This window comes from Dipodomys spectabilis, unplaced genomic scaffold (genome assembly GCF_019054845.1).
Source record: "Dipodomys spectabilis isolate Male_0828 unplaced genomic scaffold, ASM1905484v1 ptg000227l, whole genome shotgun sequence".
NCBI classification, from domain to species: domain Eukaryota; kingdom Metazoa; phylum Chordata; class Mammalia; order Rodentia; family Heteromyidae; genus Dipodomys; species Dipodomys spectabilis.
The window spans coordinates 4,842,089-5,965,803 of NW_024870904.1; the positions used below are offsets into that span (position 1 = coordinate 4,842,089).

Below are 1,123,715 nucleotides of genomic sequence, written 5' to 3' on the forward strand. Positions count from 1 at the left end.
TTGAACTCAAGATCTGGAAAATGACCATGAAATTATTTGGTTCAATGATAATGTTGTACCTCGTAAGCCACATCTCAACATCCAGCTACTTTGGGTACTTTATTGGAGATAAGTGTCTCAGACATTCTTTTACCCATGGATTTATTTTGTGATCCTTGTAGGTATCCTTCATGTGTATCCCAGGGGACCACAAGCAGGCACAGGAGAAAGATTATTATAAAGTTTACTAGAAGGACTATATTTCCCAGGAGACAGAGCACATGCATCTGTCTTTCTTCAGGTAGCCAGAGGAGCTGGGGAGCATGAAGTTAGGTAGGTGCATGCTCAGGTAGGTGTGGGTAGAGAGAGGGGTGGTCAGCAGTATGGAGGAAAAATCTAGGTCTGGGAGGAGCTCATGTCTGGGTGGAGCTGAGGAGCAAAAGTGGGGATAATACTAACTTTCCTCAGATCTCAGCCTTCTAAGTAGCTAAGATTACAGCCATTAGACATGAGAGCCCAGCTACAATGTCCTCTTTGAAATTCAGATTATATCCTAAAAAATAATATGAAATAGGAAACTTGAAAATTTTAAGGCAAGATATTCAGTCACTAATGTGGATATGGACAGTCCAAATCCCAGAACAAACAGAAAATACCCAACCTTAAAAGTTGTAACACTCCTCATGTTAAATATTGTGAATGTGAACACTTAGCCTATAATAAATTCTCTTTAAGTTCCTCAAAGTAAGAAAACATTCTTGTGAATTAGAAAAACCCAGTACTAATGTGCAAACACTGCTTTTAAAGGATTCATATCGTCTTTCCTGTCAAAAACACCTTACTGAAGTAAAAAGAATTGATTTTCTCTTTTTGTGAATGTCACTGCAAAGTTCATGCATTTTATATTAACAATTACCATTGTGGGTAAGTGTAAGAAAAACCAGAATGCTGGATCAAAGAATTTCCTGTGTAATCAACCAACAAGTATAAGCAAAAGCACATACCTATATAAGTTGTTTCTTTTACATTTATGGATCTACATTATGGAGTGTATTTTCTGTTAATATTGTTTAGTAATACATAAGACTTCACTCTTCTGTGGATTTGTCTTTAGTGGAGACTTTAATGCTATACATGATTCAGGAATGTTTCTTCTCCCATATGAAGGCTTTATTCTTTACCAGTCCAAGTATCATGTTCTGACCAGAAATTTCGAGGGTAAAATCACACAGGTTCTTTTCTGACTCTCTCACTTGGCTTCTCTCCAAGCCATGATTCCAGAATCTTTACTCATTGTCAAAAGCAAGAAAGAATGAAAGGATCTCTGATGAGATTCTTTTATTTCTCACTCTGTTTGCCATTCCATGTTATGAACCTAATTGTGTCCAAGATTGAAAAACAGAAAAAAAAAAAAAGATTCAGCTTTAGGAACATGTTTCTAAAAAAGCTAAAGATGGCTTGTAGATTTAGCAGATGATCAAATCTTGCCTTCTAAGTTAAGTGCAGATTTGCTTTAGTTTGCTTCTCATTTTTTAATTTGACCACAATGTTGCCTCACTTTTTTGGGATTCAATGACACCTAGGAGGTAAGTTCTCATGGATGGCAAAGGTTGCCTAGAATCTTGTCAGACATCACATCCACATAAATAACATTAGACTATCCTAATGAAGTTTTAATGGATTTGCTGAAAAAGTGTGGTCAAACATAATTTTGACTGCTGTACAGGACTGAGTGTGTTATAAGTAGTTCAATTAATCTCTGTAAATACTCTTGGACTTCTTTGTGGTATTTGTCTTTCTTGAAACTTAGTCCGTATTTGATGGTATTTATAGAAATCTTTGTTTTTCCCTATGTTATGTACAAGTGTAGAAGTACTGGACAATATTTCTATGTAATTCTATATTCAGTTCTTTTTAGGACTTTTTGTCCCATCTTTGATAGTTTTACATACCGGAGAGAAATGCACCAAGTTCACATTGCTGTCACATCTTTCCTAGATTTTGTTAGACTTTGGAAGGATTTTTGTTGTTTTGTTTAAAACTATGGCCACACTAACATGTATAAAATGGTTATTTTATTGTATTTTGATTGGAATTTTCTCATGACTATTGATACTACTTTTATATTTTAATCTTCACAATAAATTTTTTTAAGAATGCAAAAACAAGAGAAACACAGAGTAAGTTCTCCAGTGGATGTAGGTAGCAGTTGCTGCAGGGACGGAGAGCAGACATGGTAAAGGAGAGGAATATGGTTTGATAAGTCCATTTGTGTATGTGTGTCTATGTGTGTGTTTGTGTGTTGTGTTTATCAATGAAACTTGCTGACTTTTTTTTTGTTTTATTTTCATTTGATCATTTCATCTTGTTTTTATTGTTCTTGTTTGACATTCCTGGGGCTAGAACTCAGGGCTTGAAAACTGTTTGAAATTCATTGAAATTCATTATGATGAAGGCTACCACTCTACCATTTCAGCTACAACACCAGTGCTTCTAGGGGTATTTGGGTGCTGTTGTTGTTTATTAGGTACTGAGATATCAAGCTTAGTGCTCCATGCATGCTAGGTAAGCACTTTATCACCAACCCACATTGCCAGCCCCATCCACACTGTTTTAAGAAAGGAGACAGGGCTGCGAGTGTGGCTCAATGGTAGAGGGCTTGCCTTGCATACATGAGGCACTGGGTTCAATTCCTCAGCACCACTTCAGCAGAAAATTCATTGTGACTTATCACCAATGAAATGCCAGAAAATTAGAAGTGACATTCTGGCTGGAAGTGGTAGCATGCCAGCCTTCAGTGAAAAGCATAGAGAATATACCAGGCCCTCCCTGAGTTTAAACCCCACAGCTAACAATTGAAAGAAAAAAGAAACAATCCCAAACAAAAACCTAATTACTGGCTCATTGCCTTTGTTCTTCTACTTTTCTTTGTAGTTGTAACTGTATACTTCCTGTCATTCCATTTTCTACTTTCTTCCTTTCACTTGAGGGGTTGAACCTTCAGACTTGCACATGGAAAGTGGATACTACATACCAACCTATTCTTTCTTCTTTTAACATAAAAAGTCTGTTATTAGGACAGGGAAGGTAGCTAAGTGGTACAGTGCTTGTATCGCAGGAATGGTGCTGTGGCTCAAGTGGTAGAGTTCTACCCTTGAGCAAATGCAGCTCAGGGACAGCACCTGACCCCTGGTTTCAAGCCTAAAGACCAGCAAAAAAAAAGTCTGCTCATTTAAATTAATCAATGCTTCCTCTGGAATTTAAAAGACAAACTTACAAGTGACATAAGTTCACTTTCAATAGTATTGCCTTCCTTTCCAGAGAGTTCAGGGACCGCACACAGAACTCTGTCATTTATAAACTAGCTGTTGTACAACATTAAGCATCAACACATACATTTCTGTTATTATTTTGAACACAATGGGATTTGTAAGGGTTGGTAAAAATAAGTGAAGGAAACCCTTCCTTTTCACCTATTTGTTGTGATAGTAAAGGATCTATTTTGTTGTGCACTCAAGTCCCACACTTGTCATTGAAGTTCTCTCTGAACTACTTTTCAATTTCTTTTCTTCTTAGGGCACACACATTCACACACACCCTGAAGAATTTTTACTAGTTCAAATAACAATGTTTTACTACCAATTCTCCTAGTCCACAAGTAATTGTATCATCTACATAGGACAAGACTATTACATTAGGCCACTGACTTCTCTGACAGGTCCCTGTGTCAACAGTCAGCCCTACAGGAAACACGTGTGCACCTTGGCCCATGCTGCAGGTGCCATGCTGTGCTGGTGGTGGACTGATGGGTAGCACATACCCTGCTCTGGGCTTCTCACTCCTGTCCCAAGGCGCTTGCCAGGTTTGCCTATTGCATGAAGACATTGGCACTGCCCTCCTCTCCTCAGCTGGCTCCTTACCAAAATTTTCTTTCCTGTACCTTCCATTTTGAGTTCTGGCATAGACCATGAGCCCAACCAACTTGCACCACATCAGATGAAGTCTCCACATCAAACTTTTGGTAAAAAAACATTTAAGTTAGAATGCACATATAAAGTTTTGGCTGGGTTTTGCTCAGATCCCATATACAAGTGAGGCAAAGATGGTTGGCTGTGGATGCTCCAGGTAGTCATCTACTCAAAGTACTGAGACCTCTATAACAGGGACTTCATACAAGGGTGTAAGTGATCCAGAAAAATAAAATTTTAAAAGAAGTTCTCAATTCATTTAGCAAACAAAAAAATGTACACTTAATGTTAAGCTAATTATGGGAGGAAAAATGACCTAGAGCTGGACAAACATAAAGATATAAGTGCTCAAGGTAATGCAAGAGGGCCTTGGGTGGTCCCTGAGGGTCTAGTAAAAATCCTATGATAGCCTTGTTCAGTACCCAGTGTGTTCTGTATCCCAGCTTCTGTCCCTTCCAGTCACTCTGAGGTGCATCATTCCAGGTTAACCTGAGGAAGAAACAAGGGCTCTCCTAACATCTTGTTCTCTCATTGGGATCAAGATTGATTGGGAATTGGAAGTACTTGGTTAAATACTGAGATCTCTGGAGAGCAAACTCTTCAGGGTCCTGACTTTGAGTCATATTACCTGCCCCTGCTGATGATATCAGAATTTTCTCTAAAATAAATATGACTTCATTTGTATACTTTATCCAATAACATTCACTGAATGCCTATTGAAAATAATCTAATTTAGAGCTGAAATCTTCATACAAAGGCAGAACTCTTCTAAAGCCTAATTTTGAAAAGGGCTACAGGATGAACCATGTGGTAGGACCCTTGACATTCTGAAAACTTATGTAACTTAACCCACGCTTTGTGATTGTGTCAAGGGTGAATATGTACCTAAGTCATGGTTCACCACTTCTCTTCTGAGGACATAGCTTTTAGAATGAGCTGAAACTAAATATCCTGTCATTCACTGCTGGGAGTGGCCTTGAAATAAAGTGCAATCAGAAAGGGAAAACAACAAAAATGCTTAAACACATCTGAACAGATCAGACTGAAAAGAGTATTTCTCCTATATCTATATGCACACATCACAAGACCACAGTCTTATCATTCAAATATATTGGTATTCTGGAACCCTAAATCATCACTACTTGATTCCTTCTTTTCTTATGATACTGTTTCAAGGATACTGAAATATGTGGCCATATTTTATATGTTGAGATCTCTCTTTGAAGGTCTCATTCTGCACTTTACACACGTGGACCACATTGTCCTACATAGTAACTTGAACCTCTGCAAGGACCTATGAACTAGTCAGAAACATAAAGGTATGTGCATGTGGGTTCACATGAAAAAAGATACCAAACTGTTCGTGACAATCTATCAGACATTTCAATATCAACTTCAATTGAGGTCAATGACTATACAATATGGAGGACTTTAGGCTTTCTCAGGAATGTTAACTATTCTGCATGAGGGCCAAAGAACCCATTTTACAAAATATCTTCCCTGGCCTTGGAGTGCTTTCTACTCAGGGCCTGGGTACTGTCCTTGAGCTTTGGTAAAAAATGAACAAAAGTGTTGACAATCTATCGATTTTATTCACAGCAGTACTTGTGGGAAATTTGGTGATAACTGGCGATAACACTCTCACAGCAATTCCTACCTAGTTTGCCTTTCAATTGTGATCTTTAAACCTCATACTCTTGAGCAACTAAGAATTCACATGTGAAGCATCAGTGCCCTGTTAGATCAGGAGATCTTAATTTCTTGATCCAAGCAGGACTCATGGTGTCCACATAACAGGATATAAAATTCATAACATCATATAGACATATGCAACGTTCCTTTTGCAATAACTTGGTAAAGGACTGTTTACCTATCATTCTGTAAATTACATTCAAATGCTTCCACTAAATATTTGGAAGAATGTATTGTTTGCACAGATACTATTATTGGTCCTCAGGTTGAATTCAGGGGCCAAAATTTGTGAGGCTTCCTTTACCTTCTATACCAGATGCCCTTTTGTATCACTGATTTTTCACCTTAGGGTCTTGCTTCACTGCCTTGGCCATTCGACACACTAATTTTATAATTACATATCACAAGTAGCAAACAAGATAGGCACATATAACCAGAGCCACACTTTTATTGGCTAAGATACCATTTTCATGAAGCTTTTGCATGGGATACCCTAATACTATCTAATGTCGGCTTCCTGAGTTGCTAAGATTCCACACATGATGGAGTGTATTTGCTCATTTTTAATTGCTGGTCTTAAATTAAAAAAAAGGGTACGTTACCAATTCAATGAGCATTAATTCCCTTAAATTGTGAGTTCAAGCAAAGTGTTGGCCACATGATAATAACAAAATAATAGAAAACATTAATAAAATGTTATCATCAGGCATACTTTGAATGAATGTGGTAGGTTGGTTCATAAATTGAGCTATATAACAGGCCAAGGTAGGACTCCAGTCTGTGAACCATACCTTCTCAGAAAGCATCCAGTTTGTAAACATGGGAGAATGAGCTATTTCCAAATGGATGGTGTGGGGGGGGGGGCGGGGGATACAAGTAGGAAGGCCAAGGGCACAGGTGCCTCCCAATCCTCCAATTTTTTTGACTAGTCCTCTGTAGATAAGCAGAAATGTTGGGGCTGGGAAGGTGGCTCAGTGGTACAGTGCTTGCCTTGCATGCATGAGGCCCTGTCGAATCCCCAGCACCACATAAGCAAAAAGAAAAAAAAAAGCTGGAAGAGGTGCTGTGGCTCAAATGGTAGAGTGCTAACATTGAGCTGAAGAGCTGAGGGACAGCACCCAGGCCCAGAGTTCAGGCCCACACGACCGTATCACCACCCCCCCCAAAAAAAGCAGAAGGGTGAACAGTGTGAGGGAAGGGGTTAAGCTAGCAACTAGCTAAATCTTGCAATGTGAAGTCCACTGTCCTTTTCTTGTACATGGAATCATAGGCAGTATTTAAGGATTGTCTTTGAACAATTAAAATAAACACTGAAATTGTTGAAGGCACAGGAAGCATGAAGTAAAGCACTAAAGGAAACCTCCTGTTACCAGAGAGAGATTGCTTCAGAACAGCCCACAGAGCTCATGCTTTGATTCCTAGCTTTTATGGAGTCCAAGATGAGAGAATCTCCTTTGAAGTCAGCTCTGGTTGGCTTCAACTCAGTTCCTGAGTTCAACACCTAATATTGGCACAAAAACATTCCTTCATGAAAGTGTGAAAGTAAATATGGATACAGGTGGACCCATTGCAACAATGAGATGTACAAGTCGTTATGTCAAAAAATGAAATTTACAACTTTGGTGGGGGGGATGGGGGGGTAAGCAGGGATGAGTGGGTGGGGGGGTGGGGGGGACGAAGGGAAGGGATGGGAAGGGGAAACAAAGGAAGAGGCTACAATGCTTGATAAGAAATGTACTCATTATATCGCCCATGTAATTGTAACTCCTCTGTAGAGTATTTTCACAATATAAAATTATAAATTAAAATTTAAAAAAAGAAAGTGTGAAAGTAGAGCTCTTCATGTAACCAAACAGCTCTGGACATATCTAGAATGACTGGCTTATATAGGATCTGCAGTCTTGGTCTTGGTTTACTAATTAAGCACTTTCTGATGTATCAGACATATTTTCTAAATGCCTCCAGGATATTTTTTTTTTGGTCCGGTCTTGGGACCTGAACCCTGGGCCTGGGCGCTGTCCCTCAGCTCTTCAGCTCAAGGCTAGTGCTCTACCACTTGAGCCACAGCGCCACTTCTGGCTTTTTTCTTATGCGGTGCTGAGGAATCGAACCCAGGGCCTCAGGCATGCAAGGCAAACGCTCTACCACTGAGCCACCTTCCCAGCCCCCCCTCCAGGATATCTTTAATTACATAACTATACTGTGGCATCTATCTTGGCTCTAGAAATTCTAATGTTAGGTCAACCTTTGTGTTTCTGTAAAAGAAGACAGTATATTTGTTGGAAGCCACATTTTGGAAAATGGAATACTGCAGTGTTTATTACACAGCTAGCAGTCTGCAAGCAGCCTGTAGTAACAAAGACTTGCAGTCCACAAATACACTTAGACAGCTTGGAAACAGGACAGAAAGGGAAAAAAAGAATAAAAACAACACCAAGAAACCAATCAGCACCAAGAGAGTATTGAATTGGGACACTAGGATGACCAGAGACAAGCCAGGGGAAAGGACACAGGACATGATCACAGAGACATGTGGCATTGTATCTGGTGCCACTGCTGGTCAAGCCCAAATAGGACCTAAGCAGGAGGCAGGTGTACAGGAAACTCCAGTCCCAGGCACTAGACTAACAGCTTGAGTAACATATCAGCCAAATGCTCACCCCTGCTTCCAGGAAACCAGACACAACCATCTGTTGGGTGGCAAGTGATGTATGTTGTCATTTCCTTCCCCGAGCATAAATACCAGACGGCAGACCGCACCAACCACCCTGTGGCCAATAGCGCACCAGTCACACCTGACCTCCTTACTTAATATTGCTGAATTATTAAATTAATTTACAAAATGTTACATCCTCTTTATCGTTTTGTAAACAGTTAAAGAATTTGCTTTTTGTAAAAGCCATTTTTCTTGAGCCCCACCTCTGGAAGAATAATTCTCACATTCACCAAAAATTAAACATTCTTCTTTTGAATAGTTTATTTCTTCCTTCTTCCTCATTCCTTCCCTTCCTCTTTCCCTCTCTCACTTCCCTCCTTCCTTCTCTTGTTTCAGGGACTAGAAGTGAGGCTGTAGCTCAGTGGCATATGATTTTATTTTTTTGTTAACGTCAATTTTTGTGAGATTCATCAATATCTTTTTGTGCCTGATCATTTTCCCTAATGTCATATCTACATTGGCCCTCTATGAGATAACACAGGCATGACACATCGTCCACACTGGTGTTTCATTATAGCTTACTCAGCAGAACAACTTAATGGGCTAAGAGTGAATCAATCACAAGTTGCTCATCACCAGTGATTAAATAAAGAAAAGATCAAGCACTGAAGACAGTTTGCGGTTCTGCCCCAAGGCAAAATGCAGAGACACTTGTCTTTATTTATCAACCATATTTTTTCATTTGTTCTTTTTTTTTTTTTTCGTCCAGTCCTGGGGCCTAAACTCTGGGCCTGTGCACTCTCCCTCAGCTCTTCAGCTCAAGCCTAGTGCTCTACCGCTTGAGCCACAGCACCACTTCCAGCTTTTTTCTTTTGGCTTATGTGGTGCTGAGGAATTGAACCCAGGGCCTCATGCATGCAAGGCAAGCACTCTACCACTAAGCCACCTTCCAAGCCCTCCACCATATTTTTTTAAAATACATATTGTAGATATACTATATAGATTCGTTATATCATTATAAGAGTTAGGTCATGAATACATTTCCTATTGAGCATTGTTACCCCTCCGAGAAAGACTTTACTACTATGTATGTACTGCAATAAGGACTAATATCTTCCATTAGATCTTCCATGCAGAAACTGAACTGGAGTAAGTTAGGCCTTTGTACTATAAGGCATGGAGCACACATACGGAGGGAGACTTAAGGGAGCAGTAGAAAAATGGTTGTTCTCATGTTCTTGCCTCCAATCATCACATTCTTTACCTATCTATTGTTCCCCTAACCATTTTGGAGATGACCTGAATCCAGTCCCAAAGGGCCAGAGCTCATGTTTCTAAGAAGAGTTTATCAAATTACCCTGACACACCATTCCTTAGTATAAAAGACACAAGTTAATAACTTGAATCTCTGAATTACTTGTTGTGATTGGTTGTTTCCACATGCTTTGGATAATATTGAAGGACACCATATCCACTCAACACGATGAGAGGATGAGAAATGTTGGCTCAAATAAAGCTGAAGAGTGAAGAATGGTTTCCCATCATACCTAGCTTACCTCTGCCAGGAAGCATTTCTCTATATAATTTATAGAGGTTTTCTGACAAATGTTTTCCTACATTGGGCTATTTTCCTGGGTGAATGTTTTACTAATTGCTAAAGGACGGCTTCTGGTTGAAACACTTCCTCTCATGTTTATATTTACAGAAATTCTGCCATGTGTCCCGGTCTCTGGAACCTGTACAGATGTGGCTTCTGGCAAAATGTTTTCTGTACTCATAATTTCTTTCCTGTCTATGCTCTCACATATGCTCAGGATTCAATTCTGATTGAAAGTCATTTCACATAGGTTCTATGCACTACTTTCTTTTCTCCTATGTGAGTCAGTTCTCTGATGAACATGAGGTATTCCTTTCTGATCAAAGGATTTCCACATTTGTAATATTTGTAAGATTTCTTCAGTGTGTGTGTTCTATGAACTTGGATCCATGAACACTTGGTAAAAGACTTTCCACATTTGTTACATTTGTATTTCCTCATCTGTGTTTGTTCTCTGATGCAAACTGAGTTAGGACTTTTTCTTGAAAACCTTTCCATTTACTTTTCCTATGTAGGATTTCTCTCCTCTTTGTGTGAGAGTGTGTGTCTCTGTCTGTGTGTTTTGTGTGTTCTGTGATGAACCCTGAGCTGTGTTTTCTAGTTGGAGGACTCCAAGTCGGCTATATTATAAGGTCTCTATCCTGTATTATTTCTGTATTGGAATTTCAATTTTCTTACAGATCGAAAACTTTGCCCATTTGGTACAATCCTAAGTTATTTCATTTGTGTGAATCAACTTATGTGTGTTAAGCTGTGACCTCCAGGTCTTTCCACACTGGTTGCATTCATAAGGTTTCTCTCCTTGTGTTCTGTGATGGATGTTAAGGTGTGCTTTACAGGTGAAAGAATTTCCATGCCTGCTACATACATAACATTTCTCTCTGGTTGGTTTTTTTCTGATGGACAGAAAGTTGTATGTTCTGGGTGAAAGATTTTCCATATAGCTTACATTCATAAAATTTCTCTCCTGTGTGTGCTCTCTGGTGGACAGTAAGGTGTAGCTTCTGGCTAAGACTTTCCACACATATGACATTCATAAGGTTTCTTTCCTATGTGTCTTTTCTGACGGACAGTGAGGTTTGACTTCCAGGTGATAGACAACACACATGTTACATTCATAAGGTTTCTCTCTTGTGTGTGTGGTCTTGTGGCCAGTAATTTATGACTTCTTGGTGAAAGACTTTCCACACCTGTTACATTCGTGAGGTTTCTCTCCAGTGTGTTCTCTGATGTCTAGTAAGGCTTGATTTCTGGGTGAAAGACTTACCACACACATTACATTCATGAGGTTTCTCTCCTGTGTGTGTTCTCTGGTGGCTAGTAAGATATGCCTTGCTGGTGAAAGACTTTCCACAAATGTTACATTCAAAAGGTTTCTCTCCTGTGTGTGTTCTCTGGTGGACAGTGAGGTTTGACTTCCGGATGAATGCCTTTCCACACAAGTTACATTGAAAAGGTTTCTTTCCTGTATGTGTTATCTGATGGGCAGTGAGATTTGACTTCCAGATGAAGGACATTCCACACAAGTTACATTCATAAATTTTCTCTCTTGTGTGTGTTCTCTGGTGGCTAGTAAGGTAGTCCTTGCAAGTGAAAGACTTTCTGCAAATGTTACATTCAAAAGGTTTCTCTTTTGTGTGTATCCTCTGGTGGCGAGTAAGCTTTGATTTCTGGGTGAAACACTTTCCACACATGTTACATTCATAATGTTTCTCTCTAGTATGTGTTCTCTGGTGGACAGTAAGGCATGCCTCCTTGACAAAAGACTTTCCACACACGTTGCATTCATAAGGTTTCTCTCCTGTGTGTGTTCTCTGGTGGACAGTGAGGTGTGACTTCTGGGTGAAAGACTTTCCACAAATGTTACATTCATAAGGTTTCTTTCTTGTGTGTGTTCTCTGGTGGACAGTGAGCTCTGACTTCCAGTTGAAAGACTTTCCACAAATGTTACATTCATAAGGTTTCTTTCCTGTGTGTGTTCTCTGGTGGACAGTGAATTTTGACTTCCAGATGAAAGACTTTCCACAAATGTTACATTCATAAGGTTTCTTTCCTGTGTGTGTTCTCTGGTGGGTAGTAAGGTTTGACTTCCAGGTGAAAGACATTTCACACATGTTACATTGAAAAGGTTTCTCACCTGTGTGTCTTTTCTGGTGGACAGTAAGGTGTGACTTCTGGGTGAAAGACTTTCCACACACATTACATTCATATGGTTTGTTTCCTGTGTGAATTCTCAGGTGCACAGTAAGGTATGCCTTACAGGTGAAAATCTTTCCACACATGTTACATTCATAAGGTTTCTCTCCTGTCTGTTTTCTCTGAGGGATGATAGGGTGTGTCTTCTCAGTGAAAGACCTTTCACATTGTTTATATTCTTCAACTACAGAAGGCACATGAGGACTATATGCAGCACACATCTTACCAGGTTCACTGAAAACACCCATGTTCTGACACCCAGTGACCTTTTCTGTCCTCATGCCTAAGGAGTTCCCATTATTCTTAATCAGTTCTGACTTCTGTATGGAGCTCAAATGAAAACTTTTTATAAGTCTCACATTTTCCTCCCCTGGGTTACAATTCATGACTGCTACTTCAGAGAGATATTTATTGTGACTTTCCTGACAGGGGCTAATTTCATCCTCCTTTTCTGGGACATCTAAAATGAATAACAGGAAAATAGACAAAAACATAAATGAGATCCATAAATTCCTTAATGTAAAGGTATTTTCTCACACTCTGTTACAAGATTTTCAAATATCAAAGCATTCCTTTATGCAGAATATATATTTTCTATGCAATGTAGTAATTAAGAAAGTAGTACTGACATTTTACAATGGAAAATAATGTTTTTCTGTATTTAAGATTTTTCTTTTTTTCTCAAGGAAATATTTACTCAAATTATTCATCTATGTACTTTTAATGCTTCCATTCTGAATCTCACTCTATGCACAGCATAACTGATGAGAAATTGTCACATCAGAGGATAGCAGCCCTAGCATACTCCTATTTTCCTCCTAACTTCATAATACTAGTTTAAAAGAAAATGAGATCTCCTTTCTACATTTTTTATTGTCTTTTTCTCATTATGAATGACTTCTCTACAGAAAAAGAGAATTGCTAACATTAACTACACTGGCACACCAAATTCAGTTTGTCTCCACGTGAATTCTGGATTTACAATTCCTTGAGACAAAACATCACCTACTTTTCTGCTACACATGACTCAGGTGTACAAGGCAGATTTCCCTCTAAACAGCTCAAGATAAACAGACCAATAGGCTCTGGACCAATCATCACCTTCAAGATGCTTTAACTCACCTGTGAAATTCTCTTCTGAGTCTTCTCTTATCCATGGATCTGTACCTTGCTCCAGCTTGACAATCAATTTAGGTTTAGGAACACAGAGGCCTGTGATTAAGAAAAAGTGGAGAACTATTGTTCTTGCTGGGTCATCATTAATATAAGGTTGCAGATATCCTGCTCACAAGGTTGCTCCTAAATCTGCTTTCTCAATTGTTTTATTTTTTGGTGGGTGGGTTCTGTTGTGGGGCCTGAACTCTGGACCTGGGAGCTGTCTCTCAGCTCTTAAGCGCAAGGCTAGCACTCTATCACTTGAGCCACAATGCCAATTCCAGATTTTTTTATGCTGATGTGGTGCTGAGCAATCGAACACAGTGCCTCAAGCATGCAAGACAAGCGCTCTACCACTGAGCCACCTTCCCAGCCCATGGTTTCTCAATTCTTCACAGCTCCATGGTGGAGTAGCATCCAGCTTTGGGTTTATTTTGCTAAATGTGTGGCTTGAACTCAGCTCTTTTGCTAAAAGCTAGCATTCTACTAGTTTGAGTCTTGGCTACATTTCTAGTTTTGAATGGTTAATTGGAGATAAGAGTCTCATGGTCATTTTTCTACAGCTGCTGGTTTCAAACTGAAACCTTCAGATGTCAGCCTCCAGAGTATCTGGGATTGGTAGCTTGAAGCACTAAACCCTGTAGCAGGTTGAGCTTACAAATACACAGTTTTACTAATTGATTTCCAGAGCATACTGTCAGTAGTAATGTATGTTCTATTCTAGACTGTAGATCCACCTATAATAATTACCCAAGTCTGGGAAGTCAGTCTGCTATTAGTGGATCATAGTTTAGAACTTTTGTCCAACTATTGATTTGCCTTCTTAAAGAATGAGAATAAAATTAGCTCTTGTGTTACATATAATGAAGTTGAAGTTTCTCTTAGAAAAAAATAACACTTCCCATGGCCTGGAATCTTTTTTTTTTTTTTTTTTTTTAGAAATTGTAATGGTCCAAATGCTTACACCTGTAATCCTACACTTCGGAGGTGAGATCAGAAGAGGCAGGCTTGAAACCAACCTGGGCACAGAAACTCAGAATATACCCCAAAACAAAAGTGAAAATAGAATGGTGGCTCAAGCACTAGTGTGAAAGACAAACAACACCAAGCTCTCAGACCCAAATTTGACTGGCTTATATACTAGCAGTTTTTTACCTAGGAATGGACTGGAATCTTCTCCCTGAATAACACAAATAGTCTAATGTCTACTAAAATAAAAGCACTTGATCTTCCAAGTAAAAATAACCTTTGCTCACCCAAGGACATGAGGTTGCTATAAGTCTCCAGCATTACATCTCTATGAAGGGTCCTCTGACCAGGATCCAGATCCTGCCACTCCTTCCAGGTGAAGTTCACAGCCACATCATCAAATGACATCAGCTTCTGTAATGGCACATTTCCATCAAGAAATTAGACCTGGGTTATGAGAATTCCAACCTGGAATTTCATTATGCTCCAGGTATGCTTTTGTCTTACATAAAATGTTTGCAGCTAGCTTTGTTATCTATTCACTGGGAGAATTAAATACCAAACTAGAAATATTTGACAATACATAAACCGGGTCATGAAAATACACAGATTTGCAGGACGCTGGTGGCTTATGCCTGTAATCCTAGGTATTCAGGAGGCTGAGGTCTGAGGATCAAGGTTCAAGGCCAGCCCAGGCAGGAAAGTCCTTGAGACACTTATCTCCAATAAACCACCAGAAAATGAAAGTAGCACTGTCACTCAAGTGGTAGCACTCACCTTAACCTGAAGAGCTGAGGGAAAACAACCAGACCCAGAATTCAAGCCCCAAGACCAATAAAAAATTACAGTTTCAATAATGCACGCAAACATATTTCTGCTGCTAGCAATAGAGACAAGATAAAAACTCTAAGGAGACAATAATCTGGCATGATAACATTAAGTCTAAGGAGGTGTCTGAAAAATAATATTATCATTTTTGATAAAATTTCAGTACATACCAGGGTAAAAATGAATTAAACCAATATTTTTCCTGTTTGGCACATACTGCTTCACCATAATTCCTATTTAGACCTTCTCTCAAAAGCAAGCAGCACACATTCAGGATATCACATGGAATACAGAACATAGAACATTGCTAGATCTATGAAAAGCAGTGTCCACATGAATATTAAAGAAAAAACAACAACACAGTAATAGTACTCCAGAAAGTAACTAATACTTGATTAGGCCCTTATAAAATTTAATTGAGTTCCCACATAAAAATATCCGTGGTTTACCATGTTTGGTTTAAATGCTAAATATTGAAATATGGTCATAGATACCCTGATATTTCCTTCCCATGTAAAAAAGAACTGCTACCATGAAATTTTGTAAACTTTGCCTACATTCTACAATACAAAATAAAGGTGGAGGGAAAAAAATGTTCCTTACAAGGTTTTCATTTTAATAGCCCTTCATGGAAGGTGAAGGCAAATATAGAGAGGCTCAAGGAACACTGAAGATGACAAAAATGATAAATATGACCAAATGCTCAAATGCGTTACATATTCCTGAGTCCTTTCTCCAGTAGATCTCTAAGCTTATATTTTCACTTGTGTTAGTTAATAGTGAAATACCTCAGAGATCAACATCAATTAGTGAGCAAACATCTGTGAGATGTTGTGACAAGTGATATTTCTAATAGAGAACATCTCGTCAATGTAGTATTTTTTTTCAACATTAGTTCCAATCTTATACTGGCAGTGAATTAAAATATTCAAAAGTAGTGCGAAGGAAAAACAAAACTGAATACCACATCAAATGAAGTTAGACCAACACAAAATCAGGAGAAAACAGATTTTCTTGTAGTGTATCAATTGGTAGAAGGAAGGACTTTTCTGTAGGGAACTCTGAAGTTGAGCAGAAGGGGAAAAGGTTTGAGAGGTTGGAATTCCAGCCTGACAGCATTGAGAGAACTAAGAGCTGGCTGCAGATGGCTTAAAGAGAATTCTGGAGAGGGTTAAGAGACTGGAGTACAGGCCTTTTCCTTACTGTTGGAAAGACAGTATCTGAAACTGAGGTGCTATTGACCTTGAAGGCTAGGTAAGGTGAACCCCATGTCTGCATTTTCTCTGGGCAAGAGTCTTCTGTCTCAGGAGAATAAGGAAACATGTGTTCCTCACAACCTGTTGTGGCTCTGACTGTACTATTAATATAGATACTTCATTTTTGCATGTTATTAATGGTAATCTTCCCTGTGTGCACTCAAGGAACTATGCTTGCTTGCTGTTGCCCAGGGACAAAGTGCCAGAGAGCATTCAGAACCCTGGTTTCCTCTAAGTCTATCTGTTTATGTTTTTGTGTTTCTCTAATTTTTGTTTGTGGAATCCTGTAGAACTCTCTAGGCAACAATTTTCCTATACTATGGGTAAGAAAAATGTCAATCCTAAGAGCCATATCAGCAATGTAAAAATGATCACGAAGAAAACCTTGTTCCAGATAGATCATTTGAAGAAAAGAAACAACTGAGACACATATGGAGGAAAGAGGGAATGAAAAGAGAAAAAAATGATAGAAAGATAGATACAAAGAGAGAGAAAGAGAAAAATAACCAACACTAGCGGGTAGAAAATCAAAAATAGAGAGAGAAAATAGAGGAAAGAAATCTTGTGAGAATACTTTAGAGAACAAACAGGAATTTGTAGAAAGACCATAAAGCTTAGCAACAAATACAGGCAAAGTTTCAAGTAAGACCAAGACCATGAAGCAGTCCAAGAACTATATATGGAGAGTAATTTAAGTACATATATGTTAATTATTCCTTAAGAACATACGAAGGTGTGTATGACCACACTATTTCAGCAATTCCAGGAAAATTTCATTGAGATAGTTTAATGTTACTCATGAGGATGTGATCTCGTGGTAATCTATCCTTCATCTTCCCTGAGAAGTAACCTGCTTGGTGTCATTACATCACATAACAGGTGTGACTACATTTTATGACAAGATGAAACCTAGACATTCTGAAGCTAATCTGAATTCAACTTAGAAAGAATATAACCATTTAATCTGCTAAACCTATAAGCAATCCTTACCTGCTAATTTACAAGCCATCTTTACCTGATTTATTAATATGTTCCTTAGGCTGAATCTTTGTGGTTGGTATTGTTTTTAATTCTTGGACACCTTTAGGTTCATATAATGGAATGGAAAACAAATGAAAAATAAAAAAAACAACTCACCAGAGATCCATTCATTCTGTCTTCCTGCTGACAATGAGCAGAAGATTCTGGAAGCATGGCTGGGATATAAGGTAAATGACCCATTCAGTAATGAATTTGTGAGATTTGGGGCCCAGAATTTCCTCTTGCAAACATGATACCTGGGCTGGAAAACCATAAAGCCTTCTTTTTTTAAATGTTTATTTATTTTTTATTGTGAAATCGTAAAGCCTTCCTATAAGAGAAGAATCTTTAATGTCTCAAGCAGAGCATGAAAGTGTCCAATAAACACAAATCCAGCCCATTTCATGATAGATATTATTAAACCAACTAATTTCTATGTTTATGTACACACTAAGTTGAAAAAAATTAATGTTCCCACTGAAATTATTGAATAATTGAAAGCAAAAACATATCATATTTCCACTAAAAGTAGTTATTACTGAATATACTTCGGGATGTATGAACTGCTTTTTTAATGCAAAAGTATCCTAGGAATCCATTCGATTTTGAGTTCTACCTCATTCATTTACATATTGAAATACCATGGAAAACATGTATGATGTAACTCAGTAGTTTTCACCCAAAATTAGAGAGAAAAATGTATTCAGAATATATTTCTTATGTTATACTATTTCAATAATGGGTGTCAAATGGCACATTTCACTCTAACCATTGCACACATATGCAATGATTAACAATTTGCCATTTAACATGCTTTGGTCAAAGGGACATGAGTAAAGATGAGGTAAACTCAGGTTTGAAAAGTCCCTAAAGTTCATTTCCCTAAACAGTCATGCGAAGAACCTTGGCCATCCAGAAGATATAACATAAAATAATCGATATAGACGTGACACAACTGAAGATAAGTAACACCTACAAAGCATACAACCTTGAGTAAGACATATTACCTCAAGTTTTCTTCTGTGATTTTTCTTTTTAGGACACATGTCCCAGACCAACACTTTCTGTACTACCAGGCAAAACCAAGCGTTTAGAGCTAGCATTAGCAAATCCATAGATGGCACATTTAATGTAAGTTTGCATGATTACATACTAAAAATAAGTGTTAACAGGCTGAATAAATTAGCAAGAAGAGGATTAGGGATTACTACATGAATAGATACTTTCAGTCATAACAATTACCCCACCATCCCAAACCACAGCTTCAGGTACCCTCTCATAACTATGTTCTGGCTTATTCCTCAATCCAGCTCATCACGACTCCTAGAAATTGGTTTAAATCTTGCAACAACACAAAGTGATTGAGAGTGGTGTAGGAAAGAGTATCACCTGAATCTGGTGCTCAGGGAAGTAGCAACAATTTTTGCATAAGGCAAAGGAAGCTAGGAACATCTTCCCCTTCCTGTGCTTTACCGCTTCTTCCAATTAGGGCTTCTCAGAATTGACAAGGTCTGTCCATTTAGGATGGAGATTCCTATTCATAGGGTGCTCTGCTTCAAACATTGCTAGGCTTCATTCCTAAAAATACAGGACCAGCCACTCACTACTCCAATATCCCATGTACAACTGTCTCTAGATACAGGGTCGAATACAAACACGTGTGAACTCAAGCCAGGAGATTAAAACCTCAAGCCAAACAGATTAAAATATCTCTATTAGAAAAAACACCGGAGACCCAAATACAACTTCAATGTAAGAGTTGAGGCACACACGTCACAATTTCACTAGAATTCTCCCTGTACTCCTCTTACACCTGGGCAAAGTAAATAAAGTCACATGTGTTAATAGAAGAATCCCTAGGTCTTGGAGGACAAATGCACAGCTCTTGGGCTCTCCTCATCTGCAGAATCACCCAGCTTGCTCTCAGATATTTGGGAACCAGGTTCTTCCACCTCAGGGCCTAGAGCCTAATGACAGCACAAACTCCTGAACCTCAAGCAAATTATCAACTCCAGACTGGAGAAAAGTGTGGAAGGGGCAGTAGGAACTTTAACTGAAGTGTAATGCTCTCCCTTTGAGCTGAGGAGCTCAGGAATGGTGCTTGCAGGCCCAGAGTTTAAGCCCCACCAACGACCAAACAGAACCAGAAAAAGGAAAAGGAATACGTGGAGGGGAGACTCCCGCAGCAATCGCACAGTTCCTACCTGACATCAGTTCCAAAGTCTGAGATTCCTTCAAGTTACAGCTCCCAAGCTCCACTGCACAGAGCTGGGCGCTGGCCTTGTGGCTGCCACCTAAAGTCTAAACTTTACTTCAGGGCACTTCCAGCAGCAAGGCAAAGGGAAAGAACCCAGAAGAAGCCTACTTAAAATGCCTATGGTGGGCGGGGAGACGCATGCGCAAAAGGATCTTCTGCCCCACCTCCATCCTCCAAAACAACAAAAACAACCCAGGACTTTCAAAGAAAATGTCCTTCTTGAAGACTACAATTCCCACAATGCTCGGCACCATCCTGGTCACAAGAGGGCATGGATGTATTGGGACTTTTCTCTCCCTGCTGTAGGAGCTAAGTTGAATTTTACTTGAAAAACAATATTTCCTTCCTGAAACCAGCCACAAAATGTAAATATATGGGGACAAGTGCATGCATGACTCTTTGGTTCTTTGTTCTAATAATGAAATTGAGTTTATGTGACTGTTGCTCATACATTCCTTTTTGTTCGATTTCTGTGTTCTGCTGAATGTAAATTATATCTCTGTTTTGTCTTAAATTGTTTAATACCTCTCCTCTCATCTTACAAAGGTACTGACAGACACTCAACTTATACCGGGTCAATTCCCGTTGCTGTAACCTACACAAAGGCTTAGAATAGGAAGATTGTTAGTGGATATGCAGTATAATCCTTGTGTTGTTTTGCCTTTCGAAAGAATCTATCAATTAATTTTCCAGAAAATCCCCAATTCTATCTATTAAATCAAAAGGACTTTTAGATTGTTTCTGAAGTTTGCTTTTCATCTAAGGGTGTTATGATTATTGTTTTTGCTGTTGGTCCTGTGGCTTGAACTCAAAGCTTGTGCACTATCTGTGAGCATTTGCTGTGCTCTATTTGCGTGTCTTTAATAATTTCTTCAGGTAAATAGTGAAAAGATTCCTCACAGGGATTCTTAATTACATGGCACTTTACCCTGATTTTCCTACAAAGAGAGTGATTTGGGGTCAGAATGAATGCAGGTGTGTAGAAGAGTGAAGTTTAGGGTAGGTCTATGTTGATGTGAAGCTTAATCACTTGCAAACCAGTCTGATTTTGTCTTCTCATTTTTGCATGTGAAAATCTCTTTAATATTCTTACCTCCTCTCTGAAACTTAAAGTTCCTCTCAGTAGCTTTAGGCTACATATCTAGGGGACCTCAGACTTGTCTTCTCAGACCTTATCCATTAAGCTGTGGAATAAATATTTTGTCTCCTGCCGCAGTCTCATCAGAGCACAAGCAAGACTTCTGTGGGCCAATGGGATGATAATTAAGGAGACAGAGAGAGGGATGATGGCACAATTCTGCTGTGTCTCTCAAATGCTTGTGTAATATTGGTCTAAGCCCACTCTGCCATAAAGTGCAAACAGCACACTTCTTTCCTCATTCTATTTCAATCTAGCTTTTCCACCAAAGCCTCCCTTCACTTAAAGCCCCAGGCGAATCAGCTAGAACACACACTTCCTCAAACCATAAAGGGCAAGGACTTGCAGTCCTGAGGGTGGGAGTCATTGGCCCTGAAGCCTTTGCTCACATTTTGCCTGCTCCTGCAGGCACCCCAGGATCTGCAAGTCTCTCTCTCTCTCATAATCAGAGATCCTATACTTGTCTCCAAAACTTATTGTGATTTTCGGGTGATCCTTTACACACAACATAATTGGGATGGATTGGATTGGAAACTTTCTTACCTGATTTTATTTCTCCAGGGTATGGGTTTTGCATGTCCGTTTTGTGGAGCTGAACTATTCCTCATGAAAAATGGGAATCAAAGGGCATATTTGGATTATAGACTTCAACTGAAAAGCACCTCTGATAATATAAAGAAAACCTAATTTCATTCTGTAAAAGTAAATTCCTAAGAGGCAAAGAGAAAAGGATCAGGAAAAAGTGGAGTGCTTCGAACACTACCTGTGAAGTGTAGTTTTCATTTTTCAAGTCTATATTTCTGATGCATTTATTTATACTTTTATCCTTTTTTTGTTTGTTGTTCGGTCATGGCACTTGTACTCTGAGCCTGGGAACCATCACTGAGCTCAAGTGCTCTACCATGTGAGCCACAACACACTTCTGGATTTTTAGTGGTCACTGGAGATAAGTGTCTCACACATGTTGCTGGCCTGACTGACGTTGAACGGGGATCCACAGTTTCAGCCTATTGAAAAGTGAAGATTACAGACATGAGGGACTAGTACCCAGCTTACATTTCTTGTGTGTTTTGTCCCAACCCTGGGGCTTGAACTCAGTGCATGGACACTGTCACTGAACTTCTTTTGCTCAAGAATAGCACCCTACTACATGAGCCACATTTCCACATTTAGCTTTTTCTCAGTATGTGGTACTGAGGACTTGAACTCAGGGCTTCATGTGTGCTAGGTAAGCATACTACCACTGCTGGGGCCAGCCACAACTCCAGCAGTGCTCCAGAAGAACAAGGGGATGATAATGATAGAGACAGAGACAAGACCAATGATGAATTTCTCTTTATTCCAGCAATGACCTTAGCTATAGACATTTTCTCTATGTGCACAATGCTTGCATCACATTTTTCTAGGACCCAATGTGCCAGCAAGTGCAGATCATATGCATCCTTCCTCATTCTAGTTCAACCTTTGTCCACCAAATTTCTACAGGTAAGCCCGCAGGGCCAGAAGTAATAGGAAAACTCCCTCATATGAATAGGGCAGTAGTTGTGGAGATTTTGCTCACACCTTGCCAGCTCCTGGCAATTCTGGGTCTCCAACGTCTCTCCTTTATCATTTTGTATATTGAGCAAGTGTCTAATAGCCTGAACCTAGAAAAAGCAGCAGATCATATATCTCAGGAAGAATCGAAGAAAAAGGCTTATGAAAAGAAGGAAGAGCAAAAGGCGTAAGAAATAGCAAAATGTGTGTTTTTATCCAGGTTGAATCCCTGCAGGTAATGGAGAAGTGATGCAGCTAATTCTGGGGGTGTGCTACCTATAGGGTGGAGTGACCAATATCAGATATCTGACCCTGAAGCTGCATAATGTCTAAGCTTAAATTATCAAAGGACCAGATTCCTCAAATATGTCACTGGATAGTGGTCCAAGTCATATTTCCATCATATTTAAGAAAGATAACACAGATGTACTGGCCATTAGCATGACACATCATTTTTAACCACATCGTTAGCAGGTCCACCTGATTATCAACATACATCACTGCTGTTTCCAAATCATAAAACTTATCACAATCTTTTTATCTACTCCCACCTGCATCCCAGGGCACCAGAAGTTTATCATGTTGTGCTGTATATTTTGTTTGCATAAGGTTCACAGCAGAAGCAGTAGCACTAGCAAGAAGAGTTGTGGTACAATAAGGTTGGCAACCAATATTCCCAAAAATTGGCAGCAATGGCTAAGAGCCCTCTAAAGCTCAATAGCAAACAGAGACCCAAACTTAATCTACCATCATTTTTCTATCAACTAAACAGGCAACATAAGTTAAGGTAATAGAATAGTAATCCCAGAGGATTTATAAGGTTAGTGAAAATACAATTGTTCCTGCAAGAGGCATGAAACACCACTCCACCCTTGAAAACAATACGCAGCTCAACTACCAGCCTGTACAGATACATAACACAAGCTTGCACTGTAAGTGATCAAAGAATCATGAAACAAAACAGGTCTCTGAAGCAGAGGTATGGAATCAAGACAGGCATTCATGCAAATAGGCCTCAAGGCAGCATCCAGTCTACAGGGTGAGCTTGTCCACACATGCTGACAAACATGAGGTCCAGTAAGTTACCACTGATCATATCACTCCTCTGAGACCAGTCCTGCGGTGAATATTGGGAGGATCCTAACACCAGAACAGCAGACAAGAAGTGAAGTCCACAGGCCCTCCATGGTGGTGGATCATTACCAACAAAGGAATCTCTAGGAATACTGGAACCCAAGTGGGGTGCACCACATCTCCTGCCAAAGGAATTCTACAAGTGCTATGCATAAGCTCCATATATTTTCCATTCATTCACCTTTTCTTCCAGAGGAAGTCAGAGCCATAATCTATCCCTGAATACCTTACCATACTTGTACCTTCTACCTCAGGATCTACAACACTCAATAATTGAGATCAATGCAATAAGAGGATATAATATTTGTATAAGAAATAGTCAGACATGTCTGTGAGCAATGAACAATTCAAAAATGATGTAGGAAGTAAATTCTATTTATACTAGGACAATAAACATAATACTTAGAAATGAATGTTTGAAAAATGTAACCTTGAACAATGAAAACTATGGGACACAGCTAATCTAGGAAGCAGCAAATTTTACCTGATCCTTATGTCCTTGCCTCTCAGGAACTTACTTTTAACTTTTACAGAAAGAAAGAATTCTTTTTGCGTCATATTTTATAGGTGCTCCAATGTTGCCATCTATACATCCAAATGTGCCTCATGATCTGCATTTTTATGAGGAACAGCTCAGGTCCACTAAAAGAGGCATGGAGAACCTATGCACTGGAGGACTGAATATCAGGCATGAATATTTCCTACACAAGCCTTCCCAGTTATGATGTGGGGAAAGGATCATTAATAAAAACAATAAATCCTTAAGAGACAGCTTAGGATGTTTGATATGAGGGAGAAAGGCAAAAGGTTTATTCCACAGTGTAATGCATACAGTCTGGGAAGACAAGTCTGAGGACCCCTAGATATGTAGCCTACAGTTGCTGCGAGAAACTTCTAAGATCAGAGAAGAGGTAGAAAATCAAAACAAAACAGGATATCTAAAACAGAAAAGCAAAAACAGACTGGTTTGGAGCAAGTAATCAAGCTTCACATGAACATAGACCTATCCTAAACTCTACCTCCACCCACATTCAACCTAATCTTCCTAGACAACCATTTTTTTGAAGTCTTGGGAAGGAGTACCATTTTCTAAGAAACCCTGGGAGGAAACTTTTCACTAGTTCCCTGAAACAATTAATAAAAGAAAGGCAAGTAGAGCACAGCAAATGTTCACAGACAGTGCCCATGCTCTGAGTTCAAGCCACAGGACCAACAACAAAACCAGGGGAAAAAAATTTTTAAGGAAAGGCAAACTTCAGACACAAATAACCAAAAACTCCTTGAAATTTCATAGATTGAATTTGGGATTTTCTGGGAAAGTAATGAGGAGAGTTTGACAAATCAATTTAATTCAAAGATTATAAAGTATGTCTACCTTAAAATCCTGCTATCTTATTTCAGTATATATATATTATATATATATATATATTAGAGCAGGCGGAAATGATCTCAGAATCAATTGGTTAAATGTCTGTAAATACCTGATTGTGTGACTTGAACTCTGGGCCTGAGCACTATCCCTGATCCCTTCAGATCAAGGTGAGCTCTACACCAATTGAGCAACAAGGCCACTTCCATTTTTCTGGTGGTTTAATGGAGAGAAAGCTCATGAACTTTCCTGCTCAAGTTGGCTTTGGACCAGCATCCTCAGATCTCAGCCTCTTGAGTCCCTAGGATTACAGGCATGAGCCACTGGCACACAGCTACAAATACGTTTTTAATGTGAGAGGGGAGATATTCAAAATTTTAAGGCAAAAGGAACATAATTTAAATGGACCAGAACACACATTTTTAACAATAATAACAACAAAACCATGGAGTCTCATAACCTCAATTACATTAATAGAACTAAGAATTAAAAGGCCAAATTATCTAAAGCTCCTAATACATTTCTTTGTTTTGGTTGATCTCACAAAGTTTCAGGAGGTAAACTGATTTTTGAAGGAGAAACTCACCTTCGTTCCTGTAGATGGGAGAGAGAGTTCCTCATGCATCCATGCACACTTAGGACCAAGTGTCTGGCACCAGTGAAAACCCTGTACCAGGCCCACTTCCTCTAGGTAATGCATTGCATTATGGGAATTGTAGTTTCTATCAGGACACAGATCATTTGAAATTGTGTTTGAGGGAAAGGGGAGAAAAGAGGCCAATGCCTCCTTGCTCACTGTTGGTGTTTTCAGTTTGCAAATTCGGGTTTCTTTCCTTTTGTCTTGCTGCTGGAAGTGCTCTTAAGTACAGCTTTGCACTCCATAGGCAGAGCCAAGAGGTAGAAGTCCAGCTTGTCTTCTTGGGAGGTATAACTTGAAGGCATCTGAGGATCCTAGGGAGAGTCCTTCCCCGGTCTGGGTTTGATGATACTTTATGGGCTCATAGGTTTGTGTTGCCATTAGCATTTGTTCCTCTGGGTACCAGAAACTGGCTCACAAACCTCTGGTCCTCTAGACAAGGAGAGTCAGGAGTTGTGCGCTTATACTCCTGAACCTAGAGATTATGGTACTCACCCATGTCACTTTATAAACTTGCTTTTTGTGAATTGAAGCCAATGAATCTTAAACATTCCTTGAAAATGTCTTATATAAACATATTCATCCCCTTTTGACCCTCTGCACTTCCTATGGCTTTTGAAACTTTCAAAATGTTGCTGGCACAGATATACTCCACTTTATGTGTCTGTTCTGACACACTACAATTTCTCTACTGATATAATTAGCCTATTCTCCATCGCTAAAATAAGAGAGAGTGTCGGGTCAAGTGATACAGTGGTAGAGTGCTTGCCTGCATGAATAAGTCCCAGGTTTGATTCCTCAGAACCACATAAGTAGAAAAAGCTTGCAGTGCACTGTGGCTCAAGTGGTAGAGTGCTAGCTTCGAGTTTAGGAGCTGAGGAACAGTTCCCCAGGCTCAGAGTTCAGGCCCCATGTCCGACCAAAAAAAAAAAAAAATTGAGAGACTTCCTGATTATGTGTTCCTAATCAATTGATCAAATAGAATTTGAATAAAATACAATGCCCTAGATATGTGTGTGCTTGTCCTGATTCTTGAACTCAAGGTCTGGAAAATGATCATGAAATTATTTGGTTCAATGATGATGTTGTACCACATAAGCCACATCTCAACATCTACCTACTTTGGCTACTTTATTGGAGATAAGTGTCTCAGACATTCTTTTACCCATGGATTTATTTTGTGATCCTTGTAGGGATCCTTCATGTGTATCCCAGGGGACCACAAGCAGGCACAGGAGAAAGATTATTATAAAGTTTACTAGAAGGACCATATTTCCCAGGAGACAGAGCACATGCATCTGTCTTTCTTCAGGTAGCCACAGGAGCTGGGGAGCAGGAAGTTAGGTAGGTGCATGCTCAGGTAGGTGTGGGTAGAGAGAGGGAGTGGTCAGCAGTATGGAGGGAACTCTAAGGTCTGGGAGGAGCTCAGGTCTGGGTGGAGCTGAGGAGCAAAAGTGGGGATAATACTAACTTTCCTCAGATCTCAGCCTTCTAAGTAGCAAAGATTACAGCCATTAGACATGAGAGCCCAGTTACAATGTCCTCTTTGAAATTCAGATTATATCCTAAAAAAATAATATGAAATAGAAAACTTGAAAATTTTTAAGGCAAGATATTCAGTCGCTAATGTGGATGAGGACAGTCCAAATCCCAAAACAAACAGAAAATGCGCCACCTTGAAATTTGTAACACTCCTCATCTTAAGTATTGTGAATGTGAACACTAAGCCCATAATAAATTCTCTTTAAGTTTTTCAAAGTAAGAAAACATACTTGTGAATTAGAAAAACCCAGTACTAATGTGCAAACACTGCTTTTAAAGGACTCATATTGTCTTTCCTATCAAAAACACCTTACCGAAGTAAACAGAATTGATTTTCTTTTTTGTGAATGTCACTGCAAAGTTCATGCATTTTATATTAACAGTTACCATTGTGGGTAAATATAAGAAAAACCAGAATGCTGGATAAAAGAATTTCCTGTGTAATCAACCAACAAGTATAAGCAAAAGCACATACCTATATAAGTTGTTTCTTTTTAATTTTATGGATCTACATTTGTAGTGTATTTTCTGTTAATATTGTTTAGTAACACATAAGACTTCACTCTTCTGTGGATTTGTCTTTAGTGGAGACTTTAATGCTCTACATGATTCAGGAATGTTTCTTCTCCCATAAGAAGGCTTTATGCTTTACCAGTCCAAGTATCATGTTCTGACCAGAAACTTTGAGGGTAAAATCACACAGGTTCTTTTCTGACTCTCTCATTTGGCTTCTCTCCAAGCCATGGTTCCAGAATCTTTACTCACTGTCAACAGCCAGAAAGAATGAAAGGATCTCTGATGAGATTCTTTTATTTCTCACTCTGTTTGACATTCCATGTTATGAACCTAACTGTGTCCAAGATTGAAAAACAGAAAAAAACAGATTCAGCTTTAGGAACATGTTTCTAAAACAGCTAAAGATGGCTTGTAGATTTAGCAGATGATCAAATCTTGGCTTCTAAGTTAAGTGCAGATTTGCTTTAGTTTGCTTCTCATTTTTTACTTTAAGCACAATGTTGCCTCACTTTTTTGTGATTCAGTGACACCTAGAAGGTAAATTCTCATTGAAGGTAAAGGTTGCCTAGAATCTTGTCAGACATCACATCCACAAAAATAACATTAGACTATCCTAATGAAGTTTTAATGGATTTGCTGAAAAAGTGTGGTCAAACATAATTTTGACTGCTGTACAGGACTGAGTGTGTTATAAGTAGTTCAATTAATCTCTGTAAATACTCTTGGACTTCTTTGTGGTATTTGTCTTTCTTGAAACTTAGTCTGTATTTGATGGTATTTATAGAAATCTTTGTTTTTCTCTAAGTTATGTACAAGTGTAGAAGTGCTGGACCATATTTCTATGTAATTCTAAATTCAGTTCTTTTTAGGACTTTTTGTCCCATCTTTGATAGTTTTACATACCTGAGAGAAATGCACCAAGTTCACATTATTGTCACATCTTTCCTAGCTTTTGTTAGACTTTGGAAGGATTTTTGTTGTTTTGTTAAAAACTACGGCCACACTAACATGTATGAAATTGTTATTTTATTGTACTTTTGATTGGAATTTTTTCATGACTATTGATACTACTTTTATATTTTAATCTTCACAATAAATTTTTTTTTAAGAATGCAAAACCAAGAGCAACACAGAGTAAGTTCTCCAGTGGATGTAGGTAGCAGTTGCTGCAGGGAGGGTGAGCAGACATGGTAAAGGAGAGGAATATGGTTTGATAAAAGTGTATTTGTGTATGTGTGTCTATGTGTGTGTTTGCGTGTTGTGTTTATCAATGAAACTTGCTGACATTGTGTTTTTTGTTTTCATTTGCTCATTTCATCTTGTTTTTGTTGTTCTTGTTTGACATTCCTGGGGCTAGAACTCAGGGCTTGAAAAGCGTTCCTGAATTTCATTATGCTGAGGGCTACCACTCTACCATTTGAGCTACAGCACCAGTGCTTCTAGGGGTATTTGGGGGCTGTTGTTGTTTATTAGGTACTGAAATATCAAACATAGTGTTCCATGCCTGCTAGGCAAGTACTTTATCACTAATACACATTGCCAGCCCCAACCACACTGTTTTAAGAAAGGAGGCAGGCTGGGAGTGTGGCTCAGTGGTAGAGTGCTTGCCTTGCATACATGAAGCACTGGGTTCCATTCCTCAGCACCACATCAGCAGAAAATTCATTGTCACTTTTCACCAATTAAATGCCAGAAAACTAGAAGTGACATTCTGGCTGGAAGTCGTAGCATGCCAGCCTTTAGTAAAAAGCATAGGGAATATGCCAGGCCCTCCCTGAGTTCAAACCCCACAGCTAACAATTGAAAGAAAAAAGAAACAATCCCAGACAAAAACCTAATTACTTGCTCATTGCCTTTGTTCTAATTTTCTTTGTAGTTGTAACTGAATACTTCCTGTCATTCCATTTTCTACTTTCTTCCTTTCACTTTGAGGGGTTGAACCTTCAGACTTGCACATGGAAAGTGGATCCTACATAGCAACCTATTCTTTCTTCTTTTAACATAAAAAGTCTGCTTATAGGACAGGGAAGGTAGCTAAGTGGTAGAGTGTTTGCATCGCATGAATGAGGAGATAGGTTCTATTCCTCAGATTCTCATACACAGTTAAAGCCAGAAGTGGTGCTGTGGCTCAAGCAAAAGCAGCTCAAGGACAGCACCTGTCCCCTGAGTTCAAGTCTAAAGACCGCCAAACAAAAAGTCTGCTCATTTAAATTAGTCAATATTCCTCTGGAATTTAAACGACAAACATAAAATTGACATAAGTTCACTTTCAATAGTATTGTCCTCCTTTCCAGAGAGTTCAGGGACAGCACACAGAAGAGACCCTAGGCCTCTGCTGTCATTTATAAACTAGCTGTTGTACAACATTAAGCATCAACACATACATTTCTATTCTTATTATTTTGAACACAATGGGATTTGTAAGTGTTGGTAAAAATAAGTGAAGGAAACCCTTCCTTTTCACCTATTTGTTGTGATAGTAATGGATCTATTTTGCTGTGCACTCAAGTCCCACATTTGTCATTGAAGTTCTCTCTGAACTACTTTTCAATTTCTTTTCTTCTTAGGGCACACACATTCACACACATCCTGAAGAATTTTTACTAGTTCATCTAACAATGTTTTACTACTAATTTTTCTAGTCCACAAGTAATTGTATCATCTACATAGGACAAGACTATTACATTAGGCCACTGACTTCTCTGACAGGTCCCTATGTCAACAGTCAGCATTGCAGGAAACACGTGTGCACCTTGGCCCATGCTGCAGGTGCCATGCTGTGCTGGTGGTGGACTGATGGGTAGCACATACCCTGTTCTGGGCTTCTCACTCCTGTCCCAAGGGGCTTGCCAGGTTTGCCTATTGCATGAAGACTTTGCACTGCCCTCCTCTCCTCAGCTGGCTCCTTACCAAACTTTTCTTCCTGTACCTTCCATTTTGAGTTCTGGCATAGACCGTGAGCCCAACCAACTTCCACCACATCAGATGAAGTCCCCACATCAAACTTTTGGTAACAAACATTTAAGTTAAAATGCACATATAAAGTTTTGGCTGGGTTTTGCTCAGATCCATATACAACTGAGGCAAAGATGGTTGGCTGTGGATGCTCCAGGTAGTCATCTACTCAAAGTATTGAGACCTGTATCACAGGGACTTCATACAAGGGTATAAGTGATCCAAAAAAATGAAAGAGAATTTTAAAAGAACTCAATTCATTGAGGGAACAGAAAAAAATGTACACTTAATGTTAAGCTAATTATGGGAAGAAAAATGACCTAGAGTTGGATAAACATAAAGGTATAAGTGCTCAAGGTAATGAAAGGTGTCTTTGGGTGGTCCCTGAGGGTCTAGTGAAAATCCTATGATAGCCTTGTTCAGTACCCTGTGTGTTCGGTTTCCCAGCTTCTTTCCCCTTCCAGTCACTCTGAGGTGCATCATTCCAGGTTACCCTGAGGAAGAAACAAGGGTTCATCCAACATCTTGTTCTCTCATTGGGATCAAGATTGATTGGGAATTGGAGGTTCTTGGGTAAATACTTAGATCTCTCCAGAGCAGACTCTTCAGGGTCCTGACTTTGAATCATATTACCTGCCCCTGCTGATGATATAGAATTTTCTCTAAAACAAATATGACTTTATTTGTATATTTTATCCAGTAACATTCACTGAAAGGCTATTGAAAATAATCTAATTTAGAGCTGAAATCTTCATACAAAGGCAGAACTCTTCTAAAGCCTAATTTTGAAAAGGGCCACAGGATGAACCATGTGGTTAGGAACCTTAACATTCTGAAAACTTATGTAACTTAACCCACTCTTAGTGATTGTGTCTAGGGTGAATGTGTACCTAAGTCATGGTTCACCACTTCTCTTCTGAGGACATAGCTTTTAGAATGAGCTGAAACTAAATATCCTGTCATTCACTGCTGGGAGTGGCCTTGAAATAAAGTGCAATCAGAAAGGGAAAAACAACAAAAATGCTTAAACACATCTGAAGAGCTCAGATTGAAAAGAGGTTTTCTCCTACATCTATGTGCACACATCACAAGATCACAGTCTTCTCGTTCAAATATATTGGTATTCTGGGACCTTAACTCATCACTACTTGATACTTCTTTTCTTATGATGCTCTTTCAAGTATACTGAAATACTTGGCCACATTTTATATGTTGAGATCTCTCTTTGAAAGTCTCATTCCGCACTTTACAGACATGGACCACATTGTCCTGCATAGTATCTTAAACCTCTACAAGGACTTATGGACTAGTCAGAAACATAAATATATGTGCATGTGGATTCACTTGACAAAAGAAACCAAAATATTCGTACAATCTATCATTACCCTGGCTTATAAGAAATTTCAATATCAACTTCAATTGAGGACAATGACTATACCCTATGGAGGACTTTAGGCTTAAACAAGAATGGTAACTTTTATGCAGGAGGGCCAAAAACCCATTTACAAAATATCCTCCCTGGCCCTGGAGTTCTTTCTACTCAGGGCCTGGGTACTGTCCCTGAGCTTTGGTAATAAAGGAACAAAAGTGTTGACAATCTATCAATTTTATTCACAGCAGTACTTGTGGGAAATTTGGTGATAACTGGCGATAACACTCTCACAGCAATTCCTACCTAGTTTGACTTTCAATTGTGATCTTTAAACCTCATACTCTTGAGCAACTAAGAATTCACATGTGAAACATCAGTGCCCTGTTAGATTAGGAGATCTTAATTTCTTGATCCAAGCAGGACTCATGGTGTCCACATAACAGGATATAAAATTCATAACATCATATAGACATATGCAACGTTCCTTTTGCAATAACTTGGTAAAGGACTGTTTACCTATCATTCTGTAAACTACATTCAAATGCTTCCACTAAATATTGGGAAGAATGTATTGTTTGCACAGATACTATTATTGGTCCTCAGGTTGAATTCAGGGGCCAAAATTTGTGAGGCTTCCTTTACCTTCTATACCAGATGCCCTTTTATATCACTGATTTTTCACCTTAGGGTCTTGCTTATCTGCCTTGGCCTTTCGACACACTAATTTTATAATTACATATCACAAATAGCAAACAAGATAGGCACATATAACCAGAGCCACACTTTTATTGGCTAAGATACCATTTTCATGAAGCTTTTGCATGGGATACCCTACTAATACTATCTAATGTCGGCTTCCTGAGTTGCTAAGATTCCACACATGAGGGAGTGTAATTGCTCATTTTTAATTGCTGGTCTTAAATTAAAAGAAGGAAAGGGTACATTACCAATTCAATGAGCATTAAGTCCCTTAAATTGTGAGTTCAAGCAAAGTGTTGGCCACATGATAATAACAAAATAATAGAAAACATTAATAAAATGTTATCATCAGGCATACTTTGAATGAATGTGGTAGGTTGGTTCATAAATTGAGCTATATAACAGGCCAAGGTAGGACTCCAGTCTGTGAACCATACCTTCTCAGAAAGCATCCAGTTTGTAAACATGGGAGAATGAGCTATTTCCAAATGGATGGTGGGGGGGTGCGGGGGTACAAGTAGGAAGGCCAAGGGCACAGGTGACTCCCAATCCCCCAATTTTTTTTGACTAGTCCTCTGTAGATAAGCAGAAATGTTGGGGCTGGGAAGGTGGCTCAGTGGTACAGTGCCTGCCTTGCATGCATGAGGCCCTGTCGAATCCCCAGCACCACATAAGCAAAAAGAAAAAAAAAAGCCGGAAGGGGTGCTGTGGCTCAAATGGTAGAGTGCTAACATTGAGCTGAAGAGCTGAGGGACAGCACCCAGGCCCAGAGTTCAGGCCCACAGGACCGTATCACCCCCCCCCCCTAAAAAAAGCAGAAGGGTGAACAGTGTGAGGGAAGGGGTTAAGCTAGCAACTAGCTAAATCTTGCAATGTGAAGTCCACTGTCCTTTTCTTGTACATGGAATCATAGGCAGTATTTAAGGATTGTCTTTGAACAATTAAATACTGAAATTGTTGAAGGCACAGGAAGCATGAGGTAAAGCACTGAAGGAAACCTCCTGTTACCAGAGAGAGATTTCTTCAGGACAGCCCACAGAGCTCATGCTTTGATTCCTAGCTTTTATGGAGTCAAGATGCGAGAATCTCCTCTGAAGTCAGCTCTGGTTGGCTTCAACTCAGTTCCTGAGTTCAACACCTAATATTGGCACAAAAACATTCCTTCATGAAAGTGTGAAAGTAAATAGGGATACAGGTGGAACCATTGCAACAATGAGATGTACAAGTCGTTATGTCAAAAAATGAAATTTACAACTTTGGTGGGGGGGATGGGGGAGTAAGCAGGGATGATTGAGTGGGGGGATGGGGGGGATGAAGGGAAGGGATGGGAAGGGGAAACAAAGGAAGAGGCTACAATGCTTGATACGAAATGTACTCATTATATCACCCATGTAATTGTAACTCCTCTGTAGAGTATTTTCACAATATAAAATTATAAATTAAAATTAAAAAAAAGAAAGTGTGAAAGTAGAGCTCTTCATGTAACCAAACAGCTCTGGACATACCTAGAATGACTGGCTTATATAGGATCTGCAGTCTTGGTCTTGGTTTACTAATTAAGCACTTTCTGATGTAACAGACATATTTTCTAAATGCCTCCAGGATATCTTTAATTACATAACTATACTGTGGCATCTATCTTGGCTCTAGAAATTCTAATGTTAGGTCAACCTTTGTGTTTCTGTAAAAGAAGACAGTATATTTGTTGGAAGCCACCTTTTGGAAAATGGAATACTGCAGTGTTTATTACACAGCTAGCAGTGTGCAAGCAGCCTGTAGTAACAAAGACTTGCAGTCCACAAATACACTTAGACAGCTTGGAAACAGGACAGAAAGGGAAAAAAAAGAATAAAAACAACACCAAGAAACCAATCAGCACCAAGACAGTATTGAATTGGGACACTAGGATGACCAGAGACAAGCCAGGGGAAAGGACACAGGACATGATCACAGAGACATGTGGCATTGTATCTGGTGCCACTGCTGGTCAAGCCTAAATAGGACCTAAGCAGGAGGCAGGTCTACAGGAAACTCCAGTCCCAGGCATTAGACTAACAGCTTGAGTAACATATCAGCCAAATGCTCACCCCTGCTTCCAGGAAACCAGACACAACCATCTGTTGGGTGGCAAGTGATGTATGTTGTCATTTCCTTCCCCGAGCATAAATACCAGACGGCAGACCGCACCAACCACCCTGTGGCCAATAGCGCACCAGCCACACCTGACCTCCTTACTTAATATTTCTGTATTAAATTAATTTACAAAATGTTACATCCTCTTTATCGTTTTGTAAACAGTTAAAGAATTTGCTTTTTGTAAAAGCCATTTTTCTTGAGGCCCACCTCTGGAAGAATAATTCTCACATTCACCAAAAATTAAACATTCTTCTTTTGAATAGTTTATTTCTTCCTTCTTCCTCACTCCTTCCTTTCCTCTTTCCCTCTCTCACTTCCCTCCTTCCTTCTCTTGTTTCAGGGTCTAGAAGTGAGGCTGTAGCTCAGTGGCATATGGTTTTATTTTTTTGTTAACGTCGATTTTTGTGAGATTCATCAATATCTTTTTGTGCCTGATTATTTTCCCTAATGTCATATCTACATTGGCCCTCTATGAGATAACACAGGCATGACACATCGTCCACACTGGTGTTTCATTATAGCTTACTCAGCAGAACAACTTAATGGGCTAAGAGTGAATCAATCACAAGTTGCTCATCACCAGTGATTAAATAAAGAAAAGATCAAGCACTGAAGACAGTTTGCGGTTCTGCCCCAAGGCAAAATGCAGAGACACTTGTCTTTATTTATCAACCATATTTTTTCATTTGTTCTTTTTTTTTTTTTTCGTCCAGTCCTGGGGCCTAAACTCTGGGCCTGTGCACTCTCCCTCAGCTCTTCAGCTCAAGCCTAGTGCTCTACCGCTTGAGCCACAGCACCACTTCCAGCTTTTTTCTTTTTGCTTATGTGGTGCTGAGGAATTGAACCCAGGGCCTCATGCATGCAAGGCAAGCACTCTACCACTAAGCCACCTTCCAAGCCCTCCACCATATTTTTTAAAATATATATTGTAGATATACTATATAGATTCGTTATACCATTATATGAGTTAGGTCATGAATACATTTCCTATTGAGCATTGTTACCCCTCCGAGAAAGACTTTACTACTATGTATGTACTGCAATAAGGACTAATATCTTCCATTAGATCTTCCATTCAGAAACTGAACTGGAATAAGTTAGGCCTTTGTACTATAAGGCATGGAGCACACATACGGAGGGAGACTTAAGGGAGCAGTAGAAAAATGGTTGTTCTCATGTTCTTGCCTCCAATCATCACATTCTTTACCTATCTATTGTTCCCCTAACCATTTTGGAGGTGACCTGAATCCAGTCCCAAAGGGCCAGAGCTCATGTTTCTAAGAAGAGTTTATCAAATTACCCTGACACACCATTCCTTAGTATAAAAGACACAAGTTAATAACTTGAATCTCTGAATTACTTGTTGTGATTGGTTGTTTCCACATGCTTTGGATAATATTGAAGGACACCATATCCACTCAACACGATGAGAGGATGAGAAATGTTGGCTCAAATAAAGCTGAAGAGTGAAGAATGGTTTCCCATCATACCTAGCTTACCTCTGCCAGGAAGCATTTCTCTATATAATTTATAGAGGTTTTCTGACAAATGTTTTCCTACATTGGGCTATTTTCCTGGGTGAATGTTTTACTAATTGCTAAAGGACGGCTTCTGGTTGAAACACTTCCTCTCATGTTTATATTTACAGAAATTCTGCCATGTGTCCCGGTCTCTGGAACCTGTACAGATGTGGCTTCTGGCAAAATGTTTTCTATACTCATAATTTCTTTCCTGTCTATGCTCTCACATATGCTCAGGATTCAATTCTGATTGAAAGTCATTTCACATAGGTTCTATGCACTACTTTCTTTTCTCCTATGTGAGTCAGTTCTCTGATGAACATGAGGTATTCCTTTCTGATCAAAGGATTTCCACATTTGTAATATTTGTAAGATTTCTTCAGTGTGTGTGTTCTATGATCTTGGATCCATGAACACTTGGTAAAAGACTCCACATTTGTTACATTTGTATTTTCTCATCTGTGTTTGTTCTCTGATGCAAACTGAGTTAGGACTTTTTCTTGAAAACCTTTCCATTTACTTTTCCTATGTAGGATTTCTCTCCTCTTTGTGTGAGAGTGTGTGTCTCTGTCTGTGTGTTTTGTGTGTTCTGTGATGAACCCTGAGCTGTGTTTTCTAGTTGGAGGACTCCAAGTCGGCTATATCATAAGGTCTCTATCCTGTATTATTTCTGTATTGCAATTTCAATTTTCTTACAGATCGAAAACTTTGCCCATTTGGTACAATCCTAAGTTATTTCATTTGTGTGAATCAACTTATGTGTGTTAAGCTGTGACCTCCAGGTCTTTCCACACTGGTTGCATTCATAAGGTTTCTCTCCTTGTGTTCTGTGATGGATGTTAAGGTGTGCTTTACAGGTGAAAGAATTTCCATGCCTGCTACATACATAACATTTCTCTCTGGTGGGTTTTTTTCTGATGGACAGAAAGTTGTATGTTCTGGGTGAAAGATTTTCCATATAGCTTACATTCATAAAATTTCTCTCCTGTGTGTGCTCTCTGGTGGACAGTAAGGTGTAGCTTCTGGCTAAGACTTTCCACACATATGACATTCATAAGGTTTCTTTCCTATGTGTCTTTTCTGACGGACAGTGAGGTTTGACTTCCAGGTGATAGACAACACACATGTTACATTCATAAGGTTTCTCTCTTGTGTGTGTGGTCTTGTGGCCAGTAATTTATGACTTCTTGGTGAAAGACTTTCCACACCTGTTACATTCGTGAGGTTTCTCTCCAGTGTGTTCTCTGATGTCTAGTAAGGCTTGATTTCTGGGTGAAAGACTTACCACACACATTACATTCATGAGGTTTCTCTCCTGTGTGTGTTCTCTGGTGGCTAGTAAGATATGCCTTGCTGGTGAAAGACTTTCCACAAATGTTACATTCAAAAGGTTTCTCTCCTGTGTGTGTTCTCTGGTGGACAGTGAGGTTTGACTTCCGGATGAATGCCTTTCCACACAAGTTACATTGAAAAGGTTTCTTTCCTGTATGTGTTATCTGATGGGCAGTGAGATTTGACTTCCAGATGAAGGACATTCCACACAAGTTACATTCATAAATTTTCTCTCTTGTGTGTGTTCTCTGGTGGCTAGTAAGGTAGTCCTTGCAAGTGAAAGACTTTCTGCAAATGTTACATTCAAAAGGTTTCTCTTTTGTGTGTATCCTCTGGTGGCGAGTAAGCTTTGATTTCTGGGTGAAACACTTTCCACACATGTTACATTCATAATGTTTCTCTCTAGTATGTGTTCTCTGGTGGACAGTAAGGCATGCCTCCTTGACAAAAGACTTTCCACACACGTTGCATTCATAAGGTTTCTCTCCTGTGTGTGTTCTCTGGTGGACAGTGAGGTGTGACTTCTGGGTGAAAGACTTTCCACAAATGTTACATTCATAAGGTTTCTTTCTTGTGTGTGTTCTCTGGTGGACAGTGAGCTCTGACTTCCAGTTGAAAGACTTTCCACAAATGTTACATTCATAAGGTTTCTTTCCTGTGTGTGTTCTCTGGTGGACAGTGAATTTTGACTTCCAGATGAAAGACTTTCCACAAATGTTACATTCATAAGGTTTCTTTCCTGTGTGTGTTCTCTGGTGGGTAGTAAGGTTTGACTTCCAGGTGAAAGACATTTCACACATGTTACATTGAAAAGGTTTCTCACCTGTGTGTCTTTTCTGGTGGACAGTAAGGTGTGACTTCTGGGTGAAAGACTTTCCACACACATTACATTCATATGGTTTGTTTCCTGTGTGAATTCTCAGGTGCACAGTAAGGTATGCCTTACAGGTGAAAATCTTTCCACACATGTTACATTCATAAGGTTTCTCTCCTGTCTGTTTTCTCTGAGGGATGATAGGGTGTGTCTTCTCAGTGAAAGACCTTTCACATTGTTTATATTCTTCAACTACAGAAGGCACATGAGGACTATATGCAGCACACATCTTACCAGGTTCACTGAAAACACCCATGTTCTGACACCCAGTGACCTTTTCTGTCCTCATGCCTAAGGAGTTCCCATTATTCTTAATCAGTTCTGACTTCTGTATGGAGCTCAAATGAAAACTTTTTATAAGTCTCACATTTTCCTCCCCTGGGTTACAATTCATGACTGCTACTTCAGAGAGATATTTATTGTGACTTTCCTGACAGGGGCTAATTTCATCCTCCTTTTCTGGGACATCTAAAATGAATAACAGGAAAATAGACAAAAACATAAATGAGATCCATAAATTCCTTAATGTAAAGGTATTTTCTCACACTCTGTTACAAGATTTTCAAATATCAAAGCATTCCTTTATGCAGAATATATATTTTCTATGCAATGTAGTAATTAAGAAAGTAGTACTGACATTTTACAATGGAAAATAATGTTTTTCTGTATTTAAGATTTTTCTTTTTTTCTCAAGGAAATATTTACTCAAATTATTCATCTATGTACTTTTAATGCTTCCATTCTGAATCTCACTCTATGCACAGCATAACTGATGAGAAATTGTCACATCAGAGGATAGCAGCCCTAGCATACTCCTATTTTCCTCCTAACTTCATAATACTAGTTTAAAAGAAAATGAGATCTCCTTTCTACATTTTTTATTGTCTTTTTCTCATTATGAATGACTTCTCTACAGAAAAAGAGAATTGCTAACATTAACTACACTGGCACACCAAATTCAGTTTGTCTCCACGTGAATTCTGGATTTACAATTCCTTGAGACAAAACATCACCTACTTTTCTGCTACACATGACTCAGGTGTACAAGGCAGATTTCCCTCTAAACAGCTCAAGATAAACAGACCAATAGGCTCTGGACCAATCATCACCTTCAAGATGCTTTAACTCACCTGTGAAATTCTCTTCTGAGTCTTCTCTTATCCATGGATCTGTACCTTGCTCCAGCTTGACAATCAATTTAGGTTTAGGAACACAGAGGCCTGTGATTAAGAAAAAGTGGAGAACTATTGTTCTTGCTGGGTCATCATTAATATAAGGTTGCAGATATCCTGCTCACAAGGTTGCTCCTAAATCTGCTTTCTCAATTGTTTTATTTTTTGGTGGGTGGGTTCTGTTGTGGGGCCTGAACTCTGGACCTGGGAGCTGTCTCTCAGCTCTTAAGCGCAAGGCTAGCACTCTATCACTTGAGCCACAATGCCAATTCCAGATTTTTTTATGCTGATGTGGTGCTGAGCAATCGAACACAGTGCCTCAAGCATGCAAGACAAGCGCTCTACCACTGAGCCACCTTCCCAGCCCATGGTTTCTCAATTCTTCACAGCTCCATGGTGGAGTAGCATCCAGCTTTGGGTTTATTTTGCTAAATGTGTGGCTTGAACTCAGCTCTTTTGCTAAAAGCTAGCATTCTACTAGTTTGAGTCTTGGCTACATTTCTAGTTTTGAATGGTTAATTGGAGATAAGAGTCTCATGGTCATTTTTCTACAGCTGCTGGTTTCAAACTGAAACCTTCAGATGTCAGCCTCCAGAGTATCTGGGATTGGTAGCTTGAAGCACTAAACCCTGTAGCAGGTTGAGCTTACAAATACACAGTTTTACTAATTGATTTCCAGAGCATACTGTCAGTAGTAATGTATGTTCTATTCTAGACTGTAGATCCACCTATAATAATTACCCAAGTCTGGGAAGTCAGTCTGCTATTAGTGGATCATAGTTTAGAACTTTTGTCCAACTATTGATTTGCCTTCTTAAAGAATGAGAATAAAATTAGCTCTTGTGTTACATATAATGAAGTTGAAGTTTCTCTTAGAAAAAAATAACACTTCCCATGGCCTGGAATCTTTTTTTTTTTTTTTTTTTTTTAGAAATTGTAATGGTCCAAATGCTTACACCTGTAATCCTACACTTCGGAGGTGAGATCAGAAGAGGCAGGCTTGAAACCAACCTGGGCACAGAAACTCAGAATGTACCCCAAAACAAAAGTGAAAATAGAATGGTGGCTCAAGCACTAGTGTGAAAGACAAACAACACCAAGCTCTCAGACCCAAATTTGACTGGCTTATATACTAGCAGTTTTTTACCTAGGAATGGACTGGAATCTTCTCCCTGAATAACACAAATAGTCTAATGTCTACTAAAATAAAAGCACTTGATCTTCCAAGTAAAAATAACCTTTGCTCACCCAAGGACATGAGGTTGCTATAAGTCTCCAGCATTACATCTCTATGAAGGGTCCTCTGACCAGGATCCAGATCCTGCCACTCCTTCCAGGTGAAGTTCACAGCCACATCATCAAATGACATCAGCTTCTGTAATGGCACATTTCCATCAAGAAATTAGACCTGGGTTATGAGAATTCCAACCTGGAATTTCATTATGCTCCAGGTATGCTTTTGTCTTACATAAAATGTTTGCAGCTAGCTTTGTTATCTATTCACTGGGAGAATTAAATACCAAACTAGAAATATTTGACAATACATAAACCGGGTCATGAAAATACACAGATTTGCAGGACGCTGGTGGCTTATGCCTGTAATCCTAGGTATTCAGGAGGCTGAGGTCTGAGGATCAAGGTTCAAGGCCAGCCCAGGCAGGAAAGTCCTTGAGACACTTATCTCCAATAAACCACCAGAAAATGAAAGTAGCACTGTCACTCAAGTGGTAGCACTCACCTTAACCTGAAGAGCTGAGGGAAAACAACCAGACCCAGAATTCAAGCCCCAAGACCAATAAAAAATTACAGTTTCAATAATGCACGCAAACATATTTCTGCTGCTAGCAATAGAGACAAGATAAAAACTCTAAGGAGACAATAATCTGGCATGATAACATTAAGTCTAAGGAGGTGTCTGAAAAATAATATTATCATTTTTGATAAAATTTCAGTACATACCAGGGTAAAAATGAATTAAACCAATATTTTTCCTGTTTGGCACATACTGCTTCACCATAATTCCTATTTAGACCTTCTCTCAAAAGCAAGCAGCACACATTCAGGATATCACATGGAATACAGAACATAGAACATTGCTAGATCTATGAAAAGCAGTGTCCACATGAATATTAAAGAAAAAACAACAACACAGTAATAGTACTCCAGAAAGTAACTAATACTTGATTAGGCCCTTATAAAATTTAATTGAGTTCCCACATAAAAATATCCGTGGTTTACCATGTTTGGTTTAAATGCTAAATATTGAAATATGGTCATAGATACCCTGATATTTCCTTCCCATGTAAAAAAGAACTGCTACCATGAAATTTTGTAAACTTTGCCTACATTCTACAATACAAAATAAAGGTGGAGGGAAAAAAATGTTCCTTACAAGGTTTTCATTTTAATAGCCCTTCATGGAAGGTGAAGGCAAATATAGAGAGGCTCAAGGAACACTGAAGATGACAAAAATGATAAATATGACCAAATGCTCAAATGCGTTACATATTCCTGAGTCCTTTCTCCAGTAGATCTCTAAGCTTATATTTTCACTTGTGTTAGTTAATAGTGAAATACCTCAGAGATCAACATCAATTAGTGAGCAAACATCTGTGAGATGTTGTGACAAGTGATATTTCTAATAGAGAACATCTCGTCAATGTATTATTTTTTTTCAACATTAGTTCCAATCTTATACTGGCAGTGAATTAAAATATTCAAAAGTAGTGGGAAGGAAAAACAAAACTGAATACCACATCAAATGAAGTTAGACCAACACAAAATCAGGAGAAAACAGATTTTCTTGTAGTGTATCAATTGGTAGAAGGAAGGACTTTTCTGTAGGGAACTCTGAAGTTGAGCAGAAGGGGAAAAGGTTTGAGAGGTTGGAATTCCAGCCTGACAGCATTGAGAGAACTAAGAGCTGGCTGCAGATGGCTTAAAGAGAATTCTGGAGAGGGTTAAGAGACTGGAGTACAGGCCTTTTCCTTACTGTTGGAAAGATAGCATCTGAAACTGAGGTGCTGTTGACCTTGAAGGCTAGGTAAGGTGAACTCCATGTCTGGATTTTCTCTGGGCAAGAGTCTTCTGTCTCAGGAGAATAAGGAAACATGTGTTCCTCACAACCTGTTGTGGCTCTGACTGTACTATTAATATAGATACTTCATTTTTGCATGTTATTAATGGTAATCTTCCCTGTGTGCACTCAAGGAACTATGCTTGCTTGCTGTTGCCCAGGGACAAAGTGCCAGAGAGCATTCAGAACCCTGGTTTCCTCTAAGTCTATCTGTTTATGTTTTTTTGTTTCTCTAATTTTTGTTTGTGGAATCCTGTAGAACTCTCTAGGCAACAATTTTCCTATACTACCGGTAAGAAAAATGTCGATCCTAAGAGCCATATCAGCAACGTAAAACTGATCACTAAGAAAACCTTGTTCCAGATAGATCATTTGAAGAAAAGAAACAACTGAGACACATATGGAGGAAAGAGGGAATGAAAAGAGAAAAAAAATGATAGAAAGATAGATACAAAGAGAGAGAAAGAAAAATAACCAACACTAGCGGGTAGAAAATCAAAAATAGAGAGAGAAAATAGAGGAAAGAAATCTTGTGAGAATACTTTAGAGAACAAACAGGAATTTGTAGAAAGACCATAAAGCTTAGCAACAAATACAGGCAAAGTTTCAAGTAAGACCAAGACCATGAAGCAGTCCAAGAAGTATATATGGAGAGTAATTTAAGTACATATAGGTTAATTATTCCTTAAGAACATACGAAGGTGTGTATGACCACACTATTTCAGCAATTCCAGGAAAATTTCATTGAGATAGTTTAATGTTACTCATGAGGATGTGATCTGGTGGCAATCTATCCTTCACCTTCCCTGAGGAGTAACCTGCTTGGTGTCATTACATCACATAACAGGTGTGACTACATTTTATGACAAGATGAAACCTAGACATTCTGAAGCCAATCTGAATTCAACTTAGAAAAAATATAACCATTTAATCTGCTAAACCTATAAGCAATCTTTACCTGCTAATTTACAAGCCATCTTTACCTGATTTATTAATATATTCCTTAGGCTGAATCCTTGTGGTTGGTATTGTTTTTAATTCTTGGACACCTTTAGGTTCATATAATGGAATGGAAAACAAATGAAAAATAAAAAAATCAACTCACCCGAGATCCATTCATTCTGTCTTCCTGCTGACAATGAGCAGAAGATTCTGGAAGCATGGCTGCGATATAAGGTAAATGACCCATTCAGTAATGAATTTGTGAGATTTGGGGCCCAGAATTTCCTCTTGCAAACATGATACCTGGGCTGGAAAACCATAAAGCCTTCTTTTTTTAAATGTTTATTTATTTTTTATTGTGAAATCGTAAAGCCTTCTTATAAGAGAAGAATCTTTAATGTCTCAAGCAGAGCATGAAAGTGTCCAATAAACACAAATCCAGCCCATTTCATGATAGATAGATATTATTAAACCAACTAATTTCTATGTTTATGTACACACTAAATTGAAAAAAATTAATGTTCCAACTGAAATTATTGAATAATTGAAAGCAAAAACATATCATATTTCCACTAAAAGTAGTTTATTACTGAATATACTTCGGGATGTATGAACTGCTTTTTTATTTTATTTTATTTTATTTATTTATTTTTTTTTTTTTTTGGGTCCGGTCCTGGGGCCTGAACTCTGGACCTGGGCGCTGTCCCTCAGCTCTTCAGCTCAAGGCTAGCGCTCTACCACTTGAGCCACAGCGCCACTTCTGGCTTTTATTCTTTTTGCTTATGTGGTGCTGTGGAATCGATCCCAGGGCCTTAGGCATGCAAGGCAAGCACTCTACCACTGAGCCAACTTCCCAGCCCCTGAACTGCTTTTTTAATGCAAAGGTATCCTAGGAATCCATTCGATTTTGAGTTCTACCTCATTCATTTACATATTGAAACACCATGGAAAACATGTATGATGTAACTCAGTAGTTTTCACCCAAAATTAGAGAGAAAAATGTATTGAGAATATATTTCTTATGTTATACTATTTCAATAATGGGTGTCAAATGGCACATTTCACTCTAACCATTGCACACATATGCAGTGATTAGCAATTTGCCATTTAACATGCTTTGGTCAAAGGGACATGAGTAAAGATGAGGTAAACCCAGGTTTGAGAAGTCCCTAACGTTCATTTCCCTAAACAGTCATGCGAAGAACCTTGGCCATCCAGAAGATATAACATAAAATAATCGATATAGACGTGACACAACTGAAGATAAGTAACACCTACAAAGCATACAACCTTGAGTAAGACATATTACCTCAAGTTTTCTTCTGTGATTTTTCTTTTTAGGACACATGTCCCAGACCAACACTTTCTGTACTACCAGGCAAAACCAAGCGATTAGAGCTAGCATTAGCAAATCCATAGATGGCACATTTAATGTAAGTTTGCATGATTACATACTAAAAATAAGTGTTAACAGGCTGAATAAATTAGCAAGAAGAGGATTAGGGATTACTACATGAATAGATACTTTCAGTCATAACAATTACCCCACCATCCCAAACCACAGCTTCAGGTACCCTCTCATAACTATGCTCTGGCTTATTTATCAATCCAGCTCATCATGACTCCTAGAAATTGGTTTAAATCTTGCAACAACACAAAGTGATTGAGAGTGGTGTAGGAAAGAGTATCACCTGAATCTGGTGCTCAGGGAAGTAGCAACAATTTTTGCATAAGGCAAAGGAAGCTAGGAACATCTTCCCCTTCCTGTGCTTTACTGCTTCTTCCAATTAGGGCTTCTCAGAATTGACAAGGTCTGTCCATTTAGGATGGAGATTCCTATTCATAGGGTGCTCTGCTTCAAACATTGCTAGGCTTCATTCCTAAAAATACAGGACCAGCCACTCACTACTCCAATATCCCATGTACAACTGTCTCTAGATACAGGGTCGAATACAAACACGTGTGAACTCAAGCCAGGAGATTAAAACCTCAAGCCAAACAGATTAAAATATCTCTATTAGAAAAATCACCAGAGACCCAAATACAACTTCAATGTAAGAGTTGAGGCACACATGTCACAATTACACTAGAATTCTCCCTGTACTCCTCTTACACCTGGGCAAAGCAAATAAAGTCACATGTGTTAATAGAAGAATCCCTTGGTCTTGGAGGACAAATGCACAGCTCTTGGGCTCTCCTCATCTGCAGAATCACCCAGCTTGCTCTCAGATATTTGGGAACCAGGTTCTTCCACCTCAGGGCCTAGAGCCTAATGACAGCACAAACTCCTGAACCTCAAGCAAATTATCAAATCCAGACTGGAGAAAAGTGTGGAAGGGGCAGTAGGAACTTTAACTGAAGTGTAATGCTCTCCCTTTGAGCTGAGGAGCTCAGGAATGGTGCTTGCAGGCCCAGAGTTTAAGCCCCACCAACGACCAAACAGAACCAGAAAAAGGAAAAGGAATACGTGGAGGGGAGACTCCCGCAGCAATCGCACAGTTCCTACCTGACATCAGTTCCAAAGTCTGAGATTCCTTCAAGTTACAGCTCCCAAGCTCCACTGCACAGAGCTGGGCGCTGGCCTTGTGGCTGCCACCTAAAGTCTAAACTTTACTTCAGGGCACTTCCAGCAGCAAGGCAAAGGGAAAGAACCCAGAAGAAGCCTACTTAAAATGCCCATGGTGGGCAGGGAGACGCATGCGCAAAAGGATCTTCTGCCCCACCTCCACCCTCCAAAATAACAAAAACAACCCAGGACTTTAAAAGAAAATGTCCTTCTTGAAGAACTACAATTCCCACAATGCTCGGCACCATCCTGGTCACAAGAGGGCATGGATGTATTGGGACTTTCTCTCCCTGCTGTAGGAGCTAAGTTGAATTTTACTTGAAAAACAGTATTTCCTTCCTGAAACCAGCCACAAAATGTAAATATATGGGGACAAGTGCATGCATTGACTGTTTGGTTCTTTGTTCTAATAATGAAATTGAGTTTATGTGACTGTGTTGCTCATACATTCCTTTTTGTTCCATTCCTGTGTTCTGCTGAATGTAAATTATATCTCTGTTTTGTCTTAAATTGTTTAATACCTCTCCTCTCATCTTACAAAGGTACTCACAGACACTGAACTTATACCGGGTCAATTCCCATTGCTGTAACGTACACAAAGGCTTAGAATAGGAAGATTGATAGTGGATATGCAGTATAATCCTTGTGTTGATTTGCCTTTCGAAAAAATCTATCAATTAATTCTCCAGAAAATTCCCAATTCTATCTATTAAATCAAAAGGACTTTTAGATTGTTTCTGAAGTTTGCTTTTCATCTAAGGGTGTTATGATTGTTGTTTTTGCTGTTGGTCCTGTAGCTAGAACACAGAGCTTGTGCACTATCTGTGAGCATTGGCTGTGCTCTATTTGCGTATCTTTAATAATTTCTTCAGGTAAATAGTGAAAAGTTTCCTCACAGGGATTCTTAATTACATGGCACATTACACTGATTTTCCTACAAAGAGAGTGATTTGGGGTCAGAATGAATGCAGGTGTGTAGAAGAGTGAAGTTTAGGGTAGGTCTATGTTGATGTGAAGCTTAATCACTTGCAAACCAGTCTGATTTTGTCTTCTCATTTTTGCATGTGAAAATCTCTTTAATATTCTTACCTCCTCTCTGAAACTAAAAGTTCCTCTCAGTAGCTTTAGGCTACATATCTAGGGGACCTCAGACTTGTCTTCTCAGACCTTATTCATTAAGCTGTGGAATAAATCTTTTGTCTCCTGCGGCAGTCTCATCAGAACACAAGCAAGACTTCTGTGGGCCAATGGGATGATAATTAAGGAGACAGAGAGAGGGATGATGGCACAATTCTGCTGTGTCTCTCAAATACTTGTGTAATATTGGTCTAAGCCCACTCTGCCAAAAAGGGCAAACAGCACACTTCTTTCCTCATTCTATTTCAATCTAGCTTTTCCACCAAAGCCTCCCTTCACTTAAAGTCCAGGCGAATCAGCTAGAACACACACTTCCTCAAACCATAAAGGGCAAGGACTTGCAGTCCTGAGGGTGGGAGTCATTGGCCCTGAAGCCTTTGCTCACATTTTGCCTGCTCCTGCAGGCACCCCAGGATCTGCAAGTCTCTCTCTCTCTCATAATCAGAGATCCTATACTTGTCTCCTAAAACTTATTGTGATTTTCGGGTGATCCTTTACATACAACATAATTGGGATGGATTGGATTGGAAACTTTCTTACCTGATTTTATTTCTCCAGTGTATGGGTTTTGCATGTCCGTTTGTGGAGCTGAACTATTCCTCATGAAAAATGGGAATCAAAGGGCATATTTGGATTATAGACTTCAACTGAAAAGCACCTCTGATAATATAAAGAAAACCTAATTTCATTCTGTAAAAGTAAATTCCTAAGAGGCAAAGAGAAAAGGATCAGGAAAAAGTGGAGTGCTTCGAACACTACCTGTGAAGTGTAGTTTTCATTTTTCAAGTCTATATTTCTGATGCATTTATTTATACTTTTATCCTTTTTTTGTTTGTTGTTCGGTCATGGCACTTGTACTCTGAGCCTGGGAACCATCACTGAGCTCAAGTGCTCTACCATGTGAGCCACAACACACTTCTGGATTTTTAGTTGTCTCTGGAGATAAGTGTCTCACACATGTTGCTGGCCTGTCTGACGTTGAACCGGGATCCACAGTTACAGCCTATTGAAAAGTGAAGATTACAGACATGAGGGACTAGTACCCAGCTTACATTTCTTGTGTGTTTTGTCCCAACCCTGGGGCTTGAACTCAGTGCATGGACACTGTCACTGAACTTCTTTTGCTCAAGAATAGCACCCTACTACATGAGCCACATTTCCACATTAAGCTTTTTCTCAGTATGTGGTACTGAGGACTTGAACCCAGGGCTTCATGCGTGCTAGGTAAGCATACTACCACTGCTGGGGCCAGCCACAACTCCAGCAGTGCTCCAGAAGAACAAGGGGATGATAATGGAAGAGACAGAGACAAGACCAATGATGAATTTCCCTTTATTCCAGCAATGACCTTAGCTATAGACATTTTCTCTATGTGCACAATGCTTGCATCACATTTTTCTAGGACCCAATGTGCCAGCAAGTGCAGATCATATGCATCCTTCCTCATTCTAGTTCAACCTTTGTCCACCAAATTTCTACAGGTAAGCCCGCAGGGCCAGAAGTAATAGGAAAACTCCCTCATATGAATAGGGCAGTAGTTGTGGAGATTTTGCTCACACCTTGCCAGCTCCTGGCACCTCTGGGTCTCCAACGTCTCTCCTTTATCATTTTGTAAATTGAGCAAGTGTCTAATAGCCTGAACCTAGAAAAAGCAGCAGATCATATATCTCAGGAAGAATCGAAGAAAAAGGCTTACGAAAAGAAGGAAGAGCAAAAGGCGTAAGAAATAGCAAAAGGTGTGTTATTATCCAGGTTGAATCCCTGCAAGTAATGGAGAAGTGATGCAGCTAATTCTGGGGGTGTGCTACCTATAGGGTGCAGTGACCAATATCATATATCTGACCCTGAAGCTGCATAATTTCTAAGCTTTAAATTATCAAAGGACCAGATTCCTCAAATATGTCACTGGATAGTGGTCCAAGTCATATTTCCATCATATTTAAGAAAGATAACACAGATGTACTGGCCATTAGCATGACACATCATTTTTAGCCACATTGTTAGCAGGTCCACCTGATTATCAACATACATCATTGCTGTTTCCAAATCATAAAACTTATCACAATCTTTTTATCTACTCCCACCTGCATCCCAGGGCACCAGAAATTTATCAAGCTAAAGAATTAACATGTTGTGCTGTATATATGGTTTGCATAAGGTTCACAGCAGAAGTAGTAGCACTAGCAAGAAGAGTTGGGGTACAATAAGGATGGCAACCAATATTCCCCAAAATTGGCAGCAATGGCTAAGAGCCCTCTAAAGCTCAATAGCAAACAGAGACCCAAACTTAATCTACCATCATTGTTCTATGAACTATACAGGCAACATAAGTTAAAGTAATTGAATAGTAATCGCAGAGGATTTATAAGGTTAGTGAAAATACAATTGTTCCTGCAAGAGGCATGAAACACCACTCCACCCTTGAAAACAATACGCAGCTCAACTACCAGCCTGTACAGATACATAACACAAGCTTGCACTGTAAGTGATCAAAGAATCATGAAACAAAACAGGTCTCTAAAGCAGAGGTATGGAATCGAGACAGGCATTCATGCAAATAGGCCTCAAGGCAGCATCCAGTCTACAATGTCAGGGTGAGCTTGTCCACACAGGATGACAAACATGAGGTCCAGTAAGTTACCACTGATCACGTCACTCCTCTGAGACCAGTCCTGCGGTGAATATTGGGAGGATCCTAACACCAGAACAGCGGAAAAGAAGTGAAGTCCACAGGCCCTCCATGGTGGGGGATCATTACCAACAAAGGAATCTCTAAGAATAGTGGAACCCAAGTGGGGTGTAACACATCTCCTGCCAAAGGAATTCTACAAGTGCTATGCATAAGCTCCATATATTTTCCATTCATTCACCTTTTCTTCCAGAGGAAGTCAGAGCCATAATCTATCCCTGAGTACCTTACCATAATTGTACCTTCTACCTCAGCATCTACAGCACTCAATAATTGAGATCAATGCAATAAGAGGATATAATATTTGTATAAGAAATAGTCAGACATGTCTGTGAGCAATGAACAATTCAAAAATAATGTAGGAAGTCAATTCTATTTATACTAGGACAATAAACATAATACGTAGAAATGAATGTTTGAAAAATGTAACCTTCAACAATGAAAACTATGCGACACAGCTAATCTAAGAAGTAGCCAATTTTACCTGATCCTTATCTCCTTGCCTCTCAGGAACTTACTTTTAACTTTTACAGAAAGAAAGAATTATTTTTGCTTCATATTTTATAGCTGCTCCAATGTTTCCATCTATACATCCAAATGTGACTCATGATCTGCATTTTTATGAGGAATACCTCCATTCCACTAAAAGAGGCATAGAGAACCTATGCACTGGAGGACTGAATATCAGGCATGAATATTTCCTACACAATCATTCCCAGTCATGATGTGGGGAAAGGATCATCAACAATCACAACAAATCATTCAGAGACAGCTTAGGATGTCTGATATGAGGGAGAGAGGCAAAAGGTTTATTCCACAGTGTAATGCATACAGTCTGGGAAGATAAGTCTGAGGACCCATAGATATGTAGCCTACAGTTGCTTCCAGAAACTTCTAGGATCAGAGAAGAGGTAGAAAATCAAAACAAAACAGGGTATGCAAAACAGAAAAGTAAAAACAGACTGGTTTGGAGCAAGTGATCAAGCTTCACATGAACATAGACCTACCCTAAACTCTACCTCCACCCATATTCAACCTAATCTCCCTAGACAAGCATTTTTTGAAGTCTTGGGAAGGAGTACCATTTTCTAAGAAACCCTGGGAAGAAACTTTTCACTAGTTCCCTGAAACAATTAATAAAAGAAAGGCAAGTAGAGCACAGCAAATGCTCACAGACAGTGCCCGTGCTCTGAGTTCAAGCCACAGGACCAACAACAAAACCAGGGAAAAAAACTTTTTAAGGAAAGGCAAACTTCAGACACAAATAACGAAAAACTCCTTGAAATTTCATAGATGGAATTTGGGAGTTTCTGGGAAAGTAATGAGGAGAGTTTGACAAATCAATTTAATTCAAAGATTATAAAGTATGTCTACCTTAAAATCCTGCTATCTTTTTTCAGTATATATACATATATATATATATATTAGAGCAGGGGAAAATGATCCCAGAATCAATCGGTTAAATGTCTGTAAATACCTGACTGTGTGACTTGAACTCTGGGCCTGAGCACTATCCTTGATCCCTTCAGATCAAGGTGAGCTCTACACCAATTGAGCAACAAGGCCACTTCCATTTTTCTGGTGGTTTAATGGAGAGAAAGCTCATGAACTTTCCTGCTCGAGCTGGCTTTGGACCAGCATCCTTAGATCTCACCCTCCGGAGTCCCTAGGTTTACAGGCATGAGCCACTGGCACACAGCTACAAATACGTTTTTAATGTGAGAGGGGAGATATTCAAAATTTTAAGGCAAAAGAGACATAATTTATATGGACCAGATCACACATTTTTAACAATAATAAAAACAAAACCATGGGGTCTCATAACTTCAATTACATTAATAGAACTAAGAATTAAAAGTCCAAAATATCTAATATTCCTAATACATTTCTTTCTTTTGGTTGAGCTCACAAAGTTTCAGGAGGTAAACTGAGTTTTCAAGGAGAAACTCACCTTAGTTCCTGTAGATGGGAGAGAGAGTTCCCCATGCATCCATGCACACTTAGGACCAAGTGTCTGGCGCCAGTGAAAACCCTGTAGCAGGCCCACTTCCTCTAGGTGAATGCATCGCATTATGGGAATTGTAGTTTCTATCAGGACACAGATCATTTGAAAGTGTGTTTGAGGGAAAGGGGAGAAAAGAGGCCAATGCCTCCTTGCTCACTGTTGGTGTTTTCAGTTTGCAAATTCGGGTTTCTTTCCTTTTGCCTTGCTGCTGGACTTGCTCTTAAGTACAGTTTTGCACTCCATAGTCAGAGCCAAGAGGTAGAAGTCCAGCTTGTCTTCTTGGGAGGTGTAACTTGAAGCCATCTGAGGATCCTAGGAAGAGTCTTTCCCCAGTCTGGGTTTGATGATATTTTATGGGCTCATAGGTTTGTGCTGCCATTAGCATTTGTTCCTCTGGGTACCAGAAACTGGCTCACAAACCTCTGGTCCTCTAGACAAGGAGAGTCAGGAGTTGTGCGCTTATACTCCTGAACCTAGAGATTCTGATACTAACCCATGTGACTTTATAAACTTGCTTTTTGTGAATTGAAGCCAATGAATCATAAACATTCCTTGAAAATGTCTTGTATAAACATATTCATCCTCTTTTGACCCTCTGCACTTCCTATGGCTTTTGAAACTTTCAAAATGTTGCTGGCACAGATATACTCAACTTTATGTGTCTGTTCTGACACACTACAATTTCTCCACTGATATAATTAGCCTATTCTCCATCGCTTAAAATAAGAGAGACTGTCGGGTCAAGTGATACAGTGGTAGAGTGCTTGCCTGCGTGAATAAGTCCCAGGTTTGATTCCTCAGAACCACATAAGTAGAAAAAGCTTGCAGTGCACTGTGGCTCAAGTGGTAGAGTGCTAGCTTTGAGTTTAGGAGCTGAGGAACAGTCCTCCAGGCTCAGAGTTCAGGCCCCATGTCCAACCAAAAAAAAAAAAATGACAGACTTCCTGATTATGTGTTCCTAATCAATTGATAAAATAGAATTTGAATAAAATACAATGCCCTAGATATGTGTGTGCTTGTCCTGATTCTTGAACTCAAGGTCTGGAAAATGATCATGAAATTATTTGGTTCAATGATAATGTTGTACCACATAAGCCACATCTCAACATCTACCTACTTTGGCTACTTTATTGGAGATAAGTGTCTCAGACATTCTTTTACCCATGGATTTATTTTGTGATCCTTGTAGGGATCCTTCATGTGTATCCCATGGGACCACAAGCAGGCACAGGAGAAAGATTATTATAAAGTTTACTAGAAGGACCATATTTCCCAGGAGACAGAGCACATGCATCTGTCTTTCTTCAGGTAGCCACAGGAGCTGGGGAGCAGGAAGTTAGGTAGGTCCATGCTCAGGTAGGTGTGGGTAGAGAGAGGGAGTGGTCAGCAGTATGGAGAGAACTCTAGGTCTGGAAGGAGCTCAGGTCTGGGTGGAGCTGAGGAGCAAAAGTGGGGATAATACTAACTTTCCTCAGCTCACAGCCTTCTAAGTAGCAAAGATTACAGCCATTAGACATGAGAGCCCAGTTACAATGTCCTCTTTTAAATTCAGATTATATCCTAAAAAAATAATATGAAATAGAAAACTTGAAAATTTTTAAGGCAAGATATTCAGTCGCTAATGTGGATGAGGACAGTCCAAATCCCAAAACAAACAGAAAATACGCCACCTTGAAATTTGTAACACTCCTCATCTTAAGTATTGTGAATGTGAACACTAAGCCTATAATAAATTCTCTTTAAGTTTTTCAAAGTAAGAAAACATTCTTGTGAATTAGAAAAACCCAGTACTAATGTGCAAACACTGCTTTTAAAGGATTCATATTGTCTTTCCTATCAAAAACACCTTACCGAAGTAAACAGAATTGATTTTGTTTTTTGTGAATGTCACTGCAAAGTTCATGCATTTTATATTAACAATTACCATTGTGGGTAAGTAGAAGAAAAACCAGAATGCTGGATAAAAGAATTTCCTGTGTAATCAACCAACAAGTATAAGCAAAAGCACATACCTATATAAGTTGTTTCTTTTTAATTTTATGGATCTACATTTGTAGTGTATTTTCTGTTAATATTGTTTAGTAACACATAAGACTTCACTCTTCTGTGGATTTGTCTTTAGTGGAGACTTTAATGCTCTACATGATTCAGGAATGTTTCTTCTCCCATAAGAAGGCTTTATGCTTTAAGAGTCCAAGTATCATGTTCTGACCAGAAACTTTGAGGGTAAAATCACACAGGTTCTTTTCTGACTCTCTCATTTGGCTTCTCTCCAAGCCATGGTTCCAGAATCTTTACTCACTGTCAACAGCCAGAAAGAATGAAAGGATCTCTGATGAGATTCTTTTATTTCTCACTCTGTTTGACATTCCATGTTATGAACCTAACTGTGTCCAAGATTGAAAAACAGAAAAAAACAGATTCAGCTTTAGGAACATGTTTCTAAAACAGCTAAAGATGGCTTGTAGATTTAGCAGATGATCAAATCTTGGCTTCTAAGTTAAGTGCAGATTTGCTTTAGTTTGCTTCTCATTTTTTACTTTAAGCACAATGTTGCCTCACTTTTTTGTGATTCAGTGACACCTAGAAGGTAAATTCTCATTGAAGGTAAAGGTTGCCTAGAATCTTGTCAGACATCACATCCACAAAAATAACATTAGACTATCCTAATGAAGTTTTAATGGATTTGCTGAAAAAGTGTGGTCAAACATAATTTTGACTGCTGTACAGGACTGAGTGTGTTATAAGTAGTTCAATTAATCTCTGTAAATACTCTTGGACTTCTTTGTGGTATTTGTCTTTCTTGAAACTTAGTCTGTATTTGATGGTATTTATAGAAATCTTTGTTTTTCTCTAAGTTATGTACAAGTGTAGAAGTGCTGGACCATATTTCTATGTAATTCTAAATTCAGTTCTTTTTAGGACTTTTTGTCCCATCTTTGATAGTTTTACATACCTGAGAGAAATGCACCAAGTTCACATTATTGTCACATCTTTCCTAGCTTTTGTTAGACTTTGGAAGGATTTTTGTTGTTTTGTTAAAAACTACGGCCACACTAACATGTATGAAATTGTTATTTTATTGTACTTTTGATTGGAATTTTTTCATGACTATTGATACTACTTTTATATTTTAATCTTCACAATAAATTTTTTTTTAAGAATGCAAAACCAAGAGCAACACAGAGTAAGTTCTCCAGTGGATGTAGGTAGCAGTTGCTGCAGGGAGGGTGAGCAGACATGGTAAAGGAGAGGAATATGGTTTGATAAAAGTGTATTTGTGTATGTGTGTCTATGTGTGTGTTTGCGTGTTGTGTTTATCAATGAAACTTGCTGACATTGTGTTTTTTGTTTTCATTTGCTCATTTCATCTTGTTTTTGTTGTTCTTGTTTGACATTCCTGGGGCTAGAACTCAGGGCTTGAAAAGCGTTCCTGAATTTCATTATGCTGAGGGCTACCACTCTACCATTTGAGCTACAGCACCAGTGCTTCTAGGGGTATTTGGGGGCTGTTGTTGTTTATTAGGTACTGAAATATCAAACATAGTGTTCCATGCCTGCTAGGCAAGTACTTTATCACTAATACACATTGCCAGCCCCAACCACACTGTTTTAAGAAAGGAGGCAGGCTGGGAGTGTGGCTCAGTGGTAGAGTGCTTGCCTTGCATACATGAAGCACTGGGTTCCATTCCTCAGCACCACATCAGCAGAAAATTCATTGTCACTTTTCACCAATTAAATGCCAGAAAACTAGAAGTGACATTCTGGCTGGAAGTCGTAGCATGCCAGCCTTTAGTAAAAAGCATAGGGAATATGCCAGGCCCTCCCTGAGTTCAAACCCCACAGCTAACAATTGAAAGAAAAAAGAAACAATCCCAGACAAAAACCTAATTACTTGCTCATTGCCTTTGTTCTAATTTTCTTTGTAGTTGTAACTGAATACTTCCTGTCATTCCATTTTCTACTTTCTTCCTTTCACTTTGAGGGGTTGAACCTTCAGACTTGCACATGGAAAGTGGATCCTACATAGCAACCTATTCTTTCTTCTTTTAACATAAAAAGTCTGCTTATAGGACAGGGAAGGTAGCTAAGTGGTAGAGTGTTTGCATCGCATGAATGAGGAGATAGGTTCTATTCCTCAGATTCTCATACACAGTTAAAGCCAGAAGTGGTGCTGTGGCTCAAGCAAAAGCAGCTCAAGGACAGCACCTGTCCCCTGAGTTCAAGTCTAAAGACCGCCAAACAAAAAGTCTGCTCATTTAAATTAGTCAATATTCCTCTGGAATTTAAACGACAAACATAAAATTGACATAAGTTCACTTTCAATAGTATTGTCCTCCTTTCCAGAGAGTTCAGGGACAGCACACAGAAGAGACCCTAGGCCTCTGCTGTCATTTATAAACTAGCTGTTGTACAACATTAAGCATCAACACATACATTTCTATTCTTATTATTTTGAACACAATGGGATTTGTAAGTGTTGGTAAAAATAAGTGAAGGAAACCCTTCCTTTTCACCTATTTGTTGTGATAGTAATGGATCTATTTTGCTGTGCACTCAAGTCCCACATTTGTCATTGAAGTTCTCTCTGAACTACTTTTCAATTTCTTTTCTTCTTAGGGCACACACATTCACACACATCCTGAAGAATTTTTACTAGTTCATCTAACAATGTTTTACTACTAATTTTTCTAGTCCACAAGTAATTGTATCATCTACATAGGACAAGACTATTACATTAGGCCACTGACTTCTCTGACAGGTCCCTATGTCAACAGTCAGCATTGCAGGAAACACGTGTGCACCTTGGCCCATGCTGCAGGTGCCATGCTGTGCTGGTGGTGGACTGATGGGTAGCACATACCCTGTTCTGGGCTTCTCACTCCTGTCCCAAGGGGCTTGCCAGGTTTGCCTATTGCATGAAGACTTTGCACTGCCCTCCTCTCCTCAGCTGGCTCCTTACCAAACTTTTCTTCCTGTACCTTCCATTTTGAGTTCTGGCATAGACCGTGAGCCCAACCAACTTCCACCACATCAGATGAAGTCCCCACATCAAACTTTTGGTAACAAACATTTAAGTTAAAATGCACATATAAAGTTTTGGCTGGGTTTTGCTCAGATCCATATACAACTGAGGCAAAGATGGTTGGCTGTGGATGCTCCAGGTAGTCATCTACTCAAAGTATTGAGACCTGTATCACAGGGACTTCATACAAGGGTATAAGTGATCCAAAAAAATGAAAGAGAATTTTAAAAGAACTCAATTCATTGAGGGAACAGAAAAAAATGTACACTTAATGTTAAGCTAATTATGGGAAGAAAAATGACCTAGAGTTGGATAAACATAAAGGTATAAGTGCTCAAGGTAATGAAAGGTGTCTTTGGGTGGTCCCTGAGGGTCTAGTGAAAATCCTATGATAGCCTTGTTCAGTACCCTGTGTGTTCGGTTTCCCAGCTTCTTTCCCCTTCCAGTCACTCTGAGGTGCATCATTCCAGGTTACCCTGAGGAAGAAACAAGGGTTCATCCAACATCTTGTTCTCTCATTGGGATCAAGATTGATTGGGAATTGGAGGTTCTTGGGTAAATACTTAGATCTCTCCAGAGCAGACTCTTCAGTGTCCTGACTTTGAATCATATTACCTGCCCCTGCTGATGATATAGAAATTTCTCTAAAACAAATATGACTTTATTTGTATATTTTATCCAGTAACATTCACTGAAAGGCTATTGAAAATAATCTAATTTAGAGCTGAAATCTTCATACAAAGGCAGAACTCTTCTAAAGCCTAATTTTGAAAAGGGCCACAGGATGAACCATGTGGTTAGGAACCTTAACATTCTGAAAACTTATGTAACTTAACCCACTCTTAGTGATTGTGTCTAGGGTGAATGTGTACCTAAGTCATGGTTCACCACTTCTCTTCTGAGGACATAGCTTTTAGAATGAGCTGAAACTAAATATCCTGTCATTCACTGCTGGGAGTGGCCTTGAAATAAAGTGCAATCAGAAAGGGAAAAACAACAAAAATGCTTAAACACATCTGAAGAGCTCAGATTGAAAAGAGGTTTTCTCCTACATCTATGTGCACACATCACAAGATCACAGTCTTCTCGTTCAAATATATTGGTATTCTGGGACCTTAACTCATCACTACTTGATACTTCTTTTCTTATGATGCTCTTTCAAGTATACTGAAATATTTGGCCACATTTTATATGTTGAGATCTCTCTTTGAAAGTCTCATTCCGCACTTTACAGACATGGACCACATTGTCCTGCATAGTATCTTAAACCTCTACAAGGACTTATGGACTAGTCAGAAACATAAATATATGTGCATGTGGATTCACTTGACAAAAGAAACCAAAATATTCGTACAATCTATCATTACCCTGGCTTATAAGAAATTTCAATATCAACTTCAATTGAGGACAATGACTATACCCTATGGAGGACTTTAGGCTTAAACAAGAATGGTAACTTTTATGCAGGAGGGCCAAAAACCCATTTACAAAATATCCTCCCTGGCCCTGGAGTTCTTTCTACTCAGGGCCTGGGAACTGTCCCTGAGCTTTGGTAATAAAGGAACAAAAGTGTTGACAATCTATCAATTTTATTCACAGCAGTACTTGTGGGAAATTTGGTGATAACTGGCGATAACACTCTCACAGCAATTCCTACCTAGTTTGACTTTCAATTGTGATCTTTAAACCTCATACTCTTGAGCAACTAAGAATTCACATGTGAAACATCAGTGCCCTGTTAGATTAGGAGATCTTAATTTCTTGATCCAAGCAGGACTCATGGTGTCCACATAACAGGATATAAAATTCATAACATCATATAGACATATGCAACGTTCCTTTTGCAATAACTTGGTAAAGGACTGTTTACCTATCATTCTGTAAACTACATTCAAATGCTTCCACTAAATATTGGGAAGAATGTATTGTTTGCACAGATACTATTATTGGTCCTCAGGTTGAATTCAGGGGCCAAAATTTGTGAGGCTTCCTTTACCTTCTATACCAGATGCCCTTTTATATCACTGATTTTTCACCTTAGGGTCTTGCTTATCTGCCTTGGCCTTTCGACACACTAATTTTATAATTACATATCACAAATAGCAAACAAGATAGGCACATATAACCAGAGCCACACTTTTATTGGCTAAGATACCATTTTCATGAAGCTTTTGCATGGGATACCCTACTAATACTATCTAATGTCGGCTTCCTGAGTTGCTAAGATTCCACACATGAGGGAGTGTAATTGCTCATTTTTAATTGCTGGTCTTAAATTAAAAGAAGGAAAGGGTACATTACCAATTCAATGAGCATTAAGTCCCTTAAATTGTGAGTTCAAGCAAAGTGTTGGCCACATGATAATAACAAAATAATAGAAAACATTAATAAAATGTTATCATCAGGCATACTTTGAATGAATGTGGTAGGTTGGTTCATAAATTGAGCTATATAACAGGCCAAGGTAGGACTCCAGTCTGTGAACCATACCTTCTCAGAAAGCATCCAGTTTGTAAACATGGGAGAATGAGCTATTTCCAAATGGATGGTGGGGGGGTGCGGGGGTACAAGTAGGAAGGCCAAGGGCACAGGTGACTCCCAATCCCCCAATTTTTTTTGACTAGTCCTCTGTAGATAAGCAGAAATGTTGGGGCTGGGAAGGTGGCTCAGTGGTACAGTGCCTGCCTTGCATGCATGAGGCCCTGTCGAATCCCCAGCACCACATAAGCAAAAAGAAAAAAAAAAGCCGGAAGGGGTGCTGTGGCTCAAATGGTAGAGTGCTAACATTGAGCTGAAGAGCTGAGGGACAGCACCCAGGCCCAGAGTTCAGGCCCACAGGACCGTATCACCCCCCCCCCCCCTAAAAAAAGCAGAAGGGTGAACAGTGTGAGGGAAGGGGTTAAGCTAGCAACTAGCTAAATCTTGCAATGTGAAGTCCACTGTCCTTTTCTTGTACATGGAATCATAGGCAGTATTTAAGGATTGTCTTTGAACAATTAAATACTGAAATTGTTGAAGGCACAGGAAGCATGAGGTAAAGCACTGAAGGAAACCTCCTGTTACCAGAGAGAGATTTCTTCAGGACAGCCCACAGAGCTCATGCTTTGATTCCTAGCTTTTATGGAGTCAAGATGCGAGAATCTCCTCTGAAGTCAGCTCTGGTTGGCTTCAACTCAGTTCCTGAGTTCAACACCTAATATTGGCACAAAAACATTCCTTCATGAAAGTGTGAAAGTAAATAGGGATACAGGTGGAACCATTGCAACAATGAGATGTACAAGTCGTTATGTCAAAAAATGAAATTTACAACTTTGGTGGGGGGGATGGGGGAGTAAGCAGGGATGATTGAGTGGGGGGATGGGGGGGATGAAGGGAAGGGATGGGAAGGGGAAACAAAGGAAGAGGCTACAATGCTTGATACGAAATGTACTCATTATATCACCCATGTAATTGTAACTCCTCTGTAGAGTATTTTCACAATATAAAATTATAAATTAAAATTAAAAAAAAGAAAGTGTGAAAGTAGAGCTCTTCATGTAACCAAACAGCTCTGGACATACCTAGAATGACTGGCTTATATAGGATCTGCAGTCTTGGTCTTGGTTTACTAATTAAGCACTTTCTGATGTAACAGACATATTTTCTAAATGCCTCCAGGATATCTTTAATTACATAACTATACTGTGGCATCTATCTTGGCTCTAGAAATTCTAATGTTAGGTCAACCTTTGTGTTTCTGTAAAAGAAGACAGTATATTTGTTGGAAGCCACCTTTTGGAAAATGGAATACTGCAGTGTTTATTACACAGCTAGCAGTGTGCAAGCAGCCTGTAGTAACAAAGACTTGCAGTCCACAAATACACTTAGACAGCTTGGAAACAGGACAGAAAGGGAAAAAAAAGAATAAAAACAACACCAAGAAACCAATCAGCACCAAGACAGTATTGAATTGGGACACTAGGATGACCAGAGACAAGCCAGGGGAAAGGACACAGGACATGATCACAGAGACATGTGGCATTGTATCTGGTGCCACTGCTGGTCAAGCCTAAATAGGACCTAAGCAGGAGGCAGGTCTACAGGAAACTCCAGTCCCAGGCATTAGACTAACAGCTTGAGTAACATATCAGCCAAATGCTCACCCCTGCTTCCAGGAAACCAGACACAACCATCTGTTGGGTGGCAAGTGATGTATGTTGTCATTTCCTTCCCCGAGCATAAATACCAGACGGCAGACCGCACCAACCATCCTGTGGCCAATAGCGCACCAGCCACACCTGACCTCCTTACTTAATATTTCTGTATTAAATTAATTTACAAAATGTTACATCCTCTTTATCGTTTTGTAAACAGTTAAAGAATTTGCTTTTTGTAAAAGCCATTTTTCTTGAGGCCCACCTCTGGAAGAATAATTCTCACATTCACCAAAAATTAAACATTCTTCTTTTGAATAGTTTATTTCTTCCTTCTTCCTCACTCCTTCCCTTCCTCTTTCCCTCTCTCACTTCCCTCCTTCCTTCTCTTGTTTCAGGGTCTAGAAGTGAGGCTGTAGCTCAGTGGCATATGGTTTTATTTTTTTGTTAACGTCGATTTTTGTGAGATTCATCAATATCTTTTTGTGCCTGATTATTTTCCCTAATGTCATATCTACATTGGCCCTCTATGAGATAACACAGGCATGACACATCGTCCACACTGGTGTTTCATTATAGCTTACTCAGCAGAACAACTTAATGGGCTAAGAGTGAATCAATCACAAGTTGCTCATCACCAGTGATTAAATAAAGAAAAGATCAAGCACTGAAGACAGTTTGCGGTTCTGCCCCAAGGCAAAATGCAGAGACACTTGTCTTTATTTATCAACCATATTTTTTCATTTGTTCTTTTTTTTTTTTTTCGTCCAGTCCTGGGGCCTAAACTCTGGGCCTGTGCACTCTCCCTCAGCTCTTCAGCTCAAGCCTAGTGCTCTACCGCTTGAGCCACAGCACCACTTCCAGCTTTTTTCTTTTTGCTTATGTGGTGCTGAGGAATTGAACCCAGGGCCTCATGCATGCAAGGCAAGCACTCTACCACTAAGCCACCTTCCAAGCCCTCCACCATATTTTTTAAAATATATATTGTAGATATACTATATAGATTCGTTATACCATTATATGAGTTAGGTCATGAATACATTTCCTATTGAGCATTGTTACCCCTCCGAGAAAGACTTTACTACTATGTATGTACTGCAATAAGGACTAATATCTTCCATTAGATCTTCCATTCAGAAACTGAACTGGAATAAGTTAGGCCTTTGTACTATAAGGCATGGAGCACACATACGGAGGGAGACTTAAGGGAGCAGTAGAAAAATGGTTGTTCTCATGTTCTTGCCTCCAATCATCACATTCTTTACCTATCTATTGTTCCCCTAACCATTTTGGAGGTGACCTGAATCCAGTCCCAAAGGGCCAGAGCTCATGTTTCTAAGAAGAGTTTATCAAATTACCCTGACACACCATTCCTTAGTATAAAAGACACAAGTTAATAACTTGAATCTCTGAATTACTTGTTGTGATTGGTTGTTTCCACATGCTTTGGATAATATTGAAGGACACCATATCCACTCAACACGATGAGAGGATGAGAAATGTTGGCTCAAATAAAGCTGAAGAGTGAAGAATGGTTTCCCATCATACCTAGCTTACCTCTGCCAGGAAGCATTTCTCTATATAATTTATAGAGGTTTTCTGACAAATGTTTTCCTACATTGGGCTATTTTCCTGGGTGAATGTTTTACTAATTGCTAAAGGACGGCTTCTGGTTGAAACACTTCCTCTCATGTTTATATTTACAGAAATTCTGCCATGTGTCCCGGTCTCTGGAACCTGTACAGATGTGGCTTCTGGCAAAATGTTTTCTATACTCATAATTTCTTTCCTGTCTATGCTCTCACATATGCTCAGGATTCAATTCTGATTGAAAGTCATTTCACATAGGTTCTATGCACTACTTTCTTTTCTCCTATGTGAGTCAGTTCTCTGATGAACATGAGGTATTCCTTTCTGATCAAAGGATTTCCACATTTGTAATATTTGTAAGATTTCTTCAGTGTGTGTGTTCTATGATCTTGGATCCATGAACACTTGGTAAAAGACTCCACATTTGTTACATTTGTATTTTCTCATCTGTGTTTGTTCTCTGATGCAAACTGAGTTAGGACTTTTTCTTGAAAACCTTTCCATTTACTTTTCCTATGTAGGATTTCTCTCCTCTTTGTGTGAGAGTGTGTGTCTCTGTCTGTGTGTTTTGTGTGTTCTGTGATGAACCCTGAGCTGTGTTTTCTAGTTGGAGGACTCCAAGTCGGCTATATCATAAGGTCTCTATCCTGTATTATTTCTGTATTGCAATTTCAATTTTCTTACAGATCGAAAACTTTGCCCATTTGGTACAATCCTAAGTTATTTCATTTGTGTGAATCAACTTATGTGTGTTAAGCTGTGACCTCCAGGTCTTTCCACACTGGTTGCATTCATAAGGTTTCTCTCCTTGTGTTCTGTGATGGATGTTAAGGTGTGCTTTACAGGTGAAAGAATTTCCATGCCTGCTACATACATAACATTTCTCTCTGGTGGGTTTTTTTCTGATGGACAGAAAGTTGTATGTTCTGGGTGAAAGATTTTCCATATAGCTTACATTCATAAAATTTCTCTCCTGTGTGTGCTCTCTGGTGGACAGTAAGGTGTAGCTTCTGGCTAAGACTTTCCACACATATGACATTCATAAGGTTTCTTTCCTATGTGTCTTTTCTGACGGACAGTGAGGTTTGACTTCCAGGTGATAGACAACACACATGTTACATTCATAAGGTTTCTCTCTTGTGTGTGTGGTCTTGTGGCCAGTAATTTATGACTTCTTGGTGAAAGACTTTCCACACCTGTTACATTCGTGAGGTTTCTCTCCAGTGTGTTCTCTGATGTCTAGTAAGGCTTGATTTCTGGGTGAAAGACTTACCACACACATTACATTCATGAGGTTTCTCTCCTGTGTGTGTTCTCTGGTGGCTAGTAAGATATGCCTTGCTGGTGAAAGACTTTCCACAAATGTTACATTCAAAAGGTTTCTCTCCTGTGTGTGTTCTCTGGTGGACAGTGAGGTTTGACTTCCGGATGAATGCCTTTCCACACAAGTTACATTGAAAAGGTTTCTTTCCTGTATGTGTTATCTGATGGGCAGTGAGATTTGACTTCCAGATGAAGGACATTCCACACAAGTTACATTCATAAATTTTCTCTCTTGTGTGTGTTCTCTGGTGGCTAGTAAGGTAGTCCTTGCAAGTGAAAGACTTTCTGCAAATGTTACATTCAAAAGGTTTCTCTTTTGTGTGTATCCTCTGGTGGCGAGTAAGCTTTGATTTCTGGGTGAAACACTTTCCACACATGTTACATTCATAATGTTTCTCTCTAGTATGTGTTCTCTGGTGGACAGTAAGGCATGCCTCCTTGACAAAAGACTTTCCACACACGTTGCATTCATAAGGTTTCTCTCCTGTGTGTGTTCTCTGGTGGACAGTGAGGTGTGACTTCTGGGTGAAAGACTTTCCACAAATGTTACATTCATAAGGTTTCTTTCTTGTGTGTGTTCTCTGGTGGACAGTGAGCTCTGACTTCCAGTTGAAAGACTTTCCACAAATGTTACATTCATAAGGTTTCTTTCCTGTGTGTGTTCTCTGGTGGACAGTGAATTTTGACTTCCAGATGAAAGACTTTCCACAAATGTTACATTCATAAGGTTTCTTTCCTGTGAGTGTTCTCTGGTGGGTAGTAAGGTTTGACTTCCAGGTGAAAGACATTTCACACATGTTACATTGAAAAGGTTTCTCACCTGTGTGTCTTTTCTGGTGGACAGTAAGGTGTGACTTCTGGGTGAAAGACTTTCCACACACATTACATTCATATGGTTTGTTTCCTGTGTGAATTCTCAGGTGCACAGTAAGGTATGCCTTACAGGTGAAAATCTTTCCACACATGTTACATTCATAAGGTTTCTCTCCTGTCTGTTTTCTCTGAGGGATGATAGGGTGTGTCTTCTCAGTGAAAGACCTTTCACATTGTTTATATTCTTCAACTACAGAAGGCACATGAGGACTATATGCAGCACACATCTTACCAGGTTCACTGAAAACACCCATGTTCTGACACCCAGTGACCTTTTCTGTCCTCATGCCTAAGGAGTTCCCATTATTCTTAATCAGTTCTGACTTCTGTATGGAGCTCAAATGAAAACTTTTTATAAGTCTCACATTTTCCTCCCCTGGGTTACAATTCATGACTGCTACTTCAGAGAGATATTTATTGTGACTTTCCTGACAGGGGCTAATTTCATCCTCCTTTTCTGGGACATCTAAAATGAATAACAGGAAAATAGACAAAAACATAAATGAGATCCATAAATTCCTTAATGTAAAGGTATTTTCTCACACTCTGTTACAAGATTTTCAAATATCAAAGCATTCCTTTATGCAGAATATATATTTTCTATGCAATGTAGTAATTAAGAAAGTAGTACTGACATTTTACAATGGAAAATAATGTTTTTCTGTATTTAAGATTTTTCTTTTTTTCTCAAGGAAATATTTACTCAAATTATTCATCTATGTACTTTTAATGCTTCCATTCTGAATCTCACTCTATGCACAGCATAACTGATGAGAAATTGTCACATCAGAGGATAGCAGCCCTAGCATACTCCTATTTTCCTCCTAACTTCATAATACTAGTTTAAAAGAAAATGAGATCTCCTTTCTACATTTTTTATTGTCTTTTTCTCATTATGAATGACTTCTCTACAGAAAAAGAGAATTGCTAACATTAACTACACTGGCACACCAAATTCAGTTTGTCTCCACGTGAATTCTGGATTTACAATTCCTTGAGACAAAACATCACCTACTTTTCTGCTACACATGACTCAGGTGTACAAGGCAGATTTCCCTCTAAACAGCTCAAGATAAACAGACCAATAGGCTCTGGACCAATCATCACCTTCAAGATGCTTTAACTCACCTGTGAAATTCTCTTCTGAGTCTTCTCTTATCCATGGATCTGTACCTTGCTCCAGCTTGACAATCAATTTAGGTTTAGGAACACAGAGGCCTGTGATTAAGAAAAAGTGGAGAACTATTGTTCTTGCTGGGTCATCATTAATATAAGGTTGCAGATATCCTGCTCACAAGGTTGCTCCTAAATCTGCTTTCTCAATTGTTTTATTTTTTGGTGGGTGGGTTCTGTTGTGGGGCCTGAACTCTGGACCTGGGAGCTGTCTCTCAGCTCTTAAGCGCAAGGCTAGCACTCTATCACTTGAGCCACAATGCCAATTCCAGATTTTTTTATGCTGATGTGGTGCTGAGCAATCGAACACAGTGCCTCAAGCATGCAAGACAAGCGCTCTACCACTGAGCCACCTTCCCAGCCCATGGTTTCTCAATTCTTCACAGCTCCATGGTGGAGTAGCATCCAGCTTTGGGTTTATTTTGCTAAATGTGTGGCTTGAACTCAGCTCTTTTGCTAAAAGCTAGCATTCTACTAGTTTGAGTCTTGGCTACATTTCTAGTTTTGAATGGTTAATTGGAGATAAGAGTCTCATGGTCATTTTTCTACAGCTGCTGGTTTCAAACTGAAACCTTCAGATGTCAGCCTCCAGAGTATCTGGGATTGGTAGCTTGAAGCACTAAACCCTGTAGCAGGTTGAGCTTACAAATACACAGTTTTACTAATTGATTTCCAGAGCATACTGTCAGTAGTAATGTATGTTCTATTCTAGACTGTAGATCCACCTATAATAATTACCCAAGTCTGGGAAGTCAGTCTGCTATTAGTGGATCATAGTTTAGAACTTTTGTCCAACTATTGATTTGCCTTCTTAAAGAATGAGAATAAAATTAGCTCTTGTGTTACATATAATGAAGTTGAAGTTTCTCTTAGAAAAAAATAACACTTCCCATGGCCTGGAATCTTTTTTTTTTTTTTTTTTTTTTAGAAATTGTAATGGTCCAAATGCTTACACCTGTAATCCTACACTTCGGAGGTGAGATCAGAAGAGGCAGGCTTGAAACCAACCTGGGCACAGAAACTCAGAATATACCCCAAAACAAAAGTGAAAATAGAATGGTGGCTCAAGCACTAGTGTGAAAGACAAACAACACCAAGCTCTCAGACCCAAATTTGACTGGCTTATATACTAGCAGTTTTTTACCTAGGAATGGACTGGAATCTTCTCCCTGAATAACACAAATAGTCTAATGTCTACTAAAATAAAAGCACTTGATCTTCCAAGTAAAAATAACCTTTGCTCACCCAAGGACATGAGGTTGCTATAAGTCTCCAGCATTACATCTCTATGAAGGGTCCTCTGACCAGGATCCAGATCCTGCCACTCCTTCCAGGTGAAGTTCACAGCCACATCATCAAATGACATCAGCTTCTGTAATGGCACATTTCCATCAAGAAATTAGACCTGGGTTATGAGAATTCCAACCTGGAATTTCATTATGCTCCAGGTATGCTTTTGTCTTACATAAAATGTTTGCAGCTAGCTTTGTTATCTATTCACTGGGAGAATTAAATACCAAACTAGAAATATTTGACAATACATAAACCGGGTCATGAAAATACACAGATTTGCAGGACGCTGGTGGCTTATGCCTGTAATCCTAGGTATTCAGGAGGCTGAGGTCTGAGGATCAAGGTTCAAGGCCAGCCCAGGCAGGAAAGTCCTTGAGACACTTATCTCCAATAAACCACCAGAAAATGAAAGTAGCACTGTCACTCAAGTGGTAGCACTCACCTTAACCTGAAGAGCTGAGGGAAAACAACCAGACCCAGAATTCAAGCCCCAAGACCAATAAAAAATTACAGTTTCAATAATGCACGCAAACATATTTCTGCTGCTAGCAATAGAGACAAGATAAAAACTCTAAGGAGACAATAATCTGGCATGATAACATTAAGTCTAAGGAGGTGTCTGAAAAATAATATTATCATTTTTGATAAAATTTCAGTACATACCAGGGTAAAAATGAATTAAACCAATATTTTTCCTGTTTGGCACATACTGCTTCACCATAATTCCTATTTAGACCTTCTCTCAAAAGCAAGCAGCACACATTCAGGATATCACATGGAATACAGAACATAGAACATTGCTAGATCTATGAAAAGCAGTGTCCACATGAATATTAAAGAAAAAACAACAACACAGTAATAGTACTCCAGAAAGTAACTAATACTTGATTAGGCCCTTATAAAATTTAATTGAGTTCCCACATAAAAATATCCGTGGTTTACCATGTTTGGTTTAAATGCTAAATATTGAAATATGGTCATAGATACCCTGATATTTCCTTCCCATGTAAAAAAGAACTGCTACCATGAAATTTTGTAAACTTTGCCTACATTCTACAATACAAAATAAAGGTGGAGGGAAAAAAATGTTCCTTACAAGGTTTTCATTTTAATAGCCCTTCATGGAAGGTGAAGGCAAATATAGAGAGGCTCAAGGAACACTGAAGATGACAAAAATGATAAATATGACCAAATGCTCAAATGCGTTACATATTCCTGAGTCCTTTCTCCAGTAGATCTCTAAGCTTATATTTTCACTTGTGTTAGTTAATAGTGAAATACCTCAGAGATCAACATCAATTAGTGAGCAAACATCTGTGAGATGTTGTGACAAGTGATATTTCTAATAGAGAACATCTCGTCAATGTATTATTTTTTTTCAACATTAGTTCCAATCTTATACTGGCAGTGAATTAAAATATTCAAAAGTAGTGGGAAGGAAAAACAAAACTGAATACCACATCAAATGAAGTTAGACCAACACAAAATCAGGAGAAAACAGATTTTCTTGTAGTGTATCAATTGGTAGAAGGAAGGACTTTTCTGTAGGGAACTCTGAAGTTGAGCAGAAGGGGAAAAGGTTTGAGAGGTTGGAATTCCAGCCTGACAGCATTGAGAGAACTAAGAGCTGGCTGCAGATGGCTTAAAGAGAATTCTGGAGAGGGTTAAGAGACTGGAGTACAGGCCTTTTCCTTACTGTTGGAAAGATAGCATCTGAAACTGAGGTGCTGTTGACCTTGAAGGCTAGGTAAGGTGAACTCCATGTCTGGATTTTCTCTGGGCAAGAGTCTTCTGTCTCAGGAGAATAAGGAAACATGTGTTCCTCACAACCTGTTGTGGCTCTGACTGTACTATTAATATAGATACTTCATTTTTGCATGTTATTAATGGTAATCTTCCCTGTGTGCACTCAAGGAACTATGCTTGCTTGCTGTTGCCCAGGGACAAAGTGCCAGAGAGCATTCAGAACCCTGGTTTCCTCTAAGTCTATCTGTTTATGTTTTTTTGTTTCTCTAATTTTTGTTTGTGGAATCCTGTAGAACTCTCTAGGCAACAATTTTCCTATACTACCGGTAAGAAAAATGTCGATCCTAAGAGCCATATCAGCAACGTAAAACTGATCACTAAGAAAACCTTGTTCCAGATAGATCATTTGAAGAAAAGAAACAACTGAGACACATATGGAGGAAAGAGGTAATGAAAAGAGAAAAAAAATGATAGAAAGATAGATACAAAGAGAGAGAAAGAAAAATAACCAACACTAGCGGGTAGAAAATCAAAAATAGAGAGAGAAAATAGAGGAAAGAAATCTTGTGAGAATACTTTAGAGAACAAACAGGAATTTGTAGAAAGACCATAAAGCTTAGCAACAAATACAGGCAAAGTTTCAAGTAAGACCAAGACCATGAAGCAGTCCAAGAAGTATATATGGAGAGTAATTTAAGTACATATAGGTTAATTATTCCTTAAGAACATACGAAGGTGTGTATGACCACACTATTTCAGCAATTCCAGGAAAATTTCATTGAGATAGTTTAATGTTACTCATGAGGATGTGATCTGGTGGCAATCTATCCTTCACCTTCCCTGAGGAGTAACCTGCTTGGTGTCATTACATCACATAACAGGTGTGACTACATTTTATGACAAGATGAAACCTAGACATTCTGAAGCCAATCTGAATTCAACTTAGAAAAAATATAACCATTTAATCTGCTAAACCTATAAGCAATCTTTACCTGCTAATTTACAAGCCATCTTTACCTGATTTATTAATATATTCCTTAGGCTGAATCCTTGTGGTTGGTATTGTTTTTAATTCTTGGACACCTTTAGGTTCATATAATGGAATGGAAAACAAATGAAAAATAAAAAAATCAACTCACCCGAGATCCATTCATTCTGTCTTCCTGCTGACAATGAGCAGAAGATTCTGGAAGCATGGCTGCGATATAAGGTAAATGACCCATTCAGTAATGAATTTGTGAGATTTGGGGCCCAGAATTTCCTCTTGCAAACATGATACCTGGGCTGGAAAACCATAAAGCCTTCTTTTTTTAAATGTTTATTTATTTTTTATTGTGAAATCGTAAAGCCTTCTTATAAGAGAAGAATCTTTAATGTCTCAAGCAGAGCATGAAAGAGTCCAATAAACACAAATCCAGCCCATTTCATGATAGATAGATATTATTAAACCAACTAATTTCTATGTTTATGTACACACTAAATTGAAAAAAATTAATGTTCCAACTGAAATTATTGAATAATTGAAAGCAAAAACATATCATATTTCCACTAAAAGTAGTTTATTACTGAATATACTTCGGGATGTATGAACTGCTTTTTTATTTTATTTTATTTTATTTATTTATTTTTTTTTTTTTTTGGGTCCGGTCCTGGGGCCTGAACTCTGGACCTGGGCGCTGTCCCTCAGCTCTTCAGCTCAAGGCTAGCGCTCTACCACTTGAGCCACAGCGCCACTTCTGGCTTTTATTCTTTTTGCTTATGTGGTGCTGTGGAATCGATCCCAGGGCCTTAGGCATGCAAGGCAAGCACTCTACCACTGAGCCAACTTCCCAGCCCCTGAACTGCTTTTTTAATGCAAAGGTATCCTAGGAATCCATTCGATTTTGAGTTCTACCTCATTCATTTACATATTGAAACACCATGGAAAACATGTATGATGTAACTCAGTAGTTTTCACCCAAAATTAGAGAGAAAAATGTATTGAGAATATATTTCTTATGTTATACTATTTCAATAATGGGTGTCAAATGGCACATTTCACTCTAACCATTGCACACATATGCAGTGATTAGCAATTTGCCATTTAACATGCTTTGGTCAAAGGGACATGAGTAAAGATGAGGTAAACCCAGGTTTGAGAAGTCCCTAACGTTCATTTCCCTAAACAGTCATGCGAAGAACCTTGGCCATCCAGAAGATATAACATAAAATAATCGATATAGACGTGACACAACTGAAGATAAGTAACACCTACAAAGCATACAACCTTGAGTAAGACATATTACCTCAAGTTTTCTTCTGTGATTTTTCTTTTTAGGACACATGTCCCAGACCAACACTTTCTGTACTACCAGGCAAAACCAAGCGATTAGAGCTAGCATTAGCAAATCCATAGATGGCACATTTAATGTAAGTTTGCATGATTACATACTAAAAATAAGTGTTAACAGGCTGAATAAATTAGCAAGAAGAGGATTAGGGATTACTACATGAATAGATACTTTCAGTCATAACAATTACCCCACCATCCCAAACCACAGCTTCAGGTACCCTCTCATAACTATGCTCTGGCTTATTCCTCAATCCAGCTCATCATGACTCCTAGAAATTGGTTTAAATCTTGCAACAACACAAAGTGATTGAGAGTGGTGTAGGAAAGAGTATCACCTGAATCTGGTGCTCAGGGAAGTAGCAACAATTTTTGCATAAGGCAAAGGAAGCTAGGAACATCTTCCCCTTCCTGTGCTTTACTGCTTCTTCCAATTAGGGCTTCTCAGAATTGACAAGGTCTGTCCATTTAGGATGGAGATTCCTATTCATAGGGTGCTCTGCTTCAAACATTGCTAGGCTTCATTCCTAAAAATACAGGACCAGCCACTCACTACTCCAATATCCCATGTACAACTGTCTCTAGATACAGGGTCGAATACAAACACGTGTGAACTCAAGCCAGGAGATTAAAACCTCAAGCCAAACAGATTAAAATATCTCTATTAGAAAAATCACCAGAGACCCAAATACAACTTCAATGTAAGAGTTGAGGCACACATGTCACAATTACACTAGAATTCTCCCTGTACTCCTCTTACACCTGGGCAAAGCAAATAAAGTCACATGTGTTAATAGAAGAATCCCTTGGTCTTGGAGGACAAATGCACAGCTCTTGGGCTCTCCTCATCTGCAGAATCACCCAGCTTGCTCTCAGATATTTGGGAACCAGGTTCTTCCACCTCAGGGCCTAGAGCCTAATGACAGCACAAACTCCTGAACCTCAAGCAAATTATCAAATCCAGACTGGAGAAAAGTGTGGAAGGGGCAGTAGGAACTTTAACTGAAGTGTAATGCTCTCCCTTTGAGCTGAGGAGCTCAGGAATGGTGCTTGCAGGCCCAGAGTTTAAGCCCCACCAACGACCAAACAGAACCAGAAAAAGGAAAAGGAATACGTGGAGGGGAGACTCCCGCAGCAATCGCACAGTTCCTACCTGACATCAGTTCCAAAGTCTGAGATTCCTTCAAGTTACAGCTCCCAAGCTCCACTGCACAGAGCTGGGCGCTGGCCTTGTGGCTGCCACCTAAAGTCTAAACTTTACTTCAGGGCACTTCCAGCAGCAAGGCAAAGGGAAAGAACCCAGAAGAAGCCTACTTAAAATGCCCATGGTGGGCAGGGAGACGCATGCGCAAAAGGATCTTCTGCCCCACCTCCACCCTCCAAAATAACAAAAACAACCCAGGACTTTAAAAGAAAATGTCCTTCTTGAAGAACTACAATTCCCACAATGCTCGGCACCATCCTGGTCACAAGAGGGCATGGATGTATTGGGACTTTCTCTCCCTGCTGTAGGAGCTAAGTTGAATTTTACTTGAAAAACAATATTTCCTTCCTGAAACCAGCCACAAAATGTAAATATATGGGGACAAGTGCATGCATTGACTGTTTGGTTCTTTGTTCTAATAATGAAATTGAGTTTATGTGACTGTGTTGCTCATACATTCCTTTTTGTTCCATTCCTGTGTTCTGCTGAATGTAAATTATATCTCTGTTTTGTCTTAAATTGTTTAATACCTCTCCTCTCATCTTACAAAGGTACTCACAGACACTGAACTTATACCGGGTCAATTCCCATTGCTGTAACGTACACAAAGGCTTAGAATAGGAAGATTGATAGTGGATATGCAGTATAATCCTTGTGTTGATTTGCCTTTCGAAAAAATCTATCAATTAATTCTCCAGAAAATTCCCAATTCTATCTATTAAATCAAAAGGACTTTTAGATTGTTTCTGAAGTTTGCTTTTCATCTAAGGGTGTTATGATTGTTGTTTTTGCTGTTGGTCCTGTAGCTAGAACACAGAGCTTGTGCACTATCTGTGAGCATTGGCTGTGCTCTATTTGCGTATCTTTAATAATTTCTTCAGGTAAATAGTGAAAAGTTTCCTCACAGGGATTCTTAATTACATGGCACATTACACTGATTTTCCTACAAAGAGAGTGATTTGGGGTCAGAATGAATGCAGGTGTGTAGAAGAGTGAAGTTTAGGGTAGGTCTATGTTGATGTGAAGCTTAATCACTTGCAAACCAGTCTGATTTTGTCTTCTCATTTTTGCATGTGAAAATCTCTTTAATATTCTTACCTCCTCTCTGAAACTAAAAGTTCCTCTCAGTAGCTTTAGGCTACATATCTAGGGGACCTCAGACTTGTCTTCTCAGACCTTATTCATTAAGCTGTGGAATAAATCTTTTGTCTCCTGCGGCAGTCTCATCAGAACACAAGCAAGACTTCTGTGGGCCAATGGGATGATAATTAAGGAGACAGAGAGAGGGATGATGGCACAATTCTGCTGTGTCTCTCAAATACTTGTGTAATATTGGTCTAAGCCCACTCTGCCAAAAAGGGCAAACAGCACACTTCTTTCCTCATTCTATTTCAATCTAGCTTTTCCACCAAAGCCTCCCTTCACTTAAAGTCCAGGCGAATCAGCTAGAACACACACTTCCTCAAACCATAAAGGGCAAGGACTTGCAGTCCTGAGGGTGGGAGTCATTGGCCCTGAAGCCTTTGCTCACATTTTGCCTGCTCCTGCAGGCACCCCAGGATCTGCAAGTCTCTCTCTCTCTCATAATCAGAGATCCTATACTTGTCTCCTAAAACTTATTGTGATTTTCGGGTGATCCTTTACATACAACATAATTGGGATGGATTGGATTGGAAACTTTCTTACCTGATTTTATTTCTCCAGTGTATGGGTTTTGCATGTCCGTTTGTGGAGCTGAACTATTCCTCATGAAAAATGGGAATCAAAGGGCATATTTGGATTATAGACTTCAACTGAAAAGCACCTCTGATAATATAAAGAAAACCTAATTTCATTCTGTAAAAGTAAATTCCTAAGAGGCAAAGAGAAAAGGATCAGGAAAAAGTGGAGTGCTTCGAACACTACCTGTGAAGTGTAGTTTTCATTTTTCAAGTCTATATTTCTGATGCATTTATTTATACTTTTATCCTTTTTTTGTTTGTTGTTCGGTCATGGCACTTGTACTCTGAGCCTGGGAACCATCACTGAGCTCAAGTGCTCTACCATGTGAGCCACAACACACTTCTGGATTTTTAGTTGTCTCTGGAGATAAGTGTCTCACACATGTTGCTGGCCTGTCTGACGTTGAACCGGGATCCACAGTTACAGCCTATTGAAAAGTGAAGATTACAGACATGAGGGACTAGTACCCAGCTTACATTTCTTGTGTGTTTTGTCCCAACCCTGGGGCTTGAACTCAGTGCATGGACACTGTCACTGAACTTCTTTTGCTCAAGAATAGCACCCTACTACATGAGCCACATTTCCACATTAAGCTTTTTCTCAGTATGTGGTACTGAGGACTTGAACCCAGGGCTTCATGCGTGCTAGGTAAGCATACTACCACTGCTGGGGCCAGCCACAACTCCAGCAGTGCTCCAGAAGAACAAGGGGATGATAATGGAAGAGACAGAGACAAGACCAATGATGAATTTCCCTTTATTCCAGCAATGACCTTAGCTATAGACATTTTCTCTATGTGCACAATGCTTGCATCACATTTTTCTAGGACCCAATGTGCCAGCAAGTGCAGATCATATGCATCCTTCCTCATTCTAGTTCAACCTTTGTCCACCAAATTTCTACAGGTAAGCCCGCAGGGCCAGAAGTAATAGGAAAACTCCCTCATATGAATAGGGCAGTAGTTGTGGAGATTTTGCTCACACCTTGCCAGCTCCTGGCACCTCTGGGTCTCCAATGTCTCTCCTTTATCATTTTGTAAATTGAGCAAGTGTCTAATAGCCTGAACCTAGAAAAAGCAGCAGATCATATATCTCAGGAAGAATCGAAGAAAAAGGCTTACGAAAAGAAGGAAGAGCAAAAGGCGTAAGAAATAGCAAAAGGTGTGTTATTATCCAGGTTGAATCCCTGCAAGTAATGGAGAAGTGATGCAGCTAATTCTGGGGGTGTGCTACCTATAGGGTGCAGTGACCAATATCATATATCTGACCCTGAAGCTGCATAATGTCTAAGCTTTAAATTATCAAAGGACCAGATTCCTCAAATATGTCACTGGGTAGTGGTCCAAGTCATATTTCCATCATATTTAAGAAAGATAACACAGATGTACTGGCCATTAGCATGACACATCATTTTTAACCACATCGTTAGCAGGTCCACCTGATTATCAACATACATCACTGCTGTTTCCAAATCATAAAACTTATCACAATCTTTTTATCTACTCCCACCTGCATCCCAGGGCACCAGAAATTTATCAAGCTAAAGAATTAACATGTTGTGCTGTATATATGGTTTGCATAAGGTTCACAGCAGAAGTAGTAGCACTAGCAAGAAGAGTTGGGGTACAATAAGGATGGCAACCAATATTCCCCAAAATTGGCAGCAATGGCTAAGAGCCCTCTAAAGCTCAATAGCAAACAGAGACCCAAACTTAATCTACCATCATTGTTCTATGAACTATACAGGCAACATAAGTTAAAGTAATTGAATAGTAATCGCAGAGGATTTATAAGGTTAGTGAAAATACAATTGTTCCTGCAAGAGGCATGAAACACCACTCCACCCTTGAAAACAATACGCAGCTCAACTACCAGCCTGTACAGATACATAACACAAGCTTGCACTGTAAGTGATCAAAGAATCATGAAACAAAACAGGTCTCTAAAGCAGAGGTATGGAATCGAGACAGGCATTCATGCAAATAGGCCTCAAGGCAGCATCCAGTCTACAATGTCAGGGTGAGCTTGTCCACACAGGATGACAAACATGAGGTCCAGTAAGTTACCACTGATCACGTCACTCCTCTGAGACCAGTCCTGCGGTGAATATTGGGAGGATCCTAACACCAGAACAGCGGAAAAGAAGTGAAGTCCACAGGCCCTCCATGGTGGGGGATCATTACCAACAAAGGAATCTCTAAGAATAGTGGAACCCAAGTGGGGTGTAACACATCTCCTGCCAAAGGAATTCTACAAGTGCTATGCATAAGCTCCATATATTTTCCATTCATTCACCTTTTCTTCCAGAGGAAGTCAGAGCCATAATCTATCCCTGAGTACCTTACCATAATTGTACCTTCTACCTCAGCATCTACAGCACTCAATAATTGAGATCAATGCAATAAGAGGATATAATATTTGTATAAGAAATAGTCAGATATGTCTGTGAGCAATGAACAATTCAAAAATAATGTAGGAAGTCAATTCTATTTATACTAGGACAATAAACATAATACGTAGAAATGAATGTTTGAAAAATGTAACCTTCAACAATGAAAACTATGCGACACAGCTAATCTAAGAAGTAGCCAATTTTACCTGATCCTTATCTCCTTGCCTCTCAGGAACTTACTTTTAACTTTTACAGAAAGAAAGAATTATTTTTGCTTCATATTTTATAGCTGCTCCAATGTTTCCATCTATACATCCAAATGTGACTCATGATCTGCATTTTTATGAGGAATACCTCCATTCCACTAAAAGAGGCATAGAGAACCTATGCACTGGAGGACTGAATATCAGGCATGAATATTTCCTACACAATCATTCCCAGTCATGATGTGGGGAAAGGATCATCAACAATCACAACAAATCATTCAGAGACAGCTTAGGATGTCTGATATGAGGGAGAGAGGCAAAAGGTTTATTCCACAGTGTAATGCATACAGTCTGGGAAGATAAGTCTGAGGACCCATAGATATGTAGCCTACAGTTGCTTCCAGAAACTTCTAGGATCAGAGAAGAGGTAGAAAATCAAAACAAAACAGGGTATGCAAAACAGAAAAGTAAAAACAGACTGGTTTGGAGCAAGTGATCAAGCTTCACATGAACATAGACCTACCCTAAACTTTACCTCCACCCATATTCAACCTAATCTCCCTAGACAAGCATTTTTTGAAGTCTTGGGAAGGAGTACCATTTTCTAAGAAACCCTGGGAGGAAACTTTTCACTAGTTCCCTGAAACAATTAATAAAAGAAAGACAAGTAGAGCACAGCAAATGCTCACAGACAGTGCCCGTGCTCTGAGTTCAAGCCACAGGACCAACAACAAAACCAGGGAAAAAAACTTTTTAAGGAAAGGCAAACTTCAGACACAAATAACGAAAAACTCCTTGAAATTTCATAGATGGAATTTGGGAGTTTCTGGGAAAGTAATGAGGAGAGTTTGACAAATCAATTTAATTCAAAGATTATAAAGTATGTCTACCTTAAAATCCTGCTATCTTTTTTCAGTATATATATATATATATATATATATTAGAGCAGGGGAAAATGATCCCAGAATCAATCGGTTAAATGTCTGTAAATACCTGACTGTGTGACTTGAACTCTGGGCCTGAGCACTATCCTTGATCCCTTCAGATCAAGGTGAGCTCTACACCAATTGAGCAACAAGGCCACTTTCATTTTTCTGGTGGTTTAATGGAGAGAAAGCTCATGAACTTTCCTGCTCGAGCTGGCTTTGGACCAGCATCCTTAGATCTCACCCTCCGGAGTCCCTAGGTTTACAGGCATGAGCCACTGGCACACAGCTACAAATACGTTTTTAATGTGAGAGGGGAGATATTCAAAATTTTAAGGCAAAAGAGACATAATTTATATGGACCAGATCACACATTTTTAACAATAATAAAAACAAAACCATGGGGTCTCATAACTTCAATTACATTAATAGAACTAAGAATTAAAAGTCCAAAATATCTAATATTCCTAATACATTTCTTTCTTTTGGTTGAGCTCACAAAGTTTCAGGAGGTAAACTGAGTTTTCAAGGAGAAACTCACCTTAGTTCCTGTAGATGGGAGAGAGAGTTCCCCATGCATCCATGCACACTTAGGACCAAGTGTCTGGCGCCAGTGAAAACCCTGTAGCAGGCCCACTTCCTCTAGGTGAATGCATCGCATTATGGGAATTGTAGTTTCTATCAGGACACAGATCATTTGAAAGTGTGTTTGAGGGAAAGGGGAGAAAAGAGGCCAATGCCTCCTTGCTCACTGTTGGTGTTTTCAGTTTGCAAATTCGGGTTTCTTTCCTTTTGCCTTGCTCCTGGACTTGCTCTTAAGTACAGTTTTGCACTCCATAGTCAGAGCCAAGAGGTAGAAGTCCAGCTTGTCTTCTTGGGAGGTGTAACTTGAAGCCATCTGAGGATCCTAGGAAGAGTCTTTCCCCAGTCTGGGTTTGATGATATTTTATGGGCTCATAGGTTTGTGCTGCCATTAGCATTTGTTCCTCTGGGTACCAGAAACTGGCTCACAAACCTCTGGTCCTCTAGACAAGGAGAGTCAGGAGTTGTGCGCTTATACTCCTGAACCTAGAGATTCTGATACTAACCCATGTGACTTTATAAACTTGCTTTTTGTGAATTGAAGCCAATGAATCATAAACATTCCTTGAAAATGTCTTGTATAAACATATTCATCCTCTTTTGACCCTCTGCACTTCCTATGGCTTTTGAAACTTTCAAAATGTTGCTGGCACAGATATACTCAACTTTATGTGTCTGTTCTGACACACTACAATTTCTCCACTGATATAATTAGCCTATTCTCCATCGCTTAAAATAAGAGAGACTGTCGGGTCAAGTGATACAGTGGTAGAGTGCTTGCCTGCGTGAATAAGTCCCAGGTTTGATTCCTCAGAACCACATAAGTAGAAAAAGCTTGCAGTGCACTGTGGCTCAAGTGGTAGAGTGCTAGCTTTGAGTTTAGGAGCTGAGGAACAGTCCTCCAGGCTCAGAGTTCAGGCCCCATGTCCAACCAAAAAAAAAAAAATGACAGACTTCCTGATTATGTGTTCCTAATCAATTGATAAAATAGAATTTGAATAAAATACAATGCCCTAGATATGTGTGTGCTTGTCCTGATTCTTGAACTCAAGGTCTGGAAAATGATCATGAAATTATTTGGTTCAATGATAATGTTGTACCACATAAGCCACATCTCAACATCTACCTACTTTGGCTACTTTATTGGAGATAAGTGTCTCAGACATTCTTTTACCCATGGATTTATTTTGTGATCCTTGTAGGGATCCTTCATGTGTATCCCATGGGACCACAAGCAGGCACAGGAGAAAGATTATTATAAAGTTTACTAGAAGGACCATATTTCCCAGGAGACAGAGCACATGCATCTGTCTTTCTTCAGGTAGCCACAGGAGCTGGGGAGCAGGAAGTTAGGTAGGTCCATGCTCAGGTAGGTGTGGGTAGAGAGAGGGAGTGGTCAGCAGTATGGAGAGAACTCTAGGTCTGGAAGGAGCTCAGGTCTGGGTGGAGCTGAGGAGCAAAAGTGGGGATAATACTAACTTTCCTCAGCTCACAGCCTTCTAAGTAGCAAAGATTACAGCCATTAGACATGAGAGCCCAGTTACAATGTCCTCTTTTAAATTCAGATTATATCCTAAAAAAATAATATGAAATAGAAAACTTGAAAATTTTTAAGGCAAGATATTCAGTCGCTAATGTGGATGAGGACAGTCCAAATCCCAAAACAAACAGAAAATACGCCACCTTGAAATTTGTAACACTCCTCATCTTAAGTATTGTGAATGTGAACACTAAGCCTATAATAAATTCTCTTTAAGTTTTTCAAAGTAAGAAAACATTCTTGTGAATTAGAAAAACCCAGTACTAATGTGCAAACACTGCTTTTAAAGGATTCATATTGTCTTTCCTATCAAAAACACCTTACCGAAGTAAGCAGAATTGATTTTGTTTTTTGTGAATGTCACTGCAAAGTTCATGCATTTTATATTAACAATTACCATTGTGGGTAAGTAGAAGAAAAACCAGAATGCTGGATAAAAGAATTTCCTGTGTAATCAACCAACAAGTATTAGCAAAAGCACATACCTATATAAGTTGTTTCTTTTTAATTTTATGGATCTACATTTGTAGTGTATTTTCTGTTAATATTGTTTAGTAACACATAAGACTTCACTCTTCTGTGGATTTGTCTTTAGTGGAGACTTTAATGCTCTACATGAGTCAGGAATGTTTTTTCTCCCATACGAAGGCTTTATGCTTTACCAGTCCAAGTATCATATTCTGACCAGAAACTTCGAGGGTAAAATCACACAGGTTCTTTTCTGACTCTCTCATTTGGCTTCTTTCCAAGCCATAGTTCTAGAATCTTTACTCACTGTCAACAGCAAGAAAGAATGAAAGGATCTCTGATGAGATTCTTTTATTTCTCACTCTGTTTGACATTCCATGTTATGAACCTAACTGTGTCCAAGATTGAAAAACAGAAAAAAACAGATTCAGCTTTAGGAACATGTTTCTAAAAAAGCTAAATATGGCTTGTAGATTTAGCAGATGATCAAATCTTGGCTTCTAAGTTAAGTGTAGATTTGCATTAGTTTGCTTCTCATTTTTTACTTTAAGCACAATGTTGCCTCACTTTTTTGTGATTCAGTGACACCTAGAAGGTAACTTCTCATGGAAGGTAAAGGTTGCCTAGAATCTTGTCAGACATCACATCCACAAAAATAACATTAGACTATCCTAATGACGTTTTAATGGATTTGCTGAAAAAGTGTGGTCAAACATAATTTTGACTGTTGTACAGGACTGAGTGTGTTATAAGTAGCTCAATTAATCTCTGTAAATAATCTTGGACTTCTTTGTGGTATTTGTCTTTCTTGAAACTTAGTCCGTATTTGATGGTATTTATAGAAATCTTTGTTTTTCTCTAAGTTATTGTACAAGTGTAGAAGTGCTGGACCATATTTCTATGTAATTCTATATTCAGTTCTTTTTAGGACTTTTTGTCCCATCTTTGATAGTTTTACATACCTGAGAGAAATGCACCAAGTTCACATTATTGTCACACCTTTCCTAGCTTTTGTTAGACTTTGGAAGGATTTTTGTTGTTTTGTTTAAAACTATGGCCACACTAACATGTATGAAATGGTTATTTCATTGTACTTTTGATTGGAATTTTTTCATGACTATTGATACTACTTTTATATTTTAATCTTCACAATAAATTTTTTTTTAAGAATGCAACCAAGAGAAACACAGAGTAATTTCTCCAGTGGATGTAGGTAGCAGTTGCTGCAGGGAGGGTGAGCAGACATGGTAAAGGAGAGGAATATGGCTTGATAAAAGTGTAATTGTGTATGTGTGTCTATGTGTGTGTTTGTGTGTTCTGTTCATCAATGAAACTTGCTGGCATTGTGTTTTTTGTTTTCATTTGCTCATTTCATCTTGTTTTTGTTGTTCTTGTTTGACATTCCTGGGGCTAGAACTCAGGGCTTGAAAACTGTTCCTGAATTTCATTATGATGAAGGCTACCACTCTACCATTTGAGCTACAGCACTAGTGCTTCTAGGGGTATTTGGGGGCTGTTGTTGTTTATTAAGTACTGAAATATCAAACATAGTGTTCCATGCCTGCTAGGCAAGTACTTTATCACTAACACAAATTGCCAGCCCCAACCACACTGTTTTAAGAAAGGAGGCAGGTTGGGAGTGTGGCTCAGTGGTAGAGTGCTTGCCTTGCATACATGAAGCACTGGGTTCCATTCCTCAGCACCACATCTGCAGAAAATTCATTGTGACTTATCACCAATGAAATGCCAGAAAACTAGAAGTGACATTCTGGCTGGAAGTGGTAGCATGCCAGCTTTTAGTAAAAAGCCTAGGGAATATGCCAGGCCCTCCCTGAGTTCAAACCCCACAGCTAACAATTGAAAGAATAAAGAAACAATCCCAAACAAAAACCTAATTACTTGCTCATTGCCTTTCCTCTAATTTTCTTTGTAGTTGTACCTGAATACTTCCTGTCATTCCATTTTCTACTTTCTTACTTTCAATTTGAGAGGTTGAACCTTCAGACTTGCACATGGAAAGTGGATCCTACATAGCAACCTATTCTTTCTTCTTTTAACATAAAAAGTGTGCTTATAGGACAGGGAAGGCAGCTAAGTGGTAGAGTGTTTGCATCGCATGAATGAGGAGATAGGTTCTATTCCTCAGATTCTCATACACAGATAAAGCCAGAAGTGGTACTGTGGCTCAAGTGGTAGAGTGCTACCCTTGAGCAAAAGCAGCTCAAGGACAGCACCTGTCCACTGAATTCAAGCCTAAAGACCGCAAAACAAAAAGTCTGCTCATTTAAATTAGTCAATATTCCTCTGGAATTTAAACGACAAATTTAAAAGTGACATAAGTTCACGTTCAATAGTATTGTCCTCCTTCCCAGAGAGTTCAGGGACAGCACACAGAAGAGACCCTAGGCCTCTGCTGTCATTGATAAACTAGCTGTTGTACAACATTAAGCATCAACACATACATTTCTATTCTTATTATTTTGAACACAATGGGATTTGTAAGGGTTGGTAAAAATAAGTGAAGGAAACCCTTCCTTTTCACCTATTTGTTGTGATAGTAATGGATCTATTTTGCTGTGCACTCAAGTCCCACACTTGTCATTGAAGTTCTCTCTGAACTACTTTTCAATTTCTTTTCTTCTTAGGGCACACACATTCACACACATCCTGAAGAATTTTTACTAGTTCATCTAGCAATGTTTTACTACCAATTCTCTAGTCCACAAGTAATTATATCATCTACATAGGACAAGACTATTACATTAGGCCACTGACTTCTCTGACAGGTCCCTATGTCAACAGTCAGCATTGCAGGAAACACGTGTGCACCTTGGCCCATGCTGCAGGTGCCATGCTGTGCTGGTGGTGGACTGATGGGTAGCACATACCCTGTTCTGGGCTTCTCACTCCTGTCCCAAGGGGCTTGCCAGGTTTGCCTATTGCATGAAGACTTTGCACTGCCCTCCTCTCCTCAGCTGGCTCCTTACCAAACTTTTCTTCCTGTACCTTCCATTTTGAGTTCTGGCATAGACCGTGAGCCCAACCAATTTCCACCACATCTGATGAAGTCTCCACATCAAACTTTTGGTAACAAACATTTAAGTTAAAATGCACATATAAAGTTTTGGCTGGGTTTTGCTCAGATCCATATACAACTGAGGCAAAGATGGTTGGCTGTGGATGCTCCAGGTAGTCATCTACTCAAAGTATTGAGACCTGTATCACAGGGACTTCATACAAGGGTATAAGTGATCCAAAAAAATGAAAGAGAATTTTAAAAGAACTCAATTCATTGAGGGAACAGAAAAAAATGTACACTTAATGTTAAGCTAATTATGGGAAGAAAAATGACCTAGAGTTGGATAAACATAAAGGTATAAGTGCTCAAGGTAATGAAAGGTGTCCTTGGGTGGTCCCTGAGGGTCTAGTGAAAATCCTATGATAGCCTTGTTCCTTACCCACTGTGCTCAGTATCCCAGCTTCTTTCCCTTCCAGTCACTCTGAGGTGCATCATTCCAGGTTACCCTGAGGAAGAAACAAGGGTTCATCCAACATCTTGTTTCTCTCATTGGGATCAAGATTGATTGGGAATTGGAGGTTCTTGGGTAAATACTTAGATCTCTGGAGAGCAGACTCTTCAGGGTCCTGACTTTGAAGCATATTACCTGCCCCTGCTGATGATATCAGAATTTTCTCTAAAACAAATATGACTTTCTTTGTATATTTTATCCAGTAACATTCACTGAAAGGCTATTGAAAATAATCTAATTTAGAGCTGAAATCTTCATACAAAGGCAGAACTCTTCTAAAGCCTAATTTTGAAAAGGGCCACAGGATGAACCATGTGGTTAGGAACCTTAACATTCTGAAAACTTATGTAACTTAACCCACTCTTAGTGATTGTGTCTAGGGTGAATGTGTACCTAAGTCATGGTTCACCACTTCTCTTCTAAGGACATAGCTTTTAGAATGAGCTGAAACTAAATATCCTGTCATTCACTGCTGGGAGTGGCCTTGAAATAAAGTGCAATCAGAAAGGGAAAAACAACAAAAATGCTTAAACACATCTGAAGAGCTCAGATTGAAAAGAGGTTTTCTCCTACATCTATGTGCACACATCACAAGATCACAGTCTTCTCGTTCAAATATGTTGGTATTCTGGGACCTTAAATCATCACTACTTGATACTTCTTTTCTTATGATGCTCTTTCAAGTATACTGAAATATTTGGCCACATTTTATATGTTGAGATCTCTCTTTGAAAGTCTCATTCCGCACTTTACAGACATGGACCACATTGTCCTGCATAGTATCTTAAACCTCTACAAGGACTTATGGGCTAGTCAGAAACATAAATATATGTGCATGTGGATTCACTTGACAAAAGAAACCAAAATATTCGTACAATCTATCATTACCCTGGCTTATAAGAAATTTCAATATCAACTTCAATTGAGGACAATGACTATACCCTATGGAGGACTTTAGGCTTAAACAAGGATGGTAACTTTTATGCAGGAGGGCCAAAAACCCATTTACAAAATATCCTCCCTGGCCCTGGAGTTCTTTCTACTCAGGGCCTGGGTACTGTCCCTGAGCTTTGGTAATAAAGGAACAAAAGTGTTGACAGTCTATCAACTTCATTCACAGCACTAGTTGTGGGAAATTTGGTGATAATTGGCCCTAACACTTTTACTGCAATTCCTACCTAGTTTGCCTTTCAATTGTGATCTTTAAACCTCATGCTCTTGAGCAAGTAAGAATCCCGATGTGAAGCACCAGTGCCCTGTTAGATCAGGAGATCTTAATTACTTGATCCAAACAGGACTCCTGGTGTCCACATAACAGGATATAAAATTCATAACATCATATAGCCATATGCAAAGGTCCTTTTGCAATCTCTTGGTAAAGGACTGTTTATCTATCATTGGCTAAACAACACCCAAATTCTTCTACTAAATATTTGGAAGAATGTATTGGTTACACGTATCTTATTATTGGTCCTCAGGTTGAATTCAGGGGCAAAAATCTGTGTGGCTTCCTTTATCTTCTATACCAGATGCCCTTTTGTATCACTGATTTTTCACCTTAGGGTCTTGCATCTCTGCCTAGGCCTTTCAACGCACTAATTTTATAATTACATATCACAAGTAGCAAAAAAGATAGGCACATATAACCAGAGCCATGCTTTTATTGGCTAAGATACCATTTTCATGGAGCTTTTGCAAGGGATGGCCTACAAAGCTATCTAATTTCAGCTTCCTGAGTAGTTAGGATTCCACACATGAGGGAATGTAATAGCTCATTTTTAATTGCTGGTCTGAAATTAAAAGAGGAAAGGGTACTTTACCAAGTCAGTGAACATTAAGTCCCGTTAATTCTGAATTCAAGCAAAGTGTTGGCCAAATGATAATAACAAAAATAATTCAAAACATTAATAAAATATGTTATCATCAGGCATACTTTTAATGAATGTGGAATGTTGGTTCATAATTTGAGGTATATAACAGGCCTAGGTAGGACTCCAGTCTGTGAACCATCCCTTCTCAGAAAGCATACAGTTTGTAAACATGGAGAATGAGCGATTTCCAAATGGATAGTATGTGTGTGTGTGTGTGTGTGTGTGTGTGTGTGTGTGTGTGTGTGTGTGTGTGTGTGTGTGTGTGGTACAAATATGAAGGCCAAGGGCACAGGTGCCTTCCAATGCCATTTTTTTTACTAGGCCTCTGTAGATAAGCAGAAGGGTTGGGCTTGGAAGGTCGCTCAGTGTTAGGGCACTTGCCATGCATGCATGAGGTCCTGGGTTCAATTCCCCCGCACCACATAAGCAGAAAGAAATAAAAGCTGGAAGTGGCACTGTGGCTCAAGTGGTAGAGTGCAAGCCTTGAGCTGAAGAGCTGAGGGACAGCACCCAGGCCCAGAGTTCAGGCCACAGACCAGACCTCCCACCCCAAAAAGAAGAATGTTGAACAGTGTGATGGAAGGGGTTAAGGGAGCAACTAGCTAAATCTTGCAATGTGAAGTCCACTGTCCTTATCTTTTAAATGGAATCATAGGCAGGATTTAAGGATTCCTTTTCTTATTGTGAAAATACTGTAAAGAAGAGTTATTATTGAAATAAATACTGAAATTGTTGAAGCCACAGGAAGCCTGAGCTGAAGCACTGAACAAACCTCCTGTTCACAGGGAGAGCTTTCATCAGAACAGCCCACAGGGCTCATGCTTTGATTCCTAGCTTTTATGGAGGCCAAGATGAGAGAATCTCCTTTGAAGCCAGCTCTGGCTGGCTTCAACTCAGTTCCTGAGTTCAAAACCTCATATTGGCACAAAAACATTCCTTCATGAATGTGTGAAATTAGTGCTCTTCATGTAACCAAACAGCTCTGGACATATCTAGAATGACTGGCGTATATAGGATCAGGAGCCTTGGTCTTGGTTTATTAATTAAGCACTTTCTGATGTAACAGAAATTTCTTCTAAATTCCTCTAGGATATCTTTAATTACATAAATATACAGTGGCATCTATCTTGGCTCTAGAAATTCTAATGTTAGGTCAACCTTTATGTTTCTGTAAAAGAAGACAGCATATTTGTTGGAAGCCACATTATGGTAGATGGAATATTGGAGTCTATTACACAGCTAGCAGTCTGCAAGCAGCCTGTTCTAACAAAGAGTTGCAGTCCAAAAATACACTTAGAAAGCTTGGAAATAGGACAGAAGGGGGAGGAAGGAGAATAAAACCAGCAATGAGAAACCAATCAGCACCAAGAGAGTGCTGAATTGGGACACTAGGATGACCAGAGACAAGCCAGGAGACAGCACACAGGACATGATTACAGAGATATGTGGCATGGCATCTGATGCCACTGCTGGGCCAGCCTAAGTAGGGCCTAAGCAGGAGGCAGGTCTACAGGAAATTCCCAGTACCAGGCACTGGACTATCAGTTTGAGTAATATATCAGTCAAATGCCCATGCCTGCTTACAGGGATCCAGCCACACCTATCAGTTGGGTGGTAAGTGATGGATGGGGCATTTCCTTCCCCCTGCATGAAAACAAGATGCCAGACCCCACCATCCACCATGTGGCTAATAGGGCACCAGCCACACTTGACCTCCTTACTTAATATTACTGTATTATTGAATCAATTTATAAAATGTTACATCCTCTTTATCGTTTTGTAAACATTCAAAAATTTGCTTTTTTAAAAGCCATTTTTCTTGAGGCCCACCTCTGAAAGAATAATTCTCACATTCACCAAAAATTAAACATTCTTCTTTTGAATAGTTTATTTCTTCCTTCTTCCTCACTCCTTCCCTTCCTCTTTCCCTCTCTCACTTCCCTCCTTCCTTCCTTCCTTCCTTCCTCTCAGGGCCTAGAAGTGATGCTGTAGCTCAAATGGCAGATGGTTTTATTTTTTTGTTAACTTCAATTTTTGTGAGAGATTGATCAATATCTTTGTGTGCTTGATTATTTCCCCTAATATTATATCTACTTTGGCCTTCTATGAGATAACACAGATGTGACACATCGTCCACACTGGTGTTTTATTATAGCTCACTCAGCAGAACTACTAAATGGGCTAAGAGTGAATCAATCACAAGTTGTTCATCAACAGTAATTAATTAAAGAAAAGTGCAAGCACTGAAGACACTTTGGGGTTCTCCCCTAAGACAAAATGCATAGATTCTAGTCTTTATTAATCCATCATATTTTTTAAATATATATTTTATTGTAAAGATACTGTATCGACTGGTTATAGCATTATATGAGTTAGGTCATTAATACATTTTCTATCGAGCATTGCTACTCCTCCAAGAAAGACGTTACTATTGTTACTTTTTCAAGAAAACTTTTCCATTTTTTCTACATATGATTTTTCTCCTCTTTGTGTGTGTGTGTGTGTGTGTGTGTTTGTGTGTGTATTGTGTGTTCTGTGATGAACCCTGAGCTGTGTCTTGTAGTTGGAGGACTCCACATCTGCTATATCATAAGGTCTCTATCCTGTATTGTTTCTGTATTGCAATTTCAATTTTCTTACAGATCAAAGACTTTCCCATTTGGTACAATCCTAAGTTATTTCATTTGTGTGAAACAACTTACGTGTGTTAAGCTGTGACCTCCAGGTCTTTCCACATTGGTCGCATTCATAAGGTTTCTCTCCTTGTGTTCTGTGATGGATGTTAAGTTGTGCCTTCCAGGTGAAATAATTTCCATGCCTGCTACATATATAACATTTCTCTCTGGTGGGTTTTTTTCTGATGGACAGAAAGGTGTATGTTCTGGATGAAAGACTTTCCACATAGGTTACATTCATAAAATTTCTCTCCTGTGTGTGCTCTCTGGTGGATAGTAAGTTGGAGCTTCTGGCTGAAAATCTTTCTGCAAAAACGACATTTGTAAGGTTTCTTTCCTTTGTGTTTTCTGATGGACAGTGAGGTTTGACTTCCAGGTGAAAGTCATTCCACACATATTACATTCATAAGGTTTCTTTCCTGTGTGTATTATCTGATGGACATTGAAGCTTGACTTCCAAGACAAGGACTTTCCACACATGTTACATTCATAAGGTCTCTCTAATGTGTGTGTTTTCTGGTGCACAGTAAGGTTTCTTTTTTGGGTGAAAGACTTTCAACACAAGTTACATTCATAAGGTTTTTCTCTAGTATGTGTTCTCTGGTGGCGAGTAAGCATTGATTTCTGGGTGAAAGACTTTCCACACTTGTTACATTCATATGGTTTCTCTCCTGTGTGTGTTCTCTGGTGCAGAGTAAGATATTCCTTGCAGGAGAAAGACTTTCCACAAATATTACATTCAAAAGGTTTCTCTTTTGTGTGTGTTCTCTGGTGGCGAGTAAGCTTTGATTTCTCAGTGAAAGACTTTTGACAAATGTTACATTCATAAGGTTTCTCTCTTGTGTGTGTTCTCTGGTGGCGAGTAAGCTTTGATTTCTGGGTGAAAGACTTTCCACACTTGTTACATTCATAAGGTTTCTCTCCTGTGTGTGTGCTCTGGTGGAGAGTAAGATATGCCTTCCAGGAGAAAGACTTTCCACAAATGTTGCATTCAAAAATTTTCTCTTTTGTGTGTATTCTCTGGTGGACAGTAAGGTGTGTCTTCCAGGTGAAAGACTTTCCACACATGTTACATTCATAAGGTTTCTATCCTGTGTGTGTTCTCTGGTGTCTAGTAAGATATGCATTGCATATGAAAGATTTTCCACAAATGTTACATTCAAAAGGTTTCTCTTTTGTGTGTGTTCTCTGGTGGACAGTAAGCTTTGATTTCTGGGTGAAAGACTTTTGACACATGTTACATTTATAAGGTTTCTCTCCTGTGTGTGTTCTCTGAGGGACAACAGGGTATTTCTTCTCAGTGAAAGACTTTTCACACTGTTTACGTTCGTCAACTACAGAAGACACATGAGGACTATATGCTGCACACATCTTACCAGGTTCAATGAAAATACCCATGCTCTGACAGCCAGTGACCTTTTCTATCCTCATCCCTAAGGAGTTCCCATTATTCTTAATCAGTTCTGACTTCTGTATGGAGCTCAAATGAAAACTTCTTATAAGTCTCACTTTTTCCTCCCCTGGGTTACTATTCATGATTGCTACTTCAGAGAGATATTTATTGTGACTTTCCTGGCAGGTGCTAATCACATCCTCCATTTCTAAAATAAATAATAGAAATATAGACAAAAACATAAATGACATCCATAAATACCTTAATATAAAGATATTTCCTCACATTCTGTAACAATATTTTCAAATATGAAAGCATTGCTTTATGCAGAATAAATATATATTTCTCTGCAATTTAGTAATTAAGAAAGTAGTACTGACATTTTACAATGGAAAATAATGTTTTTCTGTATTTCAGATTTTTATATTTTTCTCAAGGAAATATTTACTCAAATTATTCATCTCCGTACTCTTAATGCTTCCATTCTGAATCTCATTCTATGCTCAGCACCACAGATAAGAAATTGTCCTGATCCTATTTTCCTCCTACCTGCAAAATACTAGTTTAAAATAAAATGAGATCTCCTTACTATATTTCTTATTGTCTTTTTCTCTCTATGAATGACTTCTCTACAGACAAAGAGAAGTGCTAACATTAACTACACTGGAACATCAAATTCAGTTTGTCTCCACGAGAATTCTGGATTGACAATTCCTTGAGACAAAGGATCACCTAGTTCTCTGCCATACATGACTCAGGGGCACTAGGGATACTATTGCTCTTTACAGCTCAAGATAAACAGACCCACTGTGCTCTGGACCCAACATCACTATTCAAGATGCTTTAACTCACCTGTGAAATTATCTTCTGAGCCTTCTCTCATCCATGGTTCTGCACCTTCCTCCAGCTTCACAATCAATATAGGTTTAGGAACACAGTGGCCTGTGAATAAGAAATAGTGGAGAACTATTGCTCTTGCTGGGTCATCATTAATGTAATGTTGCAGACATCCTGTTCACTGGGTTGCTCCTAAATCTGGTATCTCAATTGTTTCATTTTTGGGGGGGTGGGTTCTGTTGTGGGGCCTGAACTCTGAGCCTGGGAGCTGTATCACAGCTCCTAAGCTCAAGGCTAGCACTCTACCACTTGAGCCACAACGCCAATTCTGGCTTTTTTTTCTGCTTTTTTCATGCTGAGGAATCGAACACAGGGCCACAAGCATGCAAGGCAAGGGCTCTACCACTGAGCCACCTTCCCAGCCCATGGTGTCTCAATTCTTAACATCTCCATGGTGTACTTTCCCGCAGCTTTGGGTTCATTTTGCCAATGTGTGGCTTGAACTCAGCACTTTTGCTCAAATCTAGCATTCTACTAGTTTGTGTCTTGGATACATTTCTAGTTTTTGAATGGTTAATTGGAGATAAGAGTCTCGTGTTCATTTTTCTACAGTTGCTTGCTTCAAACCAAAATTTTCAGATTTCAGCCTACAGAGTATCTAGGATTCCAAGCCTGAAGCAATGCAACCTATGTCAGGTTTGGCTTACAAATACACACTTTCACACTTTCAACTACTGATTTTCAGATCATACTGACAGTAGTAATGTATATTCTATCTAGACTGTAGATCCACCTATAATAATCACCCCCAAGTCTGGGAAGTCAGTTTCCTGTTAGTGGATCATAGTTTAGAACTATGGTCCTACTACTAATTTGCCTTCTTAATGAATGACAATAAAATTAGCTCTTGATTTACATATAATGAAGTTGAAGTTTCCCTTACAAAGAAATGACACTTCCTATGGACTGGAATCTTTTTTTAAACAAAATGTAATGGTCCAAAAGCTTACACTTGTAACCCTACATTTAGGAGGTAAGATCAGAAGAGGCAGGCTTGAAACCAACCTGGGCACAGAAACACAGAATATACCCCAAAACAAAATCCAAAATGGAGTTGTGGCTCAAGCAATAGTGTGAAAGGCAAACAACATCAAGCTCCCAGACCTGAATTTGCCTGGATTTTATACTAGCAGTTCTTTACCTTGGAATGGACTGGAATCTTATACCTAAATATCATAGTCAAATGTCTACTAAAATAAAAGCACTTGACCTTCCAAATAAAAGTGACCTTTGCTCACCCAAGGACATTAGGTTGTTATAAGTTTCCAGCATTACTTCTCTATGAAGGGTCCTCTGACCAGGATCCAGATCCTGCCACTCCTTCCAGGTGAAGTCCACAGCCGCATCATCAAATGATATCAGCTTCTGTAATGGCACATTTCCATCAAGAAATTAGACCTGGGTCATGAGAATTCCAATCTGGAATTTCATTATGCTGCAGGTATGCTTTTGTCTTACATAAAATGTTTGCAGCTGGCTGTTATTTTTTCACAGGGAAAATTAAATAGCAAATTAGAAATATTTGACAAACAATAAACCTAGTCATTAAAATACACAGATTTGCAGGGCACTGGTAGCTTATGCCTGTAATCCTAGCTATTCATGAGGCTGAGGTCTGAGGATCAAGGTTCAAGGCCAGCCCAGGCAGGAAAGTCCATGAGACAGATATCTCCAGTAAACCACCAGAAAACTGAAAGTAGCACTGTGACTCAAGTGGTAGTAGAGCACTCACCTTGACCTGAAGAGCCGAGGGACAATAACCAGGCCCCGAATTCAAGCCCCAAGACCAATAAAAAGTTACAGATTCCCTAATGAATGCAAACACATTTCTGCTGCTAGCAATGGAGGCAAGATTAAAATTCTAAGGAGATAATAATGTGGCACGATGACATTAAGTCTAAGGTGGTGTCTAAAAATTATATTATTATTTTTTATAAAATTTTAGTACATATAAGGGTAACAATGAATTAAACAAATATTTTCTCTGCGTTTACATTTACTGCTTCACCATAAATTCTATTTAGACCTTCTATTAACAAGTACTCTCATAAGCAAGCAGAACACATTCAGGATATCACATGGTATTCAGAACATAGAACATTAATAGATCAAAGAAAAGCAGTGTCCACATGAATGCTCAAAAAACAGTAACAGTACTCCAGAAATTAGCTAATGATTTATTGGGCCCTTATAAGATTTGATTTAGTTCCCACATAAAAATATCCTAGGTTAACCATGTTTGGTTTAAATACTAAATATTGAAATGTGGTCATAGACACCCTGATATTTCCTTCCTATATAAATAAGAACTGCTACCATGAAGTTTTGTAAACTTTCTCTACATTCTACAATACAAAATATAGGTGGGAGGGGAATAAAATGTTCCTTGAGAAGATTTTCATTTTAATAGGCCTTCATGGAAGGTGGAGGCAAATTGATAGAGACTCAAGGAACACTCATGATGACAAAAATGATAAATATGACCAAATGCTCAAATGTGTTAAATATTCCTGAGTCATTTCTCCAGTAGATCCCCAAAGATATATTTCCACTTTTATTAGTTACTAGTGAAATTCCTCAGAGATCAAAATCAATTCCTGAGCAAACTTCTGTGAGATTTTGCAACAAATGTTATTTTTAATAGAGAAATCCTCATCACTGTATTAATTTTTTTTATCAAAACTACCTATCTTATACTGGCAGTGAATGAAAATATTTAAAAGTAGTGGTATGGAAAAACAAAACTGAGTACCATGACAAATGAAGTTAGACCAAAGATAACAGAATCAGGTGAAATCAATTTTCTTGTAGTTTACACTTGGAGGATGCACATCCTTTTTTGTAAGGAACTCTGAAGTTGAGCTGAAGGGGGAAAAAGGTTTGAGAGGTTGGAATTCCAGCCTGACAGCATTGAGAGCACTGAGAGCTGGCTGCAGAAGGGTTAAAAGAGAATTCTGGGCATGGTTAAGAGACTGGAGTGCAGGCCTTTACCTTACTGTTGGAAAGATAGCATCTGAAACTGAGCTGCTGTTCACCTTGAAGGCTAGGTAAGGTGAACTTCATGTCTGCATTTTCTCTGGGCACCACTCTTCTGTCTCAGGAGAATAAGGAAACATGTTTGCCTCACAACCTGTTGTGGCTCAGATTGTAATATTAATATAGATACTTCAATTTTGCATGTTATCAATGGTAATCTTCCCTGTGTGAACTCAAGGAACTATGCTTGCTTGCTGGCAACCAGAGACCAAGTGCCAGAGAGCATTCAGAACCCTGGTTTCCCCTGTCTATCTGTTTATGTTTTTGTGTTTCTCTAATTTTCTTTGTTTCTGGAATCCTGTAGAACTCTCTAGGCAACAATTTTCCTATACAGTGGGTAAGAAAAATGTCAATCCTAAGAGCCATGTCAGCAAACTAAAACTAATCAGTAAGAAAAACTTGTTCCCAGATAGATCATGGAAGAAAAGAAAAAACTGAGAGACATATGGAGGAAAGACAGAAGGAGAAAAGTAAGAAAAAATGATTCAAAGATACATACAAAGAGACAGAAACAGAAAAATAACCAACACAAGTGAGTAGAAAACCAAAAGTAGAGAGAGATTATAGAGGAAAGGAATCTTGTGAGGATACATTAGAAAACAAACAAGATTTTGTAAAAAGACCATAAAGTTTAGCAACAAATCTAGCCTCAGCTTCAAGTAAGACCAAGACCATGAAGTCGTCCAAGAAGTATATATGGAGAGTAGTTATAGATATAGGTTAATCATTCCTTAAGAACACACGAAGGTGCGCAAGACCACACTATTTCAGCAATTCCAGCAAAATTTCATTGAGATAGTTTAATGTTACTCATGAGGATGAGATCTGGTTGCAATCTACCCTTCACCTTAAATGAGATGTAATCTGCTCGGTGTCACTACATCATATAATAGGTATGACTACATGTTATGACAAGATGAAACCTAGACATTCTGAAGCCAATCTGAATTCAACTTAGGAACAATATAACCATTTAATCTGCTAAACCTACAAGCAATCTTTATCTCCTAATCTACAAGCCGTCTTTATCTGATTTATGAATATGTTCTTGAGTCTAAATCTGTGTGGTTTGTAGTATTTTTAATTCTTGCACATCTTTAGGTTCATATAATGGAATGGAAAACAAATGAGAAATAAAAAAAAAAAAACTCACCAGAGATCCATTCATTCTGTCTTGCTGCTGACAATGAACAGAAGACTCTGGAAGCACGGCTGGGATATAAGGCAAATGACGTATTCAGAAATGAATCTGTGAGATTTTGGGTCCAGAATTTTCTCTTGCAAACATAATACATGGGCTGCAAAACCATAAAGCTGTCTTAAATGAATCTTTAATATCTCAAACAAAGGATAAAAGTCTACAAGAAACAAAAATCCAGTCCATTTCCTGGTAGATAGATATTATTAAACCAACTAATTTCTATGTTTATCTACATATTAAATTCAAAAAAATGAATGTTCCCACAAATATTGTTGAATACTTTAAAGCAAAAACATCACATTTCCACGAAAAGTATTTATTACTGAATATACTTCGGGATGTAGGAACTGCTTTATTTTAATGCAAAGGTATCCTAGGAATCCATTGGAATTTGTGTTCTACATCAATCATTTACATATTGAAACACCAGGGAAAGCATGTATGATGTAACTCAGTAGTTTTCACCCAAAGTTAGAGAAAAAATGTCTACAGAATATATTTCTTGTATTATAATATTTCAACAACGGTTGTCAAATGGCACTTTCACTGTACCCATTGCACACCTATGCAATGACTTGCAATATCCATTTAACATGCTTTGGCCAAAGGGACATGAGTAAAGATGAGGTAAACCCAGGTTTGTACTACCAGGCACAACCAACCGATAAGAGCTAGCATTAGCAAATCCTTAGATGGGACATTTAACATGAGTTTGCATGATGACATACTAAAAATCATAGTGGTAACAGGCTGAATAAACTATCAGGAAGAGGATTAGGGATTACTACATGAATAGATACTTTCAGTCATAACAATTACCCCACCATCCCAAACCACAGCCTCAGGTGCCCTCTGATAACTATGCACTGGCTTATTCCTCAATCCAGCGCATCACAATTCCTGGAAATTAGTTTAAATCTTGCAACAACACAAAGTGATTGAGAGTGGTGTAGGAAAGAGTATCACCTGAATCTGGTGCTCAGGGAAGTAGCAACAATTTTTGCATAAGGCAATGGAAGCTAGCAATATCTTCCTCTTCCTGTGCTTTTCTGCTTCTTCCCTTTAGGGCTTCTCAGAATTGACAAGGTCTGTCCATTTAGGATGGAGATTCCTATTCATAGGGTGCTCTGCTTCAAACATTGCTAGGCTTCATTCCTAAAAATACAGGACCAGCACTCACTACTCCAATATCCCATGTACAACTGTCTCTAGAAACAGGGTCGTGTACAAATGCTCGTGAACTCAAGCCAAGAGATTAAAAACTCAAGCCAAACAGATTAACTTATCCCTAGGAGAAACAACTCAGAAGCCCCAAATACAAGTGCAATGTAAGAGGACTCAAGGCACGCATATTTGTCACAATTTCAATAGAATTCTTCCTGTACTCCTCTTACACCTAGCCAAAGCAAATAAAGTCACATGGGTTAATAGAAGAATCCCTTGGTCTTGGAGTACAAATGCACGGCTCTTGGGCTCTCCTGGTCTGGACAATCACCCAGCTTGCACTCAGACATTTGGGAACCAGGTTCTTGCATCTGAAGGCCCAGAGGCTAATGACAGCACAAACTCCTGAACCTCAAGCAAATTATCAAACCCCAGACTGGAGTAAAGTGTGGAGAGGGAAGTAGCAAGGAGTGTCACCGTAGCAATAATGAGGGCAACCAATATTCCCCAAAATCTGCAGCAATGGCTAAGAGTCCTCTGAACCTTAACAGCAAACAGAGACCCAAACTTATTATACCATGGTTCTATCAACTGAACATGCAATGTAAGTTATGGGGATTGCATAGTAAGCTAGGATTACTCATGTAGTTAGTGAGAACACAATTGCTCCTGCAAGAGGCAGGAAACACCACCCCACCCTTGAAAACCATACACAGCCCAACTACTAGCATGTATGGATACATAACACAAGCTTGCACAGTAAATGAAACCAAACCATGTAACAGGACAGGTCTCTGAAACAGAGGTATGGGATGATGAGAGGCATTAGTTCAAATAAGCCTCATGGCAGCAGCCAGGCTCAAGATGTCAGGGTGAGCTTGTCCACACAAACTGACAAACATGGGAGCCAGCAAGCCACCACTGATCACATCACTCCTCTGAGACCATTCCTGCCTTACATACTGGGAGACTCCTACCACCAGAATTGTGGATAAGGTGTGAAATACACAGGCCATCCAGGGCTATGGATTATCACAACCATGGGAATCACTGGGCATAGTGGAACCCAAGAGGGATGCACCATATCTCCTGCCTAAGGAATCCTACAAGTGTTATGCATAAGCTCCATCTATTTCCATTGGTTCACCTTTTCCTCCAGAGGAAGTCAGAACCATAATCTATCCCTGAATACCTTACCACACTTGTACCTCCTACCCCAGGATCTGCAATAGTCAATAACTGTGATCAATGAAGTAAGAGGATATAATATTTGTATAATAAAGAGACTTACATCTGTGAGAAATGAACAGTTCAAAAATAATGTACGAAGTAAATTCTATTTAAACTAGTATAATAAACATAATACTTAGAAATAAATGTTTGAAAAATGTAACCAAGAACAATGACAACTATGGGACACAGCTCGTCCAGGAAGCACCAATTTTTACCTGATCCTTATGTCTTGCTTCTCAGTAACTTACTTTTAACTTTTACAGAAATAAAGAATTATTTTTCCTTCATATTTTATAGGTGCTCCAATGTTGCCGTCTATACATCCAAAAGTGCCTCACAATCTCCATTTTCATAAGGAAAAGCTCAGGTCCACTAAAAGAGGGATGGAAAACCCTTACACTGGAGGAATGACTATCAAGCATGAAAATTTCCTACACAATCCTTCCAAATCATGATGTGGGGAAAGGATCATCAACAATCACAACAAACCCTTAAGAGACAAGCTTAGAATGTCTGATATGAGGAAGGGAGGCAAAAGATTTATTCCATAGTGTAATGGATACAGTCTGGGAAGATAAGTCTGAAGACCCCTACATATGTGGCCTAGAGTTGCTGACAGGAGCTTCTAGGTTTCGAGAAGAGGTAGAAAATCAAAACAAAATAGGATATGCAAAACAGAAAAGAAAAAACAGACTGGTTTGGAGCAAGTAATCAAACTTCACATGAACATGGACCTGCCCTGAACTCTACCTCCCCCCACATTCATCCTGATCTATCTAGACAACCATTTTTTTGAAGAGTCTTGGAGGAGGAGTACCATTTTCTAAGAAAGCCTTGGGAGGAAAGTTTTCACTAGTCCCCTGAATCAATTAATAAAAGAAAGGCAAGTACAGCACAGCAAATGCTCACAGACAGTGCCCAAGCTCTGAGTTCAAGCCACAGGACCAACAAAACGGGGGAAAAACTTTATAAGGAAAGACAAATTTCAGACCCAAATAACCAAAAACTCCTTAAAATTTCATAGACGGAATTTGGGAGTTTCTGGGAAAGTAATGAGTAGAATTTGACAAATCAATTTAATTCAAAGATTATAAAGTATATCTGTCTTTAAATTCTGTTATTTTATTCCAGTATATATATTAGAGCAGGGGAAGATGGTGCCAGAATCAATCAGTTTACTGTCTGCAAGTACCTTATTTTTTTTTTTTTTTTGGTCCATCTTCTGGCTTGAACCCAGCCTGAGCGCTGTCCCTGAATTTTTAGCTCAAAGTGAGCTCTCTACCACTTGAGCCACAAGGCCACTTCCATTTTTTTTTTTTTTGGTAGTTAGTTGGAGATAGGGCTTATGAACTTTCCAGGCTGGCTTTGAACTGGGATCCTCATATCTCAGGTTCCTGAGACCTAAAATTACAGGCATGAGCCATTGGCACCCAGCTGCAAATACCTTTGTAAAATAAGAGGGGAGATATTCAAAACTTTAAGGAAAAACAGAGACATAATTTACATTCAGCAGAACGTACTTTTTGAACAAAAACAAAAATAAAAACTACGTAGTTTCATAACTTCAATTATATTAAAAGAACTAAGAATTACAAAGCCAAATTATGCAGTGCTCCTTATACATTTGTGTTTTTAATTGGTCTAACAATATTTATGTTGGTAAATTGAATTTTCAAGAAGAAACTCACCTAAGATTCCACAGCTGGGAGAGAAAGGTCCCCATGCATCCTTGCACACTTAGGACCAAGTGCCTTGTGCCAATCAAAACCCTGTAACAAGCCCACTTCCTCTAGGTGAATTGTGCATGCATTCTGGGAATTGTAGTTTCTATGGGGGTATAGATCCTTTGAAAGTGTGTGTGGGGGGAGGTTGGGGAGGGGAAAATCAGGGAGGCAGGGGTGGGGGGGGAAGAGGCACCAGTCCCTCCTTGCCCACTGTTGGTGTTTTTAGTTTGCAAATTCGGGTTACTTTGCTTTTCCCTTGCTGCAGGAAGTGCTCTGAAGTAGAGCTTTGCACTCCATAGTCAGAGCCAAGAGGTAGAAGCCCACCTTCTCTTTTTCAGGGGATCATGGGAGCTGTAACATGAAGTGATCTGAGGCTCCTAGCCAGAGTCTGCCCTTCACATTTTTCTCCAGTCTGGGGTGTATGATATTTTATGAGCTCATAGGTTTGTGCTGCCATTAGCACTAGTTCCTCCAGGTGCCAGAAAGTGGCTCACAAACCTCTGATTTTCGAGACAAGGAGAGTCAGGAGTTGTGCGTTTATACTCCTGAACCTAGAGATTCTGGTACGCACACATGTGACTTTATGAACTTGCTTTTTTGAATTGAAGCCAATGAATGGTAAACATTCCTTGAAAATGTCTTATATAAACATATTGATCCTCTTTTCATCCTATGCACTTTCTAGGGCTTTTGAAACTTTCAAAATGCTGCTGGCACCAATATACTCCAATTGATGTGTCTGTTCTTGACAAATTACAATTTCTCCACTAATTTAATTAGCCTATATTACATCACTTAAAATGAGAGAGACTGGCTGGGCAGGTGGTTCAGTGGTAGAGTGCTTGCCTTGCATGAATGAAGTCCTGGGTTTGATTCCTCAGAACCACATAAGCAGAAAAAGCCAGCAGTGTACTGTGGCTCAAGTAGTAGAGTGCTAGCTTTGAGCTGAAGGTCAGAGAGACAGTGCCCAGGCTCAGAGTTCAGACCCTATACCGACAAAAAAAAAATAAGAGATTTCCTATACATGTACACCAAAAACAATTGTTAAAACATAATTTGAATACAATACAATGCCCTTGATATGTGTGTGCCTGTCCTGATTCTTGAACTCAGGGTCTGAAAATGACCTTGAAATTATTTGGTTCCATGATAATGTTCTACCACTTAAGCCACATTTGCACTTCCCACTACTTTGGTAGTTTATTGGAGATAAGTCTCTCAGACTTTCATATCCCCCTGGCTTCAATCTGTGATCCTTGTAGGGTTCCTTCATGTCCATCCCAGGGAACCACAAGCAGGCACAGGAGAAAAATTATTATAAGGTTTATTAGAAGGACCATATTTCCCAGGACAGGGAGCACAAGCATTTGTCCCTCTTCTGGTTGCAACAGGATCTGGGGGGCAGGAAGTGAGTTAAGTACATGCTCAGCTGAGTCTGAGATGAGAGAGGGAGTGACCAGCTGTGTGGAGGGAACTCTAGGTCTGGGAGGAGCTCAGGTCTTGGTGGACCTTAGGACTAAAGGTAAGGAAAATACTAACTTTCCTCAGATCTCAGCCTTCTGAATAATTAAGATTACAGCTATTAGACATGATAGCCCAGTTACAATGCTCTTTTTTAAATTCAGATTATATTCCAATGAAATAATATGAAATAGAAAACTTCACATTTTCAAGGCAGGATGATCAGTCACTAAGGTGTATGACGACAGTCCAAATCCCAAAACACACAGAAAATGCCCCCACCTTGAAATCTGTAACACTCCTGATCTTAAGAATTGTGAATGTGAACACTTAGTCTATAATAAATTCTTTTAAGTCTTTCACAGTTAGAAAACATTCTTGTGACAGAAAAACCCAGTAGTAATGTGCAAATATTGCTTTTAAAGGATTCATTGTGTCTTTCTGAGCAAAAACAACCTCAATGATGTATACAGAATAGATTTTCACTTTTTGTATATGTCACTGTAAAGGTCATGTATTTTATATTAACAATTACCATTCTACATAATTGTAGAAACTACATCACTACTCGATAACAGAATATCCTGTGTAATCAACCAATAAGTACAAGCAAAAGCACATTGTGATATAATTTGTTAGTTTTAATTTTGATGGATGTACATTTTTGGGTGTATTTTCTGTTAAGATTGTTTAGTAACACATAAGACTTCAATCTACTGGTGCCTTGGCTGGGGATGGTTGACTGGGATTTTATCACTCCTCTGACCAGCATTTTATCTTGCATCTTTATTAGGCCCTGTATCTCCAGCAGAATGGTCATGGATCTTAATATGACTACTTAGGAAAGTGAGGTACTTCTCAATCTGTGTTTATATCATCATTACTGATGTACCTTTGGCCAAAGCAAGTTCAAACTCAAATTGCAAGTCATTGTACCAAGGTATGCTAATTATTTGCATAAAGGGTAATGTGCCATATGACAACCATTACTGAAATATTATAAAACAAAAATATGTGTTGTATACATTTTATCTCTATAACTTTGTGTGAAAATACTGTTCATAACATACATGTGTTTGAAGATGTAAATAAATGAGGTAGAGTACAAATAATCAATGGAGTCCTAAGATATCTTCACATTAATAGAAAAATAGTTTATATATCCCTAGGTGTATTTCAGTGATAATTACTTTTAGTGAACAAGTGACATGTTTTCCTTTTTTGGGTTCAATTTTTCAACAATCTTTTGTAGGAGCTTTAGTTTTTTTTTTTCTGTTCTTTTTTTGGGGGAGGGTCTGGTCTTGGGGCCTGAACTCTGGGCCTGGGCCCTATACCTTAGCTCCTCAGCTCAAGGCTAGCGCTCTACTACTTGAGCCACAGCGCCACTTGCAGCTTTTTTCTTTTTTCTTATGTGGTGCTGAGGAATCGAACCCAGGGCCTCAGGCATGCAAGGCAAGTGCTCTACCACTGAGCCACCTTCCCAGCCCCCATGCATATGTCTTCAGTGGACACTTTAATGCTCTTCTTAAGACAGGAATGATTCTTCTCCCATAGGAAGGCTCTTCTAGCCCACATATCATGTTTTGAACAGGAGCATCTAGGGGAAAATCACACAGGTTCTTTTCTGACTCCCTTATTTGCCTTCGCTCCAAGCCTTGGTTCCAGAATCTTTATGTATTGTCAACAGCAAGGAAGCATGAAAGGAACTATAGTGAGATTCTTTTATTTTTCACTTTGTTTGACATTCCATTATGAACCTAAGGGTGTCCAAGATGGATGAAGAGAAAAAAAAAAAAAGATTCAGCTTCAGGAACATGTTTCTAAAAATGCTAAAGATGTAGCCAGGCGCGGGTGGCTCACACCTGTAATCCAAGCTACTCAGAAGGTGAGAGCTGAGGATCAGTGTTCAGAACCAGCCCAAGCAGGAAAGTCTGTGAGACTCTTTTATCCAATAAACCAATAGAAAAAGGGAAGTGGCGCTGTGGCTCAAGCTGTAGAGCGCTCACCTTGAGCTGAAGAGCACAGGGACAGCACCCAAGCCCAGATTACAAGCCCCACGACGGACAAAAAAAAAAACAAAAAACTAAAGATGGCTTGGAGATTTAGCAGATTATAAAATCTGACATTCCAAGTTAAGTGCAGATATGCTTGTTTGTTTCTACATTTTCTAGTGTGAGAGAAAGTTGTCCCACTAGTTATGTGATTCAGTGACACCCAGGAGATGACTTCTCATAGAAGGTGAAGGATGGCTAGCAACTGCTCAGACATCACATCCTCATATGGAATAGTAAACTATCCTAATGAAATTTTACTGGATTTGCTGAAATAGTGTGGTCAAACATAACTTCAAATATTCTACAGGACTGAGTGAGCTTTAAGTACTTCAATTAATCTCTGTAAATACTCTTGGACTGTTTTGTGGTCTTTGTTTTACTTGAAACTTAGGCTGAGTTTGATGGTATTCATAGAAATCTCTGTTTTTCTCTATGGTGCTCTCATAGGAGTTCTCTTACCTATTTTCCCAATTCATTCTATTTTTCATGTTTATTAGCTTTCTTTCTTTTGCATTACATTAATTTATTGTGAAAATACCATACAGAGAGGTTACAATTACATGGTCAAGATAGTGAGTACATTTCTTATCACACATTGTTGCCTCCTCCTTTGTTTCCCTTTAGCATCCCTTCTTTTTTTTTTTTTTTTTTTCAGTCATAGTTCTGGAACTCTGGGCCTAGGCGCTATACTTAAACTCTGCAGCTCAAGGCTAGTACTCTACCACTGGTGCCACATCACCACTTCCAATTTTCTAGTGGTTAATTGGAGATAAGAGTCTCACAGATGGTCCTTTCTGGGCTGGCTTTGAACCTCTATGCTCAGATCTCAGCCTCCTGACTAGCTAGGATTGTAGGCATGAGCCACCACCATGTAGCTTCACTAGTTTTATTTCTCTCTTTCTTCTCTCATTGTCTATTTCTCTCTCCGTCTCTTTTTCTCTTTCATTCTCTCTGCTCTCTTTCCTCCATTTTTCTCTTAATTTTACTTTTCTTCAAATGGTTTATCTGGGAAGTAGATTTTCTTGCTGATCAGTTTTCTTTTGGTGACATGGCTCTTAAAATTGACATTTTGCTCACTCATTTTAAAGGAAAATTGTTGCTAAACATAAAATAATTTGAGTTTCCCAGATTCTATTATCTTTCTCTGGTTTAACCTCATTTGATGTGGTTCCTGCAGTTTTCCTTTTTCTTGTTGTTCTGCTTGCATATTTGTATTCACTGACATTATAAGATAGAAGCTGGTTGTGAAAATACACATACAGTGACTATGGTTTTTGTTTTGGAAATATCACTAATGGAAAATTCTGACATACATATGCTAAGTAGTAACCTTTAATCTCAGGAACTTCAATACTAAATAGCATGTGTGGCAATGTATCCTTGGGACTCTAGTGGAAGAAATGGTTCAGGAATATGTGACACATTTGAGCAATAGTCAGTGAAATCATCTGCAAAACCTACACAGATTATAATAATTTGTATTTTTGTCCATGTGTGTTTGTTATTAGTGCTATTTGTAGTGTGTATTTCCAACTAAACACTGTTTGAGCATGTGTTCAAACACTTTCAGTTTGTTTGTTATTTTAGTAGGTAAAATAGATATGTGTGTCACCCATATGTCTTCACAGAATCCAAAATTTGATTTTTCCATGTTTCTTTGGATGATAGGTCTTGCTATGTAGTCCAGCAAGCTCTTATTTGTTAAATAAGTTTATTTATTGTGAAAATACCATACAGAGGGGTTACACTTACATGAGCAAGATAATGAGTACATTTCTTATTAAGCATTGTTGCCTTCTCCTTTGTTTTTCCCCTACCATCCCGGCCCTCCCATCTCCTCCACTACACTCCCCCACCCACCTCCAAGCAAGCTCTTCATCTTTTTATGTAGCCTAGGGTGGCAAATAATCTGTCTTGAGTTTCCCAAGTCCAGGTAGAATAGTTGTGTTTCAGACTGTGTGTGGCTACATTAGCCATTCTTATGTGTAGAGTTCATTGATAAAACACTGGGCCACACTGTTGTGAAGCCATTCCATCCATCCATCTACAACACTTTTCATCTTCCATCTGTGAAGCTGTTTGATCATTGAATAGGCAGCTCCTGTTCCTCTCTATCCCAGTCTCTGGAATCATCCTACATTTGGGCTCCACAAGTTTGTTGATCCTTGGAAGCTCAGTAAGGGAAATTATACCATGGCTTTTCCTTTATGATTGGTGTGTTTTATTTAGCTTATTTTACTTAAAGTTCATCCCTGCCATAAAATGTAGTAAAGTTTTCTCCTTTGAACACATTTATTGTTTTACATGCTTCAATGTTTTGCTTATTGTGAGTAGAGTTTGAGAAGTGATTCTCCAAGCATGTGTTGTACTCCCTGCTTTATCTGCTGTTGCACACAAGCATAGAAATGCTGGACCATATTCCTATATAATTCTATGTTTAGCTCTTTTTAGGACTCTTCGTACGATCTTTGATAGATTATTTGTTTGTTTGTTTGTTAGATCGATCAAGGGGCTTGAACTCCGGGCCTGAGCCATACTCCCTCAGCTCTTTAGCTCAAGGCTAGCGCTCTACCACTGGAGCCACAGCACCACTTCTGGTTTTCTGGTGATTTTATTGGATATAAGAGTTTGACGGATATTCCTGCCCATGCTGGCTTTGAACCGTGATCCTCAAATCTCAGCCTTCTGAGTAGATATGATTAGAGGTGTGAACCACGGGTACCTGGCTTCATCTTTGATATTTTTATATACATGACCTAAATGCACCAAGGTTCACATCCTTTTCACATCTTTCCTAGCTTTTTTGAGACTTTGGGAGTATTTTTGTTGTTTTTATTTAAAACTATGTCCATACTAGCATGTATCAAATGTTATTTTATTGGAATTTTCATTTGAATTTTTCTCATGACTACTGATATTAAACTACTTTTATATTTTAATGTACTACATGTGTATGTCATTTTTAGAAAAATCTCTTCAATCTTTTTGCAACTTTAAAATTAGATTTTGTTGTCTGGGTTACTTGAAGGATTTTCTTTATATTTTCTAATTCATATTGGTTAGCAATCCATTTAGAGATATATGCAAATATTTCTCACATACATGCTTTTTTTCCTTTATTGGTAGTGCTTTTCAATATACAAGGTTTTCATTTGTATTTATTTATTAGTTATTTATTTATATATTGTAGGTCCTGGGGTTTGAACTCTGGGCCTGAACACTGTCCCTCAGCTCTTAAATTCAAGACTAACACTCTACCACTTTGACCACAGCACCACTTCTTGTTTTCTGGTGATTTACTGGAAGTAAGAGTTTCACAGCTATACCTGCCCAGGCTGACTTTGAGACCCGATCTTCAGATCTCACCCTCTTGAGTACCTAATATTACAGGTGCGATCCACCAGAGACTCACATTGTTTGTTTTTTTGTTTGTTTTTTCCAAGAGGTAGTTTTGGAGTTTTATTTATGGGGTTACTGCCAAATCTTGCTTTATTTTTTTTTTTCTTTTCTTTTCTTTTTTCTCAGCAGTGAGTCTTGAACTGTAGGTCTGGATGCTGTCACTCAGTTCTTCAGCTCAAGGTGAGTACATTACAGATTGAACCAAAGGAACACTTCCAACATTTTGTTTATGTGGTGCTGAGGAATTAAACCCAGGGCCTTATGCATGATAAGCAAGCACTCTACCACTGAGCAATCTTCCCAGACCACTTACTGTCAAATCTGATGCCATGAAACTTTCCTCCCCATCTCTCTTCTCTTCTTTTCCGTTTTCCTCTTTTCCCCTCCACTCCACTACTCTCTTGTCCTCTCTTCTTCCTTCTTTTTCCTGACCTTTTGCTTCCCTTCTCGCCCTCCTCCACTCATCTTTTTTTCCCTTTATATCTGAGATGAAGACTTTCTAACTTAGAAACACAGTAATAAACATACCTCATGGTTTTCTTGAGCTACTATTGGAGCTTGAACTGCAGGTCTCACAGTCAGTCAACTTCCTCACTCACTGTTGGCACTATCACTTGAGCCATACCTCTAACCTGTTCATTAGCTGCTTAGTTTGAGTTGTCTATCCAGGCTGGCTTGCAGACCTCAGTTTCCTCCTTAGTAGCTAGGCTAAAATGACAGTCTGAGCAAGAAGTACTTGCCTTGATTTTTCTTACTTCAACATTTAACATTAATACTTAATTGGATACTACAATGAAATAGTTTATTGTTTCTGGTTTATGTAGAGTTATTTTGCAACCTAAACTGAAATAGTTTATCTTTCAAATTAAGTGTTGTATTGTTTTTCTAACAACTGGACCTGTTCTACCTGTGGTAGATTTTCTTCACTAAGCAGATCGTTTATGCTGGAGGTATTGTTTTATAATTAATGTAATTTAATCTTATTATGGAGGTGATGTATAGAGAGATATGTCATGAGTGAGGTAAAAAATAACCTTCCTTTCATACAGTGTCTTCCATGCCTTCATTCTCTCCCAATCTCTCCCTCTTATCTCTACTCTTGAGTTGTATATTTTATTTTCATCACCCTATTTCCCTAACATTCTATGACTCTGCCACACACACCAGAAGATATACATGTGAATACACCATACATAATTGAAAGCAATTGTTTTTATTTCACAAATGAAGTAAGAAAGTAGCTCTCTTTAATAAATCACAATGATAGCATACATATATTTTTACATATTCATTCTGGTTTCCTTCTGTTTATTTTACTGTTAGATTATTAGAAACATATTGTAGGATTTTTTTGTATTCTTTTCATAGATTTATTTGTCATACTGATTTCTAGACAATTTGTCTTCAGATCTATTGTCAGTGTGTCTGTCCTGGTAAATATAACTGCATAGTGCTTTATAAACAGCATTTAGTAAAGATAATGCTATCCCTGTGTGTGTTTCTACTGACCATTTGTCTAGTTATACAGTCATTAAGAGGAATATTACTTCTCCAATCATAATGATAGATTAAAGAAATTATCATTCTTTGGCCTTTTAATCATGTCTTTGTAGATTTTACTTTTCAGAATAGAACTTTTGTTATACAGATTTATAATTTGCTTGTTATTATCAATGCTCCGTATCTGTGGTAACACAATTTGTGCTGAGGTTCCTTTCATTTCATATTATGACTACTTGTATTTTTCAATAATGATTGTTGCATATGGTATGTTTATATTGATTTAATTTTATTTCTTGATAATTAATGTATGTCTGTTTGGCTTATTGAGTTTGTTGAGTATGTTTTCTTCTGTTCAAATCAGACAGTACCTGATATATTTACTATTTTTATATTACAATATTAACATGGTTTCATTTTAGTGATTACTTTGCTATTTATTATGTTTGTCTCATCTGACATGTATTTCTTAGTTTGCTTTCATGTAACCTGCACACATCGTTCTATACCATGCAAATCACCTCTAATATAATCTACAGAGAATCTTCTATACACTGTAAATCACCTCTGATACCTATTACAACTTAAATCCTACTAAATAGTTGTTACAATGCATTGTTCATAGGATAATGCCAGTTTTTTCAAAGATTGCATGTTTACTATAGGTGCCCTACTTTGGCAAGTCTTTGGGTTCTATGGTTTGTTGAATCTGTGCAACAAACAAATATGTAAGGCCTAATATATTCCTTTGAATATGCTACTGTAGGGGCTGGAAAGGTGGCTCAGTGCAGAGGGCTTGCCTTGCATGCATGAGGCCCTGGGTTGGTTGCTCAGCACCACATAAACAGAAGAATCTGAAAGTGGTGCTGTGGGTTCAGTAGTAGAGCATTAGCCTTGAGCTGAAGAGCTGAGGGACAGAGCCCAGGCCCAGAGATCAAGCTGCATGAATAATGAAAAGAAAAAACATACCACAAATAACATAGTGCATATAATAATATTTAAAGGTGCTGGACACAAGTGTCTCATGGTAGTAAACCTGAGACCTGAGGATTGAGATTTCATCCAGCCCTTTCAGAAAAGTCAATGAAACTCTTATCTACAATTAATCACCTAAAAATCCAGGGGTAGAAATTGATAGATGGCTCCAGTGATAGATCCTTAAGATAAAATGGTCAGGGACAGTACCCAGACAATAAGATCAATACCTAATATTGGTATATTATACTGGGTTATATGGAAATAAATGCTACTTTTCAAAAGTGGTTGGAATTGTGCAAAAATGCATATTGTTCAATAAGTAATGAAATCAGTGAAATCAATCGAGTAATCAATCAAGTAATGAATTCAATACCTGGCTTATGTAACTTTGACATACATATATACATCTATGTGTATATATATATATATATACATATGTATATTTACATAGATGTATATATACATAGATATATATACACACATATGTATATATACATATGTATATGTACATATATGTATGTATAGACATACATATGTATGTATGTACAGATGTATATGTGTATATATCACCTTTGCAATAATTTTTTTTGGGGGGGCGCTGGTCGTAGGGCTTGAACTCTGGGCCTGGGCGCTGTCCTTCAGGTCTTAAGATCAAGGCTAGCATTCTACCACTTGAGCCACAGCGCCATTTCCCTCTTTTTATTTTCTTTTTGCTTATGTGGTACAGAGGAATCGAACCCAGGGCCTTAGGCATGCAAGGCAAGCGCTCTACCACTGAGCCACCTTCCCAGCCCCCACAATAATTTTTTTACGAATGCAAAAACAACAGAAACATAGAATAATTTCTCCTATGAATGTAGGTAGCATTTGGAGCCCGGTGGGTGAGCACACACAGTAAAGGAGGTGAATATGTTTAAAAAAATGTGTGTGTGTGTGTGTGTGTGTGTGTGTGTGTGTGTGTGTGTGTGTGTGGTGTTTATCAATGAAACTTCCTGACAATGGGTTTTTTGTTTTCATTTGCTCATTTGTTCTTGTTGTTGTTTGATATTCCTGGGGCTTGAACTCATGGTGTGGGGACTGTTCCTGAATTTCATTATGCTGAAGCCTACCACTCTACCACTTGAGCTACAGCACCAGTGCTTCTAGGGCGTTTGGCAGTTTTTGTTGTTTGTTAGGTAATGAGATATCAAGCTTAGTGCTCCATGCATGGTAGGCAAGCACTTTATCACTAAGCCACATTGCCAGCCCCATCCACACTATTTTAAGAATGGAGGCAGGACTGGGAGTGTGGCTCAATGATAGTGTGCTTGCCTTGCATACATGAGGCACTGGGTTCCACTCCTCAGCACCACATCAGCAGAAAATTCATTTTGACTTATCACCAATTAAATGCCAGATAACTAGAAGTGACATTCTGGCTGGAAGTGGTAGCATGCCAGCCTTTAGTGAAAAGTTTAGGGAATATGGCAGGCCCTCCCTGAGTTTAAACCACACAGCTAACAATTAAAAGAAAAAAGAAACAATTATGAACAAACAAAATCCTAAATACTTGCTCATTGCCTTTGTTCTTCTATTTTTCTTTGTTCTTGTATCTGTATACTTCATATCATTCCATTTTCTACTTTCTTCCTTTCACTTTGGGGGATTGAACCTTAGGACTTGCACATGGAAGGTGGATACTCCATACCAACCTATTCTTTCTTCTTTTTAACCTAAAAAGTCGGCTTATAGGACAGGCAAGGTAGCAAAACGGTACAGTGCTTGCACTGCAGGAATGAGGAGCTGGGTTCTATTCCTCAGTTCCACATGCACAGAAAAACCTGGAAGTGGTGTTGTGGCTCAAGTGGTAGAATGCTACCCTTTAGCAAAAGCAGCTCAGGGACAGCACCTGGCCTCTGAGGTCAAGCCTAAGGACCAGCAAAACAAAACGTCTGCTCATTTAGTCAATGCTTCCTCTGCAATTTGAAAGACAAACTTACAAGTAACTTTCGTTCCCTTTCAATACTACTGTCCTCCTTTCCAGTGAGTGCAGGGGCCGCACACAGAAGAGACTCTATGCCTCTGCTGTCCCTTTTAAATTACTCTTGTACAACAGTAAGCATCAACACATACATTTCTGTTCTAATTATTTTGAACACAATGGGCTTTGTCAAGGTAGGTAAAAATAAGTGAAGGAAACCTTTCCTTTTCATTTATTGGTTGTGATTGTAATGGATCTATCTTGGTGAGGACTTAAGTCTGACACTCCTGTCATTTTAGTTCTCTCTGAACTACTTTTCAATTTGTTTTCTTCTTAGGACACACACACAGACACACACACACACACACACACACACACACACACACACACACAAATATCCTGAAGAATTTTAACTAGTTCATCAGACAATAGATTTACTACCAATTCTTCTTGTCCACAGCAATTGTGTCATCTACATAAGACAAGACAATTACATTAGGCCACTGGCTTAACTTGACTAACAGGTCCCTGTGTCAACAGTCAGCCCTCCTGAAACCTGGGCACACCATGTCCCATGCTAGATTTGCCATGTGGTGCTGGTGGTGTACTGATGGGTAGCACAGGCCCTGATCTGGGCTCCTTACTCCTGTCCCAAGGGGCTTGCCAGGTTTGCATATTGCATGAAGACTTTGGCACTGTGCTCCTCTCCTCGGCTGGCTCCTCACCAATCTTTTCTTTCCTGTACCTTCCATTTTGAGTTCTGGCTTAGACTATGAGCCCAACCAATTTCCAACACACCTGATGAAGTCTCCACATCAAACTTTTGGTAACAAACATTTAAGTTAGAATGCACATATAAAGATTTGGCTTGGTTTTGCTCAGACCCCATTGACAAGTGAAAAAAAGATGGTTAGCTGTTAGTACTTCTCAAAGTACTGACAACTCTATAACAGGGACTTCATACAAGGATGTTTCTGATCAAGAAACCTGAACAAAAATATATTTAAAAGATCTTCACAATTTATTTAGGAAACAGAAAAGAGAGGTTAGGGTAAGATATTTCTCAAAGGAGCAAGAAAAATGTACACCTAATACTATGCTAATTATGGGAGGAAAAATGGCCTAGAGGTGGACAACAATAAAGATATAAGTGCTCAAGGTAATGGAAGGAGGCCTTGGGTGGTCCCTGAGGTTCTAATGAAAATCCTATGATAGCCTTGTTCAGTACCCACTGTGTTCAGTATCCCAGCTTCTGTCCTTTCCAGTCATTCTGAAGTGCATCATTCCAGGTTAACCTCAAGAAGAAACAAGGATTCACCTAACATCCTGCTCTCTCATTGGGGTCATGATTGCTTGGGAACTGGAGGGTTTTGGTTAAATACTTAGATCTCTGGAGAGCAGACTCTTCAGGGTCATGACTTTGGCTCGTATGAACTGCCCCTGCTGATGATATCACAATGTTCTGTAACATAGATGTGACTATGTTTGTATACTTTATCCAGTAACATTCAATGAATGGCTATTGAAAATAATCTAATTAGAGTTGAAATCTTTGAACAAAGGCAGAATTTTCTAAAGCCTAACTTTGGATATTGCTACAGGATGAACCTTGTGGTAGGACCGTTGACATTCTGAAAAATTATATAACTTAACCCACTCTTAGTGATTAGGTCTAAGGTGGATATGTAGCCAAGTCATGGTTCACCACTTCTCTTCTCAGGACATAGGAGCTTTTAGAATGAGCTGAAACTAAATATCCTGTCATTCACTCCTGGGAGTGGCCTTGAAATAAATTGCAGTCCATAAGGGAAGAACAGCAAAAGTGCTTCTGCACATCTGGACAGAACAGACTGAAAAGAGTATTTCTCTTACATTTGTGTGCACACAGTAGAACACCATTGTCTTCTCATTCAAATATATTGGTATTCTGGGATCTTATATGATCACTACTTGACCCCTTTTCTTATGATCCTGTTTCAAGTATACTGAAATATTTGGCCACAGTTTAGATGTTGAGATCTCTCTTAGAATGTCTAATTCCACACCTTACAGATGTGGACCACATTGTCCTACATAGTAACTTGAACCTCTGCAAGGAACTATGAACTAGTCAGAAACATAAAGGTATGTGCATGTGCATTCACATGACAAAAGGTATCAAATTATTTGTGACAATTTATCATTACCCACGCTTATAAGACATTTCAATATCAACTTCAATTGAGGGACAATGACTATATCCTATGGAGTATTTTAGTTTTCTATAGGATTGGAAACTTTCCTGCATGAAGGCCAAAGAACCCATTTTTACAAAATATCTTCCCTGGCCTTGGAGTTCTTTCTACTCAGGGTCTGGGTACTGTCCCTCAGATTTTGTAATAAAGGAACAAATGTGATGACAACCTATCAGCATGATTCACAGCACTAATTGTGGGAAATTTCATGATAATTGGCAATAACAGTCTCACAGCCTTTACTACCTAGTTGGCCTTTCAATTGTGATTTTAAACCTCATATTCTTGAGCAACTAAGAATTCTGATGTGAAGCACCAATGCCCCGTTAGATCAGGAGATCTTAACTACTTGATCCAAGCAGGACTCATGGTTTCCACAGAATAGGATATAAAATTCATAACATCATATAGACATATGCAAAGGTCCTTTTGCAATCTCAGTAAAGGACTGTTTACCTATCATTCTGTAAACCACATCCAAATTCTTCCACTAAATATTTGGAAGAATGCATTGTTTTCACAGATCATATTAGTGGTCCTCAGGTTGAATTCAGAGGCAAAAATTTGTGAGGCTTCCTTTACCTTCTATACCAGATGCCCTTTTGTATCACTCATTTTGCACCTTAGGGCCTTGTTTCTTTGTCTAGGCCTTTCAACACACTAATTGTAATAATTACATATCACAAGTAGCAAACAAGATAGGCAGATATGACCAGATCCATCCTTTTCTTGGCTAAGATACCATTTTCATGAAGCTTTTGCATGGGATGGCCTACAAATACTACCTTTGTACTTTCAGCTTCCTGAGTAGCTAAGATTCCACATGAGGGACTGTAATTGCTCATTTTTAATTGCTGATTTTAAACTAAAAGAAGGAAAAGGTATTTTACCAATTCAGTGAGCAGCAAGTTCCTTAAATTTTGAGCTCAAGCAAAACTATTAGCCAAATGATAATAACAAAAGTGATAAAATCAAAAATAAAATGTTATCATCAGGGCTACTTTGAATGTGGTATGTTGGTTCATGAGTTTTAATGACAGCTATATGACAGGCCTAGGTAGAAGGGACTCTGGTCCATGAACCATCCTTTATCGGAAAGCATCCAGTTTGTAAAAATGGGACAATGAACTATATCCAAATAGCTGGTGTTTGTGTATGTGTGTGTGTATGGTACAAGTAGAAAGGCCAAGGGCCTCCTAATCCCCCTATTTTTCCTTCTTTACTAGGCCTCAGTAGATAAGCAGATGGGTGAACAGTGTGAGGGGAGGGGATAAGCTAGCAACCTAGCTAAATCTGGCAATGTGAAGTCCACCGTCCTTATCTTGTAAATGGAATCCTGGCCAGGATTTAAGGATTCTCTTTGAACAATTAAAATTGTTGAAGGCACAGGAAGCCTGAGGTGAAGCACTAAATGAAACCTCTTATTCGCAGAGAGAGATTTCTTCAGAACAGCCCACAGGGCTCATGCTTTGATTCCTAGCTTTTTAGATTCCTAGGAGCTCTCGTTGGCTTCAACTCAGTCCCTGAGTTGAAGACCTCATATTGGCACAAAAACATTTCTTCATGAAAGTGTGAAAATAGAGCCCTTCATGTAACAAAACAGCTGTGGACATATGTAGAATGACTGGCTTCTATAGGATATGGAGTCTTGGTCTTGGTTTACTAATTAAGCACTTTCTGATGTAACAGACATTTTTTCTGAATGCCTCCTGGATATCTTTAATTACATAACTATACAGTGGCATCTATCTTGGCTCTAGAAATTCTAAATTTAGGTCAACCTTTGTTTTTCTGTAAAAGAAGACAGTACATTTGTTGGAAGCCACATTATGGAAGATGGAATACTGCAGTGTTTATTACACAGCTAGCAGTCTGCAAGCAGCCTGTTGTAACAAGGACTTGCAGTCCACAAACAGACAGCTTGCTAACAGGACAGAAACGAAAAAAAAAAAGAATTAAAACAACACCAAGAAACCAATCAGCAGGAAAAGAGTGCTGAATTGGCACACTATGATGACCAGAGACAAGCCAGGAGACAGGACACAGGACATGATCACAGAGACATGTACCATAGCATCTAGTGCCACTGCTGGTCCAGCCTAAATAGGGCCTAAGCAGGAGGGAGGTCTACAGGAAATTCCAGTCCCAGTCACTGGACTAAGAGATTGAGTAACATATCAACCAAATTCTCACCCCTGCTTTCAGGGAACCAGCCACACCTATCAGTTGGGTGGCAAGTGATGAAGGGGGTATTCCTTGCCCCTGCATGAAGACAAGATGCCAGACCCCACCATCCACCATGTGCCCAATAGGGCACCAGCCACGCCTGACCTTCTTACTTAATATTCTTGAAATATTAAGTCAATTTATAAAATGTTACAGCCTCCTTATAATTTTGTAAACAGTTCAAGAATTAACTTTTGTAAAAGCCATTTTTTGTGAGCCCCACCTCTGAAACAATAATTCTCACATTCACCAAAAATTAAACATTCTTCTTTTGAATAGTTTATTTCTTCCTTCTTCCTCATTCCTTCCCTTCCTCTTTCCCTCTCTCACATCACTCCTTCCTGCCTTCCTTCCTTCCTTCTTTCTTTCCTTCTTCCTATCCTTCCTTCTTTCCTTCCTTCCTCTCAGGGCCTAGAAGTGATGCTGTAACTCAAGTGGCAGATAGTTTTATTTTTTTGTTAACTTCAATTTTTGTGAGAGGTTGATCAATATCTTTGTGTGCTCAATTATTTCCCCTATTATCCTATCCACTTTGGCCCTCTATGAGATAACACAGGTGCGACACATCATCCACACTGGTGTTTTGTAATAGCTTGCTCAGCAGAACAACTAAATAGGCTAAGAGTGAATCAATCACAAGTTGCTCATCACCAATGATTAATTAAAGAAAAGAGCAAGCACTGAAGACACTTTGGGGTTCTCCCCCAAGGCACAATGCAGATTCTAGTCTTTATTAATCTATCATATTTTTAAATATATATTTTATTGTAAACATACTGTACAGATTGGTTATACCATTATGAGTTAGGTCATGAATACATTTCCTTTTGAGCATTGTTACCCCTATGAGAAAAACTTTACTACTATGTATGTACTGCAATAAGGACTAATATCTTCCTTTAGATCTTCCATTCAAAAACTGAACTGGAATAAGTAAGTCATTTGTACTATAACGCATGGATCACACATACAGAGGGAGACTTAAGGGAGCAGTAGAAATATGGTTGTTCTCATGTTCTTGCCTCCAATCATAACAGTATTTACTCATCTATTGTTCCCATAAGCATGTTGGAGATGATCTGAATCCAGGCCCAAAGGGCTAGAACTCATATTTCTAAGAGGAGTTTACAAATTACCTTGACACACCATTCCTTAGTATAAAAGACACAAGTGAATTATTTCAATTTCTTAATGATTTGTCGAGACTGGTTGTTTCTACATGCTTTGGATAATATTGAAGGACACCATCCACACTCAACATAATGACAAATGTTGGCTCAAAGAGAGCTGAAGAGTGAAGAATGGTTTCCCATCACCCCTAACTTACCTCTGCCATGAAGAATTTCTCTGTATAATTTACAGAGGTTTTCTGACAAAGATTTTCCTACATTGGGTTTCTTTCCTGGGTGAATATTTTAATAATTGCTGAAGGTTGGCTTCTGGTTGAAAGACTTCCTCTCATGTTTATATTTACAGAAATTCTGTCATGTGTCCAGGTCTTTGATACCTGTACAGATAAGACTTCTGGCAAAATGTTTTCTATACTCATAATTTCTCTCCTGTGTATGATCTCACATATGATGAGGACTCAGTTCTGATTGAAAGTCATTTCACATATGTTGTATTCACTACTTTCTTTTCTCCTATGTGAGTCAGTTCTCTCATAAACACTGAGATATTCCTTTCAGGTCAAAGACCTTCCACATTTGTAATATTTTTGAGATTTCTCTGCTGTGTGTTATATGAACTTGGATCTATGAATACTTAGTAAAGGACTATCCACATTTGATATATTTGTATTTTCTCATCTGTGTCTGTTCTCTGATGGAAACTGAGTTAGAACTTTTTCTTGAAAACCTTTCCATATTTTCCTACATATGATTTCTCTCCTCTTTGTGTGTGAGAGTATGTGTCTGTGTTTCTGTGTGTTTTGGGTGTTCTGTGATATACTCTGAGCTGTGTCTTGTAGTTGGAGGACTCCACATCAGCTATATCATAAGGTCTCTATGTTGTATTGGTTCTGTATTGCAATTTCAATTTTCTTACAGATCAAAGACTTTCCCCATTTGGTACAATCCTAAGTTATTTCATTTGTGTGAATCAACTTATGTGTGTTAAGCTGTGAACTCCAGGTCTTTCTACACTGGTTGCATTCATAAGGTTTCTCTCCTTGTGTTCTGTGATGGATGTTAAGGTTTGCCTTCCAGATGAAAGAATTTCCATGCCGACTACATACATAACATTTCTCTCTGGTGGGATTTTTTCTGATGGACAGAAAGGTGTATGTTCTGGGTGAAAGAATTTCCACATAGGTTACATTCATAAAATTTCTCTCCTGTGTGTGCTCTCTGGTGGAAAGTAAGGTGTAGCTTCTAGCTGAAAATCTTTCCACACATATGACATTCATAAGGTTTCTTTCATGTGTGTTTTCTGATGGACAGTGAAGTTTTACTTCCAGGTGAAAGCCTTTCCACAAATGTTACATTAATAAGGTTTCTCTCTTGTGTGTGTTGTCTGGTGGCAAGTAAGGTATGACTTCTTGGTGAAAGACTTTCCATACGTGTTACATTCATAAGGTTTCTCTCCTGTGTGTGTGTTCTCTGGTGGCGAGTAAGCTTTGATTTCTGGATGAAACACTTTCCACACAGGTTACATTCATAAGGTCTCTCTCCTGTGTGTGTTCTGTGGTGGGCAGTAAGGTTACCCTTTTGCATGAAAGATTTTCCACACACATTACATTCATGAAGTTTCTCTCCTGTGTGTATTCTCTGGTGGCTAGTAAGATATGCCTTGCAGGTGAAAGACTTTCCACAAATGTTACATTCAAAAGGATACTTTTTTGTGTGTGTTCTCTGGTGAACAGTAAGCTTTGATTTCTTGGTGAAAGACTTTCCACACACATTACATTCATAAGGTTTCTTTCCCATGTGTGTTATCTGATGGACAGTGAGGGTTGACTTCCAGGTAAAGGACTTTCCACACAAGTTACATTCATAAATTTTCTCTCCTGTGTGTGTTCTCTGGTGGGTAGAAAGATATTCCTTGAGGGTGAAAAACTTTCCACAAATCTTACATTCAAAAGGTTTCTCTTTTGTGTGTGTTCTCTGGTGGACAGTAAGCTTTGATTTCTGGGTGAAACACTTTCCACACAGGTTACATTCATAAGGTCTCTCTCCTGTGTGTGTTCTGTGGTGGACAGTAAGCTTTGATTTCTTGGTAAAAGACTTTCCACACATGTTACATTCATAAGGTTTCTCTCTAGTATGTGTTCTCTGGTGGACAGTAAGGTATGCCATCCTGGCGAAAGAATTTCCACACATGTTACATTCATAAGGTTTCTCTCCTTTGTGTGTTCTCTGGTGGCTAGTAAGATATGCCTTGCAGGTGAAAGATTTTCCACAAATGTTGCATTGAAAAGGTTTTTCTTTTGTGTGTGTTCTCTGGTGGACAATAAGCTTTGATTTCTTGGTGAAAGACGTTCCACACACATTACATTCATAAGGTTTCTTTCCCATGTGTGTTATCTGATGGACAGTGAGGGTTGACTTCCTGGTAAAGGACTTTCCACACAAATTACATTCATAAAATTTCTCTCCTGTGTGTGTTCTCTGGTGGGTAGAAAGATATTCCTTGTGGGTGAAAAACTTTCCGCAAATCTTACATTCAAAAGGTTTCTCTTTTGTGTGTGTTCTCCGGTGAACAGTAAGATTTGATTTCTGGGTGAAACACTTTCCACACAGGTTACATTCATAAGGTCTCTCTCCTGTGTGTGTTCTGTGGTGGACAGTAAGCTTTGATTTTTTGGTAAAAGACTTTCCACACATGTTACATTCATAAGGTTTCTCTCCTTTGTGTGTTCTCTGGTGGCTAGTAAGATATGCCTTGCAGGAGAAAGGCATTCCACAAATGTTACATTCAAAAGGTTTCTCTTTTGTGTGTGTTCTCAGGTGAACAGTAAGCTTTGATTTCTGGATGAAATACTTTCCACACACGTTACATTCAAAAGGTTTCTTTCCTGTGTGTGTTATCTGATGGACAGTGAGAGTTGACTTCCAGGAGAAAGACTTTCCACCTAAGTTACATTCATAAATTTTCTTTCCAGTGTGTGTTCTCTGGTGTCTAGTAAGATATGCCTTGCAGGTGAAAGATTTTTCACAAATGTTGCATTGAAAATGTTTCTCTTTTGTGTGTGTTCTCTGGTGGACAGTAAGCTTTGATTTCTTGGTGAAAGACTTTCGACACACGTTACATTCATGAGGTTTCTCTCTTGTGTGTGTTCTCTGAGGGACAACAGTGTGTGACTTTTCACATTGTTTATATTCTTCAACTACAGAAGACACATGAGGACTATAGGCAGCACACATCTTACCAGGTTCACTGAAAACACCCATTTTCTGACACCCAGTGACCTTTTCTATCCTCATCCCTAAGGAGTTCCCATTATTCTTAATCAATTCTGACTTCTGTATGGAGCTCAAATGAAAACTTTTTATAAGTCTCATTTTTTCCTTCCCTGGGTTACTATTCATGACTGCTACTTCAGAGAGATATTTATTGTGACTTTCCTGACAGGTGCTAATCACATCCTCCATTTCTGGGACATCTAAAATGAATAATAGAAAAATAGACAAAAACATAAATGAGACCCACAAATTCCTTACGATAACGATATTTCCTCACATTTTCTTACTAGATTTTCAAATATCAAAACATTGCTTTATGCAGAACATATACATTTCTCTGCAATGTAGTAATTAAGAAAGTAGTACTGACATTTTACAGTGCAAAATAATGTTTTTCTGTATTTTAGATTATTATATGTTTTCCCAGGAAATATTTCCTGAAATTATTCATCTCCATACTCTTAATGCTTCCATTCTGAATCACCCTCTATGCCCAGCACCACTGATAAGAAATTGTCCCCATCAGAGGATAGCAGCCCTAGCATACTCCTATTTTCCTCCTACCTGCATAATACTAGTTTAAAAGAAAATGAGATCTCCTTTCTACATTTCTTATTCTCTTTTTCTCTTTATGAATGACTTCTCTACAGAAAAAGGGAATTGCTAACACTGCCTACACTGGCACACCAAATTCAGTGTGTCTCCATGTGAATTCTGGATTGACAATTCCTTGAGACAAAGGATCACCTAGTTCTCTGCCACACATGACTCAGAGGCACTAGGAATACTATTGCTCCATACCACTCAATATAAACAGACCCACTGGGTTCTGGATCCATCATCACCATTCAAGATGCTTTAACCAACCTGTAAAATTCTTGTCTGAGGTTTCTCTTATCCATGGTTCTGCACCTTCCTCCAGCTTCACAATCAATTCAGGTTTAGGAACACAGTGCCCTGTGAATAAGAAATAGTGGAGAACAATTGCTCTTGCTGGGTCATCATTAATGTAAGGTCGCAGACATCCTGTTCACAAGGTTGCTCCTAAATCTGGTTTCTCAATTGTTTTTGTGGGGGGCCATCGAGTTGTGGGGCGTGAACTCTGGGCCTGGGAGCTGTCTCTCTGCTCTTAAGCACAAGTCTAGCACTCTATCACTTGAGCCACAACACCAATTCTAGCTTTATTTCCCTGCTTATGTGGTGCTGAGATATCGAACACAGGGCCTCAAGTATGCAAGGGAATTTGTCTATCCCTGAGCCATCTTCCCAGCCCATGGTTTCTCTATTCTTAATAACTCCATGGTGGAGTTGCCCCCAGCTTTGAGTTTATTGTGGCATTGTGTGGCTTGAACTCAGCTCTTTTGCTCAAAGCTAGCATTCTACTAGTTTGAGTCTTGCCTATGATTCTAGTTTTTGAATGGTTAATTGGAGATAAGAGTTTCATGGTCACTTTTCCACAGTTCCTGGCTTCAAACCAAAATCTTCAGATTTCAGCCTCCAGAGTATCTAGAATTCCAATCTTGATGCACTAAACTCTGTGTCAAGTTTGGCTTACAAATACACACTTTCACCTACTGATTTCCAGATCATACTGTCAGTAGTAATGTATATTTTATCTAGACTGTAGATCCACCTATAATAATTACCCCAAGTCTGGGAAGTCAGTCTCCTATTATTGGATCATAGTTTAGAACTTTTGTCCAAAATTGATTAGAAATCTTAAAGACTGAAAATAAAATTAGCTCTTGAGTTACATATAATGAAGTTGAAGTTTCCCTTACAAAGAAATGACACTTCCCATGGACTGGAATCTTTTTTAGTGTTTTTTTTGTTTGTTTGTTTGTTTTTAGAAAATGTTATGGTTCAAAGGCTTACAACTTTAATCCTTCATTGACGAGATGAGATCTGAAGTGGCAGGCTTGAAACCAACCTGGGTAAGGAAACCCAGAATATACCCCAAAACAAAAGCCAAAATGGAGTTGTGGTTCATGCAGTAGTGCAAAGGCAAACAACACCAAGCTCCCAGACCTCAATTTGGCTGGCTTTTATACTAGCAGTTTTTAGCTGGGAATGGACTGGAATCTTATACCTAGATAACATAAACAGTCAAATGTCTACTAAAATAAAAGCACTTGATCTTCCAAGAAAAAGTGACCTTTGCTCACCCAAGGACATTAGGTTGCTATAGGTCTCCAGCATTACATCTCTGTGAAGGGTCCGCTGACCAAGATCCAGATCCTGCCACTCCTTCCATGTGAAGTACACAGCCACATCATCAAATGACATCAGCTTCTGTAATGGCACATTTCCATCAAGAAATTAGACCTAGGTCATGAGAATTCCAATCAGGAATTTCATTAGGCTGCAGGTATGCTTTTGTCTTACATTAAATGTTTGCAGCTTGCTGTGTTATCTATTCACTGGGAAAATTAAATAGCAAATTAGAAATATTCGACAATATATAAACCTGGTCATTAAAACACACAGATTGGCAGGGCACTGGTGGCTTATTCTCCTAGCTATTGAGGAGGCTGAGGTCTGAGGATCTAGGTTCAAGGCCAGCCCAGGCAGGAAAGTCCATGAGACACTTATCTCCAATAAACCACCAGAAAACTGAAAGTAGCACTGTCACTCAAGTGGTAGAGCACTCACTTTGACCTGAAGAGCTGAGGGACAAGAACCAGGCCCAGAATTCAAGCCCCAAGACCAATAAAAAATTACAGTTTCCCTATTGCATGCAAACACATTTCTGCTGCTAGCAATAGAGACAAGATAAAAACTCTAAGGAGACAATAATCTGGCATGACAACAATAAGTATAAGGAGGTGTCTGAATAATTATATTATCATTTTTTGATAAAATTTTAGTACATATAAGGGTAACAATGAATTAAACAAATATTTTTACTGCATTTACATATACTGCTTCACCCTAAATCCTATTTTGACTTTCTATTAACAGGTACTCTCATAAGCAAGCAGAACACATTCAGGATATGACATGAAATACAGAACATAGAATATTACTAGACCTATGAGAAGCAGTGTCCACATGAATATTCAAAAATACTAACAGTACTCCAGAAAGTAGCTAATGATTTATTTTGCCCATATATGATTTAATTGAGTTCACACATAAAAATACCCTAGGTTAACCATGTTTGGTTTAAATACTAAATATTGAAAAGTGGTCACAGATACCCTGATATTTCCATCCTATGTAAAAAAGAACTGCTACCATGAAGTTTTGTAAACTTTGCCTACATTCTACAATACAAAATATATGTGGAAGGGGAATACAATATTCTTTACAATATTTTCATTTTAATAGACTTCATGGAAGGTGGAGGAAAATATATAGAAGCTCAAGGAATACTAAATATGACAAAAATGATGAATATGAACAAATGCTCCAATGTGTCACATATTTCTGAGTCATTTCTCCAGTAGATCCCTAAGGATATATTTCCACTTGTGTTAGTTAATCGCAAAATTTCTCAGAGATCCAAATCAATTCCTGAGAAATCATCCGTGAGATTTTGCAACAAGTGATATTTCTAATAAAGAACACCTTGTCACTGTATTTTTTTTTTTTATCAAAACCAGTTCCTATCATATACTGGCAGTGAATTAAAATATTCTAAAGTAGTGGGAAGGAAAGACAAAACAAATACCACATCAAATGAAGTTAGACCAAAGATAACCGAATCAGGAGAAAACTGATTTTCTTGTAGTGTATAAATTGGGCGAAGGAAATACTTTTCTGTGGGGAACTCTGAAGTTGAGCTGAAGGGGGAAAAGGTTTGAGAGGTTGGAATTCCAGCCTGACCGCAATGAGAACATTGAGAGCTGGCCACAGAAGGGTTAAAAGAGAATTCTGGAGAGGGTTAAGAGACTGGAGGGCAGGCCTTTTCCTTACTGTTGGAAAGATAGAAAGATAGCATCTGAAACTGAGCTGCTGTTCACCTTCAAGGCTAGGTAAGGTGAACTTCATGTAGGCATTTTATCTGGGAGCCAGTCTTCTGTCTCAGGAGATTAGGAAACATGTTTTCCTCACAACCTGTTGTGGCTCTGATTGTACTACTAATATAGATACTTCATTTTTGCATGTTATCAATGGTAATCTTCCCTGTGTGCACTCAAGGAACTATGCTTGCTTGCTGGCACCAAGGGACCAAGTGCCAGAGAGCCTTCCGAACCCTGGTTTACCCTAAGTCTATCTGTTTATGTTTTTGTGATTTTCTAATTTTGTTTCTGGAATCCTGTAGAACTCTCTAGGGAACAATTTTCCTATACAATGGGTAAGAAAAATGTCAAACCTAAGAGCCATGTCAGCAAAGTAAAACTGATCACTAAGAAAAAATAGTTCCCAGATAGATCATTTGATGAAAAGAAACAACTGAGACACATATGGAGGAAAGAGGGAATGAGAAAAGTAAGAAAAAATTGATAGAAAGATAGATACAAAGAGAGAGAAAGAGAAAAATAACCAACACTAGTGAGTAGAAAATCAAAAATAGAGAGAGAAAATAAAGAAATTTTGTGAGGATACTTTAGAAAACAAACAGGAATTTGTAGAAAGACCATAAAGTTTAGCAACAAATACATCCTAAGTTTCAAGTAAGACGAAGACCATGAAGTCGACCAAGTACTATATATGGAGAGTAATTTAAGTACATATAGGCTAATCACTCCATAACAACACATGAATGTGTGTCTGTCCATAACACTATTTCAGCAATTCCAAGAAAATTTCATTGAAATAGTTTAACATTGCTCATGAGGATGTGATCTGTTTGCAAGCTATCCACCTTCCATGAGAAGAAACCTGCTCAGTGTCATTACATCAAATAACAGATTTGATTACATTTTATGAGAAGATGAAACCTAGACATTCTGAAGCCAATCTGCATTCAACTTAGAAAGAATATAACCATTTAATCTGCTAAACCTACAAGCAATCTTAATCTGATAATCTATAAGCCATATGAATATGTTCCTGAGGCTGAATCTGTGTGGTTGGAATTGTTTTAAATTCTTGAACATCTTTAGGTTCATATAATGGAATAAAACAAAATGAGAAATAAAAAAAACAACTCACCAGAGATCCATTCATTTTGTCTTGCTGCTGACAATGAGCAGAAGATTCTGGAAGCATGGCTGGGATACAAGACAAATGACGAATTCAGAAATGAATCTGTGAGACTTTCGGCCCAGAATTTCCTCTTGCAACATAATACATGGGCTGGAAAACGGCAAAGACTTCTTATAAGAGAAGAATCTTTAATGTCTCAGGCAGAGGATTAAAGTCTACAATAAATACAAATCCAGTCCATTTCCTGGTAGATAGATATTATTAAACCAACTAATTTCTGTTTATGTACATACTACATTTATAAAACTGAATGTTCCTACAAAAAATATTGAATAACTGAAAGCAAAAACATATCACATTTCCACTGAAACTATTTTTACTGAATATACTTCGGGATGTAGGAACTGCTTTTTTTAATGCAAAGGTATCCTAGGAATCCATTGGAATTTGTTTTCTACCTCATTCATTTACATATTTAAACATCATGGAAAGCATATATGATGTAACTCAGTAGTTTTCACCCAAAGTTACAGAGGAAACTATGTACAGAATATATTTCTTGTGTTATACTATTTCAATAATGGTTGTCCAATGGTACATTTCACTGTATCCATTGCAAACATATGCAATGATTTGCAATTTGCCATTTAACATGCTTTGGCCAAAGGAACATGAGTAAAGATGAGGTAAACCCAGGTTTGAGAAGTCTCTAATGTTCATTTTCCTAAACAGTCATGGGAAGATCCTTGGCCATCCTAAAGATACAACATAAAATACTCCATATAGGAGTGACACACCTGAAGATAATCATCACCTACAAAGCATACAACCTTGAGTAAAACATGTTACCTCAAGTTTTCTTCTGTGATTTTTCATTTAAGGCCAAATGTCCCCGACCAACACTTTCTGAACTACGAGGAAGATAAGTTTCAATGAGTACATAGTAAAAATGATAGTGGTAACCCAGGCTGAATAAATTAGCAAGAAGAGGATTAGGCATTAGTACATGAATAGATATTTCAGTCATAACAATTACCCCACCTTCCCAAACCACAGCCTCAGGTACCCTCTGATAACTAGCCTCTGGGTTATTGCTCAAGCCAGCTCATCACGACTCCTAGAAATTAGCTCAAATCTTGTAACAACACAAAGTGAGAGTGGTGTAGGAAAGAGTACCACGTGAATCTGGTGCTTAGGGAAGTAGCAACAATTTTTGCATAAGGCAAGGGAAGCTAGCAGCATCTTCCCCTTCCTGTGCTTTTCTGCTTCTTCCCTTTTGGGCTTCTCAGAATTGAAAAGGTCTGTCTATTTAGGATGGAGATTCTTATTCATAGGGTGCTCTGCTTCAAACATTGCTAGGCTTCATTCCTAAAAATACAGGACCAGCACTCACTACTCCAATATCCCATGTACAACTGTCTCTCGAAACAGGATGGTGAACAAACATCTGTCAACTCAAGCCAGGAGATTAAAACCTCAAGCCAAAAGATTAAAATATCTCTAGGAGAAACAACACAGAAGCCCTAAATACAACTTCCATGTAAGAGGACTCAAGGCAGGCACACACCTCACAATTTTACTAGAATTCTTCCACCTAGGCAAAGCAAATAAAGTCACATGCATTAATAGAAGAATCCCTTGGTCTTGGAGTACAAATGCATAGCTCTTGGGCTCTCCTTATCTGCAGAATCACCCAGCTTGCTCTCAGACATTTGGGAACCAGGTTCTTGCAGCTCAGGGCCCAGAAGCTAGTGGCAGCACAAACTCCTGAACATCAAGCAAATTATCAATCCCAGACTGGAGAAAAGCGTGGAGGGGAAAACGGGTGCTTTGGCTCAAGTATAAAGCTCGCCTCTTGAGCTGACGAGCTCAGGAACATTGCTTGCAGGCCCAGAGTTCAAGCCCCACCAATGACCAAAAAAAAAAAGAACCAGAAAAAGAAACCCGTGGAGGATAGACTCCAGCAGCAATCCCACAGTTCCTACCTAACATCAGTTCCAAAGCTTGAGATTCCTTCAAGTTACAGCTCCCAAGCTCCACTGCGCAGAGCTGGGAGCCTGCCTCCTGGCTCCCACCTATGGAAGGCAAACTTTACTTCAGGGCACTTCCAGCAGCAAGCAAAGGGAAAGAATCCAGAAGGGGCCTACTTAATACGCCCAAGGGGGGTGGGGAGACGCATGCCCAAAAAGATCTCTGAGTCACTTCTGCCCTCCAAAAACAAAAACAAGTCAGGACTTTCAAACCAAAAGCCCTCCAAGGAGACTACAATTCCCATAATGCTCGGCGCCACCTTGCTTCACCTCTGGTCAGAAGAGTGCTTGGATGCATTGGGACTTTTCTCTCCCTGCTGTGGGAGCTAAGGTGAGTTTCTTCTTCAAAACCACTTCTTCCTTTGTAAAATATTGTAAGACCAACCAGAAAATGGATATATATGGGGAGAATTGGATGCCTTGACTTTTTGGTACTTAGTTCTAATAATGAAATTGAGGTTATGAGACTGTTTCTCATACCTTTCTTTTTGTTCTATGCCTGTGTTCTGCTGAGTGTAAATTATATATCTGTTTTGCTTTACATTGTTTAATACCTCCCCTCTCATCTTACAAACGTACTCATAGACACTGAACTTATCACGGGTCATTTTCCATTGGTGTAATTTTACACACAGGCATAGAATAAGAAGATGGTTATGTGGATATGCATCATAATCCTTGTGTTGATTTAAATTTTGCAAAATCAAACAATTAATTTTTCCAGACAATCCCCAATCTATCTATTAAATGAAAATGAGTTTTTGGCTGTTTCTGAATTTTGCTTTTCATTTAAGGGTTTTATGTTTTTTCCTTTTCTGTTCATCCTGAGGCTTCAACTCAGAGCTTGGTCACTGTCTGTGAGCATTTGCTGTGCTCTACTTGGATTTCCTTTAATAATTTCTTCAGGTAACTAGTGAAAAGTTTCCTCACAGGGATTTTTAAGAGCATGGCACATTTCCCTGATTTTCCTACAAAGAGAGTGGTTTGGGGGTCAGAATGAATGCAGGTGAGTAGAAGAGTGAAGTTTAGGCTAGGCTATGTTGATGTGAATCTTAATCATTTACAAACCAGTCTGCTTTTGTCTTCTCATTTTGCATGTGAAAATCTCTTTAGAATTCTTACCTCTTCTCTGATCCTAAAACTTCCTCTCAGTAGCTTTAGGCTACATATCTAGGGGACCTCTGACTTGTCTTCTCAGACCTTATCCATTAAGCTGTGGAATAAATCTTTGCCTTTTGCCACAGTCGTACAGAGCACAAGTAAGACTTCTGTGGGCCAACGGGATAATAATTAAGGAGACAGAGAGATGGCTGATGGCACAATTCTGCTATATTTCTCAAATGCTTGTGTAATATTGGTCTACGCCCACTGTGCCAAAAAGTGCAAACAGCACACACCTTTCCTCATTCTACTTCAATCTATCTTTTCCACCAAAGCCTCCCTTCACTTAAAGCCCCAGGCCAAACAGCTAGAACACACACTTCCTCAAACCAAGAAAGGGCAAGGACTTGCAACCCTGAGGGTGGGAGTCAATGGCCCTGAAGCCTTTGTTCACAGTTTGCCTGCTCCTGGCAGGCACCCCAGGGTCTGCAACAGTCTCCCTCTCTCATATTCAGAGATCCTATACTTGTCTCTTAAATATTTATTGTGATTTTTGGTGATCCTTTACATACAATATAATTGAGATGGTTTGGATTGGAAAGTTTCATGACTGGTTTTAGGTCTCCAGTGTATAGGTTTTCTATATCTCCTTTTTGGACCTGAATTATTCCTCATGAAAATGGAAATCAAAGGGCATATTTGGATTTATAGACTTCAACTTAAAAGCACCTCTAATAATATAAAGAAAAATTAATTTCATTCAAAAAAAGTAAATTCCTGAGAGGCAAGGAGAAAAGGATCAGAAAGAATTGGTGTACTTCCAAGACTACATGTGAAGTGTAGTTTTCATTGTTCAAGCCTGTATTTCTGATGCATTTACTTATATTTTTATACTTTTTTTTTTGGTCGTTCATGGCACTTGTACTCTGAACCTGGGAACCATCTCTGAGCTCAAGTACTCTACCATGTGAGCCACAACACACTTCTGGATTTCTAGTGGTCACTGGAGATAAGTGTCTCACACATGTTGGTGGCCAGGCGGACTTTGAACTGGGATCCTCAGGTTTCAGCCTATTGAACAGCAAGGATTACAGACATGAGGAACCAGCACCCAACTTGCATTTCTTGTGTTTTATGTCCCAACTCTGGGGCTTGAACTCAGTGCATGGACACTGTCACTGAACTTCTTTTGCTCAAGACTAGCATCCTACTACTTGAGCCACAATTCCACATTTTGCGTTCCTGTGTATGAGGTAGTGAGGACTTGAACCAGGGCTTCATGCATGCTAGGTAAGCATACTACCACTGCTTGGGCCAGCCACAACACCAGCAGTGCTCCAGAAGAACAAGGGGATGATAATGGAAGAGACAGAGACCAGGCCAATGATGAATCTCTCTTTATTTCTGCAATATCCTTAGCTATAGACACTTTCTATATCTGTCCAGTTCTTGCATCACATTGTTCTAGGACTCAATGTGGCAACAACTGCAGATCATATGCATCCTTCCTCATTCTAGTTCAACCTTTATCCACCAAGCTCCTACAGGTAAGGCCCCAGGCCCAGAAGCTAAAAGGAACACTCCCTCCTATGAAAATGGCAAGTACTTACAGCCCTGAAGTTTGCAGTCCATGGTTGTGGAGCTTTTGCTCACACCTTGACAGTCCTTGCACCTCTGAGTCTGCACAAGTCCTCCTTTTTATTTTGTAAATTGAGCAAGTGTCTATCAGCTTGAGCCTAGAAAATGCAGCAGATCATACATCTCAATAAGAATGGAAGAAAAAGGAATACGAAAACAAGAAACAGGAAAATGCCTAAGAAATGGAAAAAGGAGTGCTATTTCCCAGGTTGAATCCCAGCAGATAATGGAGAACTGATGCAGCTAAGTCTGCAGGGTGTGCTACCTATAGGGTGGAGTGACCAATATCAGATTTCTGACCCTGTAGCTGCCTAATGTCTAACCTTAATTTATCAAAGGAGGGCTGGGAAGGTGGCTCAGTGTGGCTCAGTGGTAGAACCCTTGCCTTGCATGCATGAGGTCCTGAGTTCGATTCCTCAGCACCACATAAGCAAAAAGAAAAAAGCAAGAATGGCACTGTCGCTCAAGTGGTAGCCCGCTAGCCTTGCAGCACCCAGGCCCAGAGTTCAGACCCTATGACCAGATCCTCCCCCCCAAAAAATTATCAAAGGTCCAGATTCCTCAAATATGTCACTGGATATTGGCCCATATCATATTGAGGGATAACACAGGCGTACTAACCATTAGCATGTCACATCATTTTTAACCGGGTCTTTAGCACATCTACTTGATTATCAATATACATCATTGTTGTTTCCAAATCATAAAACATATCACAATCTTATCCAAGCCCACCTGCATCCCAGGGCACCAGAAACATATCAAGCCAAACTATGAACATATTGTGCTGTATATATGGTTTGGATAAGGTTCACAGCAGAAGCAGTAGCACTAGCAAGAACATTTAGGGTTGCAAAAATGCTGGCAACCAATATTCCAAAAAATCTGCAGCAATGGCTAAGCGCCTGTAAACCTCAACAGTAAACAGAGACCCAAACTTATTATACCATAATGTTTATATCAACTGAACAAGCAACATAAGTTAAGGTGATTGCATAGTAATCTCAGAGTATTTATGCAGTTAGTGAGAACACAATTGTTCCTGCTAGAGGCATCAAAAACTACCCCACCCTTGAAAACCATACCTAGCTCTACTAACAGCATGTATGGATACATAACACAACCTTGCACAGTAAATGATACAAAACCATGAAACAGGACACGTCTCTGATACAGAGGTATGGGATGGAGAGAGATATTAGTCCAAAGGCCTCAGCAGCAGCCAGTTGCAGATGTTAGGGTGAGCTTTACGAAACAGGCTGACAAACATGGGGGCCAACAAGGTACCACTGATCACATCACTCCTTGAGCCCAGTTATGGAGTGCATACTGGGAGACTTCTACCAGTACAAAAGTAGACAAGATGTGAAATCCACAGGCTCTCCATAATCCACATGCCCTCCATGGTGGTGCATCATTGCAACCACAGGAATCTCCGGGCATAGTGGAACCCATGAGGGGTGCACCACATCTCCTGCCAAAGGAATTCTAGAAGTGTTATGCATGAGCTCCATGTTTTCCATTCGTTCACCTTTTCCTCCAGAGGACGTCAGAACCATAATCTATCCCTGAATACCAAACTATACTTGTACCGTCTACCTCAGCATCTGGAACAGTCAATCATTGAGATGAATGAAGGAAGAGGATATAATATTTGTATAACAAATAATGAGACTTACTCTGTGAACATTGAACAATTCAAAAATAATGTACGAAGTAAATTCTATTTCTACTAGTACAATGAACATAATACTTAGAAATGAATGTTTGAAAAATGTACCATTGAACAATGAAAACTATGTAACACAGCTAGTCTAGGAAGCACCCATTTATACCTGATCTTTATCTCCTTGCCTCTCAGAAACTTACTTTTAACTTTTACAGAAAGAAAGTATTACTTTTCCTTCATATTTTATAGTTGCTCCAAAGTTGATGTCTATATAGCCAAATGTGCCTCAGGATCACCATTTTCATGAGGAATAGCTCAGATCCACTAAAAGAGGTATGGAGAACCCATGCACAGGAGGACTGAATATCAGGCATGAATATTTCCTACACAATCCTTCCCAATCATGATGTGGGGAAAGGATCATCAACAATCACAACAAATACTTAAGAGAAAATCTTAGGATGTCTGATATGAGGGAGGGACGCAAAAGGTTTATTTCACAGTGTAATGGATACAGTTGGGAAAACAAGTCTGAGGACCCCTAGCTGGCAGAAACTTGTAGGGTCAGAGAACAGTTAGAAAATCAAAACAACAGGATATGCAAAACAGAAAAGTAAAAACAGACTGGTTTGGATCAAGTTATCAAGCTTCACATGAACATAGACCTACCCTGAACTCTATCTCCACCCACGTACACCCTGATCACCCTAGACAACCATTTTTGGAAGAGTCTTGGAGGAGGAGTACCATTTTCTAAGAAACCCCTGGAAGGAAATTTTTCACTAGTTTCCTGAAGCAATTAATAAAAGAAAGGCAAGCACAGCACAGCAAATGCTCACAGACAGTGCCCATGCTCTGAGTTCAAGCCACAGGACCAACAACAAAAGGAGGGGAAAGAACTTTTAAAGGAAAGGCAAATTTCATATGCAAACAACCAAAAACTCCTTAAAATTGCATAGAGGGAATTTGGGAGTTTCTGGAAAAATAATTGGTAGAGTTTGACCAATCTATTTAATTCTAAGATTATAAAGTATGTCTACCTTAAAATTCTGCTATTTTATTCATATATATATACATATATATATATACATATATATATATACATACGTATATATGTATTAGAGAAGGGGGAAATCATCCCAGAATCAATCAGCTAAGTGTATGTAAATACCTGATCTTGTGGCTTGAACTCTGGGCCTGAGCAGTATCCGTGAGCTCTTCTGCTGAAGGTGAGCTCTACACCACCTGAACCACAAGGCCACTTCCGTATTTTTGGTGGTTAATTGGAGAGAAAGCTCATGAATGTTCTTGCCTGAGTTGGCTTTGGACCAGCATCCTCAGATCTCAGCATCCTTAGTACATAGGATTACAGGCATGAGCTACTGGCACTCATGTGCAAATACCTTTTTATTGTGAGAGGGGAGATATTCAAATTTTTAAGGCAAAACAGTGACCTAATTTATATTCAGAGGAACATACTTTTGAACAAAAACAAAATCAATAACCATGGAGTCTCATAACCTCAATTACATTAATAAAACTAAGAATTAAAAAGCCAAATTATCTAAGGATCCTAATACATTTCTTTGTTTTGGTTGATCTCACAATGATTCAGGGGGTAAACTAATTTTTCAAGAAGAAACTCACCTTAGTTCCCACAGTTGGGAGAGAAAGGTCCCCATGCATCCATGCACACTTAGGACAAAGTGTCTGGTGCCAGTCCAAACCCTGTAACAAGCCTACTTCCTCTAATTGAATGCATCATGTTATGGGAATTGTAGTTTCTATTGAGGTACAGATCCTTTGAAAGAGTGGAGGGGGGCCGGGGTAAGGCGCTTGAACCTACTTGGCCACTGTTGGTGTTTTTAGTTTGTAAATTCAAGTTTCTTTCCTTTTGCCTTGCTGCTGGAAGTGCTCTGAAGTACAGCTTTGCATTCCATAGTCAGAGCCAAAAGGAAGAAGCCCAGTGTCTCTTCTTCAGAGGAACTTGGGAGCTGTAACTTGAAGCAATCTGAGTCGCCAGCCAAAGTCTGCCCTTCCCATCTTTCCCCAGTCTGAGGTTGATGATATTTTATGGCCTAATGGAATTGTGCTGCCATTAGCACTTGTTCCTGCAGGTGCAAGAAACTGGCTGAGAATCCTCTGGCTCTCTAGACAAGGAGAGTCTACAGACTGAACCTAGAGATTCTGGTACTCACCCATGTGGCTTTATAAACTTGGTTTTTGTGATTTGAAGCCAATGAATGGTAAACATTCCTTGAATATGTCTTATATAAACATAGTGATCTTCTTTTCACCCTCTGCACTTCCTATGGTGTTTGAAACTTTCAAAATGCACCTGGCACAGATATACTCCAATTATTGTGTCTGTTCTTGACAAATTACAATTTCTCCATTAATATAATTAGTCTATTTTACATCACTGAAAATGAGAGAGACTGGCTGGGCAGGTGGTTCAGTGGTAGAGTGCTTGCTTTGCATGAATGAGACCCTGAGTTTGATTCCTCAGAACCACATAAGCAGGAACAGCTGGCAGTGCACTGTGGTTCAAGTAGTAGAGTGCTAGCTTTGAGTTTAGGAGCTGAGGAACAGTTCCCAGGCTCAGAGTTCAGGCCCCACAACCAACAAAAAAGGAGAGAGAGAGAGACTTCCTATCTATGTATTCCAATTTAATTGTTAAAATATAATTTGAATACAATACAATGACCTTGATATGTGTGCGCTTGTCCTGATACTTGAACTCAAGGTCTGGAAAATGACCATGAAATTATTTGGTTCAATGATAATATTGTACCACTTAAGCCACACCTCCCCTTCCAGCTACTTTGGCTATTTTATTGGAGATTAGTCTCTCAGACATTGTTTTACCAATGGCTTCATTTTGTGATCCATGTAGAGATCCATCATGTGCATCCCAGGGTACTACAAGCAGGCACAGGAGAAAGATTATTATAAGGTTTAGTAGAAGGACCATATTTCTTAGGAGAGGGAGCACATGCATGTGTCTGTCTTCAGGTAGCAACAGGAGCTGGGGGCAAGAAGTTAGGCAGGTACATGCTCAGGTAGGTGTGGGTAGAAGGAGGGAGTGGTCAGCAGTATGGAGGGAACTCTAGGTCTGGGAAGAGCTCAAGTCTTGGTGGAGCTGAAGAGCAAAGGTGGGGATAATATTAACTTTCCTCAGATCTCAGCCTTCTGAGAAGCTAAGATTACAGCCATTAGACATGAGAGCCTAGTTACAATGTCCTCTTTTAAATTCAGATTATATTCTATAATATAAGATGAAATAGAAATAAGATGAAATAGAAAACTTGACAATTTTAAGGCAGATTGTTCAGTCACTAATGTGGATGAGGACAGTCCAAATCCCAAAACACACAAAAATATCCCACTTTGAAATTTGTAACACTCCTCATCTTAAGTATTGTGAATACAAACACTTAGGCTATAATAAATTCACTTTACATTTTTCTCTTCTTTTTTGGGGTCTAGTCGTGGGGCCTGAACTCTGGGCCTGGGTGCTGTCCCTCAGTTCTTCAGCTCAAGGCTAGCCCTCTACTACTTGAGACACAGTACCACTTCCGGCTTTTTCTTTTTGCTTATGTGGTGCTGAGGTATCCAACCCAGGGCCTCAGGCATGCAAGAGTAGCGCTTTACAACTGAGCCACCTTCCCAGCTCCACTTTAATTTTTCAAAGACAGAAAATATTCTTATGATGTAGAAAAACCCAGTACTAATGTGCAAACACTGCTTTTAAAAAATTCATATTGTGTTTCCTATCAAAAACAACCTCACTGAAGTAAACAGAATAAATTCGCTTTTTGTAAATGTCACTGCAAAGTTCATGCATTTTATATTAACAATTACTATTCTGGGTAAATGGGAAAAATAAACTGAACGCTGGATAGTAGAATTTCCTGTGTCATCAACCAACAAGTATAAGCAAAAGCACATACCTAAATAAGTTGTGTTTTTTTTTGCATTTTATGGATCTACATTTTGGGGTGTATTTTCTGTTAATAGTGTTTAGTAACACATAAGGCTTTAGTCTTCTGTGGATTTGTCATTACTGGATACTTTAATATTCTACTTGATTCAGGAATGTTTCTTCTCCCAAAAGAAGGCTTTATGCTTTTCCAACCCACCTATCATGGTCTGACCAGGAACTTCTAGTGTAAAATCACACAGGTTCTTTTCTGACGCTCTCATTTGTCTTCTCTCCTAGCCATGGTTCCAGAATCTTTATTCATTGTCAACAGCAAGAAAGAATGGAAGGATCTCTGATGAGATTCTTTTATTTCTCAGTGTTTGACATTCCATTTTATGAACCTAAGCGTGTCCAAGATTGAAGAACAGAAAAAAAAGATTCAGCTTCAGAAACATGTTTCTAAAAAAGCTAAAGATGGCTTGGAGATTTAGCAGATTATCAAAACTTGCCTTCTAAGTTAAGTGCAGGTTTGCTTTAGTTTGTTTCTCATTTTTGAATGTCAGGACAAAGTCGTTCCACTTGTTATGTGATTCAATGACACCTAGGAGGTAACTTCTCATGGAAGTAAAGGTTGGCTAGAAACTGGTCAGACATCACATCCTCATACACAACATTAGACTATCCTAATGAAGTTTTACTGGATTTGCTGAAATAGTGTGTTCAAACATAACTTTGATTGCTGTACAGGCCTGAGTGTGTTATAAGTACTTCAATTGTCTCTGTAAATACTCTTGGACTGCCTTGTGGTATTTGTCTTTCTTGAAACTTAGGCTGTATTTTTGATGGTATTTATAGAAATCTCTGTTTTTCTCTAAGGTACGTACAAGTGTAGAAGTGCTGGACCATATTTCTATGTAATTGTATATTTAGTTCTTTTTAGGACTCTTTGTGCCATCTTTGATACTTTTACATACCTGAGAGAAATGCATCAAGGTTCACATTGTTGTCACAACTTTCCTAGCTTTTGTTGGAGTTTGGAAGGATTTTTGATGTTTGGTTTAAAACTACGGCCATACTAACATGTGTAAAATAGTTATTTTATTGTAATTTTGATTTGGATTATTCTCATGACCATTGATACTACTTTTATATTTTAATCAGCTATTTGTGTATGTCCATTTTAGAAACGTCTCTTCAATCTTTTTTCTATTTTAAAATTAGATTTTGTTGTGTGGGGTTACTTGTAGGATTTTCTTTATATTTTATAATTCAGATTTGTTAGAAATCTATTTAAAGACATATGCAAATATTTTCTCCTACCATGCTTTTGCTTCTTGGTTGATAGTTCTTTTCATTATACAAGATTTTGATTATGTGCACTTAATCTTGTTTGTTTGTTTTTTGGTTTTGTCTTTATGTTTTAATTTTTACTTATGATTTATTTTCTTGGCAATGTTTTTTTTTTTTTTTTTTTTTGGTCAATTCTGGGGCCTGAACTCTGGGCCTGGGTGCTATCCCTCAGCTATTCAGCTCAAGGCTAGCACTCTATCACTTAAGCCACAGCACCCACTTCCGACTTTTTCTACTTATGTGGTGCTGAGTAATGGAACCCAGGGCCACCATCCCAACCCTTATTCATTAATTTATTTATTGTCAGTCATGGGGCTTGAAATCTTGGTCTGAACTTGTGCCTCAGCCCATCAGTTCAAGCCTAGCACTCTACCACATGGGCCACTGCACCACTTCTGGCTTTCTGGTGTTTCATTGGAGATAAGATTTCACAGGTTTTCCTGCCCAGGCTGGCTTTGAACCATGATCCTCAGATCTGGTTCTCCTGAGTAGTTAGGATTCTAGGTGTGAGCCACCAGAGCCTGGCATTTGTTTGTCTCTTTGTTGCATGAGTCACTTTTGGTGTCTTATTTAAGATTTACTGTCAAATCTAATGCCATAAGGCTTTCTTCCTCTCCTGTCTTCTCCTCCTCCTTTCCCTTTCCCTCTTTTTCCTTTCTCTCCACTACTCTCTTGTCTCCTCTTCTTCCATCTTTTTCCTGACCTTTGGCTTCCCTTCTCTCCCTCCTCCACTCATTTTCTTTTCTCTTTATGTCTGAGATGAAGACTTGCCAGTTTTCACAACAATTAGGTTTCTAATTTAGAAACACATGTAATACACATACCTCAGACTCCACCATAGCTTTCTAGAGCTACTATTGGAGCTTGAACTGCAGGTCTCACAGACAGCTTCCTCACTCACTGTTGGCACTATCACTTGAGCCTTACCTCTAACCTGTTCATTAGCTTCTTCATTTGAGTTGTCTATCTAGGCTGACTTCCGGACCTCAGTTTCCTCCTTAATAGTTAGGGTAAAATGACAGTCTTGAGCCAGAAGTGCTTGTCTTGGTTTTTTTTATTACCTCAGCATTTAACATTAACACTTAATTGAATACTACAATGAAAGGATTATTGTTACTGGTTTATGTAGAGTTAATATTCAACCTAAACTGAAATAGTTTATCTTGCAAATTGAGTGCTGTATTAGATTTCTAAAAATTGTAACTGTTCTTCTAACTGTAGTAGATTTTCATCACCAAGCAAATCGTTTATGCTGGAGGTATTTTTTTATTATTAATGTAATTTAATATTATTATGGAGGTGATACATAGAGATTAATAAATTCTTTTCATACAGTATCTTCCATTCCTTCACTCTCTCAATCCCTCCCTCCTGTCTCTACTCCTGAGTTGTATACTATCACCCTATTTCCCTCAAATTCTATGGCTCTACCACACCCTCCAGAAGATATTCAAGTGAATACACCATACATAATTCAAAGCACTTTTTATGATTTTACAACTGACCTACCACAGTTGTTCCCTTTAATATTCTATACATTATAGTAATAGCATACATTTGATACAGATCTATTCTAGTTTCCACCTGTTTTACTGCTAGGTTATGAGAAATATATTATTGAATTTTATTGTGTTTATAACAGATTCCTTTCTCATACTGATTTCTCGACAATTTGTCTTCAGATCTATTCTCAGTGTGTCTGTCTTGGTAAATATAACACCATTGTGCTTTATAAAGAGCATTTAGGTAAAGATAATGCCTCCCACATCTTGTCTGTTTGTTTAGTCATTAAGAGGAGTATTAGAGGCCGGGCACCAATGGCTACCACCTGTAATCCTAGCTACTCAGGAGGCTGAGATATGAGGATCACACTTCAAAGCCAGCGTGGGCAGGAAGTCCATGAGACACTTGTTTCCAATAAAGCACTAGAAAACCGGAGGTGTCGCTGTGTCTTAGGGGGTAGATCACTCGCCTTGATCTCAAGAGCTGAGGGATAGTACCCAAGCCCCAAGTTCAAGCCCCACGGCCGACAAAATAAAAGTGGAGTAACAGTTCTCCAATCATAACGACAGATTAAAGATATCATCATTCTTTGGCCTTTTAACCATGTCTTTGTAGACTTTACTTTTCAGCATAAAATTTTTATTATACAGATTTATGATATACCTGTTATTACCAATGCTCTGTATCTGTGGTAACACAATTTGTGCTGATGTTTATTTCCTCTCATATTATCAGTATTTGTATTTTTCATTATTGATTTTTGCTTAGGGTATCCTTATCTTGATTCATTTTGATTTCTTGATAATTAATGTATATCTCTTGAATAGCTTATTGAGATTTATGAGTGTATTTTCTTCTGTTCAAATCAGACAGAACCTGATATATTTACTATTTTTACATTACAATATAAACATGGTTTCATTTTAGTAATTACTTTGCTATTTTTTTGTTTGTCTCATCTGATACTTCTTTCTCAGTTTGCTTTCATGTAACCTGCACACAGCCTACGATACAGTGCAAATCACCTGTTATATAATCTCTAGGCAGTCTTCTATACACTGAAAATCACTTCTGAGACCTACTACAATTTACATCCTACTGAATAGTTGTTATACTGCATTGTTATTAGGATAATGCCAGTTTTTTCAAAGACTGCATGTTTACTATAGGTGGCATATTTTTCAAGTATTTTGGTTCTATGGTTTGTTGAATCTATGAAACAAACAAATAGGTAAGGCCTAATAAACTCCTATGAAAATGCTAGTACAGGGGCTGCAAGGTGTCTCAGTGGTAGAGTGCTTGCCTTGCATACATGAGGCACTGAGTTCCATTCCTCAGCAACACTTCAGCAGAAAATGAATTGTGACTTATCACCAATTAAATGGCAGAAAACTAGAAGTGACATTCTGGCTGGAAGTAGTAGCATGCTAGCCTTTAGTGAAAAGCTTAGGGAATATGCCAGGCCCTCCCTGAGTTCAAACACCACAGCCAACAATTAAAAGGTAAAAGAAACAGTCCCAAACAAATAAAAACCTCATTACTTACTCATGGCCTTTGTTCCTCTTTCTTTCTATTTGTAACTGAATACATCATGTCATTCCATTTTCAACTTTCTTTCACATTGGGGGTTGAACCTTGGGACTTGCACATGGAAGGTGGATGCTACATACCAACCTATTGTTTCTTCTTTTAACATAAAAACAGTCTGCTTATAGGACAGGGAAGTTGGTAAGTGGTACGGTGCTTGCATCCCATGAATGAGGACCTGGGTTCCATTCCTTAGGTCCACATACACAGAAAAAGGTAGAAGTAGTGCTGTGGCTCAAGTAGTAGAGTGCTACCCTTAAGCAAAAGTAACTCAGGGACAGCACCTGAGCCCTGAGATCAAGCCCAAAGACCTGCAAAACAAAAAGTCTGCACATATAAATTAGTCAATGCTTCCTTTGCAATCTAAAAGATATTATTTCCAATCACTTTAGATCACTTTCAACAGTATTGTCTTCCTTTCCAGTGAGTGCAGGGGCCACACACAGAACAGACCTTATGCCTCTGCTGTCACTTATAAACTAGCTGTTGTACAACAGTAAGAATCAAAAGATACATTTCTGCCCTTATTATTTTGAACATAATGGGATTTGTAAGGTTAGGTAAAAATTAGTGAAGGAAACCCTTCCTTTTCACTTATTTTTTGTGATTCTCATGGATATATCTTGTTGTACACTCAAGTCCCACACTTGTCATTTGAGTTCTCTCTGAACTACTTTTCAATTTGTTTTCTTCTTAGGACATACACATACACACACATGCTCAAGAATTTTTACTAGGTCATCTAACAATTGTTTTATTACCAATTCTTCTTATCCACAAGCAATTGTATCATCTACCTAGGACAAGACTATTACATTAGGCCACTGACTTCTCTTACAGGTCTCTGTGTCAACAGTCACCCTGCAGGAAACACCTGCACACCTTGGCCCATGGTGCAGGTGCCATGCTGTGTTGGTGGTGGACTGATGGGGAGCACATACCCTGCTCTGGGCTGCTCACTCCTGTCCCATGGGGCTTGCATGGTTTGCTGTTGCATAAAGATTTTGGCACTGCCCTCCTCTCCTCAGCTGGCTTCTTACCAAACTTTTCTATTGTGTACCTTCCATTTTGAGTTCTGGCATAGACCATGAGCCCAACCAACTTTCACTACACCAGATGAAGTCTCCACATCAAACTTTTGGTAACAAATATTTAAGTTAAAATATACATACAAAGTTTTGGCTGGTTTTGTTCAGACTCCATATACAAGTAAGGCAAAAGATGGTTGGCTGTGGATGCTCCAGGTAGTCATCTACTCAAAGTACTGAGACCTCTACAACAGGGACTTCATACAAGGGTTTAAGTGATCCAGAAAAATGAAATACAATTTTCAAAGAACTTCTCAATTCATTGAGGGAACAGAAAAAATGTACACTTAATGTTAAGCTAATTATGGGAGGAAAAATGACCTAGAGCTGGAAAAACATATAGATATAAGTCCTCAACTTAATGCGAGGGGGCCTTGGGTGGTCCCTGAGGGTCTAGTGAAAATCCTATGATAGCTTTGTTCAGTTCCCACTGTGCTCATTATCCCAGCTTCTTTCCCTTCCAGTCACTCTATGGTGTATCATTCCAAGTTAACCTGAGGAAGAAACAAGGTTTCACCTAACATCTTGTTCTCTAATTGGGATCAAGATTGATTGGGAATTGGAGGTTCTTGGTTAAATACTTAGAACTCTGGAGAGCAGACTCTTCAGGGTCCTGACTTTGAATCATATTAACTGTCCCTGCTGATGATATCAGAATTTTCTGTAAAATAAATATGACTTTATTTGTATATTTTATTCAGTAACATTCACTGAATGGCTATTGAAAATAATCTAATTTAGAGCTGAAATCTTCATACAAAAGCAGAACTCTTCTAAAGCCTAATTTTGAAAAGGGCTACAGGATGAACCATGTGGTAGGAACCTTGACATTCTGAAAACTTATGTAACTTAACCCACTCTTCATGATTGTGTCTAGGGTGAATATGTACCTAAGTCATGGTTCACCACTTCTCTTCTGAAGACATAGCTTTTAGAATGAGCTGAAATTAGATATCCTGTCATTCACCCCTGGGAGTGGCCTTGAAATAAAGTGCAATCAGAAAGGGAAAAACAACAAAAATGCTTAAACACATCTGAACAGCTCAGATTGAAAAGAGGTTTTCTCCTACATCTATGTCCACACAGCACAAGATCACAGTCTTCTTGTTCAAATATATTGGTATTCTGGGACCTTAAATCATCACTACTTGATACTTCTTTTCTTATGATGCTGTTTCAAGTATACTGAAATATTTGGCCACATTTTATATGTTGAGATCTCTCTTTGAAGGTCTCATTCCGCACTTTACAGACGTGGACCACATTGTCCTGCATAGTATCTTGAACCTCTACAAGGACTTATGAACTAGTCAGAAACATAAAGGTCTGTGTATGTGGATTCACTTGACAAAAGAAACCAAAATATTCATACAATATATCATTCCCCTGGCTTATAAGACATTTCAATATCATCCTCAATTGAGGATAAAGACTATACTCTATGGATGACTTTAGGCTTAAATAAGAATGGTAACTTTTCTGCATGAGGGCCTAAAACCTATTTTACAAAATATCTTCCCTGGCCTTGGAGTTCTTTCTACTCAGGGCCTGGGTACTGTCCCTGAGCTTTGGTAATAAAGGAACAAAAGTGTTGACAGTCTATCAACTTGATTCACAGCACTACTTGTGGGAAATTTGGTGATAATTGGCCATAACACTTTTACAGCAATTCCTACCTAGTTTGCCTTTCAATTGTGATCTTTAAACCTCATACTCTTGAGCAAGTAAGAATCCCGATGTGAAGCACCAGTGCCCTGTTAGATCAGGAGATCTTAATTACTTGATCCAAACAGGACTCCTGGTGTCCACATAACAGGATATAAAATTCATAACATCATATATATAGCCATATGCAAAGGTCCTTTTGAAATCACTTGGTAAAGGACTGTTTACCTATCATTGGGTAAACCACACCCAAATTCATCCACTAAATTTTTGGAAGAATGTATTGGTTACACGTATCTTATTATTGGTCCTCAGGTTGAATTTAGGGGCAAAAATTTGTGAGGCCTCCTTTACCTTCTATGCCAGGTGCCCTTTTGTATCACTGATTTTTCACATTAGGGTCTTGCATCTCTGCCTGGCCCTTTCAACACACTAATTTTATAATTACATATCACAAGTAGCAAAAAAGATAGGCACATATACCCAGAGCCATGCTTTTATTGGCTAAGATACCATTTTCATGGAGCTTTTGCATGGGATGGCCTACAAAACTAATTTCAGCTTCCAGAATAGTTAGGATTCCACACATGAGGGAGTGTAATTGCTCATTTTTAATTGCTGGTCTGAAATTAAAAGAGGAAAGGGTACTTTACCAATTCAGTGAGCATTAAGTCCCTTTAATTGTGAATTCAAGCAAAGTGTTGGCCAAATGATAATAACAAAAATAATACAAAACATTAATAAAATATGTTATTATCAGGCATACTTTTAATGAATGTGGCATGTTGGTTCATAATTTGAGGTATATAACAGGTCTAGGTAGGACTCCAGTCTGTGAACCATCCCTTCTCAGAAAGCATACAGTTTGTAAACATGGGAGAATGAGCGATTTCCAAATGGATAGAGTGTGTGTGTGTGTGTGTGTGTGTGTGGTACAAATAAGAAGGCCAAGAGCACAGGTGCCTCCCAATCTCATTTTTTTTACTAGGCCTCTGTAAATAAGCAGAAGGGTATGCCTGGGAAGGTGGCTCTGTGTTAGAGCACTTGCCATGCATGCATGAGGTCCTGGGTTCAATTCCCCAGCACCACATAAGCAAAAAGAAAAAGCTTTTATAAAGGAGGCCAAGATGAGAGAATCTCCTTTGAACCCAGCTCTGGATGGCTTCAACTCAGTTCCTGAATTCAACACCTCATATTGACACAATAACATTCCTTCATGAAAGTGTGAAAGTAGAGCTCTTCATGTAACCAAACAGCTCTGGACATATCTAGAATGATTGGCTTATATAGGATCTGGAGTCTTGGACTTGGTTTATTAATTGAGCACTTTCTGATGTAACAAACATTTTTTTCTAACTGTTTCCAGGATATCTTTAATTACATAACTATACAGTGGCATCTATCTTGGCTCTAGAAATTCTAATGTTAGATCAAACTTTGTGTTTCTGTAAAAGAAAACAGTATATTTGTTGGAAGCCACATTATTTTAGATGGAATACTGGAGTCTATTACACAGCAAGCAGTCTGCAAGCAGCCTGTTGTAACAAAGACATGCAGTCCACAAATACACTTAGACAGCTTGGAAACAGGACAGAAAGGGGGGGGGGGAATAAAAACAACACCAAGAAACTAATCAGCACCAAGAGAGTGCTGAATTGGGACACTAAGATGACCAGAGAAAAGCCAGGAGACGGCACACAGGACATGATTAAAGAGACATGTGGCATGGCATCTGGTGCCACTGCTGGGCCAGCCTAAATAGGGCCTAAGCAGTAGGCAGGTCTACAGGAAATTCCCAGTCCCAGGCACTAGACTATCAGTTTGAGTAACGTATCAGCCAAATGCCCATGCCTGCTTGCAGGGATCCAGCCACACCCATCAGTTGGGAGGCAAGTGATGGATGGGTCATTTCCTTCCCCTGCATGAAAACAAGATGCCAGACCCCACCATCTACCATGTGGCCAATAGTGCACCAGCCACACCTGACCTCCTTACTTAATACTACTGAATTAGTAAATCAATTTATAAAATGTTACATCCTCTTTATCATTTTGTAAACATTCAAAAATTTTCTTTTTGTATAAGCTATATTTCTTGAGCTCCACCTCTGAAACAATAATTCTCACATTCACCAATAATTAAACATTCTTCTTTTGAATAGTTTATTTCTTCCTTCTTCCTCATTCCTTCCCTTCCTCTTTCCTTCTCTCACTTCCCTACTCCTTCCTTCCTTCCTCTCAGGGTCTAGAAGAGATGCTGTAGCTCAAGTGGCAGATGGTTTTATTTCTTTGTTAATTTCAATTTTTGTGAGAGATTGATCAATATCTTTGTGTGCTTGATTATTTCCCCTAATGTCATATCTACTTTGGCCCTCTATGAGATAACATGGGTGTTTTATTATAGATAACTGGTGTTTTATTATAGCTCACTCAGCAGAACAACTAAATGTGCTAAGAGTGAATCAATCACAAGTTTTTCATCACCAGTGATTAATTAAAGAAAAGTGCAAGCACTGAAGACACTTTGGGGTTCTCCCCCAAGACAAAATGCAGAGATTCTAGTCTTTATTAATCCATCATATTTTTTAAATATATATTTTATTGTAAAGATACAGTATAGATTGGTTATACCATTATATGAGTTAGGTCATGAATACATTTTCTATTGAGCATTGTTACCCCTCCAAGAAAGACTTTACTACTGTTATGACTTTTTCTAGAAAACCTTTCCATTTTTTCTACATACGATTTTTCTCCTCTTTGTGTGTGAGGGTGTGTGTGTGTCTGTGTGTTTTATGTGTTCTATGATGAACCCTGAGCTGTGTCTTGTAGTTCGAGGAATCCACATCTGCTATATCATAAGGTCTCTATCCTGTATTGGTTCTGTATTGCAATTTCAATTTTCTTACAGATCAAAGACTTTCCCCATTTGGTACAATCCTAAGTTATTTCATTTATGTGAAGCAACTTATGTCTGTTAAGCTGTGACCTCCAGGTCTTTCCACACTGGTTGCATTCATAAGGTTTCTCTCCGTGTGTTCTTTGATGGATGTTAAGGTGTGCCTTCCAGGTGAAAGAATTTCCATGCCTGATACATACATAACATTTCTCTCAGGTGGGTTTTTTTTCTGATGGACAGAAAGGTGTATGTTCTGGATGAAAGACTTTCCACATAGGTTACAATCATAAAATTTCTCTCCTGTGTGTGCTCTCTGGTGGATAGAAAGTTGTAGCTTCTGGCTGAAAATCTTTCCCAAAGATGACATTCATAAGGTTTCTTTCCTGTGTGTATTATCTGATGGACATTGACGCTTGACTTCCAAGAGAAGGAATTTCCACACATGTTATATTCGTAAGGTCTCTCTAATGTGTGTGTTTTCTGGTTCACAGTAAGGTTTCTTTTATGGGTGAAAGACTTTCTACACAAGTTACATTCATAAGGTTTCTCTCTAGTGTGTGTTCTCTGGTGGACATTAAGATTTGATTTCTTGATGAAAGAATTTCCACACATCTTACATTCATAAGGTTTCTCTCCTGTGTGTGTTCTCTGGTGGCTAGTAAGATATGCCTTGCAGGAGAAAGACTTTTCACAAATGTTACATTCAAAAGGTTTCTCTTTTGTGTGTCTCCTCTGGTGGCAAGTAAGCTTTGATTTCTCGGTGAAAGACTTTCAACACACGTTACATTCATAAGATGTCTCTCTAGTATGTGTTCTCTGGTGGCGAGTAAGGTTTGATTTCTTGGTGAAAGACTTTCCACAGTTGTTACATTCATAAGGTTTCTCTCCTGTGTGTGTTCTCTGGTGGAGAGTAAGATATGCCGTCCAGGAGAAAGACTTTCCACATATGTTACATTCAAAAGGTTTTTCTTTTGTGTGTGTTCTCTGGTGGCGAGTAAGGTGTGTCTTCCAGGGGAAAGACTTTCCACAGTTGTTACATTCATAAGGTTTCTCTCCTGTGTGTGTTCTCTGGTGTCTAGTAACATATGCCTTCCAGGAGAAAGATTTTCCACAAATGTTACATTCAAAAGGTTTCTCTTTTGTGTGTGTTCTCTGGTGAACAGTAAGCTTTGATTTATGGATGAAAGACTTTCCACAAAGGTTACATTCATAAGATTTCTCTCTAGTATGTGTTCTCTGATGGAGAGTAAGCTTTGAATTATGGGTGAAAGACTTTTGACACATGTTACATTCATAAAGTTTCTCTCCTGTGTGTGTTCTCTGAGGGACAACAGGGTGTTTCTTCTCAGTGAAAGACTTTTCACACTGTTTCCATTTGTCAACTACAGAAGACACATGAGTACTATATGCAGCACACATCTTACCGGGTTCACTGAAAATACCCATGCTCTGACAGCCAGTGACCTTTTCTATCCTCATCCCTAAGGAGTTCACATTATTCTTAATCAGTTCTGACTTCTGTATGGAGCTCAAATGAAAACTTCTTATAAGTCTCACTTTTTCCTCCCCTTGGTTACTATTCAGGATTGCTACTTCAGAGAGATACTTCTTGTGACTTTCCTGGCAGGTGCTAATCACATCCTCCATTTCTGGGGCATCTAAAATGAATAATAGAAAAAAAGACAAAAACATAAATAAGACCCACAAATTCCTTACTATAATGATATTTTCTCAAATTCTGTTACTAGATTTTCAAATATCAAAGCATTGCTTTATACAGAATATATACTTTTCTCTGCAATGTAGTAATTAAGAAAGTAGTACTGACATTTTACAATGGAAAATAATGTTTTTCTGTATTTCAGATTTTTATATTTTTCTCAAGGAAATATGTACTCAAATTATTCATCTCCATACTCTTAATGCTTCCATTCTGAATCTCCTTCTATGACAGCACCACTGATAAGAAATTGTCCTGATCCTATTTTCCTCCTACCTGCAAAATACTAGTTTAAAATAAAATGAGATCTCCTTACTACATTTCTTATTGTCTTCTTCACTTTATGAATAACTTCTCTACAGATAAAGAGAATTGCTAACATTAACTACGTGGAACATCAAATTCAGTTTCTCTCCACGAGAATTCTGGATTGTCAATTCCTTGAGACAAAGGATCACCTATTTCTTTTCCATACATGACTCAGGGCACTAGGAATACTATTGCTCTGTACAGCTCAAATAAACAGACCCACTGGGCTCTGGACCCAACATCACTATTCAAGATGCTTTAACTCACCTGTGAAATTCTCTTCTGAGCCTTCTCTTGTCCATGGTTCTGCACCTTGCTCCAGCTTCACAATCAATATAGGTTTAGGAACACAGTGCCTGTGAATAAGAAATAGTGGAGAACTATTGCTCTTGCTGGGTCATCATTAATGTAATGTTGCTGACATCCTGTTCACTGGGTTGCTCCTAAATCTGGTTTCTCAATTGTTTCATTTTTGGGGGGTGTGATCAGTTGTGGGGCCTGAATTCTGAGCCTGGGAGCTGTATCACACCTCCTAAGCTCAAGGCTAGCACTCTACCACTTGAGCCACAACGCCAAATTCTGTCTTTTTTTCTGCTTTTTTGGTGCTGAGGAATCGAACACAGGGCCACAAGCATGCAAGGCACGGGCTCTACCACTGAGCCACCTTCCCAGCCCATGGTTTCTCAATTCTTAACAGCTCCATGGTGTACTTTCCCACAGCTTTGGGTTTATTTTGCCCATGTGTGGCTTGAACTCAGCACTTTTGCTCAAATCTAGCATTCTACTAGTTTGTGTCTTGGCTACATTTCTAGTTTTTGAATGGTTAATTGGAGATAAGAGTCTCATGTTCACTTTTCTACAGTTGCTGGCTTCAAACCAAAATCTTCAGATTTCAGCCTATAGAGTATCTAGGATTCCAAGCTTGAAGCAATGAAACCTATGTCAGGTTTGGCTTACAAATACACACTTTCACACTTTCAACTACTGACTTCCAGATAATACTGACAGTAGTAATGTATATTCTATCTAGTCTGTAGATCCAAATATAATAATCACCCCAAGTCTGGGAAGTCAGTTTCCTGTTAGTGGATCATAGTTTAGAACTTTTGTCCAACTACTAATTTGCCTTCTTAACGAATGAGAATAAAATTAGCTCTTGAGTTACATATAATGAAGTTGTTTCCCTTAGAAAGAAATGACACTTCTCATGCACTGGAATCTTTTTTTTTTAACAAAATGTAATGGTCCAAAGGCTTACACTTGTAACCCTACATTTAGGAGGTAAGATTAGAAGAGGCAGGCTTGAAACCATCCTGGGCATGGAAATTAAGAATATATCCCAAAACAAAATTCAAAATGGAGTTGTGTCTCAAGCAGTAGTGTGAAAGGCAAACAACATCAAGCTCCCCAACCTGAATTTGGCTGGCTTTTATACTAGCAGTTTTTCACCTGGGAATGGACTGGAATCTTATACCTAAATACCATAGTCAAATGTCTATTAAAATAAAAACACTTGATCTTACAAATAAAAGTGACCTTTGCTCACCCAAGGACATGAGGTTGCTATAAGTCTCCAGCATCACTTCTCTATGAAGGGCCCTTTGACCAGGATCGAGATCCTGCCACTCCTTCCAGGTGAAGTCCACAGCCACATCATCAAATGACATCAGCTTCTGTAATGGCACATTTCCATCAAGAAATTAGATCTGGGTCATGAGAATTCCAACCTGGAATTTCATTATGCTGCAGGTATGCTTTTGTCTTACATTAAATGTTTGCAGCTGGCTATGTTATCTTTTCACTGGGAAAATTAAATAGCAAATTAGAAATATTTGACAATACATAAACCTGGCCATTAAAATACACAGATTTGCAGGGCATTGGTGGCTTATGCCTGTAATCCTAGCTATTGAGGAGGCTGAGGTCTGAGGATCAAGTTTCATGGCCAGCCCAGGCAGGAAAGTCCATGAGACACTTATCTCCAGTAAACCACCAGAAAACTGAAAGTAGCACTGTGACTCAAGTGGTAGAGCACTCACCTTGACCTGAAGAGCTGAGGGACAATAACCAGGCCGAGAATTCAAGCCCCAAGACCAATAAAAACTACAGATTCCCTAATGTATGCAAACACATTTCTGCTTCTAGCAATAGAGACAAGATAAAAATTCTAAGGAGACAATAATCTGGCATGATGACATTAAGTCTAAGGTGGTATCTAAAAAATTATATTATTATTTTTTATAAAATTTTAGTACATATAAGCGTAACAATGAATTAAACAAATATTTTCTCTTCATTTACATTTACTGCTTCACTGTAAACCCTATTTAGACCTTCTATTAACAAGTACTCTCATAAGCAAGCAGAACACATTCAGGATATCACATGGTATACAGAACATAGAACATTACTAGATCAAAGAAAAGCAGTGTCCACATGAATATTATAAAACAGTAACAGTACTCCAGAAAGTAGCTAATGATTTATTGGGCCCTTATAAGATTTGATTTAGTTCCCACATAAAAATATCCTAGGTTATCCATGTTTGGTTTAAATACTAAATATTGAAATGTGGTCTTAGATACCCTGATATTTCCTTCCTATGTAAAAAAGAACTGCTACCATGAAGTTTTGTAAACTTTCTCTACATTCTACAATACAAAATATAGGTGGGAGGGGAATAAAATGTTCCTTGAGAAGATTTTCATTTTAATAGGACTTCATGGAAGGTGAAGGCAAATTGATAGAGACTAAAGGAACACTCAAGATGACAAAAATGATAAATATGACCAAATGGTCAAATGTGTTAAATATTCCTGAGTTATTTCTCCAGTAGATCCCTAAAGATATATTTCCACTTTTGTTAGTTAATAGTGAAATTCCTCAGAGATCAAAATCAATTCCTGAGCAAACATCTGTGAGATTTTGCAACAAATGATATTTCTAATAGAGAAAATCTCATCACTGTATTATTTTTTTTTTATCAAAACTACCTATCTTATACTGGCAGTGAATGAAAATATTTAAAAGTAGTGGTATGGAAAAAGAAAACTGAGTACCACGACAAATGAAGTTAGAGCAAAGATAACAGAATCAGGTGAAATCAAATTTTCTTGTAGTTTATCAATTGGAGGAAGGACGTCCTTTTCTGTATGGAACTCTGAAGTTGAGCTGAAGGGGGAAAAGGTTTGAAAGGTTGGAATTCCAGCCTGACAGCATTGAGAGCACTGAGAGCTGGCTGCAGAAGGCGTAAAAGAGAATTCTGGAGATGGTTAAGAGACTGGAGGGCAGGCCTTTTCCTTACTGTTGGAAAGATAGCATCTGAAACTGAGCTGCTGTTCACCTTGAAGGCTAGGTAAGGTGAACTTCATGTCTGCATTTTCTCTGGGCACCAGTCTTCTGTCTCAGGAGAATAAGGAAACATGTTTTTCTCACAACCTGTTGTGGCTCAGATTGTAATATTAATATAGATACTTCAATTTTGCATGTTATCAATGGTAATCTTCCCTGTGTGAACTCAAGGAACTATGCTTGCTTGCTGGCAACCAGAGACCAAGTGCCAGAGAGCCTTTAGAACCCTGATTTCCCCTAAGTCTATCTGTTTATATTTTTGTGTTTCTCTAATTTTCTTTGTTTCTGGAATCCTGTAGAACTCTCTAGGCAACAATTTTCCTATACAGTGGGTAAGAAAAATGTCAGTCTTAAGAGCAATGTCAGCAACATAAAGCTGATCACTAAGAAAAACTAGTTCCCAGATAGATCATTGAAGAAAAAAAAAACTGAGAGACATATGGAGGAAAGAGAGAATGAGAAAAGTAAGAAAAAATGATTCAAAGATAGATACAAAGAGAGAGAAAGAGAAAAATAACCAACACAAGTGAGTAGAAAACCAAAAGTAGAGAGAGATTATAGAGGAAAGAAATCTTGTGAGGATACTTTAGAAAACAAACAAGATTTTGAAAAAAGACCATAAAGTTTAGCAACACATATAGCCTCAGCTTCAAGTAAGATCAAGACCATGAAGTAGTCCAAGAAGTATATATGGAGAGTAATTTAAGCACATATAGGTTAATCATTCCTTAAGAACACACGAAGGTGCGTATGACCACACTATTTCAGCAATTCCAGGAAAATTTCATTGAGATAGTTTAATGTTACTCATGAGAATGAGATCTGGTTGCAATCTACCCTTCACCTTCCACGAGATGTAACCTGATCCGGGGCACTACATCACGTAACAGGTATGACTACATGTTATGACAAGATGAAACCTAGACATTCTGAAGCCAATCTGAATTCAATTTAGAAAGAATATAACCATTTAATCTGCTAAACCTACAAGTAATCTTTATCTCCTAATCTACAAGCCATCTTTTTCTGATTTATGAATACATTCCTGAGGCTGAATCTGTGTCGTTGGCATTGTTTGTAATTCTTGGAAATCTTTAGGTTCATATAATGGAATGGAAAAAAAATGAGAAATAAAAAAAAAACTCACCAGAGATCCATTCATTCTGTCTTGCTGCTGACAATGAACAGAAGACTCTAGAAGCACGGCTGGGATATAAGGCAAATGACATATTCAGAAATGAATCTGTGAGATTTGGGGTCCAGAATTTTCTCTTGCAAACATGATACATGGGCTTCAAAACCACAAAGCTGTCTTAGAAGAATCTTTAATGTCTCAGGCTGAGCATTAAAGTTTCCAAGAAACACAAATGCAGTCCATTTCCTGACAGATAGATATTATTAAACAAACTAATTTCTACGTTTATGTACACATTAAGTTCGATAAAATGAATGTTCCCACAAATATTATTGAATACTTGAAAGCAAAAACATATCACATTTCCACTAAAAGTATTTATTACTGAATGTACTTCGGTATGTAGGAAATGCTTTTTTTTAATACAACGGTATCCTAGGAATCCATTGGAATTTGTGTTCTACCTCATTCATTTACATATTTTAACACCAGGGAAAGCATGTATGATGTAGTTTTCACACAATATAGAGAAAAAAATGTCTACAGAAGATATTTCTTGTGTTATAATTTTTCAACAATGGTTGTCAAATGGCACATTTCACTGTACCCATTGCACACCTATGCAATGACTTGCAATTTCCGTTTAACATGCTTTGGCCAAAGGGACATGAGTAAAGATGAGGTAAACCCAGGTTTGAGAAGTCCCTAATGTTCATTTCCCTAAACAGTCTTGGAAAGAACCTTGACCATCCTAAAGATACAACATAAAATACTCCATATAGGAGTGACACACCTGAAGATAAGCAACACCTACAAAGCATACAACCTTGAGTAAGACATATTACCTCAAGTTTTCTTCTGTGATTTTTCTTTTAAGGCCAAATTTCACTGACCAATACTTTCTGTACTACCAGGCAAAACCAACCAATAAGAGCAAGCATTAGCAAATCTTTAGATGGGACATTTAACATAAGTTTGCATGATTACATACTAAAAATCATAGTGGTAACAGGCTGAATAAATTAGCAAGAAGAGGATTAGGGATTACTACATTAATAGATACTTTGTTATAACAATTACCCCACCATCCCAAACCACAGCCTCAGGTACCCTCTCATAACTTGGCTCTGGCTTATTCCTCAGTCCAGCGCATCACAATTCCTGGAAATTAGTTTAAATCTTGCAACAACACAAAGTGATTGACAGTGGTATAGGAAAGAGTATCACGTGAATCTGGTGCTAAGGGAAGTAGCAACAATTTTTGTAATAGGCAAGGGAAGCTAGCAACATCTTCCCCTTGCTGTGCTTTTCTGCTTCTTCCCTTTAGGGCCTCTCAGAATTGACAAGGTCTGTCCATTTAGGATGGAGATTCCTATTCATAGGGTGCTCTGCTTCAAACATTGCTAGGCTTCATTCATAAAAATATAGGACAAGCACTCACTACTCCAATATCCCATGTACAACTGTCTCTAGAAACAGGGTCATGTACAAATACTTGTGAGCTCCACCCAGGAGATTAAAAACTCAAGCCAAACAGATTAAATTATCTCTAGGAGAAACAACACAGAAGCCCCAAATACAACTGCAATGTAAGAGGACTCAAGGCAGGCATACATCTCACAATTTCACTAGAATACTTCCTGTACTCCTCTTACACCTGGGCAAAGCAAATAAAGTCACATGGATTAATAGAAGAATCCCTTGGTCTTGAAGTACAAATGCACAGCTCTTGTGCTCTCCTCATCTGGACAATCACCCAGCTTGCTCTCAGACATTTGGAAGCCAGGTTCTTGCATCTGAAGGCCCAGAGGCTACTGGCAGCACAAACTCCTGAACCTCAAGCAAATTATCAACCCCAGACTGGAGAAAATCGTGGAGAGGGAAGTAGGCGTTTTGGCTCAAGTATAAAGCTCTCCCTCTGAGCTGAGGAGCTCAGGAATGCTGCTTGCAGGCCCAAAGTTCACGCCCCACCAAAGAAACAGAAACAGAAAAACAAACAGAAACCAGTGGAGGGGAGACTCCCGCGGCAATCACACAGTTCCTACCTGACATCAGTTCCAAAGCCTGGGATTCCTTCAAGTCACAGCTCCCAAGCTCCACTGCACAGAGCTGGGCACCAGACTCCTGGCTCCCACCTGTGGAAGGCCAAACTGTACTTCAGGGCACTTCCAGCAGCCAGGCAAAGGAAAGAATCCAGAAGAGGCAGACTTAAAATGCCCGTGGTGGGCGGGGAGACACATGCGCAAGAGCATCTTCTGCCCCACCTCCACCCTCCAAAAAACAAAAACAACCCAGGACTTTCAAAGAAAATATCCTCCATGGAGACTACAATTCCCACAATGCTCGGTGCCACCCTGCTGCAAACCTGGGAACAAATGTGCTCTTGTGCATTGGGACTTTTCTCTGCCTGCTGTGGGAGTTAAGCTCAGTTTCTTCTTGAAAACCACTGTTTCCTCTTGAAATACATAAGACCAACCAGAAAATGGATATATATGGGGAGAATTGGATACATTGGCTTTTTGATTCTTAGTTCTAATAATGAAATTGAGGTTATGAGACTGCGTTGCTTATTCCTTTCTGTTTATTCAATGCCTGTGTTCTGGTGAATGTAAATTATCTCCGTTTTGTCTTAATTTTTTTTAATATATCCCCTCCTACTCTACAAAGATATTGCCGGGCGCCGGTGGCTCAAGCCTGTAATCCTAGCTACTCAGGAGGCTGAGTTCTGAGGATCGCGGTTCAAAGCAAGCCCACACAGGAGAGACCATGAGACTCCTATCTCCAATAAAGCACCAGAAAACCGGAAGTGGTGCTGTAACTACAGTGATAGAGCGCAGGCCTTGAACTGAAGAGCTGAGGGACTAGCGCCCAGGCCCAGACTTCAAGCCCCACAAGCGCCAAAAAAAAAAAAAAAAAAAAAAGATATTCACAACCATAAACTTATACCTGTGTCATTTCCCATTGCTGTAATGAAAACACTGGCATACAATAGTGAGATTGTTAGGTAAGTATGCAGCATAATACTTCTGGTGATTTGGATTTCACAAAATCTAACAATTAATTTTCCAGAAACTCCCCAATTCTATCTATTAAATCAAATGAATTTTTGTTTTTTTCTGAATTTTGCATTTCTTTTAAGGATTTTATGTTTTGTTTTGTTGTTGGTCCTATGGCTTGAACTCAGAGCTTGGGCACTGTCTGTGAGCATTTGCTGTGCTCTATTTGCATTCCCTTTAATAATTTCTTCAGGTATCTAGTGAAAAGTTTCCTCACAGGGATTCTTATGAACATGGCATATCACCTCCATTTCCCTTCAAAGAGATAGTGGTTTGGGGGGTCAGGGATGAATGCAGGAGGGATAGAAGAGTGAAGTTTAGGCTAGGCTATGTTGATGTGAAGCTTAATCACTTGCAAAACAGTCTGCTTTTGTCTTTGCCTTTTGCATGTGAAAATCTCTTTAGACTTCTTACCTGTTCTCTGATCCTAACAGTTCCTTTCAGTAGCTTTAGGCTACATATCAAAGGGACCTCGGACTTGTCTTCTCAGACCTTTACCATTAAAATGTGCAATAAATCTTTTGTCTCATGCCGCAATCCCATCAGAGCACAAGCAAGGCTCTGAGAGCCAATGGGATGATAATTAAGGAGACAGAGAGATGGCTGATGACACAGTTCAGCTATATTTCTCAAATGCTTGAGTAATATTGGTCTAGACCCACTGTGCCCAAAAGTGCGAACAGCACACATCTTTCCTCATTCTATTTCAATACATCTTTTCCACCCAAGCCTCCAGACAGTTAAAGCCCCAGGCCAAAAAGCTAGAACACACACTTCCTCAAACCAATAAAGGGCAAGGACTTGCAGTGCTGAGGGTGGGAGTCAATTGTCCTGAAGCCTTTGCTCACATTTTGTCTGCTCCTGGCAGGCACCCCAGGGTCTACAACAGTCTCCCTCTCTCTTATCAAAGAACCTACCCTTCTCTCTTACATGTTTATTGGGATTTTTTGTAATCCCTTCCATAAAAAATAATTGGGAAAGATTGGATTGGTAACTTTCACTTTTGATTTTAGTTCTCCAGTGTATGGGTTCAACATGTCTCTATTGTGGACCAGAACTATTCCTCATGAAAACGGGAATCAAAGAGCATATTTGAATGTATAGACTTCAACTTAAAAGCACCTCTAACAATATAAAGAAAAAATAATTTCATTCTTTAAAACTAAATTCCTGGGAAGTGGCACTGTGGCTCAAGATGTCGAGCGCTCGCCTTGAGCTGAAGAGCTGAGGGATAAGTGCTCAGGCCCAGAGTTCAAGCCCCACAACCAAAAAAAAAAGTCCTCCCTAAAACTAAATTCCTGAGAGACAAAGAGATAAAACTGGGGGGCTTCCAACAGTACCTGTGAAATGTAGTTTTCTTTTCTTTTCTTTTCTTTTTGTTGGTCATGGGGCCTGAACTCTGGGCCTAGGTACTGTTCCTCGGCTCTTCAGCTCAAGGCTAGTTCTCCACCACTTAAGCCACAGTGCCACTTCTGGCTTATTCTGCTTATGTGGTGCTGAAGAATCGAACCCAGGGCCTCATGCATGCAAGGCAAGCACTCTACCACTGAACCATCTTCCCATCCCTGAAATATAGTTTTCATGGTTCAAGCCTACATTTGTGATGGATTTCTTTATTCCTTTATCCTTTTGTTTTGTTTGGTTTGGTTTTTGGTTATGCTACTTGAACTGTGAGCCTAGGAACCATCCCTTAGCCCTTCAGCTCAAGCCAAGTGCTCTACATTGTGAGCTAAAGCACCAATTCTGGTTTTCTAGTTTTTATTGGAGATAAGTGTCTCACAGACATTGCTGCCCAGGCTGACTTTGGACTGCAATCCTCAGGTTTCAGCCTTTTGAATAGCTAGGATTAAAGACATGAGGTACCAGCACCCAGCTTGCATTTCTTTTCTTTTATGTCCCAGCCTTGGGGCTTGAACTCAGTGCGTGGACACTGTCCCTAAATTTTTGCTCCAAACTAGCACCCTAGTACTGGAGCCACAATTCCACATTCGGCTTTTTCTATGTATGTGGTACTGAGGACTTGAACCAGAGCTTCATACATGTTAGGTAAGTACTCTACCACTGATGCGGGACAGCCACAACACCAACAGTGTTTTGGAAGGGAAATGGGATGATAATGGAACAGACTGAGAGAAGGCCAATGATGAATCTCTCTTTATTCCAGCAATAACCTTAGCTATAGACACTTTCCAGATCGGTCGAGTGCTTGCATCACATTGTTCTAGTACTCACTGAGTCAACAAGTGCAGACCATATGCATCTTTCCTCATTCTAGTTCAACCTTTGTCCAACAAACACCTAGAGGTAAGCCCCTAGGCCCAGAAGCTAAAAGGAACACTCCCTCCTACAAAAAGGGCAAGTACTTATAGCCCTGAAGGTTGGAGTCTGTGGTTGGGGAGCTTTTGCTCACACCTTGCCAGCTCCTGGCACCTCAGGGTCTGCACCACTTCTCCCTTTTTCATTTTGTAAATTGAGCAAGTGTCTATCAGCCTGAACCTGGAAAATCAGCAGATCATACATCTCAGGAAGAATGGAAGAAAAAAGAAATACCAAAACAATAAACAGGAAAATGCCTAAGAAATAACAAGAAGAGTGCTATTTCCCCAGGTGAATCCCTTCAGGTAATGGAGAACTGATACAACTAAGCCTGCGTGGTAGAGTGACCAATACCAGATATCTGACCCTGAAGATGCATAATATCTAAGCTTATATTATCAGAGGGCAAGATTCTTCAAATATGTCACTGGATATGGGTCCAAATCATATTTCCATCATATTCAAGAGGGATAACACAGATGTACTGACAATTAGCATGACACATTATTTTTAACTGTGTCTTTAGCAGGTCTATGTGATTATCAACATACATTATTGCTGTTTCCAAATCATAAAACATATCACAATCATTTTATCTACAACCACCTGCATATCAAGGGTACCAGAAACATTTCAAACTAAAGTATTAACATGTTGTTCTGTATATATGGTTTCTACAATGATCACAGGAGAAACAGGAGCCCTAGCAAAAGAGTCAGGATAGCAATAATGATGGCAACCAATATTCCCCAAAATCTGCACCAATGGCTAAGAGTCCTCTGAACCTCAATAGCAAACCGAGACCCAAACTTATTATACCATGGTTCTATCAACTGAACATGCAATGTAAGTTAAGGGGATTGCATAGTAAGCTAGGATTACTCATGCAGTTAGTGAGAACACAATTGTTCCTGCAAGAGTCATGAAACACCACCCCACCCTTGAAAACCATACCCAGCCCAACTACTAGCATATATGGATACATAACACAAGCTTGCACAGTAAATGATACACAACAGTGAAACAGGACAGGTCTCTGAAACAGAGGTATGGGATGGTGAGAGGCATTAGTTCAAATAGGCCTCATGGCAGCAGCCAGGCTCAAGATGTCAGGGTGAGCTTGTCCACACAAACTGACAAACATGGGAGCAAGCAAGGTACCATTGATCACATCACTCCTCTGAGACCAGTCCTGCCTTACATACTGGGAGACTCCTACCACCAGAACTGTGGACAAGGTGTGAAATCCAGAGGCCCTCAGGGCGATGGATCATCACAACCATGGGAATCGCTGGGCATAGGGGAAGCCAAGAGGGATGCACCACATCTCCTGCTAAAGGAATTCTACAGGTGTTAGGCTTAAGCTCCATCTTTTTCCATTGGTTCACCTTTTCCTCCAGAGGAAGTCAGAACCATGATCTATCCCTGAATACCTTACCATACTTGTACCTTCTACCTCAGGATCTGCAATAGTCAATAACTGTGAACAATGAAGTAAGAGGATATAAGTAAGAGGATATTTGTATAATAATGAGACTTACATCTGTGAGCAATGAACAATTCAAACATAATGTAGTAAGTAAATTCTATTTTACAAGTATGTAACCAAGAACAATGACAACTATGGGACACAGCTAGTCTAGGAAGCACCCATTTTTACCTGATCCTTATGTCCTTGCCTCTCAGGAACTTACTTTTAACTTTTACAGAAAGGAAGAATTAGTTTTCCTTCATATTTTATAGGTGCTCCCATGTTGCCGTCTATCCATCCAAATGTGCCTCAGGATCTCCATTTTCATGAGGAATAGCTAAAGTCCACTAAAAGAGGGATGGAAAAACCTTACATTGGAGGACTGAGTATCAGGCATGAAAATTTCCTACACAATCCTTCCCAATCATGATGTGGGGAAAGGATCATCAACAATCACAACAAACCCTTAAGAGACAAGCTTAGAATGTCTTATATGAGGTAGGGAGGCAAAAGATTTATTGCACAGTGTAATGGATACAGTCTGGGAAGACAAGTCTTAGGTCCCCTAGATATGTGACCTAGACTTGCTGACAGGAACTTCTAGGGTCAGAGAAGAGGTAGAAAATCAAAACAAAATAGGATATGCAAAACAGAAAAGTAAAAACAGACTGGTTTGGAGCAAGTAATCAAGCTTCACATGAACATAAACCTGCGCTGAACTCTACCTCCTCCCACATTCATACTGATCTACCTAGACAACCATTTTTTTTTTGAAAAGTCTTGGAGGAGGAGGACCATTTTCTAAGAAACTCCTGGGAGGAAACTTTTCACTAGTCTCCTGAAGCAATTAGTAAAAGAATGGCAAGTACAGCACAGCAAATGCTCACAGACAGTGCCCAAGCTCTGAGTTCAAGCCAACAACAAAATGAGGGAAAAACTTTATAAGGAAAGGTAAATTTCAGACACAAATAACCAAAAACTTCTTACAATTTCGTACATGAAATTTGGGAGTTTCTGGGAAAGTAATGAGTAAAATTTGACAAATCAATTTAATTCATAGATTATAAAGTATATCTGTCTTTAAATTCTGTTATTTTATTGCAGTATATATATTAGAGCAGGGGAAGACGATGCCAGAATCAATCAGTTTACTGTCTGCAAGTACTTTTTTTTTAATGTACTCAAAGTGAGTACATTAAAAATTGAACCAAAGGAATACTTCCAACATTTTTGCTTATGTGGTGCTGAGGATTCAAACACAGGGCCTCATGCATGCTAAGCAAGCACTCTACCACTGAGCAATCTTCCCAGACCAGTTACTGTCAAATCTGATGCCACGAAGTATTCCTCCCCTTCTCTCTTCTCTTCTTTTCCCTTTCCCTCTGTTCCCCTCCTCTCCACCACTCTCTTCTTCCTTCTTTTCCCTAAGCTTTTGCTTCCCTTCCCCACCTTCTCCACTCATCTTCTTTTCCCTTTATATCTGAGATGAAGATATGCTAGTATCACTACAGTTAGGTTTCTAACTTAGAAACACATGTAATACACATACTTCATGGGTTTCTTGAGCTACAATTGGAGCTTGAACTGCAGGTCTCACAGTCAGTCAACTTCCTCACTCACTGTTGATACTATCACTTGAGCCATACCTCTAACCTGTTCATTAGCTGCTTAGTTTGAGTTGTCTATCCAGGCTGGCTTCCAGACTTCAGTTTCCTCCTTAGTAGCTAGGCTAAAATGACAGTCTTGAGCAAGAAGTACTTGTCTTGATTTTTCTTACCTCAACATTTAACATTAACACTTAATTGGATACTACAATGAAACACTTTATTGTCACTGGTTTATGTAGAATTAATATTCAACATAAACTGAAATAGTTTATCTTTCAAATTAAGTGTTGTAATGTGTTTCTAACAATTGTAACTGTTCTAACTGCAGTATATTTCTTCACTAAGCAAATCATTTATGCTGGAGGCATTGTTTTATAATTAATGTAATTTAATGTTATTGTGAAGGTGATGTATAGAGAGATATAATGACATGAGTGAGGTAAAAAATACCCTTCCTTTCATACAGTGTCTTCCATGCCTTCATTCTCTACCAATCTCTCCCTCCTATCTCTACTCTTGAGTTGTATATTTCACTTTCATCACCCTATTTCCCTCACATTCTATGGCTCTGCCGTACACACCAGAAGATATACACGTGAAAACACCATACATAATTGAAAACAATTGTTTTTATTTCACAAGTGAAATAAGAAAGTAGCTCCCTTTAATATTGAATAAATCACAATGAGAGCATACATATATTTTTACATATTCATTCTAGTTTCCTTCTGTTTGTTTTACTGTTAGATTATTAGCAACATATTGTTGGATTTCTTTGTACTTATATCATAGATTTATTTGTCATACTGATTTCAAGACAATTTGTCTTCAGATCTATTCTCAGTGTGTCTGTCTTGGTAAATATAACTGCATAGTGCTTTATAAACAGCATTTTGTAAAGATAATGCCATCCATGTGTATATTTCTATTGACCGTTTGTCTAGTTATTCAGTCATTAAGAGGAGTATTAGTTCTCCAATTATAATGATAGATTAAAGAAATTAACATTCTTTGTCCTTTTAATCATGTCTTTGTAGACATTACTTTTCAGAATAGAACTTTTGTTATACACATTTATAATTTGCCTGTTATTATCAATGCTCTGTATCTGTGGTAACACAATTTGTGCTGAGGTTCTTTTCCTTTCCTATTATGACTACTTATATTTTTCAGTATTGATTGTTGCTTATGGTATGTTTATAATGATTTACTTTTATTTCTCAATAATTAATGTATGCCTCTTTGGCTTATTGAGTTTTTTGAGTATGTTTTCTTCTGTTCAAATCAGACAGTACCTGATATATTTACTATTTTTATCTTACAATATTAACATGGTTTCATGTTAGTGATTACTTTGCTATTTATTATGTTTGTCTCATCTGATGTGTATTTCTTAGTTTGCTTTCATGTAACCTGCACACATTGTTCTACACAGTGCAAATCACCTCTAGTATAATTTCTAGGGAATATATTATATACACTGTAAATCACCTCTGATACCTATTACAATTTAAATTCTACTAAATAGTTGTTACAATGCATTGTTCATCGGATAATGACAGTTTTTTCAAAGGCTGGACGTTTACTATAGGTACCATACTTTGTCAATTCTTTGGGTTCTATGGTTTGTTGAATCTGTGCAACAAACAAATATGTAAGGCCTAATATATTCCTTTGAAAATGCTACTGTAGGGGCTGGAAAGGTGGCTCAGTGGAAAGTGCTTACCTTGCATGCATGAGGCCTTCGGTTAGGTTGCTCAGCACCACATAAACAGAAGAATCTGAAAGTGGTGCTGTGGGTCCAGTAGTAGAGCATGAGCCTTGAGCTGAAGAGCTGAGGGACAGAGCCCAGGCCCAGAGATCAAACCTCGTGAATGATGAAAAGAAAAAACATACCACAAATAACATAGTGTATATAATAATATTTAAAGGTGCTGGACACAAGTGTCTCATGGTAGCAAACCTGAGACCCAAGGATTGAGATTTCATCCAGCCCTTTCAGAAAAGTCAATGAAACTCTTATCTACAATTAATCACCTAAAAATCCAGGGGTAGAAATTGATAGATCGCTCCAGTGATAGATCCTTAAGATAAAATGTTGAGGGACAGCACCCAGACAATGAGATCAATACCTAATATTGGTATATTTTACTGTGTTATATGGAAATAAATGCTACTTTTCAAAAGTGGTTGGAATTGTGCAAAAATGCATATTGTTCAATAAGTAATGAAATCAATGAAATCAATCGAGTAATCAATCAAGTAATGAATTCAATACATGGTTTATGGAACTTTGACATACATATATACCTCTATGTATATATATATATATATATATATATATATATATACACACACACACACACCTATGTATATATACTTAGGTGTATATATGTATATATACATAGCGGTATATATGTATACACACATATGTATATATACATAGATGTAAATATGTATGATATACATACATATGTATATGTATGTACATACATATGTATATGTACATATATATGTATATATAGACATACAGATATATGTATGTACAGATGTATATGTATATATATATATCACCTTTACAATATTTTTTTTTGGGGGGTCTGGTCGTGGGGCTTGAACTCGGGTCCTGGAACATGTCCCTCAGGTCTTCAGCTCAAGGCTAGCACTCTACCACTTGAGCCACAGCGCCATTTTCAGCTTTTTATTTTCTTTTTGCTTATGTGGTACTGAGGAATTGAACCCAGGGCCTCAGGCATTCAAGGCAAGCACTCTACCACTGAGCCACCTTCCCAGCCCCCACAATAATTTTTATAAGAATGCAAAAACAACAGAAACATACAATAAGTTCTCCTATGGATGTAGGTAGCATTTGGAGCCCGGATGGTGAGCACACACAGTAAAGGAGGTGAATATGGTTTAAAAAAAAAAGTGTGTGTGTGTGTGTGTGTGTGTGTGTGTCTGTGTGTGGTGTTTATCAATGAAACTTGCTGACACTGGGTTTTTTGTTTTCATTTGCCCATTTGTTGCTGTTGTTTGACATTCCTGGGGCTTGAACTCAAGGTGTGGGAACTGTTCCTGAATTTCATTATTCTGAAGGCTACCACTCTCCCACTTGAGCTACAACACCAGTGCTTCTAGGGGTGTTTGGTAGCTTTTGTTGCTTGTTAGGTATTGAGATATCAAACTTAGTGCTCCATGCATGGTAGGCAAGCATTTTATCACTAAGCCACATTGCCAGCCCCAACCACACTATTTTCAGAAAGGATGCAGGGCTGGGAGTGTGGCTCAGTGGTAGAGTGCTTGCCTTGCATACATGAGGCACTGGGTTCCACTCCTCAGCACCCCATCAGCAGAAAATTCATTGTGACTTATCATCAATTAAATGCCAGAAAACTAGAAGTGACATTCTGGCTGGAAGTGGTAGCATGCCAGCCTTTAGTGAAAAGCCTAGCGAATATGCCAGGCCCTCCCTGAGTTTTAACCCCACAGCCAACAATTAAAAGAAAAAAGAAACAATTATGAACAAACAAAACCCTAAAAGCTTGCTCATTGCCTTTGTTCTTCTATTTTTCTTTGTTCTTGTATCTGTATACTTCATATCATTCCATTTTCTACTTTCTTCCTTTCACTTTGGGGGATTGAACCTTGGGACTTGCACATGGAAGGTGGATACTCCATACCAACCTATTCTTTCTTCTTTTAACATAAAAAGTCTACTTATAGTACAAACAAGGTAGCAAAGTGGTATAGTGCTTGCATCGCATGAATGAGGAGCTGGGTTCTATTCCTCAAGTCCACATGCACAGAAAAACCTGGAAGTGGTGCTGTGGCTCAAGTGGTAGAATGCTACCCTTTAGCAAAAGCAGCTCAGGGACAGCACCTGGCCTCTGAGGTCAAGCCTAAGGACCAGCAAAACAAAAAGTCTGCTCATTTAAATTAGTCAATGCTTCCCTGCAATTTAAAAGACAAACTTACAAGTGACTTTATTTCACTTTCAATACTACTGTCCTCCTTTCCAGTGAGTGCAGGGGCCGCACACAGAAGAGACTCTATGCCTCTGCTGTCATTTGTAAACTAGCTATTGTACAACAGTAAGCATCAACACATACATTTCTGTTCTTATTATCTTGAACACAATGGTCTTTGTGAAGGTAGGTAAAAATAAGTGAAGGAAACCTTTCCTTTTCACTTATTGGTTGTGATTGTAAAGGATCCATCTTGCTGAGGAATTAAGTCTGACACTCTTGTCATTTGAGTTCTCTCTGAACTACTTTTCAATTTCTTTTAGGACACACACACACACACACACGCACGCACACACACACACAAATATCCTGAAGAATTTTAACTAGCTCATCAGACAACAGTTTTACTACCAATTCTTCTTGTCCACAGCAATTGTATCATCTACATAAGACAAGACAATTACATTAGGCCACTGGCTTAACTTGACTAACAGGTCCCTGTGTCAACAGTCAGCCCTCCTGAAACCTGGGCACACCATGTCCCATGCTGGAGGTGCCATGTGGTGCTGGTTGTGTACTGATGGGTAGCACAGGCCCTCTTCTGGGCTCCTCACTCCTGTCCCAAGGGGCTTGCCAGGCTTGCATATTGCATGAAGACTTTGGCACTGTGCTCCTTTCCTTGGCTGTCTCCTCACCAATTTTTCTTTCCTGTACCTTGCATTATGAGCCCAAACAACTTCCAACACACCTGATGAAGTCTCTACATCAAACTTTTGGTAACAAACATTTAAGTTAGAATGCACATATACAGATTTGGCTTGGTTTTGCTCAGACCCCATGGACAAGTGAAGAAAAGATGGTTAGCTGTGGATGCTCCAAGTAGTGATTTTCTCAAAGTACTGACAACTTTATAACAGGGACTTCATACAAGGATGTTTCTGATCAAGAAACATGAACAAAAAAAAATTTAAAAGAACCTCAGAATTCATTGAGGAAACAGAAAAGAGAGGTTAGGGTAAGATGTTTCTCAAAGGAGCAGGAAAAATGTACACTTAATACTCTGCTAATTATGGGAGGAAAAATGACCTAGAGGTGGACAACAATAAAGATATAAGTGCTCAAGGTAATGGAAGGAGGCCTTGGGTGGGACCTGAGGTTCTAGTGAAAATTCTATGAGAGCCTTGTTCAGTACCCACTGTGCTCAGTATCCCAGGTTCTGTCCCTTCCAGTCACGGTGAGATGCATCATTCCAGGTTAACCTCAGGAAGAAACAAGGATTCACCTAAAATCCTGCTCTATCATTGGGATCAAGATTGCTTGGGAACTGGAGGTTTTGGGTTAAATACTTAGATCTCTGGAGAGCAGACTCTTCAGGGTCATGACTTTGGGTCATATGAACTTCCCCTGCTGATGATATCACAACGTTCTGTAACATAGATGTGACTATGTTTGTATACTTTATCCAGTAACATTCAATGAATGGCTATTGAAAATAATCTAATTTAGAGTTGAAATCTTTGAACAAAGGCAGACCTCTTCTAAAGCCTAACTTTGGATATTGCTACAGGATGAACCTTGTGGTAGGACCATTGACATTCTGAAAAATTACATAACTTAACCCACTCTTAGTGGTTAGGTCTAGGGTGGATATGTACCCAAATCATGGTTCACCACTTTTCTTCTCAGGACATAGGAGTTTTTAGAATGAGCTGAAACTAAACATCCTGTCATTCACCCCTGGGAGTGGCCGTGAAATAAAGTGCAATCCATAAGGGAAGAACAACAAAATTGCTTCTACACATCTGGACAGAATAGACTGAAAAGATTCTTTCTCCTACATCTGTGTGCACACATTAGAAGACCATTGTTTTCTCATTCAAGTATATTGGTATTCTGGGATCTTAAATGATCACTATTGACTCCTTCTTTTCTTATGATACTGTTTCAAGTATATTGAAATATTTGGCCACATTTTATATGTTGAGATCTCTCTTGGAATGTCTAATTCCTACAGATGTGGACCACATTATCCTACATAATAACTTGAACCTCTGGAAGGACGTATGAACTAGTCAGAAATATAAAGGTATAGGCATGTCTATTCACATGACAAAAGATACCAAACTATGTGTGACAATTTATCATTACCCAGGCTTTAAGACATTTCAATATCAACTTCAATTGACGGACAATGACTATACCCTATGGAGTATTTCAGATTCCTATAGGAGTGGAAACTTTCCTGCATGAAAGCCAAAGAACCCATTTTAAAAAATATCTTCCCCGGCCTTGAAGTTCTTTCTACTCAGGGCCTGGGTACTGTCCCTGAGATTTTGTAATAAAGGAACAAAAGTGATGACAGTCTATCAACATGATTCACAGCATTACTTGTGGGAAATTAGGTGATAACAGTTTCAGAGCATTTCCTACCTTTCAATTGTGATTTTAAAACTCATACTCTTGAGCAATTAAGAATTCCAATGTGAACCACCAGTGCCCTGTTAGTTCAGGAGATCTTAACTACTTGATCCAAGCAGGACTCATGGTTTCCACAGAATAGGATAAAAAATTCATATAGACATATGCAAAGGTCCTTTTGCAATCTCAGTAAAGGTCTGTTTACCTATCATTCTGTAAACCACATCCAAATTCTTCCACTAAATAATTGGAAGAATGCATTGTTTGCACAGATCATATTAGCGGTCCTCAGGTTGAATTCAGGGACAAAATTTGTGAGGCTTCCTTCACCTTCTATACCAGGTGCCTTTTTGTATCACTGATTTTTCACCTTAGAGTCTTGCTTCTTTGTCTGGGCCTTTCAACACACTAATTTTATACTTACATATCACAAGTAGCAAACAAGATAGGCACATATGACCAGATCCATCCTTTTATTGGCTAAGAAACCATATTCATGAAGCTTTTGCATTGGATGGCCTACAAATACTACCTTTCTAATTTCAGCCTCCTGAGTAGCTAAGATTCCACACATGAGGGGATGTCATTGCTCATTTTAATTGCAGGTTTTAAATTAAAAGAAAGAAAGGGTTCTTTACCAACTCAGTGAGCAGTAAGTCCCTTAAATTTTGAGCTCAAGCAAAAGTATTTGCCAAATGATAATATTGAATGACACCATCCCCACTCAACAGGATGAGAGGATGAGAAATGTTGGCTCAAAGAAAGCTGAAGAGTGAAGAATGGTTTCCCTTCACACCTAGCTTACCTCTGCCATGAAGGATTTCTCTGTATAATTTACAGAGGTTTTCTGACAAAGATTTTCCTACATTGGGCTTCTTTCCTGGGTGAATGTTCTAATACTTGCTGAAGGTTGGCTTCTGGTTGAAAGACTTCCTCTCATGTTTATATTTACAGAGATTCTGTCATGTGTCCAGGTCTCTGATACCTGTACAGATGGGACTTCGGGCAAAATGTTTTCTATACTCATAATTTCTTTCCTGTCTCTGCTCTCACATATGCTGAATACTCAGTTCTGATTGAAAGTCATTTCACATATGTTCTATGCACTACTTTCTTTTCTCCTATGTGAGTCAGTTCTCTGATAAACATGAGGTATTTCTTTCTGATCAAAGGATTTCCACATTTGTGATATTTTTCATTTTATTTTATTTTTTTGTGAACATACTTACAGAGGGGTTACAATTACATGGGCAAGATAATGAGTACATTTCTTATCAAGCATTGCAGCCTCCTCCTTTGTTTACCCTTCACATCCCTTCCCAGCCTCCCCCTGCCCGACCACCCTATTCTCCCCCCCCCCCCACCAAAGTTGTAAAGTTCATGTTCGACATGACAACTTGTACTTCTCATTGTTGCAACAGGTCCACCTGTATGCTTAAATGACTTGTTTTTCCCCTTCTCCTCCAGAAATTATACTGACATCAAATATAGTGAAAGCAGGGATTATACTGTGGGGGAGGGACATACAAAGCAACAAAGAAATAATCTTATAAATGCATTAGAAAGAAATGCATGAAAGAAAAAAACAACATTTAAATACATAGCTAAGGGTTCATTTTCCTAACACCACATTATCTGACCTTTTCTGCTTGACTCATACATATACTTGATATTGCAAAAAATAGGTCCCATGGTTTCCCTTATTCACATTTGTCATATTTTTAAGATTACTCCGCTGTGTGTGTCCTATGAACTTGGATCCATGAATACTTGGTAAAGGACTTTCCACAATTGTTACATTTTTATTTTCTCGCCTGTGTCTGTTCTCTGATGCAAACTGAGTTAGGACTTTTTCTTGAAAACCTTTCCATTTATTTTTCCTACATAGGATTTATCTCCTCTTTGTGTGTGAGGGTGTGTGTGTGTCTGTGTGTCTCTGTGTTTTGTGTGTTTTATGATGAACCCTGAGCTGTGTCTTACAAGTCAAAGACTTTCCCATTTGGTACAATCCTAAGTTATTTCATTTGTGTGAATCAACTTATGTGTGTTAAGCTGTGATCTCCAGGTCTTTCCACACTGGTTGCATTCATAAGGTTTCTCTCCTTGTGTTCTGTGATGGATGTTAAGTTGTGCCTTCCAGGTGAAAGAATTTCCGTGCCTGCTACATACATAACATTTCTCTCTGGTGGGTTTTTTTCTGATGGAGAGAAAGGTGTATGTTCTGGGTGAAAGCCTTTCCACATAGCTTACATTCATAAAATTTCTCTCCTGTGTGTGCTCTCTGGTTGACAGTAACATATATATCTTGGCTGATAAACTTTCAACACATATGACATTCATAAGGTTTCTTTCCTGTGTGTTTTCTGATGGGCAGTAAGGTATGACTTCTTGGTGAAAGACTTTCCACACACGTTACATTCATAAGGTTTCTCTCCTGTGTGTGTTCTCTCGTGGACAGTAAAGTGTATCTTCTGGGTGAAAGACTTTCCACACACGTTACATTCATAAGGTTTCTTTCCTGTGTGTGTTCCCTGGTGGACAGTAAAGTGTAGCTTCTGGGTGAAAGACTTTCCACACATGTTGCATTCATAAGGTTTATCTCCTGTGTGTGTTCCCTGGTGGACAGTAAAGTGCAGCTTCTGGGTGAAAGACTTTTCACATACATTACATTCATAAGATTTGTTTCCTATGTGTTTTCTCTGGTGAACATTAAGGGGTGACTTACGTGTGAAAGACTTTCCACACATATTACATTCATAAGGTTTCTCTCCTGTGTGTGTTCTCTGGTGGTCAGTAAGGTTTGACTTCTTGGTGAAAGACTTTTCACACATGTTACATTCATAAGGTTTCTCGCCTGTGTGTCTTCTCTGGTGGACAGTGAGAGTTGTCTTCTGGGTGAAAGACTTTCCACACACATTACATTCATAAGGTTTCTTTCCTATGTGTATTCTCTGGTGGACAGTGAGGTGTGACTTCTGGGTAAAAGACTTTCCACACATGTTACATTCATAAGGTTTCTTTCCTGTGTGTATTCTCTGATGGACAGTGAGAGGTGACTTCTTGGTGAAAGACTTCCCACACATATTACATTCATAAGGTTTCTCTCCTGTGTGTGTTCTCTGGTGTACAGTAAGGTTTGACTTCTTGGTGAAAGACTTTCCACACATGTTACATTCATAAGGTTTCTCTCCTGTGTATGTTCTCTGGTGGTCAGTAAGATATGTCTTGCAGGTGAAAGACTTTCCACAAATGTTACATTCAAAAGGTTTCTCTTCTGTGTGTGTTCTCTGGTGGACAGTTAGGTATGCCTTACTGGTGAAAATCTTTCCACACATTTTACTTTCATATGGTTTCTCTCCTGTATGTGTTCTCTGAGGGACAATAGGGTGTGTCTTCTCAGTGAAAGACCTTTTACATTGTTTATATTCTTCAACTACAGAAGACACCTGGGGACTATGTACAGCACACATCTTACCAGGTTCACTGAAAACATCCATGTTCTGACACCCAGTGACCTTTTCTGTCCTCATCCCTAAGGAGTTCCCATTATTCTTAATCAGGTCTGACTTCTGTTTTGAGCTCAAATTAAAACTTCTTATAAGTCTCACTTTTTCCTCTTCTGGGTTATTATTCCTGACTGCTACTTCAGAGAGATACTTATTGTGACTTTCCTGACAGGTGCTAATCACATCCTCCATTTGTGGGACATCTAAAATGCATAACAGAAAAATAGGCAAAAACATAAATGAGATCCACACATTCCTTACTGTAAAGGTATTTTCTCACATTTTAACTGTGACAAGATTTTCAAATATCAAAGCATTGTTTTATGCAGAATATAAACTTTTCTCTGCAACGTACTAACTATGAATGTAGTACTGACATTTTAAAATGGAAAATAATGTTTTTCTGTATTTCAGATTTTTCTATTTTTTTTCTAGGAAATATTTACTGAAATTATTCATCAACATACTCTTAATGCTTCCATTCTGAATGTCACTCTATGCCCAGCACAACTCATAAGCTATTGTCCTGATCAGAGAATAGCAGCACTACCATTCTCCTATTTTCCTCCTACCTGCATAATACTAGTTTAAAAGAAAATGGGACCTCCTTTTGTACATTTCTTATTGTGTTTTTCTCTTAAAGAATGACTTCTGCCGGGTGCTGGTGGCTCACGCCTGTAATCCAACTGCTCAGGAGGCTGAGTTCTGAGGATCGCGGTTCAAAGCCAGCCCGGGTAGGAGAGACCGTGAGACTCCTATCTCCAATAAACCACCAGAAAACTGGAAGTGGCGCTGTAGCTCAAGTGGTAGAGCGCTTGCCTTGAGCTGAAGAGCTGAGGGACAGCACCCAGGCCCAGAGTTCAAGTCCCACGACCAACAAAAAAAAAAAAAAAAAGAATGACTTCTCTACAGACAAAGAAATCCTAACATTAAATACACTGGCACACCAAATTCAGCTTGCCTCCATGTGAATTCTGGATTGACAATTCCTTGAGACAAAGGATCACCTAGTTCTCTGCCACACATGACTCAGGGGCACTAGGAATACTATTGCTCTGTACAGCTCAAGGTAAACAGACCAACTGGGCTCTGGACCCATCATCACCATTCAAGATGCTTTAACTGACCTGTGAAATTCTTGTCTGAGGCTTCTCTTATCCATGGATCTGCACCTTGTTCCAGCATCACAATCAATTTAGGTTTAGGAATACCGTGTCCTATGATTAAGAAATAGTGGAGAATTATTGCTCTTGCTAGGTCATCAATAACAAAAGGTCGCAGACATCCTGTTCACAAGGTTGCTCCTAATTCTGATTCCTCAATTGTTTTTTGGGGGTTGGGGGTAGAGTTCTGGGGCCTAAACTCTGGTTCTGGGCACTGTCTGGCAGATCTTCAGCTCAAGGCTAGCACTGTATCACATGAGCCACATAGTCAAATCTGGCTTTTTTTTTTTTCTGCTTATGTGGTGCTGGGGAATCCAACACAGGGCCTCATGTATGGAAGGCAATTCCTCTGCCACTGAGCCACCTTCCCAGCCCATGGTTTCTCAATTCTTTTTTTTTTTGGTCCAGTCGTGGGGCCTGAACTCTGGGCCTGGGCGCTTGCTGTCCCTCAGCTCTTCAGTTCAAGGCTAGAGCTCTACCACTCGAGCCACAGCGCCACTTCTGGCTTTTTTCTTTTTGCTTATGTGGTGCTGAGGAATCGATCCCAGGGCCTTGAGCATGCAAGGCAAGCACTCTACCACTGAGCCACGTTCCCAGCCCAGTTTCTCAATTCTTAACAGCTCCATTGTGGAATAGCATACAGCTTTGGATTTATTTTGCCAACTGTGTGGCCTGAACTCAGCTCTTTTCTAAAAGATAGCATTCTACTAGTTTGAGTCTTCTCTACATTTCTAGTTTTTGAATGGTTAATTGGAGGTAAGAGTCATGGTCATTTTTCTACACTGCTGGTGTCAAACTGAAATCTTCAGATGTTAGCCTCCAGAGTATCTAGGATTTGTAGCTTGAAGCACTAAACCCTGTAGCAGGTTTGGCTTACAAATACACACTTTTACTTATTGATTTCCAGAGCATACTGTCAGTAGTAATGTATGTTCTATTCTAGACCGTAGATCCACCTATAATAATTACCCAACTCTGGGAAGTAAGTCTCCTATTAGTGGATCATAGCTTAGAACTTTTGTCCAACTATTGATTTGCCTTCCTAAATAACGAGAATAAAATTAACTCTTGTGTTACATATAATGAAGTTGAAGTTTCCCTTAGAAAAAAATAACAATTCCCATGGCCTGGAATCTTTTTTTTTTAGAAATTGTAATGGTCCAAATGCTTACACCTGTAATCCTACAGTTAGGAGGTGAGATCAGAAGAGAGAGGCTTGAAACCAACCTGGGCATGGAAACTCAGAATATACCCCAAAACAAAAGTGAAAATAGAATTGTGGCTCAAGCACTAGTGTGAAAGACAAACAACACCAAGCTCTCAGACTCAAATTTGACTGGCTTATATACTAGCAGTTTTTTACCTGGGAATGGACTGGAATCATCTCCCGAAATAACATAGTCTAATGTCTACTAAAATAAAAGCACTTGATCTTCCAAGTAAAAATAACCTTTGCTCACCCAAGGACATGAGGTTGCTATAAGTCTCCAGCATTACATCTCTATGAAGGGTCCTCTGACCAGGATCCAGATCCTGCCACTCCTTCCAGGTGAAGTCCACAGCCACATCATCAAATGATATCAGCTTCTGTAATGGCACATTTCCATCAAGAAATTAAACTGGGTTTTGAGAATTCCAACCTGGAATTTCATTATGATGCAGGTATGCTTTTGTTTTACATAAAATGTTTCCAGCTAGCTTTGTTAACTATTCACTGGGAAAATTAAATAGCAATTTACAAACATTTGACAATACATAAACCTGGCCATTAAAATACACAGATTTGCAGGGCACTGGTGGCTTATGCCTGTAATCCTAGCTATTCAGGAGGCTGAGGTCTGAGGATCAAGGTTCAAGGCCAGCCCAGGCAGGAAAGTCCATGAGACACTTATCTCCAATAAACTACCAGAAAATGAAAGTAGCACTGTCACTCAAGTGGTAGCACTCACCTTAACCTGAAGAGCTGAGGGAAAACAACCAGACCCAGAATTCAAGCCCCAAGACCAATAAAAAATTACAGTTTCCATAATGCACACAAACATATTTCTGCTGCTAGCAGTAGAGAGAAGATAAAAACTCTAAGGAGACAATAATCTGGCATGATAACATTAAGTCTAAGGAGGTGTCTGAAAAATTATATTATCATTTTTGATAAAATTTCAGTACACACCAGGGTAAAAATGAATTAAATCAATATTTTTCCTGTTTGACACATACTGCTTCACCAGAAATTCTATTTAGACCTTCTCTCAAAAGCAAGCAGCACACATTCAGGATATCACATGGAATACAGAACATAGAGCATTGCTAGATCTATGAAAAGCAGTGTCCACATGAATATAAAAACAAAAACAAAAAACAGTAACTGTACTCCAGAAAGTAACGAATACTTGATTAGGCCCTTATAAGATTTAATTGAGTTCCCACATAAAAATATCCGTGGTTTATCATGTTTGGTTTAAATGCTAAATATTGAAATATGGTCATAGATACCCTGATATTTCCTTCCCATGTAAAAAAGAACTGCTACCATGAAATTTTGTAAACTTTGCCTACATTTTACAATACAAAATAAAGGTGGAGGGAAAAAATGTTCCTTACAAGGTTTTCATTTTAATAGCCCTTCATGGAAGGTGAAGGCAAATATAGAGAGGCTCAAGGAACACTGAAGATGACAAAAATGATAAATATGACCAAATGCTCAAATGCGTTACATATTCCTGAGTCCTTTCTCCAGTAGATCTCTAAGCTTATATTTTCACTTGTGTTAGTTAATAGTGAAATACCACAGAGATCAAAAACAATTAGTGAGCAAACATCTGTGAGATGTTGTGACAGTGATATTTCTAATAGAGAACATCTCATCACTGTATTTTTTTTTTTCAACACTAGTTCCAATCTTATACTGGCAGTGAATTAAAATATTCAAAAGTAGTGGGAAGGAAAAACAAAACTGAATAGCACATCAAATGAAGTTAGACCAACACAAAATCAGGAGAAAACAGATTTTCTTCTAGTGTATCAATTGGTAGAAGGAAGTACTTTTCTGTAGGGAACTCTGAAGTTGAGCTGAAGGGGAAAAGGTTTGAGAGGTTGGAATTCCAGCCTGACAGCACAGAGAGAACTGATAGGTGCCCGCAAAAGGCTTAAAAGAGAATTCTGGAGAGTGTTAAGAGACTGGAGTACAGGCCTTTTCCATACTGTTGGAAAGATAGCATCTGAAACTGAGGTGCTGTTGACCTTGAAGGCTAGGTAAAGTGAACTCCATGTCTGCATTTTCTCTGGGCGACAGTCTTCTGTCTCAGGAGAATAAGGACATATGCTTTCCTCACAACCTGTTTTGGCTCTGATTGTGCTATTACTATAGATACTTCATTTTTGCATATAATCAATGGTAATCTTCCCTGTGTGAACTCAAGGAACTATGCTAGCTTGCTGGCACCCAGGGACAAAGTGCCAGAGAGCCTTCGGAACCCTGGTTTCCCCTAAGTCTATCTGTTTATGTTTTTGTGTTTCTCTAATTTTCTTTGTTTCTGGAATCCTTTAGAACTCTCTAGGCAACAATGTTCCTATATTATGGGTAAGAAAAATGTCAATCCTAAGAGCCATGTCAGCAACATAAAGCTGATCACTAAGAAAATCTTGTTCCAGATAGATCATTTGAAGAAAAGAAACAACTGAGACACATATGGAGGAAAGAGGGATTGAAAAAAGAAAAACATGATAAAAGATAGATACAAAGAGAGAGTAAGAAAAATAACCAACACTAGTGAGTAGAAAATCAAAAATGGAGAGAGAAAATAGAGGAAAGAAATCTTGTGAGAATACTTTAGAAAACAAACAAGAATGTGTAGAAAGACCATAAAGCTTAGCAACAAATACAGGCTAAGTTTCAAGTAAGACCAAGACCATGAAGCAATGCAAGAACTATATATGGAGAGTAATTTAAGTACATATAGGTTAATCAAGCCTTAAGAACACATGAAGGTGTGCATGACCATACTATTTCAGTAATTCCAGGAAAATTTCATTGAGATAGTTGAATGTTACTCATGAGGAAGTGATCTGGTGGCAATCTATCCTTCACCTTCCATGAGAAGTAACCTGCTTGGTGTCATTACATCACATAACAGGTATGACTACATTTTATGACAAGATGAAACCTAGACATTCTGAAGCCAATCTGAATTCAACTTAGAATATAACCATTCAATCTGCTAAACCTACAAGCAATCTTTATCTGCTAATTTACAAGCCTTCTTTATCTGATTTATGAATATATTCCTGAGGCTGAATCTGTGTGGTTGGTATTGTTTTTAATTCTTGGACATCTTTAGGTTGATACAGTGGAATGGAAAACAAATGAAAAATTAAAAAAATCAACTCACCAGACATCCATTCATTCTGTCTTGCTGCTGACAATGAGCAGAAGATTCTGGAAGCATGGCTGGGATTTAAGGGAAATGATGCATTCAGAAATGAATCTGTGAGATTTTGGGCCCAGAATTTCCTCTTGCAAACATGATACATGGACTGGAAAACTGTAACGCCTTCTTTTTTTAATTTTTATTTATTTTTTATTGTGAAAACGTAAAGCCTTCCTGTAAGTGAAGAATTTTTAATGTCTTAGGCAGAGCATTAAAGTGTCCAATAAACACAAATCCAGCCCATTTCCTGATAGATAGATATTATTAAACCTACTAATTTATATATTTATGTACACACTAAATGGGAAAAAATGAATGTTCCCACTGAAATTATTGAATAATTGAAAGCAAAAACATATATTTCCACTAAAAGTCATTCGTTATTACTGAATATACTTCAGGATGTATGACCTGCTTTTTTTTCCTTTTTTTTTTTTTGCCAGTCCTGGTGCCTGAACTCTGGGCCTGGGTGCTGTCCCTCAGCTCTTCAGCTCAAGGCTAGAGCTCTACCACTTGAGCCACAGCACCACTTCCAGCCTTTTCTGCTTATGTGGTGCTGAGGAATCGAGCCCAGGCCCTCATGCATGCAAGGCAAGCACTCTACCACTGAGCCACCTTTCCAGCCCATTAACTGCTTTTTTAATGCAAAAGCATCCTAGGAATCCATTGGATTTTGTGTTCTACCTCATTCATTTACATATTTAAACACCATGGAAAGCATGTATGATGTAGCTCACTAATTTTCACCCAAAGTTACATAAAAAATGTATATAGAATATATTTCTTATGTTATACTATTTCAATAGTGGGTGTCAAATGGCACATTTCACTCTAACCATTGCACACATATGCAATGATTAGCAATTTGCCATTTAAAATGCTTTGGCCAAAGGGACATGAGTAAAGATGAGGTAAACCCAGGTTTGAGAAGTCCCTAACGTTCATTTCCCGACACAGTCATGGGAAGATCCTTGGCCATCCTAAAGATACAACATAAAATAATCGATATAGGCATGACACACCTGAAGATAAGTGGCACCTACAAAGCATACAATCTTAAGTAAGACATATTACCTCAAGTTTTCTTCTGTGAATTTTCTTTTTAGGCCACATGTCCCAGACCAACACTTTCCATACTACCAGGCACAACCAAATGATTAGAGCTAGCATTAGCAAATCCATAGATTGCACACTTAATGTAAGTTTGCATGATGACATACTAAAAATAATTGTTAACAGGCTGAATAAATTAGCAAGAAGAGGGTTAGGGATTACTACATGAATAGATACTTTCAGTCATAACAATTATTCCAACATCCCAAACCACAGCCTCAGATATCCTTTGATAATTATGCTCTGGCTTATTCCTCAATCCAGCTCATCATGACCCTCGAAATTAGTTTAAATCTTGCAAAAACACAAAGTGATTGAGAGTGGTGTAGGAAAGAGTACCACGTGAATCTGGTGCTCAGGGAAGTAGCAACAATTTTGGCATAAAGCAAAGGAAGCTAGCAACATCTTCCCCTTCCTTGCTTTTCTGTTTTTCTATTTAGGGCTTCTCAGAATTGACAGGGTCTGTCCATTTATGATGGAGATTCCTATTCATAGGGTGCTCTGCTTCAAACATTGCTAGGCTTCATTCCTAAAAATACAGGACCAATATCCAATATCCCATGTACAACTGTCTCTAGAAACAGAGTCAAATACAAACAGGTGTGAAATCAAGCCAGGAGATTAAAAACTCAAGCCAAACACACTAAAATATCTCTAGGAGAAACAACACAAAAGCAATAAATTCAACTTCAATGTAAGAAGACTCAAGGCAGTCACACACCTCACAATTTCACTAGAATTCTCCCTGTACTCCTCTTACACCTAGGCAAAGCAAATAAAGTCATATGGGTTAATAGAAGAATCCCTTGGTCTTGGAGGACAAATGCACAACTCTTGGGCTCTCCTCATCTGCAGAATCACCCAGCTTGCTCTCAGATATTTGGGAACCAGGTTCTTGCACCTCAGGGCCCAGAGCCTAATGACAGCACAAACTCCTGAACCTCAAGCAAATTACCAACTCCACACTGGAGAAAAGTGTGGAGGGGGCAGTAGGAGCTTTAACTGAAGCATAATGCTCTCGCTTTGAGCTGACGAGCTCAGGAATGGTGCTTGCAGGCCCAGAGTTTCAGCCACACCAACCACCAAACAGAAACAGAAAAAGAAAAAGATATCTGTGGAGGGGAGACTCCCGCAGCAATCGCACAGTACCTACCTGACATCAGTTCCAAAGCCTGAGATTCCTTCAAGTTAAAGCTCCCAAGCTACACTGCCCATAGCTGATTGCCGGCCTCGTGGCTGCTACCTATGGAAGTCCAAACTTTACTTCAGGGCACTTCCAGCAGCAAGGCAAAGGGAAAGAACCCAGAAGAAGCCGACTTAAAATGCCCGTGGTGGGCGGGGAGACGCGTGAGCGGGGAGACGCATGCGCAAAACGATCTTCTGCCCCACCTCTGCCCTCCAAAACAACCAAAACAACCCAGGACTTTCAAAGAAAATGTCCTTCTTGGAGACTACAATTCCCACAATGCCCGGCACCACCCTGGTCACAAGAGTGCTTGAATGCAATGGCACTTTTCTCTCCCTGCTGTAGGAGCTAAGCTGAATTTTACTTGAAAAACACTATTTCCTTCCTGAAACCCTCCACAAAATATAAATACATGGGGAAAAGTGCATGCATTGACTGTTTGGTTCTTAGTTCTAATAATGAAATTGAGTTTATGTGACTGTGTTGCTCACACATTTCTTCTTGTTCCATTCCTGTGTTCTGCTGAATGTAAATTATATCTCTGTTTTGCCTTAACTTGTTTAATACCTCCCCTCTCATCTTACAAAGGTACTCACAGACACTGAACTTATACCAGGTCAATTCCCATTGCTGTACTGTACACAAGGGCTTAGAATAGGAAGATGGTTAAGTGGATATGCAGCATAATCCTTCTGTTGATTTGGATTTCGTAAAAATCTAACAATTAATATTCCAGAAAATCCCCAATTCTATCTATTAAATCAAAAGGACTTTTAGATTGTTTCTGAAGTTTGCTTTCCATCTAAGGGTGTTATGATTGTTTTTGCTATTGGTCCTGTGGCTTGAACTCAGAGCTTGTGCACTACCTGTGAGCATTTGCTGTGCTCTATTTGCATGTCCTTTAATAATTTCTTCAGGTAAGTAGTGAAAAGTTTCCTCACAGGGATTCTTAAGCACATGGCACATTACCCTGATTTTCCTACAAAGAGAGTGATTTGGGGGTCAGAATGAATGCAGGTGTGTAGAAGAGTGAAGTTTAGGGTAGGTCTATGTTGATGTAAAGCTTAATCACTTGCAAACCACTCTGATTTTGTCTTTTCATATTTGCATGTGAAAATCTCTTTAATATTCTTACCTCCTCTCTGAAACTAAAAGTTCCTCTCAGTAGCTTTAGGCTACATATCTAGGGGACCTCAGACTTGTCTTCTCAAATCTTATCCATTAAGCTGTGGAATAAATATTTTGTCTCCTGCGGCAGTCTCATCAGAGCACAAGCAAGACTTCTGTGGGCCAATAGGATGATAATTAAGGAGACAGAGAGTGGGCTGATGGCACAATTCTGCTATGTCTCTCAAATGCTTGTGTAATATTGGTCTAAGCCCACTCTGTCAATAAGGGCAAACAGCACACTTCTTTCCTCATTCTATTTCAATCTATGTTTTCAACCAAAGCTTCCCTTCACTTAAAGCCCCAGGCCAATCAGCTAGAACACACACTTCCTCAAACCATAAAGGGCAAGGACTTGCAGTCCTGAAGGTGGGAGTCAATGGCCCTGAAGCTTTTGCTCACATTTTGCCTGCTCCTGCAGGCACCCCAGGGTCTGGAAGTCTCTCTCTCTCTCTCTCTCTCTCTCTCTCTCTCTCTCTCTTCTCTCATAATCTGAGATCTTATACCTGTCTCCTAAAGTTTATTGTGATTTTTGGTGATCCTTTACAAACAACATAATTGGGATGGATTGGATTGGAAACTTTCTTACCTGATTTTATTTCTCCAGTGTATGGGTTTTGCATGTCCATTTTGTGGAGCTGAACTATTCCTCATGAAAAATGGGAATCAAAGGCCATATTTGGATTATAGACTTCAACTTAAAAGAACCTCTAATAATATAAAGAAAACCTAATTTCATTCTGTAAAAGTTAATTCCTAAGAGGCAAGGAGAAAAGGATCAGAAAACACTGGAGTGCTTCCAAGACTATCTGTGAAGTGTAGTTTTCACTTTTCAAGCCTATATTTCTGATGCATTTATTTATACTTTTATCCTTTTTTTGTTTGTTGTTTGGTCATGGCACTTGTACTCTGAGCCTGGGAACCATCACTGAGCTCAAGTGCTCTACCATGTGAGCCACAACACACTTCCGGATTTTTAGTGGTCACTGGAGATAAGTGTCTCACACATGTTGCTGGCCAGTCTGACTTTGAACTGGGATCCTCAGTTTCAGCCTATTGAAAAGTGAGGATTACAGACATGAGGCTCCAGCACCCAGCACACACATTTCTTGGGTTTTATGTCCCAACCCTGGGCTTGAACTCAGTGCATGGACACTGTCACTGAACTTCTTTTGCTCAAGACTAGCACACTACTACTGAGCCACATTTTCACATTCTGCTTTTTCTCTGTATGTGGTACTGAGGACTTGAACCCAGGGCTTCATGCATGCTAGGTAAGCATACTACCACTGCTGGGGCCAGCCACAACTCCAGCAGTGCTCCAGAAGAACAAGGGGATGATAATGGAAGAGACAGAGACAAGACCAATGAAGAATTTCTCTTTATTCAAGCAATGACCTTAGCTATAGACATTTTCTCTATGTGCACAATGCTTGCATCACATTTTTCTAGGACCCAATGTGCCAGCAAGTGCAGATCATATGCATCCTTCCTCATTCTAGTTCAACCTTTGTCCACCAAATTTCTACAGGTAAGCCTGCAAGGCCAGAAGTAATAGGGAAACTTCCTCCTATGAATAGGGCAGTGGTTGTGGAGATTTTGCTCACACCTTGCCAGCTCCTGGCACCTCTGGGTCTCCAATGTCTCTCTTTATCATTTTGTAAATTGAGCAAGTGTCTATCAGCCTGAACCTTGAAAAAGCAGCAGATCATATATCTCAGGAAGAATGGAAGAAAAAGGCATACGAAAAGAAGAAAGAGCAAAATACCTAAGATATAGCAAAAGGTGTGTTATTATCCAGGTTGAATCCCTGCAGGAAATGGAGAAGTGATGCAGCTAATTCTGGGGGTGTGCTACCTATAGCGTGGAGTGACCAATATCAGATATCTGACCCTGAAGCTGCATAATGTCTAAGCTTAAATTATCAAAGGACCAGATTCCTCAAATATGTCAATGGATAGTGGTCCAAGTCATATTTCCATCATATTTAAGAAGAACAACACAGATGTACTGACCATTAGCCTGACACATCATTTTTAACCACATCGTTAGCAGGTCCACCTGATTATCAACATATATCATTGCTGTTTCCAAATCATAAAACATATCACAATCTTTTTATCTACTCCACCTGCATCCCAGGGCACCAGAAATTTATCAAGCTAAAGAATTAACATGTTGTGCTGTATATATGGTTTGCATAAGGTTCACAGCAGAAGTAGTAGCACTAGCAAGAAGAGTTGGGGTACAATAAGGTTGGCAACCAATATTCCCAAAAATTGGCAGCAATGGCTAAGAGGCCTCTAAAGCTCAATAGCAAACAGAGACCCAAACTTAATCTACCATCATTGTTCTATCAACTAAACAGGCAACATAAGTTAAGGTAATTGAATAGTAATCTCAGAGGATTTATAAGGTTAGTGAAACTACAATTGTTCCTTCAAGAGGCATGAAACAACAGCCCATCTTGAAAATAATACGCAGCTCAACTACCAGCGTGTACAGATACATAACACAAGCTTGCACTGTAAGTGATCAAGGAATCATGAAACAAAACAGGTCTCTGAAGCAGAGGTATGGAATCAAGACAGGTATTCATGCAAATAGGCCTCAAGGCAGCATCCAGTCTACAATGTCAGGGTGAGCTTGTCCACACAGGCTGACAAACATGAGGTCCAGTAAGTTACCACTGATCACGTCACTCCTCTGAAAGCAGTCCTGCAGTGAATATTGGGATGCTCCTAACACCAGAACAGTGGACAAGAAGTGAAATCCACAGGCCCTCCATGGGGGTGGATCATTACCAACAAAGGAATCTCTAGGAATACTGGAACCCAAGTGGGAAGCACCACATCTCCTGACAAATGAATTCTACAAGTGCTATGCATAAGCTCACATATTTCCATTCATTCACCTTTTCTTCCAGAGGAAGACAGAGCCATAATCTATCCCTGAATACCTTTCCATACTGGTACCTTCTACCTCAGGATCTACAACACTCAATAATTGAGATCAATGCAAGAAGAGGACATAATATTTGTATAACAAATAGTGAGACAAGTCTTTGAGCAATGAACAATTCAAAAATAATATAGGAAGTAAATTCTATTTATACTAGTACAATAAACATAATACTTAGAAATGAGTGTTTGAAAAATGTAACCTTGAACAATGAAAACTATGTGACACAGTTAGTTTAGGAAGCAGCCATTTTTACCTGATCCTTATCTCCTTGCCTCTCAGGAACTTACTTTTAACTTTTACAGAAAGAAAGAATTCTTTTTGCTTCATATTTTATAGGTGCTCCAATGTTGCCGTCTATACATCCAAATGTGCCTCATTATCTCCATTTTCATGAGGAATAACTCAGGTCCACTAAAAGAGGCATGGAGAACCTATGCACTGGAGGACTGAATATCAGGCATGAATATTTCCTACACAATCATTCCCAGTCATGATGTGGGGAAAGGATCATCAACAATCACAACAAATCATTCAGAGACAGCTTAGGATGTCTGATATGAGGGAGAGAGGCAAAAGGTTTATTCCACAGTGTAATGGACATAGTCTGGGAAGACAAGTCTGAGGACCCCTAGATATGTAGCCTACAGTTGCTTCCAGAAACTTCTAGGATCAGAGAAGAGGTAGAAAATCAAAACAAAATGGGGTATGCAAAACAGAAAAGTAAAAACAGACTGGTTTGGAGCAAGTGATCAAGCTTCACATGAATATAGACCTACCCTAAACTATACCTCCACCCATATTCAACCTAATCTTCCTAGACAACCATTTTTTGAAGTCTTGGGAAGGAGTACCATTTTCTAAGAAACCCTGGGAGGAAACTTTTCACTAGTTCACTGAAGCAATTGATAAAAAGTAGAGCATAGCAAATGCTCACAGACAGTGCCCATGCTCTGAGTTCAAGCCACAGGACCAACAACAAAACCAGGGAAAAATACTTTTTAAGGAAAGGAAAACTTCAGACACAAATAACCAAAAACTCCTTGAAATTTCATAGATGGAATTTGGGAGTTTCTGGGAAAGTAATGAGGAGAGTTTGACAAATCAATTTAATTCAAAGATTATAAAGTATGTCTACTTTAAAATCCTGCTATCTTATTTCAGTATATATATATATATATATATATATATATATATATTAGAGCAGGGGGAAATGATCCCAGAATCAATCGGTTAAATGGCTGTAAATATCTGATTGTGTGACTTGAACCCTTGGCCTGAACACTAACCCTGATCCCTTCAGATCAAGGTGAGCTCTACACCAATTGAGCAACAAGGCCACTTCCATTTTTCTGGTGGTTTAATGGAGAGAAAGCTCATGAACTTTCCTGCTCGAGCTGGCTTTGGACCAGCATCCTTAGATCTCAACCTCCTGAGTCCCTAGGATTACAGGCATGAGCCACTGGCACATAGGTACAAATATGCTTTTAATGTGAGAAGGGAGATATTCAAAATTTTAAGGCAAAAGGGACGTAATTTATATGTACCAGATCACACATTTTTAACAATAATAAAAACAAAACCATGGGGTCTCATAACTTCAATTACATTAATAGAACTAAGAATTAAAAGTCCAAAATATCTAATGCTCCTAATACATTTCTTTCTTTTGGTTGATCTTACAAAGTTTCAGGAGGTAAACTGATTTTTCAAGGAGAAACTCACCTTAGTTCCCGTAGATGGGAGAGAGAGTTCCCCATGCATCCATGCACATTTAGGACCAAGTGTCTGGAGCCAGTGAAAACCCTGTAGCAGGCCCACTTCCTCTAGGTGAATGCATCCCATTATGGGAATTGTAGTTTCTATCAGGACACAGATCATTTGAAAGTGTGTTTGCAGGAAAGGGAAGAAAAGAGGCCAATGCCTCCTTGCTCACTGTTGGTGTTTTTAGTTTGCAAATTCGGGTTTCTTTCCTTTTGCCTTGCTGCTGGACTTGCTCTTAAGTACAGTTTTGCATTCCATGGTCAGAGCCAAGAGGTAGAAGCCCAGCTTGTCTTCTTGGGAGGTGTAACTTGAAGCCATCTGAGGATCCTAGGGAGAGTCTTTCCCCAGTCTGGGTTTGATGATATCTTATGGGCTCATAGGTTTGTGCTGCCATTAGCACTTGTTCCTCCAGGAACCAGAAACTGGCTGACAAAACTCTGGTCCTCTAGACAAGGAGAGTCAGGAGTTGTGCGCTTATACTCCTGAACCTAGAGATTCTGGTACATACCCATGTGACTTTATAAACTTGCTTTTTGAGAATTGGAGCCAATGAATCTTAAACATTCCTTGAAAATGTCTTATATAAACATATTCATCCTCTTTTAACCCTCTGCACTTCCTATGGCTTTTGAAACTTTCAAAATGTTGCTCCTACAGATATACTTTACATGTCTGTTCTGACACATTACAATTTTTCCACTGATATAATTAGCCTATTCTCCATCGCTTAAAATAAGTGAGACTGTCGGGGCAAGTGATTCAGTAGTAGAGTGCTTGCCTGCATGAATAAGTCCCAGGTTTGATTCCTCAGAACCACATAAGTAAAAAAAAGCTTGCAGTGCACTGTGGCTCAACTTGTAGAGTGCTAGCTCTGAGTTTAGGAGCTGAAGAACAGTTCCCAGACTCAGAGTTCAGGCCCCATGTCCGACCAAAAAAAAAAAAGAGAGACTTCCTGTGTATGTGTTCCTAATCAATTGATAAAATAGAATTTGAATACAATACAATGCCCTAGATATGTGTGTGCTTGTCCTGATTCTTGAACTCAAGGTCTGGAAAATGACCATGAAATTATTTGGTTCAATGATAATGTTGTACACGTAAGCCACATCTCGACATCCAGCTACTTTGGGTACTTTATTGGAGATAAGTGTCTCAGACATCCGTTTACCCATGGATTTATTTTGTGATCCTTGTAGGGATCCTTCATGTGTATCCCAGGGACCACAAGCAGGCACAGGACAAAGATTATTATAGAGTTTACTAGAAGGACTATATTTCCTAGGAGACAGAGCACATGCATCTGTCTTTCTTCAGGTAGCCAGAGGAGCTGGGGAGCAGGAAGTTAGGTAGGTGCATGCTCAGGTAGGTGTGGGTAGAGAGAGGGGTGGTCAGCAGTATGGAGGAAAAATCTAGGTCTGGGAGGAGCTCAGGTCTGGGTGGACCTGAGGAGCAAAAGAGGGGATAATACTAACTTTCTTCAGATCTCAGCCTACTAAGTAGCTAAGATTACAGCCATTAGACATGAGAGCCCAGTTACAATGTCCTCTTTGAAATTCAGATTATATCCTAAAAAATAATATGAAATAGAAAACTTGAAAATTTTAAGGCAAGATATTCAGTCGCTAATATGGATATGGACAGTTCAAATCCCAGAATAAACAGAAAATACCCAACCTTGAAAGTTGTAACACTCCTCATCTTAAATATTGTGAATGTGAACACTTAGCCTATAATAAATTCTCTTTAAGTTTCTCAAAGTAAGAAAACATTCTTGTGAATTAGAAAAACCCAGTACTAATGTGCAAACACTGCTTTTAAAGGATTCATATCGTCGTTCCTATCAAAAACACCTTACTGAAGTAAACAGAATTGATTTTCTCTTTTTGTGAATGTCACTGCAAAGTTCATGCATTTTATATTAACAATTACCATTGTGGGTAAGTGTAAGAAAAACCAGAATCCTGGATCAAAGAATTTCCTGTGTAATCAACCAACAAGTATAAGCAAAAGCACATACCTATATAAGTTCTTTTACATTTTATGGATCTACATTTTGGAGTGTATTTTCTGTTAATATTGTTTAGTAATACATAAGACTTCACTCTTCTGTGGATTTGTCTTTAGTGGAGACTTTAATGCTCTACTTGATTCAGGAATGTTTCTTCTCCCATAAGAAGGCTTTATGCTTTTCCAGCCCACCTATCATGTTCTGACCAGAAACTTCTAGGGTAAAATCACACAGATTCTTTTCTGACTCTCTCATCTGGCTTCTCTCCAAGCCATGGTTCCAGAATCTTTACTTGTTGTCTAAAGCAAGAAAGAATGAAAGGATCTCTGATGAGATTCTTTTATTTCTCACTCTGTTTGACATTCCATGTTATGAACCTAATTGTGTCCAAGACTGAAAAACAGAAAAAAAAAAAGATTCATCTTTAGGAACATGTTTCTAAAAAAGCTAAAGATGGCTTGTAGATTTAGCAGATGATCAAATCTTGCCTTCTAAGTTAAGTGCAGAATTGCTTTAGTTTGCTTCTCATTTTTTAATTTGACCACAATGTTGCCTCACTTTTTTGGGATTCAATGACACCTAGGAGGTAAGTTCTCATGGATGGTAAAGGTTGCCTAGAATCTTGTCAGACATCACATCCACAAAAATAACATTAGACTATCCTAATGAAGTTTTAATGGATTTGCTGAAAAAGTGTGGTCAAACATAATTTTGACTGCTGTACAGGACTGAGTGTGTTATAAGTAGTTCAATTAATCTCTGTTAATACTCTTGGACTTCTTTGTGGTATTTGTCTTTCTTGAAACTTAGTCCATATTTGATGGTATTTATAGAAATCTTTGTTTTTCCCTAAGTTATGTACAAGTGTAGAAGTACTGGACAATATTTCTGTGTAATTCTATATTCAGTTCTTTTTAGGACTTTTTGTCCCATCTTTGATAGTTTTACATACCGGAGAGAAATGCACCAAGTTCACATTGTTGTCACATCTTTCCTAGATTTTGTTAGACTTTGGAAGGATTTTTGTTGTTTTGTTTAAAACTATGGCCACACTAACATGTATAAAATGGTTATTTTATTGTACTTTTGATTGGAACTTTTCTCATGACTATTGATACTACTTTTATATTTTAATCTTCACAATAAATTTTTTTAAGAATGCAAAAACAAGAGAAACACAGAGTAAGTTCTCCAGTGGATGTAGGTAGCAGTTAGTGCAGGGAGGGTGAGCAGACATGGTAAAGGAGAGGAATATGGTTTGATAAAAGTCTATTTGTGTATGTGTGTCTATGTGTGTGGTTGTGTGTTGTGTTTATCAATGAAACTTGCTGACTTTGGGTTTTTTTTGTTTTCATTTGCTCATTTCATCTTGTTTTTGTTGCTCTTGTTTGACATTCCTAGGGCTAGAATTCAGGGCTTGAAAACTGTTTCTGAAATTCATTATGCTGAAGGCTACCACTCTACCATTTCAGCTACAGCACCAGTGCTTCTAGAGGTATTTGGGTGCTGTTGTTGTTTATTAGGTACTGAGATATCAAACTTAGTGCTCCATGCATGCTACGCAAGCACTTTATCACTAATCCACATTGCCAGCCCCAACCACACTGTTTTAAGGAGACACGGCTGCGAGTGTGGCTCAATGGTAGAGTGCTTGCCTTGCATACATGAGGCACTGGGTTCCATTCCTCAGCACCACATCAGCAGAAAATTCATTGTGACTTATCACCAATGAAATGCCAGAAAACTAGAAGTGACATTCTGGCTGGAAGTGGTAGCATGCCAGCCTTCAGTGAAAAGCATAGGGAATATACCAGGCCCTCCCTGAGTTTAAACCCCACAGCTAACAATTGAAAGAAAAAAGAAACAATCCCAAACAAAAACCTAATTACTGTCTCATTGCTTTTGTTCTTCTACTTTTCTTTGTAGTTGTAACTGTATACTTCCTGTCATTCCATTTTCTACTGTCTTCCTTTCACTTGAGGGGTTGAACCTTCAGACTTGCACATGGAAAGTGGATACTACATACCAACCTATTCTTTCTTCTTTTAACATAAAAAGTCTGTTTATAGGACAGGGAAGTTAGCTAAGTGGTACAGTGCTTGTATCGCAGGAAAGAGGAGCTGGGTTCTATTCCTCAGGTTCTCATACACAGAAAAAGCCAGAAGTGGTGCTGTGGCTCAAGTGGTAGAGTTCTACCCTTGAGCAAATGCAGGTCAGGGACAGCACCTGACCCCTGGGTTCAAGCTTAAAGACCAGCAAAACAAAAAGTCTGCTCATTTAAATTAATCAATGCTTCCTCTGGAATTTAAAAGACAAACTTACAAGTGACATAAGTTCACTTTGAATAGTATTGTCCTCCTTTCCAGAGAGTTCATGGACCGCACACAGAACTCTGCTGTCATTTATAAACTAGCTGTTGTACAACATTAAGCATCAACACATACATTTCTGTTATTATTTTGAACACAATGGGATTTGTAAGGGTTGGTAAAAATAAGTGAAGAAAACCCTTCTTTTTTACCTATTTGTTGTGATAGTAATGGATCTATTTTCCTGTACACTCAAGTCCCACACTTGTCATTGAAGTTCTCTCTGAACTATTTTCAATTTCTTTTCTTCTTAGGGCACATACATTCATACACATCCTGAAGAATTTTTACTAGTTCATCTAACAATGTTTTACTACCAATTCTCCTAGTCCACAAGTAATTGTATCATCTACATAGGACAAGACTATTACATTAGGCCACTGACTTCTCTGATAGGTCCGTGTGTCAACAGTCAGCACTACAGGAAACACGTGTGCACCTTGGCCCACGCTGCAGGTGCCATACTGTGCTGGTGGTGGACTGATGGGTAGCACATACCCTGCTCTGGGCTTCTCACTCCTGTCCCAAGGGGCTTGCCAGGTTTGCCTATTGCATGAAGATTTTGGCACTGCCCTCCTCTCCTCAGCTGGCTCCTTACCAAACTTTTCTTTCCTGTGCCTTCCATTTTGAGTTCTGGCCTAGACCATGAGCCTAACCAACTTCCACCGCATCAGATGAAGTCTGCACATCAAACTTTTGGTAACAAACATTTAAGTTAGAATGCACATATAAAGTTTTGGCTGGGTTTTGCTCAGACTTCATAATCAAGTGAGACAAAAGATGGTTGGCTTTGGATGCTCCAGGTAGTCATCTACTCAAAGTACTGAGACCTCTATAACAGGGACTTCATACAAGGGTGTAAGTGATCCAGAAAAATGAAAGAGAATTTTAAAAGAACTTCTCAATTCATTGAGCAAACAGAAAAATATGTACACTTAATGTTAAGCTAATTATTGGAGGAATAATGACCTAGAGCTGGACAAACATGAAGATATAAGTGCTCAAGGTAAAGCAAGGGGGCCTTGGGTGGTGCCTGAGGATCTAGTGAAAATCCTATGATAGCCTTGTTCAGTACCCACTATGCTCAGTATCCCTGCTTCTTTCCCTTGCAGTCACTCTGAGGTGCATCATTCCAGGTTAACCTGAGGAAGAAACAAGGGTTCGCCTAACAACTTGTTCTCTCATTAGCATGGAGATTGCTTGGGAATTGGAGGTTCTTGGTTAACTATTTAGATCTCTGGAGAACAGACTCTTCTGGGTCCTGACTTTGAGTCATATTAACTGCCCCTGCTGATGATATCAGAATTTTCTCTAAAATAAATATGACTTTATTTGTATACTTTATCCAGCAACATTCACTGAATGGCTATTGAAAATAATCTAATTTAGAGCTGAAATCTTCATACAAAGGCAGAACTCTTAAAAAGCCTAATTTTGAAAAGGGCTACAGGATGAACTGTGTGGTAGGACTCTTGACATTCTGAAAACTTGTGTAAATTAACCCACTCTTATTGATTATGTCTAGGGTGAATATGTACCCATCATGGCTGACCACTTCTCTTCTGAGGACATAGCTTTTAGAATGAGCTGAAACTGAATAACCTGTCATTCACCCCTGTGAGTGGCCTTGAAATAAAGTGCAATCAGAAAGGGTAAAACAACAAAAATGCTTAAACACATCTGAACAGCTCAGACTGAAAAGAGTTTTTCTCCTACATCTATGTACACACAGCACGAGACCACAGTCTTCTCGTTCAAATATAATGATATTCTGGGACCTTAAATCACCACTACTTGATTCCTTCTTTTCATATGATACTGTTTCAAGTATACGGAAATATTTGACCACATTTTATATGTTGAGTTCTTTCTTTGAAGGTCTCATTCCGCACTATACAGACGTAGACCACATTTCCTGCATAGTAACTTGAACCTCTGCAAGGACCTATGAACTAGTCAGAAACATAAAGGTAAGTGTATGTGAATTCACATGACAAAAGATACAAAACTATTCCTGACATTCTATCATTACCCTGGCTTATAAGACATTTGAAAATCAACTTCAATTGAGCACAATGACTATACCCTATGGAGGACTTTAGGCTTATACAAGAATGGTAACTTTTCTGCACGAGGGCCAAAAATCCATTTTACAAAATATCTTCCCTGGCCTTGGAGTGCTTTCTACTCAGGGCCTGGGTACTGTCCCTGGTCTTCGGTAATAAAGGGACAAAATTGTTGACAGTCTATCAACTTGATTCACGGCACTACTTGTAAGAAATTTGATGATAATGGGCCATAACACTCTCACAGCAAATCCTACCTCGTTTGTCTTTCAATTGTGATCTTTAAACTTCATACTCTTTAGCAAGTAAGAATTCTGATGTGAAGCACCAGTGCCCTGTTAGATCAGGAGATCTTAATTACTTGATCCAAGCAGGACTCATGGTGTCCACACTACAGGATGCAGGTCCTTTTGCAATCACTTGGTAAAGAATTGTTTACTTATCATTCTGTAAACCATATCCAAATTCTTCCACTAAATATTTGGAAGAATGTATTGTTTACACAGATCATATTATTGGTCCTCAGGTTGAATTCAGGGGCCAAAATTTGTGAGGCTTCCTTTACCTTCTATACCAGATGCCCTTTTGTATCACTGATTTTTCACCTTAGGGTCTTGCTTCTCTGCCTGGTCCTTTCCACACACTAATTTTATAATTACCTTTCATAGGTAGTAAAAAAAAGATAGGCACATATGACCAGAGCCATGCTTTTATTGGCTAACATACCATTTTCATGAAGATTTTGCATGGGATAGCCTACTAATACTATTAATTTCAGCTTCCTGAGTAGCTAGGATTCCACACATGAGGGAGTTTAATTGCTCATTTTTAATTACTGGTCTTAAATTAAAAGAAGGAAAGAGTATTTTACCCATTCAGTGAGTATTAAGTCCCTTAAATTCTGAGTTCAAACAAAGTGTTGGCCAAATGATAATAACAAAAATAATACAAAACATTAATATTATCATCAGGCATACTTTAAATGAATGTGGTATGTTGGTTCATAATTTGAGCTATATAACAGGCCTAGGTAGGACTCCAGTCTGTGAACCATCCCTTCTCAGAAAGCATAGTTTGTAAACATGAGAGAATGAGCGATTTCCAAATTGATGGTGTGTGTGTGTGTGTGTGTGTGTGTGTGTGTGTGTGTGTGTGTGTGTGTGTGTGTGTGGTACAAGTAGGAAGGCCAAAGGCACACACAGGTGCCTCCCAATCCCCCTATTTATTTTTACTAGGCCTCTGTAGATAAGTAGAAGTGTTGGGCTGGGAAGTTGGTTCAATGTTAGAGCACTTGCCTTTCATGCATGAGGTCCAGGGATCAATTCGCCAGCACCACAAAAACAAAAAGAAAAAGAAAGCTGGAAGTGGCCCTGTGGCTCAAGTGGTAGAGTGCTAGCCTTGAGCTGAAGAGCTGATGGACAGCACCCTTGCCCAGAGTTCAGGCCACAAGACTGGACCTCCCCACCGCACCCCCTCAAAAAAAAAAAGCAGAAGGGTAAATAGTGTGAGGGAAGAGGTTAAGGGAGCAACTAGCTAAATCTTACAATGTGAAGTCCACTGTCCTTATCTTGTAAATGGAATCATAGGCAAGATTTAAGGATTCTTTTTTTATTGTGAAAATACTGTAAAGAGGAGTTTTATTTTTGAACAATTGAAATACTGAAATTGTTGAAGCCACAAGCCTCCTGTTCCCAGAGGGAGATTTCTTCAGGACAGCCCACAGGGCTCATGCTTTGATTCCTAGCTTTTATGGAGGCCAAGATGAGAGAATCTCCATTGAAGCCAGCTCCCGCTGGCTTCAACTCAGTTCCTGAGTTCAACACCTGATATTGGAACAAAAAAAATTCCTTCATGAAAGTGTGAAAGTAGAGCTCTTCATGTAACCAAACAGCTCTGGACATATGTAGAATGATTGGCTTATATAGGATCTGGAGTCTTGGTCTTGGTTTACTAATTAAGCACTTTCTGATGTAACAGACATTTTTTCTAAATGCTTCCAAGATATCTTTAATTGCATAACTATACAATGGCATCTATCTTGGCTCCAGAAATTCTAATGTTAGGTCAACTTTTGTGTTTCTGTAAAAGAAGACAGTATATTTGTTGGAAGCCACATTATGGAAGATGGAATACTGGAGTCTATTACACAGCTAACAGTCTGCAAGCAGCCTGTTGTAACAAAGACTTGCAGTCCACAAATACACTTAGACAGCTTGGAAACAGAACAGAAAGGAAAAAAAAGAATAATAACTACACCAAGAAACCAATCAGCACCAAGAGAGTGATGAATTGGGACACTAGGATGACCAGAGACAAGCCAGGAGACAGGACACAGGACATGATCACAGAGACATGTGGCATGGCATCTAGTGTCACTGCTGCTCCAGCCTAAATAGGGCCTAAGCAGGAGGCAGGGCTACAGGAAATTCCCAGTTCCACAAACTGAACTAACAGATTGAGTAACATATCAGACAAATGTCCATGCCTGCTTCCAGGGATCCAGCCACACCCATCATTTGGGAGGCAAGTGATGGATGGGGCATTTCCTTCCCCCTGCATGAAGACAAGATGCCACACCTCACTGTCCACCATGTGGCCAATAAGGCACCAGCCACACCTGACCTCCTTACTTAATATTACTGAATATTAAATCAATTTATAAAATGATACATCCTCTTTATCGTTTTGTAAACAATTCAAGAATTTGCTTTTTGTAAAAGCCATTTTTCTTGAGCCACACCTCTGAAAGAATAATTCTCCCATTCACCAAAAATTAAACATTCTTCTTTTGAATAGTTTATTTCTTACTTCTTCCTCATTCTTTCCCTTCCTCTTTCCCTTTCTCACTTCCCTCCTTCCTTCTTTTTTTCCTCTAAGGCCTAGAAGTGATGCTGTAGCTCAAGTGGCAGATAGTATTTATTTCAATTTTTGTGAGATTAATATCTTTGTGTGCTTGATTATTTCCACTAATGTCATATCTTACATTGGCCATCTATGAGATAACACAGTTGCGACACACCATTCACACTGGTGTTTTATTATAGCTCACTCAGCAGAACAACTAAATGGGCTAAGAGTGAATCAATCACCAGTGATTGTTCATCACCAGTGATTAATTAAATAAAACAGCAAGCACTGAAGATATTTTGAAGTTTTCCCCCAAGTCAAAATGCTGAGACTCTTGTCTTTATAAATCCACCATATTTTTATAATATATATTTTATTGTAAAGATACTGTACAAATTGGTTATACAATTATATGAATTAGGTCATGAATACATTTCCTATCGAGCATTGTTACCCCTCCGAGAAAAAATTTACTACTATGTATGTACTGCAATAAGGACTAATATCTTCCAGTAGATCTTCCATTCAATAACTGAATGTTAGTCATTTGTACAGTAATGCTGGATCACACAAATAGAGGAGGACTTAAGGGAGCAATAGAAAAAAAGTTGCTCTCATGTTCTTGCCTCCAATCATAACAGTCTTCACTCAACTATTGTTCCCCTAACCATGTTGGAGATGATCTGAATCCAGTCCCAAAGGGAAAGACCTCATATTTCTTAGAAGAGATTATCAAATTACCCTAATATACCATTCCTTATTATAAAAGATGCAAGTTAATAACTTCAATCTCTGAATTACTTGTTATAACTGGTCATTTCCACATGTTTGGATAATATTGAATGACACCATCCCCACTCAACACGATGAAAATGTGAGAAATGTTGGCTCAAAAAGAGTTGAAGAGTGAAGAATGGTTTTCCATCACACCTAGCTTATCTCTGCGATGAAGGATTTCTCTGTATAATTTACACAGGTTTTCTGACAAAGATTTTCCTACAATGGGTTTCTTTCCTGGGTGAATGTTCTAATACTTGCTGAGGGTTGTCTTCTGGTTGAAAGACTTCCTCTCATGTTTATATTTACAGAGATTCTGTCATGTGTCCAGGTCTCTAATACCTGTTCAGATTTGACTCCTGGCAAAATGTTTTCTATACTCATAATTTCTTACCTGTCTATGCTCTCACCTATGCTGAGGACTCAGTTCTGATTGAAAGTCATTTCACGTATGATCTATGCACTACTTTCTTTTCTCCTATGTGAGTCAGTTCTCTGATGAACATGAGGTATTCCTTTCTGATCAAAGGATTTCCACATTTGTAATATTTTTAAGATTACTCTGCTGTGTGTCCTATGAACTTGGATCCATGAATACTTGGTAAAGGACTTTCCACAATTGTTACATTTGTATTTTCTCACCTGTGTCTGTTCTCTGATGCAAACTGAGTTAGGACTGTTTCTTGAAAACCTTTCCATTAATTTTTGCTACATAGGATTTCTCTCCTCTTTGAGTGTGAGGTTGTGTGTTTGTGTGTGTGTGTGTGTCTGTGTGTTTTGTGTGTTCTATGATGAACCCTGAGTTGTATCTTGTAGTTAGAGGACTCCACATGTGCTATATCATAAGGTCTCTATCCTGTATAGGTTCTGTATTGCAATTTTAATTTTCTTACAGATCAAAGACTTTCCCATTTGGTACAATCCTAAGTTATTTCATTTGTGTGAATCAACTTATGTGTGTTAAGCTATGACCTCCAGGTCTTTCCACACTGGTTGCATTCATAAGGTTTCTCTCCTTGTGTTCTGTGATGGATGTTATGGTGTGCCTTCCAGGTGAAAGAATTTCCATGCCTGCTATATACATAACATTTCTCTCTGGTGGGGTTTTTTCTGATGGACAGAAAGGTGTATGTTTTGGGTGAAAGACTTTCCACATAGCTTACATTCATAAAATTTCTCTCTTGTGTGTGCTCCCTGATGGACAGTAACTTGGAGCTCTTGGCTGAAATATTTTCCACACATATGACATTCATAAGGTTTCGTTCCTGTGTTTGTTTTCTGATGGACAGTAAGGTTTGATTTCTTGGTGAAAGACTTTCCACACATGTTACATTCATAAGGTTTCTCTCGTGTGTGTTCTCTGGTGGACAGTAAAGTGTAGCTTCTGGGTGAAAGACTTTCCACACACGTTATATTCATAAGGTTTCTTTCCTGTGTGTGTTCTCTGGTGGACAGTAAGGTTTGACTTCCAGGTAAAAGACCTTTCACACATGTTACATTCATAAGGTTTCTTTCCTGTGTGTGTTCTCTGGTGTACAGTAAGGTGTGCCTTCTGGGTGAAAGACTTTCCACACACGTTACATTCATAAGGTTTCTTTCCAGTGTGTGTTCTCTGGTGGACAGTAAGGTGTGCCTTCTGGGTGAAAGACTTTCCACACACGTTACATTCATAAGGTTTCTTTCCTGTGTGTGTTCTCTGGTGGACAGTAAGGTTTGACTTCTTGGTGAAAGAATTTCCACACACGTTACATTCATAAGGTTTCTTTCCAGTGTGTGTTCTCTGGTGGACAGTAAGGTGTGCCTTCTGGGTGAAAGACTTTCCACACACGTTACATTCATAAGGTTTCTTTCCTGTGTGTGTTCTCTGGTGGACAGTAAGGTTTGGCTTCTTGGTGAAAGAATTTCCACACATGTTACATTCATAAGGTTTCTTTCCTGTGTGTGTTCTCTGGTGGACAGTAAGGCTTGATTTCCAGGCAAAAGACATTTTACACATGTTACATTCAAAAGGTTTCTCGCCTGTGTGTCTTTTCTGGTGGACAGTAAGCTCTGACTTCTGGATGAAAGACTTTCCACACATGTTACATTCATAAGGTTTCTTTCCAGTGTGTGTTCTCTGGTGGACAGTAAGGTGTGCCTTCTGGGTGAAAGACTTTCCACACACGTTACATTCATAAGGTTTCTTTCCAGTGTGTGTTCTCTGGTGGACAGTAAGGTGTGCCTTCTGGGTGAAAGACTTTCCACACACGTTACATTCATAAGGTTTCTTTCCTGTGTGTGTTCTCTGGTGGACAGTAAGGTTTGACTTCTTGGTGAAAGAATTTCCACACACGTTACATTCATAAGGTTTCTTTCCAGTGTGTGTTCTCTGGTGGACAGTAAGGTGTGCCTTCTGGGTGAAAGACTTTCCACACACGTTACATTCATAAGGTTTCTTTCCTGTGTGTGTTCTCTGGTGGACAGTAAGGTTTGGCTTCTTGGTGAAAGAATTTCCACACATGTTACATTCATAAGGTTTCTTTCCTGTGTGTGTTCTCTGGTGGACAGTAAGGCTTGATTTCCAGGCAAAAGACATTTTACACATGTTACATTCAAAAGGTTTCTCGCCTGTGTGTCTTTTCTGGTGGACAGTAAGCTCTGACTTCTGGATGAAAGACTTTCCACACATGTTACATTCATAAGGTTTCTTTCCTGTGTGTATTCTCTGATGGACAGTGAGAGTTGACTTCTGGGTGAAAGACTTAACACACATGTTACATTCAAAAGGTTTTTCTTTTGTGTGTGTTCTCTGGTGGACAGTAAGCTTTGATTTCTGGGTGAAAGACTTACCACAGATGTTACATTCAAAACGTTTCTCTCTAGTATGTGTTCTCTGGTGGATAGTAAGGCATGCCTTTTTGGCGAAAGACTTTCCACACATGTTACATTCATAAGTTTTCTCTTCTGTGTGTGTTCTCTCATGGATAGTGAGGTTTGACTTCCAGGTGAAAGACTTTCCACAAATGTTACATTCATAAGGATTCTTTCTTGTGTGCGTTCTCTGGTGGAGAGTTAGGTTTGACTTCAAGGTAAAAGACATTTCACACATGTTACATTCAAAAACATTCTCATTTTGGTGTCTTCTCTCATGGACAGTAAGATATGCCTTACTGGTGAAAATCTTTCCACACATTTTACTTTCATATGGTTTCTTTCCTGTGTATGTTCTCTGAGGGACAATAGGGTGTGTCTTCTCGGTGAAAGACCTTTTATATTGTTTATATTCTTCAACTATAGAAGACAAATGAGGACTATATACAGCACACATCTTACCAGGTTCACTGAAAACACTCATGTTCTGATTCCCAGTGACCTTTTCTGTCCTCATTCCTAAGGAGTTCACATTATTCTTAATCAGTTCTGACTTCTGTTTTGAGCTCAAATTAAAACTTTTTATAAGTCTCACTTTTTCCTCCCCTGGGTTACTATTCATGACTGCTACTTCAGAGAGATATTTATTGTGACTTTCCTGACAGGTGCTAATCACATCCTCCATTTGTGGGACATCTAAAATGCATAACAGAAAAATAGACAAAAACATAAATGAAGTCCATAAATTCCTTACTGTAAAGGTATTTTCTCACATTTTAAGTGTTACAAGATTTTCAAATATCAAAGCATTGTTTTCTGCAGAATATAAACTTTTCTCTGCAACATACTAACTATGAATGTAGTACTGACATTTTACAATGGAAAATAATGTTTTTCTGTATTTCAGATTTTTCTATTTTTTTCTAGGAAATATTTACTCAAATTGTTCATCTACATACTCTTAATGCTTCCATTCTGAATGTCACTCTATGCCCAGCACAACTCATAAGCTATTGTCCTGATGAGAGAATAGCAGCACTACCATTCTCCTATTTTCCTCCTACCTGCATAATACTAGTTTAAAAGAAAATGAGATCTCCTTTTGTACATGTCCTATTGTCTTTTTCTCTTAAACAATGACTTCTCTACAGACAAGGAGAGTTGCTAATATTAACTACAATGGCACACCAAATTCAGTTTGTCCCCAGTGAATTCTGGATTGACAAGAATACTATTGCTCTGTACGGCTCAAGATAAACAGATCAACTGGGCTCTGGACCCATCATTAGCATTGTAGATGCTTTAACTCACCTGTGAAATTCTTGTCTGAGGCTTCTCTTATCCATGGTTCTGAACCTTGCTCCAGCCTCACAATCAATTCTGGTTTAGGTACACAGAGCCCTATGAATAAGAAACAGTGGAGAACAATTTGTCGTGCTGGGTCATCATTAACATAAGGTCGCAGACATCCTGTTCACAAGGTTGCTCCTAAATGTGGTTCCTCAATTGTTGTTGTGGGGGCAGTCTTGTTGTGGGACCTGAACTCTGGTCCTGGGCACTGTCCGGCAGATCTTCAGCTCAAGACTAACACTGTATCACATGAGCCATAATGCCAATTCCGGCTTTTATTTTCTGCTTATGTGCTGCTGAAGAATTGAACACAGGGACTCATGCATGGAAGGCAATTCCTCTACCACTGAGCCAACTTCCAAACCCATGGTTTCTCAATTCTTAACTGCTCCATTGTGGAGTAGAATCCACCTTTGGGTTTATTTTGCCAACTGCATGGCTTGAACTCAGCTCTTTTGCTAAAAGCTAGCATTCTACTAGTTTGAGTCTTCACTACGTTTCTAGTTTTTGAATGGTTAATTGGAGATAGTCTCATGGTCAATTTTTTACAGCTGCTGGTTTCAAACTGAAACCTTCAGATGTCAGCCTCCGGAGTATCTAGGATTTGTAGCTTGAACCACTAAACCCTGTATCAGGTTTGGTTTACAAATACATACTTTCACCTACTGATTTCCAGAGCATACTGTCAGTAGTAATGTATGTTCTATTCTAGAATCTAGATCCACCTATAATAATTACCCAAGTCTAGGAAGTCAGTCTCCTATTAGTAGATCATAGCTTAGAACTATTGTTCAAATACTGATTTGCCTTCTTAAAAAACGAGAATAAAATTAGCTCTTGTGTTACATATAATGAAGTTGAAGTTTCCCTTAGAAAAAAATGACACTTCCCATGGCCTGCAATCTTCTTTTTGAAAATGTAATGGTCCAAAGGCTTACACCTGTAATCCTATATTTAGGAGGTGAGATCAGAAGAGGCAGGTTTGAAACCAACCTGGGCACGGAAACACAGAATATACCCCAAAACAAAAGTGAAAATAGAATTGTGGCTCAAGCACTAGTGTGAAAGACAAACAACACCAAGCTCTCAGACTCAAATTTGACTGGCTTTTATACCAGCAGTTTTTTACCTGGGAATGGACTGGAATCTTCTCCCTAAATAACATAGTCTAATGTCTACTAAAATAAAAGCACTCGGGGCTGGGAAGGTGGCTCAGTGGTAGAGCGCTTGCCTTGCATGCATGAGGCCCTGGGTTCGATTCCTCAGCACCACATAAGCAAAAAGAAAAAATCCGGAAGTGGCACTGTGGCTCAAGTGGTAAAGCGCTAGCCTTGAGCTGAAGAGCTGAGGGACAGTGCCCAGGCCCAGAGTTCAGGCCCCACGACCGGACCCAAAAAATAAAAAATAAAAATAAATAAAATAAAAGCACTTGATCTTCCAAGTAAAAATAACCTTTGCTCACCCAAGAACATGAGGTTGCTATAGGTCTCCAGCATTACATCTCTATGAAGGGTCCTCTGACCAGGATCCAGATCCTGCCACTCCTTCCAGGTGAAGTCCACAGCCACATCATCAAATGACACCAGCTTCTGTAATGGCACATTTCCATCAAGAAATTAGACCTGGGTTATGAGAATTCCAACCTGGAATTTCATTATGCTGCATGTATACTTTTGTCTTACATAAAATGTTTGCAGCTACCTTTGTTATCTATTCATTGGGAGAATTAAATACCAAACTAGAAATATTTGACAATACATAAACCTGGTCATTAAAATACTCAGATTTGTGGGGCGCTGGTGGCTTATACCTGCAATCCTAGCTATTCAGGAGGCTGAGGTCTGAGGATCAAGGTTCAAGGCCAGCCCAGGCAGGAAAGTCCATGAGACACTTATCTCCAATAAACCACCAGAAAATGAAAGTAGCACTGTCACTCAAGTGGTAGCACTCACCTTGACTTGAAGAGCTGAGGGAAAACAACCAGACCCAGAATTCAAGCCCAAGGCCAATCAAAAATTAGTTTCCATAATGCATGCAATCACATTTCTGCTGCTAGCAGTAGAGACAAGATAAAAACTCTAAGGAGACAATAATCTGGCATGATAACATTAAGTCTAAGGAGGTGTCTGAAAAATTATATTATCATTTTTGATAAAATTTCAGTACATACCAGGGTAAAAATGAATTAAACCAATATTTTTCCTGCATTTACACATACTGCTTCACCATAAATCCTATTTAGACCTTCTATTAACAAGTACTCTCAAAAGCAAGCAGCACACATTCAGAATATCACATGGAATACAGAACATAGAGCATTGCTAGATCTATGAAAAGCAGTGTCCACATGAATGTTCAAAAAACAGTAACAGTACTCCAGAAAGTAACCAATGATTGATTAGGCCCTTATAAGATTTAATTGAGTTCCCACATAAAAATATCCGTGGTTTACCATGTTTCGTTTAAATGCTAAATATTGAAATGTGGTCATAGATACCCTGATATTTCCTTCTTATGTAGAAAAGAACTGCTACCATGAAATTTTGTGAACTTTGCCTACATTCTACAATACAAAATATAGGTGGGAGGGAAAAAAATGTTCCTTGACAAGGTTTTCATTTTAATAGGCCTTCATGGAAGGTGAAGGCAAATATAGAGAGGCTCAAGGGACACTCAAGATGACAAAAATGATAAATATGACCAAATGCTCAAACTCATCACATATTCTTGAATCCTTTCTCCAGAGTATCTCTAAGGATATATTTTCACTTGTGTTAGTTAATAGTGAAATACCTCAGAGATCAAAATCAATTAGTGAGCAAACATCTGTGAGATTTTGCGGCAAGTGCTATTTCTAATTGAGAACATCTTGTCACTGTATTATTTTTTTTTTCAACACTAGTTCCAATCTTATACTGGCAGTGAATTAAAATATTCAACAGTAGTGGGATGGAAAAACAAAATTAAATACCACATCAAATGAAGTTAGACCAACACAAAATCAGGAGAAAACAGATTTTCTTGTAGTGTATCAATTGGTAGAAGGAAGTACTTTTCTGTAGGGAACACTGAAGTTGGCTGAAGGGAAAAAGGTTTGAGAAGTTGGAATTCCAGCCTGACAGCACTGAGAGAAGTGAGAGCTGGCTGCAGAAGGCTTAAAAGAGAATTCTGGAGAGGGTTAAGAGACTGGAGTGCAGGCCTTTTCCTTACTGTTGGAAAGATAGCATCTGAAACTGAGGTGCTGTTGACCTTGAAGGCTAGGTAAGGTGACCTCCATGTCTGCATTTTCTCTGGGCGACAGTCTTCTGTCTCAGGAGAATAAGGAAACATGTTTTCCTCACAACCTGTTATGGCTCTGATTGTACTATTAATATAGATACTTCTTTTTTTTTTTTTTTTGTCGGCCGTGGGGCTTGAACTCTGGGCCTGGGCGCTGTCCCTTAGCTCTTCAAGGCGAGTGCTCTACCACTTGAGCCACAGCGCCACTTCCAGTTTTCTGGTGGTTATTTGGAGATAGGAGTCTCACAGTCTCTCCTGCCCGGGCTGGCTTTGAACCGCGATTCTCAGATCTCAGCCTCCTGAGTAGCTAGGATTACAGGCGTGAGCCACCAACACCTGGCAGATACTTCATTTTTGCATGTTATCAAAGGTAATCTTCCCAGTGTGCACTCAAGGAACTATAGGAGCTTTCTGGCGCCCAGGGACAAAGTGCCAGAGAGCCTTTGGAACCCTGGTTTCCCGTACGTCTATCTGTTTGTGTTTTTGTGTGTCTCTACTTTTCTTTGTTTCTGGAATCCTGTAGAACTCTCTAGGCAATAATTTTCCTATACTACTGGTAAGAAAAATGTCAATCCTAAGAGGCATGTCAGCAACTTAAAGCTGATCACTACGAAAATCTTGTTCCAGATAGATCATTTGAAGAAAAGAAACAACTGAGACACATATGGAGGAAAGAGGGAACGAAAAAAGAAAAAAAATGATAGAAAGCTAGATACAAAGAGAGAGAAAGAGAAAAATAACCAACACTAGCGAGTAGAAAATCAAAAATAGAGTTCTGAGGATCGCGGTTCAAAGCCAGCCCGGGCAGGAGAGACCGTGAGACTCCTATCTCCAATAAACCACCAGAAAACCAGAAGTTGCACTGTAGCTCAAGTGGTAGAGCGCTCGCCTTGAGCTGAAGAGCTGAGGGACAGCACCCAGGCCCAGAGTTCAAGCCCCACGACCGACAAAAAAATCAACAAAAAAAAGAAAATAAAAAATAGAGAGAGAAAATAGAGGAAAGAAATCTTTTCAGAATACTTTAGAAAACAAACAGGAATTTGTAGAAAGACCATAAAGCTTAGCAACAAATACAGGCGAAGTTTCAAGTAAGACCAAGACCATGAAGCAGTCCAAGAACTATATATGCAGAGTAATGTAAGTACATTTAGGTTAATCATTCCTTAAGAACACATGAAGGTATGTATGACCACACTATTTCAGCAATTCCAAGAAAATTTCATTGAGATAGTTTAATGTTACTCATGAGGAAGTGATCTGGTGGCAATCTATCCTTCACTTTCCATGAGAAGTAACCTGCTTGGTGTCATTACATCACATAACAGGTAGGACTACATTTTATGACAAGATGAAACCTAGACATTCTGAAGCTAATCTGAATTCAACTTAGAATATAACCCTTTGATCTGCTAAACCTACAAGCAATCCTTATCTGCTAATTTACAAGCCTTCTTTATCTGATTTATGAAAATGGTACTGAGGCTGAATCTGTGTGGTTGTTATTGTTTTTAATTCTTGGACATCTTTAGGTTCATATAATGGAATGGAAAACAAATGAAAAATAATAAAACTACTTACCAGAGATCCATTCATTCTGTCTTGCTGCTGACAACGAGCAGAAGATTCTGGAAACATGGCTGGGATATAAGGGAAATGATGCATTCAGAAATGAATCTGTGAGATTTTGGGCCCAGAATTTCCTCTTGCAAACATGATACATGGGATGCAAAACCGTAAACTTTTTTTAAAATTTTTATTTACTTTTACCTGAAAAAGTAAAGCCTTCTTATAAGCAAAGAATCTTTAATGTCTCAGGCAGAGCATTAAAGTGTCCAATAAACAAATCCAGTCAATTTCCTGTTAGATAGATATTATTAAAGCAACTAATTTCTATGTTTATGTACACACTAAATTCAAAGAAATGAATGGCCCCACTGGAATTATTGAATAATTGAAAGCAAAAACACATATTTCCACTAAAAGTTATTATTACTGAATATACTTAGGGATGTATGAAGTACTTTATTTTCCTTTTTTTTTTTTTTTTGCCATTCAAGGTGCCTCAACTCTGGGCCTGGGCTCTGTCCCTCAGCTCTTTACCTCAAGGCTAGTGCTCTACCACTTGAGCCACAGCACCACTTCCAGCGGTTTCTGCTTATGTGGTGCTGAGGAATCGAACCCAGGACCTCATACATGCAAGGCAAGCACTCTACCACTGAGCCACTTTTCAAGCCCATGAACTGCTTTTTTAATACAAAAGTATCATAGGAATCTATTGTAATTTGTGTTCTACCTCATTCATTTACATATTTAAACACCGTGGATAACATGTATGATGTAACTCAGTAATTTCCCCCCAAAGTTAGAGAGAAAAATGTATATAGAATATATTTCTTATGTTATACTACTTCAATAATGGATGTCAAATGGCACATTTCACTCTACCCATTGCACACATATGCAATGATTAGCAATTTGCCATTTAAAATGCTTTGTCCAAAGGGACATGAGTAAAGATGAGGTAAACCCAGGTTTGAAAAGTCCCTAACGTTCATTTCCCTAAACAGTCATGCGAAGAACCTTGGCCATCCTAAAGATACAACATAAAATAATCGATATAGGCGTGACACACCTGAAGATAAGTAACACCTACAGAGCATACAAACTTGCATAAGACATATTACCTCAAGTTTTCTTCTGTGAATTTTCTTTTTAGGCCACATGTCCCAGACCAACACTTTCTGTACAACCAAGCACAACCAACCAATTAGAGCTAGCATTAGCAAATCCATAGATGGCACATTTAATGTAAGTTTGCATGATTACATACTAAAAATCACAGTGTTAACAGGCTGAATAAATTAGCAAAAACAGGGTTAGGGATTACTACATGAATAGATACTTTCAGTCATAACAATTACCCCACCATCCCAAAGCACAGCCTCAGGTACCCTCTCATAACTATGCTCTGGCTTATTCCTCAATCCAGCTCATCACGCCTCCTAGAAATTAGTTTAATCTTGCAACAACACAAAGTGATTGAGAGTGGTGTAGGAAAGAGTTCCACGTGAATCTGGTGCTCAGGGAAGTAGCAACTATTTTTGCATAAGGCAAAGGAAGCTAGCAACATCTTCCCCTTCCTTGCTTTTCTGCTTCTTCCCTTTAGGGCTTCTCAGAATTGACAAGGTCTGTTCATTTAGGATAGAGATTCCTATTCATAGGGTGCTCTGCTTCAAACATTGCTAGGCTTCATTCCTAAAAATACAGGACCAGCACTCAATACTCCAATATCCAGTGTACAACTGTCTCTAGAAACAGTGTTGAATACAAACACTTGTGAACTCAAGCCAGGAGATTAAAAACTCAAGCCAAATAGATTAAAATATCTCTAGGAGAAAAATCACAGAAGCCCCAAATACAACTTCAATGTAAGAGAACTCAAGGCAGGCACACACCTCACAATTTCACTAGAATTCTTCCTGTACTCCTCTTACACCTAGGCAAAGCAAATAAAGTCATATGGGTTAATAGAAGAATCCCTTGGTCTTGGAGTACAAATGCACAATTCTTGGGCTCTCCTGGTCTGGACAATCACCCAGCTTGCTCTCATACATTTGAACCTCAAGCAAATTATCAACTCCATACTGGAGAAAAGCATGGAGAGGGAAGTAGGCGCTTTGGTTCAAGTATCAAGCTCTCCCTCTGAGCTGAGGAGCTCAGGAATGCTGCTTGCAGGCCCAGAGTTCACCCCCCACCAAACAAACAGAAACAGAAAAACAAACAGAAACCTGTGGAGGGGAGACTCCCGCAGCAATCACACAATTCCTACCTGACATCATTTCCAAAGCCTGAGATTCCTTCAAGTTACAGCTCCCAAGCTCCACTGCACAGAGCTGGGCGCCAGCCTCCTGGCTCCCACCTGTGGAAGGCCAAACTGTATTTCTGCGCACTTCCAGCAGCCAGGCAAAGGAAAAGAATCCGGAAGACGCAGACTAAAACGCAGGTGGTGGGCGGGGAGACGCATGCGCAAAAGCATCTTCTGCCCCACCTCCACCCTCCAAAAAACAAAAACAACCCAGGACTTTCAAAGAAAATAGCCTCCGGGAGACTACAATTCCCACAATGCTCGGTGCCACCCTCCTACATACCTGGGAACAAGTGTGCTTGTGTGCATTAGGACTTTTCTCTCCCTGATGTGGAAGTTAAGCTCAGTTTCTTGAAAACCACTGTTTCCTCTTGAAATACATAAGATCAACCAGAAAATGGATATATATGGGGAGAATTGGCTACATTGGCTTTTCGATTCTTAATTCTAATAATGAAATTAAGGTTATGAGACGGCGTTGCTTATACCTTTCTGTTTATTCAATGCCTGCCTTCTACTGAATGTAAATTATATCTCTGTTTTGTCTTAAATTTTTTTAATACATCTCCTCTTACTTTACAAAGGTATTCACAACCACTAAACTTATACCTGGGTCATTTGCCATTGCTGTAATATATACAGTGGCATAAAATAGTGAGATTGTTATGTAAATATGCAGCATAATACTTCTGGTGATTTGGATTTCACAAAATCTAACAATTAATTTTCCAGAAACTCCCCAATTCTATCTATTAAATCAAATGAGTTTTTGTTTTTTTTTTTATAATTTTGCATTTCATTTAAGGATTTTATGTTTTGTTTTGTTGTTGGTCCTATGACTTGAACTCAGAGCTTGGGCACTGTCTGTGAGCATTTGTTATGCTCTATTTGCATTTCCTTTAAGAATTTCTTCAGGTTACTAGTGAAAATTTCCCAAACAGGGATTCTTATGAACAAGGCACATCACCTCCATTTCCCTTCAAAGAGATAGTGGTTAGGGGGGTCAGGATGAATGCAGGAGAGATAGAAGAGTGAAGTTTATGCTAGGCTATGTTGATGTGAAGCTTAATCATTTGCAAACCAGTATGCTTTTGTCTTTCCATTTTGCATGTGAAAATCTCTTTAGAATTCTTACCTCTTCTCTGATCCTAACAGTTCCTCTCAGTAGCTTTAGGCTACATATCTAGGGGACCTCAGACTTGTCTTCTCAGACCTTAACCATTAAAGTATGCAGTAAATCTTTGTCTCCTGCCACAATCCCATCAGAGCACAAGCAAGGCTCTGAGAGCCAGTTGGATGATAATTAAGGAGACAGAGAGATGGCTGATGGCACAATTCTGCTATAAGTCTCAAATGCTTGTGTAATATTGGCCTAGACCCACTGTGCCCAAAAATGCAAACAGCACACATCTTTCCTCATTCTATTTCAATACATCTTTTCCACCCAAGCCTCCTGTCAGTTAAAGCCCCAGGCCAAAAAACTAGAACACACACATCCTCAAACCAAGAAAGGGCAAGGACTTGCAGTCCTGAGGGTGGGAGACAATGGCCCTGAAGCCTTTGCTCACATTTTGTCTACTCCTGGCAGGCACCCCAGGGTCTGCAACAGTCTCCCTCTCTCTTATTAGAGAACCTACCCTTGTCTCTTACATGTTTATTGTGATTTTTTTGTAATCCCTTCCATAAAAAATAATTGGGAAAGACTGGATTGGAAACTTTCACATATGAATTTTAGTTCTCCAATGTATGGGTTCTCCATGTCTCTATTGTGGACCAGAAATATTCCTCATGAAAATGAGAATCAAAGAGCATATTTGAATGTATAGACTTCAACTTAAAAGCACCTCTAACAATATAAAGAAAAAATAATTTCACTCTTTAAAACTAAATTCCTGGGAAGTGGCACTGTGGCTCAAGTAGTAGATCGCTCTCCTTGAGCTGAAGAGCTGACAGACAAGTGCTCAGGCCCAGAGTTCAAGCCCCACGACCAAAAAAAAAAAAAAATCCTCCCTAAAACTAAATTCCTGAGACACAAAGAGATAAGGATCAGGAAAAAACTGGGGCACTCCCTAGAATACCTGTGAAATGCAGTTTTCTTTTCTTTTTCTTTTTTTTGGGGTGCGGGGGTCCAGTCATGGGGCCTGAACTCTGGACCTGGGTGCTGTGCCTCAGCTCTTCAGCTCAAGGCTGGCGCTCCACCACTTGAGCCACAGCGCCACTTCCGGCTTTTTTTTTATCATCTGGTGCTGAGGAATCAAAACCAGGGCCTCATGCATGCAAGGCAAGCACTCAACCACTGAACCACCATCCCATCCCTGAAATATAGTTTTCATTGTTCAAGCCTACATTTGTGATGAATTTCTTTATTCCTTTATCCTTTTGTTTTGTTTGGTTTGGTTTTTGGTCATGCCACTTGAACTGTGAGCCTAGGAACCATCTCTCAGCCCTTCATCTCAAGTCAAGTGCTCTACATTTAGAGCTAAAGCACCAATTCTGGTTTTCTGGTTTTTATTGGAGATAAGTGTCTCACAGACAATGCTGGCCAGGCTGACTTTGGACTGCAATCCTCAAGTTTCAGCCTTTGGAATCGCTAGGATTAAAGACATGAGGTACCAGCACCCAGCTTGCATTTCTTCTCTTTTATGTCCCAGCCTTGGGGCTTGAACTCAGTGCATGGACACTGTCCCTAAATTTTTGCTCCACATTAGCACCCTAGTACTGGAGCAACAATTCCACATTCAGCTTTTTCTATGTATGTGGTACTGAGGACTTGAACCAGGGCTTCATGCATGTTAGGTAAGCACTCTACCACTGTTGCGGGACAGCCACTACACAAACAGTGCTCTGGAAGGGCAATGGGATGATAATGGAACAGACTGAGAGAAGGCCAATGATGAATCTCTCTTTATTCCAGCAATAACCTTAGCTATAGACACTTTCTAGATCTGTCCAGTGCTTGCATCACATTGTTCTAGGACTCACTGAGTCAACAAGTGCATACCATATGCATCTTTCCTCATTCTAGTTCAACCTTTGTCCACCAAACTCCTAGAGGTAAGCCCCCAGGCCCAGACAAAAAGTGAAGAACATATAGCACTGAAGGTTGGAGTCCGTGGTTGTGGATCTTTTGCTCACCCCTTGCCAACTCCTGGCACCTCAGGGTCTGCACCATTTCCCCCTTTTTCATTTTGTAAATTGAGCAAGTGTCTATCAGCCTGAACCTGGAAAAAGCACCACAATGGAAGAAAAAAGATATACCAAAACAAGAAACAGGAAAATGCCTAAGAAATAGCAAACCCTCCCCCACAGTGTAACCCCCGCTTTCACTATATTTGATGTCAGTATAACATGTGGAGGAGATGGGGACAAACAAGTCGTTTAAGGATTCAGGTGGACCTGATGCAACAATGAGAAGTACAAAATGTCATGTCAAAACCAGCTTTACAATGTCGGTGTGGGGAGGGTGAGGGGGGGTATGATTGGGTGGGGGGAGGGGGGAGGCTGGGAAGGGAGGTGAAGGGTAAACAAAGGAGGAGGCTGCAATGCTTGGTAAGAAATGTATGCATTATCCTGCCCATATAATTGTAACCCCTCTGTACAGTATGTTCTCAAATAAAATATAATAAAATTAAAAAAAAAAAAGAAATAGCAAAAAGAGTGCTATTTCCCAAGGTGAATCCCTGCAGGTAATGGAGAAGTGATACAGCTAAGCCTGCGTGGTGGAGTGACCAATACCAGATATCTGACCCTGAAGCTGCGTAATGTCTAAGTTCAAATTATCAGAGGGCCAGATTCCTCAAATATGTCACTGGATATTGGTCCAAATCATATTTCCATCATATTCAAGAGGGATAACACAGATGTACTGACAATTAGCATGACACATCATTTTAACTGGGTCTTTAGCAGGTCTATGTGATTATCAACATACATCATTGCTGTTTCTAAATCATAAAACATATCACAATCATTTTATCCATTCCTATATGCATCCCAAGGTACCAGAAATGTTTCAAACTAAAGTATTAACATGTTGTGCTGTATATATTGTTTCTGCAAGGATGATAGGAGAAGCAGGAGCACTAGCAAGAAGAGTCAGGGTAGCAATAATGAGGGCAACCAATATTCCCCAAAATCTGCAGCAATGGCTAAGAGTCCTCTAAACCTCAATAGCAAACAGAGACCCAAACTTATTATAGCATGGTTCTATCAACTGAACATGCAATGTAAGTTAAGGGGATTGCACAGTAAGCTAGGATTACTCATGCAGTTAGTGAGAACATAATTTTTCCTGCAAAAGGCATTAAACACCACCCCACCCTTGAAAACCATACCCAGCCCAACTACTAGCATGTATGGATACATAACACAAGCTTGCACAGTAAATGATACAAAACCATGAAACAGGACAGGTCTCTGAAACAGAGGTATGGGATGGTCAGAGGCATTAGTTCAAATAGGCCTCATGGCAGCAGTCAGGCTCAAGTTGTCAGGGTGAGCTTGTCCACACAAACTGACAAACATGGGAGCCAGCAAGGTACCACTGATCATGTCACTCCTCTGAGACCAGTCCTACCTTACATACTGGGAGACTCCTACCACCAGACCAGTGGACAAGATGTGAAATCCACAGGCCCTCCAGGACGATGGATCATCACAACCATGGGAATCGCTGGGCATAGTGGAACCCAAGAGGGATGCACCACATCTCCTGCCAAAGAATTTTTGCAAGTGTTATGCTTAAGCTCCATCTTTTTCCATTGTTTCACCTTTTCTTTCAAAGGAAGTCAGACCCATAATCTATCCCTGAATACCTTACATATTTTTACCTTCTACCTCAGGATCTGCAATAGTCAATAACTGTGATCAATGAAGTAAGAGGATATAATATTTGTATAATAATGAGACACGTCTGTGAGCAATGAACAATTCAAACGTAATGTAGTAAGTAAATTCTATTTATATTAGTACAATAAACATGATACATAGAAATGAATGTTTGAAAAATGTAACCAAGAACAATGACAACTATGGGACACAGCTAGTCTAGGAAGCACCCATTTTTACCTGATCCTTATGTCCTTGCCTCTCAGGAACTTACTTTTAACTTTTACAGAAAGAAAGAATTCTACCTTTGAAAAGAGAACTGCACTTTGGACCCACCTCAATAGCTTTTGCTGCCTGCTCCTTTGTTTCAAACTCCACAAACGCAAATCCTTTTGGATCTCCAGTAGACTTATAATGTGGTATACTTATGTAAACAACGTTGCCACATTTCCCAAATACTCTTTCAATCCAGCTGTGATTAACATTTTTGGGAAGTAATTCCTGTAACAAATATTAATAAATTCAAAACATTTTGTCTTTAACAATGAATAAAGGCTTGTCTCTTAAAACTTTCCATTAAATGTACTTGCCACATAAAAAAAAAGAAAGAATTCTTTTTCCTTCATATTTTATAGGTGCTCCAATGTTGCCATCTATACATCCAAATGTGCCTCAGGATCTCCATTTTCATGAGGAATAGCTAAGGTCCACTAAAAGAGGGATGGAAAACCCTTACACTGGAGGACTGAATATCAGGCATGAAAATTTCCTACACAATCCTTCCTGTCATGATGTGGGGAAAGGATCATCAACAATCACAACAAACCCTTAGGAGACAAGCTTAGGATGTCTGATATGAGGGAGGGAGGCAAAAGATTTATTCCACAGTGTAATGGATACAGTCTGGGAAGACAAGTCTGAGGACCCCTAGATATGTGGCCTAGACTTGCTGACAGGAACTTCTAGGGTCAGAGAAGAGGTAGAAAATCAAAACAAAATAGGATATGCAAAACAGAAAAGTAAAAACAGACTGGATTGGAGCAAGTAATGAAACTTCACATGAACCTGGACCTGCCCTGAACTCTACCTCCTCCCACATTCATCCTGATCTTCCCAGACAACCATTTTTTTTTTAACAGTCTTGGAGGAGGAGTACCATTTTCTAAGAAACCCCTGAGAGGAAATTTTTCACTACTTCCCTGAAGCAATTAATAAAAGAAAGACAAGTACATTACAGCAAATGCTCACAGACAGTGCCCAAGTTCTGAGTTCAAGCCACAGGACCAACAACAAAATGAGAGATTTTCTTTATAAGGAAAGGCAAATTTCAGACACAAATAACCAAACACTCCTTAAAATTTCATAGATAGAATTTGGGAGTTTCTGGGAAAGTAATGAGTAGAATTTGACAAATCAATTTAATTCAAAGATTATAAAGTATATCTGTTTTTAAATTCTGTTATTTCATTCCAGAATATATATTAGAACAGGGGAAGATGATGCCAGAATCATTCTTTTTACTCTCTGCACGAACTTTTTTTTTTTGGTCGATCTTGTGGCTTGAAACCAGCCTGAGCACTGTCCCTGCGTTTTTCAGTTCAAGTGAGCTCTCTACCACTTGAGCCACAAGCCACTTCCAATTTTTTGGTGGTTAGTTGGAGATAAGGCTTATGAAATTTCCTGCTCAGGCTGGCTTTGAACAGGGATCCTCATATCTCAGCTTCCTGAGTACCTAGCATTACAGGCATGAGCCATTGGCACCCAGCTGCAAATACCTTTGTAAAGTGAGAGGGGAGATATTCAAAACTTTAAGAAGAAACAGAGACATAATTTACATTCAGCAGAACGTTCTTTTTGAACAAAAACAAAAATAAAATCTATGTAGATTCATAACCTCAATTATATTAAAAGAACTAAGAATTAAAAAGCCAAATTATACAATGCTTCTAATATATTTGTGTTTTTAATTGGTCTCACAATATTTATGTTGGTAAACTGAATTTTCAAGAAGAAACTCACCTAAGTTCCTTCAGCTGGGAGAGAAAGGTTCCCATGCATCCTTGCACACTTAGGACCAAGTGTCTTGTGCAAGTCAAAACCCTGTAACAAGCCCACTTCCTCTAGGTGAATTGTGCATTGCATTCTGGGAATTGTAGTTTCTATCGGGGCATAGATCCTTTGAAAGTGTGTGGGGGGAAGGGGGATGGGGGGGCAGATGTGCCAATGCCTCCTTGTCCACTGTTTGTGTTTTTAGTTTACAAATTCGGGTTACTTTGCTTTTGTCTTGCTGCTGGAGGTGCTCTGAAGTACAGCTTTGCACACCATAGTCAGAGCCAAGAGGTAGAAGCCCAGATTCTCTTTTTCAGGGGAACTTGAGAGCTGAAACATGAAGGGATCTGAGGCTCCTAGCAAGAGTCTGCCCTTATCATTTTTCCCCAGGCTGGAGTGGATGATATTTTAGGGCTCATAGGTTTGTGCTGCCATTAGCACTTGTTCCTCCAGGTGCCAGAAATTGGCTCACAAACCTCTGATTTTCAGACAAGGAGAGTCAGGAGTTGTGCGTTTATATTCCTGAACCTAGAGATTCTGGTACTCACCCAGGTGACTTTATTAACTTGCTTTTTGTGAATTGAAGCCAATGAATGGTAAACATTCCTTGAAAATGTCTTATATAAAAATACTGATCCTCTTTTCATCATCTGAATTTCCTATGGCTTTTGAAACTTTCAAAATGCTGCTGGCACACATATACTCCAATTGATGTGTCTGTTCTGACAAATTACAATTTCTCTACTAATTTAATTAGCCTATTTTACATCACTTAAAATGAGAGAGACTGGCTGGGCAGGTGGTTCAGTGGTAGAGTGCTTGCCTTGCGTGAATGAAGCCCTGGTTTGATTCCTCAGAACCAAATAAGCAGAAAAAGCCAGCAGTGTACTGTGGCTCAAGTAGCAGAGTGCTAGCTTTGAGCTGAAGGTCAGAGGGACAGTGCCCAGGCTCAGAGTTCAGGCCCCACACCGACAAAAAAAAATGAGAGAGATTTCCTATACATGTATACCAAAAACAATTGTTAAAATATAATTTGAATACAATAAAATGCCCTTGATATGTGTCTGCCTGTCCTGATTCTTGAACTCAAGGTCTGGAAACTGACCTTGAAATTATTCCGTTCAATGATAATGTTCTACCACTTAAGCCACATTTGCACTTCCCACTACTTTGGTAGTTTATTGGAGATAAGTCTCTCAGACTTCCATATCCCTCTGGCTTCAATCTGTGATCCTTGTAGGGTTCCTTCATGTCCTTCCCAGGGGACCACAAGCAGGCACAGGAGAAAGATTAGTATAAGGTTTATTAGAAGGACCATATTTCCCAGGAGAGGGAGCACAAGCATTTGTCCCTCTTCAGGTTGCAACAGGATCTGGGGGCAGGAAGTGAGTTAAGTACATGCTCAGGTGAGTCTGAGATGAGAGAGGGAGTGGCCAGCTGTGTGGAAGGAACTCTAGGTCTGGGAGGTGCTCAGGTCTGGGTGGAGCTGAGGACTAAAGGTGAGGCTAATACTAACTTTCCTCAGATCTCAGCCTTGTGAATACCTAAGATTACAGCTCTTAAACATGATAGCCCACTTACAATGCTCTTTTTAAAATTCACATTATATTCTAATGCAATAATATGAAATAGAAAACTTGAAATTTTCAAGGCAGGATGTTCAGTTACTAAGGTGTATGAGGACAGTCCAAATCCCAAAACACACAGAAAATGTCCCCACCTTGAAATCTGTAACACTCCTGATCTTAAGTATTGTGAAAGTGAACACTTAGTCTATAATAAATTCTTTTAAGTTTTTCAAAGTAAGAAAACATTCTTGTGACAATAAAATGCAGTAGTAATGTGCAAGTATTGCTTTTAAAGGATTCATAGTGTCTTTCTGAGCAAAAACAACCTCAATGATGTATACAGAATAGATTTTCACTTTTTGTATATGTCACTGTAAAGGTCATGTATTTTATATTAACAATTACCTTTCTAAATAATTGTAAAAAGTACATCACTACTCGATAACAGAATATCCTGTGTAATCAACCAATAAGTACAAGCAAACGCACATAGGGATATAATTTGTTGGTTTTAATTTTGATGGATCTCCATTTTGGGGTGTTTTTTCTTTTAATATTGTGTAGTAACACATAAGACTTCAATCTACTGGTGCCTTGGCTGGGGATGGTTGACTGGGATTTTGTCACTCCTCTGACCAGCATTTTATCTTGCATCTTTATTAGGCCCTGTATCTCCAGCAGAATGGACATGATGCTTAATATGACTACTTAGGAAAGTGAGGGACTTCTCAATCTGTGTTTATGTCATTATTACAGATGTACCTTTGGCCAAAGCAGGTTCAAACTCAAATTGCAAGTCATTGTACAAGGTATGGTAATTATTTGCATAAAGGGAAATGTGCCATATGACAACCACTACTGAAACATTATAAAACAAAAATATGTGTTGTATATATTTTATCTCTGTAACTTTGTGTGAAAATAATGTTCATAACATACATGTGTTTGAATATGTAAATAAATGAGGTAGAGTACAAATAATCAATGGATTCCTATGATATCTTTACATTAATAGAAAAATAGTTTATATATCCCTAGGTGTATTTCAGTGATAATTACTTTTAGTGAACAAGTGACATGTTTTCCCTTTTTGGGTTCAATTTTTCAACAATCTTTTTAGGAGCTTTAGGTTTTTTTTCTGTTCTTTTTTTGAGGGAGGGTCTGGTCTTGGGGCCTGAACTCTGGGCCTGGGCCCTGTACCTTAGCTCTTCAGCTCAAGGCTAGCGCTCTACTACTTGAGCCACAGCGCCACTTGCAGCTTTTTTCTTTTTTCTTATGTGGTGCTGAGGAATCGAACCCAGGGCCTCAGGCATGCAAGGCAAGTGCTCTACCACTGAGCCACCTTCCGAGCCCCTGTGCATATGTCTTTAGTGGACACTTTAATGCTCTTCTTAAGACAGGAATGATTCTTCTCCCATAGCAAGGCTCTTCCAGCCCACATATCATGTTTTGTACAGGAACATCTAGGATAAAATCACCCAGGTTCTTTTCTGACTCCCTTATTTGCCTTCGCTCCAAGCCATGGTTCCAGCATCTTTATTCATTGTCAACAGCAAGAAAGCATGAAAGGATCTCTAGTGAGCTTCTTTTATTTTTCACTTTGTTTGACATTCCATTATGAACCTAAGGGTGTCCAAGATAGATGAAGAGAAAAAAAAAAGATTCAGCTTCAGGAACATGTTTCTAAAAATGCTAAAGATGTAGCCAGGTGCGGGTGCCTCACACCTGTAATCCAAGCTATTCAGGAGGTGAGAGCTGAGGATCAGGGTTCAGAGCCAGCCCGAGCAGGAAAATCTGAGATTCTTTTATCCTATAAACTACTAGAAAAAGGGAAGTGGCGCTGTGGCTCAAGCTGTAGAGCGCTCACCTTGAACTGAAGAGCACAGGGACAGCACCCAAGCCCAGAGTTCAAGCCCCACAATGGACAAAAAAATAAACAACTAAAGATGGCTTGGAGATTTAGCAGATTATAAAATCTGACATTCCAAATTAAGTGCAGATATGCTTGTTTGTTTCTACATTTTCTAGTGTGAGAGAAAGTTGTCCCACTAGTTATGTGATTCAGTGACACCTAGGAGATGACTTCTCATAGAAGGTGAAGGATGGCTAGCAACTGCTCAGACATCACATCCTCATATGGAATAGTAAACTATCCTAATGAAATTTTACTGGATTTGCTGAAATAGTGTGGTCAAACATAACTTCAAGTATTCTACAGGACTGAGTGAGCTTTAAGTACTTCAATTAATCTCTGTAAATACTCTTGGACTGCTTTGTGGTCTTTGTTTTACTTGAAACTTAGGCTGAGTTTGATGGTATTTATAGAAATCTCTGTTTTTCTCTACGGTGCTCTCATAGGAGTTCTCTTACCTATTTTCCCAATTCATTCTATTTTTCATGTTTATTAGCTTTCTTTCTTTTGCATTACATTTATTTATTGTGAAAATACCATACAGAGAGGTTACAATTACATGGTCAAGATAGTGAGTACATTTCTTATCACACATTGTTGCCTCCTTTGTTTCCCTTTACCATCCCTTCTTTCTTTTTTTTTTTTTTCAGTCATAGTTCTGGAACTCTGGGCCCTAGGCGCTATACTTAAACTCTGCAGCTCAAGGCTAGTACTCTACCACTGGTGCCACATCACCACTTCCAATGTTCTAATGGTTAATTGGCGATAAGAGTCTCACAGATGGTCCTGCCTGGGCTGGCTTTGAACTTCTATGCTCAGATCTCAGCCTCCTGACTAGGTAGGATTGTAGGCATGAGCCACCACCATGTGGCTTCCTTAGTTTTATTTCTCTCTTTCTTCTCTCATTGTCTATTTCTCTCTCTGTCTCTTTTTCTCTTTCATTCTCTCTGCTTCTCTTTCCTCCATTTTTCTCTTAATTTTACTTTTCTTCAAATGGTTTATCTGGGAAGTAGATTTTCTTACTGATCAGTTTTCATTTGGTGACATGGCTCTTAAAATTGACATTTTTCTAACTCCTTTTAAAGGCAAATTGTTGCTAAACATAAAATAATTTGAGTTTCCCAGATTCTATTATCTTTCTCTGGTTTAACCTCATTTGATATGGTTCCTGCAGTTTTCCTTTTTCTTCTTGTTCTGCTTGCATATTTGTATTCACTGACATTATAAGATAGAAGCTGGTTGTGAAAATAAACAATAGTGACTATGGTTTTCATATTTGAAATATCACTAATGGCAAATTCTGACATACATTTGCTATGTAGTAAACTTTAATCTCAGGAACTTCAATACTAAATAGCATGTCTGGCGATGTATCCTTTGGAATCTAGTGGAAGAAATGGTTCAGGAATATGTGACACATTTGAGCAATAGTCAGTGAAATCATCTGCAAAACCTACACAGATTATAATAATTTGTACTTTTTGTCCATGTGTGTTTGTTATTTATGCTATTTGCAGTGTGTATTTCCAACTAAACACTGTTTTAGCATGTGCTCAAACACTTTCAGTTTGTTTGTTATTTTAGTAGGTAAAATAGATATGTTTGTCACCCATGAATCCAAAATTTGATTTTTGCATGTTCCTTTTGATGACAGGTCTTGCTATGTAGTGCAGCAAGCTCTTATTTGTTAAATAAGTTTATTTATTGTGAAAATACCATACAGAGGGGTTACACTTACATGAGCAAGGTAATGAGTACATTTCGTATTAAGCATTGTTGCCTCCACCTCTTTGTTTTTCCCCTACCATCCCAGCCCCCCCATCTCCTCGACTATGCTCCCCCACCCACCTCCAGCAAGCTCTTCATCTTCTTATGTAGCCTAGGCTGGCAACTAATCTTTCTTGTGTTTCCCACGTCCAGGGAGAATACTTGTGTTTCAGACTGTGTGTGGCTACATTAGCCATTCTTATGTGTACAGTTCATTGATAAAACACTGGGCCACACTGTTGTGAGGCCATTCCATCCATCCATCTACAACACTTTTCATCTTCCATCTGTGAAGCTATTTGATCATTTAATAGGCAGCTCCTGTTCCTCTCTATCCCAGTCTCTGGAATCATCCTATATTTGGGCTCCACAAGTTTGTTGATCCTTGGAAGCTCAGTAAGGGAAATTATACCATGGCTGTTCCTTTATGACTGGTGTCTTTTATTTAGCTTATTTTACTTAAAGTCCATCCCTGCCATAAAATGTAGTAAAGTTTTCTCCTTTGAACACATTTATTGTTTTACATGCTTCGATGTTTTGCTTATTGCGAGTAGAGTTTGAGAAGTGATTCTCCAAGCATGTGTTGTACTCCCTGCTTTATCTGCTGTTGCACACAAGCATAGAAATGCTGGACCATATTCCTATATCATTCTATGTTTAGTTCTTTTTAGGACTCTTCCTACCATCTTTGATAGTTTGTTTGTTTGTTCGATCAAGGTGCTTGAACTCCGGGCCTGAGCGCACTCCCTCAGCTCTTTAGCTCAAGGCTAGCGCTCTACCACTGGAGCTACCTGGTTTTCTGGTGGTTTTATTGGAGATAAAAAAAAATTAGGAGCTGGGCGCTGGTGGCTCATGCCTGTAATCCTTGCTACTCAGGAGGCTGAGATCTGAGGATCGAGGTTCAAAGCCAGCCCGGGTAAGAGAGACCGTGAGACTCCTATCTCAAAAAAACCATCAGAAAACTGGAAGTGGTGTTGTAGCTCAAGTGGGAGAGCGCTCGCATTGAGCTGAAGAGCTGAGGGACAGCGCCCAGGCCCAGAGTTCAAGCCCCACGACCGACCAAAAAAAAAAAAAAAGTATTTCACGGATTTTCCTGCCAATAAAGGCTTTGAACCGTGATCCTCAAATCTCAGCTAGCTGAGTAGCTATGATTACAGGTGTGAGCCACGGGCGACTGGCTTCATCTTTAATAGTTTTATGTACCCAAGAAAAATGCACCAAGGTTCACATTCTTTTCACATCTTTCCTAGCTTTTTTTAGACTTTGAGAGTATTTTTGTTGTTTTTATTTAAAACTATATCCATACTAGCATGTATAAAATAGTTATTTTATCAGAATTTTGATTTGAATTTTTCTCATGACTACTGACATTAAACTACTTTTATATTTTAATGTACTACATGTGTATGTCATTTTTAGAAAAGTCTCTTCAATCTTTTTCCCATTTTAAAATTAGATTTTTTTGTGTAGGTGTTTCTAGAATGATTATCCTTATATTTTCTAATTCATATGGGTTAAAAATCCATTTAGAGATATATGCAAATACTTCTCTCATACCATGCTTTTTTTCCTTTATTGGTAGTGTTTTTCAACATACAAGGTTTTCGTTTGTATTTATTATTCATTTATTTATTTATTTATTTACTTACTTACTTATTTACTTATTTATCTATTGTAGGACATGGGGCTTGAACTCTGGGCTTGAATGCTGTCCCTCAGCTCTTAGGTTCAAGACTAGCACTCTACCACTTTGGCCACAGCACTACTTCCAGTTTTCTGGTGATTTACTGCAAGTAAGAGTTTCACAGCTATACCTGCCCAGGCTGACTCTGAGACCCGATCTTCAGATCTCACCTTTTCAATACCTAAGATTACAGGTGTGATCCACCAGAGACTCACATTGTTTGTTTGTTTCTTTGTTTTTTCCATGATGTACTTTTGGAGTTCTATTTATGGGGTTACTGTCAAATCTTGCTTTCTTATTTGTTTTTCCTCAGTCGTAGGTCCTGAACTGTGGGCCAGGGTGCTTTCACTCAACTCTTCAGCTCAAGGAGAGTACATTTCAAACTGAAGCAAAAGAACACTTCCAACATTTTGCTTATGTGGTGCTGAGGATTCAAACACAGGGCCTCATGCATGCTAAGCAAGCACTCTACCACTGAGCAATCTTCCCAGACCAGTTACTGTCAAATCTGATGCTATGAAGTATTCTTCCCCTTCTCTCTTCTTCTCTTCTTTTCCCTTTCCCTCTGTTCCCCTCCTCTCCACTACTGTCTTGTTCTCTCTTCTTCCTTCTTTTCCCTAACCTTTTGCTTCCCTTCCCCACCTTCTCCACTCATCTTCTTTTCCCTTTATATCTGAGACGAAGACTTGCTAGTATCACTACAATTAGGTTTCTAACTTAGAAACACATGTAAACACATACTTCATGGGTTTCTTGAGCTACTATTGGAGCTTGAACTGCAGGTCTCACAGACAGTCAACTTCCTCACTCACTGTTGGCACTATCACTTGAGCCATACCTCTAACCTGTTCATTAGCTGCTTAGTTTGAGTTGTCTATCCAGGCTGGCTTCCAGACCTCAGTTTCCTCCTTACTAGCTCGGCTAAAATGACAGTCTTGAGCCAGAAGTACTTGCCTTGATTTTTCTTACCTCAACATTTAACATTAACACTTAATTGGATACTACAATGAAACAGTTTATTGTTACTGGTTTATGTAGAATTAATATGCAACCTAAACTGAAATAGTTTATCTTTCAAATTAAGTGTTGTAATGTGTTTTTAACAATTGTAACTGTTCTAACTGTGGTAGATTTTCTTCACTAAGCAAATCGCTTATGCTGAAGGTATTGTTTTATAATTAATGCAATTTAATGTTATTGTGGAGGTGATGTATAGAGAGATATAATGATATGAGTGAGGTAAAAATACCCTTCTTTTCATACAGTGTCTTCCATGCCTTCATTCTCTCCCAAATTCTCCCTCCTATCTCTACTCTTGAGTTGTATATTTTACTTTCATCACCCTATTTCCCTCACATTCTATGGCTCTGCCACACCCACCAGAAGATATACATGTGAATACACCATACAAAATTGAAACCAATTTGTTTTTATTTCCCAAGTGAAGAAAATGGCTCCCTTTAATATTGAATAAATCCCAATGATAGCAGACATATTTTTTTTACATATCCATTCTAGTTTCCTTCTGTTTGTTTTACTGTTAGATTATTAGAAACATATTGTTGGATTTTATCCTGTATTTATGTCATATTTGTCATACTGATTTCTAGACAATTTCTCTTCAGATCTATTCTCAGTGTGTCTGTCTTGGTAAACAAAACAGCTTAGTTCTTTATAAGCAGCATTTAGTAAAGATAATGCCATCCATGTGTGTGTTTCTAGTGACCGTTTGTCTAGTTAGGCAGTCATTAAAATGAATATTACTTCTCCAATCATAATGATAGATTAAAGAAATTATCATTCTTTGGCCTTTTAATCATGTCTTTGTAGACTTTGGTTTTCAGCATAGAACTTTTCAGCATACAGATTTATAATTTGCCTGTTATTATCAATGCTCTGTATCTGTGGAAACACAATTTGTGCTGAGGTCCTTTTCCTTTCCTATCATGACTACTTGTATTTTTTATTATTGATTATTGCTTATGGTATGTTTATATTGATTTACTCTTATTTCTTCATAATTAATGTATGTCCCTTTGGCTTATTGAGTTTTTTGAGTATGTTTTCTTCTGTTCAAATCAGACATTACCTGATATATTTACTATTTTTATATTACAATATTAACATGGCTTCATTTTAGTGATTACTTTGCTATTTATTATATATGTCTCATCTGATATGTATTTCTTAGTTTGCTTTCATGTAACCTGCACACATCCTTCTATACAGTGCAAATCACCTCTAATATAATCTCCAGGGAATCTTTTATACACTGTAAATCACCTCTGATACCTATTACAATTTAAATCTTATTAAATAGTTGTTACAATGCATTGTTCATTGGATAATGCCAGTTTTTTAAAAGGCTGCATGTTTACTATAGGTGCCATACTTTTTCAAGTATTTTGGTTCTATGGTTTGTTGAATCTGTGCAACAAACAAATATGTAAGACCTAATATATTCCTTTGAAAATTCTACTGTAGGTGCTAGAAAGGTGGCTCAGTGGAGAGTGCTTGCCTTGCATGCATGAGGCCCTGGGTTAGGTTGCTCAGGATCACATAACAGAAGGATCTGGAAGTGGTGCTGTGGGTCCAGTAGTAGAGCATGAGCCTTGAGCTGAAGAGCTGAGGGACAGAGCCCAGGCCCAGAGATCAAGCCACGTGAATGTGAAAAGAAAAAAACATACCACAAATAACATAGTGCATATAATAATATTTAAAGGTGCCGGACACAAGTGTCTCATGGTGGTAAACCTGAGACCTGAGGATTTAGATTTCATCTAGCCCTTTCAGAAAGGTCAATGAAACTCTTATCTACAATTAATCGCCTGAAAATCCAGAAGTAGAAATTGATAGATGGCTCAAGTGATAAATCCTTAAGATAAAATGTTCAGGGACAGCACTCAGACAATGAGATCAATACCAAATATTAGTATGTTTTACTGTGATACATGGAAATAAATGCTACTTTTAAAAAGTGGGTGGAATTGTGCAAAAATGCATATTGTTCAATAAGTAATGAAATCAACCGAGTAATCAATCAAGTAATGAAATGAATACCTGGCTTATGGAACTTTGACATACATATATATGTATAAATACCCATATGTATATATGTACGCATACACATGTGTATGTATACATATATGAGTATATGTGTATATATACATATATAAACTCACATGTGTATATATAGACATATGTATGTATGTATCTATACATACATAGGTATATGTATCACCTTCACAATAATTTTTGAAGAATGCAAAAGCAACAGAAACATAGAATAAATTCTTCTATGGATATAGGTAGCATTTGGAGCAGGGAGGGTAAGCAGACATGGTATTGGAGGTGAATATGGTTTTAAAAAGTGTGTGTGTGTGTGTGTTTGTGTGTGTGTGTGTGGTGTGTTTATCAATGAAACTTGCTGACATTGGGTTTTTTGTTTTCATTTGCTCATTTGTTGTTGTTGTTGTTTGACATTCCTGGGGCTTGAACTTAAGTTGTGAGAACAGTTCCTGAATTTCATTATGCTGAAGGCTACCACTCTACCCCTTGAGCTACAACACCAGGGCATCTAGGGGTGTTTGGTAGTTGTTGTTTATTCGGTACTGAGAAATCAAAACCTTGCCTCCATGCATGCTAGGCAAGCACTTTATCACTAAGCCACATTGCCAGCCCCAACCACACAGTTTTAAGAAAGGAGGCAGGGCTGGGAGTGTGGCTCAGTGATAGAGTGCTTGCCTTGCTACATGAGGCACTGGGTTCCATTTCTCAGCACCACATCAGCAGAAAATTCATTGTGACTTATCACCAATTAAATGCCAGAAAACTAGAAGTGACATTCTGGCTGGAAGTGGTAGCATGGTAGCCTTTAGTGAAAAGCCTAGGGAATATGCCAGGCCCTCCTGAGTTTAAACCCCACCACCAACAATTAAAAGAAAAAAGAAACAATCATGAACAAACAAAAACCTAATACTTGCTCATTGCCTTTGTTCTTCTATTTTCTTTGTTCTTGTAACTGTATACGTCATATCATTCCATTTTCTACTTTCTTCCTTTCACTTTGGGGGATTGAACCTTGGTACTTGCACATGGAAGGTGGATACTACATACCAGCCTATTCTTTCTTCTTTTAACATAAAAAGTCTGCTTATAGGACAAGCAAGGTAGTGAAGTGGTACAGGGCTTGCATTGCCTGACTGAGGAGCTGGGTTTTATTCCTCAGGTCCACATGCACAGACAAACCTGGAAGTGGTGCTGTGGCTCAAGTGGTAGAATGCTACCCTTTAGCAAAAGCAGCTCAGGGACAGCACCTGGCCTCTGAGGTCAAGTCTAAGGACCAGCAAAACAAAACATCTGCTCATTTAGTCAATGCTTCCCCTGCAATTTAAAAGACAAACTTACAAGTGACTTTAGTTCACTTTCAATACTACTGTCCTCCTTTCCAGTGAGTGCAGGGGCCGCACACAGAAGAGACTCTATGCCTCTGCTGTCACTTGTAAACTAGCTGTTGTACAGCAGTAAGCATCAACACATACATTTCTGTTATTATTTTGAACACAATGGGCTTTATCAAGGTAGGTCAAAATAAGTGAAGGACACCTTTCCTTTTCACTTATTGGTTGTGATTGTAATGGATCTATCTTGCTGAGGACTTAAGTCCGACACCCTTATCATTTGAGTTCTCTCTGAACTACTTTTCAATTTGTTATCTTCTTAGGACACACACACAAACACACACACACAAATATCCTGAAGAATTTTAACTAGTTCATCAGACAATAGTTTTACTACCAATTCTTCTTGTCCACAGCAATTGTATCATCTACATAAGAAAGGCAATTACATTAGGCCACTGGCTTAACTTGACTAACAGGACCGTGTGTCAACAGTCAGACTTCCTGAAACCTGGCACACCATGTCCCATGCTAGAGGTGCCATGTGCTGCTGATAGAGTACTGATGGATAGCACAGGCCCTGTTCTGGGCTCCTCACTCTTATCCCAAGGGGCTTGCCAGGCTTGCATATTGCATGAAGACTTTGGCACTGCGCTCCTCTCCTCGGCTGGCTCCTCACCAATCTTTTCTTTCCTGTATCTTCCATTTTGCGTTCTGGCCTAGACTATGAGCCCAGCCAACTTCCAACACACCTGATGAAGTCTCCACATCAAACTTTTGGTAACAAACATTTAAATTAGAATGCACATATAAAGATTTGGTTTGGTTTTGCTAAGACCCTTGGACATGTGAAGTAAAGAGGGTTAGCTGTGGATGCCCCAGGTAGTGATCTTCTCAAAGTACTGACAACTCTATAACAGGGACTTCATACAAGGATGTTCGTGATCCAGAAACCTGAACAAAAAAAAATTTAAAAGAACTTCACAATTTATTGAGGAAACAGAAAAGAGAGGTTAGGGTAAGATGTTTTTCAAAGGAGCAGGAAGAATGTACACCTAACAATATGTTAATTATGGGAGGAAAAATGACCTAGAGGTGGACAACAATAAAGATATAAGTGTTCAAGGTAATGGAAGGAGGCCTTGGGTGGTCCCTGAGGTTCTAGTGAAAATCCTATGATAGCCTTGTTCAGTACCCACTGTGCTCAGTATCCCAGCTTCTGTCCCTTCCAGTCACTCTGAGATGCCTCATTCCAGGTTAACCTCAGTAAGAAACAAGGATTCACCTAACATCCTGCTCTTTCATTGGGGTCACGATTGCTTAGGAACTGGAGAGTTTTGGTTAAATACTTAGATCTCTGGAGAGCAGACTCTTCAGGGTCATGACTTTTGAGTCATATGAACTGCCACTGCTGATGATATCACAATGTTCTGTAACATAGATGTGACTATGTTTGTATACTTTATCCAGTAACATCCAATGAACGGCTATTGAAAATAATCTAATTTAGAGTTGAAATCTTTGAACAAAGGTACAACTCTTCTAAAGCCTAATTTTGGATATTGCTACAGGATGAACCTTGTGGTAGGACCGTTGACATTCTGAAAAATTATATAACTTAACCCACTCTTAGTGGTTAGGTTTAGGGTGGATATGTACCCAAGTCATGGTTCACTACTTCTCTTCTCAGGACATAGGAGCTTTTAGAATGAGCTGAAACTAAATATCCTGTCATTCACCCCTGGGAGTGGCCTTGAAATAAAGTGCAATCCATAAGGGAAGAACAACAAAAGTGCTTCTGCACATCTGGACAGAACAGACTGAAAAGAGTATTTCTCCTACATTTGTGTGCACACAGTAGAAGACCATTGTCTTCTCGTTCAAATATATTGGTATTCTGGGATCTTAAATGATCACTACTTGACTCCTTATGATACTGTTTCAAGTATACTGAAATATTTGGCCACATTTTATATGTTGAGATCTCTCTTGGAATGTCTAATTCCACACCTTACAGATGTGGACCACATTGTCCTACATAGTAACTTGAACCTCTGCAAGGACCTATGAACTAGTCAGAAACATAAAGGTATATTCATGTGCATTCACATGACAAAAGATACCAAACTATTTCTGACAATTGTCATTACCCAGGCTTATAAGACATTTCAATATGAACTTCAATTGAGGGACAATGACTATATCCTATGGCGTATTTTAGGTTTCTACAGGAATGGAAAATTTTCTGCACGAAGGCCAAAGAACCCATTTTTACAAAATATCTTCCTTGACCTTGTAGTTCTTTCTACTCAGGGCCTGTGTACTGTCCCTGAGATTTTGTAATAAAGGAACAAATGTGATGACAGTCTATCAACATGATTCACAGACGTACTTGTGGGAAATTTCGTGATAATTGGCGATAACAGTCTCACAGCATTTACTACCTAGTTGGCCTTTCAATTGTGATTTTAAACCTCATACTCTTGAGCAACTAAGAATTCTGATGTGAAGCACCAGTACCCTGTTAGATCAGGAGATCTTAACTACTTGATCCAAGCAGGACTCATGGTTTCCACAGAAGAGGAAATTCATAACATCATATAGACATATGCAAAAGTCCTTTTGTAATCTCAGTAAAGGACTATTTACCGATCATTCTGTAAACCACATCCAAATTCTTCCACTAAATATTTGGAAGAATGCATTCTTTGCACAGATCATATTATTGGTCCTCAGGTTGAATTCAGGGGCAAAAATTCGTGAGGCTTCCTTTACTTTCTATACCAAATGACCTTTTGTGTCACTGATTTTTCACCTTAGAGTCTTGCTTCTTTGTCTGGGTCTTTCAACACACTAATTTTATAATTACATATCACAAATAGCAAACAAGATACACACATATGACCAGATCCATGCTTTTATTGGCTAAGATACCATTTTCATGAAGCTTTTGCATGGGATGGCCTACAAATACTACCTTTCTAATTTCAGCTTCCTGAGTAGCTAAGATTCCACACATGAGAGAGTGTAATTGCTCATTTTTAATTGCTGGTTAAATTAAAAGAAGGAAAGGGTACTTTACCAATTCAGTGAGCATTAGTCCCTTAACTTTTGAGGTCAAGCAAATGTGTTGGCCAAATGATAATAACAAAAATAATAAAATCAAAAACAAAATGTTATCATCAGGGCTACTTTGAATGAATGTGGTATGTTGGTCCATGCCTTTTAATTTCAGCTATACAACAGGCCTAGGTAGAAGGGACTCCAGTCCATGAACCATCCTTTATCAGAAAGCATCCAGTTTGTAAAAATGGGAGAATGAGCTATATCCAAATGGCCAGTGTGTGTGCAGGGTGGTGGGGGGACAAGTAGGAACGCCAAGGGTCTCCTAATCCCCCTATTTTTTTCTTTACTAGGTCTCAGTAGATAAACAGAAGGGCGAACAGTGCGAGGGAAGGGGTTAAGCTAGGAACCTAGCTATATCTGGCAATGTGAAGCCCACTGTTCTTATCTTGTAGATGGAATCCTGGCCAGGATTTAAGGATTCTCTTTGAACAATGAAAATAAATACTGAAATTGTTGAAGGCACAGGAAGCCTGAAGTGAAGCACTGAATGAAACCTCTTATTCACAGAGAGAGATTTCTTCAGAACAGCCCACAGGGCTCATGCTTTGATTCCTAGCTTTTATGGAGGCCAAGATGAGAGAATCTACTTTGAATCTCTTCATGTAACCAAGCAGCTCTGGACATATCTAGAATGACTGGCTTATATAGCATCTGGAGTCTTGGTCTTGGTTTACTAATTAAGCACTTTCTGATGTAAAAGACATTTTTTCTAAATGCCTCCAGGATGTCTTTAATTACAAAACTATACAGTGGCATCTATCTTGGCTCTAGAAATTCTAAATTTAGGTCAACCTTTGTGTTTCTGTAAAAGAAGACACTATATTTGTTGGAAGCCACATTATGGAAGATGGAATACTGCAGTGTTTATTGCACAGCTAGCAGCCTGCAAGCAGCCTGTTGTAACAAAGACTTGCAGTCCACAAATACACTTAGACAGCTTGGAAACAGGACAGAAAGAAAAAAAAGAATAAATACAACACCAAGAAACCAATCAGCACAAAGAGAGTGCTGAATTGGCGCACTATGACGACCAGAGACAAGCCAGGAGACAGGACACAGGACATGATCACAGAGACATGTACCATGGCATCTAGTGCCACTGCTGGTCCAGCCTAAATTGGGCCTAAGCAGGAGGCAGGTCTACAGGAAATTCCAGTCCCAGGCACTGGACTAACAGATTGAGTAACATATCAGCCAAATGCTTACCTTCCAGGGAACCAGCCATACCCATCAGTTGGGTGGCAAGTGATGGATGGGGGCATTTCCTTCCCCATGCATGAAAAAAAGATACCAGACCCCACCATCCACCATGTGGCCAATAGGGAACCAGCCACACCTGACCTCCTTACTTAATATTACTGAATTATTAAATCAATTTATAACATGTTACAGCCTCTTTATCATTTTGTAAACAGTTCAAGAATTTGCTTTATGTTTTTGTTTTTTTTTTCCAAGTAAGGGGTAGGTTTATTCAGTAGACCTGCTGGGACCAGGCAAGGTTGGCACTCCACATGGCTGGGAAAGGCCTGGGAAAGAGAGAGAGCTGGGAAATAGAGAGGAAAGAGAGAGAAAAGAGCTAGAAAAGAGCAGAGAGTGCATCTGGGCCCGGGCTAGGCCTTATCTAGGGTATGGGTGGAGAAAGGTATGGCCACATCAAATTCAGATGTGACCTCAGCGGATGCAGATGTGCCCTCTTCCAGGTGTCCCAGTTGCATAGGTAAGGCAGGTACTGGGTGGAGACTTCGCTGGGGGAGAGTGGAGTCTGCTAGCCATCCAGGAGCAGACCTTATATTCCAGCCTTTTCATAATCCTGAAATAGGGCGGGGATTCTCTCTGGCTACTTCCTGCTGACAAGGGGCATGGACCATAGAGGTAAAAGGCTGGAATTTGGTCTCCTGCCAGAGAAGGCAGTGAGCAGCAGCTGTCCCTTGGTGGTGTGAGTCCTTAGATAAAGTCTGGAGAAGTCTCATGAGCATTGAGGGGCCAGAAAATAAATTCTAGAGAGCAAATAAATGGCAAGAGGAAGGACTTGGGGCTGAAAATATTGGTAGAAATGTCCCTAGCTACTTCTGACATCTGGCGACTAGGTAGAGAAGTCAGGTGACAAAGGCAAGAATATAAATTCCTGTTCCGTTAATAGGTAGACAGGTATAGACATTGGATGGGCAGGCTTCTTACTTCCACTGACCTCCCGGCTCTGGTTAATTTTGAAAGCGCAGGCAAAGTGGCTGATGTGACATCATCTCCTCTTACTCCTCTTCATGTTCCCTTGTTCCCCAGACTGGCTGAGTCTAGGTGCTTATTGCTGGAATGGCTTGTCCCAGTTGGTATTCAAGGAGGTTTCAACTCAAGGCCTGGGCACTGTCCCTGAGTACTTCTGCTCAAGGCTAGCACTGAACCACTTTGAGATATAGTACCACTTGCAGAGTTTGGCTGGTAGAGATAAAGAGTTTTGAGCCATGCTTCCAGTCTGGCTCTTTGTAGGTTAGCTAGGAGATGGAGTCTTAGGGATTTTTCAGCCCGGGTTGGCTTTGAACCGAAATCTTTGCCACAAAAGCCCTTTATTATTTCCAATTAAAGCAACAAGGAGATCAAGTAGAATAAGTATAGCTTACCTGGTTCTTATCAAGAATTGACCGACAAATATTCTGGAATGACAAAACTTCTTAGATGTGAGAATCTTAGCACAGATATGCCCAATATTTTAGAGTCATGTAGTCAGTACCAGAATACACAACACAAAACAAAAAAAGCAAAACTCAAAACCTAAAATTTCAACAACGTTTAGACATCTTTGCTAACAAAGCACTTCAGATGGTTGGGCCTCAGTTACCAAGGCCTGTGAAAAGAGCAACTTGTTAGCAAGGCACCTTAGAATAGATGGAGTAGTAAGCTTGGTGGAAGGTTAAGGGTCAGATGGGGCCAAACCTTTAACCCACCATGTGACCAAGATGGTGAACTCAAGATGGCGAATTTCTGAAAAAAATGCAAAGAAACCCTGAACAAATAGATGAAGCCTACATTGGCTAGCCTTTGAGAGGGAACCTAGAGGGGGGTCCCCGGGACCCAGTCTTCAGGGCACAAGGCAAAATGTAGAAAAGAGAAAGGGTGAGATAGGGAAAGTTGAACATGAATGGTAGAGAGAGAGCAAAGAGAGCCTGAAAGTAAACAGACTTCTGACCATTTACAATTGCAGTGGCAAAAACTGTCTACATCAGAGAATGGCATAAAAATGAGGCACTCTGGCTTTCCAGGGAGTGCAGGAGGCATTTCAAAGGGGTTTCACGGCTCAGGCATGATTCGCAGCACCCCATTAAATGAGTAGGAGAGTTAGTCTGGTGAGTGAAGGAGAGATGACCAGGCAGAAGTGGCGTCCCGACTTCCCCCAGAGCCCTCTAGAGAGAAATGGCCAAGCCCCCAAAACCAAGTGCCCTTGACTTCACAGGTGACTGGCCTTTCAGCTAAAGGCCATATTAGCTCTCTCTGGCATGGCGCCACATCTGGACAGAGACTGAGCAACAGAGAGTAGAGAGTAGAGAGTAGTTTCACTCACCAGAGTAGAGAAGTGGTGTGGACGTGGATGTGAAGGCCAGCAATGGTATCGATGCGCTGTGTCTGTAGCAGACTGATGGGTTCACAAAAGGCCATCAGAACTGTGGGTCTTCCTCAGAAGAAAAAGGGAAAAACAAACAGAAAAAGAAAAACGAGGGAAAAAAAAGAGAGAGGCATCCCAGCTATCCTGACTTTAAGCCCTTTATCCAAGTTATGGCACCATTTATGTTAGGTTTTTAAAAAGAGGTAGCTGAGTAAGAGCTTCACACACATGGTACCCAGGTAAGGGGTAGGTTTATTCAGTAGACCTGCTGGCACCAGGCAAGGGTGGCACTACACATAGTGGGAAAGTCCTGGGAAAGAGAGAAAGCTGGGAAAGAGAGAGGAAAGAGAGAGAAAAGAGCTAGAAAAGAGCTAGAAAAGAGCAGAGAGCAAGAAATTGCTTTTTGTAACAGCCATTTTTCTTGAGCCCAACCTCTGAAAGAATAATTCTCACATTCACCAAAAATTAAACATTCTTCTTTTGAATAGTTCATTTCTTCCTTCTTCCTCATTCTTTCCCTTCCTCTTTCCCACTCTCACTTCCCTCCTTCCTTCCTTCCTTCCTTCCTCTCAGGTCCTAGAAGTGATGCTGTAGCTCAAGTGGCAGATGGTTTTATTTTTTTGTTAACTTCAATTTTTGTAAGAGATTGATTAATATTTTTGTGTGCTTGATTATTTCCGCTAATGTCATATCCACTTTGGCCCTCTATGAGATAACACAGGTGTGACACATCATCCACACTTGTGTTTTGTAATAGCTCACACAGCAGAACAACTAAATGGGCTAAGAGTGAATCAATCATAAGTTGCTCATCACCAGTGATTAATTAAAGAGCAAGCACTGAAGACACTTTGGGGTTCTCCCCCAAGGCAAAATGCAGAAATTCTAGTCTTTATTATCCATCATTTTTTTTAAATATATATTTTATTGTAAAGATACTGTAAAGATTGGTTATACCATTATATGAGTTAGCTAATGAATACATTTCCTATTGAGCATTGTTACCCCTCCGATAAAGACTTTATTGCTATGTATGGACTGCAATAAGGACTAATATCTTCCATTAAATCTTCCATTCAAAAACTGAACTGGAATAAGTAGGTCATTTGTACTATAAGGCATGGATCACACATACAGAGGGAGACTTAAGGGAGCAGTAGAAAAACGGTTGTTCTCATGTTCTTGCTTTCTATCATAACAGTCTTTACTCATCTATTGTTCCCATAACCATGTTGGAGATGATCTGAATCCAGTCCCAAAGGCCCAGAACTCATATTTCTAAGAAGAGTTTATCAAATTACCCTGAAACACCATTCCTTAGTATAAAAGACACAAGTTAATAACTTCAATCTCTGAATTACTTGTCGTGACTGGTTATTTCTACATGCTTTGGATAATATTGAACGACACCACCCCGACTCAACACTATGAGAGGATGAGAAATGTTGGCTCAAAGACAGCTGAAGAGTGAAGAATGGTTTCCAATCACACCTAACTTACCCATGCCATGAAGAATTTCTGTGTATAATTTACAGAGGTTTTCTGACAAAGATTTTCCTACATTGGGTTTCTTTCCTGGGTGATTTTTTTTTGAGGGGGTGGTAAGGTCGTGGGGCATGAACTCTGGGCCTTGGCACTGTCCTTCAGCTCTTCAGTTCAAGGCTAGTGCTCTACCACTGGAGCCACAGTGCCACTTCCGGCTTCTTTCTTTTTGCTTATGTGGTGCTGAGGAATCCAACCCAGGGCTTTAAGCATGCAAGGCAAGCACTATAACACTGAGCCACCTTCCCAGCACCTTCTGGGTGAATATTTTAATAATTGCTGAAGATTGCCTTATGGTTGAAAGACTTCCTCTCATGTTTATATTTACAGAGATTCTGTCATGTGTCCAGGTCTCTGATACCTGTACAGATGTGACTTCTGACAAAATGTTTTCTATACTCATAATTCCTCTCCTGTGTATGATCTCACATATGCTGACGACTCATTTCTGATTGAAAGTCGTTTCAAATATGTTCTATTCACTACTTTATTTCTCCTATGTGAGTCAGTTCTCTGATGAACACTGAGGTATTCCTTTCAGATCAAAGGCTTTCCACATTTGTAATATTTTTAAGATTTCTCCGCTGTGTGTTCTATGAACTTGGATCCATGAATACTTGGTAAAGGACTTTCCACATTTGAGATATTTGTATTTTCTCGTCTGTGTCTGTTCTCTGATGCAAACTGAGTTATGACTTTTCTAGAAAACCTTTCCATTTTTCCTACATATGATTTCTCTTCTTTGTGTGTGAGAGTGTGTTTCTGTTTCTGTGTGTCTGTGTGTTTTGGGTGTTCTGTGATGAACCCTGAGCTGTGTCTTCTAGTTGCAGCACTCCACATCTGCTATATCATAAGGTCTCTATCCTGTATTGGTTCTGTATTGCAATTTCAATTTTCTTACAGATCAAAGACTTTCCCATTTGGTACAATCCTAAGTTATTTCATTTGTGTGAATCAACTTATGTGTGTTAAGCTGTGACCTCCAGGTCTTTCCACACTGGTTGCATTCATAAGGTTTCTCTCCTTGTGTTCTGTGATGGATGTTAAGCTGTGCCTTCCAGGTGAAAGAATTTCCATGCCTGCTACATACATAACATTTCTCTCTGGTGGGTTTTTTTCTGATGGACAGAAAGTTGTATGTTCTGGGTGAAAGATTTTCCACATAGGTTACATTCATAAAATTTCTCTCCTGTGTGTGCTCCCTTGTGGACAGTAAGTTGTAGCTTCTGGCTGAAAATTATTTCCACACATATGATATTCATAAGATTTCTTCCCTGTGTGTTTTCTGATGGACAGTGAGGCATGACTTCCAGGTGAAAGACTTTCCACACATGTTACATTCATGAGGTTTCTCTCCTGTGTGCATTTTCTGGTGGCTAGTAAGCTTTGATTTCTGGGTGAAACATTTTCCACATGTGTTACATTCATAAGGTTTCTCTCTTGTGTGTGTTCTCTGGTGGCCAGTAAGGCATGACTTCCAGGTGAAAGACTTTCCACACACGTTACATTCATGAGGTTTCTCTCCTGTGTGCGTTCTCTGGTGGCCAGTAAGCTTTGATTTCTGGGTGAAACATTTTCCACACATGTTACATTCATAAGGTTTCTCTCCAGTATGTGTTCTCTGGTGGGCAGTAAGGTTTGTCTTTTTGGCGAAAGACTTTTCACACATGTTACATTCATGAGGTTTCTCTCCTGTGTGTGTTCTCTGGTGTCTAGTAACATATGCTTTGCAGATGAAAGATTTTCCACAAATGTTACATTCAAAAGGTTTCTCTTTTGTGTGTGTTCTCTGGTGGACAGTTAGCATTGATTTCTGGGTGAAAGACTTTTGACACATGTTACATTCATAAGGTTTCTCTCCTGTGTGTGTTCTCTGAGGGACAACAGGGTGTGTCTTCTCAGTGAAAGACTTTTCACATTGTTTATATTCTTCAACTACAGAAGACAGATGAGGACTATATACAGCACACATCTTACCAGGTTCACTGAAAACACCCATGTTCTGACACCCAGTAACCTTTTCTATCCTAATCCCTAAGGAGTTCCTATTATTCTTAATCAGTTCTGACTTCTGTACGGAGCTCATATGAAAACTTCTTATAAGTCTCACTTTTTCCTCCCCTTGGTTATTATTCATGACTGCTACTTCAGAGAGATATTTATTGTGACTTTCCTGACAGGTGCTAATCACATCCTCCAATTCTGGGACATCTAAAATGGAAAACATAAATGAGATCCATAAATTCCTTACTGTAACGATATTTCCTCACATTCTGTTACTAGATTTTCAAATATCAAAGCATTGCTTTATGCAGCAATGTAGTAATTAAGAAAGTAGTACTGACATTTTACAATGGAAAATAATGTTTTTCTGTATTTCTGATTTAGTATTTTTCTACAGGAAATATTTACTCAAATTATTCATCTACATACTCTTAATGCTTCCATTCTGAATTGCCCTCTTTGCCGAGCACCACTGATAAGAAATTGTCCCGATTAGAGGATAGCAGCACTAGCATACTCCTATTTTCCTCCTACCTGCGTAATATTAGTTTAAAAGAAAATGAGATCTCCTCTTCCACATTTCTTATTGTCTTTTTCTCTTTAAGAATGACTTCTCTACAGACAAAGAGAATTGTTAACATTAACTGCACTGGCGCACCAAATTCAGTTTTTTTCCACGGGAGTTCTGGATTGACAATTCCTTGAGACTAAGGATAACCTAGTTCTCTGCCACACATGACTCAGGGGCACTAGGAATACTATCGCTCTGTACAGCTCAAGATAAACAGACCAACTGGGCTCTGGACCCACTATGACCAGTGTAGATGCTTTAACTCACCTGTGAAATTCTTGTCTGAGGCTTCTCTTATCCATGGTTCTGCACCTTGCTCCAGCTTCACAATCAATTCAGGTTTAGGACCACAGTGCCCTGTGAATAAGAAAGAGTGGAGAACAGTTGCTCTTGCTGGGTCATCATTAACGTAAGGTCGCAGACATCCTGTTCACAAGGTTGTTCCTTTTTTGGGGGGAGGGGGTCCGGTCCTGAGGCCTGGACGCTGTCCCTCAGCTCTTCAGCTCAAGGCTAGCGCTGTACCACTTGAGCCACAGCGCCACTTCCGGCTTTTTAATTTTTGCTTACGTGGTGCTGAGGAATCGAACCCAGGGCCTCAGGCATGCAAGGCAAGCACTCTACCACTGAGCCACCTTCCCAGCCCCAGGTCTCTCAATTCTTAATAGCTAAATGGTGGAGTTTCCCCCAGCATTGAGTTTATTGTGCCAGTTGTGTGGCTTGAACTCAGCTCTTTTGCTCAAAGCTAGCATTCTACTAGTTTGAGTCCTGGCTACATTTCTAGTTTTTGAATGGTTAATTAGAGATAAGAGCCTCATGGTCATTTTTCTACAGTTTCTGGCTTCAAGCCAAAATCTTCAGATTTCTGCCTCCAGAGATTCTAGGATTCAAAGCTTGAAGCACTAAACCCTGTCAAGTTTGGCTTACAAATACACACTTTTAACTACTGATTTCCAGATCATACTGTCAGTAGTAATGTATATGCTATCTAGACTGTAGATCTACCTATAATAATCACCCCAAGGTTGGGAAGTCAGTCTCCTATTAGTGGATCATAGTTTAGAACTTTTATCCAACTACTGATTAGGCTTCTTAAAGAATAAGAACACAATTAGCTCTTGAGTTACATATAATAAATGTGAAGTTTCCCTTATAAAAAAATGACACTTCCCTAGTACTAGAATCTTTTTTTTTTAAAGAAAATGTAATGGTCCAAAGGCTTACACCTGTAACCCTTCATTGAGGAGATGAGATCAGAAGAGGCAGGCTTGAAACCAACCTGGGCACTGAAACCCAGAATATACCCCAGAACAAAAGCCAAAATGGAGTTGTGGCTCATGCAGTAGTGTGAAAGGCAAAGAACACCAAGCTCCCAGACCTGAATTTGGCTGGCTTTTATACTAGCAGTTTTTTTTTACCTGGGAATGGACTGGAATCTTGTACCTAAATAACATAAACAGTCAAATGTTTACTAAAATAAAAGGACTTGACCTTCCATGTAAAAGTGATCTTTGCTCACCAAAGGACATGAGGTTGCTATAGGTCTCCAGCATTACATCTCTGTGAAGGGTCCTCTGACCAGGATCCAGATCCTGCCACTCCTTCCAGGTGAAGTACACAGCCACATCATCAAATGACATCAGCTTCTGCAATGGCACATTTCCATCAAGAAATCAGACGTGGGTCATGAGAATTCCAATCTGGAATTTCATTATACTGCAGGTATGCTTTTATCTTACATAAAATGTTTGCAGCTTGCTGTGTTATCTATTCACTAGAAGAATTAAATAGCAAATTAAAAATATTTGACAATATATAAACCTGGTCATTAAAATACACAGATTGGCAGGGCACTGGTGGCTTATGCCTGTAATCCTAGCTATTCAGGAGGCTGAGGTCTGAGGATCAAGGTTCAAGACCAGCCCAGGTAGAAAAGTCCATGAGACACTTATCTCCAATAAACCACCAGAAAACTGAAAGTAGCACTGAGACTCAAGTGGTAGAGCACTCACCTTGACCTGAATTGCTGAGGGACAACAACCAGGACCAGAATTCAAGCCCCAAGACCATAAAAAGAAATTACAGTTTCCCCAATGCATGCAAACACATTTCTGCTGCTAGCAATAGAGACAATATTAAAAACTCTAAGGAGACAATAATCTGGCATGATAACAATAAGTCTAAGGAGGTGTCTGATAAATTATATTATCATTTTTGATAAAATTTTAGTACATATCAGGGTAACAATGAATTAAACAAATATTTTTTCTGCATTTACATATACTGCTTCACCCTAAATCCTATTTAGACTTTCTATTAACACGTATTCTCATAAGCAAGCAGAACACATTCAGGATATCACACGGAATACAGAACATAGAACATTACTAGATCTATGAGAAGCAGTGTCCATATGAATGTTAAAAAAGATTAACACTACTCCAGAAAGTAGCTAATGATTTATTTGGCCCATATAAGATTTGATTTAGTTCCCATATAAAAATATCCTAGGTTAACCATGTTTGGTTTAAATACTAAATATTGAAATGTGGTCATAGATACCCTAATATTTCCATCCTATGCAAAAATGAACTGTTACCACGAAGTTTTGTAAACTTTGCCTACATTCTACCATACAAAATACAGGTGGGAGGGGAATAAAATATTACTTTACAAGATTTTCATTTTAATAGGCTTCATGGAAGGTGGAGAAAATGTATAGAAGCTCAAAGAAAACTCAATATGAAAAAAATTATAAATATGACCAAATTCTCAAATGTGTCACATATTACTGAGTTATTAGTCCAGTACACTGCTAAGGATATATTTCCACTTGGGTTAGTTAATAGCGAAAATCCTCAGAGATCAAAATCAATTCCTGACCAAACATCTGTGAGATTTTGCAACAAGTGATATTTCTAATAGAGAACACCTTGTCACTCTATTTTTTTTAAATCAAAACCAGTTCTTATCATGTAGTGGCAGTGAATTAAAATATTCAAAAGTAGTGAGAAGGAAAAACAAAACAGAATACCACATCAAATGAAGTTAGACCAAAGATAACATAACAGGAGAAAAGTGATTTTCTTGTAGTGTATTGATTGGGGGAAGGAAGTACGTTTCTGTAGGGAAGTCTGAAGTTGAGCTGAAGGGGGAAAACGTTTGAGAGGCTGGAATTCCAGCCTGACCACAATGAGAGCACTGAGAGCTGGCCCCAGAAGGCTTAAAAGAGAATTCTGGACAGGGTTAAGAGACTGGAGTGCAGGCCTTTTCCTTATTGTTGGAAAGATAGAAAGACAGCATCTGAACCTTAGCTGCTGTTGACCTTGAAGGCTAGGTAAGGTGAACTCCATGTCTGGATTTCTCTGGGAGCCAGTCTTCTGTCTCAGGAGAATAAGGAAACATGCATCCCTCACAAACTGTTGTGGCTCTGATTGTAATATTAATATAGATATTTCAATTTTGCATGTTATCAATGGTAATCTTCCCTGTGTGCACTCAAGGAGCTATGCTTGCTTGCTGGCACCCAGGAACCAAGTGCCAGAGAGCCTTTGGATCCCTGGTTTTCCCTAAGTCTATCTGTTTATGTTTTTGTGTTTCTCTAATTTTCTTTGTTTCTGGAATCCTGCAGAACTCTCTAGGCAACAATTTTCCTATACAATGGGTAGGAAGAATTTCAATCCTAAGAGCCATGTCAGCAAAGTAAAACTGATCACTAAGAAAAAGTGGTTCCCAGATAGATCATTTGAAGAAAAGAAACTACTGAGACACATATGGAGGAAAGAGGGAATGAGAAAAGTAAGAAAAAATGCTAGAAAGATAGATAGAAAGAGAGAAAAATAGAAAACTAACCTACACTAGCGAGTAGAAAATCAAAAAATAGAGAGAGAAAATAGAGGAAAGAAATCTTGTGAGGATACTTTAGAAAACAAACAGGAGGGCTGGGAAGGTGGCTCTTGCCTTGCATGCATGAGGACCTGGGTTCAATTCCTCAGTACCACATAAGCAGAAAAAAAAAAAAAAAACCAGAAGTGGTGTTGCGGCTCAAGTGGTAGACCGCAAGCCTTGAGCTGAAGATCTGAGGGACAGCGTCCAGGCCCAGAGTTCAGGCCTCATGACTGGACCAAAAAAAGAAAAGAAAAGCAAAGAAAACAAACAGGAATTTGTAGAAAGACCATAAAGTTTAGCAACAAATACAGCCTAAGTTTCAAGTAAGACCAAGACCATGAAGTAGTCCAAGAAGTATATTTGGAGAGTAATTTAAGTACACATAGGTTAATCATTCCTTAAGAACACACAAATGTGTGTGTCCACAACACTATTTCAGCAATTCCAGGAAAATTTCATTGAGATAGTTTAATGTTACTCATGAGGATGTGATCTGGTGGCAATCTATCCTTCACCTTCCATGAGAAGTAACCTGCTCAGTGTCATTACATCATATAACAGATTTGATTACATTTTATGACAAGACAAAACCTAGACATTCTGAAGCCAATCTGCATTCAACTTAGAAAGAATATAATCATTTAATCTGGTAAACCTACAAGCAATCTTTATCTGCTAATCTATAAGCCAACTTTATCTGATTTATGAATATGTTCCTGAGGCTAAATCTGTGTGGTTGGTATTGTTTGTAATTCTTGGACATTTTTAGGTTCATAAAATGGAATGGAAAACAAATGAGAAATAAAAAAACAACTCACCAGAGATCCATTCATTCTGTCTTGCTGCTGACAATGAGCAGAGGATTCTGGAAGCATGGCTGGGATATAAGGGAAATGACGGATTCAGAAATGAATCTGTGAGATTTTGGGCCCGGAATTTCCTCTTGAAAACATAATACATAGGCTGGAAAACGGTAAAGCCATCTTAGAAGAATCGTTAATGTCTCAGGCAAAGCATTAAAGTCTCCAATAAACACAAATCCAGTCCATTTCCTGGTAGATAGGTATTATTAAACCAACTAATTTCTATGTTTATGTACATGTGACATTTGTAAAACTGAATGTTCCTACAAAAAATATTGAATAACTGAAAGCAAAAACATATCATATTTCCACAAAACGTAGTTATTACTGAATATACTTCATGATGTATGAACTGCTTTTTTTAATGTGAAGGTATACTAGGAATTCATTGGATTTGTGTTCTAACATCATTTACATATTTAAACACCATGGAAATCATGTATGATGTAACTCAGTAGTTTTCACCCAACGGTATAGAGGAAAATATATACAGAATATATTTCTTGTGTTATAATATTAAAATAATGGTGTCAAATGGCACATTTCATTGTACCCATTGCACACCTGTGCAATGACTTGCAATTTGCCATTTAACATGCTTTGGCCAAAGGGACATGAGTAAAGATGAGGTAAACCCAGATTTGAGAAGTCCCGAATGTTCATTTCCCTTAACAGTCAAGGGAAGATCTTTGGCCATCCTAAAAATACAACATAAAATACTCCATATAGGAGTGACACACCTGAAGATAAGCAACACCTACAAAGCATACAACCTTGAGTAAGACATATTACCTCAACTTTTCTTCTGTGAATTTTCTTTGAAGGCCATATGTCCCCGAACAACACTTTCTGCACTACCAGGCACAACCAATCGATTAGAGCTAGCATTAGCAAATCCATAGATGGCTCATTTAAGATAAGTTTCACTGATTTCATACTAAAATTCCTAGTGGTAATCCAGGCTGAATAAATTAGCAGGAAGAGCATTAGGGATTAGTACATGAATTGATTCTTTCAGTCATAACAATTACCCCACCATCCCAAACCACAGCCTCAGGTACCCTCTGATAACTATGCTCTGGCTTATTCCTCAAGCCAGCTCATCAAGACTCCTATAAATTAGTTTAAATCTTACAACAACACAAAATGATTGAGAGTGGTGTAGGAAAGAGTACCACGTGAATCTGGTGCTCAGGGAAGTAGCAATTTTTGCATAAGGCAAGGGAAGCTAGCAACATCTTCCCCTTCCTGTGCTTTTCTGCTTCTTTCCTTTAGGGCTTCTCAGAATTGACAAGGTGTGTCCATTTAGGATGGAGATTCCTATTCATAGGGTGCTCTGCTTCAAACATTGCTAGACTTCATTCCTAAAAATACAGGACTAGCACTCACTACTCCAATATCCCGTGTACAACTGTCTCTAAAAACAGGGTCGTGAACAAAGATCTGTGAACTCAAGACAGGAGATTAAAACCTCAAGCCAAAAAGATTAAAATATCTCTAGAAGAAACAACACAGAAGCCCCAAATACAACTTCAATGTAAGAGGACTCAAGGCAGGCACACACCTCACAATTTCACTAGAAGTCTTCCTGTACTCCTCTTACACCTGGGCAAAGCAAATAAAGTCACATATGTTAATAGAAGAATCCCTTGGTCTTGGGGTACAAATTCACAACTCTTGGCCTCTCCTTGTCTGCAGAATCACCAAGCTTGCTCTCAGACATTTGGGAACCAGGTTCTTGCAGCTCAGGGCCCAGAAGCTAATGGCAGCACAAACTCCTGAGCCTCAAGCAAATTATCAACCCCAGACTGGAGAAAAGCGTGGAGGGGAAAGCGGGTGCTTTGGCTCAAGTGTAAAGCTCTCCTTATGAGCTGACGAGCCCAGGAACGGTGCTTGCAGACCCAGAGTTCAAGACCCACCAACGACCAAAAAAACGGAACCAGAAAAAGAAACCCGCGGAGGATAGACTCCAGCAGCAATCCCACAGTTCCTACCTGACATCAGTTCCAAAGCCTGAGATTCCTTCAAGTTACAGCTCCCAAGCTCCACTGCACAGAGCTGGGCGCTTGCCTCCTGGCTCACACCTATGGATGGCGAAACTGTACTTCAGGGCACTTCCAGCAGCAAGGCAAAGGGAAAGAATCCAGTAGGGGCCAAATTAAAACGCCCGTGGTGGGCGGGGAGACGCATGCGCAAAAGGATCTCTGCTCCACTTCCGCCCTCCAAAAAACAAAAACAACTCAGGATTTTCAAAGCAAAAGCCCTCCAAGGAGACTACAATTCCCACAATGCTTGGCACCACCTTGCTTCACCTCTGGTCACAAGAGTGCTTGGATGCATTGGGACTTTTCTCTCCCTGTTGTGGGAGCTAAGGTGAGTTTCTTCTTCAAAACCACAGTTTCCTTCGTGAAATATTGTAAGATCATCCAGAAAATGGATATATATGAAGAGAATTGGATGCATTGATTTTTTGGTACTTAGTTCTAATAATGAAATTGAGGTTATGAGACTGTGTTTCTCAAACCTTTCTTTTTGTTCTATGCCTGTGCTCTGCTGAGTGTAAATTACATCTCTGTTTTGCCTTACATTGTTTAATACCTCCCCTCTCATCTTACAAATGTACTCATAGACACTAAACTTATACCAGGTCATTTTCCATTAGTGTAATGTACACACTGGCATAGAATAAGAAGATGGCTATGTGGATATGCACCATAATCCTTGTGTTAATTTGGATTTAGCAAAATCAAACAATTAATTTTCCAGGAAATCCCCAATTCTATCTATTAAATGAAAATGAGTTTTTGTCTGTTTCTGAATTTTGCTTTTCATTTAAGGGTTTTATGTTTTTTTGTCTTTTTGCTGTTAGTCCTGAGGCTTCAACTCAGAGCTTGGGCACTGTCTGTGAGCATTTGCTGTGCTCTACTTGGATTTCCTTTAATAATTTCTTCAGGTAACTAGTGAAAAGTTTCCTCACAGCGATTCTTAAGTACATGGCACATTACCCTGATTTTCCTACAAAGAGAGTGGTTTGGGGGTCAGAATGAATGCAGGTGATTAGAAGAGTGAAGTTTAGTGAAGGTCTATATTGATGTGAATCTTAATCATTTACAAACCAGTCTGCTTTTGTCTTTTCATTTTGCATGTGAAAATCTCTTTAGAATTCTTACCTCTTCTCTGATCCTAACAGTTCCTCTCAGTAGCTGTAGGCTACATACCTAGAGGACCTCAGGCTTGTCGTCTCAGACCTTACCCATTAAGCTGTGGAATAAATCTTTGTCTTATAGCCCTGAAAGTTGCAGTCTGTGGTTGTGGAACTTTTGCTCACACCTTGCCAGCTCTTGGCACCTCTGAGTCTGCAACAAGTCCTCCTTTTTATTTTGTAAATTGAGCAAGTGTCTATCAGCCTGAATCTGGAAAAAGCAGCACATCTTATATCTCAGGAAAAATGGAAGAAAAAGAATACCAAAACAAGAAACAGGAAAATGCTTAGAAATGGTAAAAGGATTGCTATTTCCCAGGTTGAATCCCTGCAGGTAGTGCAGAACTGATGCAGCTAAGTCTGCAGGGTGTGCTACCTGTAGGGTGGAGTGACCAATATCAGATTTCTGACCCTGAAGCTGCATAATGTCTAAGCTTAATTTATGAAAGGAGGAGTGGAAAGGCGGCTCAATGGTAGAGTGCTTGCCTTGCATGCATGAGGTCCTGAATTTGATTCCTCAGCACCACATAAGCAAAAAAAAAAAAAAAAAAAAAAATGGAAGTGGCACTGTGGCTGAAGTGGTAGCCTGCTAGCCTTGAGGTGAAGAGCTGAAGGACTGCACCCAGGCCCAGAGTTCAGGCCTCATTACCAGACTCCCCCCAAAAAAATTATCAAAGGACTAGATTGCTCAAATATGTCACTGGATATTGGCCCAAATCATATTTCCATCCTATTTAAGAGGGATAACACAGATGTACTAACCATTAGCATGACACATCATTTTTAACCGGGTCTTTAGCATGTCAACCTGATTATCAACATACATCATTGCTGTTTCCAAATCATAAAACATATCACAATCTTTTTATCTAAGCCCACCTGCATGCCAGGGCACCAGAAACATATCAAGCCAAAGTTTTAACATGTTGTGTTGTATATATGGTGTGGATAAGTTTCACAGCAGAAGCAGTAGCACTAGCAAGAACATTTAGGGTAGCAAAAATGCTGGCAACCAATATTCCCAAAAATCTGCAGCAATGGCTAAGAGCCCTCTAAACCTCAATAGCAAACAGACCCAAACTTATTATACCATAATAGTTCTATCAACTGAACATGCAATGTAAGTTATGAGGATTGCATAGTAAGCTAGGATTACTCATGCAGTTAGTGAGAACACAATTGTTCCTGCTAGAGGCATCAAAAACCACCCCACCCTTGAAAACCATACCTAGCTCAACTACCAGCATGTATGGATACATAACACAAACTTGCACAGTAAATGATACAAAACCATGAAACAGGACATGTCTGTGATACAGAGGTATGGGATGAAGAGAGGCATTATTCCAAAAGGCCTCAGCAACAGCCAGTTACAGATGTCAGGGTGAGCTTGTCCCAACAGGCTGACAAACATGGGGGCCAGCAAGGTACCACTGATCACGTCACTCCTCTGAGCCCAGTCGTGCAGTGCATATTGGCAGACTTCCACCAGCACAACAGTAGACAAGATGTGAAATCCACAAGCCCTCCATAATCCACATGCCCTCCATGGTGGTGGATCATCGCAACTACAGGATTCTCCGGGCATAGTGGAACCCAAGAGGGGTGCACCACATCTCTTGCCAAAGGAATTCTAGAAGTGTTATGCATAAGCTCCAAGTTTTCCATTCATTCATCTTTTCCTCCAGAGGAAGTCAGAGCCATATTCTATCCCTGAATACCTGAACATACCATACTTGTACCTGCTACCTCAGGATCTACAACAGTCAATCATTGAGATGAATGAAGGAAGAGGATATAATATTTGTATAACAAATAATGAGACTTATTCTGTGAGCAACGAACAATTCAAAAACAATGTAGGAAGTAAATTCTATTTATACTACCACAATGAACATAATACTTAGAAAGTAATGTTTGAAAAATGTACCCTTGAACAATAAAAACTATATAACACAGTAGTCAAGGAAGCACTCATTTATACCTGATCCTTATCTCCTTGCTTCTCAGAAATTTATTTTACTTTTACAGAAAGAAAGTATTTTTGCATCATATTTTATAGGTGCTCCAAAGTTGACATCTATATAGCCAAATGTGCCTCATGATCTCCATTTTCATGAGGAATAGCTGAGGTCCACTAAAAGAGGCATGGAGAACCCATGCACGGGAGGACTGAATATCAGGCATGAATGTTTCCAACACAGTCCTTCCCAATCATGATGTGGGGAAAGGATCATCAACAATCTCAACAAATCCTTAAGAGACAAGCTTAGGATGTCTGATATGAGCGAGGGAGGCAAAAGGTTCATTCCACAGTGTAATGGATACAGTTGGGAAGACAAGTCTGAGGACCACTAGCTTGCAGAAACTTCTAGGATCAGAGAACAAGTAGAAAATAAAAACAAAACAGGATATGCAAAACAGAAAAATAAAAACACACTGGTGATCAAGCTTCACATGAACATAGACCTACCCTGTACTCTATATCCACCTACATTCACCATGATCACCCTAGACAACCATTTTTGGAAGAGTCTTGGAGGAGGAGTACTATGTTCTAAGAAACACCTGGGAGGAAACTTTTCACTAGTTTCCTGAAGCAATTAATAAAAGAAAGGCAAGTAGAGCACTGCAAATGCTCACAGACAGTGCCCATGTTCTGAGTTCAAGCCACAGGACCAACAACAAAATGAGGGGAAAAAACTTTTAAAGGAAAGGAAAATTTCAGACACAAATAACCAAAAACTCCTTAAAATTTCAAAGATGGAATTTGGGAGTTTCTGGAAAAGTAAGGTGTAGAAGTTGACCAATCTATTTAATTCTAAGATTATAAAGTATGTATACCTTAAAATTCTGCTATTTTATTCATATATATATATATATATATATATGAATAAAATAGCAGAATTTTAAGGGAAAAATGATCCCAGAATCAAACAGTTAACTGTATGTAAATACTTGATCTTGTGGCTTGAGCTCTGGGCCTGAGCACTATCCCTGAGCTGTTCAACTCAAGGTGAGCTCTACACCACCTGAGCCACAAAGACACTTCCATTATTTCTGGTGGTTATTTGGAGAGAAAGCTCATGAACTTTCCTGCCCAAGCTGGCTTTGGACCAGCATCCTCAGATCTCAGCCTCCTGAGTACGTAGGATTACAGGCATGAGCTACTGGCACCCAGCTGCAAATACCTTTTTAATGTGAGAGGGGAGATATTCAAATTTTTAAGGCAAAACAGTGACATAATTTATATTCAGAGGAACATACTTTTTGAACAAAAACAAAATCAATAACCATGGAGTCTCATAACCTCAATTACATTAATAAAACTAAGAATTAAAAAACCAGATTATCTAATGCTCCTAATACAGTTCTTTGTTTTGGTTGATCTCACATGTTTCAGGAGGTAAACTGATTTTTCAAGAAGAAATTCACCTTAGTTTCCCCCAGCTGGGAGAGAAAGGTCCCCATGCATACATGCACACTTAGTACCAAGTGGCTGGTGCCAGTCCAAACCCTGTAATAAGCCCACTTCCTCTAGTTGAATCCATCGTGTTATGGGAATTGTACTTTCTATTGGAGCACAGATCCTTTGAAAGACTGGAGGGGGGCTGACGTAAGGTGCTTGAGCCTCCTTGGCTGCCACTGTTGGTGTTTTTAGTTTGCAAATTTGGGTTTCTTTCCTTTTGCCTTGCTGCTGGAAGTGCTCTGAAGTACAGCTTTGCACTCCATAGTCAGAACCAAAAGGGAGAAGCCCAGGGACTCTTCTTCAGAGGAAATTGGGAGCTGTAACTTGAAGCGATCTCAGTCGCCAGCCAGTCTGCCCTTAGCATCTTTCCCCAGTCTGAGGTTGATGATATTTTATGGTCTAATGGATTTGTGCTGCCATTAGCACTTGTTCCTCCAGGTGCCAGATACTGGCTGACAAACCTCTGGCTCTCTAGACAAGGAGAGTCTACAGACTGAATCTAGAGATTCTGGTACTCACTCATGTTGCTTTAAAAACTGACTTTTTTTTTGGTGAATTGAAGCCAATGAATGGTAAACATTCCTTGAAAATGTCTTATAAGAACATATTGATCTTCTTTTCACCCTCTGTACTTCGTATGGCTTTTGAAACTTTCAAAATGCTGCTGGCATGGATATATTCCAATTAATGTGTCTGTTCTTGACAGAACAATTTCTCCACTAGTATAATTAGTATATTTTACATCACTTAAAATGAGAGAGACTAACTGGGCAGGTGGTTCAGTGGTAGAGTGCTTGCTTTGCATGAATGATGTCCTGGGTTTGATTCCTCAGAACCCCATAAGTGGAAAAAGCTGGCAGTGCACTGTGGCTCAAGTGGTAGAGTGCTAGCTTTTAGTTTAGGAGCTGAGGAACAGATCCCAGGCTCAGAGCTCAGGCCCCACAACAGACAAAAGAGAGAGAGAGAGAGAGAGAGAGAGAGAGAGAGAGAGAGAGAGAGAGAGATCTCCTATATATGTATTCCAATTCAATTGTTAAAATATAATTTGAATACAGTACAATGACCTTGATATGTGTGTGCTTGTCCTGATTCTTGAATTCAAGGTCTGGAAACAGACCATGAAATCATTTGGTTCAATGATAATGTTGAACCAATTAAGCCACACCTCCATTTCCAGCTTCTTTGGCTATTTTATTGGAGATAAGTCTCTCAGACATTCTTTGTTAAATGGCTTCATTTTGTGATCCTTGTAGGGATCCTGCATGTACATCCCAGGGGACCACAAGCAGGCATAGGAGAAATTATAAGGTTTACTAGAAGGACCATATTTCCCAAGAGAGGGAGCACATGCATTTTTCTCTCTTCCTGTAGCAACAGGAGCTGGGGAGCAGGAAGTTAGGTAGGTACATGCTCAGGTAGGTGTGGGTAGAGAGAGGGAGTGGTCAGCAGTATGGAGGGAACTCTAGGTCTGGGAAGAGCTCAGGTCTGGGTGGAGCTGAGGAGCAAAGGTGGGCATAATACTAACTTTCTTCAGATCTCAGCCTTCTGAGTAGCTAAGATTACAGCCATTAGACATGAAAGCCCAGTTACAATGTCCTCTTTAAAATTCAGACTATATTCTAAAAAAATAATATGAAATAGAAAACTTGACAATTTTAAGGCAGGATGTTCAGTTACTAATGTGGATGAGGACAGTGCAAATCCCAAAACAAACAGAAAATATCCCACTTTGAAATTTGTAACACTCCTCATCTTAAGTATTGTGAATATGAACACTTAGCTTATAATAAATTTGCTTAAATTTTTCTCTTTTATGGGGGGTCTAGTAGTGGGGCCTGAATTCTGGGCCTGGGTGCTGTCCCTCAGCTCTTCAGCTCAAGGCTAGCCCTCTATCAATTGAGCCACAGTGCCACTTCTGGGTTTTTCTTTTTGCTTATGTGGTGCTGAAGAATCCAACCCAAGGCCTCAGTTATGCAAGACAAGTGCTCTACCACTGAGCCACCTTCCCAGCCCCACTTTAATTTTTCAAAGAAAGAAAACATCCTTATGATGTACAAAAACCCAGTACTTATGTGCAAACACTGCTTTTAAAAGATTCATATTGTGTTTCCTATCAAAACCAACCTCACTGAATTAAACAGAATAGATTTTCTGTCACTGCAAAGTTCATGTATGTCATATTAAGAATTACCATTGTGAGTAAATGGGAAAAAAAACAAAAAACCAGAACGCTGGATGAAAGAATTTCCTGTGTCATCAACCAACAATTATAAGCAAAATCACATCCCTATATAAGGTGTTTCTTTTACATTTTATGGATCTACATTTTGGGGTGTATTTTCTGTTAATAGTGTTTAGTAACACAAGATTTTACTCTTCTGTGGATTTGTCATTACTGGATACTTTAATGCTCTACTTGACTCAGGAATGTTTCTTCTCCCATAAGAAGGCTTTATGCTTTTCCAGCCCACCTATCATGTTCTGACCAGGAACTTCTAGGGTAAAATCACACAGGTTCTTTTCTGACTCTCTCATTTGGCTTCTCTCCAAGCCATGGTTCCAGAATCTTTATTCATTGTCAACAGCAAGAATTAATGAAAGGATCTCTGATGAGATTCTTTTATTTCTCACTCTGTTTGACATTCCATTTTATGAACAGATGTCGAAGATTGAAAAACAGAAAAAAAAGATTCAGCTTTAGGAACATGTTTCTAAAAAAGCTAAAGATGGCTTGGAGATTTAGCAGATGATCAAATCTTGCCTTCTAAGTTAAGTGCAGATTTGCTTTAGTTTGTTTCTCATTTTTTAATGTGAGGACAAAGTTGTCTCCCTTGTTATGTGATTCAATGACACATAGGAGGTAACTTCTCATGGAAGGCAAGGCTGGCTAGAAACTGGTCAGATATCACATCCTCATACTCACATTAGACTATCCTAATGAAGTTTTGCTGGATTTGCTGAAATAGTGTTGTCAAACATAACTTTGATTGTTGTACAGGACTGAGTGTGTTTTAAGTACTTCAATTAGTCTCTGTATATACTCTTGCACTGCTTTGTGATATTTGTCTTTCTTGGAAATTAGGGTGTGTTTTTGATGGTATTTATAGAAATCTCTGTTTTTCTCTAAGGTAAGTACAAGTGTAGAAGTGCTGCACCATATTTCTATGTAATTCTATATTAATTTCTTTTTAGGACTCTGTCCCATCTTTAATACTTTTACATACCTGAGAGAAATGAAGCAAGGTTCACACTATTGTCACATCTCTCCTAGCTTTTGTTGAAATTTGGAAGGATTTTTGTTGTTCTGTTTAAAACTATGGGCATACTAACATGTGTAAAATAGTTATTTTATTGTACTTTTGATTTGAATTTTACTCATGACTATTGATACTACTTTTATATTTTAATCAGCTATTTGTGTATGTCCTTTTTAGAAAAGTCTCTTGAATCTTTTTCTTATTTTAAAATTAGATTCTGTTGTATGGGGGTTACTTGTAGGATTTTCTTTATATTTTCTAATTCAGATTTGTTAGGAATCTATTTAAAGACATATGCAAATATTTTCTCCTACCATGCTTTTGCTTCTTCGCTGATAGTGCTTTTCATTATACAAGGTTTGGATTATGTGCACTTAATCTTGTTTGGCTTTGTATTTATTTTTTAATTTTTACTTATTATTTATTTTCTTGGTTTTGTTTTGTTTTGTTTTTGTGGTCTGTTGTAGGGCGTGATCACTGTGCCTGGGCACTATCCCTCAGCTATTCAGCTCAAGGCTCGCATCCTACCACTTAAGCCACAGCACCCACTTCTGACTTTTCCTGCTTATGTGGTGCTGAGTAATGGAACCTAGGGCCTCATGTATGCAAGTCGAGTACTCTACCACTCATCCACCTTGCCAGCCCTTATTCACTAATTTATTTATTGTGGGTCATGGGGCTTGAAGTCTGGATCTGAGCTTGTGCCTCAGCCCATCAGTTCAAGCTTAGCAATCTACCACTTGGGCCACTGCACCACTTTTGGTTTTCTGATGCTTCATTGGAGATAAGAGTTTCACAGGTTTTCTTGCTCAGGCTGGCTTTGAACCATGATCCTCAGATCTGACTCTCCTGAGTAGTTAGGTTTAGTGGTGTGATCCACCAGAGCCTGGCTTTTGTTTGTTTGTTTGTTTGTTTTTTGCATGAGTCACTTTTGGTGTCCGATTTAAGGATTTACTGTCAAATCTAATGCCATAAGGCTTTCTTCCTTTCCTGTCTTCTTCTCCTCCTTTCCCTCTTTTCCCCTTCTCTCCACTACTCTGTTGTCTCCTCTTCTTCCTTCTTTTCCCTGACCTTTGGAGTCCCTTCTCTCCCTCCTCCATATATTTTCTTTTCTCTTTATGTCTGACATGAAGACTTGCTAGTATCACTACAATTATGTTTCTAAATTAGAAACACATGTAATACACATACCTCAGACTCCACCATGGCTTTTTTTAGCTACTATTGGAGCTTGAACTCCAGGACTCACAGACAGTCAGCTTCCTCACTCACTGTTGGCACTATCACTTGAACCTTTCCTCTAACCTGTTCATTAGCTGCTTAAATTGAGTTGTCTATCTAGGCTGGCTTCCAGACCTCAGTTTCCTCCTTAGTAGCTAGGCTAAAATGACAGTCTTGAGCCAGAAGAGCTTGTCTTATTTTTCCTTAACTAAACATGTAATATCAACACTTAATTGGATACTAAAATGAAAGGATTATTGTTACTGGTTTATGTAGAATTAATATTCAACCTAAACTGAAATAGTTTATCTTTCAAATTAAGTGTGGTATTATATTTCTAATAATTGTAACTGTTCTTCTAACTGTGGTAGATTTTCCTCACCAAGCAAATCGTTTATGCTAGAAGTATTGTTTTATTATTAATGTAATTTAATGTTATTATGGAGATGATGCATACAGAGATTAATACTTTTCTTTCCTTACAGTGTCTTCCATTCCTTCACTCACTCCCAATCCCTCCCTCCTGTCTCTACTCTTGAGTTGTATACTATATTCTCATCACCCTATTTCCCGCAAAATCTATGGCTCTGTGACATCCTCCAGAAGATATTCATGTGAATACACCATACAGAATTGAAAGCACTTGTTATTATTTCACAACCTAAGTAAGACAGAACCTCCCTTTAATATTCTATACATCATAGTAATAGCATACATTTGATACAGATCCACTCTAGTTTCCATCTGTTTTACTGATAGGTTATTAGCTACATATTATAGAATTATATTGTGTTGATAATATAGATTTATTTCTCATGCTGATTTCTAGACAATTTTTCTTCAGGTCTATTCTCAGTGTGTCTGTCTTGGTAAATATAACAGCATAGTGCTTTATGAACAGCATTTAGGTAAAGATAATGACTTCCAGATATGTGTTTCTGGTGACTGTTTGTCTGGCTGTTTAGTCATTAAGAGGAATGTTAGATGCTGGGAGCCAGAGGCTCACGCCTGTAATCCTCACTACTCAGGAGACTGAGATATGAGGATCATAGTTCAAAGCCAGCATAAGTAAGAAAGTTCATGAGACTCTTATCTCCAATAAAACACTAGAAAACTGGAAGTGGTGCTGTGGCTCGAGTGGTAGAGCACTCGCCTTGAGATCAAGAGCTGAGGGATAGAAACCAAGCCCTGAGTTCAAGCCACACACAAAAAAGTAGAGTACTAGTTCTCCAATTGTAATGATAGATTAAAGAAATTATCATTCTTTGGCCTTTTAACCATGTCTTTGTAGACTTACATTATACAGATTTATGATATAGTGGCTATTTTCAATGCTCTGTATCTGTGGTAACACAATTTGTGCTGACGTTTATTTCCTCTCATATTATGAGTATTTGTATTCTTCATTATTGATTTTTGCTTAGGGTATCCTTGTATTGATTTATTTTGATTTCTTTCTTTCTTTTTTTTTTTTTTTTTTGTGTTCAGTCGTAGGGCCTGAACTCTGGGCCTGGGTGCTGTCCCTCAGCTCTTCAGCTCAAGGCTAGTGCTCTACCACTTGAGCCACAGTGCCACTGCTGGCTTTTTTCTTTTTGCTTATGTGGTGCTGAGGAATCGAACCCAGGGCCTCAGGCATGCAAGGCAAGTGCTCTACCATTGAGCCACCTTCCCAGCCCCTTATTTTGATTTCTTGATAATTAATGTATATCTCTTTGGATGACTTATTGAGTTTTTTGAGTATATTTTCTTTACTTTGAATCAGACAGTACCTGATATATTTACTAATTTTATATTACAATATAAATATGGTTTCATTGTAGTATTTGCTTTGTTATGTATTATGTTTGTCTCAGCTGATACTTCTTTCTTAGTTTGCTTTCATGTAACCTGTACACAGCCTTCTATACAGTGCATATCACCTGTTATACAATCTCCAGGCAATCTTCTATACACTGTAAATCACCTCTGATGCCTATTACAATTTAAATCCTACTAACTAGTTGCTATACTGCACTGTCATTAGGATAATGCCAGTTTTTGAAATATTGCATGTTTTCTATAGAAGCACTTTGTTTCTATGGTTTGATGAAACTGTGAAACAAACAAATATGTAAGGCCTAATATACTCCTATGAAAATGCTAGTAGAGGGGCTGGGAATGTGGCTCAGGGGTACAGTGCTTGCCTTTCATGCATGAGAACCTGGGTTAGGTTCCTCAGCACCACATAAACAGAACAAGCTGGAAGTGTTGCTGTGGCTCAAGTGGTAGAGCACTAGCCTTGAGCTGAAGAACCTAGGGACAGAGCCCAGCCCGTGACCAAGCCCCATGACTGATAAAATGAAAAAAAAAAAAAACGATGTTATGCAGTAGCTGTAACCTAATCTGGTAGTTTGAATGTTTCTTTAATAAAGAAGTAAACACAAATTTTATGTACAGAATAAAGACCACCCTTAGGCTGAAGCAGAGAACTTCAAAAGATGTAAAACATTTACCATAATAGTTGCTATACTATAGAACTGCAAGAAAGTATATTTCCCAAACAGTCTGATTTTTCTTATGGCAGACATAGGAAGTTAAGTTGCTGGAGGTACTCCATTGTATTATTACTAGGTACTCTAAGAGTTTACAATATTCTCACAATACTAGCCTATGACATCCTATAATATAGTTGTTTTTGAGTGGAATAATTCAATTGAAAATCTGAATCAAGGGGCTGGGAAGGTGGCTCAGTGGTAGAGTGCTTGCCTTTCATGCCTGAGGCCCTGGGTTCGATTCCTCAGCACCACATAAGCAAAAAGAAAAAGCCAGAAGTGGCACTGTGGCTCAAGTGGTAGAGCGCTAGTCTTGAGCTGAAGAGCTGAGGGACAGTGCCCAGACCCAGAGTTCAGGCCCCACGACCGGACCCCCCCCCCAAAAAAAAAGAAAATCTTAATCAATTACACTTTTTAATTTTTTGGTGGTATTCTTTGAACACAGGTCCTCATATTTGTCAGGCAAGTACAGCACTAATTGATCCATATTACTAATCCTTATACTTTGGTTTGATTACAGGTATGTATTTATATATTGAATCTTCATGCTTTAAGAATCATGAATATGGTCTTATAAGTTTTCCCTTCACAAATAATTTTAGACAGATTAGAAAAATATATGTTCTATACATTCCTTTGTACTTACATACACATTTACAATTTTTATGTGTAGTTTCATGTTGACATCCTTCTTATTGTCTCGAAGCAGGATAATTTCTTGTAACACTCTGCAGATGGAGATGTTTTATTAATTAATTACCTTTCCTGAAAATACCCATAATCTGCATTTTTAGAAGAGTGAATAGACTAAATTCTACCTTGAATATAAAAGGAAGTAAAAACTTAAACAGAAAAATATTATTTTCCATTGTAAAATATGAGTATTACTTTCATAATACCTTACAGGGAAAGGCATATAGTTCTCATAAATCAATTCCTACTTTGATAATTTAAAATCTCTAACATTACATTGGGAGATAATGTCTTACCTTTACATTATAGAATCATTGGATATCAATTATGTTTTTGTATTTTTTCTATGACTCATTTTAGAGGTCCAAAACTATAGATGCTGTGATTAAGTCTTGCCAGGATGAATCTCTGTGTGAAGTAGCAGTCAGAAATTCTGATACAGTGGAAGAAAGAATGTGACTAGGAACAAATTTAATTTTGAGCTCAAAAAATAAGCCAGAACTATATAGGACTAATGGAAATCCTGATGGATGAGGACTGAGGATTTCAGTGAACCTGATGAGATGAATGCCCAGGGTGTCTGCTGTAGTTGAAGAACCCCACAGATATTCTGAGAATTTCATTAAAAAATTATGAGAGTCCAAATGAGCTGCAGCATTTGAATATGGTAGAGAAGGGAAGGTAGTACCATCAGAGACCATATTCTTTAGACAGTGTTGGAGGACACTCCAGTAACCATAATGAATATAGAGAAGAGTATAATAATTCTGCTGTCCTTGCCCAAGAAATATTTCAGGGAGGGAGGAAACCACCTGAATGTACTATATGTGCAAAATTATTCCACTTAAGGCCTACAGTCAGTTCACATAAAAAATGTACACAGGAGAGAATTCTTGAACTTGTACTGGATGTACAAAAGGAAATACACCTAACAGAACCTCAGAGCAAGGATCCACAGGAGAAGCTTGATGAGCATAGTGTCCACAATCTATGTCTGAGAAAACAGAAGTGACTTTCCCACCACAAGCACCCACAGTAGAGAAACCCTATAAATATGAGGAATGTAGGAAAATTTCCATGTAGAAGTCAGTTCTTAGCAGGCATCAGAGAATTCACACAGAAGAGAAGCCTTATGAATTCAAGAAATGTAGAAGGTTTTTCAGACAGAAGTCACACTTCACTTTGCATCATAGAGCACACAGGAGAGAAATTTTATGAATGTAACAAGTATGGAAAGTCTTTAAACCATTAAGTCCAACCTTCATGTTCATCAGAGAACATACATAGGACTATCAGGAATGTAAAAAGGCTTTTAACTGGAATGCACAACTTCCTTTTCTTTAGAGAACACATAGAGGAGAGAAACCTTATGAAAGCCACAAACATGTAAAATCCTTCAAGCAGAGGTCACAGGTTTGCAGCCATAATAGAATTCACACAGGTGAGTAACCTTAGGAATGTAACAAATTTTGAAATTCCTTCTTCTGGAATTCAGATTTCAACAGACATAAGAGAGTTCACACAGGAGAGAAACCTTATGAATTTTACAAATATAGAAGCCACTTTAGACTGAAATGAGAGCTTACTTTGCATCAGAGAACAAACACAGTTGAGAAACCTTATGAATGTAAGAAATGGATAAGTCCTTCACCCTGAATTAACACCTCCACTCACCGATGAGGATTCACACACCTGAGAAACCTTAGGAATGTAACAAATGTGGGAAGTCTCACCTGGAAGATAACTCATTTTGCATCAGACAAACCAAACAGCATAGAAGCCTTATGAATAGAGCAAATGTCAAGTCTTTCACCCAGGAGGCACAGCTCAAGGTTCTTCAATGAACATCCACAAGAGAGACATCTTCTCAATGAAACAAATGTGGAAAAATTTCAAGAAGTCATACTTCAGATTGCATCAGAAAACACACAGAGGAGAGAAAACTTCTTTCACCAAGAAGGCATGGCTCAGAGTTCATAGAAAACACACAGAAGATAAACCTTGCAAAGATTACAAATGTAGAAAGTCTTTCTCCTGGAAGTTGTACCTCAGTGTTCAAAGAACCGACTCAGAAAGGAAAAACAGAAACTAAAGTATATAACAAATGTGCAACGATTTTTGTTTCTTTGGCTGAACTCAGAGCCTAGTTACTGTCCCTGAGCTCTTTCCTCAAGTTTACTGCTCTACCATTTTAAGTCATAGCGCCACTTCTGGCTTTCACTGTTCATTTCATTCTGAGGAATCAAACCCAGGGCTTCATTCATGGTAGGCAAGCACTCTACCACTAGTCCTAATTCCTATCCCTGCAATGACTTTTAAACCGGAGTCAGTCCTCAATGTATCTGAGAACATAAACAGGAGAGAATTTCTGAGTATAATAAATGTAGACAAGGGCTGGGAAGGTGGCTCAGGGGTGGAGCACTTGCCTTACATGCATGAGGCCCTGGGTTCGAATCCTCAGCACCACATAAGCAAAAAGAAAAAAGCCAGAAGTGGCGCTGTGGCTCAAGTGGTAGAGTGCTAGCCTTGAGCTGAAGAGCTGAGAGACAGTGCCCAGGCCCAGAGTTCAGGCCCCAGGACTGGACCCAAAAAAACAAACAAACAAAAATAAAATAAATGTAGACAAATGTTTAACCAGAAGTCACACATTAAGATGTTAGAGACAGAAGACATGGCAGAATCTCTATAATTGTAAGCCATAGAGGAAGCCCTTCAACCAGAAGTCAAACATCAACAAGCATTTGAGCACTCCCATGGGAAAGAAACCCAATGCAGGAAAGCTTTCATCAAAAATATTCGTACATTAGGCTGGGCTCAGGGTACAGTGCTTGCCTTGCATGCATGAGGCCCTGGGTTTGATTCCTCAGCACCACATAAACAGAACAAGCTGGAAGTGGTACTGTAGCTCAAGTGGTAGAGCACTATCCTTGAGCTGAAGGGCACAGGGACAGGGCCCAGGCCCAGAATTCAAGCCCCATGACCAAAAATAAATCTATACATTATACAGAGAAACCCTTCATGGCAGAAGAAAGGAGGTGTAATGGAAAGTATTGTTTACTCTTGGTCACTCACTGAGCCAATATTTTGCATGGTCTCACATTGTTGATTAGTGATGATATAACTGATTACTATCCAAAGTATTTAGAAATAAGTGAGGGGCATAACATCCTGGCTTCACAAGTAAAAAAGAGAATGAAGTTGTTGACTAGTGTCTTTGATAGTAAGAAATGGTTTGTCAATGAAAATTTATAAATTCCTCTCAGTTCTAAGTACTCCTGGCCTTTTGGAGTGGACTCAGATCATCTGTAAGGTGGTTTAAGGAGAGATATGTGGGAAAGACTGTCTAGATTTGAGACAAGGATATGAGAACATCAATTTTTCTACTGTTCTAGAGACTCCCATCTTATGTGTGGTTCATTCATTATGAAGTGACTATTTCCAGTTCGGGTTTTGACTGGAAGATCTGATGGAAGAAACCACTCTTTCATTATTATAAAATGTGCACAGTAATAAAAACTGTCTCATCACCTTTTGTCCCCAAGTTAGTTCATGAAACAGTCAGAGAACATGGAAGGACACATTTGCTGATACATTTTCTTTGCGTGTGCATACAACAAGTCTTACAGCTTGAACTCAGAGACTAGGCACTTTCCTTTTTTTTAATCAGGCTTGGGGCTTGAACTCTGGGCCTAGGCACTGTCCATGAGCTCTTCAGCTTAAGACTAGTGCTCAACCACTTGAGCCACCTCACCTCTTCTGGTTTTCTGAGTGGTTTATTGGAGATAAGAGTCTCACAAACTTCCTGCCTAGGCTGGCTTTGAACCGTGATCCTCATATCTCGGCCTGCTGAGCAGCTAGGATTACAGGCCTGACACACCAGCCCCAAGCAACACTTTCCTTAATCATTTTTTCTCAAGGCTAATAATACTCTACCACTTGAGCCACAGCTGCACTTCCACTTTCTTTGGTGATAAAGACAAGAGTCATAAGCATTTGGTTTTGGAATAGTAACCCCTAAAGGACTTCAGTGCTTACTTTATATTTAATTAATCACTAGCAATGAGCCACTTGTGATTGATTTACTCTTAGCCCATTTTGTTGTTCTGCTGAGTGAGTTATAATGAAACACCAGTGTCCTGGATGTGTTTTCTCACTTTTCTAGAGGCTGAAACTTAGTTCTCAGGAGGATGAACATCTCTCTACCACCACTACTATTCCTTTCTCCAGCTCCCTTTTGATCATTGTACCACAACACAATTTAGACATGGTAGCAGCATAAAAATGTAATGTAAACCATTAGAAATATGTTAGAAATAAAGTGCACAAGCTAGCTAGAAGATGGTTATAGAAATCCATGGAATGGGAGACACAAACAGAAGTATGATTGTGCCTAGATATTCGATAGGTAAAATACAGGTAAAAAGTGATCCTCATCATTTTGTATTCCATAGATAGGGAAGTACATTATTTTCTAGTACAACCAAATGCTGATGGATCACCCCTGTAATCCTAGCTACTCTTGAGGCTGAGATTTAAGGATCACAGTTCAAAGTTAGCTTGGGCAGGGAAATCTGTGAGACTCATATGTCAATCACCAGACAAACTGAAGTGGTGCTGTGGCTCAAGTGGTGGAGTGCTCACCTTGATCTGAGCGGCTCTGGAACAGCTTAGGACCTTTAGTTCAAGCCTAGGACCAGCATAAAAACAAACAAAAATCCATTACTAAATACCACAAATAAAATAGTGAATGTAATAATATTTAAAGGTGCTGGCCACAAGTGTCTCATGGTGGTAAACCTGAGATCTAAGAATTGAGCTTTCATCCAGCGATTTCAGAATTGTCAATGAAACTCTTATCTATAATTAATCACCTAAAAATCCAGAAGTAGAAATAGTGATAGAGGCTTAAGATAAAATGGTCAGGGATAGCACTCAGACATTGAGATCAGTACTAATATTGGTACATTTTAATGTGATATATGGAAATAAATGCCAGTTTTAACAAGTGGGTGGAATTTTGCAAAAATGCACACATGCTTATGTACTATCACCCATATATATGTATATATGTATATATAAAATCTTCACAAAATTTTTTTAAGATTGCAAAAAGAGGGAAGGGGAAAAATAAATCGTTTAAATAGGGATACAGTGGACCCATTGCAACAATGAGATGTACAAGTCGTTATGTCGAAAATGAACTTTACAGCTTTGGTGTAGTTGGTGGGGAGTGGTGGTGGGGAGGATTGGGTGGTGGGCCAGGTGGAGGATGGGAAGGGATCGGAAAGGGAAATGAAGGAGGAGGCTACAATGCTTGATAAGGAATGTACTCATTATCTTGCCCATGTAATTATAAGCCCTCTGTACAGTATTTTCATAATAAAAAAAATGCAAAAACAACAGAAACATAGAATAAGTTCTCCAGTGGATGTAGGGAGTGTGAACAGACAGGGTAAAGGACGTGAATATGGTTTAATAAAAGTGTGTGTGTGTGTGTGTGTGTGTGTGTGTGTGTGTGTGTGTGCTGTGTTTGTCAATGAATCTTGCTGACATTGTTTTTTTTGTTTTCATTTGCACATTTGTTGTTGCTGTTGCTCTTGCTCTTGTTTGACATTCCTGGGGCTAGAACTCAGGGCTTGAGAACTGTTCCTGAATTTCATTATGCTGAAGGCTACCACTCTACTACTTGAGCTACAACACCAGTGCTTCTAGGGGTGTTTGGAGGTTTTTGTTGTTTATTAGGTACTGAGATATCAAACCCAGTGCTCCATGCATGCTAGGCAAGCAGTTTATCACTAAGCCACATTGCCAGCCCCAACCACATGTTTTAAGAAAGGGGGGAAGTGCTGGGAGCGTGGCTCAGTGATAGAGTGCTTGCCTTGCATACCTGAGGCCCTGGGTTCAATTCCTCCATGCCACATCAGCAAAAATTCCATATAACCAATTAAATGGCAGAAAACTAGAAGGGACATTGTGGCTGAATGTGGTAGCATGCTAGCCTTTAGTGAAAAGCTGAGGGAATATGCCAGGCCCTCCTGAGTTTAAACCCCACAGCCAACAATCAAAAGGAAAGAGAAACAATCCCAAACAAACTAAAACCTAGTTACTTACTCATTGCCTTTGTTCCTCTCTTTTTCTTTCTATTTGTAATTGAATACTTCCTGTCATTCAATTTTCTACTCTCTTCCTTTTACTTTGGGGGATTGAACCTTGGGACTTGCACATGGAAGGTAGATACTACATACCAACCTATTCTTTCCTTATTTAACATAAAAAGTCTGCTTATAGGACAGGGACAGTGGCTAAGTGGTACAGTGCTTGCATCACATGAATAAGGAGCTGGGTTCTATTCCTCAGGTCAACATACACAGAAAAAGCCATAAGTGGTGCTGTGGCTCAAGTGGTACAGTGCTACCCTTGAGCAAAAGCAGCACAGGAACAGCACCTGACCCCTGAGTTCAAGCATGAGGACCAGCAAAACAAAAAGTCTGCTCAATTAAATTAGTCAATGCTTCCCCTGCAATTTGAAAGACAAACTTACAAGTGACATAAGTTCACTTTCAATAGTATTGTCCTCCTTTCCAGAGAGTTCAGGGGCCGCATACAGAAGAGACCCTATGCTTCTGCTGTCACTTATAAACTAGCTGTTGTACAACAGTAAACATCAACAGAAACATTTCTACCCTTATTATTTTGAACACAATGGGATTTGTAAGGGTAGGTAAAAATAAGTGAAGGAAACCCTTCCTTTTCACCTATTTGTTGTGATAGTAATGGATCTATTTTGCTGTGCACTCAAGTCCCACACTTGTCATTTGGGATCTCTCTGAACTACTTTTCAATTTCTTTTTTTCTTAGGACACACACATTCACACACATCCTGAAGAATTTTTACTAGTTCATCTAACAATGTTTACCTACCAATTCTTCTTGTCCATAAGCAATTGTATCATCTACATAGGACAAGACTATTACATTAGGCCACTGACTTCCCTGACAGGTCCCTGTGTCAACAGTCAGCCCTGCAGGAAACAGGTGTGCACCTTGGCCCATGCTGCCGGTGCCATGCTGTGCTTGTGTCAGACTGATGGGTAGCACATATCTTGCTCTGGGTTTCTCACCTGTCCAAATGGGCTTGCCAGGCTTGCCTGTTGCATGAAGACTTTGCACTGCCCTCCTCTCCTCAGCTGGCTCCTTACCAAACTTTTCTTTCCTGTACCTTCCATTTTGAGTTCTGGCATAGACCATGAGCCCAACCAACTTCCATCACATCAGATGAAGTCTCCACATCAAACATTTGGTAACAAACATTTAAGTTAGAATGCACATATAACGTTTTGGCTGGGTCTTGCTCAGATCCCATATACAAGTGAGGCAAAGATGGTTGGCTGTGGATGCTCCAGGCAGTCATCTACTCAAAGTACTGAGACCTCTATAACAGGGACTTCATACAAGGGTGTAAATGATCCAGAAAAATGAAAGAGAATTTTAAAAGAACTTCTCAATTCATTGAGTGATCAGAAAAAAATGTACACTTAATGTTAATGTACACTTAATGTTCAGTACCCTCTGTGCTCAGTATCCCAGCTTCTTTCCCTTCCAGTCACTCTGAAGTGCATCTTTCCAGGTTAACCTGAGGAAGAAACAAGGGTTCACCTAACATCTTGCTCTCTCATTGGGGTCCAGATTGCTTGGGAATTGGAGTTTCTTGGTTGAATGCTTAGATCTCTGGAGAGCAGACTCTTCATGGTCATGACTTTGAGTCATATTAAGTGCTACTGCTGATGATATCAGAATTTTCTCTAACATAAATATGACTATATTTATATACTTATCCAGTAACATTCACTGAATGGCTATTGAAAATAATCTAATTTAGAGCTGAAATATTCATACAAAGGCAGAACTCTTCTAAAGCCTAACTTTGAAAAGTGTTACAGGATGAACCTTGTGGTAGGACCCTTGCATTCTGAAAACTTATGTAACTTAACCCACTCTTAGTGATTGGGTCTAGGGTGAATATGTACCTAAGTCATGGTTCAGCACTTCGTTCTCAGGACATAGGAGGTATTAGAATGAGCTGAAATTAAATATCTTGTCATTCACCCCTGGGAGAGCCCTTGAAATAGAGTGCAATCAGAAAGGGAAAAACAACAAAAATGCTTAAAAACATCTGAACAGATCAGACTGAAGAGTATTTCTCCTACATCTATGTGCACACAGTCAAGACCACAGTCTTGTGCAAATATATTGGTATTCTGGGACCTTAAATCATCAGTATTTGACTCCTTTTTTTCTTATGATACTGTTTCAAGTATACTGGAATATTTGGACACATTTTATATGTTGAGATCTCTCTTTGAAGGTCTCATTCCCCACTTTACAGGCATGGACCACATTGTCCTGCATAGTAACTTGAACCTCTGCAAGGACCTATGAACTAGTCAGAAACATAAAGGTATGTGCATGTGAATTCACATGACAAAAGATACGAAACTATTCCTGACAATCTATCATTACCCTGGCTTATAAGACATTTCAATATCAACTTCAATGGAGGACAATGACTATACCCTATGGAGGACTTTAGGCTTAGACAGGAATGGTAACTTTTCTGCACAAGGGCCAAAGAACCCATTTTACAAAATATCTTCCCTGGCCTTGGAGTGCTTTCTACTCAGGGCCTGGATATTGTCCTTGAGCTTTGGTAATAAACATACAGAAATGTTGACAGTCTATCAACTTGATTCACAGCACTACTTGTGAGAAATTTGGTGATAATTGGCCATAAGACTCTCACAGCAATTCCTACCTAGTTTGCCTTTCAATAGTGCTCTTTAAACCTCATACACTTGAGCAACTAAGAATTCTAATGTGAAGCACCAGTGCCCTGTTAGATCAGGAAATCTTAATTACTTGACCCAAGCAGGACTCATGGTGTCCACATAACAGGATATAAAATTCATAACATCATATAGACATATGCAAAGGTCCTTTTGCAATCATTTGGTAAAGGACTGTTTACCTATCATTCTGTAAACCACATCCAAATTCTTCCACTAAATATTTGGAAGAATGTATTTTTTGCACAGATCATATTATTGGTCCTCAGGTTGAATTCAGGGGCAAAAATTTGTGAGGCTTCCTTTACCTTCTATACAGATACCCTTTCGTATCACTGATTTTTCACTTTAGGGTCTTGCTTCTCTGCCTGGGCCATTCGACACACTAATTTTATAATTACATATCACAAGTAGCAAACAAGATAGGCACATATGACCGGATCCATCCTTTTATTGGCTAAGATACCATTTTCATGAAGCTTTTGCATGGGATTGCCTACTAATACTATCTAATTTCAGCTTCCTGAGTGGTTAAGATTCCACACATGAGCGAGTGTAATTGCTCATTCTTAATTGCTGGTCTTAAATTAAAAGAAGGAAAGGGTACTTTACCAATTCAGTGAGTAGTAAGTCCCTTAAGTTAGTAGTTCAAGCAAAGTGTTGGCAAAATGCTAATAACAAAAATAATCAAAGCATTAATAAAATATGTTATCATCAGTCCTACTTTAAATGAATGTAGTATGTTGGTTCATAATATGAGCTATATGACAGGCCTAGGTAGGACTCCAGTCTGTAAACCATTCCTTCTCAGAAAGCATCCAGTTTGTAAACATGGGAGAGTGAGCTATTTCCAAATGGATGGTGTGTGTGTGTGTGTGTGTGTGTGTGTGTGTGTGTGTGTGTGTGTGTGTGTGTGTGTGTGTGGTACAAGTAGGAAGGCCAAGGGCACAGGTGCCTCCCAATCCCTCTATTTTTTACTAGGCCTCTGTAGATAAGCATAAGGCTGAACAGTGTTAGGGAAGGGGTTAATGGAGCAACTAGCTAAATCTTGCAATGTGAAGTCCACTGTCCTTATATTGTAAATAGAATCATAGGCAGGATTTAAGGATTCTTTTTTTATTGTGAAAATACCGTAAAGAGGAGGGTTTTTTTTTGTTTCTATTTTTGTTTTGTTTTGTTTTTATGGTCCGGTGTGGGTACTGTCCCTCAGCTCTTCAGCTCAAGGTTAGTGCTCTATTACTTGAGCCACAGTGCCATTTCTGGCTTTTTTCTTTTTGCTTATGTGGTGCTGAGGAATCAAACTCAGGGCCTCAGGCATGCAAGGCAAGCACTCTACCACTGAGCCAACTTCCCAGCCCCAGGTCTTATTTTTTTTGAACAATTGAAATAAATACCGAAATTGTTGCAGCCACAGAAAGCCTGAGCTGAAGCACTGAAGGAAACCTCCTGTTCCCAGAGAGATATTTCTTCAGAAAAGCCCACAAGGCTCATGCTTTGATTCCTAGCTTTTATGGTGGCCTATTTGAGAGAATCTCCTTTGAAGCCAGCTCTGGATGGCTACAACTCAGTTCCTGAATTCAACACCTCATATTGGCACAAAAACATTCCTTATGAAAGTGTGAAAGTAGAGCTCTTCAGGTAACCAAACTGCTCTGGACATATCTAGAATGATTGGCTTATATAGGATCTGGGGTCTTGGTCTTGGTTTATTAATTAAGCACTTTCTGATGTAACAAACATTTTTTTCTAAATGCCTCCAGGATATCTTTAATTACATAACTATACAGTGGCATCTATCTTGGCTCTAGAAACTCTAAACTTAGGTCAATCTTTCTGTTTCTGTAAAAGAAGACAGTATATTTGTTGGAAGCCACATTTTGGAAGATGGAATACTGGAGTCTTTATTACACAGCTAGAAGTCTGCAAGCAGCCTGTTGTAACAAAGACTTGCAGTCCACAAATACACTTAGACAGCTTGGAAACAGGACAGAAAGGAAAAAAAGAATAAAAACAACACCAAGAAACCAATCAGCACCAAGAGAGTGCTGAATTGGGACACTATAATGACCAGACAAGCCAGGAGACAGGACACAGGACATGATCACAGAGACATGTGGCATGGTATCTGGTGCCACTGCTGGTGCAGCCTAAATAGGGCCTAAGCAGGAGGCAGGTCTACAGGAAATTCGTACTCCCAGGCACTGGACTAACAGATTAAATAACATATCAGCCAAATGTCCATGTCTGCTTCCAGGGATCCAGCCACACACATCAGTTGGGAGGCAAGTGATGGATGGGGGCATTTCCTTCCACCTGCATGAAGAAAAGTTGCCAGACCCCACCATCCACCATGTGGCCAAAAGGGCACCAGCCACACCTGACCTCCTTACTTTATATTACTGAATTAATAAATCAATTTATATAATGTTACAGCCTCTTTATCATTTTGTAAACAGTTCAAGAATTTGCTTTTTTAAAAGCCATTTTTCTTGAGCTCAAAGAATAATTCTCACACTCACCAAAAATTAAACATTCTTCTTTTGAATAGTTTATTACTTCCTTCTTCATAATTCCTTCCCCTCCTCTTTCCCTCTCTCACTTCCCTCCTTCTTTCCTTCCTCTCATGGCCTAAAAATGATGCTGTAGCTCAAGTGGCAGATATTAGTACTTTTTTCTTAACTTCAATTTTTGTGAGAGATTGATCAATATCTTTGTGTGTTTGGTTATTTCCCCTAATGTCATATCTACATTGGCCCTCTATAGATAACACAGGCGCGACACATCATCCACACTGGTGTTTTATTATAGCTCACTCAGCAGAGCAACTACATGGCTAAGAGTGAATCAATCACAAGTTGCTCATCACTAGTGATTAATTAAAGAAAAGAGCAAGCACTGAAGACACTTTGGGATTCTCCCCCAAGGCAAAATCCAGAGACTCTTGTCTTTATTTATCCACCATATTTTTTAAAATATATTTTTTATTGTAAAGATACTGTACAGATTGGTTATAACATTATATGAGTCAGGTCATGAATACATTTCCTATCGAGCATTGTTACCCCTCTGAGAAAGACTTTACTACTGTGTATGTAATGCAATAAGGACTAATATCTTCCATTAGATCTTCCATTCAAAAACTGAACTGGAATAAGTAGGTCATTTGTACTATAAGGCATGGATCACACATACAGAGGGAGCTTAAGGGAGCAGTAGAAAAATGGTTCTTCTCATGTTCTTGCATCCAATCATCACATTCTTTACCTATCTATTGTTCCCCTAACCATTTTGGAGATGACCTGAATCCAGTCCCAAAGGGCCAGAGCTCATGTTTCTAAGAAGAGTTTATCAAATTACCCTGACATACCATTCCTTAGTATAAAAGACACAAGTTAATGACTTCAATCTCTGAATTACTTGTTGTGATTGGTTGTTCCGACACGCTTTGGATAATATTGAAGGACACCATATCCACTCAACACGATGAGAGGATGAGAAATGTTGGCTCAAAGAGAGCTAAAGAGTGAAGAATGGTTTCCCATCACCTTAGCTTGCCTCTGCCATGAAGGATTTCTCTGTATAATTTACAGTGGTTTTCTGACAAAGATTTTCCTACATTGGGCTTCTTTCCTGGGTGGATGTTTTACTAATTGCTGAAGGTTGGCTTCTGGTTGAAATTCTTCCTCATATGTTTATATTTACAGAGATTCTGTCATGTGTCCAGGTCTCTGATACCTGTAGAGATGTGACTTCTGGCAAAATGTTTTCTATACTCATAATTCCTCTCCTGTGTATGATCTCACATATGCTGAGGACTCACTTCTGATTGAAAGTCATTTCAAATATGATCTATTCACTATTTTTTTCTCCTATGTGAATCAGTTCTCTGATGAACATGAGGTATTCCTTTCTGATCAAAGGATTTCCACATTTGTAATATTTGTAAGATTTCTTCAGTGTGTGTGTTCTACAAACTTGGATCCATGAACACTTGGTAAAGGACTTTCTTTTTTTTTTTTTGTCGGTCGTGGGTCTTGAACTCTGGGCTTGGGCGCTGTCCCTCAGCTCTTCAGCTCAAGGCGAGCACTCTACCGCTTGAGCTACAGTGCCACTCCAGTTTTCTGGTGGTTTATTGGAGATAGGAGTCTCACGGTCTCTCCTGCCTGGGGTGGCTTTGAACCGCGATCCTCAGATCTCAGCCTCCTGAGTAGCTAGGATTACAGGCGTGAGTCACCAGCACCCGGCTCTGGTAAAGGACTTTCTACATTTGTTACATTTGTATTTTCTCGCCTGTGTCTGTTCTCTGATGTAAACTGAGTTAGGACTTTTTCTTGAAAACCTTTCCATTTATTTTTCCTACATAGGATTTCTCTCCTCTTTGTGTGTAATGGTGTGTGTGTCTGTGTGTCTGTGTGTTTTGTGTGTTCTGTGATGAACCCTGAGTTGGAGGACTCCACATTTCCTATATCATAATATCTCTATCCTGTGTTGATTCTGTATTGCAATTTTAATTTTCTTACAGATCAAGGACTTTCCCCATTTGGTACAATCCTAAGTTATTTCATTTGTGTGAATCAACTTATGTGTTTTAAGCTGTGACCTCCAGGTCTTTCCACACTGGTTGCATTCATAAGGTTTCCCTTCTTGTGTTCTGTGATGGATGTTAAAGTGTGCCTACCAGGTGAAAGAATTTCCATGCCTGCTACATACCTAACATTTCTCTCTGGTGGGTTTTTTTCTGATGGACAGAAAGTTGTATGTTCTGGGTGAAAGACTTTCCACACACGTTACATTCATAAGGTTTCTTTCCTGTGTGTGTTCTCTGATGGACAGTGAGATTTGACTTCTGGGTGAAAGACTTTCCACACAAGTTACATTCATAAATTTTCTCTCCTGTGTGTGTTCTCTGGTGGACAGTAAGATGTGCCTTGCGGGTGAAAGACTTTCCACAAATGTTACATTCAAAAGGTTTCCATTTTGTATGTGTTCTCCGGTGGACAGTAAGCATTGATTTCTGGGTGAAAGACTTTCCACACATGTTACATTCATAAGGTTTCTCTCTAGTATGTGTTCTCTGGTGGACAGTAAGGTATGCCTTCTTGACAAAAGACTTTCCACACACGTTGCATTCATAAGGTTTCTCTCCTGTGTGTGTTCTCTGGTGGACAGTGAGGTCTGACTTCCAGTTGAAAGACTTTCCACAAATGTTGCATTCATAAGGTTTCTTTCCTGTGTGTGTTCTCTGGTGGGTAGTAAGGTTTGACTTCCAGGTGAAACATTTCACACATGTTACATTGAAAAGGTTTCTCACCTGTGTGTCTTTTCTGGTGGACAGTAAGGTGTGACTTCTGGGTGAAAGACTTTCCACACACATTACATTCATATGGTTTGTTTCCTGTGTGAATTCTCAGGTGCACAGTAAGGTATGCCTTACAGGTGAAAATCTTTCCACACATGTTACATTCATAAGGTTTCTCTCCTGTCTGTTTTCTCTGAGGGATGATAGGGTATGTCTTCTCAGGGAAAGACCTTTCACATTGTTTATATTCTTCAACTACAGAAGACTCAATAGGACTATTTACAGCACACATTTTACCAGGTTCACTGAAAAGACCCATGTTCTGAATCCCAGTGACTTTTTCTGTCCTCATCCCTAAGGAGTTCCCATTATTCTTAATCAGTTCTGACTTCTGTTTTGAGCTCAAATGAAAACTTCTTATAAGTCTCACTTTTTCCTCCCCTGGGTTACTAGTCATGCCTGTTACTTCAGAGAGATATTTATTGTGACTTTCCTGACAGGTGCTAATCACATCCTCCATTTCATGGACATCTAAAATGAATTATAGGAAAATAGACAAAAACATAAATGAGATCCATAAATTCCTTACTGTAAAGGTATCTTCTCATATTCTAACTGTTACAATATTTTCAAATATCAAAGCATTGTTTTATGCAGAATATATACTTTTCTCTGCAATGCAGTAATTAAGAAAGTAGTACTGACATTTTCCAATGGAAAATAATGTTTTTCTGTATTTCAGATTTTTCTATTTTTCTCAAGGAAGTATTTACTCAAATTATTCATCTATGTACTCTTAATGCTACCATTCCAAATTGCCCTCTTTGCCCAGCACCACTGATAATAAATTGTTCCTATCAGAGGATAGCAGCCCTAGCATACTCCTATTTTCCTCCTGCCTGCATAATACTAGTTGAAAAGAAAATGAGATCTCCTTTTGTACCTTTCTTATTTTCTTTTTCTCTTAAAGAATGACTTCTCTACCGACAAAGAGATTTGCCAATATTAACTACACTGGCACACCAAATTCAGTTTGTCTCCACGTGAATTCTGGATTGACAATTCCTTGAGACAAAGGACCACCTAGTTCTCTGCCATCCATGACTCAGGGGCACTAGAAATACTACCGCTCTGTACAGCTCAAGATAAACAGACCAACTGGGCTCAGGATCCTTCATCATCATTCAAGGCTTCTACTCACCTGTGAAATTCTTGTCTGAGGCTTCTCTTATCCATGGTTCTGCACCTTGCTCCAGCTTCACAATCAATTTAGGTTTAGGAACACAGTGCCCTGTGATTAAGAAATAGTAGAGAACTATAGCTCTTGCTGGGTCATCATTAATGTAAGATCACAGACACCCTCTTCACAAGGTTGATCCTAAATCTGGTTTCTCATTTGTTTTTTTAGGGGTGGGGGGTCTGGTTGTGGGGCCTGAACGATGGCCCTGGGAGCAATCCCTCAGCTCTTAAGCTCGAGGCTAGCACTCTATCACTTGAGCCACAATGCCAATTCCAGCTTTTTTCCCCTACTTATGTGGTGCTGAGAAATTGAACACAGGGCCTCAAGCATGCAAGGCAATTGCTCTACCACTGAGCCACCTTCCCAGCCCATGGTTTCTCAATTCTTAACAACTCCATGGTGGAGTTTCCCCCAGCTTTGGGTTTATTCTGCAAATTGTGTTGCTTGAAATCAGTTCTTTTGCTCAAAGCTAGCATTCTGCTAGTTTGACTCTTGGCCACATTTCCAGTTTTTGAATGGTTTATTGGAGATAAGAGTCTCATGGTCATTTTTCTACAGTTGCTGGCTTCAAAACAAAATCTTCAGGTTTCAGCCTCCAGAGAATCTAGGATTCAAAGCTTGATGTACTAAACTCTGTGTCAAGTTTGGCTTACAAATACACACTTTCAACTAATGATTTCCAGATCATAATGCCAGTAGTAATATATATTCTATCTAGACTATAGATCCACCTATAATAATCACCTCAAGTCTGAGAAGTCAGTCTCCTATTAGTGGATCATAGTTTAGGACTTTTTCCAACTACTGATTTGCCTTCATATAGAACGAGAATAAAAGTAGCTCTTGAGTTACATACAATGAAGTTGAAGTTTCCCTTAGAAAGAAATGGTACTTCCCATGGAGTGGTCTTTCTTTCTGTTCTTTTTTTTTAAGAAAATGTAATGATCCAAAGGCTTACACCTGTAACCCTACAATTAGGAGGTGAGATCAGAAGAGGCAGGCTTGAAACCAACCTGGGAACACAAACCCAGAATGTACCCCAAAACAAAAGCCAAAATGGAATTGTGGCTCAAGCAATAGTGCTAAAGGCAAACAACACCAAGCTCCCAGACCTGAATTTGGCTGGCTTTTATACTACCAGTTTTTTACCTGGGAATGAATTGGTATATTAAACCTAAATAACATAAACATTCAAATATCTACTAAAATAAAAACACTTGATCTTCCAAGTAAAAATAACCTTTGCTCACCCAAGGATATTAGGTTGTTATAGGTCTCCAGCATTACATCTCTATGAAGGGTCCTCTGACCAGGATCCAGATCCTGCCACTCCTTCCAGGTGAAGTCCACAGCCACATCATCAAATGATATCAGCTTCTGTAATGGCACATTTCCATCAAGAAATTAGACCTGGGTCATGAGAATTCCAATCTGGAATTTCTTTATATTGCAGGTCTGCTTTTGCCTTACATAAAATGTTTGCAGCTAGCTTTGTTATCTATTCACTGGGAAAATTAAATAGCAAATTAGAAATATTTCAAAATATATAAACCTGGTCATTAAAATACACAGATTTGCAAGGCGCTGGTGGCTTATACCTGTAATCCTAGCTATTCAGGAGGCTGAGGTCTGAGGATCAAGTCTCATGGCCAGCCCAGGCAGGAAAGTCCATGAGACTCTTTTCTCCAATAAACAACCAGAAAAACTGAAAGTAGCACTGTGACTCAAGTGGTAGAGCACTCACCTTAACCTGAAGAGCTGAGGGAAAACAACCAGACCCAGAATTCAAGCCCCAAGACCAATAAAAAGTTACAGTTTCACTCATGCATGCAAACACATTTCTGCTGCTAGCAATAGAGACAAGATAAAAACTCTAAGGAAACAATAATCTGGTATGACAACATTAAGTCTAAGAAGGTATCTGAAAAATTATATTATCAGTATTTGATGAAATTTCAGTACATATCAGGGTAAAAATGGATTAAACAAATATTTTTCCTGTATTTACATATACTGCTTCACAATAAATCCTATTTAGACCTTCTATTAACAAGTACTCTCATAAGCAAGCAGAACATATTCAGGATATCACATGGAATACAGAACATAGAACATTACTAGATCTAGAAGCAGTGTCCACATGAATGTTAAAAAACAGTAACAGTACTCCAGAAAGTAGCTAATGATTAATTTCACCCTTATAAGATTTGATTGAGTTCCCACATAAAAATATCCATGGTTTACCATGTTTGGTTTAAATACTAAATATTGAAATGTGGTCATAGATACTCTGATATTTTCTTCCTACGTAAAAAAGAACTGCTACCATGTAGTTTTGTAAACTTCGCATACATTCCACAATACAAAATATAGGTGGGCGGGGAATACAAAGTTCCTTGACAAGATTTTCATTTTAATAAGCCTTCATGAAAGGTGGGGGAAAATGTATAGAGGCTCAAGAAACACTCAAGATGACAAAAATGATAAAGATGACTAAAGAATCAAACGTGTTACATATTCCTCAGTCATTTCTCCAGTAGATTCCTACGGATATATTTCCACTTGTGTTAGTTAATAGAGAAATTCCTCAGAGATCAAAATCAATTCCTGAGCAAACATATGTGAGATTTTGCAACAAGTGATATTTCTAATAGAGTACACCTCATCACTGTATTATTTTTTTTTTTATCAACACTAGTTCCAATCTTGTACTGGCAGTGAAGTAAAATATTCAAAAGTAGTGGAAGGAAAAACAGTGGGAAGGAAAAACACATCAAATGAAGTTAGACCTAAGATAACAGAATCAGGAGAAATTAGATTTTTTTGTAGTATATCAATTGGAAGAAGGAAGTACTTTTCTGTAGGGAAGTTGAGCTGAAGGGGGGAAAGGTTTGAGAGGTTGGAATTCCAGCCTGATAGCACTGAGAGCACTAAGAGCTGGCCACAGAAGGGTTAAAAGAGAATTCTGGAGAGGATTAAGAGACTGGAATGCAGGCTTTTTCCTTACTGTTGGCAAGATAGCATCTGAACCTGAGCTGCTATTGACCTTGAAGGCTAGGTAAGGTGAACTTCACATCTGCATTTCTCTGGGTGGCAGTATTCTTTCTAAGGAGAATAAGGAAACATGCACCCCTCACAAACTGTTGTGGCTCTGATTGTAATACTAATATAGATACTTCATTTTGGCATGTTATCAATGGTAATCTTCCCTGTGTGCACTCAAGGAACTATGCTTGCTTGCTGGCACCCAGAGACCAAGTGCCAGAGAGCCTTAGGAACCCTGGTTTCCCTAAGTCTATCTGTTTATGTTTTTGTGTTTCTCAAAATTTCTTTGTTTCTGGAATCCTGTAGAGCTCTCTAGGCCACAATTTTCCTATACTATGGGTAAGAAAAATGTCAATCCTAAGAACCATGTCAGCAAAGTAAAACTGATCACTAAGAAAAAGTAGTTCCCAGATAGATCATTTGAAGAAAAGAAACAACTGAGACACATATGGAGGAGAGAGGGAATAAAAAAGTAAGAAAAGAAGTGGCACTGTAGCTCAAGTGGTAGAGTGCTTGCCTTGAGCTGAAGATCTGAAGGACAGTGCCCAGAGTTCAAGCACCACAACCAACAAAAAAAAGTAAGAAAAAAATGATAGAAATAGATACAAAGAGAGAGAAAGAGAAAACTAATCAACACTAATGAGTAGAAAATCAAAAATAGAAGAGAGAAAATAGAGGAAAGAAATCTTGTGAGGATACTTTAGAAAACAAACAGATATTTGTAGAAAGACCATAAAGCTTAGCAACAAATATAGGCTAAGTTTCAAGTAAGACCAAGACCATGAAGCAGTCCAAGAACTATATATGGAGAGTAATTTAAGTACATATAGGTTAATCATTCCTTAAGAACATACGAACACGTGTATGACCACACTATTTCAGCAATTCCAGGAAAATATCACTGAGATAGTTTAATGTTACTCATGAGGATGTATGTGATTCCAATCTATCCTTCACCTTCCATGAGAAGTAACCTGCTTGGTGTCATTACATCACATAACAGGTGTGACTACATTTTATGACAAGACGAAACCTAGACATTCTGAAGCCAATCTGCAATCATCTTAGTTTATAATATAACCATTTAATCTGCTAAACCTACAAGCAATCTTTATCTGCTAAGCTACAAGAAATCTTTTTCTGATCTATGAATATGTTCCTGAGGCTGAATCTGTGTGGTTAGTATTGTTCTAAATTCTTGGAAATCTTTAGGTTAATATAATGGAATAAAAAACAAATGAGAAAAAAAAGAAAAAACCACTCACCAGAGATCCATTCATTCTGTCTTGCTGCTGACAATGAGCAGAAGATTCTGGAAGCATGGCTGGGATATAAGAGAAATGATGCATTCAGAAATGAATCTGTGAGATTTTGGCCCCAGAATTTTCTCTTGCAAACATGATACATGTGATGGAAAACCATAAAGCCTTCTTATAACAGAAGAATCTTCAATGTCTCAGGCAGAACATTGAAGTCTCCAATAAACACAAATCCAGTCCATTTCCTGGTAGATAGATATTATTAAACCAACTAATTTTATGTTTATATACACACTAAATTCAAACAAATGAATGCTCCTAATGAAATTATTGAATAATTGAAAGCAAAAACATACCATATTTCCACTAAAAGTAGTTATTACTGAATATACTTCAGGATGTATGAACTGCTTTTTTTAATGTAAAAGTATCCTAGGAATCCATTGGAATTTGTGTTGTACCTCATTCATTTACATATTTAAACACCAGGGAAAGCATGTATGATGTAACTCAGTAGTTTTCACCCAAAGATAGAGCGAAAAATGTATACAGAATATATTTCTTGTGTTATAATATTTCAATCATGGTTGTCAAATTGCACATTTCATTGTACCCATTGCACACCCATGCAATGATTTGCAATTTGCCATTTCACATGCTTTGGCCAAAGGGACATGAGTAAAGATGAGGTAAACCCAGGTTTGAGAAGTCCCTAATGTTCATTTCTCTAAACAGTCATGGGAAGAACCTTGGCCATCCTAAAGATACAACATAAAATACTCCATATAGGTGTGACAAACCTGAAGACAAGCAACACCTACAAAGCATACAACCTTGAGTAAGACATATTGCCTCAGGTTTTCTTATGTGAATTTTCTTTGAAGGCCAAATGTCCCTGACCAACACTTTTGCCACTACCAGGCACAATCAACCGATGAGAACTAGCATTAGCAAACCCATACATGGGACATTTAAGATAAGAATGCATGATTACATACTAAAAATCATAGTGGTAAAAGTCTGAATAAATTAGCAAGAAGAGGATTAGGGTCTAGTACATGAATAGCTACTTTCACTCATAACAATTACCCCACCATAGCAAACCACAGCCTCAGGTACACTCTGAAATCTAGGCTCTGGCTTATTCCCCAAGCCAGCTCATCACAACTCCTATAAATTAGTTACAATCTTGCAACAACACAAAGTGATTGAGAGTGGTGTAGGAAAGAGTACCACGTGAATCTGGTGCTCAGGGAAGTAGCAACAATTTTTGCATAAGGCAAGGGAAGCTAGCAACATCTTCCCATTGCTGTGATTTTCTGCTTCTTCCAATTAGGGCTTCTCAGAATTGACAAGGTCTGTCCATTTAGGATAGAGATTCCTATTCATAGGGTGCTCTGCTTCAAACATTGCTAGGTTTCATTCCTAAAAACACAGGACCAGCACTCACTACTCCAATATCCCATATACAACTGTCGCTAGAGACAGGGTCCTGTACAAACATGTGTGAACTCAAGCCAGGAGATTAAAAACCCACGCCAAACAGATTAAAATATCTTTAGGAGAAACAACACAGAAGCCCCAAATACAACTGCAATGTAAGAGGACTCAAGGCAGGCATACACCTCACAATTTCACTAGAATTCTTCCTGTACTCCTCTTACAACTAGGCAAAGCAAATAAAGTCATATGGATTAATAGAAGAATCCCTTGATCTTGGAATTCAAATGCACAGCTCTTGGGCTCTCCTCATCTGCAGAATCACACAGCTTGCTCTTAGACATTTGGGAACCAGGTTCTTGCAGCTCAGGGCCCAGAAGCTAATGGCAGCACAAACTACTGAACCTCAAGCAAATTATCAACCCTAGACTGGAGAAAAGCATGGAGGGGGAAGTAGGCGCTTTGGCTCAAGTATAAAGCTCTCCTTTTGAGCTCCAGCTCAGGAATGCTGCTTGCAGGCTCAGAGTTTAAGCCCCACCAACGACTAAAATAACAGAAAAAGAAAATGAAACCCGTGGAGGGTAGACTCCTGCAGCAATCGCACAGTTCCTACCTGACATCAGTTCCAAAGCCTGAGATTCCTTCAAGTAATGGCTCCAAATCTCCACTGCACAGAGCTGAGCGCTGGCCTCCCGGCTTCCACCTATAGAAGGCCAAACTGTACTTCAGGGCACTTCCAGCAGCAAGTCAAAGGGAAATAATCCGGAATATGCAGACTTAAAATGCTGTGGTGGACGGGGAGATGCATGGGCAAAATGACCTTCGGCCCCACCTCTGCCCTCCAAAAAACAAAAACAACCCAGGACTTTCAAGAAAATGTCCGACCGACTTTCAAGAAAATGTCCGACGTGGAGACTACAATTCCCACAATGCTCGGCACCACCCTGGTCACAAGAATGCTTGTATGCATTGGGACTTTTCTCTCCCTGCTGTGGGAGCTAAGATGAGTTTTACTTGAAAAGCACAGTTGCCTTCCTGAAATATTGTAAGATCAGCCACAAAATGTAAATAAATGGGGATAATTGGATACATTGACTGTTTGATTCTTAGTTCCAATAATGAAATTGAGTTTATGTGACTGTAATGCTTCTACCTCCCTTTTTGTTCAATTCCTGCGTTCTGCTGAATGTAAATCACATCTCTGTTTTGCCTTAAATTGTTTAATACCTCCCCTCCCATCTTGCAAAGGTACTCACAGACACTGAACTTATACCAGGTCATTTCCCATTGCTATAATGTACACACGGGTATAGAATAGGAAGATTGTTTCATGGATATGCAGCATAATCCTTGTGCTGATTTGGATTTTGCAAAAATCTAACAATTAATTTTCCAGACAATCCTCATTTCTATCTATTAAATCAAAACGAGGTTTTGGTTGTTTCTGAAGTTTGCTTTTCATTTAAGAGTGTTATATTTTTTTCTTTTTGCTATTGGTCTTGAGGCTTGCACTCAGAGCTTGCACACTATCTGTGAGCATTTGCTGTGCTCTATTTGCATTTCCTTTAATAATTTCTTCAGGTAACTAGTGAAAAGTTTCCTCACAGGATTCTTAAGAACAGGGCACATTACCCTCATTTTCCTACAAAGAGAGTGTTTTGGGGGGGGGGGGGGGGGTCAGAAGGAATGCAGGTGGGTAGAAGAGTGAAGTTTAGGGTAGGTCTATGTTGATGTGAAGCTTAATCACTTGCAAACCAGTCTGATTTTGAATTTTCATTTTGCATGTGAAAATCTCTTTGGAATTCTTACCTCCTCTGATCCTAATAGTTCTTCTCAGTAGCTTTAGGCTACATATCTAGGGGACCTCAGACTTGTCTTCTCAGACCTTATCCATTAAGCTGTGGAATAAATCTTTTGTCTCCTGCCACAGTCCCATAAGAGCACAAGCAAGACTTTTGTGGGCCAATGGGATGATGATTAAAGAGACAGATATGGCACAATTCTGCTATAATTCTCAAATGCTTGTGTAATATTGGTCTAGGCACACTGCCTAAACGTGTAAACAGCACACATCTTTCCTCATTCTATTTCAATCTATCTTTTCCACCAAAGACTCCCTTCACTTAAAGCCCCACCCCAAACAGCTAGAATACAGACTTCCTCAAACCAAGAAAGAGCAAGGACTTGCAGTCCTGAAGGTGGGAGTCAATGGCCCTGAAGCCTTTGCTCACAGTTTGCCTGTTCCTGGCAGGCACCCCAGGGTCTGCAACATTCTCTCTCTCTCATAGTCAGAGATCCTATACTTGACTCCTAAAGGTTTCTTGTGATTTTGGGTGATCCTTTACATACAACATAATTGGGATGGATTGGATTGGAAACTTTCATGCCAGATTTTAGTTCTTCAGTGTATGGGTTTTGCATGTCCGTTTTGTGGAGCTGACCTATTCCTCATGAAAATGGGAATCAAAGGACATATTTGGATGTATAGACTTCAACTTAAAAGCACTTCTAATACTACAAAGAAAACCTAATCTCATTCTGTAAAATAAATTCCTGAGAGGCAAGGAGAAATGAATCAGGAAAAAATGGAGTGCTTCCAAGACTACCTGTGTAGTGTAGTTTTCATTGTTCAAGCCTCTATTTCTGATGCATTTATTTACTCTTGTATTCCCTTTTTTTTTGTTCAGTCATGGCACTTGTCCTCTGAGCCTGGGAAACATCTCTGAGCTCAAGTGCTCTACCATGTGAGCCACAACACACTTCCGGATTTCTAGTGTTCACTGGAGATAAGTGTCTCACACATGTTTCTGACCACGCTGATTTTGAACCTAGATCCTCAGTTTCAGCTTTTTGAACAGCAAGGATTACAGATATGAGGCACCAGCACCCAGCTTGCATTTGTTGTGTTTTATGTCCCAACCCTGGGGCTTGAGCTCAGTGCATGGACACTGTCACTGAACTTCTTTTGCCCAAGACTAGCACCCTACTACGTGAGCCACAATTCCACATTCTGCTTTTTCTGTGCATGTGGTAGCGAGGACTTGAACCCAGGGCTTCATGCATGCTAGGTAAGCATACTACCACTGCTGGGGGCCAGCCACAACACCATCAGTGGTATGCAAGAACAAGGGGATGATAATGGAAGAGACAGAGACAAAGCCAATGATGAATCTCTCTTTATTTCAGCAACAACCTTAGTCTGTCCAGTGCTTGCATCACTTTGTTCTAGGACTCAATGTGGCAATAACTGCAGATCATATGCATCGTTCCTCATTCTACTTCAACCTTTGTCCACCAAACTCCTACAGGTAAGGCCCCAGGCCCAGAAGCTGAAAGGAACACTCCCTCCTATGAAAAGGGCAAGTACTCATAGCCCTGAAGGTTGCAGTCCGTGCTTGTGGAGCTTTTGCTCACACCTTGCCAGCTCCTGGCACCTCCGGGTCTGCAACATGTCCTTCTTTTTATTTTGTAAATTGAGCAAGTGTCTATCAGCCTGAACCTGGAAAAAGCAGCAGATCATACATATCAGGAAGAATGGAACAAAAAGGAATACCAAAACAAGAAACAGAAAAATGCCTAAGAAATGGTAAAAGGAGTGCTATTTCCCAGGTTGAATCCCTGTAGATAATGGTGAACTGATGCAGCTAAGTCTGCAGGGTGTGCTACCTATAGGGTGGAGTGACCAATATCAGATTTCTGACCCTGAAGCTGCATAATGTCTAAGCTTTAATTATCAAAGGACCAGATTCCTCCAATATGTCACTGGCTATTGGTCCAGTCATATTTCCATCTTATTTAAGAGGGATAACACAGATGTACTAACCAGTAGCATGACACATCATTTTTAACTGGGTCTTTAGCAGGTCTACCTGATTATCAACATACATCATTGCTGTTTCCTAATCATGAAACTTATCACAATCTTTTTATCTACAACCACCTTCATCCACGGGCACCAGAAACAAATCAAGCTAAAGTATTAACATGTTGTGCTGTATATATGGTTTGGATAAGTTCCACAGCAGAAGCAGTAGCACTAGCAAGAAGAGTTAGGGTAGCAACGAAGATTCCCCAAAATCTGCAGCAATGGCTAACAACCCCCTACAACTCAATAGCAAACAGAGACCCAAACTTATTATAGCATCATGGTACTATCAACTGAACAGGCATCACAAGTTAAGCAATCTCAGAGAACTTATGCAGTTAATGAGAACACAATTAAGAGGCATGATAAACCACCCCACTCTTGAAAACCATACCCAGCCCAACTACCAGCCTGTATGGATACATAACACAAGCCCGCACAATAAATCATACAAAACCATGAAACAGGACAGGTCTCTGAAACAGAGGTATGGGATGAAGAGAGGCATTAGTCGAAATAGGCCTCAGCAGCAGCCAGTTGCAGATGTCAGGGTGAGCTTGTCCAAACAGGCTGACAAACATGGGGGCCAACAAGGTCCCACTAATCACATCATTCCTCTGAGCCCAGTCCCACAGTGCATATTGGGAGACTTCCACCACCAGAACAGTGGACAAGATGTGAAATTCACAGGTTCTCAATAATCCACAGGCCCTCTATGGTGGTGGATCAGAGCAACCACTGGAATCACTGGGCATAGTGGAACCCAAATGGGGTGCACCACATTCCCTGCCAAAGGAATTCTAGAAGTGTTATGCATAAGCTCCCTATATTTTCCATTCATTCACCATTTCCTCCAGAGGAAGTCAGAGCCATAATTTATCCCTGAATACCTTGCCATATTTGTACCTTCTACCTCAGCATCTGCAATAGTCAATCATTGAGATGAATGAAGGAGGAGGATATAATATTTGTGTAACAAATAATGAGACTTACGTCTGTGAGGAATGAACAATTCAAAAATAATGTAGGAAAGTAAACCAGGCCCAAAGAAACATAGGTCCCATGGTTTCCCTTAATTGCAATATCTAGTATATGTCTGAGTAAAGCAGAAAGGTCAGATAAGGTGATGTTAGAGAAATGAACCCTAAGATATGTATTCAAATGTTTTTTTTTTCTTTCTTGCGATTGTTTCTAACACATTTATAAGATTATTTCTTTGTTGCTTTGTATGTCCTTCCCCCACAGTATAACCCCTGCTTTCACTGTATTTAATGTTGGTATAATTTGTGGAGGGGAAGAGGAAAAACAAATTGTTTAAATAGGAATACAGGTAGACCCATTGCAACAATGAGATGTACAAGGGGTTACATTAAAAACAACATTTACAAATTTGGTGGGGGGAAAGGGGGGGAGCAGGGAGGATGGGTGGAGGGTTGTGGGGGAGGATGGGAAGGGATGGGAAGGGGGAAAAAGGAGGAGGCTACAATGCTTCACAAGAAATGTACTCATGGGGCTGGGAAGGTGGCTCAGTGGCAGAGCGCTTGCCTTGCATGCATGAGGCCCTGGGTTCAATTCCTCAGCACCACATAAGCAAAAAGCCGGAAGTGGCGCTTTGGCTCAAAGTGGTAGAGTGCTAGCCTTGAGCTGAAGAGCTGAAGGACAGCGCCCAGGACCAGAGTTCAGGCCCCACGACAGGACCCCCCCCCCAAAAAAAAAGAAATGTACTCATTATCTTGACCACGTAATTGTAAACCCTCTGTGCAGTATTTTCACAATAAAAAAAAAAATACTGTAGGAAGTAAATTCTATTTATACTAGTACAATAAAGTTAATACTTAGAAATGAATGTTTGAAAAATCTACCCTTGAACAATGGAAACTATGTGACACAGCTAGTCTAGGAAGAACCCATTTTAACCTTATCCTTATCTCCTTGCCTCACAGGAACTTACTTTTAACTTTTACAGAAAGAAAGAATTATTTTTCCTTCATATTTTGTAGGTGCTCCAATGTTGCCATCTATATAGCCATATGTGCCTCACAATCTCCATATTCATGAGGAATAGTTCACATCCACTAAAAGAGCCATGGAGAACCCATGCAACAGAGGACTGAATATTAGGCATGAATATTTCCTACACAATCCTTCCCCAGTCATGATGTGGGGGAAGGATCATCAACAATCACACCAAATCCTTAAGAGACAAGCTTAGGATGTCTGATATTAGGGAGGGAGGCAAATGGCTTATTCCACAGTGTAATGGATACAGTCTGGGAAGACAAGTCTGAGGACCCCTGGATAGGTAGCCTAGAGTTGCTGCCAGAAACTTCTAGGATCAGAGAAGAGGTAGAAATCAAAACAAAACAGGATATGCAAAACAGAAAAGTAAAAGCAGACTGGTTTGGAGCTACTGATCAAGCTTCACATGAACATAGACCTACCCTAAACTCTACCTCCACCCACATGCACCCTGATCAACCTAGACAACCATTTTTTTTGAAGAGTCTTGGAGGAGGAGTATGATTTTCTAAGAAACCACTGGGAGGAAACTTTTCACTAGTTTCCTGAAGCAATTAATGAAAGAAAGGCAAGTAGAGCAGAGCAAATGCTCACAGACAGTGCCCATGCTCTGACTTCAAACCACAGGACCAACAACAAAATGAGGGAAAAAAGACGTTTAAAGGAAAGGCAAATTTCGGACACAAATAACCAAAAACTCCTTAAAATTTCATAGATGGAATTTGGGAGTTTCTGGGAAAATAATGAGGAGAGTTTGACAAATCAATTTAATTCAAAAATTATAAAGTAATGTCTACCTTAAAATTCTGCTATTTTATTCCAGTATATATATATATATATATATTATATATATATAATATATATATAATATATATATATTATATATATATATATAATATATATATATAATAAAATTAGAGAATTAGAATTAGAGAAGGGGAAATGATCCCAGAATCAATCAGTTAGGTGTCTGTAAATAGCTGATCTGTGGTTTGAACTCTGGGCCTGAGCACTCTCCCTGAGCTCTTCCCCTCAACGTGAGCTCTCCACAACTTGAGCCACAAGGTCACTTCCATTTTTCTGGTGGTTAATTGGAGATAAAGCTCATGCATTTTCCTGCCAATGCTGGCTTTGGACCAGCATCCTCAGATCTCAGCCTCCTGAGTACCTAGGATTACAGGCATGAGCCACTGGCACCCAGTTGCAAATACCTTTTGAAAGTGAGAGGGGAGATATTCAAATTTTTAAGGCAAAACAGAGACATAATTTATATTCAGAGGTGCGATGGAACAGCTGGGCCGGAGCACTGGGACCTATGGGAAAGGGTTCTTGGGATAGGTGGGCAAGGAGTCGGCGAAGTGACAGACAGACACAGACTCAAATGAGTTTCATCTGAGTGTATCTTTATTGAGGAGAATTAACATTTTTATACGGCGTGTGTTTGTGACATAGATTCTTTGTTTATTTAAGCAGGTACTCAATTTTTAAGAAAAGCAAACCATTGATGGATTACGTCTATCCCACAGACTGTTTAAGCTAAGTGGTGTGGAACAAGTCTAGCATATAGTTGAACGCATCATCTATTCAGCCTTTTTTATGTTTAATAATTAACAAACCTAAGATAGGGCTGTACTTATATTGTACTCTTTTTATTTTTTTCATATATTTTCAAGTCCCTTTGAAACCATCCTAAAAACCTCTTCCAGGTTGATTCAGAGATTCTCTGTTTTCTATCATTTTAATCCCAATATTTGTTCACATAAATTTCTAATTGTTATTTTAAACTATATTATTGTTGTTTTGATAATAAACACAATAATTGTCTAGATCTACCTAATCTTTGCATAAAATCTAATGAGTTCCAAAATACCCTTTTTCCTTTTACATGAATCCATCTATTTTCATCTTTATAAGCTCCTGTATAAGGCAATGGTTCATCAGTTGGTTCAGGAAATGTGATGTCACTAAGTTTATATTTTGTGGGAATCCACCATCTATTCCCTATAATGTAAGCTGGACTAAACTTAATCATAACTGTTGGGGGAATATTTCTTTTCCTTTTATTATCAGGGGTCCCTTTTTCTAGAACTCTCTGAGCTTCTAGGATAACTCTTTCTAGGTTAGTTTAATTCATTAATTCTGCCTGTTGTAACATATCTGGAAATTTTGTTTCTGTACTTACTGTGTGGGAGCCACAAAACTGCTTGTGAAGTTGTAGGAGTTTCTGGAGGCAGTGTCACATCAGATGATAGATTGAATGTGGCATTGCCCACATTTAATCTTTGGTGCTAGTCTGTATTATTCAGAGAAGCCATCTCTATTGGACTGGAAAGAAACAACATGCCCTGTTCGAGGATCAATAGAAAAATAGCCAAAACCAGAATAAAGGCAATGAATGTACATCCAGAAGAATATAATAAGGATAAAGGTAGAGTCAGTAAAGGTTCAGCCAAGTGTGTAGGAAGCCTTGAACCAACATCCCCTTCCTGCAGGCATGCTTCTTGAAGCTTATGCTTTGCCTGGAGCATTTATACTGCATTTATACTCCTGAACCTAGAGATTCTGGTACTCACCCATGTGACTTTATAAACTTGCTTTTTACGAATTGAAGCTAATGAATGGTAAACATTCTTTGAAAATATCTTATATAAACATATTGATCCTCTTTTCATCCTCTGCACTTCCTATGGCTTTTGAAACTTTCAAAATGTTGCTGGCACAGATATACTCCAATTAATGTGTCTGTTCTGACAAATTACAATTTCTCCACTAATATAATTAGCCTATTTTACATCACTTAAAATGACAGAGACTGGCTGGGCAGGTGGTTCAGTGGTAGAATGCTTGCCTTGCATGAATAAGTACCTGGGTTTGATTCCTCGGAACTACATAAGTAGAAAAAGCTGGCAGTGCACTGTGGCTCAAGTGGTAGAGTGCTAGCTTTGAGTTTAGGAACTGAGGAACAATTCCCAGGCTCAGAGTTCAGGCCCCACGACAGACAAAAGAGAGAGAGAGAGAGAGAGAGAGAGAGAGAGAGAGAGAGAGAGAGAGAGAGACTTCCTATATATGCATTCCAAATCAATTCTTAAAATAGTTGAATACAATACAATGACCTTGCTATGTGTGTGCTTGTCCTGACTCTTGAACTCAAGGTCTTGAAAATAACCATGAAATTATTTGGTTCAATGATAATGTTGTACCACTTAAGCCACATCTCCACTTCCAGCTACTTTGGCTATTTTATTGGAGATAAGTCTCTCAGACATCCTTGTAGCCATGACTTCAATTTGTGATCCTTTTGGGTTCCTTTATGTCAATCCCAGGGGACCACAAGCAGGCACAAGAGAAAGATTCTTATAAGGTTTACTAGAAGGACCATATTTCCCAGGAGAGGAAGACATGCACTTGTCTCTCTTCAGGTAGCAACAGGAGTGGGTGGGAGAGGGTGGGTGGGGTTGGGGGGGAGAGACAAGAAGTTAGGTAGGTACATGCTCAGGTAGGTGTGGGTAGAGAGAGGGAGTGGTCAGTAGTATGAGGGAACTCTAGATCTAGGACCAGCTCAGGCTTGGGTAGAGTTGAGGAGCAAGGGTGGGGATAATACTAACTTTCCTCAGATTTCAGCCTTCTAAGTAGCTAAGATTATACATATTTTCATGAGAGGCCAGTTACAATGTCCTCTTTTAAATTCAGATTATATTCTAATAAAATAATATGAAATAGAAAATTTGAAAATTTTAAGGCTGGATGTTCAGTCACTAATGTGGATGAGGACAGTCCAAATCCCAAAACAAACAGAAAATACCACACTTTGAAATTTGTAACACACCTCATCTTAAGTATTGTGAATGTGAACACTTAGCCTATAATAAATTCACTTTAAGTTTTTCAAAGTAAGAAAATATTCTTGTGATGTAGAAAAACCGAGGACTAATGTGCAAACACTGCTTTTAAAGGATTCATATTGTGTTTCCTATAAAAAAAACAACCTCACTGAAGTAAACATAATAGATTTTTCCCTTTTTGTAAATGTCACTGCAAAGTTCATGTATTTTATATTAACAATTATCATTGTGGGTAAGTGGAGAAAAAAACCAGAACGCTAGATAATAGAATTTCCTCTGTCATCAACCAACAAGTATAAGCAAAAGTACATACCTAAATAAGTTGTTTCTTTTACATTTTATGGATCTACATTTCTGAGTGTATTTTCTGTTAATGTTGTTTAGCAACACATAAGACCTCACTCTTCTGTGGATTTGTCTTTAGTGGAGACTTTAATGCTCTACTTGATTCAGGAATGTTTCTTCTCCCATAAGAAGGCTTTATGCTTTTCCAGCCCACCTATCATGTTCTGAGCAGGAACTTCTAGGGTAAAATCAAGGAGGAGGTTGCAATGCTTGGTAAGAAATGTATGCATTATCCTGCCCATGTAATTGTAACCCCTCTGTACAGTATGTTCTCAAATAAAATAAAATTTAAAAATAAATAAATAAATATGAGAGATGATTGACAGCTAAAAAACAAAACAAAAAAAGATCACGCAGGTTCTTTTCTGACTCTCTCATTTGGCTTCTCTCCAAGCCATGGTTCCAGAATTTTTATTCATTGTCAACAGCAAGAAAGAATGAAAGGATCTCTGATGAGATTCTTTCATTTCTCACTCTTTTTGGCATTCCATTTTATGAACCTAATTGTGTCCCAGTTTGAAGAACAGGAAAAAAAAACATTCAGCTTCAGGAACATGTTTCTAAAAAAGCTAAAGATGGCTTGGATTTAGCCGATTATCAAATCTTGCCTTCTAAGTTAAGTGCAGATTTGCTTTAGTTTGTTTTCTCTTTTTTTGTGTGGGGGGTGGTCCTGTCGTGGGTCCTGTACTATGGGCCTGGGCGCTGTCCCTCAGCTCAAGGCTAGCACTCTACCACTTGAGCCACAGCGCCACTTCCGGCTTTTTTCTTTTTGCTTATGTGGTGCTGAGGAATCGAACCCAGGGCCTCATGCATGCAAGGCAAGCGCTCTAACACTGAGCCACCTTCCCAGCTACTGTTTCTCATTTTTTAATATCGGGACAAAGTTGTCCCACTTGTTATGTGATTCAATGACACCTAGGAGGTAACTTCTCATGGAAGGTAAAGGTTGGCTAGAAACTGGTCAGACATCACATTCTCATACATAACATTAGACTATCCTAATGATGTTTTACTGGAGTTGGTGACATAGTGTGGTCAAACATAACTTTGACTATTGTACAGGACTGAGTGTGATATAAGTACTTCAATTACTCTCTGTAAATACTCTTGGACTGCTTTGTGGTATTTGTCTTTCTTGAAACTTAGGCTGTACTTGATGGTATTTATAGAAATCTGTTTTTCTCTAAGGTACATACAAGTGTAGAAGTGCTGGACCATATTTCTATGTAATTCTAAATTCAGTTCTTTTTAGGACTCTTTGTCCCATCTTTGATAGTTTTACATACCAGAGAGAAATGCACCAAGATTCACATTGTTGGCACATCTTTCCTACCTTTTGTTAGACTTTGGAAGGATTTTTGTTGTTTTGTTTAAAACTATGGCCATACTAATATGTGTAAAATAGTTATTTTATAGTAATTTTGATTTGAATTTTTCTCATGACTATTGATACTTTTATATTTTAATCAGCTCTTTTTGTATGTCCTTTTTAGAAAATTCTCTTCAATCTTTTTTCCCATTTTAAAATTAGATTTTTTTGTGTGGGTTTCTTATAGGATTTTCTTTATATTTTCTAATTCAGATTTGTTAGGAAGTTATATAAAGACATATGCAAATATTCTCTCCTACCATTCGTTTGCTTCTTTCTTGATAGTACTTTTCAGTAGACAAGGTTTTCATTGTATGCACTTAATCTTGTTTAGTTTTGGATTTATTTTTTAATTTTTATTCATTCATTTATTTTAGGGTTTTTTGGTTTTTTGTTTTTGTTTTTTTTTTTGGTCAGTTGTGAGGCCTGAACTCTGGGCCTGGGCGATATCCCTCAGCTCTTCCATTCAAGGCTAGCACTCTACCATTTAAACCACAGCACCCACTTCTAACTTTTTCTGCTTATGTGGTGCTGAATCATGGAACCCAGGGCCTCATGCATGCAAGACGAGCACTCTACCACTGGACCACCTTCCCAGCCCTGATTCATTTATTTATTTATTGTCAGTCATGGGGTTTAAACTCTGGGTCTGAGCTTGTCCCTCAGCCCATCAGTTCAAGGCCAGCACTCTACCACTTGGGACACTGCTCCACTTCTGATTTTTTGGTGCTTCATTGGAGATAAGATTTCACAAGTTTTCCTTACCAGGCTGGCTTTGAACCATGATCCTCAGATCTCACCTACCTGAGTAGTTAGGCTTACAGGTGTAAACCACCAGAGCCTGGCATTTGTTTGTTTCTTTGTTGCATGAGTCACTTTTGGTGTCCTATTTAAGGATTTACTGTCAAATCTAATGCCATAAGGCTTTCTTCCTCTCCTGTATTCTCCTCCTCCTTTCCCTTTCCCTCTTTTTCCCTTCTCTCCATTACTCTCTTCTCTCCTCTTCTTCCATCTTTTCCCTGACCTTTGGCTTCCCTTCTCTCGCTCCTCCACTCATATTCTTTTCTCTTTTTGTCTGAGATGTAGACTTTCGAGAATTCACAACAATTAGGTTTCTAACTTAGAAACACATATAATACACATACCTCAGACTCCACCATGGTTTTCTTGAGCTACTATTGGAGCTTGAACTCCGGGTCTCACAGACAGTCAGCTTCCTCACTCACTGTACAAATAGGAATGCCAAGGGCACAGGTGCCTCCCAATCCCATTTCTTTACTAGGCCTCTGTAGATAAGCAGAAGGGTTGGGCTGGGAAGGTGGCTCAGTGTTAGAGTGCTTGTCATGCATGCATGAGGCCCTGGGTTCGATTCCCCAGCACCACGTAAGCAAAAAGAAAAAAAAAAGCTGGAAGTAGTGCTGTGGCTCAAGTGAAGAGTGCAAGCCTTGAGCTAAAGAGCTGAGGGACAGCACCCAGGCCCAGAGTTCAGACCACAAGCCTACTCCCTCCTCCCCCCAAAAAGCACAAGGGTGAACAGTGTGATGGAAGGGGTTAAGTGAGCAACTAGCTAAATCTTGCAATGTGAAGTCCACTGTCCTTATCTTGTAAATGGAATCATAGGAAGGATTTAAAGATTCTTTTTTTCTATTGTGAAAATACTGTAAAGAGGAGTTTTTATTTTTAACAATTGTAATAAATACTGAAATAGTTGAAGCCACAGGAAGCCTGAGGTGAAGCACTGTTCTCAGAGAGAGATTTCTTCAGATACCTGTACAGATGGGACTTCAGGCAAAATGTTTTCTATACTCATAATTTCTTTCCTGTCTCTGTTCTCACATATGCTGAGGACTCAGTTCTGATTGAAAGACATTTCACGTATATTCTATGCACTACTTTCTTTTCTCCTATGTGAGTCAGTTCTCTGATGAACATGAGGTATTCCTTTCTGATCAAAGGATTTCCACATTTGAAATATTTTTAAGATTAATCCACTGTGTGTGTCCTATGAACTTGGATTCATGAACAATTGGTAAAGGACTTTCCACAATTGTTACATTTGTATTTTCTCACTTGTGTCTGTTCTCTTATTCAAACTGTTAGGTCTTTTCCTTGAAAACCTTTCCATTTATTTTTCCGACATAGGATTTCTCTCCTCTTTGTGTGTGAGGGTGTGTTTGTGTGTGTGTGTGTCTGTGTCTCTGTGTTTTGTGTGTTCTGTGACGAACCCTGAGCTGTGTCTTGTAGTTGGAGGACTCCACATCTGCTATATCATAAGGTCCCTATCCTGTATTGGTTCTGTATTGCAATTTCAATTTTCTTACAGATCAAAGAATTTCCCATTTGGCTCAATCCTAAGTTATTTCATTTGTGTGAATCAACTTATGTGTGTTAAGCTGTGACCTCCAGGTCCTTCTACACTGGTTGCATTCATAAGGTTTCTCTCCTGTGTGTGTGCTCCAGTGGACAGTAAAGTGTATATTCTGGGTGAAAGACTTTCCACACACATTACATTCATAAGGTTTCTTTCCTGTGTGCTTTCTCTGGTGGACAGTAAGGTTTGAATTCTGGGTGAAAGACTTTCCACACACGTTATATTCATAAGGTTTCTTTCCTGTGTGTATACTCTGATGGACAGTGAGAGTTGACTTCTGGGTGAAAGACTTTCAACACAAGCTACATTCATAAGGTTTCTTTCCTGTGTGTGTTCTCGGGTGGACAGTGAGGTTTGACTTCTTGGTGAAAGACTTTCCACACATGTTACATTCATAAGGTTTCTCTCCAATGTGTGTTCTCTGGGGGACAGTTAAGTGTAGCTTCTGGGTGAAAGACTTTCCACACACATTACATTCATAAGGTTTCTCGCCTGTGTGTCTTCTCTGGTGGACAGTAAGTGGTGACTTCTGGGTGAAAGACTTTCCACATGTTACATTCATAAGGTTTCTTTCCTGTGTGTCTTCTCTGATGGACAGTGAGTGTTGACTTCTGGGTGAAAGACTTTCCACACATGTTACATTCATAAGGTTTCTTTCCTGTGTGTGTTCTCCGGTGGATAGTAAGGTGAGAATCTGGGTGAAAGACTTTCCACACATATTACATTCATAAGGTTTCTCTCCTGTGTGTGTTCTGTGGTGGTCAGTAAGATATGACTTGCAGGTGAAAGATTTTCTACAAATGTTACATTCATAAGGTTTCTCTCTAATACGTGTTCTCTCATGGATAGTAAGGCATGCCTTCTTGGCAAAAGACTTTCCACACACGTTACATTCATAAAGATTCTTTGCTGTGTGTGTTCTCTGGTGGATAGTGAGGTTTGATTTCCAGGTGAAAGACTGTCCACACAGGTTACATTCATAAGGTTTCTTTCCTGTGTGTGTTCTTTGGTGGAGAGTAAGGTTTGACTTCGAGGTAAAAGACATTTCACACGTGTTACATTCAAAAGGTTTCTCATCTGTGTGTCTTCTCTGGTGGACAGTAAGGTATGCCTTACTGGTGAAAATCTTTCCACACATTTTACTTTCATATGCTTTCTCTCCTGTGTGTGTTCTCTGAGGGACAATAGGGTATGTCTTCTCAGTGAAAATCCTTTTACATTGTTCATATTCTTCAACTACAGAAGACACAGGAGGACTATATACAGCACACATCTTACCAGGCTCACTGAAAACACTCATGTTCTGACACCCAGTGACCTTTTCTGTCCTCATCCCTAAGGAGTTCCCATTATTCTTAATCAGTTCTGACTTCTGTTTTGAGCTCAAATTAAAACTTCTTATAAGTCTCACTTTTTCCTCCCCTGGGTTGCTATTCATGACTGCTACTTCAGAGAGATATTTATTGTGACTTTTCTGACAGGTGCTAATCACATCCTCCATTTCTTGGACATCTAAAATGCATAACAGAAAAATAGACAAAAACATAAATGAGATCCATAAATTCCTTACTGTAAAGGTATTTTCTCACATTTTAACTGTTACAAGTTTTTCAAATAACAAAGCATTGTTTTATGCAGAATATAAACTTTTCTCTGCAAGGTACTAACTATGAATGTAATACTTACATTTTACAATGGAAAACAATGTTTTTCTGTATTTCAGATTTTTCTATTTTTTTCTAGGAAATATTTACTGAAATTATTCATCCACATACTCTTAATGCTTCCATTCTGAATCTCACTCTATGCCCAGCACAACTCATAAGCTATTGTCCTGATCAGAAAATAGCAGCACTACCATTCTCCTATTTTCCTCCTATCTGCATAATACTAGTTTAAAAGAAAATGGGATCTCCTTTTGTACATTTCTTATTGTCTTTTTCTCTTAAAGAATGACTTCTCCACAGACAAAGAGAATTGCTAACATTAACTACACTGGCACACCAAATTCTGTTTGTCTCCACTTGAATTCTGGATTGACAATTCCTTGATACAAAGGATCACCTAGTTCTCTCCCACACATGACTCAATGGCACTAGAAATACTATCGCTCTGTACAGCTCAAGATAAACAGACCAACTGGGCTCTGAACCTATCATCACCGTTCAAGATGCTTTAACTCGCCTGTAAAATTCTTGTCTGAGGCTTCTCTTATCCGTGCATCTGCACCTTGCTCCAGCATTACAATCAATTTAGGTTTAGGAACATAGAGCCCTGTGATTAAGAAATAGTGGAGAATTATTGATCTTGCTGGGTCATCATTAACGTAAGGTCGCAGACATCCTGTTCACAAGGTTGCTCCTAAATCTGGTTTCTCAATTGTTTTGGAGGCGGGGGTTGATGGGTCCGGTTGTGGGCCTGAACTCTGGGCCTGGGCGCTGTCCAGCTGATCTTCAGCTCAAGACTAGCACTGTGTCACATGAGCCATAACGCCAATTGCGGCTTTTTTTATTTTCTGATTATGTGGTGCTGAGGAATCAAACACAGGGCTTCATGCATGGAAGGCAATTCCTCTACCACTGAGCCACCTTCCAAGCCCATGGTTTCTCAATTCTTAACAGCTCCATGTTGGAGTAGCATCCAGCTTTGGGATTATTTTGCCAACTGTGTGGCTTGAACTCAGCAGTTTTGCTAAAAGCTAGCACTCTACTAGTTTGTGTCTTGGCTACATTTCTAGTTTTTGAATGGTTAATTGGAGATAAGAGTTTCATGGTCATTTTTCTACAGTTGCTGGTTTCAAACTGAAACCTTCAGATGTCAGCCTCCGGAGTATCTAGGATTTGTAGCTTGAAGCACTAAACCCTGTATCAGGTTGGGCTTACAAATACACACTTTCCAGAGCATACTGTCATTAGTAATGTATGTTCTATTCTGGACTGTAGATCCACCTATAATAATTACCCAAGTCTGGGAAGTCAGTCTCCTATTAGTGGATTATAGCTTAGAACTTTTGTCCAACTACTGATTTGCCTTCTTAAAGAAGGAGAATAAAATTAGCTCTTGAGTTACATATAATGAAGTTGAAGTTTCCCTTAGAAAAAACTGACACTTCCCATGGCCTGGAATCCTTTTTTTTTCTTCAGAAAATGTAATGGTCCAAAGGCTTACACCTACATTTAGGAGGTGAGATCAGAAGAGGCAGGCTTGAAACCAACCTGGGCACAGAAAAACAGAATATACCCCAAAACAAAAGTGAAAATAGAATTGTAGCTCAAGCACTAGTGTGAAAGACAAACAACAACAAGCTCTCAGACTCAAATTTGACTGGCTTTTATACTAGCAGTATTTTACCTGGGAATGGACTGGAATCTTCTCCCTAAATAGCATAAATAGTCTAATGTCTACTAAAATAAAAGCACTTGATCTTCCAAGTAAAAATAACCTTTGCTCACCCAAGGACAGGAGATTGCTATAGGTCTCCAGCATTACATCTCTATGAAGGGTCCTCTGACCAGGATCCAGATCCTGCCACTCCTTCCAGGTGAAGTACACAGCCACATCATCAAATGACATCAGCTTCTGTAATGGCACATTTCCATCAAGAAATTAGACCTGGGTTATGAGAATTCCAACCTGGAATTTTATTATGCTGCAGGTATGCTTTTGACTTACATAAAATGTTTGCAGCTAGCTTTGTTATTTATTCACTGGGAGAATTAAATACCAAACTAGAAATATTTGACAATACATAAACCGGGTCATTAAAATACACAGATTTGCAGGGCGCTGGTGGCTTATGCCTGTAATCCTAGCTATTCAGGAGGCTGAGGTCTGAGGATCAAGTTTCATGGCCAGCATAGGCAGGAAAGTCCATGAGACACTTATCTCCAATAAACCACCAGAAAATGAAAGTAGCACTATTACTCAAGTGGTAGCATTCACCTTGACCTGAATAGCTGCGGGAAAACAAAACAAACAGACCCAGAATTCAAGCCCCAAGACCAATCAAAAATTACAGTTTCTATAATGTATGCAAACACATTTCTGCTGCTAGCAGTAGAGACAAGATAAAAACTCTAAGGAGACAATAATCTGGCATGATAACATTAAGTCTAATGAGGTGTCTGAAAAATTATATTATCATTTTTGATAAAATTTCAGTACATACCAGGGTAAAAATGAATTAAAAAAATATTTTTCCTGCATTTACACATACTGCTTCACCATAAATCCTATTTAGACCTTCTATTAACAAGTACTCTCAAAAGCAAGCAGCACCCATTCAGGATATCACATGGAATACAGAACATAGAACATTGCTAGATATGAAAAGCAATGTCCACATGAATATTAAAAAAAAACAGTAACAGTACCCCAGAAAGTAACTAATGATGGATTAGGCCCTTATAAGATTTAATTGAGTTCCCACATAAAAATATCCGTGGTTTACCATGTTTGGTTTAAATACTAAATATTGAAATGTGGTCATAAATACCCTGATATTTCCTTCCTATATAAAAAAGAACTGCTACCATGAAATTTTGTAAACTTTGCCTACATTCTATAATACAAAATATAGGTGCATGGAAAAAAATGTTCCTTGAGAAGGTTTTCATTTTAATAGGCCTTCATGGAAGGTGAAGGCAAATATAGAGAGGGTCAAGGAACATTCAAGATGACAAAAATGATAAATATGACCAAATGTTCAAATGTATTACATATTCCTGAGTTGTTTCTCCAGTAGATCTCTAAGGATATATTTTCACTTCTGTTAGTTAATAGTGAAATTCCTCAGAGATCAAAATCAATTAGTGAGCAAACATCTGTGAGATTTTGGGACAAGTGATATTTCTAATAGAGAACATCTCAACACTGTATTATTTTTTTTCAACACTAGTTCCAATCTTATACTGGCAGTGAATTAAAATATTCAAAAGTAGTGGGAAGGAAAAACAAAACTGAATACCACATCAAATGAAGTTAGACCAACACAAAATCAGGAGAAAACAGATTTTCTTGTAGTGTACCAATTGATAGAAGGAAGTACTTTTCTGTAGGGAACTCTGAAGTTGAGCTGAAGGGGGAAAGGTTTGAGAAGTTGGAATTCCAGCCTGACAGCATTGAGAGAACTAAGAGCTGGCTGGAGATGGCTTAAAGAGAATTCTGGAGAGGGTTAAGAGACTGGAGTACAGGTCTTTTCCTTACTGTTGGAAAGATAGCATCTGAAACTGAGGTGCTATTGACCTTGAAGGCTAGGTAAGGTGAACTCCATGTCTGGATTTTCTCTGGGCAAGAGTCTTCTGTCTCAGGAGAATAAGGAAACATGTTTTCCTCACAACCTGTTGTGGCTCTGATTGTACTATTAACATAGATACTTCATTTTTGCATGCTATTAATGGTAATCTTCCCTGTGTGCACTCAAGGAACTATGCTTGCTTGCTGTTGCCCAGGGACAAAGTGCCAGAGAGCATTCAGAACCCTGGTTGCCTCTAAGACTATCTGTTTATGTTTTTGTGTTTCTCTAATTTTTGTTTGTGGAATCCTGTAGAACTCTCTAGGCAACAATTTTCCTATACTACGGGTAAGAAAAATGTCAATCCTAAGAGCCATATCAGCAATGTAATACTGATCACTAAGAAAATATTGTTCCAGATAGATCATTTGAAGAAAAGAAACAACTGAGACACATATGGAGGAAAGAGGGAATGAAAAGAGAAAAAAAAATGATAGAAAGATAGATACGAAGAGAGAGAAAGAGAAAAATAACCAACACTAGCGGGTAGAAAATCAAAAATAGAGAGAGAAAATAGAGGAAAGAAATCTTGTGAGAATACTTTAGAGAACAAACAGGAATTTGTAGAAAGACCATAAAGCTTAGCAACAAATACAGGCAAAGTTTCAAGTAAGACCAAGACCATGAAGCAGTCCAAGAAGTATATATGGAGAGTAATTTAAGTACATATAGGTTAATCATTCCTTAAGAACATACAAACGTGTGTATGACCACACTATTTCAGCAATTCCAGGAAAATTTCATTGAGATAGTTTAATGTTACTCATGAGGATGTGATCTCGTGGCAATCTATCCTTCACCTTCCCTGAGAAGTAACCTGCTTGGTGTCATTACATCACATAACAGATGTGACTACATTTTATGACAAGATGAAACCTAGACATTCTGAAGCCAATCTGAATTCAACTTAGAAAAAATATAACTATTTAATCTGCTAAACCTACAAGCAATCTTTACCTACTAATTTACAAGCCATCTTTACCTGATTTATTAATATGTTCCTGAGGCTGAATCTGTGTGGTTGGTATTGTTTTTAATTCTTGGACACCTTTAGGTTCATATAATGGAATGGAAAACAAATGAAAAATAAAAAAATCATCTCACCAGAGATCCATTAATTCTGTCTTGCTGCTGACAATGTGCAGAAAATTCTGGAAGCATGGCTGGGATATAAGGCAAATGACCCATTCAGTAATGAATTTGTGAGATTTGGGGCCCAGGATTTCCTCTTGCAAACATGATACCTGGGCTGGAAAACCATAAAGCCTTTTTTTTTTTAAATGTTTATTTATTTTTTATTGTGAAATCGTAAAGCCTTCTTATAAGAGAAGAATCTTTAATGTCTCAAGCAGAGCATGAAAGTGTCCAATAAACACAAATCCAGCCCATTTCATGATAGATAGATATTATTAAACCAACTAATTTCTATGTTTATGTACACACTAAGTTGAAAAAATTAATGTTCCCACTGAAATTATTGAATAATTGAAAGCAAAAACATATCATATTTCCACTAAAAGTAGTTATTACTGAATATACTTCAGGATGTATGAACTGCTTTTTTAATGCAAAAGTATCCTAGGAATCCATTCGATTTTGAGTTCTACCTCATTCATTTACATATTGAAACACCATGGAAAACATGTATGATGTAACTCAGTAGTTTTCACCCAAAATTAGAGAGAAAAATGTACTCAAAATATATTTCTTATGTTATACTATTTCAATAATGGGTGTCAAATGGCACATTTCACTCTAACCATTGCACACATATGCAATGATTAGCAATTTGCCATTTAACATGCTTTGGTCAAAGGGACATGAGTAAAGATGAGGTAAACCCAGGTTTGAAAAGTCCCTAACGTTCATGTCCCTAAACAGTCATGCGAAGAACCTTGGCCATCCAAAAGATAAAGATACAACATAAAATAATCGATATAGACGTGACACAACTGAAGATAAGTAACACCTACAAAGCATACAACCTTGAGTAAGACATATTACCTCAAGTTTTCTTCTGTGATTTTTCTTTTTAGGACAAATGTCCCAGACCAACACTTTCTGTACTACCAGGCAAAACCAAGCCTTTAGGGCTAGCATTAGCAAATCCATAGATGGCACATTTAATGTAAGTTTGCATGATTACATACTAAAAATAAGTGTTAACAGTCTGAATAAATTAGCAAGAAGAGGATTAGGGATTACTACATGAATAGATACTTTTAGTCATAACAATTACCCCACCATCCCAAACCACAGCTTCAGGTACCCTCTCATAACTATGCTCTGGCTTATTCCTCAATCCAGCTCATCATGACTCCTAGAAATTGGTTTAAATCTTGCAACAACACAAAGTGATTGAGAGTGGTGTAGGAAAGAGTATCACCTGAATCTGGTGCTCAGGGAAGTAGCAACAATTTTTGCATAAGGCAAAGGAAGCTAGGAACATCTTCCCCTTCCTGTGCTTTACTGCTTCTTCCAATTAGGGCTTCTCAGAATTGACAAGGTCTGTCCATTTAGGATGGAGATTCCTATTCATAGGGTGCTCTGCTTCAAACATTGCTAGGCTTCATTCCTAAAAATACAGGACCAGCCACTCACTACTCCAATATCCCATGTACAACTGTCTCTAGATACAGGGTCGAATACAAACACGTGTGAACTCAAGCCAGGAGATTAAAACCTCAAGCCAAACAGATTAAAATATCTCTATTAGAAAAAACACCAGAGACCCAAATACAACTTCAATGTAAGAGTTGAGGCACACATGTCACAATTACACTAGAATTCTCCCTGTACTCCTCTTATACCTGGGCAAAGCAAATAAAGTCACATGTGTTAATAGAAGAATCCCTTGGTCTTGGAGGACAAATGCACAGCTCTTGGGCTCTCCTCATCTGCAGAATCACCCAGCTTGCTCTCAGATATTTGGGAACCAGGTTCTTCCACCTCAGGGCCTAGAGCCTAATGACAGCACAAACTCCTGAACCTCAAGCAAATTATCAACTCCAGACTGGAGAAAAGTGTGGAAGGGGCAGTAGGAACTTTAACTGAAGTGTAATGCTCTCCCTTTGAGCTGAGGAGCTCAGGAATGGTGCTTGCAGGCCCAGAGTTTAAGCCCCACCAACGACCAAACAGAACCAGAAAAAGGAAAAGGAATACGTGGAGGGGAGACTCCCGCAGCAATCGCACAGTTCCTACCTGACATCAGTTCCAAAGTCTGAGATTCCTTCAAGTTACAGCTCCCAAGCTCCACTGCACAGAGCTGGGCGCTGGCCTTGTGGCTGCCACCTAAAGTCTAAACTTTACTTCAGGGCACTTCCAGCAGCAAGGCAAAGGGAAAGAACCCAGAAGAAGCCTACTTAAAATGCCCATGGTGGGCAGGGAGACGCATGCGCAAAAGGATCTTCTGCCCCACCTCCACCCTCCAAAATAACAAAAACAACCCAGGACTTTCAAAGAAAATGTCCTTCTTGAAGAACTACAATTCCCACAATGCTCGGCACCATCCTGGTCACAAGAGGGCATGGATGTATTGGGACTTTCTCTCCCTGCTGTAGGAGCTAAGTTGAATTTTACTTGAAAAACAGTATTTCCTTCCTGAAACCAGCCACAAAATGTAAATATATGGGGACAAGTGCATGCAGTGACTGTTTGGTTCTTTGTTCTAATAATGAAATTGAGTTTATGTGACTGTGTTGCTCATACATTCCTTTTTGTTCCATTCCTGTGTTCTGCTGAATGTAAATTATATCTCTGTTTTGTCTTAAATTGTTTAATACCTCTCCTCTCATCTTACAAAGGTACTCACAGACACTGAACTTATACCGGGTCAATTCCCATTGCTGTAACGTACACAAAGGCTTAGAATAGGAAGATTGATAGTGGATATGCAGTATAATCCTTGTGTTGATTTGCCTTTCGAAAAAATCTATCAATTAATTCTCCAGAAAATTCCCAATTCTATCTATTAAATCAAAAGGACTTTTAGATTGTTTCTGAAGTTTGCTTTTCATCTAAGGGTGTTATGATTGTTGTTTTTGCTGTTGGTCCTGTGGCTAGAACACAGAGCTTGTGCACTATCTGTGAGCATTGGCTGTGCTCTATTTGCGTATCTTTAATAATTTCTTCAGGTAAATAGTGAAAAGTTTCCTCACAGGGATTCTTAATTACATGGCACATTACACTGATTTTCCTACAAAGAGAGTGATTTGGGGTCAGAATGAATGCAGGTGTGTAGAAGAGTGAAGTTTAGGGTAGGTCTATGTTGATGTGAAGCTTAATCACTTGCAAACCAGTCTGATTTTGTCTTCTCATTTTTGCATGTGAAAATCTCTTTAATATTCTTACCTCCTCTCTGAAACTAAAAGTTCCTCTCAGTAGCTTTAGACTACATATCTAGGGGACCTCAGACTTGTCTTCTCAGACCTTATTCATTAAGCTGTGGAATAAATCTTTTGTCTCCTGCGGCAGTCTCATCAGAGCACAAGCAAGACTTCTGTGGGCCAATGGGATGATAATTAAGGAGACAGAGAGAGGGATGATGGCACAATTCTGCTGTGTCTCTCAAATACTTGTGTAATATTGGTCTAAGCCCACTCTGCCAAAAAGGGCAAACAGCACACTTCTTTCCTCATTCTATTTCAATCTAGCTTTTCCACCAAAGCCTCCCTTCACTTAAAGTCCAGGCGAATCAGCTAGAACACAGACTTCCTCAAACCATAAAGGGCAAGGACTTGCAGTCCTGAGGGTGGGAGTCATTGGCCCTGAAGCCTTTGCTCACATTTTGCCTGCTCCTGCAGGCACCCCAGGATCTGCAAGTCTCTCTCTCTCTCATAATCAGAGATCCTATACTTGTCTCCTAAAACTTATTGTGATTTTCGGGTGATCCTTTACATACAACATAATTGGGATGGATTGGATTGGAAACTTTCTTACCTGATTTTATTTCTCCAGTGTATGGGTTTTGCATGTCTGTTTTGTGGAGCTGAACTATTCCTCATGAAAAATGGGAATCAAAGGGCATATTTGGATTATAGACTTCAACTGAAAAGCACCTCTGATAATATAAAGAAAACCTAATTTCATTCTGTAAAAGTAAATTCCTAAGAGGCAAAGAGAAAAGGATCAGGAAAAAGTGGAGTGCTTCGAACACTACCTGTGAAGTGTAGTTTTCATTTTTCAAGTCTATATTTCTGATGCATTTATTTATACTTTTATCCTTTTTTTGTTTGTTGTTCAGTCATGGCACTTGTACTCTGAGCCTGGGAACCATCACTGAGCTCAAGTGCTCTACCATGTGAGCCACAACACACTTCTGGATTTTTAGTTGTCTCTGGAGATAAGTGTCTCACACATGTTGCTGGCCTGTCTGACGTTGAACCGGGATCCACAGTTACAGCCTATTGAAAAGTGAAGATTACAGACATGAGGGACTAGTACCCAGCTTACATTTCTTGAGTGTTTTGTCCCAACCCTGGGGCTTGAACTCAGTGCATGGACACTGTCACTGAACTTCTTTTGCTCAAGAATAGCACCCTACTACATGAGCCACATTTCCACATTAAGCTTTTTCTCAGTATGTGGTACTGAGGACTTGAACCCAGGGCTTCATGCGTGCTAGGTAAGCATACTACCACTGCTGGGGCCAGCCACAACTCCAGCAGTGCTCCAGAAGAACAAGGGGATGATAATGGAAGAGACAGAGACAAGACCAATGATGAATTTCCCTTTATTCCAGCAATGACCTTAGCTATAGACATTTTCTCTATGTGCACAATGCTTGCATCACATTTTTCTAGGACCCAATGTGCCAGCAAGTGCAGATCATATGCATCCTTCCTCATTCTAGTTCAACCTTTGTCCACCAAATTTCTACAGGTAAGCCCGCAGGGCCAGAAGTAATAGGAAAACTCCCTCATATGAATAGGGCAGTAGTTGTGGAGATTTTGCTCACACCTTGCCAGCTCCTGGCACCTCTGGGTCTCCAACGTCTCTCCTTTATCATTTTGTAAATTGAGCAAGTGTCTAATAGCCTGAACCTAGAAAAAGCAGCAGATCATATATCTCAGGAAGAATCAAAGAAAAAGGCTTACGAAAAGAAGGAAGAGCAAAAGGCATAAGAAATAGCAAAAGGTGTGTTATTATCCAGGTTGAATCCCTGCAAGTAATGGAGAAGTGATGCAGCTAATTCTGGGGGTGTGCTACCTATAGGGTGCAGGGACCAATATCATATATCTGACCCTGAAGCTGCATAATGTCTAAGCTTTAAATTATCAAAGGACCAGATTCCTCAAATATGTCACTGGATAGTGGTCCAAGTCATATTTCCATCATATTTAAGAAAGATAACACAGATGTACTGGCCATTAGCATGACACATCATTTTTAACCACATCGTTAGCAGGTCCACCTGATTATCAACATACATCACTGCTGTTTCCAAATCATAAAACTTATCACAATCTTTTTATCTACTCCCACCTGCATCCCAGGGCACCAGAAATTTATCAAGCTAAAGAATTAACATGTTGTGCTGTATATATGGTTTGCATAAGGTTCACAGCAGAAGTAGTAGCACTAGCAAGAAGAGTTGGGGTACAATAAGGATGGCAACCAATATTCCCAAAAATTGGCAGCAATGGCTAAGAGCCCCTCTAAAGCTCAATAGCAAACAGAGACCCAAACTTAATCTACCATCATTGTTCTATGAACTATACAGGCAACATAAGTTAAAGTAATTGAATAGTAATCGCAGAGGATTTATAAGGTTAGTGAAAATACAATTGTTCCTGCAAGAGGCATGAAACACCACTCCACCCTTGAAAACAATACGCAGCTCAACTACCAGCCTGTACAGATACATAACACAAGCTTGCACTGTAAGTGATCAAAGAATCATGAAACAAAACAGGTCTCTGAAGCAGAGGTATGGAATCGAGACAGGCATTCATGCAAATAGGCCTCAAGGCAGCATCCAGTCTACAATGTCAGGGTGAGCTTGTCCACACAGGATGACAAACATGAGGTCCAGTAAGTTATCACTGATCACGTCACTCCTCTGAGACCAGTCCTGCGGTGAATATTGGGAGGATCCTAACACCAGAACAGCGGAAAAGAAGTGAAGTCCACAGGCCCTCCATGGTGGGGGATCATTACCAACAAAGGAATCTCTAAGAATAGTGGAACCCAAGTAGGGTGTAGCACATCTCCTGCCAAAGGAATTCTACAAGTGCTATGCATAAGCTCCATATATTTTCCATTCATTCACCTTTTCTTCCAGAGGAAGTCAGAGCCATAATCTATCCCTGAGTACCTTACCATAATTGTACCTTCTACCTCAGCATCTACAGCACTCAATAATTGAGATCAATGCAATAAGAGGATATAATATTTGTATAAGAAATAGTCAGACATGTCTGTGAGCAATGAACAATTCAAAAATAATGTAGGAAGTCAATTCTATTTATACTAGGACAATAAACATAATACGTAGAAATGAATGTTTGAAAAATGTAACCTTCAACAATGAAAACTATGCGACACAGCTAATCTAAGAAGTAGCCAATTTTACCTGATCCTTATCTCCTTGCCTCTCAGGAACTTACTTTTAACTTTTACAGAAAGAAAGAATTATTTTTGCTTCATATTTTATAGCTGCTCCAATGTTTCCATCTATACATCCAAATGTGACTCATGATCTGCATTTTTATGAGGAATACCTCCATTCCACTAAAAGAGGCATAGAGAACCTATGCACTGGAGGACTGAATATCAGGCATGAATATTTCCTACACAATCATTCCCAGTCATGATGTGGGAAAAGGATCATCAACAATCACAACAAATCATTCAGAGACAGCTTAGGATGTCTGATATGAGGGAGAGAGGCAAAAGGTTTATTCCACAGTGTAATGCATACAGTCTGGGAAGATAAGTCTGAGGACCCATAGATATGTAGCCTACAGTTGCTTCCAGAAACTTCTAGGATCAGAGAAGTGGTAGAAAATCAAAACAAAACAGGGTATGCAAAACAGAAAAGTAAAAACAGACTGGTTTGGAGCAAGTGATCAAGCTTCACATGAACATAGACCTACCCTAAACTTTACCTCCACCCATATTCAACCTAATCTCCCTAGACAAGCATTTTTTGAAGTCTTGGGAAGGAGTACCATTTTCTAAGAAACCCTGGGAGGAAACTTTTCACTAGTTCCCTGAAGCAATTAATAAAAGAAAGGCAAGTAGAGCACAGCAAATGCTCACAGACAGTGCCCGTGCTCTGAGTTCAAGCCACAGGACCAACAACAAAACCAGGGAAAAAAACTTTTTAAGGAAAGGCAAACTTCAGACACAAATAACGAAAAACTCCTTGAAATTTCATAGATGGAATTTGGGAGTTTCAGGGAAAGTAATGAGGAGAGTTTGACAAATCAATTTAATTCAAAGATTATAAAGTATGTCTACCTTAAAATCCTGCTATCTTATTTCAGTATATATATATATATTAGAGCAGGGGAAAATGATCCCAGAATCAATCGGTTAAATGTCTGTAAATACCTGACTGTGTGACTTGAACTCTGGGCCTGAGCACTATCCTTGATCCCTTCAGATCAAGGTGAGCTCTACACCAATTGAGCAACAAGGCCACTTCCATTTTTCTGGTGGTTTAATGGAGAGAAAGCTCATGAACTTTCCTGCTCGAGCTGGCTTTGGACCAGCATCCTTAGATCTCACCCTCCGGAGTCCCTAGGTTTACAGGCATGAGCCAGTGGCACACAGCTACAAATACGTTTTTAATGTGAGAGGGGAGATATTCAAAATTTTAAGGCAAAAGAGACATAATTTATATGGACCAGATCACACATTTTTAACAATAATAAAAACAAAACCATGGGGTCTCATAACTTCAATTACATCAATAGAACTAAGAATTAAAAGTCCAAAATATCTAATATTCCTAATACATTTCTTTCTTTTGGTTGAGCTCACAAAGTTTCAGGAGGTAAACTGAGTTTTCAAGGAGAAACTCACCTTAGTTCCTGTAGATGGGAGAGAGAGTTCCCCATGCATCCATGCACACTTAGGACCAAGTGTCTGGCGCCAGTGAAAACCCTGTAGCAGGCCCACTTCCTCTAGGTGAATGCATCGCATTATGGGAATTGTAGTTTCTATCAGGACACAGATCATTTGAAAGTGTGTTTGAGGGAAAGGGGAGAAAAGAGGCCAATGCCTCCTTGCTCACTGTTGGTGTTTTCAGTTTGCAAATTCGGGTTTCTTTCCTTTTGCCTTGCTGCTGGACTTGCTCTTAAGTACAGTTTTGCACTCCATAGTCAGAGCCAAGAGGTAGAAGTCCAGCTTGTCTTCTTGGGAGGTGTAACTTGAAGCCATCTGAGGATCCTAGGAAGAGTCTTTCCCCAGTCTGGGTTTGATGATATTTTATGGGCTCATAGGTTTGTGCTGCCATTAGCATTTGTTCCTCTGGGTACCAGAAACTGGCTCACAAACCTCTGGTCCTCTAGACAAGGAGAGTCAGGAGTTGTGCGCTTATACTCCTGAACCTAGAGATTCTGGTACTAACCCATGTGACTTTATAAACTTGCTTTTTGTGAATTGAAGCCAATGAATCATAAACATTCCTTGAAAATGTCTTATATAAACATATTCATCCTCTTTTGACCCTCTGCACTTCCTATGGCTTTTGAAACTTTCAAAATGTTGCTGGCACAGATATACTCAACTTTATGTGTCTGTTCTGACACACTACAATTTCTCCACTGATATAATTAGCCTATTCTCCATCGCTTAAAATAAGAGAGACTGTCGGATCAAGTGATACAGTGGTAGAGTGCTTGCCTGCGTGAATAAGTCCCAGGTTTGATTCCTCAGAACCACATAAGTAGAAAAAGCTTGCAGTGCACTGTGGCTCAAGTGGTAGAGTGCTAGCTTTGAGTTTAGGAGCTGAGGAACAGTTCTCCAGGCTCAGAGTTCAGGCCCCATGTCCAACCAAAAAAAAAAAAATGACAGACTTCCTGATTATGTGTTCCTAATCAATTGATAAAATAGAATTTGAATACAATACAATGCCCTAGATATGTGTGTGCTTGTCCTGATTCTTGAACTCAAGGTCTGGAAAATGATCATGAAATTATTTGGTTCAATGATAATGTTGTACCACATAAGCCACATCTCAACATCTACCTACTTTGGCTACTTTATTGGAGATAAGTGTCTCAGACATTCTTTTACCCATGGATTTATTTTGTGATCCTTGTAGGGATCCTTCATGTGTATCCCATGGGACCACAAGCAGGCACAGGAGAAAGATTATTATAAAGTTTACTAGAAGGACCATATTTCCCAGGAGACAGAGCACATGCATCTGTCTTTCTTCAGGTAGCCACAGGAGCTGGGGAGCAGGAAGTTAGGTAGGTCCATGCTCAGGTAGGTGTGGGTAGAGAGAGGGAGTGGTCAGCAGTATGGAGAGAACTCTAGGTCTGGAAGGAGCTCAGGTCTGGGTGGAGCTGAGGAGCAAAAGTGGGGATAATACTAACTTTCCTCAGCTCACAGCCTTCTAAGTAGCAAAGATTACAGCCATTAAACATGAGAGCCCAGTTACAATGTCCTCTTTTAAATTCAGATTATATCCTAAAAAAATAATATGAAATAGAAAACTTGAAAATTTTTAAGGCAAGATATTCAGTCGCTAATGTGGATGAGGACAGTCCAAATCCCAAAACAAACAGAAAATACGCCACCTTGAAATTTGTAACACTCCTCATCTTAAGTATTGTGAATGTGAACACTAAGCCTATAATAAATTCTCTTTCAGTTTTTCAAAGTAAGAAAACATTCTTGTGAATTAGAAAAACCCAGTACTAATGTGCAAACACTGCTTTTAAAGGATTCATATTGTCTTTCCTATCAAAAACACCTTACCGAAGTAAACAGAATTGATTTTGTTTTTTGTGAATGTCACTGCAAAGTTCATGCATTTTATATTAACAATTACCATTGTGGGTAAGTAGAAGAAAAACCAGAATGCTGGATAAAAGAATTTCCTGTGTAATCAACCAACAAGTATTAGCAAAAGCACATACCTATATAAGTTGTTTCTTTTTAATTTTATGGATCTACATTTGTAGTGTATTTTCTGTTAATATTGTTTAGTAACACATAAGACTTCACTCTTCTGTGGATTTGTCTTTAGTGGAGACTTTAATGCTCTACATGAGTCAGGAATGTTTCTTCTCCCATACGAAGGCTTTATGCTTTACCAGTCCAAGTATCATATTCTGACCAGAAACTTCGAGGGTAAAATCACACAGGTTCTTTTCTGACTCTCTCATTTGGCTTCTTTCCAAGCCATAGTTCTAGAATCTTTACTCACTGTCAACAGCAAGAAAGAATGAAAGGATCTCTGATGAGATTCTTTTATTTCTCACTCTGTTTGACATTCCATGTTATGAACCTAACTGTGTCCAAGATTGAAAAACAGAAAAAAACAGATTCAGCTTTAGGAACATGTTTCTAAAAAAGCTAAATATGGCTTGTAGATTTAGCAGATGATCAAATCTTGGCTTCTAAGTTAAGTGTAGATTTGCATTAGTTTGCTTCTCATTTTTTACTTTAAGCACAATGTTGCCTCACTTTTTTGTGATTCAGTGACACCTAGAAGGTAACTTCTCATGGAAGGTAAAGGTTGCCTAGAATCTTGTCAGACATCACATCCACAAAAATAACATTAGACTATCCTAATGAAGTTTTAATGGATTTGCTGAAAAAGTGTGGTCAAACATAATTTTGACTGTTGTACAGGACTGAGTGTGTTATAAGTAGCTCAATTAATCTCTGTAAATAATCTTGGACTTCTTTGTGGTATTTGTCTTTCTTGAAACTTAGTCCGTATTTGATGGTATTTATAGAAATCTTTGTTTTTCTCTAAGTTATTGTACAAGTGTAGAAGTGCTGGACCATATTTCTATGTAATTCTATATTCAGTTCTTTTTAGGACTTTTTGTCCCATCTTTGATAGTTTTACATACCTGAGAGAAATGCACCAAGTTCACATTATTGTCACACCTTTCCTAACTTTTGTTAGACTTTGGAAGGATTTTTGTTGTTTTGTTTAAAACTATGGCCACACTAACATGTATGAAATGGTTATTTCATTGTACTTTTGATTGGAATTTTTTCATGACTATTGATACTACTTTTATATTTTAATCTTCACAATAAAATTTTTTTTAAGAATGCAACCAAGAGAAACACAGAGTAAGTTCTCCAGTGGATGTAGGTAGCAGTTGCTGCAGGGAGGTTGAGCAGACATGGTAAAGGAGAGGAATATGGCTTGATAAAAGTGTAATTGTGTATGTGTGTCTATGTGTGTGTTTGTGTGTTCTGTTTATCAATGAAACTTGCTGGCATTGTGTTTTTTGTTTTCATTTGCTCATTTCATCTTGTTTTTGTTGTTCTTGTTTGACATTCCTGGGGCTAGAACTCAGGGCTTGAAAACTGTTCCTGAATTTCATTATGCTGAAGGCTACCACTCTACCATTTGAGCTACAGCACTAGTGCTTCTAGGGGTATTTGGGGGCTGTTGTTGTTTATTAAGTACTGAAATATCAAACATAGTGTTCCATGCCTGCTAGGCAAGTACTTTATCACTAACACACATTGCCAGCCCCAACCACACTGTTTTAAGAAAGGAGGCAGGTTGGGAGTGTGGCTCAGTGGTAGAGTGCTTGCCTTGCATACATGAAGCACTGGGTTCCATTCCTCAGCACCACATCTGCAGAAAATTCATTGTGACTTATCACCAATGAAATGCCAGAAAACTAGAAGTGACATTCTGGCTGGAAGTGGTAGCATGCCAGCTTTTAGTAAAAAGCCTAGGGAATATGCCAGGCCCTCCCTGAGTTCAAACCCCACAGCTAACAATTGAAAGAATAAAGAAACAATCCCAAACAAAAACCTAATTACTTGCTCATTGCCTTTCCTCTAATTTTCTTTGTAGTTGTACCTGAATACTTCCTGTCATTCCATTTTCTACTTTCTTACTTTCAATTTGAGAGGTTGAACCTTCAGACTTGCACATGGAAAGTGGATCCTACATAGCAACCTATTCTTTCTTCTTTTAACATAAAAAGTGTGCTTATAGGACAGGGAAGGCAGCTAAGTGGTAGAGTGTTTGCATCGCATGAATGAGGAGATAGGTTCTATTCCTCAGATTCTCATACACAGATAAAGCCAGAAGTGGTGCTGTGGCTCAAGTGGTAGAGTGCTACCCTTGAGCAAAAGCAGCTCAAGGACAGCACCTGTCCCCTGAGTTCAAGCCTAAAGACCGCAAAACAAAAAGTCTGCTCATTTAAATTAGTCAATATTCCTCTGGAATTTAAACGACAAACTTAAAAGTGACATAAGTTCACGTTCAATAGTATTGTCCTCCTTCCCAGAGAGTTCAGGGACAGCACACAGAAGAGACCCTAGGCCTCTGCTGTCATTGATAAACTAGCTGTTGTACAACATTAAGCATCAACACATACATTTCTATTCTTATTATTTTGAACACAATGGGATTTGTAAGGGTTGGTAAAAATAAGTGAAGGAAACCCTTCCTTTTCACCTATTTGTTGTGATAGTAATGGATCTATTTTGCTGTGCACTCAAGTCCCACACTTGTCATTGAAGTTCTCTCTGAACTACTTTTCAATTTCTTTTCTTCTTAGGGCACACACATTCACACACATCCTGAAGAATTTTTACTAGTTCATCTAGCAATGTTTTACTACCAATTCTCTAGTCCACAAGTAATTATATCATCTACATAGGACAAGACTATTACATTAGGCCACTGACTTCTCTGACAGGTCCCTATGTCAACAGTCAGCATTGCAGGAAACACGTGTGCACCTTGGCCCATGCTGCAGGTTCCAAGCTGTGCTGGTGGTTGACTGATGGGTAGCACATACCCTGTTCTGGGCTTCTCACTCCTGTCCCAAGGGGCTTGCCAGGTTTGCCTATTGCATGAAGACTTTGCACTGCCCTCCTCTCCTCAGCTGGCTCCTTACCAAACTTTTCTTCCTGTACCTTCCATTTTGAGTTCTGGCATAGACCATGAGCCCAACCAACTTCCACCACATCTGATGAAGTCTCCACATCAAACTTTTGGTAACAAACATTTAAGTTAGAATGCACATATAAAGTTTTGGCTGGGTTTTGCTCAGATCCATATACAAGTGAGGCAAAGATGGTTGGCTGTGGATGCTCCAGGTAGTCATCTACTCAAAGTATTGAGACCTGTATCACAGGGACTTCATACAAGGGTATAAGTGATCCAAAAAAATGAAAGAGAATTTTAAAAGAACTCAATTCATTGAGGGAACAGAAAAAAATGTACACTTAATGTTAAGCTAATTATGGGAAGAAAAATGACCTAGAGTTGGATAAACATAAAGGTATAAGTGCTCAAGGTAATGAAAGGTGTCCTTGGGTGGTCCCTGAGGGTCTGGTAAAAATCCTATGATAGCCTTGTTCCTTACCCACTGTGCTCAGTATCCCAGCTTCTTTCCCTTCCAGTCACTCTGAGGTGCATCATTCCAGGTTACCCTGAGGAAGAAACAAGGGTTCATCCAACATCTTGTTTCTCTCATTGGGATCAAGATTGATTGGGAATTGGAGGTTCTTGGGTAAATACTTAGATCTCTGGAGAGCAGACTCTTCAGGGTCCTGACTTTGAATCATATTACCTGCCCCTGCTGATGATATCAGAATTTTCTCTAAAACAAATATGACTTTCTTTGTATATTTTATCCAGTAACATTCACTGAAAGGCTATTGAAAATAATCTAATTTAGAGCTGAAATCTTCATACAAAGGCAGAACTCTTCTAAAGCCTAATTTTGAAAAGGGCCACAGGATGAACCATGTGGTTAGGAACCTTAACATTCTGAAAACTTATGTAACTTAACCCACTCTTAGTGATTGTGTCTAGGGTGAATGTGTACCTAAGTCATGGTTCACCACTTCTCTTCTGAGGACATAGCTTTTAGAATGAGCTGAAACTAAATATCCTGTCATTCACTGCTGGGAGTGGCCTTGAAATAAAGTGCAATCAGAAAGGGAAAAACAACAAAAATGCTTAAACACATCTGAAGAGCTCAGATTGAAAAGAGGTTTTCTCCTACATCTATGTGCACACATCACAAGATCACAGTCTTCTCGTTCAAATATGTTGGTATTCTGGGACCTTAAATCATCACTACTTGATACTTCTTTTCTTATGATGCTCTTTCAAGTATACTGAAATATTTGGCCACATTTTATATGTTGAGATCTCTCTTTGAAAGTCTCATTCCGCACTTTACAGACATGGACCACATTGTCCTGCATAGTATCTTAAACCTCTACAAGGACTTATGGACTAGTCAGAAACATAAATATATGTGCATGTGGATTCACTTGACAAAAGAAACCAAAATATTCGTACAATCTATCATTACCCTGGCTTATAAGAAATTTCAATATCAACTTCAATTGAGGACAATGACTATACCCTATGGAGGACTTTAGGCTTAAACAAGGATGGTAACTTTTATGCAGGAGGGCCAAAAACCCATTTACAAAATATCCTCCCTGGCCCTGGAGTTCTTTCTACTCAGGGCCTGGGTACTGTCCCTGAGCTTTGGTAATAAAGGAACAAAAGTGTTGACAGTCTATCAACTTCATTCACAGCACTAGTTGTGGGAAATTTGGTGATAATTGGCCCTAACACTTTTACAGCAATTCCTACCTAGTTTGCCTTTCAATTGTGATCTTTAAACCTCATGCTCTTGAGCAAGTAAGAATCCCGATGTGAAGCACCAGTGCCCTGTTAGATCAGGAGATCTTAATTACTTGATCCAAACAGGACTCCTGGTGTCCACATAACAGGATATAAAATTCATAACATCATATAGCCATATGCAAAGGTCCTTTTGCAATCTCTTGGTAAAGGACTGTTTATCTATCATTGGCTAAACAACACCCAAATTCTTCTACTAAATATTTGGAAGAATGTATTGGTTACACGTATCTTATTATTGGTCCTCAGGTTGAATTCAGGGGCAAAAATCTGTGTGGCTTCCTTTATCTTCTATACCAGATGCCCTTTTGTATCACTGATTTTTCACCTTAGGGTCTTGCATCTCTGCCTAGGCCTTTCAACGCACTAATTTTATAATTACATATCACAAGTAGCAAAAAAGATAGGCACATATAACCAGAGCCATGCTTTTATTGGCTAAGATACCATTTTCATGGAGCTTTTGCAAGGGATGGCCTACAAAGCTATCTAATTTCAGCTTCCTGAGTAGTTAGGATTCCACACATGAGGGAATGTAATAGCTCATTTTTAATTGCTGGTCTGAAATTAAAAGAGGAAAGGGTACTTTACCAAGTCAGTGAACATTAAGTCCCGTTAATTCTGAATTCAAGCAAAGTGTTGGCCAAATGATAATAACAAAAATAATTCAAAACATTAATAAAATATGTTATCATCAGGCATACTTTTAATGAATGTGGTATGTTGGTTCATAATTTGAGGTATATAACAGGCCTAGGTAGGACTCCAGTCTGTGAACCATCCCTTCTCAGAAAGCATACAGTTTGTAAACATGGAGAATGAGCGATTTCCAAATGGATAGTATGTGTGTGTGTGTGTGTGTGTGTGTGTGTGTGTGTGTGTGTGTGGTACAAATATGAAGGCCAAGGGCACAGGTACCTTCCAATGCCATTTTTTTTACTAGGCCTCTGTAGATAAGCAGAAGGGTTGGGCTTGGAAGGTCGCTCAGTGTTAGGGCACTTGCCATGCATGCATGAGGTCCTGGGTTCGATTCCCCCGCACCACATAAGCAGAAAGAAATAAAAGCTGGAAGTGGCACTGTGGCTCAAGTGGTAGAGTGCAAGCCTTGAGCTGAAGAGCTGAGGGACAGCACCCAGGCCCAGAGTTCAGGCCACAGACCAGACCTCCCACCCCAAAAAGAAGAATGTTGAACAGTGTGATGGAAGGGGTTAAGGGAGCAACTAGCTAAATCTTGCAATGTGAAGTCCACTGTCCTTATCTTTTAAATGGAATCATAGGCAGGATTTAAGGATTCCTTTTCTTATTGTGAAAATACTGTAAAGAAGAGTTATTATTGAAATAAATACTGAAATGGTTGAAGCCACAGGAAGCCTGAGCTGAAGCACTGAACAAACCTCCTGTTCACAGGGAGAGCTTTCATCAGAACAGCCCACAGGGCTCATGCTTTGATTCCTAGCTTTTATGGAGGCCAAGATGAGAGAATCTCCTTTGAAGCCAGCTCTGGCTGGCTTCAACTCAGTTCCTGAGTTCAAAACCTCATATTGGCACAAAAACATTCCTTCATGAATGTGTGAAATTAGTGCTCTTCATGTAACCAAACAGCTCTGGACATATCTAGAATGACTGGCTTATATAGGATCAGGAGCCTTGGTCTTGGTTTATTAATTAAGCACTTTCTGATGTAACAGAAATTTCTTCTAAATTCCTCTAGGATATCTTTAATTACATAAATATACAGTGGCATCTATCTTGGCTCTAGAAATTCTAATGTTAGGTCAACCTTTATGTTTCTGTAAAAGAAGACAGCATATTTGTTGGAAGCCACATTATGGTAGATGGAATATTGGAGTCTATTACACAGCTAGCAGTCTGCAAGCAGCCTGTTCTAACAAAGAGTTGCAGTCCAAAAATACACTTAGAAAGCTTGGAAATAGGACAGAAGGGGGAGGAAGGAGAATAAAACCAGCAATGAGAAACCAATCAGCACCAAGAGAGTGCTGAATTGGGACACTAGGATGACCAGAGACAAGCCAGGAGACAGCACACAGGACATGATTACAGAGATATGTGGCATGGCATCTGATGCCACTGCTGGGCCAGCCTAAGTAGGGCCTAAGCAGGAGGCAGGTCTACAGGAAATTCCCAGTACCAGGCACTGGACTATCAGTTTGAGTAATATATCAGTCAAATGCCCATGCCTGCTTACAGGGATCCAGCCACACCTATCAGTTGGGTGGTAAGTGATGGATGGGGCATTTCCTTCCCCCTGCATGAAAACAAGATGCCAGACCCCACCATCCACCATGTGGCCAATAGGGCACCAGCCACACTTGACCTCCTTACTTAATATTACTGTATTATTGAATCAATTTATAAAATGTTACATCCTCTTTATCGTTTTGTAAACATTCAAAAATTTGCTTTTTTAAAAGCCATTTTTCTTGAGGCCCTCCTCTGAAAGAATAATTCTCACATTCACCAAAAATTAAACATTCTTCTTTTGAATAGTTTATTTCTTCCTTCTTCCTCACTCCTTCCCTTCCTCTTTCCCTCTCTCACTTCCCTCCTTCCTTCCTTCCTTCCTTCCTCTCAGGGCCTAGAAGTGATGCTGTAGCTCAAATGGCAGATGGTTTTATTTTTTTGTTAACTTCAATTTTTGTGAGAGATTGATCAATATCTTTGTGTGCTTGATTATTTCCCCTAATATTATATCTACTTTGGCCTTCTATGAGATAACACAGATGTGACACATCGTCCACACTGGTGTTTTATTATAGCTCACTCAGCAGAACTACTAAATGGGCTAAGAGTGAATCAATCACAAGTTGTTCATCAACAGTAATTAATTAAAGAAAAGTGCAAGCACTGAAGACACTTTGGGGTTCTCCCCTAAGACAAAATGCATAGATTCTAGTCTTTATTAATCCATCATATTTTTTAAATATATATTTTATTGTAAAGATACTGTATCGACTGGTTATAGCATTATATGAGTTAGGTCATTAATACATTTTCTATCGAGCATTGCTACTCCTCCAAGAAAGACGTTACTATTGTTACTTTTTCAAGAAAACTTTTCCATTTTTTCTACATATGATTTTTCTCCTCTTTGTGTGTGTGTGTGTGTGTGTGTGTTTGTGTGTGTATTGTGTGTTCTGTGATGAACCCTGAGCTGTGTCTTGTAGTTGGAGGACTCCACATCTGCTATATCATAAGGTCTCTATCCTGTATTGTTTCTGTATTGCAATTTCAATTTTCTTACAGATCAAAGACTTTCCCATTTGGTACAATCCTAAGTTATTTCATTTGTGTGAAACAACTTACGTGTGTTAAGCTGTGACCTCCAGGTCTTTCCACATTGGTCGCATTCATAAGGTTTCTCTTCTTGTGTTCTGTGATGGATGTTAAGTTGTGCCTTCCAGGTGAAAGAATTTCCATGCCTGCTACATATATAACATTTCTCTCTGGTGGGTTTTTTTCTGATGGACAGAAAGGTGTATGTTCTGGATGAAAGACTTTCCACATAGGTTACATTCATAAAATTTCTCTCCTGTGTGTGCTCTCTGGTGGATAGTAAGTTGTAGCTTCTGGCTGAAAATCTTTCTGCAAAAACGACATTTGTAAGGTTTCTTTCCTTTGTGTTTTCTGATGGACAGTGAGGTTTGACTTCCAGGTGAAAGTCATTCCACACATATTACATTCATAAGGTTTCTTTCCTGTGTGTATTATCTGATGGACATTGAAGCTTGACTTCCAAGACAAGGACTTTCCACACATGTTACATTCATAAGGTCTCTCTAATGTGTGTGTTTTCTGGTGCACAGTAAGGTTTCTTTTTTGGGTGAAAGACTTTCAACACAAGTTACATTCATAAGGTTTTTCTCTAGTATGTGTTCTCTGGTGGCGAGTAAGCATTGATTTCTGGGTGAAAGACTTTCCACACTTGTTACATTCATATGGTTTCTCTCCTGTGTGTGTTCTCTGGTGCAGAGTAAGATATTCCTTGCAGGAGACTTTCCACAAATATTACATTCAAAAGGTTTCTCTTTTGTGTGTGTTCTCTGGTGGCGAGTAAGCTTTGATTTCTCAGTGAAAGACTTTTGACAAATGTTACATTCATAAGGTTTCTCTCTTGTGTGTGTTCTCTGGTGGCGAGTATGCTTTGATTTCTGGGTGAAAGACATTCCACACTTGTTACATTTATAAGGTTTCTCTCCTGTGTGTGTGCTCTGGTGGAGAGTAAGATATGCCTTCCAGGAGAAAGACTTTCCACAAATGTTGCATTCAAAAATTTTCTCTTTTGTGTGTGTTCTCTGGTGTCTAGTAAGATATGCATTGCATATGAAAGATTTTCCACAAATGTTACATTCAAAAGGTTTCTCTTTTGTGTGTGTTCTCTGGTGGACAGTAAGCTTTGATTTCTGGGTGAAAGACTTTTGACACATGTTACATTTATAAGGTTTCTCTCCTGTGTGTGTTCTCTGAGGGACAACAGGGTATTTCTTCTCAGTGAAAGACTTTTCACACTGTTTACGTTCGTCAACTACAGAAGACACATGAGGACTATATGCTGCACACATCTTACCAGGTTCAATGAAAATACCCATGCTCTGACAGCCAGTGACCTTTTCTATCCTCATCCCTAAGGAGTTCCCATTATTCTTAATCAGTTCTGACTTCTGTATGGAGCTCAAATGAAAACTTCTTATAAGTCTCACTTTTTCCTCCCCTGGGTTACTATTCATGATTGCTACTTCAGAGAGATATTTATTGTGACTTTCCTGGCAGGTGCTAATCACATCCTCCATTTCTAAAATAAATAATAGAAATATAGACAAAAACATAAATGACATCCATAAATACCTTAATATAAAGATATTTCCTCACATTCTGTAACAATATTTTCAAATATGAAAGCATTGCTTTATGCAGAATAAATATATATTTCTCTGCAATTTAGTAATTAAGAAAGTAGTACTGACATTTTACAATGGAAAATAATGTTTTTCTGTATTTCAGATTTTTATATTTTTCTCAAGGAAATATTTACTCAAATTATTCATCTCCGTACTCTTAATGCTTCCATTCTGAATCTCATTCTATGCTCAGCACCACAGATAAGAAATTGTCCTGATCCTATTTTCCTCCTACCTGCAAAATACTAGTTTAAAATAAAATGAGATCTCCTTACTATATTTCTTATTGTCTTTTTCTCTCTATGAATGACTTCTCTACAGACAAAGAGAAGTGCTAACATTAACTACACTGGAACATCAAATTCAGTTTGTCTCCACGAGAATTCTGGATTGACAATTCCTTGAGACAAAGGATCACCTAGTTCTCTGCCATACATGACTCAGGGGCACTAGGGATACTATTGCTCTTTACAGCTCAAGATAAACAGACCCACTGGGCTCTGGACCCAACATCACTATTCAAGATGCTTTAACTCACCTGTGAAATTCTCTTCTGAGCCTTCTCTCATCCATGGTTCTGCACCTTCCTCCAGCTTCACAATCAATATAGGTTTAGGAACACAGTGCCCTGTGAATAAGAAATAGTGGAGAACTATTGCTCTTGTTGGGTCATCATTAATGTAATGTTGCAGACATCCTGTTCACTGGGTTGCTCCTAAATCTGGTATCTCAATTGTTTCATTTTTGGGGGGGTGGGTTCTGTTGTGGGGCCTGAACTCTGAGCCTGGGAGCTGTATCACAGCTCCTAAGCTCAAGGCTAGCACTCTACCACTTGAGCCACAACGCCAATTCTGGCTTTTTTTTCTGCTTTTTTCATGCTGAGGAATCGAACACAGGGCCACAAGCATGCAAGGCAAGGGCTCTACCACTGAGCCACCTTCCCAGCCCATGGTGTCTCAATTCTTAACATCTCCATGGTGTACTTTCCCGCAGCTTTGGGTTCATTTTGCCAATGTGTGGCTTGAACTCAGCACTTTTGCTCAAATCTAGCATTCTACTAGTTTGTGTCTTGGCTACATTTCTAGTTTTTGAATGGTTAATTGGAGATAAGAGTCTCGTGTTCATTTTTCTACAGTTGCTTGCTTCAAACCAAAATTTTCAGATTTCAGCCTACAGAGTATCTAGGATTCCAAGCCTGAAGCAATGCAACCTATGTCAGGTTTGGCTTACAAATACACACTTTCACACTTTCAACTACTGATTTTCAGATCATACTGACAGTAGTAATGTATATTCTATCTAGACTGTAGATCCACCTATAATAATCACCCCCAAGTCTGGGAAGTCAGTTTCCTGTTAGTGGATCATAGTTTAGAACTATGGTCCTACTACTAATTTGCCTTCTTAATGAATGACAATAAAATTAGCTCTTGAGTTACATATAATGAAGTTGAAGTTTCCCTTACAAAGAAATGACACTTCCTATGGACTGGAATCTTTTTTTTAACAAAATGTAATGGTCCAAAAGCTTACACTTGTAACCCTACATTTAGGAGGTAAGATCAGAAGAGGCAGGCTTGAAACCAACCTGGGCACAGAAACACAGAATATACCCCAAAACAAAATCCAAAATGGAGTTGTGGCTCAAGCAATAGTGTGAAAGGCAAACAACATCAAGCTCCCAGACCTGAATTTGCCTGGATTTTATACTAGCAGTTCTTTACCTTGGCATGGACTGGAATCTTATACCTAAATATCATAGTCAAATGTCTACTAAAATAAAAGCACTTGACCTTCCAAATAAAAGTGACCTTTGCTCACCCAAGGACATTAGGTTGTTATAAGTTTCCAGCATTACTTCTCTATGAAGGGTCCTCTGACCAGGATCCAGATCCTGCCACTCCTTCCAGGTGAAGTCCACAGCCGCATCATCAAATGATATCAGCTTCTGTAATGGCACATTTCCATCAAGAAATTAGACCTGGGTCATGAGAATTCCAATCTGAAATTTCATTATGCTGCAGGTATGCTTTTGTCTTACATAAAATGTTTGCAGCTGGCTGTTATTTTTTCACAGGGAAAATTAAATAGCAAATTAGAAATATTTGACAAACAATAAACCTAGTCATTAAAATACACAGATTTGCAGGGCACTGGTAGCTTATGCCTGTAATCCTAGCTATTCATGAGGCTGAGGTCTGAGGATCAAGGTTCAAGGCCAGCCCAGGCAGGAAAGTCCATGAGACAGATATCTCCAGTAAACCACCAGAAAACTGAAAGTAGCACTGTGACTCAAGTGGTAGTAGAGCACTCACCTTGACCTGAAGAGCCGAGGGACAATAACCAGGCCCCGAATTCAAGCCCCAAGACCAATAAAAAGTTACAGATTCCCTAATGAATGCAAACACATTTCTGCTGCTAGCAATGGAGGCAAGATTAAAATTCTAAGGAGATAATAATGTGGCACGATGACATTAAGTCTAAGGTGGTGTCTAAAAATTATATTATTATTTTTTATAAAATTTTAGTACATATAAGGGTAACAATGAATTAAACAAATATTTTCTCTGCATTTACATTTACTGCTTCACCATAAATTCTATTTAGACCTTCTATTAACAAGTACTCTCATAAGCAAGCAGAACACATTCAGGATATCACATGGTATTCAGAACATAGAACATTACTAGATCAAAGAAAAGCAGTGTCCACATGAATGCTCAAAAAACAGTAACAGTACTCCAGAAAGTAGCTAATGATTTATTGGGCCCTTATAAGATTTGATTTAGTTCCCACATAAAAATATCCTAGGTTAACCATGTTTGGTTTAAATACTAAATATTGAAATGTGGTCATAGACACCCTGATATTTCCTTCCTATATAAATAAGAACTGCTACCATGAAGTTTTGTAAACTTTCTCTACATTCTACAATAGAAAATATAGGTGGGAGGGGAATAAAATGTTCCTTGAGAAGATTTTCATTTTAATAGGCCTTCATGGAAGGTGGAGGCAAATTGATAGAGACTCAAGGAACACTCATGATGACAAAAATGATAAATATGACCAAATGCTCAAATGTGTTAAATATTCCTGAGTCATTTCTCCAGTAGATCCCTAAAGATATATTTCCACTTTTATTAGTTAATAGTGAAATTCCTCAGAGATCAAAATCAATTCCTGAGCAAACTTCTGTGAGATTTTGCAACAAATGTTATTTTTAATAGAGAAATCCTCATCACTGTATTAATTTTTTTTATCAAAACTACCTATCTTATACTGGCAGTGAATGAAAATATTTAAAAGTAGTGGTATGGAAAAACAAAACTGAGTACCATGACAAATGAAGTTAGACCAAAGATAACAGAATCAGGTGAAATCAATTTTCTTGTAGTTTACACTTGGAGGAAGCACATCCTTTTTTGTAAGGAACTCTGAAGTTGAGCTGAAGGGGGAAAAAGGTTTGAGAGGTTGGAATTCCAGCCTGACGGCATTGAGAGCACTGAGAGCTGGCTGCAGAAGGGTTAAAAGAGAATTCTGGGGATGGTTAAGAGACTGGAGTGCAGGCCTTTACCTTACTGTTGGAAAGATAGCATCTGAAACTGAGCTGCTGTTCACCTTGAAGGCTAGGTAAGGTGAACTTCATGTCTGCATTTTCTCTGGGCACCACTCTTCTGTCTCAGGAGAATAAGGAAACATGTTTGCCTCACAACCTGTTGTGGCTCAGATTGTAATATTAATATAGATACTTCAATTTTGCATGTTATCAATGGTAATCTTCCCTGTGTGAACTCAAGGAACTATGCTTGCTTGCTGGCAACCAGAGACCAAGTGCCAGAGAGCATTCAGAACCCTGGTTTCCCCTGTCTATCTGTTTATGTTTTTGTGTTTCTCTAATTTTCTTTGTTTCTGGAATCCTGTAGAACTCTCTAGGCAACAATTTTCCTATACAGTGGGTAAGAAAAATGTCAATCCTAAGAGCCATGTCAGCAAACTAAAACTAATCACTAAGAAAAACTTGTTCCCAGATAGATCGTGGAAGAAAAGAAAAAACTGAGAGACATATGGAGGAAAGACAGAAGGAGAAAAGTAAGAAAAAATGATTCAAAGATACATACAAAGAGACAGAAACAGAAAAATAACCAACACAAGTGAGTAGAAAACCAAAAGTAGAGAGAGATTATAGAGGAAAGGAATCTTGTGAGGATACATTAGAAAACAAACAAGATTTTGTAAAAAGACCATAAAGTTTAGCAACAAATCTAGCCTCAGCTTCAAGTAAGACCAAGACCATGAAGTCGTCCAAGAAGTATATATGGAGAGTAGTTTAAGTAGATATAGGTTAATCATTCCTTAAGAACACACGAAGGTGCGCAAGACCACACTATTTCAGCAATTCCAGCAAAATTTCATTGAGATAGTTTAATGTTACTCATGAGGATGAGATCTGGTTGCAATCTACCCTTCACCTTAAATGAGATGTAATCTGCTCGGTGTCACTACATCATATAATAGGTATGACTACATGTTATGACAAGATGAAACCTAGACATTCTGAAGCCAATCTGAATTCAACTTAGAAAAAATATAACCATTTAATCTGCTAAACCTACAAGCAATCTTTATCTCCTAATCTACAAGCCGTCTTTATCTGATTTATGAATATGTTCTTGAGTCTAAATCTGTGTGGTTTGTAGTATTTTTAATTCTTGCACATCTTTAGGTTCATATAATGGAATGGAAAACAAATGAGAAATAAAAAAAAAAAAAAAAACTCACCAGAGATCCATTCATTCTGTCTTGCTGCTGACAATGAACAGAAGACTCTGGAAGCACGGCTGGGATATAAGGCAAATGACGTATTCAGAAATGAATCTGTGAGATTTTGGGTCCAGAATTTTCTCTTGCAAACATAATACATGGGCTGCAAAACCATAAAGCTGTCTTAAATGAATCTTTAATATCTCAAACAAAGGATAAAAGTCTACAAGAAACAAAAATCCAGTCCATTTCCTGGTAGATAGATATTATTAAACCAACTAATTTCTATGTTTATCTACATATTAAATTCAAAAAAATGAATGTTCCCACAAATATTGTTGAATACTTTAAAGCAAAAACATCACATTTCCACGAAAAGTATTTATTACTGAATATACTTCGGGATGTAGGAACTGCTTTATTTTAATGCAAAGATATCCTAGGAATCCATTGGAATTTGTGTTCTACATCAATCATTTACATATTGAAACACCAGGGAAAGCATGTATGATGTAACTCAGTAGTTTTCACCCAAAGTTAGAGAAAAAATGTATACAGAATATATTTCTTGTGTTATAATATTTCAACAACGGTTGTCAAATGGCACTTTCACTGTACCCATTGCACACCTATGCAATGACTTGCAATATCCATTTAACATGCTTTGGCCAAAGGGACATGAGTAAAGATGAGGTAAACCCAGGTTTGAAGAGTCCCTAATGTTCATTTCCCTAAACAGTCTTGGGAAGAACCTAGACCATCCTAAAGATACAACATAATATACTGCATATAGGAGTGACACACCTGAAGATAAGCATCAACTACAAAGCATACAACCTTGAGTAAGACATATTACCTCAAGTTTTCTTCTGTGATTTTTCTTTTAAGGCCAAATGTCCCTGACCAATACTTTCTGTACTACCAGGCACAACCAACCGATAAGAGCTAGCATTAGCAAATCCTTAGATGGGACATTTAACATGAGTTTGCATGATGACATACTAAAAATCATAGTGGTAACAGGCTGAATAAACTATCAGGAAGAGGATTAGGGATTACTACATGAATAGATACTTTCAGTCATAACAATTACCCCACCATCCCAAACCACAGCCTCAGGTGCCCTGTGATAACTATGCACTGGCTTATTCCTCAATCCAGCGCATCACAATTCCTGGAAATTAGTTTAAATCTTGCAACAACACAAAGTGATTGAGAGTGGTGTAGGAAAGAGTATCACCTGAATCTGGTGCTCAGGGAAGTAGCAACAATTTTTGCATAAGGCAATGGAAGCTAGCAATATCTTCCTCTTCCTGTGCTTTTCTGCTTCTTCCCTTTAGGGCTTCTCAGAATTGACAAGGTCTGTCCATTTAGGATGGAGATTCCTATTCATAGGGTGCTCTGCTTCAAACATTGCTAGGCTTCATTCCTAAAAATACAGGACCAGCACTCACTACTCCAATATCCCATGTACAACTGTCTCTAGAAACAGGGTCGTGTACAAATGCTCGTGAACTCAAGCCAAGAGATTAAAAACTCAAGCCAAACAGATTAACTTATCCCTAGGAGAAACAACTCAGAAGCCCCAAATACAAGTGCAATGTAAGAGGACTCAAGGCACGCATATTTGTCACAATTTCAATAGAATTCTTCCTGTACTCCTCTTACACCTAGGCAAAGCAAATAAAGTCACATGGGTTAATAGAAGAATCCCTTGGTCTTGGAGTACAAATGCACGGCTCTTGGGCTCTCCTGGTCTGGACAATCACCCAGCTTGCACTCAGACATTTGGGAACCAGGTTCTTGCATCTGAAGGCCCAGAGGCTAATGACAGCACAAACTCCTGAACCTCAAGCAAATTATCAAACCCCAGACTGGAGTAAAGTGTGGAGAGGGAAGTAGCAAGGAGTGTCACCGTAGCAATAATGAGGGCAACCAATATTCCCCAAAATCTGCAGCAATGGCTAAGAGTCCTCTGAACCTTAACAGCAAACAGAGACCCAAACTTATTATACCATGGTTCTATCAACTGAACATGCAATGTAAGTTATGGGGATTGCATAGTAAGCTAGGATTACTCATGTAGTTAGTGAGAACACAATTGCTCCTGCAAGAGGCAGGAAACACCACCCGACCCTTGAAAACCATACACAGCCCAACTACTAGCATGTATGGATACATAACACAAGCTTGCACAGTAAATGAAACCAAACCATGTAACAGGACAGGTCTCTGAAACAGAGGTATGGGATGATGAGAGGCATTAGTTCAAATAAGCCTCATGGCAGCAGCCAGGCTCAAGATGTCAGGGTGAGCTTGTCCACACAAACTGACAAACATGGGAGCCAGCAAGCTACCACTGATCACATCACTCCTCTGAGACCATTCCTGCCTTACATACTGGGAGACTCCTACCACCAGAATTGTGGATAAGGTGTGAAATACACAGGCCATCCAGGGCTATGGATTATCACAACCATGGGAATCACTGGGCATAGTGGAACCCAAGAGGGATGCACCATATCTCCTGCCTAAGGAATCCTACAAGTGTTATGCATAAGCTCCATCTATTTCCATTGGTTCACCTTTTCCTCCAGAGGAAGTCAGAACCATAATCTATACCTGAATACCTTACCACACTTGTACCTCCTACCTCAGGATCTGCAATAGTCAATAACTGTAATCAATGAAGTAAGAGGATATAATATTTGTATAATAAAGAGACTTACATCTGTGAGAAATGAACAGTTCAAAAATAATGTACGAAGTAAATTCTATTTAAACTAGTATAATAAACATAATACTTAGAAATAAATGTTTGAAAAATGTAACCAAGAACAATGACAACTATGGGACACAGCTCGTCCAGGAAGCACCAATTTTTACCTGATCCTTATGTCTTGCTTCTCAGTAACTTACTTTTAACTTTTACAGAAATAAAGAATTATTTTTCCTTCATATTTTATAGGTGCTCCAATGTTGCCGTCTATACATCCAAAAGTGCCTCACAATCTCCATTTTCATAAGGAAAAGCTCAGGTCCACTAAAAGAGGGATGGAAAACCCTTACACTGGAGGAATGACTATCAAGCATGAAAATTTCCTACACAATCCTTCCAAATCATGATGTGGGGAAAGGATCATCAACAATCACAACAAACCCTTAAGAGACAAGCTTAGAATGTCTGATATGAGGAAGGGAGGCAAAAGATTTATTCCATAGTGTAATGGATACAGTCTGGGAAGATAAGTCTGAAGACCCCTACATATGTGGCCTAGAGTTGCTGACAGGAGCTTCTAGGTTTCGAGAAGAGGTAGAAAATCAAAACAAAATAGGATATGCAAAACAGAAAAGAAAAAACAGACTGGTTTGGAGCAAGTAATCAAACTTCACATGAACATGGACCTGCCCTGAACTCTACCTCCCCCCACATTCATCCTGATCTATCTAGACAACCATTTTTTTGAAGGGTCTTGGAGGAGGAGTACCATTTTCTAAGAAAGCATTGGGAGGAAAGTTTTCACTAGTCCCCTGAAGCAATTAATAAAAGAAAGGCAAGTACAGCACAGCAAATGCTCACAGACAGTGCCCAAGCTCTGAGTTCAAGCCACAGGACCAACAAAACGGGGGAAAAACTTTATAAGGAAAGACAAATTTCAGACCCAAATAACCAAAAACTCCTTAAAATTTCATAGACGGAATTTGGGAGTTTCTGGGAAAGTAATGAGTAGAATTTGACAAATCAATTTAATTCAAAGATTATAAAGTATATCTGTCTTTAAATTCTGTTATTTTATTCCAGTATATATATTAGAGCAGGGGAAGATGGTGCCAGAATCAATCAGTTTACTGTCTGCAAGTACCTTTTTTTTTTTTTTTTTTGGTCCATCTTCTGGCTTGAACCCAGCCTGAGCGCTGTCCCTGAATTTTTAGCTCAAAGTGAGCTCTCTACCACTTCAGCCACAAGGCCACTTCCATTTTTTTTTTTTTTTGGTAGTTAGTTGGAGATAGGGCTTATGAACTTTCCAGGCTGGCTTTGAACTGGGATCCTCATATCTCAGGTTCCTGAGACCTAAAATTACAGGCATGAGCCATTGGCACCCAGCTGCAAATACCTTTGTAAAATAAGAGGGGAGATATTCAAAACTTTAAGGAAAAACAGAGACATAATTTACATTCAGCAGAACGTACTTTTTGAACAAAAACAAAAATAAAAACTACGTAGTTTCATAACTTCAATTATATTAAAAGAACTAAGAATTACAAAGCCAAATTATGCAGTGCTCCTTATACATTTGTGTTTTTAATTGGTCTAACAATATTTATGTTGGTAAATTGAATTTTCAAGAAGAAACTCACCTAAGATTCCACAGCTGGGAGAGAAAGGTCCCCATGCATCCTTGCACACTTAGGACCAAGTGCCTTGTGCCAATCAAAACCCTGTAACAAGCCCACTTCCTCTAGGTGAATTGTGCATGCATTCTGGGAATTGTAGTTTCTATGGGGGTATAGATCCTTTGAAAGTGTGTGGGGGGGGAGGTTGGGGAGGGGAAAATCAGGGAGGCAGGGGTGGGGGGGGAAGAGGCACCAGTCCCTCCTTGCCCACTGTTGGTATTTTTAGTTTGCAAATTCGGGTTACTTTGCTTTTCCCTTGCTGCAGGAAGTGCTCTGAAGTAGAGCTTTGCACTCCATAGTCAGAGCCAAGAGGTAGAAGCCCACCTTCTCTTTTTCAGGGGATCATGGGAGCTGTAACATGAAGTGATCTGAGGCTCCTAGCCAGAGTCTGCCCTTCACATTTTTCTCCAGTCTGGGGTGTATGATATTTTATGAGCTCATAGGTTTGTGCTGCCATTAGCACTAGTTCCTCCAGGTGCCAGAAAGTGGCTCACAAACCTCTGATTTTCGAGACAAGGAGAGTCAGGGGTTGTGCGTTTATACTCCTGAACCTAGAGATTCTGGTACGCACCCATGTGACTTTATGAACTTGCTTTTTTGAATTGAAGCCAATGAATGGTAAACATTCCTTGAAAATGTCTTATATAAACATATTGATCCTCTTTTCATCCTATGCACTTTCTAGGGCTTTTGAAACTTTCAAAATGCTGCTGGCACCAATATACTCCAATTGATGTGTCTGTTCTTGACAAATTACAATTTCTCCACTAATTTAATTAGCCTATATTACATCACTTAAAATGAGAGAGACTGGCTGGGCAGGTGGTTCAGTGGTAGAGTGCTTGCCTTGCATGAATGAAGTCCTGGGTTTGATTCCTCAGAACCACATAAGCAGAAAAAGCCAGCAGTGTACTGTGGCTCAAGTAGTAGAGTGCTAGCTTTGAGCTGAAGGTCAGAGGGACAGTGCCCAGGCTCAGAGTTCAGACCCTATACCGACAAAAAAAAAATAAGAGAGATTTCCTATACATGTACACCAAAAACAATTGTTAAAACATAATTTGAATACAATACAATGCCCTTGATATGTGTGTGCCTGTCCTGATTCTTGAACTCAGGGTCTGAAAATGACCTTGAAATTATTTGGTTCCATGATAATGTTCTACCACTTAAGCCACATTTGCACTTCCCACTACTTTGGTAGTTTATTGGAGATAAGTCTCTCAGACTTTCATATCCCCCTGGCTTCAATCTGTGATCCTTGTAGGGTTCCTTCATGTCCATCCCAGGGAACCACAAGCAGGCACAGGAGAAAAATTATTATAAGGTTTATTAGAAGGACCATATTTCCCAGGACAGGGAGCACAAGCATTTGTCCCTCTTCTGGTTGCAACAGGATCTGGGGGGCAGGAAGTGAGTTAAGTACATGCTCAGCTGAGTCTGAGATGAGAGAGGGAGTGACCAGCTGTGTGGAGGGAACTCTAGGTCTGGGAGGAGCTCAGGTCTTGGTGGACCTTAGGACTAAAGGTAAGGAAAATACTAACTTTCCTCAGATCTCAGCCTTCTGAATAATTAAGATTACAGCTATTAGACATGATAGCCCAGTTACAATGCTCTTTTTTAAATTCAGATTATATTCTAATGAAATAATATGAAATAGAAAACTTGACATTTTCAAGGCAGGATGATCAGTCACTAAGGTGTATGATGACAGTCCAAATCCCAAAACACACAGAAAATGCCCCCACCTTACAATATGTAACACTCCTGATCTTAAGAATTGTGAATGTGAACACTTAGTCTATAATAAATTCTTTTAAGCCTTTCACAGTTAGAAAACATTCTTGTGACAGAAAAACCCAGTAGTAATGTGCAAATATTGCTTTTAAAGGATTCATAGTGTCTTTCTGAGCAAAAACAACCTCAATGATGTATACAGAATAGATTTTCACTTTTTGTATATGTCACTGTAAAGGTCATGTATTTTATATTAACAATTACCATTCTACATAATTGTAGAAACTACATCACTACTCGATAACAGAATATCCTGTGTAATCAACCAATAAGTACAAGCAAAAGCACATTGTGATATAATTTGTTAGTTTTAATTTTGATGGATGTACATTTTTGGGTGTATTTTCTGTTAAGATTGTTTAGTAACACATAAGACTTCAATCTACTGGTGCCTTGGCTGGGGATGGTTGACTGGGATTTTATCACTCCTCTGACCAGCATTTTATCTTGCATCTTTATTAGGCCCTGTATCTCCAGCAGAATGGTCATGGATCTTAATATGACTACTTAGGAAAGTGAGGTACTTCTCAATCTGTGTTTATATCATCATTACTGATGTACCTTTGGCCAAAGCAGGTTCAAACTCAAATTGCAAGTCATTGTACCAAGGTATGCTAATTATTTGCATAAAGGGTAATGTGCCATATGACAACCATTACTGAAATATTATAAAACAAAAATATGTGTTGTATACATTTTATCTCTATAACTTTGTGTGAAAATACTGTTCATAACATACATGTATTTGAAGATGTAAATAAATGAGGTAGAGTACAAATAATCAATGGAGTCCTAAGATATCTTCACATTAATAGAAAAATAGTTTATATATCCCTAGGTGTATTTCAGTGATAATTACTTTTAGTGAACAAGTGACATGTTTTCCTTTTTTGGGTTCAATTTTTCAACAATCTTTTGTAGGAGCTTTAGTTTTTTTTTTCTGTTCTTTTTTTGGGGGAGGATCTGGTCTTGGGGCCTGAACTCTGGGCCTGGGCCCTATACCTTAGCTCCTCAGCTCAAGGCTAGCGCTCTACTACTTGAGCCACAGCGCCACTTGCAGCTTTTTTCTTTTTTCTTATGTGGTGCTGAGGAATCGAACCCAGGGCCTCAGGCATGCAAGGCAAGTGCTCTACCACTGAGCCACCTTCCCAGCCCCCATGCATATGTCTTTAGTGGACACTTTAATGCTCTTCTTAAGACAGGAATGATTCTTCTCCCATAGGAAGGCTCTTCTAGCCCACATATCATGTTTTGAACAGGAACAACTAGGGGAAAATCACACAGGTTCTTTTCTGACTCCCTTATTTGCCTTCGCTCCAAGCCTTGGTTCCAGAATCTTTATGTATTGTCAACAGCAAGGAAGCATGAAAGGAACTATAGTGAGATTCTTTTATTTTTCACTTTGTTTGACATTCCATTATGAACCTAAGGGTGTCCAAGATGGATGAAGAGAAAAAAAAAAAAAGATTCAGCTTCAGGAACATGTTTCTAAAAATGCTAAAGATGTAGCCAGGCGCGGGTGGCTCACACCTGTAATCCAAGCTACTCAGAAGGTGAGAGCTGAGGATCAGTGTTCAGAACCAGCCCAAGCAGGAAAGTCTGTGAGAATCTTTTATCCAATAAACCACTAGAAAAAGGGAAGTGGCGCTGTGGCTCAAGCTGTAGAGCGCTCACCTTGAGCTGAAGAGCACAGGGACAGCACCCAAGCCCAGATTACAAGCCCCACGACGGACAAAAAAAAAACAAACAAAAAAAAAAACTAAAGATGGCTTAGAGATTTAGCAGATTATAAAATCTGACATTCCAAGTTAAGTGCAGATATGCTTGTTTGTTTCTACATTTTCTAGTGTGAGAGAAAGTTGTCCCACTAGTTATGTGATTCAGTGACACCCAGGAGATGACTTCTCATAGAAGGTGAAGGATGGCTAGCAACTGCTCAGACATCACATCCTCATATGGAATAGTAAACTATCCTAATGAAATTTTACTGGATTTGCTGAAATAGTGTGGTCAAACATAACTTCAAATATTCTACAGGACTGAGTGAGCTTTAAGTACTTCAATTAATCTCTGTAAATACTCTTGGACTGTTTTGTGGTCTTTGTTTTACTTGAAACTTAGGCTGAGTTTGATGGTATTTATAGAAATCTCTGTTTTTCTCTATGGTGCTCTCATAGGAGTTCTCTTACCTATTTTCCCAATTCATTCTATTTTTCATGTTTTTAGCTTTCTTTCTTTTGCATTACATTTATTTATTGTGAAAATACCATACAGAGAGGTTACAATTACATGGGCAAGATAGTGAGTACATTTCTTATCACACATTGTTGCCTCCTCCATTATTTCCCTTTGCCATCCCTTCTTTCTTTTTTTTTTTTTTTTCAGTCAGAGTTCTGGAACTCTGGGCCTAGGTGCTATACTTAAACTCTGCAGCTCAAGACTAGTACTCTACCACTGGTGCCACATCACCACTTCCAATTTTCTAGTGGTTAATTGGCGATAAGAGTCTCACAGATGGTCCTGCCTGGGCTGGCTTTGAACTTCTATGCTCAGATCTCAGCCTCCTGACTAGCTAGGATTGTAGGCATGAGCCACCACCATGTGGCTTCACTAGTTTTATTTCTCTCTTTCTTCTCTCATTGTCTATTTCTCTCTCTGTCTCTTTTTCTCTTTCATTCTCTCTGCTTCTCTTTCCTCCATTTTTCTCTTAATTTTACTTTTCTTCAAATGGTTTATCTGGGAAGTAGATTTTCTTACTGATCAGTTTTCTTTTGGTGACATGGCTCTTAAAATTGACATTTTTCTCACTCATTTTAAAGGAAAATTGTTGCTAAACATAAAATAATTTGAGTTTCCCAGATTCTATTATCTTTCTCTGGTTTAACCTCATTTGATGTGGTTCCTGCAGTTTTCCTTTTTCTTCTTGCTCTGCTTGCATATTTGCATTCACTGATATTATAAGATAGAAGCTGGTTGTGAAAATAAACAATAGTGACTATGGTTTTCATATTTGAAATATCACTATTGGCAAATTCTGACATACATTTGCTATGTAGTAAACTTTAATCTCAGGAACTTCAATACTAAATAGCATGTGTGGCAATGTATCCTTTGGAATCTAGTGGAAGAAATGGTTCAGGAATATGTGACACATTTGAGCAATAGTCAGTGAAATCATCTGCAAAACCTACACAGATTATAATAATTTGTACTTTTTGTCCATGTGTGTTTGTTATTAATGCTATTTGTAGTGTGTATTTCCTACTAAACGCTGTTTGAGCATGGGTTCAAATACTTTCAGTTTGTTATTTTAGGAGGTAAAATAGATATGTTTGTCACCCATATGTCTTCATAGTATCCAAAATTTTATTTTTCCATGTTCCTTGTGATGACAGGTCTATGTAGTGCAGCAAGCTCTTATTTGTTAAATAAGTTTATTTATTGTGAAAACACCATACAGAGGGGTTACACTTACATGAGCAAGATAATGAGTACATTTCTTATTAAGCATTGTTGCCTTCTCCTTTGTTTTTCCCCTACCGTCCCAGCCCTCCCATCTCCTGGACTACACTCCCCCATTCACCTCCAAGCAAGCTCTTCATCTTTTTATGTAGCCTAGGCTGGCAAATAATCTTTCTTGAGTTTCCCAAGTCCAGGGAGAATAGTTGTGTTTCAGACTGTGTGTGGCTACATTAGCCATTCTTATGTGTAGAGTTCATTGATAAAACACTGGGCCACACTGTTGTGAAGCCATTCCATCCATCCATCTACAACACTTTTCATCTTCCATCTGTGAAGCTGTTTAATCATTGAATAGGCAGCTCCTGTTCCTCTCTATCCCAGTCTCTGGAATCATCCTACATTTGGGCTCCACAAGTTTGTTGATCCTTGGAAGCTCAGTAAGGGAAATTATCCCATGGCTGTTCCTTTATGATTGGTGTGTTTTATTTAGCTTATTTTACTTAAAGTTCATCCCTGCCATAAAATGTAGTAAAGTTTTCTCCTTTGAACACATTTATTGTTTTACATGCTTCAATGTTTTGCTTATTGTGAGTAGATGTTGAGAAGTGATTCTCCAAGCATGTGTTGTACTCCCTGCTTTATCTACTGTTGCACACAAGCATAGAAATGCTGGACCATATTCCTATATAATTCTATGTTTAGCTCTTTTTAGGACTCTTCGTACCATCTTTGATAGATTATTTGTTTGTTTGTTTGTTAGATCGATCAAGGGGCTTGAACTCCGGGCCTGAGCCGTACTCCCTCAGCTCTTTAGCTCAAAGCTAGCGCTCTACCACTGGAGCCACAGCACCACTTCTGGTTTTCTGGTGGTTTTATTGGAGATAAGAGTTTCACGGATTTTCCTGCCCATGCTGGCTTTGAACCGTGATCCTCAAATCTCAGCCTTCTGAGTAGATATGATTACAGGTGTGAACCACGGGTACCTGGCTTCATCTTTGATATTTTTATATACATGACAGAAATGCACCAAGGTTCACATCCTTTTCACATCTTTCCTAGCTTTTTTTAGACTTTGGGAGTATTTTTGTTGTTTTTATTTAAAACTATGTCCATACTAGCATGTATCAAATGTTATTTTATTGGAATTTTGATTTAAATTTTTCTCATGACTACTGATATTAAACTACTTTTATATTTTAATGTACTACATGTGTATGTCATTTTTAGAAAAATCTCTTCAATCTTTTTGCAACTTTAAAATTAGATTTTGTTGTCTGGGTTACTTGAAGGATTTTCTTTATATTTTCTAATTCATATTGGTTAGCAATCCATTTAGAGATATATGCAAATATTTCTCACATACATGCTTTTTTTCCTTTATTGGTAGTGCTTTTCAATATACAAGGTTTTCATTTGTATTTATTTATTAGTTATTTATTTATATATTGTAGGTCATGGGGCTTGAACTCTGGGACTGAACACTGTCCCTCAGCTCTTAAATTCAAGACTAACACTCTACCACTTTGACCACAGCACCACTTCTTGTTTTCTGGTGATTTACTGGAAGTAAGAGTTTCACAGCTATACCTGCCCAGGCTGACTTTGAGACCCGATCTTCAGATCTCACCCTCTTGAGTACCTAATATTATAGGTGTGATCCACCAGAGACTCACATTGTTTGTTTTTTTGTTTGTTTTTTCCAAGAGGTAGTTTTGGAGTTTTATTTATGGGGTTACTGCCAAATCTTGCTTTATTTTTTTTTCTTTTCTTTTCTTTTTTCTCAGCAGTGAGTCTTGAACTGTAGGCCTGGGTGCTGTCACTCAGCTCTTCAGCTCAAGGTGAGTACATTACAGATTGAACCAAAGGAACACTTCCAACATTTTGTTTATGTGGTGCTGAGGAATTAAACCCAGGGCCTTATGCATGATAAGCAAGCACTCTACCACTGAGCAATCTTCCCAGACCACTTACTGTCAAATCTGATGCCATGAAACTTTCCTCCCCATCTCTCTTCTCTTCTTTTCCCTTTTGCTCTTTTCCCCTCCACTCCACTACTCTCTTGTCCTCTCTTCTTCCTTCTTTTTCCTGACCTTTTGCTTCCCTTCTCGCCCTCCTCCACTCATCTTCTTTTCCCTTTATAGCTGAGATGAAGACTTTCTAACTTAGAAACACAGTAATAAACATACCTCATGGTTTTCTTGAGCTACTATTGGAGCTTGAACTGCAGGTCTCACAGTCAGTCAACTTCCTCACTCACTGTTGGCACTATCACTTGAGCCATACCTCTAACCTGTTCATTAGCTGCTTAGTTTGAGTTGTCTATCCAGGCTGGCTTGCAGACCTCAGTTTCCTCCTTAGTAGCTAGGCTAAAATGACAGTCTGAGCAAGAAGTACTTGCCTTGATTTCTCTTACTTCAACATTTAACATTAATACTTAATTGGATACTACAATGAAATAGTTTATTGTTTCTGGTTTATGTAGAGTTATTTTGCAACCTAAACTGAAATAGTTTATCTTTCAAATTAAGTGTTGTATTGTGTTTCTAACAACTGGACCTGTTCTACCTGTGGTAGATTTTCTTCACTAAGCAGATCGTTTATGCTAGAGGTATTGTTTTATAATTAATGTAATTTAATCTTATTATGGAGGTGATATATAGAGAGATATGTCATGAGTGAGGTTAAAAATAACTTTCCTTTCATACAGTGTCTTCCATGCCTTCATTCTCTCCCAATCTCTCCCTCCTATCTCTACTCTTGAGTTGTATATTTTATTTTCATCACCCTATTTCCCTCACATTCTATGACTCTGCCACACACACCAGAAGATATACATGTGAATACACCATACATAATTGAAAGCAATTGTTTTTATTTCACAAGTGAAGTAAGAAAGTAGCTCTCTTTAATAAATCACAATGATAGCATACATATATTTTTACATATTCATTCTGGTTTCCTTCTGTTTATTTTACTGTTAGATTATTAGAAACATATTGTTGGATTTTTTTGTATTCTTATCACAGATTTATTTGTCATACTGATTTCTAGACAATTTGTCTTCAGATCTATTGTCAGTGTGTCTGTCTTGGTAAATATAACTGCATAGTGCTTTATAAACAGCATTTAGTAAAGATAATGCTATCCCTGTTTGTGTTTCTACTGACCATTTGTCTAGTTATACAGTCATTAAGAGGAATATTACTTCTCCAATCATAATGATAGATTAAAGAAATTATCATTCTTTGTCCTTTTAATCATGTCTTTGTAGACTTTACTTTTCAGAATAGAACTTTTGTTATACAGATTTATAATTTGCTTGTTATTATCAATGCTCTGTATCTGTGGTAACACAATTTGTGCTGAGGTTCCTTTCCTTTCATATTATGACTACTTGTATTTTTCAATAATGATTGTTGCATATGGTATGTTTATATTGATTTAATTTTATTTCTTGATAATTAATGTATGTCTGTTTGGCTTATTGAGTTTTTTGAGTATGTTTTCTTCTGTTCAAATCAGACAGTACCTGATATATTTACTATTTTTATATTACAATATTAACATGGTTTCATTTTAGTGATTACTTTGCTATTTATTATGTTTGTCTCATCTGACATGTATTTCTTAGTTTGCTTTCATGTAACCTGCACACATCGTTCTATACCATGCAAATCACCTCTAATATAATCTCCAGACAATCTTCTATACACTGTAAATCACCTCTGATACCTATTACAACTTAAATTCTACTAAATAGTTGTTACAATGCATTTTTCATAGGATAATGCCAGTTTTTTCAAAGATTGCATGTTTACTATAGGTGCCCTACTTTGGCAAGTCTTTGGGTTCTATGGTTTGTTGAATCTGTGCAACAAACAAATATGTAAGGCCTAATATATTCCTTTGAAAATGCTACTGTAGGGGCTGGAAAGGTGGCTCAGTGCAGAGTGCTTGCCTTGCATGCATGAGGCCCTGGGTTAGGTTGCTCAGCACCACATAAACAGAAGAATCTGAAAGTGGTGCTGTGGGTTCAGTAGTAGAGCATTAGCCTTGAGCTGAAGAGCTGAGAGACAGAGCCCAGGCCCAGGGATCAAGCTGCATGAACAATGAAAAGAAAAAACATACCACAAATAACATAGTGCATATAATAATATTTAAAGGTGCTGGACACAAGTGTCTCATGGTAGTAAACCTGAGACCTGAGGATTGAGATTTCATCCAGCCCTTTCAGAAAAGTCAATGAAACTCTTATCTACAATTAATCACCTAAAAATCCAGGGGTAGAAATTGATAGATGGCTGAAGTGATAGATCCTTAAGATAAAATGGTCAGGGACAGTACCCAGACAATAAGATCAATACCTAATATTGGTATATTATCCTGGGTTATATGGAAATAAATGCTACTTTTCAAAAGTGGTTGGAATTGTGCAAAAATGCATATTGTTCAATAAGTAATGAAATCAATGAAATCAATTGAGTAATCAATCAAGTAATGAATTCAATACCTGGCTTATGTAACTTTGACATACATATATACATCTATGTGTGTGTATATATATATATATATATATATATATATATATATATATATACACATATATATACACATATGTATATATACATAGATGTATATATGTATATATACATAGATGTATATATACATAGATGTATATATGTATATATACATAGATGTATATATGTATATATACATAGATGTATATATACACAGATGTATATATGTATATATACACATATGTATATATGTATATATACATATGTATATGTACATATATGTATGTATAGACATACATATATGTATGTATGTACAGATGTATATGTGTATATATCACCTTTACAATAATTTTTTTGGGGGGGGGCTGGTCGTAGGGCTTGAACTGTGGGCCTGGGCGCTGTCCCACAGGTCTTAAGATCAAGGCTAGCATTCTACCACTTGAGCCACAGCGCCATTTCCCTCTTTTTATTTTCTTTTTGCTTATGTGGTGCAGAGGAATCGAACCCAGGGCCTTAGGCATGCAAGGCAAGCGCTCTACCACTGAGCCACCTTCCCAGCCCCCACAATAATTTTTTTACGAATGCAAAAACAACAGAAACATAGAATAATTTCTCCTATGAATGTAGGTAGCATTTGGAGCCCAGTGGGTGAGCACACAAAGTAAAGGAGGTGAATATGTTTAAAAAAATGTGTGTGTGTGTGTGTGTGTGTGTGTGTGCATGTGTATGTGTGTGTGTGTGTGTGTGTGTGTGTGTGTGTGTGTGTGTGTGTGGTGTTTATCAATGAAACTTCCTGACAATGGGTTTTTTGTTTTCATTTGCTCATTTGCTGTTGTTGTTGTTTGACATTCCTGGGGCTTGAACTCATGGTGTGGGAACTGTTCCTGAATTTCATTATGCTGAAGCCTACCACTCTACCACTTGAGCTACAGCACCAGTGCTTCTAGGGTGTTTGGTAGTTTTTGTTGTTTGTTAGGTAATGAGATATCAAGCTTAGTGCTCCATGCATGGTAGGCAAGCACTTTATCACTAAGCCACATTGCCAGCCCCATCCACACTATTTTAAGAATGGAGGCAGGACTGGGAGTGTGGCTCAATGATAGAGTGCTTGCCTTGCATACATGAGGCACTGGGTTCCACTCCTCAGCACCACATCAGCAGAAAATTCATTGTGACTTATCACCAATTAAATGCCAGAAAACTAGAAGTGACATTCTGGCGGGAAGTGGTAGCATGCCAGCCTTTAGTGAAAAGCTTAGGGAATATGGCAGGACCTCCCTGAGTTTAAACCACACAGCTAACAATTAAAAGAAAAAAGAAACAATTATGAACAAACAAAAACCTAAATACTTGCTCATTGCCTTTGTTCTTCTATTTTTCTTTGTTCTTGTATCTGTATACTTCATATCATTCCATTTTCTACTTTCTTCCTTTCACTTTGGGGGATTGAACCTTGGGACTTGCACATGGAAGGTGGATACTACATACCAACCTATTCTTTCTTCTTTTTAACCTAAAAAGTCGGCTTATAGGACAGGCAAGGTAGCAAAACGGTACAGTGCTTGCACTGCAAGAATGAGGAGCTGGGTTCTATTCCTCAGTTCCACATGCACAGAAAAACCTGGAAGTGGTGTTGTGGCTCAAGTGGTAGAATGCTACCCTTTAGCAAAAGCAGCTCAGGGACAGCACCTGGCCTCTGAGGTCAAGCCTAAGGACCAGCAAAACAAAACGTCTGCTCATTTAGTCAATGCTTCCTCTGCAATTTGAAAGACAAACTTACAAGTAACTTTCGTTCCCTTTCAATACTACTGTCCTCCTTTCCAGTGAGTGCAGGGGCCGCACACAGAAGAGACTATGCCTCTGCTGTCCCTTGTAAACTACTGTTGTACAACAGTAAGCATCACCACATACATTTCTGTTCTTATTATTTTGAACACAATGGGCTTTGCCAAGGTAGGTAAAAATAAGTGAAGGAAACCTTTCCTTTTCATTTATTGGTTGTGATTGTAATGGATCTATCTTGGTGAGGACTTAAGTCTGACACTCCTGTCATTTTAGTTCTCTCTGAATTACTTTTCAATTTGTTTTCTTCTTAGGACACACACATACATACACACACACACACACACACACACACACACACAAACACACACACACAAATATCCTGAAGAATTTTAACTAGTTCATCAGACAATAGTTTTACTACCAATTCTTCTTGTCCACAGCAATTTTATCATCTACATAAGACAAGACAATTACATTAGGCCACTGGCTTAACTTGACTAACAGGTCCCTGTGTCAACAGTCAGCCCTCCTGAAACCTGGGCACACCATGTCCCATGCTAGATTTGCCATGTGGTGCTGGTGGTGTACTGATGGGTAGCACAGGCCCTGATCTGGGCTCCTTACTCCTGTCCCAAGGGGCTTGCCAGGTTTGCATATTGCATGAAGACTTTGGCACTGTGCTCCTCTCCTCGGCTGGCTCCTCATCAATCTTTTCTTTCCTGTACCTTCCATTTTGAGTTCTGGCTTAGACTATGAGCCCAACCAATTTCCAACACACCTGATGAAGTCTCCACATCAAACTCTTGGTAACAAACATTTAAGTTAGAATGCACATATAAAGATTTGGCTTGGTTTTGCTCAGACCCCATTGACAAGTGAAAAAAAGATGGTTAGCTGTTAGTACTTCTCAAAGTACTGACAACTCTATAACAGGGACTTCATACAAGGATGTTTCTGATCAAGAAACCTGAACAAAAAAATATTTAAAAGATCTTCACAATTTATTTAGGAAACAGAAAAGAGAGGTTAGGGTAAGATGTTTCTCAAAGGAGCAAGAAAAATGTACACCTAATACTATGCTAATTATGGGAGGAAAAATGGCCTAGAGGTGGACAACAATAAAGATATAAGTGCTCAAGGTAATGGAAGGAGGCCTTGGGTGGTCCCTGAGGTTCTAATGAAAATCCTATGATAGCCTTGTTCAGTACCCACTGTGTTCAGTATCCCAGCTTCTGTCCTTTCCAGTCATTCTGAAGTGCATCATTCCAGGTTAACCTCAAGAAGAAACAAGGATTCACCTAACATCCTGCTCTCTCATTGGGGTCACGACTGGTTGGGTACTGGAGGGTTTTGGTTAAATACTTAGATCTCTGGAGAGCAGACTCTTCAGGGTCATGACTTTGGCTCATATGAACTGCCCCTGCTGATGATATCACAATGTTCTGTAACATAGATGTGACTATGTTTGTATACTTTATCCAGTAACATTCAATGAATGGCTATTGAAAATAATCTAATTTAGAGTTGAAATCTTTGAACAAAGGCAGAATTTTCTAAAGCCTAACTTTGGATATTGCTACAGGATGGACCTTGTGGTAGGACCGTTGACATTCTGAAAAATTATATAACTTAACCCACTCTTAGTGATTAGGTCTAGGGTGGATATGTAGCCAAGTCATGGTTCACCACTTCTCTTCTCAGGACATAGGAGCTTTTAGAATGAGCTGAAACTAAATATCCTGTCATTCACTCCTGGGAGTGGCCTTGAAATAAATTGCAGTCCATAAGGGAAGAACAGCAAAAGTGCTTCTGCACATCTGGACAGAACAGACTGAAAAGAGTATTTCTCTTACATTTGTGTGCACACAGTAGAACACCATTGTCTTCTCGTTCAAATATATTGGTATTCTGGGATCTTATATGATCACTACTTGACCCCTTTTCTTATGATCCTGTTTCAAGTATACTGAAATATTTGGCCACAGTTTAGATGTTGAGATCTCTCTTAGAATGTCTAATTCCACACCTTACAGATGTGGACCACATTGTCCTACATAGTAACTTGAACCTCTGCAAGGAACTATGAACTAGTCAGAAACATAAAGATATGTGCATGTGCATTCACATGACAAAAGGTATCAAATTATTTGTGACAATTTATCATTACCCACGCTTATAAGACATTTCAATATCAACTTCAATTGAGGGACAATGACTATATCCCATGGAGTATTTTAGGTTTCTATAGGATTGGAAACTTTCCTGCATGAAGGCCAAAGAACCCATTTTTACAAAATATCTTCCCTGGCCTTGGAGTTCTTTGTACTCAGGGTCTGGGTACTGTCCCTCAGATTTTGTAATAAAGGAACAAATGTGATGACAACCTATCAGCATGATTCACAGCACTACTTGTGGGAAATTTCTTGATAATTGGCAATAACAGTCTCACAGCCTTTACTACCTAGTTGGCCTTTCAATTGTGATTTTAAACCTCATATTCTTGAGCAACTAAGAATTCTGATGTGAAGCACCAGTGCCCCGTTAGATCAGGAGATCTTAACTACTTGATCCAAGCAGGACTCATGGTTTCCACAGAATAGGATATAAAATTCATAACATCATATAGACATATGCAAAGGTCCTTTTGCAATCTCAGTAAAGGACTGTTTACCTATCATTCTGTAAACCACATCCAAATTCTTCCACTAAATATTTGGAAGAATGCATTGTTTTCACAGATCATATTAGTGGTCCTCAGGTTGAATTCAGAGGCAAAACTTTGTGAGGCTTCCTTTACCTTTATATACCAGATGCCCTTTTGTATCACTCATTTTGCACCTTAGGGTCTTGTTTCTTTGTCTGGGCCTTTCAACACACTAATTGTAATAATTACATATCACAAGTAGCAAACAAGATAGGCACATATGACCAGATCCATCCTTTTCTTGGCTAAGATACCATTTTCATGAAGCTTTTGCATGGGATGGCCTACAAATACTACCTTTGTAATTTCAGCTTCCTGAGTAACTAAGATTCCACACGAGGGACTGTAATTGCTCATTTTTAATTGCTGATTTTAAACTAAAAGAGGGAAAGGGTATTTTACCAATTCAGTGAGCAGCAAGTCCCTTAAATTTTGAGCTCAAGCAAAAGTATTAGCCAAATGATAATAACAAAAGTGATAAAATCAAAAATAAAATGTTATCATCAGGGCTACTTTGAATGTGGTATGTTGGTTCATGAGTTTTAATGACAGCTATATGACAGGCCTAGGTAGAAGGGACTCTGGTCCATGAACCATCCTTTATCGGAAAGCATCCAGTTTGTAAAAATGGGAGAATGAACTATATCCAAATAGCTGGTGTTTGTGTATGTGTGTGTGTATGGTACAAGTAGAAAGGCCAAGGGCCTCCTAATCCCCCTATTTTTTCTTCTTTACTAGGCCTCAGTAGATAAACAGATGGGTGAACAGTGTGAGGGGAGGGGGTAAGCTACCAACCTAGCTAAATCTGGCAATGTGAAGTCCACTGTCCTTATCTTGTAAATGGAATCCTGGCTAGCATTTAAGAATTCTCTTTGAACAATTAAAATTGTTGAAGGCACAGGAAGCCTGAGGTGAAGCACTAAATGAAACCTCTTATTCGCAGAGAGAGATTTCTTCAGAACAGCCCACAGGGCTCATGCTTTGATTCCTAGCTTTTTAGATTCCTAGGAGCTCTCGTTGGCTTCAACTCAGTTCCTGAGTTGAAGACCTCATATTGGCACAAAAACATTTCTTCATGAAAGTGTGAAAATAGAGCCCTTCATGTAACAAAACAGCTGTGGACATATGTAGAATGACTGGCTTCTATAGGATATGGAGTCTTGGTCTTGGTTTACTAATTAAGCACTTTCTGATGTAACAAACATTTTTTTCTAAATGTTTCCAGGATATCTTTAATTACACAACTATACAGTGGCATCTATCTTGGCTCTAGAAATTCTAATGTTAGATCAAACTTTGTGTTTCTGTAAAAGAAAACAGTATATTTGTTGGAAGCCACATTATTTTAGATGGAATACTTGAAATATTAAGTCAATTTATAAAATATTACAGCCTCCTTATAATTTTGTAAACAGTTCAAGAATTAACTTTTGTAAAGGCCATTTTTCTTGAGCCCCACCTCTGAAACAATAATTCTCACATTCACCAAAAATTAAATATTCTTCTTTTGAATAGTTTATTTCTTCCTTCTTCCTCATTCCTTCCCTTCCTCTTTCCCTCTCTCACATCACTCCTTCCTGCCTTCCTTCCTTCCTTCTTTCTTTCCTTCTTTCTATCCTTCCTTCTTTCCTTCCTTCCTCTCAGGGCCTAGAAGTGATGCTGTAACTCAAGTGTTAGATGGTTTTATTTTTTGTTAACTTCAATTTTTGTGAGAGGTTGATCAATATCTTTGTGTGCTCAATTATTTCCCCTAATATCCTATCCACTTTGGCCCTCTATGAGATAACACAGGTGCGACACATCATCCACACTGGTGTTTTGTAATAGCTTGCTCAGCAGAACAACTAAATAGGCTAAGAGTGAATCAATCACAAGTTGCTCATCACCAATGATAAATTAAAGAAAAGAGCAAGCACTGAAGACACTTTGGGGTTCTCCCCCAAGGCACAATGCAGATTCTAGTCTTTATTACTCTATCATATTTTTAAATATATATTTTATTGTAAACATACTGTACAGATTGGTTATATATTATGAGTTAGGTCATGAATACATTTCCTTTTGAGCATTGTTACCCCTCTGAGAAAGACTTTACTACTATGTATGTACTGAAATAAGGACTAATATCTTCCTTTAGATCTTCCACTCAAAAACTGAACTGGAATAAGTAAGTCATTTGTACTATAACGCATGGATCACACATACAGAGGGAGACTTAAGGGAGCAGTAGAAATATGGTTGTTCTCATGTTCTTGGCTCCAATCATAACAGTATTTACTCATCTATTGTTCCCATAAGCATGTTGGAGATGATCTGAATCCAGTCCCAAAGGGCTAGAACTCATATTTCTAAGAGGAGTTTACAAATTACCTTGACACACCATTCCTTAGTATAAAAGACACAAGTGAATTATTTCAATTTCTTAATTCCTTGTCCAGACTGGTTGTTTCTACATGCTTTGGATAATATTGAAGGACACCATGCACACTCCACATAATGACAAATGTTGGCTCAAAGAGAGCTGAAGAGTGAAGAATGGTTTCCCATCACCCCTAACTTACCTCTGCCATGAAGAATTTCTCTGTATAATTTACAGAGGTTTTCTGACAAAGATTTTCCTACATTGGGTTTCTTTCCTGGGTGAATATTTTAATAATTGCTGAAGGTTGGCTTCTGGTTGAAAGACTTCCTCTCATGTTTATATTTATAGAAATTCTGTCATGTGTCCAGGTCTCTGATACCTGTACAGATAAGACTTCTGGCAAAATGTTTTCTATACTCATAATTTCTCTCCTGTGTATGATCTCACATATGATGAGGACTCAGTTCTGATTGAAAGTCATTTCACATATGTTCTATGCACTACTTTCTTTTCTCCTATGTGAGTCAGTTCTCTCATAAACACTGAGATATTCCTTTCAGGTCAAAGACCTTCCACATTTGTAATATTTTTTAGATTTCTCTGCTGGGTGTTATATGAACTTGGATCTATGAATACTTAGTAAAGGACTTTCCACATTTGATATATTTGTATTTTCTCATCTGTGTCTGTTCTCTGATGGAAACTGAGTTAGGACTTTTTCTTGAAAACCTTTCCATTTTTTCCTACATATGATTTCTCTCTTCTTTGTGTGTGAGAGTGTTTCTGTGTTTCTGTGTATTTTGGGTGTTCTGTGATATACTCTGAGCTATGTCTTGTAGTTGGAGGACTCCACATCTGCTATATCATAAGGTCTCTATCCTGTATTGGTTCTGTATTGCAATTTCAATTTTCTTACAGATCAAAGACTTTCCCCATTTGGTACAATCCTAAGTTATTTCATTTGTGTGAATCAACTTATGTGTGTTAAGCTGTGAACTCCAGGTCTTTCTACACTGGTTGCATTCATAAGGTTTCTCTCCTTGTGTTCTGTGATGGATGTTAAGGTTTGCCTTCCAGATGAAAGAATTTCCATGCCTACTACATACATAACATTTCTCTCTGGTGGGTTTTATTCTGATGGACAGAAAGGTGTATGTTCTGGGTGAAAGAATTTCCACATAGGTTACATTCATAAAATTTCTCTCCTGTGTGTGCTCTCTGGTGGAAAGTAAGGTGTAGCTTCTAGCTGAAAATCTTTCCACACATATGACATTCATAAGGTTTCTTTCATGTGTGTTTTCTGATGGACAGTGAAGTTTTACTTCCAGGTGAAAGCCTTTCCACACATGTTACATTAATAAGGTTTCTCTCTTGTGTGTGTTGTCTGGTGGCAAGTAAGGTATGACTTCTTGGTGAAAGACTTTCCATACGTGTTACATTCATAAGGTTTCTCTCCTGTGTGTGTGTTCTCTGGTGGCGAGTAAGCCTTGATTTCAGGATGAAACACTTTCCACACAGGTTACATTCATAAGGTCTCTCTCCTGTGTGTGTTCTGTGGTGGGCAGTAAGGTTACCCTTTTGGGTGAAAGTCTTTCCACACACATTACATTCATGAAGTTTCTCTCCTGTGTGTATTCTCTGGTGGCTAGTAAGATATGCCTTGCAGGTGAAAGACTTTCCACAAATGTTACATTCAAAAGGATACTCTTTTGTGTGTGTTCTCTGGTGAACAGTAAGCTTTGATTTCTTGGTGAAAGACTTTCCACACACATTACATTCATAAGGTTTCTTTCCTGTGTGTGTTATCTGATGGACAGTGAGGGTTGACTTCCAGATAAAGGACTTTCCACACAAGTTACATTCATAAATTTTCTCTCCTGTGTGTGTTCTCTGGTGGGTAGAAAGATATTTCTTGTGGGTGAAAAACTTTCCGCAAATCTTACATTCAAAAGGTTTCTCTTTTGTGTGTGTTGTCTGGTGGACAGTAAGATTTGATTTCTGGGTGAAACACTTTCCACACAGGTTACATTCATAAGGTCTTTCTCCTGTGTGTGTTCTGTGGTGGACAGTAAGGTTTGATTTCTTGGTAAAAGACTTTCCACACATGTTACATTCATAAAGTTTCTCTCTAGTATGTGTTCTCTGGTGGACAGTAAGGTATGCCATCCTGGCGAAAGACTTTCCACACATGTTACATTCATAAGGTTTCTCTCCTTTGTGTGTTCTCTGGTGGCTATTAAGATATGCCTTCCAGGTGAAAGATTTTCCACAAATGTTGCATTGAAAAGGTTTCTCTTTTGTGTGTGTTCTCTGGTGGACAGTAAGCTTTGATTTCTTGGTGAAAGACTTTCGACACACGTTACATTCACGAGGTTTCTCTCTTGTGTGTGTTCTCTGAGGGACAACAGTGTGTGACTTTTCACATTGTTTATATTCTTCAACTACAGAAGACACATGAGGACTATAGGCAGCACACATCTTACCAGGTTCACTGAAAACACCCATGTTCTGACACCCAGTGACCTTTTCTATCCTCATCCCTAAGGAGTTCCCATTATTCTTAATCAGTTCTGACTTCTGTATGGAGCTCAAATGAAAACTTTTTATAAGTCTCACTTTTTCCTCCCCTGGGTTAGTATTCATGACTGCTACTTCAGAGAGATATTTATTGTGACTTTCCTGACAGGTGCTAATCACATCCTCCATTTCTGGGACATCTAAAATGAATAATAGAAAATTAGACAAAAACATAAATGAGACCCACAAATTCCTTACAATAACGATATTTCCTCACATTTTCTTACTAGATTTTCAAATATCAAAACATTGCTTTATGCAGAATATATACATTTCTCTGCAATGTAGTAATTAAGAAAGTAGTACTGACATTTTACAGTGCAAAATAATGTTTTTCTGTATTTTAGATTATTATATGTTTTCCCAGGAAATATTTCCTGAAATTATTCATCTCCATACTCTTCATGCCTCCATTCTGAATCGCCCTCTATGCCCAGCACCACTGATAAGAAATTGTCCCCATCAGAGGATAGCAGCCCTAGCATACTCCTATTTTCCTCCTACCTGCATAATACTAGTTTAAAAGAAAATGAGATCTCCTTTCTACATTTCTTATTCTCTTTTTCTCTTTATGAATGACTTCTCTACAGAAAAAGGGAATTGCTAACACTGCCTACACTGGCACACCAAATTCAGGGTGTCTCCATGTGAATTCTGGATTGACAATTCCTTGAGACAAAGGATCACCTAGTTCTCTGCCACACATGACTCAGAGGCACTAGGAATACTATTGCTCCATACCGCTCAATATAAACAGACCCACTGGGCTCTGGATCCATCATCACCATTCAAGATGCTTTAACCAACCTGTAAAATTCTTGTCTGAGGTTTCTCTTATCCATGGTTCTGCACCTTGCTCCAGCTTCACAATCAATTCAGGTTTAGGAACACAGTGCCCTGTGAATAAGAAATAGTGGAGAACAATTGCTCTTGCTGGGTCATCATTAATGTAAGGTCGCAGACATCCTGTTCACAAGGTTGCTCCTAAATCTGGTTTCTCAATTGTTTTTGTGGGGGGCCGTCGAGTTGTGGGGCGTGAACTCTGGGCCTGGGAGCTGTCTCTCAGCTCTTAAGCACAAGTCTAGCACTCTATCACTTGAGCCACAACACCAATTCTAGCTTTATTTCCCTGCTTATGTGGTGCTGAGATATCGAACACAGGGCCTCAAGTATGCAAGGGAATTTGTCTATCCCTGAGCCATCTTCCCAGCCCATGGTTTCTCTATTCTTAATAACTCCATGGTGGAGTTGCCCCCAGCTTTGAGTTTATTGTGGCATTGTGTGGCTTGAACTCAGCTCTTTTGCTCAAAGCTAGCATTCTACTAGTTTGAGTCTTGCCTACAATTCTAGTTTTTGAATGGTTAATTGGAGATAAGAGTTTCATGGTCACTTTTCCACAGTTCCTGGCTTCAAACCAAAATCTTCAGATTTCAGCCTCCAGAGTATCTAGAATTCCAATCTTGATGCACTAAACTCTGTGTCGTTTGGCTTACAAATACACACTTTCACCTACTGATTTCCAGATCATACTGTCAGTAGTAATGTATATTTTATCTAGACTGTAGATCCACCTATAATAATTACCCCAAGTCTGGGAAGTCAGTCTCCTATTATTGGATCATAGTTTAGAACTTTTGTCCAAAACTGATTAGAAATCTTAAAGACTGAAAATAAAATTAACTCTTGAGTTACATATAATGAAGTTGAAGTTTCCCTTACAAAGAAATGACACTTCCCATGGACTGGAATCTTTTTTAGTGTTTTTGTTTGTTTGTTTGTTTTTAGAAAATGTTATGGTTCAAACTTTAATCCTTCATTGACGAGATGAGATCTGAAGTGGCAGGCTTGAAACCAACCTGGGCAAGGAAACCCAGAATATACCCCAAAACAAAAGCCAAAATGGAGTTGTGGTTCATGCAGTAGTGCAAAGGCAAACAACACCAAGCTCCCAGACCTCAATTTGGCTGGCTTTTATACTAGCAGTTTTTAGCTGGGAATGGACTGGAATCTTATACCTAGATAACATAAACAGTCAAATGTCTACTAAAATAAAAGCACTTGATCTTCCAAGAAAAAGTGACCTTTGCTCACCCAAGGACATTAGGTTGCTATAGGTCTCCAGCATTACATCTCTGTGAAGGGTCCGCTGACCAGGATCCAGATCCTGCCACTCCTTCCATGTGAAGTACACAGCCACATCATCAAATGACATCAGCTTCTGTAATGGCACATTTCCATCAAGAAATTAGACCTGGGTCATGAGAATTCCAATCAGGAATTTCATTATGCTGCAGGTATGCTTTTGTCTTACATTAAATGTTTGCAGCTTGCTGTGCTATCTATTCACTGGGAAAATTAAATAGCAAATTAGAAATATTCGACAATATATAAACCTGGTCATTAAAACACACAGATTGGCAGGGCACTGGTGGCTTATCCTCCTAGCTATTGAGGAGGCTGAGGTCTGAGGATCTAGGTTCAAGGCCAGCCCAGGCAGGAAAGTCCATGAGACACTTATCTCCAATAAACCACCAGAAAACTGAAAGTAGCACTGTCACTCAAGTGGTAGAGCACTCACTTTGACCTGAAGAGCTGAGGGACAAGAACCAGGCCCAGAATTCAAGCCCCAAGACCAATAAAAAATTACAGTTTCCCTATTGCATGCAAACACATTTCTGCTGCTAGCAATAGAGACATGATAAAAACTCTAAGGATACCCTGATATTTCCATCCTATGTAAAAAAGAACTGCTACCATGAAGTTTTGTAAACTTTGCCTACATTCTACAATACAAAATATATGTGGAAGGGGAATAAAATATTCTTTACAATATTTTCATTTTAATAGACTTCATGGAAGGTGGAGGAAAATATATAGAAGCTCAAGGAATACTAAATATGACAAAAATGATGAATATGAACAAATGCTCCAATGTGTTACACATTTCTGAGTCATTTCTCCAGTAGATCCCTAAGGATATATTTCCACTTGTGTTAGTTAATCGCAAAATTTCTCAGAGATCCAAATCAATTCCTGAGAAATCATCCGTGAGATTTTGCAACAAGTGATATTTCTAATAAAGAACACCTTGTCACTGTATTTTTTTTTTATCAAAACCAGTTCCTATCATATACTGGCAGTGAATTAAAATATTCAAAAGTAGTGGGAAGGAAAGACAAAACAAATACCACATCAAATGAAGTTAGACTAAAGATAACCGAATCAGGAGAAAACTGATTTTCTTGTAGTTTATAAGTTGGGCGAAGGAAATACTTTTCTGTGGGGAACTCTGAAGTTGAGCTGAAGGGGGAAAAGGTTTGAGAGGTTGGAATTCCAGCCTGACCGCAATGAGAACACTGAGAGCTGGCCACAGAAGGGTTAAAAGAGAATTCTGGAGAGGGTTAAGAGACTGGAGGGCAGGCCTTTTCCTTACTGTTGGAAAGATAGAAACATAGCATCTGAAACTGAGCTGCTGTTCACCTTCAAGGCTAGGTAAGGTGAACTTCATGTCTGCATTATATCTGGGAGCCAGTCTTCTGTCTCAGGAGATTAGGAAACATGTTTTACTCACAACCTGTTGTGGCTCTGATTGTACTACTAATATAGATACTTCATTTTTGCATGTTATCAATGGTAATCTTCCCTGTGTGCACTCAAGGAACTATGCTTGCTTGCTGGCACCAAGGGACCAAGTGCCAGAGAGCCTTCTGAACCCCGGTTTTTCCCTAAGTCTATCTGTTTATGTTTTTGTGATTTTCTAATTTTGTTTCTGGAATCCTGTAGAACTCTCTAGGGAACAATTTTCCTATACAATGGGTAAGAAAAATGTCAAACCTAAGAGCCATGTCAGCAAAGTAAAACTGATCACTAAGAAAAAATAGTTCCCAGATAGATCATTTGATGAAAAGAAACAACTGAGACACATATGGAGGAAAGAGGGAATGAGAAAAGTAAGAAAAAATTGATAGAAAGATAGATACAAAGAGAGAGAAAGAGAAAAATAACCAACACTAGTGAGTAGAAAATCAAAAATAGAGAGAGAAAATAGAGGAAAGAAATTTTGTGAGGATACTTTAGAAAACAAACAGGAATTTGTAGAAAGACCATAAAGTTTAGCAACAAATATATCCTAAGTTTCAAGTAAGACGAAGACCATGAAGTCGACCAAGTACTATATATGGAGAGTAATTTAAGTACATATAGGCTAATCACTCCATAACAACACATGAATGTGTGTCTGTCCATAACACTATTTCAGCAATTCCAAGAAAATTTCATTGAAATAGTTTAACGATGCTCATGAGGATGTGATCTGTTTGCAAGCTATCCTTCACCTTCCATGAGAAGAAACCTGCTCAGTGTCATTACATCAAATAACAGATTTGATTACGTTTTATGAGAACATGAAACCTAGACATTCTGAAGCCAATCTGCATTCAACTTAGAAAGAATATAACCATTTAATCTGCTAAACCTACAAGCAATCTTAATCTGATAATCTATAAGCCATATGAATATGTTCCTGAGGCTGAATCTGTGTGGTTGGAATTGTTTTAAATTCTTGAACATCTTTAGGTTCATATAATGGAATAAAACCAAATGAGAAATAAAAAAAAACAACTCACCAGAGATCCATTCATTTCGTCTTGCTGCTGACAATGAGCAGAAGATTCTGGAAGCATGGCTGGGATACAAGACAAATGACGTATTCAGAAATGAATCTGTGAGACTTTCGGCCCAGAATTTCCTCTTGCAACATAATACATGGGCTGGAAAACGGCAAAGATTTCTCATAAGAGAAGAATCTTTAATGTCTCAGGCAGAGGATTAAAGTCTACAATAAATACAAATCCAGTCCATTTCCTGGTAGATAGATATTATTAAACCAACTAATTTCTATGTTTATGTACATACTACATTTATAAGAGTGAATGTTCCTACAAAAAATATTGAATAACTGAAAGCAAAAACATATCACATTTCCACTGAAACTATTTATTACTGAATATACTTCGGGATGTAGGAACTGCTTTTTTTAATGCAAAGGTATCCTAGGAATCCATTGGAATTTGTTTTCTACCTCATTCATTTACATATTTAAACATCATGGAAAGCATATATGATGTAACTCAGTAGTTTTCACCCAAAGTTACAGAGGAAACTATGTACAGAATATATTTCTTGTGTTATACTATTTCAATAATGGTTGTCCAATGGTACATTTCACTGTATCCATTGCAAACATATGCAATGATTTGCAATTTGCCATTTAACATGCTTTGGCCAAAGGAACATGAGTAAAGATGAGGTAAACCCAGGTTTGAGAAGTCCCTAATGTTCATTTTCCTAAACAGTCATGGGAAGATCCTTGGTCATCCTAAAGATACCACATAAAATACTCCATATAGGAGTGACACACCTGAAGATAACCATCACCTACAAAGCATAGAACCTTGAGTAAGACATATTACCTCAAGTTTTCTTCTGTGATTTTTCATTTAAGGCCAAATGTCCCCGACCAACACTTTCTGAACTACGAGGCACAGCCAACACATTAGAGCTAGCATTAACAAATCCATAGATGGGACATTTAAGATAAGTTTCAATGAATACATACTAAAAATTATAGTGGTAACCCAGGCTGAATAAATTAGCAAGAAGAGGATTAGGGATTACTACATGAATAGATATTTTCAGTCATAACAATTACCCCACCTTCCCAAACCACAGCCTCAGGTACCCTCTGATAACTAGCCTCTGGGTTATTCCTCAAGCCAGCTCATCACGACTCCTAGAAATTAGCTTAAATCTTGCAACAACACAAAGTGAGAGTGGTGTAGGAAAGAGTACCACGTGAATCTGGTGCTTAGGGAAGTAGCAACAATTTTTGCATAAGGCAAGGGAAGCTAGCAGCATCTTCCCCTGCCTGTGCTTTTCTGCTTCTTCCCTTTTGGGCTTCTCAGAAAAGGTCTGTCCATTTAGGATGGAGATTCTTATTCACAGGGTGCTCTGCTTCAAACATTGCTAGGCTTCATTCCTAAAAATACAGGACCAGCACTCACTACTCCAATATCCCATATACAACTGTCTCTAGAAACAGGATGGTGAACAAACATCTGTGAACTCAAGCCAGGAGATTAAAACCTCAAGCCAAAAAGATTAAAATATCTCTAGGAGAAACAACACAGAAGCCCTAAATACAACTTCCATGTAAGAGGACTCAAGGCAGGCACACACCTCACAATTTCACTGGAATTCTTCCTGTACTCCTCTTCCACCTGGGCAAAGCAAATAAAGTCACATGCATTAATAGAAGAATCCCTTGGTCTTGGAGTACAAATGCACAGCTCTTGGGCTCTCCTTGTCTGCAGAATCACCCAGCTTGCTCTCAGACATTTGGGAACCAGGTTCTTGCAGCTCAGGGCCCAGAAGCTAATGGCAGCACAAACTCCTGAACCTCAAGCAAATTATCAATCCCAGACTGGAGAAAAGCGTGGAGGGGAAAACGGGTGGTTTGGCTCAAGTATAAAGCTCTCCTCTTGAGCTGACGAGCTCAGGAACATTGCTTGCAGGCCCAGAGTTCAAGCCCCACCAATGACCAAAAAAAACAGAACCAGAAAAAGAAACCCGTGGAGGATAGACTCCAGCAGCAATCCCACAGTTCCTACCTAACATCAGTTCCAAAGCTTGAGATTCCTTCAAGTTACAGCTCCCAAGCTCCACTGCGCAGAGCTGGGCGCCTGCCTCCTGGCTCCCACCTATGGAAGGCCAAACTTTACTTCAGGGCACTTCCAGCAGCAAGCAAAGGGAAAGAATGCAGAAGGGTCCGACTTAATATGCCCAAGGGGGGCGGGGAGACGCATGCCCAAAAAGATCTCTGTGCCACTTCCGCCCTCCAAAAACAAAAACAACTCAGGACTTTCAAACCAAAAGCCCTCCAAGGAGACTACAATTCCCATGATGCTCGGCGCCACCTTGCTTCACCTCTGGTCAGAAGAGTGCTTGGATGCATTGGGACTTTTCTCTCCCTGCTGTGGGAGCTAAGCTGAGTTTCTTCTTCAAAACCACTGTTTCCTTTGTAAAATATTGTAAGACCAACCAGAAAATGGATATATATGGGGAGAATTGGATGCATTGACTTTTTGGTACTTAGTTCTAATAATGAAATTGAGGTTATGAGACTGTTTCTCATACCTTTCTTTTTGTTCTATGCCTGTGTTCTGCTGAGTGTAAATTACATCTCTGTTTTGCTTTACATTGTTTAATACCTCCCCTCTCATCTTACAAACATACTCATAGACACTGAACTTATAACGGGTCATTTTCCATTAGTGTAATTTTACACACTGGCATAGAATAAGAAGATGGTTATGTGGATATGCATCATAATCCTTGTGTTGATTTAAATTTTGCAAAATCAAACAATTACTTTTTCCAGAAAATCCCCAATCTATCTATTAAATGAAAATGAGTTTTTGGCCGTTTCTGAATTTTGCTTTTCATTTAAGGGTTTTATGTTTTTTTGTCTTTTTGCTGTTGGTCCTGAGGCTTCAACTCAGAGCTTGGTCACTGTCTGTGAGCATTTGTTGTGCTCTACTTGGATTTCCTTTAATAATTTCTTCAGGTAACTAGTGAAAAGTTTCCTCACAGGGATTCTTAAGAGCATGGCACATTTCCCTGATTTTCCTACAAAGAGAGTGGTTTGGGGGTCAGAATGAATGCAGGTGAGTAGAAGAGTGAAGTTTAGGCTAGGCTATGTTGATGTGAATCTTAATCATTTACAAACCAGTCTGCTTCTGTCTTCTCATTTTGCATGTGAAAATCTCTTTAGAATTCTTACCTCTTCTCTGATCCTAAAACTTCCTCTCAGTAGCTTTAGGCTACATATCTAGGGGACCTCTGACTTGTCTCCTCAGACCTTATCCATTAAGCTGTGGAATAAATCTTTGCCTTCTGCCACAGTCGTACAGAGCACAAGTAAGACTTCTGTGGGCCAACGGGATAATAATTAAGGAGACAGAGAGATGGCTGATGGCACAATTCTGCTATATTTCTCAAATGCTTGTGTAATATTGGTCTACGCCCACTGTGCCAAAAAGTGCAAACAGCACACACCTTTCCTCATTCTACTTCAATCTATCTTTTCCACCAAAGCCTCCCTTCACTTAAAGCCCCAAGCCAAACAGCTAGAACACACACTTCCTCAAACCAAGAAAGGGCAAGGACTTGCAACCCTGAGGGTGGGAGTCAAAGGCCCTGAAGCCTTTGTTCACAGTTTGCCTGCTCCTGGCAGGCACCCCAGGGTCTGCAACAGTCTCCCTCTCTCATATTCAGAGATCCTATACTTGTCTCTTAAATATTTATTGTGATTTTTGGTGATCCTTTACATACAATATAATTGAGATGGTTTGGATTGGAAAGTTTCATGCCTGGTTTTAGGTCTCCAGTGTATAGGTTTTCTATATCTCCTTTTTGGACCTGAATTATTCCTCATGAAAATGGAAATCAAAGGGCATATTTGGATTTATAGACTTCAACTTAAAAGCACCTCTAATAATATAAAGAAAAATTAATTTCATTCAAAAAAAGTAAATTCCTGAGAGGCAAGGAGAAAAGGATCAGAAAGAATTGGAGTACTTCCAAGACTACATGTGAAGTGTAGTTTTCATTGTTCAAGCCTGTATTTCTGATGCATTTACTTATATTTTTATCCTTTTTTTTTTTTTGGTCGTTCATGGCACTTGTACTCTGAACCTGGGAACCATCTCTGAGCTCAAGTACTCTACCATGTGAGCCACAACACACTTCTGGATTTCTAGTGGTCACTGGAGATAAGTGTCTCACACATGTTGGTGGCCAGGCTGACTTTGAACTGGGATCCTCAGGTTTCAGCCTATTGAACAGCAAGGATTACAGACATGAGGAACCAGCACCCAACTTGCATTTCTTGTGTTTTATGTCCCAACTCTGGGGCTTGAACTCAGTGCATGGACACTGTCACTGAACTTCTTTTGCTCAAGACTAGCATCCTACTACTTGAGCCACAATTCCACATTTTGCATTCCTGTGTATGAGGTAGTGAGGACTTGAACCAGGGCTTCATGCATGCTAGGTAAGCATACTACCACTGCTTGGGCCAGCCACAACACCAGCAGTGCTCCAGAAAAACAAGGGGATGATAATGGAAGAGACAGAGACCAGGCCAGTGATGAATCTCTCTTTATTTCTGCAATATCCTTAGCTATAGACACTTTCTATATCTGTCCAGTTCTTGCATCACATTGTTCTAGGACTCAATGTGGCAACAACTGCAGATCATATGCATCCTTTCTCATTCTAGTTCAACCTTTGTCCACCAAACTCCTACAGGTAAGGCCCCAGGCCCAGAAGCTAAAAGGAACACTCCCTCCTATGAAAATGGCAAGTACTTACAGCCCTGAAGTTTGCAGTCCATGGTTGTGGAGCTTTTGCTCACACCTTGACAGTCCTTGCACCTCTGAGTCTGCAACAAATCCTCCTTTTTATTTTGTAAATTGAGCAAGTGTCTGTCAGCTTGAGCCTAGAAAATGCAGCAGATCATACATCTCAATAAGAATGGAAGAAAAAGGAATACGAAAACAAGAAACAGGAAAATGCCTAAGAAATGGAAAAAGGAGTGCTATTTCCCAGGTTGAATCCCTGCAGATAATGGAGAACTGATGCAGCTAAGTCTGCAGGGTGTGCTACCTATAGGGTGGAGTGACCAATATCAGATTTCTGACCCTGTAGCTGCCTAATGTCTAACCTTAATTTATCAAAGGAGGGCTGGAAAGGTGGCTTAGTGTGGCTCAGTGGTAGAACCCTTGCCTTGCATGCATGAGGTCCTGAGTTCGATTCCTCAGCACCACATAAGCAAAAAGAAAAAAGCAAGAATGGCACTGTCGCTCAAGTGGTAGCCCGCTAGCCTTGCAGCACCCAGGCCCAGAGTTCAGACCCTATGACCAGATCCTCCCCCGAAAACATTATCAAAGGTCCAGATTCCTCAAATATGTCACTGGATATTGGCCCATATCATATTGAGGGATAACACAGGCGTACTAACCATTAGCATGTCACATCATTTTTAACCGGGTCTTTAGCACATCTACTTGATTATCAATATAAATCATTGTTGTTTCCAAATCATAAAACATATCACAATCTGATCCAAGCCCACCTGCATCCCAGGGCACCAGAAACATACCAAGCCAAACTATTAACATATTGTGCTGTATATATGGTTTGGATAAGGTTCACAGCAGAAGCAGTAGCACTAGCAAGAACATTTAGGGTAGCAAAAATGCTGGCAACCAATATTCCAAAAAATCTGCATCAATGGCTAAGAGCCTATAAACCTCAATAGCAAACAGAGACCCAAACCTATTATACCATAATGTTTATATCAACTGAACAGGCAACATAAGTTAAGGTGATTGCATAGTAATCTCAGAGTATTTATGCAGTTAGTGAGAACACAATTGTTCCTGCTAGAGGCATCAAAAACTACCCCACCCTTGAAAACCATACCTAGCTCTACTAACAGCATGTATGGATACATAACACAACCTTGCACAGTAAATGATACAAAGCCATGAAACAGGACACGTCTCTGATACAGAGGTATGGGATGGAGAGAGGCATTAGTCCAAAGGCCTCAGCAGCAGCCAGTTGCAGATGTTAGGGTGAGCCTTACGAAACAGGCTGACAAACATGGGGGCCAACAAGGTACCACTGATCACGTCACTCCTTGAGCCCAGTTATGGAGTGCATACTGGGAGACTTCTACCAGTACAACAGTAGACAAGATGTGAAATCCACAGGCTCTCCATAATCCACATGCCCTACATGGGGGTGGATCATCAAAACCACAGGAATCTCCGGGCATAGTGTAACCCATGAGGGGTGCACCACATCTCCTGCCAAAGGAATTCTAGAAGTGTTATGCATGAGCTCCATGTTTTCCATTCGTTCACCTTTTTCTCCAGAGACCTCAGAACCATACTCTATCCCTGAATACCATACTATACTTGTACCTTCTACCTCAGCATCTGGAACAGTCAATCATTGAGATGAATGAAGGAAGAGGATATAACATTTGTATAACAAATAATGAGACTTACTCTGTGAACATTGAACAATTCAAAAATAATGTAGGAAATAAATTCTATTTCTACTAGTACAATGAACATAATACTTAGAAATGAATGTTTGAAAAATGTACCATTGAACAATGAAAACTATGTAACACAGCTAGTCTAGGAAGCACCCATTTATACCTGATCCTTATCTCCTTGCCTCTCAGAAACTTACTTTTAACTTTTACAGAAAGAAAGTATTACTTTTCCTTCATAATTTATAGTTGCTCCAAAGTTGATGTCTATATAGCCAAATGTGCCTCAGGATCACCATATTCATGAGGAATAGCTCAGATCCACTAAAAGAGGCATGGAGAACCCATGCACGGGAGGACTGAATATCAGGCATGAATATTTCCTACACAATCCTTCCCAATCATGATGTGGGGAAAGGATCATCAACAATCACAACAAATACTTAAGAGAAAAGCTTGGGATGTCTGATATGAGGGAGGGACGCAAAAGGTTTATTTCACAGTGTAATGGATACAGTTGGGAAAACAAGTCTGAGGACCCCTAGCTGGCAGAAACTTCTAGGATCAGAGAACAGTTAGAAAATCAAAACAACAGGATATGCAAAACAGAAAAGTAAAAACAGACTGGTTTGGATCAAGTTATCAAGCTTCACATGAACATAGACCTACCCTGAACTCTATCTCCACCCACATTCACCCTGATCACCCTAGACAACCATTTTTGAAAGAGTCTTGGAAGAGGAGTACCATTTTCTAAGAAACCCCTGGGAGGAAACTTTTCATTAGTTTCCTGAAGCAATTAATAAAAGAAGGGCAAGTGGAGCACAGCAAATGCTCAGAGACAGTGCCCATGCCCTGAGTTCAAGCCACAGGACCAACAACAAAAGGAGGGAAAAAATTATTAAAGGAAAGGCAAATTTCATATGCAAATAACCAAAAACTCCTTAAAATTTCATAGAGGGAATTTGGGAGTTATTGGAAAAATAATGGGTAGAGTTTGACCAATCTATTTAATTCTAAGATTATAAAGAGTGTCTAACTTAAAATTCTGCTATTTTATTCATATATATATATATATATATATATATATATATATATATATATATTAGAGAAGTAGAAAATGATCCCAGAATCAATCAGCTAAGTGTATGTAAATACCTGATCTTGTGGCTTGAACTCTGGGCCTGAGCAGTATCCGTGAGCTGTTCTGCTGAAGTTGAGCTGTACACCACCTGAACCACAAGGCCACTTTAGTATTTTTGGTGGTTAATTGGAGAGAAAGCTCATGAATGTTCTTGCCCGAGTTGGCTTTGGACCAGCATCCTCAGATCTCAGCATCCTTAGTACATAGGATTACAGGCATGAGCTACTGGCACCCAGCTGCAAGTACCTTTTTATTGTGAGAGGGGAGATATTCAAATTTTTAAGGCAAAACAGTGACCTAATTTATATTCAGAGGAAAATACTTTTGAACAAAAACAAAATCAATAACCATGGAGTCTCATAACCTCAATTACATTAATAAAACTAAGAATTAAAAAGCCAAATTATCTAAGGATCCTAATACATTTCTTTGTTTTGGTTGATCTCACAATGATTCAGGAGGTAAACTGATTTTTCAAGAAGAAACTCACCTTAGTTCCCGCAGTTGGGAGAGAAAGGTCCCCATGCATCCATGCACACTTAGGACAAAGTGTCTGGTGCCAGTCCAAACTCTGTAACAAGCCTACTTCCTCTAGTTGAATGCATCATGTTATGGGAATTGTAGTTTCTATTGAGGTACAGATCCTTTGAAAGAGTGGAGGGGGGCCGGGGTAAGGCGCTTGAACCTACTTGGCCACTGTTGGTGCTTTTAGTTTGTAAATTCAAGTTTCTTTCCTTTTGCATTGCTGCTGGAAGTGCTCTGAAGTACAGCTTTGCATTCCATAGTCAGAGCCAAAAGGAAGAAGCCCAGTGTCTCTTCTTCAGAGGAACTTGGGAGCTGTAACTTGAAGCAATCTGAGTTGCCAGCCAAAGTCTGCCCTTCCCATCTTACCCCAGTCTGAGGTTGATGATATTTTATGGCCTAATGCAATTGTGCTGCCATTAGCACTTGTTCCTGCAGGTGCAAGAAACTGGCTGAGAATCCTCTGGCTCTCTAGACAAGGGGAGTCTATAGACTGAACCTAGAGATTCTGGTACTCACCCATGTGGCTTTATAAACTTGGTTTTTGTGATTTGAAGCCAATGAATGGTAAACATTCCTTGAATATGTCTTATATAAACATAGTGATCTTCTTTTCACCCTCTGCACTTCCTATGGTGTTTGAAACTTTCAAAATGCACCTGGCACAGATATACTCCAATTATTGTGTCTGTTCTTGACAAATTACAATTTCTCCATTAATATAATTAGTCTATTTTACATCACTTAAAATGAGAGAGACTGGCTGGGCAGGTGGTTCAGTGGTAGAGTGCTTGCTTTGCATGAATGAGACCCTGAGTTTGATTCCTCAGAACCACATAAGCAGGAACAGCTGGCAGTGCACTGTGGCTCAAGTAGTAGAGTGCTAGCTTTGAGTTTAGGAGCTGAGGAACAGTTCCCAGGCTCAGAGTTCAGGCCCCACAACCAACAAAAAAGGAGAGAGAGAGAGAGAGAGACTTCTTATCTATGTATTCCAATTTAATTGTTAAAATATAATTTGAATACAATACAATGACCTTGATATGTGTGCACTTGTCCTGATACTTGAACTCAAGGTCTGGAAAATGACCATGAAATTATTTGGTTCAATGATAATATTGTACCACTTAAGCCACACCTCCCCTTCCAGCTACTTTGGCTATTTTATTGGAGATTAGTCTCTCAGACATTGTTTTACCAATGGCTTCATTTTGTGATCCATGTAGAGATCCATCATGTGCATCCCAGGGTACTACAAGCAGGCACAGGAGAAAGATTATTATAAGGTTTAGTAGAAGGACCATATTTCCTAGGAGAGGGAGCACATGCATGTGTCTGTCTTCAGGTAGCAACAGGAGCTGGGGGCAGGAAGTTAGGCAGGTACATGCTCAGGTAGGTGTGGGTAGAAGGAGGGAGTGGTCAGCAGTATGGAGGGAACTCTAGGTGTGGGAAGAGCTCAAGTCTTGGTGGAGCTGAGGAGCAAAGGTGGGGATAATATTAACTTTCCTCAGATCTCAGCCTTCTGAGAAGCTCAGATTACAGCCATTAGACATGAGAGCCTAGTTACAATGTCCTCTTTTAAATTCAGATTATATTCTATAGGATGAAATAGAAATAAGATGAAATAGAAAACTTGACAATTTTAAGGCAGATTGTTCAGTCACTAATGTGGATGAGGACAGTCCAAATCCCAAAACACACAGAAAATATCCCACTTTGAAATTTGTAACACTCCTCATCTTAAGTATTGTGAATATCAACACTTAGGCTATAATAAATTCACTTTACATTTTTCTCTTCTTTTTTGGGGTCTAGTCATGGGGCCTGAACTCTGGGCCTGGGTGCTGTCCCTCAGTTCTTCAGCTCAAGGCTAGCCCTCTACTACTTGAGACACAGTACCACTTCCGGCTTTTTCTTTTTGCTTATGATGGTGCTGAGGTATCCAACCCAGGGCCTCAGGCATAGCGCTTTACAACTAAGCCACCTTCCCAGCTCCACTTTAATTTTTCAAAGACAGAAAATATTCTTATGATGTAGAAAAACCCAGTACTAATGTGCAAACACTGCTTTTAAAAGATTCATATTGTGTTTCCTATCAAAAACAACCTCACTGAAGTAAACAGAATAAATTTTCGCTTTTTGTAAATGTCACTGCAAAGTTCATGTATTTTATATTAACAATTACTATTCTGGGTAAATGGGAAAAATAAACTGAACGCTGGATAATAGAATTTCCTGTGTCATCAACCAACAAGTATAAGCAAAAGCACATACCTAAATAAGTTGTGGTTTTTTTGCATTTTATGGATCTACATTTTGGGGTGTATTTTCTGTTAATAGTGTTTAGTAACACATAAGGCTTTAGTCTTCTGTGGATTTGTCATTACTGGATACTTTAATGTTCTACTTGATTCAGGAATGTTTCTTCTCCCAAAAGAAGGCTTTATGCTTTTCCAACCCACCTATCATGGTCTGACCAGGAACTTCTAGGGTACAATCACACAGGTTCTTTTCTGACTCTCTCATTTGTCTTCTCTCCTAGCCATGGTTCCAGAATCTTTATTCATTGTCAACAGCAAGAAAGAATGGAAGGATCTCTGATGAGATTCTTTTATTTCTCACTGTTTGACATTCCATTTTATGAACCTAAGGGTGTCCAAGATTGAAGAACAGAAAAAAAAGATTCAGCTTCAGAAACATGTTTCTAAAAAAGCTAAAGATGGCTTGGAGATTTAGCAGATTATCAAAACTTGCCTTCTAAGTTAAGTGCAGGTTTGCTTTAGTTTGTTTCTCATTTTTGAATGTCAGGACAAAGTCGTTCCACTTGTTATGTGATTCAATGACACCTAGGAGGTAACTTCTCATGGAAGTAAAGGTTGGCTAGAAACTGGTCAGACATCACATCCTCATACACAACATTAGACTATCCTAATGAAATTTTACTGGATTTGCTGAAATACTGTGTTCAAACATAACTTTGATTGCTGTACAGGCCTGAGTGTGTTATAAGTACTTCAATTGTCCCTGTAAATACTCTTGGACTGCTTTGTGGTATTTGTCTTTCTTGAAACTTAGGCTGTATTTTTGATGGTATTTATAGAAATCTCTGTTTTTCTCTAAGGTACGTACAAGTGTAGAAGTGCTGGACCATATTTCTATGTAATTGTATATTTAGTTCTTTTTAGGACTCTTTGTGCCATCTTTGATACTTTTACATACCTGAGAGAAATGCATCAAGGTTCACATTGTTGTCACAACTTTCCTAGCTTTTGTTGGAGTTTGGAAGGATTTTTGGGGTTTGGTTGAAAACTACGGCCATACTAACATGTGTAAAATAGTTATTTTATTGTAATTTTGATTTGGATTATTCTCATGACAATTGATACTACTTTTATATTTTAATCAGCTATTTGTGTATGTCCATTTTAGAAACGTCTCTTCAATCTTTTTCCTATTTTAAAATTAGATTTTGTTGTGTGGGGTTACTTGTAGGATTTTCTTTATATTTTCTAATTCAGATTTGTTAGGAATCTATTTAAAGACATATGCAAATATTTTCTCCTACCATGCTTTTGCTTCTTGGTTGATAGTTCTTTTCATTATACAAGATTTTGATTATGTGCACTTAATCTTGTTTGTTTGTTTTTTTGGTTTTGTATTTATTTTTTAATTTTTACTTATGATTTATTTTCTTGGCTTTGTTTTGTTTTCTTTTTTTGGTCAGTTCTGGGGCCTGAACTCTGGGCCTGGGTGCTATCCCTCAGCTATTCAGCTCAAGGCTAGCACTCTACCACTTAAGCCACAGCACCCACTTCCGACTTTTTCTACTTATGTGGTGCTGAGTAATGGAACCCAGGGCCACCATCCCAACCCTTATTCATTAATTCATTTATTGTCAGTCATGGGGCTTGAAATCTGGGTCTGAGCTTGTGCCTCAGCCCATCAGTTCAAGCCTAGCACTCTACCACATGGGCCACTGCACCACTTCTGGCTTTCTGGTGTTTCATTGGAGATAAGATTTCACAGGTTTTCCAGCCCAGGCTGGCTTTGAACCATGATCCTCAGATCTGGTTCTCCTGAGTAGTTAGGATTCTAGTTGTGAGCCACCAGAGCCTGGCATTTGTTTGTCTCTTTGTTGCATGAGTCACTTTTGGTGTCTTATTTAAGATTTACTGTCAAATCTAATGCCATAAGGCTTTCTTCCTCTCCTGTTTTCTCCTCCTCCTTTCCCTTTCCCTCTTTTTCCTTTCTCTCCGCTACTCTCTTGTCTCCTCTTCTTCCATCTTTTTCCTGACCTTTGGCTTCCCTTCTCTCCCTCCTCCACTCATTTTCTTTTCTCTTTATGTCTGAGATGAAGACTTGCCAGTTTTCACAACAATTAGGTTTCTAATTTAGAAACACATGTAATACACATACCTCAGACTCCACCATGGCTTTCTAGAGCTACTATTGGAGCTTGAACTGCAGGTCTCACAGACAGTCAGCTTCCTCACTCACTGTTGGCACTATCACTTGAGCCTTACCTCTAACCTGTTCATTAGCTGCTTAATTTGAGTTGTCTATCTAGGCTGACTTCCAGACCTCAGTTTCCTCCTTAATAGTTAGGGTAAAATGACAGTCTTGAGCCAGAAGTGCTTGTCTTGTTTTTTTATTACCTCAACATTTAACATTAACACTTAATTGGATACCACAATGAAAGGATTATTGTTACTGGTTTATGTAGAGTTAATATTCAACCTAAACTGAAATAGTTTATCTTGCAAATTGAGTGCTGTGTTAGATTTCTAAAAATTGCAACTGTTCTTCTAACTGTGGTAGATTTTCATCACCAAGCAAATCGTTTATGCTGCAGGTATTGTTTTATTATTAATGTAATTTAATATTATTATGGAGATGATGCATACAGAAATTAATAAATTCTTTTCATACAGTATCTTCCATTCCTTCACTCTCTCCCAATCCCTCCCTCCTGTCTCTACTCCTGAGTTGTATACTATATTCTCATCACCCTATTTCCCTCAAATTCTATGGCTCTACCACACCCTCCAGAAGATATTCAAGTGAATACACCATACATAATTCAAAGCACTTTTTATGATTTTACAACTGACCTAAGACAGTTGCTCCCTTTAATATTCTATACATTATAGTAATAGCATACATTTGATACAGATCTATTCTAGTTTCCATCTGTTTTACTGCTAGCTTATGAGAAATATATTATTGAATTTTATTGTGTTTATAACAGATTCCTTTCTCATACTGATTTCTCGACAATTTGTCTTCAGATCTATTCTCAGTGTGTCTGTCTTGGTAAATATAACACCATTGTGCTTTATAAAGAGCATTTAGGTAAAGATAATGCCTTCCACATCTTGTCTGTTTGTTTAGTCATTAAGAGGAGTATTAGAGGCCGGGCACCAATGGCTACCACCTGTAATCCTAGTTACTCAGGAGGCTGAGATATGAGGATCACACTTCAAAGCCAGCATGGGCAGGAAGTCCATGAGACACTTGTTTCCAATAAAGCACTAGAAAACCGGAGGTGTCGCTGTGTCTTAGGGGGTAGATCACTCGCCTTGATCTCAAGAGCTGAGGGATAGTACCCAAGCCCCAAGTTCAAGCCCCACGGCCGACAAAATAAAAGTGGAGTACCAGTTCTCCAATCATAATGATAGATTAAAGAAATCATCATTCTTTGGCCTTTTAACCATGTCTTTGTAGACTTTACTTTTCAGCATAAAATTTTTATTATACAGATTTATGATATACCTGTTATTACCAATGCTCTGTATCTGTGGTAACACAGTTTGTGCTGATGTTTATTTCCTCTCATATTATCAGTATTTGTATTTTTCATTATTGATTTTTGCTTAGGGTATCCTTATATTGATTCATTTTGATTTCTTGATAATTAATGTATATCTCTTGAATAGCTTATTGAGATTTATGAGTGTATTTTCTTCTGTTCAAATCAGACAGAACCTGATATATTTACTATTTTTACATTACAATATAAACATGGTTTCATTTTAGTAATTACTTTGCTATTTTTTTGTTTGTCTCATCTGATACTTCTTTCTCAGTTTGCTTTCATGTAACCTGCACACAGCCTACGATACAGTGCAAATCACCTGTTATATAATCTCCAGGCAATCTTCTATACACTGTAAATCACTTCTGATACCTACTACAATTTAAATCCTACTACATAGTTGTTATACTGCATTGTTATTAGGATAATGCCAGTTTTTTCAAAGACTTCATGTTTACTATAGGTGGCATATTTTTCAAGTATTTTGGTTCTATGGTTTGTTGAATCTGTGAAACAAACAAATAGGTAAGGCCTAATAAACTCCTATGAAAATGCTAGTACAGGGGCTGCAAGGTGGCTCAGTGGTACATTGCTTGCCTTGCATACATGAAGCACTGAGTTCCATTCCTCAGCAACACTTCAGCAGAAAATGCATTGTGACTTATCACCAATTAAATGGCAGAAAGCTAGAAGTGACATTCTGGCTGGAAGTGGTAGCATGCTAGCATTTAGTGAAAAGCTTAGGGAATATGCCAGGCCCTCCCTGAGTTCAAACCCCACAGCCAACAATTAAAAGGAAAAAGAAACAATCCCAAACAAATAAAAACCTCATTACTTACTCATGGCCTTTGTTCCTCTTTTTCTTTCTATGTGTAACTGAATACTTCATGTCATTCCATTTTCAACTTTCTTTCACATTGGAGGTTGAACCTTGGGACTTGCACATGGAAGGTGGATGCTACATACCAACCTATTGTTTCTTCTTTTAACATAATAAAAGTCTGCTTATAGGACAGGGAAGTTGGCTAAGTGGTACAGTGCTTGCATCGCAGGAATGAGGAGCTGGGTTCTATTCCTTAGGTCCACATACACAGAAAAAGCCAGAAGTGGTGCTGTGGCTCAAGTGGTAGAGTGCTACCCTTAAGCAAAAGCAACTCAGGGACTGCACCTGAACCCTGAGATCAAGCCCAAAGACCTGCAAAACAAAAAGTCTGCACATATAAATTAGTCAATGCTTCCTTTGCAATCTAAAAGATATTATTTCCAATCACTTTAGATCACTTTCAACAGTATTGTCTTCCTTTCCAGTGAGTGCAGGGACCACACACAGAACAGACCTTATGCCTCTGCTGTCACTTATAAACTAGCTGTTATACAACAGTAAGAATCAAAAGATACATTTCTGCCCTTATTATTTTGAACATAATGGAATTTGTAAGGTTAGGTAAAAATTAGTGAAGGAAACCCTTCCTTTTCACTTATTTTTGTGATTCTCATGGATATATCTTGTTGTACACTCAAGTCCCACACTTGTCATTTGAGTTCTCTCTAAACTACTTTTCAAATTGTTTTCTTCTTAGGACATACACATACACACACATGCTCAAGAATTTTTACTAGGTCATCTAACAATTGTTTTATTACCAATTCTTCTTATCCACAAGCAATTGTATCATCTACCTAGGACAAGACTATTACATTAGGCCACTGACCTCTCTTACAGGTCTCTGTGTCAACAGTCACCCTGCAGGAAACACCTGCACACCTTGGCCCATGGTGCAGGTGCCATGCTGTGTTGGTGGTGGACTGATAGGGAGCACATACCCTGCTCTGGGCAGCTCACTCCTGTCCCATGGTTTGCTGTTGCATAAAGATTTTGGCACTGTCCTCCTCTCCTCAGCTGGCTTCTTACCAAACTTTTCTTTTGTGTACCTTCCATTTTGAGTTCTGGCATAGACCATGAGCCCAACCAACTTTCACTACACCAGATGAAGTCTCCACTTCAAACTTTTGGTAACAAATATTTAAGTTAAAATATTCATATACAGTTTTGGCTGGTTTTGTTCAGACTCCATATACAAGTGAGGCAAAAGATGGTTGGCTGTGGATGCTCCAGGTAGTCATCTACTCAAAGTACTGAGACCTCTATAACAGGGACTTCATACAAGGGTGTAAGTGATCCAGAAAAATGAAAGACAATTTTCAAAGAACTTCTCAATTCATTGAGGGAACAGAAAAAATGTACACTTAATGTTAAGCTAATTATGAGAGGAAAAATGACCTAGAGCTGGACAAACATAAAGATATAAGTGCTCAAGGTAATGCAAGGGGGCCTTGGGTGGTCCCTGAGGGTCTAGTGAAAATCCTATGATAGCCTTGTTCAGTACCCCGTGTGTTCTGTATCCCAGCTTCTGTCCCTTCCAGTCACTCTGAGGTGCATCATTCCAGGTTAACCTGAGGAAGAAACAAGGGCTCTCCTAACATCTTGTTCTATCATTGGGATCAAGATTGATTGGGAATTGGAGATTCTTGGTTAAATACTTAGAACTCTGGAGAGCAGACTCTTCAGGGTCCTGACTTTGAATCATATTAACTGCCCCTGCTGATGATATCAGAATTTTCTCTAAAATAAATATGACTTTATTTGTATATTTTATCCAGTAACATTCACTGAATGGCTATTGAAAATAATCTAATTTAGAGCTGAAATCTTCATACAAAAGCAGAACTCTTCTAAAGCCTAATTTTGAAAAGGGCTACAGGATGAACCGTGTGGTAGGACCCTTGACATTCTGAAAACTTATGTAAGTTAACCCACTCTTCGTGATTGTGTCTAGGGTGAATATGTACCTAAGTCATGGTTTACCACTTCTCTTCTGAGGACATAGCTTTTAGAATGAGCTGAAACTAAATATCCTGTCATTCACCCCTGGGAGTGGCCTTGAAATAAAGTGCAATCAGAAAGGGAAAAACAACAAAAATGCTTAAACACATCTGAAGAGCTCAGATTGAAAAGAGGTTTTCTCCTACATCTATGTGCACACAGCACAAGATCACAGTCTTCTCATTCAAATATATTGGTATTCTGGGACCTTAAATCATCACTACTTGATACTTCTTTTCTTATGATACTGTTTCAAGTATACTGAAATATTTGGCCACATTTTATATGTTGAGATCTCTCTTTGAAGGTCTCATTCCCCACTTTACTGACGTGGACCATATTGTCCTGCATAGTATCTTGAACCTCTACAAGGACTTATGAACTAGTCAGAAACATAAAGGTATGTGCATGTGGATTCACTTGACAAAAGAAACCAAAATATTCGTACAATCTATCATTACCCTGGCTTATAAGACATTTCAATATCAACCTCAATTGAGGACAATGACTATACCCTATCAAGGACTTTAGGCTTAAACAAGAATGGTAACTTTTCTGCACAAGGGCCAAAAACCCATTTTCCAAAATATCTTCCCTGGCCTTGGAGTGCTTTCTACTCAGGGCCTGGGTACTGTCCCTGAGCTTTGGTAATAAAGGAACAAAAGTGTTGACAGTCTATCAACTTCATTCACAGCACAACTTGTGGGAAATTTGGTGATAATTGGCCATAACACTTTTACAGCTATTCCTACCTAGTTTGCCTTTCAATTGTGATCTTTAAACCTCATGCTCTTGAGCAAGTAAGAATCCTGATGTGAAGCAACAGTGCCCTGTTAGATCAGGAGATATTAATTACTTGATCCAAACAGGACTCATGGTGTCCACATAACAGGATATAAAATTCATAACATCATATAGCCATATGCAAAGGTCCTTTTGCAATCACTTGGTAAAGGACTTTTTACCTATCATTGGCTAAACCACACCCAAATTCTTCTACTAAATATTTGGAAGAATGTATTGGTTACACGTATCTTATTATTGGTCCTCAGGTTGAATTCAGGGGCAAAAATTTGTGAGGCTTCCTTTACCTTCTATGCCAGATGCCCTTTTGTATCACTGATTTTTCACATTAGGGTCTTGCATCTCTGCCTGGGCCTTTCAACACACTAATTTTATAATTACATATCACAAGTAGCAAAAAAGATAGGCACATATAACCAGAGCCATGCTTTTATTGGCTAAGATACCATTTTCATGGAGCTTTTGCATGGGATGGCCTACAAAGCTATCTAATTTCAGCTTCCTGAATAGTTAGGATTCCACACATGAGGGAGTGTAATTGCTCATTTTTAATTGCTGGTCTGAAATTAAAAGAGGAAAGGGTACTTTACCAAGTCAGTGAACATTAAGTCCCTTAAATTCTGAATTCAAGCAAAGTTTTGGCCAAATGATAATAACAAAAATAATTCAAAACATTAATAAAATATGTTATCATCAGGCATACTTTTAATGAATGTGGTATTTTGGTTCATAATTTGAGGTATATAACAGGCCTAGGTAGGACTCCAGTCTGTGAACCATCCCTTCTCAGAAAGCATACAGTTTGTAAACATGGGAGTTGAGAGATTTCCAAATGGATAGTGTGGGGGGGGGGGGGGGAGGGTACAAATATGAAGGCCAAGGGCACAGGTGCCTTCCAATGCCATTTTTTTTACTAGGCCTCTGTAGATAAGCAGAAGGGTTGGGCTTGGAAGGTCGCTCAGTGTTAGAGCACCTGCCAAGCATGCATGAGGTCCTGGGTTCGATTCCCCAGCACCACATAAGCAAAAAGAAAAAAAAAGCTGGAAGTGGCACTGTGGCTCAAGTGGTAGAGTGCAAGCCTTGAGCTGAAGAGCTGAGGGACAGCACCCAGGCCCAGAGTTCAGGCCACAAGACCAGACCTCTCACCCCAAAAAAGAAGAATGGTGAACAGTGTGATGGAAGGGGTTAAGCGAACAACTAGCTAAATCTTGCAATGTGAAGTCCACTGTCCTTATCTTGTAAATGGAATCATAGGCAGGATTTAAGGATTCCTTTTTTTATTATGAAAATACTGTAAAGAAGAGTTATTATTTTTAAACAATTGAAATAAATACTGAAATTCTTGAAGCCACAGGAAGCCTGAGCTGAAGCACTGAAGGAAACCTCCTGTTCACAGAGACAGATTTCATCAGAACAGCCCACAGGGCTCATGCTTTGATTCCTAGCTTTTATGGAGGCCAAGATGAGAGAATCTCCTTTGAAGCCAGCTCTGGCTGGCTTCAACTCAGTTCCTGAGTTCAAAACCTCATATTGGCACAAAAACATTCCTTCATGAATGTGTGAAAGTATTGCTCTTCATGTAACCAAACAGCTCTGGACATATCTAGAATGACTGGCTTATATAGGATCAGGAGCCTTGGTCTTGGTTTATTAATTAAGCACTTTCTGATGTAACAGAAATTTCTTCTAAATGCCTCCAGGATATCTTTAATTACATAAATATACAGTGGCATCTATCTTGGCTCTAGAAATTCTGTTAGGTCAACCTTTATGTTTCTGTAAAACAAGACATTATATTTGTTGGAAGCTACATTATGGTAGATGTAATAGCTATTACACAGCTAGCAGTCTGCAAGCAGCCTGTTGTAACAAAGACTTGCAGTCCAAAAATACACTTAGACAGCTTGGAAATAGGACAGAAGGTTGGGGGAGGAGAATAAAACAAGCAATGAGAAACCAATCAGCACCAAGAGAGTGCTGAATTGGGACACTATGATGACCAGAGACAAGCCAGGAGACAGCACACAGGACATGATTACAGAGATATGTGGCATGGCATCTGATGCCACTGCTGGGCCAGCCTAAGTAGGGCCTAAGCAGGAGGCAGGTCTACAGGAAATTCCCAGTCCCAGGCACTGGACTATCAGTTTGAGTAACGTATCAGCCAAATGCCCATGCCTGCTTGCAGGGATCCAGCCACACCTATCAGTTGGGTGGTAAGTGATGGATGGGGCATTTCTTTCCCCCTGCATGAAAACAAGATGCCAGACCCCACCATCCACCATCTGGCCAATAGGGCACCAGCCACACCTGACCTCCTTACTAAATATTACTGTATTATTAAATCAATTTATAAAATGTTACATCCTCTTTATCGTTTTGTAACATTCAAAAATTTGCTTTTTTAAAAGCCATTTTTCTTGAGGCCTACCTCTGAAAGAATAATTCTCACATTCACCAAAAATTAAACATTCTTCTTTTGAATAGTTCATTTCTTCCTTCTCCTCACTCCTTCGCTTCCTCTTTCCCTCTCTCACTTCCCTCCTTCCTTCCTTCCTTCCTCTCAGGGCCTAGAAGTGATGCTGTAGCTCAAATGGCAGATGATTTTATTATTTTGTTAACTTCAATTTTTGTGAGAGATTGATCAATATATTTGTGTGCTTGATTATTTCTCCTAATGTCATATCTACTTTGGCCTTCTATGAGATAACACAGATACGACACATCTTCCACACTGGTGTTTTATTATAGCTCACTCAGCAGAACAACTAAATGGGCTAAGAGTGAATCAATCACAAGTTGTTCATCAACAGTGATTAATTAAAGAAATGTGCAAGCACTGAAGACACTTTGGGGTTCTCCCCTAAGACAAAATGCAGAGATTCTAGTCTTTATTAATCTATCATATTTTTTAAATATATATTTTATTGTAAAGCTACTGTATCGATTGGTTATACCATTATATGAGTTAGGTCATTAATACATTTTCTATCGAGCATTGTTTCCCCTCCAAGAAAGACCTTATTATTGTTATTACTTTTTCTAGAAAAGTTTTCCATTTTTTCTACATATGCTTTTTCTCCTCTTTGTGTGTGAGGGTGTGTGTGTGTGTGTTTGTGTGTGTTTTGTGTGTTCTGTAATGAACCCTGAGCTGTGTCTTGTAGTTCGAGGACTCCACATCTGCAATATCATAAGGTCTCTATCCTGTATTGGTTCTGTATTGCAATTTCAATTTTCTTACAGATCAAAGACTTTCCCATTTGGTACAATCCTAAGTTATTTCATTTGTGTGAGTGAACTTACATGTGTTAAGCTGTGACCTCCAGGTCTTTCCACATTGGTCGCATTCATAAGGTTTCTCTCCTTGTGTTCTGTGATGGATGTTAAGTTGTGCCTTTCAGGTGAAAGAATTTCCATGCCTGCTACATATATAACATTTCTCTCTGGTGGGTTTTTTTCTGATGGACAGAAAGGTGTATGTTCTGGATGAAAGACTTTCCACATAGCTTACATTCATAAAATTTCTCTCCTGTGTGTGCTCTCTGGTGGATAGTAAGTTGGAGCTTCTGGCTGAAAATCTTTCTGCAAATACGACATTTGTAAGGTTTCTTTCCTGTGTGTTTTCTGATGGACAGTGAGGTTTGACTTCCAGGTGAAAGTCATTCCACACATGTTACATTCATAAGGTTTCTTTCCTGTGTGTATTATCTGATGGACATTGATGCTTGACTTCCAAGACAAGGACTTTCCACACATGTTACATTAATAAGGTCTCTCTAATGTGTGTGTTTTCTGGTGCACAATAAGGTTTCTTTTATGGGTGAAAGACTTTCAACACAAGTTAAATTCATAAGGTTTTTCTCTAGTATGTGTTCTCTGGTGGCGAGTAAGCATTGATTTCTGGGTGAAAGACTTTCCACACATCTTACATTCATAAGGTTTCTCTCCTGTGTGTGTTCTCTGGTGCAGAGGAAGATATTCCTTGCAGGAGAAAGACTTTCCACAAATGTTACATTCAAAAGGTTTCTCTTTTGTGTGTGTTCTCTGGTGGCGAGTAAGCTTTGATTTCTCAGTGAAAGACTTTCGACACATGTTACATTCATAAGGTTTCTCTCTAGTATGTGTTCTCTGGTGGCGAGTAAGCATTGATTTCTGGGTGAAAGACTTTCCACACATCTTACATTCATAAGGTTTCTCTCCTGTGTGTGTTCTCTGGTGCAGAATAAGATATTCCTTGCAGGAGAAAGACATTCCACAAATGTTACATTCAAAAGGTTTCTCTTTTGTGTGTGTTCTCTGGTGGCGAGTAAGCTTTGATTTCTCAGTGAAAGACTTTTGACACATGTCACATTCATAAGGTTTCTCTCTTGTGTGTGTTCTCTGGTGGCGAGTAAGCTTTGATTTCTGGGTGAAAGACTTTCCACACTTGTTACATTCATAAAGTTTCTCTCCTGTGTGTGTTCTCTGGTGGAGAGTAAGATATGCCTTCCAGGAGAAAGACTTTCCACAAATGTTACATTCAAAAGGTTTCTCTTTTGTGTGTATTCTCTGGTGGACAGTAAGGTGTGTCTTCCAGGTGAAAGACTTTCCACACATGTTACATTCATAAGGTTTCTCTCCTGTGTGTGTTCTCTGGTGTCTAGTAAGATATGCCTTGCATATGAAAGATTTTCCACAAATGTTACATTCAAAAGGTTTCTCTTTTGTGTGTGTTCTCTGGTGGACAGTAAGCTTTGATTTCTGGGTGAAAGACTTTTGACACATGTTACATTCATAAGGTTTCTCTCCTGTGTGTGTCCTCTGAGGGACAACTGGGTGTTTCTTCTCAGTGAAAGACTTTTCACACTGTTTTCGTTCGTCAACTACAGAAGACACATGAGGACTATATGCAGCACACATCTTACCAGGTTCACTGAAAACACCCATGCTCTGACAGCCAGTGACCTTTTCTATCCTCATCCCTAAGGAGTTCCCATTATTCTTAATCAGTTCTGACTTCTGTATGGAGCTCAAATGAAAACTTCTTATAAGTCTCACTTTTTCCTCCCCTGGGTTACAATTCATGACTGCTACTTCAGAGAGATATTTATTGTGACGTTCCTGGCAGGTGCTAATCACATCCTCCATTTCTGGGACATCTAAAGTGAATAATAGAAAAATAAACAAAAACATAAATGAGATCCATAAATTCCTTAATGTAAAGATATTTCCTCACATTCTGTTACAATATTTTCAAATATCAAAGCATTGCTTTATGCAGAATATATATATTTCTCTGCAATGTAGTAATTAAGAAAGTAGTACTGACATTTTACAATGGAAAATAATGTTTTTCTGTATTTCAGATTTTTATATTTTTCTTAAGGAAATATTTACTCAAATTATTCATCTCCATACTCTTAATGCTTCCATTCTGAATCTCCCTCTATGCCCAGCACCACAGATAAGAAATTGTCCTGATCCTATTTTCCTCCTACCTGCAAAATACTAGTTTAAAATAAAATGAGATCTCCTTACTATATTTCTTATTGTCTTTTTCTCTCTATGAATGACTTCTCTACTGCTGCGGACCGGGTTCTGTCGGGACGACGGAGGATACCTAGGGGAGGAACCTGGAATAGGATGGGGAGATGGCAAACAGACAACTCACACACATTAGGAGTGGATGCTGAGTGCTGAGTGCGATTTAATGCAGAGGATAACAAACTTTTATAACAGAAGTCTTCATAAGAAAGGGGCAAAAGGTTACACAATCTTGCTGCAAGGCTTCGTTCTTGGATGGTCACCAGCTGGTCGCCTGAAAGGGCAAAAGTTTACACAATCTTGCTGCAGGGCTTCATTCTTAGGTGGTCACCAGCTGGTGGCCTGAAAGGCACTTGTTTCCGGCTTATCTCTAAGAAATATAATGGGTTTCGACGTTTGTCACCAACTAACCATTACCTTATTTCTATAGAGGCCTTAATTATCCCATAAGATTTTTCCTGTTCCTTCTTTAATAGTAAGGTCACGGAGGCCTAGATCTAGCAAGTCTCAGTAAATGAGAGTACCAGGAAGTTCTTTCTCCTAAGTAGTTATCTCAGCAATTGCCATACATTCCTTCTGTTCTAGCCGCGCCTACAGCTTCTTGTAAATTTCTTACAATTCCTTCTGCTGGAGTGACTTTGTGAAACCCCCAATACTTTTATATTTGCTTATAACTTGTCTACTAGCCTTCATAAGAGGGGTTGCAGGGTAGCACTTAACTCTGGTGAGTTAGTCATATTTTTGAGACATTCATCAGATATTGGAGTCGTCAACACTCTTAAGAAAGAGCTTTGAATAAGGGAACATTGACAAAGAGTAAGCACAATGAGCAGCAGAAACAGTAAAAGATTAATAGGCACTCTTATACAGTGAGGAAAAGAAAGGCAGAAACACATCTTTCCCAGGGGCTTGCCAGCCTTTTTCCAGGAGTAGGCCTTTTAGAAGCCCTATTCTCCGAGGTAGACTTCAGTGAAGTCCCAAAACTTGGAGATAGGTTTCTGTAAAGCCCCATTCTCTGAGGTAGACTTCAGTGAAGTCCCAAAACTCAGAGATAGGTCTCTGAAGCCCGTATCTTGGTCTGATAGATGGTTTCCCATGCTAAGCAGACTCCACTGGAGTCGGCGTGGCACTCTACAGACAAAAAGAATTGCTAACATTAACTACACTGGAACATCAAATTCAGTTTGTCTCCACGAGAATTCTGGATTGACAATTCCTTGAGACAAAGGATCATCTAGTTCTCTGCCACATATGACTCCAGGGCACTAGGAATACCATTGCTCTGTACAGCTCAAGATAAACAGACCCACTGGGCTCTGGACCCAACATCACTATTCAAGATGCTTTAACTCACCTGTGAAATTCTCTTCTGAGCCTTCTCTCATCCATGGTTCTGCACCTTGCTCCAGCTTCACAATCAATATAGGTTTAGGAACACAGTGCCCTGTGAATAAGAAATAGTGGAGAACTATTGCTCTTGCTGGGTCATCATTAATGTAATGTTGCAGACATCCTGTTCACTGGGTTGCTCCTAAATCTGGTATCTCAATTGTTTTATTTTTGGAAAGGTAGGATCGGTTGTGGGGCCTGAACTCTGAGCCTGGGAGCTGTATCACAGCTCCTAAGCTCAAGGCTAGCACTCTACCACTTGAGCCACAACGCCAATTCGGGCTTTTTTTTCTGCTTTTTTTCATGCTGAGGAATCGAACACAGGGCCACAAGCATGCAAGGCAAGGGCTCTACCACTGAGCCACCTTCCCAACCCATGGTGTCTCAATTCTTAACATCTCCATGGTGTACTTTCCCTCAGCTTTGGGTTTATTTTGCCAATGTGTGGCTTGAACTCAGCACTTTTGCTCAAATCTAGCATTCTACTAGTTTGTGTCTTGGATACATTTCTAGTTTTTGAATGGTTAATTGGAGATAAGAGTCTCGTGTTCATTTTTCTACAGTTGCTTGCTTCAAACCAAAATCTTCAGATTTCAGCCTACAGAGTATCTAGGATTCCAAGCTTGAAGCAATGCAACCTATGTCAGGTTTGGCTTACAAATACACACTTTCACACTTTCACCTACTGATTTCCAGATCATACTGACAGTAGTAATGTATATTCTATCTAGACTGTAGATCCACCTATCATAATCACCCCAAGTCTGGGAAGTCAGTTTCCTGTTAGTGGATCATAGTTTAGAACTTTTGTCCAACTACTAATTTGCCTTCTTAACGAATGAGAATAAAATTAGCTCTTGAGTTACATATAATGAAGTTGAAGTTTCCCTTAGAAAGAAATGACACTTGCATTGGACTGGAATCTTTTTTTTTTTTTAACAAAATGTAATGGTCCAAAGGCTTACACTTGTAACACTACATTTAGGAGGTAAGATCAGAAGAGGCAGGCTTGAAACCAACCTGGGCACAGAAACACAGAATATACCCCAAAACAAAATCCAAAATGGAGTTGTGGCTCAAGCAGTAGTGTGAAAGGCAAACAACATCAAGCTCCCAGACCTGAATTTGCCTGGATTTTATACTAGCAGTTCTTTACCTGGGAATGGACTGGAATCTTGTACCTAAATAACATAGTCAAATGTCTACTAAAATAAAAGCACTTTCCAAATAAAAGTGACCTTTGCTCACCCAATGACATTAGGTGGTTATAAGTCTCCAGCATCACTTCTCTATGAAGGGTCCTCTGACCAGGATCCAGATCCTGCCACTCCTTCCAGGTGAAGTCCACAGCCACATCATCAAATGATATCAGCTTCTGTAATGGCACATTTCCATCAAGAAATTAGACCTGGGTCATGAGAATTCCAATCTGGAATTTCATTATGCTGCAAGTATGCTTTTGTCTTACATAAAATGATTGCAGCTGGCTATGTTATTTTTTCACAGGGAAAATTAAATAGCAAATTAGAAATATTTGACAATACGTAAACCTGGTCATTAAAATACACAGATTTGCAGGGCACTGGTAGCTTATGCCTGTACTCCTAGCTATTGAGGAGGCTGAGGTCTAAGGATCAAGGTTCAAGGCCAGCCCAGGCAGGAAAGTCCATGAGACACTTATCTCCAGTAAACCACCAGAAAACTGAAAGTAGCACTGTGACTCAAGTGGTAGTAGAGCACTCACCTTGACCTGAAGAGCCGAGGGACAATAACCAGGCCCAGAATTCAAGCCCCAAGACCAATAAAAAGTTACAGATTCCCTAATGAATGCAAATACATTTCTGCTGCTAGCAATAGAGACAAGATAAAAATTCTAAGGAGATAATAATGTGGCTGGATGACATTAAGTCTAAGGTGGTGTCTAAAAATTATATTATTATTTTTGATAAAATTTTAGTACATATAAGGGTAACAATGAATTAAACAAATATTTTCTCTGCATTTACATTTACTGCTTCACCATAAATTCTATTTGGACCTTCTATTAACAAGTACTCTCATAAGCAAGCAGAACACATTCAGGATATCACATGGTATACAGAACATAGAACATTACTAGATCAAAGAAAAGCAGTGTCCACATGAATGCTCAAAAAACAGTAACAGTACTCCAGAAAGTAGCTAATGATTTATTGGGCCCTTATAAGATTTGATTTAGTTCCCACATAAAAATATCCTAGGTTAACCATGTTTGGTTTAAATACTAAATATTGAAATGTGGTCATAGACATCCTGATATTTCCTTCCTATGTAAATAAGAACTGCTACCATGAAGTTTTGTAAACTTGCTCTACATTCTACAATACAAAATATAGGTGGGAGGGGAATAAAATGTTCCTTGAGAAGATTTTCATTTTAATAGGCCTTCATGGAAGGTGGAGGCAAATTGATAGAGACTCAAGGAACACTCATGATGACAAAAATGATAAATATGACCAAATGCTCAAATGTGTTAAATATTCCTGAGTCATTTCTCCAGTAGATCCCTAAAGATATATTTCCACTTTTATTAGTTAATAGTGAAATTCCTCAGAGATCAAAATCAATTCCTGAGCAAACTTCTGTGAGATTTTGCAACAAATGTTATTGCTAATAGAGAAATCCTCATCACTGTATTAATTTTTTTTTAATCAAAACTACCTATCTCATACTGGCAGTGAATGAAAATATTTAAAAGTAGTGGTATGGAAAAACCAAACTGAGTACCATGACAAATGAAGTTAGAGCAAAGATAACAGAATCAGGTGAAATCAAATTTTCTTGTAGTTTACAATTGGATGAAGCACGTCCTTTTCTGTATGGAACTCTGAAGTTGAGCTGAAGGGGGAAAAAGGTTTGAGAGGTTGGAATTCCAGCCTGACAGCATTAAGAGCACTGAGAGCTGGCTGCAGAAGGCTTAAAAGAGAATTCTGGAGATGGTTAAGAGACTGGAGTGCAGGCCTTTACCTTACTGTTGGAAAGATAGCATCTGAAACTGAGCTGCTGTTCACCTTGAAGGCTAGGTAAGGTGAACTTCATGTCTGCATTTTCTCTGGGCAAGAGTCTTCTGTCTCAGGAGAATAAGGAAACATGTTTGCCTCACAACCTGTTGTGGCTCAGATTGTAATATTAATATAGATACTTTGATTTTGCATGTTATCAATGGTAATCTTCCCTGTGTGAACTCAAGGAACTATGCTTGCTTGCTGGCAACCAGAGACCAAGTGCCAGAGAGGCTTCAGAACCCTGGTTTCCCCTAAGTCTATCTGTTTATGTTTTTGTGCTTCTCTAATTTTCTTTGTTTCTGGAATCATGTAGAACTCTCTAGGCAACAATTTTCCTATACAGTGGGTAAGAAAAATGTCAATCCTAAGAGCCATGTCAGCAACATAAAGCTGATCACTAAGAAAAACTAGTTCCCAGATAGATCATTGAAGAAAAGAAAAAACTGAGAGACATATGGAGGAAAGACAGAAGGAGAAAGTAAGAAAAAATGATTCAAAGATACATACAAAGAGATAGAAACAAAAATAACCAACACAAGTGAGTAGAAAACCAAAAGTAGAGAGAGATTATAGAGGAAAGGAATCTTGTGAGGATACATTAGAAAACAAACAAGATTTTGTAAAAAGACCATAAAGTTTAGCAACAAATATAGCCTCAGCTTCAAGTAAGACCAAGACCATGAAGTAGTCCAAGAAGTATATATGGAGAGTAATTTAAGTACATATACGTTAATCATTCCTTAAGAACACACGAAGGTGCGTTTGACCACACTATTTCAGCAATTCCAGGAAAATTTCATTGAGATAGTTGAATGTTACTCATGAGGATGAGATCTGGTTGCAATCTACCCTTCACCTTCCAGGACATGTAACCTGCTCGGTGTCACTACATCACATAACAGGTATGACTACATGTTATGACAAGATGAAACCTAGACATTCTGAAGCCAATCTGAATTCAACTTAGAAAAAATATAACCATTTAATCTGCTAAACCTACAAGCAACCTTAATCTGATAATCTACAAGCCGTCTTTATCTGATTTATGAATATGTTCTTGAGGCTAAATCTGTGTGGTTTGTAGTATTTTTAATTCTTGCACATCTTTAGGTTCATATAATGGAATGGAAAACAAATGACAAATAATAAAATAAAAAACTCACCAGAGATCCATTCATTCTGTCTTGCTGCTGACAATGAACAGAAGACTCTGGAAGCATGGCTGGGATATAAGGCAAATGACGTATTCAGAAATGAATCTGTGAGATTTTGGGTCCAGAATTTTCTCTTGCAAACATAATACATGGGCTGCAAAACCATAAAGCTGTCTTAAATGAATCTTTAATATCTCAGACAAAGCATTAAAGTCTACAAGAAACACAAATCCAGTCCATTTTCTGGTAGATAGATATTATTAAACCAACTAATTTCTATGTTTATGTACACATTAAATTTGAAAAAATGAATGTTTCCACAAATATTATTGAATACTTGAAAGCAAAAACATATCACATTTCCATGAAAAGTATTTATTACTGAATATACTTCGGGTTGTAGGAACTGCTTTTTTTAATGCTAAGGTATCCTAGGAATCCAATGGAAATTGTGTTCTACATCAATCATTTACATATTTAAACACCAGGGAAAGCATGTATGATGTAACTCAGTAGTTTTCACCCAAAGTTAGAGAAAAAATGTATACAGAATATATTTCTTGTGTTATAATATTTCAACAACGGTTGTCAAATGGCACATTTCACTGTACCCATTGCACACCTATGCAATGACTTGCAATAACCATTTAACATGCTTTGGCCAAAGGGACATGAGTAAAGATGAGGTAAACTCAGGTTTGAAGAGTCCCTAATGTTCATTTCCCTAAACAGTCTTGGAAAGAACCCTGACCATCCTAAAGATACAACATAAAATACTTCATATAGGAGTGACACACCTGAAGATAAGCATCACCTACAAAGCATACAACCTTGAGTAAGACATATTACCTCAAGTTTTCTTCGGTGATTTTTCTTTTAAGGTCAAATGTCCCTGACCAATATTTTCTGTACTACCAGGCACAACCAACCAATAAGAGCTAGCATTAGCAAATCCTTAGATGGGACATTTAACATGAGTTTGCATGATGACATACTAAAAATCATAGTGGTAACAGGCTGAATAAACTATCAAGAAGAGGATTAGGGATTACTACATGAATAGATACTTTCAGTCATAACAATTACCCCACCATGACAAACCACAGCCTCAGGTGCCCTCTGATAACTATGCACTGGCTTATTCCTCAATCCAGTGCATCACGATTCCTGGAAATTAGTTTAAATCTTGCAACAACACAAAGTGATTGAGAGTGGTGTAGGAAAGAGTACCAGGTGAATTTGGTGCTCAGGGAAGTAGCAACAATATTTGCATAAGGCAAAGGAAGCTAGCAACATCTTCCTCTTCCTGTGCTTTTCTGCTTCTTCCCTTTAGGGCTTCTCAGAATTGACAAGGTCTGTCCATTTAGGATGGAGATTCCTATTCATAGGGTGCTCTGCTTCAAACATTGCTAGGCTTCATTCCTAAAAATACAGGACCAGCACTCACTACTCCAATATCCCATGCACAACTGTCTCTAGAAACAGGGTCGTGTAAAAACGCTTGTGAACTCAAGCCAAGAGATTAAAAACTCAAGGCAAACAGATTAACTTATCCCTAGGAGAAACAACACAGAAGCCCCAAATACAAGTGCAATGTAAGAGGACTCAAGGCAGGCATATTTGTCACAATTTCAATAGAATTCTTCCTCTACTCCTCTTATACCTGGGGCAAAGCAAATAAAGTCACATGGGTTAATAGAAGAATCCCTTAGTCTTGGAGTACAAATGCATGGCTCTTGGGCTCTCCTGGTCTGGACAATCACCCAGCTTGCTCTCAGACATTTGGGACCAGGTTCTTGATCTGAAGGCCCAGAAGCTAATGACAGCAAAAACTCCTGAACCTCAAGCAAATTATCAAACCCCAGACTGGAGAAAAGGGTAGAGAGGTAAGTAGCAAAGAGTGTCATGGTAGCAATAATGAGGGCAAAAAATATTCTCCAAAATCTGCAGCAATGGCTAAGAGTCCTCTGAACCTCAATAGCAAACAGAGACCCAATCTTATTATACCATGGTTCTACCAACTGAACATGCAATGTAAGTTATGGGGATTGCATAGTAAGCTAGGATTACTCATGAAGTTAGTGAGAACACAATTGTTCCTGCAAGAGGCAGGAAACACCACCCCACCCTTGAAAACCATGCCCAACCCAACTACTAGCATGTATGGATATATAACCCAAGCTTGCACAGTAACTGAAACCAAACCATGTAACAGGACAGGTCTCTGAAACAGAGGTATGGGATGATGAGAGGCATTAGTTCAAATAGGCCTCATGGCAGCAGCCAGGCTCAAGATGTCAGGGTGAGCTTGTCCACACAAACTGACAAACATCAGAGCCAGCAAGCTACCACTGATCACATCACTCCTCTGAGACCAGTCCTGCCTTACATACTGGGAGACTCCTACCACCAGAATTGTGGGTAAGGTGTGAAATACACAGGCCATCCAGGGCTATGAATTATCACAACCATGGGAATCACTGGGCATAGTGGAACCCAAGAGGGATGCACCACATCTCCTGCCAAAGGAATTCTACAAGTGTTATGCATAAGCTCCATCTTTTTCCATTGGTTCACCTTTTTTTCCAAAGGAAGTCACACCCATTATCTATCCCTGAATACCTTACCACACTTGTACCTCCTACCTCAGGATCTGCAATAGTCAATAACTGTGATCAATGAAATAAGAGGATATAATATTTGTATAATAAAGAGACTTACATCTGTGAGAAATGAACAATTCAAAAATAATGTAGGAAGTAAATTCTATTTAAACTAGTATAATAAACATAACACTTAGAAATAAATGTTTGAAAAATGTAACCAAGAACAATGACAACTATGGGACACAGCTAGTCCAGGAAGCACCAATTTTTACCTGATCCTTATGTCTTGCTTCTCAGTAACTTACTTTTAACTTTTACAGAAATAAAGAATTATTTTTCCTTCATATTTTATAGGTGCTCCAATGTTGCCGTCTATACATGCAAAAGTGCCTCACGATCTCCATTTTCATAAGGAAAAGCTCAGATCCACTAAAAGAGGGATGGAAAACCCTTACACTGGAGGAATGAATATCAAGCATGAAAATTTCCAACACAATCCTTCCAAATCATGATGTGGGGAAAGGATCATCAACAATCACAACAAACCCTTAAGAGACAAGCTTAGAATGTCTGATATGAGGAAGGAAGGCAAAAGATTTATTCCATAGTGTAATGGATACAGTCTGGGAAGACAAGTCTGAAGACCCCTGGATATGTGGCCTAGAGTTGCTGACAGGAGCTTCTAGGTTTCGAGAAGAGGTAGAAAATCAAAACAAAATAGGATATGCAAAACAGAAAAGTACAAACAGACTGGTTTGGAGCAAGTAATCAAACTTCACATGAACATGGACCTGCCTTGAACTCTACCTCCTCCCACATTCATCCTGATCTATCTAGACAACCATTTTTTTTTGAAGAGTCTTGGAGGAGGAGTACCATTTTCTAAGAAAGCCTTGGGAGGAAAGTTTTCACTAGTCCCTGAAGCAATTAATAAAAGAAAGGCAAGTACATCACAGCAAATGCTCACAGACAGTGCCTAAGCTCTGAGTTCAAGCCACAGGACCAACAACAAAAGGGGGGAAAAACTTTTTAAGGAAAGACAAATTTCAGACACAAATAACCAAAAACTCCTTAAAATTTCATAGATGTAATTTGGGAGTTTTGGGGAAAGTAATGAGTAGATTTGACAAATCAATTTAATTCAAAGATTATAAAGTATATCTGTCTTTAAATTCTGTTATTTTATTCCAGTATATATATTAGAGCAGGGGAAGATGGTGCCAGAATCAATCAGTTTACTGTCTGCAAGTACCTTATTTTTTTTTTTTTTTGGTCTATCTTCTGGCTTGAACCCAGCCTGAGCGCTGTCCCTGCATTTGTAGCTCAAAGTGAGCTCTCTACCACTTGAGCCACAAGGCCACTTCCTTTTTTTTTTTTTTTGGTAGTTAGTTGGAGATAGGGTTATGAACTTTCCATTCTGGCTTTGAACTGGGATCCTCATATCTCAGGTTCCTGAGACCTAAAATTACAGGCATGAGCCATTGGCACCCAGCTGCAAATACCTTTGTAAAATAAGAGGGGAGATATTCAAAACTTTAAGGAAAAACAGAGACATAATTTACATTCAGCAGAACGTACTTTTTGAACAAAAACAAAAATAAAAACTATGTAGTTTCATAACTTCAATTATATTAAAAGAACTAAGAATTACAAAGCCAAATTATGCAGTGCTCCTTATACATTTGTGTTTTTAATTGGTCTAACAATATTTATGTTGGTAAATTGAATTTTCAAGAAGAAACTCACCTAAGATTCCACAGCTGGGAGAGAAAGGTCCCCATGCATCCTTGCACACTTAGGACCAAGTGCCTTGTGCCAATCAAAACCCTGTAACAAGCCCACTTCCTCTAAGTGAATTGTGCATCGCATTATGGGAATTGTAGTTTCTATGTGGGGGGGGAAGTGTGGGGGGGATGGAGGATTGGGGGGTGGGGGGAGCAGAGGTGCCAATGCCTTCTTGTCCACTGTTTGTGTTTTTAGTTTACAAATTCGGGTTACTTTGCTTTTGTCTTGCTGCTGGAAGTGCTCTGAAGTACAGGTTTGCACACCATAGTCAGAGCCAAGAGGTAGAAGCCCAGATTCTAGAAGGAATCATGTTGAGCGAGGTAAGCCAAGAAGGAAGAGACAAACGGTACATGGTCTCCCTGATAAGTGGATGCTAAATCCAAAATGTTAGGTGATACGACAAAACTAACAGGACTTAAGAAACAAAGAACTCCCGCTCATCTGGTTGAACCACTACTAAATATCCCCATGCTGCTGATCACAAATATGGTATATAACATGTGAACACTGTTATATATTACAGACTGTGATAGACAATTTGCTCCAGGAAAGTTAGAATGAACTTGTGACTTTGAAATTATGTAATCACTTAATCACAATCAAAAAAAAAAAGAACCTCAGGGAAGGGAGGGAGGGAGGGGATGGTAGAGGGGAAAAAAAAGAAAAAAAAAAAAAAACTACGTAGTTTCATAACCTCAATTATATTAAAAGAACTAAGAGTTAAAAAGCCAAATTATGCAGTGCTCCTTATACATTTGTGTTTTTAAATTGGTCTCACAATATTTATGTTGGTAAACTGAATTTTCAAGAAGAAACTCACCTAAGATTCCGCAGCTGGGAGAGAAAGGTCCCCATGCATCCTTGCACACTTAGGACCAAGTGCCTTGTGCCAATCAAAACCCTGTAACAACCCCACTTCCTCTAGGTGAATTGTTCATGCATTCTGGGAATTGTAGTTTCTATGGGGGTATAGAGCCTTTGAAAGTGTGTGTGGGAGGGAGGGGATGTCGGGGAGGGGGAAATCAGGGAGGCAGGGGTGGGGGGGAAGAGGCACCAGTCCCTCCTTGCCCACTGTTGGTGTTTTTAGTTTGCATATTTGGGTTACTTTGCTTTTCCCTTGCTGCAGGAAGTGCTCTGATGTAGAGCTTTGCACTCCATAGTCAGAGCCAAGAGGTAGAAGCCCAGCTTCTCTTTTTCAGGGGATCTTGGGAGCTGTAACATGAAGTGATCTGAGGCTCCTAGCCAGAGTCTGCCCTTCACATTTTTCTCCAGTCTGGGGTGGATGATATTTTAGGGCTCATAGGTTTGTGCTGCCATTAGCACTTGTTCCTCCAGGTGCCAGAAAGTGGCTCACAAACCTCTGATTTTCGAGACAAGGAGAGTCAGGAGTTGTGCGTTTATACTCCTGAACCTAGAGACTCTGGCATGCACACATGTGACTTTATGAACTTGCTTTTTTGAATTGAAGCCAATGAATGGTAAACATTCCTTGAAAATGTCTTATATAAACATATTGATCCTCTTTTCATCCTATGCACTTTCTAGGGCTTTTGAAACTTTCAAAATGCTGCTGGCACCAATATACTCCAATTAATGTGTCTGTTCTTGACAAATTACAATTTCTCCACTAATTTAATTAGCCTGTATTACATCACTTAAAATGAGAGAGCCTGGCTGGGCAGGTGGTTCAGTGGTAGAGTGCTTGCCTTGCGTGAATGAAGTCCTGGGTTTGATTCCTCAGAACCACATAAGCAGAAAAAGCCAGCAGTGTACTGTGGCTCAAGTAGTAGAGTGCTAGCTTTGAGCTGAAGGTCAGAGGGACAGTGCCCAGGCTCAGAGTTCAGACCCTATACCGACAAAAAAAAAAATAAGAGAGATTTCCTATACATGTACACCAAAAACAATTGTTAAAACATAATTTGAATACAATACAATGCCCTTGATATGTGTGTGCCTGTCCTGATTCTTGAACTCAGGGTCTGAAAATGACCTTGAAATTATTTGGTTCCATGATAATGTTCTACCACTTAAGCCACATTTGCACTTCCCACTACTTTGGTAGTTTATTGGAGATAAGTCTCTCAGACTTTCATATCCCCCTGGCTTCAATCTGTGATCCTTGTAGGGTTCCTTCATGTCCATCCCAGGGAACCACAAGCAGGCACAGGAGAAAAATTATTATAAGGTTTATTAGAAGGACCATATTTCCCAGGACAGGGAGCACAAGCATTTGTCCCTCTTCTGGTTGCAACAGGATCTGGGGGGCAGGAAGTGAGTTAAGTACATGCTCGCCGGGCGCTGGTGGCTCACGCCTGTAATCCTAGCTACTCAGGAGGCTGAGATCTGAGGATCGCGGTTCAAAGCCAGCCCGAGCAGGAGAGACCGTGAGACTCCTATCTCCAATAAACCACCAGAAAACCGGAAGTGGCGCTGTGGCTCAAGTGGTAGAGCGCTCGCCTTGAGCTGAAGAGCTGAGGGACAGCGCCCAGGCCCAGAGTTCAAGCCCCACGACCGACAAAAAAAAAAAAAAGTACATGCTCAACTGAGTCTGAGATGAGAGAGGGAGTGGCCAGCTGTGTGGAGGGAACTCTGGGTCTGGGAGGAGCTCAGGTCTTGGTGGAGCTGAGGACTAAAGGTGAGGATAATACTAACTTTCCTCATATCTCAGCCTTCTGAATAATTAAGATTATAGCTATTAGACATGATAGCCCAGTTACAGTGCTCTTTTTTAAATTCAGATTATTCTAATGAAATAATATGAAATAGAAAACTTGACATTTTCAAGGCAGGATGATCAGTCACTAAGGTGTATGACGACAGTCCAAATCTCAAAACACACAGAAAATGCCCCCACCTTGAAATCTGTAACACTCCTGATCTTAAGAATTGTGAATGTGAACACTTAGTCTATAATAAATTCTTTTAAACCTTTCACAGTAAGAAAACATTCTTGTGACAGAAAAACCCAGTAGTAATGTGCAAATATTGCTTTTAAAGGATTCATAGTGTCTTTCTGAGCAAAAACAACCTCAATGATGTATACAGAATAGATTTTCACTTTTTGTATATGTCACTGTAAAGGTCATGTATTTTATATTAACAATTACCATTCTATGTAATTATAGAAACTACATCACTACTCGATAACAGAATATCCTGTGTAATCAACCAATAAGTACAAGCAAAAGCACATTGTGATATAATTTGTTGGTTTTAATTTTGATGGATGTACATTTTGGGGTGTATTTTCTGTTAAGATTGTTTAGTAACACATAAGACTTCAATCTACTGGTGCCTTGGCTGGGGATGGTTGACTGGGATTTTATCACTCCTCTGACCAGCATTTTATCTTGCATCTTTATTAGGCACTGTATCTCCAGCAGAATGGACATGATTCTTAATATGACTGCTTAGGAAAGTGAGGGACTTCTCAATCTCTGTTTATATCATCAATACTGATATACCTTTGGCCAAAGCAGGTTCAAACTCAAATTGCAAGTCATTGTACCAAAGTATGCTAATTATTTGCATAAAGGGTAATGTGCCATATGACAACCATTACTGAAATATTATAAAACAAAAATATGGGTTGTATACATTTTATCTCTATAAATTTGAGTGAAAATACTGTTCATAATATACATGTATTTGAATATGTAAATGAGGTAGAGTACAAATAATCAATGGAGTCCTAAGATATCTTTACATTAATAGAAAAATAGTTTATATATCCCTAGGTGTATTTCAGTGATAATTACTTTTAGTGAACAAGTGACATGTTTTCCTTTTTTGGGTTCAATTTTTCAACAATCTTTTGTAGGAGCTTTAGTTTTTTTTTCTGTTCTTTTTTTGGGGGAGGGTCTGGTCTTGGGGCCTGAACTCTGGGCCTGGGCACTGTCCCTCAGCTCTTCAGCTCAAGGCTAGCGCTCTACTACTTGAGCCACAGCGCCACTTGCAGCTTTTTTCTTTTTTCTTATGTGGTGCTGAGGAATCAAACCCAGGGCCTCAGGCATGCAAGGCAAGTGCTCTACCACTGAGCCACCTTCCCAGCCCCCATGCATATGTCTTCAGTGGACACTTTAATGCTCTTCTTAAGACAGGAATGATTCTTCTCCCATAGGAAGGCTCTTCCAGCCCACATATCATGTTTTGAACAGGAACATCTAGGGGAAAATCACACAGGTTCTTTTCTGACTCCCTTATTTGCCTTCGTTCATAGACATGGTTCCAGAATCTTTATTCATTGTCAACAGCAAGAAAGCATGAAAGGATCTCTAGTGAGATTCTTTTATTTTTCACTTTGTTTGACATTCCATTATGAACCTAAGGGTGTCCAAGATGGATGAAGAGAAAAAAAAAAAAAGATTCAGCTTCAGGAACATGTTTCTAAAAATGCTAAAGATGTAGCCAGGCGTGGGTAGCTCACACCTCAATCCAAGCTACTCAGGAGGTGAGAACTGAAGACCAGGGTTCGGAGCCAGCCCGAGCAGGAAAGTCTGTGAGACTCTTTTATCCAATAAACCACTAGAAAAAGGGAAGTGGCGCTGTGGCTCAAGCTGTAGAGCGCTCACCTTGAGCTGAAGAGCACAGGGACAGCACCCAAACCCAGAGTTCAAGCCCCACAATGGACAAAAAAAAAAAACAACAACTAAAGATGGCTTGGAGATTTAGCAGATTATAAAATCTGACATTCCAAGTTAAGTGCAGATATGCTTGTTTGTTTCTACATTTTCTAGTGTGAGAGAAAGTTGTCCCACTAGTTATGTGATTCAGTGACACCCAGGAGATGACTTCTCATAGAAGGTGAAGGATGGCTAGCAACTGCTCAGACATCACATCCTCATATGGAATAGTAAACTATCCTAATGAAATTTTACTGGATTTGCTGAAATAGTGTGGTCAAACATAACTTCAAATATTCTACAGGACTGAGTGAGCTTTAAGTACTTCAATTAATCTCTGTAAATACTGTTGGACTGCTTTGTGGTCTTTGTTTTACTTGAAACTTAGGCTGAGTTTGATGGTATTTATAGAAATCTCTGTTTTTCTCTATGGTGCTCTCATAGGAGTTCTCTTACCTATTTTCCCAATTCATTCTATTTTTCATGTTTTTAGCTTTCTTTCTTTTGCATTACATTTATTTATTGTGAAAATACCATACAGAGAGGTTACAATTACATGGTCAAGATAGTGAGTACATTTCTTATCACACATTGTTGCCTCCTCCTTTGTTTCCCTTTACCATCCCTTCTTTCTTTTTTTTTTTTTTCAGTCGTGGTTCTGGAACTCTGGGCCTAGGTGCTATACTTAAACTCTGCAGCTCAAGGCTAGTACTCTACCACTGGTGCCACATCACCACTTCCAATTTTCTAGTGGTTAATTGGAGATAAGAGTCTCACAGATGGTCTTGCCTGGGCTGGCTTTGAACCTCTATGCTCAGATCTCAGCCTCCTGACTAGCTAGGATTGTAGGCATGAGCCACCACCATGTGGCTTCACTAGTTTTATCTCTCTCTTTCTTCTCTCATTGTCTATTTCTCTCTCTGTCTCTTTTTCTCTTTCATTCTCTCTGCTTCTCTTTCCTCCATTTTTCTCTTAATTTTACTTTTCTTCAAATGGTTTATCTGGGAAGTAGATTTTCTTACTGATCAGTTTTCTTTTGGTGACATGGCTCTTAAAATTGACATTTTTCTCACTCATTATACAGGAAAATTGTTGCTAAACATAAAATAATTTGAGTTTCCCAGATTCTATTATCTTTCTCTGGTTTAACCTCATTTGATGTGGTTCCTGCAGTTTTCCTTTTTCTTCTTGTTCTGCTTGCATATTTGTGTTCACTGACATTATAAGATAGAAGCTGGTTGTGAAAATAAACAATACAGTGACTATGGTTTTCATATTTGAAATATCACTAATGGCAAAATCTGACATACATTTGCTAAGTAGTAAACTTTAATCTTTGGAACGTCAATGCTAAATAGCATGTGTGACGATGTATCCTTGGGAATCTAGTGGGAGAAATGGTTCAGGAATATGTGACACATTTGAGCAATAGTCAGTGAAATCATCTGCAAAACCTACACAGATTATAATAATTTGTATTTTTGTCCATGTGTGTTTGTTATTAGTGCTATTTGTAGTGTGTATTTCCAACTAAACACTGTTTTAGAATGTGCTCAAACACTTTCAGTTTGTTTGTTATTTTAGTAGGTAAAATAGATATGTCTGTCACCCATATGTCCTCACACAATCCAAAATTTGATTTTTCTATGTTCCTTTTGATGATAGGTCTTGCTATGTAGTGCAGCAAGCTCTTTTTTGTTAAATAAGTTTATTTATTGTGAAAATACCATACAGAGGGGTTACACTTACATGAGCAAGGTAATGAGTACATTTCTTACTAAACATTGTTGCCTCCTCCTTCTTTGATTTTCCCCTACCATCCCAGCCCTTGAGTTGTATACTTCACTTTCATCACCCTCTTTCCCTCACATTCTATGGCTCTGCCACACCTGCCAGAAGATATACATGTGAAAACACCATACATAATTGAAAGCAATTGTTTTTATTTCACAAGTGAAGAAAATGGCTCCCTTTAATATTGAATAAATCACAATGATAACATGCATTTTATACAGATCTATTTTAGTTTCCTTCTGTTTGTTTTACTGTTAGATTATTAGAAACATATTGTTGGATTTTATTGTATTTACAACATAGATTTATTTGTCATACTGATTTCTAGACAATTTATCTTCATATCTATTCTCAGTGTGTCTGTCTTGGTTAATATGACAGCATAGTGCTTTATAAACAGCATTTAGTAAAGATAATGCCATCCATGTGTGTGTTTCTACTGACCGTTTGTCTAGTTATTCAGTCATTAAGAGGAGTATTAGTTCTCCAATCATAATGATAGATTAAAGAAATTATCATTCTTTGGCCTTTTAATCATGTCTTTGTAGACTTTACTTTTCAGCATAGAACTTTTGTTATACAGATTTATAATTTGCTTGTTATTGTCAATACTCTGTATCTGTGTTAACACAATTCGTGCTGATGTTCTTTTCCTTTCATATTATAACTATTTGTATTTTTCAGTATTCATTGTTGCTTATGATATATTTATATTGATTTATTTTTATTTCTTGATAATTAATGTATGTCTTTTTGGCTTATTTTCTTGAGTATGTTTTCTTCTGTTCAAATCAGACAGTACTATTTTTATATTACAATATTAATATGGATTCATTTTAGTGATTACTTTACTATTTATTATATTTGTCTCATCTGATGTGTATTTCTTAGTTTGGTTTCATGTGACCTGCACACATCTTTCTATACAGTGCAAATCACCTGTTATATAACCTCCAGGGAATCTTCTATACACTCTAAATCACCTCTGATACCTATTACAATTTAAATCCTACTAAATAGTTGTTACAATGCATTGTTCATAGGATAATGCCAGTTTTTTCAAAGACTGCATGTTTACTATGGGTGCCATACTTTTTCAAGTATTTTGGTTCTATGGTTTGTTGAACTTCTGCAACAAACAAATATGTAAGGCCTAATATATTCCTTTGAAAATGCTACTGAAGGGGCTGGAAAGGTGGCTCAGTGGTAGAGTGCTTGCCTTGCATGCATGAGGCTCTGGGTTAGGTTGCTCAGCACCAGATACACAGAAAAAGCTGGAAGTGGTGCTGTGACTCCAGTAGTAGAGCAGTAGCCTTGAGCTGAAGACAGAGCCCAGGCCCCGAAATCAAGCTGTGTGAATGATGAAAAGAAAAACACATACCACAAATAAAATAGTGCATATAATAATATTTAAAGGTGCTGGACACAAGTGTCTCATGGTGGTAAACCTGAGATCTGAGGATTGAGCTTTCATCCAGCCCTTTCAGAAAAGTCAATGAAACTCTTATCTACAATTAATCACCTAAAAATCCAGAAGTAGAAATTGATAGATGGCTCAAGTGATAGAGCCTTAAGATAAAATGGTCAGGGACAGCACCCAGACAATGAGATCAATACCTAATATTGGTATACTTTACTGTTATATATGGGGGAAAAGGCTACGTTTAATAAGTAGGTGGAATTGTGCAAAAATGCATACTGTTCAATAAGTAATGAAATCCATACCTGGCTTATGTAACTTTGACCTATATATGTGTGTGTGTGTGTGTGTGTGTGTGTGTGTGTGTGTGTGTGTGTGTCACCTTCACAATAACTTTTTTAAGAATGCAAAAACAACAGAATTATAGACTAAGTCTCCGGTGGATGTAGGTAGCATTTACAGCAGGGAGGGTGAGCAGACATGGTAAAGGAGGTGAATACGGTTTAAAAAAGGGTGTGTGTGTGTGTGTGTGTGTGTGTGTGTGTGTGCGTGTGTGTGTGTGTGTGTGTGTGTGTATGTGTGTGTGTGTTTATCAATGAAACTTGCTGACACTGGTCTTTTTGTTTTCATTTGCTCATTTGTTGTTGTTGTTGTTGTTGTTTGACATTCCTGGGGCTTGAACTCAGGGCATGAGAACTATTCCTGAATTTCATTATGCAGAAGGCTACCACTCTACCACTTGAGCTACAACACCAGTGCTTCTAGGGGTGTTTGGTAGTTTTTGTTGTTTGTTAGGTACTGAGAAATCAAACCCAGTGCTCTATGCATGCTAGGCAAACACTTTATCACTAGCCCACATTGCCAGCCCCAACCACACTGTTTTAAGAAAGGAGGCAGGCTGGGAGTGTGGCTCAGTGGTAGAGTGCTTGCCTTACTCATATGAGACACTGGATTCCATTCCTCAGCACCACATCAGCAGAAAATTCATTGTGACTTATCACCAATTAAACGCCAGAAAACTAGAAGTGACATTCTGGCTGAAAGTGGTAGCATGGTAGCCTTTAGTGAAAAGCTTAGGGAATATGCCAGGCCCTGCCTGAGTTTAAACCCCACAGCCAACAATTAAAAGAAAAAAGAAACAATCATGAACAAACAAAAACCTAAATGCTTGCTCATTGCCTTTGTTCTTCTATTTTTCTTTGTTCTTGTAACTGTATACTTCATATCATTCCATTTTCTACTTTCTTCCTTTCACCTTGGGGGATTGAACCTTGGGACTTGCACATGGAAGGTGGATACTACATACCAACCTATTCTTTCTTCTTTTAAAATAAAAAGTCTGCTTATAGGACAGGCAAGGTAGGGAAGTGGTACAGTGCTTGCATTGCATGAATGAGGAGCTGGGTTCTATTCCTCAGGTCCACATGCACAGACAAACCTGGTTTGCTGTGGCTCAAGTGGTAGAATGATACACTTCAGCAAAAGCAGCACAGGCACAGCACCTGGGCCCTGAGTTCATGCATGAGGACCAGGAAAACAAAATGTCTGCTCATTTAAATTAGTCAAGGCTACCCCTGCAATTTAAAAGATACATACTTTTGAGCAACTAAGAGTCCCAATGTGAAGCACCAGTGCCATTAAATCAGATCTTTTTTTTCTTTTTTTTGGGGGGGTCTAGTCGTGGGGCCTGAATTCTGGGCCTAGGTGCTGTCCCTCAGCTCTTCAGCTCAAGGCTAGCGCTCTACCAATTGAGCCACAGTGCCACTTCTGGCTTTTTTCTTTTTGTTCATATGGTGCTGAGGAATGGAACCCAGGGCCTCAGGCATGCAAGGCACACGCTCTACCACTGAGGCACCCTCCCAGCCCCTAGATCATGAGATTTTAACTACTTGTTCTAACCAGGACTCATGGTTTCCACAGAATAGGATATAAAATTCACAACATCATATAGACATATGCAAAGGTGCTTTTGCAATCACTTGGTAAAGGACTGTTTACCTATCATTCTGTAAACCACATTCAAATTCTTCTGCTAAATATTTGGAAGAAAGTATTGTTGCACAGATAATATTAGTGGTCCACAGGTTGAATTCAGGGGCAAAAATTTGTGAGGCTTCCTTTCCCTTCTATACCAGATGCCCTTTTGTATCACTGATTTTGCACCTTAGGGTTTTGCTTCCTTGTCTGGGCCTTTCTACACACTAATTTTTATAATTACATATCACAAGTAGCAAACAAGATAGGCACATATGAGCAGATCCATCTTTTATTGGCTAAGATACCATTTTCATGAAGCTTTTGCTTGGGATGGCCTACAAATACTACCTTTCTAATTTCAGCTTCCTGAGTAGCTAAGATTCCACACATCAGGGAGTGTAATTGCTCATTTTTAATTGCTGTTTTTAAATTAAAAGGAGGAAAGGGTGCTTTACCAATTCAGTGAGCAGTAAGTCCCTTAAAGTTTGAGCTCAAGCAATAGTGTTGGCCAAATTATAATAACAAAAATAATAAAATCAATAATAAAATGGTATCATCAGGGATACTTCGAATGAATGTGGTATGTTGGTTCATGCCTTTTAATTACAGCTATATGACAGGCCTAGCTAGAAGGACTCCAGTCCATGAACCATCCTTTATCAGAAAGCATCCAATTTGGAAAAATAGAATGAGCTATATCCAAATGGCCAGGGTGTGTGTGTGTGTGTATGTGTGTGTGTGTGTGTGTGTGTGATAAGTAGGAAGGCCAAGGGCCTCCCAATCCCTCTATTTTTTTTTTACTAGGCCTCTGTAGATAAGGAGAAGGGTGAACAGTGTGAGGGAAGGGGTTAAGCTTGGAACCTAGCTAAATCTGGCAATGTGAAGTCCACTGTCCTTATCTCGTAAATGGAATCATAGGCAGGATCTAAGGATTCTCTTTGAACAATTAAAATAAATACTGAAATTGTTGAAGGGACAGGAAGCCGGAGGTGAAGCACTGAATGAAACCTCTTGTTCCCAGACAGAGATTTCTTCAGAACAGCCCACAGGGATCATGCTTTGATTCCTAGCTTTTATGGAGGCCAAGATGAGAGAATCCCCTTTGAAGCCAGTTCTGACTGGCTTCAACTCAGTTCCTGAGTTCAACACCTCATATTGGCACAAATACATTCCTTCATGAAAGTGTGAAAGTAGAGCTTTTCATTTTTTTTTTTTTGTGGGTCCAGTTGTGGGGCCTGAACTCTGGGCCTGGGCACTGTCCCTCAGCTCTTCAGCTCAAGGCTAGTGCTCTACCACTTGAGCCACAGCGCCACTTCTGGCTTTTTTTTCTTTGTTTATGTGGTGCTGAGGAATCGAACCCAGGGCCTCATGCATGCAAGGCAAGCGCTCTACCACTGAGCCACCTTCCCAGCCCCAGTAGAGCTTTTCTTGTAACCAAACAGCTCTGGACATATCTAGATGACTGGCTTATATAGGTTCTGGACTCTTGGTCTTGATTTACTTATTAAGCACTTTCTGATGCAACAGACATTTTTTCAAAATGCCGCCAGGATATCTTTTATTACATAACTATACAGGGGCATCTATCTTGGCTCTAGAAATTCTAATGTTAGGTCAACCTTTGTGTTTCTGTAAAAGAAGACAGTATATTTGTTGGAAGCCACATTTTGGAAGATGGAATACTGGAGTCTATGACACAGTTAGCAGTCTGCAAGCAGCCTGTTGTAACAAAGACTTGCAGTCCACAAATACACTTAGACAGCTTGGAAACAGGACAGAAAGGAAAAAAAGAATAAAAGCAACACCAAGAAACCAATGAGCATCAAGAGAGTGCTGAATTGGGACACTGATGACCAGAGACAAGCCAGGAGACAGGACACAGGACATGATCACAGAGACATGTGGCATGGCATCTGGTGCCACTGTTGCTGCAGCCTAAATAGGGTTTAAGCAGGAGGCAGGGCTACAGGAAATTCCCAGTTCCACAAACTGAACTAACAGATTGAGTAACATATCAGCCAAATGTCCATGCCTGCTTCCAGGGATCCAGCCACACCCATCATTTGGGAGGCAAGTAATGGATGGGGCATTTCCTTCCCCCTGAATGAAAACAGACCCCACCATCCACCATGTGGCCAAAAGGGCACCAGCCACACCTGACCTCCTTACTTAATATTACTGTATTATTAAATCAATTTATAAAATGTTACGTCCTCTTTATCATTTTGTAAACAGTTCAAGAATTTGCTTTTTGTAAAAGCCATTTTTCTTGAGCCCCACCTCTGAAAGAATAATTCTCACATTCACCAAATACTAAACATTCTTCTTTTGAAGTTTGTTTCTTCCTTCTTCTTCCTTCCTTCCCTTCCTCTTTCCCTCTCTCACTTCCCTCCTTCTTTCCTTCCTTCCTTCCTCTCGGCCTAGAAGTGATGCTATAGCTCAAGTGGCAGATAGTTTTACTTTTTGTTAACTTAAATTTTTGTGAGTGATTGCAAAATGTCTTATTTTTCCGAATGTCTTATCTATCTTGGTCCTATATGAGATAGCAAATGAAAGCCTTCTTCTCATAACAAAGAAATATGTGTTCGGGGCTGGGTAGATGGCTCAGTGGTAGAGCACTTGCCTTGCATGCATGAGACCCTGGGTTCGATTCCTCAGCACCACATAAACAACAACAACAACAAAAAGCCGGAAGTGGCACTGTTGCTCAAGTGGTAGAGGGCTAGCCTTGAGCTGAAGAGCTGAGGGACAGTGCCTAGGCCCAGAGTTCAGGCCCCACAACCAGACCAAAAAAAAAAAAATGATACCCACTTCAGATGTATATGTGTTCTGGGTTTTGGATATATACTCATGGCATGGATATATACTCATTGCACAAACAAAATATGGAACATCATATTGTATTTCAAAGTAAGGCCAAGAAAATTTGTAATCAGCCTCTAGAACATTGAGAAAATGCAGGCTCATCACATCGTCCACACTGGTGTTTTATCATAGCTCACTCAGCAGAACAACTAAATGGACTAAGAGTGAATCAATCACAAGTTGTTCATCACCAGTAATTAATTAAAGAAAAAAGCAAGCACTGAAGACATTTTGGGGTTCTCCCCCACAAAATGCAGAGACTCTTGTCTTTATCAACCACATTTTTGAAAAAATATATTTTTATTATAAAGATACTGTATAGATTGATTATACAATTATGAGGAAGGTCATGAATACATTTCCAATCAAGCATTGTTACCCGCTCTGAGAAAGATTTTACTACTATGGATGTACTGCAATAAGGACTAATATCTTCCATCAGATCTTCCATTCAAAACTGAACTGGAATAAGTAAGTCATTTGTACTATAAGACATGGATCACACATTCAGAGGGAGACTTAAGGGAGCAATAGAAAACTGGTTGTTCTCATGTTCTTGCCTCCTATCATAACAGTCTTTACCCATCTATTGTTCCCCTAACCATGTTGAAAATGATCTGAATCCAGTCCCAAATGCCCAGAGCACATTTTTCTAAGAGTTTATCAAATTACCCTAACAAACTATTCCTTGTATAAAAGACACAAATTAATAACTTCAATCTCTGAATTACTTGTCAAGACTGTTTCTACATGCTTTGAATAATATTGAAAGACATCATCCACACTCAACACAATGAAAGGATGAGAAATGTCGGCTTAGAAAGCTGAAGAGTGAAGAATGGTTTCCCATCACACCTAGCTTAACTCTGCCATGAAGGATTTCTCTGTATAATTTACAGAGGTTTTCTGACAAAGATTTTCCTAGGTTGGGCTTCTTTCTTGGGTGAATGTTCTAATACTTGCTGAAGGTTGGCTTCTGGTTGAAAGACTTCCTCTCATGTTTATATTTACAGAGATTCTGTCATGTGTCCAGGTCTCTGATACCTGTACAGATGTGACTTCTGGCAAAATGTTTTCGATACTCATAACTTCTGTCCTGTGTATGCTCTCACATATACTGAGGATTCAATTCTGATTGAAAATCATTTGTTCTGTGCACTACTTTCTTTTCTCCTATGTGAGTCAGTTCTCTGATGAACACTGAGCGATTCCTTTCAGATCAAAGGCTTTCCACATTTGTAATATTTTTAAGATTACTCCGCTGTGTGTGTCCTATGAACTTGGATCCATGACTACTTGGTAAAGGACTTTCCACAATTGTTACATTTTTATTTTCTCGCCTGTCTGTTCTCTGATGCAAACTGAGTTAGGACTTTTTCTTGAAAACCTTCCCATTTATTTTTCCTACATACGATTTCTCTCCTCTTTGTGTTTGTGTGTGTGTGTGTGTGTGTGTGTGTGTGTGTGTGTTGTGATGAACCCTGAGCTGTGTCTTCTAGTTGGAGGACTCAACATCTGTTATACCATAAGGTTTCTATGCCGTGTGGGTTCTGTGTTGCAATTTCAATTTTATTACCGTGAAAGACTTTTCCCATTTGGAACAATCCTAAGTTATTTCATTTGTGTGAATCAACTTATGTGTGTTAAGCTGTGACCTCCAGGTCTTTCCACACTGGTTGCATTCATAAGGTTTCTCTCCTTGTGTTCTGTGATGGATGTGAAGTTGTGCCTTCCAGGTGAAAGAATTTCCATGCCTGCTACATACATAGCATTTCTCTCTGGTGGTTTTTTTCTGATGGACAGAAAGGTGTACGTTCTGGATGAAAGACGTTCCACATAGGTTACATTCACAAAATTTCTCTCCTGTGTGTGCTCTCTGGTGGATAGTAAGGTCTGGCTTCTGGCTGAAATACTTTCCACACATATGACATTCATAAGGTTTTTTTCCTGTGTGTTTTCTGATGGACAGTAAGGTATGACTTCCAGGTGAAACACTTTCCACACATGTTACATTCATAAGGTTTCTCTCTTGTGTGTGTTCTCTGATGGGCAGTGAGCGATGACTTCCAGGTAAAAGACTTTCCACACAAGTTACATTCATGAAGTTTCTCTCCTGTGTGTGTTCTTTGATGGGCAGTAAAGTATCGTTTCTGGGTGAAAGACTTTCCACACAAGTTACATTCATAAGGTTTCTCTCCTGTGTGTGTTCTCTGGTGGACAATAAGGTATGCCTTCTGGGTAAAAGACTTTCCACACGTGTTACATTGATAAGGTTTGTCTTCTGTGTGTGTTCTCTGGTGGACATTGAAGTTTGACTTCCAGGTGAAAGACTTTCCACACATGTTACACTCATAAGGTTTATGTCCTATGTGTGTTCTCTGGTGGCCAGTAAGGGCTGCCTTCCAAGAGTAAGACTTTCCACATATGTTACATTCATAAGGTTTCTCTCTTGTGTGTGTTCTCTGGTGGACAGTAAGGTGTATCTTCCAGGTGAAAGACTTTCCACACACGTTACATTCATAAGGTCTCTCTCCTGTGTGTGTTCTCTGGTGGCCAGTAAGGTGTAGCTTTTGGGTGAAAGACTTTCCACAAACGTTACATTCATAAGGTTTCTCTCCTGTGTGTGTCCTCTGGTGGATAGTAAGGTTTGACTTCGTGGTGAAAGACATTTCACACATGTTACATTTGAAAGGTTTATCTCCTGTGTGTCTTCTCTGGTGGATAGTAAGGTTTGACTTCGTGGTGAAAGACATTTCACACATGTTACATTCAAAAGGTTTATCTCCTGTGTGTCTTCTCTGGTGGACAGTAAGGTGTGAATTCTGAGTGAAAGACTTTCCACACACGTTACATTCATATGGCTTATCTCCTGTGTGGATTCTCTGGTGGACAGTAAGATATGCCTTACAGGTGAAAATCTTTTCACACATGTTACATTCATAAGGTTTCTCTCCTGTTTGTGTTCTCTGAGGGAGAATAAGGTGTGTCTTCTTGGTGAAAGACCTTTCACATTGTTTATATTCTTCAACTACAGAAGAAACATGAGGACTATATGCAGCACATATCTTACCAGGCTCACTGAAATCACCCATATTCTGACACCCATGGAGCTTTTCTGTCCTCATCCCTAAGGAGTTCCCATTATTCTTAATCAGTTCTGACTTCTGTTTTGAGCTCAAATTAAAAGTTCTTATAAGTCTCACTTTTTCCTCCCCTGGGTTACTATTCATGATTGCTACTTCAGATAGATATTCATTGTGATTTTCCTGACAGGTGCTAATCACATCCTCCATTTCTGGGACATCTAAAATGAATAATAGAAAAATAGACAAAAACATAAATGAGATCCATAAATTCCTTAATATAAAGATATTTCCTCACATTCTGTTACTAGATTTTCAAATATCAAAGCATTGTTTTATGCAGAATATATACTTTTCTACACAATGTAGTAATTAAGAAAGTAGTACTGATATTTTACAATAGAAAACAATGTTTTTGGTTTTTCAGATTTTTCTATTTTTCTCCAGGAAATATGTACTTACATTATTCATCTACATCCTCTTAATGCTTCAATTCTGAATCTCCCTCTATGCCCAGCACCACTGATAAGAAATTGTCCTGATCACAGGATAGCAGCCCTAGCATACTCCGCTTTTCCTCCTACCTGCATCATACAGGTTTAAAGGAAAATGAGATCACCTTTTGTACATTTCTCATTGTGTTTTTCTCTTTCAGAATGACTTCTCTACAGACAAAGAGAATTGCTAACATTAACTACACTGGTACACCAAATTCAGTTTGTCTCCACGTGAATTCTGGATTGACAATTCCTTGAGACAAAGGATCACCTAGTTCTCTGCCACACATGACTCAGGGGCACTAGGAATACTATTGCTCTGTACAGCTCAAGATAAACAGACCAACTGGGCTCTGGACCCATCATTACCATTCAAGATGCTTTAACCCACCTGTGAAATTCTCTTCTGAGCCTTCTCTTATCCATGGTTCTGCACCTTGCTCCAGCTTGACAATCAATTTAGGTTTAGGAACACAGAGCCCTGTGATTAAGAAATAGTGGAGAACTATTGCTCTTGCTGGGTCATCATTAATGTAAGGTCGCAGACATCCTGTTCCCAAGGTTGCTACTAAATCTTATTTCTCAATTGTTATTTCTTTTAGGGGGGGGGGGACGGTTGTACGGCCTGAACTCTGGGCCTGGGTACTGTCCCTCAGATCTTCAGCTCAAGGCTAGCACTCTACCACTTGAGCCACACCGTCACTTCCTGTTTTTTTTTTCTGCTTATGTGCTGCTGAGAAATCGAACATAGGGCCTCAAGCATGCAAGGGAAGCACTCTACCACGGAGCCACCTTCCCAGCCCATGGTTTCTCAATTCTTAACAGCTCAATTGTGGAGTTTCCCCAGCTTTGGGTTTATTGTGCCAATTGTGTGGCTTGAACTCAGCTCTTTTTCTCAAAGCTAGCATTCTACTAGTTTGAATGTTAGCTACATTTCTAGTATTTGAATGGTTAATTGAAGATAAGAGTCTCATGGTCATTTTTCTATAGTTGCTGGCTTCAAACCACAATCTTCAGATTTCAGCCTCCAGAGTATCTAGAATTCGAAGCTTGAAGCACTAAACCCTATAACAGGTTTGGCTTACAAACTTTCAACTACTGATTTCCACATCATAATCAGTAGTAACGTATATCCTATCTAGACTGTAGATCCACCAAAATAATCATTCCAAGTCTGGGAAGTCAGTCTTGTATTAGTGGAACACAGTTGACTTTTGTCCAACTACTGATTTGCTTTCTTAAAGAGTGAGAATAAAATTAGCTCTTGAGTTACATATAATCAAGTTGAAGTTTCCCTTAGAAAGAAATGACACTTCCCATGGACTGGAATCTTATCCCTAAATAACATAAACAGTCTAATGTCTAGTAATAATAATGTCTAGTAAAATAAAAAGCACTTGATCTTCCAAGTAAAAATGACCTTTGCTCACCCAAGGACATGAGGTTGCTATAGGTCTCCAGCATTACATCTCTATGAAGGGTCCTCTGACCAGGATCCAGATCCTGCCCCTCCTTCCAGGTGAAGTCCACAGCCACATCATCAAATGATATCAAATTCTGTAATGGCACATATCCATCAAGAAATCAGACCTGGGTTATGAGAACTCCAATCTGGTATTTCATTATGCTGCAGGTATGCTTTTTTTTTTTTGGGGGGGGGGGGTGTCCGGTCATGGGGCCTGAACTCTGGGCCTGGGCACTGTCCCTTAGCTCTTCAGCTCAAGGCTAGCACTCTACCACTTGAGCCACAGCACCACTTCAGGCTTTTTTCTTTTTGCTTATGTGGTGCTGAGGAATCGAACCCAGGGCCTCATGCATGCAAGGCTAGAGATCTACCACTAAGCCACCTTCCCAACCCCTACAGGTATGCTTTTGTCTTACATAAAATGTTCACAGCTTGCTGTGTTATCTATTCACTGAGAGAATTAAATAGCAAATTAGAAATATTTGACAATATATAAACCTGGTCATTAAAATACACAGATTTGTAGGGCACTGGTGGCTTATGTGTTCAATCCAACCTACTCAGGAGGCTGAGGTCTGAGGATCATGGTTCAAGGCCAGTCCAGGCAGGAAAGTCCATGAGACACTTATCTCCAATAAACTACCAGAAAACTGAAAGTTGCACTGTAACTCAAGTGGTAGAGCACTCACCTTGACCTGAAGAGCTGATTGACAACAGCCAGGCCCAGAATTGAAGCCCAAAGACCAATAAAAATTACAGTTTCCCAAATGCATGCAAACACATTTCTGCTGCTAGCAACAGAGACAAGGTAAAAATTCTACGGACGGCTGGTAAGGTGGCTCAGTGGTAGAGCACTTGCCTTGCATGCATGAGGCCCTGGATTCTACTCCTCAGTACCACATAAGCAAAAAGAAAAGAGCCAGAAGTGGCACTATGGCACAGGTGGTAGATCAATAGCCTTGAGCTGAAGAGCTGAGGGACAGCGCCCAGGCCCAGAGTTCAGCCCCAGGACCAGACCCCCCAAAAAAAAAATTCTAAGGAGACAATAATCTGGCATGACAACAATAAGTCTAAAGAGGTATGTTAAAAATTATATTATCATTTTTTGATAAAATTTTAGTACATATCAGGGTAACAATGAATTACACAAATATTTTTCCTGCATTTACATATACTGCATCATCATAAATCCTATTTAGATCTACTATTAACAAGTACTATAATAAGGAAGCAGCACACATTCAGGATATCACATGGAATACAGAACATAGAACATGACCAGATCTATGAAAAGCAGTGTCCACATGAATGTTAAAAACAGTAGCAGTACTTCAGAAAGAAGCTAATGATTTTTTGGGCCCTTATAGGATTTGATTTAGTTCCCACATAAAACTATCCTAGGTTGGGCTGGGAAGGTGGCTCAGTGCCTTGCATGCATGAGGCCCTGGGTTCGATTCCTCAGCACCACATAAGCAAAGAGAAAAAGCCGGAAGTGGCACTGTGGCTCAAGTGGTAGAGTACTAGTCTTGAGCTGAAGAGCTGAGGGCCAGTGCCCAGGCCCAGAGTTCAGACCCCACGACTGGACCCCCCCCCAAAAAAAAGAAAAAAAAATATCCTAGGTTAACCATGTTTGGTTTAAATACTAAATATTGAAATGTGGTCATAGATACCCTGGTATTTCCTTCCTACATAAAAAAGAACTGCTACCATGAAGTTTTGTAAAGTTTCCCTACATTCTACAATACAAAATATAGGTAGGAGGGGAATAAAATGTTCCTTGACACGATTTTCATTTTAATAGGCCTTCATGGAAGGTGGAGGCAAATTTATGCAGGCTCAAGGAACACTCAAGATGACAAAAATGATAAATATGACCAAATGCTCAAATGTGGCACATATTCCTGAGTCATTTCAACAGTAGATCGCTAAGGATATATTTCCACTTGTGTTAGTTAATAGTGAAATTCCTCAGAGATCAAAATCAATTCCTGAGCAAACATCTGTGAGATTTTGCAACAAGTGATATTTCTAATAGAGAAAACCTCAGCACTGCATTGTTTTTTTTTTTTATCAAAAGTAGTTCAAATCTTATACTGGCAGTGAATTAAAATATTCAAAATAGTGGGAAGGAAAAACAAAACTGAATACCACATCAAATGAAGTTACCAAAGATAACAGAAGCAGGAGAAATCAGGTTTTCTTGTAGTGTATCAATTGGGGGAAGGAAGTACTTTTCTGTATGGAACTCTGAAGTTGAGCTGCAGGGGGTAAAGGATTGAGAGGTTGGAATTCCAGCCTGACTGCACTGAGAGCACTGAGAGCTGGATGCAGAAGGCTTAAAAGAGAATTCTGGAGAGGGTTAAGAAACTGGAGTGCAGGCTTTTTCCTTAGTTTTAGAAAGATAGCAGCTGAAACTGAGGTGCTGTTTAACTTGAGGGCTAGGAAAGGTGAACTTAATGTTTGCATTTTCTCTGGGCGCCAGTCTTCTGTCTCAGGAGAATAAGGAAATATGTTTCCCCCACAACCTGTTGTGGCTCTGATTGTATTATTAATATAGATAGTTCATTTTTAATGTTATCAATAGTAATCTTCCCTGTGTGCACTCAAGGAACTATGCTAGCTTGCTGATACCCAGGAACCAAGTGCCAGAGAGCCTTCAAAACCCTAATTTCCCCTAAGTCTATCTGTTTATGTTTTTGTGTTTCTCTAATTGTCTTTGGTTCTGGAATCCTGTAGAACTCTCTAGGAAACAATTTTCCTATATAATGAGTAAGAAAAATGTTAATCATAAGAGCCACGTCAGCAAAGTAAAACTGATCACTAAGAAAAACTAGCTCCCAGATAGACCATTTGAAGAAAAGAAACAACTGAGACACATATGGAGGAAAGATGGAATGAAAAAAGTAAAAAAAAAAAAAAAAAAAAAAAGATTAAAAGATAGATACAAAGAGTGAGGAACAGAAAAATAACCAACACTAGTGAGTAGAAAATCAAGATTTGAGAGAGAATATAGAGGAAAGGAATCTTGTGAGGATACTTTAGAAAACAAACAGGGTTTTGTAGAAAGACCATAAAGTTTAGCAACAAATATAGTTTCAAGTAAGACCAAGACCATGAAGTGGCCCAAGAAGTATATATGGAGATTAATTTAAGTACATGTAGGTTAATCATTTCTTAAGAACACATGAAGTTGAGCTGGGAAGGTGGCTCAGTGGTAGAGTGCTTGCCTTGCATGCCTGAGGCCCTGGGTTTGATTCCTCAGCACCACATAAGCAAAAAGAAAAAAGCCGGAAGTGGCGCTGTGGCTCAAATGGTAGAGCGCTAGTCTTGAGCTGAAGAGCTGAGGGACAGCGCCCAGGCCCAGAGTTCAGGCCCCACGACCGGACCCAAAAAAAAAAAGAACACATGAAGTTGTGTGTGACCAGACTATTTCAGCAATTCCAGGAAAATGTCATTGAGATAGTTTAATGTTACTCATGAGGATGTGATCTGGTTGCAATCTATCCTTCACCTTTCATGAGATATAACCTCCTTGGTGTCATTACATCACATAATAAGTGTGAATCAATTTTATGACAACACAAAACATAGACGTTCTGAAGCAAATCTGCATTCAACTTAGAAAGAATATAACCATTTAATCTGCTAAATCTACAAGCAATCTTTATCTGCTAAATCTACAAGCCATCTTTATCTGATTTAAGAATATGTTCCTGAGGCTGAATCTGTGTGGCTGGTATTCTTTTTAATTCTTGTTTGTTTTTTTTTGGGGGGGGGTCCAGTCGTGGGGCCTGAACTCTGGGCCTGGGCGCTGTCCCTCAGCTCTTCAGCTCAACGCCTGCGCTCCACCACTTTAGCCACAACTTCTGGCTTTTTTCTTTTTGCTTATGTGGTGCTGAGGAATCCAACCTAGGTTCTCAAGCATGCAAGGCAAGTGCTCTACCACTGAGCTACCTTCCCAGACCATTGTTTTTAATTCTTGAACATCTTAGGTTCATATAATGGTGGAAAACAAATGAGAAATAAAAATAACAAATAAAAAACTCACCAGAGATCCTTTCATTCTTTCTTGCTGCTGACAATGAACAGAAGATTCTGGAAGCATGGCTGAGATATAAGGCAAATGACATATTCAGAAAAGAATCTGTGAGTATTTTGCCCCAGAATTTCCTCTTGCAAACATGATACATGGTTTGGAAAAGCATAAAGCTTTCTTAAAGAGAAGAATCTTTAATGTCTCAAGAAGAGCATTAATGTCTCCTATAAACACAAATCCAGCCCATTTCCTGGTACATAGATATCATTAAAGCAACTAATTTCTATGTTTATGTACATACTAAATTTGTAAAAATGAAAGTTTCCGGGGCTGGGAAGGTGGCTCAGTGGTAGAGTGCTTGCCTTGCATGCATGAGGCCCTGGGTTCGATTCCTCAGCACCACATAAGCAAAAAGAAAAGAAGCCGGAAATGGCACTGTGACTCAAGTGATAGAGCGCTAGCCTTGAGCAGAAGAGCTGAGGGACAGCGCCCAGGCCCAGAGTTCAGGCCCCACGAATGGACCCCCAAAAAAATGAAAGTTTCCCCCCCAAAAAAATGAATAATTGAAAGCAAAAACATATCACATTTCCACTAAAAGTAGTTATTACTGAATGTACTTCAGGATGTATGACCTGCTTTCTTTTAATGCAAAGGTATCCTAGGTATCCATTGGAATTTATGTTCTACCTCATTGATGTACATATTTAAAGTCCATGGAATGCATGTCTGATGTAACTCAGTAGTTTTTATCAAATGTTATAGAGGAAAATATATACAGAATATATTTCTGGTGTGATATTATTTCAATAATGATTGTCAAACGGCAAATTTCACTGTACCCATTGCACACCTATGCAATGACTTGTAATTGGACATTTAGCATGCTTTGGCCACAGAACATGAGTAAAGATGATGTAAACCCTGGTTTGAGAAGTTCCTAATGGTCACTTTCCTAAACAGTCATGGGAAGAACCTTGGCCATCCTACTGGAGATACAGGGCTAAAAAAATGTACAACATAAAATACACAATATAGGAGTGACACACCTGATGATAGGCAACATCTACAAAGCATACAACCTTGAGAAGACATATTACCTCAAGGTTTCTTCTGTGATTTTTCTTGTAAGACCAAAGATCCCTGACCAACACTTTCTGAACTACCAGGCACAACCAACTGATTAGAGCTAGCATTAGCAAATCCACAGATGGCACCTTTAAGATAAGTTTCAATGATTACATACTAAAAGTCTTAGTGGAAACAGGCTGCATACATTAGCGAGAAGATTAGGGATTAGTACATAAATAAATACTTTCAGTCAAAATAATTGCCCAACCATCACAAATCACTGCCTCAGGTACCCTGTGATAACTACGCTCTGGTTTATTCCTTAATTCAGCACATCACAACTCCCAGAAATTAGTTTAAACGTTGCAACAGCAAAACGTGATTGAGAGTGGTGTAGGAAAGAGTACCACGTGAATCTGGTGCTCAGAGAAGTGGCAATTTTTGCATAAGGCAAAGGAAGCTAGCAACATCTTCCCCTTCCTGTGCTTTTCTGCTTCTGCTCTATAGGGCTTCCCAGAATTGACCAGGTCTGTTCATTTAGGATGGAGATTCCCATTCATAGGGTGCTCTGCTTCAAACATTGCTAGGCTTCATTCCTAAAAATAGAGGCCCAGTACTCACTACTCCAATATCCCATGTACAACTGTCTCTAGAAACAGGATCGTGGGGGCTGGGAAGATGGCTCAGTGGTAGAGCACTTGCCTTGCATGCTCGAGGCCCTGGATTCGATTCCTCAGCACCACATAAGAAAAAAGGCGGAAGTGGCACTGTGGCTCAAGTGGTAGAGTGCTAGCCTTGAGCTGAAGAGCTGAGGGACAGCGCCCAGGCCCAGAGTTCAGGCCCCACGACCGGACCCAAAAAAAAAGAAACAGGATCGTGTACAAACACTTGGGAACTCAAGCCAGGAAAATAAAAACTCAGGCCAAATAGATTAAAACATCTCTAAGAGAAACAACACAGAAGCCCCAAATACAACTGCAGTGTAAGAGGACTCAGGCAGGCACACACCTCACAATTTCACTAGAATTCTTCCTGTACTCCTCTTACATCTGGGCAAAGCAAATAAAGTCATGTGGGTTAATAGAAGAATCCCTTGGTCTTGGAATACAAATGCACAGCTCTTGGGTTCTCCTCGTCTGGAGATTAATCCAGCTTGCTCTCAGACATTTGGGAATCAGGTTCTTGCATCTGAAGGGCCAGAGGCTAATGGCAGCACAAACTCCTGAACCTCAAGCAAATTACCAACCCCAGACTGGAGAAAAGCATGGAGAGGGAAGTAGGAGCTTTGGCTCAAGTATAAAGCTCTCCCTCTGAGCTGAGGAGCTCAGGAATGCTGCTTGCAGGCCCAAAGTTTAAGCCCCACCAACGACCAAAAAAACAGGAACAGAAAAAGAAAAAGAAACCCTTGGAGGGAACACTCCAGCAGCAATCGCACAGTTCCTACCTGACATCAGTTCCAAAGCCTGAGATTCCTTCAAGTTACAGCTCCCAAGCTCCACTGCACAGAGCTGGGCGCCGGCCTCCTGGCTCCCACCTATGGAAGTCCACACTGTACTTCAGGGCACTTCCAGCAGCAAAGCAAAGGAAAGAATCCGGAAGAGGCAGACTTAAAATGCCCATGGTGGGCAGGGAGACTCATGGGTAAAACGATCTTCTGCCCCGCACCCACACTCCAAAAAACAAAAACAGCCCATGACTTTCAAAGAAAATGTCCTCCATGGAGACTACAATTCCCACAATGCTCGGTGCCACCCTGCTACATACCTGGGAACAAGTTTGCTTGTGTGCATTGGTACTTTTCTCTCTCTGCTATGGGAACTAAGCTAAGTTTCTTCTTGAAAACCACTGTTTTTCTCCCGAAATACTTTAAGACCAATCAGAACATGGAAATATATGTGGAGAATTGGATACATTGGCTTTTTGGGTCTTAGTTCTAATAATGAAATTGAGGTTATGAGACTGCATTGCTTATACCTTTCTTTTTGCTCAATGCCTGCCTTCTGCTGAATGTAAATTATATCTCAGTTTGGCCTTAATTTGTTTAATACATCCCCTCTCACTTTACAAAGGTACTCACAGACACTAAACTTATACCTGTGTCATTTCCCATTGCTGCAATATATACACTGGCATAAAATAGGAAGATTGTTAGGTATATATGCAGCAAAATCCTTGTGTTGATTTGGATTTCGCAAAATCTAACAATTTTCCAAGAACTCCCTAATTCTATCTATTCAATCAAAAGGAGTTTTTGGTTGTCTCTGAATTTTGCTTTTCATTGAAGAGTTTTTTTGGTTTTTTTTCCCTTTTGCTGTTGGTCCTGTGGCTTGAACTCACAGCTTGGGTACTGTCTGTGAGCTTTTGCTATGCTCTACTTGCATTTCCTTTAATAATTTCTTTTTTTTGTAGGCCGTGGGGCTTGAACTCTGGGCCTGGGCACTATCCTCAGCTCTTCAGCTCAAGGCGAGCGCTCTACCACTTGAGCTACAGCGCCACTTCCGGTTTTCTGGTGGTTTATTGGAGATAGGAGTCTCAAGGTCTCTCCTGCCCGGGCTGGCTTTGAACCGCGATCCTTAGATCTCAGCCTCCTGAGTAGCTAGGATTACAGGCATGAGCCTCCAGCGCCCCCTCCTTTAATAATTTCTTAAGGTAACAAGTGAAATGATTCCTCATAGGATTCTTAAGAACATAGCAAATCACCTCCATTTCCCTACAAAGAGAGTAGTTTGGGGGTTGGGTGGGTCAGGATGAATGCAGGTGGGATAAAAGAGTGAAGTTTAGGATAGATCAATGTTGATGTGAAGCTTAATCACTTGCAAACCAGTCTGCTTTTGTCTTTCATTTTGCATGTGAAAAACTCTTTAGAATTCTTACCTCTTCACTGATCCTAAAAGTTCCTTTCAGTAGCTTTAGGCTACATATCTAGGGAACCTCTAAACTGTGGAATAAATCTTTTGTCTCCTGCCACAATCCCAGCAAAGCACAAGCAAGGCTCTGAGAGCCAATGGGATGATAATTAAGGAGACAGAGAGATGGCTGATGGCACAATTCTGATATATTTCTCAAATGCTTGTGTAATATTGGTCTAGACCCACTGTGCCCAAAAGTGCAAACAGCACACATCTTTCCTCATTCTATTTCAATCCATCTTTTCCACCAAAGCCTCCCTTCACTTAAGCCCCAGGCCAAAAAGCTAGAACACACACTTCCTCAAACCATAAAAAAGGTCAAGGACTTGCAGTCCTGAGGCTGGGAGTCAATGGCCCTGAAGCCTTTGCTCACATTTTTCCTACTCCTGGCAGGCACCCCAGGGTCTGCAACAGTCTCCCTCTCTCTTATTCAAGATACTATACTAGTCTTAAAGGCTTATGGTGATATTTGGTGATCCTTTAATTACAACATAATTGGGAAGGATTCGATTGGAAACTTTCATGCCTAATTTTTGTTCTCCAGTGTATGGGCTTTCTATGTCTCTATAATGGAACTGAAAATGGGAAACAAAGGGCATATTTGGATGTATATACATCAACTTAAAGCACTTCTAACAATATAAAGAAAAACTAATTTAGTTCTGTAAAAGTAAATTCCTGAGAGGCAAGGAGAAAAGGATCAGGAAAAACTGGGGTGATTCCAAGACTACTTGTGAAGTGTAGTTTTCATTGTTGAGGCCTACATTTATGATGCAAGTATTTATTCTTTTATCCTTTTTTTTTTTGGGGGGGGGGGGTTGGTTACAGCACTTGTACTCTGAGCCTGGGAACCATCTCTGAGCTCTTCAGCTCAAGGCAAGTAAGTACTCTACCAGGTGAGCCACAGCACCACTTCTGGATTTCTGGTGGTCACTGGGGTGTCACACATGTTGCTGCCCAGGCTGACTCTGAACCGGGATCCTCAGGTTTCAGCCTTTTGAATAGCTAGGATTACAGACATGAGGCACCAGCTCCCAGCTTGCATTTCTTTTGTTTTATGTCCCAACTCTAAGGCTTGAACTCAGTGCCTGGACACTGTCCCTGAACTTATTTTGCTCAAGACTAGCACCCTACTACTTGAGCCACAATTCCACATTCTGCATTTTCTGTGTATGTGGTACTGAGGACTTCAACCCAGGGCTTCATGCATGTTAGGTAAGCACTGTACCACTGCTGGGGCTACCCAAAATACCAGCAGTGCCCCGGAAGGGCAAGGGGGTTATACTTGAAGAGACAGAGAAGGCCAATGGTAAATCTCTCTTTATTCCAGCAACAACCTTAGCTATAGACACTTTCTATATCTGTCCAATGGTTGCATCACATTGTTCTAGGACTCAATGTGGGAGCATGTGCAGACCCTATGCATCCTTCCGCATTCTAGTTCAATCTTTGTCCACCAAACAACTATAGGTAAGCCCCAGGCCCAGAAGCTAAAAGGAACACTCCCTCCTAGGAAAAGGGCAAGTACTTATAGCCCTGAAGGTTGGAGTCAGTGGTTGTGGGGCTTTTGCTCACACCTTGCCAGTTCCTGGTACCTCTGGGTCTGCAGCATCTCCCCCTTTTTTATTTTGTAAATTGAGCAAGTGTCTATCAGCCTGAACCTGGAAAAAGCAGCAGATCTTACATCTCAGGAAGAAAGGAAGAAAAAGGAATACCAAAACAAGAAACAGGAAAATGCCTAAGAAATGGTAAAAGGGGTGCTATTTCCCAGGTTGAATCCCTGCAGGTAATGGAGAACTGATGCAGTTAAGTCTGCATGATGGAGTGACCAATATCAGATATCTGACCCTGAAGCTACATAATGTCTAAGCTTAAATGATCAGAGGACTAGATTCTTCAAATATGTTACTGGATATTGGCCCAAATCATATTTCCATCATATTTAAGAGGAATAACACAGGTGTACTGACCATTAGCATGACACCTCATTTTTAACTGGATCTTTAGCAGTTCTACCTGATTATCAACATATATCATTGCTGTTTCCAAATCATAAAACATATCACAATCGTCTTATCTTTGCCCACCTGCATCCCAGTGCACCAGAAATATATCAAGCTAAAGTATTAACATGTTGTACTGTATATATGGTTTGGGTAAGGGTCACAGAAGGTCACAGAAGAAGCACTAGCAAGAAGAGTTAGTGTAGCAGTAATGCTAGCAACCAAATTCCCCAAAAATCTGCAGCAATGGCTAAGAGCCCTCTGAACCTCAATAGGAAACATACCCAAACTTACAATACCATCATGGTTCTATCAACTGAACAGGCAACATAAGTTAAGGTGATTGCATAGTAGTCTCGAAGGATTTATGCAGTTAATAAGAACACAATTGTTCCTGCAAGTGGCATGAAACACCACCCCACTCTTGAAAGCCATACCCAGCTCAACTACCACCATGTATGGATATATAACATAAGCTTGCACAGTAAATGATACAAAACCATTAAACAGAACAGGTCTCTGAAACAGAGGTATGGGATGTAGAGAGGCATTCATCCAAATAGGCCTCAAGGCAGCAGCCAGTACCAGATGTCAGGGTGAGTTTGTCCACACAGGCTGACAAACATGGGGGCCAGCAAGGTACTACTGATCACGTCACTCCTCTGAGACCAGTCCTGCAGTGCACACTGGGAGACTCCCACCACCAGAACAGTGGACAAATCCACAGGCTCTCCATAATCCACAAGCCCCCCCATAGTGGTGGATCATCGCGACCACAGGAATCTATAGGCATAATGGAACCCAAGGGGGATGCACCACCACATCTCCTGCCAAAGGAATTCTAATATTGTTATGCATAAGCTCCATCTTTTTCCATTGTTCACCTTTTCCTCCAGAGGAAGTCAGAGCCTCTATCCCTGAATACTTTACCATACTTGTACCTTCTACATCAGGATCTGCAACAGTTAATAATTGAGATCAATGAAGGAAGAGGATATAATATTTGTCTCCCAAATAATGAGACTTACGTCTGTGAGCAATGAACAATTGAAAAATAATGTAGGAAGTAAATTCTATTTATACTAGTACAATAAACATAATACTTAGAAATGAGTGTTTGAAAAATGTAACCTTGAACAATGACAACTATGGGACACAGCTAGTCTAGGAAGCACCCATTTATACCTGATCCTTATGTCCTTGCCTCTCAGGAACTTACTTTTAACTTTTACAGAAAGAAAGAATTATTTTTCCTTCATATTTTATAGGTGCTCCAAAGTTGACATCTATACATCCAAAAGTGCCTCACGATCTCCATTTTCATTAGGAATGGGTCATGTCCACGAAAAGAGGCATGGAGAACCCATGCACCAGAGGACTGAATATCAGGCATGAATATTTCCTACACAATCCTTCCCAATCATGATGTAGGAAAGGATCATCAACAATCACAATGAACCCTTAGGAAACAAGCTTAGGATCTCTGATAGGAGGGAGGGAGGCAAAAGATTTATTCCACAATGTAATGGATACAGTCTGGGAAGACAAGTCTGATGTCCCCTAGATATGTAGCCTAGAGTTGCTGGCAGAAACTTCTAGTATCAGAGAAGAAGTAGAAAATCAAAACAAAATAGGATATGCAAAACAGAAAAGTAAAAACAAACTGGTTTGGAGGAAGTGATCAAGCTTCACATGAGTATAGACCTACCCCAAACCCTATCCCTACCCACATTCACCCTGATCTCCCTAGACAACCATTTTTTGAACAGTCTTGGAGGAGGAGTACCATTTTCTAAGAAACCCCTGAGAGGAAACTTTTCACTAGTTCCCTGAAGCAATTAATAAAAGAAAGGCAAGTACAGCACAGCAACTGCTCACAGACAGTGCCCCAGCTCTTAGTTCAAACCACAGGAAAACAAAAGGAGTGAAAAAAACTTTTAAAGGAAAGTCAAATTTCAGACACAAATAACCAAAAACCCCTTAAAATTTCATAGATGGAATTTGGGAGTTTCTGGGAAAGTAATGAGTAGATTTTGTCAAATCCATTTAATTCAAAGATTATAAAGTATATATATATACATCTTAAAATTTTGCTATTTTATCCAAATATATATATATATATATATCCCTGAGCTCTGCAGCTCAAGGTGAGCCCTTCCATAAGGCAACTTCCATTTTTCTGATGGTTAATTGGAGATAAAACTCATGAACTTTCCTGCCCAAGCTGGCTTTGTACCACCATCCTCAGATCTCAGCCTCCTGAGTACCTAGGATTACAGGCATGAGCCACTGGCACACAGCTGCAAATACCTTTTTAAAGTGAGAGGGGAGATATTCAAAATTTTAAGGCAAAACAGAGACATAGTTTACATTCAGCAAAACGTACTTTCTGAACAAAAACAAAAACAATGTATTCTCATAACCTCAATTACATTAATAGAACTAAGAATTAAAAAGCCAAATTATGTAATGAGCCCAATATATTTCTGTTTTTTGGTTTGTTTCACAATGTTTCAGGAGGCAAACTGATTTTTCAAGAAGAAACTCACCTTAGTCCCCGCAGCTGAGAGAGAAAGGTCCCCATGCATCCATGCACACTTAGGACCAAGGGTCTGGTGCCAGTCAAAAACCTGTAACAGGCCCACTTCCTCTAGGTGAGTTGTGCATCGCATTATGGGAATTGTAGTTTCTATCGCGGCATAGATCCTTTGAAAGTGTGTGGGGGCGGGGGAGGGGAAGAGGGGCCAGAGCCTCCTTGGCCACTGTTGGTGATTTTAGTTGCAAATTCGTTTTGTTTCCTTTTGCCTTGTTGCTGGAAGTGCTCTGAAGTGCAGCTTTGTACTCCATAGTCAGAGCCAAGAGGTAGAAGCCCAGATTCTCTTTTTCAGGGGAACTTGGGAGCTGTAACTGGAAGCGATCTGAGGCTCCTAGCCAGAGTCTGCCCTGCCCATCTTTCCTGTCTGGGGTGGATGATATTTTACGGGCTCATGGGTTTGTGCTACCATTAGCACTTGTTCCTTCAAGTGCCAGAAAGTGGCTCACAAACCTCTGATTTTCGAGACAAGGAGAGTCAGGAGTTATGCGTTTATTCTCCTGAACCTAGAGATTCTGGTACTCACCCATGTGACTTTATAAACTTGCTTTTTGTGAATTGAAGCCAATGAATGGTAAACATTCCTTGAAAATATCTCATATAAACATAGTGATCTTCTTTTCATCCTCTGCACTTCCTATGGCTTTTGAAACTTTAAAAATATTGCTGGCAGCTGGGCACTCATGGCTCAAGGCTGTAATCCTAGCTACTCAGGATGCTGAGATTTGAGGATGGCTGTTCAAAGCCAGCCTGTGCAGGAAAGTCGGTGAAACTCTTATCTCCAATAAACCACCAGAAAACCGGAAGTGGTGCTGTAGCTCAAGTGGCAGAGCGCTATATCCATCTTTGAGCTGAAGAGCTGAGGGACAGCGCTCAGGCACAGAGTTCAAGCTCCATTAAAAAGCTCCGATTAAAAAGAAAAATGTTGCTGGCACAGATATAGTCCACTTTATGTGTTTGTTCTTCACAAATTACAATTTCTCCACTAATATAAGTAGCCTATTTTACATCACTTAAAATGAGAGAGACTGGCTAGGCAGGTGGTTCAGTGGTAGAGTGCTTGTCTTTCATGAATAAGGTCCTGGGTTTGATTCCTCAGAACCACAAAAGCAGAAAAAAGCCAGCAGTGCACTGTGGCTCAATTGGCAGAGTGTTAGCTTTGAGCTTAGGAGCTGAAAGAGTGCCCAGGCTCAGAGTTCAGGCTCCCCGACTGACAAAAAAAAAATTGAGAGAGACTTCCTATACAAGTATTCCAAAAACAATTGTTAAAACCTAATTTGAATACAATACAATGCCCTTTTTCTATGTATGCTTGTCCTGATTCTTGAACTCAATGTCTGGAAACTGACCATGAAATTATTTGGTTCAAAGATAATGTTCTACCACTGAAGCCACATCTCCACTTCCAATGACTATGGGTACTTTATTGGAGATAAGACTCAGACTTTCATATCTTCCTGGCTTCAGTCTGTGATCCTTGTAGGGTTCCTTCATGTCCATCCCAGGGGACCACAAGCAGGCACAGGAGAAAGATTATAAGGTTTATTAGAGGGACCATATTTCCCAGTCTTGGAGGGAGCACATGAATCTGTCCCTATTCAGGAAGCAATAGGATCTGGGGGGCAGGAAGTGACTTAGTTGCATGCTTAGGTGGGTCTGAGTGGAGACAGGGAGCGGCCAGCTGTATGGGGGGAAAACTAGGGCTGGGAGGAGCTCAGATCTGGGTGGAGCTGAGGAGTAAAGGTGGGGATAATACTAACATTCCTCAGATCTCAGCCTCCTGATTGCAGGCATGAGCCACCACCATGTAGCTTCACTAGCTTTATTTCTCTCTTTCTCTCTCTCATTGTCTATTTTTCTCTGTCTCTTTTTCTCCTTCATTCTCTCAGTTTCACTTTCCTTCATTTGTCTCTTAATTTTTATTTTCTTCAAATGGTTTATCTGGGAAATAGTTTTTCTTACTGATCAGTTTTCTTTTGGTGACATGGCTCTTAGAATTGATATTTTTCTTACTCAATATACAGGAAAATTGTTGCTAAACATAAAATAATTTGAGTTTCCCAGATTCTATTATCTTTCTCTGATTTAACCTCATTTGATGTGGTTCCTGCAGTTTTACTTTTTCTTCTGGCTCTGTTTGACTATTTTCATGCACTGACAGTATAAGATAGAAGCTGGTTGTGAAAATAAACAATATAGTGACTATGGTTTTCATATCTAAAATATCATTAATAGCAAAATCTGATATACATTTTCTATTGAAAGACTCCAGACTCACTGGGATACTTTCTTCAACGGGAGGGCACCCCAGGAACCAAGACTCCAAACCAGCAGATGCAATAAGCAAGAGGAGTTTATTTGACGTTTGCACAAACGGACTCTCTGTCCCAAGCAGACAGGGAGTCCCGAGCAGAGGTTACAGACATTTTTAAAGGCAAAAATCATAGAATCAGCATAAAATACTCTTTGTGATATAATTGGCTTATGGTTGGTCTATAATTGGTTGACATTTGACCCGGTTTATGGTCTGGCCAGGTGGTCATTGTCAAGGTTTGTCCCAGGGATGGCTTAATTCATTTGGAACTGAAGAACATGCACTTATCTATAACCGCTATTCTTGTTCTGGGTGGGCTGATATCCGGACATCTGGGCCAGCCAATACTTGAGTTATTGCCAATTATCTCCCAGGCCAAAGGGGGTCTAAATGCAAGCATATTTACAGAGGCAAAGTCAGCAGTTAGCAAGTTAATAATGGTTGTGGTGAAGTGAGGTTCCTAATTTTTAACTCTTCACTATGTAGTAAACTTTAATCTCAGGTACTTTTCTACTAAATAACATGTGTGGCAATGTATCATTAGGAATCTAGTGGGAGAAATGATTCAGAAATATGTGACACATTTGAGCAATAGTCAGTGAAAACATCTGCAAAACCTACAAGCAAGATGCACAGATTATAATAATTTGTATCTTTTGTCTATTTGTGTTTGTTATTAATGCTATTTTTAGTGTGGTTCCAGCTAAACAGTTTGAGCATATTTGAAGCACTTTCACTTTGTTATTTCAGTAGGTAAAATAGATACATATGTCACTCATATCTCTTCGTAGAATCCCAAATTTGATTTTTCCATATTCTTTTCAATGACAGGTCTTGTTTTGGAGTCCAGCAAGCTCTTGAACTTGTTTTGTAGCATAGGCTGGCACCTAATCCTTCCTGAGTTTCCTATGTTCAGGGAGTATATGTTTGTTCAAGGCTGTGTGTGGCTCCATTAGCTATTCTTATGCATACAGTTCACTGATAAAACACATGACCATATTGCTGTGTAGCCATTTCTTCCATCCATCTACACCAGTTTTCATCTTCCATCTGTGAAGCTGTATGATCATTAAATAGGCAGCTCCTGTTCCTCTCTATCCCAGTCTCTGGAATCATCCTACATTTGGCCTCTACAAGTTTGTTGATCCTTGGAAGCTCAGTAAGGGAAAACATACCGTGGCTGTTCCTTTATGTCTGGTGTTTTGTTTTGTTTTTGTTTTTTGCCAGTCATGAGGCCTGAACTCTGGGTCTGGGCGCTGTCCCTCAGCTCTTCTGCTCAAGGCTAGCTCTTGACCACTGGAGCCACAGGGCCACTTCCGGCTTTTTCTGTTTATGTGGTGCTGAGGAATCGAACCCAGGGCCTCATGCTTGCAAAGCATGCACTCTACCGCTGAGCTACCTTCCCAGCCCCATGTCTGGTGTGTTTTATTTAGCTTATTTTCTTTAACGTTCATCCCTGCCATAAAATGTAGTAACATTTTCCTCCTTTTCCACACATTTATTGTTTCACATGCTTCGATGTTTTGCTTATTATGAGTAGATTTTGTGAAGAGATTCTCCAAGCATCTGTTCTACTCCCTGCTTTATCTTCTGTTGCATACAAGTATAGAAGTGCTTAACCATGTTCCTATGTAGTTCTATATTTAGTTCTTTTCAGGACTCTTGGTATCATCTTTGATAGTTTTACATACATGAGAGAAATGCACCAAGACTCACATTGTTTTCACATCTTTCCTAGGTTTTGTAAGACTTTGGATGGATTTTTGTTGTTTTTATTTAAAACTATGTCCTTATTAGCATGTGTAAAAGTTATTTTATTGTAATCCATTTAGAGATATATGCAAATATTTTCTCTCATACCATTCTTTTGCTTCTTTGTTGATAGTGCTGTTCAGTATACAAGGTTTTCATTGTAGGCACTTAATCTTGTGTGGTTTTGTATTTATTTTTTAAATTTTTATTTATTTATTTACTTACTGTCAGTCATTGGTCTTGAACTCTGGGCCTGAGCGCTGTCCCTGAGCTCTTCAGTTCAAGGCTAGCACTCTACCACAGCATCACTTCCAGTTTTCTGGTGGTTTATTGGAGTTTCACAGGTTTTCCTGCGCGGGCTGGCTTTAACCCATAATCTTCAGATCTCATCTTGCATCACAGGAGAGAAACCCTATGATGTGATAAATGTGGAAAGTCTTTCAGACATAAGTCATCTCTCATTTTGAATCAGAGAACACAAACAGGAGAGAAACCTTATGAATGTAACAAATAGGGAAAGTCTTTCAGACAGAAATCAGACCTCACTTTGCATGTAAGAATACACACAGAGAGAAGCATTCTGAATGTAATGAATGTGGAAAGGCTTTCAGACAGCAGTCAGACCTCACTTTGCATCAGAGAACACACATAGGAGAGAAGCCTTATGAATGTAACAAATGTGGAAAATCTTTCAAGTGGAAGTCCCACCTCAACAAATATATGAGAATTCACAGGAGAGAAATCCTATGAATGTAACAGGCATAAGTAAATTCACACATGTCAGAAACCTTAGGAATGTAATAAAGTGTGGAAAGCACTCTCCTGGAAGAAAGCTCGGTTTGCATCAGAGCACACACATCAAAGAGAAGCCTTCTGAATGTAGCAAATGTTCAATCTTTCCTCCAGAAGGCACAGCTCAGGATTTATCTTTGAACAGACACAGGAGAAAAATCTTATGAATGAAACAAATGTGGAAAGTTTTTCAATAAAAAGTCATACCTCAGTTTGCATCAGCAAACAAACACAGGAGAGAAGTGTTACGAATGTAAGAAATGTGAAAAATCCTTCACCAAGAAGGCACAGCTCAGTGCTTATAGCACATACACGAGAGAAACCTTATAAATATTACAAATGTGAAAATTCTTTGACCTGGAAGGCATACCTCAGTGTTCATCGGAGAGCTGACTCAAGTAAGAGGAAAGAAAATTATCAAACACAACAGATGCGCAATGACTTTTAATCAGAAGTCAGTCCTCAGTGCACCTGAGATCTGACACAGTAGGAATTAATGTATAATAAATGCATAAAAACAAATCCAGAAGTCACATCTCTACAGGTAAAAGAGAGCTGAACACATGACAGAATCTCTTTATATGTAAACATTAGAGGAAGGATTTCAAACAGAACTCTATCTTCAGCAAGCATGAAAGCACTCACTCATACAGAAACCCAATGTAGGAAGCTGTCAGAAACTTCTGAGAGAAATCCTTCATGGCAGAGGTAAGCTAGGTGTAATGGGAACCATTCATTGCTCTTGGCACTCACTGACTCATCTATAAGGAATGGTTTGTCAAGGTAATTTTATAATCTCTTCTCAGAAATAAGAACTTTGGCCCTTTGAGACTGAAGTCAGATCATCTGCAAGGTGGTTTGTGTAGTGACAGATGGGAAAAGACTGCCATGATATGAGCCAAGGATATGAAAGCATCGATTTCTCCACCACTCCACCGAAGTCTGCCACTGTATGTGTGGTCTATGCACTATAACACAAATGACTTACTACTTCCAGTTCAGTTTTTGAATGGAAAATCTGATGGAAGATACCATTCCTTGTTTATTACAAAATGTGCACATTTCTCATCACCTTTTTTTCCCAAATTAGTTCATAAAACATTCAGTTAACATGGAAGGACACATTTGGGAGTATACACATTTGTGTGTGTGGAGGGGGGGGGTACAAGCTCTGAAACTTGAACTCAGAGCCTAAGCACTGTCTTCAAGCATTTTTGCTGAAGGCTAATCTACCATTTGAGCCACAACTGCACTTCTGGTTTCTTTGGTGGGCAAATAAAGACAAGAGTCTTAAGCATTTGGTTTTCAATGAGTAATCCCCAAATGACTTCAGTACTTACTTTAGATTTAATTAACATCTGGTGATGACTCACTTCTGATTGATTGACAGTAAGCCCATTCTAACTGTGGATAATGTGAAGAGCCTGTGTTTTCTCATTATTCTGGAGGCTGAATGTAAAGTTAGAAGGATGAATATCTCTCTACCCCCACTACTATCCCTTTCTCCAACTCCCTTCAGATAATTTTACCAACCCATTATTAAGACATTGTTAGGGGCTGGGAAGGTGGCTCAGTGGTAGAGTGCTTGCCTTGCATGCATGAGGCCTTGGGTTCGATTCCTCAGCACCACATAAGCAGAAAAGGCCAGAAGTGGTGCAGTGGCTCAAGTGATAGAGCGCTAGCCTTGAGTTGAAGAGCTGAGGGACAGTGCCCAGGCCCAGAGTTCAGGCATCACAACTGACAAAAAAAAAAAAAAGACATTGTTAAACTTAATTCTGGGAGTAATGTAAAAATTATAAACATGGAAAAATGAACAGAAGATGGTTTTTAGGGAGATGAGAGAGAGAAGTAGATAGAGGAAGGACTGTGTTAGGCATTTTGTAGGGTAAAATTCAGGTGAATATTGATCCTTGTCACTTTCTATAGGTACATACAGAAATTTGAAGTACAATATTATGTTACAAGTTTTCATTGTGTAGTGATTGCATATCTAATACCCAGAATACATATTGTTCTTTTTGACAAGGGGCATGTACAATGTCATGGAGGGATATGGAGGATATTATATTAAGTTAAATAACTAGATAACTAGATATTAAGTTAAATAACTAGTTCAATAACTAGAAAGATATTTAGTAATCTCACACAAAAGTGGAAGCTAAGAAAAGTACAAGCAACAACTCACAGAGATTGAGAACAGAATGCTGACCATGAGACATTAATAATAATTTCACAATCATTTCATTTGATTACAAATTATATTGCACTCATTTTGAAGTACAATGTAATATTCCATGATTTCATTGTGCAGTGATTGCATATCCAATAGCCAGAACACATATTTCTTTGTGATGAGAAGAAATTGTCACTTGCAATCTCATGAAGGACCATGGAAGATAGTACATTAAGTGAAATAACCTGACACAGAAAGACACTGAGCAATCACACACAAAAATGGGAGCTTACAAAAACCAATTTCTCAAGAATTTGTACATAATAGCTGTTACCAGAGATATGGAGAAATTGGTCACTGTCTTCAGGATTTTCTGTTCAAGATTTTGGTCTTCTTAGGAGTCCAATTAAACTATTACCAATCAACTAAAGGATTTAAGAGTGAACACTGAAAACCAAATTAAGGAGGTAAAGAACTCCATACAAGATCTAAAAGTTCCACCAACGAATTTGAAGGCCTCATATCTAACCAATTAGAAGGAAAGGAAATAAAAAAACCAAGTAGAAAGACTTGAGAGGTTAGTCCATGCAGAAGAGCGAATCTCTGGGACTGAAGACAGCCTAGAGATTATAGAGAACCAACAGATAAGTATTCAAGACAAATCCAAGAAATATGATTCATCTGTTCAACATTTAGAAGACACAATCAGAAGGCCTAATATAAGCATAATGGATGTAAAGGAGGGCCTAGAGAAAGAAGTCAAAGACCTCCAAAGTAGAACTCACACTGATACTCCTCCAATTCTTCAATGAAATTGAAAGGAAAAGTTCACTACCAAGCTCTTTCTATGAAGCCATCATAACCCTCATTCCAAAACTAGGCAGGGACTCATTAAAGAAAGAGAATTATAGACCTCTTTCTTTGATGAACATTGATGCAAAACTTCTCAATAAAATTTTGGCCAATTGACTTCAATAATTCTTCCAAAAAATTATAAACCATGATCAAAAAGGATTCATTTCAGGGATGCATAGCTGGTTCATATACACGAATCAATATAATCCATCACACCAACAAGAGCAAGAATAAGAACCACATTATTATCTCAATAGATGCAGAAAAAGCATTTGATAAGATCCAACACCACTTTATGATGAAAGCTCTGGAAAAAGTAGGAATCCATGGAACATTCCTCTATATAATAAAGGCTGTATATGGCAGAACAACAGCCAGCATTATACTTAGTGATGAAAAGCCTAATTTTCTCTAAATTCAGGTATGAAACAAAGTTGTCTACTCTCTCCACTTCTCTTCAATTTAGTATTAGAATGCCTAGCTTCAGCAATAAGACAAGATGCAAACATAAAGGAGATCCAAATAGGGAAAGAGTAAGTAAAGTTCTCCCTCTCTGCAGATGACATGATCTTGTATTTAAAGAACCCCATGGACTCCCTTGAGCTGATCCAAAATTTTGGCGAAGTAGCAGGGTATAAAATTAATCCTCCAGTAGATGAGTGGATCAAGAAAATGTGGTATATATACACAATGGAATTCTATGTCTCCATCAGAAAGAATGACATTGCCCCATTTGTTAGGAAATGGAAAGACTTGGAAAAAATTATATTAAGTGAAGTAAGCCAGGCCCAAAGAAACATAGGTCCCATGGTTTCCCTTCTTTGCAATAACTAGTATATGTCTGAGTCAAACAGAAAAGGTCAGATAAGTTGATGTTAGGGAAATGAACCCTAAGATATGTATTCAAATGTTTTTTTTTCTTTCATGGGATTGTTTCTAACACATTTATAAGATTATTTCTTTGTTGCTTTGTATGTCCCTCCCCCACAGTATAACCCCTGTTTTCACTGTATTTGATGTTGTTATAATTTGTGGAGGGGAAGGGAAAAAACAAATCGTTTAAATAGGGATACAGGTGGACCCATTGCAACAATGAGATGTACAAGTTGTTATGTCAAAAACGAACTTTATAACTTTGGTGGGGGGGAGTAGGGTTAGGTGGGAGGTAGGGGGAGGATGGAATGGGAAGGGGAAACAAAGGAAGAGGCTACAATGCTTGATAAGAAATATACTTATTGGGCTGGGAAGTTGGCTCAGTGGTAGAGCACTTGCCTTGCATGCATGAGGCCCTGGGTTCGATTCCTCAGCACCACATAAGCAAAAAGAAAAAAGCCGGAAGTGGCGCTATGGCTCAAGTGGTAGAGCGCTAGCCTTGAGCTGAAGAGCTGAGGGACAGCGCCCAGGCCCAGAGTTCAGGCCCCATGACTGGACCCAAAAAAAAAAAAAAAAAATCTCAAGAAATATACTTATTATCTTGCCCATGTAATTGTAACCCCTCTGTAAAGTATTTTCACAATAAAAAAATTAAAAAAAAATTGATCCTCAAAAATCAATGGCTTTTCTGGATGCTAATAATGAGAAGAGCATGGCTGAAATCAGGAAAGCAACTCCTTTTGTAATAGCCCCACACAAAAAATAAAATACCTAGGAGTAAACTAAAGAAGTAAAGGGCCTCTATAATGAAAACTGTAAAACCTCAAAAAAGGAAATTAAAGCAGAACTAAGGAAGTAGAAAAACCTCCTATGCTCCTGGATTGGGAGGATTAACATCATGAAAATGGCAATACTGCCAAAGACTATCTACAAATTCAATGTGATACCTATCAATATCCCAACCTCATTCTTCAATGAAATAGAAGCAACTGAAAAATTTATATAGAATAAAAGACTCCAAATAGCAAAACAATCCTTAGCAGAAAGAAAAGTGCTGGAGGAATATCAATACTCCAGTGGTAGAGCGCTAGCCTTGAGCTGAAGAGCTGAGGGACAGCGCCCAGGCCCAGAATTCAAGCCCCATGACCGCCAAAAAAAAAAAAAGACTCCACAGAGCTCCCCTATGACCCAGCAATCCCACTTTTGGGATCACAAACAACACCATCCTAAAGCTACCAGCACAACTATGTTTGTTGCAGCATTATTTACCATAGCTAAGATATGGAATCAACCCAGAGGCCCTGCCACGCCTACTCCAGTGGAGTCTGCTTAGCATGGGAAACCAGCTTTCAGACCTGAGAACAGGAAAGATCTTATGGGACAGTTAAGGCCTCTATAAAAATAGGTAATGGTTAATTGGTGACAAACATCGAAACCCATTGTATTTCTTAGAGATAAGCCGGAAACAAGTGCCTATCAGGCGACCAGCTGGTGACCACCCATGAAGCCCTACAGCAAGATTGTGTAACCTTTTGCCCTTTCTCGTGGAGACTTTTGCTATAAAAAATTGTTATCCTCTGCATTAAATCGCACTCAGCATCCACTCCTCTTGTGTGTGAGTTGTCTGTTTGCCATCTCCCCACCTATTCCAGTTCCTCCACTAGGTGTCCTCCGTCGTCCTGACAGAGCCGGTCCGGGGCAAGACCCCTCAGTAGATGAATGGATCAAGAAAATATGGGACATATACACAATGGAATTTTATGCCTCCATCAGAAAGAATGACATTGCCCCATTTGTTAGGGGCAGACTTGGAAAAATGTGTATTAAGTGAAGTAAGCCAGGCCCAAAGAAACATAGGTCCCATGGTTTTCCTTATTGGCAATATCTAGTATATGTCTAGAACAAGCAGAAAAGGTCAAAAGGTAAGTATATAGGAGCATATGAGATGTTAAGCAAAATGAACCCCAAGATAGTGACACAAGATGTTTTATCTTTGTTGCTGTTGTTCTTAATGCATTTACAATGTACTAAGTGATTTTTTTTTTGGTATGTTCTTCCCCCATGGTATTACCCATTTTTTTCAATGTATTTGATTCTGGTGCCCTGCATCTTATATATACATTTTTCTAATTTGGGAAGGGAAATAACAAAATGCTGAAAGAATACAAGTTGACCCATTGTACCAATGAGATATACAAGACACTATGTTGAAAATGAGCTTTACAATTTTGGGCCAGGGGAGAGGAGAGTTGGGGCCAGAAGAGTTGGCAGGGAAAAACAAAGCAGGGGGTAACAATACTTGATACAAAATGTACTCATTACCTTACTCATGTAACTGTAACCCCTCTGTACAGTATCTTTACAATAAAAAATATATTATATCTACGTATATATATATATATATACATAGATATATATAAGATTTTTCTTTTTGGAGCTAAGAAGGTGGCTCAGTGGTAGAGCTCTTGTCTTGCATGCCTGAGGCCCTGGGTTCGATTCCTCAGCACCATATAAGCAAAAAGAAAAAAGCTGGAAGTGGCACTGTGGCTCAAGTGGTAGAGTGCTAGCCTTGAGCTGAAGAGCTGAGGGACAGCGCCCAGGCCCAGAGTTCAGGACCCACAACCAGACCCCCTCCCAAAAAAAAAGATTTTTCTTTTTAATCCTTTGGCCAAATTGGTGTGAATGAGAATATGCTTTTGTATTTTTACCAGTGTGGCATGGGCTTGACCATCACAGAATGGTTATGGGCCAAAGTCTTCACTGTGGGGAATTCACACGAAACAGATCAGACATAGGCAGTGGTGACAGAAATCACAGGGTTGCAGCCTGATGCCCTGGATTTAAAAGAACAGTGGAATCTATACCATGTATAGATGATTCTGTGTCAAGGTTCCATGTTTGATGTTGTGGAAATGTTACCTGTGCCTGTTAATCAAATTGACTAACCTTGGGGAAAAAAAGGTAAGCCTTCACTTGCTTCCTTTATGTGGTTAAATAATTTGCAGCTCATATGAATATCTGTTTCCTGTGATCTCAACCATGCTCTCAGGGAAGGGCAGAGCAAGAATTGAGAGATTTTTGAACACTTCCTCAGATTCCCAACACTCCTGAGTGATGGTAATGAGAAAAAAGTCTCATTAGGTGCTGAAGTTAGAGTTCCCTCAATGCTTGATTCCTTGCATGGTGTCATGGAATCTAGAGCCAAAAGCAAGTCTTAATCCCTTTCTTAAACCCTTCTGCAACAAAGGGATCCTGGAAAGACTGATGCTCTAGATTGCTTGAACCATGGGAAGGTTCAAATCATTTCCATTCCTGAACAAAATTAGATCAGCTTCTGCATGATGAAGAGACTACTTGTGAAAATCCTCTCTAAACATATACTTGTTGTCAAAGGCTTCTAGGGGCCTTCATTATCAGTAAGTAGGTGACCCCATCTATGACCAGTGTTCTACTTGGCCCCCAAGACTGCCCAGAGCTCAGAACATCCTGAACCAATTGCCACTTGATGTTTGTGCCAATAATTTTTCTTTGACCAGCCCCAATGAGCACTTAAGCTAATTAATTGAGGCCTTGTGCCCTAGTAAACTGATGTTTAGAGAATGATGACTTTCTGTTGATTACTGAGTTGAGTTAAAGAACAAGCCAGGGGGCCAGGACACCTGAGAACAGGTATCTTCCTTCTCAAGTCCTCCTCACCAATGAAGGACTCAGTCAGTCTTATCATCTTTAGGACAGGGGAACAGCAATTGATCTCCCGTGTAAAGTTAGTGCCACAGTCCCTAACAGCACCAATCACTCAGAGGAACACCCAAGTTGTTTTCCCTCCACCACCCAGTGTCTACTACACTGTCCTGATGGCGCTACTCCCTCTGATCACTTCCCCAGTAGGGCCCGATTAACAGGGACTAAGATAGCAGTACAATCTCAGTACTATGCTCTGAAAACACACCTAAGTATCTGGATTTCCATGTCTAACATTCTCTATTTGGTTATCTACAGGAAGAAGATGATGTATAATTACTGTCTGATGAAATTCTATTACTATATCCATTTTTCTTTTGTTTGCTTTTACTGGTTATTAGCCTTAAATTCATGGCACTCTAGTCTTCTTTGGCTTCTATGGTAAAGCTTGGCACTCTATTCCACGTGCCACACTTCAAATTCTGACATTGTTCTATTTAGTATCACAAGTTCATTCATCTAATAAAGGCAGTGTATGTGTGATCCCTGTTATCTGTTCTCTTACAAGATGTTTACCAGGGCTGGGAAGTTGGCTCAGCGGTAGAGCACTTGCCTTGCATGCCTGAGGCCTTGGGTTCAATTCCTCGGCACCACATAAGCAAAAAGAAAAAAGCCAGAAGTGGTGCTGTGGCTCAAGTGGTAGAGCGCTAGCCTTGAGCTGAAGAGCTGAGGGACAGCACTCAGGCCCAGAGTTCAGGCCCCACGACCGGACCCAAAAAACATTAAAAAAAAAAAAAAAAGATGTTTACCAAAACTAAATTAGAAAAACTACAATACTTGAAATTGGGAAAAATATTTTCATAGCATGATCTAAAATAAAAATTGAGTAATTTAATGGAATTTTGTAACACATTTAAAAAGTAAAAAATTGCAGAGGAATATAGATTAACATTGAACAGTCATGTGTAAAAACAGCATTCAGATGCTCTGTATGAACATACTTTCCACAGCAATTCAGATTTCCCATTTCTCATGACTAGACACGGGAACATGAGAATGTTCCAACCATTTAAATGTGAACCTCTTGACTGAGTAGAAGGCAAGACTGTATCATCTCATAATCATGACGAGAGGTCATCATGGAATGTTCACAATGAGCACCTGCCACTAGAGTTTGCCATGAACAGTTTTGTTTCAAAAAAATAAATCCTTCAACCACACATTATAATGTGTAACCAATATAGAGTGCCATCATGACTAACAATGAGCAGCATTTAAAATGTATTTTCATTGTGAAAATTTGTTTGAATTAAGAATAAATGTGACATGTAAAATAAAAAGCTTTCTTGGCTGGGCGCTGATGGCTCACGCCTGTAATCCTAGCTACTCAGGAGGCTGAGATCTGAAGATCACGGTTCAAAGCCAGCCCAGGCAGGAAAGTTCGTGAGACTCTTATCTCCAATAAACCACTAGAAACTCAGAAGTGGCACTGTGGCTCAAGCGGTAGAGCGCTCACCTTGAGCTGAAGAGCCCAAGGACAGTGCCCAAGCCCAGAGTTCAAGCCCCAAGACTGACCAAAAAAATTTTTTTCTTGATTTGAAATATCAATCTCACTAATTGGTAATTTATTTGATATACTCTTTCAAATACAGGCAAATAGATCAATAGATAGTGATATATATTTATGTCGCTTTGGAGTAAGCAGTAAGATTACAGTTCATTCATTGAATGCGGTGCTTTGTATAAGTGAGCACAAACTCACCCAGTCATTTGAAACCACGTAGACTCCTCTGTAACACCTGTCAATTTATCAGACCTTTGGCACAATCATTGGCTCCTTACATTCCTAAGATTTCTCACTAGTGTGAATTCTCTTATGCTTGATGAGGTGTGAATTCTGGGTAAAGGGCTTTCCACACCTGTTACATTCATAAGGTTTCTCTCCTGTGTGTATTCTCTGATGGATGTTAAGCTCTGTCTTCCGGGTGAAAGACTTTCCACACCTGTTACATTCATAAAGTTTTTCCCCAGTGTGTTTTTGCTGATGGACATTAAGATCTGCCCTCCTCATGAAACACTTTCCACACTTGACACATTCATAAGGCTTCTCTCCTGTGTGTGTTCTCTGATGGACAGTAAGGTTTGGCTTCTTGATGAAAGACTTTCCACACATGTTACATTCATAAGGTTTTTCTCCTGTGTGTGTTCTCTAATGATCAGTAAGGTGTGTCTTCCGGGTGAAAGACTTTCCACACACATTACATTCATAAGGTTTCTCTCCTGTGTGTGTTCTCTGATGATCATTAAGGTGTGTCTTCCTGGTGAAATGCTTTCCACACCTGTTACATTCAAAAGGTTTCTCTCCTGTGTGTGTTCTCTGATGGGCAGTAAGTTGTGTCTTCCGGGTGAAATGCTTTCCACACCTGTTACATTCATAAGGTTTCTCTCCTGTGTGTGTCTTTCGATGGATAGTAAGTTGTGACGTCCAGGTGAAAGACATTCCACACCTGTTACATTCATAAGGTTTCTCTCCTGTGTGTCTTCTCTGATGTGAAGTGAGGTATGACTTCAGTCTGAAAAACATTCCACATTTGTCGCATTCATAAGTTCTCTCTTCTGTGTGACTTCTCTGATACTGATTGAGAGCTGACTTCTGGGTAGAATTTGTCCTACATCCTTCATATTGATAGGGTTTCTCTTCTGTGGGTGTTTGAGGTGGGAAAGTCAGATCTGACTTCAGAGACATAGATTTTTCACACTGGATATAATCATTGGACTTCTCTGCATATTTGCTATGGGGTTTTGCAAGGACAATTTCCCTACTGAAAGGTTTTTTACATACATTATATGTACAAGGATTCTCTCTTGTGCACATTTTCTGATGTGTAGTGACTGTACGTCTTAAATAGAAGGTTTTTCCACATCCAGTGCATTCAGGTGTTTTCCTCTGGCCCTGAAGTATTTCTTGGGCAAGGAGAGTAGACTTACATTGCTGCTCATCACTCAAATCAAAAGTTCTCATACTTTCTTCTACTGTGTTACTATTTTTGACAGCTACTTCACACAGACATTCACGTGGACTTTCCTGGAAGTTCTTAATCACATCCTCCATTTCTTGGACATCTAAAATGAGTCAGAGAAAAAAAAGACAAAAACATAAGACCAAAAATTCCTTAATGAGGGGGCTGGGAAGGTGGGCTCAGTGGTAGAGTGCTTGCCTTGCATGCATGAGGCCCTGGGTTCGATTCCTCAGCACCACACAAGCAAAAAGAAAAAAGCCGAAAGTGGCGCTGTGGCTCAAGTGGTAGAGCACTAGCCTTGAGCTGAAAAGCTGAGGGACAATGCCCAGGCCCAGAGTTCAGGCCCCACGACCGGACCCAAAAAAAAAAAAAATTCCTTAATGTAAAGGTAAAGACATTTTCTCCCATCCTATCTGTTAGAGACTTAAAATACCAAAGTATGGGGCTGGGAATATGTCTTAGTGTTAGAGTGCTTGCCTAGCATTCAAGAAGCCCTGGGTTTGATTCCTCAGTACCACATAAACAGAAAAAACCAGAAGTGGCATTGTGACTCAAGCAATAGAGTGCTAGTATTGAGCAAAAGAAGCTCAAGGACACTGCCCAGGCCTTGAGTTCAAGCCTCAGGACTGACAAAAAATGTATCAAAGTAGGAATAGCTTTATGAAAAATATACTCTTCTGCCTAACACATTAATTAAGAAAGTAATAATGATATTTTACAATGGAAAATGTTTTTCTGTATTTCAGTTTTTTCTTCTTTTTATATCAGGAAAAATATTTACTCAACTACATACTGCTAGAGTTTTAAGCTGACTATTTGCCATCTGCCTTTAGTATTTTTGTGGTTGTGTTTTTCAAATATTGTTTTGTTTGACCATAGGGGAATGCTGCTTTGTTTCCTTTTCTTTTCTTGAAAAATGTATTTTTCTACTTTGCTTTTCATCTATTAGGTGAGACATACGAATAATTACTAGACTCAGAGACCATTAAGAGTATTTTATACATCCCCTTGCCTTTCATCTAAGCAGGAATGGTTTGTTTTAATTGTGAAGATGATGTACAGAGGGGTTACAGTTACATACTGTAGATAGTGAGTACATTTTTATGTCGGTTGTGGGGCCTGAACTTTGGGCCTGAGTGCTGTCCCTCAGCTCTTCAGCTCAAGGCTAGCATTCTACTACTTGAGCCACAGCGCCACTTCCAGCTTTTTCTGCTAATGTGGTGCTGAGGAATCGAATCCAGAGCCTCATGCATGCAAGGCAAGCGCTCTACCACTGAGCCACCTTCCCAGCCCCCTTAAATGAGCCTTTTTAGACTAAATGCTTTGCTTCTGAATCCCAGTATCTGCCCACCACTGATAAGCTATTTTCCTTATTAAAGGACAGCAACCCTGGCATACTACTTATTTCCTCATACCAGCACACTCCGAATTTCAAAGAAAATGAAATCTCATATTCTAAATTTCTCATTTTAGTTTTTTGTTTCAGAGTAATTTCTACAAGGAGAAAGAGAATTGCTAACTTTAATTCTACTGCCACACAGAGTTCAGTGTTTCCGTATGAATTCTGGATTCACAAGTCTTTGAGACAAAGGATCACCTAGTTCTCTACCACACTCAGGACTCAGGGGAAGTAGGAACATTATTGCTCAGTACAATGCAAGATGAACTTACCAACCAAGCTCTCAATCCAACATCACTATGCAAGGTGTATTAACTCACTTGTGTAATTCTTGTCTGAGGTTTCTCTTATCCATGGTTCTGCACCTTCCTCCAGCTTGACAATCAAGTTAGGTTTAGGAACACAGGGCCCTGCTAATAAGAACCAGTGAAGAACTGTTGCTCATGCTGGGTCATCACTGCTATAAAAGTTCAGACATCCTATTCACAAGGTTGCTACTAAATCTTGTTTCTCATTCCTCACTGGATCCATAGTTAACTTGCCCCCAGCTTTGGATTTATTTTGCCAGTTATGTAGCTTGAACTCAGCTCTTTTGCTGAAGGCTAGCATTCTACCAATTTGAGTCCCAGCTCCACTTCCAGTTTTTAAGTGGTTAATTGGAGATAAGTCTTGTGGTGTCTTTGCTGCCATTACTGGCTTCAAACTGAAATCCTGGATTTTAGCCACCAGATTAGCTAGGATTAAAGGGATGAACCACCGCACCCAATACCACACTTGAATAATAAATACCCACTTTCATCTAGTGATTCCCAGATCATGCTTCCAATAGTCATATACATTCTACTCTACATTGTATATCCACCTACAACAAATTGTCTCAAGTGGGAAGACTGTCTCGTGTTAGTGGAACACAGTTTAGAACTTTTGTCTCACTTCTTACTTGGCAACTTGAAAAAAGAATACAAATGCCTCACGAGTTATATAATCAAGTTGAAGTTTTCCTGAAAAAGGAATGATACTTCGCATGGACTGGAATCTTCTACTCAAATACCAATGCAAGTTTGATAAATGTTCACATATCTACTAAAAACACTTGACCTAACAAATGAATGTGACTTTTGCTCACCCAAGGACACCAGGTTGCCGTAGGTCTCCAGCATTACATCTCTATACAGGGTCCTCTGAACAAGATCCAAGTCCTGCCACTCCTCCCAGCTGAAGTCCACAGCCACATCATCAAATGACACCAGTTTCTGTAATGGCACATTTCCATCAAGTAAAAATATGTGTATGTGTGTATGTATGTGTGTGCATGTATGTGTGTATATACGTGTGTGTGCGCGCGTGCGCCTTTAGTCATGAGAATATCAAGTCTGGAATTTCATTCTTCTACATGCATGTTTTTGTCTTAAATAGAGTATTTGGGGCTTGATGTATTATCTATACAATGCGAGAAAGAAAAATGAAAGTAGAAATGTTTGCTTAAAGAAATTAGCTAATTATTCATTTGGCCTTTATAAGATTTGACACTGTGGCTCAAGTGGTAGAACCCTAGCCTTGAGCTGAAGAGCTGGGGACAGTGCGCAGGCCCAGAGTTCAAGCCCCACGACCATCCAAAAAAAAAAAAGTTAAGTAAAGGAGGCATGTGATCTAAAAAATATACAAGAAATTTTTTAAAGTTCAAATGAAATATAGTACTAATTTGTTCTGTAGAGACTAAAAGGAGAGATTTTTTTACTCCCATATCAAACCCATTACAAATGAAGACTGTACAGCAATTTTTCCAATCTAGCCATTCTTGAAAATACTAGAGGTGTAGAGGCTGACTAACACCAAAAATGGAAATATATCTGTAAGAAAGAAAATATCCTTCAATTCACAATTGGGCTGAGGCACTCTCCTAAAATGTAGATTGAAGACATTTTCAGGAAATGATACTTCATTAAAAAAACATTGTATTTAAGAGTATTACAAGAAATTATTCTCCCCCAAGAGAACACCAAAAGGAGTCAACATAGATATAAAACAGTAAATGTGCCATGTGCTGGTGGCTCACACCTGTAATCCTAGCGATTGAGGAGGCTGAGATCTGAAGATTGCAGTTCAAAACCAGCCCAGGCAGGTTCTTAACTCCAATAAACTACAAGAAAACCAAAAGTGGTGCTGTGGCTCAAGTGGTAGAGCGCTGGCCTTGAGCTGAAGAGCTCAGGGACAGTGCCCAGGCCTAGAGTTCAAGCTGCATTATCGACAAACAACAACAACAACAACAAAACCCAACAGTAAATGTTTAGGTAAGGATAAAGGAATGTATGAATGTATAGAACATACATTTTATGTAATTTTTCTAAAATGACGAAATGATGAAAATGATTTGTGCAAGGAAAACATAGCACCATAGCATTATTCATAGAGCATGAAAATTCAATATACAAACACATAAGTGTATTAAAAATAAAGTACATGGGTTAGGTAAATGGATCAGCTGATATTGTACTTCCTGGGCAAATATGAGGGCCTGAGTTCAAAGAATTAATTCCACCAAAAAAGAAACTAAAAGGCCAATAGTGTTAGGTTATTAATGGAATTATCTCACTGAAAAGTAACTATATTATATGATGTCATATGCTGGTACTGTGAGAATATTGTAAACTCTTAGAGTACTTGGTAATAATAGAGTGAACTACACTGAGCATGTTAGTGTCCTTTGTCTACCATACAAATTAATCAGACTGGACAGGAAATTTATTTTCTTGCAGTTCCTGTATACAATTTTTGTGCATGGTTTACTTCTGCCAAAGCTCTATGCTTCAGTCCTAGGATGGCCTTTGTTCTGTACAAAAAAAATCTCTAATTACTTCTTTATGAAGAACACAGTGTAACTATCAGACAAGATTACAGGTACTACATAACAGCCCTTTTAAAGGGATATACGGGCCTTGCATATTTATAAGTTGCACAGATGCAGTAAACCACAGAGCCAAAATATTTGAAAAAGTATGGCAACTGTATTAAACATTCAGTCTTTGGTGTTCACTTCGGCAGCACATATACTAAAATTGGAACGATACAGAGAAGATTAGCATGGCCCCTGCATAAGGATGACACGCAAATTCGTGAAGCGTTCCATATTTTTAAACAAAGGAGGAGGCTACAATGCTTGATAAGAAATGTACTCATTATCTTGCCCATGTAATTGTAGTCCTTCTGTACAGTATTTTCACAATAAAAAAAAAAATTCAGTCTTTGAACAAACCATCATTATCCTATGAACAATTCAATATAATAGCTATTTACATAGGATTTAAATTGTAATGGGTATGACAGGTGATTTACAGAGTAGAGAGGAATGCCTACAGGTTATACTAGAGGTGCTTTACAGTATATGGAAGGACGTATGCAGGTTACATGGAAACAAAATAGGAAATGAGTATCATATGAGACAAACAAATAACAAATAGCAAAGTGGCCATCAAAATTAAACTGCATTAACACTGTAATATATAGTTAATATAGAAGGCACTGTCTGGCTTGAACAGAAAGAAAAAACTCATATACTTTGAAAAAGACATATACGAAATATATAGAAAGAAAGAAATGAATACAAAGATATCAGAAGTAAAAATCAATCATGGAAAACACAAATACTAATATGAAATGAAGCAAATATCAGCCCAAATTGTATGACCACCTATACAAACTATTCATAATAATATATAGAGCTGACATCTAGATAATAAAAGCTGTATGTTGAAACTCAAAGTCTCCAAAGCCATGTTTAAAAGGCCATAGAATTACAATTTCTTAAATCTACCATTCTGTGTAGCTACATTAACCATTCTTTGAACCACAATCTATGATTCTGCTTTCTGAGTAGCTATAATTACAAGTGTGAGCCACTCGTGCCCAGCTCAATGGTCTATTTTTTACAAGTATCCATGGTAACTTTCCCTTTGTAAATTCAAGCAAATATGCTTGCCTGTGGAGACTCAGGGCCCAAGTGCTAGTGAGCCTTGGGATGCCCCGTTTCACCCTCTCTCTCTCAGTTTATGTCTGTGTTTGTGTGATTTTCTTTGGCTCCAGAATCCTGTAGAACTACCTCAGGTAGCAACAATTTCCCTCTATAATAGGTAAGAGAAATGTCAATTATAAGAGCCACATCAGCAAAGATAAATTGATCAGTAAGAAAACTAGTTCCCAGATAAAGCATGTGAAGAAAAAAAATGAGAAATATATGGAGGTACAAGAACTGAGAAAGAGACAGAGAAAAACAAATACAAAGAAAGAATGAAATAAAGAAACCTAGTAAGCAAGAAACAGAATGAATAGAGAAAATTTTAGAAAGAGTCTTGTGAAGACACCTTAGAATAAAACAGAGGGATTTCTAGAAGGCCATAGACTATATCATCAAATATAGCCTAAGTATCAAGTAAGATAAAGACCATGAAACAGTCCAAGAACTATGTATGGAGAGTAATTTATGTACATATAGCTACTCAGTCCCACAGAATATCAAAAGTTGTGTGGGACCACACTGTTTAAGCAACTGTAGTAAAACTTTATTAAGAGCTTAATGTTACTCATGAGGATGGGATCTCTGACAAGTTGCTAGTGAACCTTCACCTTCCATGCGAAGTCACCTACTTTCAATCTCATAACAAATGTGACTCCTTTTTCTCACATCAGAAAAAACTAAACAAACTGAAGCCAATCTGCACTCAACTTAGAATGTAAGATTTCATAATCTGCAAAGTCTACAAGCCATTTTTAACTGATTTAGAAACATTTTTCTGAAGCTGAATCTGTTTTTCTGTTTTTCCATCTTGGACACTCTTACGTTCATAAAATGGAATGTAAAACAAAGTGAGAAATGAAAAGCAACTCACCACAGATCCTTTCATTCTTTCTTGCTGTTGATAATGAACAGGAGATTCTGAAACCATGGCTGGAAGAGAAGGCAAGTGAGGTAGTCAGGAAAGAACCTGTGTGATTGTGCTCCAGATTTTCCTTCTCAAAACATTATACATGGGGCTGGGAAGGTGGCTCATTGGTAGAGGGCTTGCCTTGCATGCATGAGGCCCTGGGTTCGATTCCTCAGCACCACATAAGCAAAAAGAAAAAAGCCGGAAGTGGCGCTGTGGCTCAAGTGGTAGAGCGCTAGCCTTGAGCTGAAGAGCTGAGGGACAGCGCCCAGGCCCAGAGTTCAGGCCCCACGACTGGACCCCCCCCCAAAACAAAAACCCATTATACATGAACTGGATAAGCATAAAGCCTTCTTGGGAAAGAATCTTGACTGTGTCAAGTAGACCATTAAACTCTTTACTAAAGAGGAATCCACAGTCCATTAGTATACTATACTAGATAGTATAAACTCATTTCATTTCTTAGTTAATATACATATAGAACTGGTAAAAACTAATGTTCCCACAAAAATAATTGAATAATTGAAACCAAAAGAACACATCACATCTTCACTAAAACTAGTTATTAGTGAAATACACTTAAGAGACATATAAAATATTTTTTTAATTAATGAAAAGCTATCCTAGGACTCCATTGAGCATTTATGCTCTACCTCATTCATTTACAAGTTTAAGCACCATGGACAGCGTGTGTTATAATTTAGTATTTTTTACCCAAAAAATGTATACAGACCTGTTTCTTATGTTCTAATGTTTCACTAATTTTTATCAAATGGCATATTTCCCTGTACCCAAATACTCAGTGCACCCTGGTACAATGACTTACAATTTGCCATTTAATCTGCTTTGGCCAAAGGGATATCAGTAAAAACCATATAGACACCAGTTTGACAAGTCGTTCACTGTCCTAAACATTCATATGAAGAGCCTTGGCCATCCTACTAGATATATAAGATGTAATAAAGACACAACATGAAATACTGGTCATAGGAGTAACAGAATCCCAACCAGCAACCCTCAACCAAGGAACCGGAAGATTGAAGTCTTATATGTTATTTAAACAGTATTAATACAAAATAACAAGCTGAGAATACCCCAAAATGTAGACCATAAAACTTAAAACAAATAATTTAAGTACTTCTTGGTTCACTTATTACACAGGAAAAGCTATTATCCACAATTCTGGTTTTTTTATTTTTGGGGTTTTTTTGGTCAGTCCTGGGGTCTGAACTCTGGGCCCTGGGCACTGTCCCTCAGCTCTTCAGACCAAGGCTAGTGCTCTACCACTTGAGCAACAGTGCCACTTCGGATTTTTCTGCATATATGGTGCTAAGGAATCGAACCCAAGGCCTCATGAATGCAAGGCAAGCACTCTACCACTAAGCCACCTTCCCAGCCCATTCTGTTTTGCTTTATTTTTTTAATACAATAAACTAGACTGGAAACTCTTAATATAAGATAAACTTCATGTGTGTGCAGGTGCATGCTCATGCACATACTAGTGTTAGTGTTTGTACTCAGGTCATGGGCACTATCCCAGCACTGGTAAAAAAAAAAAAGGATAACGTTTCTTAAAAGGAATTGGCTTTATCCAATGATTTAATGAACTTCAGAGAGAAGACTGAGGTTACTCAAATTCTGCCACTGTGCTGCAATATAGAAATTCTACTTGTCTCCATCTATAGGCTCCATGATGCAACATGAGCTCTTGCTTGAGCTGTCAGGCCTGACATCTCCCAATCTACATAAACGTGTGTGTGTGTGAATATATATATATATATATATTCACACACACACACACTGAATGTGTACACACACAGACACAGGTATGTTTCAGTTCCATGTTTTTGCTGGTGTGTGGGAGATAAGGCTTTCTATTGCCTTTGAACCTTGATCCTCAGATCTCAGCCTCCTGAATAGCTAGGACTGTAGGCATGAGCCACTGTCATATGACACATACATGTCATCTTGGTTCTGTACATCTGGCTGTACTTCCATCATGTGGAACTTAAACCCAGTTCTTCCAGGAGCTAGAGTTACCCAGCAGCAAATCCCAGGAAACTCCATGGATTTGGGTCAAGCCTAGGGTCTCACACAAGATGCCAGGATCATACACTGGCTGCTGGCAATGGAGATTGTCTCGGGTGATAGTTAGCAGTCTGCCATTTTTTCTTTGTTGCCAGTACCAGAACTTGAACTCAAGATCTGATCACAGTCCCTTAGCTCTTTTACTCAAGACTAAGAATGTCTACCACTTGAGCTACAGCTCCATTTCAGGCATTTTAGTGGTTAAGTGGAGATAAGAGTCTCACACTTTCTTCAAACCACCACCCTCAGATCTCAACCTCCCAAGTAGCTAAGATTACAAGCTTGACCTACCAGCACCTGGCTCAAATAGTATTACCGGTCATACTACTTTCAATTTTGAGCTGTGTGGCTCTAGTCAAGTGGCTTAATCTCTTTAGTCCCATTTCCTGACGTGTGAAGTGAGGATTTTAAAAAAGCATAGTAATAATAATACTCTATGGGGGGCTGGGAAGGTGGCTCAGTGGTAGAGCGCTTGCCTTGCATGCTCGAGGCCCTGGGTTCGGTTCCTCAGCACCACATAAGCAAAAAGAAAAAATGCCGGAAGTGGCGCTGTGGCTCAAGTGGTAGAGCGCTAGCCTTGAGCTGAAGAGCTGAGGGACAGCGCCCAGGCCCAGAGTTCAGGCCCCATGACCGGACCCCCCCCCAAAAAATAATACACTCTATGGGGGTGGCTATGCACATCTGATGGGGTAAAAATAAGATAAATGAAACATTCATCTCAATACAGCAGTTATTAGTAATCAATATTTATTATTTGTCACTGCTATTATTTGGGCTGGCCTTGATCTGAGACGCCTTCTAAGGTGCAGGGTAGATGAGAAAGGTCCCGCTGCAGCCTCTTCTCTGCCCCCCCACCTCACTGGCTCCCTTTGAAGTCACCAGAGGCCCTGGGGTAATAAATGTCCCAACCCTGTTGGTTATGACTTGCTGCCAGATTTGACTTGAACCACTGCTGCTCTGGCTGTGTATTTGAGGAAAGGGGCTAAATGCAGCTGCGGGCCAATGGGGAGATAGCAGCCCATTCTAGCTCTGGTCTTTGAAGGTTCCCCCAGCCACTAGGGAGAAAGAGAGAGAGAAGAGAGGGAGAAATAGAGAGAGAGAGGAGGTTGCTCCACAAAGCTGTTTAGTTTACTAATCACAGTGCTGACAAGAGTCTGTGCTGGCTCAGGGCTGCCAACTGGGCTGGAGGGACCCACTCTGCAGCCATTGAGGGGGCTCGCTTTCTTTTCCTGGGGTGCTGGTGTTGTGGGTCTTTCTCACATCTTTCCAGGCTACCAGAAGATGAGGTAGGAGAAAGATCACATTGGAAGATTTTAGGAATGTCATGGAAAGGCTGAGATTCCAGGGAGTGGACATCCATCTCTGCTTCTTCTGTTGATGGCCTCAGTTTCCTAGTTTTTTCAAGAGAAGCAAAGGCTAGCACTTCTTTTCCAGGGCTCAGGAATGCACAGCAGGGGCTCTGTAAGGGGGAATCTGACCTTCAGCACCAGCCAAGGACACATGGTTAAAAAACTCAAGTTTGTTTCCTGGCTCTCTAGAGGTTCCCAGATACACAGCACTTTCTATTTCACTCAACTCTTGAAAAGAACTACTTCTTTCCTTCCCTTCCCTCTCTTTCCTTCTCTGGCATCCTTCCTCTCATTCTTTGCACTTGAACTTAGGGCCTGTCCCTGAGCTTTTTCTCTCAAGGCTAGCTCTCTACCATTTTCAGACACAGTTCCATTTCTGGCTTTCTGGCTAGGATTACAGGTCTGAGCCACTAATGCCATCTTTGTTCCTGCCCTCACTCATTCCTTCCTTCTCCTCTTTCCTGCTATCCCTCTTTCTTTTTTCTTTCTCTTTCTTTCATTTTGTGCTGGTCCTACAGCCTGAACTCAGGGTCTGGGCACTGTTCCTTAGCTTTTTAGTTCAAGGCTAGAATTCTACCACTTGAGCCACAGCTCCACTTCCAGATTTTGGTAGCTAATTGGAGATAGGAGTCTCACAGTCTTTCCTGCCCAGGCTGGCTTTGAACCACAATCCTCAGATCTTAGTCTCCTGACTAGCTAGGATTACAGGGGAACCACCAACACCTGGCCAATTAATTGTTGTTTCAAGGATTTTAATGGCAGACAGAGTAGTTAGTGCTGTACTGAAACACAAGCCAGGCACTGTGAAAAGGGCATACATGTCTCAACTGGCTAGGATCAAACATTATTAAAACCAATTCACACTGGGGAAACTTAAAGCTCACTTTAACATATTTACCTAGACGATTCAGGAATCTATGTCTGATGCCAATGGTTCAAATCTATAATCCTAGCTACAGAGGAAGCTGAGATCTGAAGACTGTGGTTCAAAGCCAGCCTGCACAGAAAGGTCTGTGATACTCTTATCACAAATGAAGAAATAAAGAGCAAGAAGTGGAGCTGTGGCACAAGTGGTATAGTTTGCCAACCTTGAGAATAAAAGCTCAGGCTCAGCTCCCAGACTCAAAGTTCAAGCCTTAGGTGTGGTATATGTGCACATACATGGACTCACATAAACACACACACACACAAATGACTCTAGCCCGTTTGTCTCTTGGGTCACATACGTTGCTCCAAAGAAAGGTTCTGGGGCAATGGCAGATACTTGTCTAAGGCATTGATTCACCAGAAATTTTCCTCCCCTGTCATATGGAAATGAGGATACCTGACTTGTTGGAAGCATTAGATGAGCTAACAACAATGGGTGTACGTGTGAGTATGTGTGTGTGCCAGTCCTAGAGCTATCCCTGAGCTTTTTTGCTCAAGGCTGGCACTCTACCACTTGTGCCACTGGCCCACTTCCAGCATTTTTTGATGTTTAATTGGAGATAAAAGTGTCATGGACTTCCCTACCCAGGGCTGGCACTGAACCACCATCATCAGATTGCTAGCCTCCTGAGTAGCTAGGATTATAGATGTGAGCCAGCTTCTGGCTGTAATAATGTTTTAATGAAGGGGAGCTGGTGAGATTCCTCAGTACCTATTCCATACTGACCTCCTCTGAGATTCCCTAAAGTGCAATCATAGCAGGGCTCTGTCTTCAAGGAGCCAGGATGAGTCAAAACCAGCCAAGTAATACTTGATGACAAACATCCTGACCTTATTTCTACTCACAATCTGAGTTCAAGGTGAGTCAGTAGGAGCTTCTGTTCTTCCTGTAGAGGACAAAGGTCACCAAGCAGTCTCTGCTCTTACACACTTCCAAGATCACTGGCAAAGAGAAATGAACTCAGACTTCATACTGACACATAGATTCTACAGCTAATATGTGGCAATCACATGATTGTGCCTAACCTTGAAAAGAACAGAAAATATAAATCTACCATGTTCCAAGAAACAACAGCTGTGTGTCCCATGGTCTGGGAAAGCAGGCATGTATGTCAACTACTTATAAGTGTTGTGGGCCCATGGATGAGAAGTTGCTTTGTCATTTTTTAAAATTTCTGAGCTGGTGGTAGAGAGTACAACTTGAACTGAGGGCCTAGGCACTGTCCCTTAGTTATGCTTTACCACTTGAGCCACAGCTCCACTTCTGGCATTTTTGATGGTTAATTGGACGTAACAGTCTCACAGACCTACCTGCTCAGACAATCTTAGAACCATACTCTTCAGCTCTTAGCCTCCCGAGTAGCTAGGAATACAGGAATGAGCCAGCAGGGCCCAGCTGTCACCTTATCATTTTTAAAAAGTCTCTTGTCTACATATCTCTAGGAGCTCCTTTCACTATGTATATTTCATATAAATATAAAGAGGCACATAGGCACCTTATCGTGTATGCAGATAAGAATCGCATGACATCTAGTCTCGTGTTCAGTGCAATGTTCAATACTCACATTACGTCAACAGACACATTTGGCATTTGTCCAAAATGACAAATCCCAGACAGGTGCTGGTGACTCACAGCTGGAATCCAATCATGAGGTTGAGATGAGAGGATTGCAGTTCAAAGCCAGCCTGTATAGGCAAGTCTGATGCTCTTATCTCAATTAACAAGGAAAAAAAAATCAAGGGGGCTGGGAAGGTGGCTCAGTGGTAGAGCGCTTGCCTTGCAAGCCTGAGGCCCTGGGTTCGATTCCTCAGCACCATATAAGCAAAAAGAAAAAAAAAAGCCGGAAGTGGCGCTGTGGCTCAAGTGGTAGAGCGCTAGCCTTGAGCTGAAGAGCTGAGGGACAGCGCCCAGACCCAGAGTTCAGGCCCCACAACCAGACCCCCCCCCAAAAAAAATAAAAAACCAAAAGCCAGAAGTAGAAATGTGGATCACAATGTAGAGAATCAACTGTGAGCAAAAAAAAGCCAATCAAAAATATGGGCTGGGGTTGGAGATTTAGCTCAGGGGAAGAGCACTTGCCTGTCAAGTACAAGGCCCTGAGTTCCATTCTCAAATGTGAAAATATAAACAAAAACAAAAAACAACTACTACATTGAAACCTATTCATGCCTAGAGGCAAACTTTAAAGGAAATCACTACCCCCTCTTTAAAAAACTATCTGGGCTGGGCCCAGTGGCTTATGCCTATAATCCTAACTACTCACGAGGCTGAGATCTGAGGATCATGGTTCAAAGACAGCCAGGGCAGGAAAGTACAGGAGACTCTTATCTCCAATAAACCACTAGAAAACCAGAAGTGACACTGTGGCTCAAGGAGTAGAGCATTTGTCTTGAGCTGAAGAGCATAGGGATAGCTCCCAATCCCAGAGTTCAAGCCCCAGGACCAACAAAACAAAATAAAATATATGATCTGGGTGCTGGTGGCTCACATCTGTAATCCTTGCTACTACTCAGGATGCTGAGATCTGAGGTTCACAGTTCAAAGCCAGCTTGGACAGCATACCATGGGACTCTTATCTTTAATAAATTAGTCAGAAAAAGCCAAAAATGGTGCTCTGGCTCAAGTGGTAGCCTTGAGAAAAAGAATCTCAGGGACAGTACCCAGGCCCTGAGTTCAAGCCCCAGGACCAAAACAAAAAAAGAATATGAGGTCCTGAGATCAACACGCCTGCATGCCTGTGTACATGCATGCACACGTGTACATGTGCATGTACATGCACACACATAAACAAACATAAACACACACACACATACACAACATATTCCCAGCCCAGCCTTAACAACTGAATCCAAGTCTCTGGGGCTGGCTCTTAGCAGTCTGCATTTGAGTCTAGCTAAGGTACATTTGTCATCCTAGCTAAAGGCTGAGATATGAGAACCAGGGTTCAAACCAGCCTAGGCAGCAAAGTTCATGAGACTCTTATTTCCAATGAACCACCCAAAAAGCTGCAATTGGAGCTGTAGCTCAAGTGGTAGAGCCTTGAGCAAAAAAGCTCAGGAATAGTACCCAGGCCATGATTTCAAGCCCTAGGGCTGCCACGAAAAAGTATAGAAAGACTTACCAGCTAGTAAGCAAGACAGCACACACTGTATTCACTCCTGCACCAGGCTCTGCTGGGCTCAAATAGGTGGGTAAGAAAATATGTTGGTTTGTGCCAGTGCTAGAGCTTGAATTCTGGGTCTGTGCGCTGTCTCTTGTCCTTTTCTCTCTAGGCTGGTGCTCTACCACTTGAGCCACAGCTCCACTTCCAAAGAAAAGAAAGTTACATGAAAGGAAACAAAAAAGAACAGGCCAAAAGGCTGTACATACCCCATTATGAGACAGCTTTGGGCACAATTCCAGGGTGGCCAGCAGTCATGTAGCTGGTGATGGGTTTCTCAAAGAAGTTCAAGTGCCAGAACCTTAGTTTCCTTATGGGTTCTTGGTGATCAGTGTCCTACCTAAGCCTAGAACTGCCAGCCTAGCAATAATTTTTTTTTTCCGGTCATGGGGCTTGAACTCTAGGTCTGGGCACTGTCTCTGAGCTCTTCAGCTCAAGGCTTAATGCCCTACCACTTGAGCCACAGCTCCCACTTCCGGATTTTTCTGTTTATGTGGTACTGAGGAATCGAACCCAGGGCATCATGAATGCAAGACAAACCCTCTACCACTGAGCCATCTTCCCAGCCCAAACTGCCAGCCTAGAACAGCCAGCCACACTATAGTTCTCTCAAAGTTCCCAAGAGACTAACTGTTTTATTTTTTATGCTGGTCCTAGGGCTGGAACTCAGGGCCTTGATGCTGTCCCTATGGTTTTGTGCTCAAGAAGAGGAGAAGAGAAGAATTTCACAGATTTTCCTACCCAGGCTGGCTTTCAATCATGAGCTCAGCTCTTAGCCTCCTGAGTAGCTAGGATTACAGGCATGAGCCACTGATGCCAGCTAAATAATTCTATTCCTTTATTAACTAGCACTCTAGTAATCCACAAGCCCATGACTGAAACAGTAACTGGGGCCAGGGCCCACTGAGGGACCCAGGAAACTAGGCTCTCACCCAGAATTCATCACCCTGGAGTGGGGGTGAGCTTCCTGAGGGGCTCCTGGACCTCTCCTGCTGACAGTTCCACTCTTCCAGGATATGGCCAGACCTGCTAGTCAGCCCTAGCTGAGGAGAGCTTAACCCTGCCTGCAGACCCTAGGCTAGGGTTCGCAAACTTGGCTACCAACTCCAATGCTCCAGTTCTTACTTGAAGTCAGGAAAGAGGAGAAGTCTCAAAGAAGGATCTAGGCCAGGTATGGGAGGCTCACCTCATTTTCCCCATTCCATTGCACATGCTACAGAAGCTCCCTCCATTCTCCATTACATTGTGTTGGTTGGAGAAGCAAAAGTCTCAAGCTTTTCTCTTTCTGACTCTGACAGATGTGTAAGATGCAGAAGGTCAGGCATATGCGAAATACAGAAGACACACAACTTGCCCACACAACTCAAACACTGTTAGGGGCAATTAGCTGCTACAGGACACACTGCCAACTGCCAAGTTCACCTCAAGATACTAACTAGAGCATTTGCTAACCTCCAATTGATTAGTACTGTGACAAAGAGCCCTCAGTGCTCAAGGTACCAAAAGGGCCAGAGAGCAGCCTGACAGTGAGGAAAAAGGAAAACCATCAACCTCAAAAAGTCAGCCTTTTCCCTTCAGGCCAGCTAACAATCAGTCAAGACTAACCCTGATACACAAATTACCCACTTCCTACAGTATTTTCACAATTTAAAAAGATGTGAGAAAAAAAGAAAAAAAATTACCGACTTCCTATAGTACCAGGAAAATCATATAGGTAAATCTGAAATGTCTCACTCTATGAAGCAATTCAAGCATGCATAGACTTACCAGGAGATGAGAGAGTTGGAGTGATGTGACTGAGTAAGAAAATGCTAGTCAAAACCAGATACCAAGCCAGCTCCCGCCTGTAATCCTAGCTATTTAGGAGGCTGAGATCTGAGGATCGTGGTTCAAAGCCAGCCTGGGGCAGGAAAGACCGTAAGATTCCTATCTCCAGAAAACCAGAAGTGGCACTGTAGCTCAAGTGGTAGAGTGCTCGCTCGCCTTGAGCTGAAGAGCTGGGGGACAGTGCCCAGGCCCAGAGTTCAAGCCCCATGACTGACAAAAAAGAAAAAAAACCAGACACCAGTGGATCACACAACTAATCCTAGCTACTCAGGAGGCTAAAATCTGAGAATCCTGGTTTTAAGCCAGCCCAGGCAGGAAAGTCTGTAAGACTCTTATCTCCAATGAACCACCAAAAAGCCAGAAGTGGAGCTGTGGATCAGGTGGTAGAGCACTGGCCATGAGTGAAAAAAAAAAATAAAGAACAGCACCCAGGCCCTGAATTCAAAACCCAGGATCTGAACACACACACACACACACACACACACACACACACGCTAATTTAGTCCAGATGCATATCCACATTGGGAGGTGCACAAGTAAGTTTCAAAGAGGCAGAAATAAACATGATCACAGTTTGGGCTGTAAAAAAAAAAAAAAAAAAAGGAAGGCATGTGACATTCTCCCCTCTGGAAACTGCACTCTGGGAATTGTGGGATCCCTCTACCAGGACATCTCTATACTCAAACGTGGCAAGTTCCTCAAGAACCAGAAACTCACCTTTCACTCCATCCAAGGGACCTGAAACTCCAAGATCTTTTGCACTCACTCCCCAAGGAATCCACAGGACCTGGGAAAGAAATAAGGTGGGGAAAGCGGAATAGGGAAAGGGGAGTGGGGAGGCAAATGGTAAGATGGCTGACCAGAGCAGAAGCACCAGGATCAGCAGGTGGGGGTGAGGGAGGGGAGCAGAGAGGATGAGAGGATGCCTTCCTACAGAAAGCATCACACCCTGGGATACAGGCATATACAGACAGGGTACTCCCCAGAAAGAGAACGCTGGCCGAGATCAGGAGACAGGAGAGGGCAACCGAAAGGAGGACTGGAAGTAAGAGTCCCAGACGGGGGCACCAAGGGCCCTGGGTTCTAATTCTGAATCTCCTCTGGACAAATCCCTGTCCTCGGAGCCTCAATTTACCCCACGGGGCGCTGGGGGGGGGGGGCGGGATGGGGAAAAGCACAGACTTTTCCCGACAAAAGGAAGTGGGGAAAAAGAGCCGCACGCCAGCGTTTGGGGGAGAAGGGGAACAGCAATTCCTGGCCCCACCGCACCGATCGGCTGAGACCAGCACCCCGGGGATGCCATCGGGCTGCGGGAAGACCAGGGCCACTAAGTCCCATACCTACCGCCTGCAGAGGCCCCTGTCTCCCGCCTCTTCTCCGCTGGCCGCGAGCCCTGCACCGCACCTGGGCCTCGTCCACGTGGCGGCAGCGACCACAACCCGATAAACACGAGCAGCCACTGCGCCCTCCGCGCTCCAACTTCGCAGCACTCCCGCCACTGGCTGGCTGGCGACCCGGACCATACCACTAGGTCACCGCTGCAGGGTAAGTCGCCCGTGTGGGGCACTGTGGAGCCACCAGATCCACGATTCTCTAGTCTATACTTGCTAGTAAATGCCTGTAGCTGTCGGGCCGCGACTTCTTGTGCAGTATTGCAGTCTATCCGGGGGCGACCTGGGGCGGGGAGGGTCCAACATCGACATCTGATATCCCCCCCCCTCCGGAGCTGCCATGGTGCGTCCCGCTCCTTGGTGGCTCCCCCACCCCTACCCCCAGGACCGTGAGGTAGAGGCCGAGTTGGCTTGTTGGGAGCTAATTGGTGCACGCGGGAGGCTAGTGATCGTGGTGCATTTGGGCGCAGTTTCAGTGTGCTCCAGGATCCAATCCCGGCCTCCCCTGCTGCTGCTGTGGTCGGGGGAGTAGAGCCATTGCCCAGTCCCTCGGGGCCTGGGACTCCCCACTGGTCTTGGCCCGGCCTGAGGACACCAAGACCGGCTTTGTCTCTGGGATCTCAGTGTCTATTCAGGCCCTCAGCCACTCCCACTACCTTTCCTGGGGCAGTCTGTAGCTCCAACCTGATCTGAGCTTTCTCCTGCCCTAGAGTTCCCTCCAGGATAGCTGGCCACTCCCAATCTCTGCCCAGATCTCCCTGGGCATGCAGAGTACCCCCTCTACCTCTAGCCCCAGAGTTAGAAGCTGGATAGGGGTAAACAACAAGTTGCTCTCTCTCCCAAGAACAAGATGACCCCACTAATAAATCTCTTTACAACAATCCTTCTCCTTTATGTCTCCCCCATGATGTCCTAGGATGGCCCCGATGGATTCTTTCGGTGTCCTTGGCCCTGAAATGGGATTCACGCTGTGATCTCTGTGTATTTCTGCCCATGGGCCCTGGGGTTTCTTCCTGAATAAGACACCAGATGTTTGGTACATGCCCATACATAAGCAAGAGTGTAGTCAGTGCCACTGCCATTCCTACCAAAGTGGTGGCGAGGTGACCCAAGCCTGTCTGTAGGCCCCTTACTCATGCAGGTCCAGTACCACGTATATCCTCTGGACACTTAACACATGCTAAGCCCTGCCCCAAACCTCCAATTTGGGGCTTGTCTCCATTCAGCACTATTTGGCAACCGATCAGCCAGCACCCATGTGTGCCAGAACCTGTGCCAGGGTCCAGGAGTGGAGGGAGTTGAAACCATTGGGGGCTGAAACATTAAACAAATATGCAGTCACCCAAGATGAGGAAATGTGTGCATCACTGTGATGAGGGATCTGTAGAAAGACTGTCTGCACCACAGAGAATCTGGCCCCTTGCGCCAATCATCCCTTAACTGCTTCCTCCCCAATGTCTTCCTCTCTGCCACACTCCACACATTCCCTCTTGATTCTCTGCTTCTCCAGCTCAACCACTGATCCTGGTAACTTATCTCCACCAGCCCTACACCTGTATTCTGATGACTCTTGCCTCCCAAGCCTCCCATTTTTTCTAGCTCCAGGCTGAGCAGTAAGGGGTCTGTTCTTCTGACCAACCACAGCTTGAGTCTTAACATCTGTAACAAAACTTTGAAGGCTTTGGTCATCTTGCCTCCAGTCCACATTCCTGTCTGGAGATGACACACAAGAGTTCATCAAGGGCTGGGAAGGTGGCTCAGTGGTAGAGCGCGTGCCTTGCATGCATGAGGCCCTGGGTTCGATTCCTCAGCACCACATAAGCAGAGAAAAAAAAAAGCCGGCAGTGGCACTGTGGCTCAAGTGGTAGAGCGCTAGCTTTGAGCTGAAGAGCTGAAGGACAGCACCCAGGCCCAGAGTTCAGGCCCCACAATCGGACCCCCCCCCCAAAAAAAAAAGAGTTCATCAAACTGGGCAGTAGTGGCTTATGCCTGTAATCCTAGCTACTCAGATGGCTGAGATCTGAGGATCAGTCTGTGTTGGAAGCCAGCCTAGCTGTCAAGTCCATGAGACTCTATCTCCAATAAACGACTCAGAAAAAGCCAGAAGCAGTGCTGTGGCTCAAGTGGTAGAGCACTAACCTTAAGCACAAAGAGACTCAGGACCAGCACCCAGGCCCTGAGTTCAAGCCCCAGGACTGCCAAAAGAAAAGAGTAATCATAGACTGGGAAGGTGGCTCAGTGGTAGAGCACTTGCCTTGCATGCTTGAGTCCCTGGGTTCAATTCCTCAGCACCACATAAGCAGGAAAAAAAAAAGCTGGAAGTAGTGCTGTGGCTCAAGTGGTAGAATGCTAGCCTTGAGCTGAAGAGCTGAGGGACAGCGCCCAGGCCCACGACCGGACCCAAAAAAAAAAAAAAAACGTAATCAAACCTTTCCTGTCTTTGCAGCCCTTCCTTCCTAGCCTAGGGTTGGCTTTGTGTGCTCTGTTCTGCCATAGTACTGTTGACCAGGCAGATCTTTGCACCCAGAAAACTTGCTCTTACTCTCCTGCACTGACTACCTCATTCATTCTCCATTCAAAGTTGAACTTCTGTACTCAAGGGTGATGTTCAACTGTTGAGTTCTACCTCTACTTCTGGCTTTTTGGTAGATACCTGGAGATAAGTGTCTCAGAGACTTCTGCCTAGTCTAGCTTCAAGCTTCCATCCTCAGTTATCAGCCCTCTGAGTAGCTAGTATTATAACTGAGCCACAGGTACCCGGCAAATTTATTTTTTGATAACTTATGTATGTGGAAACATAAAGTATAGTTTTTTATATCTGGTTTATTTCATTTACAGTATTTGAAAGATTCATCCATGTTGTAGCATGGGTTAGAATGTCATTCCTTTTTCAGATTAAATAATATTCCTTTGGATGGAGATACCATATTTTGTTTATCCATCAAGTGACACTTGGGTTGTTTCTACCTTTCCACTACTGTGAATAATGCTATAACATTATCTGTCTTTCACATTGAGCACAGAGCAGCCAGAGGCATCCTTTTATAAGAACTGTGGAGACTCACATGTGGCTTTCCTTCACATTAACTATCCATCAGAACCCTTTCAGCCTGTGAAGCCCATATGATATGACCAATTTACACCTTTGGCTTTTCTCCTAGTGATGCTGATCTTGTGGTTTTCCTAAATAAATACCTAACAACTTGACAAATCAGGCAGGGCCTTTGACAATTTTCTCTACTCTTTTCTGGAAACTTCTTGCTCAAAACCTTTGTGTGGTCCTGGATGCTTCATGGCTTCTGCCTGAAACCCTAGTTACTCAGGAAGCTGAGATCTGAGGATCCCTGTTCAAAGCCAGCCTGGGCAGACAAAGCTGACAGACTCCTATCCACAACAAACTAGCAAACACAGGAAGAGGAGATTTGGTTCAAGTGGTAGAGGATCTGCCTTTCAGGAAAAAAAATCAAGCAAAGTTAGAAGACCCCGAGTTCAAGCCCCATTACTGGTACACACAAGCAAAAGTAAAAATAAACCTTTGTGTGGTCTCTCCATCCTTACAAGAACTAGAAGTTCTGCCTCAGCAAGCCTTTCCCTGGCCAGCTACCTAAAATATTCACTTCCTCTCCAATTCCTGGATTTCTCCTCAGAGCAGGTCTGTTTGGACCTCCCTCTGGGTGGTATGAGCTCCAAGCTCACACTCGATTCTATAGCATCCTTATTTCTAGCAGAACTACCTTACCTTTATTGAGAATCAGAAAACTAGAGCTCCTTCTGGGCAGAGGAGTTTGCAGCCCAAGTAGAGCTTAGACCTGGAAATTTTAGCTCATATACTTCCCAACCATGGGAAGGTAAACTGAGGATCTTTCCAGGCTAGGCACATTGTAATTATTCAGTAATTACTGCTTAAGCAAAGGAAAGCAATCAAGGACAAGGAAGGAAACTATTGGGAGTCTCCTCTTCTAGCTCCCTGGAGGATTCTGAAGGAAATTGGATTTGAAGTATGCTTTGTTTTGTTTTTCTCTTCCCAGAGTCAATCGTTGATCAAAACTGTATACCAGCCGAGTCTGTCCACAATAGGGAATCTGCCCTACTGACACAGCTTTAATCTCAGCCCTCTTTCATCACTTTTGCAATCTAGGATGCACCAAGCAAGGGTAGGGGTTTCTAGGACTTTATCCTCTTCCCAGAAACAAGACTACTTTCAGGGTGAAATTGAGCTGACCACTGACTGAAACTGAAACTGAACCAGAACTGATCCTTTCAGACTGAGCCTTCCTATTGGGGCGGTCCTGGGCATTAAATGAGATAATATATAAGAAAGAGTTGCCTGGCTGTGGTGGCTCACACATATAATCCTAGCTGAAGTCTGAGGACTGGGGCTTTAAGTCAGTGCCTGGGCCCTGTCCTTGAGCTCAAGGCTAGTACTCTACCACTTGGGCCACAGCATCATTTCCAGCTTTTTCTGTTTAGTAGTTTAGTAGTTTATTAGAGATAAGAGTCTCATGGACTTTTCTGCCTGGCTGGCTGTGAACCACAATCCTCAGATCTCAGCCTTCTGAGTAGCTAGGATTATAGGCATGTGCCACCAGTGATAGACTGGGCCTCATCTTTCTAATGTCACCTACCCTCATTCTCTTTCTTACTCAGAACCACCCATACACCCCCTTCCTCCTAGTCCTGAGTTCAAGCTCTGAGACTTTCACCCTAGCTATTGCCTCTGCCTGATAATTTTACCATATTTCCCCCAAGGCTGGTTCCCTCATATCCTACAGGTCTTGGCTCTTCGACACCTCTTTACAGAGACCCTTTGTATAGGTGGCGTTTGAAAAGGTTTGTGAATTGTTGCTTAGCTTTTTAAAAATCTCAATGCTGGTATTCTATCACTTGAGCCACAATTCCTACTTATGACTTCTTGCTAATAAATGGGCAATAAGAATTTCACAGATACTTTTGCACAGGCTGACTTTGAACTATGATCCTCAGATCTTAGCATTCTGAGTAGTTAGGATTCTAGGTGTCAGCCCCCAGCAATTGACTCACAAGGACCATTTTAAGCCCTCTCACCTGAACTGTTTATCTTGATATGGTTGATTCATATATTTGTTTATTTACTTGTCACGAGGCTTCCCCAAATAGATGATCAGTTGTGCCTTGGGTAGGTGCCTTGTTTGCTCCTAGCCTACATTGTGGACAATTCATGCCTTGCATTGTATCAGATGAATGATGAATCATTCCTCCTAATGTCCCCATGCTACTTCCTTTATTTATTATTATTTTTCAAGGTCGTTGTCCTTGAACTCACCATCCCTGAGATTTTTCCTCAAGGCTAGCACTCAACAACTTGAGCCACAGCTCCACTTCCAGCTTTCTTGGTGGTTAACTGGAGATAAGAGTCTCATAGACACCCAGCACTGGTGGCTCACACTTGCAACCCTAGTTACTCAGGAGGCTAAGATCTGAGGATCGTGGTTCCAAGGCAGCCCAGGCAGGAAAATTCATGAGACTCTTATCTCTGATTATTCACAAAAGATCCAGAAGTGGCTCTGTAGTTCCAGTGGTAGCATGCTATCCTAAAGCTTGGGACAGTGCCTATGTCCGAAATTTAAGGCCAAGGCTGACAAAAAAAAGGAGGAGGATGAGGATGAGGAGGATGAGGAGGAGGAGGAGGAGGAGGAGGAGGAGGAGGAGGAGGAGGAGGAGGAGGAAGAGGATGAGGTGGCAGCTGCTCACAGCATTCCTGTCCACACTAGCTTCCTATTGTGATCCTCAGATCTCAGTCTCCTGAGTAGCTAGGATAATAAACATGAGCCACCAATGTCCAGGTCCCATTTTATGTTTTTATTTTAATAAACTGCTTATTTACAGACTATGTCTTTAGTTTTCCATCTTATTTTCAGTAACTGGAAAAGTCAACTAGAGGCCTGTAACAGGTACAGCCCTTCAAACTTCCTGGTAGGGATATGAGAACCTTTCCTACAAGGTGTCCTTACCTTGGCTTTTTTAGGGACTTTCAATGCTATGCCATTCATCATGGAACCTAAGCTGAGGAAACCAAAGTCTTGAGCCAAGGTTGTAAAAGAATAGATCCACAGTCTAGAGATGCTGGTTTATTGATTGATTGATTGATAATTGATTGATTAATTGTGTGTGTGTGTGTGTTGGTACTGGGGCTTGCTCTCTTGCATCACTTTTCTGATCAAATATGGTATTCAATGACTTTAGCCACAGTTCCATGTCTGGCTTTTTTGCTAAGTGGTTGATTGGATATGAGTCTCATAGGCTATTTTGTTCAGACTGACTTCAAACCACAATCCTCAATCTCAGTCTCTTGAGTTGCTTGAAAAGTAGGCAGGAACTACCAATGTCTGGCTTGTTTTTTAATATTCTTAATAACCTCCTGATTCACAGACTGGGTCTCTAGTTTCCCATCTCATCATCAGAAATCTTTAGCCATAGTTTCCCATCTCATCATCAGAAATCTTTAGCCATCATTTCTTTATCTGCCATATAATGATGATTATAATGGTGTGATTTCCAGGATGGCAACAGAGAGATCTGCTTAGCCAAAAGCAAAGCCTGAAAATCATAAGTATGATCTTCTGGCAAAGATCCAGGAGGAAGGAGGAGGAATTGGAATGCAAGGGTTTAAGAACAATGTCTGTGAACTCTGGAGGAAATGAAGGCTCAGAAGAGGGATGTGACTTCTCACAGTCCCTCTGGTGGCAAGAGGAGCCTACGTGCCCTGCACCCCAGGACATAGCATGCCTGTTAGGTATTCATCTAACTCCTTGGAGGCCTCCAACAGGGAAGTGGCATTTATCAGAAGCTGTAAGATTACTTGCACTCTGGCAGATGTCAGAGGTAGCAGGCTCAGATACCATATTGTCTATCCCAGGCTTATTGCCTTATGTTTGGCCTAGTTGTCATAATAGCATTGCAATAGATTCCTGGGATCAGAGACTGAATTACTCAGTCAAAATTGGAGGGGGTGACAGTCAACACCAATGATAGCAAGGGAGTGGAGAGCCAGGGCAGGAAGCTAGGGAGGATGGTGGACCTGTAAAAAGGACAAGAAGAGAGATGGAGTCAGGTGCTTGTGGCTCATGCCTGTAATTCTAGCTACTAAGGAGGCTGAGATCAGAGGATCATGGTTTGAAGTCAGCCTAGGAAGAAAAATCCAAGACGTTCTTACATCCAGTTACCCATCAAAAAGATGGAAATGGAGCTGTGGCTCAAGTGGCAAAGTGCTAGCCTTGAGTGAAAAATTCAAGTGAGGTAGATGCTGGTGGCTCACTCCTGTAATCCTAGCTTCTCAGGAGGCTGAAATCTGAAGATCATGGTTCAAATCCAACCCAAGGAGGAAAGTTTGTGGGACTAATTTTTTGTGGTGTTAGGTGAGGAGAGGTGGGTGTTGGTGGAGAGTCAGTCTTGAGGCTTGAACTCAGTGCCTGGGAGCTTTTCTTGAGCTCTTTTGCTCAAGGTTAGCATTCCACCACTTTGAGCCACAGCAACACTTCTGGTTTTCTGGTGGTTAATTGTAGATAAGAGTCTCATGGAATTTCCTGTCTAGACAAGCTTTGAACCATGAACTTAATATCTCAGCCCCCTGAGTAGCTAGGATTTATAGGCATGAGCTATGAGACTCTTATTTCAACTACCAAAAAGCTGGAAGTACAGATATGACTCAAATGGTAGAGTGCTAGCCTTAAGCATAAAATGCTCAAGGCCAGTGCCCATGTTCTGAGTTCAAGCCCCAGGACAAAAGTACACACACACACACACACACACACACACACACACACACAGAGATAGATCCACTAATCACTAGAGCAATGAAGTCCATTAAGAGAACATTCATTCTCCTGTTTAGCACCCTAGGACCTTGCAGAACCATCTAGAACTGAGTACAGAGTTCCTTCTGCCTCCTCCCCTTCTGCCTTTCTCCCTTGGATTTGGTTGCTGGCTCTTACAGTTTCTGAAGCTCCATTCCCAGGCCTTTAGGAGACCCTTCTGTCAGTTCTGTCAGAAAGGGTTCCCAGGTAGCCACCTCCTCTGCACCCCCCATTTGAGTGTGTGTACTCATGCTGGGACTGGAATTCTGGACCTACACACTGTCCCTGAGCTTTTGTACTCAAGGTTAGCACTCTATTACTTGAGTCACAGCTCTGCTTTGACCTTTTTGATAATTGGAGATAAGAGTCTCTTGGACTTTCTTTCCCTGGCTGGCTGCGTACTATGACCATTGGGTCACTCTCAGTCTCCTTTTTTTTTTTTGGTCCGGTCGTGGGGCCTGAACTCTGGGCCTGGGCGCTGTCCCTCAGCTCTTCAGCTCAAGGCTAGCGCTCTACCACTTGAGCCACAGCACCACTTCCGGCTTTTTTCTTTTTGCTTATGTGGTGCTGAGGAATTGACCCCATGGCCTCAGGCATGCAAGGCAAGCGCTCTACCACTGAGCTACCTTCCCAGCCCCGTCTCTCAGTCTCCTGAGTAGTTAAATATACAGGTAATACTTGCACCCAGCATAAATACCTTTCTATCTATCTATCTATCTATCTATCTATCTATCTATCTATCTATCTATCTATCTATCTATCTATCTAATCTACCTACCTACCTATCTATTGCTGGTACTAAGGCCTGAACTCAGATGGGGGGGGGAGGGGGAACTATTCCTTAGCTTTTTTGATAAAGGCTTGCACTCTAACTCTTGAGCCACACCTCTACTTTCAGCTTTTTGGTGATTACTTGGAGATGAGTTTCACACTATCCAGGTGTCAGTTAATCCTAGATACTCAGGAGGCTGAGATCTGAGATCTGAGATTCTCAGTTCAAAGCCAGTCTGGGCAGAAAAGTCTTTGAGTTTTCTTTTCTTTTTCTTCTTTTTTTTTTTTTTTTTTTTGCCAGTCACGGGGCCTGAACTCTGGGTCTGGGTGTTGTCCCTCAGCTCTTCAGCTCAAGGCTAGCGCTCTACCACTGGAGCCACAGCACCACTTCCAGCTTTTTGTTTATGTGGTGCTGAGGAATCGAACCCAGGGCCTCATGCTTGCGAGGCATGCACTCTACCACTGAGCCACCTTCCCAGCCCCAAGTCTTTGAGTTTTCTATCTCCAATTAATCCCGAAAAACCTAGAAGTGGTGCTGTGTCTCAGAGAGCTAGCTTTGAGCAAAAGAGATCATGACTAGCACCCAGACCCTGAGTTCAACCCACAAGACTACCAAAAACAGAGTTTACAGATATTTTGCTCAGGCTTACTTTGAAGCCTGATCCTCATATCTCAGCCTCCTGACCTCTTATAGAGATTCTACCTCATATCACCTTGTCCTTGAGCAATCCTGTATGCAGGCCCCTACACTTCATCTCATAATGGCTTTCAGTAGTTAAGTATGTGAGCCCCTGGGCATCACACTGTGGCCCATCACCCCTGGAAGACTTGTACATGAACACTGGACTGATTGGACCCCAGAGGTGTTTGTCAGAATGGACATCCAGTCAGAAGTGTTAAAGGTTTCATGGAGAGCTGGTATAGGCTGCATGGAATCTCTGATTGGGTGGAGACTGATATGGCGTACAGGTTTTCCAATGATCTTAAGAGTCACGACAATGCTGCACAATGCACTCCAGGTGGTGTCTTCCCTTGCAACTGCTTTGGTCTAGTGGGAGGTCTCCTCATCTAGTTCTTCAATAAATACTGGCCAGTTTACTTTCCCTCTGTGTCCATGGATTTTTTTTCTCTTTAAAACCATAGAAAAAAAGGAACCTGATTCAAATATTGCAGTTTTTCACTTTCTTTTCCATAAAATTCCTGTTTGTTTCAAGTACCACTGGAGAAAACAAACAAGTCATTCCCTGTCATCATCAAAACGCCATTCTAAGCCTGATGTTGCTGGCTCATACCTGTAATCCTGACTACTCAGAAGGCTGAGATCTGAGGATTGTGGTTCAAAACTAGCCAGGGCAAGAAAATCTATGAGACTCTTATCTCCAATTAACCAGGAGAAAAGACAAAGTGGAGCTGTGGCTCAAGTAGTGGAGCACTAGCCTTGAGCACAAAAGCTAAGGAACAGCATCCAAACCCTGAGTTCAAGCCCCAAGACTGGCATGCGCGTGCACGCATGTGCACGCACACACACACACACACACACACACACACACACACACACACACACAGAGGAAAGAAGAGAAGTAAAGCACAGAACATCCAGGCATGGGCTGGGAAGGTGGCTCAGTGGTAGAGCGCTTGATCCTCAGCACCACATAAGCAAAAAGAAAAAAGCCGGAAGTGGTGCTGTGGCTCAAGTGGTAGAGCACTAGCCTTGAGCTGAAGAGCTGAGGGACAGCGCCCAGGCCCAGAGTTCAAGCCCCACAACCATACCCCTACCCCAAAAGAACATCCAGGCATATGTCAGGGACCAATCAAGCCAGGCACATCACCTGTCTCCTCTGGAATGCTTGGGAAGTTCATTTCTAGCCTCCAACTCAGAGTGACTCTTCTACTGCAATCCAGATGCTGGACAGTGTCTGCCTGAGTCAGGATGAGCTCTTTCTTTCCTCTTCCAAAGATGCTGATGTTCATTAAAGCTGGTGGGCACTTGTTGAAATGCCTTAGCTTGGGGTGATTTCTATTCCAAAAGTTCACTGGATTTGGGTTGCCGCTGATGTCCAGGAACTGCCACTCGTGATTTTGAGCAGGTGACTTTGAGAGACAGCTGGGCCTGCTTTGTCACTGAGTTGTAGCCTGCTGTTTGCTTCTCATGACTATAGGTCAGCCCATGGGGAGGAAGAGCAGCTGTGGGCCTACTGGCCATTCCATAATCCAAGATACTACCTGGACCTCTGAGGCTGGCCATCCACAGAGCTACAGGCACTCTTGTCTGGTCATGGTAGGTATGTTTCTTCTTCCTTTTCTTTTCTCTTTCTTTCCTTCCTTCCTTCCTTCTTTCCTTCCTTCCCTCCTTCCATTTCTTTTCCTTTCTCTTCCTTTCTTTCTTTCTTTTTTTTGTTTTTTTTTCTCTCTTTCTTTCTTTCCTTCTTTCCTTCATTCCTTCCTCCTTCCTTCTTTCTTTTTTTCCAGTCCTGGAGCTTGAAAGCTTGAACTCAGAGTCTGGGCTATCCTTGAATGTTTCTTCCTAGTGCTCCACCACTTGAGCCATAATTCTACTTCCTTCTTTGTTTTTTTGTCAGTCATGGGGCTTGAACTCTGGGCCTGGGCACTATCAGCTCTTCAGCTCAAGACTAGTGCTCTACTACTTGAGCCACAGCACCACTTCTGGCTTCTTCTGCTTATGTGGTGCTGAGGAATGGAACCCAGGGCCTCATGCATATGAGGCAAGCATGGATGATCTACCTTCCCAGCCCTACTTCCCACTTTTTAGTGGATCATTTGAGATAAAAATCTCATGGACTTTGCCACAAAAGCTGGCATCAAATGTTAATCCTTAGATCTCAGCCTCCTGAGTAAGCTAGGATTACAGACATGAGCCACCACCACTGGAATCCAACTAATCCTGGTCTTTCTCTTTACTGGAAGAAGGACTTAGAAAAAATTATTTAACTCCCTTGTCACTTGTAAGAATATTGAAAAGGGATTGTTTTTGTAATGTTGATCTTAGGGCTTGATTCTGTCCTTGACTCTTTATTTTATTTTTATTTTTGTCAACCATAGGGCTTGAACTCAGGATCTGGTCACTGTCTCTGAGCTAGTACTCTACCACTTTCAGCCAGCTCCACTTCAGAGTTTCTGGTAGTTAACTGGAAATAAGACTCTCACTATCCTTCTCTGGTTGGCTTTGAACTACGATCCTCACATCTCAGAATTCTTAGGTGCTAGGATTACAGGCACGAACTACCAGTGTTTAGCTCCCAGGGGTTTTTTAATTAAAGGTTGGTGCTCCACCATTGAGCTCCACTTCCAAGTCTTTGGTAAGTCCTACAACTGACTAAAAAAAAAGTTCCATGGGCTTTCCTGCTTGGACTAGCTTCAAACCACAATCCTTAACCTCAACCTCCTGAGTGGCTAGGATTACAGGCTTGAGACACTGGTACCCAGTTTTTATGTTTCTTAAGTCAAATCATGTCACTTTCTGAACCCCAGTCTTCAAGAGCTCTGTTTCAAAGCTGGGTGACGGTGGCTCAGGCCTGTAATCCTAGCTACTCAGGAGGCTGAGATCTGAGGATCACGGTTCAAAGCCAGCCTGGGCTGGAAAGTCTGTGAGACTCTTATCTCCATAAACCACTAGAAAACCAGAAGTGGCACTGTGGCTCAAGTGGTAGTGCACTCTCCTTGGGTGAAGAGAGCAGGGACAGCCCCCAAGCCCAGAGTTCAAGTTCCGGGACCGACCAAAACAAAACAAAAAAATCTCTTACGTTCAATTCTTCTCTGTCCTTCCCTTAGGACAGGGTGGAGATTACAGGAAACAGTAAAAATCTAGGAGTTTCAGAATAAAAGCCAAAGTCCCTACCAAAGCTTACGGGCCTCACCTTGGCTAGAGAGCTTGTTTGAAGCAGGAACCACTGGGCCCTAGCCCCTGACTCAGCAGGCCTGGGCTGGACCCACTACTGTGTATATTTTTTTTCTTTCTCAAGTGTTTGAAGATTATTTATTTTTTGCTGGTCGTGGCGCCTGAACTCTGGGTCTGGGCGCTGTCCCTGAGCTCTTCAGCTCAAGGCAAGTGCTCTAACACTTGAGCCACAGCACAACTTCTCACTTTTCTTTTCTGCTTATGTGGTGCTGAGGAATCAAACCCAGGGCCTGATGTATGCAAGGCAAGCGCTCTACCACTGAGCCACCTTCCCAGCTCTACTAATGTGCATTTCTAGCAAGTTCCTGGATGACCTCACTGCTGCTGGGTGAAGACCACATTTTGTAGCTCACTGCTCTGCACAGGCTGGCCACTGGCTTGTCCTACAGTAAGCATCTCCTCTAGTCCCTTCCACTGGCTATGCTACATCCACACTGGTCTACTGACTCTAAGACACGCTAGAAACCCTCACACTTTGAGGTCATGACCCTGGCTGATTCTTGGGCCTGGATGCCTTGCTTTGATTTCTTCTAAGTCACCTTACCAAATGAGGTTTTTGTAAATTCCTACTTTCTTGCAAATTTCCAACCCTCTTCCCTGGTAATCCCTCATTTCTACTTTTTTTCCATTATTTATTTATATAAATATGTATGTGTGTATCTTCTCTAGATGCCCCCCACATACACACACTGAAGTATAAACATTCCAAAACAAAGTTTTGGCTGGGAACGTGGCTTAGTGGTAGAGTGCTTGCCTAACATGCATGAAGCCCTGGGCTCAATTCCTCAGTTCCATATAAACAGAAAAAGCCAGAGGTGGTACTGTGGCTCATGTGGTAGAGTGCTAGACTTGAGCAAAAGAAGTTCAGGGACAGTGCCCAGGCCCTGAGTTCAAGCCCCAGGACAGGCAAAAAAAGCTTTTCTTTTTCTCATTGCTATGTCTACAGTGTCTAATAAACACAACAGAAATAACAGAATGAGCCAGGCACTAATATATTCATTATTAAAGTCCCTGAAGGCATCATGCCCAAAAACTTCTCCATTTTTATTTAAAGCATGCACCTACATATACAAGAATTTCACAGCTCAATACTTCAAGTATGATAAACTCAGAAACCCACACTAACACACATTGTAATTGTTAAAAAAAGAGAACCTCCAAAGACACACAAGAGATCCTCAATGAGATTATGACGAATTTTTCATCAGAAAACAAGGAAGCCAACAGACAGCAAGGGCAACAGATTTACAGTGCTAGGCCTGGGATGTAGCTCAGTGGCAAAGCACTTATCTAGCAAGTGCAACGTCCTGGGTTCGATCCCCAGTACCAAAAAAGAAAGGTGGAAGAAAATACAGTTAAAAAAAGAAAGTTGATTTTGGGCTGGGAAGGTGGCTCAGTGGTAGAGTGCTGGCCTTGCATGCATGAGGCCCTGGGTTCAATTCCTCAGCACCACATAAGCAGAAAAAGCCAGAAGTGTCGCTGTGGCTCAAGTGGTAGAGTGCTAGCTTTGAGCTGAAGAGCTGAGGGACAGCGCCCAGGCCCAGAGCTCAGGCCCCATGACTGGCAAAAAAAAAAAAAAAGATTTACAGTGCTAAAAGTAAAAGATTATCAACCAACATTTCTAAAAGCAGAAAAGCTGGGTACCAGTGTCTCATGGCTATAAGCCTAACAATTCAAGAGGCTAAGATCTGAGGATTACAGTTTGAAGCCAGCCTGGGCAGAAAAGTCCCCATGAGACTCTTATCTCCAAATAACCACTCAAAAACGGGAAGTGGCTTCAGTGGTAGAGCATTAGGCTTGAGTACTCAGAGGGTCAAGGACAGTGTCCAGGCCAACAGTTCAAGCCCCACAACTGACAATAAATAAAAATAAAATAAATAAAAGGAGAAAGTCTTCCCTTCAAAAGTGAGATATGAGCTGAGTACCAGTGGCTGGGGCCTGTCATCCTAGCTACTCATGATGCTGATTAGTCAGAAAATCCATGAGATCTCCAATAACCAGCAAAATGCCAAGTGGGAGGTGTGGCTCAACTGATAGAGCAATAGGGAAAAAAATCCAAACAAAGCTGGAAACTGGTGCTAGCTACTCAGAAGGCTGAGATAATAGGATCATGGTTCAGAAAACCAGTCTGGACAGGAAAGTCCACAAGACTTTTGTTAGGTAATTGAGTAGATAAGTTTAATTAGGTAGCTGATAAAAAGAACATCACGTGCTCTTCAGGAAGAGAAGTTTATTTTACTGAACTACCTCCCTCCTCTGGCAAGCTAGAGACCACGTGGCCAAAAGGGGCGGGCTGAAGTCTGACCTGGGTTTAACTTGGTAGGGAGCCAGGAGCAGGTGCAGCCAGATGAGGGAAGGTGTGGCCTCACTGGATTCGGGTGTGACTTCAGGGCCTGAGACCCTCCCCTGGTTCCATGGGAAGCATGGGAGGGGCGCCAGGATAGTAGACCTCCAGGTGTGCCAGTTGCCTAGGTAGCACAGGTACTGGGCAGAAACGTAGCCAAGAGGAGGGTAGAGACTGTCTCCCCTTCCCAAGGCAAACCTTACAACTTTTATCCCACTTAACCACCAAAAAAAAGTCAGAATGGAGCTGTGGCTTGAATGGTAGAGCTCTGGCCTTGAGCAAAAAAAAAAAAAACTCAGGGATGACCCATAGGCCCTGAGATCAAGTACCTTGACTAACCCTCAATCCTCCCAAAAAGGAAAAGAGCATAAAGTAAAAAAATTCACTCCTCATCATCCTCCCATACAAAGATTGAAATAAAAGCAATGAAGAGGGTATGCTGGTAAATCTAAATAAGCCTGTGTGGGGGCTGGGAAGGTGGCTCAGTGGTAGAGCGCTTGCCTTGCATGCATGAGGACCTGGGTTCGATTCCTCAGCACCACATTAAGCAAAAAGAAAAAAGCTGGCAGTGGCGCTGTGGCTCAAGTGGTAGAGCGCTAGCCTTGAGCTGAAGAGCTGAGGGACAGCGCCCAGGCCCAGAGTTCAGGCCCCACGACCAGACCCCCCCCCAAATAAATAAATAAATAAATAAGCCTTTGTGGTTAAAACCCACAAATTTAAATGATAACTAGTTAAAGATTTTTAAGAGAAGTTCTAGATTTCAAACAGAGTCTCTAGTTTCAAACTAGATACCTCTTGCTAGGCAGGCGATCTAGCACTTGGAGCGCCTACTCTAACCCTTGCCTTTCATCAATTTGTACATAATCAACCTACTGCCTCTGAATTACACAGCAATTGATAAGGATCTGATGGGAAATGATGATGTTTTCTTTTACCCTCATAAATGGTAAGAACTGCTGGTAGCTGCTAGTGGAAGTACATATTGACCAGAACTTTCTCCCACCAAGTGAAGTGGGAAAGAATGGAGATAGGCCCTGTAACCGAGTGAATCCAGTGTAGGGAATCCTGAATAAAAGGAAAAGTACATGTGGATTATGGAAATCCATAGAAGGCAGAGAAAAGCAGCCCATACTTGGCTTTACCTCCTGACTCCCACTCCCCGCCACCTCTGGAATTGAATACTTAGGCATATTTGTCACAATATATCCTTTCTTTGAAGGCCTTCCGTGGCTCAGCTACAGCTTTGAAGTTTCTCTTATTCTCAGGGTTTGTTCTTTTGCTCATTTATTTTGTGATTTGATCTTTCGTTCTCATACTTTTAATTTTAAATCCATTTCCTCCATACCAAAGGTATGGGGTTGGTTTTTTTTGTTTCGTTTTTAAAATAAAATAATTTAGTACCAAACATGAAAAATCGGGGTGTTTTTAAAGCTAGATGCCACTTTGGTAGTCTCTTTGCCCACCCCAGGCATGCCTAGGACTTCATTGTGATCCACCATGGTTTCACAGATTGTTGGAGCAAGTCCCAAGACCTATGCACAAGAAGCCCGAGGTCCTTATGCCTGGAGCACAGGGACAATGTCTCTGAGGAAACAGGTCCTAGGATCCAATGTCCCTGGAGGAGGGAGGCTCTTGGCCTCACAGTTCTTGAAACACTGCCATTATAGTGAATATAGCAGTCCAACTCCAACCCACTTGGAGTCCTTGACAACAGTCCTAGAGGCCTGGGAGCTAGACCTCCAAGGGATCCATGCCTGGCCGTGATTGGTCCATTCTTCCCTGATGTCACTAGGCTCAGCTGTGATTGGTCCATTTCCTCACTGACCTCACATGCCATTGTGACTTCTATAACCCCTGCAGGGGCTTATAAAGTCAGTTAGTTGCTCTACCTTTGCCAGGTACAGTGCTGAGAGCTCTCCTTTGGATGACCTGCTGGAATCAGAGCTAAGTTGATGCTTTCTTTTGCGGGTGGGAGGTGGGTGGGAAAGGAAGGCTTTGTGTTGTGTGGGTTTGGGGATTGCCATTATTCAGTGATTTAGACTGAGCTAATTTTAGTTAAGATTTGCTACCCACTAAATTGATGCGTTTATTTCAGTTAAGACTTGCTACCTGCCTTATTTTTTGAGATAAGTTTAGTTAAGATTTACTACCCACCATATTTATTTATTGACTCCCTGCCATCTTTTTAAGAAGGAGCCAAGCACATTTGTTATACTGTTAGAATAACCCACAAGCAAGAAAATCCATGGAGGCACAATTGAAGGTAATAAAGGAGTTTTATTAGTCGGTCTGCAATTGCTCTGTCCTGGTCTACCTCAGAACTAGGAACAGCTGAAACCTCCAAAGGGGCAAGTCTATTTTTTTCATTTTTCCTCCTTCCTATAAGCCTCACCTCTCCACTCTCCAATGGCCTCTCCATAGGCTTATCTCTTGGAGGGCCTCTGTGATTTTCATGGGCCTCTCTGCTTTCTGTGGGTGTCTCTATAACTATCTGCAGGCCTCCCAACCTCTCCACAGGCCGCTTCGATCTCTGCAGGCCTCTTGGCTCTTCACAGGCCATTCCACAGGCCTCTTGGCTCTGCACTGGCCTCTCAGCCTTGAGCGGGCCTCTGCACTAGCCCAGGCCTCCTCGGGCCCTGCGTGGGCCTCTTCGGGCCCTGCGTGGGCCTCTTCACTGCTGTGGGCTTCCCTGGCCTCTCCACTGGCCTGGGTCTTCTGGGGCCTCTCTTCTGGCCCAGGTCTCCCCTCATGCTGGTAGGGGCCTCTCTAGGCCTCTCTGCCAGCCTGGGCTGCTGCTCAGGCCTGCTCAGGTTCTCCTTAAGCCTGAGGAGGGCCCAGCTACCCCTCTACTCTGGGAGGCATATCTCTTGCCTTTTGTCTCTTGTGATACCTCTTCCCACTCCCTTCCCCAGAACCACCTCTTCTCTATCCAGTGGCTTGCCCCCAAGCTACCCATTGACACCCCACCCCCAGTAGCCTGGCATGTGTGGAGGTCATATCAGTGTGGGGTGGGACTTCCCATGGGACTTCCCACTCTACATGTTCTCACATTCTCCACTGGTTTTTATGTCCAATCAAACCATTGATTTTTAGGTCCTTTTGGGTCAAAGCTTAAACTGGCCCTGGGGGAGGAGGCAGCTAATAACAGGCCAGCAGATAATAACTTGCCATCCTTGAACTTTTTCCAAATGAAATCTCTAGGTTGGAAGAGATGGGGTGGATCTAGGCTGGGATGTGTTAGTGTCTCCCAGCAGCTTCGATGGATTTTACATCTCCTGCTGTATTTCCTGCAGATTTCTACATAGACTGGCTAAGGATACATTACATAGGCTTGGCAGGCTAACACCCTACTGGTTTTCAAGACAGTTTTAGGCCAAAGCCTAGGGCAATTTACCAGGGTGACAAATAACCAGATATAGACAGACACAGAAGGCTTGAACCAGTCACCATTTTCCACAAATGCAGTCTCTACACCTTCACACTTGTTGCCACTGTTTTCACTGCCTCTTTAATTTTATCCTGCCTCACTCTTCAAAAAATGAGTCTGGTCCCTTGACCAGAGTTGATGGGCAAAGATCGTCCATCTTCTGTAACTTCTTCAAGCTGACTCAGGGGTTCTGGCCCTACTTATCCAGGAACCTATAACCTTAGCCTATTTTACCAGAATTAGATGTCATTAAAAACATATGTTACTCCAAATTGGAAATTATATACAACATTTAACTGCACAGACTGTTTGAATACCTTCAGTTGGAGGAAGGCTGAGTGGGAGTCACTTGAAACTAAACTGGCCTGGCTCTTGTCTAATTTTAGACAAGCACTTTATGACTTTTTACATTGCCAGGACCAGCCAAATATCTGAACCAGACCCACAGACATCTTTTTAGCCAGATTGCTATAGGACCAAACCAGTCCTTCAGCCACCTGTGCCGCACCTCTTGACTGCCACCACACAGGAAGGTGGACATTACAGGCCTGTAATTGGGCCCAGTGAGAGGCTGGAACTTTTATTTCCCTGGAGATGTCCAAATGAGCAACAAAAACATGATCCGCACTTAAAAACTGGTACTAATTCCAAAAACAAGACAAGGCAAAAACCAAAGGCTGAGTTGGTCCCAGTGGACCCCAGTTCATCCCTACTAAGTCTGCTGAGTGGGTCTGTCACTCCCAATCAGCAAGCCACACTGCCTACTGTATAGTATGAGAGCACTACCAGATACTAGGTGGGGTATGTAGAGATCCCCCCAACCATGGCTAGACCAGATGCCAGGTAGAATCCAACCAAAGCCAGACTAGATGCCATGATGAATGGTTTCCCTCAACCACAGCCATACAGAACAGAACCTCATGGTGCTGTTGCTCCCTTGATAGTGGATAGGTTACTGAGTGTGTCCATTCCCCATTATCTCCACTGTTCCACTCAAGGGAGGATCTCTCCCCTGAGGGCTGAGACACCTACAAGGGTATTTCCTGGGGGCCAAGGTCTGGAGCTATCCATATGGATTATCTCACTGAAGCCTCCGTATGTAATGACCCATCCGTGAAAAAATCCAAAGAGCCATGGTTAAAGGTGACAAAGGAGTTTTATTAGTTGGTCTGCAACCTTTTTGTATATTTCTTCAGAACCAGAAGCAACTGCAACCTCCGAGGAGGCAAGCATTTTTTCCTTTTTCCTCCTTCCTATAAGTCTTGCCTCTCTGTCTACACAAGTTTTTCTACTCTCCATTGACTTCTCCACTCTTTAATGGCCTCTTCAATCTCTGCAGGCCTCTCCACCTCTCTGTGGACCTCTCCATATTTCCATGGGCTTTACCTCTCTGCGGGCCTCTGTGCTCTTCATGGGCCTTTCTGCTTTCTGTGGGCCCCTCCATCTATCTGCAGGTCTCTGCACCTCTCTAGAGGCCTCTTCGAACTCCGCAGGCCTCTTGGCTCTTTACAGGCCTTTCCACAGGCCTCTTAGTTCTGTACAGGCTTCTCAGCTTTGAGCAGGCCTCTCCACTAGCCATGGACTCATTGGGCCTCTCTGCTCTGCACAGGCTTCATGGCCTTGCGTGGGCACCTCTGCTGCCCTGGGCTTCCCTGGGCCTCTCCACCAGCCTGGGTCTCCTCTTAGGCTGTACAGGGTTCCCCCAGACCTCTCCACCAGCCCAGGTCTCCTTGGTCATCTCCATTCAGGCCTGCCTGGGCTTTCCTGGGCCTCTCTGCTAGCTCAGGCTTCCTCTCAGGCTAGCCCTCAAGCCAGAGGAGAGCCTGGGCACCGCTCCACTCTGGGAGGCATGCTCCCTGTCTCATCTCTTCTCTCTTCTCTATCTCTCCTGAACTTCCTTCCTTCCTATATCCAATGGCCTGCCCACCAAGCCATCCTTTGATGCCCCACACCCCAGCAGCCTCCTTGCATGGCAGTGACATCAGCGTGGGGCAGAACCCCACAGGTTTTCATACTGTATTGTGTTGGAGAAGATATTTTTTAACCAATATGATGCTGATGAGATCATTGAAGGTGGAACTATGGGGTGGCAGTGAAGGCCTATCACTGTCTCACAGTGAGATAGCAGTGAAAATGCTCAAGAAAGAAGGGCATCCCAGAATGGTGGAAAATGAGGTGGACATCATTAAAAATCTCCATCATGTCCATGAAATTAGAATGTACCAAGTGATCTAGGGAGAGAAATATGTACTGCTGGTGCTGGAAATGATCACCAAGGGAAACATTCTGGCATGGCTCATAGACTTATGCTGCCACCTTTTTGAGGGAAGCTAGGAGGTTTCTGAAGCAGATAGTCAGTGGTGTAGTTTACATACACCAGAACACAATCACACACTAAGACCTAAAGCCTGACAACATCTTACTGCATGAAAATGGCAATGCCAAGGTCAGTGATTTGAGGATGAATATCAGGATCGCCCTGGGGCAATTGCTCTCAGAAAAGTGTGGTATCTTCATAGTCCGTACCCTTGAAATGTACCTTCAACAAGAACATGATGGCTTCCTATGGATCTCTGGCCCTTGGGTACCACTTTTTTTTCATGGTTATAGGAAAATACCCATTTAAAATGACAAAGTTACGTAAACAAATTGTACAGGGCAGGTGGGATGTCCCATTTCACCTGACTGCAAAAGAGATCAATGTCTGCTGAAGCTCTTAACTATAGACCTGCAGCAGAGGCTGGATATACAACAAATCATGGTACAAACATGGTTTGAGCTAGTTGAGAAGGCTCCCTGTATTGAGAAGAGCCACTGCGCAACCAGTTGGACCCAACAGTTGTCACTGCAATGTGTGCCATGGCATACACTGAACTTCAGATCTGCAAACCAGTACTGCAGAGGGCTTTTGATGAAGTCATGGCCATCTCATTTCTGATAAAAGATGGCTTCAAGCCAGAGAGTGTCTGCCCTCTGAAAGTGATATCAGTGCAGCTGGGTGTTTGACCATACCCAACTCCCAGAAACCTTTCCATCTTCCCTCTACAGAGGACAGCAAGTTTACCAGCCCTGCTTCATTCTTTGTCATTACCATCTGAGTATATGCTGACCTGTGATGAGAAGCAGAAAAGAACCGGAAGTGCCTCCCTGCCTGCCATTCCCCTCTGCTTCCTGTAGAGGACTCCCAGTCTCATCTCACAGCATGATCCAGTGGCTGCTGCCTCCAGAAGAGCCATAAGGAGAGAGAGAGAGAGAGAGACAGACAGACAGACAGACAGAGACAGAGAACTGTAAAGCAAAAGCTCTTCCCTCTGCTCAGCCCCAGGATAAGACCAGTCTGCAGAATTAGCAAGAGTCATGGCTGCAAGGAGCCTGGAGTGGGGCCTAGGAGATATGCCTGGTATGAAAGTAAAGAGCTTCCAGAGGAGGATGCACAGAAAGTTCATATTGCTATGTTTCCAGCACATTCAGCTAAGACCCCTGGCTGCTCATGCAGAGGAAAATGTCCTTCCCTCTGGGTAGCCTAATGATTGCAGAGACTGTAGCTCCAGAAGAAAAAGGGGTAAGAGTGGGTGGGGTGTTAGGCAGATAGTTGCTGCTCTTCACAGATTGTGCTGCTGTCTGCAGACCTGGGAACAGAGCAGTTCCAGAGAAGGCAGTGAAGAGCCCTGAAAGACACCAAAGCCATTGAGAGCCAGAAGCCCTGTCACTGACCCATGGAAGATTCTCAACCACCCATGTGAGGTACAATGGAACAACCCCCGCCAAGGGGGTTGAAACAACAGAAGCACGCAAGAGAAAATGAACTTCAGTCTCTGGACACCGCTAACCCCATTAGAAGACTGCTCTAGTCACAAATTATATGGCCTGAAAACACTTAAAACTTATTTTCTTAGGGAAAAAAAGTGAAAGCCCTTCAAAGACAAAACAGGAACAATCATCATCATAAGGAAACCATTAAGGTCAAACTGTCTATGATGGCTTGGAAATGCTGTCCTCTCTGTATTTGCCATCCTTAGTGCACTTAGGATGAAAGAGCATAGTTTAGAGGTGTTTGTGTTCCCACTTTAAAACTAGCTAAACCTCATCTTTTAAACTTGAATTAATTTTTAATTCTAATTTTCCTTAGTGTGTAGACAAATCCTATTTCTCTTCATTTAGAGATACATGTGTGGCTCACACCTATAATCCTAGCTACTCAGGAGATTGAGATATGAGGATCATGGTTCAAAGCCAGCCCAGGCAGGAAAGTCCAGAGACTCTTATCTCCAATAAACCACTAGCAAACCAGAAGTAGTGGTGTGGCTCAAATGGTAGAGTGCTTGCCTTGAGCTGAAGAGCTGAGGGATAGCGCCCAAGCCCAGAGTTCAAGCCCCATGACCAAAATAAATAAATAAATAATATAATATACATGGTATAAATCTATGAATTTATGAATAATATAATCTATAAGAACCTGTGAATTCATTACCTTACTTATGTAACTGTAACCCCTCTGTACATCACCTTGACAATAAAATTAAAATTTAAAAACATGTGCTGGGTGCCAGTGGTACACGCCTGTAATCCTAGCTACTGAGGAGGCTGAGATCTGAGGATAGTGGTTCAAAGCCAGCCCGGGCAAGTAAAGTCCTTAAGACATTTATCTCCAGTTAACCACCAGAAAATCTGAAGTGGTGCTGTGGCTCAAGTGGTACAGCAGTCACTTTGAGCTGAAGACCTCAGGGACAGCACCCAGGCCCATAGTTCAAGCTCCAAGACCAACAACAATAACAAAAAGAACCTATGAATTCTATAAGTAATTTTATAAGTATGATGTAACTGTTCTTAAAATCTAAAAGAATGCAAAAAAAACTTTATTTGTAAGGGAGAGGGAAGAACAAGGAGAGGGAGAGAGCTGGGAATGTGGCTTATTGGTAGAGTGCTTGTCTAGCATGTATGAAGCACTGGGTTCCAGTCCTTAGTATCACATAAACAGAAAAAGCTGGAAGTGGCGCTGTGTCTCAAGTGGTAGAGTGCTAGCCTTGAGCAAAAAGAAGCTCAGGGACAGTGCCCAGTCCCTGAGTTCAAGATCCAGGACTGGTGAGAGAGAGACAGAGACAGAGAGACTTAGAAAGAAAGAGAGAGAGAGAGAGAACAAGCGCATGACAGCGAGAGACAGCAGCATAAATCACTGCTGGTGAAGATGTTGAATGGTGTGAATTCACTTCTGTGAGCAAAAAACTCAAGAATGATTATTACTCGCTGTGGTCACCCCCTCCCTAGGCACATAAGACAAGGGAAATAAGGAAAGTCAAATAGTACACAGGCCATCAGTTCCCCCAAAGCTACACAGCTCAAGGGATCAGAGAATGAACATCTCAAGATAGGTTGCAAAATTTTAATTCTAAACAACTGACCTCCCTGACAGGAAGGAAAACTAAAGGTTTTATTTTTGTTGGAGTAAAGTTTTGGTCATGTCAGCCTGGTTTTTCTATAACCATCTTTACTTTGTTCTTTTCTTCTTTAAAAGAAATTCTTAGTTTTTCCTTGTATCTTATGAAATAATTCTTTCAGTTTTTTTTCCCCTGTTTTCCCACTTACATTTTTCATTTTAAAATATTTTTTCCTCTCTCCCACCTCCTCCCTGCCATTCCTTTCCCCTGGTCATAGAGCTTGAAATCAGGTTGTGGGTACTGTCCCTGATCTCAAGTTAAGACTAGTGCTCTACCACTTGAGTCACATCTCTACTTTTACTTCTGAATTTTTTGGTGATTAATTGGAGAGAAGTCTCATGGACTTTTGTTCTCAGGCTGGCTTTAAAGCTCAAACCTCAGATCTCAGGTTTACAGGCATGATCCACCTGCACCCAGCAATTTAGATACTTTTATTTACAAATATCTGGTTATTTATGGTACTTAGATTTTGTTTTTTTGTACAGTACTGAGGCTTGAACTAAAGGCATAGGTGCTGTCCCTGAGCTTTTTTGCTCAAGACTAACACTCTAGAACTTGAGCCACATCTCCACTTCATGCTTGCTGCTGCTGAGTTGGAGATAATAAGCTCAATGTCTTCTCAACCTTGGCTGACTGTGAAACATGAGCCTCAGAAATCAGCCTTCTGAGTAGAGAAATACAGGTGTGAGCCACAGGTGCCTGGCCCATTAATAAGTACTAAGATGACCTTGAATACTTGATAATGACCAACAGTTTTCTACTGGGTGGATTTCAGAAACATTAAGGTTTTAAGGGAGGAACAAGCTGTGTTGGAGAACCCGGAATACTTGCTCAGAGTGCTAATGTGTCAGAGAAACTATTCACTGTGAGGTGAACTGTGTTTTTATTCTTTGAATCAACAAAATTCCTTTCTTCTTAGTTCTCTTCTTTGTAGAGATCTTCACTTCTTTGGTTTTCAGTCCCAAATAATATAAATAAACAAATTTGTCCATTCTTTGAGAATTGATCACACAATAAATGAGTTTCCTCTTAGATGTGCCTGTTTTCAAGGCCCTGATATGGGTCATGTGTCCTGTTCCATCATTGCTCTTCTTCAGATGAGCTTTCTCAGGAGAGTCAATGATTGTGCAAAAGTACTGATAAGTTCACAGGGGTTATGGTAGAGCCTGGGTGGACTCAAGTAACTGGATGAGATTGTACTCATTTATACATACCACTAATTTAATATTTCAAATGAATGAAATGTAATCTGATTTCTCCAGTGTGATGTATCCATATATATGTATGTATATGTATCTATATATGTATATGTATATATACATATATGTATATATGTCTGTCTTTGAAAGAACTGCAATCTTTTTGTTTTAGAACTATATCAAACTCAAGAAAAGTAGAACTTGGTAAATTACCAACCAATATTTCAAATTAAGAAAGTAGGTTTGTTTTTTACATATCCCTGTTATGCTTAATTCACACTGAAAATTTCACAATCAGTGAAAGTACATTTCAAAAGCTGCTCATTTTTGGTCATTTCAAAATGTTTTCGTATGCAGGTATTAATATAACGTGTTCCTGGGATTTATTGTTTTTCCATATATATCCATGGTGAACTGGCCACAGGCAGGAATTCCATGAACATTCCATGATGTGAACATTCCATAGTGACCTGTTGTGATGTGATGAAATGAGGCATGTCTTGCCTTCTATTCCAACTCTCAGTCAGAGCCAAGACTCACATTTGTGAATAGTTGGGACATTCTGTTTCCTGTCAAAGTCCTGAGAGATGGAAAAATCTGAGATGCTGCTGTGTAGGTATGTACATAGTTTCTGAATGCTGCTTTTACCCATGAGACTGCTCAATGTTAATCCATATTCCTCATTTTTTTACATTATATAACTTATTTTTTAAATTCAATAGTCAAGATGATGTAGTTATTTCAGTTACATTCGTAATAACTACATTTGTAAATGTTACAAAATTCATTAAAGCATTCAATCTTTATTATAGATTCTACTATGAAACTAATTTTTAAAATTCTAAATAATGTAGTTTTTCTGATGTAGATTTCATAAGCATCTTGGAAGAAAAAAGGTAACAGGGAGCACGTGTACACTGCCTTCCAGAGGTGAGGGGACTTGTGATACTAAATAGAACAATGTCAGAATTTGCCATGTGGCACAAGGAGTCGAGTGCCAAGACTGATCATAAAAGCCAAAGAACACTAAAGAATCGCAAGTTGAAAGCTAAGTATCAGCCCAAACAGAAGAAAAAGGTCAATATGGTAAGAAAATTTCATCAAACACAGATTATACATCACTTTTTTTCCCATGTAGATGTCCAAATAGAGAACATTAGATGTGGAAATCCAGAAATTTGGAGTGGGTTTTCAGGGTACAGTGACTGAGAGAGTACTAATAACTTAGTCCCTGTTAGGTGGCTAGTGGTGTAGTGATGACAAGGAGTAGTTGCCATCAGGACACTGCAGTGCACACTGGGTGATGGAGGGAAAATAGCTTGTATGGTCCTCAGTGAGTGGTTTGTGTCACTTAGGGACTGTGGCAGTGACTGGGTTATCTACAAGGGAGATCCATTTCTGCTCCATTGTCTTGAAGCACCTAGTGAAGGCAAGACTTACTGGCTGGTGAGCAGGACCTGAGAAAAAAGATAACTGACCTTGTCAGCTGACCTAGTCCCCTTGTTCTTTGACTCAGATCAGTAATCAGCATTAAGTTGTCACCATCCTTCAAGCATCAGTTCAGTAATACTTGAGGACTACATCATTAATTAGATTTAACTGCTCATCAGGGCTTATCAGCTGGAGATCAGTGAATTCTTGACACACACTTCAAATGGCAAGTGGTTCAGGATGTTCTAAGCTCTTAAGCCTTCTTGTGTGCCAAGTATAACACTATTCACAGTTGGGATAATGAAGGCTCCCTAGAGGCCTTTGACACAGAGATGTTGGGAGAAGATTGTTACTAGTTAGCTCTCCCTCATCTCTTTCAAAGAAACTCTGTTTAGAAGAAGCTAACCTATTTGGTCAGGAATGGAAATGTAGAGGCAGTAGGCATAGATAGTTCATGAGTTGAATCTTTCTGTGGCTCAGGCCATCTCCCAGAGCATCAGTCTTCCCAGAAACACTTTGTTGCAGTTGGATTTAAGAAAGGGATTAAGACTTGCTCTTGGCTCTGAATTCCATGACATCATAAAGAGGAATCAAGATCTGAAGGAACTGTTTCTATGACCCAATTAGATTCTTTTCTCATTACAATCACTCAGGAGTGTTGGGAATCTGAGCAAGTGTTCAAAAATCTCTTACTTTAGCAGGGAGCCGGTAGCTCACGCCTGTAATCCTAGCTACTCAGAAGGCTGAGATATGAAGATCGGAGTTCAAAGCCAGGCCAGGCAGGAAAGTCTGTGAGACTCTTATCTCCAATAAACCACTCTAATACCAGAAGTGGCGCTGTGGCTCAAGAGGTAAGGAATTCACCTTGAGCTGAAGAGTGCAGGGACAGAGCCCAAGCCCAGAGTTCAAGCCCCATGACCGACCAAAACAAAACAAAAAAATCTCTTACTTTCAATTCTTGCTCTTTCCTTCCCTTAGGGCAGGGTGCAGATTACAGGAAACAATAAAAATTTAGGAGTTGCAAATTATTTAACTAGATAAAAGTAGAGTTAGGGACCACCTGCCTTTTCTCTTGGTTTACCAAGTTGAGTAACTTGGGCAGGGATAACATTTCCACAATTCCAAATGTGGATCTTTGGCAGAGAGTAATCTGTACATTGTATTATTTCTTTTTTTTCTTTTTTTTGGGTCTGGTCGTGGGTCTGAACTCTGGGTCTGGGCGCTGTCCCTCAGCTCTTCAGCTCAAGGCTAGCGCTCTACCACTTGAGGCACAACGCCACTTCCGGCTTTTTCTTTTTGCTTATGTGGTGCTGAGGAATCGAACCCAGGGCCTCATGCATGCAAGGCAAGCGCTCTACCACTGAGCCACCTTCCCAGCCCCTACATTGTATTATTTCCATGTTAGATTTAACACCAGGATATCAGTCCCCAACCGAGATTTCTGTCACCATTCTCTCTGATCTGTTCTTCCTACGTGACCTCCTTCTCTATGAAGGCGTTTGTCCACCTAACCACTCTGTAATGTTTAAGCACAATCTTCAAGAGCACATTCCCTCTCGGGTCAATTTGACCAAAGGATGAAGTCAACCAAAATCCTAAAGAGAATTCTGAAGGCATAGACCAATCTCTCCATGTCTCTTGTAACAACTATTCTACTCTCAACTTCTGTCACAAATTGGTTCTATTTCTGTTAGCTTCCATTTTTGTGTGAGATCGTTCAATGTCTTTCTCTGTCTGGCCTTTCAAGAGATTGCAACTGACAGCCTTCTTCTCATCACAAAGAAATATATGTGTTCCAGGTGTTGGATATGAAGTCACTGCACAATGAAAACATGGAACATAATGTTGTAGATAAAAATACTATATGTATACCTACCTATGCGGTAGAAAGTGACAAGGATCCCTTTTTATCTGAATTTTACACTAAATTTCTATCATAGTTCTACCTCTATCTACTTGTCTCTCTCATCCCTTGGATTTCTGTAACCATCTTCTAACTAGCTTTAGTCCTCATTTTTTCCACATTTCTAAATTTTTATATTAACCACACATTATGTTTAACAAAACCATGTCTTATGTTTTGGGGCAACTATCCTCAGGAAGCTGAAGAAAGACAGGCTCTTCACTTAATCCACACTGGTGTTTTATTATAACTCACTCAGCAGAACAACAGAATGGGATAAGAATGAATCACCAGAGGTTAATTCAATATAAAGTAAGCACTGCAGTCATTTTGGGGTTACTCATCCTAAACCAAATGCTTAAGACTCTTGTATTTATTTGCCCACCAAAGAAACCAGAAGTGGAGCTGTAGCACTAGCATTGAGCAAAAATGCTTCAGGAAAGAGAAATGCGATGCCAAATATAAACCATTGGTTCAATACTAAAAAAAAGAAATGCTTCAGGACAATGCCGAGGCTTTGAGTTCAAAATGGAGGACTTGAATGTTTCTGAATGTTTCATGAACTTGGGGACAAAAGGTGATGAGACAGATTTTAGTCCTGTGCACATTTTTTTTTGGGGGGGGGGAGTTCAGTCATGGGGCTTGAACTCTGGGCCTGAGTGCTGTCCCTCAGCTCTTCAGCTCAAGATTTGTGCTCTACCACTTGAGCTACAGCACCACTTCCGTTTTTCTGGTGGTTAATTGGAGATAAGAGTCTCAGGCACTTTCCTGCCCCAGCTGGCTTTGAACAGCGATGCTCAGATCTCAGCTTCCTGAGTAGCTAGGATTACAGGGTGAGCCACCGGCGCCCGGCTCCTGTGCGCATTTTGTAACAAAGATCTTCCAATCAAAAGCTGAACTGGGAATAATTTATCATTTCTGTTATTTCATATGGATCACATATACAGTGGGAAACTTTAGGGGAGCAATGGAGAAATTGATGCTCTCATGGTCTTGGCTTAAATCACAACAGTCTTTCCCCAGATACTGTTCCCCAAACCACCTTGAGATAATCTGACTCCAGTCTCAAAGGGCTGGACCTCTTATTTCTGAGAAGAATTTATAAAATATGTTGTAAAACCATTCCTAATTATAAAAGACAGAAGTCAACAACTTTACTATGTTAATTACTTGACAAGTTGTAAGTAATTAATGCGCATTATTTGTGTCCAAATCTTTTGGATAAACTTCAGTTACATCATCCCTATTCAACACAAGGAAAGGATGAGAAATGTTGGTTTAATGAGTGTAAAAAATGGTTTCCCATTAGAACTCACTTACCTTTGCCATTAAGGATTTTTCTGTATAATTCACAGGTTTCCTACAAAGATTTTTCTGCATTGTGTTTCTTTCCCATGTGAGTCTTCTAAGGCTTGCTGAAGGTTACTTCAGGTTGAGACTTTCTCTAATGTTTTCATTTACAGAAATTTTGTCATTTCTCCAGGTCTCTGATACCAGTTGGAATATGACTTCTGGCTAAATGTCTTTCTACATTTATTATACTCAGTTTCTATTGTGTCTGTTGTCAGATTCACTGAAGACTTTCATTGCAGCCCTTCCTACTTGGTCTAGTGAATTTAAACTGCTCAGAAGTGTATGTTAGAACAAAAGAAGATGACCACCAGGGGAAATTGTGATTGGCTCACTGATAATATCAGGACTAGAGACTACTATTCAAACTTGTTTCCTAAGACGGCTATGAAGATGTTTCACATAAAGGCTTGGGCTGAGTATGTTGTGGAATGGGCTGCAAAGGACCCTTATGGTTTTCTTACAACAGTTATTTTGGCTCTCACCACACTATTCCTAGCAGGTGCCATCCCATCCTGGAAATTGGCCAAGATGATTGAAGCCAGAGAGGAGGAGCAAAATAAGAAACAAAAACAAGATGGGCTGGGAAGGTGGCTCAGTGGTAGAGTGCTTGCCTTGCATGCCTGAGGCCCTGGGTTCCATTCCTCAGCACCACATAAGCAAAAAAAAAAAAAGCTGGAAGTGGCACTGTGGCTCAAGTGGTAGAGCGCTAGCCTTGAACTGAAGAGCTGAGGGACAGTGCCCAGGCCCAGAGTTCAGGCCCCACAACTGGAACCTCCCCCAACAAAAAACCAAGAAAATATTGCAAAAGCTAAACAACTAAAAAAGGAATGGAGTGAACAAGCTCTGCACCTAGAGGAGAATCTTTTGGAAAATTATGCAGCTTTGGGCTCATTGTTTTGATTTCATCATAGGATTATTTAGTAAATTAAATCTGATTATATAGAAGATTCATGTTCTGATCTCAATATTCATGTTTAGTTTTGTGTGTGAAAGTTTGTTGGCATCTATTGACATTATAAGTACATTGTATTAATCTGAAAATACAAAATCATAAATATTCCAAAATCTGAAACTTTTGTGTAGACATGATTTACAAATGAAAATTCTGCACTTGACCTGACCTTGTAATGGGTTTTATTCAAAACACAGACACCCTAAAAATATTGTATGGAATTGCCTTTAGGCTATGTGAAATGGCAATGAATATGATGTTGAACTAAAACACTTCTGGTCCCAAGCATTTCAGAAAAGGAATACTTGCAGTACAGATTCTTTATCAATGACTTAATGATTTGCCATTTTGCAGGTGATATAATGAAGTCAAACATCCTGTGGAGAATGATGAATTTACATATGCACTCCATTTAAATAATGGCTTAAAATTGGGCCTTCTTCTAGACCAAGGATACTAGGAATGTACAAGTCAAAATTGCTCTTTGAGGTAAAGTTTGTTTTGGCTTCAAGACATACAGTGTATTAATCATATTTTTTAAATCATTTTTGCTAACGAATTGAATAATTTCTGATTTTTCAGAGCAAAATGATATGAATGGGAACATCTATTTTTCTGCATTTTTCTGTTAGTCTTTGAGACAACTGGTAGTTATGAAGATATTATGCATTTTTTCCAAAAGATTTATTATTTTGACTGTAAAATATCTACTGGATGTAACAGTTTTTGTATTTTTGAACACCACCATTTTCTTAGATGAGGTGTTGAGTAATACTTTTTTTTTTTTTTTTTTTTGGGGTCCGGTAGTGTGGCCTGAACTCTGGGCCTGGGCGCTGTACCTCAGCTCTTCAGCTCAAGGCTAGGGCTCTACCACTTGAGCCACAGCACCACTTGCGGCTTTTTTTTTCTTTTTGCTTATGTGTTGCTGAGGAATCGAACCCAGGGCCTCATGCATGCAAGGCAAGTGCTCTACCACTGAGCCACCTTCCCAGCCCCGAGTAACACTTTTTTAAAGCTTGTACCAAAAATGCCAAATACTACAATTTTAGTGTTCGTTTTGTGTTTTTTTTTAAATGCTAACTAGAGCTGTGGTAAAGCTAAAATGTCATAAGATAATCTGCTAACTTATGTATAGCACTCGGTTTTATTAAGTTTTTGACTCATGTACTGATATCACAAGTTTCAACACGTTTGTGGTCAACAAGTTGGTGCAAACTAAAAATTCTGGTTATTTTGAAGAGTTCCCAAGGAGTTAAGTCATACTTATTAAGCAATAATACTAGAATTTTTGTCTATTAAACATGGCTTTTCTAAATGCATACCCAAGTAATTTTAGTCACTGCAGTATTTGATAGCTTATATTGTGTTCTGACCTCTGATAAAAAGTAATTATCCAAAGCTCTTACTGAAAAAATGAAACTAGTTATTGAAATAAAATTTAATATGTTTAATAAAGAAAAAAATAGGAAGTGGTGCTGTGGTTCAAGTGGTACAGTGCTAGCCTTGAGCAGAAGAGCTAAGGGACAGCTCCTAGCTAGGCCCAGAGGTCAAGCCCCACAACTGACAAAAATAAATAAGGCATCTTAGGGGCTGGAGATGTGGCCTAGTGGTAGAGTGCCTACCTAGCATGCACGAAGCCCTGGGTTTGATTTCCTCAGTACCACATAAACAGAAAAAGCCAGCAGTGGTGCTGTGGCTCAAGTGGTAGAGTGCTAGCCTTGAGCAAATTAAGCCCAGGGACAGTGCCCAGGCCCTGAGTTCCAGCCATAGGACTGGCAAAAAAAAAAAGAAGTCATTGCACATTTGTCATATTTGTTGATTTTCTTACTCCTATGTGAGCCAGTTCTTTGATGAAAATTGAAGTATGACTTCCAGGTAAAATAATTTCCACATTTGTTACATTTATATGGCTTCTCTCCTGTGTGTTTTCTGATGCAAACTGAGATGTGACTTCTTGAAAATCTTTCCACATTTTTTTCATTCATGAAATTTCTGTCCTGTGAGTATTCAATGATGTTCCTCAAGCTATGCCTTCTGGGTGAAAAACTGCACATATGCAACATTCATAAGTCTTTTAATCTGTGTGGAGTTTTCTTCCAGATGAAAGACTTCCCAAATTCATTACACTCCTAAAGTTTCTCATGAGTATGGATTCTCTTATGTGTGCTGAGGTGTGAACTCTGGTTGAAGCACTTTCCACATTTTTTCCATTCATAAGGTTTCTCACCTGTGTGAATTGTTATGCTTGCCGAGTTGTGACCTACAAATAAGTCTTTCCACATTTGTTGCATTCATAAGGTTTCTCTCCTGTGTGTGTTCTCTGATGAAAAGTGAGGTATGACTTCTGTGTGAAAGACTTTCCACATTTGTTACATTCATAAGGTTTCTCACCTGTGTGAAATCTTATATGTGTATTGAGATGTGACTTCCAGGTGAAAGACTTTTTACATTTCTTACATTCATGAAGTTTCTTTCCTGTGTGTGTTTTCTGATGAACAGTAAGTTCTGCCTTTTTGGTGAAAGACATTCCACATTCGTTACAATCATAAGGTTTCTCTCCTGTGTGTTTTCTCTGATGAACAGTAAAGTGCGTCTTTTTGTTGAAAGACTTTCACACATTTGTTACATTTGTAAAGTTTTTCACCTGTGTGAATTCTGTTATGCCTGCCAAGGTATGACCACCACTTGAAGGTCTTTCCACATTTGTTGCAAGAATAAGGATTTTCTTCTATGTGTGTTATCTGATGCACAGTGAGGTATGACTCACGTCTGAAAGACTTTCCACATTTGTTACATTTATAAGGTTTCTCACCTGTTTGAATTCTTCTATGTGTATTGAGATGTGACTTCTGGGTGAAGGATTTTTCACATTTCTTATATTCATAAGGTTTCTCTCCTGTGTGTGTTCTCTGGTGGACATTAAGGTTTGTCTTCTGGGTGAAAGACTTTCCACATTCATTACATTCATAAGGTTTCTCACTTGTGTGAAGTCTGTTATGCCTATGGAGGTGTGATGCCCACTTGAAGGTCTTTCCACATCTGTTACATTCATAAGGTTTCACTTCTGTGTGAGTTCTCTTTTGCCTGCTGAGAGCCGACCTCTGGGTGGAAAAGGTGCTACATTCCTCATATTCATAGGATTTCTCTTCTGGAGGTGTTTTCAGTTTGCAACTCAGGTCTGACTTCTCAGAGATAGATTTTACATAATGGATATTCTTATTGGACTTAGCCTCTGGCTATTTGCTCTCAGGGTTTGTGAGGTGTATTTTTTTATTCAAAGATTTCTTATATTTACTACTTGTACAAGGATTCTCTGCCTTGTATATTTTCTGCCTTATATATAGCAACTGTAGGTCTTAAGTAGAATGCTTTTCCACATGCAGTCCATTCAGGTGTTTTCCTTCCACCATGAAGTATTTCTGGAGAAAGGAAAGCAGTTATATCTCAGTCTTCTCTATATTCAAATGGTTATAGGAGGGCTGTCCCACAAAAACCCAATTGTGTATGAAAAATATGGTCTCCAAGTTTAACCCCTTCCTTCTCTACCATTTTCCAAATATTGCAGTTTATGTGGACTCTCAACATTTTGACTAAAATGCTCAGAAAAGGGGCTGGGATGTAGCTCAGTGGTAAAGCACTAGCCTAGCAAGTGTAACGTCCTGGGTTCGAGCACCAGTACCAAGAAAGGAAAGACACACACACACACACACACACACACACAAATACAGTTAAATGCTCAGAAAATCTGAAGGATTCTTCAATTACAGGAGACACACCAAGCCTATATGCAGCATGCATCTTATCAGGCTCACTACAGAGAAGCATGTTCTGGCACACAATAAACTCCTGAATCCTCATCTCTAAGGAGTTCCCATTAATTCTAATCAGCTCTGGCTTATGTTTTGAGCTCATAATAGCAGTTGTTACTAATCTCACATTTTCCTCCACTGTTACTATTTGTGACTGCTACTTCACACAGACATTCATCTGGACTTACCTGGCAGGTCTTAATCATATCCTCCATTTCTTGGACACTTAAAGTGAATCAGAGAAAAAGACAAAAATATAAATGAAATCCAAAGACTTCCTTTTTTTTGGGGGGGGGGCAGTCATGGGGCCTGAACTCTGGGCCTGGGCGCTGTCCCTCAGCTCTTCAGCTCAAGGCTAGCGCTCTACCACTTGAGCTACAGTGCCACTTCCGGCTTTTTGCTTATGTGGTGCTGAGGAATCGAACCCAGGGCCTCATGCATGCAAGGCAAGTGCTCTACCACTGAGCCACCTTCCCAGCCCCCCAAAGACTTCTTAATGTAAACGTAAAGACATTTTCTCCAATTCTAAATGTTAAGAGATTAGAGACACATGCTTTTTTCCCAATATATTAAGACAGCAATACTAATATTTTACAATAGAAAATGTTTTTCTGTTTTAGACTTTTCTTTTTTTATGTGAGAAGAAATACTCAAACTCTCAATTGTGAGAGTTTTATACTGAGAACTAATTATCTGCCTTTAGTAGACTTTAAGTTGTTTTTCTCAAATATTATTTTGTTTGGTCATAATACCTGCTTGGTTTTCTTTTATTTTCTAGAAATAATTTATATATTGTGCTGTTTTGCTTCTCAACAATTAGGTGAAGTACAGAAATATTTTCTATTTTTGGAGACCATAAAAGTGTTTTTTGTTGTTGTTGTTTTGTTTTTGAGTCCAGTCGTGGGGCCTGAACTCTGGGCCTGGGCTCTGTCCCTCAGCTCTTCAGCTCAAGGCTAGTGTGCTACCACTTGAGCCATAGCACCACTTCTGGCTTTTTTTTTTCTGCTTATGTGGTGCTGAGGAATTGAACCCAGGGCCTCATGCATGCAAGGCAAGTGCTCTACCACTGAGCCACCTCCCAGCCCAATAAGAGTGTTTTATACATCCCTTTGCCTTTTATCTAAGCAGGAATGGTTCTTGAGAGTACGGTTTTATAGCTACATCTGTGCAGTTCTAACTTTTCACTAAGAATTACTTAAGGTATTTGAGGGAATTTTTAAAATTTGTTTCTCTCCCTCTTACAAAAAGTCTCATCCAAATTTCTTTTCTGACACTCCTACTGCTCAGAACCATGGAAGACCAATGATACTCCAGTTTAACACCCAGATAATCATCCTATCTAGACAAGAAGCTTTGGTTCTGAATCTGAGTCTTTGCCCACCACCACTGATAAGCCATTTTTCTTATTGGAGGATAGCAGCCCTAGCATACGTGCATCATACGTGCATAGTCCTAGTTTCAAAGAAAATGAAATGTCATTTCCTATGTTTCTAAATTTCTTTTTCCCTTTCAATTCCAAACCTTAATCTACTACCACACTGAATTCATTTTATCCCCACATGAATTCTTGATTCACAAGTCTTTGAGACAAAGGATCACCTAGTTCTCTGCCACACTGGACTCAGTGGAACTAGGAACATTATTGCTCTGTACAGTGAAAGATGAATTTACAAACTGGCTCCAATATCACTATGAAAGATACTTTAACTCACCTGTGAAATTCTTGTCTGAAGCTTCTCCTATCCATGATTCTGCACCTTGCTTCAGGCTGATGATCAATTTAGGTTGAGGAACATAGTGCCCTGTAAATAAGAAATATGGAAAATTTTGCTTGTGCTGGGTCATCATTCTTAAAAAGTCTCAGACATCCTATTCACAAGGTTGCTACTAAATCTTGTTTCTCATTTTTCATTGGCTCCATGGTTGCCTTTCCCCCAAGTTTGGAATTATTTTGCCAGTTGTGTGGCTTGAACTCAACTCTTGCTCAAAGCTATCATTCTAACAGTTTTGAGTCCCAGCTCCATGTCCAGTTTCTGAGTGGTAAGTGGAAATAAAATCCTCATGGGCACTTTTTTTTGCCTTTGCTATCCTTAATCCAAAATCTTCAGATTTCACTCTCTTGAGTAGCTAGGATTACAGGCATAAACCATTGCACCCAGTGCCAGGCTTGGTTTATAATGCACATTTTAAATTAGTGGATTCCACATCATACTTCCAATAGTGATAAGATTTCTATTCTAGATTGTATATCCACCTGCAACAATCACCTCAAGTTTGGGAAGACAGTCTCCTGTTACTGGAACATAGTTTAGAACTTTTCTCAAACTGCTGTTTTGGCCTCTTGAAGAATAAGAATAAAACTGCCTCAGGAGTTACATAATTAAATCAAAGTTTTTCTTAGAAAGAAGTGATACTTCACATGGACTGGAATCTTACAACTTAATAACATACTCATATATTTACAAAAAACAAGCACTTGACCTTGGTAGCTAATTTAAGTGTTGCTCACTCAAGGACACCAGATTGCTGTAGGTCTCTAGCATTACATCTCTATATAGGATCCTCTGAGAAATATCCAGTTCCTGCCACTCCTTCCAGCTGATGTCCACAGCCACATCATCAAATGACACCAGCTTCTGTAATGGTACTTTTCCATCAAGTAATTAAGTAATTAGTCAGAAGTTATAAGGGCACCAATTCTGGAATTTCATTCTTTTACATGGATGCTCTTCTCTTACATAAAATATTTGGAGCTTGCAATGTTGTCTACTCAGTGAAAGAAAGAAAAATCAAAGTAGAAATAATTGCCACTATACTAACTTGGTAATTACTAATACAAAGTTTCCCTAATACATCAGTATATATTTCTGGTGCTAGCAATAGAGATAATATAACAATTCTAAAGCACTTGCAATCTGGCATGACATCAGTAAGACTAAGTAGGTGTCTGAAAGAGTATGTTTAGCTTATTTTGATAAAATTTACTATATATCAGGGTAACAATGAATAATTTTTCCTGCATTTTCATGTTGAGCTTCACTGAAAATCCTATTTAGATCTTCTATTAAAAAGTGCTTTCACGGGGCTGGGAAGGTGGCTCAGTGGTAGAGCACTTGCCTTGTGTGCATGAGGCCCTGGGTTCAATTCCTCAGCACCACATAAGCAGAAAAAAAAAGCCAGAAGTGGCGCTGTGGCTCAAGTAGTAGAGTGCTAGCCTTGAGCTGAAGAGCTGAAGGACAGCGCCCAGGCCCAGAGTTCAGGCCCCACGACTGGATTCTCCCCCCCCCCCCCCCCCGCAAAAAAAAAGTGCTCTCACAGCGATTAGAACATATTCAGGACATCATATGAAATACATACCACATTAGTAGATCTACAAAAAGCACAGTGACCAGGTGAATATTAAAGTAAGTAACAGTACTCAAGAAAGGAGTACTGGCTCTTATATGATTTGACTTATTTTCCACATAAAAATATCCTTGTTAACCATTTTTGTTATTAAATTTCTGGAGATTGTGGTCATAGAAACACTGATACTCTCTTCCTATGTAAAAAGGAACTGCTAGCATAAACTTTTGTGAACACTGCTTACATCCTACTATACACAATATGGGTGGGTAGAGGAATAAAATATTTCTTGACCGGATTTTAATAGGCCTTCATGGAAGGATGGAGGCAAATGGATAAAGGCTTAAGTAACATTTATGATAACAAAACATGTGAAATATGACTACCTCAAGCAGGATAGAGAAAAAAAACTATAAAGGGGGATGTGATCTAAAAATATAGAAGGAAATTTTATGTTAGACTGAAATATAGTACTAATTTGTTGTGCAGAGGCTAAAAAGGGACATTTTTACTCCCATTTTGAACCCCATTACAGATGAAGAATGGCCAACAATACTATCCAATCCAGCCATGTTTGACAATACCAGAAGTGAATGCTGAGTAAAACACCAAAAGGAAATATATCTGTAAAGTTTTGAAAGAAAATAACTTTCAATTCACAACCCATTAGGCAAAGCAACTCTTCTAAAAATGTAGATTGAATATATTTTCAGAGAAAGATAATTCATTAATAACACATTTGCATTTTAAGAGTGTTACAAGAAATTATACTTCAAGAAAATAACAAAAAGATGCCAATTATTGCAACTCACCTTCTGCTCCTTAGTCAACTGGGACCAGGAGCAACACAATAATGGAGACCAGACCCTGAGGTTTGGGGTACCAAGGAACCTGTAGCCTTCTGCAGCCTTCTACAACAGATCCCAAGGTTCCATTAACCAAAATTTTTATTGGGCTTGTGCAAGGAAGTAAGGTATAAATTTCAACATGTGACATTCTTATTCTGAGAAAGAGGGCTAAACAGTAAATAGCCTACAATTTGCATAAACCTAAGTCTACCCATAGCCTCCCATACAGTTTAGTGTGGAATCTGTGTTCTCTTAAGCCAGGACTGATTGATCTTTCTAGGAAACTCACAGTGTTGCAAGAGTGTACTGGGAGAAAGCATTCCAAACTCCCAATCTTTTCAGGGTCCCACAGCTTGAATTTTTGGGCTCTCCCACTAAGATAGATATACACACAGGACAAGGTTATTAAAATGGTAAATATGTAGGTAAGTAAAAAATGTATAGAACATATACTTTGTATACTCTCTAAAATGATTTACGAAAGAAAAACTTATAGCACCATATTTATGAGTCATAATGCATAAAATATCATATATAAACACAATTGTATTAAAAATATATGGACCGAGCATATGGATCAATTAATATTTTACTTGCTTGGCAAATATGAAGGCCTGAGTTGAATTAATTCTACCAAAACAATTTAAAAGGGCAATAGATATAGGGCTTGGAGTGTGGCTTATGAGTAGAGTTGCTTGCTTAGCATGCATGAAGCCCTGGTTTTGATTCTTCAGTACCACCTAAACAAAAAACAAACAAACCTGGAAATAGCACTGTGGCTCAAGTGTTAGAGTGCTATACTTGAGCAAAAGAAGCTCAGGGACAGTGTAGAGGCCCTGAGTTCAAGCCCAAAGACTCCCTCCCCCTCCCAAAAAAACTATAGAATTATAATTATGTTAAACTATCATTTCTCTTGAGAAAGTAATACTACTCCTGCTAACTGACAGGAAAAAACAGACAAAAAGTCTGCAGGAACACACACATCGATGGCATTATTTGAACCTAAATGCTATTTTGTGGTGTTGCATTTACCAGGATTGAAACACTGAGAGCAAATCTCAAGAAACATTTTCTGGAAATCAATATATAAAACTATAAGTCATAAACACATTACACTTAAATAATATATGTCTAATAATCAGTGAAATATACACAGGGAAATTAGAACAGATCTGGAAGAAATGTATGCTAACACTGCAACTTATGAAATATTAAAGGCAGTCACTTTCTTACTTCACCTTTTAACTAAAAACAAATGCTTTTACATATGTGTGGTGCACTCATATGTATATCTTGTGGAGGGTTGGGAAAGCTATTGAACTCCAGGGAAACAAAATGAAAAAGTGCAGCAACAGAGGTCATTAGACAGTGATGTAAACTAAAGTGAAGCTAACTAAACCTGTATATTGGCTCACAGTTGTCTGCTTACAAAGTAAACTTTACATCCAGGGAACCGAGAGCACCCACCAGCAGATGACTTTGCAGAACTATCATTTCATGTATTGTTAAGTGTTTTTTCAATGTATGTTTTAAATGTAGAAAGATGTAAAAGAAATAAACTAGGAGAGAAAAAAAAAACCCACCACATTTCTAATGGAACTGTCAGCAATGGATGGTGATAATAAAGCAAATGCTGAGACATTATGTCCTTCAATTATAAGTAGCTGTGCTTAAAATAGGCCAGATCAAACATGAATAAGGGATGTCAAATGAGCTAAAACACAAACCCAAGTGCTCTATACCAGCTCAAGTCTCTGAGTTAGGATGAGAGAAGATACCTGAACAGTCAGTGCAGAGAACAGCAGGTAAAAATGGGCATCTGAGACTCTTGTCTATAAAGATCTTCTATTAAAGATCTTCTCCCAAGCTGGGTTCCAGTAGCTCACGCCTGTAATCCTAGCTACTCAGGAGGCTGAGACCTGAGGATTGAGGCTCAAAGCCAGCCCAGGAAGGCAAGTCCCTGAGACTCTCATCTCCAATAAGCCACCAGAAAAAAAAAAACCTGGATGTGGCACTGTGGCTCAAGCAGTAAAGCACTTTCCTTGAGCTGAAGAGCTGAGGGACAATGCCCAGACCTGGAGTTCAGGCCCCACAACCCACACAATAATAATAATAATAATAATAATAATAATAATAATAATAATAATAATAATAATAATATCTTCTTCCAGTGCATGGGCTATCTAGTTATTTTGCTATTTATGTCATTTTCCATGCAGAAACTCTGCGTTTAATGCAATCCCAATTATTCAATCTTTAATTTGTTTTATTTCTGGATCTTAAGAAGTTTCAACCTGTGCCAAGGAGATGTATACTTCCCCCAACCCTTCCTGTGAGATTTTTAGGGTATCTGATCTTACTAGCTATACAACAGACAAGGACCTCATATCTAAAATAATAACAGATGCTAGCTGGCATGTGGACAAAAGGGAACACTACTACATTGTTGGTGGGAATGTAAACTTGTTCAACTACTCTAGAAAGCAGGATGGAGTTTCCTCAAGAGAATAAACATTGAGCTCCACTATGACCCAGCAGCAATCCCACTCTTGGGTATTTACCAAATATCCACAAACAAGACCCCACGAAAGTTACTAGCACAACCACATTCATTGCAGAGTTATTGATCACAGCTAAGATATGGAATCAACCTAGATGCTGCTCAGTAGATGAACGGACTAAGAAAATGTGATTAACACACTGGAATTCTAGGCTTGCATCAGAAAATATGACACTGCCCCAATCATAAGGAAATGGAAAAAATTAAAAAAAATTATACTAAGGGAAGCCAGACCCAAATAAAGGGTTCATGGTTTCCCTCACTTGTAAAATGTCAAAGATATTCTTGGCAGAGGATCACAATAGCTATGTGCATATAGCCATCTAAAATGATGCTTATCAAAATGAACTCCAAAAAATGGAAATAGGGCTTTTTTAAAATCACACTGTTTGCAATTATTTCTTATATCTTCTTTTTTCCCCTTTGGTATATTCCCTCATTACTGCTTTTTGATTTCTGTACTCTTTGTCTTTTGAAGATAAGGAAAGTCACATATATGTTGGGACAATGGGTGAACCAATGCAAGTTATACTCACTAGATACCATGTTGAAAATGAAGTGTACACACGGGGAGAGGATTGGGGGAGAAGTGAAAGAATATGAGGGAGCGAGTTACACTGTTTATAAAGAAATGTAACTTATTACCTTATTTATATAATTATATCCCCTCTATATATATTCTTTACAATAAATGCAAATCATAACAACATTGAGATACCACCTCTCTCCAGTTAGAATGGCTAAAATCAATAACTCTAATAACAACAGATGCTGGAGGGGATGTGGACAGAAGGGAACCCTACTACATTGTTGGTGGGAGTGGAAACTTGTTCAACCACTTTGGAAACCAGTATGCAGGTTCCTCAAAAGACTCCACATAGAGCTCCCCTATGACCCAGCAATCCCACTTTTGGGCATTTACCCAAATGTTCACAAACAAGACCACACTAAAGCTACCAGCACGACTATGTTTATTGCAGCATTATTTACTATAGCTAAGATATGGAACCACCCAGATGCCCTTCAGTAGATGAATGGATCAAGAAAATGTGGTATATATACACAATGGAATTCTATGCCTCCATCAGAAGAATGACATTGTCCCATTTGTTAGGAAATGGAAAGGCTTGGAAAAAATTATATTAAGTGAAGTAAGCCAGGCCCAGAGAAACATAGGTCCCATGGTTCCCCTTATTTGCAATATCTACTATATGTCTGAGTCAAGCAGAAAAGGTCAGATAAGTTGATGTTAGGGAAATGAACCCTAAGATATGAATTCAAATGTTTTTTTTTCTTTCATTCGATTGTTTCTAACGCATTTATAAGATTATTTCTTTGTTGCTTTGTATGTCCCTCCCCCACAGTATAACCCCTGCTTTCAATGTATTTCATGTCGGTATAATTTGTGGCGGGGAAGGGGAAAAACAAATCATTTAAATAGGGATACAGGTGGACCCATTGCAACAATGAGATGTACAAATCCTTATGTCAAAAACGAACTTTACAACTTTGGTGTGTGTGTGGGGGGGGGTGGATCGGATGGGAAGGGGAAACAAAGGAGGAGGCTACAATGCTTGATAAGAAATGTATTCATTATCTTGCCCAAGTAATTGTAATCCCTCTGTACAGTATTTTCACAATAAAAAAAATCCAAAAAAAAAAAATTGGGGCTGGGAAGGTGGCTCAGTGGTAGAGCGTTTGCCTTGCATGCCTGAGGCCCTGGGTTCGATTCCTGAGCACCACATAAGCAAAAAGAAAAAAGCTGGAAGTGGTGCTGTGGCTCAAGTGGTAGAGCACTAGCCTTGAGCTGAAGAGCTGAGGGACAGTGCCCAGGCCCAGAGTTCAGGCCCCACGATCAGACCTCCCCTCCCAAAAAAAAAAAACAAAAAACACAAAACTTTGTAAGAACTTCTAAGTTTCTCAAGAGCTTTTTTGGTGTTTAAAGAATATAATTTAAGGTCTGGGAAGGTGGCTCAGTGGTAGAGCGCTTGCCTTGCATGCCTGAGGCCCTGGGTTCAATTCCTCAGCACCACATAAGCAAAAAGAAAAAAGCCGAAGTGATGCTGTGGCTCAAGTGGTAGAGCGCTAGCCTTGAGCTGAAGAGCTGAGGGACAGTGCCCAGGCCCAGAGTTCAAGCCCCATGACCGGACCCCCCCCCCCAAAAAAAGAGTATAATTTAAAACAAAAAAGAATATCATTTTTGCCACATAACTAGCCACTTATATACTCGCGCTCCAAGATACAGAAACTTCACAGAGCAGGGAGAAAGGCACAGAGGCATGTCCTCCCCCATGGCTATAAGAGTAGGGATGTCTGCATGCCAGGAATGGCAACAGGTATCTCTCATCATCCTAATCCCCATTTTCCTTTCACTAGCAAAACAACCATCAGTATTAGTGGAACTTCTCAGTGTGGTAAGGGCAATAGAAGTAGCAGCTTGCTAGGCAAACCCTGAAGAGCCTGTGTGCATGCTCCACCCTTGGAATAGCATTGTGGAAAAGCAGAATTCTCCCAAATAGTCTTTCAGTAAGCAGAGAAATAAACAAGTCCTGTGCACAGTTGCTACACTATGTCATTTTAAATGTGCAATTTTTAAAAAAAATTATTAGATATGCAGAGACAGTAATTATTAGAGATGCAGAGACGACCAGGGGGAAAGGTAGCTGTTGTGTGAGAAGCCAGATATCAGATTTAACAAAGATTTCAAAGCACTAAAAATAATAATGACATACAGGAAATACAGTCTCTGTTGGAAGATGAGCCCAGTGGCAGAGGTAGGGAAAATGGTGAGAGTGGCTGAATGTAAAATGTGCATATAAAAACTGTATACATACCCATATGTCTGTAATTCTAGCTCCTCAAGAAGTTGAGATCTGAGGATCAGGATTATAGCCACTCTGGAAAATCCATGGCATTCGAATCTCCTATAAACGAATCAAAATGGCATTATTCCAGTGGTGGAGAGCAAGCCTTGAATGTGGAGCACATGGGCAGCAAAGATGGCGCTGGGAGGGGGTTGAGTGGGCAGACCCCAATTGATCTTCTGATCAGTGCCTAACCAGCCGGTGAGGGCTCAGGTGAATGATAGGGTGTGACCTTGACAGTGATTGGTTCCTCTTCCTCCCTTACCATACCACCCACCCTTGTTGTCTTTAAAAGGGGCTGCTCTCTGTTAATAAACGAGTTTTTCTACCTGCTGGATTTGGCTCCCCGCTGTGTCTGATTGTCTCCTGGGCTGAGGGAGGCTAGGGAACGGGCGAGCGCCGCACTTACCTTTCCTCGGACCCCGTCCGTCTTTCGTGGGACGGACGAAGACCCAACATTGAAGGCGAAGAAAAAACCACAAGGGCAATGCCAAGAGAAACAATAGAAAGTATATACATTAGTTACATACTTAGGATTTCATTGTGACATTTGCATTCATGTGTAAAATGTATGATATTCAGTATCACCCCTAAGTCACCTTCCCTTCATCATGTTGTAAAATAGTTTCGATACATTTCATTGTTTTGTTCTCATATGTTCAAACAATATTGGGCTGGGAAGGTGGCTCAGTGGTAGAGCGCTTGCCTTGCATGCATGAGGCCCTGGGTTCGATTCCTCGGCACCACATAAGCAAAAAGAAAAGAGCCGGAAGTGGCGCTGTGGCTCAAGTGGTAGAGCGCTAGCCTTGAGCTGAAGAGCTGAGGGACTGCCCAGGCCCAGAGTTCAGGCCCCACAACTGGACCCCCCAAAAAAAACAAAAAAACAATTAATATTGGCTATGTTTATTTCCTTCTGTCAAAGTACTACATAAGCATTTATAAACATAGACCAGTGGAATCTGTTGAAATCATTTTAGGAAGGAGAGGGGATGAGGAAGAATGATTGAGTTTGATGAAGTAAATTGTATTCTTTATTTTTTTTTGGGGGGGGGGGTCCAGTCGTGGGGCCTGAACTCGGAGCCTGGGCACTGTCCCTCAGCTCTTCAGCTCAAGGCTAGCGCTCTAACACTTGAGCCACAGTGCTACTTCCGGCTTTTTTTCTTTTTGCTTATGTGGTGCTGAGGAATGGAACCCAAGGCCTCATGCATGCAAGGCAAGTGCTCTACCACTGAGCCACCTTCCCAGCCCGTAAATTGTATTCTTGTATTAAAATGTCACCATGAAAATTCCCTGTAAAACTAAAATTTATTAATAAAAATACTTGTTTTTAAAAAAGAAAAGTTGATAGCCAATATACTACTTAATAGGGAAACCACATCAGCTACAAGGTAAATATAATGACTCACCACTTTTAAGTTGAACTACATTGGAGTTGCTAGCAAGGTCAATTTGACAATAGAGCTGTAAGTTATCTGTGTAGATAGGGAGAAGTGTAATTATCTTTTGTGCAGATTACATTAACTTTAGGTTTGTGCCATCCTGGGGCTTGAAATCAGGGAGTGTGTGCTGTCCCAGAGCTGTTCACTCAAGGCTAGAGCTCTACCACTTGAGCTGCAGCTACACTACTGGTTTTTAATGGATAATTGGAGATAAGAATCTCATATACTTCCAGACTGGCTTCTAACTCAAACCTCAGAAGTCAGACTGCTGAGTAGCTAGGATTCCAGGCAACAGCCATTTTTCCCCCAAAGCTAATGTTATCATTTATTTAGAAAATCACGAATGGGCTGGGAATGTGGCTTAGTGGTAGAATGCTTGTCTGGCATTCATGAAGCCCTGGGTTCCATTCCTCAGTACCACATACACAGAAAAAGCTGGAAGTGGTGCTGTTGCTCAAGCAGTAGAGTGCTAACCTTGAGCAAAAGAAGCTCAGAGACAGTGCCCAGCCCCTGAGTTCAAGCCCCAGAACTGGCAAAAAAGAAAGAAAATCACAAGAGTTCACTAAAAATTATTATAGTCAATAACTGAGTTCAATGTAACAGGATATAATATTTGTATAAAAATAGATTCATATATATGTGAACAATGAACATTTTTTAAAATAATGGGGTCAATTTATTTATACTACTATGAAAAATAATACACTTAAAAATAAACTGATGGGCTGGGAAGATGGCTTAGTTGTAGAGTGCTTGCCTAGCATGCATAAAGCCCTGGTTCAATTCCTCAAGTACCACATAAACAGAAAACACGTAAAGAAGGACTATGGTCCAAGAAGTAGGGTGCTAGCCTTGAGCAAAAGAAGTTTGTGGACTGTACCTAGGCCCTGAGTTCAAGCCCCAGGATTGGCAAGTTAAAAATAGAAAAAGAAAAAGAGAAGAAAAATAAGAAATGTATCATAAATGTAACCCGGAACAATGAAAACTACACTACACTGCTAGTCTTGGAAGCACCCCAGCTTTGATCCTTAATCTCCTTGCCTGTGAAGAATTTACTTTTACAGAAAGAAATTCTTATTCTTTTCCTTTATATTATCATAGGTGCTCTCAAGTTGAAGTCTATGCATCCAAATATGACGTACAGGGGCTGGGAAGGTGGCTCAGTGGTAGAGCGCTTGCCTTGCATGCATGAGGCCCTGGGTTCCATTCCTCAGCACTACATAAGCAAAAAGAAAAAAAGCTGGAAGTGGCGCTGTGGCTCAAGTGGTAGAGTGCTAGCCTTGAGCTGAAGAGCTGAGGGACAGCACCCAGGCTCAGAGTTCAGGCCCCACGACCGGACCGCCCAAAAAAAAAATGACGTACAATCTCAAAAAGGCATGTAGAATCCATACACTGGAGGATTGCATATCAGGCATGAAAGTTTCCTTCCCAATCATCTAAAGGATCATCAAATATCACAATAAAACTTTAAGAGAGACACATAAGATCTTAGATATGAGGGAGTGGGACAAAAGATTTATTCCACAGTCTAATGGATAAGAACTGGGAAGACAAGTTTGAGGTCCCAGGGTGTGTAACCTAGAGTTACTGAGAGGAACTTTAAGGATCAGAGAAGAGGAAGGAATTTTAAAAAATAGAGCATGGAAAACAGAAAGACAAAAACAGACTGGTTTGGGGCAAGTGATCAAGCTTCACATTAGCATAGACTTACCCTTAACTTCACTCCTGATACCCCCACACCACCATTTCTTTGAAGAGCAATGGAGGTTGATGCACCATGTCTGAGAAACCCCTGTGAGGAAACTTTTCACCAATTCACTGAAGAAATATTAAGCAAAAGGCAAGGGGAGCACAGCAAACACTCAAAACAGTGCCCAAGCTTTGAATTCAAGGCACTGGTCCAACAGCAAAAAGAAAAAAAAAACAAAAAAACAAGAGAAAGCAAAATTCAGAAACAAGCAAAATTGCCTTAAGGTTTCATAGATGGAATTTGGGAGTTTCTGGGAAAGTAGTTGTTAGATTTTGAGAAATCTAAATTGACACAGGTTTATGCAGTATATCTACCTAAGAATCTATTTTATTCCAGTGCATACATTAGAGCAGTGGGAAATGATCCAGGAATCAGTGGCTCTGAATACCTTTTTAAAGTGAGAGGGGAGATACTCAAATCTTGAAGGCAAAACAGATAAAATTTACCTTCAGCAGAACGTAGGTTTTGAACAAAAATAAAAACAAAAACATTGTCTCATAACCTCAGCTACATTATTAGAATTAAGAAAGAAAAAGTCAACTTGTCTAGTGTTCTCAATACATTTCCATTTTCCACTTGGTCTTACACTGTTTCAGGAAGCAAACAGTGATCTTCAAGAAGAATCACCTTAGATCCCGCTGGGAGAGGAAGGTCCCCATGCATCCATATACTCCTGGGATAGAGGGTTTGGCACTGGTGGAAATCCTGTAAAAAACCACTTCCCCCAGGATGATGCAGTGCATTGTGGGAGTTGTAGTTTGCGTTGGAGCACAGAACCTTCAAAAGTATGGGGGGAGAAGGCAGGAAAGATCCCTTTGCACTTGCATCTATCTACCCATGGTTGGTGTTTTCAGTCTGCAAATTCCAGTTTTCCCTTTGTCTTGCTGCTGGAGGTGCTCGGAAGTACAATTTTACATTCCATAGGTTTGGGCTCTGAGACCATACCCAGCCTCTCTTCAGTGGACCTTAACAGCTCTAACTTGAACGAATCTCAGGTTTTGAACTGATTTCAGGTACAAATGGCTAGCTGGGTGAAGGACCAACGTCTATTTCACCACATGTCCCTCCACTCTTGGGTTGATGATTGGTTTGGGGTTCATATGTTTGTACTGTCATTAGCTGGTATTCCTCCAGATGCCAGAATATTTCTTCTTGGATCTCCAAGAGCAAGTTGGGTGTTTCTCTAGACTAGGAGAGCCAGGAGCTGTGCTTTATGCTCCATGATTTAGAGATTCTGCTTATTAACAACCATGCGACTTTATTCATGCTGCCCTTATGTAACAAGAGTACAGAAATTCTAGTGAAATTGTGAAATATGTGTCTGCCTTCAGTCCTCTATATTGCAATTTTATTTTGGGGTTCTGTTTGTTTCTCCCACAGGTGTCTCTGCTCTACTCCTGTGCCCTGTTGGCCTAATTAGAACTACTGGCTTGAGTTCACACATGTTTGTACATGACCTTGTTTCTAGAGACAGTTCTCATGAGTTATTGAAGTAGTGTTTGCTGGTTGTGTAGTTTTAGGAATGAAGCCTAGCAGTGTTTGAAGGAGAGCACCCTATGAATAGGAATCTCACTCCTAAAAAGACAGACCTTATCAACTATGACAAGCCCTGGTTAGGAAAGTCTGTGAGATCTTATCTCCAATTAACCTCAGAAAACCGCGAGTGGCGCTGTGGCTCAAGTGGTAGAGTTTACCTTGAGCTGAAGAGCTCAGGGACAGCACTCAGGCCCAGGATTCAAGCCCCACAATCAACAAAAGAAAAAAAAGATTTCTCTCATGTGGGTATTCAAAGATGAACTCTGAGCTGTTCCTTCTGAGTAAGAGACCGCAAATTTTTTGTCTTTCTGTTTTCCATGCTCTATTTTTTTGAATTCCTTCCTCTTCTCTGATCCTTAAAGTTCCTCTCAGTAACTCTAGGTTACACACCCTGGGGACCTCAAACTTGTCTTCCCAGTTCTTATCCATTAGACTGTGGAATAAATCTTTTGTCCCCCTCCCTCATATCTAAGATCTTATGTGTCTCTCTTAAAGGTTTATTGTGATATTTGATGATCCTTTAGATGATTGGGAAGGAAACTTTCATGCCTGATATGCAATCCTCCAGTTCTACATGTCTTTTTGAGATTGTACGTCATATTTTGGGGGGGGGGGGTCCGGTCGTGGAGCCTGAACTCTGGGCCTGGGCACTGTCCCTCAGCTCTTCAGCTCAAGGCTAGTGCTCTACCACTTGAGCCACAGTGCCACTTCCAGCAGGTTCATGGGTAGGAGAAGCCTCAAACAAGAATTTCACAGATGAGTTAATGCACCTTGCATAATGATATTGGATCTAGAGTCTAGTTTGTAGGTTCATCTTGTGCTGTACTGAGCAATAATGTTCCTAATGCCCATGAGTATTGTGTATGGCAGGAAACTAGGTGATCCTTTGTCTCAAAGACTAGTAAATCAAGAATTCATATGGAGACATACTGAATTCTGTGTGGCAGTTAAGTTCAAGTTAGGAATTTGCTTATTCATTGTAGGAAGTATTCTGAAACCAAAAAGAAAAAATAGAAATGTAGAATATGAGATTATATTTTCTTTGAAACTAGGACTATGCAGGTATATGGGAAAAAAAGAGTATGCCAGTGCTGGTATCCTCTGATAAGGAAAATCACTTAAGTGGTTGGCAGAGACTGAGATTCAGAATGAAAGCTTTTAGTCTAGAGAGGATGATTAACTTGGGTGTGAGGTCAAGTATCTTTAGTCTTCCATGGTTCTGAGGGTAGAAGTGTCAGAAAAGGAATTTTGATGAGACTTTGTCTAAGATGGAGAGAAATTTCAAGAGACAGTGATTTTCAAGAAGAAACACCTTACCTCCTGCAGCTGGGATAGGAAAGTCCCCATGCATCCAGGCACTCCTGGAATCCCTGGAAGAAGCCCACTTCCTCCAAGTTGGCGCAGCGCATTGTGGGAATAGTAGTCTCCATTTGAGCAAAAATCCTTCGAAAGTGCATTTTTTCAGGTGGCAGGGAGAAGATCCTTCTGCGCCTGTGCCTCTCCAACCACTGTTGGTTTTTGCAATCTCCAAATTCCGGTTTCTTTTCCCCTACCCTTGCTGGCTGAAGGTGCTCCAAAGTTCAGTTTTGCATTCCTTATTTGGGGCTCAGAGGCAGACGGCCAGCCTCTCTTCAGTGGAACTTGGGAGTTCAGGAATCTTTGGCCTTATAAGAAAAATTACTGAAGAAAACGAGGTAATGTGTCTTGCTCAAGGTTGTATGATTTGTACATGTTACCTATCTTGAAGTTTTAGTTATGTTATCCATTTGTCTCAATCTGCTCAAAGAAGTATTATTTCACTTAGAAAATTCTTTTTGGGAATTGAAGTCAATGAAGTCAATTCCTTTAAACCATCTTATAGAAACATGTTGATTTGATTTTTATCCTCTGCACTTTCTATGGCTTTTGTAACTTTAAAGTGCTACTAACATGGATATTCTCCACTTTATTTGTCCATTCTTGACAAATTACAATTCCTCCACTAGAATAGGGAAGCTATTTTATGTCACTTAAAATGAGAGAGACTGCCTAAATATGTATTCTAAAACAATTGATAAAATATAATTTAAATAAAAATACAATTGTCCTTTTTTTTGTATGCTTGTCCTGATTCTTTAGCTTAAGGTCTGGGCACTGACCATGAACTTCTTTTGCTTATAATCTACCACTTAACCCACATCTCTACTTGCAGCTACTTTTGGTAATTTATTAGAGATCAGAGTCTTCTAGACTTTCTTGCCCAGTTGGCTTCAATCTGAGTAGCTAGTATTATAGCCATGAGCCACCAGGGTCCAGTTAAAATACCCTCTTTTAAATACAGATTATATTTCTAATAAAATAATCTGTAACAGAAAACTTCAAATTTTTAAGGATAATTGTTCAGTTACTAGTGTGTATGAGGATAGTCCACATACCAAAACAAAAAGAAAATATCCCAACCTGAAATCCTTAACACTCCTGATCCCAAGTATTGTGAATGTGAACACTTAGTCTATAAAAATTCTTATTAAGTACTTTGTTTTTTTTTTTTTTTTTGGGGGGGGGGGTCTGGTCATGGGCCTGAACTCTGGGCCTGGGCACTGTCCCTCAGCTCTTCAGCTCAAGGCGAGCGCTCTACCACTTGAGCCACAGCGCCACTTCCGGCTTTTTTTTTGCATATGGGTGCTGAGGAATCGAACCCAGGGCCTCAAGCATTCAAGGCAAGTGCTTTACCACTGAGCCACCTCCTAGCCTAAGTATTTTAAAGTAAGAAAACATTCTTGTAATATAGAAAAACCCAGTACTAATATGCAAACATTGATTTTAAAAAATTCATATTGTCTTTCTAGCAAAAACACCCTCAGTGAGGTATACAGGACAGATTTTAATTTTTTGTAAATATCACTGTAAAGTTGATATTATTTTATATTAAGTTTTCATTCTATATAATTGTGAAAAACAACAGAAGTTTGGATAATAGAATTTCCTTGTAATAAACCAACCAACAAGTACAAGCAAAAGCACATAGCTATTTAATATTTGTTTTAAGTTTTATGGATCCACATTTTGGAGTATCCTCAGTTGGTATTTTGTGATAATATTGTTTAGATAACATATAAAACTTTTAATCTTCTACTTTAATGGCTGAAGATGGTTGATTGGGATTTTGTCACTCCTATAACACAGTATTTTATTAGGCCCTGTATATCCAGCAGAATGGCCAAGGTTCTTCATATGACTATTTAGGAAAGTGAGTATTAGGGACTTCTCAAAACTGTGTTTACATCATCTTTACTGATGTCCCTTTGGCCAAAACAGGTTAAATGGCAAATTGCAAGTCATTGTACAAGGTGCTCTGAGTATTTGGATACAGATTAAATGTGCCATTTGACAACCATTATTGAAATATTATAACACAAGAAACATGTATTGCATATATTTTTCCTGTAAAACTTTGAGTAAAAAATACTGAATTAGGGCTGGGATGCTGGCTCAGTGGTAGAGCACTTGCCTTGCATGTATGAGGCCCTGGGTTCGATTCCTCAACACCACATAAGCAAAAAGAAAAAAGCCGGAAGTGGCGCTGTGGCTCAAGTGGTAGAGCGCTAGCCTTGAGCTGAAGAGCTGAGGGACAGCACTCAGGCCGAGTTCAGGCCCCACGACCGGACCCAAAACAAAACGAAAAAATACTGAATTATAACATACATGCTCTCCATGGTTTTTAAATATGTAAATAAATGAAGTAAAGCACAAATACTCAATGAAGTCCTCAGATATCTTTGCATTAATAGAAAAATAGCTCATGCATTCCTCACTGTATTTCAGTAATTACTAGTTTTAATGAAGATGTGATATGTTTATATGGTTTCAATTATTCAACTATGGTTTGTGTGAACATTAGTTCTTAAGAATTCTATATGTATATTAACCTAGAAATGAGTTGCTTTCACAATATCTATCTAACAATGGACTGTGGATTGGAAATTAAGGGGAGAGTTTAATGCTATCATTCTTAGGCTGCTCAGAGAGAATGGCATTTTCCTCTGATATTTTTTGTATGTTCCCAAAACAAGAGTAGCCAGGGGTCGTTGCTGAGCATGCTGGAAACAGCAATGTGAACTTTCTGCACAGCCTCCTCTGGCAGCTCTTTTCTTCCGTACCAAGCATATCACCCAGGCCCCATTCCAGGCTCCTTGCAGCCCTGACTCTTGCTAACCCAACAGGTTCTGCTCTCATCCTGGCCCTGAGCACAGAGAAGGGCTTTTGCTTTTGCTTTACAGCTCTCTCTCTTCTGGAGGCAGCAGCAGTGGAGGGCAGCCACTGAATCATGATGCTGGGACTGGAGCTCCTCTGCTGGAAGCAGAGGAGAATGGCAGGCAGGGAGGCACTTCTGCCTCTCTTCTTCTCATCCCAGGTCAACACAAACTCAGATGGTAATGAGGCAGAGCAGGTAAACTTGCTGTCCTCTATAAAGGAAAGGTGGAAAGGTTTGTGTGATCCAACACCCAGGTGGCCTGGTTTCACTTTCAAAGCCTGACACACTCTAGCTTGAAGCCATCTTTTATCAGAAAGGTGATGGCCATGACTTCATCAAAAGTCCTCTGCAGAATAAAGACAACCCTGAGATAACACCTTACCCCAGTCAGAACGTCCCACATCCACAAATCAGCCAACGACAAATGCTGGAGGGGATGTGGAGAAAGAGGACCCCTATTACACTGCTGGTGGGAATGTACACTTATACAACCACTTTGGAAAGCAGTCTGGAGGGTCCTTAGAAAGCTAAAGATTGACCTCCCTTACGACTCAGTCATACCACTTCTAGGCATCTACCCTGAACAACAGGAACCAATATACAAGGACAGGTGCACCTCCATGTTTACTGCAGCACTGTTCACAATAGCTAGGATATGGAAACAACCTAGATGCCCCACCACAGATGAATGAATCCAAAAATTGTGGTATCTATACACAATGGAATATTATGCAGCCATTAGAAATGACAAAATAATGGCATTTGGGGCTGGGAAGTTGGCGCAGTGGTAGAGCGCTTGCCTTGCATGCTCGAGGCCCTGGGTTCGATTCCTCAGCACCACATAAGCAAAAAGAAAAAAGCCAGAAGTGGCGCTGTGGCTCAAGTGGTAGAGTGCTAGCCTTGAGCTGAAGAGCTGAGGGACAGTGCCCAAGCCCAGAGTTCAGGCCCCACGACCGGACCCAGAAAAAAAAAAAAATGATGGCATTTGCAGGGAAATGGATGGAGCTAGAAGGAATCATGTTGAGCGAGGTAAGCCAAGAGCAAAGAGACAAACGGTACATGGTCTCCCTGATAAGTGGATGCTAAATCCAAAATGTTAGGTGATACGACAAAACTAACAGGACTTAAGAAACAAAGAACTCCCACTCATCTGGTTGAACCACTACTAAATATCCCCATGCTGCTGATCACATGTATGGTGTATAACATGTGAACACCGTTATATGTTATAGACTGTGATAGACAATTTGCTCCAGGAAAGTTAGAATGAACTTGTGACTTTAAATGAGCATCATTATTCCACAATACTGTGAAATTCGGGAAATTATGTAATCACTTAATCACAATCAAAAGAAAAACAAACCTCGGGGAAGGTAGGAGGGAAGGGATGGTAGGGGGAAACAATGGAGGGGGTAACAATGCTCAACAGGAAGTGTACTGATTACCTTACTCATGTAACTGTAACCCTCTGTATAGTATCTTTACAATAAAAAAAAAAAATCCTCTGCAGTACTGGTTTGCAGATATGAGGTTTGGTATATACCATGGCACACATTGCAGTGACAATTGTGGGGTCCAGCTGGCTGGGCACTGGCTCTTCTGGATACAGGGAGCCTTCCTCACATTGATCAAACTATAGGTGCACCATGAATTGTATATCTGGCCTCTGCCACTGGTCTACAGTTAAAAGCTTCAAAAGGATGCTAAGTCCCTTTGTAGTCAGGTGAAATGGTAACATTGTACCTGCCCTGTGCAATTTGTGTACATAGATGTTTGAAAGTGGTCATTTTAAATGGGTATTTTTCCATAACCACAAAAAAATATGATAGTGCCCATGCGCCAGAGATCCACCTTAAAGCCATCATGTACTTGTTGCAGAATATGAAGGTACCCAACTTTTCTGTGAGAACCTGCCCCAGAGTGATCCTAAATCACCAACCTTGGCATTGCCATTTTCATCCAGTAGAATTTTATCAGGCTTTAGGTCTCAATGTGTGATTCTGTTCTGGTGTAAGTAAACTACATCACTGACTATCTGCTTCAGAAACCTCCTGGCTAAATGCTCAAAAATGCAGCAGTGTAAGTCTATGAGCCATTCCAGGAGGTTTCTTTTGGTGGCCATTTCCAGCACTAGGTATACATATTTCTCTCTCTGGATCACTTGATACATTCTGATCACTTGGGGATGATGGAGATTTTTAACTATATTGACCTCATTTTCCACCATGCTGAGGTGCCCTTTTTTCTTGAGCATTCTCACTGCCACCTTGCTGTCTGTGAGACAGTGATAGGTCTTCACCACCACATCATAGCTACCACCTCCAATAATCTCATCAGCTAATTGGTTGAAAAGATCTCCAACACAACAGAGTATGACATGTATTCAAATGTGCTTGGCTCCATCTTAAAAAGGATGGCAGGGAGTCAACCTTAACTAACGTAGCTAAATAAATATGGTGCATAGTAAATCTTATTTCAATAAATAAGGCAGATAACAAATCTTAACTGAAATTAACTGAATGAATTTGGTGGGTAGAAAATCTTAACTAAAATTAGCTCAATCTAAACCACAGAATAATGGAAATCCCCAAACCCACACAACACAAACAAAGCCTCCCTTTCTCTCCCACCTTGTACCCCCAAAAGAATGCATCAACTTAGCTATGATTTAGTCTAGCAGGTCATCCAAAGGAGAGCTCTCAGCACTGTTACTGACAAAGGTAGAGCAACTAACTGCCTTCTATAACCCTGTAGGGACCTCACAATGATATGTGGGGGGTCAGTGAGGAAATGGACCAATCACAGCTGAGCCTAGTGACATCAGGGAATAATGGACCAATCAAAGCCAGGCATGGATCCCTTGGAGGTCTAGCTTCAGGTGGGCTCCAGGTGGACTGCTATGTTCACTATCATGGCAGTGTTTCAAGAACCTTGGGGACAGTGGCCAAGTACTTCCCTCCTTCTCCAGGGCCATCGGATCCTAGGACCTGTTTCTGTGAAGCATTTTCTCATGTTCCAGGTGCAAGTACCTCAGGATTCTTGTGCATATGCCCTGGGACTTGTTCCAACCATCTGTGAAACCATGGTGAATCACAATGCACAAATGAAGTCCTAGGCATGCCCGGGGTATGCAAAGAGACTACTAGAGTAACATCTAGTTTTAAAAACACCCCGATTCTTCATGTTTGGTGCCAAATTATTTGATTTAAAAAATGAAAAAAAAAGATACAACAACTCAAAACCTACATCATTTGAGTAAATGATTTCAAATTAAAAGGCTACATGGAAAGAAAAGATGAAATCACAAACAAAAGAACAAACTCTGAGAATAAGAGAAAGTTCAAACCTGTAGCTGAGGCATAGGAGGTATTGCTAAGAAAGGATTCATTGTGATGAATATGTCCAAGAAGGATTAAATCCTAGAGGTGGGGGAGGGGGAGTCAGGAGATGAAGCCAGGTGCAGGCTGCTTTTCTCTGCCTTCTGTGGATTTCCATCATTTGCTTGTACCTTTCTGTCCTTTTATTCAGGGTTCCCTTCTCTGGATTCACTTGGTCACAGGGCCCCTCTCCATTCTCTCCCTCTTCACTTGGTGGTAGAAATATGAACAATTTTCTGGTCAATATCCACTTCTAATAGGAGTTACCAGCATTTCCTACCGTCTATGAGGTTAAATAAAACATCATCATTTCCCATCAGGTCCTCATCAATGGCTTTGTAATTCAGAGGCAGTGCGTTGATATGTATAAATTGATGAAGGGCAAGGGCTAGAGGAGGGGTTTCAAGTACTAGATCCCCTGCCTAGTGAGAGGGATCTAGTTTGAAACTGGAGACTCTCAATTTGAAACCTAGAATTTCTCTTTTAAAAACCTGTAACTATCATTTATATTTGTGGTTTTAAAACAGCTTACTTATATGTATCAGCATACCTTCTTTAGTGCTTTTATTTCAGTCTTTGTGTGTGTGGAGGATGCTAAGGATTGAATTTTTGAGTTTGTGTTCTTGATTGGCTATCTTTTTCTTTTTGGGAGGGTTGAGGGGGCTGGTCATGGTGCTTCATCTCAGGGTAACTGTATCATCCCTGAGCTTTTTTTGCTCAAGGCCAGAGCTCTACCACTCCAACCACAGCTCTACTTTGGCCTTTTTTGGTGCTTAATTGGAGGTAAAATTCTCATGGACTTTCTTATCCAGACTGGTTTTGAACCATGATCCTGATATCTCAGCATTCTGAGTAGCTAGGATTACAGGCATGAGCCACCAGCATCCATTTTTGTTTGGATTTCTTGCTTTTGTGTATTGCTCTATCATTTGAACAACACCTCCAGTTTGGCATTTGGTAGTTATTGGAGAAGACATCTCATTGATTATCTGTCCAGCCTGATAGAATTCAGCATCATAAGTAGCTAGGATGACAGGCTCCAGCCATTGGTACTCAGCTCATATCTCACTTTTAAAGGATAGTTTTTTCTCCTTTTATTTATTTATTTATTTTTGTCAGTTGTGGGGCTTGAACTCAGGGCCTGGTTGCTGTCCCTGAGCCTCTGTATTCAAGGCTAGTGCTCTACCACTTAAGCCACAGTGCCATTTCTGCTTTTTGAGTGGTTCATTGGCAATAAGAGTCTCATGGAGACTTTTCTGCCAAGCCTGGTCTGGAACTGTGATCTGCAGGCATGAGCCACTGCTCATGTGAAACTCTTATCTTCAGTTAATCACCAAAAAGCCAGAAGTGGAGGTGTGGCTCAAGTGGTAGGGTGCTAGCCTTAACCACAGAAACTAAGGGACAGCACCCAGGCCTTGAGTTCAAGGCCCAAGACCAGCAGAAAGAAAAGAAAAGAAAGAGAATCTGAAAACTCCAAGCCAGGCAGACATAGGATATAGGGAAAAAAGAGTCTACCCTGTTTGTGTAGCAGATAGAGAGGGTGAGGTCCACAGAGGCCAGGGGTCTGTGAAGGAAGTGAGATACTTGCCCAAGTGTCTCATAGGATGAAAACATGCAGCACTTTGCATCTGCAGTAGCAGGTGGTACTAAAAGACAGAGCTAGGTGGGCCTGGTCGGTTGGGCTTAGGTAAAGAGCAGGCAACTTTGTACGTTTGCTATGTGTGTTGGGGTGGAATGGGGTGAGCTAAGGGCCTTCAGAATTCACTTTCTTAATCCTTCCATTATCTTATTCATCATTCCACTTTGCAGATAAAGCTTGGAAATATTTTTTTTAGCTAGTTAATTCATTTATTTGTGCTAGTACTGGGGCTTGAACTCAGCGTTTCTTACTTTTACTTGGCTTTTCTGCTCAAGGCTGGCACTCTTCCCACTGGAGCCACATGTTCACTTCACGTTTTTTGCTGGTTTATAGGAGAAAAAGTCACTCAAATATAGCTGGTGTGTCTGGCTTCAAACTGAGAACCTCAGATCCCAGCCTCCTGAGTAGCTAGGACAATAGGCTGAGCCATCTGTGTCTTGCTTTAGAAATGATTTTTAAAGTAATGTTTCTATGTTCATCTAATTTGTGTGTGTCTATGTGTGCATGTGCATGTGCATGTGTGCAGCAGCAGGGACATTGTCTGAACCCAGTTCAAAGGGTAAAACAGTGCTTTCACCCACTTTTTATTGTGTGAGGGTCTTGGATTTGGGGGTGAGGGGAGGAAAGCACTCTTTTAGCCCTTTTCTTTCAGGCTATGCCCACTCCTTTCAGGTGACTGCCTTTTCCTCATCACAGAGTCCCAGAACTCTCCTAGGAAGAAGTTTCTTTCCACCAGAATATGAGTTCAGGGTAGCCACCCCTAAGATCTTGCCTATTCTGTAGGGCTTTCTCATTATGGGAGGAACATGAGCTGCCCTGGGCAAGGATCTTAACTTAGCAACCTTTAGTCCCCTTCCTTGAAACCTGCCACATCCCTGGATGATTGCTGGACACACTGAACTCATTCATTCATTCCACAAGCCATTCCTGAACTACGCCATACATGACAGTGAGCACATGTCCTGTGCTCTGGGAAAGGTCTCATCACTTTCAATGGGCAAAAGCAGGTGAATACTAACAAACAGATAAGGAAGATTCACACAGGAAAAAGGACTCTAGAGGCTGAAAGCTAAGGATCATGGTTTGAAACCAACTTAGGCAGGAAAAGTCCCTGAGACTCATATCTTCAATGAACCAGCAAACAGTACAAAGTGGAACTGTGGCTAAAGTGGTCAAGTGCCAGCCTTGATTAAAAAAAAAGCTAAGGGCCAGGCACCAGTGGCTAGCTACTCAGGAGGCTAAGATCTGAGGATCGTGGTTTAAAGCCAGCCCGGGCAGGAAAGACCATGAGACTCCTATCTCCAATAAACCACTAGAAAACCAGAAGTGGCGTTGTAGCTCAACTGGTAGAGCACTCACCTTGAGCTGAAGAGCTGAGGGACAGCGCCCAGGCCCAGAGTTCAAGCCCCACGACCGACAAAAAAAAAAAAAAAAGCTAAGGGATAGTGCCCAGATTCTGAGTTCAAGCCTCAGTCAGTACCAGCAATAGATAGATATTCTGGGTACTGGTATTTCACCCCTGTGATCCTAGTTACTCAGGAGGCTAAGAGTGAGCCAAGAATCATGGTGTGCAGCCAGCCAGGGCAGGAAAGTGCATGAGACACATCTTCAATTAGCTATCAAAAAGCTGAAAGAAGAGCTGTGGCTCAAGTGATAGAATGCTAACCTTGAGTAGAAAAGCTCAGGGACCATACCCAGGTCCTGAGTTCAAGTCCCACATACACACAGAGAAAAGAGGAAGACATGTTAGTGTGGCCATGGGCATAGAGGGGGTGGCTGGCTGGGAGCCCTGTTTGTGGTGTGGTACTGGAGGACAGAACTGTAGGAAGGGTCTCCTGGAGGCCTGGGAATGGAGCTTCAGAAACAGAAAGAGCCAGCAAGGGAGACAGGCAAAAGTAGAGGAGGCAGGAGGAACTCTGTACTCAGTTCTAAATGGTTCTGCAAAGTCCTAGGGTATTAAGCAGGAAAATGTTCTCTTCATTGTCTTCATTGCTCTGGCTATTAGTGGATCTGTGTGTGTGTGTGTGTGTGTGTGTGTGTGTGTGTGTGTGTGTGTGTGTGTGTGTGTTTGTGTGTGCTTATCTTGGCACTTGAATTCAGAGACTGGGCATTAATCTTGAGCTTTATATGCTCGAGGCTAACACTCTATCACTTGAGTCACATCTGTACTTCCAGCTTTTTGGTAGTTAAAACAAAATAAGAGTCTCATAGCTCATGCTTGTACTCCTAGCTGCTCAGGAGGCTGAGATATGAGGATCATGGTTCAAAGCTAGCCCAGACAGGAGATTCCATGAGACTCTTATGTACAGTTAATCACCAGAAAACCAGAAGTGTTGCTGTGGCTCAAAATGCTAGAGTGCTAGCGTTGAGCAAAAGAGCTCAGAAAAAGCTCCCATATCCCGAGTTCAAGTCTCAGGACTGACTTCCCCTATCCCTCTCCCCCCTCCACAAAAAACAAAGATTCTCACAAATTTTCCTGCTCAGGTTGGCTTTGAACCATGATCTTAATATTTCAGGCTCCAGAGTAGCTAGGATTACAGGTATGAACCACATGTAGCTCACTTGGCTTTTTCACTCAAGGCTAGCACTCTACTACTTGAGACAGCTCCACTTCCAACTTTTTGTTAGGTAACTGGACATAAGATTCAGTTGGATTTTCCTTCCCAGGCTAACTTCAAAGCATGATTCTCTGATTTCAGCCTCCTGAGTAGCTGGAAATACATGCATGAGCCACAAGCACTGGCTGTATCTGTCTTGTCCCTTTTTCAGGCCCACCATCTTTCCTAGCTTCCTGTCCTGGCTTTTCACTCCCTTTCTATCATTGTCACCCCTTCCTATTTTGCCTGAGTCATTCAGTCTCTGGTCCCAGCAATCTATTGCAATGCTATTATGACAACTAGGCCAAACATAAGGCAATAAGCCTGGGATAGATAGTATGGTATCTGAGCCTGCTACCTCTGACATCTGCCAGAGTGCAAGTAACCCTAGGGCTTCTGACAAATGCCACTGCCCTCTTGGAGGCCTCCAAGGATTTAGATGAATGCCCGCTCACTGTAGGCATGTCATGTCCTGGGGTGCAGAGCACCAAAGCTCTTCCTGTACTCTGCTGCCACCAATAGGACTATGAGAGATCATGTTCTCTTCTGAGCCTTCATTTCCTCCACAATTCACAGACATTGTCCTTAATCCTTTGCATTCCAATCCCTTCTCCTTTCTCCTAGATCTTTGCCAGAAGCCTCATACTTATGATTTTCAGCCTTTGCTTTTAGCTAAGCAGATCTCTTTGTTGCCAGCCTGGAACTCACACTATTATAATCATCTTTAGTTGGCAAAGAAAGGAAATGGGGCTAAAGGTTTTTGATTATGAAATGGGAAACTGGAGACCCAGTCTGTGAACCAGCAATTTGCTAAAGAATATTACAAACAAGCCAATCATTGGTGATGCGTGCCTGCCTTTCAAGAGACTTAGGAAGCTGAGATCAGAGGATGGTAGTTGGAAGTCAGCCTAGGCAAAAAAGCCTGTGAGAGTCTTTTGTTGTTTTTTGGGGGGTCTGGTTGTAGGGCCTGAACTCTGGGCCTGGGCACTGTCCCTCAGCTCTTCAGCTCAAGGCTACCGCTCTACCACTTGAGCCACAGCGCCACTTCCGGCTTTTTTCTTTTTGCTTATGTGGCGCTGAGGAATCAAACCCAGGGCCTCATGCATACAAGGCAAGCGCTCTACCACTGAGCCACCTTCCCAGCCCCGAGAGTCTTATTATTATTATTACCTCCAATTAACCAGGTTAACAAAGATAGAAATGGAAATATGGCTCAAGTGATTAAACACCAGACTTGAGCCGAAAAGCTAAGCAAGAGAACAAGCCCTAGTACCAGCTCGCTCTCTTGCTCTTGTTCTCTCTCTCTCTCTCAAAATCAATATGTTTTAAACTCTGACCCATACACCAGCATGTCTAGACTAGTGAATTTATTATTCTTTCACAACCCTTGGCTCAAGGCTTTGGCTTTATCAGCCTGAGGTCCCATGACAAATGGCGTCAGCATTGAAGGTCCCTAAAAATCCCTGAGGTATGGCCACTAGTAGGAAAGTTTTTGTATCCACACCAGGAAGGTTGAAGACATAGCCCATGAATAATTGTTTTGTTAAAATAAATACATAAATAAAAAGGGACCTGGACGCTGGTGGCTCATGCTTGTAATCCTAGCTACTCAGAAGGCAGAGATCTGAGGATCGCTATTTAAGCTAGTCTGGGCAGGAATGTCTTTCTTTTTTTACTTTTTTTTTTTTTTTTGCCAGTCTTGGCCCTTACACTTTGGACCTGGGCACTGTCCCTATGTTCCTTTTGCTCAAGGATAGCATTCTATTACTTGAGCCACAGTACCACTTCTGGTTCTTTCTCTGATTAATTAGAGATAAGAGTCTCATGAATTTTCCTTCCTTGAATGGCTTTGAACCCTGATTCTCAGATCTCAGCCTCATAAGTAGCTAGGATTATAGGTGTGAGCCACCAGTGCCAGATGTTTGTGAGTCTCTTATCTCTAGTTAACGACCAAGAAAGCTGGAAGTGGAGCTGTGGCTCACATGGTTCAGTGTTAGTTTTGAGAAAAACAAAACAAAACACCTCAGAACGAGGCCCAGACTCTTAATTCAAGGCTGGGGACCACACAAAAAAAGGGAAGTAATAAGGAGACAGTGGGAGGAAAGATTCACAATTAAATAGACACATGTCAGGCATGAATGGTCCACAGTGTAGGCTGGGAGCAGACAAGGCACCTAACCCATGGCAAAACCAGTCATCTATTTGGGGAAGCCTAGTGAAAATGAACAAATATATGAAGCAACCATAGTATGATAAACAGTACAGGTGAGAATGCTTAAAAGGATCCTTGTTAGTCAAATGCTGATGGCTCACACCTGTAATCCTAACTACTCAGGAAGCTAAGACCTGAAGATCGTGCCTCAAAGTCAGCCTGGGCAAAAATGTCTTTGAAATTCTTATCTCCCATTAATTAGCAATAAGTAATCAGTGAGAACTGTGGCTCATGTGGTAGACTGCCAGTCTTCAGCTTAAAAAAATAAAGCACTAAACAACAGTGCCCAGATCCTGAGTTCAAATGCATTCAAACCCCAGAATCCACATACACAAAAGGGTCTCTGTGAAAAGGTGGCATTGAAGCCAAGACTTGTAGGATGAGAGGGAGCCAGCCTCAGGGGCAGAAGCAATAGCTTGGATGAAAGTCTTAGGGATGGAATGAACTCAGGGCCATAAGGGAGAAGGTATGTATGGCTGGTTCTGAGTGAGAAAGGGAATGATGGGAGGTATATCAGTAAGGTAATCAAATCTCAGGAGGCTGAGATTTGAGGATTCTGTTTCAAAGCCAGGTGAGGCAGGAAAGTCCATGAGACTCTTATCTCCAAAAAACTACTCAAAAAAAAAAGCCGGAAGTGGTGTTGTGGCTCAAGTGGGAGAGTTCTAGCCTTGAACTCAAGAACAGGGTCCAGGCCCAGATTTCAAGCCCCAGTCCTCAGACTTCAGCTTCATGAGTAGCTAGGATTACAGGTGTGAGCCACCACAGCCAGACAACCCTTTATTATATATTATCTCATTTAATGCCATAACTGTCCCAATAGGAGGGCTCAGTTTAAAAGTATCAGTTCTGGTCCATTTTCCCCCTGAAAATAGTCTTGTCTCTGGGACTGGAATAAAGTTCTAGAAGCCCTTTCCCTTGCTGGGTGCATCCCATATTGCAAAAGTGATGACAAAGGCATGAAATTAAAGCTGGGTTCTTAGGGCAGAGTCTCTACTGTAGGAAGCTGGTTTGCAGCTTTGATCAATAAGTGACTCTGGGAAGGTAAAACCAACCGAAAACATACCTCAAATCCAATTTCCTTCAGAAACCTCTAAGGAGCTAGAAGAGGAGATGGGAAGGAGCTAAGATATGGAACCAACCCAGATGTCCCTCAGTAGATGAATGGATCAAGAAGATGTGGTATATATACACAATGGAATTCTATGCCTCCATCAGAAAGAATGACATTTCCCCATTTGTTAGGAAATGGAAAGGCTTGGAAAAAATTATATTAAGTGAAGTAAGCCAGGCCCAAAGAAACATAGGTCCCATGGTTTCCCTTATTTGCAATATCTAGTATAGGTATGAGTCAAGCGGAAAAAGCCAGAGAATGTGATGTTAGGAAAACGAACCCTCAAATATGTATTTTAATGTTTTTGTTTCTTTCATGCATGTGTTTCTAACGCATTTATAAGATTATTTCTTTGTTGCTTTGTATGTCCCTCCCCCACAGTGTAACCCCCGCTTTCACTATATTTGATGTCAGTATAACATGTGGAGGAGACGGGGACAAACAAGTAGTTTAAGGATTCAGGTGGACCTGTTGCAACAATGAGAAGTACAAAATGTCATGTCAAAACCAGCTTTACAATGTCGGTGGGGGGGGGGAGGGGGGTATGATTGGGTGGGGGGGGAGGGGGGAGGCTGGGAAGGGAGGTGAAGGGTAAACAAAGGAGGAGGCTGCAATGCTTGGTAAGAAATGTATGCATTATCCTGCCCATGTAATTGTAACCCCTCTGTACAGTATGTTCTCAAATAAAATAAAATAAAATTTAAAAAAAAAAAAAAAAGAGGAGATGGGAAGGGAAGAGCCTCTAGTTTCCTTCTTTTTATGACTTTGATTGCTACACTTTGCTCAAGTAGTAATTGCTGAAATATAGTAGTTACAGTATGCCTAGCCTGGGAAGGTCCTCAGTTTATCTTCCCATGGTGGAGAGGTGTATAAGCTAAAATCCTCAGGTCTCAGCTCTACTTGGGCTGCTTGGCCCAGGGAAGAGGGGGGCCCTTTTTGCAAACTCCTCTGCCCAGAAGGAGTGCCAGTTTTCTGATTTTCAATAAAAGGAAGGAGATGCTGCTAGAGATAAGGATGCTATAGAATAGAGCATGAGCATTGGCGCTCACACCTTCCAGAGGGAGGCCCAAACTGAGACCTGCTCTGAGGAGAAATCAAGGAACTGGAGAGGAAGTTAATATTTTAGATGAGATGGCCAGGGAAGGGCTTGCTGAGGCAGAACCTCTTATCTAGTTCCTGAGAAGTTGGAGAGAACCACAGAAAGGTTTATTTTTACGTGTGTGTATGCGCACGTGCGCACACCAGTACAGGGGTTTGAACTCTGGGTCTCATGCCCTTGCTTGGATTTTCCTGCAAGTCAGATCCTCTACCACCTGAGCCAAATATACACTTCAACTTTTTTTGATAGTTTATTGTAGATAAGGGTCTATCAGGTTTTTGCCCAGGTTGGCTTTGAACAGGGATCCTCAGATCTCAGCCTCTAGAGTAGCTAGGATTACAGGCCGGAGCCATCAAGCATCCACATCTACACAAAGGATTAGAGGAAGAAGTTTCTAGAGAAGAGGAGCAAATTTGTAAAAGCCTTCCCTGATTTGTCAACTTATTGAATATTTATTTAGGAAAACAGCAAGATCAGTATAACTAGGAGAATAGCAGAAGGTGTAATTCAGTCATACCATATGGGACTCACAGGCTGGAAGGATTCTCATGAATTGATCATGTGAAGGAAAGCCACAGGTGAGTCTCCACAGTTCACCTGGATTTCTTATGAAAGGGTGCCTTTGGCTACTCTGCTGCAGCAGTGTTCTCAACATAAAATCAGTATATTATTCATGACATTATTCACAGTAGGGGAAAGGTAGAAACAACCCAATGTCCACAATAAACAAAATGTGGTATATCCATCCAATGGAATGCTATTCAATGACATTCTGACCCATACTACAACATGAAGGAATCTTTAAAATGTTGTAAGTGAAATAAGCCAAATATAAAAAAAATTATAATTTGTGGGACTGGGAAGGTGGCTCAGTGGTAGAGTGCCTGTCTTGCATGCACGAGGCCCTGGGTTCGATTCCTCAGCACCACATAAGCAGAAAAAGCTGGAAGTGGCACTGTGGCTCAAGTGGTAGAGTGCTAGCCTTAAGCTGAAGAGCTAAAGGACAGAGCCCAGACCCAGAGTTCAGGCCCCAAGACCGGCAATAAATAAATAAATAAATTATAATTTGTGTTTCCATATCCATGAGATATAAAAAAATACTCGATTTTGCTGGGTACCTGTGGCTGACACTTAAAATTCTAGTTATTCAGAAGGCTGAGAATTGAGGATGGAGGCTTGAAGCCAGAATAGGCAGAAAACTCTCTGAGACTTATCTCCAATTAACTACCAAAAAGCCAGAAGTAGAGGTGGGACTCAACAGTAGAACATCAGCCTTGAACAAAATAGTTCAACTTCAAATGGAGAATGAATGAGATGGCCAGTGCCGATGAGCAAGAACAGGCTTTCTGGGTGCAAAGATCTGCCTGGTCAACAGCACTGTTGCAGAGAAGAGCACATAAAGCCAGGACTAGGCTAAGAATGAAGGACAGGGAAGATAGGAGGGGTCTGATTACTCTTTTTTTTTTTGTCAGTTCTGGGGCTTGCAATCAGGGTGCTGTTTCTGAGCCTCTTTGTGCTTAAGGCTAGTGCTCTACCACTTGAGCCACAGCACTGCTTCTGGCTTTTTCTGAGTAGTTTATTGGAGATAATAGTCTTATGGACTTTCCTGAGAGGTTGGCTTCAAATGGAGACTGGTCCTCAGATTTCAGCCTACTGAATAGCTAGGCTTACAGGCACGAGCCACTACTCCCCAGTTTGATTAACTCTTATGTGTGTATCACCCCCAGGAATGTGGACTTGAGCCCAGGTGACCCATGCCTTCAAAGTTTTGTTACGGATGTTAAGACTCAAACTGTGTTGTCAGAAAAACCAACCCCTTACTGCTCAAACTGGTGCTAGAAGAAATGGGAGGCTTGGGAGAGAATCATCAGGATGCACGTATAGGGCTGGTGGAAGTAAGTTACCAGGATCAGTGGGTGGGCTGGCAAAGCAGAAAATCAAGAGGGTATGTATGAAGTATGGCAGACAGGAGGGCATCAGGGAGAAAGTAGTGAAGGGATGAGCATTGGAGCATGGGGTCCAGATTCTCTGTGGTCAGACAGTCTGTCTTCATTGTCCTCACCACAGTGATGCACACATTTCCCCATCTTGGGTGACTGCACATTTGTTTAGTGTATCAGCCCTCATTGTTTCAACTCACAGGGGTTCTGACTGCTTGCATGTCCTCCTGATGCCTAGCACAGGGCCTGGCACACGTGGGTGCTGGCTGATGGCTTGCCAAATAGTGCTGAATAGAGACAAACCCTAAATCAGAGGTTTCAGGGAGGGCTCAGGATGTGCTGAGTGTCAAGAGGATATGTGTGGGCCAGGACCTGTGTGAGGAAAGTGCCCAAAGACAGGCTTGGGTCACCTTTCCACCACTTTGGTAGGCATAGAAGACAGGTGTCATAGGGCAATGCTGTTAGAGTATATTATATTTGCCAGAATATAGTATATAGAGTATAGAGTATAGTATATTTGCCAGAAAACCATGCAGACATCCAGGTACAACAAACAAAGAAAAGTTTATCACTCAGAAATTACCAAAGGAAAGTCCAAGAACTGGTGGACAATGCCAAGAAATCTAATCTTCTATAATTGGGATCAATGAAGGAGAGGAACACCAGAAAGGAGGGATGCAGCACTTATTCAATAAGAACAGAAGCATACAGAACACTTAGAAGACAGGATCTTAGAAGAAACACTTCCAGACACATTGTAGTAAAGACACTGGACCTGAATTGCAAAGAGCTGATTTTAAATGCTGTAAAATCAAAGAAAGAGCTATACTACAATGTAAAGAAAATTAGTATCGCTGCAGACCTCTCCATACAAACCCTCAATGCAAGGAGAACCTGGAAAAGTACCATCCAAGCCCTAAAAACCAGTAATTGCCAACCCAGACTGGAATATCCAGCACAACTAGCATTCACATTAAATGGAGAAACTAAAAATTTTAATAATAAAGAAAATTAAAGGAATTCATGAACAAGAAGTCAGCACGACAAAAAAATACTAACTGGAGGAACATAGCCTGAAGGAAATAATCAAGACCAGGGAATCACATCAGACAGAACCCTAATGGAGAGTTTGCTTTATTAATATGAAATGCCCTTGTTTTTTCTAATTGTAATTTGAAATATGTTTTATCTGATAGTAGTATTACTACCCCAACTTGTTTATGAGGGCCATTTTCTGGGAACACTTTGTTCCAGCCTTTCACTTGAATAGCTAATATTTGAAAGCTTCAAGGCTATAGTTAATGAAAGACAAGGAAAGACAAAGGAATTGGTGCAGATTAGGTAAGCTAAGTAAACAGAATAAGCAGGCTAGATTAGGTTTTGTGATGGAAATAGAGTATTTGTGAAAAATGCTGGTATTAATAAAGCCAATGAACTAGAGCTGTTTAGTTTAAAGCATTACATCTCTTGGTAATTATATTGAATAAAGTTCTGTGAGTTTTTAGCCTTAGGAGATGCTGATGAATGACAAGTAGCTATTTGAAATATTTTTGTAATTCTATAAGTCTAAAATTATCTCAAAATACAAATCAAGAAACTATGTTTTCCCCAAGTCCCTTAAGTAGACTATAGGAAACCTTAGTGGTTTGAGAGGGCACAATATGCCACAAATTTGAAATGTATTATGATATTGAAATTAGTTATCATGATCCTTACAGAAATCCTTTCACTCTTTTACTGTACATTCTTTAAAGCACACCTATGCCTCAAACTTGGAATCAGTTACTGGTCAGTGGTCTTTGTGTCTTGGAAGATACTTATTTAGTATCTGGGGACAATTTATCACAGTAAGTATACCTTCAGGTTGTTGATGGTCTTTTGGGGGGGTCCGGTTGGGGGCCTGAACTCTGGGCCTGGGCACTGTCCCTCAGCTCTTCAGCTCAAGGCTAGCGCTCTACCACTTGAGCCACAGCGCCACTTCTGGCTTTTTTTCTATTTTGCTTATGTGTGCTGAGGAATCGAACCCAGGGCCTCATGCATGCAAGGCAAGCACTCTACCACTGAGCTACCTTCCCAGCCCAGGTTGTTGATGTTTTGCATTTATTTAATTTATTGAATTTGCATTTTTGTTCTTTGTGTTATAACATATTCTTTTCTTTTCTTTCTTTTTTTTTTTTTGGTCGGTCGTGGGGCTTGAATTCTGGGCCAGGGAGCTGTCTCTCAGCTCTTCAGCTCAAGGCAAGCACTCTACCACTTGAGCCACAGCATCACTTCTGCTTTTCTGAGAGGTTAATTGGAGATAAAAGTCTCACAGAGTTTCCTGCTTGGCCTGGCTTTGAACCGAGATCCTTAGATCTCAGCCACCTGAGTAGCTAGTATTATAGGTGTGAGCCACAATGCCTGGCAGAATTCTTTTCACCACCATGCATCAATAGCTTCAGAGATTTGTAGGGGTGTAAAATTTCAGACAGAAATGTTAATGAATTAGCTCAGAATTGCTAACATACCTGTAAACTGAGAAGAGTAATCCATTAAAAGGAAAAATTGCAAGAAGTATGTTCTATTGAAAAGTTGAATTTTAACAACTTGTTGCATCAGTATGTTGTCTGAGCTGAAATTCTGTAGAGTAGTTTGCAAGAACTATGATGTGTTCCTTAATGACATCTCCAAAGACTGTTTCAGGACATATTTAGTAAACTAAGGGTATGGATAAAAAAACAATTACTACCAGAGACTTTGTGTCCAGAAACCTAGACTTAGTTGTGTAAATTTGGAAAATAAATTAAATTCTAAAAGCCTTAATTTGCTCACTAATAAAGTGGGAATAATGAAATACTTAAATCGTAACAGTAGTGAAGATTAAAATAAATAATACTTAGAACAAATACAAAAGTTTCAATAAGCATTTTACAAGAAAAAATATTGTAATTGTTTTCATTATTATCAGTGTATTATTGTGACATTTTGGAAAAATTACCTATAACAATATGCATAAATTTAAAATAATTTTAAGCATGCAAAAGAGAAAAAAGAGAAAGTTTTATTGCCAGGGACCAGCAAGACCCCTTCTCACAAGAAAGAAATGAGAAGTAGAGTTGGTTATTGTCTTTGGTGACCTATATAACCTAGGAAGTTTAGGAGGGGCTAGAAGGGGCTAGGAGGCAGAGACCCTGATATGGATATGTGGACTAGGGGTCCACCATGGTGGACTAGGATTTATGGCTGCTGCCAAAATAGTAAAGAAGAGGCCTTGCAGCTGCCCAGACCTGAAGGTCGTACTAAGGAGCTCTTGTTGCCTTATATGATGGTAGTTGCCCCAAAGGAGTGTCATCTCAAGGTAAAGGTTGGAGGCTGATTATTTATTGCCTTTGCTAAATGGGCCTAGTGTTGCCTAGGATAGGAGCACGCTAATCTGTGGAAAGGGGAAGGAGCATACTAAGCCATCAGAAGGGAGTTTATTGGGCTTACAGGTGGGCACTGACTGCACTCTTGTTAAGGTATGGGCGTGAACATATTCAACATCTTCTGTCTTCTACAGGAAGAAACCTAGGGCCTTGGGCAGAACTGCATAGGGATTACAGTGTGGATCCAATTTCACAGCTGAGGACACTGAAAGAATCCATCCCGGCCATCCCAAGAGACCATGCAGAGGCAGGCACATACAGAAGGAGTGTTATTGAAAGGAATCCTTCACATCCATCCCAGGTGAACTATGTGGAGGTTAGCAGGCACAGGAGAGGAAGCACAGGGCACCTGTCTCTATGTAGCAGGAAGGTCTGGGGGCAGGAGGTAGGCGCATGCTCAGGTGGGTCTGGGCAGAGTGGGCGTGGCCAGCTGTATTGTGGGAAATCTAGGGCTGGGAGGAGCTCAGGTATGGGTGGAGCTGAGGACCAAAGGTGGGCATAATGCTAACAGTTGTCAAGAGATTAGTGTAGCCATCTTGCCACAGGGAGAGGGAGTAATATGGCGACTACCCCTGACCAGGTGGTAGCTTATAACTCTGGGGCTAGAGGTAGAGCAGGTTCTCTGCAGGCACAGGCAGAGCTGGGTGGAGAGTGGCCAGCTATCCTGGCTGGAACTCTAGGGCAGGGAGGAGCTCAGATCTGGGTGGAGCTGGGGGGGTTACAGCTTGGGAAAGACCGTGAGAGTGGCTGAGGCCCTGAAATGGAGGAATGCCCACAGACAGAGATCCTGGAGTCAAAGCAGGTCTTGGTGTCCTCAGGCCCAGGCCAAGAGGAAGAAGAAGCCCCAGACCGCGGGGGGGGGGGGGGGGGGGCTGGTAATGGAGGGGCTCCAGCACTATCTGCAAAGCCCAAGGTGCTCGACTCTTTTCCCCTTACACCCCATAGCTCGTAGCAGCAGCAGAGGAGGCCAAGATCGGATATTGGAGCTCACTCAAACCGTGCCCAGACACACCTTTCCCACCAGTGCCTAGCGCGCACCAGTTAGCTCCCAACATCCAATCAGACTTCTTTCTGACCGCCCTGGGAGGGGGGGGGGGCGGGGGAGGAGCGGGATGCACCATTGCAGCTCCGGAGGGGGGGGAGATATCTGATGTCAGACCCCTAGGTCGCACCAGGTTAGATTGGAACGCTCCAAGAGACGGTAGAGGTCGACAGGTACAGGTGTTTGCTAGCACGTGTAGCATAGGGTCTGATGGCTCCCCCAATCCCAGCGTTGGCGGCGGCGACACCCCCTGCGGCGGTGACTCTATGGTATCATCCGGCAGGAAGCGGAAGTGCTGCCGAGTTGGAGGCGGGGTCGAGCCTCCTCCGCTGGTGAGTGGTGGCCTCCGTCTTCGGTGGGACAGGCGACGCATGCGTGGTGGGGCGCGGCGGGGTTGACTGGGTCTGAAGAGGCGGGAGGAGAAGCGGCTTCTGCAGGCGGTGGCTCTGGAACTGGCTGCCCTGGTCTTCCCGCCCAGCGTGGGGCTGCGGGCTCTGTACCGCCCGATTGCACCCCCCAGGGGTACAGAAGTTGCGCTGGTCTCCGCGGCGGGCAGGTAAGTGCTTCGGTGCGGTGGGGCTGGGAATCCCGCTCCCCTCTCCCCCAAACGCTGGTCTGTGGCTGCTTCTCCTTCCTCCTGTCGGAGTCCTCAGAGGTAGCATGGGAAAAGTCTGCACTTCTTCCCGTTTTTTTTTCCCCCAGATGGGGTATATTGAGGCTCCAAGGACAGAAATGTGTCCACTCACAATAGAGTCAGAATTAGAACCCAGGGCCCTTGGTGCCCCAATCTGGGACTCTTACTTCAAATTTCCATATTTTACAGTCAGTCCTCCTTTCGGTTGCCCTCTCCTGTCTCCTGACCTCGTCCCAGGGTTCTCTTTCTGGGGAGAACCCTGTCTGCATATGCCTGTATCCCAGGGTGTGATGCCTTCTGTAGGACTGGTTCCCTCCTCATCTCTGCTCCCCTCCCTCACCCCCACCTGCTGATCCTGGTGCTTCTGCTCAGGTCAGTCCCTTTTGCTTTTACCATTTGCACAGGGGCCTCTGGGCCTTCCCGCTTCCCTCTCCCTATTCAGCTCCCCCATTCTATTTCTCAGTTCCTGTGGATTCCTAGGGGAATCCACACCTCTTGGAGCTTCAGGTCCTTTGGATGGGGTGAAAGATGAGTTTCTGGTTCTTGAGGAACTTTCCACCTTTGACTCCTCAGGAGTATAGAGGGTCCCTCTGGAGGGATCCCCCAAAATGTCCCAGAGTGCAGTTTCCTGAGGGTAGAATGCCACATGACTTCCTTCTCTCCTCTGAACTGATGGGACATGGTATTTGGGGGGGTGGGGGAGGGAGAGTCGGTTGTGGGGCCTGAACTTGGCCTGTGCTCTTCAGCTCAAGGCTAGCACTCTATCACTTGAGCCACAACACCACTTCCGGCTTTTTCTGCTTATGTGGTGCTGAGGAATCAAACCCAAGGCCTCATGCATGCAATGCAAGCACTCTACCACTGAGCCACCTCCCCAGCCCCAGAGCTGGACTTTTTTATCCTGGTCTTTCCAATTGCAAAGCTTACCCTCAAATAATACTCCCTCAAATAATACTCCATCTGTGTGTGGACTTTGTCATCCCCTACCCTCACATTCCTGTAGCAAGGAATCAAAAACACCCACAGATATGACTAAGTACATGGCTCGGTCTGGTGAGGAGAGTGCCTGGGTTTGAGTGTCATCTTCAGTACTGAAGTTGGGTTGAGATGTTTGTGGGGCCAAGATTCAATTTTTGTGATCTTGGCCCTGGCCAATCATTCATTCTGGGTTCCAGTTTCCTTGTCTGGAAGACTAGGATAATGATTACCTATCTCATTGGTTTACTAGCAAGTTCACATAGCAAAAGGTAGGTTGGTGCCTAGCATATAGCCAGCAACCCATTAAAGTCCAGCTGTTTGTTTCATTGAGTAAACCAACCTATGGCTTGGTGCCTAGTTCAGTGGTAAACCCTATACTTATTTAGCATGGTGAGGAGGAGCAGGAAGGAGGGGATGAGAGAGGAGGAAGAACCAAGTGGAAGAGGTGGCCAGGCACTAGTAGCTCAAGCCTGTAATCCTTGCTACTCCGGAGGCAAAGATCTGAGGATGGAGTTTAAAACTAGTCAGTGCAGAGAAGTCTGTGAGACTCTTATCTAAAAAAAACTACTCAGAAAAGGCTGGAAATGGCTCTGTGGCTCAAGGGGTAGAGCACTCGCCTTGATTGAGCACAAAGAGGCTCATGTATGTGGCTCAGCCCTGAGTTCAAGTTCCAGAACCAGTAATAAATAAATAAGTAAATAAATAAATGAAATAAGAGGTAGAAGAGGAAGATTTAGTTGTGGGTTAGTCATGTGTTTTTTTGTTGCTGTTATTGTTATGACAAAGTACTTGATAGAAATAAGAAAGGATTTATATTTCTCAGTGTCACAGATTTCAGGCAATCATAGCAGAGTAGAACAAGTCATGGTGGCCATGCAAAAGGAGGGTGGTGGTGTAAGAGAGGGAAAGGGAATGCCTCAATTGCAGGATTCTCTTTTTGCCCCCTTTAATTCCATATGGAAAGCCAGCCAATGGGATGGTGCCACCTACATGCAGGAGGGATTTCTGCTTCAGTTAATCTGCTATGGAATCCCTCCAGACACCCTCAGAGGTGCGCTTTACTTACCAGCTGGGTGCATCTAAACCCAACCAAATCGAACCCAATTAAGTTCATACTCAAGATTAACCATCACAGATTCACAGATGTCAACTTCATTTGCCTCCAAATTTACCTTCCATGTTCTCTCACAATCCACCTATCATTTATCATTTTTTTTTTCACTCAGACTATTTTGTGTGTGTGTATGCGTACACATGCACGCACATATGCATGTACTCAGGCTGATACTGTGGCTTGCACTCCGCCTCTGGCTTTTGTATTCAAGATAAGGCCAATACCCTACCATTTGAGGCCTGCCTCCACTTCTCTATGCTTTGGTGGTTCATAGGAGATAAGAGTCTCACACCCCAGGCTCTCATGGCTCACACCTGTAATCCTAGCTACTCAGGAGGCTGAGATCTGAGGATCAAGGGTCAAAGCCAGCCAGAGCAGGGCTCTTATCTCCAATAAACAACCAGCTTTCATTCACAGTGGTAGAGCACTAGCCTTGTGGAAAAGGAGCTCAGGGACAGTATGCAGGTCCTGAGTTCAAACCTCACAATGGACAATAAAACAAAAAGTCTCACAAACTTTCCTGCCTAAGCTGACTGAACTCTGATCCATGGATTTCAGCCTCGTGAGTAGCTAGGATTACAGGTGTGTGTGAGCCACTGGCACCCACCTTTTAGACCCTGGGATAATTTATGTTCCTAAAATTTCCAGAACTTTTTGTCTTTAATGGAGCCTGCAAGATGCAGAACAGGGTCAAAGCTGGGTGTAGAGTGGCTCTGCCCAGTGGAGAGGGTAGAGCTGGTCATTCCCATAGGCTGAGTGGCTCAGACATTTGTCTCTCCTCTCCTGGGGCCTGCATCAGTCAGGTCTTGGTACCTTTCAGAGTGGCTCTGTAAGTCAGTGGGGGGTGTTGTAAATGAAGTTATCAGTCAACTAATAGAGTAAACAGGATCACCAGGGCCCAGGAGAATTTATGGGCTGCCAGAAGGCATTTGACTGAAGGAGATGTGCCTGGTTGCTGCTCTTCTACTCACCACTGACTAGGCTTGAACTCAGGACGTAAGCACTGTTCCTGAGCTTTTTTGCTCAAGGCTAGCACTCTCACACTTAGAGCCATGGGTCTACTGGTTTTCTGGTGGTTAATTGAAGATAAGAGTTTCATGGATTTTCCTGCCCAGCTGTCTTTGAACTGTGATCTTTATACCCCTGCTTCTTGAGTAGCTAGGATCACAAGTATAAGGTACCAGCACCTGGCTTTTTTTTTTTTTTTGAGCCCTAGTTCTGTGTGGCAGAATGGTGATATTCTTAATATGTTTTGCAGTGTTCTTATTATTGTGTGTGTGTGTGTGTGTGTGTGTGTGTGTGTGTGTGTGTGTGTTTGTGTGTGTGTGTGTGTGTGTATGCTGGACCTGGCGTTTGAACTCAGTGCCTTGGTACTGTCTCTAAGCATTTTTAATTTTTTGCTCAAGGCTAATGCTCTACCATTTGAGCCACAGCTCCAATGCTGGCCTTTTGGTAACTAGTTCAGTATCTAGGAAACAGGCCTGAGCCACCAATTCCCAAAGAGAAAGGTACATTTTACCAAAACAAATATGTTTACATCCAACAAAAGCATGTACATTTCATGTCTGGTGCCTGTGGCTCATGTCTGTGTAGGCTGTGTAGGTAGCTACTGTGTAGGCATTGTAACAGACTCTACTTCAGGGAACATCAATTATTTTTTTCCCAATGTGTCAAGAATTCTTGCATTAAAAAAAAAGAATTCTTGCATTAGCTGGACACTAGTGGCTCATGCCTGTAATCCTTGCTACTCAGGAGGCTGAGATCTGAGAGTCACAGTTCAAAACCAGCGTGTACAAGAAAGTCCCTGTGAGACTCTTACCTCGAATGAGCCACTCAAAAACCAGAATTGGAGCTGTGGCTCAAGTGGTAGAATGCTAGCCTTGGGCACAAAAATTCATGGACAGCACCCAGGTCAAGAGTTCAAGCCTCACGACCAGAAAAAAAATTATTGCATAGTGCAGAAGTAACCATACTTACCAGTAAGCCCAACAGTAAGGAGGCTGAGGCAGGAGGATCAAGTGTTTGAGGCCAGTCTGGGCTAAATAGTTTAGTTTGAAGCCAGCAGAGAACATATAGTGAGATCCTGTTTCACAAAATACAAACAAAAGAATGCCTATGTAATTAATACAATGCACCTTTCCCTCCAGCCTTCCATGTAGATTTGAAAACAAAAAAGTGTGTCTTCTCAGGATAGCTGACAGGGGTATCTGTGGTCTAAGCCAGCACTGGCAGGAAGAAGCCTATCCAGTATTGATTAAGATTCCTTCCTAAGTCAGGTGCCAGTGGCTCACACCTATAAACTAGAACTACTCAAGGTTCAAAGCCAGCCTGGGTATGAAAGTCTGTGAAGCCCTTATCTCCAGTTAACTACCCCCCAAAAGCCAGAAGTGGAGGTGTGGCTCAAATGGTAGAACACCAGCCTTGAGCACAAATGCTCAAAGAGCTGGCCAGGCCTTGAGTTCAAGCCTATGGGCTCTCTCTTCTCTTTGGGCTCTGCATGCAGGCCATGAAGCAGGGCTGGTGTAGATTCAGAACCACCATTACCTGCATGGGCACCAATGATGCCCATTGAATAACTTCTGTTGACTGCTTTACTAGTTCCATGGTTCCTCAGCCAACTGTGGGTTTTTCTCCTCACCACTCAACAGCTTTGGCTTTCTTCAGAGGAGAAAGTGAGCTAGACAAGTGACCAATCTGATTAGGGCAGGAGGACAGGCTTGTTTACTCCAACTCAAGGCTCTCCTGCAAGATCAGGCTTGCAGGGAACTCCAAATTACCTCCTGTTCTGCTCTGAGCCCTCTGGAACGTCACAAATTTTACATATAATCATTCTGGGGACTCTCTGGGAAGCTGGAGGTAGCATCACTTCTCCATTGCTGTCTAGCCTTTCTATGCACATACTATCTTCCCTGAGTATATCTCCCCCTTCCCCAGCATTCCTTCCCTCTCCTCATGGAAGAGCATCTGAGGAATATAGGCAGGCAAATGAGAGTCACTGCTCACACACTCTGAGTGTGTGTGTGTGTGTGTGTGTGTCCATGTGTCCATGTCCTAGGGCTTGAACTCAATGTCTGGGTAGTGCCCCAGAGCTTTTTTGCTCTACCACTTGAGCCACAGCTGTAGGTCCAGCTTTTTGGTAGTAAATTGGAGATAAGATTCCACTGGCTTTCCTTCCCAGGCTTTCTTTGAACCAGGATCCTCAGCTCTCAGCCTCTTGAGTAGATAGGATTATAGGTGTGAGCCACTGAGACCCAGCTCAGTAATTTTTTTAAGTCCACTTTAGTGATCTCATCTTCATTACATCTGCAATGATAGTATTTCCAAACAACATCATATTCTGAAATACTGATATTAGGCTTTCAAAATACGAATTTATGGGGGGACACAAGTCAAGCCATTCAACAGTGTATTACAGCCCATGTTAATCAATACACAGATTGTGCTTTTCATGCTGGCTTTGTTTTTTTGTACTATTCCTGCAGCTGGTACTGATGTCCAGTGTGCTGTCCCCTAGCTTTTTTCCTGAGGCCTACCATTCTACCACTTGAGCTACAGCTCTACTTCAGGCATTTTATGAAATTACATATTTCCTCGTGGTCACAAAATTAATAAGAGGGAAAATTTGAATTGTCATCTAGGTTTTTTTATTCAACAACCTGTGCTTTCCCGCTTAAGTGACTAGTATCTGATTGTCTTAGAACTTTCTAGTTTTCCACAGTCCACACTATTCCCACTACCTCCCAGACTGAGCTATGTGTTGTTTGTCTTTATGACTGTCTTGTTGGCTTTCCTTGCATATAACCTAATTTACACAATTACATAACCTTTTTTCTTCCTGTGGACATTGCATTTGCCAACTTGTCTCATGCCCTACTTTATCTTCCTATTACTGCTACCATCATCATCATCATCATCATCATCATCATCATCATCATCATCATCATCATCATCACCACCATCACTAGCTTGAGGTAGGAGTGTTGTTATGTTGTCCCCGTTGATTTCAAACTCCTGAGCTCAAATGGTCTTCCTCCCTCAGCCTACCAAATAGCTAAGTACACAACATTATGTTGTTTTCTCCTATAATACTAAAAGGATAATCCATGCCTTTTTTGTTTCATCTTGTTTTCATTTTATGATGGCCCTGGACCTTGAACGCAGGGCCTGGAGGCAGTTCTTAAGTTTTTTGGTCCAGGCTAGTGCTCTACTCAGGAGGCTGAGATCTGAGGATCGTGGTTCAAAGCCAGCCTGGGCAGGAAAGTCTGTGAGACTCTTTATCTCCAATAAACCACTAGAAAACCAGAAGTGGTGCTGTGGCTCAAGCGGTAGAGTGCTTGCCTTGAGCTGAAGAGCACAGGGACAGCACCCAAGCCTAGAGTTCAAGCTCCACGACTGACAAAAAAAAAAAACACAATAATTGGACTTATATTTGTGAGCAATGAACAATTTAAAACTAATGTAGGGCATCAGAAATAAATACCAAAAATGTAACCTTTAACAATGAAAACTATATTACACAGCAAATCTTTCCTTTCTCTTTTTTATTTTCAGGGTGATGATGTCCAGAGGGGCTACAGTTGCATAAGTAATGAGTACATTTCTTGTCAGCCTTTTTACCCCTTCCCTCAATTTTCTCCTACAACATAGACTCATAACCGCATAATATAATTATTATAACAAGAATTAAAATGAAAAATTATTATGCTCCCAATGCATTTCCATTATCTGGTTGGTCTCACAACCAGGCAAACTGATTATCAGGAAGAAACTCATCTTAGCTACCACAGTTGGGAAGAAAGATACTCAAGCATCCAGGCACTCCTTAGACCTGGAGTCAGGCCCTGTTCTAAGCCCACTTCCTCTAGGGTGGAACCCCACATTGTGGGAATTGTAGTCTCCATGGCAGCACAAATTCACTGAAAGTAAGGGGTTGTTTTTTGAAGGGTATGGTAGAAGAACCTTCTTCATGTGTGCCTCCCTGCCTATTGTTGTGTTCACGCTGCAAATTCCAGTTCCTTTCCCTTTGCCTTGCTGCTGGAAGTGCTCAGAAGTCAGTTTTGCACTTCAAAGTTGGAACCCTGAGGCAGGCACCCAGGCTCTCTTCAGTGGACCTTGAGAGCTGTAACTGGAAGGGATCTCGCGGGCTATGGAACCCACGTCAGGTAAAAACCCCGAGGTGGGTGGAGGACCTGAATCTGCCCTCCACGTGTTCCTCCAGTCTGGGGTTGATGATTCCTTTGTGGCTCATGACTTTGCCCTGCTATTAGCCTGTGGGCCTCCAGACACCTGAAAGTGGCTCCTGAAGTTCTGAGAGCAAGTTGATTGGTGCTTCAGACTAGGAGAGCAAGGAGCTGTGTGCTTGTACTCCATGACCAAGAGATTCTGCTGTTAACCCATGTGACTTCACTTTGCCCAGCTGTAGTGAAATTGTGAAGTGTGTGCCTCCCTGGAGTCTTCTTATATTGCAGTTGTATTTTGGAGTTCTGTGTTATTTCTCCTACAGGTGTCTCTGCTCTGCTTCTGCCTTGTTAGCCTTCTTAGCACTCCTGCCTTGAGTTCACACATGTTAGTACATGACGTTGTTTCTAGAAACAGTTATATATGGGATAATGGAGTAGTGAGTGCTGGTGCTGTATTTGTAGGAATGAAGCCTAGCAATATTTGAAGGAGGGCACCCTGTGAATAGGAATCTTCCTCCTAAAAGAACAGACCTTGTCAACTCTGAAAAGCCCTAAAAAGCAAAGACAGAAAAGCAAAAACTAGTTCTGCTTCCCAGAGCACAAGATTCATGTGGTAGGAGCTAGGAAGATGGCTCAGTGGTAGAGTGCTTGCCTTGCATGCATGAGACCATGGGTTTAATTCCTCAGCACCACATAAGCAGAAAAAGCCAGAAGTGATACTGTGGCTCAAGTGGTAGAGTGCTAGCCTTGAGCTGAAGAGCTGAGGGACAGCACCCAGGCCCAGAGTTCAGGCCCATGACTGACCAAAAAAAAAGAAAAATATTCATGTGGTATTCTTTTCTCTAACACTCACTTAGTGCTGTTGGAAGGTTTACCAACTTTTAGCTGGGGAGGGGAGCTGGACTGAGGAATCAGCCAGGGCCTAGTTATCAGAGGGGACCTCTGTGGAGGGGAGGCTGTGGTTTGGGGTGGAGGGATAACTGTCCCAACTGAAAGTATCTATTATGTCCTAATCCCTAATCCTACTCTCACTGATTTATTCAGCCTCTTCCCACTATCATTTCCAGTATGTGATCTCTCAAACTTATCCCATGTGTGCCATCTCTGGAATTGCTGATGCTAGATCTAATATGTTGGTTCTTCCTGGTAGTTTAGGAAGTATTGGTCAGATATCTTTGGCCTTATAAAAAAATTCACAAAAGAAAATTTGAGGTAATGTATCTGGCCCAAGGTTGTATGATTTGTAGATGTTACATATACTGAATTTTTTGTTACATATACTGAAGTTATTGTTAATCCCTTTAGTCAAAATCTACTTAAAGAAGTATTATTTTACTTAGGAAATTCTTTCTGGGAATTGAAGTCAATGAATCATAAACAGTCCTTTAAAATTTAATCTTACAAAGACATGTTGAATCAATTTTTATCCTCTGCACATCCTGTCTTTTGTAACTTTAAAATGTTACTAACATGGATATACTCCACTTTATTTGTCCTTGACAAATTGCAATTTCTGCCCTGGGTTCGATTCCTCAGCACCACATAAGCAAAAAGAAAAAAGCCGGAAGTGGCGCTGTGGCTCAAGTGGTAGAGTGCTACCCTTGACTGAAGAGCTGAGGGACAGCACCCAGGCCCAGAGTTCAGGCCCCACGACCGGACCAAAAAAAAAAAAACAAAACCCCAAAAACAAACAAACAAAAAAAACAAATTGCAATTTCTCCAATATAATGAGCCTTCCTTACATCACATAAAATGAGGCTGCCTAAACATGTTTTCTAAAACAATTCATAAAGTATAACTTAAATACAATACAGTAACTTTTTGTTCTGTACTGGTCCTCCTTCTTAAGTTCAAGGCCTGGGCACTGACCATGAGTTTCTTTTGCTCAAAGCTAATGTTCTACCACTTAAGCCATATCTCCACTACTAGCTATTTTGTTAGTTTTTTGGCGATCAGAGTGTCCCAGACTTTCCTGCTCCAGCTCGCTTCAATCTGTGATCCTAAATTCTCAGACTTTTGAGTAGCTTGGATTATACCCTTCAACAGCCAGAGCCCAGTTACAATGCCCTCTCTTAAATACAGATTATATTTCTAATAAAATAATCTGAAATAGAAAATATTAAATTTTTAAGGAGGGATGTTCTATCACTAATAAATATGAGACTAGTCCAAATCACAAAGCAAATATAAAATATTCCACCCTGAAATCTATAACACTCATGGTCTCAAGCATTGTGAATATGGACATTTAGTCTACAATAAATTCTTTTTAACCTTTTTAAAGTAAGAAAACATTCTTGTGATGTACAAAAACACAATGTTAATGTGCAAACATTGCTTTTAAATGATTCATATTTTCTTTCCTAACATAAACAACCTAACAAGTCTACAGAGTAGATTTTCAGTTTTTGTAAATGTCACTGTAAAATTCAATTTATTTTATATTGAGTTTCCATTCTACATTATTGTATAAAAAACAAACAGAATTGTGGATAATAGCTTTTCCTGTGAAATAAGCCAACCAAGAAGTACAAACAAAAAGACAAAGCTATTTAATTTAATAGTTTTAAGTTTTACAGTCTACATTTGGGTGTCCTCAGCTTGGTATTTTGTGTTAATATTACTTAAGTAACATATAAGACTAATCTTCTGGTTCCTTGGTTGAGGGTTGCTGGTTGGATTCTGTTACTCCTATGACCAGTATTTCATGTTGCATCTTTATTACATCCTGTATATCCAGCAGGTTGGCCAAGGATCTTAATATGAATGTTTAGGACAGTGAAGGACTTCTTAAACTGGTGTTTATATCATTCTTACTGATATCCCTTTGGCCAAAGCAGATTAAATGGCAAATTGCAATTTCACAAGGGTGCACTGAGTATTTGGGTATTTGGGTAAATATGCCATTTGATAACCATTATTGGAATATTATAACACAAGAATTAGGTCTGTATACATTTTACCTACATAACTTTGGGTAAAAAATACTAAGTTATAACATACATGCTTTCCATGGCGTTTAAATATGTAAATGAAGGAGGTAAAGCACAAATGCTCTAGGATAGCTTTTCATTAATTAAAAAAAAATACTGTATACATCCCTGAGTGTATTTCACTAATAACTAGTTTTAATGAAGATGTGATGTGTTCTTTTGGTTTCAATTATTCAATTATTTTTGTGGGAACATTAGTTTTTACAAATTACGTATGTATATTAACTAAGAAATGAATTGCTTTTATACTATCCAGTATATAGTATATGGATAGACTGGATTCATCTTTAGTAAAGAGTTTAATGTTCTACTTGACATGGACAAGATTCTTTCCCAAGAAGGCTTTCTGCTTTTCCAGCTTATGTATAATATTTTGAGGAGGAAAATCTGGGGCACAGTCACACACATTCTTTCCTGACCACTTCATTTGCCTTCTTTCCTCCATGCTTCCAGAATCTTCTATGCATTGTCAACAGCAAGAAAGAATGAAAGGATCTGTGGTGAGTTGCTTTTTATTTCTCATGTTTTTTTGTGTTCCATTTTATGAATCTAACAGTTCATTGAAAGGGTTCATTGAAAAACAGAAAAACAGCTTCAGCTTCAGGAACATGTTTCTGAATCAGATAAAGATGGCTTGTAGATGTAGCAGATTATGAAATCTTATATTCTAAGTTGAATGCAGCTTTGCTTCAGTTTGTTTCTAGTTTTTCTGATGTGAGAAAAAGGAGTCATATTTGTTACATGATTTAAAGTTGGTGACTTCTCATGAAAGGTGACGGTTCACTAGCAACTTGTCAGAGACCCTATCCTCATGAGTAACATTAAACTATCTTAATAAAGTTTTACTAGAGTTGCTGAAACAGTGTGGTCCCACACAACTTTTTATATTCTAAGGGATTGAGTAAGCTATATGAACTTAAATTACTCTCTGTACATACTTCTTGGACTGTTTCATGTTCTTTTTCTTACTTGATACTTAGGTATATTTGATGATATAGTCTATGGCCTTTTTAGAAATCCCTCTGTTTTATTCTAAGGTATCTTCAAAAGACTCTTTTCCTAAAATTTTCCCTCTTCATACTGTTTATTGCTCATTAGGTTTCTTTATTTCTTTTTCTCTCTTTGTATTTTTCTCTCTGTCTCTTTTTCTCTTTCTTTTTCTCAGTTCCTCTACCTCCATATACCTCTCACTTTTTTTCTTTTCTTCAAATGTTCTATCTGGGAACTAGTTTTCTTACCGATCAATTTTCCTTTGCTGATGTAACTCTTAAAATTGACATTTTTCTTACTTATTGTAGAGGGAAATTGCTACTAACTGAAACCCGAGGCGGTTCTACAGGATTCTGGAGCCAAATAAAATTACATAAACACAGACATAAACTGATAGAGAGATAGGGTGAAACTGGGAGTCTCAATGTTCACTAACACTTGGGCCCTGAGTCTCTAGGATCAAGCATATTTGCTTGAATTTACATAGGGAAAGTTACCATGAATACTTGGAAAAAATAAACCACCTAGCTGGGCATCAGTGGCTCACACCTGTAATCCTAGCTACTAAGGAGGCAGAGATATATGGATTGTAGTTCAAAGAATGGTTAATGTAGCCACACAGGATGGTAGGTTTAAGAAATTATAATTCTATGGCCTTTTAAACATGGCCTTGGAGACCTTGGGTTTCAGCATTCAGCTTTTACTATCCAGATGTAAGATCTGTCTATTATTATGAATGGTTTGTGTCAGTTACCATACAATTAGGGCTGATTTTTTTTCATTTCATATTAGTATTTGTGTTTTCCATTATTCCATTATTGATTTTTTTTGGGGGGGGGGGTCAGTCATGGAGCTTGAACTCTGGGCCTGGGTGATGTCCCTCAGTTCTTCAGCTCAAGGGTAGTGCTCTACCACTTGAGCCATACTTCTACTTCTGGTTTTCTGAATGGTTTATTGTAGATAAGAGTTTCACGGAATTGCCTGCCTGGGCTGGCTTTGAACTGCTATCCTCAGATCTCAGCCTCCTGAGTAGCTAGGATTATAGGCATGAGCCACTGGCACCGAGCTTCCATTATTGATTTTTACTTATGGTATCTTTGTATTTATTTATTTTTCTTTCTCTATATTTAGTATATATCGCTTTCAAAGGCTTATTGAGTTTTTTCTTTCTGTTCAAGTCAGATAGTGCCTTTTATATTTACTATATACTACAATATTAATAGTTTCATTTTGATGGTTACTTTGCTATTTATTGTATGTCTCATCTGATACTTACTTCCTATTTTGTTTCCATGTAACCTGCCCATATTCTTGCATATACTGTAAATCAACTCTAATATAAACTGCAGGCATTCCTCTCTACTCTGTAAACCACCTATCATACCAATTACAACTTAAATCCTATATAAATAGTTTTTATACTGAATTGTTCATAGGATAATGATGGTTTATTCAAAGACTGCACATTTAGGGGCTGGGAAGGTGGCTCAGTGGTAGAGTGTTTGCCTTGCATGCATGAGGCCCTGGATTCGATTCCTCAGCACCACATAAGCAGAAAAAGCTGGAAGTGGTGCTGTGGCTCACGTGGTAGAGCACTAGCCTTGAGCTGAAGAGCTAAGGGACAGTGCCCAGGCCCAGAGTTCAGGCACCATGACTGGCCAAAAAGAAAAAAGACTGCATGTTTAATACGGGTGCCATACTTTTTCAAATATTTTCACTCCATGGTTCACTGAATCTGTACAACTTATAAATATGCAAGACCTACATATTCCTTTGAAAGGTTATGTAGTACCTATAATCTTGTCTGATAGTTTCACTGTTTTCTTCATAAAGAAGGATTTAGAGATTTTTTTGTACAGAACAAAGGCCATCCTCAGACTGAAGCGTAGAGCTTTGGCAGAAGTAAACCATGCACAAAAATTGTTGTTACACTGAAACTGCAAGAAAATAAATTTCCTGTCCAGTCTGATTCATTTGTATGGCAGACAAAGGACACTGACATGCTCAGTATAGTTCACTGTATTACTACTATATACTATATATACTATATACATTATTCTCACAGTTCCACCATATGACATCATATAGTTACTTTTCAATGGAATAAATTCCATTGATCATATAGTTACTTTTCAATGGAATAAATTCCATTGATCATATAGTTACTTTTCAATGGAATAAATTCCATTGATAACCTAACACTACTGAACTTTTCATTTCTTTTTTGGTGGAATTATTTCTTTGAACTCAGGCCCTCATACTTGCCCAGGAAGTACAATATCAATTGATTCATTTACCTAACCCACATACTTTATTTTTAATACACTTATGTATTTGTATAGTTTTATGAATCATGAATATGGTACTATGTTTTCCTCGCACAAATTGTTTTAGAGAGATTACATAAAATGTATGTTCTATACATTCATACATTCCTTTATCCTTACTAATTGTTTACTGTTGTTTTTTGTTGTGGTGGTTGGTTTTGTTGGTTGTGGAGCTTGAACGCTTGGCCTGGGCACAGTCACTGAGCCATTCAGCTCAAGGCAAGCACTCTACCACTTGAGCCACTGTGCCACTTCTGACAACCAGTTGTCTAGTGGTTTATTGGAGATAAGAGTCTCACAGACTTTCCTGCCTGGACTGGTTTTGAACTGCAAGCCTCAGATTTCAGCCTCCTTAGTAGCTAGGATTAGAGGTGTGAGCCACCAGCGCCTAGCACATTTACCATTTTAATGACTTCACCATATGTGTATGTCTATATTGGCACCTTTTGTTCTCCTGAGGGAGAATAATTTCTTGAAACACTCTTAAATGCAAATGTGTTTTAATGAATTATCTTTCCCCTGAAAATGTTTTCTTTTTTTTTTTATTGTGAAAATACTGTACAGAGGGGTTACAATTACATGGGCAAGATAATGAGTACATTTCTTATCAAGCATTGTAGCCTCCTCCTTTGTTTCCCCTTCCCATCCTCCTCCCGCCCCCCACCCAATCCTCCCCGCCCCCACACCAAAGTTGTAAAGTTTGTTTTTCAACAAAACGTCTTGTACATCTTATTGTTACAATGAGTCCACCTGTATCCCTATTTAAACGATTTGTTTTTCCCCTTCCCCTCCATAAATTATACCAACATGAAATACATTGAAAGCAGGGGTTATACTGTGGGGGAGGGACATACAAAGCAACAAAGAAATAATCTTATAAATGTGTTAGAAACAATCCCATGAAAGAAAGAAAAAAAACATTTGAATACATATCTTAGGGTTCATTTCCCTAACATCACCTTATCTGACCTTTTCTGCTTGACTCAGACATATACTAGATATTGCAAATAAGGGAAACCATGGGACCTATGTTTCTTTGGGCCTGGCTTACTTCACTTAATATAATTTTTTCCATGCCTTTCCATTTCCTAACAAATGGGGCAATGTCATTCTTTCTGATGGAGGCATAGAATTCCATTGTGTCTATATACCACATTTTCTTGATCCATTCATATACTAAGGGGCATCTGGGTTGGTTCCATATCTTAGCTGTAGTAAATAATGCTGCAATAAACATAGTCGTGCTGGTAGCTTTAGTGTGGTCTTGTTTGTAAGCATTTGGGTAAATGCCCAAAAGTGGGATTGCTGGGTCATAGGGGAGCTCTATGTGGAGTCTTTTGAGGAACCTCCATACTGCTTTCCAAAGTGGTTGAACAAGTTTACACTCCCACCAACAATGCAGTAAGGTTCCCTTTTGTCCACATCCCCTCCAGCATCTGTTGTTATTAGAGTTCTTGATTTTAGCCATCCTGAAAATGTTTTCAATCTGCATTTTTAGAAGAGTTCCTTGGCCCAAAGGATTGAGAATTGAAGGTTATTTTCTTTCACCACTTAACAGATATATTTCTATTTTCTGTTAATCAGCCTTTAACTCTGGTATTATCAAGAGTGGCTGGATTGGAAAGATTCTTGTACATTCTTTATCTGTAATGGGGTCAATATGGGAGTAAAAAGAATTTCTCCTTTTAGTCTCTGCACAACAAATTAATGCTATATTTCATTCCATCTTTAATTTCTTCTGTATTTTTTAGATCACATGCCTCTTTATTTTTCTTTTTTTAACTGCATTTTTTTTGTCTTTTCTTTTTTGGAACTGGGGATCGAACCTGGATGTTGTACTTGCTAGACAAGCACTTCGCCACTGAGCTACATCCCAGCCCTATTCTTCCTTTTCTCTCTCTTGCTTGTGGTGGTCATATGTCACATTTTTTGTCAGTTTGAATATTCTTAAGCCTCTTCATTTGCCTTCCTCCTTCTATGAAGACCTATTAAAATATAAATCTTTAAAAAAAGCATTTTATTCTCCTCCCACCTAAATTCTGTATTGTAGTAGGTAGGTGATGTTTGAAGACAGTGTCAGGATATGTATATCCATACATTCATCTATAGAAATATGAGAACAAAAACGATTGACCTGGCTGCGAGGTAGACTCAGTAGTACAGTGCTTGCCTCACATTCGTGAGGCCCTGGGTTCAAATCCTCAGCACCACATAAGCAGAAAAAAAGCCAGAAGTGAAGAGCGGAGGGACAGCACCCAGGCCCAGAGTTCAGACCCCGTGACCAACCAAAAAAAGAAAAAAAAGAAAAGGTTGACATAGGATATTTTTATTTTGTGGACTAAGTCAAATCTTATGAAGGCCAAATCAATCATTAGCTACTTTCTTGACTACTGTTACTCTAACATTCACCTGAACAGTGTTTTGTAGATCTACTAATGTGGTATGTATTCCATATGATGTCCTGAATGTGTTATGATTGCTTATGAGAGCATTTTTTTTTTTATTTTATTTTTTTATTGTAAAGCTACTATACAGAGGGTCACAGTTACATGAGTGAGGTTATGAGTACACTTCCTCTTGAACATTGTTACCCCCTCCATTGTTTTCCCCCTACCATCCCCTCCCTCCCTCCCTTCCCCGAGGTTCTTTTTTTTTTTTTTTTTTTTGATTGTGATTAAATGATTACATAATTTCAAAGTCACAAGTTCATTCTAACTTCCCTGGAGCAAATTGTCTACCACAGTCTGTAATATATAACAGTGTTCACATGTTATATACCATATTTGTGATCAGCAGCATGAGGATATTTAGTAGTGGTTCAACCAGATGAGCGGGAGTTCTTTGTTTCTTAAGTCCTGTTAGTTTTGTCGTATCACTAACCTTTTGGATTTAGCATCCACTTATGAGGGAGACCATGTACCGTTTGTCTCTTCGTTCTTGGCTTACCTCGCTCAACATGATTCCTTCTAGCTCCATCCATTTCCCTGCAAATGCCATTATTTTGTCATTTCTAATGGCTGCATAATATTCCATTGTGTATAGATACCACAATTTTTGGATCCATTCATCTGTGGTGGGGCACCTAGGTTGTTTCCATATCCTAGCTATTGCGAACAGTGCTGCAATAAACATGGAGGTGCACGTGTCCTTGTATATTGGTTCCTGTTGTTCAGGGTAGATGCCTAGAAGTGGTATGACTGGGTCGTAAGGGAGGTCAATCTTTAGCTTTCTAAGGACCCTCCAGACTGCTTTCCAAAGTGGTTGTATAAGTGTACATTCCCACCAGCAGTGTAATAGGGTTCCTCTTTCTCCACATCCCCTCCAGCATTTGTCGTTGGCTGATTTGTGGATGTGGGACATTCTGACTGGGGTAAGGTGGTATCTCAGGGTTGTCTTTATTTGCATTTCCTTCACCACCAGGGATGATGAACATTTCCTCATGTGTTTCTTTGCCATTTTTATTTCTTCATTTGAGAAGTCCCTCTTTAGTTCCCTTGCCCATTTAGTAATTGGTTTGTTAGGTTTGGGAGGGATTAGTTTCTTGAGTTCCCTGTATATACAGGATGTTAACCCCTTGTCTGATATATTGCTGGTAAATATTTTTTCCCAATTAGTTGGTTGTCTTTCTAGCTTAGTTGCGATAGATTTAGCTGTGCAGAAGCTTTTTATTTTAAGGTAGTCCCATTTGTCGAGTCTCTCTCCAACTTGTTGTGACCCTGGGACTCTGTTCAGGAAGTTCCTTCCTGTGCCTATTAGTTCAAGTGTCTCTCCTACTCTGTCCTGCAGTAGTTTCAGAGATTCAGGTTTAATGTTAAGGTCTTTAATCCATTTTGAGTTGATGTTGGTGCATGGTGATAGGCTGGGGTCCACTTTTAGTTTTCTGCATGTGGCTGCCCAGTTTTCCCAGCACCAGCGGTTGAAGAGGCTGTGTTTCTTCCATTGTATGTCTTTGGCTCCTTTGTCGAATATCAGCTGGCTGTAGGCCTGTGGATTTATATCTGGATCTTCTATTCTGTTCCATTGGTCTTCGGGTCTGTTTTTGTGCCAGTACCATGCTGTCTTTGTGATTATAGCTCTATAGTAGAGTTTGAAGTTCGGCATGGATAGCCCTCCCATATTGTCTTTATCCCCTAGAATTGTTTTGGCTATTCTAGGTCTTTTGTTGTTCCATATAAATTTTTGGACTGTTTTCTGTATTTCAGTGATGTACGTCATTGGGATTTTAATAGGAATTGCATTGAATTTGTATATTAATTTTGGAAGTATCACCATCTTTACTATATTAAGTCGGCCTATCCAGGAGCATGGGAGGTCTTTCCATTTCCTAGTGTCTTCTGCAATTTCTTTCTTTAACTTTTTATAGTTCTCATTAAATAGTTCTTTTACATCTTTGGTTAGGTTAATTCCTAAATATTTTATTTTTTGGGAGGTTATTGTGAATGGGGTTGCTCCCTTTATTTCCCTCTCTTCCTGTGTGTTATCAGTGTATAGGAAGGCAACTGATTTTTGTGGGTTTATTTTGTATCCTGCTATTTTGCCGAAGTGACTTATGATTTCTAAAAGTTTGGGGATGGAGTTTTTGGGATCGTGGAGGTATAGTATCATGTCGTCTGCAAAAAGGGATAGTTTCACTTCTTCTTTCCCTATGCGGATCCCTTTAATGTCTTTTTCTTGCCTTATTGCCCTGGCTAAGGGTTCTAGGACTATGTTGAAGAGGAGTGGAGACAGTGGACATCCTTGCCTTGTTCCTGTTTTTAGGAGGATTGGTTGTAGCTTTTCCCCATTAAGTATAATATTGGCTATTGGTCTGTCATAAATGGCTTTTATTGTTTTTAGAAATGTTCCTTCTATTCCTATTTTCTCCAGAGCTTTTAGCATGAATGAATGTTGAATTTTATCAAAGGCCTTTTCTGCATCTGTGGCGATAATCATGTGATTCTTGACCTTGGCTCTGTTGATATGCTGGATTACATTTATTGACTTACGTATGTTAAACCATCCCTGTGTCTCTGGGATGAAGCCTACCTGATCATAGTGTATTATTTTTTTTATGTGTTTCTGGATTCTGTTAGCTAGAATCTTGTTAAGGATCTTTGCATCTGTGTTCATCAAGGAGATTGGCCTGTAATTCTCCTTTTTGGTTGGGTCTTTGCCTGGTTTGGGGATGAGTGTGATATTGGCTTCGTAGAATGAGTTTGGGATAGCTCCCTCCTTCTCTGTTTCTCTGAAGAGCTTGAGGAGTATGGGTATTAGTTCTTCTTTAAAGGTCTTGTAGAATTCTGCTGTGAATCCATCTGGTCCTGGGCTTTTTTTTGTTGGAAGACTTTTGATAGCTTCCTGTATCTCATTATAGGATATTGGCTTATTTAATTGGTTAACTTCTTCTTTGCTCAGTTTGGGTAACTTGTATTTCTCTAAAAATGCATCCATTTCCGCCAGATTTTCTTCCTTTAGAGAGTATAGCTTTTGAAAGTAGTCTGTTAGAATTGTTTGGATATCTTGGGTACGTGTTGTGATGTTTCCCGTGGCATCCCTAATCCTATTAATATGGGTTTCCTCTCTTCTTTTTTTAATTAATCTTGCCAACGGGCCATCAATTTTGTTTATTTTTTCAAAGAACCAGCTTTTTGTTTGGTTTATTTTGGTTATGGTTTTCTGATTTTCTAATTGGTTAATCTCTGCTCTCAATTTGGTTATCTGGCTTCGTCTAGTAGCTTTAGGTCCCATTTTTTCTTGTTTTTCTAGCTGTTTTAGTTGCAACATGAGATTATTTACTTGGTCTGTCTCCATTCTCTTGATGTGGGCACTGAGGGCAATAAATTTGCCCCTCAGGACTGCTTTTGCTGTGTCCCACAAGTTTCTTTGTGAGGTGTTTTCATTTTCATTGAGTTCTAGGAAATGCTTTATTTCTTCTCTGATCTCTTCTGTTACCCAGGCCTTGTTAAGGAGTGTGCTGTTCAATTTCCATGTATTAGAGAAATTTCTGCGGTATGCTTTGTTATTGAGAGCTAGCTTGATTCCACTGTGGTCAGATAGGATACAGGGGATTATGTCGATCCCTTTGTATTTGCTTAAGTTCCTTGAATGAACTATGATATGGTCTATTTTGGAGAAAGTTCCATGAGCTGCTGAGAAGAATGTGTACTGTGTTGTTTTAGGGTGAAATACTCGGTAGATGTCAGTTAATTCCGCTTGAAGTATGGCCTCACTTAATTCGGTAGCTTCTTTGCCAATCCTCTGGTTGGTAGACCTGTCCTTTGGTGAGAGTGGCGTGTTAAAGTCTCCTAGTATTATCGTATTGGGATCTATTTTATTCTGTAAGTTTGAGAGCATTTGTTTAACATATCTGGGTGCACCGATATTTGGGGCATATAAGTTGATGATGGTTATATCCTCCTCTTGGATTGTTCCCTTTATTAATATGTAATGTCCGTCCTTGTCTTTCTGTACTGATTTTAATGAAAAGTTTATTTTGTCAGATATCAGGATAGCTACACCTGCTTTCTTATTGGGGGAATTTGATTGGTAGATCCTTTTCCACCCCTTCACTCTGAGTTTGTTTGTATGTTTGGCTGAGAGGTGGGTCTCCTGAAGGCAACAGATGGATGGGTCTTGTTTTCTGATCCAGTCCTCAGTTCGTTTTCTTTTAATTGGCGAATTCAGCCCATTTATATTAAGAGAAAGTATAGAGAGATGCATTGTTGTCCCTGCCATTCCGTTTTCCTAAGTTTTTCTTCTTTCCTTTCCTCCTGTGCTTGCTCAGTTAGACTTTGAGTAATGCCTGTTTGGGGCAGGTCCCAGTTCCTGGTTGCTTTCTTCAGGTTGTGTCCCCCCTCTTAGAATTCTTTGTAATGCTGGCTTAATGTTTATGTATTCATTTAGTTTTTCTTTGCTATTAAAAGTTTTCAGTTCTCCATCGAATGTGAATGCTAGCTTTGCCGGGTATATCAGTCTGGGTTGGCAGTTATTGGCTCTCAGGGCTCGTATGGTGCTTTCCCAGGCTTTTCTTGCATTCATTGTTTGTGTGGAGAGATCTGCAGTGATTCTAATTTTTTTCCCGTTGTAGTATGGCTCCTTCTTCATTTTTGCTGCATGCAGGATTGTTTCCTTATTATTCAGATCCATCATTGTTACTATTATGTGCCTAGAAGTGTTTCTCCTGGGATCTTGCTTGTTGGGTGTTCGATAAGCTTTTGTGATGTAGTTAAGATGGTCGTTTTTGAGGTGGGGAAAATTTTCATTGACTATCTTGTTAAATAGGTGTTGCATTCCCTTGCTCTGGAATTCCTCACCTTCGTCCACTCCGATTATGCGAAGGTTAAATTTTTTAGCATTATCTGCTTGCTCTTGAATTTCCCTTTGGTTTAATTTGAGTGATTTTTCCATATCTGTCACTTTTTGGTCCAGTTGGTGTATTCTGTCTTCTGTATCTGACACTCTACCTTCCATTTCATTCACTCTGTTGACCGTGGCTTCTATTGTGGTTTGCATGGTGGAAATGGATCCCTTTATGGATTCAATGTTGGTTCTCAGAGTACTGATCTCACCTCTCAATGAGGTGATATCAGTATGCATTACCTCTAATTTGGCGTTTATCTCACTTCTTACTGAGGTTTGTGCAGCTTCTATTTTTGCATCCAATTTTTGTTTGATATCCTGTATATCTTTTGATAGTTCATCCTTGTGCTCTTTCAATTTCTGATCCATTTCTCGCTTTATTTCTTGAGTCATTGCCTCCAGCAACCCTTGGATGTAGTTTTTGTCTTCCATTCCTGCTTTGCTCCCACTGGGGCTCTCCCCTGCGTGGCTGCTGGCTTTTGAGGTGAGCTTGCTGTCCTGGGTAGTGGTAAACCTTGTGATTTTTCTCTGTGATTTTCGCATGGGGGTTCAGGAGACTGCTCTTCAATCTTGTTTTGGTGTGTCTGTCTTTGCTTGGTTGCTGATTCTCTATTGGTAGAGAGAGTCTGTGTCTGATCTGGATTCTGTTGGGAGCCTATTTCCAGCTGCTATTCACTTAGGATTCTCAGCTCTCTGCTGTAGCAATTCCCGCCTTTGGAAGGGTTGAGCAGCCTAGACTGCTTGTGTTTGCTCCTGCGGGTGCTCTTGGGAAGATCAGATGCTCTGGATGCACTCTCCCAAATACTGGAGTCTGCTATGGGCTCCTGATGTGTTTTTGTTTGTTTGTTTTGGGCTGGTTGTGGGCTTGAACTCTAGGTTTGGGTGCTGTCCCTCAGCTCTTCAGCTCAGGGCTGGCACCCTACCATTTGAGCCACAGCCCCACTTCTGACCCTTTTTGCTTTGTTCAGGCGCCGGTCCCCTGGCCTGGTTCCGGCCCCAGCCTGGAGCGCGCTCGTTAGGCCTGTGCTAATGTGTATACCACCTTGGTTATGCAGCCTGGAGGACACAGTTCAAATTTCTTCTACTGTTGGTAGTCTTGACCCAGGGGCACTGTTCCTGGCTTGAGCATTTAAGCTCCCTTCCCGGGGCGCTCTTGCTCTGGCCTGGCCAGCAGAGTGTGCTCCACCGGCTGGTGGGGCTCTCGAACAGTTCCCAGTTTTAGTGGGTCCTGTGGTCCGGGTGTTGGGGTAGGGAGTCTAGGTCAGGGTCTGGGGATTCCCTCCAGCTCTGGTCTCCCTTGATGGATTCCCTGTCCCCTGATGGGTACTCACCCTGTAGGTCGTCAGTTGTTGTTGCAGTCCGTCAGTTGTTGTTGCAGTCCGAGTTCAGTTGGGGTGGTTGCGGGCTGGGTTGGGCGGCCCCCCGCCGGGTCGTTGCGATCGCGATTGGGCGGGTGGTCTGCGGACAGGTCCCTTTGTGGCGCTGCTGGTGCCGGGCGGCTTTGGCGGGATGGAGCCTCTCCGCTCCGGTGGAGAGTGATGGGTGGGGTGGGATCCTCCTGGAGACTCCCGGCTGGTAGGTTTCTCTGTTCCTGGCGATCCTCTGTTCTGCAATCCGGTACCTGGTGATCTGCAAGCAGCCCCCTGTGTCTCTGTGGCTCCGGCAGCCCCTGCCGGGCCGGCTGGCCGGCGGCTTGGCGCACTGCCGCGCGGCCAGTAAAGGTTGGGGGAGGGGTCTTCGCTCTTCTCTGTTCTGAAATTCTTCTTTTCCTCTCTTTCTTTTTTTGTTATTTTCCACCTCTGGTTTTTCTCTGAGTGTTCGTCTTTTTGTTGTTGTCGGTCTCTTGGGGAGATTAAAGGTTGGAACTCGAACTCTCTTTTTGGTTGGAGAGAGCTGTGGCGTTTCCCTACTGCCCCGTCGCCATCTTGAGCATGAGAGCATTTTTAAATAAGATCTAAATAGCTTTTCATTGAGGCAGAACATGAACATGCAGAAATAATTATTTACTTCATTGTTACCCTGATATTTAGTGAATTTTATCAAAATAAGCTAAACACACTCTTTGAGACACCTACTTAGGTTAAATATTGTCATGCCACAGTATTAGCTCCTTAGAATTGTTATCTTGTCTCTATTGCTAGCACCAGAAATGTATTCTGATGAATTAGGGAAACTTCATATTTATAATTACCTAATTAATATAGAGGCAAACATTTCTACTTTGATTTTCCTTCTCTCATTGTATAGATAATACATCAAGCCCCAAATATTTTATTTAAGACAAAAGCATACATGTGGAAGAATTGAATTCCATACTTGGTGTTCTCATGACTCAGGGCTTTTACTTCAAATGTGTCATTACAGAAACTGGTGTTATTTGATGATGTGGCTGTGGACTTCAGCTGGGAGGAGTGGCAGGACTTGGATTTTTCTCAGAGGACCCTGTATAGAGATGTAATGCTGGAGACCTACAGCAACCTGGTGTCTTTGGGTGAGCAAAAGTCACATTCATTTTCTAGGTCAAGTGATTTGTTTTCAGTAGATATTTGAATATTTATCAAATTTTCAATGCTATTTGGATGGTAGATTCTAGTCCATGGGAAGCGTCATTTCTTTCTAAGGAAAACTTCAACTTCATTATGTAACTCCTGAGGCATTTTTATTCTCATTTTTCAAGCTGCCAAATCAGCAGTTTGACAAAAGTTCTAAACTATGTTCCAGTAACAGGAGACAGTCTTCCCAAATTTGAGGCGATTATTGTAGGTTGACATACAATGTAGAGTAGAATGCATATGACTATTGGAAATATGATCTGGAAAATCATAGTTGAAAGTGGGTATTTATCATTCAAATATGGCACTGGGTGCAGTGGTTTATGCCTATAATCCTAGCTAATCTGGTGGCTGAAATCTCAGGATTTCAGTTTGAAGCCAGAAATTGCACCAAAGTCCCCACAAGACTCTTATCTCCAGTTAACCACTCAAAAACTGGAAGTGGAGCTGGGACTCAAACTGGTACTAGCCTTGAGCAAAAGAACTGAGTTCAAGCCACACTACCAGCAAAATAAGTACAAACTGGGGGAAGGTCAACTATGGAGCCAGTGAGAAATGAGAAACAATTTAGTAGCAACCTTGTGAATGGGATGTCTGAGATTTTTTTTTTTTTTTTTTTTTTTGTCGGTTGTGGGGCTTGAACTCTGGGCCTGGGCGCTCTCCGTCAGCTCTTCAGCTCAAGGTGAGCACTCTATTGCTTGAGCCACAGCACCACTTCTGGTTTTCTAGTACTTTATTGGAGATAAGAGTCCCATGGGCTTTCCTGCCCATGCTGGCTTTGAACCATGATCCTCAAATCTCCAGTGTCTTGAGATTTTATAGCAATGATGACCCAGCATGAGCAACAGTTCTCCACTGGTTCTTATTAGCAGGGCCCTGTGTTCCTAAACCTAACTTGATTGTCAAGCTGGAAGAAGGTGCAGAACCATGGATAGGAGAAGCCTCAGACAAGAATTTCACAAGTGAGTTAATGCACCTTGCATAGTGATGTTGGATTGACAGCTTGGTTGGTGAGTTCATCTTGTACTATACTGAGTAATAATGTTCCGACTTCCCCTGAGTCCTGAGTGTGGCAGAGAACTAGGTGATCTTTTGTCTCAAAGACTTGTGAATCCAGAATTCATATGGAGACATACTGAACTCTGTGTGGCAGCAGAGTTAAAGTTAGCAATTCTCTTTCTCTTTACAAAAATCATTCTGAAACAAAAAACTAAAATGAGAAATTTAGAATATGAGAATTCATTTTCTTTGAAACTAGGATTGTGCTGGTATGAAAAATAAGTAGTATGCCAGGGTTGCTATCCTTTAATAAGGAAAATAGCTTATCAGTGGTGGGCACATATTGGGATTCAGAAGCAAAGCATTTAGTCTAAAATGGATGATTAATTAGGTGGTAAGCTGGAGTATCTTTGGTCCTCCATGGATCTAAGATAGGAGTGTCAGCAAAGGAACTTTTTTGAGGGGGGGTTTGAACGCTGGACCTGGACGCTGTCACTCAGCTCTTCAGCTCAAGGCAAGCACTCTACCACTTGAGCCACAGTGCCTCTTCTGGTTTTCTAGTGGTTTATTGGAGATAAGAGTCTTAGGGATTTTGCTGCCCAAGCTGGCTTTTTTTTTTAATTGTGAAAATACCATACAGAGGGGTTACAATTACATGGGCAAGATTATGAGTACATTTCTTATCAAGCATTGTTGCCTCCTCCTTTGTTTCCCATCCCTTCCCATCCTCCCCCCTTTCCGCCCCACCCCCAAGCTGGCTTTGAGCCATGATCCTCAGATCTCAGCCTCCTGAGTAGCTAGGATTACAGGTGTGAGCCACTGGCGCCCGGCTAGAAAAGGAATTTTGATGAGACTTTGTCTAAGCTGAAAAGAAATGAATTTTAAAATTCCCACAGATAAAACTAGTAATTCTTACTGAGAAGTTAAAACAAAGAGATTTAGGTAGAAATATTTACTTTCAAGAACCATTCCTGGGCTGTGAAGGTGGCTCAGTGGTATAGAGTGCTTGCCTTGCATGCATGAGGCCCTGGGTTCAATTCCTCAGCACCACATAAGCAGGGAAAAAAAAGCTGGAAGTGGTGCTGTGGCTCAAGTAGTAGAGTGCTAGCCTTGAGCTGAATAGCTGAGGGACACCACCCAAGCCCAGAGTTCAGGCCCACGACCAGACCCCCCAAAAAAAAAAAAAAAGAAGAAGAACCATTCCTGCTCAGGTGAAAGGCAAGGGTATGTATAAAATACTCTTTATGGCCTCTGAATCTAGTAACTGTTCCTGTGTCTCATCTAATAGTTGAAAAGCAAAGTAGCAAAATGCATTTTTCACGAAAATAAAAGGAAACAAAGTAGATATTCCCCTATGATCAAACAAAACAATATTTGAAAAACAACCACGAGAATACTAAAGAAAGAAGGTCAGTACTCAGCTTAAAACTCTAGCCATACAAAGTTGAATTGATTAAATATTTTTCCTGATGTAAAAAGAAGAAAAAAACTGAAACACAGAAAAAAGTAGTTTCCATTGTAAAATACCAGTTTACTTTCTTAATTAATATACTAGGTAAAAGACTATATATTTTTTCATAAATCTATTCCTACTTTGATATATTGTTTTTTGTCAGTCCTAAGGCTTGAACTTAGGGCCTGCGCACTGTCCCTGAGCTTCTTTTGTACAATACTAGCACTCTACTACTTGAATCACAGGGCTACTTCTGGCCTTTTCTGTTTATGTGGTACTGAGGAATCAAACACAGGGCTTCATGAATGCTTGGCAAGCACTCTACCACTAAGACATATTCCTAGGCCCATACTTTGGTATTTTAAGTCTATCAGGATGGGAGAAAATGTCTTTACCTTTACATAAAGGGATTTTTTTGGTCTTATTTATGTTTTTTTTTCTATGACTCATTTTAGATGTTCAAGAAATGGAAGATATGATTAAGACCTTCCAGGAAAGTCCAAATGAATATCTTTGTAAAGTATCTGTCACAAATAATAACTCAATAGAAGAAAGTATGAGAACTTTCAATTTGAGTTTAAAACATAAGCCAGAGCTGATTAGTAGTAGTAGTAATGGGAACTCCTTAGGGATGAGGACTGAAGAGATCATTGAGTGTCAGAACATGCTTCTCTGTAGTGAATCTGATGAGATGCAGGCTACACATAGGCCTGATCTGTTTCCTGTAGTTGAAAAATCCCTGAGATATTTGGAGTATTCTAGTCAAACTGATGAGCAGCAGTTTTTTGAATATGGTGGAGAAAGAAAGGTATTTAAGTCAGAGACCATATTTTTTAGACATAATTGTATTTATATGGGACAGCTTTCCTATAACCATAATGAATATAGAGAAGACTATAATAAGTCTATTCTCCTTGTCCAAGAAATACTTCATGGACAGAGAAAAACACCTGAATGCAATGGATGTGGAAAAAGTTTCTATTTAAGTAGTACAGTCACTACACATCAGAAAATGTACACAGGAGAATATCCTTATACATGTAATGAATGTGAAAAACCTTTCAGTAAGGAAATTCACCTTACAAAACCCCAGAGCAAATATGCAGAGAAGTCCAATGAGTATATCCAATGTGAAAAATCTATCTGTCAGAAGTCAAACCTGACTTTCTCACCTCAAACACCCACAGAAAAGAAACCCTATCAATATGAGGGATATAGGTCAATTTACACCCAGAAGTCAGCTCTCAACCAGTATCAGAGAAGTCATACAGAAGAGAGAACTTACGAATGTGACAAATGTGGAATGTCTTTCAGACTGAAGTCATACCTCACTTTACATGAGAGAATACACACAGCAGAGAAACCTTATGAATGTATCAAGTGTGGAAAGTCTTATACCCAGAAGTCACAACTTACTGTCCATCAGAGAAGACACACAGTAGAGAAACCTTATGAATGTAATGTATGTAAAAAGTCTTTCACCAAGAAGGGAGGCCTTAATGTCCATCAGAGATTACACACAGGAAAGAAACCTTATGAATGCAGCATGTGTGGAAAGTCTTTCAACTGGAAGACAAACTTTAATGTCCATCAGAGAAGACACACAGGAGAAAAACCTTATGAATGTAATGTGTGTGGAAAGTCTTTCACCCAGAAGATACACCTTACTGATCATCAGCGAAGACACACAGGAGAGAAACCTTATGAATGTAATGTATGTAAAAAGTCTTTCACTAGGAAGGGAGACCTTAATGTCCATCAGAGAGTACACACAGGAGAGAAACTTTATGAATGTATTGAGTGTAGAAAGTCTTTCGTCAGGAAGTCAGACCTTAACATCCATCAGAGAATACACACAGGAGAGAGACCTTATGAATGTAACAGGTGCAGAAAGTCCTTTACCAAGAATTCATACCTCATCAAGCATAAGAGAATTCACACTGATGAGAAATCGGGAATGTAAGAAATGTGGTAAGTCTTTGACCTGGAAGAAAATTAAGTTTATATCAGAGAACTCACACAGAAGAGAAGCTTTATGAATGTAGCAAACTTGCAGTCTTTTACCCAGAAGTCACAGCTCTGATTTCTTCATTGAACACCCACATTAAAGAAATTTTATGAAGAAGCAAATGTGGAAAGTTTTTGAAGAAGTCATACCTCAGTTTGCATCAGAAAACACACACAGGAGAAAAACATAATGACTATCCTCTCAGCATCTTATTGCTGTCAAAAGCCTCGAGGGAGCCTTCATGATCCATAGGTGACCCCACCTGTGACCAGTGTTCTATTTGGCTCCCAAGATGGCTCAGCACACAGAACATCCTGAGCCAATTGCCACCTGATGTCTGTGCCAAGAATTAACTTTTCTTCAACTGATGAACCCTGATGAGCAGTTAAACTAAATTAAGGATGTCTTGTGTCCTACTGAACTGATGCTTGGAGGATGGTGACACGTTTCTGTTAATTACCGATTTGCACCAGAGTTAGCAAGGGGACAAGGTCAGCTGAGAATAGGTACTCTCCTGGTCAGGTCCTCCTCACCAAACAAGGGCTCAGTCTTACCCTGACTAGTGCTTCTGGACTAGAGAGCAGAAGCTGATCTCCTTTGTAGATAACCCGTCACCTTCATAGACCAACCACTCACTGATAACAACCAAAGGTGTTTTCACTCTATTACCCAGTGTCCATTGCACTGTCAGAATGACACTACTGCTTGTGATCACATACTCTGTAGCTCTTTAATAACAGTTACTAAGTTATTTCCCTCTCTAACACTGTATTTCAACATGTACATGAAGAAGAAGGCAATGATGTATAATTTCTTTTTCATGGAATTCTATTACTATACTTTTGCTTTTGATGGTGCTTGTCGTTAGCCTTGAACTCATGGCACTTTAGTCTCCTTTTGCTTTTATGTTCAAGTATGGCACTCTACTTCTTGTGCCACATCTCCAATTCTGACATTGTTCTATTTAGTATCATGGGTCCCATCATATAATGAAGGCACTGCTGGTCTTTGAGCTAGGAGTCCACCATGCAGTCACCAGCCTTTCAATAAAACCTCCAACATTCGACCACTCAAAATGTGGCTTGTCTGTTTTTTCACCTTAAAACATAATAACCTCTAATAAAATTATCGTTTTTCCTTTGAGGAAAGAATAATATCTGTGTATACTATGCTGAACTTATTTTTACATGTGAACCTCCTTTTTAAAAGATCACTAAAGAGGGCTGGGAAGTTGGCTCAGCAGTAGAGTGCTTGCCTCACATGCATGAGGCCCTGGGATTCCTCAGAGGCACATAAGCAGAAAAAAGCCAGAAGTGGCTCTGTGGCTCAAGTGGTAGGATGCTAGCCTTAAGCTGAAGAGCTGACGGACAGCACCCAGGCCCAGAGTTCAGCTCCCACGACTGACCCCTCCCCCCAAAAAATCACTAAGGAATATCAAAGAGGTTCTATTAGTATTTATTTCTAGCTCAGTTTCTAAAAATAATGAAGGTAAGAAAGAAGAACATTTCTTTTGGATCCAGGGGTTGGATAAAACTTCATGTCTGACATCTAAGCACACACTTGTCAATGGAGTTGTATTCTAGATACAGAAGACCTTCATGGGAAGATCTGGGATCTACAGGACTCAAGCACTATCAGTAATGCTAAGTAGGAATCAGCTGTCATTGATAAAACCAATTATTCTGAATGTTGATAACATCAAGAAATGAACTGAAAACTTGCTCTGAAACCTGATTCAAACACTAATATGAAATGGTGAAAATTTCTGGGAGTGAAATGAAGACTGATTTACTAGAAAACAAAGTCAAATAATTCAGAAAGGACATGTCTTATAGATAAAGTATCTAAAGTTTCAGGAAGTTTTTGAAGATCAGTACAATTTTAGGGGAAAGATGACAGGCCTAGGTAATGTGAAAGCAGTTGTTTCCTTGTAAGACATGCCTCACACAACGGAGCAACAACCAGGAGCAGGGGCCCAATGTAGAAGGCCTCCTGGAGGGGTGATTAGAGTCAAATCTTACGGTAAGGAAGGGGGAAGAGTAAAACTCAAGGCAGCTTTCTGAGAATTCTATAGACACATCAGAAAGAAGCTGTGTTGGGTTGGAAAACCATTGATGAATGTTGCACTCATAAAACGTCCAGTGAACAAGTTTCATACAAAAGTGAGCTACAGAAGAGTATTGCCTATTCAATACAAAACAGATTTTTTTGTTTGTTTTTTATTTTCTTTCCTTGTCTTTTTTTTTTTTTTTCTGGTTGTGGGATTTCAAATCACAGATGACCTGCACACGCTCCCTGAACTTATTCACTCAAGGCTAGCACTGTAACACTTTGAGCCACTGCACCACTTCCAGTTTTCTGGTTATTGGCAATTCATGTCACTGACTTTCCTGCCTAGACTGGCTTCAAACCAAAATCCTCACATCTTGGCCTTCTGAACAACTAGGATTACAGGTGTGAGCCACTGGCATCTGGCTCAAAATCAGTTTTGTATATGATTTCTACTAAACCATTTTTAGTAAAGCAACATCATCAACATATCAAAATGCATCTATGAAAATATCAAGTTCATATTGTTAAGCATGTATCACTATTATGTTTATACATTCATAAAGCTAGTAAGAGTTGAACTCAGCCTCGCACAGGTGGAGCCCATGCTTTACTCTGAACAACCACACCCATTTCTCTAATAGTAGACAGGTAATTTTGTAATATGACTAAACAGTGCTTTTGTGTATGTGTGGCCTACAGCTTGAATTCAGGGATTGAAGGTCGCTGTCCCTGAGCTTTTTAGTGAAGGCTAGTGCTCTAATTCGTCAGTCACAACTCAACTTCCTACTTTTTGGGGTTTTTTTCCCCTTTGGTGATGAATTGTACATGTGAGTCTCATACACTTTCCTTACTGGGTGGACTTGGAACTGTGATCCTCAGATCTCAGCCTCATGAGCCACCAGCACCTGGCTTGTTTTATAGTCTACAATTTTTTACTACGTTATTTTCCCTTATACATAATTAACATGTATTAGCTGAACAAAGCAGGATTGTGATATTTTTATATATGCATGAGTTCATCCTCTTCTATACCTCATTCCCTTTCTTAAAACAATCAGCTGAACTAGGAATTTGGTTTAGTGGTAGAGTGCTTGCCTAGGATGCATGAAGCTCTAGGTTCAATTCCTCAGTATCACATAAACAGAAAAAAAGTTGAAATGGCACTATGGCTCAAGCATTAGGTGTTGCTCTTGGGTTTTTTGTTGTTGTTGTTTTAGTTTTTGTTTTTTTTCTGGGTCCAGTCATGGGGCCTGAACTCTGGGCCTGGGCACTGTCCCTCAGCTCTTCAGTCAGGGCTAGCACTCTACCACTTGAGCCACAGTGCCGCTTCTGGCTTTTTTCTTTTTGCTTATGTGGTGCTGAGGAATCGAACCCAGGGCCTCGTGCATGCAAGGCAAGTGCTCTACCACTGAGCCACCTTCCCAGCCCCCTAGGTGTTACTCTTGAGTACAAAGTTTAGGGACAGTGCCACACCTGTGTTCCAGGACTGGCAAAAAACCATCAAAGAAACAATGTCAGCAAATCCCATTATGCTCTGTGTGTGTGTGTGTGTGTGTGTGTGTGTGTGTGTGTGTGTGTGTGTGTGTGTGTGTGTGTGTATGCGTGCGCGCATGTGTGCGTGTATGCGTGTGTATGTGTGTGGTATATGTAGAGCGAGATGGATATATATATGTATATATATCCATGTATAAGCATGTAAAACTATTCCATTTATACATTCATATATGTATCCATAGACATGGAGAAAGTTTTTTGAGCATATTCACTTTACCCTATCTGTTTTCTATCTCATATTCGATTGCTACCTACATTCTCAACATAACCTATTTTACGTCCAAGGGGTCACAGATTTATAAGTCAAGCATTGAGTTCATCTCTTTGAACTGTACTGTTATTTGTTTTTATTCATATTAGTTGTGCAAATTGGTTTCACTTTGGTGTTTCATAATGCATATACTTTCATCAGATGAACCAATTGCTCTCTTTGCTTGTCTATACCCTCCCCCACTTCTATTACTCAACAGCTTTTAGTGAGTTTCTATGTGCAGTCTTCATACATACATGCCATGTATATCAGTGTTATTTAGTGTGTCATTCTCATTCACTTTACTGCCTCACCTTGGCATCCTCAAATAGACCCACTATTACAATTTTGGTTTGAGGATATAATTATACATATATGCACACATAGATATACATACATATATCTTTTGAAACTCAATTACATATATAAGAGGAAACATAACTTTTGCCCATATGAATCTAATTTAGCATTTGACAAGTTGATATCTAGTTCTTTTTGACAATGAATGATGGGACTTTGTTGTTTATAACTGAATAAGGGTACAATATGTATGTATCCCACATTTTATTTTCTTTCTTTTATTTAAATAGTTGTACAAATAGTTGCTATTTAACAAATCAGGAGTACAATATATCTTGATCCATATCACATATTTCATTATTCTCACACATCCCTCCCTCATTTTCTAACATGTACATTGGATTCCTTCACTACATTCTCTCTCTCTTCTCTTCATTTGTCTACTACTTTCTACCTGACACTACTTCATGCCTTTCAACTTCCTGCTTCCTGATGTTTTGCCAATCTAAATTTTCAACCCCTGTAAAGGCACTCTGCTTATTTTTTCATTTCAAGATGAGAAGTACCATCACCCCCTAATACCAAAATGGAAGTTGAGTTGTGATTCTTTGCATCAAAGTGACTGGCACAAGCAGTGATAGCCTAATCACTAAATGTGCAACTCCTCCAATTATGTGAGAAGTCAGGACTCCAGAATGTATTCCTGATTTTCAGTATCTATTCATTCACCAATGCAACAAACATATACTAATTGCTTGGAATTTTGTGAAATATTCAATCCTTTCTACTGTCTTTAAAATCTTCAGTCTTCCCTGACACTAGCTGACTGCATAGATTACAGTTCACTGAGGCAATTTGATTAACATTGAGGCTCAAGCATAGTTCAAAACCTTTTGGGCCTTGATTTCCCTTCTATGCAATGGGAGAAATAATTGCATGCCTCTGTAATCTGGGTATTGATAGTTCTGACATATTATTGTGAGCAGAAGTGAATAAGATACCACATATAAATTGCATAGAATAGGCATGTCTAAGCCACATTTCTTTTTTTTTGGGGGGGGGGGCCAGTTGTGGGGCCTGAACTCTGGGCCTAGGCACTGTCCCTCAGCTCTTCAGCTCAAGGCTAGTGCTCTACCACTTGAGCCACAGCGCCACTTCTGGCTTTTTTCTTTTTGCTTATGTGGTGCTGAGGAATCGAACCCAGGGCCTCATGCATGCAAGGCAAGTGCTCTACCACTGAGCCACCTTCCCAGCCCACAACATTTCTTTTATCTACTCATCAACTAATGTTTCTAGACTGCTTCCATCGGTTGCCTACTTGGAATAGTATCGCAATGATGATGGATGTAAACATGACTCTATTCTAGCCTCATATAAATTCCTTCTGATCTATGTCCATCTATGATCTATTGCTGGATCCCATGGTAATTCCATTTTTGGGTTTTTGGGGGTCCGGTCGTGGGGCCTGAACTCTGGGCCTGGGCACTGTCCCTCAGCTCTTCAGCTCAAGGCTAGCGCTCTACCACTTGAGCCACAGCGCCACTTCCGGCTTTTTTTTTTCTTTTTGCTTATGTGGTGCTGAGGAATTGAACCCAGGGCCTCTGGCATGCAAGGCATGCGCTCTACCACTGAGCCACCTTCCCAGCCCCATCCATTTTTCGGTTTTTGAAGTACTTTTTATACTTGCTGATTTCCACTCTGATGGTTAACTGAAGATAAAAGTCTCATGGACTTTCCTGCCCAAGCTGGCTTTGAACCGTACTCTTCATACCCATTTCTCTTTTTTTTTTTCATTATTTAGAGAATATTAGTTTCTGTAATCAAACCCATGTAGATAAGACCTTACATACTTAATACAGTGTGTTTACCCCTGTACAAATGGAAAAAAATTTAACATTTCTAGACCAATATCGGTATTAATTTCTGTACAATGCCAACTCAACACAATAAACTGGGATACTTTTTCCAAAGTTGACAACACAGCTAAAGTTTCCAAAAATTCAAATTATATATGTGTGTCTATATATTTATATTTATATAAAAAGACCAATAATAGCAGTATATTATGCATCAATAACAGCAACAGCTTTTCCAGGTTCTACAGTCATCTGAACAAAATTAGACATCCAGCACATCCATAAAATGCTAAGTTCTGTTACTGTTGTGGTACCTTGCACCATTTTTTAAAATTAACTTCTCAATCATCATCTGGAAAGAAAACATTCTTGAGTAACATCATTAAAAACAGCTCTGATAAAGCACAGTCACTACTACGTATCAAAGCAGGTACAAGGTATTTATATTCACAGAGGGATGATACAGTACTGTCCTATGTCTATAATACTAGAGGATACAATTAAAAAGGCATTTTTGAGACTTGATTCTACTTTTCCAGCAGAGGGCCAAAGGATGGTATGACACAGCTCTGTAAAGAAATGCACTTTCTTAGATAGGAGTTCCTTCTAGCAGTGGGACAGTTCCAAGTACCCAGTCTCTTGGTGAACATCAACTACAAACCATTTGAAAATGGAGGTGTGGGAGCAGGAAGGGAAACAAAACCCAAACAACAAAACAAAAACCATATCCCACAACCACTGGACTCATACAAAGATGACTGAGTGAAGGCAAGCAAGACTCAACCTAACAATATTTTACCGAGTCTGTTGTGTGTTTGAATGGCAAGAACCTCACAGAGCCAGATGCCAGAGTAGCCAGGTACTGCACATTTGGATGCTGTCAATAGTTCACCGTTTCCTCACTCATCCAGGAAGGGGAGATCAGTTACAACAATCCAATTACCATGCTATAAAAATAGCAAGCTGCCATAAATAGAAAATAAGGCTCCTCTACCCAGCACCAGTTATCTTTAGTTCACTTCCAAACCATACACAACATAACCATCTCCAAAGAATGCAAGGAAGGGAGGTAAAGAATCAGCCTTCTGATGTATTAGCTGGGACCAACACATTGTTCAGGTTGAACTGTTTATCCTCTGTGGTATTACTTTCTTCCTATTTTTGGTGTTCACCTAACTATTAAGAGATTTTTAGATCTAAGTTGTATGCACTCAAGGACTATGTGCATGTATCTGTATATACATTCTTTTTTTTTTTGTCGGTCATGGGGCTTGAACTCTGGGCCTGGGCGCTGTCCCTCAGATCTTCAGCTCAAGGCGAGCGCTCTACCACTTGAGCTACAGCGCCACTTCCGGTTTTCTGGTGGTTTATTGGAGATAGGAGTCTCACGGTCTTTCCTGCCCGGGCTGGCTTTGAACCACGATCCTCAGATCTCAGCCTCCTGAGTAGCTAGGATTACAGGCATGAGCCACCAGCGCCCGGCTCTGTATATACATTCTGACTGAAGGTGCATGTCCATCAACTGAGTGAAAGTTGTATAGGTGTTAGCTTGCAAAGGTTCATTTTAACTGGTACAGCAGCTGTGTGTCAATGTAATTGCTCCTGTGCCCCATGTGCATTTCACCAAGCTCTACACAAGGTAATGTCACAGACCAATTTTCCTCTGTGGCTGCTGGCATTATCAGACTTCATTCTCCCTATTCTCCCTCCATACCCTGCAGGAAACTACAGCCTTTATGATTTTGTTTCTTCAGTTTTGATTGCCTGAGGTTTGATTGGGCCAGTTCTAACAGGCTTGGTAGCTATGGCAGGTGCAGGGGGCAGTTTTTCTTCTATTTTTTCCTGACAGACACCAGGAGGGTCGGTCCGTGTTTGAGGAGTTTTACTTGAATCACTATCCACTTTCTGAGTGCCTCCTATGTGTTTGCTTTGTTGCTGTTCAGAGAAGAACCGCTGTGTAGACTGAAGAACCTCTGCTCTCTGCTTTGCCTGGGGAGCAAACTGTAGGAAATGGCTGTGTCATTCTCACAGCCGCAGGGACTGACTAGAACTGTTTCTGATAAACAATGCTGCTCATTTTGCTGGATTGGCTGTTCAGACTTGTTGAAGTAGCCCAGAAGGGACTAGATGTTGGTGTGGTGCTTCTACTACTCTGATTGGAGGTGTGCCAGGTTTTATATCAATGCCACTTCCAAAGGCTTCAGTTTCATTTCAGACATTTTTCCTGTGGTCACAATCATGCTATGCCAAGTTCCAACAGGGATTAATCCTCAGAAAGGCTGGCTTACTTGTGGAGGAGGACAGCTCAGGCTTGGAGCCTGTGTTTGTGGGGTCATACCCACTTCTTAAGTAGCTAGGATCACAGGTGTGAGGTTCACCAACACCCTGCTTTTTTTTTCTTTTGAGCCCTAGTTGTTCTGTGTACAGAATGGTAATGTTCTGAGTACATTTTGCAGTGTTGCTAGTGTGTGTATGTGTGTGTCTGCTGGTCCTGGGTTTGAACTCAGGGCCTGGGTAATGTCCTTAAGCTTTTTTTTAAATTTTTTACCCAAGGCTAATGCTCTACCACTTGAACCACAGCTCCATTGCTGGCCTCTTGGTGATTAGTTGAGTAGCTAGGAAACAGGTCTAAGCCACCAGTGCCCAAAGAGAAAGGTGCGTTTTACCAAAACAACACAAGCATGTACATTTTATGTCAGGTACCCATTGCTCATGTCTGTAATCTTAGCTACTGTGTGAGTCACTATGACAGGCTCTACCTCAGAGAACAGCAGTCATTTTTCCTCACTCTGTATCAAGAATTTTCTTGCATTAGTTGGGCACCAGAGTTTCATGTCTGTAATGCTAGCTACTCAGGAAGCTAAGATCTGAGGATTACAGTTCAGATCCAGCCTGTGTAGGAAAGTCCCTGTGAAACTCATATCTCCAAGGAACCACACAAAAACCAGAAGTGGAGTTGTGACTCAAGTTGTAAAGTGCTAGACTTGAACACAAAACTTTATGGACAGCACTCAGGTCAAGAGTTCAAGCTCAGCCAGGTGCTGGTGGCTCATGCCTGTAATCCTAGCTACTCAGAAGGCTGAGATCTGAGGATCGCAGATCAAAGCCAGCCTGGGCAGGAAAGACTGTGAGACTCCTATCTCCAATAAACCACCAGAAAACCGGAAGTGGCGAGCTGAAGAGCTGAGGGACAGCACCCAGGCCCAGAGGTCAAGCCCCACAATCAAAAAAAAAAAAATGGGGCTGGGAAGGTGGCTCAGTGGTAGAGTGCTTGCCTTGCATGCCTGAGGCCCTGGGTTCGATTCCTCAGCACCACATAAGCAAAAAGAAAAAAGCCAGAAGTGGTGCTGTGGCTCAAGGGGTAGAGTGCTAGCCTTGAGCTGAAGAGCTGAGGGACAGCGCCCAGGCCCAGAGTTCAGGCCCCATGACCGGACCCCCCCCAAAAAAAAGAGTTCAAGCTCTGTGACCAGAAAAAAAAAAAAAAAACAATTCTTGCATAGTGCAGAAGTGACAATACATACCAGTAAGCCCAATACTCAAGAGGCTGAAGCAAGAGCATTAAGTGTTTGAGGTCAGCCTGGACTACATAGCTTAGTTTGAAGCCAGCATAGAATACAAAGTGAGACCCTGTTTCACAAAATACCAAAAAAAAAAAAAAGAATTCCTATGTGATTAATGCAATACACCATTCCCTCCAGCCTTTCATGTAGATTTGAAAACACAAAAAAGCATCAGTCTTCTCAGGGACAGCTGACAAGGGTATCTGTGATCTAAGCCACCATTGGCAGGAAGAAGCAGGTTAAAAGCCTATTTCCTGTATTGATTAAAATTCCTTCCTATGCCAGGTGCCAGTGGCTCACACCTGTAAAACTTCCTACTCAGGAGGCTGAGACCTGAGAATCAAGGTGAAAGCCAGCCTAGGCAGGAATGTCTGTGAAGCCTTTATTTCCAATTAACCACCCCCCAAAAAGCCAGAAGTGGAGGTATAGCTCAAATGGTATAACACTAGCCTTGAGCACAAAAGCCCAAAGAGAGGGCATAGACCTTGAGTTCAAGCCTCAGGATTGGCACACACACATACATACACACACAAATTCTTCCTATGGGCTCTTCTTTTTGGGCTCTGCATGCAGGCCATGAAGCATGGCTGATGTAGATTGGGAACCACTGCTACCACTACCTGCATGGGCACCGATGATGCCCACTGAGCAACTTCCTTTTTCCATGGATCCTCAGTCAGCTGTGGGCTCTTCTCACCACTCAACAGCTGTGGCTTTCTTCACAGGAAAAAGTAAGCTAGATGGGTAGCCAATCCGATTAGGGCAGGAAGAGGAGCTTGTTCACTGCAACTCAAGGCTCTCTTACAAAATCAGGCTTTCATGGAGCCCCAAATCACCTCCTGTTCCTCTGCTTCTGATCCTTCTGGAACTCATGCATCTACACATAATCATTTCAGGAACTCGCTGGGAACCTGGAGACAGCATCACTTCTCCATTGCTGTCTAGTCTTTCTGTCCACGTACTATCTTCCCTGAGTATATTCCCCTTCCCCAGCATTCCTTCAGTAATTTTTTAAATCCACTTTAGTGATCTCATCTTCATTACATCTGCAATGATAGTATTTCCAAACAACGTCATATTCTGAGATACTGATATTAGGATTGCAATATATGAATTTATGGGGAGATACAAGTCATGCCATTACAACAATGCATTACAGCTTATGTTAATCAATATATGGATTGTGCTTTTCATATTGCTTTTATTTTACTTTTTGTGCTAATCCTGAGGCTTGAACTGAGGGCAGGTGTGCTGTCCCCTAGCTTTTTTCCTGAAGCCTAGTGTTCTACCACTTGAGCCGTAGCTCTACTTCTGGTCTTTTCCTGGTGAATGGGAGATAAGCATCTTTGTTGCCTAGACTGGCTTTGCATGTTGATCCTCACGTCTCAGCTTTATGAGTAATCAGGATTGCAGGTGTGAGCCACCAGGACCTAGCCTCATGCTGCTTTTTAACATGAAATTACATAGTGTGGTCATGGTCGCAAAGTGAGTAAGAGGGAAAATTTTAATTGTCACCTAGGTTTTCTGATTCAACAGCCTATGCTTTCCCTTTTGTGTGCCTAATGTCTGATTGACTAAGAACTTTCTAGTTTTCCATAAGTCACACTATTCCCAGTACCTCCCACAGGCTACGTGTTATTTGCCTTTATGATTTTCTTGTTGGCTTTCCTTGAACATAATTTACGTATTTATATAACGTGTTTTTCTCCTGTGGGTATTGTATTTAAAAACTTGCCTCATGTCATACTTTATCTACTACTACTGCAACTAGTACTACCACTACTGCTACTACTACTACTACTATTACTATTACCTTGAGGTAAGAGTGTCATTATGTCATCCACGTTGATTTCAATCTCCCGAGCGCAAGTGGTCTTCCTCAGCCTCCCAAATAGGTAGGACTGCAGGTATACCCCTATTGTGTTTGATTTCTCCTTTATTATTAAAAAGATAAGCCATGCCTTTTTTGTTTCATTATGTTTTCATTTTCAGTTCTTAAGCTTTTTGGTCTAGGCTACCAATGGTAATTATTCAGAGATAAGGATTTCATGGATTTTGCTGCTTAGGTTGGCTTTGAGTCATGATCCTCAGATCTCAGCATCCTGGGTAGAGACAGCCACAGGCACCTGGCTTGAGCACATTCTTTACGAAGGTATCTTGCCATGGGAAGGAACACAATCAGATGACCTCTTTGCCACATTCTTCATGATTAAATCTCTCAGCAGAAAGAAAAGAAGACATAGCTTTGTATAGCTTATAAGCAGGCAGAGTCACAGGAGCTCTTCAATCCCTTACTGTCTTCTCCCTCTAGCCTTTCCTTTAGAAGATGACATCTTTTTTAAATCCCTTACTAAGGAGCTGTGTATGTGTGTGTGTGTGTGTGTGTGTGTGTGTGTGTGTGTGTGTGTGTGTGTGTGTGTGTGTATGCCCATAAATACATGCATGCATACACATGCAGTCCCTTGTTAATTTGATCTTTTCTAAGTTCTTACATAGCTGTTTGAATTCATTAGCTCAGAGCACATGGTGTCACCAAGTAGCCATGTTCAACAATAGACACACCCTGGAGAGCCCCACAGTAGTTCTTACCCCCATGCCAGTCAATGAGACAGACATTATATGTACTCCAAAGTTATCTTTAATTTTGCTAGCTGCCTAACAGCCTCGTCCCCCAGATTCAATTTCTGCAATTATACTATTTTTTTTTCTTTTTCTTTCTTTCTTTTTTTGGTCATGGGTCTTGAACTCTGGGCCTCGACACTGTCCCTGAGCTCCTCAGCTCAAGGCTAGTACTCTACCACTTGAGCCACAGTGCCACTTCTGGTTTTCTGGTGGTTTATTGGAGATAAGTCTCACAGACTTCCCTGCTGAGGCTGCCTTTGAACTGAGATCTTCAGATCTCAGCCTCCTTAGTAGCTAGGATTACAGGCAAGAGCTACTGGTCTCCAGCTTAATTAGACTAATCTTAATGTTACAAGATACTAAGATTATGAATAGAAGTGCACTTAACTTTCTAAGATCTGCTTACAAATAAGTAGAAAGGAAATAAAGCTCAGCATATGTGGAATTAAAAGGTCTACAACTAGACTGAATTTTCAAGATGCCTGGTAAACATGGGGTGTATACACAATAGAGATATGAAATAAAGCGTCTTTGAATGAAGTTGTAGGAATTTTGGCTTGGAATTAATAGTCATTTAAAGAATGAGGATGAGTCAGACTGAGGTTAAGGACAGATTGGTGTGCTAACATCACCCATTGCAGGCCCTGCTTATTCTTCTCTAATCTGAGATGCCACTGTTATCATCAAACTACTTCGGTGCTGGGATGTGCTTTTGTTTTTGTTTTTTTTTGGGGGGTCTGGTCATGGGGCCTGAACTCTGAGCCTGGGCACTATCCCTCAGCTCTTCAGCTCAAGGCTAGCGCTCTACCACCTGAGCCACAGTGCCACTTCTGGCTTTTTTTCTTTTTGTTTATGTGGTGCTGAGGAATCGAACCCAGGGCCTCAGGCATGCAAGGCAAGCGCTCTACCACTGAACCACCTTCCCAGCCCTTGGGATGTGCTTTTTGGTTTCTTGATCTTGCTCCATTAAGTGATCTGAACAGTTTGCAAAGAACTTTTTAACTGGAATTGAAAAAAAAAATCTTGAACATAAAACAGACTATTCCATTGGGACATCAGAAAACAATTCTTCCAGTTCTTCTGTCTCCATTTCCACTAGACACCCTAAGTTTCCACTTAAGCAATATCATTTCAAACATTAGTCATCAAATATGGATAAATCTTCCATTCAATGCCACATACTATTCTAGCGCTAGAGGACAAAGCAACACATTTAAGAAATAGACCAACAGCCAGGAGCCAGTGGCTCATCCTTGTAATCCTAGCTACTCACAGGCTGAGATCTAAGGATCACAGTTCAAAGCCAACCTGGGAAGTATCTTAATGACCAGAAAACTGGAAGTGGCACTGTGGCTCAAGTGATAGAGCACTAGCCATGAGCTGAAGAGATCAGGGACATTGCTCAGGCTCAGAGTTCTAGCCATGAGCTGAAGAGATCAGGGACATTGCTCAGGCTCAGAGTTCAAGACTAGAAAGAGAGGGAGAGAGGGAGGGAGAAAAGAGAGGGAAAGAGAGGGAGGGAGAGAGACCAGGGAGCTTATCTCTGTCCCAATTCCTCCATCTCTACTCACAAGTTGTATAGCTTAATTTCATCCTCCACTGATGCAGGTTTTCACCCTATTTCCTTTGACTTCTATGGCTTTCCCCCACCCTCCAAAAGATACACATGTGAATACACCTTACATAATTTAAAGCATTTGGTTCTACTTCAAAGGTAAAGAAAGTGGCTACCTTTAATATTCTATAAATCACAAGGATAGAATGCATCTCCACCAGATACAGTCTAATTTCCCTGTGTTTATTTCTCTCACTGATGATAATAAATATATTATTTAATTTTAATATATTTATAACATGGCTTTATTTCTCATATTGATTTCTAAAAAATTTGTCTTGAGATTTTTTTCTCAGTATGTCTGTCTTGGTAAATGTAATACCACAATGCTCTATAAAACACATTTAGGTAAAGATAGTGCCATTCATATGTGTGTTCCTGCGGAGTATTTGTCTGGTGGTTCTATCAGTAAGAAGAGTGTTAGAATTCCAATATTAATGGTAGATTAAAAAAATTATAATTCTCTGGTATTTTAAACATGTATTTGAGCCGGGAGCTGGTGGCTCACGCCTGTAATCCTAGCTACTCAGGAGGCTGAGATCTGAGGATCACGGTTCAAAGCCAGCCCAGGCAGCAAAGTCTGTGAGACTCTTATCTGCAGTAAACCACTAGAAAACTGGAAGTGGCGCTGTGGCTCAAGTGGTAGAATGCTCGCCTTGAGCTGAAGAGCTGAGAGATAGCACACAAGCCCAGAGTTTAAGCCCCACAACCAACAAAACAAAAACAAAAACAAAACATGGATTCTTTGCCTTTCCACATAAACTTTTATTATTCATAGGTATGGTTTGTCTGTTATTATCAATGGTCTGTAACTGTGGTCATCAATTTGTGTTGATGTTTATTTCCCTTCATATTATCACTGTGTTTTTCATCATTGATTTTTGCTTATGGTATCTTTGTATTTATTTAATTATTTTTATTTCTCTATATTTAGTGTATGTCTCTTTGGATAGCTTATTTTTTGAATCTTTTCTTTCTTTTTATTTTCTATTTTGTTTCCATGTAACCTGCACACATCCTTCTTTTTTTGAACACGTATTTCTGTACACTGTACATCATGTCTAACATAAACTGCTGGCGTTCTTCTATATACTGTAAATCAACTTTAATACCTATTACAATTTAAATCCTATGTATATAGTTGTAATACTGCATTGTTCATAAGATAATGACAGTTTTTTCAAAGACTGCACATTTAATACAGGTGCCATACTTTTTCAACTATTTTGATTCTCTGATTCATTGAATCTGTGCAATTCACAAATATTCAAGACTTGGGGCTGGGAAGGTGGCTCACTGGTAGAGCGCTTGCCTTACATGCCTGAGGCCCTGGGTTCGATTCCTCAGCACCACATAAGCAAAAAGAAAAAAGCCAGAAGTGGCGCTGTGGCTCAAGGTAGAGTGCTAGCCTTGAGCTGAAGAGCTGAGGGACAGCACCCAGGCTCAGAGTTCAGGCCCCACGACTGGACCCAAAAAAAACCCAAATATTCAAGACTTAATGTTTCCTTTGAAAATGCTATTATGTAATAGATATAATCTAGTCTGGTTGTTTGACTGTTTTCCTCATAAAGAAATAATCAGATATTTTATGTTCAGACCAAAGGCCCTCCTCAGGCTGAAGCATAGAGCTTCAGAAGAAGTAAAACATGCACAAAAATCATTGTTATACTATAGAACTACTAGAAAATAAGTTTCTCACCCAATCTGATACTTGGTTATGGCAGACATAGAAAATTAACATGCTGGATGTACTTGATTGTATTATTACTAGATATTCTAAGAGTTTACAATATTTTCACAGTACCAGCATGCAACACGATATAATATAGTTTCTATTCAATGGAATAATTCCATTTATAATCTAAATGTTGCTCTTTTAATTTTTTTGATGGAATTAATTCTTTGAAGTCAGGCCCTCATATTTGCCAGGCAAGAATAATATTTTTTTTTTTTTTTGGATCCGGTTGTGGGGCCTGAACTCTGGGCCTGGGCGTTGTCCCTCAGCTCTTCAGCTCTTCAACTTAAGGCTAGCGTTCTACCACTTGAGTCACAGTGCCACTTCCGGCTTTTTTCTTTTTTCTTATGTGGTGCTGAGGAATCGAACCCAGGGCCTCAGGCATGCAAGGCAAGCGCTGTACCACTGAGCCACCTTCCCAGCCCCGGCAAGAACAATATTAATTGATCCATATGCCCAGTCCACCTACTTTATTCATAATACACTCTCTGTTTACATATTAAATCTTCATACATTAGGAATCATTAATGTGGTGCTATATGTTTTCCTCCCACAAATCATTTTAGAGAAATTACATAAAATAGAAGTTCTATATATTTTTTCATACTTATCTACCCATTTACCATTTTAATGACCTTGTGTATATCTATGTTGGCATCTTTTGTTATTCCCTTGAAGCAGGATAATACCTTATAACACTCTTAAAATGCAGATGTGTTATTAATGAATTCTTTGCCTGAAAATATCTTCAATCTACATTTTTAAAAAAAGCTCCTCTGACCAATGTATTGTGAATTGAAGTTTATTTTCTTTCAACACTTTACAGATATATTTTCTTTTTTGTGTTTTATTCAGCATTCACCTCTGGTACTGTCAAACATAGCCACATTGGGGTAATTGTTAACCATTCTTCATTTGTACTGGGGTTCCATTTGGGAGTTGAAACTCTCTCCTTCTAGCCTCTGCATAACAAATTGGTACCATATATCATTCTAACTTTTAAAAATTTGTTCTAAGTGGCGTTGTGGCTCAAGTGGTAGAGTGCTAGCCTTGAGCTGAAGACCTGAGGGACAGCACCCAGGCCCAGAGTTCAGGCCCCTGACTGGACTCCCCACCCCAAAAAATTTTTTTGTTCTATTTTTTTAGATCACATCCTTTTTTTTTTTCTTTCTTTCTTTCTTTTTTTGGTCATGGGGATTGAACTCGGCCTGAATGCTGTCCTTCAGCTCAAGGCTAGCACTCTACCACTTGAGCCATAGTGCCATTTCAGTTTTCTGAGTAGTTAATTGGAGATAAGAGTCTCACAGACTTTCCAGGCTGGGCTGGCTTTGAACTATGATCCTCAGATCTCAGCCTTCTGAGTAGCTAGGATTACAGGCGTGAGCCACCGCTGCCCGGCTTCATCCTTCTTTATTCTTGTTTTTCTCCGTCCTGCTTGTGGAGGTCATATTTCACTTTTTCTTTCTTCTTTTTTTGGTATTGTGAGTGTTTTTTCAGACCATATCTATTTACCTCCATCCTTCTATGAAAACCTATTAAAATGCAAATCTGGTCAAGAAATACTTTATTCCACTCTGACCTACATCCTGTATTGTACAAGATAGGTGATATTCAAAAAAGTTCACGAGACTTCTTTGTTTACTTATGAAGAAAGTATCACGGTATCTTTGTCCACACTTCAATCTTTAGAAATTTAATAACAAAAACATGATTAACATGGGATATTTTTATTGTGGGAGCTAAGTCAAATCTTATAAGTACCAAGTGAATCATTAGCTACTTTCTTTTTTTTTGGTGGGGGGGGGTCTGGTCATGGGGGCCTGAACTCTGGGTCTGGGCCCTGTCTCTCAGCTCTTTAGCTCAGAGCTAGCACTCTACCACTTGAGCACAGCACCACTTTTGGCTTTTTTTTTCTGCTTATGTGGTACTGAGGAATCGAACCCAGGGCCTCAAGCATGCAAGGTAAGCACTCTACCACTGAGCCACCTTCCTAGCCCTCATTAGCTATTTTCTTGAGTACTATTATTTCCTTCCAAATTCACCTGGACACTATGCTTTTTGTAGGTGGACAAAATGGGGAATATATTGCATGAATTTCTTATGATACCATTTTTAATATAAGATCTGAATAGGCTTTTCAGTAAGCCAGAATATGAAACTGCAGGAAAAATTGTTCGTTTCCTTCATTTTTACCCTGATAATTTTATCAAAATAAGCTAAACACACTCTTTCAGACACCTACTTAGACTTAATGTTGTCATGCCAGATAATTCGCTTCTTTGAATTGTTATCTTCTCTCTATTGCTAGTACGAGAAATGTGTCTGATGTATTAGGGAAACTATCAATAATGACCAAGTTAATATAGAGAAAATATTTCTTTTTTGGGGGGGGGGTCCAGTCGTGGGGCCTGAACTCTGGGCCTGGGTGCTGTCCCTCAGCTCTTTAGCTCAAGGCTAGTGCTCTACCACTTGAGCCACAGCGCCACTTCCGGCTTTTTTCTTTTTGCTTATGTGGTGCTGAGTAATCGAACCCAGGGCCTCATGCATGTAGGGCAAGCGCTCTGCCACTGAGCCACCTTCCCAGCCCTAGAGAAAATATTTCTACTTTGATTTTTGTTTCTACCACTCTGTAAATAACACAGCAAGCTCCAAACATTTTATGTAAAACAAATTCTGCATGTAGAAAAATGAATTTCCAGACTTAGTGTTCTCATGGCTCAGGGCCTAATTGCTTAATGGAAATGTGCCTTACAGAAGCTGGTGTCATTTGGTGCTGTGGCTGTGGACTTTGGCTGGGAGGAGAGGCAGGACCTGGATATTTCTCAGAAGACCCTGTATAGAGATGTAATGCTGGAGACCTACACCAACCTGGTGTTCTTGGGTGAGCAAAAGTCACATTAATTTGTAATGTCAAGTTATTTGTGTTTAGGAGATATGTGAATATTTACCAAACTTGTAATGCTATTTAGGCATAAGACACTTGAAAAGTGTCCTTTTTTTATGAGGAAAACTTCAACTTGATCATATAACTCCTCAGGATAGTTTATTCTCATTCTTTTTTTTTTTTTTTTTTTTTGTCAGTCGTGGGCCTGGGCACTGTCCCTCAACTCTTCAGCTCAAGTCTAGTGCTATACCACTTGAGCCATAGTGCCACTTCCAGCTTTTTCTGCTTATATGGTGCTGAGGAATCGAACCCAGGGCCTCATGCATGCAAGGTAAGCACTCTACTACTAAGCCACCTTCCCAGCCCTATTCTTATTCTTTAAGAAGCCAAATCAGCAGTTTGCCTAAAGATCTAAACTATGCTGCACTAACAGGAGACCATCTTCTGAAACTTGAGGTGATTATTGTAGGTGGATATACAATCTAGAATAGATGTATATAACTCTATTAAGCATGATCTGGAAACACTTGTTGAACATGGGTATTTATAATCCAAACCTGGCACTGGGTGCAGTGGTTCATGCCTATAATCCTAGCTATGCAAGAGGCTGAAATCTGAATATTTTGGTTTGAAGCCAGCAATGGCTCGAACATGCTTCCCTATAGTGAGCCTGATAAGATGCATGCTATATATACATCCGGCGTGTCTCCTATAGTTGAACAAATCCATCAGATATTCAGAGCATTTTAGTCGAAATTATGAAAATCCAAATGAACTGTAGTATTTAGAATATGATGGTGAGGGGACGATATTAAACTCAGTGACTATATTCTTTTTTTTTTTTTTTTTTAATTTTTTTTTTTTTTTTGTCGGTCGTGGGGCTTGAACTCTGGGCCTTGGCGTTGTCCCTCAGCTCTTCAGCTCAAGGCGAGCGCTCTACCACTTGAGCTACAGCGCCACTTCCGGTTTTCTGGTGGTTTATTGGAGATAGGAGTCTCAGGGTCTCTCCTGCCCGGGCTGGCTTTGAACCACGATCCTCAGATCTCAGCCTCCTGAGTAGCTAGGATTACAGGCATGAGCCACCAGCGCCCGGCATTCTTTTTTTTTTTTTTTTTTTGTCGGTCATGGGGCTTGAACTCTGGGCTTGGGGGCTGTCCTTGTGATCTTCAGCTCAAGGCGAGCGCTCTACCGCATGAGCCACAGCACCACTTCTGGTTTTCTAGTGGTTTATTGGAGATAAGAGTCTCACGAACTTTCCTGCCTGGGCTGGCTTTGAACCGAGATCCTCAGATCTCAGCCTCTTGAGTAGCTAGGATTATAAGCGTGAGCCACCAGCGCCTGGCTCAATGACTATAATTAATATCGGGAGGACTATGATAAATCTGCTCTCCTTCAGGAAGGAAGAAAAACAGCTGAATGTACTGTATATGGAAAAACATTCTACTTAAGACATGCACTTGGGCTGGGAAGGTGGCTCAGTGGTAGAGCACTTGCCTTGCATGCCTGAGGCCCTGGGTTCGATTCCTCAGCACCACATAAGCAAAAAGAAAAAAAATCCGGAAGTGGCCTTGTGGCTCAAGGGACAACAGCCAGGCCCAGAGTTCAGGCCCCTTGACCTGACCCAACAACCCCCCCCCCCTGCCAAAAAAAGACCTACACCCACTACACATCAGAAAATGCATACAGGACAGAATCTTTTTGCATGTAGTGAATGTAATATACCTTACAAAACCTCAGAGCAAATATCAGAAAAAGTCTGATGAGTATAACAAATGTGCAAAATCGATCTCTCAGAAGTCAGACTTGACATTCCCACTTCAAACACCACCATAAGAGAACCCCTATGCATATGAGAAATGCAGGAAATTTTCCACCCAGAAGTCAGTTCTCAGCAGCCATCAGATAACTGACATAGAAAAGAAGCTTTATGAATGCAATAAATGTGGAAAGTCTTTCAGACTGAAGCCCAAGTTCACTTTGCATCAGAGAATACATTCAGGAGAGAAACATGAATGTAAGAAATGTGGAAAGTCCTTCACTAAGACTTCAAACCTCAGCCGCCATAAGAGAATTCACACAGGTGAGAAACCTTATGAATGTAACAAATGTGGAAAGTCCTTCACCTGGAAATCAGATTTCAACAGACGTAATTCACAAAGGAGAGAAATCCTATGAATATAACAAATGTGGAAGGTCTTTCAGACAGAAATCAGAGCTCACTTTACATTACACAGGAATAAAACCTTATGAATGCAACAAATGTGGGAAGACCTTCAGGCAGAGGCAAACCTCTGCAGGCATAATAGAATTCACACAGGTGAGAAACCTTATGAATGTAACAAATGTGGAAAGTCCTTCACCTGGAAATCAGATTTCAACAAACATAAGATAGTTCACACAGGAGAGAAACCTTATGAATGTAACAAATGTGGAAGTTCTTTCAGACAGAAATTAAAGCTCACTGTGCATCAGAGAACACACACAGGAGAGAAACCTTATTAAAGTAAGATGTGGAAATTTTTTTAGACAGAAGTCATACCTCAAGTGGCATCAGAAAACACACACAGGAGAGAAACTTTTTTTTTGTCAGTCGTGGGGCTTGAACTCTGGGCCTGGGTGCTGTCCCTCAGCTTTGCAGCTCCAGGCTTGTACTCTTCCACTAGAGCCACAGTGCCATTTCTGGTTTTCTGAGTGGTTTACTGGAGATAAGAGTCTAACGGACTTTCCTGCCCAGGCTGGCTTTGAATCATGATCCTCAGATCTCAGCCTCCTGAGTAGCTAGGATTACAGGCGTGAGCCACCAGCGCCCAGCTAGAAAGTGTTTTTGTTTTTGTTTTGTCATTCCTAGGCTTGAACTCAAAGCTTGAGCTTCTTGTGCTCAAGGCTAGCACTCTACCACTTTAGCCACAGCACCACTTCTGGCTTTTTCTGTTTTTGTGGTACTGAGGAATCGAACCCAGGGCTTCATGCATGCTAGGCAAGCACTCTACCACTAAGCCACCTTCCCAGCCCAAGAGAAACTTTATGAATGCAACAAATGTGGAAAGACCTTCAAGCAGAGGTCATACCTCTGCAGGCATAATAGAATTCACACATATGATGAACTGTATAAATATAACAAATGTTAAAAGTCCTTCAGTTTGAATTCAGATTTCAACATACATCAGAGAACACACACAGGAGAAAAACCTTATGAATGTAAGAAATGTGGAAAGTCTTTTACCCAGAATTCATACCTCCACTCACAAATTTGGGTTTACACAAATGAGAAACCTTAGGGATATAAGAAATGTGGATAGTCTTTTACCTGGAAGAAAACTCAGTTTGCATAAGAGAATGTACACATTTTATAAGCCTTATGAATGCAGCAAATGTGCAGTCTTTCACCTAGAAGGCACAGCTCAGAGTTCAGCCTTGAAAACCTACAGGACAGACATGAATGAAACAAATGTGGGAAGTTTTCAAGAAATCATACCTCAGTTTACATCAGAAAGCACACACAGGAGAGAAATGTTGTGAATGTAACAAATGCGGAAAGTCCTTCACCAAGTAGGCATGCCTCACTGTTCACAGAACACACACAGGAAGAGAATACTTGTACATATTACAAATATGGAAAGTCTTTCACCTGGAAGGCATACTTCAGTGTTCATCAGAGAACTGACTCAAATAGTAAAAAAAGAATATAACAAATGTGCAATCACTTTTAATCAGAAGTCAGTCCTCACTGCATCTGAGAACATACAGAGGAGAGACAATCTGAGTATAATAGATGTAGATAAATGTTTAAGCAGAAGTCACATTACAGGTATTAGAGGCCAAGAGACATGACAGAATCTCTGTAAATGTAAACATCAGAAGTCTTTCAACCAAAATACAACTTTCAACAAGCATTGGAGCACTCACAAAGGAAAGAAACCCAATGTAGGAAAATCTTTGTTACAAACCTCTGTAAAATATACAGAGGATAACGCATTTATAAGATTATCTCTTTGTTGCTTTGTATGTCCCTCCCCCACAGTATAACCCCTGCTTTCACTATATTTGATGTCAGTATAACTTGTGGAGGAGATAGGGAAAACCAGTTGTTTAAGGATACAGGTGGACCTGTTGCAACAATGAGAAGTACAAGTTGTCATGTCCAAAACGAGCTTTACAACGTCGGTGCAGGGAGGGGGGGGGGGGGGGAGGAGAAGGATTGAGATTGCGGGGGGGGGGGGGGGGGGTAGCTGGGAAGGGATGTGAAGGGTAAACCAAAGGAGGAGGCTGCAATGCTTGGTAAGAAATGTACGCATTATCCTGCCCATGTAATTGTAACCCCTCTGTTCAGTATGTTCACAAATAAAATTAAATTAAATTTAAAAAAATATATACAGAGGAATCCTTCATGGCAGAGGTAAGCCAGGTGTAATAGGAAACAATTCTTTATACTTGGGTACTTGCTGAACCAATACTTCACATCCTTTCATTGTGTTGAGTGAAGATGATGTCCCTGAATATTATTCAAATGACTTGAACACAAGTGATGGTCATTAATTACTTCCAGGCTTGACAAGTAATGAAGAGAGTGAAATTGACTTGTGTCTTTCATAGTAAGGAATGGTTCATCAAGGTAACTATATAAACTCATCTCAGAAATTAGAGCTCCAGACCTTTGAGACTCTACTCAGGTCATCTCCAAAGTGGTTTTGGGAGTGATAGATAGAAACAGAATGCCATGATTTGAGCCAAAGACATGAAATCATTGATATTTTTCACTGTCCCCCTAAAGTTACCCATTAAATGTGCAGACCCTGAAGTATAATACAAATGACTATTTCTAATTCCATTTTTGAATGTAAGATACTACTTCTTGTTTATTATAAAATGTGCACAGTAGGAAAATCTGTCTCATTGTCTTTTGTCCCCAAATTAGCTCATGAAACATTCGTAGAACATGGAAGGACACATATTTGGGGATATATATTTTTTGGGGGGTCCGGTCGTGGGGCCTGAACTCTGGGCCTGGGTGCTGTCCCTCAGCTCTTCAGCTCAAGGCTAGTGCTCTACCACTTAAGCCACAGCACCACTTCCAGCTTTTTTCTTTTTGCTTATGTGGTGCTGAGGAATTGAACCCAGGGCCTCATGCATGCAAGGCAAGCACTCTACTACTGAGCTACCTTCCCAGCCCCTGGGGATATATTTGCTTTTTGTATGGGTACAAGTCCTGCAGCTTGAACTTGGAGCCTACATACTCTCCTTAAACATTTTTGTTCAAGGCTAATGCTATACCACTTGAGCCATAGTTCCCCTTCTGGTTTCTTAGGTGGGTAAATAAAGACAAGTGTCTTAAGCATTTGATTTTGAATGAGTAACCCCAAAATAATTTCAATGCTTATTTAATATTTAATTAATCACTAGTGAGGAGTCACTTGTGATTAATTCTCTCTTATACATTCTGAGTGAGTTATAATAAAACACCAGTGCATGCTGTGAAGGGCCTGGAGGCTGAAATTGCAGTTCTCAGCAGAATGGATATCTCTCTACAACCACTACTACCCCTTGGCCCAGATTTCTTCAGATAATTGTATCAAAACACAATAAAAATATGGTTTTCTTAAACTTAATTCTGGATGTAATGTAAAAAATTAGAAATATGAAAAATGGGGGAAAATGTTAATTAGAAGAGGGTTACAGAAATCAATGGAATGAGAGAGACAAGTAGATAGAAGTAGGACTGTTCTGGACATTTGGTACGGTAAAACAAAGGCAAAAATTGATCCTCAATGCTTTCTGCTGCATAGGTATGTAAAGACAGTATTTTGAAGTACAATTTTATGTGCCATGTTTTCATTGTGCAGTGATTTCATATCCAACACTGGAACACATATTTTTCTTTGTGATGAGAAGAAGGCAGTCATTTGCAGTATCTTGGAGGGCTGTGGATAAGAATATATTAAGCTGGGGCTGGGAAGGTGGCTCAGTGGTAGAGCTCTTGCCTTGCATGCCTAAGGCCCTGGGTTCAATTCCTCAGCACCATATAAGCAAAAAGGAAAAAGCAGGAAGTGGCACTGTGGCTCAAGTGGTAGAACGCTAGCCTTGAGCTAAAGAGCTGAGGGACAGCGCCCAGGCCCCACAACTGGACCCCCCCCCAAAAAAGAATATATTAAGCTAAATAACCAGGTACAGAAAGATACTGAGCAAAATCACACAAAACAGAAGCTAAGAAAAATAGAACCAACTTCTTATAGAGGTTGAAGGTAGTATAGTTGACCATAAGTAAAGATATTGCAAAACTTTTTAAATGGTGAGGAATACAGATTGAGAAGTCCATGTGTAAAAGCATTCAGAAGCTCTGTATGAACATACCTATACAGCAACAGCTCAGATTTCCCTTCTCTCAGGACTTTAGACAGGAAGCAGAGACTGTCCCAACTATTAAGAAAGATGAGCCTCTTGGGTCTGAGTAACAGTTGGAGTAGAAGGCAAGACTGCATCATCTCAGCATCATGGTGAGAGGTCATCATAAAATGTTCACATTGAGTACCTGCCACCAGCCATTTTACCATGGGCATTATTGTTTCAAAAAAAGTGAACCACACAACCATACATAATAATAATGTCTATATATGAAATCATTTAAAAATGACAAAACGTGAGCAGCATTCAAAATGCACTTTTACTGATAGTGAAATTTTCACTGTGAACTAAGGAGAAATGTGATGTAAAAAATAAAAATCTGCTTTCTTGATTTGAATATTTTTGGTCGGCCGTGGGGCCTGAACTCTGGGCCTGGGTGCTGTCCCTCAGCTCTTCAGTTCAAAGCTAGTGCTCTACCACTTGAGCCACAGCACCACTTCTGGCTTTTTCTGCTTATGTGGTGCTGAGGAATTGAACCCAGAGGCTCATGCAGCCAAGGCAAGCATTCTACCACTGAGCCACCTTGATTTGAAATATTAACCTAACCAATTTCAACTTTCTTTCAGTTTGAAATCATTCTAATATAAAATGTCTGCAATTCTTTCAAAGACAGGTATGTATATACATATGTATATATGTTTGTGTATATACATGCATATTTACATTTGTGTGTATTATATATATGTATATACGCACATATTGCTTTGGAGTAAGCAATAAGATAACATTTCATTCAACTGAAATATTAAATCAGTGCTATGCATAAATCAGGACAAACTCATGCAGTCATTTGAATATACCCAGACTCCCCAATACCGCTTGCCAACTTATGAGACCTTTTGAAAAATCATTGGCTCTCATGAGGGAGATCATCTCAGAGGAGCCATAGTGGAACAGGACACAAGACCCATATTGGTCCCTGAAAAACAGGCACACAAACAAGGAAACTCATTTACTGTTTGATAAATTCTCAAAAAACAGATATTAGTAAGATTATTTAAATGATTTAGAATTGAAAACCAGCTGGGCATGGTGGCTCACGCCTGTAATCCTAGCTACTCAGGAGGCTAAGATCCAAAGATCATGGTTCAAAGCCAGCCTAGGCAGGAAACTCCATGAGACTCTTATCTCCAGTAAACCACTAGAAAAACCAGGAGTGGGGGCTGGGAAGTTGGCTCAGTGGTAGAGCGCTTGCCTTGCATGTCAGAGGCCCTGGGTTCGATTCCTCAGCACCACATAAGCAAAAAGAAAAAAGCCGGAAGTGGTGCTGTGGCTCAAGTTGTAGAGCACTAGCCTTGAGCTGAAGAGCTGAGGGACAGCGTCCAGGCCCAGAGTTCAGGCCCCACAACCTGACCCAAAAATAAATAAATAAAAGCACAGTTCACCTCACTGAATAGTTTCTCTGACACATTAGCACTCTGAGCAAGTATTCCTGTTTCTCCTTCTCAGCTTGTTCCTCCCTTACAACCCAAAACATGTCTGAAACCTACAAAATGGAAAAGTGTTGGTCATTATGAAGTATTCAAGAAGATCTTGGGACTTAGTATTCAGCCAGACACCTGTGGTTTACACCTGAACTATCAAGGAAGTCATTGAGATTATGATCTCCCAACTCACCAAACAAATTATTTTAAGTACCAGAAATAACCTGATACATATAAATAAAAAATATTAAAGCTGCTAAGCCCAGGTAGTTCACGCCTAGAAACCTGAGTTCTGAGGATTGAGCTTTGAAGGCAGCCTAGGCAGAAAACTCCATGGGACTCTTATCTCTAATTAATCACCAGAAATCCCAAAGTAGTAGAGATGTGGCTCAAGTGGTAAGGCCTTAAGCAAAGTAGTTCAGGGACAGCACACAGGCAATGAGTTCAAACCCTTATATTGGCATATTGGCTGTAATATGTGGAAATTAATACCAGCCATATTAAGTGCATGTTTATGCAAAAATGCACACTTTTAAGGAATCCTCTTAACTGCAGAAAATGAGGTTTCTGTAGTAGGGATGTGGAGGTATTTTATTGTTTACTTCCACTAAATACTTCCTTAATAAATAAAAGCTCATTTGATTTGAGGACAGTAGTATACTCATTTCAAGTAATATTACTAAGCTAGCTGTGTTGGGCAGGCTTATAATTTAAAACTTAGGAGGAGGAGACAGGAAGTTTACTAGTTTGAGAGCAAGCCAGGGCTACACTGTAAGGCACTGCCTCTATCTATCTATCTATCTATCTATCTATCTATCTATCTATCTATCTATCTAATCTATGTGTGTTTGTGAGTGAATGTACATGAATGGATGTGTCTATGTGTATATATAGCCACATACACAATCATGTGTGCATACATATACATTTTATGTGTGCATAAAATGCTACTAGGTTATTGTAAAGAATGTTCACAGTCATGGTTAGCCAAGGAATGCCTTTAGTTTCCTCCTCCTCCTCCTCCTCCTCCTCCTCCTCCTCCTCTTCCTCTTCCTCCTCTTCTTCTTCCTCCTCTTCCTCTTCTTCCTCTTCCTCTTCTTTCTCTTCTTCCTCCTCCTTCTTCTTCCTCTGTCTCTGTCTCTGTCTGTCTGTCTCTCTCTTTCTGTATACATATAGGTCCAAATAGAAGTAGACATACTTTTATAAAACTGAACACTTGAAAATTCATCTTATTTTGAACTGCAACAGATATAAAAGGAAAGAAATATATACGTACTGGTGGCTTTTGCCTCTAAGCCTAGAGCCTCATGAAATTGAGATCTGATTATCAAGTAATAGAGCCAGCCCAGGAAGAAAAGACTACAAGACTTTATCTTGAATTAATCAGCAAAAAGCTGAATTGGAGGCATGGTTTAAAGGGTAGAGAACCAGCTGTGAGCAAGGAAACTGAACAAGCACAAAACCTGCATTCAAACTCAAGTACTGGCAAAAACAATAATAAGGAAACTAGCATTGGAGCCGATCAAATCTAAAAACTGGGTATATGGAGAAGATAGTGTGCACAGATTTTTGTATCATGGAAATAATCCAGCATTTATGTAGTAAATAACAAGGTAAGGTCTTTAATTATTTAGATGATGTTATTACAGATTTACTAAATGTAGATTAAAACATGGCCTAATAGACTACAGAATGGGAAAACATCTTTAACAGCAGTATATCTGAAAATAGAAAGATAATCAAGATACAACAAAAGCTCAAATATCAAAACTTGCATAGAACCAATGATCCAATCAAGAAAATAGGCAAATGAGGGGCTGGGAAGGTGGCTCAGTGGTAGAGTGCTTGCCTTGCATGCATGAGGCCCTAAGTTCAATTCCTCAGCACCACATAAGCAAAAAGAAAAAAAAAAGCCGGAAGTGGCTCTGTGGCTCAAGTGGTAGAGCACTAGCCTTGAGCTGAAGAGCTGAGGGACAGCGCCCAGGCCCAGAGTTCAGGCCCCACGACTGGACCCAAATAAATAAATAAATAAATAGGCAAATGAACTGAAGAGACAAAAGACTGAACTAGCTGGGCACCCGTGGCTCATGCCTGTAATCCTAGCTACTCAGGAGGCTAAGATCTGAGGTTCAAGCTTCAAAGCCAGCCTAGGCAGGAAAGCTCTTGAACCCCTAATGTCCAATTAACCACCAGAAAACTGGAGGTGGCTCTGTGGCTCAAGTGGTAAAGCGCTAGTCTTGAGCTGAAGAGCACAGAAACAGAGCTCATGCTGAGTTCAGGCCTCATGACCAACAAAAACAAAGACTGAGTTCCAAAAGAAACAAATGAGAATATCTGTAGATGGACCAATACTCAACATCATTGGCCATAAAGGAAATGCTAATAGAAATGACATTGAGGGGCTGGGAAGGTGGCTCAGTAGTAAAGCGCTTGCCTTGCATGCTCAAGGCCCTGGGTTCGATTCCTCAGCACCACATAAGCAAAAAGAAAAAAGCCGGAAGTGGTGCTGTGGCTCAAGTGGTAGAGTGCTAGCCTTTTTTTGGGGGGGGGTCGGTCGTGGGGCTTGAACTCTGGGCCTGGGCGCTGTCCCTCAGCTCTTCAGCTCAAGGCGAGCGCTCTACCACTTGAGCTATAGCGCCATTTCCTGACTGCTAGCCTTGAGCTGAAGAGCTGAGGGACAGTGCCCAGGCTCAGAGTTGAGGCCCCACGACCGGACCCCCCCCCCCAAAAAAAAGAAATGACATTGAGATTTCATCTCCGTTGAGTCACAGTGACAGTAAGTACACAAACAAGAACAACTTCTAGTGAGGATGTCCGGAAAAGGAGCCTTATACGTGTTTGTGTGAGTATAAATTAGTGCAAACGGGCTGGAAAGATGGCTCAGTAGTACAATGCTTGTCTTGCATGCATAGGCTCTGGGTTTGATTCCTCAGCACCACATAAGCAGAAAAAGCCAGAAGTGGCGCTGTGGCCTCAAGTGGTAGAGCACTAGCTTTGAGCTGAAGAGCTGAGGGACAGCACCCAGGCCTGAAATGCAAGCCCAACAACCACAAAAAAAAATTAGTGAAAACACTAGGGAAAATAGTGGTATATAAGTACTTTCAAGGGGCTGGGAAGGTGGCTCAGTGGTAGAGCTCTTGCCTTGCATACCTGAGACCCTGGGTTCGATTCCTCAGCACCACATAAGCAAAAAGAAAAAAGCCGGAAGTGGCACTATGGCTCAAGTGGTAGAGCGCTAGCCTTGAGCTGAAGAGCTGAGGGACAGCGCCCAGGCCCAGAGTTCAGACCCACGACCGGACCCAAAAAAAAAAAAAAGAAAAGAAATACGTCTTAGCCTCAGTGTTAGTGAGTTATAAAATCAGTCAATTTGCCTGAGTGAACTGTAATCTACACAGTGTGCTAATGACAAAAAAAGGTATGAAGCCGGGCGCTGGTGGCTCACGCCTGTAATCCTAGCTACTCAGGAGGCTGAGATCTGAGGATCGCGGTTCAAAGCCAGCCTGGGCAGGAGAGACCGTGAGACTCCTATCTCCAATAAACCACCAGAAAACCGGAAGTGGCGCTGTAGCTCAAGTGGTAGAGCGCTCGCCTTGAGCTAAAGAGCTGAGGGACAGCGCCCAGGCCCAGAGTTCAAGCCCCCACGACCGACAAAAAAAAGGTATGAAAATTTGAAAGAAATTGGAAATAAGTAAGAGCTTTAAATATTTCATGAAAATCCAAGCAATCAGTGTATGTTTGTTCCATGAATGAATGAGTAGATATTTACTCCTGAATGTCAGGAAAATATGCTGGAGTCCTATCATCACACACAATTTGAGGAGTTTCACTGATTAGGTTATCATTTGCTGTGTCAAGTCATTTTATTGTAAAAAGCCACAACTCAACCTCCATTTTGGTATTTGGGTTGATGGTACTTCTCATCCTGGTAGACTGAAGGACTAAATGGAAAAATAAACAGAGTGACTTTACAGAGGGTTGAGAATTAAATTTGCAAAACACAAGGAAGTGGGTACTTGAAAGGGGTGAAGTGGTATCCAGGAGAAAGTGGGGGACAAATGAAGAATACAAGGGGGGGGGGGGGCCGGAGAATGCAGTCAGGAATGCAATGTATATTTTATTAGTGAAGAAAAGTGAGAGGAGGGGGGAGGGGAAGGATGTGTTAGAATATTGAAATGTGTGACATTGGCCAAGATATATTGTATTCATGATTTGTTAACTAGCAAATCTTTTGTACAGCTATTTAAATAAAAGAAAGAATATTAAATGTGGCATACATACACAGTATACCCTTATTTTGTTATGAACAAGAATGAAATCATTCAATTTGTCAGAAGGATGGAAATGGATACCAGCTTCTTAAAATTGAAGTAAATTAGGTTCATATAGGTAAAAGTTGTTTTCTATCATATAGAGAATTGAGCCTTAAAAGATACACATATGCATACCTACATATGTATATAGGTATAATTATAATCCTTACACCAAATTGTAATAGTGGGTCTACTTGGGGATACCAAGAAAGAGGTGGTACCGGAACAAGAATGACAGGCATTGAATAACCCTGATATACATGGTATGTATGTATGAAGACTACAAACAGAAACTCACCGCAAGCTGTTTAGTAATAGAAGTCGGGGAGGGTATGGACCAGCAAAGAGAGGAACACCTGAATTGGTTCATCTGATTAAATATAAGCATTGTGAAATACCAAAGTTAAATGACTTTGCACAACTAACATGAATTTTTTTAAAAAAAAGCACTGTTCATAAAGAAATGTACTCAATATGTGACTTTTTTTTCGGGGGGGTCCAGTTGTGGGGCCTGAACTCTGGGCCTGGGCACTGTCCCTCAGCTCTTCAGCTCAAGGCGAGCGCTCTACCACTGGAGCCACAGCGCCACTTCCGGCTTTTTTCTTTTTGCTTATGTGGTGCTGAGGAATCGAACCCAGGGCCTCAGGCATGCAAGGCAAGCGCTCTACCACTGACCCACCTTCCCAGCCCCTCAATATGTGACTTTTTAAACTGTGACACCCCCCCCCTTTGTACATTGCCTTCAGAGTAAAATTTTAAGACAAAAACAATTAACAGGAGCATAAAATAGGTTCTGTTGAGGATGTAGGGACCAGTGGAAGCAGGGAAAGTGAACAGATGGGGTTAAGGAAAGTGAATAAGGTGAAATAACTTTGGGTGTATGTCTGCACACACACACACACGCACACACACACACACACACACACACATAAATCTTTGCTGACATTGGTTTGTTTTTGTTGTTAGAGTTATTGTTGTTTGCCATTCCTGGTGGTAGAACTCTGGGTGTGGGCATTGTTCCTGAACTTCATGTTGAAGGCTGGTACTCTACTACTTGAGCCATGCACCACTTCTGGCTTTTTTTTCTGTTTATGTGGTACTGAGGAATTGAACCCAGGGCTTCATGGATACTAGGTAAGCACTCTACCACTAAGCCACATTCCCAGCCCCACTGACATTGTTTAAAGAAAGGGGGTAAGGAAAGGATGAGAGTAGGGGTTATTTCATATGTATATAGAGAAATATCACAATAAACCTCCTTGTTCAACTAATACATGCTAATTAAATATAAGGAAATAACAGTCAAAGAATTGTAGACTAAAAAAATAACTTAAACCAGCCTGGTGGCTGATGCCTGTAATCTGAACTATTCAGGAAGCTTAGATCTGATGACCAAGGCAGCCCAGCCCAGTAAGAAAAGTACTAGAGAGTCTTATCTCCAATTCATCACCAAACAAAACAAAAAAAAAAGAAGCTAGAAGTTGAGTTGTAGCTTGGAGGTTAGAGCACTAGCCTTGAACAAAAGGCTCAGGGAAAGCCCACTAGACCTAAATTCAAGATCATAGTTTAACCATAACACAAAAGTACCTGTCTATTACTAGAGAAATGGGGGATGATGGCTCAGTAGTGAAGCATGTGCTCCTCATGTATGAGACTCAGGGTTTGAAACTTACTACTACAAACATCATTAGAAATGAAAGTGGCTGAGCTGGGAAGGTGGCTCAGTGGTAGAGTGCTTGCCTTGCATGCCTGAGGCCCTGCGTTCGATTCCTCAGCACCACATAAGCAAAAAGAAAAAAGCCAGAAGTGGCGCTGTGGCTCAAGTGGTAGAGCGCTAGCCTTGAGTTGAAGAGCTGAGGGACAGCGCCCAGGCCCAGAGTTCAGGCCTCACGACCGGACCCTCCCCCCCTAAAAAAAAGAAATGAAAGTGGCCTTATGAATGTATAGATATAACAGTGATACATGCATGCTTAATAATATGAACTTGAAATTTTCAAAGATCCATTTGATGTCATAGTTGATGATGACGATGCTTCATTAAAAATGAACTGATCACTGATAAAGTTGATTTAGTAGAGAACACATGCAAAATTGATTTTCAGCCAGGCATTAGTGGCTCACACATGTAATCCTACTTACTCAGGAGGCTGAGATGTGAGGATTGTGGTTTGAAGCCAACCTTGGCAGGAAAGTGAGACTAATCGCCAATTTACCACCAGAAAACTGGAAGTTGCACTCTAGCTCAAAGTGGTAAAATGCTAGCCTTCAGTGAGAAAGCTCAGGGACAGCTCCCAGTTCCCAGGCACTGAATTCAAACCCCACAACTGAATTAAAAAACAACCAATCAAACAAACAAAAAATCGAATCTCTTACTCATTGTCTTTGTTCTATTTTTTTTTCATTCTTCATCCTTTTTTTAATTTAGTTGTAACTGGATTCTTCATGTCATTCCATTTTCCACCTTCTTCCTTTCCAACTTTGGGCATCAAACCCTTTGCCCAGTACATGGAAGGTAGATACCTACCAGTATATTCTTTCCTCTTTTCAGATAAAATGTCTGCTTATTTAAATTGGTCAATGTTTCCCCACTTACAAGTGACTTTAGTTCACTTTCAATACTACTGTCCTCTCAAGGCCGCATAGAATGGAGACTCAATTCCTCTCCTGTCCCTTATAAATTTGCTGTTGTACATTTTACCTATCCATAAACTAGCATCAAGAGATTTATTTCTGAGCTGGGAAGGTGGCTCTGTGGTAGAGTGCTTGCCTCACATGCATGAGGCCCTGGGTTTGATTCCTCAGCACCACATAAGCAGAAAAAGCCAGAAGTGGTGCTGTGGCTCCAGTGGTAGAGCGCTAGCCTTGAGCTGAAGAGCTGAGGGACAGCACCCAAGCCCAGAGTTCAGGCCCCATGACCAGCAAAAAAAAAAAAAAGAGAGAGATTTCTACCCTTATTATTTTGAACACAATGGATTTGTTAAGGTAGGTAAGAATAAGCAAATAGAAGCCTTTGTTTTCACTTACATACCGTGGTTGTACCTGTTCCGTCTTGCTATAGGCTTAAGTGTCTCACCCTTGTGATTTGAGTTCTCTCTGAACTACTTCTCAATGTGTTTTCTCTTTAGGACCCAGGGGACACTACTGGTGAAGAATCTGTAGCTTTGCACTTGATACAGAGATGCCCTAAAGTTGAGTCATATGCATAGTCCCTAAATGTTTTTATTTATTTTAGACATTTTTGCAAACTAGGTAACAAAATATAAATCTCAAGGATGTTTCAGAGATTGTGATCCTCTTACTTAGGCCTATGTAGCTAGAATTACAGGCCAGAACCATAATATCTCACTTAAATTCAAGGTACACCTGATGGCAAAGTACTTCATTTTTGTTTTTTTGCGAGCTAGTGAGTTCAGAGGTTCAGGGATTTCCTTGAGGTTTTTCAGTCAGTGTTGGTGCTCTACCTCTGGAGGCACAGCTTCATTTTGCCTGTCTAGTAATTAAAGATAAGTCTGAAATATTGCCCGACATTACTACAATGGCTGATTTTTGAACTGCAATCCTCAGATCTCAGGGTGCTCAGTATTTTTCCACACTGTAGAAAGCCTTCATTGCTCCTTTACTTTGAAGTGTAATTTAAATGGCTACAAATCTTATAATTGGACAGATTTTTTTCAACATTAAGATATTTAGTTCTTGGGGCTGGGAAGGTGGCTTAGTGGTAGAGTGCTTGCCTTGCATGCCTGAGGCCCTGGGTTCGATTCCTCAGCACCACATAAGCAAAAAGAAAAAAAAAGCTGGAAATGGCCCTGTGGCTCAAGTGGTAGAGCGCTAGCCTTGAGCTAAAGAGCTGAGGGACAGCGCCCAGGCCCAGAGTTCAGGCCCACGACCGGACCCAAAAAAAAAAAAAAAAAAAAAGATATTTAGTTCTTAGCTGTACCTGAAGTGGTAGAGTGCCAACCTTGGTTTAAAAAAAAAAAAAAAAGCTGGGGGAAGATCCCAGGCCCTGAAAGGAAGGAAGGAAGGAAGGAAGGAGGCAAGCAAGCAAGAAGGGAAGGAGGGAGGAAGGAAGGAAGGAAGGCAAGCAGGCAGGCAGAATATTCAAAAGAAGAAGAATGCTTAATTTTTGGTGAATATGAAAATTATTCTTTTAGAGGGTTCAAGAAAAATGGCTTTTACAAAAGGAAATTCTGTAACTGTTTAGAAAATGTTGCAGAAGCTCTGCTATTTTATAGCATGTTTTAATAAAACCCTTAATATACTGTCTTTTCATTTACACAGACACAGAAAGGTTGACCTAAATTTAGATTCCTAGAACCAAGATGGATGCCATATATAGTTAAGTAATTAAATACATCTTACAGGAGTTTAGAAACATGTCTGTGTTGCTTCAGGAACAAAACCAGAACTCCAAATCCTATATGATCCAGTCATTCCTGATAAGGCCTGAACTATTTGCTTGAATTAAAACCTCTACTTTTGGGCTGGGAAGGTGGCTCAGTGGTAGAGCACTTGCCTTGTCATGCCCGAGGCCCTGGGTTCGATTCCTCAGCACCATATAAGCAAAAAGAAAAAAGCCGGAAGTGGCTCTGTGGCTCAAGTGGTAGAGCACTAGCCTTGAGCTGAAGAGCTGAGGGACAATGCCCAGGACCAGAGTTCAGGACCCACAACGAGACCCAAAAAAAAATAAAATAAAATAAATAAAACCTCTACTTTCACTTTCATGAAGAACTCCGTGTGTGTGTGTGTGTGTGTGTGTGTGTGTGTGTGTGTGTGTGTGTGTGTGTGTGTGTGTGTGTGTGTGTGTGTGTGTGTGTGTGTGTGTGTGTGTGTGTGTGAATCCAAGGTCTGGAACTCAGGAACTGAGCATCATCCTTGACCTTTTATCATTGTCAGTCCTATCACTGGACCACTTTAGCCACAGCTTCACTTCATGAATTTTACATGGTGAATTGTAGGTATTTCTATTGACTTTCCTGCCAGGCCTGGTTTCAACCTGTGATTCTCGGATCTTGACCTCCAGGGAAGGTAGGAAAAAAAGCATGAGCCCTCAGGACCGAACTGAAGAAATCTTCTCTCTCTGGGAAAAAGAAGTTTCATCCAGGGACTGGGAAGGTGGTTCAGTGGTAGAGTGCTTGCTTTGCATGTATGTGGCCCTGAGTTTGATTCCTCAGCACTACATAAAGCAGAAAAAGCTGGAAGTGGCACTGTAGCTCAAGTGGTAGAGCAATAGCTTTGAGCTGAAGAGCTGAGGGACAGCGCCCAGGCCCAGAGCTCAGGCCCATGACCAACAACAAAAAAAAGAAGTTTCATCCAGAGCCTTACCGCAGACTTCCTAGGCCTGCAACAATTCCAGTATTTAATTTTAATTATTCTACCAGGGCCATTAAATCCTGACCATGACTTCATTTAAAAGATGAAGCCAGAAGCCTGGAGCTGGTGGCTCATACCTATAACCCTAGCTACTAAGGAGGCTGAGATCTGAGGATCACAGTTCAAGGCCAGCCCAGACAAGAAAGACTGTGAGACTCTTATCTCCAATAAACCACCAGAAAACCAAAAGTGGCAAACATCACACACACACACACACACACTACATTTGGAAGTAGTTCATTCTCCCATCCTTTATAAACTCGATTCTTTCCGAGAAGGGATGATTCACAGACTACAGTTCTCCAACGTAGGCCTCTTATATAGCTAGAATTAAGAGGCATAAACCTCAATATCCCACTCATTCAAGGTAGGTCTGCTGATAATATTTTATTATTGGTTTTATTATTTTTTTATTTTTGTCGGTCGTGGGGCTTGAACTCTGGGCCTGGGCGCTGTCCCTCAGCTCTTCAGCTCAAGGCGAGCACTCTACCACTTGAGCTACAGCGCCACTTCCGGTTTTCTGGTGGTTTATTGGAGATAGGAGTCCCTCCTGAGTAGCTAGGATTACAGGCGTGAGCCACCAGCGCCCGGCTTATTGGTTTTATTATTATTTTGGTTTGTGCAAGTTAGGGACTGTGGCAGTGACTGGGTATCTACAAGGGAGATCAACTTCTACTCCCTTGTTGTGAAGCACCTAGTGAGGATAAGACAGAGCACCTGGTTGGTGAGGGGAACCTGAAAGATATCTTTTCTCAGCTGACCTTGCTGCCTTGCTTATTCTTGGCTGCAGATCAGTAATCAGTAGAAAGTTGTCACTATCCTCCAAGCATCAGTTCAGTAGGACACAAGACCTCCATTAACTGCTCTTCAGGGCCGATCAGTCAAAGAAAAGTTAATTCTCCCCACTGACATCAAGGGCCAATTGGATGGTTATGTTTTGCATTCTGCTCCTTATGCTGTTTTTTGTTTTTGTCAGCCTTGGGGCTTGACCTCTGGGCCTGGGTGCTGTCCCTCAGCTCTTCAGCTCATGGTGAGCACTCTACTGCTTGAGCCACAGTGCCACTTCCGGCTTTTTGTTGTTTTATTGGAGATTAGAGTCTCTCAGACTTTCCTGCCCGTGCTGACTTTTACTTGCACTCCTCAGATCTCAGCCCCCTGAGTAGCTAGTATTACAGCTGAGCTACTGTGCCTGGCCTGTGCTTTGTTTATTTTATTTTTTTGTCGGTCGTGGGGCTTGAACTCTGGGCCTGGGCGCTGTCCCTCAGCTCTTCAGCTCAAGGCGAGCGCTCTACCACTTGAGCTACAGCGCCACTTCCGGTTTTCTGGTGGTTTATTGGAGATAGGAGTCTCATGGTCTCTCCTGCCCGGGCTGGCTTTGAACCTCGATCCTCAGATCTCAGCCTCCTGAGTAGCTAGGATTACAGGCGTGAGCCACCAGCGCCCGGCTCTGTGCTTTGTTTATGTATAATACTTTGCTGAGGTTTGGTCTCCACCCAACATGTGACCTTTGTCTTTAAAACTCAGTGCAAGCTCCATCTATAGCAACCAGAAAACATAACCAAACTCCTTAAACCAGTGGCCTGTCTGCCCTCAGCTGCTTTTATTGAACAGCCAGAATGCTCTTATAGTTGGTTTCAAGGGTAGAGTGTGAGTACATATTGGGAATCATTGTTTTTTATTTGCAATCATTTGTTTATGTGCAACTCCAGCAACAACAGTATACCTTGCATCATTGTGAGAGTCATTATAAGGCATGATTCATCTTGAAGGAGAGACCCTGAGCTCTAGAATCAGAGAATATCTATGCTGAAAGGCTATTCAGCTTCTCTTACAGAAGAGAAGACAGAGTTTTAAAAAGAATGAGCACTTCCCTGTGTACCACAAATAAAGGCAGTCATTCTGAAGATGTACATGTAAAATCAGTGTATATATTGAACATAAGAGATTCTTGGGATATTATCTTAAAGTTAAGTTTACTTTTCACCTCCCACTGTTCATGTATATGTTTGTCATGGGTGGAAATTCTTTGCTGTCCTCTGAATGAAAAATAGATTTACTTTTTTTTTTTTGGGGGGGGGGGATCTGGTCGTGGGGCCTGAACTCTGGGCCTGGGCGCTGTCCCTCAGCTCTTCAGCTCAAGGCTAGTGCTCTACCACTTGAGCCACAGCACCACTTCCGGCTTTTTTCTTTTTGCTTATGTGGTGCTGAGAAATCGAACCCAGGGCCTCAGGCATGCAAGGCAAGCGCTCTACCACTGAGCCACCTTCCCAGTCCTACATTTACTTTTAATTAAAAAAAAAAAAAACTTGGGCTGGGAAGGTGGCTCAGTGGTACAGCACTTGCCTTGCATGCCTGAGGCCCTGGGTTTAATTCCTCAGCACCACATAAGCAAAAAGAAAAAAGCTAGAAGTGGCGCTGTGGCTCAGGTGGTAGAGCGCTAGCCTTGAGCTGAAGAGCTGAGGGACAGCGCCCAGGCCCAGAGTACAGGCCCCACGACCGGACCCCCCCAAAAAAAACTCAGTGCAAGCTCTGTTCAGGGCTGCAGATCTTTGTAATTGGCCTTCTGCAGTCTACTAGGGCTAAAATAAAGATTCCAAAATTCAACCTCTGAATGTGGCTTCTCTATTTTTTTTTTTTTTTTTGTCGGTCATGGGGCTTGAACTCTGGGCCTGAGTGCTGTCCTTCAGCATTTCAGCTCAAGGCTAGCACCCTACCACTTGAGCCACAGCACCACTTCCGGCTTTTTTCTCCTTATGTGGTGCTGGGGAATCGAACCCAGGGCCTCATGCATGCGAGGCAAGCACTCTACCACTGATCCACCTTCCCAGCCCGGCTTCTCTATCTTCTTGTGGCTGGTTTTATATCTGACTTAAGGTATATATTTTATGGCACAACATAATTCCCTGATTGGGAAACCAGTCATCAAGACCCCAGTGCCAAGGAGGGCACCGGGGTTCCTTGAAGCCATGTTGGTGGATGGCCTTGGTGACATGGCTGCCAGGGAATGGAAACCCTATAGGGGAGGCACACCCTTTGAGATATTCCAGGGCCCTATGGACTATCTGTTGCTCAGACAGCCAGCTCACCAACGCTAGACATGTCACCCAAGAAAACTTTTTGAAGTCACTCAGAAATCTTCCAGAAGTAAGTCTCTGTCTTGTCTTCTGTCTGCATGCTTTTGAATCCTGGGGATTGTTCCATTTGAAACAGTAGAGACACTTGGGGCGTGGACACACTTGGTAACCCATCTACAGGCTCCAAGGGTACAATGGCACTGTGAATGTACAGTGGGCCATGGTAGCAGAGCAGAGAGCCCTGGGAGATTACCTGGCATAGGTTGGCAGGGGGGGGTTCCTCCACCCTGCTGCCTGGTCTGGCTGTGGTTGGGGAGGGGACCACTCACCATAGCATTTAGTCTGGCCTTGGCAGGCACATGGTTTGGCCATGGTTGGGGAGGGCCCCCATGGCATCCGGTTCCGCCATGGTTGGGAGAGACCCCTACCTGGCATCTGGTAGTGCTCTAATAGTGTATAGTGTGGAGTTGGGCTTGCTGAATGGGAGGGGCTGGCTTACTCTCTGGTTCCAGTTCACTGAGTGGGAGTAGCAGTGGCAGACTCAGAGTTCTGGTAAGGATGAGCTGGAGGACCACTAGGCCCCAACTCAGCCTTCACTTTTTGTCTTGTTTGTCTTGTTCTGTGTTAAAATTAGTACCTTTTTTTGCCCGGCACCAGTGGCTCACACCTGTAATCCTAGCTATTCAGGAGGCTGAGATCTGAGGACTGCGGTTCAAAGCCAGCCCAGGCAGGAAAAGCTGTGAAATTCTTATCTCCAATAAGCCACCAGAAAACCGGAAGTGGCCCAAGTGGTAGAGTGCTTGCTTTGAGCTTTAGAGCTGAGGGACAGCATTCAGGCCCAGAGTTCAAGCCCCGTGACTGACCAAAACAAAACAGCATAAGAAGCAGTGTTCCCCTGGGGCTACTTGATGTATCTACAGTTAGTTCCCCAAGGCTGGGCCTTCCTGTCCCTACCCATGGAGCTAAACATCTATAATTCAAAGGATGGCTTATAGGCCTTGGAGCTGAGTGGACAATTTCCTATCTCCTGGCTAGTCTACAGGCTGTCTGTGAAATCAACAGCCCCAGCCCCTGGCCAGACACAGGGATGGCTGTGACTCAGTTTCCCCATTACAGTATCACTATTATGTTTATACATTCATAAGGCCACTTTCCAATCCTTTGATGATTGTGGTAGTAAGGGTCAAACCCTGGGCCTCATACATGAGGAGCACATGCTTTACCCCTGAACCACCATCCCCCATTTCTCTAGTAGTAGACAAGTACTTTTTTTTTGGGGGGGGGGGGGGTCCGGTCTTGGGTCCTGGACTCTGGCCTGGGTGCTATCCCTCAGCTCTTCAGCTCAAGGCTAACACTCTACCACTTGAGCCACAGCGCCACTTCCGGCTTTTTTTCTTTTTGCTTATGTGGTGCTGAGGAATCGAAGCCAGGGCCTCAGGCATGCAAGGTAAGTGCTCTACCACTGAGCCACCTTCCCAGCCCCATCTTTACTTATCTTTAAATGTGTAACAAAATTCCATTAAGTTATACAATTTTTTTATTATAGATTCTACTATGAAACAGATTTTTAAAGTATTTTCCTAATTTAAAAATACTGTAGTTTTTCTACTGTAGTTTTAGTAAACATCTTGGAAGAGAAACAATAACAGAGAGCGCACCTTCACTTCCTTCCTTAGATGAGGGGAATCATGATTGTAAATAGAACAATGTCAGAATTTGAGATGTGACACAAGGACTAGAGTGCCACGCTTGAGCATAAAAGCCAAAGGACACTAAAGTGCCATGAGCTTAAGGTTAACTACCAGCACCAACAAAAAAAAAAGGTAAATATAGTAATAGAATTTAATGAAACAGAAATCTATCATCTTCTTCAGATGTCCAAATACAGTGTTAGGCATGGAAATCCAGAATTTTATTTTATTTTTTGTTGGTTGTGGGGCTTAAACTCTGGCCCTGGGCGCTGTCCCCCAGCCCTTCAGCTCAAAGTGATCTCTCTACCACTTGAGCGACGGCACCACTTCCAGTTTTCTAGTGGTTAATTGGAGATGAGTCTCACAGACTTTCCTGCTTGGGCTGGCTTTGAACCATGATCCTCTGATCTCAGCCTTCTGAGTAGCTAGGATTACAGGCACAAGCCACTGGTGCCAGACTTCCAGAAAATTTAAGTGGGTTTTCAGGGTACAGAGACTGAGAGAGCACTGAAAACTTAATCCCTGTTACTTGGAGGCTCCTAAGGAAGTGATCGTAAGTAGTGTCATCAGAACAGTGGATTGTATACTAGGTGATGAAGGAAAACAGCTTGGATAGTGCTCAGTTAGTGTTATATGCGAGTTAGGGATTGTGGCAGTGACTGGGTATCTACAAGGGACATCAGTTTCTGTTCCCTTGCTCTGAAGTACCTAGTGAGGGTAAGACTGACTGAGTAACAGGTTGGTGAGGAGAACTTGAGAAGGAATATACCTGTTCTCAATTGACATTGTCTCTTTGCTTGTTCTTTGACTCAGATCAGTAATCAGTAGAAAGTTATCAACATTAAGTGACAATTGGTTGGGGATCTGCTGAGCTCTGAGCCAACTTGAGAAAGAAGCAGAACACTGGTCATAGGCTAGAGGCCTTTGCCAACGAGAAGATGTGGACAGAGGATTGTCATAAGTGTGCTCTTCCTCATGTCCTTCAGAGAAAGTCTATTAGAAGCTGTTCTATGTTTGGTAAGCAATCGAAATGTAGACTCCATAGGCCCAGGTTCATGATTTGAATTTTCCCATGGCAGAGGCTACTTCCTAGAGAATCAGTCTTGCCAGAATCTTTGTTGGAGGATTTAGGGAAGGGATTAAGACTTTGCTCTTGGCTCTGGATTCCATGACATCATGCAGAGAAATCAAGAGTTGACGGAGCTCTGTGTTCAGCACCCAATTACATTCTTTTCTCATTACCATCATTTAAAAGTAGGGGGAACCTGAGGAAGTATTCAAAATCTCTACTTTCAGTTTTTGCTCTGCCCTTCCCTCAAGGCTGGGTTGAGATCACAGGGAACAGTAGATATTATCTATGAGCTGCAAATTTGTTAATTACATAAGGGAAGTAGAGTTAAGGCTCACCTGTTTTTTCTCATGGTTAGCCAATTGGAATAACATTTCCATTTCTCCAAACATGGAATATTGGCACAGAGTAATCTATACACAATATAGATTCCACATTCAAATTGAATTCAGAACATCAGGATGCAACCCTGTGATTTCTGTCACCAGTCTCTCTGTCTGATCTGTTCTATGTGAACTTCTCTTAGTGAAGACATTTGCCCACATAACCATTCTATGATGCTTAAACACATAGCATACTGGAAAGTCTTCAAAAGCACATTATGTGTCTCATATCTAAAATATACTTGGAACTCAAAAAATTAAATCCCCCAGCAACAAATCCTCAAAGAAACAACTGCCCAATAAATAAGTGGGCTAAAGACTTGAAGAGAAACTTCTCTGAAGAAGAAAGAAGGATGGCCAATAGACACATGAAGAGGGGCTGGGAAGGTGGCTCAGTGGTAGAGTGCTTGCCTTGCATGCATGAGGCCCTGGGTTCGATTCCTCAGCACCACATAAGCAAAAAAAAAAAAAAATAGACACATGAAGAAATGCTCAACCTCCCTAGCCATAAAAGAAATGCAAATCAAAACAACATTGAGATACCACCTCACCCCAGTTAGAATGGCTATAATCAAGAACTCTAACAACAACAGATGCTGGAGGGCATGTGGACAGAAGGGAACCTTACTTCATTGTTGGTGGGAGTGTAAACTTGTTCAACCACTTTGGAAAGCAGTATGGAGGTTCCTGAAAAGACTTCACATAGAGCTCCCCTATGACCCAGCAATCCCACTTTTGGGCATTTACCCAAATGTTTACAAACAAGACCACAGTAAAGCTACCAGCACAACTATGTTTATTGCAGCATTATTTACCATAGCTAAGATATGGAACCAACCCAGATGCCCCTCAGTAGATGAATGGATCAAGAAAATGTGGTATATATACACAATGGAATTCTATGCCTCTATCAGAAAGAATGACATTTCCCCATTTGTTAGGAAATGGAAAGGCTTGGAAAAAATTATATTAAGTGAAGTAAGCCAAGCCCAAAGAAACATAGGTCCCATGGTTTCCCTTATTTGCAATATCTAGTGTATGTATGAGTCAAGCAGAAAAGGTCAGATAATGTGATGTTAGGAAAATGAACCCTTAGATATGTATTTAAATGTTTTTTTTTTCTTTCATGCATTTTTTTCTAACGCATTTATAAGATTATTTCTTTGTTGCTTTGTATGTCCCTCCCCCACAGTATAACCCTTGCTTTCATTATATTTGAGGTCGGTATAATTTGTGGAGGAGATGGGGAAAAACTCATTTGAGGATACAGGTGGAGCCGTTGCAACTATGAGAAGTACAAGTTGTCATGTCGAAAACGAACTTTACAACTTTGGTGCGGTGGGGGGGGGGATAGGGTGGAGTGGGGAGGCTGGGAAGGGATGTGAAGGGTAAACAAAGGAGGAGGCTGCAATGCTTGATAAGAAATGTACTCATTATCTTGCCCATGTAATTGTAACCCCTCTGTACAGTATGTTCACAAAAAATAAAAATTAAAATAAAAAAAAAGCACATTATGACTCAGGTCAATTAAACCAAATGATTAAGATGACCAAAATCTTGAATCCTAAAGACATAACCAATCTCTCCATGTCTCTCTTAACAAATATTCTACTCTCAACTTCTGGGACTATTGGTTCTATTTTTGTTAGCTTCCATATTTGTGTGAGATTGCTCAATGTCTTTCTGTGCCTGGTTATTTCACTCAATGGAATACCTTCCATGACCATCCATGAGATGTCAAATGATAGCCATCTCATTACAAATATATGGGATTCGGTTGTTGGACATGTAATCACTGCACAATGAAAACATTGAACCAACACTTTGTACTTCAAAATGAGTGCAATATAATTTGTAATCAAATAAAGTATTTGTGAAAAAATTATTACTAATTGTCTTACGGTCAGGTAGCCTCCTTTAAACCTCTGTGAGAAGTTACTTTTATTTATTTGATGGTTATTGGGCTTGAATTCTGGGCTTGGGTGGCGTCCCTGGGCTCTTCAGCTCAAGGTGAGAGCTCTACCACTTGAGCCACAGTTCCACTTCCAATTTTCTAGTGGTTTATTGGAGGTTAAGAGTCTCATGGACTTTCCTGCCTGGGCTGGCTCTGAACCATGATCCTCAGATCTCAGCCTCCTAAGTAGCTAGGATTACAGGCGTGAGCCACCAGCACCCAGATACCTCTTTTGTGTGTGTGTGTTTCTTGGCCTGATTTTATTTTTATTGTGAAAATACTGTACAGAGGGGTGACAATTACATGGGCAAGATAATGAGTACATTTCTTATCAAGCATTGTTGCCTCCTCCTTTGTTTCCCCTTCCCATCCCTTCCCATCTTCCCCTCCCTTCCTATCTTCCCCTCCCCCTCTGCCAAAGTTGTAAAGTTCGTTTCTCAACATAACGACTTGTACATCTCATTGTTGCAATGGGTCCACCTGTAGCCCTATTTAAAGAAATTTTTTTTGCCGTTCCCCCCACATATTATACCAATATCAAATACAGTGAGAGCAGGGGTTATACTGTGGGGGAGGGACATACAAAGCAACAAAAATCATCTTATAAATACATTAGAAACAATCGCATGAAAGAAAAAAACATTTGAATACTTATCTTAGGGTTCATTTCACCTAACATCAACTTATCTGACCTTTTCTGCTTGTCTCAGATATATACTAGTTATTGCAAATAAGGGAAACCATGGGACCTATGTTTCTTTGGGCCTGGCTTACTTAATATAGTTTTTTCCAAGTCTTTCCATTTCCTAACAAATGGGGCAATGTCATTCTTTCTGATGGACATAGAATTCCATTGTGTATATATCCCGTTTTCTTTTTTTTTTTTTCTTTGGTCTGGTCGTGGAGCCTGAACTCTGGGCCTGGGTGCTGTCCTTCAGCTCTTCAGCTCAAGACTAGCACTCTACTACTTGAGCTACAGCGCCACTTCCGGCTTTTTTCTTTTTGCTTATGTGGTGCTGAGGAATGGAACCCAGGGCCTCATGCATGCAAGGCAAGCGCTCTACCACTGAGCCACCTTCCCAGCCCATATCCCATATTTTCTTGATCCATCCATCTACTGAGGGACATCTGGGTTGGTTCCATATCTTAGCTCTGGTAAATAATGCTGCAATAAACATAGTTGTGCTGGTAGCTTTAGTATGGTCTTGTTTGTGATCATTTGGGTAAATGCCCAAAAGTGGGATTGCTGGGTCATAGGGGAGCTCTATGTGGAGTCTTTTGAGGAACCTCCATACAACTTTCCAAAGTGGTTGAACATGTTTACACTCCCACCAACAATGAAGTAAGGTTCCCTTCTGTCCACATCCCACCCCCCCCCCCAGCATCTGTTGTTAGTAGAGTTCTTGATTATAGCCATTCTAACTGGGGTGAACTTCTCTAGCCATAAAAGAAATGCAAATCAAAACAACATTGAGTTACCAGCTACTTCTATTTTTCTTAACTTGTTTTGTGTGAGATTGCTCAATATCTTTCTATACCTGGTTATTTAGCTTAATCTATTATCTCCTATAACCCTCCATGAGATTCCAAATGACAGTCTTCTCACAAAGAAATGTGTTCTGGGTTTTGGATAAGAAATCACTTCACAATGAAAACATGGAACACAATATTGTACTTCAAAATAATGTATGTACATACCTATGCAGTATGTACATACTGCATAGTACAGTAAAAAGGATCACTTTTTACCCAAATGTTACCCTATCAAATGTTCTAGCACTGCCTTACCTCTATCTAGTTCTCTCTCTCTCCTCACTTGGATTTCTTTTTCTTTTTTGGGGGAGGGCAGGTCCAGTCGTGGGGCCTTCCTTAACTCTGGGCCTGGGAGCTCTCCCTCAGCTCTTCACCTCAAGGCTAGTGCTCTACCACTTGAGTCACAGCGCCTTTTCCGGCTTTTTTCTTTTTGCTTATGTGGTGCTGAGGAATGTAACCCAAGGCCTCAGGCATGCAAGGCAAGCGCTCTACCACTGAGCCACCTTCCCAGCCCCATCACTTGGATTTCTGTAACCATCTTCTAACTAGCCTCATTTTTTCCATGTTTCTAATTTTTTACATTACTTCCAGAATTCTGTTTAATAAAACCATGTTTTCATTGTGTTTTGGTACAATTATCCTCCTAAGACCCTTACTTTCAGCTTATAGAACAGTGAGAAGCCACAAGCTCTTTAGATCTTACACCCTGGTGTTTTATTATAACTCATTCAGGGGAACAGAATGGACTAAGGGTGAACCAATCACAATTGACTCATCACCAGTGATTAACTATAAAGTGAGCACTGAAGTCATTTTGGGGTTACACATGCAAAGAAATTAAGCTGTGTCTCAAGTGGTAGAGCATCAGCCTTGAACAAAACTGTATGGGCAGGGTGGAGGCGCTGATTTCAAGCTGCAGGACTTGGACCCACACACAAAGAAAATGTACCCCCACGTGTATGTCCCTCCATGTTCTCTGAATGTTTCAAGAGGTGATGTGGCAGATTTTAATCCTGTGCAAATTTTGTAATACACAAGTAGTGGTACCTTCAATTCAAAAAGTGAACGGGAAATGCAATTTGTCTTATAATGCACAGACCACACATATAGTGGGAGACATCAATACTTTCATATCCTTGGCTGAAATCATTGCTATCTTTTCCCATCTACTGTTCCCCACATCACCTTAGAGCTCTTATTTCTGAGATTTTATAAAATTTCCTTGAAAACCCCCCTTTTTTTTTTTTTTTTTTTGCTAGTCACGAGTTCTGAATAACTGGGCGTTGTCACTCAGCTCTTCAGCTCAAGGCTAGTGCCCTATCACTTGAGCCAACGCAACACTTCCAGCTTTTTCTGCTTATGTGGTGCTGAGGAATCAAACCCAGGGCCTCATGCATGTGATGTAAGCACTCTACCACTGAGCCAACTTCCCAGCCCATGAAAAACCATCCTTTAGTAAAAAGGACACACGTCAATAACTTCCCTCTCTTCATCACTTGTTAAGCTTGGAAGTAATTAATGCCCATCACTTGTGTCTAAAAGCTTTGAATAATATTCAGGTACATCATCCTCACTCAACACAATGAAAAGATGAGAAATGCTGTCTCAGTACTGGCCCAAAAGTAAAGACCGGTTTCCCACTACACCTAGCTTACCTCTGCCATGAAAGACTTCACCATAATTTATAGAGGTGTATGACAAACTTTCCTCCACTGCATTTCTTTCCTGTGTGAGTGTTCTACTGCTTGCTTAAGTTTAATTTCTAATTTCTACTTGAAAGATTCCCTCTTATGTTTACATTTACAGAGATTCTGTCATGTGTTTGGGTCTCTGAAACCTGTAGAGATATGACTTCTAGCTAAATGTTTTTCTACATTTATTATACTCAGATTCTCTCCTGTGTATGTTGCCAGATGCACTGACGACTTCACTTCTGATTAAAAGTCACTCCACATTTATTTACTCATTTAGTTTTATTTTTTGTCAGTTATGGGGTCTGAACACTGGGCACTGTTCCTCAGTTCTTCATCTCATGTCGAGTGCTCTACCACTTGAGCCACAGTGCCACTTGCAGCTTTTTCTGCTTATGTGGTGCTGAGGAATCAAACCCAGGGCCTCAGGCATGCAAGGCAAGCACTGTACTACTGAGCCACCTTCCCAATCCATTGCACATTTATTATATTCATTAATATTTTCTCCTACGTGTGTCAGTTCTCTGATGAACACTGAGGTATATCTTCTAGGCGAAAGACTTTACACATTTATTACATTCCTAAGGTTTCTCCCATGTGTATTCTATTATGCCTCCTGAGATATGATCTCAACAGGAAGGTCTTTCCACATTTGTTGCATTCATAAGGTTCCTCTCTTGTGTGTGTTCTCTGATGCAAAGTGACATGTGACTTCCGTCTGAAAGACTTTCCACATTTGTTACATTCATAAGGTTTTTCACCTGTGTGAATTATCTTATGCCTGCTGAGGTGTGAACTCTGGGTGAAGGACTTTCCACATTTGTTACATTTATAAGGTTTCTCACCTGTGTGAGTGTTGTTATGCGTGCCAAGGTATGACCTCCGCTTGAAAGACTTTCCACATTTGTTGCATTCATAAGGTTTATCGCCTGTGTGAATTATTTTGTGCCTGTTGAAATCTGACTTCCGGGTGAAGGACTTTCCACATTTGTTACATCCATAAGGTTTCTCTCCTGTGTGTGTTCTCTGATGGATAGTAAGGAGTGCCTTCTGTACGAAAGACTTTTCACACTTGGAACATTTAAAAGGTTTCTCTCCTGTGTGTGTTCTATGATGAACACTAAGGTATTTCTTCTGGCTAAAGGACTTTCCACACCTGTTACATTCATAAGGTTTCTTTCCCGTGTATGTTCTCTGAGGATTACTAAGAAATTCCTTCTGGGTGAAAGACTTTCCACGTTTGGGTTTGTCTTCTGCGTGAGTTCTCTTATTAGTGCCAAGAGCTGACTTCTGGGATTTTCCACATGGGATATACTCATTGGACTTCTCTGGATATTTGCTTTGAGGTGTTATAATATATTTTTCTGTACTTAAACTTTCCTCACATTCACTACATGTAAAGGGATTCTCTCCTGTGTATATTTTCTGATGTGTAGTGACTGTAGGTCTTAAGTAGAATGTTTTTCCACACGCAGTACACTCAGGTGTTTTCCTCCATCCCTGAAGAATTTCTTCGGCAAGGACAGTAGACTTACCATAGTCTTCTCTATGTTTACTGTGGTTATAGGAGGATTCTCCCACACAAACCCAATTATGTCTAAAGAATATGGTCTCTGAGTGTAATACTCTCCCTTCTTCACCATATTCAAAATACTGCTGCTCATTTGTACTCTCATAATTTTGAGTAAAATGCTCTGAATATTTGAGGGATTGTTCAACTACAGGAGACACACCAGTCCTATATGCAGCATGTATCTCATGAGGCTCACTATCGAAAAGCATGTTCTGACACTCAGTGAACTCTTCAGCCCTCATCCTTAAGGAGTTCCCATTATTCCTCATTAGCTCTGGTTTATGTGTTGAGCTCAAGTTAAAAGTTGTTACTAATCTCATTCTTTCCTCCACTGTGTTACTATTCATGACTGCTACTTCACACAGACATTCATCTGGACTTTCTTGGCAGGTCTCAATCACACCCTCCATTTCTTGTACATCTAAAATGAGTTACAGAACAAAAGACAAAAACATAAATGAGATCTAAATATTCCTTAGTATAAAGGTAAAAACATTTTCTTCCATCCTAAATGTTAGGGATTTTGAAATATCAAAGAAGGAAATGATTCATGAGATATATATGTTTTTCTCCCTAGTGTATTAAGAAAGTAATACTGATATTTTACAAGGAAAAATAGTGTTTTTCTGCATTTCTGTGTTTGTATCAGAGGCAATATTTACTCAAATTACTCAACTACATATTGCTACAGCTTTAAGCTGAGTAACTACCATCTGGCTTTAGTATTTTTGTTGTTTTTTTTTCAAAATACGATTTTCTTTGCTCATAGGGGAAGAGCTGCTTTGTTTTCTTTTATTTTCTTGAGATAATTTGTATATTGTGCCACATTGCTTTTCAAATATTAGGTGAGGAACTGGAATATTTTCTAGATTAGGAGACCATTAGAGTATATTGCCCATCCCTTTGTCTTGCCCTGAGCAGTAATGGTTTCTGAGAGTAGTTTTATACCTACATCTGTTCAGTTGTAAAATACCACCAAGAATCACTTTAGTTATCTATGAGAATTTTAAACTTCTTTCCTCTCCATTTTATATAAAGTCTCACCATAATTCCTTTTATGACATTCCTGCTCCTCAGAACCATGGAAAACTAAACATACTCGAGCTAACCATCTAGTCATCCTTCCTAGAGTATTAGCTTCAGTTCTGAACCCTAGTCTCTGGCCACCACCACTGATAATCTATTTTCCTTATTGGAGATTATCAGCCATGATGTACTACATAGTTCCTCGTACCAGCACAGTCCTAGTTGTAAAGAAAATGAAATTATGATTCGCATGGCTCATTTCCTTTTTTTCTTTCAGAATGATTTCCAAAAGAGATCATTGCTAATTTTAACAGGACCGCCACAAAGAATTCCAGATATCTCTTAGACAAAGGATCACTGAGAATTATTGCTCAGTACACAGCAAGATGTCCTCTGGCTCGAACTTTACTATGCAAGATGATTGAACTCACCTGTGAAACTTTTGTCTAAGGCTTCTCTTCTCCTTGCTCCACCTTGCTCCAGCTTGACGATCAACTTAGGTTTAGGACCACAGTACCCTGTTAAAATAAGAAATACTGGGGAACTATTGCTCATGCTGTGTTATCATTGCTGTAAAATCTCAGACATATTGTTTACAAGATTGCTCCCAGCAGGGAGCTGGTGGCTCACGCCTGTAATCCTAGCTACTCAGGAGGCTGAGATCTGAGGATCGCGGTTCAAAGCCAGCCCGGGCAGGAGAGACCGTGAGACTCCTATCTCCAATAAACCACCAGAAAACGTGGCGCTGTAGCTCAAGTGGTAGAGCGCTCGCCTTGAGCTGAAGAGCTGAGGGACAGCGCCCAGACCCAGAGTTCAAGCCCCACGACCGACAAAAAAAAAAAAAAGATTGCTCCCAAATCTTGTTTCTCATTTTTCACCAGCTCCATAGTTGACTTTTCTTCAGTTTTGGATTTATTTTGCTGGTTATGTGGTTTGAATTTAGCTCTTTTGCTCAAGGTAACACTCTACCAGTTTTAGTGTCCAACCCACAATTGGAGAGAAGAGTCTCATGGGGACTTTTCTGCCATTGCTGGCTTCAAATCCAAATCCTCAAATTTCAGCCTCCAGAATACAAGTGTGAATATGAACACACAGTGCCAGGTTTGGATTATAAATACCCACTTCAAACTAGTGATTTCCAGATCATACTTGCAATAGTGATAAACATTCTATTCTAGTTTGTATATCTACCTATAATAATCACCTCCACTTTGGGAAAACAGTCTCCTATTTGCAAACATCATTTAGAGCTTTTGTCAAACTACTGATTTAGCTTCTTGAAGAATGTGAATAAAATTGCTTCAGGAATTACATAATCAAGCTGAAATATTCCTTAGAAAGGACTACCAATTCCCATGGACTGGAATGTTATGCCTAAATAATGTAAATATTCATATAGCTACTAAAAAGAAAGTACTTGAAAGTTAAAGTGACTTTAGCTCACCCAAGAACACCAAGTTGCTGTAGGTCTCCAGCATTACTTCCTTATACAGGGTCCTCTGACCAATATCCATGACCTGCCACTCCTCCCAGCTGAAGTCCACAGCCACATCATCAAATGACACCAGTTTCTGTAACAGCACATTTCCATCAAGTAATTAGCCCTGAGTCATGAGAACACCAAGTCTGGTATTCCATTCTTCTACATGAATGCTTTTTTCTTACATAAAAAATTAGGAGTTTGCTGTGTTATCTATAAAGTGGGAGAAAGAAAAATCAAAGTAGAAATATATGTCCCCATATTAACTTGGTAATTACAAATACAAAGTTATCCTAATATATCAGAATACATTTCTACTGCTATCAGGAGAGGGAAGATATCAATTGTAAGGAGCTAATCAACTGGCATGACAACATTAAGTATAAGCAGGTTTCTGAAAGAGTGTGTCTAGCTTATTTTGATAAAATTTACTACATATCAGGGTAACAATGAAGTAAATAATTTTTCCTGCATTTTCATATTCTGCCTCATTTGGAAAGCCTATTTAGATTTTGAATTAAAAAGTACTCTCGGGGCTGGGAAGGTGGCTCAGTGGTAGAGCGCTTGCCTTGCATGCATGGGGCCCTGGGTTCGATTCCTCAGCACCACATAAGCAAAAAGAAAAAAAAAAGCCGGAAGTAGTGCTGTGGCTCAAGTGGTAGAGCACTAGCCTTGAGCTGAAGAGCTGAGGGACAGCGCCCAGGCCCAGAGTTCAGGCCCAATGACCGGACCCAAAAAATAAATAAATAAAATAAAATAAAATAATTAAAAAAAATAAAAGTACTCTCAGGGCTGGGAAGGTGGCTTAGTGGTAGAGTGCTTGCCTAGATGCATGAAGCCCTGGGTTCAATTCCTCAGTACTACATACACAGAAAAAGCCAGACGTGCTGTGGCTCAGGTGGTAGAGTGCTAGCCTGTGCAAAAAAGCTCAGGGACAGTGTCCAGACCCAAAGATCAAGCAAAAAAAGAAAGAAAGAAAAAAGAAGTACAAAAATAAAAATATTTAACAAGTTAAAAAAAGTGATCTCAAAGCAATCAGAACACGTTAGGACATCACATCTACTGATGTGGTATACTCAGTAAAAACACTAATGAGGAAGTGGCGCTGTAGCTCAAGTGGTAGAGCGCTAGCCTTGAGCTGAAGAGCTGAGGGACAGTGCCCAGGCCCAGAGTTCAAGCCCCAAGACCGACAAAAACAAAACAAAAAAAAAAACACTAATGACTAATCTGACCCTTATATGACTTAGTTCCCACAATAAAAATATTATATGTGGGCTGGGAAGGTGGCTCAGTGGTAGAGCGCTTGCCTTGCATGCATGAGGCCCTGGGTTCGATTCCTCAGCACCACATAAACAGAAAAAAAAAGCCAGAAGTGGTGCAGTGGCTCAAGTGGTAGAGCACTACCCTTGAGCCAAAGAGCTGAGGGACAGCGCCCAGGCCCAGAGTTAGGCCCCATGACCGGACCAAAAAAATAAAATAAAATATTATATGTTAATAATTTTTGTTTTTAAATTTCTGAAGATTGAAATGTGATCATAGATATCCTAATACTTTCTTGGTAAGAAAAAAAGAACTACTAGCATGAACTTCTGTGAACATCACCTACCTCATACAGTACAGAATATAGTTGGGAGGGGAATAAAATATTTCTTGAGTAGATTTACATCTTATTAGACCTTCATGGAAGATGTAATGTGTTGAAAGAAATTAACCTTAATTCACAATTCATTGAGCAGAGGAACTTTTCTAAAAATGTAAATTGAAGAAAACAATAAAAAAACTTAGTAAACTATCCAGAGAGACATGTACTAAATATCAAGAAATAAAAATAAATACAAAGATATCAAAGCAATCATAATGAAAAATAAAAATAGTGATAACATGAAAGAAAATAAACATCCAATTGTATGATCACAGATACAGACCACTGATAATAACTGACAGAGCATACATCTGGATATTAAAAGTTGTATGCTAGCCGGGAGCCGATGGCTCACGTCTGTAATCCTAGCTACTCAGGAGGCTGAGATCTAAGGATCGTGGTTCAAAGCCAGCCCGGACAGGAAAGTCTGTGAGACTCTTATCTCCAATAAACCACTAGAAAACCAGAAGTGGTGCTGTGGCTGAAGCAGTAGAGCGCTCACCTTGAGCTGAAGAGCACAGGGACAGCGCCCAAGCCCAGAGTTCAAGCCCCACAACCAACTAAAAAAAATTAAATTAAATTAAAAAAATTAAAAGTTGTATGCTGAAAAGCAAGGGCATGTTTTACAAGGACATAGAATATTAATTTCTTTAATCTGCCATTACTATTAGAGAACTGATAGTCCTCTTACTAACTGATAGAACAACCAGGCAAAAAGTCAGCAGAAACACACACATAGATGGCATTATCTTGACCTAAATGCTGTTTATAAAGCACTGTGTCATTAGATTTACAAAGACCGACACACTGAGAGAAAATCTCAAGAAAAACTTTCTGGAAGTCAATAGGAGAAATGCAGCTATAGCTTACAAATCCATTAAAATTCAATAATATATTTTGAACTCTCAATGTGTAAAATAAACACAGGAAAACTATACCAGATTTTGAAGAAATGCACCCTATCCTTGTGACTTATAGAATATTAAAGGTCACTACTTTCTTCACATTTGAAGTTAAAACAAGTGTTTTTAATTAGGTAGGGTATATTCACAAGTATATCTTCTGAAGGGTAGGGGAAAGTCACAGAACTCAAAGAAAATAGGGTGAAAAAGTGCAGCAGAGAAATACTGATGAAAGTAGACAACTCGTGAGTAGAGATGAGAGGCAGGGATTAGGAGAACATTAGAGAATCGAAGACACTGTATGAAAGGAAATGTATTTTCATTCCCTGACTCATGTAACTATAATCACCCTGTACATCACCTGTACAAGAAACTAATGATAAAACAAATCCTCCATGGAGTTGTGCTAACCTAAACTATTTGCAAGGTGAGGAAAATCTACCACACTTAGAAGAATAGTTACCATTATTAGAAATAAAATACAACACTTAACTTGAAACATGAATATTAATTTTAATAAACCAGTAGCAATAATCTTGTTTTATTGTGGTATCCAATTAACTGTTAATGTTAAATGTTCAGGTAAGAAAAAGCAAAAAAAACAAGTGCTTCTTTCTGGCTCAAAATTTTATCTTACTCTAGCTAATAAGGAGGCTAACAGCTGGAAGCCAGCCTGGGTAGACAACTCAAATTAAGCAGCTAATCAACAGGTTGGAGGCATGGCTCAAGTAATAGTGCCAACAGTGAATGAGGAAGCCTGTGAATTCAAGATCTAGTACTAGCACAAGAAAGGCATGGTGGAGGCTGAGGTAGGTGTATCACATGAGTTTCTAAGTTAGACACCAATTGTGACAACACAGCAAATCCTCATCTCAGATATAAAGATAAAGGAAAATGAGTGGAGTGGGGAGAAAAGGAAAGTAAAAGGACAGGGAAAAGAAGGAAGAAGTGGGGGACAAGAGAGGAGTGGAGAAGAGGGGGAAAAAGGGAAAGGGAAAGGAGGATAAGAAGAGAGGAGAGGAAAGCTTCATGACATTAGATTTGACAGTTACTCCTTGGATAGGACACCAAAAGTTCCTGATGCAAAACCAAACAAGATTAAAGCAATTAAACCCTTGTGCATCAAAAAGCACAATTAAAAAAGAAGAAAAACCATGGTATGAGAAAAATATTTGAATATCTCTAAATTAGATTACTAACTGGAATATGAAAATATAAAACAAAACTCTACAATACCCCCCCACACACACAAAACGATTTTAAAATGGGAAAAAGATTGAAGAAGTTTTTCTAAAAGAACACATACAAATAGTTGATTAACATATTAAAAAGTTCAATATCAATACCCATGAGAAAAATCCAAATCAAAAATTAAAATGAAATAACTTCTTTCCTCCTCCTCCTCTTTCTCTTCGTCGTCTTCTTCTTTTTGCCAGTCCTGGGGCTTATACTCAGGGCCTGGGCACTGTCCCTGAGCTTCTTTTGCTTAAGGCAGTACTCTATCACTGTGCCACAATGCCACTTCAGGGTTTTTCTGTTTATGCATTCTACCACTAAGCCACATTCCAAGCTCCCAAATAACTACTTCATACATATTAGTATGGACAAAGTTTTAAACAAAAACAACAAAACACATTCCAAAATCTAACAACTGATAGGAAGGATGTAAAAAAATGTGAACCTTGATGCATTTCTGGTAGAAATGTAAAACAATCAAAGATGTATGGAGAGTCCTAAAAAGAACTATTTGTAGAATTAAATAGGAATATGCTCTTCTATTTCTAGATATGTACCCAACAGAAGAGAATGCAGGAACTAGAACTAATATTTGGAGAAACTACTCAAAATAAGCAAAAGATAGAAGCATATAAAACCATAGATAAGTGTGTTGAAAAGGAAGAAAAATTTACTACATTTTACAGCAGGGATAAACCTTGAATACAATAAGCTGAATAAAATACACCAATCATAAAAGAACAGCCATGGTATGGTTTCTCTTACTGAGCTTCCAAGGATCAACAGATTCAAACCCATAGAATCAAGAAGTGAGATAGTTCCAGAGACTCCAGTAAAGACAAACAGAGGCGGCATATTTAATGATTATACAATGGATAGAAGGGATGGCCACACAACAATGAAGCCATATGTGATACTATTGAACTGTACATATAAGACTTGTTAATGTAGCCACACAGGTTGGAACATACCTACACTACCTGAACTTAGGAAACTCTAGAATGATTACCAGACAGTCTAGGATATTTAACAAGTCCAAGAGTAGCCTGTGAATTTCAGCAGAGATAGAAGTGACATATGTATCTATTTTTCCTAGTAAAGTAACAAGCAAATTAAAGTGTCTGAAAACATGTTAAACTGTTTTTAGCCAGAAACATATATTCCTGAATCAGTTCTCCTAGTAAATTCCTAAGGATATATTGCCACACATGTCACCTAGTAATTAAGTTCCTGAGAGATCAAAGTCTACTAATGAGCAAATGTCTGTCAGATTTTTCCACCAGTGATATTTCAAATATAAAAATCCTAGTCACTGTATTGTTTATTATCAAAACCAGCTTCTATCTTATAATGTCAGTGAATGAAAATATTGAAATAGAGCAAGACGTAAAATACAAAACTGCAGTAACGCATGAAATGAGGTCAAAGCAGACAAAGAAAATACAATCAGGAAAAGTAAATTACTTTGCTGTGTATAGATGGGTAGAAGGCAGTAATTTTCTGTAGGGAATCCGACATTGAGCTGAAAGTAGAAAAGATTTGAGAGGTTGGAACTCCAATCTCACCACATTCAAAACACTGCAAGCTGGTCACAGAAGTGTTGAAACAGACAACTCTGGAGCAGATTAAGAGACTGGATTGCCAATCCCTTTTTCTTAGTGCTGGAAAGGCTGGGAACTGAACCTTGAATGCTGCTGACCTTGAAGGCTAGGTAAGATGGACTTGATGTCTAGATTTTCTCTGGGATGCAGTCTCTTGTCTCAAAAGAATAAGGGAACAAAACTCTGTTTTGGCCCTGGATGTAATATTAATAGAAATGCTTTCCTTTTTACATGTATCCATGATAATTTTCCCTTGTAAACTCAAGCAAATATGTTTGCTTGTGGGGATTCAGGGCCTACGTGCCAGTGAGCCTTGGGACCCCTTGTTTCCCCCTCATCTTCCTATCTGCTTATGTCTTTGTGTTTTTCTAATAGTCTTTGGCTTTGGAATCCCATTGAGCTGCCTTGAGTTACAGCTAGCAACAATTTTCCTCTATTATGGGTAAGAAAAATGTCAACTCTAAGCCATATCAGCAAAGGAAAATTCATCAGTCAGAAAAATAGTTCCCACATAAAGCATTTGAAGAAAAGAAAAAAGAGTGAGAGAAGAAAGACTGAGAGAAAGAAAAAGACAGAGACAAATAGATATGAAAAGCAAGAAAGAAAGTAATAAAAGCTTGTAAGCAGGAAACAGAATGAAGTGAGATAACGGAAATAAACTGGGATTTCTAGAAAGACCATATCATCAAATATAGCCTAAGTTTCCAGTAAGAAAAAGACAATGGGGGCTGGGAAGGTAGCTCAGTGGTAGAGTGCTTGCCTTGCATGCATGAGGCCCTGGCTTTGATTCCTCAGCACCACATAAGCAAAAAGAAAAAAGCTGGAAGTGGCGCTGTGGCTCAAGTGGTAGAGTGCTAGCCTTGAGCTGAAGAGCTGAGGGACAGCGCCCAGGCCCAGAGTTCAGGCCCCACAACCGGACCCAAAAAAAAAAAAAAAAAGAAAAAGACAATGCAGCAATCCAAGACATATGTCCAGAGAGGAATTTAAGGATATATAACTTACTCAGTCCTCTAGAACATTTGAAGGTATGTGTGACCACATTATTTCAGCAATGCCAGCCAAACATTAAGATACTTTAATGTTACTCATGAGGATTTGATCTCTGCTCAGTTGCTAACAAACCTTCATATTCCAAGAGAAGTCACCTCCTCAATGTATTTTATAATCTGCTAAATCCACAAGCCATCTTTGTGTGACTTATGAACATGTTCCTTGTTCTTCAACCTTAGACACCCTTTTGTTCATAAAATGGAATATAAAACAAAGTGAGAAATAAAAACAACTCACCAGAGATCCTTGCATTCTTTCTTGCTGTTGACAATGAACAGAAGATTCTGGAAGCAAGGCTGGGAAAGAAGGTAAATGAGGTAATCAGGAAAAATAACCTGTGTGATTATGCCCCAAATTTTCCTGCTCAAAACATTATAGATGGGCTGGAAAAGCATAAAGCATTCCTTTTTATTTGTCGGTCATGGGGCTTGAACTCTAGGCCTGAGTGCTGTCCCTCAACTCTTCAGCTCAAAGCTAGTGCTCTACCACTTGAGCTACAGCGCCACTTCCAGTTCTCTGGTGGTTTATTGGAAATAAAGAGTTTCCCGGACTTTCCTGCCAGGGCTGGCTTTAAACTGCAGTCCTCAGATCTCAACCTCCTGAATAGCTAGGATTACAGGCGTGAGCCACTGGCGTCCGGGGCATAAAGCATTCTTATGGGAGAAGAATTTTTTATATCTCAAGTAGAACATTAAACTTTCCATTACATTCGAATCCAGAGTCCATTGTTAGGTATTATGAAAGTAATTCATTTCTAAGTTAATATACATACAGAATTCATAAAAACTAATATTCCCACAAAAGATAAGGTGGATTGAAACCAAATAAACATATCACATCTTCTTTAAAACTAGTTGCTATTGAAATACAGACCAGTTCATCTCCCCTTCTGAAAGTTGGTCTAAACCTTCCAACAGACCAAGTGACTGAGAGTGTTGGAGGAAAGTGTACCATGCGAATCTTGTGCTCTGAGAACTACAACTAGTTATTGCGTAAGGCAAGGAAGGCTAAAAAACATCATCCCTTTGGATGTTTTTCTGCCTCTGCTCTTTAGGGCTTGTCAGAGTTGACAAGAACGCTCCTTTGAGGAGAGAGATTCCTATTCATGGGTGTCCTCCTTCAAACATTGTTAGCCTTCATTCCTAAAAATACAGAACCAATGGGAAGGTGGCTCAGTGGTAGAGCGCTTGCCTTGCATGCCTGAGGCCCTGGGTTCGATTCCTCAGCACCACATAAGCACGACCGGACCAAAAAAAAAAAACCAAAAAACCAGCACCAACACAATCTACTCCAATATCTCATGTAGAACTATCTCTAGAAACAAGTTCATGTACAAACATGAGTGAACTCAACCCAGGAGTGCTAAGAAAGCTAAAAAGGCAGGAGCAGTGCAGAGACACACCTCTGGGAGGAACAACACAGAACCCCAAAATACCACCGCAATATAAATGGACTCAAGGGAGGCCCACCCTTGCCAATTTCACTTGTTTTGTTACCGTGCTCATCTTACAGCTGGGCAAAGTGGAAAAAAAAAAAATCACACGAGTTAACATCAGAATCTCTCAGTCCTGGAGAATAAACACACAGCTCCCTGCTCTCCAAGTCTTGAGAAACCCCCAACTTGCTCTCAGAAGACAGTTTCTGGCATGCGGAGGCACATAGGCTAATGGCAGCACAAACACATGAACTCCAAACAAATAACCCCAGACTGCAGGAACACGTGGAGGGTAGACCCCAGTCCTGGGCCCAGGTCAAGGTACCTGACATCAGATGGGAAGCTTGCGATCCCTTCAAGTCACAGCTCCCCAGGTCCACCGAAGAGCGGCGGGGCGCCTGCCTCCGGGCTCCAACTATGGAATGCCAAGCTGTACCTGAGAGCACTTTCAGCAGCCAGGATCAGGGAAAGAAACCGGAATTCGCAGACGGTAAAAACCAACAGTGGGCGGGGACGCACATGCGCAGAAGGGTCTTCTCGCGGCCCCCTGGGGAAAAAAACGCACTTTCCAAGGATTTGTGCTTTTATGGAGACTACAATTCCCACAATGCACTGCTCCAATCTGGAGGAAGTGGGCTTTTTTTTTTTTTTTTTTTTTTCTGGGGATTCGACCAGTGCCAGACCTCAGGTCCAAGAAGTGCCTGGGTGCCTGGCAACGTTTCTCTCTCAGCTGTGGGAGCTAAAGTGAGTTTCTTCTTGAAAAATCACTGCATACGGGCTGGGTAGGTGGCTCAGTGGTAGAGTGCTTGCCCTGTATGCATGAGGCCCTGGGTTCGATTCCCCAGCACCACATAAGCAGAAAAAGCCAGAAGTGGCGCTGTGGCTCAAGTGGTAGAGTGCTAGCCTTGAGCACAGACAGGCTCAGGGAGAGTGTCCAGGCCCAGAGTTCAAGCTCCACGACTGACAAAAAAAAGAAAATCACTGTGTACCTCCTGAAACATTGTGAGACCAAACAGGAAATGGAAGTGTATTGGGGCCATCAGATAAGCTGGCTTTTTAGTTCTTAGTTCTAATAATTGTGGTTATGAGAGTACGTTTTTGGTTTTTGTTGTTCAACACACACGTTCTGCTGAATGTACATTATGTCTGTTTTGCCTTGGGTTTTTGTTTTGTCAATTCTGGGGCTTGAACTCAGGGCCTGGGAACTGCCCCTGAGCTGCTTTTGCTCAAGGCTAGCAGTGTACACTTGAGCCACAGTGCCTTTTGCGACTTCTTTTTTTTCTGTGTATGTGGTACTGAGCAATCTAACCCAGGGCTTCATGCATGCTAGGCAAGCACTCTACCACTAAGCCACATTCCTAGCCTTGCCTTAAAGTTTTGAGTGTTTCCCCTCTCACTTTACGATGGGATTCACAGCCACTAAACTCCACTAAACTGATTCCAGGATCATTTTCCTCTGCTCTAATATACACACTGGAAGAAATTAGTAGGATATTTTAGGTAGATATACAGCACAATCAATATAGATTTCTCAAAACTTAACAATTAATTTCCCAGAAACTACCAAATTCTATCTTTGAAATCTTAAGGAATTTTTTGGTTGCTTCTGAATTTTGCTTTTCCTTTAAACGTTTTTTCCCCCCTTTTTTTTCTGTTGGTCCTGTGGCTTGAACTCAGAGCTTAGGCACTCTTTGTGAGTGTTTGCTGTGCTCTTCTTGCCTTTTCTTTAATAATTTCTTGAGCTAAGTAGTGAAAAGTTTCCTTACATGGGTTTCTTCGAGAATGGTACTTCACCTCCATTCCTCCATTGCTCTTCAAAGAGATGGGGGTGGGGGGTGGTGTGGGAAGGGATCAGGATGAATGTGGGTGGGAGTAGAGGAGTGAAGTTTAGGGAAGGTCTGTGTTGATGTGAAGCTGGATCACTTGCTCCAAACCAGTCTGTTTTTATTTTCCCATTTTGCCTGCCCTAGTTTGTTTTGAATTCCTACCTCTTCTCCGATCCTGTAAGTTCCTTTCAGGAACTATAGGCTACATGTCTAGGGGACCTCAGACTTGTCTTCCCAAACCTTATCCATTAGACTGTGGAATAAATCTTTGTCTTTCTCCCTTATATCAGAGATCCTATGCTTCTCTTTTAAAAGTTTATTGTGATTTTTGATGGTCCTTTACATATATGATTGGGAAGGTTTGGGTAGGAAACTTACATGCCTAATTTCAGTCCTCCAGTGTATGAGGTCTGCATGCCTCTTTTGTGGACCTGAACTATTCTTCATGAAAATTGAGATTGTAGGGCATATTTGGATGTATAGACTTCAACTTGAGAGAACCTATAACAATATAAAGGAAAAAATAGAATTTATTTCTGTAAAAGTTGAAAGTAAATTCCTGAGAGGCAAGTGCATAAGGTAAAAATGGGTGCTTCCAAGATTAGCTGTGTAGTGTAGTTTTCATAGTTCAAAGTTACATGTTTGATAACTGTATTTCTGTTTTATTTTTATACTAATGTAAATAGAATCGACTCCCTATATTATTTTTAATTGTTCATTGCTCACAGATGTAAATCCAATTATTTTTATACAAATATCCTATTCCTTTGTTGAACTCACTTATTAATTATATTAATTTTTAGTGAATTCTTGTGAATTTCTGAATAAAAGATGTTAGCTTTAGGAGCCAGTGGCTAATCCTAGCAGCTCAGGAGGGTGACTTCTGAGGATTGCAGTTGAAAGCCAGCTTGGGCAGGGAAGTATGTAAGACTCTTACCTCCAATTAACCATCAAAAACCAGAAGTGGAGCTGCACTTCAAGTGGTAGAGCTCTAGCCTTCAGTGAAAAAGCTTCTCAGGGGCACAGTCCCTGAGTTCAAGTCCCGTAATGGCAGAAATATAATGCTATCTGCACATAAAGATAATTACACTCCTTCCTGTCTACATAGATGCAATGTTTCTATTTTCAAATTGACCTTGCTAACAAATCCAGTACACTGCAACTTAAAAGTGGTGAGAGTAGATTAATTTCTTTTGTTGCTGATCTTATAAACACAAGTGGATTTACCATTAAGTAGGATATTGGCTATAAACTGTTCTTTTTTAAAAGCAAATATATTGGGAGGGAGGGAGGGGATGGTAGGGGGAAAACAATGGAGGGGGTAACAATGTTCAAGAGGAAGTATACTCATTACCTCACTCATGTAACTGTAACCCTCTGTATAGTAGCTTTACAATAAAATTAAATTAAAAAAAAATAATAAAATAAAAAAAATAAAAAAAATAAAAAAGCAAATATATTTTAGTTGTACTGGCGAGTTTCATGGTGACGCTTTAATATAAGAATACAATTTACAGCCAGGTGCCTGTGGCTCATGCCTGTAATCTTAGCTACACAGGAGGCTAATCTGATGATCACGGTTCAAAACCAGCCCAGGTGTGAAAGTCCTTGAAACTCTTTTTTTTTTTCTTTTTTTGCTGGTTGTGGGGCCTGAACTCTGGGTCTGGGTGCTGTCCCTCAGCTCTTCAGCTCAAGGCTAGCACCCTACCACTTGAGCCACAGCAGCACTTGCGGCTTTTTCTGCATATGTGGTGCTGAGGAATGGAACCCAGGGCCTCATGCGTGCAAGGCAAGCACTCTACCACTGAGCTACCTTCCCAGCCCAAGTCCTTGAAACTCTTATCTCCAGTAAACCACTCAGAAAACCAGAATTGGCACTCAAGAGGTAGAGTGCTAGCCTTGAGCTGAATCACTGAGGGACAGCTCCCAGACCCAGAGTTCAAGCCCCACAACTGACAAAAAAAAAAAAAAAAATACAATTGACTTCATCAAAATGGGTCATTCTTCCTCATCCCCTCTCCTTCCTAAAGTAATTTCAACAGATTTCATTGCTCTGTTTTTTTAAGTGTTTGTATAGTACTTGGAGAGAAAGAGCATAAACGTAGTTAATATTGATAGCTTGAATATATGAGAATAAAACAATAAAACATGTCAAAACTTTTACATGAGTGATGTAGAGGTGATACTGAATAGAATTCATTATAAACATGTATGTCACAGTGAATTGCTAAGTACATAAATAATGCATACATTTTCTTTTTTTCCTATCTTCTCATTGTCCTTAAGCTTTATAAAAATTTCCCCTCAAGGCTTACTCTCTACCACTTGAACTGCACTTTCAGTTCCAGCATTTTGATTAGTTTATTAGGGATTAAAGTGTCATGGGTTTTACTGTCGGGGCTGGTTTTAATCCCCCATCTTCAGCTCTTAGCCTCCTGAAGAGCTAGACTTAGTGGTCTAGTGGCATGTATACATTTTTATATGTATATGATATACTCAGTCATCTTCACCATTTTCCCAACCTTTACCAGTAGGCTCATCTTCCGACAGAAGCTGTATTCACTATATATCATTCTAATATTTTTAATATTTTGAAATCTGTCTATTAAATCTGATATCTAGCTTTTCTCACAACCATCACCTTTTACTGTCTCCTTGCATATCTGATAATTTTTCATAACAATAGCACTTTTAAAATGACTTAGTGTAGCAAGGGGGTAGGACTTGTTTATTTCTCTGGTTACTTAAAGACTTGTGGAAAACTACTTTTCTACATAGCTATTACAAGGGCCAAACCTGAGCATGCACATAGGCTCTTCAGGGTTTACCTAGCAAGCTGCTGCTTCTGTTACCCTCACCTCACTGAGGAGTTGTACTGATACTAGCTGATTGTTGTCTTGTTTGTGAGAGGAAAATGGAAGCCTAGAAAGCTGAGAGATACCTGTTCCCACTGTTGGCAGACAGACATCCCTTCAGTTACAGCTATGGGGAAGAGAGGCCTCTGTGCCTGTCTCTCACTGCTCTGTGGGATTTTTGTCCCATGGAGAGGGAGACTATAAGTGGTTAGTTACATGGTATAAATGATATATATTTTTTTGTCTTAAATTATGTTCTTTAAGAACCAAAAAAGCTCTCAAAAAAACTCAGTTCTTACAAAGCTTTTATGTCTTCTTCATTTGCTACATGTCCTTGCACTGTTTCCATTACTGTCAATCTTTAGATCTCAGCCTCCTGAGTCACTAGGATTACAGGTGTTAGCCACTGGCACCTGACTAGAATTCAGTTTTATATATGATCTCTACTAAACCAACTATATTAGTAATCAGTAACGAAGTAATTGATAAACATCATAAACTATGATGTCAAAGTCCTCCTTTGAAAATTTCAAGTTCATATTGTTAAGCATGTATCACAATTATGTTAATTCATTCATAAGGCCACTTTGCTTTCTTATGATATATGTAGTAGTAAGTTTCAAACCCTGGGTCTAAGACATGCAGAATACATGCTTTACCCCTAAGGCAAGATTCTCCATCTCTCTAGTAGTAGACAGTAGACAGGTACTTTTTTTTTTTTTTTTTTGTCCATCCTGGGTGTGGGGCTTGACTAGGCACTGTACCTGAGGTCTTCAGCTCAAGGCTAGCACTCTACCACTTGAGCCACAGTGCCATTTCCGGTTTTCTGAGTGGTTTATTGGAGATAAGAGTCTCATGGACTTTCCTGCCTGGGCTGGCTTTGAACTGAGATCCTCAGATCTCAGCCTCCAGAGTAGCTAGGATTACAGGCGTGAGTCACTGGCACCAGGCGACAAGTACTTTTGTAGCATGGTTGGACAATGTTTTTGGGCATGCCTGGCTTATACCTTAAATTCAGGGCTTGAGGGTTGTCTTTGAGCTTTTTTGCTCCAGGCTAGTGCTCTACTCCAAGCCACAACTCAACAGCCAGCTTTTTAGTTGGTTTTGTATTCTTTGTAATCAATTGGATTCTCATAGGCTTTCCTGCTAGGGCTGACTTGGAACTATGATCCTCAGATCTCAGCCTTATGAGTAGCTAGGATTACAGGTGTGAGCCATCAGTGCCCAGCTTCACTATTCTATTTCTATATATGCATATGAATTCACCCTCACTCTCTACCATTCCTTATTTATTTTAATCAGATTAACCTATTCTGGGGTCCTCTCTTTACTTGTCCACACCCCTTCTCCCCCACTTGTATTACTCAACTACTTTAAGTTGGTTTCTGTAGGCAGTCTTCATACACACATATTATGTGTATTACTGTTAACCAGTGTCTAGCTTTCCTGTTCCTTATTCCAACTCCTCCTTGGCATCTCCAGATAGTTCAGGTATGCATACGTATATCTTTTAGAACTCCATTTCACATGAGAAAAAAACACATAACTTTTTGCCTATATTAATCTAATTTAGTTCAATTAACAAGTTGATAAGTATAAGCACCCACCCAGAAAACCACTCGGACACACAGACAGTCATATAGAAGAAAGAAGCGTTTAATGTCAGCTAGAGGCTGACAGGCTATCTCTTGCAGTATAGAGTAGCAAACTGCTCTCACAGTTGTAGAGGTAGATATAGTGTCAGGAGTCTGAGGGCAGAAGAAAGGGCTAGAGCAGGAAATCTTTGTAGTCATGGCTGGACACTGGAGATATCCAACCGCTCGGGCAAGACATTCTATAGCTGGGTGGCAGCCAGGGGAAACATTGCATCACAGAGACAATACATTCTATGTCTAGCACGTGGCAAAACCAATATGTCGTATAGCTGTCATGTAGCCAGGGGAAACTTGGAGCAGAGACAATACATTCTATAGTTGGCACTTTGTGATCATAGAGCCAGCGTGAGACCGAGACTAGTATCCAGACCCCATCGCTGATGCATCAGGGGAGTAGACAACTAGGGCGGGGCCTGGCTTGTGAAGGACCCAGGGCGAGGGTTGTCAGCCCAAACAGGGGTGAATAAGCTTATAATATCAGTTCCATCCCTTTGCCAGTGGATGCCGTATGATCTTTCTTGTTTATAGCTGAATAAGTATTGTGTATGTGTGCCACATTTTTTTTTTAAATCTTTTATTTTTTTGCCCTGAACTCAGGGCCTGGGCACTATCTCTGAGTTTCTTTTGCTCAAAGCTAGCATTATACCACTGGAGCCACAGTGCCACTTCCGGCTTTTTCTGTGTATGTGGGTACTGAGGAGTTGAACCCAGGGCTTCATGCATGCTAGGCAAGCAGTCTACCACTAAGCCACATTCCCAGCCCCCCCCCCTTTTTTTTGTCTGTCTTGAGGCTTGAACTCAGGGCCCTGTCCCTTAGCTTCTTTTGCTCAAGGCTAGCATTCTACCACTTGAGCCACAGTGCCACTTCCGTTTTTTTCTGTTTATGTGATGCTGAGGAATCAAACCCAGGGCTTCATGCTTGCGAGGCAAGCACTGTACCACTAAGCCAACTTCCCAATGTAAGGTCCACTCCTAGATGGTGAGAAGACTCCACCCTTCTCGCTGCAAAGTCTCCACCCAGTACCTGCGTTACCTAGGCAACTGGCACACCTGGAAGAGGTCACATCTGAATTTGATGTGGCCACACCTTTCTCTGCCCATACCCTAGATAAGGCCTAGCCCAAGCCCAGACGCTCTCTCTCAGCTCTTTCTCAGCTCTCTTAGCTCTTTTTCCCAGCTTGCTCTCTTTCCCAGCTCTCTCAATTTCCCACCTCTTTCCCAGCTCTCTTTCTCAGGTCTTTCCCAGGCCTTTCCCAGCCGCATGGAGTGCCAACCTGGCCTGGTCCCAGCAGGTCTACTAAATAAACCTACCACTTACCTGAATACCACGTGTGTGGTGCTGTTCTTACTTGGCTACCTCTTTGTAAAAATCTAACACCCAGCCTCCCCTATTTTTAATCTTGGGGTTTTTGTTTTGTTTTGTTTTTGTTGGTCATGGGGCTTGAACTGTAGGCCTGTGCACTGTCCCAAAAATCCAAGCTGTGAGACCCCAAAAGGATTGGGTGTGGAATGCCTTCTCCCTATATACTCTTAGAAGGCTGAGAGTTTTCCTGGAAAGGTCAGTCAGTCCTGGCTTAGGGGAACTCAGATTCCACCCTAAACTGAGTGGGAGCCTAAGGGTAGAATTAGGTTTATACAAATTAAGGCTGTTTACCAATCACCTCCTGGGACTTCCTTTTCTGCGGTTTGAGCCTGCTGAGACTGGGCAGATGACTCATCCACTCTTAGTGTTGTGGGGCCCTTAGTTCCTCACTGAACCCCACCCTAGTCCCACTGAAACCCCACCCCTCGATCCTCCAGGGCATGGGAGGGGCCCATCTCAGTCCTGTAGTTGAGCCACTAGACAGGAAAAGACTGGTTTCTAGATTTTCTGTTCTAATTGATACTTAGTTCTAAATTGACATTTCCTAGAGATTCTCATCCCTAGCAGTGACTTGCCACATCTTGTGCCCTTATCAGAATGAGGAATGTTTAGTTTTTGGCTATTCATTGTAGTCTGAAGGGCCATCCTCTGGGAATTGGTTTTCCTTATGGCATCTTCCCTTCATGTGAGAGAGATGATGGGCCTTGGTGAAGCAGTAGCTCCCTGTGAAGCCAGATAGACTAGGAAAAATAGATACGGTCTCCTAATAGCAAATACAGGAGATAATCCTTCATGTACTTACCTTAAGATTAAGGGAACAAAAGTCATTTTGGGGAAATGAAGCAGGATAACGTATAGAAACAGGTCTGGTATAGGCAACTCAGAAATATGATATCTAGAAATTTAGAAATGCTATTTTTGCTTCAAAGAGAGGCAATTGAATATATTCTTTCCTAAGGGATGCATTTCTTTTTTTTTTTTTAATTTAATTTTATTTTATTTGAGAACATACTGTACAGAGGGGTTACAATTACATGGGCAGGATAATGCATACATTTCTTACCAAGCATTGCAGCCTCCTCCTTTGTTTACCCTTCACCTCCCTTCCCAGCTTCCCCCCTCCCCCCCACCCAACCATACCCCCCCTCCCCTCCCCACACCGACATTGTAAAGCTGGTTTTGACATGACATTTTGTACTTCTCATTGTTGCAACAGGTCCACCTGAATCCTTAAACTACTTGTTTGTCCCCATCTCCTCCACATGTTATACTGACATCAAATATAGTGAAAGCGGGGGTTACACTGTGGGGGAGGGACATACAAAGCAACAAAGAAATAATCTTATAAATGCGTTAGAAACACATGCATGAAAGAAACAAAAACATTAAAATACATATTTGAGGGTTTGTTTTCCTAACATCACATTATCTGACTTTTTCCGCTTGACTCATACCTATACTAGATATTGCAAATAAGGGAAACCATGGGACCTATGTTTCTTTGGGCGTGGCTTGCTTCACTAAGGGATGCATTTCTCACCCAAGAATTCACAACTGCCTGACAGGATGCCCCAAAATGCAGACAGCAGTGTGACTCCTTGTTTCAAGGATAAGGATCTGTTTTATGGCAGGATGCATTCTTACACAGAAACTCAGAGTAACACCTGGTGTAGTTAAAGCAAAGACAAAAGCACCTAGCTTTGCATAACTTAAAGCCATACCCCTGCCTTTACCCTGTAAATACCCAACAGCTCAAGGAGCTGTGTGTCTCTCTGGGAGTCTCCTTGTGCACGTCTGTGTCTGCATCTTTGTGTTCCTATGAAAGCACCCACATTCTGCTAGAGTGTGCCCCTGCCCTTCTGTTTGTCTGCTTTTTTGTCTGTTTGTGTTTGTCTGCTTTTTTGTCTGTGTTTCCTTGCTTGTTTACTTAATAAAGCTGCCAAGTTTTCTTACCATTGTGACTTGTCCAGAAATTCTTATTCTGCGATCAAAGTCAAGGACCCTACGTGAAGAGTTCCTATATTTAAAGGGGAGCTTCACTAAACCTCACCTCTGTCCGGTGACACCTGGATATAGCATGGAACAGGCTTTAGTGTAGGTGATGACTTCACATCTCTGGGTTCCTGCCATACTTGCATGGCATTACCTGTAAGCTCGTACTTCCAGAGTTAGGGACAGTAACCCACACTGTGCTCAGTGCCCACCAGTGACAGAAGTTGAAGAGGCTGGTGGTGCTGGTAGGAAATGTTGCTGTGCTCTGGAGTGATAGGTTCAGGGTAAGGCCACTATCACCAGGGACTCTGATAGGATCTCCTGGGCTCCTAGGCTTTAGGTAAAGATCTCAAAGCCTCTATTCCAGGCCATGTACATGATCATAAACTATTTAATTTCTTCATTCCTCTTCCATGTAGAGTGCAAGGCTTACAGGATTTGGTTTGAACTAACCTGCATGTCCAACCATTGAACTGCCACCACTGGTAACACTGCCTTGAAGATGACAGGAGCATCTGTGCTATGCAGATGACCCCTCATTTCTCCCCCTTCTTCAGAAGGTGGTGACCTATACATGACAGTTTTTCTGAGGCAACCTGGCTGGTCTAACAGTCCATTCTGGGAAGCTGGTAGATAAGAAGGTGATTGACTGTCTGTACACCTGCAAAGAGGAGCTAGACCTCCAGGTCCCTGATGATGGCGGCTGAGACATGCAGATAACACTGCATTCACCTACACAGCATGCACATGTGCTACCAAGACACACATGGAAGGTGCTGGGGTAAGGTGGTCATTGAGCTGGGTGCGTTTGCACACCTTGGATGTTAGCCTTATGTAAAAGAGGTGCTTGTCTCATCTGCACTTTGCTTTCTCACATCAATTCAAATCGCTGCAGGCATTCTCTGCTAAAGCATGCATGAGGTCAGCTCCACATCTGGAACCTTCTCCTCTCCCCTCACTCAGCATAATTTTATTTTATTTATTTTTTTTTTGTTAGCTCTTGTATTTTTATTTATTTTTATTTATTTGCTTTGCATTTTGTTACACATCAACTGCTGAAAGGACCAGATTTTCTTTTTCTTTTCTTTTCTTTTCTTTTTTTTTTTGTCGGTCGTGGGGCTTGAACTCTGGGCTTGGGTGCTGTCCCTGTGCTCTTCAGCTCAAGGCGTGTACTGTACTGCTTGAGCCACAGTGCCACTTCCGGTTTTCTAGTGGTTTATTGGAGATAAGAGTCTCACAGACTTTTCTGCCTGGGCTGGCTTTGAACCGTTATCCTCAGATTTCAGCCTCCTGAGTAGCTAGGATTACAGGCGTGAGCCACCGGTGCCCGGCAGGACCAGATTTTCATATCCTTTAGTTGTTATGTATGTATTGGCAGTGTTGAGATGGGGCCTTGAGCATGCTAGGCAGGCACCCTACCACTGAACTACATCACTAGACCTAACTCATGCATTCTTACTTAGTTGATGAGTCCTACTTCAACTTGATTTTTGTGTCCAGTAGAATGTTTTATTTTATATTATACAAGCACTCACACCCACACACATAGAATAGAATATGTGTAGATGTTGGGGGTCTTGCTATGTAACATTAATTCCCTTGCCTTTAGCTTCCCAAGTGCTGAGATTACAGGCATTTGCCACCATGCTCAGCTTGTATTTTTCTTGATTATTAAAATAATACACTATTTAGTGTATACAATTTGCAAAGTTGTGTAAAAATAGAGAAGCTAGAAGCATGCCAACCTTCCTTTCCTTTTCTGTATCTTTTTTTTTTTTTTTGGTCAGTTGTGGGGCTTGAACTCTGGGCCTGGGCGCTGTCCCTGTGCTGTTCAGCTCAAGGTCACTCAGCATAATTTTAGATCGGAGCAAGCCCCAGTCAGTTGGTGTTGACTTTGGAGGAAGACGATGTTGGAGAGTTGGACAAGGCCATGCAGCACATGTCCTATATAAACTCCAGGCAGTTCCCCAGGCCTGGTAGCCAAAGGCTCAGAATCAACAGCTTTGTCAAGTATGTCTCCTTTTGTTTTTTTACAAACATTTTCACTCGGTGACCCTAGAGAAGAAAATGTATCCACTTAGGCTTTTTTTTGGAGGGGTGCTTGTTTTTCAATGGTACTGAAGTTTGAACTTGGAGCCTTAATACTTGATAGACAAGCACCCTACTTCTTGAGGTATAACCCTAACCCTTGTTGCTTCATTATTATTCAGACAGCAACTTGCACTTTTTGCCAGGGGCTAGCCTCTGACCACGATCCTGCCAAGATACTGCTTCACACTTAGGTTTTAACGCATACTTACTTCCTTTCTATAAGGAAGGCCAGCTATCACTTGCTCCTGAGGGATTGGAAAACATCTGTGGTCAAGTTGGGAAATGCATTCCTGGAAACGAAGGGCCGCTGTCTGTACCCTCCAGGTATTGTGGAAGCCCGTGGGTCCCACCTCCACAAACCCTTGCAGTTGTGGGTTGCAAAGGGCTGCCCAAGCCCTGACAGTCACCTCCTCTTCCCTCCTGCTTTTTGCTGGCAGGTGCAGCTCCCTAGCATCCATCATTCTGCCCCAGCAGCTTCTGAGTTTGAGAGCTCAGAAGGGGTTTTCCTCTTGTCTGAGCATTGGATCATCAGCACCATCATGAAAGAAGTGGAGCCCAAGAGGAATGGGGCTGAGGACCCCCACGGGTGAAAGAGCTCTGCCTTGCCACACTTGGCTTTAGCCAGAAATCCATTTGCTGCAATTTACATACTGAGCTCTTTTTCTCTGTGTGTGTTTTTGGGGGGGTGTTAATGTTTCAGTGCTGTGCATGGATCTGTTTCTGCTAGGATTACTAATGCCCGATTTTACTGTGTTCTCAGTGGCTGTACTCATTCCATGCAGGGCTCTGCTATAGTTCAGGCCTGTGTTGCTGGCTTAGAGTGGTGGTTTCTTGGGATTTTGGAGGCACCCATTCTAGAAAGAACATCCTCCAGGGAGCCAGGGAGTGTTAATCTTTTTTTTTGGGTCCGGTCGTGGGGCCTGAACTCTGGGCCTGGGCACTGTCCCTCAGCTCTTCAGCTCAAGGCTAGTGCTCTACCACTTGAGCCACAGCGCCACTTCTGGCTTTTTTCTTTTTTGCTTATGTGGTGCTGAGGAATCGAACCCAGGGCCTCAGGCATGCAAGGCAAGCGTTCTACCACTGAGCCACCTTCCCAGCCCAGAGTGTTAGTCTTGTTGAGAGTAAAAACAGGTCCCTGGCTGGATGAGGTGCCCACACTGGCACTGACAGCAGGCTGGCCTGATCCTCCAAGGTTGGTGGCATTCACTCTGGCTGTTCTGTCACCAGACTCTACCACAGCTTCTGCCTTGCTCAGGCCTCTATGTTCGGTGAATGGACTCAAAGTTGTTTTTAGTGATGGACCGTCTCTACTGTGACCTCAAAGGCAGCAGAAGCCTGAATTCACAAGGCTGATGAGCATTTTAAATGGGTTCAGAAGGCAACAAGTAGTTGTGGTTTGCTATCTCCCATGTAGATAGGGTAAAGGAAAAAGATGCTGTATACCTAGTGTTTCCTCAGTGACCCAGCACAGGACCTGCTTTTGCTCACTGTGCTCTATGCAGATATCTTTTTGGGTGCATCACAGGTCTCAATGTGACATCAGTTTCTAAGTGCAGTTGTGAAGCTTGAATTTGAGCCACACCTCTAGCCCTTTTGCCTTAGTTATTTTTGGCCTTGTGTCCCACATTTCTGCCCAGGTTAGCCTAGATCCCTATCCTAAGCCTCTTTTATTTTTTATTTATCAATCATGGGGGCTTGAACTCTGGGCCTGGGCGCTGTCCCTCAGCTCTTCAGCTCAAGGTGAGCGCTGTACTTCTTGAGTGCCACTTAGGGTTTTCTGGGTGGTTTATTGGAGATAAGAGTCTCATGGACTTTTCCTGCCTGGGCTGGCTTTGAACCACAATCCTCAGATCTTAGCCTCCTGATTAGCTAGGGTTACAGGCATGAGCCACTGGCACCAGGCTGCCTCTTCTTGTGTGACTTGGCTGGCAGGCATGAGCTATTGCACTGGCTCACCGCCCCCCCCCCCCCCCGCCCTCCTTCATTTTTCTGATGATAAATGGTAGTTTGTCTGCTCCCATCTTGGTCTAGGGACTATTCAGTGTGACTTGTCAACTGCTGACTCATGTTCATTTCATCTCTGGGATACACTGGGATGCGATGCTGGTCCCAGTCAGCAGTTACTCCCTCTCTCTCCACTGCAGATGAATGATTCACACCGCCAACCCTGTGGAACACTCCAACCACGTGGCTGTCCAGCTACAGTTCGTTCACTCTGAACATCACTCTTTCGTGGACCTGTCAGGTCACAACCTGGCTAAAGGTAGGAGACCGGAGAAACTCTCGAGCCCAAACACTGGCTTGCATGTAGCATCCAGGCGGATACCTCATTTCTGTGTCCTTGTTACTGTCACACAAGGACATAAAGCCCACCCATAGCCACAGAGCAGATGTGAGAGTTGAGGAGCCTTTTCTTGTATTCCATCCTAGTCTCTAAAGGTCAGGTGAGGCATTCCCATCAGCCCCTTTGACTTATCACAGCTGTCAGGTTTGCTTCACGTTCCGATCTCTTTATAGTTGCCCCCAGTACTGCCATGGTTGTGATCATAGTGTGTGTCAGCTTCCTGGTTGTCATGATTTATCCTGGGAGTGTTTTAGATCCAGGCCACACATCAGCATGCCAGGCAGGACCAAGACACAGGGAAGGAAAATGAGATGGACTGGGATGACTTTGCCTTGACCATAACTGTAAACCACATAGAGGTAGGAGCAGAAAGGCCTGACTGCAAAGCCTAGTCATGGCCCCTTTGCATCCACATGCCCATGTCACATAGTCTGAATAACAGTTCTCCAAGGTCAGGGGTACTCATTTCCAGATGGGTGACCCAAGGCTCAGAGGCCTGTTAAAGGCCTCACTGCCTGGTAAGCGTACAAACACACATTGTGCTCATTGCTCACTGCTGCTTAATCCCCGCCCCCCAGCCAAAAACAAAACAGTTCTCAGAGGGGAGCTGGGTACCGTCCCCAGTGGGATGATGGTACCTCATTTCACTGGAGAGTCCCTGGGGGCATTTCCCTTCCCTCATGGTGATAAACCATAAGCTAGGCTTATACTGCTGTTTGCTCCCCAGAGATATGAGGACCAGCACAGCAGTGAAGAGGAAGAGAGTGAGGATGGGGAGGAGGAAGAGGATATCACCAGTGCTGAGTCAGAGAGCAGCGAGGAAGAGGAGGAGGGTAGCCCTGGAGACAGCCAGTGTACTTCTTGGCAGCAGCATCTTGAATAGGACGGCTCCATACTCAGCTACTAATGCACATCCTAGCCACCTGCTCTCCACTTCCACCTGTCCTCCATTCTCCAGACTCCACCAGCTTTCCCCAGCCCAGCGGGTCCATGGTGAACAAAGTTACTTAGGCCAGTAGGTATGCAGACTCACCTCATTGCTCATCGTCCCCATGCTTGGTGTGTAGGACTTTAGGCTCCTGCTCTCTATACTCCTGCCCAGTCACTCTGCCACTATGCCAGGAGTGGGTGACTCCTCCCTGGCTGCACCTTGCTGCCATGGGGGACCCCATAATGCAGCAGTCCCACATGTGGCCAGAGTGCCCTGTGTGCTGGCCCCTTTATCTCCAAAAAGCAGCAGTGACTTGGTGACAGGGTTAGAAGTGCTTACTCTTACCAGGTAACCGTGCTTTAGTTTTGGGTTTTGTTTTTTTGGGGGGTCCGGTCGTGGGGCCTGAACTCTGGGCCTGGGCACTGTCCCTCAGCTCTTCAGCTCAAGGCTAGTACTCTACGACTTGAGCCACAGCGCCACTTCCGGCTTTTTGCTTATGTGGTGCTGAGGAATCGAACCCAGGGCCTCAGGCATGCAAGGCAAGTGCTCTACCACTGAGCCAACTTCCCAGCCCCCTAGTTGTTTTTTTTTAAAGGAAGTTTTATTTTAATTTTTTTTCTAAACTAGTGCATGTACAAAATGGCAGAATGGGGATTAATGTGTAGGCGACCAACAGACTTTTAATATTTTGTAAATAAATAGGGATTCTGTATGTCCTTTGTGCTTGTGTAGTCCAGGAATATAAAGTTCAGAAAGCCAGGCACAGGGGGTCCCAGGGTTCTATCCCACCTCAACCTAGGCTGGAGAGGCTTACCCCACACCATCCTTGTCCAGTCTCCTTGTATGGTCAGAGTCATAGGCTTTGGGGTGTTGCTCATGGGACTGGATTAGGGGTCCCTGTTTGGAATCTAGAGGTGGCCAGGGCCTTGGAATGCTACCTGTTCTTAGTTCGGTGTTGGGGATGAGAATAATGCAGTTCCTTGGCTTCTTACATACACTTACCCTGCCCGGCCACCCTGTACACAGTAGCCTGGACTTTGTGTGCACAGCCCTGGAGATAATGCTTTCTCTGCTGGGGCAGGCATGTGTAGAACTCACAGAGCACCACCATGTGCACACATGCCACCTGACTTTTTGGGAATCGGTGCCGACCTGGGAGATCTGCATTCTTCCAAACTGAGAGCCCAAGGGCTAAAGTTCAAGTGTTAGGGCATCCCCAAACAGCCCTGCCTTGTTCTCCTCTCCTCCCTGGGTCCTTGTGGGCTGTCCTTGCCATCTGACTGGTGGGGAAATCTGTACTCTGGTAGCCAGGAGCCCTGCTTTTGACTCCGTAGTAAGGTAAAAAGAGAGAAAGCAGTCAGATGTAAACCCATGTGAGCTTCACCCTGCCAAAAATGGGGGATCATTTTTGCACACTATCCTGGGCCCCTCATGGTTAGTTCTGAGGATACAGCAGTTCTGAGTTGTGTGTGGCCACCCTTCTGTGTCCTGTCCTTGTAGCTGTTGTTTAGGTGATGGAAAGAGGCTGACACAGCAGTGTCCTCTTTCAGATGTGTGTATTGATGATGCTAGGTCGGAAAGTATACATACTACAATAAAACTCTGGTTCTAACTCCAGCCACACTGAGCTGATTTCTGCCTTGCTTCTATTTTAAGCCTGTATTCCCTGGTTGCTATTGGAGCCAAGAACATAAGACCATATAAAGGCTTTTATTTCTTTTCACCTGCCTTTACCTCCTTCAAGGTTTTCACAGGCCTGTTTCAGCCCACAGTATTGATACAGAACTTGCCTTCCCAATGCAGAAACAAGACACGACTTAAAAAAAAATAGAAAATATTCTTCTCACCAGGCATACGGACTGCCCACCCAACCCAGAAATGTCGTGGGTGTGCAAAAGCTATAGGCTGCATCAGGGAGAACCAAAACTTGAATAAATAACACATACACATACACGAGGTTTTTCCTATCTCAAAGCAAATGAGGTGTTCTGGGGAAATGCAGCAGCACTGAGTTGGGGAGCAGAGTATGGCAACTGGGAACAAAGCAGGTACTCTGCAGTGGTACCAGTTGCTGCTGGATCCCTGGATCATCAAAATGGAGAGAGCTGGCTCTGGGCTTCTTAAGCTGTGAGCCTACACAGAAGAGCGGGTGCTCTGAGCTCAGCAGTGAGCCAACGGGTCCTGAGTCAGCTGCCACTGCACCAGGAGCACCACTGACCCATGCATTTTGTGCTAGTGGCACTGGGATGGAACCCAATGCCCCATGCTTGTTAAGCATGCTTTGGACTGGTGAACTGTGTTCTCAGCCCACAGTAGGCTTTTTGAATCCTAGGTTCAGGGCCTGTCAAGAGAGCGTGTTTTGGAAGACTGAGAAGCCCAGAATCTGACCTTGTAAACTTGCTCTGACCCAGTCCTTTGGGAAGCCCAAAGCTAATCCTGAATTGTTTTGAACTAAATACTTGGAGCACAAATGATTCCACTGACCCATTAGGCCATACTCCTGCTGTATGATGACTCCTAGCAGGGCTTCAGGTACAGTCTGAGGTGGCCCACTTCCCAGTGCTCTGACTGGGGACACTGGGAGAGTATTGCTGCCCTGCACAAGCATGCATTTCTATTGATGGCTATTGGTTCCTTAAAAGGTTCTCAAAAAGGTCATAACTAACTTGGAGAGATTCTGTTCTGTTCAGCCCTTCACTAAAGCCTAAGAGGTCCTTACCCCATCATTGCACAAAGGACTCCACTGTGGCTTCCTTTCGCCTTAGTTTGTGACCAGGTGAGCAAAATCTACCTCCAGGCTTCTCTGTAGGGCCAGCATATACGATTACACTTGGTGGGAGCCTCATTATCCCCAGCTGCAGTGACTCAGCGAGAAGTTTGGCTGTTTCCTTACCCGCAAATACAAGGGGGGGAATCATGTCACTTCAACTATGAAGAGCAAGTGTCCCTCACTCTAGAAGGTACCCCCGCTTCCTCAGGAGCTGCCCCAGAGCTTGGTTGGCGGGGGACACAGAGTGGGCCACACAAAGGTGGCAGAGGTGAGCTGAGGATGGGAGGTACCATGTGCGTGTGGCAGCACCAAGATCTAGGCAGTCTGGCGGGAGCCTGGGAAGGCTTTTGCTGGAGAAGAATGATCATTGCCAGGACAAGATCCACCAGCTAGAGGATATTGGGTGGCAGTCCTCAGTTGAGAGGAAGGTACCATCTTTTTTTTTTGGTCATGGGGCTTGAACTCTGGGTCTGGGCACTGTCCCTCAGCTCTTTAGCTCAAGGCTAGCACTCTACCACTTGAGCCACAGTGCCACTTCCAGATTTTTCTGCTTATGTGGTGCTGAGGAATTGAACCCAGGGCCTCATGCATGCAAAGCAAGCACTCTACCACTGAGCCACCTTCCCAGCCCGAAGGTACCATCTTGAGGTGCCCAACTCACAGTGCTCCACTTGGAGGGCAATACCCCTTCCCTGCACAAGGTGCATTTCCATTTATGGCTGTTTGTTTCTTAAACACTTGGAGTCATAAATAAATACCAGTGTAAACAAAAGGCAGTTGTGAGGTTCTTTCCTATGAGGTGCAGCTCAGGCTTTTCGGCCCCTTTTAGGATGACTGAGGTGCATCTACGTCCAGAGCTAGAGAGGCCCAGTGTGTCACACGTAGCCGGGATGGGGCTGCTATTGCCTGTTATCTTTGGACACATTGTGCGCCATCCAGTTCACTTTGGTCTTCCAGCTCTCACGCAGCGCTTCATTGAACTTCACCCGGAAGTGCTTTAGGGCCTCTTCCTCTGTTTTTCCCAGGGCCAGAGAGTCCTGAGACAGAGTCATCACAGCATCAGACTCCCCACTCTGATTCACAACCACATCTATCTGCCTGCTCTTGCCCTAGCGAATGGGAGATTCACTGAAGAGAATCAGGAGAGCTCATTTCTAAACTGCCCTGGCCTGAATGATTGCCATGGGGTCTTATCCTGACTTTGGGAGGAGGGCCAGGAGGTGGAGGGACATGGCCCAACCCACAGCTCAAAAACTCAGATGTGGGTAGAAAGAAGCCATCTTGTAGATGTCAAAGAAGCTTAGCCCATGCAGCCCTTGTGTATACCAAGGACATGGTGACCAAGGAAGGTCACAAGGCGGCTCATCCAACTGCAGCTCTGAGTCTACCTTGCTTGACAGCACTGGTCACTTCTCACCAGACTCTGCTGCTGGGATGTGGAAGAGCCATGAGGACCCCTCTAGCAGGAATAGCCTATGGGATCCTTTAGCACCCATATTGCTCAGGTAGGCATCAGGAACCCTGCATGGCTATTCTTGATCCCTGCCTGCCTGATGCAACCCTGCCCAGCCCACCTTGAGATACTGGATGTCTTTGGAGCAGCTGAGATCAGGCAGGCCTGCTGCCCGCATCAGAGCAAAGAGGTGGAGGAAGAGGAGCCCGTGGCGCCGCAGGATGGTGTACGCTCTTTCACAGTAGCCCCGGAACCTGCAGGAAGCAGAGCAGGTGAGGCAACCTCCCTGCCATTCTAGCCCAAGGCCAGCACCTTGCCAAGCAGCTGTCTTACTCTGGGAACAGAGCCCTTGGTTCCTCTAGCTAAGCCCCAGATTGCTTCCTGCATGGCCCATGGACCTCTAGAGGGCATCCAGGGCTGAGGTTCCTCTGTTGAGAACATATGGATTCCCTGTAACCCACCAGTCATTAAGAGCTAGGGATCAGGCTAAGATCCCGTTTCTTCCTTTGCCCAGAAACTTCTGTGCTCACCCCAGGGGCTCTGATCACCTTCACCTTTCAAATTTCTCACTGTTGTTTGTCTTCCCCTGCTGAATCACGTGGACAAAATCATAGGTGAGGATGAATGGGACTCGCTCGCGGTTGATTCCAAACTTAGTCTTGAAATTCCCCAGAAAGTGGCCAAAGTCAATATGGAACAACTGAAGGAAAGGAAGAGAAAGGCACTGAAGAGGCATGAAAGAAAAGAAAAAAAAAAAAGGCTGGGGATGCCATTCTGTGGTAGGGTCTTGCCTAGTATGCATGCGGCTGGGGGTCCACCCCCAGCACCTCAGGGAAGGGAAAAAAAAAAAAAGCATAGCAGAGAATAGTGCCCAGGGAGAAAGGAAGCCAGCCTTGCTCAGGGATGTCTTCCAGGAAGCAATATGTGCAGGACACAGAACAGGCTAAAGGGTCTGGAGGAGAGGCCCAGAGGGTAGCTGCCTACTTTTGTCCCCTACCTGCCCACTCTCCCGGATCATGATGTTGTCACTGTGCCGGTCACCAATGCCCAACACATAGGTGGCCACGCAGTAGCCAGCACAGGAGAGGGTGAACTCCTCGATGGCTCTATCCAGGGCCTCCCTGGGTAAGAAGATTGAAAGCAGTGGCCACAACCATTTTGTAGTCTCTTCGCAAGGTGGATTCTTTCCCCTCCCTTGAATCTGGCCTTATGATGCTTTTAATCAGTGGCACTATGCCAGAGCTTTAAGCCTAGGCATAGCTTGAGATCTTGAAGCTACCTTCCATGGCCTGCACAGGGCCACCATGGAGAGAAGCAGAGGCTGATGTACTAAATAGAAAGAGGCCACATAGAGAGGCAAGGCTGACACGCATTTGACTGACACCATCTTAGACCTCCAGGCTCAGGCAAAGTCCTGGGTGATAGCAGTTGTGTGAAGCTATTCCAAGCAAGGCCAGTAGAACCATTCAGCTGAGCTCAGTGAGAAATAGTGGTTAGTTTTAAGACCTGAAGCTTTGAATCGAATTGCACAGCAATCACTAATTGACCTGCCCCAACCCAGACGGGTTAGATCCTGCCTCAGCTAAGTAGCATGGAGATAGTACAAGGCCAGCCCTTCCCACATGGTATCTCTCAGGAAAGACAGACCTACCCAGGGTTCTTGGACTTGAGCCAGTTGAGCAGGGCATCCTTGTTGAAGGCAGCTGTGGCTGCCATATTGCTGTTGTTCAGCTGGATGTTGGCTATGGTGTCCGAGTGGAGCACTACCTCGATGAGGCCAGTACGGTCGCCAGTGGGGAGGCAGCCATAGGGAGTCATCCTACACGAGTTGAGGGGGGTGGGAAATGCCATGGTCAAGGGCCCGCCATAGGCTCCCAGGCCCCAGGCATTTGAGGCATACATACAAAAATAATCACAGGGAAGCTGGGTACTGGTGGCTCATACCTGTAATCCTAACTACTCAGGAGGCTGAGATCTGAGGCTCATGGTTCAAGGCCAGCCCACACAAGAAAGTCTGTGAGACTCTCCAATTGACTACCGAAAAGCTGGGATTGGTGCTATGCCTAGGCCCTGACACACACACACACACACACACACACACACACACACACACACACACACACACACACACACACACACACACACACACACACACACACACACACACACACCCCACAGGGGACACTGTTGCTCAAATTGCTGAGGAGAGAAAAAGCACCAGGCTCCTTACTTCTGAGAGGCATCAGAACCTCCAACCAACATAACAACTCAGTCCAGTTGAGCTTGTATTGGTTCTGAAGCTAGGGGGCTTGGCATAAGAGGCTGCTGCCTCCTAAAGCAGGCAAACAGGAGGGAGACCTGACCCTCAGAACCAGGAATGACTCCCCTGCCTTCCCTGGCTGCCCTATGGCCTCCCTGCTCTGAGAACAGCCCCTTTCCCAGCCAATGTCACGATGACAATTCTGACCAGGGATCCACCGCAGGCACAGTCCCACGCATGTGCAGGGACATCCCTACCTCAGGTCCAGGCCCTCCTGCTTCCACAGGATGTCCATGAGCTGGATCATCTGCAGGGTTAGCATGTCCTGCCGGAGGTCTGCAGAGGCCAGAAGAGAAAGAGCACAAGATTCTGGTGGGTTTTGCACGCCTTTTGTGCCCAGGCTCTGTAGTCTCAATATGCTGTTGTTTTCAGCTCATTCTCCAGGTGTCCCAAGAGACAGGACAGAAAAAGGAAGGGATGGGCTTCCAAGATCTTAGTAGGTCTCTTGGCCCATCTGACTCACCATCCCCATTCTTAAAGATGATACCCATGTTGCCTGCATAGCCCGCCTCCTCACTGCTGTACATGATCCACAGGGGCTTCATCTTGGAGTCCATGAAGGTACACTGCTCCACACTGCAGCCAGACACAGGACAGTTGGCAGGGGTCATTGAGAGGTCCCAGAGGCCTGGATAGGGGGCTTCCCCATGGGAGGAGAGAGGCCTGGGTCTTACCAGACTTCCTCCAGCAGGGTGCTTGGGTCCAGCGGGGACTGCAGATGGGAGAGGACCTCCATGTAGGTGTCCTGGCGCATGCACAGGTGCATTAGTTCCTTGGTCTGGGGTTTGGTCATCTTCTGGGAGCTCACCTTCACAAAGTCATTGAGCGCCTTCAGCTTGCTCAGTGCTTCCCCCTAGTGGGAACAGTGGGAAGACAGCCTGAGCAGGTGGTTCTAGAGAGTGGAGCCCCACTGGGGCTGGGGCACCAGAGCCTCACCTGCTTCATCAGCATCTTCATGTGGTGGGTGCAGCCCCTGCAGTAGGCCTCCAAGATGAGGCCAAAGCGCAGGGCCACCGATGGCACATGCATCTCAGAGCTGGAGGGAAAGGAAAATAGCTGAGTCTCCCCAGGGAGAGCCACACAGCCCCTCCCCAGCCCACAGGAGGGGGCGGGGGAGCCTGGGCTGGACATCCAGGCCTGCTGGACACACAAGGTCAGCAGGGCCTTCCTGGGAGGTTCCAAAAGAGCCAGCCAGAGTCTGTCCAGCTACCGAAGGTGCCAGAAGAGGAAGTGGCCGATCTTGCGGTTGGACAGGGCCCGGTCTAGCAGGAATTTGGTGAGTTCGCAGTCTAGGTAGGACTCATACTTGAGCACTTGTACCAGCTGCAGCAGGTACTGGGAAAGCTCGTCATCCCTGCAGGGGAGGAAGGCCAGAGGTCTGCAGCCAGTGGTTATAAGAGGACAAAGCTGGCTTGGACTGGAGCAAGCTGTTCCAGTCTGGGCCCAGCCATCAATGGAGCCAGCACTCACGTGAGTTTCCGTAGGGACCTGATGGCAAAGGAGCCCACGTGGCAGTCAGGGAAGCTGAAGTCCAGCAGCTCCAGGGCGCTCAGGACGGGCAGCTCAGGCCAAGAGCGTAGCAGGTAGAGCATCTGGGGAGTGGGGGTGCTTGTGGTCAGGTGTAGCTGTGTGAACACTGTCTGTCCATCCCCAGTTCTTCTCCTGTCTGCCCACCTGTGCCACATCCTCATGTTTGTTCCACTTGGTGACCAGCAGCAGGCGGGCCAATGCCTCTGGGAACTGCTCCTGGACTTTGTGCCTCAGTTTCCACACCAAGTCTTTCTCATGTTCATATAGTTCCCCGGGCCCCTGGCGCTCCAGGATTTCTCGCAGCTGCAGTTGCTGAAGATTACAGGCCATGAGGGGTCTAGCTCCCCCCCCCATCTCCACCCCTTGCCCAGGACCCCCACTCACCTCCTCCTCAGTGGCATGTGCCCTCTCCCCATGATGGCCCAGCTCCAGGATCTGCAACAAACCACGCTGATCTCAGTTCCTGGGCCCCCAGCACTAGGCATCTGCACTTCCATTCTGTCTTTGGCACTGCAGGATGTTTAGCAGCATCCCTAGTCTCTACCTCTAACATGCCAGGATTCCCCCCCCCCCATGAACTATGACAACCCACAATGTCACGGGACATTTCTCAATGTTCCCTGGTGGGCAAAAGGCTCCTAGAAGTCCCCAGATGGGCAGCAGGCATTGGCCACACATCCTGACACGGCTTGAGTCTGCCCTCTGAGGAGCTGCATAGGCTGGGCCCTACAGCCGCAGGACAAACCCTCACTCACCTTCTCCAGGGCAGGGTAGTAAACAGGGTGAGGGGCCACCTCAGGCAAGCAGATAAGCAGTGTAGAGGCACTCTTGGTGTTGGGGTTGCTGCACACGGTGCCCACAGGGTTCAGCAGCTCTCCTTTCTCACCTGAACATGCAGACAGATGGAGTTGTACAGGGCAAGCATTAGGCTCTCACCACCGGCCCACTGTCAAGCCTCCAGCCAGGGCCCACCTGGGACAGACGGCCACATGTAGAGGCAGCACTCTCCAGTCTTGAGCTGGTTCTTATAGTCAAACAGCATGAGGTTGGCCCAGGCAATGGGGCAGTCCTGGAGAAAGACACTGGGAGGTCAGGGTTGGATAGGTGAGCCAACTCAGGCTCATCTCACAGGGGGAACAGTCTCTAGACCAAACAGGAAAGAGAAGACCCAATCCTCTGAGGTCCCTCCAGGGAAGCCAGGGAGAGGGAGGGCCCACTGACTCCCCTCCCTCCCTTCCTTCCTCCCTCCTTTCCATTTCTTTCTTCCTTCTTTTTTTAGGCCAATGCTATGGTTTGAACTCAAGGCCTAGGCACTGTCTCTTTTTTTTGGGGTGGAGAGGGTACGGTCATGGGCCCTCAACTCTGGGCCTGGGTGCTGTCCCTCAGCTCTTCAGCTCAAGGCTAGCCCTCTACCACTTGAGCCACAGCGCCACTTCCAGCTTTTTATCCCCTGCTTATGTGGTGCTGAGGAATCAAACCCAGGGCCTCATGCATGCAAGGCAAGCGCTCTACCACTGAGCCACCTTCCCAGGCCCTGTCTCTTATTTTTTATTCTTTCACTCAAGGCTGGCACTCTACATTTGAGTCCTACCTCCACTTTTGAATTTTTGCTGATATTAAAGCTCAGAGTCTCACAGACTTTCCTGTCCAGGTTGGCTTGGAACTGTGATCCTCATATGTTAGCCTGCTGAGTAGCTAGGATTACAGGCATGAGCCACCAGTGTCTAGCTTTGATTCCTCTTGCTTGTTGTGGTCCCAATGATGAAGCCAGCAAGGCCCATTCCATTCTTGCCTGCTTTCCCGCTCCTGGCTTCTAGAGAAAGTCCTGAACCTGCTCCACCAGCCACTGTGTTGGCTTAGCTCACTTGGCATGCGTCAGAAGGGCCAAGGGGCCAGGCATTCCCTGGGCCTGGTGACTCAAGATTTAGCCACAGTCCCCCATATATGGCCACTCGCTACCCCCTGAAGACACCCAGAAAGCTGCTCCAGGATGCTGCAGGCCTGCAGCTCTGGGTCAGGCTACTCATGAGTTGTTACTTGGGCAGAACAAGAAAGCAGACCGTAGACAGGCAGGGAGGTGGCAGAGGGTGGGGGACAGGCTCTCCTAGTGGAACCCCTGTCTCAGGCTGCCTGCATGAGGCATAGCCCCTTCCCAGCCAGCCCTACCTACCGCCTTCTTGGACTTCTTCTTGGTGGAGCGAGCCTTCTTGGTCTTCTCCACCACAGCGTAGAGCATGATGCAGAGCCGGGTCATGCGGGGCAGGTCACAGACATTGATGTCAAACTCCAGCCGCTGCTGCCACACGGGTTCCGAGCACATGCTCACCTCCGAGCTGCACACTGTCTTGCACAACAATTCATTTCCATGGAAGAGTCCGGCCTGCACCACCAGCTGGGGAAGGAAAAGGGCAAGGCCATAGAGCCAAGGCCCTGGGCCCCTCTCCCTTCATATGCCACCCATGAAGGAACCCTTTCCTCAAACAGCCTTGCATTTTTTACGGGGTTGGGGTTGGGGAAGTACCGGGGTTTGAACTCAGAGCCTTGCACTTGATAGGCAAATGCTCTACCACTTGAGCCATCCCTCTAGCCCTGAAAATGCTCTTGTTCTCACAGGGGTCTGGATCTAGAATTCCTACACAGAAGAAGATGGTCCTGCAAAGACCATGGGCTGGGGGCCAGAGTTGGACAGGTGGTCAGAATGGGGAGCCACTGTAGTGCAACAGTGGACAACTCGATCTCAGACCTGAGATCTGTTTCCTCATTAAGGCTGGGGGACTCTAGGTACCCTTCTGGCTCTAACACCCTCTAGCTTCCTTTTCTTGGAGTCTCCTCCCACCGAACATAGGTAAGGAGGGTTTTCACTGCCAACCCCACCAGTGCTTCTTCCATCCTCTGCCCTGCCAGCTGTCCTGAGAGTGCTTTCTATCCAATCCATGTCCCCCACCAGGCCTACTCAGCCCTGGTCAGCTTGAAAAAATCACCTCAACCCAAAGTGATCAGGCCGGGCACAGATGGCTCCCAGCTATAATCCTAGTCACTCAGGAGGTTGAGATCTGAGGATCACAGTTTGAAGCCAGCCTGGACTGTCTCATCTCCATTAAACTAATGAAAGTAGAGCTGTGGCTTAAGTGACAGAGCACTGGCCTCAAACAAAAGAAACTCAGAAACAGCACCTGAGTTCAAATCCAAGGACTTGACCAGGCAAGAGGCTGAATCTCTGTGGATCCAGGCATCACCTCTTGCAAGTCTATATAAGGAGCAGCCAAGTATAGGTGGCTCACATTTGTAATCCTAGCTACCCAGGAGGCAGAGATCTTGAGGATCAAGGTTCAAGGCCAGCCTAGGGGAAAGTCTGCAAGATTCTTATCTCCAAAAAACCACCAAAAAGCCAGAGGTGGAGATGTGGCTCAAAGTGGTAAGAGCTAGCCTTGACTGCAAAAGCTGAGACAGCAACCAGGGCCTGAGTTCAAGCCCCAGAACTGGTGGGGGCACACATGCACACACGCACACACATACATATACACGCCAGGCAGTTGGGCGATGGGGTATATGGAAGTGCTTTGAACAGTATCATAGGCTGCCAGACGGTCCTCACAACCCAGAGGAGGGCTCAGCTCACTGGGGACAGGCCATGTATCCCCTCCAACTACAAGCACTTCAGGGTGTCTCCTGAGAGCACCCTGTGGTGCCCAGCTGAAGCACCCCCTCTTTGAGCCCTACACCTTTGCAGCCTGCAATTCCTTCATCCCCACAATCTCTACCAAAGTCTCAAGTACCCAGAAATCTGCTCATCCTGGTTTGCATGAATCAGCCTCTGGAAGGTGAGCCACTCCCCTCCCTTCTTCCTGGTGGTTGTTTGTTTGTTTTTGTATGTCCTGGGTCTTGAACTCTGGGCCTAGCACTGTCCCTCAGCTCTTCAGCTCAAGGCCAGTGCTCTACCACTTGAGCTACAGCGCCACTTACGGTTTGCTGGTAGGTTATTGGAGATAAGAGTCTCATGGATTTTGCTACCCGGGCTGGCTTTGAACCGTGATCCTCAGATCTCAGCCTCCTGAGTAGCAAGGATTACAGGCGTGAGCCACTGGTGCCTGGACCCCTCTTCCTGTTTTGTAGCAGCTCATAGCCACTTCATGCAGGGGAAGCTGGGTAATGTGGTCAGGTGGCTTTCATGGGACACCTTCTCCTCTTGTTCCCCTGCATCCTCCTCCAACTTACAAACACATTGCTTATGCAAAACACCACTGGCCTCACCTGGCCCAGCAGCTCCTACTTACCTTCATCCTCTCGTCTGCATTCACTTTGCTTCCCTGGATCAGATCGATGCAGAATGCCTTCTCCAGAGACCACAGCGACACCAAGGAAGGCTGAGGGGGAGGGGAGCAGGGTTTGTCATATGGCCCAAACACTTGTCCCTAACAGCATCCTTCTCCAGAAAACCTGCCCTGTACATTCCCAGGCCCCCCCTACCCCCCAGGATCTGCATAGAAAGGCCACTCATTGCCCAGGCTGCGCAGACAAACCTGGTACCAGAGTATCTGTGAAGATGGCCACCCTTCCCAAAGTCCCAAGTCTCTACACAGACTGACCTGTGGCCATCTTGGGGTGCTGGCCAATAGGCTGCTGGACCACAGGAGGGAGGAAGGAAAGAATGGGGGAAGAGAACAACTAAGTGTCTCACCTTCTTTGCAGGAATGGGGGGCGGCTTGGTGCATGGTTTCTGAACCTGGGGGGTGGGGTTGCTTTGCTCATCCCGCATGGTGAGGATGGAGGAGGAATGGACCATGGTCAGGTGGGGGGTCCATCCACTGTGCAGGCAGCCGCAGATGTACTGGGAAGGGTGCAGGGTAAGGTGCCCATGGGGTATCACATCCTATCCAAGGCCTTGTGAGAAGCCCCAACCTCTCCTAACACACACCCAGCAAGGGGACTGTGTGTGTGTGTGTGTGTGTGTGTGTGTGTGTGTGTGTGTGTCCTACCCACACATCCAGCAAGGGGACTCTGTGTGTGTGTGTGTGTGTGTGTGTGTGTGTGTGTGTGTGTGTGTGTGCGTGCGCTGGTCCTAGGGCTTGAACTCAGGGCCTAGACCCTGTCCCTGAGTGCTCCACTTCTGGCTTTTTTATATTGAATTTGAGACCAGCGTCAGATGGTTTTTTTTCCTCCCTGAGCTGGTTTTGAACCACAATCTTCCTACCTCAGCCTCCTGAGTAACTTGGAGTGTAGGCATGAGCCACCATTGGTACCTGATTCACTCTTAACAGTGATCCCCAAGACTTGGCTGGTCTCAAGACTTTGGGTCTCAAGAAAGACCCAAAATACAGCGCTCCTCCCCCAACCCTGCTGTGTCCAGGGTGGAGGATGCAGGAGGACAGAGGGCCCCAGGCCTCACCTGGAACTGGCAGAGGGGGTAGCTGCCATAGAGATACTCATGCCTCCCATTCACCCGCAGAGCATAGTCCTCAGGCTGCTCCACTAGGCACTGTGGGAACATCTTGGCTTTCTTCCGGAGGGCACAGGCCATCAGTGCTAGGGGTTTGTCTTTGCTGGACACTTGGAAAGTGAAGCTTTCCTGGGGGGAGAGGGAGGGTCGGTCCTGTACCCCACAGGCCTCCTGAGCTCTGGGGACACAGCCCATCCTGAACATGAGTCTCATGGGGGAAGCACCAAACTGGTGCTGAAGATATCTAGCCAACACCTAAATGCTGGTCCAGCGAATTGATGGACCAGTGATGGAGGCCATTGGATCCACCTGCCTTGTCAAACTTGCCTTGCGGGACATTTGTCTATGCCCTCCACATGACTGGGGACCTGGCAAATGCCATCTTATGCTAGTGACAAAAGGTAGATTTGCCAGGCACCAGTGACTCACACCTTAATCCTAGCTACTCAGGAGGCTGAGATCTGAAGATCGTGGTTCAAAACCAGCCTGGGCATGAAAAGTCAGTGAGATTTATCTCCAATGAACTACTCCGAAAAAGCTGGAAGTAGCACTTGGCTCAAGAGGTAGAGAGCTAGCCTTGAGCAAAAGAAGCTAATGGACAATGGCTAGGCCTTGAGTTCAAGCTCCAGAACACACACACACACACACACACACACACATACACACTCACACACACACACATACACACGATAGATTTGGGGACTTGTGGGCTCACCTCACTGCCTTCGAACTTGACATTAACCAGCAGGGTCTGGTTGGGGGTCCTTGGGGTGCCAGCCCCCAAGCTCCTGGCCAAAGGCTCCAACTGCAGGGGGAAGCTGTACCGCAGCCAGGCCTCCCAGCCCAGCTGCTGGCGGTGTGCAGCCGCCTCTTCGCAGAACTGGCACATCTTGTCTCGGAAGTCATTCACTTCTGGGTCCCGCAGGGAGTCAAACTCATGGAGGCCTGTTGGATGAGGCCAAGGAGTGAGCACAGAAACACCGGGGGTCCACAGTGGGGTGACAGGAGCCGCTGCAGGGGTACCTTTGCCGATGAGGAGACTGATCTGCGAGTTGATGAGCTTCTTCACATGGTCACACTCCCGGGCCACCAGACGCAGCACAGGCAAGAAGGGCCGGACATCACACAGCCGACGCTGCTCATCCTCCAGCTCCTGCTGCTCAGCTGTCTGGTTGACGCAGGTGAACACATAGGCCTCAGGGTCGCTGAGCATGTGGAAGAATGGCTCGTACTGGGCATGGTGCCACAGCACCTGGAGAGGACAGGCCTGGTCAGTCCCCACCAGAGGGCCCAGCCTGCACAGGAGGGCAATCAAGGCCCTGAGGAACACAGCCTAGGACCCAATGGTGTGGTCAGCAGGCTTCCTACTCGGGCCTTGCCAAGGATGCCAGGATGTGCTGAGATCCAAACCTAGGTAGTGCACACTGCCATCCCTCCACACAGCATCTGCAGATGCACAGATGCCTGGCGTGACTGGCAGGTATCCCCCGCCCCCAACTGATTCTCTGTCTTTTGTGCCAGTCCTAGGGCTTGAATTCAGGGCCTGGGTTGCTGTCCTTGACATTTTTTTCTCCTCCTTCTCCCCCTCCTCTTCCCCTTCCTCTACCTCCTCTCCTCTTCCTCCCCTCCTCCTCTCCCTCTTCTCCTCTTCCTCCTCCTCCTTCTTCTTTTGCTCAGATCTAGTGCTCTACTAAATCTAGTGCTCTACTCCATTTCTGGTTTTCTGGTGGTTAATTGGAGATGATAGTCTCACATTTTTTGTTGTTGTTATTGGTCGTGGGGCCTGAACTCTGGGCCTAGGCACTGTCCCTCAAGCTCGTCAGCTCAAGGCTAGCACTCTAACACTTGAGCCACAGTGCTGCTTCTGGATTTTTCTGTTTATGTGGTGCTGAGGAACTGAATCCAGGGCCTCATGCACAAAGCAAGCACTCTACGACTGAGCCACCTTCCCAGACTCAAATGGACATTTTTTTTTAAAGAGTCTCATGGCTTAGTGGTAGAGTGCTTGCCTTGCCATGCACGAAGCCCTGGGTTCAATTCCTTAGTACCACATAAACAGAAAAAGCTGGACGTGGCACTATGGCTCAAGTGGTAGATTGCTAGCCTTGAGAAAAGAAGCTCAGGGCCAGTGTGTAGGCCAAGAGCTCAAGCCCCAGGACTGGAAAGAAGGAAGAAAGGATGGAAGGAAGGAAGGAAGGAAGGAAGGAAGGAAGGAAGGAAGGAAGGAAGGAAGGAAGGAAGGAAGGAAGGAAGTCTCATGGACTTCCATGCCTGAGCTGGCTTTGAACCTTGATCCTCAGATCTCAGCCTCTTAAGTAGCAAGGATTACAGGTGTGAGCCACGGAAACCTGGCTTACGTAATATTTCTAAACAAAGGGTTGTAAGGCTCATCAGTGGTCATGGAAGGACTGTGCAGTCCTGGTTAAGAGCCACTGTCTCTACTACCATCTCGTCTAGTACCCAATAATCTAGCCATCAAGCGAGAGGAAGTGCACACTGTTAAAGGGGAAGCTGAATTCAGAAGAACAAGTGGAACTTAACTGAAGTTTAAAAATGATTCTTGGGCTGGGAAGGTGGCTCAGTGGTAGAGCGCTTGCCTTGCATGCAAGAGGCCCTGGGTTCGATTCCTCAGCACCACATAAGCAAAAAGAAAAAAGCCGGAAGTGGCGCTGTGGCTGAAGTGGTAGAGCGCTAGCCTTGAGCTGAAGAGCTGAGGGACAGTGCCCAGTCCCAGAGTTCAGTCCCCACGACCAGACCCCCCCCCCAAAATAAATAAATAAATAAATAAAAATAAAAATGATTCTTGGGCACTTTACACCATTTAAAATTTGCATCTAAGCCAGGCTCCAGTGGCTCCATGCCTGTAACCCTAATTACTCAGGATAGCTGAGATCTGAGAGGATCACTGCTTGAAACTAGCAGAAAAGTCCATGAACCTCATCTCCAATGAACCACCAAATGCCAGAAGAGCTCTGGCAGTTGAGTGAAAAAGCTAAGGGACAACTCTCAGGCCCCAAATTCAAGCCCCAGTTCCAGCACCTACACACACATAAAGTCCCATCTCAGAACTCCCAAGTCTGAGAAATGATGTCTGTCCTTGCTCTGCACTCCAGACTTGGGTGAAGACCATACCTGCTTGATGGTGCTGAGGTTGGCATTGCGGGACACCGGGAAATTCAGGTAGACCCCAGTGGGCAGCAGGAAGTCCACCATCACGCTCTGATTCTCCTCCTTGGTCCAGAATTCCATAGGGCAGCCCACCCAGGGAATATCCTGCCCTGTCACTTCTCACAGGCCAGCTGTCCTGAAGAGAGAGAGGCACAGGGGAATGAGCTGGAAATCTGTGTCTTACAGCCAGAGGTTCCACCTGCCCAGGCAGACTATGGCTCCTATGACACCTGACTACTGTGTGGATCCCCAGCTGCCTCTTACCAGGGGCTGCGATGCCCTGGGAACAGATCCACACACATCACAAGAACACCATCCCAGCCACCAGTAGGAGCAGACCAGAGAAGGCAGGGAGCTGTGTGGACCAACACTGCAGAGCTTTGAAACTTTCTAATCAGGAATCCATTGGTTTGACAATGGATTTGACCATGTAACAATTGGCTGAATATCTGAATCATTCCGACCTCCCATCAGCCCCCTGGCCCCAAAGTAAGCCACAGAAACACTACTGAAGTAATTCAAAGTATATGAGCAACCCCATCCTCCAGTCACCACATCCCTTCCCTCTATACTTTTATTATGCTAATTATTTACAGATGAACAATTCCTAATTTTTTTTTTTTTTTTTTGTCGGTCGTGGGGCTTGAACTCTGGGCCTGGGCACTGTCCCTCAGCTCTTCAGCTCAAGGCGAGCGCTCTACCACTTGAGCTACAGCACCACTTCCGGTTTTCTGGTGGTTTATTGGAGATAGGAGTCTCACGGTCTCTCCTGCCCGGGCTGGCTTTGAACCGTGATCCTCAGATCTCAGCCTCCTGAGTAGCTAGGATTACAGGCGTGAGCCACCAGCGCCCGGCTCCTAATTTTTTTTTTTTTTTTATGTCACTACTAAGGCCTGGACACTGTCCTTTAGCTTTTCTGTCCAAGGCTGGTGCTCTACTACTGGAACCACACCTCCACTTCCACATTTTGTTAATTGGAGATATAGGTCTTATGGACTTTCCTGACCCATCTCTGGGGAAGGGGGGGGGTAGGGATGGAGAATGACAAACTTGGCTGGCTGGGGCCTATAATCCTAGCTTCCTAAGAGGCCAACAGAGGGGCCAGTCAGAGCAAAAAGCTCAAGATACCCACACCTCAATCAATATACAAGAAAAGCTGGGCATGGTGATGTATGCCTGTCATCCCAGCCAGGTGGGAAGCTGGGAAGTGTAAGTAGGAGGATCACAATCCAGACTGGAGGTATGATTCAACTGGTAGAGCTCCAGCTATGCAAGCACAATCCCCAGTATCACCAAACCAAACCAAACAAAAGCAAAAAGATAGGAAAAGCAGGAGGCAAAGTGAAATTTCACATCTTCTACTAACCCAATATACCCAAAAGATGGCCATTATCATGTGTAATCAATGCAAACATTACGAATAAGATACTTTATTTACTCCTTTTGATATTGATCATTGAATCTGGGTGTGGACTACATTGCATTCTCGTTGCTATTTTTTCAGTTAGCTTTAGAAACGTAGGTGATAAGTAGCTTCCTCAGACTGTGTCAACACTCCTAGTATTCATGTATCAATTTTTAAATTTAAAAAATAATAAACAATTTTTTTGCAGTACTAGTATTTGAACTCAGGACCTGTGCTTGTCTGGCTAGAGCTTTACCAGTTGAGCCATACCTCTAACTTGGCTCTTTGCTGATTATTTGGGAGATGGAGTCTAAAATACTTTTCTGCCTGGACTGGCCTTCACCCATGATCCTCCAGATCTCAGCCTCCTGAATAGCTAGGATTGCAGGTACAAGCTAATAACACCCAACTAAATTAATGTAAATTAAATATTGTTTTAAAATTTCATTCCTTAAAATAAATTCCTCAACTACAGTACCACATTTTTTAAAAAATCACATGGGTATAATCTGACAGGTACAACCACATCATCTGCTTTCCTAACTAGCATTAAATTGTTCTTCAACCTGCTAACCCAGGCTTCATCTCTGCCTTCCCCAGAAGTGGCATGGTCATTTGTTTCCAAGTTGGTGGATATTTTCTCTCTTTCTTTCTTTTTGTTTTTGCCAGTCGTGGTGCTTGAACTCAGAGCCTGGCCACTGTCCCTGAGCTTCTTTTGCTCAAGGCTAGCACTCTACCACTTGAGCCACAGTGCCACTTCTGGTCTTTTCTGTTTATGTGGTAGTGAGGAATCAAACCCAGGGCTTCATGCATGTTAGGCGAGCACTCTACTACCACTAAGCCACCTTCTCAGCCCCTGGCAGATATATTAATTTGCATTTCTATGATTATCTGCCAAACAGTAATCCTCTGCAAATAGCCTGTTTAATACCTTGGCCCATTTTCTGATGAGGTTAATCTTTTCCTTCTTGGGTTATTCTACATCCCAGCGCTTTGTGGATTACAACCTAGGAATGCCTTCTCTTCATCGGTGTCATCTTTTCAGTTTTGTTTCTGGTGTTTTTGTGGTAAGCTAGCATTTTTTAATGTTGATGCAGTCAACAAACTTGTTCCTTTCATTTCCTTCCCTTCCCTTTTCTTTCTTTCCTTTCTTTCCCCTTCCCTTTCCCCTTCCTCTTCTCTTCCTTCCTTCCTTTGTTCCTTCTTTCCGTCCTTCCTTCCTTTGCTCCTTCTTTCTTTCCTTCCTTCCTTCCTTCCTTCATCCCCCCTTCCTTCCTTCTTTCTTTCCTTCCTTCCTTTGTGATACTGGGTTTAAAATCAGGGCTTCACACTTGCTAAGTAAGCGCTCTACTGCTGAGGTATGCTTCCAGCTCCATTTTTTCTAGTTATTTTTAGAATAAGGTATTGCTTCCTGTCCAGCACATGCCCAGACGGTGGTTAGCTCCATCAGGCTTCCTGTTATTGCTGGGATGGAAGGCACACACGACTGCATCTGTAATCCCTCCATGGAAAGTCTCTCAAACTTTGCTATCTGGGATAACCTGGGACCACAAGCCTCCTCATCTAAGTCTCCCATGTAGCTTAGGATAACAAGTATACACCACTGTGCCCAGCTATGAGAAGGGCTCTGGTGAACTTTTCTGCCTGAACTGGTCTCAAACTGCTATCCTCCTATTCTCAGCCTCTCAAGTAGCTAGGATCACAGGCATGAGCCACTGTGCTTGGACAGTCTTTTTTTTTTTTTTGGTGCCAGTTGAACTCAGGAACTCTCACCCTTGCTTGGCATTTCTGCTCAAGGCTGGAGTTTATCACTTGAGTCAGTTCTACTTCTGGCGTTTTGGTGGTGACTTGGACATACTTGGACAGACTTTCTGGCCAGGCTGGCTTTGAACTTTGATCCTTAGCTCTCAGCCTCCTGAGCAGTTAGGATTTAGAGGCTTTAGAGGCTTGAGCCCCTAGCACCTGGCTCTTTTTTTTTTAGGTAGGTCTCATGTAGACTAGACTGGCCTTAATTTGGTATCCTCCTACCTCTGTCCCCCAAGTACTGGGATTACAGGCATGCATCACTATAACTGTTTTTTTCTTTCATGTTACATGGTTTGCTGGGCCATGCAGAACACAAGCCTGGGCTGGGGTGTGGCATATTCAGCATGCATGAAGTCTTGGGTTTGATCCTCAACAGCAAAATACCCCAACACAAAATAAAAATAAAAATAAAAGCTTTTGTACCAAATAGAAGGTCACATTCTCCTGAATCTGAGTGACTTCTGTCATAGTCACAAGAACACACATGCTTTGGGCGGCGTCCTCTGGGTAGCCATGGCAACGCGCTGGGGCCTTGCCCTTGCTGGCTACTGCTGCTGCTGCTCTGAACAGCAGGATCTGAGCCTCACCATGTACCAATGGACATCACTGAGCATCACCATTTATCACTGAGCCCCAACAAGCCTCACTGTACATCACTGTACATCACTCAATGGGCATCACCAAGCCTCAGTTCGCACCACTGTGCATCTTTGTGCATCACTGAGCCTCACAGCATCTCACCCAGCCTACCATGCATGACCAAGCCTCACTGCGCCTTACTGAGGCATCACCCTGTGTCACCCTGCATCACTTTGCTGGGCCAAACCTTCCTTACTGATTCAAACCTTGGGGAAGGCAGTTGAAAGTCCTGGAGCAGCCATTTATGGTGCTCTGCTTCACCCAAGGAGGTGGGGTACCTCTGGCCATTGTGTCTGGGGAGGTGAAGATGAACGTGCACAGGAGCTCTAGGGGTTCCAACCAAGGCTTGGCATCCCTGGCTGGCCCTTGGCACTGAGGAACCCAAGCCTTCCCCAGCTGGGAAGGCAGGAAAGGATTCCAGATGGCCTTGCTCCTAACAGCACACCACAATGGCCATGACCTTGGTATATTACCAATGTGAAGGGACAGGAGGGAGGGGCTTCTGCCCTCTTTCTGGCCCCCAACTCAGAAGGCATGCACACCATCTGAGCCTTGTCCTTAGGGGAGTAGAGATCCAACATCTATCTACCAGTAGGACATGACTTCCATTTTTGTCTCAAAAATGTTGGGCTGGGAAGGTGGTACGGTGGTAGAGTGCTTGCCTTGCATGCATGAGACCCTGGGTTCGATTCCTCAGCACCTCATAAGCAAAAAGAAAAACAGCCGGAAGTGGCGCTGTGGCTTACGTGGTAGAGCACTAGCCTTGAGCTGAAGAGCTGAGGGACAGTGCCCAGGTCCAGAGTTCAGGCCCCACGACTGGACCCCCAAAAAATGCAAATTGGAAAGCAAAGGAAGGGGTGACATTGTCCAAAAAAAGAAATGTACTTACTACCAGACTTATGAAATACTAAGTCATCTGTACAATACCCTAATAACAATAAAATTACACCCCCCCACACACACACACACGCACTCACACAAATTGGGCCAGGGGCCATTACCCTAGCTATTCAGGAGGCTGAGATCAGAGGAGCACAGTTTGAAACCAGCTTGGTTAGGAAAGTCCTACCTCCAATTAATTAGCAAAAAAGCCAGAAATGGAGCTGTGGCTCAAGTGGTAGACCAGCAGCCTTGAGTGAAAAAGCTTAAGGACAGCATCCAGACCTTAAGTTCAAGGACAGGAAAATAAAGAATGCAAATTGGCCCGTCCAATCTACAAGATGTACTATACTAATTAATTCCTGTACCCTGGCACCTGGCAAAGCTCTCCCAGGAGCCCATAGAAATGTACTAAAAGACAGTGAGAAATGGTTTATAGAAGCACCATTAACAACAGCCCCAAGACTGGAAACTTCTCTAGTATACATCAGCACAGGATGGAAAATTAAATTGTTTTCCCTTCCCAATGAAATGTTGGAATGCAACATGATGCATAATCTACAAATATATACAATCATATAAATAAATCCCACAGAACCAGGCACTAGTGGCTCATGCTTACAAACTTAGTTACTCAGGAGGCTGGGATCTGGTGGATCACAGTTGGAAGGCAGCTAAAAGACCACTAGAATCCATTTCCAACTAACCAACATAATGTTGGACTGTAGGTGTGGCTCAAGTGGTAGAGCACCAGCCAAGAGCAAGAAAGCCAAGTGAGAGTATAAGACCCTGAGATCAGATAAACGGATAGATAGATAGATAGATAGATAGATAGATAGATAGATAGATAGATAGATAGATAGATAGATAGATAGATAGATAGATCCTACAGATAGATGGATGGATCTAAGAAGCATAAAACCTGGAACAAAAAACAGGCTTATGATTGCAAACATAGGACAAACCTGTAGTCCTTTTTTGTTTTTGAGATAGCATTTCTCTCTCTATAATCTAGGCTGACTTCAAACTCAGGATCCACCTGCCCCAGCCTCATGAGCGCTGGGATTACAGGCATGCATCACCATGTCCAGTTTCAAAAAAAATTGATGTTATTTTTTTTGTTTTGTCTTTTTGTTTTTTGTTTTTGTTTCTTGCCAGTCCTGGGGTTTGAACTCAGAGCCTGGGTACTGTCCCTCAGCTTGAGCTCAAGGCTAGCACTCTACCACATGAGTCACAGTGCCATTTCCAGATTTTTCTGTTTATGTGGTACTGAGGAATCGAACCCAGGGCTTCATGCATGCTAGGCAAGCACTCTACCACTAAGCCATATTCCCAGCCCTTGATGATTTTTTTTGACATGTGACTTCTTTCTGGGTAGCAGAAAAGCCAGACTGCCAGAACCATTTTCTGCTTGTAGGGGCAGAACTCGAGAAAGGAACAATGAATAGGAAAACAGAACTCAACTACATGGAGAGTACAGCCTGGGTCTTTCATGCAGAAATCTTTAGTTCCCTGGGTATAGCCATACCTGCAGCTAGTTCTATCCCTGGCATTTACAGACCTATCAATCAAAAAACTGTACCTCTATCCCTTTGTGTGTGTCTTTTATCTTATGGCAACTGAGTTTGGATTTCTGCAAGTAAGTACTGAACACAACATGCTCCTCAATTGGAAGCATCTAGCATTTGCAAGATTCTTTCCCTGGAAGCGGGCCCATCCCTGATAGCCAATCCCCACCATCTCTGCCTAGAAGAATCCGGAAGAATCCACTTGACCTGCTGGGCCAGATGGTGGCCCCCACTGGCTGTGAAAGCCTGGATTCTGCACCCCTCACCGATCCTATCACACCATAGATTCTAGAACCTTTGACCCAAGCTTGGAATTCTGAGCAAACCAGATGCACCAGATGGTCAGATTGTACAAGGGCTCTGGGCATTAAGTTCCCTGATTTGCCTAAGTGTAACACACTGTCTATAAACCTGAGCTTGCTGGCCAACCTTTCAGCTCTCCTGGCTTATCCCAGGAATGACTTTTGGAATCCAGTGCAAGAGCTCATGGTTTTGTGTGATGATGTCACCAAGAACGACTGGATTTGATAGTTTGTACACATCATTCATTCTGGGCTATCTGTTGATTCCACTGATATTTATGGAGCCCAGCTATGTGCCAGTACTTTTCAGGGGGTGCTGGAAACAGAGTCGTGGAAACTGTCCTCAAGGAACTCATACCCCAGCAGGGGAGAAACTGCTCTACAAGCACTCACATCAACAAGGCAGGGCAGTGGGCCAGAAAAGTCACCACCTTTTGGGGGGACAGGGGTTGGGAAGAGCCCTGTGAGGAGAGGACTCCAAGATGAGAGGCAAAGGGGCCATTAGAGCTAAGTGGGAAAAGAAGTTACTATTCTAGAAGCCACTAGCGATGGCCTCTGCTTCTGGGAAAGAGGGAGCTGAAATAGGAGACATGGTATGAAGGTCGGCAAAGTGAGCAGGGAATAGGTCCTATGGTGTCTTTAGAACAGGGCAGAGCAGGCTGGACACATAGGTCTAGCGACAGAGCATCTGCTGAGTGTGCAAGCTAAGCACGCACCAAGCATTGAGTCTAAACCCTGAAACAAAGGAAAACAAATACCAAAGCACACTTTCAGTGTGAGCATCCTCATTGTTGCCGGAAGCTGGTGGCTCAAGCCTGTAATACTAGCCACTCAGAAGACTGAGATCTAAGGATCATGGTTCAAACGCAGCCTGAGCAGACAAAGCTTAGACTCTTAGCTCTAGTTAACCAGCGAAGAGCTGGAAGTGGGGTGTGGCTCAAGTGGTAGAATGCCAGTCTTGAGTAAAAAGGGCCAAGGGATGGTACTCAGACAAGATGAAGAAGGAAGAAAGAAGAGAAGGAAGAAGAGGAGGGGGAAGAGGAGAAGGAGAAGGAGGAAATAAAGAAGACGACAGCAAGCATTTCATCTCAGCATGCATCAAGCTGCTTACTGGACACCAGCCAAAGGCCTGGAACCTGGGGGTTAGATAGCTAGGGGTTACTGGGCAACAATAGAGCCATGGACAGAGAGCCTAGACAGAGGATCAGTGAGGTCATCTTGAGATGGAGTATGAGCAATTCCTGGACTCCCAGGCATCTGGAATCTAGACACTTAGCTTGTCTGTCAGTGCTGAAGTCAGTTACAAAGAGTCCACAGAAAGGCAGGTGCTGTGACTCAGCCTGTAATCCTAACTACTTGAGAGGCTGATCTGAGGATCTTGGTTTAAAGCCAACCAAGGCAAAAATGTTTGTGAGATTCTTATTTCTAAATAATAAGCAAAAAGCTGGAAGTGGAAGTAAAGATGGCTCAATTGGTGGAGCACCAGCCTTGAGCAAAACACACTAAAGTATCCAGAGAAGCAGCAAAGGATGGGGCTCAGGTCCTCAGCCCCCTCCTGCTGGCCACATGACCCATAGGAATGGCTATGTGACAGCTTGGCGTCTCTGACAAGACCCCTCATCCTCCTTTAGTGGGGGTGTTCCCAGTTGGCGACTGTCACTCACACCCAGATGGTGAACAGCTCCTCTGGCCGGCGATGGAGTTTCTCCAAAGACTGGCAAACATACCAGTGCCATGAGCAGCCTTCCTGCCAGCATCCAGGTGTTTCTGAAGGCGACTAACAGGCTAATACTCTAAGCTGGGATTAGAGCATTGTACTGATATGTGAGACTTATGTGCTAGAGCCTGGGTATTATCCCTGAGCTTTCAAGCTCAAGGCTAACACTCTACTACTTGAGCCATAGCTTGACTCTCAACTTTTTGCTTCCAGCTTCTTGGAGAAAAGAGTCTCATGGACTTTCCTGCCCAGGTTGACTTTGAAGTGTGATCCTCAAATCCTAATCTCCTGAGTAGCATGAACCCCTGGCAACCAGTACAACTCTCCTAGGATAATTAAAAAAGTAAGTTTAAAATAATAATCTTATGCAAAAGACACAACAATACAACAAACACTAAGTGAGATAAAAATGTGCTTAGAGAAATGTACTCATCTTATGATTTATGTAACTGTAACCCCTCTGTATATCATATTTGTAATAATGATAATAATATGCTTACAATAACTGGGACATGCTTTCATCTAATGACTTCAGAAGGCATAGAATAAACCAAAAAGGTTATATTATTGATGAATATGAATGTAATAGCTTTAATTTTACTTTCTATGTAAATTATTCAGACATTTGATTTAACAAATCAATTAAATCTAAAATTTAGTGGACATGGTGATACCTGTCTGTAATCTCAGTAACTTGGGAAGCAGAGGAAGGGGGTAGATTATGCATTTGAAGCCAGTCTGGGAAGATATTAAGGCTGGAAACCTGGCTCAGTGGTTATAGCGCTTGCCTAGCTAACTTGAGGCCCTAGTTCAAGCCCCATTCCCACAAAACAAAACAAACAACATTAAAACTCATAGCAAATAGCAGTCTCTATACTTCCTTTCTATGCATACAACTTGCAGTATATTTCTGTTATTTCTCTGAGTATCTTTACATATCAAAATAATAGATTTGTACTGATATTTCTTGACTTGCAACTTTTAACCACTTAGAAAATGAACTTATGGAGTCAGGAGAGATAGCTCAGTGGCAAATAAAACATGTGGCTAGCATGAACAAGGCCTTGGGTTCCATTTTCAGGAACAAAGCAAGGGTACCCACTCTCTCCACTCCTATATGATTCTGGAATTCCTAACCAGAGAAATAGACAAGAAAAAGACTTATATAGGGAAAAAAGAAGTCATTTGTATCCCGACTTGCAGATGACATATTTGTTTTATTGTGAAAATACTGTACAGAAGAGTTACAATTACATGGGCAAGGTAATGAGTACATTTCTTATCAAGTAATGTAGCCTCCTCCTTTGTTTCCCCTTCTCATCCCTTCCCAGCTCCCCCCACACCCCCGCCAAAGTTGTAAAGTTCATTTTTCAACAAAATGTCTTGTACATCTCATTGTTGCAATGGGTCCACCTGTATCCCTATTTAAGCAATTTTTTTTCCCATTCCCCTCCACAAAGTATACCAACATCAAATACAGTGAAAACAGAGGTTATACTGTGGGGGGAGGGACATACAAAGCAATACAGAAATCATCTTATAAATATGTTAGAAACAATGGCAAGAAAGAAAAAAACATTTGAATCCTTAGCTTGGGGTTCATTTCGCCTAACATCAACTTATCTGACTGTTTTTGCTTGTCTCAGACATATACTAGTTATTACAAATAAGGGAAACCATGGGACCTATGTTTCTCTGGGCCAGGCTTACTTCACTTAATATAATTTTTTCCAAGTCTTTCCATTTCCTAACAAATGGGGCAATGCCATTCTTTCTGATGGAGGCATAGAATTCCATTGTGTATATATCCCACATTTTCTTGATCTATTCATCTACTGAGGGGCATCTGGGTTGGTTCCATATCTTAGCTATGGTAAATAATGCTGCAATAAACATAGTTGTGCTGGTAGCTTTAGTATGGTCTTGTTTGTGATCATTTGGGTAAATGCCCAAAAGTGGGATTGCTGGGTCATAGGGGAACTCTATGTAGAGTCTTTTGAGCCTCCATACTACTTTCCAAAGTGGTTGAACAAGTTTACACTCCCACCAACAATGCAGTAGGGTTCCCTTCTGTCCACATCCCCTCCAGCATCTGTTGTTATTAGAGTTCTTGATTTTAGCCATTCTAACTGGGATGAGGTGGTATCTCAATGTTGTTTTGATTTGCATTTCTTTTATGGCTAGAGAGGCTGAGCATTTCTTCATGTGTCTATTGGTCATCCTTCTTTCCTATTCAGAGAAGTTTCTCTGTAAGTCTTTAGCCCACTTATTTATTGCACACTTGTTTCTTTGAGGATTTGTTGTTGAGGGATTTAATTTTTTGAGTTCCAGGTATATTTTCGATATGAGACCCTTGTCCATTGTATGGCTAGTGAAGATCTTCTCCCAATCGGTGGGCTTTCTATTGATCTTCCTAGCTATGTCCTTTGCCATGCAGAAGAAGCTCTGTAATTTCATGTAGTCCCAAGATTACATGATATAATATCTAAAGGAACCAAAAGACTCCATTCCCAAGCTCCTAGAGTTAATTGATAACTTTGGCAAAGTAGCAGGATATAAAATTACACCACAAAAATCAGTAATATTTCTGTACACTAACACTGTACAAACACAGAGAGAAAACACTTGCATTTGCAATAGCCTCAAAAAAAATCTAGGAATAAACTTTACCAAAGAAGCAAAGACCTTTATAGAGAAAACTATAAAAGTTTGAAGAAAGAAGTCAAAGAGATTATCAGGAAATGGAATGACCTTCCGTGTTCATGAATAAGTAGATTTTAACAGGGTAAAAATGGCCATAACTGCCAAAAATGATCCCCAAATTTAATGCAATGCCCATCAAAATCCCAATAAAGTTCTTTACTGAGATAAGGAAAACAATCCAAAAATTCATGTGGAACAACAAAAGACCTTGGACCTTGAATAGCCAAAGCAATTCTGAGGAAAAAAAGCAATGCTGGTGGTATCTCAATACCAGACTTCAAGCTCTACTACAGAACTATAATAACAAAAGTGGCTTGGTATTGGCACAAAAATAGACCGTAGGATCAATGCAAGGCTAGAAGACCCAGAAATAAATCCATATATTTGCAGTTATCTGATATTTGATAAAAGAGGCAAAGATATACGGTGGAATAAAGGTAGTTTCTTCCACAATTGGTGTTGGGAAAACTGGACAGAAAACTAAAAGTGGATCCCTGCTTATCACCATGCACTAATATCAACTCAAAGCAAATCAAAAGACCTCAACAGAAAGCCGGGCGCCGGTAGCTCATGCCTGTAATCCTAGCTACTTAGGAGGCTGAGATCTGAGAATCACGGTTCAAAGCCAGCCTGAGCAGGAAAGTCTGTGAGACTCTTATCCCCAGTAAACCACTAGAAAACCCGAAGTGGTGTTGTGGCTCAAGCGGTAGAGCATTCACCTTGAGCTGAAGAGCTGAGGGATAGCACCCAAGACCAGAGTTCAAGCCCCACAACCGACAAAAAAAAAAAAAGACCTCAACATCAGAACTCAATCTTTAAGGAGGGAATAGGAGAAACACTAGAACTCATAGGCATAGGTATAAACTGTTTAAAGAGTCCCAAGGACAAAGCAGATGGAGAGAGACTTGACAAATGGGATTATATCAAACTAAAAAGTTTCTACACCGCAAAGGATATAGTTTCTAAACTAGAAAGACAGCCAACAGACTGGGAGATCTTTACCAGCAATATATCTAACAAAGGCCTAATAACCAATATATACAAGGAGTTCAAGAAACTAGCACTGCCTACAGCTAAGAAACCAATAACTAGACGGGCAAGGGAGCTAAGGAGAGACTTCTCAGAAGAAGAGGTAAGAATGGCAAAGAAGGGGCTGGGAAGGTGGCTCAGTGGCAGAGCGCTTGCCTTGCATGCTCGAGGCCCTGGGTTCGATTCCTCAGCACCACATAAGCAAAAAGAAAAAAGCCGGAAGTGGCGCTGTGGCTCAAGTGGTAGAGCGCTAGCCTTGAGCTGAAGAGCTGAGGGACAGCGCCCAGGCCCAGAGTTCAGGCCCCTCGACTGGACCCAAAAAAAAAAAAAAGAATGGCAAAGAAACACATGAGGAAATGTAAAGCAAAAATAACTCTGAAATTCCATCTCACCCAGTTAGATTGGCCAACATTGTGAATTTGGATGACAACAAATGTTGGCAGGGATATGCGGAAAAGAACCCTATAGCATTGTTGGTGGGAATATAAACTAGTACAACCACTCTGAACAATAGTCTGGAATTTCCTCAAAAAACTAAACATTGCCAGGTGCAGGTGGCTCACACCTGTAATCCTAGCTACTGAGGAGGCTGACATCTGAGGATCAGGGTTTGAAGCCAGCCTGGACAGGAAAGTCCATGAGACTCTTTTTTTTGTTTTTTTTGGGTCGGTCGTGGGGCTTGAACTCTGGGCCTGGGCGCTGTTCCTCAGCTCTTCAGCTCAAGGTGAGCATTCTACCACTTGAGCTACAGCGCCACTTCCGGTTTTCTGGTGGTTTATTGGAGATAGGAGTCTCACGGTCTCTCCTGCGCGGGCTGGCTTTGAACCGAGATCCTCAGATCTCAGCCTCCTGAGTAGCTAGGATTACAGGCGTGAGCCACCAGCGCCTGGCTCCATGAGACTCTTATCTCCAATAAACTACTCAGACAAAGCCAGAAGTGGTACTGTAGCTCAAGTGGTAGAGCACTAGCCTTGAGCACAGAGAGTCTCACAGACAGAACATAAGCCCTGAGTTCAAGCCCCAGGACCAGAAAACAAAACAAAGCAATAAAACCAAATAAACATAGATCTTCCCTAGAACCTAGCCATACCACTCTGGGCATCTACTCACAGCATCACAAACCAGGATATCATAAAGACACTTGTACATCCATGTTCATTGCTGCACTACTTACAATAGCCAAGCTATGGAAACAGCCTAGATGCCCCACGATGGATGAGTGGTTCCAAAATATGTGGTATCTACATGCAATGAAATTTTACACAGCAATTAGAAAGAATAATATTATGTCACCTGCAGGGAAATGGATGGACCTAGAACAAATCATGTTAAGTGAGGTAAGCCAAGCTCAGAGACACAAATGATGGATGTTTTCTCTCATATTGGAAGCTAGACCTAAAGTACATTGGGACCAAAGGAGGATACTCTTAGGAGAGGAATACAAAGGTGCAATGCCTATCTGCATCTGATCACACAGAATAACATTTATCTAAATGAACTCCAGGCAATAGAAACAAGAGGGTTTTTTTCTTTGCTGTTATTTTTCTTTTCTTTTCTTTTTAGTCAGTCGTGGGGCTTGAACTCTAGGCCTGGGCACTGTCCCTGAGCTCTTCAGCTAAAGGCTAGTACTCTACCACTTGAGCCACAGCTCCACTTCTGGCCTTTTTCTGTTTATGTGATGCTCAGGGTCTAATGCATGCAAGGCAAGCACTCTATCGCTGAGCCACCTTCCCAGCCCCTTTCTTTTCTTTTTGTCTTACTTTTTTTTCTCTGTCTTTTGGAGGGTAAGAAGAGGCACAGAAAGGGTGCACAAATCAACAGTGGTACTCACTAGACAGTAAATGAAATGAAATGAAAATGAACTTTATAACTTGTAGGTGGGGACAGGAGGGAAAAATTGGGAGAGAGTGAGGGAAGGGGGTGACACTGTCCAAAAAGAAATGTACTCTTTACTTGACTTATGTAACTGTAACCCTTCTGTCCATTCTTCTATAGTAACCATTTTTAAAAAAACACAAAAATCTCAGGGACAATGCCCAGGCTCTGAATGGAAGCCCCAGGACCAGCACGAAACAAAACAAAAACCACTTGACTTTCATTAATTAAGCAAAGAAGGAGCTCATAGATTATTGACACACTCACTGCTTACAAAGACCTGAAGGTCAGACATTGGAGGCTCACCTCACATCTGTAATCCTAGTTGGGGTGCCCTAGCCTAGAGCCATCTTCTCCTTCCCCAGGTAGCACCCTCCCTTGGGAGGCTAGCTGAGCTCTAGTTGACTTCCCCGTTGGTCTCTCAGAGCACAAATGTGGTGATTCTCATTTTCTCAGTATCTCTTTCTCTGGTGCTGGGATGGAAACCAGGGCCTTGTGCATGCTACGTTTGGGCTCAGGCACTGATCTGTATCCACTGCCCCCATTCTCTTCATCTGACCATGCTAAGTCTCTGGAGAAGTTCTCTTTTGGCTAGAGAGTCAGAGACTGTGGGTTTTCTCCAAATTCTTAACCTACCAGCAAAACATTCTTTCTTCTCCCTCCCCCAATACTACTCCCTTCCACCAACCTACCTCTCTGGGATGGGCCACAAGAGGTGGCCAGCAAAGGCCCCTCTGGCTGGCAGATTACAGCTGCTCGGGCATCAGTGAGCTTCATCCCGCCTTTTCCTGACTCTGAGCTCTTGCTGTGTCTGAAGTAAAAGAAAGAAAGAAAAACATTTTTAAAAAACAATACAGTTTCAGAAACTGAGTGTTCTCTTGCATGATATTAACACCAAAGTGACAGCTAGGGGTTCGAAGCATGGCTCCATTGGTACAGTGCCAGCTAATGAGCAAAAGTGTCAGGTACTAAGTTTGAGTCCTGGTCTCTGATAAAAAAGGGAAAGAAGGAAAGGTGAGAGGGAAGGAGGAAGGGAAGGAGGGAGGGGAGGGAAAGGAAGGAAGGAAGGAAGGAAGGAAGGAAGGAAGGAAGGAAGGAAGGAAGGAAGGCAGAAAAGCGACAGCAGGCTGAGCACCGTGGCTCACACCTGTAATTCTAGGTATTTAAGGGATGTACACAAGATCATAGTTGGAGGCCCCATTAAAAAAGATAGCAGATCCTCTTCTCAACCAATAAAAGCTTGGCACAATTACATGTGTATGAATCATGTTTAGGCCTCCAGACTAAATATGAGACCCTATTTAAAAAATAACACAGGAAGTGGTGCTATGGTTCAAGGGTAGAGCACTCACCTTGAGCTGAAGAGCTGAGGGATAGCACCCAGGACCAGAGTTCAAGCCCCACAACCAACAGAAAAAAAAACAAAAACCTACAAAGGACTCAAGGAGTAAGGCCCTGAGTTCAAACACCAGGATAAAAAGAAAAGTAGCTGCTGGTTGATAAGCTCATACTCCTGTAATCCTAGCTGCTCAAAAAGCTGAGATCTGAAGATCCTGGCTTGAAGTCAGGAAACTCTGTGACACTCTTATCTCCAAATAGCCAGCAAAAAGCCAGATATGGAGCTGTGGCTCAGATAGTAGAGTGCCAACCTTGAGTGTGAAAAAGAGATAGAACCCTCACCCTGAGTTCAAGTCCTAGCAATGACACATACACAAAAAAGTGGCAGCCTCAGCCCTGTTTCTGTTGCTGCAAACCAATCCATTGTGTTTTCTTCAGCCTTCCTAACCATCTTTGTCAGTGCCAACCAACAGCTCCATTTGGTGGCCCTAAAGCAAACTTCCAGAGACTGCACACAATGGGGTCGGATACTCAGATGACTCACATGGAGCTTTTACAGCTGCTTGTTGGTTTTGTTTGGCTTTTTGAAAGTGAAGTAATTGATCTCAGCCATACCTGAGTTTGAATTCTATTCAATGGCTACAAAAAGGAAGTGAATGGACTTAGCTTGATCCCTATGTGGATCTGTTTTCAAAGCCCAAGACTAAGGAAAATCCATCCCTGTTGAGCTTGAGATGAAAAGCAAAGGCAAGGGGGTGGGAGACCTACTCAGTGCATCTGTGATTTCTTCCCCAACCTCCTGCACTCTTAAAAATGACCCTGAAGAAAGGGCAGAAAAGACACCAGAGCTCCAACCCAGACAGAGGAACTCCAGGACCAGCTCCACTCCCAATCCTGACCCTGGGTATGAACTCCACAGTGGAGGGGGGGGGGCATTCAACCTGGAAGCCCCTAAGTGAGCTAACTGTTGACAAACAGAAAACCCAAACTACTGGTTTCTCCACAAGACAAAAAAAAGCAAAGCTCTTAGATACCCACTGCAAATGCATTCATTATAGGAACACATTTCCCAGGAACTAAACGGGAGCTCTCTGGCTTGTTAGCAACCCCTGGAGGATGCTCCGTGGTCCGTGGCCAGCAGGGGGGGCCACAGAAGGAAGGATACTAAGGGTCCTTTCTTCAGCATCCTGGGAGAATGGCCAGGGCTTTCCAAGGCACTGTCAGCCAGAGACCAGGAGGCCAAAGGCTGAAGGAAGAAATAAGTTCCACTGCCCTCTAGTGAGCACCACAGATAAGACAAATCATAGAAGGCTGGATGCAGAGGAATGAGGAACAAGCATGGGACAGAGCCTTCAAAATAGGAAAGATATAACAATATGCATAATAAAAAGCGCTAGAGAAGGATCAGCAAGGATACCTCCTCAGGAATTCAGGCCAGGGAATCAGGGCCAGGAAAGAATTCACCAGAAGGTGGCGGGAAGATGAATCCCTTCGAGGAAGCAGGCCAGAAGCACCTGATGTGGATGGTTTTAGACTCTCTAGGTTCAAGGGCAGAGCCTAGAAGGTGGCGCTAGGGAGGGATGAGCACTCAGGCAGGATACTGGGTGGAAATTGGGGTGCAACGGGGCGGGGCGGGGAGATGGGCACAAAGAACTGCTCGGGCTCTCACAAGTAAAACAGCACGTTCCAAACAGCCTGGTCGTGTCTGGAGCCCACCGGGGGCTGGTCTATGCCACCAAGGGTGACACCCAGATAGCCCAGAAAGCACAAAAGGATGCCAAACAACAGGGAGGGGCTCGCACCCCACAGCCCCCGCCAACCACTGGAGCAATCCCCTAGCCTCGCCCTCGGCGTGTGTATTCATGTGTGTGTGCATGTGTAGGGAGGTGTGCACTGTCTGCTCAGGGCCTAACCCTTCCCCGAGGCCTCATGCGCCTGGACCCCCAGTGACCACCCACCATGGCCCAGGATGACCAAGTCCAGCGCTGGTGCCAGGCCCCACGCTGCAACCCAGCAGACACCCCCACAGGTGGGCTCCAGACCCTGTGTCGGTGCTAGGGGCGGGGCTCGGTTTCCCTGGAGACTGTTGCCCAGGAGACGTGACAGGCAGGTCCTGGAGTGACCCGAGGGTGCCTGCGGGCTGCACAGGGCAGCTGGAGATGTGCTCCGAGGGCAAGTGAGGGGTGTGGCTGGGGGCGTGGGGTCGCGGAGGGGAGGGGCCAGAGCCCAGAGTGCCAGGGCACCGGCTGGAAATTCTCACACCCCCAGCCAGGCAAAGCGCTGGAGTGTGAACCCAGGTTAGCACGGTTGGGACATGCCAAGAAGGACCCCTCAGGCGAGTTCCCTCTTGCTCCCCATGAAAACAGAGTCCCAGAGCAGCTGCTGGCCCTGCCCTTGGCCCCATCTCATGGAAAGTGGTTTGCAGGTGTCTCTTTGCTAAATGCCTGAGGATCCTTGGGCTGTCAGGTCCCAGCACTTAGAACCGATCACCCAAGTATTTGGCAAGCCTTAACTTGGGGCTCAAATCTAGGCTGCTGGCTAGATTTGATAGGCCAAGGACCTGTCCATCAAGGGTTCTTTGACAAGTCAGGTAGACAAGACTGTCACCTACCAATCTACCTTTTTGTTGGGCTGAGCTGGGTGCTGGCAGGTAGCAGGGACAGGACACTCAGGACTTTGTCCCTAAGCTTCTTTTGCTCAAGGCTAGCACTCTACCACTTAAGCCATAGCACCACTTCCAGTCTCTGTTTATGTGGTACTGAGGAATCAAACCCAGGGCTTCAAGCATGCTAGGTAAGCACTCTACCACTAAGCCACATTCCCAGCCACCAAGAGCCTATCTTAAATGAGGCTTTTAGCGTTTGTGACTGGGAGCATGAATGGGAGTGGAGAGGCAGAGAAAGAAGAACGATGTGTTCACAATGGTCATTGCTTCATGTGTCAACCCAAAAGCAGGTGCGGGAGCCCAGCTTGGCATCATATTGGATTTGGAGACCCTGGCCAAGCAACCCAGAGCTCTGTTAGTAAGGAGAGGCACCACTACCCAGGGCTGACCCTGAACATGGAGGAAGATCAAAGACAGAACTGCAGGAGGCAATGAACAGTAGGACTGCATCTGCTCCTGCTTCTCAGACTCTGCTTTCCAACTGTAGTACATGATCCTTAAGACTTCTTTATATTGTGTGTGTGTACACACACTTGTACATGCATGTGCAGGGCCTGTGTCCTGTCCCTTAGCTTTTTTGCTCAAGGCTGGTGTTCTACCACTTGAGCCACTTCTGGCATTTTGGTGGTTATCTGGAGATAAGAGTCTCATAATTTCCTTCCTAGGCTGACTTCAAACTAAAATCTTTCGATCTCAGCCTCCTGAGTAGCTAGGATTACAAGTGTGAGTAACCAGCAATTTCTTTGTATCTCTCTCTCTCTCCCTCTCTCCCCCTCCTCCTCCTCCTCCTCCTTCTTTTTTCTGTATCTTTTTTTGTCAGTCATGGGGCTTGAACTTTGGGCCTGAGTGCTGTCCCTGAGCAATTCAGCTCAAGTCTAGTGCTCTACCACTTTAAGCCACAGCAGAACTTCTGGTTTTTGAATGGTTAATTGGAGGTAAGAATCTCATGGGCTTTCCTGCACAGGCTTTGAATTTCAATCCTCAGATCTCAACCTCCTGAATAGCTAGGATTACAGGCGTGAACCACCAGCACTCGGTCTTTTTTTGTATTTTTTTTACAGGTGACAAGCCATTCTCTTTGTGGACAAGGCCACTTATGAATACTTCCTGAGTAAAACAAGGAAATCCATGGTGGATCACATGAGTCCCACATCAGGGCCCATGATAGAAATCCCTGAGTGTCTGGAACTGATTTTCTAGAATCTCCTTTCCAAAATCTCTAGATGTGTTACAGAAAATTGCAGAGGTCAAGAAACTTAGACCAAGAGCTATGAAAACATTAGAAATTGGGTCCTAGAATGAATCTGATAATGTTAAGCCAAACTTGTCACAGAGCTACACTTAAAGATTACTCACACCTGTAATTCTAGCTACTCAGGAAGCCGAGATTTGAGGATCGAGGTTCAGCCACACCCAGGCATGAAAGTCCATGAGACTTATCTCCAATCCCAAACTCATTCTACAATGCCAATATCACACTCATCTCCAAACCAGGCAAAGAACCAACAAAAAAAGAGAACTATAGACCAATATCCCTGATGAACACAGATGCAAAAATCCTTAACAAAATTCTAGCTAACAGAATCCAGAAACACATTTAAAAAAATCATACACTACAACCAGGTAGGCTTCATCCCAGAGATACAGGGATGGTTTAACATATGTAAATCAATAAATGTAATCCAACATATCAAGAGATCCAATGTCAAGAACCACATGATTACCTCCATTGATGCAGGAAAGGCTTTTGATAAGATACAACATTCATTCATGTTAAAAGCTCTGGAGCAAACAGGAATAGAAGGAACATTCCTTAAAACAATAAAAGCCATATACGACAGACCAATAGCCAATATTATACTTATCGGGGGAAAAACTACAATCAATTCTCCTAAAATCAGGAACAAGGCAAGGATGTCCACTCTCTCCACTCCTCTTCAATATAGCCCTAGAATCCTTAGCCAGAGCAATAAAGCAAGAAAAAGACATTAAAAGGACCCGCATAGGGAAGGAAGAAGTTAAACTATCTCTTTTTGCAGATGACATGATATTATACCTTCATAATCCCCAAAACTCCATCCCCAAACTCTTAGAACTTATAAACCACTTTGGCAAAGTAGCAGGATACAAAATCAACCCACAAAAATCAGTTGCCTTCCTGTACACCACCAATGTACAAGCAGAGAGGGAAATAAAGGAAGCAACCCCATTCACAATAACCCCCCCAAAATAAAATATTTAGGAATTAACCTAACCAAAGATGTAAAAGTACTATTTAATGAAAACTATAAAAACTTAAAGAAAAAAATTACAGAGGACACCAGGAAATGGAAAGACCTTCCATGCTCTTGGATAGGCAGACTTAATATAGGGAAAATGGCCATACTGCCAAAATTATTATACAAATTCAATGCAATTCCTATCAAAATTCCAATGACATGCATTCTAAAATACAGAAAACAGTCCAAAAATTCATATGGAACAACAAAAGACCTAGAATAGCCAAAACAATTCTAGGCAAAAAAGACAACATGGGAGGGATCTCAATGCAGGACCTCAAACTCTACTATAGAGCCATAAAACAAAGACAGCCTGGTACTGGCACAAAAACAGACCCGAAGACCAATGGAATAGAACAGAAGATCCAAAAATAAATCCACAGGCCTACAGTCAGCTGATATTTGACAAAGGAGCCAAAGACATATAGTAGAAGAAGCACAGCCTCTTCAACTACTGGTGCTGGGAAAACTGGACAGCCACATGCAGGCCCCAGCCTATCACCGTGCACCAACAGCAACTCAAAATGGATTAAAGACCTTAACATCAAACCTGAATCTCTGAAACTACGACAGGACAGAGTAGGAGAGACACTTGAACTTATAGGCACAGGCAGGAACTTCCTGAACTGAGTCTTAGGGTCACAACAAATTGGAGAGAGACTCGACAAATGGGACTACCTTAAAATAAAAACTTTCTGCACAGCTGAAGTCATAGCAATCAAGTTAGAAAGACAACCAACTAATGGAAAAAAAATTTACCAGCAATATATCAGACAAGGGGTTCCAGTATATACAGAGAACTCATGAAACTAATCCCTCCCAAACCTAACAAACGGATTACTAAATAGGCAAAGGGACTAAAGAGAGACTTCTCAGAAGAAGAGATAAAAATGGCAAAGAAACACATGAGGAAATGTTCACCATCCCTGGTTGTAAAGGAAATGCGAACAAAGACAACCCTGAGATACCACCTTACCCCAGTCAGACTGGCCCACATCCTAAAGCCAGCCAATGCTGGAGGGGATGTGGAGAAAGAGGAACCCTATTACACTGCTGGTGGGAATGTACACTTACACAACCACTTTGGAAAGCAGTCTGGAGGGTCCTCAGAAAGCTAAATATTGACCTCCCCTATGACCCAGCCATACCACTCCTAGGCATCATCTATCCTGAACAACAGGAACCAATATACAAGGACACATTCACCTCCATGTTCATTGCAGCACTGTTCACAATAGCTAGAATATGGAAACAACCCAAATGTCCCACCACAGATGAATGGATCCAAAAATCGTGGTATCTATACACAATGGAATATTATGCAGCCATTAGAAAGGACAAAATAATGGCATTTGCAGGGAAATGGATGGAACTAGAAGAAATCATGTTGAGCAAGGTAAGCCAAGAGCAAAGAGACAAATGGCACATGGTCTCCCTGATAAGTGGATGTTAAATCCAAAACGTGAGGTGATATGACAAAGTTAACAAGACTTAAGAAACAAAGGACTTCCACTCATCTGGTCAAATCACCACTAAATAACCCCATGCTACTGATCACATATATGGTATATATGTACACACCAAAGGGAAACCAGGAGGAGGACACAGAACAAGAGGGAATCAGGGAAAAACATACAACAGCCTCCTGAGTAGCTAGGATTACAGCTGTGAGCCACCAGTGCCTGGCTACAATAAATATTTTTAATGGAAGTTTGTTAGACAGACATGCAAGGGGGAAAGCTGGACAGGAATGGTGGTGGTAGCACTCTGTCCCCTGGAAGAGATTTCCCATGAAGTAATTTGAGACCAATGTCCAGGCTTTATGAACTTCCTTCTGAACAGCAGTCAGCAGTGAAGAGGAAAAGCACATCAAGTGCCCTGCCTACTGGACTGGTCACCACCCACTTGAGGCTCCCAGGGCAAAGCACCTGAAATGATGGAAAGGCCTCTTGACTCCTGAGGGCTGCTGGAGGGAGAAAGAGGGAGCATGTGGGAAACACTGGCTCAAGCCTGTAATCCTAGCTACTCAAGTTCAAAGCCAGCCCAGCCAGAAAAGTCTGAGATTTTTTGGGGGGGGGCGGGGGGTCCAGTCGTGGGCCTGAACCCTGGGCCTGGGCGCTGTCCCTCAGCTCTTCAGCTCAAGGCTAGCGCTCTACCACTTGAGCCACAGCGCCACTTCTGGCTTTTTTCTTTTTGCTTATGTGGTGCTGAGGAATCAAACCCAGGGCCTCAGGCATGCAAGGCAAGTGCTCTACCACTAAGCCACCTTCCCAGCCCTATAAGATTTTTTATCTCCAATAAACTACTCAGAAAAGTTGCAAGTGCTGCTGTGGCTCATTGGTAAACAGCTAGCATTGAGCTTAAATGAAGCTCAGGGACTGTGCCCAGGCCCTGAGTGCAAGCCCCGCATGCACGCGCGTGCACACACACACACACACACACACGTATAAGTATAGCAGTGCCAGTGGCTCACACCTGTCACCTTAGCTACTGAGGAGATTCTGCTGGGGCAGAAAAGTTGGAGAGACTCGATTTCAAAATATGTAGCAGAAAGCTGAGCTAGCAATGTGGCTCAAGTAGTAAAGCAACAATTGAGTAAGCTGGAAGTAAGTATGAATTCAAACTCATATGCCAGCCAAAATAATAGAAGAGGTCCAACTTTTTATAAGCAATGGCTGGTGGCAAGAACTTGTCATTCTAGCAACTCAGGTGCCTGGAGCAGGAAGACTTGCCTGCATGGGCAAAATTGTTATAACTAAATTAAAATGTATTATATTAGATGTTGGTGGCTCACACTTGTAATCCTAGCTACTCAGGAGGCTGAGCTCTGAGGATCAAGGTTTGAAGTCAGCCTGCACAGGAACGTTTATGAGACTCTTATCTCAAATGAACCCAAGGGAAAAAAAAAATTAAAAGTGGAGCTGTGGTTCAAGTGGTAGAGTGTCATCCTTGAACAAAAAGATACACAAGAGTGTGAGGCAGTAAGTTCAAGGCCCAGTACTGTCATAGAAAATAGATAAATAAGCATCACACAATGAAATCCTCCAGAAATCACAAGTAGGCAGTGGCTGTGTTGACAAGGCAGACAAAAACAGACCACTCGCTGGTGTCTGCCTCTCATTCCATTGCACACACCCTGGATGCCACTGCATGTTGGCACTTCAGGACAATGTAAGAAATGGCAAACACTTCACACCTAGGCTATTGCTATCACAGCTGGGACCTTGGGCTCCAAAGGATTAAGCAATCCTCCCAAGTCACTCAGCAGATAAAAAGAAAATCAGCTGATGAAAACCCAGTCCTGACTGGGAGGAAGGTCTTATGCTGCCACGTGGCAATCCTTCCGTGACCCAGGTCGTACCCCGCTGCACTGTCACCCAGAAATGCACAGCTTCCCAAAGTTTCAGTAATAGGCTTCTGCTCTTGCTTCCCTATTTGCAAGAGAGCACTTCTGGCTTTTACAGCAGAAAATAAAAAGAGCCAGGTCCCAGTGGCTCACACCTGTAATCCTAGCTACTCAGGAGGCTGAGATCTGAAGATCTTGGCTCAAAGCCAGCGTGGGCAGGAAAGTCCATGAGACTCTTATCTCCAATAAATCATTCAGGAAATCAGAAGTGGTGCAGTGGCTCAAGTGGTAGAGCACTAACTTTGAGCTGAAGAGCTGAGGGAAAGCATTCAGGCCCAGAGTTGACACCCCATGATCAATACAAAGAAAGAAAGGAAAGCAAATCCTTATCTGATCCTCTTGGGGAAGAGACAAGAGAGTCCCTGAACCCCTGAATCCCTCATCCAATCGATGGCAAGGTAGAGCCTAGACCCCTTCCAGCAGCATCAGCCCCATCCCACAAAAACTTTGGGTTCAGTGAGGCAATTATGGTCCCTAAGAAGGACATAAGGACACAGGGAAAAACTGAGTTCTAAGGTTGAGAATGTGGCTTAGCGGTAGAGTGGTTGTCTAGCATGCATGAAGCCCTGGGTTCAATTCCTCAATACCACAGACACAGAAAAAAGGCAGAAGTGGTGCTGTGGCTCAAGTGGTAGAGTGCTAGCCTTGAGCAAAAGAAGCTCAGGGACGCACTGCGCCCAGGCCCTGAGTTCAAGCCCCAAGACTGGCAACACACACACACACACACACACACACACACACACACACACACACACCACCACCACCACCACCACCACCACCACCACCACCACCACCACCACCACCACCACCACCACCACCACCACACATGGAGTTCTATTGCCATCTGTGTGTGTGTGTGTGTGTGTGTGTGTGTGTGTGTGTGTGTGTATGTGCCAATCCTGGGGCTTGAACTCAGGGCTTATTGTTTTTGCCAAAAGCTGGTGCTCCACACTTGAGCCATAACTCAAGCTGGTTAACTGGTGACAAAAGTCTCAGGGACTTTTCTGCCTGGGCTGGCTTTGAACCTCAATCCTCAGATCTCTGTCTTCTGAGTAGTTAGCATTATAGGTGTGAGCCAACTGTACCTGGCCTGCTTTCCCCTTTCAGTCCCCTGTAAGTCCAAAACATGAAGGGCTATGTAGTCAGGTGAGTCATGGCCCTAGACAGAGAAGGAGGTCCAGACAGGGGGAAGGAGGTCCAGGCAGGTAAGAGTCTGGGTAAGCAGGAGTGAAGGAAAACAAGAGAGTTGAAGTTTTCTTTCCCATCCTAGGACCCCAAATGATGGAGAGAGGGGCAGGTGCTGCTGCCCAATCACAAAGTTGGGTAAAGAGGGGCAGAAAGGTGCCTTGGAAATATAGTCCTGCAGAAACCACTGGGGACTGAAATCTTAGCCTGAGATCACCCCAGGGATGTGGCAGAAGCAAGGAGGGGAGCTCAATAACTTCCCCCAGAAAATGAAGAAAGAAATACCGCACCACCCTCCCCCCACCTCAGACATCTTAGCACCTGAACATGGCACCTTAGATGGAAAAAATGTCACTGTAGATGCAGCCATGATTTCCTCTTGGCCCTACACCCGAGACCACGTGTTTGCAGATCAAAGAAGAGGCACAAATGGAGAAGCCAAGGGAAGCCAGAGGCAGGTGAAAAAGGATGGCAGCCACAAGCTAGGACCACTGGGAAGGAAAGATGCTCCCAGAGAACCTCCCCAGAGAACAGAGACCACTGGTGCCTCCATTTCCAACCCCTGGCCTCCAAGCCATCTAAAAAGACATTTTGGTTATTCAAAGCCAAGTGCATAGCCCCATATGACAGAGACCACAAGAAACAAGTAGAGCGTCTCTCCAGGATGCTTCCAATACCAAATAAGCCACTTGAGAGACTACTCTCTCCCACTCACTACCCAACTCTTTGGGCTCAGAAAGCAGGAGCTATAGGAAAGCCAGCCTTGCCAGGAGCAGGATGACCCTTGCCCATGTGGCATGGCATGGCAGGGGGTTGGCATTCTGGGGAAGAGAACCTGGGGGTCCTCATGCACCAGCAGCCAGCCAGATGGGGAACTTTCTCAGACTCCAGGGACTGTCCTGGCTCCCTGGGAATGCAGAGTGGGGGTTAAATTTTGCTGTACTACACAGAAAGTATTTGGCTGCAAAGAAACAAGAGGTAGGAGGTACCCTCTTTGTTTTTGTTTTGTTTTGTATTGTTTTTTCCACGTTGAAATGACAGCATTTCTGATATGATGGCTGGGGGTTTATTTCCACCAGCTTTGTTAATAATCGTGTGTGTGTGTGTGTGTGTGTGTGTGTGTGTGTGTGTGTGTGTGTGTGTGTTCTAGGGCTTGAACTCAGGGCCTGCATACTGTCGCTTAGCTTTTTTTGCCCAAGGTTGGCACTCTACCAACTTAAACCTTCTGCCTTTTTTTTTTTGGTGGTTAATTGAAGGTAAGAGTCTCATGAACTTTCCTGCCCAAGATGACTTTGAACTGTGGTCCTCAGATCACAGCAGCCTAAGTAGCTAGAGTTACAGATGGGAGCCACCAGCTCCTGACTCATTCTGGTTTTGTTAAGTGTTCACTGCGGAATGGAAGGGGAACTTTGCAACCTGCCATATTATCATGACAAAGACCATATTTCTCTACCTGCCATGCAGGCCAGGCTTCTACCATCTTCCAGGCTGCCTGCTCCATATTTTATCACCTCATGTGTCTCCTTTCCCTGACCACTGCTCAGCTGGACCATCCATCCCCTCTAGCCACATTGCTGGGAACTGTGTGTCCCTCCACACCTTACAAGGCTCTCATGGCTTTTCTAAAGCGCCCACACTAAGGAAACATTTTCTAAAGCACCCACACTAAGGAAACATGGTAGGGCTATGCCCTACCGTCAGCCCACAGAAGCAGCTGACCCTGGGGGAGGAGGGGAGAAAGTAGTTGCCCAAAATGGCTTTGAAAATAATCCCAACCAATCACCCAAGATAAAGTATTTCTTTTTTTTTTGTTGTCCATTGTGCTTGAACTCTAGGCCTAGGTACTGCCGCTCACTCTTCACTCAAGGCTAGCACTCTACCTCTTGAGTAGCAGCGCCACTTCCGGTTTTCTGAATGGTTTATTGGAGATCAGAGTCTCACAGACTTTCCTGCGCAGGCTGGCTTTGAACTAAGATCTTCAGATCTCAGCCTCCTGAGTAGCTAGGATTACAGGCGTGAGCCACCAGTGCCTGGCTTGGTAAATTGTTTCTTGTTTTTTTTTTTTTTTTTTGTCGGTTGTGGGCCTGAACTCTGGGCCTGGGCACTGTCCCTCTGCTCTTCAGCTCAAGGGTAGCCCTCTACCACTTGAGCCACAGTGCCACTTCCGGCTTTCTCTGCTTATGTGGTGCTGAAGAATCGAACCCAGGGCCTCATGCATGCAAGGCAAGCACTCTACCACTGAGCCACCTTCCCAGCCCGGTCAATTGTTTCTTAAGCTGCATATTCAACTGCAATTGAAGAAAGTCAATGTGAGGCGGGAAACCAACTTTACACACACACACACACACACACACACACACACTCCTGGTGGCTTTATTTGTGTATCTGTGTCCATGAACCCTGGGAGGGGGGGAGGGCTGGACGATTCCCTGCCTGTCTTCCTGAGGCCTTGCTCTTAGCACACCCTCCGCTCCACACACAACTGTGCCCCCAAGTCTCAGGGGTTAAGGGTATGGCTTCTCAGGACAGCAGGTGCAACAACCTGGCTGCTGAGAGTATGGTGGAGTTGGAGCCCTGCTGGTCCCTTTTAGGAAAGCCTGAACCAAAGCAAAGACACTGGATGCACCGTCAATCCATAAGTAAACCAGGGAAGCGAGTGGAACCCAGTAGTGGGGGGCTCAGCTCTCCCCACAACCCCGCCACTTTTCCCACCTTCCATCAGTCTGTTCCTGGCTCTCTAACCTCTCCAGGGTAGAAAGAGGCTGCTCAGACATCCCCTCCCCCCACAATCCCTGGAAGGTCGTCCCCATCTCAAGGCCTTGATTTCAGGGATGACACACCCAGGAGGAAGCCTAAATGAAAACAGGAAACTTAAAAAAAAAAAAAAAAAAAAAAAAAAAGACTCATTCAGACTAAATCAGGGTAAGAGTTTAAAAAAAAAAAAAAGAAAACAAAAACAGATCCGGAAATGCAAAACCGGAGATGGCTTTGTCCCAGCCACAGGGGCTTAGCAGCAGATCTGGAGGCCGATTTCACCCTTGAGGGGGTGAAGCACTAAAACCCCAAAAGTAGCCGGAGGGGGAACTTGGAAATTACCCCCCAACCCAGCCCATCATCAAAGCTGCCAGGGTGCTAGGCAGCTATGCCCGTACAGTCCGGGGCTCCCAACGGGGACCCGTTCGCTGAGCTGCAGTGGGGCTTGCGATGAGTAATGCTACCAGCTGCTGGGCACCCACCCTGACCCCTGGCCTCACCGATCAGGCGCGGGGGAGCTGTGTGTGTCCCTTGGAACGCAAGCACCAAGGGTTGTCGGAGTCCCCGAGGACATCTTTGGCAGAGATCTCTCGACTCCCCAGCCCCAGGATGCCCATGGTCCGCTGACCAGACGCAGGAGGCGCCTGGGACCAGAGCGTGGGCACTGTGCCCGCGAGTGCACCCCAGGTCTGGATCGCACCGGGGGTCCGTGCCCGCAGGTTCCCCCTGGGTCCGCATTGCACAGACCATGTCCGCGCGCGCGCGTGCGTACCACCCCGGGTCCAGAGCGCACGGACCGTTCCCGCGAGTCCACACTGAGTCCGGAGCACGACCGGGGTCCAGACTCCCTCCGGGAGTCCCGAGGGCAGAGGCTTTGGCCCCCTGATCGCGATCGATCCCATCCTCTCCACACGAGTCCCAGCTCAGCCCGGCCGAGCACTTACCCATCGGGCGCAGCTGGCACGGGCCGGGGCAGGGCGGCTCTGCGGGACGGGGGGGCCAGTGAGGCTGGAGGCGAGGCGCCAGCGCGCTGGGCGGCTGACAGCCCTACTCCCCCCCAAATTGCCACTTAGTTTCCCTTCTACTCGGAACAGGAAAAACACCGGGTCATCCGGGTCATCCTACGTTCCCGCCCCACCCCGCCCCGGATTCTTGCCACCTTACCTTCCTCCCCGCTCACAAGCTTTGCACTAGTTCACAGGCAAACCACCAGACAGGCGGCCCCAGCACCCTTATATTTACTGGTCAGAGAATAGAGGTGGGGAGGAAGCGGAAGGACCCAAGAGAGAGTGGGGTCCATACCAAAGGAGCACTTAGCAACACCACAAAGGTAGTCCCAGGCCCAACGCGATGGTTTCAAATCCCACAAGGATCATCCGTCAGGAAACCTGCTCAGGACCCTTTTTTTTCTTTTCTTTTTTTTTGTTGGTCGGTCGTGGGGCTTGAACTTGGGGCCTGGGCGCTGTCCCTCAGCTCTTTAGCTCAATGCTAGTGCTCTACCACTTGAGCCACAGCGCCACTTCTGGTTTTCTGGTGGTTTATGGGAGATTAGAGTCTCATGGACTTTCCTGCCGGGGCTGGCTTTGAACCTCAGATCCTCAGATCTCAGCTTCCTGAGTTGCTAGGATTACAGGCGTGAGCCACCAGCGCCCGGCCCTCAGGACTGCTTTACTAGGCATGGAGGTCAAACAGTAATGAATAATAATAACCCGGGAGGGTAGCACACATCTGTAATCCTAGAGACCCAGGAGGCTGAGATCTGAGAATCATGGTTCAAAGCCTCAAAACCGTTTGAGGCAGAAAAGTCCCGGAGATTCTTGTGACTCAAAGTGGTAGGGTGCTAGGTTTCAGCTAAAAAGCTCAAAGACACTCTAGGAATGTGAATGTGGCTTAGAGGTAGATCGCTCACCTAACATACATGAAGCCCTGGGTTCAATTCCTCAGTACCACATTAACAAAAATAATAATAAAATAGATTTAAAATAAAACAAAAAAGCTTAGGGACAGCACCCAGGGCCTTAGGTCAAGCCCCATGACTGACTTTAATAATAATAATGATAATGATAATGATAATAATAATAATAATAGAACCCTGGACCTTTGTTACACAAAGTTGTTTTGGTTTCTTTATCCAGAATTGAGAATTGAACACAGGATCTCTAGCATGCTCTCCAAGGGCCTCAAGGGATAAACCCAAGACAGTCCTTAGCCTTTTAGTTCTTATTTTGGGGTTACTTTGTGATTATTGTTGTTTGTTTTATTTGTGTTGGGCTTTGTGCTTGTTGGGCAGAGCCCTCCTACTTTGTCTTGTCATCAGCTCATTTTGCTCTGGCTTGTCTTGTGTTGGTCCTAGGGATTGATCTCAGGGTCTGGGCACTGTCTAAGAGCTTTTGTGCTCAAAGATAGCATTCTCTCACTTCAGCTTTTCTGTGATTTCCTTCCCCAGGGCTCATTTTTGAACCACAATCCTTAGAACTCACCCTCCTAAGTAATTAGGATTACAGGCATGAGCTATCAGTGGCCTGGCCTCTTAAATCAAGTGCTGGAAGTGTTTCCTAGACTGTTTCTTCTCTTGGGTCTCCACAACATCAGCCAAATTAATCTCTTTACGGTGTTTTGCCATTCCTAATCTATGGATACAAAATCTGAGGCTCTGAAGATCAAATCACACTCAGAGACCACAGAATCAGCACTTGGACACCTTCCAGTTCTTTTAACCAGGCATGTGGCTTCTTCTAAGTTTCACCTTCCTGAAAATAACTGTCAGAACTTATATCCTTTCTGCTTAGAGTACCAGGAAGCTCAGAGTAACTAAGTTGGACATTGAAGAACTGTTACAATCATCATGATGGTTCCTCTCATTCCTGGTAGAATGATGTCCTGCTTCTTCCTCTCTGTAGTTTCTGATCTCTCTTGCTTTAACTTGTGTCTCGTGTGTGTGTGTGTGTGTGTGTGTGTGTGTGTGTGTGTGTGTGTGTGTGTGTGTGTTGTGTGTGTGTTTTGGAGGAAGCTACCTCAAGTTTCCTTTGAACTAAATGAAACAAGATAGTTTTATCAGAGAATTTATAGCAATCCTAAGGAAAATGGCCCATAGCTGTGAGAAAGCTGACCCATACTATCCTTTTCTCTGAAGGCCAAGAAGGATCCAGACTCCATGGGAGGGAAAAGAGGTCTCCATCCTGCAGGGTGTGGCTTGTTAGTGGACAGCAAGCAGGGATAGCCCTCAGGCCTTCTGCACAACTTTTCCTGCCAGGCCAACCAACTCCCGCAGCATCCCCCACAAGCAAGTGGCTTTGCTCAAAGCAGCCTTGAGTGGTTTGCCACAGACACCCACACATGCCCACAGCCAAGTTTATCTCTGGGCAGTGCCAAGCACCTGGTTACAAACTATGGCAAGTGACAAGCCAATCTATGAGAGGCTTCAGGCACTTGCCTCCATTCCCCAGCCTGGGACAAAGCCCAATCCCAGCTACTCAGGAAGCTGAGATTTGAAGATCACAGCTCGAAACCAGAGTGGGCAGGAAAGTCTGTGAGAGTCTTATCTTCATTTAACCACCAAGAAGCCAGACGTGGAGCCGTGGCTCTAATACTATTAGCCTTGAGCAAAACATGCGAGGCATAGTGCCCAGGCCCTGAGTTCAAGTCCCAGTACTGGAATACACCCACCCACACACACACACACACACACACACACACACACACGCACGCACGCACACATGCGCGCACACACACACTTTGTTAAGGGATTTCTGGATTTCTACCCAGTTCCTTTGGCTTCAATTGAAAAAATATTAGTAACATTTACCAGTTATGAGCTAGCACCTTCCCTGAGCTCCAGGAAACTGCTATTACAGTGCTGTGTGAGCAAAAGGAACACACTTAATCTCTTTGTGCCTCCATTCCCCTTATCTAGGAGAGTGCCCAAGTTTTAGAACTTTTGCTAAGATTCAATGACCTAATTCTGCAACTTGTACTAGACAGAAAGAACTCCTAGGAAAGTGGGAGGTTTTCAGTTTTTAATTCTAGTTTTTCTAGAGTTGGGGGCAAGCAAGGTGGCTCACGCAGTAGAGTGCCTGACTGACAAACACACACTCAGAGTTCAAACCCAGCATTGCCAAAAAAAAAAAAAACCCACATTCTAGTTTAAATATTGGGTTATTTTTCAATTCTAGAATAGTCTTTGGGCATTGTATAGTTGCTCTGGAATAGTTTTTTACCACAGCAGCAGATGAAGTTTGTGACACATTTCTGTGCTGCTATCAAGCTTCAAAATAAAACAGGGAGACAGGTACCCATGGTTCACACCTGTCTGTAATCCTAGCTGCTCAGGAGGCTGATATCCAAGGATTATGGTTTGAAGCCAGCCTGGTAAGGAAAGTCTGTGAAACTCATCTCAAGTGAACCACCAAAAAGCCGGAAGTGGAGCTGTGGCTTAAGTAGTCGAGCGCTAGCCTTGAACACAAGAGCTCAGGGACAGCACCCAGGCCCCAAGTTCAAGTTCTAAACAAAATCAAAAGCAAATAAAAAACCCAGGGTTGTGTGTGGGAAAGTAGTTCAATGGTAATGTGTGAAAGACGCCAACTGGGTTCAATCCCTGGCATCAAACAAATGAAAAAGAAATTATCAAAGGAAGGGGTGAGATTATCCAAAAAGAAATGTACTCATTACCTGACTTATGAAACAATAATACTTCTGTACATCACCTTCATAACAATGATACAAAATATAATCTAAGCTGTGAAAAAAAAAAAAAAAAAACACTGAATTTGAAAAGGCCAGAAAGTGATGGTTTGGTTCCATATTACATGGTGATCTTAGCACCTGAGACTGTAGCTCCATTTGTGTGTTCCTGTGTGTGTATGTGTAATTCAGGATGAATTCAAAGGCTATGTCAGCACAACCAGATGTGGTTGCCCTGGATTACAATGACCTGGTGGTAGCTAGGAAAGGACAAAGCAAAGAGGTAGAGGATCAAGCTGAGTTCAGGATCATTCCTGGGAGGTGGGACTTCAAGTCTCAATTGTGGAATACAAGTCGAGGGAAGTGTGGCTAGGTGGCCACTGGGAGTGGGTATCTGAGGATCAGAGAGAGCTGGGGTCCTGGGCCTGGTAGTCTCTGCCCACCAGGCTGCACCATGGCTCCGAGGTGAGGGTTTGTGGAGTGTGTTGGTGGAGGGATGGGGCCCCTAAACCTGATTCCAGGCAGGGGCTGGATGAAAGGGGTCAGAATGACACAGAGAGCCCAGGGGAGGCCCCTGGGGAACCAGGCCTCAGGACTCAAGGCTAACTGATGGGTTTATGGACTCCAGACAAGTCATCAAGTTTTGAAAAAACACAAATTCCTAAAGCCCAGGCTATTTTGCTTCAAATCTCAACCTTACACCTACCAGCTGTACATGTACACAGGAGTGTCTGTGATCACTTCAGTCTGGGGTTCCACTCCATGTTCAGGAACAGTGCCTAGGCTCTGAGTTCAAGTGTTCCTGGCCCAGGACAGAGGTAACTGCTGGAGGGGGATGGACTCCACCCCCATCCCATGCACTCATAGCCTGTGGGTGACCCAGGCTTTGCTACTGTTGACTCCTGCAGCCTGCTGTGTTTGTTCTGTACTTGCTACAGTTGATTCTAGATTAATGATGGCTGGCTACTGGCCTGCCTCTTCTCTCCCAGCAGGGAAGAGAAACTTTGAAGCCAAAAAATAAGCCACAGTGAGGTGAGAGCCATGGGCACCTGGCTGTTTTTGTATCTTTTTGAGATCCTTCTGCATTGGATTTATGAACATACCTCTCACCCTTATGTCTTTTTTTTTTTTTCATTCCTGGAGTTTTGGACACAAAGTCTAGTTCCATCACTTGAGCCATGTTTCCAGTGTTTTGTGTTTTAGTTACCAGGTCTGCTTTTGCCCAAGCCTGGCCTCAGCACTAGTTCCTATCTCCCTCTCTTGAGTAACTGGGATTACAGATGCAAAACACCCAACCCAGCTTGTATTTTTTTTTTTCAGATAGGATCTTGCTTACTGTACCCTGAATCGGCCTCCAATCCTGATTCTCTTACTTCAGTCTCCTAAATATCTGAAAAATTACAGATAATAGCCATTGCACCCAGCCCCATTTGTTCCTTTGTGTATGGGGGGTAGTGTTTAGAGCTTGAAGTCAGGGCCTGGATGTCATCTCTGAGCTGTTTTGTTCAAGGCTAGCATTCTTCCATTGGAACCACAGCTCCACTCCTGATTGTTTTGGTAGTTAATTGGAGATGGGAGTCTCACAGATTTTCTTGACTGGGCTGGATTTTTACCACAATCCTCAGATCTCAGCCTCCTGATAGCTAGAATTACAGCAGGAGCTACTGGTGTCCAAGCCAAACTTCCTTCTTTTTATAAAGACTCAGTGCCAGTGTGACCTCATCACAAATTATTACATATTCAGCCGGGGGCCAGTGGCTCATGCCCAGGCCCAGAGTTCAAGTCCCACAACTGACAAAAATAATTAAAAAAAAAAAAGAAAGAAAATCTAAAAGTAGTGGCATGAACCACTGACTTCTGGCTAATCTGGTTGTTTTTTTTTTTTTTCACTGTACTTACTCCTGTGTGGGCTTTGTTATTTTTTTTAATCTGGTCTTTAACTTTCCTACTGAACTGAAAGTTATTTTTTTTTTCTTCTCATGTTTCTCCAGTGCCTCATTGTGTTTGGAGCACAGAATATATATAGTGTGTATTGAGTACCTTTTCTTCTCTTTGTTGTGCTTTATGAATTGTTCACATTCTTCCACGATAAACTTTATGTTTGAGAACAACCAAAAATGACTCATCTACACTGTTTGTTTTCAGTATTTCTTGTGATTTTCAATACCTGAAGCATAAGCATTAAGATTTATTGCATACTTCGAAGACAAACCTTAAAACCAGCTCCAGGCTGGGAACATGGCTTACTGGTAGAATGCTTGTTTAGCATGCATGAAGCCCTGGGTTCTATTCCTCAGTATCACATAAACAGAACAAACCAAAAGTAGCACTGTGGCTCAAGGGGTAGAATGCTAGCCTTGAGGGAAATAAGCTGAGGAACAGTGTACAGGTCCTGAGTTCAAGCCCCAAGACTGGCAATAAACAAACAAAACAAAACCCACCAATCAGCTCCCTCACATAGTATTTCTGGTGTTTTATTCATTCAGATAACCACAACCATAAAGGTTTTATTTCCTTTATAGAAATCTAGCAAGTCAATAATTGCCTTATGAAGTGGCACCAGGATAAACAAGATAAGCTTAAAAGTATGAAAGATCATAAATGGGAAGTGTTTGGAAATAATGCAAATCCAAGCATGAACTTTGCTTCTGTAAGTAATCAAAGAATGAAAGTGACTTAGATGCATTAATTTTAAAACATCATTTATATTTGTTTATCCACAAAAGAAATTATGGAAGCCCAGGCCCAGAGTTCAAGCCCCACGGCCGACCAAAAAAAAAAAAAAAAAAAAAAGAAATTATGGAAGAACTGAATCAGATGAATTTAATATACTTGGAAAATTGTGTTTCAATACCAAGCCAGAGGAAACTGATACTTTGTTAAATTACTACCAGTGTGATATATATAAAGATAGGTATAAAAAGTCACAGATTATTATTTCTAACAGAACGTGTTTAAGGGAAAGGTTCTATGAATACAGTGAATGTAGAAAATGCTTCAGTAAGAAGCTAAGTCTCGACCAGCAGCGCGACAAAGGGACCTGTCGGCAGAACACCCGCCCAATCGCGATCGCAACTACCCAGCGGGGGGCCGCCCAACCCAGCCCGCAACCACCCCAACTGAACTCGGACTGCAACAACAACTGAGGACCTACAGGAATCAGCAACCAAGCAAAGACAGACACACCAAAACAAGATTGAAGAGCAGTCTCCTGAACCCCCATGCGAAAATCACAGAGAAAAATCACAAGGTTTACCACTACCCAGGACAGCAAGCTCACCTCAAAAGCCAGCAGCCACGCAGGGGAGAGCCCCAGTGGGAGCAAAGCAGGAATGGAAGACAAAAACTACATCCAAGGGTTGCTGGAGGCAATGACTCAAGAAATAAAGCGAGAAATGGATCAGAAACTGAAAGAGCACAAGGATGAACTATCAAAAGATATACAGGATATCAAACAAAAGTTGGATGCAAAAATAGAAGCTGCACAAACCTCAGTAAGAAGTGAGATAAACGCCAAATTAGAGGTAATGCATACTGATCTCACCTCATTGAGAGGTGAGATCAGTACTCTGAGAACCAACATTGAATCCATAAAGGGATCCATTTCCACCATGCAAACCACAATAGAAGCCACGGTCAACAGAGTGAATGAAATGGAAGGTAGAGTGTCAGATACAGAAGACAGAATACACCAACTGGACCAAAAAGTGACAGATATGGAAAAATCACTCAAATTAAACCAAAGGGAAATTCAAGAGCAAGCAGATAATGCTAAAAAATTTAACCTTCGCATAATCGGAGTGGACGAAGGTGAGGAATTCCAGAGCAAGGGAATGCAACACCTATTTAACAAGATAGTCAATGAAAATTTTCTCCAACTCAAAAACGACCATCTTAACTACATCACAAAAGCTTATCGAACACCCAACAAGCAAGATCCCAGGAGAAACACTTCTAGGCACATTATAGTAACAATGGTGGATCTGAATAATAAGGAAACAATCCTGCATGCAGCAAAAATGAAGAAGGAGCTATACTACAACGGGAAAAAAATTAGAATCACTGCAGATCTCTCCACACAAACAATGAATGCAAGAAAAGCCTGGGAAAGCACCATACGAGCCCTGAGAGCCAATAACTGCCAACCCAGACTGATATACCCGGCAAAGCTAGCATTCACATTCGATGGAGAACTGAAAACTTTTAATAGCAAAGAAAAACTAAATGAATACATAAACATTAAGCCAGCATTACAAAGAATTCTAAGAGGGGGGACACAACCTGAAGAAAGCAACCAGGAACTGGGACCTGCCCCAAACAGGCATTACTCAAAGTCTAACTGAGCAAGCACAGGAGGAAAGGAAAAAAGAAAAACTTAGGAAAATGGAATGGCAGGGACAACAATGCATCTCTCTATACTTTCTCTTAATATAAATGGGCTGAATTCGCCAATTAAAAGAAAACGAACTGAGGACTGGATCAGAAAACAAGACCCATCCATCTGTTGCCTTCAGGAGACCCACCTCTCAGCCAAACATACAAACAAACTCAAAGTGAAGGGGTGGAAAAGGATCTACCAATCAAATGCCCCCAATAAGAAAGCAGGTGTAGCTATCCTGATATCTGACAAAATAAACTTTTCATTAAAATCAGTACAGAAAGACAAGGACGGACACTACATATTAATAAAGGGAACAATCCAAGAGGAGGATATAACCATCATCAACTTATATGCCCCAAATATCGGTGCACCCAGATATGTTAAACAAATGCTCTCAAACTTACAGAATAAAATAGATCCCAATACGATAATACTAGGAGACTTTAACACGCCACTCTCACCAAAGGACAGGTCTACCAACCAGAGGATTGGCAAAGAAGCTACCGAATTAAGTGAGGCCATACTTCAAGCGGAATTAACTGACATCTACCAAGTATTTCACCCTAAAACAACACAGTACACATTCTTCTCAGCAGCTCATGGAACTTTCTCCAAAATAGACCATATCATAGTTCATGCAAGGAACTTAAGCAAATACAAAGGGATCGACATAATCCCCTGTATCCTATCTGACCACAGTGGAATCAAGCTAGCTCTCAATAACAAAGCATACCGCAGAAATTTCTCTAATACATGGAAATTGAACAGCACACTCCTTAACAAGGCCTGGGTAACAGAAGAGATCAGAGAAGAAATAAAGCATTTCCTACAACTCAATGAAAATGAAAACACCTCACAAAGAAACTTGTGGGACACAGCAAAAGCAGTCCTGAGGGGCAAATTTATTGCCCTCAGTGCCCACATCAAGAGAATGGAGACAGACCAAGTAAATAATCTCATGTTGCAACTAAAACAGCTAGAAAAACAAGAAAAAATGGGACCTAAAGCTACTAGACGAAGCCAGATAACCAAATTGAGAGCAGAGATTAACCAATTAGAAAATCAGAAAACCATAACCAAAATAAACCAAACAAAAAGCTGGTTCTTTGAAAAAATAAACAAAATTGATGGCCCGTTGGCAAGATTAATTAAAAAAAGAAGAGAGGAAACCCATATTAATAGGATTAGGGATGCCACAGGAAACATCACAACACGTACCCAAGATATCCAAACAATTCTAACAGACTACTTTCAAAAGCTATACTCTCTAAAGGAAGAAAATCTGGCGGAAATGGATGCATTTTTAGAGAAATACAAGTTACCCAAACTGAGCAAAGAAGAAGTTAACCAATTAAATAAGCCAATATCCTATAATGAGATACAGGAAGCTATCAAAAGTCTTCCAACAAAAAAAAGCCCAGGATCAGATGGATTCACAGCAGAATTCTATAAGACCTTTAAAGAAGAACTAATACCCATACTCCTCAAGCTCTTCAGAGAAACAGAGAAGGAGGGAGCTATCCCAAACTCATTCTACGAAGCCAATATCACACTCATCCCCAAACCAGGCAAAGACCCAACCAAAAAGGAGAATTACAGGCCAATCTCCTTGATGAACACAGATGCAAAGATCCTTAACAAGATTCTAGCTAACAGAATCCAGAAACACATTAAAAAAATAATACACTATGATCAGGTAGGCTTCATCCCAGAGACACAGGGATGGTTTAACATACGTAAGTCAATAAATGTAATCCAGCATATCAACAGAGCCAAGGTCAAGAATCACATGATTATCGCCACAGATGCAGAAAAGGCCTTTGATAAAATTCAACATTCATTCATGCTAAAAGCTCTGGAGAAAATAGGAATAGAAGGAACATTTCTAAAAACAATAAAAGCCATTTATGACAGACCAATAGCCAATATTATACTTAATGGGGAAAAGCTACAACCAATCCTCCTAAAAACAGGAACAAGGCAAGGATGTCCACTGTCTCCACTCCTCTTCAACATAGTCCTAGAACCCTTAGCCAGGGCAATAAGGCAAGAAAAAGACATTAAAGGGATCCGCATAGGGAAAGAAGAAGTGAAACTATCCCTTTTTGCAGACGACATGATACTATACCTCCACGATCCCAAAAACTCCATCCCCAAACTTTTAGAAATCATAAGTCACTTCGGCAAAATAGCAGGATACAAAATAAACCCACAAAAATCAGTTGCCTTCCTATACACTGATAACGCACAGGAAGAGAGGGAAATAAAGGGGGCAACCCCATTCACAATAACCTCCCAAAAAATAAAATATTTAGGAATTAACCTAACCAAAGATGTAAAAGAACTATTTAATGAGAACTATAAAAAGTTAAAGAAAGAAATTGCAGAAGACACTAGGAAATGGAAAGACCTCCCATGCTCCTGGATAGGCCGACTTAATATAGTAAAGATGGTGATACTTCCAAAACTAATATACAAATTCAATGCAATTCCTATTAAAATCCCAATGACGTACATCACTGAAATACAGAAAACAGTCCAAAAATTTATATGGAACAACAAAAGACCTAGAATAGCCAAAACAATTCTAGGGGATAAAGACAATATGGGAGGGCTATCCATGCCGAACTTCAAACTCTACTACAGAGCTATAATCACAAAGACAGCATGGTACTGGCACAAAAACAGACCCGAAGACCAATGGAACAGAATAGAAGATCCAGATATAAATCCACAGGCCTACAGCCAGCTGATATTCGACAAAGGAGCCAAAGACATACAATGGAAGAAACACAGCCTCTTCAACCGCTGGTGCTGGGAAAACTGGGCAGCCACATGCAGAAAACTAAAAGTGGACCCCAGCCTATCACCATGCACCAACATCAACTCAAATGGATTAAAGACCTTAACATTAAACCTGAATCTCTGAAACTACTGCAGGACAGAGTAGGAGAGACACTTGAACTAATAGGCACAGGAAGGAACTTCCTGAACAGAGTCCCAGGGTCACAACAAGTTGGAGAGAGACTCGACAAATGGGACTACCTTAAAATAAAAAGCTTCTGCACAGCTAAATCTATCGCAACTAAGCTAGAAAGACAACCAACTAATTGGGAAAAAATATTTACCAGCAATATATCAGACAAGGGGTTAACATCCTGTATATACAGGGAACTCAAGAAACTAATCCCTCCCAAACCTAACAAACCAATTACTAAATGGGCAAGGGAACTAAAGAGGGACTTCTCAAATGAAGAAATAAAAATGGCAAAGAAACACATGAGGAAATGTTCATCATCCCTGGTGGTGAAGGAAATGCAAATAAAGACAACCCTGAGATACCACCTTACCCCAGTCAGAATGTCCCACATCCACAAATCAGCCAACGACAAATGCTGGAGGGGATGTGGAGAAAGAGGAACCCTATTACACTGCTGGTGGGAATGTACACTTATACAACCACTTTGGAAAGCAGTCTGGAGGGTCCTTAGAAAGCTAAAGATTGACCTCCCTTACGACCCAGTCATACCACTTCTAGGCATCTACCCTGAACAACAGGAACCAATATACAAGGACACGTGCACCTCCATGTTTATTGCAGCACTGTTCACAATAGCTAGGATATGGAAACAACCTAGGTGCCCCACCACAGATGAATGGATCCAAAAATTGTGGTGTCTATACACAATGGAATATTATGCAGCCATTAGAAATGACAAAATAATGGCATTTGCAGGGAAATGGATGGAGCTAGAAGGAATCATGTTGAGCGAGGTAAGCCAAGAACGAAGAGACAAACGGTACATGGTCTCCCTGATAAGTGGATGCTAAATCCAAAAGGTTAGGTGATACGACAAAACTAACAGGACTTAAGAAACAAAGAACTCCCGCTCATCTGGTTGAACCACTACTAAATATCCTCATGCTGCTGATCACAAATATGGTATATAACATGTGAACACTGTTATATATTACAGACTGTGGTAGACAATTTGCTCCAGGGAAGTTAGAATGAACTTGTGACTTTGAAATTATGTAATCATTTAATCACAATCAAAAAAAAAAAAAAAAGAACCTTGGGGAAGGGAGGGAGGGAGGGGATGGTAGGGGGAAAACAATGGAGGGGGTAACAATGTTCAAGAGGAAGTGTACTCATAACCTCACTCATGTAACTGTAACCCTCTGTATAGTAGCTTTACAATAAAAAAAAAAAAAAAAAGAAGCTAAGTCTCCTTAAACATCAGAGCAGACATGTATGAGAAAAAGCTTATGGTTATGGTAAATGTGGCAAAACTTTTCCCCAAAAGCATAGTTTATCACAAATCACAGATCTCATACAAGAGAGAAACCTTATGACTATAGCCAATGTCAGAAAGCCTTCTCTCAAAAATCACAATTCACATCTCATCAGAGGACACATACTGGATAGAAACCATATGAATGTGTTAAGTGTAGGAAAGCTTTTTCCTAGAAGTCATATCGCATATCTCATTGGAGGACACACACAGAAGAAAAGCCCTATGGATGCAGTGAATATGGGAGGGCCCTCAGTGAAAAGTCAAAATTCATTATCCACCAGAGAATTCACACAGGAGAGAGACCTTTTGACTGCAGAGATTATGGGAGAGCCTTCAGCACAAAGTCACAACTTGTTACACATCACAGGACCCATATAGGAACAAAGCCTGTGGATATAATGATTGTAGAAAATCCTTCTTTGAGAAATCAGAACTCATTAGCCATCAGACAGTTCACACTGGAGAGAAGCCCTATGCATGCAGTCAATGTAGTGATACATTTAGAGAGAAGTCAAGTCTCATTAATCATCAGAGACAGGAGAGAAACCCATGGATGCATTCAATGTGGGAAAGCATTCTCCCAGAAGTCACACCTCATATCACATCAGATGACACACATAGGAGAGAAACCCTTTTTATGCAGCAAGTGTGGAAAAGCCTTCTGCATAAAATCCCAGCTTGTAAGCATCAGAGATCTCATATAGAAGAAAAACTATGAATGTGAATGTGGGAACACCTTCAGTGAAAAATTCTTACTAATTATCAGAGAATTCATACAGGAGAAAAACGCTATGTGTATAGTGAATTCAGGAAAGCCTTTTGTCAGAAGTCACACCTGAGGACATACCAGAGGACACACACTGGAGAGAAACACTATGAGTGCAATGAATATGGAAAAGCCTTTGGTGAGAAGTCGAGTCTTGCAACACATCAGAGAACTCATACAGGAGAAAAACTCTATGAATATAGGGAATATAAAAAAGCCTTCTCTCAGAAGTCACAGCTAAATACTCACCTGAGAATTCATACAAGAGAAACCCTATGAAGGCAGCCTTTGAACAAAAGTATTGTTTGAGAAGGCAGAGCTAAATAGAGATTGGAGAACTCATATAGGAAAAACACTTTATGAATGCAATGAATGTAGAAAAGCCTTCAGTGAGAGATCAAGTCTCATTAATCATCAGAGAATACATTAAGGAGAGAAACCTTTTGAATGCAGTGAGTGTGGTAAAGCCTTCTGCCAGAAGTCAAACCCTATACCTTATGCCATAGATATAGCTATGGGTACTAATAGTCCTTAATTTTAAATTAAGGTTGACAGGCATTCATGCTGAAGTATGAAGATTTTTAAATGTTTATAAATTGAATCACTGAAGTATCAGAGAAGGAAAAATTTCAGCAGTATGCTTTATTTTCTACAGTCATATATATGTTTTGCATCTTTTTATTGGTTATGGGGCTTGAACTGGGGGCTTGAGCACTGTCCCTGCACTCTTCAGTTCAAAGCGAGCTCTCTACTGCTTACGCCACAGCACCACTTCCAGTTTTGTGGTGATCAATTGGAGATAAGAGTCTCACAGACTTTCCTGCCTGGGCTGGCTTTGAACTGTGATCCTCAGATAGCAGCCTCCTGAGTAGCTAGTATTACAGGCATGAGCCACCGGTGTCCGGCTTGCATATAATGTTAATGGGAGCATGAAATGTATATCCTTATAGTGCCTCTGATATATGTTAAGACATTATATACTATTGGTTTTTCTTTTTTCTTTTTTTTCTTGTCGGTCATGGGGCTTGAACTCTGGCCCTGAGCGCTGTCCCTCATCTCTTCAGCTCAAGGCTAGCGCTCTACCACTTGAGCTATAGCGCCACTTCCTGGTTTTTCTATTTTAATGCTATGAAAATTGAAATGGAGCATGGCTCATTACTGAACAGGTAGATTAAGTAATAATAATTACTCAATTTTTCCTTATCATTTATTGGCATATATAGGAATCACTTTATTGTTGATCTTTCTCATCACCAACATTATTATTTTATTAGTTTCCTGCATTCTTAGATTTTGGGAAACATTTTATAGAAATCTTGTATATGAAAGTAAGAGCCACAAAAAAAATCTTTTCTTATTTGCCAGGCATGAAGGCACATACTTGTAAACTCATCAACAAGGAGGCTGAGCTAGGAGCAGTTCAAGTTCAAGGCCCTTTCTCAAAACAATACAAATCAAATCTCATTTAGAGATATGTCTCCAAACCTAATGTATACACATCTTAAGTACTATGTAATACAAGTATCACTTGTATTATATTTATTCTGATTAAATGTAGACACTTTGGTGCTACCATTTTTGATGTTCCATAACTGTCTTGTAAAAAGTGTCTACTTTAAAAAAATTAGATGGAGAAACCAAGTATTTAAACTCATTGTTTAAATGTAATATAAGGAGAATTTTGTGGTGAAAAAATATTCTTGAAATATCAAGGAAATCTGTTTTGCCTTCCTTAACCTTTCTATGTTAACTGGACTGGTATCAGCAAACAAGAATTTAGTTATTTCATCATTAAAATATTCCACCTTTCACAATTTGCATTATCATCGTGTAAACTTACCCTTATGTGAAGTATGCTTTTTTTTTAGAAATGACTGTAGATTTTTCTTTCTGTAATACTGCCAACAAATACTATAATTTTTGAGTCATAATGAAATTGAGAAACATCTGATAATTGAGCTTCATTCCAAACTTGGAAAAAGTAAGACTTCTCTTTTGCTCAGTTGTCTTACCAATATAGACCATTGCAGCTTTTCTCTAACAATATTTTTTCTTTATCAATTTTGCAACATTGCTGGAAATTTAGGACTAAGTAATAGGAGTAAGTTCTAAATCTGCATACCAGAATTTTAATATCCAAATAATCTTGTCTTTCCCTATTGTCATTTTTTTGTCAGTCCTAGGACTTGAACTCAGGGCCTTGGCACTGTCCCTGAGCATCTTTTGCTCAAGGCTAGCACTCTACCACTTAAGCCACAGCACCACATCTGCCTTTTTTATTTATGTGGTCCTGAGGAATAGAACCCAGGGCTTTGTGCATGCTAGACAAGTACTCTACCATTAAGCCAAATTCCAAGCCTGTAGTCATTTTTAGAACATTCATTTTCCCAATTTTTATTCCTCCTCAAAAGCATTTAATATCTAAGATGCCTTTAATACCTTAAAGCCATGTTACTAGATAATGGATGAACCTTGACAGATGAACAAATAGTAACAAGGTTATAGTCCAGTTTATGACGTTTCCTCATTTTTTCTATTTTTTGTGACTTCTTCATAGCTACAGAAGCCTTAGATGAAATCAAGACCTAATTTCTTCTATTTTACTTCTAGATTATTCCATTAAATAATCAGTTAAACTAAGAAGGCCTCTATCAGATAGTGGAACTTAAAACAATACTCAGTATGTTGATTGAATATTTGAAAGAAAAGAAAATGATTTAAGGATTGTTTCTCAGAGGAAGATACTTATTGCAGAGTAATCCATTCCTTATAATACTTTGTGTGGATGGTTCTAGGTATCTGTGAGCCCATTGTTTCAAAGTGTCATGAGGGAATCTTGATTCTGAGTTTGTAGATTTTTTTTAGTGTCCATTTTGAAATGAGTGGTAAAATACAAAAACAAGTCAGGTATCAGTAGCTCACACCTATATTCCTAGCTGTTCAGGAGGCTGAGATCTGAGGATTGTGGTTTGAACCCAGCCTGGGCAGGAAAGTCCATAAGACTTTATCTCCAGTTAATCACCAAAAATCTAGGAGTGGAGATTTGGCTCTGTGGCTCAAGTGATAGAAAACTAGTCTTGAGCAAAAAAAAAAAATCTCAGGGATAGTGCCCAGACCCTGAGTTCAAGCCCCAGCACCAGCACACACAAAAAATCAAGTCTCCACATTTCCCTTTATTGATTACTACTTCAATTCCCCATGAAAAAGAAAGCTTTAAGGTTGTACTAGTTTTGCTTGTGATTTCTCAGAAGTGCAGGAGTCTATTTTTACCTTGAGATAGAATACTAACAGAGGCTTTCAGGTAAGGGATAGGTTTATTCATCGTTCTGGCTCGCATAATGCCATCTTGGTCCTGCATGCGGTGGAGAAAGGCCTGGGAAAGAGAGAGAGAAAGAGAGATAGCTGGGGAAAAGAACTAAGAGAGAGCTAGAAAAGAGAGAAAGTAGCTAGAAAAGAGAAGAGCTAGGGAAGAGCTAGAAAAGAGCAGAGAGAGAGCTAGAAAAGAGAAGGGAGCTGGGAAAGAGAAGAGAAGGAAAGAGCTAAGAAAGAGCTAAAAAAAAAAAAAGAACAGAGAGAGAGCTAGCCTGGGAAAGAGAGCTGGGAGAGCTGGGAAAGAGAGAGAAGAGCTAGAAAAGAGAGAAAAGAGCTAGAAAAGAAAGCATCTGGGAAAGAGCAAGCTAGGAAAGAGAAGAGAGCTGGGAAAGAGAAGAGAAGGAAAGAGCTGAGAAAGAGCTAGAAAAGAGCAGAGAGAGAACACTTCTCCTTTCCTTATGATCTTCCCATTCCCCCAGTGGCCTGACTTAAGTACACTTGTACAAAGAGCTATTTTCACTGTATTCCCTTTATTTAAGTAGTGGACTTTTCTAGGTCTGGATTGTGGATTTTTTATATCTGACCTAAGAGTATGTTCTGTTCAACTTTTCTTTAGAGGCTCTGAAAGTTCCTGATTTCAAAATGTCACTTATATAACCCTGGGAGATGGAGTATGCCTGAATACCAGATTTATCTAACAATACCTTTATTGAATAGCAGAACATACAACAGTGGCCTCTGGGACCTACCCTTGAGATGTAGGTTCTTCATTCCAAGAATACATATATATATATATATATATATATATGTATATATATATATATATACATATATATATATATGTATATATATATACATATATATATATATACACATATATATATATACATATATATATATATATACACACACACACATATATATATGTATATATGTATATGTAAGTATATATGTATATATATACCTTGTTGTTGCAGTGGGCTTTCAGTCTGCAGATACAGTACTAACAAGTTTCCAGCAGTCTAATACCTAGCCTTTTCCTAAGTACTGATGACATATCATGATCCTCACAGCTACATATATATTTCCCTAATTTTCATACTGACACATAGTGAATATTTTAAAATGAAATTCTGATTACACAATCCCATGTTTAAATACTGTGTGGCTTGTGAAATAACTGTTTAACAACATCATTATGATATGCCAGGGCTTTTACATACACTCATATGTATTTCTTCATTTCTGCACACTGTTTCCTCCTTTGCAATATTTTCTGGCCTCCTTGAAACTTCATCTACATTTCTGCAATCCTTATTCTATGTTTTTGCGAATCTATTGTAATCTTGTTAATGTTTACCCAATATTTGATACCTGTTCATATGAATCTGAACATGTGTTTCTCACATGATAAGATAGCTATTGTATGTTTTTCTTTTCTATTAGATGGCTGTGGAAAATGTGGATTTAAAATAATCTGTAAAAGCCGGGCATCGGTGGCTCATGCCTGTAATCCTAGCTACTCAGGAGGTTGAGATCTGAGGATCGCAGTTCAAAGCCAGCCCTGGCAGCAAAGTCTGTGAGACTCTTATGTCCAATAAACCACTAGAAAACCAGAAGTGGTACTGTGGCTCAAGTGGTAGAGCGCTCACTTTGAACTGAAGAACACAAGGACAGCACCCAAGCCCAGAGTTCAAGCCCCACGACCGACTAAATAAAAAATCTGTATAACTTTTGGAAATTGGAGTTATAATACTTAAGTGTAGATGCTATTAGTGGTGGTGCTTTCTACCTGATGAGTAAATGATGTTTCATTGAAAGAAGAATGAAGCGTTCATGGAAGCAAGGCCCAGGGGAAAAAAAATCCCTAATTATAACCTGGTACCTGGTTTTCCTTGTCAGGATGTCTAGATATTTCTCTGCTCTTTCCATTTCTCAATTATTGAGTACTTCTGTGAGACACTCCAAATATCCTTTTATTTTTTTTTATTTTTTTATTGTGAAAATACTGTACAGAGGGGTTACAATTACATGGGCAAGATAATGAGTACATTTCTTATCAAGCATTGTTGCCTCCTCTTTGTTTCCCCTTACCATCCCTTCCCATCCACCCCCACCCCCCCTTACCCAATCCCCCCGCCCCCGACCAAAGTTCTAAAGTTCATTTTTCGACATAAGGACTTATACATCTCATTGTTGCAATGGGTCCACCTTTATCCCTATTTAAACAATTTGTTTTTTCCCTTCCCCTCCACAAATTACACCAACATCAAATACAGTGAAAACAGGAGTTATACTGTGGGGGAGGGACATACAAAGCAATACAGAAATCATCTTATAAATATGTTAGAAACAGGGCTTGGAATGTGGCTTAGTGGTAGAGTGTTTACCTAGCATGCATGAAGCCCTGAGTTCAATTCTTCAGTACCACATACACAGAAAAAGCTGGAAGTGGTAGAGTGCTAGCCTTGAGCAAAAGAAATTTAGGGACAGTGCCCAGGCCCTGAATTCAAGCCCCCAGGCTGGCAAAAAACAAACAAACAAAACCTATGGATTATAGAACCTATGCATACAGTGAAATTAAAAAAAAAAAAATAAATAAATAAATATGTTAGAAACAATAGCAAGAAAGAAAAAACTTTTGGATATATATCTTGGGGTTAATTTTCCTAACATCAACTTATCTGACCGTTTCTGCTTGACTCAGACATATACTAGTTATTGCAAATAAGAGAAACCCTGGGACTTATGCTTCTTTGGGCCTGCCTTACTTCACTTAATATAATTTTTTCAAAGCCTTTCCATTTCCTAACAAATGGAGCAATGTCATTCTTTCTGATGGAGGCATAGAATTCCATTGTGTATATATACCACATTTTCTTGATCCATTCATCTCCTGAGGGGCATCTGGGCTGATTCCATATCCTAGCTATGGTAAATAATGCTACAATAAACATAGTTGTGCTGGTAGCTTTAGTGTGGTCTTGTTTGTGATCATTTGGGTAAATGCTCAAAAGTGGGATTGCTGGGAGAGCTCTATGTGGAGTCTTTTGAGGACACTCCATACTGCTTTCCAAAGTGGTTGAACAAGTTTACACTCCCACCAACAATGCTGTAAGGTTCCCTTCTGTCCACATCCCCTCCAGCATCTGTTGTTATTAGAGTTCTTGATTCTAGCCATTCTAACTGGGGTGAGGTGGTATCTCAATGTTGTTTTGATTGGCATTTCTTTTATGGCTAGAGAGGCTGAGCATTTCTTCATATGTCTATTGGCCATCCTTTCCTGTTCAGAGAAGTTTCTCTGTAAGTCTTTAGCCCACTTATTTATTGGGCAGTTGTTTTTTTGAAGATTTGCTGTTGGAGGATTTAATTTTTTGAGTTCCAGGTATATTTTAGATATGAGGCCCTTGTCTGTTGTGTGGCTAGTGAAGATCTTCTCCCAATCCTTGGGCTTTCTATTGATCTTGCTAGCTATGTTCTTTGCCATGCAGAAGCTCTGCAATTTTATGCAATCCCATCCAAATAACCTTTTAATAAATTCTTTTTTTCTTTTTTTTATTGTGAAAATACCGTACAGAGGGATTACAATTACATGAGCAAGGTAATGAGTACATTTCTTATCAAGCATTGTTGGCTCCTCCTTTGTTTCCCCTTACCCTTCCCATCTCCCCCCCACCCCGCTTTTAATAAATTCTATATCTGCTTTAGATGGTTCACATTGTGTCTGTCCTTTTTACCCCAAATATTCCCACTTGCAGGAAAGCAGACTGTTTTAAAAGTTTCTTTGGAGGCAGACACTAAGAAGTTCAAAGTACAAACTGTTAATTTTGAGACCAATAATTGCAAAATGATGGGAAAATAGATGGGAAAGAATCAAGCAGAGGAAGAAGTTAAACTGTACTCTAGGGTGTCTCATGTCTCAAGCTATTGGAAGCTCTGAAACAAATAATTTCTTCAGTCCTAAGTGATCAGGCCTAACCTGGTGATGAGAGGCAGGCTACCCTGGAAAAGAAGTAGTGTTAGGTAAACAGGCAAACTGACAGCTGGAGTCTCACTCTCTGCTAATGGCTTCTTCTGCCATGCATAACAAGTTGAATGCCATTTTTTTAAAAAGTACAGTAATATGACGAAGAATAATTTGATTGAGAGACTATAATTGGTAGTTTTAAAAGGCCTTTTTTTATACCATTTTAAATTATTATTAGGTAGTTTTACAAAAAGATTACAAGTCCATAAGTCTAAAAGGCCTTTTTGAGAAGATGAATTTGAGTGGTTATTAGTTACATTTGTTACTATGACATGCTAGAAAAAGGATTTATGTTTTTGATGCCATTCCTGGGACTTGAACTCGGGGCCTGGGCACTGTTATTTTTCTTTTCTTTTCTTTTTGTAGATTGTGGGGCTTGAACACTGGGCCTAGGGGCTGTTCCTGAGCTCTTCAGATCAATGCAAGCACTCTACCTCTTGAGACACAACACCACTTCTGGTTTTCTAGTCGTTAATTGGAGATAAGTGTCTTGCAGACTTTGCTGCCCTGGCTGGCTTTGAACTCATGGACTTTGCTACCCAGGCTGGCTTTGAACCGTGATACTCAGATCTCAGCCTCCTGAGTAGCTAGGGTTACAAATGTAAGCCACCAGCACCCAATTGTTTTTTGGGTTTTTGTTTTTTGTTTTTTGAAACCTGTCCAGGAGCTTGAACTCAGGGCCTGGGCACTGAGTTTGTTTTTGCTTAAAGCTAGTACTCTACCACTTATGGCTTTTGGGTGGATGTAGATAAGAGTTTCATGGACATTCCTGCCTGGGCTGGCTTCAAACCAAGATCCTCAGATATTAGCTGCTGAGAAGCTAAGATAACAGCAGTTAGCCACCAGTGCACAGCAAAGGTTTTTATTTTGGTTCATGGTTTCAGAGGTATCATCAGAGATCCCATGAGGCATGGCAGAGCCTAGCACTTCACATCATGGTATCCAGGAAGAAAGGAGCCACAAACAGAAAGAATCTAGGATGAGATAGAACCCAAGGATTTGCCTCAGTAATCTACGTTTTCCAACCAAGCAAAAAGTTCCACTACCTCCCAATGATCTATTCAGATTTTACGTGGATTAAATGGATTTAAACATTAGAAACCTCATGCTTAACTTTGGAAACACTATCATAGGTACCCCGAGTATGCTTTAATAATCTAGATATTTCTTAGTCAAGTTGACAATAAGGATTACTCATTACTATAATGGAGGAGGGGGCTCAAGCAGTAACACAGTTGACTAGTAAACATGATGTATTGCGTTCAAATTCCACTACTGTCAAAAAAATAAAAAGTAAAAGTTAACTATTATAAATTGGATATGGTGGCTCAATCTGTAATCTCAGCTACTTGAGGGTTGAGAACAGGAGGATTTAGGTTTAAGGCCAGCCTGTTGGATGCTTGTGAGACTCCCTATCTCTACAGAAATATCTGGGTGTGGTGGTATGTGCCTGTTATTCTATTCTAGAAGTGTTAATAGGAAGTTCACCGTCCAGGCAGGTCTGGGCAAAAAGGAAGACCAGTAGTAGAATGCCTGCTTAGCAAGCATGGGTTCCTGAGTTCAAAATCCATTATTAGCACTATCAAAACAAAACAACACCACCATCACAAGTGAAGACTTACTGTGTTCTTAGTCTAGGAAGAGAGGCATAATTGGTAATATAATCTTCAATAATATAATTGGTAATATAATCTTTATATTTGAGAAACAGAAGGAAAGACAAATCATTCAACATCAGCAAAAACCAATTATATATATAATATATATATATATTCAGACCTATACATATTACTATATATGTATATATGTATCCTAGTTGGTACTTTTGTTTCTTCTATGTCTTTCATTTTATTTTTTTTCTTTTTTTGGGGTGGGTGGTCCGGTTGTGGGGCTTGAACTCTTGGCCTGGGCACTGTCCCTCAACTCTTCAGCTCAAGGCTAGCGCTCTACCACTTGAGCCACAGCGCCACTTCCAGCTTTTTTCTTTTTGCTTATGTGGTGCTGAGGAATGGAACCCAGGGCCTCATGCATGCAAGGCATGCAAGGCAAGTGCTCTACCACTGAGCCCAGCCTCTCATTTTATTTTCTTACTTTGAAATTTCTAAGGGTACCTCACCCCCTTTTTTGTAGACAGGGTCTCTTTATGTAGAATAGGCCTTCTAAGACATGTGCCACACCTGGGGCCTTCTCCTCCTCCTCTTCCTTCTCTCCCTCCCATTCCTCTTCTTCCTTCTTTCCCTCCCTTTCCCCCCCACCTCCTTTTTTGGTCAGTACTAGGGTTTGGACTCAGAGCTCCATACCTGCTAATGCAGGGGTTCTACTGCTTGAGCTTTGCAAACCTCCCAACTTCAGCACTCCCCCCTTAATTCTTTAAGGGTGTTTTGGGAATTAGGAGTTAACAATACTTTTATTTCAGCACATGAAAAATGGGCCACCTCTTATGGGCTCCTTAATTGTATTTTTTTTAAGTATTATTTTTGTCAGTTGTGGGGCTTGAACTCATGTCCTGGGCACTGTCCCTGAGTTCTTTTCTCTCAAGGCTAGCACTCTACCACTTTGGGCCAATAGTGCCACTACTGGAGTTTCCTACTGGCTTTGAACTGTGATCCTCAGATCTCAGCTTCCCAAGAAGCTAGCATTACAAGCATGAGCCACTGGATGCACAAGTTCAAAGGTTACATTTCAGCCTCCTAGTAATGGTGGATACAGGAGAAGATGCTTTGGCAATGAAAAACAAGCTGCCTGTTTCTACACATGAACCCCAGGTCGCTAAAAATGATCCAACTCAACCTAAGGAGGAGGAAGGCAAAACTGAACCAGAATACAAAGACAGTGTAAAAAAATGAGAGAGACAGACAGCTCCAACTGATGATGGGAAACCAGAAGGCTGATCTATTGAAAGCCCTTTTTCATAAGACATGCTTTCTCGGGGCTGGGAAGGTGGCTCAGTGGTAGAGTGCTTGCCTTGCATGCATGAGGCCCTGGGTTCAATTCCTCAGCACCACATAAGCAGAAAAAGCCAGAAGTGGAGCTGTGACTCTAGTGGTAGAGTGCTAGCCTTGAGCTGAAGAGCTAAGGGACAGTGCCCAGACCCAGAGTTCAGGCCTCACGACCAACCAAAAAAAAAAAAAAAAAAAGACATGCTTTGTCTTGGTGTGTTGTCTAAGGCTATTGCCATTCTGTTCTTTTCCATATACATCCAATACATGTTTTTTCTGGTATTACTTTTGTAAATAGCAACTATAAACATAAGTGATTTAACAACATATACATTCTAAGTAGTTTGGGTTTGTTTTTTTCTTTGCCTTAATAAGGATAAGATTTTTCCTGATCACTGTATTATGACTTCTTGCTAAAGGCTATGATGCAAATGCTGATATCTTTGGAGAAATTGTACATACCACTTATCAAATGTGGTAATGCTGAAAACTTTGAGGTGCTTGTGGATCATTTGATAAACAGAATGGAGCAACTTAATGTGACTTAAAAAGCCCCCAGAGCTGGCTGTGATGGCACACACCTGTAGTTTCAGCACTCAGGAGGTGGGGGTAGGAGCATCATTTGAACCCAGGAATTAAGAGATTTCTAAACAACATAGCCAGACACACACACCCCCATCACAATCATCTTTTTAAGCCCTTTACTAAAGTAGTGGCATCTGCTTCTCTTTTGATGTAGAAACTACAGCAGCTGTGGACTGTGACATACAGGTTATTTTCCAGGGCACACTGGGATGACCTTTGAATTTGGGCTCTGGCATTATCTAGTTGTCCCTTAGTTCAGGGCTAATTACACAATTAAAAAAAATATGTGCAATGAATTGCTCAACGCCTTCCAAGGATTTCAGTGGGAATGTTCTGGAGGTGAAAAGTCCAAAGCTTGAAATTCACAGTAATATCTTGATAAACCATGTTTTCTGTATTGTGTGTTTTGTTTTCCCATATCCTAACCCAGTACAAGTACCGTATTTTATAACAGTGCTTATGCACAGTGACAAGCACACATTTTTCTGGCTTCACTACTAGTCTGCATTACCCAGTTTTGTTTTGTTTTGATTTTTTTTTCTTTTTCAAAGAAATTACATGGTAGTTAGTCTCTAAGAATACAATGCTTCAGGCTACCACTGTGAATAAACAGAAATGTAATCAAGGATTTAAAAAAAAAAAAAAAAAAACTTATGCAGCTTTTCAAAGTTGATTTTTCAAAAATGGTGTTTATTTAAAATAATGCACTTGAATGCACTGTTTTTTCCAAGTGGTAGAGTGCTAGTCTTTTTTTTTTAATTAATGTGAAAATACCATACAGAGGGGTTACAATTACATGGGCAAGGTAATGAGTACATTTCTTATCAAGTATTGTTGTGTCCTCCTTTGTTTTCCCTTACCATCCCTTCCCATCTCCCCTCCCCCCCCCCGCCCCCGCACCGCCTCACTCGCACTCCCTCCACCCCCACCCCCACCCCACCCCCGGCCAAAGTTGCAAAGTTCATTTTTTTGACATAATGTCTTGTACATCTCATTTTTGCAATGGGTCCACCTTTATCCCTATTTAAACAATTTGTTTTTCCCCTTCCCCTCCACAAAGTATACCAACATCAAATACAGTGAAAACAGGGGTTATACTGTGGGCGAGGGACATACAAAGCAACAAAGAAATCATCTTATAAATATGTTAGAAACAATAGCAAGAAAGAAAAAAAATTTGAATCCTTATCTTGGGGTTCATTTCACCTAACATCAATTTATCTGACTGTTTCTGCTTGTCTCAGACATGTACTAGTTATTGAAAATAAGAGAAACCATGGGACCTATGTTTCTCTGGGCCTGGCTTACTTCACTTAATATAATTTTTTCCAAGTCTTTCCATTTCCTAACAAATGGGGCAATGCCATTCTTTCTGATGGAGGTATAGAATTCCATTATGTCTATATACAACATTTTCTTGATCCATTCATCTACTGAGGGGCATCTGGGTTGGTTCCATATCTTAGCTATGATAAATAATGCTGCAATAAACATTGTTGAGCTGGTAGCTTTAGTGTGGTCTTGTTTGTGATCATTTGGGTAAATGCCCAAAAGTGGGATTGCTGGGTCATAGGGGAACTCTATGTGGAGTCTTTTGAGCCTCCATACTATTTTCCAAAGTGGTTGAACAAGTTTACACTCCCACCAACAATGCTGTAAGGTTCCCTTCTGTCCACATCCCCTCCAGCATCTGTTGTTGTTAGAGTTCTTGATTCTAGCCATTCTAACTGGGGTGAGGTGGTATCTCAATGTGGTTTTGATTTGCATTTCTTTTATGACTAGAGAGGTTGAGCATTTCTTCGTGTCTATTGGCTATCCTTCTTTCCTCTTCAGAGAAGTTTCTCTGTAAGTCTTTAGCCCACTTATTTATTGGGCAGTTGTTTCTTTGAGAATTTGATGTTGGGAGATTTAATATTTTGAGTTCCAGGTATATTTTATTTTATTTTTATTTATTTATTTTTTGGTCGGCCGTGGGGCTTGAACTCTGGGCCTGGGCGCTGTCCCTCAGCTCTTCAGCTCAAGGCAAGCGCTCTACCACTTGAGCTACAGCACCACTTCCGGTTTTTCTGGTGGTTATTGGAGATAGGAGTCTCACATTCTCTCCTGCCCGGGCTGGCTTTGAACCGAGATCCTCAGATCTCAGCCTCCTGAGTAGCTAGTATTACAGGCGTGAGCCACCAGCGCCCGGCCGTTGTATGGCTAGTGAAGATCTTGCTAGCTATGTCCTTTGCCATGCAGAAGCACTGCAATTTCATTCAGTCCCATTTGTCTAACCTTTCTTTGATTTGTTGTGTTTCTGGGTCTCTTTTAAGAAAATTTCAACCTGTGCCAAGGAGACCTAGGGTTTCTCCTATTCCATTCTGTAATGTTTTCAGAGTATCTGCTTTGACTCCGAGGTCTTTGATCCATTTGGAGTTGATTCTGGTGCAGGGTGATATATAAGGACCTAGCTTTAGTTTTCTACAAGTAGTTAACCAATTTTGCCAGCACCATTTACTGAAAAGGCTGTCTTTCTCCCATTCTATTGTTTTAGCTCCTTTATCAAAGCTTAGATGGCTACAGTTCTGTGGGTTCATTTCTGGGTTTTCAATTCTATTCCATTTGTCCTGGGTTCTGTTCTTGTGCCAGTACCAAGCTGTTTTGATTACTATTGCTTTGTAGTAGAGTTTGGAATTTGGTATTGATATTCCTCCAGCACTGTTCTTTCTGTTGAGGTTCATTTTTGCTACATGGGGTCTTTTATTGGTCCATATGAATTTTTGGATTGCCTCTTCTATTTCCTTGAAGAGTGAGGTTGGGATATTGATAGATATCACATTGAATTTGTAGATAGCCTTGGGAAGTATTGCCATTTTCACGATGTTGATCCTTCCAATCCAGGAGCATGGAAGGTTTTCCTACTTCCTAAGTTCTGTTTTGTTGAATGCACTTTTTATGATCATGTTTTGGTAATGACAATCTTACTATTAAAGAAAGTGAAAGGTTTACATGTGTTAGCTCAGCATTGAAGCTGTCAGGTGTTTTGCACCTAAGGGCAAAAGAAAATGATAATAATAATTACAGTAGTTGTGTTTTATTGTATTTTTGTATCAAGCATAGGCTTGACAAGTTAGAGAGACAATGGACTTACTTGGTCCATTTTGGAGACAATTCTTTTTCAGTGGGTTCACTCTGCTTGACTATTTTCCATGTTCTTCCAGTGATGCTACCTATCATTTTACTCATGGGGAATTTAAAAATGTAATAGTTTTCAAACATGTGTGTGCCTAACTGAATAATTCTGCTATATGGTATGCAAGCTCTAAATGGATGGATTCACAGCTGAATTATTAGGCTGTGCTTTAAACTCTTCTCACCACAACACATTAAAAAGAAAATGACATTTTTTTCCTCTCTTGTACACCCCACACTTGTTGGCCTTCTGTAATTTTTCTTTCATTGATGTTTATCTATTAACCCATGACAATGTTTGCTGGTTTGCTTTCAGTTGAAAGTTTCATAGCAGAGGGAGTTTATCTTCATTGTTGGATTTTTTTCTTCGTGTGCATGATAGTCCCAGGGCTTGAACTCAGGGCCTAGGTGCTGTCCCTGAGATTTTCTGCTCAAGGTTGACCTACTAGCACTAGAGCTGCAGCTTCACTTCTGGATTCTTTTTGCAGTTCATTGGAGAGAAGAGTTTATGGATTTCCTACCTGGGGTCAGCCTCACACAGTGATCCTCAGATCTCAGCCTCCCAAGTAACTAGGATCATGGGCATAAGCCACTGGCTTCTGGCTCTACATTTTTTTTCAGAGAATGTTTAGCAAATGGAATTTCACATGTCACCCAAGCTTACCCTAAACTCCTGGGCTCGCCCAATCCTATGCTTCAGCTTCCCATGTGCGGGGAAGGGCATAAATTGCCTATCATTATTTTGAATCCTTTGGCCACCTCTGGATTCTTATTTTTTCTTATTCTCCTCCTCCTCCTCTTCTCCTCCTCCACCTCCTCCTCCTCCACTTCCTCCTCCTCCTCCTCCACCTTCTCCTTCTCCTCCTCCTCCTCCTCCTTCTTTTGTCAGACATGGGGCTTGAACTCTGGGCCTGGGCGCTGTCTCTCAGCTCTTCAGCTCAAGGCTAGCGCTCTACCCCTTGAGCCACAGCAGCACTTACAGTTTTCTGAGTGGTTAATTGGAGATAAGAGTCTCATGGGGCTGGGAAGGTGGCTCAGTGGTAGAGCGCTTGCCTTGCATGCCTGAGGCCCTGGGTTCGATTCCTCAGCACCACATAAGCAAAAAGAAAAAAGCCAGAAGTGGTGCTGTGGCTCAAGTGGTAGAGCACTAGCCTTGAGCTGAAGAGCTGAGGGACAGCGCCCAGGCCCAGAGTTCAGGCACCACAACCAGACCCCCCCACCAAAAAAAAAAGAGTCTCCCGGACTTTCTTGGCCTGGGCTGGCTTTGAACTGCAATCCTCAGATCTCAGCCTCCTGAGTAGCTAGGATTACAGGCGTGAGCCACCAGCACCCAACCTTATTCATTTTTGACATACTGTTGAGAAAAATGTCAGTCATAGATCTCAGAAGACGTATCTATCTGGACTATATAATTCCATTTCGGATTCTTGATCATAAACTGTCATAGGCAAAATGACTAGAGATGAGGAGGGAAGAAAGTCTGAGTTGCCTGTGCTTTGGTTTGCCCACATGGTCCTCAGGGTAGACCTGAGGGATCAGCAGGGCAGGGGCCAGAGTGTGTCACTCCAGGGACTCCAGGAATGCATTGTATATGTGCTATCTGTGGGGGTGCCATGCTCTGGTGAGTCACCCAAGTCCCTTCTCCCATTCCAGGAAGGCCACTAATGTAGAACCTGGACAGCAGGGCTGACCTGGAGCAGCCACGCTGCAGATCACAGCAAGTCACACGAGTGTCACTGTCATCCTGTGGAGCATTGGGAGGTGAGCGTGAGGGCTGGGGTGTCAGGAGAGCTGATGCTGCCTTTGGCCAATTTACCCTCATCTCCAGGGGAACACCTGGACAATCTCAAGCAGTGGCCCTCATCCTGTGTGTGCAGGGTCAGCTGAAGGTCATGCGATGCTCACTGGATCCTCCCACACAGGGGGTGCCCTCACCTGCAGCTCCTCCCGGGACCGTAGCCCTAGGCAGGGCCCTGCACATGGCATCTCCAGCATGGACTTAGAGACAGCAAGTCTTTTCTGTGAATCCTTTGGTACTATCCTCAGCTCACTTCACTCCACACACTCCAGATCTCCTCCCTCTGTGTATTTGTGTCTCCTGTGATAACTCCTTGGGTCCAGGTGTGGGGCAGCGTCTGTGGGTCTCTACTCAAGGAAGCGTGTTCAAAGAAACTTTTGAGTGTGGCACAGGGGGGTCCTAGACGGGCACTGGAGTGAGCAGAGAGCCTGTGCACGGTCTAGGGACCATGGAACAGAGCCTGGAGGGTCCTCTGCAGAGGGCTGTAGGAAGAGCATGGCCGCTCAACTCTGGGTAGTGCCACACGGGCATCCAGAGAACAGATCCACCTACTAGTACAGCAGTCAGAAAGTGGAATGCAGGACTCCTGCATTCCCCATTAGAATTAGACTTTGGGGGATCCCAGGTGATATTGGGGCTTTGGTGCTCAATGGCACCAGGACTCAGCAAAAGCGGAACAGGAGGAGAGGACAGATCTCTGGTGAGGTTGAAAGGTGAAGTGTGCCTGAACCCCAGTTTGGGTGTCCTGAGAGCTCCTAACACCAGCTGCCCACCGGGTGTGTGCCATGGGCAGGTCCCCTGCTGTCTGAATCCATACATGTTTGTCTTTGTATGAGCAGCGGTGGTGGCTGCACACAGGTTGTATTTTCTTTTTTTTTTTTTTTTGCCAGATCTGGGGCTGGACCTCAGAGCCTGGGCTCTGTCCCTGAGCCTCTCTATGCTCAAGGCTAGCACTCTACCATTTGAGCCACAGCACCCCTTCCAGCTTTTTCTGTTTATGTGGTACTGAGGACTCAAACCCAGGGCTTCATGCATGCTAGGCAAGCACTCTACTACTAAGCCATATTCCCAGCCCTGCTGGTAGGATTTCAACCAGATTCTGTGACTGGGCAGCTCCTGTTTCCTGATTGGAGGGTTGGGCGTTTTCCTCCACTCACTGATGGCTTTTTCAACTCATGATAAAAAAGCTGGGGTCCATCACCTGCCACTCCCCACAGTGCCCTCTGTCCAGAACCTAAGCAGAACTCCATTAATGTTGACTATGTGAACATGGATACCCGGCCAAGCTCCCCAAGCTGGGACCATAAGGTACAAGGTGTGTGGGGAGGGGTGCTACTGTTCAGCCCCAGAGGGGTCCTTGAGCCTGAGTAGGGGTCCTACAGGCCAGGGCCCCTCACCCTGTCCCATTCCATTCATTTCTAAGTTCAACAACTGTCCTGTGCTTTAAGTCAGGGGCCCTTTCCTCTGGCCATGCTGTCCAGCTTGGTCAGCCAGCCATGACGTCTGGGTAAACACACAAGCCTGCTCTGAGTGGAGTTACAGGAAGTCAGTCCAGGGTACTGCTTCTCATTCTGAGTTCAGATCTGTGAAGTAAGGCTGCTGGGGAAGTTGCGCCATGGGGGTTGCTGCCAAGGCCACCAAGCAAGAGCCAACTTCCTATGCGTGTCCTCTTCAGAGTTGTTGTGGAGAGCTCCTGGGACACACAGAGTCTGTGGCAAGCACCCAGCACATTCCAGCCCCTGGATAGGAAGGGGCAGAAGGCCCCAGAAGGCTGCAGGGTCCCTGAGAGCTGAGATCTCAGAATCCAGCACAGCTATCACCTCCAACAGAGGGGTTGATGGCTGTGGGTAAGAACTCTAATGCCGTACTTGTACACGGTGGTAGGGTCACCTCTCTTGTGGAGAGAGGGAAGCAGTTGAACCACTTCCTGTCCTCTGTGGCTGACTTAGGAAGTGTCCCCGTGCCCTCCCCACTGACGACCTGACCTCTCTCCCTCCCAGGAGCTCTTGAACTCCTCTTGCAACTCCAATGAACTGCACACCTTCATGGAACCAGAATGTGTTCCAATGGGCCCACAGGGGGTACCGAGGTACCAGGACCTGCTAAACAGCATGGGGAGGAGCAGGTGGCAGTGCAGAAGTCTCAGGGTCTTCCCATTGTGACCATTAGGAAATACCGTTGTTAGTGAGCCAAAATAGCAATTTTAGGATGTGTGTATAGACTTTGAGATAGTCTTTCTACAATAAATGTAGAGGGTTTTTTTTGGTCGGGGGGGAGGGTCAGTTGTGAGGCTTGAACTCCGGGCCTGGGCGCTGTCCCTCAGCTCTTCAGCTCAAGGCTAGTGCTCTACACTTGAGCCACAGTGCCACTTCCAGCTTTTTCTGTTTATGTAGTGCTGAGGAATCGAACCCAGGGCCTCATGCATGCAAGGCAAGCACTGTATCACTGAGCCACCTTCCCAGCCCCCTAAATGTACAGTTTTGTGTTGGTTTTGAGTACCATGTTGTCATCACTGCCTATGGTTATGTCTCCAGTTCTCATCTTCCTCTTCTTGAGGTCTTCCCTAGGGTGGCCTTGGGGCAATCACAGAGCCAGGTGAAGCAGGGAACAAGGGGGCTCAATATCCTGACCTGAAGCCCTTTCAAGTCTCCACCTTGTGCCACTCAACAAAAGACCTAAAGGACTCATCTGGTGTGTTGGGGCTGTGACTGTCTGGGGCTATGACAGTACTGCTGCAGGTCTGTGGCAGACATGGGGGTGTTGTACCCACCTCTGGTCTTGGCCTCTTCTCTGAAGAAAAAAATAGCTCATTTCTCCTAAGCTAATTGAAGGCCAGATGCCTGTGACTCCCTGGGATTGGCCTCTGTTCTTCCTTGCTTGGGTGAGCTGTCAACAGAGTCAAGAGTGAAAGTCCAGACAGCAAATATCAGCTCATGCTGTACTGCTTCCTCACATCCAATGGAGGAAGACAATTTCCAAGCATTTCAGTTTCCCTTTCTCATCTACCATTCAAGGTCAAGAGCTCCTTCAGCGATAACAGCTGGAGATCAAAGTCCCTTAACTGTCTACCTTCTTTGTGTGTTTCTACCAAGCTATTGGTCAAATACAATTTATGAAGAGCTTCTGCCCTTTGCTCCAGAGTACATGGCCCCTGTAAATGTCATGGCACTACTCACCTACAGGGATGAAAAGTCAAAAGTGGTTACATGCAAGAGCACACCACATATCACACCTGAGCTACATGCTACAGATAGATCTGGGCTTGGCAGAGTGTCATTCTCAGGTCTTAGGTTTGGAGTGAGACTCCCAGGGGGTTCAAATTTGCTGTCTGGCAGGCCTAGCCATTTCCTCAGGGCATCTGTGCCACAATCCAAATATAAATCAAGAACCTGGTGACATGGAAGCAATGTCCTGGGTTATCTAGCATGATCTGGGTCTCTGCTTACTCTTTCTGGAGCTCAGTTATCCCCCTCCTCCTACTCCCAACTCTCTAAAAGTGCTTATTTCAAAAGAAGCCCATAAGGAGAGTTTTTAAGTCACAAGCAAGAATTAAAAAGGAAGTTCTTGCTTTAAATTTAGCTTAATTTGGGGCCATAGAGGGCAACAAGTTCTGAATTCTAATTTCTTATCCTTGAGTTTAGTTTTCTTCTATACATTGGTCTGTTCTTGGGCAGGGCAGGTCCATATGTAAGCTGGCTGTAGCAGCTCCTGTCATCAATTACCTTCTGGCAACAGCACATTGCATTTCTTTACCTTTGATTGAATCATGCATCCATCCATCTAAAGGAAACTGTCATGCTTTGGTTGGCATGGATTTGAGTCAATACATCCTGGAGCTGGGTGGAATCTATACAATGCCAGGGACTGAGTGTGGCCAAGATGTGTTGTTCCCACAGAAAGCAAGAATAGTAGTTTATATGGTCCCTATCTAAGAAGGTAAGACAGGTAAAAATGTTTGCTTCCCCAGGTCCCTTTGGCTCCCTAGTGGCTGGAGTGTGGGTGTGCAAACCACATCTCTGTGCAGACCACACATATCATGGTGCACTCTGGTCCAGTGCTCACATTAACATGATAAGGCACATATAATAAAATCAGTAGCAGTAATTATGGCCATCCTGTAGAGCCCCTACTACATGGCATGCACTTTTAGAAACACTTTGATGTAAGTTCTCTGGCATAGTCTTTGTACTAACACTCCAGAAGGTGTTACTAGTCCATTTATCAATGGGAAAACAAACTTTGGAGGTGTTAGGGTTTGCTAAGTCACATTGTTAGTGGAGAGGTCCTGGGGAGGAGACTCCTCCTAGTGAGGAGTCCTTCTGCTGCAGTGTACAGGATTCAATCATACTACACATCACCCATGTTCCTTTTATGGATCTATTTATTTGCAAGGTAACTGGGATTTTATTAATGCTTCTTGATAAATAAAAAAAATGGAAAAGCATTTTCATTTAGAAAGGTCAGGATTTAATGAGGTTGTAAATCAAAATCTGTATATGTGTGTGTACACATGCTGTTTTAAGAATGAAGAGAGTTGAAGCCCTATAGTGTGGGTTTGTATTTGCACTTTGTCTTTAGTAGAAAGGTTTCTGAAGCTGATACTTGTCACTGGTCCTTGAGTGATGATGTGCCTGTGGTTGGAACATCTGGATGCTCTGAGACCACAGTTCCAGGAGACTTGCAGTAATCATGGAATTGGATACAGAGGGGAAGACTGTCTGGTTCAGGGGAGACATTTTAAGGACCAAGTTCATAGTTTGAAGGCACTGCACTGGCACTGTGTCCTGCGATATAGGAATGATACCTTCTAGGACTGGGTTATTTTTCTCTGCCAATTAAAAACACAAAAGGACAGAAAGAGCCAGGTGCTGGTGGCTCTCGCTTGTCATCCTAGCTACTCAGGAGGCTGAGATCTGAGGGTCACAGTATGAAGCCGGCCCTGGCAAGAACATCTGTAGATGCTTATCGCCAATGAATCACTCAGAAAAAGCTGGAAGTGGTGGTGTGGCTCCAGTGGTAGAACGCTAGCCTTGAGCACAAGCAGGCTTGGCCCTTCAGATAAATGATTCCCAATTCACTTCCCTCTTGGGGGAGAGGATCTTTGGTCTGATTGGGTAAGCAGCGGCCACGTGCTGCTGGAGACCTATCTGATTGGCTCCCCCTGCATGGCGGAAGCGGGTGGGCGTGCCTTTCTCACCTGCTTTCTGATTGGGAACGCAAACGCAGCAGTTCCCTTGTGATTGGTTCTCTTCTCTCCCCTCGCCCCTTGGAGCAGGGGACAGGGGGAGTGGGAGGGCTTACCTTCCTTCTTCCGCCCTCCTCCATTCACCTTCCATCTTCTTGCGCCTCCCGCCTCCCCTTCCCTGAAGCGCCCTTGTCAGTCTGGAACCTGCAATGCCAGACGGGAGCAAAATCCTGGCGGGAACGAGAAAGGCGATTTATGCTGAGTCACTGTCCCCCGCCATGTTGGCCTTTGTCCCAGTCGCCATTTTCTTCTCGTGACTTCCCAGCCGGAGTCAACGGGCTCAGTAAGTTAGCTGTGGGATGGACCGGCCTGCAGACAGGACTGCTTCTTTCACAGGGTCCTCCAGGTGTCCTCCCCCGTGGCCCACGCTGCAGTTCTACAAGTAGGCCTGGTGTGTCTGTCAGGTGAGCCGCTCCCGCTTCCTGGACTGTGGACAGGTAACTTTCTACTTCGCTGGTGGGTAGAATCCCATGTGCGAGCACATGGGATTAATTTTTGCCTAAGGTAGGTGCTCGCCACGTGCTTACGAGGACATTCATTAGTTCATCAGCTCCTAGATGAGCCCCTGCTGTGTGCTGGGCTTGTTTTTTAGGTGTGAAGGAGATGGTGGTAAAGAGAAACATGATATTTCTGGTCCTGAACTTGGGGAGAGATCTCATTCTGACACCCCCCAATAAGTGCATCCAGCACTCTGGAGGCTCCCCTGGTATTCTTGCCTGAACGTCTGATCTGGTCTAGGAAGCCTTTCTTTAGGAGCTTGGACTTAAAAGCTGTCTTGTCTTCCAGTCGTGAGGAAGGAAACATCTTATTTCTCTGGCTTGTCATTTTGCCAGTGCTCCCAGGTAGAGAGAGCTGAGGGAGATATTTCCTGTTTGCATAGTGGAAGTTGCTTGTTCTGTGTCCAAGGCCTCTTTGGATGTTGATTAGAAACCCAAACGAACAACAACAAAAAAACCTGATTAAGGCTGAAAGGAAGTTGGGGGTGGGTGGGTGGGACACATACATCAGTGCTCATGGGCTGAAGATTCTATTACTCTCAAGCTTTTCGGCTGGGCCAGGGCAGGAAAAACATCCATTTTGCCTCAGTTCATGGTGGGTCTTCACACCAGCAAACTGTAGGATTGGCCTTGGCTCACCTTTGCTCCTTAGTCTTAACACCTCTGATGGAGAAATTCCAGTGTTAGCATGGTACTATTTATTGTTTTAGAAAATTCCCAGTAAGCAGTGTGTGACATAAATTTCAAAGAATAGAAAATCATTACTTTCGGTCAGTAGATCCCTTATTACAGTAAGACCTTGTATTACAAGGAAATATAGAGACTTTCTTATTGAGGTGAGGGGGGGGCATTTGTACAAATATTTTGTTCTGAATTGGGGATAGGCATCTTTAAGATCATTCTTGCTAATTTATATTGAATTTCTATATACAGAAATGTGTTCCAGAGTTCACAGGAAAGCTTGATACACCTGAGATTTGTAGCAATGTTTTCCTTCTTTGTGCAGGAAACACAAAAAGTAGAACACTGAGCAGAGAGGGTAGAGTATGTGCTTCCTTTTTTTGTTGTTGTTAGTCATGGGTCTTCAACTCTGGGCCTGAGCACTGTCCCTCAGCTCTTGAGCTCAAGACTTAGCACTCTACACCTTGAACCACAGCGTCACTTCCAGTTTTCTGAGTGGTTTATTGGAGATAAGAGTCTCATGGAGGGGCTGGGAAGGTGGCTCAGTGGTAGAGCGCTTGCCTTGCATGCCTGAGGCCCTGGGTTCAATTCCTCAGCACATAAGCAAAAAGAAAAAAGCCAGAAGTGGCGCTGTGGCTCAAGTGGTAGAGTGCTAGCCTTGAGCTGAAGAGCTGAGGGACAGCACCCAGTCCCAGAGTTCAGGCCCCATGACCGGACCCAAAAAAAAAAAAAAAAAGTCTCATGGACTTTACTGCCCATGCTGGCTTTGAACCATTATCCTCAGATCTCAGCCTCTTGAGTAGCTAGGATTACAAGCGTTAGCTCCTGGCGCCCGGCAGGGTATGTGCTTTCCTGTGCTTGCTTGCTTACTTCATTGGTTTTTGCCCTTGAGTTTCAGCAACAGCAATGGTGTTAAATATCTGCTAATATTTAGCAATGGTGCTAAATATCACTATGATGCATTCTGCCAATCACTCCATACCCACATGGCCCAAACACAGCTTCACCTCTTGGTTATGAGAGCCATCAACATTCATGGTAGAAATTCAAAACACATACAAAACATAAGGAAGAAAATTGGGCTGGGAATGTGGGTCAGTGGTAGAGTGCTTGCCCTGCATGCATGAGGCCCTGGGTTCGATTCCTCAGCACCACATAAGCAGAAACAAAATGGAAGTTGAGCTATGGATCAAGTGGTAGAGTGCTAGCCTTGAGCTGAAGAGCTGAGGGACAGTGCCCAGGCCCAGAGTTCAGGCCCCATGTCTGACAAAAAAAAAAAATATATATATATATATATATATATATATATATACATATATATATATATATATATGAAAATAAACTTAGGGGTTCTACTGTATCACAGATAGGCCTTTTGGCATATTGCTTTGCCTTCTTTCTTTATGCCTGTGTGTGCCAGGTGTATTTTTTAACACTTGTGAGCAAATGATGTATTTCATCTTCTGTGTTGCTTTTTAATTTCTATTTCTCCTTATTAACTACTCGATGAATGTGTTTTATAAACTTATTGAGTTATAATTTAATATCATAACTTGAGCCCATTTCAGATAGACAATTCAGTGAGTTTTAGTAACATATTCCATTCATACAACTATCACTACCATCTTTTTAAAAAATTTTTATTGTGAAAATACCATACAGAGGTTATAATTACATGGGCAAGGTAATGAGTACATATCACTACCATCTTGATTGAGAACATTTGAATTGGCCATCCACAGTTCAGGTTCCCAATTTACCACTAACCTCTAAAACTCCTAGTCTGCCCTGGGTCTCTCTAATGTATGGTGTGTAGAGTGGGGTGTCCTGTGGATGCAGTCATGCCCCATGTGGTCTTTTGCATCTGGCTTTGATCTCTTAAGTGTCTCTGAAGAAAGTTTCCTGGGAGGCAACAATGGAGTCTCTATCTAATGTCTATCATGTCAGTGGTTGGTTCCAATGTTCCCACAGGCCCAGCTCTTTTCAGGGCATTAGGTACTGTCATTTGGATATTTTTTCTCCTTTTTTTTTATTGTGAAAATACTGTACAGAGGGGTTACAATTACATGGGCAAGGTAATGAGTACATTTCTTTTTTTTGTTTTGTTTTGGTTCCGGTCATGAGGCCTGAACTCTGGGTCTGGGCGCTGTCCCTCAGCTCTTCAGCTCAAGGCTAGCGCTCTACCACTTGAGCCACAGCACCACTTCCGGCTTTTTTCTTTTTGCTTATGTGGTGCTGAGGAATCGAACCCAGGGCCTCATGCATGCAACAAGTGCTCTACCACTGAGCTATCTTCCCAGCCCCCATGAGTACATTTTTTATAAGCATTGTTGCCTCCTCCTTTGTTTCCCCCCCCCATCCCCATCCCTCATTTCCCCCACCACCAAAGTTGTAAAGTTTTTTTTTTTTTGGGGGGGGGGGGAGATCCCATTGTGGGGCCCGAACTCTGGGCCTGAGCGCTGTCCCTCAGCTCTTCAGCACGAGGCTAGCACTCTACCACTTGAGCCACAGTGCCACTTCCGGCTTTTTTCTTTTTGCTTATGTGGTGCTGAGGAATCGAACCCAGGGCCTCATGCATGCAAGGCAAGTACTCTACCACTGAGCCATCTTCCTAGCCCCTAAAGTTTGTTTTTCGACATAACGTCTTGTACATCTCATTGTTACAATGGGTCCACCTGTATCCCTATTTAAATGATTTGTTTTTCCCTTCCCTTCCACAAATGATACCAACATCAAAAACAGTGAAAATGGGTTATACTGTGAGGGAGGGACATACAAAGCAACAAAGAAATATCTTATACATATGTTAGAAACAATAGGAAGAAAGAAAAAAACATTTGAGTCCTTATCTTGGGGTTCATTTTGCCTAACATCAGTTTATCTGCCCGTTTCTGCTTGTCTCAGACGTATACTAGTTATTACAAATAAGGGAAACCATGTCATTTGGATATTGTCTGTCCCCTCTGTAGAGAAAGGAAAGAGGTGTCTGTGTGCTGGACTGTATTCTGAGTCCAAGAGGTCAGCAATTACAAATGTTCATGGAACTGTTGGGCACAATGAGGTAGGTATCTATCTCAGTATCTTACTGACCTTGGCAGAGACCTTATCTTAGGGCCAGAGATACTGCTGTATTCTGAACCAAAGACTATGTTACAGTTACTGATTTTCCCCATGAAGGTTATCTTTAAAACCAGGGGGCCAGGAAAATGTCTGCTTTGGAGACCATGTGGGAGCAGGGCAGGAAGCAGAGGGACTTGGTTTTGTGACAGAGCCCTCAACACCCCTGCAAGTCAAACATCCTTTCTCTCCTACTGCACCCACACAGCTAATTAAAGGTCTTTCTCAAACCATTGCCTTTCATAACTCAGAGCTTAGCAGACTCCCTAGAAAAATCTAACCAGGATGTTTACAGCCTGCTGCCTCCAGACAAGTAGAAATGATATGGTTCCTGTTGTCTGGAACCTTGTTCACCCACTTCAAAGAGAGACTTCAGTAATCACCTAATCATCTCAGCAGAAAGGAAACTTGTTTACTGCTCACACAGTCTCATCTCTTGTCCAAGTTATATATGTACATTGTTTTGAGGCTAGTATGTCTCAAAGGATTGGTGCCTTCTGGTGAAGACATTGAATTATATGTCCCTTACAATAGAAGAGTCCCCAAACACCAAGAAGGGAAGAGTACTTGACTCTCCTGGCAGAGATCCCAAGGGAGTGGATCTTCATGGGGACCTAGTGGGCATCCTTTAAACTCCCCAGCCAGGATCAAAACTACCCAACAGGTTTCCATTCTAATAATGATGCTTTGGCTATGGGGTTTATAGATCTTCTCACTCCTGATTTTTTCCTTTCTTTTTTTCCTACTGAGTCAGAAGTCATTGTAATTCATCTCCCCACAAATGGGCATACCTGTTTGGGAAACATCAATGTTCACAGAAATAATGTATTTATAGGTATGGATTGCATGTAATGCTTTTCCCCAGAAAAGCAAATCCTTGGCTTTCAGTGATTATGGATTTGTTTTCAGGGATTGGGACATCTGACATACAACAGACCACTGTCCAACATAGGGCCTGCACACTTGAGTTCTGAAGGATCTCTTGATCCATAAATAAGGCTTTCCCTCATATGTTGAGATCCTGTGTGTTTCCCTAGATGCCTCTGAAGAGATGTGACAGGCTACACTGCATCCTTGGATGGCTCAGTGCCACTATAGGCCTGAGTTGGCTCACATTGGATTCCACAGTGGCACAACAGGGATCTGAGCATGAGAAGGGAGCTCTGTTGGGTTCAATGTCTCTTGGAGACTTTGTGACTTCCTGCCTGTCTTTCCCCCTCTCATTTCCTAGTCTCTCCTGAGCTATCTCTTGCCAGAACTTGACATTCAAAGCCTTTGTATTAGCATTAGCATGTCTAACTTTTTTTCCCCTTTATTCTATGTTCTCTCAAGTTATTGTCCTCAGATAACAGCTCTTTGTTCTGGCCCTTTCTCTTGGTGGGTTTGAGGTTCCCCATCTTTCACGTGATCAGAGTACCCCTGCATGTGCAAAGTCTGCAGAGGCCTAGGTCCAACTCCGAGAGTTTATGCAGCCAGCATAACTGAGGGGTAGAGCCACCCCAGGGCTCTTCTGGTTCTGACCTCTGTAGAGCTGAGCCTCAGTAGAGGGCCTGGCCTCATCCCCTGAGCCTCTCTTGTGTCTCTCACCCTCATTTCTATAGGGCTGGTGATTTCAATGCTCATTTTGCACTTATACTCTTTGGTTTTGAACCATGAGTGAAATGTCACATCTGGGTTCTCACACTAGTTATAGCATTCAAAACCTTTTATATTGAGTTAGAGTCTGAAGACACTTGTGAATGTGACTAGTAGGACAGAGACCTTGCCTTTTGCACAGGTCTTGGCACCTCTACCCCTCTGTCAACCTTCAACAGCTGGGAAGGATCCATGGTGTGGCTGCCAGGGCTGCAGGAGGCTATAGATAGGCCCCATAAAGACCAGGAGTGTTTATTCTTTTGGACAGTCAGTGAGCATGCTATGGTTAGTCTTGCACTAGGTCTTCTGTTGGGTGTTGGGTGCTGAGTGATTAGCCTAGGGCCTTGTGAAGGGGAGGGAGAACCATCACAGACAAGAGGGAGGAGTCTCTAGAGGGAGAGTATTCAGAACTGGAGAGGTAGCAGTGGTGGGCTGGGGGTCATGGGCCAAGGCCTGGCCAGTGAGGGAGACAGGAGGCAGAGTGATTGCCAGGACCTCGTAGACCCTGCACAGGACTTCACATTTGGTGAAAGGCTCATTTCAATACAGGAGAGTAGTATAATCTGAGCCATATATAAAATGCTGATATATAAAGAGTGGATCTAAATCAACACATAAGATGAAGTAAGGGTAGGGCAGCGAAGTGTTTTGTAGGAGGTTGTGCCTAGCTGGGAGGTGGAAGAGGCAGGGTTTGGGGCAAGCTCTCTGCATGTGGAATCCCTCTCAAGGTCTGGTTGTGGTTCTGGAAATGAACTAGAAATGTCTTGGCCATGCTTGGCAGGTTTTCCAGTCACAGAGACTCAGAAGACTCCGAAGTTGGAAAGGATGCTCTGGTTGACTGGTTTCATGGATGCTGCAATCTCAACAGTAGCTCTCTTCCCTTTCCCTGCATAAGCAACCAAATGATCCCTTTGCTCAGAAGAAGGAAGGTTGGTAGCTAGCACTGTGAGAAGTAGGCCTTTTGTGATTCCTTGGGAATCTCAGCAGCTGCTCAAGAAGATCTGAGCTTGGCCATAAGACTGGGAATTTGAACCCACCCACCATTGGCAGAATTATATGACCTTGAACAACTTTTTTTGGGGGGGTCCAGTCGTGGGGCCTGAACTCTGGGCCTGGGCACTGTCCCTCAGCTCTTCAGCTCAAGGTGAGCGCTCTACCACTGAGCCACCTTCCTAGCCCAACCTTGGACAACTTTTTGAATTCTGGCTGTCACTTGTAAAACAATAGTGCTAATGCCTGTGTATGTATCTTACAGAGATAGCTGGATTAAATGACATAATGATGAAGAGAGTTTGTCCACGTCTGATATCATAGGTAATTAGTAAACAGGATGATGGAATGATCTATGTCTGAGTGACATCTTGCAAGTGATCCCTTAGCTGAGAGCTGTAATTATTCAGGTAAATACAGGGCTGGGCAAGTCTGCAAATACCCACACAGCCTTTCCTGGCAAATGTGTGTGTATAGGGGGGTTGAAGGTACATGGAACACAGGTTTAGTGGGCATGGCCTCATTTCTCCATCTTCCCATCTTCACTGCCTATGCCTGGAAACCAAGTGTCCTCCTCATAGCTCACTTGTATTGCATGAGTGGGTGTTTTTACTATCAAAAGTAAAAACAGGTTACATACCCAGATTCCAGCCTTGCTATTGTGAGCATTTGGGGACTTTGCTTCTAGCTGTCCATGTGGATTTCCATAAGGCATCTGATGATAGGTTTGGAGCAGGTCTGTCTTGGGAAAGATGTGGCCTCCAGATAAATGCTGATGGATTTCAGCAGTGAATGAAGTGGCTTCTTCTGCCTCTATCTGAGGAGGAAGTCATTTTGCTTTGTGGTCAAAGGATCTGGGAAATGCAGGAGGACTCTAGCGAGGTAGCTCTTACCTTAAGTATCCCCTGTGGCCTCTGAGGATCTCTGAGTCAGCCAGCCAGAGGTGCTGAGCACAGGCAGTGGACAGGGAAGTGACAGGAACGTAAATATTATGAATTGGCCCCACAGATCACTTCCTGTGCCTGTGCTCTGGGCAGCTTGTCATGATGAAAGAGCTAATTTTCAGGAGCTGAGCTTGGTGGGAAGCCTTGAAGAGCAGAGGTGAGGTCCCAGCTCAGCTGTGTGTGTGATGTGTAATAATGGCTGGTCTGGCCCCAGTCCCATGACAGATGAATCCCCACAGGGCCTAGTTGGAGGGTCTGGGAAGTCTGTCTCATAGATAGGAGTGGGAGAGATGGGGAAAGAAGAGGAAGCAGAGGAGAGAGAAAGAGCAAGTGGGAGGGAAGAGAACTATAAAGAAGTTTTTAGTGTCGGAGCAGCTTTTCCTTCTACCCTTTGCCCAGACTCTTCTGTAAGCTAAGGGATATTGGAAGACCCATGGGTGATATGCCGGGGGTGGAGGACAGAGCTCATGTGCAGAGGAACATGGTAGATTTGGCATGTCAGAAGAGCTAACAGAATAGCCACCTAGGAAGATGGCGCTGATCACTCCCGTGCCACCTTGGAATTGTTTTCAAAGCAGTTACTTTTCAGGTTCAACACTTCTCTAAAGTTTAGTTTAAAAAGCTGGGATGTTGGATGCTTTGTACCTAAACAAACAAAAAACTAGAAAAATCCTACTTTTGAAAGAAAAATAAAACTTAGATCTTGGGACACAGCTGAACATTTTATTCTGGTTTTTTTTTTTTTTTGGTTGTTTTGGTTGGTCATGGGGCTTGAACTCTGGGCCTGAGCGCTGCCCCTGAGGTCTTCAGCTCAAAGGTAGTGCTCTGCCATTTGAGCCACAGTGCCACTTCCAGTTTTCTGGTGGGTAATTGGACATAAGAGTCTCATGGACTTTCCTACCCAGGCTGGCTTTGAATGGCAATCTTCAGATCTCAGCCTCCTGAGTAGCTAGGATGGATTACAGGCCGTGAGCCACCAGCACTCGGCTTGGGCATGTTTTTGTATTTTAAAAAATGTACTGCTTTAGGCTTGAAGATTCATGATACTTGAACATCAGTATTTGAACTTCTGAATTACAGGTTGAACCATTCGGTGTCAAGCAAATAGAAAGAATAGTCTTTCAATGTAAAGTTTTTTCCTTGAGATGAAATCTGTTCATGTGAAAATATGTTTCTTAAAATTTCTACAAAAAGGAAAAAACACGATATTCTGGTCTTACTCTCAAAGTCTGGAAAAAAATGACAACGTAATATTCCAGTATTAGTTGACTCTTCTATCTGAAGATGCGAAAGTTCCATTAACTTCACTTTGCAGATTTAAGAGTTTACATGGGGTGTTCTACAGAAAGAGAGAATGTAGCTTATAGTAGCTGTTGTTGTTCTTATTGTTTTGTTCTGGATGAAGGCTTCATGTAATCACCACCTTCTATAAGGATTTTATCTCCCTCCACTGAAGATTATGAACCACTGGACATATAATTAATTAATTTCCTAGCTGGGTGTGGTGGGTTGTACCTTATTATCCTAGTACATAGGAGACTGAGGCCAGCCTGGGCTGCACAGTGAGATCCTGTCTCAAAACAAACAACAACAAAAACTTCCTATATTTGGAAAGTTGAATTTCTTAGGATTAGTTTAGATAATTTATGTACTTTATAATTATGTTGTCTAATGTCTCTGGTTGAGAGATTACCATATAGATATAGTTTCCCATGTGTTTAGATTCAAACCTCAGGAAAATATTAGTTCCATTTTGCAAATGGGGAAGTAGATACTTAGAGAGGCTATTTCAAAATCACATTGACATTGTTTGACCAAAGTTTAAACCCAGAATGTCTATAAACTTATGACAGCACTCCTAAAACTGAATCAGTGGCAGTTTTAGATTGATGTTGAAGTTAGTAATTGATATTTAGGACATCAATTAGAAACGGAAAGTGTATCTGAGATTGTAATAATGCTATCATGATTTGTTTTTGATCCATGTACTCTGTGTAGAAAGAGATCTTAATGATACTAACTTCTACTTGTAGTAATCACACCCATAAGGCCATTTCTACAGAAACCTTGACAAGATCATTCAGTCTCTGATTTTTGTCCTGTGTTAACAATTTTTTACTTTTTTGACATTTTAAATATTTATTTCTATTTATGTTATATAAAATCTACCTTCCTGGTGTTTCTACTAAGTTCTAGTCCCCCCTCTCTATACATTTTTCTATCATCCATAAAATACTTAAGAAATTAATGACATCTATTTTATTTTTTAAGTTAGGTTTATTAAATATAGTTTACATGCAATAAAAGCTTTACTAATGTGTAAAGTTGGTTGATCTCAAGACATAGAACATTACTGTTAACAAAAATCTCTGTCATACTCCTCTATAGTCAATTCTCTTTCTCTACAACCATTCATAACTCTTAAGAGTTTTGTCTTTTCTAGAATATCCTTATCATTGGATTCATAGAGTATGTTGCCTTTCGAATTCTTTTCTCTTTAAGTATAGTATTTCTTGGTATTTAAGTTGTTACATGTAACTGTAATTCATTTAGTGATGGGCTGAAAGTTTTTAACAACCTGCGTCCAGCCTCCATATATATTCCCCCATTGGTAGCATTTACTAATTATTGGAGAACTAATACTCTTCCTGGGACCTGTGTTTGAAACTCGCTAAGCCAGCTAACAGAAATTCTGGGGGGAAAAAAAGAGGGGGGGTTCTAGTGAGCTGTGCCAGCCAGCTTCAGTATATATCGAGTGTATTTCCTTGTTGTTGAGTAGTGTTCCCTTTGTGTCAAAATAGCAGTTTTTCCATCAGAAAGTAATTGATATTTGAGTTGTTCACAGTTTGGAGCAACAGTGAATAAAGCTCCTGCAAACTTCTGCATTCACATCTGTGTGATAGACAGAAGTTTTTAGGTTTCTTGAGTTAATAGCTATTAGTTGGATTATTAGAAAAATTAGAGCTGACAAATCAAGAACAAAATGTTATAGGGAGAGTATTCTTTTGTAAAATCAGTGGCTATATAAAACTGCAGATTTAAGTTGATACATTATCTTATACATAGATTATGCCTCAAAAATTTGAAAAAAATCAATATGTATAGTGCCAAAAATATATTAACATCTTTGAATGGTTGGGAAGCTGGAAATAGCATAAAAGGGCAAGAGGGGGTTCTAAATGTAGCCTATATTTAAAATATAATTGGTAAAGGGGTAATGATTATCTATAAGCATTGTATTTATAATCTGTATTGTTAAATGGCAACTCCTTTGAACAACCATGTAGATAATTTAAAAATAAATAAGATAAAATAAAAAAATAAAATAAAAATAAAATTGGTGATTATTTGGAGATATATATATGTATTTATATATATATATGTCAAAGTAAATCAAACACAAAAAAGGATATATTTTATTTCACATAAGTTACACCTCAGTAAAATTATTTTAAAATTATTTTAAAAAGTGGTTGCAGGGCACTAGTGGCTCATACCTGTGACCCTAGCTACTCAAGAAGCTGAGATCTGAGCATCACAATTCAAAGCCAGCCCAGACACAAAAGGTGTTGAGACCCTTATCTCCTATAAACTACCAATAAAAAGGCAGAAGTGGAGCTGTGGCTCAAGGGGTAGAGTGCTAGTCTTGAGTACAAGAAGCTCAGGGACAGTACCAAGGCCCTAGACCTGGCAAAAAAAGAAAAAAGAAAAACAATAGTCAAGCAATGCAAAATTGTCATTTTATCTAAGCTCCTTAAATTACTATTTTAAAAATTTATATACACAAATGTTGAAAAATACATCTTTATAATGAATTTTCTTGGCCAGTCATTTCATAGATTTAAAATCATGTATGTAGATCTCATTAAGGGAGTAACTTCATGAAATTTCTTAAGAGAGATTCTGAATGTCTAACAATGTGTAGTGATTGACTTTTCATGTATATTAAAATATGTGTTATATTCCATATCTGTAAGAGCTTACCATCAGATTTAAGGCTTGTTTTATAATCAGTGAAAATAGCAAATAAACTTGTAGATTCACAAATAATATAGTTAGCCCTATATTACATTTAGATGGAGAACTTATCACATCAAAATGGATGTATTGTGAGTGAGGGGAGGGTGGGCAGTGGCTCAAGCCTGTAATCCTAGCTATTCGGGAGCCTGAGATTGAGAGAATCTCAGTTCAAAGATAGCCCAGGCAGGAAAGTCCATGAGATTCTAATCTAAATTAACTACCAAAAAAGACCACAAGTGGAGCAGAACACATCAAGTAAAAAAAAATCTTGTAAATATGAAAAACCAAATCAAACTAAAACATGACACCAGAGTAGCCAAACTAGCTAATGGAGAATTTGGGATGCACCCCCTCCCAGAAGTATGTGTTTTTTTAACTATATTAATAACTTAGCAAAATGAGAACATTGCCTTCTTTTCAGTTTTTTAAAGTAATACTTGTAAGGATTCTTCAAAGATTCTATCCACAAAAGGTAGATTCAGCCTCCAGTGCCAGCTGGCTTTCAGTGCCAAGAATAAGAGCATATGGATGTGAAAGAGCAAGAGGAAGCATGTATGGCTTTAAATAATTGTTTTGCAAAGCCAGTCTCATGCTTTAGACCCAAGATTGGTTTGAAATTTTGAAAAACAAAATGAAGCAGAGCTGTTCTGTTGTTCTTAAACCAACTACCCTATGACTGAAAACTTCCATGTTTCGCGGACTTTAGAACCTTAAGTCTAAGAAAGTATAATCTTTCTGTTATTTTTAATCTTCATTTTTCATGAAGTCTTTTCAACATCTTGTACTCCTGAGACCTTGTTTCATGCTTGCATTCACATTCAGTTAAGTGCTAATTGTTATTCAACATATCTTTCAGATTATCCTCTAAATTATTACACTATTGCAATAGGGAACGTAAGATCAAGGAAGTCAAAAAGCTGAACAGCAATGCATAAACAAAAAGCTTTATTGATTTGACTTTCCATAGATGCTTCTAAAGTAGAGCTTTTTTGGAATGCATTGAATTTTCATTTTTAACCTATTATTTACCAGTATGATCAGTGTGAGCAAGCACACATGTGTGCATGCACATACACATACACCCATTTTTCATTCATTCTTCTGTCTGTATGCTTATTGGGTACTCCCAATAAGCACTGATTTCCCAGAATCATTCTTCCCTTTATAAATAACTAATATAAAATTAATATAAAATTGTGTTACTTACTTTTCTCCTCACTGTTGCAAAATGCCTGATAGAAATAGCCTAAAAGCAGAAAGATTGATTATAGCTCATGTTTTGAAAGTGTTATTTCATCATGGTAGTGAAGAGCTGCTTACATTGTGGCAGCTAGGAAGCAGGGAAAGAACTACAGAGCACAGGGCCAGAGCAAGACAAAGGCCCAAGGACACACTTCTTACCTCTTCTAAAGAAAGGTCCCCCTTATCTTCGCTACTTCCCACTAAGGCCATCATAATATGAATCCATCAAAGGATTCCTCCACTAATTAGATCAGATCCCTCGTGATCTAACTATATCTACAAATGTTTAACCTGATAGGCACACCCAGAGATGTGTCTTAACTGATCTCCTATGCATTTCCTAACACAATAAATCTGATAATTAAGACTAACCCTTACATTAAACATTGTCCAATATTCCTTTGTGTTTTCTTTTCAAAACTAGTTATGCTCCTTAAAACAGTAATACTTGAGACCTTAATCTAGCTATGATTTTTAAACCCTGAACCATTAAAACTTTGTTGTCATCCTAGAATTCATTGTCCTTTTTAGTCTGATTAGCACCTACTCTGGGCTAGCTATTATATGTAATGCAGGTTAAATTCAAAGTGCAGGGTATTCAGTAGTTGAGAGCAGCACTTCCTGTAAAAGACATGCATGTGGACCCTGTGACAAACAGCCACAATCTCCCTTTTCCTTATTCAATCATGGGCTATCCCAGCCATATTAAACTATTTCCCAAGGTGATCTTGTATTCAACTATCTCTATTTCTGGTTTAAGTTTAATGAAATATTAATCTCAAAGATTTTCCATGTACTCCAGAAAAAAATGAAGCACAGTCATATATCATGTTTGTTTTTTTTTTTCCAGTTGTGGGTTTGAACTCTGGGCCTTGGGCACTGTCCCTCAGCTCTTCAGTTCAAGACAAGCGCTCTACCACTTGAGCCACAGTGCCACTTCCAGTTTTCTGGTGGTTTAATGGAGATAAGAATTTCACAGACTTTCCTCCCTGGGCTGGCTTTGAACCATGCTCCTCAGATCTCAGCATCCTCTGAGTAGCTAGAATTACAGGCGTGAGTCACTAACACCTGGCACATAATGATTTCTTTTAGGACATTTAAGCTGGGAAATTGTAATTTCTTCTCAGTAAGAGCAGAGTAAGATTTTTTTTTAATGATGTTCACAAAAAATGTAGAACCTTAGTACTACCATACTTGGACTGAGTGCTAATGAACATCCTATAATTAAAGTGCAGATATTTAAGGAGGAAGGCCATATGACCAGTTTATATTTTCATCACAGAATCCACCTATATAATATATAAAAGTTGCAGCATGCAATATAGAGAATGGATGGTTAACTCTGGAATATTATAACCTTGGGGAATAATCCTGAGACTGTTCATCTCTAGCTATGTCCTCTGAAACACTAACATCTCAAAGTACAAGATTCCTAATTTGCAGAATATGGCTAGCCACAGTATTGTTGTGAAAGTTATACACACAAGTTTAACCATGTGTAGCACTCACTAGATGTCATGGAATGTTTGTACTCATATCTTGAATAATAGGATTTAATGAATTTCTTTTTTTTTTGGTCTGTTGTGGGGCTTGAACTCTGGGCTTGGGCGCTGTCCCTCAACTCTTCAACTCAAGGCGAGCACTTTACTGCTTGAGCCACAGCGCCACTTCAGGTTTTCTAGTTGTTTTTTGGAGATAAGAGTCTCACGGACTTTCCTGCCCGGGCTGGCTTTGAACTGAGATCCTTAGATCTCAGCCTCCTGAGTAGCTAGGATTACAGGCGTAAGCCACCGGTGCCTGGCTGGATTTAATGAAATTTAACCTGAGATCTTGCTTTCAATGAAATCATTCCTTATAAATGACAATGTCAAGTGTACAGTGTTAGTGAAAGAAGAGAGTATCAATGTCTAATTTAGCAAGAGAGTATCTTGATTTTTCCTCTCCAAAATAATAAGATAAATTACTTTGAGATCCTAAACTCTTCATTGGATATATTTGATACACTAATGGAGAACTATACCAACAATATAAAATTTTCACAGGCTAGAAGGACAGAAAGCAAGTAAGTATTGAATTCCTTTTCAGCATTTATTTATATTGAACATACTAGAAACTGTTATTTAGAATTACCTGTAGAGCAAGGAATATTGGCTTCTAGTGCAAGAATGTTCTCTTTCCCTTTCTGCCGCCACCTTTATCTGCCATCCAAGAGATCAAGATTCTACTAGGTCTTATGCATCCTTCCCCTCCCCCGCCCCCCCAGAGTTTCCTTCCATATGGGAACAAAACCAAAAGTCATTACCTATGAATCAGAAAGCAGGCCCTCCATAAAATGAATCTCCTAGTACCTTGATCTGGATCCTGCAGTACTGTACAAATTTAATTTCATGTTATTTTTCAAGCCACTCAGTATACAGTATTTTATTATAGTACCCCAAACATACTAACATAGCTAATCAGATTTAATTTCTTTTTCAAATACTTTCTGGTGTTCCTTTTATAGTACAATCTTCCCATGTGTTATAGTGGGCCATGTCTAAAGTTTGGTTAACTAACTAAAGCTTAGTTAAGTTTCTTCTCCCTTTATGTAACACTTTCTCACAAATTATGTTTTTTTGGTTGGTCCTGGGGCTTGAACTCAGGACCTGGGCACTGTCCCTGAGCTGCTTTTGCTCAAGGCTATTTACCACTTCAGCCACAGCACCACTTCCAGCTTTTTCTGTGTATGTGGTAGTGAGAAATCGAACCCAGGGCTTCATGCATGCTAGGCAAGCACTGTACCACTAAGCCACATTTGAGCCCTCACAAATTATGTTTCAAAAATCTGTTACTGTTCTGATCATTGTCACCTTTTGCAGGAACAACAAGAAGTAATTTAATATTGATAAATTTAACAAAAGGTGAATAAAAATCTTGCTGACCAAAGTAGGAAAACCAAGCAAGAAGATTCCAGTGAAAACTCCATACTTTGGAAACAGTTATTAAGTTGCCTCTGAAGGGATCCTGTGTACATAGAAAAAAGAGTTAATACCCTCCATTGTAGAACAGAGGCCAAGATAAAGGAGACAAGTGAAGTTGCATTATAAGGTTCTATACCCATGTTAGCTAACCCTCCAGCATTTGGAAATGCTCCATCAAATGTTAAGTGATCCAGGGACATGAAAGATAAAGTCTGTGAGTCATTTTCTCAGTCCTTATGAAGCACAAGATCATGACTTCTAACTGGTTTTAAGTACAGCTCTCCTTGACAGCATTACTTTTTATGCTGAGAATATGACCCATGAAATTAAGTTTAAAAGAACCAAGAAGTTATATTACATTATTCAAGAGATTAAAGTTAATGGACCAGTTATTTAAGTCAGCTTAACAATACTTCCACTTAAAAGAGTTTTTTTTTTTTTCACTTAAGAATCTCAAGGCGGTCTGTAAAACTTCAGTTTATGAATTTCCCTCTCCCAATTTAGTAAAAAGCTGTAGCAGTTTACTTTCAATGAAATTTTTCCAGTGGAAAAAGACATATTTGCTCTGAATTTAGCCCATTATAATACAATGAGAGAGGAGGGGAAGGGAGAGAGGAAGGGAAAACAGATAGATAAGATAGATATTGTTGGTTCTGCTTCTCTGGAGAAGTCTAATACCATAATATATGTTAGCACAAGAACCTAAATCATAAAATAGATACAATGGTAGAACTAAATGCTAATCTCTTCTTAGAATACAAGATTCTTGAAGGTGAGGATCAATCTTTAGATAGTTGCTATGTGATACTCAGTAAATGCTTAAAGTGATCTAATTAATATCCTAACAATAAATACTGTGACACTGCAAAAACAGGTGAACTACTATGCATAAGACATAGCCTTAGGACTGTAATGTTCAAAGGTGTTAAATGAGTAAGTGTTCAGATTACCAGCCCAGCTATGCCAGATGGCTCAGAGAGAATATTAGTTTCCCAAATGTTATTTCAGGGAACAGAATTTCCCAAAGGAACTGAAAGCTAGGGACAGATGAATCACATCTGCCATTGTCATAGATACTGTTGATCTGTGTGAACTTGAAAACTAAAGCATTCTAGAGTAGACTAGTGAGCTACCCAGTTGAGGCTCATATGTTACTAAAAGACTTAGGCCAAGAGAGCATCCTTAAAGCTTAATTAGCACCTGAAGTGTAGTTGGCCTTGAACAAAATGTGCAGAGTGTACAAATAACAGTTTCTCTTCTGTTTTATTGTGTACTCTAGGTACCCACTGGACAACTTGAAGAAATATCTTTGGCTGTATTTCATCCCCAGATATTCTGACTTAGAAGTCTATTGAGTCAATTCAGAGAGCATACTCCATCCTAATCCCCCATTTCTGATTTCCTTCATTATAATCCAATTTTCTGTCCCCCACTACCCACCAGGTGATATCTAATCACTCATTTCAGTTTAACCAAAATCCCTGTTTCCTTTTTCTAATTTTCTGTTCAGTTACCTTGCTCAACACTGTCTAAATCCCTCACTTGCCCTTGTATTCAGAAAACAGCCTACTTTTTTTACTTAGCAATTTTTTTCCTCTGTTGCAATAGTTCCTAACCAAAATCTATTTCATCATTTTACTAATTTCTTTCCTTTTTTGGCAGTACTAGGGTTTGAAAAAAATAATAATGTCTCACATTTGCTGGAAAGGCACTCTACCACAATTTTATTCTTTCTTTAGCACAGCTTATTTTTTTACTTTCTTTGTGTGTTACATGTTATTTCTCATTTGTATCTTTTATCTGTTCTTAGTGGTATTTTATCTGCAATAAAACTGAGACAAAAGATTTGAAGAGAGAGAGGCTTAATGAGGGAAATGTTTTCTGCTGTATATGAAACACAGGAGAGTATGAAACTTCAGAAGAACAGGTCAGACAAAAGATTAGAAAATGAGTACAACTACTAAACCAAGTCACATTGTATGTGTGTGTGTATGTGTGTGAGAGCAAGTGTGTAGCATAAACGTAATATACTCTAAAGTAGCAACAAGCACCATGACTCAACATTCTATTTTTTTAAGCATGCAAGAGGTATGGTGATCCTTATTAAATATGGACTCTCTAATTTTCTCTTATGGTGCAATAAGAAAACATGAGAGTTTCCAGTGTATCCATACTACTCCCTTTCCATGTTTTTCCAATAAAGCCAGGGTATCTTTGGGGTATTTAGTAGTTTATAACTTCCCATTGTGACGGAACGCTGGTAGCTTATCTCTGAAATCCTATTAGGAGGCTGAGATCTGAGGATCGTAGTTTGAAGCCAACCAGAGAAGAAAAGTCCATCAGACTCTTATCTCCAACTACCAAAAACCCAGAAGTAGAACTGTGGCTCAGCTATCAGCATAAAAGCTCAGGACAGCACCTAGGCCCTAAGTTCAAGTTCCAGTAGTAGGAAAGAAAAAAAACACAAAAATAATTTCCCAGTGACTGCCAAGTAAAATCCTTTGCTATTGTCTTCCAGCCCCATGATCTGGCCCTTCCTTGTCTCTCTAGCCTGGTTTTGTACTATTTATTCACTTAACCCAACTGTAACACCCACTCTCTTAGATTTCTGTGCACTTTGTTTTATTTTTAAATCTCAGTTCAAATGCCCATTTTATCCTTTACTCTAGCATGCCATCAGAAAGAGTCCTAGTCGTTCTCTGAATTATTGCCATATTTAAAGCACTTAATGCTACTAGAAATACCACATATTTGAATGTTCACCTTCATCTTCACCTATTATCTCCATTACAGCTGATAGTTTCTTGTCTGCCCTGTCTTTCTGAGGTTTCACACTCTTCTGTGTTTCATATATATCAGCTGTAATGAAGGTACCTATTATCTCCATTATTTCTTGTGACTAGACCATTACTTAGCACATTATGTTTTTGTTTGTTTTATGTCAGTACTAGGGCTTGAATTCAGGGCCTTCCTTAGGTTCTTCACTCAAGGATAGTATTCTACCATTTGAGCCAGACCTCCACTTCCTGCTTTTTAAACTTTTGCCAGCCCTGGGACTTGAACTCAGGGCCTGGGCACTGTCTCTGAGTTTCTTTTGTTCAAGGCTAGCACTCTACCACTTGAGCCACAGTGCCACTCCCAGGCTGAGGAATTGAACACGGGGCTTCCTGCATGCTTGGCAAGCACTCCACCTCTAAGCCACAGTCCTAACCCTTAAAAGATACTTTTATTGTTATCATCAAGGATAATACAGAGGGATTACAGTTACATAAGTCAGATAAAGAGTACTTTTTTTTCAGTATTGGGGCTTGAACTCTGGCCTTACGCACTATCTTTGTGCTCTTCAGCTCAAGGTGAGTGCTGTACTGCTTTAGCCACAGTGCATTTTGGTTTTCTAGTGGTTTATTGATGATAAGAGTCTCATGGACTTTCCTGCCTGGGCTGGCTTTGAACCATGATCGTCAGATCTCAGCCTCCTTGAGTAGCTAGGATTACAGGTATGAGCCACCCGCGCCAGGCAAGAGTACATTTCTTTTTGGACAAAGTCACTCCTTCCCACAAGTTCTATAGTTCATTTTTCACATAGTGTCTAGTGAGTACCACCGCTGCATTTGTTCATACTTTGTCCCTCCAATTCAGTGCCTCCCTTAGCCTCGCCCCCCCAAGACAGATAGATGGACAAATAAGACAAAAAGAAAAAAAAATTGGAAATGGCACTGTGGCTTAAGTGGTAGAATGTTCTCCTTGAGCCGAAGAGGTCAGGGGATAGTATCCAAGCTTAGAGTTCAAGCCCCATGACCAACAACAACAACAACAAAAAACAAGCATTAATGTCTCATGGTACTTTACTACCCCAATTGGCTTCCAACCTTGATCCTCAGATCTCAGCTTTCTGAATAGGATTAGTGTGAGCTACCAGCTCTGGGCTACAGATTCTAGTTTGTTTTGTTTTGTTTTGTTTTTGGTTGGTTGTGGGAACTTTGTGCAAATAATAAACAGAAGGGAATGTGAGGAGAGAAGAGGCTTATAGTCTAGTACATCACGAGATCTTATATAGGGTGTGTTGAAATTAAATCTTCTGCTCTGTAGGCTGTTCCCTACAAGATGCCACAGGGTGGGATTGGGTCTTCCCTCCCAAGAGTCCTGAGAAAATTCCATGACTTGGTGATCAACTCCTCCCCACCTTTGTCTGTGTTCATGTGCATCTATGTGCCCAAATTGGGGCTTGAACTCAGGGATATTCATTCTTTTGGGGGGGGGGGGGAGCTCAGTCATGGGGCTTGAACTCTAGGCCTGGGGGCTCTCCTTGACCTCTTCAGCTCAAGGCGAGCACTCTACCTCTTAAGCCACTGTGCCACTTCTGTTTTTCTGGTTATTAATTGGAGATAAGAGTCTCACGGACTTTCCAGCCCAGCCTGTCTTTGAACCATGATCCTCAGATCTCAGCCTCCTGAGTAGCTAGGATTATAGGCGTGAGCCACTGGCACCTGGCAGTCTTTTTTTTTTTTGGTCATCGTGGGGCTTGAACTTTGGGCCTGGCACTGTCCCTCAGCTCTTCAGCTCAAGGTGAGTGCTCTACTGCTTGAACCACAGCACCACTTCTTGTTTTCTGGTGGTTTATTGGAGATAAGAGTTTCACAGACTTTCCTGCCCAGGCTGGCTTTGAACCACACTCCTCAGATCTCAGCCTCCTAAGTTGCTAGGATTACAGGCATGAACCACCAGCACCCAGTTCGGTTTTAAAAAAAAAAAATGTTGATTAAGTGTAGAAATGCTAAATGCCATTTCTCACAACTACCAAGTGCTTTCTCTTGAATGTCCAAACTTCTGACAACAGTGCCTATTGTCCACTGTGGTTTTAAAGTTACTGTATAAAGAGGCTGACCCTTGGGCTGGGAAGGTGGCTCAGTGGTAGAGCGCTTGCCTTGCATGCCTGAGGCCCTGGGTTCGATTCCTCAGCACCACATAAACAAAAAGAAAAAAAAGCCGGAAGTGGCGGTGTGGCTCAAGTGGTAGAGCGCTAGCCTTGAGCTGAAGAGCTGAGGGACAGCGCCCAGACCCAGAGTTCAGGCCCCACGACCGGACCCAAAAAAAAAAAAAAAAGAGGCTGACCCTTATCAGTTTCTGAGATTGCTGTGAATAATGCCTCTACTATATATAATACAGAGATTCTTTCTTTCTTACCTGCCATTATATTCAGATTTATTAGTTGTAAGGCTAAGATATAAATTTAGTTTTTAAAATAGAGGGTATAGGCATAAAAGCTATAAATAAACTAATTAAAATAACCACTTGGCTATGTTGAAAATGAACTATAAAATTTGTAGATAGGACTGGGAGGGAAAAACTGGGAGAGAGCAAGGGAAGGAGTAACATTGTCCAAAAAGAAATATACTCTTTACCTGACTTATATTAGTGTAACCCCTCTGTATAACACTTTTATAATAACAATTTTAAGAAATTTTAAAGACAAAAATAGCCACTTCGATAGAAGTAATTTACAGAATTCAATAAGTGAATACTACTGTGTTATAAAAAGAATAGAGAACAATATCAAATCAATATTTTATTAACAAATGCCCGGAGCATTTAACAGTATTCATTGCATGAATGTCAAGGGCCTACAGCTTCAGAAACAAAATAAAAACAACAAAAATGTAATGAAAATTACAATGACCATATAAAATTTCTTAACATTTTAAAAGTTCTAATATATGGAATAGATTGACAAGAAAATATACCAAATACTAGCTACCTATTTTATATACTGATCTTTATAATAGTGTTTGAGGTATGGTAGAATTTTAATATGCTCTAAAAGCAAATGTTATAGGTGCAGCATCAAGTTATGCCAGCTATATGTAAAGGTTTATAATGTTCATGATCGAGCAGTCCATTCTGTTTCCTGCCTGAGAGGATGAACTGCATGCTCCACATAACAAACATCTAATGTACAGGTGATAAAAGGAATGATATTAGCAGATACTGTCTCTTTCCAGCATTTGGAAGGTGTGGCTTATACCACTTCTTGGTTCATTACAACTTCTGTTTTTCTACTGTGATTAATTTCAATTCCAAGATTTCATGGCTAGTAAAAAAAAAAATGGTAAAAACAACATATGCAGGTATCAAATAATAGGCATAACTTAGTGTGCTAGAAGTAATCCTACCTCAGGAAAAAAATCCTATTATAGATATTTAATGACATGTCTTTTTGTCCTGGTGAATTTCAAAATAAAAATTTCACTGTGAATAAAATTGATAGTAATTGACACATAAAAATAAGCATAATTCCAGTGCTATCTTCTTCTCATCGGTTGTGAAATCAGCACAACCTCATTTCTATGGTTATGAGCTAAAGAAAAATTATCTTCTTAATGTTTAAATATGTATTATGTAATCTCTTAGCAGATCGGAGTAAGAAAGATATTGAGGTACTATAGGCCATAAATGTCAATGCAACCCAGGTTATTTATAGTAATTGCTTGGTAACAAGAATTTCTCCAGGTTTCAAGAGTGATCAGATGCAAAGGAATTTAAAGAAAATATGTGTTGTCCTCTAAGTTTCAAGTCACACACAGAAGTTGGTCCCAACTGCTACTGTCTTTCAAGTTCTCTACTTTAATCTCAGCTTAGCTATCATCTCATTCATCATCAACTTTACATCAAATATTTGACTACTTACTATGTTCTAGGCATGGTAATGCCATGCCTTTGCAAACTTAAGATTTAGTGGGGGGCACCGGTGACTCAAGCCTTGTAATCCTAGATACTCAGGAGATCTTATCTCCAATAAACAATCAGAAAACCAGAAGTGGTGCTGTGGCTCAACTGGTAGACCATACACCTTGAGCTGAAGAGCTGAGGGACAGAGATCAGGCTCAGAGTTCAAGCCCCATGACTGACCCCCTAAAAAAAGCTAGTGGGGGAGATAGACAACAAACAAGTGTATTGCATACTATATTACATATCCATACAATATAGTTAAAGAAAAGAAACCAAGTAACAGAAATGGGGAAATGGCCTCAGGAAATGAAGGAGTGATTTTAAATGAGGTGGCTAGATATAATCTCACCAAGAAAGGGCCATTGGAAATACTTTAGGGATCCAGGGATGGGGTTATCTGTAATAAGTGAGTTCCAAACAGAGGTTAAAGCATGTTTGGAGTATTTGAAAAATGTTAAAGCAGTCAATTGGTCAGATAGAAAAAAGACAAAGAAAACTATCACAAGATTAAGTCATAGAAGTTATAGGAACCAGGGCATGTGGATATTTATTGAGCAATTATAAGCCTTGAGCAAAAGGTTGACTTTAAAATTGCAACTTTGCCCTACACTCAGGTGCACTTTGCTTTGTTGTTTTATTCCACTGTACCTACCATCTTCCTACAAATTTTATTTTGACTTATATCTTTGTTATTTTTGTTGGTTTCTAACAGCTACATCTTATGCTCCACAAAGCTAGCACAAAATTCAGGAAAACTGTATAGAAACAAGGACTATATCCATAGAGAAATGTACTCAGGAAAACATGCAGTCAATAGAATCAAACCACAACTTTAATCTAAAAATTTATTCTTTTAAATTGCTCTTTTAGCTGGAACTAGTATAAGAGATTACCAAACTACTTATTGCCTACATTTATTCTTTATCTCATTTCCTAATCACTTATTTTTTTATTCCTATGAAATTATTATCTAGGAAACTTTTAAATATTAACATTTTAATAATCATCAATTTGTGTGTATACCACCACTATTATGCCATCATCAGAGACATTCATTACCTACTAAATTTTTTCATTACAATATATTAATTATATAAAAGGTGTTTGTGACATTTCCACACATATATACAATATATCCCAACCAATCTCCCTTACCTTCTACCATTACCAACACAAACCTCCACCTGCCTCATTGTTCTACTTTGATATATGCAAAATATTTCAATCATACTCATTCTCACTCACCCTCTCCACTATGCCAACCTCTTTTCAAATTTATCTTTCCCCAAGCCCCAACACCCTGTTAATTAGCAACTGTCATTGGAGATTTATGTCACATTCATATATATTTTCATTTTATTGCAAAATTAATTACCCTCCATCCTTTATTTTTCCTTCCCTCTCTTCATATCTTTCTAAACAGTGCCCAATCAGAATCGTGTTCTGAGTACTTTGGTATATATGTATATGTGTGTATATAAATACAATTTTATGCTTGTAGGGATATATACATATATTTTTTTGTATATACATGTCTAGCTTCCATATATGAATGAAGGTATACAATATTTGATTTTTTAGCTTAATTTTTCTTTTTCAAAATGATGTCCACCAATTTCATCCATTTTCCTGCAGATAACATGATTTCATTTTTTTTTTTTTTTTCGGTAGTGAGGCCTGAACTCTGGGCCTGGGCGCTGTCCCTCAGCTCTTCAGCTCAAGGCTAGCGCTCTACCACTTGAGCCTCAGCCCCACTTCCGGCTTTTTTTTTTCTGCTTATGTGGTGCTATGGAATCGAACCCAGGGCCTCATGCATGCAAGGCAAGCACTCTACCACTGAGCCACCTCCCAGCCCATGATTTCATTTTTTTATGGTTAAGTAGGATCCCATGATATTGATATATGGGTACCATATCTTTTTCATCCATTCATCTGATGTCTGACACCTCAGCTCAACAGTGATTCTGCTGTTTAGTTATTGTGAACAATACTACAATAAGAAAGTATACAGGAGTATGTCTTTTTTTTTATTGATTCACTCCCCTTCAGATACATGCCCCAAACAGTATGGCAGTCATAGTGAAAGTCTATTTTTAGCCTTTTCAGGAACTTCCATACTGATTAATAAGTGGTTGCACTAATTTACAATCCTAAAACAGTGTGTGAGGGTTTTCTTTTTTCCACATCCTTGCTAGCATTTATTGTTTTTATTTTTCATTGTTATAATAAAGGTGATGTACAGAGGGGTTACAGATAGATAAGTCAGGTTATTTGTTTTCTTGATTATGTCTAATCTGGGGTGAAATGGAACTTAGTGTGATTTTTATTGTACTTCCTTGTGGTTTAGTATTATGAACTTCTTCATGTAGCTATTAGCCATTTATATTTCTTCTTTTGAGAACTCCTCTCAGTTTGTGCGCACAGTTAGTAATTCCCTTTAAGGACTTAAATCTGGAGGAATCAACAAAATTCCATCAAGATTGTTACCAAAACTTCCTTAACAAAGGAGATGGCACTTATCTCTAAGTATACCAAACTAATGCTAACTTACCCAATCTTGTACAAAATGATAACTTACCCAATCTTGTACAAAATGACTGAAATGTAGTAGAGTTCTTGCTGCAAGGTATGTGCAGGATTTTCTCCTCTTAGTTCTTGCCTATCTCCAAATTCTATGAATCATAATATCCTGTGAATGATTTTCTCCTTGATTAAGTTATTCATATTTAGTTTCTGTTCAAAACTACAAATAGTATAATCTCCATAGTTAGATATGAGCATCTGTAGTTAAAAAAGGTAATTCAGGCCGGGCGCCAGTGGCTCACGCCTATAATTCTAGCTACTCAGGAGGCTGAGATCTGAAGATCGTGGTTCAAAGCCAGTCCAGGCAGGAAAGTCCATGAGACTCTTATCTCCAGTAAACCACTAGGAAACTGGAAGTGTTGCTGTGGCTCAAGCGGTAGAGCACTTGAGCTAACAAGCACAAGGACCACCCAAGCCCAGAGTTCCAGCCCCATGACCGACAAAAAAAAAAAGGTAATTCAGCAAACATTATACTCAACAAAAAAGGTACTACTTATGTAATTCCTTAGAAAGCCAAAATCAAAGTTCAGCAAAATAAAATACCAGGAAGCAGATACTTAAAATGAGTGGGGTAGGGTCAAAGGAAAAAAAAATGAAGAATGAAAAGAAGTAGAAGGGGAAAATGCAGGCAAGATCCAATATATATCTACAAGATTAAGAACAGTGAAGGAGGGGAGGGCTGGAAATGTGACTTAATGGAAGAGTGCTTGCTTAGTATGCACGAAGCCCTGGGTTCGATTCCTCAGTAATACATAAACAGAAAAAGTCAGAAGTGGCACTGTGGCTCAAGTGGTAGAGTTTGAGCAAAAGCTCAGGGACAGTGCTCAGGACCTGAATTCAAGTCCCAGGCCTGGCAAAAATAAAAGAGTGAAAAAAGGGGTAGATAGTAGAGAGATTGGTGACAATGTTGAAGGGAGTGAAATTGATCAAGGTGTATTGTATTCATAAACTACTTTGTTAAATAGAAAGTCTTTCATACAGCCACTTAAATAAATTTTAAAAGATGGTACTTAAGGTATGGAGTAGATGAAATCTCATAGAGAGATTAAAGAGAACAACCAGAAAAGCACACTGAACAGTATCAGGCAGCTATCAGAAGAGGAGCCTAAAAATTTAAATGTGACAATTGTAGAGATCATGGGAAAACAGTATTTTGAAAACACAAGAAAATTATAGCAATAATAACAAATATGAGTAAATAATTTTTCTTCTTTTTATAGAATTATCGGTGCTGGAGATTGAGCCTAGAAACTTGAGAATAGTAAGAACATATCCTATCTCTTTGCTATAGCCCAGAGCAGTAAATGCTTTAAAAAAATTTTTTTTATCCTTGCTAGAACACCAGTGGCTCACACCTGTAATCCTAGCTACCCAGGAAGCTGAGAACTGAGGATTGCAGTTCAAAGCCAGCTCGGGCAGGAAGGTCTGTGATACTCTTATCTTCAACAAAATGCCTTAAAAAAAAAAAAAAGCCAGAAGTGGAGCTGTGGCTCCAGTGGTAGAGCACCAGCCTTGAGCAAAACTGCTAAGGGACAGTGCGCAGGCCCTCATTCAAGCTCAGGACCAGCACAAACAAACACACAAAAAATCCAACAACAAAACAAAACAAAAACCATATCCTTACATTTAGATTGTAATAGAAAAAATCCTTAAACATCCATTTAAGTAATTAAGAGTGGAGGGGCTAGGAGGAAAAGAAGGAGCATGCTAGGCTTGAGGGGAAGCTGCACAGAGTCTGGGATCCCCCAGGCCTAGAGGGGGTTCTGTGCACAGCAGGCTGGCTCTGTGCCCCAATGGCCCCATCTGGTTCAGAGCTGACCTCCTATGGGCCCAGCCTGATAATGACTGGGCAAAGCAGAGCCTGAGCTTGGAACGGGGCTGCCCCAGAGCCAGCGGGTGGAAGGAACATGATATTGTGGAGATGGTTTCACGCGTGCGGGCAGAAAATCTACTGTTGACCACAGGAGTTGATGGTAGCTTTTTGGCAAGACCCAGTAAAATTAACTCTGGAGACTTCATGCTTTCTGTTAGAAGAAATGGAGGTGTCACCCACATCAAGGTTCAGAACATGGGGGACTACTACAACCTGTGTGGAGGGGAGAAGTTTGCCACCTGGCTAAGCTGGTCCAGTATTACATGAAGCATCATGGGCAGCTGAAAGAGAAGAATGGAGATGTGATCTACCTCAAGTACCCACTGAACTGTGCAGATTCTACCTCTAAACTGTGGTTTCATGGTCAACTCCCTGGAAAAGAAGCGTAGAAACTGCTGATCGAGAAAGGAAAGCATGGCAGCTTTCTTGTATGGAGAGAACCAGAGCAACCCTGGGGATTTTGTTCTGTGTGCACCGGTGACGAGAGAGAGCAACAATAGCAAGTCTAAAGTGACCCATGTCAGGATTTGCTGTCAGAAGCGGAAATGACGTTGGTGGAAGAAAACTGTTTGACTCTTTGACAGATCTGGTGAAACATTACAAGGAGAATCCTATGATGGTCACATTGGGCACAGTTCTACAACTCAACATGACTTCAATTATTGCTGACAAAATCAAAAGCCAGATTTGAGAATTGAGCAAGTTAGCCAAGACCACAGATAAAGTCAAGAGTTTGAAATACTACAACAACAGGAATGCAAACTTCTCTACAGCTGAAAGGAGGGTCAGAAGCAAGAACATGAGAACAAAAACAGATGTAAGAACATCCTGCCCTTCCTTCAGTCACATCAGGGTGGTCCTGAATGACAGGGATCCTAATAAGCCTGTTTCTGATTACATCAGTGCAAACATCATCATGCCTGAATTTGAAACCAAGTGCAACAATACAAAGCCCAAAAAGAGTTACATTGCCACGCAAGGCTGCCTGCAGAACATGGTGAGTGACTTCTGGTGGATGGTGTTCTAGGAGAACTTCAGAGAGATTGTTGTGACAACCAAGAAAGTGCAGAAAGGGAAGAGCAAATGCAACAAGTAATGGCTGCATCAGTATTGCTCAAAGAGTATGGAGTCATGCATATCCAGAACATCAAAGAAAGCAGTGGATTATGGCTACACACTAAGAAAACTCAAGCTCTTGAAGATTGGACAAGGAACACTGAGAGAATGGTCTGGCAAGACCACTTTTGAACCTGGATGGACCATGATATGCCCAGTGACCCTGAAGGCATGCTAGACTTCCTGGAGGAGGTCCACCACAAGCAGAGAGAGCATCATGGATGCAGACCCTGTTGTGGTTCACTGCAGTGCTGGAATTGGCTGAAGGGAATGTTCCTCATAATCTATATTCTTATCAACATCAGCAGAGAGAAAGGTGACATTGATTTTCCCAAAACCAGTGGGGTCCCAGAGATCAGGGATGGTCCAGATGCACAGTACCAGTTCATCTACATGGCCATCCAGCATTATATTGAAACACAACATCACAGGAGTTAAGAATAGCAGTAAAGCAACTGGAGAGGGCATGAGTACCCGAATAAGTATTCCCTAACAGACCAGGCGAACAGAGTGCTGACCTGAGGGAGGACAGTGCTTGTCTACAGGAACGTGGGCCTGATAAAGCAGCAGAAGAGCTTCTGGTGAGGGCACCCCAGCACAGAAATAGATGCAGACTTTGACCCCTCCCCCACCAAGGTCAAGAACAGAGGCAGGAAAATTTGCTTAAGAGTGAACTGGAAGGCTTATCCAGTTGTCAGCTACTTTTTGATAAGAAAATCTGAAACCAGCCGGGCGCTGGTGGCTCACGCCTGTAATCCTAGCTACTCAGGAGGCTGAGATCTGAGGATTGCGGTTCAAAGCCAGCCCGGGCAGGAAAGACTGTGAGACTCCTATCTCCAATAAAACCACCAGAAAACCGGAAGTGGCGCTGTAGCTCCAGTGGTAGAGCGCTTGCCTTGCTGAAGAGCTGAGGGACAGCACCCAGGCCCAGAGTTCAAGCCCCACGACCGACAAAAAAGAAAAAAAAAAAGAAAATCTGAAACCATTTAAAGAACACTGTATTCTAAGAAATTCCTGTCCTCAGATACAAAGAAATCATCTCTACAATGTAGACAATGTTCTTTTTAGAATTCTGCTTTGAATTGAGGAAGCAGTGAAATTGTGCTCCTATTTTACAAATTATGGGATTGAGAGTCTAGCTGTGGGCAGTTTTTTTTCTTTTTATAACCTTAACTGATTTGACTCCCCCCCCCCCCTTTTTTTCTGTGAGGATCATGGGACACTTGGGGAAGTTAAGTAACAGCATCCCTGGGAAGTGAGAATAATTCTGTTCACCATCGCTGCCATCTTACTCTGGTTTGTGTTGCTGAAAAGAATACCAAAACCATAGTCTGGATCAATTATAATGTAGTTGCACAATGGGAAGCCACATCCTGCTGTGTATAACAGAACAGAGGGTACTGCAGGGTCACAGAGAGCAGGAGGGGCTGAAAGCCCCTCATCACCCCTATCATTGCCCACCTCTGCAAGCATCACATTAAAGAGCAAGTTTCTAAGTCATGCATGTAGGGGACACAGTCAGCCAAAGCATTTATCCAGTCAGTAATGGATATTCACTTTGGTTGCAGCTTCTTCCCCCCTACCACCACCACCTAAATGATCATTAAGCCAACATCTGAGATTGTCATGAGTTGATTATCTTTGCATTGTTATTAAATAGTCACAGGAATGAGCTGGGGGGAAGGCTCAGGGAATGATTCACCAGCCTAGTAAGCAAGAGGCTACATGAGTTCAAACTGCTGTACCTGCACCCCTAAACCCAAAAAAGAATGAATTAAAAAGTCATGAAGTCATGAGAAACAAGCCTTATGAATTAGGGTGGGATGTATTTTCCTCTTGGCAGACAGCCAGTTGTCATTAGCTGTTGGAAGATAAAGTCATGAGGGGATAGCTGTTGCTCTGTCTTTGCATTTGGCATATTTATCTTGTGTTTAAAGCAAAGGAGGTATCACAATCATGAAATGTCAATGATATCTCCCACCTTGGTCTCAGCTGGGTCAACTGAGTCAGTCTGCAAGTCCTAAGAATGGTCACTTAGGTGGTTAGCAGGGTGCCTGAGGTGCTAGGCTTCTGTCTCTGTGTAGAGTCCTCAGGGTCTCTCCTATGTTGTCTCTGGTGTCCTTCACAACATGGCGGACAGTTCAGAGCTCCAAGCTGGCAGTGACCAGGACTTCTTCAGATTCAAACCACAATTCTGTGGCTCCCCTCTGTGATCTCTGATGAGACAAGTCAGGCCTACCCATTTCAAGTAGAAGGGCCAGTGCCGGGGCACTTCACCAGAGGCCATCAGTCCAGCAGAGGCTGTGGGGACCTTGGGAAGCTGAGGCCACTTATAGCTGGTGGTAGAGGCAGCAATCAGATGAGAAAGTCACCAAGGGCCTTCAAGAAGCTCCTGAGCAATCCTGCCAGTGACTTAAACTTCTGCTGAACCAACAAACTATGGGGGACAGAACATTCAAGGCAGAGCCCCCCTCAGATGACACCACAGAACCTGGCACATAGGATGCTGTCCTCTCACACTGCTGTTGGGTCCAGCTGCAGCAAGGAGCAGACTCCTGTCAGATGCAGCCCGCAGTGGGATTTGCAAATGTTCTGCCATAAGTGCCTTCTTTGGAGACCTCGTTCCACTTCTCTTGTGGTGGCAGTATTCAGTGAAGCAGCTCAGTATATGAATCCGCTCCTGTGAGAAAGTCCAGCAGGGAAGTCTGGCTCTCCTTGCTCAGTCTTCTTGCTTTGGCTCCTGAAAGGAGGGACTAGATGTCCTCATTGCCCAGCAGAGGTTCTTTTCTGGAACCCTAAGGAACTTTGGGCCTCCATCGATCTGCCTATCCCTCTTGTGTCCCTGCTTCAGAGCAAAGTGTCATTGTGATGACTTCATTATTTTTGTCTCCATACTGGGGGTGTGATGGCTGCTCTCATCCTGTTAAGCCTGTAGAGAAGGAGATTCCAGATTACTGTGATTCCTGTGGTCCCTGCCCTGTCACAATTAATCGTCTGTTTGGGGGACTGCTTTGACTTCACACCAGCACACAAAGTGTGTTATTGTATAAGTAGGTCTGCTGTATCCATATGTTGGCTTATAGTTTACTGTCTCAGAATGGCCAGCTTTGACTGTTACCGTGCACTGATTCCACATTGGTTCCCTCCACAAAGCCAGCGAACTATCACATTGTATAAGTGGATCCCAGACCAGGCTGCTGACATCGCCAGTGTCTGACTGTGCTGAGAGTCAGGTGGGAGGCTGTTACAGGTTCTCGGGTCAGGTGGTTCTGTATGTGGTAATGCAGTTAGAGCTGGGGAGATGAGCGCTTGAGGTACAGTTGTTAATCTTAAGTTGCTGAGAGATGGTCTTTGAGAAAGTAAAGGATCCAAGGCCAGAGCAGTCAGTACTGGGTGAAGCAGAAACATGGATGTGACAGGAACACAGCCAGCCTACATTGGGCTCATTGGTGGACATTAAAAATACACAATATGCCAGAGCTGGCTGAGCATTTTAAAATTAGAAGCATAGGATTTTATATTTGGAGTGAAATAAATTTTCTGGCACACGATATTGAGCTTTTTGAAAATCAAATTTAAGACTCAGAATTTCTTTTTTTAATAAAAAAGTGATCTCAGCTCCATGGGAGACCAGGAGGCTTGAGGTTCTAGCATAGCCTGGGCAAAAAGAAAAAAAAGTCCTGGAAAAGCTGAGCATGGTGGCATGCATCTGTCATCCTAGCATGACACGAAGTGCAAGTAGGAGGATCACAGGCTGGCGTGGGCAAAAAGCTTCAGCGCAAAAAAGACTGGGGCATGGCAGCAGTGGTAGAGCATCTGCTTTGCAAGTGTGACACACTGGGTCAGATGCTAACACTGCCTAAAAGTGAGATAATCCATTCCATGAAGTGAATCTAAACCAATAGTCCCTCATGTCTAGGGTGCGGCCCTCCCATCAAAACTAGTGCCCTTGGACACATGGGCTAAGAATACACAAAGGACTGTCTGGACATCTCTGCATCCTCAGCCAAGGAAATGGTCTCGATTATTTTTAGAGGTTATTTTCCTGGAGATTTTAAGAACTGCTATGAATTCTTGGGTTATTTCTAGTTCGAGGGATTATGGAAAAGTATGCAGTGCAGCTGTTAGGTGTTTGTTGTAGTTTAGGGATCCAGAAGGGAGCGGGGGATATAGATGGAAAGCTGGAGGCGGGCAGGTCTTCTGCCCATGGTGGGTGAAGTTTTTACTCAGCAAGAACACAGCCTCCCTAATATTAAGAAGCCTTTCATTCTGTTGAAACATTTTTCCTTCTTTCTCTTGAAAAATAAGTTCCAAAATAGTTTATTGTATTTTTCATCACTAAAGTGTCTTCCTTTTTCCCTATGGGCAAGTTCACAAGGCCAAAATATAAAGCAGTTAGTTTCACTGTCATATAACTTTGCTATATACCAAACTAATTTTTAAAGTTTTTATCCTAAACCTCAGAGCATTCACAAATAAAATTAAATTAAGTTAAAAAAAAAAATTTGTCTGTTTATTTATGACCTAATTGTGGTTCTTAATAAAAGCTAATGGCAGAGGATCCCTGGTAAGCTGATGACTAGACCTACATTTAAGTTCCCTGCAGTGTATGGAATATTGTACCAGAACATTAAAAGATATGTAATATTTTATTGATAAATCTATGCCTCAAAAGGAATATGTCTTTGGATGTCATCATTTTGATGTGAACTATGTAAATGTTGGTTATACATTTAGTGTTTCAAGAGATTCATTTACTTGCCTTTTTTTTTTTTTTTTTTTTTGCTGGTCATGGGGCCTGAACTCTGGGCCTGGGCGCTGTCCCTAAGCTCTTGAGCTCAAGGCTAGCACTCTACCACTTAAGCCATGGCACCACTTCCAGCTTTTTTTCTGCTTATATGGTGCTGCGGAATCGAACCCAGGGCCTCATGTAGGCAAAGCAAGCACTCTACCACTGAGCCACCTTCCCAGCCCTGTACTTGCCTTTTTTTGCCCACATAGAATACATAGTCTATTTGCATTTTTTTAATGACATTAAAAGAATAGTTTATGTATAGAAACATGAGTGGGTGTTAGTTCTATGCTTTGGTAGCTGCAAAGCCATCAAATGTATTTACAAATTGTATGGAACTAAAAATTAGGAATAACCCCATCCCCCCAAATAAGAGTAAAAGTATAACTTAATTATAGGATTTGGGGCTTGTCTTCAAAATTCATACTGCAAAGAGCATATTCGATAACATTCAGTTAATACTAAACAAACTGAATATTCTCCATTATGCTCAATAAAATTTCTTTGCTTTTCCCTTGGGAAATAGTCTTCTGATGAAAGAAACACAGGTGTTGATGACCTTATTAAAAACTTAAGATATCTATCCTTACAGTCTCATCACAGTAGAATTATTAAATAAATTTATAAGTATTTATTAGCCATTGTGCCAGGATCTTTGAGAGCTGTCTAGCAATCCAAGGAAAGTCTCTTTAGTTATGAGGAAATTGTACAAATAATTATAGCTAGAGTTACCTTAAAAAGTGATGATGAATTTGATAGATCAATGTAAGGTATTCCAACAGAGGGAGGCTACACTTCTTCAATGATCTAAGAGAAAAGGATCACAGATTTAAGAGAATCTAGATAATGTATTTACAAATGAAGCATAGCAGATTTGTAGGGAGGTTGCTACAAATGGCTTAGATGTACAAGAGATTTATTAGGGAAATTATGATACTAGGCTAAGGATAGAGAGCCAGAGGAGGGGGTAGACTCTAATGCAGCCTGATGTGTGGACTTCAGAGTACCATGCATTCTAAGACCTGCATCAGGAGAGGATTGGATAGGCTGCAGCACTATGGAAGACTCATCTGTGTTGACAGAAGTCTATATGTCAGAGCCTCCTGCTAAAGGAGTCCTGTGTCTGAGTTCAAGCCCCAACACTAACATGAAAAAAAGAACTTTCTGACTTAAATACATATACTCCACTCTGAAAGATCGCACTCCATTGTTTCTACATGTGTCATCTGAGCTGTCGATTCATCTGTGCCTTGGAAAGCAATACTGTCACCAGAGAAAGGCCTTTGGGGGATGAGAAGGATCTCTGATTAGTATGAGAAAAGAAATCCTTGATTTGGAGAAATGGAAGGTATGACAGTATGCCAAATTTTTATTCACCTCCCTAGTAATTGTCTATATCCAAGGCTTTGAAATCTACAAAAAGCATTTTGGCAGTTTTCACCAAAAAAGGGGGAAACTCATAAGCCCAATTTGGCAAAGAAAAAAATAGGGGAAAATGGAAAGAGGGAAAGAAGCACTTTCTGCATGACATGATGTATAGGGTGAGATAGAAGTAAAGATGCTGTCCTAGTCCCAGGTGTATTTATATCTTCTGAACTAAAGCATTCCCATTTGAGCTTTTATCGACTTATATGGCAACTTGGCAACTGACAGTCATTTTTCTATGATACTAGTTTTTTTTTCTATAACACAAATGTGGAGGAAATGAGTCTAGGAAATGGGTCTGTTATTACTCAAACACAGAGAGAATGGGGCTATGGCAGGCCACTTACTATGAAAAGCTCAGAGAAAATGGTTCTAGTCTTTGTTGCATTCCTTTCTGGTCAAAGAATTCACTCACCAGGCCTACAGTCTATTCTTGGGTCTTACTCTTCATCCAAAGCTCTTGTAACTCCTCATCTAAATAAAGGGAGGATGATGAAAGAAATATATGACTATGCATTCGATTTCTCCCTTAGTGATTTACAGTATGATTTCTTGTTTTTGTATTTCTGATTATGGCTTTTAAAAACACTTTAATGACTTTCATATAACATTATAACCCTCCTTGTTATACTTCTATGAGCATGAATAGCATGATTGTATCTTATAATTAGTGAATCCTAGTCCCAGTCCTGGGCCTAGTTCTTCATCTTCTCTGTCTTAACAGGGTCTCTGATAGGATTCTGTGTTTGTGAGTTTTTTATATCATAAATTACTACACAAACATGTATATAGTGATGTGGGAAGCTCTGTTAGGATGAAAGGCAAAAATGCACAAGAATAATAAATACCTACCACTGAATGAAAACTATGGGAAAGAGGATAGGAATGGTAGGAGCAGACTTGAATATAAGAACGTAACTCCAAGGGGCTGGGAAGGTGGCTCAGTGGTAGAGCGCTTGCTTTGCATGCATGAGGCCCTGGGTTCGATTCCCCAGCACCACATAAGCAAAAATAAAAAAAAATTAAAAAGCTAAAAAAAGAATGTAACTCCAGTTCTGAGATTGACTGCCTCATCAGTCCTGGTCTGCAGAGGAGAGCCATTGCTACCTGTAACAATGCTAATACCCCTCCTGATAGTACCTGCTGGCCTTTGTTTATGCTGTGCCATCTGGGCAGCCTCATAGAACATAATCCCCCTGGTATGTCTTCTAACATCACCCAGCATGCCTACTTTCCCAAGCCTTTTTATCACTTTTTCTACCAGCTGATCATCCAACTCAGTCATGTAGCACTTAGCTTTGTTTAACTATTACTGATTTCTCTAAGCCTTTGAAAGTATAGAGAAGAGTTTTCCCAGTACATTAAATTGTGTTTCAAGAAAGTATGCTTACATTAATAAACCCTTTCCTTAATATTCTGATCCCTCTCATCAAGTGTTCTCAAATGTAATGCCAGAACCATTTCCCTGATTTCTGCTTGTAAATGGTAACTTGTTTTATAGCACTTTTTAGTTCATATTTTCCTTTTCTTCTTCACAGGCCAGCACATATCTAGATAAGTATACTGGGATGCAACACTCACCATTAGCCATCCAACAGGAGACAAAGTAGAGACAAGTACTAAGAAGACATCTGTCACTTGTGAATGAGCTTCCCATCAGGTCTTCCAGCACAGGACAAAAAATAGGGAAAGTGAGCCATGACTGAAAGATTTCAAGACTGAAAGAGGTCTATAGAATCAACACTATCAGGGATATCCATACAGATGGTTTTGTCCCATGTTTTCAGGATCCCAGTTTACCTAGTTGAGGCCCTCACCTTAGCATAGTAGATCTAACTTGCCTGAGCATTTAAATGTCTCCAGAGCTCTGAGATTCAAAACATCAGATGTTTAGTCTGCTACTTAGCAATGTGGGTCCATTCACTGCAGAGCCCTCTATGTAAGCTACAAAGAAATCCCTTGGACTTCAACACTTAGCCTTTTATTGATTGTTAATGCTCATCAATTTCTCATTTTCCCTCTACAAAACAGCAGCCCAGATTTTCCAATAACCAGTTAATTCTGCTATCCCTGTAAACACCATGTCCCCCTTATTTTTCCAGTGCTTGGATCATTGAATCTGCAATGTTATTACCCTCATTTGGGATGGTTTCCTTTCCTGCATTACCTCTGTTGAGATCTTTAGCTACAGGTACCTCAGACTAATTCCTGATGAACACTTCTTTGTCTGCAGGTTGTAAATGAAACAGTTCCCCCAAACAGTCTTTTACTTGTTTCTTCAAATCATCCACTTGTGTTAACATTTTCCAAAATGAAAATGTCTGGATGAGATTATATGCAAGAGCTTGTTTGGTGGTAGTAGTAGAGGAATATCTACAGAAAGAGCCAGAGAAAGTAAAGGAATCCTTCAGACAATAATGCAGTGTGATCTTGGGAGAGAAATAGAATGGAGGAATGCAGGAAGAATCTCAGATGTACCACAGATGTAAAACCATTAGCCAGAGAATCCTGGAGGAATCTTGCAACCAAAATCCCCTGTTAAACGAATCTGTATCTCCCAAGAGTTAGCCTACATTAGAATCCCTATTGTACTTAGACTGGCTGAAGAGGAGCCTGTAGTATTTAAGCATCTCTGCAAGCACAGAAGTAGATCCAGAAGAGCAGTGTCTCGGGCCATCTGTCAATTACATTCCCTACACTTGGAAACCTAGGTGCTTCGTAAATTAGGGCTTCCTACAAGTGAGGCCAAAAAGTAGGCAAAGGTCAGACGAAAAAGTGCCTTGGATGAGCGGATGCCAGCGCTCAAGAGGCAGAGGCAGGCAAAACATGAGTTTGAGAACAGATTAGACCACACAGAAAGTTTCAGGACAGCCTGAAATTGTGTTTCAAAAATGCAAATAATAGGAAATGGGAGAGTGCTAGCCTTGAGCCAAGGAGCTCACAAACAGTCCCCAGGCTGCAAGTTCAAGCCCCATGACTGACAAAAAATAAAAACAAAAAATATCCAAATATAAAAATAAACAAAATATATGATGCTACCAAGCTTAGAATTTATCCTGTAGGTACGATAGTGTAAAAAAGGCTTTAGAGAAAAGAAAGCAGAGTTAAGGGTGAGCTGTAAGGTAGGATTAACTAGATATGAGAACAAATTAGATTTGACAGACCTTGACTTTTTCTTGGGAAATACATTGTGTATGGTGGATGAATTTTATTTTGGGGCCTAGATGAAGTGACATTTGCCTCTACCAAGGGAAATAATGCATTCTGCCAATCACCCAGACTTAAAACATTGTTTTGTTTCTAACTCAATCCAGTACTATTAAAAATAGTACTGCATTCCAGAGGTTTGTTCCCTTCGCACAGTGATAATAGACACAAGTTTAGTATTGGAGTGAAAGTAATAGGAAAAAAAGCTAAATTCTTCATGTTGAGAGTAAATTAATTTTTAGAAAAACAGGTGAGACAGATAAAGTATGTTTATGTTGAGATACATCCATGAAGAAAGCACCCATTGTTGGTGGAGAATTTGCAAAAAAATCACAGTATTCACCAACTCAGCAGCTAAACAGAACAAAACCCCAGCCAGCCCTCTTCAGATAAGGGCTTTCCCCAGAAGAAGTAGACCTTTGACTGCTAGAATTTTCATTTAGAAAAATTAGGCATGTAAGTCTCTAGGATGGTCTGTCACAGGAAAAGAATTGATGACTTCTCAACAAAGGTGCTGACACACAAAAAGAAGCATAGCCAGGCACCAGTGGCTCACGCCTGTAATCCTAGCTACTGAGGAGGCTGAGATCTGAGGATTGCGGTTCAAAGCCAGCCTAGGCAAGAAAGTCCGTGAAACTCTTATCTCCATTAAACCACCAGAAAATTGGAAGTGCTATTGTAGCCCAAGTGGTAGAGCATTTGCCTTGAGCTGAAGAGCTGAGGGACAGCACCCAGGCCCAGAGTTCAAGCTCCATGACCAACAAAAAAAAAAAAAAGCACAGTCACTGTTCTCTAGCTGAGGGTTCCACATCTTTAGATTCAATCAACCATAGATTAAAAGCAGTTAAGAGGGAAATTCTACACTAGGCACTAGAGATTTTGTGCGTGTACCAAGATCAAGGCTTGAACTCAGGGCCTTGGTGTCTCTCTCTCTCTTTCTCTCTCTCTTTCTCCTCCCTCTCTCTCTCCCTCCCTCCCTCTTGTGTTCTCACTTTCACTCACTCGCTTTCACTCTCTCGCTCACTCTTGCTCTCTCAGCTTTCTTGCTCATGGCTGGATCTCTACTACTTGAGCTATGCCCCCAGTCCAGCATTTTGCTGGTTAATTGAGACCTGTTTCTGCCCAGAATGGCTTAAGTTTTCCTTAAGAAGGTGTTGAGGATTTGTTTCTACATCTACAGTGAAAAAAAAGGATACTAATTTTGTATTAAAAGTAATGTATTTTTAGTGAAAAAAAATTTAGATACCCAATAACTACTGAGTAACAAAATAATCAGAGAAAAGTATTTTTTAAGCCAGGTGCCAGTGGCTCACACCTACAATTCTAGCTACTCAGAAGGCTGAGATCTAAGGATCACAGTCAAAGCCAGCAAAGGCAGGGAAGTCCATGCGACTGTTACCTCCAATTAAGCTCCAAAACAGCTAAAAGAGGAGCTGTGGCTCAATTGGCAGAGCACTAGCCTTAAGCAAAAGAACTCTGGCAGTACCCAGGCCCAAAGTTCAAGCCCCAGGGCCAACACACACACACACACACACACACACACAATTTTCTAAAGCTCATTTAAACTGTAACTGTGTTTTCATTCAAACAATAAAATTAACAGTATATTCAACTATCATATACTTTGTCTTAAGTACTTGTATGCTTCGTCTAAAGAATAAAATATTTGGCTTCACGTTATGACGATCATATTTTCAACTTTTACATTAACATTATGAATCTAGTGAGCCATAAAATTACCATGCTATTTCTAAATGTATTAGTCACTCGCATAATTTCTAGAAGAATTAAATAGTTTATTTATGTATTTTATTATTTTGGTAGTAGGGCCTGAACTCTGGGACTGGGCGCTGTCTCTCAGCTCTTCAGCTCAAGGCTAGCACTCTACCACTTGAGTCACAGCACCACTCCTGCTGTTTTTCTGCTTATGTGGTGCTGAGGAATCAAACTCAGGGCCTCATGTATGCAAGGCAAGCACTCTACCACTGAGCTACCTTCCCAGCCCTAGATACTTATATTTTAGCAATTTTTCTCTATCCACAATTACAAGTGCCTTGAAGGTACAAATGATAAATTATCTTTATAATCTGTTATTCCCTAGAAGTGATCTCAAAGTATTTTGCATTTAGTAAGATTGAAACAAATCAGAGATGATGTTGAGTAGTAAAAAAGCAAGAACGATGAAACGAATAGAAGGACATCATACATGAAGATGATCTTAGACAAGATGAGTCATTTGTGATTAAAATGTTCATAAAATATATTTGATAGTCTCCTGAAGTCTTCTGTTGAGCTTTAATGCTTCTCTAAATTTCCTCTTACAGAAAAGGACAGTCCATGGAGTGAAGCTGAGACATTATACTCTGAAGTGGAATCAAGGTAGTAGTTTTCTCAATTTACATAATATTGCAATTCAATTCCATCATCTCGCCACTTTAAACTTTCAGAATGTGTGTATCTCAAATATTCTGTGGCTGCAAATCTATTAAAATTGCCTAATATTTCTGTCTCTATGACCTCTGAAAACAGCTAGATAAGCTGATAATAAATTCAGCTTGCATTCAGGTCCATACCAATCATCCCAAAGGAAGAAATTAAGTATAAGTAAGTGATAAATTAATCTATCACATGGTATAAGCAAGAACCCTGAGGAATTGTAGAAATGACAAATGCAGAAAGTAGCTACTTTTTATGTGACCTAAGAGAAGGGAGCAAGGAAGGAACTAAGCTCATACAAGGTATGTATCCTTCCATCCCCAACCAAGAGGAGAGTCGGGTCTTGTTGGTAAGAAAGTGCTTGACACCGGAACATACAGACTGTCAGTTTCATAGAATCTTGCCGGAAGGTATAGGCTGGGGGAAGGGGAGAAGTAACTCATTTGATGTCCATTAAAGTTCCTGAAGGACTGATGTAAGGACTTGTTAGGACCTATGGATCCTTCCTGGAGGTGTCATGGGAACTCAAGCATGCAGATTCAAAGGTAGACCTATTGAAGGAAACAGCAACCTGACCCTTAGGAGGAAACTCCCTCTTAAAGTGTCCTTGAAGTGGCCTTCTGTCACTCTTGAATGTTGAATATTGCACTAGCTGGCCATAGAAAAAAGCATATAGGGTCCAACTGCAGTATCACAAAGCAGGGCAACCAATGGAAGGTTAAAGTTAATAGGAAATAAATTGAGAAACAGCACAACTTCAGGAGGTCTGTTTCAAAAATAGGAAGTACAAATTTCATTTGGAAATTTTGAGGAAGCACTTTGCAGAGAAGGTCATTTTCCTATGGAGTAATTGAATTTAACACACAGAGTCTTGTTTAAGAATTGGAAGACAAGGGGGGGAGGGGGGAGGCTGGGAAGGGATGTGAAGGGTAAACAAAGGAGGAGGCTGCAGTGCTTGGTAAGAAATGCACGCATTATCCTGCCCATGTAATTGTAACCCCTCTGTACAGTATGTTCACAAATAAAAAAAAATCTGCCTAAAAGATGGATCATAAAAAAAAAAAATTGGAAGACAAAATTCATGTGCAGTTAAAAATGGTGGCTAGAAATAGAGATATACAGGAACTCTGATTTACACATCACAAGAGCAGAGGCTCTGAAATAAACATTTATATTTTTGAGGCTTCTCAGTTGAGCAACTTTAGCTAGAGCAATCTTATACAAGGAAGATTTGTACTCTTTAGGAGTAGATTAATGATGATTAATGACTACCACAAGCAATATCGGGCAGTATAAACAGTGAATACAGGAACAGGATCAGTGGCTCAATCCTGTAAACTTGTCACTTGGGAAGTAAAAATTAGGGGATCATTGTGGTCTGAGCCCTCCAAATCCCCCAAGAAACATTCATGAGATTTCATCTTGGCCAATAGGTAGGGGCCATGGTATGTGCCTACCATCTCAGCAACAAGGGGGAAGTATGGCCCTGGCATAAACTGAGACCTTATCTTGAAAAATAACAAATGCAAAAAGGGTTTTGCAGAATAGTTAAGTAGTGGAAGTATCTGCTTAGGATATGTAGGGCCCTCCCTGAGTTCAAACTTTAGTACTGCCAACACCAAGAAATTATAAAACACAAGTAGTATATACAGAACTACTAAGACCTTAACAGTAATTGTGTTCTGGAAATGATGTTGGAGGTCAGTGACTGGCTTGAGCTGGTGACAGAAGATACAGGAAAACAACACAGACAATGGGCTTATCACTTGGTTTTAGTTTCATGTTTGTTACAGGACTTTTCAATTCTAAGCAATAAGTTTTCTGAGTAACTGTCTGTTCCCATGGTGGTAGAATCAGAGGTGTCTTTGATAAGGATCAGAAACTAATAGCTTAAATTATAGTACAAACTTGAAAGACAAATGAACTCAAATTGATAGGAGGTGCCACAAAAAGTATGCTATTCATGATTCCACTAACTTGATGCTGTTAAAATCTAGGGTGCTTTTTCTGACATCGTACCCTCTGCTCCAAGTCATACCTTTTATACTTAGCAAATGATTCAGTTTTTATAATTAGTTGAGATTATTTTTTTCTTTTTGTGCCAGTCCTAAGGCTTAAATTCAAGGCCTGGGTGCTGTCCCTGAGCTTCTTTTGCTCAAGTCTAGCACTCTACAACTTGAGCCACAACATCACTTCTGGCTTTTTCAGAGTAGTTTATTGGAGATAAGAGTCTCATGGACTTTCCAGCCCCAGCTGACGTTGAACCTTTATCCTCAGATCTCAGCCTCCTGAGTAACTAGGATTAGAGGCATGAGCCATCAGTGCCCGGCAAGATTCTTTTTTTGGGGAGGGAAGGGTCCGGTCGTGGGGCCTGAACTCTGGGCCTGGGCGCTGTCCCTCAGCAGTTCAGTCAAGGCTAACGCTCTACCACTTGAGCTACAGCGCCACTTCCGGTTTTCTGGTGGTTTATTGGAGATAAGAGTCTCACGGTCTCTCCTGCCCGGGCTGGCTTTGAACCGCGATCCTCTGATCTCAGCCTCCTGAGTAGCTAGGATTACAGGCGTGAGCCACCAGTGCCCGGCTAGGTTGCTGATATTTTTATCTGTTCTCAATTTCTCCTTCTGGTTAAAATTCATTGAGGAATAGGAACATATAATATGGTTTTACACTAAATTGTTAATATAACTGCATGTATCATGGCTATTTTGAAAGAACATAAATTTCATCTTCCAATTAATCTTTTATTTTTCAGATTCTGTCACTTATGCCCATACACAATACATGCCTTTTTAATTGACAGTTTTCAGTTTCATAATGATTATGCATAATAGTACTTGCCTTTTATGTGTTTGGTGTTCGGGTTTGTGGTGTTCTGATTACAAGTCTCATTTTTTTTGGTCTGTCATGGGGCTTGAATTCTAGGCCTGGGTGCTGTTCCTCAGCTCCTCATCTCAAGGCTAGCACTCTACCACTTCAGCCACAATGCCACTTCCGGCCTTTTCTGCTTATGTGGTGCTAAGGAATCGAACCCAGGGCCTCATGCATGTGAGGCACGCACTCTACCACTGAGCCACCTTCCCAACCCCAGGTCTCATTTTTTAAAAAGAATTATCTGCCTATGGATCAAATCCATAGCAGATACAAATCAGAAGTCAGTGTATAATATATTAATGTTTTCAATAAATTCTTCAAATATGGACTGTAAAGTTAACCATGTAATTTTCAAATACCCTGTCCTGTGCTCTGCCTGGATTTCTCAAGGGAATGATTCCCCAGAAATAGGGGCAGAATAATGGATGCTGAAGTTTTCAACTGCAAAGTAAATGAAAAGTAAATGGTATTCATTTTATATTAAAAAACAGCAAGCGTGTTTACTGTAAAAAGTTCAGAAACCAGATATGAGCATAATGAAGAAAATAAGTCAACTGTTACTCTACCATCCAGAGATATCCAGTAATGTCAATTTTATTTTTATATGATTCTTTGTAAAAGTGAGATCATATTGCACTACTGTTTTATAAACTGATTTTTCTCAGTTAGAAACCTTTTCTTAGAATTAATTGGGTTGCAAGAAAATACTACAAATTAGAGTGAGGCAGGGAATTAGGGTCTGATACTAGGATTTGCATTCAGCACAGATAGGCATCATTTTGTAATCCCAGTGCCAGCACCACTGTACTTTCTGTGTGTCTTGAAATTATTGATGAAAAACTTTAATTTAGATTATCCCTCATTAAATTTGTAATTTAATTTATATTATTTCTGGCTCAACTAGCAATCATTTAGTCCAGTGGTGTAAATGGATGAGACAATGATACCCCATAAGTAGAGCCAGTAATTTAATTTCAAAGTAATTATGAACAAGATGCATACTCTAAACATCTCTACTATAATACTGAGCCTCTTTCATTATCATCATATATTTACTCTAACATTTTCCCTTTTGGGGTGCTGAGAATTGAATCCAGGGCCTCACCTATGCTAAGCACTTATTCTATAACTGAATTTTATACCAGCATCCACTACATCACTTCAAGGACTTCATAATATGTGCAATAATCGGTGTAAGTAATTTTCTATTTGGGGCGTTCAGGTTTTGCAGGCATGCACAAAGTTGTGATGTTTGTTTTTATATCTTTGGAAACATCTATATTTTCTTTTATCTCTTCTCCTTCCTCCTCCATACATATATACATATGTAGATGTATTCATATGTATGATGTATATATGTACATCTTTTAGGCCTATCTTCCACAAATGATTAAAAACATGATATTGGGTCTCTCGTTTCTTTGTTTGTTTTTTGTCAGTTGTGGGGACTGAACCCTGGGCCCTCCGGGTGTTGTCCCTCCGCTCTTCAGCTCAAGGTGACCATTCTACCACTTGAGCCACAGTACCACTTCCGGTTTTCTGGTGGTTAATTGGAGATAAGAGTTTAACGGACTACTTTCCTGCCTAGGCTAGGTTTGAACCGCGATCCTCAGATCTCAGCCTCCTGAGTAGCTAGGATTATAAGTGTGAGCCACCGGCGCCCAGCTCAATAGTTGGTCTTTTGAGCTTGGTTTATCACACTTAACATGAAGATCTTGAGTTTAGTTCATTTAAGAATTTAATCTTCTAAATTAAAATCTTCAATGGAAAAATCATTGAGCAATGAGTACAGTAAAGGCTACCAGGTATCCATTAAAAGCAAGTCTGTTTCCTCTTCTTTCTAAATACATGGCTGCCTGACTAATCTGCACTTTCCAACCTTTTATGCAGGTAAGTGTGCCTGTGAGACTGTGTTTTCACCAGCAGAATGAGCAGAAGTGATGTGCACCATTTCTAGGCCTGGTCCACACAAGACTGAGGCTACTTTATGTTCTTCTTCCCACCCTTTTCCTGCTACCTGGGGTTTGATTATGCTGGTGACCTAGTTTTGACCCTGAACCTGACAGGAGGTGTCACACCACCTCCTGCTAATCTGGACACAGTGAGACAGGAAAAAGGAAACAGTAAATAGAGGTAAGTATCTATAGTGTGATGTGGGCCTCACTAGAGGCCCCAAGTAAGGGGTCAATCTACCAGAGACTGAAGTCAAAGTATACTGATTACCTTAGGCTTTTCTTATATTGATGAAAAGCTGACTAACACATTAATCTCTAAAGTCTTTGGTATGAGAGAACCAGTTAGCTTCAGTATATATGATTTTCCTGATCATGACATATAAAGTGTATTTAAAGCTTGATTATAAATTTAAACATTTTATTTGTAGGAAATTAGCCATTCATAAGAACTTTAGTTCATACTTGTTTGTTTTGATTGGGATTCAACCCGGACTTATGTTTGTGAGGTAAGCACACTACTGCTGAGCCCTACTCCTTAAGCACTTTGTACAGTGTAACTTCAATTTTGTTTTGTGTTAGTAAATGGTAGAATAAGTGACTCTGAATTATGTTCTCACTGAAATACATCTGTGACTACGGAGTAATTTTATTTAAGCTCTAAGCAATTCAGCTTGAATATGCACAATATTTTCCTAATGAAGTCATTTTTATTAAAGCAGTTATTTATCTTTGAGGAGTTCATTATCTAGTTCCTATTTTTCAGACCCTACCTAAAAAGTGGCATTAAGTAGGTTTCATTATTAAAATAGAATCTAGCAAAAAAACACAAACCTGAACTTTGGTGTAACAGTGGTGCTGTAGAATGTTGTCTTATACCATGAAATATTTTCTAAGTTACATTTTCCAGGATTATTCATTATGTGTTGTTTAACAATCTTTGATATAAAAGGCATGCTTATTGGTTTGCAATGTATACATTATTTTACCATTTTGCTGTGAAAGGACAAAGGATGTCTATTTCCCTTTGTAATTAAATAAGAAATGCTAAAAGAGACTCAATAATTTCATTAATCTTTTGTCAAGTGTTGGATTGATTATGACTTCAAAAGTTACTGAAAGAGCTACAGAGGTTGTCTTCATGTTCTAGATACTTAGTGTCCAAGTGTATACTTTGACAAAATATTTGGCCAATATCTCAAAAATATTAACCCTAATATTATTGCCTGAATAATAACAGTGGATATACATCTATATTCAAAATAGTCTTATAGACAGAAAAATAATGGGCCAAATATTCATACATTATTGTATCTTGCAATGTTGATTTAAAAAAATCTTAGCATGTTGACTGAGAGAAATGGAAGATATGAAAGCATGCCAAAATTTTATTTTCTGCCCTAAGTATTATTTATTTAAATTGGAATTTTCTGTCCAGAAATCTTTGTGTGTATGTTTTGAAGGTACTAATCTGGCTAAAAGCACTTCATAAATGCTGGGCACTGTTGACTCACGTCTGTAAGCCTGGCTACACAGGAAGTTGAGATCTGAGGATTAAAAGTCATCCAGGGCAGGAAAGTAAATGAGACTCATATCTCTAATTAACCTGTACTCTTCAGCTCAAGGCGAGTGCCCTACCGCTTGAGCCACAGTGCCACTTCTGGTTTTCTGAGTGTTTTATTGGAGGTAAGAGTCTCACAGACTTTTCTGCCCAGGCTGGCTTTGAACCATGATCCTCAGATCTCAGCCTCCTCAGTAGTTAGGATTATAGGTGTGAGCCACCGGTGCCTGGCTTTCAATCTTATTTTTAGGTTTAGGAAACAGAAGTGATTGTGTCTCACATCCAGTGATTTTTTTAATGCTTAGATTCTCCATTAGAGACCACTAAAGAGTCCCTGTGAGTTTTTAAAATGTTTTTTTTTTTTTTAATTTTTTTAAGGCTTCCTGTTATCTCATCAGAAGGTGGGGAGATCTTAATCCTCCTCTGTCTCCTGCTGTAGAATGCTTCCTCCGTGCAGAACTGCTTGGTCTTCGTGAGGTACAGGAAACTGTTTAGAGACTCTGGAAAAAAGGCAAGCCACGCCACTTGCGGTGGTTTGTAAATGAAAAGTTGATGAACAATCATCAATTGGAATTGGCAAAGCAGCTACACGAAGAGGGAAATCTCTTCCACTGTACCTGTAGGAGCCTCTCTTGACTTGAACCATCTAGTTCCCTGCTTTTCCTGCTCCTGGGAGGTACCAGGATTCCATGCCACTGACTCTTAACTGCCCCTTCATGCCTAGACCTTGAACTGCTTTCTGGGTACACCACTGCCTATTCTTAGGTGCACCCTACTTTTGCTTCATTCTACACTTCTATTACTTCCCTGTGGCACGATGCATAAAAGATGGAAAAAGTACTGCAGCCAGAAGTCTTTGAATGAAGCATCAATGGATGAATATTTAGGCAGTTTAGGGCTGTTTCGAAAACTGACTGCTAAGGATGCCTCTTGCCTCTTTCGGGCTATTTCAGAGCAGTTATTTTGTAGCCAGGTCCATCATTTACAAGTCAGGAACGCTTGCGTCTTATATATGAAGGAGAATCAACAAACTTTTGAGTCTTATGTGGAAGGATCTTTTGAGAAGTACCTGGAACGTTTGGGAGATCCCAAGGAAAGTGCTGGCCACCTGGAAATTCGAGCTCTTTCTCTCATTTATAATCGGGATTTCATTCTTTATCGCAGTCCTGGAAAGCCACCAACTTACGTCACAGATAATGGCTTTGAAGACAAGATTGTACTCAGCTATACAAATAATGGTCATTATGATTCTGTGTACTCAAAACAATTTCAGACAAGTGCAGCCATTTGTCAGGCTGTACTGTATGAAATGCTATATAAAGATGTATTTATCGTAGATGAAGAAGTGTTGGAAACTGCAATTAGTTTGTTTCGAAGTGGTTCCAGGAAGAATAGAAACAATGCTGTGACTGGAAGTAAGCATGCTGATACTGATCCGAAGAGTTCAACTCAGGATAGGACTGAAGAGTGTATAGCCTACTGCAGTGTTGAAAATATCCCAGAGGGATGTACTCAAGGATCAGAAGAACCAAAGTCTCCAGAAAATCTGCCAAAGTTGCTCTTCCCCTTTAAGGTGCTCAAAGCCCTCGATCCAGAAATCTATCGTAATGTAGAGTTTGATGTTTGGTTAGATAGCAGAAAAGAACTCCAGAAATCAGATTACCTAGAGTATGCTGGGAGACAGTATTATTTGGGAGACAAGTGTCAGGTTTGCTTGAAATTAGATGGAAAATACTATAATGCTCACATTCAGGAAGTAGGAAATGAGAATAATTCAGTAACAGTTTTCATTGAAGAACTGGCAGAAAAGCATGTTGTTCCACTGGCTAATTTAAAACCAGTTACCCAAGTGGCATCTGTTCCTTCCTGGAATGCTGTACCAAGTCGGAAAGGTAGAGGTTACCACAAAATACCTGGGAGCTATGTCCCGGAAATAGCTATGTCCGAGATGAGCATAAAGCAGCGGAAGAAGAGCTTCAAAAAAGGTCGAGGGAAGGAGGTCTATATGAATATGGCTTATAGCAGAGGAGAACCCATCCTCCCACCTCGGCTTCACCATGGAATGCGTTACGGACATGGTCCGCCACTGCAGTACTCACAGATGGCTGGCAATGTTCCAGCTCCAGTCTTACCTAACTGTGCAGCAGGTGATCAATCTAGTAGTACCTCATCAATGTCCTCACAGAATTGTTTACAGCCTGTGTTTGTCACTCCACCTACACACGGCAAGCCAGGTGCTATGGCCTCTCTGCCACCACCACCACCTCTGCCACCACTACCACCACCTCCTCCTCCCCATCTTGAGGTAGGAGAAGCTTCTAACCTACCACCACCACCTCCACCTTATTCATGTGATCCAAATGGAAGTGATCTGCCTCAAGATATAAAAGTTTTGCAGTATTATTTCAACCTGGGATTGCAATGCTATCACCACAACTACTGGCATTCTACATTCTACATGCCACAAATGCAGCCACAGCAACTTCCAATCTTCACTGAGTCACGTCTGGTAGAGCAAACTGTTCCTCACTTATACAATGAGGTAGAGATAGCCGATGGTACACAGGCAGAAGCATCGACAAATAATACTTTTCCAAATGCTGACCCTGCATCTGTCCCTCATGGAACAGTTTATTATCCAGTAATGTCAGATCCTTATAGACAGCCACCTTTGCCAGGTTTTGATTCCTGCTTTCCTCTTGTGCCAGATTATCCCTATGTCACCACCTGGCATCCAGTTGGTACAACATACGGTGGTTCTTCACAAATCCATGGTGCTATAAATCCTGTCCCAGTTGGCTATACAGCTTCACCTCACTTGGCTTCTCATTATATACCTCAGAATATGTAAGATTCGGAAGCATAAGGTATTATTGCACTGCCATTTGATTGCTATTTGTTTTCTTAAGGTGTCTTATGTATAAGTAATTTTTGTGGTAGAAGGGTTTATTGTATCTGCCTTTAAGATTTTTTTAAATTTAAAGCAGTCCTTTAAAATGAAGAATGTTACTTTTGAGTTTTTGAATAAGAAAATTGAGAAGGATGCATAACTGGCCTTATATTGTTATTTTTCTTTTTTGAATAAAAAAATTGAGAAGGATGTATAACTAGCCTTGGATTGTCATTTTTTTATCAGCCAGCTTCCCAACAATGTATTAGTTGATGTTGCCAGTTGACAAATGGAGTAAATTGTACCAAAGGAGGAAATTGGAGATGGAGAAAAATAAGGGAGGGAAATAAAGTACAGACAGTGTGAATAGATGTTGTTGCGGGGACTCCTTGGAATGAATATGAGAAACTAAGACAACAAAAAGTAGGCATACTTGAGCTGGTGGATCACACCTGTAATCCGAGGATCGAGGTTCAAAGCCAGCCTGGGCAGGAACTGTGGGGCACTTATCTCCAATTAACCATCAGAAAACCTTAAGTATCATTGTAGCTCAAGTGGTAGAGGGCTAGCCTTGAGCCGAAGAGCTGGGGGACAGCACCAGGCCCAGAGTTCAAGCCCTGTGATCAAAAAAAAAACAAGTGGAAATTCTATAAAGTACTTATTTATAGATTTAGAAGATAGGCATAGAAATTTGAGTAAGAAGGAGAATAATGTGTAGGGACAGAAACTTACGAGGCATCAAAGAAGAGAGAAGAGTTAGGTGTCCGTGGCTCACACCTATAATCCTAGAAATTCAGGAGGCTGAGATCTTAAGAATTTTTGGTTCTGTGCCATTCCTGGCAGGAAAGTCCATTAGACTCTTATCTCCAATTAACCACCAGAAGTCCAGAAGTGGAGATGTAAGTTGAGCTGTGGCTCAAGTGCTAGAGTGCCAACCTTGAGCAAAAGTGGTATGGATAGCAGCCAGGCCCTCAGTTCAAGCCACAGTAACAGCACCAAAAAAAAAGGGGGGGGTGGACAACATGACTACCTGTATGGCGTCACCTACACGTAGGGAGTGACAAGAACAGGCAATGAGAGGTACCCCACATGCTTCAATGAGGGGAAATCCTCTGTGAGGAAATTAGGTTGCTATGCTTTCCATCTGGCCCAGCTAAATTATTCCATCTCTGGAGCTGTGGAGCTGTTGTTGTTTGTGTATGTAACATACACAAAGAGCTATAAATATTTAGTCTTTGTCTCCCTCCCCTGAAGGAATACGCTGCTCAATTAGACAGTTGTTTTTATGTGAAGAAAAAACATGTAATTTTGTCTTCTCAGGTTCAAGTCCATTTGGTAAAAGTTTATATTTCTGACAATAATTTTATTTTCATGATAGATTGGTTATTTCTTGGTGAGAATGATAAGAGAGAATCCAGGGACTGGATATAGAAAAATGGAAACAAAGAAGATGGTGACATTTCCCTTTTTGCAGCTACATATCAGGAGAGAGAAAATGAGGAAAAGGCAAATGGAGGCTTTAGCATAACTGGATGAAACCTGTGTTGGAAAAGTATTCACTGAATTTAGTTCACTTCGTTATGTTCAGAAAAGAAGATTGTTCCTTACATAGGCTAAGACACTCTGCCTTATTTTAGCAGCTGAATATACAAAAGGGTGCCTAATATATCTTCTAGATTAATAGGACTGCAGGAGTATAGGTTTTAATGCACAGTATAACATTTCACTCACTTTTGACTAGACATGTACATACTCAGCTTTCCTCTCTTCTTTACCTGTTGTATTACCTGCCTGTAGTATTCTTATTTCTTATATGTCTAATTCATCCTTTAATAGTGAACCAACTTATCTACCTTTGTAAACTCTTCTGCCACATAGGATAAAGCAATTTGACATTAACATTCAGTGCATATTTTTTATTATGAAAATACTGTACAGAGGGGTTACAATTATTTGGGCAAGGTAATGCATATGTATATAGTTGAAAAGCAATCTACTATTTTAAAATATTTCTTATGTATAACTTTAAATATTTTTTATGAATAGTATGAATTTCTATATTTTTTGAGACAGGGTCTTGCAAGATCATTGCCCAGACTGACCTTTAGCTTATGATCCTCCCATGCTGGTATTATTATCTAAGATTTTTTCACACTAAGTGTATAATATATGGTAGCTAATTTAAAATTTATTTGAAAGAAAAATAGTTTTTTTGTTTTGTTTTTGTTTTTTAGTGAAAGCAGGGGTTATACTGTGGGGGAGGGACATACAAAGCAACAAAGAAATAATCTTATAAATGCATTAGAAACAAATGCATTAAAGAAAAAAAACATATCTAAGGGTTCATTTTCCTAACATCATATTATCTGACCTTTTCTGCTTGATTCATACATACACTAGATATTGCAAATAAGGAAACCATGGGACCTATGTTTCTTTGCCCCTGGCTTACTTCACTTAATATAATTTTTTCCAAGTCTTTCCATTTCCTAACAAATGGGGCAATGTCATTCTTTCTGATGGAGGCATAGAATTCCATTGTGTATATATACCACATTTTCTTGATCCATTCATCTACTGAGGGGCATCTGGGTTGGTTCCAGATCTTAGCTATGGTAAATAATGCTGCAATAAACATAGTTGTGCTGGTAGCTTTAGTGTGGTCTTGTTTGTAATCATTTGGGTAAATGCCCAAAAGTGGGATTGCTGGGTCATGGGGGAGCTCTATGTGGAGTCTTTTGAGGAACCTCCATACTGGTTTCCAAAGTGGTTGAACAAGTTTACACTCCCACCAACAATGAAGAAGTAAGGTTCCCTTCTGTCCACATCCCCTCCAGCATCTGTTGTTGTTAGAGTTCTTGATTTTTGCCATTCTAACTGGAGTGAGGTGGTATCTCAATGTTGTTTTGATTTGCATTTCTTTTATGGCTAGGGAGGTTGAGCATTTTTTCATGTGTCTATTGGCCATCCTTCTTTCTTCTTAGAGAAGTAAGAAAAATAGTTTTATGAAGGCAATACACATTTAAAATGTTTTTAAAAATGTAAACAATCCACGGATCCAAAGGAGTTATGCAAATAACTCCTTGTACAATAAAATGACCATCTCTAAATTTTGATTTGCTTAATATCCAGTTATGAAAGTATATAATCTTATAAAATGAGGATTGACAAGGAATTATTTTTATAATTTTGATAAATAATAGTCAATTAAAACTTGATGAAAAAAAGAAAAGCTGAGTTGGTAAACTTGAAGTAGATTTTCTGTACCAGAAAAGCTAGGTTTCTGAAAAAGAATTTTTTTAATATTTTAAATGCTTTATTGTAAATGAAAATTAAGAAACTACAAAATTATTATGAAGCAGAAGTCATCCATTATAGGTTAAACTGACTCACTCTGTAGGGGGCACAAGGACCACACCCACAAAGAGGTCATCAATAGTGAGATTACTGACAGCATGTCATCTACCATCTGAAATTTCACTTTAAAAACAAATTTAAGGGGACACTGGCGCTACTGTTGACCTCTTAGCCAGGGAATATAGAAGAGAAATCATCTACAGGTGCCTCAAATCTCCACAAACACATAGTTTTACAGAAATAAGCCTAAATTAAGCAAGAATGTCAGATGATGTTGAATTTTGCTCTTGAGAGGCAATCTGCATTTTAGGATGTTTGATCACACTCTTTCTCTTGCTGGATAGTTTCCTTTGAAGGAAGAGTGTTTTTTTTTTTCCTCATCATTAGTTTTCTTCAGTTTTGATCTGTCAAACTTCTCCACTTCGGACATGTCTGGCTTATCACTCATCGTGACTGTAGGCCTGGTGGCTCCTGCAAGCACGCTGGCAGAGGTAGAACGCTGGCTGGTTCGGGCTGGTTGGGTGTGAAAAAGAATTTTTTTTTTTTTGGGGGGTCCGGTCGTGGGGCCAGAACTCTGGGCCTGGGCACTGTCCCTCAGCTCTTCAGCTCAAGGCTAGCGCTCTACCACTTGAGCCACAGCGCCACTTCTGGCTTTTTGCTTTTTTCTTATGTGGTGCTGAGGAATCGAACCCAAGGCCTTGTGCATGCAAGGCAAGCGCTCTACCACTGAGCCACCTTCCCAGCCCGAAAAAGAATTTTTTTAAGAGTTAAGAATTTCCTTTGGAGTTGATAATTTCCTTTAGAGTTGTATATGTTATGTATACACCATATCCTTAACACTAAAGATCCTCAGATCTCAGCCTCCTGAGTAAGTAGGATTACAGGTGTGAGCCACCAGAACCCAGCTAAATCTTATTTAAGAAATCTGAATCCTGTCTTTAAACTTTAAGCTCTGCACAGTATTGGCTATGGAAGACTGAGTAATTTGTGCATTACCATTCACCACCCTACCTTGGATTGGTATTGCTGGCAAGATTAACTTTGTAATGTCCAGCTTAATCATGCTCATATTTTATTCTTTGATCAAACACCTGACATTTTTCAGGTGCATCTTTATTCTTAAGAGGATTATGCTCCTGTTGGTCCTTCATCCTGCTGTTTTGTGCACATCTTCTAGCTGACTGAACTTTACTGACATGCTTTTATTCCAAGAAGGATTTATGGTGGGGCTAGGAAGGTGGCTCAGTGGTAGAGCGCTTGCCTTGCATGCCAGAGGCCCTGGGTTCGATTCCTCAGCACCACATAAGCAGAAAAAGCTGGAAGTGGTGTTTTGGCTCAAGTGGTAGAGTGCTAGCCTTGAGTTGAAGAGCTAAGGGACAGGGCCCAGGCCCAGAGTTCAGGCCCCATGACTGGACCCAAACAAACAAACAAGGATTTATGGTCAATGTGTCCCCTGAGTTTCTGTACTCTTCAGAACACTGATCTTTTACAGTTAAGAATACAATTTAAAGTCACATTTCATTGTCCTCAAACATAAACATTCTGTTTTCTAGCATTCAGGTATTACTACAGAGAAGTCTGGGGAAAGTGTGCTATCCTTAAAATTCAAAATTGGTCCATCACATGTTTCAATGTACATCATTCTGTTGCTGCTGATGTTTTGAACAGTTTACTCTTACTCTGCAAATCTAGTCTTTATTTCCAGGAAGTTTAATTCATCTTAAAAAAAAATTGGAGCAGGAACTATCTGGTGGCTCATGCCTGTAATCCTCGCTACTCAGGAGACAGATCTGAGGATCACGGTTTGAAGCCAGCCCAGGCAGGAAAGTCCTTCAGACCCCTATCTCCAATTAACCACCAGAAAACAAAAAGTGGCACTGTGGCTCAAAGTGGTAGAACTCTTGCCTTGAGCAAAAATGCTCAGCATCCAGGCCCCAAGTTCAAGCCCTATGACCGACACCCCCCCCAAAAAAAAGACCCTATTGTTTTTTTAAATTTCTACTTATTTCTGAACTGTTTTATTCCATATGCCTACAAGATATCTTCTTCCCTTATCAAGTATTTTTTTTTGTTGGTTGTGGGGCTTGAACTCAGGGCCTCAGTGCTGTCCCTGAGCTCTTTTGTTCAAGGCTAGCACTCTTAACATTTTTTTTTCCAGCTACTGCTCTACACCTTGTAAGGATTCTTTTTTTTTTTTTTTAATTGTGAAAATACTGTACAGAGGGGTTACAATTACATGGGCAAGGTAATGAGTACATTTCTTATCAAGCATTGTTGCCTCCTCCTTTGTTTCCCCTTCCCAACCCTTCCCACCTTCTCCCCCCCACCAAAGTTGTAAAGTTCATTTTTCGACATAACGTCTTGTACATCTTATTGTTGCAATGGGTCCACCTGTATCCCTATTTAAACAATTTGTTTTTTTCCTTCCCCTCCACAAAGTATACCAACATCAAATACAGTGAAAACAGGGGTTATACCATGGGGGAAGGACATACAAAGCAACAAAGAAATATCTTATAAATATGTTAGAAACAATAGCAAGAAAGAAAAAGCATTTGAGTCCTTATCTTGGGGTTCATTTCACCTAACATCAACTTATCTGACTGTTTCTGCTTGTCTCAGACTTATCTTAACACTTTTAACCACAGCTCCACTTACAGTTTTCTTGTGGTTAGTTGGAGATAAGATTCTCACAGATCTTCCTGTCTGTGCTGGCTTTGAACTATTATCCTCAGATCTCAGCCTCCTGAGTAAGTAGGATTACAGGTATGAGCCACCAGAGCCCAGCTAAATCTTACTATTTTCATATTACTTATTTTTATCATTTTATTTTAGTGGAGTTCCTCAGACTATTCAATCATGAGGATTTTTAGTTTGTTTTTGCATCTCTTTTTTTCTTTTCACTTCATTTTTGGTACTAGTGTAGCAATCATGTTTTTATTGCTTTTCTATTATTCTCCTAACTTGCTTTGAACTCATTCATTTTCTGAGCTGCTTGATATCTATATTTTCTTCCTACAATGCCTTAAATTTGTATTGAATTCTTGAGTTTCTTTTTTAGAGCTCTCCTAGAAAGGATACTTTATTAGCTATCTACTATTCCATAATAATATTGAAACTAACTTTCTGGTTTCTGGAAACACATTCTTGTTATCTCACAAAATCTCTAAGGAATCTGAGCACCACTGACCTGGGTCCTCTGCCTAGAGGGTCTCAGGTATGGATTCCGACTGTCATCTCATCAGAAGCTCATCTGAAGAGGAATTTCTTGCCAAATGTAACCTGGTTGTGAACAAATTTCAGTCCTTTGCAGATTGGCAAAGTATGTCGCCGTTTGGTGATGCTTTAGCACCCATGAGTTACCCTGAAGCCCTCTCAATATGACTGAAACATGGTAGCTGCCTCAAATGCAGCAAGGAGGCTTGCCTAACAAGAGGCTTTATAATCTTATGCAATGTAGTTGTAGCGTAAGTTTCTTATTATAGTGGTTTGAAACAAATCACAGTTCTTAGCTACATTCTTTGAGTGGAGTTTGCAGGAGATCTTAAACTCCAAAAGAGAGGGATCATGGGAGAAAGTTTGAAAGCAGCCCCAGGAAAAATATGAGTCACTATCTAAAACCCCAAACCGCCAGACTGAGAATGTAGCTCAGGTGGTAGAGCATCTGCCTAGCAATATGAGGTGCTGAGCTCAAATCCCAGTACTGCCCAAAAAGAAGTCTATTATGTTGGGTTGGGAATGTGGCTTAGTGGTAGAGTGCTTGCCTAGCATGCACGAAGCACTGGGTTTGATTCCTCAGTACCGCATAAACAGAAACAGCCAGATGTAGTGCTGTGGCTAAAGTGGTAGAGTGTTGTCCTTGAGCAAAATAAGCTCAGGGACAGTACCTAGGCCTTGAGTTCAAGCCCCAGGACCCGCAAAAAAACATATGTACATGCAACATACATACATGAAGCCCAAAGCAAAATAAGGCTGAAGGCTGTGGCTCAAGTAGCAAAGCACTGTGTAACATGCACAAAGCTCTTAAGTTTAAACTCTGGTGCCAACAAAATAAATAGATCCCAGTCCTTCCATTTAAGTCTTAATTAAATACAACCTCATTTTATCAGTTTTTATGTTCAAAACCTTATTTCCTTCCTAGTGAAGTCACCTTTTGACGTTCTGGGTAAACATGAATTTGGAGAAAACACTTCAACTAACTACAGAAAATATGAGGAAATGTTTATTTTTAACTTTTGGTTTATAAGGTAATATATCATGTTCCATACATTCCCATGCTTGTCAATGAGTTGTTGACAGATATCTGCTTAAGGATGGTGGCTGATAAGAGATTGTCAACTTATCTCTACCTTTCCTCACCTCTCCTTATTTCTGTCAGCCTATTGCCCAGAGAATAGGCTGAAGACTGCACATGCAGACTTGGTTTCTTCTGTAGTTCACTTCCTCTTCAAACAGGGCACTCTACTTCTATGGCCCCTCCATGCCCAGTCTTTATTGCTCTAATCACCATTTTCCCGGGTGCAGCTTCCTTGAAGAGAAATCTTACATTTTGCTCAAAATCAGAGAAGGCATAGTTTGGTGCTCAACACCCAGCCTCTTCTTTAATTGCACTTTTTCTGGCTGGTGCTCTACCTCTTGAGCCACAGCACCACTTTTGGCGTTTTCTGTGTAGCTTATTGGAGGTAAGAGTCTCACAGTGCTGACTCTGAAACAGCATCCTCAAATTTCAGCTTTCTGAGTAGCTGGATTATAGGTGTGAGCCACCAGTGCCTGGTTTTCCATTAGACTTTGTTGCTTGGGAAATCTGCTTCCTATTTCATAACTGTAGGTTGTGCTGTCTCCTTGTTTGATAGAAGATGAAGTTTAACTTGAGTTAATGTGTTTCTCCTAAATTATCTTTCAACTGTTTTCCATTATGAGTAGGTTCCAAGTAGAGGATTACAATTATAAAATGTCATTATTTTGCTTCAGCAGCTAATAGCCTCTTGTGTAGTACTATCTTTAATGTCCAAAACGAGCTTTACAACGTTGGCGCGGAGGGGGGGGGGGGGCGGGGGGGGGGGGTTAAGAAGAAGGATTGGGATTAGGGGGGGAGGGGGGAGGCTGGGAAGGGATGTGAAGGGTAAACAAAGGAGGAGGCTGCAATGCTTGGTAAGAAATGTACGCATTATCCTGCCCATGTAACTGTAACTCCTCTGTAAAGTATGTTCACAAATAAAACTAAATTAAATTAAAAAAAAAAAAGAATTTTAGCACAATTATTTCACTTCTACTTCTGTAATAAGATTGAAGAGTACAATGGTACCTTTCAAATTCTGTTTTATACAATGAATTTAGGCAACTTTGTTTTTTTAAATAAGTTTTTTATTGTGAGAATGCTGTACAGAGGAGGGGTTACAGTTACATGAGCAAGGTAATGAGTACATTTCTTTTTTTTCTTTTTGATCCGATCGTGGGGCCTGAAATCTGGGCATGGGTGCTGTCCCTCAGCTCTTCAGCTCAAGACTAGTGCTCTACCACCTGAGCCACAGCGCCACTTCTGGCTTTTTCTTCTTGCTTATGTGGTGCTGAGGAATTGAACCCAGGGTCTCAGGCATGCAAGGCAAGCACTCTACCACTGAGCCACCTTCCCAGCCCCATGAGTACATTTCTTATCAAGCATTGTCATCTCCTTGTTTTTCTTCTATCATCCCTTCCCTCCCATCTCCACAACTACACTACACTCCACCCCCCAACTTTGTTCTTTTTTCCACTTTCTGTTGGATTTAGATCCAAATTGTTATCATATGAATATTCCCATATTTCTCTATATTTAAGACATTAAAAAACATCCAAAATCCTTTACATATCTGAGAATGTCTTTGTTGACCTTCAAGCATTATTGTGTTGAAGATACAGAATTCTATTACTTAGACATTTTTTTCAGCCACAGATCAGTAAGCAAAAGCTAGGATGTGCTTCATTAACAAAACTGCAATGTTGGCATCATTATTATTCTATATCTGTACTTTGAGTAATTCTACTATCTTTGAAGGTTGGCTATAGTTCCACATCACATTCAAGCCAGCACCCAAGCTGATGGAGAATTTAGAATATCGCTAGTTGTCCTAACACAGGACAAAAAAAGCATGGCACATTGTGCTCTAGTTCTTAAATGTCTGCTGGCAAATGACAGTCATTTTATTGGTCAGAACAAGTCACATGGTAAATCCTGTTGCTAATAAGGCAGAGAACAGTTGTCCCACAGGAATCAGTAGCCAATGTTTATAAACAACATACACTTTACACTGTACGTCACAAATGTTGCTCTGTTTATGCTGATACTTTCACTCAAAAAGCAGCTTAAATTAAGACAAATATGACTAAGAAAAGAAAAGAGATAGGAGGCTGAAAGTATGGAATAAAATCTGGGTAGGAGTGACTGATTTATCTAATCAGGCATAGAACTGAATTCATTAGGATTACTGAAAACAACAGTAGTATAAGGGTCAGGCAGAGAAAAAGGATCAGGTAAAGGAAGTAGGAAGAAGTGCCATGTGCTGAAGAACCAAATGGAGTGTCAGACTAATGAGGGAAGCAGAGAATATGAAAGAAGGGAATGTGGCCATATTATTATAGAGGGCCTCTAGTAACAATGGAAATGTTGCATTAAAGAATGGTTAGAAGCCAGGTGCAGTGTTTTAAGTCTATAATCCTAGCTACTCAGGAGGTTGAGATCTGAGGATAGTGGTTCAAAACCAGCCTAGGTAGGAAAGCCCATGAGACTTACCTCCAATTAGCTACCAAAAAAGCTGGAAATGGAGCTGTGGCTCAAGTGGTAGAGTACTAGCCCTGGGCAAAAATGCTCAGGTCAGCACCCAGACTCTGAGTTCAAGACCAAGGACTAACACACACACACATACATACACACACACACACACACAGCACCCAGACTCTGAGTTCAAGACCAAGGACTAACACACACACACACACACACACACAAACACACACACACACACCAAGAATGATAAGAGATACAACAAAATAGAGAAGTTGGAAACCAGTAACATAATTTAAGAATCAGTATTTGAAGTTAGATATGATAGTGCACATTTTTTTGGGGGGGGAGGGGTCCGGTCGTGGGGCCTGAACTCTGGGCCTGGGCGCTGTCCCTCAGCTCTTCAGCTCAAGGCTAGCACTCTACCACTTGAGCCACAGCGCCACTTCCAGCTTTTTTCTTTTTTGCTCATGTAGTGCTAAGGAATCGAACCCAGGGACTCATGCATGCAAGGCAAGTGCTCTACCACTGAGCCACCTTCCCAGCCCGATGATGCACAGTTTTATCACAGCAGAAAGGAAACAGAAGCAGGAAGATCATAAATCAAGAGTCCAGAACAACAAGAGAGTCTCAGAAGTAAAAGAACAGACTAAAACAACCAAATGTTTGAGTAAATACATGGCTTATAAATGCACCATGTCTTTGGAAAGTTTAGGATTAAAAACAGATTGAGAGACTTTAGCCTTGCCCCACCACAGTAACCCTGGAACAATGTGGGGACTTGGAAATGTTTAAAGAATTTAGGATATTGGGGGGGCGCATATTAAGTGCATATTCTTGCTTTATAAATTTAAGGATATACAAGATAAAATTGCTTGGAATTTAAAGCCCAAATTGATTATTATACTTACATTTAAATCATACAAATATATGCAGTTATTGTCAGTGTTGAATATCATAGTGTTTGGTAGTCTGAGTTCTCCAAAGAAATATTAAGAGAAAGAGAGACAGAGACCAATTCAGATACAGAATGACAGGGCTAAAATCAGAGATATACACAGAGAAAAAAGGGCAGGGAGGAGAGAAGAGAGAGAGAGAATTGAGAGATAGAGACATGAGAGAAAGGTGGATATTTGTTGTAGGCATTGTCTTCCATGTCTTTAGAAGCTAAGAAGTCCCAAAGTATGCATCTGGCAAGCTGAAGATCAAGGATGGTCAATGATAGAGTTTCAGTCCAAGTCTGAAAGTAGAAGACTATGCTTCAAGTGAAACATAGGCAAAGAAAACAAATTCTTTCTTGCTTTACTTTTTTGTCATTTTAGGGCCTCCAACTGATGAATGAGGCCCATCTGTGCTGTGTAAGACTCTGCACACTACAGTCAAATGTCATCCACATTCAGAAATATCTCAGACAGCCGGAAGTGGCGCTGTGGCTCAAGCGGTAGAGCGCTAGCCTTGAGCTGAAGAGCTGAGGGACAGCGCCCAGGCCCAGAGTTCAAGCCTCACGACTGGACTCAAAAACAAACAAACAAACAGAAATATCTCAGACATACCAGAATTGTATTTAACCCTGTATCTGTGTTCCTTGTGATCTAATCACAGACACATAAAATTAGCAATCACAATAAGTCACTAAATTAGATTCAGAAGTACTTAAGTAATTTTTTTTCTAATTGATACATTTGAGAATCAAACATTTAAAAATATACTTAGTAGTTGGCCTTTAGTTGCCTTGACAAATGTTTATGTAAAGAAATTGTCATTTTTAGCCTCCACACAGAATAAACTTCTAAACTAAAATTTAAGAAAATTATGGTGTTGTATAAATGTGGAGAGAAAATGGAAACTTAGAGAACTTCTCTCCCTCCTAAATCCTTTGTTTTCATTTTTGCTGCTTTTGAGCTTATTATTCCAGCCTACAAATCTTTTCAAATGTTCTTACATTCAGGGTCAGTCTTCTGGTATCCAAATAAACAAGACCTGTCTCCACGCAGAAACTAGATGTATGCAATATACTTCAATTCTTTCTAAAGCAAATGATTTTCAACATATATTATACTTGAGTTGAAATATGCATGATGGTACAAAAGGGTCTTAATCAACATAGTTATGTATGTGTGTTTTTGTATATGTGTGCACACACATGTGCTGGCAGGTTCTGGGGTTTGAATTCAGGGTCTGGGCACTGTCCCTAACTTCTTTTACTCAAGGCAAATGCTCTACCACTTGAGCCCCAGCTCCACTTCCAACTTTTTTAGTAGTTTATTAGAAATAAGAGTCTCACAGACTTTCCTGCTCAGGCCAACTTGGAACTGTAATCCTCAGATCCCATTGTCCTGAATAGCAAGGATTACATACATGAACCATTAGTGCCTGGCAATCATAGTTTTTAATTGAATGTTTGGAACCTGTTAATGGAAAATAAGACCTTTAAACAGACTATATTTTTAATAAATAGTTGGTGTTGAAATGCATGGTGTATTTAAGCAGATTAGCTTGCCATGACTAAGATATCACATAGTACCTACTTTCATGTTTTTGTTTTCTATTGCAGATCACAGTGTGAGAAACATCTAGGCCTTTTAAGTTCTTCAGAATGCATTTTTTTTTTTTTTTGTCGGTTGTGGGGCTTGAACTCTGGGCTTGGGTGCTGTCTTTCAGCTCTTCAGCTTAAGGCGAGCACTCTACTGCTTGAGCCACAGCACCACTTCTGGTTTTCTAGTGGTTTATTGGAGATAAGAGTCTCACAGACTTTCCTGCCCGGGCTGGCTTTGAACCGCGATCCCCATTTCTCAGCCTCCTGAGTAGCTAGGATTACAGACGTGAGCCACCAGTGCCCGGCCAGAATGCATTTTTAAAAGCAAAAACCAACTTCCTTTCCCAGATCATTCTTGATACTATCACAAATATTTACGTGGCAGACAATGCCAATCATTTCATCATAGAATCATAACATACACTATCACAGTTCACAGAGAAGATTTCTAAACTCCCCAAAATACAAAACAAATACTTTGCGATGCTGGAATTTGTTGTTTTTAGCATAAATTATAATCCCTATAAAGAACTTATTAGTGTTAGTAACCTTTTAAAATCTAGCTCTTCTTACACTATAGCATTGTTGCAATGAAAACACTTCTTAAGTTCACAAAACATGGCCATGTATTTAAAGGTGTGTTCAGAGAAATGGGCCTTCTCCAGGTTATGGTAACCCTTTTGCATAAATATGCTGCCCTGTTGAAGGACCCAGCTGTGAATGAACAAGGTAAAGTATTTGCCCTAGTCCTGAATGAACAAGGTAAAGTATTTGCCCTAGTCCTGTTCTCACTTGACAAGGGAGGTTGGGAAGACTTCTTCCTGTTGTGCCTCTCCTTGGATTATGGATTTTAATAACTTCCTGAGATATGATTGAAGTGGTCTGGTGAATATTTACCAAAGTTTTCCAACCTTTATCACAAGAAGCTGGATAAGGGGAGCTTAGAATTATGTTGTTATAGTAAAGATGATTTAAGGTCGGGTAAAAGCTGAGGGAAAAAATGTATATTACTTTCTATGAGAAAATTTTTACAAGACTCTGGAAATAATTGCAATTATTTATTATAGTTACATGTATAGGTACCTCTAAATGTTTTAATAAGTTACACAGGAAAAATATATCTAGTTATTGATATTAGACACATATATATTATTAGACACCTGTGTAGCAATTCTGATAAAAGTGCAATAAGTAGTATCCGGCATTTGGTATTTAATGTGAGTGAATAAAACTTGAATAGTTTATACTGGTCATAGGCTTCTTTCTCTTTGGCACATGGAGATGTTGCCTTCAGCTGTTGACTTTCCTTAGAAGGATATATTTAGCTTGCCTTCTTCATTTTTAATATTTGTTAAATGCCTTTCTAGCCACACCAAAATAAAGTCTGTTGACACTGATATGACATTGAGGGGTTTTTGTTTTTTTTTTGTTTTTGTCAGCCGTGGGGCTTGAACTCTGGGCCTGGGCACTGTCCCTGAGCTCTTCAGCTCAAGGTTAGCACTCTACCACTTGAGCCACAGTGCTACTTCTGGTTTTCTGGTGGCATATTGGAGATAAGAGTCTTATGGAGGTTCCTGCCTGGGCTGGCTTTGAACCACGATCCTCAGATGAGCCTCCTGAGTAGCTAGGATTACAGGTGTGAGCCACAGCGCCCAGCTGACATTGAGTTTGACATTGACTTAGGCAGATGTTAGACATGTATATCATTTTAAAGGTTGTATTCTAGCTGTTGGAGTAGTGCTGAATGTGAATTTTAAGTATTAAAGGGAATTATGAAAGTAAAACTGACTCTAAGCATTGATACTGTTTTCAAGTCTTTTTTATTACTTTTGTTTATATCCCTTCTGTTCAAAGTCCTTTTGTAACTATTTTTTTTACTTATATAATGAACTCTTATTCAAATAATTGGCTTAGTTTTCCTTCACAGAGTGACTTTGATTTTCTTAAAAATACACATTAAAATTATTTTAATGTTACATCCTTAAGGAAATACCAAGAAAATGATTATGGGGTTTGAGGCATGGCTCAGTTGGTAAAATGCCAGTCAATGAGCAAAATATCAAGTACTGAGCTAGAGTCACAGTCTTGTAAGGAAAAGGAAACAAAAAGGAAAAGAAATAAAACAAAAGATTCTGTAGTAAAAGTTTAGTTTTTCCCAAGTAAAATACTTTAGTAGGTATTTTGTTTTACCTTTGGTCTCAAGTTTTTTTCAATCCTTTTCCTGCAGTTTTGTTCCTGGTTTGAGCTCAGGGCCTGAGTGCTGTCCCTGAGCTGTTTTGCAAAAGGCTAACACACTACCACTTTGAGTCACAGCGCCACTTAGATTTTCTGGTGGCTAATTGAAGATAAGAGTCCCATGGACTTTCCTACATGGGCTGGCTTTTAACTGCTCCAATCCTCAGATTTCAGCTTCCTCAGTAGCTAGGATTACAAGTGTGAGCCACTAGCACCAAACATCCAACTGTATTAATAAAGTGTCATAGTTCCTTTTAAAATTGATTACTTAAAATTTTATTAACACTCTCAAGCCATTAGAGCAATAAATCTTGAGAAGAATAAATGTGAGAGATCTAAGAGCAAGTAAGTGGACCAGGCCCCAGTTAGGAGAACTTTTTAATAAGTGTATGGGAAGCCATGTATGAATGAATGAATGAACACATCAATGAGTATCATACACAAATGGAGGACTATTTAATTTCCTGAATAGAGAAACTCAACATTCAACAGAAAATACATTATGTTTCCCAGGCATCATACTAGTTGTCAGAGATACAAAGATAATTCTTACTCCAGGGGAACTACCCATCTAATTGAGAAAGATATAAACCCATAATCATATAAGTTATTATTTATATACAATTTTGGCAACTACCAATGAATGAATTTAATAGGTAATTGAAACAGTATGATTGAAGTATAATGGGCACTGGAGAAACATTTTGTCTATTGTATAATAATTTTCTGATTTCTTCAAAGTAGATTTAGTTGATACTCAGAAACATAATCAAGATACACAGACAAGAATTTGTTTGGCAAATTAGTTTTCCATGGTGTGACATGGAGTTATTTAGTACCTCTGCCAACGTACCAAACATTCTTCCACAGTTTTTTTTCTTAATACATTTCTTTTCCTTGCTAAGAAAGTTGTTACTTGGCTATGTGATCTGCAGCACTTAAAGCAGTACTTTGCTTGTAGTAAATTATTGAAAGCATTAACCATAACTATTATATAATGGGTCCTAACTGGCAACCAGCAGGTAAATAAGCCTGAACTTTCACATAATCAGAAGTTGTTACAAATGCTATGGGCTAAATTTTTTGTTCTTGTTGTTTGTTTTGGAATCGGGGTCTGACTGTCTAGCCCAGGCTAGCTATGAACTCATTCCCCCGGCCTCTACCTCCTGCTACAATTATAGGAGTGCATTACCACACTTCACATGCTAATAAATCTTTCTTCCACATCCCCTTTTCAGACAAGGTTTCACTGTAGGTCAGGCTGGTTTGGAACTCTGTATAGTCCAGGCAGGCCTCTCAGTTTTGATCTTCCTACCTCAGCCTCCTGAGTGCTGGGATTAGAGGTATATACCATCACATTCAACCTTCCCTATGTTAAATGTTAAGCACATGACTTAACATTCTCATGAAGTTCACATCATTCCTGTAAAGTCACTAAGTAGAAAGCTGCTACACTGACAGGACAGTGGCTGCTACAGCAAAGTATAGTATCAGTTACTTAACATTTATTGAAACACAAATTACAAAGGTTCTGAAATTTCCATAAATCTTCCATAAGAACCAAACATCTGGGGCTGGGAAGGTGGCTCAGTGGTAGAGCACTTGCCTTGCATGCTCGAGGCCCTGGGTTCGATTCTTCAGCACCACATAAGAAAAAAACCAGAAGTGGCGCTGTGGCTCAAGTGGTAGAGTGCTAGCCTTGAGCTCAAGAGCTGAGGGACAGTGCCCAGGCCCAGAGTTCAGGCCCCACGACCGGACCCAAAAAAAAAAAAAAAGAACTGAACATCTAAATGATGATAGCAAAACTTTTTTATGTGAATGATAATGGAGGTATATTCAAAGTATTCTAAAAACACCAAGAAAACAAGGAAATACTAATTACTGATTTATAGCACTTAACATACTTTTTACTTTTTAGCTGAGGTTGGAATTTGATAGGAAAACAGTAGCACCAGTGGGCAGGAGCACAGAGTATAAGCCGGGATATGTAGATATAAATCCTGCTCTGTCAATCATTAACTGTTACTTTAGAGTTGTGTATGGATGGGATGTGGACTAAATAAATTAATCTACAAAATGGTTTTGGAGCAGTATAATAAAACAAAAGCAGTGGGAAAAAGATCCTCTTGTTTCCATTTCCTAGAGCCTTGTCTTGTCTTTTTTTGTTGTTGTTGGTTGTGGGGCTTGAACTCTGGGTCTGGGCACTGTCCCTCAGCTCTTCAGCTCAAGGCTAACACTCTACCACTTGAGCCACAGTGCCACACCGGTTTTCTGGTGGTTTATTGAAGATAAGAGTCTCATGGACTTGCCTGCCCAGGCTGGCTTTGAACCGTGATCCTCAGATCTCAACCTCCTTAGTAGCTAGGATTACAGGTGTCAGCCACTGGCGCCCGGCTCCTGGAGTTCATTTTGATAAATACTATTTTATATGATCAGATACACATAGGCATTGCACCTTTTTGTTCCTCTAAGACTTTTATGAAGAAAATGTCCCCCGTGCATTCCCTCCTCCCATTTGGTTACAAATAAAGGAGATCAGAAGTCATCCTACAATGTTGGACTTCCCTTTAGCTCAGAAACCAGACTGTCCCCATCATACTTGGCAGCTCCTGGTTTTTGTGTCTATGGTTTTTATCTCAACCTGGAGAGGCAGAGGGACCTGAGGGACAGAATTGATGAGCTGAGAATCCTCACGGTGAGGGCCCAACCCGTGTGTTCCTCGTGTCTGATCTTGGGAGGAACTGGCAGGATCACAGTGGCTGTGCAGGTGAGGGGGATTTCACAGCTGGGCACATTTGGGACCAAGATATCAAGCTGAGCTGCACACCTGGTGTGTTACAGAGGTGGCAGTGAAACCTGTTCAAGAAACAGGGTAACAGGTGGCTTTCCACATTAGATGTGACCTCACAACACGGTAGCATTTTATTGAGGTCGCAGGAAAACAGGCTGACTCAAACTCAGCACTAGCAACATTAACAACAGGGCTAAACAGAAAGCTGGGCCCATGGCTCACCTGATGACTATGATGATGTTCAAATGCTGTACTTGTAGGGACTTCCTTTACTCTCTCCCAACCCTATGAGCTCAGACCGTTAATTGTACCCTGCTCATATGTGAACTGTACAGCCAGGCTCCTGAACCCAGGAAACTATTAGTAAGCATGTATTCTTTACTGCCCATGTAGGCTCAGATGCCCCCAGGAAAATACCTGACCTAGGTGAGCCATCCTCTCAACTCCAGACTTAGGAAGTCATATCTTGAGAAAGTGGGTAATAAAAAGTCATCTTGGAGCTAGAAAGGAGGGTGGCAGGGCCCAGTCTGATCCTTGGCTTTAGAAAGCTGTTCAGGGCCACAACCCATGTATCTATCCCATCAGAAAGTTGCAGTTATTTAAAAATAGAACAAGGGAAGCCAGAGGCACTGGTGGCTCATACCTATAATCTTAACCATTCATGAAACTGAGATGTGAGGATCACAGTTCAAAGTTCCCTCTGGCAGAAAAGTCTGTCTTCATCTCCAATTAATCACCAAAAAAAGCCAGAAATGGAGCTGTGGCTCAAGTGGTAGAATACTAGCCTCGAGCTAAAAAAGCTCATAGACTGTGTCCAGACCCTGAGTTCAAGCCTAAGACCAGCAATTAGAAAGAATAAGTGTTATAGGTATTATCTTCCAAGATGGCTCCTAAGGTGTTAGGATATAAAGTCTTATGGAATCATTTGCAACACACTATTTAAGAAAGGGACTGTTAGGTAGATCTTTGGATCTAGGGGTGCCACGAAGGTTATTTGGCCAAGGTTGAGGAGATTCTTCCTACATCCTCCCACCACTGGTAGAGTAGCAGAGTAGGACATGCCATCTGGAATGTCCATTTGGAGGAAACGTTTTTCTATGCTACATCAGCCTAGAAAATCTCCCATACTGTCTTCTCCACCTCCAACTTTTCTTTCCCTCACCTCGAATATACCTTGATGTTTAGCCAAGTGTTGCTATTCACACAGCAAGACCCAGAAATGCAGTGTCTGGTAGGCAGAAAGTAGACCACACTACGTGGGGGACAGGAGGAGGGGTGGTAATGGCAAAGTTTACTGGCACATCACATGCTTATATACAGCATACAGGCATAAGAAGTAAATCTTCAGTCAGGGGCAGAGAGTTAAACAGTTTTATGGGAGCACAGACAATGAGCGTTAACTTTAAGTCAGTAAACAGGAATAGCAAATCCTTGTCAACAAATGGGCAGCAAAGAGTAAGCAAGGCACAAGTGAGCACACAAAGAGAGGCATTGTTCTACGGGGTTAACTTGGAGGTGCACAAATGGCACTTCCCACAAACTTTCACCTGAATGGGGCAGCTAGGCATAGGACCTTTAATCTGACTTGGAAGAAGGGGTGCTCCCCTTCCTCCCCCAGAATGCAAGACCTCAGATGTGGTCACAGGAGTAGATGCCTCTGACAGTCAAGGTTCAAGCTGAGCCCATCTGCTCTCCAGTTTATAAGTCAGATTATCCACTCAGCCCCACCTTCCATGTCAGCAGCAATCAGAGACAGACAGACAGACACACACACACACACACACACACACACACACACACATGCATGCACACATATGCACATGCATAGTCCCTTCCCAGCAGCAACTCAGATCTGACAAGAACATTCAACCCCTCATAAACACTAGGCAGCTCCGGCCTGGGAGTATGGCAAAGAGAAGAAAGGGACATGGGTGGTAAGAGGGTGGTGGATCTGGGTGTTGAGCTACAAACACACTTCTCAGTCCCCAGAGCAGCAAAATAGTGGAAGTAGGAGGTGAGTGGGTGACCTGCCTTTTATTGCTCACCAGGCTACCTCAGGCATCAGACTGGTTGCTCTTGTTGGAACTCAGTTTCCTCTTTGGGACAGAACTGGATTTCCCACAGTGCTCTGCATTCTCTGTACCTGAAGCACATTTACTGCTTGCCCCTCTAACAGCCTGAAAAGCTTCACCAGGCTGATCTCCTCCCTTTTTCCCCTCCCAGTTTCTCCTCCCCCTCCTCCTCCTCATCATTACCTCTTTCTCTCTGGGATGTAAAGTTTATTCAACATTTTTAGATGACTGCTTTTGCACAAGAAACATTTTTTTAATCTAATTGTTCACAACACAAGAAATTGACCTGCACTTTAATTATAGTAGCTAAGACTTGATAACCTTGAATGAGTGATTTATGTATGTTCTGTTCATGCATCCCCCCTCCTGCTCTATCCCTGAGCCACAACCCCAGCCTTCTGCTGAATTCTTCAGGAGCTCCTCACAGTAACCATTTTAATGAGGAACTATTATTCCACTTTTAGAGATGAAAGACAAACACAAAAAAAACTTGGAACACAGAGGGATGGATCCACTCCAAAAATGATTAACAAAAGAGGAGTGTAGTTTTTGCTCCCCTCTCTCCCAACCCTTGGCTGGCTTTACAAACTCTCTATGTAAAAGGGCTTTGGAAAACAGACTAGACAAAGTATTATTGTTTGTGACACTCACTTTCCTAGGTTTTCTATTGCCATTTTTTTGGCCTGTTGTGGGGCCTGAACTCTGGGCCTGGGCACTGTCCCTGAGCTCTTCAGCTCAAGGCTAGTGCTCTACCACTTGAGCCACAGCGCCACTTCCAGCAAGCACTCTACCACTGAGCCACTTTCCCAGTCCCTCAGGTTTTGATCTTTAGAAACAGGAAATCAGGACAGAAGTGTTCATTTCCTCCTTTGTCAAAAGGGAAGAAAGAAGTGTTTTTGAGGATACTAAGCATTTGAATGTTGTGAACTGGGCAAATGAGATTCAAACTCTGAACTAGATAAAGCTGTATGTAGTGACCCCACACACCAAAAGTATGGCATCTGAGTTACTGTTCACTTGCAGGAAGTCCTGCCTGCTGTCTGGCCACACTCCTTCTTGCTGCAGGGAACTTACCCTCTCCCCTGAGCCCTCCTCCTTTGGGAGAGGAGTACATGACCCCCAAGCTTAGTAGCCCATAAAAGCCTGTAAGCTCCCAAGTGTACCCCAATTAATATTATCCATCATTTTCCCCTTTCAACTGCCAACACTTACTGTAAGGATAGGGCAAGCATTAAAGGTAACTCCAGATTAATTATTAAAGGAACTTCTCACTAGTAGAAACTCAGAGAAAATTAAGGAGTTAGACAGATTAAGTGTGGTAAATAACAGCGAAATTCAGAAAGAGCCAGGAAACCTGGAAGGTAGTTTGATTCTGGAGGTGGTAAGAAGTTTGGAATCGTTTTGGTAAATGTCAGCGAAACTCTTATCAGAAAAGAAACAAAGGGGGAGCCTGGAAATGTAGCTTTTTGCCTTGATGACTTATTGCTTTGTTGATTGAAACTTTGTTATTTGTGATCACTAGCTGCTAGTTTTGTTTCTGCAAACCTGCTTGCTATCACTGCAACCTGTGAGTGACCTGCTTGCCCCTTTAAAACCCTGCCACAAAAGAACTTGGCTGCTGGTCTTCACTGTCTTGCTCTAGTGGAGGTCACACGCTGCAGCTAATAAAGGTTCCTAGCCCAAGTGACTGAATGTTGGTGACTCCTTTAGATGATTGTGGGTTTGAGTCTCACTGGCTCCAGGAAGCTGGGATAGTTCACTGCATCAGTCCAGTGAAACACAGCCCTGCTCAGCCAGGTGGAATGGCTCATGACAAGAAGACCAGGGGTTCCAGGGAAGGCAGACCTCCAAGAGAGGTTCACACTAACCATCATACCCAAGACCTACTCTTTCTTTCTGCTCCTCTTGCTAGGAAATAGACATAATAAAGAAGTACAAAACCCAGTTCTTTCTGAATATTTAATGTAATCCTTAGAAAACAACTCCTACAACAGTCCTAATTGCAATTTCTTGCATAAGAGAAGTGGGTTCAGGTGGGGGAGAAGAGAGGTTTTGTTGTAAGATGAATCATCCCAGAAGCCACGTATGGAAATATAGAATACTGGAGTCTTTATTATACAGTGAACAGGCTGCAGGTGTTTTACCGAAATTCGGGGACCCCCAGAAGACCACCAGAGACCACGATCAATGTAAGCAACAAAGAGCTGGTTTATTGCAAGCTCGAGCTTGGTCCTATGCGCACATGGTAACCGGTGACGCTAGGAGGCCCTGAGCATAGAATGAGGGCAGTTTTTATAGTATTGAACAAACAACTTTAAGGAACTTTTACATAAGAAATTACATGATTGGTTAACATTTACATTTAAAGCAAGCTAAACTGGGCAAATAATGATTGGTCGATCTTTACAGAAAAAATGTCCTTGGTCCATAGCTTGACCGGAAAAGGTTACACCCAGACCAACAGAATGCATGGCATGTCTCGCCCCAGGCTCTGAAGAATGGGTTGGTTAAAAACTCTTAGCCCTAGGTGGGTGGGGGGCAACACCACTTGGGGGCTAACACCTGCCTTAAGCAAACGCCATTTATGGCGCCAAGAATTGTGCATGGCTTTCTGTCATAAATTCCTAGCATTGGGGCTAAAATGGATCATGAGTCAAGTCGCAGAACTGAGATGGAGTGTTAAACAAAAATGGAGTTGCTTAGGTTTCTTAAAACATTATATTTCTTCCCTAGGGCCTTACTGCCTCGGCCTCCAGGAGGCGCGTTGCAGCTGTGGGGATAATTCTGAGGACTTTGCCCCCTTGGTCAGGGCTGTAAACCCTTTGAAGTCTTTTACTAAGCAACTCTAGGCTCCCAGGCTGACATTCCACTACTGAGTAACTAAAACCAGTCACAGTTAAAATTATACAAAAACCATACAATCATCTAGCACAAAGCAATTCATACAGAAGCAAAAATGGCTGTTAGGTGCTGTCATATATATGTGTGTATACACACACACACACACACACACACATATGACTTTTTATGTTCTTCACAGGCAGCCAGTCGTTACAAAGGACTGCAGCACGCAAATATACATAACACAGCTAAGAAACATGCTAGAGAGGAAAGAAAGAACAAAAACAATACCAACAATCCAATTCAGCTCCAATGGAGAGCTGAATTGGGATGCTATGATGACTGGAGAGGAGCCAGGAGTCAGGACACAATCATGGAGACACACGTGGCATGGTATCCTGGTTGCTAGGCTGGTCTGGGCCTAAATAAAGACGCACAGGGGGCAGATCCACAGGAAATTCCCAGTCCCCTGGACTGACAGATTCAGTAACCTATCAGCCAAGTGCCCACCCCTGCCTCCAGGGATCTGGGCACGCCCATTACCTAGGAGGCAGGGGGTTTCCTTTCCAGCATGAAGACAAGATGCCAGACCCTACCATCCAACCATGTGGCCAATATGGCGCCGGCCAGACCTGACCTCCTTACTACAGTTTTAAAATCATTCATCAATTTATCATAGTAGAAGTCTCTCAGAGAAGTTAGGCAAGAAATGGTGGGTCTAAGACTCTAGCAATGCGGAGAGACTTAGAAACATTTTTCAAATATTTTCTTAATTACTGACTTGAAAAATAAAAAGTTTTAATGTGAGCACTGTTTGAATCAGGTACCCACAAATAATATTTATGCATGCTTAAAAGACCTGAAATCAGAGGCTGGGAAGGTAGCTCCGTGGTAGAGTGTTTGCTTCACATGCATGAGGCCCTGGGTTCGATTCCTTAGCACCACATAAACAGAAAAAGCCAGAAGTGGCGCTGTGGCTCAAGTGGTAGAGTGCTAGCCTTGAGATGAATGAAGAACTGAGGGACAGCTCCCAGGCCCAGAGTTCAAGCCCTATGACCAAAAAAAAGGAAAAAAAATTGAAAAAAGACCTGAAATCAGTATGTTTGATTTGTTTTACTATTTATTAAAATGTTACTTATTTGGTAATTCATTAAGATAATTAAAACTACTCACACATTTCAGTAACTGCACATTTAAAAAATTACTAGCACTAGTAGGTTTTATTTTTCAAACAATAAAACATCTCTTCCAGCCGGGCGCCGGTGGCTCACGCCTGTAATCCTAGCTACTCAGGAGGCTGAGATCTGAGGATTGTGGTTCAAAGCCAGCCGGGGCAGGAAAGTCTGTGAGCCTCTTATCTCCAGTAACCACTCAGAAAAGTGGCAGAGCTCCCGCCTGAGCCTCTTATCTCCAGTAACCACTCAGAGGGACAGTGCCCAGGCCCAGAGTTCAAGTCCCACAACTGAAAAAAAAAATCTCTTCCAGAAACTACTAGTGGAACTTAGAGATTCCAGAAGATGTTCTTTGAATCGCTGTCTGGTTTGGCTTTTGGTTTTCAAATTTCCTCTTCTTTGCCAAAATATGGAGAAGAGGAAACTGAAGGAATGAGTATCATGTTGGAAATTATTGTAATTGTTTTTCTCTATTGTATGTATTTTATGAACAGGAATACTTGCTATTGCAAGTTATTGCATTTTTATTTATTTATTTTTTTTGGAGGGGTCCATTCATGGGGCCTGAACTCTGGGCCTGGGTGCTGTCCCTCAGCTCTTCAGCTCAAGGCTAGCGCTCTACCTCTTGAGCCACAGCGCCACTTCCAGCTTTTTTCTTTTTGCTTATGTGGTGCTGAGGAATCGAACCCAGGGCCTCTGGCATGCAATGCATGCGCTCTACCACTAAGCCACCTTCCCAGCCCAGTTATTGCATTTTTAAATGTTATAGTTAAATGTTGCATTTTAAAGAATGGATTAAGTAACCTGGCACTTTATGGTTAGATAAGGTGTTGTTGTTTTTATTCTGATACTGGGGCTTGAGCAGGACCTAGACGCTATCATTTAGCTTTTTTATTCAAGTCTGTTACTCTACTACTTGACCCAGAGCTCCAATTTGGTGGTTAGCTGGAGACAGGCATCTGACAGATTTTTCGGGGTTCCCAGGCTGCTTCAAATTGTGACCCTCAAATCTCATCCTCCTTTTTAGAAGAAAAAAGGATCCTAGATATGAGCAACCAACACCGAGCTTGAGAAAACTTTTTAACTGATGGCAAAACCTTTAGAGAAAGGGCACTACTCAAGATTAATGAAACTAGAAATAGATGAGATAGAATTGAGAAACTGGGCAATCCAATTTATGACAAGCTGGAAATGTTATGATACCTTGCCTTGGAGTTGTCTTTATGTCTCTGAACATGCTGGCAAGGATCTAAGTCATCTTATATTCTACTTTCCTGAATTCACATACTTGTTTGCTTACTATCTCCCACTGTCTGCTATTGTAGGCCCTGAGCTTGGTGCTGGGGATAAAGCTGAGAATAGGCAAATACAGACTTTGTCGCCTGGAAGGCACAGTTTAAAGGGTGGGACTCACAATCTCAGTGATGGTGCAAACTTCTCCAGAAGTTTGAAGTCCTAGGAAATCACAGAGCAGAGACCAGCGGTTTCTGAAAGCTTCCTTGAGGAAGTGACTCACAAGTTGCTGTGTGTGGGATATGGACATGTTTCCAGGTAGGATGGGGGTGGAAGAGGAAGATCATACAATTAACTTAACCACACACTTTTAGATTAAGTACTCATTTTACAGCCCTTTATTTAAAAAAAAAAAACAGATATGTCTTTATAAAGGTGTCACACTAGCCTATATATTTCATGTATCTTATCATCTTCATAAAAGAAATCAGGAATTTTCCATTTCTATTTCTAAAATAGACCGTATTTTTTATGATCTCTACCATTGATTCCCTCACTATTCTTGCAGTGAGCATTTATCTATCTATATACAGCTATGTGGTAAATCCTGTTCAGACACCGGTCACCTGATATTCAAAGCTCTTCGCCCCTCTAGGATACATTAACTAATGGGAGGAACAGGAATGCTAGCACACATATTGTCACACATGTAATAATTTGAGATGACATTGAGCCTACGTTGCAGAGCTGAATAGAAATTTCTCTGTGAAAAAAAATCTCTATGCAAAGTATGGCCTGACAAAATGGTCTCATGTGTCCATGCCCAGACAGTGTAAAGAATCTGATTACCTAGGCAAGATGCTGCAGTTTAATATAAAGATGGAAAGTGGGCAGGGATAAGAAGACAGGAAATGGGACCATAAATTTCTGAGAAGTCAATGAAGTTTCTGCTTAAATGGGTTTCTTTGACATTTTAATTACGTTTAATGAGTAGAAAAATGCGTGTTTGTTTGCTTAAGCGTTTATTTCTTTTTGATGCTGAGTGATGCTGTGAAGTCCAGGATGATCTTGATCTCAGGATCCTCCTGCCACAGCCTCCCACGTACTAAGATTACAGATAGGTGCTTCTACACCCAGCAGTAGGGATGTTTATCTTGAATGAGGTAATTCTTCCAAGTCTTTAGAAACTCCCCTTCTCTTCTTGTATTTTGATCTTTTGTTAATGTGCTTCAACTAGTTGAGAGTTACAAATCAAAGAACTGGTTAAGGAGACAGTTGATATTACTAAGCAATTTTATTTCTACTACTGAGTGCACGAATAACAATCATAGCTTCCAGTTCTACAAGGGAGGCTCTTTTATGTGCTGCAGCTCATTAAGATTTTCCATCCAAGGGAAGAAAGAGAACTTGTATTCAGTTGTAAGCTTCCAAGCACCAGGCTTGCCAATGCATTGCTATTGTACAGGCCTAAGTTTTTCGATTCATTCATTACACTAATTTCAGCTCTGTAGGAAAAAAATGTGAAAGAGACAGCATAGTTGTCATGCTAGTGCTTATTTTTCCACAGAGAAGAAAATACCAGGACTGTAAAAAATGCACACCACTATACCATGATTATCATGTTAAGAAGAGAGGGTTTGGGGCTGGGAAGGTGGCTCAGTGGTAGAGCGCTTGCCTTGCATGCATGAGGCCCTGGGTTCGATTCCTCAGTACCACATAAGCTGGAAAAAAAAAAAGCTGGAAGTGGCACTGTGGCTCAAGTGGTAGAGCATGAGCCTTGAGCTGAAGAGCTGAGGGATAGTGCCCAGGCCCAGAGTTCAGGCCCTCTACCAGACCCCCCACCCCCCAAAAAAAAGAAGAGAGGGTTTGGCATTAAGACAGAATAATGTCAATCAAGACAGCCAAAGGAATTTTCTCAAAAGTTGCAGTGGATAAGATGGACACATTTTTGAATGGAAAAGAAAGAAAATTCAGAATCAGGGTAGATTTCCTAAGTAGAACAATCAGAATCTGGTCATGTGTTTGACATGGAGGTTGGGATGAGCTGTCTAACTTAAAAGGTAGTAAGATGTATATACATTTTTCTAACTTGGGGAGGGGAAGGGAAATAATCTTGTATATACATTTTTCTAACTTGGGGAGGGGAAGGGAAATAACAAAATGTTGAAATAAGGATATAGGTTGACCAATTGTAACAATGAGATGAACAAGATACTATGTTGAAAACAAAGTTTACAACTTGGGGTGAGGGAGGGAGGAGTTGGGGAGGTGGGAAGGAAAGGGACAGTAGGGTAAAACAAAGGAGGAGGCTACAATGCTAGATAGGAAATTTACTCATTACCTTACTCATGTAACTGTAACCCGTCTGAACAGTATTTTTACAATCAAAAATATATACAAAAAAAATGTTTTTGGGGGCTGGGCACTAATGGTTCAATCTTGTAATCCTAGCTACCCAGGTAGCTGAGATCTGAAGATTAAAGTTCAAAGCTAATCCAGACAAAAATCTCCAATTAGACAGCAAAAAAACATGGAAATGGAGTTTGTGGCTCAAGTGGTAGAGTACAAGACTTACGTAAAAGAGAAAGGGACAGTGCCTAGGCCCTGAGTTCAAGCTCTTTTACTGAAGAAAAAGGAAAAAGAAATTGGGGTAATAATAGAGCTTCATGTTTTTATGCCTCTACCAAGAATGCATAAACCTACTCAGTGCAAACAAGTCCCAGTTGAAGCAAATGGGAGAGCAGTTCATAAGGCCAGCAGCAAGATGAAAGCCATCAAGATGGATGACCAACTTACCAAAAACAGTGATTGTTGGCAATATGTCTTTGCTGTCACTGGATCTAGGTAAGAAATGGCCTGAAATTGCCTCCTGCTCCCAGCTTTCTTCACAGAGCTAGGAAACTAAGGGTGCTCTTCCTCTACTATAACCTAGCAATTTAATAAACTTGCAGATTAATGTTTGGTGATTAGGAAGAAAAATTGTAAATTAAACTTTGAGCATTAGAAGAGATGTTTCATTGATAAAAATTTGTTATGCATTAGTTTAGTTTAGTTTTTTTTTTAATACTGGGGATCAAATCCAAAGACTGGTAAGGAAGTGCTGCACTTCTGTTTCTTTGAGACTTAAGTCTTCCTGGCTGGAGTGATCCTCCCTGCTCAACTTTTCAAGTTGTTGGACATATAGGTGTACCACTGTGCCCTGATAGATTAGGTTTACATAAGTGTTACACATTTATTTTGAGAAGAGCCATTAGGGAGCTTTTTATTAGGAATTTAGGAATTCCATAGATGGAAATTGGGAGTTTCTGGGAAACAGATTTTAAGAAATCTAAATGGATGCAAGGATTAGGTTGTCTATCTAACAATCCTGCTATTTTATTCCAGTGTATACATTAGAGCAGTGGAAAATGATTCAAGAATCAGTTTAGTGGCTCTGAAAACCTTATTAAAGTGACAGGGGAGATATTAAAAAACTGAAGGCAAAACAGAGACATAATTTACATGCAACAGGACTTATGTGTTGAAAAAAAAATGAAAACAAAACGTAGTCTCATAACCTCAATTACATTATTATAACTAAGAATTCAAAAGCCAATTTATCTAATGCTCCCAACCAAGTTCCATTTGCTGGTTGGTCTTAACAGTATTTCAGGAGGCACACAGTGATTTCCAAGAAGAAACTCACCTTAGCTCCCATAGCAGGGAGAGAAAAGCCCCCATGCATCCAGGAACTTCACAGGCCTAGGATCTAGTACGGTTCGAACCTTTGAAACAAGGACACTTCCTCCAGGTTGGCGCAGTGCATTGTGGGAATTGTAGTCTACATTGCAGCACCAATCCTTTGAAAATGTAGGTGTGTTTTGTTTTGTTTTTCCTGCGGGAAGGATGGGGCGGGAGGTAGATGTTTCTGCGCCTGCGCCTGCTCTGGACCGCCCACTGGTGATGTTTTAACTCTGCAATTCCGGTTCCTTTCTCTTTGTCTTGTTGCTGGAAGTGTTCTCAAGTACAGTTTTGAAATCCAAAGGTCGCAGCCTCGGGACTGGCGCCCAGCCGCTCTTCGGTGGACCCTGGGAACTGTCATTTGAAGGGATCTCAGGCTGCAGATCCCATGTCAGGTATGGACCCCAAACTGGGCCTAGAACCCGAGTCTGCCCTCCACGTGTGCCTCCAGGCTTCTGCCTTGTTAGTCTTCTTAGCACTCCTGGGTTGAGTTCACACGTGTTTGTACATGACCTTGTTTCTAGAGACCGTTTTACAGGAGATATTGTAGTAGTGTGTGGTGGTCCTGTAGTTTTAAGAACGAAGCCTAGCAATGTTTGAAGGAGGGCACCCTATGATTAGGAATCTCCCTCCTAAAAGGACAGACAGGCCTTGTCAAGTCTGACAAGCCTTAAAGAGTCTAGGCAGGAAAGCACAGGAAGGGGAAGAAGTTTTTAGCTTCCCTTGCCTTAAGCAAGGAAAGTAGAACCAATTGGTTCTACTTCTCAGAGCACAAGATTCACATGGTACTCTTTCCTCCAACATTCTCAACCACTTGGTGCTGTTGGAAGGTTTAGACCAACTTTCAGGAGGGAAGATGAGCTGGACTGAGGAATAAGCCAGAGCCTTGTTATCAGAGGGGACGTAGGGCTGTGGTTTGTGGTAGAGGGATAACTATCACAACTGGGAGTGTCTGTGTACTAATCAATAATCCTATTTTCATTAATTTAATTCTTCTCACTATTATTTCTAGTATGTGATCTCTTAAACTTATCCCAAATGTCCCATCTATGGATTTCCCGATCTAGCTCTAACATAATTCTTCCTTGGCATTTCAGGAAGTGTTGGTCAGGGATCTTTGGCCTTAGAAAAATTATAGAAGAGAACTTGAGATAATGTATCTTGCTTAAGATTGTACGATTTTCAGATGTTACATATCCTGAAGTGTTATTCATTTTATCACAATCTGCTCAAAGAAGTATTAATTCCCTTATGAAATTCTTTTTGGGAATTGAATGAAGCATAAGCACTCTTTTAAAATATGTTGATCTTAACCTTTGCACTTCTTATGGCATTTGCAACTTTAAAATGTTACTAACATGGATATTCTCCACTTTATTTCTCTGTTCTTGACAAATTACAATTTATCCACTAGAATATTGAGCCTAGCTTACATCAATTAAAATGAAAGAGACTGCCTAACCATGTATTGCATAACAATTGATAAAATATAGTGTAAATAAAATACAAAGCCCCTTTTTTCTGTACAAGTCCTGGTTCATGAGCTCACGGTCTGGACACCGACCATGAGCTTCTTTTGCTCAAGGCTAATGTTCTACCACTTAAGCCACATCTCCACTTCCAATTATTTTTTGTAGTTTATTGGAGATCCGGAGTCTCTGACTTTCCTGCTCCACCTCCAGTCAATCTGTGATCCTCAGATCTCAGACTTTGGAGTAACTAGTATTACAGCCATGAGCCACCAGAGCCTAGTTACAGTGCCTTCTTTTCAATACAGATATATCTAATAAGATAATATGAAATAGAAAACTTTACATTTTTAAGGAGGGTTGTTCAGTCACTGTGTGTATGAGAATAGTCCAAATCCCAAAAACAAAAGAAAATATGCCCCCTTGAAATCTGTAGTAAACCTGGACTCAAGCATTGTGAATATAGACGCTTAGCCTACAATAAAATCTTTCTAAGTGTTTTAAAGTAAGAAAACATATGTGGAAAAACCCAATATTAATGTAAAACATTGCCTTTAATTGAATCATATTGTTTTTTCGAGCAAAAAATAAGCCTCACTGATATCTACAAATTTTCATTTTTTGTATATGTCAGTATAAAGTTCATGTTATCTTATATTTAGTTTCCATTCTGTGTAATTGTACAAAAAAAAAAAAAAGAACTGTGGACAATAGCATTTCCAATGAACAAGTACCAGCAAAAGCACATAACTGTTTAACGTATTTAAGTTTTATGGACCTCCATTTTGGGGTGTCCTCAGCTTGGTTTTTGTGTTAATATTGTTTAAGGAATGTTTAAGACTCTAATCTCTGGTTCTTTGGTGAGGGTGGTTGGTTGGGATTGTGTTAACCCTATGACCGGTATTTTAATGTTGAGTCATTATTAGGCCTTGTATCTTCCACAGGAAGGCCAAGTTTGTTCATATGATGTTTAGGAAAGTGAGCTTTAGGGACTTCTCAAACCTGTGATTATATATAAAGATGTTTACTGATGTCTCTTTGTCCCTTTGTAGGTTAAATGACGAATTGCAAGTCACTGACAAGGGTATTTGGATACAGGGAAATGTGCCATTTGACAACCATTATTGAAACAATATAACACAAGAAATATGTATTGTACACATTTTGCCTGTATAACTTTCAGTGAAAAATACTGAGTTATAACATACATCCTTTCCATGATGTTTAAATACCTAAATGAATGAGGTAGAGCACAAATGCTAAGGGCAATTTAGTATACCTTTACATTAATAGAAAAATAGTTCATACATGCCTGTGTATTTCAGTAATAATTAGTTTTAGTGAAGATGTAGTTTCAATTATTTATTATTATTTATTTATTTTTTAAATTACTTATTACTAATTTTTAATTATATTTTAATTATTTTAATTAATTTTTAAATTATTTATTATTATGAATTCTGTATGCATATAAAGTAATGGACTGTCAATTTGTCTTTAGTGGAGAGTTTAATGCTCTACATTAGACTTAAAATATTCTTCTCCCATAAGAAAACTTTATGCTTGGGCTGGGAAGGTGGCTCAGTGGTAGAGCACTTGCCTTGCATGCATGAGGCCCTGGGTTCGATTCCTCAGCACCACATAAGCAAAAGAAAAAAGCCAGAAGTGGTGCTTTGGCTCAAGTGGTAGAGCGCTAGCCTTGAGCTGAAGAGCTGAGGGACAGCGCCTAGGCCCAGAGTTCAGGCCCCATGACCAGACCCCCCAAAAAAAGAAATCTTTATGCTTTTCCTGCCTGCATGTAATATTTTGAGCAGGAAAATCTGGGGCCAAGTCACACAAGTTCTTTCCTGACTACCTCATTTGCCTTCTCTCCCAGCCAGGCTCCTAGAATCTTCTGTTCATTGTCAACAGGAAAGAATGAAAGGATCTCTGGTGAGTTGCTTTTTATTTCTCACTTCGTTTTACATTCCGTTTTATGAACCTAAGGGTGTCCAGGATTGAAAAAAAGATAAACAAATTCAGCTTCAGGAACATGTTCATAAATTAGATAAAGGTGGCTTGTAGGCTTAGTAGCTGAAGCTGGCTTCTAGATTTAGCAGATTATAAAATCTTACATTCTGTCTAAGTTGAGCGCAGATTTGCCTCAGTGTGTTTCTAGGTTTTCTGATGTGAGAAAAAGTAGTCACACTTGTTATGTGATTCAGTGACACCAATGAGATAACTTCTCATGGAAGGTGAAGGTTTATTAGCAACTGATCAGAGATCACATCCTCATGAATAACATTAAACTCCCTTAATGAAGTTTTACTGGAGTTGCTGAGATATTGTGGTCAGACACAACTTCTGAGTAAGCTATATATACTTAAATTACTTTCTATACATGCTTCTTGAACTGATCTGTGGTCTTTGTCTACCTTGAAACTTAGGCTATATTTGGCAATATAGTCTATGGTCTTTCTAGAAATCCCTGATTTTTCCTAAGATGTCCTCACAAGATATTTTTTTTTAATAAGCTTTATTATTTATTTATTTTTTTCCAGTCCTGGGCCTGACCTCAGGGGATAGGCGCTGTCCCTAAGCTACTTTTGCTCAAGGTTAGCACTCTGCCATTGTAGCTACAGCACCACTCCTGGCTCTTCTGTTTATGTGGTACTAAGGAATTGAACCCAGGGCTTCATACACGCTAGGCAAGCACTCTACCACTAAGCCACATTCCCAGTCCCCTCACAAGATTTTTTTTTTTTCTCTATTTTCCCTCTTTATTCTGTTTCCTGCTCACTAGCTTTCTTTATTTCTCTTTCTCTTTCTGTGTACCTATTTTTCTCTCTGTCTCTTTTTTTCTTTATTTCTCTCAGTCCCTCTTCCCTTAATACGTCTCTCACTTTTTCTTTTTCTTCAAATGATCTATCTGAGAACTGGTTTTTCACACTGATTAATTTTCTTTGCTGTCGTGACTCTTAGAATTGACATTTTTCTTACCCATTATAAATAGGAAAAATGTTGCTAACTGTAACCTGAGGTATTTCTACGGTATTCCAGAGCCAAAGAAAAACAGAAAGACACAGACATAAACAGATACAAAGATGAATGAATGATAAAACACGTGTCCCTAGACTCAATGGCACTTGAGCCCTAGTCCCGTTATGCAGGCATATTTTCTTGAGTTCACACAGGGAAGGTTACCATGGATACTTGTAAAAAATAAAACACTTATATTAACATTAAAATCAGAGCCAAAGCCGGGCGCTGGTGGCTCACGCCTGTAATCCTAGCTACTCAGGAGGCTGAGATCTGAGGATCGCAGTTCAAAGCCAGCCCCGGCAGGAAAGACAGTGAGACTCCTATCTCCAATAAACCACCAGAAAAACCGGAAGTGGCGCTGTAGCTCAAGTGGTAGAGCGCTTGCCTTGAGCTGAAGAGCTGTGGGACAGCGCCCAGGCCCAGAGTTCAAGCCCCAAGACCGACAAAAAAAACAAAAACAAATAAAATCAGAGCCAAAACAGTTTGCAAGGGAGGCACACTTGTTCCCTTATTCTTTAGAGACAAGAGATTGCAGCCCACTGAAATTCCAGGCAGGTAGTCCACCTTACCTAGCCTTCAATGTCACCTGCACCCAAAGTTCAGTTCGAGCCCTTTCAGCACTAAAGAAGGGAGTAGCGGGCTGGGAAGGTGGCTCAGTGGTAGAGCGCTTGCCTTGCATGCATGAGGCCCTGGATTTGATTACTCAGCACCACATAAGCAAAAAGAAAAAAGCCAGAAGTGGCGCTGTGGCTCAAGTGGTAGAGTGCTAGCCTTGAGCTGAAGAGCTGAGGGACAGCGCCCAGGCCCAGAGTTCAGGCCCCATGACTGGACCCCCCCCCCCAAAAAAAAAAAAGAAGAAAAGAAGGGAGTAACACTTCAATCCCTTATCCCTCTCCAGAGTTGTCTAACACTTTCATGGCCAGCTGTCAGTATTCTGGGTGCTTTTGGGGTGAAGTTCCAACCTCTCAAACCTTAGCCACTTTCACCTCAACTTAGCATTCTCTACAGAAAATTACTATCATTTACCCATGGATACACAGCAAAAAAAAAACCCTTAATTTTCCCATTCTATTTGTCTAGTCTAACCTCATTTGATGTGGTACTGCAGTTTTTTTTTTCATCTTGCACCATTTGAATATTTTCATTAACTGCCAGTATAAGATGGTTTTGATTAAAAAAAAACCCAATACAGTGACTTAAGGTTTTTATATTTGAATTGTCACTGGTGGCACAATCTGACAGATATTTGCTCATTAATAGACTTTGATCTCTCGGGAACTTGGCTAGTAGCTAACATGTGTGGCTGTATATCCTTAGTAATCTCCTGGGAGAAATGACTCAGAAATATGTGACACATTTGAACAGTAGTCCAGTGAAAAGATACAAAAACTGAAAGCAAGATGCACAGATTATAATAACATGTATTTTTTTCCATGTGTGTTTGTTATTAATGCTATTTGTAGTGTGCTTCCAGCTAAAAACTTTTAACATATTTCCAAACTCTTTTCATCACTATAGCTATGATAAAATTCATAGAATCCAAAATTTTATTTTTCTATATTCCTTTTGAAGACAGGTGCTTAATGTCATATTTATTTCAAGGTTTCATATCATAATTTAATATCCTTTGTTAACCCTCCCCCCCCAAAATCCTGTATTGTGGGCACAAAATCAACCATGAGGCTTGCCTGTCTGCTAATGTTCATAGAGTTGTAGCGTAGTGAGGTAGTGGTCTCAGTGAAGAAATTTTAGAAGTATTTTTTCAGAAAAGCCATTGTAGTCTATAGGGTAATTGTACATTTATTTGTTTTCATTGATTTGAAATTTTAAAAAGCATCATGAAAGTTGTTATCATAGAAAATGGAGAGTATCAAATGATACTTCATCTTTTCTGAGTAAATGTTACATATTTATCATAAATAAAATCAGATATTTGTGTGTGGGGGTTAGTTGTAGGGTTTTCTTTTATATTTTCTAATTCATTCTTGTTACTAATCTAGAGATATATGGAAATATTTTCTCTCAGACCCTGCTTTTTCTTCTTTGTTGACCCTGCCTTTTGAGGCACTAGATTTTAATTGTATGCACTTAATCTTGTTTGGGTTTGTATCAGGCACTTTTGGTATCCTGTCCCAAGGAGTAACTGTCAAATATAATGTCATGAAGCTTTCCTCCCCTCCTCTCTTCTTTTCTTCCTTTCCCTTTCCCTCTTTTTCCTTTCTCTTCACTCCTCTCGTCTCTTTTCTTCCTTCTTTTTCCTGCCCCTTTTTCCCCTTCTCTCCCCCTTACATTCATTGTCTTTGCTCTTTATGTCTGAGCTAAGGACTTGGGTGTTGCCACAATTAATGTCTAACTTAGAGACTCATGAGATACACCCACCTCAGCCTCCATCGTGCCTTTCTTGTGCTAGTACTGGAGCTTGAACTCCCAGGTCTCACCTTCAGTCATCTTCCTCGTTTACTGTTGGCACTATCGTTTGAGCCATGCCTCCAACTTGTTTATTGGCTGCTTATTTATTTAGTACCAGGCTGGCTTCCAGACCTCAGCCTCCTTTAGTAGCCAGAGGCACTTGTTTGGTTTTGTTTTTTTTCTTATCTGAGAATTTAACACTAACAGTGAATTGGATACTACAGTAAAACAAGATTATTGTTACTCATTAATGTAGAATTAATATTCAACCTCAACTCAAATGTTTCGTGTTTAAATTAATTGTTGCATTCTATTTCTAACCATTGTAACTGTTGTTCTAACTACAGTAGATTTTCTTCACTAAGCAAAGAGTTGAGTTTAGCACAACTCCATGGAGAATTAATTTATTGTTATTATAGAGAGATTATAATTACATGAGTCAGGTAATGAGTACATTTCCTTTCATATAGTGTCTTCCATTCCCTCAGTCTCTCCCAATCCCTCCCTCCTATCTCTACTCACGGGCTGTGTAGTTTACTATTTTCAGTGTCTAATGACTCTCCCCCATCCCTCCCCCCCCCTGCAATTTTTACTTCTGCTTCCCCTGAGTTCTATGGCTTTCTTTGACCCTCCAGAAGATACACACGTGACTTTCCCATACAATTAAAACCGTATGTTTTTATTTCAAAGATACAGAAAATGGCTCCCTTTAATATACTGTAAATCACAATGATAGAGTACATTTCTTTTGGATCTGTTCTAATTTCCTTGTGGTTATTTCACTCATAGATTATTAGGAATATATTATTGAACTTTATAACTTATAGCTTTATTTCTCATATTGATTTCTAGAAAGCTTGTCTTGAGATTTACTTTCAGTGTGTATGTCTTGGTAAATGTAACACCATGGTGCTTTATAAACATCATTTAGGTTAAAATCCATGTGTGTGCTCCTGCTGACTTTTTATCTGTTTGTTCTATCAGTTGTTATGAGGATTATCAGTTATCCAATAGTAATGGTAAATTAAGAAATTATAATTCTCTGGCCTTTTAAATATGTCTTTGGATAATTTTTTCAGCAAAAATTTTTATTATAAAGATGTATTATCTGTATCTGTGATCATACAGTTTGTGCTGATGTTTTTTTCTTGTCATATTATCACTATTTGTATATTTCATTATAGATTTTCACTTATGGTATCTACTTATTGATTGATTTATTTCTAATTTCTCTATGTTTAGTGTTTGTCTCTGTGGATAGCTTACTGAGTGCTTTTTCTTTTGTTCAAATCAGATAGTGCTTTACATATTTACTATATATTACAATATTAATACAGTTTAATTTAGATGGCCATTTTGCTATTTATTATCTGATGATCTCATCTGATATTTATTTCCTATTTTGCTTCCATGTAACCTGCATGCTTCCACACACTGTAAATTACCTCTAATATAACTTATAGGCATTCTTGTCTGCACTGTAAATCATCTATGTAAATAGTTGCTTGTTTGTTTGTTTGTTTGTTTTGTGTATGTGTCAGTCATGGGGCCTAAATTCTGGGCCTGAGCACTGTCCCTCAACTCTTCAGCTCAGGACTAGCACCCTACCACTTGAGCCACAGTGCCACTTCCAGCTTTTTCTGCTTATGTGGTGCTGAGGAATCAAACCTAGGGCCTCGTGCATGCAAGGCAAGCACTCTACCACTGAGCCACCTTCCCAGCCCCTGTAAAGTTTTTATACTGCATTGTTTATAGAATAATGGCAGTTTTTTCAAAGACTGCAGGTTTAATATAGGTGCCATACTTTCTCAAATATTTTGGTTCTATGGTTCATTGAATCTGTGTAGCTCACAAATATACAAGGCCTATTATATTCCTTTGAAAAGGCTATTGTGTAGTAGCTATAATCTAGTCTGGTAGTTTGACTGTTTGCTTCATAAAGAAGTAACCAGAGATTTTGTGTACTGAACAATGGCCATCCTCAGGCTGAACCGTAGAGCTTCAAAAGAAGTTAAACATGGAAGAAAATTGTTGTTATCCTATAAAACTGCAAGAAAATAAATTTCCCACCTAGTCTAACTATTTATTGTGACAGACATAGGAAATTAACGTGCTGGTTGTACTTCACTGTATTATTATTAGGTACTCTAAGAGTTTAGGGTATTCCTACAGTACCAGCATATGACATCATATAATATAGATACTTTTCAATAGAATAATTCCATTTATAACCCAAAGAATAATTCCATTTATAACCCAAAGATAAAGCCTTTTAATATTTTTGCTAGAATTAATTCTTTGAACTCAGGCCCTCATATTTGTCAGGCAAGTACAATATTAATTGACCCATCTTCCCAGTCCACATAGTTTGTTTTAATACAGGTATATATTATATATTGAATCTTCATGCACTATGAATCCTGGATATGCTATTAGTTTTCCTTCCACAAATCATCTTAGAGAGATTATATAAAATATATGTTCTATACATTCCTTTGTACTTACCTACATATTTACCAATTTAATGACATTGACCTATGTGTAGATCTGTGTTGGCACATTTTTCTCTTGAAGCACCATAATTTCTTGTGACACTCTTAAAATGCAGATGTTATTAATGATTTATCTTTCCTGAAAATACCTTCAATATGCATTTTTAGGAATGTTCCTCTGCCCAATGGATTGTGAATTAAGGGCTATTTTCTTCCACCACTTTACAAATATATTTCCTTTTCTTTCTTTAGTCAGGATTCACCTCTTGTATTGTCCAGCATGGCTGGATTGGAGGGATTGTTGGCCATTCTTCATTTGTAATGGGTTTCAATGTGGGAGTCAAAATTCGCTGTATTTAGCCTCTGCACAACAAATTAGTACTATATTTCATTCCAACTTTAAAAATTTCCTTTTATATTTTGTAGATCACATCCCTCTTCATTCTTATTTTTCTCTGGCCTGCTTATGGTGGTCATATTTCCCATTATTTCTCACCTTGAGTGTCCGTAAACCTCTATCAGTTTACCTCCATCCTTCCATGAAGGCCTATTAAAATGCAATACTGTCAAGAAACATTTTATTACCCTCCCACTTATATTCTGTATTGTGGAAGATAGGCACTGTTCTCAAAAGTGAATACCAACAGTTTTTGTTGTTGTTGTTGTTTTTTACATAGGAAGGAAGTATCAGGGTATCTATGACCACACTTCAATCTTTAGAAATTTGATTACCAAAAGCATTAGCATAGGATTTTTTTTTTTTTGTGCCAGTCTGAGGTTTGCTCTTAGGGCCTGGGCACTGTCCCTGAGCTTTTGTTGTTCAAGGCTAGTGTTCTATCACTTGAGCCACAGCACCACTTCTGTTTTTTTCTGTTTGTGTGGCACTGAGGAATTGAACCCAGGGCTTCGTGTATGCTAGGCAAGCACTCTATCACTAAGCCACATTCCCAGCCCAAATAGAATATTTTTATTATAGGAAATAAGTCAAATCTTATAAGGGCCAAATCAATCATTAGCTACTTTTTTTGAGTATGTTACTGCTTTTAACATTCATTGAGACCCTGTGCTTTTCATAGATCTACTAATTGTGGTATATAATCCATGTGAAGTTATGAGTATATTCTGATTGCTTATTAGAGTACTTTTAAACAGAAGATCTAAAAAGGTTTTCAGTGAGGTAAAATATGAAAATGCAGGAAAAGTATTTCTTCATTACCCTGATATATAGTTAATGTTACCAAAATAAGTTAAACACACTCTTTCATACAACTACTTACCCTTAATGTTGTCATGTCAGATTATTAGCTCCTCAGAATTGTTATCTTTTGTTTGTTTTGTTTTTTTGTTTTTGGGTCCAGTCGTGGGGTCTGAACTCTGGGCCTGGGCGCTGTCCCTCAGCTCTTCAACTCAAGGCTAGCGCTCTACCATTGAGCCACAGCGCCACTTCCGGCTTTTGTTTTCTGCTTCTGTGGTGCTGAGGAATCGAACCCAGGGCCTCAGGCATGCAAGGCAAGCGCTCTACCACTGAGCCACCTTCCCAGCCCAGAATTGTTATCTTTTGTCTATTGCTATCACCAGAAATGTGTTCTGATGTATTAGGGAAGGTTTGTATTTTTAATTACCTAGTTCATATAGAGGCAAATATTTTTACTTTGATTTTTCTTCCTCCCAATGTATAGCTGACACAGCAAGCTCCAAATATTTATGTAAGACAAAAACATATATATATATATATATGAATGAAATTCCAGATTTGGTTTTCTCATGACTCAGGCCTAATTACTTGATGGAAATGTGTCATTACAGAAGCTGGTGTCATTTGATGATGTGGCTGTGGACTTCAGCAGGGAGGAGTGGCAGGACTTGGATATTGCTCAGAGAACCTTGTATAGAGATGTAATGCTGGAGACCTACAGCAACCTCATGTCCTTGGGTGAGCAAAAGTAACAGTAATTTGCTAGACCAAGTGATTTTTTTTTTAGTAGACATGTGAATATTTATCAGACTTTCAAATATTATGCAAAATTACAGTCTGTGAGAACTGTCATTTCTTTCTAAGGAAAACTTCAACTTGATTAAATGACACTTGAGACAGTGTTATTCTCAAGGAGCCAAATCAACACTTTGTCAAAAGTTCTATAATAGGTTTAAACTTGAGATGATTATTGTGGGTGGATATACAATCTAGAATGGAATGTATATCACTATTGGAAGTATGATTTGGAAATTACTAGTTTATATTGTGCATTTATAATCCAAACCTGGTGTGGGATGCAGTGGTTCATACCTGTAAGTCTAGGTACTCAGGAGGCTGAAATCTGAGAATTTTCGTTTGACGCCAGCAATGGCAGAGAAGTCCCCATGAGACTCTTATCTCCAATTAACCACTGAAATACTGAAAGTAGAGAGCTGGGACTCAAACTGAATCAAGTTTCTTTTTTTTTTGGTTGGGGGTCCGGTCGTGGGGCCTGAACGCTGGGCCTGCGCTGTCCCTTACCTCTTCAGCTCAAGGCTAGCACTTTACCACTTGAGTCACAGTGCCACTTCCGGCTTTTTTTTTCTGCTTATGTGGTGCTGAGGAATTGAGCCCAGGGCCTCATGCATGCAAGGCAAGCACTCTACCACTGAGCCACCTTGGGACTCAAATTTGTAGAATGCTAGCTTTGAGCAAAAGAGCTGAGTTCAAACCACACAACCAGCCAAATAAATCCAAAGCTGGGGGAAAGTCAATCATGGAACGAGTGAGAAATGAGAAACAAAATTTAGGAGCAAACTTGTGAATGTCATGTCTCAGATGTTACAGCAATGATGGCCCAGCATAAGCAATAGTTCTCTACTCTTATTAACAGGGCACTGCATTCCTAAACCTAAATTGATTGTCACATTGGAACAAGGTGCAGAACCTTGGGTAGGAGAAGCCTCACACAAGAATTTCACAGGTGAGTAAATGCATCTTCCATAGTGATGTTGTAGCCAGAGCCTTGTTGGTAAGTTCAACTTGTGCTGTACTGAGTAATAATATTCTGAGTTCCCTTGAGTCCTGTGTGTGGTAGAGAACTAAGTGATGCTTTGTCTCAAGGACTTGTGAATCACAGTTCATATGGAGACATGTTGAATGCTGTGTGGCAGCAATTCTCTTGTATTTGTGGAACTCATTCTAAAAAAATCACCACAAGTGTAAAAATTTAGATTTCATTTCTTTGAAAGTAGAACTATACAGGTGTAGGAAATAAGGAGCATGCCAGGACTGCTATTCTCTGATAAGGAAAAATAGCTTATCAGTGTTATGCAGACACTGGGATTCAGAAACAAAGCCTTTCGTATAAAGAGGATGATTAACTAAGAGGAGAGCTAGAATATCTTTGGTCTAACATGGTTCTGAGGGGCAGGTGTGTCAGAAATGAACTTTTGATAAGACTTTGTCTAAGATGGAGAAAGGCATCCCACAGATGCCTAAAGTAATTCTTAGTAAGAAGTTAGAACTGAAAAGATTTAGGTATAAATCATTACTCCCAGGAACCTTTCCTGCTTAGGTGAAAGACAAAAGGATGTATAAAATACTCCTTATCTTCTCCAAATCTAGAAAATATTCTTGTTCCTCACCTATTGGGTGAGAAGCAAAACAGCACAATTTATATTCTCCTATGATCCAACAACAATACCAAGAGTACTAAAGGCAGAAAGTAAGTTTTCAGCTTAAAACTCTAGCAGTATATAGTTCAGTAATTTGAGTAAGAGCCTCCTGTGAAATAAAAAGAAGAAAGAACAGAAATACAGGAAAACATTATTTTCTGTGGTAAAATATCAGTATTTCTTTAATACATTAGGGAAAGAAGCATATATTTGTCATAAGTCAATTCCTATTTTGATATTTTAAAATCTCTAACAGGATGGGAGAAAAGGTCTTTGTTTTTGCATTAAAGAATCTTGGGATTTCATTTATGTTTCTGTCTTTTTCTATGACTCATTTTAGATGTTCAAGGGATGGAGGATGTGATTAAGGCATGCCAGGAAAGTCCAAACAAATGTCTATGTGAAATAGCAGCCACAAATAGTAACATAGTGGAAGATAGAATAAGATTAGTAACTTTTAATTTGAGTTCAAAACTTAAGCCAGAGCTGATTAGAAATAATGGGAACTCCTTAGGGATGAGGACTAAGGAGTTCACTGAGTGTCAGAACATGCTTCTCTGTAGTGAGCCTGATGAATTGCATGCTGCATATAGGCCTAGTGTGTCTCTTGTAGTTGATCAATCCCTCAGATATTCAGAGTATTTTAGTCAAAATTATGAGAGTCCAAATGAGCTGCATGCAGTATTTTGAATATGGTGGAAAAGGGAAAGATTTAAACTCAGAGACCATATTCTTTAGACATAAGTGGGGTTTTGTGGGAAAATGCTCATGTAACTATAATGGATATAGAAAAGATTATGTATGATGTCTGTTCTCCTTGACCAAAAAGTACTTCAAGGGGAAAGGAAAACACCTGAATGTACTGTATGTGGCAAAACATTCTACTTAAGACCTACAGTCACTACTCATCAGAAAATGTACACAGGAGAGAATTCTTGTATGTGTAGTGAATGTGAGAAAACTTTCAGTAAGAAAATACACCTTACAAAACTTCCAAGCAAATATCCAGAGAAGTCTAATGAGTATATCCAGTGTGCAAAATTTATCTCTCAGAAATCAGACGTGACTTTCCAACCTCAAACACCAACAGAAGAGAAACCCTGTGAATATGAGTGTAGGGAATTTTCCACTCAGAAGTCAGCACTCAACCAACATCAGAGAATTCAGACTGAAGAGAAACCTTATGAATGCAACAAATTCGGAAAATCTTTCAGACTAAAGTCATACCTCACTTTGCATCAGAAAACACAAACAGGAGAGAAACCTTACAAGTGTGACAAATGTGGAAAGTCTTTTACCTGGAAGACAGAGCTTCATGTTCATCAGAGAACACACACAGGAGAGAAACCTTATGAATGTAACAAATGTGGAAAGCCTTTTGCCCGGAAGACAGATCTTCGTGTTCATCAGAGAACACACACAGGAGAGAAACCTTATGAATGTAACAAATGTGGAAAGTCTTTTGCCCAGAAGGCAAACCTTACTGTCCATAAGAGAACACACACAAAAGAGAAACCTTATGAATGTAATAGATGTGGAAAGTCTTTCACCCGGAAGGCAGACCTTCATGTTCATCAGAGAATACACACAGGGGAGAAACCTTATGAATGTAATAAATGTGGAAAGACTTTTGCCCGGAGGGCAGACCTTAATGTCCATCAGAGAACACACACAGGGGAGAGACCTTATGAATGTAAGAAATGTGAAAAGTCCTTCGCCCAGAAGTCACACCTCAATACACATAAGAGAATTCACACAGGTGAGAAACCTTATGAATGTAACACATGTGGAAGGTCTTATAGAGAGAAGTCATACCTTGCTTTGCATCAGAGAACACATACAGGAGAAAAACCTTATGAATGCAATAAATGTGGAAAGACCTTCAAGTGGAGTTCACATCTAGGTAGGCATACCAGAATTCACACAGTTTAGAAACCTTAGGACTGTAACAAGTGTGGAAAATCCTTCACCTGTAATTCATACCTCACCAAGCATAAGAATATTCACCCACATGAGCAGCCTTAGGAATGTAATGTGTCACAAGTCTTACCTGGGAGAAAAGTCAGTTTGCATCAGAGAACCCACACAGGAGAGAAGTCTTATGAAAGTAGCAAATGTACAGTCTTTCACCCAGAAGGCATACCTCAGGGTTCATCATTGAACACCCCCCCAGGAGAGAAATCCTATGAATGAAATGAAAGTAGAAGTTTTTGAGAAGTCATACCTCAGTTTGCATCAGAGAACACACACAGGAGAAAAATTGTATGAATGTAACAACTGTAGAAATTACTTCACCAAGATGGCATGGCTCGGTGTTTATACAATACACACAGGACAGAAACTTTATAAATATTACAAATGTGGAAAATCTTTGACCTGGAAGGCATACCTCAGTGTTTATCAGAGAACTAACTTATATAAGACAAAAGAAAACTAATAAAATAACAAATGTGCAGGGACTTTTAATCAGAAGTCTACCACCAGTGTATTTGAGAACATACAGAGGAGAGAATCTCTAATATACTAAATGTAGAAAAGCATTTAGCCAGAAGTCACCTCTCTACAGGTATCAGAGACCGGCATACATGACAGAATCTCTGTAAATCTAAGCATCAGAGGAAGTCTTTCAACCAGAAGTCAACCTTCAGCAAGCATTAGAGAACTCACACAGGAAAGAAACCCAATGTAGGAAAATCTTGTCAGAAGTCTCTGGAAGTTATGTAGAGAAATCATTTATGGCAGAGGTAAGCTAGGTGTACTGAGAAACCATTCTTTACTCTTATGCACTGACTGAGCCAACATTTCTCATCCTTTGTGTTGAAATGGGGATGATGTACCTGAGTATTAAAGGATTGGGACACGTGATGGGCATTAATTATTTCCAGGCTTGAAAAGTAATTAATAGAGTGAAGTGGTTGACTTGTGTTCTTTTATACTAAGGAATGGTTCAGCTTTTGAATGGAAATTCTGATGGAAGATACCAGTCCTTGGTTATTACAAAATTTTGACACAGTAGTGTCCACAAGCTTGTTCATGAAATGTTCAGAGAACATGAAAGGACACACATTTGGGAATACATTTTCTTTGTATGTGGTTCCAATTCTGTAGCACTGTCTTTAAGTAATTTTGCTCAAGGCTAATGCTCTACCACTTGACCATAACTCCATTTCTAGTTTCTTTGATGGGTGTAAATAATGAGAAGAGTCTTAAGCATTTGGGTTTGGATGAGTAACACCAAAATGACTTCTGTGCTTGCTTTTTTATATTTAATTAATCACAGGTAATGAGTCACTTGTGATTGATTAGCTCTTAGCCCATTCTGTTATTCTGCTGAGTGAGATTAATAAAACATCACTGTGAATGATGTGAAGAGCCTCTCATTGATCTGGAGGTTGAAAGTGAAGTTATTAGGAGGATAAATACGTTTGTACCACCACTACTATCCCTTTACCAGCTCCCTCACAATTAAGACATGATTTTGTTAAAGTTCATTCTAGTAGTAAGGAACAAAAGTTAGAAGATACTTACAGAAATCCAAGGGATGAGAGGGACAAATAGAAGCAGGACTGTGCTAGACATTTGATCAGGTGAAATACCGGTAAAAAAAAATGATCCTTTAATGCATCTGTAGGTACATATAGTATGTTGAAGTAAAATGTGATATTCCATGTTTTTATTTGCAGAGTTTGCATATCTAACACTCTGAACACATATATTTCTCTGTGGTGAAAAGGAGTCTGTCATACTAAGTTAAATAACCAGATACAGAAGGATATCTACCAATGTGACACAAAAATGGAAGCTATCAAAAATGAAGCTAAGTTCTCATAGAGGAGCAGTACAGAATAGCAGCTGACCATGTGACAATTAGTAATAATTGCTTCACAAGGAAACTTTTTACTTGATTACAAATTATATTGGCCCCCTTTTTTTTTTTTTTGGTCCAGTCGTGGGGCCTGAACTCTGGGCCTGGGTGCTGTCCCTCAGCTCTTCAGCTCAAGGCTAGCACTCTACCATTGAGCCACAGCGCCACTTCTGGCTTTTTTTTTCCTGCTTATATGGTGCTGAGGAATCGAATCCAGGACCTCATGCATGCAAGGCAAGTGCTCTACCACTGAGCCACTTTCCCAGCCCCATATATTGCCCTTTTTTGATATATGATGTCATATTACTTACATATATTATTTGTGCAGTGATTGCATATCCAGTACCCCAAGCACATATACTTCTTTTCGATTAGAAGAAAGCTGTCATTTGCAGTCTCATGGAGGGCCACGGTAGATATAACATTAGGGGAAAGAACCAGGCACACAAAGAAATTGAGCAATCTCAAAAATGGAAGCTGATAAACATAGGACCAATTTCTCACAGAAGGTAAGAGTAGAATAGCTGTTAACAGAGACGGGGAGAGATAGATGCATGTGTTTAGTGTTATTGGCAATTAGCATTAAGTTCTGTTTTATTCCATATTGAGTGACTTTAATAATGTGTATTGCAAAGAGAAAAGAGGAATCTGAAGGATTCTCTGTTCAAGATTTTGGTCTTTGTAATATTTTGGGTGCCAAACGATTACAAACAAGGCCATAATAAAGCTACCAGCACACCTATGTTTATCACAGCATTATTTACCATAGCTAAGATATGGAATCAACCCAGATATCCCTCAATAGGTGAAAGGATCAAGAAAATATTATATATATATATGAATTCTATGCCTCCATCAGAAAGAATGACACCACTCCATTTGTTAGGAAGTGGAAATGAAGTAAGCCAGACCCAAAGATAAGGGACACCTTATCTGCAATATCTAGTATATGTCTAGGACAAGCAGAAGAGGTCAAAAGCTATGTACATATGACCAAATAAGCTGATGCTAAGCAAAATGAACCCCAAAATAGGGACACAAATTTTTATCTTGTTGATGTGCTTATAATGTACTATGTGATTTTTTTGGTTGTTGTTTCTTTGTATGTTCTTCCCCCATGGTATAACCCTGTTGTCACTGTATTTAATTCTGGTGTCCTGTGTCTTATGTATACATTTTTCCAATTTGGGGAGGGTAAGGGAAATAACCAAATGCTGAAATAAGGATATAGGATGACCCATTGTAATGACGAGATGTACAAGATATTATATTGAAAATGAACTTTATAACTTTGCTGGAGAGGGAAGGGAGGTTGGCGGGGACAGGAGGGTAACAATGCTGTACGTGAAATGAACTCATTACCTTGCTCATACAACTGTAACCCCTCTTTACCGTATCCTTACAATAAAAAATAGGTATTAAAAAATAAAATAGAATTTTAAAAATATTTTGGGTGATCAATTGACTTGAGTCAGAGTGTGCTTTTGAATATTTTGCAGTGTGGCATGTGCTCAAAGAACACCAATTGCTAATGTGGGCGAATGCCTTCTCTGAGTGGAGATCACATAGAAAAGAGCAAACACGGAGAATGGTGAAAGAAATCACAGGGTTGTAGCATGATGTTCTGGATTCCAGTTGAACATGGAATCAATACAATGTCTAGATTACTCTGTGCCAGAGTTTCATGTTTGGAGTTACTGTAGTGTTATCCCTCCCTATGTTATGCCAATTGACATACATATTTTATTTGTAGGAAAATGAGTGAACCTGGAAAAAGTTATGTTAAGTGAAGTCAGTCAGACTCAGGAAGACTTAACTTACACACACACCAAAGTACGGTATGTGTAGGGGATAGTTCCAATACTGTAACTTCTGAACATCCAACAGTTTAACACAATGAAAGCTAGGAAGCTGGAACACGCCTTCTTAGCAGAAGGGAAATAAGTTAAAGGGAAAGATACAAATAGAGTAAGAATGGATTAATGAAGTCATAATATTCAGTGCGTGTATGTGAAAATTGATCTAGGTGAATTGGGATTGTTGTGTTTGGGAGAGATGGAGAAAATAATAAAGGAGGAGACATTCATCAAGATGCACTGTACTCATAAACTGACCTGTGGAATGGAAAGCCTTCATTCAGATTCTTAAACATAATAAAAAGAAATGGCTGTGGATAAGAAATAAAGGGTAAGCAAGGTTTCAAAGGATTTCTCCTAAACAAAAAGAACACCAAAGGCTCAAAAAAAAAAAATCCTGTAATTCTAGCTACTCAGGAGGGTGATAACTGAGGATGTCAATTTGAAGCCAGTGAGCCTCTTGTGTCCAGTTAATTACCAAACCATCCAGAAGTGGAGATAAGTATAAAAACAGAGGGCTAGCCTTGAGCAAAAAAGCTCAAGGACAGTATCCAGACCCTACTATCAGCCCCTACAACTAGTGCACACACACACAGAGCTCCCTCCCCTACACACCCACAAGAGGATAGAACAAAAAGGTACAATGTAAATAAGGAAACAAATCAATATGATTAAATCCATGACTTCACAGAATTAATTACCTGAGGACAAGCTTAATTAGTCATAGTTGAAGGATAATCCATTCATTGATTCAAAAGTTGGAGTAAAAAAATCCATTTATCACATATTGCTTATGTAAATACTACTACTGGGATATCAAAAGGGAAGTGGAAAGCTGGATGCCAATGCCTTATGCCTGTAATCCTAGCTACTCAGGAGGCTTAGATCTGAAGATCGTGGTTCAAAGCCAGCCCAGACAGGAAAGTCCATGAGACTCTTATCTCCAATTAACCACCAGAAAACTAGAAGTGATGCTGTGGCTCAAGTGATAGAGCACTCATCTTGAGCTGAAAAGCTCAGGAAGAACACCCAAACCCAGAGTTCAAGCCCCACAACTAACAGAAAAAAAGAAGGTGGTGAATTCCTTTATAGAATTAATCTTACTTCTCTCATTTGAATATATCACTTAAAATACATGAAATGGAAATTTAATCTCCAAGGTATTAAAAGTGCAATTTAATCCTTTTTGGAAAGTTTCATGGTACAACAAAATGGAAACAAAGTTTCTGCATTTTGCCATGTAAGGACATTGTGATCCTACCTTCTAGAAGGTATAACAACCCTGGTACCACCTCAGAATCAGAAAACATCACTTGTTAGATGTCAGCAACTTGACTTTCAACTGTCCAGTTGACAAAACAGTAAGAAATGAAATTGTTTTCTTTATACATTTCCCAGGATGTTGTATTTTGTTATAACAACACAAATGTACTAACATTAGCTAAATAACAAAGAAATTAAGAATTAAAACACCACACTTCTAATGGAACTGCTGTCAACAATGGGTGGTGGGAGTAAAGCAAATGCTCAGACATTATTTCCATCTACTATAAGTAGCTGTGTTTAAAATAGGCCAGATCAAACAAGAATAAGGAATGACAAACCAGATAAAACAGAAACCCGCTCCCACTGTACCTCTTCAAACCTCTGGGTCATCAATAGGATGACATCTTTGTCATCAATAGGATAATGGAAGACACCTTAAGAGTCAATGTAGAGAACAACAGGTAAAAGTGCATAGTTGAGGCCCTTGTCTGTTGTGTAACTAGTAAAGATCCTTTGCCATGCAGAAAATCTGCAGCTTAATGCAATCCCATTTATCCAGCTACTGTTTCTGAATCTTTAGAAAGTTTCCACCTGTGCCTAGGAGACCTAGAATTTCCCCTATCCCTTACTCTAATATTTTTAGGGTATCTGATCGTATTAGCTATACAAGAGACAAGGGCCTCACATCTAAAATATACTTAGAGCTCAAAAAATTAACCCCCTAAAAACAAATCCTTAAAAAAAAAAACAAACATTAATACATGGGCTTCTCTGAAGAAGAAGAAATAAGAACAGCCAATAAACACATATTCAACATGTCTGGCCAAAAAAAAAAATTTCAAATCAAAACAACACTGAAATTCCACTTCACCTCAGCTTGAATGGCCATTATCAAGATGTGGCCAAAAGGGAAAGCTACAACATGGTTGGTGGGAGCGTAAACTAGTTCAGCCACTCTGGACAGCAGGATGGAGGTTCCTCAAAAGACTAAATAGATCTCTCCTATGACCTGGCAATCCCACTCTTGGGCACTTACCCAAATGGCCACAAAAAAAGGCCCTATGAAAGCTACCAACACAACCATGTACATTGCAACATTACTTATCATAGCTAAGATATTGAATCAACCCAGAGAACCTCTCAATAGATGAACTAATTCAAAATATGTGGTATATATACACAATGGAATTCAATGATTGCATCAGAAAGAATGACATTGCCTCATTCGTCAGGAAATAGACTTGAAAAATATAATACTAAGGGTAGTAAGCCAGATCCAAAGAAACGTGGGGTACATGGTTTCCCTCATTTGTATAACTAGACTAGGTCTAGGATATTCTTAGCAGAGGATCACAATAGCTCAATAGCTATGTGCATATGACCATATAAAATGATGCTTATCATAATGAGCTCCAAAAAATGGAGACGAGGGGTTTTTTTAATGTACTATTTGCAGTTATTTCTTTTTTTTGGGGGGGGGGGTCCGGTCATTGGGTCTGAACTCTGGGCCTAGGCGCTGTCCCTCAGCTCTTCAGCTCAAGGCTAGCACTCTACCACTTGAGCCACAGCGCCACTTCTGGCTTTTTTCTTATGTGGTGCTGAGGAATCGAACCCAGGGCCTCGAGCATACAAGGCAAGTGCTCTACCACTGAGCCACCTTCCCAGCTCTGCAGTTATTTCTTATATCTTTCTTTTTTCTTGGGGTTTTTCCCTGTTGTGAACTATTTTTTTCTGTAGCCTTTGTCTTCGGAAGGGAAGGGAAATCACAGAAATGATGGAACAAAGGTGAACCAATCCAACAGTGATACCTACTAGACACCATGTTTGAAATGAAGTGAGAAGGGGAATTGGGAAAGGAGAAATGGGAATTGGGAAAAGGGGAATGGTACAAAATGCGGGAAGGCACAACACTGTTCACAAAACAAATTGGACTTTACTTATGTAACTCTAGCCCCTCTATACATCACCTTTACAATTAAATTTTTAAAATAATTAAATTTAAACAATTTAAAATGAGCAGCAGAAGCAAGGGGGTCACAAGTATAGCCAGAATGGCTAAATTGCCAAGCTGAGCCTCAAAAGTCCAAAAGCAAGAAACAAGCAAAACTAACATAACAAAACAAAACAAAAATCTACACTCTGGGAGACTCCACAGGACCACTGGTTTTCTTTAGAAAGTGTGGTAAAGTAAAGGAGTCTGGTACTTAAGGGTAAATAGTGGCTAAGAAGTCCCATCCACATATAAGGTATGGATATTATTTGTAACCTAACTCAATCAAATTAAGACAACTAAACCAAGAGACAGATATTGGACATGTCAACAGTAGTTGATGATATTTAAGGAGTTAGTGCCATTTCTGAAATGTGACAATGATACCAAGATTATGGGAGAAGTGCACTTATTTGTTTATGGTCTTATTAGAAATAATGAAGTGGGGCTGGGAAGGTGGCTGAGAGGTAGAGTGCTTGCCTTGCATGCATGAGGCACTGGGTTTGATTCCTCAGTACCACCTAAGCAGAAAAAGCTGGAAGTGGCGCTGTGGCTCAAGTGGTAGAGCACTAGCCTTGAGCTGAAGAGCTGAGGGACAGCACCTAGACCCAGAGTTCAGGCCCCATGACCGACAAAAAAGAAAAAGAGAAAAAGAAATAGTAAAATAGAAGAAAATGAAGGTGAGTGTATGTGCAATAAAAAGGACCACAACTAGATAATGAATGTTCAAGATGGTTGGTAAACTTCAGATCTGAAATAAATTGTTTAATGAAGTTGTTGGGGTTTGGTTTGGAAATTTTAGTCATTGAAAGAATATGGATTAGAATCAGACTGAGCTTGAGAAAAGACTGGTGTGCTAACATCACCCACTGCAATTCCTGCTTATTATGAGATGATATTCTTCTCATCACACTCCTAATGTGCTGGGATGTACTTTTGGATTTTTGATCTTGCTCCATGAATTGATCTGATCATCATGGGCAGAACTTTTTTTTTATTGTAATTAAAAATAAATTTTGATGGATCAAAGACCTCGAGTCAAAACAGACACCCTGAAAACATTATCGGACAGAATAGGAGAAACCCTAGCTCTCCTTGGCACAGGCTGCAATTTTCTTTTTTTTTTGGGGGGGGGGGGGTGCGTCATGGGGCCTGAACTCTGGACCTGGGCACTGTCCCTCAGCTCTTCAGCTCAAGGCTAGCGCTCTACCACTTGAGCCACAGCACCACTTCTGGCTTTTTTTCTTTTTTTTTTTTTTGGTCCGGTCGTGGGGCCTGAACTCTGGGCCTGGGCGCTGTCCCTCAGCTCTTCAGCTCAAGGCTAACGCTCTACCACTTGAGTCACAGCACCACTTCCGGCTTTTTTCTTTTTGTTTTTGTGGGGCTGAGGAATCAAACCCAAGGCCTCATGCATGCAAGGCAAGCGCTCTACCACTGAGCCACCTTCCCAGCCCCTCTCGCTTTTTTTCTTTTTGCTTATGTGGTGCTGGGGAATCGAACCCAGGGCCTCATGCATGCAAGGCAAGCACTCTACCACTGAGCCACCTTCCCAGCCTTCTAATTTTTTTTTTTTTTTGTCGGTCGTGGGGCTTGAACTCTGGGCTTGAGCGCTGTTCCTCAGCTCTTCAGCTCAAGCCCAGCACTCTACCGCTTGAGCCACAGCACCACTTCCTGAAATTTTCTTAATAGAGACCCAGAAACACAACAAATCAAAGAAAGGTTGGACAAATGGGATTGCATGAAGTTGCAGAGCTTCTGTATGCCAAAGGACATAGCTAGCGAGATCAATAGAAAGCCCACCGATTGGGAGATCTTCATTAGCCGTACAATGGGCAAGGGTCTCATATCTAAAATATACCTGGAACTCAAAAAATTAAATCCCCCAACAACAAATCCTCAAAGAAACAACTGCCTAATAAATAAGTGGGCTAAAGACTTACAGAGAAACTTCTCTGAAGAGGAAATAAGAATGGCCAATAGACACATGAAGAAATGCTCAATCTCTCTAGCCATAAAAGAAATGTAAATCAAAACAACTTTGAGATTCATTAAAACATTAAAGCTTTGTAAAAAAAAACAAACAAACAAAAACTCCTGAGATTTCAAAAGCTTTTATAGTGTCTAAAGATCATAATTGGAGGGCTGGGAAGGTGGCTCAGTGGTAGAGTGCTTGCCTTGCATGCATGAGGCCCTGGGTTCGATTCCTCAGCACCACAAAAGCAGAAAAAGCCAGAAGTGGTGCTGTGGCTCAAATGGTAGAGTGCTAGCCTTGAGCTGAAGAGCTGAGGGACAGTGCCCAGGCCCAGAGTTCAGGCACCATGACTGGCAAAAAAAAAAAAAATCATAATTGGAAACAAAAAAGAACATCACTCTGCCACATAACTAACCATTTATATTCTCCCTCTCCAAGACACAAGATTCCCTGCAAGTAGTGGGAGACAGGTCTCTACTCCCCATAGCTGTAATTGTAGAGAGGTCTGCCTGCTAGGTATCTCTCATCTTCCTAGGCTCCCATTTTCCTCTCACAAACAAGACAATAATCAGCTAATATTAGTGGAACTCTCAGTATAGTGAGAGCAATAGAAGCAGCACCTTGCAATGCAAACTGAAGAGCCTGTGTGAATGCTCAGGTTTGGCCCTTGGAACAGCTCTGTAGAAAAGCAGAATTCTCCACAATAGTCTTTAATTAACCAGAGAAACAAGTCCTATCCAGAATTGCCACACTATGTTATTTTAAATGTTCTATTTTTATTAACAATTATCAGATCTGCAAAGAGACAGTGTGAAAAGCAGGGGGAAAGTTGGCTGTTGTGAGAAGCCAGATATTAAATTTAATAGATGGATTTCAAGGTACTAAAATAATAACAATAATAATGATAATAATAATAATGACATACAGGAAATAGAGTCTCTTTTGGAACATGAGCCCAGTGGGAGAGGTAGGGAAAATAGTGAGGGTGACTGAGTGGAAAATGTATATATAAAAAGTTAATACAAGCCGGGCGCTGGTGGCTCACGCCTGTAATCCTAGCTACTCAGGAGGCTGAGATCTGAGGATCGCGGTTCAAAGCCAGCCCGGGCAAGAAAGACCGTGAGACTCCTATCTCCAATAAACCACCAGAAAATCGGAAGTGGCGCTGTAGCTCAAGTGGTAGAGCGCTCGCCTTGAGCTGAAGAGCTGAGGGACAGCGCCCAGGCCCAGAGTTCAAGCCCCACGACCGACAAAAAAAAAAAAAGTTAATACATACCCAAATGCGGGTGGCTCATGCCTGTAATTCTAGCTTCTCAGATGGCTGAGATCTGAGGATCAAGGATTAAAGCCAGCCTGAACAGGAAAATCCATGACACCCTAATTTCTAATAAACTAATCAAAATACTGGAACTGAAGGTGTGGTTCATGTGGTAGGGAGCAAGTCTTGAGGAAAAAATAAAGCTCAAGGACAGTGCCTAAATAAGATCAAAAGAAAGTTTATATATTAGCTATATACTTAGGGTTTCATTGTAACATTTTCATACATGCTTATAATGTATTCTATTCCCTATCACTACTGTTGTAAAATAGTTTCTACATGTTCATTGTTTTATTCTCATATAGACTATGTTTATTCTCTTTCTGTGAAAGTACTATATAAGTATTTACAAAAAACAGAGCAATGAAATCTGTTGAAAGTATTTTAGGATGGGGCTGGGAAGGTGGCTCAGTAGTAGAGCGCTTGTCTTACATGCATGAGGCCCTGGGTTCGATTCCTCAGCACCACATAAGCAAAAAGAAAAAAGCCGGAAGTTGTGCTCCAGTGGTAGAGCGCTAGCCTTGAGCTGAATTGCTGAGGGACAGCGCCCAGGCCCATGATCGGACCCCCCCCCCAAAAAAAAAAGAAATTATTTTAGGAAACAGAAGGGCCGAAGAATGAATTCAATGAATTAAATTGTATTCTTGTACTAAAATGTTACCATAAAACTCCCCTGTGCAACTGAAATAGGTTAATAAAAATATTTGTTTTTTAAAAAGAACAATTGATAGCCAATATCCTACTGAATGGTGAAATCATATGTACTTATAGCCTAAGATCCGCAACAAGGTAAATATATTTACTCTTACCACTTTTTTGGGGGGGAGGGGGGTCCAGTCGTGGGGCCTGAACTCTGGGTCTGGGCACTGTCCCTCAGCTCTTCAGCTCAAGGCTAGCGCTCTACCACTTGAGCCACAGCACCACTTCCGGCTTTTTTCTTTTTGCTTATGTGGTGCTGAGGAATCGAACCCAGGGCCTCATGCATGCAAGGCAAGCACTCTACCACTGATCCACCTTCCCAGCCCCTACTCTTACTACTTATAAGTTGCACTGTAATGTAGTTGCTAGCAAGGTCAATTTAACAATAGAAATATAAGTTTTTGGTTTTTGGGGGTGTTTTTTGGTCGTGGGCTTGAACTCTGGGCCTGGGTGCTGTCCCTCAGCTCTTTAGCTCAAGGCTAGCGCTCTATCACATGAGCCACAGGGCCACTTCTGGTTTTCTGAATGGTTCATTGGAGATAAGAGTCTCACAGACTTTCCTGCCCAGGCTGGCTTTGAACCACGATCCTCAGATCTCAGCCTCCTGAGTAGCTAGGATTACAGGCTGAGCCACTAGTGCCTGGCTGAGTGTAATTATCTTTTTTTTTTTTTTTTGTCGGTCGTGGGGCCTGAACTCTGGGCCTGGGCGCTGTCCCTCAGCTCTTCAGCTCAAGGCTAGCACTCTACCACTTGAGCCACAGCGCCACTTCCGGTTTTCTGGTTGTTTATTGGAGATAGGAGTCTCACAGTCTCTCCTGCGGGGGCTGGCTTTGAACCACGATAGGATTACAGGCGTGAGCCACCAGTGCCCGGCCATCTGTAATTATCTTTATGTGCAGATTACATTATCTTTTTATTTGTGCCGTCACGAGGCTTGAACTCAGGAACTGTGAGCTGTCCGGAGTTTTTTCACTCCAGGCTAGAGCTCTATCACTTCAGCTGCAGCTCCACTTCTGGCTTTTTGATGATTAATTGGAGATAAGAGTTTCTTGTACTTCCCTGCCCAGGCTGGCTTCTAAATATGATCCTCAGAAATCAGCCATCTGACTAGCTAGGATTACAGAAAGTAGCCACTGGCTCTCAAAGCTAGCACTATCTTTTATTTAGAAAATCACAAGAATTCACTCAAATTATTATAGTCAATAATTGTGTTCAATGAAGCAACAGGATATATTTACATATGTGAGCAATGAACAACTTAAAAATAATATAGGGAGTCTTTTCAATTTTCACTATTGTAAAAAATAAAACACTCAGAAATAAATGTATCAAAATGTGATCTTGAGGGGCTGGGAAGGTAGCTCAGTGGTATAGTGCTTGCCTTGCATGCATGAGGCCCTGGGTTCGATTCCTCAGCACCACATAAGCAAAAAAGAAAAAAGCCGGAAGTGGCGCTGTGGCTCAAGTGGTAGAGCGCTAGCCTTGAGCTGAAGAGCTGAAGGACAGCACCCAGGCCCAGAGTTCAGGCCCCACAACCGGATGGAAAAAAAAAAAAAAATGTGGTCTTGAGCCAGCGCTGGTGGTTCATACCTGTAATCCTAGCTACATAGGAGGCTGAAATCTGAGGATCACTGTTCAAAGCCAGCCCGAATAGGAAAGTCTGGGAGACTCTTATCTCAAATAAACCACTAGAAAACCAGAAGTGACGCTGTGGCTCAAGCGGTAGAATGCTCGCCTTGAGCTGAAGAGTGCAGGGACAGCGCCCAAGTCCAGGGTTCAAGTCCCACAACCGACAAAAAAAAAAAAAAGTAATCTTGAATAATGAAATCTACACTACACAACTAGTCTTGGAAGCACCTGATCCTTATTTCCTTGCCTCTCAAGAATTTACTTTTACAAAAAGAAAATGTTATTATTTTCCTTTAGGTGCTCTCAATTTGAAGTCTATACATATAAATATGCCCTATGGTCTCCGTTTTCTGGAGGAATAGCTCAGGTCTACAAAAGAGTCATGGAGAACCCTAAACCTAGGCATGAAAGTTTCCTACCCAATCCTTTCCACTCATATTGTATGTAAAGGATCATTATAAAATAAATAAACCTCTAAGAAAGAAGCATGGGATGGCAGATATAAAGGAGGGAGACAAGGGATTTATTAACATTCTAATGGATACAATCTGGAAAGACAAGTCTGAGGTGTAAACATGCCCACCTTTGGCCCTCATCTACACCCAGACCTGAGCTCCTCCCTGACCCGGAATTCCTGCCACACAGTTGGCCCCTCCCTCTGCCCACCCAGACCCACCTGAACCCCCATCTACCTCACTTTCTATCCCCAGACCCTGCTGCTACCTATAGCAGAGGCTGCCCTGCGCGCTCTCTCTCTCTGGAGGAAATATGGCTCCTCTAATAAACCTTGTAATAATCTTTCTCTTGTGCCTGGCTACCTCTGTGTAGTCCCTGGCATGGATGTGGCAGATCCTTACTATGATCATGAGGTCCCCTTTATTTGTAGCCTAGTTACTGGGAGGAACTTTTAGAATAAGAGAAGAGATAGAAATTCAAAACAAAGCAGGGCATGGAAAATGAAAAGACAAAAACAGACTGGTTTGGGTAAGTGATCAAGCTTCACATTAAAGGAGACCTAGGCTAAACTGCGCTCCTCCCCCCCCCCCCCACATCCACCTGGCTCCCCCCCCAACTACCATCCCTTTGAAGAGCAATGAGGTGATGTACCATGCTCAAAGAAACCCCTAAGTAAACTTTTCACTATTAGCTGAAGAACTTATTAAAAGAAAGCAAGTAGGGGCTGGGAAGATGGCTCAGTGGTAGAGCGCTTGCCTTGCATGCATGAGGCCCTGGGTTCGATTCCTCAGCACCATATAAACAAAAAGAAAAAAACCAGAAGTGGCGCTGTGGCTCAAGTGGTAGAGTGCTAGCCTTGAGCTGAAGAGCTGAGGGACAGCGCCCAGACCCAGAGTTCAGGCCCCATGACCAGACCCCCAAAAAAGCAAGTAGAATACAACAAACATAGTGACAAAGCTCTGAGTTCAAGTCACAGGACCAAGATTAAAAAGAAAAAAACAAAACCATAAAGGAAAGGCAAAACTCAGAAACGAATAACCAAAAAGTCCTTAAGATTTCATAGATGGAATTTGGGAGTTTCTGGGAAATTGTTAGATTTTGAGGAATCTATGTTGACCCAGGACTATGTCATGTATCCATCTAATAATCCTATTTTGTTCCAGAATATACATTGAAGCAGTGTAAAATGATCCAAGAATCAGTCTGGTGGCTGTTAAAACCTTTTGAAGGGACTGGGAAGGTAGCTGAGTGGTAAAGTGCTTGCTTTGCATGCATGAGGCCCTGGGTTCGATTTATCAGCACCATGGAAGCAGAAAAAGCCAGAAGTGGCTCTGTGGCTCCAGTGGTAGGGTGCTAGCCTTGAGCTGAAGAGCTGAGGGACAGTGCCCAGGCCCAGAGTTCAGCCAAATGACTGGCAAAAAACAAAGCAAAACAAAAACCCCTTTTTAAAGTGAGAGAGATCAGAGAAGTCAAATAGAGTCTGGTTGTAACAGGGTTTATATGGCCAGGGTCAGCAGGAACTTTTAGGATGTAACTTGCTTTGCAAGTTTGAACAGTTTCAGGCTAGTGAAGAATGATTGGGACAGGTGGTATATAATTGGAGACTTTCCAAACTCTAGAGGTTACAGAGGACACTCTTTGGATTGCAAAATTGTCATGGGCTTCAGGAAACTCCCACTTCTTCTAGATAATTGGGGTCCTGATTATCCCTTATTGTCTCCCTGAATTATCACTTTGTTAGAGTTAAGTACCCCCACCTAGTCACTTAGCCTATGTATTATCATTTTATTAAGAATAAGTATATTCACTTTGCCTTTGTATAACCAATTTATTAGGAATAAGTACCCTCACTTAGCTTGTTTATGTAGACACTTTTGTTAAGATTGTTAAGATTTGGTCTCCACCTCAAGCACTTGTCCTTGTCTTTAAAAACTATGTGCTATCTCTGTTCTGGAGTCCACCATGCAGTCACTGGACTTTTAATAAATACTCCAAATTCGACCTTTTTGAACTGTGGCATCTCTGAATCTTGATGATTGAGGTACCTTACCATAATGAGTAGAGTACAGGGACCTATGTGCAAAAAGTGAGGTCATAATAACCTTGAAGTCACAAGCACCCAGTTTGTGATATAATCTTATTCAAGTGATAAATGACTTCTTTATCTTAAGAAGTGTGGGTAAGCAGTAAATGACTTAAAATTTGCATAGGGTTTTGTCTATCCCCTAGCGCTCAGAAAGTTTGGAGTGGAATTAGCATACACCCAGGATAGAAATCTGAATTCCTATCAAGCCAGAAATGACTGACTTTTTCAGGACACTCAGCCTCTGAGAGTTTATGTTGGGAGGACGCATTCCAACCTCCCAATCCCTTTAGATCCCACAGGTTGGCTTTTGGGGACTCGTATGTTCCCACTGTCATTTCTAGCATGTGATCTCTCAAACTAAGCCTAAATGTCCCATCAATGGATTTGATGATGATTCCTCTAACATGTTGGTTCTTCCTGGCAGTTCAGGAAGTGTTGGTCAGGGATCTTTGGGATTCTAAAAACAATTACTGAAGGAAACTTGAGGTAATGTATCTCGCTCAAGGTTGTGTTATTTGTACATGTTACATATCCTGAAGTTTTAGCTAGTGTTATCTGTTAGGTTTTTAAAAAGAGGTAGCCGAGTAATAACAGCAGCACGCACGTGGTATTCAGGTAAGGGGTAGGTTTATTCAGTAGACCTGCTGGGACCAGGCAAGGTTGGCACTCCATGTGGCTGGGAAAGGCCTAGGAAAGAGAGAGCTGGGAAAGAGAGAGAGGAAAGAGAGAGAAAAGAGCTTGAGAAAAGCTTGACAAGAGCAGAGAGAGAGGTAGCCGAGTAAGAATAGCACCACACACGTGGTATTCAGGTAAGGGGTAGGTTTATTCAGTAGACCTGCTGGGATCAGGCAAGGTTGGCACTCCACGTGGCTGGGAAAGGCCTGGGAAAGAGAGGAAAGAGCTAGAAAAGAGAAGACAGAGCAGAGAGAGAGCAGAGAGAGCTAGAAAAGAGCAGCGAGAGAGAACCTCTGGGCCTGGGCTAAGGCCTTATCTAGGGTACGGGCGGAGAAAGGTGTGGCCACATCAAATTGAGATGTGACCTCAGCGGATGCAGATGTGACCTCTTCCAGGTGTCCTAGTTGCCTAGGTAACGCAGGTACTGGGTGGAGACTTTGCTGGCCATCCAGGAGCGGACCTTACATTATCTATTTTGTCACAATCAGCTCAAAGAACTATTATTTCACTTAGGAAATTCTTGTTGGGAATTGAAGTCAATGAACATAAACATTCATTTAAAATATTTTATAGAAACATGTTGACCCTATTTTTATCCTTTGCACTTCCTATGACTCTTGCAACTTTAAGATGTTACTAACAAGGATATTCTCCACTTTATTTATCTGTTATTTACAAATTAAAATTTATCCCCTAAAATAATGAGCATATTTTACATCACTTAAAATGAGAGATACTACCTAAACATGTGTTCCAAAACAATTGATAAAGTATAATTTAAATATAGTACAATGCCCTCTTTTTGTGTGCTAGTCCTGGTTCTTTTTTTTTTTTTTTGGGTCCGGTCGTGGGGCCTGAACTCTGGGCCTGGGCGCTGTCCCTCAGCTCTTCAGCTCAAGGCTAGCGCTCTACCACTTGAGCCACAGCGCCACTTCCGGCTTTTTTCTTTTTGCTTATGTGGTGCTGAGGAATCGAACCCAGGGCCTCAGGCATGCAAGGCAAGTGCTCTACCACTGAGCCATCTTCCCAGCCCTAGTCCTGGTTCTTGAGCTCAAGGTCTCGACACTGACCATGAGCTTCTTTTGCTTACGGGTAATGTTCGATCATGATCGCTTATGCCACATCTTCACTTCCAGATGTTTTTGGCATTTTATTGGAGATCAGAGTCTCAGACTTTCCTGCCCCAGCTGGCTTCAATCTGTAATCATCAGAGCTCAGACTTCTGAGTAGCTAGGATTACAGCCATGAGCCAGCAGAGCTCACTTACAGTACCCTCTTTTGAATACAGATTACATTCCTAATAAAATAATCTGAAATAGAAAATTTTAAGTTCTTAAGGAGGGATGTTCAGTCACTAATGTGTATAAAGAGAGCCCAAATTCCAAAACCAAAAGAAAATATCCCACCCTCAAATCTATAACATTCCTGGTCTTAAGCATTGTGAATAAGGCCATTTACCCTACAATAAAATATTTTTATGGTTTTTAAAGTAAGAAAACTTTCTTGTGATATAGAAAAATGCCACGGTCCAGCCACAGCACAAACAGGGGCTCCCAAGGGGTAAGATTAATGAAGGAGACAGAGAGAAAGTTGAAGGCATAACTCTGTTTATTCCAGCAAAAGCCTCAGCTATATACACTTTCAATATGCGTCAAATGCTTGAATCACATTGTTCCAGGACCTACTGTAAGGTCCGCTCCTGGATGGCTAGCAGACTTCACCCTCCTCGCAGCAAAGTCTCCACCCAGTACCTGCCTTACCTAGGCAACTGGGACACCTGGAAGAGGTCACATCTGCATCCGCTGAGGTCACATCTGAATTTGATGTGGCCACACCTTTCTCCGCCCATACCCTATATTAGGCCTAGCCCAGGCCCAGAAGCCCTCTCTCTGTTCTTTTCTAGCTCTTTCTCAGCTCCTTCTCTTCTCTTTCCCAGCTCCCTTCTCTTTCCTAGCTCTCTCTTTCCCACCTTTCCCAGGCACTCTCTTTTCTAGCTCTGTCTTCTCTTTTCTAGCTCTTTTCTCTCTCTTTCCCAGCTCTCTCTCTTTCCCAGGCCTTTCCCAGCCGCATGGAGGGCCAAGATGGCCTGGTGCCAGCCAGAACGATGAATAAACCTACCCCTTTCCTGAATACCACGTGCGTGCTGCTGTTCTTACTCGGCTACCTCTTTTTAAAAACCTAACACCTACCACTTCAACAAATGCAAACAGTATGTATCCTTCCCCATTCTATTTCAAACAATCTTTGCCTACCCTACTCCCTCAGATAAGTTCCCGGGCCCAGAAGCCAATAAAAATACTTCCTCAAATAAAAGGGCAAGTACCTGCACCCCAGAGGGTTGGAGTCAATGGCCGTGGAGCCTTTGCTCACATGTCGCCAGCTCCTGGCACCTTAGGGTCTGCAACATCTCCCCCTTTTTTGTTTTTTAAATTGAGCAATTATATATCAGCCTGGACCCAGGAAAAGGGAGTGGATCATACATCTCAGGAAGAATGGCAGAGAAAGGAACACCAAAACAACAAACAGCAAAATGCCCAAGAAATACTAAAAGGAATGCTGTAACATGTTTCCTGGGTTGAATCCCTGCAGGGAATGAAGAACTGATACAGCTAAGTCTTCGGGCCCAAATCAAATATCTGCCCCTGAAGCTGAATAATATCAAAGCTCAAATCATCATGGAACCAGATTTCTTGAATATGTCACTGGATATTGGTCTAGGCCATATTTCCATCATATTTACGAGGAATAACACAAATCTACTGATAATTAGCATGATGTGTCATTTTTAACTGAGTTTTTAGCAGTTTTACCTGATTATTAACATACATCATGGCTGTTTTCAAAGCATTTAGATGTTCCATGATGTTTTTATCCCTCTTGTACCTGGGTCCCAAGGGCACTGGAAACATTTTGAGCCAAGGTATTAACATGTATGATTTGGGTAAGGACCACGGCAGAAGCAGTTATCACTGGCAATGAGAGTTATGGTAGCAATGATGCTGACAACCAGTATTCCCAAAAAATCTGTGGAAGTGGCTAACAGCCTTTTGAACCTCAATAGTAAACTGAAGCCCAAAATCATTATACCATGGTTCCATCACCTTAACAGGCAACATAAGATAAGGGAGTTGCTTTGTAACAAGCACTGTATGTGCTCCAAACGGTGCAGGATTACTTATGTAGTTAGTAAGAACAAATTTATTCAGGCAAGAGGCATGAAATGGGGCTAGGAAGGTGGCTCAGTGGTAGAGTGCTTGCCTTGCGTGCATGAGGCCCTCGGTTCGATTCCTCAGTACCACCTAAGCAGAAAAAGCCAGAAGTTGGGCTGAGGCTCAAGTGGTAGAGCGCAGTCTACAGCTAAAGAGCTGAGGGACAGCGCCCAGGCCCAGAGCTCAGGCCCCACAACCAACAAAAACAGAAGCATGAAATGCCTGTCCATCCTTAACAACCATACCCTGCCCAACTACCAGCATGTATGGATGCATAACACAAGGTTGCATAGTAAATGGTACAAATCCATAGAGCAAGATAGGTCTCTGAAACAGCGGGTACAGGAAGGGAAGAGGCATTAGTCCAAGTGAGTCTTAAGGCAGCATCCAGTCTCCAGATGTCAAGGTGAACTTGTCCACATGGACTGACCAAGATGGTGGCTGGTAAGACACTGTTGGTCATGTCACTCCCCTGAGACCAGTCTTGCAATGCATAAAGTGGGGAACTCGCACCACTGGAACAGTAGACAAGATGCCAAATCCACAGGCCCTCCATGGTGGTTGATCATCAGCGGTTGCAGGAACCTCCTGGCATAGTGGAATCCAAGCAGGGCACACGGCATCTCCTGCCAAAGTAACTCTAGAAGTGTTATGCATAAGCTCCCATCTTTTTCCATCTGTACACCTGAATACCTTGCTACACATACACATTTCACCACACTAACACATCCATATCTGGTGTCTGTGGATATGAAAATAGGTGGGCTAGCAGACAGTCCAGTCCATTCTATGGGCCTAGAATATGGCTCCAGAAATCCAGCCCTCTCTCCCCCAAAGAGCCCTATGGCACTAGTATACAGTTTCACGGATGGCTCCTCCCATGACACTGGGCGGGCAATGGTGGGGGGTGGAGGGGAGGAGGTCAGGCAGGTAGGCCAGTGTACCTCAGCTGAAACTTGAAACCTGGGCCCAGGTTATAAATGCTAGCATAGCCACAAATAGGGGTTTGGATGTGAGGGCCCTTCCTGCCCCTTTAACTGTCTCTTCACCCCTGGAGGTTAGGGCCTTAATTTGCACCCATGTGGGAAATGGGGCCTCTGGCTGTGGGTCCCAGGCATGTGCTCCTTCAAGCTCATTTTCTGGAGTGACCATTGTAATCTCAGCAGGGCAGATGAGCTGGCATGAAATTCACCTCAGCACTTCCACATCCTGTGGAAAAACTCCATTGTAAGAGGACATTGGGACCATTCCAAACTCCTGTCAAAGGATCTTTCCATCTCACCATTGCCAAGGGCATGGCGACTCTCTACCAGTGGTGCTGCACAGCAGTAAAGCATCCTCTGAGACATTTAAAAAAATTAAACAGGGCCGGGAAGGTGGCTCAGTGGTAGAGTGCTTGCCTTGCATGCATGAGGCCCTGGGTTCAATTCCTTAGCACCACATAAGCAGAAAAAAGCCGGAAGTGGCACTGTGGCTCAAGTGGTAGAGTGCTAGCCTTGAGCTGAAGAGCTGAGGGACAGTGCCCAGGCCCAGAGTTCAAGCCCCACAACCGGCAAAATAAATAAATAAACAAAAATGGATAAAGGTATAATGTTATTTCTTTCTAAGGAAAACTTCAACTTGATTCTATAATTCCTGAGGTGATTTTATTTTCATTCTTCAAGAAGCCAAATCAGCAGTTTGACAAAAGTCCTAAACTATGTTCCAGTAACTGGAGACTTTCCAAACCTGAACTGATTATCATAGGGAGATATACATTCTAGCATAGAATGTGTATATCACTATAGGAAGTATGGTCTGGAAACCATTCATTTATAAGCCAAGCCTGGCACTGGGTGCAGTGGTTCATGCCTGTTATCCTAGCTACTCAGTTGGCTGAAATCTGAGGATTTGGGTTTGAAGCCAGCAAAAGCAGAAAAGTCCCCATGAGATTTTTATCTCCAATTAACCACTCGAAAACTGGAAATAGAGCTGAGACTCAAACTGGTGGTATGAGGACCTTGAGCAAAAGAGCTTAGTCAAGCCACACAACCCACAAAATAAATCCAAACCTGGGGAAAGTCAACCATGGAGCCGGTGAGAAATGAGAAACAAGATTTAGAGCAACCTTGTGAAGAAGATGTCTGAGACCTTACAGCAATGATGACCCAGCATGAGCAATAGTTCTCCACTATTTCTTATCAACAGGGCCCTATGTTCCTAAACCTAAATTGATTGTCAAGCTGGAGCAAAGTGTAGAACCATGGATAAGAGAAGCCTCAGACAAGAATTTCACAAATGAGTTAATTCATTTTCGTAGTGATGTTGGAGCCAGAGTGCAGTTGGTAAGTTCATCTTGGGCTTCACTAAGCAATAATGTTCTTCTGTGTCCTGTGTGTGGCAGAGAAGTAGTTGATCCTTTGTCTCAAAGACTTGTGAATCCAGAATCCATATGGAAACATCCTGAATTCTGTGTGGCAGTAGAGTTAACATTAGCAATTCTCTTTCTCTTTGTGGAAATCACTCTGAAACAAACAAACAAATGAGAAATATAGAAAATGAGATTTCATTTCTTTGAAACTAGGACTATGAAGGTATAAAGAAATAAGGAATATGTCAGGTATGCTATCATCTGATAAGGAAAATAGTTTATATTAGTGGTGTGCAGAGACTGGGATTCACAACCAAAGCTTTTTGTATAGAGAGAATGAATAACTAGGTAGTGAGCTGAGGTATCTTTGCTCTTCCATGGTTCTGAGTGGCAGAATTGCCAGTGAAGGAATTTTAATGAGACTTTGTCTAAGATGGAGAGTAACAAATTGTAAAATTCCCCCACATACTTAAAATAATTCTTAGAAGTTAGAACTGAAGATCTATAGGTATAAATCCTTATTGTTGGGAACCATTTCTCCCTAGGTGAAAGTGAAGGAATGTATAAAACACTCTTCCGGTCTCTGAATCTACAAAATACTCTGTTCTTCACCTAATGGTTGAGAAGCAAAGCAACATAATATCTAAATTATTTCAAGAAAATAAAAAGCTATTCCTCTATGACCAAACAAAACAATATTTGAAAAAAAAAAAAACAAGAATACTAAAGGCAGATGGTAAGTACTCAACTGAAAACTCTACTATTATGGAGTTGAGTAATTTGAGTAAATATCTCCTCTAATATAAAAAGAGCATTCTGAAACAGAGACACCCATTATTTTCCCAGCTAAAATGCCATTATTACTTTCTTAAGAAAGTAATAGGGAGAAAAGCATATATTTCTCACCTATTTAAAAATCTCTAACAGTTAAGATGGGAGAAAATGTGTTTGCCTTTACATTAAGGAATCTGTGGATCTCATTTATGTTTTTGTCTTTTTTTATGACCTATTTTAGATGTCCAGGAAAAGGAGGACATGATTGAGACTTGCCGGAGAGTCTACATGAATGTCTGTGTGAAGTAGAAGTCACCAATAGTAACACAGTGGAGGACAGAGTGACAATAGTAACTTTTGATTTGAGCTGAACACATAAGCCAGAGCTAAATACGAATAATGGGAATTCCTTAGGTAATTCTGTATAGTGGGCCTGATGAGATGCATGCTGCATATAAGCCTGGTATGTCTCCTGTAGTTGAACAATCCCTTAAATATTCAGAGCATTTTGGTCAAAATTGAGAGTCCAAATGAGCTTCACCGTTTTTGAATATGGTGGAAAAAGGCCATATTCTTTAAACATAATTGAGATTCTATGAAAGAGCCCTCCTATAACCATGATAAATATAGAGATGAGTATGATACATCTGCTTTCCTTGCCCAAGAAATACTTCAGGGATGGGGCTGGGAAGGTGGCTCAGTGGTAGAGTGCTTGCCTTGCATGCCTGAGGCCCTGGGTTCCATTCCTCAGCACCACATAAGAAAAAAGCCAGAAGTGGCACTGTGGCTCAAGTGGTAGAGTGCTAGCCTTGAGCTGAAGAGCTGAGGACAGCACCCAGGCCCAGAGTTCAGGCCCCACGACTGGACCCCCCCCCCAAAAAAAAAAGAAATACTTCAGGGAGGGAGGAAAACACCTGAATGTACTGTATGTGCAAAAACGTTCTACTTAATACCTACAGTCACTACACATCAGAAAATGTACACTGGACTCTTCCTCCTCCTCCTCCTCCTCCTCCTCCTCCTCCTCCTCTTCCTTCTCCTCCTCTTCCTTCTCCTTCTTCTTTTTCTTCTTTATGTGCTAATAATGGAGTTGAATTCCAGGCCCCAGTGCTATCCCTGAGCATTTTTTGCTCAAGGCTAGTACTCTACCACTTTAAGCCACAGCTCTTCCAGCTTTTTGTGGTTAATTGGAGATGAGTCTCATAGACTTTTCCTAGATAGGCTTCAAACTGGGACTCTCAGATCTCAGCCTCCTGAGTAGGAACTGAACATTTTGATTCTTGACCTACCAGTAGAAATCTCTAACATTTGGCATGAATGAGCAGTCTTCAGCAACAGCCTTAGCTAGAGATTCTGAACAAGTTGCAGAATTAAAACAGGAGATAGCAGCATTGAAGGCTCAGTTGAATTCGAAGTCTGTAGAGATTACAAGACTACAGACAGAAAAGCATGACCTACTACAGAAAACAGAAGCATTTTCAAAATCAGTTCCTGTACAAGAAGAAAGCAAGAATGTAATAGCTGCTAGAACTACTGATGTAGAAGGAAGACTGTCCACATTACAAGAGACTATAGAATTGAATGAAATTAAAGCTCTGTCTGAGGAAAGAATTGCCATTAAAGAGCAGCAGGATTCATCTAACAGCACAATTGCCATTTTACAAAATGAGAAAGACAAGCTAGAGTCGGAAATTATAGATTCTAAGAAAGAACAAGATGACCTCCTGGTGTTGTTGGCCGATAAAGATCAGAAAATATTGTCATTAAAGAGTAAACTCAAGGATCTTGGTCATCAAGTTGAAGAAGAGGATGAACTTGAATCTGGAGACCAAGAAGATGAGGATGAAGAAAATGAAGAGGTCAAGGACCAGGATAGTATCTAGTTAAACTCTAAGGATGGTAGAGGTTGTCCTGTTACTTTGAAGACAGTTTGAAACAGTGCTTTGTTTCCCTCCACAGAAAATAAAGATTTAGAAAACAAGTGGAAACAAACAACAACAAAAAAAGAAAATGTACACTGGAGAGCATTCACGTACATGTAATAAATGTGAGAAATCTTTCATTAAGGAAATATACCTTACAATATACCTCACAGCAAATATCCAGAAGATAAGTCTGATGAGTATATCCAATGTCCAAAATCTATCTTTCAGAAGACAGACCTGACTTTTTAACCTCAAACACCCACAGAAGAGAAACCCTATGAGTATGAGGAATGTAGGAAATTTTCCACCCAGAATTCAGCTCTCAGCAAGTGTCAGAGAATTCACACAGAAGAGAAACTGTATGAATGCAACAAATGTGGAAAGACTTTCAAGTAGAAGTCATCCCTTGGCATGCATTACAGAATTCACACAGGTGACGAACACAAATGTGACAAATGTGGAAAGTCTTTCAGGCAGAAGTCATACATCACTCTACATCAGAGAACACACACAGGAGAGAAACATTATGAATGCAACAAATGTGGAAAGTCTTTCAACAGGAAGGCACACCTTCAAGATCATCAGAGAATATACACTGGAGAGAAACTGGAGAGAAAGTCTTTCAGATGGAAGGTACAACTCAGTGTTCATCAGAAAACAAATACAGGAGAGAAATCTTAGGATTGTAGGAAATGTGAAAAGCCATTCTCCCAGAAGCCATACTTCAACACACATAAGAGAATTCATATGAGTGAGAAACCTTATGAATATAACAAATGTAGAAGGTCTTTCAGAGACAAGTCATCCCTCAATTTGCATCAGAAAGCAAACACAGGAGAGAAACCTTATGAATGTGACAAATGTGGAAAGTCTTTCAATTATAAGTCATACCTCACTTTTCATCAGAAAACACACACAGGAAAGAAACTTAATGAGTGTAACACATTTGGAAAGTCAGATATAAGTCAGACCTCAGTTTGCCTCAGAGAACACACACCAGAGAGGAAACCCTAAGAAAGTAACACATGTGGGAAATCCTTCAGAGATAAGTCATATCTCAATTTTCATCAGAGAACAAAAAAACAGGAAAGAAACTTTATGAATGCAACAAATATGGAAAGACTTTCAAGTGGAAGTTACACCTTGGTACCTATAACATAATTCACACAGGTGAGAGACCATATGAATGTAATAAATATGGAAAGTTCTTCAACCAGAATTCACAACTCAGCAGGGATAAGAGAATTCACACACATGAGAAACCTTAGGAATGTGATAAATGTGGAAAATCTTCCACCTGGAAGAAAACTCAGTTTGCATCAGAGAATGCACACAAGATAGGAGGAGCCTTATGGATGCAGCAAATGGGAAGTGTTTTACCCAGAAGGCACAGCTCCGGGTTTATCATTGAACAGCCACAGGAGATAAATCTTATGAATAGAATAAATGCGGAACGTTTTTCAAAAAGACATACTTCACTTTGCATCAGAAAACACACACAGGACAGAAACCATATGAATGTAAGAAATTTGGAAAATCCTTCACCAAGAAGCCATGGCTCAGTGGTTATAGAATATACACAGGAGAAAAATCTTATGAATGTTACTAATGTGCAAAGTCTTTGACTTGGAAGGCATACCTCAGTGTTACCAGAAAACTGACCCATATAGGAAAAAAGAAAACTAATGAATATAACAGAGGTAAGCTAGGGGTAATAGGAAACAACTATTTGCTCTTGGGTACTCACTGAACCAACATTTCTCATCTTCCCATTGTATTGAGTGAGGATGATGTCTCTGAATATTATCCAAAGGATGGGCATTAATTACTGTCAAGCTTAACAACTAATCAAGAAAATGAAGTTGTTGACTTGTGGCTTTTATAGTAAGGAATGTTTTGTCCAGGTAATTTTATAAACTATTCTCAGAAATAGAGTCTCCGGCCCTTTGAGACTGGAGTCAGATCATCTCCAAAGTAGTTTGGGGTGCCATCGATGGGAAATGTCTGTCATGATTTGAGACAAGGACATGAAAGCATTGATTTCTACACTGTATGTGTGGTCCATGTATTATAAGACAAATGACTTATTATTTCCAGTTCAGCTTTTGAATGGAAGTTCTGAAGGAAGATACTACTCCTTGATTATTACAAAATGTCACAGTAGTAAAATATGTCTCATCACCTTTTGTCCCCAAGTTGGTTTAAAACATTCAGAGAACATGGGAGGACACACATTTGGGGATGCATTTTCTTTATGTGTGGGGACAAGTCCTTCAGCTTTAACTTGGAGCCTAGGCAGTGTCCTTATGCACTTTTGCTCAAGGCTAATGCTCCACCACTTGAGCCATAGGTCCATTGGTGGGTAAATAAAGACCGGTGTCTTAAACATTTGGTTTTGAATGAGTAACCCAGAAATGACTTCAATGCTTACTTCATATTTGATAACTCACTGGTGACGAGTCAATTGTGATTGATTCACTCTGAGCCCATTTTTGTTGTTCTGCTGAGTGAGTCATAATAAAACACCAGTGTGGAGGATGTGAAGAACCTGTGTTTTCTCACTGTTCTGGAGGCTGAAAGTGAATTTCTCAGGAGGAGAAATGTCTCTCTTCCACCACTGCATTCCCTTTCTCCAGCTCCCTTCAAATAATTACACCAAAACACTATTAAGACTGGTTTTGGTCTGGGAATATGGCTTAGTGGTAGAGTGCTTACCTAGCATGCAAGACTGGTTTTGTTAATTTATTTCTCATAGTATATAAAAACTTAGAAACAGGGCTGGGAAGGTGGCTCAGTGGTAGAGTGCTTGCCTTGCATGCATGAGGCCCTGGGTTTGATTCTTCAGCACCACATAAGCAGAAAAAAAAAGCCAGAAGTGGCGCTGTGGCTCAAGTGGTAGAGTGCTAGCCTTGAGCTGAAGAGCTGAAGGACAGCGCCCAGGCCCAGGGTTCAGGCCCCACAACTGGACCAAAACAAACAAACGAAAAAAAACAACTTAGAAACATGGAGAAAATGAGGAATAGGAGCTAGTTAGAAGATGGTTACAGAAATCCAAGGAAAGAGGGAGACAATTAGGTAGAGGTAGGACTGTGCTATACATTTGGTAGGTTAAAATTCGGGTAAAAAGTGATCATTGTCACTTTCTACTGCATAGATAGGTACTTAACAGTGATTTGAAGTACAATATTATATTCCATGTTTTGTTTTGTAGTGATTTCATATTCAACACCTGGAACACATATATTTCTATGTGACAAGAAGAAGGCTGTTATTTACAGTCTCACAGAGGGCTTTGGAAGGTATTACATAACCTGAAATAACCAGGCCAAGAAAGACAGACATTGAACAATCTCACACAAAAATGGAAGCTTGAGCTGGGAAGGTGGCTTAGTGGTAGAGTGCTTGCCTTGCATGCATGAGGCCCTGGGTTCGATTCCTCAGCACTACATAAGCAGAAAGAGCCAGAAGTGGTGCAGTGGTTAGAGCACTAACCTTGAGCTGAAGAGCTGAGGGACAGCTCAGGCCCCCCACCCACGACCGACCCAAAAAAAAAAAAAAGCTAACAAAAATAGAATCAATTTCTCACAAAATTTGAGAGTAGAATAATTGTTTAGAGAGACATAGAGCAATTGATCCATGTCTTCAGGATTCTATGTTCAAGATTTTCATCTTCTATATCCTTTGTTCAAATTGACCTGAGTCACAGTGTGCCTTTGAAGATGTTGCAGTGTGTCATGTGCTTAAACATCACCAAGTGGTTATGTGGTCAGATATCTTCACTGAGAGGAGTTCACACTGAAAGAACATATCAGACAAAGAGAAGGGTGACAGAAATCAGAGGGTTGCTTCCTGATGTCCTGGATTAAAATGGAATGTGGAATCTCTACAATGTGGATTACTCTGTGCCAAAGTTCCATGTTAGCTGTTGTAGAAATGTTACCACTGCTTGTGTTGTTCCAATCGGCTAACCACGGGGAAGGACAGCTGAGCTTTAACTCTGCTTCCTAGATGAGCTTAAATAATTTGCAGCTCACAGATAGCATGTACTGTTTCCTGTGATCTCAACCCAGCCCTGAGGGAAGGGTAGACTAAGAATTTACAGTTACAGATCTTTGAACACTTCTTCAGAATCCCAACACTCCTGAGTGATGGTAATGAGAAAAAAATCACTGGAGACAGAGCTCCCTCAACTTTTGATTTCTCTGTATGATGTCATGGAGTTTAGAGCCAAGAGCAAGTATCAATCCCTTTCTTAAATCCTTCTGCAACAAAGTGATCTTGGGAAGACTGATGCTTTAGCGGATAGCCCGAGCCAGGGGAAGGTTCAAATCATGAACCTGTGCTTATTGCCTCTACATTTCAATTCCTGACCAAAAATAGGACTTTCTCTGAGGGACATGAGCACACGTATAGCAATCTTCTCTCAGCAACTACTCACTAGGAAAGGCTAGAGATAATGAGCTTTTATGATCAGTAGGTGACCACACCTATGACCAGTTTTCTACTTGACTCCCTAGATGGCTTCGAGCTCAGAACATCCCAAACAAACTGCCACATGATGTCTGTGCCGTGATTTAGCTTTTCTTCTACTGATCAGCCCTGATGAGCAGGTAAGGCTAATTAATGGAGGCCTTGTGTATTACTGAACCAATGGTTGGAGGATGGTGACAACTTTCTGGTGATTACTAATCTGAGTCACAGAACAAGCAAGTGGACAAGTTGAGAACAGGTATCTTCTCAGGGACTCCTCACCAACCAGAGGCTCAGTCAGTCTTACTCTCATTCAGTGCTTCAGGACAAGGAGGCCAAAGAGATCTCCCCTGTAGATACCCAGTAACTTCCAAGGTCCCTAAGTCACCCAGACCACTCACCACCCATGCAGAAGATCTGTATGAACATAGCTCCACAGCAACAGCTCAGATTTCCCCTTTCTCAGGACTTTAAATAGGAACCTGAGAATATCCCAACTGTTCACAAACATGAACCTCTGGGCTCTGAGTGATACTTCGAGTTTCTACTCAACATCATGATGAGAAGTCATCATAGAATGTTCACACTGAGCACCTGCCACCAGAGAGCCATGGAAAATTTTGTTTCAGAAAATAAATTCCAGAACCACATTTACTACTAATGTCTACATATGAAATCATTTAAAATGGAAAAAAAATGGTAGCGTTCAAAATGTACTTTGGCTAATCATGAAAATGTCAATGTGAGTTAAGACTAAATGTGATGGAAGTGGTGTTGTAGCTCAAGTGGTAGAGTGCAAGCCTTGAGCTGAAGAGCTGAGGGACAGTGCTCAGGTCCAGAGTTCAAGCCCCACGACCAACAACAACAACAAAAAAGAATAAATGGGCCAGGTAAACAAGATGGAAATCTGCTTTCTTGATTTGCAATAGCAACCTTACTAATTTCTACTTTTGTGGAGTTTTACATAGTTCTAAAATAAAAACTTTGCAATTCTTTCAAATACAATATGTATACATCTCTCTCTCTCTCTCTCTCTCTCTCTCTATATATATATATATATATATACATATATATATATATATATATATATTTCACTTTGGAGTAAGCAGATTACATTTCATTCAATTGAAATATCAAATCAGTGCTATGTATAAATCAGTACAGGCTTATCCAACCACTTGAATCCACCCAGACTCCTCCACTAACACCTGTCAACTTATCAGACCTTATGCACAATCATTGGAACCTCCTGAGGAAGCTCAATTGAAGAGGAGTTATGGTGAAACAGAACGTAAGACCCATGTTAGTCACTTAAAAACAGGCACGCAAAAGAGGAAAATCACTTACTCTGTGATCAATTCTCAAAGAAGCGATACAGTAAGATTATTTAAATTAGTTGGAATTGAAAACTAAAGGATCGAAGTTTCTTACAAAGCAGCAGATTGAAGGAAAAGAATTGTGCTGGGAAGATGGCTCAGTGGTAGAGTGCTTGCCTCGCAAGCATGAGGCCCTGCGTTTGATTCTTCAGCAGCACAGAAGCAGAAAAAGCCAGAAGTGGTTCTATGGCTCAGTGGTAGAGCGCTAGTCTTGAGCTGAAGAGCTGAGGGACAGCACCCAGGTCCAGAGTTCAGGCACCATGACTGACAAAAATAAAAAAGGAAAGGAATTTAGTTGATTGAAAAAAGAAAAGCACAGTTCCCCTCACTGTGAATAGTCTCTCGGACACAATAGCACCTGAGCAAGGATTCCTAGTTCTCCAATTCATCTTGTTCCTCCCTAAAAACCAGAACAGTGTCTGAAACCCACCCAATGGAAACTGCTGGTTAGTATCAAGTATTCACCTGATTCTAGGAAGACTCGGAACTTATTAATTGGCCAGGCACCTGTGGCTCACACCTGGTCTCCTATCTATTCACAAGGTTGAGATCTGAGGCTCATTGTTCAAAGTCACCCCAAATAGGGAAGTCATTGAGATTATCATCTCCAATTCACCCAAAAACCTGAAGGGGAGATGTGGCTCAAGTGCTTGAGTACTAGTTTTGATCAAAAAAAGCTCAGGGACAGCACCTAGGCCTTTAATTCAAGCCCTAGGAACTGCACAAAAACAAACAGGAAACGTCCTTACTAAGTATCAGAAAGAATGCAATAGATGTAAATAAAAGTATCTAAAGCTACTGATTGAGGTGGCTAATGTCTATAAAACTGAGTCTTGAGGATTTAGCTTTGATGCCAGCCTGGGCAGAAAAGTCATTGAGACTTTTTTTTTTTTTTTTTTTGCCATTCGTGGGGTCTGAACTCTGGGCCTGGGCGCTGTCCCTCAGCTCTTCAGCTTAAGGCTAGTGCTCTACCACTTGAGCCACAGCGCCACTTCCAGCTTTTTTCTGATTATGTGGTGCTGAGGAATCGAACCCAGGGCCTCATGCGTGCAAGGCAAGCACTCTACCACTGAGCCACCTTCCCAGCCCCTCATTGAGACTTTTATCCCCAATTAATCACCAAAGAATTAAGTAGACATAGAGATATGTTTCAAGTGGAACAGCAGTAGCCTTAAGAAGGTCAGGGACAGCACCCAGTCAATGAGTTCAATCCCTAATATTGGCATACTTGACTGTGATGTATAGAAATTAATACTACTTGTGGTAAGTGCACATGTTTGTGCAAAAATGCAAACTTTTCAGGAATCTTCTTAGATGCAGAAAAATGAGGTTTCTATGATAGGGTTGTGGAGGTATTTATTGTACACTTTTTCTTTTTCTTTTTCTTTTTGCGGGGGAGGGGAGGGGCGAAGTTCCGGTCATGGGCCTGAACTCTGGGCCTGGGCGCTGTCCCTCAGCTCTTCAGCTCAAGGCTAGCGCTCTACCACTTGAGCCACAGCACCACTTCCAGCTTTTTTTCTGCTTATGTGGTGTTGAAGAATCGAACCCAGGCCTCGAGCATGAAATGCAAGCGCTCTACCACTGAGCCACCTTCCCAGCCCCTATTGTACACTTTTTCAACTAAATATTCTACTTCCTTAAAAACTAAAAGCTCATTTGATTTGAGGACAGCAGTGTACTCATTTTGAATTTCATTAGTAAGCTTGGTGTGGTTGGGCAGGCTTATAATTTAAAACTTAGAAGACAGGAACTTCACTAGTTAGAGAGTATCCCAGGTTACGTAGTAAGGCACTGCCTCAAAAATGTCTGTCTATCATCTATCTAAATAACTAGCTAGCTAGCTATGTGTGTGTTTGTGAGTATCTATACATATATGAGCTGGGTGCTGGTGGCTCATGCCTGTAATCCTAGCTACTCAGGAGGCTGAGATCTGAGAATCACAGTTCAAAGCCAGCCCAGGCAGGAACCATAAGACTCTTATCTCCAATTAACCATCAGAAAAACTGGAAGTGGCGGTGTGGCTCATGTGGTAGAGTATTGACCTTGAGCTTTAGAGCTCAGGGTCAGTGCCCAGGCCCAAAGTTCAAGCCCCAGAACAAACAAAAAAAGAAAACAACAGACAAAAAATACATATATGGATGTGTATATATGTGTGTGTATCATATATACAAACATGCATGCATATGCATACACAAAAATAAATACTGCTAGGTTATTGTAAAGAAAGTTCATAGTCATGGTTAGCCAGGGAATGCATTTAGTCTTCCCTTCCCTTTCCTTCCCTTCTCTTTCCTTTCCTTCCCTTCCCTTCCCTTCTCTTTTCTCTTCCTTTCTCTTCTCTTCTCTCTCTCTCTCTCTCTCCTTCCATATAGATCCAAACAGAAGTAGACATACTTTTTTAAAAAAAAAAATTAAGCATTTCAAAATTCATCTTATTTTGTACTGCAACTGATATAAATGGAAAGAAACAGACAGGTTTTGGTGGCTTTTGCCTCTAAGCCTAGGTACTCATGAAGTAGACATCTGAGAATCAAGAAATAGAGCCAGACCAGGCAGAAAAAACTGCAAAACTTTAGCTCCAATTAACCAGCAAAATCTGAATTGGAGGCATGGCTCAAGGGGTGGAGGGCCAGCTGTGAGCAAGGAAACTGAACAAGCATGAAACCTGAGTTTAATTTGGGTACTAGCAAAAAAATCAAAAAGGAAAGAAACTAGCATTAGAACCAATTAAATATAATAATCAGGTATCTGGGAAAGAAATTGTGCATAGGTTTTAATATCATGGAAACTCTCCAGTATTTATGTATTAAGTAACAGTGGAAGGCCTTTAATTATCTGAATGATGTTATTTCAGATTTTACTAAATGTGTAATTTCAACATGGCCTAATAGTCCATGCATGGGAAAACATCTTTGCCAGCTGCACAGCTGAAAACAGACCAATAACCAAGATACAGAGCTCAAATATCTAATCTCCCAAAGAACTAATAATTCAATTAATAAATAGGTAAACGAAATGAAGAGAAAAAAAGAGTGAACATAACTCCAAAAGAAGTACAAATGAGATCATCTATAGATGAAGCAATGCTCAGCATCCTTGGCCAGAAAGGAAATGGAAATCAAAATGACATTGAAATTTCATCTCATTCCCGTCAGAGTGGCAATCAGCAAACAAGAACAATTGCTAGTGAGGATGTCAGGAAAAGGAAACTTATACCTATTTGTGTAAGTGTTCAAATTAGTGCAAAAACTAGGGACACAAGTGGTATAGAAATACTTCAAAAAGCTAATAGTACAAGTATCGTAAGATCTAGCCATACTACCCATGGACATACGTCTGAAGGAATTGATGTCAGGGTAGAATAAAAGCCTTTACTCACTCATCTTCATTGCAGCTCTATGCCAATAGGCAAGCTGTGGAGGCAGTATAGAAGTACTATAATTGATGAATCAATAAGGAAAATGTAGCATAGACATAGCACATTCTAGGCAGTTTATATATGGTATCTTATTCCCTTCTGTTCACAATAATATCCATATCCAGATTATGGAGGCATGCAATTATTTCTCCCATTGTATATAAGGGAAATCAAGGCCCAAAAGGTTTTGAACTATGCCTGAGGCTCAGTGTTAGTGATTTACAAAACCAGTCCACTTACCTTGGTAAACTGTAGTCTACGCAGTCAGCTAACTGACAGGGAAGCCTGTCAGGATTTTTAAGACAATGGAAATGATGAACAACTCTAGAATATTTCATGGAATTTCAAGCAATCAGTGTATGTTTTTCCCATTACTGAATGAGTAGATCCTTATTACTGAATGTCAGGAATATGTGCTGGAGTCCTGGCCTCATACAATTTGAGAAGTTGCACACTTAACTTGATTAGGCTATCTCTGCTTGTGTCAGTCACTTCAATGCAAAGAACCACAACTCAACGTCCATTTTGGTATTATGGGGTGATGGTACTTCTCATCCTGGTAGGCAGAGGACTAAATGAAAAATAAGCAGAGTGCCTTTACAGAGGGTTGAAATTTAGTGTTGCAAAATTAATTTTCAGAGAGGTGAAGTGAGGTCAAGGAGAAAGTGGAGTAAAAATGAAGTGTAGAAGAGGGGTAGAATGCAGTCAGGAATCCAATGTATTTCTTACAAAGAGAAGAAGAGTGAAAGAAAGGTGGGTAGGGAAAGGATGTATGTTGTCATGGGACAAAACTGTGGAGAGAAATACCAACAACTTGGGCAATAGACTTCTTCCATATTAGGAACATGTCAATACAGTCCACCCAAGTACACAACTAATACTAAAATAATTTTTCTGACTTCAACGATGGACACCAACCAGGTATTCACATGCAAGTATGCCACCAATGCCAAGTTCTTTTCGGTCTTTTTTGCCATTTGGACTCATGAAATGCTAGTATGAGACAACTTACAGACAACACCACTACTGGACTGTGCGATCATTGCTCTTACCATGATCATTATGAAGAAAATGAAGAGGAAACCATGAGTGAAACACCATCAAACCTCACCATTTTGGCAATGTCCAGGGAAGAAGTCCTGACAACCTAATATATCAATCACCAATGTTCCAATGACGACATATACCAAAACCATATGGAGACAAATGCACAAGCAACCTTTTTGAAAATTATCCGGAGCTAAACAAAACCAAACCCACAGTCCTTTGTGTAGCTGGATTCCCGAGTTTACCTTATAATGAAAACATTACCATATACAATGTTTAGTCAAAATATTATCTATCTAATTTTTTTTTCCACCAAGACCATCATGGCAGAAGATTTTAATGTTGGGGACACAACATTAGAAAATCCTGATTATTTTAAGAGATCCAGTACCCCAACCCTTTGCTACCTATGACATTGAGACCACACAACAACCATTTACTTGCGCTAACAGCAATGTGGTATGCTTACATACGATTCCCTTACAAGACATGCTGAGTAATGTAACAACAAGGAATACGTTTGATGCCATACTATGCATAGGCATACGTGATTACCTGAATAATATTGGGATGCCTATAAAATTTAGATTTCCTCAATAATCAGACAATGAGTTAGAATGATAGGAGTAAATACACAACAGTATATAATGGCTACAATTCTGTTACTTTTAATTATATGTTCAAGGGAGCCCTAGAGAGATACAATTTGACATATAATGCTACTAGGATATTTAGATATAATAGTACAAATTATGACCAATATTTATCTAATGAAAATATTCCCATATATTGGGTGAAATGGGAAGATTTAAATAAAGTCATGCTGCGTCATTTAGAACCCACATATCCTGCAAGGAGTAAAACAAAAATGATGTTTAATTCTACAGGATTCTTTAATGAAAGTAGCTTTACTATTACTAAAACCATGGCCTGGTATAATTACACCCAATCCTTAAATGACCCATTTAATGTCCAATGACTATATATGCATCTATATGTGAAATGCATTTATCACTTTTCCACAGTGAATCAATGGATTTTCAAATTCCACTTGATATCCACTTACATTAGTGAAGATATTAAGTTTTTTTTTTTGGGGGGGGGAGGTCTGGTCGTGGGGCCTGAACTCTGGGCCTGCGTGCCGTCCCTCAGCTCTTCAGCTCAAGGCTAGCGCTCTACCATTTGAGCTACAGTACCACTTCCAGCTTTTTTCTTTTTGCTTATGTGGTGCTGAGGAATCGAACCCAGGGCCTCATGCATTCAAGGCAAGTGCTCTACCACTGAGCCATCTTCCCAGCCCAGATATTAAGTATTATCCAGTTCCTAATGACTGAGTTGATTCTGGACACATAATGCATCTACAGTGGAATATATATTTTCTTTTTTTGGGGGGGGGAGGTCTGGTCGTGGGGCCTGAACTCTGGGCCTGGGCGCTGTCCCTCAGCTCTTCAGCTCAAGGCTAGTGCTCTACCGCTTGAGCCACAGCGCCACTTCTGGCTTTTTTTGCTTTTTGCTTATGTGGTGCTGAGGAATCAAACCTAGGGCCTCTGGCATGCAAGGCAAGCGCTCTACCACTGAGCCACCTTCCCAGCCCAAGGGCCTGCTTTGCATGCATGAGGCCCTGGGTTCAATTCCTCAGCACCACATAAGCAGAAAAACAAAAAGCTGGAAGTGGCGCTGTGCTCAAGTGGTAGAGCGCTAGCCTTGAGTTGAAGAGCTGAGGGACAGCGCCCAGGCCCAGAGTTCAGGCCCCACAACTGGACCCCCCCCAAAAAAAATTTTAAACATTTTCAGGTTATAGAATAGCCTGATATTATGGACACATCTGAATGTTAGTTTGTAAGAGATGATGGTCAATTATGATTAGGTTAAGGCCAGTTGAACAACATGATACATTTTTTGCTCAATTTCTTAATCATATTCTTTCTTATGATTTATTGCACCACACTAGCACAAGGAATGAGGAACTCATAATAAGGTTTGTAAGATTTTTGCTGCATTCTATGTATCTAAATGCAAATAACATGTATCCTGCAGTTATGCAATCTACATGTTTACTAGGATCCTAAACAGGTATTACACATATTAAAATATGGTGCTCAATGGAATAAATGAAGAACAATCCTCCAATTCCCACGAGAACTTTGGAAGAACATTGTCTTTGAGAACCATTGTGACCCTTTGCAATGGTTTTTGTGGAACAAGTACTATGTTCGTTTTGAGAAACATTTCGTGCCCAACAGGGTAGATTCTGATGTATCCATGGTACACCTGGGGCACATTCACATACACACAAGTATAATTGCAAATGCTCATCTAGTGGATCTAGATGCCACTTGTTTGACGATTAAATACATGGATTAATTTGAATTTAATTTTAATGAGTATAATATTTATATGTGATAATTAAATTATTGGTTAATTGGTTGTGTATTTGGCTTGTTTTGATTGAATTTGGTTTGATTTGATTTGACTTGGAATATTTTTGATGCTTATGTTGTGATTCTGGTTTTCAGCCCTGCAAGACCTCCAGGAAATCAGGGGTGGAATGCTAGGAGCAGAGCTAGCATATAGTAAACAAACCCAAGACTGCTCACAAGACCATATGGGGGCTTAAGATATGAAAATGAATTGCTCACAAGGGGACACATGAGGGCCCGAGATATGTGAATGGACTCGTGAATTGGCGGGACACGCCTGAAAGACAAGTGGCATAAACATGGAGCAAATTGAAACCAATTCGCCACTCTTCAGAGGCGTGCGGGGTCTTAGACTCCCCGGTCCTACGAAAAAGCCAGCCGCAGAACCTCCTGAGCAAGCCTGAGGCCTTCCCTGAGCCGACCAGACCAAGAGATTCCCAGGCAACTGTGCAACTTGACCTTGGACCAAGGGACTTAACCAGGAGTCCTGGGGTAAGAGAGATAGGATGAGGGTGAAATAGACTGCGACATCTAGTGGATGACACTGGAACAGCAGCGTTTGAGCACATAAATTCCTCAATTACTGTTCTTGTGAGTGTATTAGATGGGTAAATTTTAGATGGGTAAAAGGCGGCATCTACTGGATGGTAGTGGAATAACAGCGCTCCAACAAATACAGCTCAACTCATCCCCATGATTAATGAGCTTGCTACAGGGTATCCATACCTTGGTAGGGATATCTGGATTTCTTATACTCATAGAAATAGTGGGTAATAGAAAAAGCTAAAGTTCTGATTCTTCTGTAGTTGGACGATAGAAAACTATGCTTATGAACCATTTCTTTACAATCTCTTTGCTTAATTAATTTTGAAATGGATGACACAAATGACTCCATTTGGAATCTGATAGCATCTCCTCTTATTTCAACAGTTTACTTTGATAATATTAGAATCTGAATGGCTCATCACCTGGATAAATTTTATCCTTACGGGCCCTTTTTCATTGCCTAGATGAGATGTTCCAGGTGGTCCTATCCTAAGTTGGAGTGAAATGACAGTTTTGAGGAGGTGCATGCTAAAAAGACTTTTAAGGATCTAATTGAGAGAAAAAACATTTAGAAGGAATAGCTTAAACTGGTTTTGAAGTCTATTAAGGATTTTTGTTTATCCCTTTGTTGTTACAGTTAGGTTGAGGAAGGGGAGGGTTAACTGGAACACATTTGAAACCTACATGGAAAGAACAATGAATCCTTCCCCTTGTGTATGTAAGTTAATTTTAAAAATGAACATATGAGGGCTGGGAAGGTGGCTCAGTGGCAGAGTGCTTGCTTTGCATGCCTGGGGCCCTGGGTTCGATTCCTCAGCACCACATAAGCAAAAAGAAAAAAGCCGGAAGTGGCACTGTGGCTCAAGTGGTAGAGCGCTAGCCTTGAGCTGAAGAGCTAAGGGACAGCGCCCAGGCCCAGAGTTCAGGCTTCACGACCGGACCTCCCCAAAAAAATAAAAAAATAAAAATGAACATATGAACAGTAGCTTTTAAGGAGGTAGGCTGTTTTAACCTGTTTGACTTAGGGAGTACACACTTTATAAAGTGTTTCCCTTATTCCAGCATAAAAGGCTTATATCAACTTGGGGAACAGAAACACTAGAAAGCCAGACATATTTAGCATATTGCTCTACAATTATTTACTCAGATATACAGGGCATAAAAAATGTTAGAAAACAATGTGTTTATTTACCCAGTCGTAAGATACATGTAATTATTTTGCTTAAGTAAAAAATCTCTACCTTAAAGTCATTTGCTTAAACAAATGTTTATTAAGAGCAGAACAACATTTGTTTTTGTTTTTTTGGGGGGGGGGGCGATCGTGGGGCTTGAACTCTGGGCCTGGGCACTGTCCCCAGCTCTTCAGCTCTAGGCGAGCACTCTACCACTTGAGCTACAGCGCCACTCCTGGCCTTCTGGTGGTTTATTGGAGATAAGAGTCTCACGGTCTTTCCTGCCTGGGCTGGTTTTGAACTGCGATCCTCAGATCTCAGCCTCCTGAGTAGCTAGATTATAGGCGTGAGCCACCATCACCCAGCACATTCTTTTTGTTGTTGGTGGTTGTGGGGCTTGAACTCTGGGCCTGAGCGCTGTCCCTGAGCTTTTCAGCTCAAGGCCAGTGCTCTACCACTTTAGCCACAGCAACACTCCTGGGTTTTCTGTTTATATGGTACTGAGGAATCCAACCCAGGGCCTCATGCTTGCAAGGCAAACACTCTACAACTGAGCCACCTTCCCAGCCCAGAACAATATTCTTAAGATAGCCTTGTTAGTATAGAAAAAGAGAATGAAGTGCTAATTAGAAAATCATTTACATAATTTTTAATTATAGCTTACCCACACACAAATATAAGCTTCATATGCTTTAAGACAATAACTTATATTGAAACCTTCCATTCTATACTACTGTGTGTGTGTGTGTGTGTGTGTGTGTGTGTGTGTATGTATGTGTGTGTGTGTGCATGTTTGCAAGTTGTGGGGGACTGTCTTTGAGCTTTTATGCCCACCACTAGCCTTAAATCAATTAGTCCACAGCTCAACTTCTGAATTTGGCTCAAGACCATCCTTCCCAGGCTGGCTTTAAATCAAGATCCTCAGATCTCAGCCTCCTGAGTTGCTAGAATTACAAAGATGAGCCATCAGTGCTTAGCCATCCTTTTTTGTTTAAGAAAAATCCTTTGGAACAGTGCTTACCCCAAAAGCATTTCCTTTTATTATCTTTAAGAATTTGAGGGGCTGGGAAGGTGGCTCAGTGGTAGAGTGCTTGTCTTGCATGCCTGAGGCCCTGGGTTCGATTCCTCAGCACCGCATAAGCAAAAAGAAAAAAGCCAGAAGTGGCACTGTGGCTCAAGTGGTAGAGCGCTAGCCTTGAGCTGAAGAGCTGAGGGACAGTGCCCAGGCCCAGAGTTCGGCCCCACGACCGGACCCCCAAAAAAAATTTTTTTGAAAGGTTTTCAGTCCACAGATCAGTTTGTGAGTTCATCTGGACCAATGTTGCCACTTTTATTGTTCTCTCCATCTCTCCCAACCACACCAATCACAATTTATCTAGATCAATTTTCACATATATACATTTGAGTATTATGACTTCAGGGACCCATCCTTCCTCTCTGTCTGCCCCTCTCCCTTTGACTTCAGCCCCTTCTCCTAATAAGACATGTTCCAGTATCCTAGTTTTCATTATGTTAAACTGTTAGGTGTTCAGAGGAATTGCAGTATTGGAATCCTCCCACCCCCCAATTCCATACTTGTGTGTGTGTGTGTGTGTGTGTGTGTGTGTGTGTGTATATAAGTTAAGTCTTCCTGAGCCTGACTGACTTCAATTAACATAATTTTTCCAGGTTCACTCATTTCTCTGCAAATGACATATGTATTTCTCAAAAATTCCTTTTTTTTTTTTTTGCTTATGTGGTGCTGAGGAATTGAACCCAGGGCCTTAGGCATGCAAGGCAAGCGCTCTACCACTGAGCCACCTGCCCAGCCCCGTGCTTTGTAATATTTTGGATAAATGCCTAAGAGTGGTTTTTTGTTGTTGTTGTTGTTGGTTGTGGGCCTTGACACCTGGGCCTTGTCCTTCCACTCTTCAGCCCAAAGCAAGAGCTCTACCACTTGAGCCACAGTGCCACTTCCAGTTTTCTGGTGGTTAATTGGAGATAAGAGTCTCATGGACTTTCTGCCCAGGCTGGCTTTGAACCGCAATCCACAGATCTCAGCCTCTTGAGTAGCTAGGATTACAGGCGAGAGCCACTGCCGCCCAGCTCTAGTTTTTGAAGAATCTCAAAACTTCCTCCCAAAGTGGTTGTACCTGTTTAAATTCAAACCAACAGCGTGACAGGGTTTCTCTTACCCTGAATCTCCACCAGCATCTGCTATTTTTATTATTCATAATTGTCATTGGGGAGAAATGGAATCTCAGTGTTGCTTTGGTTTTATTTCCTTTATGGCCTGATTTTTTTTTTTTTTTTTTTTTTTTTTTTGTCGGTTGTGGGGCTTGAACTCTGGGCTTGGGCACTGTCCCTCAGCTCTTCAGCTCAAGGCAAGCGTTCTACCACTTGAGCCACAGCACCACTTCCGGTTTTCTAGTGGTTTATTGGTGATAAGAGTCTCACAGACTTTCCTGCCCGGGCTGGCTTTGAACCGCAATCCTCAGATCTCAGCCTCCTGAGTAGCTAGGATTACAGGTGTGAGCCACCGGCGCCTGGCATATAGCCAGATATTTTGAGCATTTCTTCACATGTTGGTCATTATTGCTTCTGATAATTCTTTAGCTTCTTTGCCCATTTATTCATTGGATCATATCATTGACCTTTTGGTATATTATTCATATTACGTCCTTGCCAGATGTATAACTAGCAACGTTCTACTTGGTAGGCTGATTTTTAGGTTAGTAAATGCATCCTTTCTTGCGCAGATACATTGTAGCTTGATGTAATCCTATTTGTCAATTCTCTCTCTCACTTGCTGAGCCCCTGACCTCTATTCAAAAAAAGTTCCTGCCTATGTGTCCATAAATTCTAACATTCCTCCTAATCCTTGTGTAGTATTTTCAAGGTTTCAGGTTTTACATTGAGGTTTTTTTTATATATATCTTTTGAATTGATAGTGACAGAGAGAGCAATTCAGTTTTACTCTTCTCCATGTGGATAACCAGTTTCCCTGGTATGATTTGTTGAGGAGGTGATCTGTTTTTCAACTTATATTTTTGTATCCCTTGCCAAGTATTAAATGGCTGTCAGCATATAGGTTACTTCTTGATCTCCTAGTCTACTCCATTGTTTGTTGGGTCTATTTTTATGGCATTTCCAGGCTGTTTCTGTCACTAAAGAGCTGTAGCAAAATTGGAAGTCTGGAATTATGATACTTCCAACTGCCCCCTACATCTGGTTTGCTTTTGCAATTCCGGGGTCTTGTGCAGTTTCCTATGAATTTTGGATTATTTATCTTAGTTAAGGATGATTAATACAGATCAGTGGAACATTTCACCATGTAACAACGTAAGAACACAAGGGAACACATCAAACCTATCATGAAGAAGTCTGGATGTACTGAAAGGGAGTTGAGCTACCTGGCCCTGTATCATATGCTCTACACAGCTCAAAGAAACTTCTAGGTTGGCCATTTCACTATGTCACTTGGAAACTAATTGGACAACAAAAATTTTTTAATTATATTTCTATTGTCTTCAAGCACTTGTGCAAATAATGGATTATTCAAATCAGTTCATAAGTTCAACCCATCTTGATCAATGCCACCCATTTCAACATCTTCCCTCGTCCTTCCCAACCCAACTTCTTCCTTCGTAACAACAAACATATAGTGAAATAAATGTTGCCATTCAACCTGTGACTTCAACATACCTAACTTTAATTATGTAAGAGTTTAATAATAGTTGGGATTGTCAGGTAGGCGATGGCATGGCAGGTGTTTTTTCTATTTTTTAAAAAATTTATATTGTAAAGCTGATGTATAGACAGGTTGCAACTACATAAGTCAGGTAATGAGCACATTTCCTTTTGAACAAAGTCACATCTTTCTCATTTTCTTCCAGTTTTTGCCCTCCTAACATCCCTCGCTACCAAGTTTTATAGTTCATTTCCAACACAAGCTTTTGAGAAAACTATTCATGAAAAAAGATCTCTGGGTCTGACCTGAAATCAGTTCTGGCTCCTGGCTTTAAGGTTGGTGGCCTTGGAAGTTGCCACATGCCCAATCAGCAATGTCTGGGCTCCGCAGGCCTCTTGGCCCATGCTGGAGGTGCCATGCTGCGCTGATGGTAGACTGATGGGCAGAAGATGCTTTTTGTGAGCTGTTTCCTCCACTCTAAGGTGCCTACAGGGCTTGCCCTGTGTAGGGCAGCCTCCTCTCCCCCTTTAGTTCCACATTGGGCTTTTCCTTCCAGGAGCCCAAGTAATTGACACCAGTCCAGATGGATCTCCATGGCAAACTTTTAGTTAAAAAGAAGTTTAAGTTAGACTGGTCACTATGAAGGAATTTACTTGGTTTGTCTCAGGGCTCATATACAATAAGCCAAAAGACAATTGGCTGTGGTTGCCACAGATAGTCATCTTGTTACAATGCTGAGATCTTTGCAGTGTAGACTTCATACAAGGATGACTGAGCTCCCATACACTGGAAGCAAAGAAATTTAAATGAAGTTCCCAATTCATGGAGATGTCAGAAAAGAGAAGTTAGGCTAAGATGTGCAACAAAGAAGCAGAAAAAAATGCACAGTTAACCTTATGATAATGATAGGGATGACAAATGACCTAGAGGTACACAAACACTAAGATAGGAGAGTGCTCAAATAGTGCAAGAGGACCTTGGGTAATCCCTGAAGGTCTAGGGACAATCCCATGATGATAGCTTTGGTCAGTGCCCAATGTGCTCAGCATCCCAGGTCTGTCCCTCCCAGAGATTCTGGGTGCATCATTCTAGGTTAATGTGAGGAAGAAATCAGAGTTCATCTCCCATCCTGTTCTCTAGTGCTTTTGTCCTTTACATTGGGATCAAGAGAGCCAGGGAACTGGAGCTTCTTGGTTGAATGCTTAGATCTCTGGAGAACTGACTCTTCAGGGACAGGACTTTGGGTGGTATTAACTGCCCCTGGAGATGACGGCACTCCAAAGATATCAGTATATTCTGTTAACACAGCCCAATGTAGGTGTCTGTTCATACTTTATCCTGCAATATTGGCCTTGAACTGGTATTGGAGCTCTGAAAATAATCTAATTTAGAATTTAAATCTTTACTACAAAGGCAGAAATCTTCTAAAGCCTAACTTTGGAAATTACTACAGGATGAACTTTGCAGTAAGACTTTTGGCTTTCTGAAAAATTACTTAACTCACCCCAGTGTTAGTGATTGAGCCCAGGGTGGATGTGTATGCAAGTCATGGTTCACCCCTTCTCTTCCCATCAGCACATAGGAACTTTCACAATGAGCTGAAACTACATATCCTGTCATTCACCCCTGGAAATACTCTTTAAATGAAGTGTAATCAGTAAGGGGCAAACAACAAAAGTGATCTGCAATGATCAGAGTGAAAACACTAAGTTCATATATATGCCAGAAAAACAGTTGTGTCTAGCAGAATTGTCTCTCACAGATTAATCCCCCAAACTGAACTTGTGATTTCATGTGTGTACCAACTCATAGCGACATATCTAATATGGAGGAGAGACGTGGGTAAGCGACTACTGTTTTGGAAACTGGTGTATGGGACTTGCAAAAGCAATATGGAAATTATTTTAACAAACAAATGGAAGTCCTTACTTATTAGTGTTCTGTGGTATTAAATGGTCACATTACAAAGGAGGAGGTAAACAACGCTGTACTCATTACCTTACTCATGTAACTATAACCCCCTCTGTGCAGTATTTTTACAATTAAAAATACATTAAAAGCCAGGCGCCAGTGGCTCACATCTGTAATCCTAGCTACTCATGAGGCTGAGATCTGAGGGTTGCAGTTCAAAGCCAGACTGGGCAGGAAAGGCCATGAGACTCTTATCTCCAACAAACCACTAGAAAATCAGAAGTGGTGCTGTGGCTCAAGCAGTAGAGTGCTCATCTTGAGCTGAAGAGTGCAGGGACAGCACCCAAGCCCAGAGTTCAAGCCCCACGATCGACAAAAAAAAAAAAAAAAAAAATATATATATATATATATGTATATATATATTTTTTAACACAGATAAGTTGCTAGATAACAGACAAGGAAAATCACAGGCCAGAACCATGAAGCTATGCTAATTTTTTTTTTTTTTTTGGGGTCCGGTCATGGGGCCTAAACTCTGGGCCTGGGCGCTGTCCCTCAGCTCTTCAGCTCAAGGCTAGCGCCACAGCACCACTTCCGGCTTTTTTTTTTCTTTTTGCTTATGTGGTGCTGAGGAATGGAACCCAGGGCCTCAGGCATGCAAGGCAAGCGCTCTACCACTGAGCCCCTTCCCAGCCCCTATGCTAATTATTTTAAGCCAATCATAACATCATTGTAAAATGATCTACCAATAAATACTGTAAAATTTCCTCCTTTCCTCCCTTCCTTCCTCCCTCCCTCATTTCCTTCCTTCCTTCCTTCCTTCTTTCTTTCCTTCCTTCTTCCCTTCTTCTTAGGGCCTAGGAGCTGTCCCCCAGTATTTTTTCTAAGGTGGTACTCTACCACAGTGACACTTCTGGCTTTTTCTGTTTATATGGTGCTGAGGAATCGAACCCAGGGCCTCATGCATGCGAGGCAAGCGTTCTACCACTGAGCCACCTTTCCAGCCCCAAACTTATCTTTAATTAACTACTAAAAAACAGGAGTGAGCTGTGCCTCCAGAGGTAGAGCACCAGCATTGACTGAAAATTCTCAGGAAAAAAACAACTCTTAGAAACTGAGCTTACTAATGCAAGCTCAGAGAAAAACAAAACACAAAAATGAATTTACCTTGAGTAAATGAGCAAAACCTTGAGTAAAACAGATTTACCTTGAGTAAATGAAATGTTATGGTTCTCACCTATTATTGTAGCTACATAGGCCTAAGTAAGAAGACTGCAGTCTCTGAAGCATTTCTCGAGGTTAACCCAACGCTTACCTGATTTGAAAAAATATCTGAAGTACCTAAAAAGACTTAAGGCCTATGGGTATGGCTCAAGTTTAGGGCATCTCTGTGTCAAATACAAAGCTCTAGATCTGTCTCCAGTAGTGTCCCCTGGGTCCTAAACAGAAAACAGATTGAAAAGAAGTTCAGAGAGAACTCAAATGACAAGAGTGAGAAACTTAAGTCTATTTCAAGATTGATCAGTTGAAATCACAATAAATAAGGGGAAATAAATGATTTTCTTCACTTATTCTTACCTAGCCTAGCAAATCGCATGTTCAAAATAACAAGGGCAGAAATGTATCTGGTGTTGCGAGGTTATGGATGGGAGAAATGTACAACAGCAAATTTATAAGGGACAGCAGAGGAATTGGGCCTCCTCTTTGTGGGACTCCTACACTCACTGGGACATAAGAGAGTGCTGTTGAAGGTGAATGAAGGTCACTTGTAAGTTTATATTGTAACGGGTGGGGAAAACTGCAAAAACTAAATAAGCAGACTTTTAATGTTATAAGAAGGAAGCCGGGTGCCAATGATTTATGCCTATAATCCCAGCTACGAATCAGGAGACTGAAATTTGAGTATTTCCAGTCAAATCCAACACAGGCAGGAAAGTAAAGTCCATGAGACTCTTATTTCCAATACACTACTAGAAAAACACAGGAAGTGGTGCTTTGGCTCAAGTGTTAGAGTACTTGCTTTGAGCTAAAGAAGCTCAGGATAGCACCCAGGCACCGAGTTCAAGCTCCAGGATCAGCTAACTAAAAAAATAAAACAAGAACCAGAAGAAGATGACCAAGAAGTAGAAGAACAAGGGCTGGGAAGGTGGCTCAGTGGTAGAGTGCTTGCCTTGCATGCATGAGGCCCTGGGTTCGATTCCTCAGCACCACATAAGTGGGGGAAAAAGCTGGAAGTGGTGCTGTGGCTCAAGTGGTAGAGCGCTAGCCTTGAGCTGAAGAGCTGAGGGACAGCACCCAGGCCCAGAGTTCAGGCCCCAAAACCGAACCCCCCCCCCAAAAAGTAGAAGAACAGGGTAGTATGTAGTACCTATTTTCCCTGTACAAGTTCCAGAGTACAATCCCCAAAAGAGAAAAGGAAGAAAGTAGAAAATGGAATAAGTTCAAGTATTTAGTTACAACTAGGAAGAAAGGTGATGAATGGAAGGAAAATAGAACAAAGAAGAAATCAGTTTGGGGTTTGTGTGGGGGGTGGGTGCTTTTATTTTTGGGTTTTTTGTTGTTGTTGTTGTTTTGTGGGGGGGTCTGGTTGTGGGGCCTGAACTCTGGGCCTGGGCGCTGTCCCTTAGCTCTTCAGCTCAATGCTAGCGCTCTACCACTTGAGCCACAGCGCCACTTCCGGCTTTTTTCTTTTTACTTATGGGTGCTGAGGAATCAAACCCAGGGCCTTGAGCATGCAAGGCAAGCGCTCTACCCCTGAGCCACTTTCCCAGCCCCAGATTCTTTTTATTATCTTTCACCTCTTTTCCTTGGTTCATAATAAAATTTACATGAGCAGTGAAAATACATTAAAAATGCAGATCATTGTTGCCTTTTTAATGATTTCATATGTAGACATTAGTATAATGTGTTTCTTGGAATGGGTTTGTAAAATAAAACTATCCAATGGGATGTCTGGTAACAGGTGCTCAATGTGAACACCATGGTGCTATGTTGATGCATGTCTTGCCTTCTTTTTTTTTTTTTGTTGGTCGTGGGGCTTGAACTCTGGGCCTGGGCGCTGTCCCTCAGCTCTTCAGCTCAAGGCGAGCACTCTACCACTTGAGCTACAGCGCCATTTCTGGTTTTCTAGTGGTTTATTGGAGATAGGAGTCTCACAGTCTTTCCTGCCCGGGCTGGCTTTGAACCGTGATCCTCAGATCTCAGCCTCCTGAGTAGCTAGGATTACAGGCGTGAGCCACCAGAGCCCGGCTGCATGTCTTGCCTTCTAATCCAACTATCACTCAGATCCAAGAGGTTCACTTTTGTGGACAGTTGGGACATTCTCAAATCCCTGTCTTAAATCCAAGAGATGAGAAATCTGAACCATTATTGTAGAGGTATGTTCACAGAGAGCTTCTTCTGAATGCTGCTTTTACGCATGGGACTGCTCAGTGTTACTTAATCTGTACTACTCGTCTTTTGATTCTCCAGTATCTCTATTTATTTTTAAACGTTAAAAAATTCAGTTATTCAATTTGAATTATAGATTCTGCTATGAACCTTCTTTTTCCTAATTTAAATCATTGCAGTTTTTCTCATGTAGGTTTTGTAAACAACTTGAGAATCGATAATAGGGTGTACAACTAAGCTGCCTTCATCAGGTGAGGGAGCTTCTGATAGTAAATAGAACCTCAGAATGAAAGATGTTACAAGGGGTCGAGTACCAAGCTTGAGCATAAACGACAAAGGCAAGCAAAGGGCCATGAGTTCAAGCAAAACCAACAGCACAAATAGAAGGAAAAATGTACATATAGTAATAGAATGTCATGAAACCGAAATTATACATTTGCCTCTTCTTGTAGATCTCCAAATAGAGAATGTGAGACATGAGAAATCAGGAAATTTTAGAAGACAGATTTTCATGGTAGAATGACTGAGAGTACTGATAACTTAGTCCTTGGGAAGTGATGACAAGTAGTGTCATCAGTACAGAAGAGACAACACTGGGTGATGGAGGAAAAGTACTCTGGGTGATCCTCAGTGAGTAGTTCAAGTTACAGACTGTGGCAGTGACTAGGTATCTACTAGGTATTTACTAGTGAGGGTAAAACTAACTAAAACCAGGGTTAGTGAGGAGGACCTGACTAGGAAAGTTCCTCTTCTCAGCTTATCTTGTCCGCTTGTTCACTGTGGCTCTGATCAGTAATCAGCAGAAAGTTGTCGCCATCCTCCAATGAATATGTGAAGTATCAGTCCTGTAGAATATAGAGCCTCCACTCATTAGCTTGAGCTAATATTGAGGCATCTTGGGAGCCACGCAGAACACTGGTCAAACATGGGGTCACCTACTGATCATGAGGGCTATCTAGAAGCCTTTGACAGTGAGAAGATGCTGCAAGAGGCTGGTCACACATGTGATCTTCCTGATGGTCTCTAGAGGAACATTATTCAGAAGAAGCTGTCCTATTTTGGTCAGGAATGGAAATGTAGAGGCAGTAGACAGGTTCCTGATTTGAAACTTTCCCTGGCTCAGGCTGTGTCCTAGTATTCCCAGGATCACTTTCTTGCAGAAGGATTTAAGGAGGGGATTGAGACACAATTCTGACAAGATGCAGAGGACTCAAGGGTAGAGGGAGCTCTGTCTATAGCACCCAGTCAGATTCTTTTCCCATTACCATCACCCAGTAGTGTTGGAAATCTGAGAAGTGTTCAAAAATCCCTGAATTTCAATTCTTGGTCTGCCCTTCCCTCAGGGCTGGGTTGAGATCACAGGAAAGACCAGATACTACTTATAAGCAACAAAACAGTTAGCCACTGGGGCTGGGAAGGTGGCTCAGTGGTAGAGCGCTTGCCTTGCATGCTCGAGGCCCTGGGTTCGATACCTCAGCACCACATAAGCAAAAAAAGCCAGAAGTGGTGCTGTGGCTCAAGTTGTAGAGTGCTAGCCTTGAGCTAGAAGAGCTGAGAGAAAGCACCCAGGCCCAGAGTTCAGGCCCCACAACTGGCAAAACAAAAATATTTAGCCACATAAAGGAAGTGGAGTTAAGGCTTAACTGTATTTCACCATGGTTAGCTATGGAATAACATAGGCCGGGGTAACATTTCCACAACTCCAAACATGGAACTTGACACAGAGTAATCTATACATGGCATACATTCCACGTTTGATCTGAATGGAGGACATCATGCTGCAGCCCCGTGATTTCTGTCACCATTCTCTCTGATCTGTTCTTTCTATGTGACCTCCTGTCAGCGAAGACATTTGCCTACATTACCATTTGGTAGTCTTTAAGCACATGCCACACTGCAAAATCTTCAAAACGTACTCAGACTCAGGTCAATCTGGCCACCCAAAGGGTTAAAAAGACCAAAATCTTGAACACAAAATCCTTGAGATTCCTCTTTTCTATTTGAAATACACCTTATTTCGTTGTAAACTAGATTCACTATGGAATAAAACAACAGAACTTAATGCTAATTGCGTGTAACAATAAACACCTGGATCAATCAATCTCTCCCTATGTAATAGCTCTTCTACTCTCCTGTGAGAAATTGGTTCTATTTCTGTTAGCTTCCATTTTTGTGTGAAATTGCTTAACATCTTTCTGTCACCCCTGACGTCTTATCTTCCTTGGCTCTCCATGAAATTGCAAATGACAGCCTTCTTCTCATCATAAAGAAAGATATGTATTCCAGGTGTTGGGTGCAATCACTGCACAAAGAAACCATGTAACAGCACATTGTCCTTCAAAGTAAGTGAAATGTAATTTGTAATCAAGGAAAAAGTTTGTGAAGAAATTATTACAAATTGTCACATGGTCAACTGTTGTGCTCTCAACTTCTGTGAAAAGTTGGTTTCATATTTGTTAGCGGCTATTTTTGTGTGATTGCTCAATATCTTTCTATACCTTATTTAACTTAGGTTGGCAGCCTCCTTCCATCACAAAGATATATATGTGTTGCTAATGTTAGATATACAAACACTACACAATAAAAACATGGAACATCACATTTTACTTCAACACACTGTATGTACCTACCTATACATTATACAGCCATGAGGATCACTTTTACCTATATTTTACAATATTTAATAACTAGCAAAGTTGTACCTCTATCTACTTATCTCCCTCATCCCAGGATTTCTTTAGGCATCTTCTAACTAGCTTTTGTTCCAAATTTTTTTCCATGTTACTAGTTTTTTCATTATTCCCAAAATTAACATTAACAAAACCATGTCATGCTTGTATTTTGGTACAACAATCTTCAGGGAGCTGGAGAAAGGGATAGTAGTGGTAGTAGAGAGATATTCATCTTCCTCTAGAACAGTGAGAAAACACAGGCTCTTCACATCATCCACATTGGTGTTTTACAAATCACTCGTAAGAACAAGAGAATTAGCTGAGTCAATCAATCAGAAGTGACTCATCACCAGTGATCGATTCAATATAAAGTATGCACTGAAGTCATTTTGGGATTACTAATCCAAAACCAAATGCTTAAGAATCTTCTTTATTTAACCACCAACAAAACCAGAAGTGGAGCTGTGGCTCAAGTGGTAGAGCACTAGCCTTGAGCAAAAATGCATAAGGACAGTGCCTAGGCTCCGAGTTCAAACTGCAGGACTTGTACCCACACACAAAGAAAATGCATCCCCAAATGTGTGTCCTTCAATGGTATCTGATTGTTTCATGAACTTGGGGTCTAAAAGTGATGAGACAGATTTTATTTATTTTTTATTTTTATTTTTGTCAGAGCCTGAACTCTGGGCCTGGGCGCTGTCCCTCAGCTCTTCAGCTCAAGGCTAGTGCTCACCACTTGAGCCACAGCTCCACTACCGGCTTTTTCTGCTTATGTGGTGCTGAGGAATCAAACCCAGGGCCTCATGCATGCAAGGCAAGCACTCTACCACTGAGCCATCTTCCCAGCCCGAGACAGATTTTATTATGGTGCTCACTTGGTAATAAACAAGGAGTGGTATCTTCCATCAGCTCTTCCATTCAAAAATTGAACTGGAAATATTAAGTCATTAGTGTTATAATACAAGAATCACACATATGGGGGGGGGGAGATTTTGGGGGAGGAGTGGAGAAATCAATGCTCTTATGTCCTTGGCTCAAATCATGACAGTCTTTCCCCATGTATCATTCCCCAAACCACCATGGAGATGATCTGACCCCAGTCTCAAAGGCTGGAGCTCTTATTTCTGAGAAGAGTTTATAAAATTTCCTTGACAAACCATGCCTTATTATAACATATATAAGTCAACAACTTCCCTCTCTTAAATGCTTGTCAAGCCTGAAAGTAATGAATGCCCATCATTTGTGTCCAAATCCTTTGGATAATATTCAGGGATATCATCCCTACTCAACACAATGAGAGAATGAGAAATGTTCACTCAGTGAGTGCCCAATGTAAAGAATGGTTTCCCATCACACCTCGCTTACCTCTGCCATAAAGGATTTCTCTGTATAATTTACAGAGGTTTCTGACAAAGATTTTCTTTACTGTGTGAGTACTGTAATGCTTGCTGAAGGTTGACTTCTGGATCAAAGACTTCCTCTAATGTTGACATTAGAGAAATTCTGTCATGTCTTCAGGACTCTGATACCTGTAGAGATGTGACTTCTGGCTAAATGTTTTTCTACATTTATTACACTCAGATACTCTCTTGTGCATGTTCTCACGTGCAATGAGGATTGACTTCTGATAAAAAGTCTTTGCAGGGCTGGGAAGGTGGCTCAGTGGTAGAGCGCTTGCCTTGTATGCATGAGGCCCTGGGTTCAATTCCTCAGCACCACATAAGCAGAAAAAGCCGGAAGTGGGGCTGACTCTCAAGTGGTAGAGTACTAACCTTCAGCTGAAGATCTGAGGGACAGCACCCAGGCCCAGGGTTCAGGCCCCACGACCGACCAAAAAAACAAACAAAACAAAACAAAAAAAAGTCTTTGCATGTTTGTTATATTCATTAGTTTTCTTTTCTCCTTTGTGATTCAGTTCTTTATGAACACTGAAGTATACCTTCCAGTTGAAAGAGTTTACTTACGTGTAATATACATAAGGTTTTTCTCTTGTTTGTGTTCATTAATATTGAGCCATGCTTTCTTGGTAAAGGACTTTCCACATTTGTTACATTCATATGGTTTCTTTCCTGTGAGTGAAAGACTATACATTTGCTACATTCACAAGGCTTCTCTCTGGTGCTGGTTCTCTGATGCAAGGTGAGTTTTGTTCCAGATAACAAGCTTTTCATCTTTATTCCATTCCTAAGGTTTCTCACATATGTGAATTCTCTTATGCTCACTAAGGTGTGAATTTCGTGTGAAGGACTTTCCACATTTGTTACATTCATAAAGTTTCTCACCTGTGTGAATTCTGGAATGCCTGTCGAGGTGTGACCTCTAGTTGAAAGTTGTTCCACATTTGTTACATTTATAAGATTTCTCTCCTGTGTGTGTTCTCTGATGCAAAGTGAAGTATGCCTTCAGCCTGAAAGACTTTCTACATTTATTACATTCATAAGGTTTCTCTCCTGTGTGAATATTCTTATGGCTGTTGAGGTGTGACCTCTGGTTGAAGGACTTTTCACATCTGTTGCATTCATAATGTTTCTCTCCTGTGTGTGTTCTCTGATGCAAAATAACTTGTGACTTCCATTTGAGATTTTCCACATTTGTTACATTCTTAAGGTTTCTCTTCTGTGTCAGTTCTTTGATACCTGCTGAGAGTTGACTTCTGGGTGGAAAATGTCCTTCATTCCTCATATTCATAGTGTTTCTCTTCTGGCGATGTTTTAGGTTGGCAAGTCAAGTCTGACTTCTCACAGACAGATTTTACACCATGGATATACTCATTGGATTTGCTTTTGATATTTGCTCAGAGATTTTTTTAAGATTTTTTTTAAAAAATATTTTTATTTATTTTTTATTTTTATTTATTTTTATTTTTATTTTTTTGGTTATGGGGCTTGAACTCTGGGCCTGAGTGCTGTCCCTCAGCTCTTCAGCTCAAGGCTAGTGCTCTACCAGTGGAGCCACAGCACCATTTCTGGCTTTTTTTTTTTTTTTTTGCTTATATGGTGCTGAGGAATTGAACCCAGGGCCTCATGCATGCAAGGCAGGCACTCTACCACTGAGCCACCTTCCCAGCCCTTAAGGCATATTTGCTTACTGAAAGATTTCTCATATTTACTACATAGACAAGGATTCTCTCCCTTGTACATTTTCTGATGCATAGTGATTGTAAGTTTTAAGTAGAATGTTTTTCCACTTATACTATATTCAGGTGTTTTCCTCCCTCCCTAAAGAATTTCTTGGGCAAGGAGAGCAGACTTACCATAGTCTTTTCTATCTTCATTATGGTTATAGGAGGACTCTCCCACACAAACCCAATTACATCAAAAGAATATGGTCTCTGAGTTTAATACCTTCCCTTCACCATATTCAAAATACTGCAGCTCATTTGGACTCTCATAATATTGACTAAAATGCTCTGAATATCTAAGGGATTGTTCAACTACATGCAGCTTGCATGTCATCAGGCTCACTTTCGACAAGCATATTCTAACACTCAATGAATTCCTCAGTCCTCATCCCTAAGGAGTTCCCATTATTCCTAATCATTTTTGGTTTACATTTTGAGCTCAAATTAAAAGCTGTTACTAATTTCATGCTTTCCTCCACTGTGTTACTATTCATGACTGCTACTTCACGCAGACATCCATGTTACTATTCATGACTGCTACTTCACACAGACATTCATCTGGACTTTCTTGGCAGGATTAATCGTGTCTTCCATTTCTTAAACATCTAAAATGAGTGATAGATAAAAAAGACAAAATCATAAATGAGATCCAAAGATTCCTTAATGTAAAGGTAAAGACATTTTCTCCATCCTAAATGTTAGAGATTTTATAATAGCAAAGTAGGAACTGATTTATGAGAAATCTATCCTTTTCTTCCTAACTTTTTAGCTAAGAAAGTAACGCTGATATTTTACAATGGAAAATAACATTTTTCAAGATTGAAGTTTTTTCTTCTATTTATATCAGAGGAAATATTTACTCAAATTACTCAACTACATACTGTTGGAGTTTTAAGCTGAGTATTTACCATCTGTCTTTACTATACTTAGGGGTTTTTTTTTTTTTCAAATATTGTTTGTTTGATCATAAGGGAATAACTGCTTTGTTTTCTTTTATTTTCTTAAAAATTTATATATTGTTGGGCTGGGAAGGTGGCTCAGTGGTAGAGCGCTTGCCTTGCATGCCTGAGGCCTTGGGTTCGATTCCCCAGCACCACATAGGCAAAAAGAAAAAAAGCTGGAAGTGGCACTGTGGCTCAAGTGGTAGAGCGCTAGCCTTGAGCTGAAGAGCTGAGGGACAGCACCCAGGCCCAGAGTTCAGGCCCCACAACCGGACCCCCCCCCCCAAAAAAATTCAAAATATGTCTGTTCTTCACCTAATGGTTGAGAATCAAAGCAGCACAATATATAAATTTTTTTTTTGGGGGGGGGGGTCTGGTTGTGGGGCTTGAATTCTGGGCCTGGGCGCTGTCCCTCAGCTCTTCAGCTCAAGGCTAGCACTCTACCACTTGAGCCACAGCACCACTTCCGGCTTTTTTCTTTTTGCTTATGTGGTGCTGAGGAATGGAACCCAGGGCCTCAGGCATGCAAGGCAAGCACTCTACCACTGAGCCAACTTCCCAGCCCCATATTTTGAATATTCAGAGACCATTAGAGTGTTTTGTACATTCCTTTGCCTTTCACCTAAGCAGGAATGGTTCCTGAGAGTAAGGATTTATACCTGCAGGTCTTCAGCTCTAACTTCTCACTAAGAATAACTTCAGGTATCTGCAGGAATTTTTAAATCATTTCTGTCTCATCTAAATTCCTTTACTGACACTCCTGCCCCTCAGAACCATGGAAGACCAAAGATACTCCAGCTCACCACCTAGTTAATCACCTTCTCTAGACTAAAACCTCAGGTTCTGAATCCCAGTTTCTGCCCACCACCAATACATTATTGTCCTTATCAGAGGATAGCAGCCCTGGCATTCTCTTTATTTCCTCATACCTACACAGTCCTAGCTTCAAAGAAAATAAAATCTATTTTCTACATTCCTCATTTTCATTTTTTTTTTGTTTCAGAATAATTTCCACAAAGAGAAAGCGAGCTGCTAACTTTATGTCTACTGCCACACAGAGTTCAGGATGTCGCCACATGAATTCTTGATTCACAAGTCTTTGAGACAAAGGATCACCTAGTTCTCTGCCACACACATGACTCAGGGGAACTAGGAACACTGTTGCTTGCTCAGTACAGAGCAACATAAACTTACCAACTGGCCTCTGGCTCCATCATCACTATGCAAGATGAATTAACTCACATGTGAAATTCTTGTCTGAGGTGTCTCCTATCCATGGTTCTGCACCTTGCTCCAACTTGACAATCAATTTAGGTTTAGCAACACAGTTCCCTGTTAATAAGAAATAGCGGAGAACTATTGCTCATGCTGGGTCATCATTGCCCTAAGATCTCAGACATCCTGCTCACAAAGTTGCTCTGAAATATTGTTTCTCATTTCTCACTGGCTCCATGGTTGACTTTTGCACAGCTTTGAATTTATTTTGCCAGTTACGTTTCTTAAATTCAGCTCTTTTGCTTAAAGTTAGCATTCTACCAGTTTAAGTCCCAGCTCCATTTCCATTTTTTGAGTGGTTAATTGGAGTTAAGAGTCTCATGGCTGGGGGGGGGGGGGGGGGCGGGGCGGGGGGGGGGGGGAGGCTGGGAAGGTGGCTCAGTGGTAGAGTGCTTGCCTTGCATGCATGAGGCCCTGGGTTTGATTCCTCACCACCACATAAGCAGAAAAGGCTGGAAGTGGCGCTGTGGCTGGCTCAAGTGAGCCAAAGAGCTGAAGGATAGTACCTAAGCCCAGAGTTCAGGCCCCACAATCAGCAAAAAAAAAAAAAAGGTCTCATGGGGACTATTTAGCCATTGCTGTCTTCAAACCAGATCCCCAGATTTCAGCCTCCTGATTAGCTAGAATTATAGGCTTGTAATGCTAGCACCCAGAGCCAGGTTTGGATTATAAATATCCACTATAAACTAGTGATTTCCAGATCACACTTTCAATAGCCATATACATTCTATTCTAGATTGTATATCACCTAAAATAATCAACCTTGAGATTGGGAAGACAGTCTCCTGCTAGTGGAGCATAGTATAGAACTTTTGTCAAACTAATGATTTGGCTTCTTGAAGAATGAATCTAAAATTGCCTCAGGAGTTACTTAATCAAATGGAAGTTTTTATTAGAAAGAAATGATACTTCCCATGCTTAGCACTGAAAGTTTCACATAACTACTGAAAACAAATCACTTGACCTTGCAACACAATGTGACTTTTGCTTACCCAAGGATACCAGGTTGCTGTAGGTCTCTAGGATTACATCTCTATACAGGGTGCTCTGAGCAATGTCCAGGTCCTGTTAGTCCTCCTATGTGAAGTCCACAGCCACATCATCAAATGACACCTGCTTTTGTAAGGTCATATTTCTATCAAGTAATTAGCTTTGAGTCATGAGAACAAGTCTGGAATTTCATTCTTCTACATGTAAGCTTTTGTCTTACATAAAATATCTGAAAAATGCTGTGTTATCTATACAATGAAAGAGAAGTAGAAATATTTGCCTCTATATTAACTTAGTTATTAAAATACACAGTTCCCCTAATATATCACAACACATTTCTGGTGCTAGCAACAGAGACAAAATAACAATTCTAACAACATTAAGTATAAGGAGGTATCTGAGAGAGTTAGCTTATTTTGATAAAATATACTACATATCAGGGTAACAATGAATAAAGAAATATTTTTTCCTGCATTTTTATATTCTGTCTCACTGAAAAGCCTATTTATATCTTCTATTAAAAAGTGCTTTCATGGGCTGGGAAGGTGGCTCAGTGGTAGAGTGCTTGCCTTGCATGCATGAGGCCCTGGGTTTGATTCCTCAGCACCACATAAGCAGAAAAAGCCAGAAGTGGTGCTATGGCTCAAGTGGTAGGGTGCTAGCCTTGAGCTGAAGAGCTGAGGGACAGCCCAGGTCCAAAGTTCAGGCCCTACGACCGGCACAAAAAAAAAAGAAAAGAAAAGAAATAAAAAATGCTCTCATAAGCCGTTAGAACATTCAAGACATCACATGGGATACCATGTGTTTTGGTAGATCTACCAAAAGCACAATGTCCAGGAGAATGTTAAAGGGAACAACAGTACTAAAAAAAATAGCTAATGATTGATTTGGCCCTTATAAGATTTGACTTAGTTCCCACAATAAAAATATCCTATGTTAATCGTTTTTGCCTAAAGATTGAATTGTGGTCATAGATACCCTATTTCCTTCCTAAGTAAAAAAGAACTGCAAGCATGAACTTTTGTGAACATTGCCTACCTCCTACAATACTGAGTATAAGTAAGAGGGAAATAAAATGGTTCTTGACCAGATGTGCATTTTAATAGGCCTTCATGGAAGGATGGAGGCAAATGAACAGAGGCTTAAGGAACAATCAAGATGACAAAGAATGTGAAATATGACTACCACAATTAGGAAAGAGAAATAAAGGAATAAAGAGGGATGTGATCTAAAAAATATGTAAGAATTTTTTTTTAAGTTGGAATGGAAAACAGTATAAATTTGTCGAGCAGAGGCTAAAAGGAGAGATTTTAGACTCCCATGCTGAACCCCATTATGGATGAAGAATGACCAACAATCCCACCAGTCCAGCCATACTTGACAATACCAAAGGTGAATGCTGATTAACACACAAAGAGAAAATATATCTGTGAAGTGTTGACAAAAAATAGATTCAATGAACCATAGAACCAAAACGTTTGATAAAGTATGTCACCTGTATTAAACGTGCAGTCTTTGAACAAATTGTTATTCTCCTACGAACAATGCAGTATAACAACTATTTATATAGGATTTAAATTGTAATAGGTATGATAGGCAATTTATACTTTTATAGAAGAATGCCTGCAGGTTGTATTAGAGGTCATTTACAGTGTACAGAAAGATGTATGCAGGTTATATGGAATCAATAGGAAATAAATGTCAGATGAGACAAATAGCAAAATGGTCTTCAAAGTGAATTGGTGTTATTACTATAATATAAATATAGTAAATATATAAGACACTAACTTGAACAGAAGAAAAAAATAACACTCAAAAAACTCAAGAAGCTATCCAAAGAATATACACTGAATATAGAGAAATAAAAATAAATTCAATGATACCATAAGCAAAATTCATTAATGAAAAATACAAATAGTTATATTATGAAAGGAAACAAACATCAGCACAAATTGTATGACTGCAGATACAATCAATAAGATCATTCATGATCCAGATCATACATCTGGATCATAAAAGTTGTATGCTGAAAAGCAGTCTCCAAAGACATGTTTAAAAGGACATAGAATTACAAGTTCTTTAATCTACCATTACTATTGGAGAACTAATACTCCTCTAGCTGATAGAACAACTAGACAAAAGGTCAGCAGAAACACACATGAATGGAATTATCTTAACCTAAACACTGTTTATCAAAGCACTGTGTGGAGCTGGGAAGGTGGCTCAGTGGTAGAGCACTTGCCTTGCATGCCTGAGGCCCTGGGTTCGATTTCTCAGCACCACATAAGCAAAAAGAAAAAGCCGGAAGTGGCGCTGTGGCTCAAGTGGCAGAGCACTAGCCTTAAGCTGAAGAGCTGAGGGACAGCGCCCAAGCCCAGAGTTCAGGCCCCACGACCCAACCCAAAAAAACAAAAACAAATCAAAGCACTGTGGTGTTACATTTAACAAGACAGACACACTGAGAGTAAATCTCAATATGAGAAATAAAGCTGTAAGTTAAATAAATACATTACAATTCAACAATATATTTCTAATAATGTATGAGTGAAATAAGCAGAAAAAAAAGAATAGATCTGGAATAAATGTACGCTATTACTGTGATTTGTAGTATAATTAAAGGGAACCTTTTTTTACTTCAACTTTGGAGTAAAACAAAATGGTTTTAATTATGTATGGTGTATTCACATGTGTAACTTCTAGAGGGTGGGGAAAACTCCAGGGAAATAGGAAGCCATGGAAGTCATTAGATGCTGGTAAAAATAAATAAATAAATAAAATCTCACGAATAGAGATGGGAGAAAGTGAGGGAATGGAAATCACTGTATGAAAGGAAATGTACTTATTATCTGACTCATTAATTGTAATCTCTCTGTACATCACCTCTATAATAACAGTAAATTAAATTAATTATAACCTTGTTTTATTGTGGCATCCAATTAACTGTTAACATTAAATGTTCAGGTAAGAAAAGAGGAGGGAAGGAAAGCCTCGGGACATTAGATTTGACAGTTACTCCTTCAACAGAACACCAAAATTACCTGATACAAAACCAAACAAGAGAATTTACACATCAGAAACTTAGGAATGTAATAAATGGGGGAAGCCTTTCCCTTGGAGGAAAGCTCAGTTTGCATCAGAGAACTCACATCGGAGAGAAGCCTTATGAATGTAGCATACGTTCAGTTTTTCCCCCAGAAGACACAGCTCAGGATTCATCTTTGAACACACATAGGAGAGAAATCTTATGAATGAAACAAATGTGGAAAGTTTTCCAGTAAGAAATCACCCCCTGTTTGCATCAGCAAACACAGGAGAGAAACTTTATGAATGTAAGAAATGTGAAAAATCCTCCACCAAGAAGACACAGCCCAGTGTTTCTAGAACTCACTCAGAAGAGAAACCTTATAAATAGTACAAATGTGGAAATTCTTTGACCTGGAAGGTATACCTCACTGTTCATCGGAGAACTGACTCACATAGGAGAAAAGAAAATTAACAAATGCAACACAGGTGCAATGACTTTTAATCAGAGATCAGTCCCCAGTGCATCTGGGATCTTACACAGTAGGGAAATTCTCAGTATAATAAATGTGGAAAAACCTGCATTCAGAAGTCACATCTCTACATGTAACAGAGAGCTGAACACATGACAGACTCTCTGTAAGTGTAAACATTAGAGGAAGTCTTTAACCAGAACTCAGTCTTCAGCAAGCATAAGAGCACTCACACAGGAAAGAAACCCAATGTAGGAAACTCTTAGTCAGAAACCTCTGTAAAGTATAGAGAGAAATCCTTCAAGGCAGAGGTAAGCTAGGTATAGTGAGAAGCCATTCTTTATTCTTGGCATTCACTGAGCCAGTATTTCTCATCTTCTCATTGTATTGAGTGGGTATGATGTATATGAATATTATCCAAAGGATTGTGCACCAGTGATGGGCATTAATTACTTCTAGGCTTCACAAGTAACGAAGAGAGTGAAGTTGTTGACTCATCTCTCTTACAATAAGGAATGATTTGTCAAGGTAATTTTATAATCTCTTCTCAGAAATAAGAGCTTTGGTCCATTTAAAAATGACAATGAGCAGCATTCAAAAATGTATTTTCACTGATTGTGAAAATAACCAGATACAGAAAGATATTTAGTAATGGCACACAAAAATTGAAGATAAGTACAATCGACATCTCACAGAGATTGAGAACAGAATGCTGACCATGTGGCATTAGTAATAATTTCACAGTCAATCATTTTATTTGATTACAACTTACATTGCACTCGTTTTGAAGTACAGTGTGATATTCCATGATTTCATTGTGCAGAGATTGCATATCCAACAGCCAGAACACATATTTCTTTGTGAGGAGAAGAAAGCTATCACTTGCAATCTCATGAAGGACCATGGAAGATAGTACAGTAAGTGAAATAACCAGGCACAGAAAGATACTGAGCAATCACACCCAAAAATGGGAGCTTACAAAAACCAATTTCTCACAGAACTTGTAAGTAGAATAGCTGTTACCAGAGACATAGAGAGATTGGTCACTGTCTACAGGATTCTCTGTTCAAGATTTTGGTCTTCTTAATCCTTTGGTCAAACCAACATGACTTGAGTGTGCTTTTGAAGATTTTCTAGTATGGCATGTGCTTGAACATCACAGGGGAAGGTAAAAATTGACTCGTCACTTTCTACTGCATAGATACATACAGTAATTTGAATTGGCAATTGGCTCAGGATGTTCTGTGCATTGAGCCATCTTGGGAGCCAAATAGAACACTGGTCACAGCTCATGCACTGCCCACAGGTCCATGGACAGGTCATGAAGGCTCCCTCGAGTCTTTTGACAGTGATAGGATGCTGAGAGAGGATAATCATGTGTGTGCTCTTACTCATGTCCTTCAAAAAAAAAAAACTCTACTTACTTACGGTGGCTCACGCCTGTAATCCTAGCTTCTCAGGAGGCTGAGTTCTGAGGATCATGGTTCAAAGCCAGCCCGGGCAGGAAAGTCGTGAGACTCTTATCTCCAATAAAAACCACTAGAAAACCAGAAGTGGCACTGTGGCTCAAGTGGTAGAGCACTCGTGCCTTGAGCTGAAGAGCGCAGGGACAGTGCTCAGGCCCAGAGTTCAAGTCCCACGACCGACCAAAAAAAAAAAAAATAGTCTATTTAGAAGAACTTGTCCTATTTTTGGGTCAGGATTGAAATGTAATCAGTAGGCACAGGCTCAGAATTTGAATCTTTTCCTGGCTCAGGCTATCTCCTAGAGCATCAGTCTTCTCCAGAACACTTCTTTGCAGAAGGATTTAAGAATGGGATTAAGACTGGCTCTGGATTCCAAGACACCATGCAAAGGAATCAAGAGTTGAAGGAGCTCTGTATCTAGCACCCAATTAGATTCTTTTCTCATTACCATCACTCAGGAGTGTGGGGGATCTGAGAAAGTGTTCAAAGATTTCTAACTTTTAACCAGGAAGTTTTTGTTTGTTTGTTTGTTTGCTTATGTGGTGCTGAGGAATCGAACCCAGGGCCTCAGGCATGCAAGGCAAGCGCTCTACCACTGAGCCACCTTCCCAGCCCCAGATTTCTAACTTTTAATACTTACTCTGCCCTTGCCTCAGGACAGGGTTGAGATCATAAGAAACAGTAGGTGTTATCTATGAGCTGCAAATTATTTAACCACATAAAGCAAGTAGAGTTAAGGCTCACCTGTCTTTCCCCATGGTTATCCGATTGGAATAACAGGCTGGGGTAACATTCCCACAGTCCAAACATAAAACTTTGGCACAGAGTAATCTATGCGTTGTATAGATTCCACATTCATTTGAATCCAAGACATCAGACACCAAACCTGTGATTTCTGTCACCATTCTCTGTGTGCTCTGTTCTACCTATGAGAACTCCTCTCAGTGGAGTCATTTGCCCACATAATCACTCTGTAATATTTAAGCACATGCCACACTGGAAAATCTTCAAAAGCACATTGTTACTCAGGTCAACTTGACCATAGGATGGAGAATACCAAAGTCTTGAACACAGAATCATGAAGACATGGACCAATCTCTCCATGTCTCTGGTAATGATGATTCTACTCTCAACCTTGGTAAGAGATTGGTTCTATTTTTGATAGCTTCCATTTTTGTTGAGATTGCTCAGTGTTTTTCTCTGCCTGGTTATTTCACTTCCATGGCCCTTTATGAGATTGCAAATGCCTGCAAATGTGTTTTCTCATCACAAAGAAATATATGGGTTCCAGGGGCTGGGAAGATGGCTTAGTGGTAGAGCACTTGCCTTGCATGCTTGAGGCATGGGTTCGATTCCTCAGCACCACATAAGCAGGAAAAAAAAGCCAGAAGTGGTATTGTGGCTCAAGTGGTAGAGTGCTAGCCTTGAGCTGAAGAGCTGAGGGACAGCACCCAGGCCCAGAGTTCAGGCCCCACGACCGTACCCCTCCCAAAATTAAAATAATAAAGTTTCCTAATACCAAAATAATGGTCATTAAAAGTAATGGCTTGATGGGACTGGGAAGGTAGCTCAGTGGTAGAATGCTTGCCTTGCATGCATGAGGCCCTGGGTTTGATTCCTCAGCACCACATAAGCAGAAAAAGCCAGAAGTGGTGCTGTGGCTCAAGTGGTAGAGTGCTAGCCTTGAGCTGAAGAGCTGAGGGACAGCGCCCAGGCCCAGAGTTCAGGCCCCACCAACCAAAAAAAAAAAAAGTAATGGCTTGAAAATCCAAAAATAGGGGCTGGGAAGGTGGCTCAGTGGTAGAGCGCTTGCCTTGCATGCCTGAGGCCCTGGGTTCAATTCCTCAGCACCACATAAGCAAAAAGAAAAAAGCTGGAAGTGGCACTGTGGCTCAAGTGGTAGAGCGCTAGCCTTGAGCTGAAGAGCTGAGGGACAGCGCCCAGGCCCAGACTTCAGGCCCCATGACCAGACTCCCCCCCCCTCAAAAAAAAAAGAAAGAAACATAAAAACTTGTTGCCAGTGGCTCATGCCTGTAATCCTAGCTACTCATGAGGTTGAGGTCTAAGGATTGAGGTTTGAAGCCAGTCTAGGCAGGAAAGTCCAAGAAACTCTTATCACCAATGAACTACCAAAAACCTGGAGGTGGAGCTGAGGCTCAACTGGTAGAGCACTAACCTTGAGTTTCAAAAGCTCAAAGACAGCATTCTGTTTCTGTTTCAAGCCCCAGAATTGTCATTAAAAGAAAAAAAATCGGGCTGGGAAGGTGGCTCAGTGGTAGAGCGCTTGCCTTGCATGCCTGAGGCCCTGGGTTCGATTCCTCAGTACCACATAAGCAAAAAGAAAAAAGCCAGAAGTGGCGCTGTGGCTCAAGTGGTAGAGCGCTAGCCTTGAGCTGAAGAGCTGAGGGACAGCGCCCAGGCCCAGAGTTTAGGCCCCATGACTGGACCCCAAAACAAAACAAAACAAAAGAAAAAAATCTCTTCTCAACATTCCTACAAGTAAAGGTGAGAGTCAAAGAAGTTAAATAATTTTCTCAAAGTCTTGCCAGTGAAGAGCAAAGCCAGGACTTAGTTGGATGGTAGTTGTGGCTCATGCCCCCAATCCTAGCTATTCAGGAGGATGATATCTGAGGATCCATATTTGAAGCCAGCCTGGAAAGGAAAGTCTATGAGACTCTTATCTCCAATGATCCAATAAAAAGCTGGAAGCAGAGCTGTGGCTCAAATGGTAGAGCACTAGCTTTGAGGGAAAATGCTTAAGAATAGCCCAGACCTTGACTTCAAGCACCAGGAATTCCAGGTGGGGGAGAGGGAGAAAGAATGAATGAAAAAAAACTATGCAACCTAAGGCTGGGAAGTTGGCTCAGTGGTAGAGCGCTTGCCTTGCATGCATGAGGCCCTGGGTTTAATTCCTCAGTACCACGTAAGCAGAAATATAAGCCGGAAGTGGCGCTGTAGCTCAAATAGTAGGGTGCTAGCCTTGAGCTGAAGAACTGAGGGACAGCACCTAGCCCCCACGACAAAACAAAAAACAAAACACACACACACACACACAAAATTGATAACACACACACACACACACACACACACACACACACACACAAACTATGCAGCCCACAAGAATGCTTGTAACTCTGTGGATGACCAGCAGAGGCCTCTGTAGCATCGTGGATCAGGAGGCCTGCAGCTGCTCTTCCCATGGGCTGACCTACAGTCCTGTGTGGCCAATAGCAGACTACAGCTCAGTGACCAAGCAAGCCCAGCTGGGCTGGTTGTCTCCAAATGTCACCTGCTCAAAATCAAGTCTGGCAGATCCTGGATATCAGCTGCAACTCAAATCCTATAAGCATTTGGAATAGAAATCACCCCAAACAAAGGCATTTCAACACGTTCCCACCAGCTTTGATGGACACTAGCTCCTTGAGAAAGTGGAAGAGGAAAGAAAAAACTTGTCCTGTCTCAAGTAGACACCATCCAGGGGCTGAATTACATTGGAAGAGTCACTTTATGGCTTGATTGGTTCCTGACATGTGTCTGGATGTTCTGGTACCCACACAACTCCACTTCTCCATTTTCCTCTGTGTGTGTGTGTGTGTGTGTGTGTGTGTGTGTGTGTGTGTGTGTGTGTACATGTGTGTGAGCACATGCACACATGCACCAGTCCTCGGGCTTGAACTCAGGGCCTGGATGCTGTCCCTTAGCTTTTTTGCTCAAGGCTAGCACTCTACCACTTGAGCCACAGCTCCATGTCTGTTTTCTGGTGGTTAATTGGAGCTAATAATTTCACAGATTTTTCTGCCCAGGCCAGGTTCAAACCTTGATCCTCAGATCTCATTCTCCTAACAGTTAGAACTATAGGCATGAGCTACCAAAGCCCAATAATAATTTTTTGAATCCAGGACCTTATACTCACACTTAGCTTTTTTTTTTTTTTTTTTTTTTGCTCAAGACTGGTGCTCTACCACTTGACCCACACCTCCACTTCCTGAAATGTTTTCATTGTCCAGAAGAAAGATTAAAAGACTTTCTTGTAATCATGTAGTTCTTAGAAATATCACCGTAAGGACCAGTTTTAATAAGCTCACGTTAGTCGAGCAAGTGGGGGGAAAAAGAATTAATTAACTAGCTAGATATAGGCAAAGCCCCAATGAACTGCAAATGTGAGGATTTTACAGGTAAAAATGAGGTGGGGGGAGAAGGGGTTGTTTAGTATTTTGTCTTGGATTTTTTTTTTTTGAGGCAGGAGAGCATGTCCAGAATTACCTGAAGAATTGCCTGCATTTTCTCCTATGCTTTTAATGAAATTGTCACCCCAATTTTAGCAACTTTCCTCTTAGAAACATAGAAAGGTAGAAGGCCAGTGCTATCAGAGGTCATTAAGGTAGGTCCTTTCTTTTTCTTTCTTTTGTTTTCTTTTTTGAGCCACTCCTAGGGATTGAATTCAGAGCCTGGACCCTGTTCCTGAGCTTTAATGCTCAAGGCTAACACTCTACCGCTTGAACTACAGCTCCATTTTGGCTTTTTGCTGGTTAACTGGAGATAAGAGTCTCACAAACTTTTCTGCCCAGGCTGGCTTTGAACGGTGGTCCTTAGATCTTATATTCCCAAGGCTAGGATTACAGGGATGAGCCGCCAGCATCTGGCCAGTCCTTTCATTTTATTAGTGTGAAAACTAAGACTTAACAGCGATTGTTCCATAGTTGGTACCAAGCTAGAAAGAACCTGTTTCCTGCCTCAGCCTCAGTTTCCTCTCTTCCCTGGGTCTCACCTTGCTTTGGGCTGTTATTATCATCTTCAGCTTTCTAGTCTCTTTCTGGGAAGCATTTTAGTGATCTTGTTCTGAGGCTCGGCACTTCATTTCTCAGGGGCCCAGGCATGGGAGGACAGCGGGTCTAAAAGCTGTTAACAGCTGGATTAATAAGAGAAGCAACACCTGTGAGTTCTCTCGCTTCCACAGGAAGGTCTGGCTGCTGCAGCTCCCCAGATGTTCCCAGGGAAGCAGAGATACTCCTTGCTTTCCTGCCTGCCTAGAATTGCAGGTTGTTTCCTGTAGGCTGTGCCTCGGCCTTCCAAGCTGCATTTCCCTTACTCCCCACAGGAGGCAGCATGCTCTCTCTCCTCAGAGCAAAGCACACTCATGACCTAGCTATTGTTGATGGAACGTATGGACCAAATTCAATTCATCTCCTACCCCCCTCTTCCCCGCCCAAGCTGCTGTAACAGTGCACCTTCTCATACAGTCATAAAACTAATTGCTGGGCTGGCTCAGTGGTAGAGTGCTTGCCTTGCATGCATGAGGCCCTGGGTTCACTTCCTTAGCACTACATAAGCAGAAAAAGCTGGAAGTGGTGCTGTGGCTCAAGTGGTAGAGTGCCAGCCTTGAGCTGAAGAGCTGAAGAACAATGCCCAGGACCAGAGTTCAGGCCCCACGACTGACAAAACAAAACAAAACAAAACAAAAAAACTAGTTGCTAGCCTAGAGCTGGTAGCTCACACCTGTAATCTTAGTTACTCAGGAGGGTGAGATCTGAGGATTACTGTTCAAAGCCAGCCTGGAGAAGAGAGTCCTTGAGATTCTTTTTTTTAAACTCAGGGCCTGGGCGCTGTCCCTGAGCTCTTCTGCTCAAGACTAGCCCTCTACCACTTTGAGCCACAGCGCTACATCAATTTTTTGGGGTTTTTTTTGTTTTTTGTTTTTTGTTTTTGTCGGTCGTGGGGCTTGAACTCTGGGTCTGGGCGCTGTCCCTCAGCTCTTTAGCTCAAGGCAAGCGCTCTACCACTTGAGCTACAGCGCCACTTCCGGTTTTCTGGTGGTTTATTGGAGATAGGAGTCTCACGGTCTCTCCTGCCCGGGCTGGCTTTGAACTGTGATCCTCAGATCTCAGCCTCCTGAGTAGCTAGGATTACAGGCGTGAGCCACCAGCGCCAGGCACTACAGCAGTTTTTTAAGTGGCTAATTGGAGATAAGAGTCTCGCAATCTTTGCTGTCCGGGCTGGCTTCAAACTGTGAGGTTCAGATATCAGCATCTTGAGTCACTAGGATTACAGGTGTGAGTCACTGGCACCCAGCTGTCCTTATGATTCTTACCTCTAATTAACCACACACACACAAAAAAAGAAAAAAGCCAGAAGTGGAGCTGTGGCTCATATGTACAGCACTAAGTTCAAGCCCCAGTACCATAAAAAGCAAAACAAAAAACTAGGTGCTAGCAAGGATTGTCAGAACTCAGGTTCTGGAATGAGTACTTAGTGAACTTGGTCTCAGCATTCCCTTTATGTATCCTACAAGGAAGGTATATTATTGTACTATGTAATGTGGATGAGGCCACATTTTATGGATGAGATTTAACTTGTTCACAGACTTCATTGCAGAATGAAGAAATTCAACCAGGTGCCAGTGGCTCATGCCTGTAATCCTATCTGCTCAGGAAGTTGAGATCTGAGGATTGTGGTTCAAATCCATCTTGGGCAGGAAAGTTCATAGACTCCTATCTCCAACTAACTACTAAGAAGCTGGAAGGGGAGCTGTGGCTCAAGTAATACAGCACTAGCCTTGAGCACAAAAGCTTAGGAACAGTGCCCAGGCCCTGAGTTCAAGACCCAGGACGCCCCCCACACACACACACTACACACACACACACACACACACACACACACACACACACACACACACAATATAACATTCCCACTACATGTTGTTCCTTTCTCCTCTGCATTTCTACAGGGTACTCAAATTTGCTTAGCAAATTTGGGCCTTTTACCTGAGCTGTTTCCTCTGTCCACCTCACATTCTGTCCTTCACCCAGTTAATTCTTGCTTTAACAGTTCAGATCTTGCCTGAAGAGGTTTTCCTCTGGGCAGACACTCTTAACTCAGGAGCTAAATCAGGCCCTTTTATAATAAACTCTCATATAAGCTTCTCCAACACCAAAGAATTTATAGTCTAGAAACATGGTTCATTTTCTCAGCCAGTTCAAGAACAAAAAGGAAAACATTTAAAGTGAACAGATTACATTTATTTGAAAGGAAAAAGGAAAAAAAGAAGAACTAGAGTGAGTAGACTATCCTAATGTGGAGAAGGGAATTCCTAATCAAGGAAAAAATCCATAGGTTCTTTGTCTGGGCCCGCTACATATTCAGTCCTTAGTCCCCTCCCTCTTAGGGGAGTATTCCTTTGGTTTGATTTGTTAAGCTGTGGTCACTTGCTGCCAGAGGCCTTTCTGATTGGATCTCCTCCCCTGGGATCCAGAGTACTGTTTGATCGGGCTTCTCCCACTCTTAGAGCACAAAGGTGGAAGTTGGAGGGCTGGCCTTTCCCCCTTGACCTTTCATAGGGTGCATTCTGATTGGGCCAGCCAAGCAAGGAAATTCCCTTCTGATAGAGTACCCTCCCTTCCATCTTGGAACATATAGGAACATATTGTCTTCTTCCATTTTGTGTCTGGTCATAAGCATTGTGTGAGTCTTGGAACCTGCTGTCCAAGGCCCACAAGAGATAAGAAAGGTAATTTGTGCTGTTCCATCGTTTTCCACCATGTTAGCCTTGGCTTCAACTTTCCTTTCCTACCCCTAACTACTGAATCAGGATCAGATAACTGTCCCTCAATAACACTGATCAGACTGTAATCCCATGTTTGGTTGGATTATAAGGGGGTTTGAAATGGACTGCATGGTGATCTGGCTACATGGTATGTAAAAATGTGCTGATCTATGCATCTATGCATAGCCAGTACCTGACTCCACTAATTTTTTTAATGTCAAGCCAGGTGTCAGTGGCTCATACCTATAACCTTAGTTACTCAGGAAGCTGAGATCTGAGGATCACAGGTTGAAGCCAGCCTCAGCAGAAAAGTCTAATTAACCACCAAAAAGCTCAAGTGGTAAAGCACTAGCCTTGAGCATAAAAGCTAAGGGAAAAGAAATTGGTATTACATCACTGGGATGTGACAGCAAGCATTTTCCTGAGCTTCTGAGAATTTGTACATACAACTTCTTACACTTTCACCTCATAACAAGAGGTGTTGCATAAGCCTGAGCGTACAATGCCTGAGAGATGATCACATGCTTCTCTTCCCCATGCCACCATAGAGACTTAACACCAGCTGGGAATATTTATACCTTGGCAGTTGCCAGAAAAGACAAACTAGCACTTCTGTGATTTCACAGGCTGCTCGTGAGCAGAGAATGAAGTTTAACAGCAGAACACTTGCCCTGGGTACACACAGCCCAGAGTTCCAGAGGGGAAAAAAAAGGGAGAAAAGGAGAAAAACTGGGGAACTTTGGGTAAAGAGTAGGGCCTGCCACTCCCTTTGCTGTTCTCAGTGGCCCCTTAGGCTGAAGGTCCTCAAGACTATGGGGACTCAAAATGAGTCTTCCTTCTCTTTCCATCCTGGGCTTTAACCACCTACTAATGTCAGATCTGCATGTCAGACCTCATATCCCCCAACAGACTTCTCATGGGAGACCTAGCCAGCCTTTCTATGTATGCCTAACACCAGGGACTCCCTTTAACCAATCCCTTCCCATGCCAGCTGCTACCCAGAGAACCTGCACCCAGTCCCACACACTCTCTTTTCCTTCTCGGCTTGAAGCTGGCTTGCTCTTAGGTCCTCTTTGAACCAATTCTTTCTCATTATTAATGTCTCAAGTACTTCTTGCCAAAGCCCTCCTGGACCACTCTCAGGCCTTCCTTACTATAATAGCCACCACTGATTGACATCCTTCTGTATGTAATCATTTCTTCTTCTTCTTCTTCTTCTTCTTCTTCTTCTCCTTCTTCTTCTTCTTCTTCTTCTCCTCCTCCTCCTCCTCCTCCTCCTCCTCCTCCTCCTCCTCCTCTTCCTCCTCCTCCTCCTCCTCCTCCTCCTCCTCCTTCCTCCTCCTCCTCCTCCTCCTCCTCCTCCTCCTCTTCTTCTTCTTCTTCTTCTTCTTCTTCTTCTTCTTTCTCTTCTTCTTCTTCCTCTTCTTCTTCCTCCTCCTCCTCCTCCTCCTCCTCCTCCTCCTCCTCCTCCTCCTCCTCCTCCTCCTCCTCTTCTTCTTCTTCTTCTTCTTCTTCTTTCCTCCTCCTTCTCTCTCCTCCTCCTCTCTCCTCCTCCTCACTCCTCCTCCTCCTCCTCCTCTTCTTTTGCTTCTCTTCCTCTTCCCCTTCCTCTTCTTCCTCTTTCTCCTTCTCCTCCCCCTCCTCTGGCTTTGAACTCATGGCCTGGGTGCTATCCCTAAGAACATTTTTCCCCTCCAGGCTAACACTCTACCACCTGCTGGTTAATTGGAGAGGGGAGTCACACAGACCTTTCTGCCCAAGCTTTGTTTGAACTTTGATCCTCTTATCTCACCCTCCTGAGTAGGTAGGATTACAACCAGCACCCAGGTGACTGCTTCCTTTTTTTTTTTTTTGGTCGGCCGTGGGGCTTGAACTCTGGGCCTGGGCGCTGTCCCTCAGCTCTTCAGCTCAAGGCGAGCACTCTACCATTTGAGCTACAGCGCCACTTTCGGTTTTCTGGTGGTTATTGGAGATAGGAGTCTCACAGTCTCTCCTGCCCGGGCTGGCTTTGAACCGAGATCCTCAGATCTCAGCCTCCTGAGTAGCTAGGATTACAAGCGTGAGCCACCAGCACCAGGCTCAGGTGACTGCTTCCTTCCCAATCACAATATACATTTCAGGATTCATGCTATTTTCTTTTTTTCCCATGGGGTAAAATACTTTTATCACTGTTTATTAATTATACTGAACATCATAATCAATATATGATTGTTTAAAATATGTCAATAATACTACCCATAGACATATATAAAAGCATATACAGAATCATATACATATATACATAAACATACTGTCTACCATATGGCTTTCACAGTGGATGATTGCAATGGTATAACTTCTTTAAACAGTTAACTTACAGTTTAACAAAAATGAATACCAGGAAGCTGAGAGGTTGTGGGAAGGGAACATTGTCAGGGAATGGTAGATAAAAGGACTGGCAAAAAAAGGGTGGGCAACATAGAACTCCCCTATGATCCAGCAATCCCACTTTTGGGCATTTACCCAAATGTTCACAAACAAGACCACACTAAAGCTACCAGCACAACTATGTTTATTGCAGCACTATGTACTATAGCTAAGATATGGAACCAGCCCAGATGCCCCTCAGTAGATGAATGGATCAAGAAAATGTGGTATATATACACAATGGAATTCTTTGCCGCCATCAGAAAGAATGACATTGCCCCATTTGTTAGGAAATGGAAAGACTTGGAAAAAATTACATTAAGTGAAGTAAGCCAGGCCCAAAGAAACATAGGTCCCATGGTTTCCCTTATTTGCAACATCTAGTATATATCTGAGTAAAGTAGAAAAGGTCAGATAAGGTGATGTTAGGGAAATGAACCCTAAGACATGTATTCAAATGTTTTTTTTCTTTCTTGTGATTGTTTCTAACACATTTATAAGATTATTTCTTTGTTGCTTTGTATGTCCCTCCCCCACAGTATAACCCCTGCTTTCACTGTATTTGATGTCGGTGTAATTTGTGGAGGGGAAGGGGAAAAACAAATCGTTTAAATAGGGATACAGGTGGACCCATTGCAACAATGAGATGTACAAGTCGTTACGTTGAAAACAAACTTTACAACTTTGGTGGGGGGGGGAGGAGAGGGGAGAGCGAGAAGGATTGGGTGGGGGGGAGGGGGGAGGATGGGAAGGGATAGGAAGGGGAAACAAAGGAGGAGGCTACAATGCTTGATAAGAAATGTACTCATTATCTTGCCCGTGTAATTGTAACCCCTCTGTACAGTATTTTCACAATTTAAAAAAAAAGGGTGGGCAAATACAGTCATTGTATTCGATGTACATTTATGAAAAGGGAACCAAACAACTTGAGGGGAAGAGTGGACTTGGGAGAGATGAGGGATGATGATGGAAAGGGGTGACATTGATCAAAATGCATTGCACTCATAAATTGTTCTGTCAAACTGAAACCCTTTGTCCAACTACTTAAAGACAATGAATATTTTAATAAAAGGATCATCTTTGGATTCACACTATTTTCATCCCTTCCGTTGATCAGAGAAATTAAGTCATGCACCTAGGGTGCCAAAGCCACAAGTACGGAGCTGGGACTTGAACTCACAGGCTTAAACTTTGAACCACTTGGTCATGACAGACTGATGGCCAGTGGTGTGTAGGAAACGGCTAAGTCCAGAGAGCAGACTGTTCCACTGAGCCAAGAGCTGTGAGATCTACTGCCAAGTGTAGGAATTTGACAGTCTGGCTGAAGTCTGAAACTAAATCCCAAGGACAATGTAGTAGAATAAAGAACACAAAGGAAGCAGGGATGGGATGTGGGGTATGTGGAATGTGCCTTTACTCCTTCATTTATGGTGGGTGAGATATTAATCAAGGGCCCATTCTTTGAACTGTCAGTGCCTTCTCCTATAGCAGCAGCGTGATGGAGCCAAGGCTAAGGGGGAAAAGGAGTATGATTCTTTTGCTTTCTTCCACATTCATGTCATGACTAGACTCCTCACTTCAAGACCTGCCAAAAAGTACAGAATCAATCTGGGGCTTGAGGCTCCATGTAGGAAATCAGGGTTCAGAAGAGAGAGTAAGGGAAAGCTACTGGGTGTGCAAAGGGGCAGCACAGGAACTCAGAATCGAAAGCATTACAGAGAGCTCAAATCATAGTTCATGGCACACACTAGAGATGTTTGCTGCTGCAGATGGTAGCGGTGGATGCCTTGGCTTTCTGCAACCTTAGACAAATTTTCCCAATCTTTCTTCCTTCCTTTCTTCCTTCCTTCCTTCCTTCCTTCCTTCCTTTCTTCCTTTCTTCCTTTCTTCCTTTCTTTCTTTCTTTCTTTCTTTCTTTCTTTCTTTCTTTCTTTCTTTCTTTCTTTCTTTCTTTCTCTTTCTTTCTTTCTTGCTTGCTTGCTTGCTTTCCTTCTCCATTCGTTCATTCATTTTTTCATTCATTCATTCAGTGTCCCTTTTCCACTCCAGGCTGCCACTCAAACCATTTGAGCTACAACTCCATTTCCAACTTTTTAGTGGTTAACTGGAGTTAAGAATCCATGGACTTTCCTTCCCAGGCTGGTTTTGAACTGTGATCCTCAGATCTCAACCTCCTGAGTAGCTAAGATTACTGGTGTTCAGCCACCAGTGCCCCTGGCAAGGTCATTAGTGTCTTTGTCTTTTACCTTGCACCTTACCAGGTAACAGTTGCCTGGTGAACCACTCTTTTTAGAGTGGGTAGAAAGTCTGACCCTGCACACACAGAGGAGTTACCCATAAATACTTACTGAATGAGTGCTGTGTTAACCATAATCCACTAATAAACTGGGCATTATTTCAGCAGCCATCCCAGCACAGGTTAGGAAACCTGAGCAGGTGACAAGAGGCTTATTACTGCATTCATTGAGACAGTCACCAAGGAGATAGGAGGCCTTTGCATGCCCAGAGGAGTAGAGCTGAGGCTCCTCTGAGAAGGCCTGGCTGTTCCCTGATTTTGTTTTAAAGCCCAGCAGTGGCTGCCGGAGTCTTTGCTTAAAGCTCTCTGGCTGTGACGTTTTGACTGAGTTCCTTCATCTTCTGGGTCCTTGGTCCCCTTATCTCTAAAACTAGGATAAAAGTCACGCTTACCTTGCATGATTGCTTTGAGTCTTCAGTGAGAAGATGGAGGAATAGATGGTATATTGGACCATGGAACTGGCCTTCTAGTCTTTTCTATTTTCTGCCTCTAGTTGGACCCAGTCAAATTGACTATCTTACCTTTTTAGTGGCAAGGACATCAGTAGATGCAATAAATAAATAAATAAATTTCTGTTCCAAAAAGTTCAGGCCAAGCCGGGCGCTGGTGGCTCACACCTGTAATCCTAGCTACTCAGGAGGCTGAGATCTGAGGATCGCGGTTCAAAGCCAACCTGGGCAGAAGAGACCATGAGACTCCTATCTCCAATAAACCACCAGAAAACCAGAAGTGGTGCTGTAGCTCAAGTGGTAGAGCACTCGCCTTGAGCTGAAGAGCTGAGGGACAGCACCCAGGCCCAGAGTTCAAGCCCCATGACCGACCAAAAAAAATAAATAAATAAATGAAACAAAAAGTTCAGGCCAATTTAAAAGTCCTACTTGATTTCAATCTCATTCCTATTTCTAGTTTGGGTTGGATGTACAGCTCAAGAAAGAGGAGCAGAGGGACAGAGGATGTGGTTTTGTGGTAGAGCATTTGCTTAGCATGCATCAGGCCCTGGGCTTCAACCTCAATGCTACCCCCCCAAAAAATAAAAAGTAAAAGGAAAGATAAAGAAAATGATAGAGAAGAAAGAAGGAGGAAGGGAAGGAGAAAGGGAGGAAAGGAGGAAGGGAGAAGATAAGTAATGTGTGAAGGAAGGAAAAAACAAAGGAAAGGAAGGAAGATCAGGGAAAATGAATAAAGAGTTGTACTCATTCCATTCATTCATTTCAGCCACACCCACATACACTCCCCACCCAGCACTGTGGAGCCCTGTCCACATCTCCCTCTGCTCTAGAACATTCCTTTCTCTTCCAGCATTCAGTATCCCAGGAGGTGGGGCCAGACCCCAGGAGCCTCTGTAGCCAGTGTCTTTCCATGTGGTCCCTGCCAATGTGGTAGTCATGGTGTGCATTGGTGATGTGACTGATTTTCCTCAGAATGGCATTTAGATTGGCCCAGAGAGTGGTGGCCTATGTGTCCCTCTTTCAGCCCTGCCAGGAGCCCCTAACGGTTCTTCTCTACTTGGGGTGTTCTCTGTCTCCCCCCGGGAAGCCAAGTCTTCTCTTTTGGAAGCTTCCAGACTCCTTCAGAGGCAGCTATAGGGACACCACCTGCTTCTTTGTCCTCAGGTCCATACTACGCACCAGCTCTGTAGCTGGCCTGGGCAACTGGGTACCTTCCTCCAGCTCCCTAGCATCTTCATGTTCAGTTTAGTTTAGTTTACTTTTTCATTTTTTAACACATTTTATTGTCAAGGTGATGTACAGAGGGGTTACAGTTACATAATTAAGGTAGTACATACATTTCTTGTCAAACTTGTTAGCATCTTCATGTTTATATCCAACCCATGGCAAGTGACAGGTCCTAGAGGCCTTCCTAAGCCTACCACAGTCAGTTCCCATGGCAGCCAGACAAGGCTTAAAGGCCCCACCCCCTGGGTGATGGCTCAGCCACTAGAAGATGGCTCCCCAGCTTTAGGGATCCCCAGATCATTAAGAAGAGATTGTCATGGAGCCCTTCTAAGCCTTATGGCTGAAGGTGAGTTGGGCAAGAAAAGGAGAGAAAGGAGCTGGGTTTTTTTGTTTGTTTGTTTTGTTTTTTGCCAGTCCTGGAGTTTGAACTCAGGGCCTAAGCACTGTCCCTGAGCTTCTTTTGCTCAAGGCTAGCACTCTACCACTTGAGCCACAGTGCCACTTCTGGTACTGAGGAATGAAACCCAGGGTTGTATGAATGCTAGGAAAGCACTCTACCACAAGCCACATTCCCAGCCCCAAGAAAGAAGCTGTTCCCAGGAATATTGGGTCTCTCAGAAGTCCCCAACTGACCAGAACTTGGCCTCACCCCTGTAATCCCAACTACTCAGGAGGTTTTGGTCTGAGGATGAAAGTTTAAAGTCAAACCAGGCAAGAAAGTCTGTGAGACTCATCTCCAATTAACCACCAAAAGAGCCAGAAGTGGAGCTGTGGATCAAATAATAAAAAAAATAACCTTGTGCAGAAAAGCTCAGTAACAGCACCTGGGTCTAAAAAGCTACAGGATTAGTACACATATGCACACGCATGCATACGCGCACGCGCACCGCGCGCGCACACACACACACACACACACACAGTCTTCAACTGTATCTCTCTCATCAATTTTCAATCATGATGATAAGCTGAGAGGAGTATTTGGGGCTCACTAGGGTGGCAGGGCTCATTTTCCTGCCTTCCAGTTTGTCCTGCTAAGTACATCTGGACATTGTCCCTAGCACTTCTGCCCAAATTCTAGACCCTGCCCCAAGGCCCAAAGGATGAGATTTCTCAGCACCCCACTATACACTACCTTTGTCTCCTTCCCTCTGAACTCCTTCCAAGAACTGTGTCTTTGGATCTTCTCACAGTCCATTTCCTCTCCTTGGAGAACACTGTCCATCATCATTTAAGTGGAAGCCTTGGCTGGCTCCCACATTAGGTTGGTACCCCATGGCACCTCTCCTTCTGTTCTAATGCCTGCTCTTGAAAGCTGTGTTTTTATTTGCTTATTTTTTCCTCTTCCACCAGAATGGAGCATGTCTTGGGAATTCTCCTGGCCTTGGCCAGTAGCACAGTAGCTGATGCAGAGAAGTGCTTAATATTTGTATAATAAACAATAAAAGCCAATTAGATGTTGTGTGTGTGTGCATGCATACAAGTGCATGTGTGTGCATGCATCATGTATGAATACTGGGGCTTGAACTCAGTGCCTGAGTGCTCATGTTCAAGGTTAGCAACTCTTATCACTTGAGTCACACCTCCACTTCTGGTTTTTTTGGTGGCTAACTGAAAATGCAAGTCTTATCATCTTTCCTGCTTGGGCTGCCTTCAAACTGTGATCCTCAAATCTCAGCCTCTTGAGTAGCTAGGATTACTAGCACTGGAACCTGGCTCCTACATGCTCATTTTTGAGGCAATTATCTGGTGAAGTGCCAAAATCCTGGAGGAATTCCTCAAGTACAGGAGGCCCAAAGCTTGGAAGATCAGGAAAGCTATGCGCCCCTCTAAAGAGGTAGAGTAACTCTTTTTTTTTTTTTTTTTTGGTCCAGTTGTGGGGCCTGAACTTTGGGCCTGGGCACTGTCCCTCAGCTCTTCAGCTCAAGGCTAGCACTCTACCACTTGAGCCACAGTGCCACTTCCGGCTTTTTTCTTTTTGCTTATGTGGTGCTAGGGAATCGAACCCAGGGCCTCATGCATTGCAAGGCAAGCACTCTGCCACTGAGCCACTTTCCCAGCCCCGAGGTAGAGAAACTCTTGAGCCATAGGCACAGTCTTCTCACCACCAGCTTACCCTAAGGCAACCCTCACCCTGCTGTTCAGCCCTGCCCTGGTGCTGCTAGCAGATCTGATAAAGCCTAAGGGAGCTATGTGGAAATAAAAAAGAAAAGATATTCAAACTTGGTTCTGAAGCTGTGAAGTCAAGCAGGGAGCATTTCTCCTCTAAGGCCTAAGGCATCCTTCCTGAGGGTATGGGTTAAATGGGGGTGATTATTAATGTTCCAATTGATAACAGCCAAGTGAATTAAGGGCTTGAGACCAGGGCTACAGCTAGTATCCAGCTAATAGGTGAGCAAGAACATGTGGGCAAGTGCTTGGACGTTGGCAGATGCTGGACTAGGCTGGGCAGCCAGGCAGAACACATTCAGAAACCCTGTCTCAACCATCTGCTGGTTCCCGTGAACATGATTTTGAGGTGGAAATTATTCATTCCACTGACATTTACTGAAAGTCTCCTACATACCAAGGCTAGAATCTATGACTAAAAGGGTTCAGTGAACCACAAGATATGTATCAGGGGCTGGGAAGGTGGCTCAGTGGTAGAGCGCTTGCCTTGCATGCCTGAGGCCCTGGGTTCAATTCCTCAGCACCACATAAGCAAAGAGAAAAAAGTCGGAAGTGGTGCTGTGGCTCAAGTGGTAGAGTGCTAGCCTTGAGCTGAAGAGCTGAGGGGCAGTGCCCAGGCCCAGAGTTCAGGCCCCACGACCGGACCCCCCCCCCCAAAAAAAAGATACGTATCAATCAAGAGATTATATCCACAAAAAGCAAAGAAGAGCCAGTTGCTCAAGCCTATAATCTCAGCTACCCAGGAGGTTTAAATGGAAGTCAGTAGGCAAAAAGAAGTTCAGGAGATTCCATCATAATCAAGGCTGGGCACAATGGTATACTCCTGTTCTCAGTGGTTCGTGGAAACGCAAGTAGGAGGATTACAGTCCAGTCTGGCTGGGCATAAAGTGGAACCCTACCTTGAAAATAACTAATACATTAAGGGGCTGGAGATATGGCTCAAGGGGGGAACACCTGACTAGCAAGAATGAGGCTTTGAGTTCAACCCCCAGCCGTGGTTGAATAAAGAGTGGTCCTCAAACACATCACACAGACAGCATTTCACCAATGTCTTAAGCTGATGAGGCCATCAAAAATTGTCATCAGAGGGGCTGGGAAGGTGGCTCAGTGGTAGAGCGCTTGCCTTGCATGCCTGAGGCCCTGGGTTCGATTCCTCAGCACCACATAAGCAAAAAGAAAAAAGCCGGAAGTGGCGCTGTGGCTCAAGTGGTAGTGCACTAGCCTTCAGCTGAAGAGCTGAGGGACAGCGCCCAGGCCCAGAGTTCAGGCCCCATGACTGGACCAAAAAAATAAAACAAACAAAAAAACAAAAAAAACAAAAATTGTCATCAGATACCATGTTCTTGGATAGAAAGAACCAGTATCTCCCAAAACTCCCAAATAATTCTCCCTAAATCCATTCATAAATTCTAAGCAATCCTAATGAAAACCATCAGGTTTTTGCAGAAGCTGAACACATTGGTCATGGAGTTCATTCAAACCAATGAACCAGAAAAGTGAGGTAAATTTTAACAAAGAACAAAGTGAAAAGCTAGCCCCAATAGTACTTACAACCTGCCCTAAAACTTATTAATTTAAGGGGCTGGGAAGGTGGCTCAGTGGTAGAGTGCTTGCCTTGCATGCATGAGGCCCTGGGTTTGATTCCTCAGCACCATAAAGCAGAAAAAGCCAGAAGTGGCACTGTAAAAGTGGTAGAGCACTAGCCTTAAGCTGAAGAGCTGAGGGACAGTGCCCAGGCCCAGAATATAGGCCCCACAACCTACCAAAAAAAAAAACCCACCTTATTTGGGTAAAATGAAATGAATAATGGTCAATTCTTTTTTCTGAATGCAATGGAAAATCATGTACAGATTCAAATATCCCAAAAAAGTGAAAGCAGAATAATCATAATGAATGCATAAGCATATCATTATCCATTTGCTTAAATCCAATCATAAAGAACATCTTAAAGTTGCCATTTGCTTACACCTGTAATCCCAGCTACTCAGTAGCCTGAGAACTGACAATCTCAGTTGAAAGCCAGCTAGGGCAGGAGAGTCTATGAGACTCCATCTCCAATTATCCAGCTGGAGTCATGACTCAAGTGGTAGAATACCAGCTGTGATCAAGAAAGCCTGGTGGTTCATACCTGTAATTCTAGCTACTCAGGAGGCTAAGATCTGAGGATCAAGGTTCAAAGCCAGCCCAGGCAAGAAAGTCCATGCGACTCTTTTCCAATTAACCACTAGAAAACTGGAAGTAGCACTTGTGGCTCAAGTGGTAGAGTGCTCACCTTGAGCTGAAGAGCTGAAGGACAGCACCCAGGCCCAGAGTTCAAGCCCCACAGCTGACTAAAAAAAAAAAAAACCATGAAAATACATGGGGCACTGAATTCAAGCACCCCATGTATACCAGCCAAATTAACAACAAAAAATTAGAATCAAAAGATGTATTGCACATTGGGAAAATGAAAACCCATCCACTTTGTGTGTGTGTGTGTGTGTGTGTGTGTGTGTGTGCATGTGTGCATGTGTGCAAGCACATGTACCCCTATGCTGATCCTGGGACTTGAATTCAGGGCCTGGGTGCTATCTCTGAGCTTCTTTGCTCAAAGCTAGTACTCTATCATTTGAGCCACAACTCCATTTCCAGCTTTTTTTTTTTTGGTAGTTTATTGAAGATAAGAATCTCATAAACTTTCCTGCCTAGGGTGGCTGGCTTTGAACCATAATCCTAAAATCTCAGCCTCCAGAGTAGCTAGGAATACAGGCACAACCCACTAGGCCTATCTCATCTACTTTTTATTAGACCTAAGCTAAGAAGAAGAGAAAATGTAATATCATCTTGAAAGTGTTGACAGAAAAGAAAAATCTGTCAACCTAGAATGGTATATGCAGAGAAATATCCTTTTTTGGAGGGGAGGGGTGGGTCAATCATGGGGCTTGAACTCAGGGCCTGGACACTGTCCTTGAGCTCTTTCACTCAAAGTTAGTTCACCACTTTGAGCCACAGCTCCATTTCTGGTTTTCTGGTGATTAATTGGAGATAAGAGTCTCATGGAGTTTCCTGCCTGGGCTGGCTTTGAACTGTGTTCCTCAGATCTCAGCCTCCTGAGTAGCTAGGATTGCAGGCATGAGTCATCAGTGCCCAGTGAGAAATATCCTCTAAAAATAGAGGCAAGCCAGGTGCTGGTGGCTCACACCTGTGATCCTAGCTACTCAGAAGGCTGAGTTCTGAGGATCATGGTTCAAAGCCAGCCCAAGCAGAAAAGTCCCTGTGAGATTCTTATCTCCCATAAACTACTCAAAAAGCCCAGAAGTAGCACTGTGGCTCAAGTGTTAGAGCGCTAACCTTGAGCACAAAGAGGTTCAAGGGCAGTGCCCAGATCCTGAGTTCAAGCCCCAGGACTGGAAAAATTTTTAAAAAAAAAGTAAAGACAAAATCAGGACATTTTCAGAAAAACAAAAGCCCAAAGAGATTTGTCATCACTGAATCTGGACTGTCAGAAATAATAAAATTCTTCAGGTGAAACATAAGGAGCTAAAAATATTAAACATATAGTTAACCATAAAATGCATTTCCCCAGCCAAACATGACAATACACTAAAGAGGTTGATATAAAAGCATCACAAGTTCAGTGACAGTATAGATCATTTAGTGAGACCCTGTGTCAATAAACAAAAACAATTTACCTGACTTGTGTAACTGTCACCTCTCTGTACATCACCTTTATAATAACAAAAAAAATTTAAAAATAATATAAAATAAATAGAAACTAAATACAAAGAAAAACAATATAAAGAAGGCTTTCTTCTCTGTTTCGTAATTTTATTTTTTTTGTGCTGGTTCTGGGGATGGAATTTGTGTCCTGGACACTGTCCCTTAGCTTTTTCAACTCAAGGCTGGCCCTATACCATTAGAGCCACTACTCCACTTTCAGCATTTTGCTAGTGACTAGACAAGAGTCTCATAGACTTTCCTGCCCAACAGGCTTTGAACCTTGATCCTCAGGTCTCAGACTTTTGGCTAAAATTACAGGCATGAGCTATTAACACATTATTGTTACTTCTTTTTTTGTTTTCTTTTTCAATTCCTATTTATTTATTTATTTTTGGCTCTTGGAGCAATGTCATTTTTCAGTATGAAAAAAAAAGTTCAGGGCTGGGAAGGTGGCTCAGTGGTGGAGTGCTTGCCTTGCATGCATGAGGCCCTGGTTCGATTCCTCAGCACCACATAAGCAGGAAAAAAAAAGCCAGAAGTGGCGCTGTGGCTCAAGTGGTAGAGCGCTAGCCTTGAGCTGAAGAGCTGAGGGACAGCGCCCAGGCCCAGAGTTCAGACCCACAACCAGACCCCCCCCCCCCCAAAAAAAAAGTTCAGGGTAGGACAAAACCAAGTGTAGGAGGAAAAAGGCTATAACAAAAAGAGATATTGCAAAAAAAAAAAAAAAAATGGTGTCTGGGAGGCTGGGAAGGTGGCTCAGTGGTAGAGCGCTTGCCTTGCATGCATGAGGCCCTAGTTTTGATTCCTCAGCACCACATAAGCAGAAAAAGCCAGAAGTAGCGCTGTGGCTGAAGTGGTAGAGTGCTAGCCTTGAGCTGAAGAGCTGAGGGACAGTACCCAGGCCCAGAGTTCAAGCCTCACAACTGGCAAAAAAGAAAAAAAAAGAAAGAAAGAAAGAAAAAGTGAGGTGAGACGTTTCTATAGGTTTAGAGGCCAGGACTGGCTCCTCCTCTTCTTTGATCTGAGGAAGGGAAAACATTCCATAACACAAAGCTGGAGAGGAATCCCACTTGACAGAGTAGCCCTATCTCCAAAGAAGATGAGAGCTCAAGTCAGCTGAGACTGCAAATAGAGCTAATACTGTTTGTTACACTTCTAAAGCTGGCAATGCCTCTCAAATGGCTTGATTTCCCTCTTAAACTATCCTAGAATGGAAAATTCCACCCCACCCTCCTTGTAATGAAGGAGCCAACTTTCTCCCCCTTCCCCCTGTCTACTTACATGATTTCAGCACCTCGTCGGTCTTAAATAGACCTGGACAAGACCCAGCTTCTTGAGATTTTGAGAAACAGAAATATCAACTGGACAGACCTTGATAAATGGGTATCAGGAGGAAATGAAAAGGTAATCCAGAATTACAGAAATAGTTTTTTTTTCCAGAGTGGAAAGAGAGAGGAGACATTCAACAAACAAATATTTATGAGTGCCTTCTATATGTTCTAGGCACTGTTCTAACCACCACCCCCCCCCCCAAAAAATAACAAGAAAGAGGCAGCAGAAACAAATTCTGAAAGAGAGGGAAAGAGGCAGCTGATGAAGGCTGAGGGAATTGAAAAACTTGAGGTGATAGGGGGTTTCTTCTTTAGGCCTCCTCTTCAGCCTCCTTACCCAAATCCTGGTACTGCTGATACTCAGAGATGAGGCCATTCATGTTGCTCTCTCCCTCAGTGAACTCCATCTAATCCACACCCTGTATACCAGTAACGGAAAGCCTTACTGTAGAACATAGCAATAAACTGCTCAGAGATACACTTGAAGAGCTCCTGGCTGGCTGTTGCCAATGAAGGTGATTTCCATCTTCAGGCCATGAGGTGGGATGTCACAGAGCTGTCTTGACATTGTTGGGAATCCATTCCACCAAGTAGCTGCTATTCTTGTTCTGCACATTCAGCGTCTGCTCATCTACCTCCTTCATGGACATACAGCCATGGAAGATAGCAGCCACAGTGAGGTACTGGCCCTGGCAAGGGGTACCAGGCAGCCATCATGTCCTTAACATCAAAGACTTGCTGGGTGAATTCAGGCACTGTGAGGGCCCAATATTGCTGACTTCCATGGCTGGTGAGAGGGGCAAAGCCAGACCTGAAGAAGTAGAGATGTGGGAAGGGTACCATGTTGACTGCCAGCTTGCAGAGGTCAGCACCGAGCTGGCCAGGGAAGCAAAGGCAGGTAGTGACAGCACTCATGGTGGCAGAGATGAGGTGGTTAAGGTCCCCATAGGTTAGTGTGGTCAGAAGCAGGTGCTTAGAAAGGGTCTCATTGTCAATGCAATAGTTCTCATCAGTGTTCTCTACCAACTGATGGACAGAGAGGGTGGTGTTGTCATGCTCCACCACAGTGGCAGACATTCAGGGTGAGAGTACTACACTGAAGGTGTTCATGCTGTGGTCAGGATACTCTTCATGGATCTTGATGATGAGCAGGGTGCCTATTCCAGAGTCTGTGCCCCCTCCCTGGGAGTGGGTCAGCTGGAAATCTTGCAGAAAGTCACAGCTCTCGGCCTCCTTTCCCACCACTTCAAGGACTGAGTTGACCAGCTAAGCCTCCTCTATATAATGGCCTTGGTGCAGTTGTCTGCACCAAACTGACCAAAAACAAAGATGTCTGGTCTGAAGATCTGGCCAAAGGACTTTGAGAGAGAACAGAATCCATGGTCCCAGGTTCTAGATCCACCAAGATAGCGTGAGGGACATATACGCCACCAGTGACTTCATTGTAGTACACCGAGATGTGGTCCAACTGCAGGTGTCTTTCTCTGTGGTAGGTACTGGTGGGGTCAATGCTGTGTTAATCACTGATAACCTTGCAGAACTTGGCACCAATCTGGTTATCACACTGGCCAGCCTGGATGTACACAATTTCCTTCATGGTTAAAAATTAATTTTCATTTTCTTTTTGCTCACCTCAAGGTATGTACAGGGCAAGAAAATACGTTGTGTTTTTTTTTTTTTTCCTGTGCAGTTCTTGTGTGAAAGGATGGAACGTGCCCTAGAGGCTGGAGCAGCTAGATCCACACATAATGGATGGGAGATTCTTGGTTTTTAATGAAAAGCAATGTAATTTGTGGAAATTGGTTTTATGCTTGGTGGTTGAAAGCAGTTGGTGGGCAGATGTATGGTGGCCAATGGACCACCACACTGGACCAGTGGTGCCAGGAGATCATTATTTTTCTTGCCACCATAAGCCACAGAATTCCAGGTCTCCCAGGTGTCAGCCCTTGGACTCAAGGATGGATGATGGTAAACTAAGTTTTGTTGGGTTGGGGTAAGGAAAAAGAATCCAGAATCCCAGGGCCTGGAGTAGTGGGCCAGATCCAGGTCAGTACTTCCCTCCCAGAGTGGAAGAGCAGCCCACGGTGCTCAAGGAGTTAAAAACCTGAGAGGCTGAGCCCTATACAAAATGGAAGTGATTGGCCACCAGAATCTGAAAACCCCAAATCACTTGGATAAGTGGGGCTAAGAACTAAAACTCCACTCCATGTCAGCAGTGGAGCTTAAGAGCTGTGGCCTGATGTTTGAGAAGCTACAAAGAAGAGAGCTGGGTGACACTACTAAAGATCTGAGAATCCCCTGGGGTTAACAGTTTCAAATTAGTTCCAGCAGAGCTGAGCTGAAAATGGCTACAGTGCGAGTCACCTCCTCTCCCCTCCCCTTCCTTTCCCTCCTTTTCCCTGAGCCTGCCAAAGCCACCAAACCCAGTCCCTTCTCGACTGGCATGCTGGGTCTAACACCTTTCTGAAGCTCGAACCTTGGGCAAGCCACCCAGAACCTCTCTATCCAGCGGAACCTCCTGCCCAGCTGCATCAAAAGATTGGCAATGCCCTATGTGCAGGCCTCAGATGTGTGCTGAAAACTTGGATAGACAATGGGTGCCATCCCAAACACCTCTGTACCCACATTGTGCCCTCCCAAGTACCAGTGACTCAAAGGGAAATGCTGGGCCACTGGAGAGGTTGGCTCTGGGGCCCTTGGACAGGTGCACACACTTTCCATGGCCTATACTCCCACTGGTGCTTACTAGCCAAGACTGCCATTCTGCAGGGAGGGGCACTGATACCAAGTTCCAGTGTGTGGCTCCAAATTGACAGTGCCAGGACCCAGGCTTCTGGCTAAGGCTCCTGGTGTTATTCCAACTTTTCTTTTTAGTGTGGTCTCTGGTCCTTACCCAATCTCATTTTGCTTGCTTTTTAATTTTTTTTTATTGTACAGAGGGGTTACAATTACATAAAGTAATAAGTACATTTCTTGTCAAACTTATTACTCCTACCCTCAGTTTTCTCCTACTTTCCCTCTCCCTCAATCCTCCTACCTAAGCTGTACAGATCATTTCCAATATATTGTCTGTGTATGTTGCTGTTGCTTTGGCTTAGTGGTACAGTGCTTGCCTTACATGCATGAGGCCCTGGGTTCGATTCCTCAGCACCACATAAGCAGAAAAAGCCAGAAGTGGCACTGTGGCTCAAGTAGTAGAGCACTAGCCTTGAGCTGAATGGTTGAGGGGCAGCACTCAGGCCCAGAGTTCAGGCCCCACATCAGGCAAAAAAAAAAAATCTAACTTTAGTTTTCTACAGGTGTTTAACCAATTTTGCCAGCACACCATTTACTGAAGAGGTTGTCTTTCTTCCATCTTATTTTTTTTTTAGCTCCCTTATGAAAGATTAGGTGGCTGTAGTTCTGTGGGTTCATTTTTGGGTCTATTCCATTGATCCTCAGGTCTGTTCTTGTGCCAGTATGAAGCTGTTTTGATTACTATAGCTTTGTAGTAGATTTTGAAGTTTGGCATTGATATTCCTCCAGCACTGTTCTTTCTGCTAAGGATTGTTTTTGCTATTCGGGGTATTTTATTGTTCCATACGAATTTTTGGGTTGCTTCTATTTCCTTGAAGAATGATGTTGGGATATTGATAGATATCACATTGAATTTGTAGATAGCCTTTGGCAGTATTGCCATTTTCATGATGTTAATCCTCCCAATCCAGGAGCATAGGAGGATTTTCCACTTCCTTAGTTCTGCTTTAATTTCCTTTTTCAGGTTTTTAAAGATTTCATAGTAGAGGTCCTTCACTTCTTTAGTTAATTCCTAGGTATTTTATTTTTTGGTGGGCTATTACAAAAGGAGTTGCTTTCCTGATTTCAGCCGCACTCTTCTCATTATTAGCATACAGAAAAACCATAGATTTTTGAGGGCTAATTTTATACCCTGCTACTCTGCCATAGGTTTCTTTAAATATAAAATCATGTCATCTGCAAAGAGACAGAGTTTTACTTCATCCTCCCTTTTTGGATCCTTTTGTGTTTGCATCTTGTCTTATTGCTCTAGCTAGGTATTCTAATACTACATTGAAGAGGAATGGAGAGAGTGTACATCCTTGTCTCATTCCTGAATTTAGAGGAAATGGCTTCAGCTTGTCATATACACCTTTTATTATATTGAGGAATGTGCCATGGATTCCTAGTTTTTCCATAGCTTTCATCATAAAGGGGGGTTGGATCTTGTCAAATGCTTTTTCTGCATCTATTGAGATGATCATTGGTTCTTATCCTTGCTCTTGTTGATGTGATGAATTATATTAATTGACTTGTGTATATTGAACCTGTTGGGTCTTCGTCCGTCCCACGAAAGACGGACGGGGTCCGAGGAAAGGTAAGTGCGGCGCTCGCCCGTTCCCTAGCCTCCCTCAGCCCAGGAGACAATCAGACACAGCGGGGAGCCAAATCCAGCAGGTAGAAAAACTCGTTTATTAACAGAGAGCAGCCCCTTTTAAAGACAACAAGGGTGGGTGGCATGGTAAGGGAGGAAGAGGAACCAATCACTGTCAAGGTCACACCCTATCATTCACCTGATCCCTCACGGGCTGGTTAGGCACTGATCAGAAGATCAATTGGGGTCTGCCCACTCAACCCCTCCCAGAGCCATCTTGGCTGGCCATGCGCTCTCCAGTAAATTAGGCTCTGCCCACTCAACCCCCTCCCAGCGCCATCTTTGCTGCCCATGTGCTCCACAGATTCCCCCTTTTATTTTTGTTTTAATGGCAGACCCACCTAGCACAGTAATAAACATCAGTCCCACCACAGTTAGAAATGTCCGAAGCAGTTCAACTAATTCCTGGGCACCTGGTGTCTTTTAAGTATGCCAGTTCCTTGTATGTGCCTTTAAGCTAGCACAGGAGTCAAGATGACCTTTGAGCTTTACTGTCAGCTCCCAATTGCTCCCAACATCATCTCCCCCCCCCCCCCCCCCCCCCCCCCCCGTCTTTGCTTAAAGAAGCGAACCCGCCTGTCTTAGGTTGGGTGGATCGCCTTGTCTGCCTTACCCGTCATCGGGAACTTCTTCAGAGCGAAGCTGAAGGCCCTGTCTTAGGTTGGTCAGACGGACACCCCCTCTTACCCGTCTCTGGCTGCGATTCCTCTCGTGGGGGAAATTCATTCATTTGGAGCTTGATAACTGGCTGGCTAAGCTCATAAGAGTTTTGCAGTGCACGTATAATGCAAGGAAGGCATAGAAAAACCATCAGCAAAAGCATTCCCAGGCCAGGAAATGTCACTACTAGTCCTTTAACCTTAGTGAAGGATGGGATAGCAGTCTTTGCCACTTCAGAGTCCAGAGGTGGGGATTGTTCTAATCCAGCTATTTGCCTGTGGGGTTGGACAAAATCTAAACTGGAAGCATAACAAAAGGTGGTTGTTTAACAATAAGTATGGATTCAATGCTGCTATACAAGCAATTAGTAGAAGAACAATTAAAGCAGGTAACATTAAAATAATTAACTCCTACAAAAATATTAAACAGTCCATAGGGTGGTGATCAAAATGAAGGTCAGGCCACCAGCTCGAAGGGACAGCTTCTCTTGTGGTGCTCCTGACGATTTCTGCATTGCCAGCATTGATCACCGCCCAGGTCACCCGTTGAGGTTGAGGTTGATGCAGGTTCCGTAGGGCCGTTCACAGGATTCGGAGTCAGGACAGCCAACAGCTGGAGTGTCACCATCTGCAATTGTTAGAGAACACAAGAGCTTCTCAAGGGCTGGTTGCCCTTGGGGATGGTTAATAATTGTCTTTCTGGCTTTTGTCTTTGGTTAGCTTATTCTTGGGCATCCTCCTGTATAGAGGAAATGGGTAAAAACTTAAGGTTCCTGGCAGGGATCCAAATGGGAGCAGACTCCCCTATGGGGAAAACGCATCCAAATCCCCTGCCCATAGTAACTAGGGGGTCAGGTCCTCTCCATTGTTGTGTCAGGGGGTCCTTCCACCTGACTTTCACTTGGGGCTTAGGGTTTAGTTGTCCCCAGTGCTTCTGAAATCTGGATTCAGTTGCCCCTTTTGAAAAATTTAAGATGTTAATGGTAAACAAAGCTATCTGTAACTGTACATGGGGGCTAATTCCCATTTTTTGTTTTAATAATTGCTCTTTAAGACATTGATGATTTCTTTCTATAATTGCTTGGCCTTGGGGATTATAGGGAATTCCTGTAGTATGATTAATATGCCATTTGTCAAAAAACTCTAACATTGCTTTGCTAACAAAACAGGGTCCATTATCGGTTTTAACTTGTGCTGGTAGACCCAAGGTAGCAAAGCATTGAAGAAAATGTGCTTGTGAATGTTTAGTTCTTTCTCCAGTATGTGCTGTGGCCCAGCATGCTCCTGAGTAGGTATCTATAGAGACAAAGATATATTTAAACTTACCAAAGGCCGGGAAATGGATAACATCCGTTTGCCAGAGGACGTTGGGTTTAAGGCCTCTGGGATTTACCCCCGGGGGTTGTAACGGGGGTACTTTTAAGAAAGGCTGGCATGTTTTACAGGTATGTACTATCCTTTTGAGGTCCTTTACAGGAATCTGAGGAAATCTATGCTGAAGACCTCTCCAATTAATATGGGTTAAATCATGCAAACAGGTAGCCTCTTGTAGTGTTAATGCTTGTGGGCCAGTAGCTAACTGGTCCGCCCACTTATTGCCTAGGGAGAAAAACCCAGGAAGATTTGAATGCCCTCTCAAATGCTGAATATGAATAGGGGCTCCCCGCCCTTCTAATAGGCCCTTAAGGGTAACCATAAGGGGGGAAATAGGGTTTTTATCCAGCTTAATATGTGCCTGGGGAATATGAGGGAGCAAGTTAATCATATATAGGCTATCAGCATACAAATTAAAGGGTTTTTGAATGTCCTGAAGAGCCATAATTACGGCCAGCATTTCCTTATATTGTGCTGACCCCTGACAAGGTTGACATCTTTGTTGGCTCGGGGTCTTTTGTTGTTCCTCAAAGGCTGCATATGCAGAGCCCGCTTTACCTCCGTCAGTAAAAACATGGAGGGCGCCAGGAATAGGCGTAGGAGAAAATAGGGATGGTATTTTGAGGGGAAGTCGCCACAACATGACAGTCCATTTGGATGGCCCATAATGGCAGTCAGTTTGGCCTAGAAACCCCTCCAAGGAGAGAGCAAGACGAGCATTGGCTCGAGTGAGCCACTCAACGTCTGCCATCCGAAAAGGAAAAACAATGGAGTGAGGGTCGAGGCCATAATGCCTTTGGGCTTGAGTCCTTCCCTTCACAATAGCATCTGCAAGTTGGTCTGCTTGAGAGTACACCCGAGGTGTGCCCCCCAGGGGAGTGTGAACCCACTCTAATGGCTCCCCATTTTGAGTTAAAACTGCAGATATTAATGTGACCCCTGCAAACAACCAAAGGGAAATGGGCTCACTAATAGAATACCTCTTTAGGGAAACTTCATCCAGGGCTTTTTGGAACTGCAAAAATATTGCCCTATGGCTGTCTGTAATTGTAATAACTTCTTGTGGCATCCTGTCTTTTAGCAGGGCAAATAAGGGCACAAGACTATCTTTAGGGACAGAAACCCATGGCAACAGCCAATTGATTTCCCCTAAAAGACTCTGAAGTTGGGTTAAGGTTAGAGAGGCTGGAATATCCAGCAAAGGCTTAAGGGGGCTGGCCTGAGTCAAGGTAAGGTGGGTCCCGAGCACCTTAAAAGGAACTACCTTTTGAATTTTATTAAGGGCTATGGTAAAACCCCCCTTTTTTAGTATGTCGAGGACCTGGGCCAGAAGGCCCTCCAGGCAGCTTGGGTCTCGGTGCCCCAGAATTATATCATCCATGTAGGCATAGGCAAGGGAGGTATCTGAACCCAGCACAGGCCCTAAAAGTGTGGCCAAGTATTGTTGGCAGAAGGCAGGGCTATTGGCCATACCCTGTGGCAGTACCGTCCATTCAAACCTCCGGTCAGGCTGGGAGAAAGTAAGAGAAGGTATAGAGAAAGCAAACTTCTCGCAGTCATCTGGATACAGAGGGATAATATCAATCACAACCAAAGTATATTCTGAAGGTATAGCAGGAGTCCAGGGCATGCCTCTTAGGGGCATTCCTACTAGCTTTCATTTACCTTCCGTAGATCTTGGAGCATCTGCCAAGCCCCAGAGGCTTTTTGAATAACAAATCCAAGGACTTATACAAGGGCGGATATGCCCGAGGCTTATCTGTTCCTCCACCAGAAGGTGGAGGGCTTCAAGTTTAGGTTTGGTCAATGGCCACTGCTCCACCCAGATTGGGCTTAGGGCGGAGTCCGTCCACCAGGGGGACGGTCCAATGGGCCTGGGTCACCCTGCCACGAGGCTGCCTGGGCCTCACAGCAGGGGGGGTTCCTCCTTGCGTTAAAGGGGCTAGAGGATGCCCCTCCCCAAGTTTAAAGACTTCCCATCTAAATCAAATTTGTATCCCTCCCTGCCCCTGGGGTAGGGTATAGGGGGCGGTTTGCCCACGGGCCAGTTGGCAGGGGATTGTTGTAAACAATCCCTCTTAAAGTGCCCTTCCTGCCCCCATTTAAAACAAGTCCCTCTCCCCGATGGCCTTGGGGTTCCTTGGCCCTGGGCTGCCAGCGCCTGAGTAATGGCCTCAGTCATTGTAGATGCCTGAGCCTGTAAAGCTAAAGCTAGTGATTGGGACTGGTGCTGTTGCGTTCCCACATCCTGTGAAGCCACCACCCATCTGCTCAGGGAACTGTCTCTCAATCCCGTGCAGGCCATGCGGTGGTCTGCATTCCCTTCCCAGACCAGCAGCTTTACAAACTGATCTCGGAGGTTCCCTGTCGGCAGCTTGAGGTGAACACTCTGTTGGACTCGGTCTATGAAATCAGGTCGAGGCTCACCCAGTTTTTGTCTCACTTCTGCCATGGAGGACTCAGTAGGCCCATCATCTAGTTTGTACCACACGGCAAGTCCTGCCTGCCTCACCTGGTCACAGTACGGGCCAGGTATTGCGGCCTGTTGGATGCCGGTGGAGTACCCTTCCCCCTTCCCTGCTAGCATGGCATAAGTAATAGGTTTTGCTGGTTGAGCCTGCCGGTTACTCTCCGCTTGCACTCTGCATTCCTCCTTAAAGAAAGCACACCATTTAATAAACTGAGAACTAGTAAGAACGGCTTTGGCCACATCCATCCAGTCCTTAGGGACACACGGGTGATAGGCAATGTCTTGTAATAAGGTCTGGGCCCAGGGAGAGTTTGGGCCATCCTCCGCCACTGCCTTGCGGAGCTCTTTAAGATCCTTAGCTTCCCATGGATACCATTCCAAGGGCCTGTTAGCCCCTGATGCCACATTGACCGGATACGCTTGGGGAAGCGAATCCTGTGGCCGAGAGTCTGGGCTCTTGGGTGGCCCTTCCTTTCCAGAGGAGGTCTCCGAGTAGGTTACTTCCTCAGCCCTTGGTCCCTCCATGTAGTAGGGGTCTGGGTTTTGCAAGTCCCTCTCGCAGGTCTCGTAGGGCGCCGTACCTCCCTTCCAATCAGGGGAATAGGGAGGGGGCCTAGGACCGTCCGGGGCACCTGAGTAGCTGCCTCCGCCCCTGCATGCACAGATAGTGCGTTCCCGGTTGAATTTGACCTTTTCCTTTTCCTTTTTACTTCCCAAGTCCTCCTGTACTCCTTCTAGGCCTAATGTTGCCTCCTCCTCCTTCTTCTGTGATATAGCATTACCCATATTTAGGGTTTCACTTACCCCGAGAGACCGCTTAGCCTCGGCCGGTATCTTTTCCTTTCGTGCCCCACGTTGGGCGCCAGATGTTGGGTCTTCGTCCGTCCCACGAAAGACGGACGGGGTCCGAGGAAAGGTAAGTGCGGCGCTCGCCCGTTCCCTAGCCTCCCTCAGCCCAGGAGACAATCAGACACAGCGGGGAGCCAAATCCAGCAGGTAGAAAAACTCGTTTATTAACAGAGAGCAGCCCCTTTTAAAGACAACAAGGGTGGGTGGCATGGTAAGGGAGGAAGAGGAACCAATCACTGTCAAGGTCACACCCTATCATTCACCTGATCCCTCACGGGCTGGTTAGGCACTGATCAGAAGATCAATTGGGGTCTGCCCACTCAACCCCTCCCAGAGCCATCTTGGCTGGCCATGCGCTCTCCAGTAAATTAGGCTCTGCCCACTCAACCCCCTCCCAGCGCCATCTTTGCTGCCCATGTGCTCCACAGAACCAGCTTTGCATCCCTGAAATGAATCTTGTTTGATCATAGTTGAAGTCAATCGGCCAGAATTTTGTTAAGAAGTTTTGCATCGATGTTCATCAAAGAAATGGGTCTATATAGTTCTCTTTCTTTGATGAGTCCCTTTCTTGTTTTAGGATGAGGGTTAGGATGGCTTCACAGAAAGAGTTTGTTAGGGCAATACTTCCCAAGGCTATCTACAAATTCAACGCGATACTTATCAAAATTCTAACCTCATTCTTCAAGGAAATAGAAGAGGCAATCCAAAAATTCATATGGAACAATAAAAGACCCCGAATAGCAAAAATGCTCCTCAATGGAAAGAACACTGCTGGAGGAATATCAATACCAAATTTCAAACTCTACTATAAAACCATAGTAATCAAAACAGCTTGGTATTGGCATAAGAACAGACCTCAGGACCAATGGAATAGAATTGAAAATCCAGAAATGAACCCACAGACCTATAGCCATCTAATCTTCGATAAGGGAGCTAAAACAATAGAATGGAAGAAAGACAGCTTCTTCAGTAAATGGTGCTGGCAAAATTGGTTAACTACTTGTAGAAAACTAAAGCTAGATCCTTATATATCACCCTGCACCAGAATCAACTCCAAATGGATCAAAGACCTCAAAGTCAAAGCAGACACTCTGAAAACATTACAGGATGGAATAGGAGAAACCCTAGGTCTCCTTGGCTCCAGCCGAAATTTTCTGAATAGAGACCGGGAAACACAACAAATCAAAGAAAGGTTGGACAAATGGCATTGTATGAAGTTGCAGAGCTTCTGCATGGCAAAGGACATAGCTAGCAAGATCAATAGAAAGCTCACAGATTGGGAGAAGATCTTCACTAGCCATACAACGGACAAGGGTCTCATATCTAAAATATACTTGGAACTCAAAAAATTAAATCCCCCAACAACAAATCCTCAAAGAAACAACTGCCCAATAAATAACTGGGCTAAAGACTTGAAGAGAAACTTCTCTGAAGAAGAAAGAAGGATGGCCAATAGACACATGAAGAAATGCTCAACCTCCCTAGCCATAAAAGAAATGCAAATCAAAACAACATTGAGATACCACCTCACAATGGCTATAATCAAGAACTCTAACAACAACAGATGCTGGAGGGGATGTGGACAGAAGAGAACCTTACTTCATTGTTGGTGGGAGTGTAAACTTGTTCAACCACTTTGGAAAGCAGTATGGAGGTTCCTGAAAAGACTTCACATAGAGCTCCCCTATGACCCAACAATCCCACTTTTGGGCATTTACCCAAATGTTTACAAACAAGACCACACTAAAGCTACTAGCACAACTATGTTTATTGCAGCATTATTTACCATAGCTCAGATATGGAACCAACCCAGATGCCCCTCAGTAGATGAATGGATCAAGAAAATGTGGTATATATACACAAAGGTATTCTATGCCTCCATCAGAAAGAATGACACTGCCCCATTTGTTAGGAAATGGAAAAACTTGGAAAAAATTATATTAAGTGAAGTAAGCCAGGCCCAAAGAAACATAGGTCCCATGGTTTCCCTTATTTGCAATATCTAGTATATGTCTGAATAAAGCAGAAAAGGTCAGATAATGTGATGTTAGGAAAATGAACCCTTAGATATGTATTTTAATATGTATTTCATGCATTTGTTTCTAATGCATTTATAAAATTATCTCTTTGTTGCTTTGTATGTCCCTCCTCCACAGTATAACCCCTGCTTTCACTATATTTGATGTCAGTATAACTTGTGGAGGAGATGGGGAAAAACAAGTCATTTAAGGATACAGGTGGACCTGTTGCAACAATGAGAAGTACAAGGTCATGTCGAAAATGAGCTTTACAACGTTGGTGGGGGGGAGGGGGGGGAAGAATTGGGTGGTAGGGGGGAGGGGGGAGGTAGGGAAGGGATGTGAAGGGTAAACAAAGGAGGAGGCTGCAATGCTTGATAAGAAATGTACGCAGTATCTTGCCTGTGTAATTGTAACCCCTCTGTACAGTATGTTCACAAAAAAAATTAAATTAAATTAAAAAAAAAAAAAAAAGAAAGAGTTTGTTAGGGAACTTTTACTTTCAATTTCATTGAAGAGTTGGGGGAATATTGGTGTGAGTTCTGCTTTCAAGGCCTTGTAGAATTCAGATGTGAATCCATCCTGTACCGGGCTTTTCTTGGATGGGAGGTCTCTTTTTGCTGTTTCTACTTCAATGCTTGATATAGGTCTGTTCCGTTGGTTTAAATCTTCTTCATTTAGTTTGGGCATGTCAATATTGCTAGAAATTCTTCCATTTCTTCCAACTTCTCAAATTTGTTAGCATAAAGGTTTGAGAAGTGTTCCCTTATAAAGTTCTGAATCTTGGTTGTTTCTGTGGTGTTGTTTCCATCTCTGATTTTGTTTATTTGGGCATGTTCTCTTCTTTTTTTGGTAAGATTTGCTAAGCGTCTTTCAATTTTGTTAATTTTTTCAAAGAACCAACTTTGTTTTGTTGATTCTTTCTAAGGTTTCCTGGACTCTAATTCATTTAATTCTGATTTAATTTTAATTATTTGTTTCTGTCTACTGCATTGGGATTTGGCTTGTTGCTCTTTTTCCAAGTTGCTTCAGGTACCTTGTTGAATTGTTGGTTTCAGATCTCTCCAATTTGTTGATGTAGGAACTCAGAGCTACAAGTGTTCCTCTGAGTACTGCCTTTGCCGTGTCTCAGAGGAGCTGGTAATTTATATGTTCATTTTTTTTAAATATCATGCACATTTGAATTTCCTTTCTAATGTCTTCCAGGACCCACTGGTGGTTCAACAATGTGTTGTTAAGTCTCCATGCTTTACAGGATTTTCTTTGGTGGCTTTTGGTGTTGAGCTCTAATTGTATTCCATGTGGTCTGAAAGACTGCAGGGAATAATTTCAGTGTTTCTGAATTTGTATGGATTTGTTTTGTGATGTAAAATGGGGTCTACTTTAGAGAATGTTCCATGTGCTGCTGAGAAGAACGTGTATTCTGATACTGCTGGGTGAAATATCTTGTAGATGTCTTTTAAGTCTATGAAGTTCTGTAAATCTGAGGTATCTCTCTTGAGTTTTTGCTGGGTTGATCTATCCAGTAAGGAGAGTGGTGTGTTAAAGTCACTGACAATTAATGTCTTTGGATCTCTGTGTGATTTCAGGAAAAATAGTGTTTCTTGGATACATTTGGATGTCTGGTATTTGGTGAGTATATATTTAGAATTTTTTAATAAATTTTGTTGGTGGGCTGGGAAGGTGGCTCAGTGGTAGAGCGCTTGCCTTGCATGCCTGAGGCCCTGGGTTCGATTCCTCAGCACCACATAAGCAAAAAGAAAAAAGCCGGAAGTGGCACTGTGGCTCAAGTGGTAGAGCACTAACCTTGAGCTGAAGAGCTGAGGGACAGCGCCCAGGCCCAGAGTTCAAGCCCCACGACCGACAAAAAAAAAAAAAAAAAAGAATCTTGGTCTCTATTGATCCTGTGTGGATTACAATGCCACGGTGGGATGTCCTGTTCTGGGCTGGTCTGTTTGGGGTTCAAAAGGCTCCTTGTATCTGAATGGGCCAATCTTTTTGTATGTTTGGGAAGTTCTCTGCTAGGATTCTGTGAAATAAATTTACTAGTCCTTTAGCTTCTGTCTCTAGGCCCTCCTGTACACCCATTAGCCTTAAATTATGTCTTCTTATGGTGCCTTATATATGTTGAATGGATCTATCATATTTCTTGGATTTGTTTTGAATGCTTGTATGTTCTTTCTCTATAATGTCTAGGCTATCTTCAATTGCAGAGATTCAATATTCTGCATCTAGCCTACTATCCAGGCTTTCTATTTTGTTTTTTATTTCCCTTCCTTCTAATTGATCAGTTTTGATGGCTTCAATTTCTTTGTTGAAGCTTTGTTTTAAATATTGTATGGACTTTTTTATCTCCTTGATTTGGTTTTCAGTGTTCACTCTCAAATCCCTTAGTTGAGTGGCTATAGTTTCATTAGATTCCCTTTCCTTCTGTTGGAATTCATTCAGCTTTCTGTTTGTGGAGCCCATGAATTCCTCTATTAATCTTTGGTTAGCCTCATCACACTAATGCAGAGACCTATCATGCTCACAGAGAGCACTTTGCAGGCTTTCAATCTTTGCATTCAGCATGTTTTCCAGTAGTGTTTGTAGAGCACTTTAAGAACTATCCTCTGGATATTCATTAACTGCTCTGTTTCCTGTTTATTTGAGCTTCCTTGACTTGCCATTTTTCTTGTGTTTCTATGGCTTCCACACTAGTATGCTATTTGAAGTCAAGCACCAACCCAGAACCCTGTAGTTGCACCGATTTTGGAGATTTACAATCAACAGTGGGTATTTTCACTCTATCTATCCTTTTTGGGAGAGGGAGGGGAGAATGAGAGTATATGCAGTTCCACACCAGAACACAATTTTAAAGCAGACACCAATCCAGAAGCCCGTAGTTGCAAAGACTTTGTAGGTTCACAATCAAAGATAGATATTTTTACTCTGTCTCTCCTTTTTTGGAAATTAAAGTACCTCCAATTCCACACCAGAACAGAATTTTAGGACAAGCAACAGCCCAGAGCCCTGTAGTTGCACAGACTTTGGAAGTTCACAATAAAAAATAGGTGAATTCACTCTATCGCTCCTTTTTGGAAATGAAAGTATACTCACTTCCACACCAGATCACAATTTTAAGACAAATACCAATCCAGAGCCCTGTAGTTGTGCAGTCTTTGGAGGTTCACAATCAAAGATAGGTGCTTTCACTGTATCTCTCTTTTTTTGGGATTGGAAGTACCCCTGATTCCACACCAGAACACAATTTTAAGACATGCACCAACCCAGTACCCTGTAGTTGCAAGACTTTGGAGTTTCACTATCAAAGATAGATTTTTTTCACTCTATCTCTCCTTTTTTTGGATATGTAAGTAGGTCCAATACCACCTTAGAGCACAGTTTTAAGACAAAATCCAACCCCAGGCCATCAATTTGCACCAATTTTAGAGGTTAAAAATGATATGCAGGTATTCCCCTATCTATCTCTGTGTTTCTTTGATTGTGGTGGGGGTATTGTGATTCAGGAATGGGGGTTATATACAGATGTAACCAGTGAACTAATCTGTCATGAAGTTTGAATTAATCTAGACCAAAAGGATAACTCAATGATCTACTTTAACACAGTCAAAATGAGTACAGATACAGTCTAGCTCAACAACTAGAGATCAATGGAGTAAGAAAATCAAAGAAGAAACAGAGGACCAGAAATTAAGAAGTATAGGGAGAATTATGAGGAGAAAATAAGATTAGAGGAATGTAAGGAGGGAAAGGAAGAGAGGGAAGATAACCTAAATTCAGAGATAGGAAATAGAGAGAAAATGAGAAGAAACAAAAAGAAAAAAAAATTATGTAAGTATAAAGAAATAATACTACAGTTAAAGGTACTAAGGTTGAGAAATTGCTAATTGAGTAATCAATGTTTGAATTAAGTATGCACTATGAAGGATGAGGCTTAATAATCAAAGTTGGCTATGTATCTGGGGATGAACAGAACAGCAATTAAGAAGAGGGGGGGAGACCAAAAGGGAAAGGGGAAAAACAAAGTAAAAATAATGAAAAAGTAGAAAAAAATAATTTTTTTTTCATTAGAAAAAAGAATTCTTCGATTTATTTGGAGGATCTTGTGTCTCCCCTGTGTCCATATCTCTTGATGGAGCCTCTGATTTGCTTGTGGTGCTTGGTTTCCTGTGGCTTAGTTGATTTCTCAAATCAGTTTGTTTGAGCAGGTAGAAAGAAGTTCTGCCTTGTAGGCAAGGGGTCTTCATGACCCTCCTTTCAGACTAGTTTAGTGGGAGGGCAATCTGATTTGTGTGACACGTAGGAGGGAGATGGATGTTTTCTCTCGTTTGGAGTCACTGCAAGAGAAGCTCAAGCTGAGTGTGGTGGGATTGTGGCCTGTCTTGAATCAGTGGCTTTTCCCTCAGGAGACAGTCTTGTGGTCCATCCTGGAGCCACTCTCAAGTTTTATGCTGTGTCCAATTTTGAATTTTTTTTAACCTCCTGCATCCAGGAAAGTTACACCACCCTCCAACCCCCAACCCCCCTGCACCCCTGTAGAGGGGTGGGGCTGCCTCTGGCTGTGTTTACCTAGTGAAGAATATGCTCCATCCTGGGCGGGGCTTCCCCCTCCTGGGAAGGGCAACTTTCCCCTGGGTGGAGCTGAGTCCCACTGGTCAGATTCCTTTGCCCTGTTGAAAAATGGCCCTGCTTCTAAAGCCTAAGTTATCTGCTAGCTGCTCTGGCCTGGTCTTTGCCAGTATCAAAGATGGTGTTCCTCTCAGGTGGTGGGGGAACAGCTACCTTCCAAACACTGTTCTGTGAGGAGTGAGAATATCTTGTGGAGTACTCACACCTTTCCCTTCAGACCATCTGTGATCTGCATCCATCTGTGGTCAACAGGATGAAGATTTCTGCTCCTAATCAGTTTGCCATGGTGGTGAGTAGAAGCCACTCACACTGTCTCTGGTGCCTTTCTCTCAGGCCCTGTCTGCTGCTATGGTGGCAGCCACAGCTACCACCACTGCTGCTACCATGGTCACCTGTGTGTGCTCAAATCTATCTCCTTAAACAGGCTGCCTGAATCTTCCCACTCTGGCCAAATTCTCTGTACTGTGATGGTTCACTTGGTGTGACTCTCTAGCCTTGGGTTTTCACTGGAACACTAAAACTGGTTTCTTCACAAGAGCTCAGTTAGACCCCAGCTGCTCTTCTGCCATCTTCCTCCCAATCTCTAATACTAATGACTATCTTTGTTGCTTTTAATTGGAGCAAAGTGACCTTTGTAAGACTCATTATCTGAAAGCTGAGGTTCAAAGTCAGCCCAGAGAAAAGTCCTTGTGAGACTTTTATTCACCAGCAGAGTCCTGGGAAGCTGAGTTGCTTTGGGGCTCAAAGGGGCAGAGTGCTATCCCTGAGCTGGAGAGTTGAGGGGCAACATTCAGGTCCTGAGTTCAAGTCCAGTGATCAGCCAAGGGAAATGCCAAAGATGCATTTATCCCAATTTGGAAAAGATACTCCTAAGACCCTGAAAATGATGGAGCATCTAGAGGCAGTTACAAGCCATTTCTCAGATGCCAGAGATGGTGTCAGATCCTGGAATCACTTGTACTTGGCCCTTCAAAAATTGATCAGAGCCAGGAGGTCATAGGAACAGTTTGTAAAAATGCCTTTCTAATACCCATGTATGTCTCCTCGGTAGCTGGGTAGGAACCTGATAGTCATCTGTGATAGTGGGTAGTAAAACTTAAGGTTGCCAAATGAAGGTATAGTTAAAAATCCCAACTCTAGTATCTGCTCAGAGCCCTAACTGGCAGTGAATTTTGAGTTGACACCAGTCACATAACATTCAGGAAAAATATTTGCAGACCTGAGTCTATGTCCTTATTAAAATCTGTCTAAAAGCCTTCACAGATAATTTAGGCATTATTAAGGTCACAAGAGATCAAGTTCCCCAGCCAGCCAGAAAAATGCTTGTGCAAGCCAAAGTGCTAAACAGGCTACACTGCAGCCCAAAAGGTCTGTGCAGTTGTTAGGTATGTACCACTCTGTGTAGGAATTTGCAGGCAACCAAGCAGATGTGATATTCCTTTGGAGCCACTGGGCGAGCATGCTGCTGCTGCTGCCCATCCCCTTTGGGTAAAATTCAAGGACAGCCTGACAATCATCTGGAGGAGACTACAACATCATCCTGACCACTTCTACCATGGTAAAAGTAGATGGGATTCCTGCCTAACTCCATCACTCTGACTGTATCCTGGTGGAAGGCTGCTTTGGATCTGCAAAAACTCAGACTTTGATTATGGGACATTTTTTGTGGGATATAGATTTGTAAATCTTACCCACTAGGACCTGGGAGAGATTGGTTATATTGCTATGCCAATAAGACAGATGTAGGCCAAAAAGGGCCTTCCTTATAAACTTTAGTTAAAGTAACTTGGTTAAATGAGCACAATGCATTTCTCACTGAAAAAAAAAAATCAACAATTTGATTTTATGTGCATAAGAATAGTGGGGGATGAAATGAGAAAATTAATGATTTGATTTCCTGAACCTAAAGACCGATGGGGATGTAGTGTGGAAACTGAGTCCAAGCCATCCCTCTGCCTGGTCAGGTGCTGGGCTGTTGGTTTCACAGACATCCTGAAGCCTAGCCAGGAGATGAGGGTTGGGGGACTGTCTACCCAAGGTGAGATTAGAATCCTTTGAATTGCATATTCCTGACTCAATGGGTAGAGCAAGGAGGACCCTGCCTTGGGTAATATGTAGATACATAATGTTGTTTAGCCTTGGGGCAGCTCTGCTCCTTATGTTGTTTATGTATAATACTTTGTTGAGGTTTGGTCTCCACCCAACATGTGATCTTTGTCTTTAAAAGGTTGGTACAAGCTCTGTTGAGGGCTGCAGATCTTTGTAATTGGCCATCTGTGGTCTACTAGCACTCAAATAAATACCAAAATTTGACCTTTCAAAAAAAAAAAAAAAAGTGAGAGATGAGTTGCTACCAATGGCTCAGGTTTGTCATGCTAGCTACTCGTGATGCTGAATTCTGAAGATTGTGGCTCAAATCCAGGCTGGGAAGAAAAATCAATAAGGTGACATCTCCTACAACCAGCAAAATGCCAAATTGGAGGTGTGTTCAAATGAGAGCAGTAGAAAAAACAAGCCAAACAAAGCTGGACATTGGTGGGTCATGCCTGTAATCCTAGCTTCTCAGATGGCTGAGGTCTGAGGATTATAGTTCAGAGCCAGACTGGACAGGAAAGCCCATGAGACTCTTATCTCCAATTAAACCCAAAAGAAAAAGAAAGCTTGGGTGGAGCTGTGGCTCTAGCAGTAGAACACTGGTCTTGAGCAAAAAAGCTCAAGTACTCTGAATGTAAGTACCAGGACCAGCCCCTCCACACCACCCCCCAAAAGAAAAAGGAAGCACAAAGCTACAAATTCAAGCTTTAGCACCATGTGTAGAAGTAGATATTGACCAGAAGCTGCTCATATTTCCACCACCAAGTGAAGTGGGAGAGACTGGAGAGAGGCTGTTAGATTATTAGACTTTTGCCAGAAAACCACGCAGACTTCCAGGTACAGAGAACAAAGAAAGGTCTATTGGCAGGAGAGGAGCCAGCAAGACTCCTTCTCACATGGAAGAAGTGAGAAGAAGCACCAGCTATTGTCTGAGGTGACCTTACAGAACCTAGGAGGTTTAAGAGGGGCTAGAAGGGACTAGCAGGCGGAGACCTTGGGGTAGACATGTGGGCCAGGGGCTTCATCATGGCGAACTAGGATTTATAGCTGCTGTCCAAATAGTAGATAAGGGGGTCCTGCAACTGCCCAGAACTGAAGGTCACTCTAAGGGGCTCTTGTTGCTCTTGGTGGTAGCTGCCCCAGAGAAGTGCCATCCCAAGGTAAAGAGGGTTGGAGGCTGATTATTTACTGCCTTTACTAAATGCGTCTAGTGTTGCCTAAGAAGGGAGCATGCTAAACTATGGAGAAGGGAAGGAGTGTACTAAGCTGTGGAAAGGGAACTCATTTCATTAACAGAGGCCCTGTGACCCAGTATCCCCAGTGCACAGGGACTCCTGGATAAAAGGAAAGAAACGTACATGCAAATGATGGAAATCGAGAAAAGCAGCCTGCACCTTGCTTCTGCCTAATGAGTTCCCATTCCCCCTCCACGGTTCCTTCTTGGCCATGTTTGTCACAATGTATATGTCGCCTAAGCCTCAACTATGGGTCATCTTTTATTTTCTTATAGCCTTTTAATTTATAAATAAATCACTTCCTCAAGTTGTGCACTGTTCCTAGGACTTGAACTCAATGCCTAATGACTCTCCCTAAGTTGTTGTTTTTGTTTTTGTTTAAATTCAAGGCTACCAGGCTCTACTACTAGAGTCGCAGCTCAACTTCTGCCTTTTTATGGTTAATAGGAGATAACAGATCCATGTGAAGCCAAGGGCACTACACAGTATCCTAAAATCTGAGGATTAAGGTTGGGAGCCAGCCTGGGCAGGAAAGTCCATGTGAGTCTATCTCTAATTAATCACCAAGAGGCAGGAAGTAGTAGGACTCTAGCCTTGAGCAAAACACCTCAAGTTCAAGCCCAAGACTGGCACACAGGAAAAGAATTCTCATGGACTTTCCCTGCCCAGGCTCTGGCTTAGAACCATGATCCTCAAATTTCAGCTTCCTGAGCAGGTAGGATAACAGGTATGAACCATGTTTTGAAAATGCTTAATTGGCTCTTCAATTCTCTCGCTTTCCTTTTCATTTAGTGCTTATTTTTGTTTTTTCAAGTTCAAGTCCCCTGGCTTTTGGTTAAGGTCTTTCTGGGTGTTTTGTTGTTTGGGGTTGGGGGAGGGGTTGATGTTTGTTTTTTGTTTTGTGGGTTTGTTGTTGTTGTTTGGGGGGAGTGTAGCTCAAGGCTACCAGGAGGCTCTATAACTTGAGCCACAGCTCAACATGTGGATTATTTTTTTCTTGATGTTGAACCTTAACTCAGGGCATGGCCAATCTTCTTGAGGTTGTTGTTGTTATTGGTTATTGTTGTTGTTGTTTGTCTGAAGGCTACCAGGATCTACAATTTGAGCCTAAGCTCAACTTTGTTGTTGTTGTTTTAAGTATGGAACGCTTCACGAATTTGCGTGTCATCCTTGCGCAGGGGCCATGCTAATCTTCTCTGTATTGTTCCAATTTTAGTATATGTGCTGCCAAAGCGAACACTGTTGTTGTTTAATGCCAGCCTTGGGGCTTGAACTCAGGGCCCGGGCACTATCCCTGAGCTTCTTTTGCTCAAGGCTAGCACTCTACCACTTGAGCCACAATGTCACTTCTGGCCTTTTCTGTGTATGTGGTACTGAAGAATCAAACCCAGGGCTTCATGCATGCAAGGCAAGCACTCTACCACTAAGCCACATTCCCAGCCCCCAAAGCTCAACTTCTAATTTTTTTGTTTTTATTTGGATGCTGATCCTAGGGATTGAACTCAGGGACTGGCAACTCTCCCTGAAGTTTTTGGTTGGTTTTTTGGTTTGGTTTTTTGTTTTTGCTTTTTTTTCTTTTCCCACAAGGTTAGCAGACTTCACACAGGTGAACTTTTTTTTGTTTTTGTTTTTGGGATTTTTTTTTTTCTTCTTAAAAGCACCAGCCCCAAAAACCATGTCACAGTCAGTCACATACAGCAAAAGAAGTTTATTGTCAGCAGGGGCTGACAAGGCCAATTCTCTTACAGGAGAGGGAGAAATGGAACCTGTCCTTTGTTTTAGGGGCATTTTTATAGTCAGGGGATTAGGGGTGGGTTTTCTGATTGTAACAGTTAACATGGGGCTCCAGGAAGAGAAGTGAGAAGAATGGCCAAGGCTGAAGGCAGGGCAGGCCAGATAAACTGGTTTGGGGGAAGGGACTGAGGACATGAGGTAGAGGACATGATAACACTTATTTCTGGATTTGGGGGGGATGGATTTTTCGGGGGGGGGGGTTCTTTTTTTTCTTTTTTCTTTTTGGTGCTGAATTTTGTTAGCTCTGCCCAGGAGAACAGCTCCCTCTCCCACTTCCTCTTCATGAAAGACAGCACATACCCTTACCAGAAATCACCTGCCTGAAACCTCTAATCACCTGGCTGTCAATTACCTGTGAGTCAGCAAAGGACCCTAGACTAATCCAGGGAGGTTGAGGTGAGGAGGCTAAGTCTAAGTAACTTTTTACAGCCATCCTAGTGCCTCTTGTTGGATAGAGGGAGCTCTCCATCAAGTGCTTAGAGGTAAGAGAGGCCATTCAGTAAATTGCAGGTGCGTAGCTCAAGGTGAGCTAGGAAAACTCAGCTTCAGAAAAATGCAGGTATCATGGCCTTAGGAAAGCTTTGCATAGAAAATACTCTGATTCTGCCTTGATCACCTCCCTAAGTGGCTTGAATTGCCCACCTCTGAGTAGCCTCTAAGTATCCCCTATCTTCCCTAGATGGAAAAGTTCTGCTGCTACCTGAGCGTGTACCTGATTATGTCCATATAAGGTCTGCTTTTGTTGGGCTTCAGTGCTTTACCCCAAGCATGTGGTTGTTGTCTTTAAAAGCTTTGTGCAAGTTCTGTTGGGGTCTACACATCGTTGAGTCCATCTGCAGATGCCAACCTTTTAATAAAGACTCCCGATTCGGGGCTGGGAACATGGCTCAATGGTAGAGTGCTTGCCTTACATGCATGAGGCCTTGGGTTCAATTCCTCAGCACCACATAAGCAGAAAAAGCTGGAAATGGCACTGTGGTTCAAGTGGTAGAGCGCTAGCCTTGAGCTCAAGAGCTGAGGGACAGAGCCCAGGCCCAGAGTTCAGGCTCAACCACCACCACCAACAACAAAAAAGACTCCCAATTCAACCTCTCAAAAGGTGGCTTCTCTGTTTTCTCAGGACTGAGTTATCTTTTTTTTTTTTTTGGGGGGGGGGGGTGGAGGTCCAGTAGTGGGGCCTGAACTCTGGGCCTGGGCGCTGTCCCTCAGCTCTTCAGCTCAAGGCTAGCACTCTACCACTTGAGCCACAGTGCCACTTCCGGCTTTCTTCTTTTTGCTTATGTGGTGCTGAGGAATCGAACCCAGGGTCTCAGGCATGCAAGGCAAGCGCTCTACCACTGAGCCACCTTCCCAGCCCCAGGACTGAGTTATCTTACAACCAGATCACTTCTACATCCACTGTTGGTCACACCTCCCCACCACTCTAGGATCCCTTTCAACTACGTGTTTCTTCCCTCTTTTTTTTTTTCTCTTCTCTCTCTCTGCATACTTCCATCTCATGCTGGTTGGGAGTTTGCTCTCCTCCCAGCCCCCACAGCAAACTCTTTTCTGTCTGAACCATGTGGCAAGTCTCGTTTGGGTGAACTTTATAGTCCTAGTGCTTGAATTCAGGGCCTGGCCACTTTTCCTATTTTCTTTCTCTTTGTTTTTCTTTTCTTTTCCTGAAGGCTAGCAGGGTCCATAGCTTTTGCCACAGGTGAATTTCTAGCCTTTTTTTTTTTTTTTTTTTTGATGCTAGCCCTAGGGCTTGAACTCAGGGTATGACCACTGTGTCTAAGGACTTTATTTTCAAAGCTAGCAGGCCCTAAACTTGAGCCACAACTCTACTTCTAGCTTTTTTGTGTGTGTGTGCTGGTCCTAAGGTTGAAGTCAGGGTTTGGTGAGTGTCCCTGAGTGTTTGTTGCAGGTTCCACACTTTGAAATACAGCTTACTGTTAGGTTTTAAAAAGAGGTGGCCGAGTAAGAACAGCACCACACACACGTGATATCAGGTAAGGGGTAGGTTTATTCATCGTTCCGGCTGGCACCAGGCCATCTTGGTCCTCCACGCAGTGGGGAAAGGCCTGGGAAAGACAGCTGGGAGAGCTGGGAAAGAGAGAGAGAAGAGCTAGAAAAGAACAGAGAGAGAGCAGAGAGAGATAGAAAAGAGCAGAGAGAGAGCAGGGAGAGAGAGTCTGGGCCTGGGCTAAGCCTTATCTAGGGTATGGGCGGAGAAAGGTGTGGCCACATCAAATTCAAATGTGACCTGAGCAGATGAAGATGTGACCTCTTCCAGGTGTCTCAGTTGCCTAGGTAACGCAGGTATGGGTGGAGACTTTGCTGCGAGGAGGGTGGAGTCTGCTAGCCATCCAGGAGTGGACCTTATACTTACCTTCTTGCTTTCCTGTTGGTACTGGTCCTAGGGCTTGTACTCAGGGCCTAGCCACTGTCCCTGAGTTATTCTCTTTTTCATTGTTGTTGTTATTCTCATCCTAGGGCTTGTACTCGGGGTCTGGTAACTGTCCCTGAGGTTTGGGGGGTGGGGGGGGGTTGTTTGTTTGTTTGTTTTTGGTGAAAGTTAGCAGGCTCTAACAATTTGAGAAAAGGTTCAAGCTCAACCTCTGATTTCTTTATTTATTTGGGTGTTTGGGAGTTGGTCCTAGATCCTTGGGCTTACATTCAGGTTCTAGCCACCCTCCCTCTCTTTTTATCTTGTTTAGGTTTTTTGTTCTGTTTTGTTTTTTGCTCAAGACTAATTGGTTTTTCAACTTGAGCCACAGCTCAACTTCTGACTTTGTTTTCATGGTGCTGGTCCTAGTGCTTGAGCTCTGGGCCTTTCCCACTCTTTCTATTTCTATTTTGTTTTGTTTTACTCAAGACTTGCAGCCAAGCCGGGCACTGGTGGCTCACGCCTGTAATCCTAGCTACTCAGGAGACTGAGATCTGAGAATCGTGGTTCAAAGCCAGCCCAGGCAGGAAAAACCGGGAGACTCCTATCTCCAATAAACCACTAGAAAACCGGAAGTGGCACTGTAGCTCAAGTGGTAGAGCGCTCACCTTGAGCTGAAGAGCTGAGAGACAGCGCCCAGGCCCAGAGTTCAAGCCCCACGACCGACAAAAAAAAAAAAAAAAAAAGACTTGCAGCCTATATAACTTGAGGCACAGCACCACTTCTGGCATTTTATTTGGGGATGGTTATTACGAGGTAAAAGTACCAAGAGAAGCAAAGGGCATTTTACACAGAGGCTTGAAATCTGAGGATCTTTGTTCCAAGCCAGCCTGGGCAGGAAAGACTATGAAATTCTTATCACCAATTAACCAACAAGAAGGAGAAAGTCATACAATTCTAGCCTTGAACAAAACACCTCAAGTTCAGGCCCATTACTGGGACTGTAAGTGTGGCTTAGTGGTAGAGTGCTTGCCTACCATGCAGGAAGCCCTGGGTTCAACTCCTCAGTACCACATAAACAGAACAATCCAGAAGTGGTGCTGTGTCTCAAGTGGTAAAACACTAGCAGCTCAGGGACAGTCCCTGAGTTCAAGCCCCAGGACTGGCAAAGAGAGTGGGGAGGGAGAGAGAGAGAAAGAGAGAGGGAGGGAGGGAGGGAGGGAGGGAGGGAGGAGGAGGGAGGGAGAGAGAGAAAAGAAAATGAAAATGGAGCATTGTTCTAGTTTTGCTGAAATTGTTTTAAGAAGGGATGGGCTGAGGGAGAATGACAGGGGACAATTGTGATCAAGACACATTGTATGTGTGTATGGAAATGTCAGAATACATTCATACTAATTATAAAGAGGAGAAATCTAAGTGAATAAAAAAAAGTATATAACTTGCAATAAAGATTTTTTTAAAAGTGAACCAAAATTGGGATCTGGTTGCTCATGCCTGTAACCCTAGATATTCAAGAGGCTGAGATCTATGGTTCAAAGCCAGCCTGGGTACGAAAAGTCCATGAGACGCTTATCTCCAATTAACCAGCAACAAGCTGGAGGTAGAGCCATGGCTCAAATGGTAGAGTACAGACCTGGGGTGAAGAAGTTTTTTTTTTTTTGGGTCCGGTCATGGGGCCTGAACTCTGGGCCTGGGCGCTGTCCCTTAGCTCTTCAGCTCAAGGCTAGCGCTCTACCACTTGAGCCACAGCACCACTTCCAGCTTTTTTCTTATGTGGTGCTGAGGAATCGAACCCAGGGCCTCAGGCATGCAAGGCAAGCGCTCTAGACCACTGAGCCACCTTCCCAGCCCTGGGGTGAAGAAGTTAAGGCTTACAGCATCCAGGCTATTAAGTTCAAGACCGAAGCCAACACGTGGGTGCGTGCCTGTGTACACGCTCACACACACACACACACACACACACACACACACAATGTCAATAGATAAATGCACATTATTGGTTTTAATAGTACTTAATATTGTGTGTAAACATACTATAACTTATTGTACCAATCCTTTATTGATGGTTATTTAAACAGCGTCTAATATTCTACTATAAACAATGGCATGATAACATCTTTCATTTTTAAAAGTTAGTTCTATGGGGATGAAGCCAGGGTCAAACAAGGTGAAGTATTAAAATTTGTCATGTTTCCAAACTGCTGCCCAGGCAGGTTTGACTCATTCCTACTCCCCATAACCACCAAAAGCAGTGTAAAGTGCCTGTGTCCCCCGTACTGGGGGTTATCATTCTTAATTTCTATCAGTCCAATAGGTAGAGAACTGAGGTTGAAAGCATGGCTCAGTTGGTAGAACATTAGCCAATGAGCAAAAACAGCTGGTACTACATTTGCGTCCCAGTCTCGGACTTAAAGAAAAGAAAGGAAAAGAAATAACAACTAAATAGGCAACTATTTCAAACCACATGCATTGGCTCATCCTTGTAATCCAAGCTACTTAGAAAGGCTGAGATAAGGAGGATGAAAGTTTTATGCTTACTTGGGGAAAAAAAAACCTGACTGTGGTTGTATACATCTATCATTCCAGTGATGACAGGAAGTGTAAATAGTATCATAATCCAGGATCACCCAGGCAAAAAACAATATCCTATCGCAAAAATTATATATATATATATATACAATGTATAATGTATGTTATATAATATGTATTATACATTTTATCTTTATGTATATGATAACATATATATCACGTTATATTACATAGTATTGTTTTTACATATGCATGTATATATATGTGTGTTATATATATAACCATATATATGTGTGTATATATATATATATATATTTATATATAGTTGGCTCCTGGCTACCATTTTATCATAAGTATGAGCTGCCTAGATACTCAGGTGGATAAGATCTGAGGATTGAGCTTCAAAGTCAGCCCAGGCAGGAAAGTCTGCAATTCATATCTCTAGTTATCCAGTAAAAAGCCAGAAATCTAGGCATGGCTCAAGTTGTAGAGTAACAGCTGACAATCTTTTTTAAAAAAAGCCCAGCAAAAGGATGAAGACCTAAATTCAAGTCTCAGTACAAAAAAAAAAGGGGGGGGGAGGGCTGGGAAGGTGGCTCAGTGGTAGAGCACTTGCCTTGCATGCTCGAGGCCCTGGGTTCGATTCCTCAGCACCACATAAGCAAAAAGCTGGAAGTGGCACTGTGGCTCAAGTGGTAGAGTGCTAGCCTTGAGCTGAAGAGCTGAGGGACAGTGCCCAGGCCCAGAGTTCAGGCCCCATGACCGGACCCAAAAAAAAAAAAGGAGCCAGGTGCTGGTGGCTGAGATCTGAGAATCATGGTGCAAAGCAAGAAAGTCCATAAGACTCTTTTCTCCAATTAACCACCAGAAAACCAGAAATAGTACTGTGGCTCAAATTGGTAGAGTGCTAGACTGGAACAAATAAGAGTTCAGGTCAAGCCCCAGGCCCCAAGTTCAAGCCCCACGATTAACAAAAAGAAAAAAGTGCCGGGCGCTGGTGGCTCACGCCTGTAATCCTAGCTACTCAGGAGGCTGAGATCTGAGGATCGCGGTTCAAAGCCAGCCCGGGCAGGAGAGACCGTGAGACTCCTATCTCCAATAAACCACCAGAAAACCGGAAGTGGCGCTGTAGCTCAAGTGGTAGAGCGCTTGCCTTGAGCTGAAGAGCTGAGGGACAGCGCCCAGGCCCAGAGTTCAGGCCCCACCACCGACAAAAAAAAAAAAAAGAAAAAAAAAGAAAAAAAGTAAAAAATAAAAAAAAAGGAGCTGGGAAGGTGGCTCAGTAGTAGAGCGCTTGCCTTGCATGCATGAGGCCCTGGGTTCGATTCCTCAGCACCATATAAGCAAAAAGAAAAAAGCCGGAAGTGGTGCTCAAGTGGTAGAGTGCTAGCCTTGAGCTGAAGAGCTGAGGGACAGTGCCCAGGCCCAGAGTTCAGGCCCCACAACCGGACCCAAAAATAAAAATAAATAAATAAATATTAAAAAGGGGGGGGGAACCTGATTACAGAGGACAAGGAAGCATGCAATCTGTGAATGAAAATGGCCTACTCCAGGGTGGAGCCTCTCACATCATGACAAATGTTTTCATCTAGCTTGTGTTTCTTTCAGGCTCAGTTCACCACTTTGTGCTGAGAAAGTGAAATAATACCTAGACAAATATTAGTGCAATGGGTAGACCTAATAAGAAATGTGTCCTGACCCGCAGGACTTCAGCCAGGGCAGTGAACCTAAGCGAGAAGGAATGAAGGGACAAGAGACACGAAGAAGGACAGCAAGACAAGGATTCTGATCAAGCTGCCAATTTTTATTTTTCACACAAGGGTATTTATATGCTTGGACTTAGGGCATGGTGCAAAGGTGGTTGTTAGTAGATTTAGGGCGGGGGTGAAAAGGTGGTCTTTAGTAGCTGCAGGGTGTTTACTTTAAGGCGTGGTGAAAAGGTGGGATTCTGTAAACTCAGGCTCAGGTTGTTCCAGTGAGATAGTTAAGCCTATCAAGTTTGAGAGACTTAACTTTTGGCTCCCAACAGAAATGATGGTCCTAGGACTTGATCTCAGAGCCTGGGTGCTGTCCCTAAGCTTCTTTTGCTCAAGGCTAGCACTCTACCACTTGAGCCACAGCACCACTTCTGGCTTTTTGATGACTAATTGGAGAGAAGAGTCACAGACTTTCCTGCCCGGGCTGGCTTTGAACTTCAATACTCAGATCTCAGCCTCCTAAGTAGCTAGGATTACAGACATGAGCGTGCCTCTGGTGTGTGTGTGTGTGTGTGTGTGTGTGTGTGTGTGTGTGTGTGTGTGTGTGTGTGTGTATGTGAATATCCAATTTGTTAGTAAGTGACCACCAGGAGAGATGTTTCATTTCTGAATGTTCTTTGGCAAAAAAAAGTGGGTCAAGGCTGTGTGGTTGTGGCAAGAAGGCTTCCCAATACCTCTGAGAGACCCCTCCTCTGGTTATTCCCATATTCAAGGTGGGATTCCAATGTCTGTATTTCCTTTTCCTCTGAGCCTCAAGTTCTTCACCCACGAAACGAGTGCAAATAGGTATAAATACATTAGTTACCATCTCTGCAACAGTCCTTTGTGTGAAGACCAGTGCTGAATGATTTACATGTATTCTTATGTTTTAGTCACATAAACGTAGGGTGTAACTTCAGTTATTACCCAGAAGTTATTAAGCCAGAAGTGGAGCTATAGTTCAAGTAATAGAATGTTAGCCTGGAGTGGAAAAAGCTACGGGACAGTGTGCAGGTCCTAAGCTCAAGCCCCAATATTGAGGGGTGGGAGAGGGAGGGAGGAGGGAGTAAGGAGAGACGAGCCTAGAGGTGAAAGAATGAACAAATGAATAAAGGCATGCCTGGAATAGGTGCATTCTCACTTATGGCCACCAGATGGCAGCAAAGCCAGGCAGAATCGTCAGCCGTAGTTTAAATGAAAATTTATTCCAGAGAATTTTTTTTTGGCGGGGGGGGGGGGGGGGGGGGGGGGGGGGGGGGGGGGGGGGGGGGGGGGGGGGACAGTTAGCCAGAAGTTTGCATCATTATCCTAAGAATTTGAGTAAGTCTTATGTGATAAATGATTTGCAATAATTAGGTGAATTCTCATCATAACCCTATGAGATTTTTTTCTTTTTTTTTTCTTTTTCTTTTTTTTAAGATCTGAGACCTGGACTTGATACCTTGCTTATAGGCTGGCACTCTACTAACTGAGCCATGCCTCCAGATCCAATATTTGTCATTTCTAATTTACAAAGGAGGACACTGAGACAGGGTTGTCACTTCCCAGTAACAGAAGAATGTGACATGAGTTAAGTTAAACACCTGGCATGACTGTTTCCAAAACTTTTCTATGCTGATGTAATGAGATGTGTGCACACACACATTGCTATGTTGTTTGTATTGAGTTGGTTCATGTGTGTGTGCATGCACCTCCAGAGACCACTCCCATTGATATTAGTGTTTTGAAAGTTCTGATCATATTACTCTGGAAGTGTGTTTTTTTAACCTTCCTGTGATGCTCAGAAACACTAGCATGAGATCATTTTTTTGCATCTATATAATATTCCCCAACATGGTTAAACTACAAAATACCTAGTTAATCAATATTTTGTGTATAACTATTTGAATTACTTTCAATCCTGTGCTTTTACCAAAATAGGAAAAAAAAAAATGCTTCCAAAGACTGGAATTGGCTTAAGTGGTAGAATGCCTGCTTAGTCAGTACAAGACCCTGAAATCAATCACAGAGCCACCAAAAATGCTTACAAAATATCCATGAACACATGGATGTTAGCCTTTCTTCTTTCTTTCTTTCAAGTCCTGGGGCTTGAACTCAGGGCCCAGGTACTGTCCCTGAGCTTCTTTTGCTGAAGGCTAGCACTCTACCACTTGAGCAACAGCACCATTTCTGGCTTTTTCTGTTTATGTGGTACTGAGGAGTTGAACCCAGGGCTTCATGCATGCTAGGCAAGCATCCTACCACTAAGCCACATTCCCAGCCCTATTTTAGGCTTTCTATTAGTGAAGTTCCCTTAGTTGTGGAGTTACCTGTGGTTTTATAATAAAGAAGCTGAACCAGGGGCTGGTAGTGCATGGCTGCAATCATAGCTACTCAGGAGGCTGAGAGCTGAGGATCTCTGTTCAATGACAGCCCAGGAAGTTAAGTCCATGACACTTATTTCCAATTAATGGCAAAATGCCAAAAAAAGGAACTGTGGCTCAAATGGTAGAGCTCTAGCCTTGAGCAAAAAAGCTAAGGGGCAGAGTTCAGGCCCTGGGTTCAAACCCTAGTACTGGCACACAAAAAAGAGAGAAAGGGGAAAAAACAGAAGGAAAAAGAAAAAAGGAATGGAGGGAGGGAAGGAGGGAGAGAGGGAGGGACTGAAGAAGGAAAGGAAGGAAGAAAGAAGGAAATCAGCTGCTTGTGGATCATACATGTAATCGTAGCTACTCAGGAGGCTGAGAGTTGAGGATTACAATTCAAAGCCAGGCTGGGCAGGAAAGCCTGTAAAATTCTTATCTCCAATTAACTCCAATTAGTCACCAAAAAGCCAGAAGCAGAGCAGTAGCTCAAGTAGTGGAGCACTAGCTTTATGCAAAAGAAGCTCAGGGACAGTGCCCAGGCCCCGAGTTCAAGCTTCAGGACTGGCATCAAAGGAAAGAAAGATAGAAAGAGAAAGAAGGAGAGGACGGGAGGAAGGAAAGAAGTTATTTGATAACACTAATAGTAAAGCTAGCTACCTTCAAATGAACAAGAGCTTAACACTTGCTCACAGGCGAGCAGTCAGGATCCAAAGAGCCACTGGGGACAGATAAGAAATGACAGCAGATTCCTTTGAGGCCAACACAGCAGCTGAGGGCTCTGTGTGCGTCTGAGGTTCCAGTACTGAAAAGCCAGCATTGTAACAGACTCCAATGACACCTCCCGCCATCACACCCAGACTAGAAGCCCCAAAATGATTCTCATGGTTCCATTACCTGAGGATGAGTGGGGCAGGGTGAGGAACAGTGTCGATGAGGGAAAGGGAGCCAAGCGTGGGAAACAATTGCAAGGAAAGTCGAAGAGGATGTAGAATATAGAAATCCCTAGAAATAATAGAAGGTCCCCACATTGGGTCCTTTCCACCCACCTGACACTGTGTCATGAATGCATAAGCCCATCCATTGCTCTCTGCCCTTTTTTACAGATAGGGAAACTGAGGCAGTACAAGAATGTCATGGTCTAAAACAAACTATGGAAGCCAGGCACTAGTGGCTCACACCTATAATCCTTACTCAGGAAGCTAAGGCCTAAGGAACATGGTTCACAGTTATCTGGGCAAGAAAGTCCCTGAGACTCTTGAATCCAATTAATTGCCCAAAAAAAGCCAGAAGTGAAGCTGTGGTTCAAGTGGTTCAAGTGGTTCAAGAAGCTCAGGGACAGTACCCAGGCTCTGAGTTCAAGACCTACAACCCACACACAAAACAAAACAGAAAACAATGTAACTGGGTACCAGTACCTCACACCTGTAATCCTAGCTTACTCCAGAGGCAGAAATCTGAGGATCACAGTTTGAAGCCAGCCCAAGAGAAGAAAATTCCTCGAGTTTATTTCCAATGAACCAGCAGAAAATCACAAGTGGAAATATGGTTTAAAGGGTAGAATGCCACTCTTCCTTTTCGGGTTCCAGGCATCTCGGCTCCCGCCGGGTAGCGGGTCAGACATGGCTAAATCCAAGAACCACACCACACACAACCAGTCGCGGAAATGGCACAGAAATGGTATCAAGAAACCCAGATCCCAAAGATACGAATCTCTGAAGGGGGTGGACCCCAAGTTCCTGAGGAATATGCGTTTTGCCAAGAAGCACAACAAGAAGGGCTTTAAGAAGATGCAGGTGAACAATGCCAAGGCCTTGAGCGCGCGGGCCGAGACCATCAAGACCCTGGTAAAACCCAAAGCAGTGAGCAACAAACGCAAGCTCCAGCGGCTCACCTATATCGCCCACCCCAAGCTGGGCAAGCGCTTTCAGGCCTACATTGCCAAGGGGCGCAGGCTCACCACCCTAGAGGTCAGGGTGCAGGCCCAGGCCCAGGCCCAGGCTCAGGCTAAGGCCAAGGCCAAGGCACAAGCCAAGACCCAGGCTTCAGTCACTACTCCAGCTCAGGCCCAGGCTGCAGCTCCTAAGGGTGCCCAGGCTCCAGCCTCCAAACGTGCCCAGGGCCCTGAGAAGGCCCCACAATGAAGACCTCTTATTTGTTTTTGTTTTGGGGCCAGGTCGTGGGGCCTGAACTCTGGGCCTGGGCGCTGTCCCTCAGCTCTTCAGCTCAAGGCAAGCGCTCTACCACTTGAGCCACAGCACCACTTCTGGCTTTTTTTCTTTTTGCTTATGTGGTGCTGAGGAATCAAACCCAGGGCCTCAGGAATGCAAGGCAAGCACTCTACCACTGAGCCAACTTCCCAGCCCCAAGAAGACCAGTCTGCCAGCATGAGGATGGATGGACTACTGTGGCTCCCTGGCCGCCATCTTCAGGGTGGGCCGGTGGCCTCCACTGTTTCTACCAATAAACCTGAGACAGGATCTGGTTAAAAAAAAAGGGGTGGGTGGTAGAATGCCAATCTTGAATGGAAAAACCTAAGCAAGAGCATAATGCCTGAGCTCAAGCCCTAGTACCAGCACCCACCTTCCCCCCCCCCAAAAAAAAAGGATAGTAGAGCAGAATGGGGAGAGGGTGGAGGAAGGAAACCAGGACTACAGGGTGCTCCTAACCTACAGATAATGAGGAGCAGAAAGCCCCTAGGAGAAGCCCAAAGGTGTTTGGTGGGGTCCAGCAGTAGAGCTGACCAGAGATTTAACCAGTGAGATCTAGAAGAGTGATGTTCTCATTCACACACTCCAGGGGTAGTGGCCCCGTTTCCCCCCCCTCCCCCCACCCCCCCTCATACTTTATCTGCCTGCTGGAGACACAGCTGGTCACGCTCAGCAACTCAGGCCTCCATAGCAGACAGCTTCTGGACTTTAGACACGTAAACAAGCCTTGACTTGGCCTGAGGTGGACCTGTCCTGCCCTGCCTGGGAAACACGATGGGGAGGGTCTTGCAGACCTGTGTGTGCTTCAGCAGGCATGTATGCAGTTGGTGCTCAAGGTCAGGGAGCAGAAACTAGCCTCTGCCAAGACACTTGTAGTTAGGTAGGGGACTGAGGATGTCTGATCCACCCATCCTACTGTCTGTCTGCCTGTTTGTCCACTGGAGCTTCTTAGGGATGATATCCTTCCTATAAGAGGACTAGGTTGGGCCGGGCTCTGGTGGTTCACTCCTGTAAAACTAGCTACTCAGGAGGCTAAAATCAGAAGATCGTGGTTCGAAACCAGCCTAGACAGGAAAGTCTATCAGATGCTTTAACCACCAGAAAAGCCAGAAGTAGAGCTGTGGGGAAAGTAGAAAAGCATTAGCATTGAGCAAAAAAGCTCAGAGACAGGCCCTGAGTTCAAGCGTGAGGACCAGCCCTAAATAAAAAAATAAAAGAGTAGGTTGAAATCAGTAAATGCAATATGAACTTAGGACCAGAGAGGGACATATGGTGGGCACAGAGCACACAGCCAAGGCCAACAAGCAGAGACTGTGATCTTCAGAGGTCTCTGTGTCCAGGTCTGCAATGGCCCCAACTACATGGCCTTCCTGCCACAGACACTGTCTACTATGCTTCTGGAAGTTTCCCACCCACTCTGCTGGAAGCTTCTTATCTTGGGTGGCCAAGGCGGCTGCTGACTGCTAGGAAAGCCCTTACCCTCCCTGGAAGGGGAACCAGATCAAGGAACCTCAGAGCCTGCTAGAGCCTGATAGAGATTGCTGATTTGGGGGGCCTTTATCAGCTGGGCTAGGGGCTCTTGCCAGGCACCCAGCCCTGTGGGGTAAGGGAGCAGGGAGAGTTGGGTCCTAGGTCCTGAGTGGAGAAGATATAGCACACAACCTTTTCTGGCTTGTTTTGGGGGTTTTTGTCAGTCCTGAGGTTTGAACTCAGGGCCTGGGCACTGTCCTGGTGTGACTTTGAGTGACAGCTCTACTTCTAGTTCTGGGTTTTTTTATGATTCTTTTTTTTTTTTTTTTGTCGGTCATGGGGCTTGAACTCTGGGCCTGAGTGCTGTCCCTCAGCTCTTCAGCTCAAGGCTAGCGCTCTACCACTTGAGCCACAGCGCCACTTCCAGCTTTTTTCTTTTTGCTTATGTGGTGCTGGGGAATCGAACCCAGGGCCTCATGCATTGCAAGGCAAGCGCTCTACCACTGAGCCACCTTCCCAGCCCCTCTGGGTTTTTTTAAACTGGTTAATTGGAGATAAGAGTCTCATGGACTTTCCTGCCCAGGTTAGCTTTGAACCATGATCCTCAGATCGCAGCCTCCTGTGTAGCTAGGATTATGGGCATGAACTACCAGTGTCCCACATGGTTTGTTTGTTTGTTTGGTTCTCTGTTTTTGTTCGGTGCTGGTCCTTGGCATTGTCTTTAGCTAAGTTTTTTTTTTTTGTTTTTTTGTTTTTTTGCTCAAGGCTGGTATGGTGCTCTACCATTTGAGCCACACCTCCACTTCTGGTTTTATTTCCCAAGCTAGTTTTAAACTGCAATCTTCAGACCTCAGGCTCCTTAAGTAGTTAGGATTATAGATGTGAGCTATAGGCACCCAGCCCTCTTCTGGTTTTACATCTGTCCATTCCCTTCAGTATACGTGCATGGCTTTCTCTGAATGCAGTGTTTACTCAGGCTGGTACAAGCATTTGGAACTGAGCAGGACAAACAGTAGGGAAAGGGAAAGCACCTCTGAATCCCTTTCCTGGCAGAAGAATGTCCAGGCCAGTTTGGGACCTTAGCTCTGGAATTTTAGTTTCTACACCTAACCTAGTCTTTTTTTTTTTTTTTTTTTTGCCAGTCCTGGGGCTTGAACTCAGGGCCTGGACACTGTCCGTGAGCTGCTTTTGCTCAAGACTCTACCACTTGAGCCCCAGTGCCATTTCCATCTTTTTCTGTTTATGTGGTACTTTGGAATCAAACCCAGGGCTTCATAAATGCTAGACAAGCACTCTAACACCAAGCCACATTCCCAGCCCATAGTCAAATATTTAATGAAGTGGATCATAGCATGCAGAACAGTGTGGTTACTCAGAGCAAGTCCCAGTCACAGATTTCTTCATTGCATACCAGTCACAACTTAATCCTCCTGATCCTCAGTTTTCTCAGCTCTGAAAACTCACATGTGATGCAAAGGTTCACACCTGCAATCTTAGCTACGGAGAAGGTTGAGATCCAAAGATGATAGTTCGAAGCCAGGCTAGACAGGAAAGTCTGTGAGACGCATATCTCCAATTAACCACAACAAGCAGGAAGTAAGGCTGTGGCTCAAAGTGGTAGAGGGCTAGCCTTGAGCATAAAGGTTCAGGGACAGTGCCAAGACACTGAGTTCAACCTAGAATGAGCTGTAGCTCCAAGTAATAGAACACCAATCTTGAAAGGGAAAAAAAAAATCTTAGTGACAGTGCCCAGGCCCTGAGTTCAGGCCCCAGTACAGAGAGAGAGAGAGACAGAGAGAGAGGAGGTACCTCCCTGCCAAAAAGCAAAACAAAAACTAAACCTGGCACTAATTCCACATTAGTGCTTAGAGAGGTACCCCCTCCTCTTGACAAATTGAGAGCTTTTCCTGGGAGGGAAGAGGGAAATGCATTTTTTTTTTTGGTCCAGTCGTGGGGCCTGAACTCTGGGCCTGGGCGCTGTCCCTCAGCTCTTCAGCTCAAGGCTAGCACTCTACCACTTGAGCCACAGTGCCACTTCAGGCTTTTTTCTTTTTGCTTATGTGGTGCTGAGGAATCGAACCCATGGCCTCATGCATACAAGGCAAATGCTCTACCACTGAGCCACCTTCTCAGTCCCTGCATTTGTTTTTTTTAATTTTGATTTATTTTTGTGCTAGTAGTGGGGCTTGAACTCAGGGACTCATACTCACTTGGCTCCTCCTCTCTTGCTCAAGATTGGCACTCTACCACTGAGCCATAGCCTCACTTCCCATTTTTTGTGGTTAATTGGAGGTTAAGAGTCTTTCAGACGTTCCTGCCAAGGCTGGCTTATGAACCATGATCCTCAGATATCAGCCTCCTGAGTAGCTAGGAAAAAAGACCATGAACTACCAGTTCCCAACCATCATTTGCTTTTCTAATTAACTATTGGAGTGTAATTTGCATGCAATAAAACATACCCATTTTAAGAGTACATTTTAATGAATTTCCAAAAAAAACGTATGCAGTTATGGAACCCAGGAGCTCTTATACTCCATACTCCATATAGAGAGAGAAAGAGAAAGAAAGCAGTAAGCTGTTGAGGTATCTTCTATCCTGGGATCCTCTTTCCCCCTCTCCCTCCCCAGACATTCTCCTTCTTCTATTCATTGCTACTACTCTCATCGCTGACATAATCATCAAGAACATGCAAGATTTTAACTTTTTACTTTTTGTGACAGTCCTAAGGCTTGAACTCAGGGTACTGTCCCTGAGTTTTTTTGCTCAAAGCTAGCATTCTACCACTTGAGCCATAGTGCCATTACAGTTTTTTGGTGGTTAATTAGTGATGAGACTCTCACACACTTTCCTGCCTGGACTGGCTTTGAGTCACGATCCTCAGATCTCAGCCTCCTGAGTAGCTAGGATTACAGGCATGAGCCACCAGTGCCCAGTTCCCTGAGTTTCTTTGCTCAAAGTCAGTGTCCTACCACTTGGGCAGAAGCTGTACCACAGGAGCCATGCTCCAGACCCTGGGGGAGATATTTTTTCTGAAGAACCTCTCTTGCTGGGCACTGGTGGCTCATGTCTGTAATCCTAGCTACTTAGGAGACTGAGATATGAGGATCATGGTTCAAACTCAGCCGAAAGGAAAGTCCGAGATACACTTTAAAAATGTTTTTTATTGTAAAGATGCTGTACAGAGGAGTTAGTTACATGAGTAAGGCAATGAGTACATTTCTTGTCAAGCATTGTTACCCCTTCCCTTATTGTTCTCCTACTATCCTTCCCCTCCCCCACTCCCCTTACTCCTCCCACCCCCCCCAACCCCCGAAGTTGTAAAGTTCATTTCCAATATACTGTCTTGTGGTATCATTGTTGCAATGGGTCATCCTGTGTCCTTGTTTCAGCATTTTGTTATTCCCCTTCCCCTCTCCAAATTGGACAAATGGCTCCTGTGGTAGAACTTCTGCTTTGCAACCTCAAGACAGTGAGTTCAAGCTCTAGTACCACATACAAAAAAAGAAGAAAATAAAGAAAAATATAATTTTATATTTATCAGATGCTAGTGTCTGTAATCCATACTTCCTTCCTTCCTCCTTCCCTCCTTCCCTCCCTCCCTCTTTTTTCTTTCTTTCTTTTTTCTCTCTTTCTTTCTGTCTTTCTTTCCTTCTTTCTTTTTCCTTCTTTCTTTCTTTCCTTCTTTCTTTCCTTTTTTTCTTTCTTTTGCCAGTCCTGGAGCTTGAATTCAGGGCCTGACCACTATCCCTGAGCTCTTTTGCTTAAGGCTAGTGCTCTACTACTTTGAGTCACAGCTCTACTTCTGATTTTTTGGTGGTTAATTGGAGATAAAGTGAAATGAACCCCAAGATATGGACACAAGAGGTCTTTGTCATTGTTTTTAATTACCATGTCATTTTTTTGTTTCCTTTGTATGTTCTTCCCCCTATGATATATTCCCTGTTGTCACTCTATTTGATTTTTGTACCCTTCATCTGAGGATCATAGCTCAAAGCTAGCCTGGGCAGGAAAGTCCAAGAGACTCTTTATGGCCAATAAACCACCGAAAAGTTGAAAGTGGAGCTGTGGCTTAAGGACAGTACCCAGGCCCTAAGTTCAAGTCCCAGGACCAGCATAAAAGGAAAAAAAGAGATGTGGGCATCTTCTGGGTTACTGCCTTTCTCTACATGGGCCTCCCTGCCTGTCCCTCAAAGATACCCTGGGGACCTGGGCAGTTCTTAAGGCCAAGCTGCTCCCATCAGCCAGCCACAGGAGCGGCAAGGACTGAAGACCTCTGGGCCAGCCTTATAAGACAGGGGACACAAGGCCACACAAATGGCAGCCCACACCAGAAGCCACTGGTCTGCTCTAAATCCAGATTGACAGGCAAAGGCCAGGAGCATTAGTGGAGACTGAATATCATATCATATAGTGTGTGGGTTCTCTAAGAGAACTACAGCCTAGAATTCTGAGTAGAGAAAAAAAACCCAGAGACTTACACTCGGGATAAGTGGAGCACTAGCTCCCCTGAAAAGCTCAAGAACCGAGCCCAGGCCCTGAGTTCAAGCATCAGGACCAACACACACACACACACACACACACACACACACACACACACACACACACACACACAGACAAGAAAAGCGATTGAGAGGAATAAAAAAAAAAGGAAGAAAGAGAAGGGAGAAAAAAGGAGGGAAGAGAGAAAGGAAAGCGGGAGGGAGGAAAAGAAAGAGAGAGAGAAAGACTTATTAAGGAGGCAAGTTCTCAGCTGTAGGGGTATCTGGAAATGTCTAGAGACATTTTTCAGGTCTGCAGAAAAGAAGACGTTAACTGTTGTGCATAGCACAGGATAGCACCCATAACCCTGAATTTTTTGGGTCCAAAACATCACGAGTTGGCTGGGAGGCCATGGAGCTTCTAGAATCTAAAGCACCCTTGCCAGTTGTGTGTCCATGATCAGGCCCGTGTTTCCTCCTCCTGTAGCTTCTCCTGCTTCAAAGTACCTGTGAAGTGCTTCCGGAAGCAGTCACACATTCCTATCATTGTTGCTAAGCAGCGAGGAAGACGCGTGCTATGCAGAAGAGCACTAACAAGGTAGGCCCAGAAGAAGAAAGAAAAGAGGGGAGGGGGAGGAGGAGGAGGAGGGGAAAGAAAGAAGGAAGGGAGGGAGGGAGGGAGGGAGGGAGGGAGGGAGGGAAGGAGAAGATCAAGAGCTAAGCAGGGTGGAGACTGTAATGAGCTACTTTCACATTCCAAGGCCTTCCTTGGCTTGCTCAGCCTGCAGTTCTGTACCTGGCCTCTCACGGCTCTAGATGCTTCCGCATGAGGCTCACTTTTTCCTTCCCCACAGTCCCCACCCCCCAGAATCTCCACTTCATAGGATCCTCCACCTTGACCAGCCCAATCCTTAAGAAATCTGTGGGATGAAATAAACTATGCACTTGTGGGCAATGATAGGAGAGGGAAAGAAATAAAAGGGATGATGTTATCCAAAAAGAATTGTACTCATACAGAGCACCTGTAATCCTAGCTACTCAGGAGGCTGAGATCTGAGGATTGAGGTTCAAAGCCAGCCCAGGGAAAAACGTCCCCGCAAGACTCTTATCTCGCTGGGCGCCAGTGGCTCATGCCTGTAATCCTAGCTACTCAGGAGGCTGAGATCTGAGGATCACGATTCAAAGCCAGCCCAGGTAGTGGGGTCTGAATTCTGGGCCTGGGCACTGTCCCTCAGCTCTTCAGCTCAAGGCTAGTGCTCTACCACTTGAGCCACAGTGCCACTTCCAGCTTTTTCTGCTATGTGGTGCTGAGGAATCAAACCCAGGGCCTCATGCATGCAAGGCAAGCACTTTACCACTGAGCCACCTTCCCAGCCCTTGTGAAACTCTTATCTCCAATAAATCACCAGAAAACTGGAAGTGGCGTTATAGCTCAAGTGGTAAAGCGCTAGCCTTGAGCTGAAGAGCTGAGGCCCAGAGTTTAAGCCCCACAACTTACCCACCCCCCCCCAAAAATGACTCATCTCTAATTAATCACTCAAAAACCCAAAAGTGGATCTGTGGCTCAAGTGGCAGAGCGCTACCTTTGAGCACAAAGAGGCTCAGGGACAGCACCCAGTCTCTGTTCAAGTCCTACAACCAACAAAAAAAAGAAAGAAAGAAAGAAAAAGAATTGTGCTCACTACCTGACTTATGAAATGATAATCCTTCTGTACAACACTTTAATAATAACAATAAAATATATTTTTAAAAAAGAATCCTTGGGATAGATACAGAGATACACAGTCATATTTGTAGACTTTTGTTGTTGTTATGGAGCTTGAACTCAGGGCCTTGGCTCAATCTCTGAGCTCTTTTACTCCAGGTTAGCACTCTACCATTTTGAACTACAGTGCCACATCGGGTTTTTGAGTTGTTAATTGGAGATAAGTGTCTCAAGGAGACTTTTCTGCACTGGCTGGCTTCGAGCCTCAATCCTCAGGTCTCAGACTCCTGAGTGGCTAGGATTACAGGCATGACCTACCAGCACCCAGCTCATAAACTCTTTTATATAAGATTCACCCACTAAGACATACTGAGTGTGTGTGTGTGTGTGTGTGTGTGTGTGTTTGTGTGTGTGTGTGTGTGTGTGTGTGTGTGTGTGTGTGTGTCCTGACTTGAACTCAAGGTTTAAGCTCTATGAACTTTTTTATGCTCCAGACTAGCACTTTACCACTGGAGCCACCACTCTACTTCGAGCTTTTTTTACTGCTTAGAAATCAGAATCTCACAGAGTTTCCTGTCTGGGCTGGTTTTGAACCACAATCCTCAGACTTCAGCTTCCTGAATAGCTATGATTACAGTGTGAGCCACTGACACCCAGTCAAATGGGTAGTCCTGACACAGACTGATTGCAAATACATCTCCATATAGATGCAAATGTACATGACTGTGATACAACCTCAAAAAAGTTTCACATGTATTCACCACTGGGACACAAAAACACAACAAATATTCAAAGATACACAATCACACACTCAAATCCACATTCATATGCCATAGTTAAATACAAAGAAATAGTGAAAGCCAGCCACTGGTAGCTATGCACAGGAATGTACTCCATACAAACCTCATGTACATTGCCAGGCACCATGGTTCATGCCTGTAATCCTAGCTACTCAGGAGGCTGAGATCCAGCCCTGGCAGGAAAGTCTGTGAGACTCTTATCTCCAATAAACCACTAGAAAACCAGAAGTGGCGCTGTGGCTCAAGCAGTAGAGCGCTCACCTTGAGCTGAAGAGCACAGGGACAGCGCCCAGAGTTCAAGCCCCATGACTGACCAAAAGAAACAAACAACAACAACAAAAAAAACCTCATGTACTTATACATTCACATTCTATATTCATATTCTATAACTCATCTATGTAGTCTTCCAAATACCATGTTAGGAGATATAAAGGCTAGGAAGGTGGCTTAATGGTAGAGTGAATGCTTAGCATTCATGAAGCCCTGGGTTCAATTCCTCAGTACCACATAAACAGAAAAAGCCGGAAATAGCACTGTGGCTCAAGTGGTACAGTGCAATCCTTAAGCAAAAGACGCTTAAGAACAGTGCCTAGGCCCTGAATTCAAGCCCCAGGACTGGTTTACAAAAGACATTTCAAGATGGGTAACAGTGGCTCACATTTGTAATCCTAGCTACTCAGGTAGCTGAGATCTGAGGATCAAAGTCCAAAGCTGGCTTGAACAGTAAAGTCCATGAGAATCTTATCTCCAATGAGCCAGCCAAAAGCTGGTTGTAGAACTGTGGTATAAGTAATAAAGCACCAACTATGAGTAAAAACAAAAAACCAGCAAGAGTGCAAGACCTTGAGTTCAAGCCCCATTATACACACATACACACAAATACTTTTCAGTGCCTGTAACCTTAGTGGGGGTAGAAGCAGGACTGGGATCAGGCTGGGTTACACAGCAAGACCTATCTCAAAAACCAAACAAACAAACAAAGCAAATCCAGCACTGGTGACTCAGGCCTCTAATCCTAGGGGCCATAGCAATTCTAGGTGAGTCCGAGCAAATATTAGAGACCTCTTCTTACCAATACCTGGGCCAGGTGGGTACATGGGTTATCTTAGCAACCAGAGGAAGCATAATATATGAACATTAGGGCCCCAAAATGGGCACTGGGCAAAAAATTAGATTCTACATCAGAATGGCCAGTGCTGACACATTGTGTAAAGAATTGGGTGCTGGCGGCTCACTCCTGTAATCCTAGCTACTCAAGGGGCTGAGATCTGAGAATCTCTGGTTAAAGCCAACCTGGGCAAGACAATCCATGACACTCTTCAACTAACCAGTAAAAAGCTAGAAAGTGGAAATGTGGCTCAAGCAATAGAGCCTAGCTCTTGAGTGGAAAAGCTAAGCAAGATTTCCAGATCCTGAATTCAAGCCCAGTACCACCCTTCCCAAATCGAAATAATAATAATAATAATAAAACCTGACAAATATGAATTCAATCCCCAGTATAGAAAAACAAAACTTAAGCCTGGGGCTGGTGGCTCACACCTGTAACCCTAGCTACTCAAGAAGCTGAGATCTGAGGATCAGGGCTCAAAGCCAGCCTGCGCGGGAAAGCCAGTAAAGACTCCTATCTCCAATTAACCATCAAACACATGGAATTAAGAGCTGTGGCTCCAGTGCCAGAGTGTTATCACCTTCAGCACAAGACATCCGGGACAGAGGCCATGTATGGATACATGCACGTATGCATACACATAGATGTATGCACACATGCACCTACTCCTTTCAGTCATTCCTCTTTCAAAACCTTGCTTAGTTCCTTTCAAATTCGCTTCAAATCCAAAAGAAGCTGGCCGCAGGTTCCAAGCGCGCTATGAACCTCCTCTCCCCTAACCCAGCGCTCCAGGAAGCCAAGCGAGTCCTACCTCTGCCCTTCCCCGGCGTCCCCGGGTTCCCCTAGGCCCGGGGGCGGGGCGCCACGCCCATGCCCCGCCCCGCCCGCGCTCCCACGTGAAGCCCAGGCCACGCCCACCACTCAAGACCACGCCCCATGCCGACAATAGTGGGCGGAACTATGGAATGGGCCGAGAAAGGATTGAATGGGGTTGGGTGGGGAAGGGCGTAGCTCCACCCCTCCGGGGCTCTCCACCCCGCAGCTGCTCTGCTACGGTAGCGCGGTCCTTTGCTGCCCCCGCCGTCTCCAGGTTCTCTCTGTCCTCCAGATTCCTCCAGCCCCACCCCGCCCTCTGCAGCGCGCACAGGCTGAGTCATCGCTGGTGCTGCGTGCTGGGTCCTGGGTGCCGGCCGTGCCACCGTCAACCCGGCGAGCAGGCCTGAGTCCCTGCGGCCCGAGAGGCAGGAAGAGGAGCCGCACGGGGCCCGGGCCGCGGTGGGGTGGGGGACACCCCGGAAGGCCGCCGATCTCCCCACTCTCCACACCCCCCCCCCCCCCCGCAGGAGAAGAGCTGTGCGTAGAATGGAGGCTCACACATTTAGAGATAACCAACCTTAGGGTGGCATCCAGGGGCCAGGGCACATGGGTGCCCAGGGACACAGCTAGTCTTGCACCTCATCTTTTTTTTCCACCCATACAGTGTGGGCTTTGTTTTGAATCTTTGACTACTTGCCAGTCTTTAAACATGACAACAGCCAGCCAGGAGCTGTTGGCTCACACCTGTGATCTTAGCCACTGGGGAGGCTGGGATCTGAGGATCCCAGTTCAAAGCCAGCCCCGAGAAGGAAAGTCTGTGAGACTCATCTCCAATTAACCACCAGAAAAGCAGAAGCGGCACTGTGGCACAAAGTGGTAGAGCGCTAGGCTTGAGCGGAAAAAGCTCTGAGACAGTTCCCAGGACCTGAGTTCAGACCTCACACACACACAACAAACGTGTTACAAAAGTTCACAGGGGAAATCACATGACCAGCTCTTGAAAAATTAGAATAGATGGCAACACGTTTCCTGTAAGCATACTATTGTCTAGTTTGCCAGAGTCTCCACTACTCCCTCCTGTCCCAACCCGGGCACTGAACTCTTCCAGGCTCCTGGGCTAAAAGATTGCAAATCTAGTCCATCTCACCCATTGTCCCCACCAGAATAGAGAAGTTCAAGCAGGGCTTTATCCATAAACTCCCACAGCTTTATAGCTGATGGGAAAATTTGTTTTTTTGGTTTGTTTTCCTGTGATTGGGATTGAACTGTGTTAGGAAAGTCCACTACCACTCCAGCCACAGCCCACTCAACCTTTTTCAGCTTTTATTTTTCAGATAAAGTGGAGCTATGGCTCAAGTGGTAGAGCACTAGCCTTGAGTAAAAAAGCAGCAATCCCAGGCCTTGAGTTCAAGCTCCAACACATACATGAGCACACACACACAGACACACACACAGTAGTTTTCTTCTATTTATTTATTTATTTATTTTGTTGGTCATGGGGCTTGAACTCTGTGTCTGGGCGCTGTGCCTGAGCTCTTCAACTCAAGGCAAGTGCTCTACCACTTGAGCCCCAGTGCCACTTCCGGTTTTCTGGTGGTTTACTGGAGATAAGAGTCTCACGGACTTTTCCTACCTAGGCTAGCTTTGACCTGGGATCCTCAGATCTCAGCCTCCTGAGTAGCTAGGATTACAGGTGTGAGCCACTGGTGCCTGGCTTGTATTTACTTTTTGTTTTTTATTTTTTGTGCTGGTCCTGGGCTTGAATTCAGGGCCTGGGTGCTGGTAACTTCTCTGGCTCCCTGTTGAGTTCACCTGAGGGTGAATTGTCAAAAAGCCATCAACCAAATAAATCAGAATTAAACTCAAGTAATAGGCAGGAATGCTGTCCAACAATAGATCTGCCCAGCATGAGATTCAGAACCTGCTCTGCAACCAGATCCACCATCTAAGTTCACGGGACAACACAAATTGTCTTTTCCACAATAACAACACCCAAGTTCCTCAGGAGAGAACTGGAGCCACCACACAAAAAAAGAATCTCTTATCAAATCTCTGCTATACAAAGGTATATTTTCACATTCCTTGAAACAGCTGGCCTTTTTATCCAGCCCTTACTTTTTAGACTAGCCCTAGGTTCTGACATAAACTACCACTGGGTATGCTAGAACACTTAACAGTTAACTTGTTACACTGGCTGCTTAGTGGGAATTCAAAAATCCAGGACGAAAGAACCATCTCTCTTTTGTTACTTATATTCTACAATTGACTTGTGCCAATAAATAGTGTTAATATTATCGTGCAGAACAAGTATCTGGACAGCACCAAGAATGTACAAAAGATGTACTGGGATGTGGAAGGTGGAAATAGGGAGGAGGTTCATGGTTCCAAGCCAGCTGGGACACAAACCAATACTCTTATTTCAATCGATCAATCATTTCATTAAATCATATGTGGTAGTGTGGGCCTGTCATCTCAGTTATTGGGTGGCTATAGGTAGGAAGATCATGGTCTAAGACCAGCTCTAGGTTTAAAAAAATGGCATGAGAGCCAGGCGCCAGTAGCTCATGATTATAATCCTAGCTACTCAGGAGGCTGAGATCTGAGGATTACAGTTCAAAGCCAGCCCAGGCAGGAAAGGCCATGAAACTCTTATCTCCAATAGACCACCAGAAAACCAGAGGTGGCGCTGTGGCTCAAGTGGTAGAGCACTAGCCATGAGCTGAAGAGCTGAGGGACAGTGCTCAGGCCCAGAGTTCAAGCCCTACAACCAACAAAAACAAACAAGAAAATGCCATGAGAGAGCTGGGAATATATATGGTTTAGTGGTAAAGTTACTGCTTAGCATGCATGAAGCCCTGGGTTCAATTCCTTGGTACCACATAAACAGAAGTGGCATTGGAAGTGGCGCTGTGACTCAAATGGTAAAGTGCTAGCCTTAATCAAAAGAAGCTTAGCGACAGTGCTCAGGCCCTGAGTTCAAGCCCCAGGACTGGCAAAAAAAAAGAGATCCTACCTGAAAAATAACTAAAGCATAAAAAGCACTAGAGGAATGGTTAAAGTGGTAAAGCAACTGCCAAGCAGGCACAAGGTCCTGAGTTCAAACCCCAGTACCACCAAAAGGAGAAAACTTATCCAATGTCGGCACCACCAAAGTGGATGAGATCAAGCTGCCCCTGAAATCTCTGGGATGCCAGAGACTCATTAGTATCCATCAGATCCCAATAGATGCCACTCATTGTTAAATACTCAGATAAACTGTATCCATAATGGTCTTTGAGCCCTGGGAAGAGGTAGTTTGCATGTCTCCATAACTGCACAAGACTTGCTTGACAGTACCATCCTTCAATGGTATACCATGCTTGAGATCAAAACATAGTCATGCTTCCTATACAGTTGATTGCTCTTGAGATTTTTTTTCCAGCCCTAGTACTGGGGCTTGAACTCAGGGATTTGCACCTTTGCTTGACTTTATCTGCTCCAGGCTCACACCTCTACTTCTGGCATTCTGGTGGTTAATTGGAGATAAGAGTCTCATAGACTTTCCTTCCCAGGCTAGCTTCAAACCTCCACCATCAGATCTTAGGCTCCTGAGTAGCTAGGATTACAGGTGTAAGCCACCAGCACTGGCTTGGTTGATGGCTTTTTTTTTTTTTTTTGGTCAGCCGTGTGGCTTGAACTCTGGGCCTGGGTGCTGTCCCTGAGCTCTTCAGCTCAAGGCTAGTGCTCTACCACTTGAGCCACAGAGCCACTTCCGGTTCTCTTTTTTCTGGTAGTTAATTGGAGAGAAGAGTCTCATAGACCTTGTTGCCCAGGCTGGCTTGGAACCGTGATCCTTAGATCTCAGCCTCCTGAGTAGCTAGGATTACAAGTGTGAGCCATCGGCACCTGAATAGTTGATTGCTTTTAACCACTAAAATTGTGAGAAAGGGAATGTATGCTTTTGTAAAATTTCCTTCCATTCTTCAAATACAACAGATTTTTTTTAACCTTATAAAAACAGGTAAAAGGGGAATTATCACCTCCATTTTATTTTTTTCTGGTGCTGGTCCTGAGGCTAGAACTCAGAGTCTAGGTACTGTCCTTAAACTTCCTCTCCTTTTTTTTTTTTTTTTTTTGGGGGGGGGGGGCAGTCATGGGGCCTGAACTCTGGGCTTGGGTGCTGTCCCTCAGCTCTTCAGCTCAAGGCTAGCGCTCTACCACTTGAGCCACAGCGCCACTTCCGGCTTTTTTCTTTTTGCTTATGTGGTGCTAAGGAATCGAACCTCAAGCATGCAAGGCAAGCGCTCTACTACTGAGCTACCTTCCCAGCCCTCTTTTTTTTTTTTTTTTTAACCAGTCCTGGGGCTTGAGCTCAAGGCCTGGGAGCTGTCCCTGAGCTTCTTTTGCTGAAGGTCAGTGCTCTACCACTTGAGCCACAGTGCCACTTTCAGCTTTTTTTTTTTGAGTTGTTTATTTGAGATAAGACTCTCATGGACTTTCCTGCCTAGGCTGGCTTCAAACACTATGATCCTCAGATCTCAGCCTCCTGAGTAGCTAGGATTACAGGTATATGCTACTAGTGCCAGGCTCCTGAGCTTTTGAGCTGCTTTTGCTTAACGCTAGCACTCTACCACTTGAGCCACAGTTGCACTTCCAGGTTTTTTAGTGATTAATTGGAGATAAGAATCTCACAGACTTTCCTAGCCTGGCTGGTTTGGAACTGTGATTCTCAGATCTCAGCCTCCTGAGTTGCTAAGATTACAGGTGTGAGCCCCAGTGCCTGGCCATCACCTCCATTTTATAGAGTAAACAGACACAGAAATGAAAGGCAGTAGTTGGCAGACCCAAGTGGAGTGGTGTAGGAGGGAGGTGGCAGCCTGTTCCCCCAGCCAATTAATTTAGATAAGGTTGACACACTTTAAATTCTGGGACCAAGGAAGGCTTTAAATTGAAGCTGTTAATCTGGATGGACTTCATGGAGGAGGCAGGCTTTATGCAGGATCTGGAAGGTTTGTTGGATTCATAGATTAAATCCCAGGCTGTTATCCTAGAGCAAACCTCTCACTAAACCCTTGAATACTTAATTAAAGCATATACTCATCTATGATTCATTATTATCTGTACAGAAGAAAGAGAAACATAGAGAAAGGGCGTGACAAGTTCAAGATTGTACAACCAATGAGCACCAAGATAGAGACTGGAGTTCAGCCAGTTTGGCCTTAAGAGCAAACTCACCTTTCCTGCATTGCAGGGCCTACTGTAGACCCTTGTCACATAGAGACTGAGCCCTGATTGGTCTTTATTGGGGCCTTGGCCTGGTTGCATACATGGAGGACACACAGACCACACTTCACCAAACCACCTGTTTGTGCAAGGCACTTGAAGTTCCTTTGTTCTGTATTCAGAGAACACTGAAGAAAATAGAAGGAAAAAAAAAAAGTACCGTGAGATTAGTTGGAGTATCTGGGAACTCAGCAGTCAGCCCTCCATGACTGTGTCCAAAAGGGAAGGAATCATACTCTTAGATTCTGAAGCAAATGCTATCAAGAAAGAACATGCTGTGTTAAGTGAGGTAAGCCAAGCTCAGAGAGACAAATGGTGCATGTTTTCTTTCATATGTGGAAGCCAGATCTAAAATATTGGACATAATAAATTATACTGGTTTCTAAGCATTCACACACAATGAGACCAAAGAAGGATACTTTTAGGAGAGGAACAGAAAGGCGCAATGCCTATGTGCATTTGATCCTACAAAATAAGATTTATTGACGTTCCCCCAAGAGATTGACAATAGCAAAAAGGCAAACAGCCAGAGAAACACAGGAACTGAAAAAAGAAAAGGACCTCAGAACCTGCACAAAGACAGAAAAGCATGAAGACCCCTCCCACACCCTTCACTGGCAGCGTGGCTTGGTGCTGACTAGCCACAAAAGTAGCCCAAACTAGCTGCGTGAGACCTCATAATCAAAAGCAGACCATAGAACCCACACGCAGAAAACTCGCACAGCACCAGACCAGGACAGTGCAGACAGAGACCAGAGGCAAGGTACTGTGAAACCCAGACCCAGAGCTCCCTCTACCACACTGCTCAGCCCAGAATCATCACAACAGAGTGCAGTGGCAACGCAACCAGAGAACCACAGAAAATACACAGCAATCTGCCACAGCACTGCGGGACGGCCCTTAACCAGTTCCAGGATCAGTGAGTACCCCATGGGGGACCCCCCCTCCCCTGCCATGGGAGACCAGCGCTGGCGGTGACCCCCAGAATTTGACTCGACCCTTCCCCCTCCCGCCAGGACTACTGGTTCCACTGAAGCTGGGAATTGTGCACAAGACCATCATCAGCTGGTGGAGAACACCCAGCCCTCCAGGTTTTGCTGAGAGGGCCCTAGGAAGGGACTTTAAGCAGCCTAGACTGCCAGTCCCTGACTGAAGTGGACAACTCCAGCAGCTGGCAGTGTAAGGAGCCAGGCATGGTGTGCTCCAGGTATGCCCCAGGCCACCCATCCCTGACTGAAGCCGGGAACTGTGTACAGGCCCAGCAGTGGGTAGAGTGTGTCTGTCCACCAGAATCTGGCAAAAGTATGCCCAGCCACCTGGGCCACCAATCCCAAACTGAAATCGAGGAACCGTGGGCACACACCAGCAGCCAATGGTGTGTGCCAAACCTGTGTGCCCAGGTGGGAGTTCCAAATGCCTGGGCCACCAACCCCTGAGCAGGATTTGCACGTACACCCCAGTGTACACCCCAGCGGCCCATTGAACAGCCTCAGGCTACAGGAGTGTGCCAAGAGAATGCCTTTGGCAGGAACTACAGCAGGCCTGACTGAAGCCAGGAATTGTGTGCATGCCCCACAGCTCGGGGAGCAGACCACACCCACAGGGATCTGCCAGGAATACACCCTAAGTGGGAACTCCAGCCCCCTGAGCCACTGGTCCCTGACTGAAGCTGGGAAGCAAGTCAGTACCATGCAACTGGTGAAGCAGCTTCCCACTCACCGGGATCTACCAAGAGTATGCCCCTAGGTGGGAATCCGAGCTGCCTAGGCCACTACCCTGTCTGAAGCAAGGAATCATGTGCAAACCCCGGCAGGCCATAAAGTATCCCTCACACGCAGGAAATTGCCAAGCCAGTGTACACTAGGTGGAGACCCAAGCCACCAAGGTCACTGGCCTCTGAGCGGAGCCAGGAATTGCACTTAAGCTCCAGCAATTTGGAAGAGTTCCCTCAGCCTGCTGGGACCTGACAAGCAAGTGCACCCCAACCGGGATCCCAAGCCACTTTGGCTGCTTGATCCTCATTGGTACCACAAAATACATTTGGGCTCTGGCTGCTGGATGGAGCACCAACCAACACCGGGAGCTGCCAAGAGAGTCTGCACAGTGGCCCTAAAGTCAGGCAGTTCACTAGGAGCCAGCCCAGGCCAAACAAAGGCTCCTACCTGTTGGACACCAACAGAGAAAGCTTGGGCCAAAGACCTCACAAATCCTGAACCCAAATGCATAAATCACAATGAAAGATGACAAGACGCATGAACAATCAAGACAACAAACCAAACTCCAAAGCCAGCAGTAACCCAGGAAAGAACTCAAAATGGAGGACAAAAGATTAAAGAGATGATGGCAGATTTGGCCAAAGAAATAAAAAGAGAGATACAACAACAATTTCAAGAGCACAAAGAAGAAATAGCAAAGGAATTCCAAGCCCTAAAAAAGAGATGCAGTCAAAAATAGAGACAGTATATACTTCATGAAAAGATGAAATTAACCATTTGAGAACCAATATAGAAACCGTAGATAGATCAATTTCCACAATGTAAACCACAATGGAAGCCATAGGTAACAGAATGAATGAGATGGAAAATAGAATATCAGGAGTTGAAGATAAAACAGAGGAGATGCCCGGTGCCAGTGGCTCACACCTGTAATCCTAACTATTCAGGAGGCTGAGATTTGAGGATCATGGTTTAAAGCCAGACTAAGCAGGAAAGTCTGTGAGACGCTTATCTCCAATTAACCATGAGAAAACCAGAAGTTGCGCTGTGGCTCAAGTGGTAGAGCGCTCACCTTGAGCTGAAGAGCTCAGGGACAGTGCCCAGGCCCAGAGTTAAAGCCCACAACCAACCAAAAAAAAAAAGAGGAACTAGAGAAGGAAGTATTAGATATGGAAAAAACACTCAGAAATTACCAACGAGAAGTCGAAGAACTGACAGACAATGCCTGCCAAGAAATCTAATCTTCATATAATTGGGATCGATGAAGGAGAGGAATACCAGAATAGAGGGATGTAACACTTATTTAATAAGATTATTACAGAACATTTCCCCAGTCTCAAAAGAGAAAACCTCACCCACATAACAGAAGCATACAGAACACCTAGTAGACAGGATCCTAGAAGAAACACGTCTAGACACAGGATAGCAAAGACACTAAGACCTGAATTGCAAACAGCTGATTTTAAATGCTGCAAAATCAAAGCAGGAGATATACTACAATGGAAACAAAATCAGAATCAGTGCAGACCTCTCCACACAAACCCCCAACACAAGGAGAACCTGGAAAAGTACCATCCAAGCCCTGAAAATCAACAACTGCCAACCCAGACAAACTAAAACTTTTATTGTTGTTTTTTTTGTTGTTGTTGTCTGGTCGTGGGGCCTGAATTCTGGGCCTGGGCACTGTCCCTCAGCTCTTCAGCTCAAGGCTAGCGCTCTACCACTTGAGCCACAGCGCCACTTCCGGCTTTTTTCTTTTTTCTTATGTGGTGCTGAGGAATCGAATCCAGGGCCTCAGGCATGCAAGGCAAGCGCTCTACCACTGAGCCACCTTCCCAGCCCCAAACTAAAACTTTTAATAACAAAGAACAGTTAAAGGACTTCATGAACAAGACGCCAGCACTACAAAAAGTACTAAACAGAGGAATACAACCTGAAGAAAACAAATTAAGACCAGGGAACCACATCAGACATAAATCACTAGGAGATCAATTTAGTAAGCACAGGAAAAGGAAAGAAGCAAAATTAAGGAAAGCAATAAAATGAAAGGAAGCAACATATATATAATAACCATAAACATTAATGGACTCAATTCACCAATCAAAAGAAAAGAACTACAGAGTGGATCAGAAAACAAGATCCATCCATTTGCTGTCTCCAAGTGATGCATCTCACAGCCAAAGATTAAAAACAAACTCCAAGTGAAGGGATGGAAGATCTTCCATGCAAATGCACCCAGCAAAAAGACAGGGGTTGGGCTGGGAAGATGGCTCAGTGGTAGTGCGCTTGCCTTGCATGCATGAGGCCCTGGGTTCGATTCCTCAGCACCACTTAAGCAGAAAAAGCTGGAAGTAGGGCTGAGGCTCAAGTGGTAGAGCACTAGCCTTCAGCTGAAAAGCTGAGGGACAGCGCCCAGACCCAGAGTTCAGGCCCCACGACTGACAAAAAAAAAAAAAAAAGACATGGGTTGCCATTTTGATGTCAGACAGAATAGACTTCTCATTAAAATCAGTACAAAAAGACAACATTAATACGGGGAACAATCCAAGAAGAGGATACCACAATCATCAATTTATATTCACCAAACAACGGAGTACCTAAATACATTAAACAAATTTTCTCAGACTTACAGAACAAGATAGACCCAAATAAAATAGTAGTGGGAGACTTTAATACTCTACTCTTACCAAAGGACAGGTTAAGCAAAGAAGCCTTTGAACTAAGTGATATCATATTCCAAATGGACTTACCAGACATCTACAGAGTTTTCCACCCAACCACAACCCAATACACATTCTTCTCAGCAGCCCATGGAACTTTCTCCAAAATAGATCATATCATAGTTCACACAAAGAATTTAAACAAACACAAGAGGATTGACATAATCCCTTGTATTCTATCTGACCATAGTAGAATCAAACTAGTTCTCAACAACAAAGCATACTGCAGAAATTACTCAAATACATGGAGGTTGAACAACAATGCTGCTGAACAACACGAGTCACGGAACAAATTAAAGAAGAAATTAGTAAGCTCCTACAAGTCAATGAAAATGAAAATACATCACAACGGAACCTCTGGGACACAGCAAAAGCAGTCCTAAGAGGCAAGTTCATTTCTCTGAGCACACACATCAAGAAAATAGAAGCAGCTCAAGTAATACTTTCATGATGCAACTAAAACTGTTAGAAAAGCAAGAAAAAAAATTGAACCTGCAGTTACTAGACTGAGCGAGATAACCAAGATAAGGGAAGAAATTAATGAGATAGAGATAGGGAAAACTATAAATTAAATTAATGAAACAAAAAGCTGGGTTTTTTTGTTGTTTTAATCAATAAAATTGAGAGACCCCGGGCTGGGAAGTTGGCTCAGTGGTAGAGCGCTTGCCTTGCATGCCTGAGGCCCTGGGTTCGATTCCTCAGCACCACATAAGCAAAAAGAAAAAAGCCGGAAGTGGCGCTGTGGCTCAAGTGGTAGAGCGCTAGCCTTGAGCTGAAGAGCTGAGGGACAGTGCCCAGGCCCAGAGTTCAGGCCCCATGACCGGACCCAAAAAAAAAAAAAAAAAATTGAGAGACCCCTTGGAAGATTAACAAAAAAAGAAGAGAGTGTAAGGTCTGAACAGAGACACCTCCCTCCCTCTTGGCTAAGTTTCTGTCCAGTATCTGTTACCTAGGTAACTGGCAGACCTGGAAGCAGTCACCTTCCCCTCCTGCTAGGTCACATCCTGGGCCATCTCTGGTCACATGCCTCCCATCTGACCTTAGGAGGGTCCCAGACCCTGAGGTTACATCTAGATCCAGTGTGGCCACACCTTTCTCCCACCTGGCCACACCTCTTTCTGTCCCTGGCCTAGATAAGTCCTGGCCCAGGTGTGGGTTGCTTCCTACCCCCCCCTCCCCCCCCTCCTTTCCTTTTTACCCATGCTTCTCCATCTTGCATGGCGGGGGCCAGCAGTTTGGTAGATAAACTTCTTCTGCCTGAATAGAGCATGTTATTCTCTTCATCGGCTACCTAATGAAACCTACCTATTTAATATCCCTTACAGAGAGGAGACCCAAATCAATAAGATCAGGGATGCCACAGGAAAAATTACAACAAATATCCAAGACATCCAAATGATCACAAAGATCTGTTTCCAGAATCTATACTCAAGAAAGAAAAAGTAGCAGAAATGGAAGATGGCGACGGGGCAGTAGGGAAACGCCACAGCTCTCTCCAACCAAAAAGAGAGTTCGAGTTCCAACCTTTAATCTCCCCAAGAGACCGACAACAACAAAAAGACGAACACTCAGAGAAAAACCAGAGGTGGAAAATAACAAAAAAAGAAAGAGAGGAAAAGAAGAATTTCAGAACAGAGAAGAGCGAAGACCCCTCCCCCAACCTTTACTGGCCGCGCGGCAGTGCGCCAAGCCGCCGGCCAGCCGGCCCGGCAGGGGCTGCCGGAGCCACAGAGACACAGGGGGCTGCTTGCAGATCACCAGGTACCGGATTGCAGAACAGCGGATCGCCAGGAACAGAGAAACCTACCAGCCGGGAGTCTCCAGGAGGATCCCACCCCACCCATCACTCTCCACCGGAGCGGAGAGGCTCCATCCCGCCAAAGCCTCCCGGCACCAGCAGCGCCACAAAGGGACCTGTCCGCAGACCACCCGCCCAATCGCGATCGCAACGACCCGGCGGGGGGCCGCCCAACCCAGCCCGCAACCACCCCAACTGAACTCGGACTGCAACAACAACTGACGGACTGCAACAACAACTGACGACCTACAGGGTGAGTACCCATCAGGGGACAGGGAATCCATCAAGGGAGACCAGAGCTGGAGGGAATCCCCAGACCCTGACCTAGACTCCCTACCCCAACACCTGGACCACAGGACCCACTAAAACTGGGAACTGTTCGAGAGCCCCACCAGCCGGTGGAGCACACTCTGCTGGCCAGGCCAGAGCAAGAGCGCCCCGGGAAGGGAGCTTAAATGCTCAAGCCAGGAACAGTGCCCCTGGGTCAAGACTACCAACAGTAGAAGAAATTTGAACTGTGTCCTCCAGGCTGCATAACCAAGGTGGTATACACATTAGCACAGGCCTAACGAGCGCGCTCCAGGCTGGGGCCGGAACCAGGCCAGGGGACCGGCGCCTGAACAAAGCAAAAAGGGTCAGAAGTGGGGCTGTGGCTCAAATGGTAGGGTGCCAGCCCTGAGCTGAAGAGCTGAGGGACAGCACCCAAACCTAGAGTTCAAGCCCACAACCAGCCCAAAACAAACAAACAAAAACACATCAGGAGCCCATAGCAGACTCCAGTATTTGAGAGAGTGCATCCAGAGCATCTGATCTTCCCAAGAGCACCCGCAGGAGCAAACACAAGCAGTCTAGGCTGCTCAACCCTTCCAAAGGCGGGAATTGCTACAGCAGAGAGCTGAGAATCCTAAGTGAATAGCAGCTGGAAATAGGCTCCCAACAGAATCCAGATCAGACACAGACTCTCTCTACCAATAGAGAATCAGCAACCAAGCAAAGACAGACACACCAAAACAAGATTGAAGAGCAGTCTCCTGAACCCCCATGCGAAAATCACAGAGAAAAATCACAAGGTTTACCACTACCCAGGACAGCAAGCTCACCTCAAAAGCCAGCAGCCACGCAGGGGAGAGCCCCAGTGGGAGCAAAGCAGGAATGGAAGACAAAAACTACATCCAAGGGTTGCTGGAGGCAATGACTCAAGAAATAAAGCGAGAAATGGATCAGAAATTGAAAGAGCACAAGGATGAACTATCAAAAGATATACAGGATATCAAACAAAAATTGGATGCAAAAATAGAAGCTGCACAAACCTCAGTAAGAAGTGAGATAAACGCCAAATTAGAGGTAATGCATACTGATATCACCTCATTGAGAGGTGAGATCAGTACTCTGAGAACCAACATTGAATCCATAAAGGGATCCATCTCCACCATGCAAACCACAATAGAAGCCACGGTCAACAGAGTGAATGAAATGGAAGGTAGAGTGTCAGATACAGAAGACAGAATACACCAACTGGACCAAAAAGTGACAGATATGGAAAAATCACTCAAATTAAACCAAAGGGAAATTCAAGAGCAAGCAGATAATGCTAAAAAATTTAACCTTCGCATAATCGGAGTGGACGAAGGTGAGGAATTCCAGAGCAAGGGAATGCAACACCTATTTAACAAGATAGTCAATGAAAATTTTCCCCACCTCAAAAACGACCATCTTAACTACATCACAAAAGCTTATCGAACACCCAACAAGCAAGATCCCAGGAGAAACACTTCTAGGCACATAATAGTAACAATGATGGATCTGAATAATAAGGAAACAATCCTGCATGCAGCAAAAATGAAGAAGGAGCTATACTACAACGGGAAAAAAATTAGAATCACTGCAGATCTCTCCACACAAACAATGAATGCAAGAAAAGCCTGGGAAAGCACCATACGAGCCCTGAGAGCCAATAACTGCCAACCCAGACTGATATACCCGGCAAAGCTAGCATTCACATTCGATGGAGAACTGAAAACTTTTAATAGCAAAGAAAAACTAAATGAATACATAAACATTAAGCCAGCATTACAAAGAATTCTAAGAGGGGGGACACAACCTGAAGAAAGCAACCAGGAACTGGGACCTGCCCCAAACAGGCATTACTCAAAGTCTAACTGAGCAAGCACAGGAGGAAAGGAAAGAAGAAAAACTTAGGAAAACGGAATGGCAGGGACAACAATGCATCTCTCTATACTTTCTCTTAATATAAATGGGCTGAATTCGCCAATTAAAAGAAAACGAACTGAGGACTGGATCAGAAAACAAGACCCATCCATCTGTTGCCTTCAGGAGACCCACCTCTCAGCCAAACATACAAACAAACTCAGAGTGAAGGGGTGGAAAAGGATCTACCAATCAAATTCCCCCAATAAGAAAGCAGGTGTAGCTATCCTGATATCTGACAAAATAAACTTTTCATTAAAATCAGTACAGAAAGACAAGGACGGACATTACATATTAATAAAGGGAACAATCCAAGAGGAGGATATAACCATCATCAACTTATATGCCCCAAATATCGGTGCACCCAGATATGTTAAACAAATGCTCTCAAACTTACAGAATAAAATAGATCCCAATACGATAATACTAGGAGACTTTAACACGCCACTCTCACCAAAGGACAGGTCTACCAACCAGAGGATTGGCAAAGAAGCTACCGAATTAAGTGAGGCCATACTTCAAGCGGAATTAACTGACATCTACCGAGTATTTCACCCTAAAACAACACAGTACACATTCTTCTCAGCAGCTCATGGAACTTTCTCCAAAATAGACCATATCATAGTTCATTCAAGGAACTTAAGCAAATACAAAGGGATCGACATAATCCCCTGTATCCTATCTGACCACAGTGGAATCAAGCTAGCTCTCAATAACAAAGCATACCGCAGAAATTTCTCTAATACATGGAAATTGAACAGCACACTCCTTAACAAGGCCTGGGTAACAGAAGAGATCAGAGAAGAAATAAAGCATTTCCTAGAACTCAATGAAAATGAAAACACCTCACAAAGAAACTTGTGGGACACAGCAAAAGCAGTCCTGAGGGGCAAATTTATTGCCCTCAGTGCCCACATCAAGAGAATGGAGACAGACCAAGTAAATAATCTCATGTTGCAACTAAAACAGCTAGAAAAACAAGAAAAAATGGGACCTAAAGCTGCTAGACGAAGCCAGATAACCAAATTGAGAGCAGAGATTAACCAATTAGAAAATCAGAAAACCATAACCAAAATAAACCAAACAAAAAGCTGGTTCTTTGAAAAAATAAACAAAATTGATGGCCCGTTGGCAAGATTAATTAAAAAAAGAAGAGAGGAAACCCATATTAATAGGATTAGGGATGCCACGGGAAACATCACAACACGTACCCAAGATATCCAAACAATTCTAACAGACTACTTTCAAAAGCTATACTCTCTAAAGGAAGAAAATCTGGCGGAAATGGATGCATTTTTAGAGAAATACAAGTTACCCAAACTGAGCAAAGAAGAAGTTAACCAATTAAATAAGCCAATATCCTATAATGAGATACAGGAAGCTATCAAAAGTCTTCCAACAAAAAAAAGCCCAGGACCAGATGGATTCACAGCAGAATTCTATAAGACCTTTAAAGAAGAACTAATACCCATACTCCTCAAGCTCTTCAGAGAAACAGAGAAGGAGGGAGCTATCCCAAACTCATTCTACGAAGCCAATATCACACTCATCCCCAAACCAGGCAAAGACCCAACCAAAAAGGAGAATTACAGGCCAATCTCCTTGATGAACACAGATGCAAAGATCCTTAACAAGATTCTAGCTAACAGAATCCAGAAACACATAAAAAAAATAATACACTATGATCAGGTAGGCTTCATCCCAGAGACACAGGGATGGTTTAACATACGTAAGTCAATAAATGTAATCCAGCATATCAACAGAGCCAAGGTCAAGAATCACATGATTATCGCCACAGATGCAGAAAAGGCCTTTGATAAAATTCAACATTCATTCATGCTAAAAGCTCTGGAGAAAATAGGAATAGAAGGAACATTTCTAAAAACAATAAAAGCCATTTATGACAGACCAATAGCCAATATTATACTTAATGGGGAAAAGCTACAACCAATCCTCCTAAAAACAGGAACAAGGCAAGGATGTCCACTGTCTCCACTCCTCTTCAACATAGTCCTAGAACCCTTAGCCAGGGCAATAAGGCAAGAAAAAGACATTAAAGGGATCCGCATAGGGAAAGAAGAAGTGAAACTATCCCTTTTTGCAGACGACATGATACTATACCTCCACGATCCCAAAAACTCCATCCCCAAACTTTTAGAAATCATAAGTCACTTCGGCAAAATAGCAGGATACAAAATAAACCCACAAAAATCAGTTGCCTTCCTATACACTGATAACGCACAGGAAGAGAGGGAAATAAAGGGAGCAACCCCATTCACAATAACCTCCCAAAAAATAAAATATTTAGGAATTAACCTAACCAAAGATGTAAAAGAACGATTTAATGAGAACTATAAAAAGTTAAAGAAAGAAATTGCAGAAGACACTAGGAAATGGAAAGACCTCCCATGCTCCTGGATAGGCCGACTTAATATAGTAAAGATGGTGATACTTCCAAAATTAATATACAAATTCAATGCAATTCCTATTAAAATCCCAATGACGTACATCACTGAAATACAGAAAACAGTCCAAAAATTTATATGGAACAACAAAAGACCTAGAATAGCCAAAACAATTCTAGGGGATAAAGACAATATGGGAGGGCTATCCATGCCGAACTTCAAACTCTACTACAGAGCTATAATCACAAAGACAGCATGGTACTGGCACAAAAACAGACCCGAAGACCAATGGAACAGAATAGAAGATCCAGATATAAATCCACAGGCCTACAGCCAGCTGATATTCGACAAAGGAGCCAAAGACATACAATGGAAGAAACACAGCCTCTTCAACCGCTGGTGCTGGGAAAACTGGGCAGCCACATGCAGAAAACTAAAAGTGGACCCCAGCCTATCACCATGCACCAACATCAACTCAAAATGGATTAAAGACCTTAACATTAAACCTGAATCTCTGAAACTACTGCAGGACAGAGTAGGAGAGACACTTGAACTAATAGGCACAGGAAGGAACTTCCTGAACAGAGTCCCAGGGTCACAACAAGTTGGAGAGAGACTCGACAAATGGGACTACCTTAAAATAAAAAGCTTCTGCACAGCTAAATCTATCGCAACTAAGCTAGAAAGACAACCAACTAATTGGGAAAAAATATTTACCAGCAATATATCAGACAAGGGGTTAACATCCTGTATATACAGGGAACTCAAGAAACTAATCCCTCCCAAACCTAACAAACCAATTACTAAATGGGCAAGGGAACTAAAGAGGGACTTCTCAAATGAAGAAATAAAAATGGCAAAGAAACACATGAGGAAATGTTCATCATCCCTGGTGGTGAAGGAAATGCAAATAAAGACAACCCTGAGATACCACCTTACCCCAGTCAGAATGTCCCACATCCACAAATCAGCCAACGACAAATGCTGGAGGGGATGTGGAGAAAGAGGAACCCTATTACACTGCTGGTGGGAATGTACACTTATACAACCACTTTGGAAAGCAGTCTGGAGGGTCCTTAGAAAGCTAAAGATTGACCTCCCTTACGACCCAGTCATACCACTTCTAGGCATCTACCCTGAACAACAGGAACCAATATACAAGGACACGTGCACCTCCATGTTTATTGCAGCACTGTTTGCAATAGCCAGGATATGGAAACAACCTAGATGCCCCACCACAGATGAATGGATCCAAAAATTGTGGTATCTATACACAATGGAATATTATGCAGCCATTAGAAATGACAAAATAATGGCATTTGCAGGGAAATGGATGGAGCTAGAAGGAATCATGTTGAGCGAGGTAAGCCAAGAACGAAGAGACAAACGGTACATGGTCTCCCTGATAAGTGGATGCTAAATCCAAAAGGTTAGTGATACGACAAAACTAACAGGACTTAAGAAACAAAGAACTCCCGCTCATCTGGTTGAACCACTACTAAATATCCTCATGCTGCTGATCACAAATATGGTATATAACATGTGAACACTGTTATATATTACAGACTGTGGTAGACAATTTGCTCCAGGGAAGTTAGAATGAACTTGTGACTTTGAAATTATGTAATCATTTAATCACAATCAAAAAAAAAAAAAAAAAAGAACCTCGGGGAAGGGAGGGAGGGAGGGGATGGTAGGGGGAAAACAATGGAGGGGGTAACAATGTTCAAGAGGAAGTGTACTCATAACCTCACGCATGTAACTGTGACCCTCTGTATAGTAGCTTTACAATAAAAAAATAAAATAAAAAAAAAAAAAAAAAAAAGAAATATACTCACTATCTTGCCCATGTAATTGTAACCCCTCTGTACAGTATTTTCACAATAAAAAATAAATAAAAAAGATATTGGAAGTAATAAAATATAAAAAAAAAAAAAAAAAGTAGCAGAAATGGATGAATTTCTAAAGAAATTAAAATTGCCCAAACTGAACCAAGAAGATAAAAATCAACTAAATAAGCCAATAACTTACAATGACAGGAAGCAATCAGAAGTCTTCAGCAAGGAAAAGCCCAGGTCCAGATGGATTCACCACACAATTCTTAAGACTTTCATTTGTTTGGTTGGGTTTTTGTGTGTGTGTGTGTGTGTGTGTGTGTGTGTGTGTGTGCTAGTCCTGGGGCTTAAGCTCAGGGCCTGGATAATACCCTGATCTGTTTTTGCTCAAGGATAGAACTCTACCATTTGAGCCACAGCACCACTTCCAGACTTTTTGTTTATGTAGTACTAAGGAATGAAACCCATGGCTTCATGCTTGCTAGGCAAGCAATCTACCACTAAGCCACATTCCTAGCCCTTCTATAAGACTTTTAAAGAGGAACTAATATTCATACTCTTGAAGCTCTTCTGAGAAATAGAAGCAGAAGGAGCAATCCCAAACTCATTTTATGAAACCAATATCACATTCATTCCCAAACCAGGCAAAGATCCAACAAAAAAAAAAAAGTGAGAATTACAAACCAATCTCTTTGATGAACACAGATGCAAAGCTCCTCAATAAAGTTTTAGCCAACAGAATCCAGAAATGAACAAGTAGGCTTCATCCCACAGATACAAGGCTGGTTTAATATACATAAATCAATAAATATAACTCATCACATCAAGAGAGCAAAGTCAAGAACTATACAATTATCTCTATTGATGTAAAAAAGGCTTTTGACAAAATGCAACACCCATTCATGTTAAAAAGCTCTGGAGAAATTAGGAATAGAAGGAACATTTTTTTTTTTTTGGTTGGTTGTGGGGCTTGAACTCTGGGCTTGGGTGCTGTCCCTGCGCTCTTCAGCTCAAGGCAAGCATTCTACCGCTTGAGCCACAGCTCCACTTCTGGTTTTCTAGTGGTTTATTGGAGATAAGAGTCTCACGGACTTTTCTGCCCAGGCTGGCTTTGAACCATGATCCTCAGATCTCAGCCTCCTGAGTAGCTAGGATTACAGGCGTGAGCCACTGGTGCCCGGCCTTAGAAGGAACATTCTTTAAAACAATAAAAGCCATATCTCATACTAAATGGGGAAAAACTAAAATCAATTTCCCTAAAATCAGGAACAAGGCAAGAAGGGCCACTCTCTCTACTCCTCTTCAATATAGTTCTGGAATCCTTAGCCAGAGCAATAAAGCAAGAAAATGACATTAAAGGGATCCACATAGGGAAGGAAGAAATTAAACTATCCCTATTTGCAGATGACATGGTATCTAAACTCCAAAAACCCCATAAACTCCACTTCCAAACTCCTAGAACTAATAAACCACTCCGGCAAAATAGCAGGATACAAAATTAACCCACAAAAATCACTTGCCTTTCTGTGCACCAACAATGTACAAGCAGAAAGGGAAATCAGGAAAATAACCCCATTCGCAATAACCTCAAAAAAAAAAACAACAAAAAAACTAGGAATTAACCTAACCAAAGATGTAAAGGACCTATTTAGTGAAAAGTATAAAATCCTAAAGAAAGAAATCAAAGAAAACACCAGGAAATGGAAAGACTTTCCATGTTCTTGGACAGGCAGAATCAATATTGTGAAAATGGCCATACTGTTAAAAATGATATACAGATTTAATGCAATTCCCATCAAAATCCCAATGATGTTTCTTACTGAAATAGAGAAAATAATCCAAAAATTCATACAGAACAGAAAAAGACCTTAAAGTAGCCGAAGCAATTCTAGACAAAAGAAGCAATGCAGGAGGTATCACAATACCAGATTTCAAGCTCTACTATAGAGCCATAATAACAAAAACAGCTTTATATTGGCACAAAAATAGACCTGAAGACCAATGGAATAGATTAGAAGACCCAGGGGAAAAAAACCACATCCTTACAGTCAGCTGATATTCGACAAAGGAGCCAAAGACATACAGTGGAAAAAACATAACCTCTTCAAACTATCAGTGCTGGGAAAACTGGGTGGCCACATGCAGAAAACTAAAAGTGGACGCCAGCCTCTTACCATGCACTTACAGCAGCTCAAAAGGGGTTAAAGACCTTAACATCAAACCTGAAACTACTTCAGGACAGAGTAGGAGAGACACTTGAACTTATAGGCACAGGCAGGAACTTCCTGAACAGAGTCCCAGGGTCACAACAAATTGGAGAGAGACTTGACAAATGGGACTACCTTAAAATAAAAATTTTCTAGCCAGATACCGGTGGCTCGTGCCTGTAATCCTAGCTACTCAGAAAGCTGAGATCTGAGGATTGCTATTCAAAGCCAGACCAGTCTGTGAGATTCTTATCTCCAATAAACCACCAGAAAACCAGAAGTGACACTGTGGCTCAAGTGGTAGAGCGCTTGCCTTGAGCTGAAGAGCTCAGGGACAGCACCCAGGCCCAGAGGTCAAGTCCTACAACTGATAATAAATAAATAAATAAATAAGTAAAAAGTTTCTGCACAGCTAAAGACAGAGCTACTAAACTAGAAAGACAGCCAACTAATTGGGCAAAAATATTTACCAGCAATGTATGCAATATATCCAGGGCCTAACAACCATTTTATACAGGGAACTCAAGAAACTAATCCCTCCCAAATCAAACAAATCATTAAATGGGCAAAGGAGCTGAAGAGAGACTTCTCAGAAGAAGAGATTAAAAAAAAAAAAAAAAAGAACATGAGGAAATGTTCATCATCCCTGGCTGTAAAAGAAATGCAAATAAAAACAACCCTGAAATACTACCTTACCCCAGTCAGAATGGCCCACATACTAAATCCAGCCCACGACAAATGCTGGTGGGGATGCAGAGAAAGAGGAACCCTAATGCACTGCTGATGCAGATATAAACTAATACAACCACTCTGGAAAGCAGTCTGGAGGTTCCTCAGAAAACTAAACATAGACCTTCCATACAACCCAGCCATACCACTCCTTAACATCTACCCTGAGAAACAGGAACCAGGATATAAGGACACATGCACCTCCATGTTCATTGCTCCATGTTCATTGGCTATTGTTCACAATAGCCAAGATATTGAAACAACCCAGATGCCCAGATGAATGGATCCCAGAAATGTGGTACCTATATACAACTGAATATTACGCAGCCATTAGAAAAGACAAAATAATGGCATTCGCCGGGAAATGGATGGAACTAGAACAAATCATGTTCTAGTAAGCTAAGATGAGAGAGACAAATGGCACAAGATCTCCCTGATATGTGAATGTTAAATTCAAAATGCAAGGAGATATGACCAAGTAAACAGTACTCAAGAAACAAAGGACCTCTTCTTAATTTGTCACATCATTTTTAGATGACTTCATGTTCTTGACCCCACATATGGTATATACATGTGTACATATAAGGAAAGCTAGGAGGAGGGCACAGAATCAGAGGGAAACAGGTGAAAAAAATACTACAGAGGGCCAGGCACCGGTGGGCTTATGCTTGTCAAATCCTAGCTACTCAGGAGGCTGAGATCTGAGGATCGTGGTTCAAAACCAGCCTGGACAGCCTGGGACTTTTATCTCCAATAAACCACCAGAAAGATGGAAGTGGCACTGTGGCTCAAGTGGTAAAGTGCTAGTCTTGAGCTGAAGAGCTGAGGGACAGGGGCCAGGTCCAGAATTCAAGCCCCATGACTACCACCAACAAAAAAATACAGCAAAGGGGTCCATCAGCGGCACTGTCCATTGATGAAAATGAACTAACTCAAGGGCAGCAATGGGAAAGAGGGAATGAGAGAGAAAGAGGAAACAGCTTATACTAAACAAAAGGAAAGAAATATACATATCACCCAATTTGGAAGAAATAGTTGTATTATCAAAGTTTATAGATTTCACAAGCTTTATAGACCATGATAATGACAATTCACTTTGTGAATGTAAAAATGTATTCTTTTTAATTTTTATTATTGTGGAAATACCATACAGGGGAGTTACAATTACATGGGCAAGTGTAAAAATGTATTTTAACTTTAGCTAAGTATCACTATCGCACAATATTGTAAAATTTATTTATTTATTTTTTATTTTTTTTTTTGCAGGTCGTGGAGCCTGAACTCCGGGCCTGGGCGCTGTCTCTCAGCTCTTCAGCTCAAGGCTAGCACCCTACCACTTGAGCCACAGCGCCACTTCCAGCTTTTTCGGCTTATGTGGTGCTGAGGAATTGAACCCAGGGCCTCAGGCATGCAAGGCAAGCACTCTACCACTGAGCCACCTTCCCAGACCCAATATTGTGAAATTTATGTAATCACTTAATCTCAATCAAGAAATTTTTAGAAAATAATATTTATTGAAATGAACTCCAAAAAAATGAAAATGAGGGGTTTTTTTTCTTTTTTGCTGTTTTTGTTTTCTTTCCTTTTCCTATTTTTTTTTAATCCTTGGGAGTATAAGGGGAGGTAGAAATAGAAAGACAAAGGGTGAACAAATGCAGCAATGGTACTCACTGAACACTAGGTTGAAAATGAACTAAGCAACTATACAACTTGTGGATGGGATGGGAGGGAAAAACAGGGAGAGAATGAGGGAAGGAGTGACATTGTCCAAAAGGAAATGTACTCTTTGCCTGACTTACGTATCTGTCTCTACGTTACCTTTATAAAATTTTTAAAAACATAAAAAAACCCAGAACCAACAGAACAAAAGAACATTCTGGTACTAGTGGCTCATAAATGTCATCCAACTTACTCAGAAGGCTGAGAAGTGAGGACTGCAGTTCAAAGCCAGCCTGGGCAGGAAAGTCCATGAAACTTATCTCCAACTAATTGACAAAAAGCTGGAAATGAACCTGTAGCTGAAGTGGTAGAGTGCTAACCTTGAGCACAAGCCCCAAGGATGGAACCAACATTTAAAAAGAATAAAAGGGGGACTGGGAATGTGGTTTAGTGGTAGGGTGCTTGCCTAGTATGCATGATGCCCTGGGTTTAATTCCTCAGTACCACGTGAAGAGAAAAGGCCAGAAGTGGTACTGTAGTTCAAGTGGTCAAGTACTAGCCTTGAGCAAAAGAAGCTCAGGGACAGTGCCAAGCCGAGTTCAAGCCCTACGTCTGGCCAAAAAAAAAAAAAAGGGGGGGGGGAGGTAAAGAGAGAAAGGATAGAAGGACAGAAGGAAAGAAGGAAGGAAGTACATATCAAGTGTTAGTGGCTCACATCCGTAACCCTACCTACTCAGGAGGCTGAGATCTGAGGACTGTGGCTCCAAGCCAGCCTAAATAGGAAAGTCCATAAGCAAAAAAGTTCATGAGACTCTTATCTCCAATCAACTAGCACAAAGCTTAAAACGAAGCTATAGCTCAAGTGGTAGAGGAGAAGCTATGAGCAAAAAAGCTAAAAGACAGTACCTAGACCCTGAGTTCATCCCCAAGACTGGTACAAAAACAAAAAACAAAAGAAGATAATTTGACCTCCAGACAGTCATTGCTTGCTTCACAGCCTCGGAGATGGCAACTAGTCCTTCCACTACTGCCCCTGGCAAGGTGACTGTCATAGCCCTCTCTGATCTGGTTGAAAAAATAGCCCAGGCAGCTCTTGAAGTCTTCCTTCCATTGCTGTTCCCTGGGGCTGGCTCACCCGATGAGCATCCATCATCACCTTATCGCTCACCTGACCAGCTGTGGTTCACTTCTTCATTGAGCAATGATGGACTACCCTCTGTACAGACCCTAGGAGAAAAGCCTGGACTTCTTGGCACTGGAGGAAACCAACTCTCCTTACAAAGCCTAGAGAAGGCCTGTCTCTGCCTGCTTCCTGCCAGCACTCCTGGGTCCTCTGACCTCTCCTGTCTGCATACAGAATTTAGTGATTGCCAAAGCAAGGTGCAAGAATCAGACTGGAGTTCAGGGCTTAATCCCAGCTCTATGAATTGAGACAAAACTTTGATTTTTAACCTCCTTAAAATGTAGGCTGTACAAGCTGGGTGCTTGTGGCTCACACCTGTAATCCTAGCTACTCAGGAGGCTGAGATCTGAGGATCACAGTTGGAAGTCAGCACAGGAAGGAAAGTCCGTGAGACTCTTACCTCCAATTATCCATGAGAAAACTGGAAGTAGAGCTGTGGCTCAAAGTGGTAGAGCACTAGCCTTGAGGAGAAAAGCAAGGGACATAGCTAGGCCCTGAGTTCAAGCCCCATGAGAGACAAAAAGAAAGAAAGAACAGAAGGAAGGAAGGAAGGAAGGCAGGCAAAAAGAAACATCGGGCCAGTACATTTCAGTCATTTTCTGGAACAGAGTAAAAGCACCCCCAAGCACTGGGCTAGGCTGTGACCTCCTACTTCACAGACTTGTCATTCTCTTCTGGTCTACCTAAAAGCTCTTTGCTATCTCTTTCTCCATCCAGCAGGCCCTCATACATCCTTAAACCTCTCTACACACCCATTGCTGAAGACTCTTCAGCAGAATAGAGTTCCTTCCTCCTCTTATTCATTTATTTATTTGTTTGTTTATTTTTGGTGTGCAATGCTGGAGTTTGAACTGAGGGCCTGGGCGCTATCTCTTAGTTTTTTCTTTCCTCCTTTTTTCTTTTTAGGTCTAAGACAGGAACTGGAACTCTGTATCCACTGCTTTTGTTCACTGGCTAGCACTCTACCAAATAAGCCATGCCTCCAACCCCATTAGCTTTTTTTGCTCAACATTGATACTCTACCACTTGAACCACAGCTCCACTTCTGGCTTTTTGCTGGTTAATTGGAGATGAGAGGCTCATGAGCTGGCATTGAAACACGATCCTCATATCTCAGCCTCCTGAATAGACAGGATTATAGGCATGACCCACCACCTTTCTTCTCTTAACCTCTAGTGGTGGGAAGCCAGCAGATTACCTAGTTCTACTTACTTTTTGTTCCTTCTAAAAATGTACCTAAGCTAGGTACTGGTGGTTCATACCTGTAATTCATCCAAGGAAGGAAAGTCTGTGAGACTTGTTATCTCCAAAATTAACCAAGAAAAAAAAAAAAAGCCAGGGAAGTGGCACTTTGGCTCAAAGTGGTAAAGCACCTTGAGCAAAAGAGCTCAGGGAGAGCGACCAGGCCCTGCATTCAAGTCTCATGACTTGAAAAAAAGAAAGAAAAAAGCCAGAAGTGGAACTGTGGCTCAAGTGGTAGAGTGCCAGCCTTGAGCAAAAAAGATTGGGTGTGGGGGGGGGGGGAGGGGGAGAGGAGAGGGGGGAGGGGGGCAGGAATAAGGAAGGAAGTGTCCAGCCTGAATCTAGAGGTAGCTATCAATTTTTCAGAAATTCACAGAATCCAGAACACTTTAAACACACAAAGAAGCAGTCAGACAAATCTCAATATGAGAACATTTTCCAAGCCAATAATCTTTTTATTTATTTATTTAGTACCAGTCCTGGGGCTTGAATTCAGGACTAGGGCACTATCCCTGAGTTCTTTTGCTCAAGGCTAGCACTCTACTACTTGAGCCACAGTTCCCCGTCTGGCTTTCTAGTAGTTAATTGGAGATAAGAATTTCACTGACTTTCAGCTGGGCGCTGGTGACTCACGCCTGTAATCCTAGCTACTCAGGAGGCTGAGATCTGAGGATCGCGGTTCAAAGCCAGCCCGGGCAGGAGGGACCGTGAGACTCCTATCTCCAATAAACCACCAGAAAACCGGAAGTGGCGCTGTAGCTCAAGTGGTAGAGCGTTCGCCTTGAGCTGAAGAGCTGAGGGACAGTGCTCAGGCCCAGAGTTCAAGCCCCACGGCTGACAAAAAAAAAAAAGAGTTTCACAGACTTTCCTAGGGAGGCTGGTTTTGAACAGTGATCCTCAGATCTCAGCCTCCTGAGTAGCTAGGATTACAGGAGTGAGCCACCAGAACCTGGTATCCATAATCTTTTAAAAGTCAATGTTGAGGGGCTGGGAAGGTGGCTCAGTGGTAGAGCGCTTGCCTTGCATGCTCAAGGCCCTGGATTCGATTCCTCAGCACCACATAAGCAAAAAGAAAAAAGCCGGAAGTGGTGCTGTGGCTCAAGTGGTAGAGCGCTAGCCTTGAGCTGAAGCGCTGAGGAACAGCGCCCAGGCCCAGAGTTCAGGCCCCACAACCGGACCCAAAAAAAAAAAAAAAAAAAAAAGTCAATGTTGAATCAGACACTGTTGGCTTATGCCTGTAATCCTAGCTATTCAGGTGGTTAAGATTATCATGGTTCAAAGCCAGTCCAGACAGAAAAATCTATGAGAGTCTTTAGCTTACATTAACTACCAAAAAGCAAGAAATGGAGGCATGCCTCAAGTGTTAGGCCCAGCTTTGAGCAAAAAATCCAAGTGAACTTGGTACTGCTAGCTCACACCTGTAATCCTAGCTACTTAGGAGGCTGAGATCTGAGAATTGCAGTTCAAAGCAAGCCTAGGCAGGAATGTCTGTGAAACTTTTATCTCCAATTACCCACCAGAAAACTGGGAATGGAATTGTGGCTCAAAATAATAGAGTACTAACCTTGAGCAAAAGAGCTCAGGGACAGCACCCAGACCCTTAGTTCAAGCCCCACAACTGACATAAAAAATAAAATAAAAAAACAAAAAAACTAAGTGAGAGTGTGATGCCATGAGTTCAAGCATCAGTACAGGCGCGCGCGCGTGCATACACACACACACACACACACACACACACACATCAGTATTGAAAGCTAAGTATGGTGGCACATGCCTGTAGTCCCACTAATTCAAGAGACTAAGGCTGGAGAATCTCTAGAGCTCAGAGTTCCAGGTCAGCTTAGTCAACACAGCAGAAACCATCTCAAAAACTACCAAACAAAATCAAACACTGTTATCTCGTGCCTGTAATCCTAGCTATTCAGGAGGCTGAGATCTGAGAATCAAGATTCAGAGCCATCCCCAGCAGGAAAGTCCACAAAATTCTTATCTCCAATTAGTCACCAAAAAGGCCACAAGTGGAGCTGTGGTTCAAGTGGAAGAGTGCTAGCCTTGAGCAAAAAAGTCAGGGATAGCACTCAGGCCCTGAGTTCAAGTCCCAGAACCAACACATACAGATAACAAATAAGGGTAAGGCTTGGTGACAAATGTGTAATCTAGCTATTCTGGAAGTAGAGGCAGTAGGATAAAGGTTTAAGGTCAGTCAGGCAAAAGAAAAGAAATGAAACAAAAAGCAAAAGGACTAGGGAAGTAGCTCAAGTTGTAGACTGCTTGCCTAGCAAGTTCAAGGCCCTGAGTTTAATCTCCAGTACCACCAACAAGCAAACAAGTGGAATGTTATGAAACCAAGGGGTGGGAGATTCTTTCTAAAAGAATCCTAAGTAGGCCAGGTGTGGAACTCATGAGCATGGGCAAGGCCCTGTGTTCAATTCCTAGCATCAGAAGGAGAAGGAGGGGAAGGAGGACGAGAGGGAGGAGGAGGAAGTAAAAGGAGGAGGAGGAGGAGGAGGAAGAGGAAGAAGAAAAATGAAGAGGAGGAGGAAGAGGAAGAAAGAGGAGGGGGGGGGGGAGGAAGAGGAGGAAAGATCTAAGAACCTAAAAAAGAAATATAACATGTGATTCTTGATTATAGTGTGTGTGTGTGTGTGTGTGTGTGTGTGTGTGTGTGTGTGCGCGTGCACTTGTATTGTGATTTGAATTCAGAGATTGGACGCTGTCCCTGAGCTTTTTCACTCAAGGCTGACACTCTGCCACTTGAGTCACAGCTCCACTATCATGTGCATATTTTTACACAGTGGGAGACATTTGACTAATTAGGAGATGGAGGGAAATTTCTTGCTTTATGGGGCGGGGGGGCGGCCTGAGTGTGTCTCAGTGATGGAGAACTCCTTTATTTGTTGGAAATGCATGCCAAAATGTGTGGAGCTGAAATGTTAGAGTACCTGTAATTGACAAGGATTTAAGCCAGGCAACTATGGCTTACACCTGTAATCCTAGCTACTCAGGAGGCTGAGAGCTGAGAATCAAGGTTCAAAGGCAGCCCTCCCCCCCCCCCCGCCCCCCCCCCCCCCCCCCCCCCGCATAAAAACCCCACAGTGATTTAGCCACAGTATTATATATAGGAAAAGGAAGTAAATGCTAACCCATTGCCGGGGTGCCAGTGTCTCATACCTGTAACCCTAGCTACCCAGGGAAATTGAGTTTGAGGATCTTGACTTAAAGCCAGCTTGGAGACTTTGATCTCCAATTAATCACAAAAAAAAGCCAGTAGTCGCCAGGTGCTGGTGGCTCACACCTATAATCCTAGTTACTCAGGAGGCTGAGATCTGAGGATCATGGTTCAAAGTCATCCTGGACAGGAAAGTCCATGAGGCTCTACTTGCCAATTAACCACCAGAAAACCAGGAGTGGCGCTATTGCTGAAGTGGTAGAGTGCTCTCTTTGAGCTGAAGAGCTCATGGACAGCACCCAGGCCCAGAGTTCAAGCCCCACAACTGACCAAAAAAAAAAAAAAGCCGGTAATCATCTACCCTGAGCACCATGAACCAGGATATAACAAGGACACCTACACATTCATGTTCATTGCTGCACTATTCACAACAGCCAAGATATGGAAACAACCCAGCTGCACCACAGTAAATGAATAGATCAAATAGATACCCGGGCTGGGAAGGTGGCTCAGTGGTAGAGCGCTTGCCTTGCATTTCTGAGGCCCTGGGTTCCATTCCTCAGCACCACATAAGTAAAAAGAAAAAAAAAGCCGGAAGTGGCGCTGTGGCTCAAGTGGTAGAGCACTAGCCTTTAGCTGAAGAGCTGAGGGATAGCGCCCAGGCCCAGAGTTCAGGCCCCATGACCGGACCCAAAAAAGAACAAAAACAAAAACAAAAAACAGGTGGTACCTTTATACAATGGAATTTTACACAGCCATTAGAAAGGGAAATGGATAGAACTAGAACAAATCATATTGTGAGTTAAGCCAAGATCAGAGAGACAAATGGTGCATGGTCTCCCTGATATGCAGACGTTAGATTTAAAATACAATGGGACATGACAACTTGTACAGGATTCTAGACACTGACATACAGTAAGACCAAAAGGGGATAATAGTCTCTGGAGAAAAATCACCAAGTTGTAATACCCATGCGCCTCTTCACATGTATATAAAATAATATACATACTGAAACAAACCCCAAGATATGGAAACAAAGGACTTTTTTCTTAATGCGTTTCTTCATTTTCTGATGACTCTGTATACTTTATCTCATATACAGTGTATTCACATGCACATCTGAGAGAAGGTAGGGGAGGGCACAAAAATCAGTGGAAAGTGTTTGAAAAAGTACAGCAGCAGAGTTCACTGGCTGAACTGGACATTGATGAAAGTGAACCACCCAACTCATGGTAGGAGATGGGAGGGAGGGAATGGGAGAGAATGAGGAAATAAATGATATTATGCCAAAGGAAAGAGACATACTTATTACCTGACATATAACCCCACTGTCTATCACCTCTAAGACAACAATAATTTTTTAAAAGAGCCAGAAGTAGAGCTATGGCTCAAGTAATAAAGTAATAAAGCACCAGCCTTAAGCAAAAAAAAAAAAGCTCAGGGACAGCACCCAAGCCCTGAGTTCAAGCCCCAGGAACAGCACCCCACCTCCCCCTCAAAAATGTGGGAACATATTACCATATTCCACATATTAGCTCCATACATAGAATCGCAGGATCAGCACACAAACAAAAATCTTGTCTAAAAAGAAACTAAAAGTAAAAAAGGCTAGAAACATGACTCAAGTGCTAATTTAGCCACCCTGAGACCCTGGGTTCACACTCTCCTCCTGCCAAAGTAAAAATCTCATTTGGAGATTCTCAAGTGTAAGTTCACTACAGCAATAGTAAATTCACTAATGGTGCTCACTGCTCAAGGGCTAGTTTATCTAAACCTAAAAACTTGACAAATTACAGAGTTATGGTTAGCTGATCTGTTCATTTTCAGGTCAGCTACATAAGAAATTCATACCACGCTGGATGCCAGGGGCTCATGCCTATAATCCTAGCTATTCAGGAGGTTGAGATCTGAGGATTGAGGTTTGAAGCCAGCCCAGACAGCAAAGTCCAAGAAACTGTTCTCTATAATTAACCACCAAAAAGCCAAAAGTAGAGTGATGGCTCAAGTGACAGTGTGCCAGCCTTGAGCAAAAATGCTAAGGGACAGTACAAGGACAAAAAAGTAAAAAGTACAAGGACAAAAAAATATTGCTGCCTGTAATCCAACCTACTCAGGAGACTAAGATCTGAGGACTGAAGTTCAAAGCCAGGCAAGGTAGGAATGATACTCTTACTTCCAATTAAACACCAAAACGCCCAAAGCAGAGCTATGGCTGAAAGTGGTAGTGCTAGTCTTGAGCAAAAAAAAACCTCAGGGACAGTGCCCAGGCCCAGAGTTCAAACCCTAGGACTGGCACACACACACACACACACACACACAAGCTTCAAAGCTACTCAGGCTGAACCAGGCACCAATGGCTCTTACCTGTAGTCCTAGCTACTCAAGGAGGCTGAGATCTGAGGATCATGGCTCGAAGCCAGCCTGGGCAGAAAAGTCTCTGTGAGACTCGTCTGCAATTAACCACTCAAAAACCAGAAGTGGCGCTGTGGCTCAAGAGGCTCAGAGACAGCACCCAGTCCCTGAGTTCAAGCCCCACAACCAACCAAACCCAAAACAAAACAAAAAGCTACTCAGGCTGAGATATGAGGATCATGGTTCAAAGCCAGCTTGGGCAGAAAAATCTGACATACTTATCTCCAATTCACTAGCAAAAAGTTAGAAGTGGAGGTGGCTCAAGTGGTAGAGAAACACCTTGGAGTGCAAAAGCTAAAGATCAGCATCCAGGCCCTTAGTTCAAGTTCCAGTATTGTTCAAGTGCACACACACACACACACACACTTGAGCTATAAAAATCATTGTCCCCTGCAAGAACACTTAGAGAAAAATCTCCTAGAGAATAACACTTCTCTGCATAGACTTGCATGAACTCAAGAAAGCCACCCAGTAGCCTTCTGCCCATTTATTTTCCTCCCATCATTCCTTGCCAGGGTGAGGAGACTGAGGAAGAAAGCCCAGTGCCACAGCTTGTGCACAACTGCAAAGTCTGGCTGTGTGCCTACCTGAGTCTCTTGCCAGCTCCTCACCTGGCTGCACTCACCTGCTGGGTAAAAAAGTAGGGGGAGCCGTGCTCAGCCAATGAGCTGTGGCAGTTCTCTTAAAGGCACCTAGCAGCTGGCAGGAAAAATAACAGCCTGACAACTGGAGCTCTCTTAAGGGTGCTACGAAAAGCAGCTGTGTAACTGAAGGTAACAATTACCTCCATGACCATCCAATGGCCTCAGGGCTGGGCACTTGGAGTCCTTGAGGCTACTTCTTCAGAGCAGCCTCCATCTCCTTTGCCCAGAGCCAGCTTTCCAGGAGGTTCTCATGCCCACTTGTCCTGGCAAGGTCCCAGGCAGGAAACACGGCGTGGCATTGGCAGCTACTCCCAAGAACGAGGCCACAGGTGAAAGGCAGAAGGCATTCACCTGTCCTGACTCCCTTCTTCAGTTCTGGTGAGTTCTGATACTCTGGTTTCTTAAACCTCAGGACAAAAGGGTATACTGGGAATTTCCTGAGAGGCTTATATATCTCTTGTAACCCTGCTGTGTGACCTTGAGCCACTCACTCCAGCTCTCTGAGCCTCTCCCTGCCCCTTTCTGTATGCCCCATCTGGAAAAGAGAAGAGCTCAGATTTTCATGTGTGTGTCTCCTTTTATGGTTTTCCTGCATTGAACTTGTTTTGAAAATGAATAGATTTATTCCCTGGTTCTGCATTAAATGTGGCCAATCGTTGTTTTCTGGTCAGTAGGAACAAATCCCTAAGCGGAAGCCAGTTGAGCCCGAAGCAAAGAAATATGGAGCTGAGTTTATTGGTAACAAGTTTATCTAGAATTAATATTTGGTTTTCATTTGATCCCCTGAAATATGAGAAATTGGGGACTTACAAGTTTCAGAAAGGGGATCCCAGGTTAAAGACACCCCCTAGATGGGAATTTTTGTGTAATTCATGAGACCCCAGGCAGAAACACTGTCTTTACACCCAAACCTAGCTCTAGTTTCCAGGATGCCATCTCAGGTATGAGTTCATTCTTAAAAGTGGAATCTTTGGCCAGACACCAGCAGCTCATGCCTGTAGTTCTGGCTACTCAGGAGGCTGTGATATGAGGATCAGAGTTCAAAGCCAGCCCAGACAGAAATGACCATAAAACTCTTATCTCCAATAAACTACCAAAAAAAAAAAAAATAGAAGTAGACCTTGTGGCTGAAGTGGTAGAGAACAAAAAGAAGCTCAAGAATATCATCTAGGCCCTGAGTTCAAGCCCCAGGACTGACCAAAAATTAAAAAAAAAAAAAAGTGATGTCTTTGTGCTTGGAAACTTCCTATATACAGCTAGACTGCTTCCAGAAGTCCTTGCATTTGGTTTACCACATATTGGGATAAGGCTGCATAGGGAGACTAATGTCTCCCTCAGGCTTCTACTGGGATATAATCCAGGGGGATGATGGGAACCTGTAGAAGTGAGTTGTTCAAGGCTACCGGCCAGGAATACATGATGAACACAGCCAGACCACACACCTGAGTGTGCAAGGATTAGCTCTGCAAACTCCAGCAGATTGCCTAACCTCTCAGAACTTCACTTTTTCCAGACTGGAATTATAGTTTAGGAATTATGATTTGGGGCCAAATAAAATAGAAAATATTTTATGGAAGCTTAGATGGGCAGATTATTTTAAAGATAAATTCGAAGATTAAAAACACGTTTTTTAGGATTGAGGAGCTTAAGTAATAAAGGTTTTGTGAAATATGACCTTTGGGATAATTATTATGATCTCTGAGAATTGTTAATAACTGCAAAAATGAATGAGTGTCACTGTAATGGATTCTGGCTCATTGTTTAAACTCTTTCACCTTTTATAAAGTATTGCTTAATAAGCCAGGCGCTGGTGGCTCACGCCTGTAATCCTAGCTACTCAGGAGGCTGAGATCTGAGGATCGAGGTTCAAAGCCAGCCCGGGCAGGAGAGACCCTGAGACTCCTATCTCCAATAAACCACCAGAAAACCGGAAGTGGCGCTGTAGCTCAAGTGGTAGAGCGCTCGCCTTGAGCTGAAGAGCTGAGGGACAGCGCCCAGGCCCAGGGTTCAAGCCCCACGACCGACAAAAAAAAAAAAAGTATTGCTTAATAACCCTAGCACAGGGAGGCTGAGGTAGAAGGATTGCAAATTTATTTATTTATTTTATTTTATTTTTTTGGTCCAGTGGTGGGGCCTGAACTCTGGGCCTGGGCGCTGTCCCTCAGCTCTTCAGCTCAAGACTAGCGTTCTACCACTTGAGCCACACCGCCACTTCCAGCTTTTTTCTTTTTGCTTATGTGGTGCTGAGGAATCGAACCCAGGGCCTCAGGCATGCAAGGCAAGCGCTCTACCACTGAGCCACCTTCCCAGCCCCAGGATTGCAAATTTAGAGCTGCACTCCAAGACCTTGTTTATAAACAAAACAAAACACTTATTGAGAGTTATTTGAGATGTAGAATGGACAAAAAGAAGGGGAACAGTTAGTGGTCCATGCTTGTAATATTAGCTAATCAGGAGATTCAGAGCTGAAGATTTCAGCTTGAAAGCCAGCCCAGGCAAAAAAAAAAAAAAAAAAAAAAGTCCCCAAAACTGTTATCCCCAATTAATCAGCAAAAAGCTGATTCGAAATAGAGCTGTGGCTCAAGTGTTAGAATGGAAGCCTTGAGCAAAAAAGCTAAGAAAGGGGTTGGAGGCATGGCTCAAGTGGTAGAGTGCCTGCTGATGAGCATAAAGCGTCAAATAGCAAGTTCAAGTCCCAGTGTCAAATGGATAAAAAGAAAAAGAAAAACGCTAAGCAAGAATACATGGCCTTAAGCCGGGCGCCAGTGCCTCACGCCTGTAATCCTAGCTACTCAGGAGGCTGAGATCTAAGGATCATGGTTCAAAGCCAGCCCGGGCGGGAAAGTCCGTGAGACTCTTATCTCCAATTAACCACCAGAAAACCAGAAGTGGCACAGTGGTTCAAGAGGTAGAGCGCTTGCCTTGAGCTGAAGAGCTCAGGAAGAGCTCCCAAGCCCCATGACCGACACCCCCTCCCCCCGAAAAAAAAAAAGAATGCATGTCCCTGAGTTCAAGCCCCAATTTGGGCACACAGATGCACATACACACAGACAAAGGTGAGGAGGAGTTGATCACCAAGTCATGGAATTTTCTCAGGACTCTTTGGAGGGAAGGCCCAATCCCACCCTGTGGCATCTTGTAGGGAACAGCCTACAGAGCAGAAGATTTTATTTCAACACACACTGTAAGATCTCGTGATGTACTTGACTATAAGTCTCTTCTCTCCTCACATTCCCTTCTGTTTATTATTTGCACAAAGCTCCCATTTTCTCCTTTCCTGTCACTCCCCATGGAAAAAACCAGCCCCGGTGAATGCTGACTTCAAGATTTGTGGCAGCTCCTTCCCTGCAGTGGAGTTGGTGGAACAAGGGGGTAGAATAAAATAGAGACTTGAGGTGGGATTTAGGCAAAAGGTGTGTGTGTGTGTGTGTGTGTGTGTGTGTGTGTGTGTGTGTGTGTGTGTGTTCCGTGCAAATGTATGTACGCATGCATATACATGTGTGCATGCATAAATGTGTAAGTATGACTTACAAGCATTTGCACATGTGTATGTGTAAGAACAAAAGAATTTTGTTTGTGTACCAGTACGAGGGCTTGAATTCTGTGCCTCATGCTCTCCCTTAGCACTCATGGGTGGCTCTCTACTGCTTAAGTTACAGCTCCTCTTCTGGCTTTTTGCTGGTTAATTGGAGGTAAGATTCTCCCAGATTTGTCTGCTTATGCTGGCTTTGGAACTCAATCCTTAAAATCTCAGTCTTTTTCTTTTTTTTTTGTGGTGCCAGTCCTGGGGCTTGAACTCAAAGCCTGGGTGCTGAGCTTTTTTGCTCTAGGATAGCACTCTACCACTTAAACCACAACTTCACTTCTGGTTTTCTGGTGGTTAATTGGAGATGAGAGTCTCATGGATTTCCCTACCTGGGCTGGCTTTGAAGGGCTATTCTCAGATCTCAGCCTCCTGCATAGCTAGAATTATAGGCATGAACCACTGGCAGCCAGCAACAAATGAAATTAAAGTCATAGACTTCTCTGAACCCTGGAGGGTTATCTGAGCCAATTTCCTGCTCTTGAACAAGTTTCTCTTCTAAGCAACACTGGAAAGTTGCAGCAACCCCCAGGGAACACTGCTAAATACTTTTCGTTGGTAACCAGCCTTGGCATCTCAAAATCCTCCCATGGGCAGATGAGAGTGTATGAGTATGTTTGAAAGGGCTGAGCATCAGAATTAACTTCCAGAGGTTGGAGGCGTAGCTCAGTTGACAGAGCTCTAGCCAATGAGCAAAAGTGACAGGTACCAAGTTCCAATTCTAGTCTTGGACCCCCGCCCCCCAACCCCAAAAAGAATTAACTTCTGGGCACACCGAAAAACCAGATCTTGGGGAAAATACAGGTTTGACCTGGATGTACTGGGGTGCTGTGGAGGTTGGTAGTTCCTTCTTTGTGTCACCATGAAACGTAGAGTTAATTTAGTAAAGCAGCTGGGTTATAGAGCACCTATTATGGGTTAGCTATAGTGCTGGGTGTGTATAAACTCATTAAAACATTTAACACTCACAGTAGCCAGATTGGTTTTTTTGTTTTGGTTTGTTGGGGATTTTTTGCTGGTCATAGGGCTTGAACTCACAGCCTAGATGCTGTCCCTGAGCTCTTTTGCTCAAGACTAGTGTGCTACCAATTTGAACCATAGCACCACTTCCAGATTTTCTGGTAGTTAATTGGAGATAAGAGTTTCACAGACTTTCCTGCACAGGCTGACTTTGAACTGTGATCTGAAGATCTCAGCTTCCTGAGGAGCTAGGATTACAGGCATGAGCCACCAGTGCCTGGCATCTTTTTTTAATGTGGCAGTACTAGGACTTGAACTCAGGGCCTCATGCTCTTGCTTGGCTTCTTTGCTAAGGTTGATTGGTAGTCTACCACTTGAGCCACACTTTGAATTCCAAATAGTCAGTTTGTGGTTACTATTTTATTTATTCATTTATTAATGCCAGTCCTGGGATTTGAACATAGTGCCTGGGTGCTATACCTGAGCTCTTTTGCTCAAGACTAGCACTCTATCACTTTGAGCCACAGTTCCACTTCTGGTTTTCTGATGGTTTATTGGAGATAAGCGTCTCATAGACTTTCCTGCCTGGACTGGCTTTGAACCACAATCCTCAGATCTCAGCCTCCTAGTAGCTAGGATTACAGACATGAACCACCAGTGACTGACCTTGTTTTGTGTTTATTTATTGAGGTTTTTTTCTTTTGTTTTTACCAGTCCTGGGGCTTGAACTCAGGGCCTGGGCACTGTGCCTGAGCTGCTTTTGCTCAAAGCTAGCATTCTACCACTTGAGCCACAGTGCCATTTCCAGCTTTTTCTGTTTATGTGGTACTGAGGAATCACACCCAAGGCTTCATGCACGCAGGCAAGCACTCTACCACTAAGCTACATTCTCAGCCTTTTTTAATATTTAAGAATTTAGTTGCTAGCATTTGAAAGTGGGATTATGTACCATAAAAATGTAGATTCTAACTTCTCTTTAAAAATTAGAAAGGAATTGGCCACTGCTGGTTCACTCCTGTAATCCTAGCTACTCAGGATGTGCTGAGATCAGAGGACTAAGGTTCCAAACCATTCCAAGCAGACAAATTTGAGATAGTCATATATGTAATTAACCAGCAAAAAGGCAGATGTAAGGTCTGGCTCAAGTGATAGAGCACCAGCCTTGAGCAAAAAAAAATCTAAGGGAGAGTATGAGACCCTGAGGTCAAGCCCCAATTAAGCACACACACACACACACACACACACACACACACACACCACATCAGAAGAAAGCTCTGGCCCTATAGGTCTGCATTTTCATATGTGAACAGCCAACTTGAAATAATTGTTCATTTCTGCTTTCAAACCAGTCCTATGGGCTCTGTTTGCCAAGTTCCCATTAATTGGCTCCTCCTACTCAGGTCTGTTTCTCATGTATGACCCCAGCCTGGCCCCAGACCTGTGGTTCTTCATCCTCTGAACAATACTGCTTACTTGTAGACCTGGGCTCTGGGTCTAGGCTGACTTGAATTGGCTGTGACATTTCCTAGGCAACTTTCTTTAGCTGTAGGGCAGGTTGCCTACACTCTGACATAGCCCCTTTGGTGTCAACTGTATAGGCTAGGGAGAATTCACACACGTGTAGTAGTACATTTACCTCTTGGCCACCTAGCTGTGTGTGATGACCATCTGTAGATTACACCAGGATCAGCCAATGTTTGTTGTTCATTCTTTGCTGCCATCCTTGTCTTATGGTCCTTGTAGCATAGGACACTTAGGGACAGAAAGGGTTTGGTGGCTCCAACTCTGGTAGAATGTCACTTTGATAAAAGAGGCTGACCTCCATCCACTGCTTTCATTCATCCTGTGCTAGGAGGCCTGAGTATGCCATGGTGAGCAACCAAGTATCCTATTGTTAGGTCTGTACACACACACACACACACACACACACACACACACACACACACACACACTGATAGGTCAGAGCCTTCTTCATAGATTTTCACCCAGTATCTTACTTCTAAGACACCATCTGTAGAACCCTGGGCCATCAGAGATGGAATCAGGGTTAGGGACTGAGATGTAAACCCTCTCCTGCAATCATAGCAAATAGATTTCACTTCATTTGCCGTTTCTGATTAATCAAATATGTTGCACCACCTATGGAATGAGCAAACTATCAGCTGGGTGCCGGTGGCTCACACCTATAATCCTAGCTACTCAGAAGGCTGAGATCTGAGGATCCCCCTTGAAAGCCAGCCCAGGCAAAAAAGTCTGTGAGACTTTGATCTCACCAAAAAGCCAGAAATAGAGCTGTGGCTCAAATGGTAAAGAGCCAACCTCAAGCAAAAAACAAAAAACAAAAAAAAAACTAAGGGAGAACACCCAGGCCCCGAGGTCAAGCTCCAGGACAGGCACCAAATAAATAAGTATAAATGAATGAATGAGTGAATGAATGGATGAATGAATGAATGAATGAATAAAGTGAAAGAGCAGACTATCAGACACAGCAGTATGCATGCAAGGTATATGCATGCAAGGTATACGCTATGCTATCCATGAGTTGGTCAAGGTGTTCATTATGCGGATATGAAGGGTGATCTAAGAAAGGAAATAGACTTGCCCAAAGTCACACAAGCAAGCCAAGACAGAGGCAATCCAGAAGCAAGACCTTGCTTGACCTTGAGGCCAGCCATTGCTACTTCTGCTAGAGTTGCTCAAAGAAGCAAACTAAGACTAAGAAGAAGGACCCAAGCAAGACTGGTCCCAGGAATCTTGGGAGGACTGGCTGAGGCAGGGGCTGAAGAATTCAGTTCTGTGCCACTATATTGAGCCCTGCCAGCCTGGACTGCTGGCTTCTGCTCCACTTCTCAGAGTCCCTTTGCTCCTGCCCCAGTTTCCTGTCTCATTTTCCTTGGGCTGAGAGCACACATTGGAGCATTCGGGGCCTCCCGGGATCCCAGCCCTAAATACCCTCTTTTGGCAGCCGTTACCTAGCTCCTTAGCACTCAAGTCTTCAGAAGGAGAAGGCCTAGGAGAGAAGCTCTTAACTGTATTGATGCCATAAACCCTCTGGGAACTTGGTGAAGCTATAGAGCCCTTCCCAGAACCTTTTAAATACATAAAATAAAATATATAGAACAACACATACTGAAATATATAGCATATTATTAATAAATTAAAAATGAGGTCTAATGGCACCATAACTATTGTAATTTGTTTTCTTGCTTTTTTTTTTTTTTAATTTGGTGCTGGTACTGGGGCTTACAGTCAAAGCCTGGGCATTTATTTTTTGCTCAAGGTTGGCACTCTACCACTTGAACCACACTTCCATTTCTGGCTTTTTTTTTTTGGTGGTTCATTGGAGATAAAAGTCTCCTGGACTTTCCTGCTCAGACTGGCTTTGACCTTTGATCCTCAGATCTCAGCCTCCTGAGTAGTTAGGGTAACAGGTATAAACCACCTGGCTAATTATTGTAATTTTTAAGTAATGCTTAGCATGAATGACATTTTATTTATTTATTTTTATTTATTTATTTTTTGGTCCAGTCGTGGGGCCTGAACTCTGGGCCTGGGCGCTGTCCCTCAGCACTTCAGCTCAGGGCTAGCGCTCTACCACTTGAGCCACAGCGCCACTTCCGGCTTTTTTCTTATGTGGTGCTGAGGAATCGAACCCAGGGCCTCAGGCATGCAAGGCAAGCGCTCTACCACTGAGCCACCTTCCCAGCCCCTGAATGACATTTTAAGAGACCTGCAACTGGCTACAGTATGATCTGAAAGTATCTGTGATTTTTTTGGTGACAGTTACAGGGACTGCCAGTACTACTGCCATTCACGGCTTATAATCCTAATGGAACAAAATGTTTGACTTGAGTTAGAAATTAGAGGAAAAAAATAAGTATGGAATGTTTCCTATCTGAAGTCAGAGATACCCTGAATTCTATCTGTGGATAGAATTGGATGAAGACAAGTCTGCTTGTACAGTGCTTTACAAACTGTCAGCCATGGAGAACTGAGGATTCTGGAAGAGTTGTAGAGGCTGTCAAATAGGAGCATAGGCAGGCTGGGCAAATGTTCATGCACATGGCCTTGGATCCCACCACCTCTGCTTCAGTATGAGTAGATCCTCTCCTTTCCTCTCCTTCCTGTCTCTTTCTGGGGTCCTCCTCCCCCACCTCTCTCCTCTCCTTCCTTGCTTTTTTATGAGACAAGCTATCACAGTGCAGTCCAGCCTGGCCTGGCACTTGCTATGTAGCTCAGATTGGCTTTACTTGTCTGTTTCTCTCTGTGGTCCAGTCTATCTTTTGTGTGTATGTGTGTGTGTGTGTGTGCTGGTCCTGGGCTTGAACTCAGGGCTTAGGCATTGTCCCTGAACTTTTTGGCTCAAAACTGGTATCTATCACTTGAGCCACAGCTCCACTTCAGGCTTTTGGTAGTTACTTTAAGGTAAGAATCTCAGAGTTTTTCCTGCCTGAGTCGGCTTCAAACTGTCATCCTCAGATGCTCAAATCTCAGCCTCCCGAGTAGCTAGGATTACAGGTGTGAGCCACCATGATCCACTAGCACTGTTTGTTTGCTTTTGTTCTGGCACTAGGGCTTAAACTCAGGGTCTGGATGCTGTCCCTGAACTCTACCACTTTGAAACACAGCTTCACTTTTGGCACTTAATTGAAAATAAGAGTCCTAGGGACTTTCCTATCTGGGCTGGCTTTGAACCTTAATCCTCAGATCTCAGCCCCCTGAGTAGCTAGGATTCCAGGCATGAGCCATCAGTGCCCAGCTTCTAAAACATATTCTGACCACAAATTTTGACCATATACTTCTTCTGCAAGATCCTTAGTGTTTCCTCAGTGCCCCCAGATCCACAACCAGCCTCTCCAGAGTACAATCTACTGTCCTTATGACCTGCCTCAGCCTCCTCACACTTCCCTTTACCTACTTCTGCCAAGAGGCTGCTTTTGCCAAGTCCTCCTCTAAGGAGCTCTGACCAGAAGAGAAGATTGGGGAAACTGGGAATGCTGATCTCTGGAAAGCTAGTGTGGTGGCCAGGGGTAAGCTGAACACACAGAGGACTCAGAGGAATTCGGTTGACAGAGAGAGGGAACAGGCGTGGCTCTGTCCGGCCAGCTGGGCTATTTTCAGAGGCCAGGCCACATAACCCATGGAAGAAAACAGCAATCACCTTCACAGTCAGGAGGAGCCAGCCATTTGTCATGCTTTTCCAAACCAGTTCATCAAGGATACGGCCAGGCTGTGGGGGTAGTGCTCGTAATCTCTGATCATGGAGCTCAGAGATTTAACTTCAAGTTATAATCCTCTCTGCTTCAGACAGGAAGATAAAGTCTACAATAGGAGAGTAACTACCCAAAGTCACCGTGAGTTTGAGGTCTGAGTTTGGGCTGTTAGCTTGAACTCTGGGCCTGGGAGCTGTCCCCTGGGCTTTTCAGCTCAGGGCAAGCACTCTACCACTTAAGCCACAGCACCACTTCTGGTTTTCTGGTGGTTAATTAGAGATAAGAGTCTCACAGACTTTCTTACCCAGGCTGGCTTTGAATTGCCATCCTTAGATCTCAGACTCTTGAGTAGCTAGGATTACAGGAGTGAGCCACCGGTGCCCAGCTGATCTTATTATTGTTGCATTATTAGCATTACTATTGTTTTTTTTTTTTTTTTGGTGTCAGTCCTAGGGCTTGAACTCAGGGGCTGGAGGCTGTTTCTGAGCTTTTTTTTTTTTTTTCTTTTTGCCAGTCCTTGGACTTGAACTCAGGGCCTAGGCACTGTCCCTGAGCTTCTTTTGCTCAAGGCTAGCACTCTACCACTTGAGCCACAGTGTCACTTCTGGGGCTTTTTCAGTTTATATGGTGCTGAGGAATTGAACCCAGAGCTTTGTGCGTGCTAGTCAAGCACTCTACCACTAAGCCACTCCCAGTCCCGCCCCCCCCCCCGCCCCCCCACGGCCCTCTGAGCCTTTTGTTTTGCTCAAGGCTAGCACTTTTCCACTTGAACCACAGTTCTACTTGCAGCTTTCTGGTGATTAATTTGGAGGTAAGAGTCTCACAGACTATTCTGCATGGGCTAGCTCTGAACGTGGGTCCTCAGAGCTCAGCATCCTGAATAGTGAGGATTACAGGCAGGAGCTATTGGCACCTGGCTAACAATCTGATTTGTTTTCTCAGTCTTCATATTCTGGGCTCAGTACTCCTGGATTCTTAGTAAGAGACTGGGCAACTAGGAATGATTTGCCAAAAGTAGGTTAGTGTATTATGCTCCCTTGAGAGTTCTGGCTCTTACCAGAGATTTTTTTTTTTAACACTTTAACCAAAGATTCCAGCTAAGGGCATGTGACAGGTGTACGAAGACACAGTGGCCTGAAGCCATGAGTGTCCAGGTGGAGTCCAGAGCAGCTGGAAGCCTCCAGGCTCCTAAAAACACATTCAGGCTTCAGACATTCTTGTAAGTTTAGCACCTGTGTGTTCAAGTGCTACACTGTGAAGGGGGAAAGTTGAGAAATAGCATCAACACCAAAATATGAATAATATTAGGGGTACTAAAATCTGAGGGAGGGGCTGGGAAGGTGGCTCAGTGGTAGAGCACTTGCCTTGCATGCCTGAGGCCCTGGGTTTGATTCCTCAGCACCACATAAGCAAAAAGAAAAAAGCGGGAAGTGGCATTGTGGCTCAAGTGGTAGAGCGCTAGCTTTGAGCTGAAGAGCTGAGGGATAGCGCCCAGGCCCAGAGTTCAGGCCCCACGACCAGACCCCCCCCCCAAAAAAAGAAATGTACTCCCTACATAACTTATGTAACTGTAACCCCCTCTCTACATCACCTTGACAATAAAATTAAATTTAAAAAAAAAGAGGGACCCTATATTGTGTCTCATTCAGTCTTTCAAACAGTGGGGTTAGTAGAAAATAATCCAAGTCAGGGAAATTAAGGAGCTTAAACCAAGGATTCTGCAACTAGGAAATAGTGGACTTGGAATATAAATCTAAGCCTGGCTCTCTCTGGGCTCTCAACTACTCTGCTCCTCACATCTCAGCTTCCTGAGTACCTACGATTACAGGTGTGAGCTAACCTGTACCCAGCTGGGGTAGGTATTTTGGGTCTTGTCTGAAGGAAGCACAGGTCCTTTCCAGGAAGGGCAAACTGATGACAAAGCATTGATTACTGTGGTCCTCTGCAACTCATCAAAAAGAAAGCTGCTAATTCTCCCATAATTCCTATGTACAGATGCAGCTATCCTGACAAGCAGTTTGCGTGTGTGTGTGTGTGTGTGTGTGTGTGTGTGTGTGTGTGTGTGTGTGTGTGTGTGTGTTATGGACTTTCTTGCCCTGACTGGGTTTGAACCATAATACTCAGACCTCAGCCTCCTGAGTAGTTAGAATTTATAGGTGTGACCTACTGGTGCTGACATAAGAATGTCACCTAATAGGCTGGGAAGGTGGCTCAGTGGTAGAGTGCTTGCCTCGCAAGCATGAGAACCTGGGTTCGATTCTTCAGCACTACATAAGCAGAAAAGGCCGGAAGTGGTACTGTGGCTTAAGTGGTAGAGCGCTAGCCTTGAGCTGAAAAGCATAAGAATGTTACCTAAGACACCACAATCATAAAGAATAGAAAACAGACCGGTTTGATTGCAACACTGGTATTTTAATCCTTTATACAAACACTGCAATCCACAATTTAGAGATGAAGACCAACTACTTGGGGCTGGGAATGTAGCTTAGTGGTAGAGTGCTTGCCTAGTGTGCATGAAGTCCTGTGTTCAATTCCTCAGTTCACATAAACAGAAAAGGCCAGGAATGGTGCTGCAGTTCAAGTGGTAGAGTGCTAGCCTCGAGCAAAAGAAGTTCAGGGACAGTGCCCAGACCTGAGCTTTGCCCAGGAGTGGCAAAAACAACAAGTACTACTACTACTAAGACTACTACTTTATTTGCTCATAATCCTAAGGTTTGCTACTTTTACCTGTGCTCAGCTAAACAGTTCTCTTGTTCATCTTGTGTAGGGAGGTTGACTGGGAGTGATGGTTCACAATGACCTGCGCTTTAGTGATTAATTGTCTTATCCCCCAAAGTTGCCTTTTTAGTTTGCTCCATTAAAAGGGATCTAGAAGGCCAAGGTACTGGTGACTCAAGCCTGTAATCTTAGCTCTACTCAGGAGGCTGAGCTCTATAGATCACAGTTCAAAGCCAGCTGGGGCAGAAAGTCCAGGAGAATCTTTTCACGAATTAACTACCAGAAAACCAGAAGTGGTGCTGTGGCTCAAAGTGGTAGAGTGCTAACCTTGTGCAAAAGTGTTCAAGGACAGAGCCCAGGCCCTGAGTTCAAGCCCCATGGCCAACAAAAATAAAATTAGAATTAAAAAAAAATAAAAGTTACATTCTTATTTATCTCTGGCACATGGATAGATTTTTCTGTCAGTAATTAATGTGTTACGTAGAACATATGTAGAAAAGTCGATCAATTATGAATAATTTTCACCAAATGTTTGTGCTTTTGAAACCTATATCTAGATGTACCTTCTACCAATTATTAGTCACCTCAGGCTAAGCACTAGTCAAACTGCTTGTAGCACAGGTTAATTTTACATGGTTTAGCATTTTCTTCCTTTTTTTTTTGTCCTGGTACCAGGGCTTGAACTCAGGAGCTCGTCACTGTCCTTGAGCTTTTTTGCTTAAGACCAGCACTCTACCCCTTGAGCAATGACTTCATTTTTAGCTTTTTTAATGATTAATTGGATATAAGAATCTCACAGACTTTCCTGCCTCGGTTGGCTTTGAGCCACAATCTTCAAGGGTCAGCCTCCTGAGTAGCTAAGATTACAGGTGTAAGCCACCAGAACCCAGCTTAATTTTTAGTTTTGAACATACTGCAGTTTACCCATTTTGTTGGGTTGTTTCCACTTCAACGCTATTACTCAAAACTTCTACTTACATATGACACCAGGTGAACATACATGTACATTTCTCTTGGTTGCTCCTAAGAGGAGAATTAGTGATTTATGAATTCTTCTTATAGTATGTTAAAACTTTTTAAAATATCAAAATATCAAATAATATGTTCAGGTTAATTCGAGAAAGGACAAAAAGAAAAACTGTATAATGGTTTACAGAATAATATTGCGAGAGAGAGAGAGAGAGAGAGAGAGAGAGAGATTATTGACATGGGCTAGGCACCAGTGGCTTACACTTATAAGCTTAGCTACTTAAGAGGCTGAGATTTGGAGGACTGCAATCCAAAGCCAGCCTGGGAAGGAAAGTAGGTAAGACTCCAGCTCTAAGCCAAGCTGGAGATGTGACTCATATGGTAAAGTACAAGCTGTGAGCAAGCAAGCAAGCAGAACAAGAGGGAAAACCACTGAGTTCAAGGCCAGAAATCAGAAGAAAAGAAAATGTTGGCATGGTTGATAGGTTAAAAAAAAAAAAAAAGAAGAAGTGACTTTTCCTCTTGACATTCTGTATTTTCTAATAATAGTATCAAAACAATAGATTGTATTTGTAACAAAAGACACATTTAATCCTATTGATCTCCTGTCAGGTTCAAAATGTCATGTCCCCTCAAGTTACTCTAACATACCTCTGAGTACTATAGCCAGCCAGTGTCTTATCTTGATCTAGACAAAACCACACTAGACCACACTGTCATGTCTAAGAAAGTGCTCTCAAAAACATCTGATCTGCTGGGCGCAGGTGGTTCATGCCTGTAATCCCAGCTACTCAGGAGGCTGCGATCTGAGGATCCAGGTTCAAAGCCAGCCCGGGGAAGGAAAGTCCATGAGACTTTTATCTCCAATTAACTACCAGGAAACCAGAAGTGGAGCTGTGGCTCAAAGTGGTAGAGCACTAGCCTTGAGCAAAAAGAGCTCAGAGACAGCAGCCCTGAGTTCAATCCCATGACAAAAAAAAAAATTCTGACTGGGAATGTGGCTTAGTGGCAAAGTACTTGTCTAGCATACATGAAACCCTGGGTTTGATTCCTCAGTACCACATAAACAAAAAAAGCTGGAAATGGTACTGTGGCTCAAGTGGTAGAGTGCTAGTCTTGAGCAAAAGCAGCTCAGGGACAGTGCCCAGGCTCTGAGTTCAAACCCCAGGACTGGCAAAAATAAAAAATAAAATATGATATTTCTCCTACAACCACAGATGTTTCATTAACAGCTCACTTTTCTTAAAAGAGTCACTTAAAAAAGAAAAAGTCATTTTGTCATTAAGAGGGATAAGAGGCCAGAAGCCAGTGTCTTATGCCTGTAATCCTGGTTACTTGGGAGGCTGAGATCTAGGATCATGGTTCAAAGCCAGCCCAGATAGGAAAACTTGTGAGACTCATTTCCCCCCTCCACCAGCCACCCTCCCTACCCGCGCCCCCCCTCCCCCGCCCGGGTCAGTCATGGGGCCTAAACTCTGGGCCTGGGCACTGTCCCTCAGCTCTTCAGCTCAAAGCTAGCACTCTACCACTTGAGCCAAAGTGCCACTTGCGGCTTTTTCTGCTTTTGTGGTGCAGAGGAATCGAACCCGGGGCCTCATGTGTGCAAGGCAAGCACTCTACCACTGAACCACCTTCCCAGCTTCGTGAGACTCTTTATCTTCAATTAACCACCAAAAAGAGCTGTAGCTCAAGTGGTACAGCACTGTCCTTCAGTGAAAAAGCTAAGGGACAGAGCCTAGGCTCTGAGTTCAAGTCACAGTATTGGCACACAGAGAGAGAAAGAGAGGAATCTGATAGCAGATTACTCCCTCCTTATTTACATTGGAAACTCCTGATGTTGAAAAAGTTTAAGCAACAGGCTGTCACCCAGAAGATTTTTGATAATGACATTCTAAACAGACCATTCAAGAGAGAAAAATCCACTGCAAGCCATATAACCTACTCAAGGCATTCTGAGCAGAGCAATGAGGCAATGGTGTAGATTGAGGGAAAAACCAAATATTTGGAAATCTCAGTCTTGCACTACCACTGTGTAACTTTCAGCAAGTTAATTTACCTCTCTGAAAGTTGGTTTTCTACCAGTCCCATTGGAGGAACAAGAGTCCTGATTCCCAAGACAGTAAATTGAATTGTGTTTGTGGGGGCGGGAGGCGGGGGTACTCATGCATGCAAACCTACACACTTGTGCCAAAACTGAGGCTTGAACTTAGGGCCTGGGTGCTGTCCTTTAGCTTTTTGGTCAAGGCTAATGATCTACCACTTGAACCACAGCTCCACTTCCAGCTTTTTTGGTGCTTAACTGCAGATAAGAGTCCCATGGACTTTCCTGCTTTGGCTAGCTTCAAACCGTGATCCTCATACTTCAGCCTCCTGAGTAGCTATAAGCCACTGATGCCTGTTTAGGACAGAAAATCATTCCTTGCTATCCTTTCTAGCTCTTTGTTCAAATTTCTCTAGTTCAGATCTACTCATGTGTCTGGTAGGCATAATATTCATCCCACAGGCAATTTTCTTAATTCCAAAGGGGAAAGAATTTTAATTATCTTCTTAACCCATAGACTTTGTCTGTAGCTATGGTTGTGATATATATTTAAATAATCCGTAAGACTCTCAGAGCTCCTCAGAGGTAGAAATGGCTGCATACAATGTGTTAATTACACGCATAACCATTCTTTTGAGATAAGTAACATGATCTCAGTTATTACTGTCCTGGGTACAATTTCATAGTCCCAGCCCTCTCAGGATTCCCGGGGTTATCTCATTCATTGGCTCTGTCTAGAGCCATGGAATGGTACCCAGTTTGAGATTTCTAGATGTTGGCTCTCTGTCTTATCTTGAAACAAATACTATGTACGACAGTCATCACAAAATTGATAAAAGTGAAATTGTATAGATGGATATCTTTCTGTGCCCACACTGTGACTCAAACTCAATTTTTAACACTTTCACTCATTGGCTGGCACTCTATCACCTGAACCATGCCTACAACCCTAGAATCATATTTTTGAGGCGTTATTTTGTGTATAATACAAAAACATAGCTAACTTTAAGAAAATAATGGTAATTTTTAATGTAGAGCAAGACAGTTGGGCTTTTCACAGATTTGCTCCTGTTACTGTCCTTTCAGTTAAGTAAAATTATTAAACCTGTTATCATTAAATATGTCTTCCATGGGCTCATGCCTTAATCCCTTGGTCTCCAAATGCTGCTGCTATTTTGGAGCTTCTGGAAACTTTAGGAGGTGAGGCATTAGCTGGAAGAAGTAAGTCCTCTCCTTTTTTTCCTCCTCCTCCTCCTCTTTTTCCTCCTCCTCTTTCTCTCTCTTTCTCTCTTTCTGTCTCTCTCTCTCTCTGTGTCTCAGTTTCTCTGTGTCTCTCTCTCTCTTTCTACTTCCTGTCTACCATGAGGTACTCATTCTCTATCACATTCTGTGCCACGATGCTCTGCCCTACCATGGCCCAGAACCAACACAAATATTATGATCTGCAACTATGAGTCAAAATAAATCCTTCTTTGCCCAAAGCTAACCTTGGACCATAACCTTGGACCATAATCCTCTATTTAGGTATGAGCCATAGGTACAGCCATAGATATAAAGTCACAGGTATGAGCCACATTTCTAGTTTATTCTCTATAAATTTAATTACTTTAGATATCTCATGTAAGTAGAATCATACAATATTTTTTGTATGCTAGTACTGGGAGTTCAAACTCAGGGCCTAGACACTAACCCTTACTTTTTTTTACTCAAGGCTAGTGTTCTACCACTCAAGCCACAACTCGACTTCCATTTTTTGGTAATTAATTGGAGATACAAATCTTACAAACTTTCCTGCCCATGCTAACTTTAAACCATGATCCTCAGATTTTATCTTCCTGAGTAGTTAGGATTACAGGCATAAGCCACCAAGCAGCCACTTTCTCCTTTTTAGAGCATCTCCCCCAAGATACCACTCCCAGATCTCTGTCTCCGTCTGTCTCTCTCCTTTTCCTTTTTTTCATCTCTTTATCTCCTTTCTTCCACTTTATTTTTTCATGTCAGAAATTAAGTTCAAGGCCTCACACTTGTCAAGCAAACAGAACTATAACTCTAGCTTCCATTTTTACCAATATTTTAAAAATGGAAGCCAGGCACCAGTGGCTCACACCTGTAATCCTAGCTAATCAGGAGGCTGAGATCTGAGGATACTGTTTTGAGGCCATACTGACCAGAAAAGTTCATGAGATTCTTCCCTTCAATTAACTACCAAAAACCCAGAAATGGAGAGGTGGCTCGAGTGGTATTGTTCCAGCGTTGAGTGAAAAAGCTAAGCAAGAGTACACAGCCCTGAGTTCAAGCCCTAGTACTGTCATTAAAAAAAGAAAAAAGAAAGGAAAGGAAAGGAAGAAAAGGACAAACAAAAACTCTTCTCATTGGTTTTGTTCCAATACATAAACAAAGGAAGAGTCTAATAGGATTAGCTTCAAATTCACAGCAAGTACCAAAACCACATGTTATCCCAAATAAGTTGGTTGACTTAGTTGTTTTTCTGGGTTTGTTGTTGTTTTTTGTGGTCGTGGGCCTGAACTCAGGGCCTGGGCACTGTCCTTCAGTTCTTCAGCTCAAGGCTAGCACTCTACCACTTGAGCCACAGTGCCACTTTGGCTTTTCAGTGGTTAATTGGAGATAAGAGTCTCATGGACTTTCGTGCCCAGGATGGCTTTGAACTGTGATCCTCAGATTTCAGCCTCCAGAGTAGCTAGGATTATAGGCATGAGTCACCAGCCTATACCAGGTTTATTTTTTGTTTTGGGGAGGTTTTTTGCTGGTTAATTGGAGATGAGTCTCACAGAGTTTGCTGCTCAAACTATCTTTGAACTGCAATCCTTGGATCTCAGTCTCCAGCCTCCTGATATCCAGAATTACAGGCGTAAGCCACTGTGCTTGGCCTGAAGCCCATTTATTACTTTTAGAGGCATATTTAAAGCTCCCACGGCTCTCAGCAGCACCCCACTCAATCACTTCATTTCACCCATGAAGCTATAGAAGCCAGACTGAAAAGACTTGTCAAAGGCCACACAACATTCGTTAAATATCAAATGCTTATTGAGCCAAGGTTGTCACAGGGCAAAGGGAAAGGTAAGCAAAATAGGCACAAGCTCTAGTCTCCTACATCTTATATGCTACAGAAACTGAAAGTCAAGCAGGAAGCTAAGCACAAACCTAGATTGTGATCTGGGCTTTGGAGAACATATAGTACTTTTGTTGATCAACTCCATATAAAAAAGGGCTATTTAAGCTGAGCCAGAAGGTTAAGAAGTATATGAAATAAGGGGGTGGAGACATGGCTTAGTTGGCAGAGCACTAGCCAATGAGCCAATGGGTCAGGCACTGAGTACAAGCCCCCAAATCACACCTAAGTTTATTTATTTATTTATTTTATTTATTTTTTGTCGGTCATGGGGCCTGAACTCTGGGCCTGGTTGCTGTCCCTCAGCTCTTCTACCACTTGAGCCACAGCACCACTTCCAGCTTTTTTCTGCTTATATAGTGCTAAAGAATCGAACCCAGGGCCTCATGCCTGCAAGGCAAGCACTGTACCACTGAGCCACCTTCCCAGCCCTAAAAAAAAAAATTTTTTTTTAAAGAAACGTTAGGGTGTGAGTTTGATTGAGAACATTGTGTGTATATATGGAAATGTTACAATGAAATTCCTTCTAACACAACTAATATATGCTATTTTTTTTAAAAAAATCTTAAAAAAAAAAAAAAGAAAGCCTTGAAACCAGATGGTGGTGGCTCATATCTGTAATCCTAACTACTCAGGAGGCTGAGATCTGAGGATCATAGTTCCAAGCCAGCCCAAGGAGGAAAGTCTGTGAGACATTTATCTCCAATTAGCCACCAAAAAGTCAGGAATGGAGATATGGTTCAAGTGGTAGAGCACAAGCTTTGAGCCAATAAGCTAAGGGCCAGTGCCTCTGCCCTGAGTTTAAGCCCCAGTATTGGTGCGTGCGCCTGCGTGTGCATACGCGTGCGCACACACACACACACACACTTAAAACACAGTACAAGCCTTACGTTCGAACCCCAGTACTACAAGAAGAAAGAAAGAAAGAGAGAAAGAATGAAAGAAAGAGAGGGGGAGGGAGGGAGGGAGGAAGGGAGGGAGGGAGGAAGGGAGGGAGGGAGGAAAGGAGGAAGGGAGGAAGGGAGGAAGGGAGGAAGGAAGGAAGGAAGGAAGGAAGGAAGGAAGGAAGGAAGGAAGGAAGGAAGGAAGGAAGGAAGGAAGGAAGGAAGGGAAGAGAAGAAAGCCAGCCAGGTGCCAGTGGCTCACACCTATAATCTTAGCTACTCAGGAGGCTGAGATCTGAGGATTGCTGTTCAAAGCCAGCCTGGGCAGGAAAGTCCTTGAGACTCTTATCTCCAATTAACCACCAGAAAACCCTAAGTGGCACTTTGGCTCAAGTGATAGAGTGCTCACCTGGAGCTGAAGAGCTCAGGGATAGCGCCCAGGTCCAGAGTTCAAGCCTCATGACAGAAAGGAAGGAAGGAAGGAAGGAAGGAAGGAAGGAAGGAAGGAAGGAAGGAAGGAAGGAAGGAAGGAAGGAAGGAAGGAAGGAAGGAAGGAAGGGAGAGAAAGAGAGAGAAAGAAAGAGAAGAGGGAGGGAGGGAACAAGGAAGGAAGGAAGGGAGAGAAAGAGAGAGAAAGAGAGAAAGAAAGAGAGAAGAGGGAGGGAGGGAACAAGGAAGGAAAGAAGGAAGGAAGGAAGGAAGGCAGGCAGGAAGGCAGGCAGGCAAGCTGGGCACCAGTGGTTCATGCCAATAGCTACTCATGAGGCTGAGATCTAAGGATCTAGCTTTAAAGCCAGCCTGAGCAGATAAATCTCAGAGTCTTATTTCTAATTAATCAGCAAAACACTGAAAGTGGAAGTGTGGCTCAAGTGGTAGGGAGCCAGCTTTGAGCAAAAAAGCTAAGGGAAAATGTGAGGCCTTGATTTCCCTGTCCTGGCTCCAATTTTTTTTAAAGCATATTGGGAAATGGGAGCATAGTTGGAATACTAGGTCCTAGGCCTTGGGGCTTCCAGGCTGGGATGAGCTTCCATATGTTTAGGCTAGAGAAGCAACAGGGAAGAAAAGCCAGGAACCCAATGTGTTCTGGATCATGCAAGATCCTGTGAGCCAAGGTGAGAGGTTTGGAGTTTAGTGTTGGTGTAATAGGAAGTTATTAGAGAGATTTTTTTTTCTGTAAGAGAGCTCATTTGGCTAGATGCCCATGGCTCATGCCTATAATCCTAGCTTCCCAGGAGGTTGAGGTCTGAGGATGGTGGTTCAAAGCCAGCCCAGGCAAGAAAGTCCATGAGACTCTTATTTCCAATTAACAATAAGAAAACCAGAAGTGGCGCTGTGGCTCAAGTGGTAGAGTGCTCACCTTAAGCTGAAGAGCTGAGGGACGGTGCCCAGGCCGAGTTCAAGCCTCACAACCAACAAAAAAAAATTTTTTAATGTAAAAAAAACTCTCTCTCTATATATAATCCCTCCTTTTATTACCCGGGTTGGAGAATAAAGGAGAATCCCAAACTATGATCCTCCTTTTTGTGTTTACCTGCATCACTAGGATGACAGACATGCATCACTGAGCCTAGCCATTGGTCTTTATACCATTTATTTAAAATTTTGCCCCAGTTGCCTTGATCTTTTCCTAGCTCATCTTCCCAAGTAACTAAGATCACCAGCGTGAGCCACTATACCCTGCTAGTTAATATTGTATAACCTAATGTTTCCCTAAATGATTTTGATGGCATTAAGGTGGGAAATATTTAAAACTACTAGCAAGACTTCTAGAATGGGAAGGAAGTTTCAGAACATTTAGACCTCTTTAGAGATGATCTGGTGCCAGTGGCTTAAACCTACTATAATCCTAGCTATTCAGGAGGCTGAGATCTGAGGATGATGGTTTAAAGACAGCCCAAACAAGAAAATCTTCAAGACTCTTATTTTAAATTAACCAGCAAAAAAGCTGGAACTATAAGTATGGTTCAAGTGCTAGAATGCCAGCTGTGAGTGAAAAAGCCAAGCAAGAACACAAAGCCCCAAGTTCAACACACATACACACATGTACACAAATAGTAACATCCAGAAAGAAAAGGAACTTTTCCAGGTCTTGCAGGAAGCAGCAACAGAGATGTTACTGGGAAGTAGAACATCTCTACACTTCACAGTCTGGTATTATCCCAGAAGTAAGGGAGGCCATGTAACCAAATGAACCAGTGTTTCCCAAGAGAGTTCCTCTATGCTACATGAACTTAACGCAATTACTATAACCTTGGAGAATCATTAACGTTTTACTGGATGTTAAAAGAGCCATTTAACATTGCTTAATCCAGTATTTCCCCAAATTATTTGATAATGGAAAACATTTTGGTGTACGTGTGTGTGTGTGCGCGCGCACTCGCGCACGAGTTCTGGGGCTTGAACTCAGGACCTGGGCACTGTCCCTGAGCTTTTTCACTCAAGGCTATTGCTCTAACACTTGAGACACAGCTCCAGTTCAGCTTTGTGATGGTTAATTGGAGTTAAGAGTCTCATAGACTTTCCCAGCTATAAATCTCAATCCTCAGATCTCAGGCTCTTATGTATCTAGGACTGCAGACATGAACCATTAACTCTTGATTCTTTTTTTTCTTTCCATTATCCTTAAGTAGTTGAACAAATGGGTTTCAATTCATATAATAAATTTATAAAATAAATTCATAAAATAAATTTATCAACACGGTGCATCTGGAAAAATGTCACCCCTTCATCCATTATTGATGGTTTCTTTTCTTTTGGTGGGGCGGGATGTTGTGGGGCTTGAATTCAGGGATTGGGTGCTGTCCCTGATTTTTTCTGCTCAAGGCTAGCATTCTACCACTTCAAGTCACAGGTCAATTTCTGGTTTTTGTATACTTAATTGGAGGTAAGAGTCTCATGGACTTTCCTGCCTGGGCTGTTTTCAAATTGTGATCCTCAGATCTTAGCCACTTGAATAGTTAGGATTACAGGCATGAGTCACCCACACCCAGCTTGGTTTTTTTTCTTTTTTTTTTTTTTGGTGCTGGTACTGGGGCTTGAACTCAAAACCACATGCTCTCCGTTGGCTTTTTCATTCAAAGTAGATATTCCACCACCTGAGGTACACCTCTACTTTCCATATATACTCATATTCTAAGAAATTCTGTTTGGAGAGTGCTACCCTCAGCAAAAATTCCTCTCTCCCCTGCACCTGATTCCTAAGTAAAGCCATAATAAATATTAGCTAATACCATCATTCTTGCTCCTATTAGACTGTTCAGGGCAGGGGCCATATTTCACTCAGCTCATGTTCTTTTGTTGTCTTAGTGCTGAGCCTTCAGGAATAAAGACACAGATCATTTACTCAGTCAAATAAACAACACTAGCTATTTTGTTGACTTTGGACCTCTTCAATCCCTTGGCTTTACCTGAAATAAAGGGCAGTTCACTGGCTTCCACACCTCTACTGGTGGCTTCTACCTGTAATCCTAGCTACTCAGGAGGCTGAGATCTGAGGACCATGTTTCAAAGTCAACCAGAGCAGAAAAGTCCATGGGTCTTTTATCTTAATTAATTCACTCAAGCCAGAAGTGGAGCTGTGGCTCAAGTGGTAGAATACTAGTCTTGAGTGAAAAAGCTAAGGAACAATGCCCAGAATCAGAGTTCAAGCCCCAGTACTGGCACATACACCAAAATTACTGTGCAGGAGCTCACATGTAGCTCAGTAGTAGAGCATGTGCTTAGTGCATACAAGGTCCTGAGTGCAAGTTCCAGTACCAAAAAACAGAAAATGAACAAACTGACAATCTGTGTGGGATAAACAAAAATACCTATGGGAAAGTCACTGGATTTGTTAAAGTCATTTAGAAAAGTCCTAGAGCCTCCACCAACTGACAGCACGGCTCTGAATAAAATATCTTGTCTTTCTGAACTTCAGCATATTTACCTATAAAATGGGGTGACAATTGTTCTGGCTGCTTTTTGCAAGTTTTTTTCTGGTGTTTGACCACTTGAGTAACACCTCGATTTTTGCCTTGAGCCACAGTGCCACTTCTAGTTTTCGAGTGGTTTATTGGAGATAAGAGTCTCTTAGACTTCCTGCCTGGGCTGGCTTTGAACTGTGATTCTCAAATCTCAGCCTCCTGAGTAGCTAGGATTAGAGGCATGAGCCACCAGTGCCTAGTTAAGCTCCTTTTGTTTAAGGCTAGCACACTACCACTTGAGTGCCAATTTCAACTTTTTCTGTGACTAATTGTAGGGAAGAGACTCACAGACTTTCCTGCCTGACCTGGCTTTGAACCATAATCCTCAGATATCAGCCTCTTGAATAGCTAGGATTATAGGAGTGAGCCACCAGTGCCAGCCAGCGCTTTATTGACTCACTTAATTGTTACAATAACCCTTGGGGGTCCATGCTGTTATTGTGCCCATTTTACAGACAAGGAAACTGAGGCAGAGAATGAAAAGGAACTTGCCCGCCACTATAAACTTACCTGAAGTAGGTGACAGGCTAGGACTGTTGAACATTTTCATAAATATTGGCTCATTTGGTATAATAGATTTTGTCTAGTGAATGATTTTCTTGCTTTCCTTCCTTTCTCCCTTCCTTCCTTTTTTCCTTTCTTTCTTTCATTCTTTCTTTCTTTTTGTGGCAGTCCGGGGGCTTGAACTCAGAGCCTGGGTACTTCCCCTAAGCCTTTTTGGTCAAAGCTAGCACTCTACCACTTGAGCCACAGCTCTACTTCTAGCTTTTGGGTGGTTAATTGGAAATAAAGAGTCTCATGGATTTTTCTGCCTGGGCTAGCTTTGAACTGTAATCCTCAGATTTCAGCCTTCTGAGTAGGTAGGATTACAGCTACCAATATCCAAGAGTTCTGCTATTTTATATTTGTTTGGTTTTTTTTTTTTTTTTTTTTTTTTGATCTGGTAGTGGGGACTGAACTCTGGGCCTGGGAGCTGTCCCTCAGCTCTTCAGCTCAAGGCTAGCGCTCTACCACTTGAGCCACAGCACCACTTCCAGCTTTTTTCTTTTTGCTTATGTGGTGCTGAGGAATCGAACCCAGGGCCTCATGCATGCAAGGCAAGCGCTCTACCACTGAGCCACCTTCCCAGCCCCTCTGCTATTTTATATTTGGAGACAGGAAAGCTCAGGGAGGCAAACTAACTTGCCTGAGATCACATAACTAGAAAATAAGTAATAATAAAAGCTTGGCCTAAACTGTATTCTTCTGACCCTTGGCCTTTTTTTTTTTTCTGTCACACTCAAGAATAGAAAAGGGGTTTATGAAAAGAAGGTGTTATTGTGGGGAAATTTGTTCCCTAAGGCAAGAACAAAGTCTCCTCCTTTATTCTTTCCACTCCAGGCCTTCTGGCAGGGCTCTCTGTCCTGGAGTTTAGGCTCCTGTTTGAGTGGCAGGTTCTATTGGTCTGTGTCACCCTATGATATTTACTGTCATGTCAACAGGGAAATTGTCTCTTGCTTTCATTTTGACTGCTGAGTCTTTTTTTCTTTGTCAGTCCTGGGGCTTGAACTCAGGGCCTAGGCACTGTCCCTGAGCTTCTTTTGCTCAAGGCTAGAGCTCTTCTACTTGAGCCATGGTGTCACTTCCAGCTTTTTCTGTGTATGTGGTACTGAGGAATTGAACCCAGGGCTTCATGCATGCTAGGCAAGCACTCTACCATGAAGCCACATTCCCAGACCCTAGATTTTCTTTTAAAAAAAAAATTAATTGGGCTGGGAATGTAGGTTCATGGTAGAGTGCTTGCCTAGCATGCATGAAGCCTTGGGTTCGATTCCTCAGTACCACATACACAGTAAAAGCTGGAAGTGACACCGTGGCTCAAGTGATAGAGCGCTAGCCTTGAGCAAAAGCAGCTCAGGGGGGCTGGGAAGATGGCTCAGTGGTAGAGCGCTTGCCTTACATGCATGAGGCCCTGGGTTCGATTCCTCAGCACCACATAAGCAGAAAAAGTTGTAAGTGGCGCTTTGGCTCAACTGGTAGGGTGCTAGCCTTGAGCTGAAGAGCTTAGGGACAGTGTCCAGGCCCAGAGTTCAGGCCCCACAACTGCCAAAAAAAAAAAAAAAAAAAAAGAAGCACAGCTCAGGGACAATGCCCAGGCCCTGAGGTCAAGCCCCAGGACTGGCAACAACAACAATAACAACAACAACAAAAACTACAAAGACAAAATTTTAATTATTATTGTTGTTTTGTCAGTTGTGGAACTTGAACTCAGGGCCTGGGCACTGTCCCTGAGCTTTTTTGCTCAAGGCTAACATTCTACCACTTTGAGCCACAGTGCCACTTCTGGTTTTCTGATAATTAAAGATAAGACTCTCAGGAACTTCCTTGCCCAGACTAACTTCGAACTGTCATCCTCAGATCTCAACCTCCTGAGTAGCTAGGATTACAGGTGTGAGCCACAAGTGGCCAGCTTATTGTTATTATAAAATTGATGTACAGAGGAGTTACAATTAAATAAGCCAGATAATGAGTACATTTCTTTTTGGACAATGTCATCCCTTCCCTGGGTCTCTCCCAGTTTTCCCTCTCTTCCTTACTCATATATTATATAGTTCACTTTCAGTATAGTATCTAGTATCACTAACTGCTTTGTTCACCTTTTGTTCCTACATTTCTGTGCCTCCCCTTGCCCTCCCAAAAATAGATAAATGAACAAACAAAACAAAAAGAAAAACAGCAATGAAGAAAAAAATTTCATTTTAATTTCCTGGAGTTTATTTTTGATAAATATTATTTTATATGATCAGATGCACATAGGCATTTGCGTTCCTCTCCTAAGAATATCCTCGTTTGTCTCACTGTGTGTGAACGCTTAGAGACCTATACATTTTTTTATGTCCCAGTATTTAAATATAGTTTCCACATAGAGAAAACATATACAGTGTGTTCTCTGAGCTTGACTTACCTCACTTAACATGATTTGTTCTAGGGCTGTCCATTTCCCTGCAAATTATCTCTGGCTTTTTGCTGGCTAATTGGAGATAATAGTCTCACAAATTTTCCTGCCCAGGCTGACTTCAAACTAGGATCATCACTACAATTTCAACATTCTGAGTAGCTAGGATTATAGGCACAGGCCACTGACACCTGGCTTTGACTGCGGATTCATATTTGTTTCCACAAACTTGATTATTTACTGTTTAAAAAATGATTACCAGAGCTGCATATTGGTGGCTCATGCCCATATCCTCCTATTCAGGAGGCTGACATCTAAGGATCTGGTTCAAAGCCAGCCCAGGCAGGAAAGTCAGTGAAACTCTTTTTTTTTTTTTGGGTCCGGTTGTGGGGCCTGAATTCTGGGCCTGGGCGCTGTCCCTCAGCTCTTCAGCTCAAGGCTAGCGCTCTACCACTTGAGCCACAGCGCCACTTCCGGCTTTTTTTCTTTTTGCTTATATGGTGCTGAGGAATCGAACCCAGGGCCTCAGGCTTGCAAGGCAAGCGCTCTACCACTGAGCCACCTTCCCAGCCCTCAGTGAAACTCTTATCTCCAATAAACCACCAGTAAAACCGGAAGTGGTGCTGTAGCTCAAGTGGTAGTGAGCTAGCCTTGAGCTGAAGAGCTGAGGGACAGCACCCAGGCCCTGAGTTCAAGCCCCAGGACCAGCTAAAAGAAAAGGGACTGGAAGGTGGCTCAACGGTAGAGTGCTTGCCTTGCATGCATGAGGCCCTGGGTTCAATTCCTCAGCACCCTATAGCAGAAAAAGCCGGAAGTGGTGCTGTGGGTCAGGTGGTAGGGCGCTAGCTTTGAGCTGAATTGCTGCGGGACAGCGCCCAGGCCCAGACTTCAAGCCCCACAACTGGAAAAAAGAAAGAAAGAAGGAAGGAAGGAAGGAAGGAAAGAACGAAAGAAAGAAAAGAAAAGGAAAGGAAAAAAGGTTACCAGAAATTTTGGGTTTTGCATTTTCTTGGTGTAATATCTGTACCTCTTGTTCATGTGGTTTAGGGAATGGAGCCAGGCGAGACCTTAGTTCTGACTCTGCTGTTCCGGCATCCTAGAGCAAGTTACTTAATGTCTGTGGGCTTCAGTTCTTCACTGCCAACAAGAGGTACTTGTCTACCCTACCTCCCTCACAGTCTTTTAGAAAATATATAGTGTGGTATAAATAGAAAGTGGGTCACTGGCTGCGTGCCAGTGGCTCATGCTTAGTTACTGAGGAGGTTAAAATCAGAGGATCCTATTTCGAAGCCAGCCCAAGTAGGCAATTTTGTGAGACTCTTATCTCCAATTAAGCAGCTGGAGAATGGAAGTGTGGCTCAACTGGTAGAGCTTAAGCTGTGAGCAAAAGAGATTGAGTGGAAGATCAAGAAGTTCAAGTCCTGGTAGTGGTATAGAAAAAAGAGCAGGACTTTATAATGCGAGGGCTAACATAAATGCTTAATAAACTATATGTAACGGATCATATGGAAGAAAATCTGTAATGATGTGGAAACAGCAATAATAATATAGAGTTTAGGAAGGAGAGAAAACAAGAAATAAGATTCCTATATGTCCGGCTGGGAATATAACTTAGTGGTAGAATACTTGCCTAGCATGCATGAAGCTCTGGGTTCAATTCCTCAGTACCACATAAACAGAAAAGGCCAGAAGTGGCTCTGTGGCTCAAGTAGTAGAGTGCTAGTCTTGAGCCAAAGAAGCTCAGGGACACTGCCCAGGTCCTGAGTTCAAGCCCCAGGACTGGCAAAAAAGAAAAAGAAAAAAATTCCTATATGTGCTCTGTTATGTAAAGTATATATAGAAATAAGACATGAAATAAATTATACCAAGCTAGGTGTTTGTAACTTACGCCTGTAATACTAACTACTCAGGAGGCCAAGATCTGAGGAATGAGGTTTGAAGATAGCCCTAGCAAAAAAGTCCAAAAGGGCTGAGAAGGTGGCTCAGTGGTAGAGTGCTTGCCTTGCATGCATGAGGCCCTTGGTTCCATTCCTCAGCACCACATAAGCAGTAAAAGCCTGAAGTGGTGCTGTGGCTCAAGTGGTCGAGTGCTAGCCTTGAGCTGAAGAGCTGAGGGATATCGCCCAGGCCAAGAGTTCAGGCCCCATGACTGACAAAAAGAAAAAAAAAGTCCAAGACCTTTATCTCTAACTAACCACTAAAAACCTGGAAGTGGAGATGTGGCTCAAATGATAGAGTGCTAACCTTGAGCGAAAAAGCTAAGGGACAGCACTCAGGCCTTGCGTTCAAGTCCCAGCACTGGCATACACACAAAAAAAATAATTAAAAAGAAATGTATAACACTGATAGGAGATATAGCATACTCATAATTTACCATACTCAGTGTAGAATGGGAAAAATACTCACATACTTTAAAGAAATTTCTATTAATAGTTTAAAATGGGGAGAATCTTCATGTCCTAGCTGTGGAAATTAAATAAGATTTTTTTTGTGAAAAAGTTGGCATTTTATTCTGAGTTTTGAAAAACAAGCAGAAATTTGGACAAGTAGAAGTGGAAAGGCATTATTGACAGTTATAAAAGATAATGTTTACTTAGCACATACTATGCATGACGCATTGTAGTACTCAATTATACACATTGTGTCATGATGAGTTACTGAAGCATATGATATATCATCTTCAATTGGTATATGGGGAAAGTGAAATTTAGTTTGTGTATTGCCTAAGCACCAAGAAAGTAGAAGTAGCATTCTTGCTCAGAACCTCTATTAAAAATTCTGTCATATGATATGAGCCAGAGAAACACAAGACTTACGAGGAATAGGCTGGGAGCTGCCTGAACAGGGAACAAATTATGTTTTCCATGGTCCTACTCACTAACTGTTCCATTGTAAACGCACAGTAAATATTTGTAAATATGCACAGTAAATATTTCTGGTTTTCTGGTGGTTAATTGGAGATAATAGTCTCACAGAGCAGGGCACTCGTGGCTCATGCCTAAAATTCTAGCTACTCAAGAGGCTGAGATCTGAGGATTGTGGTTCAAAGCCAGCCCAGGCAGTAAAGTCTGTGACTCTCTTTCTCTCCAATTAACTACCAGAAAACCAGAAGTGGCACTGTGGCTCAAAGTGGTAGAGTACTATCCTTGAGTGAAAAAAAGCTCAAGGACAGAGCCCAGGCCCTGAGTTCAAGCCCCACACCACCACCAACACCACCACCAAAAAAAAAAGAGCGGGGGGAGGGGGGGGTGTTCACTGGTAGCTCATGCCTGTAATCCTAGCTACTCAAGAGGTTGAAATGTGAGGATCCTGATTTGCAGCCAGCCCTTACAGACAAATCCACGAGACTCCAATTAACCAGCAAAAAGCCAGAAGTGGCTCTATAGTTCAAGTGTTAGAGTGCCAGCCAGTCGTGAAGAAAAAAGTTAAAGGATAGCTTCAGGCCTTGAGTTCAAGGCCAAGTACAAGTATGTGTGCGCATGTATGCACACACACACACACACTCACACACAGAATGAAAGAAATGATAGCAATCCTCTGTTGGAGTGTAGCTTATGTGGCTAGATGAAAACGGAGGAAGGTTAGGGTCAGGCTATGCTGAAAATGAATATGGAGATTTTGAGAAGAGGCAAGACCTGTCAAAGTCCATCAAAGGTCAAGAAATCTGATTGATGGTAATCGATGTCTGGAAGGAATCCAGGGAGCAGTGATGATCACTTGAGAAGAGTCAGAACTGCAAGGAAGATAATGGGGCTGGAGTTAAGGACTACATAGGCAGAATTTGATGAGAAGCAATTGAGATAGTGACACACTCCACCTCAAGGGAATATTGGGTGAAAGGCTCATCTATCACCTCTTCCTCATTGCAAACCACCTTCCTCCTTTTCCACTGAGGCTATACTAATAAAATGGAAATGGGTAGTCGTACTTGATAGAAAAGGATTGCCAGTAGCTCAAGCCTGTTAAACCTTAGCTACTCAGGAGGCTGAGATCTGAGAATCAAGGTTTGAAGCTAACTTGGGCTGGAAAGTCTGAGTCATTAGACTCAGAGGTATGGCTTAAGTGGTAGAGTACCAGCCTGGAGTAGAAAAAGCTAGACAAGAGCACAGGACCCCAGAGCCCTGGTGGCTCACTCCTGTAATCCTAGCTACTCAGGAGGCTGAGACCTGAGGATTGTGGTTCAAAGCCAGCCTGAGCAGGAAAGCCCATGAGACTCTTTATCTCCAATAAACCACCAGAAAACCAGAAGTGGCGCTGTGGCTCAAGTGGTACAGTGCTCCCCTTGAGCTGAAGAGCTGAGGGATAGTGCCCAGGCCCAGAGTTCAAGCCCCACAACCGACAAAAACTAAATAAAAATAATTTAAAAAAAAGAGCACAGGGCCTTGAGTTCAAGCCACATACACACCACCACCACCACCACCACCACCACCACAATGCTGCCATGCGTATTAACCAAAGTATTGGGGAGGCAGTCAATATCAATACCACCTCTGCACATAACACCTGTTGCTGTTCATATCTACAGTTGAGCCTCTTCCCAAGAACTAAAATCATCTCATGGAATATTCTAGAAGACCAACAGTCTTCAGGGTTTGAAAAAACACTCCCCAGCTGCCATTGTTTGTTTTGGACAAGGCCCCTCTGTTTCCAACCCCATGTCAGTATACAGAGGCGATCCAAGGGCCTCTGATATCAGATTCAGTGCAAGTTCTTCCAGAAACTCAAGGTTATTTGGAAAATCAAACACCAGAGGAATAAAAATACATATCCAGGGGCTGGGAAGGTGGCTCAGTGGTAGAGTGCTTGCCTTGCATGCATGAGGCCCTGGGTTCGATTCTTCAGCACCACACAAGCAGAAAAAAATGCCAGAAGTGGTGCTGTGGCTCAATTGGTAGAGTGCTAGCCTTGAGCTGAAGAGCTGAGGGACAGCGCCCAGGCCCAGAGTTCAGGCCCTACGACCAGCAAAACAAAAAACTAAAAAAAATTCAAATGTGCTCTAACTCAGAGAACTATTCCTTTCCTACCCAGCTTATTTATTTATTTTGTTCCGGCTTTTTTTTTGCTTATGTGGTGCTGAGGAATGGAACCCAGGGACTCATGCATGCCAGGCAAGCGCTCTACCACTGAGCCACCTTCCCAACCCTTATTTATTTATTTATTTTGGAGCTAAGGTTTTTCCCTATGTATTCAAGGCTGTCCTCAAATTCCCAGTGGTCCTACCTTAGCCTCTTGAGTATGTGTCATCATAGATGATTCTATCATTTTTACTTTTTGATTTTTGTCACTATGTATATGTGTGTGTGAACCTTTAAGAATATGATACATTCAAGAGATGGGAATAAATTAGCCTGATCCTTGAAACAAAAAAGCAATTACTTTGTCTAACCTCATGTTTTTGGCCAGTGATCAAATTGTCTAGATTTTTGTCCCCCTAATTTGATAGTTATTTCTAGGAGAAAAGTAGGATACAACTCTCCCTTCCCACACATACATACCCATCCCCAAACTGGGGATTCAGGGCCTCATGCTCTTACTTAACTTTTTCCATTCAAGGCTGGACCCACAGCTTCACTTCTGGCTTTCTGCTGATTAGCTGGAAATAAAATCTCACTTACCTGCCTAGGCAAGTTTTGAACTGTAACACTCAGATCCCAGCTTTGTAAGAGCCACCTTTTGGGGGGGATATAGGGGGAGGCTGAGGCTTGAACTCAGGGCCTGGGTGTTGTCCCTGAACTTTTGTGCTCAAGGCGTGTTCTTTGAACCACAGCTCCACTTGCAGTTTTGGGGTTAATTGGAGGTGAGAGTTTCAGGGTCTTCCCTGCCCAGGCTAGTTTGTAACCATGAACCTCAGATCTCTGCTGCCTGAGTAGCTAGGATTACAGGTGTGAGCCACCTGTGCCCAGCAGATTTAACTTTTTTTGCCAGTCTTGGGGCTTGAACTCATGGCATGGGCACTGTGGTAAGAACAGGGCCTAGGGATTTATACTGTTCTGAAAACACACTCTGATACTCAGCTGCTACCTATGATCCTAGATACCTGCCTTGTGGGCTGGGAAGTTGGCTTAGTGGTAGAGTGCTTACCTTGCATGCATGAGGCTCTGGGTTCCATTCCTCTGTACCACATAAGCAGAAAAAGCCAGAAGTGGTGCTGTGGCTCAAATGGTAGAGTGTTAGCCTTGAGCTGAAGAGCTGAGGGACAGCGCCCAGGCCCAGAGTTCAAGCCCAGGACTGGCAAAAAAAAAAGAAAAAAGGTACAGATACCTACCTTGCTCCCTTCATTGAAAGTAGCTTTTCCTTTGTAATAGAAGGCAATAAAAGCCTAGTCTTTTATTTAGCATAGAGAGAGACTCATTTATTATTTGGAAAGAATGAATACCTATGTCACAGGATGATGATAAGGATCAAATGAGATAATGAATGTCAAATATTTTTCATAGAATTTAGAAAGTACTAGTTACTAAATAAAAGTATTCTCACTGGATGCTGGTGGCTCATGCCTGTAATCCTAGCTACTCAGGAGGCTGAGATCTGAGGACTGTAGTTTGAAGCAAGCCTGGGCAGGAAAGTCTATGAGATCTTATCACCAATTACCTCCCACTTACCAATGAAAGTGGTTCAAGTAGCAGAGCACAGGCCTTGAGCACAAAAGCTCAGGGACAGTACTCAAGCTCAGAGTTCAAGCCTCAGGAACAGCACAAAAGCAAAAAAAAAAAAAAAATGTAGCTATTCTCAACTATTTGTCATTGACTAGTATTTAGGGGAAAAAACAAATCAAGCGAGGTGCTAGTAGCTTATGCCTGTAGTCCAAGCTACTTAGGAGGCTGAGATCTGTGGTTCGAAGCTAGCCTGGGTAAAATAAGAGTCCATGAGACTCTTATCTCCAGTTAAACAGCAAAAAGCCAGAAGTGAAGCTGTGGCTCAAGTACTAGGGTACACACTTTGAGCACAAAAGCTTAGGAACAGTGCCTAGGCCCTGAAATCAAACTCCAGGACTGGAACACACAGACATACAGGTACACACATCTCTAACCATCAGTCTCACAGAGCCTGGTACCAGTGGTTCATACTTGTTATCCTAACTTCTCAAGAGGCTGAGATCTGAGGATGGCAATTTGAGGCCAGTCTGAGCAGGAAATGCCAGGAGACTCATCTCCAATTAACTGCCTAAAAACACAGAAGTGAACTGTGGCTCAAGTGGTACAGTGCTAGTCTTGAGCAAAAAAGCTCAGGGTACAGCCTCCATGCCCGGAGTTCAAGCCCCATGACCCACTTCCCCCCCCCCCCAAAAAAAAAAAAAAAAGTCTCATAGACTTTCTTCCCAGGGTTTGAACCATGATACTCAAATCTCAGCCTTCTGAGTAAGGAGAATTTCAGGCTTGATCCACTGATACCTGGTGGCAAGGACCAGGGTCCACCTGGATGTGTGGTTCAAATGGAAGAGTCTTGCAGATTTCTGAGTGTAATTCCAGACTGTGTCTGATTTCCAATACTTTTGTCTTACTATTGCAGTAATTATATATAGTCTTCAGAGGTACCAAACAAGCACTGGTTTATCATTTCCCAACTTAACTAGGATGAGAAGCAGGTAGCTGGTTTACTGAAGCAGTTTCCTAGAACCCTGCAGGGGACCACAGCACAGGGTCAGTAAATATTTATTGAATTGATTGCACACTGAAGTTTGAAACTGCTGTCATACATTTTACAATGTCTTCATTTTACTACGGTGGGGGGGGGGGAATTGAGGCGCAGGGAGGTGAACTCTGCTGAAGGTGGTAAAGGGCCAGGGTATTTAAATAAATAAATAAACCTCCAATCTCTGGAGAGTTCCTAGGAAGGTTCAACTCTGCTCCAGCAATTCTTTGGGGGGGGGGGGGAAGAAGGGAGGAGAAACTCTTGAATGAGAAGACATTTCCGGCCCATAAACGCCCTGTTTCAGAGGCACTTTGGAAGTGCCCGCTCCTTCTGAGGGGTGAGAAAGAGCTTGCCCTCCACGTCGGACGGGAATCGAACCCAAGACTGCCCTAGAGTCCCAGTCAGGCCTAGCAGGGAGGAGTTCAGCCAGGAAGAGCAGGGCGGCTTACCCAAGGTCACCCAGGCGGGGCCTCAGAGAGTGGGGGGCCAGGTCCTCCGGGCACCCGACCCGGCACCTCGTGGGTGTGCCCTCGGGGCGGATAAAGGATCTCCTTTACGGTATCTTTGAAATCGGGGGATGACATTAACGACTCCTTTCTCCGAAATCCGGCGAGCGATCCGACAGGGAGCTTAGCAGGCCCCGCCGGCCGCGTGGCCTGGCCCCATGTGCTCCACCTGCGGGCTTCCCGGGCGCTGGCCCTTTAAGACACCTCCCCCTCTCCACCCCCAGCGTCCCAGCCCCCTGCGTCGCCCCCCCCCCTCCCGAATTGCATCAGGCACGTGCTCGCCCCCGTAAGGTCCGCGCTCTTTCCCCCCCCCTCCCTCCTCGCTTCTCCCCTCCCTCTTCCCCCCACCCCACCCCGCGCACTCTCCGAGGTGCTCGCTGGAAATCGCAGGCGAGGGGCGGGGCCGGGAGAGGCCCTACGCGCGCGCTCCCGCCACCCCCTCCGCCCGCCGCCCAGGGCCCGCCTGGCGGGCGCGCTCCCGCAGCGCCGTCCCCTCCCCTTGCCCGCCGCCGCGTCGCGAGGCGCGCGCCCGCCCGCCGCCTGCCGCGGATCGCGTGGTCTGCTCCGCTCGCCGCTCCTCTCCCCCCGTCCGTCCATATTGCTGCAGCCCCCCGAGCCGGGAAGCCCGGGCCGCCCCGGGGGCGGGGGGGAGGGAGGGACGGGACGAGAGGCCGGCCAGATTCGGGGTGGGGGCCCCTCGTGAGGAGGAGGAGGCGGCTCGGGCGGGGGGGGGGGGACGCGCGCCGAGGAGGCCTGGACCGCAGAGTGGGGGGCCTTCCTCTCCCTCCCACCACCACCACCGCTCCCCCCCCCCGCCCCGCCAGCGGGGGCCTCGGATCTACGGCGGCTGCACTCGGCCGGGAAAGGGGGCCGCGCCTAGCGTGGTGAACCCCGACCCTTCACCGTAAGCGACTGGGAGCCGGCGGCCCGGAGGAAGGCGTCGCGGGCGCTCTTGCGAGCCGAGTTCGAGGCGGGGGAGGCCACCTCGGGCGCGCCCCGGCTTCTCCGGGAGGGGGGGGCGGGAGCGGGCGCGCAGATGGCCACTCAGGTGGAGCCGCTGCTGCCGGGGGGCGCCCCGCTCTTGCAGGCCGAAGAGCACGGGGGCCTGGTGAGGAAGAAGCAGCCGCTGGCTCCCGAAGGCAAGGGCGAGCCCGGGGCGAACGACGTCGGAGGGGGGGAGCCTGACGGCGGCGGCGGCGCCCGGAGACCTCGGCCGCCCTGCGCCAAGCCGCCCAAGGAAGGCGCCGGGCCTCCGGAGCGCGAGAGCCCGCGGCCGCCGCAGCCGCCGGGTGCCGAAGGCCTGGCGATCAGCGACGGAGAAGAGGGCGGCGGCGGCGAGCCGGGCGCGGGCGGAGGAGCTACGGGCGCCCGCCGAGACTTCGTGGAAGCACCCCCGCCCAAGGTGAACCCGTGGACTAAGAACGCGCTGCCGCCGGTCCTGGCCACCGTGAACGGACAGTCCCCCCCAGGTGGGTATCTCGGCGGCTTGCTCTGCAGGGGGTTCGGGAGGCCTCTTTTCCGGAGGACCTGGAGGTCCCTTCCCCAGCAGCCACCGCTGCTTGGTGGGTTACTTTAGGGTTTTGGACGAGGAGGAGGAGGAGGAGGCTGGTGGTTGATTGCGATTGCTTTCTGGTTTCTAGGGAGTCTCGGCGCCCTCCCCGCAGCGCTCTCTCCGGGCTTCGAGGCCCGGCCTTGAGAGGCCGTGGCCGCCGCCTGGGCCGCAGCGGTTAGTGGGCAACGGCGTGCTTCGGGCCTACTTGGCCGGGGAGGGGTGTGGGTTTCGCGGAAAAGGGCCTTGTGTCCTCTCTTCGCCTGCGCCTCCAAGCAGGTCCTGGAGGTGTGGGACGGAGTCTTGAACCTTCCGGGGGAAACCCCTGTGCCACCGCGCCACCCCCCACCCCCCCACGCTCCGGGGTTTTGGTGGCCTCGCGAGTCCGTCCCCATGTTGTAAAGGTTTAATGAGCATATGTCATGGGCGGCCCTGCCACCCGGCGGGGAGGTTTCCTGCCGGCCGCACGGATTGGGGGAAATTCTTTTCCTTGGTTTTAAGTTTAGGAAGTTTAGGGCCTGGGAGTTAAAGGGGATGGGGGGGGGGGCTTTGGAGGGTCGCCATTTGGTGGCGGAGGGTCGGTTAGACGAAGAGGAAAGGAAAAAAAGTCATTGAATTCGGTAGTCCCCCCCCCCCCCCCCCCGTCTTCCGCCTTGGAGCAAGTGTGCGGGAGGAGCCGGTTGGGGGCTGGCGGAAGATGTGAGCTGAGCGGGTGCGGGGCCTGCGGCGACGCGAGGGGCGTGTGCGGCGGGGGAGGGAGTGGCCGGGCGGGCCGGGGCCGGGGCCGCGGCCGGCGGGCGGGTGACAGTTGGGCGCCCTGCGCCGCGCCGGCCGCCCCGCGGGGGGCTGCTCGCGGCCGCTCGGGGTGGGCGTTCGGCGCCGGGTGCCGAGAGGCCCGGGCGGATGGGAAGACCGGCGGCGCGTGCGAGCGTGGGGCCCGGCCCCGCGGCTCCCGGCATTCCTCCGCAGCGGGGGAGCCGCGTGCCACCGCGGGCGGCGGCTCCCCGGAGCCCACCCCACCCTCTCCTGGCGCTCTTTTTTTTCTCCGCTCTGGGTGGGATTTGGGCTCGGCCTCCGGCGGGGAGGCGCGGTGTCAGCGTGCGGAGGGACACGTGCCGAGTAGGGTGCATCCCTTCCGTCCCCCCCCCCCCCCTCCGGCCAGGAGTGCCCGTGGGGCGCCCGAGACTGAGGCTGGCTCCTCCGGAGGAAGGGGGCCCCGAGCGCTTCCCACGCTCCCCGGGTTTGAACGGAGAGAATGGGGAAAGTTGAAGGCGGATCACCTTGTCTCTTCACCGGGAAGCCCATGCTGGAAGCGGCGTGTTTCCATTTTCCTTCCTTTTCAGCTCGCTTCATTTTGGAGGAGGGTACGCTTGGGAGGAGGAGTTAAGTGTCGTCCCTCACCTCGTGTTCTCTTCCTCTTGCCCTGTTTCTCTTCCTGAGCCCGTGTATGCCAAGGGCAGTGCTGAAACCTCCATTTTCTTTCAGATCCCTCCTCTCCACCCACAGCGTAAGGGAAAACAACTTTTAAGACTCTTTGGTCCTTCCCTCCCCCTCCCCTTTAAACTCAGAGGTATAATCATCCCCAGGAGCGTACACTCTTTAGAAGTTTAAGTGGAGCTACTCACCCCTGGCTGCTGCTACTTAACTAATGGTGAACCTGCCTTGTGGGTTTTAAATCAGCCATGACATCAGGTGGTATTGGGTGCCTGAGCTGGCGTTCTGTGTTAAGTCCAGGGGCCCTTGATAGCGCTTGCCTCACTGGGGTTATTGATCGTGGGAAGAAGACAGTTTGGCTGGCATCTTGGCTTTCCCTCTGAGAGGATAAGCTGGCATGTTTTAAGTGCCCAGAGCAACATTCTGAGTTGGGTAGGTTTGTTCTGTTCTTGTTTTTCTGGAATCTTAAAGCGAGAGAGTCTGTACTCTCTGGTTTCAAATCTTTGAAATAGTCATTGTCAGATAAACTCTGCATTAATCCAGTAGCTTCTTGATTTAAGCCTCTTGTTAGGGCTTGGATGCTTTTTTTGAGAGAGAACTCTGTGATTGGATTGTGGGGCTGCTAAGGTTTAGGTGATCTCTGGAGCAAACATGGATCTCTAAGGCCCCTTTTCGGCCTTAGTTTTGTTTGTTGTCTGGACAAATTTAAATGTGACACCAGTATAGTGGCTGTGTGGTCTTGAGAGTTTTTGTGTTCTGTGATGCATATGTTTTTGGGAGTCTACACAAATGAGTGCCTCATAACCATGCTAAAAGCTTTCCAAAGCTTGCTGCAGATGCCTATTTTTAGCTCTCCTTTTGGCTCAGATGCTGGTGTTTTTAGTTCTTTAAGGGACACGGCAGTAACTAGTAATAAAATATGTTTTATGATCTCTCTCCTTTCTTGTGTGATTCTTTCTTCTGGTTTAAGTGTCCAGGTCCTAGATTTGTAGTTTTAAATCCTGAGATTTGTGTTTTGTCTTTTTGGACACACTTCCTCCACTACAATATTTTTCAAATGTTTTTCCCCCCTTATTCAATCAACCACACCTTCTTCTGAAGTCCATTAAAGTTAAAAGGAAAAGAAGGCACAGGCATAGGTGCTGGGATCAAACTGCATAGGCTCAAATGCTAGCTCTGCCACCTGTTATGAGCAATGACTCCTTGTACAAGTTATTATAACCATCTTTTGTCTCATCTTTCCCATCTGTGTAATAGAGATTTATGATGTGCCTGATTTACAGGGTCATTGTGAGTGATTATATATGTACATATATATGCACATATATACACATATGTAAATCAGCCTAGTGCATGACATTGTAGCTGTAGGAGACTGAAGATTTTTCCCCCGGACTTTTCTCTGAGTCTGAGTTTTTCTTCAACTGAGGTCAAACAATGCAAGCAGTTTGTTTTCATGCGTTGCATCAGAACCCTCTGGAATAAGTTAGATCTCTGTCCTTAAAATTTGCTAAATAAATCAGGTGCCAATGACTCTGGTCTATAATCCTAGCTACTCAGGAGGCTGAAATCTGAGGATTATAGTTCAAAGCCAACCAGAGCAGGAAAGTGAGATTCTTCAGTTAACCAACAAAAAGCTGGAAGTGGAGCTGTGACTCAAAGTGGTAGAGCACCAGCCTTGAGCAAAAAAGTCCCCAGGCCCTGAGTTCAAGTGATGCATTCTTATTATAAAAATAATAAAAAAGAAAGTGACTTGTGTATGATGTAGGTAAAGTTAAGGTTAGTTGGTGACCCAAAGATGAAGCAGTTTTTGCTTTGGAATATGGTATGTTTTTTATTTGTTTTTTTGTTTTGATGGGGGTCTTGCTTTGTGGACTAGGCTGGCCTCAAATTTGCATACAATCTGCCTTTACCTAGCGAAGTGCTGGGATTGCAAGCATGTGCTACCACACTTGGTTTATGGTGTGTGTGTGTGTGTGTTTGTGTGTGTGTGTGTGTGTAGCAATGACTTTAGTAATTTGCCTTAACTAAGCATTAGTTGGTTTGCTTTTTGTAAAGACTCTCTATTGGGAGGGTATGTGTGCTTTAGGGCTGTGAAGGACAGTGTAATTGAACTGAAATTGTACTGTGGCTGGTGCACGTGCATTGCAAGTCTCCTCTCAACCAGCAGGGGTATTCAGTGGGTTTGTTGTGTGTACTCCTCTAAACTTGATATAGTAAGAAAACTATTGTTTGTTTGTTTTTAAACTGTTGTGCTAAAGTAGAAGACAAAGGCAGAGGGGTTTTTTGTTTTTTTTTTTTTTTTTTTTTTTTTGCCAGTCCTGGGGCTTGAACTGGTCTGGTGCTATCCCTGAGCCTCTATGCTCAAGGCTAGCACTCTACCACTTGAGCCACAGCGCCACTTCTGGCCTTTTCTGAGTAGTGTATTGGAAATAAGAGTCTCACGGACTTTCCTGCTCAGGCTGGCTTGAAACTGTGTTCCTCAGATCTCAGCTTTCTGAGTAGCTAGAATTACAGGTGTGAGTCTTTTTTTTTTTTTTTTTTTTTTTGGTCGAGGGGTTTGAACTCGGCCTGGGCACTGTCCCTCAGCTCTTCAGCTCAAGGTGGGTGCTCTATCACTTGAGCCACAGCTCCACTTCTGGTTTTCTGGTAGTTAATTGGAGATTAGAATCTCTGGATTTTCCTGCCTAGGCTGGTTTTGTTGAACTGGAACCCTCGGATCTCAGCCTCCTTAAGAGCTAGGATGACAGGCATAAGCCACCGGCGCCTGGCAAAGTCTGAGTCTTAAGTGTTTATATTCTTTGCATTTTTTTTCTATTTTAGTTGCATTTCAAAAATACAGCAAAACTGATTTCACAGAGTAAAGAAGGATTATAATCCAGCTGATCCATGGTACCCTAGAGGTTCTCCACCACATTAAACCAGTTCGCTTTCCTTTGTGTTAAGGCTTTCCTAGCGTCTTTAGTGACTTTAACATTAGAGCTACCCTCTATCCTCTACGCCGTGCTTCCTCCCTGCCCCACAAGAAGTAGATGGAAATAAGGGCTGTAGCCCTGAATTATAATATAGTTTGCACTTTTGAGGCCTATCTCCACTTATAGCTTGCTGGACAATCTTGGGTGAATTATTTGACCTTTCTTTTCTTTTCTTTTTTTTTTTGTCGGCCGTGGGGCTTGAACTCTGGGCCTGGGCGCTGTCCCTCAGCTCTTCAGTTCAAGGCGAGCGCTCTACCACTTGAGCTTCCCAGCCACTTCCGGTTTTCTGGTGGTTTATTGGAGATAGGAGTCCCACGGTCTCTCGTGCCCCTTTGAACCGCGATCCTCAGATCTCAGCCTCCTGAGTAGCTAGGATTACAGGCGTGAGCCACCAGCGCCCGGCTTATTTGACCTTTCTTAATCACTGTTAACCAGTCTTCGCCACAGGAATGATGATAGTTGCTATTTCAAAGTGTTGTGCCAGTCTAGGGGCTTGAACTCAAGCCTGAGCTGCTTTTGTTCAAGGCTAGCACTCTACCACTTGAGCCACAGCGCCACTCCCAGCTTTTTCTGTGTATGTGGTGCTGACGAATTGAACCCAGGGTCGCATGCCTGTGAGGCCAGCGCTCCACCACTGAGCCACCTTCCCAGCCTAAGGTGGAAATTTAAGCCTGTAGTATAGTGCCAGGCACAGAGGAAGCACTTGTAAATGTAAAGAACATTAAGTAAATTCTATTTAGGATATTTCTATATGGGCTGGGAAGGTGGCTCAGAGGTAAAAGTGCTTGCCTTACATGCATGAGGCCCTGGGTTCAATTCCTCAGCACCACATAAGCAGAAAAAGCCAGAAGTGGCGTTATGGTTCAAGTGGTGGAGTGCTAGCCTTGAGCTGAAGAGCTGAGGGACAGCACTCAGGCCCAGAGTTCAGCCCTACAACCAACAACAACAACAACAAAAAACAAAAACAAAAAACCAAGATGTTTCTATAGTGAATGATTGGCATTGTTATAGACATTACTTCCACTTTTGATCATGCTCCTTGACCAACAAAGTGGACACTGGCACTCTCCATGCTTTTTCTGCCTTTGTCAGTTCTTCATCTGTGAAATGAGGAAATGGGGTGATGTCTAAATGTCTTTGAAGGATTGTTTGTTGCTTGTCTTTAGTGTCAAAACTCCCTTCCCTCAAAAGGAAGAAACCAAGGTAGAGCTGTATGTATATATTTGCTTCTGGCTTTTTTGGTGCTCAATTGGAGATAAGAGTCTTACAAACTTTTCCTGTCCTGACTGGCTTCAAACCATGATACTCAGAGACTCAGATTGGGAGTGCATAAAAGAACAACCAGGCATTATGTGCCTTACAGGGTAGTAATGAGAACACACCACCACCTATGGCATTTCCTCTACCAAATAAAAAAATGAACCCAACTTTAATAGGACCATAGATCCTAACTACCCATTTATGGGGAAAATAGGATAGTAGAACAAATTGATTGTGACATAGCATGATCCCGTTGCAAAACGTGAGAAATTCTATGAAACAATAATAATACATGTCACTTTTCAAAGGAGGGATCTGTGTGAGTGTGATACTGGGACTAATTGCTAAGCAGTTTCTACTGCATGAGACACAGCACCCCAACACATACACATGCCCTTTTTTTTTTGCTTTATTTTCCAAATAGGGTCTTGCTTTTTGTTTTGTTTTGGGTCAATTATGGGACTTGAACTCTGAGCCTGGGTGCTGTCCCTAAGCTCTTCAGCTCAAGGCTAGCACTTTACCCCTTACACTACAGTGCTACTTAGGTTTTCTGGTGGTTTATTGGAGATATGAGTTTCATGGAGGGGCTGGGAAGGTGGCTCAGTGGTAGAGCGCTTGCCTTGCATGCCTGAGGCCCTGGGTTCGATTCCTCAGCACCACATAAGCAAAAAGAAAAAAGCCGGAAGTGGTACTGTGGCTCAAGGAGTAGAGCACTAGCCTTGAGCTGAAGCGCTGAGGGACAGTATCCAGGCCCAGAGTTCAGACTTCACGACCGGACCCAAAAAATAATTTAAAAAAAAAAAAAGAGTTTCATGGACTTTCCTGCCCAGGCTGGCTTTGTATCGTGATCCTCAGATCTCAGCCTCTGAGTAGCTAGGATTAGAGGTGTGAGCCAGCTGGCACCCAGCTAGGTCTTGCATTTTTAACCAGAGCCGGCTTGGACTTCCATCCTGCCCATAATTTTCCAAATAGCTGGGCATCACCACTTCTTGCTTATTGATTGGGATGTGGGGGTGGGGAAGGTGGAGTGGGAGAGATGGGAAATTGCTAACTTTTGGCGTAGGCTGGCCTCCAGCTATAATCTTCCTGATCAGTCTTTCGAGTATTTGGATTTACAGGCTTGAACTCAGGGCTTTAAAGGGGGAGAATTGTTGCAGATGAAAAGAATTGAAATCATCCAGTCATGGTTATGGTCAGCTCTTGTATGGATCTTGAGTCCCTTTTAGGTTATATTAAAGAATAATCTTGTAAGTAGCCATAATGACATGTGATCATTTCCTTTTAACTCTGCTTGGTTGTGTGTATGTGTGCCACATTTGGTTGTATGTACAGACATACATTATAAACGGCTAGTTTAGACTTAGTAAAGGAATCTTAAGGCTTTTTTACTTATGGTTCCAGTCACTTTCTCCCCTACTAAAGAAGGCTTTTTTTTACTTATGGTTCCAGTCACTTTCTCCCCTACTAAAGAAAGCTCTCTTTAGCAGAGGAGAGGGCTTTCCTTTTCAATTAAGACACCTTCTACAGAGGATGGCAAGGGAATGGCAGCAGCCTTCTGGGAAAGGACTTTGAGTTGTACTCTGACAAGGGAACTGAGTGTCTGCCAGAGAAGGGGTGGGGGTGTTTGGGAGGTTGTTTTCTGGCGCCTTGGGAGGTAGGGAGGGGTTCAAGCCCTCTTTCTTGAACTCTGAACCTCCTGAAAGTCTTGAGTCTCTGCTGGACTAAGCATTTTATCTCACTGTTACTCAGCTCCTGTTCTTTTCTTCTCTGAGAGGTGGGCAAAGAGGAGGAGGAACAAGCAGCCCTCAAACCACAAAACCTCTTTAAAATAGAAAGCTTTACAGATGGGAGTACCCCTGTTTGCAAAGTTGAAGACAAGCTCAAAGTGGGTGATTACAATGTTAGGGCCTTGGGAGGCTTACAGGTGCTTCAGTCCAGGCTCAAGAACCTCCTGGATAGTGTCCAGTGATTTAAAAGACTAGCTAAGAGTTTGAATGACCTTACTTTGGCCTGGGGTTCAGGATTTGTGAAAGGTTTTACAGATGTGTGCTACTTACTATGCCTGGCTTGACATTCATGTTTTGTTACCAGGTTAATGAAAATGGCTGTATTGAGGGGGAAGATAATGGAATTTATTTATTTATATTTTGTGCCCAACCTGGGGCTTGATCTTAGGACCTTGATTTCAGAACTTTTTTTTGCTCAAGGCTAGTACTTTATCACTTGAGCCACAGCTACTTGTGGCTTTCTTGGTGCTTAATTGGAGATCAGAGTCTCACAAACTTTCTTGTCCTGGCTGGCTTTGAACCACTGTCGTCAGATTTCAGCCCCTGAGTAGCTAAGATCAACAGGCATGAGCCTGTTATCTTGATACTAGAATTTAAATACTAACAAATGAAGGTTATTTCTGTGCTCCCATTTATTGTATGACCTTAGAAAACTTGCTTAGCTAACTGTTTTTTCTTATAAGGCTAATCCTAGTGCTGAGTTCTTACTCAGTTTTGAGTATGGGGTAGCCCAGTTCAGAATCTAAATTGGTCCAGGTACAACAGGTTTACATTCCAGAAGATTGATTCCAAAGCCAGATATGTGTAGATTGAGGTAATTGCTTATTTGAGTGGTTACATGCCCTTCCTATAAATGGGAGTGGATGTTAGAGATAGAGTGAGCCTTCAAGATGAGCTATTATTTTTTTCTTCAGTACTGGGGTTTGAATTCAGAGCTGGGTAGGTCTTGAACCATGCTCCCATCCCTATTTGTGATCTTCACCAGGGCCACCTGTGGCAGATGGGAAGATGGACTGAGGTGTCTCTTTGAGGAATTTTCCAGGAATCAGAGTACAGTCTGGATGTAGCACTTTTGTTCCTTCAGCAGTATTTGCACTGGCAAAACTTTAGAAGGTGGGCAGCACCATTTCTGGTTTTCTGGTGGTTAATTGGAGACAAGAATCTTGTGAATTTTCCTGCCCAGGCTGGCTTTGAACTTCAGTCCTCAGATCTCAGCCTCCTGAGTAGCTGGAATCATAGGCGTAAGCCACCACCAGCACCATGCTGTTACAGATTTTCTATCATTTTATTTATTTATTTATTTGGGTCCGGTCGTGGGGCTTGAACTCTGGGCCTGGGCGCTGTCCCTCAGCTCTTCAGCTCAAGGCTAGTGCTCTACCACTTGAGCCACAGCGCCACTTCTGGCTTTTTTCTTTTTTTTTGCTTATGTGGCACTGAGGAATCCAACCCAGGGCCTCATGCATGCAAGGCAAGCACTCTACCACTGAGCCACCTTCCCAGCCCAAGAAAGGCTCTTTTAAAATGATAGGGGCTGGAAAGGTGGCTCAGTGGTAGAGTGCTTGCCTTGCATGCCTGAGGCCCTGGGTTTGATTCCTCAGCACCACATAAGCAAAAAAAAAAGAAAAAAGCCGGAAGTGGCGCTGTGGCTCAAATGGTAGAGCACTAGCCTTGAGCTGAAGAGCTGAGGGACAGCGCCCAGGCCCAGAGTTCAGGCCCCACAACCAGACCCGGGGGAGGGGGGTGGGGGAGGGAGTCTTTCTTTTCTCTGCTGTGCTCTAGGTGGAGTTGCCAGCTTCTCTGAGGAATTAAGTCGCACAGAAGCCCTCTGGACAAGGCTTTCGCTCTGCTTTCATATGCACTAATTTATTAGGGCTCTTAATAACTAAAAACAGCTGGTAGTGATGCAGTGGTTACCATTTACTGAGTGTTCACCTGCCCTGGCCTTGTCATCTCAGCAAGTGCTCTTTTTATCCCACTTCTCAGATGAGGAAAGTGAGACTTAGGAGAATTAAAAGCACTTCTCTAATTGCTCACCCAGAACCTGAAGGTCATTCTGCTTCATGTATTTCTTTGCTGTTTCGCATCTGATTAATCTTTCCTTACATCTTTTGGCTCTTACTGTTTCCAAATCTAAGAGAGAGAGAGAGAGAGAGAGAGTGTGTGTGTGTGTGCGCGCGCACGTTGGTGCTGAGACTTGAACTGGGAGGCCCATTTTGATTATTCACCATGTATGAGACGTAGTAGATACTGCAGTGGATAATAAAAATCTGTTGGCAAGGAGCACATTCACTCAAAAGGAGGTATGCAATACTTAGAAATGTAGTAGGGGCATCCATTTCAGTCTAGATTAGGAAAGTCTACCTGGGGGAATCAATGGCTAAGCTGAAATGGAAAGGAAGAGTAGGAGTTGTAGAAACAAGGCTTAGCATTCAGGGAAGTGCCTGTGGTTTAAGTGAAGATTACTGAAAAGTAAGCAATTTGGTCTTATAAATGCCAAATCTTTACAATTTTAGCCGGAAGCCGAAGGAATTTTAAGCAAGTAGTGATACATTTGGATACTTCCTTTTGAAAGGTGGCCTTGGCTCAGAACCTTTTGTGTAAGAGTGTAATAAATGAATGTAGAACAACTTAAAGCTTTAAAAAAAAGGGGGGGGGGTGGGGCAGGGAGTGGTTTGAAGTGGCTACTCAGGAGGCAGAAATCCAGAGGCTTTGTAGTTCAAGGCTAGCTGCAGTAGAAAAGTCTGAGACAAAATCTCCAACCAGCAAGAAGTTGGGCTGGATATGTGGCTCAAACTGTACTGATCCGGAGTTCAACCTCAGAATCACCAAAACAAAAAAGAATGGTTTGGGGCTTCCGTCTGTCCTTTGGAACAAAGGGAGTAGACTTCTAAGAAATTCCTGAAATGTAGATCTTGGGTAGTTATTAGCTTTCACCTTTTCGGGGTAGGGAGTGGCTGAAGTGTATGTTCTATCTCTGGCTCTTCAGAAGCTGCATTATCTGGAATGCATCTCAGTTGCTAGAAGTACTGTTTCTGATAGACCAGCCCAGACTGAGTTTATGCTTGCTGGTTGGTGGAGAGAAAGGCGGTCCTAGAAGTAGTAGTGGAAGGCAAGTATCCAGTTTGTAAAATTCAACACCAGCTGGTGGTCCTATAGTGGGGAGATTTCCTAGTCTCCTATGCTTTGCTGTTATCTATCAGCCACTCTGCAGCTTGGCCCTAGGCTTTTCCAGGGTCACGTAACCTTGTGTACAAATATTTCCTTCCCTCTGAAGACACCCTTTTTGGTTGAATTCAGTTTCACCTGGATTGCATTTGTTCCCAGATAGGCCACTGAAATGAGTTTTTTTTTTTTTTTTTTTTAATGCTGGGCTATATAGAGTTCGGCTCACCATGCTGGTTCCTAGTTGTCATCTCTGTCCCCATTTTTGTGCCCTCAAAGTTTGGTGTTTCTCTCTCCTCCCCACCCCACCCCCCTTCCTTGGAAAGAAGAGGAAATAGACTAGAAGAGACTGAAGAGATCACTGAGTGTAAAACCACCCCTCATTTTCACAAGAGGGTACTTTTGGTCTAGAGTAGAAATGGGAATTCTTTTTTTTGGGGGGGGGGGTGGTCCAGTCGTGGGGCCTGAACTCTGGGCCTGGGCACTATCCCCCAGCTCTTCAGCTCAAGGCTAGCGCTCTACCACTTGAGCCACAGCGCCACTTCCGGCTTTTTTCTTTTTGCTTATGTGGTGCTGAGGAATCGAACCCAGGGCCTCATGCATGCAAGGCAAGCGCTCTACCACTGAGCCACCTTCCCAGCCCAGAAATGGGAATTCTTGAAGATCACAATTCAGAGCAAGGTGTGAGACGAACCCCACTGCAGTTGCTTTCACTCCCCTCTTAGGGAGTACTAGTGGTTGGGCATGAGCTTTAGTCCATCACTGTCTGAGCTAGCTCTGCCACTTACCAACTTAGTACTATTGTGACAAGTTAGTAACTCGTGCTCCATATTTAGAATTCCCACTGTACGTGTGTGTGCATGCATATATGTGTGTGATGTTTGTATTTACGTGCTTGAACTTGGACCTGTACTCTGTCCCTTAACTTTTTTCCCCTCAAGGCTGGACATGGTGAGAACAAAGTTGGGTGTAAAAGTGGAAAGGTAACAGGAAATGAGGAATATGCAGAGGAGATGGTGCACGTAAGACAAACGCACCTTTCTTTAGAAAGAATTGTTGAGGGGCTGGGAAGGTGGCTCAGTGGTAGAGCGCTTGCCTTGCATGCATGAGGCCCTGGGTTCAATTCCTCAGCACCACATAAGAAAAAAGAAAAAAGCCGGAAGTAGCGCTGTGGCTCAAGTGGTAGAGCACTAGCTTTGAGCTGAAGAGCTGAGGGACAGCGCCCAGGCCCAGAGTTCAGGCCCATGACTGGACCCCCCAAAAAAAAAGAAAGAAAGAAAGAAAGAATTGTTGAACTAATTTGTTTGTAGGGATCAAATTTTACAGTAGATGGGAAATGCTGGTTGTCTTGAAATGGAAATAAGCCTGCTTCTTACAAGCTTAAAGTTAAGATTTTGTTGGGAGGTAGAGCATTAGCCAGTGTTCATTCTGATCAAATAGTGACTTTGAACAGGGCCTGAATTTCTGGAATGATAATATTTCCCAGAATTCACTGGTAGGTGAGACTTATATTATGAAAGGCAGAAGTCACAAAGGACCATCCCACATCCTCCTTCCCCAGAAGGCCCAGTCCACACTGAAACTTTGATAGGTTTCAAATGAATTGTATGTAACACTTTAATCGTTTGTATTTAGAAATCAGGAAAATAATCCAAAAGCGTGGAGAATTCTAGCTTTTCTTTAATGGAGAAAGCTGACTGAATATATATGATATTCATATATTTGTACTTATGTTTTATATATACATACACATGTACTTTTTTTTTCCTGCCAGTCTTGGGTTTGAACTCAAGGCCTGGGCACTGTCCCTGAGCTGCTTTTGCTCATGGCCATCAGTCTACCACTTGAGCCACACCACCACTTCTAGATTTTTCTGTTTTTGTGATACTGAGAAATTGAATCCAGGGCTTTGTACATTCTAGGCAAATACTCTACCACTAAGCCACATTCCCAGCCACACGTACACTTACTCAGACCCAGGACACTGTCTTTGAACTTTTTTGCTCTAGGCTAATAGTCTATCTACTACTGGAGCTGTAGCTCTGTGGAGTTGAGCTCCATAGCTTTTTGGTGGTTAATTAGAGATAAGAGTCTCTTGTACTTTCCTGCCCTACCTGGGCTGGCTTCAAAATGTGAGCCTCTGGTGCCTGGCTATTCTGTTGTTTACACAGTGATAAATCAAAGATCACTGCAAAGGTAAAATGAAAAGTGTGCAATGAAAATAAAAAAGGACTTGCTTTTTTCTGTCCTGGGGCTTGAACCTCAGGGTCTAGGTGTTGTCCCTGAGCTTGTGTGCTCAAGGCTCTACCAGTTGAGCCCAGCTCCACTTCCTACTTTTTGGTGAATTGGATGAGAGTCTCATAAACTTTTCTGCCCAGGCTTGGTTGGAACCTGATCCTCAGATCTCAGTCTCCTGAGTAGCTAGAATTGTAGGCCTGAGACAGCATGTCCAGCCTGCCTTTTCCTTTTTGAACATTTTTGTTGAACTTCCACTCTACCCCATATCTACATTTACTAGGGAAGCAGGCTTGCAGGTAAAACCAAAGACTTCAACTATATTTTGCTCTGACAGAAAAGTTGTTGAAATTTGTCATTAAATATTGTGATAAAACAGTCTTCTGGAATAAAGTTCCCAAAAACTATAAAAATAAAACAAAAAGCCTTTTAATGTTTATCAGTTTGTAATGTTGACTCAATCCTTTCTGAGCCATTTTTGTTTAAAAAAATAATAACAGTGTATCTTAAAAATGACCTGGGTCTGCCCAGGTCATTATGTCATCATACCCTTCTCTACCTCTTTCCTGGACTGCTACAGAAAGTCTCCTAAAAGGTCTTTCTGCTTCTTACTTTGCTCCCTATACCCTGAGTAATCCTACAGCAGAAATCAGAATGTGTCACCTCTTTACTGAATTCATAACAGAGTCCAGACTGCCTACCTCCACTGGCCTATATCTGATTTTATGAGCACTTTTGCTCTTATAGATTTTCTTTCTGTTCTTTTTGGGGGGGGGGATGATCCGGTCGTGGGGCCTGAACTCTCTCTTCAGGTCAAGGCTAGCGCTCTACCACTCACTTCTGGCCTTTTCTGCTTATGTGGTGCTGAGGAATTGAACCCAGGGCCTCAGATATGTAAGGCAAACACTCTACCACTGAGCCATCTTCCCAGCCCTTTCTTTCTGTTCTTTGGAGAACTCTTAAGCGTATCATCACCTAAGTACCTGATATTTTTTTTCCAGGGTTGAATGCTCATTATCAGGCTCCTTATCCCATTTTGGCTACTTAGAAGTACTCCTAACACTTTTTTTTTTTTTTTTTGCTGGTCATGGGGCCGGAACTGCTCTTCAGGTCAAGGGTAGTGCCACAGCACCACTTCCAGCCTTTTCTGCTTATGTGGTGCTGAGGAATCGAACCAGGGCCTCATGCATGCAAAGGCAAGCGCTCTACCACTGAGCCACCTTCCCAACCCCTCCTAACACTCTTGAGTGAACCTGCATGTGGTCTTTGCCCAGCAAAATCTCCCTATCCAACTGGCTTTCTTTGTTTCTTCTACAGCCCTTCCACTATTTGAAACTGTCATGTTTTGATACTTCTTTCAGTAAAAGGTAGGACTTCCATCCTCTTCTTCATTCTTTGATATCACACCAGTATCTAGGCCTAGAATTAGAATGCTGACAGCATCTGTAATTCCATCTTTTAGGTCTCTGGGAGACAAAGCTAAAGTATAGAATTCCTACTGGACAGCATACTTCACAGGTATCCCCTTATCCCATAGTTCCAGCTTATCTCAGCCTTCAGGATATCAGCTACTTTGTCACTGGTGGAACACAAGAATCTCAGAGTTAAGCCCTGCCTAAATCCTAACCCACAAACCAGTGAATAAAATAGTTTCTTTTCTTTTTTTTTGGTGCTAGTCTTGGGGCTTGAACTCAGGACTTGGCTCTGCTGTTCCTGAGCTTTTTCACTCAATCTAACTTTCTACCGCTTGCCACAGCTCTCCTTTCTGCTTTTTGGTGATTAATTGGAGTCCATTCTTTTTTGATCATACTGGCTTTGGATGGCAGTCCTCCTATCTCAGCCTCCTGAGTAGGCTAGATTATAGATAGCATGAGCAACCAGGGCTGGGGAGTGAAGGTGGAGGTATGCTGTTTTCCTATTGGAATGTAAACTATTAAGTTGGGTCCCTTCTGTCTTGTTCCTGCAGAATTCCCATAACAGCCATTTGCTCCTTTCACATTAAGAACAGGCTCAATCGAGGTGCCGGTGGCTCATGCCTATAATCTGGGCTACTTAGGAGGCTGAGATCTGAGGATCACAGTTCAAAGCCAGCCTGGGCACAAAACCGGAAGTGGTGCTGTGGCTCAAGTGGTAGAGTGCTAGCTTTGAGCGCCCAGAATCCAAGCTCTACAACTGACAAAAGAAAGGAAGACAGGAAGGGAGGGAGGGAAGAAGAAAGAAAGAAGGGGGAAGATGGGAAGGGGAAACAAAGGAGGAGGCAACAATGCTTGATAAGAAATGCACTCATGCTGGGAAGATGGCTCAGTGGTAGAGTGCTTGCCTTGCATGCCTGAGGCCCTGGGTTCGATTCCTCAGCATAACGTAAGCAAAAAGAAAAAAGCCAGAAGTGGCACTGTGGCTCTAGTGGTAGAACACTAGCCTTGAGCTTTAGAGCTGAGGGACAGTGCCCAGGCCCAGAGTTCAGGCCTCACGACCGGACCCCCCCCCCCAAAAAAAAAATGCACTCATTACCTTGCCCACGTAATTGTAACCCCTCTGTATGGTATTTTCACAACAAAAAATTAAAAAAAAAAAAAAAGAACAGGCTCAAGCCACCTGTCTAAAATAAGCTTGAGTACTAGAGATACTGAGATAATCTCTTCAGATATTCCTTGCTTCTGCTAAACTGGTTAATACTTTGATGCTGGCCTCTACCAGACCCAGGTTCTAAATTTTAAGACCAGAAGTGGAGGGATTGGCTATCAACTAATATACACAGGATGTCAGAATCTTAGAATTCCTGTAAAGACATGGGCCATATTGGCTGAGCATTGCCAAGAGTACTCAAACCTTTCCTGGAAACTCATCTTACCTCATTTTACCCTGCATTGTCCAGAATCCCAGGGCACAGTGCTCAAAACCTAAGAAAAACCTCCTGCCACCTTGGTCTAGCGGGGTGATGCTCTAAAGCTAATCCAATCAAGGTGGGAGAAGCAGCCTGCTGAATGAAATAAATACCTATACAAATGCAGGCTTGACTCCCGGTTTGACATTTCAAAGTTAATCCTAGTAGAAAGGGGTGTGGGTATTTGTGCGCACAAGTTCCTGGGCTTGAACTAGGGGGTCAGTGAGCTCTCAGGTTTTCAATCAAGGCTAGTAATGTTCTCCCACTTGAGCTCTACCCCACTTCCACTTTCAGGTTTTTGTTGGTTAATTGGAGACAAGTCTCATGGATTCTTCTGCCTGGATTGGCTTTGAAAAGCAATTCTCAGATCTCAGCTTCCTTGGTAGCTAGAATTACAGACATGAACCACTGGCACCAGGCAGGGAAGAGGTCTTGAAAGGCTTTTTTTTTTTTGGCCAGTTCTGGGCTTAAACTCAGGGCCTGGGTACTGTCCCTGAGCCTTTGTTACTCTCAAGGCTCACACTATACCACCTGAGCCATAGCACCACTTCCGGCTTTTTCTGTTTATGTGGTGCTGAGGAATCAAATCCAGGGCTTTATGCATGCTAGGCAAACACTACCACTAAGCCACATTCCCCGCCCCATCTTTGAGCAATTGTGTAAACAATAGAATAAAATGGAATTAAATTAAATGCAAATGTTCTAGAACACCTTAACAATTATGGCAAGGCATTTATAAATAAGTTTTTTCTTAGTAATGTATATTTGTTTTCAGCTCATTTCCAGATGGATTCATTGCATCTCAATGATCCAAAGAAAAGCTACAATCATCCATATTATATGTTATCTCAAAATACAAGCTATCTGATAATGTATCCTGTACTAATCCAAATTCTGATGTTTCCCTCTGGGAGAGCTTGTAGGACTGTAACTTTTGCCTCTGCAGCTGTGAGTCACTTGTGATAGAATGAGCGCCTGTGATAGTTCCCTTGCTTTGTTGGATTGGTTAAAATAATCTTAGGCAATTTAAAGGTATGTAAACCATCCTGCTTTGCTTTTCAAAGCTAAGATGGACATCAAACTACTGTGACAGTTAATCTTTGTGTCAGCCTCTGGGTCTCTTAGCTCCCCCTCCCTCCTTTTGAAACTTAAACTTAAGTGTTTTTCCCAAGTAGAAAAGGAACATTTGGGCTGCTGGTTCTTATTTCCTCCTCACTTGTCAAATTTTCTAGAAGCTGCATTTGTTGTACTGTATCCTAGAAGCTTATCAGAAAGAGGTCTGAGGTAGCTACACATTTTCCCCTGGTTCTGGGTCTTTTGGACCCTGGAGCCAAGTTGAGGGCTGGGGCTTTCATACCTGCACCTGTCTGCCTTGCCTGATCCAGGCTGTATGTTCTCCAGGTGGAATGGAAGAGTGTAGGTTAGTTACCTTGGGGAAATAGCAACTAACTTCCTTGGGAAGACAGGATCATGCATCTTGGATGATATGGAGAATGATTTTGATCCTGAATCTTTGTGTCACAGTTTTCTGTTCCTTTTGGAACTGAACTTGCTGTGTCAGAAGCTGCTGTGGGTTTTTTATTTCACGAAAGATCTTCAGTGGGGTCAGAGCAAGCTGCCTGAGCAACTGAGTTCTGATTTCAGTTCGGTTCTCTAATTTCCCCTGGCTAGACTGTCATTTCTCACAGCATGTATGAAGGGATTAGATCCTCTGCTGTCGAGTCAATGCACAGCCACAGCTGATGTGCCTTTTTGATATGGCTCTGGGCTTAGCTAGGTATTCTAGAATTTGCCTCATGGGTGGCAGGGATACCCTGGAGAAGTGGGCCACATTTCTGGGCTATCCCCCACTTTATGCATGCTTACTGCAATTTGGAGACATAACATACATCTCATTCACAGTAGTCTGTGAGATCTAGTCACCATTTTGACCCTCATTTTATAATAAAACTGGGAGGCAGAAGACCTGGGTAATTTTCTCAAGGCTGCATGCAGTAGTTAGTAAGGACTAGGATTTGGTCCCATGGGTAGATTGACTCCAGAGTTAATACCTTTGATACCGTCTGGTCTTATATTCTCCGAGCCACATAAGTATATGTATCTTGGCTCCCTCCAGAAAAATGTTTCTGGGAGAGGACCCATAAAATTAGAACTTCAGACTTCCAGCACCACTGTGGCACAGATTAGGCCTTTAGGGCCCCAGCTCTGTCCCGCTGGCAGGCTAGGCTCTCTGGGTATGAATTCAGTAAGTGTGAGCCAGGGCCTAGAACTTCTGATCCTTCCAGGGAACCCCAATCCTTCTTCTAGAAATATTCCTCTTCCTCTGCTGTTATTACGAGGCCACACTCCAGCTGCTGGGAAGAGGTTTGCTGACACGGTGGTTTTCTGGACTGACCTTTCCTCTGGGTGGGTAGAAAGGGAGAGGGTTCTTTATAGGCTTTGGGGAGGCCCTTTGGTTCTGGGTTACCAAGTGAGATGGGAAATACTCTGCTTATGGGGTGGGACTTTTAACTTTTTGAAGGGAAAAATCTTTCCAGATTACTCAAACAATACTTTTCACTATATAGGAAAGTGTCCAAATATATTTTAGCAAAAAGAAAACAATTTTTGGCAGTCACCATAAATAGTAAGCATTAGTAGAATTGTGTGTCTTTCTTAATGCTATTGGAAATACAATACAATCTACAAATTTTCAGATTTTAGGCCATATTTAAAAAGTTAAAAAAAAATTGAAATCCCCCCCCCCTTTTTTTTTTTGCTGGTCCTGGGGCTTGAACTCAGGGCCTCAGTACTGTCTCTGAGCCTGTGCTCAAGGCTAGTGCTCTACCACTTGAGCCACAGATTCACTTCTGGCTATTTCTGAGTGTTTTTTGGAGACAAGTCTCACAGACTTTGCTACCCAGGCTGGCTTTGAAACACGATCCTCAGATCTCAGCTCCCTGAGTAGGGTTACAGACATGAGTCACCGGCAACCTGGCTATGAAATCCATTTTGATAATCCAGTGTATTCAAAATAACATTTCAGCTTTGTTAATTAGTATAATTATTAATGAAATATTCTTCATTGTGCTGATTTTGGAATGTGGTATGCCTTTCATATTGAACAGCACACTTCATGTACATATAATATATACACATATATACATTTCTTTTTGGGGGGGGGGGTCCGGTCATGGGGCCTGAACTCTGGGCCTGGGCGCTGTCCCTCAGCTCTTCAGCTCAAGGCTAGCACTGTACCACTTGAGCCACAGCACCACTTCCGACTTCTTTTTTCTGCTTATGTGGTGCTGAGGAATCAAACCCAGGATCTCATGCATGCAAGGCAAGTGCTCTACCACTGAGCCACCTTCCCAGCCCCACATATATACATTTTTTAATAAGCAGACAAAATGATATAGTATTTCTGAGCTGTATTTTTCCTCCCATATAGAAACACAAACTTTCAAGGCTACTTAGAATCTTCAAGCAGCCTTGGTAAGGAAGGTAGTAGCTGGATGATGAGAGAGAAAGGTTAAGAAATGGATCCAGCCGGGTGCTGGTGGCTCATGCCTATAATCCTAGCTACTCAGGAGGCTGAGATCTGAGGATCACGGTTCAAAGCCAGCCCACGCAGGAAAGTTTGGGAGACTCTTCAGTTAACCATCAGAAAACCAGAAGTAGTGCTGTGGCTCGAGTGATAGAGCTCTGGTCTTGAGCTGAAGAGGTCAGGGACAACGCCAAGGCCCAGAGTTCAGGCCCCACAACCAAAAGACAGACAGACAGATAAATGGATCCAATACTACATTGCTTTCGATTATTGATTCATACACCTTCATACACTCTAGCCTGCCATCCTTGTTTTTATTTCCCCTGACAGCAGTTGAGGTAAGACTGCCAAGCTGCGGTCACAAGTGCATTTGTACTTGAGGGAAGCAGGCGGGGATAGAGAAGTTCACTGGTGTTCTTCCCATGCTTGCTTCTGGAGCTAAACTGAGCTACAAAAGGAAGCCAGTGGGAGGTGAGTAAAGGCCCCATTTCCATTAAACCAGCAAATGCCTCCGTGCCTACAGCACATCCTTGAAGGAAGCTGCCAAGCACTGGCCTGTGTCTCATGGGGAGAACAGTTGCAGATGAGAAAAAGACCCAGAATGGGCCTGAGTGAATCTTATAAATCTCCAAACATTGATTTATTTGTGAAGCACTTTGCACCCCACAGTACATGGACACATGTGTGCTTTACATCAGGGCCCTAAGTGTCAGGAATCTTGGGTTTGAGGTATGTAGAAGCTTAGTTTCATTTTTTTTTTTTTTTTTTGCCTTGTTCTCTCACATCTATAATTATACCCTAATTATCCAGGCTGTAAATTTTAGCTGTCTCCTACTTTACTGTTTTCCTGCTGCTGGCTTCCCCTTTTAAGGAGGGCTGGACATAAGGAGCAGACCCCGGGTTAGCCCTCTGATGAAAGGGAGTGGATTACTGGATTGAGGAGATTGAAGTTTGGAATCCAGTTTTCCTCTCCAAAAACCCTACCCCCTACCCCATGTTAATTTGCATGGCTGGGAATGGCAGCTATAGTGTCCAGCAATCTTGAGCAAAGTCTCTAGGCTAAAGGGGAATGGCTCCAGGGAGTGAGGGGGTGATATGATTTGCACTTTTTTGGAACCTTGCTTGTCCTGAAGCTGGACATTGTTCAGGAGTGCCCAATGCCAAACCGGAGGAGTGAATGCCACCGTCTTTTAATTTCTCCCAGGGTCCAGTCTTGGAAAAGTCACTTGAATCATACCTCCAGCTCCTGAATACTTCTTTATTCATATCTTTTTAGCAGTCCTCACAAGTGATCCTAAAGTAGGTGGTAGTTGGCTCTTTTATGGAGAATAAATTTTTATTATTTATTTAGTGCCAATTCTGACACTTGAACTAAAACTGGCACTTAGCAAGTGATATAACTTAGTGCTCAGATTTTGTTTGTTTTGGAGATAGACTCTTGTGTAGCCTAAGTTGGCCTGAACTCATGGACTTTCTGCTTCAGTTTCCTGAGTCCTAGGATTATAAGCATGTGCTATCAAGACCAGCTAGGAATCTAGTTTTGTTTTTGTTGTTTCAGACAGGATCTTAAGCTGGTTTCAAATGCTTTTGTGGCCATGGCTGACCTCAAACTCAGGGTCTGGGCACTGTCCTCAGCTCTTCAGCTCAAGGCTAGCGCTCTGCCACTTGAGCCACAGCACCACTTCCAGTTTTCTGGTGGCTTATTGGAGATAAGAGTCTCATGGACTTTACTGTCCGGGCTGGCTTTGAACCACGATCCTCAGATCTCAGCCTCCTAAGTATCTAGGAGTGAACCACCGGCGCCTAGCTTTAACTTAGTCTTACAGTTGGGCTCATTCTGTGTGTGTGCGTGCGTGCTCGTTCATACACACATGCCAATCCTAGAGTTTGAACTTGGGGTCTGGGTGCTATCCTATGAGCCATAGCATCTGGTTGGGCTCCTTTCTGTTGCGCTGGGGACACAGGAGCTTACCCTCTAAAGTAGAGTCTCTCACCTACTTTGAGGAGAAGGGCCTGAGGGCATTAACAGATTGGGAATGCCTGACTGGCTGGAAGTAGAGGGACAAAGATGAGGGTCACTGTTGGCTGAAGCTAGGTTGTAGTTACTTTAGATGTTCTTTTATCATTCCAGGCCTACGTGTCCCATCCTCTCTTTGCCCTTCTAGAGTGTCAGCCCTGGAGATTTTAGGCTTGTGGAAGTCCAAAGTCTAAAGGGACTTGGAAGCAATCTGGTTGTATAAAAGGTGAAGGCTTTGTCTTGGTCAAAGTCTCCCAGCTGACACTAGCGTCCATGCCGGGTCTCTCAATTCCATTCTGTTGCTTTGGGGAACAGGAGATCCTTCAGTGAGCAGTGCTGTAGGAGTAGGGGTGTGAAGAGGACTAAGCATTGCAGCATGGACCCCAAGGCAAAGATAGACTGTTTTTCTGGTTCTCTAAACACAAGCCATTGACTCTTCCTGCCCCTTCAGAGACTGAAAGAAGGCCTGCTCAAATGAGAAAGTGTTTCCCAACAATTCTATAGATTTCCTGAAACATAGGTTGTCCATCCTTCATCACCACTTCCTTATAAGCAATGACATAGTATGAAATGAAGCATTGGCTAGGGAACAGGGAACACCAAGCAAACATTGGGCAAGGGATCTGAAAGGAGGCTCACAAGTGGCTTTGAGATTCCGCAGGAACCCTTGTCATTGGTCTTAATCAGGTATTTATATAATCAGACATGTCTACTTTTAACTTCTGAAACAACAGCCAATAAGCATACTTTCTATGTGCCAGGCATTGTCTCAAAAACTTCACATATTATAACTCATTTAATTCTCCTAGTTCCCATTAGGTTAGGGATTCTGTTCCCACTTAAGAGAAACTCAAGACTGGCCCTGGTAGTAGAGCCCCAATTCTTGCCAAATGTACTGGTAGTACAATCTAGGCCTGGTAGGCCAAGTAGGTGTTGTCAGACTCCCAGCCCAGAACCCTTTTCAATAGCGAAGAGTTGTATAAATTCTTGGCTTGTGTTCCTGTCCTCCCTCCCTCCCTCCCTCCTTCCCTCCTTCCCCCCATCTCCCTCTTTCCCTCCTTCCCCTCCTCCTCCTGCCCCTCTCTTTTGCCAGCCCTGAGGCTTGAACTCAGGGCCTGGGCACAGTCCCTGAGCCTCTCTGTGTTCAAGGCTAGCACTCTACCACTTGAGCCATAGCCCAACTTCCAGCCATTTCTGTTTATGTGGTACTGAGGAATTGAGCCCAGGGCATTGTGCATGCTAGGCAAATACTCTACCACTAAGCCACATTCCCAGTCCACTTCTGGCTTTTTCTGAGGGGTTTATTGGAGATAGGAGAGTCACAGACGTTTCTGCCCAGGCATGCTTCAAACTGTGATCCTCAGATCCTCCTGAGTAGCTAGGATTACAGGCATGAGCTGACATTGATCTCTGGAAGAGCCTAGGCCTAAGGGTTTTAGGTCTTGCCCAGTTGAGGACATCATGGTCCTTTGAAGAAGAGAACATTGAACCCACCCATCAGGTACTAGTTTAATAAGCTGGAGGCTTTTGTGCTCTTTTTGTTGTTGTTGGTTGTGGGGCCTGAACTCTGGGCCTGGGTGCTGTCCCTCAGCTCTTCAGCTCAAGGCTAGCACTCCACTACTTAAGCCACAGCGCCACTTCCAGTTTTCTGGTGGTTTATTGGAGATAAGAGTCTCACTGACTTTCCTTGGCTTTGAACCGTGATCCACAGATCTCAGCCTTCTGAGTAGCTAGGATTACAGGCATGAGCCACCAGCGCCTAGCTTAAGCTGGAGTCTTAGCAGTAATTGTTTCTATCCCCAGCACCCCAATACCCATCACACAGTGTAGCTAAATACTTGTTGAGGTGAAAAGCACTGTTGAGTCATTGACAGACTGAAATTTTAAGCAGTCATGTTTGTGATTACCATCCTTTATCCTGCCCATGACACATTAGTCCCAGGCTTTTCCTGACTCACTTTGCAGCCCGGGGTTCCTCACTCAGTATAGCACTTAGGTAGTCAAGCTTTAGCTAGTTACAGGTAAAAGGTTAAAGCCTATGAACAGAGCACTCAAAGGATATGAACAGAGCATTCACTGCTTTTCCAGTGCCTCATAGACAAACATCTCAACACCCAAATTAACAATGGCCAGATTGATTTTGCTGCTTCATATAGTGGCAGAAGCCCAAGGCTAGAATCTCAGAAAAGTTCAATATTGGGCTGGGAATGTGGCTTAGTGGTAAAGTACTTGCCTAGCATGCATGAAGCCTTGGATTCAATTCCTCAGTACCACATAATAGAAAAAGGCAGGAAGGGCACTGTAGCTAGTGGTAGAGTGCCAGCCTTGAGCAAAAAGAAGCCCCAGGACTGGCCAAAGGAGGGGGAAAAGTTCAATATTCTTTTTTTGTTATGTGTGCCTGTACTGGGGCTTAAATTCGGGGCCTGGACATGGTCCCTAAGTTTTTTTTTGCTCAAGGCTAGCACTCTTACCACTTGAGCCACAGCTCTACTCTTTGGTGATTCATTGAAGATAAGAGTCTCCCTGACTTTGCTGCCCAAGGCTGGGCTGGCTTTGAACAGTGAACATCACTTCTTAGATCTGTTTCCTGAGTAGCTAGGATTACAGGTGTGAGCCACTGTCGCCTGGCTTTCAATGTTCTTTGTAATTTTTTTCTCTTTTTCCTGGTGCTGGTGATTGAACTCAGGACCTTACAAACACAAGTGCTGTATCACTGAACCTCACACCTTTCCCATAGTATAGTACTCATGTGCAAACCAAGAAACTCACCACATTTTATTTATTTTTTTATTTTTTTTGTCGACCGTGGGTCTTGAACTCTGGGCCTGGGCCCTGTCCCTCAGCTCTTCAGCTCAAGGCAAGCACTCTACCACTTGAACTACAGCGCCACTTCCAGTTTTCTGGTGGTTTATTGGAGATAGGAGTCTCACGGTCTCTCCTGCCTGGGCTGGCTTTGAACCGCAATCCTCAGATCTCAGCCTCCTGAGTAGCTAGGATTACAGGCGTGAGCCACCAGCACTGGGCTCTCACCACATTTTAGTTCTGTAAAATTAGTAATCTATACCCACCCTTCTTACCTCAAAACTATTTGAGTGAGACAAGCATAGTGCTAATGCTGATTTTACCTCCCTTTCTCTTTTCCCTTCCTTTGACCTGCAGGATCTTTGTAATTTCCCAGTTCAATTTGTTTCTGGTCTGCCTGAATTGGTAAAATTCCCTTGGGTCTCTGGTGCTGACCAGAGCCCAAGGCCTTCAGGTTACAAATCACCTTGGAGCATTCCCTTTGGAATTAAACTGCTTTGATTTCTAACATTACAACCTCCCCTTTTTCCTCTGTGCTGAGTGGCATGATTTTCCACCTGGCAGATGAGCCGTGTTCAGGGAAGTGGGTTGGGTGTGAGTGGCCTCAGTCTCCATTGGGCCTACAAGTCTTTATTTTTTTTATTTTTTGCCGGTCATGGGGACTGAACTCAGGGCCTGAGTGCTGTCCTTGAGCTCTGCAGATCAAGGCTAGCCCTCTCCACTTGAGCCACAGCGCCACTTCCCGCTTTTTCTGCTTATGTGGTGCTGAGGAATCGAACCCAGAGCCACATGCATGCAAGGCAAGCACTCTACCACTGAGCCACCTTCCCAGCCCCTGGGCCTACAGTCTTAGACCATAGAGCCCCTTGGGTCATAAATTGATGTTTCTCTCCTGTGGGTCTGAGAGGAGCCTGGGATAGCAAGGATTTCAGATCTTTACCTTAGCATTTAGCTTCTTTGAGTATCTTTGAAAACAAAGACTGTGGTCCCTCTGAACACAGTTAGGATTGAACAATGGTTCACAGCAAGAGGCCCTATGTGGGGCTGGGAAGGTGGCTCAGTGGTAGAGCGCTTGCCTTGCATGCCTGAGGCCCTGGGTTCGATTCCTCAGTACCACATAAGCAAAAAGAAAAAAGCCGGAAGTGGCGCTGTGGCTCAAGTGGTAGAGCGCTAGCCTTGAGCTGAAGAGCTGAGGGACAGCGCCCAAGCTCAGAGTTCAGGCCCCACGACCAGACCAAAAAAAAAAAAAAAGAGGCCCTATGTTCTGAGGTAAATGCTGGTAGCCATTATTCTAAACGACTCTGACTTCAGTAGCCTTTTTAGGGTAGGAAGAAATGAAGGTTCTTTGGCCTTAAAGAGAATGCAAATGCACAGTTCCTTTCAGAGCCTTAATTTTTTTTCCTAGTCCTGGGGCTCAAAATCTGGGTCTCGGCTCTGTCCCTAAACTGCCTTTTACTCAAGTCTAGCTAGTGCTCTACCACTTGAGACACATGTTATTTCTGGCCTTTTCTGAGAGTGTCATGGACTTTTCTGTCTGGGCTGGCTTCCAACCGCAATGCTCAGACCTCAGCTTCCAGAGTAGCTAGAATTACAGGTATGAGCCACTGGTGCCCAGCCATTGTTGTTTATATTTGTATGTGTATGTGTGTGTGCACACACACGTGTGCCATACTGGAGTTTGAACTCAGAGGGGTGGCGGGGGGAGGAGCGGGTGCTATCCCTGAGCTTTTTTGCTCAAGACTAGACACAGCAAAGTCTTAAGCCACTTCCAACTTCTGGCTTTTTGATGTCTTGAATTTCTATTTGCTAGTAACTTCATTTCTTCCCCTTTTTTTGGGTCCAGGGAAATTCAAGATTTGCTCCAAATAAATGAGAAGAGGAAAAAAAAAAAGACTACCTTGTCATTTATTTATTTGTTTGTTTATTTAATTTTGCCAGTTGTGATGTTTGAACTCATAGCCTGAACACTGTCCCTGCGCTTTTTCGCTCAAGGCTAGTGCTCTACCACTTTGAGTCACAACACCACTTCCAGTTTTCTGGTGGCTAATTAAAGGTAAGAGTCTCATGGACTTTCCTGCCCTGGTTGGCTTAGATCTCAGCCTCCTGAGTAGCTAGAATTACAGGCATGAGCCACCGGCACCCAGCTGCTGTTCCTTTTAAATATCTCATTTACTGTTAAACACTGCTGGGCACTGAGGCACACACCTGTAGTAGTAGCTACTCAGGAGATAGATCTTAGGATAAAAGTTCAAAGCCAACCTCTTTCCCCAGTGAACTGCTAAAAGCTGGAAGTGAAGGTGTGGCTCAAGCAGTGCAAGGTGGTAAGCTCAGACCCCAGTATTGGAGTATGTCTGCAAACACACGTAAACTGTAATGGGTAGGCAAAGGATAACCAGTGACAAGTATGTGAGCCAGCTATAATAAATAGTTTAGGATAAAGTCATTGCTTAACTGGTGTTCTACTTCTTAACTCAGTGGCCTAGTACATCATTGATGGGGTGGATTGAAAAGCAGATATCCTCCACTCTTTTTTTTTTAAGCTAGCTTGAAGCTTGCTGTGTAGAACAGGCTGCCCCCAAATTCTTCATCCTCCTGCTTTCAGCTTCCTGAGTACCAGGATTGTAGGTGTGTGCCCTCCTGCCCAACTTCTCCTTACATTTGCTGAAGAGGAATACCAGTACTCTAAAGACGTCTGTGAATAGTAGTAGGAGACTTTAAGTTAGGCTGCACTCTGGCTGTTGAGTCGTCCCATTCCATATTCAGTTGGCTATAACAGATAGCACTAAACAGGCCTGCAGGTAGACCTAAACTAAGAATTGTGAACCAGTTACTTCCAGGACGCAGTGCCAGCTGACCTCCTTACTGTGAATTGGAAGAATTTGTCTTTACCCAAGAATTCCAGGGGAAGCCACACACAAGTCCCCCATTACCATGGAGATTACTGCCATCACTATCCAGTTAAATGAGGGTGCTCAGCCTGCCTCACCAGATAGAGAGCTGGCCAGTTAGAGGCTTCCAGAACCCTCTTAGCCTGTTTCTTCCAGAGATTAGCTTTCTCTGGTACAGGATGAAAAGGAAAAATTGAGAGAAAGTGTGGCCCTCCTTTTTGGTCAAGTATTCTCATTACATGTGAGAAGCTATTTTTTCTTGAAAAATAGTAAGAGTTACAGTAATTGTCAGTATGAAGAACTGTTCTTTTGGTGGTTTCTGCTTTCCGCCTGTGGGAGTGTGCTTGTTCACAGAGCTTTCTGTTGTAGGTATCAGCTTGACCTATGGAGAGCTCCCAATTGGGATGCAACAGCTCAGTGTCCAGATACCAGGTCTGTGACAGGTCACTGGTAATGTGGCTACCACCAGGTTGCTCCTGAGATTCCGTTTTCTCTTACATATAGAGATTGCTCAACTTCCTTCCAGTCCTAGCTGAGTCTGGGAATAGCCTCTGTGCCAATAAACAAGGAAGTTTCTTGGAGATTTAAGAAGCCTCTTCCAACAGAGAGTAAGATTTAGGGCAATAAGAATGAATTTGATTTGATTGTGGTAGCACACTCTGTAATCCTAGCACTTGGGAGCCAGACACAGGAGAAAGCCTAGCTGCTTTGGGGTTAAAGCATCAGTTTGAATCAAGGCAGTTGAGTCAGGTTTGTAAGCAAGCAGGCATCCTTGTGCCAGTGATCTGCCCAAGAGGACTGGCTACTGAAATCCAGGAGTCTGTAAGAACCACAGCTGAGTGAAGCTTACAGAAGGGTTTTTGAAAATGTGAATTAGGCTGGGAATATGGCTTTAGTAGGGGAGTGCTTGCCTAGCATACATGAAACCCTGGGTTCGATTCCTCAGTACCACATAAACAGAAAAGGCTGGAGGTGGTGCTGTGGCTTGAGTGCTAGCCTTAAGTAAAAGAAGCTCAGGGACAGTGTTCAGACCCTGAGTTCAAGCCCCAGGACTGGCAAAAAGGAGGGAAAAGGAAAGTGAATTAACTGACAATGCTAAGGGAAAATTTTTCTTTTCAGAGCTTTTTTTCCCTTTTTTAATATTGTGCTTGTCCTGGGGCTTAAATTCAGGGCTTTTGATGCTGTCACTGAACTTTTTGCTCAAGATTAGTGCTCTTCCACTTGAGCCAGCCACAGCTCTACTTCCAGCTTTTTTAAAAGGTAGTTAATTGGAGATGAGAGTCTAGCAGACCTTCTGCCAGGTTGACTCCTAGCTGCAGTCCTTAGATCTCAGCCTTCTGAATAGCTAGAATTAAAGGTGTTAACCTACTGGTGCCCACTGGTGTTGCCTTTAATTTTGCTATTTTCTTGAAACTCAAAGTCTGGCAACATTAAGCCTAAGATACAGGAAGTGGCCTTGGGATTGTCTTTTGCTGCTTTTTAACAGTGGCTTTGCCTCCCAGCTTGCCCTGGTTACTAACTAGCCTGGTGGTGATGTATGTTACTGCCTGGGACCTGCAGAATTAAGTCCATGGTCTCCAGAGAGTTTTCCTGTGTTGCTTTATCTGCTGTTTAACCCCTCTGTCCTGTTTCCCAAAGCTGTTCCTTGGTGCTTATATTGAAGTGCACGGATTCCAATTCCAAGGAGGAAAGACCACAGGTCTGAGCTCCATAGGTTTTCTGAGAAAGCTATGAGAATTAAGGCAGGGGAAGCCAGGTGCCGGTGGTTCATGCCCGTAATCCTAGCTACTAAGAAAGCTGAGATCTGAGGATCGAGGTTCAAAGCCAGCCCAGGCAGTAAAGTCCTCTAGGCTCTTATCTCCAATAAACCACCAGAAAACTGGAAGTGGCATTGTGCTGAGGGACAGCACCCAGGCCCAGAGGTCATGTCCCACGACTGACCAAAAAAGAAAAAGAAATAAGTAAGGCAGGGGATAGGGGATAGAGGTAATTAACCTCTTTTCCTAAAAGAGAGTGCTCTGGAAGTTGAGAAGCAATTATATTAGGTAAATTCCTTCATTCCATAAATCTTTACCACACACAAACTGTAATCATGGGCTCTAGGGACCAAGTAAGCAAGGTAGAAATGATTCCTACCCTCATGAACCTCTCAGTAATTCTCCGCCTACAGTGCATTGTGGGTAGACTGAAAGGTCCAGGGGGTAGGGAAAAGAGTACCACTGTACCCTGCGTTTCATCTCACCTCTGCCACTATTCGTTTGGTGACCATAATTAAGTCATGTAGCTTCTGATAACTGGGGATCACCATCGTTCCTGTCTTCCCCAATGGTTGTGAAACATGAATGAGCCATCTATGTAAAGAACTTTGACCCCATCCAAAGTCATCTGCAAGTTTGGGTAGTTGAATATGGGCCAGTAGGGTTGAGACACTTAGAAATTAACTATTTTGGGTGATAGCAGATACTCTGAAGACACTCTACACTGCAGACTGAATTGGAACTTGTTCCAGAGTCATTATTTGACCAGCAGCTCCTTTGGACTGTTAAAGAGGCTTCCTGAGATTTTTTTTTTTACACCCAGATCTGTGGCTACGGAAGGATTAGCCATCTTGCTTCAACATGTACTACGCAATCATAGGTTAGTCCCATTCTTCAGTTTCATTTTCTACACAACTGGAATGATAGCAGTAGTGTCTGTTTGTAGCTACCAGTAAATGAGATCTTGCTTGGAATTTGGATCCATTTTTGCACCTAGTCAGCATAAGGTTTAAAGGCAATTATTTTCTAGCTAGAATTGAATGTACTCAAGAAAAAAACAGGTTGGAGTGTTAGAGTTCCTACCTAGAGTTCAAGTCCCAGTACCATTCCAAAAAAAGTGGCTGCTAGTATATGCTGTGCTGATTGTTAATTAATCAACTCTCAGCAAGACTTCAAGGCCTTGTACTAACTGTGGGAGATGGTCATAGTCACTGTATGGCTGTAAGCTCCATGTCTGGGCAGAGAATGGGAGTACACCCAGCGCCTGGGTCACCACAAGGCTAAAGATAGTCAACTGGGTCTGGGCCAGGCTGGCTGGTATCATGTGACTGTAGCCTGGCCCGCCCTCTGCCCCTCCTCCAATGCCCAGGAGACTCTGCACTCCCTGCATGGCTGCTGCCTGATCTGCAGCTACCATTCAGTGGCGCCTCAAGATGATCTAACCACCTCTCGGCTCACTCTTCCCCAGAGTGTCCTGTGTTTCATCTGCAAGTCTGGAGAAAATCTGGTGGGAGGGATGGGAAGAGAGAGGCTTCTGAAAAGTGGCAGCAACTGCAACTGCAAAAACAAGTGAAAAAGGTGAGGAGAGTTAACCAGCATTCTTCCTTATTGTGTAGAAAAATGTTCCTGCCTAGGAGGTGATGGGGAGGGGGGGTAATATGGAGATAGGACAAAAGTCCTGTTGATCTCCAAGCTGCCCTCGGACTATACCCCATCCCCGGGCTGCCTTGGGAGGAACAGGCACAGGTGGGTACCCTCCTGTGTGATTGCCACATCCCCATCCAGGAAGGCTGGGGGTGGGGCAGAATCCTTGTGGGCTGGACACCCCACCCCCTACAGCAGCTCTGTTTTCTGGTCCTGGTGTGGCTGAGGAACCTCCCTGGGGCAGAGTCTATAATAGAGTAATTGTAGTTAGACCTGGAAGTAATGCCTTTTTCAGTCTGGGGCCACTAGGGCACTGGAGTTAGGGAATCCAGCAGGATGTGCTAGGTGAGTTTCACTTGCCTCTGTACATGTGTGTGGTAAGGGGGGAGGGGTTGACTGATAACCGGCATTTGCTCCCACTAGTGGCATCTGCCCAGCTCTGTGACCTTAGGGAGCCTTGCTCTTGAGAGTGCTCCATTGGCCACAGTAAAGTAGGTGGTAATAGCTTGGGCTCCTTAGATTTCCTTCCACCTCCTCCTAGAGATTAGGGACGTAATGTAAGTTTTAGAGTTAGAATGAGTGACTTCAGATCCTGTTTTAATGCTTTACAGACTGTGACGTTGGCAAATAGCCATCCTAGCACGTAGCTTGATTTCCCCATTTATAAAATGGGAACAGTGAAAGGAGTTAATTCAATGTTATTTTAAAGATTAAGTAAGAGAATCTTTACCATATATAGTGAGAGCAATCCAGCAGAGGAACTTTGCCACACTTGGGATCTGAGTGGTCTCTGAGAGGTCGACCTTGGGGCCAGGTCATCAAGGCAGCAGGCTGGTGAACAAATCTAAGCCCAGCATCCTGTCAGATGCCAGTCTCTAGGAGATAATGCTAGTTCCAAAGTAAACGTGCGGGGTTCCCTTTAGGTAGCTTTCGGTTTAAAAATTAGTCAGCAAGTCAGGCGCCATTGGCTCACACCTGAAATCCTAGCTACTCAGGAGGCTGAGGACCTGAGGATCTCAGCCAGCCCGGGCAGGAAAGTCTGTGCCTTTCCATTTAACCACCAGAAAACCGAAAGTGGCGCTGTGGCTCTAGTGCCAGTGTGCTTGCCTTGAGCTGAAGAGCTCAGGGACAGCGCCCAGGCCCAGAGTTCAAGTCCTGTGACCAACCAAAAATAAATAATAAGTAAATAGTCAGCAATGTTAGAATCTTTCTAGAACAAGACAATATAGAAAATACTTATATCAGGTTTAGTTCCTTTAGTAAGCTGGAGATACTGCAATGTGGCTTATGCCCTCTTTTTAGCTGAGTAAGAAAAATGAATGATTTTCAACTGGAAGGAAGCACTAGGATTTCCCTATATTCTTTCCTCTCTAGCAAACCAGAACTTTATGCCAATGCTTCCCTGGGGGAGAGGGAGCACTATGGTAAATTCCCTCCTCTTTCCCCATTTCAAACAACAGAGTCCTGACATTTTCTTTTTTCCTGGGGGACATTGGCCCTGGAGTCTAGCCATCTTCTGTCTGGAGGGCAACCTGTGAAGGACCTCATTTGTGGTCTGAATTGGAAGAATGGAGCCAGTTGATTCCTGGTCCTTATTTTTCAACTGTCTTCTATTTTCTCTCAGGTTGAAAGGTTGTTAATCTGTTGTCCCTCCCAGCATGAAGCATACTTGGAAATACTAAGCTTCTTTTGTGAATTGGAATTGTAATGCTTAGGATGTGTTGAGCATTCCAAGTGTGCATAGGCACTCTTACTGAGTGGGCTCTCTTTCAGTGTCCCAGCAGATCTACAAGGTAATGTCCATTTTTACAGAGACCTAAATTTCAAGGGGTTCTGCAAGGGACAGAATATGTAGGGACTACAACCCAAGGCCATAGTGAAGTGTGTCATTGTGGCCCTTCTGGCTTTCCTTCAGAATGTTGGAAGAAAGGGGTGTTACACACTTGAAAGGCTCTGAGAGATGGTCTTGGGATGGTTAAGGCTGTGTAGTCAGCTTCCTTATATGGGCAACATCCTTTTCCCACTATCCGAATCATCACTCTTCCCTGCCATACGTCAGTATGGACCTTCTGTCCTTATTTTCCCCTTTCTTACCCCAGCAGCAGGGGTGGATTAGCTCCTATTCCTTGCTACATAACAGTAACCTAAGTGAAAATAATCTTCCCATGTAGGTATAGCCTCAGGAAAAAGCCCCCACCTCCTCCAAACTCAAGCCACTTCACATAGAAATTCTCATATGCTACACTTTTTTATTTTTAATGGGTTGGGGTACCACTGAGTGGGGGGCCCTATCCCTGAGCATTTATGCTAAGGCATAACTCCAGCTCCAGCTTTTTTGCTAGTTAGTTGGAGATGAGTCTCACAGACTTTCCTGACTGGGTTGTCTTCAAACTGCCATCCTCAGATTTCAGCCTCCTGAGTAGTGAAGATTACAGGCATGAGCCACCAGTGCCTGGCTGATATGCCTCACTTTTAGCAAATGCATGTGTGTGTTTGGGAAGTCCTTTGGCCCCCTAGAGCTAGAGTCAGTACTGGCTCTTAGCTAACAATTGTCCTGTGAGACAGAAAGCACTTTTCGGTCCTACCCTTGTAGGACCTGTATCTGCCATCCTTCCCCTGGAATCCTGGGCCCTGTGTTGGCCTGATTCTATACTTTGTAACTAATTGGAAAAAGCAAGACAGTGCCCTAAAATTATAAAGGTTTTCGACCCATTCCAACCTCCAACAGGTGCATGGGAACTACTCAGCCCTGTGGAATTCATACTGATGAACTGGTAGGAGCATTGGGAAGGGATTGGAGGCTTCTGGCTCCTATCCTGGCTCTTGGAGCCAGTCCCAAGGAAGACCCTTCCTCATTTGCAGCCTCATTTTCCTGTCTATGAAACAGTACTTATGTTTACTGCTCTAACATTCTTAGCTGTTTGAGGTGAGGGAGGCAAATGGACAGTGTTTCCTGAGCTGGATTGGATCGGTGCTGGCAGATACAGGTTTCAGAATACAGAGGTGGGAGGAAGGGACTTACCTATAATTTGGTTGGATGCTCAACATAGGGATTGGTGCGTACACAGAAATTAGCTTTCATTAAGTTTCAGATGCCAAACCTGTATTCCTTTTTACTTGCCTCCCCCCCCCAGTGTGGCACACGCATGTGCACACATGCCACACGGTAGGGGGCTGAGAAGGAGCACAGAGTGATGTGTGATTAAGTCAGAAGCCTTGTCTTTTTTGTAGCTCCTGCAGTGCTGATAGCAGTTCATCACAGCCTTCCTGAGTTCCCCAGAGGCTCCCTATGTTTATTTGTCTTTTGTGCTAATGCTGGGGATAGAACTCAGGGCCTGGGCACTGTCCTTGAGCTTTCTTGCTCAAGGCTAGCACTCTACCACTTGACCCACAGCTCCACTTCTGGCTTTTTTTGCTAGTTAATTGGATGTAAGAATTTCACAGATTTCCTGCTGATCTGCCTTTGAACCATGATCCTCAGATTTCAGCCTCCTGAGTAAGATTTCAGGCATGACCATGAGCGCCCGGCCTTCTTATGGGTTTTAATAGATTTTTCTGCCACTCAAGGGACTTTGTTTACCTTGCCTGGAGCATCCTGAGATTCTAGAAAGAGAGCAAGAATAGAGCAGCCCCATGGGATCTTGGCACATAGGGACCTTAGGGTATGAGCTTTAAAAAAATCTTCTTTTGGACTAATTAAAGAATATATACAGACTAGCCACATTGCCCTGCTTAGGACTAATGCTGGAATTAGGGAATGGCAGGCAGGCTTCCTTGCACTGATCAGAGATTGAATACTTCACCATTTCCATTTTCATGTCTGAAGAACAAAATGTTAGATGGAGTTTTCACAATATCTGACCCTTCTCAGTTTTGAAAAGTTTTAGTTTTGTTGTGTGTACCTTTGTGCTGGTACTAAGGCTTGAACTCAAGGCTTGGTGTTGTCCCTTAGCTTTTCTGCTCAAGGCTTGCACTCTACCACTTGCCCCACAGCTTCATTTCTGGCTTTTTGCTAGTTTATTGGAGAGAAGACTCACTCCTGGGGCTGGGAAGGTGGCTCAGTAGTAGAGTTCTTGCCTTGCATGCCTGAGGCCCTGGGTTCGATTCCTCAGCACCACATAAGCAAAAAGAAAAAAGCCGGAAGTGGCGCTGTGGCTCAAATGGTAGAGGGCTAGCCTTGAGCTGAAGAGCTGAGGGACAGCACCCAGGCCCAGAGTTCAGGCCCCACGACCAGACCCTTCCCCCCCCTCCCCCCCCCCCCCACCGCCCCGCAAAAAAAAAAAAAAGACTCTCACTCCTGCCTGGGCTGGCTTCAATCACATAATTCTCAGAGCTCAGCCTCCCAAGTAACTAGGATTCCTGACACCTGGCCTGAAAGAAATTTCAGTTAAAAAGAAATAAAAAAGGCCAATGATTTGAAAAGCTTTGCGTACAACTTCGTGCTAGTAAATTTAATTTTTCAGACCTGCTTGGTAAAACGTTTGCTTTTTTTTTTTTTCTTTCTCCTAAGCTAAAAGCCTGGCCAGGTGCTGGTGGCTTACACCTGTAATCCTAGCTACTCAGGAGGCTGAGATCTGAGGATTGCAGTTCAAAGCCAGCCAGGGCAGAAAAGTCCGAGAGACTTATTTCCAATAAACGACTCAGAAAACCAGAAGTGGCACTGTGGCTCAAATGGTACAGTGCTAGCCTTGGACTGAAGAGCTGAGGGACAGTGCCCAGGCCCAGAGTTCAAGCCCCACAACCACCACCACCAACAACAAAAAGCCTGTATTGCCAAGTGCCAATGGATCATGCCTATAGTCCTCCCTGCTCAGGAGGCTGAGATCTACATATCTCAATTTGAAACCAGCCCAAGCAGGAAAGTCAGTGAGACTCTTTTTTTTTGTTGTTGTTGTTTTTTATTGGTGATGGGACTTGAACTCAGCTTGGGTGCCATCCCTAAGCCCTTTTGCTCAAGGCTAGTGCTCTACCACTTTGAGCCACAGCTCTACTTAAGGTTTTTGGATGGTTAATTGGAGATAAGCACCTCAGAGAGACTTTCTGCCCTGCTTGGCTTTGAATGGTGATCCTCAGATCTCTGTCTCTTGAGTAGCTAGCATTACAGGTGTGAACCAACCACCAGCGCCTGGTGCTCAGTGAAACTCTTATCTCCAATAAACCAGCAAAAAGCTGGAATGGAGGTGTGGCTCAGGTGGTAGAGCACCAATCTTGAGTGGAAAAGCTTAGGGGCAGCACCCAGGCCCTAAGTTAGAGTCCCAGTACTGGCACCAAAAAGAAAACCTATAATTGTAAAAAAAATAAAAAAAAATTAAACTTCTGTAAATATGCTTTGTTCCTGATACTTATATCCTTCCAGGGTTTGTACTATGAGTGTGTGTGTGCTTATTTTATAGAAATGGATTCTTTTGTAGCTATTCTTTTATGTCTTTTTATATCAGCAGAGATCCTTACTAAAAAGATAATGGATAAATCTAAGTTTAACCAGTTTATTATTGTTGAATATACCTACTTTTCAGTTTTTAAAGTAATGAATAGCACTTAGATATCTTTGTATATATCTCTTGTCTCATTTATATTGTTAAAATGAATATTAAAAGGTAAAGCTTTTGAGTCAAATGGGAGTCTATCCACTCAAAGAGAAAGGCTCTTTATTCCATTTGACCATAGGATGTTGGAAACTCAGCCTAACCTTCTGTGGTCCATGGACTTCATTGCCTACCAGAGAGTATGGACTTATAACTCCATCAGGTTTCTCCTTGGAGTGTGGGGTCTTAGAGGGGTGGTGGTGGTTGTTGTTTTGGGTCTGTCATGGGGCTTGACCTCTGGTGAGCCTGGGCGCTGTCCCTGAGCTCTTCAGCTAAAGGCTAGCACTTTACCACTTGAGCTACAGTGCTACTTCAGTTTACTGGTAGTTAATTGGAGATAAGAGTCTTAGGGACTTTCCTGCCTGGGCTGGCTTTGAACCGTGATCCTCAGATCTCAGCCTCCTGAGTAGCTAGGATTACATCCTAGCCATCAGCGCCCCGCCTGATCTTAGGGTTTTGTATGTCACTTTCCATAGTTCCTTCAGGAAGGAGATGTCAAAATCACTACTGATGTTTGAGCACACATCTTTCCTTTATCCACTATGGCTTCCTCTTCTGAGAACCTGTAGGTTGTTTGATAGGATGAGAATAGTAAGGGTGAGGGAGGACCTGGCTGGAGGTGGTTCTGCTCATAGACTGCAGTCATGTCTTCTTTCCTTTCTTACCACAGAGCATTCTGCTCCAGCCAAGGTGGTAAGGGCTGCGGCTCCCAAGCAACGCAAAGGCAGCAAGGTAAGTGAGGATGACAGCTGGGCAGCCCCTGTAGACTCACTGGGGTGGTACCCTCTTCCTGTGTTAGTGATTGCTGCTGGGCTGCTCGATTTTTCTGAACAGCAGGGAAGGCCCTTTCTGGGTTCTAGTGTGTGGATGGTGCTAATGGACATCCCGGCTCAGTAGAAATGGTCCTTGTGTGAGGGGCTGAAGATGGGAAACAAGATTCCCCTGGGGCCTTCATAGAATGTGCCTTACAGGTTGGTGACTTTGGAGATGCAATCAACTGGCCCACACCTGGAGAGATAGCCCACAAAAGTGTGCAGGTGAGTGTGGGTAGACACGAACTCAGTCAACGTAAACACATTTGCATTTGGAGGCTTCTAGTGCATTTGATCTTAGCTATGTTGTTGTTTTTAAACGGGGGGGGGGGGGGCAATTGGAGACCCTGGGCAACAAAGTGAAACCTATCTCAAAAAATGCGGGTGGAGGGCTGGGAAGGGGGCTCAGTGGTAGAGTGCTTGCCTTGCATGCATGAGGCCTGGGGTTGAATTCCTCAGCACAGTGGCACTGTGGCGCAAGTGGTAGAGCACTAGCCTTGAGTTGAAGAGCTCAGGGACAGTGCTCAGGCCCCGTGACCAAAAAAAAGTGGGGGAGCAGTTATGAATACAATCAGGCAACATTGAAGCAATAGTAAAATGGCTAGGAATTACCCTGTGTTTGTGTCAGGGACTGCCAAGTCCCATCTAGTTATTATCTCTTTTCACCCTGTTAGTGACTCAGAAATGGGTCCTTTTATAACAGTTTTTTCACAGATGAGACTAGCCCTTGCTGGCTCAGTGCAGATTGGAACTTAAATGTGTTGTAGTTCTTCATCAAAGCACTTAGATTTCTGAATGAAATAAAAAGGTGGATATTAGCCTGAGAACAGACCTATAGCTTATACAGCTCTCTTGGACCCCATCAGAGAGGGGCCTGGTCAGTTCTCATTACAGTACTTTTGTTCTGAGCTGGTGGCCTGAATCCTTTGTTCGCTGACTGGCCACTTCATTAGTGAAATCCTTATTTTAGAGATGGTACAGACAGGCCAGGGCCAGCATTTCTTCCATCCCACTGACTGTGAATATAACACAGTAGTAATAATCCTTGTTGTAGAGAGTAACATTGGGCCCCAGGTGTTTGCTGGAGAGACAAGTTTATCTTAGCCTGTGTGATTGTGCTTCCTCTAAGAGAATCACATGGGAAAAGGGAGTTTCTCATCACATGCTGGAACTTTTGTGCCTGTCTTCCTACTTACTACCTCCCTCCCTTCTGTCCCAAGTGGCTTCACACACACACTCCATTTGTCTTCTTGCTGTAGCCACAGACCCACAAACCTCAGCCGACTCGTAAGCTGCCTCCAAAGAAGGACATGAAAGAACAGGAGAAAGGAGAGGGGAGCGATAGTAAGGAGAGCCCCAAAACCAAGTCAGACGAATCAGGAGAGGAAAAGAATGGGGATGAAGACTGCCAGCGAGGTGGACAGAAAAAGAAAGGTGAGTAGGACTTGGGAGAACTGTGAAGTGTCAACTCTGGAGGGCTGCTGGAGGGTTCTTCCAGGAAATGGGTAGCTGGTTGCTGTAGGCCACTGTGGGGGGACAGCATCCGTTCATCAGCTGCTCTTAAAAACAAGGTTTATATTACTCTAGGAGTTTCTAGAAACTTGCCAAAATGATAGGGATACAGGTTTGGCTGCCCCATTATTAAAGATGTGCCATAAATGATTTAAATGAAGTATGCATACTTCTCATAGAATAGCTGGGCTTTATGTAGCAATTCTAATTCCTTTCATCTTGCCTTCAGTGTTGGCCTTTTTAGCATTCAGGATGGCTCCCTATTTCCTGCTCAGGAAGGGTAGCTCTTTTCCTTTTAGGCCCTCCACCTAGATTGGGCCTCACTTTCTCTCTTAAGCAGAGAGAGCTTTAAGAGAACTCTTATGAGCTGGCAAGGTGGCTCAGTGGTAGAGTGCTTGCCTTGCATACATGAGGCCCTGGGTTTGATTCCTCAGCACCACATAAGCAGAAAAAGCCAGAAATGGCACTGTGGCTCAAGTGGTAGAGTGCTTGCCTTGAGCTGAAGAGCTGAGGAACAGCGCCCAGACCCAGAGTTCAGGCCCTATGACCAACCCAAAAAAAAAAACAAAACAAAAAAACTTAGGAGTTTAGAAAGTATTTGTTTTGGGCAGCCATGTGTCTGGCCCCAGAAGGTGATTTTTGACTCGGAAGAAATCAGTATTGAAGTCAACTAGGAATCTCCATCACACCAAGGACCACTGGCCTTTTTTTATTTTAGAGATGAAAAAGGGGGTCCAGTATGAAGGAAAGAAATTTGCCCAGGATCCCCGAACTGGAATTTGTGCCCAAGTCCAGGAAAATAGATTAATTAGGTGGGTTAGGCCGCTCTGAAGCCTTTCTCATGTGCCCATACCATCCCCAGGGAACAAACACAAGTGGGTTCCATTGCAAATAGACATGAAGCCTGAAGTACCCAGAGAGAAATTGGCCTCGCGCCCCACTCGCCCACAGGAGCCGAGACACACATCTGCTAATCGTGGGGAGATGAAAGGTATGTACTGCCCACTGTGGAGGGTCTGAACGTGGGGATACCCTCAGGCCTGACCCAGTGTCCCCTTTCCCTATAGGGTCTGAGCCTGCCACCTACATGCCTGTGTCTGTGGCCCCCCCCACCCCAGCCTGGCAACCAGAGACCAAACCGGAGCCTGCCTGGCACGACCAGGATGAGACATCGAGTGTGAAGAGTGATGGGGCTGGTGGGGCGCGGGCTTCCTTCCGTGGCCGTGGACGGGGGCGTGGTCGTGGACGGGGACGTGGACGGGGTGGCACTCGAAGTACGTGAGGCCCCTTTGGGCTCCGGGATGTCTGAGGGAGTGTGGCAGGGGGTAGTGGGCAGAGGTCTTCTCTCTCTTACAACACCCATTTCTTCCCATAGCCCATTTTGACTACCAGTTTGGCTACCGAAAATTTGATGGTACTGAGGGGCCTCGTACCCCCAAGTACATGAACAACATCACCTACTACTTTGACAATGTCAGTAGTACTGAGCTTTACAGTGTGGACCAGGAGTTACTCAAAGACTACATCAAACGCCAGATGTGAGTATCCAGAAGCTTCCTAAGCATTAATGAGATCTTAAAGGCTGTCCGAAGGCCGTAGCTGGTAGTGGAAGGGCTGTACAGGATCTTTTCATGCTAGCAGTAGTTGTACTCCCTGGTGGCAACTGCCAAAAATCACAGGCAACTTGTCTTAGTTCCAGCTAACTTTTTATAATTTTTGTTGGTGACAGAAATAAAACCATATTTACTTAAATTAGAAACTACCACTAGCACAGAGGGGAAATGACTGGAATCTACTCCTTTCTGTGCTCCAATTGTGATGACAGCATTGTCTGAATGCTAGCAAACATTTACTGAGTCCTCACTATTGGCCACGTTCAGGGTTAAGAGCTTTACAGGCATTATCATGTTTAATCCTGTAGTTTCTAACTGCAGAATTCCTACATGCTGGGTCTTTCGCCCCCATTTTATAGTCAAGCAAACAGGCCCAGTAACTTTCCCAGAGTAGGAAGTAACAAAACAGAGATTTGAGTCCATTTCTTTTCTCATTGCAAAAGCTGTGCTCTAAGTCACTCCAATAACTTTCATAGTTGAAAGGAAGAGCCAAGAAAAAATATATCATTGTAACGCAGAATTGTGTTTTAGAAGAGAAAGTGGTCAACAACATCGGGTCTGGATTTTAAAGGATAAAGGGTTTACACGTCATGCCCAAGGACTGAGCAGAAGTAATTTGACCCAAGTAGGGGAGTAATAAAAGGGATACCATCTTCTGTGTAGTCCTTTGCGGGACTGCAGGTGAAAGGCCATGAGATTGCTGGGGTAGATAGCTGACAAAGAAAGCATCAACGGCCCCTCAGTGACACCTCTTCTCCCCTTCACATAGTGAATACTACTTCAGCGTGGACAATTTAGAGCGAGACTTCTTCCTGAGACGGAAAATGGATGCTGATGGTTTCCTTCCCATCACTCTTATTGCTTCCTTCCACCGTGTGCAGGCCCTAACCACTGACATTTCACTCATCTTTGCGGTATGTCTCACTCCTTGGGACTAGGGTACAAGGGAAAAAAAGAAAGGGTCCTTAATTACGGGGCTGGAGCTTTCCTCTAAGCAGAAACACCAGAAAAGTCTCCCTCCTAATTAACCGGTTAACTCACCAAGGTTTAGCTATAAATCTTCATTCCCGCCTTCCTTCTCTCTCTTATTACAGAAAGTGTCATTTACAAAAGTAGAATGATATAATGAACCCATGACCAGCTTCAGCAAGTATCAACTTAAAGCGAGTTTTATTCTATTCCCTCCTCCATTCCTTTGATACTACTTTGCAGATTATCCTAATAGCCTGGCATTTCATCCACCACAATACCATTATCAACCTAAAAATACTAACAGTTCCTTAATATCACCAAATTTCCGGTTTGTTTCAAATTCACTCCAAAAATCTTTTTAAAATTAAAAAAAAAAAAAAAACAGTTTGTGAAGATCAGGACCCAAATAGAATGTGTTCATTCATTACTTGTTTTTATTTTTTGTCTGTACTGGGGTTTGAACTCAGATAAAGCTCACATGATGTCTTAAGTTTCTCTCTCTTTCTCCTTGTGATTTATTACATAAGTAAATTGGGTTGTATATCCTGTACAGGACTGCATTCCTCACAGGACAGAAATGTCATTTAACATGTTCATTTATAATTCTACTTTTGATGAGTTAATTGGTGATCTAGAGGCATGATCAGATTCAAGTTTCAGAGTCTCTCCCTGGCACCAGGGAGATTACAAGCCAGCTCTAGCAGAAAATTTCAGGAGACTCTTATCTCCAGTTAATCAGCAAAAAGCTATAAGTGAACTGTAACGCTCTGTACATTACCTTTATGATAACAATAAAACAATTATTTTTTAAAAGCCATAGTGTAGGTGTGGCTCAAGTGTTAAGTCTTGAGTAAAGAAGCTGAGTGAGAATATGAGCTCCTGAGTTCAAGCCCCAGTACCAACACACACAAAAATAAAATATGATATAAAATGTTGGATTTGTTTTTGTTTAAGAAAAAAAAAAGTGGGACTGGGAATGTGGCTTAGTGGTAGAGTGCTTGCCTAGCATGCATGAAGGCCTGAGTTCGATTCCCCAGTACCACATAAACAGAAAAGGCCGAAAGTGGCACTATGGCTCAAATGGTAGAGTGCTGGCCTTGAACAAAAGAAGTTCAGGGACAGTACCTAGGCCCTGAGTTCAAGTCCCAGCACTGGCAGAAAAGCTGGGGGGGGCGGGGGGAGACTGAGATCTCAGGGTCACAGTTTGAAGCTTTCCCAGGTAGACAAATTTCTGAGATTAATTCTTACCTTCAGTTAACCAGCAAAATGCCAGATTGGAGGTAGGGTTCGTGTGGTAGAGTTCAAACTTGAGCAAGTAAAGCTGAGCAAGAACTCAAGGCTCTTAAGTTCAGGCCCCAGTTTTGACACCTAAAAACAAAGCAGCTGTTTGACTCTGACATCAATATAATGTTGGGGGGAAAGACAGTAGTTTCAGAGTTCTGTGATAAAACGGTATTTCAAGAGCCAGCAGAAGTGATAGAATAACATCTCCTCAGCTAACATAGGAGCCTGTGAGCATGAAACAACATTCGTAGAACTTGAGGGCAAAACTAGAGAAAAATTAGACACTGACAAGAAAAAAGCAAGCTTTGAAATTGTCGAGCCTAAAAAAAGATTAAGAACAAGTCGTGAAAACTAAGTTGCTTACCAGATGAAGATGACCAGATAAAACAGAAAACAGGCCGGGCGCTGGTGGCTCATGCCTGAAATCCTAGCTACTAAGGAGGCTGAAAATCTGAGGATCACGGTTCAAAGCCAGCCCAGGCAGGAAAGTCCATAAGACTTATATCCAATAAACCACCAGAAAACCAGAAGTGGCACTGTGGCTCAAGTGGTAAAATGCTCGCCTTGAGTTGAAAAGCTGAGGGACATCGCCCAGGTGCAGAGTTCAAGCTCCACAACCAACCAACAAAAATGAGAAAACAGAGAACTTTAATGAAGAAATGGACTTAATTAATGCAAATGCTATGATGTTTCTTAAAAGGAACTGTATAGCTAGGCAGTTGACCACCAGTGGAGTTAAATTATTTATACCATTCAAGCAGTTTTTTTGTATGTGTGCTGGTACTGGGGCTTGAACTCAGGACCTCATGCTCTTACGAGGCTTTTTCATTAAAGGCTAATGCTTGAGCAAACCTCCACTTAACAGCTTTTCTGTGGTTAATAAGAGTCTTGTATACTTCTGCCCCAAGCCAGCTTCAAACATGATCCTCACATCTCAGCCTCTTGAGTAGTAGCTTGCATTATAGGTGTGTACTACCACACCTGGCTCTACAGACATTTTATAAGCCATTTTGGGGAATTCCATGATGCTATGCATCATTTTTATTAGACTATGTAGCTTGTTTTCCTTTTGGCAAGCAAGTTTCATTATACAGTAAAACTGGAAGAAATTTTGTACTTCTAGAATTTATAATAAGCTTAGTGTAATTTTTCCTCTTCAGTTCTTATCAGGCCCCTTTCCTCTACTTTTTTTTGTATATGTAGTATCCAATAAGTATTCAGTAAATAAACAGTTTTTTTTTTAAGGTTTGCTGGGATATGTGTAGCACAAGTAGTAGAGCACTTGAGACCTTGGATTCACTCTCTATAAAAAGAAAAAAAAAGTTTTATCTGATAATGATGTGCTACATAGTTATTTCATGTTCTCTCTCTCATAAGCTACTATTTATTATTTTTGCTTATTTGGGGGGGAAGGTGTCCGGTCATGGGGCCTGAACTCTGGGCCTGGGCGCTGTCCCTCAACTCTTCAGCTCAAGGCTAGCGCTCTACCACTTGAGCCACAACGCCACTTCCGGCTTCTTTCTTTTTGCTTATGTGGTGCTGAGGAATAGAACCCAGGGCCTCATGCATGCAAGGCAAGCGCTCTACCACTGAGTCACCTTCCCAGCCCCATGCTTATGTTTTATTAGGGGCTGAAAACCAGTGAATTTTTTGGTTGGTTCGTTGGTAGGTTGGTTGTTTTTTGTTTTGTTTTGTTTTGGAGGTTTTTGGCTTTAAGAGCCTGAACTTTAAGTCCCTGAACTTTTTTTGCTGAAGGCTTAGGCTTCACTATTTGAATCACATCTCTTATTTCTGGCTTTTTGGTGGCTAATTAGAGAGTCTGAAAGAAGTCCAGGTCTGTCTTTGAACCATAATGTTAAGGTCTCAGCCTCCTGAGTAGCTAGGATTATAGGTATGAACCATGCTGCTTGGCTGCCAGAAATTCCTAATGGCATGAACATAATTATTCATATGTCTTATTTTACATATTTATTATGCAAGTAACACGTTTTATTCATATAAAAATACTGCCTCTGAAAAGTTTTTGTTTTCAACTTAGATGACTAATTTCAAGGTATTTGAAATCATTTGTTTAGTTATGCCTCTAAGTTGATGTGTTTTTTTTGTTGTTGGGTCTTTTTTTTTTTTGTGGGTTGTGGGGCTTGAACTCTGGGCTTAGGCGATATCCCACAGCTCTTCAGCTCAAGGCGAGCTCTCTACTGTTTTAAGTCACAGCACCCCTTCAGTGTTTTCGTGGTTTGGAGATAGGAGTCTCATGGTCTTTCTTGCCCGAGCTGGCTTTTGAACCACGATCCTCAGATCTTAGCCTCCTGAGTAGCTAGAATTACATACATGAGCCACCAGCACCCACTTGATGTATTTTTTATTGTGATGTAGAGAGGTTACAGTTACATAAGTCAGGTAATGAGTACATTTCTTTCTTTCTTTTTTTTCTCCTTCCGGTCATGGGCCTGAACTCTGGGCCTTGGTGCTGTCCCTCAGCTCTTCAATTCAAGGCTAGCACTCTACCACTTGAGCCACAGCACCACTTACAGCTTTTTCTGCTTATGTGGTGCTGAGGAATCGAACCCAGGGCCTCATGCATACAAAACAAGCACTCTACCACCGATCCACCTTCCCAGCCCCAGGAGTACATTTCTTTTTTAAGTGACACTTCATTTTCTCCCAGTGATTTCATTTTGTGCTCGAGTTTTAGGAATTGAATGTGTTGACTCCCTCCATAACTTTCTAGTTTGTTTTTAATTTATCTAAAACAGTAGTTTCAGAGTCAAAATATACAAATATAAATCTAACTTGAAATTCTGTTGTTTTCACTTTTTCCTCTTATGTAGGAGATAACCTTTTCTGGATTCTTCCATTAAAAACAAAATTAAGCCAGGCCCCAGTGGCTCACACCTGTAATCCTAGCCACTCAGGAGGCTGAGATCTGAGGATCAGGGTTCAAAGTCAGCCCAGGCAAGAAGGTCCATAGACTTATCTCCAATTAGCCACTAGAAAATTGTAAATGGGACTGTGGCTCAAGTGGTAGAGGGCTAGCCTTGAGTAAAAGGAGCCTCAAAAAGTGCCCAGGTCCTGAGTTCAAGCCAGCCGACCAAAACAAAAAAATAGGCTAAATCCTGCACATACTTTAGTAATGCAGAATTTTGGGAGACAGGTGGATCACAAGGTCAAGGTCAGTCTGATTCACACATACATTGGCTTACATATATGGTTTACGTCTTGGCTTACATTTTGAGAGCCTGCTTCAATACAATAAGAAAATACTTTTTTTTTTGGCTGTGAGGCCTAAACTCTGCACTGCACTCTGGGCCTGGGTGCTGTCCCTCAGCTCTTCAGCTCAAGGCTAGCACTCTACCATTTGAGCCACAGCGCCACTTGCTGCTTTTTCTGCGTATATGGTGCTGAGGAATTGAACCCAGGCAAGGCATGCAAGGCAAGCACTCTACCACTGAGCCACCTTCCCAGCCCCAAGAAAATATTTTTTAAAAGAAAAAATAGAAGCAAATGCCTGTCCGTACGTTTGTATCCTTCCCCTTTCTTTGATAAGTAACATACCACACATAAATTCTTCAGTTCTTTTTTCAGGGAGAGGAAGGTCGTTTTGGGGCTTGCACTCAAGACTTGGCTCTCATTTGCAAACACCCCTCCCCCATGGCTGGCTTACCTCTTGAGTTTCATATTTTGCTGATTAACTGGAGACAGGCTCTTCTGTCCCAACGGGCTTTGAACCTTAATCCTCAGAATTTAGCCTCCTGAGTAGGATTACAGGTATGAACCACTGGCACCCAATTTGAGTTCTTTTTTATTTTCACTTTATGTATCTGGGAAGTAACTGCAAAGTGGTTAAAAATAGGAACATATACCCAGATCCTATTTATAATTGTGTGGTACACTACTTTGTAGGGTTTTTAAACTGTTGCCCACTAGACATTTTAATTGTTTCAAGTCTTTTATTAATACATCAGCAGTTAGCTTTTCATATTTTTGCCAGTGTATTTTTGGTACAGGTTTTCAGAAGCAGAAATGGCTAAATAAAAGTGAATGCATATGTAATTTTGTTAGACATTGCCCAATTTCCTTTGTAGAGGTTTTGCCTTTGCATTCTCAACAACAGTACATGTTGAAATTTTCCTTTCCTTCATTCACTTAAAAGATTTCAAAATTTTTTTTAATTTACCCATATTCTCAGATAACAACCATAAATAGTTTACCTTAAAATCCAAATACAAAAGGGATTTAATACATACTGATCTATGCTTGCTTTTTCTTTTTTTGGGTTGGTCATAAGGTGTGAACTTAGGGCTTGGCACTGTCCCTGAGCTCTTTTGTTCAAGGCTAATGCTCTACCACTTGGAGCTTTAATTCTACTTTTGGTTTTTGAGTGGTTAATTGGAGATCAGAGTCTCATGGGGACCTTTCTGCCCAAGCTGGCTTCAAACCGTGATCCTTAGATCTCAGCCACCTGAGTAGCTAGGATACAGACATGAACCATTGGTGCCCTAAAAACTTTTTTTTTTCTTTTTTAAATGTCTGATCCACCATTAAATGAATGAACCATTATTTAAGTTGCCAATGTGATGACAAGATAGATTGTTTTCAGGATTTTTTTTTTTTCCTTGTTACAGTGTTTCTATATATGGCCTTTAAGTCCAAATCTTACTGTTACTATTTCCTCTTTGTACAAGTATTCCTTGGCTTAATGGAAGTAGAATTACAGGGTTAATGGGTAGTTTGGTTTTGGTGTTTGTACCCTAGTACAAGTTTAGACATCTCACATGTGTGCCTGTCTGTGGAGGAAGGTGCCAAATACTAAATAGGACTACTGTCCCTGGACTATTAGCCAAGCTCTTAGGGACCCAGTTGTTCATCTTTTTGAAGATCTTAGTCTTTCTTCTTCATCTTCTGTCCTTCATCCTCCCCCACAGGCCCTAAAGGACAGCAAGGTGGTGGAGATTGTTGATGAGAAAGTCCGTAGGAGGGAAGAGCCTGAGAAGTGGCCTCTGCCTGGTCCTCCAATCGTAGATTATTCACAGACTGATTTCTCTCAGCTTCTCAACTGCCCTGAGTTTGTTCCCCGCCAGCACTACCAAAAGGAAACAGGTAGGTACCCTTCCAGCATCTAGATGCTCCTTTCTTTTTTGGGTCCAGTCATGGGGCCTGAACTCTGGGCCTGGGCGCTGTCCCTTAGTTCTTCAGCTCAAGGCTGTACTCTACCACTTGAGCCATAGCGCCACTTCCGGCTTTTTTCTTTTTGCTTATGTGGTGCTGGGGAATCGAACCCAGGGCCTCCGGCATGCAAGGCAAGTGCTCTACCACTGAGCCACCTTCCCAGCCCCCTAGATGCTCCTTTCTTGTCCTCATCCTCTGGAAAACATCTTCAGTACTGGTCTGATGATGAAAACTGGAGAGATGAGGATCTTATCTTCCCACCCTTCAGAGTCAGCTCCTGGCTCTCCCCGTGCTGTCACCCCGGTGCCAACCAAAACAGAGGAGGTCAGCAACCTGAAGACGCTACCCAAGGGCTTGTCTGCTAGCTTGCCTGACCTGGATTCTGAGAACTGGATTGAAGTGAAGAAAAGGCCTCGACCTTCTCCAGCACGACCCAGGGTGAGTGAGGAACTACCTTGGATTTGAGGGCCCTAGACTGGGATGCTTGGAAAAGGGATTACAAAAAGAAATATGAACCCAAGTGATTCAGGGTTCTAATGTGAGATGACCAGGAGCAACTACAGGATAGTTAGCTTGGCCTGTTTCCACTGGGGGGTTAGGGAGACTTTTCCTCAGGATGCTGGGCTCTGCTAAGTTCCTGAGTGGCTGTTCCATAGGAAGAAGTCATGAAGCAATGGCCCAGGTTTCTTGAGTCTTAGCTTGTGTTTTTGCTTCATCTCATTCCCTGAGTCTGCATTTCCAGAGAGAGCCTTTTTCCTGAACTTGTTCTCAATATCCTGTAAGTCCCTCATCCCTTTAGTAGAAGCAGAGGAGAGGGAACAGATGTGGTAAATGCACTGATTGAGTCTAGACTAGAACACAGGTTTACAGATCTGATGGCTTAGTGACCTTGGAAAGTTTGTTGAGTACTTCAGGACCTCATTTTTCCCTGATTTAAAATGGGAAAGCATGGTCAAACTACTCTAGCATTAGTAAAGCAATGTATATATGTAGTACAGATGGAACTTACTGTAGGTGAAGTATTTCAATCTCAACCTACAAATACTGCCTCTAGCACTGAACTTATCTTCCCCTGTCTCCTTTGCTTTGGAAACCTTGGGTCTGGAGCTTGTGAGGTGATTCAGAGATGACCTTAGATTTTGAATCTACAAAACCCTTAGCTTCCTCATGCATTTTACCTTGACTGGTTCTATTGTCTCCTTCCTTGTCTCTGTCAGCTGATCCCCAGAACTCCTCTGTTCTGACTTTAAAAAGTGTTGTATCTTCCCAAATAGGAATAATGGGTATAAAGACAGTAAATGGACAAGGATCCTATAAAGCATTCAGACTACAAAGGCTTTGGAAAGATGAGAGAGCCAGATTTATTAGTCTCTCCCTCGTCCCTCCTGCTCAGTCCTAGAATTGCAATCATCAGAGCCACTACTCCTGCTTGGTTGGCTTATCTTGAGCTTAAAAGAGAAGAGTTGGGGTTTATGTGGGAAGGTCTTTGCATAGCAAGGAATTGCCTTGGAGGCATATGAGGTAGACAAATGCTTCTCCCTCAGTGTCAGATAAATTCAGTCTTATAGACCTTCTGAAATGTTTTCTTCTATCACCTGGGAGCAGTTTGACATTCCTTGCTAAAAGCATCCTGTTTTCTTTTGCCTGTGTGCATACTATCCTTTCTACCTGGCACTCTCTGTCCCTGTCTTCATCCACCTTACTTGTGTTGATCCTTTCATAGCTAGAATTTAGGAAGTCATGCCCACATCAGGTGGGTAAGCATCCTCTGTATTCCAATGAACTATTTCTAGTCTCTGCCATATTACATTGCAGTTGGCTGACTGGTAGACTTTTAATCCTACTAAAGTGGAGGAACTTTAATCTTAATTTATTCTGCCCTTTTAAGGGCCTGGTACTATTGAGTCCTTGCTCATCCATCAGCTCATTGAAGATTTGCTGTTGCTAGGTCCCAACACAGGTACTAAATACATCATAAAACCAGATGGATAAATGGAAAAATCAACCTGTTGAACTTCTGGTTTGTGCTCACTTCTGAGATACACCAAGTGAGGTAGAAGCGTAAATGACAACATAGTTGTTTGTGAATGGTTCTGTGAGCTGTGTGTGAAGGAACTGGGCTCTGCCCATTAAGACATTCTCTCTCCCTAAAGCCAACTCCCGGGAGGGAACAATAACCTGTTAGTGTTAACTTTCTCTCATGACAAAACTAGAACCTGATTCAAAGACCCCCCTAGTCATTCTGTCTTTGGTCTGTCCTATTTCAGAAGTCAGAGGAGCCCAGACTCGCCCACCCAACCTCTTTGCCTCAGCAGCTTCTCTCCCAGCAGCTGATGGCTAAGGACCAGGATGAGCAAGAAGAACTCGATTTCCTATTCGATGAAGAGATGGAACAGATGGATGGACGAAAGAATACCTTCACTGCCTGGTCTGATGAGGACTCTGACTATGAGATTGATGACCGGGATGTCAACAAGATCCTCATTGTTACCCAGACACCACCATACATGCGCCGGCACCCTGGTGGGGACCGCACAGGCAACCATACCTCTCGGGCCAAGATGAGTGCTGAGCTGGCCAAAGTCATTAATGATGGGCTCTTCTACTATGAGCAGGACCTGTGGACTGAGAAGTTTGAACCTGAGTATTCCCAGATTAAGGTGAGGCTCAACTGTAGCAGTGAATATGCAGCCTGGGATACCAATAATAGACGGAGAAAAGGAAGACCCTCTCCAGTCCAAAGCCTATATGCTCACTTGTGAGAGGAAGATGGTGGTTTACACCTTCTTGGGCCATTAATGCAACAATAGATACATGAACCCTATTGAATTGCATAGAGGAGGATTTATTGTCCTGGACATCAGTATTTTATTTAAAGTTGGCTAGACACTGATGGAGAATAAAATGAGACTGTCATAATTAGATAGTATAAACATTTCAAAGCCTATATTTTATGTTGAGTGTATAAAATATTTAAAAAAAAAAAATAGATCTTTTGGAAGTGGCGCTGTAGCTCAAGTGGTAGAGCGCTCGCCTTGAGCTGAAGAGCTGAGGGACAGCGCCCAGGCCCAGAGTTCAAGCCCCACGACCAACAAAAAAAAAAAAAAAATAGATCTTTTGAAAAGAAGACATCTTGTTGTCGGGTGCCAGTGACTCATTCCTATAATCCTAGCTACTTGGGAGGTTGAGGTTGGGAGCATCATGGTTTGAGGCCAGCCTGGCCATATACATTGACAATCTTTCTTAATCTCTCCTCGATGACAAAAGCACAGCACCACACTCAGCTACAATGGGAAGGTGGATCTCAGTCTAGGTGTTCTCTTACCTCAAAAATAAGTCAATTTTTGCACCGAGCATGTTTGGTGGAAGTTGAGTGTCTATGCACTGAGTAGTAACTGTTTGGTGGAGGAGAGAGACTTGCCTGGCCACTGTGACAAGGTGGTGGCAGGAAGGCACATAAGGAGCCGTTGGAATGACTAGGAAAGAGCCTGTGCTAACTCCAGCACTTTTGCCAGCCTGAGCTCAGTCTTATGTGCTGGCCTCCTTTGTTTAGCATTCTTGTGTCTGGGTAACTATGGTCAAGTGGCCACAGGCACCTGAAGGCCTGGAGAGCAGAATGCCATGTATGTGGACGGGGGAGCTGTCCTCTCCCACTTCTCGCCAGTCTTGATTCCTAAGCCGGCTAGAGCAGCTTGCTGACTTGCCCTCTTTCCCCGCCCATCTCACATCCTCTGCAGCAAGAAGTTGAAAACTTTAAGAAAGTCAACATGATCAGCCGGGAGCAGTTTGACACCCTGACTCCTGAGCCCCCTGTGGACCCCAACCAGGAGGTTCCTCCTGGTCCGCCCCGGTTCCAGCAAGGTGAGGACCAGACATGAGACCCAATATTGATGAGGGTCCACAGCCTTGAACTGTCCCCTGCATGCTTACTGCACTTTCTGCCTCTGCAGTTCCCACTGATGCACTGGCCAACAAACTGTTTGGTGCTCCTGAGCCCTCCACCATTGCCCGTTCTCTACCAACCACTGTCCCAGAGTCACCAAACTACCGCAATGCCAGGACTCCCCGCACGCCCCGGACCCCACAGCTCAAAGACTCAAGCCAGACTTCGCGATTTTACCCAGTGGTAAAAGAAGGACGGACACTGGATGCCAAGGTGAGTTGCTTGTCCTGGACCCACTTTACTTTCTAGTTCTTTATTTCTGTCTGTCTCATCTGAGCCAGCGAAGTGAGTGGTGGACATAAGGATCCACCAGCAAATCTCCTTGCTCCTCGGCCTCCATTGCTTCACCTGTGAAATGGACTTGATAGTTGCTAGCTCCACAGCCATGAACATTATGTGGGAGAAAATGATTTTGTTGGAGTAGAACACTTTCTTAGCTTGCACACAACCCTGGGTTCAGTTCCCAGTACTGCAAACAAAACAAATGAACAAAGAATGAGCCCACAAAAAGTACTTTCTAAAATGGGAGGTTGGGACAGGGAAGGTGGCTCAGTGATAGAGCGCTTGCCTTGCATGCATGAGGCCCTGGGTTCTATTCCTCAGCACCACATAAGCAAAAAGAAAAAAGCCAGAAGTGGTGCTGTGGCTCAAGTGGTAGAGCGCTAGCCTTGAGCTGAAGAGTTGAGGGACAGCACCCAGGCCCAGAGTTCAGGCCCCACGACCAGATCCAAAATAAAATAAAATGGGAGGTACCATTCATTTATGAAGGCTGTCTTACTCTAAGAATTCTTCGTGCTCCTCAGAGTTGTACCTGTACAACTAAGTCCTGACTGATCTTTACAGATGCCTCGAAAAAGGAAGACAAGGCACAGCTCGAACCCACCTTTGGAGAGCCATGTGGGCTGGGTGATGGATTCCCGGGAGCACAGGCCGAGGACGGCATCTATTAGGTACTAGGGCAGTAGTGGATCAGGCTACCTATGTGGGGTGGGTAAGAGGGCATGAAATCTACCAGATTGGAAGTTCAAGGAACCTTCATGTAAAGCCAGGAGCTGGGAAGGGGAAAGGACTTGATTTTGATATGTTCATAGTGTTTTCTGAATTGTGATTGCCTACTTAAGAAACAATGTCCAAGTAAATAAGCATGTAGGGCTGGGGCTATAGCTCATTGGTGGAGAGCATGCTTAGCATGCCCAGGATGCTGGGTCTGATCCTTGCACCACAAGGAAAAGAGGAGGAAAAAAACAAATTCTATTATTTGGGTGCTGTAATGCTAGCTACTCAAGAAACCAAGATCTGAGATTTGTGGTTTGAAGGTAGCCATGGCAGGAATGTCTATAACACTCCTATCTCCCATAAAGTACTCAGAAAAAACTGGAAGTCACACCGTGGTTCAAGTGGTAGAGCACTATTCTTACCTTCAATTAACCACCCTAAAACCAGAAGTGGTGCTGTGGCTCAAAAGTGGTAGAGCACTAGCCTTAAGCAAAATGAGCTCAGGGACAGAGCCTAGGCCCTGAGTTCAAGCTCCACAACTAGCAAAAGAAAACCGAGGAAAAAGAAAATTCTTTGGTCCTGCCCTAACTCGGCTTACTGAGGTTTTCAGAATAGGTCCCAGATTCCTTTTTTTTTTTTTTCTCTTCGTTAGAAAGTCCATTGTTCCTTATTCTAAAGCAAGGTTTGGGAGTCACCAACCTATGTAGCCTGTTTCCTGCAGAAATAGTACAGACTGAAAATAAAGCAGGGTTATAAAATGGGTTAACATCAGATGGATGGCTCATTAAGGAAAGTATAAACTTACAAGTTAGGAAAAGAATGCCAGGAAGCGTAAATTTTGACATTTGAACAGAGCTCTGCTATTTACTAGTACCTTGATCCTGGACCAGTCTCTGATCCTCAGTAACTTCTTAAACTCTCTGAGGGTTGATGCAACGTCTTCCTCAATCAGGGACTGAACAATGCTAAATGGCACAGTTTGGGCTGACATGAGGGATCAAAAAGGATCTCCTAACCTTAGGGTGGGCTGTTACGGGTAACCTGGTGACACTTATCTTTCTGTGGTTCTAGTTCCAGCCCCTCAGAAGGGACACCTGCAGTTGGTAGCTATGGCTGTACCCCTCAGTCACTGCCCAAGTTCCAGCATCCTTCCCATGAGCTGCTCAAGGAAAATGGCTTCACACAACATGTCTACCATAAGTATCGTAGGCGCTGCCTTAACGGTAAGAAGTGCTGGGCCTTTGTGTGATTATTAGGTCCATGCAGACAACAGGTACTGGAAACAAGAAGTGACATGGCAAGAAGAACAAAAGTTAGATTCAGGTGTCTTGTTTGGTGGCTCAGTGGTAGAATGCTTGCCTTGCATGCATGAGGCCCTGGGTTCGATTCCTCAGCACCACATAAGCAGAAAAGGCTGGAAGTGGTGCTGCAGCTCAAGTGGTAGGGTGCTAGCCTTGAGCTGAAGAGCTGAAGGACAGTGCCCAGGCCCAGAGTTCAAGCCCCACGACCAACAAAAACAGGAAAACAAAATGAAATGGCAGAAGCTAGGGGAATTTAGATCATAACAGTTCAATTCCTTGAGCTTCCTCCATTTGATATAGAAAAGTGTCAGGTGTTAGGTTTTTTTGTTGTTGTTGGGTTTTGTTGTTGTTGTTGTTTTGCAATCTTGCCTGAAGTTTGTTGTTTTTTTTTTTTTTTTTTTTTTGTGGGTCCTGTGGCTTGAACTCTGGGCTTGGACGTTGTCCCTCAGCTCAAGGCAAGCGCTCTACAACTTGAGCCACAGTGCCACTTAGTTTTCTGGTGGTTAATTGGAGATGAGGACTTTCTTGCCTGGACTGGCTTTGAACCTCAGTCCTCAGATCTCAACCTGCTGCATAGCTAGGATTACAGGTGTGAGCCACCGGTGCCCAGCTCCATCATGTCTTAAGGAAAGAACTTTTTATTTTGTCAGTTGTGGTGCCTGAATTCTGGGTCTGGGTGCTATCCCTCAGCTCTTCAGCTCAAGGCTAGCACTCTACCACTTGAGCCACTGTACCACTTCCGGCCTTTTCTGCTTATGTGGTGCTGAGGAATCGAACCCAGGGCCTCATGCATGCAAAGCAAGCACTCTACCACTAAGCCACCTTCCCAGCTCCCCCCCCTTTTTTTTTCAGTGTGGTAGTTAGTGTGTAAAACACTTGAGAAATGATGCTCAATATCATCTAGGAGAAAGCCTTGATAGATGTTGTAAGATGTATTTCCATTTACCATAAAGTGAGATTGTTTTTTGCAAGTATGAAGGCTTAAATTCAGGACCTCATCTCCAGCCAGTTTTAGATTAAAAACCAACCCATGAATAACATTCTGGTTTTAGATTCTTTGCTATTTAAGGGAAACAGGACGATGCATTACCTTTATCTCCATCAGGTCTTGGCTAGAGGGGCCATGGCAATGGTCACCCCAACCTGCTCTCTATATACCTCCCAATACCTCTACCATGACTGCAGGCTCCAGCTTCTGTCGGCTGCCAGAAGTCAGGTCTTGCTGTTTGCCCTGGCAGGCTCAGGCCACAGTCCTTCTATTTATATTTCCCACCTAGCTTAAATGGCAGGCACATACCACTGCACCCAGCTTTCTATTGGTTGAGATTTTGATTTGAGATCTTTTTGCTTCAAACTATGATCCTTCTAGTCTCAACCTTCTGAGTAGCAAGGTTTACAGGTGTGAGGGTTACATCTAGTTACTGTTAGTCTCTTTAGTTGTACTCATTCTAGAGGATGGGAAATAGTGTATCTTATGGTTTTGATTTGCATTTTCCTCATTTGTGATACAGATTCTAATTTAGTTGGATCTGTCTTATCACTAAGTTTATAAGCATTCTTGTTAGATACATGTTTTCTCCCTTGTATGTTGTCTTTTTCACTTTCCCAATTCATAAATCTTTTGCTTATTTGTTTTGTTGGTCAGAGGGCTTGAACTCTGGATGTCCCTAAGCTCTTCAGCTCAAGGCTAGTGCTCTACCACTTGAACCACATAGCCACTTCCAGTTTTCTGAGTGGTTTGTTGGAGATGAGTCTCACAGCCTTTCCTGCCCGGGCTGGCTTTGAACTGCAGTCCTCAGGCTCCTGAGTAGATTACAGGTGTGAGCCACTGGTGCCCGGCTTCATAAAAGTTTCTAATGTTGGGAATGGGAAGGTGGCTCAGTGGTAGAGGGCTTGCCTTTCATGCATGAGGCCCTGGGTTCGATTCCTCAGTACCACATAAGCAAAAAGAAAAAAGCTGGAAGTGGCGCTGTGGCCCAAGTGGTAGAGTGCTAGCCTTGAGCTGAAGAGCTGAGGGACAGTGCCCAGGCCCAGAGTTCAGGCCCCACAACTGGACCAAAAAAAAAAAAAGTTTCTAATGTTAACTTTTTTTTTTTTTTTTTTCCCCTTGTCCTGGGGCTAGAACTCAAGGCCTGGGCACTATCCCTGAGCTTCTTTTTGCTCAAGGCTAGACTAGCACTTTATCACTTGAGCCATAGCACCACTTATAGTTTTTTCTGTTTATGTGGTACTGAGGAATCAAACCAACCCAAGGGTTTTATGCCTGCTAGGCAAACACTCTACCACTAAGCCACATTCCCAGCCCTAATCTTACCTTTTTTTGGCTGCTGATTGTTGTTTGTGCTTTTGGTCTTGCATATTGAGTTGTGGGATGTGTGTGGGGTGGAGGGTAGTCTTAGGGCTTGAACTCAGGGCCTGGGTGCTGTCTCTGAGCTTTTTTGCTCAAGGCTAGCACTCCAATCCTGTGAGCCACAGCTCTACTTCAGCTTTTTGGTGGTTAGTTGGAGATAAGAGTCTCATGGACTTGCCTGCCCAGGCTGGCTTCAAACTTTGATCTTCAGATCTCGGCCTCCTGAGTAAGCCATGATATCCAACTTGGAGGTTTGTTTTTTGTTTTGTTTTGTTTTGTTTTTGTTGGTCATGGGGCTTGAACTCAGGGCTTGGGTGCTGTGCTGTCTGAGTTTCTTCACTACCATTTTGAGTGAGATTGTCACTTCTGATTTAGGGATTATTTGGAGAGAAGAGTCTCATGGACTTTACTCCTCAGGCTAGCTTTGAACCATGATCCTCAGATCTCAACCTCCTAAGTAGCTAGGATTCCAGGCATGAGCCACTGGCGCCTGGCTAACTTTTTTTTGGGGGGGGGTGTTCGGTCGTGGGGCCTGAACTCTGGGTTTGAGCACTGTCCCTCAGCTCTTCAGCTCAAGGCTAGCGCTCTACCACTTGAGCCACAGCACCGCTTCTGGCTTTTTTTCTTTTTGCTTATGTGGTACTGAGGAATTGAACTCAGAGCCTCATGCATGCAAGGCAAGCACTCTACCACTTTCCCAGCCCTCCCACTAACTTTTGAGTTATGTTAATATAGTTAATACAAGTAAAGAGCACAGTGTAATTTGCTAGGATTTTAAAATTATTGGCTCATATTTTGCCTTATGCTGCTTACTCATGGTACCAGATAAAAAATGGATGGAAGCCGGGCACCGGTGGCTCACAGCTGTCTGTGAGCTTAGCTACTGACTGTCTGTCAGCTTAGCTACTCAGGAGGCTGAGATCTGAGGATCACAGTTCAAAGCCAGCTGGGTCAGGAAAGTCCCTAAGACTCTTGTCTCCATTAAACCATTAGAAAACCAGAAGTGGCACTGTAGCTCAAGTGGTCTAGAGCACTTGCCTTGAGCTGAAGAGCTAAGGGACAGCACCCAGGCCCAGAGTTCAAGCCCCACAACTGACAACAAAAAAAAGGATGAAATTGGTAGACATTATATTGGGCCAGACAAGTCAAGCTTAGAAAACCAGATATAGAGCTGGGAAGGTGGCTTAGTGGTAGAGCGCTTGCCTTGCATGCATGAGGCCCTGGGTTTGATTCCTCAGCACCACATAAGCAGGAAAAAAAAAAAAAATGGAAGTGGCTCAAGTGGTAGAGTGCTAGCCTTGAGCTGAAGAGCTGAGGGACAGCGCCCAGGCCCAGAGTTCAGGCCCCTCGACCAGACCAAAAAAAGAAAAGAAAACCAGATATATTTTTGCTCGTATATGGAAGCTAGACCTGAAAAAACATGCCTATCTGTGGACATTGACGTACATACATACATATATGCATATGTATACCTGTATGTGTAATTTTGTATATGTAGATAAACATGAAAGAAGATGGAATACTTTGTAACTTATATTAGACATCAAAAACCTCAGAGTTGTTGGTGAATAGGTGGTGGGGGAGAGACGGCTCTTTTGGGAGTTGAGTACTAGCAGAAGCGTTAGGCTAACAAGGAGGGTGAATGTGGTCTGAGTGCATTGCATATATGAAAGTAGAACAGTGAAACCTATTGACCTTGTTTTTAGGAAGTAGGAAGACTGGTAGAGGGGGTGAAATTGATTGGAATAACCAAGTAAAAATGAATAGAAAAGAAAACGGGGCCAGGTGCTGGTGGCTTACGCCTGGAATCCTAGCTACTCAGGAGGCTGAGATCATGGTTCAGCCTGGGTAGGAAAGTCTGTGATACCCTTATCTCCAATTAACTACCAAAAGCTGGGTGCTGCTGCTGGCTCATGCCTATAATCCTAGCTACTCAAGATGCTGAGATCTGAGGATTGTGTTTTGAAACCAGCCAGGGTAGGAAAGCCTGTGAGATTCTTATCTCCAATAACCACCAGAAAATCAGAAGTAGAGCTATGGCTCAAATTGGTAGAGTACTAGCCTTGAGTGAAGAAGCTCAGACAACACCTAGGTCCTGAGTTCAAGCCCAATAACCAACATAGAAGGGGGTACCATTGAGATGTCCAGTTAGACTAGTTCAGAAACTGAAGCCACCTGCTTCTAGCAAGGCATAAGGCCTAATGCATAAGAGTTCCTGCTAAGTAAATACTTTTCTTTTTTGTTGGTCATGGGGCTTGAACTCTGGGCCTGAGTGCTGTCCCTCAGCTCTTCAGCTCAAGGCTAGCACTCTATTACTTGAGCTACTGCGCCATTTCCGGTTTTCTCGTGATTTATTGGAGATAAAGAGTTTCATGGACTTTCTTGTCCAGGCTGGCTTTGAACTGCGATCCTGAGCCTCCTGAGTAGCTAGAATTACAGGCGTGAGCCACTGGTGCCCAGCAGGAAACCTGTTCTTAAGTCCCAGAATCCTTCGTCCCAAGAGCAAGGGCAGACAGCCCGAGTCATGTCTGCCCTCCTTCCCCACCAGAACGAAAGCGCTTGGGCATTGGCCAGTCTCAGGAGATGAACACACTCTTCCGCTTCTGGTCCTTCTTCCTCCGAGATCACTTCAACAAAAAGATGTACGAGGAGTTCAAACAGCTGGCTCTGGAGGATGCCAAAGAAGGCTACAGGTGAGCATAGTTCAGGTGGATGTCCAACTGGCTTTCTACAACTAGAGTTGGGAATGCATTCATATCTTACTTAAAATGAACAGTACTTTCACATGGTTCAAACTTCAGAACTTAAAAGGTGATGTGATGAAGTCTGCCTCCTAGCTGCATTTAGCAGCTGGTCATTATTTCCAAAAGATGCTTTGTGCCTTGTTCACAAGCGATTTGTCTATGCCATCTCTTACATCACTGTCTTTCATCTTTACACCAGAAGTGGTATACATCGTGGTATTCTTTTGCACTTGGCCTTTTTTTCTTAATCCTTTAGTTTAGAGATCCATCCACATCTGCACATAACTTTGCTTTTTCTGTGCTTGCATGCATGCATGCGTGCGTGCATGTATGTATGTGTGTATACATATGCACACACTGGTCCTAGGGCTTGAATTCAGGGCCTGGCATTTGTCCCGGAGCGTTTGAGGTAAAATACATTTCCTCCTGTAAGACATTTGGATGTTTGGTGTCTTGAGGCAGCAAATGTGGTTTGTTTGTTTTTGGGGGGGGGGGAGGGGGGGTCCAGTCGTGAGGCCTGAACTCGGTCTGGACGCTGTCCCTCAGCTCAAGGCTAGAGCTCTACTACTTGAGCCACAGCGCCACTTCCGGCTTTTTCTTTTTGCTTATGTGGTGCTGAGGAATCGAACCCTGTGCCTCAGGCATGCAAGGCAAGCGCTCTACCACTGAGCTACCTTCCCAGCCCAGAGGCAGCAAATGTTAATGTGCTGCCATCAAGATCATCCTGTGAATATCCTCTGTATCTCAATTTATCCTTTGTAAGAATGAGCATTTTAAACCAGGTACCTGTAGCTCACACCTGTAATCCTAGCGACTTAGGAAATCTGAGGATCAGAGTTCAAAGCCAGCATGGGCAGGAAATTCCACAAGACTCTTACCTCCAGTTAATCACAGAAAAAGCTGGAAGTGGTGCTATGGCTTGAGGCAGTGCTAACGGACCCACCTGCCCAGGTCCATCCAGAGTTCAAGCCCCAGGAGTGTCCCACCACCACCACAAAAAAAAAAAAGAGCATACTTTTAGAATACTTCTGTTACTGTTTTTGAGTCGGGATCTTGATCTGTAGCCCAGGCTGGCCTCAAACTTGAGACCCTGATACCTCAGCCTCCCAAGTTCTAGGATTACAGGCCTGCACTCCCAATCTAACTTGTATTTCTTTTTTTTTTTTTTTGGCCAGTCATGGGACCTGAATTCTGGGCCTGGGCACTGTCCCTCACTCTTCAGCTCAAGGCTAGGGCTCTACCACTCAAGCCATAGCACCATTTCTGGCTTTTTCTGCTTATGTGGTGCTGAAGAATTGAACCCAGGGCCTCATGCATGCAAGGCAAGCACTCTACCACTGAGCCACCTTCCCAGCCCTGTAATTTCTTTCTTCCTCATAAAAGTTCTTAAATTATTTTTGTAGAAAGCTTAAAGAGGGCTGGGAAGGTGACTCAGCGGTAGAGTGCTTGCCTTACATGCATGTGGCCCTGGGTTAGATTCCTCAGCACCACAAATAAAGAAAAAGCCAGAAGTGGTGCTGTGTGGCTCAAGTGGTAGCGTGCTAGCCTTGAGCTGAAGAGCTTAGGGACAGCACCCAGGCCTAGAGTTCAAGCACCACAACCGACAATAAAAAGCAAATCTTAAAGACAGATTCAAAAGATCACTGAAAAATCCCACTCCCCAAAATAACCAGTATTAATATTTTAAACATTTATCTTTTGTAGACTTTGCATATTTGTGTAGATGTAAAACCTCAATGACTTCTTTGAGGTTTTGAACCTCAGCCTTCAGATCTCAGCCTCTTGAGTAGCTGGGAGTATAGGTGTGAGCCACCAGCGCCCAGCTTATGAACAGCTTTATACTTCCATAAAATATAAATATGTATTTCTTGGTCCTTTTCTTTGCATATGTTCCCAGAAATGAAATTTGTAAGTCAAACAAAGGACAAACCTGGGCTGGGAAGGTGGCTCAGTGATAGAGCGCTTGCCTTGCATGCATGAGGCCCTGGATTCAATTCCTCAGCACCACATAAGCAGGGGGGGGAAAAGCCGGAAGTGGTGCTGTGGCTCAAGTGGTAGAGCACTAGCCTTGAGCTGAAGAGCTGAGGGACAGCGCCCAGGCCCAGAGTTCAGGCCCCACGACCGGACCACCCTCCCCCCCCCAAAGAAAAAAAGAAAGGACGAACCTAATTGGTATGCTTAAATGGTTTTTGTCAAAAGTTTTCTGTAAAGAAATAGACTTTGTGGGTGCTAGGGTATCTGTCACAGCTATTCAGTTCTGCTCTTTTAGAGCAGAAAGCAATTAAAGGCACTGTGTAAAGAAATGGGAATGAAAAGGGAAGTGAAAGGCTAGACAGTTTCCTGACCCATGTCAAGCCATGAACTTTTTTTTATATAAAGTTTTTTTTTTGGGGGGGGGGGGGGTCTGGTCGTGGGGCCTGAACTCTGGGCCTGGGTGCTGTCCCTCAGCTCTTCAGCTCAAGACTAGCGCTCTACCACTTGAGCCACAGCGCCACTTCCGGCTTTTTTCTTTTTGCTTATGTGGTGCTGAGGAATCGAACCCAGGGCCTCAGGCATGCAAGGCAAGCAAGTGCTCTACCACTGAACCACCTTCCCAGCCCCAAGCCATGAACTCTGGGTTTTGGTTTTTGCTTTGTTTTGTTTTTTGCCAGTGCTGGGACTTGAACTCAAGGCCTGGGTACTGTCCCTGAGCTTCTTTTGCTCAAGGTTAGCACTCTATCACTTGAGCCACGGCACCACTTCTGGCTTTTTCTGTTTATGTGATACTGAGGAATCAGTACCACATAAAGGCATGCTAGGCAAACAAACACTCTACCACTAAGCCACATTCCCAAGCCCTAGGTTACATCTTGATAATGTCATCCCACCATTATTGCTGGCTCTAGCATTCAAATTGTTAGCTTTCTTAAAAGTGTATTTGCCTTTTTTTTTTTTCTTTTTTGCCAGTCCTGGGGCTTGAACTCACCTTTGAGCCTCTTTGAGCCTCTACCAGTTGAGCCACAGCACCACTTCTGGCTTTTTCTGAATAGTTTATTGGATATAGGAGTAACATAGACTTTCCTGTTTGGGCTAGCTTTGAACCACATCCTCAGATCTCAGCCTCCTGAGTAGCTAGGATTACAGGCGTGAGCCAGCGGTGCCTGGCCAAATTTTTTCAACAAAGGAATAACGAGTTTCCTAGCTCTTTCCCATGCAGGCACATTGCCATTTTATAGATGCAGAAACTGCCTGAGTTCACTGACCTTGTGTCCTCCACAGATATGGTTTGGAGTGCCTTTTTCGATACTACAGTTATGGCCTAGAAAAAAAGTTTCGGTTGGACATATTCAAGGACTTTCAGGAGGAAACCGTGAAGGACTATGAAGCTGGTAAGTGTCAGAGTTGGAGCTGTGTAAGCCCTGATTATCCGGACCTTCTAGCTACTTGATCCACCTGTCACCTGTGTCTTTCTGTGTGTCACCCTATACCTCCCTCTCCTCTGAGCCTACTTATCCTCATCTCAGGAGCCTAACTTTTGTCTGCTTATCTTCTTTCTTTTTTTTTTTTTTTTTTTATCATAGGCCAGCTCTATGGACTGGAGAAGTTCTGGGCTTTCCTAAAATATTCCAAAGCCAAAAATTTGGACATTGACCCCAAACTGCAAGAATACCTCGGCAAATTCAGACGGCTAGAAGACTTCCGAGTGGATGTAAGTGAAAGTCTCTCATGGGCTGGGAACGTGGCTTAGTGGTAGAGTGCTTGCCTAGCATGCATGAAGCCGTGTTTGATTCCTCAGTACCACATAAGCAGAAAAGGCTGAAAGTGGCACTGTGGTTCAAAGGGTAGCCCTGAGCAAAGAAGCTCAGGGACAGTGCCCAAGCCCTGAGTTCAAGCCCCAAGACTGGCAAGAAAAAAAGAAAATCTCTCTTTTCACTCTCAGTGATCCTGTAAAGAAAAAAATGTTCTATACTTAGCCAATAACTCACACCTGCAATTCTAGCTACTCAAGAGTCCAAGAGACAACAGGCACTGGCAGTTCATGCCTATAATCCTAGCTGCTTGTGAAGCTGTGATCTGAGGATTGTAGTCCAAAATCAGAGCCAGGCCAGGGAGGAAATTCCGTCAGACTATTAGCCACCAAAAAGCTAGAAATGGAGCTGTAACTTGAGTGGTATAGCACTTGAGCAAAAAAGCACTTAGGCTCTGAGTTCAAGTACCAGGACAGGCAGAAAAAAAAAGTCCAAAAGACTGTCTCCAATTTCAAAGGCCCAAATTCATTTCCCTGTACCCCTCCAAAACAAAGTCTATTCCAGGAATCAGGATGCTTAAGTTCTAGTCCTAGCTATGCCATTGGCTCAGGAACCCTCTCCCGGGTCTTCCACTTTGGGTTTTCTTAGGGTCCTCGTCTGAAAAGTGGAAGGCGAAGATGGGCAGTGAGTCTAAATTAAGAGTTGTGTGGCTGCCCCAGTGTCCCTTCTCATTGTAGACAGTTAAGTCATCAAAGGCTCTTTTCCTTACATTCCCAGTCCTTACTGCCATGTCCAGGTGCACAACTATGAATTTATATTAGGATTATTATTATGATGAATGTATTTGTTCTGGAAAAGGTCCATTCCAGCTAACTAGAAGCTTGTAAACTAGTGTCCCGTTCTTTTGAACAGTGCTCCAACAGTGACATCCAGTGGTGAGTCTGAATTATTGCTACTAGATATCAAGGAAGCATAAACACTGATCTGCACCAGGTGCTTCAGGGACTTCAGAGATGAGTGAGAGACTATTTCCTTGGGTTTATAATGGCAGTGTGCTTATTAACATGTGTGAGGTTTTGGGTTTAATCCCCCAGCACCTCAGAAAAAAGGTGATAGTTTAACCAGTGAGTCTGTAATGTAGTAGGATCTACTGCTAAGGATCTTATCCCTTCTCTTCCAACTTTGTAAGTAAACACCATTGAGCATTTACTATGTCCCAGACACTGTGCTAGGCACTTTATATTAACCTTGTTGACCTTTAGGTAGTCCAGATAGATAAAACTGAAGAGATAAGGGAAACACTTCTCAGATTTCCCCTTGTAGAGATGAATCTGTTTTGGGGAGAGAGGGTGTACAAAGGCAAAGAACAAGGGCTCAGCTATGGTACCCAGAAAAGGAATCGAGATACTCAGCACCTCTGGTGATTGTGGAGCCAGACTGGATCATGGTCAGGTTCTTGGTTCAGTGGCCTGTTTAGTGGCCTGTTTTAGTGTGTGTATGGGGGAGGGGGGGGGGGGAGACGACCAGTGATTCCCCAAGAACATCTGGTGTTGGGTGCTGGTGGCTTAGAACACCTATACTCCCAGCTATTTAGGTCTAAGGATCATAGTTCAAAGCCAGCCCAGGCAGGAAAGTCCATGAGACTCATCTCCAATTAACCACCAGAAAGCCGGAAGTGGAGCTGTGGCTCAAAGTGGTAGAGCACTAGCCTTGAGCAAAAGTTCAGGGACAGCACCCAGTCCCTGAGTTCAAGCCCCATGACTGGGGAAAGAAAAGAAGAAAAAAAAAAAAATCTGGCCCTTCTGAGCTGAGACCTCGGCATACTGCATGCGAGGTTTCACACATTTCCTAACCAAAAGATGTATTCTCAAAAGGAGAGTTGAAATGTGAATGGATAAAAGCCTGGTCTTTAGAGGTAGGTGGATCTAAATTTTATCTTTGCCAATTACTTCTGTCTGTTTCCTCGCCTGTGAAATCGCATAATTATATCCACATCAAAGGGGTGGTATGACGGCTGTGAGAGAATACACGTAAAATAGTATAATGTTGGCATAGAAAAAGATGCTTAGTAGTTGGAAATTGGTTTTTAAGGTCAAAACTATTGATCTACCTTGAGAGGTAGAAACTAGGTCTGTAGACAGCCCTGGAGGGGGCTTTGGTCACGTGCGACTCCCTCCTCTCTTGCAGCCTCCTATGGGTGAAGAGGGCAACCACAAGCGACACCCCGTGGTAGCAGGTGGCGGCGGCGGCGGCGGTGAGAGCAGGAAGCGGTGCCCCTCGCAGTCTTCCAGCAGGCCTGCATCTATGATCAGCCAACCCCTTCTACCACCTACTGGCCAGCCTGTCCGGGAAGATGCCAAATGGACAAGCCAGCACTCGGACACTCAGACTTTGGGAAAGTGAAAAGCCCCTAGCCCTGGGGTTTTGGGGGGAGACGGGGTGGGGTGGGCGAAGGTCCGTGGGGGTGCCCAGTCCCAGGAGAGGGGACAGAGAAGGGACAGGCCTGGAGTTATTTGGATGGGCCTTTATGCTGAGTAGCGGTGTATCCACCATTCTGGCTCTTAGAGGTACCCCTGGGCAGGAGCCTCCACACACCCCTTCATTCCCTCCTCTCTCCATGACCTTTCCATCTGAGCTTCTTCTAAGGGGGGAGGGAAAGGGGGGAGATTTTTTATATATATATACATATATATATATATATCAAGTTTTAAATTATTGATAGTTTGTCTGGATTACCAAAATCACTTTTCAGCCCTGCCCATGGCTGAGAGGCCGCAACCCTGGTCCCCACTCACAGCTTCCTCTTGCTCCCCCTCAAGCCAACTATGCAGCCCACCAGAAGGCCCATGGGGCCTCGTCACCCAGTACTGTCCCACGGAAGGCTCTGAAGTGCCCCTGCGCCCCAGAAGCACCGGCCCCACGATCATCAGGGGCTTGCCATCATCCTGTTCTCTCCCTCTTGTCCCCACTCTACGCCCTTCTGCCACCTTCTGGGGAAGAAGGAAACCAAAGGATCTAAAAGTGGGGGCTGGGAAGGTCTCAGCCTCCCCCCCTCCCCCTGCTCCCTTTACTCCCCAGCCCAGAGAGACGCTGCTCATACCAGAAAAGACTATTGAAAGATGATTTATTTTATTTTTCTCTGACCTTTTCCATTTTTGAGAAAAATGGGGAAAAAAAAAATCGACCATTTAAAAAAAAAAAAAGAAAAGAAAAAAAAAACACAAAAAAGTCAGAAAACAGCCCCCACCTAATCCATAGAAAGTGATGTCTTGCCCCCTCTCCTTGGAATTTGTTTTGTTTTGTTTTCGTTCTTGGAAATAATATTTTTTTAAACGTTGCCTTATTGTGGAGCGGGAATCTGAAATAAAACCCAAATGCCTGCTTTCCTCGGTGGAGTCGACCCCGAAGAGCTCCCACCTTCTCTGGATGTGCCTGGGCTTGGACTGGCTAGAATCTTTCTCTGGACTGAGTTGCATGTACAGCGCCTCCCACCCGGAGGCAAGAGAGTTGGGGTGGTTCGTAGCCGAGCCATCTCCCCCTCCCCCCATCCCCCCGCCGTTGCATCGTTTGAAGCTGACGTCCCCTGTCTGTACACTGCTGCCACTGTCGAGTCCTCGCGCTGCTTGCTGTCGCCTCGCGCCAGGCCTGTCCTGCCGTGACCCTCTTCATCTTACCCTGGGGAAACCCCCCCCCCCCCCCAAGGCCAAGTTCACTTCAAACTGTCGGAAAGAAAGAGTTGGCCTGGATCTGGAACACACTTGAGCGTAACCCCCTTTCCCCCCCCCCAGCCCGAAGGGGGCAGGTGAACCCTGCAGCCATGGCTTGGATCTGTTTCTCAGCATTGCCCCCAAGAAGATCGGAGACCTCAAGGAAGCCTTGTCTCATTCAAAGTGGAGAGAGAGAGGTGCCATTCTCCTCCAAGGGCCTCGTGGGGTCTTCCCATGTTGCATCTTGCCCTGCCTCCCTCTGCGAGCCATCTCTGCCCACCCTCTAAAAGCCCATGTGGGAGTGAGACCACGGCCTGGGAAGAAAGGCCGAGGAGGAGCTGGGGAGACCCTGCCCATTGGCGAAGCCCCATGGCAGGAAGGTATATGTGGACATAGAGTATACCTGCCTTCTCTTCTCCAGTCACTGACTGCCTCTGCCAGGCTGCAAATGACAATGGAATGGCTGGAGTCCACTTGTCATCCGAAGCCAGGAAGGGTGATCAAGGACTGACCCACACCGCTGGGGTGGTTGTGTCAAGTTATGGGCCTGACTTTGGTGCTCCACCTGCGTGGGACCTGGGCACCAGTGAAACGTCGGTGTTCTTGTTGCTTGGTTACCTGGAACCTCTGTGGCCCACCTCGTCACCAGGTTCCTCTGTTGGCCCACAGGTTGGGAGTTAGGAGAAAGGTTACAGTGTCCCAGGCTGCCAAGGGCTTCCCCTCTGCTAGGGAGTCCTTCATTGCTTAACCTGTGCCCTTCCCATGTTCAGTATGGGAGTGCGTGCAGTCAGGCTCTGCTGGGACCTGAGGCCTTTCCCTGACTGGTCTGGTGCCTGCCCCATGCCGTACCAGACACTGGACTCCTGAACCCCAGTTTCCTCCCTTTGGTTTTCCCTTTCTTTCCTTTGGCCAATCAGCCCCAGTCTGTATCCAGCACCACTGAAACCTCAGGTTCGGCCTTTGTGTGGATCTGGGTCAAGGGTCAAGGTGAGGGGGAAGGCTCTTCCCCCATGCCCAGCCTGCCATCCTCTCCCTGAGCCTTTCAGATGCCCCTGGCGGAGGAGGACCGTAGCTGTGGGCAGGTGGGATTTCATCTCAACATAGGCTGAGGAGAGGGGGTGGGGAGCTTTTCTTTTTCCTTTTTTTTTTTTCTTTTTTCTTCCCCCTCCCCCCCCCCATTTTTTTTTTTTTTTTTTGTAACATGTTAGGAGTTAATGTTGCAAAGAGTAGTTTACATCTTCACTTTCTGAAGACACTTGAATTTAGGACCGATGTATCTGTGACAAGCATGCCCGGAGTGGCAGGGCCTTGAGGCCGGCCACTTCCCATTCACCATCTTCCCACAGGGATCGAAGAACTGAGACCCAAGGCAACACCCTGCCCAGACCCCCTCTATTCATCCCCTACTTTTCCAGAGTTGGTCCTTACAGAACGACCTTTGGACAGCCAACAGAAGGTCCATGTGCCTCTGCCCTGGCAAAGGGCAGATATCTGGAATGCCCTCCTGAACCTGGGAGCAAATGCACTACGAGAAGAGAAGGCTGTGTCCCACCCTGCTCCAGCCCAGGCCCCTAGGGCTCTGGTGGAGGTGCTGAGCCCCATGTCGAAGTTGTTCAACGTTTTTCGTTTTGTTCCATTGTAGCTCTTTTTTCCCCCCTTTTCTGATGACTGATTTACAAAAAAAAGAAAGCAAGCTGCTCAGAAAGGCCCTGGAAGTGGGGAAGGAGGGTGAGAGGTTGCCAAAAGTCTGGGTAGAGTTAGTCTGGATCATCTGGGACTCTTGAATAGGAACCCCAAAGTACTTGTGTGGAAGGGTCCCTGATTTCTCCCTCAGACCCCCATCCTCTCCTCCTTTGGCCATGTTGATGGTGGAGAAGATAAGAACTTTCAGCCCATTTCTCACTGGAGAGGAAAACTCATCTGGCTTTGCAGAGAAAGGTTCCCCCTTACGCTCATAGTACATTATCTACCATGTGCTTTAGGATATCACATTTAAAAGGACAAAAAAAAAATGTAAAATACTTGAATGAGCTTGTATTATAACATTAATATTATTGAGAGTATCTGCTTCCCAGGCTGAAGTGATTTCATTCATTATTCTAGTCCTGCTTTAGTCCTTTGTAATTTGTGGTAATTATGCTTTTCTTTTTAATACAAAAAAAATGTATAAAAATAAAAACTTGAAAAGGCAAACCTACTGTTTGGTCTCCCATCCGGCGCACTGCAATTGGCTGAAAGAGAGGAGCACTTTGGGGATCCCTGATGCTAGGAGAGAGCTGCCTGGGGTAGGTGCTTCTTAAAGCAGCTAGTGTATGCACTTGGGTTTCGTTTTTTTGTACCTTTCCTGGGGCTTGAACTCAGTACCTCCCATTGTCATTTGGCCTCCCTCTCCCTTCCCCTCCCTCCAAGTCCTAGGGCTTGAACTCTGGGCCTGGGCACTGTTCTTGAGCTTCTTTTGCTCAAGTCTAGCACTCTACCACCTGAGCCACAGCGCCACCTGCGTTTTTTTCTGTGTATGTGGTGCTGAGGGATCAAACCCAGGTCTTCATGCATGCTAGGCAAGCACTTTACCGCTAAGCCACATTCCCAGGTGCCCTTCCCCCCCCCCCCCACCCCTTTTTTTTTATGTCAGATGTGAGGCTTGAAATTTGGGCTGGGTGCCATCCCTGAGCTTTTTTGCTCAAGGCTAACATCTACCGCTGAGCCACAGCAACACTTCCTGTTTTCTGGTGGATAATTAAAGAACCTCCAGACTATCCTGTCTGGGCTGGCTTGGAACCACAGTCAAGTTGTCAGCCTCCTGAGTAGTTAGGATTATAATTGGGAGCCACCAGCACCCAGCTTTCACTTACAGGTGGTTGGCACTCTACCGCTTGAGCCATGCCTCCGTTTCCTTGTTAGAGCTCCACTTCCAGTCTTTTGGTGGTTAATTGGAAATAAAGAGTCTCACAGACTTCCCTGCTCAGGCTGGCTTTGAACCACGATCCTCAGATCTCAGCTAGGATTACAGGCTCCAGCACCCAGCTTGAGCAAGCACTCCACACTTGGTCGACTCCTCACCCCCACCCTTTCATTCTGTCTTGGTGGGACTTGAGAGCCATAGCCGACACCACAAAGAGCTACCTGTCCAACAGGTGAAATTTCAGCTTTTCTACCCACTTCTTGCGCTAGCTTTTCCACCAGCTGCAACATAGCATTGTAAATAGCCAAGAAGGAAAATACTGTGGTTTTTGTGGAGGGTCAGCATTGCCTCAACAGGCTTTCTGGAAGGAGTAAGGAGGAAGTAGCTATTAGGTAGTCTGACCTGAAGTCCAGGCCAGCCTCTGCACCCTTACAGGAGATGCAGGAAGCCACACTCCACACTAACGATGAGGTGTGGTCTCTGCCCAGCTTCACAACTGTTTGGCTTCCCATCATGGCACTTCCTATCAAATGGTTTCCTGTCCTTCAGGTGGGCAGGTACTTTGGCACCTCCTATCAAATGGTTTCCTGTCCTTCAGGTGGGCAGTACTTTGGCACCTCCTATCAAATGGTTTCCTGTCCTTCAGGTGGGCAGGTACTTTGGTACCACCAATGGTCTCCATGGGTCAAAGGAAAAATTTTAGATCGTATCCAGGACTTCTGAGTGCTTTGGAAAGTGAAGAAGACTTCAACTACACTTCTACAAGTTCCTGTCAGGAATGGTTAGAAAAGAGACCATTGAACACTTCTTAGCTCCCAAGGACACAATCATGAAGGTTAGAATATATTAGAATGAGCTGGGCACCTGTGGTTCACGCCTATAACCCTACTCAGGAGGCTTGAGATCTGAAGATCACGGTTCAAAGCCAGCCCAGGCAGGAAAGTGAGACTTCAATTAACCACCAGAAAACCGGAAGTGGTGCTGTGGCTCAAGTGGTAGAGGGCTGAGGTACAGCACCCAGGCCCAGGGTACAAGCCCCACAACCAAATACCTATATCTTAGAATGTACAAAGTTGCAGGGACACTTCAGCCTTATTTACCAGATTCAGGGTCATTCTATTTGCAGAAAAGGATAGGCCAAGCTCCCTCTGCTGTGGGCAGGCACAGGTCATTGCCTGCCTAAAGAAACGAGAACAAGGGGCTGGGAAGTTGACTTAGTGGTAGAGCGCTTGCCTTGGATGCATGAGGCCCTGGGTTCGATTCCTCAGCACCACATAAGAAAAAAGCCAGAAGTGGCACTGTGGCTCAGGTGGTAGAGCGCTGAAGAGCTGTGGGACAGCACCCAGGCCCAGAGTTCAGGCCCCACGACCGAACCCCCCAAAAAAGAAAAAAAACGAAAACAAGCAAGGCACCAAGGGCTCACTCCTATAATACTATTTCGGAGGCTGAGATCTGAGGATCATGGTTCAAAGCCAGCCTGGGCAGGAAAGTCTTGAGACTTAATTAACCACCAAAAAACCGGAAGTGGTGCTATGGCTCAAAGTGGTAGAGTGCTAATCTTGAACAAAAAAGCTCAGGTACTGGCCCTAGGCCCCAAGTTCAATCCCAAGGAGAACAGCACTGGGTACTGTGGTCCTGGTTATGGAGGAGACAGATGTGTGGATCATGGTTCAAAGCCAGCCTGGACAGGAAAGTCCTTGAGACTCATCTTCAATTAACCAGCAAAAGCTGACAGTGGAGCTGTGGCTCAGGTGGTAGAGTACCAGCCTTGAGCAGAAATGCAAGTGATTGTACCTTGGCTCTGAGTTCAAGCCCCAGTACCAGCACCAAAAAAATAAAAATAAGTCTGTTTTCCTTGAAATCTATAGACTAAAAGGGAAAAGTGTTTGTTTCTCATGTGTGTGCATCCCCACCCCTTAAGTACACTGAAGATACGCAATTTTCCAGATGTTTATTTGTAGGAACAGGTAATGGTTATACACATCCACAGCTATGAGTGCTTCAGTGCACTTCCAGCTGAGGGCACAGGTTATCCTAGACAGGGATCTGCATCCAGCAGGGCCAGAGGTAAGCAAGCAGAGCTGGCAGAAGCCAGGAAGAATGCTAAGTCCTCTGGGGTCTTATTGCCCATAGAAAGAATGTCCTTTTTAAAATTTTTGCCTCGGGCCAGGCGCCAGTGGCTCATGCCCACAATCCTAGCTACTCAGGAGGCTGAGATCTGAGGATCATGGCCAGTCTGGGCAGGAGTCAGTGAGACTCTTATCTCCAATAAACCATTCAGAAAACTGGAAGTGGTGCTGTGGCTCAAGTGGCAGAGTGCTCGCCTTGAGCTGAAGAGCTGAGGGACAACGGCGCCCAGGCCCAGAGTTCAAGCTCCACGAGTCAAGTGCTTCAAGTCAGGTACTGGTGGGTCATACTTGGTAATCCTAGTTACTCAGGAGGCTGAGATATGAAGATCATGATTTGAAGCTAGCCTGAGCAGGGAAGTCTGAGATTCATCTCCAATTAACTACCAGAAAACCTGAAGTAGAGCTGTGGCTCAAAGCGATAGAATACTAACCTTAGCTCAGGGACAGTGCCCAGGCCCTGAGTTTAAGCCCCACGACTGACAGAAAAGATAAAAAGAAAGGACATTTGTGTGCAGCAAGGCAGAATTGTAATCGTGGGCTGGGAATGTGGCTTAGTGGTAGAGTGCTTGCCTAGCATGCATGAAGCCCTGGGTTTGATTTCTCAGTACCACATATACACAGAAAAAAGCCTAAAGTGCTGTGGCTCAAGTGGTAGAGTGCTAGCCTGAAGCAAAAGAAGCTCAGAGACAGTGCCCAGGCCCAGAGTTTAAGCCCCAGGACTGGAGAAAAAACAAAACAAAATGTAATGGCCTTTGAATGTGTTTGCCAACGGTGTTCTGGCCCTAGCAGAGCCCCACTTCCCCACCACCAAGGTTCATCTGGAGGTGGAGCCCTAGTGCCCTTCCACAGGAGACCAGAAGGACTCACCGGGGCCTAACAAAATGATTTCTATTTCCCTCTGGATGGTTTCCAGCCTGGGGAGCTATTTTGTTTGTTTGTTTGTTTTCCCCTGAGTCAATTTCTGATGCAATAGGGACAAGGACCGTCATTTGAAAAGAGGGCTCTGCCCCTGACCTTGGCCCTACCTTTTCACTCACTGGAAGCCAACCTTTCTTCTTTTTTTTTTGGTCGTTCGTGGGGCTTGAACTCTGGGCCTGGGCGCTGTCCCTCAGCTCTTCAGCTCAAAGCGAGTGCTCTACCACTTGAGCTACAGCGCCACTTCCGGTTTTCTGGTGGTTTATTGGAGATAGGAGTCTCACGGTCTCTCCTGCCCGGGCTGGCTTTGAACCACGATCCTCAGATCTCAGCCTCCTGAGTAGCTAGGATTACAGGCGTGAGCCACCAGCGCCCGGCCCAACCTTTCTTCTGTCTCCAGCAGTGTCGTCATTAGTGTGAAGAAATCAAGTCTTTAATTGCAATTCTAAGACCTCAGGCTGTCCCAGAATCCTGCTGTAGAGTGGATAGGCAGGAGCGCACTAGGACTCTCAATCTTTTTTTTTTTTTTTTTATTGTGAAAATACCGTACAGAGGGGTTACAATTACATGGAAAGGTAATGAGGACATTTCTTATCAAGCATTGTCGCCTCCTCCTTTGTTTCCCCTTCCCATCCCTTCCCATCCTTCCCCCCCTCCCCCTCAATCTTTTTTTGGTGAGTCGGGAATGCTCTCAGACAGGGGTGTGAAGCCCAGCAGGAGAACATGTCTTTCATAGGCCTTGGTCTGCTTAAACTTTTTGTCCGTCCCATGCAAGTGATCTAGCACCCCCAACACTCCGTAGCACTGATTGAACCTAGAGGAGACAAGAAAGATGATTCACTCCTAAGGCTGGACATAGTGGAGCTCCATTTCATCAGAAATGTCATCACTAGCCTGGTAGCTCATGTTTGTGATCCTAGTGACTCAGGAGGCTGAGATCTGAGGATCATAGTTCAAAGCCATTTCAGGTGGGAAATTCTATGAAACTCCTCTCCAGTTAGTCACAGAAAAAGCCAGAAGTGATACTGTAGCTCAATGGTAGAGCACTAGCCTTGAACAAAAGATGCTTAGGGATAGCACCCTGGCCCAGAGTTCAAGGCCCAGAACTGGGAAAAACAAACAGGACCGGAAAGAAAAGGTCAAAAGTGGACCTGTGGCTCAAGTAGTAAAGCACTAGCCTTGAGCAGAAGGAGCTCAGGGACAGTACCCAGGCAATGAGTTCAGGTCCCAGGAAAGGCTCTCAAAAAAAGTCACCACTATTCTGCCTACATTCATCACATAACCTGGGGAATTATTTATTATTATGATCATTAGCATCATTATTATTATGCCAGTCCTGAGTCTTGAACTCTGGGCCTGGAAGCTCTCCCTGATCTCCTTTTGCTCAAGGCTAGCACTCTACCACTTGAACCACACTTCCACTTCTGGCTTTTTCTGTGATTTAATTGGACATAAGAGTCTCACAGACTTTCCTGCCCAGACTGGATTCAAACTGCGATCCTTAGATCTCAGCCTTCTGAGTAGCTAGGATTACAAGCACACACAGCTACCTGGAGAATTCTTTTTTTTTTTTTGTTGGTCATGGGGCTTGAACTCTGGGCCTGTGTGTTGTCCCTCAGCTCTTCAGCTCAAGGCTAGCACTCTACCACTTGAGCCACAGCGCCACTTCTGGTTTTCTGGTGGTTTATTGGAAATAAGAGTCTCACGGAGTTTCCTGCCTGGGCTGGCTTTGAACCGTGATCCTCAGATCTCAGCCTCCTTAGTAGCTAGGATTACAGGCATGAGCCACCAGTGCCTGGCTTACTTGGAGAATTCTTAACACTGGAGCCACTCCAGACTGGTAGAATCAATTGTGATTCTGATGCTTGTAAGTTTGAGAACCTCTAACAGAACTAGGCTTGCTTAGAGATGGTTCAAGGACCCCCACTTGTATCAAACACCTTGGCTCACATGGAAATACAGATTTCCAGGCTTTGCTCTCACAGCTACTTCAATTCAAAAGCCTGCATTTTGGATAAGGCTCTGCAGAGGCTTAGCTAGGAAGTTCATAGACCACACTTGAAAAATCAGCTTTAGCTGGGTGTTGATGGCTCATGGGCTAAGATCTGAGGATCATGGTTTGAAGCCTGCCTGGGCAGACAGATCTGAGATATACATTTTTACAATTAATTAGCCCCCCAAAAAGTTGGAAATAGAGGTATATCACAAGTGCTAGAGGCTCAGCCTTGAGTGAAAAAGCCATAGGAAAACACGAAGCCCCTGAATTCAAGCCCCAGTACTGGCGCGCGCGCGCACACACACACACACACACACACACACACACACACACACACACACACATATATTTGGGTGGGGGCAGGGCTTACTTGAGATGGTGGTAGTCGTGGAATTCAGGGGAAGGCAGGAAGGGCAGGTGGTAGCCACAATGGGAGATGATAGTGTGGATTACGGCCAAGGAAAACCACACAGTGATGGAGGACAGGTGGGAGCCCATGACTAAGGGACCCATTATGGCAGGCAGCATATTGGAAACCTGCAAGAAGAATAATGAGGGGCTGGGAAGGTGGCTCCGTGGTAGAGCACTTGCCTTGCATGCCTGAGGCCCTGGGTTCGATTCCTCAGCACCACATAAGCAAAAAGCCGGAAGTGGCGCTGTGGCTCAAGTGGTAGAGCGTTAGCCTTGAACTGAAGAGCTGAGGGACAGCGCTCAGGCCCAGAGTTCAGGCCCCATGACTGACCAAAAAATAAATAAAATAAAAAATAATTATTCCAGGCACAGCTGAGGGAGCTGGAGGAGACTTAGCTCTGAAAGGGAGACTCAAATAAGGAGAAGCTTGAAAGAGTTTTAGGACCTCGATCTAACTTGGGATGAGTTATTAATGCCTCCACTTTGTCATTATATCAAGTTGGCTGGGCACTGATGGTTAGCACTTGTAATCCTAGCTACTCGGGAGGTTGGGCAGGGTTCAAATTCAGCTAGGGCAGAATAGTCCATGACTATTAGCTCCAATTAACCAGTAGAGCACCAACCTTGGAGGAAAAAGAAAGTCAAGCAGATGGCCTGGTGCCAATTACTCACAGTTATAATCCTAGCTACCCAGGAGGCTGAGATGTGAGTGAGAATCACGTTTCAAAGCCAGCCTGGCCAGGAAAGTTCATGAGACTCTTCAATTTAACCAATAAAAAGCCAGAAGTAGAGCACCCTCTCTTGGCTTTTTCCAGCTCTAACACTTCATTTCAACTTTAACTAGGAGATTGGAGATGAGTCTCATGACAAGCCAGGTGCTGGTAGCTTATGCCTGCAATCCTCACTACTCAAGGCTGAGGTCTAAAGATTGAAGTTCAAAGCCAGTCCAGGTAGAAAAGTCTGAGACTCATTTCTCCAATAAATTACTCAAAATCAAGTTGGAAAGGGAGCTGTAGCTCAAGCACTAGCCTTGAGCAAGAAAGCTTGGGGACAGCAGTGCCCAGACACTGAATTCAAGCCCCAGGATTGCCCACCACCCTCTTCCCCTAAGAAAAGAGTCTCAAAGACATTAGTGCTTGGGGTTGGCTGAAGTTCAAAGGGGTAGAGCACCAGCCTTGAGCCAAAATAAAGCTCAGGGATAGCACCTAGACCCTGAGTTCCAGCCCCAATACTGGCACCCAAAACAAAAAGCCTAAAAATTTATTGGAAAAGGTAAGTGACCTCATTGGTGTTAAGGTACCTAGCCTAGCCTGGCCTAGGAGCTAGTTAAAGGGAAAGAAAAGGGGTCCACATGGTGTGATTATCTGTAGATCTTAGGGAAGGTGGTTGGGACCATCAGACTTTCTAGAAAGACTTTTTTTTTTTTTTTGGTCAGTTGTGGAGCTTGAACTCAGGGTCTGGGCGCTGTCCCTCAGCTCTTCAGCTCAAGGCGAGTGCTCTACCACTTGAGCTACAGTGCCACTTCCAGTTTTCTGGTGGTTTATTGGAGATCAGAGTCTCACAGTCTTTCCTGCCCAGGCTGGCTTTGAACTGTGATCCTCAGATCTCAGCCTCCTGAGTAGCTAGGATTACAGGCGTGAGCCACCAGCGCCCAGCTCTAGAAAGACTTTCCACCTCTACTCACCACATGTTCTATGGGGTGGGCATACAAAGAGATCATGCCAATGGGGGCTGTCCACTCATGGTGTTTCTTGTGAATTTTCTTGTAGAATGTTGGGTGGTGAAAGAGCCTGTGGAGTGGGGGGTGAAATCTAGTTAATAATCTGCAGATTACTCTTTCAGCCTCCCTGATTCAAAAATCAAAGCTCTCTACCCATGGGTTCTCTTATTTACAATAACTAGTACACGTGTAGGACAAGGAGAAAAGGTCAAAAGCTATGTACATATGACCAGATAAGATGATGCTAAACGAAACGAACCCCAAGAACGGGACACAAATACTTTTTTTTTCTTTCTTGCTGTTGTTTCTAACGTATTTATAGTGTACAATATGATTTTTTTGTTTCTTTGTATGTTCCTCACCCACAGTATAACCCCTGTTGGTGCCCTGCATCTTATATATACACTTCTCTAATTCGGGGAGGGGAAGGGAAAAAACAAAATGCTTAAATTGGGATACAGGTTGACCCATTGTAACAATGAGATGTACAAGACACGATGTTGAAAACAAACTTTACAAATTGCGGGGGGGGAGGGTCTGGGGGTAGTTGTGGAGGTGGGAGGGAAGGGATGGTAGGGGGGAAACAAAGGAGGAGGCAACAATGCTTGATAAGAAATGTACTCATAGCTGGGCACCAGTGGCTCATGCCTGTAATCCTAGCCACTCAGGAGTCTGAGATCTGAGGATCACAGTTCAAAGCCAGCCAGGAAAGTCCATGAGACTCATCTCCAATAAAGCATTAGAAAACCAGAAGTGGTGCTGTAGCTCAAGCGGTAGAGCACTCACCTTGAGCTGAAAAGCTAAGGGATAGCGCCCAAGCCCTGAGTTCAAGCCCCAGGACCAACAACAACAACAAAAGAAATATACTCATTACCTTGCTTGTGTAACTATAACCCCTCTGTACAGTATTTTTACCCCCCCCCAAAAAAATAAAAGGTATCTAGATGCTGGTGGCTCACACCTGTAATCCTAACTTCTCAGGAGGATGAGTTATGAAGAGCAATATTCAAAGCTATCACAGGCAGAAAAAGTCCATGAGACTCTTTAACCAGCAAAAAAAAAGTCTGAAGTAGGGGTATGGCTCAAATGGTAGAGCACCAGCCTTGACTGAAAAAGCCAAGTGAGAGCATGAGGCCCTGAGTGCAAGCCCCAGGACTGGCACACAAGAATAAAAAACAAATAAACAAATTACATGTGTGGAATGTGTGTGTGTGCCAGCCCTGGGGCTTGCGCTCAGGGCCTCCTGCTGTCACTTGGCTTTTTCTAGCTCTACCATTTGAGCTATAGCTATAGTTATAGCTCCATTTCCAAATTTTGCTGGCTAATTGGAGATAAAAGTCTCATGACTTTTCTGCCTGGGGTTGGCTTTGAACCATGATCCTCAGAGCTCAGCTTTCTTTTTTTTTTTTTTTGCCAGTCATGGGGCCAGAACTCTGGGCCTGGGCACTGTCCCTGAGCTCTTCAGCTCAAGGCTAGCACTCTACCACTTGAGCCATAGCGCCACTTCCGGCCTTTTCTGCTTATGTGGTGCTGAGGAATCGAACCCAGGGCTTCATGCATGCAAGGCAAGCACTCTACCACTGAGCCACCTTCCCAGCCCCAGAGCTCAGCTTTCTGAGTAGCTAAGATTACAAGCATTCAGCCACTATACCTGGCTTTTGTGGAACATTTAAAACCCATTTGTTTGGTGTTCACTCTAGCTCTCCCATTTGGACCCCACCCTTAGGCTATGTACCTTGAGGTAAATAACTTTACGTCTCTAAAATACTATATAGAAGGGCTGGGAAGGTGGCTCAGTGGTAGAGCGCTTGCCTTGCTTGCCTGAGGCCCTGGGTTCGATTCCTCAGCACCACATAAGCAAAAAGAAAAAAGCCAGAAGTGGCGCTGTGGCTCAAGTGGTAGAGCACTAGCCTTGAGCTGAAGAGCTGAGGGACAGCGCCCAGGCCCAGGTTCAGACCCCACGACCGGACCCTCAAAAAATTAAAATTAAATAAAATACTATATAGCAGCTGTGAAATAGGAGTCATGTGCAGAATAAGGAAATAAATGAGAGACTTCCCCTCCTCCCACACAAATGGAGAAATTACTTTTTTGTTTTGGTTTGTTGTTGTTGTTATTTGGTCAGTTATGGGGCTTGATCTCAGGGTCTTGGCACTGTCTTTGAGCTTTTCTTTTTCTTTTTCTTTTTGTCAGTTGTGGGGCTTGAACTCTGAGCCTGGGCGCTGCCCCTCAGCTCTTCAGCTCAAGGAGAGCTCTACCACTTGAGCTACAGCACCACTTCCCATTTTATGGTGGGTTGTTTTTTTTTTATTATTGGAGATAAGAGTTTCACAGACTTTCCTGCCTGTGCTGGTTTTGAACTGTGATCCTCAAATCTTAGCCTCCTCAGAAGCTAGGATTACAGGCATGAGCCACCAGCACTTGGCTTTGTCCTTGAGCTTTTCTGCTTAAGGCTAGCACTCTACCACTTAGAGTTTTCTGGTGGCTAATTAGAGATAAGAGTCTCATAGACTTTTTTGCCTGGGCTTGCTTCAAAGCAGGATCCTCAGATCTGAGCCACCTGAGTAGTTAGGATAACAGGCATGAACCCCAAGGCACCTAGCGAAGCTGTTTTCTTTTCTGGACATTGGTTAATTGTCTCAGGTTGTCAGTTATTAGATATATAATTGTCTTCCCATAAACCATTTAGTGGAAGACTTGAGGCTAGAAGATGTTGAATTACAGTTCAGAGGCCACAGATTTCCTGTGGATTGGTGAGCAGTCGGGCAAGGTGAGCAGGGCAAGGTACCAGCTGTGCTTACCGGTGTGAGTAATAGAACAGAACTTCCTCTATTATGATGAAGACTGCCAGTTCCTGGAGGAACCGGTAGAAAGTGGGTAGCTCTCGGTGGCAGGGGTCTGCCCACAATTTGAGCAAGAGATAGAGGGCGACCAGCATAGGGCAAGTGATCACATATTGATTGAAAAGAATTGTGTAGATAGACTGACGTAGTTTCACAGGGTCCACCTGCCAGAGGGAAGAAAAGAAGATGTGTGAGAAGTCGATCTTTGTCAGGCACCAGTAGCTATTCAGGAGGCTGAGATCTGAGAGTCACAGTTCAAAGCCAGCCCAGGCAGGAAAGTCTGTAATACCCTTATCTCCAATTAACTACCAAAAGTGGAGCTGTGGCTCAAGCAGTAGAAGTGCTAGCCTTGAACAAAAAGAAGCTCCGGGACAATGCTCAGGCCCTGAGTTCAAGCCCCAAGACTGGCACATACAAAAAAAAAAAAAAAAAGAGTAGATCTTTTCTTTCTGGAAAAGAAGATCTATTCAAGGATGGATTCTGGGAGAGATGACTTGGCATAGCTTGCAGCTGCTGACTGCCACCCAGCTCTGGGTACAGTTATGGCCATTGGCACCTTTGTAATGTTCCTGCTCTTGGAAACTGCCCCTAGCAGCCTTCATTCTCTGTCTGAGCCTGCCTTCCTCTTGGTTCTACACATAGCACCTATATCCTCCCATTCTTTTGTTCTGATCCTAGGACTTGATCTCAGGGCTTGGGTGCTGTCCTTGAGCTTTGTTTTGCTCGAGACTAGCACTCTACCACGTGAGCCACAGTTCTACTTGTGGCTCTTTTTGGTGGCCAATTGGAGATAAGAGTCCCATGGACTTTCCTGCCTAGGCAAGAACTACGATCCTCAGATCTCAGCCTCCTGAGTAGCTAAGATTACAGGTCTGAGTTGCCAGTGCCCAGCATTTCTAATATGACCACACCATTTTGTGTAGCAGCTCTGGATGGCACAGAACCTAGGATGGGAGTTGGGGGACCAGGACATTGCTTTAGACTGGCCTGTAGCTGAGTGGTGTGTGCACTTGGGCTGGCTTCGACCCTTGATCTTCACATATCAGCCTCCTAAGTAGCTAGGATTCCTAGCTTCCTCTCTCTAATCTTCTAAATTGAAGGAGCCTTGGAGAAAGCTATTTGGCTCCAATTGACTGTGGTCCCTGAGCCAGAGGCAATGATTCTTAGCTTCTACTTTCTGGGCTCTGACCTACAGGAACCATAGTGACACTTACAGGTTCATTCTTGCCAACTTGAATCCGGTAGCGGGAGATGAAATTCAGTTTTCCAGTTGTGTCCACCACCAATAGGATCCCACTGAAGGCCCAGAAGATCAGTGCGGGTATGAGGCCGGACCCTGAGGATGGAGAGAAGGGAAGAATCAAGCAGCTCCAGGTTTTCACAGCTCATGTATTAAACATACTTTACAAGATTATCCCTTGTCCAGGGAGGTATTAATGCTTAAAGCCAAGGTCTTACCTTTAACCTTTTTGTTGTTATTATTGGGTGCCAGTCCTGGGGCTTGAATGCAGAACCTGGGCTTTTTGCTCAAGGCTAGCACTCTACCACTTGGGCCACAGGTCCACTTTTGGCTTTTTGGTGGCTATTGAAGATAATTCCCATGGACTTTACTGCCCAGGCTGGCTTCAAATTGTGATTGTCAGATCCCAGCCACCTGAGTAGCTAGGATTACAAGTGTGAACCACCAGTGCCCAGCCTTACTCTATATATATATATATATTTCCAATCCTGAGCTTGAATCAGGGCCTGGGCTTTTTGTTCAAGGTTAGCACTCTACTACTTTAGCCACAGCGTCATTTCTAGCTTTTTCTGTGTATGTGGTATTGAGGAATTGAACCCAAAGCTTCATGCATGCTAGGCAAGCACTTTACCACTAAGCCACATTCCCAGTCCTGCCTTTAGTCTTGAGTAACATTCTAGCTGTTGGCACATAGACATTTCACTTAAATAGTGTCTGTATTTTTTTTTTTTTTTTGCTCAGGTTGGTCTGGAATTCATGATCTTCCTGCCTCAGCCACCCAAAGTGCTGGGATTATAGGTATGTGGCACCATGCCCAACTCTTACTTGTTTTCTTTTTTTTTTATCGGTCATGGGGCTTGAAATCTGTGCCTAAACACTGTCCTTCAGCTTTTCAGCTCAAGGCTAGCACTCTACCACTTGAGCCACTTCGCCACTTCAGGTTTTCTGAGTGGTTTATTGGAGATAAGCGTCTCACGGACTTTCCTGCCCAGGCTGGCTTTGAACCGCAATCCTCAGATCTGAGCCTCCTGAGTAGCTAGGATTACAGGCATGAGCCACCAGCACCTAGCCTCTTTATTATATTCTTAGTCATAAAATTGGGACAGCAATCTTCAAGGGTGTTATGGACAAATAGATATATAAAAGAGTGTTGAGGGCTGAGAATTGGCTCATTGGTAGAGTGCTTGCCTAGCATGCATGAAACCCTGGGTTCAATTCCTCAGTTTCATATAAACAGAAAAAGCTGGAAGTGGCACTGTGTCTCCACTGGCAGAGTGCTAGCCTTGAGCAGAAAAGCTCAGGGACAGCACCCAGGCCCTGTGTTCAAGCCCCACAACCAACAAAAAAAGGAAGAAAGGAAGGAAGGAAGGAAGGAAGGAAGGAAGGAAGGAAGAAAGGAAAAGAGAAAAAAGAAAAGAAATGAAAGAGAAAAAAATCTGAGCACTAATGGCTCAGTAAACTGAGCTAGCTACTCAGGAAGCTGAGATCTGAGAATGACACATAGAAGTCAGCCTGGGCAGGAAAATCCATGAGATTCTTATTTCCAATTAATCACTACAAAACCAGAAGTGGTACTGTGGCTCACCGTGATAGAGTGCTGGCCTTGAGCTCTAAGACAACATCTAGCCCAAGTTCAAGGCCCAGTACTGGCACACACATACACACAAACACATGACTTAACATTTAGATTTATCCTTTTGTTCTACTTCCCATTCTTCTATAAATTCATTCTAACTCTCCCTGATTTCTTACTGTTAGTGAACAATAATTAGTCCCCTCCAGTTAGCAGCTAGTTATTCAACACTATGGTGTTATCTAACACCTAAATTGTTAACTTGGTCCATATTTTGCTTCTTCTCAAGGTTCAAAATATTGAAGGGCAGGACAAACTTAAACTCAACCTCTGAAACCATTTGTTACCTATTTTCCTGCCCTGTCACCACAGAGCCTGCTGGTACAGGAGATATGAAAGACTTGTGACACTGTGGGGAAATTCAATTTGCAAACAATCTAGAGGGCGGGCTGGGAATGAGTGCTTGCCTAACATGCACAAAGCCCTGGGTTCCATTCTTCAGCACCACATAAGTAGAAAAGGCTAGAATTGGTGCTGTGGCTCAAGTGGAAAATGCTAGCCTTGAGCAAAAGAAGCTCAGGGACAGTGTCCAGGCCAAAAAAAAAAAAAAATTCTAGAGGGCAATTTGATAATAGCTGGAGGTAAAAAAAAGAAAATGAGAGCCGCGTGCCAGTGACTCATGCCTGTAATCCTAGTTACTTAGGAGGCTAAGATCTGAGGATTTTTTTTTTGGGGGGGGGGAGGGGGTCCGGTTGTGGGGCCTGAACTCTGGGCCTGGGTGCTGTCCCTCAGCTCTTCAGCTCAAGGCTAGCGCTCTACCACTTGAGCCACAGCGCCACTTCTGTTTTTTTTTCCTTTTTGCTTATGTGGTACTGAGGAATCGAACCCAGGGCCTCGTGCATGCAAGGCAAGCGCTCTACCACTGAGCCACCTTCCCAGCCCTGAGATCTGAGGATTTTGATTCAAAGCCAGCTCAGACAGAAAAATCTCCAGGACACTCTTATCTCCAATTAATCACTCAAAAACTGGACGTGGAGCTGTGGCTCAAAGTGACAGAGTGCTGGCATTGAGCTAAAGAGCTCAGGGACAGCACCCAGGCCTGAGTTCAAGCCCACGACTGACAAAAGAAAAACTAAACAAAACTGAGAGCCAGGTACCAGTGGCTCATGCCTGTAGTTCTACCTCTCAGTGATCAAGGTTCAAAGCCAGCCTGGGAAGGAAAGTCTGTGACAGTCCAATTAAGCACCAAAAAACTAGAAATGGAGCTGTACTTAGAGTGGTAGAGTGCTAGTCTTGAGCACCAAAGCTGAAGGACAATTCCCAGGCCTTGAATTTAAACTCCACAACCCACTAAACAAGAAGAAGAATAGAAAAATGAAACTAGCTGAGCATCAGTGTCTCACACCTATAATCCTACTTACTAAGGACACTGAGATCTGAGGATCATGGTTCAAAGCCAGACTGGGTAGGAAAGTCCATGAGACTCTTATCTCCAATTAAAACAAACAAACAAAACACCAGAAAATGCGAAGTAGCATTGTGGCCCAAGTGGTAGAACACTAGCCTTGAGCTGAAGAGCTAAAGGACAGCACCCAGGCCCAGAGTTCAAGCCCCAAGACCACCACCAACAACAATAAAAAGAATGAAACTAGAGCTGGAAGCTGATGGCCCATACCTATCATCGTAGCTACTACTCAGAAAGCTGAGATCTGAGGATCATGATTCAAAGCCAGCCGAAGCAGAAAAGTAAAGAAACTCTAGCTCTAATAACTAGCATAAGGGGGGCTGGGAGGGTGGCTCAGTGGTAGAGCACTTGCCTTGCATGCATGAGGCCCTGGGTTTGATTCCTCAGCACCACATAAGCAGAAAAAGCCAGAATTGGCGCTGTGGCTCAAGTGGGAGAGTGCTAGCCTTGAGCTGAAGAGCTGAGGAACAGCACCCAGGTCCAGAGTTCAGGCCCCTCAATCAGACCCCCCAAAAAATAAATAAAATAACTAGTAAAAGGGCTGGGAAGGTGGCTCAGTGGTAGAGTGCTTGCCTTGCATGCCTGAGGCCCTGGGTTTGATTCCTCAGCACCACATAAGCAAAAAGAAAAAAAGCTGAAAGTGGCACTGTGGCTCAAGTGGTAGAGCATTAGCCTTGAGCTGAGATGCTGAGGGACAGCGCCCAGGCCCAGAGTTCAGGCCCCATGATCGGGCCCCACCCCCCCAAAAAAAAATAGCTAGCATAAAACCTAATCTGGAAGTGTGGTTCAAGAAGTAGAACTTCAGCCGGGCGCTGGTGGCTCACGCCTGTAATCCTAGCTACTCAGGAGGCTGAGATCTGAGGATCGCGGTTCAAAGCCAGCCCGGGCAGGAGAGACCGTGAGACTCCTATCTCTAATAAACCACCAGAAAACCGGAAGTGGCGCTGTAGCTCAAGTGGTAGCGCGCTTGCCTTGAGCTGAAGAGCTAAGGGACAGCGCCCAGGCCCAGAGTTCAAGCCCCACGACCGACAAAAAAAAAAAAAAAAAAGAAGTAGAACTTCAGCTGGGAGTGAACAGTGAGAGTGCAAGGTTCTAAGTTCAAGTCCCATTACAGCACAAACAGAATAAAGCTAGAATTAGGTACCTTAATACTCCATACAGGAAATCTCACCTGTAAAGAAGAGGATCAGCTCTTTGTCTCCAAATGTGGACAGTATTCTCTCCCATTGGGCTTGCCAAAAGTAGCCAGAAGCACCCCAAAATCTCTGAAGATGCCTTGAAAGAAAACAACATTCAAGCTACGTGCCAGTGGCTCACACTTGTCATCCTAGCTACTCAGGTGGCTAAGATCCCAGGGTCATACTTCAAAGCTAGCAGGGGCAGGAAAGTCCATGAGACTCTTACCTCCAATAAACCACCAGAAAACCAGAAATGGTGCTGTGGCTAAAGTGGTAGAGCGCTCACCTTGAGCTGAAGAGTGCAGGGACAGCACCCAGGCCCAGAGTTCAAGCTCTAGGACCAGCACCCATTACCCACTCCCCACAAAAAGAAATAGGAAATAAAAACCATTCAACATTCCAGGTGAGCATGGATTGATGGCCCTGTGGTCTCACCCTATGGCTCCCAGGTCCTAGCTTTGAGGTGGGGAGAGCAAACTTACCATGGGACCGAATTCCAGAAGGCCACAAACAAGAGGAGCCCAGAGCCCAGGATAAAAGCAGTTCTCTTCATGGAACCTCACAAGCAATTGTGAGACTCTGCAAGGCTCCCTCCTGTCCCCTGCTGTTCTGGGTAATGTGGGATCTGGTGTTGTCCTTTTTCTATCTGTGGGAAGATGTGCTCACCCATGGTTCAGGTCTGTACCTGAATATGCTTATCAAAACTAGTCTTTCAGGTTTGAGGATTCAGAAAGGCAATGAACCTGACACCAGAAAAAAACTGTTAGGCAATGTTATCATGCAAAACATACGTGAGGGCCCTAGCACCTGTATAATTATGTAACAAGTCATCTTGGCAAATAGAGATATTTTGTCATCATGGTCAAAGTCAAGGCACTTTGTCTTCACAGTTTGTTTTTGGCTCTTGTCCTGAGGCTTGAATTCAGAGCCTTCCTACTGTCCCTGAACTTTTTTACTCAAGGCTATGTATTCTACCATTTGAGCCACAACTCTACTTCTGGCCTTTTTGGTGGCTCTTCTGTCTGAGTTAGAGTCTCCTGACCTTTCTTGCCCAGCCTAACTTCCCACTATGATTCTCAATTTTCAGCCTCCTGAGTAGCTAGGAATATAGGCATGAGCCAACTGATACCTGGCAACGACTTCTTGGTTTTAAAGCTCTGAGGCTAATTGGGATGGGTAAACAAAGTGGAGACGTTTTGTAACAGAATCTACAAAGTCTGAGTAAGAGCCAAGTGCTGGTGGCTCACATCTGTAAACCTAGCTACTCAGGAAGCTGAGATCTGAGGATCACTGTTTCAGGGCAGGAAAGTTCTTGAAATTCTGATCTCCAGCTAACCACCAGACAACCAGAAGTGCGGTTCCACATGGCAGAGTGGTAGCCTTAAGCAAAAAGAGCTCAGTGAGAGTGTCAGCATTATGCCACTTTTAGTTCTTAGCTCCACCCAGACCTGAGCTTCTTCTCCCAGCTCTGGGCCATACAGCTGGTCACTCCCTCTCCCCACTCAGACCTGCCTGAGCACCCACCCAGATCCTCCTGCTACCTGAATAGGGACTGATGCCATGTGCTCCCATTCCCAGGAGATATGGCCCCTCCAATAAACCTTGTAATAATCTTTCTCCTGTGCCTGTCTGCCTCTGCATGATCTCCTGGGATGGATGTAAAGGATTCCTTTCAGACAGCACCCAGGCTCTGAGTTCAAGCCCCATAACGGCCCAAAAAAATAAAAAATAAAATCTGCCTCAGGAAACCAAGCTTATTTTGACTTCCACGCACTTGAAGAAAGAAGTGCATTGAACATAAGCTTTGACACTGTGCGCACACACATGATCCTATGAAGTAAGGAGGTCAGGTGGGGGTGCCACACATTGTAAGATGAATCATCCCAGAAGCCTCATTTTGAAATATAGCATATTGCAGTGTTTATTATTATACAGTTAACAGGCTGCACAAAGCCAGTTGTTACAAAGACCTGAGCACGCAAATGCACATAACACAGCTAGGAAACATGGCTAACGGGGAAAGAAACAAAAACAATACCAACAAGCCAACTAAGCTCCAATGGAGACCTGAATTGGGACACCATGATGACTGGAGACAAGCCAGGAGATGCAATCACAGAGACACAAAGTGCCAGTGCAGAGGGCAGATCCTCAGGAAATTCCCAGTCCCAGGCACTGGACACAGATTCAGTAAACCATCAGCCAAGTGCCTGCCCCTGTCTCCAGGGATCCAGGCATGATCATTACCTGTGAAGCAGATGATGGGCAGGGGTTTTCTTCCCCCAGCATGAAGACAAGATGCCAGACCCTACAATCCACCATGTGGCCAATATGGCACCAGCCAGACCTGACCTCCTTACTTCACCTGGAGCTTGAACTCAGGGCCAGGGTACTGTCCCAGGACATTCTAACACTTGAGCCACAGCTCCAGGTCTGGCTTATTTTAGTAATTAGAGTGAGACACTGGTGCCTGGCCCCCACCCACTTTTGTGTGTGTGTGTGTGTGTGTGTGTGTCGGTCGTGGGGCTTGAACTCTGGGCCTGGGTGCTATCCCTCAGCTCTTCAGTTCAAGGCTAGCACTCTACCATTTGAGCCACAGAGCCACTTGTGGCCTTTTTGGCTTATGTGGTGCTGAGGAATCGAACCCAGGGCCTCATGCATGTAAGGCAAGCACTCTACCACTGAGCCACCTTCCCAGCCCATCCCATCCACTTTTGATCAAAGACTAAGAAGTCATTCCCTATGGCACTTAGCAGGTCTGTGACTGAGCCCAGCCAGAGGCTGGGACTTTTATTTCCCCAGAGATGTTCAAATAAATAACAAAAACACAAATAACCACAAAAACCAAGGATTCACATTTAAAACTGGTACCAATTCTAAAACAGAACAAGACAACTAAAGGCTGAGTTGGGGACTAATGGGATTTTTCTTTTATAGATTCCTACAAACGTTGACCCAGGGGCCTTCCCGGGTGGAGGAGAATTCCCAGTCATTTCGGGGCACGGGATATGAGTCCCTAGCTGTGGTCCCCTCAGACTGGCAGATTCTTCCCCATGCTCAGACACGCTAAGATCTTGCTGGAGCCACTCGGCACTATAGAATGTAATTAGTTTCCCTTTTCTGACCTCCACACTTAAGTCCTGTCCTCTCCTTTTAACCTCTTTAAAATGGTCAGTCAAAAGTGAAAGGGGGGTGGTTTGAGTCTGTTCTGTATCGTCCATCACACAGAAATAGTCTCACAGAAATAAATAGTAACCGACAGACACAAAAGCAAAACTGACACACAAAAAGATAAACAAATTCCTCCTGTCGATGGGAGGCAAATCTGAAACCAGGACACCAGCTCCAAGCCAGCCCGGAGTAGCTACCCTCTTCCTCCTGTCAGAATTCTCAGAGCAGGAAGCCCACGCTCCTGCTCTTCCAGATTGAGGGGCTCATGCCTCTCCAGATGGAGGGGGCTGATACCCCTCCAGATTGAGGAGGTTTATAGTCCTGCAGATTGAGGGGGCTTATACCCCTCCAGAAGGGCCTGGAACGTCTTCTAGAACCTACAGCCGGCTAGCACCTACTAGTGTGTCTGCCTAGGTGTCAGCCTATTCAGAGTTACAGATTTCAAGCCTCTTAAACAGAACAGTTAACACAACATACAGACAAATTAGACTAACGAGACTCACCAATCGGTATCTGACTCTCCAGTTCAGGGTCCCTGAGTCTGCAGGATCCCGGATGAGCCCCCATGATGTAGTACCAGTCCACAGACCCCCCCCCCCTCACCCCAAAGACCACCAGGGAGCCATCGCTGATGTAAATGCAGGAGAGTCATTTATTACAGCTCGAGCTTATCTCACAAATCCTCCCTGATGCAGCAGGTCAGAAATTGTGAGCCCCGACCCCTTGTCCAGAAGGGTTTTTATTGGGTACGTAGCAGGGGGAAGGATGTCTCAAGCTCATTGGTTAGGGGTATGATCATTTCCAGTAAGGGCAGGGGACTTTCTAGCTTAGCAGTTACAGGATAGGTTAAATTATACATCATTGGTTGGATAAGTGGGGCTAACCACAGGAATGCTGAATTATATCTTGTCCTAAATGTTTCCCCCGACAGAGTTGGGGGGAGAGACTGCCCAAATTCCTGGACTGGTCAGAACAGCCTGATCCCTTAATAGTCCTTACTGTTATCTTGTCTTGGTGCAGGATCTAACTTACTTTCCAATAACAGATGAAAAATGTTTTAGTTTTGACCGAGATTACTGCTAAACTTATTTTTGGTCTTTCAGGGTGAAAAATCCAAGTGAGATCATAAAACCCTGAATTCAAGCCCCAACACACACACACACACACACACACACACACACACACACACACACACACACACACACAGAGCAATTCTAACTCAAGTATCTTGGGGGTTTTTTGTCAGTCATGGGGCCAGGGCATTGCCCCTGAGCTCTTCAGCTCAAGGCTACTGCTTAGAGCCCAGCACTACTTCCCATTTTCTGGCGGTTAATTTGAGTAAGAGTCTCATGGACTTTCCTGCCTGGGCTGGCTTTGAATCTTGATCCTCAGATCTCAGCCTTCTGAGTAGCTAGGGTTACAGGTGTGAGCCACCTGCACCTGGCTTCTAACTCAAGTATCTTTTTTCTTTTTTTTGGGTCCAGTCGTGGGGCCTGAACTCTGGGCCTGGGCGCTGTCCTTCAGCTCTTCAGCTCAAGGCTAGCGCTCTACCATTTGAGCCACAGCGCCACTTCCGGCTTTTTTTTCTTTTTGCTTATGTGGTGCTGGGGAATCGAACCCAGGGCCTCATGCATGCAAGGCAAGCGCTCTACCACTGAGCCACCTTCCCAGCCCCTCTAACTCAAGTATCTTAATCTTGCTATTATTTGTTTGTTGGTTTAAAAAGGAGAAAGAGGGGCTGGGAAGGTGGCTCAGTGGTAGAGCGCTTGCCTTGCATGCCTGAGGCCCTGGGTTCGATTCCCCAGCACCACATAAGCAAAAAGAAAAAAGCCGGAAGTGGCACTGTGGCTCAAGTGGTAGAGTGCTAGCCTTGAGCTGAAGAGCTGAGGGACAGTGCCCAGGCCCAGAGTTCAGGCCCCATAACCGGACCCAAAAAAAATAAAAAATAAATAAAAAGGAGAAAGATCTTTTCCTGTCAGTTATGGGGCTTGAACTCTGGACCTGGACACTCACTGTTCTTGAGCTCTTTAGCTTAAATCTAGCAGGTAATAGAGTCAATTCATAGGACTCTCAGTTTTTTTTTTGAAGCAGAATAGGAGTGAGAAGGGCATAGAGAATTGTTGCTTAAAGCATATTGAACTTGGTTTTGCAAGATGAAAAGCTTTTTAATCACTTAGTTAAAATGTTAGCTAGAACTGAGCACCAATGGTTCATGTCGATAATCCTAGCTACTCAGGTGGCTATTTGAGGATCACACTTCAAAGCCAGTCTGGCAGTAAAGTCTATGAGACTCTTATTTCCAATTAACTAGCAGAAAGCCAGAAGTGGAAGTGTGGCTCAAATTCAGGAACAATGCCAAGGCTCTGAGTTCAAGCCCCAGTACTGGCACCAGCTAGAAATGTGGCTTATTGGTAGAGTGCTTGCTTAGCATGCATGAAGCCCTGGGTTCAACTCAGTATCACATAAACAGAAAAAGCTGGAAGTGATGCTGTGGCTCAAGTGGTAGAGTACTAGTCTTGAGCAAAAAGAAGCTCAGGGACAGTGCCCAGGCCCTGAGTTCAAGCCCCAGGACTGGCAAAAGAAAAAAAAGAAAAGGAAGGAAGGAAGGAAAAGAAAGAAGGAAAGAAAGAAAAGAAAAGAAAGGAAAAAAGAACCTGTAGTGGAATAATGTTTCTCATCTATCTGGATGGCAAAAGTTTAGAGGTCTGCTCACATGTTTTGCTAGTGAAGTTGAGAGGAATTGAAAACTGTTTGGACCAGGTGAGGTTAGCTTATGCCTGCAATCTCATCTACTGGGGAGGTACAAGATTATAACCTGAGGCCAGTCTCAAGCAAAAATAAGATACTTTCTAAAAAATCAATAACAAGTTGGTCCTAGCTTATTTATTCCTGTAACATATAATTTGATTTGAGTTAGAGATCAACCTAGCCAGAAAATTCCTCCAGACTTCATCACCAAAATAACCAGTACAAAGTTCATGCTGCAGGTGCGTGCCTGTTAGTCTAGCTATTCAGGAGACTGAGAGGCGAGGATCTAACTCAAAGACAGTTGGGGCAAGAAGGTCTGTGAGACTTTTATCTTAATAATTTACCAAAAGCTGAAAGTGGAGCTATGGTTCAAGTGGTAGAGACTAGCTTTGGGCAAAAAAGCTCAGGAGCAGGGCTTAAGCCAGGCCCTAAATTCAACCCCCAGGACCAGCACAAAAACAACAACAAAAACAAAAAACAGCAAAAAGCCAGCCTGGCTGACTGAGTTGGCCCACACCAGTAATCAACGAGGAGGATGAGGTGTAAGGATCAACAGTTCAAGACCAGCCTGGGCTACCCCTTGGGCTGGGAAGGTGGCTCAGTGGTAGAGTGCTTCCCTAGCATGCATAAAGCCCTGGGTTCGATTCCTCAGTATCACATACACAGAAAAAGCCAGAAGTGGCACTGTGGCTCAAGAGGGAGAGTGCTAGCTTTGAGTAAAAGAAGCTCAGGGACAGTGTCCAGGTCCTGTGTTCAAGCCCTAGCAAAGGCATTAAAAAACGAAAAGCCAGTCTGAATGTGTAGCTTATGTGGTAGAGAGTACCAGACAAGTCTCAAGTAGGGCTGGGAAGGTGGCTCAGTGGTAGAGCACTTGCCTTGCATGCATGAGGCCTTGGGTTTGATACCTTAGCACCACATAAGCAAAAAGAAAAAAGCCGGAAGTGGCGCTGTGGCTCAAGTGGTAGAGCACTAGCCTTGAGCTAAAGAGCTGAGAGACAGACTAGCCTTGAGCTGAAGAGCTGAGGGACAGCGCCCAGGCCCAAAGTTCAGGCTCCATGACCGGACCAAAAAAAAAAGTCTCAAGTAGTAGAGTACCTGCTTACCAATCTTGAATTCCTAACTTCACTCTGTACCATGAAGAAAAATGTATTTTTTCTTTCTTTTTAAAAATAACTTTATTACATATAATTTACATATCATATAATTTACCTATTAAAGTATACATTCAGTAGCTAAGGGTATAGCTCAGTGGTAAAGCAATTGCCTAGCAAGGGCCATTACAGAAAACAAATGAACAAAAAGTTGTATTTTCAGGGTATCCAGAGTTATGTAACTCTCACTGCGATTGATTTTAAAATACTACTTAACCATTAATCCTTAATCTTTCCCTCACCAACCCCACATACCCCTAGCACCTGCCTAGATCTATGAAATCATTAATCTAATTTTTATTGCTATGGGTTTGCCTATTCTGGCTGTTGTATAAGTGAAACATGCAATCTTTTGTAATTGGCTTCTTTTCTTTGTTTTCAAGGTAGCCAGGCTCACACCTGTAACCCTACCTACTCAAAAGGCTGAAATTTGAGAATTAGTTTGAAAGTCAGCCCAGGCAAGAAAGTCTGTGAGATTCTATCTCCAATAAACCACTAGAAAACCAGAAGTGACACTTTAGCACAAGCAGTAGAGTGCTCGCCTTGAGCTGAAGAGCGCAGGGACAGCAGCACCCAAGCCCAGAGTTCAAGCCCCACTACTGACAAAACAAAAACAAAAACAGTGAGACCTTGCTTCAAAATAAACCAACAAATAATTTTATTATTTTTTTTATTTTTGCTATTATTTATTTTTAATTATTTTTGCTGGGCTTGGAGCTTGAACTCAGGGCCTGAGTGCTGCCCCTAAGCCTCTTTGTGCTCAAGGCTAGCACTCTATCACTTGAGCCACAGTGCCATTTCTGGCTTTGAGTACTTTGTTGGAGATAAGAGTCTAGGGGCAGGGAGGAGGGGGAAGCCGGAGGCTGGGAATGTGGCTTAGTGAAAGAATGCTTGCCTAGCATGCATGAAGTCTTGGTTTGATTTCTTAGTACCACATACACAGAAAAAGCAGGAAGTGGCTCAAGTGGTAAGAGTGCCAACCTTGAGAAAAAGAAGCTCAGGGACTGTGCCTAAACCCTGAGTTCAAGCCCTAGGACAGGCAAAAAAAGAGTCTCACCAGTAGGGGCTGGGATGGTGGCTCAGTGGTAGAGCGCTTGCCTTGCATGCCTGAGGCCGTGGGTTCGATTCCTCAGCACCACATAAGCAAGAAGGAAAAAGCTGGAAGTGGCGCTGTGGCTCAAGTGGTAGAGTGCTAGCCTTGAGCTGAAGAGCTGAGGGACAGCACCCAGGCCCAGAGTTCAGGCCCCAGGACAGGGCCCCCCCCCCCCCCAAAAAAAAAGTGTCTCACCAGGACATTTCTACCCAGCTGGCTTCAAACCATGATCCTCAGATCTCAGCCTCCTGAATACCTAGGATTATAGGCATGAACCACTGACCACTGACATATGGGTATTATTATTATTTTGCTGGTCCTGGGCTTGAACTCAGGGCCTGACCACTGGCCTTGTACTTTTTTTTTTTTCATTTTAAAAGACCTTTATTTATACTACAAATTCACTCTTATCACTACAAAGATTCTAAAAATACTGAAGAGCAGAGACACAAAGGAAATAATTTAACTGGATCATCTGTTAACTGTGTTAATAGAAAACAAAGTTATACTAAGAATTAGCTTACCCAATTCACTTACATTCTTTTATTCTATTTTATTTTGTTTCATAAGAACTGGCTTTTCATAAAATGATGCAAAAAAAGCCTATATACCCATTTACATTTTCGGATTTTAACAATACTTATTTCAGAAATGTCTTTACCTGTATAGTCAATGAACTAAAATAATACTAAAATATTCAAAGGGTTTTCAGAAATTGCAAGACTCACTCTGGGATGTTATTTATTTTGGAAAAGATATTCGAAAAGCCTTAGTTGTTAAAGTTGTGATAGTTACTCTCACAAAAGAACCATTAGTGAAAATACCTTTGCATGTAAAAAACAACTTCAAATGCATCCACAATCTGGAGGTGACATGTGCTTTTTGTTTGTTTTTGAATGTTATATCTAACAAGCATATCCACAATACTGATTTTCAGTCAATATGATGGGATATCCAAACCTAATAAATACGGTTTTGATTATCTTAGTGAGAATAGCTATGATCTTGCAAAGAAAGTTATTTTCAACAGAAATCCAGAAAGAGTTCATCCATCTTGTGTTTCACAGGAATAACCAGAGTGTAGTAATACCTGTTTGGTCAAGTCGGTCAAACTCACTCCATGAGTGAGTGGGGGGGGGAGGGTCTGGTTGTGGGGCCTGAACTCTGGGCCTGGGTGTTGTCCCTCAGTTCTTCAGCTCAAGGCTAGCACTCTACCACTTGAGCCACAGTGCCACTACCGGCTTTTTTCTTTTTGCTTATGTGGTGCTGAGGAATTGAACCCAGGGCCTCAGGCATGCAAGGCAAGCGCTCTACCACTGAACCAGCTTCCCAGCCCTCCATGAGTATATCTTAAAAGTATTACCAATTTTTTTTTTAAATAAAAGGCGAATAAAGTTTATTTGCTGGTTTTAAGAATATTTTATGATCCTGGGACTTGATTTGGTTCATTACATTCTTACTGTATACAGTGATTATAAGATTTTGATCAGTCTGTTTCTTGCTTGTAATATTTTTATTTTTTTATTTTATTTATTTATTTATTTTTATTGTGAAAATACTGTACAGAGGGGTTACAATTACATGGGCAAGATAATGAGTACATTTCTTATGAAGCATTGTAGCCTCCTCCTTTGTTTCCCCTTCCCATCCCTTCCCAGCCTCCCTCCGCCCCCCTACCCAATCCTCTCCCCCCACCACCAAAGTTGTAAAGTTTGTTTTCGACATGGCAACTTGTACTTCTCTTTGTTGCAACGGGTCAACTTGTATCCTTATTTAAACGACTTGTTTTTCCCCTTCCTCTCCACAAATTATACCAACATCAAATACAGTGAAAGCAGGGGTTGAACTGTGGGGGAGGGACATACAAAGCAACAAAGAAATAATCTTATAAATGCGTTAGAAACAATCGCAAGAAAGAAAAAAAAAACATTTGAATACATATCTTAGGGTTCATTTCCCTAACATCACCTTATCTGACCTTTTCTGCTTGACTCAGACATATACTAGATATTGCAAATAAGGGAAACCATAGGACCTATGTTTCTTTGGGCCTGGCTTACTTTAATTTTTCCCAAGTCTTTCCATTTCCTAACAAATGGGGCAATGTCATTCTTTCTGATGGAGGCATAGAATTCCATTGTGTATATATACCACATTTTCTTGATCCATTCATCTACTGAGGGGCATCTGGTTTGGTTCCATATCTTAGCTATAGTAAATAATGCTGCATAGTTGTGCTGGTAGATTTAGTGTGGTCTTGTTTGTAAACATTTGGGTAAATTCCCAAAAGTGGGATTGCTGGGTCATAGGGGAGCTCTATGTAGAGTCTTTTGAGGAACCTCCATACTGCTTTCCAAAGTGGTTGAACAAGTTTACACTCCCCTCCAGCATCTGTTGTTATTAGAGTCCTTGATTTTTGCCATTCTAACTGGGGTGAGGTGTATCTTAATGTTGTTTTGATTTGCATTTCTTTTATGGCTAGGGAGGTTGAGCATTTCTTCATGTGTCTTGGCCCTGTACTTTTTCAGCTAGAGGTTATTGCTCGAGCACTTGAGCCACACCTCTGCTTCTTGCTTTTTTTTTTTTTTTTTTTGTCGGTCATGGGGCCTGAACTCGGTCTGAGCACTGTCCCTCAACTCTTCAGCTCAAGCCTAGTGCTCTACCACTGGAGCCACAGCGCCACTTCTGGCTTTTTCTGTTTATGTGGTGCTGAGGAATCGAGCCCAGGGCCTCATGCTTGCAAGGCATGTACTCTACCGCTAAGCTACCTTCCCAGCCCCTGCTTCTTGCTTTTTTGTGTGGGTTTTTTTTTTTTTTTTAAATTATAATTAACTGGAGGTAAGAATCTGAGGAACTTTCTTGTTTGGACTGGCTTTGAACTATGATCCTCAAATCTCAGCTTCCTGAGTAGCTAGGATTATAGGCATGAGACACGGGCTCCAACAAATAAATTTTTTTTTTTTTGGGTTCTGGTCGTGGGGCCTGAACTCTGAGCCTGGACACTGTCCCTCAGCTCTTCAGCTCAAGGCTAGCACTCTACCACTTGAGCCACAGCACCACAACAAATAAATTTTAATTAGAAAAATTGTAACAAAATAGTTGATACAAGTTTTTCTCTATAGTTCTATCAGTCCCTGTAGATGTCTGGACTGAGGCTGGGAAGGTGGCTCAGTGGTAGAGCGCTTGCCTTGCATGCATGCATGAGGCCCTGGGTTCCATTCCTCAGCACCACATAAGTAGAAAAAGCAGGAAGTGGTGCTGTAGCTCAAGTAGTAGAGCGCTAGCCTTGAGCTGAAGAGCTGGGGACAGTGCCCAGGCCCAGAGTTCAGGCCCCACGACCAACCAAAAAAAAAAAAAAGACTGGATTGAGCTCAGCCATGCTCAGGGCTGGCATGCACATGGCCTGTGTTAACTTATGAGCTGTCCCTGACACTGTGTCAGAATCTGGCTGAAGTGATGTATTACAGATCATCTGCTCATGTACTGTGACAAGGGTGAAGTGTTAGGTAATTAAGGAGGCTGACGAGTAAGAACACCACGCTTGGTATTCAGGCAAGGGACAGGTTTATACAGCCAATCAAACTGGCTGGCGCAGGCCAACCTGGCACTCCACAAGGCTGAGAAGAGGGCAGCATTTGGTCCAGGGCCATGCCTTATCTATGGTGTGTGTGGGGGGGAGTGGGAGGGGGGCAGAGAAGGTATAGTCAGGTGAAGGGAGGTGGGACCAAGTAAGGGGAGGTGTGGCCAGGCCGGAGAAGGGTGTGGCCACATCGGATCTGGATGTGACCTCAGCAGATGCAGACTTGACCTCCTCCAGGTGTGCCAGTTGCCTAGGTAGCGCAGGTACTAAGTTGTGACTTAGGCGAGAGGAGGGAGGAGTCTGCGTGCCTTCCCGGAGCAGACCTTACATGAAAGAGCCTGGTTAAAGGGAGACCAAGTAACCTACTCCTTAGAAATGAACTACACACTTGTGGGTGGGGAGGGGAGGGAAAAACGGGGAGAAACTGAGGGAAAGAGGGTCGTTGTCCAAAAAGAAATGCACTTACTGCCGGGTGCTGGTGGCTCACGACTATAATCCTAGCTACTCAGGAGGCTGAGATCTGAGGATCATGGTTCAAAGCCAGGCTGGGCAGGAAAGTCCATGAGACTCTTATCTCCAATACACCACTAGAAAACCGGAAGTGGCGCTGTGGCTCAAGCGGTAGAGTGCTTGCCTTGAACTGAAGAGCGCAGGGACAGTTCCCAGGCCCAGAGTTCAAGCCCCACAACCCTACAAAAAAACAAACAAATAAGAAATGCACTTATTACTTGACTCATGTAGCCTCTCTGTACATCACCTTTATAATAGCAATAAAAGAAAGAGAAGCGAGTCACTCACCATTTCCGTTGTGAATTACACATTAGTAGGAGGGATACAAAGTCAGAGGAAAAAAAGACGCCTCAGGGAGAAATACTGAGGCCTTGAACACTCAGTGAAGGATTTGGCAAATGACTAAGGGGCTGGGAATGTGGCTCAGTGGTAGAGCGCTTGCCTAGTGTGCATGAAGCCCTGGGTTCCATTCCTCAGTTTCACATGAACAAAAAAGGCTGGAAGTGGCACTGCAGCTCAAGTGGTGAAGTGATAGCTTTGAGCAAAAGAAGCTCAGGGGGGGGCTGGGAAGGTGGCTCGGTGGTAGAGTGCTTGCCTCGCATACATGAGGCCCTGGGTTCGATTCCTCAGTACCACATAAACAGAAAAACCCTGAAGTAGCGCTGTGGCTCAAATGATAAAGTGCTAGCCTTGAGCTGAAGAACTGAGGGACAGTGTTCAGGCCCAGAGTTCAGGCCCACGACCAACAAGAAGAGGAGGAGGAGGAGGAGGAGGAAGAGGAGGAGGTCAGGGACAGTGCCCCGGCCCTGAGTTCAATCCCCAGGATTGGCAAAAACAAAAACAAAAAACGGAAAACAAAACAACAACAACAAAAAAAACAACAACCAGATTTAGAAGCCAGGTGCTAGTGGCTCATGCCTGTAATCCTAGTTACTCAAGAGACTGAGATTTGAGGATCACGGTTCAAAGCCATCCCAGGCAGGAAAGTCCATGAGACTCTTATCTCCAATAAACCACCAGAAAACTGGAAGTGGCACTGAGCACTTACTTAGAACTGACTAGCTGAGGGACAGCTCACAGGCCCAGAGTTTAAAACCCACGACCAACACACACACACACACACACGCACGCACAAACTCAGAATGTTTGGTCTCGCTTAGCTTTTTTTTGTATGTCGGTTGTGGGACTTGAACTTCTTGCTTAGCTTTTTAACTTAAGGCTGGTTCTCTCCTATTTGAGCTACACTTCCACTTGTAGCTTTTTGCTAATTAGAGGTTAGAGTCTGCCTCAGATGGCTTTGAACCTAGCTTCTTAGATCTCAACCTCCTGAATTACAAATCTGAGCTACCTAGAACCTAGCCCTACTCACTGTTATAAAAACAAGAAAGGATGCTGGGTGCTGGTGGCTCCCTCCTATAATCCTAGCTACTCTAGAAACTGAGATTTCCTTCCTTCTTTCCTTCCTTCCTTCCTTCCTTTCTTTTCTTTCTTTCTTTATTTTTTTGCCAGTCCTAGGGCTTGAACTCAGGGCCTGGGCACTGTCCCTGAACTTCTTTTGCTCAAGGTTAGCACTCTACCACTTTGAGCCACAGTACCAGTTCCAGTTTTCTGGTGGTTTATTGGAAATAAGAGTCCTTAAGGACTTTCCTTACCTGGGCTGGCCATGAACCATGGACCTCAGAGCTCAGCCTCCTGAGTATCTGGGATTACAGGAGTGAGTCACCAGTGCCAGGTTCCAATAAATTACCCCCCCCCCCCAAAAAAAAGCCAGAAGTAGAGCTGTGGCTCAAATGGTAGAGTGCTTGCCTTGAGCTGAAGAGCTGAGGGACAGCACCCAGGCCCAGAGTTCAAGCCCCACAACTGACAAAAAAAGAAAAAAGAAAGAAAGAAAGAAGGAAGGAAGGAAGGAAGGAAGGAAGGAAGGAAGGAAGGAAGGAAGGAAGGAAGAAGAAAAACAAAAAAGTATCAAAGGAAAGGAAATACATCAAGTTGGCAAGTTGGGTGAGTATGTGAAGGTCTGCAAAACATTTGCAAACAGGCAAAGCCTTTTTAGCAACATCAATTCCCCTCCTTTGTGCTTACTAGTATGAAAAGTGCAGCTGAAGCTGTCAAGATCGCCCACTTGCTGGGAAAGGAAAAGGTGGGATTTGGGGTTTGTTTGTTTCTTAAGCTTCTAGGAATCTGACTACACTCTGCTGAGGGAAACTTCAGATACAAGTCCAAGTCTCCATTTACGTTTTCTCTTATCTAATTAACGCTTTTCCTTTCAGAAACATTTTTGAAGAACTTAACATATGGCGTGGATGCTATAGGTGGTCCTAGGCGTAATCCTACTAGTCTAAAGGCTGAGATCTGAGTCAGCCTGGAAAGACAAGTCCAAGACTCTGTCTCCAATTAACAAGCAAAAAGCTAGAAATGGATGTGTGGTTCAAATGGTAGAGCATTAGCCTTCAGCAGAAGCAACTAAGGAACAGCACTGAGGTTGGGAGTTTAAGCCCCAGTACTGGCACACAATTTATAAGAACTTATGCAAGGAGTTTGGGAAATCCAGAAGAAGCAAACTCCAGAAAATGCTCAGAGTTGGGGATGTGGCTTAGTGGTAGAGTGCTTGACTAGCATGCATGAAGCCCTGGGTTCAATTGCTCTTGCCACATAAACAGAAAGCCAAAAGTGGCACTGTGGCTAGCCTTGAGCACAGAAAGGCTCAGGGACAGTGCCCAGGTCCTGAGTTCAAGCCCCCCCTCCTGCCCCCAAAATGTTCAGAGCCAAAGCTAAGAAACCATTTGGCAGGACATGAGATCTGGCATACTTGAAAGATCTTTAAATGAGAGCTCTTCCTGGGCTTGCTCCATACCTTGAATACTTGCTCTCCAACTCTTTCTTTTACCTACCAGACTGTATTTTAGTTTGTCCAAGGAATGCTGAGAGTTTTTATTCCCCCCGCATCCCTCATGGGGCTTGAACTCAGGGCCTGGGTACTGTCTCCAAGCTTTTCACTGAAGGCTACCACTCCACTTCCAATGGTTAATTGGAGAGAAGAGTGTCAAAGACTTTCCTGCCCAGGCTAGCTTTGACACAATCCTCAGATCTCAGCCTCTTGAGTAGGTAGGATGACAGGCGTGAGCCACCAGCACCTAGCCAATCTTTTATTTTTTATGCCAGTACTGGGATTCGAACTCAGGGCCTTGTGGGCTACCTTTTTCACTCAGTCGGGCACTCTACCACTTGAGCCTTTTTTCATTTTCTTTTCTTTTTGTTCAGTTGTGGGGCCTGACCTCTGGGCTTGGGTGCTTTCCCTCAGCTCTTCAGCTCAAGGCTTGTGCTCTATCATTTGAGCCACAGCGCCACTTGTGGCTTTTTCTGCTTATGTGGTGCTGAGGAATTGAACCCAGGGCCTCGTGCATGTGAGGCAAGATTTCTACCACTGAGCCACCTTCCCAGCCCCACTCTTTCATTTTCAATTTTGTTTAAGGTTTACTGGGGGTAAGAGTCTCTCCAATTTGTCTTCTCTAGCTAGTTTCAAACCAAGATCCTCAGATCTCAGCTTGTTGAGTAGCTATGATTATAGGCATCAGCCATCAGTATCCAATTCAGACAATCCAATTTTGTGCCTGGGTGGTATCCCTCAGCTCTTCAGCTCAAGGCTAGCACTCTACCACTTGAGCCACAATGCCACTTATGGCTTTTTTTTTTTTCTGCTTATGTGGTGCAGAGGAATCGAACCCAGGGTCTCATGCATGCGAGGCAAGCGCTCCACCACTGAGCCACCTTCCCAGCCCTCCTTTAGCATTTTTACTCAAGGCTAGTGCTCTACCACTTGAGCCATACCTCCACTCCAGCCTTCTGCTAGTTAATTGGAGTCTCAGAATTTTCATGCTTTGAACCATAATACTACTACTCAAATCTCAACCTCATGCATATGATGCATATTAAAAAAATGACAGGGCTGGGAAGGTGGCTCAGTGGTAGAGAGCTTGCCTTGCATGCATGAGGTCCTGGGTTCGATTTCTCAGCACCACATAAGCAAAAAGAAAAAAGCCGGAAGTGGCGCTGTGGCTCAAGTGGTAGAGCACTAGCCTTGAGCTGAAGAGCTGAGGGGCAGCGCCCAGGCCCAGAGTTCAGGCCCCATGACCAGACCCCCCCCCCAAAAAAAAAAATGACATTTGGGCTGGAAATGTAGCTTAGTGGTAGAGTGCTCGCCTAGCATGCATGAAGCTCCAGGTTCCATTGCTCAGTACTACATAAACAGAAAAAGCTAAAAGTGGTGCCTTGGCTCAAGTACTAGAGTGCTAGCCTTGAGCAAAAGAAGCTCAGGGACAGTGTCCAGGCCCTGAGTTCAAGCCCCACACTGGCCAAAAAAAAAAAAAGAATATCTGACCAGGAGCCATGGGTGTGGGCTGTGTGAATTTTATCTCCAATTAAGCACCTAAAAATAGGAGTGGAGGCTGGATGTCCGTGGTTCTCACCTGTAATAGCTACTCAGGAGGCTGAAATCTGAGGATCCTAGTTCAAAGCCAGCCTGGGCAGCCTAGGCAGGAAAGTTCATGAGACTCTTATCTCCAATAAACCACCAGAAAACAGGAATTGCCACTGTGGCTCAAGTGGTAGAGTGCTCACTTTGAGCTGAAGAGCTGAAGGATAGCGCTCAGGCCCAGAGTTCAAGCCCCCCCCCCCCTCATAAATAGATAGATAGTAGAGCTGTGGCTCAAAGTGGTAGAGTATTAGCCTTGAGCAGAAAAGCTCAAGGACGACACCCAGGCTCTGAGTTTAAGTCACAAGACTGAGCAAAAATAAAAAGGATCAGTAGCAAGGGCTAAAGCCTATATCCTATAATCCTAGCTACTTAGGAGATCGAGGTTTGTGGTTGGAAGCCAGATCTGCAGAAAAGTATCCAAGAGATTCTTATCTCCATGTAACCAGTCAAAAACTGGAAGTGGTAGAGTGCTAACCTTGAGCAAAAAAGCTCAGAGACAGTGTCTAGGTTCCTGAGTTCAAGTCCCCCTTTCCAAAAGAAAAGATAAAGAGATAAATGCTGGCAAGGATGTGGGCAAAAGAGAGCTTTAGTATACCATTATGGAAAACAATATGGAGACATCCCAAAATCTGAAAATGAGCCAAGGCACTGATAATGCACACCTGTAAACCTAGCTACTCAAGACGCTGAGATCTGAGGGTAACAGTTCAAAGGCAGCTCAGCCAGGAAAGTCAGTGAGATTCTTATCTCCAATTAACCAAAAAAAAAAAAGCCAGAAGTGAAGCTGTGACTCAAGTTGTGGAGCATCTTCCATGAACAAAAAAGCTCAGGGACAGGCTCTGAGTTCAAGCCCTAGGGCCAGCAAACAACAAAAAAAAAACGACAACCTACAACTTAGTCCAGCTATCCTACTGATCTTAAGGGAGATTTAGAACTGTGTAGGCACATAGGGAGAACCACCACCTCCTCCCTGCCCTCTAGTGAAGGTGATGCCCCTTCTCTTCTAGAGATCTGGAGAAAGCAGAGATGGCTGATGGAAACTGCACCTCCCCCTTTCAGAAGACCCTGGGAAAGCAGAGACATTGAGGTGGAGACTATACTTCTTCCGCTGGGAAAGTCAAAATAACAGCTCTGAAAATACAGATTTTGGTGATTCCAGATACCAGGAGATGTCAAAGACCTATCAAAAGGACTATAAACAAAGAACCCCCCAAGTCTACAGTGGGGCTATTAACTTCTGGGCCTTCCTTCTCATTGTTTTTTTCCTTCCTTCCTTCCTTCCTTCCTCCCTCCCTCCCTCCCTCCCTCTCTCTCTCTCTTTCTTTCTTTCTTTTTTCTTTCTTTTGTAGTGCTGGGGGACCTCAGCTCTTCAGCTCAAGGAAATAGAGATTCTGGTGATTCCAGACACCAGGAGATGTCAAAGACATATCAAAAGGACTATAAACAAATAACCCCCTAAGTCTACAGTGGGGCTACTAACTTCTGGGCCCTACTTCTCTTTCTTTCTTTCTTTCTTTCTTTCGTTAGTCGTGGGTCTTGAACTCGGTCCCTCAGCTCTTCAGCTCAAGGCTAGCACTCTACCACTTGAACCACAAGGCCACTTCCAGCTTTTTCTGCTTATGTGGTGCTGAGGAATCGAACCCAGGGCTTCACACATGCAAGGCAAGCACTCTACCACTGAGCCACCTTCCCAGCCCCTTCACTAATTCTTACTTAGCCTAACAAACACCAATGTGTTCAAAATAGTAAGGGTAGAAATGTATCTCTTGATGCTCGTTTGTGGAGGTGAGATGTACAGTAGTAAATTCATAAGAGACAGCAGAGGAATTGAGTCTCCTTTTTGTTTTGGTAAAAAAAAAAAAAAGTGATATGCAAAGAGGTCACAGTTGCACAAGTCAGGTAATGAGTACATTTCTTTTCTTTTTTTTGGGGTCCAGTCGTGGGGCCTGAACTCTGGGCCTGGGCGCTGTCCCTCAGCTCTTCAGCTCAAGGCTAGCACTCTACCACTTGAGCCACAGTGCCACTTACGGCTATTTTCTTTTTGCTTATGTGGTGCTGAGGAATCGAACACAGGACCTCATGCATGCAAGGCAAGCGCTCTACCACTGAGCCACCTTCCCAGCCCCATGAGTACATTTCTTTTTGAACAATGTTACCCCTTCCCTTGCTCTCTCCCTGTTTTCCCCTTCAGTCCCCATTCACAAGTTGTATGGCTCATCTTCAACATAGTGTCTAATGAGTACAACTGCTGCATTTGTTCACCCTTTGTTCCTCCCTTTTTGTGCACCCCTTGCCCTACCAAAGACAGATAAATGAACAAATAAGACAAAAACAACAAGGGGCTGGGAATGTGGCTTAGTGGTAGATTGCTTACCTAGCATGCATGAAGCCCTGAGTTTGATTCCTCAGTACCATATAAACAGAAAAGGCCAGAACTGGCACTGTGGCTTAACTGGTAGAACACTAGCCTTGTGCAAAAGAAGCTCAGAAACAGTGCCAAGCCCTGAGTTCAAACCCTAGGACTGACAGAAAAAAAAAAAAAAGACAAAGAAAACATGTACTATTTGCCTCTGAACTTGGCTTATCTCATTTAACATGATTTGTTCTAGGTCTATCCATTTCCCTACAAATGACATTATTAGTTGCTAATAGCTGTGTAAAATTCCTTTGTGTGTCGATATCTTTTTTTTTTTTTTTTTTGGTTGGCCGAGGGGCTTGAACTCGGCTGGCTCTGTCCCTGAGCTCTTTAGCTCAAGGCAAGTGCTCTACCATTTGAGCCACATTTTTTTTGATCCATTTACTAAGATGTGTTTTGTTTTGTTTTTTCATTGGTTATGGGGCTTGCACCCAGGCCTGGGTGTTGTCCTTGAATCTTTTTTTTTTTTGTTGTTTGTGAGCCTTGAACTCTGCCTGGGCAGTGTCTCTCAGATCTTCAACTTAAGGCTAGCGCTCTACAACTTGAGCCACAGCGCCACTTCCGGTTTTCTGGTGGTTTATTGGAGATGAGTCTCATGGACTTTCCTGCCCAGGCTGGCTTGGAACCATGATCCTCAGATCTCAGCCTCCTGAATAGCAAGGATTACAGGCGTGAGCCACCGGTGCCTGGCTATCCCTCAACTTTTGCCCTCAAGACTAATGCTTTACCATTTTGAGCCACAGTGTTACTTCCAGTCTGAAAGGATCCATCACATCCATCCCAGGGGATCACGCAGAGGCAGGCAGGCACAGGAGAAAGATTATTACAAGGTTTATTAGAGAGAGAGCACATGGCAGCTTCCGCTATAAGGTAGCAGCAGGGTCTGGGGATAGGAAGTGAGGCAGATGGGAGCTCAGGTGGGTGTGGACAGAGGGGTGGGGGGGGGACAACTGTATGGCAGGAACTCCTGAGCAGGGAGGAGCTCAGATCTGGTTGGAGCTGAGGATCAAAGGTGGGCATAATGCTTACACAGCCTGGATAGATGGCTTTTTTTTGGTCAAGTTTGCTAATGTAGGGCATCTGACTGTTTCTATAACTTGGTCATTGTAACTAGTGCATCAATGAACATGGATATGCAAGTGTCTTTATTGTATCCTGGCTTATGGTATCATTTAATATCTTTAAAATAAAAATTAATCCATATTATTTAATTGTAGCTGTTGTACGTGTATTGGAAGCTACTTTAAGCTCTTGAAGTTGAGGACAGAAGTAAAGTATAAATAAATAATAAATTTAACACAAGAACCAAGGGAAAGCTGGGCACCGGTGGTTCACACCTATAATCCTAGCCTACTCAGGAGGCTGAGAACTGAGGATCATGGTTCAAAGCCAGCCCAAGCAGGAAAGTCTGTGAGACTCTAATCTCTAATTAACCGCCAGAAAACTGGAAGTGGCACTGTTGCTCAAAGTGGGAGAGCAAGCCCCAAGACACATACACACACACACACACACACACACAGTCTCATAGACTTTCCTATTCAAGCTGTCTTTGAACCATGATCCTCAGATCTCAGCCTCCTGAATAGCTAGGATTATAGGTATGAGCCACCAGCACCCAGCAACTTTTTTTGTTTGTTTTTGTTTTTTTTGGGTCCAGTCGTGGGGCCTGAACTCTGGGCCTGGGCGCTGTCCCTCAGCTCTTCAGCTCAAGGCTAGCGCTCTAACACTTGAGCCACAGCGCCACTTCTGGCTTTTTTTCTTTTTGCTTATGTGTTGCTGAGGAATCGAACCCAGGGCCTCAGGCATGCAAGGCAAGCACTTTACCACTGAGCCACCTTCCCAGCCCCAAGGTGCATAGATGGAAAGGAGTAATAGGCCAGGTGTTTCAGTGGGATCCAAAAGTCTTTTTTGGTCTTTTTCTGTTTTTTTGCTTTGTTGCCACTATTGGACTTGAACTCAGGGCCTTTCTTTTTTACCTAGCTTCTTCCTTTCAAGCCTGGAGCACTCCCATTTGAGCCATAGCTCAAATTCTGTGTTTTTTGTTTTTTGCTGGCTAATTGGAGATAAAAAGTCTCATAAATTTTCCCACCCTGGCTGGGTTTGAACTGGGATTCTCAACTCTGTTTCCTGAGTAGCTAGGATTACAGGTATGAGCCACCAGCACCCAGTAGGCCTCTGGGTCACTGTCTGGGCTATTAAGATTCAATTCAAATTGATGAAAATGAAACTGCAGGGAATATTAGCTTGTGACTGTGCACTCTAGCTCACATCCTTCCTGAAATGTGGAAACTGTTGCAAATTTTCCCCATCCTTTCCAGGCTATGGCAGGGGAGAGATGAATCTTAATGAAGCATCCAGTTGCTTCCAGTTTTGATTTGCCTTTAGTGAACTGTCTCTTCACAAGGATTTGGAGCCACTAAGGACCAGTGGTTCATACATGTAATTCTAGCTACTATTTGAGGATGGCTGCTTGAAGCCAACCTGGGCCGAAAAGGCTGTGAGGCTCTTATTTTCAATTAACCACTCAAAAGCTGGAATTAGAGATGTGAGAAAATGGTAGAGCACCAGGCTTGAGCAGAAAAAGTTAAAAGGACAGTGCCCTAGTACTGGTATACACACACACACACACACACACACACACACACACACACACACACACACACACACACACACACACGAGTTTAGAGCCCAAACTGAAAACAAAACTTTATACAGGCAGAGATTGGTGCCATCAGTGGGAAGCAGGTAAGAAAAGGTCTCAGGACATCAGAAGGCAAACCTCAACTGGTCAGCTGTTGAGTGCAGATATAGTGCTATAGTGCTATAGTGAATGTGAACATGCTCTGACCTTAACAAACACCCTGCTCCCCCTAGTGGCACCCGCTTACTTCCAAGGTGGGCTTTTTCCAAGCATCCCTAAGGTCCTGGCAGTAATCTAAGCCAGCAAAAAACTTCTTCAGCAAAAACTCATTTTAGTAGCTGCTGCTGCTGGGGTTGTTGGTTAACCCCGGTGGGTCTGGAGGCTGGCCCTGGTGATCATATTACAGAGCTGCTGATTGGCTCTAGTTAGGCACGTGATGACAAAAAAAAAGTTTTGATCTGTGTGAACTGGAAACAACAAACCATTCCTTCTGCAAGGGTATGTCTTTATAGCTTGGAGCACAAAGGCAGTGCTAGCAAGAGCTTGGTTGAAGAAAAAAGAAAAAAAAATACATTTTACAGAACTCTGGCTTGCTTCTTTGAAACTTATTTTTCTTATTTAAAAAACCCAGTCGGGGACTGGCTGACTCAACACCTGTAATCCTAGCTACTCAGGAGGCTGAGATCTGAGGATTGCAGTTCAAAGCCAGCACAGGCAGGAATGTTAGTGAGATCCCTTTTTTTTTTTTGGTTCCGGTCATGGGGCCTGAACTCTGGGCCTGGGCGCTGTCCCTCAGCTCTTCAGCTCAAGGCTAGCGCTCTACCACTTGAGCCACAGCGCCACTTTCAGCTTTTTTCTTTTTGCTTATGTGGTGCTGAGGAATCGAACCCAGGGCCTCAGGCATGCAAGGCAAGCGCTCTACCACTGAGCCACCTTCCCAGCCCTAGTGGGACCCTTGTCTCCAATTAACCACCAGAAAACGGGAAGTGGCCCTGTGGTTCAAGTGGTGGAGCACTTGCCCTGAGCTGAAGAGCTGAGATGCAGTGCCCAGGCCCAGAGTTCAAACCCCATGACCAATTTAAAAAAAAAAAAAGATCCAAAGACCATTCTTTAAAAATTGTTGATCTTGGACTGGGAAGGTGGCTCAGTGGCAGAGTGTTTGTCCTGCATGCATGAGGCCCTGGGTTCGATTCCCCAGCACCACATAAGCAAAAAGAAAAAAAAGCTGGAAGTGGCGCTGTGGCTCAAGTGGTAGAGCGCTAGCCTTGAGCTGAAGAGCTGAGGGACAGCGCCCAGGTCCAGAGTTCAGGTCCCACAACCGGACCCAAAAAACAAAACAAAAAAAACTGTTGATTTGGACTGGGAATGTGGCTTAGAGGTAGAGTGCTTGCCTATAATGCATGAAGACTTGGGTTTGATTCCTCAGTACCACATAAACAGAAAAGGCTGGAGGAGCACAGAGAGGCTCAGGGAATTGAGTTCAAACCCCAGGACTAGCAAAAACAAAACCTCTATATTTTCTGTACCTTTTTTTTTTTGGTCAGATGTAGACTCTGGATCTAGACACTGTCCCTGAGCTCTTTTGCTCAAGCCTAGCATTCAACCACTTTGGGCCACACAGCTCCATTATCAGTTTTCTGGTAGTTAATTGGATATGAGTCTCATATGCTTTTATGCTTAGGCTGGCTTTGAAGTATGATCCTCAGATCTCAGCCTTTGGAGTAGCTAGGATTACAGAGGTGAGTCCCAGCGCCCAGCAATTTTCTGTATCTTAAGAAAAGGTTGGAGCCCAGTACCAGTGGCTCACGCCTATAATCCTAGCTACTCAAGAGGCTGAGATCTGAGGATCATGGTTCAAAGCCAGCCAGAGCAAGAAAGTCCTTGAGACTCTTATCTCCAATTAAAAAAAAGCAGAAAAAAAAAAAAGAAAAAGAATGTCATGGACTTTCCTTCTCTGGGCAGGCTTCAAACTACGATGCTCATGGCCAAGCAAGAAGGCTAGTTTTTTTTTTTTTTTTTTGCGGGTCATGGGGCCTGAACTCTGGGCCTGGGTGCTGTCCCTCAGCTCTTCAGCTCAAGGCTAGCGCTCTACCACTTGAGCTATAGTGCCACTTCTGGTTTTTTCTGCTTATGCGGTGCTGAGGAATCAAACCGAGGGCCTCAGGCATGCAAGGCAAGCACTCTACCACTGAGCCACCTTCCCACCCCCAAGAAGGTTAGTCTTGAGCAAAAAAGCTCAGGGACCATGCTTAGGCCCTGAGTTCAGGCCCCAGGACCAGCACAGTAAAAAAAGAACAGGACAGCTTTATACAAAGCAGGAGAAAAGGCAAATGAAATGAAAACATAATAAGTAAACAGAAGGTGACTGTGGTATTACACTGAAAACAATTACCTGTTTTCAAAATATTTCAAATTCAATTACACTAGATTTTCGTTTCTTTCTTTCTTTTTTTTTGGTTGGTGGTGGGGCTTGAACTCTGGGCTTGGACACTGTCCCTGTGCTCTTCAGCTCAAGGAGTGCACTTTACCGCTTGAGCCACAGCACCACTTCCAGTTTTCTAGTGGTTTTTATTGGAGATAAGAGTCTCATGGAATTTCCTGCCTGAGCTGGCTTTGAACCGTGATCCTCAGATCTTAGCCTCCTGAGTAGCTAGGATTACAGGCATGAGCCACCGGTGTCCAGCAGATTTTATTTTCCTATGAATATTATACTTCTAAGAAGTGAATACTATTTGATTGGTTTGTAATTGGGATTATTAGGAAGGCTTGATTGGCTAAAGATAATCTGATTTTTTTTTTTTTTTTTTGGAGGGGGCGGTCCGGTCGTGGGGCCTGAACTCTGGGCCTGGGCGCTGTCCCTCAGCTCTTCAGCTCCTCAAGGATAGCGCTCTTGAGCCACAGTGCCACTTCTGGCTTTTTTCTTTTTGCTTATGTGGTGCTGAGGAATCGAACCCAGGGTCTCAAGCATGCAAGGCAAGCGCTCTACCACTGAGCCACCTTCCCAGCCCAGATAATCTGATTTTTAAGATAATCAGTTTTTTGGTTTTTGCCAGTCCTGGGTACTGTCCCTGAGCTTCTTTTGCTCAAGACTAGTATTCTACCACTTGAGCCGCAGTGCTACTTCTGGCTTTTTCTGTGTATGTGGTACTGAGGAATCGAACCCAGGGCTCACTAAGCCACATTCCTAGCCAGTTTTTTTTTTTTAACCCATACTTTTCCAGCTGAGAAAATTAGCACAAATCTATAGTTTTCTTTCTTCAAATAATTCTAATTTTGTAACACACTAGTATGAATGTATCATAAAACCCACTGTTTAAAATTTATAAGCACTCTGATATTTCCTGAAATATAGTAAAACTGATTTGTATTTATCATCCACAATCATGGAAAAGCTCTAAGTGAGGTTGCAGGGGGAAATGAAGAGGTTGATTGTCTTGTTTTGTTTCAGTGCTGCAAGCAAAACAAAACAAAACAAAATTCCAAGGATTTAGGAGGCTGCTCTTCATGTGACCAGTGCATGCCACAGGGACACCATTCCTCCATGTAATAAGCAGGGGGAAATCAGAGGACTGAGGAATGCATTGTTTTTTCAGCCCCCTCCATCATAGCATGACTAAATCCAGGCAGGATTTGTAGAGTTGCTAATAAGAACTGTTTTTACAGAATACTGAGGCCAGATGTAGTAACTGAGTAAACGCATTGATAATCAGTCCTTGTTTACTTTCGGCCATAAACTGGGAGACAGTCATTTGTATCCCTGTTTTTTTTTTTTTTTTTTGTAGTCTTGGTGCTTGATGAACTCAGGGCTTGGATGCTGTCCCTGAGCTTCTTTTTGCTCAAGGCTAGCTCTCTACCACTTGAAGGCCCAGCACGGCTTATGGCAGAGAGATGGAGGGGGGGGAGAGGGAGAGTGTGAGTGTGTGTGTGTATGTGTGTGTGTGTGTCAGGTATTGGTGGTGGCTCAGGTCTATTATCCTACCTACTGTGGAGGCTGAGAGCTGAGGATCGCAATGGGAAGCCAGTCGGAAGACCATGATACTCTTCGACTCCAATTAGTCACCCCCCAAAAAGCGAGAAGTGGAGCTGTGGCTCAAGTGGTAGAGAAAGCTCCAGGCCTGAACCCTGGCCCTGAGTTCAAGTCCCAGTACACACACACACACACACACACACACACAGAGCAAAGCGTGCATGAGTACGCTTTGTTACACGCTCACCCACAGCCCTGCAGCGCCAACCAAGGTGATCGCCCCCCCCCCCCCCCCCCCCCGCTTGAGGGGTGCACGCCGCCCGTGTGACGGCAGGCCCCGGCCCGCCCTGGGGGCGCTCCAGGCCGGACCCACGCCGCCCCGAGCAGGGCTGCGGGCCGGGGGTGGAGCCTCGGGGCTGGCTCTCCCCTCCCCCTCCCCCGCCTGAGCCCGGCGCGGCCCCCACCTTTGTGCTCCAGCAGCCTCGGTTGCTATGGGAACGCTCCCGGCCCGCGGGCGACAGCCAAAGTCGCTCAGACTTGGTGTGTGTGTGTGTGTGGGGGGGGGGGGTGTTGCCCCGCTCCCAAATTAATTATTTGCCAGAAAGGAGCCTGTGAGGTAGATGCGTTGTGAGGACTGCGGGGGGGAAACCAAGGAGGCCGGACAGCTTTCCCCGACAGACAGACGCTCCCACCTACAGCATTAACGGTTCTGCCCACCAGGGAAGAGGGGCGGGGTGTTGGTGGTGGCCACGCCCACAAGGGGCGGGGAACTAAGCTCTAGACCACGCCCCCCACCCCACCCCGACCTGCAGTCTAACCGAAACCAAGTCGGCGAGCGCGGTGGAGTCAGGCTGCGAACGTCACAGGAAGGCCTAGAGCGCGGCGTGTTCCGCAGGCTGGCGTCTCTCCAGGCTGCGCCCCACCTTTTTTTTCTCGGTTGGTTCTGCGCCTGCGCGTAGCCACCTTTCCACCACCACCACCCCCCCCCCTCCCGCCCCTGCCGAACTCGGGCGGAGCAAACACTTGAGTCGGGGCCGCGCGCTGAGAGAGAGAGAGAAAGAGAGAGAGAGAGAGAGAGGAGAGAGAGAGAGAGAGAGAGAGAGAGAGAGAGAGAGAGAGAGAGAGGAGCGGGAGGGGACGGGCGCGCGCCTCTGGAGTGACGCCAGGGAGCAGGCGAGTCGGGAGGATCGGGAGGGTAGAGGGGCCTCGTCGGCTGGTGGAGTGGGCGGTACCTAGAGCCGCTCTGGGAACCGGGGGCTCCCAGCTCACTGATCCTGCTCGATTCTAGGAACAGATCCGGGGCAGGGGAAGACGAGCGCTTAGGGTTTTAGGGGTGCTTCCGCCGCCGCCTCTGGCGCTCCCACGACGACTCCCGCCGCCGCGGCCAAGTCGGCCTGTCAGTTCGCCAGCCCGCGCTGAGCGGGTCCTGCGGGTCGGGGTAAGCCGAGCCTCCGGGGCGGAGGGAGGGGCGTGGAGGGAGCGCGGGAGGCCTTCGGGGCCTGCGGGAGGGCGCCGCCTGGGGGGCGTGTGTGTGTGTGTGGGGGGGGGCTGGGTTCGCACCCCACGGCTCCACACACTCGCCGGGACTCCACGGAACGCCTCCCGTGCCTGACACTGCGGTCCACTTCTCCCGAGGTGCGCGGTTAGAAACCTGTTTTACAGGATGGGGAAACGGAGGCACGGGAAGAGGTTAAGCGACGACGTGCAAGGTCGCACTGCGTGGACGTTACCTGCCTCTCCAATTTCGGGGATGTCTGGCCTGAAGCCCTGTACATGAAAAGAGATTTAAAAAAAGTCTTTCCCCGTCGTGGGGGGGGCCCGCCTGTGACTCACTCCTGGACGTCTCCCCACTCAGGAGGCTGAGATCTAAGGATCGTGGTTCCAAGCCAGCCCTGGCAGGGAAGTCCCCGAGACTTGTATCCCCAGTTAACCACAAAAAAAGGCAGGAGTGGAGCCGCGATTCAAGTGGTAGGGCTCTAGCCTTGAGCACAAAAGCTTGGGGACTGCCTCAGGTCTGGCAGAAAAAAATAAAAATGTGTTTGCCCTCCAAACCGTAGAGCATGGATACATGGGATAACTTGTTAAGAGATGGGAAAAGGAAGGACCTGAAGGGAACTGAAAGAGAATGAGGATCTGAGATTGCTAGGTGGGAGGGGCAGGTTTGGAACTCTGCGGCCCCCCCCCCCCCCCCCCCCCCAGTCTCCTTCTCCTTTTTGGTTCTTGAGACCGCACGTTGCTCAATAAACTGGAACCAGAGGAGCTAACTGACAGACTTAGGGCACCCGGGTGGTTCTAAAAAAAAAAGCTTGAATTGTGTTTCAGTTTAGGACACTGTGGGGTGGGGTGTTGGAGAACCGAAGTTGGTGATGGCCTAGGACCGAGGGGGTTCTGCTGCCATTTCTAAGTGCAGATACTTCCTTTCTTTTTGTGCCTTTGTTCAGTCTTTAGGGCAAGGAAGTGGTATTTAGGTTTAAAACAAAGTCAAGAAAAAACATAAAATTTTCTTTTCCCTAGCAAGTCTGGGACTCTGGCTGGACTGCTTGCTGGATTTTATCATCTCAGAGCTCTCTTTGAAAGTTTCCTGGATGAATTAAGGAACTGTGTTTAGAAATTTATAAATTATCAGAAGTGATTTGAACAGATGGCCCCTTCAGGATAAGTCAGGGACCTCTATAGGATTGTGTAATGTGTCTATGATGAATATCTACTCTTGCACACTTTCAACTGTAGCGCATGTGGGGGCTGGGAAGGTGGCTCAGTGGTAGAGCGCTTGCCTTGCATGCATGAGGCCCTGGGTTCGATTCCTCAGCACCACATAAGCAAAAAGAAAAACAACCGGAAGTGGCACTGTGGCTCAAGTGGTAGAGCGCTAGCCTTGAGCTGAAGAGCTGAGGGACAGTGCCCAGGCCCAGAGTTTAGGCCCCACAACCAGACCCCCCCCCAAAAAAAAATGTAGCACCTGAGGAAGTCCAGTTTATCTGTCTGTCCATCTATCCATCTGTCTGTGTATCTAATTTTTCTGCCCATCTGTGTATCTATCTGTCCAGTTTGTGCTGGTCCTGGAGTTTGAACTCTGTCTGGGCCTTGTCCTTTAGGTCCATCCCTGAGGTCCATCCCTAGCTCTCCATCCTTCTCCCCCCCCCCCCCCCCCAAGGCTGGTGCTCTATCACTTGAACCACAGCTCTACTTTTGGCCTTTTGGTGTTTAATTGGAGATAAGAGTCTCATGGACTTTCCTGTCCTGGCTGGCTTTGAACCTTGATCCTCACATCTCAGCCTCCTGAGTAGCTCAGATTATAGGGGTGAGACATGGGCATCCAGTGTTCTCAGCTTTGTGAAGCAAACACTGTATGTGACCCAAATTATCCTTAATAATTCCTTGGGACGGTGCAGAGTTTGAGATTTCCATCCTATTTCTGGGTATATCCAACACTGACAGTTTTCCCTTCAATTTTGAAGCTTATTATTGTTTATTTGCTAGTAATCCAGATGAAGTAATTAGGTTGCTCCTTGGGGTTGTGTTGTATAAATAAATGTTTGGGAGGGGTAGTCATTCTGCCCTGTGATATGCCATGTGAGATGCTTGCTTTGAGAGGCTTAAAATGAAGGAGATACCTGGGTGCTGATGGCTAACACCTATAATTCTTAGCTACTCAGGAGGCTGAGGTCTGAGGGTTGTGGTTCGAAGCCAGTTTGAGAAGAAAAGTTCATGAGACTCATCTTCAATTAAATACCAAAAAGCTGGAAAGTGGAGCTGTGGCTCAAGTGATAGAGTTTCTTTCTCCTTCTTTTTTTTTTTTTTTGTTGTTGGTTGTGGGGCTTGGGCGCTGTTCCTCAGCTCTTCAGCTCAAGGCTAGCACTCTACCACTTGAGCCACAGTGCCACTTCCGACTTTTTCTGCTTATGTGGTGCTGAGGAATGGAACCCAGGGCCTCATGCGTGCATGGCAAGCACTCCACCACTCAGCCACCTTCCCAGCCCCAGAGCTCCCTTCTTGAGCTGAAAAAAAGCTAAGGGACAACACCCAGGCCCCGGTGTTCAAGTCACACTACTAGGGCCTTGGGGGGGGGGGGGTAATAACCTAGAGAATAACATGTCTATGGTTTCTATTTTAAGCTCATTCTATAGTATGTGTTTGCTGAGAAAAAGTAGCTACCTTCCTAGTCCCTAATGCTCTACTACTTGAGCCACAGCGCCACTTTTGGTTTTCTGCTGGCTAATTGGAGATAAGAGTCTCACAGTCTTTCCTTCCTGGCTGGCTTTGAACTGTGATCCTCAGATCTCAGCCTCCTGCATAGCTAGGATTACAGGCAGGAGCCACCAGTGCCTCGCTAGCACTAAGCTTCTTTTGTTCAAGGCTAGTCCTCTACCACTTGACCCACAGTGCCACTTTGTGGTGCTGAGGAATCAAACCCAGGGCTTTGTGCATGCTAGGCAAGCACTCTACCACCCCCTCCTGGGGGCTGGGGTTGTAGTACTGGGTATTAAATAGGGTCTTGAGTTTACTGAGCTTGAGCTCTTTTACTAACCGCCTTTTCCCTAGACCCTCTTTAATATTTTGTTTGTATGTTTTTTCTTTTTTGGTTGTTTGTATGGTTTGAACTCTGGGCAGGGCCTTGTCGCTGAGATTTTTCTGCCTAAGGCACTTTGAGCCACAGCTTGTTTTTCTTGTAGTTAACTGGAGATGAGTCTCACAGACTTCCTTGCTGGGCTTGCTTTGAACTATGATCCTAGAGCTCAGCCTCCTGAGTATCTAGGATTACATGCGTGAGCCACCAATGCCTTCCCCCTCTCCCCACTTTTTTTTTTTTTTTTTGATAACTAAGCTTTTTGTACTGACTTTGCTGTATTAATATCATTACCCTGAGGACAAGTGATGTTGATTTATTTTATTTATTTACTTTTTTGTCAGTCTTGGGGCTTGAACTCTGGGCCTGGGTGCGTCCTTCAGCTCTTCAGTTCTTCAGCTCAAGGCAAGCCCTCTACCACTTGAACCACAGCGCCACTTCTGGCTTTTTGAGTGGTTTATTGGAGGTAGAGTCTCATGGACTTTCCTGGCCACGCTGGCTTTGAAACATGATCCTCAGATCTCAGCCTCCTAAGTAGCTAGGATTACAGGTATGAGCCACCAGCACGGCTCCCTGAGCTCTTTTGCTTACTTTTATTTTTTGCTAGTCCTGGGGCTTGAATTCAGGTCATGGGCATTGTCTCTGAGCTTCTTTTGCCCAAGGCTAGCACTCTACCACTGGAGCCACAGTTCCACTTCCAGCCTTTTCCGTTTATATGGTACTAAGGAATCAAACCCAGGGCTTTATTCATCGCTTAGGCAAGCACTCTACCACTAAGCCACATCCCCAGCCCTGATGTTGAATTTTATCTTTTTTATTTTTTGGGGGGGGGGAGGGGTCCAGTTGTGGGTCCTGAACTCTGGGCCTGGGCGCTGTCCCTCAGCTCTTCAGCTCAAGGCTAGCACTCTACCACTTGAGCCACAGCACCACTTCTGGCTTTTTTCTTTTTGCTTATGTGGTGCTGAGGAATTGAACCCAGGGCCTCAGGTAGGCAAGGCAAGCGTTCTACCACTGAGCCACCTTCTCAGCCCTGAGTTTTATCTTGTAGAATACTTAACTCTCCAATTTCCTCTTGAAACATATACTATAAATCATTGTATTTCTGATTGAATCATTTATACCTGACATCCTTTAGCTCTGTTGTTGAATTGCTGAAAAGTTTTTTGTTTTTTTTTTGTTTTGGCCAGTCTTAGGGCTCGAACTCAGAGGTTAGGCACTGTCCTAAGTTTCTTTTGTTCAAGGCTAGCACTCTACCACTTGAGCCACAGTGCTAGTTCTGGCTTTTTCTGTTTATATGTTACTGAGGAATCAAACCTAGGGCTTCATGCATACTAGGCAAACACTCTACCACTAAACCACATCCCCAGCCCTGAAAAGTTTCTTTGTATTATTAGTTTTAAAGTAGACATTAATAACTTTATTTCTGATATTTATTTTAAGTTTTTTTGTTTTTTTTTTTGTGGGGGAGTCCGGTCGTGGGGCCTGAACTTGGGCCTGGGCACTGTCCCTCAGCTCTTCAGCTCAAGGCTAGTGCTCTACCACTTGAGCCACAGCACCACTTCTGGCTTTTTTTCTTTTTGCTTATGTGGTGCTGAGGAATCGAACCCAGTGCCTGCAAGGCAAGCTCTCTACCACTGAGCCACCTTCCCAGCCCCTATTTTAGTTGTTAAGGGTTCAAATCAGCCAGTGGGGTTGACTTTTACCACCTTAATCCTTCATCATTTATTCTCACAAATTTGTTTAATTGCTTCCTGTTGTGTTTGGCTTTGGTTTTCTGGGAAGCTAATTGCTTTTGGAGAATGGGGGTAGGTGAGTAGAGTTCTGTGCTCTTCTTCACCATGGAGACATGGTTGTGGAAACTTGGGAGAGTTTAGATCTGATGATAGGCTTCTCCAGAGATCTCAGTATATGTAAAATTGATGATGTAAAAATGATTCCTTCACAAATGTTTCTAAGATTTGGGCTCTGTGTAAAGTGATGTGAAAGTTTGTGGTTCAAAAGGACTATTTGAGTTTTTAGAGAGCCTATAGAGAGATAACAAATTGGTCTAGGGTACTTATTTCATTTCTATGCTGAAGGCAGCTGTGGGGAAAAGTCTGCCCAGGCTGGCTTTAAACCAGATGTTCCATTTGCTAGTAGCTAGGATTACAAGTGTGAGCCACCAGCACCCAGCCTTTAATTTTATACTCTTCAAGTTAAAGAACTGTATATATCAGGCTGGGAATGTGGCTTAGTGGTAGAGTGCTTGCTTAGCATGCATGAAGCCCTGGGTTCGATTCCTCAGTACCACACAAACAGACTTTTATACCCACACAGACTTTTATACCCAGGCTGGTTTGAACCTCAGATTTTAGCCTCCTGAGTTGCTAGGATTACAGGTGTGAACCATCAGCTCCTGGTTTAAAATACTCTTTTGATGTTTTTGTTTTGGTGGCAGCTTATGCTATTATGCCAGCTTACCTGGTTTCAATATATCTTTTTAAATATAGATCAGATCAAACATTGCCTGGCTTATTCACTCACATAGCTGACGCTGACCTCTCAGATTTCTTCAGGATGCCTGCAGCCCTTGTAGAGAATAGCCAGGTTATCTGTGAAGTCTGGGCCAGCAACCTAGAGGAAGAGATGAGGAAGATCAGAGAAATCGTACTCAGTTATAGTTATATCGCCATGGTAAGTAGCTCTATTCTTGTTTGACTCACCTTCTTGGGTAGACTTAAAGGGAATGTTTTAATGTGAGATTCTAAAAAGAAATAAAGCCATGGTAAGTTAAACATAATGGAAGTTTGTGTTGTTTTTATCAAACATCAAATAGCCAGTGTTTCTGAGGAAGATGTAACCTCTATTATCATAGATTTTTTTTTTTGGTAATGTCACTATTTTAAAGTCTTTAAGCAGTTGTGCCAGCACCATAAGGGGACATGTGTTTCTCAGAACAGTTGGACTATGTGCAGGGTTTTTTAAGACTTTAAAAAACTGTCAACATTCAGAAGCCATGAGACTTCACTTAAATTCTAGATTACTGGCACCTCTGGAAGAATGGAAAGATCTGGTAATAGATGGCTCACTTTCCTGACATTGAATGGCTGGTGAGGGAGTGGGCTATCTTGGTAATGGCCCCTAAAGAGAGTCCAGTGCTCTTATTTCAGTGCCCTAGTTTTCACAGGTCACCTTTATTCCTTTCCATTTGTTGCTGAGTGTTGTGATTCTTTTTTTTTTGGTCGGTTGTGGGGCTTGAGCCTCAGGGCCTAGGTCTCTGAGCTTTTTTGCTCCAGGCTAGTGGTCCATCCCTTTGACCCATAGTACCACTTCTGGTGGTACTATGGAGATAATAGTCTCATGGACTTTCCTGCCCAGGCTGGCACTGGACCGTGACTCAGGTCTCAGCCTCCTGAGTAGGATTATAGGCATGAGCCACCAATGCCTGGCTGTGATTCTTGCTTTATAGAGGATGGCATTACACCTAGTAGTTTGGCATTCAAACTATGATCTTTTTCTAGTCATTTGATTCAAGCAGAATGCAACTTGTTTTTTGTTTTTTTTTCTGGAATGGCTATCTTGCTTACCTGCATTTGTATTTTCTTTTCTTTTCTTTTTTTTTTTTTTGTCGGTCATGGGGCTTGAACTCTGGGCCTGGGCGCTGTCCCTCAGCTCTTCAGCTCAAAGCGAGTGCTCTACCACTTGAGCTACAGCGCCACTTCCGGTTTTCTGGTGGTTTATTGGAGATAGGAGTCCCACGGTCTCTCCTGCCCGGGCTGGCTTTGAACCGCGATCCTCAGATCTCAGCCTCCTGAGTAGCTAGGATTACAGACACGAGCCACCAGCGCCCGGCTCCTGCATTTTTATTTTCATTCATATATTGTTCTCAATTCAGAATGTTCATAATTGACCACGTGTCTACGTATAGCTCCCTAATTCCTATGGCCATCTGCCTCAGGACTTTACATTGTTGGGCACAGCTTCATGTTCCCAGTGCTTCCTTAAATAGATAGACATCAGTGAGAACAGAATGTTTTTTTTTTGGTTGGTCATGGGGCCTGAACTCTGGGCCTGGGCACTATCCCTCAGCTCTTCAGCTCAAGGCTAGCCCTCTACCATTTGAGCCACAGTGCTGAGGGATCAAGCCCAGGGCCTCATGCATGTAAGATAAGCACTGTGCCACTGAGCCACCTTCCCAGCCCCTGAGAACAGAATTTTAAGATAATTTTGTTGTTGTTGTTGTTGTTGTTGGTTGTGGATCTTGAGCTCTGGGCCTGGGTACTGTCCCTGAGCTCTTCAGCTCAAGGCTAGCCTTCTTCCACTTGCCACAGAGCCACTTCCAGTTTTTGCTGTTTATGTGGTGCTCAGGAATCGAACCCAGCACCTCATGCATTCAAGGCAAGCACTCTACCACTGAGCCACCTTCCTAGCCCCAAGATAAATTTTTTTTTAAATTTTATTTTATTGTAAAGATGCTGTACAGAGGTGACAGTTACATGAGTAAGGTAATGAGTACATTTCTTATTGAGCATTGGTACCCCCGCCTTTGTTGTTCTTCCACTATCCCTTGATAAATTTTTTTTTATGCCTAGCCTCGGGCTTTATCATGTAACTTTAAACATTGAGGTAAAATTTTATTTAGAAATGATCAATTCAGCATCCACTGTTTTGTGAAACCTTATGGTAGAGGCTTTTTTCCCCTCCCAGGACACAGAGTTTCCCGGTGTGGTAGTGCGGCCAATTGGTGAATTTCGTAGTTCCATAGATTACCAGTATCAGCTTCTGCGGTGCAATGTTGACCTTTTAAAAATTATCCAGCTGGGCCTTACCTTCACAAATGAGAAGGGGGAATATCCTTCTGGAATCAACACTTGGCAGTTCAACTTCAAATTTAACCTTACGTAAGTATCTAAAACACTTCTCAAGGTCGTTCTTAGATATTCCACACCTGTGCATACTGATGTCTGGTTTTAATAAAGTTCTGTTTTCACTCAACCTCAGGTAGATGTTGGACAGAGCATGGAAACTCTCCCTTAAAGGACTTTTACAACTTGAAAGACAATTCAGAGCTATGGGGGTCTAGCTGAGTGCTAGAGCACTTTCCTAGCATGTGAAAGGCACTGGGTTCAATTCCCAGCACTGCGGAGGGAAAAAAAGAAACGACAACCCAATTAAAAATTGACAAAAGTGGGGCTGGGAAGGTGGCTCAGTGGTAGAGCGCCTGCCTTGCATGCCTGAGGCCCTAGATTCGATTCCTCAGCACCACATAAGCAAAAAGAAAAAAGCTGGAAGTGGCGCTGTGGCTCAAGTAGCTGAAGAGCTGAGGGACAGTGCCCAGGCCCAGAGTTCAGGCCCCACGACCAGACCCCCCCCCCAAAAAAAAAATTGACAAAAGTGCCAGAGGTGTGGCTCATGTGTCTCAGTGATAGAGTTCCTAGCAAGCACCAGACCCTGAGTTTAAACATTAGCATCACCAAAAGAAAGAAGGGAAAAAAAGAAAAATTAGCAGAATAGACATTTTCCCAGAGAAGATGTACAAATAGCCAAAAGCCCATCAAAACATGCTCAATAGCATTAGTCATTTTGAAACTGCAAACCAAAACTACCTTCAAATATCAAAGAGACCTGACTTAGTATACTATTTAACAATGAAAAGAAGTCAGTATAAGTTGGTAGTGGTGTGGAGAACTTGTAATACATTACACATTGCTGTTGGGAGTATAGGATTCTTTGAAAAATTTTAGAGATTAAGCATAGGTACCATATGACTCAGTGATTCTACTCCTAGGTATATGCTTAGAAGAAATAGAAGATAAGTTGATGTAAAATTGTATGCCTGCCAGGTACTGCTGGTTTATGCCTGTAATCCTAGTTTACTCAAGAGGCTGAAATCTGAGGATCAAGGTTTGAAAGTCATCCCAGGCAGAAAAGTCCATGAGACTTTTTTTTTGGGTACCAGTCTTGGAGTTTGAAATCAGGAGTTGGGTGCTGTCACTGAACTTTTGTGCTCAAGGCTAGTGCTCTACCACTTTGAGCCACAGCTCCATTTCTGGTCTTGGCAGTTAATTGGAGATCAGAGTCTCAAGGACTTTTCCTGCCTGTGTGCTGGCTTTGAACCCCAATCCTCAGATCTCAGTCTCCTGAGTAGCTAGAAATACAGGTGTGAGCCATTAGCACCCAGTTGGGGTTTCTTTTTGAGGTGGTGAAAGTGTTTGATAATGGATAGTGGTAATGGTTGTAAAACTCTGGAATATATTAAAAGCCACTGAATTTCATGAGTGAGCTATGTGATATATGAGAACTATATTTCAGTAAAACTATTTAAAATAAAATGAAGTCCCCAGTTATAATTAGACAAGTATTTAAGTGATCCTCTCATTTCTTAGCTTAATGATTTTTTTTTTTTTTTTTGCCAGTCCTGGGGTTTTGAATTCAGATCCTGGACACTGTCCCTGAGCCACAGCACCACTTCCGGCTTTTTTCTGTATATGTGGTATTGAGGAATCAAACCCAGGTTTCATGCATGCTAGACAAGCACTCTACCTCTAAGCCACCTTCCCAGCCAGCTTAGTGATGTTAGGCCACCCATTTGAGCTATAATTAACTTTCTTTGCCTATAAAACTTTGCGTTGAGTACCTGCCATAATAATGTAGCTAGATGTGGTGACATATGTTTGTAGTCCCAGCTGCTTGGGAGGCAGAGGTGGGAGTTGAAGCCATTCTGGGCAAATTTAGTATGACCTTAGTTCGAAAACAAAAGGGTTGGTGATATTTGTTTGCATGCACAAACACCTGGGTTTAATCTCCAACACTACTAAAATAAACTAATACGAGTGGGTGCTAAACCAATGTAGTTGAATCTGAAGCCTATTTGATAGTGGATTAATTTTGATATAACTAAACAAATTTTAGTAAAGCACACATAGTATAAAATACTGTTGGAAGTGGCGCTGTGGCTCAAGTGGTAGAGTGCTTGCCTTGAGCTGAAGAACTCAAGGATAGCACCTGGGCCCAGAATTCAAGCCCCATCACTGACATAAAATGAAGTATTGTGTGGGTGTGTGTGTGCACGCATGCAGGTACCAGTACTGAGGTTTGAGCTTAGGGCTTCATTTCTTGCTCTTTTCAACTCATGGCTGGTGTCCTACTAGTTGAGTCTTACCTCCACTTCTAGCTTTTTGCTGGTTGATTGGAGAGTAAGGAACCCACTTGACTTTTCTACCTGGGCTGGCTTCCAACCTCAGTCTTCAGATCTTGTCCGCCTGAGTTGTTAGGATTAAAGGCTTTTTCTAGTATGTGGCTGTAAAATGTCATTTACACATATTATGTGTTCAGTAGAGTTAAACTCTGCATTTAATTTTTTTTTTTTTTTTTTTTACTTGTTATCTTTTTTGCTGCCATGGGGCTTGAACTCTGGGCCTGGATGCTGTCCCTGAGCTCTTCAGCTCAAGGCTACTGCCACCATTGTTGAGAGACAGATTTCCAGAACTTTTTCTTTTTTTTAATCATACAATACTGAAACTGGGCCATAAATTCTTCTTTTCCCTTACCATCCAGTTCTTGGAAGACCACCATTTCATTTCTGTTTCTGATTTTAACAGCTTTAGATATCTCATATAAGATATGAGTGGAGTCACAGTGTCTTTTTTTGCTTTGTATGTATATGTGTGTGTGCTTGTGTGCTTGTGCGAGTCCTGGAGTTTGATCTCAGGACATTGACCTTGAGTTTTTGTGCTCAAGGCTGGTGGTCTACAGCTTGAGCCACAATTTCACTTCTAGCCTTTTGGTCATTAATTAGAGATAAGAGGCTCTTGGGCTTTCTTTTCTGGGTTGAGTTTGAACAACAATCCTCAGATCTCAGTCTTTTTTCTTTTCTTTCTTTCTTTTTTTTTTTTTTTTTTTTTGGGTCCGGTCGTGGGGCCTGAACTCTGGGCCTGAGTGCTGTCCCTCAGCTCTTCAGCTCAAGGCTAGCGCTGTACCACTTGAGCCACAGCGCCACTTCTGGCTTTTTTCTTTTTGCTTATGTGGTGCTGAGGAATCGAACCCAGGGTCTCAGGCATGCAAGGCAAGAGCTCTACCACTGAGCCACCTTCCCAGCCCAGATCTCAGTCTTCTAAGAAGCTAGGATTATAGATTACAGTCATGAGCCACTGGCACCTGGCTCACCGTTATATTTTCATGCATGCAAATAAGCTATGTGGGCTATTTATCCTTATTCACCCTCAGATCCTGCTTTACTTTCCTGCATTCATTTTTTAGGTGTATGTTAATGGCACCAAAGAGTTTCACTATATTTCAGACATGGATATGTTATAGTTTGTTCAGAATAACTATTGCATTCTCTTCACTCTCCCTCAGTCTGCTGTTTATCAATATCTTTCATGAAGTTTCCTTTGATTTGTCTTTTTTATTTCATTCTTTTATTTTGCCAGTCCTGGGGCATGGACTCAGGGCCTTGGCACTGTTCCTGAGCTTCCTTTATTTATTTATTTATTTATTTTTGGTTGGTGGTGGGGCTTGAACTCAGGGCCTGGGTGCTGTCCCTCAGCTCTTCAGCTCAAGGCTAGCTTGAGCCACAGTGCCACTTCCAGTTTTCTGGTAGTTAATTGGAGATAAGAGTCTCATGGACATTCCTACCCAGGCTAGCTTTGAATCGTGATCCTCAGATCCCAGCCTCCTGAGTAGCTAGGATTACAGGCATGAGTCACCAGCACCGGCCTAAGCATTGTTCTTAAGCTCAAGGTTAGCACTCTACCACTAGAGCCATATCACCACTTCTGGCTTTTTCTGTTTATGTGGCACGGAGGAATCAAACCCAGGGATTCCTGCATACTAGGCAAGCACTCTACCACTAAGCCACGTTCCCAGCCCATAGCTTTGTCTTTTTTTTGTGCCAGTTCTGCGGCTTGAACTCAAGGTCTGGGTATTGTCCCTGAGCTTCTTTTGCTCAAGGCTAGCACTCTACCACAGGCACCACAGTGTTTTTCTTGAGGAGAAAACATGAAGGAGACCATCATTTTGTTGATAGTATTAGATAAGGTTGATGTGTTATTATTGGATCCTAGTTTGTTTTTGTTGGTCATGGGGTTTGAACTTGGGGCCTAGGTGCTGTCCCTGAGCTCTTTTCTCAAGGCTAGTGCTCTACTACTTTGAGCCACAGTTCCACTTCCGGTTTTCTAGTGGTTAATTAGAGATAAGAGGCTCAAAACTTTGCTGCCCAGCTGGCTTTGAACCAGGATCCTCAGATCTCAGTCTTCTGAGTAGCTAGTATTACAAGTGTGAGCCACCAGCGCTTGGGTTGATTGATTTTTTTTTTTTTCAATTGAGGAAATTTGAATCTTTCATAATTAGAAAATTTTGTCTGGAGAAAAGTCCTATTTTTCTATCTCACAGAAATAAGATCTATTTTGTATGCTGGCTAGATAGAATGTTAGAAATAAAAACTAACCTATTTTCATTTTTTCCATATATATTTTTCCTTTTTTTGAAGGTCTTTTTTTTTTTTTTTTGTCGGTTGTGAGGCTTGAGTTCTGAGCCTGGGTGCTGTCCCTCAGCTCTTCATCTCTACTACTTGAGACATAGTACCACTTCTGGTTTTCTGGTGGTTTAGTGGAGATAAGAGTCTCACGGACTTTTCTGCCTGGGCTGGCTTTGAACCGAGATCCTCAGATCTCATCTTCCTGAGTAGCTAGGATTACAGGCATGAGCCACTGGTGCCTGGCTTTTTCCTTTTTCAATTATTATTATAAAGATGATTTATAGAGGGGTTACAGTTACATAAGTCAGATTAAAAAAATACATTTATTTTTGGACATTGTTATTCCTTCTCTTGCTCTCTCCCTGGTTTTCCTTCCCATCCCTATATATATGCTATATAGTTCATTTCAACATAGTGTCTAGTGAGTACTAGCTACATATATGTGAGTGTGTACATATACTTAAAACCATAATTTTACTGTTATTATGGTGTTGTACAATGGGATTACCATTTCATAAATCAGGTAATGAGTACTTTTTTCTGTCAGTTGTGGGGCTTGAACTCAGGGCCTGGGTGTTGTCCCTGAGCCTCTGCTCACAGCTAGTGCTCCACCACTTGAGCCACAATGCACTTAGGTTTTTGAGTGGTTAATTGGAGATAAGTGTTTCATGAGGACTTTTCTGCCTGCACTGGCTTTGAACTGAGATGTTTGGATCTCAGCCTCTTGAGTAGGATTATAGGCATGAGCCACTGGCACCTGGCTATGAGTACATTTTGGTTTTGGATAATGTCACCCCTTCTTTTTTATATAGCAATTTTTGTATTGTGATTAAGTGATTACATAAATTTCACCATATTGTAAGATAGTGATACTTAGTTAAAGTCACCAACACATCCTAACCTTCATGGGGCAAATTGTCTTTATTGTGGTCTATAAAGTTTATGAGTTCTCTGAGCTTTGACAACACAGTTATTTCTTATACATCAAGTGAAATGTACATTTCTTTCCTTTTGCTTAGTGTCAGCTGTTCCCTCTTTCCTGCTCATTCCCTCCCTCCCATCGCTGCCATTGAGTTGCTTAATTCGTTTTGATCAATGTTTAGTGTACCGATGGGTCCTGCTGTTGTATGTTTTTCCGTTTCCCTCTGTTTCTGTGTCGTCCTCCTAGTTTCCCTCCGATGTACACATACATACCATATATGTGGTCAGCAGCATGGGTCACCCCTTCTTTTCTGTTCCCATTTCCCCTTCTCATCCCTGCCCACAAGTTGCAGTTCATACTGCAGTATATGCACAGTGTATACTGAATACCATGACGGCATTTGTTCACTCTTCATGCTTCCATTTCTGTGCCCCTTTGCCCTCCTGAAAAGATAAACACCCAAAAGCAAATTTCCATATTTTTTAATAGCATATATTGTGTAAAAAAGTGCCCAAGGCTGGCATTCTAACACTTGCCATAGTATCTCCACTTCTAGTTATTTGGAGGTAAAAGTCTCTTGGATCTTTCTTTCTCTCTCTCTCTCTTTCTTTCTCTTTCTCTCTCTCTTTCTTTTTTTTTTTTGGTTCCGGTCATGGGGCCTGAACTCTGGGCCTGGGCGCTGTCCCTCAGCTCTTCAGCTCAAGGCTAGCGCTCTACCACTTGAGCCACAATGCCACTTCCAGCTTTTTTCTTTTTGCTTATGTGGTGCTGAGGAATCGAACCCAGGGCCTCATGCATGCAAGGCAAGCACTCTACCACTGAGCCACCTTCCCAGCCCCCTTTCTTTCTTTCTTTCTTTCTTTTTCTCTTTCTCTCTCTCTCCCTCCCCCCCTCCCTCCCTTCCTTCATCTATTCCCTCCTTCCCTCCCTCCCTCCTTCCTTCCTTTAAAGAACCTCAGGTTTTTCTTTTCTGTTTCTGGCTGTGCTGAGAATAGCTAGAGGCTATTCAGGAATCACTGGTGCCCAGCTCATTCCTTTTGAGAACTGTCTGTTTAATTAATTAGTCCATTTATTAATTGAATTTTTTTTGGGAGGGGGGTTGGTCATGGAGCTTGAACTCTAGTCATGGGTGCTATTCCTGTGCTGTTCAGCTCAAGGCTAGTGCTCTACCACTTAAGCCACAGCGCCACTCCAGTTTTCTGGTGGTTAATTGGAGATAAGAGTCTCATGGACTTTCTTGCCTGGGCTGGCTTTGAACCATGATTCTGATCTCAGCCCCCTGAGTAGCTAGGATTATAGGCATGAGCCATTGGCGCTTGGCTGGGTTTTTTTTTTTGGGTCCGGTCGTGGGGTCTGAACTCTGGGCCTGGGCGCTGTCCCTCAGCTCTTCAGCTCAAGGCTAGCGCTCTACCACTTGAGCCACAGCGCCACTTCCGGCTTTTTTCTTTTTGCTTATGTGGTGCTGAGGAATCGAACCCAGGGCCTCAGGCTTGCAAGGCAAGCGCTCTACCACTGAGCCACCTTCCCAGTCCTTGGCTGGGTTTTTGTATTCAACTTTTGAACTCTATATAGTCTGGATATGAATTTTTTTTCTTTCTGATGAATAGATGGCAATTTTTTTTTGGGGGGGGGGGGTCAGTCTTGGGCTTGGACTAGGCCTGTATGCTGTCCCTGAGCTTTTTTGCTCAGGCTAGTACTCTACCACTTTGAGCCTTGATTCTCTTATCTCCAGTAAACCAATAAAACCGGAAATGGAGCTGTGGCTCAAGTGGTAGACATTTGCCTTGAACTGAAGAATTGAGGGACAGCGCCTAGGCCCAGAGTTTAAGCCTCATGACCGACAAAAAGGGGATTTTTTTTTCCATTATGATGTTAGTGATAGGTTTGTTGTGTATAGACTTTATGTTGAGGTGTAGTCTAGTCTTTCTGTAAGTTTTTGTTAACTGAATTTTTGTTTTACTCCATTATGATAAGACATAGGAAATTATTTTAATTTTCTTCTGTTTTTTGACTTTGTGTCCTAAGATATGATCTATTTTAGGGAAAGTTCCTCGGGCTGCTGAGAATAATGTGTATTCTTTGCTTTGGAATATTCTACAGATGTTAAGTCCATTTGATCTGTATATCATTTAATCTAAAAGATTCCTTGTTGATTTGTCAAGTGGATGTCATCTACTGTTATTGTGTAAGAGTCTATCCTGAGCTGGGTGCTGGTGGCGCATGCCTATAATCCTAGTTACTCAGAAGGCTGAAATCTAAGGATCACAGTTTGAAAGCCAGACTGGGCAGAAAAGTCCCTGTGAAACTCTTATCTCCAATTAACTACTCAACAGCCAGAAGTGGTACTGTGGCTCAAAGTGGTAGAGCACTAGCCTTGAGCAAAACAGCTCAGGGACAGCACCCAGGCCCTGAGTTCAAGGTTCATGACCAACCAAAAAAAAAAATCTATCCTGTGCTTTTATGTCCACTAGTATTTGTCTTTCAAAATTTACATGTATGTTTATAATTGTTATTTCCTGTTGGATTGCTTATCAATATGAATTGACCTTTATCTCTTCTGACAAATTTTGATTTGCAGTGTCCTTTGTCATATAATAAGTATAGCTCTTCCTTTAGCTTTCTGATTCTATTTTCTTGGAAAAATTTCCTCCATTTCTCTCTAAGCTTACGGTTTTGTTTTTTGTTGTTGTGGGTTTTTTGTTTTTTGTTTTTTTTGGTCATGGGGCTTGAACTCAGGGCCTGGCACTGTCCCTGAGCTTTTTCATTCAAGGCTAGAGCTCTATCACTTTAAGCCACAGTGCACATCAGTTTTCTGGTGCTTAATTGGAGAATAAGAGACTCACAGATTTTCTTGCCTGGGCTGGTTTTGAACTGCAGATCTCAGCCTCCTGAGTAGAATTACAGGCATGAGCCACTGGTACCCAGTTAGGCCTATTTGTCTTTGCTAGTGAGGTGTGCTTTTTTGTAGGCAACAAGTTGTTTGAGTCTAGTCCTTTTTAATCCCATTTGCCAGTGTGTATTTGATTGGCAAATTGAGACCATTAGCATTCAGTTATTGAAAGTTATGTAGAAATGCCTGCTCTTTTATTGGTTTTGTAGTGTTTTTATTATTTCTTAACTATTTTCTTATTTTCTTTTTTTTTTTTTTGTGGGTTGTGGAGCTTGAACTCAGGGCCTGGGTGCTATTTCTGGGCCTCTTTGTGCGTAAGGCTACTGCTTTGCCACTTGAGCCACAGCACCACTTCCAGCTTTTTTGTTTTTTGTCAGTTGTGTGGCTTGAACTCTGGGCCTAGGTGCTGTCCCTGTGCTCTTTAGCTCAAGGTGAGTGCTCTACCACTTAGCCACAGCTCCACTTCCAGTTTTCTGGAGGTTAATTGGACATAAGGGTCTTATGAGGACTTCTCTGCCTGAACCACGATCCTCATAGCTCAGCCTCCTGAGTAGCTAGGATTATAGGCGTGAGCCACCAGTGCCCAGCTAATTTATTCATCTTAAATTGTATTTGTACATACCTCAAATTAGGTAGCATTTACTGTATTTAAGGTGTTGGCAGTATTACTGCTTTCTGTATCTGTTTCACCATTTTTTACCAGTTAAAAAGCAAGCACTTTGTTTTTCAGAGAGGATATGTACTCCCAGGATTCCATAGACCTCCTGGCTAACTCAGGCCTACAGTTTCAAAAGCACGAAGAGGAAGGGATTGACACTTTGCACTTCGCAGAGCTGCTTATGACATCGGGAGTTGTTCTCTGTGACAATGTCAAATGGCTTTCATTTCACAGGTCAGTCCTCAAGAACAGGCATCTCTCACCTTGGGCTGTGCTGGAGCAAGAATGGAATTGGTATCATTCTCAGTCTCACTGGCTCTGTTCTGTGCATCAGCAGCAGTTATATTTGTTGTTTGTCCTTTTAAAAACTTTTTTAGTCAGTTGTGGGGGCTTGAACTCGGCCTTGGCCCTGTCCCTGAGCTGTTTTGCTCAAGGCTAGCGCTCTACCACACTGAGCCACAGTGCCACTTTTTTTTGAGTAGTTTATTGGAGAAAAGAGTCTCACAGACTTCTTTGCCTGGGCTGGCTTCGAATTGCAATCTTCAGATCTCAGCCTCCTGAGTAGCTAAGTTTACAGCCATGAGCCATTGGCCACCCCCGGCCTTTTTTTTTTTTTCTTCCCTCAGAAATAAAGCTTATTTGGTACATAAAAAAATTAAATAATATAAAATGCAGCAAATGAAAAATAAAAAGCTTCTTCTTTATCTACATTTCTAGCTTTTGATAGTTAATTGGAGATGAAAATTTCAGGCTTTTCCTGCCCAGGCTAGCTTTGAACCATGATCTTCAGCTCTCAGCCTGAGTAGGACTACAAGTGTGAGGCACCATTGACTGGCTAGTTTTTTTGTTTTTTGGATCTAGTCATGGGCCTGAACTCTGGGCCTGGGCGCTGTCCCTCAGCTCTTCAAATCAAGGCAAGTGCTCTGCCACTTGAGCCACAGCGCCACTTCCGGCTTTTTTTTCCCTGCTTATGTGGTGCTGAGGAATTGAACCCAGGGCCTCATGCATGCAAGGCAAGCGCTCTACCACTGAGCCACCTTCCCAGCCCCGACTGGCTAGTTTTTTATTTTTATTTTTGCTAATCTTGGGTCTTGAATTCAGCCTAGGAACTGTCCCTGAGCTTTTGTGCTCAAGGCTAGCACTCTACTATTTGAGCCAAAGCTCCACTTCTGGCATTTTGTGATTAGTGGAGATAAAAGTTTCATGGACTTTTTTGCCCAGTCTGGCTTCAAATCACAATCTCAAATCTCAGCCTCCTAAATAGGATTATAAGTCTGAGCCACTGGCGCCTGACTAGCTTTTGATTTTTAGTGAATCAAATCTGTATGCATAAACCCCTGGGTTCTCCTGTCTACTTCTCTTAGCAGCTAGTTATAGTTTATTAATGGAGGAGTTCAGCTTTCAGAAGAGCTTACTGCTTTGGAGGGTTGAAAGTCTCTAACACAAGTAACATTATAAGCTTTGAGAAATAAACTGATTCAATACTAGGGCCAGGTAACTGCTGCTTTTTTTCCTAACCTCTATGCTTTATTCTTTCCTTGTAGTGGCTATGATTTTGGCTACATGGTAAAATTGCTTACAGATTCTCGTTTGCCAGAAGAAGAACATGAATTTTTTCATATTCTGAATCTTTTCTTCCCATCTATTTATGATGTGAAGTACCTGATGAAGAGTTGTAAAAACCTTAAGGTATGCGATATTTTTCTCAGTACTAACCAAAACAAAAAAGTATGCTTGTTGGGTGCCAGTGGTTCACACCTATAGTCCTACTCAGAACTCTTAGATCTGAGGAACACAGTTCAAAACTAACCTGGACAAGAAAGTCTGTGTGAAACTCTTACCTCCAGTTAACCACAAATACAGCACAAAAGTCAAAAGTGGAACTGTGGCTCAAGTGTTAGAGCTTCAGCCTTGAGTGAAAGCTAAGGGACAGTGCTTAGGCCCTGAGTTCAAACATCAGTACTGGGGTGTACCCCCTCTTGCCCGTCCCCCCTCCCCTTCTTCCCCCCTCCCCCGTAAGCTTGCCCATTTTGCTTTATTGCTTTGTGGTCAGCTTGTATTCTTTTTTTTTTTTTTTTTTTTTTTGGGTCCGGTCGTGGGGCCTGAACTCTGGGCCTGGGCGCTGTCCCTCAGCTCTTCAGCTCAAGGCTAGCGCTCTACCACTTGAGCCACAGCGCCACTTCCGGCTTTTTTCTTTTTGCTTATGTGGTGCTGAGGAATCGAACCCAGGGCCTCAGGCTTGCAAGGCAAGCGCTCTACCACTGAGCCACCTTCCCAGCCCCGTCAGCTTGTATTCTTGAGTGCCTAATAGGTGCCTGCATTGTGCTATATGAGATACTACAGAGCTGAGTGGCATAGGTGTTTGTGCAGAATTCTCTCTGCATGGTCATCTGGGCACAGAGATCACATACGTCTCTCCCATTCTAAGGCAGGCATTCTTGACTCGAGGCCCATGAACCTAGAGCTTCAGCCTTGAGTGAAAGCTAAGGGACAGTGCTTAGGCCCTGAGTTCAAACATCAGTACTGGGGTGTACCCCCTCTTGCCCGTCCCCCCTCCCCTTCTTCCCCCCTCCCCCGTAAGCTTGCCCATTTTGCTTTATTGCTTTGTGGTCAGCTTGTATTCTTTTTTTTTTTTTTTTTTTTTTTGGGTCCGGTCGTGGGGCCTGAACTCTGGGCCTGGGCGCTGTCCCTCAGCTCTTCAGCTCAAGGCTAGCGCTCTACCACTTGAGCCACAGCGCCACTTCCGGCTTTTTTCTTTTTGCTTATGTGGTGCTGAGGAATCGAACCCAGGGCCTCAGGCTTGCAAGGCAAGCGCTCTACCACTGAGCCACCTTCCCAGCCCCGTCAGCTTGTATTCTTGAGTGCCTAATAGGTGCCTGCATTGTGCTATATGAGATACTACAGAGCTGAGTGGCATAGGTGTTTGTGCAGAATTCTCTCTGCATGGTCATCTGGGCACAGAGATCACATACGTCTCTCCCATTCTAAGGCAGGCATTCTTGACTCGAGGCCCATGAACCTAGTGAAATAACTGTTCCACTAGTATGAGATGTATGTGCACTTTGATGGGCTCTGTACTGTCCAGATTCTCAATGGGGAGGGGATCCTTTTTTTTTTTTTTGTCGGTCATGGGGCTTGAACTCTGGGCCTGGGTGCTGTCCCTCAGCTCTTCAGCTCAAGGCGAGCGCTCTACCACTTGAGCTACAGCGCCACTTCCAGTTTTCTGGTGGTTTATTGGAGATAGGAGTCTCACGGTCTCTCCTGCCCCGGCTGGCTTTGAACCGCGATCCTCAGATCTCAGCCTCCTGAGTAGCTAGGATTACAGGTGTGAGCCACCAGTGCCCAGCTTTTTTTTTTCCCCCCCCTTTATTACTGGGGTTTAAACTAGGGCCAAATGCTTGCTAGGCAGGTGAAAAAGTCTTAGTTCTAGAAAGTTTGAAAGATCACTGTAATAAACTGTGTCGGTGATTTGCTGGCTAGGTTGGAACTGGCATTTATCATTACTTCAGCCTGTTTTTATAGTAGTTTTGATTTTAAAGGGCTGAGTTTTAGCAGAGATAATAGTATAGAAGAGAAAGAGGGGCTGGGAAGGTGGCTTAGTGGTAGAGTGCTTGCCTTGCATGCATGAGGCCCTGGGTTTGATTCCTCAGCATCACATAAGTAGAAAAAGCCTGAAGTGGTGCTGTGGCTCAAAGTGGTAGAGCACTAGCCTTGATCTGAAGAGCTGAGGGACAGCGCCCAGGCCCAGAGTTGAGGCCCCCTGACCTACAAAAAAAAAGAAAAAAAAAAGGTAAATGGGTGCCATTGGCTTGCATCAGTAATCCTAGCTATTCAGTTGAGATCTGAGAATCTCAGTTTGAAGTCAGCTTGGAAGACAACTCTGAGACTCCTACGTCCACTTGTAAAAAGCCGAAAGATATGGCACAAATGGTAGAGAGCACTAGCCTTGTGCGAAAAAGCCATGCAAGAGCACAAGTCCCTGAGTTCCAACCACAGTTGGAAGTAAAAAGCAGCGTGTAGCATAATGCATTATTTAGAGGAGAGAAGGCCTTTTTAAAAGATGGGTTTTGAGGCCTGTTAAAATTAGCGCACCCCCCTTATTAAGTAAACTCACAAGTGGATTTAGTTGAGACTAGTAGAATAGTGTTGGGTGGTAGCAGTGTCTGTTTTCACCCATCTCCAGGGAGGTCTTCAGGAGGTTGCTGATCAGTTGGACTTGCAGAGGATTGGAAGGCAGCACCAGGCAGGTTCAGACTCCCTGCTGACTGGAATGGCATTCTTCAGGATGAAAGAGGTAAGCTCTGTCGCATGGGGGAGATTTTTGAAGAGACTCGCCGTGCAGAATATGGGTGACCTTTGTTAGTGGAGGTTTGTCAACCATGTATAGTGTGTTGGAAGTTGATGGCACTTTGAAAGCAGTTGTGTTAGCTGACTGTGGGATGACGACATATCATCTGTAGTTTGAGAGTCAAAAGAGGCATTTGCAAGTGGAGTTGCTTCAAAATATGTATTCTGTAGCATACTCAGGTCTAGTTTATGTACTTGGTATATAATCTGCTCTAATAATTTCATTTGTATTTCTGATTTTCTTTCTTTCTTTCTTGGTCAGTTCTAGGGCTTGAATTTTGGGCCTAGGTGCTGTCCTTCAGCCCTTCAGCTCAAGGCAAGCACTCTACCACTTGAGCCACAGCGCCACTTTGGTTTTCTGGTGGTTCACTGGAGATAAGAATATCATACTTTCTTGCCAGCTCTGGCTTTGAATCACGATCCTCAGATCTCAGCTTCCTGAGTAGCTAGGGTTATAGGTGTGAGCCACCAGCAGCTAGCTCTTCTGATTTTCATACTAAAATTCCATGTTAACTGTAACTCATTCTTGAGAACTGAATTTCTCTTTTAGTTTTTTTTTTTTTTTTTTGGTCGGTCGTGAGGCCTGAACTCTAGGCCTGGGCGCTGTCCCTCAGCTCTTCAGCTCAAGACTAGCACTCTACCACTTGAGCCACAGCGCCACTTCTGGCTTTTTTCTTTTTGCTTATGTGGTGCTGAGGAATTGAACCCAGGGCCTCAGGCATGCAAGGCAAGTGCTCTACCACTGAGCCACCTTCCCCACCCCTCTTTTAGTTTTTTTGTTTTTTGTTTTTGCCAGTCCCAGGGCTTGAACTCAGGGGCTGGATACTGTCCCTGAGCTTCTTTTGCTCAAGGCTAACACTCTACCTCTTGAGCCACAGTATCACTTCTGGCTTTTTCTGTGTGTATGGTACTGAGGAATTGAACCCTGGGCTTCATCAATGCTAGGAAAGCACTCTACCACTAAGCCACATTCCTAGCCCTTAGTGTCTTTATATACCTATTATCTTAAAATTTGAAGAAATAAGCAAAATTCAAATGATTTTATGACACCTTTGAGGAATGGGCCCCAGAATATCTGATGTGTAGACATAGATCTCATTAGAGGAAAGGACTAGTATGTGTCCCTTTTAATTCCCCTCCCCCCGCCCCAGTCATAGGGCTTGAACTTGGGGCTTGGGTGCTGTCCCTGAGCTGTTTTGCTCAAGGCTAGTACTCTACCACTTTGAGCCACAGTTCTATGCTGTACCACCTTGAACCACAGTTCCACATCTGGTTTTCTGGTGGTTAATTGGAGGTAAGAATCTCACAGACTTTCCTGCCTGGGCTGGCTTCAGACTGTGATCCTCAAATCTTAACCTTCTATATAGCTACGATTATAGCTGTGAGCCACCAGGCCAACTTCCCTTTGTTATTCCTAGACATAAACCACAATTGTTACCCACTACCACCAGCTGATAGTTCTGTTATTTAACATTCTCTACCGTGCCAGAATACCCGAGATTGTTTATGGCTATAATCCTAGCTTCTCAGGAGGTTGAGATCTAAAAATCATGGTTCAAAGCCAGCTCAGGCAGTAAAGTTTATGAGACTCTAATCTCTAATAAACCGCCAAAAAGTGAAACTGGCTGGTTAGTGGTTTTGTTAATGGGTACATTGATAATATGTGGATACTGTCCTGCCTGATGAGACCAAAGTTGAGATCTGGAGCTGGAAGGGGATAATGCCTATTATCTCATTTCTCCTAGCAACCATATTATCATCACCCAGATACCCCCACCCCCGACCTTGCTGCTTTTGAAATAGGTCTGGCCTTGTTCTCAGGGTGGCGTTGAAGTTGTGACTGGGCCTCCAAGCCTGGTTTATATGACCTCATTTTACACATCAGGTAGTGTGGAAGTGACATTGTTTGGGCTACATAGTAAGTCAGGCTGGATCCAGAGATCCAGCTCTAACCACTGCCTTCCTGTGGAGCAGGGGCAGCTGTTGTAAACAGTTGCGGCACAGAGATCCTGGTATTGAAAGAATTCATGGAGAGCCTATGTTTAGAGAAAGGAGTGTAAAAAGACTATCCGAAATATTTGGAGGCTGTTCTTTTGCTGAGTTAGATTCTGGTTGGTGGGCTTTCCAGAGGGAAGGTGTGATTTGGCTATGTTTAGATGCTGTGACTCCTGGCCTGATTGTCTGTCCTATCCCACAGCTGTTTTTTGAGGACAGTATTGATGATGCCAAGTACTGTGGGCGGCTGTATGGTCTTGGCACGGGTGTGGCCCAGAAGCAGAACGACGATTCGGACTCTGCTCAGGAGAAGATGAGCATCCTGGCAATCATCAACAACATGCAGCAGTGATGGCTGCAGTTCTACCCTGCAAGGGTGGGCCTGTCCCCGAATGGTGCTTCCTGTACTGACTCTTACCTTCCCCAAGAGAAACGCTTCTTTTGAGCAAACTATACCTACCATCTGCACTGAGCAGAAAGACTTTTGTTTTATTGAAGACAAAGATGTCTTTATTTTAGATCCAGAAGAGGGGAACTTGCTCTGAATTTGTAAATAGTTCGTCCTCATTCCTCACCCCATGCCGCTTCTCTCTGGTTGCCTCCTGCCACCAGCATCCACAGCTCACTGACACCTTTTTATATACCCAGGACAAGTCCGAAACAAACAAGTAAAATGTATAGAACTCTTATTTGTTGTCATTCTTTTTTCTTTTTAACTTTGTTGCTAATCTCTGATGAAGATTCTGATTCTCAGCTAAGCTGAGGGCTTCTAGGGAAAATGGCATAGAACTGTGTTCTCAGGAAGCGAGTTACAGAAATTGAGTCTTTGCCTTTCCTCTTCTGTCACTTCCCAAAGACATTTGTTTTTTTCTTACACTTCGGTAGTCTGTCTTTATGGAAATGAATTGCTTCTATACTGATGCATAAAGACAGTTCTACTGAATCTGTCTGTCCTTCATTTGTGGCCAACTCCAGAATGGGTATTAAGGTGACTGAAGCATCTTAATGTCTGAGCTCCAAGGTGCCACTATTTGCTGTTGCTTAATGTATCATCTGAAGTCATTTAAAGCTGTTAAACAATAAAATAGCCTGGGCTTGATCCTGAAGGAAATGAATAAGCTCAAACTTTGGGGTGTTAAGCCTGTAATTTTTCAGTTATGTGATGTCAGAGGTAAGTGGCATTCTCCTAGCACGTCTCCCTTTTCCCTGCCTTTCTGAAAGTCCAGCAAATCTGAGAAAATAGGGGGATGGATGAATGAATGCATCAGGAATGGGAGCCCAGAAAAGCTAGTTACTTGTAAAAGGCAAACAGTCATTTGGTTTTGAGAGATCTCTTGGAGTCATTAATATCCCACACTGGGGTAGGAAGCTCAGGACTTTGTTTTATTAAGAACTAGTCATTTCAAAAGTAAATGGCTACTGAATGGACAAATTTGACAAATACTCTTTGGAGTGGTAGAAAAATGGTGACTCACTGAAGTGAATGACTTGTCTTGCAATTTTAAAAGCTTATGGAAAACTTAATTTGAAGTGATTAAAAAATGTCAAGTATTATCAGCTGATATTTGAAATGCTTGTAAATGTTATTTATGTTTTTAATTTTGTAAATAAAGATTTCTTTTTAACCACTGGCATAAAGATTTGGTATTTCCTGGCTGTGAATTGATGGCTCTGGAAAGTGGTGTGGTTCAGGTCTCCATTGTCACATTGGAACATGCAGGGAACTTTCTTTTTTAGGTCTAAGACTAGGATTTGAGTTCAGTACCTGTTGCTTTAGCTCATTGGCTAGCACTCTATCAACTGAGTTAAGTCTCCAACTTTGGTAGGGAACTTTTAATGAACACTTGAGTAAGTGTACTTCTTTCTTTGAAAGAAAGCAGTTGCATTTTATTATTTGGGCCTATTTATGGATTAACTTGGTGTAATTTTTTAGGACAAATTGAATTTCAGCTTAGATTTGGCTTAAGACTTCACTTCTAGTCATTCATTCTACCATTCTTTTTCTTTTTTTTTTGTCGGTCGTGGGACTTGAACTCTGGGCCTGGGCGCTGTCCCTCAGCTCTTCAGCTCAAGGCGAGCGCTCTACCACTTGAGCTACAGCGCCACTTCCGGTTTTCTGGTGGTTTATTGGAGATAGGAGTCTCACGGTCTCTCCTGCCCAGGCTGACTTTGAACCGCAATCCTTAGATCTCAGCCTCCTGAGTAGCTAGGATTACAGGCGTGAGCCACCAGCGCCCGGCTCATTCTACCATTCTTGTGCCAGTCCTGGAGCTTGAGCTGAGGGTCTGGATGCTGTCTCTGAGCTGCTTTTTGTTTAAGGGTAGTGCTCTACCACTTGAGCTATAGTTCCACTTTTGGATTTTTGATGGTTTGCTGGAGACGAGAGTTGTAGACTTTGTTTCCTGGGCTGGCTTTGAACTGTGATTCTCAGATCTCAGCCTCTGGAATAGCTAGGATTACCCACATGGGCCACTGCACCCAGTTTATCTATCTTTGTGCCAGTACTGGGGGCTTGAATGGCCACTCTTATCATTTGAGCCAAAGCTCAGTCTGACTTTTTTTGGCCAGTCCTGGGATTTGAACTCAGGGCCTGGGCACTGTCCCTAAGCTTCTATTTTGCTCCAGACTAGTGCTCTACCACTTAAGCCACAGTGTCATTTCTAGCTTTTTCTCTTTATGAAGAATTGAACCCAGGGCTTCATGCATGGTAGGCAAACATTCTTACCACTAAGCCATTTTTTTCTTTTTTTAAAAAATTATTTTTAAAAATTTTGGTTGGTTCTGGGGCCCGAACTCTGGGCCTGGGTGCTGCCCCTCAGCTCAAGGTTAGCACTCTACCACTTGAGCCACAGCACCACTTCCAGCTTTTTCTGCTTATGTGGTGCTGAGGAATCGAACCCAGGGCCTCATGCATGCAAGGCAAGTGCTCTACCACTGAGCCACCTTCCCAGTCCCATAAGCCATTTTTTTTTTCTTTTTCATTTTTTTTTCTTTTTGGCCAGTTGTGAGGCTTGAACTTGGCCTGGGTACTGTCCTTGAGCATTTCAGCTCAAGGCAAGCATTCTACTATTTGAGTCACAGCGCCACTTACAGTTTTCTGGTGGTTTATTGGACTTTCCTGCCTGGACAGGCTTTAAACTGTAATCCTCAGATCTCAGTCTACTGAGTAGCTAGGATTACAGGCATGAACTACCAGTGCCTGGCTTGTGTCTGGCTTCTTGATTATTCCCGAAATAAGTTTCGGGAATTTTTCTGCCCATGGTAGCTTTAAATCACTATTCTTAGACCTGAGTTTCCCGAGTAGCTAGGAGTAGCTGGTTGCTCACACCCAGCTTGGCCTTTTCTTTTAAATAAAACCTAGGGCTGTAAGGTACAGAAGTTGATCAGTAGTTTACTTTTTTTTGGAGGGGGTGGAGCACGATCCTTGTATGGCTCCAACTTGGCCTGGATACTGTCCCTGAGCTATTTTTGCTCATTAATAGCATTATACCACTTGAGCCATAGCACCGCTTTCAGATTGTTAGTGGTAGTTGGAGATTAGTCTCATAGTTTCCTGTCCAGGCTGGCTTTGAATCATGATCCTCAGATCCTAGGTAGGATTATAGGTGTGAGCCACCAGCACCTGGCTTAATTTACTTTTTTAAAAAGGTTCTAGCTGGGCATGAGTAGCTCACACCTGTAATCCTAGCTACTCAGGAGGCTGAGATCTGAGGATTGTGGTTTGAAGCCAGACAATTCAGACAAGTTATCTCCAAAAATCATTCAGAAAAAGCCTGAAAGGGGGTTGGGGGGAGGAGTTGGGAAGGGAAAGGATGTGGAGAAACAAAGGAGGAGGTAACAATGCTTGATAGGAAATGTACTCATTACCTTACTCATGTAACTAACCCCTCTGTACAGTATCTTTACAATAAAAAATATATACAAAAAAAAAAAAGGCTTAAGTAGCTCATGTAGTAGAGCACTAGCCTTGAACACAAAGAGGCTCAGGGACAACTCATGCCTTGAGTTCAAGCTCCAGGACCAGCAGCAAAAAATCCCAACAAACTACTCTTCCCCTGCCCCCCAGTCCTGGGGCTTGAACTCAGGGTCTCTATCCTGAACTGCTTTTGCTCAAGGTTAGTGCTCTACCACTTGGGCCACAGTACCACTTCCAGCTTTTTCTGAGTAGTTTACTAGAGATAAGAGGCTCACAAGCTGGCACCCGTGGTTCACACCTGTAATCCCAGCTACTCAGGAAGGAAGCTGAGATCTGAGAATCACAGTTGGAAGCCAGCCTGAGCAAAAAAGTCCTTGGGAGGTGCTGGGAAGGTGGCTCAGTGGTAGAGTGCTTGCCTTGCATGCATGAGGCCCTGGGTTCGATTCCTCAGCCCCATATAAGCAGAAAAACCTGGAAGTGGCACTGTGGCTCAAGTGGTAGAGCACTAGCCTTGAGCTGAAGAGCTGAGGGACAGAGCCCAGGCCCAGTTCAGGTCCCACAACCAGAAAAAAAAAAAAGTCCTTGTGAGACTCTTATCTCCAATTAACTACTCAAAAACTGGAAATGGTGCTGTGGCTCAAAGTGGTAGAGCGCTATCTTTGAGCAAGAGCTCAGGGACAGTGCTTAGACCCTGAGTTCAAGCCCCATAATTGACCAAAAAACAAAAAGTTCTGTTTTTTTCTGTTTGAGTTGGCTTTGAACTGTGAACCTCAGATCTCAGTCTCCTGAGCAGCTAGGATTATCAGTACCCGGCTAAAGGACAGGTTCTTAGGTTACCCAGATTGGCCTTGAACTCCTGAGTTTTAAACCATCTTCCTGCCTTAACCTCTCTTAAATAGCTAGGACTATTGGCATATATTGAACCCAACCAATAAATCTATGATTTTAGCCTTTTTTTTGTGTGTGTTTTATGAGTAACGTTACCATTAAGAGTTGTGATTTTCAACAAAGGTGCATGCTGGTGATAGCCAGCTGGGAATTTAGGTTTTCTGTAATTGAAGAGACATCAGGGAATCCTAGGACGAAGGGTTGAACTCTGTGGAATGAGGGATCTGGTCATTGCATGGGAGAGAAGATAGACAGCTTATTAAAGTAATTCTAAAGGAAGCAGCAATGGATGACAAATGGCAAGAACTTGATGTGTGTGTGTTTGCATGCAGGGCTGTATAAATGGGTCTCTTTGAAAAGGATAACACTGAAGGCAGATGAATAATGAGTGCAGTTTAGTCCTATATACACTGACAAATGGTCTTCAATTCCAGTGTTGTCAGTCTGGTAAGATGATAAGCCTAGTTGTCAGTCAGTACTGGTATGAATTGTCTCTAGATTCCAAGCTATCAATGAGTTGTTCTTTGTCAGTTGTGGGGCTTGGGTGTTGTCCCTTCTTTTTGTGCTCTACCACTTGAGCCACAACTCCGCTTCCGGTTTTTGGTGGTTAATTGGTGGTTAAGAGTCTCATGGCATGACTATCCTGCTTGGGCTGGCTTTGAACTGTGATTCTCAGATCCCAGCCTTCTGAGTAGCTAGGCATGAGCCACCAGTGCCCAACTCAGGAAGTATTTTCATTTCCTATTTTAGTTAATTTTTATTAAGCACTCACATAAGTAGGTGCTAGAGAAAGATAAATAGAAGTCCCGTCCCAATCTACAGTGAGTTTACAAT

At 41.7% G+C, this 1,123,715-nt stretch overlaps 8 protein-coding genes, 4 long non-coding RNA genes, 2 other non-coding genes and 4 pseudogenes across 16 annotated transcripts; 8 read left to right on the forward strand and 10 right to left on the reverse strand.

Moving 5' to 3' along the window:
* Positions 1-63,868: 63,868 nt before the first annotated feature.
* LOC122123338 (zinc finger protein 157-like) lies at positions 63,869-601,168 on the reverse strand. The gene is made up of 5 exons (XM_042697686.1): positions 601,142-601,168; positions 594,438-594,564; positions 65,994-66,083; positions 65,231-65,331; positions 63,869-64,678 (listed from the first exon to the last, which is right to left on the reverse strand). Exons 1-5 carry the CDS (start codon positions 601,154-601,156, stop codon positions 63,869-63,871), a joined length of 1,143 nt encoding a protein of 380 aa, XP_042553620.1. The 5' UTR covers positions 601,157-601,168.
* On the reverse strand, positions 183,942-223,891 carry LOC122123282 (annotated as a pseudogene).
* On the reverse strand, positions 239,703-349,196 carry LOC122123251. The gene is made up of 3 exons (XR_006150362.1): positions 349,154-349,196; positions 240,336-240,376; positions 239,703-239,733 (listed from the first exon to the last, which is right to left on the reverse strand). It is a non-coding gene; the product is annotated as an uncharacterized LOC122123251 (long non-coding RNA).
* LOC122123365 lies at positions 430,498-430,604 on the forward strand. The gene has a single exon (XR_006150382.1). It is a non-coding gene; the product is annotated as a U6 spliceosomal RNA (small nuclear RNA).
* On the forward strand, positions 473,064-473,644 carry LOC122123283 (small integral membrane protein 15-like). The gene is made up of 2 exons (XM_042697643.1): positions 473,064-473,317; positions 473,534-473,644. Exons 1-2 carry the CDS (start codon positions 473,129-473,131, stop codon positions 473,642-473,644), a joined length of 300 nt encoding a protein of 99 aa, XP_042553577.1. The 5' UTR covers positions 473,064-473,128.
* LOC122123249 lies at positions 563,499-564,987 on the reverse strand. Its single transcript, XR_006150360.1, has 3 exons — positions 564,972-564,987; positions 564,884-564,896; positions 563,499-563,619 (listed from the first exon to the last, which is right to left on the reverse strand). It is a non-coding gene; the product is annotated as an uncharacterized LOC122123249 (long non-coding RNA).
* Positions 601,169-621,065: 19,897 nt separating the features above from the next.
* LOC122123339 (phosphatidylinositol 4,5-bisphosphate 3-kinase catalytic subunit delta isoform-like) lies at positions 621,066-648,774 on the reverse strand. Its single transcript, XM_042697688.1, has 23 exons — positions 648,690-648,774; positions 634,039-634,190; positions 631,930-632,158; positions 631,622-631,851; positions 630,856-631,035; positions 630,148-630,297; positions 629,744-629,833; positions 627,640-627,861; positions 626,442-626,538; positions 626,225-626,355; positions 625,854-625,904; positions 625,614-625,781; positions 625,410-625,531; positions 625,150-625,293; positions 624,876-624,975; positions 624,614-624,792; positions 624,403-624,515; positions 624,137-624,215; positions 623,271-623,438; positions 622,617-622,740; positions 622,174-622,319; positions 621,741-621,873; positions 621,066-621,203 (listed from the first exon to the last, which is right to left on the reverse strand). The coding sequence occupies exons 1-23, from the start codon at positions 648,772-648,774 to the stop codon at positions 621,066-621,068; spliced, it is 3,231 nt and encodes a 1,076-aa protein (XP_042553622.1).
* Positions 648,775-724,142: 75,368 nt separating this feature from the next.
* LOC122123340 lies at positions 724,143-725,732 on the forward strand (annotated as a pseudogene).
* An 18,259-nt stretch (positions 725,733-743,991) lies between these two features.
* Positions 743,992-746,522, forward strand: LOC122123244 (putative bifunctional UDP-N-acetylglucosamine transferase and deubiquitinase ALG13). The gene is given in 4 exon segments (XM_042697626.1): positions 743,992-744,114; positions 744,117-744,155; positions 744,157-744,266; positions 744,268-746,522. Coding segments are annotated over 4 exon segments (2,295 nt in total). The 5' UTR covers positions 743,992-744,006; the 3' UTR covers positions 746,306-746,522.
* Positions 746,523-750,007: 3,485 nt separating this feature from the next.
* Positions 750,008-750,149, reverse strand: LOC122123243 (annotated as a pseudogene).
* A 91,079-nt stretch (positions 750,150-841,228) lies between these two features.
* On the forward strand, positions 841,229-849,857 carry LOC122123252. Its single transcript, XR_006150363.1, has 3 exons — positions 841,229-841,303; positions 843,148-843,151; positions 849,847-849,857. It is a non-coding gene; the product is annotated as an uncharacterized LOC122123252 (long non-coding RNA).
* Positions 843,887-846,660, reverse strand: LOC122123246. 2 transcript variants are annotated; one of them, XR_006150356.1, is made up of 3 exons: positions 846,574-846,660; positions 845,549-845,638; positions 843,887-843,961 (listed from the first exon to the last, which is right to left on the reverse strand). It is a non-coding gene; the product is annotated as an uncharacterized LOC122123246 (long non-coding RNA). The 2 variants fall into 2 exon arrangements; XR_006150357.1 differs by having other exon boundaries at positions 843,887-843,970.
* A 23,099-nt stretch (positions 849,858-872,956) lies between the features above and the next one.
* Positions 872,957-874,242, reverse strand: LOC122123341 (annotated as a pseudogene).
* Positions 874,243-893,538: 19,296 nt separating this feature from the next.
* Positions 893,539-893,645, reverse strand: LOC122123360. Its single transcript, XR_006150377.1, has one exon. It is a non-coding gene; the product is annotated as a U6 spliceosomal RNA (small nuclear RNA).
* Positions 893,646-904,761: 11,116 nt separating this feature from the next.
* LOC122123342 (60S ribosomal protein L29-like) lies at positions 904,762-905,318 on the forward strand. The gene has a single exon (XM_042697689.1). It carries the CDS (start codon positions 904,797-904,799, stop codon positions 905,316-905,318), a length of 522 nt encoding a protein of 173 aa, XP_042553623.1. The 5' UTR covers positions 904,762-904,796.
* A 41,870-nt stretch (positions 905,319-947,188) lies between these two features.
* Positions 947,189-1,051,311, forward strand: Larp1 (La ribonucleoprotein 1, translational regulator). 2 transcript variants are annotated; one of them, XM_042697612.1, is made up of 19 exons: positions 947,189-947,327; positions 1,019,658-1,019,719; positions 1,019,959-1,020,024; positions 1,021,059-1,021,233; positions 1,022,174-1,022,302; positions 1,022,379-1,022,585; positions 1,022,687-1,022,849; positions 1,023,694-1,023,838; positions 1,030,106-1,030,280; positions 1,030,618-1,030,787; positions 1,032,617-1,033,009; positions 1,034,087-1,034,210; positions 1,034,300-1,034,505; positions 1,035,136-1,035,242; positions 1,036,360-1,036,511; positions 1,041,488-1,041,632; positions 1,044,942-1,045,051; positions 1,045,244-1,045,371; positions 1,047,599-1,051,311. In XM_042697612.1, the coding sequence occupies exons 4-19, from the start codon at positions 1,021,110-1,021,112 to the stop codon at positions 1,047,812-1,047,814; spliced, it is 2,694 nt and encodes an 897-aa protein (XP_042553546.1). In that variant the 5' UTR covers positions 947,189-947,327; positions 1,019,658-1,019,719; positions 1,019,959-1,020,024; positions 1,021,059-1,021,109; the 3' UTR covers positions 1,047,815-1,051,311. The 2 variants fall into 2 exon arrangements, with proteins under 2 accessions (XP_042553546.1, XP_042553545.1); XM_042697611.1 differs by lacking the exon at positions 947,189-947,327 and adding an exon at positions 982,215-982,951.
* Positions 1,051,312-1,055,502: 4,191 nt separating this feature from the next.
* Faxdc2 (fatty acid hydroxylase domain containing 2) lies at positions 1,055,503-1,068,096 on the reverse strand. Its single transcript, XM_042697613.1, has 8 exons — positions 1,067,973-1,068,096; positions 1,067,484-1,067,587; positions 1,063,249-1,063,370; positions 1,061,993-1,062,198; positions 1,059,156-1,059,261; positions 1,057,431-1,057,597; positions 1,055,722-1,055,878; positions 1,055,503-1,055,570 (listed from the first exon to the last, which is right to left on the reverse strand). The coding sequence occupies exons 1-7, from the start codon at positions 1,068,041-1,068,043 to the stop codon at positions 1,055,725-1,055,727; spliced, it is 930 nt and encodes a 309-aa protein (XP_042553547.1). The 5' UTR covers positions 1,068,044-1,068,096; the 3' UTR covers positions 1,055,503-1,055,570; positions 1,055,722-1,055,724.
* Positions 1,068,097-1,094,436: 26,340 nt separating this feature from the next.
* Cnot8 (CCR4-NOT transcription complex subunit 8) lies at positions 1,094,437-1,119,705 on the forward strand. The gene is made up of 7 exons (XM_042697636.1): positions 1,094,437-1,094,679; positions 1,100,298-1,100,481; positions 1,102,495-1,102,688; positions 1,111,808-1,111,969; positions 1,113,280-1,113,424; positions 1,115,919-1,116,029; positions 1,118,280-1,119,705. Exons 2-7 carry the CDS (start codon positions 1,100,365-1,100,367, stop codon positions 1,118,427-1,118,429), a joined length of 879 nt encoding a protein of 292 aa, XP_042553570.1. The 5' UTR covers positions 1,094,437-1,094,679; positions 1,100,298-1,100,364; the 3' UTR covers positions 1,118,430-1,119,705.
* The last annotated feature ends 4,010 nt before the right edge of the window (positions 1,119,706-1,123,715 follow it).

Coding starts and splice junctions, on each gene's coding strand:
- LOC122123283 (XM_042697643.1), top strand. CDS start 473,129: ATGAAGATGTTTCACATAAAGGCTTGGGCTGAGTATGTTGTGGAATGG. Junction 473,318..473,533: donor AAAATAAGAAACAAAAACAA/GATGGGCTGGGA, acceptor CCAACAAAAAAC/CAAGAAAATATTGCAAAAGC.
- LOC122123338 (XM_042697686.1), bottom strand. Junction 65,332..65,993: donor CTCAGAAGAGAATTTCACAG/GTGAGTTAAAGC, acceptor TATTCATTTTAG/ATGTCCCAGAAAAGGAGGAT. Junction 64,679..65,230: donor GTAACCCAGGGGAGGAAAAT/GTGAGACTTATA, acceptor TTCATCTGGAAG/TCAAAATTCACTGTCCACCA.
- LOC122123339 (XM_042697688.1), bottom strand. CDS start 648,774: ATGAAGCTCACTGATGCCCGAGCAGCTGTAATCTGCCAGCCAGAGGGG. Junction 629,834..630,147: donor CCCCCATTCCTGCAAAGAAG/GTGAGACACTTA, acceptor CCTCCCCCTCAG/CCTTCCTTGGTGTCGCTGTG. Junction 624,793..624,875: donor TGAAGATGCTGATGAAGCAG/GTGAGGCTCTGG, acceptor TGTTCCCACTAG/GGGGAAGCACTGAGCAAGCT.
- LOC122123342 (XM_042697689.1), top strand. CDS start 904,797: ATGGCTAAATCCAAGAACCACACCACACACAACCAGTCGCGGAAATGG.
- Larp1 (XM_042697611.1), top strand. CDS start 982,519: ATGGCCACTCAGGTGGAGCCGCTGCTGCCGGGGGGCGCCCCGCTCTTG. Junction 1,019,720..1,019,958: donor AGCAACGCAAAGGCAGCAAG/GTAAGTGAGGAT, acceptor TGTGCCTTACAG/GTTGGTGACTTTGGAGATGC. Junction 1,045,052..1,045,243: donor CGTGAAGGACTATGAAGCTG/GTAAGTGTCAGA, acceptor TTTTTATCATAG/GCCAGCTCTATGGACTGGAG.
- Faxdc2 (XM_042697613.1), bottom strand. CDS start 1,068,043: ATGAAGAGAACTGCTTTTATCCTGGGCTCTGGGCTCCTCTTGTTTGTG. Junction 1,059,262..1,061,992: donor CTGTTCTATTACTCACACCG/GTAAGCACAGCT, acceptor CCCACTCCACAG/GCTCTTTCACCACCCAACAT. Junction 1,057,598..1,059,155: donor CCCACCCCATAGAACATGTG/GTGAGTAGAGGT, acceptor TTCTTCTTGCAG/GTTTCCAATATGCTGCCTGC.
- Cnot8 (XM_042697636.1), top strand. CDS start 1,100,365: ATGCCTGCAGCCCTTGTAGAGAATAGCCAGGTTATCTGTGAAGTCTGG. Junction 1,111,970..1,113,279: donor AAATGGCTTTCATTTCACAG/GTCAGTCCTCAA, acceptor CTTTCCTTGTAG/TGGCTATGATTTTGGCTACA. Junction 1,116,030..1,118,279: donor CATTCTTCAGGATGAAAGAG/GTAAGCTCTGTC, acceptor CCTATCCCACAG/CTGTTTTTTGAGGACAGTAT.